This window comes from Panthera onca, chromosome F1, assembly GCF_046562875.1.
Source record: "Panthera onca isolate mPanOnc1 chromosome F1, mPanOnc1 haplotype 2, whole genome shotgun sequence".
Taxonomy (NCBI): domain Eukaryota; kingdom Metazoa; phylum Chordata; class Mammalia; order Carnivora; family Felidae; genus Panthera; species Panthera onca.
The window spans coordinates 16,826,026-17,979,458 of NC_138355.1; the positions used below are offsets into that span (position 1 = coordinate 16,826,026).

Consider the following 1,153,433-nt stretch of genomic DNA (forward strand, 5'->3'; position numbering starts at 1 on the left):
CTGGGCCCAGTGGAATTCTGAGCTTGTGTCCAAATCAGCACAGCTACAACAGCAGGGGTGTTGACAGCCCCAGAGGCCACTCTTTCCATTAGAACCAGACCTTGCTTCCAATGCAGAATGTGGGTAATGGCATTCAAGAGCCTTTCTCTCCTTCTCATACTTTTTTGATTGCCAAGTAATATTCCATCCTGTGTGTGTGTGTGTGTGTGTGTGTGTATACACACATAAACACACACTACATCTTTATCCATTCATCTATCGTTGGACATTTGGGCTCTTTCCATACTTTGGCTATTGTCGATAGTGCTGCCGTAAAGTTTGGGGTGCATGTGTCCCTTTGAAACAGCATACCTGTATCCTTTGGATAAATGCCTAGTAGTGCAATTGCTGGGTCCAGCAGTGCAGAGGTCATGGTGGCTCTGACAAGAGTAAGTTTGGTGGCGGGTGGAAGCAGACGCTCAGCTGTCCTGTTCAAGAGAATGAGTGAAGAACCACAGCAAATATGGGTGAATTCTCCCAAAGACTGTTGCCAGAAAGCGGAGCAAAGGGACGAGGTGGAAGCTGACAGGGGCAGTGGGGAGAAGGGCTGGTTGGGGTTTTTAAGAAGGAAGAAGCAACAGCCGATTTGTATGTTGCTGGGGAGGATCCAAGAGGACACCCTGTCCCTGTCCCTTGTTGCATTGTGCTCACAGACCCTGCGTGCATCTTGGAAGACTCCTCAGTTGACAGCTAGTCCCCTCACTCAGCACATGGGTAAGCGCACTGCCCGTGGCCCCGCTCAGTTGGCTACTAGTCGGAACCCTTCCCATACCAGCAGCTGAAGAGCAGGCTGACGTTCACCTGCTCCACAGTGCTTTCTAGCACTTAATAGGCATTTTCGAAGTGTGGCTGTTGGATTCAGGTCCTCCGATACGACCTTCCTGACTGGTTCTCTCACACATTGACTGAATTGTATTAAATACTACCGTTTTCAGAATGCACTTGCCAGGGTGCCCCCCGGCTCCCTAACTACAGCACTTTACTTGTGGACACTATAGATCTCCCGGCACAATGTGCCCCCCAAATATCACCCCCCTCCCACACAGTTTTGGAATATTAAAAAGAGTAAATTTAGCGTGTAGGTGGATGGAGGTTGAAGAGAATGAACACTACTCTGGTTGTTTCTACTTTTAGAGACCGGCCGGCTGAGGGATACCTCAGGGTTTCTGACCGGGACATTTACGTCTGAGAGAAATTTCTCCTCCGTCCTCTCTTTCAAGTAGACGTGACGGAGGTACATCGTGAGTATTCCACCACAGCTGAGACTCTGTGATTTTACATGGAGAAATTCCTCCTGAACTCCATCGGTAGGTTTTGCGTTGGGCATGGTTTTTAGAGAACACTTTGTCTCTCATTTTCCCCTCCAGGTACTCTGTTGGAAAGCTGGGATGGGTTAAATCAGGGTGATTAGCCAGATGTTATTTTATTTTTTAACGTTTATTTATTTTTGAGACAGAGAGAGACAGAGCATGAACGGGGGAGGGGCAGAGAGAGAGGGAGACACAGAATCGGAAGCAGGCTCCAGGCTCTGAGCCATCAGCCCAGAGCCCGACGCGGGGCTCGAACTCCTGGATTGTGAGATCGTGACCTGAGCCGAAGTTGGACGCTCAGCCGACTGAGCCACCCAGGCGCCCCAACCAGATGTTATTTTAAATGCTTTGAAGGTAAGGCAACAAGTAACACATACTGAATAAGCCAAAGTGCTTAATTTTGTTTTCTACGAAATACTTTATTGTTTACTATGGAGGGGCTACAAATACAGATCTGATATGAACACAATGTCCTAAACTGGGTAACATTGGTGAGAATGGTGAGGAAGAACTCAGAAGCTAGAGACCAGGGCACATGGCATTTACATTTGCTCACCTCCACCATACATCTTAAAACATCAAAGGCACTTATCAAAATGGGTAAATAAGAGTGTGGAATTTCAAACAATGATACATACCCAAAGCATAAAAATCAAGTGGTTGAATTTTCTTTTGGGTTGATTTTTAACATTTTACTAACATTTTTGATACACAATTTACTTTGTAGCCTTGAAATCTAATCATTAAGACTTCTTCAAATGAAAACCTGATGGAATACCATAAAACTGGAATTTTTCTATACCCAATTATCAAAGAGCACTAATATTTCCTGGTAAGTCCAAAGGCCACTATTATGCGAATCATGTCCTCTCTATAGTGAGGACTACAGGAACCGACTCTCACTAGCACACTGGTGGTGTCTTTGTGACTTCCTAGGCACACGATCTAGAAACTGCCATGTACACAGCATTGTGCTGGGTGCCATGGAGACACAGAAATATAGTTATCATCTGTGCTCTCACAAGCTTACATTTACCCACTTTAGTATATGTGCTGCCGAAGCGAGCACGACATTTACCCACTTCAAATGGGTCGGTCATGCTTTCAATTCCTACTGCCTTGTTCTAAGCAGTTTCTTCTAATAAAACAGGAACCAAAGAGTTTGTGTCCCCATCCCTTATTCTATCTGATTTTCAGAAAAAGAGTTAAGACCAAATCAAACTTAAAAAGACGGCCCAAGCCCTCCATCAGTCCAAAGCGTGGTTCCATTTGCCTACAACATGAAAACAGCAGTGGACAGATTGAGACAGTATCTCAGCTCCACGGGACTGTCTTTACATTGCTTTGTGACAATTTCCTGCACAAACAGAAGCATGCAATGCATTCTACAACAAATGTATACATGCTTTTGGACTGACTTTGCCCTTACTCCACACTCGCAGAAAAATGGACCTCAATCACATCTCCATGTCAAAACACAAAATTAGACTAGTAAAACAGCAGGTAGCTCTCCTTGACCTAGTGATACTCTGACTCCATACAATTAAGGACCTCTTCTAACGGCATCCCTTCTCAACATGAAAAACTATTTCTTGACTATCTTTCTTAAAAAAATAGTGGTTATTTTTGAGAGAGACAGAGCACGAGTGGGGGAGGGGCAGAGAGAGAGGAAGACACAGAATCCAAAGCAGGCTCCAGGCTCGAGCTGTCGGCACAGAGCCCGACGCGTGTCTCAAACTCATGAACTGTGAGATCAGGACCTGAGCCGAAGTCGGACGTTTAACAGACTAAGCCACCCAGGCACCCCTATTTCGTGCATATCTTCTAATCAGTGTATACACATACAGATGTAGAGTTAAGTGTGGGCAACAACACTGACAAAGCATCAACCGTGTTGAAGAGTGTACTAACAGTGAGAAATTTCTATTTCTTTTTATTCTGGCTTCCTTAATCTATACAAGTATAATTTTCAGGAAATCCCTATGCTATACAGAATTGAAAGATGTCAATTTTTGCTATAAAAATGATTTCCTAATGCAGAGTGATTGTACAGTAAGAATGTAATAAGTGGTCCACAGGAGAGCTAACACAATGTATTTCTATATCTGATGTATACTAATTATTCTTCCATTTTAGGTAATGTTCCATTTCCAATATTCAACTTTCTTCTCATCAAGGAACCCCCAAGTTCATGAACTCTAAGTGCAACTTCCAGTGAGCTTTATCAGTATAGAGAAGCCAAAGACCACAGGTAACACTGGGTTATAATCAGAGGGAGTTAATCAGTATTACAATCATGAAATTGCTTCTGGGCGATAGACTTTGGTAATTACACGTAAATCATAAGGGTATGATTCAGGCATTATAAAAATAATGACCTGATTTCACTAGGCATCAACTAGTATTTATTAAGCTACCTGAATTTTTCTGTTGATTTTTGTTGCTGTTAAATAATGGTATTTTTGATAGTGGTAAAACTGCATTTTTCAAGTGCAGGATGATCTGAGCTGAATGAGAAAAAGAATGATTAAGGGAAGAAAGGCAGGCAGGTCTGGCATCAATTTGAACAACATATTTCGCTTCTGTTTTTGATTTTAAAAAGGCTCACGTGTCTAAGATTACCACAATAAAGTCATAAACATGCCAGCTATTTTCAGAGTCTCAGGATTAATCAGGACCAAGGAAGACAAAATGGTAAACTGTGAGCCAGGCCACCACTAGTATGGAGAGCGACACACCTGCCACCAGTATTTTCGGCAGCAGCATATTTAAATACAGAGAGAATTAATATATACGCTATTACATAAATCCTCTAAGGTTAAAATTTTTTAAAATAGTTTTATAATTTTATTTTTTATATTTAAGAGTGGCATACTTTATTAAAAGAAAACACTGGAGATGTGGATTCTTTTTGAGAAATAATCACATAGAAACCAGATTTCTACACCTACCCATGGAAAATTAACCACTGATGAATCTAGTTCCAATCCCAAATAAAAGAGACACATACATATGTTAGGAATGATTCTGTCCACTCTGTTAAAACATTTCCATTCCTGAACTATATTAGCTACTAAAATTCTAAGATGCTCATTTTCCTGGATATCCCCTATTTTATTAAAGGATTTAGTATTTATGTTATTTACATTAATTGACATTTACAAAGAGAGACCAGTGACAGTACCCTATAGTATGTAAGACTTTTACCTTTTTTAAAATATTCTTACTGGACTATAAAATTTAGTGATTATATTTACATCTTTGTAACTTGTAGGTGTCTTGAGTATCTCTTTTTTGTTGTCGTTGTCTTAGTGTTTATTTTGTGAGAAAGAGAGAGTGTGTGCAAAAAAGGGAGAGAGAGAGGATCCCAAGCAGGCTCTGTGATGTGAGTGCAGAGCCCAATGCGGGGCTCCATCTCATGACTGTGAGATCAGGACCGAGCTGAAATCGAGTCGGGACGCTTAACCGACCGAGCCACTCGGGTGCCCCTTGAGTATCTCCTAATATGCCTCCTCCCTTCATATTTCTTTCCATTTAAACAGAACATTTTGCCTCCTGGTACTGAGCCTACAGAATTAAAACAAAAACAGATTCTGTGTTTCATACATCCTGAATTAAAATGACCAAAGAAATAAAACCTACACAGGACCATTTTTCTTTCCTAAATACTGCTTCTTCTATTAACCCTATCTCAGATTTAGTTACATACATACAGTCAACATATCCATGTGCACCAGTGTCTGCAGAACCTCTAATGTTATGATAAAGCTTCCTCCCTGATAGAGAACTATGCATTTTCACTTTGACTTGTGGGCACATTTTAAAGTTAACAATACAGTTTATTGCTGTAAAAACAGTCTTAGATTAATGATGACTCTAGCTATTAGGTTAGTGACTGATAGATAACTCTCCTGGCTTTTTATAATCATTACTGGTGGCTAATTTGACACTTGATTGTACAACATGCATCTCTCAGGGGATGATCAGGAATGCAAAAGTAGCAAGTTCTAAGACGATTTTGCTACTTTTAGCACTTCTGGCAGAAGGACTAAAGAGGGAAGCTATCAAAGAAAACAAAATTAAGGAATAAGTTACCTGTGGATTTCATTTACTCACATCAGGATTGTCCCTCCTTATTGCAGGCTAACTGGAATCAGACTGAACCATGCTATTCATGTTCAAACACTCCAATGATGTTCTCCAAGAATTTTATTATCTCCAGTTTTATGGTGCCATACTATGCTTTTCATATTGTTTAAATTTTCCAGTTCCATAATCCAAATGCCAAAAAATTACTACACATTCCCTTATACAGTCAAAAATAGGTTTACTGGAATGTTTTAGTTATAGCTGAAGGCAGCAACATTTACAACATTTAGCTTTTGTTACGCCCATAAACGTGGAAATTGCTCGCAAAGCAACTGTAATGTGTGAAGAATCTTGCAAATACCGATGGAACGACGGTGCATGTCTTAGCACAATGATCTGGTGCTCTCCATGGGCTTCTTTCTGGACTCCCGGTCTGACCCCAGGTCGATGCGATAATGCAGGTCCTTCTACTAACAGTCTGCAGTATCGCCATCACTGTTTAATTATGTATACAAACAATAAACTGGCAAGTATCCGGTTTCAAATTAGATCCTTGGAATATGGCAAAATAGAGGCTGGCTATCTTTGCCTTAAACATAATTTTTAAAGACACATTTTGTTAGAAGGGAAGAAGATAACTGGACATTCTCAATGCTCCAATTTGAAGTGATACTTGCCTCTTAGTTTCTTGAAAAAGAAGTTTTGAAAGTTATATACATGGGTTTCATTTAAATTATGCAGCAATCTTTTATTATTGTTGTCCCAGATCTTGCGTAATGAAGATCTCTGTCACCAAATCAAGTACGGTATTTCATGACTATAAGAACTGCAAAAGAAAGAAATGGGAAAGGAACATATCAAAATCAGATTCACATGCTATGTTAACAACAGTGCTCCTAAATGTAGCTGTGTCCACTTTTGGAAATAGGCAATGAAGAAGAAACTCGAGATGATCTGAGATGAAAGGTAACAAATGAGAATAAGCAAAAACATCATAAAACAAAGTAAATGTCTAACATTGGCCATTTAAAAAATTTATTTATCTATTCATTTTGAGAGGCTTGATCTCCCGACCCTGAGATCATGACCTCAGCCGAAATCAAAAGAGTCGGATGCTTAACCGACTGGTACCCCTGGCATTTTCTTAAAATGATTTTATTTTTAAGTAATCTCCACACCCAATGTGGGGCTCACACTTACAACCCCAAGACTAAGAGTCATATGCTCTACCAACCAAGCCAGCCAGGTACCCCTAATATTGGCATTTTGATCAAGCAGGTTATGGCAGTATTACCATAGCATACAGCTGCTAATTTAAATATTATAAATATTATCCACTTTATAAAAAAGTATATAGGATATTTTTGAAAAGCATGTTTAATATATTAACAGTAGCTATCTGTGTAGTAAGATTACAGTTGAGTTTTACTAATGTTTTATTCCATATTTTCCAAATTATCCACCATAAATATATGGTCCATTCTTGGTATCTACAGTAGTTACGTTCTATAAAGTCACCACAAACATCGAATCAGTGAATACTGACTGAATCGTTGTTGGTAGGGAACATGCAGGGTTAAATTCTTGCAAGCTCCTGGTTACATTTCTGTCAACCAATCAATATATAACCTTGTGTTTTCTGTACCTTTTAATATATATTGATGATTCATTAACATTAATCTCCTGGCCAACAGCACTATATGACTCATGCCCAAATGAAGCTTATCTAACACATGTATTTTCCATAGGGTACATCACAGCCTTCCTGAGGCTGGACAGCACTTCGGCACTACACTTGGGGGCCACTTTGAACAGTGAAATCAACAAGATGCACAAAAATGTGAGAAATGTGGCACTAAATACTTATTTTATGAGCTGAAACTAGAAAGGCAGACCATGGCCTCATTGGACATCAGCTGGGAACGTGCATGTCAGAAGCCTCAAATTTTTCTCTGCTCTCAACACGGCTGCCAATGACTGGGAAAGCACCTCGATACTGATTTCTGGTTTACCAATCAGTGTCACCCAGTGGGTGAATTCCCAAACACAGAATCCACGAATAACGAGGATCAGCAATATTTCTTTGGGACAAACTGTTCTGTTTAAAAGGGGTATCACCATGGAATTTTTCAAGTGGTTGAGACCCTTTCTAAATCTTCATAAAAATCCCTGTAAACATAGGTAAAGAGGCTTTGGAGAAAAAGAGATAATAAAAATGACCCGACTTTAATAAGAATACAAAGGAAAGGAGAAGACTAATGCTTAAATGCCTGAAATCAAGTTCAAATCCAAAACAAAAAGCAACAAAACAAAAAACTATCATATGGTGAAAATTTATCTGGATTTGTCTTCCAAACATAGTACAAAATACAAGCTTCCATACCTAAAGTTAGTAATAGAAAATGGGTGTAAGAGTAGCCATATCTGGCCTCAAACAAAGAGCTTAGCCCTGTATTTGTGGGTGGGGGTGGGGGGTAGAAAGTTCTCTTTGAGAATCTGATAAAAGATATAGATTCTCTCCCATAAAAATGTACATATGCCAAAATGTAAAACTTTACATACAATTTACAAACATTGTCAGAGCTACAGATCCTAGGTTAAGAGGTCCTGACTTGGGTCAGAAGTCATTACTCAATCCTGACATTAGTCATACTGGGTCAACTGAAAATAAGTTAAAAGGGAAATTAAAATGAACTCTAAAACAAATAATGCCCCACACAAAATTACTAGTCCAATAAATACTTACTGATAATCACTAGCAAAAGGGTAACAGCAACCAAAGCCATGATGGCTTTTATCTACAACACACAAAAAGGCATAAGATAGATATTAATGTTTGACTTGTTAATAAAGTCAAGATTATCTGCAGTGCTATTTATGATACTAACTCATCAATGAACAGGCTCAATCCTTGAAAGCTTTTCACATTTTTTCTCATGTGAACTTGCTGGCTATTTGCATCTTTTTGTAAATAATCAGAGTTCCCAAATTCAAGCATTTTGCTTGACTGGATTTTGTCCAAGGCTGTACTTACTGCACAGCAAACAGTTAACAATCAAAGCCCTCAAGAGCCTGAACATTTGTCTATGATTTCTCATGCTTCTTTCTAATATGAGACCAGGAAAAGTATGAAATTTTAGCAACTCTGTTCAAAAGTGTCAGGATATGGTGAATAACAAAGGCATTTAATACAACTGATTCACTATATACAAAGCAGCGTTTTTTATGACACTTATACTCAAAGTATATGAGAATTCTGTTGGTCTTTGTTCCCTTACTCTCTTCTTGGCATTTTTTGTCTCCATTCTGAGGAATATAATTTCAATTCTTCATGAATAACCTCATTTAATAAGTGGCTTGCCTAAGGGCACTCTGTGTGCCAGTTTCTCAGTTGAGAGCAGAAACTTTCTTTTTTTTTTAAATTTACATCCAAATTCATTAGCAAGAGCAGAAACCTCTTAAGATTAGTCCACAGTCAGCTGCTTAATATTTTCAGGTCACTTCTCTATAAAATGGTCACATTCCTCATTTAATCCTAACATGCATAAGCTATAAATTGGTTTGATTTTCCTGATGAATTCAAATGAAAGTCTTGTTTTCATCAAACTTTCTCAGTTGATTAAAGATGGTTCATTAATAAAAAAAAAAAAGATGCCCAGCTACTATAAACACATGAAACATTAGGAGTATCAGAAATAGCAACAAGAAGTAGCTATTGTTATGTTCCTGAAACATGTTTCTGGTAACATTTTAGTGGCATTACACTTATGAGAAAAGCAGAGTGACCAAGAGAAGCCATGGAAGCTCTGCAATTTGGACACCAGGTGCCTATCAACATTATGATAACCAAAAGATGTAGAAATTCTCCCTCCCCACCTGTTGGATTAATTTTGCTCACTTATTTTTAAAGTCAGATTTATTGAAATACACTTTCTCTAGAATAAAATTCACCCTTTAAAGTTCATTCTGATGGGTTTTGACAAAGATATAGTTGTCAGCCACCACCACCAGTCAAACATAAGGTATTTCCACCACTCCAAAATTCCCTCATACCCAGTTATAGTCAGTATCCACCTCCCTGCCCTGAGACATTGGCAACTTCCGATCTGTGCTCTGTCCCCATATCCCTTTTCTCAGCCTTTCCTAAAGTTAATCGAGAAAATGGCAGTGACATAGGGACCATTCAGAAATATAATTTAAAAATATAATTTCATTTTTCTCCTTAAAAGCATACTGTTCCTCTGATCTTCTGATCTGAAATCCAGTAAGTACAAAACCACAATTTAGATATTTAGATATGGCTAAAAAAAGCTAGTCACAATGCACATTATGATCATCTTTCTGTGGCTACACAAATGGGTCCTGTGTACGTATGGGGAAAGTGAGTGGCTCGTGGACCCTTTGCTCTTCCAAACCAGGTTATAGAACAGAGAATTTCTATGAAAATGGAAAACTTAAAAGAAAATGGAAAATTTATTCTTCAAAGGATACAAATTGACAACAAAATTAAAATTCCAGACAAGGGGAACAATGAAACATGTTCCCTTCCTCAGTTCTATTTGTGAAACTAAGATGACCTAACAGGTAGACAAAAATAAGTAACTCCACAACAACCCTGGGAAGAAATTCTTAGCATATGGCAAAGCCAAGTTTAGAAAGTTATCACTAAACTTGAAAGTGAGAGATTAAAAACAGTGAGTTTATGTCTAAGATTTTCAACAAAGCCAAAAATGACACGTGGAATTGGGAGGAAAAAGAAAACTGCTCGCATGACATGAAATTCACTATAAAATCTTAAGCATTTTCTGTTCAATGATTAGCAGCCATATTTAAGAGGTAAATTCATTCCTATAAAATTTTTGTTAAGAATATATTATTATGTACTGATTTTCATTTTTTTTCCCCTTGTTAAACATTTCTCTTTTATTTCTTATTTCTCTGGAATAATAAAGGATAGTGAGATTTTTTTTTAAGCCCCATTTGTCATAATGGATTCTGACATATAAACTACTTTTATTTTTCTCAACAGAAAATTCTTTTTCTCTAGCTTCCACTCCATCTTTTAAATATTTCTATATAATGCTAGAAGTGGCTCCAAAAAGGTACTAATAATAAATTAGATGAAAAATTTATATTTCTTATAAGGTAATAAGTCCACAAGAAGCTAAATCATTAATAAAATGTGGGTTACTTTCTGTGACGAAATCCATGGAAACATCCCTTTGGGAACTGCTTGATTCCTTTAGGTATTCCTGTCCCCAAAGCTATCAATTATTCAACAAATATTTACTGACTCCCAGCACATCCCAAGTTCAGGAGATAGAAGAAGCAAGGCAGCGGTGGTCCCTGCCCTCCCCCCAGAGCTTCAAATCTAGAGGCCCTATATTCTTCGAAGACCACCTGAGATGCTGGGCCACTTATCCAATAGCTTCTGACTTACTCTGCATCCACGCCACCACATTTGCCTTCGAAGTTGTTTCGATCTGTTGCTAAAAGCAGTTGCATTATCCGATAAGCTTTCTATATCACATAGAGGATGGAGAGAAGGATTAAACGACATAACAGGATTCTTTTATCTAGTCACACAAAGACAAGAAAATATTAATTTCTACTTCTGCAAATGCATTCCCTTTTAAGCACGAAAACAACATCCTCCCTCTCCTCCACCCACAAACTGGCAATCCGTGTTGGGAGAAAAGAAAGAGCACAAAAAGTGCACAAAAGTACAGGTCAGTTTGCTCAGCCCATTTTTACAGTAAGATTAAGAGAAGTCTTCCCAGGGCCCTCAATGTTTTCACATAAACATATGAGTTCTGGTAAGAAAATACTCTTTAAAAATTCAAGTACTTGATACACCTATAGAAAAAAAATCTACATGTGGAGAAGGTTAGATTCTTAGAAGATACAAAAAGAGACTGACTTTGAAGGAAAACAATGAATTTTAAAAGTGGTTAAGTTTTTTGGTTAGACAAGTCTGTCCAGGATTAATCAGGTATTTAGCTATTCATCATTGAAACAATATTTGAATACCTAACATGTGACAGCAACTGTTACAAGAGAGACTAACGTTTGTCAGTAAAGAAATGTTGCTGAGTCGCCAGAAAAAGCATAAGATAAAAACATCAGATTAAATTTGACATAAGTGTTGAAAATAAGTGATTAGACTTCCTCCCTGAGAGTATGAGAAACACAAAGCATATCAACATAATAAGGCAAAAAAATTTCTACTCTATTCAACAATAAATTTAAAAAATTTCCATCTTCAACCAAACAAATAATGCAGTAAGATGATTCAAATAAAGGGAGCTAAAATTAAAGTACTAAAATCACAAACTTAAGGACCAAATATCATTGTCCTAAATCAAGATTCCTAAACTTTGGCTAGAGGGATGTGAGGAGGAAAAAACTATCAAAACACAGATTAACAATATCAAGAAATATATGAGGTAGCTGTACCTGATTTGTCCTGTAGTTCATCTAGTCTCTCCCCTCTTTCAATTACCTTTGTAATATTTTCTTGCATGACATCAATAACTTCATCCACCTGATTCTGAACACTAGTTTAAAAGAAAGATTTAAAAATTATTTTTTTCTTTTAAGAATTTTATAATTGCTGAAACTTTCATTAGAAAACTTCCATGATAAAAAATAGCAAGTTCTCAGACAATTATTCAACTCAAAACATTTAAGGTTATGTAGCAATGTCCTTCCATTTGTGGGCTTGAATACCCAGGCAATTAAAGATAAGTAAAAGTAATATTTAACTTAAAGATGGTTTGTTTTTAGCCCTGTTCCTGCAAATTAAATGTACTGCCAGAATGTCCAGTGATTTTAGAATTTAGTCAAATAGCTTGACTCTAATCCAGTTTAATCTGCTTTTCAACAGGCTACTGGGGCATCACAGACACAGCTATAACGTACTTCTGCTGTGTTTATACACTAAGGCTAACAAAGGAGTTTGCCTAGGATGTTATCAGCTTATGAAAATATTCAGTTTCCAAAATGGAAATGTACACTGATAATCAGGGGCTATAACCATTCACTGCTCATCAGTTTTCTCATAAACAAACAGGGTTTAAGACACTGGCACACCTGGAAAGGTTTTGAAGCGGCCAAGAGAGAGCAGAAAGGAAAAATTGTTTTGCTGTTTTTCAAAATGAAAATATAATTTCCTCCTTTATGTCAGGTGATGAGGGCCTGTTCTAACCAAATTTCAGACTGTCTAATAAAGATTTAATCTTTGGGGTGCCTGGATGGCTCAGTCGGTTGAGCATCCATCTGACTCTTGATTTCTCGGCTCAGGTCATGGTCTCAGGGTCGGGAGATCGAGCCCCGTGTCAGGATTCATCTTCACTGGTTCTTAGCTGCCTGCTCTCACTCAAGAGTAGCTTCAAGTACATAAACACAGAAGCATTAAGTAACTTACAGTGTTTAGTTTTCCTCTGTTCTGTTACACAAAAATTACCTTAAATTACTTCTTAAAATTGTCATACCAGTGAAATATTTAAAAGGAGAAATAAAATGAACTCATGGTTCTTACAACTCAAAATACGTTTAAAATGCATTGGATTATATATCTCTTTATATATACTATGTACATACACTATATAGTGTGTATGTGTGTGTGTATATACATATATATTATATATATGGCATATATAAGGACATGTAATTGTTGTTTCTAGTTGGGGAAGAAAGAACTGTGTCAATTATCACAATGTCACAATTATAAGGTTTTTTAAAAAAAACTCACAATACACCTCTTGTCTCTGTCCTCTATTCCACACTACCCCTCAAACTAACCCATTGAGTCAGGAGTAAGGCATGGATGCGTAATTTTTAAAAAAGAGTTCTATCTCTTCCCTATCACAGAGCTGTATCTTCAAAAAATTTGCTTTAAAATCAAAATGGAGGCCCCATTAGACATAGGTGGGTTCAGAAGTAGTCTCAGATTCAAGTAGCAATTGCTATGTGTGATGACAGTCCTTCCTTCTTATGGTATACCCACTGACTATCCACACACAGACTCAGGGTTCACCACAGCTCCCCAGAGTTCTGTGCCTCAGATTCTACTGAATATTAGACTGAAGCAGATCTAAGCTGGGACAAGCAGATCTAAGCTCTCTTCTGCCCAAAAGATCTAACAAGTCCCTGAATCCCTAAGATGTCTTGTTGCAATTCCTAACCATCTAAACAAAGAGCTAAAGATGTTCACCCTATCTAAGAACAATAGCACAAATACTTAAGCAACTAATTAATATATCTAATAATTAATGAGAGCCCACTACGTATTGTTTCAGGCACTGGGAAGACAGTACTGAAGAAAGCAGACAATTCTGGCTCTCATGGAACTTAAGTTCAAATGTGCCAGGAGCGTACTGCATTAACTCTTAGAGCTGTGACACAGCCCGTCCCCATCCCACTTCTCCATTTAGAGCATTTAACACTAAGTGAAAGTACATACCGATTTTCTGCCTTTCCCCCACTAAGCTCGATGAATGCAGAAAACGTGCCTATCTTGTTCACTTTTGCAGCCCTAGTACCAGCCACGGTGCTCAGAGCAGAGTACCCATTCAATGAACATTTGTTGAATAAGCAAACAATTTGAGTATAAATCCTGCAAAAGCATACCCAGTTACCTGAGGAAGATATAATGAGGCAGTATACCTGGAGGTCTTCATTTTTTTTTAAATGTTTTTATATTTGACAGAGAGAGAGAGAGAGCGAGCGAGCGAGCGAGCGAGCAAGGGCGCGCATGAGTTGGGGAGGGGCAGAGAGAGAGGGAGATACAGAATCTGAAGCAAGCTCCAGGCTCTGAGCTGTCAGCACAGAGCCCAATGCGGGGCTCTAACTCACGAACTGTGAGGTCATGACCTTAGCCAAAGTTGGACGCTCAACCGACTGAGCCACCCAGGCGCCCCTGGAGGTCTCCATTTCACTGTGACAACTGTAACAGAAACACAGCTATTGTTCATCAACAACTAGTTTTGAAATACCCAGGTAGCTATCTTCAACATTTGCAGGAGATGACAACAGCCTAAAGTAAGGCGGTTCTGCAGGGTAGGAATGGACAACATGTGCTGCAGCCCTACACATGATCAGATGATGGCTCCTATAGACATTTAATACACTACACGATTCTAAAGCAAAATAAAGTTCACCATCCACTGGTATGACACTCAATCCAGCTACTATAAAACCCTTATTTAATAATGGACAATCTCATAATTGGGTTTCTGTATTTTAAGATGTTCTCATGCCCAGAACACAACTTCCATAGAAGAGAAAATTATCTATTTGTTTTAATATAAAGGGTAATTTTTTAAAAACAAGCAATAACATATTTTGCAATTACCTTTTACATTTTCACAGCAGTTAACAGTACTGGGTTCTATTTGTATTTTATGTTGATCCTATCCTCATCATTACACTTCAAATGCCTTCAAAGCAGAGACTGTCCCACTTGTCCTTTTATTTCCTAGGTCATGTGAAATGTGCCCAGTAGGCATTCAACAAATATTTTCGGATCTGAATGAAATATCTCATTCATTCAAAAAACATTTATTAAGGAATTATTATGATACTATTTATTGAGGACACCAATGTGAAGGTTTTAAGTCCAGTCTTTAGAAAGATTACAGTCTACTGGGGAAAACTGGTATCCATGATTATACTACATGTGTTAAGTGCCACAATGGAAGGAAGCCCATGGTACCAGTCATGCAGCCTAGATGAATTCAGCCTGGATCAGAGAGAGATGGCGTCGAGATCCTGGTACTGAGTTTTGAGGGGAGAAGTATGAACTGGGCAGAGTAATGAAAGTGGTTGATGGTAGGAAAGTTCTAGGTAAGAGGAGGGGATATTTCAAGTATCGAGTGATTCACTGGACATTGGTGAAGAAGCTGGGGCAAGAAAAGGGTGCAGGACTTCTAGATTTATAATTTGAGCAACTGAGCGTCCGTAGATGATGAGCATTGACTGAAAGAAAAAATTAAGAACTCAAAGGAAAAGCAAGTTTGTATAGGAGGGTGTGGAGATTTATATCATTTCCAGTTAAAGGAGAGTCGGATGGTAGAAGAAAGGACACAAGAGAGAACATACCCAGGAAAGGATAAAACATGCAGAAAGGAAAAGGTATTTCAACGTTGACTTAAGTCATCCTTAGAGTCTGACACAACTTGTATTCCTGAAACGTCCCTATTCTAATCAACAGGGAAGCTGCGGTGTTGTGGAGTCTGTCACAAACCTCTTGGAGCCTCATATTTTCCCACATGATCGTCTCTCACGTGTGAGAATTAGATGTAATAATGTTTAAACGCTTAGCACAATGCCTAACCCTTAGCCTGTGCTTACTGTCAGTGTTCTTCCATTAAGAAGAGAAAAGTGCTCAGCAACACTTTTCCCTTATTTTATAAAGAAAATATTTATTTTTACAGTTAACATCCCCATCTTGTGGCTTTTTAAGGTACTGTTAACAAAAGAAGGTTTAAAGTTATGCTGTATTTTTGCAACTATATTGCTGTTACATCATGGAACATTCCTTGGGGGCCTTTTTATAAAGTTAAACTGATTGGACCAAGACTATAGTTAGGAAATTCTCTACCCAGAACAGAGAATGACTGTAATCCATTAGGGTTGCATTTATAAAGCTATTATTTAACTTAAAAGCAAAGAAAACATTCCAAAGAGAATCATACATTTTATACAGGCAAGTGATTACTTTAAATCTAACCAGAAAAAAATCTTCCCTCAAACACTTGAATATTTTTTTGTGAAAATAATCTGGTGGCAACATGCCAATCGAATTCAAAGTAATAATGTTGCTGATCCATGAGGTCAAGAAACACCCTGTATTAAAATGTTATAAATTACATGGTGATAACAGCTTAAAGAACTCACCAGCGCTAACAGCGCTAACAATTTTGGTTACTCGACTAATGCCAGGTATCTGTCCATGGGCAAGCTGTCTGGTAGATTGTGCTCTGCCATCTTGGGGCATTCTGGGCACACACATGGAGTCATGCCCTGGTTAAATAAGCATCCATGAGTCTGTGCCCACAAGGTTTAGATGACTGACCACCTTTTAAGTCTGGCAAGATTTTAGCTCTAGAGTGAGAACCATTATACTTACTCAACAATTCCTTACTTTTCTAAAATTCTGTGATCACCAAAGATATTGTGCTAATTAATATGTACATATACATATTCATGTGTATGTGCCTGGCACTTGTTCACATAGACATATGCTTTGTTTGCAATGCCTATTTGGTACAACCAGCAGCGGTTTGGGGTTCGGCTGGAAAATCATATTCAGAAGACTCAATAGGCCATACTCAGTACTAGGCTCACTCTGCAGAAGGATATCAGAGACAAAAGCAAGCATATGGGCAGGACAAAAAACAAGTGTGTCATCAGGGGAGTCCTTTTCTCTAGAGCAGCTTAGGTATGAGAACTACGTGGGTGGAACAGAAGTCACTCTGGCTCAGTGTAGAGGAACAGCTCTGCCGTGGCATCCTGATGACCCTGAATGTTTTGTAACCCTCCCAGGACATGAGAAGATGGATGGCTTGTGAAGCCATCTCCCACTCATCTCCCTAGAAGATTGTCCACAGACAATTTCTTACCACCTCCCAGGTTCTGATGATGTATGAGGCTTTCTGCAGGGCGTATCTGGGTTCTGATGATGTATGAGGCTTTCTGCAGGGCGTATCTGCCGACTATAAAACCGCCGAGCTACAGTGCAGAACCGGCTCCTCTGTAACAGGGTACCTTGCAACTCCTATTACAGCCATGTGGCCCCTTTTGTTTTGGAATCGTCATTTTTGGTGTGTCCGAGAACCCAGAGGGTCTGGCAATTCTTCCTTTTACTGCCTACATGTTATGGACTGCCTGAATCTAAGCAGTCCTTTGTATCTTTACTGGCCAACAGAGACTTGGAGCAGCAGACTCTTCTGCTGGCCTTGAAGGAGCAAGTATCATGGGTTCTCCAACTGCAAGGAAAAGAATTCTGTCAATACTACTTGAGCTCAGTCAGTAAACGGATCACAGCCCTGGCAAAACCTTGATTTCAGGCTTGTGAGACCCTGTGCAGACAGCCCACCTAAGCAGTGACTGAACTCCTGACCCATGGAAAACGTGAGATGATAAATACGTATTGTTTTAGACTGTTAAGTTCAGGGCAATCTGTCAGACAGTAAGAGAAAATGAAAACGTCCTGTCCAGAACTCAGTTTGTTGGAACCTTGGTTCTGATTTCAGAATCCATTAGCTAGGATTAGGTGAAGTGTGGATATTTTTTTCTTCATACCAACGGCTACCTGACTAAAGCCCAAGTATCTTAACAGTAACTTGATTTCCTATCACAGCACCCTTCCCACTATGTGCCAACTATAGCCTGAACTAGAGCAGTGGCTATCCCTCCTGAGATCCCGAATCCATTTAGTTTACTGTCCATAGTTAGTATTCAAAGCTGTTTCACTGCTCTGCCCATTCTGTCTCCCTTCTTGTCAGGACTCAGATCCTTCTGACATTAGATACATTTACTACCGCATTACCCATCACCCACCACCACCAACATATACAGATAAAGGTTTAAACGGAAAATTAATTACCCATAAAACTTAGATCAATATATGTATTAGAATAAGTAACAGATATGACAACATTCTGGAGGGATACAAAAAACAACTGCACTTCCAAAAACCAAACCTATGATATTACATCTATTATTCTGAAAATGGGACTCAAGCACAGATTTAAACCAAAACTGACCTTGAGATTATGCTAAATAAATGCATCTGACATAAAGTAATCAAGTTAAGAAAACCAACAAACAGGCACCAGATTTCCTTAGCTATGATTCAGAGGTAGCCTTGTGAAAATAGAAAGTTACTGGATTTTTACAATCCTGTAGTTATAGTCAGTCTACATCTGGGCTCAGCAAAGTTTTTTCTGTAAAGGGCCAGACAGACAATAGGTATTTTAGATTCTGTGGGCCATAAGGTCTTTGTCACAGCTACTCAAATCTGCCATGGTAGTTTGAAAGCAGCCACTGGCAATAAGAAAATAGGCATGGCTGTGTTCTGATAAAACTTTATTTAGAAAAACAGGCAGTAACCAGATTTGGCTCCTAGGCTGTAGTTTGCCAACCCTGAGTCCACACAGAAATATGATAAAATCACTTAAACAAATGAGTATCTCAGGAACTTACTGCTTAATTTTATCATTTCTAGGTCCAAATCTTGGTCCAGATGGTCCCCTTCTGAAAACAAAATACCAAGTACATATTAATGAGAGCATTAAAATAAAAAATAGAAAGCACATACACACAATCAGGCTTAATTCTAAACATGGACCAGTAATTTACCCCAAGGAACCACACATAACTGGTATTGCTGGAACGTGATGTGTAATCACATCTGCACTTCACTGGCCACAACTAACCTCATTCTTCTGAATGTTAAAACTTTCAGAGAAAATAGAGTTTATATAACCTTAAGTTACACACAGGTTGTTGTAATCACTAAACTCTGAAACATCGTAACAAGAGTGCCAGTGACTATGAATAGCTTTCTGATCAGTTATAGACAGAAAAAGTAAATTCACCTTTGAATTAGGTTATAATAAATGCTGATTATCAAAAATGAATACAGAAAAAAATCCATTCAAAACACTCTTTTTTTGTTGCTCATCTTAAATTTATCAACAAAGCTAACGGGAAATTCAGGTCTATGAAAATACCAACATTTCTCAAACTGTTATTTGTTAGTCAAGTGTTGTATCATTTCCACCAATCCATTTTAATATTGGGGAAATAAAAACTTGTGGATAATCCATTTTGAGTAATTAGCATTCCTCTGATGATCGAGAATAAGGTATAAATTATAAAACTTAAAAAAAAAAATAGAATTGGGGAGACTGGCTCAGTTGGTGGAGCATACGACTCTTGATCTCAGGGTTGTGAGTTTGAGCCCCATGTTAGGCATAGCACTTACTTAGAAAAAAAAAAAATTACAAAAAAGAAAAAGATCTCTACCAATTAATCACTAACTCCCCATTCCTCCTCCTCCTAGCCCCTGGCAATCTCCATCCTGCTTTGTGTCTCCATGAATTTGTCTACTCTAGGTACTTCATATAAGTGGAATCATATAAAATTTATCCTTTTGTGAACAGCTTCTTTCACTTAGCATAGGTTCTTGGAGATTCATCCATGTTGTAAACATATGTCAGAATTTCCTCCCCCCCCTTTTTTTAATATTTGGAAAGAGAAAGAGAAAGAGAAAGAGAAAGAGAAAGAGAAAGAGAAAGAGAGAGAGAGAGAGTGAGAGTGAGAGAGAGAGAGAGAGAGAGAGAGAGAGTTAGAGTGTGTGTGTGTGTGTGTGTGTGTGTGAGCAGGGGAGGGGCAGAGAGAGGGGGAGAGAGAGAATCCCACGCAGGCTCTGCGCACTCTGCACAGAGCCTGATGTGGGACTCGATCTCAAGAAACGTGAGATCATGACCCGAACCAAAATCAAGTCAGACAATTAACTGACTGAGCCACCCAGGCGCCCCAGAACTTCCTTCCTTTTTAAGACTAATATTCTACTATATCCATACACCACACTTTGCTTATCCATTCACCTGCTGATGGACATTTAGGTTGCTCCATCTTTTGGCTCTTGAGAATATTGCTGGGTGTTGATAAACTGCTGGGTGATAAACCTGGATTTTGATTTCTTTTTTAAAAATTTATTTGGTTTGTCTCCTCTTCAACACCCAAACAGACCCACAGTGTGTGGAAGCTGTATTTTGAGCAAGTGTGCTAGCTGCTTGTCAGGCCCTCTGCAAAAGGTACATTATTGGGAGTGGACTTCCAGGGGTACGTTGCAGGTCTGAAGAATTAGTGTTTCTCACAAGGTATCTCGCTGACATTGAGAGAATCATTTATGTAACCTTTTCAATACGAGGCCTTTTCAATACGAGGTCCTTTCTGACGGGTAGCTAGTGCTCTAGGTCTAAGGCTTTTTACCATATTTGCCACTGTGGCAATTAGCTTTGTGACTCTTGGGAAATCTTGTCACATGTAGGAGGTATCTTTCCACATCATCTGACCTTGCCAAAATGATACTATTTCCTATTAATGGATTTGTTTCTTATGTTGTTCACTGCTTCATGGTTGTTAATGATTTTTATAAAATGTTTTTATGTAGGGGAAAAGCCTCTACAAAAATCTTACAAAATTATAACAAAGAGGGAGACAAATGTTTGGGGGAGGAGGGGGCACATCTGCCTACACCAATCTCTAGAGAAAACTCCTGCCACATACGTCCTCCTTCCTGCCTTTGCAAATACAACTTAGGTCTATGTGATGACAGCCCTTTCTAATTATAACTGTAGATGACTGATCAGATCAATTAACTGACAAAGTATCAAGGCAATTCAATGGGAAAAGGATAATCTTTTCATCAGCTGGATGGATAGCCATATGCCAAAAAAAATAAAAGAATAAAAAAATAATAATTATCCTTCACCCTTACCTCAACCATACATAAAAATTTACTTGAAACAGATTATAGAGCTAAATGTGAAAGCCAAAACTAGAAAATTCCTAGAAGAAAACATAGGAGGGGATGCCTGGGTGGCTCAGTCAGTTAAGCATCCGACTCTTGGTTTTGGCTCAGGTCTCAATCTCATGGCTGGTGGGATCAAGCCCCGCACTGGACTCTGTGCTGACAGCACGGACCCTGCTTCGGATTCTCTCTCTCCTTCTCTCTTTGTCCCTCCCATTTTCATGCATACTCTCTCTCTCAAAACAAACTTTTAAAAAATTAAAATAAAGAAGAAGAAAACATAGGAGAAAATCTTAGTAAACGTGGGTTTGGCAAAGATCTCTTAAATAAGCAAAAACAGTAAAAGAAAAATGTAATAAATTGATTTCATCAAAATCAACACTTTGATCTTCAAAAGATACTGTCATGAAAATGAAAAGATTAAGTCACCAGATGAAAAGTAAATGTCTGTAAAACACATCTGACAAAGAACTTGTATCCTGAATACATAAACAACTACATAAAAAGACAAATTTAGACCTGGACAAAAGATTTTAACATGTACTTAATCCAAGATATGGGGATGACAAATACACAAAAAAGAGGTCCAACATAACTTGTCATTAGGGAAATGCAAATTGAAACGATAGTGAGATACCACCACACATCTGCAAGAATGACTAAAATTTAAAAACTGACCATATATAGTACTGATGAGGATTTAGAGCAACTAGAACTCTTATACGATGCTGGTGGGAATATAAAATGGTGCATCACTTTGGAAAACAGCTGTAAATATATACCGGCCACTCGACTATCTCCTAAGTATTTTCCCAAGAGAACTGAAAGCATCAATCCACACAAAAACTTGCACATAGACATTTAGAGTAGCTTTATTCACAATAGCTAAAACTTATAAACACCACAAATATCCATCAATAAGTGAATGGATGAATGAACTACAGTATATTCACACAATAGAATACTTCTCAGAAATAAACTATCGATACATGGGGTAGTGTGGATAAATCTCAAAATAATTATGCAAAGGGAATGATACCAGGAAAAAAAAAGGCATACTGTGGGATACCATTTAAAAAATTCTAGAAAACACAAACTACGGTGATAGAAAGTAGACCAGTGGTTGCCTGGGGATTGGGAGAGTGACAGATTACAAAGGGTACGAGGAAATTTCAGAGGTGACGGTCATGTTCATTACTTGATTTTGGTGATAATTTCACAGGCGTATAGTACATGTACCAAAACTCATATTATATACTCTATATGCATTTTACTGGATGTTAATTATACTCCAATAAAGCTATTTAAAAAAAACTTACAGAAAAAAGTCTTCTTCTTCATCTGAATCATCTTCCAAAAGATTCCTCTGTCAAAAAAAGAGGGGGAAAAAAAAAAAAAAGATGTGAGTTTTCAGATTCAGACGTCTTGCAAACTGTCAGGGAGGAGTAATGAAAGGAGTTCTATTCTGGTGAAATTTCTTAACTCTAAGCTTCCAGACAGAGGGAAGAGTGGTTACATGTGCTTTATCGTAAGCTGAAAGAACCACATTTGCCAACTTTCCGAAGAAAATGCTTGCAATACCAGAATCCTATCACTGACAACACGGTAGAAAGGTCACTGAAACCAGCAGGGAACTGAGAACTGTAGTCAGTCAGGAAGACATTAAGTCCCGTCTCCTTCCCCTGCCTTCCAGTCTCTCTCCACTGGCAGAACCTAATAGGAAGCCACGCAGCAAAGGAGAAATGCAGTTGCTGAGTCCAACTCTAGCATCAGACAGAAGGGTATAGAGGACAGGTTGGGAGCTGAGACACAAGGGTTTAAGAATTGGCACAGTCCACCTACTGCCCTCACAGTTCACAAATAAGCTTCTACACATATGTGAACTTCCAAACAAAAACCACTTTACAGTTTTACTTTATAAGATGCAACTATTTTCCTTAAAATGAAGATGATCTCACCCTCTCCCCAAAAGGGGAAGATATAAAGTTCTAAAAGGAGCCTAATGAAGAGCAGCAACCAGACTTTCCCGCATGGAAGAACTTCAATAGTACACAGCTTGTACACAGAATAACAGCTCCCCAAGACAGAAACCAGAAACCGTGACTGTTTCCTCACATGCTAAGAGGGCCTCTGCAGGTGCGACTGAGTTACGGGTCTTGAGATGGGAAGATCAATAAGGATTATTCATGTGGGCCCAACATAATCCCAAGAGTTCTTAAAAGAGGGAGGCAGAAGTGCCAGAGAGAGAGGGAGGGAGAGAGAGGGAGAGAGAGGGAGAGGGAGAGAGAGGGAGAGGGAGAGGGAGAGAGAGGGAGAGAGAGGGAGAGGGAGGGAGAGGGAGGGAGAGGGAGGGAGAGGGAGGGAGAGGGAGGGAGAGGGAGGGAGAGGGAGGGAGAGGGAGGGAGAGGGAGGGAGAGGGAGGGAGAGGGAGGGAGAGGGAGGGAGAGGGAGGGAGAGGGAGGGAGAGGGAGGGAGAGGGAGGGAGAGGGAGGGAGGGAGAGGGAGGGAGGGAGAGGGAGGGAGAGAGAGGGAGGGAGAGAGAGGGAGGGAGAGAGAGGGAGGGAGAGAGAGGGAGGGAGAGAGAGGGAGGGAGAGAGAGGGAGGGAGAGAGAGGGAGGGAGAGAGAGGGAGGGAGAGAGAGGGAGGGAGAGAGAGGGAGGGAGAGAGAGGGAGGGAGAGAGAGGGAGGGAGAGAGAGGGAGGGAGAGAGAGGGAGGGAGAGAGAGGGAGGGAGAGAGAGGGAGGGAGAGAGAGGGAGGGAGAGAGAGGGAGGGAGAGAGAGGGAGGGAGAGAGAGGGAGGGAGAGAGAGGGAGGGAGAGAGAGGGAGGGAGAGAGAGGGAGGGAGAGAGAGGGAGGGAGGGAGAGAGAGGGAGGGAGGGAGAGAGAGGGAGGGAGGGAGGGAGAGGGAGGGAGGGAGAGAGAGGGAGGGAGGGAGGGAGAGGGAGGGAGAGGGAGGGAGAGGGAGGGAGAGAGAGGGAGGGAGAGGGAGGGAGGGAGAGGGAGGAAAGAGGGACAGACGAGTGGGGGAGAGAGAGGGAATAGAAGATGTTATACTGCTGGCTTTAAAGACAGTGGAAGGAGCATGAGCCAAAGATGATGGGAAGCTTCTAGAAGCTGGCAAAGACAAGGAAACAGACCCTCCCTTACAGCTTCCAGAAGGAACACAGCCTGGCCAGAGCCTTGATTTTAGCCCAGGAAAACCCACTTTGGACTTCTGGTCACCAGAACTAGAAGATAATAGATTTGTGTTGTTTTGAGTTTGTGGTAATTTGTTACAACAGCAATAGGAAACAAATACATCACCTATTGCCTTTTCTGAGAAAATTACTCAAGGAATTGCACCAGCCCAAACAACAACAAAACCCAATTAAATCAGAGCAAAGATTCTAAGACAGATCGATACAATCAATGAACCTAATAAAATGTGTGGTCAATTTTGAATAAATATGGTAATGTGATTGTGAACTACTTATAGCTACTGAAAAAGAAAAGGTATAATATAAGGAGAAGCTTTAAAAGAGCCCCAAACCATTCTAACAAAACCTAGAAGCTGGGAGCGGAAGAGTGAAGCAAGGAAGTAACATGACAGTTGCACCTGCTGGGGAGACAAGTGGAGGCAGGGAAAGTGGGCCAGAATGAGGAGGTAAAACAATGGAAGGGACGTGATGTTTGGTATGTTGACAGAGAAAACAGATTTAAACATCACTGTTAAAATATGAAGTTAATAACAAAAAAGAGATACAAAGGGAGAAAGGAAGGATACTTTTAAACTGCCTAGTGATACTGAGGCCGGGGAGATGAGGAAAAACAATCAATCTGCCAAAGAAGTCAGGGAAAAGAGGAAAAATATATGAAATATAATGATCTATGCATAATGATATATAACATATCACAGAGAGAAAAAATGAAAATAGGATGTATTCAATATTTTTTTAATAAATATGTCTGAGCATCTTCTATGTGTCAGGCACTGTTCTAGGTACCAAGACAGCTTTGAACAAGACAAAGTCTGAGCTCTCACAGAAAAATATTCGATGGTAACAAATGCTATGCAGAGGGGCGCCTGGGTGGCTCAATCAGTTAAGTGTCTGACTTCAGCTCAGGTCACGATCTCACGGTTCATGGGTTCGAGCCCCACATCAGGCTCTGTGCAGACAGCTCAGAGCCTGGAGCCTGCTTCAGATTCTGTGTCTCCCCCTCTCTGCCTCTACCCTGCTCACACTCTGTCTGTCTCTCTAAAAGTAAAATAAATGTTTAAAAAAACCCAAAAAACAAATGCTACGCAGAGAACTGAAACAGAGATAGGATAGAAAGTGACAGGGTGACTAAATGAGATTAGGTTGTCATGGAAAATCACTCTCAAGAAGTGAAACTTAAGCTGAGATCCAAATGGTAACAAAGGGCCAACCAAAGATCAGGGGGAAGGGCATTCACTGGCATCAGCGGGACTGGCTAGCATAGAAAAAGCCCAAATACGTTAGTTGTTGTAACAAATGTGAATGGTATGAATGCTCCTGTGGGGGATAAGCTTAGGAATTCCCTGGGCCTACACCAATGGGTTAACGAGGCACAAAGAAACACAAAGTCATAAAATGCTCACACCCGAGTTTGGATAACCAGATTGGCACCCCAAGAATAGGGAGGTGCAAAGGCACCCCAAAATAGGGAGGGGTGCTGAACCCCCAAAAATATATATAGAGAGACAAAGGCCTGAAATAGAATCAGCGCAAAGGTGCCCAATACATAGGAATAACAAGATTAGATATTCAGGGTGAAAGCACCCCAAGTTTAGTACTACAGCAGAAAGCTGCTTTCATAGAATAGGGCCAGGGCAGGTAAATTGGTGAACTGGACTTTGGACCACTGCACTGCAGGCAAAGCAGCCCAAGGTGGCTTATTAACCCTGAGGTTATTCCCCCTATCTGTCTCATCTCCTAGGCTGGCAAAGATAAACAGGCACAGCGCCTCCTGTCTGCTGTTAACAACCATCTACCCATCTGCCTGGCACCTGGAATTTATTTTATATTGAGCCAAACCCCAAACACTGTGTATCCTCAAAATCCCCCTTTCCCCCTCACATCCACAAGTTAATGTTCCTAGTTTCTTTGTCTCTTTATACACACCCATCACATTTGCAAGCCTTCTGATCTGAATAAATATGGGGCAAGGACCCTTATTCGGGGCTCTTGCCTTTTTCCCGGACATTAGCCATCTCTTGTTTTAATCCTGCTTTGCTCTTTTGCTAGACAAAAGAGAACTTTAGACTTAGAGTCTACGACATGCTCCTATTAAAAAAAAAGAACTACATGTGATTGGAGTTCAAAAATTCCAGCCAATATCTGTTTACAAAAAATTCACTTAAAACAAATTATCAAATAAAGGAAGAAAAGAAGAGGTGGGAAAAAATATATCAGCAAATTCTAACAAAAAGAATGTTAGAGTTAGCAATATTAATACAAAGACAAATTTAGGACAAAAGCATTAAACAATCAAATTTAAGATTTTATAATGATAAAATGCATAGTCCACCAAAAAGATTTAACAGCAATGAATGTTTATATATAACAACATAATTGCAAAAGATATAAAGCAAAAGCTGCTCAAATTATAAAGAAAGAAATGGATACATTCAAAATCATAGGGAAGATTTAACATACCCTTCAGAGATAGAGAAACTAAGAAGACAAACAATAATCTAGAACTTTATATTTAGCAAATTTTAATTTCAAATATCCAAGAAACAGATGTGCCACAAAAGAATTTTAATAAATTCCAAAAACTAGAAATTACATAGGTCACATTCTCCAGGCATAATGCAGTGGAAATTAAAACAGGTAACAGAAGGGGCACCTGGGTGGCTCAGTCGATCAAGTGTCTGACTCTTGATCTAGGCTCAGGTCATGATCTCACAGTTCATGTGTTTGAACACAGAGCCTGCTTGGAATTCTCTTTACCTCTCTGTCTACCTCACTCGTGTGTGCGCGCTCGCGCTCTCTCTCTCTCTCTCAGAAATAAGTAAAGAAACTTAAAAAAAAAAGTAACAGAATAAAACTTTAAAACACTCTTCTAATTAACACATTAAAATGTAATGGAAATTTAACAGACTATTTAGAAATAAGTGACACGGGGAACACTAGAGAACAAAATCTGTAGGTTATGGGTCATAGCAGCACTTAAAGGAACATGCATTTATTTACGAAATCACAAAAACCGAATATATATGAAATAAGTATTTAACTCTTAAGATGGTTGAATTATTCCTAAGCAACACACAACTCCAGAAGTTTAAGAGAAAAAGATTAATGGATAACATAAAAATGTTAAACATGAAAAACTATCATAAACAAAGTTAACTGGCAAGTAACAGATTGGGCAAAAAAATCTGCAACATACTTTCAGAAAAGGTCTGACATCTGTATTATATCAAGAGCTCTGAGGAACCAGTAAGAAAAAGACGGCAAGGGAGAAAAATAGTCAATGGAGAGAGATAGGCAATTCCAGACAGAAGAAGAAATGGCCAATGATCACATGATAAGATGTTGAAAGTCAGTAACAGTCAGGGAGATGCATTAATTAATTCCTTCAACAAATATTTCTTGAATGCTATTCTAGCTAGTAAGTTTAACAGTCACTATATTTATGAAACAGTTTATGTGCCTTAAAAGATAATAACACTAATGATAAAATATATTTATTATAGTTGTACTATAAGAAACACACATGAAAATCAATGTCTTTACACCCATTCATTGAACAAACACAAGGGCTAGTGAGACACTATCAAAAAAAGAGAACAGGACACAATGAGATAACGCTTTACACCCACTAGGCAGATAATAATAGCAAGTGTCAGGAGGAAAAATTGGTGGTGAGGAGAAACTGGTTGGTAGAAGAAATGCAGAGAAATTGGAATCCACATACAGTGCTGGTAGGAATGTAAAAATTGTGCAGCCACTCTGGAAAACAATTGGGCAATTCTTCAAAAAGTTGAATAGAGAGTTAGTATAATGCCCAACAATTCCACTCCTAGGTATTCACACAAGAGAACTGAAAACATGTTCAGACAAAAACCTGTACATGAATGTTCATAACACTGCTATTCTTAATAGTCAAATAGCCAAGAGTCAAAAGCAGCATGCAAGAAGTCCTTAATATTAAAAAAACAAAACAAAACCCAAATGTCCATCAAGTGATGAACAGATGTGATATATCCATATAACGGAATATTATTCAGCAATAAAAAGGAATGGCATACTGGTCTATGCTACAATATGGATGAACTTCAAAAACATTATGATTTAAGTCCAAAATGCCAATTACAAAAGACAACATATTGCATGATTCCATGTATATAAAATGTCCAGAGTAGACAAATCTATAGATTGGTGGTTGCAAGGTTGAAGGGATGAAGAGATGGGGGATGACTGCTAAAAGGTACAGGGTTTCTTTCCGGAATAATGAAAATGTCCTAAAATTGACTGCAGTGATAGTTGCATAATTCTGCAAATATACTAAAAACCATTGAGTTGTACACACTTTAAAAGAGTGAATTGTATGGCATATGAATTTTATCTCAATAAACCTGTTACTAAAAAAAGTGGAATGGGCAAGTGGAATAAAACTTTAAATAAAGTTTTAAAAAGTAATTTATAGATTATTAGAACCAGTTATCAAATTTCACCATTTGGTAACTATTCAAAAGGAGGTCTCTATTTAAACAGCCAATTTTGTTCAATTCTGATTCAATACCCTATTTTTACAATAAATCATAGTAGTAATCAACCAACAACAGTTACAGTTACAAGTCTCAGTGGTGGATTGAGACTCTGTATTTTATAATTTTAAGTCTATATATAAAGTTTATTTTACAAGCAATTAGTCTATTGGTGGATTATACCTCAAGTAAAAACTACAGAAAGTTAGGATAAAGGGAAGACACATTTCCTGTATTATACTAAAAGACACTTTTAAATTGTAAGATGTTGGGCAGAGTGAATAATAGGAGGTTCAGAGCTTGTACAAAAAAGGAACATGTAAAATGAAGTCAGGTAGACTATAAGCTCTATATGGGCCCTCCAGTTTTTAGCACAATAGCAGGTGGTCAATAAATGAATCAGTAAATGAAGGAACAGCAATGAGATAGGAAGTGAGCAAGGGCTTTAGGTTGCTGGATAAAAAAGAATACCACTAATTCCTTCCCTAATAAATATTTAGTGAGTGCTTATTCTAAAAGTAACCTATCTACAACATTCATATCAAATGCTGTCTTCCAAAATTCAGATTTATACACATCTGCATAGAATGTTCTGTGATAAATAGGAAATTGAACATTATATAAAAACTACTCTGGACTCCGAGGACAGTTACAGAACATGAATTCTTTATCTGCAATTTCAAAAATCTAAAAAGTTCTGAAAACCAAGAGGTTTTGTAAGTTTAGAGCCAAAACTCATTTGGAGGAAAACCTGGCCTGAACTGATGTTAGCTTTACTTACTGATCAGACATTTCTCTGAGAAATACTAACATACTTGGAGGTGCTGCTCCAGACACTAAAAAGGCTGTTATATAAAATGCACTTAACTACCTTACTAAAATCTTAAAAACTCTCAATTCCAACCAATTTTGGCCCAGAGTTCTGAATAAGATCCTGCGTATTTAACATTCTCTTTGAAAGACTAGAAAGAAGCAGTGAGCATAATCTGATCAATAATGGATGCAGGATTCAAATGAATCACCCATCTAAGAAACATATACTTTTAAATATTTACTATGAAGAAAAAAATATAAAGTAGAATACAGCCATAAGATTTAGATTTTTCTAAAACAATTTACAAAAGGAATGAAAGCATATTTTTAATCTGTTTAAAAACTGAAGATTCTGAACTTACCCTTTCACTTTTCACAGAACCAGTGACATCATCGTCATTTAGGTGGCGCTTGAACTTGGGAGGCATATTTTTTACTCAAGAGGTACTTCTCTGTTTCCCAGCAGAACAAGTATTCGCCACCTTAAGGGAAAATGCATGTCATCATATTTGAGACTTGAGGGTGAAAGCTAAAGTACTTAAATAGTGTTCAAAGCCTTGTATGGTGGAGCCTCCTTCACTTCTCTGACTTCAACCACTGCCTTCCCACTTGCTTCATTCTGGGTGATGCTGTCCTCCATGCCAGGCCTTGATACATAAAAAAGTTAAAAACTGAGAAAATGGATGTAACTTGTAACTTGTGAAAGAGAACATGTGGGGGAAATCAGTGATTTTTTTTTTTTTTTTTTAATATTTATTTTGAGAGAGATGGAGCACATGTGCGAGCAGGGAAGGGACAGAGAGAGGGGGAATCCCAAGCTCCTTGCTGTCAGTGCAGAGCCCAATTCGGGGCCCGATCTCAGGCACCGAGAGATCATGACCCGAGCCGAAATTAAGACTCGGAAGCTAAACCGACTTCTGAACTACCCAGGTGCCCCTAGTGAAAGTTTTTATAAAATTAAAGAGCAGATTGCCTAGGAGTGGGGGAAATTTGGAGAAAATGAGGCATTAAATGCTTTAAGAGTTTAACCTGGAATTAGAAGACAGAACACTCCTAGTTCTCTAATTTTTAGTTAGTTGATTAAACCATGATTCCGTTTCAAGTGTGAAATAGTGATTTCTAGGCTTCTGCATGGAGTTGGCACGGTCAATCAGATAATTCATGCAAAAACATTCTGTAAATTATAACACCCTATTCTAAAGCACAGAACTAGGCTCTAAGAAAAGGGATGTTTATTAAATACTGTGTTAAACAGAGCCAGGATGCTGTTTTGAAGGGTTTTTTTGGTTGTTGTTATTGGTTTTCTTTGGTTTTGGTTTTATTTCTTTTTTTCCTACAGAAAGTTTCACAGCTTTTCATATGCTAATATGCATTGTGGTTTTCCAAGAAAATGCTTGAGTATGCAGCTTATTCAAAATTTCTGGAGAAAAAGCTGACATGCAAACATGAGTTTTCAGTTTCTTGGATTAGAAGATGGATAAAAAATGAGAATAGCTACTAGCTAAAGTACTGAATCTTTTACTATGTGGTATGCACTGTGCTCAGTGATTTATACGTATTTTCTTTTAGTCTATGTGATACTCCTTTAATGTAGGCACTAAGAAGCTAAAAGAGAATTTAATTTAGGAAAAGTAAGTAATATTCCCTCTACCAATTGAAACAGCAGACACATAGACCCAAATTAACCGATGGCTATGCATGATCACTTTTAATATTTATTCAATTAGCTGCCTATCAAGTTACACAGTTCTGTTCTAGAAAGACCACTTCCCTATAAACAACCCAGCAGCCCTCTTTCCCCTTCCATAAGAAATCACCTCTAAGATCTTTAATTAGGCATCAGTTTGCTAGTTAACATATACAAGCCCAGAGTCCAGTTTCATAAACCAAGTAAAAGTAATATTTTAAGGTAGTGTCCTATCAAAACAAATTGATACACTTTTCTTTGATAAGAAATGCTTCTAAATCAGAAACCTAATCACTTGTAACAAAAATCAAATTCTTGCTACCTAAGTAACAGTTCTAGAGTTCATCCCACAATATTTCTGTCATGTACATCTGGCCCATTTTATTCCTCATACTTTGATTTCAGAATAATTCATTCACACAGAAATATTACAGACTCCAGGAAAAAAACAGGAAGCAAGTGAAAAATCTGAGCTTTTAATTATACCTGTATGTTATTTATATTTTAAACCCAACAAAGGTGCTTCTTTAATACCCCCCAAACAGGCAGACTTACATCTTTATGAAATTTACAGTAAAGCTACAAGTTTAATGATGAGCAAACACCATAATCAGGTCCTATAATCCAAGGACCACCTCACGGAGACAAGAAAAGTGTCTGACAACAGAAAAGCCATCAGCAAAGCATCAGGCAAGATTAACTATGCAACTGATGATTTGTGTCAAATAACTAGTAGAAATAAAGAATGCTCAGAAATCAGGCATATATTTCTACCTACACTTTCCCCTGCAAAAATTACACATGAATTCAGGGATTTGTGTCTGGGTAAATATGTAAATAAGAGAGCTTTCATCATGCATTTCACACTGAGAGTGGAAGAGCAATACACAATTCACTCTAAAAATGTCACATCACCATATGCTTATGTCATGACCATACGTTTACAATTTCGTGTATATATATTTTTTAAGAGGCAGCAGTTTTCTATTCAATGTCTTTACATGTAATACACCTCTAACTTGTTTAGCAAACGTTGGCCTCTTTTTTGCTTTAGGCACAGAACAAAAACCCCTATGTATTTCATTTCACACAAAGCTTGAATCTGGGCAGAGGGTTCCCTTTTCCCCGCCTCCATTCCCTTCTGACTCCTCTTCCTTATCTCCATCAACAGTCTTGACTGGTGCAGTTTCACGGAAATATGTGACTTGGACACAGCTTGGAGATGTTACAAAAACTATCAAACTGTAATGATTCACGTCACCTGGACGTTATAAAACACGCCAGCAGCGTTGGCGCTCTTTCTCCCTTGACTTTAAATAATGAAACAAATCCATCCCCTCCAGCAAGTAGCTCGGTTCCCCGCCCCCCCCCCCTCCACCCCAATTGTCGCACCAGGCCTCGTCCTCCGACATCTGCTCCTAACTCTGGTCCTTTCTACCCCAAGATACCCACTCACATTCCAGGGTGCCTCCCACTCTTCTCAAACCCTCCCCACGCCCTCCACTGTTCCATCTCCCAGAGCACCCTTCAATTGCCATTCTTCTCCCCCTCTCCCCCCCTCCCGCACACCCCCGTCCAGGTCGTCCTCCTCCACGACACCTGGCCCGAATCCAGCCTTTCCCCAGTCGGGGGTCCCTCCCCGACCCCCCACCCCCGCCCCAGGCGGGTCTCGCCGCCCAACGCGGACGTTGGGACGCGGCGGAACAGGGGCGTCGTCTCCGTTTCCTTCCTCCTCACATCAGCCCCTCCCGTCGAGAGGGCCGGCGCCAGTACCTGAGTCTCCCGGGGAGCTCCGGGCAGCTCTCCGGGGCCGACAGCGCTGGGAGGGCGGGGGAAGGAGTGGGAAGCGCAGAAAGAAAACGGGGAGGGGGAGACTGTGGACGCGGACTCGGCGTCGGCCGCTCCGCCGCAGCTGCGCCCCCGCTCATCGAGCCGATCGGCGCTCCGCGGCCTGGCGCCGGGCGAGGGGGCGGGCCCAGGCGGCAGAGATGGTCGAAGGAATCGAGTGAGTGGAGCGCCTCCAGGGGAGGCGGAGGAAGCTGGGAGAAGTCCCTCAGGGCGCGCGCTGTACAAGCCCGGGACTGGGGTGGAAGAGGCTTTTAGGAGAGGCTTTAGGCGCAGCCCATCACCCTTGGCTAAAGAAACCGAGTAGAAAACAAGGGGGATGGTTCGCAGCCCCGGAACTACTTCGGATTGTCCGGGCCTTTCCGGAAGCTCTAAGTGACGCCTTGTTTATCGTTGCAATTAGACTAGCAGGGAGATATTGAGGGTTGCGAATCCCACCTCATTTTAGACGTTAGGAATCTCTGGTCTAGATTTACTTGCGGCTGCAAGCTAGTTTGGGCAGATTTGGGACGAGGACTCAGTGCTCTTTCCCCTGTATTCTTTTTAACCTAAAATAACTAGGTCCAGACACCGGAGCCTTCAGGTTTCAGGTAGGAAATCACCCTTGTATGGCCTGTCCACTGTTCTTTTCACCCTTCCCCTTCACCCCCTCAGTATCATATTTAAACTTCCAAGCCTGAATTAGGTGGGCATAGTAATCCAAAACCATTCCAGACTATGCTTTTACGGTCCCTTGTTTCACTTAGCCATTCCTCCCACACACGCCGCTGCTGGACTGTTTTACTCATTCCCCCCACCCCGATCATTTGTGCATTACGCATCTTTTTCACTTAATACGTGTGGGTCCCTTATTGATACAGCGTTGCAGGCATTTTCCAGTTAAAACGTTCCTAACTGGAAGATGCCCTGGCTGGGATGACTCTGATTATCTAAAGTTCAATCACCTGGAAAGCTTTAAAAACTACAATGCCCAAACACTACTTTGAGATTCTGATTCAATCATCCTGGGATGCTGAGAAACAGCCGTGGGTTGTCAGTTGAAGTTTCTGAAAACCTGGCGTTAGACTCGCTGTGAGTTTACTACTCAGACCCAGGCTGACTTGGAAAGACACCACCCACCTAGAAGGAAAGCTTCTTACAGTTTCTCTGCTTAGGCATAATGGTGACACTACCCTAGACCCCACAGATGACCCAAAAGTTATTTCCTTCTTCCACAGGTGATTTTACGTCTGTAAATCTGCTTGTTATGGGGTGTCTCCTTCCTTTGGTGCCTTAGCCAGTTAGAGTCTGAGGCACTTACAGCATCAGCCTTTCTTACTTACACAACTTAAGAGTGTGATTGAGCTGTAGGAGCACCTCACTGTGTAACTTGTATAACTAATTCTTTTTGTTTTAACCATAATTCTTTAGTTCTGCCAACCATTTTGGTAAGATTGCTTAGGGGAGGGGTAATGCCAGTCCCACCCCTTAATCACCTGAACAAAGTCCCTTTGACTCTCCCCTATATTTTGGAAAGGGTAGAAAATGTCACTTTACAGTTACTATGCATCAGATATACCAGTAAGCCTGAAAGGATATAAACAGCACTGGATGTAAGGTCAGAACAGGGTTCCAGGCTCACCAACTTGAATTATTTGGTTATTTTTACCCTATTTTCTCTTTCTTGAACTTCAATTAATTATTCAGATGTTCATCTTCCAATTTTCTTATAATTTCTCTTTCATCTGATATATTTATTTTCTTGAAGTAGGCTTCCCACCCAGCGGAACACAAAGCGCCTGAACTCATGACCCTTAGATCAAGACCAGAGCCCAATTCAAGAGTGGAAGGCCTAACCGACTGAGCCACCCAGGTGCCCCTGAGCATCTGATTGATTCTTAAACTTTCTATTATTCCTCCTGTTTTTAGCTCACATCATGCTCAGAGTTACCTAGCACTTCTAATTCCCGAGCCTTATTTATGCAGGGTTTAGCCGTGTAAATCAGGTTGCTTCATGGCCTGCTTAGGATTCTTGTTTCTTAAGTCTGCTAAAGTAATTGTCACTGATTCATCTACTTTGCAGGTTTCAATATTTTGTTGTTGTTGTCTCTGTTCCCATAAGGCAGAAAAAAAAGTACAAAACAATTCTAAGCATGTGAACAACTGTTCAAAATCAGCCAAAATGTAAATCAAATACCATTTTTCATCTATCACTGACCGGGAAGGAAGGAATTTAGCAGCAGATCTGCAATACATCCTCTCCCCTTATAGAGGAATACCCCTAGAAAAGCAAGCAAGCATGTAATTCTTAGAAATATGGAATAACAGACCTCCTGACAAACAAATAGTATTTGCTAGTAAGGAGAGTTGATATGTATGGAATTCCTTCAGTAAGATATTCCTGGGCTGGGACTGTTTATGGTAAACACCCCCGAAATCTGTGGATTTGAGGTGCATGACTGGAAAATATCATGTAATTTATGTAACTCAGCATGTAATGGAGATGTTCCAAAACTGAGTTGGTTGCTTCTGCGTAACTGAGGTGACTACATACCTTATTTAGAAACCACATCTATGATCTTAGGCAGAGGTGCACCCAACGCAGGAAGAAAGGACCTGGGAAACAGCACTGAGTCCTGAACCTCTCCCTATTTTGTGCCTCTTGGTCAGTGGTATCTTTGAAATTAGTAGAGTTTGAAATGGTAAGATCTCTGATTTCTGAGTCTAATTTGAAAATTTGATCCTTTTGCTAGCTCAATGGCAAAGATTAAAAAGTTTGACAACACAGTGATGGAGATGTGTACATGCGGTATTGTGGTGTGGGAGGTGGGAAGAACAAGCTTTCTTCAACACTTGGTGGAAGTATAAATTGGTACAAATTTTTTTAAGTTCAGGGTGGTAAAACACGTCAAAAATTATATTAAGTTCCTTTTGACCTAACAATTCTATTTCTAAAATTTATCCCACTGATATACTTACCCAAGTTGTATAAAGGCATTTTCTAAGAATATTCTTCAAAGGATTTTTGCAACAAGCAAGGGAAAAAAAAAGAAGCTTTAACTGTCCAGCAATAGGAAATAAGTTTGGAATATCCATTTAAGGTAACAGTATATAGTGATTAAACTGAAGTAGATATACATGCACTCACTTAGAATATCTCTATGTGGTTTTAAAATATTTTATTTTATTTAATTAATTTATTTATTTATTTATTTATTTATTTAGAGAGACAGGGAGAGAGAACACGTGAGCATGAGTGGGGGAGGAGCAGAGAGAAAGGGAGAGAGAGGATCCAAAGCAGGCTCGGCATTATTGTGAGATCATGACCTGAGCCAAAATCAAGAGTTAGACGCTTAACCAACTGAGCCGTGCAGGTGCCTCTCTGTATGTTACCGTAAAGTGAGAAAAGGTGCAGAACAGTACATGGACTCTGCTTCCATTTGAGCATCACATACAAAAGAACCCAGAAGGGCTGAGAATCTGGCATGGAATTTGGCATGAATTGTGTCCTCCCGAACCCCTCCCAATTCATACGCTGAAGCCCTAACCCACAATGTGACTGTATGTAGAAACCGGGCCTTAGGTAGATAATAAGGTTTAAATGACGTTGGTCATAAGGGTGACGCCCTAATCTGATAGGGCTGGTGTCCATGTGTGTGTGGGCATGGAGATGAGGCCATGTGAGGCCACATTGAGAAAGTGGCTTGCAAGCCAGATGAAAAGGTCAGGAAGAGAGGTCTCACCAGAAACCAATCCTGATGGCACTGTGGTTTTGGACGTTTAGCCTCTAGAAAATTTCTGTTGTTTAAGCCATCTGGTCTGTGGTATTTTAACAACCTCAACGGACTAACACAGAAAGGAAACCTTTTCTCATTGTGTGGTATTTTGTACCATTTGTATACTACAGGAGAGATTCTCTTTCCCACTGAAATTGAGACCAGATGTTCATTGGTTAATTTAAAAAGTCAGGAGGCACCTGGGTGGCTCAGTCGGTTAAGTATCCAACTTCGGTTCAGGTCATGATCTCATGATTTGTGGGTTTGAGGCCCACAGTGCAGAGCCTGCTTGGGATCCTCTCTCTCTGCTGCTCCACCACTCACTTGCTCTCTCAAAAATAAACAAACATTTAAAAAAGTCAGTTAAAGTGGTAAGGATTTTAAAAAGCAGATATACTTTAATCTTTTTATTTTGACTCAAAGGTTATCATCATACATTTACTCACTAATCTTTGAACTAGGGCCAAGACCTTGTATCTGAAAATGAATCTGTTGGTTGGAGTGCCCCAGTGTCTTTATTATAAATTGCACTGCTTAAATTGTTTATAATTCCCAGAGCATGGGACTCCTCGGCTTCAACTATTATCTCTACGAAGAAGAATCCAAGGAAGAATGTATTTAAGGGAAAGGGCACTTAGGAGAAGGTAGACGTTAGAGATAGGGAGAGCAGTCCATGAGAAGCGGTTGGAGCAGCAGACGTGACAAGACAGGGCAGTGTCAAAGAAAGAGGAAGGGTTATTAGCATCAAACTTCATGGGTGCCTGGATGGCTGTTGGAAGAGCATGGACTCTAGATCTCAGGGTGGTGAGTTTGAGCCCCACATTAGGTGTAGAGATTAATAATAATAAAAAAAAACTTAAAAACCCCGTTAAAAAAATAATAAAAACTTCAGGGGTGCTTGGGTGGCTCAGTCAGTTGAGCATGCAACTCTTGATTTTGGCTCAGGTCATGATCCCAGGGTGGTGGGATTGAGCCCTGTGCTGGGGCTCAGTGCAGAGCCTGCTCAAGATTGTCTCTCTCCCCCGGCCCCTCTCCCCAGCTCACGCACGTTCTCTATCTCTCTCTCTAAAATAAAAAAAATAAAAAGACTTCAGAGAAATTGGTGGGGGGTGGAGGAAAGTGGGAATGAAGGCTAGAAAAAGCCATTAGATTTGCTGACTCACAGAACATTATTGATTTTCAAGAAGTATTTCAGTAACATTGTGGATGTGGAATGCATCTTGTAAGAGTTATTTTTTAGTGGAATTGCAGATTATAGATTCCACTTCCAAGAAATTTAATTGTAAAGGGAAATGGCACACTAAATTGCAGTTCGAGCAGCAGCACAATCAAGGTACTATCAGAAATGACCAAGTTATACATAGGAATGGGGAGTAAGGAGCCACAAAGAGAGTGAGACTGTAATGCAAAATCAAAACAGAAATAAGGATGGGTGATGTCCCTTGCAGAGGTGGGAGGATCAGGGTTAGAAGAGTACCAGAGGTATGTTCTGGGCAGGATGGAGAGAGAATCCTTTCTTGGAGGCAAGAAGAAAGGAAGTGACTGATAAAGATACAGAGAAATTTTGAAATGGAAAAGAGAAGAAATTAGGGAAACTCACAAGATCACCTAGAAACGTTCAGTAAAACTCAAGAGTCAATGTGAAGGGTCAAGGAAGCAGTGTTACAGTTGGGAGTGTAAAGAAAATGGAGAAGTTTTGGAACTTAACACAGTGAACAAAAGGATGGCTCAGCAGCTGAGAAGATCCAGGCAAGAATGGTCATTTTGACTGCTCCTTTAAATCAAGGATGTGGACTTAGATTCCTTTTTATCCTCCATCATATCTTGCACAGTACAAGCACACAATGAATTTATTGAGTGGGTTATGCTTTTTAAAGTTTGCTTTTGAAGGAGCAAAAAGACGCAAGAAAGAAGAAAATAAGAGAAGTGATAGTTAGAGAAAAGTTTTAGCATTCCCAGGGCATGGGGATCCTACAAGCACTTAACCTGCTGCATGACTTCACGGTCACTAACTTTCAATACCAGTTTCATTTCCCAGGCAGCAAACAAGGAGTAATCTCTGCCTCCTTATTATCTTCTAAGAATATCACAAGCTCTTAGTAAAACAATATTTATACATTCTTGTCACCTTATAAACAATATAGTTTTTCCATTTTTACAGATTTGCTTTTCTCTGAACTGTTTCATTGTTATTATAGCTTGACTAGCAAGAGTCTGGCCTATTGGCACTGATTTTCTTTTGGCATTTCAAGGTAACAGGAGGGGAAAAAAGAATATGAGCAATGTAAGTTTGTGACTCATAAAAATAAAATCAAGAAATGAAACAGAGGCAACGTGATTACTTTAAACCTTAGTCAATATCATTGCCTTTAAATATTTAAATAAATATTGATTTTGGGATTCCACAGTCATTTCAGCTCATTATTCAAGTCAAGTTACACTTGAACTTCATTGGCATTTCAAAATGCATTTCTTGGAGACACTTTATCTTTGTATCTTACTTATAAAGTGTAAACAAACAAAATACTTTAATTTTAATTAGCATTAACTAGAAAACAACTTTCTGAATCATCCATAGCTTGCCATATCCTATCCAATTTTCCCCTATGTTGTGGTAGATTGCATGTCTATTTTTCATCATTAATAATAAATCAGTTTTGGGGTGCCTGGGTGGCTCAGTCAGTTGGGCGTCTGACTTTGGCTCGGGTCATAATCTCAAGGTTTGTGAGTTCGAGCCCCGCATCCGGCTCTGTGCTGACAGCTCAGAGCCTGGACCTGATTCAGACTGTGTTTCCCCCTCTCTCTGCCCCTCCCCTGCTCATGCTCTGTCTCTGTCTCTCTCTCAAATAAACAAACATTAAAAAAAATAATAAAGCAGTTTTCCTTCTGGCTCTACTTATGCTTGTTGTTTGAGTTTATTGAGCATCCAACTCTCCCCACTTGAAAAGAAAAAAAAAAAAAGAATTAACAGAAAAATTCACAGTATCTTTTCTGTGACTCTGAATTCATCACATCCGCTTGGAATGTATACTTTAATGTTAAGCAGTCCCAGGACTGGAACATGGCATATGGGATTAACTATAGGATATCTGTCTGGGATCAAACTCAATGATAACCATCCTTATGGAATGTTTTAAGGAAATTCTTTGGCAGTCACTGAACCCCTGTCCCCATCCTTCATAGATAGAGCAATAAGTTTTCCAATTACTTTCTAAAATGTCATGATAGTATACTTGAAAACATACTTGTGCTTAGAATTATTTGGAGAATTCTTGAGATATTATTCTTGAAAAAAGAATGCATCTTTATGTTCTGGAACCTATTTACTGCAACACAGTATACTTTTTTTTTTTTTTAAGTTTTATTTATTTAAGTAATCTCTACACCCAAAGTGGGGCTTGAACTCAGGACCCCGAGAGCTCTTCCAACAGAGCCAGCCAGGTGCCTCAACAGTATATTCTTGAAGACAAGTGTATGAACTTCTATTTTAAAAGTTTGGTCTTTTGGGGTGCCTGGGTGGCTGAGTCAGTTAAGCATCTGACTTCGGCTCAGGTCTTGATCTCATGGTTCTTGAATTTGAGCTCTCCATCTCTGTGGTCAGCACAGAGCCAGTTTCAGATTCTCTGTCCCCCTCTCCCTCTGCGTCTCCCCAACTCGCATTCTCTCCCTCTCAAAAATAAACATTAAAAATTTTTTTTAATTAAAAAAAAAAAAATAGAAGTTTGGTTTTTTAAAATGTGTGTATAAATCCTCTGAGTCTGCACTAGTTCTTAGGGCTCTGGCACTGACAACAGGGCTCCAGAGCTGCAGCTGAGGCATATGCCCCAAAGCAATGGCAGCAGCCACGGGCACAGACAGATTTCCTGCTTCCTCATTTCCCAGGCCCCCTTCACTTCAGTTCCTGTATTTTTGGTTCCAGAATTTCCATTAAAAAGTAGATTCTAAGTCTCCAGTGAAATTGTCCGTGTTTCATCTATTTTTATGAACATTTTAATCAGAGTCCTTGTCTGTTAATCTAATCCTGGATTAGTTATGAGCTGGATTCTATTGTCTATTTTTCTCTTGGTTTTTGGTCGTAAGACTCTTATCTTGGCATACCTAATAGTTGTGTTTGTTTCTTTTTCTATTTTTTTTTTGAGAGAGAGCACATGCATTTGGGAGGAGGGAGGGAGGGAGAGAGAGAGGGAGGGAGGGAATCTCAAGCAGGCTCTTTGCCCAGCACATATCCCCATGCAGGGCTCAATCCCATGACCATGAGATCATGACTGGAGCCAAAATCAAGAGTCAGATGCTCAATCAACTGAGCCACCCAGGCACCCAACCTAATAGTTTTTGATATTCAGTACTGATTATTGAGTATAAAATAATTGAGTATTAAAAATGGAATATAAAATACTGAATGTAAGAAATATTGTGTATGTATGTGATATTATCCTCCAAAATCTTCTAAAGAAGATTCACTCTCATCTCTGCTGATAAAGATGCTAAGCAAAAAGCCTCTGAAAAACAGTGGTTTGATCATCTCAGCCTCCCACCCCGAAACAGCTTTAGAATTCAGCAAAATTTTGAGGAGAAAAATATCTGAGTCCCTCAATTCATTACTGTTTCCTTCTCCCTGAGATCCTGGCTCTCTAAGATTGCAGTTTTGTCTTTCTGGTCCTGGGAAACCCCAAAGTGTCACTGGTTTGCTTGTTTGTTTTGTCCCCACAACAGTCCTCGGCCCAGGCAAAGCCCAGATGCTTGCTCAGGAGCTTTCCCTGCACCCGAAATCTGTAAGCGTCTCCAGGGCAAACGCAGACCACCTTTTCGCAGTTCCTTCTCTGGAATCTTGGCCCTTTCTGTCTTCCTGCTTAAACAGTCTTCTGACTGCTTCATAGAGATGTTTTTGGTATTTATCTGGTTTTCTATTAATTGTTAGAGGGAGCAATGGTCTGTCTCAATTTACTGCATCATACCTGAAAGGGAACTTTATCTAAGCTGCGCTTAAAGTACTGTAAAGGGATAAGCTCATTTGCTAGCAACTATGCAAGAAAGTAGAGAGGGTTTTCTAAACGGGAGAGTTTCTTAGGTCCTCCCAGACACACCTCAGTAGTCAGAAGTCATCACTTTTCATGGCTTCTGACTGGGGGAGAGTGAGCGTGAGAAGAGGATTCTGGTTTCTTCTGGCAATGAAGGCACGTTTAATCAGAGATCCTTGAACCAGCTCCCCTTCTGCCACAGATCACAGATTTCTTAGACAAGAGGAATCTCCTTTTACTTCATATTTCTATCTGTACGTAGGGTATATCTAAACCTCTATATGTATGATATATATGCATTTATCATTCCTATTTTCCTTTATTAGAGTTGTGAATATTATTTTCATTTTTAATCTTTTTCTTTTAAGCAAAGAAAATTCTGCATCACTGCTCACACTCATTTCTAAGCTTAAGACATGATCCTTGAAAAGCTGGGTCTTAGAATCACAGTCACACTTCACTGAGTTAAAGTAATATCACAAATCACAGTTCCCCACTTTAGATGCTATGGTCATTGGGGCGCCTGGGTGGCTCAGTCGGTTAAACGTCCGACTTCGGCTCAGGTCATGATCTTGCGGTTTGTGAGTTCGAGCCCTGCGTCAGGCTCTGTGCTGACAGCTCGAGCCTGGAGCCTGCTTCGGATTCTGTGTCTCCCTCTCTCTCTGCCCCTCCCCGACTTGTGCTCTGTCTCTATCAAAAATAAATAAAATGTAAAAAAAAAAAAAAAAATTTTTAGATGCTATGGTCACAGGTATACATGAACAGTTCTGTAGAAGGAATGGAATTATATCATCCAAACACCTTTAATAGATGTATTTCAAACTTTCTTCAGAGAATGAAAAGTTAAAGTGAAATAATAAATCTCTAACAACGTTTTTCTAAAAGAATGTAATCAGGTTTTCGCTAAGGACCAAGCAAGCCTTTCCGGTTTATTCTTTGCATAATTATAGATTCAAAGCAGTAACAAAAGCATAGGAGAAATTCTCTTAACCACGAAGAAACATTCACAATGCTCCTGTTAAGTGACAGGCATTGTGCACCAAGAACCGTTGCCAATCTGGTCAAGTCTAGGGACCTCTTATCACAGTAACATTTCTAAATGCATCAAAATAAAATACACAGCGGCACCTGGGTGGCTCAGTTGGTTGAGCATCCGACTTCAGCTCAGGTCATGACCTCACAGTTCGTGAGTTAGATCCCCGCATCAGGCTCTGTGCTGACAGCTCAGAGCCTGGAGCCTGCTTCGGATTCTGTGTCTCCCTCTCTCTCTGCCCCTCCCCTGCTTGTGCTCTCTCTCCCCAAAATAAATAAACATTAAAAAAAATTTTTTTTAAATAATAAACTACACAGAATTGCAAAGCAAGGCAATTTATAATGCTATAAAATATTTTAAAAGTAAAATTTCTGATACACTAAGGTATGTGCTTTATTAACTCCTTAAACCACAAAATCTAGTGTCATACTCAACATCTACCATGATTTTGAATTAGTAACGAGCATAAACAATATTTAAAGATATCTATTTTTGTTTTTTAAATAATTTATTATTTTTTAATTTAAATCCAAGTTAGTTAACATATAGCGTAGTAATGATTTCAGGAATGAATTTAGTGATTCATCACTTACATATAACACCCAGTGCTCTCCCAACAAGTGCGCAACCCCCCACCCAACACCCTGACAACAACCTTCAGTTTGTTCTCTGTATTTAAGAGTCTTTTGTGGTTTGTCTCCTTCTCTGTTTTTATATCATTTTTGTTTGCCTTCTCTTGTTCATCTGTTTTGTACCTTAATTCCACATATGAGTATATTTCAAGATATCTATGATTGTAATGTGATACAAAAATCTTAGTGATTCCAATTGGTAATAAAATCACAGGTACAGCTAGTACTACTGACAGGGTTTACTTTTGTGGAGAGGGATCTCCGTCTATAGTTGAAGGAAATGCTAAATTTGTTAGAGGTTAGTGGAAATAAAGATATAATTTTTTCCCCATCGAAGTCCACAGACCCTCTGAATCTATTCATGGGTCCTCAAGGGTCCCCAGATTCAGAACTCCTGTTTTAAGTATTCCACCCTCTCCCATAAGGCATGGATGGCCCTAAGGATATCATGAGTTCTGAGCAAAAAACAAACAACTACTTCTGTACCTGTTTGTCCCAGGCATGAAAAATCCTACTTTTTGGTAAGGTTGCTCTTACTGACTAGAATACAGGGGTTCTGCTTACTAACATGCACATACTTGCCTTGCCCAGGGTCCTGTACCATCCCTGAGAAGCCTGGAGTTAGATCAGACTTGAAAGGTCATCTGGGACAATAAAAATGTCTGTCCCTAGAAACTAGAGGTATGTGCCAGGCCCTCTGCCAATATGTTACTGCATCTGATTCTCACGGCAATCCCATGTTATTATTCCCAGCTTATACAGACTCATTTGTTCACTCACAAAAAGTATACTGAACGTTTATTGTATATCTCTTACTAAATTAAATTGTGTGCCTTAAATATAAGCACAGCTGCTGTCTTCAGACTTTATAGTATAGCAGGAAAGAAAGGCAGAAATAAATTATATGTTGTGATAAATGTTTTGAAAAGAACAAACAAGTGGCTATTTCAAAAGATAGGGCTGTCGGGGGGGATTTTTCCAGGGTGGGGGGGGTGGTAACATTTAGGCTGAAACCAGAAATATGAGAAGGAATCAGTCATGCAAAAAGCAGCAAGAACAAAGGCTCTTAGGCAGGAAAGTTTAGTATGTGTGTGTATGCATGTGTGTATTTAATTTCCTGATTTTTAAAAAAAGTTTTTTTAAGTAAGCTCTACGCCCAACATGGGGCTCAAGCTCATAACCCTGAGATCAAGAGTCACATGCTCTACTGAATGAGCCAGCCAGGTGCTGTCCCTCTTAACCACTTTTTTATGTTTATTTATATTTGGGGCGAGGGGATGGGCAGAGAGAGAGGGAAAGAGTGAATCTTAAGCAGGCTCCGGGCAGTCAGTGTAGAGCCCAACATGGAGTTCTATCCCATGAACCCTGAAATCATGACCTGAGCTGAAATCAAGAGTTGGACACTTAACTGGCTGACTGAGCCACCCAGGGCCCCCCTCTTAACTATTTGAAAGTGTACAGTTCAGTAGTGTTAGCAATAGCCACATTACAACAGATCTCTAAAACTTTATGTAAAACTAAAACTCTATGGCCACTGAACAACTCCCCATTTCCCTCTCTCTCAAAACCTTGGCAATGACAGTTCTACTTTCTGTTTCTAAGAATTTGACTACTTCATATACCCCACTCAAGTGGAATCCTATAGTACCTGTCTTTTTGTGACTGGCTTATTTCACTTAGCACAACATCCTCAAACATTATCCATGTTGTAGCATATGTCAAGATTTCATTCACTTTAAAGGATGATTAGTATTCTACTGTATGTAAATAGCACATTTTCTTTATGCATTTGCACATCGGTGGATATTTGGGCTGCTTCACCTCTTAGCTATTGTGAATAGTGGGACACACGTAGCACCACTGGGTGGTGGAGAAGCCAGCAATGCCGTCAGGCAGCTAACCCCAAATTGGGCTGTCTGCCCTCCATTTCCAGCTGCTGTCTCAGGAGGCCTTTTTGGGCTGGGATCCCTGCGCTCACGAGGCTCAGCAGGTGGCTGTGCACGGGCAGCCAGAAGCCAGGAGGAGGGCAACTGTCTGGAGAGGCGACACGGGAGCAGGCTGTCCCGGCCACAGGTATGTGGATAAATCCCAGATGCAGCCTACTCCAGTGTGCACACTCGCCTAAAGGGAAAGCTAGAGGACTTCTAGACTTCAGGGCCACCGCCTGGGGCAGTGTTCAACAAGAGACCCCTGGAGACCTGATTACTGGTAAGCCCCAAGCGGCCCCCATTGGCGGCCAGTCCAATGGGAGACTGACTGCTGCCTGTTGAGAGCAGCTCCCTGAGAAAGATTTGTGGTGGCTGGTGGGCTCTCTCAGGGCTGCAGGCTTGGCAGGTGGTCTGAGACCACCCTAAACTCCCCAGGCCTGGAGGGCCCAAACTGCCTTCCGCAAGCAACCTGGGTGCACACTGCGCCCCAACCACCCACAGCCAAGGCAGAAGGGACGTGGACCTGGACCAGGCCCAGTGTCTGGAGAGGCCAGGTCGCCAGTGCAGGCTCTGAGGGGCGGGGAGGCACGTGCCTCATGCTCCTGGCAAACATAAACCTTCCCAAACGTGCAGGTTCCTCCTGGGGGCAGAGGTAGAGCAATCTGGGCTTCACACCAGGGCAGGGACGACTTATAAAAGCCCCCAAAAGGAAACAATCGAAATACCAACAGCAGAATGGAGAAGTGAATAATGAATGTGGTATGGCCACACAATGACACTGCACAGCAATATAAGGTACAACTTAAACACGACACTATGGGTGATTCTCACAAACATCATGTTAATGAAAGAAATCAAAGAATATATTCTGTAAGATTCCATTTATACAAAAACCAAAAATGGGCAAAACTAAGCCGTGCTGGCTTAAGTTAGGATAGTTGTTATCCCTGAGAGGAGGATGAGTTACTGGAAGGACGAAAGATGACTTTCTGGACTTCTGGAAATGTTTCCGTGTTTGGTGCCCAAGAGTGGGTGTATTCAATTTAGGAAAATTCATCAAGCTACACACTTCTGACATGAGCATTTTTCATTTGAAAAGAAAAACAAAGTTAAAGGACCCACCCCTCCTCCCTCCCCAACCTTTGTCTTCCTACCTTCAGGAGTCAAGATGCTTTTGACCTTCTGCAGGAAAGGCTGGTCCACAAAAGCCGGCGGCGGACAACTCATCCCCAGTGTCGGGTCCTTACTGTCTACGTCAAACATGACGACGCTGTAGTGGGGCCGCACTGGGAAAGAGAAGCAAACAAGTCTCTGCCTGATACCACTTACACGTCTACACCGCATCTCCCCTGTGACCTGTGGGGGCCGCAGCGGCTCAGTTAGGATGACGTGGAGGCTGTGGTTCGCCTGTAAGGGCACTGATGTCACTGTCAGGGGAGTCATTGTCAGTCAGGGTTTTACTGTGAGCACCCCACCTGAGAGGGCATTCATCTCATCTACTTCCACATTTGAAAGCACTTACCAAAGGCTTCCAAATAAATTAACGGGACCCATCCTAGCATGATTGCTACTTGGTTGAGAGTCTATCTATATAGCAATTTTCAATCCCAACAGAACATTAGATTCACCCTGGGAACGTCCTAAATACTTTGAGAACCTGGGCTCCATTCCTGACCAATTGAGTCAAAACCCTAGAGTGGGGTGGAACAGGTGTGAGGGGAGATGGGAAGCTTCTGGTGTTTTTCTTCAACCCCCAGGTAATTCTAAAAACATTCAAGAAAGAAAGATTTTGCTAAATGGGTGAGAAAGTACTGATGATGAATCGGATGTACTCCTTGCTATGAAGAAAATGGTTTTTACAAGGAATAAGCCTGCAATGCTACTGATTTTTAGCAAACTTTGAGACTATGATAATGATTATTCAATAAGTAATAAATCATGACGTAATCGGCACCTGGGTGGCTCAGTCGGTTAAGCGTCTGACTGCGGCTCAGGTCATGATCTTGTGGTTCATGAGTTCAAGCCCCGCGTTGGGCTCTGTGCTAACAACTCAGAGCCTGAAGCCTGCTTTGGATTCTGTGTCTCCCTCTCTCTCTGCCCCTATGTCTCTCTTTCCCTCTCTCTAAAATAAATAAAAATATTAAAAAAAATAAAATTAAATAAATAAAATAAATCTTGACTTAGGACTCCCACAAGCCTGTTAGTATCCACAACACAGATCTCATTTTGGTTTCTTAGACATGTTGGCTCATCAAAGTCCAAGGACGACCATTGCCCACATTTGTAGCACTGAGCCCTCCAACAATCTGGAAGGTGGCTGTTAGACATGATCGCCAGGCTGTTCAACACTGACCGACAGGCAGTCACAATGGCAACACATCACGCACGAAGTGCCTGCCAGGAGCCTAGCACGGTTTTAAGTGTTTCCCATGTATTGGCTAGGTTGGGCCTGGGCCCCCACACTGGCCCCAGACTCAGACAGGTAACCTGTGAAACTCTGATATAGTTCAGTTCAGTTTGCAATGACCGTGAACGCACCATCTGTCCACCCAGCACCAAAGGACTCACCCCCGGCATCCTGATTTGCCACACCCTCCTGGGAGCTACTTTAATCCAGCGAGAGCCAGAGTATCAGGTATGGAACGGGCAGGCCAGGAAGGGTGGGTGGCCTAAGCTCCCCAGGTTCCCTTAAGCCTGGACCAGCCTGACTGACTTCTCCCTGAGGGACACACACTCCGGAAAGCACCAGTCACGGGAGCCTACATGTAAAGTAGCAGAAGGACCAGAGGAGCGACTGCAGAACATTAACATGCCTTTTGTCCTCCGTCTGGGATACGAATCATTAGAGCAAAATGGAGCCTTCACTCCATCAGAATCTCCACAGCATCAATGCAGGACTTCGGGAAATGATCGTGGACAGAGGGAGGCTGCCCCCGCCCAGGCCTACCACCAACAATGCCAGTGGGGTCTCTGCAATAAAGGAAGAAAGCATCATTTTACTATCTTCTCATGAACAGTTTTGTACCAGCCTCGGGGAGAGTAAAGAGGGCAGGGGGAGTTGGATCACTGGCTCTGCCCAGAGGATACAAGATTTAAAGGCCTAGCTTCTCCGTCTCATCCCAAAAATGCAGGAGCCAATCTGACATCTACATCTGAAAACTCAACCTTGACCTCACAATCCTTCCTTTACTAGATCCAGAAGAGGAACCAGTACATGGTTCTTTGGGGACCCTTAAAGTCCCAAGGCACTCAGCTGACATCATACCAAGAGTCCCCACCATGAGCATTATTAGATTCCCCCCTAGGAATTGAGAGGGACAACAGCCAACATCTTGCTCATGATCACAAGACAGTGTAGATGCAATGCCCTCTGCCCAGCTTTCAACTCAAAGGCCACAACTGCCCTCTCAGACACATCAACCAAGTGAGGGCAATAAATCCAAGTTCCAGAAATCACAGGAAAACAAAGGCCCACATCCTAGTCCTAAGTACAGAGAAACCACAGAAAACACAGGGGGATAGAAGTAGGCAAGAAACAAGAAAGAATCACCAAAAGGAGACGTTAAACATAGATTAATGTCTGAGGATTAAACATAAGAACTTACACTCTAGGGACACACATCAACACCAAGACGGGCCAAAAGTACAGGGTGTTTCAATAAGATATACTCAGGACTCTGGGTGAAGACAGTGACAATCTAGACAGGAACATGAACATTTTTGCTACTGTGGTCAGATCCAAACCTGTTATTAGTAGTACAGCTATGATTATACTACCCACAATAAGGTTTTTTTTGTTTTTGTTTAAGTAAAAATTCAAGAAAGAATTGCATCGGGTGCTCAAATAATGCGTTACCGAAAGCCAGAAATTCTCCTAGTGCAAAGGTATTTCTGGAGTCATGATTCTTAAGTGTTCTACCTGGTTACAGGAGTAGATACATATGCAAACACTCACCAAACTGAAATACTTAAAATCCGGGTACTTCACCTATCTCATTGAATATATTTCATCGCCTTTTTAAATAAACGAACAAAAAAAATTTAGACATCAACACATGCAGCCTTTTCCAGATTACAATTTGAGGGGAAAGTAACTGGACACTTATGAACTTAGAAGATGGTTGGAAAGAAGAAAGATAAGAATGTATGTGCCTTTGCTGGTCTGTAATCACTGTTCTCAGACCACAAGACAGTTGACGCTGATGACTTCTGTAATCTTACACGCCCCTACTGTCGGAGGCAGTGGCATATGAGAAACTATAATCCTTTTCTAACTGAGGGTCCCGATACCAGGGTTCTGGCCAGCAAAAACGTCAAAGATTTGCCATTCTATTAAAGAACCTCCTGGGGCCGTTCCATAGATCACAAAACGTTTAATTCACTTTTTCTGAAAATGAGGTGAACATATAAAGATCCCCCAAACCATTAGTGAAATGCAACTGGTTCTCCCTAAGAAAAACATGAATTTCTCAATTCCTAAAAGGACTTTCCTTAAAAGCTAGAGGTAATACGCAGGAGGGGACTATAACTATGAAGAAGGAATCTAAACAGGGAAAAAAAATAACATATCCAGAGGGAAAGCAACCATTCCAAGTGTGGGCAGATTTCTCCCCCCAATTATTCTCATCTTTTTTCTCATTTTTCTAAACAGGAGAAAAAATTAGGAGAAAAATACATTTTCCCCATAGACTTTTCCATTTCCCTTCCCAATCTTCACATCTATTTCTTTTTTTTAAAGACTTTATTTTTAACTAATCCCTACACCCAAAGTAGGGCTTCAACCACAAACCTGGTATCACGAGCCGCACATTCCACTGAGCCAGCCAGGCATCCCTCACATCCATTTCTTTGTAAAGACTTTCAAGAGTATTTACCAATCACCAGGGACCCCTTATATCGCAGAGATGCAGGTCCTGGAGAGAAGGTCACAAATGAACTTCCCTACAGGATCTGCATCTCTGATGAACCAACAGCAAAGTCTCAGCAAAGTCTGCCAGGAAGAATCAAACACACATTCATCTGTAAACACAAGTCAGCCTAGTGAGCAGAAGCACAGGTGAGAACCAGGGGTCTAGGTTCATCTTTTCAGATCTGTCACTACTGCAAAGGGCCTCCAGGCACCTTGGCTTTCCTATCAGGAAGGATAAATTCCTTACTATAAAGTGCCTACAAAAAAGTCACCTGTCAACTACCCTTCTGAGCAGGATGGAACAAGACAGACAGTGTCAATGGACAACACATCACTCTTTTGGCAAAAACTTTCAGTTTCCTTACCAGTAAAATACCAGGCCAGCAATGGTAATGTCATAAAAAAGAACCTGAGCTGTTTTGGCTCTTTTCCATTCTACACTCGATGATTCTAAAAAGCAAAATGGTCAAGGAGTGGTCAAGGCCTACACAAAGAGGGAAAAGAGAAACACAGTCTGTACAATCCACAGTAGAAAGAGCTGGAGGCTGCAAGGTGGACAGCATTTCCTCCGTGCCATCTATGAGGAGTCTCGAGGCCCCCCACACACAGATGCTACCCTGGGTCTCAATGGTCTCAAGAAAAGCCACCGCTCACCTTCCTCTCACTGCCCGGGGCAAGAGAACATAAGCTCTGCCCACTTAGCTCGCAGCTGTTGACATGCCCTCCAGGAATAGACAGGGGCACAGACACTGGTCCTAGCTCCTTCCAAGACACCCTCCGCCTTCCTGGCTGCTAATACGACTTGTCTAGAGATCCGTGTATGCTGCTGCCGAAGCTCTGTTACCTGCTGCTGGGTGGGCATCCCGGCAGGGGCCAGCTCCAGGACTCTGGCTGACAGCTCGGCCCGGATGCTGTCCATGCCTTCGTACTGCTGACCTTGGTGAAGGGCCACGGTGATCAGTCTCTTGAAGCCCACTGATCCTTCAAAACTCTGTCACAATGTCACCATCTCTGGAAAAGTTTGGTGAGAAGTGCATACGCTGGGACTAGATGGGCCTGAGTTTAAACTCCCATGTGACCACATACTACATGTATGATCTTGGGCAAGAAACTGGATCTCAGAGCCTCAGTTTCCACGTCCTACAATGAATGAACCTGACAGAGTTTATTATGAGAATTCAACTCCTGAACAGACACACACACACACGCAGCACCCAGCATGTCTGGCACGTAAAGCATCCTCCACGAAGGTTAGTTTGCTCCCTTCCTTTTTTCCTACCTCCAGTACAATTCCATCTCTATCCACCCCGTCGTTGCATTGACCACTTGTCACTTCCGGAAGGTTTACGCCAAGGTTTACGCCTTGCTGCTCTTGTTGCTTATGGGCTGAGCACAGTGCCTGCAATTCAGTGTGCCCACAACAACGATTTGGCTAACAGATTCCTGTATCAGTAAAGCCACAGGTACTGTCTGCTCTACACGGATGGACGGTGACAGAAAAGCACAGGGTCTCTCTAGGAGGCCATACCTAGGTTGCCCAACTAACGAAGTCACTGTCCCAATGAGCCTATTAGTTCAGCGGTGAGCTGGGCGCCGCATGTCTGTTATCCGAAAGCCTTTACAAGAACATTTTTAAATTGCCTACTTTGGGCCGGAATGACGCGGAGAAGCCTGAAAACATGGGCCCAATTAGCGCCCTCACGCCTGTCTCTATCCACCAGGAGTAAAGTTATCATCTGCCACGTTCCCGAGCACACACTCAGGACCGCCAGGCCGCGCGTACCTTTTCCCTGGGTTTGATGTATTTGTGCAGCACGCCGCACAGTTCCAGGTAGGTTCCGTACCACTCGAAAGCTTTCTTTCCTCGCTGCTGGAAGAACTTCTCCCAATAGTCCACGGAGCCAAACTCCTTGGAGCTCTTAGGTAAGAGGTTCACATTCCCACTGTCCGACCAGGCTCGTCTCTCCTAGTCCCGGTGAGGTACCATCCGATGGGCTTCCACGCACGCTGGTCCCGGCACCCTGGGTGGAATTCTTTCCACGACTAATGACCACATTGATTTCTCCCCCGCTCAAACCCCAAGGAGACGACGCTTACACACCACCCCCAGGCACGACACACTGAACCAAACACACGCTCATCCCTCCTGCCGGCTGCCAGCCCCAACCCCACGTGCGGAACCCCTCACACTTGCCCACAGATGGGCTTCACAACTGGCAAGCACATCCGGGTGCGCAGCGTCGCGATTGGTCGGCCACCCGGGCCCTCCCAGCGTCTCATTGGTCATTGCTTTTGGTTCCTGGCACCTCATTGGCTGCGAGTTGCACGCCGCACGCCTGCGGCAGCGACGCAGTCGCCCAGCGTTTATCTACGCGCGGCAGCAGGGGGCGTGGCCGCGGGTGTGAGTCTGAGTGGTGGCGGAGTCCGGGCCTCGGCGGCGGGGCCTCGGTGGCGGGTTTGCGTCCGAGCGCCGCGCGGGGGCAGCCTTCCTGGGTCCCGGCTTCTCCGCCGACTCTGAGAGCGCGCGCGTCCCGGGCTGTGTGTTCGCCTTCTTTCCGAGCCGGCGCGGTGGCCACTTCTGATGTTGAAGGGCCGAGCCGTCTGACCGAGGGACCCAAGGAAGAGGAGGCCCCAGGAGCTTAGAGGGAATGAGGGAAGGAAAGAGTAGAGCCCGACCTTGGCAAAAGAAAGTAGTCCCAGCCAGGTTACCTGCTGCATCTCCCGCCCCGCCCTCCCTTAGTTTAACGACTTTATTTGTGTCATTGGGGTTTAATTTGGAGAAAATTGGCACTTGGCGGTACTTTTTCTGCACCAAAATGCAGGATCCCACTACTAATGTAATGACCTGAAAATTCAGAAGAGTAACAAGTATGTATTGAGAGGTGCCGGCTCACCCTGTACTCCCCCGAAAGCACGGTATGCAAAATGTAACCCTCCTTTTGAGAAACAGCCTTCTTAGGCTGTCGTTCTGATGTCATCTATCAGTAGGTGCTACCGCCTACTTGGTGTGTTTAATGAATAAACTTTACTTTCAGATGCTCATCTTATCCTAATGTCCTAAGGGTGTTCCTGTAAGGGCACTGGTGCCAAATATGTGCATCGCTGAGCTATTAACAACGCTGTAAATTGCCGGGAAAACAGACTGAGCAAGGGAGATAGGCTTGGAATGAGCATCTATAGCCCGGGCTATTCTAGACCTTACTAGCATAGGTGGCCAATGTAGAGGTCGCTTTTAGGCAAACAGACTTGAGCAATGGAATGCAGAAAAGGCCATGGTGACCACCTGGCTGAATACAAACCGACCATCAGGCAACCCACCCCGAAATATCCTTAGGCTTTAACTGACCAATGGGTTACTTACAACTAGGCACACTTACCAAAGAAGGGAAAATTCCATTTGTCATCATACCTCCTCACTTTCCCTCCTTAAAAGCAGCTTCCTACCAATGCCTCCTTGCAGATTGCTTCTCCGCTACTGTCCTGCGACGCCCCCCTGCGGTGTATTCCATAAACTCGTATCTCCTTAGTTTGGCTCAGGTGAATTCATTTACCTCCCAAGCCACTGGCTTCCACCTGAACATGGCCCCATATTTGGAGGCCAAGAGAGAGACACGGCACTTGACACCGCAGACAAGCAGACTGTTAATTTGTTAAAGTGGGCTTAAACTTTGGTAGGGGTAGTTCTCAAACTTTGGCATGCCTCAGAATCACCTGGAGGACATTAAATCAGATTGCTGAGCCTCAACCCCACAGTTTCTGATTCATCAGGTCTAATGAGGTCTAAGGATTTGCATTTTAATGATGTTGGTGCAGTTTGTAGTCTTATTTCACTTAAACATGAGGTTTTTTTGATACCATCTTCAATTGATTGTTGCTGGAAAAATTGGGAAATGAGGCATAGATAATTAAAAGCAGTTCAGATAATGTGGGGGGCAGAGGATCGGATAGAGCATGTGGGAGGCAGAATAACATTCCCCGGAAGACATCTATGTCCAATTCCCAGAACTTGTGAATAAGTTCGTCTACATGGAAAGGGGAATTAAGGTTACTTGTCATCTGACATTAAAATAGGGACACCCTGGGTGGCTCAGTCGGATAAGCTTCCTACTCTTTATTTCAGCTCAGGTCGTGATCTCGCAGTTTGTGGGTTTGAGCCTAGCATCAGGCTCCGTGCTGCTGGTGCTGATGGTGCAGAGCTTTCTTGAGATTCTCTCTGTCCCTGCCTCTCTCTGCCACATGTGCGCACGCTCTCTCTCTAAAAACAAATAAATAAACTTTAAAAAAAATAGTGAGACCAGTCTGAATTATCCAGGTGTGCCCAATGGAATCACAAGAGTCCCTGAACATGGAAAAGGGAGAGCAGGCATGAGAAGGATTGGTGCAGCATTGCTGGCTTTGAGATGGAGGAGGGGTTGTGAGCCAAAGAGAGGGCCGTCCAGCCTATGGGAGCTGGAAAAGTCAAGGCAATTCTCCCTTAGAGCCTCCGGAAGGAACTCAGCCCTGGAGACACCTTGATTTTAGTCCGGTAAGACCCCATCAGGCTTCTGACCTCTAGAACTGGGAGATAATCAATTTGTACCGTTTAGGTTCCTAAGTTTTGGTAACTTGTACAGTCATAACAGGAAAGTAGTACAGAGCACACCCATGGGAGGACATGTGTGGTTGCGCAGAAGGTTACAGTGTGTGGATGCAGCAGAAGACAAAACTGGGAACTGAGGTGAGCAGCAGGTTTTGAGAAGTCTTCCACTTGGAGCATTTAGATTAAAGCTGTCAGGCCAGAAGATGCCAGCAGAGAACTAGGGTCATGACAGTTAGAAAGAACTAATACAAAAGATGTTCTCGGGAATGACTGAAGCATTTGATGTCTGATCCTATATAGGGAGTATAAGACCTGAGGACTGAAAATGGCTTCCACATTGGCCTCTGGATGACTGGGGAAATTGCCTATACAAAGGAACAGGGAAGGAGCAAGGAGGTCATGTGGAGAACCGTTGCTTGAGAGGAATTCAGAGGTCATCGTGCTAGCCATGACTGGGTAGAAGCCAGTATCCCCACCCTGCACGCCTATCCCAGGGCTCATACCCTTCTCGAATTCTGGCAGAGGTATCCAGTTGGACTTAGTGGCCCAAGTAATGAAAATACTTCATGAGTAGGGCATAAAACTATTTAAAGGGAATCTCTCCTTGGTGTCTAGGGAGTGACACATATAATCCTGGAAACAATTTCACACTGGAAATCTTTGCAAATGAGTTTGTTTTTCACATTTGAGAAAATAAGAATTGAATGGCCTCCTATGTCTTAGAATAATGGAAGGCAAGCATGACTTTCTTAAAGGTATTATTGACCTGAGAAGTAATTCTCAAGCTGACATTGGATTTGTAAGATTGGGATAATCATAATAGAATTTGTTAGTTTGCATAGCACTTGGGACTTGCCAAGAATTTCCTCATACAGTACTTGAATTCATGAGATGGACACACACACACACACACACACACCCATAATTGAGACAAAATTCTAATTGATTAAAAAGAAATTTAAAAGTTAAGTATGATGGAGTGAATTCAGCCATGCCTGGCTCTGAGTATTATATTCGATTCCCAGGTTTCTCCTTGTTCAATAGTTTCTTCTGTCACTGTGGACACCTGTAGGGGCACTAGTTTCCTGACATGGGTGGACTGCGTATCGACTTTGGTGGGGGAAAGGAAGGGGCATAGCATATAATGCAAGTTGTTTGCCTTTGGGGCCAGTGGGCAATAACATTTTGAAAACTAGAAAAGGTGAGGACATGGTGTTAAGGATGATGGCCTGTGCCTGGTGAATGGGACCTCTACGTGAGGAGGCTGACCAGGCCTCTTTCTGGTCCTCATCTTTGTTTTTTTTGCAGCCTGGATACTGAGAAAGATTACAAGGGCACACTATTACAATGTTTTCTCCATTATTCTATTCTATTCTAAATTTGAGTTCCCTTGCAGGGGACAAAAAAAACCAACCTTGGAAACCAAGTTGTTTTTTCCACACTCTAGCACTCAGCACATCTACCATGAGATTCTCACGTATCCCATTTTTATTGGATATTCTCTGTCCTCCGCCCGTAACAAAATATTTTTCTCCCATCAAAGAAAAGGACATTAAAATAGCACTTTATGAATAAAAATCCCTTAAGTGTCCCACCCTAGATAATTTTTTTTTAACATTTAGGTTGAGATCCTTGAACAAATCCAGGAGAACAAAATTCCCAATATTCCAAGAAAGAAGTCCTCTGTAATCCTTCTGTAAAACTGAAACACTTTTCTTGCCATGAGGGTGCAAGAAAGTTCTTCTCCTAAGAAGAATCCCAACTTATGGTGCCAGAACTCTTTACTGCCCCTGATCTATCTCATCTCTGATCAGTAGATCTTCATGCTGATTGTTCTGATTTGAAGAAGGAAAGGAGATTTCCTCAGTCTGTCGCAATTGCATCCAAACAGCAGCTCTAGTGCTTGAAGGCTCAACAGAGAAATGGCCTCAGGAAACATGGTGTGAGTACTTCTGGAGATAGATGGCATGAAAGGGCACCTAAGTGGCTTAATTCAAGGCCCTTTCCTTATGTCAACCTATACAGCATAGAGGTAAGAACATGGGATTTGGAATCAAACATCTAACAGGTTCTCAGTGTGTGAATTTGGTCAGACTTCCTGCCTTCAGGTCCTTTGCCTAACGGCCTCCACTATTCCTGCCCAACACAATCCATTTGCTACTCAGCGCCCACTGTGAATTTTCAACTATACATCTAATGGCATCTTTTCCCATTGAAATATACCTCACATAACAAAATCCACCATTTAAAAATGTGCAGTTCAGTGGTTTCCAGCATATTCACAATGCTGTACAATCATCACCACTACCTAATTCCAGAACGTCTCCATCATCCTGAAAAAAAATCCCCTCCCTATTAGCAGTTAGTTGTATTTTCCTCTCCCTGCACCCTCTCTCAGCCACTGATCTACTTTCTGTCTCCATAGATTTGCCTACTCTGGAGATTTCATAAAAAGGAGTCATATAGTATGTGGTCTTTTGTGGCTGGCTTCTTTCAATTAACATCTGTTTTCAAGGTTCATATATGTTGGAGCATGGAACAGTAGCTCATTCCACTTCACTGAACAATACATATTTCATTTCTTGATGAACAATATGTGATGTATCTATTCATCAAAATATGGCCATTTGGGTCATTGACCCATTTTGCATTATAGTACTGCCATCAATACTTATGTACAAGTTTTTGTATGAATGTGCCTATTTTCAGTTATCCAGGATATCTGCCTAGCAGTGGAATTGCTCAGTCGTATGACCACTCTATGTTTAACTTTTTGAGGAAAACAGTGATCATTCAAACATGTGATTCTGTTTATATCACTCTCCAGTGGCTTCCTCCAAGTATGAAATGGAGATTCCCTGCAAGTGTTACGGAGATTTTTTATGATCCTGGCTTTGCCTGCATCTCCAATCTCCCCTTCCACCACTCACCCCTTGTGCCAAATCCCGGGCATACTGGCTTCCTCCCTCATCCTCAAAAATGCCAGACTCCTGGAGCTGGGAAAAATGGATATCTACAATGCAAGAGAATGAAACTGGATCCTTCACCATATACAAAAATTAACTGTAAATGCATTAAAGACCTAAGCGTAAGACCTATGTTATCAAACTGAACGAAAACACGGGGAAATCTTCATGACTTTGGATTTGTCACTGACTTCCTGCATATGACACCAAAACCACTGCAACTAAAGGAAATATACATAAATGGATTTATTCAAACTTTGGCACGTCAAAGGAAACCATAAGCAGGGTGAAAAGACACCCTTTGGGTGGGACAAATATTTGCAAATTATGTGTCTGATAAGGGGTTACTATCCAGAATATGCAAAGAACTACAACGTAATGACAACCACAAAAACCCAAATAAGCATGGACAAAGGACTAGAATAGACACATCTCCAAACAAGATACCCAAAAGGCCAACAAGCATATGAGAAGATGCTCATCATCACAGATCACTAGAGAAATGCAACTCAACATTACAATGAGATATTACCATAGCCCATTAGGATGGCTGCTAACAAAAACCAAAATAACAACAAGCACAAAACATTCAGCCAGGAGCAGAGACTTGAGAGGGGAGTGAGCCCACCTCCTCCCAGAAAAATCCCTCCCCGCCACAAACCTGTGTTTCAAATTGGCAGCAGTCAGTCCCCATTTGGACGTGCTGCCCTATCAGGTCTAGGGTTTCTATGGCAGTCTGGGGCTCCCAAGGAGTCTTTTATTGAAAATTTCAGCTGCCCTTGCTCTGCCCCAGAAAAGCAGGCTAGTATTTTCCAGCTCTGTGTGTGTGTGTGTGTGTGTGTGTGTGTGTGTGTGTGTGCGCGCACGCGCGCGCGCGTGTGTTTGCGATGTGGAGAATACAAATGTCTGCATAATTTGTGATTTAGGCATAGGTTTTGTCTACCAAAGCTGGATCCCATGCCGGGCCTCTCTACACCCTTGCTCTACTCCAGATCCTGGGCAATCCTGTCTACACTGCATACATATGCACAATAAACACCCCTTCAGCAAGTCTTGGTTCATCAGTGTCCTGAAGGTCTGGGGAGGTAGGGCCTGGCTGCAACCACCTGCCTAGCCTCCAGGTGGAGGGAGCCCAGCCCTGCTAAAAGTCACTCTTCAGGCAGCACCTAAAAATTGGCAACAGTCATTCACCAGTTAGACTTATTGGAGGGTTCCACAGCCAGCCAGTGGCTAGAAGTGAGGCATCCTCCAGCCCTGCCTTCAAGGGGAATATGCACATTTGTGTTCCCTACAGCTTGCAGTTAGGCATAGGCCTTGTCCCCCAAGAGCTTGCTTCTGTGACCTGACCTCTCCAGACCCTTGCCGTCTTCTAGATCCAAGGCAACCCTGAGCTGCTCCGCAGAGTGTGTGCACAGTAACATTCTTTTAGGAAGACTTGGGAAGCTGGGGCCCTCCAGCTGTGGAGCTAATGCCCATTCAGCACCACCTGCATAGACTTAAGGGTGGAGGGAACCCATTCCTGAAATCTCTCTTAGGCAGCCACTGTAATGGGTGAAAGTAGATTTGCTTAGTCCCATGTCATTGAGATGGAACAGTCCTAGCAAATCATGTCCCACATCAGAGGATATTTTAAGTCTCTGATATTTGCTTCAAGGGGTCACTGTCATTAGGGTTAGGCCACATTTGAGTAACAAAATAGCAGTCAGGAAATGGTTTAGGCAGTTTCCTCATCTGGGAACTTTATTAACCACCTGGAGGTCAGATGAATCAACCGACTGAGTGGCCATAATCTTGGTAGTTGTAGAAGTTCTGGATTCCAAAACCACCAGCCTATTAAAGTGGACCTTTCTTACCAAGGTGATGAGCATAAGAGAGCAATTACCAATTATAATGTCTGAAAATCTCATGGACATCGTGCATATTAATATAGATAACTAGTAAATTGTTAAGAATATTGAGTTAAGTATCTAAAGTGAAATAGAGTAGATCTAAGGAAATAAAAAGAAAACTCACATCAGTTTATCAATAAACATGATCAGGGGAGGGGCAGAGAGAGAGGAAGAGAGAGAATCCTAAGCAGGTTCTGCACTGTCAGCATGGAGCCTAATGTGGGGCTGGATCCCATGACCCTGGGATCATAACCTGAGCCCAAATCAAGAGCGGAGGCTCAACTGACTGAGCCACCCAGGCACCCCTAAAGCATGGTTATCTTGAATAGAAGCAATTAAGAAGCAATAGAAGCCTTCATAATGTCGAAATATCTCTCCTTTTATCAACTGTGGATCAAAGAAGCAGGGGTTGGGTGTATTGGGTATCCTGTTACAAGAAGTATAGATTCTTATTGAACTTAAGCTAATATATACATTCCATGAATAATAAGGTATTTAATAAGAGAGGTATTTAATTAATATTAATTAATTAATAAGAGAGGTACTTGATTAATATTAATTAATTAATTATTATTGAACTTAATTAATCAATGAATTTAATCAATTCTTATTGAACTTAAGCTAATATATACATTGTCATGAATAATAAGGTATTTAATAAGAGAGGTATTTAATTAATATTAATTAATTAATTAATAAGAGAGGTATTTAATTAATATTAATTAATATTTCAGAATTCTGGGACGTCTGGGTGGCTCAGTTGGTTAAGTATCTGACACTAGATTTCTGTTCAGGTCATGATTTCATGGTGTGTGGGATCAAGCCCCATGTCAGGCTCTGCGCTGACAGTGCGGAGCCTGCTTGAGATTCTCTGTCCTCCTCTCTCTCTGCCCCTCCCCTGCTTGTGCTCACGCTCTCTCTCTCTCAGAATAAATAAACATTAAGAAAAAGATTCAGAATTCTGGTGGAATCTGGTAGGGAGAAAAAGATAAATGTTTCAAACTTTGTCGTAAGATACAATTTACCAAACTGATGTAGGTTATAAATGGTTTAAGGGAGAAGAGAAACAGGGATCCTCTCAATCTGGAAAATAAAAGCATTAAATCAATTATTTATCCATTAGTGTTTTAGAAGTTCCTAGTTATATGTTCATAACTAAGTTCAGTGCTATGATCTTAAATTTATCAAAATCTGTGTTTTACCGTATTTATCAAAGTCTTTCCCATGAGATTCTTTGAAGATGAAGCACTTAAAAGGATAACTACCTTCAAAAGACTTAAAAATAGCAATGGTTAGAGATCTAATGAGAATTCATTATGATGTAATTGACAAGGAAATTTGGTTATTTCTGTGACACATAACATTTTAAGATAATAACTAAAATTGTGACTGAAAACATTATACCAGGACATATCCAAATTTTAGGACTTTTATATACATTTCTAGGACACTTACAAATACACTTATACAAATACATCATTAAGGCTTAGTATCACTTTTTTCTTTGGCATTTTTAGACAATGCTTCCCACGTAATTCTACATATCAAATAACGCTAATTAGTGTAAGATCTCCTTTTTTATAAAGAGAGGGAACAAATCTTTTGAGAAGTTCCAGGAACCCTCTGAGAATTCTTGTTTACTTTTAGGTCAAAAAGAATTTATTTAGAATTTGATTGTGGAAAGTTTGTCAAAAATCAAAAGGTTTTGGACACTTGATCAAATAGGATTATAGATCATTATGAAACAATATTTAATTATCTACTTGACCAAGAGACAAGAAAAGATTTTGGAGGCAAATACAAAGGGTCACATGGTTGTAAACAAAACTTAGCTCTCTAAGTACCCAGAAGACGCAGTATATGTGAATAATCAAAGACCTGATGAAGACAAAACATAGAATCTTTGTTTTACAGGTAGATCCCCTAAAGGTAAATAAAAATCATTTACAATTTCTTATTTAGAGCAGACCAATAACCCAAGAAAACTTGTCCTTTTAGCAGAAAGAAAACCAAATTTTGTTGAAGCACCAGTGTACTTCTGGTATTAAAACTCACTCTTTAGCTTAAATAAATCCATTCCAATCTTAACTTGCCTATATATAAAATTCCCTTCTCAATATTCTGTTAACCTCCCTCCTTGGAAGCTACAGTATGAGATTCGTTTGTCTCTGGATTCATCCTGCTCTGTTAGTCTGAGAATAGAAGAACAGGCAGGCAACATGTTCCTCACGGTATTGGTGAAGGGGGTTGGTTGATCTAAGTGGGGTAAGCAGAATAAAGATTTGAAAAATGGGACAACTTCTGAATTGATGGCAAAGCTATAAATCTTTGGGAAGCCACCATAGATCCCTAGTCTTGCAGACAGTTACAAAAAGTGGAGGAAGCACTGAATAAAGATTCCTGCTTGGCTGCAAACTTGAAAAGACAAGGCAACAAAGTATGAGTCTATCAGAGTGATTACAATTTGGCCTTGAGAAGCTATCACCCGGTATGCACAGAACAGAAAGGGTGGTTTTCATTGTATCGGCCTTTTCAGCTGATTGCACAGACTCTTTCGTGGATCAATTTACTGTGATTTAAGGGCAGTGGCTTTCGAGCATGTTGGATCATTCCACAGTAAGAAATACTGTATATTTTATGGCCCAGCACACATACCTGCGTGTGTGTGAGATGCATGTGTGTGTATATGACCATATAAGTAACTGAAAAAGGCAGCTCAAGTTCCTGGCTCTGTCAGCGGAACAGGATATTTAATTAAGGTCCTTTGCATCTGCCACATTCCAAGCCATATACCACATTCCCCGGAAGGAGGAGCTGGAGGAAACTGGTTGCCTTGCCAGCCTCAGGTGGGGTCCTGGCGACCCCTGCACGGCCCTGCTGGCTGAGGCATCCTCCACCAGGGGACACCTGGGAGCATGGATGCTGGAGAGGTCAGAAACGGGCCAGGCAGCCAGGCCAGCAGTGGAATGACTGCCCCCACTTTAAAGATGCCACCTCAGAAGATTTTCTGGTGTGGGACTCCTCCACCCGGCAGGCTGTGCAGGTGCTTTGGCACTAGGAGAATCTCTACAGGCCTAAAGGGTCCTGTTTGATGTACGAGGGGTGCGTGCTACGCATGTGCAAGCCCAGGCAGGGACACGGGGAACATGGGACAAGGCTCAGTAGGTGCTTGCACACCGCCAGGAGCTCACCAGGCCTGGAGGGCCCGGGCTGATGTCCCTGGGCCCGGGGGGTACATGGTGCGCATGTGTGAGCCGCTCACGTCAGAGGAGCCAGGGACCCAGACTGGGGCAAGGGTCTGCAGAGGCCGGGTTACTGGTTCCCGTGGTCAGTGGCCGGGAGGCATGTGCATCATTGCAGACACCTACATTCCCAAATGCACAGGTTCCTCCTGAGCCCTGACATGGAGGAATCTGGGGGGTTCCTGGGGGACTGGCGGGAGGTGAGTGAGATGTCCGCCATTCTCCGATAAGGGACACCTGGGGACACTGACCGATTTCTGGAGGAGTATGGAAACCATCCAGCAAGCTGGTCCCGTTGAGCACTGTAGGTCCCTTGTATCCAAAGGAGTCTCCGACAAGGTTTTGGCGGGTGGATTTGCCACACCATGAAGCCATTGTGTTGGCCCTGGGGGTGCCAGAGTTTTCTGTGCCCTGGGTGCTCCATGCAGGGTGAGGGCAGCTCAGAAGCTACAGACTGTGTCTGCAGGGGCAGACTCATGCTCTGGAGATGCAAACAACAGTCCTGGGACAGGGCTGTATGGGCTTGGGTCATTTCATAGATTGGGGGCCATGGTGGATGTCTGGCATGTGCCTCGCCCCAGGCTCCTGCCTACACGGGGTGCATATTCCTTCTGTTGGGAAGCCTGGACGGGGTCTGGACTGCTTTGTCAGGGCAGCACTGCTACGGATGATCTGGGTGTTCTTGGAGAAACACCCGAGGGCTTGTGTGGTGGCCATGCTTGTGACCCAATCAGGCAGCCAGCCCGATAAGAGACTCTGCACTGCAAATTTAAACCTGTCGCCTCAGAAGGAAAGTTTTGCTGTGGACTTTCCCTTCTCTGAGCCCATTCAGGTGGTTGGGGTTTCCCCTGAAGCCCACAAGCCCTGAGCACCTCTTGCAGGCAAAGCCAGCTGAGGTGCTGAGGCCTGCTAAAGCTCAGGCCCCTCGGTCTGGGGAGCCCCCGTACCTGGAAAAGGGCAGATGTAGGGAGAGGCTGGTCACCTGAGCCGGCTATTCGGTGTCCCTGGCATCTGCCTCATTCTAAGCCCTGTCCTACATTCCCTTTGAAGGCAGAGCTGCAGGAAATTGGGCGGCCTGGCCAAGCCGTGTTGTGCTGGTGATGTGCCGGGCTAATGCAACTGGCCTGGGCATCATTTCATGAGAGGCACATGGGGGCGCTGATGCTGGAGTAGTCCAGGGCCGGCTCAGGTAGCTTGTCCAAAGGTGGACTGACTGCCTAAAGTTCACGGCTGCCATCTCACAGGTTTTTGGGGATGGGATCCCGCCCACCAAGGAGACTATGACGATGTTTCAGCATCTGCAGGGGCTCCATTAGCCCGGGGCGCCCTGGCTCACCTCCATGGCTGAGGGAAACACACTGAGCATACGCGAGAGCCACGAGGCAGGGGAGTCAGGGCCACAAAAGGCAAGTGTCTGGAATAGGGGCTAGGGGGTACACACATGCACCTGATTCCAAGAACTAAGTGACACCCATGTACACATTCCCCCTGTAGGTAAGGCTGAGGAGTCTGGACTGCCTGGCCAGCATGGGGCCTACGATGCCACCTGTGTGTCCCTCACCAAGAGACACCTGGGAGACTTGATGCCCGGGAAGTCTGGGGCACCATGGGCAGCAGGTCCAAGTGAGGACTGACTGCTGTTCATTCAAAGCAGCAGCTTCAAAAAGGGTTCTTGGAGGTGGGTTCCCTCTGGCCTGGAGCTCTGCGGGAGTCATGGGACTGACCCAAATTCCATAGGCTTTGAAGCACCCTCAGTGGGTGAAAGGTTGCTCGCTTCACCCCCCAGAGCGGGGCAGTTCAGGGGAACCAGGGATCTGGAACACGCCAGTGTATGCTCTTCACCTGGGTGTCCTTTCGGGGTTTGATGCCTCTGCTCGGTTTTAAATGCTTACCTGCAGAAACGGGCACCTGCCTTTGCAGGCTGTTTTGTCTGGGGAAGCAAATTAATGCTTAGAGTGGTAGTTTCTCTTGGCTGGCAATTATTTTCACCCTCTTTCACAAGCCATATTTGCAGGCAGGATATTGTCTTTCGATGAGGCGATAAACAAATAACGCACTCCAAACCCGTGTTTGATTAACCACTATAGAGGTTAAGACAGTGGAGATGGAAGGAGTAAAATCCCTGTTAGGTTCCTGTATCATTCCGTGAGTTAATACTGGGGAGACGTAGCTTAGCCAAGTAGCACTCACGTCCAGCCGCCGGTACAAGAGGAAAAGTGGCGTGCTGGTGAGGCTCGCTGCTATGGGACGCGGGAGCTGGTGCTGGGGGACAAGTTGATCTTTTCAGGAGGCGGCTGCTAGACAGTCACCACTGCCAGTAAGAGGGTCCCCTTCACCAGGGTAAGAGCGAATAGCCCCAGGGTTTTCAGACAGCTATTTTAGAAACGCAAAATGTACCCTTGCCCAGACTGAACCTTCTTGGAGAGTCCTCAGATGCTCCTGGTATTTATGGTCTACGTACATTTGCTTCTACACGTTTCCATTGGTAAGCTTGCAGTGAGGCCTCTCGGCAGCTGCAATACTGAGTTCTCATGGGGTAGACCAGAGGGGATGATGGCGTCCTGACACACCTTGCTTCCTATATCCGAGCAAATTTACTTTTAATTTTTTTTTTTCAACGTTTATTTTATTTTTTGGGACAGAGAGAGACAGAGCATGAACGGGGGAGGGACAGAGAGAGAGGGAGACACAGAATCGGAAACAGGCTCCAGGCTCTGAGCCATCAGCCCAGAGCCTGACGCGGGGCTCGAACTCACGGACCGTGAGATCGTGACCTGGCTGAAGTCGGACGCTTAACCGACTGCGCCACCCAGGCGCCCCGCAAATTTACTTTTAAAGACCACCCTTTTCGGTCTTTGTCTGAAAGAAGTGGATTTGGAGTCACCAGTGTGATACACATCCACCTACCCTGGGACTTTACTTACACCCTAATGAATAGTAAGTTAACTCCCTACACAAATCTAAGTTCACGGAAGTACCACTCCTGTGATTCTACATCACGTGCGATCTTAATCATAATCATATTTTGCGAGAACTATTCCTTTGGTGCCGATTCTTTTATACCATGATTTAGATGCCAGCTTGTTTAAGCAACCCTATTCCTAATAATATCGGTATAATCATCACAAAGACTCTTAACGAGGTACCATATCCAGTCACCAAATGACCAAAATTTAACCTCCTTAAGTCACTCAGTTTAACTTCCTTGTCAATGACGTTTCCAAGGAAAGATCATTTTCACGAGGAACTAGGGGTACGAGCTTGCGCAGCCCTATCAAGCACCTGCTAAACTGCCTTAACTACAGAATTCAAGGCTGTCGCTATTTTAGGGAATGCATGTGGGGTTTTTTTTTTAAGGTTTTTTTTTTTTTCACTTTGAGAGGGAGAGCATGCGCGCATGGGTGTGCGATTCGGGGAGAGGCAGAGAGAGAGAATCCCAAGCTGACTCTGCACTGCCAGCACAGAGCCCAAAGCAGAGCTTAACTCAGGAACCATAAGATCATGACCTGAGCCGATACCCAGAGTCAGACCCTTAACCGACAGAGCCAGGCAGGCACCCAGCCTGTTTTAATTCTCTTTCCAATTCTTGCAAACTGATTTTGACTTTGTCTCATTTTCCAACTGTTTCTTGACTTAGGATTTCTAAGGTATGATTTCCATTTATTAGTTCTAAGAGGTTCACTGTGAAATGTTTCTCCCATTAGTTTAATACATCCTTTGTCTTCTCTTGACCTTGAATAGCATCTTTTCCTTCTAGTGACCCTTGCATTACCTGGTCTGCATTTACCCGTTCCCTCACGTTGTGTGCCTTATTTTTCCCTTCACTCCAATGGGTTAGGCTGAGGTTTGGCTTAGAGCACACTGTCTTGGTCCAGTTCCCCATATTATAGGTCACTGGCTGAGGAGGCAAAAGGCCACAGTCACAGGTACTTGTATCCTAGGTTTAGACAAGGTTCTACTAATAAAGACATTTTGGTTCCATTCCACCAAATATATCCTTGAGAACATGTTTTCCTGCTAGCATAGGGGGTTTTTTGTGACCTGTAGGCTCCACTCTCTCTTTTGATATTGGGGAACCGCAGAAGTGTGTGAACCCAATGTTATGTGCCTCCTTCAAGTGCCAATGTCCACTTCATAGCTGTCCAAGGAATCACAGCCACCAAGATGTTGGCATCTACTTCCGGTAAGGTTGTCTGTTATCTCGGGTGATCAGCATTGCCCTGACATTAGACCTGTTTCGACAGTATTCCATATGTCAACCAATTTTAACTGCAACAATTGTCAGTCTATAGAGAAGCATCTTTCATGTTTTTTGATGTTATTTTTAGCATTTTCTCAACTGCTTTAATGTCAAACTTCCCTTGCTCTGTTTACTTCTATGTGAAATTCATTTATGTTTTATAATATACTACTGATTTTATCCATTTATGTACCAAAGGGTGACAAAGCTGCCATTGCGTGTGTGATTCATTGAGCTTGTTTGGCTTCAAAGAGTTTAAGTTTAGTGTGATTTGATTGAATTGCAATGAGAAAGAGCAGCTTCCATTGTTCCTCCAATAATCCTACTTCCAGTCCAACTAGGAACTATAACAGTCTTTCCTTTTGACACAATTTTTTAGCATAGGTTGTAAATTGGGCATTGACGATGATGGGTAAAATTGAGCACAATTTGGGGACCTATATGTGTCTTGAAACACCTGCATAGTAAATTTCAAGGTATAGGCTACTATTGTAGGTTCCAATATGACCTCGAGAGTTTTTTATTTTGGAGGTAGAAATATGTGATCTGAGAGAGAAGCTGATGTATATACCATGAACGATAATGTTTTGTGTTCTATGCTAAGTTTCCTATATGGCTTCTGAACACCTTACAAAGTGTCCCTGTTATTTTAAAGTCTGGATATAGGGTCTATTGTTCATTTTCTAATAGGTGAATATGGATTAAATCATGTACTGAGAGTGTGGTAACTGATCAATTTGGGGCCTATTTATATTCAAAGATATAATTGCCCATTCTGCACATTAGACAGTTGGTCTTTCAAAATGGTAGAACACAAAGTAAATCAAGAATTATGTTGGGTTATTTTCACAGCCTCTGCCATATGTCCAATGCTGCACTCAATTCAGTAAGAGAAAAATACAAAGGTTAGTACCTGGGTGTCTTGGTATATATGCTGGGTTATAATACCAAGCGCCAATTAGTAATTGAGGCCAATCTTCATCCTCTAAGTCAGTGTCTAATAGGGACAGTTGTTGTTCGAGATCCTCATTGATTCTTGTGGAGATTGAAGTGAAGATTTCCACTGCTTCATCAGGTTCCCGAAGTATCTGATTTCTCCATTGACTGAAGGTCTCCCAGATTCGATGGTGCTGACATGGAAGGGTGGGGCCGTGCGGTTGGGCTTAGTGATGGCTGGTGAGTCCTGAGTCGTAAGAAGGTGATCAGGGTGATGATCCATAGAGGAAGAAGAGGATGTCACAGACAGTGGAGATGTATCTGAACCAGAAGGTGGCATTTTCATTCAGAACGCTGGCACAATTTCTACTGCGGCAGCTGTTTGAAGAATGTCCATGGCTGCAATGAGTATGGTATCCAATAGTGAGCAACAGGCAAAACGGTATGGCCAGCAGGCAGCGTGCTGTACTGACCCACTTAGGGATATGGACAGGGTGAAAGATGCAGCAGATTCATGCCTGTAAACTAAAGACAATGTCCTATAAATTCTAATTCTTTCTTGTTGTTCTTGCCACTTGGGGAAATCTGTAGTTATGATGGGCATTATTGTCAAAATTGCCCCAAGCATAATTTGCCTGCAACATGCTAGGCTATGTATTAGGCATCTAGTGTTGATAAAAATAAAAGATGCTGTTCTTCATGTCTGAAATTTTTATGGGAGCATCATATTATTTTCTTTAATTTAATGGGTCCTACAGTGTCTACTGTTGTTATAATTTTTTTTGATAACCTGTGGGTGATCAGTTATGAGCTCTATGCTTATAAACCCCAGATTTCCTGTCCATCCGCAATTAGATATAAAACTGCCCAGCTGATTTTCTAGACATGACATTAAAAATAGTCTAACCCGGGGTGCCTGGGTGGCTCAGTCAGTTAAGCGTCTGACTTCGGCTCAGGTCATGATCTCGCGGTCCGTGAGTTCGACCCCCGCGTCGGGCTCTGTGTTGACAGCTCAGAGCCTGGAGCCTGCTTCAGATTCTGTGTCTCCCTCTCTCTCTGGCCCTCCCCCGTTCATGCTCTGTCTCTCTCTGTCTCAAAAATAAATAAATGTTAAAAAAAAATTTAAAAAAAAAGTCTAACCCTTAGGGCACCTGGGTGGCTCAGTCGGTTGAGCGTCTGACTTCAGCTTAGGTCATGATCTCACGGATTGTGGGTTCAAGCCCTGTGTCGGGTTCTGAGCTGTCAGCACACAGCCTGGAGCCTGCTTTGGATTCTGTGTCTCTCTCTCTCTCTGCCCTTCCCCCTCCCCCCCCCCACTCATTCTGTGTGTGTGTGTGTGTGTGTGTGTGTGTGTGTGTGTGTATGTGTGTGTCTCAAAAATAAACATTAAAAAAAAACCAAAGTCTAACCCTAGAATCATGGTCGTCATCTTCCTTGCCTTGGCCATCCACCAGACTTCCTCTCTGAACAGATTGTACGTTGTTCACCTAGTGACCCTGTCCCAACCTCTGAAAGCATTTCTTCATTTTTTCTTCCCTTTTCAGCCTTCTGTCTCACCCCCCTGCTTGTTCCCCCAAGCCTCTGTCTGTCGTTTGTTGGTTGGTCCTCTGCAGAGGTGGCTTTGCAGAGCCTACATTTTTGTTGTTGTTGTTTGGTTGGGTTTTTTGTTTGTTTTTTAATTTGAGAGAGAGGGCACGATCAGGGAAGAGGGACAGAGGGAGAATCTTAAGAGGCTCCACGCTCAGTGCAGGGATCAACACCAGGTTCATCACGGGGTTTGTCACGGGGCTCCATCCCCCCACAACCCTGGGATCATGACCTGAGCTGAAATCAAGACATAGACGCTCAACCGACGTAGCCACCCAGTGGCCCCAACAGAGTCCAGGTTTTTAATGTTGATGCCTTCCAGCGTCTGCATTTCTTTTCATGGATCATATACGTCTGGCATCAAGTCTGGCATTTCTTTTCATGGATCATATACGTCTGGCATCTCTTTGCCTGGCTCTAGGTCCCCAGTTATTTCTCTTAGAATCCTCCCCCCACCCTGCTAAAGTGTGTTCTAGTTTTGTTTTCCACAGAAGCGTGTGATCCATTTCGAGTTCACGCTTGTATGGGGTGTGGGGGTTTCGGTAAAGGCTTTTTCGTTGCTTCGTCAATCGGTGTGTCTGCCTGTCTGCTTGTGTATTTTCCCTGTGGATGTCCGATTACCGTCCTCCAGTTTGATGGAGAGAAGAGGCAGGCCATCTTTCCTCCCAGGAATGGCTTTTGCACATTTGCCAAAATTTAGTTGAGCTCGGACAGTCTGGTTATCAGTTAGGTTCCACTGATGTCTTTCTGTCTGCCAACATCACACGCTCTCTATTACCTCTATAAACATTAAACCAGAAGTGACTGTATTACCATTTAAAAAAAAATTTTTTACGTTTATTTATTTTTGAGACAGAGAGAGACAGAGCATGAACGGGGGAGGGTCACAGAGAGAAGGAGACACAGAATCTGAAACAGGCTCCAGGCTCTGAGCTGTCAGCACAGAGCCCGATGCGGGGCTCGAACCCACGGACCGTGAGATCATGACCTGAGCCGAGGTCGGACTCTTAACCGACTGAGCCACCCAGGCGCCCTGACCATTTTTTAAACTGCTGTAGCAATTCTAGTTCCTTTGCCTGTCCATATACCTCTTTAAAGAGAAATACGTGTACTTTAAAATAACAATTTTTTTTTAACACCAAAGGAAGTGCTACATCTTGGTTTGTTCTTTGTCCTTAATTTCATGAAACAGTTCATCATCGACATTTACCTCTTCTCAAAATACACACAAAGTCATAGCACTGAACTGTACAGATGTCCTGGAACTGGATCTATTTAGTAAGTGGCTATTAACCTCCTCCTCCCTTCCTTTTTTTTTTTTTTTTTGGATAGTTTTATTAAGGTAAGTAATGCTAAAATCAATATTTCTATCACTACAGGTGCATTTGCACCAATGTTCCCCATACCTGTTTGTTGTCTTTAGACTTCACTGTGGTATATGCAGAGACGGATTTTGTTTAAACTTTTCTGTGGTCAGGTTTATCAGTCACCCCCCTTTCTGTCTCCTCAAATTTGTTTCTGTGCTTCAGAAAAACCTTCCCTTGAGATGGTAGGACAAACGCGGTTCCGTTGCTGTTCTGTGAGTACTTCCATGGTTTAAATTTTACAGTCCCTGCCTGCAAAAAAAGTTTTTTCTAACCCCTCCTCCCCCCCCCCCCCCCCCCCCCCCACCTCCGGAAGCTCAGGGCCGGCCGATGTCCCCGGGGAATCTTCTGCACACGTCCGCACTGGCCAGCCTGGGAGTCATGTAGAGTCCACTCTCAGCCCGGCTGATGCCCAAATTTTCCAAGTCTCCCTTGGGCTGCCCTTGTCACGCTGTGCCAGCTGAGAGCTCCCAATGCAGCCGCCCCACAGCTGCACTCGATGCCCTTCACCTGCCCCAGGCCGAGAGACGAGTTCTGAGATGGGCCAGGGCAAGGGCGGAGTCCGGACGCAGGCTGCGCGCCCTCCCTGGCCCGCGGTCTAGATCTGTCCCATGATGTTCCTGCCACTTGTCGGGCGCCACCTGGTGGCCACTTTTATATAGTTTCTCCCCTCTGGAGCGCCTGTGAAGTCGGCAAGGGATGAGGTTTGGCCGTAGTGCACCAGTTGAAATTACAGGAGACCGGAGACGCTAGGGTGATAATTCTGCTCGTGCCAGGGTGTCGGGTAGTCATATGCTTGCCAGAGACTGGATGTCCAGGGTTATGAGGGAGCGGTGTCGCAGCCACCCGCCACGCTCCCAAGGAGTGTTGTGGGGCCACCTGGAGGGGTGGGCCAGCACCTGCTGGTGCCCCTGCCACCCGCGGGGACCACTTGAGGCCCCTCGGAGGAATGGAAGAGGGTGTCCGGCGTCTAGGCGCCATCCTGCCTGTGGCCCTGGTTGTCGGACCTACCAGGCCACCTGTTCCTCCCCCTCCCCCACCGCGTTCCACTGCAGTGGTGGGGACCTGCCTGAGCTTTTAGGGGAGGCCCCTGGAGGACGCAATAGGCCAGACAGGCAGCGCGCACGCATGGGGTCTCGGACGTGAGACTTGGTTTTCTCATCAAGTTTTCCAAGTCCTGCTGCAGAGGTGGGGACCCGCCGGGCCCTGAAGGGAGGCCCATGTAGGGTGCCACACCGCCCACCCAGGATCTCCCATGAGGTCCAGTCCTCCGGAGCTGCCTCTGTGGAATTTTTTTTTTTTTCCCAAGTCCCAACCCTGAGTCTGGACTGGCATGGGCCATCCTGCGAGGGCCAGGGAGAAGAGTCCCCAGTTCCAGCCACAGTCCCCTGTGGGGCTTTGGAGGTGCCTCCGCGGAATTGTTCCCAATTCAGAGATGACCAGCAGGAAAGGCATCCTGGGTCCTATCTGCCACCACACTCCTAGGGCTGATCAGACGGCCCTGCGAGCTCCAAGGCTGGCGGTGATGGGGCAGGGCTGGGGGCTAGTAGCTGGGCCATGACCCCAGGAGATCCTGATGATCCACTGCAAGGCTCCCTGCCATGTGACAGGTGTCCCCCTCCCTGGGTCGTCCAGGTCCCTGAGGCTAAGTGGTGGCATCATTTCCTATTTCCACCTGGGCCACACTGTTGGTGGCATCTCCAAAGAGTAGATGGTGGAGTTGGTAAGGTATGCACTCCTGCCCCCTTTTGGGGGCGGATGCCTCATCCCACTGTGTACCAGGGGGACTGACTTGGCGGGGCCCATGCTGTGTGTTCCCTTAGCCAAGCCGCGCACGGGTGTGTGAGTTATCATGGGAGACCAAGCCAGTGATGTGGCGCATGTGTGAGCCTTTGTTCCCTTGTGCTTACTAGAAGCGCAAGCCCTCCCAGGCAACACAAGCGTTTTGCTCTCATGAAATTTTGATGTGCTCAGTGAAGCAAATGGGCCGGGCTGTGGCACCACAGGCCGTATGTCCCCAACTGTGAATGTTTGGGATGCCCTATGCTTGCACCTGCTGCAGATCCCCCAAGCCCTGGTGCCTTTGAAGGCATTTTTACAGGCCCAGTGGGGGTATGAATGGGTGGGGATGATGAGTCCTCGGTGAGAAAGCCTTGTCTAGCAATCCCAGAGGGTGCCTTGGGGTATTGGAACCCCCAGCTCCTGTCCCTCCTCCCTGGGTAGTGGCCACTGGTCCCTCCGGGCCTGGTGTCAGGTGTAGGGCCCCTGCATGGGAGCACATGCGAGGGTTGCCCACATCATGTGGCAAAGGGGGGCTGTCCCGGTGTGCCCTGTCCCACTCACACCTTGAGTAGCTCTCTCCACTCATTCCTGTCCCAGCTACAGCTGGCGGTGGCCCCAGGCACAGGTCAGGCCGCCTCAATGGTGAGCATTTCCCCTGGACATAACTGCAGAATGGACTGAACAGATAGAGGCTCAGACAGCCCCCACAGTGAGGGTCACTCAGGGTGGAGGGCAGCGATGGGGTCAGTTGGAGGGAGGCTCACCAAGGCTCCTGAGGCTGGCCAGCGAGCGTCCCAGGTATCAAGGGACTGCTCTTGTGCCTGTAGCAGGGGGATCTTGGGCACGTTTACCTGGTGGCCCAGCTGTGTCTCCACTGGAGCCTTTCCCTGAACCGTCCAGCACGCTAAAGGCCCGCACCTTGAGTGTGGCCCCCCATCACCACCGACCCTGCCTCTCCCTGCCTTGACTGGTGATGGACCATCAGGGTTTGAGTCCAGAGAGGGAGCCTGAGAAATGACTACCACATCCAGGGAGGGCAGCAGTGCACAAATTACCTGACCTGGGGAGGTAGTGATGAAAGGTAATACAGGATTCTTTCCAGGCCTTGTAATTGGAGTGAGTCCACTTTAAATCCTTTAATTAGGATCCAAATCTGCTGCCGGCAGCTGGGGTGATTCCAGCTCTAATAGTGTATGTTAAAGTTGCTACAGTTAAAAAGCTCATAGTTGGGTCTTGGGAGCGGGTGGGCGGTCTGCCACAAGGTGAGCCACCCCCTGTCCCTGCCACTTGCCTCTCAGTGCCCCGTCAGTGCTCTTAGCTGAGTGTCCCTGGGGCCTAAAGCATTTACTTGGAAAAAATTAGAGGGTTCAAAGCAGGCCTGAGCTGCCTGGGTACTGCAGCTAGGAATAATGGCATAGGACTGCCCCCCACCCCCAGCCCCGTGGCGACAACCCATTCTAACATCTGCCCTATCAACTTTTGATGGTAGTTCCCATGCCTACCATGGTCACCGCAGGCCTATTTTGTTGGTTGTCAGAACTGAGGCTATGATTCAGAGGGAGAGCACGGGGATTTGTATTGCACCGCTAGAGGTGAAATTCTTGAACCTGCACAAAACAGACCAGAGCAAAAGCATTTGCCCAGAATATTTTCATTAATCAAGAATGACAGTCCAGAGGTTCAGAGCTGGTCAGATACTGTCTTAGTTCTGACCACTACGGATGCCGACTGGCAAAACGGCAGAATTATTCCCCTGACGCGCCAGGCAGCTGCTGAGAAACCAAAGTATTTGGGCTCTGGGGGGAGTTTGGTTGCAGAGCTGAAACTTATAGGACTTGATGGAAGGGCACCACCAAGAAGTAGAGCCTGGGGCTCAATCTGACTAAACACGGAAAACATCACCTGGCTGGGAGCAGACAGGACTGATAAACTGACAGTCTTTCTTGATTCCAAGGGTGTTGGTGTGTGGCCATTCTTACGTGGTGGAGGGATTTGTCTGGTAAATTCCAGTATCGAATGAGACTCTGGCATGCTAACTAGTTACATGAGCCCCAACTCTGCATTTTCAAACTCCTGAGAGGGACAAGTGGTGTTCAGCTATCCGAGATTTAGCAACAGTAGGTTGGTGACGCCCTTAGATGTCTGGGACTGCACATGTGCTACAGTGACCGGTCCCACATGCGCCTCCCCTCGGCTGGCAGATGTGGTAACCTGTCGAACCCTGTTGGGGATGGGGATTGGGGATTGCAATTTTTCCCCGTGAGTGAGGAATTCCCAATAAACGTATGTCGTAAGCTAGCATTAAGTCCCTGCCATTTGTACATACACTGTACATTGATTTTTTTTTTTTTTTTTTTTTTTTGAGCAAGGGGCAGAGAGAGAAAGAGGGAGAGGGAGAATCCCACAAGGGGCAAAGAGAGAGCGAGAGAAGTGGGGCTCACCTGAAGTGGGGTTCCAACTCAGGAACGGTGAGATCATGACCTGAGCCGAAGTCAGACACTTAACTGACTGAGCCACCCAGGCGCCCCTACACTGTACATTGTTAATATTGATGGGATGGTTTAGTGAGGCCCTGAGATCAGCCCCACCTTAGCCCTGGAGAAGTGTGAGAAGACAGTGGCCCTTGAAGTAATAAAAGTCGTAAGGAGGTTTCCATAGGTGAGCCTGCAGGAGTTTTACTAAAGAGAGCCCCAGCTCTTTCTACCCACAGATCCTGTCCCCATGCTATAATAAAAGCACTTTTTGCACCAAAAAAAAATCTCAAGAATTCTCTCTTGACCATTTGCTCCCGACCCCACATCAACTGACACAAATGTTTTCAAGTTCGTGTGATCTGAGATATAGTCTGATTTCATTTAAAAAAAAAATGCTAGTTTAGGGGTGCCTGGGTGGCTCAGTCAGTTAAGCTCTGCCTTCTGCTCAGGTCATGATCTCACGATTCATGAGTTCGAGCCCCTGCATCGGGCTCTGTGCTGACAGCTCAGAGCCTGGAGCCTGCTTCAGATTCTGTGTCTTCCTCTCTCCCTGCCCCTCCCCTGCTCATGCTCTGTCTCTCTCTCAAAAATAAATAAACATTAATTTTTTTAAATGCTAGTTTAAATTTACTGGCTTAATAAAAACAGGCATGTCTTTAGAGTTATCAGCATTGAATATAATGCAGGTAAGCAAGTTTTTCTACCTGGGTTTACTAATCAAAGAAACTCATACTATCTTTATATTTAAAAATTGGCAACAAAGGAACTAAGATGACAGCTATTTAATGTCTAATCCAAGTATAACTGTTCATTGCAATAATTTACATAAATATAAATGAGATCCAAGTTAATATACTAAGTTAAACTAAATAATGGATATTTGTTGAATATCTAAATCATTACCAAATAAGGCAAACATTAAATGCTTAATATGTTTTATCTACTTTTGGCTTTGTAATTTTTTTACACAGACACATAATAAATATGTCTTATGCCACATTGAGAAAAATTTATTTTAAAAATATGTTTCTAAAAATTTTGACATAGGGGCACCTGGCTGGCTTAGTCAGAAGAGCATGCAACTCTTGATCTTGGGGTAGTGAGTTCACTGCCTTCACTGGGTATAGAGATTACTAAAATAAAAATAAATAAACTTTAAACAAATTTTTGAGGGGTGTCTGGGTGGCTCAGTCGGTTAAGCGCCCGACTCTCGATTTTAGCTCAGATCATGATCTCATAGTTCATGAGACTGAGCCCTGGGTCGGACTTTGCACTGATAGCACAGAGCCTGCTTGGGATTCTCTCTTTTCTCACTCTCTGCCCCTCCCCCTGCTCCCACGCTCGTGTTCTCTTTTTCAAAATAAATAAATGTTAAAAAATAAGTAAATAAGGAATATGAAACAACAGATTAAATTACTAACAAGTAAGGGGCGCCTGCATGGCTCAGTCGGTTAAGTGTCTGACTTCAGCTCAGGTCATGATCTCACGGTCTGTGAGTTCGAGCCCTGCATCGGGCTCTGTGCTGACAGCTCAGAGCCTGGAGCCTGCTTCAGATTCTGTGTCTCCCTCTCTCTCTGCCTCTCCCCAACTCATGCTCTCTCTCTCAAAACTAAATAAAACTTGAAAAAAAAATTACTAACAAGTAAAATCACCTTGACCGGGTGGACTACCGTGCTGTCCTGGGCTTTGATACACTTGAATGATCATCCAGTAGGGCCTGTTGCCAATATGCCAGACCTGGAACCTCCACTGAGGCACACAATACCAGAAATGTATGGACCTTGTGAGAAACAGCCATAACCCTGACTCTCACCGTGGATCAATGCACTATACTGCTGAGAGCGCCAAGCCCCCATCCCACCTGGGAGAGGAGTTATCCACTGGAATTTGCAATGGGATGTTCCACTGGGATCTGTGAGTTACTTTGCACCCCAGGGCGCACTTCCCTGGGGAAGTACACAATCACCACTGGGATCTGTTGTCCTGCTGCAAGCTGGACCTGTGAAAGCATACAATCTTTGGAATGAAATAAGCGGCATTCAAAGAGGGGAGAAGGTAGGGGTCCTTGTCTGGCATTATCGCATCCCCAGTCCATCTCCTCACCCATGACAGTGCTGCCTCTACTGGCCAACATGTATGGTATACACAACTGGGTCAAGTTTCTAAAACTGCCAACCTCTCATGCCTCAAGGCCAGGTGGGCACATTCTATTTCCTATTGAGATGATCATTTGGCCACTGTCTTTGTTTCTTTCATTTGCCTGGAGGATGTTATAGCACATATAGAAGAACACATAAATTCACTCAGCAAGCCTTGAATAATAGCAACAAACCCAGTCCTTATGGATCATTAAAATGTCTCTAACGAGAAAAAGTGTCCTCCAAAATAGGATGGCCTTGGACATTGTTATTGCCTCACAAGGAGATAACTGTGCCATTATCCAAACAGAATCATGTGTCTGTTCATACTTGATGGGTCTGTTCATGTGTTGTCTTTATTAAATTATATGAGGACACAAGTGATCCAACCCCCGGCCTAGTGGACTTAATTCGTGGTTTGGATCATGGTGCTCTTGATGAAAAATTTGTGGTTGGTTTTGTGAGTCATTGTCTTAAACTGTGATTTCTCTTGCATGTGCCTACATTGTTACTGTGCCATATGCCTCCGATGCAGCCAGAGAAGCCACCTCCTGGTAACGCACACAGCACTTTGCAGAAGTTCACGTGAAATTGGAAAAGTCAGTCATGAGGGGTGGAGTGTTGGGATAGTTCACCAAGAAGATGTGACTGTCAGGCAACCCGTGAGCTGGACCCGGGAGATCCGAGGTTCCTCCCCCTACCCCCCGCCCGCCTGCCTCATTTTTGGAATGTGGTTTTCACTTGCTTTCCCCACTTTCAGAAGCTCCAAGGACATGGCCTTGAGATAGGGATGTGGTGCTGGGACCACGTGGATGGTATATGTGACTGAAGCCAGGTAAGTCTTCAATATGAACTTTTATGATTTGAGGGGGGTGGGGTGGGTAGAGAGATCTACTGGTCCTGCTGCTGCCCAGGATAGCCTTGTGTGTAAGTTCCCTTTGCTTATTTTTTTTTAATGTTTATTTATTTTTGAGAGAGAGAGAGAGAGAGAGAGAGAGAGAGCAGGGAGGAGCAGAGAGAGAGGGAGACAGAGAATCCAAAGCAGGCTCCAGGCTCTGAGCTGTCAGCACAGAGCCTAACACGGGGCTCAAACCCACAAACCATGAGATCATGCATGACCTGAGTTGAAGTCAGATACTTAACTGACTGAGCCACCCAGGTGCCCCCAGTTCCCTTTGCTTATTAAACTGCCTCCTACCAACCTGCAGCGCCCTGCCTTTTTCTTTGGTCCCTCGCTGCCCTCAGTGTGGGGGCCAGCTTCAGATTACACGTGGGACGCTCCTGAGGAGCTTGTGAACTGACATCTGCACCCCCACTGGTGACTACAGCCTCACACTTGTCCCCCTCTTTAAGAGAAAACCCTGCTGTCTGCCTTTGTCAGCCTACTGCAAAACAGGGAAACCTCTCTGACCATTGGATCTGTCGCCAGAAATTCCAATCCGTTCACGGTGTCAGAGACCCCTGGGTCTTCCCTATAACTAATTTTTCAGTCCCAAATGCCACTGTTTATTATTCCCACAAGCCTATGGATATTACCTGTCAGGTTAAGTTGTTAACAACCAAGCTGTCCCATACCTCGTTTCAACCTTTCCTCAGTCACAACCCGTACTGCCTCAACCGAACACTTCCGCCCCTGTCAATCGGATAACCCGTGCCTCCCGGACATTCTTTTCCTAAATACAATCTGTTCCACTCAACCCAAGGTAAATACGACCAGGGTGACACCTTTTTGTGAGGATTTTAGAAAAGACTCCTTTAAGAAGTAATAGCCTTTTATGGAATGTCATCCCATTTGCTCTCACCCATGGCTAGAAGCGGTTCAAAAAAATTCTAGCTTGTGAGTCCAACAATAACTAGACCAAAGTTGGAGGCTCCTATGCTCCATCTAGTTCATTTTGGTTTGTGGTGGACAGCATTTCCCAGGGGTGTACAAATGTTTAGACAGCTGTCAAATCAGAGGTCAACGCATATTGGGATATTTAATCATCCCTGTTAAAATCCATAACAAATCAAAAATCTCCTACTGGTCCACCTCACCGAGCCTCTACAGCTGCCTTAAATGGGAACTTCCATGAGGCACACGACTCTGGGTTTGCCTCCATAGGGAGAGCCTTTCTCCCACAGATTGGAGTAAGGGCCAAGGAGTGCACGATAAATCATCTCTCCCTAACGTTAGGGGAGCTAGCCTCAACCCAACAGTAACAGCCTAACAGTGATCACTTGTTGGTTAAAGCAGTTTCAGACAATCACATGGCCCTTGATTACCCACTTACTGAACAGGAAGGTGCTGGTGTGACAGCAAATACCACTGTCGCACATGGATAAATTCCTGTGAGGAAGAAGAAACCCAATGCATAAAATCAAAAAACAAGCATATTGGCTACAACAAATTCCATCCCAATCCATGGTCTTTTTCTCGATTTAGCTGGTTACCTTCAGGTTTGGGCTCCTACTTTCAGAGCATTATTCTGCTCCTTGTCTCATTTTGTATAACCCATTTTAAACGTTGCTACATGCCAAATCTCTGCAGAAGTGATGCACCAAATAGGGCGATGCTGGCTCGGTGCTTTGAGATGATCTCCACTGCTCACCACCTTGATGAGAAATAGACATCAGGGGCACCTGAGTGGCCCAGTCGGCTAAGTATCCAACTTTGGCTCAGGTCATGATCTCACAGTCCGTGGGTTCGAGCCCTACATTGGACTGTATGCTGACAGCTCGGAGCCTGGAACCTGTCCCCCTTTGCCCTTCCCCCCGCTCACATGCACGCTCTCAAAAATAAACATTTCTTTTAAAAATAATAAAAAAAGGAAAAATGTCTTATAAAAAAAGAAAAAGAAATCAGGTAGTTTGTTTGAAGAGTCCTCCCTCCTTCCCTCCTTTGTTATTCAAATGTGGCTCCATAGTGTCCAGTCTATACACCTTCCCCGCCCTTGGCCAAAAGAGGGACAGGGGGGGACACCTGGGTGGCTCAGTGGGTTCAGCGTCTGACTTCGGCTCAGGTCACGATCTTGCAGTTCATGGGTTCGAGCCCCATGTCGGGCTCTGTGCTGACAGCTTGGAGCCTGGATCCTGCTTCGGATTCTGTGTGTGTGTGTCTCCCTCTCTCTGCCCCTTCCCCCCACCTCAAAAAATGAATAAACGTTAAAAAAAAAATTTTTAAGGGGAGAAATGGGAAAATGAAAGGAAACCTCATAAAATGGAGTTGGGAAGGCCTGACGGGGGTGCTCCCATGCTCTTACCACTCCTTGCAGCCTGCACAACCGGCAGGAAGAAGGGAGATAATTCTTATCTTGACAAGGGAGGACACATTTCACATAGGAACCTGTCTCCTCTTTTTATGAGAAAAGGAAAGTCTCTCCCAGCAACAATGTACTAACCACCAGTTAGAGCCATGAGAAACCACCACAACCTCAAACTCTTGTTCTCCAATGAATTATGTACAAAACAACCCTCTCCTATTTCCTCCTAAAACCTAATAAATTGTCTTTTCAGACATACCTGTGGTTTGCCATATTTTGCTGTCCTAAATTGTAATTCTTCTCCTGTTCCTGAATAAACTGATTTTACTAGTAGAATAAGTGGCTTTCTTTTTAAGGTTGACAGCCCTAACAGCCCCTTCCTGTGCCCACCCCCACCCCCCACCCCTCCCCGGCAGGAAACTGCCCTGTTCCAGACCACTGGCTATCATGTCCTGAGTGCCTTCAGCCACTCTTGGGCTGCAGGGGACACTCCAGACCCAACCACCTGAATTGCCTCAGGGTAGAGGGAGACTACACCCCATCAATCTTTCTGGTGGCAGTGTATAACTGGTGACAGTTTATCCCCATTTAGACTGGCTGCCTGGGGGGCCCTGGGCTTCTCCAGCTCTCAGGGGTCACAAGTGTCTATTATTGGAGTGTAACCTGGCCATCCCACCAGGGCCCACCGTGGAAAAGTCTAGACTCCTCCAGCTCTGCCTTCAAAGAGCATATGCCCATTTATGTAGAATAAACATTAGAATTCAGCAGATGTCAGGTCCCCCGCCCTGTCATGTGACCTAACATCACCCTGTTCCAGGTTCCTGGCTACCCCGTCTTGTGTGGCCCATGCACACACATCCACACTCTGTCAGTAACACTTGGCTGCCTGGGCCCTCCAGGCCTGTGGAGTTCAGGTAGGACCCCAACCCTCACTAGCCTCTAGGGTAAAGAGACTTGACCCACAGAAATTTCTGAGCTTCCAGGCTAAACTGGCAACTGTTGTGATTTACCACTCGGACTAGCTGCCTGATAGGGTCCTGGGCTTCTGGAGGAATCCCAGGAATCTCATATTGGAGGGTAACCTGGTAAATCCACTTGGCCCCACTCTGGCAAGGCAGTCCAGATTCCTCTAGCTCTGCCTATAAGGGAAACATGCACATTTGTGTAAGGTACTACCAATAGACCCCTCCTATGCCCAGGCCTGCCCAACATTGCCCCCTCAAATACCCTAGCTACCCTGCCCTGCATGGCTACCATAAGCATAGTCTGGACCCTGTCACCTGGCCCATGGCTACTGGATCCCCAGCAGCCTATGGTTCTCAGGTCAGTCCCCCAAAACCTGTTAGCCTCCTGGGGGGAGAAAGCCTACCACCAAAAATTTTTCTGAGGCTTCAGTTGTGCTGGTAAATGTCAGCCCCCATTCGGACTGGCTTCCTGTTGGGGTCTCAGGCTTCTACAGCAATAAAGATTCCCAAGTGTCTCTTACAAAAGGGAACTCTGGCTATTTGGCTAGCCCCGGCCCTGGAAGGGCAGTCCAGATTTTTTCAGCTCTGTCTCAAGGGGGAATATGTGCATTTATGTAGATAAAGGTTGGAATTAGGCAGCTGCCAGGAACATCCAATGGCCTGCTCTGCTGACTTGACCTCTCCTACACTTTGCCAGGTCCCAGGCTGCCTGGACTTGTGTGGCTCACACACGTGCAGCATGAACCCCATCAGACACCATTGGACAACACCAGCATTCCAAGACTGTGGAGCTAGGGACCATCCCCAACTACTTCCATAGGCTCCAGGGCAAAGCGAGTCCACCTCCCCCCAACCCCGCCCCTCCCCCCTCCAAGGTGGCAGCTTTAAAATGGAACAATCAGTCCCTATTTGGACTGACTGCTGAAGGGTCTGGGGCTTCCTCAGCACTCAAGTCTCCCAGGTTTACTTATTGTAAAATGCTCGGCCAGTCAGCCTGGTCCCAATCTTCTCTGCCTTCCAGGGGATTATAGACATTTGTTTAAATTAGTCTAGGAATTAAGCAGATGCCTTGTACCCACAGCAGCCCACTCTCATGATGAGGCTTCTCCTGACACTTTCTCTTAATGGGCCCCTGGCGATCCTGACCTGCTTGGTTCGCACATGTACAGCGTACACCCAGCGGCATCCTTGGGCAACTGGGGCCTTCTAGGCCTATTCAGCTCAGGCTGGTCCCCAACCACCTGCTTGGCCTCCTGGGCATAAGGAGCCCACCTGCCAAAATCTTTCTGATGAGGCAGTTTTAAACTGGAAGCAGGATACATGATGGCTTACAGGAGTCACTGAATGGGGGGCGGGGGGCGGGTGGAAATCTGACCACCCAGCCTGGCCCTGACCTGGAAGCCTTTCCAGAGTCCTCCAGCCATGCCTCTGGGGGCATATGCACATTTGTAGATGGTAGGGATTAGAAGAAAGCAGATGCTTTACATGCACAAATATTGCCCCTTCGACATGGCTTCCCCAGATCCCTGCCCGTTCCAGGTTCCTCTTTATTCTGAACTGTGTTGCTTGAGTGTGCACAGTTCAGCCTCCTTCAGATTGCCTGAGACAGCTAGTGAAGCCACCACCTGGTCCCAAACACCTGCATAGGCTCCAGTGTGGAGTGGGTCCCTCATTAAAATCACCCTGAAGCACCAGCTGCATGTTGGGTACAGTGAGGGAGTCCCCATTTGGACTCAATTTCTGAGGATTGTGGGGCTGCTCCAGCAACTTTTGCTCTTAGGAATCCCTCATTGATGATACCATGGCCAGCCTGGGGGCCCCACCCTGCCAATGCAGTCCATATATTTGAGCTCGGCATTCAGGTGGAACATAAGCCAGGGAGTAGGTTAGGGCTAATAAATCCACTTGTGTAGATACCAAATACATCCAATTTCAAATTTAAAAATGAGAATTGCTGAAAGTTTAAGTCTTGGGAGTCATTAATGAATAATCCAGATTATATCAAAGCTGACAGATCCTTCCAAATTATGCAAATGATTATATAGAACCTGTATCTAAGAATAAACTATGTATGCACCATTGTAGACACATGGTCAGGAATAGGATTATCCTATTCTTGGAGAAAAAAATGATCAAAATCTATAATCAGAGCATTAGAACTGTGGATGGCTTACAATGGTATCTGAACTATCATAAAAGCACAACATGGCACCCACTCCACAGGAAGGTTAATACAAGAATGGGCTGAAGAACAAGGTACAATGTGGAATTTCCATTCACCCTACAACCCAGCTGCCTCTGAATCAATTGAAAGGTGTAATGGCTTGTTTAAGCAAAAATTTATGTTGCTTTCAACACTCCTAAATTACACTGTTTAACCCATACTCCCTACTAGAAAATGAACATAGATCCATGGACCCCGTGTCCAGACTTTGAAAGAGCAAGGACACATATAAGGTATATAGAGGACATACAGGAAACTTAGTCTAGGACATATTATTATCTTTCATAGTACACAGTATATATCAGGCTTCTCTCTTGCACCAGAGATCTCTATCACACGAATATGGGAACCTATGTTAGTAAACCTCTCCTGGTCATACTGGAGCCTAAAATAGTAGCATATACCTTGAAATTTAATTGTTTCAAGCCAGATATCATGCCCAAACTATGCTTCATTTTATCCATCCTTACTGATGCTCAATTTACAACCTATGCCAAAAAGAGATTTGCCAAAAGGAAGGAAACATTTACAGTTCCTTGCTGGACTGGCAGATGATTTAACTGGAGAAACAATGGCAGCCATGTTTTCTCAATAACAAATGGATCAAATCATATTAAAATAAAATTTTTGAGACCAAGCAATCTCTATTTAACAGATATGAAATGGCACCTTTGTCATCACTGGGTACACAGATGCATAGATCAGCAATAAAATGCACAATGAATTTCACATGGAAATAAATAAAACAGGGAATTCGACATAAAGCCATTGGAGAAAATGCTAAAGATAATGAAACACCAAAAAACCAGCATTTCTCTGTCTGTAGATTGTGCAACGGTATACTTCAGATTGATTGATACGTGGAATACTGTTGAAATAGCTGTAACGTCAGGACAATACTGATCACCAGTGATAACAACCTTACCAGAAGTAGATGCCACACATCCTGATGACTGCGATTCCTTGGGAAACTATGAAATGGACATTGGCACTTAAAGGAAGGAACATGCCATCGGGTTCCCACACTTAAGTTTCCCCGGTATCTAGAGAGAGAGTAGAGGGGCGCCTGGGTGGCTCAGTTGGTTAAGCGTTGACTCTTGATTTCAGCTCGGGTCATGATCTCACAGTTTGAGAGACTGAGTCCCACGTCAGACTCCACTCTGAGCTTGGCACCTTGTTGGTGTTCTCTCTCTCTTTCTCTCTCTCTCTCTGTGCCTCTCTGTGTGTGTCTCTCTCTCTCCCTGCTCTTCCCCAGATCAGGCACTCTCTTTCTCTTTCTCTCTCTCAAAAACAAATACACATTTAAAAGAGACAGAGAGAATGGAGCCGACAGGTCACAGAAAGCCCCCTATGCTAGCAGGAAAACATGTTCCTGAGGATATATTTCATGGAATGGAACCAAAATGTCTTTATTAGTAGAAGCTTGTCTAAACCTAGGATACAAGTACCTGTGACTGTGGCCTTTTGCCTCCTCAGCCAGTGACCTATAATATGGGGAACTGGACCAAGACAGTGTGCTCTAAGCCAAACCTCAGCCTAACCCATTGGAGTGAAGGGAAAAATAAGGCACACAACGTGAGGGAACGGGTAAATGCAGACCAGGTAATGCAAGGGTCACTAGAAGGAAAAGATGCTATTCAAGGTCAAGAGAAGACAAAGGATGTATTAAACTAATGGGAGAAACATTTCACAGTGAACCTCTTAGAACTAATAAATGGAAATCATACCTTAGAAATCCTAAGTCAAGAAACAGTTGGAAAATGAGACAAAGTCAAAATCAGTTTGCAAGAATTGGAAAGAGAATTAAAACAGGCTGGGTGCCTGCCTGGCTCTGTCGGTTAAGGGTCTGACTCTGGGTATCGGCTCAGGTCATGATCTTATGGTTCCTGAGTTAAGCTCTGCTTTGGGCTCTGTGCTGGCAGTGCAGAGTCAGCTTGGGATTCTCTCTCTCTGCCTCTCCCCGAATCGCACACCCATGCGCGCATGCTCTCCCTCTCAAAGTGAAAAAAAAAAAAAACCTTAAAAAAAAAACCCCACATGCATTCCCTAAAATAGCGACAGCCTTGAATTCTGTAGTTAAGGCAGTTTAGCAGGTGCTTGATAGGGCTGCGCAAGCTCGTACCCCTAGTTCCTCGTGAAAATGATCTTTCCTTGGAAACGTCATTGACAAGGAAGTTAAACTGAGTGACTTAAGGAGGTTAAATTTTGGTCATTTGGTGACTGGATATGGTACCTCGTTAAGAGTCTTTGTGATGATTATACCGATATTATTAGGAATAGGGTTGCTTAAACAAGCTGGCATCTAAATCATGGTATAAAAGAATCGGCACCAAAGGAATAATTCTCGCAAAATACGATTGTGATTAAGATCGCACGTGATGTAGAATCACAGGAGTGGTACTTCCGTGAACTTAGATTTGTGTAGGGAGTTAACTTACTATTCATTAGGGTGTAAGTAAAGTCCCAGGGTAGGTGGATGTGTATCACACTGGTGACTCCAAATCCACTTCTTTCAAAGACCGAAAAGGGTGGTCTTTAAAAGTAAATTTGCTCGGATATAGGAAGCAAGGTGTGTCAGGACGCCATCATCCCCTCTGGTCTACCCCATGAGAACTCAGTATTGCAGCTGCCGAGAGGCCTCACTGCAAGCTTACCAATGGAAACGTGTAGAAGCAAATGTACGTAGACCATAAATACCGGGAGCATCTGAGGACTCTCCAAGAAGGTTCAGTCTGGGCAAGGGTACATTTTGCATTTCTAAAATAGCTGTCTGAAAACCCTGGGGCTATTCGCTCTTACCCTGGTGAAGGGGACCCTCTTACTGGCAGTGGTGACTGTCTAGCAGCCGCCTCCTGAAAAGATCAACTTGTCCCCCAGCACCAGCTCCCGCGTCCCATAGCAGCGAGCCTCACCAGCATGCCACTTTTCCTCTTGTACCGGCGGCTGGACGTGAGTGCTACTTGGCTAAGCTACGTCTCCCCAGTATTAACTCACGGAATGATACAGGAACCTAACAGGGATTTTACTCCTTCCATCTCCACTGTCTTAACCTCTATAGTGGTTAATCAAACACGGGTTTGGAGTGCGTTATTTGTTTATCGCCTCATCGAAAGACAATATCCTGCCTGCAAATATGGCTTGTGAAAGAGGGTAAAAATAATTGCCAGCCAAGAGAAACTACCACTCTAAGCATTAATTTGCTTCCCCAGACAAAACAGCCTGCAAAGGCAGGTGCCCGTTTCTGCAGGTAAGCATTTAAAACCGAGCAGAGGCATCAAACCCCGAAAGGACACCCAGGTGAAGAGCATACACTGGCGTGTTCCAGATCCCTGGTTCCCCTGAACTGCCCCGCTCTGGGGGGTGAAGCGAGCAACCTTTCACCCACTGAGGGTGCTTCAAAGCCTATGGAATTTGGGTCAGTCCCATGACTCCCGCAGAGCTCCAGGCCAGAGGGAACCCACCTCCAAGAACCCTTTTTGAAGCTGCTGCTTTGAATGAACAGCAGTCAGTCCTCACTTGGACCTGCTGCCCATGGTGCCCCAGACTTCCCGGGCATCAAGTCTCCCAGGTGTCTCTTGGTGAGGGACACACAGGTGGCATCGTAGGCCCCATGCTGGCCAGGCAGTCCAGACTCCTCAGCCTTACCTACAGGGGGAATGTGTACATGGGTGTCACTTAGTTCTTGGAATCAGGTGCATGTGTGTACCCCCTAGCCCCTATTCCAGACACTTGCCTTTTGTGGCCCTGACTCCCCTGCCTCGTGGCTCTCGCGTATGCTCAGTGTGTTTCCCTCAGCCGTGGAGGTGAGCCAGGGCGCCCCGGGCTAATGGAGCCCCTGCAGATGCTGAAACATCGTCATAGTCTCCTTGGTGGGCGGGATCCCATCCCCAAAAACCTGTGAGATGGCAGCCGTGAACTTTAGGCAGTCAGTCCACCTTTGGACAAGCTACCTGAGCCGGCCCTGGACTACTCCAGAATCAGTGCCCCCATGTGCGTCTCATGAAATGATGCCCAGGCCAGTTGCATTAGCCCGGCACATCACCAGCACAACATGGCTTGGCCAGGCCGCCCAATTTCCTGCAGCTCTGCCTTCAAAGGGAATGTAGGACAGGGCTTAGAATGAGGCAGATGCCAGGGACACCGAATAGCCGGCTCAGGTGACCAGCCTCTCCCTACATCTGCCCTTTTCCAGGTACGGGGGCTCCCCAGACCGAGGGGCCTGAGCTTTAGCAGGCCTCAGCACCTCAGCTGGCTTTGCCTGCAAGACGTGCTCAGGGCTTGTGGGCTTCAGGGGAAACCCCAACCACCTGAATGGGCTCAGAGAAGGGAAAGTCCACAGCAAAACTTTCCTTCTGAGGCGACAGGTTTAAATTTGCAGCGCAGAGTCCCTTATCGGGCTGGCTGCCTGATTGGGTCACAAGCATGGCCACCACACAAGCCCTCGGGTGTTTCTCCAAGAACACCCAGATCATCCATAGCAGCGCTGCCCTGACAAAGCAGTCCAGACCCCGTCCAGGCTTCCCAACAGCAGGAATATGCACCCCGTGTAGGCAGGAGCCTGGGGCGAGGCACATGCCAGACATCCACCATGGCCCCCAATCCATGAAATGACCCAAGCCCATACAGCTCTGTCCCAGGACTGTTGTTTGAATCCCCAGAGCTGAGTCTGCCCCTGCAGACACAGTCTGTAGCTTCTGAGCTGCCCTCACCCTGCATGGAGCACCCAGGGCACAGAAAACTCTGGCACCCCCAGGGCCAACACAATGGCTTCATGGTGTGGCAAATCCACCCGCCAAAACCTTGTCGGAGACTCCTTTGGATACAAGGGACCTACAGTGCTCAACGGGACCAGCTTGCTGGATGGTTTCCATACTCCTCCAGAAATCGGTCAGTGTCCCCAGGTGTCCCTTATCAGAGAGTGGCAGACATCTCACTCACCTCCCCCCAGTCCCCCAGGAACCCCCCAGATTCCTCCATGTCAGGGCTCAGGAGGAACCTGTGCATTTGGGAATGTAGGTATCTGCAATGACGCACATGCCTCCCGGCCACTGACCACAGGAACCAGTAACCCGGCCTCTGCAGACCCTTGCCCCAGTCTGGGTCCCTAGCTCCTCTGACGTGAGCGGCTCACACATGCGCACCATGTACCCCCCGGGCCCAGGGACATCAGCCCGGGCCCTCCAGGCCTGGTGAGCTCCTGGTGGTGTGCAAGCACCTACTGAGCCTTGTCCCATGTTCCCCGTGTCCCTGCCTGGGCTTGCACATGCGCAACACGCACCCCTCGTACATCAAACAGGGCCCTTTAGACCTGTAGAGTTTCTCCTGGTGTCAAAGCACCTGCACAGCCTGCCGGGTGGAGGAGTCCCACACCAGAAAATCTTCTGAGGTGGCATCTTTAAACTGGGGGCGGTCATTCCACTGCTGGCCTGGCCGCCTGGCCCGTTCCTGGCCTCTCCAGCATCCATGCTCCCAGGTGTCCCCTGGTGGAGGATGCCTCAGCCAGCAGGGCCCTGCAGGGGTTGCCAGGACCCCACCTGAGGCTGGCAAGGCAACCAGTTTCCTCCAGCTCCTCCTTCCGGGGAATGTGGTATATGGCTTGGAATGTGGCAGATGCAAGGGACCTTAATTAAATATCCTGTTCCGCTGACAGAGCCTCGAACTTGAGCTGCCTTTTTCCTGGTCCACGCTCAACATGCAGATGTATGCCACACTTAGCCAGCCTTGGCCTGCAGGAGGCAGGGCAGGCTTGTGAGGTTCCAGGAGGACCCTGTCCACCTGAGTGGCATCAGGTTGGAGGGAATCCTTGCTCTGCAATCTTTCTGAGGCTAAGGATTTAACATGGCGACAGCCGGTCTCTTTTTGGACTGGCTGCCTGGTGGGGTCACACTTGATATGGAATAAGGCAGATGCCAGGACCCAAATAACTAGCTCCAATGACCCAGCCTCTCCTCGTAGTACCCCTTCCATGCCCTGTGTCACCATACCTGGTCAGACAGCCTGGACACACTGCAGGGCCCCTGTGGTTCTGAGAAGAACACCTGAATGGCCTCAGGGTGGAGAGAGTCCACACTGGTAAAATATTTTTGAGGTGACAGGTTTAAATTGGCAGCTGTTAGTCTCCATTTGGACTGGATGCCTGATGGGTTTCTGGGCTTCTCCAGCCACCAAGTCTCCTGGGTATCTCTTAATGGAAGATACCTTGACCATCCTGTGCACCACTCCCCAATTCCCGTCCACCCACGCAACGTTTCCAGAGTCCTCAGTTCTCTCTTCAGTGATTATGTGCATTTTTTAAAGATTTTATTTTTTTAAGTGCATTTGTTAAAGATTTTTATTTTTTAAGTAATATATACACACCATGGGACTCAAATTCATGACCCTGAAATCAAGAGCCTCATACTCTACCTACTGAGCCAGCTAGGCATCCCAGAACTGTATGTATTTGTGTAGATTAGTACAGATCAGGACCTGCATCCCAAGCGGCTTGGTCTCAGGAAAGGGCCATCCTGATTCCAAGCTCTGAGCCACACAGTGTTTATACTCCCCCTGAAAGCAATCTGCACCGCCTTTCCAGAGCTGGATTAGGCAGGCTGGCTCGGGTATCCTCCAGTAAGAGACCCCTGTGAGCCTTGTTGCTGCTGTGAAAGGTAAAGCAAAATGGTGTACTTTGTATGTCAAGTGGTTTTAAAATGTAAACCTGAGGCCATGATGCAATGGGCCCTATGCTTGTCCTCATCAGACGAAATGAGCTTAGAACTGTGCCCATCCACAAACATTCCAAGGACTCAGCCCAAACACTTGGGACTTGGGACAGTAAGGTCTTTGTCTAGTGACAACCTTAGGAAGCAGTTGTACTCAGCCAAGATTAGTTTCCTGCTATCACCACACATCAGAATTCTTTGTAAAGAACACATACAAACTGTTGTTTGTCTTTGAAACTCCTTGACTTTTGCTCCCCAGGGGAGGCTACAATTTGGGTTACTGTCCAGATCTGTTCTCTCAGTTGCAACTCTAGACCCCAAGTAAACGCTTTTGTTTTACTTTAGCTCTGCCTCGGTTCTCGGTGGACTTTTCTCATGTCAGCAGGATTGGCATCCAAAGCTACACACCGTGTCAATTTGGTGCCACCGCCCGATGCAAGCATGGTACCTGCTCGAGCGCTTTATGCTCCGTGCTCCGTGGCCGTGGCTCCGGATCCTGTGGAGACTCCATTAGGCTCTGAGTCTTCCTCCTTGGTTGAGGTTCTCACCTTTCTTTGGGTGTCTTTCTGGCGCCCGAATTGATAGAGGAGTAACACTTCTGTGCCTGGATTCTGTTCCACACAGTTTCTCACAGGGGATTAACACTTCTCTGTCCAGACTCTAACCTGTAAGGGCTTCTCATAAAAGACTGACACTTCTCTGTCTTTACAGTTTCTATAGGGGATTAACACTCTCGTGTCTGGCATTATCTAGTGAGGATTCTCTGGAACTTTTAATCCCAAAAATCGCCACCTAAAGGGCAGCCCCCATCTGGGACTCCAGGTGGTTTTATGTGTAAATATTATAGTTCCTCCGGTGAGCTTTTGTCACGATGGACCTATATTACTAAGAGTGATTTAAAATGACAATGGCTGGGGTGTCTGGGTGGCTCAGTCTGTTAAGCATCCCCCTCTTGATATCAGGTCCTGATCTCAAGGTTCATGGGTTCAAGCCCCACATCAGGCTTTGCACTGACAGCACAGGGAGCCTGCTTGGAATTCACTCTCCCTCTTTCTCTGGCCCCCTTCCCTCTTGCGGTCCAGTGTGCTCACTCTCTCTCTCTCTCAAAATGAATAAATAAACTTTAAAAATATTTTGAATGACAGTGGCCACTTTGGGGATCCTTCGCAATTCTAAAATTTACTTATTTGCATGTGTAATAAAAACAGGGATACAAAACCAAGCAAAATGAATGGGAAGCATATTTTCATTGGTATTTTCAGGCCTCTAAACACTCTCATGATGTGAAACTCTCTGGAAACTCTCTGTCACCAGTTAGACTCTAAGACCTGAACTTCACTGCCCACCTGCTTGTACTCACTGCCCTTTGTCCTATGTTTTTCCTTAAGTTCTTCCTTCCAGCTTAGCTCTTAACTCAGGCAAATGGAAAGTGAAACCACCCCTTAAGGCATAGTGACTGCCCTGACAGGACCTCCAGCAGGCCCAGACCACCCAGACCAGTGTGAGCATAACCCCCGACTCACCCTGTGCAGATGGACCATGGAGTGACCTCTAGAATGACAGACGACTACCTATACCTCATTATAATACTAAAATCTTGGCCCAGGGAAGAGCACAAGCCTCATTCACATAACGTACAATGTGTACAGGCCTGTTTCCTTAAGGCGCCTGTGGGGCCCTATGCCCAGCTCTGCATCAGATGACAGGCCTTCCCTATCTGAATATTCATCCTGAAGCTAAATAAAAGGAACTCATCCACCCTTGCTCTGGGAGTCACGGCTGTGGAAGCCATTCCCCTTGATCTCTTTATTTGCTGCAAATGAAGTGTTCTTTGTGTGACATCTCAAACTTGGTGCAGTTTCTGTGACTCACCAAGGAGGCAACGCACATTGGTTCTGTTACAGCTTCCTTACAGGAAGTGAACTACAGGCTCTCTAAAGCCAACTCTGACCTTTCTCAGATACCAGCCACTGAGAGCTCACTACTCCTTCTCCACCTCTCCCTGTTGTCCATGTCTATACCCCAGCTTAGCTGCATCTGAAACTGTAACAAGGACCTTGAAGTTCCGCCAAGCCCCCCAGTCATTCAAGCACCCTTTAAGGTAAAACCTGAGGAAGGAGATTTAGGAACTCCCTGTCTCTTGCAACCCTTGTACTAAGGCTGACGTGCAAAGTATTATTAAGGAATTTCCTAATGCCCTGGAGGACTCTGTAGGCTTTGCTAAAGAAGTCAACTTGATCACTCAAACTTGTCAACCTGGTTATTCTGACCTCTACCAACTTATTCATATGCTTGTAGGTGAAGGCCACGCTGGGAAAGCTTTAACTTTGATGAGCCCACATGAAGGGGCACCTTTATTTTTATTTTATTTTATTATCTTTTTAAATTAATAATTCATTTATTTTTTAATTTACATCCAAGTTAGTTAGCATATGGTGGAACAGTGATTTCAGAAGTAGATTCCTTAATGCCTCTTACCCATTTAGCCCAACCCCCCTCCTTCAACCCCTCCAGCAACCCTCTGTTTGTTTTCTATATTTAAGAGTCTCTTATGTTTTGTCCCCCTCCCTGTATTTATATTATTTTTGTTCCATTATGTTCATTTGTTTTGTATCTTAAAGTCCTCACATGAGTGAAGTCATGTGATATTTGCCTTTCTCCAACTGACTAATTTCGCTTAGCATAATCCCTCTAGTTCCATCCACGTAGTTGCAAATGGCAAGATTTCATTCCTTTTGATTGCCGAGTAATACTCCATGGTACATATATACCACATCTTCTTTATCCATTCATCCGTCGATGGACATTTGGGCTCTTTCCATACTCTGCCTATTGTCAAGATAGTGCTGCTGTAAACATTGGAGTGCATTCGCCCTGAAGGGGTGCCTCGAAACAAGAGGATTTCAGATCTTTTGGATACAGTGGAATACATTCTTTGATTGATATGCAGAAGCTTGTAATCAACAAAATGACTTCAAGAACAGTTTTAAAGGATCTTTACAGCATACAATAAAGTCGTTAGTAAATGACTTGCCCATCTAGCAAGTAAGTTTAACTTAGTCCATCTGCCAGAAACACAATTCACACTTTTATTTCAGTTACTTACATGGTCATATGTGTGTGTATAGGTGTGTGCTAGGAATATACAGTATTTCTTACTGTGGAATGATCCAACATGCTTAAAAGCCGCTGCTCTTATATCATCATACACTGATGGACGAAAGAGTCTGTACAGCCAACTGAAAAGGCCAATATAAAAAAAAACCACTTTTTCTGTTCTGTATGCACAGTGATAGCTTCTGAAGGCTAAATTGTAATCACCCTATGATAGGCTCATACATACTTTGTTGCCTTGTCTTTTCAGGTTTGCAGCCAAGCAGCAATTTTTTTTTTTTTTTTTTTTTTTTTTTTTTTGAGAGAGAGAGCAGAGCAGGGGAGAGGGGCAGAGGGACAGAGAGGGAGAGGGAGAGAGATCGGAGGGAGAGAGAGAGAGAGAGAGGGAGAATGAATGCAGGCTCCATGCTCAGTGCAGAGCCCAATGTGGGGTTCCATCCCAATCCCACAACCCTGGGCTCATTGCCCGAGCCGAAATCAAGAGTTGGACACTCAACTGACTGAGCCACCCAGGTGCCCCATCCAAGCAGCAATCTTTATTTAAAAGAACTTCAACTTCTTGTAACTACCTGCAAAGCTGGGAATTCTAAGATAGCTTCCCATATTGCCATCAATTCAGAAGTTGTCCCATTTTTCAAATCTTTATTCTGCCTACCCCACTTAGACCAACCAACCCCCTTCACCAATACCGTGAGGAACGTTGACTGTCTGTTCTATTCTCAGACTAACAGAGCAGGATGAATCTAGAGACAAACGAAATCTCATACTGTAGCTTCCAAGGAGGGAGGTTAACAGAATATTGAGAAGGGAATTTTATATATAGGCAAGCTAAGATTGGAAGGATTTATTTAAGCTAAAGAGCGAGTTTTAATACCAGAAGTACACTGGTGCTTCAACAAAATTTGGTTTTCTTTCTGCTAAAAGGACAAGTTTTCTTGGGTTATTGGTCTGCTCTAAATAAGAAATTGTAAATGATTTTTATTTACCTTTAGGGGATCTACCTGTAAAACAAAGATTCTATGTTTTGTCTTCATCAGGTCTTTGATTATTCACATACTGCGTCTTCTGGGTACTTAGAGAGCTAAGTTTTGTTTACAACCATGTGACCCTTTGTATTTGCCTCCAGAATCTTTTCTTGTCTCTTGGCCAAATAGATAATTAAATATTGTTTCATAATGATCTATAATCCTATTTGATCAAGTGTCCAAAACCTTTTGATTTTTGACAAACTTTCCACAATCAAATTCTAAATGAATTCTTTTTGACCTAAAAGTAAACAAGAATTCTCAGAGGGTTCCTGGAACTTCTCAAAAGATTTGTTCTCTCATAAAAATGGAGATCTTACATGAATCGGGGTTATTTGATATGTGAAATTACATGGGAAACATTGTCAAGCAGTGATACTAAGCCCAAAAAAAGGTGATATTAAGCCTTAATGATGTATTTGTATAAGTATATAAGTGTCCTAGAAATGTATATAAAAGTCCTAAAATTTGGATATGTACTGGTATAATGTTTTCAGTCACAATTTTAGTTATTATCTTAAAATGTTATGTGTCACAGAAATAACCAAATTTCCTTGTCAATTACATCCTAGTGAATTCTCATTAGATCTCTAACCATTGCTATTTTTAAAAATGTTTTTTATATATTTTTGAGAGAAAGAGAAAGAGAGAGAGAGAGAGAGAGAGAGAGAGAGAGGGAGAGAGAGAGAGTGCACAAGCAGGGGAGGGGCAGAGAGAGACAGAAAGAGGGAGATGCAGAATCCAAAGCAGGCTCCAGGCTCTGAGCTGTCAGCACAGAGCTCGATGCAGGGCTCAAACCCATGAACCATGAAATCATGACCTGAGCCAAAGTCAGACACTTAACAGACTGAGCCACCAAGGTGCCCCTAACCATTGCTATTTTCAGTTTTTTATAGGTAGTTGTTGTAAGTGCTTCATCTTCAAAGAGATTCATGAGAAAGATTTTGAAAAATACACTAAAACACAGGTTTTGATAAATTTAGGATCATAACACTGAACTTAGTTATAAACACATAACTAAAAACTTCTAAGACATGAATGGAAAAATAATTGTTTTAGTGTTTTGTTTTCCAGATTGAGAGGATCCCTGTTTCTCTTCTCCCTTAGTTATTTATAACCTACATTACTTTGGTAAAGTGCATCTTCACAACCAAGTTTGAAACATTTATCTTTTTTTTCCTACTTGATCCCTCCAGAATTCTGAAACTCTTACTAAATATCCTTATTTTTCATGACAATGTATGTATTTGCATAATTCAGTAAGAATCTATTCCTCTTGTAACAGCATGTCCAATATACCTAACCCCTGCTTCTTTGATCCATAGTTGATAAAAGGAGACATATTTTGACCTTATGAAAGCTTCTATTGCTTCTAATTGCTTCTATTCAAAATAACCATGCTTTGGTAGAGCAGTCTTTCCAGTTTGCCTCCAGGAGAAAAAGACCTTAAACACCACACCTTATAACTTGGGGACTTCATCTACTGGAAAAGGCATCTTCAGAAAGACTCTCTTCAACCCCAATGGAAAGACCCTATTCAAGCTGTTAAACAATCCTCATGCTACCAAACTCCAAGGAACAGACTCTGGGATTCAGGTGTCACATTTAAGGAAAGTATTGACCCCTGACTGGACCTGCACACCAACTGACCTGAAAGCAGATTTTTGGGAATTGAAGCAGACAACAGCTGAAAGAGACAATGTTCCCATTGTCTCTGAGCCCATGTTGGCTCAGGTCATGAACTCACTGTTTGTGGGTTCGAGCCCCGTGTTGGGCTCTGTCCTGACAGCTCAGAGCCTGGAGGCTGCTTCTGATTCTGTCTGTCTGTCTGTCTGTCTGTCTCTGTGTGTGTGTGTGTGTGCTCCTCCCCCACTCATGCTCTGTCTCTCTCTAAGGTAAATAAGCATTAAAAAATTTAAAAACAAAAACAAAAAAAAAGACTCCTTGGGAGCCCCAGACTGCAGTAGAAACCCTAGACCTGGAAGGGGCAAGTCCAAATGGGGACTGACTGCTGCCAATTTGAAGCACAGCATCAGGGTGATTTTCAGGGAGGAGGTGGGCTCATTTCCCTCTCAAGTCTCTGCTCCTGGCTGAGTGTTTTGTTGCTTGTTGTTACTTTGTTTTTGTTAGCAGCCATCCTAATGGGTAAAAGGTGGTTTTGAGTTGCATTGCTCAGGGATCAGTGATGATGAGCATCTTCTCATATGCTTGTTGGCCATCTGTGCATCTTCCTTGGAGAAATGTCCTTTGCCCATGTATTTTTGGGGCTTGTGGTTGTTGTTACATTGTAGTTCTTCACATATTCTGGATAGTGACCCAGTTTCAGACACATAGTTTGCAAATCTTTGTCCCATCCCATAGGTTGCTTTTTCACTCTGTTGTTTCCTTTGATGTGCCAAAATCTGAATAAACCCACTTGTGTAAATATTTGCTTTTGTGGCTGTGGTTTTGGTGTCATATCCAAGAAGTCACTGACAAATCTAAGATTGACCCCTGTGTTTTCTTCCAGTTTGATTATTTAAGGTCTTACTCTTAGGATTTTAATTACTCTTAGGATTTTAATGCATTTAGAGTTAATTTTTGCAAATGGTGAAGACAAGGGTCCAGCTTTATTCTTTTGCATGTACATGAATGTTCATAGCAGCACTATAATCGCCAAAATGGGCCAAAACCCAAATGTGCATCTTTCGATGAATAGATACACTACATATTGTTTATATGTACACTGAAAATTTATTATTCAGTGAAGAAGTGGAATGAGCTACTATTATACATTCCAACACGTATGAACCTTGAAAACAGATGTTAATTGAAAGAAGCCAGCCACAAAAGACCATATACTATATGACTCCTTTTTATGAAATCTCCAGAATAGGCAAATCTATGGAGACAGAAAGTAGATCAGTGGCTGAGAGAGGGTGCAGGGAGAGGAAAATACAACTAACTGCTAATAGGGAGGGGATTTTTTTTCAGGATGATGGAGACGTTCTGGAATTAGGTAGTGGTGATGATTGTACAGCATTGTGAATATGCTGGAAACCACTGAACTGCACATTTTTAAATGGTGGATTTTGTTATGTGAGGTATATTTCAATGGGAAAAGATGCCATTAGATGTATAGTTGAAAATTCACAGTGGGCGCTGAGTAGCAAATGGATTGTGTTGGGCAGGAATAGTGGAGGCCGTTAGGCAAAGGACCTGAAGGCAGGAAGTCTGACCAAATTCACACACTGAGAACCTGTTAGATGTTTGATTCCAAATCCCATGTTCTTACCTCTATGCTGTATAGGTTGACATAAGGAAAGGGCCTTGAATTAAGCCACTTAGGTGCCCTTTCATGCCATCTATCTCCAGAAGTACTCACACCATGTTTCCTGAGGCCATTTCTCTGTTGAGCCTTCAAGCACTAGAGCTGCTGTTTGGATGCAATTGCGACAGACTGAGGAAATCTCCTTTCCTTCTTCAAATCAGAACAATCAGCATGAAGATCTACTGATCAGAGATGAGATAGATCAGGGGCAGTAAAGAGTTCTGACACCATAAGTTGGGATTCTTCTTAGGAGAAGAACTTTCTTGCACCCTCATGGCAAGAAAAGTGTTTCAGTTTTACAGAAGGATTACAGAGGACTTCTTTCTTGGAATATTGGGAATTTTGTTCTCCTGGATTTGTTCAAGGATCTCAACCTAAATGTTAAAAAAATTATCTAGAGTGGGACACTTAAGGGATTTTTATTCATAAAGTGCTATTTTAATGTCCTTTTCTTTGGTGGGAGAAAAATATTTTGTTACGGGCGGAGGACAGAGAATATCCAATAAAAATGGGATACGTGAGAATCTCATGGTAGATGTGCTGAGTGCTAGAATGTGGAAAAAACAACTTGGTTTCCAAGGTTGGTTTTTTTTTTTTTTCCCTGCAAGGGAACTCAAGTTTAGAATAGAATAGAATAATGGAGAAAACATTGTAATAGTGTGCCCTTGTAATCTTTCTCAGTATCCAGGCTGCAAAAAAACAAAGATGAGGACCAGAAAGAGGCCTGGTCAGCCTCCTCATGTAGAGGTCCCATGCACCAGGCACAGGCCATCATCCTTAACACCATGTCCTCACCTTTTCTAGTTTTCAAAATGTTATTGCCCACTGGCCCCAAAGGCAAACAACTTGCATTATATGCTGTGCCCCTTCCTTTCCCCCACCAAAGTCGATACGCAGTCCACCCATGCCAGGAAACTAGTGTCCCTACAGGTGTCCACAGTGACAGAAGAAACTATTGAACAAGGAGAAACCTGGGAATCAAATATAATACTCAGAGCCAGGCATGGCTGAATTCACTCCATCATACTTAACTTTTAAATTTCTTTTTAATCAATTAGAATTTTGTCTCAATTATGGGTGTGTGTGTGTGTGTGTGTGTGTGTGTGTCCATCTCATGAATTCAAGTACTGTATGAGGAAATTCTTGGCAAGTCCCAAGTGCTATGCAAACTAACAAATTCTATTATGATTATCCCAATCTTACAAATCCAATGTCAGCTTGAGAATTACTTCTTAGGTCAATAATACCTTTAAGAAAGTCATGCTTGCCTCCATTATTCTAAGACATAGGAGACCATTCAATTCTTATTTTCTCAAATGTGAAAAACAAATTCATTTGCAAAGACTTCCAGTGTGAAATTGTTTCCAGGATTATATGTGTCACTCCCTAGACACCAAGGAGAGATTCCCTTTAAATAGTTTTATGCCCTACTCATGAAGTATTTTCATTACTTGGGCCACTAAGTCCAACTGGATACCTCTGCCAGAATTCGAGAAGGGTATGAGCCCTGGGATAGGTGTGCAGGGTGGGGATACTGGCTTCTACCCAGTCATGGCTAGCACGATGACCTCTGAATTCCTCTCAAGCAACGGTTCTCCACATGACCTCCTTGCTCCTTCCCTGTTCCTTTGTATAGGCAATTTCCCCAGTCATCCAGAGGCCAATGTGGAAGCCATTTTCAGTCCTCAGGTCTTATACTCCCTATATAGGATCAGACATCAAATGCTTCAGTCATTCCCGAGAACATCTTTTGTATTAGTTCTTTCTAACTGTCATGACCCTAGTTCTCTGCTGGCATCTTCTGGCCTGACAGCTTTAATCTAAATGCTCCAAGTGGAAGACTTCTCAAAACCTGCTGCTCACCTCAGTTCCCAGTTTTGTCTTCTGCTGCATCCACACACTGTAACCTTCTGCGCAACCACACATGTCCTCCCATGGGTGTGCTCTGTACTACTTTCCTGTTATGACTGTACAAGTTACCAAAACTTAGGAACCTAAACGGTACAAATTGATTATCTCCCAGTTCTAGAGGTCAGAAGCCTGATGGGGTCTTACCGGACTAAAATCAAGGTGTCTCCAGGGCTGAGTTCCTTCCGGAGGCTCTAAGGGAGAATTGCCTTGACTTTTCCAGCTCCCATAGGCTGGAAGGCCCTCTCTTTGGCTCACAACCCCTCCTCCATCTCAAAGCCAGCAATGCTGCACCAATCCTTCTCATGCCTCCAATCTATGGTCTCCCTCTTCCAATTTTAGGGCCCTTCTGATCACACTGGGCATGCCTGGATAATCCTATTTTAATTTCAGATGGCAAGTAACCTTAATTCCCCTTTCCATGTAGACTAACTTATTCACAAGTTCAGGAAATTGGGACATAGACGTCTTCGGGGGAATTTTATTCTGCCTACCACATGCTCAGTCCCATCCTCTGGGCCCCATATTATGAGAACTGCTTTTAAATATCTATGCCTCATTTTCCAAATTTGTTAGCAACAATCAATTAGCTTAATGGTACCAAAAACCTCATGTTAAATGAAAAGTAAGACTACAAGCTGCAAATTATATATTCAGAGGTCTAGATTTATATTTTTAGGAAAAAACCCACAATATTGAGTGACTTTTCTACACTGTTTGCATTAAAAAAATTTTTTTTGTTTATTTAAAACAAATAAACACTCAACACCCCATGTGGGGCTTGAACTCATGACGCTAAAATCAAGAATTCATGCTCTTTCAACTTAGCCAGCGAGGCACCCCTACAATCAATTTGCATTTTAAAACATACTGGTAACCACTCTGGAGATCCTAATAAAACACAAACCATAATATCTACCTGGCTTAAATTAACTATGCTAATGATAACATAGCTATTAATTATACTTATAGTCAAACCTTGAGAGAAATAAGTTTCAAATGTAAGTATTTTAAAGGACAGACTCTACTGCTGTATCTGAAGTATTTCTGCATTAATCATTCATACACTCTCAGGAAACCTCTAGCAAGTGTTAGCTTAAATTCTTTGGGTGGTCACTGCTTTCTTAGGCTCTAAGAAGGGAGCTGGCACAGGGGTGGACAGGTAAGTCACTTATCCTCTTGGTCTGCAACATACTGCGAACAATAATTGTATTTTTAGGGCATTCAATAAATGGCTGGTGCCTGGGCTTCGACAGAAATCACTGCTTACCAACTTTTCCAATAGCAAGCCATGAACAGGAAGGACAACAGAACCAGAGGGAAGAGGCCATCAGAGGGTGAAGATGCTTGGTTCTGACCTCCGTCGTGCAGGTACTACTGGAACTAGTTGGGGTGTGCGGTGGTACCCAAACTGACAGATGATAGGAACTTTCTGTCCCTTCTTCAGGAAAGCCTTCTCTGGTCAGGCAACAGAGGTCTGGAAGGTGTCTGCTGTTACAGAATCTTATACGTCTCCTTCACAGCATCCATCACACCCTCACGACAGTTTGTCATTGTTCGATGCGTGTCTTCCACGTGACTGCTTTGCTTACCACTGCATCCTTAGCTTTATCACAAAGATTGGTTCATATGAGGCAATTTAAATGTTTGATGAATTGTGTAAATTCTCAGGGGAGAGGGCAGGGTTGTGTTTTTTGTTTGCTGTCTGTTTTTTCCTTTGGTGTTGTGTAGCACTTGAAGCAAATCAGCAGCCTCAACACTCAATTAAGTCCTTTCTGAAAGAGCCCATGCCTCACTCATTAGGAACCCTGCATGATGGAGTAGCTGAAGCCACCTGAGAGGCACCTTCCGTTTCTTTTCTTGCTAGGCTTAAATGTGAACTCAACAAGTGCTACGTAAAAATAGATTTTCTTTGATGTCACCCTGTAGAGGGCTTTTAGACTAACCATTTAAAGTTGTGGAGAGGGAACTAAATTCGTTTTGACTTTTCTCTTATTTATATTTAAAACAGTAGTTCTCAAAGTGTGGTCTTGGACCAACATCATTGAAATGCAAATCCTTAGACCTCAGTACACCTGATGAATCAGAAACCGTGGGGTTGGGGCTCAGCAACCTGTGAATTAATGTCTTCCAGGTGATTCTGATGCATGCCGAAGTTTTAGAACTACTCTCTCAAACCAAAGTTTAAGTCCACTTTAAGGATCAAGAGTCTACTTGGCTACCTGTGACAGTAAAGCCCAGACTATTAGATGCTCATTACATGGCCCTATGCCTTGCCTGGCCTGTATATCCCCCCCGCAATTTACAGTGTTGTGGAAAGCCCAGCAAGGCACATATTTGGCACCTGTGCCCTTATGGGAACATCCTTGGGGCATTACAATAAGATGAGCATCTGAAAGTATATTCATTAAACACACCAAGTAGGCAGTAGCACCTACTGATAGATGACATCAGAATGACAACCTAAGAAGGCTGTTTCTCAAAAGGAGGGTTACATTTTGCATACCGTGCTTTCGGGGGAGTACAGGGTGAGCCGGCACCTCTCAATACATACTTGTTACTCTTCTGAATTTTCAGGTCATTACATTAGTAGTGGGATCCTGCATTTTGGTGCAGAAAAAGTACCGCCAAGTGCCAATTTTCTCCAAATTAAACCTCAATGACACAAATAAAGTCGTTAAACTAAGGGAGGGCGGGGCGGCAGATGCAGCAGATAACCTGGCTGGGACTACTTTCTTTTGCCAAGGTCGGGCTCTACTCTTTCCTTCCCTCACTCCCTCTAAGCTCCTGGGGCCTCCTCTTCCTCGCGTCCCCTCGGTCAGGCGGCTCGGCCCTTCAACATCAGAAGTGGCCACCGCGCCGGCTCGGAAAGCAGGCGAACACACAGCCCGGGACGCGCGCTCTCTCAGAGTCAGCGGAGAAGCCGGGACCCAGGAAGGCTGCCCCCGCGCGGCACTCGGACGCAAACCAGCTACCGAGACCCCGACACCGCCTCCACCCGGCCTCACGCCCGCGGCCCCGCCCCCTGCTGCCGCGCGTAGATAAACGCTGGGCGACTGCGTCGCTGCCGCAGGCGTGCGGCGTGCAACTCGCAGCCAATGAGATGCCAGGAACCAAAAGCAGTGACCAATGAGACGCTGGGAGGGCCCGGGTGGCCGGCCAATCGCGGCGCTGCGCACCCGGATGTGCTTGCCAGTTGTGAAGCCCATCTGTGGGCAAGTGTGAGGGGCTCCGCACGTGGGGCTGGGGCTGGGGCTGGGGCTGGGGCTGGCAGCTGGCAGGAGGACTGAGTGTGTGTTTGGTTCAGTGTGTCGTGCGTGGGGGTGGTGTGTAAGCGTCGTCTCCTTGGGGTTTGAGCGGGGGAGAAATCAATGTGGTCATTAGTCGTGGAAAGAATTCCACCGAGGGTGCCGGGACCAGCGTGCGTGGAAGCCCATCCGATGGTACCTCACAGGGACTAGGAGAGACGAGCCTGGTCGGACAGTGAGAATATGAACCTCTTACCTAAGAGCTCCAAGGAGTTTGGCTCCGTGGACTATTGGGAGAAGTTCTTCCAGCAGCGAGGAAAGAAAGCTTTCGAGTGGTACGGAACCTACCTGGAACTGTGCGGCGTGCTGCACAAATACATCAAACCCAGGGAAAAGGTACGCGCGGCCTGGCGGTCCTGAGTGTGTGCTCGGGAACGTGGCAGATGATAACTTTACTCCTGGTGGATAGAGACAGGCGTGAGGGCGCTAATTGGGCCCATGTTTTCAGGCTTCTCCGCGTCATTCCGGCCCAAAGTAGGCAATTTAAAAATGTTCTTGTAAAGGCTTTCGGATAACAGACATGCGGCGCCCAGCTCACCGCTGAACTAATAGGCTCATTGGGACAGTGACTTCGTTAGTTGGGCAACCTAGGTATGGCCTCCTAGAGAGACCCTGTGCTTTTCTGTCACCGTCCATCCGTGTAGAGCAGACAGTACCTGTGGCTTTACTGACACAGGAATCTGTTAGCCAAATAGTTGTTGTGGGCACACTGAATTGCAGGCACTGTGCTCAGCCCATAAGCAACAAGAGCAGCAAGGCGTAAACCTTGGCGTAAACCTTCCGGAAGTGACAAGTGGTCAATGCAACGACGGGGTGGATAGAGATGGAATTGTACTGGAGGTGGGAAAAAAGGAAGGGAGAAAACTAACCTTCGTGGAGGATGTGCGAGACATGCTGGGTGCTGCGTGTGTGTGTGTGTGTGTCCAGGAGTTGAATTCTCATAATATACTCTGTCAGGTTCATTCATGTAGGACATGGAAACTGAGGCTCTGAGATCCAGTTTCTTGCCCAAGATCATACATGTAGTGTGTGGTCACATAGGAGTTTAAACTCAGGCCCATCTAGTCCCAGCGTATGCACTTCTCACCAAACTTTTCCAGAGATGGTGACATTGGGATAGAGCTTTGAAGGATGAGTGGGCGATTGCTCCATAGAGAGGGAGGCAACGACCCGTCTTTTAAGCTTGGCTTTGGAAAATAGCGGAATACCTTAGGTGGACCTGAAGGCATGAGTGGAATAGGATTTTGCCACAACTAGGTTTTCAGTAGTAAAACAGGAGATTTGAACTCTACTATATTTTGATTGTGTGACTTCCTATCAGTTCTTGAGTAATAAATGCTTTCTTCAGAGAAAAGAACAAACAGGATTTGTTTGTTTTTGCAGTATGGAAAGTCTATTTATACATAACTTGCATTGTTGTGGCTGAATGTGGTTTTCACTTGTGAGTTTCTCTAACCATTAGTGTTTCAACATAGAGCCTAGAATCACCTCTGTAACGGTGCTCCGTCCTGTGCATAGCATCCGCACCTTCTGAAAACTTGCACCAGCCAAGGCGAGACTTGATCCCGGGAAGTACGTGCAGGTCATTCCGTTGCCTTGATCACTTTCGTCTTGTTGGCTTTTTCCCTCAGGTGCTGGTGATTGGGTGCGGTAACTCAGAGCTAAGCGAACAGCTGTATGATGTGGGCTATCAGGATATAGTGAACATTGACATCAGTGAGGTGGTCATCAAGCAGATGAAGGAACGCAATGCCAGCCGCCGGCCCCAGATGAGCTTCTTGAAGATGGACATGACCCAGATGGAGTTTGCTGACGCTTCGTTCCAGGTGGTGTTGGACAAGGGCACCCTGGACGCTGTGCTGACAGATGAGGAGGAGAAGACCCTGCAACAAGTGGACAGGATGCTGGCTGAGGTTGGCCGTGTCCTGCAGGTGGGCGGTCGCTACCTCTGCATCTCCCTGGCTCAGGCTCACGTCCTGAAGAAAGCAGTGGGTCACTTCTCTCGGGAGGGGTGGATGGTGAGGGTGCACCAGGTGGCCAGCAGCCAGGACCAGGTGTTGGAAGCAGAGCCTCGGTTCTCCCTGCCTGTGTTTGCCTTCATCATGACCAAGTTCAGGCCGGGCCCTGGCTCTGCCCTTCAGATCTTTGAGCTCTGTGCTCAGGAGCAGGGCAAGCCTGTGCGGCTGGAGAGTGCCGAGCGGCTGGCCGAGGCGGTGCGGGAGCGGCAGCAGTATGCCTGGCTGTGCGGCCAGCTGTACCGCAAGGCCGGGCTGGGGAGTGTCTCTCTGGACTTGTGCGATGGGGACACAGGGGAGCCACGCTACACCCTCCACGTGGTGGACAGCCCCGCTGTGAAACCATCGCGGGACAATCATTTTGCCATTTTCATCAGTGAGTTGGGATTGCGCCCTCTCTTCCCTGGAGGGGCTGGCTCTGAGGGGCTGGGGCTTTGGTGGTGGGTGTGGCTTGGCTGGTTTTATCTTGCCGGGGGTGGCACTTTAAGAAGTGAGACCAGCCAGGGCGTGAGGGAGGGGGCACAGCAGCTATCCGGCTACCTGCTTAGATTTGGGGCTTATTTCTTCACATCTCCCTTTGGAAAGGCCTGATGACATGTGAGAATGGATTTGGTAGGGAGGACAGAGAGTGACACAGTTAAGTATAGGTACGTCTCATATTGTAGAGATAGGAGTTACTTTGTCACATGGAGTCATGGGAGTGACAGAGTCCCAGCTCTGGAGCCTGTGAGCTGTGTGACCTGGGGACGTTTCTGTGCTTCTCTGTTGAATATAGGGAGAGTCGTAGCTAAAGAAGTGACTGTTTGGGTTTCAGTTCTGGCTCGGGCACTTCCTGGTGGTGTGACTTTGGACATTCCTTTCCTTTCTATGCCTCAGTTTCCTCATCTCTAAAGTAAGGTCAACTGTTTTGTGTAGTTTTGAGAAGTGTAAACTCTCTCAGAATGGTGCCTCACACATGGTAAGTGCTTTATAAACATCAGTGTCATTATTGAAGGGTGTTAAGTGATACCAGATTGGCTCAGTAATGATCAGAAGAGAGAATGAGGAAATGCCTTCAGAAGTAGGAAATTGTGGACAAAATGCAAGATTTTGAAGTCATCATGCTGGTAATTTGCTGACAACTGAGCCATTTTCCCAAGTATTCCATAATTCTACCTGTCCACCAATGAAAACAAATATTAGTACAGCGGATACAGCCATGGAGGGTGGGGCTGGACTGCCTGGGTTTGAATCCCAGCTTCCCCATTTAGTAGCTGTGTGAACTTGTGCAAATAGCTTAACTTCTGTGTCTCAATTTCCTTGGAGTCGTAATATTACTAGGAGTAATAATACTACCTGTATCTTAAGACTGTTGTGAGTAATGAATTAGTTTCTGTTTATAAGTTTCTTGAAATAATGCCTGGCATGTAACAAGCGTTAGTATCATTGCTATTTTTTTTTTTTGCACTAGGTACCTGCCTCTCTCCCCTTATATACATGTAATATGGGACCTACCATGTGTCTGATGGCTTCTTTGCTCAGGGAATTGATAGCCCTCACTGGGTCACAGTTGGAAGGGTTGCTTGTCCTGTGCAGGGCCTGACTCTCTGCTCTGTAGTTCCTATTGGCTGGGGCTTGAACAACTCTTCCCGGGACTTCGTGTCACCAGGTGCCTCTTTCCAGTCCCCCAGGGTCGCGAGACCGAGTGGCTCTTTGGCATGGAGGAGGGTCGGAAGCAGCTGGCAGCCAGCGCAGGCTTCAGGAGGCTGATCACCGTGGCCCTTCACCGAGGTCAGCAGTACGAAGGCATGGACAGCATCCAGGCCGAGCTGTCAGCCAGAGTCCTGGAGCTGGCCCCTGCCGGGATGCCCACCCAGCAGCAGGTAACAGAGCTTCGGCAGCAGCATACACGGATCTCTAGACAAGTCGTATTAGCAGCCAGGAAGGCGGAGGGTGTCTTGGAAGGAGCTAGGACCAGTGTCTGTGCCCCTGTCTATTCCTGGAGGGCATGTCAACAGCTGCAAGCTAAGTGGGCAGAGCTTATGTTCTCTTGCCCCGGGCAGTGAGAGGAAGGTGAGCGGTGGCTTTTCTTGAGACCATTGAGACCCAGGGTAGCATCTGTGTGTGTGGGGCCTCGAGACTCCTCATAGATGGCACAGAGGAAATGCTGTCCACCTTGCAGGCTCCAGCTCTTTCTACTGTGGATTGTACAGACTGTGTTTCTCTTTTCCCTCTTTGTGTAGGCCTTCCTTGACCATTTTCCTTCTTAGAATCCTCATTATCTGATTGGAGAATGGAAAAGAGCCATACAGCTTAGGTTAGTTTTCAGGATATTAACATTGCTGGTAAGGAAACTGAAGGTTTTTGCCAAAAGAGTGATGTGGTATTGTCCATTGACACTGTCTTGTTCCATCCTGCTCAGGGTAGCGAAAAGGTGACTTTATTGCAGGTACTTTATAGTGAGGAATTTATCTTTGACAGGAAAGCCAAGGTGCCTGGAGGCTCTTTGCAGTAGTGACAGATCTGAAAAGATGAACCTAGACCCCTGGTTCTCACCTGTGCTTCTGCTCACTAGGCTGACTTGTGTTTACAGATGAATGTGTGTTTGATTCTTCCTGGCAGACTTTGCTATTGGTCCATCAGAGATCTAGATCCTGTAGGGAGGTTCATTTGTGACCTTCTCTCCAGGGCCTGCATCTCTGCAGAGTCAGCAGTCCCTGGGATTCTCTTGGAAATCTTTAAAAAGAAATAGTTGTAGGGGCACTTGGGTGGGTCAGTTGGTTAAGCATGACTCTGGATATTGACTCAGGTCATGATCTCATGGTTTGTGAGTTTGAGCCCTCATGGGTTCTGTGCTGATGGTGCGGAGCCTGCTTGGGATTCTCTCTCTCTCTTCTCTCTCTCTCTCTCTCTCTCTCTCTCTCTCTCTCTCTCTCTGCCTTTCCCCAACTTGTGCTGTGTCTTTCTCTCAAAATAAATAAAAACTTTTAAAAAATTAAAAAGAAATAGATGTAAAGATTGGGAAAGGTTATGGAAAAGTCTAGGGGGAAAATATAGTTTTCTCTTAATTTTTTTCTCCTGTTTAGAAAAATGGGGGAAAAGATGTGAATAATTGAGGGAAGGGAGAAATTAATTCAAACTTGGAATGGTTGCTTTCCCTGTGGATTTGTTATCTTTATCCCTGTTCTGATTCCTTCTTTCATAGTTAGCCCCCTGCTGTGCATTCCCTCTAGCATTTATGGAAAGCCCTTTTAAGGATTCCTATTGAAAAACTCATGTTTTTCTTTTTCTTTTTTAAAATTTTTAAAGTATATTTATTTATTTTTGAGAGAGAGAGAGAGAGAGTGAGCGAGCATGGGCAGGGGGTGGGCAGAGAGAGAGAGAGAGAGAGAGAGAGAGAGAGAGAGATTCCAAGCAGACTCTGTGCTGTTAGCATGGAGCTTGACACGGGGCTTGATCCCACGAACCGTGAGATCATGACTTAAGCCGAGATCAAGAACTGGATGCCTAACCGTCTGAGCCACCCAGGTGCCCTGAGAAACTCATTGTCTTCTTAGGGAGAACCAATTGGATTTCACTAATGGTTTCAGGGATCTTTATGTGTTCAACTGGTTTTCAAAAAAGTGAATTAAGCCTTTTGTGATCTATCGAAAAGCTGTAGAAAAGTTCTTTAATAGAAAGGCAAGTCTTTAGGTTCTTGCTGCCCAGAAGCTTGATAGGAGGATTCCATGACAGGATTAAAATTTCTCCTGTTTCTTGATTGAGCTGGTGTTTGACCGTATCTCTGTTATATCTTCAGGTGCCCTTTCTGTCTGTGGGTGGGGACATTGGGGTCCGGACCGTTCAGCACCAAGCCTGCAGTCCCTTGAGTGGCAACTATGTCGTCGAGGACGTGCAGGGGGATGACAAGCGCTACTTCCGGCGGCTGATCTTCCTCAGCAACAGGAATGTGGTGCAGTCAGAAGCTAGGTTGCTGAAGGATGTGTCCCACAGAGGTGAGGTGTCATCACACATGACCCAAGCGGTCATGGCATGGACTCTCCACTTGGGGTGGTCAGAAAGTGTTGGGAGCTTGGCCGAGTTGTAGGACAGACCTGGGTACGTGTGATCAGAGGCTCTTTGAGTTGTCCTGTTACCATCTGGACTCAGTCTAAGTGACAATAAACAGAACAGAGGTATGTTTTGTTCTTGAGCAAAGACTCTGAAATGATAAGGAGCTGGGGTGGTAGCTTACCAAATAAATGTGATCGTCACTTTAATGCCTTCAGCGTAGAGGCCATCTGTTTCGCACATTGCTCCTTATGCATCTGTATATTCATTCAGTAAGGCTCTGTGAGGGGAGCCACAAGCATGGAGGGTACAGGTGAACCCTGCCCTCCTTCACAGCACACCCCCTAGCATGTTTTAGAGAGGGCATTAGAGTTGGTGGGTACTTAGAGGTCATCTAGTCCAGTGCTATTCAGTAGAACTTTCTGAAATGGAGGGAGGGTTTAATATCCACTTAGCTGCCCAAATGGTAACCGTTAACCATATGTGGCTGCTGAGCATGTGGAATGTGGCTGGGGTAACTAAGGAACGAATCTTTAATTTATTTAATTGTAATTAAGTTACATTTACAATTCAATGGCCACAGGTGGCTAGTGGCTACAATATTGGACTGTGAAGATCCAGGCCAGGTCCTTTAGGATCCCTTTTAAGCAGTCTCCCAGATGCCACTCAGAAACTCCCACTGGTGGGGAAAACAAGAGTTTGTTTCACCTGCTATGTTCGCCAGTTGTGTATGTTTGTATTATAAAAGCAATACTGCTCAGTGTAATCCGTTCGAAAATCAATGTATACAGTGAAAAATGAGCATCTATTTACTATATACCAGAGGGAAGGAGTGGGGCCTTTATAGGATTTTTCCCTTTGGTGAGCACTTGTGATTTCCTCGTCTAGCAGGGCAGTGTGTATTACTGTCTGTATGGTACAGTGGAGGGATGATAGGCGTTGGAGACAGGCAGTCCCGGGTTCACATTCTGTCTGCACCTCCTACTGATACTGGGACTAATTTTTTTTTTTTTTTTTTTTTTTGATACTGGGACTAATTATTAACTCTTCAGATCCTCAGTTTTTCCATCTGCCTAATATGGGAATTATAAGGTCGTTATAAGAGTTAAATAATTAGAAGTTGTAGCAGAGTCATAGAGGAGGTAATTAGTAATTTTAAGTCCTTCTCTAAAAGGATTTGTGAATAGACTTACCCTGTTAGTGGCCTTATATTTCTCAGGGCAAAGGGGCTAGGACTCCTCAGTTTAGTTTTCCCAGGTTTTTGGGTGTGTTTTTGCCACTTTTCCTTTTTTGAGTCTCTGGTATCCAATGGTATGTGTTAAATGTTTAACAATTGTATTTTGGGGGCAAAAAGCCCTGATGTATACTGTTTGCCAATTTCTGTGGCATAATAAAGGCCACCACAGGCAGATTTCAAACTACCAACATGTCAACCGTGTCACAAAATTTGTGTATATTTATCAGTTCGGTTCTTGAGTTGGATCAAGCTAGCTACAGCACAATGCTGCTGGTAAGTCTTGCTTTCCCCGGACTGGGGTGCTAAGCATAGTACCTCATTATCTCTATCTCTCATTTAGCCCAGAAGAAACGGAAAAAGGACAGGAAGAAGCAGCGGCCCGCTGACACTCCGGAGGACCTCCCTGCAGCCCCGGGGCAGTCCATTGACAAGAGTTACTTGTGCTGTGAACACCACAAAGCAATGATTGCTGGCCTTGCCCTGCTGAGAAGCCCGGAGCTGCTCCTAGGTAAGTGGGGTGCACTGCCTCCCAGTCAGGGCAAGTAAGGTTACAGACCAGTCTGACAGCAGCCATTGCAGACCAACAAATGCACATGTATTTATATCTTTCTTCTTCCTGACCATCTTCTAAGTTTATCAGTCACTTTTCCCTCAAACTCAAATTGTAATCTTGAAATGGCTACATGTGTTGATGTCTAAATTCTATTAGAATTCTATTAGAATTCTATTTTGTTCATTTATTTAAAATATTCAGGTATAACATATATTTGGGGAGATACATAAAGTACACATTATAAGTATTTCAGTTTTGCTGAGTGCTTGCATATGTATCTACTCCTGTAACCAGTGGAGCATTTAAAAATCATGACTCCAGAAATGGCCTTTGTACTTTAGGAGAATTTCTGGGTTATCAGTAATGCATCATTTGAGCAGCAGATGCAGTTCTTTCTTAAATTTTTACTTAAACAAAAAGCCATGTTGTTGGTAGTACAGTAATAGCCGTATTACTAATAACAGGTTTGGATCTGACCACAGTAGCAAAAATGTTCATGTTCCTGTCTAGATTGTCACTGTCTTTACCAAGAGTCCTGACTATGTCTTGTTGAAACACCCTGTCTCGGTATTCTATGTCCCTAGAGTGTCAGTTCTTATGTTTAATCCTCAGACGTTGATCTATGTTTAACGTCTCCTTTTAGTGATTCTTTCTTCTTGTCTACTATCCCCCTGTGTTTTCTGTGGTTTCTCTGTACTTAGGACTAGGATGTGGGCCTTTGTTTTCCTGTGATTTCTGGAACTTGGATTTATTGCCCTCACTTGGTTGATGTGTCTGAGAGGGCAGTTGTGGCCTTTGAGTTGAAAGCTGGGCAGAGGGCATTGCATCTACACTGCCTTGTGATCATGAGCAAGATGTTGGCTGTTGTCCCTCTCAATTCCTAGGGGGAGTCTAATGCTCATGGTGGGGACTCTTGGTATGATGTCAGCTGAGTGCCTTGGGACTTTAAGGGTCCCCAAAGAACCATGTACTGGTCCCTCTTCTGGATCTAGTAAAGGAAGGATTGTGAGGCCAAGGTTGAATTTTCAGATGTAGATGTCAGATTAGCTCCTGCGTTTTTGGGATGAGACGGAGAAGCTAGGCCTTTAAATCTTGTATCCTCTGGGCAGAGCCAGTGATCCGACTCCCCCTGCCTTCTTTACTCTCCCCGAGGCTGGTACAAAACTGTTCATGAGAAGATAGTAAAATGATGCTTTCTTCCTTTATTGCAGAGACCCCACTGGCATTGTTGGTGGTAGGCCTGGGCGGGGGCAGCCTCCCTCTGTTTGTCCACGATCATTTCCCGAAGTCCTGCATTGATGCTGTGGAGATCGACCCCTCCATGTTGGAAGTGGCCACCCAATGGTTTGGTTTCTCCCAGAGCGACCGGATGAAGGTCCACATTGCAGATGGCCTGGACTATATTACCAGCCTGGCGGGAAGAGAAGGTACTGCAATTGGAGAACTCGGAGGGATGTTGAGGGAAGAGTAATCCAAGCTTGGCAGACCTGCAAGGGCTTCTAGAATTCCTCTGTAAGAGAGCAGCGTTAGGATCGTCCCAGTCTTTCACGTGTTCATTTCTTCATTCATTGGTGGACATATCGATTCAGTAAATATAGAGTGCTAGCCATATGCTCAATACTGTGCTAGGAGAACTCACTTCTGGGACGCCTGGGTGGCTCAGTTGGTTAAGCGTCTGACTCTTGATTTCGGCTCAGGTCATGATGTCATGGTTGTGAGATCGAGCCCGACATTGAGCTCTACGCCAGGCGTGGAACTTACTTAAGATTCTCTATCTCCCTCTCTCCCTCCCTACTCTCTCTCTCTCTCTCTCTCTCTCCCCCCCCAAATAAATAAATAAATAATAAAAACAACAACAATGAAAAACCCCACACCGTTTCTGCCCTTGTGGCACTAACAGATCAGTGGGCTTCTCTCCTGATTCTCTTCTGACCCTGTGTCGTTGCCACTTCCTCACTTTCCCATGGAACCTAACGTCTGTAGTCAGGTGAGTAGAAGGGGAAAAAGATTTGGGGTGTGTGTCAGGAGGTGTTTTGTAAATCTTTCAGCTGGAGGTGAAGCCAGAGATAGCGTGCGTGTAGCCCGGTGACTAAACCTGCGGGGCGCTGGGCAGTGGCTGCAGACGGGTGTTTGGTGGTTGTAACCACCAGGTAGGGCTGCTCTGGGCAGCGCGTGAGTAGAGCCTGAAGATGCTGCTAAACATCCTACAGTGCCCAGGACGGCCACCCACGACAAAGAATCGTCTGGCCCCAGATGGCAGTCGTGCTGAGGATGTGAAACCCTGATATAGATGCCACTCGGCGGGGATTGTGATGGAGTGAAGGCTCCGTTTTGCTCTAATGATTCGTATCCCAGACGGAGGACAAAAGGCATGTTAATGTTCTGCAGTCGCTCCTCTGGTCCTTCTGCTACTTTACATGTAGGCTCCCGTGACTGGTGCTTTCCGGAGTGTGTGTCCCTCAGGGAGAAGTCAGTCAGGCTGGTCCAGGCTTAAGGGAACCTGGGGAGCTTAGGCCACCCACCCTTCCTGGCCTGCCCGTTCCATACCTGATACTCTGGCTCTCGCTGGATTAGAGTAGCTCCCAGGAGGGTGTGGCAAATCAGGATGCCGGGGGTGAGTCCTTTGGTGCTGGGTGGACAGATGGTGCTTCACGGTCATTGCAAACTGAACTGAACTATATCAGAGTTTCACAGGTTACCTGTCTGAGTCTGGGGCCAGTGTGGGGGCCCAGGCCCAACCTAGCCAATACATGGGAAACACTTAAAACCGTGCTAGGCTCCTGGCAGGCACTTCGTGCGTGATGTGTTGCCATTGTGATTGCCTGTCGGTCAGTGTTGAACAGCCTGGCGATCATGTCTAACAGCCACCTTCCAGATTGTTGGAGGGCTCAGTGCTACAAATGTGGGCAATGGTTGTCCTTGGACTTTGATGAGCCAACATGTTCTGCTAAGAAACCAAAATGAGATCTGTGCTGTGGATACTAACAGGCTTGTAGGAGTCCTAAGTCAAGATTTATTAATTAATGAATAATCATTATCATAGTCTCAAAGTTTGCTAAAAGTCAGTAGCATTGCAGACTTACCCCTTGTAAAAGACATTCCCATCATACAAAGGAGTGCATCTGGTTCATAATCAGGTCTTTCTCACCCATTTAGCAAATCTATCTTTCCTGAGTCACCTGTTGTTCAATTAACTAGAAAAGATATACCAACTTTAATTTGAGAATGTTTTTGTCCTGCAAACATTTGCTGGGTCAGTCCCTAAAGGCTTAGGCAGCTGCTTTGCCTAGATCAATGGTTCTCAACTCTGCCTGTATTTAGAATTACCTGGCAGTTTAAGAAAAATACCAGAAGCTTCCCATCTCCCCTCCCCATCTGTTCCTTCCCTGTCCAGTGTTTTTGACTCAGTTTATTAGGAACGGAGCCCAGGTTTCTAAGTGTTTAGAACATTCTCAGTCTCTAATGTTCTGCTACGTCAAAATACTGGTACAAATGGACCCTTCATCAAGTAGTAATCAAGCTAGAGGACACCATTAATGTGTTTGGAAGCCTTTTGAAAGTGCCTCTTTTTTAATGTTTGTTTATTTTTGAGAGAGAGAGAGAGAGAGACAGGGTGCGAGCAGGGGAGAGACAGAGAGAGGGAGACACAGAATCTGAAGCAGGCTCCAAGACGCAGGGCTTGAACCCACAAACCATGAGATCATGACCTGAGCTGAAGTCAGATGCTTAACTGAGCCATCCAGGCGCCCCTGGAAAGTGCTTTCAAATGTGGAAGAAGGTGAGATGAATGCCCTGTCTCTCAGGTGGGGTGCTCACAGTAAAACCCTGACTGACAGTGACTCCCCTGACAGTGACATCAGTGCCCTTACAGGCGAACCACAGCCTCCACGTCATCCTAACTGAGCCACTTGCGGCCCCCACAGGTCACAGGGGAGATGCGGTGTAGACGTGTAAGTGGTGTCAGGCAGAGACTTGTTTGCTTCTCTTTCCCAGTACGGCCCCACTACAGCGTCATCATGTTTGACGTAGACAGTAAGGACCCAACACTGGGGATGAGTTGTCCGCCGCCGGCTTTTGTGGACCAGCCTTTCCTGCAGAAGGTCAAAAGCATCTTGACTCCTGAAGGTAGGAAGACAAAGGTTGGGGAGGGAGGAGGGGTGGGTCCTTTAAATTTGTTTTTCTTTTCAAATGAAAAATGCTCATGTCAGAAGTGTGTGGCTCAGTGAGTTGCCCCAAATTGAACACTCTTATTTATTCTCATCAAACACAGAACATTTCCAGCACCCCAGAAAGTCTACCTCTTACTTCCTTCCAGTAACTCATTCTCCTCTCAAGGATAGTGACTATCCTAACTTAAGTTAGCACAGCTTAGTTTTGCCCATTTTTGTTGTTTATATAAATGGAATCTTATGGAATGTGGTCTTTAAGTGTTTGTTTTCTTTCACTCAATATGATGTTTGTGAGATTCATCTATGGTGTTGTGTTTATATTGTTCCTTTATATTGCTGTGTAGTGTCATCGTGTGACACATTCGTGTCTCCATTCTCCTGGTTGTATTGGATTATTTGGGACTTTTATAAGTAGTACTGACCATAACGTTCCAGTAGATGCCTTTTGGTGAAATAGATTTGCAGGTCTGTTGGGCATATATGAAGGCTTGTGATTGCTAGAACATAGATCACGTGTATGCTCGAGTTTTCTAGGTGCTGCCACACAGTTTTACAAAGTGAATGTAGCAATTCACATTTCCACCAGCTTGGTCACGTTAGCTACCATTTGATTTCTTTCCACATGCCCTGGACTAGGCAGAATGGTATTTCCTCTTCATAGCAGCCCATTTTCAAATGAGGAAACTGAAGTAAAGAGACTTTGCCAAGGTGACACAAAGTGACAGCTGGAGCTTCAGCCCAAGTCCTTGCGACTTGGACACTGGAGCTCTCCATCCATATGTTGACAGCCTCCAAGATTTTTTTTTCTTTTTTTTTTTTGGTGTCAGGTACTTGGGTGAACAGAGATATTCAGAACCTTAATTGTCACAAGTCAGGTAATATTGGCCCTCTGATTGGCCCTCTCATTATGTACTCCATAAGGTACATGCCAAGAACGTAACATCCCTGTGTTTGTTTGTTTTTTTTCCCCTTGGGGATATTAATTCTTTCTCAAAGCAATTCTTTGGGAAACTGAGGTATAGAGAATGATAAAATAATTTGTTAGCAGCATGGAAGAGGAAAAAATTAACTTGAAGTTTTCTCATAGTTCACATATTCCCCACGCTCTTCTCTCTTTTTATGTGGTGTATTCTGTGCAAACTCAAAGCACTTGTGTTTTCTTAGCCCACCAGTGTCCCTGGGGCAGGAATTGGTATATTTCTAAGCGCGGAACGTTGTCTCCGACGTGTCCCCTGATCTGCAGGATGTGACTCTTTCCTTGCCACACCCTAGGTGTCTTTATCCTCAACCTTGTGTGCCGAGACTTGGGGCTGAAGGACTCAGTGCTGACCGGGCTCAAGGCCGTGTTCCCTCTCCTGTATGTCCGGCGAATTGAAGGTGAAGTAAACGAGATCCTGTTCTGTCAGCTGCACCCGGAGCAGAAACTTTCCACGCCAGAGCTCTTGGAAATGGCCCAGGCCTTGGAGCAGACCCTGCGGAAGCCTGGGAGGGGGTGGGATGACACCTACATACTGTCAGAGATGCTCAAGACCGTGAAGATCGTGTGATTGCTGAGGCCGGGAAGTCTGCTCAGCTTCGTGCCGGACTGGCCTTGGGCTCCTGGCCTGTGAGAGATTGAAGAAATATAATGCACCATATTTTTTAAGCCTCATATTTTTCTTGGTTTCATACTCAGCTGCATGCAACCTCCAGCTTAGCGAGGTTGCCTGAAGATCTGGGAAAATAAAAAATGTCCTTCCCGTCTTGTCCTCTTTAGTTCCACTTGGTTGACCCCCTCTGCTTCCCTGTACTGTGTCTTGGAGCAGGATTCCCAGCTGATGCCTTAACGACTATACAGCAAGCTCCTTAGGATGGAAGACAATCAACTTTGAGCGCTGGTTTGCTTTTGCTTTATCTTCCTCTTGCTTCTGTAGGAATGATCTCCAGGGAGATAGCACAGCATTCTGTGCCAAAAGACTGTAAAAAGAGCAGGATTCCCATAGATGTGAGACAGATTTGACAGAACATCCACTCTGCCTCCCTCCAGATAGAGCTGCCGCTGACATCCCGAGTTTTAAGAATCCAGCTAACCCGCTTTACTAAGCAGCTTTCCCCAGCTATCCAAACCTTGTAGCCTAAGCTGTTCTGTTCTCGGCAGAAGGGGTGGATATAAGTGGCCCCCATAACTGTGCATGTCAGAGACAGAGACTAAAGTCTGTCTAAACCGACTAAAGTCGGTTTACTCACCTTCGCTGAGTGACAGCTGCATGTGGGACCCAGCGTAGAGAGCTGTGGTGGAAGGAAAGGTGGTTAAGAATGGGCAGCAAACATGGATTAGCAATAAAAATTAACATGTTCCAATAACTCCTTAAGTGATTTACGTAAGCTGTCTTATTTAATGAGATAAAGGAAAGTTAAGCCAAAACTACATCTAATCCCAGATCTCACTGGAGCCAGAAGCATCAAGCTTGTACAACTGTGAAACCAGCAGTTCCGAGATTGGCTTGAAGTTCATCTCTTCTAATGATGCCAGGGCTGACTTAATGAGCAGTGCCATGGAAAGTACACCTTGTCGCCCTCCACCACCCCAGCTTGCTTCACGGGCCCTTTAAAATGGACTCTGAGCTCTTGAGGTGAAGCATATTTCAAAGACAGGGTGTCATCCATACAGAATGGTGTCAGCCCATTGAAGAAGGATGTGAGGACAGAGTAGAATTTTTGGATTTTACCCATTATAAAAATTTGGTGTTCCTTAGGGGATGATCTACCCTGGAGCCATCCCGTGTCATGCCCCTGCACCTCAAAGGGCCCTAGTTTGGGAATCCTCCACTGTTTTCTACTCTGTAAGTTCATGCAAGGTTAGGATAGGTGATAGGGGAACAGGGTCTGAGTCAAAGGGTCTAGTCTGACTGCCCTTCAGTCCTCTCTTTCTAGCTGTGCTGACTTTTGAATAGCTCATTTGGGTGGCACAGCCAAACTAGGGAATTACCAGAGTGAATGAAGATTAGATCTCAGCTATGTCTGAGGGGAGTTGTCCTGGGAGTTAGGCAGGCTTGTTGGAGAGAAGCCTCCTTGGAGGTGGGAAAAGGCCTGCAGGTGTGCCGATAGTTGTGTTAAAAATCGGGGAAGTCTGGCTGTGAAAGAGGAGTGAAGCGGCTGATGCGTGCCTCCAAAGGCTGAAGAAAGACCAGTGGGCAGAAATCACAGTTGTGCAGCTCTCAGCCTAATTTCCTACAAAAAGCCTTGTGCCAATGGAGACCACTTTGCTCACTGGATCACCTGGTGGCTCAGGCCATTTACTCAAACACTAGTCCTGACTCCCCTCACTGTGCTCCCTAAGTTGTGAGGAAAGGGGCATCTGTGTACAGGCACTGCCCTCGGCCTGTATCCCATCTTTCTCAATGGAGAGCTATCCCCTCTTTTAGGGGGGTGGGGATGAGTTTCCATTTTCTTTTTATTTTTTATCGAGATGTAATTGGCATACCACATTAATTAGTTTCAGGAGTACAACATGATTATTTGTATATATTGCAAAATGATCACCAAAATAAGTTTAGTTAACATCTAAGAGCTATTCACTTTTACATGGATGACAGGCAGATGAGTCTTTATGAGAATTTTGCCTAACTAGGCACATGAATTCTGGAGTGGGGGAAGCCCATGAACTCAGACACCTTCCAGACTAGGCAAGTAACATGAAGTGAAGTGAGACGTAAAACATAAAGGCTGGGAAGAAGCCCGCGGCAAACCAGAGAGGAAGTGCCCCATCAAAAGGCAGCAGCTGTTCTGAGTGAGCACTGTCCTGGAGCGCTGTGCCAGCACTGCTAGATCTTTTAAGACAAGCAGAAATCCTGAATGTATCTGTGTGTGTGAATTTTAAAATGTTGGCCAATCAGGAAGTATCTTCAAGACCTATTCAACCCATGGGCAGGTAATTTGCGTCTTCCACTCTAGGCGAGCGTCTACAGAGCGCTTGAGAATCTGGCATACACCCAGCTCTGAGAGCATAAAACAGGGAACAAGCTGGGCGCCTGGGTGGCTCAGTCGGTTAAGCGTCCCACTTGGCGCAGGTCATGATCTCAGAGCTTGTGAGTTTGAGCCCCACGTTGGGCTCTGTGCTGACAGCCAGGAGTTTGCTTCAGATTCTGTCTCTGTCCCTCTCCCTCTGCTCCTCCTCTGCTTATGCTCTGTCTCTCTGTCCCTCTCTCTCAAATATAAAATAAAACATGAAAAAAAAAAAAAACATGAAAAAGGAGGAAGATGATAGCTACCAGTCTCAAAAGTCTGGGTTATGACCTACATTTTCTGTAATGGCTACTCCTGAGTATAGATCAACTGCCATCCTTGAAGTAGTGCATAATTTTATTTTTATTTTTTGAGAGAGAGAGAGGGGGAGATCATGTGTGTGTTCTTGCTTGCAGGGGAGGGGCAGAAGGAGAGGGAGAGAATCTCAGGCAGGTTCCACTCCCAGTGCAAAGCCCTATGTGGGGCCTCACGACTGTTGAAGATCATGACCTGAGCTGAAATCAAGGGTCAATCAACAGTTGGACATCTAACCAACTGAACTACCAAGGTACCCCTGGATAGTGTACAATTTAACTTCCCAGATCTATTGGAGGCTGAATGATAATAAATCACCTTACAACCCTCTCCCCTTCCTGCAGGACCAGTTCTGCAACAATGTAAAATTGGTGACGCTGGCTATTGCCCCTTCTCCACCCTCCCCAACACAACAATTCTTCAGTGTGCCTCCAGTCTTCCATCATGGCTCAGCTTGCTAACTGGGCCACTTCTTGAGCCAATCTTGTGTGTAAACCAGTAGTTCTCGGCTTCACATCGGAGTCATCTGATCTGGTAATAATGGTTCCTACATATGCCCATGTTCTAATCTTCATAACCTATGAATATATTACATTACATGGCAAAGGGGAATTAATGTAGCAGATGCATTTGATTTTGATACTGTAAATCAACTAATAGGGAAGTATTCTTGATTATCTGGGTGGGCCCAACACAATCACAGGGGTCTTGAAGTGTAGGAGAGGGAGGCAGAGAAGTCAATGTCAGACTGATGCAATATGAGAAAGACTTAACTGATGGTTGTTGGCTTTGAAGATGGAAAGTCAGCCTCTAGAAGCTGGAAAAGGTGAGAGAACTGAGTGTCCCGTAGAGCCTCCAGGAGGGATTCAAATCTGCCAACACCTTGATTTTAGCTCACTGAGAACTCTTTTGGACTAATGCATTATAGATGTATAAGATAATAAATTTATTTTGTTTTAAGCCAGTAAGTTTGTGGTAAATCATTACAGCAGTAATAGAAAACTAATATACCTGGGAAGCTTTTTTGTGTGTCAACTCTTAGTAACTTTCAAATATGCAGTACAGCATTATTAACTATAGTCACCATGTTGTATATTACATCCCCATGACTTATTTTATAACTGGAATTCTGTACCTTTTGACCCCCTTCACTCATTGCACCTACCTTCCCAGCCCTTGCCTCTGGCAACCCCCAATCTGTTCTCTGTATCTGTGAGCTTGGTTTTAGTGTTTTGTTTCTTGTTTGTTTTTAAGATTCTAGGTGTAAGTGAGAGCATATGGTATTTGTCTTTCTCTGACTTATTTCACTTATTTCACTTATTTTCTGACTTAGCATAATGCTGTCAGGGTCCAGCCATGTTGTCTGAAATGGCAAGATTTCATTCCTTTTTATGGCAGAATAATATTCCAGTGTGTGTGTGTGTGTGTGTGTGTGTGTGTGTGTGTGTGTGTGTGTCTTCATTTTATTCATTCATCCAATGATAGACATTTAGGTTGTTTCTATACCTTTGGTATTATAAAGCCACAATAAATGGGGGGGGGGGTGCATATATCTTTTTGAGTTAGTATTTTAATTTTCTTCAGATAAATACCAAGAAGTGGAATTGCTGGATTGCAAGGTGCTTCAATTTTTAATTTTTTGAGGAACCGCCACACGGTTTTCCATAGTGGCTGCACCAATTTACATTCCCACCAACAGTGTACTATCTGGAAAACTTTAAAAAATACTTAGGTCTAGATCCCACCCCCAGAGATTCTGATTTAAATGGTCTGGGGTACAGCCTATGCATCAGACTTAGCAAAAGTTTTCCAGTGATAACATGCAGCCAAAGTTGAGGAGCACTGAGGTGATGGTTATGTGAGTGGCTATGTTAATCGGCTATGCTATTCCCATTTCTGGCTTAGCTCTGACATGCAACCAGTAACAGTCACTTGATGGGAAATGCTCTTCTCCCACCTTGTCTAAAGAAAAACACATTGTGTTTGCTTTTACTCATAACACTCTCCTACCAGATGTGTTGGGGTTCCCCCCCACATACACCAAGCAATGCTCCAAATCGCCAACACCAATGAGGTGTCATACAGTTCAATTCGGATTGGACACTATCTGCCTGGGGTTAGTGCAGACCTAGAGACTGCCCCGCTCCTTGTGTGCCAGTCTCAAGATTATAAGTCTAAGTTGTCAACTGTGCTTCTGACTGGCCATAAGTCAGAGGTTCCCATGCCCCCTTCAGGTTTGATAATTTGCTAAAGCAGCTCCCAAAACTCAGGAAGACAGTTAACTTAGATTACTCATTTATTTTAAAAGGGTATAATTCAGGAACGAGCAGACGGAAGAGACACACAAGGCAAAGTGTGAGGGAGGGGTATGGGGCCGCCATGCCCTTTCTGCATGTTCCCCCAACCCTTGCACCTCCAGGGGTTAACCCACCCAAAAGCTCTCAGAACCTGCACTCGGGATTTCTGTGGAGACTTCATCATACAGGTAATAGATATGATTGATGGTTAACTCAATTTCTAGCCCCTCTCCCTTCCCCAGAGATGAGAGGTGGGCTGAAAGTGCCAAGTTTCTAATCATGGCTTTGTCTTTCTGGTGAACAGTTCCCATCCAGGAGCCCACCTCATCAGAACAAAAGATGCTTCTGTCACCCAGGAAATTTCAGGAGATTTAGGAGCCATGTGTCAGGAACCGGAGTCCGAAACCAATTTGTATCTCGTATTATTTCACACACCTGGACACTTGTGCACACCTCAGCTCTTTGCCCTTTGAGTGGATGACAGTAGGGTGAGGAGGCCAGCTTGCTGCATAGGGTGGTTTTCTCCACAGAGCACAGCAGCCCAGTCCCCACTATAACTGGGCCCTGAGTGAACATCCTGAGGACCGCTAAGAAAACCCAAAGGCTTCAGTAAACCATAGGTAACCCAGCTTTTCTCTTTTCTCTTGTGGCTTGTCTTGCCATTTGGTTTCTACAAATCTATCGATAAGTAATGGTCGAGAAGTAGAATTTTTGAGTCTTTATATTCAATAGGATTTTTTTCTTTCTTCTTTTTTTCTTCCTTCCTTCCTTTTTCTTTCTTTTCTCTTTTCTCTTTTCCCTCCCCTCCCCTCCCCTCCCCTCCCCGAGGCTGTTTTGTGCCAGACACCTTGCTTAGGAAAGAGATACAGCTCCTGATGTTACAGAGTACACTGACTAGCTTGGGAGGTAAGTTGCAACAGTGATGAGTGTGGAACCACATGTTTTGGACCCACTGTTTTGTTTTCCCACTGAGCTGGTTCCTATGCTTTCCAGTAGATGGCACTAAAGATCACACAGAAGTTTGGGGTGTCTCTGAATTGGCCCCCGGAGAGCAGAACTCTTTTGAGAATCTCCTGTTTTTTTTCTCTTGTGCCTGAAGCCACATTCCTACCTTGCCTATTTTTCTCTCTCTTCACTCAATACCTTATCCACTCTGCTTTTCCACTATCACCCTTTCTGTCTTCCCATCCATATGGACAGATGATTCCTTCCAATCAAGGAGGGCACTGCATGGAGGCAGGGGTCATTTTGCCTCCCATCCCTGATTTTAGAAGCATTGGTGGAAATGGAGCAACGGGATGCTGCTAATAGAATGTAAAAGAGCTTAAATCTAGGAAGCATATAAGAAATAAAAATACCTGAGCTTGCATATCAAGTTTTCTGCCAAGAGGTAAGCCATTTTAGTAGTAAAATAGTACATGTGGGAAAGGTTGGAAAAAATATAATTTGATTGAAATAATTGATTTGGATTTTTTTAAGTGCCAACCTACCTGTAGTGGTTTGACTAGTAGCCTCAAAAAAGTAATGCCCAAATTTTAACCCCTGGGTCCTGTAAATGTGACTTTATTTGGAAAAAGAGTCTTTGCAAGTGTAACTAAGGATCTTAAAATGAAATCATCCTGGGTTAGGGCAATTTTCTTTTATTTCTTTTATTTGAGAGCGCACGTGGGAGGGACAGAGAGAGAATCTTAAGCAGACTCCAATCGCACAACCCTGAATCATGACCTGAGCTGAAATCAAGAGTCCAACACTTAACCAACTGAGCCACCCAAAAGCCCTGAGGATTAGGGCAATTTTAAATCCAAAGACAAGACCTTAGTAGGGGAAACAGAGAGGTAGGACACATAGGAAAAAAGACTATTGAAGACAGAGACAGATGGGAGACATGCATCCATGAGCTGAGAATAGCTAACAGCCACCAGCAGCAAGGAAAGAGACATGGAATGATTCTCCCTCAGAGCCTCTAGAAGGAACCAATCCTAACAGCACCTCGACTGAAGATTTCTGACCTCCATAATGGTAAGAGAGTACATTTCTGTTGTTTTAAGCCACCTAATGTGTGGTAATTTGTTTCCGTAGCCTTAGGAAATGAAAGCACTGCCTAAAAGGGTTTTATCTGTGCTGTTGCCCAGAACCAGAGATTATATGGCGTCTGGGCCACATGCTACCTGCAGAGGTCTTTAGCCTTCATAGGACATTTCATATAAAATCTGGGTTTCTAGTTTCTTTTGAAACCTTGGAACTCTGGCGGTGCTGAGCTCATGTTCACACTTGGTTAGAACTGGTAAATATCTGTCTCATATAGCCATGTTTGTTACGGTCCCCCGTGCTCCCTTTCTGTCTCCTTCCTGCCTGGCCCTGCAGGCATTAGAGTTTGTAGCTCCTGTATAGGCACCAGGATTTGTTTTAGAATAAGGGGAAAGGAGCCCCTGATTTTATAGTCAGCAGTTTGGGGAGATTTGTATATATGGCAGCACAGTGTACAAGGTGGTTTCTGGTCGCTCAAGAAAACCACCTGCGGACCATTATCCGTATATGGATTCTAAACCATATCCCAGACCTCCTATATCAGAATCTTGGGTATGTGTGAGGGGTGACGGAATGGACATGGTAGAGCTCTAGAATCTGCATTTTTAAGAGCTCTGGAGCAATTCTGGTAATAAACAGGCCTTAGAACAGCTGCCAGAGGGCATTATCTTCTAGGACTAAGAAAAAGAGCCAATGTGAGTTTGTTATCCCACTGGAACTCTTTGAAGCATATTTTTATTTTTTTTTATGAAAGCATTTATTATATTCAAAAAGGTAAATTTATATATTACGCATGAAAAACAAAGCTCAACTTTGTAGGACAGCTTCTTAGAATGTAAAGTTAAAATTACAATTGAATATACAACATTTCCTAGTGAAGTCTTTTCTCAAGAAAATTGGAATGATTTACCTTATTTTATGAAGGCAAGGTTTGAATTCATTAGGTTCTTCCTATTTAGATATCCATTAACCAAGAGCATCAAAACCAGGTAGTTCCTTTAATAAAATCGTAGAAATGAACACACAATTAGTATTATAGTGATATATCTTACTTATCTAGGCAATCTGCTCATAAAAACTTTTTTCTCTCTGTTTTAATGGTGGGCGGGGACAAGCTGCAGAGATGGTTGATGGGCCTTATTGACCTGCAGGCGGAGCCTGCCGGGCACCGTCTTGTGGGCAGAGTACTGGTTAGGTTGCTATTTAATCCACAGCTCTGAAATAACGGGTTTCCAGCTTTCATCTTTAAAATAAGGCTTGGGTCTCTACCAGTCTCCGGAGGATGCTAGCAGACCGTTTGAAGGAATAAATTAGGAAATGTGAAGGTATTCACAGAAAGTTGTTATAGCAAAATGAAGTTACCATTATTTTGATCAAGGAAGGTTACATACATCTGGTGATTCTCCAAAGCATTGCATATAGATTCAATTTCCAAGTATCTTATTAAGTGATTTCTTTCTCTGATAAACATTTTATGGATAAACACTCAGTGCCATGAGCCACGCACTCTTCTATTGCACTAGAAATACTGCAGTGAGCCCGGATGCGGGGCTCGAACTCAAAGACCGTGAGATCATGACCTGAGCTGAAGTGGAATGCTCAACTGACTGAGCCATCCAGGCACCCCTCTTTTTATTATTTTTAAATGTTTATTTATTTTGAGACAGAGACAGAGCACGAGCAGGGAAGGGGGACACAGAGGGAGAGAGAGAATCTCAAGCAGGCTCCGTGATGTCAGCACAGAACCCTATGCGGGGCCCCAACTCACTAAACATGAGATCATGACCTGAGCTGAAATCAAGAGTCGACGCTTAACCATTGGAGCCACCCAGGTGCCCCAAGACTATCTTTTTTCTGCTGAATTGCCTTTACACTTTTGTCAAAATCAGTTCTTCAAATATGTGTGGTCTATTTCTGGACTCTTTATTCTGTTCCATTGATTTACTTGTCTATCTTTATGCCAATGCCACTCAGTCTAAATGATTCTAACTTTGTAATAAGTCTTGCATTAAAATAGTGTTGTCTTCCAAACTTCATTTTCTTTTTTTGCTCTTCTGTCTTTTGCTTCCATATTAATTTTGAATTTGATTGTGAATATTCACATAAACAAAAGTCTGCTGGAATTTTGATTGGTATTGCATTGAATCTATAGATTAATTTGAGGAGAATTTACATAATTAAAATATTGAATCTTCTGATCCATGAGCACGATATATCTTTTCATTTATTTAGGTATTCTTTAACTTCTCTCAGTGACCTTTTATAATTTTTAATGTACAAGTAGGATGCATCTTTTGTAAGATTTGTTTCTAAGTACTTCATATTTTAATGCAATTGTAAATAGTATTTAAAATTTTCAATTTGCGGTTCTTGCTAGGATAGGGAAATACTTCTATTCATTCATCTTATACACTGAAAGTTTGCTAAACTCATTTATTCCAGACGCATTTGGTTTTTCAGATTCCATAGGATTTTCTTCATAAACAATCATGTCACCTGTGAATAAAGAATTTTACTTTTTCCTTTTTACTTTTATACCTTTTGTGTGTTTTTCTTGCTTTATTAGACTGACCAGAACCTCTAGTACAATGTCAAACAGAAATGGTGAGATCAGACATCCTTACTTGTTCCTGTCTAGGGGAAGAAAACATTCAGCCTTTCACTATTATTAATGATATTAGCTGTAAATTTTTCATAGACACCCTTTATCAGATTGAGGAATCTACCTTCTATTCCCAGTTTACTGAAGTTATATATATATATGTATTTTTTTTCTGATTATATATATATATATAAGTATATATATATATAAGTATATATATAAAATCAGAAATAGTTGTTGGATTTTGTCAAATATGCTTTCTATATTTATTGAGATTTCCCCCCCTTTTTCCCTTTTCTGTTAATATGGTGAATTACATTAGTTGTTTTTTAAAAAGCCAATCATGCATTTCTGAGAAAAGCTCACATAATCATGCATTATTCTTTAAAAATATTGTTTGATTAGATTTGCTAAAATTTTCTTAAGAATTTTTGCATTGATGTTCGTGAGGAATTTGAATCAGTAATTTTCGTTTTTGAAAAATGTTTGTTTATTTACTTTGAGAGAGCAAGAGTACCTGTGCAAGTGAGGGAGGGGCAGAGAGAGAGTGAGAGAGAGAGAATCTCAAGCAGACTCCATGCTTAGTGCAGAGCTGATCTATCCCACCAATATGGAGATCATGACCTGAGCCCAAATCAAGAGTTGGCGCTTAAACCAACTGAGCCATTCAGGCATCCCAGTAATTTTCTTTCCTTGAAATGTCTTTGCTGGTTTTGGTATCAGTGTAATGGTTGCTTTGTAGAATGAGTTGGGAATATTCTTGCGCCTTTAATTATCTGGAAGCATTTGTGTAGAATTGGAAATGTTCCGGGGTGCCTGGGTGGCTCAGTCAGTTGAGCGTCCGACTTCGGCTCAGGTCATGATCTCGCAGTCTGTGAGTTCGAGCCCCGCGTCGGGTTCTGTGCTGAGAGCTCGGAGCCTGGAGCCTGCTTCGGATTCTGTGTCTCCTTTTCTCTCTGCCCCTTCCCCGCTCATGCTCTGTCTCTCTCTCTCTCTGTCAAAAATAAATAAACATTAAAAAAAAATAAATAAAAGAATTGGAAATGTTCCTTCTTAAATCTTTGATAAAACTTACTGGTGAATTCATCTGAGTCTTGAGTTTCCACATGTTACAGTTTTAACTGTAATTTAATTTTAATTTCATTTCTCTAATAGATGTAGGGATATTCAGGCTTCAGAACAATTTTCCACCTGAGTGAGCTTTGATAATTTCTGTCTTTAAAGGAATTTCTGTCTTCTCCTTTGGTGACTTCAGTGATATATAACTTGGAATTCTTGAGGTTGTTCCTCAGTTCACTGATGCTCGATTCATTTTTTTCCTCAACCTCTTTTTCTCTGTGTTCTATTTTTAATAATTTCTTTTGTTGTATATTCAAATTTACTAATAGGGAGCCCTGGGTGGCTCAGTCCATTAAGCGTCAGATTTCAGCTCAGGTCATGATCTCGTGGTTTGTGGGTTCGAGCCCTGCGTTGGGCTCTGTGCTGACAGCTTTGAGCCTGGAGCCTGCCTTGAATTCTGTGTCTGCCCTCTTCCCACTTACACTCTGTCTCTCTGTGTCTCTCAAAAATGAATAAATGTTAAAAAGATTAAAAAAAAGTTTACTAATGTTTTCTTCCACGTTTAATCTGCCATTAATCCCATCCACTGTATTTTTCTTTCATCTCAGGAGTTTTATTTATTTATTGTTTTAATTTATTTTTAATTAATTAATTTTTTAAAGTAAGCTCTAAGCCCAACGTAGGGCTTGAACTCACAGCCCTGGCATCAAGAGTCACATGCTCTACTGACTGAGATAGCCAGGTTCCCCTCATCTTTAGTTTTCATTCCTAGGGGTTTGTTTTGGGTCTTTTTATATCATACAAATCTCATATATTTAATCTCTAGCTTAATGTGTGAAGTACAGTTATAATGACTTTTTAACGTCCTTATCTACTACTTGTACCATCTTTACTTTTTGTAGTTGGTTTTGATTGATTTTTTTCTCCTTGTTGTGGGTTGCTTTTTTCTGCTTCTCTGCCTGCTTGTTAGTATTTGATTGGATGCTGAGCATTGTAAATTTAAAATTTTAGGGTGCTGGATACATTTGCATACCTGTAAGTATTCTTGAACTTTATTTCAGGATGTAATTAAGTTACTTGGAAACAGTGTCTTCCTTTTGAGTCTTGCTTTGGAGTTTTGTTAGTCAGAAACACACAGGAGTGTTTAGCGTAAGGTTGATTTTATGCCCCACTATTGAGGCAAAATCCTTCTGAGTAGTCTAACTAATGTCCCATGAATTATGGTTTTCCACTTGGATGAATTACTCCTGATCCTATCCATGTGAGCTCTTGGGATTATTTTCTGATCTTTATAGTCCTCTACTGAATACATGAGGAGACCCTCTGCCTTGCACATTCTAGTCCCTTGATTTGTCTGGGCTCTCCTATGTGTATGTTTAACTCACAATATCTACCTATCAGTGTCATGGCCCAGAAACTCTCTCAAGACAGTAAACTGGCTCAATCATAGAGCCCACCTCATTTGGTTCCCATCTCCCAGGGCTCATTTTCCTTTATTACCTGATGTCCAGTGTCTTGAAAATTATTGCTTCTTGTATTTTGTCTTGCATTTTATTTGTTTCAAGTGGGAGAGAAAATCTGATCCCTATTACTCCGTTCTGTTGGAAGTGGAAATCATAGCATGTAATTTGATCCTAATAACCTTGTTTTTCAGTGATTTTTTTTTTAATTTTAATTTCTTAGTTGAGAGAGAGAATACTCATGAGTGGGGGAGAGGGGCAGAGGGAGGGAGGGAGAGAGAGAGAGAGAGAGAGAACACCCCACACAGGTTCCATGCTCAGCACAGAGGCCAGTGTGCGGCTCAATCCCACGACCCTGGGATCATGATCTGAGCAGAAACCAAGAGTTGGATGCTCAACTGAATAAGCAATCCAGGTGCCCCCAGTGAGTATTTTTTACATCTGTTTTTCACATGAGAAAATTTTGGTTTAGAGAGGTTTAGTTCTAAGCTAATTAAAGGTAAACCCGGGGTTTAAATCTAAGTATGTTTTCTTACAAAGCCTGTGTTCTTTTCACCATGTTGGGCTCATGGAGTTGTCTGAAAGGCATCCTGGGTTCCATGATGTTTAAGCTTAGTCCAGTCATGCAAGGTGACTCTGCCAGGGAACTCAAGGGAAACTTTCAACTATTACTCGTTAGGCCGTGACTGACTTTTCTTCCTAAAGGTCACACTTTCCAGCCTGATTTCCTGGCTGCAATTCCTTTAAAGCAACAACCTTGTCCTATAAAGTTATTTGTCTTTAAAACTCTGTTCTCCTCCAAGTGCTCAGTTCAGTACCTGGCCCACACAAAGTTCCTTGGTAAATGATCATTGAATGAATAAATAAATGAGTGCAGGTATGGTTGGCTGAAGAGAAGGGCGCAGTTCCCTTCCTTGCCTTTTCCCCAACAACCACAGCACAAGCGTGGCAGGCCTCTGGACACCAATGAAATCACATTAGCATCAGCGATCCGGGGTCTGGCTCTGCTGGCTCAAGCGGGACCTCTAGGCCTCTTGAAACTCTTTGCCCCACTCTGTAACAGCATTTCTAAAATTTTTTTTTTTTTTTTTTTTTTTTTTTTATTTTTTAATATATGAAATTTACTGTCAAATTGATTTCCATACAACACCCAGTGCTCATCCCAAAAGGTGCCCTCCTCAATACCCATCACCCACCCTGCCCTCCCTCCCACCCCCCATCAACCCTCAGTTTGTTCTCAGTTTTTAACAGTCTCTAATGCTTTGGCTCTCTCCCACTCTAACCTCTTTTTTTTTTTTTTTTTTCCTTCCCCTCCCCCATGGGTTTCTGTTATGTTTCTCAGGATCCACATAAGAGTGAAACCATATGGTATCTGTCTTTCTCTGTATGGCTTATTTCACTTAGCATCACACTCTCCAGTTCCATCCATGTTGCTACAAAAGGCCATATTTCATTTTTTCTCATTGCCACGTAGTATTCCATTGTGTATATAAACCACAATTTCTTTATCCATTCATCAGTTGATGGACATTTAGGCTCTTTCCATAATTTGGCTATTGTTGAGAGTGCCGCTATAAACATTGGGGTACAGGTGCCCCTATGCATCAGTACTCCTGTATCCCTTGGATAAATTCCTAGCAGTGCTATTGCTGGGTCATAGGGTAGGTCTATTTTTAATTTTCTGAGGAACCTCCACACTGCTTTCCAGAGCGGCTGCACCAATTTGCATTCCCACCAACAGTGCAAGAGGGTTCCTGTTTCTCCACATCCTCTCCAGCATCTATAGTCTCCTGATTTCTTCATTTTGGCCACTCTGACTGGCGTGAGGTGGTATCTGAGTGTGGTTTTGATTTGTATTTCCCTGATAAGGAGCGACGTTGAACATCTTTTCATGTGCCTGTTGGCCATCCGGATGTCTTCTTTAGAGAAGTGTCTATTCATGTTTTCTGCCCATTTCTTCACTGGGTTATTTGTTTTTCGGGTGTGGAGTTTGATGAGCTCTTTATAGATTTTGGATACTAGCCCTTTGTCCGATGTGTCATTTGCAAATATCTTTTCCCATTCCATTGGTTGCCTTTTAGTTTTGTTGGTTGTTTCCTTTGCTGTGCAGAAGCTTTTTATCTTCATAAGGTCCCAGTAATTCACTTTTGCTTTTAATTCCCTTGCCTTTGGGGATGTGCCGAGTAAGAGATTGCTACGGCTGAGGTCAGAGAGGTCTTTTCCTGCTTTCTCCTCTAAGGTTTTGATGGTTTCCTGTCTCACATTCAGGTCCTTTATCCATTTTGAGTTTATTTTTGTGAATGGTGTGAGAAAGTGGTCTAGTTTCAACCTTCTGCATGTTGCTGTCCAGTTCTCCCAGCACCATTTGTTAAAGAGACTGTCTTTTTTCCATTGGATGTTCTTTCCTGCTTTGTCAAAGATTAGTTGGCCATACGTTTGTGGGTCTAGTTCTGGGGTTTCTATTCTATTCCATTGGTCTATGTGTCTGTTTTTATGCCAATACCATGCTGTCTTGATGATGACAGCTTTGTAGTAGAGGCTAAAGTCTGGGATTGTGATGGCTCCTGCTTTGGTCTTCTTCTTCAAAATTACTTTGGCTATTCGGGGCCGTTTGTGGTTCCATATGAATTTTAGGATTGCTTGTTCTAGTTTCGAGAAGAATGCTGGTGCAATTTTGATTGGGATTGCATTGAATGTGTAGATAGCTTTGGGTAGTATTGACATTTTGACAATATTTATTCTTCCAATCCATGAGCAGGGAATGTCTTTCCATTTCTTTATATCTTCTTCAATTACCTGCATAAGCTTTCTATAGTTTTCAGCATACAGATCTTTTACATCTTTGGTTAGATTTATTCCTAGGTATTTTATGCTTCTTGGTGCAATTGTGAATGGGATCAGTTTCTTCATTTGTCTTTCTGTTGCTTCATTGTTAGTGTATAAGAATGCAACTGATTTCTGCACATTGATTTTGTATCCTGCAACTTTGCTGAATTCATGTATCAGTTCTAGCAGACTTTTGGTGGAGTCTATCGGATTTTCCATGTATAATATCATGTCATCTGCAAAAAGCGAAAGCTTGACTTCATCTTTGCCAATTTTGATGCCTTTGATTTCCTTTTGTTGTCTGATTGCTGATGCTAGAACTTCCAGCACTATATTAAACAGCAGCGGTGACAGTGGGCATCCCTGTCGTGTTCCTGATCTCAGGGAAAAAGCTCTCAGTTTTTCCCCGTTGAGGATGATGTTAGCTGTGGGCTTTTCATAAATGGCCTTTATGATCTTTAAGTATGTTCCTTCTATCCCGACTTTCTCAAGGGTTTTTATTAAGAAAGGGTGCTGGATTTTGTCAAAGGCCTTTTCTGCATCGATTGACAGGATCATATGGTTCTTCTCTTTTTTTTTGTTAATGTGATGTATCACGTTGATCGATTTGCGAATGTTGAACCAGCCCTGCATCCCAGGAATGAATCCCACTTGATCATGGTGAATAATTCTTTTTATATGCTGTTGAATTCGATTTGCTAGTATCTTATTAAGAATTTTTGCATCCATATTCATCAGGGATATTGGCCTGTAGTTCTCTTTTTTTACTGGGTCTCTGTCTGGTTTAGGAATCAAAGTAATACTGGCTTCATAGAATGAGTCTGGAAGTTTTCCTTCCCTTTCTATTTCTTGGAATAGCTTGAGAAGGATAGGTATTATCTCTGCTTTAAATGTCTGGTAGAACTCCCCTGGGAAGCCATCTGGTCCTGGACTCTTATTTGTTGGGAGATTTTTGATAACCGATTCAATTTCTTCGCTGGTTATGGGTCTGTTCAAGCTTTCTATTTCCTCCTGATTGAGTTTTGGAAGAGTGTGGGTGTTTAGAAATTTGTCCATTTCTTCCAGGTTGTCCAATTTGCTGGCATATAATTTTTCATAGTATTCCCTGATAATTGTTTGTATCTCTGAGGGATTGGTTGTAATCATTCCATTTTCATTCATGATTTTATCTATTTGGGTCATCTCCCTTTTCTTTTTGAGAAGCCTGGCTAGAGGTTTGTCAATTTTGTTTATTTTTTCAAAAAACCAACTCTTGGTTTCGTTGATCTGCTCTACAGTTTTTTTAGATTCTATATTGTTTATTTCTGCTCTGATCTTTATTATTTCTCTTCTTCTGCTGGGTTTAGGCTGCCTTTGCTGTTCTGCTTCTATTTCCTTTAGGTGTGCTGTTAGATTTTGTATTTGGGATTTTTCTTGTTTCTTGAGATAGGCCTGGATTGCAATGTATTTTCCTCTCAGGACTGCCTTCGCTGCATCCCAGAGCGTTTGGATTGTTGTATTTTCATTTTCGTTTGTTTCCATATATGTTTTAATTTCTTCTCTAATTGCCTGGTTGACCCACTCATTCGTTAGTAGGGTGTTCTTTAACCTCCATGCTTTTGGAGGTTTTCCAGACTTTTTCCTGTGGTTGATTTCAAGCTTCATAGCATTGTGGTCTGAAAGTATGCATGGTATAATTTCAATTCTTGTAAACTTATGAAGGGCTGTTTTGTGACCCAGTATATGATCTATCTTGGAGAATGTTCCATGTGCACTCGAGAAGAAAGTATATTCTGTTGCTTTGGGATGCAGAGTTCTAAATATATCTGTCAAGTCCATCTGATCCAATGTATCATTCAGGGCCCTTGTTTCTTTATTGACTGTGTGTCTAGATGATCTATCCATTTCTGTAAGTGGGGTGTTAAAGTCCCCTGCAATGACCACATTCTTATCAATGAGGTTGCTTATGTTTATGAGTAATTGTTTTATATATCTGGGGGCTCGGGTATTTGGCGCATAGACATTTATAATAGTTAGCTCTTCCTGGTGGATAGACCCTGTGATTATTATATAATGCCCTTCTTCATCTCTTGTTACAGCCTTTAATTTAAAGTCTAGTTTGTCTGATATAAGTATGGCTACTCCAGCTTTCTTTTGGCTTCCAGGAGCATGATAAATAGTTCTCCATCCCCTCACTCTCAATCTAAAGGTGTCCTCAAATCTAAAATGAGTCTCTTGTAGACAGCAAATAGATGGGTCTTGTTTTTTTATCCATTCTGATACCCTATGTCTTTTAGTTGGCGCATTTAATCCATTTACATTCAGTGTTATTATAGAAAGATATGGGTTTAGAGTCATTGTGATGTCTGTATGTTTTATGCTTGTAGTGATGTCTCTGGTACTTTGTCTCACAGGATCCCCCTTAGGATCTCTTGTAGGGCTGGTTTCGTGGTGACAAATTCCTTCAGTTTTTGTTTGTTTGGGAAGACCTTTATCTCTCCTTCTATTCTAAATGACAGACTTGCTGGATAAAGGATTCTCGGCTGCATATTTTTTCTGTTTAGCACACTGTAGATATCGTGCCAAGCCTTTCTGGCCTGCCAAGTTTCAAAGGAGAGATCAGTCACGAGTCTTATAGGTCTCCCTTTATATGTGAGGGCACGTTTATCCCTTGCTGCTTTCAGAATTTTCTCTTTATCCTTGTATTTTGCCAGTTTCACTATGATATGTCGTGCAGAAGATCGATTCAAGTTACGTCTGAAGGGAGTTCTCTGTGCCTCTTGGATTTCAATGCCTTTTTCCTTCCCCAGTTCAGGGAAGTTCTCAGCTATAATTTGTTCAAGTACCCCTTCAGCACCCTTCCCTCTCTCTTCCTCCTCTGGGATACCAATTATGCGTATATTATTTTTTTTTAGTGTATCACTTAGTTCTCTAATTTTCCCCTCATACTCCTGGATTTTTTTATCCCTCTTTCTTTCAGCTTCCTCTTTCTCCATAACTTTATCTTCTAGTTCACCTATTCTCTCCTCTGCCTCTTCAAGCCGAGCCATCGTGGATTCCATTTTGTTTTGCAATTCGTTTAAAGCGTTTTTCAACTCCTCGTGACTGTTCCTTAGTCCCTCGATCTTTGTGGCAAGAGATTCTCTGCTGTCCTGTATACTGTTTTCAAGCCCAGCGATTAATTTTATGACTATTATTCTAAATTCACTTTCTGTTATATTATTTAAATCCTTTTTGATCAGTTCATTAGCTGTTGTTATTTCCTGGAGATTCTTCTGAGGGGAATTCTTCCGTTTGGTCATTTTGGAGAGTCCCTGGCGTGGTGAGGACCTGCAGGGCACTTCCCCTGTGCTGTGGTGTATAACTGGAGTTAGTGGGCGGGGCCGCAGTCCGACCCGATGTCTGCCCCCAGCCCACTGCTGGGGCCACAGTCAGACTGGTGTGTGCCTTCTCTTCCCCTCTCCTAGGGGCGGGATTCACTGTGGGGTGGCGTGTCCCGTCTGGGCTACTTGCACACTGCCAGGCTTGTGTTGCTGGGGATCTGGCGTATTAGCTGGGGTGGGTAGGCAAGGTGCACGGGGGCTGGAGGGGCAGGCTTAGCTCGCTTCTCCTTAGGTGATCCACTTCAGGAGGAGCCCTGTGGCAGCGGGAGGGAGTCAGATCCGCTGCCGGAGGTTTGGCTCCGCAGAAGCACAGAGTTGGGTGTTTGCGCGGAGCGAGCAAGTTCCCTGGCAGGAACTGGTTCCCTTTGGGATTTTGGCTGGGGGATGGGCGGGGGAGATGGCGCTGGCTCCTTTGTTCCCCGCCAAGCTGAGCTCTGCTGTCCGGGGGCTCAGCAGCTCTCCCTCCCTTTGTCCTCCAGCCTTCCCGCTTTCCGAGCAGAGCTGTTAACTTATGACCTCCCAGACGCTAAGTCGCGCTTGCTGTCGGAACACGGTCTGTCCGGCCCCTCCGCTTTTGCCAGCCAGACTCGGGGGCTCTGCTTGGCCGGCGAGCCGCCCCTCCGCCCCGGCTCCCTCCCGCCAGTCCGTGGAGCGCGCACCGCCTCGCCGCCCTTCCTACCCTCTTCCGTGGGCCTCTAGTCTGCGCTTGACTCCGGAGACTCCCTTCTGCTAATCCTCTGGCGGTTTTCTGGGTTCTTTAGGCAGGTGTAGGTGGAATCTAAGTGATCGGCAGGACGCGCTGTGAGCCCCGCGTCCTCCTACGCCGCCATCTTCCGGAACCAGCGCATTTCTAAATTTTTAAGAATTCATGAGAGAATAACTAACAAATACTTTGAGCTGTTGGGGAAAAAAAAGCATGAGCTATAATTACATAAATAGAAAGTGGTAATTTTTTTGTTCCCTCAAGTCATAAACCAAAATTCTGTACTAGCTTTGGACTAGTAAATGTAACCTGTTAGTAAGAAAGCCATGTATCTCATAAAAGGACACTTTTCTTCCTAAGATACCTCCAGCTTAAACAGCTGTCGCTGGCCAGGTGATGAGAGGCCCCTTCTGGCACACTCAGCCATGACCAGGAAGCCCGAGCACTTTCCTCCTAGGAAATCCTTTGCAGTCCTTTGGCCATGGAACGCAGAGGAGGAGCCAGAATAGGAATTTCTGCCCTAGTCCCGCACATTATGAGCCTATGTCCTTCAGGCATGGTGACATCCCCATTTATTACTTGATTCTACAGAATGGTTAATCTTCGAGGCTGCTTTTAGAGCCCTTGGGAATCCAGTTAAATTTAACTGTTGTTTATGGAGCATATGCTGTGTTCCCAGCTTGGTGCTCTTACGGAGGTGGTCTTTGGCTTTCTGTTTGGGGGAGGTCTCACCCCTGAACTCCTAGGTCTGAGGAGAGAACACTGAGAGGTGACACTTTGGAGCCTGGGTGCATCAGCTTTAGAGAGAGACTGATAGCTCTGAAGGCTTATGGACCTCTGATAGGCATGCCAGAAGGTTCTTTGCCCTTTCTAAATCTTTCCCCACCCCCTGCAATACTTGGAGATGCTACAATGTTTGAAATGAGTTCAGGTAAATCCGATGAAATATGATATAGGTGCTGAGTCATGTGCATTTTAATTGCTTTTTAAAGTTCACTCTTAGAGTGGGTGTTTAATATGTGTTAGTCACATCCACATGTTTATTCATTTCATATTTATAATAGTTTGGAGATCGATGCTAGCATTTTCTCCATTTTCCCCAGATGTGGAAACTGGAAAGGATTTAGGCGTGTGCCAGACAAATCAGAAACTGAAATTTTAGGGGCGCCTGCGTGGCTCAGTCGGTTAAGCGTCCGACTTCAGCTCAGGTCACGATCTCGCGGCCCGTGAGTTTGAGCCCCGCGTCGGGCTCTGGGCTGATGGCTCAGAGCCTGGAGCTGGCTTCCGATTCTGTGTCTCCCTCTCTCTCTGCCCCTCCCCTGTTCATGCTCTGTCTCTCTCTGTCTCAAAAATAAATAAACGTTAAAAAAAATTAAAAAAAGAAACTGAATTTTTAGTAACATTTGGCGTGCTGATTCTAGTTCCACTGCTCTTTTCACCATTGCTTTCTCTCAACGGGACCTCTTTTTGAGCCAATAACATTGGGGTTTTTTGTTTGTTTGTTTGTTTAGCTTTTGGATTTACCTGTCAGTGGTAAACAGCATAGGTAGAAGAGAAAGCACTAACTTTGTGACATTAGATTAACCTTATTTTAAGTCCTGGATCCATCACTTAAAGCTTTGTGACATTAAGGGGCACCTTGGGTGGCTCAGTTGGTTGAGTGTCTGACTTCAGCTCTGGTCGTCTCATGGCTTGTGGGTTGCAGTCCCTCATTGGGCTCTGTGCTGAAAGCTCAGAGCCTGGAGTCTGCTTCAGATTCTGTGTCTCCCTCTCTCTGCTCCTCCCCCGCTCACACTCCGAGTGTGTGTGTGTCTCTCTCTCTCTCAAAAATAAACAAACATTAAAAAAAATAAAAAAAAGCTTTGTGACATTGGGCAAACTACTTAAATTCTCTGACTCTCAGTTCCTTTACCTATAAAGGAAGGATAAAAGCATCTGCCTTCCAGTGTTGTTGTTTTGAATATTCTGAGAGATTATGTATCTAAATGCCTGGCACGATAAATACTGAATTATCTATGACCATCCACACAGGTCTCATTGTTTTCATAATGCAGCCTCTCATTCCAGTTGAAGCTTCACCTCCATCAATCCTTCCCTTATTATTTTAGACTTTGTAAATCTATCTTTCCTCTGAGTTATAGCATTTACAACCTCAGTATCCTAGTTAACAATTAACTATGTATTGTTCTATGTTCTTAGTCCCTGACTAGATTGGAAGCTTTGGGGAGCCGTGGACTAGATCTGAGCTCTCTGTATATTCTCTATGGCATTGAATATATTCTGGGTATGCAATACATACTTTATGCATACTTTGGGGAGTAATTCTTGTAGTAGAAAAGAAGCTGGGCTATTCCATTGCCATCAGCTTATACTAACATGTCTAGCTCATATTGTTATAGAGACAGTGAAAAGATAGAAGGCAGACTTTATAGGTCTCAGCACACCTGTTTGTGGCAAGATAGGAGACTTTGGTAATGTATCTCTTCTCCAGGTTACCCAACCCATAGTGGCCTATGCACTGAGTCAAGATGGCACAGAGACCAAACCATGAGTTTCAAAGCATCAGAGTTTCAATCTCACAACTATTCTGACCGCCTTTGGGTCCTTGAGCAAGTCTGAATCTGTTTCTTTAATCTTTAAAATGGGGATAGGGTGCCTGCATGGCTCAGTTGGTTAAGCATCTGACTTTGGCTCAGGTCAAGATCTCACGATTTGTGAGTTTGAGCCCTGTGTCGGGCTCTGTGATGACAGCGCGAGCCTGCTTTAGATTCTTTGTCTCCCTCTCTCTCTGCCTCTCTCTCTCTCTCTCTCTCTCTCTCTCTCTCTCTCTCTCAAAAATAAATAAATAAACATTTTAAAATGGGGATAATAGTCCTTTGCAGCACTATTGCAAAGATAAAATGAGATTTATTAGGTGGAAGGATTTAGTAAGTGGTAACATGCTATAAAATGTTTTTTTTTTTAATCTTTTTTATTAAGAAGAATTGGATCCTTGTTTTCACCACATGAAAAAGTTGGAGAAGAGTAAAACAAAGGAAGCAAAAAGCCAATTTGGAGGTACCCAGACAGTGCTCATCCAGAGTCAGGGAAACAGTGAGATAATTTCTGAGAAGGGAACCTGGGGATACTAGTAAGTTTATGAGCCAAGTGCAGACAAGGCCCCCAGTCAAAAGAAAAAAAAGGGGGCCTTCCTTTTCCGAAGGCCTGGAACACTGAGTCAGCTAAGCATGGGTTGGAGGGATCTGAGGAGGAAGAGTGAGAGACAAGTATGATCTTGAGGGTCAGAACTAGAGAAAGTGCCTGTGGAAGGATCAGAACTGGTGTCAACCCCAGGGGCCCAGGGGGTGATGGTGACAAGATTAGCTGATATTTACCAGACATATTCTATTCCAGGCATGGTGGTAGGTGTTTGACAGGCTGTATCTCATGAGGTAGGTGATGCTGCTATCCCTGCTTTACTGGTGAAGAAACATAAGCTTAGGGAGGGTAAGTCATCACAAGACCAGCTCTTGTCCTGCCTGACTGCAGATCTTACCTCTCAGCCATTGCGTCCTACTTTCTTGAAACTTGTGAACTTACATCACCACTTAGTCTGTTTACCTCTAAACGTTTCACTTGGGAGTAAAAACTAGTTGTGTATGTGAACACACCAAGATATGCAGCAATTTCGGTCCAGGTTGAGAGGTTGTTGCCCTGGAGAAGAGAAAGCGTTGCCCTGGAGACAGATACACATAGACACATATGCGCAGACCTCATTTTCTTTGATTTCCTGGTCATTGTGGCAGCAAAAATTTACCAGAGGCAGTGACGGAAACTCAGGTTAATGGAGGAAAGGGGGAGGGTGGTGAATTTTCGGTTGGGGACTGTCCTGCAGGAGCCCCATTTCTTCTCAGCAGTGTGGCTCAAGATCACAAGCTGTTCCCTGAAGCACATTCACCTCTTCCTGGATCAGTGCTTATTTCCAGAGCTCTGCAGGGCTTCTGGTATATCCTGACCATCTCCTGGGATGTGACCCTAATATTTCACTCTTGATGCTGCTTATTAACCTAACATGACAGTGTAGTTGAATGGGATGGGCCTGTGAGTGAAAAGTTGTTTTGTTTTTTTTTTTTTTTAAATGGCTAGAAGGATCATTAATTTCAATATGAAGAAGAGATTTCTCAATTTATTCCTCAAATTTTTTTCTTGAGTCACCTCTTTGTGGTGATCAACTGTACTAGGTACAGAGATGAATAAGCCCCTAGTCCTAAGGAGCTAATGTAAAAATGTAAATGTGATACATTGTGATTATGACTAGAAATAGAAGTTCCAACAATTAAAGCCTCCCTCAATTAGAATAGATTACAAAGCAAAGTCACAAGTTTTCCCATCTCTGGAAGTTTCAAGCAGACTCTGAATAATAACCTGGTCATGACTGGATTACTGGATGTTGACATGGATGTTGACATGGACCATGTCTTGACTATATGATTTGAAAATATTCTCTTCCTGGAATGCTAAGGCTGTATTATTTTATGCAGCAGTTACAGTGCTGTGGCGGTTGTGGGGTTAAGGCAACAGAAGCAATGTGGCAGATGTTCCGGGTTTCCTCCCCCAAATCTGTCCTCTCTTTCTCAAGTAAGAGAAATCCAACTTTGTCCCAATTATGTACAGCTTAAAATACTCAGCTTGCAACTTGCACAAGGGTAGCCTTGTGACACCGTTCTGACCAGTGAGATGTAAGATCAAGTCACCAAGTGGAGCTTCTGGGAAGCTTCTTGTTAAAGCTGAGTCATCTGGTAAGTTTCTTTCAGCTTTCACATTTTGCCTTTTGTCCCCTCTGCAGTTTTTATTTTCTGCTAGGAACTTGGCTGTGATGCCTGGAGATGGGATAGCCATTTTGTGACTTTAGCAAAAACCATTTGCTAAAGATAGTAGGACAGAAAAAGAGAAGGAACCTGTATCTCTGGTACCATCCTAGATTCTCTTTACCAGCCCTGATTCCATACACGCAGACTTTTTGTTACAGGAAAAGATAAACCACTATTTAGTTAGATCACTGAAATTGAATTTCTGTTACTTGCAGCCAAATATACTCTTAACTTATATACACAATATAGTGAAAAACATGACTTGGATTCAAATTGCTTTTTCATCATTTATGATCAAGGAGAAATTAGGCAAATTACATGAATCTCATGGAATGTCAATCTCATATGTAATTGACATGAATAATGCATGAATCTTACAGGGGTTTGGAGGAGGATTAGAGATAATATGGGTGAAGTGGTCCAGCATAGTCCCCGGTACGCAGAAGGTACACCTTAATAGATGTTTCTTTGATTTTTGTAGTTGGATATCTTCCCAATGGAGGCCCTTGAAATGATTAAAAAAGATGCTCATGTTATTGATGGGCAGACTCTGTAGTAGGGATGCACAAATGACTCATAGATGTGTGGAAAGACAGGATTACAGATTCTATTTAGATTTATTTTCATCTTAACCTTTTTAACATTTCTACTTTGAGTACGTTTTATGTGTAAGTGTAGAAATACATGATATAATTTATAAATAAAATAAATGCTTGGGGTACATAATAAAAAAGGTTTGGAGACCACTGCCTAGTATAACCTACATCATCAGAAAAGATTTCTGGGCCCCATGAATCAGAAACTCTTTGGTGGGACTGAAAATTGCATTTAAAAAACTGCCTAGGTGAGTCTCACATTCACCTAAAATTTAAAACTATACCTAATTTGGAACCTAAGTTTAGAATAGGGGAATTTCTCCTTATATAACCCAAACCTGTGGTGCCAATATTTTCTAGAATTTAGGGCCCTTAATGTTTAGTTCCTTTTTTAACTGCTTATGGTAGCATAAGAGTAGTGAACTCATGATTAGTATTCAAGATTATTAAGCCTAAATTTCAGACGAGATTGGGCATATTCAGACTGTAGATAAGCCTAAATTTCAAATACATCTGCCTGAGCCTGGAACTGCAAAGGCAAGGTAAGGAAGTAGGTAAAATTTACCTTTTTTGATCTTGTTTCCTTTGTTGCAGGGTCACTAGAGTCTCCTATTCCAGAAGACTCACTATGCTCTCATAATAACTCAGAGTTTCACAGGACCCTCCTTTGCTCCCTCTACTGCCCTCTGCTGAGATTGTATCATGCTGCTATAATTCAAGTAATTCCCTGTGGTAGTGATGGGCTATTTAGGGAGACAGTATGGAATTATGAATGAAAAGATACGAGTTTTGGAATTTGTTATACAACAAATGCTCATAAATATATATTGAAGTCTTATATGATAGGCATTGTGCTAAGCACTATGGATCTAAAATTAGAAGGTAAGTGGTTCTTTAAAGAATGTGAAGATTAGTGTGGAAACCACATAAACCATTCATTACTGTGAAGTGACTGCTGTTGTACAGGTATAAACAAAAAACACTAGGAGTACAGGAGAAGAATGTGCAGGTCTGCTTGGGAGAGTCAAGAAAGTCTTCCAGAAAAAGTATCACATGAGCTGAAAGATGCAGAGTTTTACAAGAAAGAGTGTTCTGGACAAGAGGACTCAGCTGGGCAAAGCCCAGAGAAGGAGAGAGCTGGAAAGTTCTAGAAACTTGGAGTGGTTTGGTTTTTGTGTATCATAAGTTATGTAGTGGGACTGTCAGGAGAATATGGCAGGGGCCAGGCCCAACCATGCCATACACAGGAGTCAGGTTTCATACTTTTAGCAACTTTTAGCATACCTTTGTATTTTAGAATGATTGCTCTAGCAGCAGAATGGAGGATAAGTAGGAGGGGACATCAGCCTAGAAAGTAAAAGGTTAGTTAGAAAGTCAGTGTCATTGACAGGTGAGAGATGATGAGGACCATAAAGAAGCTGGTGTTGGGGATAGAGTTGAAAGATAATGAGGGGTCCACACCAATAAGACTTGGTGATTGACTGGATATGAGCAGTGAGGGATACTCAGGTTTCTATCTTAAGTAATTAGGTGAATGGTAGCACCATTTTCCCAAAATAGGATGCTAGAGGAGGGGACATCTTCCTGGTTCTGCCATTCTCTGGTAATCTGAACTTGACAAGTTACTTGACCTTTCCAAATCTCACTTTTCTTCATCTATAAAATGAAACTGTATGACCATTAGGTGTAAAGTATGTAGGAGGCACTTCATCCATGAAGGCTAATAATAATAATCCATGAAAACCAGTTCTTCAGATATTAAAATGTATAATATTTTACCTTTCCCAAGTAATACAATGCTTTAGTAAAAAGTGCATGTGTGTTTAGAAAGTCCTTATTTATTTGTGTATATTTGGTTGTATGGCTTTTTATCTCATAAAGAAGCAGTGGAAAAATATATACCAGATTATATGAGTACAAGATGGTCCCTGATTTATGATGGTTCGATTTAAGATTTTTTCACCTTATGCATTCAGGAGAAAAATTAAAACAAACTTTTTAATGTTTGTTTATTTTTGAAACAGAGAGAGACAGAGTGTGAGCGGGGAAGGTGCAGAGAGAGAGGGAGACACAGAATCTGAAGCAGGCTCCAGGCTCCAAACTGTCTTCACAGAGCCTGATGCGGGGCTCGAACTCACAAACCGTGAGATCATGACCTGAGCCAAAGTTGGACACCCAACCAACTGAGCCACCCAGGTGCCTCAGGAGAAAACTTTTTTAAAATTAAAGTTTATTTATTTTGAGGGGGGGGTGGCACAGGCAGAAAGAGAGAGGGAGAGAGAATCCCAAGCTGTCAGTCCCACATGGGGCTTGAACTCACAAACCATGAGATCATGACCTGAGCTGAAATCAAGAGTCAGATGTTTAACTGACTGAGCCACCCAAGTGCCCCGAGAAACTGTGCTTTGAATTTTGAGTATGTACTTGGCCATATTTTTGAATTTTGAGTTGTGAACCACAGCTCCCAGACAGCCACACAATCACGATCAAACAACCAATACACCACTTAACAGCCTTTCTGTACCTGTACAACCATTTTGTTTTTCACTTTCAGTATAGTATTCAATAAATTACATGAGATATTCAACACTTTATTATAAAAGGCTTTGTGTTAGATAATTTTGCCCAACTGTAGGCTAATGTAAATGTTCTGAGGGCATTTAGGTAGGCTAGGCTAAGCTATGGGGTTCAGTAGGGTAGGTGTATTAAATGCATTTTCAACTTACAATATTTTTGATTTACAATGGGTTATTGGGGTGTAACCCCGTTGGAAGTCAAGGAAGATCTTTAGTTACCTATGGGATGGAGATGGGAATATGGGAAGTGGAGGAGGATAGACATAGGAATGAGAACAAGATTTTTAAATAGGTATCATTTTGTTTTAATTTTGAACCATGTTTGTATTATCTTTTTAAGACATTAAATTAAAAAAAAGTAAGTCCTGGGGTGACTTTAATGATGTGAATATCAGACATATGTTCAGTGGTTTCCACCAAAAGTCCTGGGGCTTTTTTACCTCCCTGCCTTTGTAGACCTGACCTTTGTCCTGGAATTTTCTTCTAAATCTCCCCTTCTTTTCTTTTCTAACTCCCACTTCACCTCAGGTCTTAGCTCAAGCATCAGTTCATTCCTGTTACAGCTCTTTCTTTACTACCCCTTTTCATTAGATTCTCTTCTCCTGTTTTCCCATGGGATCTTGTGATAGCTGTAACCACGGCTTTTCTTCAAGTGAGCTGTAATTATTAATTTATTGTCTTTCTGACCATTATACCATGAGTCCTTGAGAGTGAGAAGAGTCTTATGTAACTGTATCACCAGCATCAGACACTACTCATAGCTTATCATAAGTGTTCAAGAGATGCTTATTGAATGATTTTGCAATGTATGTGTAATGATCTCATGCCATGGACTTTTGGAGATTGTTCCTATTTCAAACATTAGGCATTAGGCCAATGCACTGATTCTTTTTCCCTTCCTTCCTTCCTTCCCCTCTGCTTTCTCCTTTTTCCTTCCTTTCTTCCTTCTCCCACCTCCTCCCTTCCTTCCCATCCTCCTCTTCCACCTCCTTCTTTTCTTCGTCTTCATCTCCGTCTCCTTCTCTTCTTTCTCCTCTTCCTTCTCCTCCTCTCTTTCCTTCATTTCTTTCTTCCTTGAATAAATACACAGGTTGTCACCTATCCTGTTCTCTCAGTTGCAGTTGCTGTATATGAAGCAGAAATCCCTTACCTATGAGATTAACATAAACAAAGGCAAAAATCCACTCATATAGAATACCAAGGCCCAAGGGAAACCAAGAGCCTTAAAAGAAATTCAGAAGTTTCTCTGATTAGATTGTGATCTCTTGAAAAGCAGAGACTATATTTCCCACCTTTGTGCCTGCCCCTGGTACTTTGCATAGTGGCTGGTGCAGAGTAGGTACTCAATAAATGAGTGCTAAACTTAATTGAAAAAAAAAATAACAGGGCATGTCTTAGCTTCTCTTGAGAATTTTTATCTAGAGGGGAAGAGCTATGAATTTTGAAAATTAAATGGTTAAATATATACAGAAGCAGGAAAATGGTTGTGTATGGAACTGAAGGACAGGTAGATGTCGGCTCAGTGTTTCCTTTTTCACCAGTAACTGTGTGACCTTGGCTAAATCACTTAAATCTAAACCTGTCTTCACTTGCAAGACATGCACGCATGCACACACATGCAATCTCAGATGGTTACTAAGATAATTGAATGAATTAACCAAAGCAAAGGCCTTAGCACATGCTTGTCACCTTGTAATTTACTCAGTGTTGTTTCATTGAGCATGCTTTTGTTCAACACGATATCTAGCTATTATATCAAAAATTTTTTAAGGCCCCGTCAATAGTATAGGTCTTAAACTTACAAAACCTGAAGGAATCTCAACTAAGAAAGAAATTGGGGAAGAGTCTGGATTAGAAGGCAGTCAGCTGAGGGTACTTGCCTCTCAAATTGAGTTCTTGGCTAAAGCTAAAATTGGAAGACAAGAGAAATGAGACTTTGGAGTCATAGATACCGTGCAGCACAAAATGATTAAAGCAAAGTGCAGTGCTGGCTTGTGGTCGTGTACTTGTTATTTTGGAAGTACAGCCCATGTGCACCTCTCTCTGTGTCATTTCAGCAAATACGCTTTAGTTTTGGGTGAAGTGGAAAGAGGTGGGATGGCAGAGGGACACTGGAGGACTGTCGGAGACAATATTTGAGGATAGGACCAAATGGACTAATATTCCTAGTGCCTTGTAACTCATTGATTGCCAGGAACCTGGCTGAGGCAGAGCAATGGTTTATTCAGCTTTTATTCAGCTAAGCGCCCTGTTGACAACAAAATGTGTCTGAGTCACAGGGGGTCAAGTGACTGCAGCTTCTCTGATGAGTCATTGTCTTGCCTCCACTAATGTCCCAGCAGCTGGGTCTGACTTGTTTACTGAGAGAAAGCTACAGCTGTCTGCAGGTACAGACTGTTGTGCTCCACATCTCACCAGCAGAGTGAGCATGCTTGGTTTGGGAGTATTTGTATTCCTGGAAGGTCTTGAAGTGTAGCAGGCAGGGGCTGCCCAGTGTGATGTGACAATGTTCTTTCCTCAAAATTGGTAACCTCAAAATGAGCACCTGTTTAGATTGGGACTTCAAAGGGTTGAGCAAGAGTTAGAAGGTGTGAATAGGACTGATATATATTGCTTAGGATCTTAGCAAGGCTAGTGGCTAATCTACACTGGGCAATTGAAGAATGCTTAATAGACTATTTACAAAGGTGTGGGTAGGTTCAGGGAAACAAGTGATGGTGCAAGAGTCCCCAGGAAAACCAGAGTGGGGAGCCATTACTGACAAAGCAGGGGCAGGAGTGGTTACTGGGGTAGGAGGGAGTAGAAATATGTGGAGGTCACCTGGGAGGATCTGTGACCATCACTTAAAGAGTGCAAACAAATTATAGTTAACCAACAGGAAGGGAGCTAGAGGAATAAATCCCAACCTCACTCTCCTTCTACCTTCTCTCCTTATGTCCTTCCACTGGCCAAATCCAACTGGAAGGCAGAGAGCAAAGGAGCTTTTGATGCTGGCCATAGAGATTGCCTCCTAGGGGAAAGGGCAGAGTGGAAAAGGTAGAGATGGGATCAGGGGGCAAACAAAAAACTTGTGGCACAACTTGCTTACTAATCAGGTTAGTTTCTTCTCTGGTTCTTAGTTTCATTCATCATAAAATGGAGAAATCACTCTACCCACTGTTGGCTACCCATTGTTGTGAGAATGGAATGAGATAATATAGGTAGAAGGTTTTGAAAAGCCATGAAGGGCTTCGTGAATGTTGAGTATGAAGTTGTTGAATAGCTACTACTTTTCAAGGAGGAAGGAACTACAATGTCACGTGACCAGCATTAATCCCTTACTTCCCAGTTAGTTCACCAGCCCTTCTTTTTTTTAAATGTTTATTTATTTTGAAAGAGTGCAAGTATGAGTGGGAGAGGGGCAGAGAGAGAGAGAGAGAGAGAGAGAGAGAGAGAGAGAGAGAAAGAGAGAAGGTATCCCAAGCAGGCTCCTTGCTGACACTGACAGTGTAGAGCCCAATGTGGGGCTGGATCACACAAAATGTGACATCACGACCTGAACCAGAAGTCAAGAGTCAGACACTTTACTGCTTAACTGACTGAGCCATCCAGGCACCTCCACCAGCCCTTCCTGAGACCCTAGTAGGTATATAGTCCATACCTGATGCTGAGTGTGAGCATGGGAACAAAGGTGGGTAGGCTATATTAAAAAAAGGTGATACAGGGTGTAACCACTACTCCTTCAAAAGCTTGTTGGAAAGAAAGATAAGAAGGTATGTGTATATTCCCATACCTACATATGAAATGTATGGAAAGTTATGAAGGTATCTCTGTGAGTACATGCACACGCACACTCACAAAGTAATGAAGTCACAGATGCAAATGAAGCATCACCTTCATTGATTAGAGTTGAACAGGGACAATCAGAAGAGGTAACACTAGAAAAATGGACTCTGACTTGGAAACTGAGCCTTGAGATGGCAGCCTACTGACCTATTGAGAGTTTCTTCTGTTATTTTTCTTCCAGGTTTAGGAATGGACCTTTTCGAATAGAGGATGAAATATCTGAGTTCTTTGAACTTACGTCTTTGTTTCTTCTTCTTCCTAATGCCAGGCATAGTATTCTGAAGGTTGTCAGGAAATGTTTGTTAAATGAATCAGTAAAAAAAAAAAAAAAAAAAATATATATATATATATATATATATATATATATATAGTATTTAGTGCTACCAGGTTAAGTGAGAGAATGCCTATGATAACAGTGCCTCCCTTGAGCTGTGGTCCCTATGAGAATTCTTCCAAGGGTGTTTGAAGTAGCACTGCATGCAAAAGAGGAGTCCCTGTGAATGAGTTTAGCATACGCTTTTGATAAGTGATTTGCATAAGATTAGCCTGTGCATAGACTGCAATCTTAGAAATTTCCAGACAGAAAATGCTCTCTGGAAGATGTTCCATTTATTAAGAGCCTATGACATGCCAGACATGTTTCTTCAATCCTTTGCTTCTGGGCTCAGTATAAAGTGATGAATAAGGGTGGTTAATCTCCCCCAATAGTTGTCAGGTTATTGCAAAGTTTAAAAACAGTGTCTGGAATTCAAGTACTGTTGCATAAATGTTAATAATCAAGGACTCAAGAGTGTGACAATGAAAGGGAATGTTAAGGTAACATCGTCTAAACATTGGGCAAATATCAGTGGAAATGATATAGGCGTGGGACTGCTCAGAAACACTGCTGTGGATGCAGAAATCAAGACTTTACTCCCGTGGGGAATAGCCCAGAGGAGAGCCCTGGAACAATGCTGAGGCTTCTTGGGCTTTGAGAGGAATACGTAAATGGTAGGAGCTCTTGAAACAGGCTGATCGTTGTGTATAAAAAGCACAGCCTGCATCTAGTATCAGCTTCCTGCAGAAGAGAACATCACCTGCTCAGAACTCTGAGGGTCACAGAAGAAGGCTTGTTTCAACCCTGCTCTTTTCCAGGCTCAGGGCTGTGGGTGCACAAAGCTGACCAAGGCCCTGACAAGGCCAAAGAACAACTGTGCCCCATCTCAACCTGAAATTCAGACTGCCAAGCCCCTGACAAGGGCTGTTGGTGATGGGGTGTGTATATACCTAGGTGTGCCCTCCCTGTTGGATTTTTTTCCCCACTTTCTTTTATTGAGGTAAAATCCATATAACATAGAATTAACCATTTTTTTTTCAAAGACAATTGGAATGTTTTATTTCATAAACTGATAGGATATTTGCTTTATTGCTTTATTATTCCATTTATTTATTTATTGAAATTATAGTTGCTTAATATATAGTGCAATATTGGTTTCATAGAATTAACCATTTTAAAGTGTACAATTCAGTGGTATTTAGTCCATTCACAATGTTGGTAACCATCACCTCTATCTAGTTCCAAGATATTTCATCATCCCAAAGAGACACCCCATACCAATTAAGCAGTCATTCCCCATTTCCTCCCTCTGCCCAGTTCCTGGCAACTGGGTTTTGTCTCTATGGATATATCTATTCTGTGTATTTCATGTAAATGGAGTCATACAATCTGTGGCCTTTTATATCTAGGTTTTTTCACTTAGCGCAATGTTTTTGAGGCTCATTCATGTTGCCACATGTCAGTAGTACATTCCTTTTTACGGCTGAGTAATATTCAGTCTATGTATATGTCACCTTTTGTTTATCCATTCATCAGGTGGTGGAAATTTGGGTCATTTCCACTCTGGCCATTGTGAATATGCTGTTATGGAACTTGTGTGCCAGGTTTTTTGGCATACCTATTTTTAATTTGGGGGGCGGGAGTAATATACCTTGGAGAGGAATTGCTTGTTGGGTGATATGCTAATTCTATGTTTAACTTATTGAAGAACCACCAAATTGTTATCCACAGCAACAGCACAAGTTTAGATTCCCACCAGCAAATGTATGAGGGTTCTAATTTCTCCACATCTTTGCCAACGATAATTTCCCATTAAAAAAAAAGTTAGCCATCCTAGTTTGTGTGCAGTGTTATCTCACTGTGGTTTTGATTTGCATGTCCCTGGTACAAATGATGCGAGGCGTTTCTTTATTCCCTGTTGAATTTTAACTCAGTGGAAATATTCTAAAGCTACACCTTTCTGCCTATGAGTGGATCTGTAGTACGATTTAGATAGCAAATTCTTGCATGTAGATTTGCTTAACTCTCTATGAGTCAGATGGAATAGAAGTATTTGCAAGTAGAGCCTAATAAACACTCCTGGACAATGGTGTGGATATGGAAATAGATGAAGAACTTTCTCAAAAGCAGTATTTATTAAAACTATGCTACTAATAGGACATTGATTTTTTTCTTTTTCTTTTTGCTCTGAAGTTTTATTTTAAAATCTGCCCTAGAAAAAAAAAATCTGTCCCAGAAAAACAAATGAGACAAATAACAAATCTCCCACTTTATGGACTTGAGTATCTCTTAAAATGGAGCAGCCAAAACTCATGCGTTTCAATACTGCCTTTGTTGCTGAATGACCTCTGACGTTTTAGAAGACTCCTCACTTATATACTATATTAAGACATCCCTCTGTGTTTCATTTCCACTGGCTCTAGTTGGGGGGATGATGATGAACTCCTACCAGTGTTGGCAGGGCTCTTGGGAAATTCTAAGAAGAAACCCACGAGTGAACTCGGGGTGATGACGTTGTGAGGAGCTTCTAAGTAAGCCATCCATTTTGATATACCTGCCTTAGACTGGATTTCCTCCTTCATTAAGGCCATTAATGGCCCTTTTTATGCCAACTTCTTGAGGCAAATGGACAGGGTAATGTGTCTCCAATTAGAGAAAGAGAAAACTGAGTGTCCCCAGAATAGTCTCATATCACAGTTAGGCTTGTTAGCTGCAAAAATAGATCTACATCAAAATAGAGAAATGTGGAAAATGTTATGAAAATAGAAACCATATTGTGCACTACCTTTTTTGATAAGTAGGTTAGCTCTCTAGAATTCTTAAGTTTAGAAGAGATAAGAAACTAAATAATGTAGTCCAGCATTCTTTGACTGATCTGGTATTAGGTTGGGTATTGGGGTCATGTCTGTGATCAGGCCCTGATTAGGTTTTGCTTGCTGGTAATTTTTTTCTTACTGCTAAATCTCAACATCCCATCTCTAATATGTAACTTGAATGTTTTTAACTGAGAGCTGAGACTGAATCTATCAAAAAAAATTTAGTCCCACTCTTGTGAACAGTGATATTCTTCTCATTATGTCAACCATACTTAGCATTCCCTGAATTACCTAGTCAGTAGGATCCTAGCTGGAGGCCCCTTGCAGATAAACAGTGCCTGCCTGTATAAAAATTGTCAGGATAATTATTTTTCCTGGGGGTAAAGGTATGTCAAAATGATTATCTTAGTAGGGAGAGAAGATAGCTAAGGAGAGTTGATGGTATTCAGGTGGAAGGTCATGAAAAGGTTGCTAAAATCTATTGTCTCTTCTCTGCCATCTTCTATCTCCTGTTAGCAACATATAAGGTCATTTTGCCAGAGAAATAAATTAGGTCAGTAAATAGTCATTGGATGAATCTACTTTAGATGGATGAGTTACAAGGTCCTCAACTGTGATCTACAATCACACCGATCTTGAGTTGTTGGAAACTGGTCTTGAGTACTCTGAGATAGATGTTATCATACTACTGGGACATATTAAGAATATATAATGAACTCTCATTCTCCTTTCTTATTTGGATATTATCTTTTCAACAGAAATGTTCTCTTATTCCTGGTAGGATTGCAGGTAAATATAGGGTGACCTGTTTTGTTTTTGTTTTTGTTTTTGTTTTCCCTAAATCTGGCAACTCTACTTCCTGGGCACTTAGCTAGATTATACTTCCTAGTGTTCCTTGCAGTTGGATGTAGCTGTGTGACTGAGTTCTACCAGTGGAATATTTGTGGAAGTGATGTATCATTGTTAGGACTGGCCCATAAAAACCTCTCTTGTATGCTCCTGTATGTTCTTGTCCTTTTGTGGTTGGCTAGAATGGAGACAACTTCTAGGGTAACTGTGGAAGCTGCATGTTGAAGTTAGAAGTTCCGTTAGACTGACTGCCTGGTGAAAGACTACCCCTATTAATTTGTTTACTTTTCTGTACTCTACAAGCAAAAAAAAAAATTTACTGTGTTTGAGCTATTATGCATTTTGTGATCTATTATATTTGTTATGTAAGTAGTTTACTTAACCAATAACTATGTCGGTTGGTTAAGTCATTTTTATTGGTAACTAAATTACTAGATAGGGAGAAAACTTAGCATGAGACAGCTAACTTAATAAGGTGGGAATTATTTATAAATTTCAAGAGCAATACTCTACAAGTGCCCCAATAGGCTTTTGCTGTGTATAAGTGACTCTGAAACTTAGTAGTTTAATATAACACCAATCCTCCTATTATCTCTCTGAGGTTCCAAAAATCAGGAATTTGGGAAGGATGTAGCTGAATGGGGTAATATTACAGTGCAGTTCAATTCAGTAGCGATTTAATGTGGAAACCCATCTTGTGGAAGCCATGATTTGTGCTGTGGAGAGAAGTCAGGAAAGTAGATAGCATGATGCTGAGCATTAAGAAGCTTACAGTACTACTAGACTTGCTCACATGGATAGGCTCAAAATCATAAAACCCCTAATTATGTTGCTAAAATCATCTATTCAGCAAATATTTAAGCATGTACTAATGCACCAGGTACTCTACTGGGCACTGGGTTTGTAACTATGAACAAAACAGACAAATTCCTTTCTTCACGGAGCTCACTTTCAGGCGCGCATGTATGCGTGTATGGAACAGATAGCAAACAAATTAAAATTTTAATTATATAGGTTATTAGAAGATAAGTGCTATGGAGAAAACTAAGGGGAGGAAAACAGAAATTGTGTATGAGGGGGTGCAATTTTGTTTTTATGTAAGCTCTATGCCCAACGGGGGACTAGGACTCATGACCCCATGAGCAAGAGTCAAGTGCTCTACTGACTAAGCCAGCCAGGTGCCCTGTAGGAGTGCAGTTTTAAGTAGAATAGTCAGGCCAAGAGTCCCTGAGAAAGTTACATTTGAGCACAGACTTTTAAAGAAGGTGAGCATCTGAAGGATGCTCAGCCTCGTGACCATCTGAAGGATGAGTGTTTCAAGCAGAGGGAAGAACAAGTGAAAAGGCACCCATAAAGGAACCTGTTGATTATTTTCAAGAAGCAACAAAGAAGTCTGCAGCTGTAGCAAAGTGCATGAAGTAGAGAGCTGGAGAGAAAGGCAGAGTAAGAGCAGGATGGGGAGCTGGCAGAGAGGATCAGTAATCAGGGGCCTCCTAAGTCTTTTAGTCTGAGTAAGATTGGAAACTGGTGGGTGGATTTATTTATGTATTTATTTATTTGTTTATTTAGCAAAGGGGTGGCATGATGGGACTTATGTTTAAAAGGATTACTTTGGTTGCTGTATTGGGAATAGTTAACAGGAGTGTAAGGATGGAAGTAGGGAGGCCACATTGGAAGCCATTGTAATAATCTAGGTGCTGGGTGGTGGTGGCAGACGGGTATAATAGCAGAGGTAGTCAGAAGCAGTCTGATTCTAGAGACATTTTGAAGATAGTAGACCTAGTAGGATTTCCTGATGGACTGAATGTATGGTGTGAGAGAAAGAGAGAAGTTGAGAATGACCATGTGTTTTGGCTTGACCAATTGGAAGAATGGACTTTCCACTAACTGAGATAGGTAAGAAAAAAAATAATAGATCAAGTGCTAGAAGGAAGATAGCATGTTTATATGTTGATGGGATGGTTCAATTGAGAGGTAAAAATTAATGATACTGTTAAGAGAGAATTGCTGTAATCAAATAAAGAAGAGAGTAGAATCCAGTGCCTATGTGGAGATCCTGTCTTAGAAGTTTAGATGGTCCATTTACAGAAACACCAGGGAAGGCAGAGTATATGATCTAGAAGCTGTAGGCTGGTATTTGAGATGATAGGAGCTAAGGGAATTTCTTTTCTGATTATTTCTATTTTCTTAATGAAATAGGATACAATTCACCATTTGAGAATGAGGATGAGGGAAGAGACATGGAGGTCTGAAGTCGTCATCTAGAAGAATGCAAGATTGAATGGACTATAGAAAAGCAGTAGTATTACCGGGTCTATTTGAGGTCCAGTATCGTTAACTTGAAATGGTTTCTGTCAGTGGGTGCCTGGGTGGCTTAGTCAGTTAAGCATCTGACTCTTGATTTTGGATCAGGTCATGATCTTATGGTTCATGAGGTCAAACCCCAAGTTGGGCTCCATGCTGACTGTGCAGAACCTACTTGGGATTCTCTCTCTCCCTCCCTCTCTCTCTGCCCCTACCCCACTCTCTCTCTCTCTTGCTCTCTAAATAAACAAACAAACATTTAAAAAAAATTTTTTTTAACGTTTATTTATTTTTGAGACAGAGACAGAGCATGAACGGCGGGAGGGGCAGAGAGAGAGGGAGACACAGAATCGGAAGCAGGCTCCAGGCTCTCAGCCATCAGCCCAGAGCCCGACACGGGGCTCGAACTCACTGACCGCGAGATCGTGACCTGAGCTGAAGTCGGACGCTCAACCGACTGAGCCACCCAGGCACCCCTCAAAAAAACATTTTTAAAAATACATGGTTCCTGTCAGCCTAATAGTGGTTTTTGTTTTTTGTTTTCCTGGTTATGTTCAACTTCTTGGGTGCAGGCACAGAGTAGGAGGAGAATTGGATTTTTCCAAGGCTGGGTTTTGCTAAATATGATAAATTGAGAGAGAAGCGGGAGGTGGAGGGCATGTTTATAATGATAGATCATGGCATTTAAATAAGGTGAGGGAAGTGAGGACATGGAGGGAGAGAGACAGTAAACAGATGATGGAATTAATTGATTGTAGGTCCTAGTGGGATTGATGGATTATTGCAGGTGGCCTCTATAGAGAGTGATCTTGAAAGAGAGTAGATGGAGGACAGAGTGTGGGATGTTTGGATTTGAGATCATGGATGGTTGTATATTGTGATAATAATGACAGGGACTGAGGATTGACCCTGGGGAGACAGGCAGAGATAGGGCGGAGGACAAAATCACTGGAGAGGTTAGAAGGACAAAGAGGGCAGTGTTGAAAGTATCATCCACATGGAATTGAAATCACTAAGAATTAAGACAAGCGTGTTGTTAGAGTGAGTCACAAACTAGAATCTTTGAAACTTGAGGAAAATGAACAAGAGACTGGTAGATGTTTACAGCAAGGAGAGGCAGGGGTGATAAGAGACTAATGATACAGATTTAAAGCTGGAGAATTTTAGAGATAATGGCTTAGAAGCGGCAATGAGGAGCACTGAGGAAACCTAGTCTACTTTTATCCTGGATTCAGGAGGCATGAGAGAGATGACAGCTACTGTTTGAGACTACTCCAGTAGAAAAAGTCTCCTCAGGGAAGAACCAGGTTTCTATACAGTAACTTCGGAAAAAAAGTTGAGAATACAAGAGATTCTATTGGTAATAGACCATGGGGTGCAGAGAGCACAGTGGAGGTGTTTCAGGATTGGGGGGATGGAGACAGAAGAGATACATAGCCTATGAAAATAATGAAAGCCCCGTGTGTGAGGCACACACTATTAGCAATGGTATTAGTCCTTTCCCCTGCCTGCCTCGGCCTGACTTTTTCACATATTGGGGCTCTGCCTGCAGCAAGTAGTGTGTCCCAGTTCTCAGCTGTCTAAAATGGATCTAGCTCCTGGAACAGAGAGGAGAAGCAGGTAATAAAGGAGCCCTCAGCCAATATTGCAAGATTAGACATAACTGCCAGTCAACTCTAACTGATTGCCCTAACAGAGACTTCTCTGATTTTCTCATTCTGTTTGGATTGAGACATCTGGATAGGACAGAAAAATCACTGAAGAGTCCATCTCAATTGCATAATAGACCTGGCAATGGGAAACTTCTGTCTCACTGCAGTATCTAGCCCCTTTGGATGGTGAGGGATTTGTGTCAGTGAATGGAGAGTCAACACCATCATTTCAACCCGATCCTTCTCAAACCAGCCACTGCCAAAAATTGCTTTTGAAAAGAAGAAAGAAGAAAACAAGAAAATTCATTTTTGTTAGGATAGATGATAAATGGCTCATCTGACACATGTGCACATTCATTCCTACAAAACATACTTGTTTTTTTGCTGTTATCATGGCCTTCTTGGTGGAGATGTTGTTTTGCAGAAATCAGTGGCCTGAAGGGGAGTGTGTGTGTGTGTGTGTGTGTGTGTGTGTGTGTGTGTGTGAAAAATTCCTGTTCTGCAGCAGGATATAAGTAGAGCGTGCCCTAATGGATTCAGAGGCATTCTACACTGGAGTTACAGCTCAGTCTTCACAGCTGAACTTTTATTTTTCAGAACATAGTTCTTCAGCCATAAGGCATTTGGCAATTTTCACCAATAAAAAAATAAATTGCATAAAAGGGAGTTGGGGTTGAATCCGCCTATCACCTTTTATGTGAATTTTCTCTTTCTATTCTCTCAGCGCATGTCTGCCAGCATTTACATTCCTGAAATAATTTATGTGGGGATGGAAGAAAAACAGAAAAGAAAACAACTTCCTCAAACTACTCTACAAGGAGAACATTTGGAAGATCATGTAGGGAAGCACTGGAACCATTTTATCAGAGTGACAGGTCGATGGAATAGTGATGCAGTGGTAAAATTAAAGGTCTTCAGTTTTGGCCTTTTTTCTATGAGACCCTGGGGTATTGACTTTTCAGAATGAGTTGCTTTTTGGCAGTCTTGCTAGAGGACAAGCTCTTAGATCTACAAAAAGTTTTCGAGGCAAATGAGGATGATAGCCAGGAGGAGGGTCAGCAGGCTGAGGGGAAGAGGGTAGGAGTGAGTTTTGCCTGAACAGTCACTAAGGAAAGTCTAAAGAGGACTCTGCAGGGAGTGGACATTTTTGGAGATCCTTGGCTCCAGAGATACTGCATTCCTTTGCATAATTTTTCCGGAGAACCTGGAAATTATACTTGTGTCATTGGCTACCTTTATTCTATTTTAAGTTCTTTTCAAACTGTACATGGAGCACAACAAAACTTGTAAAGGGGCTAAGCTTAAGTGTAATTTCTCCATCAAATTCCATCTCAGCCCATTTTTGCCTCCTCTTAACTCATTGCTTTCTGGATTTTCTGACTTGTGCTTATTTGTGAAAACTTATTTTGCTCTCCATTACTTTGTCATGCTTGATTCCTAGTGAACCGTTACTTTTTTTTTAATTATTAAATATAATTTATTGTCAGATTGGTTTCCATACAACACTCAGTGCTCATCCCAACAGGTGCCCTCCTCAATGCCCATCACCCACTTTGCCCTCTCTCCCACCCCCATCAACCCTCAGTTTGTTCTCAGTATTTAAGTCTCTTATGGTTTACCTCCCTCCCTCTTTGTAACTTTTTCCCCCCTTCCCCTCCCCCATGGTTCTCTGTTAAGTTTCTCAGGATCCACATATGAGTGAAAACATATGGTAACTGTCTTTCTCTGCCTGACTTATTTCACTTAGCATAGTACCCTCCAGTTCCATCCACATTGCTACAAATGGCCAGGTTTCATTCTTTCTCATTGCCAAGTAGTATTCCATTGTATATATAAACCACAACTTCTTTATCCATTTGTCAGTTGATAGACATTTAGGCTCTTTCCATAATTTGGCTATTGTTGAGAGTGCTGCTATAAACATTGGGGTACAAATGCCCCTATGCATCAGCACTCCTTTATCCCTTGGGTAAATTCCTAGCAGTGCTATTGGTGGGTCATAGGGTAGATCTATTTTTAATTTTTTGAGGAACCTCCACACTATTTTCTAGAGTGGCTGCACCAGTTTGCATTCCTACCAACAGTGCAAGAGGGTTCCCATTTCTCCACATCCTCTCCAGCATCTATAGTCTCCTGATTTGTTCATTTTAGCCACTCTGGTATGAGGTGGTATCTCTGTGGTTTTGATTTGTATTTCCCTGATGAGGAGTGACACTGAGCATCTTTTTATGTGCCTGTTGGCCATCTGGATGTCTTCTTTAGAGAAGTGTCTATTCATGTCTTCTGCCCATTTCTTCACTGGATTATTTGTTTTTCGGGTGTGGAGTTTGGTGAGTTCTTTAGATTTTGGATACTAGCCCTTTATCTGATATGTCATTTGCAAATATCTTTTCCCATTCTGTCAGTTGCCTTTAGTTTTGTTGATTGTTTCCTTTGTAGTGCAGAAGCTTTTTATCTTCATGAGGTCCCAGTAGTTCATTTTTGCTTTTAATTTGAACTGTTACTTTCAATTACACTTTCTGTTTGGTTATTTCTGGGCTCTTCTTAACAGTGAACTCTTCCACAATCCTAATTTACCAGATGAAGGAATCCTAAAATTGATGAGATACATGAATAGTAAGATATGTGAAGATGTTTTTATCACATAGATATTTATCACATAAATCACGTAAAAATTATAGTTAATCAAGACACCCTTTTGGTAATTAACAAAATATATTTACAGTCCATGGGTAGATTTGGATAATTATAAGTAAAGCATTTAATAGCCATTTGATACCATGCAGTTTCTAGAATATTTTAGTGTTCATTATTTATTTGATTTCACAATAGTTCTATGAATTAGGAAGAACAGACATTAATATACCCATTTTACAGACGAAATTAAGGGCTAGGAGGGTGAATCACAGAGCCAATAGGATCTTTAATCTCAATCTTCTGACTCTAGGTGATGACAACTGAAATAATTTGTATGAAGATAAAACGTGGTTTTGTTCACAAACAGGAATTCGCCGTGAACTTTTCAGTCTCCACTTGATCTTAGCCAAAAGGCCAAGAAGTGAGAACACTTTTCAGTCTCAATATAGGTTTGGCAAATGTAAGTACTATATATCGCAAGGTTCAAGGTTTCTTTAAGGGGATGATCCAAGTATGGTATGCTGTAGCACAGCAGGCAGCATCTTTAGTAGTTCTAGCTGCGTGACATTGGCCGAGTCACCTAACCTCTTCGATTTCTCTCAATTTTCTTAACTATGAGGTGGGAATTGTATTGCCATCTGTTAGTTGTTACTCCAAAAGTAGCTGTGACATGAAAATGTTTTGTGGGTATAAAGCAGTATCAAAAGCTGTCAATGTTGTTTGTTACCACAGTCTTTGGCAAAAGATCCAGGAGGGAGGGAGTTGGGGTTCAATTGGACCTCACCGGTATGCTCAGGGCTTGGACTTTTCCAAGGTTTACATTTTTCCTGTAAAATTAAAGAGAGGAGACCATATGAAATGGGGAAAGTTGCTTAGGACACTCTCACTCTGGTGTCTTTATGATACCCTTTCCACTCTTGTCCTAGACCCCCCTTCCTGAGCTGACGCTGCTGGAATGTAATCTTCTCCAAGAGATAGTTTTTAATGGCTTATGTTGTTTCTTTCCCTTCTCTAAGTGATTTTCCCCCCCAGCAACATAATACTCAGAGATCCCGAAAGAATGGCTCTGTATTGGCAGAATTTTGGAGTCATTGCAAGCTTCTTGGGGGTATGTATATTTAATTTTGTCCTTTCAAAACCCAGCATGATTATGGCTGCACATTACTAAGGTTATCCCCAGACTGAGATGATCATACTCTGTGTTACCATTACATGTCATATAGGTGTGTGTCATAAATGCCATAGGTTGTTTTTATTACAGTGTAATTTATGCAAAAAAAAAACGCACCCTTTTAAGTTTATGGTTCAATGAGTTTTGGCAAACATATTCAACCACATAGCCACCAGCACAATCAAGATAGAGATTCCACATGCCCCTTGCAGTCAATCCCCTGTCCCCACCCTCAGCCCCAGACTGCTTTCTGTCATCATCCATTAGTTCTGGTTTCTCTAGATGTCATATAAATGTATTCATACAGGATGCAGTCTTTTATGTCTGGCTTATTGATGCCATAGATTATGGCATATGCTTTAAGCACACAAAATTCAGCTCATATACCTCCTTTCTATAGCTATGGATGGTGTGCAGTTTGGGGTGCTTGGCTAGTAATATTTCCTGTGACCGTAGTGGCCAGGGCTTGTAACACTTCTGCTCCCTGAGCCAGAAAGAAATGTTTCCCACTTTAAAATCTTAGTTATCACTTGCCACTTACCAGCTGCCAGTGAGTGGCAAAGGCTTGGGGGTCAAGGAGCTCGTGGCCTCTCCTGCTCCTATTTGCAGTGTTATTTTAACCTTATATTACACAACACTTTTGTGGCTGACAAGCTGGTGTGTGTGTAAACCAATTACGGGTCAGCCAAACAGCATTTTTATTCAATTTTTAAACTGTAAGAGTAATACACATTCATTGTAGAAACTTTGAGGGAAAAAATGGAAAAGTGCAATAAAGATTTTCGATACTTTCTCATTGAGAATATCATTAAATTTTGGGGCACGGTTCTTTCTAGTTTTTTTCCCCAGACAGGCTGTTATGCAGATATGATAATCCATATGTAAAATTTTATAACCTGCATTTTTCATTTAATATTTTAGTCATATAATTTCTCTGTCAGTGAAAAATCTTCATAAACATATTTAAATGGCCATTGTAGCTTACCTATATATAAAGATATTAGTATGTTATTAATGATACTGTAGAATTACATATAATATGCAATTAATATACAATTATCCCTATATATCTCTATATGTATAAGATTCATAATTCAATACATGAGAATTAAAAAGCACTAGGGGCCCTCCTTTTAAAAGGAATCTTATGTGCTTTCTGTTCCGCTTCAGTATGTATGGATTTTGCTTACAGCAGAAAAAAGGCTATACCTACTTGATAGAAGGAGGCACAAACTGCTAAGTCAAATAGAAGTGATACAGAGACTTCTTCCTAACCCTTCTGTTTTAACACCTTAATCTTGCCTGTTGGTATTTTCTGCCCTGCAGGTGTTGAGATTCAGCCACGCTTCCATGAGACTACTGGTGACACTCCATCTGTCAGATCTCAAATTGACAGAAGTGATAAGGGTAGGAGACTGGAGTAGTTCTTCCAGAGTTATTTTGCGTCTTGATGACAGCGAAGGAAAAATATGGGCAACAAAATTGAGAGTCTTTACTTTCTGACCCCTGCTCTCAGCTGAAGGAGAGAAGCTCTGGGAGACCTAAGTGTCAACCAGGATGGCTACAGTATTGAAAGTCTGTGTGTCTATGTTGGATGTTCACTGGGTTTAACAGAACTTAAAAGATGCCTGCAGACAAACTGATTTGCAGTAAGATCTAAAATCCATCCAAGGGATAACCTTTGGGGAATGAACTGTAAGGCTTGAATAGGTCCTAAATTGTACACAGAGTAACATTATCATTTACTATTGGTACTCACAAAGTACCAACAGGTACTTTGACATGACAAATGCTTACAGTTTTGGTTCAGATCTGCTTCATAAATATTTACTGATTACTGAGTGAGGCACTGTGGGAGATGTGGCTCTGCAGTAATGTGACTGATTTTTAAAAACTATGAATTCCTAAATCATATCTTCAAGTATGTGCTCTTCTTTCAGAGGTTAAGTGTTTTTCAAAGATGTTTTCTCTGCTCAAAAATTTCCTACCTCCTTAGAGCTTGTTTTCAGCCTGTAGGATATTTAAAAAATATATGCATACTTAAGATACATCTATTTAAGTATATATGTTTAATTCTTAGAATTAGCCAGAAGTTATTTGGTACCAAGTCCTATGAATGTGGTAGGAAGTCAACACGGATAATATTTTGTTTACCTGAAATGAGTGACTGTGGACCAGAGTCTGAGTTTTTGGAGAAGGTTTATTAATTTCAAAATTAATATCACACACTGACACTGTGTGAAATGCAGTAGAATTGCAATTGCAATTGCATTGGTGCTTCTCACAATGACTCTGAAGGAAAATCCTCTTTTCAATAAGAGTTCTGATGTGTTCATAAAAAGTTCTAACTTCCTAGCTAGAGAGCCACACCTGAAAATGACTGTTAACCTTTAGGAATCTTCTGCATTTTCAGAAGGTGATGTGGAAACAAGTGTGTTAGGGAGCAGGAATTGGCATTCATCACTTGGTGCTGAAGCAGGGCTGAGGTGATCATATGATGCAGTCAGGAAGCAGGGGCGGCTGACCGGGCTCCCCTTTTCAGCTTTACACCCACCCTCAAAGGTGTAGGTTGTCTTCTTGTCAAGAGTTCCTTTCAGATTTTCCCCTTGGAGTTTTCCTTGCTATTTGTTTTATCCAGATTAATTTATGCAAAAAGGGTGTTGAGTGTGAGTATTAAATTTCTCAGGTTGCATGTTATTGCAGAATTGATTCTGGAAATGGGAAGTAAGAAAGAAAGCAATTAGCAAAAGTAGTTCAGGTTGGTTTCTTGACGTAGGTGGGTGGGACTGATTTGACCTAAGTTCTGGAAAACACAGATGACATGCATTGCTTCAGTGCACTTGAAATTCAAATTTATATAATGATTACACATTCTCTAAGGCATGGTAGCATTGCCTTTTACATTAGAGTGCAAGATACTCAGGGCAAGGGCTAGTGCTTCTGAGTTTTTTATATTCCTCACAGCACATAGCAGAGTGCAGGATATACTCATCAAGGCCTCCCCAGACAGAATGGTTACTCCCAGATTCCCATCTTGTTTTCCTTTTTTTTTCCTTTAAACAAACGTGGTATTGTGAGTCTGCTCAGGTTGCCATAACAAAATATTATAGACTGGGTGGCTTAAATAACAGAAATTTATTTCCTTAAAATTCTGGAAGCTAGGAAGTCCTACATTCAGGTGCTGATTTGATTCCTGGTGAGGACTCTTGTTCTAGCTTGCAGATGGCTGGCTTCTCACTGTGTCCCCATATGGCAGAGATAGAGCAAGCTTTTGTAAGGATATTCTATTGGATCAGTGCTCCACCCTTATGACCTTATTTAACCTTATTCTAAATATAGCCTCACTGAGGATTAGGGCTTCAACATATGCATTTTGAAAAGACACAGTTCAGTCCATACTACCATCGGAACAATTATTACATTGTGTTGTGATAATTTGTTTATGCCTGTTCCCTGGAGACTATGGTGTCCTTAGGTACTAAGCACAGTGCTGGGCATTGAGAGTCACAGAGAAGGGTCTTGCCCTCAAGGAACTTATGGTTAGTTGTGTTCATTTTCCATGGCCACTCTAATGAATTACCACAAACTTAGTGGTTTAAAACAACAGAAATTTATTATCTTACAGTTCTGTAGGTCAGAGAAGTCTGACACAGGTCTCAGTGAGCTAAAATGAAGGTGTCAGCAAAGCTGTGTTCCTTTTGGAGGCTCCAGGGAGAGTCTGTTTCCTTGACTTTTCCAGCTTCTAGATGCAGACAACGTTGCTTGGCTTGTGGTCCCTCTTTCTCCGTCTCAAAGCCAGCAAAGTTGCAACTCTGTGATGACTCTTGTGTAGTCACATATCCCTCTGACATAGCTAGGTAAGGCTGTCTGTTCTTTAGGATCCCTGTGATCAGTGTGGGTCCATCCAGACAATCCAGCATAATCTCCCTATCACACAGATCTTAGCTTTTTTTTTTTTTTTAATTTGCTTTTACTGTTTATTTATTTTGGGGAGGGAGAGAGAGAGTATGTGCGCAGGGGAGGGGCAGAGAGAAAGGGGAACAGAGGGTCCCAAGTAGGCTCTGTGCTGACAGTAGAGAGCCCTATGCAGAGCTCAAAGTCATGAACTGAGAGATCATAACCTGAGCCGAGGTCAGATGGTTAAGTAACTGAGCCATTCAGGTGTCCCCTTAGTTTAATCACATCTGTAAATTTCTGTTTGTCATGTCAGGTAACATATTCACAGTTTCTGGGGATTTAAATGTGGACATAGTTGGTAGGGGGCATTATTCTGCTATCACTTTATAGTGGAAGAGAGAGACATATAAATCAGAGATTCAATGCAATGTGTCAAGTGCAGTAATGAAAATCTGTTCAGGTTACATATATATATGGGAAGCGTAGAAGAAAGTGGTTAACAAATGATAGTTATGAATGAGACACTGACAGCAAAGATGAAGAGGATGAGATGGGTTGTAGGGAGGTAGAATGGGCATAATTTGGGATTCAACCTGATGTAGGGGATGAAGGAGAGAGAGAATGAAAAGGAGTGAGGATGATTTCCAGATTCTGGATTGGGACTGGGCAGACCTCTTGCTGAGATAGGGAGCACACTGGAGGGCACAGTTAGTTGCTCTTCATGCCCTTGTATCTTCATAAGTATTCTGGCTACAGCCATGTGGTAGATGGAAAGGTGATTCCTGAAGAAGGCATGTTAGGCAGACATCCTACTAGGGATACGCTTTGGTGGAGGGGATGATACATTCATTTTTGTCTTTCTCTTTTGCTTTTCAGAAAATTTGAGGTATAATTTACAGTGAAATGCACAAATCTTTTTAAAAATATTGTTTAATGTTTATTTATTTATCAAAAAATTTTTTTTAATGTTTGTCTTTATTTTTGAGACAGAGAAAGACAGAGCATGAGCAGGGGAGAGGCAGACAAAGAATCGGAAGCAGGCTCAAGTCTCTGAGCTGTCAGCCCAGAGCCCGACGCGGGGCTCAAACTCGTCAACTGCGAGATCATGACCTGAGCCGAAGTCGGCCACTCAACTGACTGAGCCACCCAGGTGCCCCAGTGTTTATCTATTTTTGAAGGAGAGAGAGACAGAAACACAGAATCTGAAGCTGGCTCCAGGTTCTGCGCTGTCGGCACACAACCCAATGTGGGGCTCCAACTCACAAACCGGGAGGTCATGACCTGAGCTGAAGTTGGATGCCCAACAGACTGAGCCACCCAGGCAACGCTGAAATGTACAGATGTTAAATGTTTAGTTCAATGAGTCTACGAATACATACTTGCATCCAAATCAAGACATAGAACACTTCCATCACCTTACAAAGATCTCTGGTGCCTCTTGCAGTCAATCCTTACACCTCAGAGGCAACCACTGCTCTGATTTCTATCAACACAGATAATTTTGCCTATTCCAGAACTTCACATAAATGGAAGCATACAATATGTACTCTTTAGTGGCTTTCATTCAACATACTATATCTTGAGATTCAACTATGTTATTGCTGTATTGAATGTTCACTCCTTTTTGTTGCTTAGAAGTATGCCCAAATCATACTTGTTCATTGATGATTGGGCTGTTCTTAGTGTTTTGGTTATTTGGACATTTTTATACAAGTCTTTCTAGGCTTCAAGGGAACTTTATAGCATTAAATGCTGAAATTAGAAAAGATGAGGTCAGTTTTGAATTTAAGTCAGAGGTACTTGTGGACATTCAGGTAATGAGGTCCAGGACCAGTGGGAGTAGTCAACAGTAAAGGAGAGAGAGGTGGGTTAGCAATTTAGATTCTTGTAGTCACTAGTCATTTTGTGGAGTTAAAGCCATTGGAAAGTCCTCAGGTAGCCCTTAAAATGTGAGACAAGGCCCATGAATTAAATCCTGGAAAGCATCGATACCTATTTGTAAAGAGGAACCCTCTAAGGAGGCTGAGCAAAACACGACCATTTATCTTCATGTCTCCATCAGCCGGCACAGGACCCGTCTCAGTCTGCTAAATATAACAGAAAATGTGCAGAGTACATGCTTATATAGACCCTATGAGGAGACAGATGGGTAGGAGAAATGGCACGAGGAGTCGCAAAGGACAGAATGAGTGTGGTAGATTGAAAAGGGGGAGTGGTACGGGGTAAGCACGACCGGCTCCACCTTTGTTTAGACGGGGCTGGGAGACGGAATCATTAGAGTCGAATAATTAGGTAGGGTCAGACTACGCAGGTCCCGAAATGGATGTCAGATGGAAGAATTTAGACTCCACAGGCCGGCCCCCTTGAGAAGAGCTGGGTTCTGGAGCAGGGCGTGAGAATATGAGATCTGCTTTTGGGAAGTGACTGTGGCGGCGGCGCAGTGGTGGTGGTGGCGGAGATGCTGCTACTACTGCTGGTGACAGGGCTGAGTGGTAATCGGTAGGGCTTTCCACTAGACTTTGGCTTTGTAGCTGCTGCTGACTCCCTGGCCAAGTGCTGTAACTTTGCCTCTGAGCCTTGGTAGCAGAGGACGGAGGTCGTGGCATCTGGCCGCAGCTGGGAGGCAGTGCGTGCGCGCGCGGGGCCGGGATGTCCGGCCGGGAACCCTCAGGCGAAATTACAGCCAGGCGGGGCGCGGAGGGGGCGGCCGACGAGACAGGCCACGCCCCCTCTCGCCCGCGCAGGCGCGCTGCGGGCCGTTAGCTGTCAGGAGCCGAGCGGCTGGCGGGCGGCGGGATCCGACGTCTGCGCTGGAAGCGGCTGACAGAACCCAGCGCGGCAGGGGCGGCTAGGGCGGCGCGGCCCCCCGGCTCCCCCCGCCAGGTCGCAGAGGAGAGCAGGGACCAACGGGCGGCCGGCGGCGCTGGCAGGATGGGGAACCGGGAGATGGAGGAGCTGATCCCGCTAGTGAACCGTCTGCAGGACGCCTTCTCGGCGCTGGGACAGAGCTGCCTGCTGGAGCTGCCGCAGATCGCCGTGGTGGGCGGCCAGAGCGCCGGCAAGAGCTCGGTGCTCGAGAACTTCGTGGGCAGGTGAGCGCGCGGGGCGCGGGGGGCGGGGCTGGCGACCCCGCTCGCTCGCGGCCGTTGGAGCGTGCTCCGGCGGCGGGGAGCCCGAGGGCCGGCCCGGGGCTGAGGAGGAATGGAGGGCAGAGCCGCGGCGTCCGCGGGGCGGGCGGGCGGGGTCGTCCCGGCTGCGGGCATCCTCCGTCCCCCCCGCGCCCGGTGGCCCTCCTGTCTGCCTTTCATCCTGCGATACAAAGCCATTTCCTCTGCGTCCTCCGGCCGGGGAGTCAGGGGAGGGGGTCCGCCCGGGATCGGCTCCCCCCCTCCTCCCCGCCCCGCCCGGCGCGCCAAGCCTCGGGCAGCCTGGATGCGTAGCGCGCCCGGGAGCTTCCCAGTCCGCGTCTCCTCTGTTTTCCCGGCCCCTCATCCCCCTCTTTTTCCTGTCAGCCTCCGGGAGGCTCTCCGGGAGGCTTCGGGGTTTTATCCCCCCACCCCGGCCTCGCGCCCCCCCCCCCCCCGCCCCACTTCCCGGGAGATGCTGTCCTTCTCGCCCCGCTTCTCCGCTCAGCTGTCTACTGTTCGAGACAGTCGTCCCCTGCTCCTAGCAGGGGAGGCGGGGTGCGAGGAGAAAGAAACCGTTTGTTGTGGTGAAGCTTTACCCAGCCACGCTTCCCCACCATTCTCCTCCCTGGGAGTCGGAGAATAAAAGGTGGTGTGTTCGCGTGTGCACCTATTCACAGCGCCAGGCTTATGTCAGAGAAACCGAGGCACACTCTCGGAGGGGGGTGAGCGTGGACTCGTGTTGCCCAGATGCCATGTCATTCCTGCATCATCTCGGGATTGACCAGCGTCTTTCTCGCACTCTCCCCGCGTGCCCCCTCCCCCCAGCATCATCCTCCGTTCCCTGAGCTCTCATCTGTCCGGCGGGTCTTCAAGAGAATATGCTGAGCCTAAATGAGAGTTACGGGTTTCTTCGTGGCTCTTTTAACACAGAAAAAGCTAGAGAATTAATTTTTGGATTGGGAATCAGCATTTCCTCCAGCGAGCAGTGCGTGGGGGATTAAGTTACCGTAACGGCCTCGCCTGAGGAGTGCAGACATTTGCCAAGAAAAGCCCATTTTAAAGCGTTACGAAAGCTGAAATCTGTTTCCTGTAGTAAAGCAGGTAGAAATGGACAGCGGCGAGACGGTGGGCCGGAGTGGGGACAATCCCGAGCTGGTACTTTACTCTTTGTATGGGGCTGGCGAGTGTTTTGAGATTCTGAAGGCTCCTGTTCCTCCCCGCCCCACACCTTTCTTTTTCTTTTTCTTTTTTTTTTTTTTTTGGTTAGTGTTTGGTGATAGGTAAAATTTCGATATTCCTACATCTCCTTTGGGAATTGTTAGTATCTGTAAAGTGCATAGTCTTTTCTCTCAGACGATGCTCTGTCTGATGATACTCTTCGTCCTCGTCTTTTTTTCCTCCTGTGAATTAGAAAGCTTAGGACCCCAGCAAAAAAGTAAAATTACTGACAATTGAGTAAATCTCTTCATCATTTCACTTCGGTTTTATCACTTTGAGTGATGGGAAAAGTCATGGTGAAACATTTTGCATACGTCATCTCAGACTAATGGTGAAGTGAAGGATGAGTGTGATTTCAAACATACACATACAACAGCCATACACTTAAGGGTTTTACTTTGTTTTTGATTTATTGTCACTAAACTTATAGTGGTATCCATAGGGACAGTGAGGATTGAGGACAGTATACTTTGAATTTTCAGGCTCCAGGACATCTAACATGGTGCCTTGTCATTTAACTACTTTTATTTTTAAACAAATACTTAAAGATTAAAATTGTAAGTAATTCAAATGCAATGGCCATATTTTTATGCATCCTTCACGTATTTACTGGGATGGGCCTGTGTTATAAATGCACTGTTTGCGTCAAGAGCTTTTGAATATGTCAGTTTTATGCATGTATCTCAATTCCATTCTCCAGGTTTCAAATCCTGACACACTTCCCTTTACTAGCTGTATTCTTTTAAAATGAGAATTCCAAAAAAGAGACATGGGAGAGTAAAATATTTTAGCTTAAACATTTTTCATGATAGAGCAAAAATTAGGGACATTCCAAGTATACAAATCAGAGCATTTAGCAGAATACATTAGTATTGTTATACTTTTTAAAGTTGTGCCAGTAGTTAATTGCTGTTAGAATATCAAATCAAAGGAAAGGATGAACAGAGAGGGAGATCTCATTTAATAAATATATAAAGGCTTTATTATCTGTAGAGATGACACCTGCCTAGCAGAGCTTATATATTAGGAAAAAATTAATTAAAAAGGTCATTTGACTTTAATAAAGGTTTCAGTCATTGAATTATTGAGGAATCTAATTTCTAATTATAAACCAACCTTAGGGAAAAAGGAGTTCTCAATTTTGGAAGGAGATTGGTCCTAGACAGAAAAAAAACTACTCATACCCCACTATAACCTTTTATCTTTTTATTATCCAGACATTTTGCAATAAAGATAAGATCCTTTAAGGATGAAACGTTCCTCTTTTATATGTTATCTGTTTTCATTTTAAGACTCTGGTGTATGCGCAGTTATTGAATGTAATCATAAAACAAGGGGTCATTGCCTGTGTGAGTTCTGTTTACTCATCATTTAAGCTTGTTCTCTTCAAAATAATGATGCATTTTCCTCAGTATTTAACAATCTGTGTTTAGTGGACTATTTATTTACATTGATTTTTTTTTTTTTTTTTTTTTTTTTTTTTTTTTTACACCACTGAATGAATTTGGTTGTGAATGTGTTTACTTCATTTAACTGTAGCTGTAAAATCCAATTTTGGGGTGACAAGTTTGAGATTGTTATGAATAAAATGAGTCATGAATGAACTACTTGTTTGTGACTTTCTTCCTGAAGTGATGAGTTTACATATTAACGTAATATAGTGTGAGTAACCAGATTGTTCTTTTTGGTTGTTCAGATGAAATATAGGCTGGCGGTGAGAGACAATGTAAGGTCTAATGAGTAGAAGCTGAGACTCATGGTGTGAATAAAGGGGTGCATTAAATGGTGTGGGGTCTGCCCATTTGTCTGGTTTGTGTATGGAAGAATTGAATTTACTCAACTACTTTCATATCCATTTTTTTTTCTTTTTTACAGTGCGGTGAGACGATGATGACGATGATAGTGGTTAACATATCCTGAGAGCTTGCTATGCGTCTAGTGTTATTCTAAGGGCTTGTAATGGATAATCTCATTTAATACTTATAAAACCTCACAAAAGAAGGTACTCTTATGAGTTCCATTTTACAGAGGAGGAAATTGAGATTTAGAGAGTTTGAGTAACTTGCTGATGGCTAATTTAATTTAACATAAAAACAGTGGAGCTAGGATTCAACCTGAGGTATCTGGACTCTATACCTATACTCTAAAACCTCTGTGTCGTATTGCCCCCTCTGAATTTAGATTTACCAAACCTCTCATGAATACTTTTAACTTCTTTCTTCGATCACGCTTAAAAGCACCACCTAAATAAGTAAGAAGCTGCCATATTAATAGTATTAATCATATTTATTTATGTCTACCTTGCCTCATTTCACAGAAGATTCTTCCTTAGGAAGAAGCAACATTAGTTAAAGGGGAAGTATTTTTCTTTACTGTATTAGACATTCTTGCAGGGAGCTCTAGCATGTAATTGGGTTGTTTAAGTATGTGTTTAGAGTGCATATAAGTTGTTTATGGAGGTGTTAAATGAAAACTGTACTAGTTGCTAATGTGCAAATGTTTTTTAATGATATACTTGTTGGAAATTTTAGTTCTTCAATGCTAATTATATAGGCAGAGAATTCCACATTATTTTATTCTAGTCTGAGTGGTAAATAGACTTTTAATTTTGTACAAATAGAATAGGTTTTCTGATTAATGATTAAAAGAAGATTTTTTAAAAAGTGACTGTGTTGAGGGAGTGTGTTTCAATGTGGAAGTGTCAAATGTATATTTATTTAGTTGTGATGTTTTAAAGATGGATGTTGATTATTAAATTAAAGCTTTTTTAAAATATATTTTTTAAAATTAAGTAGGCTCCACTCCCAGCATGGGGCTTGAACTCACGATTCGGAGATCAAGAGTTGTGAGATCAACACTAATCTATTTTTAAATCTTTTGACTAATTTCAAGAGAGTAGTTAAAAATTGAGGGGGGTAAGACTTCTCTAATTGCAAATGGGATTAGGCACAGAAGCATTTATATTAGTAAAACTTAATTCAGAAATGGGTTTGTACTGACGGAAAGTATTTTTTTAAATATCAAAGCATCTGAATTAGTGAATATTTTTCAACAAATGGCTTCCAAGTGTTAAAGTTATTAGGTAAATGGGTGCTAACAATTAAAATGCGATAATGTTTGAAAATTGAGCTTCATGGTTCTCAAGAGTCTATTTAAATAAAGTTCCAGACACATGAACTTTTTTCATCCAACAATGAATTGCTAAAACCTGAAATTACGAAGGTATTTCTGCTGAATTAACATATATAATGTACTTTAGCTTATCACAAATTCACAGTTGGTAAGATTTAATTACCACAGTCAACTTAATTCTTTTTTATTAATAGTATCAGAGAAGCAGTAAAACTAGACAAACTTGACTGGATAGAAAATCTCTGTTTTGAAATTTGCTTATCATTAACAGTTACTTAAAAAATGCACTTGTGGGGGCACCTGGGTGGCTCAGTTGGTTAAGCGTCTGACTTCAGCTCAGGTCATGATCTCACAGTTCGTGAGTTTGAGCCCCACATCAAGCTCTGTGCTGATAGCTCAGAACCTGGACCCTGCTTCAGATTCTGTGTCTTCCTTTCTCTCTGCCCCTCCCCTGCTCACGCTCTGTCTCTCTCTCTTTCTCTCAAAAATAATAAACATTAAATTTTTTTTAAGTGCACTTGATTAACTTCTTTAGGAATGAAGTTGAGCAGAAAGCCTTCCAGAACTTTGGAGGAATGGAAAACTTAATAGCTAGAGATTAGGCTATTGGGTTATCTACCAATGGAACATACATTTAGTATATTAGGTGTTTTTCTTACTACCTTTTGTTAGGGCTAATAAGTGGAGTTAAATTATGATGTTTTACTTGTTACTATAATTTATTTAACATTGAGGGGACTACAACAGATGATTTTTTTTCTCTCCCACCAGAGCCAAGTCAAGAGAGCCCTGAACTACTATACTGTATAGAATAATCCATTTCTTTTTCTGTTTGGCCAAAGTTTTGCCTTCCTCTAAGTCTGCTTTGTAATTTCTCACATTGTCAGCATTAACTTAAAATCCCAATGGGCAATATAATACTGAACACATTTTTATAAAGTGGAAGGAAGAAGGAGGCCTTACTGTGTTGCAAGCATGGACACTGTTATGTACTTTGCATGTTTTCTTTATCTTACCTGACTTCACATCTCCATGTCAATAGGGGAGGAATCTCAGGATTAGAGAGACCAGTAATTTGCAGAGGGTCACATGGCTAGTAAGTGGCCAACCTGAGATTAAGCCTTGGATATGACTTCTATTGGTACTCTTGAGAAATATGATCAAACGAAGTCAATGAACATGTATTTATTGAGTTCTAACTATTGTGGGTAAATATAGAAGGGAGTATGAATACATAGAAGCTGATGTATGTATAAAAAGAGAACTGACAGCATAAGATATGAGATCTCAACTTTCAAGTGGCTTCGTAAAATGAATGCAGTTGTGTGTAATGCAAACTGGAACAAAATAATTTATACTATGTCAGTTTATTTTTACGAAAAAGAAAACAACTTGGAAAATCCATACTTCTGAAATTGAATTGGAATATAAGAGGAAAGTAAACAATATATGAGTTTCCAGTGTCATTTGGCAGCTGGTATCATTTTAACTCAAGGCTGCATGTACTGAAGTATCGATGTCAAAGTGGGGAGTGGCTATCTATGTCTCAGTGTCTGCTCGACAACAAAGCATTGAATTTAGACTATCACCTTATCCCAAAGAGATACTGTGTATTGGAGAGGGCCTGAGAGAAGAGTAGGAGGAAAGAGAAAAGGTTGGAGAGATTAAAAATATAACTGGATGCAGTGAAGGCTAAGTAAGAGTGGGATGGATCAGGCCAACCAACTGCTTTATAAGGACCTCCAAGGCACTAATGCTGAAAGGAGTGGAATTCTATTTTTCTTTCTTTCTTTTTTCTTTTCTTGTCTTTTTTTTTTTTTTTTTTTTTTTTTTTTTTTTGAGAGAGGGCACAAGTGAGTGAGGGGCAGAGAGAGAGAATCCCATGAGGGGCAGAGAGAGACAGAGACAGAGAGACAGAGAAAGAGAAGTGGAGCTCCCCTGATGCGGGGCTCAAACTCATCATGAACCTGATTATGACCTGAGCTGAAGTCAGATGCCTAACTGACTGAGCCACCCAGGTGCCTCTATTTTCTTTTTTAAGAATTTTAAGAATAAGGCATTTAGGGGCATCTAGGTAGCTCAGTCAGTTGAGCATTGGGCTCTTGATTTTGGCTCAGGTCATGATCCCAGGGTCATGGGATGGAACCCGACATTTGGCTCTGTGCTGAGCATGGATCCTGCTTGAGACAGACACACACACTCTCTCTGTCTCTTTCTCTCTCTGTCTCTTTCTTTCTCTTTCTCCTCTGCCCGCCCCCCCCCCCCCACCACCCTGCCCCTCTTGCTCTAGCTAGCTAGCTAAATAAATAAGTAAGTAAGTAAGTAAATAAATAAATAAATAAATAAATAAATAAATAAATGGTGTTTAGTTAAAGTAGTGAAGGAAATTGAAGACAGAATGTCAGGGAAATGTTCTAAAGGCAAACTTGAGAGTGGAATGTGTTGTTTATTGTTTAGAAGTGGGGGAGGATAAAGGAAGAGGGTTAGCACTAAATGATTTGCTTTTCTTGAGTTAAATACTGTTCCAACAAATTAGAGGGTTTATGAATACCAAATCGGTGTTTCATTATTTTTTGTCATGGGTAGCTTAGCTTTGCTTTTGTCAGTAGCAAGGGCAGGCATTCCACAAGGTTCTGTAAGAAACTTTCTTCTGTCTTAATTTCTTTGCTAACTTCCTGGAGCTACATCAGGATACAGAGAGACCAAGAGATTTGCCCAAGGTCGGAAACAGAATCAGAGTTGAGTTTGGAACTTGGTGTTCAGAACTGGGAGCCCTGTTCAGCTCATCATCTTCTTTTCCTCCTCTTACTGTTTGTTCTAAAGTGCCTCCCTCTTAACTCACTCTGCCTCCTCCTTTTGTATTTTGTATCCTTAGAGGAAGGCCCATCCATAGCGTAGAAATTACTTTAATAATTAATTTCAACAAGCGTCAATATAGTGTTAAATCCTTAACGTTAATTGATTAGAAAGGCAAGATAGTTGTTGAGGAAAAGGATGGTATATTTAATCCATGAATTATGTGAATGATACAGGACTGTTTTAGATCTTGTTTTTCTCTAGCATCTCTGCTGAAAGTCCTCTGTTTTTAGAAGTTTCAAGTGTGTGTCAGTGCTCCTTGGTGACAGCATCTCATTTTCATTTCCCACTGTTTCAAGATTATGATATACCCATGAATAACACATACATACCTATTAGAAGTGGGTAGGGCTTCTGAAGGACCTCTTTGTTTCAGTGTCTTGGAATTAAAAGGACAAATTCATTTAAAGAAGTAATTTGATGGGTGACTCATTTTATTTATGATACTTGTTTTCTTAGATTCTCAAAAAGCCAATATTTGAAAAGGACTTGTCATATCCTAATGATAGAGTGCAGGCTTTGTTCACTGGTGTTTCAGTCCCACCTCTGACTATTGTTAGTAGCATGACTCCTCAGCAAGGCGTTGAACCTCTCTGGGACTTAATTTCCTCATTTGCAGCATAGACATAATTATACAGGCTTTATTTATGTTAATTTATTTTTGAGACAGAGGCACATGTGAAAATGCACGAGTGAGAGAGGGGCAGAGAGAGAAAGGGAGAGAGAGAATCTCAAGCAGGCTCCACACTGTGAGTGAGAAGCCCGACTTGGGGCTCAAACTCACAAACCGTGAGATCGTGACCTGAGCTGAAACAAAGAGTCGGACGCTTAACTGACTGAGCCACCCAAGTGTCCCAGACTTTATTTTTTTTTTTTTAATGTGCATGTGGGTTCTAAGTAAGATAATGTATATAGTGTGTGGCTCATAATATGCATTCAATAAATGATGCCTGTGATATTATGATTCATAAGAAAAGCATATATTTGGTTGTTCATACGACCAAAATATATTTCTCATATTTATTTGGTCTTCATCCATGGTTCTTGGCTTACAGCTCACAAAACCCTTGGAATTTCCTAAGTGTTCAGAGTAATAAAGGCTTCTTGTTATGTTAATGAGGTGACTTTTGGAAAGCATTTAAGGATGGGGGCTGGTTGCTGGTGGAACTAACCCTTCAGTAAGAGGGTTGGAGTTTTTAGTCCTATCCCCCAACTTCTTGGGAGAAGAGAGGCCTTGAAGTTAAATCAGTTGCCAACAGCCAATGATTTAATCAATCATGACTATGTAATGAAGCCTGTATAAAAACCCAAAGTTCAGAGAACTTTTGGGTTGGTGAACACGCAGAGATTTAGGGAGTCTAGATTGCCTGGAGAGGGCATGGAAGCACGAGGTGCTTGCCCTATGCATCTCTTCCATCTGGTTGTTCCTTAGTTATATACTTTTTTTTTTTTTTTTTTTTAAATTTATTTTTGGGACAGAGAGAGACAGAGCATGAACGGGGGAGGGGCAGAGAGAGAGGGAGACACAGAATCGGAAACAGGCTCCAGGCTCCGAGCCATCAGCCCAGAGCCCGACGCGGGGCACGAACCCACGGACCGCGAGATCGTGACCTGGCTGAAGTCGGACGCTTAACCGACTGCGCCACCCAGGCGCCCCAGTTATATACTTTTATAACAAACTGGTAATCTCGTAAGTTAAATGTTTCTCTGAGTCCTGTGGGCCACTCTAGCAAATTAATTGAACCCAAGGAGGTTCAGATTGGCATCTGAAGTGTGGGGGTGCAGTCTTGTGGGAGTGAGCCTTCAACCTGTGGAATATGATGCTATCTCTGGATATGGTGTCAGAATTGAGTTGAATTGTAGGGCACCCAGCTGGTGTCCAGAGCAATGCTTGTTGGTTTGGGAACCCCCACTCCCCACATTGGAATTGGTACTAGAACTCATTTAATGGCTGTTAGTCTAACTCTTTAATTTGGACTAGAATTTTTCTGAATACAATACATAATTTTACAATTATACAGAAGTTGTATGGTATGTATAATTTTAACTAATACTGTATTGTACAATAAATAATAAATTTAGGAGAGATGATAGATAGTGATGCATATTTGCAAATTCTCCTTTTTGTGCATGTTGGAAAATTACAGCTGCATCAAAATACTAACTTTTAGATCATACTGACTTAGAGTATATATGGGCCTTCTTTAGAGAAAGCATTGCCCACATTTAGCATTACCATAGTATATCTTTTCTTTAAACAGCATAAAACAACATAAATCCAGTTTGTATGCTCTTTTTTTCCAAGATTTCCAAAGTAATTCTCCATTTATTCTTTTATTAATCCTTACAATATCCCTGAAAAGAGAGTAAAGTCTTGTTTTATTAACTTCAATTTAGAAATGAGGAAGATTGAGCTGGAAAAAAGTTAAGTGACATGCTAGAGTTTAAGTGGTAATACTAGAGATAATGAACATAATAGAATTAATAACACTGTGATAATAGAATTAAAAATGAATATTGCTGAAATTTTTCTTCCTTCTCCCAGAGAATAAATTTAAGGAAAATATTTGATTCTATGGTATGGAGTAAACCATTCTTAGTATATCTTTATCTTTTGGAAATATTAGGTGAAATTTAGGCAAAGATAGGGGTAGAGGTGAGAAAAACAGCAGAGTCCAACTGGAGAAACAGGACTACTTAGCAAGAGCATAAGCTAAGCCCAAGTAACAGAAAAGTTCTACAGCCAAGAGATCAGGAGCTAAGTCAGAAAAATAGTTGTGTCTGGTGTTATTAGACATTAGAGAAGTACTGTAATTCTTGTAGTCAATGTTGAAGTACTATCCAGTGACTATTTTCAGTGGAAAAACTCATACTCTGACCTGATTGGCATTCTTACAACTTACCACCAATTTCAGCTCTGAGCTAGTTACCTGGTTTTATTTGGAATTACAGTATCTTTGTGTTACCTTTAACTGTGCCTTAGAATATTTGTGTAAGAATAGCTTTGGGTGTCTTACCTAGAGGAAGCTTAGAACTCCGTGTGTCTGTTTTCTGGTTAATAAAACTGAGATTCATTCTTTTCATATATTTAAGAGAAGGGAAAAGGCCCACAGTCTTTTTTCACGGATCCTAGCATTCATGATTCTGAATCCTACTTCCTGGACAGTAACCATTGTGTGGTGAAATTTTTGCATTCTCATCTGGAAATATCAATATAACTTTTTGAATATTGACTGCAGTTCTTGGTAGATTCAATTTAAGAAATTTTACATGATCTGTTTACCTAATTCTAACAAATCATGTGAAATTGTGGGGGGGAGTGGGTACTTGATTTGATTTACCTACTATGAATATTATAATATCCCCAGGGATTTCTTTCCAAGTTGGTGAAGAAGGGACATGGTAGAAGGATCATGAGTCTCTTGCTTCAAGAACAAGAGCAGGAATGGGAAGGAGGAAGCCTTGCTTAGTTGAGTATCTACTATATTGTAGGGAGATATGAAGAAAAAACAGCTGAGGGAGTTAGGAGTATTCATGAGTTATGTAGTTTGAGATGGATGTTTGTTAAAGGATTGCCTCAGGTAAGCTGAGGTATCATGGGGGAAGGCAATGCAAACTGGCGTTAGTCCGATATAACCATCACCCTGCTGGTCTTCGTCAGCTCTTCCTGTCTGATTTAGAGGCCCCTCCTTGGTGGTCCTTGTTCATACTTCTTGCACAGGGGTCTTACTGTACAATTGGTTGCGTTATCTGTTTGCCCAACTGTTTGCAGCTTGCATGAAGTCAAGAGGTACATTTTATTTGTCATTTTCATTTAATGCTGTCCGAATTAGCTATGTGATTCTGTATACGTCACTTATCCAAGCTGAAGTGTACCTGATTTGTTAATAAATTGGTTGAGGGTGAATGTTGCACTAGATCCATGTTTTTCAAACTGTGGGTGTGACTTAGCAGGACAGGATATCAATATAATGGGTTGTGGCAGCTTTAAAAAAAATATCAGTACATTCTGAGTTGTAATGGTAAGTAGTGTACATTATTGGAAACTTTTGTATTAGTTATATATTTGTTATGTATATCACACTGCAATATGAAATGTATTTCTTACTATGGTTGTATTCAAAATTGTTGAATGCCTCTGGACTAGATTAAATCTAATGTTATTTCTAGTTTATTTATTTGATGATTCTATATATGTGATAGGACAGATCCTTTTATTATAGAAGGCATGTTTCACACTATACCATACTATTCCACTAAGTGACTTAAAATAGAGATAATTTTATTATTTTTATTTTGTTAACTGTCTTTCAATTGAAAAACAAAATAGGTACATATGTTAAAAACTCAGACATTTCTAAAGGACTTACAGTAAAAATTGTCTCCCTCATTAAGGTTTCTGCTTTGTCAAGATGTTTCATTTACCTGAATACCTGCCAGATTATTTCTGGGTTTACATTTTCCTTATATGGCATTTATTTGATTTTTGAGGGCAGAGAGAGTTTAATAAATTTGTTTGGTTGTAGGTAGATGATAAAACCCATTGAGAGAGAATATGTTTGAAAATTCTATTTGCAGATGGGTTTATTCATTCATTGAGTCATTTACAGTCCTATTTTGAGAGTCTCCTCTATGCCAGAAACTATGTGAGGCTGTACGTATTGAGAGCTCCTTCAAAAACTTGGTGACCCAGGAGACTACAAGGGTTGATATGCACTGTGCTGTTATTGTTAGGGTAACCAGGCTAATGATTCTTATGTGAGGCATTTGTTAAAAAGTAGTTGGTAGTGTCACGATGTTGTCTCCAAATATTTGAGGAGCTGTTAATTGGAGAGGGATTAGATTGACTCTGTATGTCCCTAGAAGCCACAAACAGATGAGTGACAGTTACAGGCAGACAGATTTAAACATAAGAGAGAGTGCTCAACAGAAGAGTGAAGAATGGAATGAGTTCCTTGTGAACTAGTAAGTATTCCATTACCAGAAGGATGGAGACTGGGAATTAAAGACTGACTAGCTTCTTGGCATGGTGTAGATGGGAGACAGGTTGAGAAAAAGGACTTTGAAGGTTCTTTATAACTTGAAGTCTATGATTTGGCTTGCTGGGTATCAGAGAGTAGCCTGGCTTTAAAAATGTATGTTTTTGATAGATTATCTCTAAGTAGATAAAAAGTGTCAGACATATAAAAGGGTTAAGACTTCCTCCCTGGGTCCAGTCTTTCTAGGACTTCAAAAATCAGTTGTAGATGTAAAGAAACTAGAATCTCTCACAGAAGCAGTTATGAATAAAAATGTTTTAGTAATAAATTGTATTATTCTTTGAAAAAAACGGAATAACAGCTTGATTTTAAAATCTGCTTTAAAAATCCATCTTTTTCCAGTGGTGTACTGGTCTAAAAACCCATTTTAAAAATTTACACTTAGTCTTTTTCATTTCTAAAATCGTCTTCCTAAATCTAATACATATTATAATTTCCTTATTCAGAACGTTTGTATTCTAGTCCAGGTCCTGCCCTCGTACCTGGAGAACTCAATTATCCTGCTCTCTCCTTTCCTCTGTTTCTCATTCATCCTTCCCATGCTAGCATTGCTGCTGTCAGATTAATTTTCCAACATGCAAATTTCACATCAGTGTCCTCAAGAACTTGCAGTTACCGTTCACCTTTTCAAACCTATGTGATTTTTAAAACATTCTACCTATCTGGCTTTTGTTTCCACTCCTCTGCAATGTGTTTTCCTCTCACTTTTCTCATCTTTTCTGTGTGTAAAGTGGTCATTTTTGACTACATAGGAACAAGCATGGCTGGGCAGAACATGATCTTTTGTGACCAAAAGGAATTCCAACAATCAACACATATTTGAGAGCTTACTTTGGATGAAAAGGCAATTAAAAAGTATTTGCCCTCAACAGAATCTGATGTAGACTAACATAGAGTGTCCTCCAGAACTTTTGAAGTGTTGTGGTAAAGAACATTCAGTTCCTGGAGCTGGGCCGCATGCATCCCCATCCTAGCTTTGCCATTTAAATAGCTCTTTCATCTTAGGAAATCACTTCACCTCTTGGTGCCTTGGCTTCCTCATCTGTATGATGGCGTAATAGTAGGGCCTACCTCATAGAGTAGTTGTGAAGATTAAATTAGTTAATACATGTAAAGCATTTGGGACAGTGCCTATCACATAGCAACAGTTTTTTACTGGGGATGGAAGTTTAGGCAGAATTTGGGTGCCTTTAGAATTAGAGTGTTCTAGATGATTCAAAGGAAATATCTCATCTCTTTGGAGAGTCCAGGAAAGATTTCATGAAAGAGGTAGAGTTTGAAATGCACATTAGAGAGGAAGAATTTGATAAGTTGAGATAGGGCCAGAGGGAGAGGTCACAGATTGCAGCCTTCTCTGACCTCTTGATGACTCTAGAGGTTCCATGCTGTTCGACACTTTAAGGTTTCTGATTGATTTACATTGGTTTTTGGTCTCTGAGGCTGACTGCAAACTCCTTATTGGTATTCCCTACAGTATTGTGAACAATTCTGTTTTAGGTACTAATTTCTATTGAGTTTTCACTGATTAAATTGTTGGCCCAACTTCAGATGGGTTGGGACTAGGAATGAAAATTACAGCTTTTAGTAAGATATATATATATGTATATGTATATGTGTGTGTGTGTGTGTGTGTGTACATATATATATATATATATATATATATATATAAACACATAGGATACATATATGCATACATATATACATATACACATACATACACATAGGATATATGTATATATGTATATATATGTATATATGTATATATATGTATATATATATTTAAGATTTTATTTTTAAGTGATCTCTACACCCAGTGTAGGGCTTGAATTCACAACCTGGAAATCAAGAGTCATACAGTCCATTGACTAAGCCAGCCAGGTACCCCAAGAGATTTATATTTTATATTTATGAGATAAAATTGTGTTTGATGAACTAATGCTCTTAGCTTGATAATGTTCTTATCTCATGTGCCTTAGATTTTTAGTTATCCCTTCTCTCATCTATACTTCTCTATCCATTTTTTTAATGATCTAAATCTATTTAGGATTCTCCCATTTTAACCTCTGCCCTCTTCAGCCATTGGCTTAGCTCCTTCCTTGTCTTTACAACCTTTACTATCTGAATTCTTGCTGTCTGAACCCAAGAATCAAATCTGAATTACAGGGTTTAAATATACTTGAGAGACTGGTCCATCCTAGCATTTCCCAATGCAAGTATGTGGATATCTCTGTAAGATTTACTTAAGGGACTTGTTAAAATAAGGGATGCTGGGCTCGACTCGTGGTGACTGACTCAGTGGGTCTGGATTAAGCCAGCATAATCAGTATTTTTTTAAAGTTGTCCTGTTACTCCTAATAAGCAACCAGATTTGGGAGCTCCTAATCACCATCTTCAAAATTCCTGTGATTTCTGCAGCTGTGGATAAGGAATGAAATGTGTCTTCCATTCCCATCAGTACACTGACATTGCCCTTGCCAAGGTTGCTGATGAGTTTTAAACAGCTTAATTTACTAAGTATTTCTGAAATTGATCACCTCTGCTTAATTCCTACAACCACTGTGTTCAAGTTGGCATCATTCATCTTCTGGACAACAGCAGTGGACTTAATGATTTTTCTATCCGTAACCCTCCAACCTAACTTTTGCACAGTCGTCACATGATTGATATGGAATTAAAATTAAATGATGTCACTATCTTGGTGAAAACTTTTCAACCTCTAATGCCAACAGCATAAAATCTAAGCTTCTTGGCATGACATAAAGGACCTGCATGACCCAGCCTCTCCAGGTTATCTGTTGTCATTCTTTGCCCTGCACACATTCACCAATGTTTCACATTTCTTTGCCTATTTCATGTAGATCTCTTTATAAGGAATAATGTGATCCTTCACCAGACTAACTCCTGTTATCTGTAACTCAAGTTATCTTTATCTTTTTTTCTTGGATGTCTCAGCTAGCTTCCACTTTCTTACCTTTCCCAAGTTACTTGTCCTTCTAGGCATCATAACTCTGAGTAGTTCTCTAATGTTATACTTCTTGCACTGTGTTAATTTATTTTATCTACTTCTCTCATTAAAATGTGAGTTTCTTGGGGGGTGCGTGGGTGGCTCAGTAGGTTAAGCATCCGATTTCAGCTCAGGTCATGAGCTCACGTTTCATGAGTTCGAGCCCTGTGTCAGGCTCTGTGCTGACAGCTCAGAGCCTGGATCCTGCTTTGGATTCTGTCTCCCTTTCTCTCTGCCCCTCCCCTGCTCACGCTCTGTCTCTGTCTCTCTCAAAAATAAACAAACATTAGGGGCGCCTGGGTGGCGCAGTCGGTTAAGTGTCCGACTTCAGCCAGGTCATGATCTCGCGGTCCGTGAGTTCGAGCCCCGCATCAGGCTCTGGGCTGATGGCTCGGAGCCTGGAGCCTGTTTCCGATTCTGTGTCTCCCTCTCTCTCTGCCCCTCCCCTGTTCATGCTCTGTCTCTCTCTCTGTCCCAAAAATAAATTTTAAAAGTTGAAAAAAAAAATTAAAAAAAAAAATAAAAAAAATAAACAAACATTAAACAAAATTTTTTTTAAAATGTGAATTTCTTGAGGGCAGAGCCCCTTTTATTTGTTTACTTTCATTTCTGGTGCATAGTAAGTTTTTGAATAAATAAATACTGAGTGAATGAGTCAACAAATACAATAGAGAGGTTTCAGCTTTTGTCATACTGATTTATCTGCAGCATATGATCTTGTTTATTGAACATTCACTGTGTGCCAGGCACTCTTAGGCAGCTGAAAGACATTAATAAGTGAACAGGCATACTCCTGGTCACTATAGAGCTTGTGGAACAGTGAAAAGATCAATAACAAACAAATAATTATAAATTATAAATTTATATAAATTATATGCTTATAATTAAGTATAATTATAAATCAGTATGGTGCCATGATAGAGATGATCTTAACACAATGCTGGAGCATGACAGAGAAGAATATTATTTATAGGTTTATCAGGGAAGCCTGTCGGATCAGGTGACACTTTAGCTGAAGGAAAAGGAGTCAGCCCTGGAAGAGTTAGGAAAAAGCATTCCATGTAAAAGGAAAAGTATGTGCTAAGTCTCTGTGGCATTGAAGAGCTCTGTGTGTTGGGGGAGCTTAAGGTAAGTTGGGTTAGGGGAAAGTATGGTAAGGAAAAGTGGCAGAAGGGAGTTTAGGGGGTTTTGTTGCTGTCAAAAATAGTTTACATTTTGTCTCGAGTGCAATGATAAGGAACGGAAGGAAGGATTTTAATTAGGATAGTGACTTATATCTGATTTATATCTAAAAAAGATCACTCTAGGAAAGTGCTGTTTAAGACTTTAGTCATAACCTCATGTGGCTAATGCTACTGAGAAACTGAATTTACAACTTTATGTAATTTTAAACCTAAATTTAAAAGCATAATTGATTCAGTTATTGGATAACTCATTCTGTGTTTTGAAACTTTTTCAACCATAAGTTTATAACATTAAATACAGATCAAGTATTTCTGATGAAAATTAAACTTCCAAGTAGAGATGTGCAATAAGATGTAAAATACATACCAAATTTCAAAGTCTTGTTATGAAAAGAAGATGTAATTGTCTCATTAATTGTTTATATTGATTACATATATTGAAATAATTATATTTGTGGAGTGACTGGGCTAAATTAAAATGAACCGTCAAATTTAACTTGACTTGTTTCTTTTCATTTTTTGGTACATGTGGCTACCAGAAAATTCAGAATTATTTATGTGACTCAAAGTATATTCCCATTATTGGTAGATGCTGTGAAGATAATAGACTGGAGGCAAGCAAAGTAGCATCAGGGAGATGGGTTACTAAACTTTTGCATTTGTCTAGGTGGGTGATAATGACAGCTTTGATTAGGTGGCAGCAGCGAACAGGGAGAGAAATGTCAAGGTTCTGTATGTATTTTGGAAGTGGAGTCATTATGAATTGTTGATGGATTAGATAAGGGAAGGGTGGGATAAAAAATTACTTAGAGGTTTTTAACTTGTGACTAGATGGGCAGTGTTGCCATTTCCTGAAATGGGGAAGACTGAAGAAAAAGTTGGGAGCTGCATATCAAGAGTATGGGTTAGGGCATGTTAAGAGCCCGTAAGATATCCACATGGTTGGATATGAGAGTCTGGAGCACAGAAGAGAGTTTAACTGAAGATATTAATTAGAAGTGGTCAGTATTTCATTGATATTTAAAACTTCAAGAGTGTGCAGTAAAAACTATAAAACATCATTGAAATAAATTTAAAAAGACCTAAATAAATGAAAAGTCTGTATTTATGAATTGGAAGACTTAAAAATTGTTAAAATAATAATATATTCCAAATCAACCTGCAGATTCAATACAATCTCTATAAAAATTCCCTAATTCCGTAACTTACTACAAAACTGCAGTCAGTACTCAAAAACAGTGTAGTATCTGGCATAAGGATAGACATAGAGATCAATAGAAATAAACTATTATATTTATGATCAGTTGATTTTTTTTTTTTTTTTTTTTTTTATTTATTTTTGGGACAGAGAGAGACAGAGCATGAACGGGGGAGGGGCAGAGAGAGAGGGAGACACAGAATCGGAAACAGGCTCCAGGCTCCGAGCCATCAGCCCAGAGCCCGACGCGGGGCTCGAACTCACGGACCGCGAGATCGTGACCTGGCTGAAGTCGGACGCTTAACCGACTGCGCCACCCAGGCGCCCCTATGATCAGTTGATTTTTGACAAGAGTGCCAAGACAATTCAATGGGGGAAAGAGCATCCTTTTCAACAAATGGTACTAAGACAATAGGATATCCACATGCAAAAGGATTTAGACCTCTGTCTCAAACCATATACACAACTAACTTAAAGGGATCAAAGACCTAAATGTAAGAGCTAAAAACTATAAAACTCTTCGAAGGAAAAGCAAATGTAAATCTTGGTGACTTCAGATTCAACAGTTGTTCCTTAGCTATGATATCAAAAGTACAAGCAACAACAACAAAAACATTAGATAAATTGGGATTCATCCAAATTGAAAACTTATGCGATCCCTGGGTGGCTCAGGTCATGATCTCACTGTTTACAGGTTCAAGCCCCATGTTGGGCTCTGTGCTGATGCACCTGGAGCCTGCTTCCGATTCTGTGTCTCCCTCTCTCTCTGCCCCTCCCCTGCTCACGCTCTCTCTCTCAAAAATAAATTAAAAAAAAATTTTTTTTTAATTGAAAACTTCTGTGCTTCAAAGGGCACTATTAAGAACATGAAAAGACGACCCAGAGAATGGGGGATATTTGTTTGCAAAGTATACATCTGAAAGAAATAGTGTCCAGAATACATAAGGTGCTCTTATACCTCAACAATAAAAACACAATAACCCAATTTAAAGATGGGCAAGGATTTGAATAGACATTTCTCCAACACTTCATGAATAGAAGGTGCCTTTCCATTTATTGAGGTCTTCTTTAAAGTCTTTCAGTGATGTTTTGTAGTTTTTGCTATTCGATCGTAAAGTTTTAAATATCAATGAAATACTGACAACTACTGTTTAATATCTTTAAACTCTCTGTACTCCAGATTCTCATACCCAACCACCTGAATGTCTTATAGGTTCCAACATGCTCAAATCTATACTCTTGATATTCAACTCCCTATTGGAATAACTCTCTGCCTAACTCTACTTACCTTTCTTTCTTTCTTTCTTTTATTTTATAAAGTATTTTTTTAGTGTTTATTTATTTTTGAGAGAGAGAGGGAGAAAGAGAGAGAGAATGAGAACAAGAACGAGTGGGGGAGGGGTAGATAGAGAAGGGGACAGAGGATCTATAGTGGGCTCTGCACTGATAGCAGAGAGCCTGATGTGGAGTTCAAACTCACAAACTGTGAGATCATAACCTGAGCCAAAGTCAGACGCTTAGCTGACTGAGCCACCCAGGTGTCCCCCCTACTTACCTTTCAAGATACAGCTATCACCTCTTTCTTGGGAGCCTTCACTAAGCTCACAGGTAGAAAGTGTTCACTAATATGTGTTGAAAGACTGGGGATATTCAGAGCCCTGTTGAACTGATGAGCTCTTTGAACACAGAAGAATTATCCAGAGAGGATAATTTTTGTATGTACAAAAAGCCAAAGGCCTTTGTATTTACGTGGCTCTCTGACTTTGTTTACTCATCTGCAGAACAGAAATAATATACATGATCTCAATTGTTTTAACAAAGTCTAAAAAGTGGTTTTTAAACATCTAGTACATAGACTTCTCAATAAATGATAGTTTAAAAAATATTAGCAAAACATGCCTAAAAGATGATCTCCATTTCAAGAATTGCAGACACCTGCTTTATTTAAAATGTTGCATTTTTTTGCATATTTAAGACAAATTATGAAGACTTATGACTGAACGCTGTTTTTCTAAAAGGTAGTATTTCTTCAGAATGATGTGTATGCTTCTTGGTTTAGACCCATGGGTGGGTGAATGGAGAGATATATTTGGTATAGAAGGGAAATATGCATATTTAGACCTATCTTGCACATCTTCCATTAAGGTCTCCAGCTGCCTGAACATTAAGGAGCTGTGCCAGTGAGGAGGACAAGAACCTGATAACTGGTCTTGTGATTAAAAGGAGCTAACAGAGGACCTGGGGGCTCAACTGATTGAGCGTCTGACTTCAGCTCAGGTCGTGAACTCACAGATTGTGGGTTCAAGCTCCACATTGGGTTCGCTGCTGTCTGCCTGTCTGTGCAGAGCACACTTTGGATCCTCAGTCCCCCTTTCTCTCTGTCCTTCCTCTGCTTACATTCTCTCTCTCAAAAATTAAAAAACCATTAAACATTTTATTTAAAAAAAGGAACTAATAGAGCTTATGATAAGACTTGCAAGGGTAGAGAACCAACTATCAGTTGTCTATAGAGCAGACAGGACTTGCGGAAGCATAGTGTATTAAGTGGAGTCCCCTGAGCTTGGAAAAGGGTCTTTCATATCAGGCTGGAACCAAGACAAGCACAAAGAGGTTATAATTTAGATACATGATATGCATACAACAAACACCTCTATTTGGAATGGGGTACAACATTTATTTCAATTGTCATCGTGTGGCTTGTTTTATTCAGTGGCCTCTCTTTCTCTCTCTTTTTTTAAGGTTTATTTATTTTGAGAGAGAGAGAGAGAGAGAGAGACAGAAAGGGAAAAGAGGCAGAGAGAGGGAGAGGAAGAGTAAGGGGGGAGGGGCAGAGAGAGAATCCCAAGCAGGCTCTGTGTTGTTCATGCAGAGCCCACGAATTGTGAGATCATGACCTGAGCTGAAATCAAGAGTCCAGTGCTCAGCCAACTGAGCCACCCAGGCACCCCTCAGTAGTTTTCCTTCCTTCCTTCCTTCCTTCCTTTCTTTCTTTCTTTCTTTCTTTTCTTTCTTTCTTTCTTTCTCTTTCTTTCTTTCTTAAAAAAATTTTTTTTAATGTTATTATTTTTGAGAGAAAGAGAGAGCAAGCAGGGGAGGGGCAGAGAGAGAGGGAGACACAGAATTGGAAGCAGGCTCTAGGCTCTGAGCTGTCAGCACAGATCCTGATGCGGGGCTCAAACCCACAAACCATGAGATCATGACCTGAGCTGGAGTCAGCCACTTAACTGATTGAGCCACCCAAGCACCCTGCTTCTCTCTTTAAAAAGTGGTATACAGGGGTGCCTGGGGGACTCAGTTGGTTAAATGTCTGACTCTGGGTTTTGGTTCAAGTCATACTCTCCTTTGTGAGATTGAGCCCCAAGTCAGGCTTTAAGATTCTCTCTCTCTCTCCCTCTGCCCCTCCCCTGTTCTCTCTCTCTTTCTCTTTCAAAAAAAAAAAAAAAAGGCATAAAAATTGAACATTTGTTAATCATGTTTTCTGGGGCACCTGGGTGGCTCAGTCGGTTGAGTGTCTGACTTCAACCCAGGTCATGATCTTGTGTTTTGTGAGTTCAAGCCCCACATCAGGCTTTTTGCTGTCAGCCTTTCAGTGCAAGACCACTTCAGATCCTCTGTCCCCCTCTCTATACCCCTCCCCTGCTTGCACTCTCCCAAAAATAAATAAATATTTTAAAAAGTGTTTTCTTAATGGTTTGTATTATTATATTAGAGATGCTTTAATTGTTAGATTTTGCTTGCCAAAAGTTTCTAATTCTTGCTTGAAAAAAATTTTTTTATTATGTTGCTTGAAGTTCTAATTTAGAGCAAGAATCTTTTTGTATGCCTAAATTGTTTTATAATTGAAAGGAATCATCCCTTTATTTGCCTTTTAAAACACAAGCCTTTAATATCTAGCAGGCTTTCTTAATTGAGGAGAAACATTTCTGTAATTCATAAGAAATTAGCTATCATCCCTGCAAATAAAACCATTTTTTAATTTAAATTTATTTATATCCTGCTTTTTCATAAAGGATTTGAGGTGGCATCCTACAAATCATATTCATTCATGTATTCATTTTCTTGCAACAAATATTTATGGAGGTACCGGACATATAAAATAAAACAATAAAGTAAAATAGAAGTGAAGAGGCAGGGCCAAGAAAAAGAAGTAACTAAGACCAAGAAATGAAGAATAGAAAATTTCCAAACATAAAGATTAGCATAATAGTAGAATTGGATACATGTAAGCACCCTGGTAGTTAGGTGAAAAAGAGAAATATGGATCAGTCAGATAGTTTTGTTATCAGAAAAAGAGGAAGAAGAATATTCATATAGTTTCCTCTAGAGCAGAACAAAAACAATTTCTCATATTTTATAACTACAAATAGTACTTTCTTTCCTCTATGATCTCACCCATTATCAGGGTTGAGCTGGGTAAGTGACTTTGGGACTTTGAGCCTGGATCCCATTCTCATATTTTCAGATACATGCTGCAATTTCTTTCAACTTAAATACTCATAGTTTTACTAATAGATTCATATATTTCCCAAATAGCTCATTTCCTATGTGTATTGATGGACTTGGCTGTTCTCACAATCAATAAACCTTGAAACTTTCATATTTTCTTCAATTCTCCTCTCCCTGTATCTACTAAATTTTGTGGGTTCTACTTGAGTGATGCCTTTGTTCCCTGATGGTGCTTTTCTATTTCTGTTGCTACTGTCCCATTTCAGGACTTACTTTCCTCTTCTCTGATCTATCACAACAGCTTCTTATTTTTTCAATGGTTATTTATTTGTTTTGAGAGAGAGACACAGAGCATGAGCAGGGGAGGGGCAGACAGAGAAAGAGAGAATCCCAAGCAGGCTCCACACTGTCAGCACAGAGCCCGACACGGGGCTCAAAACCAAGAACTGTGACATCATGACTTGAGCTGAAATCAAGAGTTGAATGCTTAACCAACTGAGCCACCCAAGTGCCCCCACAGTAGCTTATTTTAATAGTGTGTCTGGTCAACTCCCTTCTAAGTCATCTTAAATAGTCTTGCACAACCCTAATTACCACCGTTCCCTTTTTCTACATGATAAACTCTTAACTTCTTGGCATGGTGTTTAAAGCTTTCCATGACCCAGCCACCAACTACTTTTCAGCAGTGTCTTCTCTTCCTTTCATTCACACATCATAGGTACCATTTTCTGGAACATTTGTAGTTTCATCCCCTTGTGTCATTACTCATACTGCTTGTTCCATCTAGAATGCTTTTTGCTCTTCTTGTTCCCCCCATTTTATTTTATTATTAAAAAAATTTTTTTTGGTTTATTTGTTGAGAGAGAGAGAGAGAGAGAGAGAGAGAGAAAGAGATCACAAGCAGGAGAGGGGCAGAGAGGAGAGACAGAATCCCAAGGAGGCTCTGCACCGTCAGCAGAGAGTCCAGTGTGGGACTCAAACTCAGGAACTGTCAGATCATGACCTGAGCCGAGACCAAGAGTTGGACACTTAACTGACTGAGCCACCCAGGTGCCCCTTGTTCCCCCCATTTTAATTCAGTTTATTAAAACTTTATTGTTTGCTGTATACAAAGGTTTGTACTAGCTAATGTAGATTCAGAGATGCGAATGATGATCCTTTCTCTCAAAGATCTCACACAAGTATAGAGAGGAATTTGTTGGTAAGTTGAAGTTTACATATTGCTTCCCCTATGAAGCCTTCCTAAGGTCTTTTTAAAAAAAATTTAGGTGCATGTGAGTTTCCAATAAAGTCTTTTAAGCTTTGTGTATAGCTGCACATGGAGCACAGCCTTTGAAGTTAGCAGGAACTCCACACGGTGTATGAAGAATGGTCTTCATGGAATGGTCTGGGCAGGGATAGGAGTCAGACCTTCAGTGCAGGCCTCCCCAAAGGATAAGTGGGATGAAGAGCAGGCTTGGAACAGATTTGAAGCAAACATATCCATGTGAGAGGTGATGGCTTTTGAAATTAGATATAATTCTGTCTAGTCTTGTGGAAGTGGTTACTGCTTAAGTAATTAAATACTTCTCTCACTGTCCCTATCATGATGATTTCACTAGAAAACCTGTATTTCATGTGGCTGTTCATGCTCTGAACTTCAAATATAGAAGTCCTGTCTGTACTAAGCTCTGACAGGTCACATCATGTTCATCCAGTCCATGACTCTTCTGCTAATAGGCACCCAAGTAATGTGTTATGGAGAGATGCAGGGCAGATGGTTTTCCTTTCAGATGTTAATTCTAAACTAAGGTTAGATGCCCCCAAAGTATTTTTCATATATTTATGATATTGTCACATAAGTTTTTCTGCATTTCCTTTGAATCTACTTTTATTTAAACCTAACCTCTTCTTGGAATAGTATATACTTCATGTTTATAATCTACTTTAAAAATTATTAACAGACCCGCAGTTACATGCTTGAGTGTCAAAGGGAATCCCTGTTATTCTAGTATTTGGCATTTGTGGAGTTTACTTCAGTGGTATCTTTGGTCATGTATCATAAATACATGTTTATATAACTGTATTTTAACATATCCTACCATATTTTATCCATCAGTTTTATCCACAATTTTAAGATGCTCCATTATTTTATATATAGCTGAGAAAGAAAAAGAAAACCACTGTCAGTTAAACACAGTGCTTTCTTACCACTTAGAATTTTTGTTTTGTACTTCCTGGAAAAGCTCTCAGACTTTAGAAATAGATTTTTATCATATGTCACTCATATGCATACATAAGTTGTAAGATGTAAATGAAATAAATTGATAATTATTCCCCAAATTTGTCCACATTGGGTTCAACTCATGAATTACTCTTCAATGCATTGATTGACATCTGTGTTTTTCCACCCAGAATCATCCTCATGCCATTAAGAGTGTTGGTGGTGAAGCATTTCTTTCTTTTTTTCTTTTCACATGTTTATTTATTTGCAAAAGAGAGCGCATGAGCAGGGGAGAGGCAGAGAGAGGGGGACAGAGGATCCCAAGTGGGCTCTGCGCTGACAGTGGAGGGCCTGATGCAGGGCTCAAACTCACAAATCATAGGATCATGCAAAGTAGGACACTCAACTGACTGAGCCACCCAGGTGCCCCAAGTGGTGAGGCATTTCTTAAAAAGGTACTTCTTGCTTGAGCGATAGTAGTGTTATTTTTTAAGAAACAGGATCTCTTAGAGCTGACCACTTTCGCAATTCTTTGGTTCATGCCCTGGGACCTACCTTCCCTAGTGAAGGTGTCAAGTGGTGTCCTGAGCACAGCTCATGGCATTTCAGGCATCCGTCTTTCTCTGTGGTCTGCACAGGCCAAGGGGCAGAAACTGTAACGCCCTGAAGTACTTGGTGTTAAGCCAAGTGATTTTTCCTGTTTTCAACCTCAGCACTGCAATGTGTGTGTTGTGTGAATGAGTGGAAATTTTTGAGCAAGAAATAGCTTCACGCCAGATCTATTTGAAATGCTCAAATCCACCTATTTAATAGGATCTTTGCAGACATGCATAATTGAGTTAGTGATGTCACACTAGACAATTTTTCAGGCAGAAAGAAAGGAGAATTAGCTGTCTTCTAACTCTGGCTTGTTTTATTAAGCAAGAAGTAGCCTCTGTATATTGAGAAACTTAGGTTTTTATTTTCTTTCCTTCCCTGATAGAGCATTTGTAATGTGAAAAGGAACAAAAGAAACTTCTTGGTGTCCATTATACAGTTACTTATAGTTGCCAGGCTAATTGTTCTTGCATGTACTTTTTTTTCTTAAGGCTGTGTATCTGAGCATGATATGTTTGATCTTTGGAAAAGCCATTTTGTGAATGCTTTTGGGCACAAACTGTTACTTTCCCCTCTGAATTAAGGTATGCAAAGACAGCTGGCACATGGCCCAAGTGCAATTCCCGTTGCCCTCCCTGTGGGTGGTGCCTTCCACGTGCCTGAGGAGTTGTCACCTGCTTGCTCAGAGCTTGGTCCCAGAGGATTTTCGCAGAGTTCAACTTTCCTAAGATCTTTTGTGTGTGATTTTCATTCTTGATTCAGTTTGTCTATTCAGAGGCATTTCCTCATGAGGGAAGCTGGTAGTTGTAGCTGTCATTTGTAACTCACTGTTGAATTGTGTTGGTTTACTCTAGAATTCCTCTTCTCTAGTTTATACTAACCATGTTTTTCCTGTACCTATATCCATGTAAAAACGTAAGCTTTTGACCTGAAAATTTCTGGCCATTCACTTTTTTCTTTTTCCATTTACTTAATTGCAAATGGATTCATATCATGACTGATGATCGTTAGTTTTCACCGAAGTATGATGCTGGGTTATTACTACTAAAATATTTTATTGCTCTGCCTTATTTTTATTGCTCAAAAAATTAATGCTCATAGGCAATAATTATTTCATGCTACCTCAAGACAGAAATCAACTTATTGCCAATTACTTTCAGTTTACTTTTTTTAAATGTTTATTTCTTTAAAAAATTTTTTTTTTTAACATTTATTATTGAGAGACAGAGACGGAGCATAAGCATGGGAGGGGCAGAGAGAGGGGAAGACACAGAATCTGAAGCAGCTCCAGGCTCTGAGCTGCCAGCACAGAGCCCAATGCAGGGCTCGACCTCATAAACCACAGGATCATGACCTGAGTCGAAGTCGGAGGCTTAATCGACTGAGTCACCCAGGTGCCTGAATGTTTATTTCTTTATTTTGGCAGAGAGAGAGAGATAGGGAGTGAGCAGTGGAGGTGGCAGAGAGAGAGGGAGACAGAGAATCCCAAGCAGGCTCTGGGCTGTCAGTGAAGAGCCTGATGCTCATGAACCTGAGTCAAAATCAAAAGTCATACACTTAACTGACTGAACCACCCAGATGCCCCACTTTCAGTTTACTTTAACCTTCAACCAGTTAAAGGTGGGGACTGATAACTTTTACATGGACTCAAGTTAATTTTTAAATATGGAAAGTTCTGATATTTTTATATTTATTATTTATTTATTAAATTCTTTTTTTTTTAATGCTTATTTATTTTTGAGAGACTGAGAGAGCGCAAGCAGGGGAAACGACAGAGAGAGAGAGGGAGACACAGAATCCAAAGCAGGCTGCAGGCTCTGAGCTGTCAGCACAGATCCCAATGCGTGGCTTGAACCCACAAACTGCAAGATCATGACCTGAGCTGAAGTTGGACACTTAACCGACTGAGCCACCAGGCGCCCTGGGAAGTACTGATTTTTTTTAAAGTTTTTATTTATTTATTTATTTTGAGAGAGAGAGAGAGAGAGAGAGAGAGAGAGCGAGCACATGTGTGAGTGGGGGAGGGGCAGAGAGAGAGAGAGGGAGAGAGAATCCCAAGCAGGCTCCGTGCTGAGCTTGGCTTATTCCCATGACTGTGAGATTATGACCTGAGCTGAAATCAGGAGTCAGATGTTTAACTGACTGAGCCACCCAGGTGCCCCAGTTCTGCTGTTGTCTATAATTTTAACTATAACTCATATCTCACATTCAGTTTTCTTCACCACTAATTTGGGTTGTAAAGCCATAATTAGGCACCACTGGTGGGAGCTACTGAAAGTGCAGATGTAGTGCCTAGGAAGATATAAATGCCCATTGAAGAACTAGCCTTGCAGTCAGGGTTCAATTGGCTTGTCTCAGGGCCTGTTTAAATACTAGTATCCTGTTATTATGTTTTCCATTATTGTGAAAATATTGAGAAATAATGCTGGTTTGTATTCCCTGATAAAAGGAAAATTGGTAACATATAAAATTGGTAAGTGATATAAAGTAAAATTGGTAACATATACAATTTTTATGGATTCTCATTATATCCTCATTAAGAAGACAAACTTTAGGTGGAACTAATTTTAAAACTAATGTGTTTATTTTTTCATTGTGAACTAGTTGATGATCAGGGAGTCTTTTGCTCATCTGGGACTTGTAAGCCTTTGAAGTCTCTATGCATGTTCAGTGTTCAGTTCCCTGAGATAAAACGTGAAGTTGATCTTCAGTTAAATAGGTTTCTGTTGGACACTTACTATATGCCAGTCACTTTGCAAAATAGATTATGTATCAAAAAGCTGTACAGAAGAGTTCCTGCCCTCAAAATTATGTTCTGTTGGGGGAAAGATAAGACATGAAACAGTGAGAAAACAGCATAAGACTATAAAATAAAATGCTAAACTGAAATCAATCAGGTAGCAAAACAGCCTATCTTGTAATGGGCAATTTAAGGGGAAATAGACCACTTAGAAAGATAATATCTAGGGAGAGTTTATCAAAGAGGGATCACTTAGGTGGACCCTAGAGGATGATGGGATTTGGGAAGACAGAGAAAGGTGGAAGGTGTATCTGGAGGAGGAATGGCATGAACAGACACTTGAAAACATGAAAAAAGTCTGGCATGTATAAGGAATAGCTTAATCACAGTGTCAAGTACGTGCTAAGAAGGGAAGATTCTAAATGACCTCAAATGCTGTAAGTCAAAATTTTGCATTGGACATTGTCACAAGTGATGGGGCAGAGGGGGCCATTTAGGGTGGAGGGAGATCAGGGAGAAACCAGTATAGATTGTTGGGAAATGGAGCGACCTGATGCATAACAATGTATGTACTCATCACTCTATGCTCAGTGCCTAGAACTACAAGAGTGGATGGATACATTGCCATCGGGGACCTGATTTTTCAAAATGCTGAACAATTCTTCATAAAGTTACAAACAAAACAAAGTACAGTCTTCTCTCCACTCACATGGTAGTTTTCTTCGCTGAAAATTCCATGTATTGCCTAAATCCTTGTTTATATATAAAACAGAGTTAGGCTTCAGCTCAGATAATTTTACTTACATGAATATGTAGCAAAAGATTGGAAAATCATGCAGGATGCAGGATAATTGTTCAGTGTATAGGACTTTTCTAAGAATTCGGGATGTTTAACACTTCTGGTTCTGCAATCACTGTGAAACACCCCCACAGATTTCTCAGTAACCCGTTGATAACCACTGCTCTATTATTCTATCAGTGACTTGTGTAATTTAAATAGCCTAATTTCCTCTTTTTGTTTAGATGTTTGGTTGTTCTTTTGCTTGTTTCTTACCTGACAAAGAGAACATTTAAAATGTAATTCCCTAATAAGTGAGAGATTATGTATTAATTGTTTTCTCTAGGAAGATAGATCTTGTGGGTTTAAGAGTAGTTTTTTTTTTTTTTACTCCATTCAATATAGCCAACAGTTGCTAAGCCCCTACCAACTGCCAGGTACTACCATGCGGGTATGAGCTATGACCTCTGCTCTCACGTAGCTGGCTAATAGCTCATCAGGCAAGTCAGATGTATGATAGAGAGTGTGCGGAAAATTTAAGAGATGACGAAAACCTGGGAGCATTGAGGAAAGGTCAGGGAAGATGACAGAGCTTGTCAGATTTGAGTTAGGTCTTAAAGAACAAATATAATTTTAACAGGATTTTAAGAGTGCACTGCTTTGTAACAGAAAGTTGAATTTGAAATGAACTTCCAAGTTGTATTAATTATACAGACTTTGCGATGAATTACGAAATGCCAAGTATTTCCTGAGATGATAAAGCTTCTTTTTTGTCTCCTAGTCTCTAGATTTTTTTGTTTGTGTAGTTTACTTTTCTATTGTTTATCTTTACATCTTTCTTTCTGTTTTTTCCAGCTAGTTTTTGAGCATAGAAACTATGTCTTATACTTCATTGGATCTCCCATAGTGTTGAGCACAGAGTAGCCACTTGGTGAATATTAGGTCTTACATATTGTCAAAATAATTTATGAATGAATGATTCTTAGTTGGGAATTGTTTCTGTATATTCTCCATTAGCATTTCCTAGGAAAAGTGAAGTCAAGATATTAGTAATTGGGGCTAAGAGGACAGCTTCCTCCACTTTTGGCATGCTGGCCAGGCCCAATTGTGCTCTGAATTTTTAAAACCATGTTGCTTTTCTCCCAGTCCCTTTTATTAGGGAAGAGAACATTTGGAAAGCCAATATCTGCTCTGGAAGTTCTAGAAGTTGCCATCAGGAGGTCTTTTTCTAAATATCTGTGTCTCATTCAGGTCTAATTTGGACAAGATATTTTTTTGTCTTTGGAATTGGTTGAAGAACAGGATTTTTTTATAGTTTACGTCAAATTTGATAATGTTTATAAAAGCATGTTATGAAGTATAAAGTATTATAGAAATTATTATTCTTTTTCTGTTATTAAGATTAAGGTAGGAGTATAATCATAGCAAGGAGGACGAAAATCATTCCATAATTACTCTTAGGGTTTGAGTTTTGTGTTTCACATAATTTGTAAAGACACTTGATCAACTTTGTTAACTCACATTTTATTGTTGTAGTTATTGGATGGGATTGAATATTTGAAGATCTAATAGGGTCTTGACTTTAAAAAGTCAAGTCAAATCATACATTAAGATGAAAAAATCTTGAATCAGCTTCACTTGCTGTGAAGCTATGTAATTTCTGTGACGCATTTTTCATCAGTAAAATATTATGTATTTTGTAGGGCTGTTGTGACTTTTTAAAATCGATGTGAAGGACACAGCATTAATGTTTTGTGTGAAGTGCTACTAACATTTAAAAGGTTATTTAAGGGGTGCCTGGGTGGCTCAGTCAATTAAGCGTCTGACTTCAGCTTGGGTCACCATTCATGGGTTCCAGCCCCACGGCAGGCTCTGTGCTGACAGCTCAGAGCCTGGAGCCTGCTTCAGATTCTGTGTCTTCCCAACTCTCTGCCCCTCCCCTGCTCGCACTCTGTCTCTCTCTCTCAAAGATAAGTATTTTTACAAAATAAAAAAAATATTATTTAAAACTCCAAATTCAATATTTATTTATTTATTTATTTATTTATTTATTTATTGCCCATAAAACAATAAAAAAATTCCTGTCCTCCAGGAGCTCATATTCTAACTGGGGAGTTGAATAAACAGTGGACGTGATAAATAAGGAAATTATATGGTAAAGTGCAGGATGATTAGGGATTTGGACCAAAGAAAAGATAAAACAGGTCAAGGCAGATCAGGACTGTTCAGGGGGAAGAGGCACGGACTTGGAGATGACAACATTAATTGTGTCTCTCCTTCCTAGTTAGGAGTTGGCATTTCAGCTGACAAGATAAATTACTTAAAAAAAAAAAAAAAAAAAAAAAAAAAGATAAATTACTTAAATGGGGAGAAATTTGTCTCAAAGGACGAGGTAACTTTTGGGGTGAGAAATAGACATCCCTTAAGGAAGCATTCTAATTTTTTTTTTTTTTTAACGTTTATTTATTTTTGAGACAGAGAGAGACAGAGCATGAACGGGGGAGGGGCAGAGAGAGGGAGACACAGAATCGGAAACAGGCTCCAGGCTCTGAGCCATCTCCCCAGAGCCTGACGCGGGGCTCAAACTCACGGACCTCGAGATCGTGACCTGAGCCGAAGTCGGACGCCCAACCGACTGAGCCACCCAGGCACCCCAAGGAAGCATTCTAAAGAACAGCTGTTAGGCTCTAGAAGCTGTGAAAATGCCTGAGACTCTTAAGTGAGGTTTACATATGAAAAGGTATATGCTTTTTCTTTTCCTCTCCTCAGAAAGTAAGTAAATGATGTTCTTTTATCTTTTCTTTCAATGACAATAAAATAAGCATTCCTAATGGTATTATCAAATCTTTCCTTAGGAGCTATTTCCGTTACTTCCTAATGGGTATAGCTGTAATCCAAACCAGAGGCACATTTATGTTGAGCCTCTCATTATGTGACATTATTGTTGTGTTTTCAAAAGTAAGAATGTTTCTGTTTTTCTTTTGAGTGTCACTTGACCATACGATAGGAATGAATGTGAGAGGGCCTCTTGCCACAGTTAAAGTGTCTGTTAAAGTATATTACTTAATAAATGGTAGATAATTCTTTTCCTGGAACTCATTTGAAAACATACTGTAATGTAAGCTCAGCTTTTTCAGTTCCTAATCAGAGATGGTTGTTTTCCATAGTTAAATTTTTTTTTTTAATGTTTATTCATTTTTGAGAGACACAGAGAGACAGAGCATAAGTGGGGGAGGGGCAGAGGAAGAGGGAGACGCAGAATCGAAAGCAGGCTCTAGGCTCTGAGCTGTCAGCACAGAGCCCGATGTGGGGCTCAAACTCAGGAGCTGTGAGATCATGACCTGAGCTGAAGTCAGACACTTAACCGACGGAGCCACCTGGGCATCCCTGTTTTTCCATATTTTAAAATTGGATGTCAAATCCATATGCATATATACAAACACATGTATTTTTCAGATATCTAGGTTTTCAGATATTAAAATTGGATGCCATTAAAATATGTGTATATATTGGGGCGCCTGGGTGGCGCAGTCGGTTAAGCGTCCGACTTCAGCCAGGTCACGATCTCGCGGTCCGTGAGTTCGAGCCCCGCGTCAGGCTCTGGGCTGAGGGCTCGGAGCCTGGAGCCTGTTTCCGATTCTGTGTCTCCCTCTCTCTCTGCCCCTCCCCCGTTCATGCTCTGTCTCTCTCTGTCCCAAAAATAAATAAAAAACGTTGGGAAAAAATTAAAAAAAAAAAAAAAAAAAAAGTGTATATATCATGTATATTTATACATACATAAGCATATTTTAGTGATTAAGTTAATTTGGTTAATTTCTTAATTAATTGAAAGAATTGGGGAAACCAGCAGTTTTTATAATTAAATATTAATTTAAGTTAAATAATTTGTGGTGTTTGGGCAGGTCAAAATAATTCAGTGTTTCACTGGTGTCTATGATAGTTCTTATGTTCATATGTTGTAGTCAGAAGGTATACAGTGGTTGATGAAATTGAGTTCTTGAAAATAATTTGAGGACTCTGCTTTTATCATCAAAATATGACATTTGAGTAGTTTATTAGTTGTCAAATGCACATGTGTGATTTGTGAGCCCAGAGTACTTGCACTTATTCAGGAACTTCTAGAGTTCATGACTATTTTGCCTGAATTGGGTGTGCTAAGGTTGCTAAAAAAACTAGTGTTACTCCATTGGAATGTGTGCAATTGTACCTTTCTTTCTTGGTTGCAGGGCTAATAGTATCTCTTTTTAAAGTCAAGTTGAAACATAGCATGTAAAAATGACACTGTGTAAGTTATGTTTGGACTCTGAAGGAGTAAACCAAATGTTTACTGACAGCATAATGTAGTATAGTGTTTAAGACCATTGAGCTAAGTCTGAACCCTTGGGTTCAAATCCTGTTTTGCCACTTATTACTAGTGGGCCATCTTGGGCAAGTTACGTTTTTATCTTCTGGCCTTTAGTTTCCTCATCTGTGAAATGATAATAATATCATTCTTTTACTATTGTTGATTAGAGGGTAAATTAAGTTGGTATTTGTAAAGCAATTAGGACAGTGTGTGTTAGGCTCAGTCGGTTGAGCATCTGACTTTTGATTTCTGCGCAGGTCATGATCTCAAGGTTCATGGGATTGAGCCCCTCGTCAGATTCTGTCTGCACTGCTTGGGATTCTCTGTCTCTTTCTCTCTTTGTCCCTCCCCTGCTGGAGCTCTCTGTCTCTCTCTCAAAATAAATAAACATTAAAAAAAAAAATACCACAGCAAGTCTAAAAAAAGAGCCCTTACCTTTAAAGGAACATAGTTCAATTTTTACTGATAAAAATAGTACGCTATTTGGGATTGCTTCAAAATAATGTGGTAGGAGAGTGGGCGATGGAGTGGGTGAGAAGAGAGGTGAAATAAAATTGCTTGTGGGCTGATAATTGTTGGGGTGGAATACAGGTACATGTAGATTTATTACACCCTCCTCTCTACTTTTTTTTTTTTTTAATGTTTATTTATTTTTGAGAGAGTGAGAGAGCACAAGCAGGGGAGGGGCAGAGAGAGAGACACACACAGAATCCAAAGCAGGCTCCAGGCTCTGAGCTGTCAGCACAGAATTGGACATGGGGCTCGAACCCATGAACTGTGAGATCATGACTGGAGCCGAAGTTGGATGCTTAACCAACTGAGCCACCCAGACACTCCTTTTCTCTACTTTTATGTAAGCTTGACATTTTCCAAATAAAAAGTCAAAACAAAAAAAGGGACAGTTCTCCCCTTCTTATTCTTTCTTTTTTCCTCCCTCCTTCCCTCCCTTTCCTTCCTCCCTCCTTCCTTCCCTTTCCTTTCTCCCTTCCTTCCTTCCTTCCTTCCTTCCTTCCTTCCCTCCTTCCTTCCCTCCTTCCTTCCTCTTGTTCCTTATGACTCCTTATCTAAATCTGGCATAAGATTTCTGTCTTTTTTGCTATTCAAATGCCACCTTGTGTAAAGTCTTCCTTGATAACCCCAGCCACATCCCATCTTTTTTCTTGTGACTAATTTAGCCCCCTGGGTCCTTTTTGGGCTTGTCTGCATACTGTATGGCTTTGTGGTTATTCCCGTTTGTGTCTTTTACTTCTCCCAGGCATAAGCTCCTTGGGGGCTAGGCCATCTTTGTAAATCTCATAGCAAACACATTGCACATCAAATCTTTGTTGAATAAATGGCATTTGTTGACCATAATCTAGAAAGAGTCAAAATAAACAAAACAGCATTCCTTTTTTTGTGTCACAGTTGTTACTAATGTACCATGTTTCTGAATGAAAGAGCATTATTAAGATTTTGTAGTGGCAATTTTATGGCTTTATATTGAAGTATTTTTGCTGTTTAGGCATTTCCTTTTATCCTTTCAAAGTCTTCATTTGGAAAGTTAATGTTGTTGAGGTTATTAGCTAAGTTACTGAACTATCCATCTAATCCTGGCATATTTGGAGTCTGAACATGTGTAATACTTGTTTTCTATTTTATGGTTATGGAAAGTAAGATTTTCTTCCTATTCTGGGGACCCACATTATTTTTTTTCCATTTATAGACTCTAAAGAGTCTAGTATAAAATAAAAAAAGTCTATATTGAAAACCTAAATTACAGAACTTTGTTTCGCTTCTGCATAGGCTCTGAAGCCATAGACATAAATTTAAATAACCATAATTTTAGCCATCCAACCCTCCCCCATAGCACAGCTAAGCTTTCTTGGAACCATATGTAAATCACATTTTGGTAAGCTAAAGCATTATTTTATTTTATTTTTTAAAAATATTTATTTATTTTTGAGAGAGAATGAAAGAGAGAGAGAGAGAGAGAGCACACGCACATGAGTGAGGGAGGGGCAGAGAGAGAATCCCAAGCTGTTAGTGCAGAGTGTGACACGGGGCTTGAATTTATGAACCATGAGATCATGATCTGAGCTGAAATCAAGAGTTGGGCCATTTAACCAACTAAGCCACCCAGGCTCCCCTAAAAGCATTATTTAAAAAAAATTTTTTTAGGTTTATTTTTTGAGAAAGAGAGAGAAACAGAGTATGAGTGGGGGAGGGGCAGAGAGAGAGGGAGACAGAATCTGAAACAGGCTCCAGGATCTGAGCTGTCAGCACAGAGCCTGATGCAGGGCTTGAACCCACAGACCATGAGATCATAACCTGTGCCAAAGTCGGACACTTAACTGACTGAGTCACTCAGGAACCCCTAAAAGCATTTTAAACCCAAGAGTTTTATGTGTATTAAACATAATAGTAAGCGGAATATTTTTAAAGAAGAAAGACTGTTTTAGAGCAAAGAATTGTAATCAACCTCTTATTTAAGTATTTTGTAAATCTGCTTGTTATAAATTGAACTTATCCAAGGTGAAGACTCCACTCACCTTAGTCTTTTTTTCATGATAAATCTTTTTTCCTTAACTTGTTGCCTCGTAATGAAATTGGCCTACCTTGAGTTTTACTTCAATCTCCTTTGCATTTACATCCTCTATAGAGGTGTAATCACCAGTGAAATAGTTAAGAGATGATACTAAAACAAAAAGAAACACTAAAGGACACAGATAATCTATAAGCTAAACGATTCAAGTTCCTAAAAAAATCACAGCAGGGTTCTATTGCCATGACTTTCTCACTTGCAGTGGAGAATGAATGGTCTCTGCCTTTCTCTGCTCCCTTGTTCCATCACCACCCCAGCTTCATGCTCTCATTAACCCAATTTCTTGACCTTTAGCTACTACACTGAAGAATTCAAATTCACAGAAGTGAATTGCCTCATTCATATCTGCAAGGTTCGAATCATGGTTAAATTTTAGGCGGGGCCTTTGATTATGAACTGGCGTGAGAGTGGATGTTCTTTAGTGAGGATCAGCACTTGCTAAGCTGTATTGTTTCATTCACTCATTTCCTCAGTTAGCTTTTCCATAGCACCGAGGCAGTGATTCTCCATGTAGTCATTGTGACACATCGTGCCATCTTTGGCTGACTAATGAAGTTCTGAGAGAATTTTAAAAAAGTAAAATCTTCATTTAAAAATATGCTGCATGGAATTAGTGAGAAGAATGAGGGGGCGGGTACTAAAGAAAAGCTGTCTAACAACTCCCCCAAATAAGGATCACTAATAGTTTCCAGAGGCTTTAATGATTTCTTTTCTGTTTGTTTTTTACATAGATTGGAGAGGAAAAAAAAAAAAAAAAAAGATGTGAGCGCTTTCCTCCCTCAGACTCCTTGGGGATAAGGACCTTGTTTTCTATGCTGTTGTATCTTTCCTTGGCAACTAATAATGCATTTTTCACAAATTGAATAATCAGGAAACATTAATTTAAAATCCCTTTAATTTTTTTTTGGAAGTTGATAAAAACTTGAATCTGCACATTGATAGGACTGTGGGAATTTATTCGTGAAAAAGGCTTGCAGCTGAGTCTGACTTCTTTCCTATAGTAGTGATGCTCCTGGTAGAAGGATCTGCTGAAGCATTTCTGTTTTTCCCATGAACTGGAGAACAAACTTGTATTAAGTGACAGAGATAAAAGTAAACCTCAGTTTATCAAACTACTTTTCTGCATAGATGGGAACCGAGGCTGTACTATTCATTATTCAGGGGAAAGTCATCATATTTTTGCATGAAAAGTATGTCATTAGTACCCTTCGGGAAAAAGAGTATTGCTTTGAGTCCTAGAGGTACTTGGTTACTGCTGGGACCTATTATCAAGTAGATTCTATCTACCTGAATGAATAGATTTCTGACCTTGAAGGTCAGTTTTTTTAAAAATGGAAGAACCATAATTATACGAAAAAACAGAAATATGCTGAAGAAATTACTTACCTGATTAGATTCTCTGTCGCTCTAGGAAATTATTATACTATTCCATCCTTTATAGAAATTTCCTAAAGTTTTAACATGGAGCCTCCCCTATATTTTCTGTCAGAGTATGTGCAGTTGTACAATAAAGTTAGTGGATTTAATGATAATGTATTTAATTTGATCTGTGACATTTTCATAATTAAACCTGTTGCCCCAAATCAAAATGAATGTATTTTTGGCTTATCTGTTAGTTTGAATCATTTATATCATTCCACCCATACTCATTTGCTAACATATATTCAGGGTCTACCTTATGAAAGGTGCTGCTTTGTTGTTCGAAGAAGCAAGGGTTGCAATTAGGACGTTTTTTGTTTGGTGTAGTTTTCAAATATCAAATCATAATGAGTTGGATTAAAAAATGACTTAACATGTTGAGTAGCTTTGATTTTAAAATCTAGGCTTCTCTTTGTTACTGCTCAGAAAAAAAATGAAGAATTAATGATATATTTTAGTCACTGCTATCTTTTGAGAGTCTAGATCACTTTAGATTACTTTGACTATTTGGAAACATGAAAGTGTTGAGGCAGTTGTATGTTTTCACGTAATTGTCTTAATACCTATCACTCAAGGGTGTGGTTGCAGATAATGGAAACCACTCTAGCTATTTAAGCCAAAAAAACAATGACAAAAGGGATTTAACCTAAGGAATTAGGTGTTTGCTAATCATTGGAAGGGCTGGAGGATTAGACCCTATGCTGGGCCTCAAGAACTGGCTGTCAAGGGAACTACTACTGTAGTTATGTTTGGGAAGCTGGAGACTTGGGAAATCTTTATGCCAACTGCTGCTTTCACCACTTTCACCAGTTCCAGGAATCCTGAAGCAACTGTTGTGTTCTGGAATATTCTACTGTGGCTGTGATTTGTGACCAGACTGCTGTCAGCACTGTTAGCTTCAAAGCTTTGTTGCCTTCTAGATCTACACCAGCAAAACAACGCCTTGAGCACTGCTTCTCTCCTGCTTAATTTGACGCTGAATTCAGGTCTTACAGAAGTGCATCTTATGGTGAAAACTAAACTGCATGGAGAATGCTAGTTACAAGAGAGTCTGGGAAGTGAAGTTGTCTTTTTGGTGTTTTTTGCTTGTTTGTTTGTTTTTAACATTCTAGCTTCTGCAGTATAGGAAGGCAAATAAAGAGAACCAGAACAGAAGTTGAGCTAGCCACTTGCTGTATCTACCACAAATGCTCTTGTGTTATTCCCTGTGATTGCTAGAAAATAATCTTAAATTTAGAATTTGACTGATTAAATGAAAGAAACAGTTTTCGGATACAGACTGTGTATGTTGCATTTAGGTCTCCGTGTATATTTTTAAAATAGACTTTTTTGTTTTTGTTATCCAAGTGCAGAAGAACATCTAGTAATCATTAATTACATGGTCAGATGTGCCAGCTGGAATAATTCAGGTATCTATGTGTATTTATAGTTTAAATCCCATATGTCTTCTCTTCAGAACTTGGCTATCTTTTGAAATTATAACTTTTCCCACTGGTAATTATGCTAGTGCATTTAATTGAGATTATTTTTTTTGGCATACAGAGCATTAAGTAGAGCAAATGGAGCATAAGCAACATTGGTTGAGTAAACAATAAATTAAAGAGTCTGTAAAGGTTAAATAGCATACTCTTGAATATTCTATGAAGTGAATTTTCCTTTCCATGGTGCATACTGTCAGAATAACTGGCCTAACCCAAGGTCAGAAAGGCAGAACAAACTAGGATAAAAGAAACATTTGAAATGAACATGCCTTATTATTATTTTTTAAAATTTTTTAATCTTACTTATTTTTGAGTGAGAAAAGGAGAGAGAGAGAGAGAGCGGGCACATGAATGGAGGAGGGGCAGAGAGAGGGAGACACAGACTCTGAAGCAGGCTCCAGGCTCTGAGCTGTCAGCACAGAACCCCATGTGGGGCTTGAACTCGTTTACCACAAGATCATGACCTGAGCTGAAGTCAGAAGCTTAACTGACTGAGCCACCTAGGGACCCCAACATTATGCAATGTCCTGACTTCTGAGGCCATCTATTAAATATCTTATTTATAAATGAGGAAAAAGATTTGTAGATTCAATTGCTATAAATGTAGCTACTATATTACCTTCCTCTCTGGAATTAGAGAGGACTTCTCAGATTGCCTTTGCTAAAGGTGCTAGGGGGTACCTCTGTTTTATTATTTCTGTTTTGTTAATCATCCTTAAGTATTCTCCTAGCACTTAGCAGGATCTTATTTATTTTTGGCTATGCATCTGTCTCTGTACCTCATCAGAATGCAAGCTGCATGAGGATAAGTGCTTCGCTGTGTTCCCTGCCCCCAGAACCTACAGCAGAGACTGGCACATAGTGGGTGCTGAATGTTTGGTTAAATGAATGAATTGTCAAACTACATTGGAATAGCAATCAGAGATCCAGTGTGTCATTCAATAGGAAATTAACTGCCCACCAGCACGATGGCTGTATGCTCCATGCTGTTGGGAGATAATATCTGTCCTGCTGAGCCTTATATGTGCACAACTGAGCATGGGACCCAGCACCTAGTAAAATTTCAATAAATATTGGTTGAATAAATGTACTAACCATGACTTTGGCCATTAGACCTTTCTTATCATTAGTTTCCTTATTTTAAGAATGACGGGAGAGCTCTGATCAGATAATCTTTAAGTCTCCTTTTAGATTTAACATTCTGTGATCCTATATCTATATACTTTGGTTAGGTTAGTTGTCTTTTAGTTTTTTGTTTTTTGTTTTGACTCCCTGAGAAAATTTTCTGTGGTCTGTTCTGTTGAGCAAGTTAAGCATTCCATGATTTCTATTATATAAAATGAATTAATTAAGGACATAACATTTGCCTTCATTCAAGAATGTTGACATTAACAATATATGCTTAATGTATAGTGACTACGTGTCTTGAATGGGACAGTACTTTATTTTTCTCTATAAGCACAATTTATTAAATAGACATTTATATGGTGAGTTAATCTCATACTTTTACAAGATTTCTTATTTATAGAAATCACAAATCAGAGGAAAAAAATGCTTTGCCATGCCGTGTGCTGTAATTTTTATCCTGAAAACTAAGGTCCTCATTGTGGCCTGCTCCAGCTGTACTATAGTTGGTTGAAGATGGTTGCCCATGGACGGTAGGAAGAGATGCCTTCAGCGGGCATTTAGTTCAGATGCTCCTATTGTGGCAGCTCTGTGATTGTAGGAGATCATTCTTCCTTTAAGAAAGCTTGTCCATAGGGTACCTTGGGTGGCTCAGTCGGTTAAACATCTGACTCTTGATCAGCTCAGGTCATGATCTCGCCATTTATGAGTCTGAGCCCCGCATCAGGCTCGGCAGTGCAGAGCCTGCAAGGGATTCTCTCTCTCTGTCTCTCTCTGCCCCTCCCCTGCTTGTACTTTCTCTCTCAAAAATAAATAAACATTTTTTTTAAGAAAAAGAAAGCTTGCCCATGAAAATAATTAATGATGTTAGTTCTTATAAAATTGTGTATGTTAGAGGAAAATGGAAACAACTAGATGTCAAACATCTGGTATATCCCAATAGACTAATGTGGAGCCTGTAAACCTGATGGTAAGGAGGTATATTTAGTGCCAAAGAATCATATATACTGTTAAGTGGACAAAGAAGGTATAAAACAATACGTGGAGTGTGACAGTGTTGTTATGAAAATATATGTGTAAAAATGTCTGGAAAGGTCTAAGATAAAATATTAAGACATTGTTGGGTGGTGGAATTGGAATTGATTTTTTATTTATATTAAAATTTTTTTATTCAAATGAGCACATAGTACTTGTATTATAAGAAAATGATTACCAAAAATTAATTCCATGAGTTATCTACTGGGTGTTCTATTCAAAATCCACAGGCAGAATAAATTGTAAAGTACAAAGAAGTACAAAAAATATGCTAAATTTGACAAGGTATCTTGAATTATTTTGTGGATAATTTATTGGGAAGTATTGTTTTGGTTGTGAGCAAAATTAATTTTGTTGGAAACTGCCCAAATCTCCAAGTATAATAATGATTATTGAAATTCTTTTATTAAGAGCAGTTGTAATCATGTCCTGTGACTTTTCTTAGTATTTATGTAATAATAAAGCTACATTCACATTAACACTGGTTTATTTAATTTTTCAACAAGTTCTGTAAAAAATATTTGTTTATTCTACTGACTTATCACTTCTACGACAAAATATTATTCATATGTAAGATGGAATTAATTTTTAATGATGCGGATTTTCTGAGATGTAAACTTCTTTAATTTTGTGATCATGGTATTGAATATACATTAAGTATAATACAGAATATACTTAAGATATAGCCCTTTCAGGAATTTAAAATTTGAGGAAATGGATAATGTATGGATAATGCTATTTAATATGAAAATTCTTCTGTCTAGTTTTGTCTTTTCCTTAGAATGAGGCAGAGGGCTTAAGGGGTGCGTTTGACAGTTAAGCAGTTGGGAAAATTTATAGGACTGGGAAATTTCAGATGAGGTCATAGGAGACTCCAGGCAGAGGGCCTGGCCGAGCCACAAGTGGCATCATAGAGCCCAGCAGGGTCTGAGAGCTGGCGAGTCGGGATGAAGGCCGTAGGTGAAATATTATAATGTGTGTGCGACTGAAATGGTAGCCTTCTTTTCTGCAGTGTAGATATGCAAATGTAAGCATCCAGAGTGCCTGACTTTGATGTGTTGCCAGCACCTTTAGCCTTTAGTGGGTACTGAGTGGGAGAGATTCGAGCGTCAGCCAAGACATCTATTAATGAAGGGATTAATGAACTGGGTTAATGAAGGGATTTGTCCTTTTCCTACCTCAGTTTCTCCAAGGAGACAGTTTTGTTGTTTGTCATGAAAATGTTACATAACATTCTAGGAACCAAATCTTTTCAGAATTTTCTTTATGATAATAAATTTACAATTACCAAAGATTTTTTGTCTTTAAATTGATTTTTTTTAGATCTAGAGTTATATTTTTGGCTGTATTTTGAAATCATTTCAAATATAGAGGTGTTGCAAGAATGGTATAAAAACCTCCTGCATACCTTTCACCCAGATTCACCAATTTTTAATGCTTTGTACACATGGATGTGTGTTTTCCTGTACGATGAGAGTTGCTGGTAGATCATGCCCCTTTACTCTCAAACACTCCAGAGTGTGTTTCCTTAAAAACAAGGACATTCTCTTATTTTATTTTTTTAATTTTTTAAAATATATGTTTTTAAGTTTATTTAGTTTATTTTGAGAGAAAGAGAGGACGGGAGAGATCCGGAGCAGGGGAGGGTCAGAGAGAGAGGGAGAGAGAATCCCAAGCAGGCTCCATGCTGTCAGCATGGAGCTCAATGCGGGGCTCGATCCCACAAACTGTGAGATCATGACCTGAGCTGAAATCAAGAGTCAGACACTTAACTGAGCCACCCAGACACCCTTTATTTAATTTTTTAAAAGTAATCTCTACACTCAACATGGGCTGAAACTCACAGCCCTGAGATCAAGAGTTGAATGCTCTTCTGACTGAGCCAGCCAGGCATCCCCAAGGACATTCTATTATATAACCACCTAGACATTCAGTCCATATTCAAAATTTGCCAATTGTCCCAATAATATTCTTTAGAACATATTTCCCTTTGACTAGATATCCAAGTCAAAATCACATGTTGCATTTAGTTGCTGTGTCTTTCTAATTTTCTTTGCATTTAGTTGCTGTGTCTTTCTAATTTTCTTTAATCTAAAACACTTTCCTAGCCTTTCCTTTTCTTTCATGACATTGATATTTTTGAAGAGTACAGGCCAGTTGTTTTATAGACTCTTAATTTTGGTTTGTATGATTCAATTTTTTAAACAAATAACTTTATATTTTAGTTTGAAAAACATGGAAATATATAAGAGAAAAACATTCACCCATGATCCTGGTACCCAAGGATACTGTTGACATTTAGGCATACTTTCTTTTTTTCTCCTTTGAATTAATTTTTCTACATAACTTTTCTGCATTGTATATGCAATTTTTGTATCTGATTTTAGGAGAATTTGCCATCTCATTGAAGGCTCTTTGAAAGCATATTTTTAGTAGCTTCCTAATGTTCCTTATTATAGTTACACTAACATATTTAAATATATTTAAATATATGTTGGGCGTTTGCATGGTTTCAGAAGCTCGGGACATTCCAGTCTTGAGTTTTGGGGCCTCTTTCTAGGTAAGGGTTTGGTTTCTCTCAATGTGCCAATCTATTTGTCTGCTCAGAGTGCTTGTCTTACCATCTGCAGTGACAGTGCATTGTCATTTTCTCAGCCTGACTTTGGGGAGACCACAGGGAGCTGCATACAGCTGAGTTAAACAGATGTTCAACTTGGCTGCATCTTCAAGGTCTTATTTGGTTTCGGTGTTGATGAAGCTTCTTGGGCTCTGAGAGAGAGAGTTTTCTGGTTGAATGAACATTCTGTGGTTTCTCAGTGGAAACAGTTGCCCATGGATTCTGACTTGGTCCTGATGTACCCTCTAGGGGATTTGTGTTAATGATGGAAGAAGCAGAGCTTGGTTAAGTCTGTTACCTCCTGCAGTGGTTCTTTTCCTCAGAATAAAGGAGAAGAATATACATCATCTTCCTCTGTGATCCTTTTCCTGACAGTGCCTTGCAGCCTTCCACACAGGACCCAGCCTGGTTAATCACCCATTCCTCTGAATTATCCGGATATCTTGTACTTAGGTGCATTATTGCAGCCCTCATACTGGACTGTGTTCTCTTGTATACAAGTCTGGCTTCCCTATAAGCTTTTGAGTTTTATATCAGTTAGACTTTGCACTGCGACAAACCACATCAAAACTTTGTGGCTTAGAACAGCAGCCATTTATGTAGCTAATGATTTTGTGGAATCAGCAGTTTGGTCTGTGCTGAGTAGGGCTTAGCTGGTTTTTGCTGGGACTCACTTATATGGACAACTGCTGGGTCAGAAGAGGCTGGCTGATTGATGATTGGGACACCTTAGTTATACTCTTGTGGGCTCTCATTCTTCAATAGGCTGCTTGAACTTGTTGACATGGCAGCCACAGGGTTCCCAAGAGCATCAAGAGGGCAAACTTTAATGTGCAGGAACTTTTCAAGTTTCTGCTTCTGATACGGTTGCTACTGTCTCATTGTCTAAAACAAGTCATATGGCCAGCCCCAGGGTCAGTGTGGGAGAGAACTATCAAAGGGCATGGGTAGAGGATATGTGAGCAAATGGAGCCATTACTCTAGTCAATCCACCACAGTTTCCTTGATGTTAGGATTTCATCGTACCCATCTAGGGTAGAAACCCTAGCTCATACCATGTGTTTGGCATGAGGTAGGTGCTTGGGTAATGTTGAACTGATCTGTACAGTTATTTTGACTCCTTTAGTGTGCCCCCAAACTTGAGTAATCTTTAGGATCCAGGGAGAGTGTTAAGACAATGCTCTGGTATGCTGAGCTTAGGAGATGGCTGTTGGCTAGCTAGGAGTTGGGAGGGGTCAAGGATGTGCCAGTGGGCCAGAGATGTCCCACCTAGAGATTACGCTCTACCTTCCTCTAAATCCTGTTCCAAGTAAAACGGACTCCAAAATTCTCTACCTAGATGGCCTAGTGTTAACTTTCAGGACCTGTGTAGGTCTCTTTTCTTCTTCTTCTGAAGGGAGACTGCACCAATGTGTACCTCCTAGGCCCAAGAGGTGGCCAGGGGTTAGAGAGTAGATGGATCTTGGACTTGGGTTATGGTGCCTGTTACACTGCTTTGGAGGTTCCTGAGGGTGTGGAACAGAACGGGGGGTAGGATGAGACGTAGATAGGCCCCAGGCTAGGGGCCCCTTTGCCTTGGACTGCAGAGGTTGGGAGGTAGCCTAATCTGGGATATTAAAAGGCTATTGACAGTAGTGGGACTCTGCTAGGGGAGTACAGGCTGGACTGGTCTTAGCCTGAATTCTGGGAGGTTTGATTAAATCAAATGACTTCAGGAATATAATTAAATAAAAAACTGCTAAATAGCTATTTAACTTACTATGTTTTAGGGCAGCAAATGAAGTTGGTGCTTCTTTTGTGAGAGTATGAACTGAAATATTGGGTTCATGTTAATATGTGGCAAAATTTTGAGATTGTAATCTCTTTTAGGAAACATGTCAAGTTGTTAAGCTACTTTTTCTCTATAAGTGGTAGAGTATTTTATTTTTAATTTAAATGATTAGTCTATAGAGCCTCCCAGATAGTAATAAAATGAATACTGGGACAACTGGCTGGCTCAGTCGGTGGAACGTGTAACTCTTGATCTTGGGGTTGTGAGGTCAAACCGCATGTTGGGTGTAAAGATTACTAAAAAATAAAATCTTTAAAAGAAAAGAAAAGTGAGTACCAATTTATTTTTTTTTAATTTTTTTTTAACATTTATTTATTTTTGAGACAGAGAGAGACAGAGCATGAACAGGGGAGGGTCAGAGAGAGGGAGACACAGAATCTGAAACAGGCTCCAGGCTCTGAGCTGTCAGCACAGAGCCCTACACGGGGCTAGAACTCACAACCCTCACGGACCGCGAGATCATGACCTGAGCTGAAGTCGGCCGCTTAACCAACTGAGCCACCCAGGCGCCCCAAGTGAGTACCAATTTATATGGGACTTTAGCACTTATAAATTTAATGGATATAGACTAGAGGGAATGATAACAGAAGTTCAGCATCATTTAAAATAGTTTTAAGAGATGGAAAACTCGAGGGCAGAGCAGATACAGGCATACCTCTGAGTTATTGCAGTTTTGGTTCCAGACCATTGCAATAAAGTGAATATCACAATAATGTGAGCCAAATGAATTTTCTGGCTCTCTAGTGCATATAAAAGTTATGTTTACACTATGTTGTAGTCTATTAACTGTGAAATAGAATTATGTCTAAAAAATGTGCATACCTTAATTAAAAATATTTTATTGCTGAAAAATGCTCACCATTGTCTGAGCTTTCAACAAGTTATCTTCTTGTCGGTAGAGGGTTAGAGGGTCTTGTCTTGATGTTGATGGCTGCTGACTGATCAGGGTAGTGGTTGGTGAAGGTGGGAGTGGCAGTGGCAATTTCTTAAAATAAGGCAACAGTGAAGTTTGCTGCATGGACTGAATCTTACTTTCATGACAGTTTGTAACATGTAATGCTGTTCTATAGCGTTTCACCACAGAACTTCCTTCATAATTGGAGTCCATCCTCTCAACTAAGTTTAGGTAGTGTTCTAAATCCTTTGTTGTCATTTCAACAATCTTCATGGCTTCATCATCAGAAGTAGATTCCATCTCAAGAAACCACTTTCTTTGCTTATCCATGAGAAGCCACTCCTCATCTGTTAGAGGTTGATCCTGAGATTCTAGCAATTTAGTTCCATTCTCAGGCTCTACTTCTCACTCTAGTTGTCATGCTGTTTCCTCCACATCTGCAGTTACTTCCTCCACTGAAGTCTTCAAGACTTGAATCCCTCAAAGTCATCCTCGAGGGCTGAAATTGATTTCTTCCAAACTCCTATTCATGTTGATATTTTGACCTTTCCTATGAATCACGACTGTTCTTAATGGCATCTAGAATGATGAATCCTTTCCAGAAGGTTTTCAGTTGACTTTGCCTAGATCCATCAGAGGACTCACTATCTATGGCAGCTCTAGCCTCATAAAATGTACTTCTTAAATAGTAAGACTTGGAAGTTACAATGACTCCTTGATTTACGGGCTGTATAATAGCTGTTGTGATAGAAGGTGTGAAAACATTAATCTTGTATTACATTTCCATCAGAGCACTTGGGTGATTAGGTATGCTGTCAATGAGCAGTAATATTTTGAAAGGAATATTTTCTTTTGACCAGTAGGTCTCAACAGTGGGCTTAAAATATTCAGTAAACCATGTTATAAATGGATGTACTCTTATATAGGCATTGTTACTCCATTTCTAGAGCATAAGCAGGTAGATTTAGCATGATTCTTAAGGGCCCTAGAATTTTTGGAATGGTAAATGAGCACTGTCTTCAACTTAAAGTCATGAGCTGCATTAGCCCCTAAAAAGAGAGTCAACATGTCCTTTGAAGCTTTGAAGCCAAATATTGACTTCTCTAATTATGAAAGTCCTAGATGGCATCTTCCAAAATGAGGCTGTTTCATCTACACTGAAAATCTGTTTAGTGTAACCACCTTCACTGTCTTAGGTCGATCTGCTGGAGAACTTGCTGCAGCTTCTACATCAGCACTTGGTGCTTCACCTGCACTTGTATGTTATGGAGATGGCTTCTTTCCTTAACCCTCACGAACCAACCTCCTCTGGATTCAAGCTCTTCTTGTACAGCTTCCTCACCTCTCAGGGACTTCATAGAATTGAAGAGAGTTAGGGCCTTGCTTTGCATTAGGATTTGGCTTAAGAGAATGTTATGGCTGATTTGGTCTTCTTTCCAAACCACTAAAACTTTCTTCGTATCAGCAATAAAGCTGTTTCACTTTTTTTTTTATCATTTATGTGTTCACTGGAGTGGCACCATTTTTTTTTTTTTTTTTAAGATTTATTTATTTATTTTGAGAGAGAGTGAGAGAGACCGAGCTAACGAGCACTCGGGGGAGGAGCAGAGGAAGGGGGAGAGAATCCTAACCAGGCTCCAAGCTGCCAGCATGGAGCCTGACGCAGCACTTGATCTCACAAACCAAGAGATCATGACCTGATGAAATCAAGTCGGATGCCCAACCTCCCGAGCCACCCAGGTGCCCCTGGAGTAGCAATTTTATTATTATTTAAAAAAATTTTTTTTTCTAACGTTTATTTATTATAGAGACAGAGAGACACAGAGCATGAGCAGGGGAGGGGCCAAGAGATGGAGAGACACAGAATACAAAGCAGGCTCCAGGCTCCGAGCCCGACGCGGGGCTCGAAACCACAAACCCCAAGATCATGACCTGAGCCAAAGTCCGAGGCTCAACCGACTGAGCCACCCAGGCGCCCCGTGGAGTAGCAATTTTAATTTACTTCAAGAATTTTTCCTTTGCATTCACAACTTGGTTGCCTGGGGCAAGAGGCCTAGCTTTTGGCCTGTCTCTGCTTTGGGCAAGAGTTCCTCACTGAGCTTAATCATTTCTAGCTTTTGATTTAAAGTGAGCAATGTGCAACTCTTTCTTTGACTTTAACACTAAGAGACCATTGTTGGGTTATTAGTTGGCCTAATTTCAGTATTGTTTTGTTTTAGGGAGGCCAGAAGAGAGAGAGATTGACAGGGAACAGTCAGTCAATGGAGCAGTCAGAATGCATATGACATTTGTGGATTAAGTTTGCTATCTAATATGGGTGTGGTTCATGGTGTCCCCAAATAATTACAATAGTAACATCAAAGATCACTGATCACAGATCACTAAAAAATATAGTAACAGTGGAAGGTTTGAAATATTTTGAGAATTAGCAAAATGTGACAGAGACATGAAGTAAGCAAATGCTATTGGAAAAAATGGCTCTGATAGACTTCCTTGACAGGGTTGCCACAAACCTTCACTATGTAAAAGATACAATATCTGCAAAGATACAATATCCTTAACAAACTGAAGTACAATAAAAGGAGGTATGCTTGTATAAGAAACAACTGGGGTGGGGCTGGTGTTACTGTGGCTGAAATGAATTTTAATGATGCTTTCTTTTGTCTCCTCCCTTCCGCTACTCTCCTTCCCCCCTCCTTTTTTAAAGAATCTCCTTGGTCAGTACCTTCTTACCTGGAAAATTTTACCCTTGCCTTTGTTATTCACATTATACTTTTAGGAATTCTGGAATGTTATGGGAGGCCTTAAAGAAGAGTTAGAATCCGAGCTTATTGTGTTCTGGCTGTGGCTTGAATTTGAAATAAGAAAGGGCAAACAAAAATTTTAGTCTTCTAATCTGAGGATTAAGTTAAGAAGTCATTAGCATTGAACATGTGTCTAGTAATTTCATTTATAAGGCATTTGATTAATGACTACACTATAAACATTTCTTCAGATTCACATAGCTCTCTTAAAGCTGAATTGTTTTTGCAAGTCTGCACACAGAGTAATCTTTTCTGGTTTAATGTTTGAAAGACTCATTATGCATCTTCTTACTAGAAAGTTATTTCTCATTGGTTATAGTGGAATTATATTTTAATGTGATATGATTGGATAATAACATATTATCGTCAAGAGCAGGAGAAGGTAGATTTATCAGGTAATTGAATTACTGGAGATGTTATTGCTGTGAGGGAAAACCCAATTACCTGTGGGTTGTGGACAAGTGAACTTCATATTTCCTGCTGGAGATCTAAACTTATTACATTCAGGCTAGTAGACTTGTGCTGTTATTCCTGGAGTCACAGGATTCTAGAGATATTAGGACTTTAGAAATAATCCTACACCCTCATTTAAAAAATAAGGATATTCGGGTGAAAGTTTTCTTATCCAAGCACACACTGTAATTGGAACCAAGGACCATAATATCCCTGAACTAGTGACGATTACTTCTAAATACAGAGAGTGTTCCTTCTCTGTTTGTATGGGGTATATTTTCTGGAGGCTGAATCTCTTAAAATTTTGTTTACATGTAATATTTAAAAGTGATATGCCCCAATTCGAAAGACCCCCCGAAAACAAACCACCAGAGTCCAGAGTCAAAGCCAAGCGGCAAGGGTCGTTTATTGCAGGTTCGAACCCGGTCCTCCGAGCACTCGTTTCCGGTGACGCTAAGAGGCCCCGAGCAAGGATCTTACAGCTTCTTTTATAGACAGGCACAAACAAGTTAGGGATTTTTTTGAGGTTACAGAGCTGTTATAGGTTGACATTTAAATTTGAATCAAGCAGAACTTGATTGGTTCCCGCCTTTATTTCAAACCATTCAGCAGAACTTGATTGGTTCCCACCTTTATGTCAGACTACCACCAGGCGCGCCCTGGCTGGTTTCGCAACGGCGGGGGAGGGGAAAGATCTTTTCTTTGCAGTTGTGAGTACACCTGGTAATTTTTCTCTTAGCCTCTCAAAAGGTTTTCTATAGTTTTCATGGATGCATAAACTTAGAAGCCAATTCTTTGCCTTTTTAAAAGTTCTTTGATTATTGTCAGGGTATAACACCTTAGCAAAATCTTCTCTTCTTAACATAGTTGAAACACAATATTACATTAGTTTCAGGTAGAGAACATAGTGATTCAACAATTCTATATGTTATGCTATGCTCACCACAAGTGTAGCTACTGAGGTGATGTGGGACTGGGAGGGAACTGTCAAGAAAGAACTCTTGATTTCAGTGCAAAAAGGCATTTTTATTAAAGCACCAGGACAGGACAGTAGGCAGAAAGAGTTGGGGCGGGGGGGGGGGGGGGGGGTGTGGATTATGAGGAACAATTGATTATATACCTTTAAGTTGGAGGAGCAGAGATAAGTTTCCGAAAGGATTTTGATATGTTAAAGAAGATTTATTTACAGGATCCTGGAGGTCTGACTATTGTCTAGCTGAGGTTGCTTCTTGCCTCTAGCAAACCATTAACATTAGGGCAGTTGTGAGTTCCCTTGAGGAATGTCACTCAGTGTGTCTCAAGTACATTTCAGTTGGCTGCAAGTTGTAAGGAAATTTAATTTTATCTACATTTCTCTTGCCTTTGTTCTTATCAACTACCATCTGTCACCATGCAGTGCTATTACTGCAATGCTGTTACAGTTCCAGGGACTATATTCCCTATGCTGTAACAATCATTGCATTCTTTATGGATCTTTCCCCAGTGAATTGTGGGATCCATAAAAAAGGTAAATCTTGTATTTATTTTTGTGGTGCTTTATTTACTTGGTTAAATAGGTTAAATACATGATTCTTTCACAAGATTTCTACCGTATTTTGAGATTACTTTGATAATTTATAAAAACATTTATGTAACCCCCAGATATACAAATGTGTATGTGTCCTGTCAATATTAGAAAAGATTTAAGATTTATTTCATTCTCTGCTAATTTTTTATAACCAAATTGTGATTTTAAGGTGTCATCTGTTGTATAGTTTTTTCCCATTTTCTTTTTTTTCCCAAGGATACAAATGGAACCTTTAGGATATATATACAACCAATATTTACAATCTGATTAATTTTTAGAGGTCAAAAAGGGCTATGATTCCATTATGCTCTCTGTGACCTGTCTTCTATTTTAATACTCATATGGTCAAGAAATTCTTGGTTATCTTCTACTCTCTAGTATTCATTTTTTTTTATTATATTTTCCATAGTTAGAAGTTGGCTGGTTATTATCATTATATGTTAAGATGTAGAGGAATTTTTGTTTTTCTTTATGATTAAGAAAAAAATTTGCTTGTGAAATGTGAAAAAGTACAGTAATGTTACATTTGCAGTTGAGTTTGAAGCCAGTTCCCAGGGTTATACAGTGAAAAGATAGTAGAGCTGGGAATAAAACCAAGGTCATATGAAATGCATTTTTCTTGGTGGATGGGGAAATAACATCACTTCCCCAGAGAACAAATTCTGTAGCTATTAGAAACAATTAAGAGTTCTTAACATAGATTGTAAAACTGGCATAGATGCAAGAAATAATAGGTACCTGGAACTTCTACCATCCTGTTACTGACTGGAAGTCTGATTCTGCTAAAAGAAGAGGAAGGCATTATAATGGGAAGGACCCCCAAATATGTGTCAATTTCCATTTGGCCTGTGGCCTTAAGTAAATAATTTAGCTGTTTTCAGCCTTCAAGTGATAACACCCGTCTTTCCAAACTTCTAAGTTTATTGTGAGAAATCAAATGTGATAATGCACTTGAAAATATTTTGAAAGCAGTCCTGCACAGATATGAGTTAGCATGAAGCCAGAGCTTCTGATGCATTCTTCTTTTATCTTGCCAATGGTGTCATCTCTTTGAAGATGGAAGAAGCCAGTGGAGAGAATGACAGTGCTGTATCTTTTAATGACTAATAAAGAATGTATTGGTGATATGGCCTTAAAAGGAATTCTTGGAAAGGTAACCTTATTAGAATTTATAATGTCAAGGCAAGGTGGTACTGTTTATCATTTTTAAAAAGTAGATTTAAAAAAAATTTTTTTTTTCAACGTTTATTTATTTTTGAGACAGAGAGAGACAGAGCATGAACGGGGGAGGGGCAGAGACAGAGGGAGACACAGAATCTGAAACAGTCTGCAGGCTCTGAGCGGTCAGCACAGAACCCGACGCGGGGCTCGAACTCACGGGCCGTGAGATCATGACCTGAGCCAAAGTCGGACGCTTAACCGACCAAGCCACCCAGGTGCCCCAAAAAGTAGATTTTAAGAAGTTTAAAGAAAAAGGTGTTTAAAGGAACTGTGACCTATGAAGATGGTTGATAATAAAAAATGAAATTCTGATGGTTTTACTCATGAGATGATCTAAACAGGAGAGAAATGTTTATGAGCAAGGTGGTTTATATAACAAAGCTAGCTATTTAGACAACTTTCTGAGCACAAAGATTACAGAAAATATGGGGTGCCTGGGTGGCTTAATTGGTTAAGCGTCTGACTCTTGATCTCAGCTCAGGTCTTGATCTCAGGGTCCTGAGAACAAGCTTGGCTTTGGGCTCTAAGAAAAAAACAACAACAAAAAACAAAGGCCATAGAAAATATACAAAATATCAAGGAAGGAACATGTAACTAAGGAAGAATACAGGAGAAGCATTTATTGAAAATGTAGTTGGTGACTTTCTTATAGTAGAATTGGCTTTAAAATATGTATCTAACAATATATTCAAAAGTCAGAACAGTCACTACTAGTTACTTCCTGACTGGAGAAGAATTCATATCAAAGTTTAGATAGGATAGTTTTGGGGAGACTAAAACTGAGAATTAGCTGAAGTTTTTTTTTTATTAAAAATTTTTTTTTATGTTTTGATTTTATTTTTGAGAGAGAAAAACAGAGTGCAAGCAGGGGAGGGGCAGAGAGAGAGGGAGACAGAATCTGCAACAGGCTCCAGGCTCTGAGTTGTCAGCGCAGAGCCCTACGCGGAGCTTGAATCATGGACTGCAAGATCATGACCTGAGCTGAAGTTGGATGCCCAACTGACTGAGCCACCCAGGTGCCCCAAGAATTAGCTGAAGTTTGTGAAAATGATGAAGTTTTGGGGTGATGGTGGGGTGGTCCAGAGCCGACGGCCAAGACAGAATTCTTGAAGATGTCTTTGGTACAAAAAAGTGATTTTATTGAAGCATGGGACAGGACCCCTGGGCAGGAATTGCTGCGCTGGGGTTGTGGTGGGTAACTGATTGTGTATCCTTAGGTTGGGAGGGGGTTAGGGATAGAGTAAGTCTCTTAAGGTATTTTGGAAGCAAGGTTTCCAGGACCTTGAGGGGGTAGGTTAGGAAATGCTCTTTATTACCATTTAGTAAAACCTCAGTCATGAGACCCTTCAGATGTATATCAGGGGGCCATAAGCTTGGAGTATGATTGCCAGCATATATCTCTAGCATATATTCCTTGAGATAAAGGAAGTTTCCAAAGGAATTAAAAAATTTTTTTTAAATGTTTTATTCAGTTTTTGAGAGAGAGAGAGAGAGAGAGAGAGAGAGAGAGAGAGAGAGAGAGAAGGAGAGTGCACGGCATCCGGAAGGGGAGGGGCAGAGAGAGAGGGAGACACAGAATTCAAAGCAGCTTCAGGCTCTGAACTGTCAGCACAGAGCCCAATGTGGGGCTCAAATTCACAAACCGTGAGATCATGACCTTAGCCAAAGTTGGACGCTCAACCAACTGAGCTACCCAGGAGCCCCTCCAAAGAAAATTTTTTATTGATGTATTGTATCATGCTGATTTACAAATATTGAACTACCCTTGCATCCAAGGAATAAATCCCACTTGATTATGGTGAATGATTTCTTAACATATTGTTGGATTTGATTTGACAATATTTTGTTGAGGATTTTTGCAGTATTCATCAGAGATATTAGCCTGTAGTTCTGTCTCTCCTTTTTAAGATTTTGTTTTTAAGTAATCTCTACACTCGAGGTGGGGCTCGAACTTACAACCCTGAGATCAAGAGTTACATGCTCTACCGACTGAGCCAGCCAGGTGCCCCCAAAGAAAATTTTTTTATGTTAAAGTAGACTTACAGGTTCCTGGGGGGCCAGGATAATGATTCTCTTTTGCCCCTAGCAAAGTGTTACCATGGTGGCAGCTCAGCTCCTAGAGGGAGGTCAGTCTGCAGGTTTCAAGGACTTGTCAGTGAGCTGTAGGCAGTAAAGGAATTTAATTTTTTATTTGCCTTAGTTTCCCACATCACCATGGCAAGCACTTGAACCCCTTTCCTTTGTTCTTGGGTAGCCAGGAGTGTCCAAGGAATATCACACATATTCTATGGGGTGGTGGGAGGAGTGCTGTTAGCCTATACTTTGCCCTCACCTTGCATTAAGACAGGAGAAAGGACTCTTGTTTGTTTTTTTAAAATTAAAACTCCTTCGAGAAGAGAGTAGAGGATAAGGTTGCTGATTAGGGAAGATGAAAAGCCTCCTTAAAACTATTCTTTATTGGGGTTCCTGGGTGGCTCAGTCATTAAGCATCTGACTTTGGCACAGGTCATGATCTCACCCTGCATTGGGTGAGTGGAGCCCCCCCCCCCCAACTTCAGGTAAGAAACACGAGCCCTGCTCCTCTCTCCCTCTCTCTCTCTGCCCCTCTTGGGATTCTCTCCCTCTTTCCCCCTTGCTCACTTGTGCCCTTTCTCTCTCTCTCAAAAAAAAAAAAAAAAAAAAGAGAGAAGAAAAAACAGAAAAACTATTCTTTTATTTATTTATTTATTTATTTATCTATCTATTTATTTATTTATTTATTTACATCCAAGTTAGTTAGCATATAGTAAAATAATGATTTCAGGAGTGGAATCCAGTGATTCATCCCCTATGTGTAACACCCAGTGCTCATCCCAACAAGTGTCCTCCTTAATGCCCCTTACCCATTTAGCCCATCCCCCTCCCAAAACCCCTCCAGCAACCCTCAGTTTGTTCTCTGCATTTAACAGTCTCTTACATTTTGTCCCCCTTCTTGTTTTTATATTATTTTTGCTTCCCTCCTCTTATGTTCATCTGTTTTATATCTTAAATTCCACATATGAATGAAGTTATCTGATACTTGTCTTTCTTTGACTGGCTAATTTCACTTAGCATAATACCCTCTAGATCCATCCATGTAGTTGCAGACGGCAAGATTTCATTCTTTTTGATTGCCGAGTAATACTCCATTGTGTATATACACCACATCTTCTTTATCCATTCATCCATCAACGGACATTTGGGCTCTTTCCATACTTTGGCTATTGTTGATAGTGCTGCTATAAACATTGGGGTGCATGTGCCCTTTGAAACAGTACATCTGTATCCCTTAGATAAATACCTAGTAGCGCAATTGCTGGGTCGTAGGGGAGTTCTATTTTTAATTTTTTGAGGAACCTCCATACTATTTTCCAGAGTGGTTGCATCAGTTTGCATTCCCACCAGCAGTGCCAAAGAGATCCTCTTTCTCTGCATCCTCGCCAACATCTGTTGTTGCCTGAGTTGTTAATGTTAGCCATCCTGACAGGTGTGAGGTGGTATCTCATTGTGGTTTGATTTGTATTTCCCTGATGATGAGTGATGTTGAGCAGTTTTTCATGTGTCGGTTGGCCATTTGGATGTCTTCTCTAGAGAAGTATCTATTCATGTCTTTTGCCCATTTCTTCACTGGATTATTTGTTTTGTGGGTGTTGAGTTTAATAAGTTCTCTCTAGATTTTGGATACTAACCCTTTATCTGATATGTCATTTGCAAATATCTTCTCCCATTCTGTAGGTTGCCTTTTAGTTTTGCCAAAAAACCCCTATTCTTCACCAGAAATATGAAATACATTGTGGAGACTGACTGAACATTCATCACATGAAACATTTGAGTTTAAGTGTCTTTCTTAAGAGCATTACTATTTAATGTATCAAGTGTAGCTGCAGTGCTTGTGTAGGTGTCTACATGTGTTGTAGTCCATCCTAATCTGAGTTTAAGCCTTGTTTTGTGTTCCTCTGAGTAGGACTTACCAGTTGCAGTTTCTAGTGATAGTGAATGCTAAGAATGAAGAGATAAGAAAAAAAATTGGTGAGAAAAACTACATGTATACCAGCCTCTAGTCTACAAACCATCCCTAATTATTTGCAATAAGATCAATGAACCAAACGATGATCATGGATACAGTTCATGGATCTGTTCTCATTGTGGAGATCTATCAGTTACAGGACCAGAGGAAGAGAGAACATTGAACATTAAGAGCACCTTATAATGCCTGGGGATCCCTTATCAAACTTCTCTTCCAAAGCTGATATGATATGTAGTACCTTAAAATGAGCTATTTATTTGGCTATGCATTCTCATTTACATTTTATGTTCAAATTCTTTATAGCTCACCTCAAAAGAGAAGAATAGAGCCTGGCAGCCAAGCCTTTTGTGAGGCCATATTTGAAGCTTAGTTTGATATTATACTGTAAGAGGGATGCTAAAAATAATGTTCAGTGAATCTGTTTTTCAGTTTTATTTTAAGATTTGGCTTTTTAAAGCTATTTTCAGTCTTGTATGGAAGTACTTATTCTATGAATTTATATAGAAGTAGCATTTGTGGCCAAGTGGAAACAAATGACTAGTTGATTCATTTTCCTAGAAACCTAGCAGATGCTTTCCTAGAGATAAAACATAATCAAATTTATTTCAAATGGACTTGGTGACTATTCTGTAGTAAAACTGGCTTTAAAATATGCATTTAACATAACATATTTAAAGTTAGAACAGTGGCTGTCAGCTACTTCTTGACTCTCTGAATTAAAGAGTTCATATGAAGTTTTAGGTATCACTTGAATTAACTTATAAGCAACTTCCAGTGGAAAAAGAAATCATTAACTTGGTCCTTTTTTTTTTTTTTTTTGACACCATTTCTACAAAATAAGTTTGAGATTTATAGAGGTGACATAGTTCATGTTAGAATAGTGCTAACTCCCAATTTGGGAGAGGGTGTGTATAAATCTTTTTGGTCTTGATTGTTAGGCACTAATCACAACAGCAAAACGCGCGCGCGCGCGCGCACGCACACACACACACACACACACACACACACACAAAACAAAAAACAAAAAAAAATCAGTCATGCACTCTAAAATAACGATGGACACAGTTTCTGAAAGTCACTGCATGTGGTTGTTGAAAAATCTGGTTCTTAAAAATACATTGGTTTCTGAAAGTCTTTCTGTATAATTGACTTTCTCTGGTTTTGCATCCAAACTGCTGGGATGACCAACAGTCTACCCAAGAGAGGAAGAATATCAAAGTGAAAAGGCTGCAGTACCAAAACATAAGATGTAAGAGTTTCCCATTTCCCAAGCTGGAGGTGGTTGATGCCAAAATATGGTCTTAGGGATAGGGCTGGACGTATAAATTGGATAATCATCATATGCAGTAGATACCTCAACTCTTCCCAAACTACTTTTAAATATCTTTTAATTTTAGAACAATTTTAGATATATAGAAAAATGACATAGTACAGAGGGCTCCCATATATATACCCCATACCCAGTTTCCTCTATTATTAAAATCTTAACACGAGTATGGTACATTTGTTACAATTAACAAACCAGTATGCATATATATATATATATATATTTTTTTTTTTTTAAGTTCGTATTATATTTATACTTCCTTGGCTCTTACCCCATGGCCTTTTTCTCTTCCGGGATCTCGTCCAGGATAGCACGCTCCATTTAGTCATGTCTGTTTAGGCTCTTCAGACTGTGGCAACTTATCAGATGTCTCTTGTTTTTGATGATATTGTTAGAGTTGAGGAGTACTGATCAGGTATTTGGTGGAATCTCTCTTAATTGGAATTTGTCTGATGTTTATCATGGAGTTATATGTTTTCTGGGTTAAAGACCACAGAAGGAAATTGCCCATCATATTGGAGGTATGTACTATTGACATGACTTAGTATTGATGTTGACCATTAGCATCTGACCGAGGTATTGTTTGCCAGATTTGTCCCTATTCCTACTGTACTCTTTGGAAGGAAGTCACTATGCACAAGCTATACTTAAGGAGTGGGATTTCTGCTCCTCTTCCCTGAAGGTAGATTGTTGACCTAAATTACTTGAAATTCTGCAGAGCAGATTTGTTTCTTCTCCATTTATTTATTTATTAAAAAGTTTATTTATTTATTTTGAGAGTGTCTGCGCTGGGGAGGGAGGGAGTCAGGGAGGTGGTGTGGGGGAGGGGAGAGCAGGGGAATGGGGGAGGGGCAGAGAGTGAGGGAGAGGGAGAGAGAGAATCTCAAGCAGCCACTGTGTTGTCAGCACAGGACCAAAGTGAGCCTGAAATCCTTGAACTGTGAGATCATGACCTGAGCCAAAACTAAGAGTCAGACCCAACTGACTAAGCCACCCAGGTACCCCTTGTGGATATGTATTCTATATTCTGGATTGTAATCCAACACTACTTTATTTTATTGCTCATACTGTTCCCTTAGGAGTTGTTTCATTTGGCTCCTGTATCCCTTTGACAAACTTCCATCATTGTGTGTGTGTGTGTGTGTGTGTGTGTGTGTGTGTGTGTATGTTTTGAGCTCTTTCTTTCTGTCACTGTAAGATGCTCCAGGATCTTCTTTTATATTTCCTGCCCTAGTTCCAGAATCAGCAATTTCTCTAAGGAGCCCTGGTTCCTTTTATGGAGAATAGTATTAGAAACCAAAATCCAGGGGCACCTGCGTAACTCAGTTGGTTAAGCATCCAACTTCGGCTCAGGTAATGATCTTGCGGTTCATGAGTTGGGGCCCTGTGTCAGGCTCTGTACTGACAGCTCCGGGCTTGGAGGCTGCTTCAGATTCTGTCTCTCTCTGTCTGCCCCTCCCTGCTTGCACTCTGTCTGTCTGTCTCTCTCAAAAATAAATAAAAATATTTCAAAAAATTAAAAAAAAAAAAAAAGAAAGAAACCAAAATCCAGATGGTATAATCATTGCTAGTGGTATGTAGTTACTTCTAGGACCTCTCAGCTGACCGAGAAGGAATATATATGTGTGTATACTAATCTGAGTATATATACATATATATAAATATTTCTGTATATGACATCTATATGTTAAATTAAGCGTGAGTTCATATTGATAACTCCAACTCTAACCTATTATCACATGGGTAATTCTAGCCTACTGTTCTTGCTTATCTGTAACTTCTCATTCCAACATTAAGAAACTTGGCTCATGCCATCCATTTATTTACTTCACTGTTCATCCAGGACACTTGTATAGCAGTAACAGAATTGTTAACTTGTATCCCTGGGAGGTTACAGCTTTCTCAGCTACAGTACAGTGATTATATATAATTCCTTTTTGTCTTTGGTCTTTCAGATTTCACTCATTTCCCCTCTCCACCTTTCAGTGAGATTGTTTCACACATTTGTAATACAGATAGACTCTTTTGTCACATTCTGCCTTCCATTCTGGGACCATTAATGATTAAAAAAAATGTATGCATTCAGGTTCACTCTTTTTGCTGTAAAGTTTTATAGGTTTTGACAATGCACAGTGTCATGTATTTATTGCTATGGTGTCATATACCCCTAATTATTTTTAATTGTTTAATATTTGACCATTTTTGACAAAAAAATCCATCAGTTTTTGGTGATTCAATCTAATATAACTTGAAATGTAAGCCAGTATATTATTTATAGGCAAGTACATGAAGTGGCTAAAACTTAAGTAAGTTTTAAGTTGCCATAAAGATATCTGGTAATCTTAAATATATAATTATATTTTATATATTTAGTAAACACTATGATAAAATTCCTATAATTTTTCTGATACAATATTCATGTTAAAAGGTTATGTTCCTTAATCCTTTCTAGATTATTTATATTTTCAAAGAAGAATAGATATTCATCCAAATATATTCTACCCAATGTTAGGATTTTAGGCAGTGTTAATGATGAATTAAAAACTAGTAGGCAGTGTAGGGAAATCTTACTCTTTAGGGCCAACCTCTTTTAATTCTACCGTAATGTATTGCTTCATTTAATTCATTTTCAAATCTTCTTAGTTCTTTTGGGCCATCTTAGAGTCATCCCCAAGCCGCACCTTCTTTATGAAACAGGGCTACATCTTCATTGAACAAATATTTTTTGAGCATTTCAATGTGTGCAACATTGTGTTAGTGACAAAGTTCCAGGTTGTGGATTAGCCCGCTTGTCTGTGGCCGAAATGCTCTTGAAACCCGTGGCTCCCAGACTGCTGAATTTTATTAGTTTAAAAAACAAAACAAAACATAAACAAAAAAAACATGGCAGTGGATGTAAAGTTGCCACCTTTTTTATTTTGTCAAGTCTGTACATTAAAGATGAACAAAGATGGGGTGCCTGGGTGGCGCAGTCGGTTAAGCGTCCGACTTCAGCCAGGTCACGATCTCGCGGTCCGTGAGTTCGAGCCCCGCGTCAGGCTCTGGGCTGATGGCTCGGAGCCTGGAGCCTGTTTCCGATTCTGTGTCTCCCTCTCTCTCTGCCCCTCCCCCGTTCATGCTCTGTCTCTCTCTGTCCCAAAAATAAATAAAAAACGTTGAAAAAAAAAAAATTTTAAAGATGAACAAAGAAAGAACAAATAAGACTTTCATGAAGTAGGATTTGTTTTCCCCCCTCCAAATGTTTAATTCAAATTTCGTACTGTATTCCTTTCTCTAATTAATATAAGCTTCTCCCCCCAGTCCTTTATTTGAAGAGTTCTTTTTCTTAAACAATTTAAGCTATTATCCTATTCTACAGATGTCAAAGGTAGACCTTTATTATTACTTATTTTTTTACTTCTTATTTTTTTAAGGGTAGACCTTTAATGTGTAGAACAGATGTCAGAGATTTGACAGTAGTGAATAATCATGTCTATCTCTTGTCAGTCTTTTGATTCTAAGTAAGGGAAATGCTGTGGAGAATTGGTTCTTTGGTTGAAAACCTAAATTAGCACATGCTACTCCATAGTGAATGCTTAATAAATATCTGCTAAATGAATAAAAAATGAATCTTTTCAAATCATCTAATTCATTAATGTGAAGATATATAGAATCTAACATCTGGCAGGAACTTCCTTTAATGTTAACAATCTGGCATTTTCTACATTTTATAGATGATCTTTGTTCCAATTGGCCAGTGGTAAAGTTAAACCTTGGTTTTCTGACTTTGTTACAACCTTTTTTCTGAATAAGAAATTATTTTAAAATCAGTACATTTCTTATTATTGTTTTCATTTTGAACCATGTCTTACAAGTAAGCATTTTAGTGAATATACCATGACATTTTGTGGACCTAGTGATCTTACAAATCTGGCACCAACATGTGTAAGATCCAGTAAGACTGAGATTAAAAAAAAAAAAACTATTTTAAGTCTTTAGGATATAAATAAAACATGGAATATACTTATGAAGGTTTAGAGATTTATAGAAATTAATCAAGAGATGCCCATTTCATTTTCAGAAACCTGTTTTTCCCTATTAAAGAAATACATATTCATTAAAGTATATTTAGAAAACACAGATAAAATGATAAGAAGATAAAAATCACCCATAATCTAGTCACATAGAAGGCAACCACTTTTAATAGGCAGAGATTTATCTTATGTTACCTCGCATCATACTGTTGTGCTATATGATTTAAAAATGTAATGTATATATGTATTAGATATATTGTACATTTAGGTTTGTTGGTTTGATTTTTCACTTAGTAGAGTGATTTTTTTCATGTTATTAACTATTCTGTTACACCCTTCTTAATGATTACTAGTGTTCCCTTGTATGATGGGTCCCCTCTTTGTGGCTGTTTGTCCCTTATCCACGGCTTCGCTTCTGTGGTTTTCGTTACCTACAGTCACCTGTGGTCTTGAAGCAAATGATCCTCCTTCTGACAGATCAGAAGGTCAATAGTAGCCTAATGCTACGTCACAATACCTGCATCATTCACATTCTTCATCTCGTCATGTAGGCATTTTATCATCTCACATCATCACAGGAAGAAGGGTGAGTACAGTACAAAGAGCACATTCACATAACTTTTATTATAGTATGTTATAATTATTCTACTGTGTCACTGCTTATTGTTGTTAATCTCTTATTGTGCCTAATTTATAAGTTAAATTTTATCATAGGTATGTATGTATAGGAAAACAGTATATATAGGGTCTCATACTATCCATAGCTTCAGGCGTTCACTGGGAGTCTTGGAGTGTATTCCCTGCGGGTAAGGGAGGGACTAATGTATTATTTTCAATCACAATTTCATTTTAACTTTTGTTAGTTGAAGAGGAGTTCATGCTATTCACTTTTTAGGAGAAGGGGGTAATGAGAGGTGTATTTGAAGGTAAAGTGAAGTAGGGCAGCAGAGCCCTCAAAGGCTGGGAACCATTGCTCTGGGCTGCTTCTCTGCCCGCTTGCCTAGCTGGGCGGCGGGCTGGCCTGGGCCTGTGTGTCATTAGCCCAGCTGAGAGAGCAGTGGCCTCAGTAAGCGTCAGCAGGAACAGAGCGGGCTTCATCTCTGCTCTTTGTCTCGGGTTTGGTGCTGGTGTGCCGTCCCCGCTGCTGCCATGTGATGGCTCGTAAGCAGCACTACACACAGGATCTGTAACTCCTTTTGAAAGCTCTATTGTGAGATGCTGCTGAGTTTTAGTGCAGAGGAGGTTTTTGCTAGTGTGTTGCTTTTGGTTTCTTTCAAATGTGAATGTGCCTTCCTCTAAAGTAAGCAAAGCCCCGGTTTTAAGGCAACTAAAAGATAAAGTAATTATCCTTTACTTCGAGCCTTCTATAGCAGAACAGTAGCAGAATAGACAAGTGAGTGCTCATCTTTCTTTGTCTACTTTGCATTGCAGTTAATCACCATAAGAGATGTGAGAAGTAAGAGAGTGGGGTGGGAATCAGGGATGGCTTCATAAATGAAATATTTGGGACAATAAAGAATGGGTAGGATTTTGATAATCATAACAAATGACAGGAAGCACAGAAATGTGGACAATGGAAGATACCTAGGTTTGATTTTTTATTCATTAATTCATTGAACATCAATTGAAGGCCTGTGATGTACCAGGAATTATATTAAAATTTGGACATGTGAGAATGCATTAGACATGGTTCCTGCTTTCTGGGAGTTGACAGAATGGTTGGGAAGATGGAAAATGGACAAACATATCATAGCTGGCTCTATAATATAGGTTTCTACGAATATTATGGAGTTCGGAGTAGGGATATCATAGCTCAGGCTAGGCAGAGTAACAGAAGTCTTGTAGGAGCTGATAGCTGAGCTGAGTCTTGAAGGACATGTGAGCAAGGGGAAGGGTACTCCAGGTAGAGGAAACTGCAAGAAGGCAAGGGTGCAAGAAAGAAGATGGAATCTGCAGGGCACTACAAAGAGTTCAGTGTACAGAAAAAGCAGAGACTGCCAAATGCAGGAAGATTGGCAATAAATACTTTATGAGGGCTTGATATAGACAAAGAGGTTGAGGAGGAAATCGAGGAGAACTTCCAGATTTTTACTTGGTTGGTGGTGCCATTCACTATTATAGGAGAAAAAAAATCCACAACAAAAAACAAGGAGGAACAGATTGAGACAGGATGAGTTTGGGGTGCTCGTGATATATCGTTGTAACAAGTAGTAGTCTGGAGCTCAGAAGAGAGATTAGGACTGCAGATTCACGAGTGGCAGCCAGTAGCAGGGAGTGTATGAAACCACCAAGGGAGAACATGTAGAGTGAGAAGATGGCTGATAAAGACCTAAGGAGTAGACAAGGGAAGACACTGAGAAGGAAGAGAGGGAGGAAAAGTGGGAGGGGGTAGAGGGAGGGAGGTTAGCTGAAAAGGCATCAGGAGAGGAGAGGAGAGAGAGGTCAGCAATATCAGATTTGCTGAAAGAAGAAGGAAGATCAATTCTCAGAGTACCATTGCTTTTAGAAATAAGAAGGTCATCATTGATCTTGGTGAGGGCAACTTCAAGGGGAAAGTAGGAGATTGGCCTACATTTTAGTGGTGGAGGCATATGTTAGAAGTCAAGGATGCATGATTTTAGAATCCTCTTTTAGGAAACCTGGCTGTAGGGAGGCAGTGAGGGGTGAGAGTGAGTGGGAGGGGGTGAGAGTGAGTGGGAGGGGGTGAGAGAAACGAGGAATGGAGGAAGAGAGGGGTGGTCATTTCCTTGCTTATTTTCCCCCCCAAGGATGGAGAACTGGAATACTCTTCTAAGAGCCACATAAAGAGGGGAGGTTGAATATGTGGGAGAGAGTCTGAGAGGATGTAAATGGTGGCAAGGAGGTCTCAGAGCAGGCAGGAAGGCAGGGGGTCCTGAGCACAAATGCATAACTACAAAGATCTTACTTTCAAAGCTGTCAGAGTGATGTTACATGGATATATACCAGCACGCAGACTCTATTCTAAGTGGGCTTTTAACTCTGTGTGCATTTGTAAGGTTATCCTCCCTCCCCTCTCTCTTCCCTCCCTTCCTTCCTTTTCTTCCTTCCTTTTCTTTCTTTCATTCTTTCTTTCTTTTTAATTTTAACGTTTATTTATTTTTGAGAGAGAGACAGAGCGTGAGTGGGGGAGGGACAGAGAGAGAGGGAAAGAGAATCCAAAACAGGCTCCAGGCCATCAGCACAGAGCCCGATGTGGGGCTCGAACCCACAAACTGAGAGATCCTGACCTGAGTTGCAGTCGGATCCTCAATCGACTGAGCTACCCAGGTGTCCCCCGCCCTCTTTTTTTTTTTTTTTTTTTTTAAGTAGGCTTCATGTCCAGCACAGAGCCCAATGCAGGCCTTGAACTCATGGACCCTGAGATCCAAGACCCGAGGTGAGATCAGGAGTCAGATGCTTAACCGACTGAGCCACATAGGCACCCCTGTAGTGTTATCCTCTTTCTAAGTCTTTACTTTTTTCTCTTTTGCCCCCCAAAATATAAAATCTGAGCCTTTTAATTTTCCCTCTCACCCCAACTTCCTTCATCTCTCTAGTTTAACCTATGGTCTAAACAAATACTTCCTTTCCTTATGTAAACTGATTAACCTCTGTAAAAAGTAGAGAATAAAATTTCTTGATATATTCCTTTTAACCTATTAGGGATGTGGTCTTTGAAAGTAGTACAGATCCCCAGAGGGAGAACTTGATGTGTAAGGCAACTTCTTTGGGAGGCAGTTTTTTCTTTAGAAAAAGCTTAGGACTGGGTATCAGAATATCAAACTATAGCCCCAGCTCTGTCACTAGTGAACTCCTGTGACAGCACGAGTCCCTTAGCCTCTCCTTGTCTCTTTCTTCACTTGTAGCAGGTGAGCACTAAGAGCCATTACTTAGCTTCTTCACTGCGAGGAGAACTGAAGGCCATAGTATATGTATATTGTCAATGCTTTGAAACATATAGAGAGTTCAGTGCTGTATAAAAGATGACATTATTGTTGTTTCACCTCACCTGGCCGGAACTCAGAAATTCAAAAAATGCTTTTGTTTTCAATTTTATAATTTTGACAGTTTAACAATATGGTATATTATGTTGCAGAAAGCTTTTTACATCCTTGATTTTCCATATAACCCTGAAAAAAAGACAGCTGTGGGAGACAGGTGAATTAAATGGGCTGTGAGTAGCCAAGGTAATACAGCAAAGTCCCTCTGGGTTATCCTTAGGTGAACAATGCAGGCTGTTGCTTAGAACACATCAGTTCCAGACAACTTTCCTACATCTGACCTTGACGTCCACATTACCAAGTAGGAGTGGTTAAGAGCAGGTGCACTGGTGGCAGAGAATACTCTGATAGCACCTAATGCTCTGATAGCAAAGGAGAAGACAGGCACCTTGTAAATGCCTCCTAAGGGAATAGCAATAATAATAATAATAATAATAATAATAATAATAATAAAAGCTCACAGTTTGTGCAGGGTTTTCAGGTCTCTTTAATATCCACTGTGGGTATCACTATGTTTTAGCCTACTGTAATAATAATTGATGTTTTAAATGAAGCCTTTATTAAGAGATGTTTAATACTTGATATACTGTGTATTAAGAATGCCAACAAGAAAATATTAATTATATTTTATAGTTTTCCATTAAAATAAAATTTTGGCAGGGCATCTGGGTGGCTTAGTTGGTTAAGCGTCCAACTCTTGATTTCAGTTCAGGTAATGATCTCACAGTTCATGAGATCAAGCCCCGTGTCCGGTTCTGCACTGACAGTGAGGAGCCTGCTTGAGATTCTTTCTCTCAAAATAAAATAAAAAATAAAATAAAATAAAATAAAATAAAATAAAATAAAATAAAATAAAATTTGGCATTTAAAGGGTTAGCTGAGGCCTTTCTCACTCTGTTATTATTTGTGTATAGGATGCCCAAGAGTTAGTGTTTCTTAGAGAAATTGCTGAGAGAGAGCTGTGATGTGTGGCTGGTATAGAAAACCTGGTGCTAGATGAAGGGAATGTCAAGGAAGCTTCATATTGTCAGTTCAAGTTTATATTTCTAGCACATTTAAAAACATTCCAAGTCTTTATTGCTTTCTGGGATCATAGAAAGGTTAGTAAACAGTCAGGGTTTTTTAAGATTAAAAAAACTCTATCATGGGGTGCCTGGGTGGCTCAGTTGGTTAAGCATGTGACTCTTGATATTGGCTCAGGTCATGATCTCACGGTATGTGGGATCAAGCCTCACATAGGGCTCTGTGTTGACAGTGTGGAGCCTTCTTGGGGTTCTCTCTCTCCATCTCTCACTGCTCCTCTCTCACTTGTGCTCTGTCTTAAAATAAATAAACATTAAAAATTAAAAAAAAACCTATCCCAGACTGTCCTTTGATCCTCAAGATTACATTAATTTTATCAGCTTTGGAATAGCAAATATTCATCTCTTTTATTCTGAGATAAAGTGTTCTTTCCATTTAATATCTTTAATTGAAATGGTAATCTGAAATAGAAATGATTAAAAATCAAATATGCAAGTTCCATTATATTTCTTTTACCACTTAAAAGAAATGAGTATTTTAATTATACTTTGAGAATTGCCAGGGAACAAAATCAGACTATGGTACATTGGAAGTAAAAATGCTCATTACTGAATTGCAGTAGCCTTGTTGACATTCAGGAAGGACAAACCTTGAAACCTTCTAAGATCCAAAATTCCTGACTTGAGTAATGTTTTTGTCTTATAAGTAAAAGTCTGAAATCTGAACAATGGCTTAAAATCAAAGTAATGACCTGGAATGTTGTTGACTCTGTGGAAGTGTGTTCAGGAGTGATACTCTTTGTTAGGATGAGAAACCTTTTTTTTTTTTTTAATTGATCAAAGACTTAAATCTCTGATTATTTTATCAACAATTGGTTCAGTGACTGGGTTCACAGGGAACAATTGGTTCAGGGGTCTATCAGGGATTGGGGAATATAAAAGTATCTTATTGGTAAAAAGTGCTTGTGTTTTTTTGTGTTTTGACTGAAAATTTTCTACAACAGTTCTGTTAAGAAAACTTCTTTAAAGGGTTGAACTGGGGTAAAAATAGGGGAATACCATAAAGAGAAATTCTCACTGAGAGAAACAAGATGTATAATGTGACAATTTTTAAGAAAAGTCTTATATACATATAGTTTGATGTCCCAGAATGGAGAGTAGCAAATACTGTAACTTAAAAATCAACTTATTGTTGATTTTTCCTTTGTACTTGGTTCTGTCTTTCTGAATTTTCTTGTGTTTGGGGGTAACTTTTTTTGTTAAATTTATGCTCCAAGATGGATGTTGACAATAATACTGCCTTGCATTTTTTTCATGCTACAGTTTTTACAGAGCTTTCCCAAGTGCTGTCTTATTTAATAAAACATGACACAACTATACTGGAGGAAGGCCAGCATACTATTGCTATTTTTTGTTTTGTTTTGTTTGTTTACAAATGAGAGAACAGGTAAAAGGGGTTCAGTAACTTGTTCAAGGCCCTAGAACTAGTGTCAGGACCAAACTCTTTCTCTTTGTAATCCATTATCTTTTAATTGCAGCACTTTGTTGATGTGGGAATTGATTGAAGAAGACATTTTCATCGGAGGTTTTAAGTGAGCTTGGAACTTAAAAATTTTACTTGTAGACATGTTGCATACTGTTAGAAAAGGGAGCTTAAAAAGAGGTAATAGCTGGAAAATTTTAAATGTTGTACTGTTTTAAATGTTCTACTGTGAGCAAAATAATCTCAGAGTTAGAATTCTTTCTCCACTAGACTTGGGTTTGTGGGTCCTACATTTATTGTGACAGACTGGTACTTGGTAGAAGAGTAATTGTGGAAAATATTTTATTGACCAACTTTAGGATCTATCAGAAACACAGACTTAATTTTTAATTAGAGATAATGTGATGCCTTTTAATGCTGGACTAAAAAGATAATCCTTATATCTATTCGATAAATTTTGTTGTATCTGCTGTACCTAGCTATACTTAAGGACAGTTTGGTTTGTGATTGTCAAATATATATATAATATATATTTGGGCTTATATAATAATCAACTATGCATGCCTACAGTGACAATTATACCAGGTGCCTGTGATCTCTTTGGTGAAAAAGACTTAAAATTAGTTAGATGAAGGGGTGCCTGGGTGGCTCAGTTGGTTAAGTGTCTGACTTCAGTTCAGGTCATGATCTCACAGTTTGTGGGTTCAAGCCCTGCATGGGGCTCTGTGCTGTCAGCTCAGAGCCTGGAGCCTGCTTCGGATTCTGTGTCTCCCTCTCTCTCTGCCCCTCCCCCCACTCAAAAAAAAAAAACATCAAAAAAAGTCAAAAAATAAATAAAATTAGTTAGATATATATGTAACAGGGCAACTTATCAAGAATTTACTGTAGCAAGATAGGAAAATACAACACTAATGTTTGTGCTTCATCATTGAAAGAAGCATACATTCTGTTCTTGGGAATGGGAGACTCTCTACTCCATTGCTAAAGATGGAATCCTCCTTATTCCCAAGGAAGGTAAACATTCTTTGTGGTCTTAGATTCCATGGTACAAGCTTTTAGGACTATCCTATGTCTAAAGTCTTTGAGAGAAAAACTGAACCCCATTATTATTAAAAGGTTGGGAAAGAAATGCTGGTTGTCTTTAGAAGATTGCCTGATTTCTCCCAGAGAAAAAAAGAAATCTCCAGGGAGAGGAAATCAGAGACAGTTCATTTTTATGGATAGTTGAAGCTGGTACTCTAGTTGAAGCAGTGCCTTGGAGGTTCTGAAGTGAATGTGGTAATATGGGTACTAGGGAGGACTGAACATACATTGTGAAGGTCCCCATGGTTAACTTGGTATAGAGGCTGGGGAAGGTGGCATGGAGGGTAAGCACTGAATGCTACCAAAGGAGCTAAACCAGCAAGGCACAAGGGTATAAACAATGAGCATCTCCTGCAGGGGTCACCGTGGGCCACTGACTAAAGGCCTTGACTATGTTTTTCTTCATTGCATCACCTTTGGGGTCTGATACAAATCAAAGGGTGAAAGAAGAGTCCTTAAACGTGTGTGATACTAGATTTCTTACTGATATGAATGAATGTTGGCCTGGAAATCTAAACTGGTTTGAATTTGAGAAACAAAAAGATGTGACATTTCTTGATCTGAGTGTAGTGGAGCAATTCATAGCTTATGTGCATATATGAATGTGTACGTACACACATGTATACATTCATGTATATGTGCTTCTCTTTCATACCTCCCTGGCCTTTATGCATCCGTCTTGAAAATGTCCTCATCTTTGTCTAACCACGTGGAAAATGCTTACTCATTATTAAGAATTCATGTCAAATATCACCTCTCCTTTTTGAATAAGCAGAGAGTAGGGAGTCTAAAAATAATTCTTGGCTTCCTAATTTGCAATATAGAGATAATGCTTGCCTTGCTTAAATCACAGACTGTGAGAGTTGAATGAAATGACTTTTATTAAGGAGACAGAAGATATTTAAGGGAGGGAGAGCCACAGTTGCAAAAGCCTTGAGCAGGGGACTCTGGTATATACGGAAGCAGGATCCCTAAGGAGAACTGTCTTGATGGAGCTGAGATTTATTTTTAATTTTTTGGTGCATGTGATAGGGAGGAGAATAGCCATAAAACATTTACTCAGTGCGAGCTGGGTTTAGGGGAAGATCTTGAATCAGGAGGAGGACTTTTAAACATAATGAGGTGGTTATTGAGAAACAGTTTTTTAATAGGTGAGGGAGGTATTTCGAGTTGATTTTAACTTGGGAGTGGTACACAAAATTAATTTTATTGAAGAATGAAGAGGGTGCACAGACAGGAAAATCAACATGGATACAAGTAAATTGTAAGGGTCAAAACATGAGTCTTAAGACTGAAAATATAATGGGCTGTTTTGGAAATAGAGAGTTTTTAATTTTAGGAGGTGACCTACCTCTTCATTTTGCAGGTAGAGTGTGATTTCAGTATGTGATGGTTGAATGAAGGGTAGATGTACTAGACTGTGAACCCTCTGAGGGAAAGGATTATTCTAGATTGTTCAATATCTTTACAGTGCCTTCACCCTCATAGCTTTCAAAGATTTGCTGAAGAAATGAGTGAAGTAGCTTGTCAAACATTACAAAGATTTTATAACTGTAGTTCAATTGCACTGTAAAGAAAAACCGTAGTTCAATTGCACTGTAAAGTTGTCCTTCTTTAGGACAACTTCTTTTTAAGTAACATTTTTTTTTCATTTCAGAGACCAACAGGCTCTCTTGCCCCTGAGAGCTGTTCTTGATGTTCTACCATTAAGTGGTCTTCTAATGAAATGATGAACCAGATTGTCAAGAAACTTTTGTACAGAATCTCATTGCTGATGTCCTCCAACGTGAAGGATCCGGCATGAGCCTGAATCTTCTGTTTTTGTTTTTTAATAAGAATGTACAAATCTATTCTATTTTATAGATATATAATTTATATTGTAAAAGTTATCATTTTCATCAAAAATTCTTGATTTCCATGAAATGTTCAGTGGATGTAACTTCCTGGGCCTTCCGTATTTTAAGTATGTCTCTAACAAAATTATTATAATAGGAAGGAAGAAAAGCAGCTCACATTTATTGAAGTCCTACTATGTTCTCTATACATGTTATTTAATCCTTTCAGCAACTTTTTAGAGTATGTGATGCTATTTTTTAAAATCATTGAAAATTTTTTTTGTTTATTTATTTATTTTGAGGTGGTGGGAGAGTATGAGTGGGGGGAGGGGCAGAGAAAGAGAGGGAGAGAAAGAATCCCAAACAGGCTCCATGCTCAGCAAGGAGCCCAAGCTTGATCTCACGCACACGAGATCACGACCTGAGCCAGTATTAAGAGTTGGACACTTAACCGATCGAGCCACCCAGGAGCTCCATGTGACACTATTTTTATTTTACAGACCTAGACTCTGAGATTTAGAGAGGTGAAATAAAATAGCCAAGGTAATACAGACTCAGTGAGCGATAGAGCTGGAATTTGAGCCCAAGTCTTTCTGGACACAACAAAAAATATCCTACCACATTGTGCTGCAGGGCAGAACTATTTCCAGGTGAGCTCTATTTTTAACTATGCCCCAAATTTGACCACCTTTCACTACTTCTGTCACTATGACCCTGGTCCAAGTCTCCATGATATTTTGCGTCTATTAGTCTAACATCTCCTGTTTTTCCTCCTCCCATCTTTGACTCCTACAGTTTATTTTTAATAGTCAAAGTAATCCTTTTATTTTTATTTATTTTTTAATTGAAATATAATTGACATACAGTATTATTAGTTTCAAGTGCTCAACATAGTGATTTGACCTTTGTACACATACATTGAAATTATGATTGCCTCGTACACCTGTTAAGCATCCAACTCTTGATTTTAGCTCAGGTCATGATTTTGCAGTCCTGAGATTGAGCCCTTTGTTGGGCTCTGCACTGAGTGAGGAGCCTGCTTGAGATCTCTCTCTCTCTCTCTCTCTGCCCCTTTCCCCCACTCGCTTGTTGTCTCTCTAAAATAAAATAAAATAATTATACTTTAATATATTATACTATTATAAAAAGGAAAATGATGGGGCGCCTGGGTGGCGCAGTCGGTTAAGCGTCTGACTTCAGCCAGGTCACGATCTCGTGGTCCGTGAGTTCGAGCCCCGCGTCAGGCTCTGGGCTAATGGCTCGGAGCCTGGAGCCTGTTTCCGATTCTGTGTCTCCCTCTCTCTCTGCCCCTCCCCCGTTCATGCTCTGTCTCTCTCTGTCCCAAAAATAAATAAAAAACGTTGAAAAAAAATTTTTAAAAAGGAAAATGATTGCTTCAATAAGTCTAGTTACCATTCATCACCAAAGTTAATTCAATATTATTGACTGTATTCCCCATGCTGTACATTACATCTCCATGACTTGTTTATTTTCTAAGTGGAAGTTTGTATTCTTGGTCTCATACACTCATTTTAAACCCCCATATTCCTCCCCTCTGGCAACCACCAATATGTTCTTTGTATCTATTAAATCTGGGTTTTGTTTTGTTTATTTTATTTTTTGGATTCCACATAGAGTGTAAGTGAAATCATGTGGTATTTGCTTTTCTCTTTCTGACTTATTTCACTTAGCATAATAATCTCAAGGTCCATACTTACTGCTGCAAACAGCAAGATTTCATTCCTTTTTATAGCTGAGTACTGTTTTATCATACACACACACACACACACACACACACACACACACACACGCATCTTCTTTATCCATTCATCCATCAGTGGATTCCTTGGTTGCTTCCATGTCCTGGCTATTGTAAATAATGCTGCAATGATCACAGGGGTACATTTCTCTTTTTAAATTAGCATTTTTGTTTTCTTTGGGTAAATAGCCAGAAGTGGAATTGCTGGATCATGTGGTAGTTCTATTTTTAATTTTTTGAAGAACCTCCATATTGTTTTCTATAGTGACTGCACCAGTTTACATTCCCACCAACAGTGCTCAAGGGTTCCCTTTGCTCTATATCCTTGCTAATACTTGTTTTTACTTGTCTTTTTGATAATTGCCATTCTGACAAGTGTGAGGTGATATCTCATTGTGGTTTTGATTTGCATTTCTATGTTGAATAGTGATGTCGAACATCTTTTCATGTGTCTGTTTGCCATCTGTATGTCTTTTTTTGAAAAATGTCTATTGAGATCCTCTGCCCATTTTAAAAATCAGATTCACTGTTTTTTTTTTTATTACTGAGCTGTATGAATTCTGTATATTTGAATATTAATCCCTTACTGGATGTATGATTTGCAAATGTATTCTCCATACAGTAGTTTGCCTTTTCATTTTGTTGATTTGTTGGTTTTAGTTTGATGTTGGCCCATTTGTTTATTTTTGCTTTTGTTCCTCTTGTCTTTAGAGTCAGATCCAAGAAAAACATTGCTAAGTCCAGTGTTAAAGAGCGTATTGCCTATGTTTCCTTCTAGGATTTTTATGGTTTCAGGTCTTACATTCGAGTCTGATGTATTTTGAGTTAACTTTTGTGTATGGTGTAAGAGAGTGGTCTGGTTTCATTCTTTTGCAGGTAGCTGTCCAGCTTTCCCAACACCATTTATTGAAGAGACTGTCCTTACCCCACTGCATATTCTTGCCTCCTGTTTGTAAATTAGTTGACCATATATGTGTAGGTTTATTTATAATCTCTCTATTCTGTTCCATTGATATTTGTGTCTGTTTTTATGCCAATACCATACTGTTTTGATTACAGTAGTTTTGTAATATAGTTTGAAATCTGAGATTATGATGCCACCAGCTTTGCTTTTTTCTCAAGATTTCTTTGGCTATTCAGGGTCTTTTGTGGTTCCATACAAAGTTTAGAATTACTTGTTCTAGTTCTGTGAAAAATGCCACTGGAATTTTGATAGGTATTGCATTGTCTCTGTAGATTGCTTTGGGTAGTATGGACCCAAATTTTAATTCTTCCAATCCATAAGCACATAATACCTTTTCACTTATTTGCATCTTCTTCAATTTCTTTCATCAATGTTTTATTGTTTTCAATATAGTTTTTCACCTCCTAAATTTATTCCAAGGTATTTTATTCTTTTTGATGCAATTGTAAATGGGATTTTCTTGATTTCTTTCTGTGATATTTTGTTATTAGTATACAGAAACACAGTAGAATTTGTGTATTAATTTTGTATCCTGCAAGTTTACTGAATTTATTTTTTAGTTCTGAAAGTTTTTTGGTGAAGTCTGTAGGGCTTAAACATTTTTTTTACTTATTTTAATTTTTTATTATTTATTTATTTTTAATTTACATCCAAGTTAGTTAGCATATGATGCAATAATGATTTCAGGAGTAGAGCCCAGTGATTCATGCCCTACATATAACACCCAGTGCTCATCCCAACAAGTGTCCTCCTTAATGTCTCTTGCCCATTTAGCCCATCCCACCTCCCACAACCCCTCCAGCAACCCTCAGTTTGTTCTCTATATTTAAGGGTCTCTTATGTTTTGTTCCCCTCCCTGTTTTTATATTATTTTTGCTTCCCTTCCCTTATGTTCATCTCTTTTGTATCTTAAATTCCACATATGAGTGAAGTCATATGATATTTGTCTTTCTCTGACTAATTTTGCTTAGCATAAAAAACTTTAGTTGTTTTGAAGGGGCACATGCACCCCAATGTTTATAGGATTATATATATATATATATAGTATCATATCATCTGCTAATAGTGACAGTTTTATCTTTTCCTTTCCAATTTGGATGTCTTTTTTTCTTTTCTTGCCTAATTGCTGTGGCTAGGACTTCCAATACTGTGTTGAATAAAAGTGGGGAGAATAAGGATTCTTTTATTGTTCCTGATCTTAGAGGAAAAGCTTTCAGCTTTTTACTGTTGAGTATGGTATTAGCTGTGGGTTTGTCATATGTGGCCTATATTATGATGAGGTCTGTTCCCTCTTGAATGTAAGTCAAATCAGTAGCTCACCACTTCACATAGAGAAAAGCCAGAATCCTTACAGTGGCCCCTCTTTCTCCCTCTAACCTAATCTTTGATTTCTTCCCTTTGTTCCTTTCTTTCTAGCATGCCAGGCACATATCTCTCAGGGATCTGCTAATTCACTCACCCCTTCAAGTCATTGCTCAAATCTCATTTTTTTTCATTGAGCCCTATACTAATCCACTATTTAAAACTGCACCCCTGTGGGACTTAAAATACAATAATCTAGGATTTTCAAGCTCTTGATAAAACTCTTTAAGACTCTAAAATTCTCTGCTTCTATATTAAATGATAACAATTTTTTTTTATATTGAAGTACAAAATTATAATATATATAAAATACTACAAACAATCTTACATGGAATGGGGAAGACTCACCTAGTGTTTCTAGGTGAACATTGACTGTATCTCGTTGTAAGAAATATATTTTACATTTTGAACCACTGCATGTTTATAAAACAAGCAGAAGTTTTATGAAATAATTAACATTTCCACATGTGATATGCTCAGATATTTTCTATGGAATTCTATTCCTTTTTACTATAAAAACTATAATAGTCATGATCTACAAAATTGATTTCATGATGTATTTATTGGTCACATCCCATATTTTAAAAAAATATTGGTCTATTGTATCTCAGATCTCATTGACTCAGGAGATGGGATATGAATCTTGTATGTTAACTTCATGAAAATATAAACTGTGGGCAATGACAACTGAAATTACACTCTACTTTTGACTATTGACCTATGGCTATTAGTGAATATTTACAGTATTCATGTTCAGGTTAACAAAAGTAATATAGATTTAGTTTCATAAATATATAATTAATTTAAAGTGCTGCTATTTTGTTAATGTTGTTTGCTAATGTTTGAAATCTTGTGTTAGAAATGCTGCTTTTCAGAGTGCCTGGGTGGCTCATTTGGTTAAGCATCTGACTTTGGCTCAGGTCATGATCTTGCAGTTCGTGGGTTTGAGCCCCACATTGGGGTCCGTGCTGACAGCAGAGCCTGCTTTGGATCCTCTCTCTGCCTCTCTCTCTGACCCTCTCTGGCTTGCATACTCTCTCTCCCTTTCTCAAAGATAAACAAACATTTAAAAAAAATAAAAAAGAAAATTGGTTTTTATCCAGAGATTTCTATCTTTTCCTCTCTCACTTCCAAATCTCAGTATTTTCTTTTTTAATTGATTGGTGTTTATTTTTTTTACCTGTATTAATATTAAATACTAACAATGAGGAAAAATATTCAAGAATAGAAAATATAATTTATGCTTTCTCCGTTCTTAAAGTATGGCAATAATTAATATGTAAGCCTGCATAATATATCACACATTTGTTTTTTAGCATCTTAATTTCTGAGGACAGAAAACATTTAATAGATATTATAACTGTAATATTCTTTAACATAATATATTGTCTGAATTTGAAATTTCCTAACATGCTCTTTCTTAAAAGCAGGAAACCCATATTTCAAGCTGTCTTTCATCACTGTCCTCTTGAGGAGGGAACCCGGGGCAAGCTGAGGGCAAAGTACAGGCTAAAAGCATCACCCCCACCCCCCAAGGCAGGATATGTATGATGTTCCTCAGACACTCCTGGCTGCCCAAGAACAGGGGAAAGGAAAGAAAGCAAATGGTTGACTGACGGAGATCACAGTAAGGCACAACAAGAGTCTCCTTCAGTTCATGGATAACTTAGTAAATTGCAAGAAAAATGCAATCTTATCCATAGCCTAATCTCCAGAAACCTATAGACTCTGTTTCCTGGAGCCCTAATATCATCCTCATCAAGATGTAAGGGGGTTTAATTGCTTGCCGTGGTGATGTGGGATGCAAAGGCAAATGAAAAATTAAACTCCCTTACTGCCTACAGCCCAGTGACAAGTCTTTGAATCAGGCAGAGTGACCTTCCTCTAGGAGCTCAGCTGCCTTGATGATGACACTTTGCTGGGGGCAAAAGGGGATCTTGGCTTAACATTATCCTGACCCCCACCAGGATCCTGTGAGTCTCCTTAAACACATAAAAATTCCTTTTCAGACCTCTTTCATCTTTAACCCCCAAGTATATGTTGGCAATTATACTCCAAGCGTATGGCCCCTGATACACATCTGAAGGGTCTCATGACTGAGGTTTTACTAAGCAGTAATGAATGACGTTTTCCTAACAACAGTTAGCCCCTCAAGGTCCTGGAAACCTTGCTTCCAAAATTCTTTAAAGACTTATGCTGTTCCTAACCCCCTCCCAACCTGAAGGTATATAATCAGTCACTCTTAACAACACCAGTGCAACTCTTTCTGCCCACAGGTCCTGTTCCCGTGCTTTAATACAATCACCTTTTTGCACCAAAGATGTCTTCAAGGATTCTTTCTTGGGTGTCAGCTCTGAACCCCCACCATCACCCCCAAGCCCCATCACTCTTAGGTGCAGTGCTGTAGCCATATTAAATTAGTAAGCCAATTTCGTCTCGCCTTCCTGGCTTTGTGTCTTTGTGCCTTCTTGTTTCCTGCCTGCCTCCCTTTTTCTTCTTCTCTCTAATATGTTTAGTACCTGCTATGTGCCATGCATGGTAGTGGGGAGTATATAAGACAGAGTCCTTGCATTCACTGGACTTAAACTGGATACTAACATTCCTAGTTATGGAAGTAAAAACAAGAAGCCTTAGATTGCTTAGAAAGCCAGTGGTGAGATTAGATTCTGTGTATCTTGATTTAATTCTAGCATTCAGGGATTAGTAGAATTTTGGGAGTGGCAGAGGCATTGGAAGACATTAGTTTAGTCCTCACATTTTAATGATGTAGAAACTGAGTCTTATAGATTAAATGGCCTGTTGAGGTCACAGCTGGAACTTAAACTGGTTTCTTGACCAGTGCTCATTTTATACCACCTCCTTTCTCTATTTATTGTGACATTGCCTGCCCAGATTCGATGTTGTCATGTACTTTTATATCTGCTTTGTGCTGTTAAAGACCTTTTTTTTCACAATGCATACACTGAACTATAGGCTTTTACCATTATTGGTTTTGTTACTTGAAATTATAATTGGAACAATTAGAGATGCGTCAGTGGAAAGGCAATGAAAGAGGGCCATTAAGTGCTAATAAATGCCTCTCCTCATGGGATTGGAGATCTTTTCTTTTCTAAGTATTTGAGCTCTTTTCACTGGTGCTTTTAAGTGGCTAGAAATAACACTTGCCACACGCTTGTGTGAATACTCTAGATGCCAGGGGGTTCATTTCATTCTGTATTTGAATTGAGCACACTGTGGTTGGAATGTGTGTTGATTCTTTTGTTGGTTTAAGCTTTCATTCCTTGTTTTGTATTAACCTTTCTCATGAAAAGCAGTAGAACAGTGGTGAGGGTTCTTAGACAATGAAGCCTTTAGGTAGCTGATGACTTTCTAGGAAGTAGTTGAAAAAGTTAAAGTTACAGGTGTTTATTTTGATATAGTTTCCTTTTCATATCACTCAAAACTTTAGATATGCTATGAAAAACTAGATCTAGCTTGCCCTAAAGTCGCATGCTTATGGCTAGCCAAAGATAATCACTACTTGTTGCTCTGGAGATATATTCTGAAACAAATTTGTGTAATTAATTAATTAAATAAATATCAGCATAACTTACTACTATTTCTTCTAAAAATCCTAATGATGAGGTGATGATGATGATGGCAGCTGAAATTTTTGACCACATACTATGTGCCTAGTATGTACTTCAGTCTTCTACAATTTCAGAATGCAAAATTATCTGAAAATTAAGTATTATTTTTGTAACTCATTTGGCAAAACTTATATTGACATGAACCCATTTACTGGCAAACTTGACCTGATTGATGTGAGGCTATTCATAGCGTGCTTTTATTTCTATTACTGTGAATATTCATTTGTTTTGCTACAGAAATAGTATGTTTGATTCCAGGTGCCGAGTCAGATTCCATTACACAGCGTAAGTTTCAGACCTCATTTTACCTTTCTTAAATCTGAAGAAAATTTGAGTTGCATGTCACAGTGCACCCAAAGATAAAGGATTGTATTATTCCTATTATTCTATCCCCAACCTACCTGCAATTTACAGATGAGGAAACTCAGCCAAAGAGTAGTGGATCCTGAATTCAAACCCAGGAATTTCAGTGCTAGAATCTGTGCTCTTAACCACCATGCTTTACTGAAAAGAAATGTTTAAAAGCTCTTCACAGATAGAAATATTACATATTTATCTAATAAAATTCTAGTAAAGGTAGAGAAATTCAGATTTGAATAGAGTTAATATTTCTTTGTTCTGTTTCCCATGTTAAATACTATCTTAAACTCTCATGGCCATAATTTATTAGTAGATCCTGCCAGTCTTGATTATTTTCTTTTCAACCTAATGGTCTGTTTTCCTTTGGACTTCTTAAATTTTCAAAAGCTTCTGTGCTTGTTTATAAAGCATGCTAGTAGGTCTCAGGAGAATGAGAAAACATTGCTGCTGAGGCATATGTGCTTTGTGATGCTCTCCACTCTGAACAAACAGGGAGCCACCCCAATCATTTTAGCACAACAGGTAGTTTGGACTGTAAATAAAGTGTCTTTTCAGTCACACACTATCAGTTTACCGATTGTTGGTGGATATGTAGTTTACATATTATTCTTCATATATACAACTGGGTGATATAGTTTAATTGCTGTACTCAGAGAGGTGTAGATAGAGAAAGTAATTCTTTAAGTTTACTCATCAGTATGCCTTCTGTAGTCAGCTGGATGTATTAAGTAGTAAGCAAGAATTTATTGGACTCTGTTATGGTTTCCACTGGCTACCTTTAGTACATTTTAGGACTTGGAGCTATTAAACATATATTTCTGAACCTTTCATTGGGAATATCATTTCAAGGGTAACCTTTAAGATAAGAAATAGCTAAATATTTATAATATGTATGTTATAAATATATATGAATCTATTAGATATTATTATCTATCTATTAGATATTAAGTGCTTTTCCTTCTTCCTTTTTCCTTTGATCTTTAAAATTTCCAGTCAATGGTACAGGATCACAGAAAAAAGAATCAACTAAATAGACAAAAAAAAAAAAATCTTTTTCAGGTAAAAAAATAAAAGAATAGATCACATACATGATACCTATATCTTTAATTATAAATGTTTGCATATTTATTTTTTAATTCTTAAAATTTGTCTTCCCAAGAAATTCACAGTTTTAATTCCTATAATGATGACTTTATTTGTGTCAAGTGTTGTGCCAAACACTGGCCTTTTAGAAATGAGGTCCTTGTCCTAAGATAGCTTCTCTAGGGGAGGGGATGTGATGGGGGTTCATGGTACCTTGGAATAAAGAGGGTGAAACATTTAAATATATTAACATTTCAAGAAATGCTTTCTTGAAGACACTGTAGTGTACAAGTACAAAAGGTCTGAGGTTTCTGTCTTTAGAGTGAGATGGGTAAAGAAAGGTGATGTCTTGGGGAAGGGCTTCTGTGGTAGAAGACTCAAGATAAAGGCCTGAAATTAGTGTGAAGTCACTTGGGAACCTGATGTTCGGGGAATAAAAGGTATGCCTGGGTAAATAATAGATGAGGCTTCTAGAGTATTAAGGGAGATTTAGATCCAAGGATCTAGTTAAATCCCTCTTTGGTAATTAGAAAATCAGATTCCCATTCTTTTTATTTTTTATTAAAATTTTTTTTAATGTTTTTTATTTTTGAGAAAGAGAGAGCAAGCAGGGGAGGGGCAGAGAGAGAAGGAGACACAGGATCCGAAGCAGGCTCCAGGCTCTGAGCTGTCAGCCCAGAGCCCTATGGGGGCTTGAAGTCACCAACCATGACATTATGACCTAGGCTGAAGTTGGATGCTTAACTGAACTGAAGTTGGAGGCTATGGCTTTCCATTATTTTTTAGTGGAAAAACAGACTCTTGGCTTTAAGTTAAATACCTAATTTTTCCCCCAACATCTTAGGAAGAGCGAAAACAGATGAGCATAGTATTGACTATAGAAGTTTCCATCTACTCTCATCCATACTCTTTTCTTCCAGCCCCCTGCAAGGAACTGCTAATAAACAATCAGGACCAAGGACAGTAATTGGGTCATATTTCTCCAAGTCCAGTCTTGGGGCAGGGTCAATTGAAGTGGCTACCTACACTAGTCCTGCCCCTTGTCATTGGATAAGTGTTCTCTTGTCCTAGCTTCTTCTCATGAGGTGTGGTCATCTACACTTGGGCCTTTCCTACCCACTATAGTGTCAATGTACAAAGGTCTGAGATTCATATATGGGCTTCATGGAAAAGGGGCAAAGGAGGCCTTTTTGCCTTTTTTGGTACTAGGCCTTAAGCCTGCCTCATAACTAGGCCAGATGAGGGTTCCCTACAGTCCAACCCATGTTTCCAGGATTCAGAGGAGAATATGCAGGGGTTTGAGGCAAAAGCTCTCTGACCTTTTCTTTCTGCCACATATCTCTCTTAGAAACCCTGCAGGAAAGGATGACTGACAGGATGAATGTTTAGCATTCTGGGTTCTCTTATTCCTCTTTGATCCATAGCACATATTCTCAGTGGGGGTGAGATTGCTTCCAAGGGTCAAAAGTTGATTCTTGGGGGACAAAAGTAATCTTACTCTTCTCATGTATAAAGCACATATGTACATGCAGAACATTTACTGATATACAGTGTGTCTGTGGTATTAAATTTAATGGGGGAAAATTTAATGGAGAAAAATGTATAGTAAGACTCTTTAGGAGGGCAATAAAAGAAAGAAGGTTGAGAAACACTATTCTCTTTGTCTCTCTCTTTTTCTTACTCATTTTGTTAGGCAGTATGTACCAGTCTGGGTTAGTGACTCATAATGCCATCGCTGTATTAGACAGTCTTCTTTTGCTCTGCTATCCTTAGTCCATAGCTTTTATCTTCAAGGTTGCCCTGTGGCTTAAGATGGTTTCTGTAGCTCTGCTATTATGTATAATTGACAAGGAGAAGAAAGAAGAGGGAAGGACAAAAGGTATATATTAGCTAAATCAGACCTTTTTAAAGGAACTATTTGTTAACTTATGTTTTACTGATTAAACTTAGTTATGTGGATACCCCATTTGCAAGGGAGGCTGGGAAATACAGATTTATTTATTTACCTTAAAGTTGGTCCCATTGCCATTCTCAACAAAATTGGGATTCTGTTAATAAGAAATAAGGTATAAATAGATACTGGTCAGGCAACTAGCAGCCTCTTTGGTTGTCCCTTTTGTCATCCGTTTGTGTGGCAATAGATCCATCCATGTGATGTGGAGCAGAGCAAGAGCCGTTTGCCTCTCCTTCATGCTGGGACTCACTAATCTGATGCTTTAATTTTTGAGCAAGCTGGCTTTGTGAAAAAGCAAATAAAATGGGTTAAATATGAAGGCATTAAGTTCTTGAGAGTTTCCCGTTGGAGAGAACGCATGGTATTTGTGAACTAAAAACTGGCTTCTTCATTCAGTTTATAGATCTTGGACTCAGAAATTTTGCATTTTGGATATTGCAGTGGAAACTATTCATTACTGGTTAATTAGATTTAATGAAAAACTTGCTTAGAAATTTTGAGTTTGGTGAATGAAAGGTAAATTTGAATTAAAATTTCATAAATGCTAGTAAAAAAAAATAAAAACAGTGTTTCCTGCATATGGATTTGTAACTATGTTTTTCAAACAAAATGATGGTGGTATTTATTGAATACCTCAAATTATATAGTAACTAATAACAGAAAAATGTGATCTTTTACAGATCTGTAAATGCTAATATTCATACTGTGCTAAGAATTTAGGGAAAAAAAAGACAACTTCATTGGAAAATTTCCAATTAAATCTGTAGATTTTGGCATAATTATTTCCTTCAACAGTTAAAGTGGCATTGTAATGGTTGGCAAAGCTCTGGGATTAGGCATAGAAGCACACAGGGATTTTAACAGCACCATTGTGTTTAGCATGTGGAATACATGACCTCAGTGCTTCTTGGGGCAGGAGGTGGGCAGTATTTGGCAGGGACCTGTCTGTTTTTCTCTCACTGTGTCTTTCTCTATCTGTCCTTTCCCTCTTCACCTCTCTTTCCTTCTTTTCCCTCTAATTGACTTTAATTGAGTTTTATCATTTTAAAGGACTACAAGATAGTAATCCTTCAGGGATTATTTTGGAATGCATAAAATTATATTTTGAAGATAAGTTTTTTGGAAGAGGCATTCCTGTTTTTAAGAAATAATTAAAAAATTTTTTTTAATGTTTATTCACTTTTGAGAGACGGTGAGTGGGGGAGGGGCAGAGGGAGAAGGAAACAGGATCTGAAGCAGGCTTTGAGCTGTCAGCACAGAGCCTGACATGGGGCTCGACCTCATGAGCTATGAGATCATGACCTGAGCCAAAGTCGGACGCTTAACTGACTGAGCCACCCAGGCACCCCTTAAAGAATAATTTTTAAAAGTATATTGGCTCTGGGAGTTTTTTTAAAAAATTGTTTCCTTCAAATTCTATTCTGTATCTTTAGGTAGTCAGTAATATTGGCCCATCTGGTATTTTGTATTTTTTACTTGGGGAAATACTGTTGGATCTTTAAACAAAATTTTTTTAGAAAATGTTTATTTTTGAGAGAGACAGAGAGAGAGAGAGAGAGAGAGAGAGAGACACGAGTGAGGGAGGGGCAGAGGGAGAGGGAGACACAGAATCTAAAGCAGGCTCCAGGCTCCGAGCTGTCGGCACAAAGCCCGACTCAGGGCTCAAACTTATGAACCATGATATCATGACCTGAGCTGAAGTCAGACACTTAGCCAACCGAACCACCCAGATGCCCCAGTATTGTTGACCTTAATGTTCATAATAAAAATGTTAACTTAAATGACCTCAATAAATTATAAATTGAGAGTTTTCTTATCTGTTCTTTCTGTACATGTAAAATGCCACTTAGCAATCTGCTGGTTGTGGAATCAGATAGGACAGTGTTTTCCCTCCATGATATGAATATATGGGGCTATTGGAAATCTTCCTTAATGGGTAGGTAGAAAGTATGAGAAATATTTAATGCTTGGGCACTGAAGGAGGCATTGGGAAGAACACAGGCGTGAGGGAGCAGACATGTAAATAGACCAGTGTAACATGTGTATGCTCCCTCACGCCTGTGTTCTTCCCAATGCCCAATCATTGTTGATTGGTTTAGATTGGGTTAGAGTATGCTCAATTTGGGTGCAGGGAAATTAATTGGGAGATTATTGTAGTAGTGTATATGAGCATTGGTGGTACCTGAAGTGGTTATTGAAATAGAGAAGAGAGCTTTTTTGCATTTAAGAGATATCAGGATGGTAGAATCAGCAGGACTTGGTAACCAATTAAGAGCATGAAGACAGAGGAAAATGAAGGATGGATGCTTTCCATGTACTTCGCTTGCTAACATGTGGATACTGATGATGTGGAATATGATTGGGAATGAAGGAAGAAAAGCATGTTGGGTAGATGATAATGAGTTGTAGAGCTTGAGTATGAGACATCTAGGTGGAGGTAACTAAGAGGCTAGTGTGACTTTAGGGATACCTTTGATTTATAGTATTTGGCTTGCCTCTCTGTAGACCCCTTCTCAATCTGTCAGTGCTGTTTCTTTCAGTGTCCATTAAATGTTGGTATTTTCCTTAGTCCATATTCATCACTCTTCTCTATTCCATTCCTATTTGTGTTTTCTCTTGGATTTAACTACCTGCCCCATGGATTTCTGTCAGATTATTATCTCTAGACAGGATTTTTATTCTGAGCTCCAGTTGCTCAGTCTGAGTAGTTGTCTCCATTTTGATATTCTCCAGACATCTGTGGATCAGTATGTACAAATATATCCCCTTATCTTCTTCCCCATTCCTTTACAGTGTAGCGTAGTCTAATGGTCACATTAGCACAGAACTAGATTCTCTAGGTTCGAGTTCTAGATCTGTCACTTAGTAGCTTTGTGACCCTGAGAAAATTATGTGACCTTTCTGTGTCTCAGCTTCCTCATCTGTGAAGTGAGAATAACAATAGCGTCTACCTGAGGATCAAATGAGAATGGTGCTTGGCACATGATAAATACTATATAAATAACAGCTATAACTGGACCTTACTGTATTTCCTGTTCTGGTTAATGGCACCGCTATTCAGCCAGCTAACCGAACCAGAACTGTGAGATTTATTCTAACTCCTCCATCTCATGTCATTCCATATCAAAATGATCGTTACGTCCTGCCAATTGTCCGTTCTCTCTGTTGTCTTCTGTCTCTTGCCATTACTGTTCTGAGCTTAACCTTTATTATCTTCATCCTCAGTGACCTGGACAAGCTAGTGACTGGTCTCCCTGTCTTTTTCTTTTTTTCAACATTGTCTATATAGTCCCCCAGGGATTTTTCTGAAATGCCAATCTGATCAGTTAAAACTCTTTAGTGCCTTAGAGGAAGAAAAAAAAATATACAAGTGGAGGCCTCTGAGGTCTGGTCCTGCCTTCTTGTTCAGACTCTTTTCTACCTCATTGTGACCTCTCTTTAATATTTACAGTTCCTTGATATTCTGTGTTACTTCGCTCTTCCATGTCTCTGTACATCCCCTGTGAGTGCCTCCTACCTTGTGCCTCTCTGAAATCGTTTCCTCCAAGCAGAATAGATTATTGCCTGATCTATGTCAATATCTCACCTTGTGTGGAGCTTAATTAATCATATACCTGTCGTGTTTGTTGTATCATTTGCATGCTATTCTCTTCTAAGACTAAGCTTATCTATCTTTGAATGAATCAACTATATGAATTAACTTCTTGCACAGTGTAAGTTATGCCTCGTGTCTTCAGTCTGGGCAGATACTAAAACATGTATTTATTAAGCAAATCATCTGGTTAATGATCATTTCAACATCTATCTTAAAGAAAAACTTCTCTATATTTACTTTTTGTTGCTAATGGGAAAACTTCTTTTAGCTTGGTTGATACAGCAAGTCTGCTCTCCTTTTTTTAGGCTTCCAGAGGTCAGTCATTTTGTAGTGGTCCAGTACCAATATTTCTTGGTAAACTAAGTTTCTGGAAGAGCCAATAAGAAATATTATCAACATGGTTCTTAGGCCATAGAGTGGGAATTGTTCTCTACTTTTTGTGCAGAAGTCAGGAAACCATGAAAGAACATCGATTTATTGTCCGAAGAGCAGCTATTAAGACTGTGCAGATTAATGCTTTATTAAGGTGGGTTGAGAGAGAAGGAAGGCATTTGAGTTGTAGCTGGTATGTGGCATCGAGAGGGAAGTGCTCTTCCTGCCTTAAAATCTGTACAATCCAACCATAAGTACATAAATAAGACACTCAGTCAATAGAGTAGAGTTAGTTAAATGGTGCTTAGTCTTCAGATTACTCTTTTTTTTTTTTATGTTTATTTACTTTTTGAGAGAGAGAGCGGGGGAGGGGCAGAGAGAGAGGGAGACATAGGACCTGAAGCAGGCTCTGTGATGACAGCAGGTGGTCCTATGTGGGGCTTGGACTCACCAACCAGGAGACCATGACGGGAGCCCAAATTGCAGACTTAATGACTGAGCTACCCAGGCACCCCTTCAGATTACTCTTCTTATTTTTTACCTTGAAGGTTCACGTTGGAGAAAAATGGCATGCAAATTTTATATTTTTATATACATGACCATAAATAGAAATTATAGTTTAAATCCACAGTAACTAAAAGCAAGTCATTTTTTTCTGCATTAATGTAGCAAAGTAATTTTCCCATAAGGTATACATACAGGAGAACCAACCTATTGCATAGAAAATAGTAAAATTCAAGTGGATGGTTGCATGCAATGGCTAATGAATTATTCATAATTGTTTGTATCAGTGTCTTGACTCCCTGCTGGAGGCAGCTATAAGGAATTGAGCTTTCTGAACCAGTGCAGCTAGTCAACACCAAGGGTACAGTTCAAGTGGGGTCTGTGGCTCTTCATCTTTAACTTCCATTCATGAATGTTAAAATATTATGTGTGGAGGCTTTTTATGTATTTATTTATTTGAGATGAGAGAATACGGCAACATCAGGGAAAACATGCTGTGGCTATATTATAGCAACAATAATGGTAATAGTACTACTTTTTTCTATAGTGGTTTGGTTTTTAAAAAGTTGCTATATTAGGGGTGCGGGGTGGCTCAGTCGGTTAAGCATCCAACTTCGGCTCAGGTCACAATCTCACGGTTGGTGAGTTTGAGCCCCGCATCGGGCTCTGTGTTGACAGCTCACAGACTGGAGCCTGCTTCGGATTCTGTGTCTCCCTTGCTCTCTGCCCCTCCCCCACTCATGCTCTGTCTCTCTGTCTCAAAAATAAACATAAAAAAATTTTAAAAAAAGTTGTCATATGTTGCATTTCATTTGATCCATAGGGTTGTCTCAGTTTAGTAGCAAAAGAAGTTAAGGTTTAAAGAGAATTTTGTGCATTGATTGGCAGAACTGGGGCTCAAAGCCAGGCTCTCTGGGTTTCATTTGAGCGCTCACCCCTCAGCTTTTCACAGCAGCAGTGTGCTGGGCATATGGTCTTCATGCTGCTGGATCATCAGAATGACATGGATTTTCAGGATGCCAGATCAGTCACGTAGTCGTCAGAAGAGAGAAATTTCTCTCCAGTGCTTTGTTGCACTTAGATACTCTTGTGAGGTCCAGAGAGACTTCCAAATAGCAGGATTTGGTTACCAAATCTTTTGATTTTTGCTGAGAATATATGTATCGGAGGTAGGATGGCAGGGGGCCAGTAAGTATGAGTTAGTAAGAAGGGAGGTTGGATACCTGAATCCATTTATTACTTAAAAAAAAACATTTTTTTAAACGTTTATTTATTTTTGAGACAGGGAGAGACAGAGCATGAACAGTTGGAGGGTCAGAGACAGAGGGAGACACAGAATCTGAAGCAGGCTTCAGGCTCCGAGCTGTCAGCATAGAGCCCGGCACGGGGCCCGAACTCACAAACTGTGAGATCATGACCTGAGCCGAAGTCGGATGCTTAACCGACTGAGCCGCCCAGGCGCCTCTCCATTTATTACTTTTCATGCAAAGTTCTGTTTGTTTAATAAAAAAAGTAGAGAAAAATGTTAGATGTATCTGTGGGCTTACTTTTCAGTCAAACACATGGTAATTGTTATTTAAAATATTTGATACATTATATTTTGCTTTAATAATGTTTCAAAGGGATTGTTACTAAATCTACATTATAAATAGATGGCCATAAACATGAGTTGAAACAGATCTCAGCAGGAAGGTATTAAGTAACTAAACTTCTTTCTTCCATTTGCCTTTTCCCCCTTCTTCTTTACCTCTTTTTTTTTTTTAAGAAAATATTTTATTGATTCATTAAATGGCATTATTCAGGCATTTAAGATGTGAATATTTATTTGTCTTTGGCATCATCTGTCTATACATCCTAAAATCTCATTCAGAGTCCTAATAGCTCAAACAGATTCCCTCCCACTCTGTGCTATGGACTTTTGTTTTGTTTTCCCTTTATCCATATTGATTCTCAAGTTAACTTCTTTTTTCTAGGTTTTGGTTTTAGACACAGAGTAGATGCTGTCCTTGTTCTGATTAAATTTTAAGTGATTATTGAAACCATAAAAACTAGAAAATATTCTAATATAGTTCCTGGAGAATATTAAAAGGGTATTTCATTATATGTATTTAGAGAGTATTGGTCTCTCTTTTCTGAACTCCAGTGTAGTTAATCTGTTCCCTTCTTTAATGGTCTTCTACGTGCATGTCTTTATCTTCCCATTAGATTTCAAACTTCTGGTGTGAAACTAGTGTAGGGTGATGCCCACAGCATCTCCCCAGCACGTTTTAGTTTCTCAGTGAATTTTTTTAATGAATAAATAATATTATTTATTTCAGATTGCCATTTTCGGGATCAATGCAAGTTTGTAATTTCACTATTATTTATTTTAGTCACATATGGTATTCCAAATGAAACAGTCCTTTGGAATCAAGTAAAGCTTTAATTTAGTTAAGAGGCTGTTCAGTGTCGTTTCCTCTGTTAGACTTTACACGAGCATTTGCAAAATAAATTATGTGTAGTAGGGGAAATTTTAATTTTATCTCCAATTCTAAAAGATCAGTAGAGCTAAAGTCTTGGGTTCTGTAGCATTCTCACTGGACTTTGCCATTTTTATAAGCTGTTGTTCCTTGAAATCCCACTGTGTTGAAGCTCTGTTCTGCCAGATTTTTACAAAACTCATAGTATGACCTATGCTATTATCACCCACTGAATTGTTGAGTAATGTATCCTGACTTGAAGTCAGTGTTTCTCAAACCATGGTGGACATCAGAAACCCCTGGAGTTTGTTAAGAGTACAGATACTGCAGGGGCACCTGGGGGGCTCAGTTGGTTAGGCATTAGACTCTTGGTTTTGGCTCAGGTCGTGATCTCATGGTTCATGGGTTTGAGCCCTGTGTCTGGCTCTGTGCTGACAGCTGTAAAACCTGCTTGGGATCCTGTCTCTCCCTTTTTCTCTCTGCCCTTCCCCTGCTTGCTCTCTCTCTCTCAACAAAATTGATAAACATTAAAAAAAAACAAAGTGCAGATACTGCACATCTTCCCCTGGGCATTCTGAATCTGTAGATGTAGGATGAATCCTGGACATCTGTGGATATATAACGCTTTCTGGTGGTCCTGGAACCATTTTTGAGAAACACTGCCATTGAGTCAGAAGTTTATTTTGAATGGAATTTTGTGACTTTTAAAATGATGAATCTTCCAGAAGTTGTGAGGCATTCTAAATGCATTTAGGGGTGCCTGGGTGGCTCAGTCGGTGCGTTCGACTTTGGCTCAGGTCATGATCTCCCAGTCTGTGGGCTCGAGCCCTGCGTCCGGCTCTGTGCTGATGGCTCAGAGCCTGGAGCCTGTTTCAGATTCCGTGTGACCTGCTCTCTCTGCCCCTCCCCCGCTCCCACTTTGTCTTTCTCTCTCTCAAAAATAAATAAACATTAAAAAACCAAATGCATTTAAAAGCTGTGTTATAGGTATATTAATGAATTTGACATTGCACAATCAGTACTGGTTTATGTGGCATTGCAGATGTAATTATAAAATACTTTCTTAGCTGCATTTTTTTTTATTGGTCTAGTGTATATTAACATGCACTTAAAACACAATTATTATTTGTTAAAAAACTCCCATTTTAAATAAACTCTCACCTATCAGGAACGAGAACAAAAAACCTCAAGCTTCAGTGTTTTTTCTGCTGTTAATTTCTACATACACAATATGTATCTCTACTTAATCCTGCATTTTATGTGTGACCTTTTATTGGAAAAAATTTCAGGATATTTAGAAGGCATGGTCTAAAATGCCTTTCTTACCTCTAATAATGGTCAGTGTTTGATGGTGCTAATATTGATCTTTTTTAAAAATTTATTTGTTTTGAGAGAGAGACAAAGTGTGTACACGCCTGTGCAGGTGAGAGTGAGAGTGAATGAGGCACTGAGAGAAAGAGATAATCCCAAGCAGACTCCCAGCTGTTAGTGTAGAGCCCAAGGTGAGGGTCTATCTCATGAACTGTGAGGTCATTCATTACCTGAGCTGAGATCAAGAGTCAGACACTTCTGTGACTGAGCCACCCAGGTGCCTCACTGGATTTTTTAATTACCAAAAGGAGTTTTCTGTATCAGATGTTTTTATAAATACTGACTCTCTGAAAATGAATGTGAAATGAAAATACAAAGTAATTTAATGTAAACTTTTATTGATTACAGCTAAATGAATGAGTGACATATTCTAGTGAGGTCATTATGATAATACACCTGGATTAATATTCAATATAAGGGGCCTTCCCCCCTCCCTTTTTTTTTACATTGCACATGATTCTTTTATAAAGTGGGCCTAGCATTCTTTGGACATGTGATGCACTGACAGGTTGGGAATTAGGGGAGTTACTGTGGAACTTGACTTATAAATTTGTAGGTAATCAGAATTATGTAAAATGCCTTAATCTATTATTTCTTTTCTTTCTTTCTTTCTTTCTCTCTCTCTCTCTCTCTCTCTTTTTTTTTTTTTTTTTTTTTAGGGACTTTCTCCCTCGAGGGTCGGGCATTGTAACCAGACGGCCTCTTGTGCTGCAGCTTGTTACTTCCAAAGCAGGTAATAAATAAGGATGTTTGCCACATGAGTGAGCACATTGCTGTAGTACCTGTTGCCTCCATTCCTGGGTGTTGGGTTGTAGCAACAGAAATGTTTTTGTGAACCCTTTGCTCTGGGTAGTGGCCTGCATTTCTCTCCAAATGCTCTCTTCTTCATTGTTCCTTTAATTCCTTTGATTACATCACAAGGAAAATCTATTTGTGTGTAGGCTTTTAAAACACCTACTATTTGTGTGTAGGCTTTTAAAACACCTACTATTTTTTATGCCAAGAAAATAATGTATATGTAATTATGTATATATATAATTTTTATTTATATAATTTTATAATACAGTTTAACTACTAATACTTTACTGGTTTACTTTCTTCCACAAGTGTGTGTGTTTGGGAATTTTTTTAAGTAACAATTCAACATCCATCTAATATCTGTATTTGTATGTACAAGTGTATGTGTATCTATATCTACGTCTAATGTGCTATGCTTCCCCTACTCCTTAACACCATGATAATTTGATAGGTAAATGAGCTTTGTTTTCATTCTTATTTCTTAGCAACTGGTGATGTTAGATTTTTTTGTGTTATTTGGTGTTTATATTTCTTTTATGAATTGGCATTTGTATCTTTCCCTATTTCTTCTTGAGGATTTTTACTACTTTTCTTACCAATTTCTTTGAAAGTACTCATAAAAACCACACCTCATGAATTGCAAAAACGAAAGTTATGAAGTTTTACCCCTATGTTTTCTTCTAAGAATTTTATAGTTTTCCTCTAACATTTAGGTCTTTGATCCATTTTGACTTAATTTTTATATATGGTATGAGGAAAGGGTTCAACTTCATTTTTTGCATGTGAATAGCCAGTTTGTCCTAGCATCATTTGTATGGTTTTGACACTCTTATCAAAAATCAGTTGGCCATAAACATATGTTTATTTTGGGACTCTCAATTCAATTCATCGGATCTGTATTTCTATATTTGTGCCAGTATTGCACTGTCATAATTACCCTTGTTTTGTAGTAAGTTTTAAAATTGAGAAATGTGAGTCCTGTTTTGTTCTTTTTCAAGATTGTTTTGGCTACCCTGTGTCCCTTGAAATTCTGTGTGAATTGTAGAATCAGCTTGTTTTATCTCAGCAATGCAAGATTGGTTTAACATCTAAAAAGCAATTAATGTAATGTATCATATCAGTAGAATTAAAAACAGGAAATCACAGGATCATCTCAACAGATTCAGAAAAGGCATTTGAAAAAGTCCAACATCCCATCATTATAAAAACACTCAACAAAATAGTAATAGAAGAGAACTTCCTTAACCTGATAAAGGTCATAGACTATAAAGCCCACAGCTAACATCATATTTAATGGTGAAAGACTGCATGCTTTCCTTTTAAGATTAGGAACAAGGCAGAGATATCTACTCTTGCCACTTCAGTTCAGCATTGTGCTGGAGGTTCTAGCTAGGGCAGTTGGGCAAGAGAAAGAAAGAAAAAAACCCCATCCATATTGGAAAGGAAAGAGTAGAATGATCTCTATTCATAGAGGATATGATAAAATATGTAGAAATTCCTAAAGAATCCACCAAAAAACTATTAGAACTAGTAAATGAGTTCAGCATGGTTGCAGGATACCAGATCAATGTACAAAGATCAATTGTATTTCTATAAACTTGTCATGCACATTCAAAACATGAAATTAAGAGAATGATTTCATTTATAATGGCATCAAAAATAATACACTCTTAGGAATAAATTTAACAAAGGAAGTGTGAAATTTGTACTCTCAAAGCTATGGAACATTGTTGAAAAAGACTATAGAATATCTAAATAATTGGACAAGCATCCTGTGTTCATTCATTGGAAGATGAATGTTGAGATGGCCGTGCTTCCCAAGCTGACCTACTGACTTGATGCGATCCCTATAAAAATCCCAGATGACTTTTTTGGGGGTAGAAATTGTAGATATTTTTAACCATTTTTTAATATAAAAAAAGTCTGTACTAAGTTTGATCCAAAGGAATGGACTTACATGCTATCATTTGATAAAAGTAAGTTACTTACAAATCTACAATACATCAGCCACTATTCTAAGCTCTGAGATATGGCAGTAACTAGGACAAAGTCCCTGTTCTTCTGGTGATTTAAATTCTGTCATAAAATTTTTGACGTATTGAAGTTTTACTCTTTATGGTTGTAAAATCTATACATGTATCTTTCACAAAAAGTAAATACTTCGCACACTTTTCTTCCTTTTCATATGTAAAATTATCTTTAACATTTAGTTCTCTTTTTATCTGAAATTTATTTTCATGTATACTGAACTATTTTTTTCAGTCTCCTTTATCTTCTATCTCATTCCTACTGCAATCTATTTATGAAGATCTTTTCTGTTTTATTGTGCCAATAACACAGTGTTTTACTTTTGTGGATTTATAATTTGCTTTAATATCCATCTGTCATGTTTGTAGTCTTCTGCCATTACCTATTTTTATTTAGGAGCTCTTTTCTATTTGGCAAAATTTAGGATAATTTTATAAAGACAAAGCTATTGCCACTAAAATTATTTTAAACCTATAGATTCATAAAGAATAATTGATATCTTTAAAATATTCACTTTTTTTCTAGTCCAGAGATCATGCTATATCCTTTCATTTGCTCAAATATTCTTTTTCCTTAGTAAAATTCGTGATTATCTTTATATAGCATCCGTGCATTTCTAGTTAGGGTATTCATATTTAGTTCATTTTGTTCTTGTCATTTGAGTAGGGTTCCCCCCCCCCCCCATTTTCTTTTCTTTTCTTTTCTTTTTTTAAATATTTATTTATTTATTTTGAGAGAGAGAGAGAGAGAGAGAGAGTGCGTGCTGGGGAGGGGCAGAGAGAGAGAGGAGGGAGAGAATCCCAAGCAGGTTCCATATTGTCAGTGCGTGGAGCCTGATGTGGGGCTTGAACTCACAAACTGTGAGATCATGACCTGAGCTAAAGTCAAGACACTTAACTGACTGAGCCGCTCAAATGCCCCTACATTATATTTTCTAATCTCTCATTGCAGATTATGTTAACACTGCTATTTTTACTTTTAATTTTTAAATTAACCATTTTACTCTACATTTGACATTAAAGCATTTTTTTAATTTTATTTATTTATTTTGAAAGAGAGGAGAGAGAGAGTAGGGGAGGGGCAGAGAAAGAGAAGGAGAGAGAGAATTCCAAGCAGTCTCCATGCCATCAGAGCAGAGCCTGAGGTGGGGCTCAAACTCATGAACCATGAGATCGTGACCTGAGCCTAAACCAAGAATCAGTGGCTTAATGGACTGAGTCACCCAGGTGCCCTGACATTAAATATTTTTAATTGATTCTCTTGTGTATTTTAGTTATATATATGTATATATATATATATACATATATATATATATATATATATATGTATATATATATGTATATATATATATATGTATACATATATATATATATATACACATATATATATATGATATATAATTATATATAGCTATATAGATATGTAGATCTATAGTTATATATAGATCTATATAACTATATCTATATATCTATATCTATATCTATAGTTATATATATATATATATAGTTATTTAGTTATATATAGAATTTCTTAATTTTTTTCTATAAATGCTTACCATGCAAATACTGAGATAGCTGAGATAATAGATAATCTCCTTTGCACTGGGGATTTTTGGGTGAGTACTTACATGTTGAGCTTTTTTGAGAAGGTACCTCACATGCTTTTTCCTTATACCTTTTTGTTAACAGTCTCCCCATCTTGTTACTTCTAAGCCCCTGACCATTCTGTCATTAGTTAGTGAGGATCATACTTCACACACCACCTCTCTTTTCATGCAAAGTAGACTAGAAATTCTTCCCTTAGGGAAAACCTGCTGTTTTCACAATCATTCTTGAACCCCAAATTGGGGTTTTTATATTGCAACACTATATTCTAGCTGATGCCAGCTAAGAACTCTACTTATTTTTTTTTTCCACTCTAAGTGAATTGTTCATAGGGGAATCCCATGTATGACTATAGGTTTGGGTTGATGGGGGCTAACAATGGCTGAAAGAAGCAAGCTGGGATAGATGTCACTGCTGTAATTTACTTGTGCCTTTGGATCCTAATTGGGATCAGTTCTATAAATATTACTTACTGTTTTTTTAAGTTGATTTATTTTTGAGAGAGAGAAAGAGAATGTGTATGAGCAGGGAAGGGACAGAGAGAGGGAGAGAGGGAATCCCAAGCGGGCTCCATTCTGTCAGCACAGAGCCCAGTGCAGGGCTCGGTCTCACAAACCATGAGGTCATGGCCTGAGCCCAAATCAAGAGTCGGATGCTTAACTGACTGAGCCACCCAGGTGCCCCCATAAATACTACTTTATCTTGATAGTTTCATTCATTCATTCATTCATTCATTCAGTGCTTATTGAATGACTCCTGTCTATCAGGCAAATAACCCTGGCAACATGGAGCTTATGTTCTAGTTGGGGAGAAACCAACAACCACCCGAAAAACAAAATAAAACAAAATAAAAAAACTCAACACCATAGAATGTTAGATGATGAAGAAAGTGAGCATTCAATCCATGCCGACGTTTATGTAGGCAGAGGGAAGTTAGAAGATTCTAAGATAGGAGCTACTTGTGTGGTTGAAGTTTAAAAGAATACCAGTAGGGCTGGAGTGGAGAGAGGAGGTAATGGGGAGAAAATGGGGTAAAGAGAGACAGCATTGCTGAAACAGTTGCTTGGGTAGGGTCTTGTGAGCCTGGTGCCTTGAAGGAACATGATAGTAGGATTAGGGCCTTAGAGTAGGTGCCCCTGAATGTAAGACAATGAAATAATAGAGTGACTCAGGGATTGGTTACTGGGTTGAGATAATTCTTTTACTCATGAGGAGGATGAAGGGATACCTTTTCTATTACAACCACATGGAAAGAAGAAACTATGGGAGAAACTAGTAGTAAGTCTGTACTTGTAGTGGTAGAGTTGTGAGATTCCTCGTGTGATGACTTTATTTTTTCCAAAAGGAGATAAGATATTTGCTAATAATGATCATTTTTTGTTCTCATTTCCGTTAATATGTCTGCTATTTCTCTTTAATGTCTGACCACATTAACCAGGAACTCCAGAACCATGTTTTGCTCCCAGTGGTGTGTGTCTTGTGTTAAATTATGCATATACTATTTACTATTTGTTTTTCCTGGTAAAGAACTATTTTATTCCTAACATTTAAAAATGTTTATTTATTTATTTTGAGAAGGGCAGAGAGAGAGAGAGAGAGAGAGAGAGAGAGAATCCCAAGCAGGCTCAGCACTTTAGTGCAGAGCTGGCATGGGGCTCGATCTCACAAACTGTGAGAGATCATGACCTGAGCTGAAATCAAGAGTCAGATGCTCAACCAACTGGGCCATCCAGAGGCCCCTTATTCCTAGTTTTAAAAATATTTTAAAACCTAATAGGTAGATATATAATTTTAATGAGTGACATTTTGGCATTTATTGATATAATCATTTAAAAAACTCTTTGATATGTTCACCTTTACATTTATAGATTTCTTATTTAAGCATTCGTGCATTCCTAAGATACATTTGACTATAGTAACTTATTCTTTTATGGTACTATTAAAGTAATTTCACCAATTTATCTTAGGTTATTTACATTTATTTATATATACACATATCTATCATCAGGTTATCAAATGAAATCTGTACTGGTCAGCATAAAATCAATTGAGTAAATGGGGCACCTGGGTGGCTTAGTTGGTTAAGTGTCCGACTTTGGCTCAGATCATGATCTCGTGGTCTGTGAGTTCGAGCCCCACGTTGGGCTCTGTGCTGACAGCTCAGGGCCTGGAGCCTGTTTCAGATTCCATGTCTTTCTCTCTCTGACCCTCCCCTGTTCATGCTCTGTCTCTCTCTGTCTCAAAAATAAATAAACGTTAAAAAAAAAATCAAAATCAATTGAGTAACTCTTTTTCTGTCTCTTGATTTTTTTCTACTAGGCTTTGAAACTCTTAAAAACCCAGTGATGCATTTTCGTTTCTGTTTCCAATTAAGGAGGGCTGCTAGCCTGGCTTTTCTACAGAGGAATGTGTCTTAGACTCAGGGGTTCAGAGACAGCAGCTGTGGGCAGTATGAGCCTGGGAGAGGTAGACCTGAGGCTGTGGTTGCACTGGGTCCTGAGGCATGGGATATCAGAGCACACAGGGGGTATTCAACATCATGTGGATACTTCCTGTTCTAATGCAGAGATTTTCCTGCTGTAATTCTAAGAAACTATTATAAAAGTGTAGCTAAACCCTAGACAGTTACTATTTAGAAAGCTATAACACTTAGTGGTTGCCATTTTTTGAGCGTTAGTTATTATCATGTAAGAATCTTCTGAGATAGATGTTATGATTCCCATTTTATTTTATTATTATTATTATTATTATTATTTAATGTTTATTTGTTTTTTGAGACAGAGAAAGACAGAGCATTAGCAGGGGAGGGGTAGAGAGAGGAGACACAGAATCCAAAGCAGGCTCCAGGCTCTGAGCTGTCAGCACAGAGCCCGACATGGGGCTCGAACCCACGAACTGTGAGATCATGACCCGAGCTGAAGTCGGACGGACGCTCAACCAACTGAGCCACCCAGGCGCCCCTATGATTCCCATTTTAGAAAAAGAGTCCCAGCAAAGTTAAGCGATTTGTCAGAGGCCACGCTGTTGGTAGGAGTAGGGATTGTTACTAATGTCTTTCTGACACTAATAATATTGCATTTTAAAAATAGGAAACTTGAACTGTTTGCTTTATTTTTTATTAAGTAAACTGTATGCTCAACATGGGGCTAGAACTCATGACCCCCAGATCAAGAGTCACATGCTCTACCAACTGAGCCAGCTAGGTGCCCCTTGAGCCACTCCCTTTATAATTACAGGATACACTTTATATTTGTATTGGGCTATTTTTTATGTAAGGAAGCATAAATATGTGAATAGTAAATACATAAATTATTTGATTAACTCATAATTATCATTTACTTCGCAACATGATGCTCATTTACTAACATTTGACTGCTTGTCTCCACCTGCTACGTATTAGTTGCTAAACAAAGCCAAAAAGTTAATTACAGACCCTAAGCCTTATTCTGTGTAATTTGTTTTGGGAAATTTAGTACTTAGTACAGGAGAGCATTCTAAGAAATCACACAGTGTTGTGAGGAAGGTGAGAAAAAAATACCATCTCTGTTTTATTAACAAAGATAACATTTTTAAGTGATAAGGTCTTGATAGTTTGGATTTAGAGAGAGGGATTTCTGAAGGTTTGGCTTGGGAGGACAAGAGCTGGACAAAGCACTGATGAAGTGTTGGGTAAGGACTGGGGTGTCAAGGGCAAGCGAGTAGGTAGGGGGTCTTGCTAAGACAAGGGGACAGTTTTCAATGCCTGTGGACATTTCCAGTGCCATGCTGAAACTGACTTTTGCCAGCTCCTGAGATCTGATTATGCAACTCTCTTTTCATTTCTGTATTCGGTGAAATCATGATAGTAACCTGAAGTTGGTCATGGTAGGAGTACTTACACTACGGAAATTGGCAAATGCTATGAATCAAGACTTTTTCCTCCTTAGGGTGCCAGCTATTGTTAAACATTTACCAGCATGCCACTGGTTTCTTTCTTTTCAATAATGAGTCTTGCTGTTCACTGGTTTAATGACATGTCAAACTGAGAAAACAAATGTGTCTGAATATAATATTTTTGATGGTCTGCTGAGTGTGTTGAAAGTGTCACTCCTTTAAGAAATGATCCACTTGGGGGTGTCTGGGTGGCTCAGTTGGTTAAGCGTCTGACTCTTGATTTAGGCTCAGGTCATGATCTCAGGGTCGTGAAATCAAGCCCTGTATTGGGCTCTGTGCTGAGTGTGTAACCTGCTTGGGATTCTCTCTCCTTCTCTCTCTCTGCCCCTCCTCCACTCAGGCTCTCTCTCTCAAAAAATACATAAATAAACATTAAAAAATTATTTAAAAAAGAGAAATGATCCATTTGGAGTTTGATATACTTCCTTCAGGAGGGGTGGGTTTTTAAGACAGTAGAATCCATCACTCTTTGCATTAAAAGTTACTGTTAAGAATTTACAAAAGTAAAGCCTGTAGGTCATGGTTAAGGATAAGTGGTGTTGTCATCTGGAGAACTTTTTTATGTTAAAATGCTTCTCTAAATGCTATTATATTGCTTCATACTCCTTTATTTCAATGACATTGGTATAAGAAAGAAAGATACTACAAATTAGAACTTTCAAAATGGATAAATTAAAGTTAATTGTTCAAATTACAGAAATATTCTTTTGTGAAAGATTTCCTTGGTATTTCCTCCTTTCATGCATGTCAAATATATTACTAATTCATCAAAATTTGATTTGCCACCTTTGTATTACATTTACTGCACAATGTAACATGTCTGTGTTTCAAAAATTGCATATGACTTATAATTTATTAGAGAATTATTACTATTCAGTTTTTTGGGGGAACTTGGAATTGCTTTAAGTGTCCATTTTAATAAAGATGTTCAGTAACAGAAGCCAGAGAACTTGTTTCTGAGACACCAGATGACTAACAGGATGGGGTGGAGACACAAAGTTCAGGCAGCAGGCCTGAGAAGCAGCAGGCACAGATCCCCATGTTCTAAGTGAGGGCTCTACCCTGAGGCCCCTCTCCAGGGCCACTCGAACAGCACTGCGAGTCTAGGTGGAACTGAGCCAAAGGGTATTGCCTCCTACCACAAGAGTCAGGGAATAGTTCATTCTAGAGAGAAATGTCACCTTCTCACAGGTGAGCTTTTTGAAGGATTTTACAGATTACTTAGACTTTGAGTCCTGCTATACGTACAGTGCCTCAGGACCTGTTTTCTCACTTCATAAATTAGACTGATACACTCAAGTATTTTTTTGAATAACAACATTGAAAATATTTTAAAACTATGTCTCATTCATTTTATATTTAAATATCTGAATTTGATTTGAATTGATATTTTAGAATAAGATAGTCTGTTTTTGCAGAGGATTAAATGTTTATTTTTTTTTTCATTGTAACAAGTTAGCCTCATGTAAAAACAAATGTGATTCTGAAAACATTCTTTCTTAACTACAGCTTTGACCTTGTTCTGCTCCATTGCTGGTTCCCTACTGCCTTCCTTATAAAATGCAAGTTACCATATAAAGTGCAGATTCATAGTTGAAAGTCCCTTGAATATAGCTATTTTTAAATTTTAATGTGCATAAGATTCCTAAGGATCTGGAAACTTCCTTAGAAGTTTTGATTCAGTAGGTCTGGAGCAAAGCAGTGGGATGTATTTTATTTTATTTTATTTTATTTTATTTTTAATTTTTTTTAACGTTTATTTATTTTTGAGACAGAGAGAGACACAGCATGAACGGGGGAGGGGCAGAGAGAGAGGGAAACACAGAATCGGAGGCAGGCTCCAGGCTCTGAGCCATCAGCCCAGAGCCCGACGCGGGGCTCGAACTTGTAGACCGCGAGATCGTGACCTGAGCTGAAGTCGGACGCTTAACCGACTGAGCCACCCAGGCGCCCCAATGGGATGCATTTTAAAGAACTACTGTCAAGTTCTTCTGTAAGCTGTTGGTCTTTGATAAACACTTTGGGAAACATTCATAATAGTTTCATCTAATTCTTTCACTGGTCTTTTCTTTTCCTAACTACCTTTCCTTCTTCCCTTTAATAGGCTCTTTTTTTAGGTATTACCTATTATTATTTTTTAAATTGTCTAAATGTTTGGTCATAGAGTCTTTAGACAGGTCTAAGTGCAGTGCTTTGAACATAACAGGCACTCATTCACTGCTGACGGTATTTTCCTGCTGCCAGGGCATCTAGCTCAGACACCAGCATATTTGGCTCTGGTATTTGAAGAGCCCAAGGGTATTTTCTTTCCAGATTTATTTAGATATAATTGACATATAACATTGTGTAAGTTTAAGGTGTACGATATCATAATTTGATATATATGTATCTCAGGATTTTCATAGACTGTCAGAGGTTGAGATTCTAATAACATTTAATTTTGTTGTTGCATAACTCACTTACTTTCCAGTCATAAATATATAGAGAAAAAAACCATCCAAGTGAAATCTCTGTAACAGCAGAGCATATCCACTCACCCCTTGTAGCTGGGGTCTTCCTTGATTTCTTGATAAGCCCAGGAAGTCCCATTGACCCCTTGGACTGTCACAGTTATCAAGCATCCAATGTTAATTCTGGAAAATATAACTATCAAAAATACATTAGAATATATTAGGGTATTGGACAGTGGGGATGTTGGTTTTTCTAAGAAGTTTGAGGATCACTGGCATAGAAGGGATTAAAGGGTTTGTTTTTCTGGGGGGTGCTTTGAGTTATTATTCCATGAATGTTGGACACAATGTAATAAATAAATGAACTCCCAAAGGTTGTAGGTAGAGTAACATTCTTGTTAAATGGATAGACACGTAGAGACTCTATACATATATTATGACAAGACTTAGTACACATATTCTCACATTTGTAATCTATTTCATGGAGAGGTCAAATGGCTCTCTTTCAGGATTCTTATAAACCTTATTTATGAGGGAGGAAAATGGTCATTTGTGCACTTTCACTCAGACCTACTTTAAATCTGGTTTGGTTGTGTTTTCCAGATCACTGCTCTTTTAAATATTTGTATAACTCAAGAAATTTAACTGTCTTCATTTTATGCTTGGGTATTGGGATCCCACTGTGAATTACTGGGTTTTCATTTTTCTCCCCTCCCCTCCCCCTGCCCCCGCCTGTTTCTTCTTATTTTTGCTGACAACACTCTAAAACCATTTTTACCGTTTTTCTTTTGTTGTCCTTTTTTCTTAGCTTAAATATTGGTTACACATTGATTAATAGACTTAGAAGTTCTAGTTTTCAGTTATGTATCTTCCATTATGAAGTCCACAGCAATTTTAGTTCAACACTCAAAATTTTGAGAGAAGTCAAAAAGCTATTCTAAGCAAACCTGACTTAAATTTTATTTCTTCACAGGTAGATGGCTGCCCTTTAATGCTACATATGTTTCCATTTAGGAAGGAAATGACTAAATTAAAGGTATTATATTTCTCCTGAAAGGAAATGAAGAAATATATATTTCAATAAAATTCCATTCTTGATTGTGAGGTTAAGATGACTTTTGAGTTGTCAATAATTTGCCAATTATTTTCCAATTCTTTAGGTCTCTTTGTCTCTATTCCATTTTAAAAGAAGGCATTGAGGCTTTTCTCAGCCTCATTTCCTAGCCAGAAATTATAGTTATCTGACCTTAGACTATGATGTTTGCTTAAAGAGGATGGATGGATGGAAGGGAGACAACAAGTTCCTTCATTTTGGGACTTCTCTTTCTTTCTATGCCCCATCGTACTCCCAGTTTTTAAAAAATGAGTTGTCTTGAAATAATTGAGATTAAGAAGACTAAAAGATAAACTGTGTAGTTGTTAATATCTGTTTAAATCTGAGAGAAGGAGATGTGATTTTTATTGTAAGAAAATGAGTAGATGTATTTTATATCATACCCATGACTGTAGTCAACTAATAATTACTGTTTACCTACCTCTTCCCACTCTCATTGTTTCCCCTTGGGCTTCTAACAATAGAAACTGTAGATCACAGATGTCCCCTGCATTTGCATTTGTTGGGTGAGTTGTAATAGTCTGGAAATCATTTTCTTGGCCTTCTCCTCCTCCGTGTGTCATGCTCAGTCTTCCCTACTGCCACAGCCTGCACTCTTCTTTCTGTGAAACATTCACTTCAGCAGCCACTAGTCCAGCAGGGCACAATGAGTTATCTCACTGAATGACATGGTCCACAAATTTAAGAAATCGGTGGTTCTGTTGCATGAATGGCATACAGTAGACCATCACTGAGCTACTCTGCTGGTTTACAAGATGATTTTGTACTAACTGAAGGTGTTTATTTTGCAAAGTGAGCTAAATTCACATTAAGTACTTTTAAAGTGATCATGTTAGTTTAATATTAACAATACCCTGGAGTGCCTGAGTGGCTCATTCAGTTAAGCATCCGACTTAGGCTCAGGTCATGATCTCACGGTTCATGGGTTCGAGCCCCATGTTGGGCTCTGTGCTGACAGCTGAGAGCCTGGAGCCTGCTTCAGATTCTGTGTTTCTCTCTCTGCCCCTCTCCCACTCCCACTCTGTCTCTGTCTCTCTCAAAAGTAAATAAACATAAAAAAAAATAAACAAAAAACAAAAAACAATATCCTGAAAGTCTGGTAGAATTTCTTTTCATTATTTTCCCAAAGTGTATTTGTTTAGTAAATTTTTATCTTTTTGTTTTTGCATTCATCCATTCATTCATTCATGCATTCATTCACCTGTTCATTAAATAGATTTTAAATGCCTACAGTGTGCCACACAACAGAGAAGTTGCCAGTTTGTGTCCTGTACATCATGTCCCTTCAACTGTCTTCCTGTTACTATTACTTCAGCTAATATTTAAAGAGACCCTGCCCTTTTTTTTAAACCTCTGCATATGTACAGAGGATATATGGATGGAATTTTCTTTCGTTTAACTTCAGTTTTTATTGTTTCATTATATAGGAATTTGGGGTCATGCAATACTTTACAAGTATTCAGGCTTAGAAGCACATATCTCTCTAAGGCATGTCAAAAGCCATTTGAGCCTCTGTCCTTTGGAGGGTCTCAAATCTGAGGCATGTCAACTGTGATTTCCATTTTGTAATTTTATTTATTTATTTAGAGTGCATGAGCAGGGGAGGGGCAGAAGGAGAGGGAAAGGGAGAATCTTAAGCAGGTTCAATGCTGTCAGTAGACAGCCTGACATGGGGCTTGATCTCATTAAGGCACAATCATGACCTGAGCTGAAATCAAGAGTCAGATGCTTAATTAACAGAGCTACCCCACCCCCCTCCATTTTGAATATCTATTTACTCTTGTTCTTATTCCTTATCAAAACCCTTTTTCCTGGCATGTACATGATATATCTGACTCTTCATCATTGTATTATTTTAAGTTTTCATTTTTCTGTGTACATGTCTACCAGTGTTCATATTAGGCTCTATGTAGACTTTTCCTTGACCAAGTATTAGTGCAGGATTCAGAATAAACATCAATGACCTTAAATATAATTCAGGTCTATTTTGATTTACCAGGTAGGTATAATCTTGAGATGTCTAAATTGTTTTTTGTCTAAATTACTGCTAACCTTTTAAGTAAATCTTTCAGTTATTTTGTATCTATGCTATCAAGATTGTTAAAGTTGGGTGTTCAGAAATGTACATGGGCAAGGAATGCTTATTCAGCAGTTTATTGAGTGCCTTTTCACTACTCATAAAAGCTATTTCTTTAGGTTATTGAAGGGTGTACAAAGATGTATATGAGACAGAGTCCCTACACTAAAAGGGTGATGCTGTAGTGTCGGGTAGGTGAGAAGAGCCACACCCTTAAATAATTTTGGGACAGTATAATAGCAGAGTGTAAAACTATGGGAGTGATGTGAAGCGATTATAAGACTGAGGAAAGTATACGTACTGCAATTGCCAAATGATCTAGAATAATGAAAGTGAATGTTTAGAGGTTGGTCCTGGAGAATACTTTGCACAGGAAAAGTAACATTATGTGTCAACTATACCTCAATTTGAAAATTTCGGGAATAAGAAGATAAAATGGATCAAAATGATCACTAAATGATTATACTTTAATTAAATCATGAACTATGTTAAAACTTTCCCCGTGTTGAAAAAAAAATTCTTGTGTGCAAATTCCATCCCCTTTGTAGTTTTTGTGTCTGTTCCTGCTGAATGACTTTTATCATTCCTGATTATGGCTCATATTTTCCTGCTTCTTTGCATGCCTAGTAATTTTGACTGAACACTGGACAGTGTGAATTTTATGTTGTATTGGATTTTGTCTTAATAATTTTGGGCTTCATTCTGATATGCAATTAAGTTAATAGGCATCCAGTTTGATCTCTTTGAGGTTCGCTTTTAGAATTTATTGGCATGGCTCCAGAGCAGCCTTTAAATCAGGGCAAATTTGACCTCGTTATTGATTCTACTTGAAGCTCCAGGTATTACTAAGTATCCACTCTGGCTTCTTGGAAGCCAACTATTCCAAGCTTGTGAGCTCTGGAGTAGTCCTTTCTGGTGGTTCTTTCTCCCAGCCTTAATAGTTTCCTCACATGCATTCACTAGTCTCCGGAACTTTATCTCTGTGCAGCCCCTTTTTCTTCAATATTTGAAGAATATTGCTCCACTAAATTTTACCTGATGGGGCACCTGGGTGACTTGGTTAAGTGTCCCAACTCTTGATTTCAGCTCAGGTCATTATCTCTCATGGTCTTGAGATCAAGCCCCACGCTGAGCATGGAGCCTGTTTGGGATTTTCTCCCTCTTTCTCTCCCTACCTCTCTCTCTACCCCTTCCCCACTCAGGCTCTCTCTCTCTCTCTCTCTCTCTCTCTCTCTCTCTCTCTCTCTCAAAATAAATAAACATTAAAAAAAATAAATTCTACCTGCCTTTGTAGCAGGATGCTCGCAGAGAGTCATGACACGGAGGCTTTTCTTTCCAGGAAGCAACTTTATTCCTGCCAGCACCGCTCAGTTGGGTTTGTACCCAAAGAACTGAGTCCCGAACGCCATGTGGTGTAGTTTCGTATGTATTTTTCATTTCTTTGTCTCCCATATATGGTAACACACAAATATGCAGTCTGATTAAGTGGTCTCACGTTACAAGGTCATGAGGGATGTTGTCGCTTATGCATATATCCAGGTTGCCTTGAGGTTTTTTTCTTTCCAAAGGGAGGGGACCCTACCACATCTTGGCTTCCTTGAACCCTGAATTCTGTGCCTCCATTTCAGTGAGACTGTTGAGGTTTGTATGGATTCTCCCTTCCTGTGCTGCCACATTGACATTTTCTTGAGGCAATTGAAATACTCACCTTGTTGATTTCCCTTCTCTCAGGAATTACTGTCTTGCATTGCCTGTTGTTCAATGTAGAAACCCTGTTCTTTTATATATTGGGTCCTATCTTCTAATTTTTTAAGGTGGGAGGGTAAATCTGACTCCTGATACTTTATCATGGCTGGAAGTGGAGGTAAGACTTTGCTAACCTTTTACTCTGATAATGGTCAACACTGAGATCACAGTAGTTTTCACTGCTCATGAAAACATTTCCAGGGTCATTTTTGGGCATTGGCTTATGGCTCTGAGGTGATGAAAAAACCTTAACATTTATATCTCCCAGAGAAAGAGTTTGCCTTAAACTATTTCTTTCACATCTCTCTCTTTTTGTAATATGTCTCCCCATTATAGAAGCTCCCAAAGAAATATAGAATACCAGATGAGTGAGGCAGTTTTTTTCAAGTTAAAAACACCAATTTGCTAAAATCTTGATGGTGCCTTCAAGCTACTATAGGGATGTGAAATTCAGACATTTTTAGGTGACAGAGGAGGCTGCCTGGCTGCCAGGTGGATGAGTTAATAGGACTTGGGTTTGTAGTTGTCACGTTTAGAACTTAACCTTAAAATCTACCTCCATTAGACTCTGCAGATGGTTCCCACTGATATGGCAATGTCACCATATTAGTGGTTACCATTAATATGACCTCTTCGCAAGAAGAATCTTTTTTTTTTTTTTTTTTTTAGTGTTTATTTTCAAGAAAGAGACAGAGCATGACCAGGGGAGGGGCAGAGAGAGAGGGAGACACGGAATCTGAAGCAGGCTGTCAGCACAGAGCCTGACATGAGGCTTGAACTCACAAACCATGAGATCATGACCTGGGCTGAAGTCGGACCCTTAACTGACTGAGCCACGCAGGTGCCTCTCAACAAGAATCTTAAGAAGAATTTTGTCAGGACTATTTATTGTTGTTTGCTTTTGCTTGCTTCATCATCTCTTGGAAGTTGCAAAAAAAAAAAAAAAAAAAAAAAAACCATCCCAATGTTGGTCTTAGAAAGAATAATGGCAAGGATAATAAGGAAAGGGAAATTAGTTCATGAGGCCATCCTTACTGTAAGGATTATACATGTACCTAAAATAAGTGGCCTTGCCTCAGTTATTCCAACTGGTGGGAGTTAAATGTTAGATGATGTGCAGTCTGAGAACCTCACAAGGATAGTTGTTTAAAGGTGTAAACACATTACAGAAGTGTGGGTTCAGATATATAATTTTTAAGTTAAAATTCAATTACCTTAACTAAATGCCTGTAATTAAATAATAAACTGAGGAAGCAAATGGATAGCCCTTCAGACTTCATAAAAGCCAACTTGTATAGGCTGTTGATACCCGTATATTTCCATAGAATTGAGGGAGACTAGTGGAGCTGTGCTAAGCTAATGAAGATTGATAAGCATCCTTTCCCTGCTGACTTGCTTTTGGCTGGATGATAATGTATTTGTGAAGTTGTGGTAAGTGTGTATGTGAATATGCTAAATACTGTGCAGTTGGGTGAAGTATCCATTGCATTTCCACTTCATTTGGGGAGAGTGGTGGGATTACCATGCAGTGACACATATCAGAAGTCAGACAAGAAGAATAGGGAGCAGCTATCTGTTACTTTGCTGGTAGCATGGAGGTAGACCTAGTGAGGTTTGTGGTTCCTGTGGATCAGGTGGCTGCATTTGGACTGAGTCTTCATTTCTTCTCTTTAAGCCTCTAGCTTTATAATGAGCTTCATAAGAGTTATAATCTATAGGACGTGTGTGTGTGTGTGTGTGTGTGTGTACTATACTGTCCTTAGGTTAATTTCTCCCAGCAGGTTTTGTGTGTATGCATGTTGGGGAAATGGTTGTATATTATCCATCAAGGCTTCTAATTTGACTGGGCTTAGATATTTTTCAAAAGCAATGCTCAGAGTTTAAATGTTTTAAATTTCATCATAACAGGCTGAGAAAAATCAGTATTTCACAGCAAATAATGAAACACTTTTATTTGACTTCACTTTCAAAAGATTATCAATAATAATTTCAGGGGTGCCTGGGTGGCTCAGTTGGTTGAGTGTCTGACTCTTGATTTTGGCTAAGGTCATAATCCCAGGGTCATGGGATCGAGCCCTGCATTGGGCTCTGTGCTGAGTATGGAGACTGCTTAAGATTCTCTTCTCTCTCTCTGCTCCTCTCCCCCACTTGTATGTTCTGTCTCTGTAAAAAAAAAAAAATAATTTCAGGTATATTAATAGCAATAACTTTCCTTAGTATTTATATAGAATTTCAGAGTTTCTCTAAAATAGGATATATCAGAAGTAGTTAAGTAAATTAAATTTGTTTCCTTTGGCCCTGACCTGCCGTGTCTATATTCATTTTTTACTCTTTGTGCTATCTCATCTCTCCCAGGTCCCTGAATTTTCATATGCACTTAGTAGCTCGAAAGCCTTTCCAAGAATATCTAGTAAGCTCATTTATACTCAGATATAAGTAATTGATACAGTTTAAAGTGTTAATATCCCATAGGCCTTTGAATATTAACAAAAAAAAATTGAGAAACTTTACTTACAGAAATTAATCTCTATTACTTGAGTTTTCTATTGGAAAGAGGATGGTGTTTGTTTGATTATTTTTAATCTGTAGGGGATTTTCAAGCTCTTAAAACCATACCACTTAGGTGGCTATAGTTTGTTTCTACCCAAAGTTAGCACCTTAAGGTAATTCCATCTTCAGTAAGTTCCAAGTTCTTTATAAATTATTTGTAATCTTTAAAACCCTCTATTTGTAATGGACAGCGTTTCAATCTGTTGACAGCTGATGAAACAAATACAGTATTTTAGAGAAATAAAATAATGTACTTGAAAACACTTTGGAAAGTGTTAATACATTATACGAGCAAATTTTTATTGGTAAATCACTTAATACCTGCCAATTTAAACAGTCTCACTAATTTTTAATGAAGGTACTAATTTATAATGGATAAGGGAAGTAGAAGTTAATACTGAGATGTTTTAAGAATGAGCTGTGTTACCTAGGAATAAACCTAACCAAAGATGTGGAATATCTATACACTGCAAACTGTACAAAGCTTATGAAAGAAATTGAAGAAGACACACACAAAAAAAGGAAAAATATTTCATGTTTGTGGATTGGAAGAACAAATATTGTTAAAAGATTGATACTACCAAAGCAATCTACATATTCAATGCAATCGCTATCAAAATAACACCAGCATTCTTCACAGACCTAGAAAAAACAATCCTAAAATTTGTGTGGAACCAGAAAAGACTCTGCGTAGCCAAAACAATCCTGAAAAAGAAAACCGAAGTTGGAGGCATAACAATTCTGGACTTCAAGCTGTGTTACAAAGCTGTAATCATCAAGACAGTATGGTACTGGCACAAAAACACACTGAGATCAGTGGAACAGAATAGAGAACCCAGAAATGGACCAACAAGTGTATGGCCAACTAATCTTTGACAAAGCAGGAAAGAATATCCAAAGGAATAAAGACATTCTATTCAGCAAATGGTGTTGGGAAAACTGGACAGTGACATATAGAAGATTGAACCTAGACTACTTTCTAACACTGTACACAAAAATAAACTCAAAATGGATGAAAGACCTAAACATAAGACAGGAAGCCATCAAAATCCTCGAGGAGAAAGCAGGGAAAAACCTCTTTGACCTCAGCCACAGCAGCTTCTTACTCAGCACGTCTCTGGAGGCAAGGGAAACAAAAGCAAAAATGAACTACTGGGACCTCATCAAGATAAAACCTTCTGCATGGCAAAGGAAACAGTCACCAAAACTAAATGGCAAGCAACAGAATGGGAGAAGATATTTACAAATGACATACCAGATAAAGAGTTAGTATCCAAAATCTATAAAGAATTTATCAAACTCAACACCCAAAAACCAAGTAATCCAGTGAATGGGCAAAAGACACGAATCGACACTTTTCCAAGGAAGACATCCAGATGGCTAACAGACACATGAAAAAACATTCAACATCACTCATCATCAGGGAAATACAAGTTAAAACCACAATGAGATACCACCTCACACCAGTCAGAATGGCTAAATTTAACAATTCAAGCAACAAAAGATGTTGGCGAGGATGTGGAGAAAGAAGAACCCTTTTGCACTGCTGGTGGGAATGCAAACTGGTGCAGCCAGTCTGGAATACTGTATGGAGGTTCCTCAAAAAATTAAAAATAGAACTACCCTATGACCCAGGAATTACACTACTAGGTATTTATCCAAGGGATACAGGTATGCTGTTTCAAAGGGGCACATGCACCCCCATGTTTATAGCAGCACTATCAATAATACCCAAAGTATGGAAAGAGCCCAAATGTCCATCAATAGATGAATGGATAAAGAAGATGTGATACACACACACACACACACACACACACACACACACACACACACACAATGGAGTATTGCTCAGCAATCAAAAAGAGTGAAATCTTGTCATTTGCAACTATGTGGATGGAACTAGATGCTAAGCGAAATTAGTCAGAGAAAGACAAATATCATATGACGTCACTCCCATGTGGAATTTAAGATACAAAACAGATGAATATAAGGGAAGGGAAGCAAAAATAATATAAAAACAGGGAGGGGGACAAAACATAAGAGACTCTTAAATATAGAGAACAAACTGAGGGTTGCTGCAGGGGTTGTGGGAGGGGGGATGGGCTAAATAGGCAAGGGGCATTAAGGAAGACATTTGTTGGGATGAACACTGGGTGTTATATGTAGGGGATGAATCATCACTGGATTCTACTCTTAAAATCATTATTGCACTATATGCTAACTAATTTGGATGCAAATTAAAAAATAAACGAGGAAACTGGAAAACAAAAAAAAAAAAAAACCAGAATGAGCTGCATTAAGAACCCTGATATTTCTTAATTTGAATACCTAAGTTAAACTGTCATTTTTATTTTTTAGGGTTCTGGTGTTTGGCATGGAAGGGTAAATATTATACACTGCCAAATGGCTAATGCCAAGTTGAAAATGTCTAATATATGTATATACGTATACATAGGCTCACATCTGAAAGAGCTTCTCATTGATCTGATCACTTCTGGAGGGAAGAAGGAAGGCACTTGTTCGCTGATAACACGGGCAATTGAAAGAAGCGCTGCCAAGAGAAACAGCTACTACATGTTGCCGGTTCTGCTGGAACCCCTGTTAACATACTTCCTCAAACAGATGAGTTTCCTGAAGGAACCAAATTCCTAAATGATAATTTAACCAAAACACTAAGTGACTCTTGTTCTTAAAACAGAATCTAGATAAGAGGAAGCACTAAGGTCAAGATGTGTAAACTACAACTAAATTGTGAAGATGATTCCACTTCCTAGTATTCAGGCATTGAAGAGCTCTGTAAAAAATGCAGTATTATGTGACTTCCTCAATTATGTAATTTGTTTAGGCATATTGGTTAGGAACTGAAAATATAGCTCTCTCAGATTTTATCTGTTGTTCTACTAAGGAGAATATTCTTATCTGTTGTGATTTTTTTTCCATAAGGGAAAAGTATAAAAGTGACTAAAAGATGAATTATGTTATCTTTGTAATTATAGGGAAACCTCAAGAATTTACTGATTTTATGAAATAAATAGCTGTGCCATTTGTAAAATATTATTAATATGGGAGATTATAGAATTAATTAATTGTCTTTATTTAAATGAAAATATTTTAAATATTATAAGCAAAATATTTCTGTTGTACCCTAATGGAAGAACATTACCTCATAATAATTTGCCCTAGTTTTAGCTAATGACAAATGACAAATAAGTACATGAAAATATGCTCAACATCATTAGCATTAGAGAAATGTGGATTAAAACCTCAACAAGGTAATTACTATACACCTATTAGAATGTCTAAAATCAAAAAGAGTGACTCTACAAAGTGTTGAATAGGATGTAGAGGAACTAGAATGCTCATACGCTGTTGATATATAATGTAAAATGGTACACCACTGTAGAAAACAGTTTGGAACTTTCTTAGAAAGTTGAACATACACCTAACATATAACCAGCCAGTCTAATCTTAGGCATTACCTAAGAGAAATTGGGCATTTGTCTTCACAAAGACTTGTACACAAATAGCCAAAAACTGGAAACATTGCACATGGTCATCAGTAGGTGAATGGATAAACATTGTGGAATATTACATACAATGGAATATAGCTCAGCAATAAAAAGGCGTGAACAACTGATACACACTGAGCAATATGGATGAATCTCAAAATAATTATACAGAGTTAAAAAAGCCAGACAAAAGGAGTATATGTATATATGTATTGTATGATTCTATTTATATAAATTTCTAGAAAATGGAACTAGTCTGTAATGACAGAAAGCACATCAGTGACTTTGGAGGAAGGGTGGAGAATGGCAGGAGGAAGGGATTACAAAGCAGCATGAGGAAACTTCTGGATTGTGATGGCTATGTACTTGATCACAATGATGGTTTCACAGGGTTTACATGGATCAAAACTTACCACACTGAATGTTTTAAGTATGTGTGTGTTATTGTTGTGATTGTTAATTTTATGTGCTAAGGAAATGTCCAGAGAGCTGGTAGAGCATTATTTTAGGGTGTGTCTATGAGAGTGTCTTCAGAAGAGATCAGCATTTGAATTGATAGACTAAGAGAATCACCCTCACTAATGCATGTGAGCATCATCCAGTCTGTTGAGGGCCTGAATTTAAATGAATGAACAAACAAATGAATGGCAGAGGCAAGGTGGTTTTGCCTTCACTGCTTCAGCTGAAACATCCATCTTTTGCCCTTGGGCATTGGTGCTTCTGGTAGTAGAACCTTTGGATTCAGATGGGGACTTACTACCTTCTCCTCCATGGTGTTTCAGGCTTAAATGGAATTATACTACTGGTTTTCCTGGGTCTCGAGATTGCAAATGGCAGATTGAGGGACTTCTCAGCCTCCATAACCATGTGAACCAATCTCTCGTAAAAAATCTCTTTCTAGGGGCGCCTGGGTGGCGCAGTCGGTTAAGCGTCCGACTTCAGCCAGGTCACGATCTTGCGGTCCGTGAGTTCGAGCCCCACGTCAGGCTCTGGGCTGATGGCTCGGAGCCTGGAGCCTGTTTCCGATTCTGTGTCTCCCTCTCTCTCTGCCCCTCCCCCGTTCATGCTCTGTCTCTCTCTGTCCCAAAAGTAAATAAAAAACGTTGGGAAAAAAAAAATCTCTTTCTATATATGTGTATATACATGTATATCTTTATATCTTTCTATCTACCTACCTACCTCCTACCTGCCTATCCATCCATCCATCCATCCATCCATCCATCCATCCATCCATCCTACTGGTTCTTATAATCTAGAAAACCCTGAGTAATACAATTCTGTATCAATTACACCTCAATAAAGCTGTTAAAATACCATTTGTCCATCTACCTAATTGCTATGAATTGTGGCTTAGTTATATATAGAAACTATTGCTTATTTTTGGGGCAGGGGAATGAGGATGTGCTATACCATCTTGCTCATGCTTTGATTTTTGTGCTCTGTTTCCCAAAGGTGTTAGATAATAAACAGTGTGACTAATCACATACACATTTTCCTAAGGTTAAATTCTCTTTAAGATATTGTAAACTCTACTAGCCTCATATTTCCTGAGTTCTTAGTTCAGGTAATGAAACTTGGTGGTTGCTCTATCAATTGTAAGGATCCTGGTGACTGTTGTGCCCTCCTGTTTTTTTACTTAAAACATGATCATAACTTTGATAAAACTTACATTTTGATCTCAAGGCAGGTCATATCTCGACCTCTTTTGATAAATGTAGGACTTGGTGCCTACTTGGTTATCAAGTGGCAAAGTATTAAAATAGAAACCAGATTTTGAAATATTTTACATGCAATGCTTTGCATTATAAAAGCCTAATTTGTCATCCACATGGCTTTTCTGCCCCTGAAGTGTGCTTATGTTTGGGAAAAACATTCTTATGCTCTAAAGTTTTAATTTATTAGTCAAGGAATATATTTCTGAATAATCAACTTTCTAAAGAGGCAGATTTTCTGCTTAGGCAGCAAAACTGAGTGTCAGTAAATGATTTATTGTATGGCCTTGGCCAATGCATAGCCTATTTGGTCTTTAGTTTTCTCTTCTCTGACATATATATGGTGTCCTAAGCATAGCACTTATAAGCTGACATTGTGAATCCCTAGGCAGTAGTTTCCTAAAGTCTTTAATTCTTTCACTGCTGGATTGTGCATTCTTCACTTGGACAGGTCTCTCCTTCTCGTGTTGTGCCATACAAGGATGGCTTGGGTGATAATGACAGTAATGTTTAACTAGAAGTAAGACATTAAAATAAAAATTTGATGTGCTCTAAAATTTAGAAGAATCAAGATTTTCATGTTTTTTAAAAGATTAAAAACTGTTGTTCTCTGCTCCCAATGCCAACCAAAACTATTTATTTATTTGACACATTACCAACTCCATCTTGTACAGTTTGCATAATACTTGCAAGGCCTGATGGGCATATAGTTGAAGTAAAAGTCTTAGTTCCTGTATGGGGAGGCACAGGGTGGAATTGACAATTGAGTGATAAGCTGTGTAGTTGTGACTTTCAGTGTAGAAGGAGTTCAAGGAAAGGAGAGATCAAAGTGGGTTTGAGGAGGTGGAGAAGGCACAGTAGAGGCCCTGATGTGATGTAAACTTCAGAACAATAGAAGGCAAACTGGGTGATGATCTAGGTGGAGAGTCAGATTTGAAGTTAGGTCTTGAGAATGGGATACACAGGAGACAGTGAGCAGACCTCTCCTTCCGCTTTGGTGATGAGGCTGAGTTGGTACAGGGTGAGGCCTGATTAGAGAGAACATTGAAAAGTTGATAGAGGAATTTGGAATTTTGTGGTGAAAGACAGAGTGCCATTCTAGATTTCTGAGCAGGGAAGTATCTTGTGTTAAGAAAATGTTTTAAGAATTCTATCTGGAGGACTGAGGCCCCTGAGTGGCTCAGTCAATTAAGTGTCTGACTCTCATTTGCAGCTCCGGTCATGATCTCACAGTTCATGCAATCGAACCCCCACATCGGGCTTTGCACTTAGCATGGAGCCTGCTTGGGATGCGCTTAGCATGGAGCCTGCTTGGGATGCTCTCTCTCCCTCTCTCTCTGCCCCTCCCCTGGGCATGCAGGTGCTCTCTCCTCTCTCTCTCTCAAAATAAATAAATACTAAAAGAAAAAGAATTCTATCTAGAGGACTTACTGCAATGCAAGCTCAAGTAATAGAAGGGTTGACAAGGCAGTGGGAAGTTGTTTTACCTAAAATGTAAATATAATTTAGGATTTAGGATTGCTTAGGTTCCTGGATATTAGTATTTTCCCCCAAAGCCTTCCAAGTTTCGTTTCATCTTTCCAGTCTCATTTTCTCTGGTGTTTTTCACTCAGTCCTCTACAGCAACAGTAAATATGGCATTCTTCAGGCTGTTCTTTCTGTCTGGAATTCCTTCAGTCATTTTCTTTTTCTGATGTACTTCTGTTCTCTTGTGAAAAGAGCTTCAGCCAGATGCCACCTCTTCTATAAACCTTATCCAACACCCTCCTTACCTTAATTATTTGTGCTTTTCCTAATATTCCCCAGCACTTTGCATAGACTTCTCTAATAACACCCATCACTTTGTGCTGTAACTTGGTGTTTATCTGACTGCCTTGTCTAGTAATCAGTAAGCTTCTGGAAGGCAGAGATGATTAGATTTGTAGCCAAGCACCTAAGTATAACTCCTGTAAAATGGTAAACAATCATTTAAGTGCTCCTAGAATGACTTAATGGCTTCTTCTCCATCTCCACTGAATGCAGACTTTGAGATCTTGTGAGATCTTACCAGTATAAACTTTAATAGGTGAAAATACAGTAGAAGTTTGTATTCCACAAAAATTTAATGTCATGAAATTTAGCATGGGCAAGTTAAATGGATAGACCAGTAAATTTATTTGCTATTTTGAAGAGTTATTTTACAATGTGAATTATCAAAAAAAAATATTTGGTTGTTTCTTTGCTGCTGTTGTAGAAAGCAAAGGAGTTTCTACTATAATAGTAATACGTCTACATTTAAAAATTATGTTTCTTTTAGGGAGCTAGACTTTGTATTTATCATCATTAATAGCACTGATTTTATAGTCAAAATATTAATAAAACACTGTCCTGTTTATTTTATTTTCTTCATTCACAGAGGTAGTTATATCATGGTAATTATATAAATGGTTATTGATTCTAGGCATTTAATAATAGTCCTTTTGTGGAGAAAAATACTTCAAAGCTTTAAAACATTCAAGTTTTTATTAATAAAGATCACCAGATAAGAGATGATCTGCTTATTTAGTTTGTATTAGATGCATATATCTAGAGGACTAGCAAATTTATGACCTTACACTCATTTCTAGTTCTTGAAGATGTATTTCTTTCAAACTTCATATCCTAGCTGAATGCGATATTTACTATTATCTACAGATTACAAACCTGACTATTAATTTCCCTTGTAATTATATGCCATATTCACATCTTCAATTTTGACAATTATTTGTGGTTTTAGAAGTTTAGGCAAATTATCTTGCACTTTCAGTGAAGCAGTTATCTGAGCTTTAAGTAGATGGGAACTTAGGGAAGCATTCAGTGTACCCTGTGCTCTATTTTTTAATTTACAGTACCTTTCTGCATCTTCATTTTTCTTACCTCATTTAAAATTTTTTTAACTAGAGGAATGCTAATAGTTGGGAGTGGAGTGGTGTCGAGAAGGTTTAGTTTTGAAAGAAATGTGTTCAGAATAAAAGGCGTTGAATCCCTGTTAAGTTTTTGTTTTAATTTTCTTTAGGAAAGCTTTGGATGTGAGGTTGTGTTTCTTCACTATTGTGGTCATTATCCTTTTTCATACATTCCATGTTTTCAGTAAACACCCTGAAGGATCATATCCAAAACTGTATGTGATACCTGTGTGGTCTACCCAGCACATTATTCTGAAGGACAGCTGCTCCTGTGTTTAGGACACTGAACTACAATGAATGCAGTCTTAGATCACAGCACGTTCTGGGTAGGGGTGTTTTATTATTAGTTTATATTGAACTTGCCATCTGCTATGATTGCCAACTCTTCTTTTTTGTACTTTGCCTGGATTCTCTATTTGCAGTCCTGATTTAAGAGCAGGACTTTATATTTATTATGATAATAAATTTCTTTTGTTACATTTCACTGATGATTTCAGCCTGTTGAGAATTTTGGGTCCTGATTCTTTTTTCCAGCTTGTGTCATTCTTCCTCTGCGTAATAAGGTTACCATTTTACTTTGCTCAAATGGCAGGGGAAAACAATGCTTCTCAGAACTGGGTCTGGAACCTTCTGAGGTAGCAAAGAACCTTGTTTCTCCTCATACATTTCTTAACCTTCTTTGGTTTCTGGGTGCCTAGTATTATTCCTTGAAATCTTCTTAAGATAGCAAAGTGACTGTCAATGTTAATGCTCTTAAATCACTGTGCTGCTTAGTATTCTCACTGTTGAAATTCAGTTCCCTCTGGGGGCAGTGACATTTTATATCTGATTACCTTTTATTTCAATTAGTGTGCTTGCTCATTTCTACAAGGGGAGGTTTAGTCCTTGGTAATGAGCCCAGAAAATTCTGAGCCACACCAGTAGAAAACACCACCAGAAGAAGGATGATTTTTAATGAAAACATTCTCATATTGTGGCATTTCAAATAGGATAACTACAATTGAGGAAACTGGGGCAACACTTTATTATGCAATTTTTTTGAGATAGCTAAAAATATATTCTCAGCAGAGAATTAATGAATTAGAGTGATTTTATGCTAAGCAGATTGGTTTTAATTAGGGATATTTAGCTTACTAATAAAATGTCACCACAATTTGAAGGTAGAGAAGTTCTGTTAGAACAGCTTAAATTGATATGATCTTTTTAAAACACATGGTTCAGCATGTTAAAATAACAATTTAAAGTACATATATGAATATACTATTATGTGATAGCAACCTTCAATTTTTAAGTTCTAGCTGGATGGACTCTTGGGTTTTACTCTCTTGAATAGGTGAATTGCTGAATAAATGTTATCTCCTAATCAGGGAGACGTTAACATAAATGTATTATTTTCACGAATACGTTGGGTAATGAACTGCTTAAAAACATGGAGGCTATGTACCGCTGTGCTTTAGAAAAGTTTACAAATATTTGGGGTGCCTGGGTGGTTCAGTTGATTGAGCATCTGACTCTTGATTTCAGCTCAGGTCATGCATGATCCCAGGGTCGTGGGATCGAGCCCTGCGTTGGTCTCCATGCTGAGTGTAGAGCCTGCTTGGGATTTTCTCTCCCTCTCTCTCCCTGCTCCTCTCCAGCTCAAGTGTGCATGCATTCTTTCTCTCTCTCTCAAAAAACAAACAAAAAAGAAAATTTGACAAATATTCATTTATAAAACATGATAAATCCGATCATTTCCAAAAGAAGATAATGTTCTAAAATAAGATCCGGGGTGCCTGGGTGACTCAGTCAGTTCAGTGTCAGACTCTCAGGTCATGATCTCACGGTTCGTGAGTTTGAGCCCTGCGTTGGGCTCTGTGCTGACAGCTCAGAGCCTTGAGTGTGCTTCAGATTCTGTGTCTCCCTCTCTCTGTCCCTCCCCCACTCATGCTGTGTGTCTCAAAAATAAGTAAATGTTAAAAAAAAAATAAAAATAAAGTAAGACCCTAACTTTCATAGTTACAGAGAACAATTAAGAAAGGACCAATTTTTGGGATGCCTTGGTGGCTCAGTTAGTTGAGCACCCCACTCTTAACTTTGCCTCAGGTCATGATCTCACAGTTTGTGAGTTCAAGCCCAATATCAGGCTGTGCACTGACTTCTTGGGATTCTCTCCCTCTCCCTCCTCCCCTGCTGGCTTGTGCACTCTCTCAAAATAAATAAATACCTTTTTATAAAGGAAAAAAAAGAAAAATACTTTTTTCAGTATTTACTGAGTGTAATGTTTATTTTAGTCTCTATGGCAGATAGAGAGGAATCAGAGATGAAAGCAAGATAGTCTTGGACCTAGAGGAACCCATAGACCAGAAGGGGAGTCTGAAACTTAAATAGCAAATGTGGCCAATGAAATGAGAAAGCTACTATCATAAGCACAATCATTATGATAATCATAACTATACCTAACATGATATTTTAGAGGAGAGATACCTGATCTCACAGGCGAGGGGCATGGGTAGCATCACACGAAAACTTTGTTGAGTAGATGCTCATGCTGAATCTGAATGAATAGTAGCTAACCAGGTGAGTGAGTGTGTGTGTGTGTGTGTGTGTGTGTGTGTGTGTGTGTGTGTGTTTTGTGCAGTGATGTGTGTGAATGTGTGTGGAGATGCCTGTATATTTGGAAGAACGAAGAAAAGGGGTGGGAAGTAAGTTGGAATAAAAGTTTGGAGGTGAGAAACACACTGAAGTTGCTGGAGTGTATAGTGTTTGTGTGAGTGAGAGACTGGGGTGGGGTACATGAGGAGCTGTGGACAAAAGAGAATTTTCAAAGGCATTTGGGCAAGGGGATGGTATAGTCATCTTTCCATGTTAAATGGATTGCTGTGATGATGATGGGGAAGGTGGACTGAATGGAGCAATACTCAGGGTGCAACTGTGTGGTAAGCTGCCCAGGTAAGAGTTGATGAGGGCTTCCCTCACTTGGCATTGGTGGTAGGGATTTGAGGGTAGTCAAGAAATTTTAAGAAAGTAAAGTCAGATAGATATACCTATCTGACATATCTTTTGCTAGGTTTGTTTCTAAGCATCATATAGTTTCTGATGATATTGTAAATTATATATTTCTAAAATTATGTTTCCTAATTAATTCTCACGATGAAATAGTATGTAGAACTGGCGAATTGCATCACCATTAACATGGTTAATTGCATTAACATGAATGAATCTTATAAGTGTAATGTTGAATGAATAAGCAAGTCCCAGGGGAGTGACTTCATTTTTATAAAGCTTAAAAACAAGCAAAACCGAATAATGTTTAGAGATACATACATATGAAATAAACCAATATTGAAAAGGAAAAATTAAAAACAAAATTAAGGATGATGGTTATCTTCCATGGAGGAGGAGATGAAGGAAGGGATACGGAATGGGGAAGTACATAGGAGGATAGAATGGTATTGGGCGGTTTTGGTTCTTGTGTTGCAAGTGGGTGTATGGGTGCTAGAATTATTATTGTCAGTCATTATATGGATGCCATTCATATGTTTTCTTCTATATTATTAAACATTATAGTAAAAAGACAATAAAGGAAAAAGTAGATATCCAGGTAGAAATAAGAACAAGGTATTTCCAGATTTCTAGTTTGAATTACTGGGTCAGTGATGGTGATGTCAAGTAAACAGAGACAACTAAAAGTTTATTCAGATAAAATGATGAGCTTAGGTGCTTGAAGCATATTCAAGCAGATGGATATTCAAGTGTGCAGCCTGGGGGGGGGGGGAAATCTAGGCTAGCTCTGTGGATTTGGAAGTCATAAACATACAGTTGTGTTTCAAACCCAAAATTAGAAATTTTATCTAGAAAAAGGCAGTGAATAAGAAGGGCATCAAAACAAGCACCAGCATAATGTCAGGGGAAAAAGAAACCCATGCAGAAAATAAATGGATGGCAAGAATGTGGGGACTAGGGGTTTGGCCACTAATTTTTTCAAAGAGATTTTATAAATGGCATCAGTTATTCTTATCCTTTTATGGTTGTATTTTCAGAAGTGTTAAGGGGACCCAAGAGGTCAAAAATAACTTCTGAGATATTTTCTATGTCAGTTCTTCCCATGATGTCAATGTCTTCCTGAAGATTTCCACGAGACTGTGGCAGTGTGGTATGGTGAAATGCACTAGGGACCAGGAGTGAAATCATCTAAATTTTGTATTTCCACCATTTTTTAGTTCTGTGACTTTATAAAGAAATCACTTAGGTTTTTTGATGATCACTTTCCAGAAAATGGTTTTGAAGATCGAATCACGTAGTGCACATACAGGTGCTTTGAACACTATATGTGTGCTATACATATGCAAAATGATCTGTTGTTAATTCAAAGGACCTTCACTACTGTTGAGGCTTCTAATGATGCTGTCATTATGAAACTCAGAACTTACCATGTTTTTCCTCTAAAAATATCAGTCTCAAAGGATTGTTATGTTGGAATGAAAGTCCATTCTTATGTCACATTTGTTTACTAAGCTACACTGAGGAAAAATAAGTGTCAATTTAAATACTGTTTTTAATTTTCTATTGGGAAAATAAATGATTGCTATATCAAGGTAAGTTTCAAATACCAAATACAAACTGATGCTGTTGATGTGTTGCCCAAGCATGAACTTCGGTGGTTACAACTGGTGCCTGTAGGAACATTTCTCAGATTCTGCCTGCATTTGGGTCATTTAGCTTTGATAGAGAAAAGCTTTATTTCTAGTTATACAGAAATAATAACTTTTATTATAATTATTTTATCTTGTATATTTCTTAGGTGTTTATTTATTTTGAGAGAGAGTACATGCGTGCATGCAAGTTGGGGAGGGGCAGAGAGAGAGACAGAGAGAGAGAAAATCCTAAGCAGGTTCCAGGCTCAGCATGGAGCCTGACATGGGGCTTGATCTCAAAATCACAAGATCATGACCTGAGCTGAGATCAAAGGTTGACCACTTAACCCACTGAGTCACCCAGGTGCCCCTATCATTAGTTTAATGGCAGTATTTATATGGCACTTAGCATGTACATACTTACCAGCTGCTTGTCTAAGTACTTTGCATATGTTGACTTATCTAATCCTATGAGGTAGGTGATATTATTATTGTTTCCATTGTACATAGTGGAAACTGAGGCACAGAGAAGCTATAGTTCACCCAGGATAATAATACCTGCTTCCCAGGGTTGTTGTGGGTGTTAACCTGTGATATGTGTGTCTGCTTATTAATAAAAGCTTGGTGTATAACAAATTCTCAGGTCATTTAAAATTGAATGCAAGGGTTAAAAGCTACTGATTACACAGTCATCAGTATAATCTTTGGGGCTTGCACTGGGGCAAAACCATAGATTTATACTGAAACAAGTGAAAATAAGTACTTTTTAAAATTCGGCCTGTGTAGTTTCTTTCTGCATCCTCCTCCTGTTTTTGCTTTATAGTGGAAACAAATAAAAATCATTACATCTTTAATTATTTAAAGGAATCTAATAACAAACTCAGAATTATTAAAGATTAGTAAATATAAGCTAATATATATTAAAGATTTTAAGGGTAGCACTTTTAGTAAACCTTGATTTTGTGTAGCCTTTAAGGGATATCATCATTATCATCATTATCATCATCATCATCTTCATCATTTTAGTTAGGAAACTGAGGCCTAGAGAACTTGTAGTTTAGCTGGGATAGTAATACAGACTTCTTTTTAAAAATTTTTTTTTAAATGTTTATTTATTGTTGAGAGAGAGAGAGAGAGAGAGAACAAGCAGGAGAGGGGCAGAGAGTGAAGGTGACACAGAATCCGAAGCAGGCTCCAGGCTCCGAGCTGTCAGCCCAGAGTCTGACGTGGGACTCGAACTCACGAACCGTGAGATCATGACCTGAGCTGAAGTCGGATGCTTAACCCACTGAGCCACCCAGGCACCCTAGTAATACACACTTCTCAAGATTGTCATGGGTATTAATAGGAGTTCATGTGTGTTAATTCATATCTTAACTTGTACAACAGATATGTCCTAAGAATATGTATATAAGTTTTGGATTCAAATTCTGTTTTAAATGTGATAAATGAAAATATTTTTGTTGATGTATAAATTACACTTGGGGTGCCTGGGTGGTTCAGTCCCTTAAGTGTCCGACTTAGGCTCAGGTCATGATCTCACGGTCTGTGAGTTCGAGCCCCACATCGGGCTCTGTGCTGACAGCTCAGAGTCTGGAGCCTGCTTCAGATTCTGTGCCTCCCTCGCTCTCTGCCCCTCCCCTGCTCACACCTTCTCTCTCAAAAATAAATAAACATTAAAAAACTTGGAAAAAAAGATGTGTAATTATCCTCCAAATTTTCATTGGAGTGGGTGCCAATACACAGTTCCATCTTACACTGATACTGCATTCTAAAATCATTTTTTAAGGCCAAGACAGGTTTTAGTCAAAATCACTATTAGGACCATAAATTGCAATCCTATATATATAGTTCTGTGTACACAATTATCATTTCTTCTAACCTTCACTGCTCAGTTTTTACCAATGGCTTTCAATTAGTTCTTGAATTTCTATTTTGAGGACGTTAACAGAAAAGAATTTGGTAGCCATTATCAGAATTCAGTTTTGTTTTCTGTGTAAACTTCTTTCCCCAACAGGTTTTAAAAATAAAATGAAGTATGAGTCAAATTTCAGGCACTAGTTTTATATTGATTCTTAAAAAGAACTGTAAGAGTCATAACAATAGCCTACATTTTTTTGGATTGTATCTTTATTATTATTTAAAAAGTTTTTAAAGTTATTTATTTATTTATTTATTTATTTATTTTGAGAGAGAGAGAGAGAGAGAGAGAGAGAGAGAGATTGAGCAGGGTAGGGGCAGAGAGAGAGGGCGAGGGAGAGAATCCCAAGCAGACTCTGCACTGTCAGCACAGAGCCCGATGCAAGGCTCGAACCCACGAACCATGAGATCATGACCTGAGCTGAAACCAAGAGTCGGATACTCAACTGACCAAGCCACCTGGGTGCCCATGTCCCTTTATTATTGTATACTGTACTTTTTTGTCTCTTGTTACAGTTTTTGTTTTAAAATCTTTTTTTGTCCAATATAAGGTAAATATTCCTACGTTGGCTTTTTTTTTTTTTTTTTTTTTACTTCTATTTGCCTGATAAATGTTTCTGCATCCCCTCACTTTTAATCTGTAGGTGTCTTTAGGTCTGGAATGAGTCTTATAGGCAGCATATAGATGGTCTTGTTTATCCATTTGGTCATTCTGTGTCTTTTGATTGTAGTGTTTAGTCCCTTTACATTCAAAGTAATTATTGATAGATATATATTTATTTCCATTTTATTACTGGTTTTGTGGTTGTTTCTGAAGATACTGTTGATCCTTTCTTTTCTTTCTCTTTTTCATGGTTTGCTGTTTTTTTTTTAGTGATATATTTGGATTTCTTTGTCTTTATTCTTTGCATATTTATTAGTGGTTTTTGATTTGTGGTTACCATTAGATCTGTATATAATCTTTTCTGCATATAGAAGTCTATATTAAGTTGATGGTCATTTAAACTGGAACCCATTCTTTACTCCTCTCCTCCCCATATTTTAGGTATATAATGTCATATTTTACATACTTTTACTTTGTGAGTTCCTTGACCGATGTTTTACAGAACTATTCTTTTTCACTGCTTTCATGTTTCTTACCTTCAGACCGTCATTTTGGTCTTTCCTTTCCACTCAAAGAGTTCCGTTAATATTTCTTGCAGGGCTGGTTTAGTGGTCATGAACTCAGCTTTTGTTTGTCTTGGAAACTTTTTGTCTCTCCTTCTATTCTGAGTGATAACCTTGCTGGATAGAGTATTATTGGCTGCAAGTTTCTCCCATTCAGCACTTTGAATATATCATACCAATCCTTTTTGGGTTGGAAAGTTTCTGCTGAAAAATCGTTGATAGCTTTATAGGGTTTCCTTTGTATGTAACTGTCTTTCTTTGTCTTGCTGCTTTTAATATGTTTGAGAGCACTATATTTTGACATTTTAATTACAATATGTCTTGGTGTGGTCTGCTTTTGTTGGTTTTGTTTGGGGTTCTCTGTGCCTCCTGTATCTGGATATCTGTTTCCTTTCCCAGATTATGGAAATTTTCATCTATTATTTCTTCAAATAAGTTTTTGGCCTCCTTTCTCTCTTTTCTTCTTCTGAGACTCCTGTAATATGAATGTTATTACCTTTGATGAAATCACTGAGTTCCCTAAGTCTCCTTGTTTTGTGTAATTCTTTTTTCTCTCTTTTGTTCAGCTTGATTACTTTCCGTTACTCTATCTTCTTGGCCATTAATTCATTCCTCTGCTTTTTCCAGCCTGTTGTTCTTTTGATCAAGTGAGTTTCTCATTTTGTTTACTGAGCCCTTTATCTCTGCCTTATTTCTGTGTTAATGGTTTCACTGTCTTCCCATCTTCTCTCAAGGCCAGGGACCTATGACCGTTGCTTTAAATTCTCCATCAGGCATGTTATTTGTTTCTGTTTTGCTTAAGTGTCTGGCCGTGACCTTGTCCTGTTCTTTCATTTGGGACAGATTCCTCAATCTTCTCATTTTGTCTAAGTCTCTGTGTCTTTTTCTCTGTGTTGGGAAAGTCAGCTGTGTCTCCTGTTTTTGAGGGTAATGGCTTTATGAATAAGTGGTCCTAAGTGCCCTGCAATGTGGTATCTCCTGTTCCCCAGGGCCTAGTGCTTCCAGGAGTGTCTCTAATGTGTGCTGTTTGCACTTTGCTGTTGTGTCCTGGCCACTTTATCCTTCAGGCCAGTTGTCTTCAGAGGCTCTCTTTGCCTATTGTAGGCAGTGTTTGGTCTCTGGCCTGTATGTGATGAGTTTTAACTAGGTACATTCTGGTCTGCTTGTAAAATGAGAACTGTCATAATTGCTTCCAGAACTTAGGTCCTACAAAACTCCTGGGTTGAGACACAGTGTGGGAAGGGGTTTGGTTGGTCTCCTGGGGGACGGGCCTGCCTCACAGGGACTGAGGCAAGTGTGGCTGGGAGGGGCAGTTCTTCTGGAGTGAGGAGGCGGGGCTTGATGTAAGCAAGTTAAGTAGTGAATGTTGGTGCTGTGTTGGTTCACAGGTAGCTCTGTGTTTATGCTGAGGGAGGAGGAGGGAGAAGGCACCTGCCAGTTTCTTTGTTCCCAGGGGGTCTCTCTGTGAATGCTGCCTCTGAGACATGCTCTGAGAAGAGCAAATAACCTCCCCACCCTGTGCCCCAGGTGCTCTTCAGATTGCTGTTTACACCTTGTATGTCCACAGGCTGTTTGCTCTGCCTTTTCTCCAAGAGCAGCTCCAATGTCCTCAGTTCTCCCAGAGCAGTTTTAAAACTGCAGGCTTTAAGCTCCATTGGTTATAAGAACTCATGAAACCCAGGCCCTCTTGCTTTCCAAGAAATTGCTATGGGGGTTTGTTTTCCCCAAGCACTACCCTGTGTGCTAGTCTGTCTCTTGCTCTTCTACAGACTGAGGCTCCCTCCCAACTCCTACAGTCGCAATACATTTCTCTGGCAAACAGGGTTTCCACACTACCTACCTTCTTCAGTGTGGCTTCTTCACTACCTTTAGTTGTGGAGTTTATTCTGCCAGTATTCAGATCGATTTCTGGGGTATTTAGGATGATTTGATAGTTATCTGTGTTCGTGGAATGAGGAGAACCTAGGATGCTCCTACTCTGCCACCATCTTTCCTTCCTAATAGCCTCCATTGTTTACATGCTTAGTATGGAATGAACATTGTGCAAAATGCTTTATGTGGAACATTTCATTCAACATTTATCCACAAAGAGGTGTGCATTCTGTCTCTTATACTCCTCCATAAAGTGCTTTATGTTTTCATTCATTCCACAAATATTTTTTTAACTGGATATTTTGTTATTATTTGCGGAGCTGATTTGTCCCCAATTCCCATTTGCCTTTTCACTTTGGTAGTTTTGTTATCATTTGTTTGTCGTTTTAAATGTTCTCTTTTCTCTTATTGGTCAAAAACCCAACTCTGTCTATCTCCCTAAATCTACTCAGATTCAGTTCTTTCCATAAATCCTTTACAGACCACCCCAGCCCAAAGACCCTTCCTTTTGGTAAATTCTCATATCATCTAAGTACTCCATTGTTTACCAATTATGACAGTGTTTTCTATCTTAAATTTTAAGCTTTTTAGATAATTTCTGTATGAAATTTTATTTAAATCTTTTGCTTAATTTTCATAACTTTGTCTTCTTTTTCTAACTTGGGTCAGTTGTTCAAGATTGTGAATGACAGCTTTAACACTTTGTGTCCCCTACAGTTTCTTAATAAGTAATAGATTTTTGTCTGGCCAGAAAAATCAACTCTTATTTGAAAGGATATATTATATTACAGAATGGAAAACAGTCACAGTTCTGTAACCTAAGAAGCACAATGTGTAATTGAAGACTTGTTCACAAGGAAATGGGAAACCTTATCACAAAAGCCAGAACATGTTTTGGGAGACTGAAAATATAATATTTTCATGGTATTAAACTTCTTACTAAAATGAAGTCCAGGGAGCAATAACATACTCTCCAGAGTCTTATCCAAGGCTACTCTCTAACTTATTAGAGAATGGGAGGAGATGGCTCATAAAAAGGTCCTACAGAGAATGTGCAGAAAAAGATTTTGCTCCATAGTGCTGATTCATGCTGAATGCGGAAAATATACTAGAAATTCTAAAATGCTGAAATAGACATTCAAGTCCTCATGACTCTTTGAAAAATAGTGAATAGCAGTTTAAAGTCAAAAGTATCCATTCTTTCACTGATTTTTGAAAAATTATTTCTGTATCCTTAAGGGATGTTACACTGAAGATATAGAAGGTACAGTCCCAGAGCGCCTGGGTGGCTCAGTCGGTTAAGCGGCCGACTTCGGCTCAGGTCATGATCTCGCGGTCCGTGAGTTCGAGTCCCGCGTCGGGCTCTGTGCTGACAGCTCAGAGCCTGGAGCCTGTTTCAGATTCTGTGTCTCCCTCTCTCTGACCCTCCCCTGTTCATGCTCTGTCTCTCCCTGTCTCAAAAAGAAATAAAACGTTTAAAAAAAAAAAAAAAGAAGGTACAGTCCCTACTCTGTAAGTACTTTCATTGTTGCATTGGAGATAAGATATATAAACAGTGACTATGCTATGTCATACATGCTATGTGAATGTTCTTAAACATTGAATGGAAATTCTTTAAGGTTCTTTCTGCCTGTAAAATCACATGAGTAGTAGTACATTCAGAGAGCCCTAAAAATTTCAGAGGAGAAAAGCATTTCTCATAGTCAATGGAAGTAGTCAAAGGGAGTTTTTAGTAGAAGTGATTTTTAAGTAGGGACTTGTTAGGAAAGCACAGATTATAATCATGAGAATGATATAAAACATTTATTGTTTGTTATGTAGGAGCCAATACTAGGTGCTTTAAGTACACCTGTGAGGAAGAGGGTGGAGTTATCTGTGAATATTGTAAAATTATCCCCCAAATTTTGTGTGTATGTAAATTTGTACATTTTTATCGGCAAAGGTTCCAGGGTCCCGAGAAACATGAACCATGGTAGCACATGTAATTTCTGGACTTAGAGAAATGCCCACCTAGGGGGGTTGTAGGTGGAAAGAAGGAACTGTTGAGAATAAAGAAGCTGTGAAAATCTGACAATTGGAAGCTCCAAGGAGGAGAGAACTTAAAATAATGAGAAGCAATTGGGATAGGATGGTTAGCAGATTGTCCTTGGGAGTCAGAATGTTTAGATTTAAATCCTGGACTGCCACTCCTAGCTGTGAGACCCTGAATTTATTTAATCTCTAGACTAAGACCTCTGCCATCTAGATTAGCTGTTACATATTCACTTAAAATTTCTTTGAATATTTTTTTTAATTTTTTTTTAACGTTTATTTATTTTTGAGACAGAGAGAGACAGAGCATGAACGGGGGGGGGGGGGGGGGCAGAGAGAGGGAGACACAGAATCTGAAACAGGCTCCAGGCTCTGAGCTGTCAGCACAGAGCCCGATGCGGGGCTCGAACTCACGGACCGTGAAATCATGACCTGAGCCGAAGTCGGCCGCTTAACCGACTGAGCCACCCAGGCGCCCCTCTTTGAATATTTTTAAGAGAGGTTACTATGTGTTAAATCCTTTAATTCATTTATTCTTTGATGTAATATAAGTTTGTTGAGCTCATATAACCAGCCACTGGGAGAACTTTGATGAAAGAAGCAGAAATGGCCATGCTCTTTTCCTCACAGTAACCTGTGAAAGAGACTCCATTTATAAAGATGGGAACTGAGGTGTGAGCAAGTTCAAGTGACTTTCCAAGTCACGTGATAAAGAAATGGTAGAACCTTCAAACTCAGGTCTGACTCCAAAAAGTCTTAATCAGTCATGTTCTTGACTACAGAATACTGTATAGGCATAGCTAACTCTGCAAGAATGTTAACAAGGGGGAAACTTACTTTACTTTAGGGATGGTTTACATGTAGATTGCTTGGCTTAAAGAGGAAGGATACAGGTATTTTGGATGGGCTCTTCTACCATAATGGAATTACTAAGAGGGGTTGTCAAATAATATAGCATATTTCAAATCAGTTTTCAGTATGATGACACATTTGGATGGTCAAATAGTCAATACGTTGTTATTGATATTGTATTGTTCATTGTGATCCATGCAATGTATTCATATTCCAAGACCCTCTAAAATGAGTGCACTTGTTTTCCAAGCCAGATAATTTTTTTTCCTCACATATTTTTTTACTGATTGTCATTTTTTCAACTCCTTTAATTTTCTGTTTGGCAAAAGTAATTGATTATCCCCATGTTTGAACTCATTTTTAAAGGATGTGAGAAAGTTTTCTATTATTTAAGTTCCTATTGAGATAATTGGTGACTGTTGTAGCTAAATATTAGTTTATGTGCAATCTGAATTATAAAAACCACAGTACTGAGTTTTGGATCAGAACTTTATTTTGTTTTTCTCTGTAGGTACATTTCTGTTAGCATCATTTTAGCTGACCACATAATGCATTGAGTTTTGCTAAGTGCTGGGTGATCTTAGAAAATCCCTTAGGATTAAAAAAAATCACTTAAGGAAAGCCTTAAAATAGTTTAAATTTATTTATCTTCATTTAGATAATTTATACACTAATCAACCTGTTTTATTAAGTTTTCTTCATACTAGGAACAATTTTTCCTTTTTCCTTTTTCTTTTTTTAAGTTTTCAAGAACTTGTTGGATTGACTATTGTCTGAGTTGTAGAATAATTTCTGCAGTTTATGAAAGAAAGGCATCTTGTCAGTGGAAGTTACTTTTCAGTTTAGTTTTATGCCATCAATTGGAAGTACAAGCATACCTTAAGAGATATTGCAGGGTTTGGTTCCAGAGCACTATAATAAAGCAGATATCACAATAAAGTGAGTCAAATGAATGTTTTGGTTTCCCAGTGAATATAAAAGTTAGGTCTGCACTATACTATTATACTACACTATAGTCTGTTATGTGTGCAGCAGCATTATATATTAAAAAAACCCATATCTTAATCTGTGCATATCTTTTTTTTTTAAATGTTATTTACTGTATGTTTTATTTACTATTTAATTTAATTTTTTTTTAAATTCACATCCAAGTTAGTTAGCATATAGTGCAACAATGATTTCAGGAGCAGATTCCTTAAGCCCCTTACCCATTTAGCCCATGCCCCCTCCCATAACCCCTCCAATAACCCTGTTTGTCCTCCATGTTTAAGAGTCTCTTATGTTTTGTCCCCCTCCCTGTTTTTATATTATTTTTGTTTCTCTTCCCTTATGTTCACCTGTTTTGTATCTTAAAGTCCTCATATGAGTGAAGTCATATGATATTTGTCTTTCTCTGACTAATTTCGCTTAGCATAATACCCTCTAATTCCATGCATGTAGTTGCAAATGGCAAGATTTCATTCTTTTTGATTGCTGAGTAATACTTCATTGCGTGTGTATGCACACACACACACACACACACACACACACACACCATATCTTCTTTATCCATTCATCCATTGATGGACATTTGGGGTCTTTCCATACTCTGGCTATTGTTGATAGTGTTGCTATATACATTGGGGTGCATGTGCCCCCTTCATACCTATATCCCTTGGGTAAATACCTAGTAGTGCAATTGCTAGGTCGTAGGGTAGTTCTATTTTTAATTTTTTGAGGAAGCTCCATGCTGTTTTCCAGAGTGGCTGCCACCAGTTTGCATTCCCACCAGCAGTGCAAAAGAGATCCTCTTTCTTTGCATCCTCGCCAACATCTGTTGTTGCCTAATGCCTATTGTTGCCATTCTGACTGGTGTGAGGTGGTATGTTATTGTGGTTTTGATTTGTATTTCTCTGATGATGAGTGATGTTGAGTAGTTGTGAATTCCCTTGTTGTGATTTCAATAATAATTTTCTTTTTTAAAGATATTTATTTTATTATTATTATTTTTAAATATTTATTTTTGAGAGAGAGCATAAGTGGGGGAGGGGTAGAGAGTGAGAATCCCAAGCAGGCTCCATGTTGACAGCAGCAAGCCTGAAGTGGGGCTTGATCTCACGAACCTCGAGATCATGATCTGAGCTGACGTCAGACACTCAACTGACTGAGCCACCCAGCACTCCTCATTTCAGCAGTTTTCATGGCATCTTCACCAGGAGTGAAGAAACCACTTTCTATGCTCATCCATAAGAAGTGACTCCTTGTCCATTAAAGTTTTGTCATCAGACTGCTGCAATTCAGTCACATCTTCAAACTCTACTCTCATTCTAATTTTCTTGCTATTTCCATCACATCTGCAGTTCTTCTGTCACTGAAGTCTCTAATCCCTCAAAATTGTCCGTGAAGGTTGGAATCAGCTTCTTCCAAACTCTTGTTGATGTTAATACTTTGTTTTCTTCCCATGAATCATGAATGTTCTTCATGGCATCTAGAATGGTGAATCCTTTCCAGAAGGTTTTCAATTGACTTTGCCTAGATCCTTCAGAGGAGTCACTATCTATGGCAGCTCTCACAAGATGTATTTTTTTAATGTTTGTGTATTTATTTTGAGAGGCAGGGAGGGGCAGAAAGAGACAGAGGGTGAGAGAGAATCCAAAGCAGGCTCCACACTGTCAGCACAGAGACTGATAACAGGGCTCGATCTTAGGAACTGTGAGATCATGACCTGAGCTGAAATAAGGAGTCAGCTGCTTAATTGACTGAACCACCTAGGCACCCCACAAAATGTATTTCTTTTTTTTTTTTTTTTAATTTTTTTTAACGTTTATTTATTTTTGAGACAGAGAGAGACAGAGCATGAACAGGGGAGGGGCAGAGAGAGAGGGAGACACAGAATCTGAAACAGGCTCCAGGCTCTGAGCTGTCAGCACAGAGCCCGACACGGGGCTCGAACTCACGGACCGTGAGATCATGACCTGAGCCGAAGTCGGACGCTTAACCGACCAAGCCACCCAGGCGCTCCCACAAAATGTATTTCTTAAATAATAAGACTTGAAAGTCAAAATGACTGCTTGATCCATGGACTGCAGAATGGATTTTGTGTTGGCAGTCATAGAAAAAGCATGAATCTTGTCTAACATCTCCATCAGAGCTCTTGGGTGACCAGGTACATTGTCAATGAGTAGTAATATTTTGATAGGAATCTTTTCTTCTGAGCAGTGGGTCTCAACAGCGGGCTTAAAATATTCAGTAGCCCATGTTGTAAGCAGATGATATAGTGTTGTATAGGCTTTGTTGTTCCATTTTTCGAGTACAGGCAGAGTAGATTTAGCATAATTCTTAAGGGCCCTAGGATTTTCAGAATGGTGGATGAGCATTGTCTTCAACTTAAAGTCACCAGCTGCATCAGCCCCTAATAGAGTCAGTGTGTCCTTTGAAGCTTTGTAGCCAGACATTGACTTATCTCCAGTTATGAAAGTCTTACATCACATCTTCCAATAGAAGACTGTTTTGTGTACACTGAAAATCTGTTGTTTAATGAAGCCACCTTCATTAATTATCTTAGCTTGATCTAAATAATTTGATGCAGCTTCTACATTAGCACCTGCTGCTTCACTTTGCATTTGTATGTTATGGAGACGGCTTCTTTCCTTAAACCTCATGAACCAAGCTCTGCTGTCTTCAGACTCTTCTTTTGTAGCTTCCTTACCTCTCTGGGCCTTCACAGAATTGAAGAGAGCCTTGCTCTGGATTAGGCTTTGGCTTAAGGGAATGTTATGGCTGGTTTGATCTTCCATTCAGACCACTGAAACTTTCTTCATATGAGCAATGACACTGTTTTGCTTTCTTCCCATTCATGTGTTCACTGGAGTGGCACTTTTAATTTCCTTTAAGAATTTTTCCTTTGCATTCACAACTTGGCTGTCTGGGGCAAGAAGCCTAGCTTTTGGCCTGTCTCTGCTTTTGGCATGCCTTCCTCACTGAGCTTAATCATTTCTAGCTTTTGATTTAAAGTGAGAAATGTTTGACTCTTTCAATTGAACCCTTATAGAGGCCACTGTAGGGTTATTAATTGTCCTAATATCAATATTGTTGTGTCTCAGGATATAGGGAGGCTCATGGAGAGGGAGAGACATGGGGGCGGGGTGGGGGGAGGGGAAGGCTAGACGGTGAAGCAGTCAGAACATGCAGTGTTTATAGATTAAGTTGGCTATCTTTTATTTCTGTGGTTCATGGCATGCCAAACAATTACAATAGCAACATCAAAGATTACTGATCACAGATCATCATAACAAACATAACAATAAAGAAAAAGTTTGAAATATTGTGAGAATTACCAAAATGTGACACAAAGACACAAGTGAGAAAATGCTGTTGGAAAAGTGGTACCTATGAACATGCTTGACAGAGGGCAGCCACACACCTTCAGTTTGTAAATAGCAAATCATCTGCAATGTGAAGTAAAGCAAAGCATAGTAAAATGAGGAATTTTCATATATTCAAAATAAAATGTTTATTTTTATTTGTTCAGACTTTTGTTGTAAAAATATGTCTTATCATCCTCAAGCTATACCAGATTGACTAGTTAGATAGTGCTTGGGCCATAGCTGATAAATATTTTTGTATGGCCCCCCAGTAGCATTGAAGTGATTGCTGTAGTGAGACAGAATTTAGAGGAGATGCACCTCCCTGTTTTAAGAATCTGTTATTTTACTAAAGTTAAATGCAGTTAGCAGAGCAGGCGTTTAAAGGAAAATTCTTATACTTTTAGCTATACATGCTGTATGTATATACAAGGTTGGGACAGAGGAGGAAACCTTTTCTGAGTAATGTTGTAAAGAGTGCTAATTGGCAGAGATTCAAATATTACATTGTTTTGTAGAAATTGACAAGCTGGTTCTAAAGTTCATAGGAAATGCAAAGGAGCCAGAATAGCCAAAACAACTTAAAGAAAATGACAAAGTTGGAGAATGAACACTACCTGATTTTAATACTAATTATAAAGCTGCAATAATCAAGATAGTGTGACATTGGTATTAAAGAGAGACAATGAGGCCAATAGAACAAAGTCTAAAATGGGCCTACAGAGGGGCGCCTGGGTGGCTCAGTCGGTTGGGTGTCTGACTTCAGCTCAGGTCATGATCTCACAGTCCGTGGGTTCGTGCCCCGCATCAGACTCTGTGCTGACAGCTCAGAGCCTGGAGCCTACTTCGGATTCTGTCTCCCTCTCTCTATGCCCCTCCCCTGCTCATGCTATGTCTTTCTTTGTCTCAGAAAGAAATAAAAACATTTAAAAAAAAAAATAAAAATGGGCCTACAGATAAATAGACAAGTGATTTTTGTTAAAGATATAAAAGCAATTCAGTGGAAAGAATAGTATTTTTAACAAATGGCATTGGGTAACTATGGCATTTTAACAAATGGCATTGGGTAACTATGACCTCATGAAGACATTTAAAGTGCTTACTTAATACGCTAAGATATTTCAAAATATTTAGATGGAATACTGTTGCTTACAACTTATGCATAGAAGTGTATACTTATGGAAAAGGTTTTTTTGGTCAAGCAGTTAAGATATTATAATATGTATCCAGCAATGTATATTATAGCTCAAATGTTTTCTTGGAGAATATTTTTTTAGTTACATGTTTATATACTTGTAATTCTGGTGTGATTACTACTAAAATCTCATTTATAAGCTTCATTCCTTGTGTATAAGATTTTATGTGAAAATAATGTTTTCATTTTGTAAATTAGACTTTGGATTGTATTTTTTGCATTGAAATCCAGTTATTTGAATTTTCATGATAAAGTCTAGTCATTTCACTTTTTAATAACTCTACAGGTTTTTACTTGGCAGATCACTTTATTTTTTGTGTTATTAAAACAAGGAATGACATTGCATCATTTGCTGTTTCTGAATTTTTATATTCAATTATTCTTAAATATCATTGTAATAACATTTATTTGAAAACCTCTTTTTTGTATTTTCAATTTCTAAACTTTGCTGATTATTGGAAGGAGGCAAAAAGAGCCTTTGGTAGTCAAAAGTAGTACTACAAAGTTTGTGATCTAAAGCTCATGCATTGTAGGGTCATGGCCTTGTTGTGGGCTTTTCTGTTTTTTAGACTCAGACCATATATACTGAGTTACTGGACTTTTCAGTCTAGAGTAGAATACAAAGCTACAAGTTAGAATGGGAATATTCTTAAAAGCAGAGCATTGCTAACAGTAAGAAGTGACAATGACAGACCTGATAGCAAGAGAAGAGACACACACACAAGAATCATAAAAAAGATAAAAGAGTACACTGAAACCAATATAACACTGTATGTTAACTTCACTAGAATTAAAATTAGAAACTCAGTAAAATAAAAAGGTAAAACAGTTTTTAACTAAGCAATCTATAGCAAAAATCATTGAAATAATAAATATCCCAAATGACTTACAGAACACTGTTTAAGGATACAGGAAACTATATAACACATGCTCAATTTCTGTAAATTTCTGTAGCCATTTGTCAGTACTTACCTTGCCCTTTCAACAGCTTTTAGCATTATCAATTGCTCCTTTTCCTTGAACCATACTTTATTCTTTTGGCTTCCATGATGCCACATACTTCTGGTCTTCCGTCTATCTCTCTGGCCGCTCTGTCTCTTTCATTGGATGCATTAGCTTCTACCTGGCCTCTAAAGTTTGCACCTACCCAAGGATCCTTTCTGTGTCATTTCATATACTCCCTTAGACAATCTCTTATGTGTACAACTTATGTACCTGTGACTCTCACATTTATAGCTCCTGGGCTAAACTCCAAACCCATGTTTCCAGCTGACTTCTTGACACTCTACTTGAATATTTCAAAGATGTCAAACTCAATATGTCATAAGTTATTTACAATCATTTTCTTCTCCGCATCCTCAAACCTCATGTCCTCCAGTGTTTATATGTTGATTCATTCACTTATTCACTCATTCTCTTTATTTGTTCATTAATTCAACAAATACATATTGAGTGCCTAGTAGATGCAATTCACTGTTTTAGGCACTTGGGAGTTTAGCAGCTAATGTTCCTGTTTTCATGGAGCTTATATTCCAGTGGATAAAGAGAGGCAGCAAAAAAACAAGAAAAACTTCAGTTCATTATTACGTATACTAAGAAAACAAATTGGATGATGTGATAGAGTGTGACTGAGCTGCTGCTTTTCTTTGCCTGCCTGGTCAAGGAAGCCTCACTAAAGAGGTGATGTTCTGAATGAGAAGTAAATGACAGGGAGGACCCGACACATGCAGAGGTCTGGCAGAAGGGCACTCAAGAAGAGGAGCAGTTCGTAGAGAGGCCCTGAGCTGGGAATGGATTTGGTGTGCTTGAGCAGAAAGGAGGCTGTTGCCGCTGTAGTGATTTGAGCGTGGCAGGTGGGGATAGTGTTAGGTATGGAGGTCGACAGGGGCCAGACTGTCTAGGACTTGGGACCCCAGGGTAATTAATTTGACTATTTCTGACTGCACTAGAAAACCAACAAAAGGTTTTAAAAGGGCAGAAACACCGTCTGAAACAGGGTTTTAGAACGCTCTCTCTAATTGATTGGTGGAGAAGGGATTCACTGGAGCAAGACTGGTGTCAGAAAAACGTGTTGGATGCTTTTATGGTAGTCCAGGTGAGAGGTGGTGCCAGCTTAGTAGGAGGATGGCCACAGTGGAGGCAGTGAGAAGATGTTTGGGAGAGAGCCGAGGAAAAGAAGGATGCAAAAATAGTTCTGGTTTTTTACTTGAGCACCCGATTCAGTGGTAGTATCAATAATTGAAATGTGGGAGACTGTGAGGTGGAGCAGGTATGGATGACGGGAGGAGAACTCAGTGGGGAATTACAGTTTGGTTTTGGACATGCTAATTTTGAGATATCTATTAGACATCCAAGTGGAAATGCTAATTAAGAATTAGAATTAGATACAAGAAGTTCAGGGGGAAAATGAGTGCTTGAGATGAGTTTGAATTTATATGTAGAGTAGATGAGAGAAGATACAGATGACAACGAAGAATGGAAGGTCTAGAAGGAAGTCTGGCAGTCCCTGATATTTGGAAATGTAGAAGAGGAGGAACAATGAGCAAAGAACATGGAAAAGAGCATTTAGTGAAGAAAGAGAAAAGTCAGGAAAGTTGGAATAATGGGAGTCCATGAAAGAGGATGTTTTGAGGTAGAAGAGGAAAATCATGTCAAAGGCTGCTGACACTTAGAATAATTATTCACTTTGCAATTTTTTGGCCAAGGGCTTCACATGCTTCTTATTGGGTTTCTGTATTTGGAATACAGTTTATCTCTTGTGTGTTTTACATGGAAACTATGAGGATGAAATAGAGTTGATTTTTGGTATTACTCTTTGAGATCCTTTGAAAAAATATGGAACTAAATTGGGCTATTTAGCTATTACAGCTGCTGATTCTGAGTATTTGGGACACTTGTGGTGGAATATGTCGTATAGATTCCTATTGCTGGTGGGACTTCTGTCAAGTGCTGGCTGGCTTTGGTTTCATGTGCCAGCACTAATTCAGTTATCTGGAGCCACTTAACTTTCACTAGCAGGCTCAGCCTAACCCAGGCTTCAGAACCAGCTCTGCTCTTAGGCAAGAAAACTGTAAAAGCCATTATTGAGCTGTAAATATCAAGGCAGCATTGATATTAACTTGTCTTCACCCTGAGGTCTGTGTAAGTGGCTTTGGCTTTGTATCCTACGAAAAAGTCTCGAGTTTGCGTCTTGGTTTTCTACCTGGTATCCTCTGGCTCACTTGGGTCTGGAGTTCTCTTTTGATCTCCTCTGCCTCTGGAAGTACCAGAACCCTGATCCTAAAGGGTAGATTTGCATCTGATCTCTGATACCTGCTCGGCACCCACCTTTTTTTCTACTATGAAATCTTGGCCCTATTTATTCCCATCCCACCCCAGAGTTGTTGTTAACTCTTCTTCTTCTTATTATTATTTTAATGTTTAGTTTTGAGAGAGAGGGAGAGGGAGAGGAAGAGGAAGAGAGAGAGAGAGAGAGAGAGAGAGAGGGAACAAGCTGGGGAGGGGCAGAGACAGAAGGGGACAGAGGATCTGAAGTGAGCTCTGTGTTGACAGTAGAGAGCACGATGTGGTGCTTGAATTCACGGAACTGTGAGATCGTGACCTGAGCCAAAGTCAGACACTTAACCAACTGAGCCACCCAGGTGCCTGTTCTTAACCCTTCTCCTGAGACTTCCACCTTTCACCCACTGCTGGACTCTCTTAGGTTGTTTTATTTTAGATTTCCCTTTTTTTCCTGATTGCTAGACTTTCCATGTTTACCTTAGGGACACAATTGAATTTTGCTTCAAATCTGGGTCTATATAATTCATATCTAACTCACCCTGTTACTTATTTAACCACATTTCTTAGGATCTTGTCTTCAATTTGGAATGACTTGAAGCGTTAATGGAAGCATTTTTTTTTTCAAAACTGATACTGACCAATGGTATGCAAAGTGGACTGCTTTGAAGAAGAAGGAAGGAATCCACAGATGTTCTTTACTCTAAATAAAGTAGGCATTAGGGAAACACAGATGAGTAAAATGTAGCCTCTTTTCTTGAGGAAATATGTTTTTAAATATAGTCCTACATAGATACTTTACAGCCAGTGAATTCAGCTAGTCACATTGAAAACTATTCCCTGTTTATGCGACCCACGTACTCTATTTTCAGTGGAGCCCTGTGCTCACAAAACATTGCTATTAAAACACTTCAGAAGTAAGACACAGTTAAAGTATTGAGGACACCAGTTCTTAGAATAAAGATTGACAAGAGGTTATGTGCATGTGTTCCATAATTATTCTTTTTTACTTAACCTTGATTAATTGCAACATATGCATGTTTTTCCACATGGAAGGGGCATATTGGAAATATTTAAATTGTTATGGTCGTGCTGTGCTTTTCACAGATGATTGGAATGCTGCCCGGCATAAACCATCTCATCCTTCCCCCAAACAACTTGTCAGTTGTTTAACCTAGCATAATTTGTTTTTCATGACCATTAGAAATGACAGTGCTAAAATGTTTTACAGGGAAATAAAAATAAAAAAGAGTGATAGCTCTGATTTTTTTAATACTCTTCTTTTTTCCCCACATTCTTTGATATAAAAATGTATCTTAACCTTTGCTTCAAATGTTGGCTGTTTTCTTTTCTTTTTTAAAAAAATTTTATTTAATTTATTTTTTAAATTTACATCCAAGTTAGCATATAGTGCAACAATGATTTCAGGAGTAGATTCCTTAATGCCCCTAACCCATTTAGCCCATCCCCCCTCCCACAACCCCTCCAGCAACCCTCTGTTTGTTCTCCATATTTAAGAGTCTCTTATGTTTTGTCCCCGTCCCTGTTTTTATATTATTTTTGTTTCCCTTCCCTTACGTTCATCTGTTTTGTATCTTAAAGTCCTCATATGAGTGAAGTCATATATTTGTCTTTCTCTGACTGACTAATTTCGCTTAGCATAATACCCTCTAGTTCCATCCACATAGTTGCAAATGGCAAGATTTCATTCTTTTTGATTGCTGAGTAATACTCCGTTGTATGTGTATGTATGTGTGTATACACACACACACACATACACACACACACACCCCACATCTTCTTTATGCATTCATCCATCAGTGAACATTTGGATTCTTTCCATACTTTGGCTATTGTTGATAGTGCTACTATAAACATTGGGGTGCATGTGCCCCTTTGAAACAGCATATTTATCTCTTGGATAAATACCTAGTAGTGCAATTCCTGGGTTGTAAGGTAGTTCTATTTTTAATTTTTTGAGGAACCTCCATACAGTTTTCCAGAGTGGCTGCACCGGTTTGCATTCCCACCAGCAGTCAAAAGAGATCCCCTTTCTCCGCATCCTCACCAACATCTGTTGTTCCCTGACTTGTTAATATTAGCCATTCTGACTGGTGTGAGGTGGTATCTCCTTGTGGTTTTGATTTGTATTTCCCTGATGATGAGTGATGTTGAACATTTTTTCATGTGTCGGTTGGCCATCTGGATGTCTTCGGAGAAGTGTCTATTCATGTCTTTTGCCCATTTCTTCAGTGGATTATTTGTTTTTTGGGTGTTGAGTTGGATAAGTTCTTTATAGATTTTGGATACTAACCCTTTATGATATGTCATTTGCAAATATCTTCTCCCATTCTGTCAGTTGTCTTTTAGTTAAATGTTTGCTATTTTTAACACTGGGTAGACAGGAATGATTTTTAAAACTAGGAGTCTTATTCTGCAAAATGAAAACATACTATGAATTTCAGCAATACAGGTTATACTGAGACCATAGAATTTCATGGATGCATTATCAGGGTTTCAGTGATAACATGCACATAAACTTCATCCTTTATATGAGCCTGTGGCTAAGTTGGGCTGAAGTCTGGAATTGTTTGAGGACGAGACCATTTCATGTACCCAACTACCAAGCATTTAGAATAAAAGGAACACTGAAAACATGCCAAGAGAAGGTGTACCACTGGACACCGTATCTTTCTCTGAAAAAGAATATATCTCAACCATAAGATAAAATTGTTAGGACTTCCGACATATTAGTTTGCCATAGTGTAAAAGTCTCAGGAGACACACATTTACTAGTTCTTAAAAAGTCTAGCTGTTGATCAGCTAGTATAGCCTGTTCTGTAGATTTTGGTTTAGGTTTAGAATTTTCTTCATCCCCAAACTCATGTGAACATTCTCTTAGAGGTGAGTATAGTAAGTGATGCATTACTCATGTGATAATCCTTTTAAGATTTTCATCTACAATTGTATTTTTGGACAGCAGAGAAGTAAAGCTGTCATCTTTTAAATTCTACATTGCTAATAAAGATTTATTTAGGATTCTGTGATGATACAAACTGACTGATAATCCTCCTCAATAGCAACTATGGTCAGTTGTTCAAAAACATTCATGCCACCTCTGCTATCCACCTGTTTATGGTCCGCTTGGTAGGGAGCAGGGATCCCATGACAGGACTGGCTTATCTTGTTTCTAATAACACATACCTTATTGGCAATATAAACCTGTAGCCATGAATTGTAACATATTTTTCTAATGAGGAATTAGGATGTGTGATCTGACTATCACTATACTGTTAGATGCAAGGGGACATAGACCTGGGAGTCTCCAGAACTGGGTAGGGATGGATTGCAGGTATCTTCCTTCTGGCAGCTCAGAGTAGGTTTTGCCTGAATTCCATCCTGTAGGATGAATTGCCTTCTAAGAGGTTCCTGGGGACCCATAGAAAAGAGGATTTTGTGGGTATTGCCCACTGGTTCTTCTGATATGCTGGGCAGGTATGAATCCCAGTGATGGACATAGATTAGACCCAGTTGACATCCCTGTTATGGTTACTCTTAGGTCACTCATTTTGGATCACTGTGTGTGTGTGTGTGTGTGTGTGTGTGTGTGTGTGTGTTACATTTTGTGGTAGAAATAATAGTGTTTGTAGAGTTTAACCAGTAAGAATATATACAGAAATGTTTTTTTTAAGACATAAAAGGATTTTACACAAATATGGTAAGTCCCTACTCTCACCTAATGAATTTCACCACCATCACCTCTACTTGTTTGTCAACTCTCATTGTTCTGTTTCTTTTCTGTTCCCTTGGAGGAATTGGCATATTTGTTTCTAATTCCTTTTGTCCCTTCCTTAAGATATCACATCAGCACTTGTTTTTTCTCAGTTCTGGATTGCCAACTTTTCCATGGTATGGATTAATGCCATCAACCTATGAACATGTTAGTCTACCCATCTTTATAAAACCCTCCCTTGACCTCACATCCCTCTCTAGTTGCCCCCTCACTTCTTCCTTCTCCTTTACAACAAAAAACGAAAAGAATTGTCTACAATCAGTCTCTACTTCTTCTCCTCCCCTTCTCTCTTAAATCTGTTCCAGTCAGGCTATCAGCCACCCCACTCCACTGTAACAGCTCCTGTCAACCTCCTGAAGGACTCTCAAGTTGCTCAATTCTGTGATCCATTCTTAGTTCTCATCTTACCTGACATGTTGGCAGTATTTGATGGAGTGGAAGGTCTCTTACCTTCATGAAAAACCCTTTCTACTTAGCTTTGGGTCACCTCTTTTTCAATTTCCCTCCTATCTTGTTAACCACTCCTGCTCACTTTATCTCCTGACTTCTAAACATTGGAACACTCAGGGCCTAGTGCTCTGGCCCCTTCTCCATCTAACTCTCGCTTAGTGATCTCATCTCTTGTCTGACTTTAATGAATTCCAAATATATATTTCTAGCTTTGGACTCCTCCCTAGATGAAAGACTAATGTGTCTAGCCCCAAAGGCATTTTTGTGCTAATTAGAAAAAGCTGCTCTTTTCCTCAAGCACTTGACTGCCATCTTCTGGAAAATTTTCGGAATAAATAAACACTTAACACATGACTGCAAATGTGAGTGGTATCTCTTACAGCTGTGTAATCCTCAACCATTAGCAGCAGTTCTGTTTCTCCACTTGGGTGGTGTATAGTGGGCAATGCAAGCTTAATAGGTCCCCAGCCAAACTCCTGATTCCCAACCCCCATCTCCCTATCCTCTTCCTTTCAGTCTTTTCTATTTCAAAATTCTTCCCATTGCTGAGGTCAAACTCCTTGAAGTTGTTCTTGATTTCTCTCTTTTGCCTATACCCCACCTTTAATTCATCAGCAAATCCTATTGTTTTTCCTTCAAAGGACACTAGAATTTAGCCACTTCTCACTCCTCCCACTGCTGCTTCCCTAGTCCAAGCTCCATCATCTCTCACCTCCATTATCCCAGTAGTATCCCAGCTTCCTATCTGAGTCCTTATTGTCTATTCTCAACACTGTAGCCACAGACCTAAGACCTAGGCCATGGGGCACCTGGGTGGCTCAGTCAGTTGAGTGTCCAACTCTTGATTTCGGCTCAGGTCATAATCCCAGCGTTGTGGGGTTGAGCCCTGCATTAGGCTCCCTGATGAGTGCACAACCTGCTTGGGATTCCCTCTGCCCCCTTCCCCACTCACACGTGCATGCTTTCTCTCTCTAATATGACATAAAACCAGCCAACCAACCAACCAACCAACCAACCAACCAACCAAGGTCACATCAGGTCTCTCCTCTACCCCAAACCCTTCAAGTGGTCTACTATTCAATCAGAGTAAAATTTAAAGTCTCACGGGCTTCACACAAACCAGGTCTGTACCACAGCTCTGACCTCATCTCCTTTCTCTCTCTCCCATATGCTCTGTGATCCAGGCATGTTGAACTTGCTCTTGTTCCCAGATGCTTCCAACTTCACGTATTCTGCTGGGATGTTCCTATATAAAACATTGCTTGCTCCCTTCTTTTCTTCAGTTTTTGCTCAGATATCACTTTGTCATATCAGAGAAACTTTCCTCAACCAAAGCATATAACGAAGCAATCCTCCTGCCCTAGCATTTGATGTTTCCCTTACTCTTCACTTTTCTCCATAAGACTTATCATCTGGCACACCCACATTGTTTACTGTTTCATCTCATGCAGATTTAAACTTTGTGAGGTTAGACACTTATTTTTTTTCCTCCTGCAATTTCTAAAATAGTGCCTGGTGAGTAGTAAGAGCTCAAAATATTACTTGAATAAATAAATGAATACCAGCATCTCTAAATCTTTCTGTGGGACCCTATCCTTAAAAAGACACAAAGGTTTGAGAGTGTCCTGCACAATTCTAATCTCCAAATTTCAAAATAAAAGCATTTTTATAGGAGTCCAAGAATGAATTTAAATATAATTTGAAAATTGCATTGATTTTGCCTCTTTCTTTCTGGAAGGGCACTGGTTTCCTATGGAGAAAGCAGGTAGGTGCCCTCTAGTGGCACCGAGAGAAATCTACATTTGTGTCACTTGAATTCTTGATAGTAACATAATTGAAAATATAGTCCCTGATCCAGAAGCTTATTAATTTTATGAAAGTAATAATTATGATAGCTATAAGTCCTCAAGTGTGCATTTAACACAAAATATGTTGAACTGAAAAATTACAGTTCCATTTCTTATAAATTATTTATGACTCATTTTTACATATTAATTTTTGTTTTCTGAGATCTGACATCCTCTGTTCCTCTTTATTTTTCTTATTGTTTTATCCTCTACTTATCTCTAACCTCTTATGTTCACATGATACTGGCCAATCCCCTGAGTAGATAAATGAAATAAAGGCTCAATTTTCTGGGAATTTATATGCTAATAAAAATGGTACCTGTGAGGGCAAACATGTGAGAGAACATGCCCAGTGATGCAGTAATCTCCGCAGGCCAGAACTCTGAGGCCTCTTCAACCTTTACTGTGTATACTTCAACCATTGAGGAATGAACTCAAGCCTTAGCTGGCCATTTTTTCAAAAGTGACACATACTATATGGAGAAAGTAAGAAAGAAAAATATTCATGTCCACCTACATTGACAGTAAAGTCTGAAATGAAGTAAAGTCTCTGATTATCATTCTAACTTTTGAAACGTTAGGCCATTACAGTTCTTTGGGAAATTAAAACTTAAACTAGTTGGTCCAATTCAGGAGCCATGACCTTTCCAGTCCTGAGTAGCAGGGGTGGCTCTGGGAAACCCATGTCTGACATCAGGAGGCCTGAGCAATGATCAGACAAGCATTTTTGGAAGGTGGTAAGAAAAGCTCAGGAAGAAGATGAACTCCTGGTGCTAGAGCTCAGAATAATCCTGGCCATTTTACAGGGAGGAGACTTTGAATAGCTAGCTCCAGGGGGCAAAAGTTGGACAAAGGAAATACGATTAGAAAGCAGATTTCATACCATCATTAAGAAACGTTTTCCGGGGGCACTTGGGTGGCTCATTTGGTTAAATGATGGACTCTTGATTTCGGCTCAGGTCATGATCTCATGGTTTGTGAGTTTGCACCCTGCATTGGGCTCTGCACTGACAGTGTGGAGCCTGTGCTGACAGTGTGAGCGGGGGAGGGGTAGAGAGAGAGAGAGAGAGGGAGAGAGAGAGAGAATCCCAAGCAAGCTCCACGTTCAGTGCGGAGCACCAGGAGGGGCTTCATCTCATGACCGTGAGTCTAGAATCCCAAATCAAGAGTCGGGTGCTTAACCAGATGAGCCACCCAGGTGCCCCCAAATGGTAATTTTTTTTAAAAGTCTAATAGTGTCAGCTTCCTTTTTGAGTTGTGCTATCATATACCTGACACATCTGGAGGTACGAATAGAAATCAATAGCACAGCAGTTAGTAAGATGTTACTGAAACTTAACCCAATTTTCTGTTATTATGTATAGTTTAGAGTTTTTCCTACTTCCTACTAATTGTTTTTTAGATTGCAGGTAAATATTTTCTTTGATCTAAAACTATTTTTCTTGAGAAATTGTCTTTTCAATTACACAAGTTGGTGTGGTATCTTGAATAGTATATTTTAAAGCTAAGATATTCCATATATTATTTATCTTTAAAGAATTAAGTAAATTTTGTTTCTAAACCATCTTGCCTTCTAAAGGTATCTTTATATAACTTAGCATTCCCTCTTAATAAAGTGGTGATATGAAAAAGGACATGCTAATAAGATTAGTAATAAGATTAGGTAGGCTTTGTATGTACCCTAGACTTAATTTCTTTGACAATCAGATGCTGTTTGCTTTATCATTTGGAGGGCCAACATTCTCTTTAAGTCATGCTTAATTGCTTATCTGAAAATTAGCAAATTTAACATTCTTAGCATTTGTACTATGTTTGATATTTCTAAAGTGTTAGCTGTGTTTCTTAGTAACTGCTATATTCTCTCATTTTAATGGCTGCAGAGACAATATTGGATACTTTGCCTTGTAATTAAAGAAACATTGTTTCCTTATAATTATTGCAAGAATGCATAGATTTTAAGTTGTGCTAATTTGTCTTTTGTAGAGTATGCTGAATTTCTACATTGCAAAGGAAAAAAATTTACAGATTTTGATGAAGTTCGCCATGAGATTGAAGCAGAAACAGATCGAGTGACTGGAATGAATAAAGGCATTTCCTCCATACCCATTAATTTACGAGTCTATTCTCCACATGGTAAGTAAAATAACAAAATTCTAAATTTTTTTCCTCAAAAATCTTTGCATTAATTGACATACATTATTTGTGCAGAAGATGGTTTGTTCTGTCAAAAAGTACCGGGTTTCTAGGATAGTGTTTGGATACTGCCATAAATGGTATGATTCAAAGAGCTCACAGATTTATGGGAAAGCAGGAGATGACTTTTAAAAAGATCAGAATTGAGTAAGTCACTTAAAATTTTTTCTTTATTTTAAACTCTTAGACTTTCTAAGAGGTATGCGTGAAAACTTCTATTTTTTAATATCTTCAGTTTTAGCAAGAATCTTAGAGGTACATGGATGATACTGTAGTTGAGTCTTCTCCTATTGGATTTTCTTATAGTGCTATATATTTCTACTTATTCTCTTCCTGAGGCATCAACTCTGATTTTTTTCCAGACTATCAGAAGAAACTTATAAATTAGATAACCAGTGCATGGTGTATGATATGGAATAACCTCTATCCTGACTAAATTTTCAGTGGGGCAGATTTTCATGCTGGGGCCACCCCTGTCGTGTGCGGAGAACGATAGCCAGGCTGCTGCTGGAGTCACTGACTCAGGGGTAGTTTCCTGCCCTCCTGGTGGTACTCCATGAGTCTGGGCACATAGCCTGCACCGTAACCTCATGGGACCACAAATGACTAACAGCTGTCCGGTAGGCTGAGCGGCTAACCCTCTCTAGATAATATATAATGCTTTTGAAGGGAAGGACAAATCTTACCCTAAGAATTTTTACACTATTTGAAGGCAATTGTACAAGACCGGCAGCCAGCGTATGCACTTATTGTTCAGTGTTTGAATTATAACACACTAGTTACAGATATGACAGCTCTCTCTTAGATATGCAAATCAGTGCCTTTCAAATTATGTTAAGATAATTATTTGGCATAGCACAATCATGTCATAAAAATAAAGAAAACTAACAAAGCCATTTTGTATTCTGTGCTTTCTATTCTACACACATGAGTTGGAGTTAACTCAACACACAGTATATAAAGCTGAGCTTGTTTTACTTCTACTAAAGAGACTGGTGATTTTTCATTATTGATATTTTTTAGCATTGAGGGTATATGTAAGACTCCTTTTTTTTCCACACAGTGCTAAATCTCACACTTATCGACCTACCTGGAATTACTAAAGTGCCCGTGGGAGATCAGCCACCAGATATTGAGTATCAGATCAGAGAAATGATTATGCAGTTCATCACACGGGAGAACTGTCTCATTTTGGCTGTTACTCCAGCCAACACCGATCTTGCAAACTCAGATGCATTGAAGCTAGCTAAAGAAGTTGATCCTCAAGGTGAGTGTGTGGCTTTTAGGATGGAAGAGAATTAGTTTAACATGTCAAGAGTTTGGGTATATTTCAAGGTAACACAAATTCTCATAACTTAATTTCATTATTAATTTAATTAGCCATTATTAATATTGTTAGATTTTTTTAACTTAAGATCCTGAAAGAAAAATGACTAGGGGATATAGTCTAAACCTATATAAATAAATGTAAGATTAAGTGAGATCTAAGAAAACAGATATTTCTAATCCTTATGAACTACTTATTTTAAAAAGCAAATAAAATAAACTGCTGGTACAGAAATCAGATAGTCCCCTCAGTTATTGAAAGAGTTACCTGAATATACTCCCAGTGAAAACTCTTTCTGTTTCATGTATGTCTTGTTTCTTTAAAATAGGAAACCCTTTTAATGCATGTAAAATAGTTTTATTTTTGAGAGAGAGGGAGAGAGAGAGATAGGGAGGGAGGGGCATAGAGGGAGGGGACAGAGGATCTGAAGCAGACTCTGCACTGATGGCACAGAGCCCAACGTGGGGCTCGAACTCACAAACCGTGAGATCACAACCTGAGTCGAAGTCGGACACTTAATGGACTGAGCCACCCAGGTGTCCCTAATGCATGTAAAATATTATTTAGCTTATAATTATTCGAAATAAGCACATATTGTAAAAGCAGAGATTTATCTTATTTATGCTGATGTTTTGATTTTTTTCTTTTTGGGAGCTAACAATAGTTTATCTTCAGAGACCCCAAAATGGGGCTCTGTGTGTGTGTGGTGTGTGTGTGTGTGTGTGTGTGTGTGTGTGTGTGTGTGTGTTAAAGTCATTATGGAAGGGCACTCAATGATGTGTCTATTCAGTGTGGAGATACATGTTCCCCAATTCTAGGAATTATTTTTGATAACTAATTGCCCCTACTTTCTCTGTTCTCTTTATCTGGAATTCATATTATTAGTATGTTAGAACTCCTGGATTAACCTTATTTAAAAAAAAAAACCTCCTCTTTTATTCTTTGTCTCTATGTTCTACCATTTGCAAAATTTATTCAACTTTATCTTCAGCTCCTCTAATTAATTTTTCTTTTCTGATATCATTTAAAGAAGTCCCAACAGCATTTTCTCATTTTGTGAATGTTATTTTTATTTTTTAAAATAGCATCATCCTCTTGGTTTTGCAAGTACACTATCTTCTCTAAAGATTTTAATGAGAGATCTTTTGAAGCTTTCCTTTTGTAATTTACAATGTCTCTGAGTCCATTTTTTTCTGGTCATTTTTCTTGGTCACTGTCTTTGATGTCACACCCTTTTTTCAAATGATTGGCGATCTTTTGCTGCTTGCTCAGATACAAGTGTAGAGCACTAATAAGCTGACAGAAATTCTTTATGTGTCTGCATGAGATTCATTGACTAATGGGCATTATCATAGGGTGACTGGGCTGGCCATTTTGTTGGGAGCCTTCCTCAGCTGCTATTAGATGCTACAAGTATTTCCACTTGAGCTGGTCTGATGTAAACCTAATGTCCAGTGTTCTCAGATGGAAGAGGAAGAATTGTTGTCATGGTGACATGGGGTGGTTCTCGCTGTTTAGCATGTAGACTCCTAATGAATCCCTCCGGTTTCATAATGGCATTCCTAAAGGTCTTCCTCAGTCCACAGTCCCTCTATCCTCTTCTGAAAGTAAATCTTCAGTATTCTGCTGAGGTTAAGGAGGAGTAACTATGTGGTTATGCAAGATGGGGGAAAGGGTCTGGAGGTCTAACAACATCATATAGGCATTTTCAGCAAATTCTTCCATTTTTAGCTCCTCTCGCACCCTGGCCTTGGTGCATTTAGTTTTTAAACCTTTCCACAATCTTCATTAGTGATTGTTTTACTTCTTTGTGGCTTCCTTCAGCATCTCTGACATTGGTGCTTGCAACCAAGGAGGTGGAGGTTACAGGTGGCTAGATGGGGACCATCACCAGGGCTCTCCAAAATCAGTGGCGCGGGAAAGCCAGACTAAGGAGTGGGGCTGGGGTCTAGTTATAAAAATGATGCTGTAACAGCCCTGTCTCAGCAACCTTCTTGTCTCACAGGAGACAAAGCCATCAATATCTTATGGGAGCAGAGGTAGCAATTCTATCGGTGGATTCTAGCAAGTGCAGCACAATCGCATTCCTAAAAAGTCCCCTCGAAGTTGAGATGAAACTTCATGGAGAGTACAAATGATATCCCCCAATCTCTGATTCTAGTTTTGTCAGTCTTTGGTTTTGTCTCCTTGGAGGTGGTTCTTTTCTCAGATCTATTCTCCTCACAGGCGGCAAGATGCTTGCAGTTGCCTCTGCCTTACATCCTCACAACTTCAAATATAGTAGAACAGCCAATGGAGAATCTTTTGTTTTTACAAATTCTGAATTTTATGAGAAATATAAACTAAACGGGGCGCCTGGGTGGCGCAGTCGGTTAAGCGTCCGACTTCAGCCAGGTCACGATCTCGCGGTCCGTGAGTTCGAGCCCCGCGTCAGGCTCTGGGCTGATGGCTCGGAGCCTGGAGCCTGTTTCCGATTCTGTGTCTCCCTCTCTCTCTGCCCCTCCCCCGTTCATGCTCTGTCTCTCTCTGTCCCAAAAATAAATAAAAAACGTTGAAAAAAAAAAAATTAAAAAAAAAAAAAAAAAAAGAAATATAAACTAAAAGAAAATTGGCCAACTAATATGTCCTGTAAAGTGTCCTCAATTCTTGAGATTCATTTAACATATTCATGTTCTATTTAACTCCTTTTGTATTGAAGGGATTATTATTTTTTTTAACGTTTATTTATTTTGATAGAGCATGCATGCGATCGGGGGGAGGAGCAGAGAGAGAGAGAATCCCAAGTAGGCTCTGTGCTGACAGCTGCCCCCAACACTGGACTCAACCTCATGACCTGACCTGAAAGCAAGAGTCAGACGCTTAATGGACTGAGCCACCCAGGCCCCCCTGTGTAGAAGGGATTATTAATGGCAGTGACTATATCTCACTCCTCAGCCTCCTCAAAAGAAAATTCATTTATGACCCAAAGCAATAACTCTCATGTGATGGCATAACATTAGGTGGGAGCAATTAATATTGGTGGAGGGAATCATCAGTTTACCAGAAAGAAATCAGTCTTTACAATCTCACTGAGAGTATTAACAACGTGTTGTTACAGCATAAGTGAAATACAACATCGAGTTTTAGTCATGGATTTGTAATAGTATGCTACAAATCTGTATCCAGAAGGTTAAATTTGAACTTTTTTGCTAATTTAGGCCTGGCTTATTTTATAAGCCTATTGTTATTAGGTGCTACTTAGAAATTGCCATCTGAATGTTCATGGACTTACCAAAATGAGCGTCATTTCTTATGGATCAGTAGAAGTCCTGCTTTGTCAAAGACAGACCTTCCTTATACCAGTTTTTCATATTCTATATGTGGTAGTTCTGAGGACAGATTTTTGTAAGTTTTGCAGATAATTGGAAGATAATTTTGCAAGTAATTAATAATTTTTCAGAAAAGAGAAAACATTCAGTGCTACTGTGTGCCATTTACTTGTCTGACTGATTCCTTCATGGTGATTGCTAAGAAGGACAAATTAATCCATTGCCTGAAGACTCTTAATAAGTATGATTCTTGGGTTAATTACTAAAAGTTCCTTGCTAGCCTCAAGGCTTATAATTTGCTTTCACATCCCTCTTTAAATTCCGTAACACTGTTACGCTCAGGAACCCTGAGAACTATCCAAAGGGTTTGCATGATGATCATGTCTCCCTCAGAGATCCATTTTGGTGTGTTGCTAACCTGTGGCTTTGACTGGTCCTGGACATCATTGAAGCTCCAAAGGAAGAGGGTTAATTCTTTCCCAAACCAATAGAGTTCAAATTCTATGTTTTCATTAGTGGTAGAAGAATTAATAGAGAAGGGAAGAAGCTGGAAAGGCCTTAGAATGTGGTGAATAGGGCTATGTTGTATTGGGATCGACAAATAGAGACTTCCATTTACTTTCTGTGCCTTTCTAGTCATTCTGTGAGTATTTTTTAAATATCTGACTCAGAGGTCTAGTTTTCCTTATAATTACCATTTTGGTAAAAAAGCAGTGACATGTGTTGTTTAGATATGTGTTGCTTAATTTCCACATGTTGGTAAAATTCCAAAATTTCCTTCTGTCATTGATTTATAATTTCATTTCATTTTGCTTAGAGAACTTACTTTGTAACATTTCATTCATTTAAAATTTGAGACTTGTTTTATGGTTTAACATGTGACCTGTCCTGGAGACTGTTCTATGTGCATTTGAGAAGAATGTGTATTCTGCCTTTGTTGGGTATAGTGTTCTGTAGATACTTGTTAGGTCTATTTGGTTTATAGTACTACTCAAATACTGGCATTCTGTCTGGCTGTTCTAGTATTGAAATTGAGACATTAAAGTCTACCACTATTATTGATGAGTTATCTATTTCTCCCTTCAATTGTGTCAGCTTTTGCTTTATGTATTTTGGGACGCTGTCGTTAGGTGCATTTATACTTGTTATGTCTTCTTGATGGATTGGCCTTTTGATCATTACAAAATGTCTTTTTTTGTGTCCAGTAACAATTTTTGTCTCTAAATTTATGTTTGATGTTAGTATAACCATTCCAACTCTCCTTTGGTTACTGTTTTCCAGGTATATCTTTTTCCATCATTTACTTTCAACCTATATGTGTCTTTGAACATGAAATATGTCTCTTGTAGACAGCGTGTGGTTGGATCATTTTTTAAAACCCATTCTCCAATATTTGCCTTTTGACCAGAGTGTTAAATCCATTTCCATGTTATGTAATTACTGATAAGGCAGAATTTATATCTGTAGTTTGCTATTTGTTTCTGTATGTATTATGTCTTTTGTTTGTCTATTTCTTTATTAGGAGTAGAGAAATAATTTTTTGTTAAAAATATATTTCCTGCTATACCATTTTAATTCCCTTGTCATTTATTTTAATATTTTTAAAGTTATTTTTTACAGGTTGCCATGGAATTATAATTAACATCTTAACTTCTAACAATATAGTTTATATCTAGTACAACTTAATTTCAACCGTCCACAAAAATTTCCTCCCATGTAGCTCCATTTCCTCCCTTTGTTATGTGCTGTAATCACTACCTATCAACACAGGCATATAACTATTTCTTTATGCAGCTGTCTTTTAAATCAGAAAGGAGAAAAAAGAGTTACAAACCAATAATAACACATTTATATTTTCTTTTACCTACATAGCTACTTTCACCAGTGTTCTTTATTTATTTGTGTGAATTTGAGTTACTGTCTAGTGCCCTTTCTTTTAATCCTGAAAGACTCCAGTTAGTATTTCTTTTTTTTTTTTTAATGTTTATTTTATTTTTGAGACAGAGAGAGACAGAGCACAAGTGGGGGGGAGGCAGAGAGAGAGGGAGACACAGAATCTGAAACAGGCTCCAGGCTATGAGCTGTCATGAGCTGTCAGCACAGAGCCCGATGCAGGGCTCGAACCCACGAACCGTGAGATCATGACCTGAGCCGAAGTCGGACGCTTAACCGACTGAGCCACCCAGGCGCCCCGAGTTAGTATTTCTTATAGGGCAAGCCTCCTAGTGTGAGATTCTCAGTTTTTATTTATCTGGGAATGTCTTAATTTATCCTTAATTTTTGAAGGAAAATTTTTAGTTAATAGTCTTCCCCCTCCCCCACCACTTTTTGAGTATGTCATCATCTCATTACCTTCTGACCTCTGTGGTTTTCTGATGAGAAATCAGCTGTTAATCTCATTCAAGACCCCCTTGAATATGATGGATCTTTTCTCTCTTGCTGCTTTCAAGATTTTCTCTTGGTTTTTGAGAGTTTGATTATGATATATGTAGGTGTGGATCTCCTTGATTTTATCCTATTTGGAGTTTGTTGGGGTTTTGAGATGTGTAGATTAATGTTTTTCATCAAATTTGGGACATTCTCAGGCATTATTTTTTCAACTATTCTTTCTTTTCTTCTCCTCTCTGGCTCCCATGAAATGTATGTGAACATGCTTTATGTGTTTCACAGGTCTCTGAGGCTTTGTTCATTTCTTTTTAAAAAAATTTTTTTTAATGTTTTATTTTTATTATTGAGATACAGAGAGACACAGAACGTGAGCAGGGGAGGGGTAGAGAGAGGGGAGACACAGAATCTGAAGCAGGCTCCAGGCTCCGAGCTGTCAGCACAGAGCCCAATGCTGGCTCGAACTCACAAACTGTGAGATCATGACCTGAGCTGAAGTTGGTCACCCAACCAACTGAGCCACCCAGGCGCCCCTCACTTATTTTCTTTATTATTGGTTCTTTTGTTTTTCTTTTCTGTTTCTTGGGTGGGAGGAATAATCCCGATTGACCTATCATCAAGTTTGCTGATTCTTCTGCCTACTCAGATTTTCTGTTGAATCTGTCTAGGGAATTTTTTATTTTTATTATTTTAATTTTCACCTCCAGAATTTCTATTTAGTTCTTTTTAAAACTAATTCCATCTATTGATTGATATTCTGTATTTGGTATAACATTATGCTTGTACTTTTAAAAATTATGTAGATACGGCTTTTTTTAAGTTCTTTGAACATATTTAAAATAGCTGATTTAAAGTCCTTGGCTAGTAAGTTCAATGTCTGGGCTTCCTCAGAGATAGTTTCTATTGAATGCTTATTTTCCTGTGTATGGGCCATACTTTCTTTGCATATCTTGTAGTTTTTTCATTGAAAATAGGACATGTTAAGTAATATAATGTGGTAACACTCAAAAATCAGATTCCTCTCCTCTTCCAGTGATTGTTTTTGTTGCCATTTGTTGTTGTTGCTGTTGGTATTTGTTTGCTTAGTAATTTTCCTGAACTAAATCTATAGAGTCTGTATTCTTTGTTGTATGTGGGCATTAGAGCCTTTGCTCAATTTTCTTATTAGTCAGCTAATAACTTGACAGAGATTTTCTTAAGTGTACAGGGCAAATAAGTCTCCCAGCATTTGGTGAAGGTCTTGGTGTGAATTTTGGAATATGCCTTCAATAGCAGGCAGTTTACAATTCTGCCTTAACTTTCACTTCCTGCTTGTGTAGAGGCTTAAGTTTAGCCAGAGTTTGGGGTATTTTCAGATCTCTCCTGAGAATGTGCACAGCCCCAGGCATGCATGTAGCCTTCTAGATGCTAAATTGTACATACATACAAACCTCCATGATTCTTATCACCACCTCATTCCCAGCTTTTCGTTTAAATTTTTTGGTCAGATTCTTCTGCCCCAACTCTTATTGCTGCTTAAAGTAGCTGTGATGTTAAATATTACCACTGATTGTTTTTGACATGCTTCCTGGGTAAAAGGCTGTTGTGCTGAGTATACTCTGAGTCAGATCAAATAAAGAAAAGCTCTATAAATAGGTGTTTTTAGAGGATTGCTAGAGAGGTTAAATAATTACAGTTCACTGAAAATGTTATTTTTGGTGTATTCCAATCCTATTCTGTCCCCTCCAGTGGCTTCTGGCTGCTAGTTTTCACTGTGATTTGGGGGGATTTTCATTTTCAAGACTACTGTAGAGCTAAGGAGAGGGGAATGGGAATTGGAAAAGTTCAAACACCACAAATCTTGCTGATCTTACTGAGATTCAGTCATTTTTGTTGAACAAATGCTCCTCAGTTTGTTACAAGCATTTCGTTAATTTGAGAGTTCTGAAAAGTTGATTTTGACAGTTTTTTGCCAGTGTTTTTGTTGCTTTTATGGAGAAATAGGCTTCCCCCTTATTCCATTCCATTATTCTTCATTCTGATCTTATGTAACTTTAATAATTGGGAAATTGTCATATAAAAGACATTTGAATTGGGATGCTGAGGGCAATCTGTTTGTGACATCTGTTACCCTGTTGGTCATTAGGATTGATTTCACTGCCTATGCAAGTAGCCTATTTTCACCACTTCATCTTCAGCTTTCCTGAAGTTTTGCCCTTAGCTAATGAGGGTGACCTATTTAGATAATAGAGGGCAATTCTTTATTCAAGGTACCTGAAATATAATCTTATCCACCGATGTACATAATTATATAGTTTTCTGAGAGATGGTCTAATTTAGGCAGTCATGATTTTGTACTAAATTAAGCCTCTTTGACATAGATAGGCCATTTTCAACTGGGCAGGACTTGGGTATATTTGAATATATAGTTGGGAAGTTTATGTTTGCCTAATGATATTAAAAATAAAAGCTTTTATAAAATGAATATTACTATAATGCTGGGATGTATTTATATATGTCTTATATTAAAACAAATGTAATGGTGAATTATTCTCCCTGTATATGTAGAATGTAACACATTTGTGGCTAGAGAAAGCTCAAACTTATCTTTTGTATCATTTGTGAAAAATAATTTACTGACTAAATGAGGATTTTTAGTAAAACTTTAAGGGGATTGGCTATACTATTTACAAGGTCAAATTCCTAGTCAGTAGAATTAAATAATGTTTTACATATAATTTTCCCTGTATCATTGTCTTATTATTTTAAAGTGCTCTTACATACTCTTAGTTTCACCAGCATACTGGGAGGTTCGTTTGTTGAGAGGTCCCATTTTGGGGTGAAGAAGTTTATGCAGATGTTGGTGATTTACACTATTGAATAACATGGCTGTGACCACATAGTGCACTTGTGGTAGCCCCTCCCTCCTCATCTAGAGGTAGCCCCTCTACCTCATTAGACCACTTCTCAATTAGTTATTTTATTCAGTGGTGTACATAAAAGAACACAGAGCTTGGAAGGCCTGTCACTTCCCAGCTGTATGTTCTTGAGCAAGTCGTTCAACTTCTTCGAGCCTTATTATCTCATCCAGAAAATAAAACGAAGTTATCATAAACCTTGCCTCAAAAAGTTGCTGTAATAATTAAATAAGATAAATGTATCTGTAAAGATAACTCTAAGCTATTAACCAAATGCTAGAAATTATTTTCCTCTTGAAAAGATTCAAAGGACACGACTTTGTTATTTTATTGTACGTAATTTATAGGGATGAGAAACCTATAAAACAATCACTAGCCTTCTGTAACCCAAACTGCTGCCTGTACTAATATGAATTAATGAAGCTTGATAACACATAGAATTATAATAGAATCATTTTGAATATTTTAATATTGTAGCATAAAAATAAAAATAATTTCAGATTCATTTACAAATTGTTAGATTAACTGTAGGTGAAAGGAGATTTTAGCTGGGTCAGGTTGGAGCTGGGGTAGGGTGGAAGGAGGGGTCTTTACTTTGGCTTGATGGGTTTAAGGCACTGTGCCAGCTACCGCTCATAGATTTAGAGTAAGAGGGCAGACTAGGATTCTCAGCACAGTCTCACAATGATTCCTCTAATGAACACTTCCTCTAACTATTGGGAATTTCTACTCAGCTACATTAAAAATTCAGTCACTGCCTTTGTTAGTTCACTAATTTCTTGTTCAACAGACATTTATAATTCATCTTTTGAGCTAGGTAAAGTGCTCATGGTCAGTAGTATATATTCTATATGCAGGACCACCTGGTAGGAAACTGGACTATATAGATGCTCAGTATATATTTCTTTTTTTTTAATGTTTATGTATTTGTTTTGAGAGAGAGAGAGAGCATGTGAGTGTGTGCAAGCAGGTGAGGAGTAGAGAGAGGGAGAGAGAGAATCCCAAGCAGGATCCATACTGTCAGTGAAGATCCCAATGCGGGGCTTGAACTCATGAATCATAAGATCTTGACCTGAGCCAAAATCAAGAGCCAGACGCTTAACCAACTGAGCCACTCAGTCATATTTCTGATACATATATCAGCCCCTCAGTATGTATTTCTGATAATTTTTGTACTTTCCACTATTTAAAAAAAAGCTACTTGTTTGCATGGCATCTTTTCTTATGTGTGAGGTCATAAAAATCCCCAGGGAAAAGTATTCCAGAAGATCTGCTTTATGAACTGAACATTTTCATATTTTAGGGGATGTAATTTGGTTCACAGCATATGTCAGTTCAAGTGAAATGAGTTGTGTAGTAACACCATGTCATATGTTATAACCACAAGTATCCTGTCAAGCAGGTGGCATTACTCAGTTTATATAGGAGGAACTGAGCTTAGAGAACTTGCTCATAATCAAACAGCTGGTAAGTAGCCGAAGCATGATGTAAGCCCACATATCTCTGATAACAGCAGGTCTGGTTTGCCAATGTATCATCAATCTTTCGCACACCAACTGTGTTATAGACACTGTATTCAAGATAATCATGAATGCTTCTTAGAATTTTATAAAATTGAAGTGAAACCTGTTTAATGAAGTATTATTGTAGTAAACACAGTAAAACATTGCCAAAGTTACATTGAATTAGATTTTGCCTTACAGTTCTTTTGTAAGGCAGGTATCTATTGGAATATCTCTGCATCAATATGTGTAAGAAATAGACCACTTGGCAAACTTAAAAACTGAACTCTTAGAGCAAATATTATAAATGCTGGAGAAAGAATTGTTTTGGAAGAGTTCATGTTTACATTATCACGTGAATGCTTTTTCATTATTTCCCAAAAGCATTAATGAGCATTATTTTCAACTGGTTTCATGAGATTTTCATTTTTCATACCAGTTTTTAATATGGCTATATTGCTTTAATTTTAAGAGATCATTTTAGTTGCTTTTTCATTTATTCAACACATAGTTAATAAGCAACTACTATATGCCAGGCACCATTCTGAGCATCATGAGAAAATTGGTAAGCAAAACAAAAATTTTAGGCTTATGGGGCTTATATGCTAACAGAGGGAAGAGATGAAAGATAAACAATTATTTTAATATCAGGTTAATATAATGCCAGACACTGATGAGTACTATGAAGAAAACTAAATCAGAATAAGGGGAGAGAGAGAGATTTGGAATGCTATTTTAGGCTGTGGAAGAAGCATTTGAGCAGAGAACTGCTAAGTGAGGGAACAAGCCTTGTGAATATCTGGAGGTGGAGCATTCCAGGCAAAGAAAAGAGTAAGCACAAAGGACTGGGGTGGAACTGGTTTGATGTGTTAAGGAGCCACCAGGAGGCCATTGAGGATGGAGCTCAGTGAGAAGAGAGCAGCAGATTCTAGAAGAATCAGAGAGGTAAGGCAGGGCCCTTGTCATGTGGGTTCTTTTACATCACAAAGACTTCGCATTTGTTCAAAATATAGCTAATGGATGGTTTTGAGTGTAGAGGGACAAGATTTGATTTATGTTTTCATAGGTCAGTCTGGCTGCTATGAGAAGAAATGACTAAAAGAAGGGCATGAATAGAAACAAAGAGATCACTTAGATTATTCCTATAAAGAGATCCTGTGGGGAGACAGAGGATGTGGCTTGGAATAGAGAGGAATGGTACAGAGTGGAGAAGCTGTCAGAGTCAAGATATATTTTGAAAGTAGAGCTGAGAGAACTGATGGCTTGGAGCCTGAAACCTGCTTCAGATTCTGTGTCTCCCTCTCTCTCTCTCTGCCCCTCCCTTGCTTGTGCTCTCTGTCTCTCTCAAAAGTAAATAAACATTTAAAAGAAAGAAAGAAAGTAGAGCTGAGAGTGTCCTGATGGTTTGCTGTGGAAAAAAAAAAGAGTCAAGGATGACTTCAAAGGTTTTAACGAAAGGAACAAGTTAAATGGTAATTCCACTTGCTAAGATGGAGGTTGTTAAGAGAGAGGAAGATGTTTGGGGGAATCAAGAGTTCTATTATGAACATGTAAAATTTGAGATGTTTATTAGACAGGTAAGTAGTGATGATAGAGACTAGAATTCAAGGGAGAGTTTCATGCTGGATTTAAGAATCTGGGAAACATCAGCCTAGAGGTGGTGTAGTGAGTTGAACTATATCCCCCAAAAGATACGTCTAAGACCTCATCTCCCATAACTGTGAGTGTGTCCTTACTTGGGAATAGGATCTTTGCAGATGTAATTAAGAATCTTGGGATGAGATCATCCTAGATTGAGGGTGGACCCCTAAATCTAGTGATTAGTGTGTTTATAAGAGAAAAGAGAGGGAGATTTGGGAGAGACACACAAGGAAGGACATGTGAAGATGGAGGCAGAGATTGGAACTATGCTATCATAGCCCAGAAACTCCCGGAGTCACCAGAGGTTGGAAGAGGCAAGGAAGGATCTTTCTCTGGAGCCTCTAATGGGAGTGATTGTAGCACTGCTAGCACTTTAAATTTCAGACTTCTGGACTCCAGAACTATGAGAAAATAAATTCCTATTGTTTTAAGCCACTGGTCATTTGTTGCAAGAGTCATAGGGAACTAATTCAGATAGTAATTCCTTGAGACTAGTTAAGATCATGTAGGAGATGAATATAGATAGGGAAGAGAAGCATGGTCAAGGAAATAGCTCTGGGGCTCTCCAAGTCTATTTTAGTAGTGTTGGAAGGGAGGAGAAAAAGCAGATGCCACTGAGAAGTGATAGAGAGCCAAGTGAACATGGTACTCCAGAAGGTACAGGAAAAGAGCGTTTTGAGAAGGGCATTGTGATGGATGTGCTAAATGCTGCTGAGAGATCAAGGAGAATGATTTGGTAGGTCAAAGCTGAGCCTACTGTGAGGAAGCCCAATAACACAGTCAGAAATGGAACACAGGACTTGGTAACTACGGGGTAGTGAGATTTCCCTTATATTGTAATGAAGTGGTACACCCAACCTAATGGCATAAAAGGCAGGGCACCCATATGTCTTTGCCTCTCTGGCTTGGCAGTTTACCCAGTCCTTACAGGCTATATTCAACTTGAACCTTATCGTGCTCCTCTGTGAGGAACCAGGGAGGTGCTGGAAAGCTGCATCCATTCAGTCACTTGTATTCTTAGCCCTGAATTCTTCAAACTTGTTGCTGGAAGATTCAGTAGTAAACAGAAGGAAAGCAGCTTGAACTGGGTCTAAATCATCATTACCTCCAATCTTTGTATCTAAATCAGACTTTTATGTTTTCATCTAATAGAGACAAAGGTAGAGAACTGACCATTGGATTTGCCACATGAAAGTCATTGGTGGCTTTGATAACAAGGGCTTGGTAGAGCAGTCTCCTTAGAGAAGGTTCAGAAGGGACTTGAATGTGAGGAAGTAGAGATAGTATATAGGCAGCTCTTTCAAGTTTCACTGTAGAGGGAAGCAGGAAAGTAGGATACTAGTATAAATTCAAAAGAATGTTTTTGAAAGATGGGAGATATTAATAGCATGCTTGTGTGTTGATAAGAATGAGGCAGAAGACAGATAAAATTGGTGAAGGACAGAGATGAGATAAATGTGGAAGAAATAGGATAAAGATAGGATAAATAGATGAGAAAAATCCTTGATTTTCTCAGGGAATGGGAATATAATGTAGGGCACCTGTGGGTGCCATAGATAGGAGAGAATTAGATTGTCTCTCTATTTTAATCGTAGTGAAGGTAGAGGATATGGATGCAGATGAGGTTAGTTGGTTAGATTGATTGGTAGGGAGAACACTTTTTTCATGTTGAGTTTATTTATGATGGTATAATACCCATCTATCCTGGTTGGTTTTAATGGTCTTATAATAAAGACACCATGTTTAAACTGCTGTTCAACATCTGCATATTTTTATAGACACTGCTATACCCTAGCTGACAGTTCATCATAAAGAGACACTCACATTTCCTGTAAAGAAAGCAGAGGAGTCAGTCCCAACAGTGGTATTGATTTATTACTTGAGCATGAGTTCATTACCCATGAAGACTCTCATTGTGCCTTTTATTTTCTGGGCACAGCAGTATTTTAGCATTACCCATCAAGTTTGTCGTCTACAATAGAGCGCTGTTCAAAGGCCTCACTAGGGAGGCAAATGTGTCTAGAAATTCCCTTCATGGTGATTTATTTCACAGCAAATGAATTTCATTTCTAAATCTAGCATGACCAGAGGTCTTCCTAGAGTATAAAAACACTCCACGAGGACTGTAAGACCTCTGGTTGGGAAGAGAGTAACGTTTTCTCTTGAGATGAAATTTGTGAATTGGGTCAGAATTTACCATGAAGCTGGAGGTAGACTTCTTTATTTGTTTTCTGGAGGTGTGTTCAACCAACATCTTTAAGCTTGTGCCATTCAACAAGTCTCTGTCTTCAACCTAGAAAAAGTTAAAGTCCATGGGTGATGTAAGCTGATATTGATTGACCTTTAGCAATATTTAGCAGACATTTACTTTTCTGTCTGGTCATGGAGGTGCTGTTAACTTGAACAGAAGCTTCAAGCCTCCAGGCATTAAATCAGCATTCAGAGTATGGTGACTGTGTTTATAAAATACAAGTATAAGAGCAATCCATGGAGAAAAACCCATTTTTCAGGCAGTGTATCTTTCTCTGTAGGTATTCTTTTTCCCCAGTTGGATTCTCATTTTACCTTGAAATTCTTAGCATAAATATTTGACCATATTAAAAAAACTAATAGATCTTAAATAATTGCATTAAGAGTCCAAATACCACCTGATACTAATTGAATCAATTAATATGTGTGAAGATATCACTCTTTAAGAAGAAATAACTCAATGTGTATCTCATAGAAGCCATGTTTTAACTTCTTAAGGGATATAGTTTTGAGCTTATTTCTAACATGAATGCAGCTCCTAAAATCAATCAATGTTTTTTTTTTTTTTTTTAATGCACAAAGAGCTAAGAACAGAGGCTAAAAACAAAAGCATCTGTGGTCTTTGAAAAAGTTGATTTATATCAGTTCTCTTCAATAAATCTTTTAAATTGAGAAGCACTAGGTACTAGGCTTGAACAATGTCTAAGTTAGACAATTTACTCTTTTTTTTTTAACGTTTATTTATTTTTGAGACAGAGAGAGACAGAGCATGAACGGGGGAGGGGCAGAGAGAGAGGGAGACACAGAATCTGAAGCAGGCTCCAGGCTCTGAGCCATCAGCCCAGAGCCCGACGCGGGGCTCGAACTCACAGACCGTGAGATCGTGACCTGAGCTGAAGTCGGACGCTTAACCGACTGAGCCACCCAGGCGCCCCTGACAATTTACTCTTAAGAAAGCAGGGCCCTCAAGTACACATGATCTTGCAGTCCTGATCAAAACTTTGATAGGAGGCTTATGGAGTATATCATCATAATATTATACTCTGAAGTCTGAGAATTACAGATGCACATTTCAAATGCATGTTACTATTTTGCATTGTATGTACTTCAATGTTAAAAGTTACATGCATATGCAATTCAAGTAAGTTTGCCAATCTTATGTCAGAAATCAGCCCCTTTGCAGAGAGAATCGTGCATCTGTAGATTGGTTAAATGGGCTTGCCAAAGTGTCCAGAACTTCCATCTGAGCTTTAAAAAGTTTGTTGAGTCTTAGAACTATATCTAAGATTTATCTACATTTATATATATTACATATAATTCTTTATATCTATATTTATGTATAGAAATAAAAAGTATGTTGAATCTTAGAATTGGAAACATGACCACAAAAATACTTATCTTACAAGGCTTAAAAAATCTTTTTTATAAAAGTGTATATTTTTCATATAGTATTTTTATTAGGAAAAATAAAATGGCCTGGATTATAAAACTTACCATCCAAAAGAATAGGTTTAGAACTTGAATATGCATATGTATAGATGACATTTGAATTCTTTTTAAAAAATAGGAATAAAAGAGAAAAATGAGAGGGCATTTTGGCAAAAGTGAATACACTGTTAAAATGTTATTATTGTCATCAAGATATTATCAGTGTAACAAACCATGGAGATATGGATTCCTAAAACTGACACGTTCATCCCTTTTGCCACTGGGGGTCACTGTAAAGACATTGCTTGAACAAATCTCAAATTTCCCAGAGGTGCTCTTTGTGAAATTTGAATGAAATTTGAATGTGGAGAAAAACACTATTTATGAGAATGACTAAAAAATAAATAAGAAAGCAATAAAACAATTGAAATTAATACCTAAAGGAGCTAAGCAAATAAGAACAAAGCCCTAAGCCAGTAAAAGGAATGAAATAATAAAAATTAGAGCAGAAATAAATGAAAAAGAGACTAGAAAAACATAGAAAAGATCAATGAAATCGGGTACGTGGAAAAGATCAACAAAATTATAAACCTTTAGCCAGATTCATCAAGAAAAAAAGAGGTCTCAAAAATAAAATCAGAAATGAAGGAGGAGAAATAACAACCAATACCACAGAAATAAAAAGGATTATAAGAGAAGAGAATATGAAAAATTATATGCCAAAAAAATGGACAACCTACAAAAAATGGATAAATTCCTAGAAATATATAACCTTCCAAAACTGAATCAAGAAGAAATAGAAAATTTGAGTGAACCCACTGTTAGCAATGAAATAGAATCATTAACCAAACAAATAAAAGTTCAAGACCAGATGGCTTCACAGGTGAATTCTACCACACACTTAAAGAAGAGTTGATACCTGTCTTCTGAGTGCTCCAAAATATAGAAAAGGAAGAGAAGTTTCCAAATTAATTCTATGAGGCCAGCATTACCTTGATACCAAAGCAGATAAAGACACTACAAAAAAACAAAAAACAAAAAACAAAAAAACTACAGGCCAATATCTCTGATGAACATAGATGCAAAAATCCTCAACAAAATATTAGCAAACCAAAATCAACAATACATTAAAAAAATCATTCACCATGATCAAGTGGGATTTATTTCAGGGACATAAAGGTGGTTCAGTACTCACACATCAATCAATGTGATACATCACATTAACGAGAGAAAGGATAAAAACCATGTCATCACCTCACTAGATGCAGAAAAAGCATCTGATGAAGTACAACATTCGCTCATGATGAAAACTTCCAACAAAATGGGTTTTGAGGGAACATACCTCAACATAATAAAGGCCATTTATGAAAAGCACACAGCTAATATCATAGTCAGTGGTGAAAAAACCAAGAGCTTTTCCTCTAAAAGCAGAAACAAGACCAGGGTGTTCACTGTCACTACTTTTATTCAACATGGTATTGGAAGTCATAGCCACAGCAATCTGGCAAGAAAAAGACATAAAAGGCATCCAAATTGGTAAAGAAGAAGTAAAACTGTTACTATTTGCAGATGACATGACACTATATATAGAAAACCGTAAAGAATCCATGAAAAAAAACTATTAGAACTGATACATGAATTCAGTAAGGTTTGCAGGATACAGAATTAATATATAGAATTATGTTGCATTTCTATACACTAATAATGAAGTAGTAGAAATAGAAATTAAGAAAGTCCCATTTACAATTGCATCAAAAAGAATAAAATACCTAGGAATAAACTTAACCAAGAAGGTGACAGAAAATACTGACTAAAGAAATTGAGGATTACACAAACAAATTCATATTCTATGTGCATGGATTGGAAGAACCAATATTGTTAAAACGTGCATACTACCCAAAGCAATCTACAGATTTCATGCAATCCCTCTCAAAATACCGATAGCATTTTTCATAGAACTGGAACAAATATTGCTAACGTTTGTATAAAACCACAAAAGACCCTGAAGAGCCAAAGCAATTTGGAGAAAGAAAAACAAAGCTGGAGGTATCAGAACCCTAGAGTTCAAGATATACTAAAAACTGTAGTAATCAAAACAGTATGGTACAGGCACAAAAGCATAGATCAATGAAACAGAACAGAAAGTCCAGAAATAAACCCATGCTTTTATGGTCAATTAATTTACAACAAAGGAGGCAAGAATACACAGTGGGAAAAAGATAGTCTCTTCAACAAATACTGTAGGGAAAACTGGACAGCCACATACAAAAAATAAAACTGGACCACTTTCTCATATCATACAAAATAAACTCAATGGATTACCTCCTACAAAAATCAACTCAAAATGGACTACAGATCTAAATGTGAAACTTAAAACCTTAAAATTCTTAGAAGAAATTACTACAGGCAGTAATTTCTTTGACATTGGCCATAGAAACATTTTTCTAGATATGTCTCCTCTGGCAAGGAAAACAAAAGCAAAGATTAAACTAATGGAACTATACCAAAATAAAAATCTTCTGCACAGCAAAAGAAAACATCAATAAAATGAAAAGACAGTCTACTGAATGGAGAAGTTATTTGCATATATTACATTTGATAAGGTGTTAATATCCAAGATGTATAAAGATCTTACACAACTCAACACCAGAAAACCAAATAATCCAATTAAAAATGGGCAGAAGATAGGAATAGACACTTTTCCCAAGAAGACATACAGATGGCCAACAGACACATGCTCAAAATCACTAATTATCAGTGAAATGCAAATCAAAACCACAATGAGATATCACCTCACACCTGCAAGAATGACTAAAATCAAAAAGACAAGAAATAACAAATGTTGACAAGGATGTAGAGAAAAATGAACCATCATGCACTGCTGGTAGGAGTCAAATTGGTACAGGGACTGTGGAAAATGTTATTCAGTTTCCTCAAAAAATTAAAAATAAAATTACCATATGATCCAGTAATTCTACTACTGAGTATTTACCCAAATAAAACAAAACCACTAATTTGAAAAAAATATATGCACTTTTATGTTTATTGAAGCATTATTTACAATAGCCAAGATATGCAAGCAACCCAAGTGTCCACCAATGGATAAGGAAAATGTAGTATATATATATGCAATGAAATTGACTCAGCCATAAAAAAAGAATGAAATCTTGCCATGTGCAACAATATGAATGGACCCAGAGAGTAAAATGCTAAGTGAAATTAATCAGACAGAGAAAGACAAGTATATGATTTCACTCACTTGAGGAATTTAAGAATTAAATGAACAAGAAAAAAAAAAGAGACAGAATCTGAAGGGAAGATGGTGGTGTAGGAGGACGCTGGGCTCACCTCCTCCTGCTGATCACTTAGCTTCCACCCACACCTGCCTAAATAACCCAGAAAACCACCAGAAGACTAGCAGAACGGATTCTCCGGAGCCAAGCGTAGACGAGAGGCCCACGGAAGAGGGTAGGAAGGGCGGAGAGGCGGTGCGCCCTACACGGACTGGCGGGAGGGAGCCAGGGCGGAGTGGTGGCCCGCTGGCCAAACAGAGCCCCGAGTCTGGCTGGCAAAAGCAGAGGGGCCAAGACGGAGTGTGTTCTGACAGCAAGCGGAACTTAACATCTGAACGGTTATAAGTTGACAGCTCTGCTCAGAGAGCTGGACGACTGGAGGGCAATGGGAGGGAGAGTTGTTGAGCCCTGGACGACAGAGCTCAGCTTGGCGGGGAACAAAGGCGCTCGCCAGCGCCATCTCCCTTGCCCATCCCCCGGCCAAAATCCCAAAGGGAACCAGTTCCTGTCAGGGAACTTGCTTGCACCATGCAAATACCCAAGGCTGTGCTTCTGCAGATCCATCCCTCCCAGTGCTGCAGGGCTCCACCCGAAGCGGATCTCCAAAGGAAAAGTGAGCTGAGCCTGCCCCTCCCGCCCTGTGCACCTTGCCGATCCACCCCAGCTAATACGCCAGATCCCCAGCACCACAAGCCTGGCAGTCTGCAAATACCCCAGATGGCCACGCCACCCCACAGTGAATCCCGCCCCTAGGAGAGGGGAAGAGAAGGTACACACCAGTCTGACTGAGGCCCCGGCAGTGGGCTGGGGACAGACATCAGGTCTGACTGTGGCCCCGCCCACCAACGCAAGTTATTCAAGACAGCAGAGGGGAAGTGCCCCGCAGTTCTGCACCACTCCAGGGACTATCCAAAATGACGAAACGGAAGAATTCCCCTCAAAAAAACCTCCAGGAAATAACGACAGCTAACGAGCTGATGAAAAACAATTTAAGCAATATAACAGAAAGTGAATTTAGAATAATAGCAAATTAATCGCTGGGCTTGAAAACAGTATAAACGACAGCAGAGAATCTATTGCTACAGTGATCAAGGGACTAAGGAACAGCCAGGAGGAGCTAAAGAATGCTATTAATGAGCTGCAAAATAAAATGGAGATGACCATGGCTCGGATTGAAGAGGCAGAGGAGAGAATAGGTGAACTAGAAGGTAAAATTATGGAAAAAGAAGAAACTGAGAAAAAGAGAGATAAAAAAATCCAGGAGTATGAGGGGAAAATTGGAGAACTAAGTGATGCACTAAAGAGAAATAATCTACGCATAATTGGTATTCCAGGTGAGGAAGAGAGAGGGAAAGGTGCTGAAAGTGTACTTGAAGAAATAATAGCTGAGAACTTCCCTGATCTGGGGAAGGAAAGAGGCATTGAAATCCAAGAGGCACAGAGAACTCCCTTCAGACATGACTTGAATCGATCTTCTGCATGACATATCTTAGTGAAACTGGCAAAATACAAGGATAAAGAGAAAATTCTGAAAGCAGCTAGGGATAAACATGCTCTAACATATAAAGGGAGACCGATAAGACTAATGACGGATCTCTCCACTGCAACTTGGCAGGCCAGAAAGGAATGGCAGGAAATCTTCAATGTGATGAACAGAAAAAAAAAATATGCAGCCGAGAATCCTCTATCCAGCAAATCTGTCATTTAGAATACAAGGAGAGATAAAGGTCTTCCCAAACAAACAAAAAATGAAGGAATTCATCATAACTAAACCAGCCCTACAAGAGATCCGAAGGGTGATCCTGTGAGACAAGGTACCAGAGACATCACCACAAGCATGAAATCTACAGACATCACAATGACTCTAAACCCATATCTTTCTATAATAACACTGAATGTAAATGGACTAAATGCTCCAACCGAACGACATAGGGTATCATAATGGATAAAAAAACAAGACCCATCTGTTTGCTGTCTACAAGAGACTCATTTTAGACCTGAAGACACTTTCAGATTGAAAGTGAGGGGATGGAGAACTATTTATCATGCTACTGGAATTCAAAAGAAAGCTGGAGTAGCCATACTTATATCAGACAAACTAGACTTTAAATTAAAGGCTGTAACAAGAGATGAAGAAGGGCATTATATAATAATTACAGGGTCTATCCATCAAGAAGGACTAACAATTATAAATGTCTATTATCTGAATACGGGAGCCCCCAAATATATAAAACAATTACTCACAAACATAAGCAACCTTATGGATAAGAATGTGGTAATTGCAGGGGACTTTAATACCCCACTTACAACAATGGATAGATCATCTAGACACATGGTCAAAAAAGAAACAAGGGCCCTGAATGATACATTGGATCAGATGGACTTGACAGATATAGTTAGAACTCTGCATCCCAAAGCAACAGAATATACTTTCTTCTTGAGTGCACATGGAACGTTCTCCAAGATAGATCACATACTGGGTCACAAAACAGCCCTTCATAAGTATACAAGAATTGAGATCATACCATGCATACTTTCAGACCACAATGCTATAAAGCTTGAAATCAACCACAGGAAAAAGTTTGGAAAACCTCCAAATGCATGGAGGTTAAAGAACACCCTACTAAAGAATGAATGGGTCAACCAGGCAATTAGTGAAGAAATTAAAAAATATATGGAAACAAATGAAAATGAAAATACAACATTCCAAATGCTTTCATAGGAGTGAAGGCAGTCCTGAGAGGAAAATACATTGCAATCCAGGCCTATCTCAAAAACAAGAAAAATCCCAAATACAAAATCTAATAGCACACCTAAAGGAAATAGAAGCAGAGCAGCAAAGACACCCCAAGCCCAGCAAAGAAGAGAAAAATAAAGATCAGAGCAGAAATAAACAGTATAGAATCTGAAAAAACTGTAGAGCAGATCAATGAAACCAAGAGATGGTTTTTTGAAAAAATAAACAAAATTGATAAACCTCTAGCCAGGCTTCTCAAAAAGAAAAGGGAGATGACCCAAATAGATAAAATCATGAATGAAAATGGAATTATTACAACCAATCCCTCAGAAATACAAGCAATTATCAGGGAATACTATGAAAAATTATATGCCAACAAACTGGACAACCTGGAAGAAATGTACAAATTCCTAAAAACCCACACGCTTCCAAAACTCAAACAGGAGGAAATAGAAAGCTTAAACAGACCCATAACCAGCGAAGAAATTGAATCAGTTATCAAAAATCTCCCAACAAATAAGAGTCCAGGACCAGATGGCTTCACTGGGGAATTCTACCAGACATTTAAAGCAGAGATAATACCTATCCTTCTCAAGCTGTTCAAAAAAATAGAAAGGGAAGGAAAACTTCCAGACTCATTCTATAAAGCCAGTATTACTTTGATTCCTAAACCAGACAGAGACCCAGGAAAAAAAGAGAACTACAGGCCAATATCATGATGAATATGGATGCAAAAATTCTCAACAAGATACTAGCAAATCGAATTCAACAGCTTATAAAAAGAATTATTCACCATGATCAAGTGGGATTCATTCCTGGGATGCAGGGCTGGTTCAACATTCGCAAATCAATCAACATGATACATCACATTAATAAAAGAAAAGATAAGAACCATATGATCCTGTCAATCAATGCAGAAAAAGCATTTGACAAAATTCAGCATCCTTTCTTAATGAAAACGCTCGAGAAAGTCGGGGTAGAAGGAACACACTTAAACATCATAAAAACCATTTATGAAAAGCCCACAACTAATATCATCCTCAATGGGGATAAACTGAGAGCTTTCCCCCTCAGATCAGGAATGTGACAGGGATGTCCACTCTTACCGCTGTTGTTTAACATAGTGTTGGAAGTTCTAACATCAGCAATCATACAACAAAAAGAAATCAAAGGCATCAAAATTGGCAAAGATGAAGTCAAGCTTTCACATTTTGCAGATGACATGATATTATACATGGAAAACCCGATAGACTCCACCAAAAATCTACTAGAACTGATACATGAATTCAGCAAAGTTGCAGGATACAAAATCAATGTACAGAAATCAGTTGCATTCTTATACACTAATAATGAAGCAACGGAAAGACAAATCAAGAAACTTATCCCATTCACAATTGCACCAAGAAGCATAAAATACCTAGGAATAAATCTAACCAAAGATGTAAAAGATCTGTATGCTGAAAACTATAGAAAGCTTATGAAGGAAATTGAAGAAGATATAAAGAAATGGAGAAACATTCCGTGCTCACGGGTTGGAAGAATAAATATTGTTAAATGTCAATACTACCCAAAGCTATCTACACATTCAATGCAATCCCAATCAAAATTGCACCAGCATTCTTCTTGAAGCTAGAACAAGCAATCCTAAAATTCATATGGAACCACAAAAGGCCCCGAATAGCCAAAGTAATTTTGAAGAAGAAGACCAAAGCAGGAGGCATCACAATCCCAGACTTTAGCCTCTACTACAAAGCTGTAATCATCAAGACAGCATGGTATTGGCACAAAAAGAGACACATAGACCAATGGAATAGAATAGAAACCCCAGAACTAGACTCACAAAAGTATGGCCAACTCATCTTTGACAAAGCAGGAAAGAATATCCAATGGGGAAAAGACAGTCTCTTTAACAAATGGTGCTGGGAGAACTCGACAGTAACATGCAGAAGAATGAAACTAGACCACTTTGTTACACCATTCACAAAAATAAATCAAAGTGGATAAAGGACCTGAATGTGAGACAGGAAACCATCAAAACCCTAGAGGAGAAAGCGGGAAAAGACCTCTCTGACCTCAGCTGCAGCAATTTCTTACTTTACACATCTCCAAAGGCAAGGGAATTAAAAGCAAAAATGAACTGTTGGGATCTTGTCAAGATGAAAAGCTTCTGCACAGCAAAGGAAACAATCAACAAAACTAAAAGGCAACCAACGAAATGGGAAAAGATATTTGCAAATGACATATCGGACAAAGGGCTAGTATTCAAAATCTATAAAGAGCTCACCAAATTCCACACCCGAAAAACAATAATCCAATGAAGAAATGGGCAGAAAACATGAATAGACACTTCTCTAAAGAAGACATCCAGATGGCCAACAGGCACATGAAAAGATGCTCAACATCGCTCCTCATCAGTGAAATACAAATCAAAACCACGCTCAGATATACCTCATGCCAGTCAGAGTGGCCAAAATGAACAAATGAGGAGACTATAGATGCTGGAGAGGATGTGGAGAAACGGGAACCCTATTGCACTGTTGGCGGGAATGCAAACTGGTGCAGCCACTCTGGAAAACAGTGTGGAGGTTCCTCAGAAAATTAAAAATAGACCTACCCTATGACCCAGCAATAGCACTGCTAGGAATTTACCCAAGGGATACAGGAGTGCTGATGCCTAGGGGCACTTGTACCCCAATGTTTATAGCAGCACTCTCAACAACAGCCAAATTATGGAAAGAGCCTAAATGTCCATCAACTGATGAATGGATAAAGAAATTGTGGTTTATATACAAAATGGAGTACTACGTGGCAATGAGAAAGAATGAAATATGGCCCTTTGTAGCAACGTGGATGGAACTGGAGAGTGTGATGCTAAGTGAAAGAAGCCATACAGAGAAAGACAGATACCATATGTTTTCACTCTTATGTGGATCCTGAGAAACTTAACAGAAACCCATCGGGAGAGGAAGGAAAAAAAAAAAAGAGGTTAGAGTGGGAGAGAGCCAAAGCATAAGAGACTCTTAAAAACTGAGAACAAACTGAGGGTTGATGGGGGGTGGGAGGGAAGGGAGGGTAGGTGATAGGTATTGAAGAGGGCATTTTTTGGGATGAGCACTGGGTGTTGTATAGAAACCAATTTGACAATAAATTTCATATATTAAAAAAAAAGAAAAAAGAGACAAATAATAAAACAGACTTTTATTTGTGTATTTTAATGTTTCTTAACTTTTGAGAGAGAGGTAGAAGAGAGAAAATATGAGTGGGGAAGGGGGAGAGAGAGAGGGAGACAGAATCCAAATCTGGCTCCTGGCTCTGAGCTGTCAGCACAGAGCCCAATGTGGGGCTTGAACTCACAAACTGAGAGATCATGACCTGAGCTGAGGTTGAATGCTTTGCTGACTGAGCCACCCACGCCCCAGTAAAACAGACTTTTAAATACAGAGAGTAAACTGGTAGTTACCAGAGGGAGGGTAGTTGGGGAGAGAGGTGAATGAAATAGATAAAGGGGATTAAGAGATACAAACTTCCAGTTACAACATAAATAGGTCACAAGGGTGAAAAGTATAGCATAGATAATATAGTCAATAAGATGATAATAATGTTGTTTGGTGACAGATGGTGACTATACTTGACTCTGGTAAGTATTAGGTAATATATAGAATTGTTGAATCATATTATACACCTGAAACTAATATAACACTGCATGTTAGTTATACCTCAATAAAAAAAGAAAAAAGAAAGCAATAAAACATATTTTTCCCTTAATTATAATTGCATACTCATGATCTGAATCTTTTTTTTCTCACGAATTCTCTTCATATTAATATATGGATGAATGTTGCATTGCTAGTCATGTCTTCTTTGTTCCAAAACTCAAAGACATTTAAAACACAATTAATAGTAACCTGTACAATTAAATCTGAATCCCGAATTCTGGTAACATCATGAGCATCTAACATTCTAGTAGCATAGTAGTTTTTTTTTAAATTGCTATAGAAACATATTCTATAAGCCATTCTCAGAATGTTTATCTAAACCAGATCTATATAGTTATTTTGTGGGCAATATAAATAAAATATGACCATTAAATAAAAACAAAATTCTTCTAAATTTTTTTAAGAATTTCATTCTCCCTGTCTTTCCCTTTCCTTCCTCCCTCTAGCCTACCTCCCATCCTTTCTCTTCATTCCTTTTTTTCTCCTCCTCTGCAACCTGTCTCGAATGCTTCCTATGATCCATGAGTAGGAGAACTATTTCTTCCACAGAGACAAGAGTGAAATAAGAAAGTACACGCAGATAGAGGCTAATTTATATCTGGAGAGGCATTTGAAGAATTTATTGCCTGTTAACATAGATTTTTCTAAGTCAGAACAAGCCTGTTGGCTGAGAAAGAACTGGGAGTGGGGTGAGGAAGGAGGTTAGGAGAGACGGGGTTGTGTAAGATGTTTGAGAAGAGAGGTATTTTGAACAGCCACTGTGGAGAAAGGGAAAAGGAGAAAGTGGGCCAACAGTAAAGAACTCCACTGAGGCCAGAGTCAATCTGCACCAAGCTTCAGGCTTGTGTGATTCCCAGAAACACTCAGAGCAAGGGGGTCAAAAGAGGCAAATATTTTGATTACTTTTGAGTTAGAATTTTGAAGTGTTAGTTGGATGGAAGACAAAATGCGCAAAAGAGTTAAGGATATTGGAAAAATAATAATTGGGGAGCTAGACTGTAAAATCCTTGCAAGAAGGGAAGAAAACGAAGCCAAAAAGACCTGTAAATTTGGGGGGAATTGGGTGGTTCAGTGATGGAATTCTGGATGAGATTGGAGAATAGCAATGCATTATTCATAGTAGGTGAATAAAAGAATCGGAAGACTAGGAGTTTGTGGTCTTTAGAGTATTGGAGCTTATGATTTACAGCTGGAACAAGTCCAGGTTATAAATGTCCAGGATGTGGTCATGGGAGGAAATTGCTAAAATGGCATGCAGGTGAAAATCATTGAAAAGAAGAGCTCAAGAGACTCAATACAGCAAGAGAACTAGCTACATCATCCTCACATACATTGATGCTGCCCAGATAATGGTGGACATAAGGGTAGTAAGAAGTACCATGATTCTAAAACCTTCAATAAAGTGTGTGTGTGTGTGTGTGTGTGTGTGTGTGTAAGATGGATGTCTCGGCATTTGGTAGAAGACAGCAACAAAGTGTAGTAGAGGGTGCTGTAACCAGATGATGTAAGGCTCCAAAGCAATGTTTTTTATGTGAAGGTAGAAGATTTTGGTTTGGAGCAGCACTGAGGATTAAGAAAACTTTATTAACCTTCATTCTCTTCTCCAACCCTGGGCTCCGTGAAGCCTGGAAGAATATACCGTTTGCATTCTCCACCTGAGACACATGAAGGAGAGATCTGGGTTTAAATGAAGGCAAAGAGGTGAGAGCTGTTGTTTAGATCAGAGCATAAGTGTGTTGGAGTAATTTGATGACAAAGATGGTTCCAGATGGCACAGTGGAAAGGATTGGCAGAAAGGCAGCAAGGGGAAGAAGCGGGAAGCATGTTGGAATGAAGGTACATGCTGTTCTGCTGAAATAACCAAGAAATGTTCTTAAGAAACTTTGCCTTAAAAAGAAATTATTAATAAAAGCATAAGACATATGCAATTATATTTTAAAACAGTGCAACCTAGTGGATAATAGCAGAAACTCTGGAGCCAAGCTGCTTGGATTTGAATCCTGGCTCTACAAGTTAATAGCTGTGTCATCTTGGGCAAATTTCTTAATCTATCCACGTCTGAGTTTCCATATCTATGAAATGGGGATAATAATAATACCTTCCTTAGCAGATTGTTACGAATTTTAATAAATAAATGTCTGTAAAGTACTTAGAAAAGTACCTGTCACATATTAAGCTCTATAGAAGTATTACATAAAATTAATTTCTTTCATTGATTAAAAAGTGGGATTGTGGCTGTTGAGTTTCAGGCTTGCAAAGTCATTTTTTTACTGCAGGAATTTCTGTTATAAAAGACCTTTAAAAATCCATAGATAGTTGTAGTATTTTCAGGAAGTGTATAGATGCTAAATTTAAATTTCACTCAACAAAGTTAACCCTTGCTGTCCACTTCCTTCTTGCCTGTCTTTTCTTTTTTTTTTTTTTTTTTTAAATTTTTTTTTTCAACGTTTTTTATTTATTTTTGGGACAGAGAGAGACAGAGCATGAACGGGGGAGGGGCAGAGAGAGAGGGAGACACAGAATCGGAAACAGGCTCCAGGCTCCGAGCCATCAGCCCAGAGCCTGACGCGGGGCTCGAACTCACGGACCGTGAGATCGTGACCTGGCTGAAGTCGGACGCTTAACCGACTGCGCCACCCAGGCGCCCCTTGCCTGTCTTTTCTTATGGTTGTCAACATTATCACTTGTCAAAGGTTCCTTGCATTCACGTGTTGTTATCTTTATAACCCATTATGATGCACCACCCTTTCAAAAAACAGTTGTATTACCTATGTAACTGTGTGCATGTGTGTAAACCACAGTTTTTGGTAATGGTGCCTCTAGCTGTCTATATAATGCAAATCATGTTCCCTGTTTAGTAGATCCCAGCAGAGCAGAAGGACTTAATGGAAACTTTTGCTGTGGGAGAAATTCTTGTTCAGAGGAGCTCAGATTTGGTTTGAGTGTGAAGGGTGACATTAAAAAAGAGTGATCTGGTGCTTTCAACTAGTCCCAAGTTAACCAGCTAAGATTCCAGTTAAAAGAGTGTCCATGCTGTTGCCAACAGAGTCCCTGGATGGTGTTCTGGGCCAGATCATTTTGTGGTCAGCAGTCAGCAGTTTGAGTTATCTGTTCAGGATGCCAGATAGATTACTAAGGGCTGTGTGCAGAGCCTGATTAGTTGTTGTCTACAGTAAAAACCGTATGAGAAAGGCAAGAGTAGAAAATACATAATAGTCCCAGGACCATGTAATGACAAAATCCTGCTGGGCAGACACTGTGAAGACTTTCAGGTCCTACCCTGGCAGTGAAAGAAGTTTCTTGATTAAATCCTAAGTGTGCTTTCTTGGAGGAATGCCCTGGTACGTAGTCCATTGTTCTCCCAGGACTCCTCCTTCTGGGAGTTTGTTCTTTGTTTGTTAACCTCTATGACAAATCTGACAAATCTGAAGTGGAAATGAGGGATTTTGACCTACTCAGGAAGTGCACAGCTTTTACATCCTGCTGTCTACTTGTAAAAACTTGGGGCCATAAATATTGCTTTAAAGACGAATACTATCAAAATCTCTTTTAGGCCAAGCTTTTTGTTTCTTTGGGAACATAATTTCTTTAAACATTCAGTCAGCTTCACTGTCTGTTTCTAGTTAATTCCATGTACAAATAATTCTGTGTACAAAACTTCTTCCTAGACATAAATCCTGAATATATACTATTTCTTTGTTTCCTTGCCACCAGTACCCTTCCCCCAACCCCTTTCTTTCTCTTTCAACTTACTGGGGTTACCTTGAGGCTACCTGAGACTATAGGCTTGGAAGGGGAGGTGTGCATTTTAAGTGTAAAGTTTGATGAGTTTTGACAAATATATACACTCACATAACTACCACCACAACCAAGATAAAGAATATTTCCATCACCTATAAAGGTTTTCTTATATTCCTTTTCATCATCTCAGCCTGGTCCCCCACTCCTTGCTGCGGGAAACTACCGATCTGCTTTTTGTCACTATAAATTAGATTTGTCTTTTCCAGAGTTTCATATACAATGGAATCATATGGAAAATACTCTTGGTGCCTGACTTCTTTTGCTTAGCATGTTTCTCGATATTCATCCATGCTGCTGCATTTTTCAATAGTTCATTCTTCTAAATTGTTGAATACTGTTTCATTATATGGACATGTCACATTTAGTTGATCCATTCACCTGTGATGGAATTTTAGTTTATATCCTAATAGGTGATTACAAATAAAGCTGCTACAAATATTTATATATAAGTTTTCTCTATTCATATGTTTTCATTTCACTTGGGAAAATACAGAAGAGTGGAATTGCTGGGTAAGTGTATGTTTAGTATTTTCAAGAAACCCCTAACCTCTTCTCCAAAGTGATGTACAACTTTTCTTCGTAGCAGCAACATATGAAAGTTTCAGTTGCTCCACCTACTCACCAACACTTGGTATTTTTAGTTTTATTTTAATTGCAATCACTGTAATGTCTGTGTCATGGTATTGATTTGCATTTCTCTGATGACTCATGATGCTGAGCATCTTTACATGTCCTTATAGGCCATTCATAGATTTTCCTTTGTGAAGTGTCGTTCAAATCTTTTGCCTATTTTAAATGATCTGTGTTCTTAGTATTGTTATGAGATTTAAAAAAATATATTTTGACCCAGATCTTTTACCATGTACTATAACCATTTCTTTGTTTATAGCTTGCTTGTAAATTATTATTTCACCATATCTTTTTAAATATTTTTTTTTTTTAACGTTTATTTATTTTTGAGACAGAGAGAGACAGAGCATGAACAGGGGAGGGGCAGAGAGAGAGGGAGACACAGAATCAGAAACTGGCTCCAGGCTCTGAGCTGTCAGCACAGAGCCCGACGCGGGGCTCGAACTCACGGACCGTGAGATCATGACCTGAGCCGAAGTCGGACGCTCAACCGACCGAGCCACCCAGGCGCCCCTCACCATATCTTTTAAAGAATAAGTTTTATTTATTTGTTTCTTAGAGATTTTTTATTTTTATTTTTTTCAAAGAACAAGTTTTCAATGATGTACAATTTATTAATTTTTAAAACATGATCTACATGTTTTTATCTTGTGGATAAAACATCCTTTCTATGAAATCTTCATCTTACTGAGGTTGGCAGAGATTTTTATTCCTATGTTTTATTTTAGAAGTTTTATAGTTTTAGCTTTAAATATGGGTCTGAAAAAACAAATTTAGGTCTGTGAATCTTTTCTTGTGGATGGTGTGAAGTAAGGGTGGGTCAGAGTTCATTATTTTCCATATGGATATACAGTAGTTTCTGCACCATTTATTTTGAACAGGCTATACTTTCTCCATTGAGTTAAATTGGCATCTTTGTCCAAAACCAGTTGTGTGTGTGTGTGTGTGTGTGTGTGTGTGTGTAATCCATTAATTCTGGACTCTTTTCTGTTCCATTTATTTATATGTCTATTCCTATACCAATATCACATTATCTTAATTAGTGTAACTTTATAATAAGCCTTGAAATCAGATAGTGCAAAATTTTTCATCACTGCTTTGGTTATAATAGGTACCTTATCTTTTCGTTAAAATTTTTAAATCAGCTTGTCAATTTCTACAAAAAACTTAAGAAGATTTTATTTGGTGTTACATTAAATGTATAGCATTGCTGTCTAATATGCTAGCCATTAGCAACATGTGGCTATTAAAATTACAGTTAAAATTAATTAAAACAAAAGAAAATAAATTAGTTTCTCAGTCACACCTCATTTCCAGTGCTAAATTACCACATGTGACTAATGGCTTCTGTATTGGAAAGCCTACATAAAGAACATTTCCATTATGGCAGAAATGTGATTTAAGCTAATACACTTATTACTTCTGGTAGCCTTTTATAGTTTTTGAGAGAGATAGAGTGTGAGCTGGGAAGGGGCAGAGAAACAGGGAGAAAGAATCCCAGCCAGGCTCTGTGCTTGGTGCAGAGCCCTATGTGGGGCTTGATCTGACAACCATGAAATTGTGACCTGAACTGAAATCGGGAGTTGGATGCGCAACTGACTGAACCACCCATTCTCCCTGCCTTATAGATTTTCAAAAATATTCTACATTAACAGTCTTTCTGTATGTGAATAGTTTTACTGTTTTCTTTATAACCTTTGTGCAATTGAATCAATTTGTCTTTGTTTCACTGGCTAGGACTTCCAGTAGAAAGTTGAGTCAAAGAGTGAAAGTAGACAATTTTATTGACCTTTTCAAATAATCCAGCATTTAGCTTAATTGATTATATTTATTGTTTGTATTCTATCAAATTTACCTTTACTTTTTATTATTTTCTTATTTCTTCTTACTTTGGATTTAATTTGCTATTTTCTTTCTAGTTTCTTGAGGTTGAAACTTAGATTATTGGTTTTAAACCTTTTCTATTTGGTAATAGTAATATTTTAAAGTTACAGGTTTCCCTCTATTTAATTAGTTGCGTACTACAAATTTTGACACGTTGTGCTTTTATTTTATTCAGTTTAAAATATGTTTAAATTTCCCTGGGAGTTAATTTTTGACCCATGGTACTTTAGAAATATGTTGTTTAATTTCCTAATTTTTTGGAAATTAACTTTCTGATATGATTTTATTGCTTTTATTTTATCATTTTTTAAATGTTTATTATTTATTTTGAGAGACAGAAAGAGAACACATGAGCAAGGGAGGGGCAGAGAGAGAGAGAGAGAGAGAGAGAGAGGAGGGAGAGAATCCCCAGGAGGCTCCACACTTAGCGTGGAACCCAATGTGGGGCTCAATCTCACCACTTGAGCCAATATCAAGAGTTTGATGCTTAACTGCCTGAGCCACCCAGGCACCCCTGATTTTATTCCTTTTAAATTTGTGGAGATTTGCTTGTTTGTAGCACATACATTCCATTCGGATGAATGACCAATGTGTATTTAGAAAGGATGTGCATTCTACTGTTGTTGAATGGCTTGTTCTATAGAAGTCTTATAGACATCTTCACATAGATGTCTTCTTTTTATTTACTCATTATCTTCACATTTTATTTTATATCCTTCAGCATTTTGTGCATATTTATAACAGCTTTTTTTTTTAGCATAGCCTGTGAATTCCACTGTTTCAAAATGAGATACTGTTGGAGGATTTTTCTTCCCTCCTGATTGTGGTTACATTTTCCTTCTTCTTTGTGTTTCTAGTGATTTTTGTTTGAATTTGGATATTTTGAATTTTACTTCATTGAGTGCTGAGTTTTATTCTTTAAAATGTGTTGGACTTTGTTTAAGTGAATAGGTTACATTACTTGCAGACAGTTAGATTTTTTTGAAGCTCATTTTTAGGTTTTTTAAAAAAGTGAGTCTGGAGTAACCTGTGCAGAGGTTTGACCCTTTTGGTGCCTCAAATCCAGCAGATCTCTCCACTCTAGCTGGTGGGACTGTAATGACTCTCAGTCCTGTGTGAACTCTTGGAATTGTTTGGTTTAGAGCTCCCTGAAAGTTGTTTTTTGCTCAGCCAGGTGGAATTTTACCTTAGGCATGCATGCATTCAAAGACTCAAGGAGACCCCTAAGCCCATTTTTAGAGCTCTTTCTATTCATAGCCCCCTTTTATCTGGCACACTGTTATGTATATTCTAGCTGTCTTGGTCTTCTTGAAATCCAGTCTGTGTCTCCTCAACTATGCATGACTGCTGGGCTCTCTTTGGAGTTTTCCTCCTTGAACTACAGTCCAGAAATTTTCTCCAAGCAGAAGTTGATTAATTTTATGGTTATGTTATTTGTGTCTCTACTCTCAGGTATCACAGTTCTGTGCAACCCATTGTTTCCTGTCTGAAAACAATTGTTGCATATATTTTATCAGTTTTCTAGTAGTTTACTGGGATAAAGTCATGTCTGAACTTGTTACCTCTTTTATAGCAAGAAACAAAAATCATTGAGCTCCTTAGCTTAACTGAAAATTATTAGTGACGTTTTTTCCTGAGCCTTTTCAGTCTATTGTATTGTTCAAGTTACAAGAACAGTTGGCTTTTTCAAACATTAAAAGACCCAAAGCTCTACCTTCTCTCTAATCCATGCTGCTTCTGCTTGCAAAATGATAAATTTCTTACGTGAACTCATCTCTTTCTTAAATTCCTTGCTTTAAGCAACAAGGAACAATCAATATGAGTTAACACTTTGGCTCTTTCTAATAGCTTCTCCTCTCAGTAGGCACTTAGTCTGCCTCACAAGGTATCACATGAAGCAGCCTTACAAAACATACAGCTATTGCATGACATGAGTCTTCATCTTTTGGACTTGCTATATTTGTTTCCTTGCTACCTAATCTTGGTAAGTTAAGTTTTCATTACAGCAACTCTCTTCTGCAAAGTACCACTATTTTTTCTAATATACAGAAATAAGTACAATGAAACATGTAATGGTGCAAACAGTAGAAAGGTCCATCCTGGGCAGATTTTCAGGGTAGTGTGGTGTTTCTTGTTTATGAGATAATTCAGATACCCGGATACTTGCATTTGTTATCCTTCGGGACAAGGTTTTTGCTGGTTTGCATTTGTTACCTTTAGGTGCTTACTATGGTTAGATCTATCGAGTGGAAGGTGATAGAGCAGGCAGGCGTACATGTGAGGAATTATACAGACCAAGTCTAGAAGTGGCACATATCACTTCCGCTCATATTCCACTGCTTAGAACTCAGTCACAGGCAGATTGTAAGGGAGATTGTAGTAACTCAATTTAAAGGGGGATTTGGAAATACAGTTAAGCTGTATGCCAAGGAAGAAGGAAATGGATTTAAATAGACAAAAAATATATGGATTCTTTTTCTTTTGTTTCTTCGTGCCTTAGTCTATTTTGCAGTACTCTATTTCTAAATTTTCTTATCTTTGGAATAATTCCTTCCCCATTCCCTCCTTGTTTTCTTTCTCTCTTTGCCTTCTCTTTCTCTTTTCCCTTCCTTCCATAAATACTAAAACTTTCAAGTGTTTTTCTAAACTCTGGGCATACACATTGGTGAGCAAGACAGTCTATGCTATTATGGCAATAGTAATTTTTATGTTTTCTATTTTTAACTTAATATTTTACCTAGTATCACATGTAATAATATTACGTGATGGCTTTAAAAATGAAAACTGTTACTCAGAATTGTTGGAAGTAACAATCCAATAATGTTAATGGAAACTTATAGGAGAAAAAGATGAAACTATTCCTATTCATCACTGATTGCTTTCAGAAATAAAAGATTCCATAATCTTTGCCAAACAGAAACAACATTTACTTCAAACTCCCCCCAATCCCACCAAAACCCAAAACAACAACAACAAAAATGCATTAACTGAAGGACATGTAATTTCCTAAGTCTGTTTTTAATTTTACCATATATATGTTTACACTAAGCTTTTCATGGATTTTGTTTTTCATTGCTGTTGTTTCAGTGTACACTGTGTTCTAGATTACTTTTCTGGCAACTGCTAATGTGGTTTGTGGCTTGGTGTTTTCCCATTTCTCCATTAGATGAAACAACACACTACTTAAATTTAGTTGCATATATAAATGAAAGAAATGGCAGTGCTCTTATAGGGAAATTATCATGTTGACAACAAACCTAGATAACATGGTAGAATGTTATATTTCTTTTTTGAAATTTGTATTTTAATTCTTGTCTGAACCTAAGAGAAATAAATATGCTTATTTTTACTCTCATTTATTCATTTAATAAATAAACATTGGCTGAGTTTCCACTCTGTGTTTGGCACCTATATGAATTGCTTGGAAGGTGTAGAGTAGACGTCGTCCTTGTTCATAAAGAGATCATGACCTGCTGGGTGAGAGAGACAAAGAAGCAGATCCTTAGTTTCATATAAGAACTATAATTTCAGTGTATACAGAGAGCCTTGAAGGCACAGAGAAAGGGCTCCAAACTTACGCATGTGGGAGGCTGATTAAGGATCTGCAGGACAGGCCTGTAGGATATTTTGAAGGATAGGTAGTAGTCATGGGCTGGGGAGATGGAGTAGGAGGACCCTAAGCTTACCTCATCCCACAGATACAACTAGATAACACTTGCATCAACCTAAGCAACCCAGAAAACAATCTAAAGATTGACAAAACTAACTCCACAACTAAAAGTAGAGAAGAGGCCACATAGAAGAAGGTAAGAAGGATGATGACACAGTCTGGAAACAAACAGACTGTGGCCATCCACAGTGGGGAGCAAGCTGGTGGCATGGAGGAGGATGGAAAACAGACTTTCACACTGGGGAGCCCACAAATGGGGAGGATGAATCCCTATAATATTTGCCTTTGAAAGGAAGACAGGCCAAATTTCACGAGTTCTTGCAACCAGCAGGACTTAAACCCTGGAATTTAAAAAAATTGGCAGGCTCAGCTCTGGGAGAGCCTGGAGGGTATTAGGAAGCAGAGTCCTTGCCCTTAAAGAGAGAGCATGACAAACAACCTGTGAAGATACAGTGTAGAACCAGCAGTGTGAAAAATGCTGGGGGAAGATGGGAGGGAGACTGATTTGTTCATTTCAGAGCATGGCCCAGAGAGACATGGATCACAGGGAGACCCCTCCAGGAACAAAGGAGCTGGAAGGTGCCATTTCCCGTCCCTGTCCAGCATAAACAACGGCCACCTGTAGGAACAAGCACAGCCTCATCACTCCTTACCTAATTTGCTTGTACCAAGGCCTGCCCTACTGTACTTCACTGGATCCACCCTTACCAGTCATGCTGGCCTCAGTCCCAGCACTGCAGGCCCTCTCCCCCATAAACCCCACATCTTTCTACCCATGTGTTTTGCAGGACTTCAATTCTGACAGTGGGGGCAGGTCTTGTTTAGTAGGCATACCACAATACACCTTGTAAAAAAAATGTGCCCCACCCCTGCTGGGAACCAAACACTGCTCACAATAGGCAGAGAGAGCCTCTGAAGACAACTATGCTGAAAGAAAAAGGAACTAAGACTCAACAGCGGAGCATATGCAATACTCATAGGAGACACTTCTTGAAGTGCCAGGCTCTAGGGAACAAGAAACACTACACTTCAGGGCACTATAGGACCTCTTCTTCATAAGGCTATTATCCTTAAGAGCAAGAGAAGTAGCTGACTTTCCTAACACAGAGAAATAGACTCAGAAAGTCAGACAAAATGAAAAGACAGAGAAATATCTCCCAAATGAAAGAACAGAACGAAATTACAGCAAGAGACCAAAGTGAAATGGATATAAATAATATACCTAATAGAGAATTTTTTTTTGAGAGAGAGAGTGAGAGAGCAAGAGAGTAATCAAGCAGGGGAGGAACAGAAGGAGAGGGAGAGAGAGAATCCTAAGCAGGCTCCATGCTGTTAGCACAGAACCCAACATGGGGCTTGACCACAAGCACTTTGAGATCATGACCTGAACTGAAATCAAGAGTCAGATGCTTAACTGCTTAATTGATTGAGCCATCCAGGTGCCCCAAGCTGATAGAAAATTAAAGTAATGATCATAAAGATACTCACTGGACTTGAGAAAAAAGTCGAGGACATCAATGAGACCCTTAATACACAGATAAAAAAAGAACCAGTCAAAGATCAAGAACGTAATAAATGAAATTAAAAATACACCTGAAAGAATCAATAGGCTAGATGAAGCATAACAACTAATTATCGACCTGGAAGACAGATAATAGTAAGTAACCAAGCTGAACAAAGGAGAGGTAAAAAAAGTTATGCAAAGTGAGAATAAATAGTCTGAGGGAGCTCAGTGACTTCATCAAGCATAGTAACGTTTGCATATAGGGATCTCAGAAGGAGAGAGGAAAGGGAGCATAAAATTTATTTGAAGAAACAATAGCTGAAAATGTCCTTAATCAGGGGAAAGAAACAGATACTAGATATAGGAGGCACAAGGATCCTCCCAAAAATTCAACCCAAGGAGGTCCACACAAAGATACATAGTCATTACAATGGCAAAAAGCAGCGATAAAGAGCAAATTTTGAAAGCAGCAAGAGAAAAGGAAGACAGTTACATTTAAGGAAACCCCAGAAGGCTATCAGTGGATTTTTCAGCAGAAACTTTGTAGGACAGAAGGGAGTGGCATAATATATTCAAAGTGCTAAAAGGGAAAAATCTTCAGCCAAGAATATTCTATCCAGCAAGACTATCATTCAGAATAGAAGAAGTGATAAAAAGTTTCCAAGACAAAAACTAAAGGAGTTCATGGCCACTATACTAGCCCTACAAGAATATTAAAGGGGACTCTATGAGTGGAAAGGGAAGACCGTAAGTGAGAGTATGAAAAGTAAAAAACACAAAAGCAGTAAAAATAAATATTTATATAAAAATCAGTCAAGGGACTCATAACATAAAAGTAGGCAAAACATGACACCATATACCTAAAATGTGGTGGTGGGAGTTGGGGGAGAGGAGTAAAGAAATGAGTTTAACTTAAGCAACCATCAACTTAATGTAGACTGATATATGCAGAAGATGTTATATACAAGCCGAATGGTAATCACAAATCAAAAACTAGTAACAGATGTGCAAAAAAGAAAGGAATCCAAGTATATCACTAAAGAAAGCCAACAAACCCAGAGAAGAAAGGATCAGAGAAAATCTATAGAAACAAGCCCAAAATGACAAAGTGACAATAAATACATATCTATCAATAATTATTTTGAATGCAACTAGACTAAATGCTCTAATCAAAAGACATAGGGTGACAGAGTGAATGAAAAAATATGACCCATTTATATGCTGCCTACAAGAGACTCATTTCAGGCTGAAATATACCTGCAGATTGAAAGTGAGGGGACAGAGAAAAAATTACTATGCAAATGAATGTCAAAAGAAAGCGGGGGTAGCAATACTTGCATCATACAAAATAGACTTTAAAACAAAGACTGTAACAAGAGACAAAGAAGGACAATATACAGTAATAAAAGGGACAAACCAACAAGAGGATATAATAATTAAAAATATTTATGTATCCAAAATGAGAGAACCTAATTACATGAAACAGTGAATAACAAACATAAAGGAAATAATCAATACTAATACAGTAGTAGGAGGAGACTTTAACACCCCATGTACATTGATGGAGATGGAGAGATCAGCCCAACAGACAATCAATAAGGAAACAGTGGTTTTGAATGACACACTGGACCAGATTGATTTGAGAGACATATTCAGAACATTCCATCCTAGAACATCAGAATATGCATTTGTTTTGAGTGCACACAGAAAAATCTTCATAATCCTAATTTCACATATTAGGCCACAGAACAAATCTCGACAAATTCAAAAACATTGAAGTCATACCATGCACCTTTTCTGACCACAATGCTAAAAAACTGGAAATCAACCACAAGGAAAAGTCTCAAAAAAGCAGCAATATATGGAGATTAAATAACATGCTACTAAACAATGAATGGGTCAACAAAGAAATCAAAGAAGAAATAAAAAATTACATGGAAACAAATGAAAATGAAAACACAATAGTCCAAGATCTATGAGATGCAGCAAAAGTAGCTCTAAGTGGGAATTTTATAGCACTAAATGCATATAACAAGAAGCAAGAAAAATCTCAAATAAATGACCTAACTTTACACCACCTAAAAGAGCTAGAAAAAGAAGAACAAATAAAACCCAAACCCAGCAAAAGGAAGGAAATAATAAAGATTAGAGTAGAAATAAACAGAATTCTCAACTGGAAGATGGCAGTGTAGGAGGACGCTGGGCTCACCTCCTCCTGCTGATCGCTTAGATTCCACCCACATCTGCCTAAATAATCCAAAAAGCTGCCAGAAGACTAGCAGAACGGACTGTCTGGAGCCAAGTGTAGACGAGAGGCCCACAGAAGAGAGTAGGAAGGGCTGAGAGGCGGTGCACGCTCCACGGACTGGCGGGAGAGAGCTGGGGTGGTGGAGGGGCAGCCCCCCCTGCAAGGCAGATCCCCGAGTCTGGCTTGCAAAAGCAGAGGGGCCAGACTGCGTGAGTTCTGATAGCCAGTGGGAAACATCTGGAATGTTAAAAGTCAACAGCTGTTCTCTTGGAGAGCGGGGAGAGCGAGAGGGCACCAGGAGGGAGAGTTGCTGAGTCCTGGAAGACAGAGCTCGGCTTGGTGGGAAACAAAGGCGCTGGCTAGCACCATATCCCTCTCCCATGCCCCAGCCGAAATCCCAAAGGGAACCAATGCCTGTCACCAAACTTACTTGCACCGTGCAAACACCCAACGCTGTGCTTCTGTGGATCCATCCCTCCGATGGGTCTCCCTCCCTCCTGGTGGGGACCACCAGGGCCCCTCCCGCAGGGGACTGCCAACAGCAAAGTGAGCTAAGCTTGCTCCTCCAGCCCCTGTGCACCTTGTGGATCCACCCCATCTAATACGCCCTTGGCCAGATCCCATCAAAGCAGCACCACAAGCCTGGCAGTGTGCAAGTAGCCCAGACAGGGACCACACCACTCCACAGTGAGTCCTGCTGCTGGGAGAGGGGAAGATGAGGTACACACCAGTCTTGACTGTGGCCCCAGTTGTGGGCTGGGGGCAGACATTGGGTCTAACTGTGGCCCCACCCACCAACACAAGTTACTCCGGACAGCACAGGGGAAGTGCCCTGCAGTTGGGAGCCACTGCAGGGACTACCCAAAATGATGAAATAGAAGAACTCTCCTCAAAAGAACTCCAGGAAGTAGCAACAGATAACGAATTGATCAAAAATGATTTAAGTGATATAACGGAACAAGAATTTAGAATAGTAGTCATAAAATTAATCACTGGGCTTGAAAAAAGCATAGAGGACAACAGAGAATCTATTGTTACAGAGATCAAGGGACTAAGAAATAGTCATGAAGAGCTAAAAAATGCTATAAATGAGGTGCAAAATAAAATGGAGGCGACCATAGCACAGATTAAAGAGGCAGTGGAGAGAATAGGTGAATTAGAAGATAAAATTATGGAAAAAGAGGACGTTGAGAAAAAGATAAAAAAAAATCCAGGAGTATGAGGGGAGAATTAGAGAACTAAGTGATGCAATCAAACAGAACAATATCCGTATAATAGGAATTCCAGAAGAGTAAGAGCGAGAGAAAGGGGCTGAAGGTGTACTTGAACAAATCATAGCTGAGAACTTCCCTGATCTGGGGAAGGAAAAAGGCATTGAAATCCAGGAGACACAGAGAACTCCCTTCAGACATAACTTGAATCGATCTGCATGACATATAATACTTAAGCTGGCAAAATACAAAGATAAAGAGAATTCTGAAAGGAGCTAGGGACAAATGGGCCATAACCTACAAGGGCACACACTTATGGGTAGTAGAAGACCTATCCACTGAAACTTGGCAGGCCAGAAAGGAATGGCAGGAAATCTTCAATGTGATGAACAGAAAAAAATATGCAGCTAAGAATCCTTTATCCAGCAAGTCTGTCATTCAGAATAGAAGGAGAGATAAAGGTCTTCCCAAACAAACAAAAACTGAAGGAATTCATCATAACTAAACCAGCCCTACAAGAGATCCGAAGGGGGATTCTGTGAGTGAAATGTTGCAAGGACAACAAAGGACCAGAGACATCACTACAAGCATGAAACCTACAGACATCACAATGACTCTAAACCCATATCTTTCAATAATAACACTGAATGTAAATGGACTAAATGCTCCAACCAAAAGACATAAGGTATCAGAATGGATAAAAAAAACAAGACCCATCTATTTGCTGTCTACAAGAGACTCATTTTAGACCTGAGGACACCTTCAGATTGAAAGTGAGGGGATGGAGAACTATCTGTTATGCAACTGGAAGTCAAAAGGAGGCTGGAATAGCCATACTTATATTGGACAAACTAGGCTTTAGATTAAAGGCTGTAAAAAGAGATGAAGAAGGGCATTATATAATAATTACAGGGTCTATCCATCAAGAAGAACTAACAATTATAAATGTCTATGCGCCAAATACGGGAGCCCTCAAATATATAAAACAAATAATCACGAACATAAGCAACCTTATGGATAAGAATGTGGTAATTGCAGGGGACTGTAATATTCCACTTACAACAATTGATAGATCATCCAGACACAGGGATCAGTAAAGAAACAAGGGACCTGAATGATACATTGGATCAGATGGACTTGACAGATATATTTAGAACTCTGCATCCCAAAGCAACAGAATATACTTTCTCTCGAGTGCACATGGAACGTTCTCCAAGATAGATCACATACTGGGTCACAAAACAGCCCTTCATAAGTATACAAGAATTGAGATCATACCATGCATACTTTCAGACCACAATGCTATGAAACTTGAAATCAACCACAGGAAAAAGTTTGGAAAACCTCCAAATGCATGGAGGTTAAAGAATATCCTACTAAAGAATGAATGGGTCAACCAGGCAATTAGAGAAGAAATTTAAAAATATATGGAAACAAATGAAAATGAAAATACAACAATCCAAATGCTTTGGGATGCAGCAAAGGCAGTCCTAAGAAGAAAGTACATTGCAATCCAGGCCTATCTCAAAAACAAGAAAAATCCCAAATACAAAATCTAACAGCACACCTAAAGGAACTAGAAGCAGAACAGCAAAGACACCCCAAACCCAGCAGAAGGAGAGAAATAATAAAGATCAGAGCATAAATAAACAACATAGAATCTAAAAAAACTGTAGAGCAGATCAATGAAACCAAGAGATGGTTTTTTGAAAAAATAAACAAAATTGATGAACCTTTAGCCAGGCTTCTCAAAAAGAAAAGACAGAGGAACCAAATAAATAAAATAACGAATGAAATGGAATTATTACAACCAATCCCTCAGAAATACAAGCAATTACCAGGGAATACTGTGAAAAATTATATGCCAACAAACTGGACAACCTGTAAGAAGTGGACAAATTCCTAGATACCCACACACTACTGAAACTCAAATGGGAAGAAATAGAAAATTTGAACACACCCATAACCAGTGAAGAAATTGAATCAGTTATCAAAAATCTCCCAACAAATAAGAGTCCTGGGCCAGATGGCTTCCCAGGGGAATTCTACCAGACATTTAAAGCAGAGCAAACACGTATCCTTCTCAAGCTGTTCCAAAAAATAGAAAGGGAAGGAAAACTTCCAGACTCATTCTATGAAGCCAGCATTACCTAGATCCTCAAACCAGACAGAGACCCCCACAAAGAAGGAGAATTACAGGCCAATATCCCTGATGAACATGGATGCAAAAATTCTCAACAAGATACTAGCAAATCAAATTCAACAGCATATAAACAGAATTATTCACCATGATCAAGTGGGATTCATTCCTCGGCTGCAGGCCTGGTTCAATATTTGCAAATCAATCAATGTGATACATCACATTAATAAAATAAAGAATAAGAATCATATGATCCTGTGAATGGATGCAGAAAAAGCATTTGACAAAATTCAGCATCCTTTCTTAATAAAAACCCTCAAGAAAGTCGGGATAGAAGGAACATACTTAAACATCATAAAAGCCATACATGAAAAGCCCACAGCTAATATCAACTTCAATGGGGAAAAACTGAGAGCTTTCCCCCTCAGATCAGGAACGTGACAGGGATGTCCACTCTCACCGCTGTTGTTTAACGTAGTGTTGGAAGTTCTAGCATCAGCAATCAGACAACAGAAGGAAATCAAAGGCATCAAAATTGGCAAAGATGAAGTCAAGCTTTCACATTTTGCAGATGACATGATATTATACATGGAAAACCCGACAGACTCCACCAAAAGTCTACTAGAACCGATACATGAATTCAGCAAAGTTGCAGGATACAAAATCAATGTACAGAAATCAGTTGCATTTTTGTACACCAATCATGAAGCAACAGAAAGACAAATCAAGAAACTTATCCCATTCACAACTGCACCAAGAATCATAAAATACCTAGGAATAAATCTAACCAAAGATGTAAAAGATCTGTATGCTGAAAACTATAGAAAGCTTATGAAGGAAATTGAAGAAGATATAAAGAAATGGAAAAACATTCCGTGCTCATCGATTGGAAGAATAAATATTGTTAAAATGTCAATACTACCCAAAGCAATCTACACATTCAGTGCAATCCCAATCAAAATTGCACCGGCATTCTTCTCAAAGCTAGAACAAACAATCCTAAAATGTGTATGGAACCGCAAAAGACCCTGAATAGGCAAAGTAATATTGAAGAAGAAAACCAAAGTGGGAGGCATCACAATCCCAGACTTTAGCCTCTACTACAAAGCTGTAATCATCAAGACAGCATGGCATTGACACAAAAACAGACCCATAGACCAATGGAATAGAATAGAGACTCCAGAATTGGACCCACATATGTATGGCCTACTAATCTTTGACAAAGCAGGAAAGAGTGTCCAATGGAGAAAAGACAGTCTCTTTAGCAAGTGGTGCTGGGAGAACTGGACATCAACATGCAGAAGAATGAAACTAGACCACTTTCTTACACCAGTCACAAAAATAAACTCAAAATGGATGAAAGACCTAAATGTGAGACAGGAAACCCTCAAAACCCTACAGGAGAAAGCAGGAAAAAACCTCTCTGACCTCAGCCGCAGCCATTTCTTACTTGACACATCCCCAAAGGCAAGGGAATTAAAAGCAAAAATGAACTGTTGGGATCTCGTCAAGATGAAAAGCTTCTGCACTGCAAAGGAAACAATCAACAAAACTAAAAGGCAACTGATGGAATGAGAAAGATATTTGCAAATGACATATCGGATAAAGGGTTAGTGTCCAAAATCTATAAAGAACTCACCAAACTCCACACCCGAAAAGCAAACAATCCAGTGAAGAAATGGGCAGAAGACATGAATAGACATTTTCCAAAGAAGATATCCAGATGGCTAACAGACACATGAAAAGATGCTCAACGTCACTCCTCATCAGGGAAATACAAATCAAAACCACACTCAGATACCACTTCATGCCAGTCAGAGCGGCTAAAATGAACAACTCAGGAAATGACAGATGCTGGCGAGGATGTGGAGAAATGGGAACCCTCTTGCACCGTTGGTGGGAATGCAAACTGGTGCAGCCACTCTGGAAAACAGTGTTGAGGTTTCTCAAAAAATTAAAAATAGATCTACCCTATGACCCAGCAATAGCACTGCTAGGAATCTACCCAAGGGATACAGGAGTGCTGATGCATAGGGGCCCTTGTACCCCAATGTTTATAGCAGCACTCTCAACAATAGCCAAATTATGGAAAGAGCCTAAATGTCCATCAGCTGATGAATGGATGAAGAAGATGTGGTTTATATACACAATGGAGTACTACGTGGCAATGAGAAAGAATGAAATATGACCCTTTGTAGCAACGTGGATGGAACTGGAGAGTGTGATGCTAAGTGAAATAAGCCATACAGAGAATGACAGATACCATATGTTTTCACTCTTATGTGGATCCTGAGAAACATAACAGAAGATCATGGGGGGAGGGGAAGGAGAATAAAAGAAGTTAGAGAGGGAGGGAGCCAAAGCATAAGAGACTCTTAAAAACTGAGAAAAAACTGAGGGTTAATGGGGGGGTGGGATGGAGGGGAGGGTGGGTGATGGGTATTGAGGAGGGCACCTTTTGGGATGAGCACTGGGTGTTGTATGGAAACCAATTTGACAATAAATTTCATATTAAAAAAAAGAAATAAACAAAATAGAAACTAAAAAACAGTTGAAGTGATCAATGAAACCAGGAGATGTTTCTTTGAAAAGACCAACAATATTGATGAATCTTTAGGAAGACTCATCAAAAAAGAAAGGACCCATATAAACAAAATCACTAATGAAAGAGGAGAAATTACAAAGAACTGTAACAGAATATTAGGAAACTTATATGCCAACAAATTAGACAACTTAGAAGAAATGGATAAATTCCTAGAAACCTGTAGCCTACCAAACTAAATCAGAAAGAAATAGAAAATTTGAACAGACTGATTACTGCAATGAAATTGAATCAGTAATCAAAAAACTCCCCAAAACAAAAGTCCAGGACCAGACAGCTACCAATCCACCAAACACTCCTTCTCTTTTTCTTTTTCTTTCTTTGTTGCTTTCTTTCTTCCTTTCTTTCTTTCTTTCTTTCTTTCTTTCTTTCTTTCTTTCTTTCTTTCTTTCTTTCTTTCTTTTATTTTAGAGAGAGAGCACAAGCAGGGGCAGAGGGAGAGAGAAAGAGAATCTTAAGCACGCTCCATGCTTAGCTGAGAACCCAACATGGGGCTTAATCACACAACCCTGGGATCATGACCTGAGCCAAAAACAAGAGTTGGATGCCAACCAACTGAGCCACCCAGGCACCCCTCTACTAAACATTTAAGGAAGAGTTAATACCTGGGACCTGGGTGGCTCATTTGGTTTAGCGTTCAACACTTGGTTTCAGCTCAGGTTATGACCTCGTGGTTCATGAGTTCAAGCCCCACATCAGGTTCCATGCTTGATGGTGCAGTGCCTGCTTGGGATTCTCTCTCTCTCCCTCTATGTATGCCCCTCCCCTGCTTGCATGCTCTCTCTCTCAAAATAATAAACTTAAAAAAAAAAGAAAATTCAAAAAGATTAATACCTATTCCTTCTCAAACTATGAAAAAATACAAGAGGAAGGAAGCCTTCCAAATTCATTCTATGATGCCAGTACCACTCTGATACCAAAACCAGATAGACAGCACTTCACAAAAAAAGAGAACTACAGTGAAGTATCTCTCACGAATATAGATGAAAAAATACTCAACAAAATATTAGCAAAGTGAATTGAACAATGTATTTAAAAAATTATATATCACAATCAAGTGGGATTTATTCCCGGGATGCAAAGGTGGTTCAATATTTGTAAAACAATCAATGTGACTGACATGTCACATCAATAAGAGAAAGGATAAAGACCATATGATTATTTTAATAGATGCACAAAAACCATTTGACAAAGTACAACATCCACTCATTATAAAAACCCTCTGCAAAGGAGGTCTAGAGGGAACATACCTCAACATAATAAAAGCCTTATATTGAAAGACACACAGCCAATATCCTATCAATGGTAAAAAAGCTGAGAGACTTTCCCTTAAGGTCAGGAATAAGACAAGGATGCCCATTCTCACCACTTTTATTCAACATGGTACTGGAAGTCCTCAACAGAAATTAGACAACATAAGGAAATAAAAGGCATCCAAATTGGTAAGGAAGAAGTAAAACTGTCATTATTTTCAGATTACATGATACTATATGTAGAAAACCCTAAAGACTCTACCAAAAAACTACTAGAACTGATACATGAAATCAGTAAAGTTGCAGGATATGAAATCGATGTACACAAATCTGTTTTATTCTTATACACTAATAATGAAGGAGCAGAAAGTGAAATTAAGAAAACATGCCCATTCACAACTGCATCCAAAACAATAAAATATCCAGGAATAAACTTAACCAAGGAGATGAAAGACCTGTGCTCTGAAAACTGTAAAACACTGAATAAAGAAATTCAAGATGGTGCAAAGAAATGGAAAGATATACCATGCTCATGTGTTGGAAGAAACAATATTTATTAAAATGCCCATACTACATAAAGCAATCTACAGATTTCATGCAATCCTCATCAAAATGCCAACAGCATTTTTTCACAGAACTAGAACAAACAATCCTAAAATTTGTATAGACCCACAAAAAACCTGGAATAGCCAAAACAATCTTGAAAAAGAAAAACAAAATTGGAGGTACCACAATTCCAAATTTCAAGTTATATTACAAAGCAGTTATAATTAAAACAGTGTGGTACTGGCATAAAAACAGACACATAGATCAATGGAATGGAACAGAAAACCCAGAGATAAATCTACAATTATATGGTCAATTAATCTTTGATAAAGGAGGAATGGAATATACAATGGGAAAAAGACAGTCTCTTCAACAGATGGTGTTAGGAAAACTGGACAGCCACATGCAAAAGAATGAAGCTGGACCACATTCTTCACTATACACAAAAATAAACTCAAAATGGTTTAAAGACCTAAATGTGAGACCAGAAACCATAAAAATCCTTGAAGAAAGCATGGGTAGTAATCTCTGACATTGCTGTAGCAACATTTTTCTAGATATGTCTCCTGAAGCAAGGGAAATAAAAGCAAAAATAAACTATTGGGACTCCATCAAAATAAAAAGTTTCTGCAGTAAAGGAAACAATCAACAAAACTAACAGTCAGCCTATGGAATGGGAGAAGATACTTGCAGACAACATACCTGATAAAGGGTGAGTATCCAAAATATTTAAGAACTGATACAACTCAATACCCAAAAAAGAAATAATCTTATTAAAAATTGGCAGAAGACATGAACAGACATTTCTTCAAAGAAGATATCAGATGGCCAATAGACACATGAAAAGATGCTCAACATCACTCATCATCAGGGAAATAGAAATCAAAACTACAATGAAATATCACCTCATACCTATCAAATGGCTAAAAGCAAAAACACAAGAAACAAGTGTCAGCGAGAATGTGGAGAAAAAAGAACCCTTGTGCACTGTTGTTGGGAATGCAAACTGGTGCAGCCATTGTGGAAAACAGTATGGAGGTTCCTCAAAAAATTAAAAATAGAATCACTCTATGATACAGTAATTTCTTTACTACTCGAAGTTCATAGTTGACATTAGGGTTCACTTTTGGTGGTATGCATTCTATGGGTTTTGACAGATGTGTAATGATATGTATAAACCATTGTAATATCATATAGAATAGTTTTCACTGCCCTAAAAATACTCTGTGCTCCACCTTTTTATCCTTGCCTCCCATAACCCCTGGCAACCATTAAGCTTTTCCCATACTTTTGCCTTTTCCAGAATGTCATATAATTGAAAACACAGTTTGTAGCCTTTTCAAATTGGCTTCTTTTACTTATTGATATGAATTTAAAGTTCCTGCATGTCTTTTTATGGCTTCATAGCTCATTTCTTTTCAGCACTGAATAATACTCCATTGTCTGGTTGTGCCAGTTTCTTTATCTGTTCATGTACAGAAAGACATCTTGGTTGCTTCCCAGTTTTGGCAATTATAAATAAATCTGCTATAAACATCTATGTGCAAGTTTTCGTGTGGACATGTTTTCAGCTCCTTTGGATACACAACAAAGAGTGAAATTACTGAATTGCATAGTAAGAGTTTGTTTAGTTTTGCAAGAAACTATTTTTGAAAATGTGTGTACAATTTGCTTTCTCAGTAACAATGAATTAGTGTTCTTGATACTGCATATTATTGCCTACATTTGATGTTGTTAGTGTTTTGGGTCTTGGCAATTTTAACAAATGTTCAGTGATATCTCACTGTTGTTTTAATTTGCAATTCCCTAGTGACATGTGCTGTGGAACATCTTTTCATATATGTACTTGCCATCTTGTTTGGTGAGGTGCTGTTCAGGTGTTTCACCCATTTTAAAATCAGGTAGTTTGTTTTATCCCTCTGTCTGAAGCACAAGGGTATTTTTCTCAGATATTCACTGTGAGAACCTGGGGGAGCTTCTGGAGGCAAACCCCACAAAAAGTCCAGATGCTACTTATGACTAGGTCTCCCTGGACTTTTTAACTAATTGAGATTCCAGAAATTCATCAATTATAGTGTAGGTTTTCCTACTCAGGCACTGGTTCCCACAGAAATTTCTGCTTGTGGATTTCTGCTTCATTAAGTTATGATTCTCTGTATTTACCTATTTGCCTCTCCAAATTTTGGCAGCAGTGGTTTTCTCTGTGATCTCACTTCTCTGAAGAATCTAAGAATTGCTGATTTTTCAGTTGTCCACTTGTTAAGGCACAAAGGCAATTTCCAAGCAAATAGCAAGATTTCATTCTTTCTCATTGCCACGTAGTACTCCATTGTGTATATAAACCACATCTTCTTCATCCATTCATCAGCTGATGGACATTTAGGCTCTTTCCATAATTTGGCTATTGTTGAGAGTGCTGCTATAAACATTGGGGTACAAGGGCCCCTATGCATCAGCACTCCTGTATCCCTTGGGTAGATTCCTAGCAGTGCTATTGCTGGGTCATAGGGTAGATCTATTTTTAATTTTTTGAGAAACCTCAACACTGTTTTCCAGAGTGGCTGCACCAGTTTGCATTCCCACCAACGGTGCAAGAGGGTTCCCATTTCTCCACATCCTCGCCAGCATCTGTCATTTCCTGAGTTGTTCATTTTAGCCGCTCTGACTGGCATGAAGTGGTATCTGAGTGTGGTTTTGATTTGTATTTCCCTGATGAGGAGTGACGTTGAGCATCTTTTCATGTGTCTGTTAGCCATCTGGATATCTTCTTTGGAAAATGTCTATTCATGTCTTCTGCCCATTTCTTCACTGGATTGTTTGCTTTTCGGGTGTGGAGTTTGGTGAGTTCTTTATAGATTTTGGACACTAACCCTTTATCCGATATGTCATTTGCAAATATCTTTCTCATTCCATCAGTTGCCTTTTAGTTTTGTTGATTGTTTCCTTTGCAGTGCAGAAGCTTTTCATCTTGACGAGATCCCAACAGTTCATTTTTGCTTTTAATTCCCTTGCCTTTGGGGATGTGTCAAGTAAGAAATGGCTGCGGCTGAGGTCAGAGAGGTTTTTTCCTGCTTTCTCCTGTAGGGTTTTGAGGGTTTCCTGTCTCACATTTAGGTCTTTCATCCATTTTGAGTTTATTTTTGTGACTGGTGTAAGAAAGTGGTCTAGTTTCATTCTTCTGCATGTTGATGTCCAGTTCTCCCAGCACCACTTGCTAAAGAGACTGTCTTTTCTCCATTGGACACTCTTTCCTGCTTTGTCAAAGATTAGTAGGCCATACATATGTGGGTCCAATTCTGGAGTCTCTATTCTATTCCATTGGTCTATGGGTCTGTTTTTGTGTCAATGCCATGCTGTCTTGATGATTACAGCTTTGTAGTAGAGGCTAAAGTCTGGGATTGTGATGCCTCCCACTTTGGTTTTCTTCTTCAATATTACTTTGCCTATTCAGGGTCTTTTGCGGTTCCATACACATTTTAGGATTGTTTGTTCTAGCTTTGAGAAGAATGCCGGTGCAATTTTGATTGGGATTGCACTGAATGTGTAGATTGCTTTGGGTAGTATTGACATTTTAACAATATTTATTCTTCCAATCGATGAGCACGGAATGTTTTTCCATTTCTTTATATCTTCTTCAATTTCCTTCATAAGCTTTCTATAGTTTTCAGCATACAGATCTTTTACATCTTTGGTTAGATTTATTCCTAGGTATTTTATGATTCTTGGTGCAGTTGTGAATGGGATAAGTTTCTTGATTTGTCTTTCTGTTGCTTCATGATTGGTGTACAAAAATGCAACTGATTTCTGTACATTGATTTTGTATCCTGCAACTTTGCTGAATTCATGTATCGGTTCTAGTAGACTTTTGGTGGAGTCTGTCGGGTTTTCCATGTATAATATCATGTCATCTGCAAAATGTGAAAGCTTGACTTCATCTTTGCCAATTTTGATGCCTTTGATTTCCTTCTGTTGTCTGATTGCTGATGCTAGAACTTCCAACACTACGTTAAACAACAGCGGTGAGAGTGGACATCCCTGTCACGTTCCTGATCTGAGGGGGAAAGCTCTCAGTTTTTCCCCATTGAAGTTGATATTAGCTGTGGGCTTTTCATGTATGGCTTTTATGATGTTTAAGTATGTTCCTTCTATCCCGACTTTCTTGAGGGTTTTTATTAAGAAAGGATGCTGAATTTTGTCAAATGCTTTTTCTGCATCCATTCACAGGATCATATGATTCTTATTCTTTATTTTATTAATGTGATGTATCACATTGATTGATTTGCAAATATTGAACCAGGCCTGCAGCCGAGGAATGAATCCCACTTGATCATGGTGAATAATTCTGTTTATATGCTGTTGAATTTGATTTGCTAGTATCTTGTTGAGAATTTTTGCATCCATGTTCATCAGGGATATTGGCCTGTAATTCTCCTTCTTTGTGGGGGTCTCTGTCTGGTTTGAGGATCTAGGTAATGCTGGCTTCATAGAATGAGTCTGGAAGTTTTCCTTCCCTTTCTATTTTTTGGAACAGCTTGAGAAGGATACGTGTTTGCTCTGCTTTAAATGTCTGGTAGAATTCCCCTGGGAAGCCATCTGGCCCAGGACTCTTATTTGTTGGGAGATTTTTGATAACTGATTCAATTTCTTCACTGGTTATGGGTGTGTTCAAATTTTCTATTTCTTCCCATTTGAGTTTCAGTAGTGTGTGGGTATCTAGGAATTTGTCCACTTCTTACAGGTTGTCCAGTTTGTTGGCATATAATTTTTCACAGTATTCCCTGGTAATTGCTTGTATTTCTGAGGGATTGGTTGTAATAATTCCATTTCATTCGTTATTTTATTTATTTGGTTCCTCTGTCTTTTCTTTTTGAGAAGCCTGGCTAAAGGTTCATCAATTTTGTTTATTTTTTCAAAAAACCATCTCTTGGTTTCATTGATCTGCTCTACAGTTTTTTTAGATTCTATGTTGTTTATTTATGCTCTGATCTTTATTATTTCTCTCCTTCTGCTGGGTTTGGGGTGTCTTTGCTGTTCTGCTTCTAGTTCCTTTAGGTGTGCTGTTAGATTTTGTATTTGGGATTTTTCTTGTTTTTGAGATAGGCCTGGATTGCAATGTACTTTCTTCTTAGGACTGCCTTTGCTGCATCCCAAAGCATTTGGATTGTTGTATTTTCATTTTCATTTGTTTCCATATATTTTTAAATTTCTTCTCTAATTGCCTGGTTGACCCATTCATTCTTTAGTAGGATATTCTTTAACCTCCATGCATTTGGAGGTTTTCCAAACTTTTTCCTGTGGTTGATTTCAAGTTTCATAGCATTGTGGTCTGAAAGTATGCATGGTATGATCTCAATTCTTGTATACTTATGAAGGGCTGTTTTGTGACCCAGTATGTGATCTATCTTGGAGAACGTTCCATGTGCACTCGAGAGAAAGTATATTCTGTTGCTTTGGGATGCAGAGTTCTAAATATATCTGTCAAGTCCATCTGATCCAATGTATCATTCAGGTCCCTTGTTTCTTTACTGATCCCTGTGTCTGGATGATCTATCAATTGTTGTAAGTGGAATATTACAGTCCCCTGCAATTACCACATTCTTATCCATAAGGTTGCTTATGTTCGTGATTATTTGTTTTATATATTTGAGGGCTCCCGTATTTGGCGCATAGACATTTATAATTGTTAGTTCTTCTTGATGGATAGACCCTGTAATTATTATATAATGCCCTTCTTCATCTCTTTTTACAGCCTTTAATCTAAAGCCTAGTTTGTCCAATATAAGTATGGCTATTCCAGCCTCCTTTTGACTTCCAGTTGCATAACAGATAGTTCTCCATCCCCTCACTTTCAATCTGAAGGTGTCCTCAGGTCTAAAATGAGTCTCTTGTAGACAGCAAATAGATGGGTCTTGTTTTTTTTATCCATTCTGATACCTTATGTCTTTTGGTTGGAGCATTTAGTCCATTTACATTCAGTGTTATTATTGAAAGATATGGGTTTAGAGTCATTGTGATGTCTGTAGGTTTCATGCTTGTAGTGATGTCTCTGGTCCTTTGTTGTCCTTGCAACATTTCACTCACAGAATCCCCCTTCGGATCTCTTGTAGGGCTGGTTTAGTTATGATGAATTCCTTCAGTTTTTGTTTGTTTGGGAAGACCTTTATCTCTCCTTCTATTCTGAATGACAGACTTGCTGGATAAAGGATTCTTAGCTGCATATTTTTTTCTGTTCATCACATTGAAGATTTCCTGCCATTCCTTTCTGGCCTGCCAAGTTTCAGTGGATAGGTCTTCTACTACCCATAAGTGTGTGCCCTTGTAGGTTATGGCCCATTTGTCCCTAGCTCCTTTCAGAATTCTCTTTATCTTTGTATTTTGCCAGCTTAAGTATTATATGTCATGCAGATCGATTCAAGTTATGTCTGAAGGGAGTTCTCTGTGTCTCCTGGATTTCAATGCCTTTTTCCTTCCCCAGATCAGGGAAGTTCTCAGCTATGATTTGTTCAAGTACACCTTCCACCCCTTTCTCTCTTCTTCTGGAACTCCTATGATACGGATATTATTCTATTTCATTGAATCACTTAGTTCTCTAATTCTCCCCTTGTGGTCCAGAATTTTTTTAATCTTTTTCTCAGCATCATCTTTTTCCATAATTTTATTTTCTATTTCACCCATTCTCCCCTCTGCCTCTTAAATTCACACTGTCACTGCCTCTAGTTTATTTTGCACTCATTTACAACATTTTTAAATTCATCATTGCTTTTTTAGTTCCTTGATCTCTATAGCAGTAGATTCTCTGCTGTCTTCTATGCTTTTCTCAAGCCCAGTGATTAATCTAAATTATTCTAAATTCTAGACTGTTACTCTCAATTCTTGTTCAGTTTTATTGGTTGTATCTGTTTTGATCAATTCTTTGGCTGTCATTTGTTTCTGGAATTTCTTTTGAGGAGAATTCTTCCGTTTAGTCATTTTGGCTCGTTTTCTGTCCCTTATGTGTTTTACAAGCTTGTTATGTGCCCTGCACCCTCGAGCACTACTATTTTAAAGAGGAGTCATACACTGTTCAGGACCTGGCCCACCTTCAGGAGGTGTTTTTGGAGAGTGTTACTTACTCTCTGTTGTTGTGACTTTGGTTATTTTATCTCCTTACTCATAGTGATCTTTTGGACCCTCTACCAGGTGTGCTTTGATTTTTTCATTGAAGTAGCCCTGGAAAGGAAAACAGACAAACAAAAAACAAACAAATAGAAAACAAAAACAAACACACTAACAAAAAACCCAAAAACAAAAAACCAGAAACACGAGCTACAAGTAAACAACAGGGTGGAAGTAGTGCTGATGGAAGAGGCCTTATCCCGTACAAAGAGAGAAATGACAGGGGCGGGGGAAAAAGAAAAGAAAAGAAAAATTGACCATGCAGAGAAACTATATGGCTTAATCCAGAGAGAGAGTAAGGAAAATAAAGAAGGAGGTATAGAACGTGTAAAAAGAGAATAGATGAAATACATGTGCCTAAACAAACCAACAACCAGAGTAACCAGAGTAGAGGAGAGAAGAGATAAGGAGAAAAGGAAGGAAGAATATATCTATATAATAATTGAGAATTGAATCAGGCAACGCAACAGCGCTGCTCTGGAGGAGGGGCCGTCTGGTTCCACAGCGTCTGGTCGCCCCCCCCCCCATTACCAGGCGTGGAGGGGCATGGTTTGGTGCAGGCGGGTTCTGCTTCCGCTGTGGGCCCTGCTGTCCAATCCCTGAGGCCCCACCTTGGTGGTGGTGGGGAGGAAAATGGCGACATCCCAGTGTCTCCTTCATGGACCCATTGTCCCAAACCACTCTGTTCAGGCCTTCCTCACTGTGCTGCAGGCGTAAAGGATGCAGTTTGTCCTCCTCCACCAGCTCCTGCGCCTCCCCATTGCTTGGATGGGATTTAAACCCGGAGGTCTTAAAGATTCCTAGTTTGGGGCTCACAGTGCCTTTTTCCCCCTCAGCTGACTCCCGCGCCTCCCTGGCACTCAGTTGGGACTTAAACCCCGATGTCTTTAAGGTTCCTACTCCATCTGCCCCGGTTTCGAGGAAGTGCCACTCTGTGCCGCCCACTATATGGTCTATGGCTGGCTGGTGCAGACAGCCTTTGCCCTTTGAATGGATATAGATCTTCTTCCCACAGCACTCCAGGGAGGGGATTGCTTTCTCCTACTGTGGACTGCACCTCTGAACTAGTTACCCAGCCGGGGCTGGCTCCCCTCCTCCCCAGGTGCAAGATCAGGGCAGCCAGCCCCGGTCTGGAGAAAGCCCCACAGTTGGGAGATTGGATCTTTCTCCATCCCGGTCCGTAGTTTTTCTCTTGTCTAGATGCAGTCTTATGCTTCCTCAGCCTCTTTCTCTTCCCTTTGTCTCTCCACAGAGAGAGATCCCTCCCCTCCATTCCTCTGCCATTTTATCTCTCCCAGTTCTCAATCATACCCCTGTGGCCCATCAGGTTGTCCCAGTGAGTCCCTGGAGATATCTCTGTCACTTTGCTGCCTGGACTCTTGGAGTTCAAAGTCCTTTGGCCTCAACACTGCTGTATTTGAGAGATGAGGGAACTTCACATCCCCTACTTCTCCGCCATGTTGGCCCCTCCCGGCTGGTAATCTTTTAGTTCTACATCCAGATATGTAGGCATAGATGATATAACTAACTTGCCAAATAACAGAGCTCATCACATGTAGAAACTAGCTAAGAACCGGGAGGCAGAAAAATATGGTGATTAAAAATGGAATTAGGGGCCTCTGGGTGGCTCAGTTGGTTAAGTGTCTTACTTAGACTTAGGTCATGATCTCACGGTTCATGAGTTTGGGCCCTGCATCAGACACTGTGCTGACAGCTCGGAGCCTGGAGCCTGCTTTGGATTCTGTGTCTCTCTCTCTTTCTGCCCCTCCCCTGCTCATGCTCTCTTGCTCTCTCTCTCTCTCTCTCTCTCTCTCAAAATAAGTAAACATTTTAAAAAATTAAAAAAAAATGAAATTAGGTTGCCTGGATTCCACACCCTACAGTCTGTAAGCCTTTAGGTAAGTGTGCTTTTCCTCTCCCAATCTCACTTCCTCATCTGTGTAATTGAGATAATAGTACCTATCTCATAGAGTTGTTTCAAGTGTATGTCCACCACATAATCAAGACTCAATTCATGGTCTCTATTATTATTTTTATCTGAGTGTTTAGATTCCCAGTGAAGTGCTTTGGAAACATGCTGCCTTTGAATCTCTTCTGGCAATGGCTTTTTGAGTGTAGGTCTTGAGTCCACCAGCAGGAGTTCATTGATTATTTTTTAAGCTGCCTATTTGTATAACTAAATGTGAAAAGAAATAATCTCCTTTGGTATCTCCTTTGCAGTACACCGCTAAGCATAGACTTCTCTGCCTTTGCAGAAATAAAGGAATAGTAAAGAAAAAACTTTTAAACTTTCACTTTTATTTTTATTACATTATAAATATACATAATTAAAAAAATAAGTTCCAAAAATAAGTTCCACACTTAACCAAAACTGTTAGTCCCTTGCCCACTCCTCATGACTCTTGATTACTGATTTGTAGAGTCTATCACTTTCAATCCTTTTAGCTTTCTTTTGGTATTTACATCCATATTTCTGTGTAATCTGTTTGTACTACTGTTTCTTCATTTTTTATTTTTAGATATTCACTTTTGACTCTTTACTGTAGAGAAGGATTTAGCTGTCCTATATCTCTCTCCCGTACCCACTTATACTGACCATACACATATACACTTACCTTCCCATGTTCTACTAATATAATTATATTTAAATATTTATGATTCTGAAAATATCATTTGCAGCTGAGCCATGTGTCAATTATGATTACATTTCCTTTCTTACATGATATTGCTGTCTTCAAGGTTGATAGTTGTCTCTCTTTTTGTTTGTTTGCATAGTCTTCTATATATCCATCACCAGTGCTTTCTCAGCCTCTCCTTCAGGAGTCTATATCTTTTAATACCTTAAAACATTGTAGGCATTAGGTATTCTACCACCTTCATTGTTTTTTTTTTTTGGTGGGGAAACACATTTTTTCAGTAATCTGCACCCTCTCATTCTAAAAGATACTGATTGTTCTTCTAGCCTAGTACTGGGATCCACACCATCCTGAAAAGTCCCTTCTTTTCTTGGTTATATTATATTTCTTCCTTCCTAGATCTCTTTACTTCTCTGTCAGTTTGTTTCCCATGTTTGGTGGACCACACCTTTTAGTAGTTTCCAAAGAAAAAGAGAAAGGGAAGTAAAATATTTTGATATTCTGCAAGTCTGAAAATATCTTTTTCTACTGTCACATTTATTGATAGTTTAGAATTCCAGGCTAGAAATAATTTTACCCTCAGAATTTTGGAAACAACACTCTATTGAGTTTTAGTTTCCAATTTGTTGCTGGGAAGTCGGATGCTGTAATAATTCCCAAACTTTCTTTTGTCATGCTCTCACCTTAAGTTCATTATGAGCTTATTAGCATATTTCATTTGTTGCCAGCATTTGAAATCTTATACTGATATGCCGTATTGTGTGTGTTTTTCATATTGTGTTGGACACTTGATGGGTTCATTCAATGCATAATTTCATCTTTTACTTATAAGATATTTTCTTCAATAGTATGTCCCCACCCCACCAATTATTTCTGTTTCATCTTCTCTGTTTTTCTGGAATGCCAATTATTCAGATATTGGATCTTCTGGATTATTTCTCTAGTTTTAAAGAAGTTTTTCTTTTTCTATTATTTACTTCTATTTCTTTTGTTTTCTGGAAGAGTTTCTAACTAGGTACTCCAACCATGTGACTAACATTTTTTAAAATTTCTACTCATACTTTTAGTTACTGAGAATCTCTTTCGTTTGTTTGAATGTTTCCTTTTATGACATTCTGTTCTTATTCAATGAATACAATGACCTCTCCTTTCTTTCTGAGGATATTAATAAAAATAATAAAGTTTTCTTCCATGTTTTGCATTATCTTTGTTTTCTCCTGTTCTGTTTTACAACTTTTGTTTGTTTTGGTCTCAAAGACTCTCCTTGCTATCCACTCACGTTTAAAATTATTTTTTTTAGGGGCACCTGGGTGGCTTGGTCGGTTAAGCGTCCGACTTCGGCTCAGGTCATGATCTCACGGTCCGTGAGTTTGAGCCCCGCGTCAGGCTCTGTGCTGACAGCTCAGAGCCTGGAGCCTGTTTCAGATTCTGTGTCTCCCTCTCTCTCTGCCCCTCCCCTGTTCATGCTCTGTCTCTGTCTCAAAAATAAATAAACGTTAAAAAATTTTTTTTAAAAAAATAAATAAAATTATTTTTTTTAATATTTATTTTTTATCAAAGCATAGTTGACATACAATATTATATTAGTTTCAGGTGTACAACATAGCGATTCTACAATTATATATATCACAGAATGGTAAAATAAGTAAGTCACATGAATGAAAAGTACAGTGTAAGGAGAATAGTCAATAATATAATAAATTTGTATTATGACAGATGGTAGCCTACACTTACTGATTTATATTCAAAAGTGAAATAGTACTAGGTGATTGGGTGTGCTTGGCCACCCACTCTCTGTGGGTGTGCTTGGCCAAAGGAGTTAGAGGCTTTGCAGTAGGATGATTTATTGGGCTGTCTTGATCAGAGTTCCTCTGAATTTCAATATCTATGTTTTCCTCTTAGAATGGTAAATTTCCCCAGACCGAGTTGTTCCAGTTTCCTGCTTGGGGGGTTAAATTCTGCCATCCAGCTTTTTCCTAAACTGGACTGAGGAGAGAGGTCTCGCCATTCAGTATGTGGAATTTCACTTTAATCACCCTCTTTTAATACCTGACGCCCTCGAACTGGGCCAGGTGCCCATTAGTTCAGTTTTCCATAGTTCAGTGTTTCCAGAGAGTAAATCTGCACTCTCCTGCCAAGATGGACCAGGGTGGCTTTTAGCTGTGTTATCCATGGAAATCTTACTGCTTTCATCCAGAGCTCTTGTTTTCAGCCTCAGCTGCCACCACTGCTCTCCATTATTGTCAGAGCTATTCGTTTCCCTGAACCTTTCTGAGAGGCTGTGATGTAAATTATCCTGCTTCTGGGCTTCTCCTGTCATTGGCTTTCTTGGATGCAGTTTTCCTCTTAGGCTAGTCTGTTAAGTTAGTTAGCAGTCATCCTGCTGGGTTTCCATTTTCAAAATTTTTCTTCAGTTCTCTCCCATTTTTTTTTTTACTTTCTTGTTTTAAACCTTTTTTATTTTTAAAATTCTTTTTATTGTGAGAGGCAGTATATTGCATGGGTTCTGGATGCCTAGACCCATGTATGACCTTGAGAAAGTTACTTAATCTCTTCCTGCCTTAGTTTCCTCATCTTAAAAAAATAGTAGTTGGAGTCCTTTTTAAGATTAAATGATTTTTTTTAGAGTAAATGATTTAAGACATATAAAGCATGTAAAACCATAGCTGACCTAATAAATATTAGCCATTTTAGAGTGCTTTCAGGTAAAAAGATAAAGGTGTGTGTTCACTTTATCATGTTTAACTGGGAGTCCAAAGAATGCACTTAAAGATTTGAATCACTAGGCAAATATTGTTTATTTTATCTAGTGAAGGGAGCAATGGGCAAAGACAATGTATCTGGTGTGCTACGTAAAATGTTTAGGTTTTTACATTATTTTATTACATTTTTTTTTTTAAATTTTTTTTTTAACATTTATTTATTTTTGAGACAGAGAGAGACAGAGCATGAACAGGGGAGGGTCAGAGAGAGGGAGACACAGAATCTGAAACAGGCTCCAGGCTCTGAGCTGTCAGCACAGAGCCCGACGCGGGGCTCGAACTCACAGCCCTCACGGACCGCGAGATCATGACCTGAGCTGAAGTCGGCCACTTAACCGACTGAGCCACCCAGGCACCCCACATTATTTTATTCTATACCTTGGAAATTGTAGTTTCCAACTCTTTATATTATAGATGAAGAAAACTGAGACCCAGAGAAGAGAGTTAAATGACTTAAATGACTTTCCTTGAGACTAGAATCCAAGCCTCAGGATTCCTAGTTTGGTCTTCTTTCCGTTAAGTCATATTTTTTTTTTTTTCTGAGGAACAGGGAATGCTGTGAGACTTGAAACTTTATTTTTAGTGATGACACTATCCTATACCTAATTTTCTTATAATTTGTGTGTCAAGTGCTCAGAAATGGATCAATAATAAGCTTTGATTTATGATATACTCTCTTCATTGGTCCATGTGTACCCTACTTGTTTGTTTTCAGTAAAGTAATACATAAAAAAATTAAAGCACCCATATCATGTGCAGGACCTTGGAGGAAAATTTTAAATGTATAATTTCCATATATACATGGTACAAAAATAAACTCATATATTTAAAATTATTGTGGTGATATTATGAATGGGTGGTTTTATTTTATTTTATCTTAAATGTTTATTTATTTTTGAGATACAGGGAGGGGCAGAGAGAAGAAGACAGAGAGAGAGAGAGAGAGAGAGAGAGAGAGAGAAAGAATCCCAAGCAAGCTTTGTGCCACCAGCGCAGAGCCTGTTATTCAGGGCTCGAACTCACAAACTGTGAGATCATGCATGACCTGAGCCCAAACCAAGAGTTGGATGCTTAACCAACTGAGCCACCCAGGTGCCCCTTGGATGGGTAATTTTAAAACTCTCCTGCTCATCACATCAAAATTTACCAGACTGGGATAGCAGTGGATCAGAAAACAAAATAAGAGAGAGGAACAGGAAAAGGACCAGAAATATGAGTACCTTGCATTTAGTCTTGGGACATATATGTCTCTAAAATTTGTTAGTCTTCTGCATACTGTGTAATAAAGTGGGTTGGTTTGTGATACAGGTTTAAGAACCATTGGAGTCATCACCAAATTGGATCTTATGGATGAAGGAACAGATGCCAGGGATGTTCTGGAGAACAAGCTTCTGCCTCTTCGCAGGGGTAATGTACTGTGTCCTATACAGGATTTGCTTTGATGATGTAGCAGAGAAATGATTGGGAAACCAATGCAAAGCTTGGCTTTATGCCTTCACAGTTGTGAGGAATAATGTATTCATGATTAGTTATACTTTTTATGGAGTGGCATAATGTTCCCAAGTGATATATTAAAAATGATCCAATAGGAGAACTATTTCTTAAAATAATAGGAATAGGAAAACAGGAAAAGGAAGGGTTTGAAGGGGGGTATAAATATTCATCATAGACTGCATAAATATATACTGTTCTGTTTTAAGTGTGACTTATTTACTTGCCCGCCATATGACAAAACTGCTAAGAGACACACTGTATTAAAATGTACAGAGCTTTTAAGGGCAAAAGACATTATTGTGTTAATGCTAAGAAATTATCATTAGCCACACGAATCAGCCTTTGTTAAATACTGGTGTCTCAAACTGAGTTCGTAAAGGGTTCAATTCTTCAGTCCTTAAAAATAATTTTGCCTGGCTTATTCAGCCTCTTCAAGAGCCTTGAAATCCTCCCAGAATAAACAACAAAAAGTATTCCAAACCCCATTGTATGTGTTGTGTTTCAGGTTACGTGGGGGTGGTAAACAGAAGCCAGAAGGACATAGATGGGAAGAAGGACATTAAGGCTGCCATGTTGGCGGAAAGGAAATTTTTCCTCTCACACCCAGCTTACAGACATATTGCTGATAGGATGGGGACCCCACACCTGCAGAAGGTCCTTAATCAGGTAAAAATGTTTTCTCAAGCAACAAGAACAATTATGAAATATGTAAGTCACTATTAGAATTTGTATTTCATTTTAATATTCATTTTTTTTCCAAAATAAAACATTCAGCTTAAATGATATGAATTAAAAAACGAATGTGAATATTTAGTTCCACACTCCTACTGTTCTCAGTGAGTAGAATCTGCTTTAATGTTATTCAGATAATACTGCTCAAAGCAGAAGTATATACTTATTTAGGAACAGTAAACAAGGGTATACATCAGCGCCCATTTTACTCACAATATGTAGTTATCTTAAGAAATTAAACTTGTATATTTCTGAAAGGTTGATTTGTTGGGATCTGGTTTCAAAATGTCAACATGTAATAGTTAGCTTAGATTTCCCTAAGTTAGAAATCCTTGTAAGCTCATTGATCTCCATTCATCTAAGAAGTTTTTCCAGATTAACCCCTTTCTCTGCACAGATAGACTTGGGTCCCCATCTTCCAACATTCCATGCACTTACATACTTCTTCCATAAAACCTCAGTACATTTACTTTTTACTTTTTTTTTCCCATATATTCTCCATCTCCTGGGGAAGTTAAGCATCATCCTTAGTGAGTGCAGGTCTTCCTCCCTGAGTTTTGATTACATTGACCAAATGGTGAGTAGCTGTTCTCGCCAACAGAATTATAAGATATGCTTTAACTTTTATTTATGAGTTTTAACAGTCAATTAATCAAGTCATTATTGCATGTTCTGATTGTTTGCTCCTAGAAGGTGTCAGTAGAGACTAACACAATAGCAGGCTACTTGTGACATTGGACCTGAACCGTTTAGGCAAAACAATTGAACAAGTTTTGGGAAAAAAAAAAAAAAACAGGCAATGGTATACTTCTATTTTTTGTGACATAACATAGACTAATGTAAAATTTGTGCTTTTTACTTACGGGTAGATGAGTATTTAGAAGCCATGAGGTGGTGCTGTGCTTGTGTCATTTAACAAATATGAATGAATGTATTTTAGAGAAAGAACATTAGTTTGTCATGCAAAAACCCTAATAGTCCACAAATATATTTAGTATTGGTAAAACTCTCTTTAGATTATTACTGTCACGCCTGGATTTATCTATGAAAAACACAAATAAACTGAAAAAAATCTTAGAGAAAAATCATTAGGATGATTAGGAAGATAAGGTTGGAAATAAATTAGGTTGTGAATACTAGAAAAATAGAAAGAATATGATTGGCCATTTTGTTTTACAAATGACCCCTAAATTATGACATAATTGGATTCTGGATGACTGAAAACTGAATGAATTTTGTACTGAAGATCTCTCATTTCTTGGATAATCACCTTCTTTTTTACTGCTTCAGGGATCTTCAAACTGTTTGAAAATAGGATACTTTTATGGCTGATTCACTGTGTGTACCAGTACCTTGGGCCCTGGGGAACAGTTTCTATGGTGAAAAACTGGAACAGAACATGACACTTTTGAGGAATTGAATGTCATTATGGCTGGAGGGCAGAGAATGAGGGAGTGAGTTATAAGAGATGAATTTGGAGAAGTAGGCAGAGGCTGGATTCTGTAATGTTTGTAGGCAAGTTAAAGATTTTTGTTCTTATCCTAAGAGCAGTAGGGAGTCATTTAAGACATCTGAATAGGCAAATTACACAGTTGTATTTGTGGATTAACAATGATCATGGAAGCTGCAGGTAGGAAGATCAAGACTAGACATGAGAAGTTAGGAGTCAAAATGAGAAATGATAGTAGCTTGGTCTTGGTTAGGGCCAGTGAAGATGAAAAAAGCAGAATTGAGAAATGTTTAGGAAAATCAAGAACTTGGTGGTAGATTAGCTTTGGTGAGTGATAGAGAGATGAAGTCAAAGATAACTTCCAAGTTCCCAGGTTGTTATGATGTCTCCAAGATGGAGAGCTCTGAAAGGAAGATTAGGTGCTTGATTTCAGACATGCTGGGGTTGAGGTGTCATTGACACATCTAAGAGAAGTAAAGTCCATGGTCTAATACATATGCCTATAGCAAAAATAAAAAGTCTGGTCTGTAGATAACACCTTGGTAGTCACAGGTGTTTGGATATTTATTAAAGCTATGGGTGGAATAAGATTCCTTTAGGAAAGAAAAGAGTGTGAACAAAGAAGATTAGGAATCAGATTTGAGGAATGTTGGTATTTACAGGTCTGGTGGAGGGAGATGACTTGGCAACGGAGATGGAGAAGGTACATCCATAAATGTTAGGATCTAGGGCCACAAAAGCCAAGGAAAGAAGTTTTTTAGGAATCTAAGAGTGGTCCACAGTGTTGCTTTGCTGTTGAGATATCTAAGAAGCAAAAAGTGGAAACCATGTGTTTTTATCATTTACCACTCACATGGCAGACAGGTGGCTACTGGTTTCTCATGGTTACTGTTACTTTTAGACTTGGGGGTTTGTGATGTTGCTACTGGGAATGCAGTCCTCTACATTCTGCTTCAGAGCTATAACAATAGCATATGCTGGGTAATAACATACATCATACTGTGCCCAAAGGTATAATATAGTTACGAACTGTCAACAATTAAATAAGTATAGTAACCTCAGATAAACATAAAAAATGATTAAGATGGTTTCTTCAGTCAGTCTGGGAATATTTATTCCCCTTACTTTTTTTAATGTTTTTTTTTTTTGTTTTGTTTTGTTTTTTGTTTTTTTTTGAGAGAAAAAGAGAGAGAGGCAAGGCAGAAAGAGAGGGAGACAGAGGGGCCAAAGCAGACTCCTCGCAGAGAGCCCAAAGTGGGGCTCAAACTCACAAAATGTGAAATCATAACCTGAGCCAAAATTGGACACCCAACTGACTGAGCCACCCAGGCTCCCCAATTCCTCTTACTTTTAATTTATTAGTCTTTTTCCTGCATTTCTGTGAAGTTTACATTCTCTTTTTCTTTTAATTCCAAGTTTATTAACTGATTCAAGAAGATTATCTTCTTTTCTTTTAATTCAGATTTTTGCTTAACTGCATTGTAATAGAAAGAACATGAGGCAGAGAGCTAGCCAATCTGGGTTTATACCCCACATTTTTTTTTTTTTTTTTGAGAGAGAGAGAGTGAGCAAACGTGGGTGCACATGAGTGGGGGAAGGGGAGAGGAAAAGGAAGAGAGAATCTTAAGCAGACCCCACACCCAGCACAGAGCCCCATGTGGGGCTTAATCTCACGACCATGAGATAATGACCTGGGCCAAAATCTAAGAGTTAGATGCTTAACCGACTTAACCACCCAGGTGCCCTTTTTTCTTAATTAATTTTCTTTTTTCCTAATTAAGCTTTTTTCTTAGTTAATCATGTACTCATAGACAATCTCTCAGAGAATTTTTCACCCTGCTGAGCTGGAGGTGCCAGCAGATGACCTTCAGCGGCGAAACCAAGTGGATGGTTAGGTAGAGATAGCAGCAGCAGCAGCAGAGAGAGCTTTCCTTTGCTAGTCATGGAGCTTTAATGTGCAAACCGCTAAAGGCAGAAGCCCCTGAACACCCACCACTGCACTGGCGCTAGAGGCAGGGCAAGAGGAAACACTGTCTGAGCTGCAGAGTTTAGAAGTTAACAACTGACAGGTACCTATGAGTTCCACCAGTATGGTCCTGAAAACATCCAGCAGCACCTAGAAGTCTTCAATTCCTTCATTTCTAACTAAATTCTAACTTAAGGTTCCATCTGATATATTAATTCATGCAAAAATGTTATTAGGCAGCCTCATTATTAACATTGTGTGCATTTTAACAAGGGTGTTTCCAGGCATAAAGAGGTAGCCCAAGTGAGTGACTCCAACTGAAGGCATTTTGAGCATGTCCTTGAGGCCATGGAGGAGAGAACTGGAGCTTCTTCTCATTATTTACCTACAGAGTTAGTCTCAAGTGTATATACGTAATTGATTTCTAAGTTTTGAATGATTAGGGAAACAGTAAAGGTCAATTTTTATCTCATGAGCTAATCTTTAATATGTTATATCTGTACGATTTTGTTTTGTTTTATTTAGCAACTTACCAACCACATTCGAGATACCCTGCCGAACTTCAGGAACAAACTACAGGGACAGTTGCTCTCCATTGAACATGAAGTGGAAGCCCATAAAAACTTCAAGCCCGAAGACCCCACCAGGAAGACCAAAGCGTTGTTGCAGTGAGTCACCTTTCCCTTCCCTTGTTCAGCATTTGAAACTAATTTCTTCAGTTTGCTCTTGCCTCAGTCTGTTTGTCATGCTATTTTCTAGGTGTAACAGAAGAAGCAAGTATATGACACTTGGTGCATGTTAGACAATGGGCCTTAGGTCTTTATGTGGTCTTGAAGAATAATTGTGGATCTTCCTCTCTTACTATAAATTTACCAATTATTCATCCCCATGTCCAATTTCATTGTACTTTTATAACTGGATTCCAAAAATGAGTAAAACCAATAATGATAACTCAGCAGCGTTTTTCCTCTTAGTCTTTAGAAGTGGACAAAGGTCCTGTTGAAAATGTCATTTGTATTGTACAACTGTTTCTATTGATGTCACTCGTACTTATTATCTTTTTAGTATTTTAGTCATTTCACGTGATTTATCCGTGTGCATTTTTCAGTGGAATGAGAACTAAGGCTTTAATAATAAAGTATGGACAATAAGGGCACATTTAGATTTCTTTTTCCTTTTCGGTTATGATTTTAATGTAGCTGTTTAAAAATACAAATGTGAAAACTGCCAAGTATCTTTTTACTCCTTCATGATCTTTCCATCTTACCCTTGGATTACTAGGTTTATCCCTGAGAGGTCTCAGGTGGTGCAGCAGAGTTGTGAGAGAATTGCCAGCTCCTGTGCCTTTTATCTTTATTCTCTTTTTTGGCCCTTCCTAGCCTCACCTGCCTTTTTATTCCTGTGCTGCAACTTAGGTCAGGTTCCTCTCGACCAGAAGACTTCCTGCCCAGCTGACATTCTAGAACATCCTAAGTCCATTTACAAAGATAATGCTTGCCACCTCTTATGGCCCCCTTCTTCCTGTGCAGGCTTGATCAAGATACACCCCCCCCCCCCCTTCATTTGATGTTTAAAATTCATGACATAATTCCTGTCTTTGTAGAGATATTTCTAAATGCTCAAATTATTTAAGTAAAATTTTAATGCAACATTCTATGTTTCCCTATTTAAAAATATTATAGGATCATACAGAGGAAAGAGTGGATTCAACTCTTTCCTAGTTTTTTTTTTTTTTTTTTTATTCCTGGCTTTGGTTAAGCTCCTATAAAAACTCTTCAAGTTACAGAGAAAAGAAAGCTATTTCTGTGTAAGCCGTAGGTCATTATCTTAACATCCACCTGAAACTATTCTCCTTACAAATGCTGGTCTTGCCTCTGACTCCATTGGACTCAGATTACAGACTTTTCTACATCTAGATTCTTCCCTTGTAGGGAGCTAATCAGTTCCTTCCTCTCTCCCTTTCTCCTTTCATTCTCCCCTTTCTGCCTACCTCTCTTCTTGCTTTCCTCTCATCTCTTTGTGTTTCACTTGGTGTCTGATTCTCTGATACCTACTGGAAAGACTTTTGCCCTCAAGAAGAGGCCACAATAGAAAAAGGGAAACAGATCTATAAGCAACTAACTGTGTTAAAATCTGATAAATGCCATGTTTCTGGTAAGTATAAAATGTTAAGGGAGCCCAGATGAGGAAGCAGTTACAGGTGAGGAAGGTTGTGAGTTCACAGAGAACAAGATACTTTAATGAGACACTGATGTATGGGAAGAGTTTGTCAGGTGGAAGAGGAGGACCAGAGAACAGTGTGAACTCCGGTATGGTTTGTTTTAGTGGGCCAGGGGGCTGGAGTGTAGGGTATGAGGAAAGGAGTGGCCGGAGGTAAATTTTCTAAAATTTCCCAAGGTTTCAGTGCATGTGTCATGTGTATACCTTCTCAGGTGGTTAAAAATTAGCTTAACATTGGCAATGTTGGCATATGTGTAAACATAGCTACATCAAATTACATTCTGAATTTTTTGGCCTGAATAATTTGCAATTTTAATTTATCCAGGATTTCGTTAAAAGAGAATAAAAAGTACGAGTTTTAGATGGTTTGAATTTTTTCCTATGAAATTTTAAATTTGGAAGTAGTACTAGTATATCAAAATTGGTTTCGTAATCACAAATATAAGTGGTTATTTTCTCCCTATATTTCTTTGTTTTTTACCAACCACCTTAATTCATTCCTTCATTGAAGTTATTGAGTACCTCTCATATATTGAGAAGGGAGAGATAAATGAAATGCATGGTCCTTGCCCTTAGGAGAGAGACTGATAAGTGAACAGTGGTGATGTTCTCTGCTAAGCACTATGCTGAAAATAAGCTGAAGAAACAGAGGAGAGGCCCTTCGTCTGATGGCAGTGAGGAGGGGTGGTGGATAGGGTCATGGAAGTTTTCCTAAACAATGATGCTTGACCTGAGTCTTGAGGGACAGAAAAACAAGCCAGGCAAGGAAGCAAGCGGCAGAGAAAATGGTATTCTGAGCAGAAAGGAAAACAGGTGTAGAAGCACAGAGACGTGGTGCATGTAGGCAGCTGCCAATTGCTTCTTTATGATTGGCTTAGAGGTGAATGCGGATTAGTAGTGAGAGATGGAGCTCCAGGGTCAGACCACGGAGAATCTTGGGTGAGGACTTCAGGAGTTCTACTTTTATTATTAAAATGTGGGGAATCATTGAAAAACAAGGCTAGAGCTAGTTGTGGAGGGGATGGTGGTCACAAATTTGCATTGTTCTGGCTTCGAGAGGTCTGTGATCCTGGGGGCGGGGAAGAGAGTAGCTCACAGAGTAATGAGGGGGCTCAGCTGGAGCAGTTAGGACATTAGGTGAGTGTGATTCATTTTGATTCTTCTGTGCGAAGTTTTATTGTTTAACTTAAATTCTTATTTTAAGTATTTTTAAGTATTTTAAGTATACTTATTTTAAGTATTTTTAAATACCATTTTATGATTTCAGCTAATTGGACAGAATGCATCTAATGACATAGATATTTAAGATATATTTTAATTATACACCTAAAATAAATTTTGATAGCATGTATTTCATATAGTTACATTTTTGAGTGCAGGGATCATTCTGCCAGTAGGTGCCACTAAGAACACTAGGAAAAGGACTCTAAGGGATAACCACAGCAAATTGGAATGAGAAATGCAAAGCCTTATAACTTTAACTTGAATTTATTTCTCTTTTACAATTATAGGATGGTTCAGCAATTTGCTGTGGACTTCGAGAAGAGAATTGAAGGGTCAGGGGATCAAGTAGATACGCTGGAGCTCTCAGGAGGGGCTAAAATTAACCGTATTTTCCATGAACGCTTTCCTTTTGAGATAGTAAAGGTTTGTACCAAATATTATTTTTTTTCCCTTTCACTTCATTTCGTTTCCATGTTCTATTCTATATAACTATTCGTAAAATGTTATGTGAGTGATATGGGACTAAGAGAGCTTTTTTGAACAAAAATCTCCATACTCAGGTGATGAAATTTAGGACAGAAGTATTTTCTTACTGATGGTTCTGATTGTATTTAATGGAATCTAGCAACATTTCAACTTATTTCAACAAGTACTAATTGAGTTCCTATGATATTTTTTTGTTGTCTAATTTAAAAATATTTCTTGAGCACCTATTCTGTGCCAAAATTTTCGGTGCCAGTGATCAAGACAGAGGCACTGTCTAGTGGGGAGTGGCAGAAAATTTTTACAGATAGGCAAGGTAAGAAAACATCAAGTGTTATTATGTAACATAATGTTAGAGAGAGGGGTTGGGTGAGCCACTTTTGATGGGATGTTTCAGGCAAGGTCTCTCTGAGTAGGGGACACTGAAAGCATGATCAGAATGGCATGAAGAGGTCAGCTGTAAGGATCTCGGGGAAAAGGGTCATTCAAGGCAAGCAGCCGAGGATGAGGCCCTAAAGCAAGCGTCTGTACAGTGGGTAAGGAATAGATGAAGCTCGGGCAGAGCTGAGGAAGGGGAGCGGGTATGCCACGGATTCAGAGGAAGGAAGCTCCCAGTTTACGTAGGGCCTTCCAGGTTGCAGTGAGGCATTTACATTTAACAGTGAGAAATTAGGGGAGAGTTTTAAGAAAAGGTGTGACCCTATTTGGTTGATGATTTTGAAAGGAATGCTTTGCAGGCTGGATTGTAAAGGGGCAAGAGTTGATTCAGGGAGACAAGTAAGGTAAGTTCACCAGTACGGCCAGAGCGGGAGGAATCCACTTTCTGTGGGGCCTAACGTTTATACAGTTTTTTTGGGGGGGGATGTTGAAGAAGAAGAATACAAAATTATAAATACACAGGCACAGGGTCTTGGAAGGTGCTTATGCAAGAGACAAGCCCTGAAACTTAATCTTCTTAGCTTCATAGTCAAAATGCTCCAGAAGAGAGGATAGAGAGAAGTGGATGGATTTGTGATTTTGGTGGTAGGGTCAGTAGGGCTTGGATTGATATGGGGGATGCAAGAAAGAGAAGATTCAGGATGACCCCTAAGGTTTTGGCTTGCACAACAGCAAATGTTAGTGCCCATCTGATGAGGGAAACTGAATAAAAGCTGAGTTTGTGTAGAGGTATGAACCAAGAATTTTATTTTGGATATGTTTAGTTTGGATTGCCCAATAGGCAGCTGGATAGTTTTAGAGACTATGCTCCTTGCTTCACATACAGAGGAGGGTGCTTATATCTTGGTGTGGGAGGGAAATGGGTAAATAGTTTCGTTAAAATGTGCTAAGTAAAGTGATAAACTTCAGTACAAGGTGCTATGGAAACACAGCCTACGGACCTGAATCCCTGCGTGAGTGCATGACGGAGCCTGGCTTCTGAGCTGAGTTTAGAAGGATGAGCAACTAGTGAAGCAGGAGAAGGTTCGGGGCTGGAATTGTTCCAGACAGAAGGGAGGAACGGTAAAGGCTGAGCTGTGGGCCACAGGGTGTGGGTAGGGAACTAAAGCAATTGATCGTTCTGTGGTATAAAGTGTGAGGGGGGAAATGGATAGACAGGCTGGGGAAGCTAAATCTGAGAAGTAAAAGGCTGAACCAAATGTGCTCTGATATCCCTTTTAGGGCTAAGCTCCATGACACTTTGATCCTAATTCCAAGTAAATTTAAAGTACCTAAAGCTTCTGGGAAATTTTATGCAGCAATCTGTCCTGCATTGGATTGGTAAAATATTATTAATTTCCTCTTGTAAAGAGGCCTTGAATGCAGGTGGTTAAAATGGCCAGGGAGAAAAGACAGCCATTGTTAATCTCAGCACAGCTGGACTGCTGTTGCATGTCAGGTGACACTTATTTATGCATTTGTCTGTGAATACATTTACTACATTCAGCAAAAGAATGAAGTATTGTATATTTCAAATGAATGGCCAGATTTATGTGCAGAAGGCATCTTTTATGCATAGTACTCCTATCTATAAGAGAGTTAAAATCCACTGCACTAAAACTCTCAGAAATCTCCAATGTTCTACGTTGCCTTGAACTTTATATAAACAGATGTTTTGACCATCTGGGTTTAGGTTAGGAAAGACATAGTATCCATTTATTAATAACTAAGTCAAGTTATCCTCATATTTTAATATTCAACAATATTATTATTCAAAGGAATTAAGTGTTTTAACTGTGGCTCATTTTGCTTCTGCAGATGGAGTTCAATGAGAAAGAATTACGAAGAGAAATAAGCTATGCAATCAAAAACATACATGGTATCAGGCAAGTAATTCACATTTCCCTTGTCTTCAGTTCAAGCTACTAAGAGAAAATTAATGTTTATAAATGGCTAGTGAAGTAGGCTTTTCATCATCTGAGCAGAGTAGAATACAGAGGTGGGAGTAAGAAATAAGACACTCTAGTTTGAGTTTCGTGCTAATTTCCTGTATTGTCATACTCACAAAAGAAGACTTTTCAGTTAAAAAAGCAGAAACGCTTTCTGCACTCACAGCACTGTGCTCTGCACAGGGATTTTACCGAGCAAGATCTTGTTCTCCAGAGCCTGGCATGTTGGGGAAGGAGTCCTGACATGCTCAGAAGTAATCGTTAGGTACACAGAGACAGGACAGATACATTTTGGCTGGAGCTGTAGAGTAAGATTGGGAAAGATTAATGAAGAGTGGTGACTTTTGAGTGGAACCTTGCCTGTTTAGAGAACAAGAATGATTTCAACAGGCAACGGTGTGCTGTGTGTTTACACGTGAGTGTGTGTAAAAGCTGAGAGTATGGAGGTTGTCGAGGCAGGAGGATTAAAGAAAGTACTGAAAGTGGGAGGAGTATTGTGAACAGAGGCATAGAGGTGGTAAAGCGCAGTGTGGAGTTATGGAGCAGAGGGCCTGCGTTTTGACTGGAGTCAGGGATGTAGACAGGAGCATGGTGGGATCTGAGGCTGGGAGTAGAGCTTGTACCTTGTGTGGAAGTTTCCCTCGTATGCAACGGGATTATTCTCATTTAGTTTCTTTAAAGAAACTCAAAACACACCTTTCTTGAGTTTATGTACAGAAGGCTAAACAAAATTTAATGGCACATATAGTAAGTGTCCTGAATTTAAGGTATTGAACTTAGGACGCCTACTTCATAGATTATCTCCTGTGAAGCAGGTGTCCCCTGTCTATTGGCAGCTGTATCTCAGCTTCTGCCACAGGGCTGAGTTGAGACTATTTTGGGAACAGAGCCTGAGAGGGCAAAGCTTGACGCTGAGTGTACATGTAAAAGGAGTTATGACATTTGAATTATTTATCATTTTAAAATTCAGACATCTGCTCTAAAAGTTGCAAATAGGATAGGTAAATATGCATTCACAAAGTAAAAGGGAGAAAACATTCTATAACCAAATCCAGTATTTTTCTGTTACTATCAACAGGATTTCTAAGTTCCCTATTAACTCTATTCTGTCTCCCTCAAATCTAGAATGCATTTGGTATAGAAACTATGTCTTACTCTTGAGCTGGGCAGAGCTGGTATCCGAAAATGTCAATCTGCTAGGTGCAGTGAAACCAAATCACATGTTTTGGGTCATGAAGTATTTTTATACTTACTTTACTGTAAAAGTAAGACATAGTACTTTTACTTGGCTTTTAAAACTCCTTACCAGGGGCGCCTGGGTGGCTCGGTTGGTTAAGTGTCCAGCTCTTGATTTCGGCTCAGGTCATCCATGATCTCATGGTAGTGAGACTGAGCCCTATGTTGGGCTCTGCGCTTTCAGCGTGGAGCCCACTTGGGACAGTGTCTGTCTGTCTGTCTGTCTGTCTCTCTCTTCCCCTCCCCTGTGTGCACGCATGTGCTCTGTCTCTCTCAAAATAAATAAAACAAAACGAAAACCCCCAAACTCCTTACCACATACATTTCTGTTGAATGTAACTGCAAAAGCTCAGTAATTCCGTTTTGAAAATTTCTGATTTACTTACATACCAAAAGGAGAGATTGTTATTATTCTGGAGTTAATTTGCCTATAGGATGATAAGAAGTACACAGTGTCCTGAGAATAAGACACACTGATGGCATGATTATTTAGCCTCTTAAATACACTTCATTTGACAAGTTTTGTTTCCAGTTGATTCTGTTAGACATTTGAATAGAAGCCATCTTTGTCCACTGCAGACCTGTGGGTCCTTCTTTGTTCTGCAAGCGCCGTGTGCCGATGGCGAGCAAGGGAAGAAGACAGCCCTTGTGGGGCAAACAAAGATAAATGCATTAATGCCCTGCCTACCCGTGTGGTAATGGGACTGTGTGTGCTCAGACCACTGCAGTGCCAAATGGGATGCTGGGGTTCAGAGAAGGAAGGCCTTGTCAGTGGAAGGACTGGAGAAGGCGAGCTGTAGGAAGTGGTTGCTTTTGATCTGGGCTTTGAAGCACAGGTGGGATTCGGGACAGGCTGAAATTGTGGGGAGGGTGAAATGAACATCACGGACGAAGGCAAAGACAGGAAACGTTGGTATGAATATGTTTGTGGAAAGGCAAATGGTTGGGTTTGGCTGGAACCTAGGGTGCATGAAAGGGTGGAGGCAAATAACTGCAATGGAAAATCAGGGTCAGACGGGGGAAATGTTTAATATTAGACCAAACGGTGTGGATTTTATTCTATGTCCAACGTGGAGAGATTTCAAATTACTGTATAGTATGATCACTACAGTTAGAAATAGAGGCGAACATAGGGTGCTAAGTAAATGGTTAGGAGGGGCAGTATAAAGCTGCTGTAAGGGGAAGTGTTAAATTTCCCAAAAGAGGTACCACAGAACTGAGTGGTCAAGGAGGAGAAGTTAATCAAAGAAGAAGTGAGACGAGCATGAGAAAAGCATTGTTAGGACACCAATTTGAATTAATTCCAGCTAAGTGAAAAGATACTTGCTATTTTGGTTATCGTTTGTTATTTTTGTAAATTCATGATTTAGGCATTCTGTGTCCCAAAGTTAGTTCCACTTAACTGTCTTCCTTTTCCTCTAGCACCCCAGGACCTCAGACTGGGAACCACCGAGCTCACTATAATATAGCTCTCCTAGGAACAATAGATTGCATAGGCAGGAACGCTACCATTTCAGCATTCACAAAGTGAGGATTATTTTCTGCTCTCTGAAGGGCAAGAGAGGGTTGCTTTTGGAATACTTTAGGAATAGAAATGTAAATTTAGGACCATTTTTATTGTAGCAGTGCTTTTTATTTTTGTGAAACTGTGAGATGAGACAAATTACAGTCAAGTGTTAGAAGTCGTATTATTAGAGTCCATGAAAACATTTTGGAAACTGATTTTAGGTAATGCTAGTCATCTATAGATTGGGATTTATTAAGGAATTGTAGTATTGAACATGTTATTACAAATGATACTGTCTATAGAATAAATCACTATGTAACTTTCAAAGTTGGGCATTACATGCTTGCTTTAGGTGGCATGCCAATTGAAACCTTTTTAAAAAAAGTACTGGATATTACTCAATTTAAAAAATCTAATGTGCTGCTTTATTCCTTACATTCAGGACGGGGTTGTTTACTCCAGACATGGCATTTGAAGCAATAGTCAAAAAACAAATTGTAAAGCTTAAAGGACCATCCTTGAAGAGTGTAGATCTGGTAATACAAGAATTAATCAATACCGTCAAGAAGTGTACCAAAAAAGTAAGTTTGAATTACTTAACTTTCCAACAAGTAACTATTTGGTTTACCCATCTTTCCTATCCTGCTACGTGCCTCTCTTTTCCTGACTCTCACTTCGTTGTGTTTGTCCAAGAGGAAGGAATGTGAAAAGTACTGAGTGGGAATTGCTTTCATGATTGATTGGCAGAGATATTGTCTTCTATCACCCATGTCCGATAGGGTTGCCGAAGCCAGGAAGAGTATATTTAAGTCAGCTATTTTCTTCCTCGTTGTCTTAAACAGGTAAACATCACTTTAGAATAATTAGGTGAATGCTCTAATTTTTCTTACCGTGTGTAGATGGGGATAATGCCAGGGAAGGGAATTATTGACATTGTGTATATCAATGAAAAAATTCTTCTAAATTGTAAATGAATACCACTTGAACCTGGACATTCTGGGAAGCAGCAATGTGGCATAGTAGTTAAGACCTTAGGCTCTGAGGTCCAGATGCCTAGATTCAGATCCTGGCTCTGCTATTTACTTTCTATGTGACCTTGAGTATCATACTTAATCCCTTATAGTCTTGTTAATTTATTTGTGAAATGAGGGTGATGATAATAATACTACCACCTCCATGAGAATTAAACAAGATGATGCCTCAAACCCATGGGGCACTTTGCACATTGATTAACCATAGCAAGTGCTCAGTAAATGGTGGCTAATCTATAAATGGCCATTTTAGTAGCATCCAATATTCTCTACCTTGTGATATTTATTGAATCTATGATGTAGAATGGTGAGGGAGACACTCTTCGCCAGGGGACTCCTCACTGAGGAACGTGGAGGAATTGTGCTGGATTCCATCCATTCCATGAGAGCATGAAAGGGGTACCTTGTGTTAGAAAATGTAAGGGAGTTAGAGATGATGATTAGGGTAGGGCAGGCCTGGCCCCATGGCAGTTAACACTGGTACTTATGATAATTTCTTCAAAGTATAGAGAGTTCCCTTCCCTTTCTGTATGGTTACTGTGAGTACCCTCCCTGAACAACCAGTGGGAAGAGAGAGGGGATGAGAGGGACAGAGACCGTAGATGAATATGAATTTGGTTTCTAGTTACCTGACAAAAATTCGGATGAAGAAAGATGTAAGTAGGGAAAGAGGAGGGCCAGCTGAATCCCTGGATGCCAATGCTAGAAGAAAAGGAGAAAAGGGGGGAGTAGCTTGGGGCCCAGAAGTGGCTCTGAGATTCAGACTTTTTCTCTAGACCTCTTGCTATTCTTCCACATTGTTCCTTAATATCCTACTTCCTTTTCTCCAAAACGGGGAAAGCCTTAGGACTTAAGGGACTGAGGAAAGGACATACATGGAGAAGAAAAAAAGCCAAACTTTATACCAGCTCTCCATTTGAAAACTGGAAGCCCATTGGAAGCCCATTGATAATACTACACATTCCTCTTGTCCTTGCCTATACTTCAACATGCAGTCAGTCTTGCCACCTGTGTAGTTAAAGCTCTCCTGATTGGCCGCCTCATAAGTGACACTGAATTAACTGATGCTGCCTTCTCTATCAACCACATGATTGCCACTCTCAGCCCAAAACCCCTCTTTAGATTGCCCATGATCTCCTGTTCCCACCAGTAAAACTGTCTTCTTTCCAAGGATCCACTGTGTTGTGTCTGACCTCAAGCCTGTTTAGCCAGTTACACTTCTCATTTTAATCATGTAATTTAAATGAAGAGTAAATGAATTGATCAAATACAGAAAAGACTTTGAGTTTTGTTTCTATAAACACAACTTGGGAAAGGCTTGATAAACGCTAGCTATAAAAGCTTTGCTGTTGGCTAGGTGTAGGCAGGACAATGCTGAAAGAAGGTCGGGGAGTTATAAAAATCTAGACGGGCTCTGCGTCCAGATTATTTCACAAGTGTCTTCAGGTTCTCCTGCTACTTTAAAGAAAGCCAAACTGGAAATCATAGATGAGGGATGTGGTTTATGTAAGACAGAAGATGCATAACTCCAATCAGCAGATCCATATGCAGAGAATAGGCCTTGGCCTTACATCAGAAGATTGCCACATGTGTGTACATTTATGTTTTAAGTTATATAGAGTGTTTATGGGATGTATGAATCTTTTTTTTTTTTTTTTTTTATCGTTTTCCATTGTATCCAACTTGCAGGAAAGCCAACAGTCAGTCTCGATGGCATGGGAAGAGACAGCTTGTTCCTGGACACTTTTTGGCTTCTATTCTTTGCTCTCTATCCTTTGAACCTCCCTTTCCATTATGCTCTCTGGATCAGTGGTAGTTGTATATCTGTACTGTCTTCGTAAACCATTGTATGTTTTGTCTTAACTAAAACCTCGTTTTCTCCTGGAGATTATTGCTTACCCTGCAGCTCTTTTCAGTGAAGAATATTTATTGGCTCAAACCCAAAGAATCTAAGTACCTGGATCCGGGTTGACATCTGCCTACTTCTCCTTTTGTGGCTTCCAAACATCATGCCTTCAACTTCCTATAAAAGTCTTCAGTTAAGGCCCCAGTGGTACAAGCTCTGCATTTCCCTTCTATTCACCATCACCATCACATCCTGGTCACTCCTTTGCATTTGTCAAGATATTTAGAACATTCCTTACATTTTTCCTCTTCATCCTAAATTCACCTTCAACTTGGGTGATATCAGTAGAGATCCATGTAGAGATCATGTCCAACACCCAACAGCTACTTTGAGATCTTTGACTCCAGTGGCTCTCTATTCATTCCGTACTAGCATCATACTTTCATGACCTCTTCTGGTCCTTGTCATCATTGGCAAATGTTCTACCAGGCGATCCTTCAGAAATTTCAGACTCTAAATCTAGGGTTTTCCCTTCCCAACCTCTCTAGGTTTTAAGTCAGTTAGAAAATTAGTAGAAGAGCTTAGATGAGGATTGAAATTTAGTATCCACTTTGCTGCTGATAAATCTAGATCAGAAAATGTGTCTGGGACTTGCTGCTGAAATGGGAGCCTCTTGTTACTTCCTCTTCCAATAGTAAACCGTAAAGCCTGCAGTGTTGGAGAGAGTTAGATATGCACCCATGAGCAATACAGAGTATTTTGGCTTGCCTTACATCTGTAGGAATGTAAACCAGTAAAAGTCAGAGACCCACATGTGAGCAATGACATAGTGTACCCACCCTACCCAACAGAGAGCTGAGGACTGATGCATGACAGGTGCTCACCATCTTATCAATCAACACGTCTCCCCCCACCCCCACCCCCTTTTTTTTTTACTGTGAGCTGGAGAAAATAATAGAAGCTTCTTCCATAGGACTTCCCCAAGAGGGCAGAAGTTGGTGAAAGTTCCTACTTTATGAGTGAGGTATGAAGAGTACTATTGAGAAGGAAGTGAGGGGACAGTTCTTCTTTATACCTAATATTCTATCACAAGCTCCTACCTTTCCAGCTCGCTCTCTCTCTCCTTTGCTCTCCCTATAACCACTCTGCTCATCAACTTCATTCTTATTTTCAGTAATGATTTCACAGAGAAAATAGGGGCTATAAATGGGAACATTAATTTCCCAAACTCACTGGTATTCCCAACTCTGCCCTTCCTTGTCCCTGTCTCTCTTGAGGTGGATTCCCTGGCCAGGGCTGGGGTCCTGCCTGTACTCTCGCCCTCTTAAGGAACTTACTCTTGGTTCTTCTATTGCTTCCATTCTTAAATTCTTCCATTTCTTTTTTTTTTTTTTTTTTTTTTTTATAAAAATTTTTTTTTTCAACGTTTATTTATTTTTGGGACAGAGAGAGACAGAGCATGAACGGGGGAGGGACAGAGAGAGAGGGAGACACAGAATCGGAAACAGGCTCCAGGCTCTGAGCCATCAGCCCAGAGCCTGACGCGGGGCTCGAACTCACGGACCGTGAGATCGTGACCTGGCTGAAGTCGGACGCTTAACCGACTGCGCCACCCAGGCACCCCAAATTCTTCCATTTCTTAAAATTTCTTGATTTCTTCTATTTCATGACTTTCTGCATCACATTAAAAACAATCTTTCAATAATCTTTTACTGTTAAAAGTAGTAACAACAATAACAAAGCCTATTTACTACCTTATTCTCCTTTTATTCATGTCCAACCTTCTTGGGGAAAAAAGTAGTCTATGCTTGCTATCTTTATTTTCTTATCTCTGGTTAATCCATAACCCTCTAAAATGTGGCTTCCATGCCACCACTCTATTGAGTAATTATGGCAAAGATCAACCAGAAGCCTGATTGCCAGATGTAACACATACTCATTCCTGGTGCTGTATTGTACCCTCTTTTTGAAGCTGACACCCCATTCTCATGAGTTCTCTTCATCTTTCTCATGATCCCTCCTCCATCTCCTTCAGGAGTTTATCCACTTTTCCTGCCTCTGAACACTAGAGTCACACAGAGCTTGCTCCTGGCTTTCTTCTCTTTGCACTGTCCTTTCTCCCTGCCAGATCATATCTCCCATAGCTCACCTACCACTTAAAATGTTGATCCTCAAATCTATAGCTTCAGCTCAAGCCTCTTTACTGAAACCATCTACTCCACAGTCTGCTGCCATTACACTCTTCTTACTTATGTCCCCGCAGATATTTTTTAAACTAAATTACTCCAGAGGACTCCTAACTGGTTTTTCCACCTCCAGTCTGGGCGCCATCAAATTCATCCTCCCCACTGCTGTGAAAGTAGCCCTTCTAAAATACATCTATTTTGCCCATTCCCTCAAAATTATGCAATGGCTCCTTATATCTTGAGAATAAAGTTCAAATCATTTATGGTTGTTTTTAGTTTCACATCTGATCTCTGAATCCTTCTTTAGCTCTATCCGTTGTCACTTTGTGCTTGCTTCTGCCATTCTAAGTGATTTGCACCATTTTCACAGGTTTTTCATGCCTTTACCATTTGCACATGTGACTCCCTTTGTTTTGAATGTCTCCTTTTCCTCTTGTCTTCATCTTCCATCCCCTCTTATTTTTTATGATCCAGCTCAATCATCATCATTTTCCCAAAAAATCTTCTTGTACGGCCTCTGAATCCTCCCCTGATCTCCATCCTTGCTCCCTTTTCAGTGCTTCACTTGACACCCTATGTTTACTTTTATCAGAGCATTTATGATATGGGATTGTAGCTGTTTATAATTTATTTGTTTGGGTAAATAACCTAAATAACCTATAATCTCCTCCTGTTGATTCTAAACTCCTTTTAAAAAAGAGCTATGTCAGGGTGCCTGGGTGGCTCAGTTGGTTAGGTGTGCAACTCTTGGTTTCAGCTCAGGTCATGATCTCATGGTTCCTAAGTTGAAGCCCCATGTAGGACTCAACACCACTGATGTGGAGCCTGCTTGGGATAGTCATTCTCTCTCTCTCTCTCTCTCTCTCCCTCTCTCTCTCTCTCTCTCTCCCTCTCTCTCTCTCTCTCCCTCCCCCTCTCCCTCCCTCCTTCCCTCCCTCCTTCCCTCCCTCCCTTTCTCTCTGCGCCTCCCCTGCTTTCTCTCTCTCTCAAAATAAATAAATGTAAAAAAGTAATAATAAAAAAGAGCTATGTCTTATCTTCTTATTCTTGGTATCTAACATAATGACTAACCCTACAGAAGAGGCACTCTATAAATACTTTATAAATTAAGAATTGAGATATTCTAGGGGCACCTGGGTGGCTCAGTCAGTAAGCAAGTTGATTTTGGCTCAGGTCATGATCTCATGGTCGTGAGATCAAGCCCTTGCATCGGGCTCTGTGCTGACACTGTGGAGCCTGCTTGGGATTTTCTCTCTCTCTCTCTCTCTCTCTGCCCCTCTCCCAATTGCACATGTGCACTCTGTCTCTCAAAACAAATAAATAAACTTACAAAAAATTTTAGATATTCTAAAGTTATCCTGATGCTAAAGAACTCTGTACTTTAAAAGAATATTTTAGTCGTGACTTCTATTTTTATTTTTTTTAAGCTTTTTGTGTTTATTTATTTTTGAGAGAGAGAGAGAGAGAGAGAGCACGCACAAGCAGGGGAGGGACAAAGAGAGAGGGAGACACAGAATCCGAGGCAGCCTCCAGGCTCTGAGCTATCAGCACAGAACCTGACACGGGGTGCGAACCCACAAACCACGAGATCATGACCTGAGCTGAAGTCGGATGCCTAACCAACTGAGCCACCCAGGCCCCCCTAGTCATTCCTTTTAAAATGATAAAATTTGAGCAGGTTTTCTTTTCCTTATTTCTCATTTTGATGTTCTTGACTTTTGCCCTTGTTATGTCTACTTTCAAGTTCTTTTACAAGCAAAATAATCTTGATTAAAGTTGAGGATACCTGGGCTTTATTACTTGACCCCTTTGAATATGAGCCATAGATAATGTGATTATATTATTTGTCATCCAACATAGGACTCTTTTGAGATTGAAAGGGGGAGCTATTAATACTTTCACTGGAATAGTAGGAGTAAAGCAAGACTTCCCCAGGCCATCTGAAAGCCATAGTTACTCTAGCTGTATTGTGAATGTATATATTCACATGTATTCTTAAAACAGTATTTTCATTTACAACGTTTCTCATGTTGAATGTCTTATGTGTAAAATACTTAATTTTTTTCTTAAGCCACATAAATAAACATCAGTGGAAAACATGGGATTTATGTGTGTTCAAGTAACAAAACACAAAGCTAGACTTCTAACCTGGGGAAATGCAGTCTTCTCGTGTATTTTCTCACTGTTGTCTCTGGGGCACTGGAGGACAAGACAAGAACATTAGAGCTTTATGAGTGTTTGGCTTCACTCCAGAGACGTGTCAATTTCAGAATTTTTCTGGTGGGTATTAGCTCTCAGCTGCTTTTCTTTACCCCCAATTCTCCAGTGCACCATTGCAGGGTCCTGAGTTTCTTTCAGGAAGCACTGAGAGGAACATCTTGTTTTTTTAACCACAGTTTAACAACTGTGCCATTTATTGGCCTCTTGGGAAACCACATTCTTGGATTGCCATCATACCAATTAATTGATTTTTTTTTACCCTGTTCAGAAAAAGGAAAAAAAAAAAGAAAAAAAAAAGAAAAGCTTTGCAAGGAAATAGAAAAGATGCATTAGTTGGCTGTTAGAAATATAAGGAAAATTTTTTCATTAAAAAGTGCTATTAGAAGAAATGCTGAATTTTGTGGCATGTTAGGTGACTCAATATCTTGCTTTGAGTACACATAACTAATCAGGTGAATCTAAAGTCCTTAGCATGGCTTTCAAGGCCTACATGATCTTACTCCTTTTCACCTCTAAGCTCCTCCCACTTTCCCCTTCCTTGGTCCATTCCAGCTAGACTGGTCTCCTCGTTTCTTCAACATGTCAAGGGGATATGATGGCAGGGCCTTTGTACTTCTCATTCTCAGTGTTGGAAATGCTCTGCCTCAAGATACTTGTGCAGATCACCCCCTGGCTTCCTTTCAAGTCTCTCCTCAAATGCCATTTAATCTGTCTTTCTCAGATTTTCCTATCTACAGTTGTACATGCCTTCCTTCAAAACGGAGACATACACACACATACACGTAAGTCTTCATCTACTTACCAAACTTCATTTTTCTTTGTGGCACATATGACCACGTGAATTATACTATGTATATCTTTTGTTTTTCTTGTTGTTGGACAATAAAGGGACTTTGAGAATATAAGCTCCATGGGAGTAGGGATTTGGTTTATTCAGCACTCTATTCACAATCTTAAAACAGCCAGATTTTCAATAATAATTATTGAATGAATAATTGAAAGAATAAGTGAATCATGTCTTATTGATGTGGCAGATAATGATGAGTTTGACTGAAGTAGCCACTTGATTACCTTCCATGAAAGTCTATAGGTTGAAGGAGGATGGCTGCAAAACATCATGCTCAGATAGGGCTCTTTTAGGTCTGGATAGATCTGCTGTGGTTTTCTATGAACAAAAAGACTCACTTTTCACCTTCTCTGCCAGTTGGCTGTCAGTCTAACAAACTGCTATGTTCTGCATATAATAGATGCCTCACATAACTCATGTGTCAAATCAGGCTGATTATTAAAGTTTGAACCTCTCATTGGGTATTGTAGAGAATTCAGGCCTGGGACTTGGCTTTTAAAGAATAGGAATTTCACCTTTTTGTTATTGTTACTTGCTTTTAACCCCACCCCCACCTATTTTATTGAGGCATAATGGACATACTATGTTAGTTCCCGGTATATAACATAATGATTCAATATTGTATACACTGTGAAATGATCACCACATTGGGTCTAGTCAACAGCCATCACCACACATAGTATTAAAAAGTTTTTCTTGTGATGAGAACTTTAAAGATCTATTCTCTTAGCAATTTGTGAATATGCATACAGTATTATTAACTATAGTCACCATGCTGTACATTACATCCCCAGGATTTTATTTTTTAACTATAAGTTTGTACCTTTTGAACACTGTCACCCATTTTGCCTGCCCCTTGCCCCTGGCAACCATCAATCTGTTCTCAGTATCTATGAGCTTGGTTGTTGTTATTATTGCTTTTTAGATTCTACAAGATTCCATGAGTGTGATCATGCAGATTCTATATGACTTATTTTGCTTAGCCCCTGCCCTCAAGGTCCATCTAACTTGTCACAAATGATAGGATTTCCCTCTTTTTAATGGCTGAATAATATTCCAGGAATTTCACCTTTTCATCTCATAATTCACTAAAGAATTTATGATCTTTATAATTAATTCTTAATTTATAATTTGCCCTGACTTCTGCTTTTCCCCTTGATTTTTCTGTTTTTCTCTTTTCTTTTTACTTTAGAGAGAGAGAGAAAGAGCATGAGTGGGGGAGAAGGGCAGAGGGAGAGAGAGAGAATCTTAAGTGGGCTCCATGTTCAGCACAGAGCGTGACCTGGGGCTCGAGCCCATGACCCGGGATCATGACCTGAGCCGAAATCAAGAGTCAGATGCTCAAGTGAGTGAGGCACCCAGGCACCCTGATTTTTCTTTTTAAGCTGTTCATTAATACGTCTACCAGAGATAAACTTGGAAAGAAAGGAAATCTGATTATTATCTTCAGGTGTTGTTTGGGGACAGTGTCAGCCCCACCCTGGGCTCCTGTTTGGGTGTGCTCTGAATTACTTCGTGAGGCTCTCTCTTCTGATTATCTTTCAGCCTTATTTCACTCAAGGTTGGACTTTTGTTTTTATTCTTCAGCATTTGCTAACATTGAAGTTCTCATTTCTCTGCTTAGATGAAATGTTATGGTGAGAACGTACCAGTATAACTTACATATTCTTCTATCACATATGCACCAATTGTAGAAAGTATCTGAGGTGTAAAGATTTGGGATTTGCCCACTTGGAGAAGGAGGGCCAGCAGCATTTCTTTTTCTCTGACCACTTTACCCAAGGCCACCTCAATGGGACCTGGCTCCCTTCCCCTTCTAACAACTTTACTTAGGTCTTCTAAGACTTCCCATGTGCCACTTCTAAAATACAGAACACTTGAGGGGCACCTGGGTGGCTCAGTTGGTTAAGCGTCCAACTTCAGCTCAGGTCACGATCTCACGGTTCGTGAGTTCGAGCCCCGCGTCGGGCTCTGGGCTGATGGCTCAGAGCCTGAAGCCTGCTTCCGATTCTGTGTCTCCCTCTCTCTCTGCCCCTCCCCTGTTCATGCTCTGTCTCTCTCTGTCCCCCAAATAAATAAACATTAAAAAATAAAATAAAATACAGAACACTTGATAAAAAAATTTTCCCATTTACACTTGTGCAATCTCTTGACCTCTGTACTAGAATTGTTTCTCACCTTTGTAGATGTTACTGCTTCTGTTTTACCTTTTGTCATAATAAATGTCTTATTTCATAATAATAAATATTTTCTCCTTTCCTGAATGAATCCAGTGTTATGCTATAAACAAATAAAGGATTTCTAGGGACTTGGGGGCAGGTTTTAATTCACAGAAATGGAATAAAATTATTATATGCTTTCATGAGCAGTGTTACTCAGTGGCCAACATTGGAAGGTTTATAGCTTTTGTATCAAAACAGAGTCCATACCTTTAGTTTAGCCAAACCAATCAACTCAAGTCATGTGCATTAAAAAAAAATTGATCTGGTCTTTAGTTTATTTTCTCCGTTTGTGCTTGGTATGGAACTATGAACAGATGGTTACCTAATAACCTGAGTCTTTGCTTAAGGCAGCAAACTAGTTACTCTTGACGATGTAGAAATCTTGCCTCATCCTGTGTCTGTTCCAAGAGAAACCTAATAGCATGGCTCTCATGGTCTGATTAATCAATTGTTAGTAAATTTTATAAGTGTGTAACTTTTATTGCATAGAAAGGCCATTCAAGTAATATTTTTTCCTTTAGGGGAAAAATGTGGTCCATGCTTAAAAGCAAATTTTATATTGAAATGCCACCAAAGTAATTAAATGCTGCCATAAGTAACACTTAAAATACTGAATTTTATTAAAACATGTTTTGTATTAAAAAATATATGATGCTATTTTCTCTCAGACCATAACTAAAATTTTCTCTCAGAATTACTTCATATATACTGCATTGTTTCCACATTGGATATTCCTTATTACTTAAGATTATTCCATGTAATTTTAACAATAAGCTGTTTAGGGGCACCTGGGTGACTCAGTGGGTTGAGCGTCCAACTTCAACTCAGGTCATGATCTCGCAGTGTGTGGGTTTGAGCCCCACGTTGAGCTCTGTGCTGACAGCTCGGAGCCTGGAGCCTGTTTCAGATTCTATGTCTCCCTCTCTGTCTGCCCCTCCCCTGTTCAAACTCTGTCTCTTTCTCTCTCTCTCTCTCTCTCTCTCTCTCTCTCTCTCAAAAATAAATAAACATTTAAAAATAACAAAACAGTAAGCTGTTTAGAAATAATTTGTCATTTGATTAATGTCCTGCTCTGTCTGGAAGTTTCATTGTTTTGATTTTAAGCATCAGATCCTCTGAGGCCTTCTCTGAGCAGGTTTAGCCATTTATTTTTCATGTGTTTTCTCTTGATTTTTATAAAATATTTCTCTCTGGTGTGACAATATACCTTTATAGTCAACCTGCCACTCAAGACTGTTTTTAATATCAGGTAGTTTGACAAAAACTGAGTGTCAGGCTGGCTTATGGCAGTTTCCCAATGAATCTTTGTTAAATGAATGACTGATGTGAAATAAATTCAGGAATATAAAATTAATATAATCAGTAGCAAAGCCTTAATTCTGTATTATTGATTCTGTATTAATCAATTTCTAGAATATTTAAGTAGTTAATAGGGGAGTAAATGCATAAAAATGGCATCCTCTAAATCAATATTATTTTGGCATACATAATTACAACTTTGACGATTTGACAAAGTAAATATAGTCTTATAAATGCAAGCTTTCAATTTGGTATTCAGAGCAAAAGAGATAGGAAATTATAATGGTTAATATGGTTGAGGAAACATTGTGCCTTAAATAAGAGACCTAGAAGAGAGATGAGGAACTGAACTGGGCAATCAGAGTGAAGTATTTTTTAAAACAAAGAAAAGGGTTATGCAAACTGAGCAGGAACTGCCATTGAATGAGCTAATGAAATGAGTGGCAGAAAGCCTGATCAGAAATCAGAAATGATTCAGAATGTGAGTGGGACTTTTTTTTTTAACTTCTTCCTCTATATATTATGAGAAGAATTGGGACTGGAGTATTACATTTGAGAGCCAGCAATTCAAGCCAACATTTTGATTTTTATACTCCTACAGTCTTTCCAGATCAACCAGCTAGATAGAAACCATACCAGCTTCATTACTGCCTTTCAGCCATGGCTAGGTCCTGCACTGCTTAGTGTCTCCTTCAATATTTCTCCTCCTTTGCCTCCAGGGGGGCGGTTCTTACAGTGTGTTCTCTTTCCCTTTTGTTCCACTTAGAAATTAGGCTCATTTACTTCCAGTTGTCTCAGTTGTAGGTACCAAATTATGGCTCTGGTGGGCTCCTTTCCTGGTGAAGTTAAGCCCATGGGTAGTAAGTTTGGAAAGATCAGGAGATACACACACATAAAAAATCAATCCTCCCCACAAGGCCAGTAGTTGGGAGGGTTCTTAGATGTTTCTGCTTCTTGGAGTACTCTTGTCATTTTGGCCTTTCTCAAGACTTTAATGATGGCTGCATACTAGCTTGGGAACCTTCAGCTATCAAGTATTTTGTTTCTGAAAAAAAATATTTATAGTGCCATTCCTTGGTGTTTTAAAAATAACCTTCTGCTGTCATCCATTTTCTAAATGCTGTTAGAGGCTTGACTTTCCTTCTCAGTAGACCACTATTCCTTGTGTTGTCGCTTTTCTGCAGGAGGACAATTCTATATTTGTGCAGCTGTTGTCAAAAAGCAAAGGTGTGCCTTTAGCTTGGGATGCTCTGAGTGCAGAGGAAAAACAGTTGCTCTGGTAGCCTAGGACAGGCTAGTGGTGACTGTCACATATACCACCCGGGTTTGCACTAGTGAAGAAGAACAACTGGTGTTGATCAGCTATCTCTTCTCTGCTTAAAACTTTTTACAGGATTCACAAAAAATAACTTACAATATTCTCAGAGTATAAAAGGGCTGCTGGGATAATAGACTTTTCCTGGGGAATGTCTCCAAAACTTGAAGTGGAAGTTTCACTTGTGCCTTCAATTTTTCATGAAATAATCCCCCAAATGAGCCATACATCTCAGGATTCAGCTAAGGATTTCAAAAAGGGAGTAATGGTTTGGTGATCTCATGAAGAGACACTGGGCTGTGAATTTTGAAAGTAACGAGGCAGCCAGGTCTCTATGCTTTTATTATGATGCTATGCTCTATGGTCACTGTAGAAAAATTTGGAGAAGGTAGAGATGTAGATAGAAAAAAATGGAAATTATGCATAACCCATGATTCCAAGAGATTATTCCTATTAACATTTTGTAGTATTTCTATAGACCTTTTTCTGTGTGTGGACAGTAGACTTGCAGCCTTAGATGTTGAATATTTATGTATGATTTGTGATTATGATGGTTCCATGAAGAATTACAGTTTGTTGTCTAGCTAAGACACTAATGTGCATCATGCATACTATAAAGTTGCTGTGTACAGTGACCTTGTTTGACCATGGGGCAGCTATATTTCAGGGAGGTTTAGTTCCAACTGCTTAAAAATTAGGAGACATATTAGGTGCTACAATATTACCCAAGAATTTTGAGATTTGTAAGATCTTGGATTGTATCCTTGAAGGATATCAAGGGTATATGGTGGCCTATGACTACGTGTATATGTGTGTATGCTTATGTGTAATCACATTTATATACATGTGGCCTGATTTTCTTCACTTACTGTCATAAACACTTTACCATGTTTTTAGATATTATTTAGAAATTAGAATGAAAAAATTAGGTAATGGATATTATTTGAACAGGTAATTATATCCCATTAGTGGATCTACCTTAACTTATTTAATATCATTACATATTTAGGTGGTTTAAATAGTTTTATTTGTTTATCTTATTGTTGCTATCCCAAGCAATGCTGTGATGAATGTCCTTATTATTTTATCTCAGAATCCTGTGAAATAATTAGGTTGACAGATAAACAGAGGGTTTTAAGATTTTTTTTGATACATATTGCCAAATTGCTTTCCAGAAAGATTATTCTCATTGTCGCTTTTTCAGCAAGCTTAAACTGCTAGTTTCAGTATACCTTCATCTAGATTAAGTCTCATAAAAATAATTAGAACCATTTGACAACATGAGAGTTATTATCTTTCTTTGCATTACTTGGATCATTTATGCAGTTTAATATTTTTCTTTTGCTATTGATCATTAAATTTCTTTTTTAATTAAATCATGTCCTTTGCCTATTTTGTGGGATATTATTATTATTTTCAGGTGCTTTAAATGATCATTGAATTAGCATTTGCCTGTCATATGCCATGAATTTGCACACTTTTCTCCATTCTATTTCTGCTATCCCAGTCCACGTCACCAGCATTTCTCATCTGAATTGCTTCAGGAGCCAAAATTCATTGCAGGTCTGCAAGGATCCTTCTGATCTGACCTCTGTTTACCTTTCTACTTTCACCACAAGACCATCCTCCTCACTCTCTGCTCTGATCTTTCTTTACTTCCTTTACCATTCATTGTCCCTGTCCCGCATTGCCTTCACACTGTTCTGGGGCGTGGAAAGCTTCATTTCCCCCACAACTGTTCTACACAACTTTACCCAAGTCCTTCTGGATTAGGCCTCCTTGAATATTCTCGTAGAATCCCATTCTTCTTCTTTCTTACATTGAAAACAACTATGATTAATTCATTCCTTTTTGCAAATTAAATTTTTGACAATTACCTGCATAATTTAGATGGGATAAGTGATTGAAATGTATTATTTCTATAGTTTTGCCAAAAAGTATGTACATGCAAACATATCTGTTAGGGAAGAATTAAAAAAATTATGTCAGGGTGCCTGGTGACTCAATCAGTTGAGTGTCCAACTCTTGATTTCAGCTCAGGTCATGATCTCACAGTTGGTGAGATCAAGCCCCCTGTCATCGGACTCTGCTCTGAAAGCGTGCAGCCTGCTTGGGATTCTCTCTCTCCCTCTCTCTCTGCCCCTTCCCACTCAAGTGCACATGCACATGTGTACTCTCTCTCTCTCAGGATAAATAAATTAAAACTTAAAAAAATTGACCTCTGTGGTTCATGGAATAAATCATTCTCAAAGAGTAGTGGACAGGACAATGGGCTTTGGAGTCCCAAGGGCTTGGGTTGGAATTCTAGGCCCACCAATTCTGAGCTGTTTACTCTTGGGCAAGTTGCTTAACTTCTCTATGCTTCATTTTCATCCTCTATATAATGGAATTAATAATAAAACCTATCTTTTATGATTGTTGTGGATTTTGAATGAGATAACTCATGAGGTGTTAAGCACACAGCCTAGAACATGGTAAGTACTCTCTAAATGTGAGTCATTGTTCTCTTTTTCATCCTCATTTCTATCTTCTTTATCTTTGAACTTTATTAAGTGCCAACTCTGTAGAGCATAGTACTAGATGGTATTTGGATTTCTGTTTTTGTTTTTGCAGGGAATTTCTCTACTGGTTTTGAAGTGTTTCCTATCAGATAATGTAGTTATTTTGATGATTGTTTGTGGAGCCCTTTCTGTCACTCTGCCATTCTTCTTTAGGATATTTTACTTTTGCTTCTAGATTTGCAATATGTACCTTCTATAAGATAACATATCTTTGCTTCTTTTTTTGCAGTATAACTTTTTGTGTATTAACTCAGATGTTTCTCTTAACAGCTGGCAAACTTCCCCAGACTCTGCGAGGAAACAGAAAGGATTGTTGCCAACCATATTCGCGAGCGAGAAGGGAAGACAAAGGACCAGGTGAGGGGAGGCTTCCTTGTTGGGCAGGGTCTTTGTCAGAAGTGGAAGTTCTCCAAGGCTGTCTGGTGGTCTCCAACAGTTGGCCTTTCTCTGAATGGCAAGAAAGAACACAACCACATATGTTTATTTTTACTTATTTATGAATTTTATACATGTGTTGCTATACTAACATCTTGTGTATGTTGAGAATATAAACGAGTGTAAAAGCTTTGAAGGACGACGTTTAGAAAACAGTAATAGGAATTACTTTTACTCTTGGTGCCCCATGGATTGTCATGTGCACCCCTGGCATGTATACACTCCACTCTGAAAGCCAATAATCCAGAAACATTCCACATGTTTTCTTTAAGCAGAGGTTCTTAGCTTTTAATGGGCCGACAGATGGGTATCAGGATATTCATAAATTCCTAAAATGTTATGAAGAATGTCAGTTTTTTTCCCCCTAGGTGAATGGAGAAAGCTATTCATCAACTTATCCATGGAACCTGTGATTAGATACTTAAGTATCTAACTGTTTAAACAGTTTATTTGTTTGTCTTATTGCTGCTATCCCAAGCAATTCTGTGATGAATGTCTTTATTATTTAATCTCAGAATCCTGTGAAATAATTAGGTTGACAGATATACAGAGGGTTTTAAGATTTTTTTTTTTGATACATATTGCCAGATTGCTTTCCCGAAAGATTATTCTCATTGTCACTTCTTCAACAAGTTTAAACTGTGCTAGTGTTTCAGTATACCTTCATCTACATTCATTTTCATAAAAATAATTAGAGAAAAAAATGTTTAAGAACAGCTCTTTTAGGGCACCTGGCCGGCTCAGTCAGTTAAGCATCTGACTTCGGCTCAGGTCATGACATGGGTTCGAGCCCCACGTTGGGCTCTGTGCTGACAGCTCAGAGCCTGGAGCCTGCCTCCGATTCTGTCTCCCTCTGTCTGTCTCTCTCTCTCTGCCCCTCTCCCGCTCTCACTGTGTGTGTGTGTCTCTGTCTCTCAAAAATAAATAAACATTGAAAAAAAACAGCTCTTTTAAACATGTCTATTTAGTGAATATATATATATATATATATTCACTATATATATATATATATATATACACACACACACATATATATAATATATATATATATGGCTTGTAAGGAGTGACCTTAAAATTATCTTCTAATCCTATTTAGCTCTTTTAATTCAAAAGGTTATTTTATGCGAAGGTAATTCATTAGAAAAAGCTAAGGACTGTGTGTAAATAGTAAAAGCTTCTCAAATTTAGGTGGATTTTATTCTTAGTTATTTACAAAAATGTTATAACGGGAGGCATGAAGGTTTTCAAATGCTCTTCAGTTCCAGGACACAGCTGTGACAGCATGTAGAGGACACTGGACTCAGGCCATGTGTTCTCTACAAAATAACAGCATGTTCTTGTGGAAATCACTTCTCAGGACTGTTGTTTTCTCATGTACAGCTTTGGGATGTTGGTCTATGTCATCTCAGAAGTCTCTCTAAGTTAGAATTCCAAGATTTTGTGCCTCTTAGAATTCCAAGATTTTGGAAAGGTGGAGAGGGAAAACCAGGGAAAAAGGAGAAGGCAAAATAGAAGAGAGAGAAACCACAGGGAGAGAGACACAGGCAAACTGCCACAGAGGGTGCGTGTAGGGGTGGGGTGGGGTGAGGTGGGGCGGGGTGGGGAGGGTGGAAGGAGAAAGTGAAGAGACAGGATGGAGGCCCAGTAGGTTGGGATATTTGTGACTCAGTAAAACTTGACTATCAGCTTGAGCTGTGGGATTCATTGCTACTACTTTTTATCGTTGTGCTTTGGAAGTTAATTAACCATTATTCATAGTTTTCACTTGTTTTCCAGCTTCCACACCCTTGGATAGCTACAGTAGCCAAAAAGAGGAGAAAATAGGCTTTCTGACTTAGTGGAGATAAACAAATCAATGTTAACTCATGAGCCAGTGAAATCAAGCCTGGGGCCAGATATAAAATCCTGACACCAGAAGTTCCCCCACACATCTAATGTCATGGCTGCAGTTGGACCAAGAAAACTGAAGTTCTAGTATCAACTGTACTCCTGACCTTAAGTCAATAAGATAACAGTTTTAATTCAGTGTCCATATTTTATAAAATTCAAAGGATAATATTATCCTACTTAACTCTTAGGGATCCTATGTAAAAACAATATTGAAGTAGTACAATTATTATCTTAATTACTTTGTTTTCCTATCTAAGCAGTTGTTAGCTTCATGTTTCCTGTTTCAGTTTTGCTTTACTGAAACAATGTAATCAAACTCAGCACTGTTGTTAAGATTGTGGGCTTCAGGTTCAGACTGCCTGAGTCCGAATTCCACCTCTGCTATTATTTTCTGTGCAAATAATAAGGTGCTTGACATCGTATACTTCAGTTTCCTCATCTTAAAGTGAGATAATAATGGTAGTTAACGCATAGGAATTTTATGAGGATGAAATTAAGCATCCAAATGCAGTTCTGAGTTCTTCATTAATTTTAGTTGTTTTCATTGTTTTTCCTACAGAGCTGTGGTACCTAGTATCTGTGAGAAAGAATTGCCTTTTTCTGATTTTAAGAGAAATTGTCTTTCACCTGCAACTCTGATGTAGTGATCACTTCATTCCCCAAGTGGGAGATAAGGGATGGAGCAGGTGTCTCTACTAAGTGGCCATCTCAGGTGTCCTAGTCTGACAGTTCATCAGCCAACCACTTGAAGAAGCTGGTGCTTGGCACCTATAGTACGACCTGTGCGGTAAAAACATTCATGTTCTTGGACATGTGAAGGTAGCAGTTTGCATAGATCTCAGGTTTGAGTTCTGAACTCCATGCTGCTTTGGGTTGTATGATGCTTCCAAAGTAGCTGGCCAGAGAGTGACCCATTTTCCCAGGCCTTTGTACCAGAAATGCTTTGAGGTGTTCTTGTAGTTATTTTTTAGTTAAAAAAATTTTTTTAATTTTAATGGTTTTTTTTTTTTTTATTCTTAGGGAGAGAGAGAGAGAGAGAGAGAGGGAGGGAGGGAGGTGGAAGAGGGGCAGAGAGAGAGGGAGACACAGAATCCGAAAGAGGCTCCAGGCTCTGAGCTGTCAGCACAGAGCCCAGTGCAGGGCTCAAACCCACAAGCGGTTGAGATCATGACCTGAGTCAAAGTCAGTTGCTAAACTGACTGAGCCACCCAGGAGCCCCAGGTTTTAAAAGTTTTTAAGAAATTATTACTGACCTCTGCTCTGGAAGCCTTGTGGGGGGGGGGGTGGAATTCTTCAATATTAAACATATAGACAACCATAAATCTGTGAGCTTTTTTCTAAGACATAGGTTTTTTTAAAATGTGTGCCTGCTATCATTCCAGGTGCTTCCACACGTGTAATTGCATGTTAAAGGGACTGACTTTGTGGGTGATTATTGCTAGCAGGGGTAGCTTTACTTTTTCTTTAAATATTCAATAACTGTGGGTGGAAAGGCAGTGAGAAACTCTGAGAAAGTGAAAAAATGAGAAAAAAATGTACTATTTTCCTTTTCATCCCCCACATGCGACCTGGCTCTTTTCCTAGGATGAACACAGACTCCCAGTTTCCAGGAATATGAATGAGAGCAGCCATAGTTTTTATTTTTTTTCCCACTTTTTTCCTATACTGCAGTCCAAGTTAATGTGCATGAACGGCCAAGATATTCGTGACAACCTTTGGCAATGCTGAGAATTATGTAGATATTTTGCTCTTTATGGTGGCAACAATTTATTTGTGCTTAAACATTATGGTTTATTGATGCAAACTCCTGGCCAAATGGATTTGGGAGTATAACATTTAACAGAATCTGGCTTTATTGTCGGGAGAATAGAGGCAATACCACAGACAAAGTAATAATGATGACCCCTCCTAACTCTAGAGTTTTGTTCATTAGGACAAGAAATGAAACTGTATCTGAGGATACGAAACTTTTTCATAAAAGTATGACGTTACTGACCTAATAGTGCCTGTACTGTGACTTTATATTTGGTAGTAAGGATGGATTTGGGTGATGCATTAATTTTTTTTGGCCAGGTCCCCTTGGGATTCACAGCAAGACGACCAGCTGAGATTAGCCATAAAAGCAAACCCTCAGAGCCCATAGCATTGGGTAGTGACAGAGAGACAACAATAAGCGGCCATTTACCGATTATGTGGTAATAAATTGCTCCCTTTAAAGCAAAGTCTTATTCAAGGCTGGTAGACAGTTATCAATTTATAGCCACAAATATTTACTGGGCACCTACTACGTGTATCATGCTACGTTCTGGGGATAAGAGGTGAACAAGACAAATATAACTCCTGCTTCCATGGAGCTTACTTACAGTCTTTTTAAAAAATGTTTATTTATTTTGAGAAAGAGAGCAGGGGAGGGGCAGAGAGAGAGGCAGAGAGAGAATCCTAAGCAGGCCCCACTCCCAATGTGGAGCCTGACACAGGGCTCAGTTCCATGACTGCGAGATCATGAGCTCAGCCGATATCAAGAGTCAGACACTGAAACAGCTGAGCCACCCGGGCACCCTGAGCTTACTTACAGTCTTGCGAGGAAGCAAAACATCAAACAAAATATACACAAAGAATTAATTACATTTGTGGTATATACCACAAATAAAAAGTATAAGGTACAATATACATATAAAATATAATACAATATATAGTCTATATGACAGTGTTAGCATTATCTAACCTGGTTTGGGGTGAGCGTATAGGGTGAGGATCTGGTAAGCCTTTCCTGAGGAAGTACCCTCTGGGGAACATTACATAGACCTGGTCAGTGAACTGTTATCCTGAGGGCTCTGATGCATTCAAATGTCATCTTCATTGAAGGGAGGCAGCATGAATATGCTCATCATGTTTATCAAAAGTTCGTTCAACAAAGTCAAGGTGCAGAGCTCTGGAGGTATGTAGGCAGGGATTCTGGATTTTTTTTTTTTCTTCCTATTAACAAACATTCTAGAAAGAGAAGGGACACAGTTGGGAGAACAAAAGGAAACTTAGGAAGGGGAACTCAGTTTTGAGTATCTCTGGGATAAAACTCTCTTACAGTGTCTGGTTGGTTGCTCTACCCTCTCTTATCTCCTATTGAAGAATATTTTCTACAGAGGGACTTTCCAAACCTCTGACTTAAAGTTTCTAAGTATCTCATGATTAGAACATTTTCATGTTTCATGTTTATGGGAACATGCATTCAGTTCATTCCTTGACAAATCTTGATTGTCCATGAAGTTCAAGGCACTGGGGATAGAGCATGGATACGGCAGATGGGGTCTGTATACTGAATAAGTAAAAACTTACTATGTCAGCTAGCGGTAGTGCTACAAAGGAAAATAAGGCGGTATAATAAGGTACAAACAGAGTGCTGGTTTATTTATTTTTAATTTTTTTAAATATTTATTTTTGAGAGAGACAGAAGAAGCGTGAGCAGGGGAGCTGGAGAAATAGAGAGGGAGACACAGAATCTGGAGCAGGCTCCAGGCTCTGAGCTGCCAACACAGAGCCCGACATGGGGCTTGAACTCACCAACTGCAAAATCATCACCTGAGCCCAAGTCAGGCCGACTGAGCCACCCAGGCGCCCCGAGTGCTAGTTTAGATAGTAGGGAGGATCCCTCTAAAGAAGTGATCTTTTAGCAGAGACCTGACTGAAGTTTTGCTTTGATAACCAGGCCTGTTGATCTTGAGGAAGTTTTCTATTTATTTGTATATTGCCTTTTTGAATTGGTTGATGAGATGTTACTCCTGCTTGCCTAGAAGGAGCTTAAAGAGGTAGAAGAGAAGAGGAAAAACAAGAGATAATATTGTTATTTCATGGCTAATATATAGTGCCTACAGGAACAGGAAGCTCTGAGCAGCCCGTCATTGGTACACGTGTATCCTTCTTTTGAACATTATGCCTACATTTTAGAGGACTAGAATAATCCTACATTCTGTGTTAAATTAGCAGAGTCCATGCCTATAAACTATAAACATGTTGTCTTCATGTGGGACTCAGACTTTTCATGTAGATTTTTAATTTCTGAATTTAGAGTAAAAATTGTGAGTCTAATGAAAAAAAATTGATGCAACTTCTCATTTTAACTGAAGCATCCTTTTAAGAATTAAATAAAGATAAATAATTTGTAGGCAATTACTCAGTTTTGTGTTTGAGAATATTTACGATCAGTTTTCACTGAAGGGTTTCTCTTTAACTTATAGGTACTGCTACTGATTGACATCCAAGTCTCTTACATCAACACCAACCACGAAGATTTCATTGGATTTGCAAAGTACGTAAAACAGTTGATTGCCACATGCTTTCCTCCTGATGGTTTGTCTAGGTCACACATTGTGAGTTTCCTACTACAACCATATCTCTTTTTGAGAGCACATTCTGTATCAGGATTAACTCTGAGTCAACCACGTAGGAGGTCTGAGCCTCATGGCCATGAGGCCATGTTTTCTCGATAAAGTAGTTGGCTGCTTCATTGTGCAGCATGTGAAGTCATATGTGTCTTAGATATTCATTGTTTTTGGATGGTGATCTGCAGTTTGTACTTGAACTCTCATAGATAAGCAGTAACAGATGCACATTTAAAATATGTTTGAGAACACTTTCTCACATAAATTTGAAACATCAAATGCAAGTCACAGGATACAAGCTATTTTATCATCTCTAATTCAGAATATAGAGGCCTATTTTTTTTTAAACTCTCCTTTGTAAACTTAGATGGAATCTTTTTAGATGAACATTCTCTTTTCTACAAACTATGTACACTTTATATAAACTTGTTTATATATTGCTATTCTATCATACGTGTATTCTATTATATTCTAATATTCTATTGCTGTATTCACAGATACTGTCATGTAGATATGCTTTGTTATTCAGGGTTGGTTATTCATCATGTGACATTTTCAAGACCCTGAATTCACCATTTTTCCTGCCCTTTAGTGGAACAAGTTTTTCTTGGCTTTTAAGGAATTTTGATTCTAACTCTAAACTATATTTGTGGCATGTACATGGTTCCAACTTCAGGTACATAAAACGTCTATTTTATATAAAATATAAGGCAAAGGGGCCTATGTACTGTTACTTGAACCATATATTTAAGAATAAGGACAAATAAGACATACAACACAGCAGAATGTAAAACAAATTTATTTAATTACACTCTGACTTAGAAGCAACGCTATGTAGATTATGTGATGTAAACTAAACATTGGCCTGAGGAATAATTTATAGACATGTTTTAGGGAGCAAAGGCCTAATTATCCAACAGACAATTGTCTCATTCTAAACTTGGCTGTCCTTGTGATGGCTTAACCAAGGGTTTATGTATATTTTGCATCCATTGTGTGGTAGATTAGTTTTTCTCAACTATTTTCTGTCCGTGACCTGTGTGTAAAGTTGTTAGAACACAGTGATTAATATGTTCCTTTGGTCAGTTGTCTTTTTAGCCACACTACCAACTCCAGCTTCGAGATAGGTATTTTCTCCACAGGCGCTTCACACAGACCGGTTTCCCTCCCTTTTAACCCCTGTGGCTGTCACCATATGTACTGCTCAATTCCTTCTGTGAAATCACTGGTGGGAAGAAATCGAGACTCTGATACGCTTCTCTATCCCTGGGCTTGGAGGGGGAACCTGAGAATTTCTGCCCGGTTTCCAGCATAGTCTGTGAACTCCATGTGGCCTGTGCCAAGCTCTACACTAGTTGCTAGGGGCAAAATATATAAGAAAAAGAAAAATAATTTTTTTTTTGTTTTTAGGAGCTTGCCCAATAATTGAAAAGTAGAGAGAAACACATGTAAAAAGTTATGCTGACACATTCTCCACTTACTTCAGTTGCTTCTTTGAGGAATCAAAAAGAACAGCAAACCCTTGAGTCATTTGAAATAATGAGAATGCTGCCTTTAATACTGATTTTTATTGGTTACAAATGCCAGTTAGGTTCTTATGAAAATGTAGCAGATGTAGATGTAAACTTGACACCATAACTTAAAAGTGAAAAGGATGTTGCAATGCTGCCCTGTTGTGGTACCTGATTTAAGGAGGAAACGTAAAAAAAATCATAATGAGTTTGGAAGGATTCACGTTTTTTTGAACAAGTTTTGTAATCAGTACTATGATTTAAATTTCACCCCTATAGTCTTCTGGAACCATTTCCCCCTAGATTACTCTTTTATTTATTTTTAAAGATAAATGGTCCAGTGTTTATTTTCTCCAGTAAATTTCAGTATTTTCTACCTCAGAAGCTGTTCAAATACAGTATTATATGGACTGGATTTTCAAAGGCATGTAATTTTGCAAATGTAAATACTTTCAAATTCAGCCTTTTGATGCAGTCTCTCTGTAATCCAGGTGACTGCCCCACTTTTCCAGCAGTGACATAGACTATGAACATTTATGATGGAGAAAAAAGAAGCATTGTTCAAACTGCTTTAGAAACCTAGCAACTTTGCACATTTTTCATCTAATTTAAACTGCACATCTAAACTTTCTTTTAAGGGACTGATCTGGGAATCAACAGTCTGGATATTTTTCCCAGGGTTTGTCACTGGTGAGCTTTGGGTTTTGGCAAGTCGTTTAGCCTTTCTGTATCTCAGTTTACTGCCCTATCAAATGGAGTAATAAATAATCCCTGTCTTGTGTACCTTTGAGGGTTGTTGGAAGATCAGATTATTGAAGTTATATGAAAGTGCTTTTGAAAACTGTGGTGTAGCCTGTAAAAGTGAGAGTTACACACACACACACACACACACACACACACAGAGTGAGGGAGGAGAGCAAGAGAGAGAGATACACAGAGGAATTTGATTACTAGTTGTACCATTTTACTTTATTATGAAATTTATGATGCCTGGAGTATGATTGCTACTGGAATTTTTTTTAGTTGCTGATATTGTCTCCAAATGAGACTCAGAGGTAAATGTTCTTTCCATTTGTATGCTGAGCTGGAGTATATTTCAGTGTGACATGGGATAATTATGAATATGAAGAAATGTTCATTTCAAAATCACTTAAGAGGTTGTGGTATTTTTTTGTACTTTTAAAAATTAAAAAAATATGGTTGTAGCTATAAATTTTAAAGTTGGCAGGAATGCTGTTTCCATCAAAGAAGAAAAGTCAAGCCATATTTGAAGACAATTATGTAAGTATTTTTAAGTTCCAAAGATAGAAAATTAAGGTCTGGAGTTGAGGAAAAATAAGCATTTATTTCATGAGATTTTTAGAGAGTTGCCAAAAGAGGGGGGGCACCTCTCAGATTTATAGGATGGTGATAGACATAGCATTTTACACACACACACACACACACATATACTTTTTTTCAACTGGGATGACTGTTGTTCTAAAAATTAAAAAAAAACAAATTGTTAAAACTAGATTAACAGAATATTACTTCTCAGAGTAGCATTCAGAACATCTCAAACTTCTCCCTTCTGCTATAGACCTTATTCTGCTCTGCTGAATGTGTGGAACTTTTTTTTCATCTCCCAGCTATTTGTTAAACGTGGACCGTAAAATATGTACCATGTGTAATGTGTCCAAGTAAGCACTGCTGTAGGCTTGCTTTGGAATTTCCTGATTTCTGAAAGCTTGATCTTTCAACTGTAATATAGTTTCTGAACCTAAAAGTCCTATATTTCAGGAGAAAATGTCAACTTTCCTCATGACTTAAAGATTTTAACTTATCATTCTTATCTGTTGGAAAAAAAAACCAACCCTACATTCTGTTTTTTTTTTTTTGTTTTTTTTTTTTTTTTACACAGTACTAGTTCTTGTTATTTAAGAAAGCAAAAGCTAGTCCAGTTGTTCTTTTATTCACTTCTTCTCATTTTCTGTTATCCTGCTATATTTGAGTAGAAAAGCAAACGTGTTAGCAGAATGCCTTGGGAAGTGAACTTTCACATTCTTGTGTTCTTCTTCGTTTGTTCTATGGGCACAATTTGCCTTTCTGAGTTACTGAGACTTATGAAGTTCAGTGGTTTAAGAGAAAAATGGGCTCCAGATACAGACCGTTAGAGTAGTATCTCTATGCCACCAGCAGCAGCCCAAGGTTTGTTTTTCAATCTGCTGGGTGGGTAGATCTCAACACCTGTTTTTTCATGGTTGAAATTATATAGTGTGCAGATTTCAGTTCTTGTTACATGAGTACCATGAAAATTCTGTTGGTTGTAATATTCATTTTATCTCTTTCTTGATCCTCTGGAATGTCTCTGTTGCCATTTTCCTGAAGGTGGTATATGGGAACCTTGGCATCAAATTCCAGAGCAATCTGGGTTTTTCCTTTTTTGTTCTTTTTTTCCCCTCCAATACATAACTGCATTCTATCATAATAGGGTTTCTAGTTCCTATTCTTACATGAGAATGTTCTCTCGCTTGTGGAATCAAAATTTAGGTATTGTAGCAAGATTGTTCTTTTGATTCTTATGCAAATTCAGGAATTGCTTGCTTACTGGGACTAGTACCAGGTAGAAATACAGGGTTGAACAACTCACAAGGGCATCATTAGTATCACCAATTCAAATAAGTCATGAATTCTGTTTCAAGGACCATTTTAAAAATAAGCAGACTTCAACTTTGCTCTTTTATTCTCAAATCTGTTATGTTGAACTTTATCTTCATCCTTAAAATGGATCTTAAGAAGTGAGTCATCCTTCTTTGATAAGCCCCCAGGTTCTGGAGGGTGTTCTTGCATAATATTTAGCTTGTGATGACTTCACTAAATACCCTGCAGGGGGAATTGACATCATGTAGTTTTCTTCTCCTTTTGGCTTCAATCCGATTGGGTGGAGCCAGGCCGGCATGTGATAAGCTGCACTCTTGGGACTCTCAGCAAGTGTTCATAATCTTCTTGGGATAATGTAAAAGAACATTCTGAAAGAGCTTCTTAACTCCAGAGTGATGTTGTCCAATAGAACTTTCTGAATGGGTGGAAATACTTTATAATCTGTGCTGTCCAATACAGTAGCCACTAGGCACGTGTATCTACTGCATAGCTTAAATGTGGCTCACAAAACAGAAGAAATAAAACGAAATGAAAATTAAATTAAATTTTAATTACTTAAAGTTTTGATTTATATAGCCACATTTGGCTACCAGCAACTCTATTGGATAGTATAGTCCTAGAGTATGGTGAATCCAACTGATTGCTCTGAGTCCTTCATCAGTGAGCCATACTTTACTGGTGGGTTGGTGGTGGTACAGTGGTAGCTACTGGAAGAGAAGAAGGAGATAACTTTGTTAGCTGCTGCTAAGCAAATCCGAAGTTTTAGGAGTATGCAGTCAACTCTGAATGCTCTGTCACCAGAGTGTAAATGATGGGCCTTTCCCTTAAACTGCTTTAGTCCGTATGTTGCCATTTTACTAGTATTTTTTCTATCGTCATTACTACTAAAGTTTCATCTAATTCCAAGTCTCCTCTACAATCTAAGCATAGTGGTGCAGGGAGAGGCATACCCTAACATTTGCCATGGAATCTGTGTCTCTGAGGGACTCCATTTCCTTGATTCACTTGAACCCTGTATGGATTGACTTAGAGTCAATCTTTGACTGCGACTCCCCTTTTTTCTTTCTCACTTCTTTTTCACTTTTCAGCCTACTGCAGTCCTGTTTCTACCACACTACTCTACTGAGACTGCTTTTGGCTGAGACAAACAGTTAATCCAATAGACAATTCTGAGTCCTTTTACACCTTAACCATTTCTTGTTGAGGTCTGTCCCTTTGCTTCAGTACCCTTCCACTGGCTCCTGGTTTCCCTTTCTGTTCTAGCCACTCCTTCTCAGTTTTATTTATTTATTTATTTATTTATTTATTTATTTATTTAAAAAAAATTTTTTTTAACGTTTATTTATTTTTGAGACAGAGAGAGACAGAGCATGAACAGGGGAGGGTCAGAGAGAGGGAGGCACAGAATCTGAAACAGGCTCCAGGCTCTGAGCTGTCAGCACAGAGCCCGACGCGGGGCTCGAACTCATGGACCACGAGATCACTACCTGAGCCAAAGTCGGACGCTCAACCGACTGAGCCACCCAGGTGCCCCTCCTTCTCAGTTTTATTTTGGAGCTCTTTATCCTCTGATCATGGCTTAAAAACTGTTTTTTTTATCACTATTTTTTAATAGATCTTCTTCTTTTCTCATTGCACCATCCCTGACCGATACCTCCCACTACATTGGTTTCATTTACCACCTTTTTCTGATGATTCTAAATCTAGAACTGTATTCCAGAGCTTTTTCCTGGACTGTGTACCATATTCTACTACATACTAGGCATCTTTACTTGTATAGCCTATGGAAACCTCAACCAAATATTCCTAAATTAAACTCATCATGTGATCTTAGAATTTACTCCTCCTCCATTGTTCTTTCTCTCTGTGGATGGTACCTCCCAGTTGTTCAAACCAGAAACCTGAGCATCATCCTCTACTCCTTCTTCTCATCTTTGTTTCCCACCATCTTTACCAAGTCCATTTGATTCTGCCTCTGTAATAGCTTTTGAATTTGTCTATTTCTTCCTGTCATCATCACTAATGTACTAAAGTTAGCCTTCTCTTGCCTGGGTTACTACAACAGTCTCCCTGCCTCTCGTCTTGTTCATTATCATTCTTTCTGGGTCGCCCTGTTATTTTCAGAATAAAGTCTAAATTCATTGGTGTGGTTTCCAAGGTCCTGTGGAATCTATCTTCTGATTACCTCTTGAGCTTGTTCTATCGTCACTATTTATCTCTATCCTATTCCCTAGCTCTGTGCTCTAGCCAGACTGACCACTGTGTACTGTACTCTTGCTGCAGCACATGTCTGTGGCACACTTTGTCAAATTATTTAAATACCCTGTTGCAGAAAACCATTAATAATCTAGTTAAAAATAACCTTGGTATCAAACTATGATTTCGTAAATATTTCCTAAGAAACCACTATAAACACTGGGCTAGGTAATGTCAGTGGTGAGAGAGGTAAAGATACTAAGATCAATGCAACACACCATCAGCCATCAAGGAGCATAAGTTGTTGGAGGCGAGTTAGAGACCTGCCTATAATGAAGTCCTGTTTATGTAATTCAGGCACAGACCAAGAACTTTCGGAGTTCCTGGGAAAGAAAGATAACTGGAACCTTCTAAGAAGGCATAATCCAGAAATGGTACCTGATTGACTTTGAAGGTTGGGCAGGACTCCAACAGTCAGAGGGAGGGGGTTGAAGCTGGCTGTTTCCTGTCTTCCTTGCTTAAGAGTCAATACTACCCATTTCAGGGAGGTAATTTTTACTAAATAACTGCTTTGATCATGCCATTTGCTGGCTCTGAAACTTTGAATATTTTTGCTGCCTCTAAGGTAGTGGCCAAGTTCTTCATAATTGGCCTCAACATACAGTTATTGTACTAGATGGCTTTTAAGGTCATTTTACAAACCTGAGTCTATGATTATATAATTTTACCATAATAGTTTTACTTTCCACAACTTCCCTACATGCCTCATTTTTCTACCTCCTGGCTTTGCTAATACTACTCCATTCTCTTGGAATGCATTTGGTTGTCTTCCTTTATTACAGCTTAACCTCTTTTCAAGTTTTCTGTGAAAATCTTAAGTCACATTAGACCAAAATAATCTTTCTTTTCTTTGAACATTTGGAGCAATTACTATGCATAGGACTTATTTGGAAAATGGTCACACGCCCCCTTGGCACTCTCTTTTATTATTTGAATCTTTTATTGTATGTGTATGTGTATAGAAATGAATATGCAGAATAAATTTTGAGCTAAAAGGTAATATGGGTTTTTTTCTTTCAGTGAATTTCATTGTACTCTTATTTTTACAAAAATTTAAACCTCTTATTATACCATTTTAAAATCATTAGGTCTTAGAAAATTAAACTGAATAAACCTAATGTGTATGTTTGGCAAAACCTTCCACAATGACTTGTGTGTAATAGAAATTTATATAATTAACAACAAACACACACACAGAGTAAGAAGATATAAGGTAATTAATATCCTACATTTGGAACAGAAGCTCTTTTTTTTAGCTTTCTGTTATATCTTCATATATTTATTCTTTTTTTAAAATTAAATTCTAGTTAACACAGTGCAATATTGGTTTTAGGAGTAAAATTTGGTGATTCATCACTTACATACAGCACCCATTGCTCATCACAAGTGCCCTCTTAGTACCCATCACCCATCTAGCCCATCTCCTACTTGCCTCCCTCCATCAACCCTCAGTTTGTTCTGTATCATTAAGGATCTCTTGTGGTTTGTTTCCCTCTCTTCTCTCCCCCACCCTTTACCTATGTTCACCTGTTTTGTTTCTTAAACTCCACATGTAAGAAATCATATGGTATTTGTCTTTCTCTGGTTGACTTATTTCATTTAGCATTGTATATTCTAGCTCCATCCACGTCATTGCAAATGGAAAGATTTCATTCTTTTTGATGTCTCAGTAATATTCCCATATCATATATTATATACACACACACACACATACACACACACACGCATGCACACACGCATCTTCTTCATCCATTCATCAGTTGATGGACATTTGGGTTCTCTCCATAGTTTGGCTATTGTTGATAGTGCTGCTATAAACATTGGGGTGCATGTACCCCTTTGAATCTGTATTTTTGTATCCTTTGGATAAATACATAGTAGTGCAGTTGATGGATCATAAGGTAGTTCCATTTTTAGTTTCTTGAGGAACCTCCATACTGTTCTCCAGAGTGGCTGCACCAGTTTGCATTCTTACCAACCGTGCAAGGAGGGTTCCCATTTCTCCACATTCTTGTCAACAACTGTTGTTTCTTGTGTTGTTAATTTTAGCCATTTTGACAGGTGTGAGGTGGTATCTCATTGTGGTTTTGATTTATTTTGTCCAACCATCTGGATGTCTTCTTTGGGAAAATGTCTATTCATGTCTTTTGCCCATTTCTTAACTGGGTTATTTGGTTTTTGGACATTGAGTATGGTAAATTCTTTACAGATCTTGGATGTTAACTCTTTATCAGATACATCATTTGCAAATTATCTTCTCCCATTCTGTAGGCTGCCTTTCAGTTTTATTGATTGTTTCCTTTGTAGTGCAGAAGCTTTTTATCTTGATGCAGTACCAATACTTCATGTATTTATTCTTATAGAGCTTATTCTATGTTATTTGTGTTTTGTGTATGTATCTCACTACCTACGCTAGGAAAATTGGAGGCTTTTTCATGTTTATATCTTCTACAGAGTGCCTTGAAGATAACTTGGTGCCCTAAAACTTTTGACTTACGTCAAATTAAAGAATTATATATAGGTATGTTTTCAGTATTGCAGATATAACCAATTAAGTTACCTATCACCAAGAATATCTCCAAAGGCTTAAATTAACTTACAAGTCCTTACATGGTTTCTCATGAGTACATTTTAATTTTTATTTATTTATATTTTTAATTTAATTTAATTTATGTTTTTAGTTTATTTTTTAAAATTCAAGTATAATTAGCATACAGTATTATATTGGTTTCAGGTGTACAATTCCGTACATTTCTCAGGGCTTATCAAGACAAGTGTACTCTTAATCCCCTTTATCTGTTTCACTCATCCCCCACCAACCTCCTCTCTGGCAACCACCAGTTGGTTCTCTTTATTTAAGAATGTTTTTTATTGTTTGTCTCTTTTATCTTTGTGTGTTCATTTGCTTTGTTTCTTAAATTCCATATGTGAGTGAAATCATATGGTATTTGTCTTTCTCTGCCTGACTTACTTCAGTTAGCATAATACCTTCTAGGTCCATCCATGTTGTTGCAAATGGCAAGATTTCATTCTTTTTAATGACTGAGTAATGATCCACTGTGTGTGTGTGTGTGTGTGTGTGTGTGTGTGTGTGTGTGTGTAAAACATCTTTATTCATTTATCTATCAATGGAAATTTGGGTTGTTACCATATCTTGACTTGTGTAAATAATACTGCAATAAACATAAAAGTGCATATATCTTTTCGAATTGTGTTTTTGTTTCTGTTGGGCAAATACCATTTAGTGGAATTACTGGATCATATGGTAATTCTATTTTAAATTTTTTGAGGAATCTCCATAATGTTTTCCTCAGTGGCTATACCAGGCTGCTTTCCCACCAACACTGCATGAGGCTTCCTGTTTCTCTACATCTTCACTAGTACTTATTATTTCTTCTGTTTTTGCTTGGAGCCATTCTGACAGGTATAAACTGATATTTCATTGTGGTTTTGATTTGCATTTCCTTGATGATTAGTGATGTTGAGCATCTTTTCATGTGTCTGTTGGCTATCTGTATATCTTCCTTGGAAAAATGTCTAATCAGTTCCTCTGCCCATTTTTAAATTGGATTATTTGGTTTTGGGGTGTTAAGTTGTAGAAGTGCTTTATGTATGTTGTATATGTACCTTAATAAGATATATCATTTGCAACTATCTCTTCCCATTCAGTAGGTTTTCTTTTCATTTTGTTGATGGTTTACTTTCTGTGCAGAAGCTTTTTATTTTGGTGTAGTCCCAGCAGTTTAATTTTACCTTTGTGTCCCTTGCCAAGGGACACATATCTAGAAAATGTTTCTATAGCTGATGTCAAAGAAGTTACTGCCTATGTTATTTTCCTGGGAATTTTATGGTTTCAGGTCTCACATTTAGGTCTTTAAATCATTTTGAGTTTATTTTTGTGTATGTTATGAGAAAGTGGTCCAGTTTCATTCTTTCACATGTAGTTGTCCAGTTTTCCCAACACCATTTGTTGAAGAGACTATCTTTTTCCCTTTGTATTTTCTTGCCTCGTTTGTTGTAAACTAATTTAACATAAAAGCATGGGTTTATTTCTGGGCTTTCTTTTCTGTTCCATTGATCTATGTGTCTCTTTTTGCGCATATACCATACTGTTTTGATTATTACAGCTTTGTAGTGTAGATATCTTAAAGCCTAGGATTGTGATACTTCCTGCTTTGTTTTTCTTTGTCAAGATTACTTTGGCCACTCAGGGTCTCTTGTGGTTTCATACAAATGTTAATATTATTTGTTCTAGTTCTGTGAAAAGTGCTATTTGTATTGATAGATCTGGATTGCATGAAATCTGTAGATTGCTTTGGGTAGTATGGATATTTTAACAAAATTCCAATCCATGAGCATGGAATATCTTTCCAGTTGTTTGTGTTATCTTTAATTTCTTTCATCAGCGTTTTATAATAATCAGAGTATGGGTCTTTCACCTCCTTGGTTAAGTTTATTCTTTGGTATTTTATTCTTTTTGGTGAAATTATAAATGGGCTTGTTTTCTAAATTTCTCTATTTGCTATTTCATTATTAGTTGATAGAAATGCAACAGATTTCCATATATTAATTTTGTATCCTGAGTCTACTGAATTCATCTTTAGTTCTAGTAGTTTTTTGTGGATTCTTTAAGGCTTTTTCTGTATAGTATCATGTCATCTGCAAATAGTGACAGTTTTACTTCTTCCTTACAATCTGGATACTTTTTACTTCTTTTTGTTGGATTTTTTGTTTGGGTAGAACTTTCAGTACTATGTTTTTCTTTTTTTTTTTTTAAGTTTATTTATTTATTTTGAAAGAGAGAGAGAGAGAGAGCAGGGGAGGGGCAGAGAGAGAGAAGAGAGAGAATCCCAAGCAGGCTTCGTGCTGTCAGTGCAGAGCCCTTTGTGGGGCTATAATTTATGAACTATGAGATCATGACCTAAGCTGAAGTCCAGAGTCAGCTGCTTACCAACTGAACCACTCAGGCATCCTCCAGTACTATGTTGAACAAAAGTGGTGAGAGTGGACATCCTGGTCTTGCTCCTGCTCTTAGAGGAAAAGCTCTTGGTTTTTCACCATTGATTATGATATTAGCGGTGTGTTTTTCACATAAGGCCTTTATTATGTTGAGGTGTGTTCCCTCTAAACCTACTCTGTTGACAGTTTTTATCATGAATGGATGTTGTAGTTTCTCAAATGCTTTTTCTGCATGTATTGAAATGATTATATTGTTTGTCTCTCGTCAGTGTGATGTATCACATTGATTTATTTGCAAGTATGAACCACTGGAATAAATCCCACTTGATCATGGTGAATTTAATGTATTGTTGAATTTGGTTTGCTAATATTTTGTTGAGGATTTTTGCATCTATGTTCATCAGAGATATTGGCTTATAGTTTTCTCTTTTTGTAGTGCCCTTTTCTGGTTTTAGTATGAGGGTAATGCTGGCCTCAGAGTGAATTTGGAAGCTTTCTTTCCTCTTCTATTATTTGGAATAGTTTGAGAAGAATAGGTATTAACTCTACTTTAAATGTTTGGTAGAATTCACCTGTGAGGCCATCTGGTCTTGACTTTTTTTGTTCGTTTTGAGGTTTTTGATTCAATTTCACTGCTGGTAATGGGTATGTTCAAATTTTCTATTTCTTCCTGATTCACTTTTGGAAGGTTATATGTTTCTAGGAATTTATCCACGTCTTGTAGGTTGTCCAGTGTGTTGGCATATAATTTTGCATAATATTCTTTTATAATCCTTTGTATTTCTGTGGTATTGATTGTTATTTCTCCTTCATTTCTGATTTTATTTATTTATTTGAATCCTCTTCTTTTTTCGATGAGTCTGGGTAAAGTTTTATCAGTTTTGTCAGTGTTTTGTCAGTGTTTTCCAAGAACAAGTTCTGGTTTCATTAATCTATTCTATTGGGTTTTTTTTTATCTCTATTTCATTTGTTTTTGCTCTAATTTTTATTATTTTCTTCCTTGTACTAGCTTTGAGCTTTGTTTTTCTAGCTCCTGTAAGTGTAAGATTAGGTTGCTTATTTGAAATTTTCCTTGCTTCTTGAGGTAGGCCTGCACTGCTATAATCATCCCTTTTTGAGCCACTTTTGCTGCATCCCAAAAATTTCAGAACGTTGTGTTTTCATTTTCATTTCTCTCCATGTATTTTTGTTTTAATTTCCTTTTTGATTTCTTGGTTGATGCATTCATCATTATGTAGCCTCCATGTATTTAGGTGCTTTCCACATTTTTTCTTGTGATTGATTTCTATTTTCACACCATTGTGGTCAGAAAAGAACCATGATATGATTTCAGTCTTTTTGAATTTGTGGACCCTTGTTTTGTGGCCTAACATGTGATCTTCTCTGGAGAATATTTCATTTGCACTTGAAAAGAATATGTATTCCACTGTTTTTAGATGGAGTAATCTAAATATATCTTTTAGATCCATTTGGTTTAATGCGTCATTCAAAGACACTGTTGCCTTGTTAATATTCTGCCTAGGTGATCTGTTGATGTAAGTGGGTTGTTACAGCTCACTACTATTGTTGTATGACTGTCAGTTTTTTTCCTTTATGTATGTTAATGGTTGCTTTATGTATTTAGTTGTTCCTACGTTGAGTGCACAAATATTTACAATTGTTATATCCTCTTGCTGGATTGTTGCCCTTATCATTATGTAGTGTCCTTCTTTGTCTTTTTTATAGTCTTTGTTTTAAAGTCTGTTTTGTCTGAGAAAAATATTGCTGCCCCAGCTTTCTTTTTGCTTCCATTTGCATGGTAAATGCTTTTTCCACCCCTTTACTTTCAATCTGCATGAATCGTTAGGTCTGAAGCCAGTTTCTTGTAGTTAGCTCATAGATGGGTCTTACTTTTTTTTTTCTTAACATTTATTTATTTTTGAGAGACAGAGACAGGCAGAGCATGAGCAGGGAAGGGGAAAGAGAGAGAGATACAGAATCTGAAGCAAGCTCCAGGCTCTGAGCCGTTCGTTGGCACAGAGCCCGACACAGGGCTCGAACTCACGAACTGTGAGACCATGACCTGAGCTGAAGTCGGAAGCTCAACCGACTGAGCCACCCAGGCACCCTGATGGGTCTTGCTTTTTTATCTGTCACCCTGTGTCTTTTGATTAGAGTCCATTTACATTCAAAGTAATTATTGACAGGTATGTACCTATTGCCACTTAGTTACTTGTTTTATGATTGTTTTTGTAGTTCTTCTCTGTTCCTTACTTCTCTTGCTCTCTTCCCTTGTGATTCTATGGCTTTCTTTAATGATATGCTTGGATTGCTTTCTCTTTTTCTCATATCTGTTCCAGGATTTTAGTTTGTGGTTACTCTTCAGCACACATAGAACATTTTACACATATAGTAGTCTATTTTAAGTTGATGGTCACTTAATTTTGAACATATTCTAGAAGCACTAAATTTTTACTCTCCCCTCCCATGTTTTATGTATATGATGCCATATTTTACTTTCTTTTATTTTGTGAATCTCTTGAACTGATTTTTATAGATATAATTTATTTTACTGCTTTTGTGCTTTAACCCCCATACTAGTTTTATAAGTGATTAATTTTTATTATGTTTGTATTTTACTGTGAAATTTTTTCCTTTCACAATTTTCTTTCTCCTGAGTATGGGCTTTTCTTTCTACTCAAATAATTCTCTTTAATGTTTCTTGTAAGGTTGCTTTAGTTGTGATGAACTCCTTTAACTTTTGTTGTCTGGGAAATTCTTTATCTCTCCTTCTATTCTGTATGATAGCCTTGCTGAGTGTTTTTGGTTACGGGTTTTTTCCTTTCAGCTCTTTGAATAAATCATGCCACTCCCTTGTGGCCTGCAGAGTTTCTGCTGAAAAACCAGCTGATAGTCTTCTGGGTTTCCCTGTATGTAACTGATTTCTCTTGTTGCTTTTAAAATTCTCTCTTTATCGCTACTTTTTGTCATTTAATTATTATGTGCCTTGGTGTGTACCTTCTTGGGTTGATTTTGTTGGGGGCTCTCCATGCGTTCTGGAATCAGGTATCTGACGCCTTCTACAGATTAGGGAAGTTTTCAGCTATTATTTCTTCAAATAAATTTTCTGCCCCCTTTTCTCTCTCTTGTCCTCCTGGAATCCCTATAATGCAAATGTTATTATGCTTGATGATGTTGCTGAGCTCCCTTAACTTATTCTCAGTTTTATTATTCTTTTTTCTTTTTACTGTTCAGTTTGCTTTCCAGTACTCTGTCTTCCAGCTTTATGATCCATTCTTCTGCCTTCTCAAAGCTACTATTGATGCCTCTAGTGTATTTTTAATTTTATTTATTGAATTCTTCATCTCTGATTGGTTCTATTTGTTTTCTATCTTCTATCTTTTTCTTGAAGGTCTCACTGAGAGCCTCCATTCTTTTCTCAAGTCCAGTAAGTATCTTTATGACCATTACTTTGATTTTTTTTTAATCAGGCATATTGCTTGCCTTTGTTTCATGTAGCTCTTTTGCTGTGATTTCGTCTGTTCTTTCATTGTGACATATTCCTCTGTCTCCTCATTTTGTTTCACTATCTATGTTTGTTTCCATGTATTGGGAAAGGCAGTTATGTTTCCTGGATCTTGAAAGTAGTGACATTATGAGGAAGAGGTCCTATGGTGCTCTGTGGCACAATACCCTCTGTTCACCGGAACCAGGAGCTTCAGGGGTGTCTCCTGTGTGGGTTCCATACACCCTACTGTTGTGGTTAAACCTTGTTTGCCTTCAGTCCAGTCAGCTGCAGTGGCTCACTTTACCTGTTGTGGGCAAGATTTGGTCCCTGTGCTGTTAGGAGGCCAGTTGGAGGTCCCCGTGGACTTGTAGCTGGGTGACGTCAGCAGTCAGGCCAGAGGACTGTTTGTTAGGGCTGCAAAGTAACCTCAAACTGCAGGGCTCTCCCCTGGAGCTGCCTCTTTGGAGGTTTCTGTGGTGGGCGGGGCTGGCAGTGAGACTAAGACCCTCTGCTGGGGCTGCAGATGCACTGATCAGCAGGGCACTCTGTCCAGCCTGCCGGGGTAAGGCCAGCTGCTGGGGCTGCAGTGGGATTGGTGTGTGTAGTTTCTTCCCCTCTCACCAGGGCAGGCGTCACCTTGGAGTGTTGCCAGCCCCTTTTGCGGCCGCTTGCAGGATGAGATGCAGGAGGAGCCACTTTGGAGGGACTCTGGCAGAATGAGGCAGGTTGGATGGGCTGAATCCACAGGAGAATGCAGGGGTGGAGTGCACGGTGTCAACAAGATAGGTGGAGGGTGCTCAAGCTGGTTTTCACAGGTGTCTGGCTACCTAGGCTTGGGCCAGGGGTTGGCGGGGCAGTGGGAAGAAGTGGCACTTGCCGGCTCTTTTGTTCTTGGAGAAGTCTCCTAAAGCTCTCTGTCACTCCAGCATGCATTCTGAGATTACTAAATAACTCTCCTGCCCATAAACCCCATGCACTTTTCAAACTGCTGCTTCTGTGCTATATCTTGGTGGGATCGTTTGTTGTCCTGTCTCATTAGGGCAGAGACGCAGTTTCTTATTGCTTTCCACATCTCCCAGAACTAAGCCTGCCGACTTTTAAAGTACTGGAGTTAAGCCCCACTGGTTGTAAAAAACTCATGAAGTTAAGCCCCACTAGTTTTCAAAGCCAAATGTTACGGGCACTTGTATTTCTAGTGCAGGTCCCCTGTGCCTGGGGTGCCTGGGATGGAGTCTGTTTCTCTACCTTCTCCGTGCTTGTAGTGTCCCTCCCATCTGTGATTAGTCTCACTGGGAGTTTGGTTCCCCACCATGTCTTTGCCCCTCCTACCTTTTTTTGATGTGGCCTCCTCTCTACAATTAACTGTGGAAAGTCTGTTCTGCCATTCTTCAGGTCATTTTCTGCTTTGGTTGTGCTGACGTGGCTGTTACTAGGTGTGTTAGTTGGACCAGGTGAGGTTAGGATCCTCCTCCTCTGCCATTTTCCCAGAAGTCTTCCCATTTTTAAATAAATATTTTGAAATGCTTTCAGTTCAATCATCATTGCATATATAAGAGTTAAGATAAAGAATGTTTTCTAACTAGACAGTTTGGTTTTTATTATGTTGTTTATAGGGTAACTTCAAGTACCTAAATGCATCATTAATAAGTATTTTTATGGGGCCAGTTGCTGTGAAAAGATTATTCTTTAGGTCAAAAGTACAGTTAATTTAGTGTTTGTTTTAACACTAATATTTGAGATTGGCTTATAAGATAAATCTCTTTTTCTTTTTGCATATTCTTGGAATATGGTAGATCCTAACTAGGATTGCAGAGTAGATAAAGTTTCTGTCAGTGCAAAGTCTCTTCACCTAATGTCGGTCATAAGCTTCTGAAAATAACTTTGCGTCTCAAGGAATCTTGGATGTAAAAGGAACCTAAGAGGTGCACGTGGGTGGCTTCAGTCTGGTGAGTGTCAGGCTCTTGATTTTGACTCAGGTCATGATCCCAGGGTTGTGGGATTAAGCCCCACGTTAGGCTCTGGGCTAAGTGTGGAGCCTGCTCAAGATATTCTCTCTCTCTCTGTCTGTCTCCCCCTCTGACTCTCTCCCCTGCTCATGTACACGTACTCTCCCTCTCTCATTAAAAGAAATAATAATAAATAAAAGGAACCTAAGAAACAGCTACTCCAGTCCCCCCACCCTTTGTTTCTATCTATACACACAAATACACAGACACACACACACACACACACACACACACACACTATAAGAGCCATATTTTTTTTATTAAGGTAGCACAGGGAGTCATCAGCAATCTCTGGCTTTTGCTTTATGTTCTGTTTTGTTCTCTTATGTGATTTAAGGGGACCTACACATAATTCAAAGGTCCCCGATAGTTTGCCTACTTTAAACACCCATGGATCTATCATAGTTTGAAATGATCATAATAGTCAGTGATTTATTTTAAAACATTTCCCCTTAAGAAAACCCTAAAAGAGAATTATGGTGGTTGGAATGGATGACCATTGCCAGGAAGATGGCATGGTCATACTACAATAGTAGCTGTCCCAGTTCTTCCCAGAAGAGGAGAAACCTGCAGTCCCTAGAGAAAGAAAGCATGGCCAAAATCTGAAGCCCCAGAGGAATAATACGTTCAGACACACTCCATGCTTCAGGGCCTGGTGAGAAGCCAGGAGTCAGTGTGGAAGCATCGGACCCCTGGCCACAGCCTAACACAAACTTTGTCTCCTTTAAAATTTCACCACAAAAACCTGAATAATTTAAATTTGGATTATGTAGAGAAATGGTTGGAGAGAGATGAATTTCATAGTGATTAAGGGAAGCAAGCATTTAACTAAAAACTAGTAAAATAACAATAATGAGGAAAGAAGAAGCTGAAACCCTGAAATTAGCAAATTGAAAAACAACTAAAAATACACACATAATATCTTAAGGAATCATATGCTGTGTGACCTTTTATCACTGGTGCCTTCCCCAGCCTCATTTGAATGCAGTATATATTTCTTCACGAGTTTGAGTAAGGAGAAGCAGCTTAAGAAGAACTGGAGATTATAAAAGATTGCTATTTTGAACAACTTTTCTAAATGTGTGATTTGTGCTGTGCTCCTGAATCATAATATCCCATCACTTTAATTTTTTGTTTGGGGTGCCTGGGTGGCTCAGCTGGTTAAGGTCTGACTCTTGATTTTGGTTCAGGTCATGATCTCACAGTTTGTAGGTTCGAGCCCTGCATTGCACTGTCAGTGCAGAATCTGCTTGGGATATTTTCTCTCTCTCTCTCTCTCTCTCTCTCTCTCTCTCTCTCTCTCTCCCCCTCTCCCCCCTTATCCCCTCCCCCACCTTCACTTTCTCTATCAAAATAAAAATAAATAAACTTAAAACAATGTTGGGGCACCTGGGTGGCTCAGTCGGTTTGAGTGTTTGACTTGGGCTCAGGTCATGATCTCGCAGTTCATGAATTCGAGCCCTGAATCGGGCTCTGTGCTGACAGCTCGGAGCCTGCTTCAGATTTTGTGTCCCCCTCTCTCTCCACCCCACCCCTGCTTGTACTCTGTCTCTGTCTTTCAAAAATGAATAAACATAAATTTTTTTAAATAAATTGTTGATTAATGACTTTAATCTACTTTTTCTGTTTTAGACTATTTCATCAATCTCCAAAACAGCTTCTATAAACTATTAAACAACCAGTGAGAGGATTCAGTTATTACTAGTCTTCTCAGAATTACCACCAATGACTTGTGTTTTCTTGTATCAATAGGTGTTTACTTATGGATTAGCTGAAAAGAAAGCCTTCAATTCTTTTGACAGAAACAGTAACATCACATATAAATATCTGGGCTCTGGGGTTAAATTGTCGGGGTCATATCAGGCTCTTAACGCCTCTTTGCTCATGTTATAATGATATCAGTCTCATTGGACTTTTCATTCAGCAGATATTTGTTGAAGCCAAAGTAGTTTCTAGGCACTGGGGATATGGAACAGGCAAAACCCTCTGCTTACAAGGAGCTTACATTCTAATGGAAGAACACAGAAAATAGACACACAAATCAGTAAACTATATAGTATGTTTGAAGGTGAAAAGTGCCATAAAGAAAAATAGAACAGTATAAAGAGGATGAGAGTCCTGGAGGAGGGAGGCATGCAATTTTGAATAGGGTGATCATAGTAGGTCTCACTGAAAAGATAAATTTGAACAAAGACTTGAAGGAGGTGCCATCAAGAGCCATGCAGATGTATGGGGGAAGCATATCAAGGCTTCAGGTGGGAGTATGCTTGGTGGGCTCGAAAAAAAGAATGGAGTCGGTGTGGCTGGACCTCTCCAGTGAACAAGGTGGGGAGAGGTGATGATTCAAAGAGGCAGAGGGTGGGGGTCAGTTGAGTAGGGCCTGTACCATTGTAAGGACTTTTACCCTGAGTAGAATGGTATTGCATAGTAGTATAGAATGTTTCAAGCGGAAGAGTGGCAAGGATCCCCTTTTTAAAAGGATCACTCACTCTGGCCTCTGTGTTGAGAATCAGTGTTAGGGGGACAAGTGTGGAAACAGAGACCCGAGTAAGTGATCACAACCACACAAGTAAGAGATGACAGTGGCTTGGACCAATGTGCTAGCAATGAAGGTGGTAAAAAGATGTTGAATTTTATTTTATTTCTTTTTAAAAGACTTTTGTTTTTAAGTAATCTCTACATCCAACATGCGGTTTCAACCTATAACTCCAAGATCAAGAGTCTCATGCTCCACCACCTGAGCCAGCCAGGCACCCCAAGCTGTTGAATTTTAATACATTGTTGAATTTTAAATACATATTAAAACGTAGAGTCAATAGCATATGCTTGTGATTGGATATGGAGTGCGAGAGAGAGAAGAATCAAGGATTTTGGCTTAAGCACTTGGAAATATGGAATTGCCACTAATTGAGGAGGGGAAAACTGTGGTGGAGCAGGTTTTAGGGAAGAGATCATAAGTTCAGTCTTGGCACATTAAGTTTGAGATGTGCATTAGACATCAAGTGGAAAGCATGAGTTGTCAAAAACATTTATGTGTCTGGAGCTGGGGAGAAAGGTCCAAGCTAGAGATCACTGTAGGAGTTGTCGGAATGTAGAATTCAAAGCATTGAGTTTGGGTAATTTCACAGAGAGTTTGGGATCTGGAATCAGACTAATTGGTACTTATTAGCTGAGTGACTTTGGGAAAGCCACTTTGCTTCTCTGTGACTCATTTTCTCCATCTGTAAAATGAGAAAAATAATAGTAACTATCTCATGGGTTAAAATTAAAATTTAAATCAAAATCACTAATACCTACAAAGCACTTAGAACATGACATTTATTTGATATGTATATTCAATAAGTATTAACTGTTAATTTTCAGTACAACTATTCTGTCTGTATACATACTAGGACATCACAAATACTTGCACAAACTCCTGTCACTGATGTAGCAATACAGCTTTTTATCCTGTGGTGTTATGTTTTTGTTTTGGGCTTGTTAATTGGTACTAATTCCCCTTAGTTGGTTTTGCTTCCAGAATTAAACTGCTTCCAGAATTTCCTTCCCGGAGTTTTGGTGTTTGCTCTGCTTCAGTTGTTGATATATTTTGAAAGCCTGTATATATTTTAATATCTGTTACTTGTTCCCAAAGTTTCTTCAGTGCTCTTCTCCTTTGCTTTTCTTAGTGCTCAGCAGAGGAGCAGTCAGGTTCACAAGAAAAACACAATTGGAAATCAGGTAGGAATTTTTAAAATAATCAGTGCATGCACTCTCCCCAAAGTTTGAACTCAGTCGCTTGATTGACTGCTTTTTAATGCAAATTAATCATGTGCAAATCTTGCTGAAAATGCAGCTTTTTGTTTTGTTTTTGCTTTTAAGGTTTTTGGAGTGTGTTGCCCTTTTTTTTTTTTTTTTTTTTTTGCTACTTTATGCACTTAACTTTATTGATTTATTTTAAATAACTTTTCTGCTACTTGCTCTGCTTTTCAAAATTGACTCCTTGTGTCTTACTTTGCTTGCTTATGTTACCCCTAAATTTGATTTAACATCGAATCTGTGAGTCAGTTCAAGGTTAAAATATGGTGAGTAGTTGCATGAGCTTCTGATGCTGCTGACTAGTTCACACATTTGCACAGCTTGGTAACAGTGAAGGGACAGCTCATAAAAGAAGGCAGTTGTTGGATTTATCGCTGCCATACCAAATTTTTGTTGGTTAATGAAGATGTTAATTCCTAAGAAGATCTGATCTTTTGAGTTTTTGTGTTTTGGGCTGACCAGCTGTCTCTGACTAATAGCGCTCTGCAGAGATTGCATTAACTCTGACAGTTTGCTGTTTCTTTTATGTTTTATGTGATAATGAATATTTGCATTGTTATTTCTTTTCAAGTCAAAACAATGATGATTTTATAGGTTTTTTTAAATTCAGAGGTACAATTATTGAACAAATTGAAACCTCTGCTCTAGAAGTTTTTCCATTGTTTTGAAAGGAGAAGAGGTAATAACAGACTTTATTTTAAAAACTTTTTTCTGAACTAAAGCATATAATTCTTTGCTATTTCAGGGAACCAATCTTCCGCCTTCAAGGCAAATTGTACGAGCTAAGTTCTGTAAGCTTTACTGTTGCTTTTTCATTTAGCTTCCCAAGGGCAGAGTTTGTCTTTAACTGATTAACTCAACTAGCGCTTGCTACTAATTTTTTTTTAACTTAGGTTGTCTTGTCCGTAACACTCTATCATTGATATAAAAATCCTCTTAAGAGGGTTCATCCCTTCACTGCTAATAACTTGCTGTGATTGAAAGGTATGAACTAGTATACTCTAAAATGCTGTAATAATAAACCCTTAACATTGTGGGTGCTTTGATTATTTCTCTAATTTTAATGGGCCTTAAAATAATTAAAATCATTAATGATCTTCATCTCTGTCCCTTTATGCTCTGTTGTTACAAGGTGTAAGCCTTTCTCTACCACTTGTATGATAATGTTTCCAATAAATGTAGTTGGTACTTGTAAAAGGTGGGTATTAAACCCCTGGTTTTCGATGTATTTGTTATAAGTCAACTTAATTATAATTATTTGTATTTATTTAAAAAAATAAAACAAAACCAAAATTACATCAATTCCTATCTTACATGGCTTTAAAGTTGAATCTTTTAAAACCAGATATTGTATCTTCATTTTATGGAAGTGTAAAGATACTGTCAAATTTCTGGCATAGACATTTAAAAAAGACCAAAAAAATTACACTCTTATTTCTACCATGGATGAAGCAGCTTTAAAGTCTTTCTTCCAATTGTGCTCAAGTTGAGACTGAGATTGGAGCGTGGGCCAATTATTTGCCTCATGATGTTTTGGAAGAAACAAACTTTGGAACTAGACATTCCAGGGTTTAAATTCTGCTCTGTCACTTAGTAGCCATGTGGCCTGGGACAAACTGAACCCAAGTTTGCTCAGTTGTGTGATGGGAAAAATAGAAAACATTTCTGTAGGATGATTGATTCTGATGAGAATCAGAAATAATTTACCTAATGAGGTTTGCAGCTGGATACTGGGTGTATGCCTGCAAACAGTATAAACCTTGCTGTTAGCAGGTAGGTACTGTTCTTGAAACTTCAGGGAGAAAAAATATAAAATCTAAGAAAATTACAAAAGTTATAAAATGAGAACAATTAAACACTTGGGAAAATTAGAAGCTGTGGCAAATTGTTCTGAAGCTTGCAATGCCCAGATTAAGGCTAGATGTGTGGTATAAAGGATTTATCCATAAAACCTTCCTCATGGTCAGAAGCGCTAGCTCGTAGAAGTTTATACTTATTGGAAAAGTGAGAGTATAGTGGCATAAATGCATATTTTAAATCAGATCTGAAAGGAAACTCCAAAGAGTTTTCAATTATAGATTGCTTCCAAATGCTAAAATAATGCTAATTGTGTTTCTGTGACTTACTTTCCCTGAGTACTTAAAAGCCCATACATTATGGAAGTTTTAAAATTCAAGAAAATAGAATTGAGTGAGTGTAATAATAGAATACAGATCCCTACCCAAAATCCTTACGGTCAGATGCACCTTTAATGCCAGAACTTTTTGGAGTTTAGAAAAAAAGTATATTGCATATTTCCTATATTACCCAATATCTCTGTGGGGTCAGAGACAGCACCCTTTAATTAAACACATCACGGTTCTACAGTAAAACAAATGAATAGTCCCATTAAGTAGATTAAATGAAAGATAAACGTATTTTTCTGTCAGGTTAGGTTTCGCTGCTTCATTTTTGTTTTGTTTGTTTGTTTTAAAAGAAAAACCTTTTACTTTGCAAGTAAAGTGTTATGAACCTGTATATCTTATATATCAGGATCAAATTCAGTCATTGAATGCAATATAGTATATTTTAGAGAATCTTTTATTGTTTTTAGCTGCTGAGCAGAAATGAACCATGATTACTTGAAATCATTTCTTTATGAATCTGAATGTCTGAGGTTGATTTCAGTTTCTACAAAAAGTTTTGGCCTATCAAAAAGCTCAAAGTCAGGGGCCATTGGAGCCCAGACTGTTAACTGATCCTGGAGTTGATGGGGCTGAAATATCCTGTGCTATCCTAGCAAGTGTTTATCCATTCTGATATTCCCTTCAGGCTCCTGGTTGTAAAAGATTCTTCTGTGCAGAATCTGCTCTGAAATATTTTAGAAGGATTTAAGGAAAGTAAAACTCCTCTTTAAAGTCAATCCCATTAGTTTTTGGCTTCCTAGAAATTTGTCATCTTGGAAGTTCCACAAGTTGATGTCAACATATGTACAAAAAAATGTGAGCACACAATTAGCCTAAAGTTGCACTGCCCAGTAATTTAACTGTAACCTTCATTCATCCCTTCACTCATCAAATATGTATCCAACACTTAAGAGTACCCAAACCTGTGGTAGATGTTTAGAATAGAATGATGAATAAATCATGGGTCCTATCCTCAAGGAGCTCACAGCCCAGTGGGGATGATGGTAAGTAAGCAAATTGAAGTTGGCCTCCTCTTTCAAGCTTAGCTCCTTCTGATCCTTCAGGTCTCACTGAAATACCACTTCTGGAATGGGCTGGCCCTGAACACGAAGATCTAAAATCACCATCCCGCCCCTCCTTGTTGACATTATCTATTATCTTGTTATCTTATTTATTTTTTCATATTCCTTCACTAGGACCTAAGCTCCATTACAGCTATTTTGTGTGTGTGTGTGTGTGTGTGTGTTGCTGAAAGCCGTGGAGTATCATTGTAAGGTTTTAAGCACAATCATAACATCTTAGAATGATTATTCTGCCTACATGTGAAAGGTTTTGAAGGGAGGATGAGATTAGAAAAAGACTAGTTAGAAGGCTGTTGCAGACAAGAGATTATGGTGATCTGGGCTAAGCTATGTGTGATGGGTTTGAGGAGAAGCTGATGAATTCAGGACATAATAAACAGGAAGAGTCTAAAGGATTTACGATGAATTGGATGTTGAGGAGAGGGCTGGGGATGATCCCCAATGCTGTTTAGATATCTGATTTAGGCACAGATGAATGGAGATGCTGTTCATGGAGAAAGAAATATGGTAAGAAACTCAGATTTGGTTTCAGCGTTAGGAAGGGTAGATATATTGAATATGAGTCACTGTGGGAGACAGGAGTAAAAATGTCCAGAGGGACGTTTGATAAAAGTGTCTAGAGTTGAGAAGAGACGGAGAATTATTTATTCCAAAGGTAGTAGGGAGCCATTGAGATATCCAGTAGGAAAGGGATGTCATCTAACTTGTATGGTAGAACGATCTGTGTGTCAGGCATATGGGATGATTTGGAGGAGTAAAACTAGAGGTTTGGAAATTGGCGGAGGTGTTTTTGAAATAATTCAGGTAAGAAAATACAAATGTTGGTAGCAATAGGTATGTGGAAGTGACAGATTCAAATTATATTTAGAGGATGGGAAGAGTTATAAATAGTTGTGGAGCTGGAAGGAGGGAGTCATCTTTCCAGGCTATGGCTAAGGGGATCCATTGACCAAGGGAGTGCAGGCGAAGGAAAAGCAGATTTCAGAGGAGATGGGAGAAGGTGGTGACTTCAGCCAGATACATTTTTTGTGCCTATTGGAAATATCAGGAGGGTTGAGGTTCAAGACTTGTCTAGACTGGAGATATGTTTTACAGCTGTCAATGTATGTACATGGTAGTCATGGAAGTCATGGGAGTAAATGAGGTTGTCTCCAATGGATAAAAACAGAAGAACATAAGGGATTTAAAGGGTAATGGAGAAATAAGAGTTAGGGCAGAATGAGGAACTGAAAAGCAGTCTAAGAAGTGAAAGAGGTAGGAAAACTTGGAGAGCAGTACAATGAGAGCCAATGAAAGAGAAGGTTTCAAGGAGGGAATGCTGATTAGTATTAGATGTTTCCTAGAGCTCAAGAAACATAGGGGAGGTTGTCAAAATAGGTGGACTGGTAGTGTTGGGGATCACCTGAGGTAGTACCAGTTCTTTTGGTCTTATGAATTACTCTTCTACCTTATAGCTAGAAGGTAGCATAAAGCTTAGAAAGCAGACAATGGAATTGATATCCTGAGCTGAGTTTTTTTTTCCAGGAAGGCAGCAAATAAAGTCAAGAGAACAGAAGGGTTACAATTTTGAAAAGACAGGTTGAAATAAAAGATTGTATAATCTCATATGAATAGTTTTGATTGATGTATTAGGACAAGTCAACCAAGTAACAAACAACCCCAGAGTTTCAGTAGCTTAATACAGTAACAGTTTAATTGACCCTGCTGTAACAATCCACTGAAGGTCATTGAGATGCTGGTGGTGAGAGTAAGGGGCATCCATCCCTGGTTTACATGGTCAGTCATGGACTTTAGAATCTTCTTTATCCTTCTAACAGATGGGAAAGAGAAAGAAGCCTGAGTGAGGGAAGATTTAAGGACCAGCCTGAAAATGTCACACACTTGTTTGCATTTCCATTCCATTGATTGACCAGAACTGAGTCATTTGGCCTCACCTAACTGCAGGGGAAACAGAAAAATATAATCTGAACTTGCGCCCAGGATAAAGAAAAGAGGAGAGATGGTGTTGACTGAAAATTGAAAGGAAATGGGCAAGCCAGAGCACTTGGGGGGTGGGGGGGAGGAGGTTTACTGAAATTGGAGAAAATGTGTACAGTAGTCCCCTTTTATCTATGGGGGATACATTCTAAGACCCCCAGTGAATGCCTGAAATTGTGGATAGTACCAAGCCCTACATATGTGTATTTTTCTATACATACATGTGTACATACATACATACCTGTGATAAAATTTAATTTATAAATTAGTCATAGCAAGAGATTAACAATAATAGCTAATAATAAAATAGAACCATTATGGCAATAAAAGTTATGTGAGTGTGACCTCTCTCAAAATATCTTATTGTACTCATCCTTCTTGTGACGATGGGAGATGATAAAATGCCTACATGATAAGATGAAGTGTGGTGAACAACACGGGCATTGTGGCATAGCGTTTGGCTACTGACCTTGTGATGATAAGTCAGGAGGATCATCTGCTTCTGGGCTGCAGTGGACATCGGGTAACTGAAACCACAGAAAGTGAAACCTCAGATAAGGGAGGACTAACACACCAGGATTAAGGGGAAAAGGTGGTAGGTTGATGGTTGAAGTCTGTGAGTGGGATGCTGTATCTCAAGGTGGGCAAGAGAATGGCACCTGAAAGAAAGTCAGAGATGTTATTGGAATAAGAAAGAACAGACACTGGAAGAAGGGAAGGACAAATGATAAGTACAGATATTTGTAGAGCATTGTTTGTCTTCAGAGGGTGTGGGCAGCTGAAGAGAAATGGAGACGAAATTTCCTAGATTTAAGGTCTAGGATATATTGAAGCCAGGAGGATCACATGATTGTTAATCCATTCCTTTAGTTATAAGAATCTGGGACAGGAAGGCACAGCTGACATGCTCATTGGTCCAGACTGCACCCAACTGTGATTGTACAATTAGAAGGAATTTTTCCTTAGGCAGGAAGCAAGGCAGCTACTTACAGGGGCTTGCATGTCAGGGCACCTTCTGGTCCTGGGCTTATTGTTTTGTTTTCCACCAATGTGCCTTCTATTGCTTTAGATTGGAGTATGAAATTTAGCTTTCCCAAACCTACAAGGCTCTGGATAACTGGATTCGCAAACTTCTTGAATTGTTGGCCACAAGCAGAAAAGACCTTTCTCCTCAGAACAGATGATGATCTCATCCCTCCCTACTTTCTTGAAAGCTAGCTTCTTTTCTGTAGGTCTCAAAAAATTATCGACATACCCTCTACAGGTCTCAAAAAATTACCCACACACCCCAACATCCTGAAATTTGCCTACTAAGTCCCCTAGTTATTCAGCTGCTATAAGTACATGGTTTGAGACCAATGTTACAAGAGGTGAGCGTTTACTCAGCTATTTTATAATGGTTAAGAAAGATTGACAACTCCTAGGCTACAGTAGAGGGCGCTGCACAGCCCCTCCTCCTCATCCCTCCATTCAGCTTATTCTACCTTTCTGGGTCTGCTGCTCAACTCCCACCCTCACCTGACTTCCCAGGTACTGTTATCTATATCAGGATTCTTTCAGGTGTAAATTTCGGAAAAAATTAACTTACACGACCTTGGGAAAAAAGTGAATTAATTCGTTTACATGTTTGAATATTTCAGAAATAAAGTTAAGTACTCTTTAACCCATGGTTCAAACAGTGTCAGAATAAACTAGATGAACTCTTTCCATTTTTTGGTTCTGCTTCTTTGCTGTTGGCTCTACTCTTAGAGTCCAAAGGACTGCAACATAACAGCTGTCAGCCCCTGGGGGATTTCCTTCCTACTTTGAAGCCAGCAGAAATAAATTAATCTTCCTCCCGGAGGTTTCAAAAAAACTCCTGAGGTTCACTCTGATTGAATAGGCTTGGATCTGTGCTTATTCCTGAGCCAGTCACTATGGCCAGAGAATGAAGTGTACTGATTGCCTTAGGCCAGACCACCTGGGCTTCTTCACCTTCTTCTGGGTGTGGGCTCTTCACCTCAAAGAGCTATTGTTGGAAGAAGAGAAAATAGACCCTGGAGGTTGTGTATCAGAGATGATGGCTACAGGTGCTTGTTGAGCATTGTTTGTCTTCACAAAAGTTTAATTTGGATAATAGGATTCTTAATGTATGTTGTCTTCTTAAAGGAATATAAAATGGTTAATACCGCTTTATTAAAACCCTATGGTTCGTTTACTGATTAATGATTTTTTTTCCAGTTCATCCTTTGACTTTCTCCCCCCACTTCACCTTCCTCTTCCTTTCTTTTGAAAATACATTTCTGTGAACTATATTAAGATGAGAAGTGGTGCAGTGGTTTTTCAGAGCTGGAGCTCTGAGAAGCCACTGTGTGGCCAGGAGCAAATTATTTAATTTCCTGTTCCTTAGGTATCTAAAGAAGCTGATAAAAAATGGTAACTGCTTCATGAAATTTTTGTAAGTATTAAATGAGATAATACAAGTTAAGTACCTACAACAGGGCCTGGCTGATAATAAGTCCTATATAAAGTGCTTGCTATTATAATGGTTGTTGTTGTATATCTATATTATTTTGTTAGTCTTCAAGAAAGATAGTAAAATAATTGTTTTTATTTTCTAATTGATCCTTTTCCTCCCTTGGAAGTGGGAAGACTGCTACAAAACAACAATGAATTCTGTATATCCAGTAACGATTCATGGATTAATTTTTGAGGATAGATTTCTGAGTACAGAACAAAGAAAAAACTCCCTACCCCAATATTCTAATAAGCAGTTAAATGTATTTTTAAATAGATATTATAATTTTTTAAACCAGTCAACACTTCTTTATCAAATTGTCATTAAAAGTACTAAAAAAACATTTGTAGGAAGAATTGAATTTTTGTTCTACCTCTCTATTGATCTTCAAGGTGGCCAGTTTTAGTGAAAACTCTGTCAGGGCTATAACTAGTGCTTTGTTGTTGTTGTTTTTATAGAAATAACTGAATAATTAAAAATTATCAAATATTTGTAGGAAGGTAGAATATATACCTTTAAGAATGTATGATGCATACCTGTATTCATTATGCATTACATAGATGCCCCTGTCAGCAAAGAAATACTAATGTGATTTTTACTAAGTATACTGGATTGCATTTTAGGAAACATTTTTAAAATTGTGCAATTCAAGTCATTTGGGAATATAATTTGTTATGCCAATACACGCATATATCACAACTGCTTTCGCATGTATCATATGTGTAAAATGAGATCTGTTGTTCCTAGCTGTGTTTCTTTCCTGTTAGGAGAATACAGCATTGTTTGTTGCCACTTAGTGTGACATTTAAATCTTCAAGTTTATAAATGAATTCTGAGACTGCCATTTTCTGTGATGTGTTAGTTTCCTGGGGCTGTCATAACAAAGTACCACAAACAGAGTGGCTTAAAACAAGAGAAATACATTCTCTCACAGTTCTGGAGGGCTACAAGTCTGAAAAGTGTCTTTAGGTCATATTCCCTGTGAAAGTTCTAGGGAGGAACCTTTCTTGCCTCTTTCTGGCTGTTCATGGCTCTGCATTCCTTGGCTTGTGGCAGCTTGACTCTAATCTGCACCTCCGTCTTTTCATGGCTGCTTATGCTCTGTATGCGTCTGCTTCTGTGCAGACGCCAGTCATTGGATGTGGAGCCCACTCTAATTCAGTATGACCTCGTCTTAACTAATTACATCTACAAAGATCCTATTTCCAAGTAGAGTCACATTCTGTGGTTCCAGATGGAAGTGAATTTTGGGAGACTGGATTCAAGTCACTACACCTTGGCCACTTGTAGATTTTTTCTTTTTCTTTCCTTTTTTAAAAAATGGCTTACTATAGTAAGACTTTATCTGGAGTTTAGCTATACAGTATGCTGATGTACTTTAATGGTTTATTAAACTAAGAATTTATAAATTGGACCATTGGAGCTTTAAAAGATATTTTCTTTATTCTGTTTGGAGAAAAGACTAATACCTTCTGTTATTGACATAAAGTGGTGCTATTCTTCTGCATGGTACCATTAAAATCTTTTGATTAGTTGCTGTTTTTTTTTTTTTTTTAGGATTGCTTCTTGAGAATTTATCTGTTTCTCTAAAGTTTGTAGCACACAGATAATACATCATGAGGAAAAAAAAGGAAACACTGAACACTTTTAAGTGATAATACACAAACTCCCTTTTTCCTCATTCATGTTCTGCCTCATCTAGTCTTCTCTCCAGTCTTACCCCCTCAAGAGAGGGAAGAAGTTGGGGGAGGAGAGGTAGAGAGAGAGAACCAAGAGTCAGACAGACAAATATGGTGTGGAGCCATAAATCCATCTTTAGATTTGGGAATTTGCATTTTCAAAACCTACCAAGAAGAAAGTTTTTATCAAGTATTTACTTAAAAAAATAAATAAATGGATAAAGGGATGAATGGCTGTCCACTCCCATCGGTTCTATAGAAATCCTAACAGTTAACATTGATTACTTACAGTGTTTCAGGTACTTCATACATTAACTCATTAACTCCTCCCAAGAACCCTGTGAGATAGGTGCCCTTAGTATTTCAGTTTTACAGATAAGGAAACTGAGGCATGGATAGGCCTAGTAATGTGTCCAGTCTTACAGTTTATACATGACAGCATCAGGATTCAAATCCAGGCAATTTGATTCTAATATTTGTTCTTTTAATTACACTGTTAAACCACTGCTTCTAATAGTTTGTAAATTGCGTCAAGAATCTCAGTCTCAGTTGTGGCAAATCACATTACTTAAATCCATTCACTGTCATTTTTATTTATTACTTAAATTGTTTCTTAATCTAAATCTGATTGATCCTGAATAGAATGAACTTAGGTTTGTATAAATTAATCTGATTGTGGCAGTCAGTTTGGGCCGCTGTAACAAAATACTGTAGATTGGGTGACTTAAACAACAGACATTTATTTCTCACGATTCTGGAAGCTAGAAGTCTGAGACCAGGGTGCCATTGTGGTCGAGTTCTTGGTGAGGGCCCTCTTCCTGGTTATATTCTTACATGCCCTTCCTTGGTGCAGGAAAAGAGAGAGGGAGAGATCCTGTGTCATCTCTTAGTTATGTATGTATGTATTTTCAAAGGAGACCCCAGGCCCAATGTGGGGCTTGAACTCATGACCCTGAGATCAAGAGTCACATGTTCTACTAACTGAGTCAGTCAGGTGCCCCTCTTCTCTCTCTTTTTTTTTTTTTTAGTTTATTTTTAAGAGAGTGTGGCCCCAGGTGTGCACGGGTGAGGGACAGGGGGAGAGAGAGAGAGAGAGAGAGAGAGAGAGAGAGAGAGAGAGAGAGAGAGAGAGAGAGAGAGAATCCCAAGTAGGCTGGAATCTCACAAACCAGAACCAAACTGTGAGATCATGACCTGAGCTGAAATCAAGAATTGGGTACTTAACTGACTGAGCCACTCAGGTGCCCTTCTCCTCCTCTCTTTCTACGGGTATTAATACCATCGTGGGGATTCCACCTGCATGACCTCATGTAACCCTGATTGTCTCTCAAAGGCCCCACCTCTTAATACCATCCCATCAGAGATTAGAGTTTCAATGTATATATATTTGGGGGGAATAATAATGTTCACTTCATGGCACTGATTAACAATGAAAAACTGTAATAGCTGTTAGAACGTGTTTCCTTTTTTCCCTCAATTCCATGGAAATATCTCCAGAGAGGCCAATCAACAGCTTATAAAATACAACAATCTTTATTTTAATAAAATAGAGGATGGAATCTGTGAAAGCCACACTTAGCAAAATGTATGGCCTTCTAAATTGTTCTGTATCTTTTAAAATCTCGACTTCTATTTGGAATAGCACTTAATGTATGCCTCATCATTTTTTCCAGAACATACACAGAGGTGCTTACTATATTTTTATGGCCAAGTTGCATTTTAATTGAAGGTATAGGGCTTAATATCAGTGAGGAACAAATCCTATCTACTCAAAATTACCTTGAAAAATGCCTTCAGTGGACAGAATCTAGCCCTGCATTTCAGCTGTGGTCTTTTAAGAATTTTATTTATTTATTTATTTTTTAACATTTATTCATTTTTGAGAGACAGAGTGAACAGGAAAGGGGCAGAGAGAGAGGGAGACACAGAATCCGAAGCAGGTTACAGGCTTTGAGCTGTCAGCACAGAGCCCTACATGGGGCTCAAACCCAATCATGACCTGAGCCGATGTTGGACGTTTAACCGACTGAGCCACCCAGGCAGCCCATCAACTATGGTTTTTTTCTTGGGGCAGAAGAGGCCTGGTTTTGTTTTTCCAGGGAAAAGGGTACCTGGGAGAACTAAGGGCTTCTCCTTCCTCTCTCCTACTAGCTAGCTCACAGCTACCCCTTTCCTCCCTGCTTCCTTCTTTTCCTCCCTCTGCCTCTTTTTTTCCTCTTTCTCCTGTTTTATTGCAAAGCATGATGTGTTTGATTCCAGGTAAGTTCAGTGCCTGGGTGAGTTGAATTCTCTGGAATTTTTGTAACATTTAAACATTTTGTTTTCTCTCACTATTATTTTATCAACCACCATAATTTCAGATCTGAATGTTCCCCTGAACTAACAGATAAATGACATCTTAGAGTCTTTCCATCTATGACTAATTTCAGTATTTATGGACATTGGGGTTGTATCATTTCCCGGGTTCTCAACAAGTAGCTCTCACTGTTTTAATTTCTACTTCTTTAATCTCCATTCCACATCTCAGAGAAGTTTCCACTTTATTCCTACATACAGGCTTGTGATGGACGCACACTGGTTGCCCTGCCCTCCTACACACATCCCTTCCTGCTCTTGGTGTCTCACCCACTGCACCCCTTCCTGCTCCTGGTGTCTCGCCCACTGCACCCCTTCCTGCTCCTGGTGTCTTGCCCACATCTGCTGCAGCTTCAGGTTGCTCTCGTTTCCATTCCTCACCAGTTAGATCATCATCTAGTCCCTTGGCCACAGACACTTTTTAAGTAGTTTGTCAGGATAGAGTTGTAACCCTAAAAAGGCAGAGGGGTGCCTGGGTGGCTTAGTCTGTTGAGCGTCTGACTCCTGATTTCGGTTTGGGTCATGATCTAATGAGTCATGAGTTCGAGTCCTGCATCGGGCTCTGCAGTGTCAGTGTGGAGCCTGCTTGGGATTTTCTCTCTCTCCCTCTCTTTGCCCCTCCCCTGCTCATGCTCTCTCTCTCTCAAAGTAAATAAACAAAAAAAAAAACTTTTAAAAAAAGTAAAAAATAAATAAAAAGGCAGAAATGGCTCCTGAAGTGTTTTTTTTTTTTTATTTTTTGCTTCAAGCCTTCCCTTGTGTGCACTACATAGCTAATTTGTAAAAGTTTCAATGTAGTGTTTGATTTTGAAGTTATAATGTTCATTTGTTACATAAGAAATATAGGAACACATTTTCATTGTGAAGAAATTACATAGTGCTGAACAAGTAGATATATGCTTGACTCTCACCCGATCCCACTCACTTCCATAGATGTAACCTCTCTCGTCATTTTAGAGTACATATACATGCATACACACACACCCAAACACATGCGCGCGCACACACACACACACACACACACACATACATGGTTTGGGATTTTAAAAAATAAAAGTGGTCGCAAATATTGTACGTTTTTTACACTGTAGTTACAAGCTCCACAAAGGCAAGGACTTTTTGTCTGTTTTGTTCATTGATAGATCCGTAGCACTTAGAACCTGGTGTATGGTAGACGCTTAGTCGATTTTTTTTTGAAGTAACTTTAGCCACTTAATGATGTCTTAGAGATTTTTCCATGTAAACACACAGAAGACAACTAAACTTCTTTAACTGGTATATAGTATTACTGTATATTGCACAGTGTAGATGTGCCATTGTTAATTTAATGATTCCCCTGAGGATAGGATTGTTTTATTTCCAGTGTTTCCTAAAAAAATACAACAGCTGAACCAGTTTATAGACCCCTACAACTATATATGCAAGTACCTGAATTCCCAACACTGGATAATTATATTTTATATAATTTTGGATAATTTGATGGGAACAATAATGTATTATTTTGATTTTCATTTCACTTATTGAAGCTTGTAAGGCATCCTTTAAGATATTTAAGAGATATTTATATCCCATCTCCAATGAAATGTCTGATTGTGTCTCTGCCCATTTTGAAGGGACTGTTATGTTATTTTCTTATTGTGCAAGTATTTTCTGAGTGTTATTTGATTTTATTATACATTATGAAACAAAAATTGTAATTTTGATCTGGACAAATTTTTCAATTTTTTGCAGCATTTATATTTAACTTGCTTATATTTTCTTCTGATGGTTATATGAAAATGAAATTATTTTCTTACTGCTCACATACTTCTATCCTTTAAACCTTAATCATTTATGTCTATAATTTACTAGTGAGAGAAATATTTTTCATGTGTTAACCACTAGTATTCTTTTTTGTAATTAGCTGTTCATGCCTTTGCTAATATTCTCTTTTAAAGTTTTTATACTTTTTGATTCATAAAATTTTATACAAAATGACATTGATAATTTGTTGTATTGATTAGCAAGTATTTTTTTCATTAACTCTTGTATGTTTTAATTTTACTTACAAAGTTTTTGAGGTAAAGTTTAAAAACATGTTTTGTAGTAATACCTATTGCTCTTTTTTTTTCTCTTTTTTCTACTGCATTTATGTTTAGGAAGGTAGTGTCCACCTCAAGAGAAGCTAAATATTTACCCATGTATTTGTAGCATTTTTATGAAGTCTTTATTGTAATTTGTCCCTGTAATTCACTTGGGATTTATCATAGTAGGAAGTAAGGCAGGGGATGCCTGGGTGGCTCATTCGGTTAGTGTCTGACTTCGGCTCAGGTCATGACCTCGCGGTTTGTGAGTTCAAGCCCTACATCGGGCTCTGTGCTGACAGCTCAGAGCCTGGAGCCTGTTTCAGGTTCTGTGTCTCCCTCTCTCTCTGCCCCTCCCCCCCCCCCCCCCCCCCACACACACACTCTGTCTATCTCTCTAAAAAATAAGCATTAAGAACAGGGTGCCTGGGTGGCTCAGTTGGTTAAGTGTGTGACTTCGGCCCAGGTCATGATCTCACGGTCCGTGAGTTCGAGCCCCGCATCGGGCTCTGTGCTGACAGCCCAGAGCCTGGAGCCTGCTTTGGATTCTGTGTCTCCCTCTCTCTCTGTCCCTCCCCTGCTCATGCTCTGTCCCTCTCTGTCTCAAAAATAAATAAGACATTAAAAAATATTTTTTAAATAAACATTAAAAAAATTTATTTTTTTAATTAAAAAATGTTTTTTTAACGTTTATTTATTATCGAAAGACGAGAGAGTAACAGCTCTGTGCCTTAGTTTCCCCATTTGCAAAAGGGATGTGATTATTGTATCTACCTCTTAGAATTAGTGTGATTAAACGGATTTGTGTATGTAAAGCACTGAGTACTGTGCTTTATACATTATTATTATTGACAGTGACAATAATAATATAATAATTATTGTTAAAATTTTATTCCAGAGGAGCAGATGTCCAAATATAATTGAATGATCTATCTCATCACTGTTGATTTGCAACACTTCCTTAATCATATAATAATGTTAATAATAATAGGGATAATCATAGCAGCTCATAGTTCTTGAGAGCTTCCTCTATGGCTACGTATTGCACTAAGTGCAATCCTTACATTTCTACAGCACCTTATAAAGTAGGTTGCATTGTTTCTTCTGTTTATAAATGATGTAACTCAAGCTTAGAAAAGTTAACTAGTCCACTCTAGGTCATACAGTGGATAAATGGCAGAATTCTGGCCCCAGTCCAGGTCATAGATGAGCTCTTATCCTAGGATCTGTATCTGGGTTTTGTATCCTGTCCCGCCATTTGTTGATTTTCGTACAGTGACCCACTTTTAAATTATTGCAGCTGTCTAATACATTTTAATATCTGCTAGGTCATTTCCTTTCATTACTCCTCTTTTTAAAAACTGTATTTTCCTTTTGTACATTACTCATTCTTTCAGTTGAAGATTAAAATCTTGTCATGTTCCAACTACAATTCTATTTGAATTTTGATAAGATATTTGTAAAGCCTATAAATTACTATGAGAAGTCCTGTTGTTTCACATTCTTTTATCCCATCCAATCAGATGGTGATTTCTTCAGTTAATTATTATAATTTCCTGTTTTGTCCTTAATGTAGGTAAATTCACATTTATTGTTAAAATATAAAATAATGTAGAAATACCCTTATGCTGTGATTATGAAGGAAATGTTTTTTAAGTATACTAATTATTTATTGCTATGTGATACTATTGATTTTTAAGCACTTATTGTGTATCAGTGGGAATTGACTGGATTCTCTAATAATTTTTCATTTAATTATAATTTTTATCTTACCTGTTTGTAATGGGAATGTTTTATTTAATAGGAATGAATGTTTGTTATCATTTGATGTTAGCTTATAGTTTAAAATAGATTTATTGTGATAAAGAAATGAATTCATCTTTTTCTCTGTATCTGACATTCTCTTTCAGAAATGAGCATTTAATTGAGATTATTATGCTCTTACATATTGAACAAGTTATGTAATTTATTATATTGATAGATTTACTAACCATCCTTGCTTTTCTAGCATAAACATGATTTCATCATTAGGAGGTGATTCTTTTGCCACTGAATTAGTTTTCCTGCTATTTAATTAAAGATTAGTATATTTTGCCTATGACATAAAGTTATCCTTTATAAAAAATAAATGAATATGTTTAGAAATTAATGAAAAAGATGAATGAATATGCAATACTATTGAAATTCCTACTAAAAGAGAGATGTCACAGAAATTCCTACTGAAACAGAAATGTCACAGAAATTGAGGAGAAAGGTTGTTATGCCTTATTCTTGATCATCTCAATTTGCTTGATAAAACAGGAAGCTGGGGTGGTTGTTAACTGCCTGGGGAGTGGGAGTTACTTGGGAGCTTTAAGAAGATGGTGAAATTCAGTACAGTTACCAAGTGAATTGTTAAGAGGAGCAAAAGGGCTTATATCCTTTGGCCAGCGCACATGCTGAAACTCTAGTGTAGAGACGCTAATTTCTGTATTTGTTATAGTGAGAGAGCCCCATTTCCTTCATTTTAGCCAATTAAGGTTAGCAAAGGACAAATTAGAAAACTTCACTGATTACAAAGTTGTCATGGGATATTCTGTTAGTGATGATGGCCATGTTCTATACCTGAAGGTCTTTTTTGTTTTTTGTTTTTTGTTGTTGTTGTTTTTTTTTTTTTTTGTGATGCAACATGCCCAAGTTCTTATAGATCTTTTTTTTTTTTTTCAATATATGAAATTTATTGTCAAATTGGTTTCCATACAATACCCAGTGCTCATCCCAAAAGGTGCCCTCCTCAATACCCATCACCCCCCCCCCCCCACCCCCCATCAACCCTCAGTTTGTTCTCAGTTTTTAAGACAGAGCTTTGGCTCTCTCCCACTCTAACCTCTTTTTTTTTCCTTTCCCTCCCCCATGGGTTTCTGTTAAGTTTCTCAGGATCCACATAAGAGTGAAAACATATGGTATCTGTCTTTCTCTGTATGGCTTATTTCACTTAGCATAACAGTCTCCAGTTCCATCCACGTTGCTACAAAGGGCCATATTTCATTCTTTCTCATTGCCACGTAGTACTCCATTGTATATATAAACCACAATTTCTTTATCCATTCATCAGTTGATGGACATTTAGGCTCTTTCCACAATTTGGCTATTGTTGAGAGTGCTGCTATAAACATTGGGGTACAAGTGCCCCTATGCATCAGCACTCCTGTATCCCTTGGGTAAATTCCTAGCAGTGCTATTGCTGGGTCATAGGGTAGGTCTATTTTTAATTTTCTGAGGAACCTCCACACTGTTTTCCAGAGTGGCTGCACCAGTTTGCATTCCTGCCAACAGTGCAAGAGGGTTCCCATTTCTCCACATCCTCTCCAGCATCTATAGTCTTCTGATTTGTTCATTTTGGCCACTCTGACTGGCGTGAGGTGATATCTGAGTGTGGTTTTGATTTGTATTTCCCTGATGAGGAGTGACGTTGAGCATCTTTTCATGTGCCTGTTGGCCATCTGGATGTCTTCTTTAGAGAAGTGTCTATTCATGTTTTCTGCCCATTTCCCGGAAGGTCTTTTTGAAAGGATGTCACTGGTTCGCTATCACAGTGAAAATAGAAAAAGAAGTTGAGAAATTTTTGTATATATTTCCAATAGAGCTCTTTTGTTGTTTTCGTTCATTGCCTCCCATATTGAAATCAAATCCGCTCAACATAAGTATGCTCCCAATTCACCATGACCAAGACAAATTGTAGTTTCTGTCCCTGAAGCACGAATCTTTTCATACTCAGTGCAATAACATTATAGAACTTTTCCTTAGTTAGTGTTTAGCCCAAGATCCTCAAAATACAGAGACATCCTTACATTCTCAAGATATTTCACCAAGAGAATGCTGAGGAATGCTGAGAATGCTCCTAGGAAAGAAAGCTGATGTTGACCATGTCAGTTTAGATACGGGAGGATCTGTGATCAGCCTGTGGGCTCCTTTCTAGGCATCAGTACAGACTTGCTCTATCTTGAACCTCTGTCAAGCTACCTAAATGTCAGAGCATTAATCCCAGCATTAGTGTAAATTGCTGGGACATTTTATTGTAATTTTTTAAAAAATGTTGTTTTGTCATGGGATAATCCCATGTGAGAACAATTTTACTTTTTTCTCAAAAAAGTAGATGAATGGATAAAGAAGATGTGGTTCTTTGGAATATTACTTGGCAATGAGAAAGAATGAAATCATGCCATTTGTGGCAACATGGATGGAACTGGAAGGTATGCTGAGTGAAATTAGTCAGTCAGAGAAAGACAGATATCATATGTTTTCACTCATATGTGGATCTTGAGAAACTTAACAGAAGACCATGGAGAAAGGGAAGGGGAAAAAGTAGTTACAGAGAGAGAGGGAGGCAAACCACAAGAGACCCTTAAATACAGAGAACAAACTGAGGGTGGATGGGGGGTGTTGGGGGAGAAGGAAAATGGGTGATGAGTATTGAGGAGGGCACTTCCTGGGATGAGCACTGGGTATTTTATGTAAGTCAATTTGACAATAAATTATATTTTTTAAAAAGTATGTATCTTCTGATCTTAGGGTCTCAGATTTCCCAGATTATAGCTATACATGTCAGTTCAAAATTCTACTTGCCGTAAATCCCTTATCCCTTTATGGATTCCCTCCTTTTCTTCTCTCTCCAGACATTTCAATGAGCAGGTCTCTTAAAGCTTCTGTGGAATCATATTAACTTTCCCTTGGGAGTAGTTTGCATGGTGATTGTAATTTTTTTTAATATTGAAATTTCATCTTTATATAAAGTCAGTGGACATAGGTTTAATAGCATACATTGGTCTCTCATGTTAGTTTGTATTATGTGAAAGGCCAGAGCAATTCTAACACTAATGTGGCATAACTTTGTTTGTTTGTTTGTTTGTTTGTTTGTCTGTTTAAAGACCAGGAGGTGTTTCAGTTCAGTGTCTTCTAATGATGCTAATGTTTAGCATCTATTGAGTGCTTTTAGGGGCCAAGCATTAAAACCAAGGCTTCTATGTTGAAATACCAAAGTATTCTTGTTGAATACTTTCAAGAGCTTTATGAAAGTTTGGTTATCATTGTCCCCATTGATTGATGAAGAACGTAGAGTCGCAGTCTTAAAGTGACTTTCTTAAGGTTACTTCATTGCAAATGATAGGGCTGGGTCTTTACTCTGACATGACATTATGAAAATTGCCAAATATACAGAAGAGCTAGAAGGATAGTTCTGTGAATGTCCATATATACTTACTATCTAGATTTAGCAGAGGTTAACTCTTGGTCATGTTTGCTGTATCTGTGTGTGTGTGTGTGTGTGTGTGTGTGTGTGTGTGTGTGTGTGTACTATTTGTAAGTAAGTGGCAGGCATCATGACAATTCATCTCCAAATACTCCAGCCCCCACATTTCTTAAGAAAAAAAGTCATTCTGCTTTATGTCCAAACCACTATTTTCTCACCTAAGAAAATTAATAGTAATTCCTAATACACTCTTTCATCCTTGTGATTTAATTGCAGTGGTCCTAACAGCTTGAAAGACTTAATGCTGGGCTCAGATTTATCTGAAAAATCCTGGAAATATCAATGTGGTTTATTTGTTTAGCAGTATATATTTCCTAATTATATAAGGATATAATTATGTAAGACTTTTCAGAGGTGGTCTCTTAACCAAATTGTAAACATATAGAATCTTAGCAAAACTAAGAAATAAAATGTCTTACCCCTAAAGTTCCTATGAAATCTTTCTGACTCAACAACCAACCCATTCCTCTCCTTAGTAGGGAGTTCTGTTAGGCTGAATTCTACAGGGTGAATGTTCCCTCTTCACGAAATGAGTGTCCTAGTTTCATAAATGAATCTGAATTCCTTGAAGCTTTGCACTGTGCGTTTGCCTCACCAAATAATTGGCCGAAGTTTTCGTCCTGACTCTGGTGAGGTTATTTACACTGTTAGTGCGTGATGGATTATTCCTGTGGGTAGATTTTTTGATGCACTGCCTTTTCTATTGCTTGAAGGGAGCACTGCTTGGGAAGAGTGTACATAAATAAAAATGAGCTTGGGAAATGCAAATATGAATCTGAAGTGATGTCGTCATCATAATTTAAGTCATTTCTAATACCTATGGTTATTCTTGGTCTACAATGCAATATGAAATCTTTATATATGGACTTCTACCACCTCCAGCTCCTTTTCTAAGTTTTAATTCAAGTCCTTATTGACTTTTCATAAATGTCTTTTATGAGTAAGCACTAACATAAATAAAACCTTAGTATAATAGTAACTCACTTTCTTGTTTCCTGCCCCAGTCTACTAAAAATGATCTTCTTAATTAAGGTAAGAAAGTGTTAGCAAAATTTGTATTCTGAGTTTTTTTCTCTTCAAAAGTTTTTAACTTCTCCAGCAACTCTGGTCTTCCTGTTGACCTGCTGTAAAGAGGAGGAGGGGAAAGGAAAAGGAGGATTTGTTTTTGAGAACTCAACTATCTATAAATGACTTCCTCTTGTTTGGTACATCCACTTGCAGGGTTTCATTTTCAAATGCCTGGTTGCAGGATCCACGTCCTAGAGGAAGGAACCGTGTCATCCTTCAGTTATCCTGTGCACATAGCTCGACCACTGCTCCGAATATTATCTCCTATCACTTCTGGTATTTCTTGTACTTCTCCTCTTCCTGAAGTTCATAATTCATGTCACCGACTTCCGGTGCATACAGAGTCAGGTTTAGAAATATGAGACAATTTTTAAATTACACATGCAAAGCCTAGCTGTTTGAGCCAACATCTGCAACTAGTTTATGGGATTAAGCAAAATAGCTGCTCTGGATGACTGATATTTACCAGGGCCTCTCCATTTCCCATCAGAAATCAAAATGCCTGTTACTTATATGTTCTTTGGTTTTCAGTAGAAATCAGCATTTCATCTGTTAGATGAAGCTCACTTTATTAAGTTCTCTCACAGAGTATCTTCAGTTACAGCCAATTTTCAATTTGCCATGTTTAAGGAGATCAGGAATAATATGAGTTAATTAAAATCCACAAATAATTATAATTAAAACACTTTAACCAGAATCCAACACTCTCCTAAAACTTTTTGCTGAAATGACAAACGAGTAAAACATCAGATGTTGTTTTGCTTTGTTTTGTTTTGTTTTGGTGCAAACAAAAAAAACATCTGAAAATGTCACACCCTTGCTTACAACCACTCAAAAGTACTTTTTCTTTACTTTTAGGATAAAGTCCAAACTTTAGCATCCATTTTTCTATCCCTTGACTACTTCTAGCTCCTTCTCTTGCCACTAGCATTCCCGAATTCTGTGCTGCAGCAACAGTGACCTTCAGTCAGTGCCCTCAGTGGTTCTGACTGTATCCCAGGTGGGGCTTTAGATGTGCTTTTTTTCTGTACTTGGAACATCCTTTCCATTTTTTGCCTGAATAATATCTTCTTATTTTCCTTAGTTTAAACATCGCTCCCTTAGGAGTAACTTGCCTGACTTCGGCACTATTTTCAGTTCTCTCCTATATGTTTCCATAAGAACATGTATTTTTCTCACCCAGTGTCTGTACTTTTCTTTGTTTAATCTTCTCCCTCACTTGCCCTTAAAACCTGAGATCAGGGGCTGTAGTTGCCATTTTCTTTGCTAAATTCTCTGTGTCTCACTTAGAGACTGCTCATTATAGGTATCCAAAAAATGTTGAATGAAAGAAAAAGTTACATGTTTTAAAATCTAGAAGTAAATGGTCAGGGATGTAAATTACCTATAAAATAATGACATAAACGGTGAGGTTGACATGCAGAAGAGAACATGTAGAATATATTAAAGCTCATTAATTTTAATTTTTTGCTAACATTTATTTATTTTTGAGAGACAGAGCGAGACAGACCATGAGCAGGAGAGGGGCAAAGAGGGGGGCCACAGAATCCAAAGCAGGCTCCAGGCTCTGAGCTGTCAACACAGAGCCCGATGCGGGGCTTGAACCCACAGACAATGAGATCATGACTTGAGCCAAAGTCAGACACTTAACCAACTAAGCCACCTAGGCGCCCCCAAACTGCTCATTAATTTTAAACATCACTTTTTGTCATCCCGACGGGGAAAATGGATCTTAAGAATGTAGTTGTTACTCACAGTTGTCACTTCAGGCTTGCCTACAATGACCATTCAAGTTTCCCACCTAAATATGCCACCAGAAAAATAATGCATGATTTAAATTTGATTAACATTTAGAGCTAATCACCCAATTATGGATTGTGTTTAGACTCCAGCAGGTGCTATTGTCATTTTAGATGGAAGAGCTCTTCATTTATCATTCTTGACCTTTATTTAGTAGATGTCTCCCAGACTGCACTGTCTACCTGTTATGTGTTTACAAAAAGCCCTTGGTGTTGGGTTTGCCCCTGGTTTAGAGCTATTGTACCAATGATTTATTAACTAACCTATGATCTGAGGAAAGTATAAGTATTCCAAAGGAGCATAAAGCAAAATTATGTTACTGGGTCAGCCAAAGTGGGTGTTCTCCTTGGTGAACTATAGATATAGACATAGACTATATGAGGTGAATTTACCTCCCAAGAGTACTTTAATTCTACAAACAAGGTAATCATGGGGAATCATGGCCAAAGCCATAACTCCCCCAACAGGGGAAAGCAGGGTCTTTTTATTAGGGTTTGGGCTCAACATCCAGAGGGGGATTTTATTATAATAAGTCTGAAATAACTGTTGGGCACTTCTGGCACCTCCTGATTCATCTGCACAGGTGTCATCCTCAAATATTTCTTTTTCTATTATAGCAGTTAATTCGTTTCTAAAAGGTGAGGTTGAAGCTTCTACTTAGAAGTTTCCTGAATTCTGGGGGTCAGGCCAGTGACAATCTCTACTTCACAATGATATCTACCATTTATTGAACATTTATCAGATCCCAGACATTTTACTGATTGCTTTATGTATATTCATCTAGTACTCACAGTACCTACTTGAGTTAGGACTCTTAGCTCCAACTTTCAGATGAAAAAAAATGATTTGTTAGAGTAAGTATGTGGCCCAGGTCCATGCAGCTAGTAGACAGCAGAATTGACACACAAACCCAGAACATCCATGCTTTCAGCCAAGCTGTAATCTAACTGGGAAAATGGAAGCAAGGTAAACACGATCGCAAGTAATTCAAGACAAGATGCTATAAGTGCTAAATTCAGATAATGAACAAAATAAATGTCCAGGGAAGAAGAGATTCTAATAGAACTTCTTTATTATTCACTAAAATAGTATCATAGATTGACTGCTTTTTATTTTTCTCTTAAAGTTTATTTATTTTGAGGGAGAGAGAGAGCATGAAATCAGGGGAGGGGCAGAGAGAGAGGAGAGAGAGAATCCCAAGCAGGATTCCATACTGTCAGCATGGAGCCCAATGAGGGGCTCGATCCCACAGACCATGAGATCATGACCTGAGCCAAAATCAAGAGTCAGATGCTTAACCAACTGAGCCACCCAGGCACCCCCTGATTTCTTTTTCTTAGAGTGTTATATTACCCAGGAATTGTTATACTTCTACCTATCACTCTCTGGCATATTTTTTTATAATCTTATTATAATAATAGCTAACACTTTTTGAATGGCTGTTTTGTATAAGGCAGTGTGTCAGGGGCTTTGTTCTTCAAAACACTTTGGCCTGACTGGTTGAATAAAATCCATCTTGTTGCTTCTCTTTATGAGAAAATTTCCAGGAGGTTTTTTTGTAATTTTAAAAAATGTTTTATTATTTATTTTTGAGAGAAAGAAAGAGAGACAGAGGAGGGCAGGGGAGGGGCAGAGAGAGAGGGAGACACAGAATCCAAAGCAGGCTCCAAGCTCTGAGCTGTCAGCACAGAGCCCGACGTGGAGCCTGAACTCATGAACTGTGAGATCATGACCTGAGCTGAAGTCAGACGCTTAACCGACTGAGCCACCTAGGCACCCCACCAGGAGCTTTTTAATATATCTCTTTGATAATATATTTTCTTCGTTGGACAATTCTTTTTTTTTTTTTTTTAATTTTGGAACAATGTTTTTCTGCATTTAGAAGATGTTGTAAAGGTATGATTTATCAATATGAAATCAGGGTTGCCTGGGAGACTTTCTACTCCATCACTCATGCATTTCAGTCTGGCAGCTTCCCCTCTCCCCCAAGCCACACAAACAATGCTGGGTAAGGTTGTGCAGCCAGCATGTGTTTATTAGTGGAACCACAGTGGTTGTTCAAATATTGAAAGCTTTTATACCAGTTATTTCACTGCTTGCTCCCCCAAGTGCCTGTCTATTATCAGAGACACTGAGGCTTCTTTCTCAGAATCCCCCAACTTTCCTCTTTATTTAGAAATTAGAGGCAAAGATCAGGTACAGAAGGTCTCCAGTGTTGTGCTCCAGCACTGTGACCCCCACACCTTTTCACATTGGTCAGGATGATCCCATACTGGTTGTTAAATATTTTGAGTATTATCTCTTCAGTAACCTCCACGTTACCCAAATCAATTTTGGGGGGTATTTTCTGAGTATTTTAAAAATTTTGAATCTCACTTTCTCTCACAGTGGCATTTGACCTTTTCCATCCATTTGTCATATTAAATCATTCATTTGATTTCTGTGGGTGCAGTATCCCCTATTTTGTTCTCCCAGCTTCTAGCCACTCATGTCTCCTTGGTGGGTTCATCTTCCCCTCCCAGACTTTACATGTTGGTTTTCCTCAAGCCTCAGTCCAGGGTCCTCTTCTTTTCTTACTCAAACTTACACTTTATGTCATTTTTTCATACCTATAGCTTCAATCACACCCACAGTCAACAATTACAACTCTGTGTATCTGATCAAGACTTCTCTATAGCAAATGGTTTATTTTACATGTTCACATTTTGACATGCCCACACTGAACCCATGACTTATTTCCTCCATAAAGATGGCTCTTTTACTCTCTCTCAGTGAACCTGCCTCCACAGGCTGTCCAGTTTCAGAAACTTAAACCTTGGGTGTCGCCCTCGACACCTTATTCTCTCCCTTGACACCTTATTCTCTTTCATCTTCCATCTCCAGTTTATCATTGTCACATTGCCTTTTCCTCCTATATATTCCTCAAATCTGCCCACTTGTCTTTATGCCCATTTCTGCCACTGTCATCAAAGTTACCATTGTCTAGAACTTAGGATTCTATCCACTTTCCTTGCCTCCTTTCTCCTCGCTCTAATCTCTTCGCCAAACCAGAGCTAGAAGGGAAATTTTCATGATGCAAATCTTATGTTGCTGCCCTACTTGAAACACTTCAAAGGCTTCCCGTTCCTCTCAGAATAAAGACCAAATCTCTTCACATAAATCACACAACCATGCATGGTCTGCCTCCTTTCCAGGCTTGTTTTGCAAGGGCCCGCTCTTGCTTTCTGTGCTGTGACCACCTGATCCCATGCTCCCACCCCAAACTCTTCAGATTTTAGTGTAAGTTTTAAAATTTTCAAGTTCATCTCCTCGCATACCCCGTGAAGGTCAGGGCTCTTAAAGTACTGAACCAATTCCTGGCAGCACCAACCACAGCTGTGATTGTACATGTGCCCGTACGAGTCTTCGCTTAGTGTCTATTCTCCCATTTGTGTATAAGCTCCATGAAGTTCAGGGACTGTGCCTATTTTTATTTTTATATTGGGGGTGGGCTTATCCTTATATTTTCAGTGTGCTGACACATATAAATTACTCAGTAACTTTCTATTAAATGACCCAATATTTACTAAGGTGATTTCTTCTTTTCTCTCTTAAAGAAGCTCTCTGAATTATTTTTAGTAAAATATCCCTAATTCTACTCAGACCTTGCTAATTATGAGGTATCTTTTCCTTTATGTGTGTATATTTTTGTCCTTGAATGGGAGAAATAGATGACGAGCTTTGTTCCCATTCTGTTTTGTATCATTTGGAATCTTTTCCACATGGAGGGCTCCTATTAACTTCAAAGGAGGCTCTGCACATGGAAAAAATACGCAGGAAAAAAGTGAAAAAAGTAGTGCCCTGATTTTCATCATGGTTAATGGCTTAGATCTTGTAGAGCTCTGTTTAGGTGAGTAAACTCTGAGAATAAACAGCTGATTCTTAGTGAACTCTTCAGAAATAGTAGTGCATGTTGCAGAAACAATGCATAAACAGGAAACTGAGAAAATTCAGGGATATGATGAGAAGAGAAGAAATTCTTCATGAGTAATTTTGAGAATCAAGAAGGTACAGTAGCATGCTGAGCCACAAAAGCATGAAAAATGCAGTCGTTATGTGAGCAAAGGCTAATGTTCTGGAAGTGAGACTCAGAAGAAGTTTAAGGTGCTTTAATGGGGTGAGATGAATGGAAGATTCATGGAGGCCATCCAATGGAGGCACCGTAGAAGTAGTCCTTGTAGGTTTGGGGGGTCCAGAAACAAAATGGAAAGGGGGATCGTCAAGGTTATCTTTGTGAGCTTATTTCATAAAACAATAACTTGGAGTTCAGCTTAACTTAAAAAAAGATTTTTTTTTTTTTACGTGGTTAAAATTCAAACTCATGCCAGTTTTGTTAGGTAAAGGTTGGATTTTACAGAGAAACCAGAACGTCATTATCTTTTTGACACCTTTATCTTCATATAAAAGAGGGATTTGATACAGATATTAAATGACATTTCCTTATTTTCAATCAGTTTTATTGTACACTACTAATATGTTCTTAATCAAATCAGTTCCTTATTTAAAATAGTCAAGCTTCCTTCATCATGGTGATTTCCCATATAATATTCCAGAATTACTTCTCTTTAAGTTGTGCTATAGTTATTTCACTACGCACTTGTTTATCATCTGCCTCAGTTTTCCAACATTAAAGGGAATCTCAAGAAATTGCCTCTTTTAAGCAAGCAACATGTGATGGCAACTTGCATCTTTACTATATTTGTCTAAGTGTATTTATTTTGAGAGAGACAGAGACAGTGGAAGCGGGGAGGGGCAGAGAGAAAGAGGAAGAAAGAGAATCCCAAGCACACTTCGTGCTGCCAGTGCAGAGCCCAATGTGGGACTCGAACCCACGAAAGTGTGAGATCATGACTTGAGCCAAAATGGGGAACTGGACACTTAACTGATTGAGCCACCCAGGCACCCCTGCAACTTGCATTTTTAATAGCATGAATACTGTAGGAACAAATGGAGAATATAGGAAGACTGAAGGAGGAAATAAATATAACTTTATATCTTACCACTAATTTTCAATCACAGTTAACATATGGTATATATAAGTCTTTTTTCTGTCCTTACATTAACAAATATAAATGAAATAATACACATATAATAATATTAGTAGGTACTGATCTAAGTCCTTTACATTTGTTAACTCATAATTCTCACAAAAACTGTGTTACGGTTGTTATTATAATCCCATGTTACATGTGAGGAAGTTGAGGCAGAGATTCGCACAATGTTACCTGGCCAGCAGGTGTTGGAGCCTGAAGACAATCCTGAACAGTATGACTATACAGAGTCCTGTCTCATATGAGCACTCTTTGACGAAACTATTTTCTCATGTCTTGCATTCAGTGTTTTTGCTCAGCTTATTTTTTTTTTAACCATAAGAAATCTTGAGAATTTATTAAATTCCTAAAACAATGGAGGATAGAAAAACTTCAAATATCATCTTATCTGGTTTTAATTAACACCTAGAGTAAGTGCAAAAATTATTGCTATTACTATAATTACTATATATTACTATATAGTATATATAGTATAATACTATATACTATATATACAGTACATATATATGTGTGTACTACATATACATATACTATATGTATATATATGTATATATATATTACTATTATTATTATTATTTTGTAATGTGACTAACCAGGGTTGGGTACATTCTGCAACCACAGAACAGAATGATGAAGCCATTGGTTGAAATAGGGACTGAACCTTTGACCTTGACCCTATTCCTATTTTTTTTTTTTAGTATAGTCATCACACAATATTACATTGCTTTTAGGTGTACAACTTAGTGATTTGACAAGTTTATACATTATGCTACCCTCTGTCCTATTACATTGTTATTACAGTATCATTGACTATACTCCCAATGCTGCAACTTTTATCCCCAGGACTTATCCATTCCATAACTGGAAGCATATATCTCCCATTCCCCTCCACCCATTTTGCCCAGTTCCCTCAGTTTAACATCAGATGTTTAGATCATACTCTAGTAGCCAGTTTCAATTTAGGCAAATAGGTTGTTTCCGTTTGCCTGCTGTTAGAAACAACTGCCAGTCAACATCCCTGTATACGTTGTGGGTTAAAGGCTGGGGCTCTGAGATCAGACCACCAGAGAGACTTTCTTTTATGCAAACATTAAGAGGCTGAATCAAGTGGAGCAAAATAGACAATAGTGCCTAAGCTCCTATGAGGAAGGCCTGTTGGCTACAAGGAGGGGCTTGGCAGTAAAACAGGAGCCTGAGTGCAGTTTCCTCATCGGTCATATAAGGAAAATACTACCTTCCTCAAAGGATTATTCTGTGGATTAAAAGAAATAATAAGCGTGATACTTTTAGCACAGTGCCTGGCTGTGTTTAGTAAATGTTATTATTGTTATTATCCTGGAGTTCCAAGAAATGGAGTCAAATTGTATTCCTAATTTTGCCTATTTTAGATACTTGTGAAATGCTGTTCTGATTTCCTAGAAAGTTAAAACCATGAAAGGAACATCCAAACATACAAATGTCACTAAACAATTTATCGTAAAATATTTGATAATTTCATGTCTCAGTTTGATTATTCTTTCAGTATGCTCCACCTTATTTGCTTGTTTCACAGCTTCTTTATCCCAGTCATGAGATTAGTTCACCGGATGTGAAAATCAGTTTGTTACATTGTCAGCCCATGGTAAGACACATCTGGCATAGTCACCGTGGTCCTCATTTGTGATCATGGGGGCAGGGCACCTAGCACAGTGCCTGGGCCATCAAAGGTATTCAGTAAATACCACTTGACTGACTTATGGAGTGTCTTAGGTGAGAAAGACCTTTGAACATGGTTCCTGACTTAAACTTCCTCTTAAAACTACAAGCATAAGCCCCTTCTTTTTCTCTCTTAGGTGTGTGTTGTCTGTGGGCAGGTTAGCTCCCAAGATGAATAGGGGAGAGAATGGGAGAGAGAACAGTCCTGACTACACTTCCCTATTTGTCCTTCTAGATTAAGCAATCTGAGAAGTCACTTTACTTCTGTGTGTGTGTGGGGGGGGGGGGGATGGAGATGAGTGAGTAGACAACAGGAGGGCCACCCTACCCCCTTTAGCTTTCTTCATCTTCTGTTCCATTGGGTTAAAGGGGTAGGTCAGTGGTTAACCAGGAGTGTGGCTAGCCCCCTTTGTGGGAAGAGATCAACAGTCTACTAGTCCTGCTCCTGCTTCTTAAAGCCAGTCCTCCCACACTAACCATGACTCCTTTGGCGTCCTCCAAGCACCTCTAGTGGATAGAAGGCTCTGAAATGGGTCAAAACAGTACATCAGTAAAATTCAATCCTGGACCAGTGTGTACGTAAATGTTTCTTCCTCATCTTGTTTTCTGTTTCAAATTACATCCAGTCATATTGTAGCCTATAGAGATTCTGCAGTGATCATATAGCATCTTAATGTATTATAATGTATTAACACTCAGTAATAAAACATCAACAAAATAGACATGTCCTTAATGCAAATATGAACTCGCTCCTGCTATGAAGTTTTCAGAAATTAAAGTCCACAGATTACATCACTGCAAGAGTTTGTAAAGTCTAAGGGACTTGTGGAACATCAAGTTCAAGTACATCCCCAGTGCATACTCTCTGGGCTTCACACTAGGAGGGTCTTGCCCCAGTGGAGTTGGGGTTCCTCCAGAAGCTACACTCTGAGCCAGCCTCCACAAAAATGGGTTGTTCTTACTGGGCTTCTGAAGCTGAAATCATCTCTTGTGGCCCTTACTTCAGAGATAGAGCAAAGGTGGGCCATGAAAGATAATCACAGCACTAGCTCCAAATCAACCAGATTTATTAAGACAAATAGATTCCTTGGTCTAAAGCAGTTATCCCAGGCTATATTTATGTTCCTCTACCCTTTCTTTTCTTTTTGGTTTGAAGCTGCTAAGTACTTCATATTTTTTATTTCAGTATCATTAACATATAGTGTTATATCAGTTTGAGATGTACAATATAGTGATTCAACAACTCTACATATTATTCAGTGATAGTGATTCATGATAATTATACTCTCAATCCCCATCACCTATTCCACCCATCCTCCCTGTCCGCTCTGGTAACCACCAGTTTGTTCTCTATAGTTGAGTCTGTTGTTGTTTTCTCCTCTCTCTATTTTTTTTATTTGTTCTTTTTCTCAAATACCACAGATGAGTGAAATCATGTGATATTTGTCTTTCTCTGACTGACTTATTTCACTTAGCATTTATCCTTCTAGATTCATCCATGTTGTTGCAAATAACAAGATTTCATTCTTTTTTATGACTGGGCAATATTTCTTTGTGTGTGTGTGTGTGTGTGTGTGTGTGTGTGTGTATAGATGAATGGATAAAGAAGATGTGGTGTATATATATACATATATATACACGTATATTTATATACATATATATACATATATATATATGTATATGTATACATGTATATACACGTGTATTTATATACATATATATACATATGTGTGTATACATATATATATATATATATATATACACACATATATATATATGTATGTACATATATATATATGTATATATATATACACCACATCTTCTTTATCCATTCATCTATGAGTGGACACTTGAATTGCTTCCATATTTTGGCTATTATAAATAATGATGCTATAAACATACAGAGTGTATATCTTTTTGAATTAGTGTTTTTGTTTTAATTTGTGTTTTTGTTAGTTTTGCACCCAGTAGTACAATTATTTGACCATACAGTAATTCTACTTTAAATTTTTTGCGGAACCTCCATACTGTCACAGTGGTTGCATGAGTTTGCATTCCTACCAACAGTGCATGAGATTTCCTTTTTCTCCACATTATCACCAACACTTGTTTCTTTAATATTTGATTTGAGCCATTCTGACAGGTGTGAAGTGTTAGCTCATTTTGGTTCTGATTTGCATTTCCCTGGTGATGAGTGATATTGAGCATCTTTGCATGTGTCTGTTGGCCATTTGAAGTTTCATGTCTTCTGCCCATTTTTAATGGGATTATTTGTGGTTTTTGCTTGTGGTGTAAGTTCAAAATGTATAATTTTGAATACTAACCTCTTATCAGATATACCATTTGCAAATATCTTCTCCCATTCAGTAGGTTGTCTTGTTTTGTTGATTGTTTCTTTTGCTGTGCAGAAGCTTTTTGATTATGGCGTAGTCCCAATAGTTTATTTTTGCTTTTGTTTCCCTTGGCTTAGGAGACATACCTAGAAAAATGTTGCTATGGCTAATGTTAGAGAAATTACTACCTGTGCTATCTTCTGGGATTTTTATGGTTTCAGGTCTTACATTTTGGTCTTTAATTCATTTTTTAAATATTTATTTATTTTTGAGAGAGAGAGAGAGAGAGAGAGAGAGAGAGAGAGAGAGTGTGTAAACAGGGGAAAGGCAGAGAGAAAGGGAGACACAGAATCTGAAGCAGGCTCCAGGCCCTGAGCTGTCAGTGCAGAGCCTGATGCGGGGCTTGAATTTATGAACCCTGAGGTCATGACCTGGGCCTAAGTTGGAGGCTTAACTGACTGAGCCACCCAGGCACCCCGGTCTTTGAGTTTATTTTTGCATATGGTTTAAGAAAGTGGTCCAGTTTCATTCTTTTGTATGTTGCTGTCTAGTTTTCCCAACACCGTTTTTTGAAGAGACTGTCTTTTTCCAATTGGTATTCTTCCTTCTTTGTCGTAGATTAATTGACCATAAAAGTATTGGTTTATTTCTGGGCTCTCTTCTATTCCACTGATCTGTGTGTCTATTTTTGTTTCAGTACCATACTGTTTTGATTACTACTTCCTGTACCCTTTTGTAGCTGTGGCCATTGACTACAACAGACATTTAGGGGTATCGGGAAGAGAGAGGGTAGACAGAGGAAACCTTTCTGGTTTCAGCCCTACCAGGCTGTCAAACAGGTTTTTTTCTAGTTGTTTGTGAACCTATAAATTTACTGGGGGTAGATTCTCTCCCTAAGAAGTTATTCTTGCCACTGTGCACTTAGCCACCAAGGGCAAAGCCATCTGTGCATGTAGTCTGAGAAAAGGGCACTGAAACATTGCTGTCTGTTGCAGTGTTCAGGACTCCGCAGTGGTGGCAACCCTAGTCCCCAGGTCTTAGTTGAGTTCCCTCCCTCTACTGTGCAGTGTATTCAAAACCTCAGAATTTTTCCTATGCCTTTGTGTTTCCCTTCCTGCCTCTTGTTACATCATTTCTTGATCTCAAAGCCCCGGCCTTGTAAGGAGACTTTCTCCTCCCTGTATAATTAATCCAGAGCAGGCTTGTGAACTTGTGCTGCCATGAAGGGTGACCCTTGAGTCTGTAAATAAGCCACACGAGTCAAGGTTAGTTCTCTACAGTTTGCCCTGACCTCAGATAAAGAATGGCATTGAGGGAAGCTCATTGAACACTTCCTATCTCCCACCTGGGGCCTGAACCTGGTAAATTAAAGCTAGAACCTCAAGAGGGCTCTGTGATACACATGGGCCTCAGCTGCCTTACAGTTTAGAAGTAGTAAATTGAAATTCTCCCTTTTCAGGCCTATCAGGGCCTATATGCAGAAAGACTCTTTTCCCTAATATTGAATCCTTGCCTCAGGCACACCTGCTTAGAAAAATCTCTGCCAGCCAAATTCAAGAAGACTATATCCTGAAGATGCCTGTGCTTGCAAAGGCATGTCTCTTCCAGCCAGCTGAGCAACTGGCCTGGCCTGTGCCTTTGCTGGGCCCATGCGTTTGTGCAGCATTTACCCAGATAGGCCCTGCGGTGTATATACACTACCCTTACAGAAGCAGCTACTCCTCTGTGGGTAAAGCCTATATATAAGCTTTTATAATCTGCCAACATCAAAATATGGAGCAGTTGATGATATGCAAACTTTTCTTAGGCTGCAACAGTTAAAAGCCAGCTGCAGAGCTGAGAAAAACTTGTATGGTTTACCATAAGCCAAGGCCAAGGTTAAAATGCCCTGCTCACAAAAGTTCAAGGCCCAAAGCCTTGGCCACATTAGAAGTTTTCCACATGTACTTTTTTTTCTCCCCATAATTTTATTCCTTGTCTGTGTATTAATTTTATGATCCAGGGTGCTGGTCAGATGCTGAGGTCCGAACTCATTCCTGACATACAAGTTTTGGCATCCCTGACAAAGCCTGAGTTCTTATAGCATGGAGGGGACTGGCTAGAGTAGGAACTCTCTAGAGTAGGCTTGCCGCTAAGAGAGGGCCTGGGCTGTTCTTCTCTCCCCATTGCTGGTCTTGCAGTTGCTTTCACAGTTTCTGTGTTTGGCAAAAGGAGCTTGGGTGATATTTTACGGCAACAATTTTTTTAAATGGTTGAATTCAAGCCTTACAAATATGAACACGCCCTTTCAGCTCTGAAGGTCCCTTCTAGTCATGTAATTATGAGCCTTCTTGCTCTTGTTTACTTGGACGCTCAAAACAGAATTTGATGTTCAAACACCAAGAGGCTGAAAATGGTTACTCTACTGAATGTTGGTAGATTTTTTTTTGTAATTTTAAATTTGAATGCAAAATTAACGTTATCTTTCTCTATGAAAATAATCTACAATCAACCCCATTTGTCTTGTCATTCGGTTCAAATGTTATTATTTTATTTAGTCTTTGTCTTCTTTTTCTCCCATATTTTCCTTTGTCTTGTTCTTTTAATTTCCCCTCACATTCTTACCTCTTATATTCTGACCATTTTTCCTGAATGCTTGCCTTTTCCTATCTTTTTCTGCTGCTTTACCTTGATTTCGTGATTTCTCTCACCCCTCAATTCTTTTGTGAAAGAGTACTTTAGGAATTGCCTTTCCTTGATTCTTATTTTGAACTGTCATTGGGAAGACAAAAAGCCCATTTGTGGAAAATATGCTTCCTTTTCCAGAAAGGGCTGGAATTGGGCCAGAGCTTCTTAAATATTTTATGACAGCAACTTAACTTGCTGACAGCATTCGGTACTGACACACTTCCATGGGTGCCTGTGAAAGGATGTGGGCCATGTGCATTCACAACATGCTAGCTGTCATTCTCTCTTTTTTTTTCTCCAAATGAGAAAGCCTATTGCAATGCAATGACTGTCATTTCATAGAATGTAATATCTAATTATTTTTGTCAATTCTTTGCAAATTTCATTTTAACTGTGATTAGTAACTCATAATATCCATATAGCACAATTGAATATATCCACTGGACCAAATCATGTTTTCTAAGTATCCTATTTAGCTATAACATTCAGCACTTCTAGAAATAGTGGTGCATCCTTGAGAGATTAGTCCAATGGTGCCAGTAGGATCAGGCCAGTTATTACTTCACATCATCTTAAATCCCCAAAACTCCATTCTTGTCTTCACTTACGTGGTGTGCACATTTTTTTAAACCTCCTTAGCACCTCCAGTCTCTTCATCTTTCCATTTTCTACCTTTCTATTAGGCCCCTCCTGGTCTCATTTCTCTGCCTGGCCTGGATTGAATGGATGATCACCTGAAGTAGTCCTTTGCCCCAAATCTTCAACATCTTTACACCCATGTACTTAGATCACGTGGACCTAGAAATTCAGAACGCTAGATCAATTTCCATTTATCTTCTCTTTTTCTACTTCTAGTGTGTAGAGCACTGCTGGCGACGATAATACAACTATGCACATTGTATCCCTGCAATCTATGGCCTTCATTCTCAGCTTTCCACCATTTGTTTTAAAGAATTTATTTTTTTATTTTTATTTTTAAAATTTTTAATGTTTATTTATTTATTTTTTATTTGTTTTAATTTTTTTTAAGTTTATTTATTCTGAGAGTGAGAGTGAGTGGGATACGGGTGCAGAGAGAGAGAGAGATTGGGGAGAGAGCGAGGATCCCAAGTAGGCTCTGCACTGTCAGTGCAGAGCCTGATGTGGGGCCCAAACTCACAAACCATGAGACCACAGCTTGAGCCAAAATCAAGAGTCGGATGCCTAATTGGCTGAGCCACCCAGGCGCCCCAAGAATTTGTGTTTTTAGAGAACTTTTAGGTTTACAACAAAATGGAGTCAAGGTACAGAGATTCTTCATACACCCTCTGCCTCCACGTATCTGTAGCCTCCCCTATTACCATATAACTCATCAGATTTTTTTTTTTTTAACCAGGGATGAATGTACATCCTCACGCAACATACATAGTTACCTTAGGGTTCACTCTCAGAGTTGTACATTGTATGGGTTTGGAAAAAGGTATAATGATATATATATCCTTCATTATAATAGCACACAAATTCGTTTTAACCCTAAAAATCCTCTGTGCTCTGCCTATTCATCACTTCCCCCACCCTTACCCTCATCCCTGACAATAGCTGATTTTTTTTATTGTCTCCATAGTTTTGCCTTTTCTAGAATATTCCATTGTTGAAATCATATACTCTGTAGCCTTTTAATTTATTTTATTATTTTATTTTTTAACATTTTTTTTTAAATATGAAATTTGTTGTCAAATTGGTTTCCACTCAACACCCAGTGCTCATCCCAACAGGTGCCCTCCTCAGTGCCCATCACCCACTTTCCCCTCCCTCCCACCCCCCATCAACCCTCAGTTTATTCTCAGTCTTTAAGAGTCTCTTATGGTTTGGCTCCCCCCTCTCTAACTTTTTTTTTCCTTCCCCCTCACCCTGCCATGGTCTTCTGTTAAGTTTCTCAGGATCCACATAAGAGTAAAAACATATGGTATCTGTCTTTCTCTGGATGACTTATTTCACTTAGCATAACACTCTCCACTTCCATTCACGTTGCTACAAAAGGCCAGATTTCATTCTTTCTCATTGCCACATAGTATTCCATTGTGTATATAATCCACAATTTCTTTATCCATTCATCAGTTGATGGACATTTAGGCTCTTTCCATAATTTGGCTGTTGTTGAAAGTGCTGCTATAAACATTGGGATACAAGTGCCCCCATGCATCAGCACTCCTGTATCCCTTGGGAAAATTCCTGCCAGTGTCTATAGCTTTTTTAGATTGGCTTATTTTACCTAGTAAAACGCATCTCGATTTCCTTTATGTCTTTTCATGGCATGATAGCTCATTCTTTTTAGTGCTGAATAAAATTCCACGATCTAGATGTACCATGGTGTGTTTATCCACTCATCTACTGAAGGACATCTCAATTACTTCCAAATTTTGGCAATTATGAACAAAGCTGCTATAAACATGCATGTGTGTCCATAAGTTTTTAACTCCTTTTGGTGAATACTAAGGATCACGATTTCTGGATCACATGGTAAGAATATATTTAGTTTCATAAGAGACTGCCAAACTGTCTTCCAAAGTGGCTGTACCATTTTGCATTCCTGCCAGCAAAGGTATGGGAATTCCTGGTGTTCCACATCCTGCATTTGTGGTTGTTAGTTTTCTGGATTTGGGGCATTTTTATTAGGTGTGTAGTGGTATCTCATTGTTTGAATTTGCATTTCCCTGATGGCATACGATATGGAGGATCTTTCTGTATGCTTATTTGCCATTTGTATGAGGCATCTGTTAAAGTCTTTGGCCCATTTTTAAATCAGGTTGTGTGTTTTCTTATTATTGAGTTTTAATATTTGAGTTTTGTATATTTTAGATAACTGTCCTTTATCACACAGGTTTTTTGCAAATATTTTCTCCCAATCCGTGACTTGCCTTCTAATTCTCTTGAAATTGTCTTTTGCAGAGCAGATGTTTTTTAATTTTAATGATTCCAGCTTATCAGTTATTTACTTCATGGGTTATGTCTTTGGTGCTGTATCTAGAAAGGCATCACTATACCCAAAATCATCTAGATTTTTTCTCCTATGTTATCTTTTATGAGTTCTGTAGTGCTGTGTTTTGTCAGCCATATTTTACTAACTCTTGTTATGTTCACTCTCTTTCAATTACTGAGGAATTGTTTCATGCTCTCATTAAGCCTTCTTTCCAACTTCTCACCCTCACTCTCCTGCAGATAATTTAGTCTCTGCTCTTATCAAGAGAAATGGGAAGATCAAATATAACCTTCCCAAAGTTTCTACTCTTTTCCTTACAAAGGACACACATCTGCCCTTACTCTCCCAACCTCTCCAGGTTCACAAGATGAGGTAGTCCCATTTCTGTTCAAGGACAGTCCCTTTCTGTACTCTTTATGCTTCATTCCTTTTCTTTATCTTTATATTATTTTTTTTATATCACCAACCTCTTATTCTGTACTGTTATTTCTCTTCAACCAATAAATATGCTCAGTACTTGACTATCCTTAAAAAAAAAAAAAAAGAATCCAAAACAACAATAAAATAGCAGCAGCAACAATGCCACCACCTCCTTTGCTCCTGTGTCTGATTTTAACTGTCTTTCATCCTCCTCTGGACAGAGCTCTTTTCAATTATTGTCTCCATTTTTTACTTCCCATTCACCTTTCAATCCAATGAACTCTGATTTATCCTGTCACAGCACTGCAACCGGCATGGCTGAAGACACTATGATGTCTGCATTGCACTTTACACATCCCTGTCTGTGTTGAATTTGACACTTCCAACTACACTGTCCTTGAAGTTCTCCTTGCCTTTGGCCTCCATGACCTTATTGCTATTATTTCTCTGACATTCCTTTTCAGGCTCTTTTCTGACCTCTTCTTAATTGTTGGTATTTCTCCAGGATTCCACTGTGAGCCACTGCTATTTCACTCAAAGTTTTAACTGACGTATCTATATCTATCTATATCTGCCTATATCTATATCTATATCATCTATCTATGTCTATATCTATATATCTGTATTTATATCCACATGTAGGACTTGCAAGTCTTCATTTCTAGTCCTAACATTGCCATTTTGCTTCAGAGGTCGGGTCCCTTCTATGTGTGTTTTCTATAGGTACGTCAAATTCAACATGACCTTGGCAGAATTTATCCTCAACTCCTCTACTTTCCAACACTTGGTTCTTCTCCTCTGTTCCTTATAGGTTGGTAGCCCCAAGAGTTTCAAAATCATTTTAGAACAGCACAACATCCAATAAAAATATAATGTAAACCACATATGTAATTTAAACTTTTCTGACAGCCACATTAAAAAATAAAATGAGGCGTGCCTGGGTGGCTAAGTCAGTTAAGTGTCTAACTTCAGCTCAGGTCATGATCTCATGGTTCATGAGTTGGAAGCCCGTGCCAGTCTCTGTGCTGACAGCTCAGAGCCTGGAGCCTGCCTCAGATTCTGTGTCTCCTTCTCTCTCTGCCCCTCCCCAACTCACGCCGTGTGTCTATCTCTCAAAAAATAATAAACATTGAAAAAACTTTTTTTTTTTTTTAAATTTTTTTTTCAACGTTTTTTATTTATTTTTGGGACAGAGAGAGACAGGGCATGAATGGGGGAGGGGCAGAGAGAGAGGGAGACACACAGAATTGGAAACAGGCTCCAGGCTCCGAGCCATCAGCCCAGAGCCTGACGCGGGGCTCGAACTCACAGACCGCAAGATCGTGACGTGGCTGAAGTCGGACGCTTAACCGACTGCGCCACCCAGGCGCCCCTGAAAAAACTTTTTAAAATAAACTGAAACAGTGGAATGAATACTAAAAACCAATTTTATTTAACCTAATGTATTCAACATAATATTATTTCAATATATGATAAATCTTAAAACAGTTACGAGGTTTTTGTTTTTGTTTTTGTTTTTGATACTAAGTTCTCAAAATCTAGGTTGCATTTTACACTTCTTGAACACCTGAACTGAAACTAGTCACTAGGGCCCAATGACCATGTGTGGCTACTGTAAAGTACAGTTCTAGAATCTTTACATTCACTAATCTCTCTCTCATCTAGTTATAATTCCTGTTGATTTTATTTCACGGGTATTTCGCCAGTAAGTTTATTTATTTTCAACCTTACTACATCATGGCTTTAGTCACACCTTGGTCATTTCTCATTTGAGTTATTGCAATAGCTTACATAATCTAGTTTCTCTGTCTTGGAGAGAGTGCACATCCACTAGAATGAAGGAGGATATAGTAGAATAATTCCTTATATGTACTTTTATCTATAAAATTAGAAAGCAATTCGGACCTATTAATATTTAATATACATATTGATGCCAGCACCCTTGCTCTGTATTTTTGAGAAGTAATAATAAAATGGAAATGTAAGACATAAAGTACATTTTCCCCACAAAATAAAAAACTTTTAGTATGGTTGATTTTATCTTCATGCAGACTTTCAAATTTCTCTGTATATTTCTATATGATGTACATAATTTATTAATACAATGGTTACATATAATTTAAAAATAAATTTATATATGTACTTGAAATTTATTTTAGTACTGCCAGGAGGAGTGAGATCAGTAAAATTTAGAGTCTCATGGAACTGGATCCACTCTGACTTTACCCTACCTGCCTCCCCGACCTCAACTTCTTCATCCCCACCACACATTTTCTGTATTAAGTGGCTCTTTCATATTTTGTTCCTGTTTGTTCTTCATACAGATAAACAAATCCAGTAAAACCTTGGTTTGTGAGTATAATTCATTCTGGAAACATGCTTGTAATCCAAAGCGCTTCTGTATCAAAGCGAATTTCCCCATAAGAAATAATGGAAATCCAGGTAATTCATTTCACAACCCAAAAGTATTTACATAAAAATTATTACAATACCATAATATAATACAAAATAATAGAGAAAATACAAAATGTAAAGAAAAATAAACAAGTTAACCTGTGCTTACCTTTGAAAACCTTCATGGCTGGTGTGAGGGAGACAAGAGAGAGGAGGGTTATTGTGTAGGACAACTTTCACTATCACTAACAGATCAGTGCTATCTGTTGGTTCAACGGAGTCTTTTTCTTTTCGTGCAGCTTTAACAAGGAGCCTATCCAATGACACTTGCTCTTGCCTCCTTTAGAGGATTTCACGGAAATGTGACATTGCATTGTCATTAAACGGGTTCATCGCTCGCACTGCTCCAACTTTATTTGGGTGGTGCTTTTCTACAAAATTTTGCACTGTTCCCCACATTTTACACATCTCCCTAATCTCATTTGAAGTGAGGGATTCCTCCATCTTTTTCTCCTCTTCCTCTACAGACGAGATGCAGATGTAGACTTCTTATAAAATTTTGCAATTTTAGCCACTCACACCCCTCATTTGTACTGCTCAATGATTTCCTTAACTTCCACTGTAATCATCTTCTTACTGCCTTTCTTTTCCACCTTTTCCTGCATGGAGGCCATTGCATACGTTTGCATGGATGTTGACTACAGTACAGTATTAATAAACTCTTGTCATATATTGTATTTAATGTAACTGGCAATAAGGCAGCAGAGGAAAGGGTCTATGTCTGCAGGCAACCTGACCTAGAATGAAGCAAAGTACCCCTAAGCTTACTCTTGTATGGAAAAGCAAAGGACCTTCTATAGGTCCTTTGAAGTGACAAAAAATACACTAGTGCCAATTGTGGGCACCTTCTAATGTTCTGAAAAATCACTGATTTCTGCCAAACACCATGGCCTGAGACCGAGCATCTGAGCATGGGAGACGATCACCCACAATTCCACAACAAGAGAGAGAGAGAAGCAGCGTTGGCTCAGTTATGATCATGTGACATTCAGCATCACGTACTACTTGTATTGCAAGACACTGCTTTTTATCAAGTTAAAATTTATTAGAAATGTTTGCTAATCTTGCAGAATACTTGCTGGACAAGTTACTTGCAATCCAAGGTTTTACTGTACTCCCTGACCTGGCATTCTGTTTCTCTTCCAGGCTCTTCTGAGATACCATTTCTTCAAAGAAAGCCTATGACAACTTCCTAAATTGTGTCAAGTGCCCCTTCCCTTGCTTGACATACATTTCTTATTATACTATTAGATTGAAATTAAATCTTTATGGATCTGCCTTCTCTACTAAGCTGTAAGATTCGTGAGGCAAGGATTGTAGCGTCATTATATTTTTTCATCTTGACATATGATAGGTTCTTTAGAAATGTTCACTGAACTACTTTCATGCCTTTCCTTGTTGGTTCCAGCCTGTCCTACCAGGAGTGAAATAGCGATTTGCTCATTGCAATTTATGGAGTAACTGAAAGATTTCCATTCTATCCAAAGATGCACGAAAACATACTTTCATTTTAGTCCTGCGATTAGTATGCTATTTGTAAGAACCTCATAGGGTCGATAACACTGTTAGTGTGAAATAATTTGACCACTTGCTTCTTACTAGAAATTAGATGAGATTACTTGCTGTAGGAGAGTGAAGTTTTGACTGTATGTGTACAAGCAGTGGCCATCAAACTTCACTATGAATAATAATCACCCTGGACACATGTTTAAGTGTAGACTTCTGGGGTTTCATATGTACATATTCTGATTCATTTGGACTGGGGATGGCCCAAGAATCTGTGTTTTAGAAAAGCATCCCGATGGTTATAATATAGTCGGTAGAAACCATACTTTGAGAAGTATTGTTTCCTTCTTTCTGAAGTAGAGAGTAAGAGGCAGGAGTAATTTCGAACAATTGAGAGAACTGCCTTAGTCAGAGATGGAGTGAGGTTCTGTGTAGAGGTTTACAGAAGTTACAGAGCATTAGAAAGGAGAATGGACACCTGGGAAAGCTGAACCAGGGAATCAAGGGTGGCAAGGACTGAGGGTGTGGAGAGAGTCTTGAAGATCAAGAATAACAACTTTGGCTTATTTCACAATTTTCCCTAGGATTGGCTTTTCTTCTTTAGCAAGAAAACTTATTATCAATAATTTAAAAAAATCTATTCAGGTAATTCATCTTCATTTAGGAACTGGCACTCAGTAGTCATTAAATAAGTACAGGGTCTCTAGGATATTGATTAATTTAGGTATAGGATGATTATTGATATTTAGAACAGTGTCATGTAACTCCATACAGTATTTCATTTTTGGTTCTATGACAACAAAAACTATCTGGCAGAGGGGAGATGGTTATCTGTGCCCTGTGAAAAAGCAGAATTTAACTTTGCAACTCTGAGAAAAAGTTAGATTTTCACTTAAAAGCCATTTATAAATAATTTCTATCAGAGCTATAATCTAAGTTATTCATATGTTTTAAAATTTAAAAGCTGTTTATAGATTTTTATGAGGATGCTACATGCTTTTTAGCATGACAAATAACAACCAGAAGTAGATGGATAAATCTAGACCATTAAGAAGCTCCAAACTTTTAGTTTTTGCTTATTGTTTCAGCTTTCTTGAACCTCATTCAGTTTTATTTAGAGTGGTGAACTGTTAACAAGGAACTAATTGGTTGACTTGAGTTTCTTCTTTTTACCATTTGGTGACCAGTCTCTGGTGAAAATCCTAATGAGATGCAAACCAGACAAACAAATGGACCAGTGGACTGGGAGGGGGGAGAGAGGCAGTGGGCCTGGAGAGTTTATTATTGTTCACCCAATCAACTAAATATGTTTTAATTATAGCAGCAATGCCATAAATAGGCTGAGCACAAGCCTATTAGTCTGCCTCATTCAATTCTTTTCTGTTTCAGTTGCTTTGCTTCCACCATCCATATAAGTCTGCAATTTCAGTCTTGTCCATTTGATGGGAGAGATTTCCCTCTGGTTATCTGTAGTTTGGGAAGATAAATTGTCTTAAATAGCTCAGTAGAGGGTGAGCTTTGGGGAAACAATGTTGTTCTTAGTGCAATTTATATCTTGTTTTTAACTCCACTTAGTACAAGACCTATGCTCTCCATTGGTTCACATTAAATTCAACATCTCTGCCAATCTGTGCTGTCTTGTAGGTGATTCGTAAGGGATGGTTAACCATCAGCAACATTGGCATCATGAAAGGAGGCTCTAAGGGATACTGGTTTGTCCTTACTGCTGAAAGCTTGTCCTGGTACAAAGATGACGAGGTAAGTCACAGAGAATCACAATTATTTTATTAAAGTGTTTCCAATTTCCAATTAATTGATATTATTGTGATGTACAGTTCCAAGACATGAGTGATACTCTTTCAGTAAGACATAGCTTGGGGTGTTTGAAGAAGCATTGTTTTTTCTTCATAGATTCTTAATTTATAATATTCCCCTCAATTTCTTTTATTGCTCTGGTATAGTCACATGTTTGCTAACCCGAAGAAATGGAGTTAGGGGTCAGTAGTTGGAAATTTCCTTCTTTGTAATAATGATGAGATACTGATATAGGGACAATTTTCATTAAATAATGTATTGAAAAAACCCAGGGATATAGAGCATCTTAAGAATGAAATTAATAGCACTGATGCAGAGTTAATAAAGAATTTTGGAATTGTTGGCTGTGACATCTGTTTCAAATGGCAGGCTTTTGAAAATGTCCAAATCAATAGTCTTCAAGCAAGCCCCAGGTAATTGTTTATATGAATTTTGTTGTTTGAAAATTTGATCTATGTAAAAGCCTGAATTATGATGATTATGTTCTCCGGCTCATGTTAGATGTTAATCATTTTGGCCCTGTGACTTACTACTCATTTTAATCTGGTAGCTTTAAAAGTGCAAAAAGTCCTATCAATCTTGTGGACCCATTAGAGTGCTATCAAGTGATACTGCTAAATTTGGGAGGTCATGGATGAAATTAAACTATGTTTTGGAAATTTTAAGAGCTCTGGACTGACCTGAGCTATTTTTGGTGCTTATAATGCAGTCCACAAACATTAGATAAGAATACTTTGTGATTTAGAAAGCTATTTACAGGTAAGATTGCCTCAATTTTGTTTAGCTGTAAAGGGCATGTATTTCAGAGTTAAAAGTCCTTCCAATCCTGGCTTGATATTCTTTTTGAAAGTCCTACAAGGTGCCTTTGTCAGTTGTTAGAGTTCAAGTTTCATGTCTTACATAGTTCTTTCTGCTTCCTAAGTACTTTGTGAACAATAGTATATTAATCAGATGATCAGTTGATGGCCACTAAGTTTTCTTCAGTAAGGGAAATAGAATATTATAGAAATGTACAGAAACAATTTTACACAAAAGCTTTACAATATTTTTTTTATGTCCTATATTTCACTGACTTCAGTCAAACATGGAGTGGTTGTTGTAAGAGTCTGAGAATTAGCAATGGTTTCTTTCCTTTGCTGGCTGCTCAGATAGCCCTGTCATTCCGTGGGAAGCTCCAGTCTTCAAAGACCACAGCTTTGGGAGCTCTGAGATGCCTGTCTAGATAGAAAAATCAGTAAATAGAGTGTCTTCTTCTTTTGTGTTCATTTGTCTTAAGAGATCTTCTCTTAGATACATTTTGTTTCCAAGGACTTAGAGGATTATTTATGTACATTTAAATTCATAAGCAAAATTTAAAAGCAAAAGATTTTGCTGAGGATTCATAATAATAATAGCTGGTGTTTTTTTATAGGTTAAAACACCTATATATGGTCCTATATGGACTCATTCAGTCCACATTGTAACCCTAAGGATAAGTGCTGTTGTTATCCCCATTTTTCAGAGAAAAGTAAACAAACAAAAAAAACCCCCAACTATTCAAAAAGTCCTTTCTGTAGGACTCAGTTTCCCTTATTGCAGAATACTTGGTGTTTGTGAGCATAACTAATTTCCCAAGGTCGCATAGCTAGTTGGTGGCAAAGCAGAAATTCAAACTCAGGCTATCTGGCTTCTGAGCTCATGTCTTCAATCACAAGTATATGCAAGAATCCCAGAGATGCTGCAGTTGTCCAAGTCAACCTTATCCCACAGAGGTTTTATTTAGACAAGTTCCAGGCATATTGGCATTGACCTTTTTGTGGGTGTTAGTATGAGGGGCTCTGAAGATAATAGGAGTAGCTACTGTTATTGGAATATGGCTTTGGGGTTCTCTTGTCTGGCTGTGTGGGCACTGAAACAAGGCCATTGGAAGGCACGTAATGCCCCCTGTAGGGAAGAAGAATCTTTGAGAGCTTTGTAAGTTAATGATCAGTAGTCATCCCTTCCATTCCTCTAGAAACTCAAGATAACTTTTTACAAAATCTCTGCTGCTGAAGCTCCCTCATGAGCATTTGCTTACAACAAATAGAAAATACATGTGTGCAATTATAGTACTAACTGAGTGCTGGAGACATTTTATTAAAGGTATATGTTGGAGGGTATTTGGGCATGGGGCGGTGGGATGGGAATGACTCTTGAAATATGATGGAGTGATCTGGATGAAGAAAGTTTAGGAAAGGGTTGTTTTATTAGTTTAGTCGATTGCAAAAAAGAGAAAATGACAAAGTTGCTGCTTTGTGGAATGAACAAATAGACTAATAATGCAATGGTAAGTGCTCTGAAGAAAATAAAATGGGGTAGTGAGCTAGAAAGTGATGGGGGAGGAAGTAACATCGAATTAGAGGCTGGGATGATGAGCTGTGTAGAAGATTTTATCGAAGAAAATTCCAGCAAGAGGGCATCATAAGTAAACCCCCACCCCACCCCAGGGTGGCAGCCAGCAGGAATACTGTGGCTGGAATGTGATAGCATGGGAGAGAGAGGTAGGAAATAAAATGAGAGGTACCAGTGGGTGGGGTCTTATCAGACCCCATGCACTAATTTGGATTAAAAAAATTTTTTAATGTTTATTTATTTTTGAGAGAGAGAGAGGGAGGGAGGGAGACAGGGCATGAGCAGAGGAGGGGCAGAGAGAGAGGGAGACACAGAATCCGAAGCAGGCTCCAGGCTCTGAGCTGTTAGCACAGAACCTGACGTGGGGTTCGAATCCATGAACCACGAGATCATGACCTGAGCCTAAGTCGGATACTTAACTGAATGAGCCACCCAGGAACCCCCTAATTTGGATTTTATTTCAAGGATAATTGAAAACTATTGGCTTGTTCCAACAGGATGTAACATAATTGGATTTATGTTTTAGAAAGACCACTCTGGCTGCTGGGTTGGGCATAATGCGTGGGATGGAATGTGTATGTGGAAGGAGGGGAGTGGTAAGAATGGAAGACGGGAGACGAGCTAGCTAGGAGACTGTAGCAATGGTCCAGGTAAGAGAAGATGGTGGCTTATACTGGGTGGCTTGAGAAGAGCTCTTGAATTCAGGGTGGCAAATTGATGGGCCACATACTGCAGCCATTAGCTACTGTTACTCATTAGAACTCTGCTCCAGAAACAACATAAAATGTTTTCAAAATATTAATGCCTGACTCACAAATGGCCTCTATCTTTAAATTGTTTGTGTCAGTGGGGCAGAGCGTTTTTCCACTGGAACCATCCTCATTCATCCCCACCTCACCGTTCCTTGACCATCACCACTGTCATCCTCTACTCTGCTTTATTTCTCTTGCGAGAGTTTCCTACCATTGCAGACCACCTTTGAGCTTGCTGTCAGGGTTAAAGGGAGAGTACAGCACTGTTCCTTGATTTCTGCTTGTATTCAACAAATAGTTATTAGTGTCAGCTGGAAGCAGAAGCTGGAAGGGAGGGTGTGGGGAAAGGAGGCCAAGAAGAAACATCAGGAGGGTTGGGCTTAGAAGTAGTGACGAGTTGGGGCGCCTGGGTGGCGCAGTCGGTTAAGCCTCCGACTTCAGCCAGGTCACGATCTCGCGGTCCGTGAGTTCGAGCCCCGCGTCGGGCTCTGGGCTGATGGCTCAGAGCCTGGAGCCTGTTTCCGATTCTGTGTCTCCCTCTCTCTCTGCCCCTCCCCCGTTCATGCTCTGTCTCTCTCTGTCCCAAAAATAAATAAAAAACATTAAAAAAAAAAAAAAAAAAAAAAAGAAGTAGTGACGAGTCTCTGGCCTCTTGACTTTGTACCGTCTTTTAGCAGCAGTGTTTTAAATGATACTTAGATTCCAAAGAAGTCTTACTGCCATCCTTCAAATTTAACATGATTCTTTGGGCAACCTCGAAAACCCCAATTTAGAATATTGCTTTGTGAAAATAAGCCTAAATTCTAACTCAACTTTTGGAGTCAATTTGTTGGTAAATTAAATGCTCGTTCTTTATTCCCATGGTATCCCTCTATACCCACATCAGCCTCTGCATAGTTGTAAATCCTGTTATATGACAATTTATCTTTCTTAGTCAAGCAAATGTGACACAGTAAATATCATTAAGTTAGTTATAGATTCATTCATTTATTCAATGACAAATTTACATTCAAATTTTCATAGAGGATTATCATTGTTTTTTCCGTGTTCTGCCATCTTCCTACTTTCTTGTGTAATTAGACTAGTATGTTTTCATTATATCTAATTGGCTGTTGAATAAATAGCATATTATGCCATATGCTATAGGTATGATTTTATTTAAGCCATGACAAGTTTGTAATAATATAAATGACTTATGAAATACATTTGAGATGAAGAAAAATGACTCAAACTTTTTCCAGGATCACGTTAATTGAACAAAAGACCCTATAGACTGTATGCTTGGTACAACAAAAGCAGTGAGGTTTGAAGGACATGGATTTGCAATGCCAGTGTTGGAACAAGTCCGTCTTCTCTGGGCCTCTGCTTTTCTTTTCACTTGTTGCATGGGGACCTTTGCCGAGCAAACCACCTGAAAGAGATTTTCTAGGGTTCTAAGAAATCATTTATTAATACATACTTTTATAAACTTTTAGCTATCACATTTATATATTTATGCTTGCCATTGCAAGTAACAACGGTGCCCTCCCCTGTAAAGCCATTCTTTGACTCACGTGTCTTCTAATTTCCAATTTTTTTGTCATTTCATATTGTGAGATAGGATGTATAATATTGGGTTTTGTTGTTGTTGTGTGTATGTATGTATGCATGCATGTATTTATTTATTTTAGCAGAGAATGGTAAGGTTTGGATTCTTAGAGGGAACTCATATCCCATTTCTTCAGTGAGACTTGGTATACTGCCTGCCCCCTAGCCTATGGGTTCTCTTACACCTCAGCCAAGAATTGGAGCTGATGATACAAAACCATGTGATTTCCTATCCAAGCTGGCAGAGGCAATAGCATAATGACCCTGTGTAATAATTTTAAGCTAGAGTTGGCATGACTGTAATGGTAAGTCCCCAGTATTTTTCTTACTTTCTTCCTATGCTGAACAGATTTATTCACCCTACCCTTGAATTTTAGATGGATCACGAACACTCTCAAGCATCTGTGGACTGCACTTTTTGAACCATTACTCTATATTATAATAATGTTATTTGCAATGTTACTGATAGATGAGCTTAACAGAGAGGTTTCCACCTGTGTCCCAGGCAGTGTTTTTTCCCACATGTTACCTTCAAAGAGTCTTTACAATACAATGTGGTTATAGTAGGCATGATTAATCTATGTATATGACTGTATGTTATCCTCTAACATTACTCTAAGATTGGGGCTTTCTGTAACACAAAAAGAAATAAACCATCTTCATACAGGGTTAGACAGTTTATAACTAATCACCAAGGGGATTTGCTCAAACCTGGCTGTCCTTCTAGATCATGTTCTAAAAGGACAGTACCCTAGACTTGGAAGTTTCTGATACAGGTGGTCCTGAGCTCTTTTCTAGGGGGCTCATAGGCCTTTTCCTGGTTTCATCCTCCCCAGGGCATTCTGCCAATGTGTGTAACACATCAAGAAAGATCTGTTTATGGGGGTAAGGATAGTTTGGGCATGCAGGCTTGTATGTCCACATATATTCCCTTGTATTTGGGATGGATGATACTTAGATCCTTTGATTTCTATCAAAATAACAACATAAGGATATATTTAGTACTTTACTAAGGATTTAGGGAAGCAATACAACAATTCAGACAGCCTCAAATGCCTCTGTACAACAGTTTTTATCCAGTGGACACACACACGGGTATGTTACTGGCTGCTCTAACCCTGTGCTGGCCTAGCCCAATGACAATACATTGGCTTCTCTCTTTCAGTCTCGCCTCCTATTTCTTCCCTCAATGCTGTTAATATGGATTGCCCCAAAATCAAGGCACTTCTCCCTCTGTTATATACATCCATTCAGCTCTTCTTAGAATCTAGTTCAGCCTTTGCTCCAGCCTCATTTTTGTATATCCAAACTAGTCAAAATGCTGAACCAAACCAAATGGACTTCCAATTAGCAAGATGCTCCCTAGTTTGACAGTAATTGTGGTTGTAAATTGTATTCCACTATTTATTCTCCCTGTTTAAAGTCATGAAGGCCAGCTTTCGATCTGAATGATAATCTTGATGATGATCATTGTCATCATAATGGTTAACATTTATTGAGTATATATAGTTTCCCAAGCACTGAGCTAAGTCAGTATTTTATTTACATTCCCCATTTTATTTTTATTTTATTTTTAATTTTTTTTTACATTCCCCATTTTAGAGATGAAGACTGAGACACAAAGAGAATGAGTGATTTAGCAAGCTACTCAATATTGGTGCTATGCTCTTAATTGCCTGAACACTTCCTAACAAACATTTTCTGGACACCTGTTATGCACTAGACTCTATCCTTTAGTCACTAAGGATAAAATGGTTAGCAAGGAATTCATGGTACCTGCCCTCATGAAGGATATTTACCAATAAAGAAGACATATAAACAAAACAAAACAGGGAACCCTATCAGATGTAGATTACAAGCTATGAAAAAAATAAATCCAGTGATATGTTTGACTTAAAAGGTGTCTGGGATGGGGATTACATCACTGGGGGGACATTGAATTGGGTGGTCAGAGGTTTATGTTAATGCTTTGAGGCAAGATTGAGCCTGCTGAATTTAAGAAACTGAATTAAGGCCAGTGTAACTGGAGCAAAGAGAGAAAAGAACTCTATAAAAGATTAAGGATTTTGACCCTAAGAATGATGAGAAGCCTTGGAAGTTTGTAAGCTGGAGAGTCACATAATAAGATCTGACTTTTTTACAGATCCTTTTGGTTGCTTTGTAGAAAAATGGATTGGAGGAGTACAAAACTGGTTTGGGGGTTTGTTAGGAAGGTATGGCTATGGACTATCTAAGAGATAATAGCTTGGGTTGGGGTGGGTTGATGGAAATTGATAGAAGTAGATAGATTTAAGAGATTATTTCAGGTGGTGAAAATTGACAACTCCTCACCCATGATATGTAGTGGTTCAGTGTTTAAGTTCCTGCTAAATTGTAAGCCTCTTGAGACCAGGAGCCATTGTCTTATTTACTGTTCTACCACCATGAACATGGCAATGGCAGGTGACAGTAAATATCGGTTGAGTGAAGATGTGATTAAGCAAATAAATAATATTTATTTAGTACAGCCTAATAATTCATCTTGTCCTCTTATCTCAGGTACCTAAACTAAATTATTTAATTACAGAGTAAACTTAGAATTTGAGGTTGTCTTAAAATTTTCTTAATTTTCATCATTGAAGGTTAATGGACTTTTTTTCCTCCTCTGACTATATAGCTTCCTGAACTGAAATCATTTAAGCAGAAAGTAAATTTCCTAATGATATTTTAAAACATTATAAATATATTTTGTACAATTCTTAGAAATGATTTAGAAAAGGGCTAGGTGTAGAATTAAAATAGAAAGTGGGACGCTGGGGTGGCTCAGTCAGATAAGTGTCCAGCTCTTGGTTTCTGTTCAGGTGATGATCTCACATTTAGTGGGTTCGAGCCCTGTGTGGAGCTCTGCGCTGGCAGTATGGAGCCTGCTTGGGATTCTCTCTCTTCCTCTTTCTCTGCCCCTCTCCTGCTCATGCTCTCTCTCAAAATAAATAAATAAATCAACATTAAAAAATTTTTACATGGAAACTTTCATTTCAAAAAGGATTTTGGGTTTAGATAGTTTTATATTAATACTTTAAAACCAGGGGCACCTGGGTAGCGCGGTTGGTTAAGCATCCAACTTCAACTCAGGACATGAACTAATAGTCCGTGGGTTCGAGCCCTGTGTCAGGCTCTGTAATGACAGCTCAGAACCTGGAGGCTGCTTCAGAATCTGTCTCCCTCTCTCTCTGCCCCTCCCCCACTCACACACACTCTCTCTCTCTCTCTCTCTCTCTCTCTCTCTCAAAAATAAATAAACGTTAAAAAATTTTTTTAAATAATTAAAAGAATACTTTAAAATCAGATCTGGAAAAAGAGGGTGGCTTTTATTTAAAATATGTATAAAATATGAATTTTAGAAGAATAGAGTCTGATAAAGGGAGAAAAAAGCCATTTTTCTCTTAATGTCAATGAGAAATATATGAATGATAGTTAAAATCTCTGAAGGGGATTGCTAGTTTATGTATAATGGTAGTGTGTAGCCAATATTTATTCCATTTTTATCATCCAACATGAAGATTAAAATCATAACGGAATACTCAGAGGAAGCTAGGGTAATTGAACAGAAGTGTTCCCAATGAAAATGTGCTAACCTTATACTATTGAAGAAAATCCAAACTCTGCATTGAAATAAGAACATTCTTTGGACTCTTAAAAAATTACAGGCCTCACTTTTGTGGGTTGAAGTATTTGGATTGCTTGATAAAGAGATTACATAATTCCTTTATAGGGATAATTACTTAGTATTGTTTTTATTATGTAGCTGTAACAGATGACAAGTGTAACTTAGGTAATAGAAAACAAAATGACAGCTATATCCCTGGATGGCCAAAGTTGTGAGACCAAGAAGTCACAGAAATCTTCAGCTATTTCCATTTTCACTTAGACTTTCAAGATTCCGCCTGTTTCCTCTACGTCTGCATGATCCTCGCGATGAGGAGGTCAGGATTAACCCTGTGAACGCTATTTACACTCCTTGCTGAGTTGTTTTAGTTAGCTAAAACTTAGATATTTTTTACCAAAAAAAGAAGTCGAATAAATATTGAACTTTAAAACATTTATGTTACTTAAAATTCTTCATGATTTTAGTTGTGTTTTTTCACATATGTAGATTTTTAACGTAGGATTATTTCATACAAACATTTCCACATTTTGGCATTATCCAAAGATTTATAATTTTGAAAAATATATACAACAACCCATAATGGCAAATGCTATTTCAAATTTATTAAGTATATTTAATAGACCCAAACCCACTCCCCTAAATGTATTTTTTATCTGACTTAAAAGTTTATTCTAGAAGAACAATATTACTCTTTACCAGAAGAGTGCAATTTTTAAATGTGCTTCGTTTAATGAATTTAAATAAATATAACCTTCTTTCATTATTTCAGGCATTTTTTGAAAGCCTGAAATGTAAAACTAAAATGTTAACCTCAAAGTTTAAGGGAATATTATTTGAAATGTTTTCCTGGAGTGGCTCACTTAAGGATGACTCCACTGGCCTCCTAGCTTTCCCTTTGGAGTTTGCTGGAATGGAACAGTCTTCTTTATGTTCTGACCTAATATCATTTCATCTGGAGAGGTCCCAAGCCCTGTCCTGGGATTGCCTTGCAAGGGTCCAGTAGAGTGATCCAGATGTGGAGTCCTCTCGCCATTTGCTGCTTGTCATATCAAACATTTAAAATTGGGCGGTAATATGTAAATATCTTGTGAGACATTTTTCTGTCGTCTTCCTGTTTATATTTTACATTTTGTGAACTATTGGTTAGTACTTTATTTGCTAGTAATAGGACTTTCATTTAAGGTAAAAACCTTCATTGCTCAGTGTGTTTAGCATAAGTATATTTTGCAGATGACCTATTTCCTAAGGCCCGTTGCATTTAGCCTTAATTATATTTTTACTTCATAGTTTTGCCCACTTTTTTCTTTTCTTTTTAAAGAAACTATAGTGTCATGTTTAGTAAAATAGCACAAAATCCTGTAAATTTTTAACCTCATGAGATTTTTAGCCTTAAGACTAAGTCTTTTATTTTAAAAATGAAATAGCTGAATAAAAATAGTTTTTTAAACTGAGAACAAACTGAGGGTTGATGGGGGGTGGGAGGGAGGGGAGGGTGGGGGATGGGTATTGAGGAGGGCACCTTTTGGGATGAGCACTGGGTGTTGTATGGAAACCAATTTGACAATAAACTTCATATATTGAAAAAAAAAATAGTTTTTTAGTCCAAAATATATCCCTGAAATATTTAGTTAAATTTTTTAAAAATTTTATGTAGCCTGGTGCCACATTTTAAAAAGTTTGACCAGAATCTAAGGAAAATAAAATTAATTTTAAATACTGAAGTTAAAAACATTTAAGTGAACCAAATCAAAGTTAACAATTTTCTAATTTTATCTATCTCCCACCATTTTGCCCAGCAGTGTTTGAAACATTCATATACATAAGACAACCCTGATCATTTCACTGCAGTTCACAGTATGTAAACTGAAGTTTTGGCATTTCCTCAAAAGACATGGTAAAATATTGATATCACCATTAATCCCTTTGCTTGCTCTTTTTGAAAATAATTGAATTGCCTGAACATCTCAAGAGTTTCAGAGTTTACAGTGAATGGGAGCATGTATTCCAAGTGAATGTGTTGGTCTGGTAAATTCCACCTTTCGAACTGTAGTGTAATCTCCTTCTTAATTAAACAATAACACAGTAATAAATCTTGATGTGCCATGACACCTGGGAATATCAGAGCTTCAATTTCAATTTTCAATATATCGGCAGAGGAGAAGCAACTCTTATGTTGGAAATACTCTTTTCACTATGTTTTGCCCAGACCCAAACTGGTAGTTTATTAACTCAAAATACATGATTCCCTAGAACATTCTGTCTTCCCTCTTCTTCTTTTTCTTTTCTCCTTCTCTCTCTTAAAAAGTCATGATATAGAAAACTAAACTTAGTTCTTGGAGTAGGATTATTAGAATCATTTGCTCTCTGTCAAGCATCAGACTGAAGTTATATTGTTTTGTCATATTGATTATGGGGTGCTGCAAAGCTGTGTACAATAAATGTCAAGGGTAGTAAGTGACTGACAACAGTTAGGAAAAGAGAACTATAGAAAGCAAAGGAACATTTTCAAAAATGGGTTTTATTATATTTCATAGGCACCACTCACTTTACTTTTGGTGGGTTTCAATATTTGAATCAAAATATAATAATAATAATAATACATACGAATTAAGTATTAAACCAACAGATTAAAACCCCAGGCCCCCGCGCCTCTCATTTTGGTTGTAGTTCTTGGTGTAGATGCTATGGTGTGAGGGCTGCTTTCTTTCAATGGCTGGTTGTCATTCAGGCTGGGTTGTCGTGTGACTGCCTGTCTGTGCCTGCTGTACAGGTGAGCGGATGTTCTGCACAGCAAGTGTAGACAGGCAGTCACATGACAACTCCGTCCAGCCAGGCCCTTGGTTCCTTCGGGCTTCCTTTGCTCATGGGCAGATACAATCAGTCTGTTTTCCAGATTTGGTGATTTTGGAGGGTCAGGGGAAAGGGAGAGAAACACACAATAGAATTAAACATTAAAGCATTATGGAACTAAAACAAGTTAGACTTTTGACTTTATTCAGAATGTACATTTTTACATTTGTTCCAAATGTGCTAACATGGATAATTGACGTGACAGAAAACTCACATCGAAATTTTAAGGAAAAACAAAACAAAAGATTAAATATAAGGTTTATTCTTAAATCCAATTCATATTATTATTACTGGCCCACATGCAGTCAGAGTTCAGAGTAATTGAACCAGATGTTTTTCCTCTTCACAAAAACTCTGCATATTTTAATACTGAAGTTAAAGATAAAGACTATGTTTATACATGTTTCTTGTAGTAGATAAGTACCATAGCCCATGAAAAAGAAACTTGTCATTTACATGGAAACGGCAGCCATTTTCAAAATAATTTATGAGCCTAATGTATCTGGCAGTTCAACCAGCCAACTTTGGTATCTGATGCTTTGAGAGTGGGATTTTACATGGGAATGTATTTTTGCCAATACTCCATAAAGCAACAGGAACTTATTTAAATTTCTCATATTCTTTTTAATGTAAAGTTTTTAAGTATGGATGTGAAAACCAGATAAAAAGCCATTGTGAGCTTACGTGCTTCTCCTAATTAACTACAGCGCCATGCCATGAATCAAAAGGGTATAAACTAAAAGTTGTTACACACAGTGATGCTCAGAATGTGTTGTGGACATTGATGGTACCATACAGTTACAAAATAATACCTTAAACACAGAAAAGGAAACTTCATTTCATATCCAAAAAGTAGAACCAAACCCTTTGGAAAATTTTCTTATAATTTGTGTAAGAAAGAGTTAATGGTGTTAAACAGAGAAATGTAATTCTGATGACTCAAGAATAATTCTGGCTATTTTAATATAAATGATCAATTCACATTCATAGAGGTATTTAACAAGTTCCCCTGCCCTTTAAAAACCAAAATATTTAGATAGTCAAAATTCCAGTAAGTGGGATTTCTTCAAAAACAAAACAAAACCTTATTGTCAAGGAGTATGTGCCTTGGAGTTTTTTTCAAAGAATTTTAAAGAAAACACATAGTTTGTTATTTCCCTTTAATGATAAAATTATGAGAAAATAGCAAGTAGAAGCTTTATGGAGAGGAAGATGTTTGTAGAGACTTAAAAAAAATCACAGTTTCTACACATCTGAACTTTTATGCATTAATTAGATATGGTACAATTAGTTGATAAGTGAAATTTTCCATTTATTTGATTTAAAGAAAATAAATGTCTGATTCTGTTTCTGGTCATCATTCTGAGTAGAGAATTTTTTTTTTCTGATAGAATCAAAAATGTCAGTAAACTTGGCTGCTATTTAGATAATTACAAGGTCAGAGTATGCAAAAACAAATACCTTAAGAAACTATTTTGTTATTGTTGCTTCATTCAGTGTAACAGAAAATATTTAGAGTGATTCACTTACAAAGAATATATTGGTGGAAATTAAAAATTACTGTAATTCTGTATAGCTTTCCCTCTCTCTCCCATAAATAATTTGATCCAGTTAACTCTGCTCAATTAAAGGAATGATGCATGCAACCTGAAAAAATAGAAAGAAATATTTGTGAGTTTATATGCTATATTTTAATATGAAACAGTTCTATTAAACCAAGATATCCAAAATATTTGAGCCTGAAAAACCGTAACTATTTTTCAAGGAGAAAAAAAATCTTGCTGAAAAATATGTACTCTATTCATAAGACTTTTAGATAATTCATGTTTCTAATAGATTTTTAAACTATAATTGTAGTAAGTATGTTGCATATGCACACTTTATAGTGCTATTGGACCTGTCTTTAACCTTGTTAAAAACATGAAAGGCTGAAAAAAACATTTAAGACTTTTTTCCAATCTTCCAAATAGAGTGAATATCAATCCACTATCACGTAAAATACTAGCTAAAATATAAAAGCGCTATTTACATTATTATCATAACATGTAATTTTTAATATGGTTATTACACCTCATTTTCTTTTGTCTTCTATTTATTATCTTAAGGGAAAAAAATGCATTGAAAGAATTATCTTCTAAGTCCTTTACAGCAAAATTCAGCCAAAGCAGCTTCAGGAAACTGGCTGTCACGATAGGTCAGGAAATTCAAAATGAATATTTAATTATTTTCTTTAATTTACCTCATCATCTCTATTTATTAAAACTAATAACGCTTGTTAATAAGAAACTTTCAAAAATGGGTAAATATTTCTATCTACATAGTTTGTAGCACATTAAGGTAAAAAGATAGAAGAAACCAAGTAAGAAAGTTTCTGTCTTCACTGAAGACAATTTCCTGTCTCCTCTCAGGTTAAAGCCTGACCTTCTAATTATTTTAAGTTGAGATTTCTGAGTGATGGTCGCTTAGTTATTATTTGGACATTATTGTGATGGGTGGGATATTCTCTTTAGAAAAGAGGAAAAGGGTTGTTTTTATAGAGAAAAATCTCTTGTAGAGTAATTGAAAGCTTTGGCTTCTCTTTACTAAGGATAGACACTGGTGGATGAGTGAACTTCTTCTCATTATCAAGTTGTAGTTTTTTTAAATTTCCTTAAGAACAAAAAAGGAAAAATTCTTTCATTAGAAGTTTTATGCCTAAACTTTTTCCCACGGCGTGAAAAACTTGGGTGGTCTGTAAGGCGAGAGGTGGGGGTAGACAGTATATTTTGGTCTTTTAAAAACATAAACACATTATCTGGGCCGAAAGACAGAAATGCCAAGCAGGAAGGATGTTAAACCTATTGACTAATTGCAAGAAAGTGATCAGTGTGAAATTTGGTCCCATTGTAAACAAACTTTCTTTGATTTTGAGATCTTTGGCTTAAAAAAGGGAATGAGGTTTTGAAAATATAAACTTTTATATTGATCCTCTTTCACTTAGGAATTGATGGTATTGAGTCTAAAGCCCTTAATTTCCTTTCTCTTAGATACTAGAAAAAGTTTTCCTTTTAACCCAGTACCTAGCCTAACTTACCAGTCATCCACGCACTAAAACGAAAAACAACTACTCAGCTTCAATGAACTGCAGTTTGGACAGACCCCTGAAAACATTTTTCTCTTTCTGACAATGTACAGTGTTTAATTTTAATACTCACCATCATATCCAGGGGTAGTTTTACTTGAAGATGTCACTGTTGGTTAGTTTCCTCTGGAATAGATCCCATGACCTCTAAAATATTTGTATATCTCCTTATAAAGTAATATCAAAATAAAGTTAAATATTGTTCTAATTACCCTGGAAATAGACACGGTTATTTTATGATATGTGTGTATACGTGCTGGTATATATACCACTGCTTAAACTACCATCCTTGCCTTCAGTCAGCAGGAGTTTATAAAGTGAGTTTTACTTTGGATCTTTAATTTAGCTCATGCAATTTAAAAGTAAGTGTGATTCCTTTTCATTTGTTTAAAGCTTGCATCAAAAATGGGTCCTCAGGACTCCACCAAGCACTTGCAGGCACTCCTCGGCTACCCCCTTACAAATTAATTCTTATGTTCCTATTCCTGTATTTATGCCAAGGACACAATCGAGTCCCCTCTGTCTCCAGACTAAAAGTCATCCTAGGGAGAAATTTGGTGGGCGACCAATTGTGGTTGGTTTCTTAGAAACAAAAAGGCGATTTAAGATGAAGACAGACATTTAAATTGAATATACGTGAATGAAGGCAAGTTATGAAATTCTGTCATTTCTACAGAGTAAAAAAACGAAAACCAAAAACCAAAAAAAGCCCGTTATAGCTATCTTTCTTCTTTAGTAACTGCTTCAGTTAGTAAAAATATATATCGGAGAAAATAAGCTTCTGTATTTACCTAATAGGATTTTTTTTTTGTTTTCTTATGTAAAAGAAACTATATAGATTTTAAATATCTCTTGTTCTATTAAAAATAATTAATATGGAAGCCTCTAAGTCACAATAGAAAAAACAAAGGAAGACTTTACTATATCATCTAAGTGGAGAAGATAACTAAATTTATCCATGCTTTTTATATTTTAACTAAAAACCATGAATAAAAGGTTATATGTACTTTACACCAGTTTGAGGATGATCAAAAGGGTCATTTAAAAAAGTAGATTGTTTTCACGAAAGATAACTTGGGGAACCTTGTTTAATAAAATGGGTCGCAAAAGAGAACTTGTGATAATTTTGAATTGTTGCAAAATGTGTAATTTAGAAAAGGATTTGTTCAGAAATCACTGTAATTTTAAAAAATTTAAAGGAGGACAAAAAGGGATCACATCCACTTTTTCATAAAAAACTATAGAACAGATGTTTTCATTATATAGAATTGTTTGGGAGTAGATATAAATGGGGGTTGAGGGAATTAGGGGTGAGGCAGTAACATTTTTCCAGAACTTTCTTTAAGAGACCCACCTTTAAAGTTCAGCAAGGATCATATTGCAACCCAGACTTTCTCTATTATTCTCTCTATTGGGATTTCATTCAGCTTAAGGGTTTTCCTCCCTCCCACCTTCCCCACCCATCCCCCTTCACCTCCAGGACAGCTGGAAACTGACCAAAGAAAACTTTGCCTTCGTTTACAAATTCCTTTTTTATCAGTGGGTTTCTAGACAAAGTACCTTATCATTTTAAATGCTCAGAGAAATAGAAGCATTGTAAAATATAGGCATGAGGTCTCAGCTGACCAGCAATTATCAACCATTTTTTGATTTAAAAAAAAATGTGACACAGATGTATATTGGGATATCCGAAGACAGAGGTTTCTTCTATTCTGTGACTTAATCAGTTGCTGACTCACTAGGTTCTGGGTTGGCGCTCTTTTCTGGGTCAGTCCCATTTGTATTGTCTGGTGGGCAAGAACTTGGCAGCCTCTTCTTTTATTGTTAGATATTATCATGTACGTAAATTTTCAAAAAAAAGCACTCTTCAGATAGCATTGTAAAAATAGCCAATATTCTTTACTTTGAAGCAAAATGGATTCAGTCCCGGGGAGGTTAAAAGTTCTACTACAGCCCTTATTCAAGTAAGTTTTTAGGTCTTTGTATTATTAATTTCAACAATTAACAACTAGCCTCATTAAGTTATTCTTAAGTGTCTGGAGTCTTTTCATATTTCATTTTAAAGGAAGAAAAACTTTAAACTTAAAAATATACTTGACTTCTAGATCTTCAGAAATCAACTAACATACAGTAAATGGCTATATACCACATATTGTTACTCTTTCAAAACTAAATGCATTGCTTCGCATGACACATATACCTCTGTTTCTCTCGCATGTGAACGCAAATCATTGGCTCCCCACCTCGGCTCTCCTGGGCACAGACCAGGTGAGCAGTCAAGGAGGCCTTACCCACAGGTCTTCTTTCCAACAGTCCTTTCTCAGCGGTGTCCCCGAGGGCTTCTTGGTCCCTAGTGTGCAAAACCTGTGAAGAAAAACACTGGGTATGAGATTTGAAAAAGCAAACAGAAGTCTTCTCCTTGGAAACAGCAACTTCTGTCCCCAGCCGTCCGTGGCGTTGTGCTCCCCTGCCCAGTCTAACCAATGTGCAGACTACTGTACAACGGCATTGTCCTGAACAGGTAGTCTGAACACTGGGGCGACGGAGCAGGATCTCCAGAAGCTTCCATCTGTGTACTTAAAATCCTGTCCCGGTCTTTGGGAAAAGCCTCCCTTCCTGCACCAGGGGTTGCATTCGGCTATCCCCCCTGAATTCTGCTGCACTGACTGAGACACACTCAAGGGCTGTGATTTCCAGTCTTGACGTGGCACATTTGCTGCAGACTGGGGAACTGGCAATGAATTTAGGACCAGGAAAAGGGGGAGGGCTGGGCTGGAGAGTCCATATATGGGATGATGTCACCCTGGGGAGGTTTGGGTATGCGCGGTGCCGCTGGAGAGACCGCTAGAATCGCCTGCTCTCAGACATGGGTCTGTGCATAAAATGGTACCAGATGTTTTAGTGTAATGTTAAGCAGTCATTTCATCTTCAGGCCAGATTTTTTTCCTCAACTGGGCAGGAAGTGGGCCTCAGTATGGAAAAGCTGTAAAAAAAGAGTCGAGATGTACAGTTCTGCTGTGGCCAACTGAAAGTGAGCTAGTGGAGAAGTACAAATCTGCTGTCCGATCCAGACTAGAAAAGTAATTTGAAGATAGAGGGTAGATAAAAAAAAAAAAAAGTAAACAGAAAGTTGAGCACTGGAAGGGAGGGCTCATTTGCAAACTTTTTTGAGCTGCCCTGTGGCACTTTATTTTCTGGTATTTCACTCGTCAAAAAGGGCAGATAAGTTCATTTTTTTTCTCTCTCTCTCTCTTTCCCTCCTCCTCCTCGTCTGTTGGATCTGTCAGCGGCTTGCAGGCTGCTCTAGACTTGAACAGTAATTATAGCAACTTCCTGAAAGTGAAGCCCCCATGAAAAGTCTGGAGAAATGTTCTTTGTCATGGCCTCTACATGAGTAATTAGTTCCACATGTGGCCTTCCTCGTTTCCCTCAGCGATTTTGGCTGGCTCTCGGAATGCCGTGCTATATAGTCCGACCTAAAGAAACTTTAAAGTTTTGATTTCAAACCTCCGCTATGAAATAACAGCTTCAGTCTCCTAACAAATTGCCTCTGGTAGATCCATCCTCTGAGGTCCAGCATTCTTTTTCACTGGGAATTCTTGATTCTGTGTTAATACTTTTGTTTTAATGGTATGCTATTGCTCAGTTTTATCTCTGGTTAACTAAGTCTGTTGAAATTTGCCAAGTACCGCTTGACCAAAGGTTATAACGTATCAGCCCACTGGCATCTACTTCTCTTTTCTTGTTGTTGCTGTTTTCAATTATATATACTGTTGAATATTCCGGGTATATAGCCCTGTGACTTTCCCTCCATAGAATTCTGATTAAAGTTTGAGTTACTTCAAACAAGAGCTTGATTAATTGCCCTTCCAGAGATCAAAATGTGAGAAAATTCCTAGGTAGCTTCCAAATATAATTTGAGTAGCCAAACTATGAAACTTAGTAATCTTTAAAGAATTACTACTAAAGCAATTCATTTCTACTGGACTTATGCAATACTTTTTAGAGGCAGAAAAATCTACCTCTTTTTTAAATAGATTGCGTTAAATATTTTAAGAAGCTTCAAGTGAGAGAGAACTGCCTTAAAGCCTTCACTTATCGTGAAATGTCTTCTCGTGAATTAACATACCATTAATGGGATCTACAGTTATGACAAGCCCTGGTCACCTGGGGAGGAAGATTAAATAAGATAAAAAGGAATTATCCAGCAGGTTAGGATGGAACAGAGAGATTAGCATTGGGTACATCATTCATAGAGGGATTGAAACTATCAGTGGACATCAGAGGGATTGCTTCCTATCCCTGTACTTGTACTTCCAAACTGGTGTCTCCAGGGCCTCTCCTGTAGTGTTTGAGCAAGTCCAGGATGCCTCAACTCCTTTTCCCCCCGTCACTGCTTGTAGAATACTGGAAATAGGCAAGCGTGACTTCATGCAACCTAATAGTCTCATTACATGTGGATGCCAACTCTGCCATTGTTCAGTGTCCATATGTTTGTTCACAAGTCATCATAGAGGAGTCACGAGCCAATGGGACAATAGTCAGCCAGGAATCCAGCATTCCAGGTGTGGGTTTGTTTCCGCCACAAATAGTGAAAGCCTTTCCTCTGCCTTCTTCTATTTATATTGATGACACACGCCTTGGAAATTTTAGGTAAGGTGGAGGAAAGGTGGTTCTGATCGTACTGCTCCATGATTTCATCTTAGTTCGCACATCTATAGTTTCTCAAATATAAGAGAGATCCTCTCTTGAATAGGGGATTTTATGAAGTTTTACTCAAGGAACTCAAATTTATAACTGTCTTTACAGCTTCTGAAGCATTTTAAATGATCTCTTGTGGAATACAACTATACAGGTCTTGCCCTTCTTCGCACATGTACCTGTCTCATTGGGCTTCCAGTTGACTAACACGCTTTAGAGTCCTCTTTCCTTCAAATAGCTCAACAAATATATATTATTGCCGACTCATATGCTGGTCACAATGCCAGGGACTGGGCATATAAGGGTTAAGAAGATATGATTCCTGCCCTCAAAGAGCTCACACTTACTTACAATATTAAGAATGCTAATCTGTTCCTTTCCAGAAAAAAAAAAAAAAAAAAAAAAAAAGAATGCTAATCTATTATCAAACTCAATCTAAAAAAAAATCTTTCATGCCTTTGTGGAGAGTCTGTTGGTATTCATTTGGAAATGGCCTGAGGACTTTTTCTATGTCTGTGAAGTTATCAGTTAAATACCTGAAATATGATGGGCTCTAGAAAGCACAGTTACGCACAACAAAGACTCGCCTTTGAGAATTGATGTTATTTAACTTGCTATTTCAAAGCACATGGACCAAAGTGATTGTTTGAATCAGTGGATAGTTTGGGGTGACTATAAAATTTGTTCTATCTTAAAATGTCATGAAAGGAAACACTATTTCAGTTGGTTATCATTCCCAAGCTTGGCAAATTTTTATGACTTTAGAAATTCTCAAATTGAAACCAGGACTTGTTTTGTTTCTTTGTACTTACAGACGAACGGGGTTACTAGTGTTTACAATAGAGTGTTTTGTGACATCCAGATATGGTGTCACAGATAGTATTTATACTCTCTACTTCAGATAGTATTTATATAGCTTTAATTTTTGTGTTACAAAATTAGTGCCACGGGCACTATAAAAGTTCAATCAATAGAAAGTATGTGAAGAAAAAGTTAATCATGTTCCCTTCCAACCTCCTAACGTTTCTGCTCTCCCAAATTAATGGTAACAGTTTTGGGTGATTCTTTTTACCACCTTCCTCAATGGCCATTTATGGCTTCTTTAAAGATTACAAAATCTTTTCACATACAATGTGTCAGTTACTTATAATAATCCTATGGGGCAGATACTATCATCATTCCCATTTTATTGATGATGAAATTGAGGCTCGAAGTTAAGCATGTTACTTTGTGGAATTACAGTAAGTGACAGAACGCATCTTTTTTCTAATTCAAACACCTGTGCCCCGAAGCATATTGTCAGCCCTCAGAGACCATTTTTTCCCCTACAGAATTCTTATAGCACTTATATTGCCTGTGATTCATTTGTTAATTATCTGCTGCCTTCTCTTCGTTTTGTACTGAAATGTTACCAAATATTTCACATATATGGATTTTTCCCCAAATAGAATATAAGCTGATTGAAGGCAGGGACGGTATCTTTATACTTCAATTTGCCTGTGGTAGGCCATTCAAGAAACTGGTGAGTGAATAAAAGCTACATAGTATTCAGGTGGTTTCTGATCAAACATTTATCCGGACAATAATTCAAGAATTACAGCATCTTATTTTCTAAATTTAAATGGAAAATATGGATGCAATTGTAACATTTCTATTGGTGTACTGCAGCTGTGTATCCGATAGCGCTATTCTTTTATAAATAAATGTGAACATTGGGCCAGCCATATTTCCTTGCTTATTTTTGGCCTTGTAATCTTCTGGAAGCATCCTGTGTAGCTATCAGTCATATAATCTTGTGTGAAAAGCAGGATCTAACCAAGTTGTGGCGTTTCCTTTCTTGTTGTTTTCTCCTTCCCAGTTTGTATTTGAGATAAAAATCTAGTTGACCCCAGTTCGTTGCAAATTAGACAAGATAGCCCCACTTAGTTTGGCTTTATGTGATGTGGATTAGCACTTGTTTTTTGTTTTGTTTTGTTTTGTTTTGTTTTGTTTTGTTTTGTTTTGTTGGAGGCAATGCAATCCCCTAATCGCCAGTATTTCCTATTTTGTTAGGGCCCAAAAGGACTGGGAGATTTGTTGTAGCAAAGCTTTCCCCTTTCTGTCCTTCCCTGACTTTCAAATGGCTGCCTTCAGATCACTGCAGTGAAGTGCCCTTTTAGGCAGAGAGATGCAAATCAGAGGCTGTGAAATAGAGGAGAAATAGTTCAGAAGAGTTAACAGATTTTCCTTCAACAACCGAAAAAGAAGTGAAATTAGAACAGCTATAAATCATAAATTTAATGCAACTGACTTTGCAATCTTCAAAAAGCTTACGAAAGGCGAAGATTGTGAGAGAGTTGATTTTAAAGCGTACATTTACTAATGCATGTTTTGTTTTGCCTGTCTCTAGAATTTCCATTGCTGAGTCTGTTTATTTAGAAATCAGCGTCTAACCAAAAGCAGTATATATTTTATGAACATTCTTTCCTCAAATCAATTGAGAAAGATAATGTTACGCCTTTGAGTTTTACTAACCACTGGCGTGCACAGCAGCCATTTCTATATTTCAGTAACATAATACATCCGGCAGACAAACCTTAAAAACTCTGGCTCTCTTGAAAACCAGTCGCAGGAAGGTAAATATATGATTTATGACTCTAGTAAAATTTGAAGCACTGTCTTGAAATCTTCAGGGGAAGGCAAGATAAAGGGATTGGAAAATTGGTGCTGGCCTTTCTAGGCAGATTTTAAGTGAGAGCGTCCTAGGAATGCAGTCTGCTGCCTGCTTCAACCCCCAAAAGCTGATGAGCATCATCTGAATGCTATGTGCTATCTATTGAAGCGTTCTATTGAATTCCACGTTACAATCAGACTTTAAAATGAGAGCTAGCTCACTTGGACCAGAGAAATATGGTGTCCTAGGGTCACTGACAATTTTAGAATATTGCCTCCTGATGTCTTTTGGCATCACCAATATTTTATTTCCTTAGTATGACTCAGAAACGAGCATGTATGATATCAAAAAGGAAAAAAATGTCTGTATACATCACATAAAGACTTAGAAACCACTTTTTTGCAGGTGTAGAGAAAGTGTCCTTTCTGTGGCCAGAGCGTCTAGTGAAGCATATTGGCTACAAGGAAGCATGTGTGTGAAAGGAAACTTTCTCCTTTACCCCAAATACCTGCAATTATGTAGTAGGTCGTTTTAGAAGCTCCACGTTTTTAAGTGATGATAGGCATACTTGGGTAATGTAGGACACTGTGTCTTTATTTTAGGATTTATAATCCTCTGGTATATTCAAAAGGGGAAATACAAATTATATGAATTGCTAAAAGGGTTTGATCCAACATAAATCTGTTTAGTTGAGTATATTGTAAAATCGCTAGCTTCTTGATTCTGTTCAGACTCCAGAGAATTTATTCAAGCGACATATGAGCCCATATTAAAATACTTCTATTCATGCCACCATGGGAATGTGCTTTACTTTTACAGGCCCTCTCCCCACCCCACCCCCCCTACCAAAGCACTTAGTGTATAAATTAGTTCATGTTGAAAGGTTATTTACATGTTGCCAATGAGTATTAATCGCGTATGTTTATAAACACTTACATTATTTGCATAGTAAACAACCAAAAATGGCTTCAGTTTGCCTTACAGAATCAGATTGTGTAACTTCACTGACATCCAGGCCCATAGTGGAAAAGCTGTAGAGAAAGGGAAGTATACCATTTTCCGTTTTTAAAGGTTTGTTTTGTTTCTTTAATACCTATTTTGAGCACTTATTTTATCCCAGGCACCCTGTGCTGGGGTTTTTCACATGTAATATAATATAATCCAACAACCCTGATGGTAGGATTTCTCCATGGTCACAGATGAGGAAGTGGGAGCTCCAGGAGGCAATGCAGCGTGAGGGTTCCAGAGCTACACCATGTGTGTTTGAATCCTGGCTTCACAACTTGTTATGTGAGCTCAGCAATTATTTAACTGTTCTGGGCTCTGGTCTCCTTATCTGTAAGATAGGGTTTCTTTGAGGACTAAAAAGGCTAACGTGTGATAAAAGCTTGGAACAGGGCCTGGCCCAGAGGTGGGCCTCATTCAGGTTGGGTGCTGCTGTGAGGGCAAGCCAGGCCCCCACGTGGCTTCAGTTACTGACCCCTGATTCCAAGTCAGGTACCATGACTCCAAAGCCCAAGCAACAGCAAGTACTGTTCAGAAACAAAGTGTATTATTTTCCTCAAGGTGTTTATAATCTCGCTAGGTTATTAAACCATGTACATGTAGAACTAGTAAAAAACAGAACTAAATACTTGATTCTAATAGAAAGATGATAGGATTGTTTTGAAAACACTGCAGTGGTAGCTGGCTCCTTAAGATAGCCTGTTGGAGAATCTTTTTGAAAAACCCATAAGTTTATCCACTTTTATTATAGTTCTGTATGTGTATGTTAAAACACACATATGTATCTAAATGTGCATGGATGTGTGGGTACAGATGTGTGTGTGTGTGTGTGTGTGTGTGTGTGTTTAAACTAAACCGGATTTTATGAGAATTACCAACATCAGAATCACTTCTTTCCCTTTTTAAAGAAACCTATTCTTTTCAAGGCTAGAGCATGTTCAATATTTTTTTGTAATCCTAGACATTAGTTTTAGTGTGTGCACGTTTCAGTCATTTTTTTTAAAATTGTGCCCATCAGAGCTTTACAGGAATAATTGAAGGTTAACAAGTGTAAATTAGATGGGAAATGCATTCATAATTTTGCAAATGCAGTGTTTTAAGGGGACTGATTTCTGCAGAGGCGCAGCTATTGCTGCTTGTATTTGAAAACTGCACACACATTTTGTGTACTCCTGGTTCAGTTTTGTTAGGGAGAAGTCTACCCCCAACCTCTGCTTTGTAACAGAATGTATTCCTCTGGTCCAGTTTATTTCCTTTCCGTTTCACCTTGGTTTTTTCAAGAAAGAACTAGTCTTGGATTTCATTGGCCAGAGTGGATGATGATTGCTTTTGAAATGCTGGCTTGTTTTGCTGGAGAACTAGTAGAATTTTAAATAGTGTTCTGTTTTTTTTTCTTTTTTCTCTAAGAGATCTGGACCCCACTGAAAATGTTCGGGGGTGGCCTTAGGTGCTACCTGGCCCAGTGTTTGTGTCACCTACTGGAACCAATGCCTAGAATTCAACTTGCATTTTCAGGGCCTACTGAAATTCTATTATTGAGAAGTTTACTAAAGAAGTTCAAGTCTTCTGAACAGAGAAAACAACAGGAGCTATAATAAGTGGCCTGAGAAGAACCTTTTGACTTTTGTAGAATTGCCTTTGTCAGTAGTGAAGCCAGATTGAGGATAGTGGACTTCCCTCCCTTTTTTCGTGATTCCAGACCATGAAATTTTCAGTACCACATTTCAATTGGTTAATTTTTGGAAAGTTTAGTCCCTCATTTTTTTTTTTAACCTTTAACAGTACAAGAAAGCTAGTGGGAGGTGATTTTCCACTAAATTTTGTCCTATCTGTTTTCTAAATCAGCCTTAATTTTAGTTCCATCTTTGCCTTCACATCATAAAATAATCAGTGTTGGTCACGCAGTAATGCTAATACTGGTTAGGTTGAATCTAATTTGTTGATGTTGATTCTAACTGTATTTTATTATTGTTTAATTTGATTTTGTTTAGATTGTATGTTGTACATTCAGACTTATTTAGATGAAGAGCCATTTCTGCAGCATCCCTCTACTGGATCATTTTCAGTGTGTTTCTCTGTGTCTTATACATAGGCAGGATTTCCTGAGTGTATAAAAGTTCTCCACTTAAAACTACCATTCCCACGGTACATGATACATACCTCCTTCACATTCAATGTAGGAGAGTTTCGGTGAATTTTTGTGTATATGCGTGCTGATGGAAACTGGAAAGGCCATGCTGAAGACTGTTTTAACAGTGTACGATAATTTTCACAGTACGGTTCCCTTGTTTACCGCTGTATACCGTGACCATGAAATAGAGGTTTTGAATTAACATTCACAGTGAAAACACTAAAGCCAAGTCACTCAGTGCCTAGGGCAGAAGATGTTTGGTGATATAACCTTTGTACAGATTTAATTAATTGCATTTGATTTCAAAATTTCATCTTTTTGGAAGAGATTTCACTTCTTTGAAGTTAAACCTTTTTTAAAAGAGGTTTTGTTTTAATTCCAGTTACTTAACATACAGTGTTATATTAGTTTCAGGTGTACAATATAGTTAGATCTTTGTATTGTTGGATACAACTGAGGTATAAGAGAAGGAGCACCAGAATTGATTGGGTCTAGCTCAGTTCTGCTATTTTCTTATTTGTCAAATGAGGCATGGTTGGGAGGAGGTTATTGGGAGAAGGCCTGAATTAAATGATATGGATAAAACAAACTGAGATACTTTTGAAAACATTCTGCAATAATTCATATGGCAATGGTTTGGAGAGTTGTCATGGTGGTACCTTGGGGCAGGTGGTTACAGTGCTCTAGCAGAACTGTTTCTACCTGATGACTTATGTGGTGGCCCTGCATGTTTAAAAGGAGGAAATTCAACTAGTCATTGTGTCAAAAGGCAGTGATAGGTGTCAATGTCCCTCCATGATTACGTGCCAGTGTATCTCCACCAAGTGATCAAAAGGCATTCAGTAAAATAGGCTTACTGCTCATTTTTATTCATTTCTTCTCCTCCTCGTTTCTACTTTTCCATCTTCCCTCTCCACCCCACTTTTGCTCAGTGTGAGACTTTCTCTTGCTCTCCCCTCTTCTCTCCAGCCTCGACTCTTCCTGCTTTTTCTTCAGAACAAGGGATTGGAATTGAGCAACCAGTGAAAATATGTATTCAACTATTTTAAAAGATTTTGTTTTTTCTCTTTAATTTTTCAATCAGATGAATTTAACCCTCTGTATGCATTGCTTAAAACAAGTAATTCCTAAACTAAATTACATTGCCTTTGTACTTCCTTGTGGCCTTTAAAATAATTGTCTTATGAGCCAGTGACTTTTCATTTAAAACAAAATAAAACAAAACATTAAATGCCTTTGGAATGGAAGAGAGAGAATGTTAGAGCTTTAGATAGATCATACTGTTATACTTTAAATCAGCTTTCTCATGGCTCCAAAGAATATTGCATGCCAAATATTTTCAGATAACCATACAGACTTTATTGTGCAGTCAATTCATTCTTTCATCCATTTGCTGATTCTTCTCAGACTGTTGTTTCGCTTGTTCTGATATTTATATTTCTCCTTTCACACTTGATTCTAAGCTCCTTGAAGGCAGGGGCTACAACTGTAGATTCTGTCGGCTGCACAATGGCTTCTCATATTGAATCAGGTCAATAAATACATAATGATCAATCTGAGTTTATCCTGAATGTGAAGAGTCAAAAAAGGGGATTCCTTCTTAAGTAAGAATCAAGACCACTAAATATCTTCTTCCTAATTTACATACATAGCATTTCTATTTACCTTTATGCCTTTAGACTTTAACCCACAATTAAAATGCTATAATACATAGGCCATTCGTAGTACATTTGAGAGTGTGCTTAGAATGTGCTACAAATGCTACAGATGCCATCTTACTTAAAAATCACAAGGAGGAATTTTTTAGTTGAATGTCTGCTGGGAAACTACTGCCAGGAGAAATGTGGAAACCACATGAAATTCACTACATAAAGAAATCTGGTTTCCATTTCTGCACTGCATTTTGTGCTAGCAGGAAGAAGATAAACAAGCTGTTTGAAACTAAAGTGAATGGCAAAGGGATTAAAATTTTAAAATCCCGTATCGTAAATGTATTCTGGAATTTGTGAAATTTAATCCCATCACATAGGATCCTTTAAGAAGGGAGAAAATGTGTTGAGTCTTTTACTTTTAGATATCTCAGTGGAATGGATGAGTAATTTTGCTTCCTGTTGATGAGTAGTAATACAGCCATAACATTTGCTTCAGTTGAGATTAAAACGAAAGTCTCATGCTAGTCTTTAGTAGGCAGACATTATTTTCAGAGTGAGAAAAGGGAAGGAAGCAGGAAAACTCCCTTTTTCGGGGTTGGTTTTAAATCATCCCTTCTAGAGATGGCAGAATTTTACTCTAACGTTTTAAGTTAGCTATTTTTAAAACTCTATATGAAAAGGTATATGTGTGGGGCAGATCAAAGGGGAAGGATTGAACTGTTTATTTTCAGAAAAATAGTCTGGAGATTCTTTTTTTATTTTTCTTATTAGTGGCCCTTATACAATTTAAATATGTTTTGAAGTTGGTATTTAAAAAGGAATAAACTCGATTAAGATAAAATGGATTGTGAATAATAAAAATGTTGGCATTTAAAACATAAAGACCAATCATTCCAATTGTGATTTCCCTTTAATAAACGTAACCAGATTGTGCTTTCCCATGTTTGGGAGTAACAGACATGCATTTCTAAATTCAGGGGGGCCTTGTGCTTTGAAAAAACCCGTGAGATCAAGATTATAACATTAAGTTCATCATATATTTGAGTGGATTAAAACTTTTCCTCACACAGCTCAATTCCTACTTTATGGTAGAAAAGGAAGGCAGAATTATTTAAGGTTTATTTTGATTACTTTTGTTTAACATGGTGGTTTTGTTTGTTTGTTTGTGGCTGCTGTTTTAGCATTTTAACTTCCAATCTGCAAACTTTTAGCTGGCTTCTCTTAATAACTAATACATAATTTGTCTAAGCCTGCATTCATAACCAAGGTGTCCTGTGTGTTTGGAAAGTGCCATTTTTCAGATCACACATAAAAAATAAACTTCTGGCCACTCCATTCATTTGTTCACCCATTCACTCATTCATTCCTAAACGTTTGTCAGACTCCTACCATGTCACAGACACTGTGCTAGAGGCGGAAATAATGCAAAACGCATGCCTTCAAGAAGTTTGTTTGGGATGACTTAAGGGGCAAAAACTATTGTTGAGAAGAATGAGTTGGATAAATGTATACTTGTATAGATGCTCAGGTTCATCTAACAGTAATAGACTAGGGAGCTAGAAGGCCTGGGTGTGTGTCTGGTTCTACCATTTTGCTGTGTGGCCTTGGGAGCATTACTTGCCACCCTTGTGATTTGGGTGTGGTTATGAGGATTGCATGAATTAACTTGTGGAAGCTCTCAGCATGGTGCCTGGCATTTATTAAGTGCTTTATAAATGTTAGCTTCAGGGATGATTTTCAAGATACTTCACAATAAGTACAGTAGGGGCACCAACCAATTAGAACTGCTATTGGCTGTAAAAATCTGATCAGTGTATGGTCTGAATGTCAGTTCAGTTAGCCTCATTGGTATTATTGTTTCTACTTAAAATTTCTGAACCAAGCTTTATGCCTCACTCCTACCTCATCCTGTGAGCCGGGCTCTGTGGCACTCATAGACCTGGGTGCCTGCAATTTGTATTTTTGAAATCTTTTTAAGTAGCTAGACTTAGTATGGACCTTTTTGTGTGTTCCAGATCATTCAGGATGTTTTTCTTAACTAATACCTTCTAGAAGACACTAGAGCCAAACCCTGGGTTCTCAATTTCTTTCCCCTAATGTTGGTTGGTAATTGTGATAGTAAAGATAGTAAACAATTTCTTCATTTGTTTTCTTCTTTCTCTCCTCTTCTCCCTCCCATCCCTCCTTGTCCTCTTCCTGCTTATAAGAAAATAATATCTAAAGCTAATTGCCTCACATTCTTTTTTAGAAAGAGATATATACCATACATAAATTCACTCTTTACAGTAAGCGGTCAGCAGTTTGTGGTAAGGATAGAACCTATATAAGAGCATTTGGAGGAAGTTAAAAGACATGTGAGGTGTGAAAGAGTTTTGTTCTTTTGTAGTCAGAACACCTGAGTCCCAGTGCGACTACTTACTAATCACTTACCTACATAGCTAATTTACTTGACTGTGTGTTCCATTTTTCCATCTGTAAACTTGGGATGATAACAGAACCTTTCGCATAGGGTATTGGGAGGATTAAATAACATATTACTTATTAAGCACTAAGAACATAAATTTCAATGAATTTATTTAATTTGTATACTTAAGCTCTTAGGATGTAATTGGCATGAATTTATTCAGCAGATATTTAAAGCACTTATATGTGCCAGACACTATTATAGGCACTGGGGATACAACAGTGAATAACAAGACAAAAACTCTTGTCTTCGTGACTGTCCAGTTCAATGAAAAAAAATTAAAGCAAGAAAAGAGAGTAGGGAATCTGAAGTTGCAATGTTAAATAGGGTGGTTAGGAAACAAGAGGTTTGAGCAAGTATTTGCAAGTGGTAAGGATATGAACATGTAGACTGCTGGCTAAAGAACCTTTCCAGAAAGGGAGAATAGCATATGCAAAGGCCCTGAGGCTAGCGTATGCCGGGAGGCCAGTGGGGCTGGGATAGGGTGATAGGAAGAATAGGAGAAGGTAAGATTGGTGCCAGAGACCTGCTTAAGATCCAAGTGATACAATGACAGACACAGAGAGGGATATCAGGGACCAACCGATGAAGGCTTATTAGAGGAGAAGGTGGACCTTGAAAGTGCACAGGCTATGAAGAAACACATAGAAAAAGGAGAACATTCCTGTTAAGAAGAACAACAACATGCACAAAAGGAACAGACAGTGGAAGAGGTGGGCTTGGAACATATCCAAGATAGCTTGTCCAGAACAGAGAGAGAGCAGTGGGGGAGGGAGGGACACAAGATTGGATAGAGTGGGGTTGGGTGACATCCTTCCTCGAGAGCCAGGGAGAGGACTTTTCGTTTCTGCTGATTTAAAAAAAAAAAAATTCCAGTCAGTGGAAGCAAATCAATGGTAAGATATTACAGTCCGAATTTAAAATCCAGGGATACACTATGTACATAAAATTCTGTGAGGTTTGTTTTCAGAGATAGATAAAAAAATATAAAATGTAAATGAGAGTTTTGATGTATAATAAAGAAAAAAATATTTTTCTTTTAAAAAGTGCCGACTAGAAAATAAAAGATTTCCTAGCATTCAACCATGTGAGGTACAGTTATAAGTATCATGATTTGATAAACTAAATATTGTTTTAAATACTAAAATCATAATCCTTTGAATGAATAATCTTGGTGTTGATAGAAACCAGGGATCTCGTCCTAAAGGTTCTCTTCTTTATGCCCCTGATCAAGTTTTAAACAGAAGGGTTGTTTTGCGGGCTGCTATGTGTACACAATGACATGCTCACAAACACGGTACAGAAATAAAGGAGACAAGTGACTCAAGTCATTTCAGCAGTCGCACACTGCCTGTGGAAAATTATCTTGCAGTTTGAGATGTACCGGCACTAGTTTTTCATTCATTTCTGCCCTTTTTAGCATTCTGTTCCCTGTCAAGCTGCACACAGAGGTAGTAGGATGGGGCAAAAGGAAAGAACAAGCACCCTGCTAGAGTCATCAGACTCTCACGTGTCCGCGTTGGCGCATGCTGTGTTCAACGTAATCTCTTCAAAAGACGAGCTCTTACTTGAAAATAAGTTTCCATCATCAAATGACTTCTGTTGCTGTGTTTCTGCCAGACAGCTCCTCTCACAGCGAGGTACAGCCCAAGACTGCCGTGCTGACTATAGCCTGTCTCACATGGAACTAAACTTATTTTTCACGTGAATTCATCCTCTTCAGAAATTGAGCAATATGTACAAATAAACATGTTTCTTTACCTTCAGACATGAACAAGATTCAGTTTTAAGTTGATGTTCATGAGATCTATTTTAAGAAATAGATGATGTACTCATCAGTTGAGTGATACAGCCCAGAATACTATTAGGAAACTTGAGACTCTATTTCTGACTTCACCATTCTCCTGCAGCAGGAATTTGGCTCCCTGTTGATGAGTTTCCTGAGTGTCTCTGTGAAACAGATGCAAAATATCAGCTAATGCGCCCAGTAGAATTTCGCTGAGGGATGATACAAAGTAATTGGTCTGGTATTTGCTATAAAATGTGAATTACTTTTAAAAATCTTAGCAATTCTTCTATTAATAGGTTGAAACACTCTGTTTAAAACAGTATGAATGTATTAAGTTTGGTTTGGGGACTGGATTGTTTACTCTTTTCATCAGTGATTTTGATGACAGACTCCAGAATAAGTTCATTAGTTTTGGATGACACTAAATTAGGCGGTGATGTTAACCTCCCTGTATGATCCAAATACAAAGTGGCACTTGCTGTGCAGTCAAACAATGAATAAAAAGTAGAATACAGCTCAGGAAGAACAAATGAATGGTATGGGGCTAAAGAGAACAAACCAAGACCTGAATGTTAACCATGACCCATTTCTCAACTTAACTTCAGTATTGTAGGACTCTTAAGAATTAAAAAAAAATTTTTTTTTCACATTCGAATAAAAAAATAGAGATGTGAAGTAAGTCAAGAGTGTTGCTGGAATGTGAGGGGAAGACACAATAAGTATCACCTGAGAATAATGTTTCCCCCGTGCTTGGCGTTAGTCATATCTATTTAAGGAGACATGTTCAGATTCTATGAAAGATATGAAAAAGTAAAGGAGGGCACGATAGATGAGCAACTAAAATGATTCGGGGTTGGAATGTGGCAGTATGGTGGGCAGGAAGAGGGGGATTGAGTTTGAGAAAGAAGGTGGTATTTTGACAGAGGAAGAAGCTTAAAATCAACTTAACTGTCTTTAAGTAAATTAGATTTCAGTGGAAGAAGGATGTTCAGCCACACTTCATCTTCCAAGGGAAAGTAAACAAGATAAATTAGTGTAAATTGCTACCAGAGACGTAGATCGAGCAAAAGAGAGCACTGTGTGGAATTGATTGCTGTTAAACTCCAGGGGGTACTACCATGATAGCTTGTGGATTTTCTCTCAGTGATTATTTTATAAAAATGGGATTTATCCACTTTGTTTGGATGATTGGTTATCTTATTTCCTAAAAGCATGATTCTCTAAGGCAGTCTTTTGGTTTAAGTATATTTGCAAAGGAATTGAAAAATTAGTTTTGTCTGTCTCCATCATTTTGTGAAATTTCTTGCTATTCATGTACTTCAAAGAATTTACTCAACAAATATATATAGGGCATGGGCTTATGTTAGTAAATGTTTTTATAATGGTAGGAAACAGCAACATATGCTATCATTGTCACTGAAAACAATGCATAATTTCTTGCCTAACCTCTGCTTTTGATTATTTACATGGAGTTTTATATAAAGAACATACTTCAAAACTGGTATAATACAATGGCATATCTGTTGTTGCTTGATTATCAGCTTTGAGATTTCCCTTAGAGAATTCATGATTTTTAAGCTCAAAAAGTATCATTCCAAACATTTAGCAATAAATTCTGATCTGATTAATGTTAAGTAGCTTAATATAAGATGTTGTCATGGTGACAACTACTCAGAAACATAAATGAACATGCAGGACAAGAAAACAAAAGAGAAAGAGAGAGATGACTTTCTAATGTATTTCTCTTGCTTTAAAAATATTCCAGCCAACGGTGAGAAAGAGACTTTTTCCTCAAACACCTTTTTATATTTTTTGAATTTTGAACTATGTGAGAATGTATTGAAACCATTATAAATGTTACCTTAGAATACTAAACCTTTTTTTTTTTTTTTTTTGGAACAGAAAAAAAAGAAAGTCAGGTTTCCCAGAATAATTTACTTCAGTCTTTTAAAGCTAGTCTGAGATCATTAGATGAGAATGTTTAGTTACTCTTTTCATTGTTTTCAGGGCTTCAAGTAAGGAGACCTTGAGTAATGGATGCAGAGGGTGTTTTGAGAATGAATCCCTGTCTAATCTTTTAAATATTCCTTTGATACAGAAGCATGAATCTTTTTTAAAGCACTTAACATAAGCAAGTATTTGGTAAGATTCTGCCTTTTCACACAAACAGGTATCCTTGAGACTTCATATTGAATTAACTACTTTTTCAAGTAAGAAAAGAAAATACAATTAGAAACAACTGAATAGTAGCTCCCTACTTTCTGTTATCTTGATGCAGGGATCAAAGGAGAGAATTAGCTTTTTTGTTTTGTTTTGTTTTGTTTTGTTTTGTTTTGGTGCTACTATGTACCAATATAATAAAATGCAAGTTAAAGCAATAGCCAGTGTTAAGGGTTGTGATTAGCTTAGGGTGCTGTTAAGTATTATGGCCAGAGGACCAGAAATACCCATATCCTCTGGAGACTAGAGCAACCACTCTCCTCGTGTTTTCTGAAGAAGGAATAATGGCAAGGAAAAGGAAAATAGCACCTCATTATTTGCTGGGGATTTGGCCCCACACCCCAGTGCAAAGAACTCTAGCTGCCTGGGCCGGACCACCTATATGCAGCAGTCACTTCTCCTGAGGTGATGAGGCCCAGATAGTTTCAAACCAAAGGGGCCTCTTCTATACTCACATCCATACCTACGATTTTTCCTTCTTATCTCACTCCTACCACATGTAACAAAGACTCAAGTTAGAGTGACGTGTTTGGGGATGGGAGAAATGAGCCTTGGCTCTGGAAATGCCAAGCATAGGGAAGACATAAACCAGAGGAGGAGCCACACCTGTGCATGCTGCTGGATCCCTATCCATCACTTAGCAAGGGTGGCCCAATCTACCGAACCACAGCAATTCTTCCTCCCGGGGTGAGGATGGTGTGTGAGGAAGATTGTGGGTAGATGGTCTTTGAAGGGCACTTTCTCCCGAGGACCACCGACAGGTCAGCGCCGACCCACGGTGGAAAGTGGATGAGCCACACTGAAGCTCTGCTCTGCTTTGGTTTCAAAGCCCAGGGCATGCGTCCCTTGTGGGTATGATGAGGGCACATGCAACTCTTTGTCCGGAGGCTGAGGACTTGGCACAGAGGCAAGCGAGTCATTTCAACCAAGTTTATAATGTAGGTTCATGATCTAGTTTCGGCAGTTGGCCATTTTTAGTCTATCCAAAGAAGCAATCTTAGTAAATCGGGTTATATGTATCTATGTGTTAAAGACCTAACTGGTCCTTAACCCAATTAATCTTTCAAAAATACAGCTTTATTGGGTGAAGGGTAGATGGGAAGGAACTCTGTACTGTCTTCCCAACTCTTTGGTAACTCAAACGTTATGTCAAAGTAAAAAGTTTTTTAAAAAGTAGAAAACGAAAGGGGTGCCTGGGTGGCTCAGTTGGTTAAGCATCCGACTTTGGCTCAGGCCATGATCTCGCAGTTTGTGAGTTCGAAGCCCTCATTGGGCTCTGTGCTGACAGCTCAGAGCCTGGAGCCTGCTTCCGATTCTGTGTGTCCCTCTCTCTCTGCCTCTTCCCTGCTCACGCTCTGTCTCTCTCTCTTTCAAAAATAAACATTACAAAAAAAAACTTCAAAAAAAGTAGAAAACAAAAGACCTAAGACTATAATGCATTTCAGAAAAGAAATAAGTTAAAGTGTATGTTTGTAAGGGAATAAAGATATTTCAATATGTTTAATATATAAAAATATGTATAGCTTTTATGTTACCATGCTACTCAAAGGCTTTTGGTGGTTTCCTATAATTTATAGGATACAGTTCAAATACTTGAGCCTTAGTATGTAAAATCTCTTAAATCCAGTCCTGGTCTATAAGTTATGTTATCTGCCCCATTCCAAATGTCTAGCTAAACTGGTATCCTCACGGACCTTCAAAAGTGATTTCCCTACAGGATGCCCACCATTCTTCTATCTCATGAAATTTAGAGCAATCCTGCAAGGCTCCTTGTTTCTTCCACGAAGCCTTTCCTAACCACTGCCAGGCCAGGGTAGTGTGCCTTAAAGCAAATATTGCATGTAAACCTTCAGTGCTTTTATTTAGTAAAACCCCTATTTTTAATATTAATTTTATATGTCTTTGTAGCATTTCTCAACTAAAATTTTTTTCTCTACTAAAATTTTTAATCTGCTCCAAGCCAGCATTTATATATTTGTGATTTCTTCCCATTGCTAAGAATATTTATTTATTCCACAAACTTTTATCAGTTACATTGTATGTGCTAGGCACATTTTATGTGCTGCGTACTTGGAATATGGAACAAAATCAAATGATTTTTTTTTAAGTTTATGTATTTATTTTGAGAGAGAGAGAGAGAGAGAGTGCACAGGAGGGACAGAGAGAAAGGGAGAGAATCCCAAGTAGGCTCCTTGCTGTCAGCACAGAGCCTGATACAGGGCTCGATCTCATAAACCCCTAGATCACGGCCTGAGCCATATTCTGCTGTATTGTTTGTTGGATTGTGTGTCAGATTCCTCCTTAAGGATGGGCATTCAGTCTTTTTTCATCAGATCTCCAGTAATCAGAATAGTGTTCGATATATGTGCGCCGAATGAGACAAATGCTAAAATACTGCAGCTGAAGATTATGGTTGATTGGTGGGACAATTATGACTGAGGCCGTCACTTAGAGAGGTCTTTAGCTGCCTGAGAATCACATTCTTGTGATTTTGTTGTTGTTGTTCTTTTTCTTCTCCACTTGATACTTTTAATCATGCTGTATGTATGAATCATCACACATGTTATAACAAAGGATTTGTGTGTACTGTCTGCTATCATAGTAATTATTTCACATACAGAATCTACAGATACACATATAGAAAGTTTTTTGAGTTCCAGGAATACGTGCTGCCAACTCTGTAATCTCTAGCAACAGGTATCAAGTCAGCATTAGACCTGAATACCTTCAAAGGTTTTGACCCATCTTTGTATTTCAAGTGTCTGGCACAAGCAAGGTACCTAGGACAGAGTATATGCTTAAAATATGTTTGTGCAATTAATAATAGGAATAATCACGCTTCTTCTCCCCACCCAGCATCTTTTTTTGCGAGCCATTTTTAATCTCTTACAGTTTTATCAGAGCTGCTTAAAAAATAGAACTCACTGATTTGAATTTCTTTTTAACTTTCCCCTACCTTCATGCTCTACAATCCTGACATGGCTAACAGTGGGAGCTCTGAGACCAAAAAGGAACAAGAAAGATTTATGTCATCTAGAAGTTCATTTTCAGGTCCATGAATGGCAGAGAATTGATTTCATACAGAATTTTAAACTGAAAACTGCTCATTACTTACTAAGAAAGAAAACCTCATGATTCTTTTACATAACTGAGATCCTCAATTATATTACACAGAACAAACAGGCACAGAGTTTACCTTCAAAGAATTTATCAAAATCAGCATACTGAAACTTTGAAGCCAGTTAGTTATTCAGCTCACATTTTTCCAAAATATCTCATAAGAAGTTCAAGTAGAGAGACTCTAAAGTTTTGAAACTTGTCTTGATAACTTATATTACCACAATAAGACTTTTTTTTTTAAGTGCAATTTCCTGCAAAGTGGAGATTAATTCCTGATGCTCTGAGAGTTTGGGTTCTTTAGATAAAAGACTACAAAGGGAAAACATGAACATACCATCTCCGGGAGTAATTATACTTGTTAGATTTCATGGGTGTTACGTAGTTTTCCTGAACATTAGCACAGCTTTGCTCTATTTCAGAATAAAAAAAAAATCCTTATGGTTTTAACTACCTATATTATAATTTACTTTACAATAGTTTGGAGTGGGTGGAGGTGAATCCTTGTTAAATGAATGAATGTCTTTTCCATTAGTTGTTCCATGCAGTCTCCCTCTCATTGTATCAGCGTTTTTTTGAAAGGTTAACTGCACAATAATGGGAAAATATGGAAGCACATCTATTTCTTCATTATGGTCCATTACTTCTTCCTGTACGAGTTAACACAGAGGGTAGAAGGAACCTTGCATATTTTAACAAAAGGTTCAATGGTGATGGCAGGATAGACGCTTTAAACAGGACTGAGTATACAGTTGTTCTGTTATCAAGACATTGCCTGATTGAGAACAGCTCTCTGGAAATATTCCAAGTATGTGTCTGGAGTACCACAGGGTGCTGGAGTGATTAGAGTTGCTCATGAGCAACCAAATGCCCTGGCTTGTCTCCACAAAGCAATTGAAGTATATGGGATCCCTGAGAGACATGGCTTAGTTGAAAGTATTCTCTTCCTGTTCTAGCCTTCTTTCCCTCATTGGAAGTATTAAATGCACAGCAGATCTCTGCACAGGAAGCCCTAATGCAGACATTAAATTTGCAAGGTGTCCCTGGCCGACTCCACATGACATAGGCCCCTCCCACAGTCTTATTGCTTGTCAAAACCTGTATTGATGACATTTTATCTTTTAAATGTTTATGCATTTATTTTTGAGAGAGAGAGCACAAGCAGGGGAGGGGCAGAAAGAGGGGGGAAGAGAGAGACTCCCAAGCAGCCCCATGCCATCAGCGGATCACAGAGCCCAATGCAGGGCTTGATCTTCTGAATTGTGAGATCATGACCTGAGCTGAAATAAAGAGTCAGATGCTCAACCTATTGAGCCACCCATGTGCCCCACTTCTTAGACATTTTAAAATTAGGTATAGATTATCAAGTCCTGCAGGCCAAATTGCAATAATGATAGGTGGATGGATCCACAAAGAAGGGGTTTACACTATTGCTTCAAGAGATGAAAATTGGCATACATTTTTGGGATGAATATGGTTCTTTTGCATTTAAATTTTCATAGGTCTAGTGGTGTAAATGTTTATTAGTGATTGATAAAGTCAGGGATTGTGAAAATTGTACTAGTCTTTGGATATATTCATTAGCTTTTTCTTTTAAACAATTATTCACATAGTTCAGGTTTCACCATAGTTTGTTTTAGTTACTGTCACCATCCAACTCCTGTTACAAGGCAGATTCCTTCTCTGTTTCTGCACGTTGTCTGGGTAGTATTCTGTATTGAGTGGCATTTTCCTTCACTCCAGAAACTTCTTAGTAGAAAAGTGTCTTCCAGTTTTCCAGCAACCAGAGTGGGCTAAGATTAGGCACTCCCAGAGCTTGAATGGGTTCAAATACTCCTTCCTCTATGTGTCATCTGGATTCTGGGGCTACGCAAAGTCCAGTCTTCCTAGCTACATTTCTGTGACTGCTGCTTCTCAGAAGAAAAATAGTAATTGTGTTATTTTCATTAAGCCCTGAAGAATCATATAATCCTTTCATCCTCTCTTCTGGGCTTTACGTTTCAGGAAAAACAACTTTTTGCCTAAGGGTATTTAGTTTTCAAATGGTTGAGCCATCCACTGACTTTCTGGCTTGTTAAGCTCTCTAAATGTGACCACTAATGGCCAATGGGTCTTGACCAAGTAGTCTTTTTAAACTATTCTGGTAAAAAATATTTTGGTAGCTTGAGTCTTAGGAACAGGAAATTAACTTGGAGATAGTTAACTTGAACTTAGGGATAGGAAGAAACCTTAGAAAGATCTTAGGTGATTTAAAAGAAAACTTCCCAAGCAAACTTGACTTGTTAGAAAGTGTCTTTGCAGCTATGGACGTGGACTCATATTCCATTTTCTGGCCGGATGACATTGGATTAGTTATTTGATATGAACATCAGTTTCTGTAACCGGGAAACAGTTTGTTGTGATATTTAAATGAAATACCCATTATCTTGTTTCTTTTTTTTTTCTTTTGCAGAAATTTGACTTCCAGTTTTAGTAGCATCATCAAAGAACTGAGAGCAAAACTCATAGCAAAATGTTGGGTTTTGCAGTATGTGAAAAAAAAAATCCCTTGCAGCTCTGTTTATAAACTTAGCTGCATTTTTTCTGAGTATGTTTAAGAAGCAAGTTTGGAAGGAGCTAGAAATCTATGCACTATAAAAGCAAATTAGCTTTTACATAAATGTTTTTGAGGGAAAGGATCACACAATAGAAGAATATCACATGAAGAGAAATCAGAGTTTTTGGTTTTGTTCTCGTTAAGCTTTAAATTCACATACTTTAAGTATGAGATCTATGTTAAATGCACTGTTTTTTACATCTTCACAACAACCTTTTCAAGTAGGAGTACCATTAATATTCTTCTTTGATAGATGAGGAAGCAGGCTTGGGAGGTCAGGTACCTTGCTTCACATCTCACAGCTAATAAATGCCAAAGCTGCTATCTGAACACAGGTGTGTTGGACTCAAGCTTTTAACAACCAACTGGGAGGGCTGTAGTGAATGGGGGAGACTCTAGAGCTAGGCTGCCACTTATTAGCTGTGAGACCTGGGGCCTTAATCTCTCTCTGCCTCCTCAGTGAATGAAAATAGGATTAAATGAATTCATATCTATAAAGCTCATAACATAGCACCTGGAATATGGTAAGGACTTCAGTGTTAATTGGTGTTGTCATTGTCAGTATATTATTATAATTCTTTTCTAAAGATGGTCGCTTGGGCTAATTTTCTTAGAGTTTATGGATGGTACATCAGAGTATGTTTAGTTTTAGTTTTGTTTTTTTGTTTGTTTGTTTGTTTTCTGGCTGCAAGAGCCAGGGAACATTTGGGTCTGTCTTCTCTATGTCTGACCTCCTCTAGTCTGGCTAACTACCCTGACATGAATTCTTAGAGTCCATGTTTGAAGAAAGCTGGTGCATTGTACCTTTTGGTAACCAAATCATAAGGAAGGAAAATTGAGGGGCACCTGGGTGGCTCCGTCCGTTAAGCATCCGACTGCAGCTCAGGCCATGATCTCGTGGTCTGTGGGTTCGAGCCCCATGGGTTCTGTGCTGACAGCTCGGAGCTTGGAGCCTGCTTTGGGTTCTGTGTCTCCTCTCTCTCTCCCTCTACCCTGCTCATACTCTGTATCTTTCTCTCTCAAAAATAAACTTAAAACAAAATTTTTTTCTCAAAAGAAGGAAAATTGAATTTGTGAGTTTGTAGGGATCATGTCAGCCCTGTCTTCATTTATGTTAAACTAAAAATAGAAAAAAAAAAATCTAACCAAGGTGATGTTTCCACATTGTTTGGATAGTGATACTATTTTTCTTCAGCCTGAATTTTAACTTCTGTCCATCATTGAATTCACAATCTCTTTCTATATCCTGGTTCCTTTTCAACATAACTTCTATCAAATAGGGATTAGTTTTGTACTTCAAAGGTCATACCTCCAATTGTTCTAATAACTCCAAAACAAACTGTGAGGAATAGCACATAATTTCAAGCAGAGGAGAGTTTGTAACTGGTATGAATTAACTAGTGATATTGACTATTTCCCCCACCATACTTATTCTATATTGTCTTCCTTATTCATCTTCAGCTCTTTTGATTTGGGATTTTGTTTGGGAACAAATAAGTATAGAATGGTTTCTCTTTAGTCACCATGAGCATGTTAGTGAGTAATTTATTACATTTAAAAAAAAATAGAATTTGGGGCGCCTGGGTGGCTCAGTTGTTTAGGTGACTGACTTCAGCTCAGGTCATGATCTCACAGTTCGTGAGTTCGAGCCCCACGTTGGGCTCTGTGCTGACAGCTCAGAGCCTGGAGCCTGCTTCAGATTCTGTGTCTTCCCCTGTCTCTGCCCCTCCGCTACTCACACTCTGTGTCTGTCTGTCTCTCAATAATGAATAAATGTTAAAAAAAATTAAAAATAAATAAATAAATAAATAGAATTTAATGTCATATGATAAAAGTATAAGAGGAGAATATAAGAATGAGATTACTTGAGTCATAATTTACCTCCTGGGGAGGTATGAATTCACAGAAGGAAGGGAAGTAGATCAGATGTGTATTTTGTCTGAAATTCTTATTTACTTCTTATTTTCCATTTAAAATAATCAAGTAGTAGAGCTGTATACTGTCTACCCTGCTCTGCAAGACCTCAGGGCCAGCTTCTCCTTGGTGGTGAGTGAGGGGATACAAACATTCTTTGCAAAATGTGCTGATTTCAACCTTAGACAGAAGAGTTAGGCTGATGACAATATTGAACTGTGTTTGTCAAATTGACTTAACTAATATTTATTGTATAGTCATCTTGGGTTGTGCTGATTTCTGTATCCAGATGATAGATATAAATAAATAGAACAGTGCCAAAAAAAAAAAAAAAGAAAAAAGAAAAAGAAAAAAAAGAAAAAAACCCAACTCTGTAAATAACAGTCCTTGAATTTTTATTCACTCTGTTGTTGAGGGAGATCTAGAAGAGGGGATGTGGAATTGTATTCCAGACACAAGAAATGTCAAGTATAGAGGCTTGAAAGCATGAAAGAGTGATGTATTTAGGGAACTTTTACATGTGACCAGAGAACAGCACCTGGTGAATAAGAGGTACTTACTATCTATGAATGAATAAATATTTGTTGAAGGAATAAACAGGGTCCTTGAGAAGAATGATGGGAAACGTGTGTGGAATGTAAAAGGGCGCAGATCAGGGAGACTGCTAAGGAGCTGAAACTTGGTCCTTCTGGTAAGTGGTTCATAATTGGGATATTGCTGCTGCCTTGTAAGGAAGACCAAGCCCTTCACAGGCAGGCTTCCAAGATTTCACTGTTTCATTTTTGTTACATCTGTCCATGCATGCTGTCTGCTGATACCTGTCACCGTTAGGCTGAGTTTTAGGTTTATATGATGCAGTATAGAGAAGAATACAGCTATGTACAGAGAAAGATGGTGAGCTATGGTTATAGGTGGTGGAGAGTTCTTGAAGGCAATGGGCTTGTGTGTTAGAGACATTATTCTAGTAGAGGTGTGAAGGGTGGCTTGAAATGAGGAAAACTGTGAAGGATGATGGATGCCAGAACTAAGGCACTGGCAGTGAAGACGGAGAGAAAGTGAAAGAAGGAAGACGGTAAAGTGGTAATCTTGACAAACTTTTGATTGAGCAGTTTGATGAGAGAATTGAGAGAGGGGGATGATCCCAAGGTTTTTGTTTAAGCAAGTGGGCAGAATGACAGTATCAATAACCAGACAAGGGATCCAGGAGAAGGTGCAGGTAATAGGAATGTTAGGGATAATAATCATTTCAGTTTGGGATACAGTGAAATTCACAAGTATGTGAGCCATGCAGACAAAGATGTCTAATTGAAAATATAGGACTTGATCTCAAAAGAGACCTTTTTAATCCTGAAGTTAACCAGGGAGAAGTCTATACCAAGAATGATTTCAGGATAAATTAAAATGGAATAAAACTATGGCTAGATTTACTTGTATTTAAAAGTAGTAAAGTTTAGGGTTAACAGTTAAGATGATTATAGCATTTATGTTTATCTGTCACAGGTTTAGTATGCATTAATTTTGCTGCTAGGTTTCCAGTTTTATGTACAAAATGAGTATCAAGGTGGATTCATGCTTAAGTGAAGGTACCTGCAGACTAAGTTTTCTGGATCTTATGGCCAGGACCAAGCTAGCACAACAGTATTTAGAGTCCACATACCTAAGAGGAAATGAGCATCTTAAATGCTGAATTTGAAATCATGATGAGGCAATAGTGGCGCCCGTAAGCTATGTTCTGAGAAAAACCTAATCTGTTGATTTAACCGACTAAAAATATTGAAAGTGATACAATTCCTTATAGCATATGCTTCATGGGAAGTGAAGGGAGACTATTATAATTTCAAATATTAGAGAATATTTGTCACAAGTACTATAGTTGAAACTTAAATATATTTAATGATTGAATATAGGATGAGTTTTTTTTCTTTTTTCCTGGGCTTGAGTCCATCAACTCAGGAAGGAAATATAAATTAATGGAGCGTAAGTTTAAGTTTTAAATACAAGGTTTTAAGACCTTTCCTGCTTAACTGTGGGTCCATTGTCAAGTGACTATGCTCTGTTTTGAAATAAATGTGTCCATAAGTGAATAGAGAAGATTTGAGACCAAAAACACTTTTTTCCTTGGCAGCATCTGAGACTTGGACACCAACTCTTGATTTTTACTGTTTGGTTTAGAAGGGTCTGACAAGTTACACCTTGGTAATTTATCTTCCTTGGCTGACATTTTTGAACAAATACCTTAGTGTTTTACTTAGAGCTGGTGTCGTACTTAGTATTTCCTTTTTTTACTGTTTAATATAACTTGTTAATGTACCTTATATCAGAGAAAGGCCGCTAAAGTTTCTGGTAAGAGCAGTGTCTAATGATGAAAGGTTGGTAGACTATCCTATGGATGGCACGTAGACTGCAAATAGATAATTTATTTTATTGTTTTGTGTTTTCATAAATGGCGAAGGATATAGCTGTGCTTCAGGTTTATTTTCTAATATTAAAGGTACCTAAAATAAGCATTCATTATCAATATTAAGAAGCATTTTCTGAATGAGATATCACAAGAAGTCTCAGGAAGGTGCCATTTGTCTAAATTGCTTTATATCTTTTAAGAAGAGACATTCAGAGTGCCTGGGTGGCTCAGTCAATTAAGCATCCAACTTTGGCTCAGGTCGTGATCTCACGGTTTGTGAGTTTGAGCTCCACGTCGGGCTCTGTGCTAACAGCCCAGAGCCTGGAGCCTGCTTCAGATTCCGTGTCTCCCTCTCTCTCTGCCCCTCCCCTGCTCATACTCTGTCTCCCTCTCTCTCTCAAAAATAAATAAACATTAAAAATTTTTTTGTATAAAAAAAGACACTTACATAGTAAGATCATCATTAATTTGTGGAAGTACTAGTTCTTAAAAAATTATCTTCTCCTATATGGAGTAAATTTAGTTAATTAAAGCATGCTGTGTTCTGATAAGACAAGTACTGGGGAATTATATTTACTTATAATAACAGTTGATCTGTTTCATTGCTACACACTCTCTCCTGTCTTTGCTCAGGTATCTTCCAAATTGTTGTCATTGTTTGCACAGGAGACAGGGTAAAGAGCATGACTGGATCGGCACAAATATATTTCCACTTTTGGAATAATAATAGACTGGCTGTAAATCAGTACTATCTTTATTTGCAAACAACAACTCTCTTACCCATGTGGGTGCACCTTGATTTTTGTCTTTAATTTTTAAAAGTGATTACAAGTAAACTGATGTAGGAGGGAAATCTTATATTTCACTGACTCAAAACTCATTGATAATGATTTATTCATTAATAGTTATTGAGTACTTATTGGTTGTGTCTTGAGAAAAATTGAGTAAAGATGTAAGGTATAGTCCTCATTTCCTGAAGATCTAACAGTATCATATGGAAGTCTCCATTCATATATTTAATTTCAGTGACATTAGAAAAGTCATATTATTTGAAACCAAATGAGTAATGTACATAATAAGTATGAATAAGAGACTGAAGGAAAGAGAATCCTCTGACAACTAATAGAACTATTTCATGAAGCTAAGGCTTCATTTTCTCCCATTTTATTTTGAAAAGCATTTGAAAAGGTGAAAGAAATTTACAGTGAATAGTAGGATAAATGTTATCCTTTGTAACAACAATTGACCTTTTACTATACTTGCTTTATCATGTATAAGTAAAACTTGGACAGGTCCAGCTAAAAGGATCAAAGCGTGCTCAAGATTGGGACAATGTGAAAGATAGGTTTTGTGGTAGCCAGCCCCCAAAAATATCTCTCCACGGATCCTTGTATAATCCCTCCCTAACATTGTACCAGGGTTGGTTTGTGTGACTTTGGTAAATTCAATAAGTGCCCCACTCCCTTAACACAAAGATGTGCATGTCCTGATCCCCAGAACCTGTAAATATGTTATATGTCAGAAGGGACTTTGAGTGTGTGATCTGTGAATAAATTCGAGATTTTGAGATAGGAAGATTATCTTGGATTCTCTGGGCGAACCCAACGTAATCACATGTCCCTATAAGAGGGACATAGTAGATTTAACATTAGAAAAAATCTATAAGATTGGAAGCAAACATCAGAGAGGAGAGAAGATGTTACCCTACTAGCTTTGGAGGAAAATAGAGGAAGGGACCACAGGCTAAGGAATGCAGGTGGCCTCTAGAAGCTGGGAAAGAAAGGAAATGGATTCTCCCTAGAGCCTCCAAAAGGAATGCAGCACCTCCAACCCATTTTAGACATCTAATCTCTAGAGCTATAAGATAATAAATTGGTGTTGCTTTAAGCCACCAAGTTTGTGGTAACTTGTTATAGCAGCAGTAGGAAACCAGCACAGTGACCAGCAGACTATGGCAGAAATGAAGGTTTGCCACTTCTGAGGCAATTACATTATAAAAGACTGTAGCTTCTCTGTTCGACTCTTTCCTTCTTAGGTCATTCACTGTGGCAGAGGCCAGCTGCCATGTCATAAGGATACACAGGCAACCTAGGGAAAGGCCCGTGTGGCAAGGTACTGTGGTTTCCAGCTGATGGCCAGCAAAGAAATGAGACATGTCAGTCACCGTGTAAGCAAACTTAAAAGCAGATCTCCCCCTTGGATGAGGCTTCAGATGACTGCAGATCCACCTGGGAGCTTGATTGCAACTCATGGGGGACCCTGAGCCAGAATCACCTGGCTAAGCCAATCACAGATTCCTGGCCCACAGAAACTGTGAGATAATAAGTGTGTACTGTTTTGGGGCAGGGGGGCATTTGTTATACAGCAAAAGATGACTAAAACAGAGTTGAAATGGTAGTTTTAGAGGAGATTGTAGAAGGTTTGAAAGCTAAACTAATTCACCTCTCAGTAGGGAACGCTTGACAGTTTTGATCTGGAATTAACCAACTCAAAATAATAACAAGTTTTATTTGTTTTGATATGTTAGAGAACAGGGAGATTGGAGGGAAGGAAAGCAAATGTAATATTAGGGATAGTAAAATTAGATATAGCACTGAAAACCTCCTCTAGGTCTGTGAGTATAGAGAGGGACAGCAGAGGATATAGGTAAAACTACAAAAGAAACTCAACAGGACCAGGTGACCAAATGGACTCAAGGGAAAGGGTAATTGAAAAGTGGAAGCTGGTGTTTTGAGTTTGAAAGAAAAATGGTATAGTTCTGAAAATGGGACATTTACAATAAGAACAAGTTTTCAAAAATTTCTTATACTCTCTGAAATTTAGTTGCATAAGTGAAAATGTTCAAAACAAATTTAGGATAAAAGACTTCATTATCTTCCTTGTGGACACTTAGAAATATAAGTGAGGGATGAAATTGGGACGTGGGGCAATAAGAGTATGAGATGTGATGTTACAGGATACATAATTGTGTGTATAGAGCCCTGTACACTTTGGCTCTAAGTGTCCTCACAGAGGAAATGCTGACAATAACATGGCTTCAGTACCAGTAAGACTAAAACATGTCTTCCTAGTGTCTTAAGTACACACATTCTCAGCATTACCCTATGGTGAGTACTATAATTTTAATGAGAAGAGGTAAAAATAGGCCACTGGGTTTTATTATTAACTGATCATCAGTGATATTTAGGATTTCACTGTCGATATGATGGTAAGGATATAAGCAAGATTGCAGGAGGTTGATTTCTCTGGAGATAAAGTGGAACCAGCAGAATCTAAGTTATTCTTCAAGCTCACTGGGGCAATATCACTCTATATCTCAGTCCATAAAGTAGAGCAAAAATAGTGATCTTTTTTTAGCCTAAAATATAAAGAGTGCTTTAAGCTGCTGGTTAAGAATTCAGTGTAAACCCAGGATGTTAACAGCAGTTATCAGTATGTAATATGAATGAAATTGAATTTGAGGGTTGATGGCCAACATGGTTAGTTTATGGAGCCTACTTTCAGATTGTCACCTCTAATTTTGTATTTATAGAAAGCATCCCCTATCTGGACTGGAATTCAAAATTTTCGTTTATTGCTAGTGGTGCCTGATTGTCATTTGTGACCTTTGGTTTGTATGTGAGGAGGTAGAATTTGGTAAATGGTGGTCTCCCAAAACTTTTCTGACCAGCCCTGCTGGGTCTCAGTTTTGACAAGTTGTTTCTCCCAGTAGGTTTTAATCAGATGTAGAATGTAAGGTGATGTTAGTACTCTTAACAGTGTCATTCAGAAAACCAAAATAAAATGATAGATATGAAGATGCCTTGAAAAGTTAAAGGAACATGTAAGTAGTAAGTATATTTATCATCATTATTAAGATGATTGGAACTGTTATTATATTAAAATAATACTACAACTTCTGAATTCAACATTAAAAAGAGAGGGAGAAATATTTTGCTATGGTTTATTTCAGCTTCTGTATAACTTCCTGTGAGCTTTCTGAGAAAAATATGTGCACAGGCAATATATATAAATATACATGTGTTTTAATGATGCTATACTTAAATCACTTGGATTGTTTATAGCCTTATTTAATTCTGGGCTTATTTTACCAGCATAGTTTTGGAAATATGAATTCAATAATTCTTAAGATATATCCAGTAAAAACAGGATCACCAGTATGTGAGAAATACTTCTTCATATCTCTTAATCTTCACAAAAACCATGTCAGGAGGTATTATTATCTTTTTATGTAAAAGGAAACTATGGCTCTGAGATATTATTAGCTTTTTGCCCATAGTGTGCGTAGCAAGGATTTGAGTAAATAGCTAGAGCACCACAGTTAGTTAGATATAAGCTCAGCAATGAAAATAAATTTGCTTAGATAAAATATAATTGCATTTATAAGTACTGTGTCAATATTCATATTATGTCTCTGAGTCAAATTTACATTGTTTTCAAAGCAGCCATTGCCTTCTGTTAACAGGCCTCTCTCATGTTATGTTAGCATGAACCCACGAGTTTGCCAGGTAGAAATCTATGCAAATGTGTTACCAGTTTGTCTTGAGTTTGGTAACCTAATTTATATAAAGAATAAGCTGTGATGTATTTTGGGTTTTCAGTGTTGAGCTGTCAATAGAATAGAAGATGGTGAATAATGTTTCATGGAGTCCAACATTTGTTTGAACTTCATGGTTTGCTGATTGCTTAGTCATTCTTTATCTTACCCATTTGATCCTCACCATCACCTTGCACAGTAGATAGGGCTCATGTTATTCACCTCATTTTTCAGGAGAAGAAATCAAGGTCAAAGGCGAGTGTGTAATTTTTTTCAGCAAACTTCAAATATTATCGATGTAAAAAAGATTCTGATAAATAGTCTAAGGGCAAGCGGGTCCAACGCAATAACCGCCGCAGTACATCTTGCTGCTTATGTAATGAGGAGTTTACTGCTAGGTTATAGTTTGATTTAGGTAAAACTTCCCATCGTATGGCATATTTGGAGATAAATAGGTGGATACAAATTTTCCTTCTGTCTTCTTCTGCGGGGATATCACACCACTTATTTTAGCCCCCGTTGTTACGCGGAGGAGTGCTGTACGCTTCTCCACTGGCTGTGTGTTTTTGTGGAGAGTTAAAGAAGCTCCCCATATCCTTCCCACAGCGATATTGCCCATCCTAGAATCTTGACCCGGAACAATCTGCTGGGTTATGTATATGGAAATTTGCCTTGTGGTGGCTTGTGGTGTTTACTTGTGAAAAAGCCACAACATCTGATAGGTTTGTTTCCTAGTCACGTATGTAATGCAAGATTGTGTCAAACAAGAATAAGTTGTCTCATTACCAACATTTAACAATAGTTCTTTCATCGCTACCCAGCGTTTATCAAGCCCTTACCTAGCGCAGCTGCAGTGCCAAGCTCTGAAGAACACAGCTCTTCACTCGGCTCATAATCTAGATTGTCAGGTCCAAACATCAAGGCAAGGAGTTTCCAGTTTCATTTTTCATATATAGCAGTTGTCTTAGTGTGTTTGGTCTGCTAGAACAAAAACAATAGACTGGATGGCTTATAAACATCAGAAATTTATTTCTCACAGTTCTGGAGGTTGAAGTCCAAGATCGGGGCCTAGCAGATTCACTGTCTGGTGAAGGTCTGTTTCCTGGTTCATAGATTACCATCCCTCTGTATCATTACATGGCAGAAGGGCTATGGAAGTTCTCTGGGGTCTCTTTGATAAGGGCACTGGTCCCATTCTGGAGGACTTCACCCTCATGACCTAATCAGTTCCCAAAGGCCCCGCCTTTTAATACTATAACATGGGGATTAGGTTTTAATATATAAATTTTAGAGGACACAAACATTTTATTTAAAACAGTAGTTTGGAAAGCATGTGAGTCTTCTCAAAGTATAAATAATTTAAAAAAATGCTTTTATACCATGTCTGAGATAAATTTGTTCTTTGGCAAAGGTGATTTTAATTGTTGGCACTTTCTAGGACAAGGAAAACAATCTATTGACGCGCCTCTCAGAGTGATCAGATGAAAACAAGAAACACATATGCCCAGCCACACGAACTCTCCATTGTACTCTTGATGAATCCTTTCTTATGTTTAAAGCTGTTGAGTTTATACATATATATATATATATATCTTGAGAGCAGGGCAATTCTCTAAAAGAGTACACTACTTTCTTTATGTACAATGTCAGTGCCACAATATTAAACAGAAATGAAATATGTGGCTGTGCTTTTCAAAAAATGTGAATATATTTCTCTATAGAGTTGTTTTGTAGCTATATTGCTATTAAAGTAGTGCCCAACTCCAGGCCTGGAGACTGCTGACACACAATTAATCTCACAAATTTATGAATGCCAAAGCATGGAGCAAAATGAAAACAACTGGGGGAATGTTTAAGGGAAATAATTGGACTGTAGCCAGATGTGCATGTGTAAAACATCACCCCTTAACTCCTCCCCCATATCCTGTCTGAAGACAGGATTTTTTTTTCCTCAAAAATAAATGGGTTATTTGAAAGAAGCAGTGGACTCTGACTGAAACTGAATAGGCAAAGCCAGACTGAACATAATTGTATATGTTCTTGGTGTCTTTGTTTTTTAATTAACTCATTGGGTGCTGCTGAATCAATCTGCCTTATGGCTGTTCTTGATGGCTCTCGCCACAACGTTACACACTCCACTTGAAGATAATATAGAAGGGTTTTCAAGAATGTCAATTTTCTTGAGTTTTGGGCTGTCATGAACTGTAAAGTTTTACTATTAGAAATGGACATTAAACTGTCCGGTGTGGAGGAAGTTAAAATGAGAAGTGAGGTCCGGTTAAGAGGGAGAAGAAAAGTGTGAGAGCATTTGTTTGTTTGTTTAATTAGTCTAAGATAGCTACAGGTGCTAAAAAGAAAAAAAAAAAAAGAATTTCTCCTAGAATGCTTAGCTCACTAGGTAAAACCTAAAAATCAAGGTAATATTGACCTTGCATGTATAAAGTTAATTTGGACCTGGCATCATTGGGATATGAGAAACTAGAGGTCTGGGTGCTGAATAAGAACCTTCCATGTTGGTGTCCAACCATCACAAATATTTAAATTTTTTTTTTACATTTATTTATTTTTGAGACAGAGAGAGATAGAGCATGAATGGGGGAGGGTCAGAGAGAGGGAGACACAGAATCTGAAACAGGCTTCAGGCTCTGAGCTGTCAGCACAGAGCCCGACGTGGGGCTCGAACTCATGGACTGCGAGATCATGACCTGAGCTGAAGTCGGCCGCTTAACCGACTGAGCCACCCAGGTGCCCCCAACCATCACAAATATTTTAAATGTACCAGAGAAGAAACAGTAAGTCACATTATTTACTTAAATGTCAAGAAGTACTTCCTTGAAAACAAGGTAGCCAAGTCCAGCGATAACATCCAAATAATTTCAACAAAGGAGTTTTCTCCATAGACTTGCTTTTCTCTTGCTCTGCATAAAACAAAAAATAAAGATGAAATTAAATTTTAATGAACCAGCTTAGAAATACTCAAGACCTCTTGCCCCACACGCCCCTCCCTTTATGCTGCTTGTGCAGTTACAGAGACTTTCCCTGGGATTAGAATTCTGAGCCTTATTAGGCAAAGTCTCAAGATTGGATTTCTGTTTTTATGCTGGGGGAGAAACAAAAGTAGAAACATTTTAAATGCCCAATCTTTTATCCCACTTAAGGAAGGATTAAAGACACCAATTCTTTTTTTTTTTTTTTTTTTTTGATTTAAAAAAAATTTTTTTTACACTTTTTTTTTTTTAGAGAGAGAGATAGAGCACAAGTTGGGGGGGCAGAGAGAGAGAGATAGACACACACACACACACACACACACACACACACACACACACACAGAATCCAAAGCAGGCTTCAGGCTCTGAGCTGTCAGTACCGAGCCCAATGCAGGGCTCAGACTCACAAACCGTGAAATCATGACTTGAACCAAAGTCGGATGCTTAACCCACTGAGCCACCCAGGTGCCCCAAGGACACCAATTCTTGATGTTCCTACAGTTGGTGGCAAATTGCACTCTTCTAACTGTGAAGATAATTACTCAATTTAAAGCCTAATTTTAGTATCATAATTGTTGGACATAATTCCCACAAAAAAAAGGAATTAGTCTATTTTCCCAATTCCTTTTCCAAAGGGAACTGGGTGGAGAGAGGCATTTTCCTGTGCCAGATGCCAGGGTATTAATGAGAAGTGATGAATGCAGAGAAGGATAGCCAATGAGAAGATCACTTGTTTTATAAATATATATACACAGATAGCAGTGTCTCTGTGCGATGGCTGGTATTCCCTTCCTTATTTGTCTCCATATAATGCCCAATAGAATTGTATTTCAATTAGCCAGTTCTAATTTCAAGTGCAAATCATTTCTGAGAAAGTTGTATATTGGTTTTTACCCACTTATGAATATATAATTTCATGATGTTGGAAATAATCTATATTATCCAAAGTTTAAAAAAGTTAAATTAACATAAATTAAACCTTGATGTCTTAAGCAAAAACTTGGTAAACAAATACTCTAGAATTATTTGTGTGGTCATTTAAGGAAGATACAGTGATTCTGGATTTCAAGGCATAAATACAGTAAACATTATCGACTTTTTTAGTAAAGGGTGTGCTTGGTCCAACAGATGATAAAATCCTTAATTACTAGAATGTCAAAATTCATCAGTTGCTTAAAATTATTTGGTAATAGATTTGTTTTCTTGCTAGAAAATGAAAGCCATGTAGTAGGAATTTCTAGACTAGCACTTAAAACAATAGTGACCACAACAAGGTCATTGTGAAGGTCATTACATCCCTGCAGTGCTCCCTCCTCCTCCCCACTACTCTCTTGCAAACCAGCTCTTTTTCTAATCTTATCCATCTGGAAAAGACCACCTTTATCTACCTTTTTATTCAAGTCAGAAAGCTAGGAATAGTCTTCCATCCTCCCCTCATCATAGCCTTTCCAATCCATCTCCAATTCTTGCTAATTCCATCTCAAAATAGATCTCTAGGGGCACCTGGGTGGCTCAGCCAGTTAGGCGTCCGACTTTAGCTCAGGTCATGATCTCACAGTCTGTGAGTTCAAGCCCTGCATCCGGCTATGTGCTGACAGCACAGAGCCTGGAGCCTACTTTGGCTTCTGTGTCTCCCTCTCTCTCTGCTCCTCCCCTGCTCATGCTCTGTCTCTCTCTGTCTCAAAAATAATAAAATAAAAACATTAAAAAAAATTCAAAATAGATCTCTAATCTGACTCCTTCTCTTTAGTCCCATGGCCACTTGCCGGTCTAAGCCAGCATCATAGCCAATCCAGATGGCCATAATGCACTGCTACCTGGCGCCTTCCTATCTCTTTGCCTTCATTCCCTTCTTTGCTCCTCCCCCTCCCCACGCTGAGGACTCCCCTCTTGCCACACTGTTCCTTTTTCTACTATTCCTTTGAGGAGGGCTCCTTCCAGTCAGGGCCTGTATCCTTTCAGCCTTAGGATTCAACATAAATGTGACCTTTTTCAGAGACACTTTCTCTGACTTCCCTTTCTAGTCTAAATTACCTTCCCTTGTCATACTTGGTAATGGCATCTTCTTCTTTTTCCTTGGAGCATTTATTCTAATATATAGTTACATATTTATTTCTATATCTGTTCCCTAATATAAGACTCAGGAGGCCAGGAGCCGTATTGCTATTGTTCACTGCTGAATCTAGAAGATAAACATATTTCCTTGGCATATAGAAAGCTCTTGAATGGCACTTTACCAAATTTTGATAATGTGAAGTTAATTTTGCCACAGTCCCTAGCCTCAAGTTGCTTACAGTCACTTTATTAGAAAGATGAACAAAAATTCTATAGCGCTCTCTCTCTCTCTATATATATATATGATTTTTTTAAGTTTATTTATTTTGAGAGAGAGAAAGAGCATGTGTGGGGGAGTGGCAGAGAGAAAGAACCCCAAGCAGGCTCCATACCACCAGCACAGAGCCTGATGTGGGGCTTGAACTCAGGAATGGTGAGATCATGACCTGAGCCAAAACTAGGCGTCAAACACCTAACTGATTGAGCCACTTAGACGCTTCCAGAGAGATTTTTTTTAAATGACTTTTAAGATCAGGGAAAAGAATTTGTAGTTGAAGTGATCATACAGAAGCATTCTCCTAACTTAGAATTCTTTAGGTTGGCAGGGGCGTTAACACTTCAGGTTATTAATGGGTTGCTACTGCTATAGACAGGAGCTTCATTATATATTTAGAGTGGAATCTACAATTAAACCAGAAATTTTGGTAGTTCGTATTAAGAATTTCTGGATATTTATTCATTTTTTACATGTACATTTATATATGTATCCACTGTGTATAAAATTTCTATCTAGAATGGTCCGTCCTGTGAGAGGGAAAACATCCTTTTTGGTGAATGTTTCTCTGGCTTCCAGAATCTCTGCAGAGTACCAAAGGGGAATGCAGAGATAAGGGGAGATATTGCAATCTCATATGGATATAGAAATAGATAGAAGGAATAGATTAAAGGGTCATCTCTTCCAGTATAGAGTATGTATAGAGGGAAGTGGGCAAAGCTATGCAGATCTTTGAAACCGTTTACATTATCTTCCCATTAAAGGATGTTAAGAATGTCTAAGCACCCAAATGCTTCTAACCACACGGATGAGGGAGTTAGATATGCAGTCCAAATTTAGCATGAAATAACATGAATTATTTAAAAAAATTTTTTTTAATTTAATGTTTATTTACTTTTGAAGGAGAGAGAGACAGAGTGTGAGTGGGGGAGGGGCAGAGAGAGAGGGAGACACAGAATCCAAAGCAGGTTTCAGGCTCTGAGCTGCCAGCACAGAGCCTCACGCGGGCCTCGAACCCACAAACCGCGAGATCATGACCTGAGCCGAAGTCGGACGCTCAACTGACTGAGCCATCAAGGCGCCCCAACCTGAATTATTAGTAAAGAAAATGGTCCCAAAACAAGTATGACAAATACCATTACATTTGTAACAGTTTAAATTGCAAAGCTTTTCTAAAACATACCTACCACATAAAATAAAACCCAATGGCAGGAGTGCAGCAGTTTTTGCCACAATTTGGAAGCTGGTCAATGAAAAATAGGAATTTATAATTAATTTTGTTTAGAAGTGGAGAAATTTTGAAATGTTTATTCTCCCTTCTAAAGATTACCCTCAACACAGTATTGAGCAGCATGTTCGGGAGAACATGGCAATACCCCAGGACACCCCCCCAGGCGAGGTGCTGAGGGCTTAAACTCCCTCTTTTAGAAATTCATTGTTCTCTTGGTTAAACCTTGCTCTCTTCATATGGTCCACTTTAAAAGACAAACCCTTCAGGGAGGTGTTAAGTCTGGACATAGGAAAGGAGGAGAAAGCATATTAGAATTCACTGAATCTGGGTCAGGGACTTGGTATGTGCATTCTCCTTACAGTCCTGTGTTTTCCCTGTTTCACAGATGCAGAAAGCAAGTCTCAGAGAAGTTTAGTAACTCTCCTTTATGTGAATGAATTGTAGAGCTGAGATCTGACCTCCCAGTTGGTCTACCCGTAAACCCACGTTCTTTCCTTAACGTGATCTGCATCTTACAGTCATTAATTAACGTGATGCTTTTCTCGTAAAGGCTGCGGATCAGAAGCATAAAAGTGTGCTAAGAATCTGGAGGAGAAGTGGTGATAAAAGAGAGGACAAGAGAGCAGGAAAAGGAGGCTGGAGAGCCCCTCAGTCAGTACTTAGGGAGTAGCTTCTCTGGGCCTCGCTTATCCATAGATTTTGCTTCCTGCCTCAAGAGGTTTGGAGGGACTGGGAACCAAAGCCAAAGTGATATTGAAGGAAGCTCCTAATGCATCCTTCTTTATTTGCATCAGCAACGAAGTCCACAGGCCCCTTCGGTATGTGAACACCTGAAATTAAAAGACTACAAATATGCATTTAGACTGTTTACTTTAGGTTTCCTGTTTACATTTGTTCCAATTTTATTCTCTCACTGGGAAGTAAAATTGGCATAAAGGGGGAAAAGGCGAGCAGATGCAAGAGGGAAGCGAAACCCAGTTTTGAGAGTAGAACCATTTTTACATTAAGTTAAACTGTGGGTTTAAAACACTCAGCTCTCTATTGGAAACCATTGTGGGTGGAGAGCATTTGCAACAGAGCTTCACCTAATTCATTCTATATGCTTGGCAAAGGAAAGGCTGAAATAAGAGCCAAATTCCAAAGGTCTCTGAGGGAAGCAAGGTCACACTGCATTCAGAATTATATAGCAACCTGGCCTGAACAGAGGATTTTTAATGTGTTTGTACACTTAGGAATCATTCTTCTAGAATATTGTAATTGTTTAGCCATTTTGTGAGGTTCTGTTAGAAATGTATTACCAACACTGCTTCACAGCTAGATAAAAAAGACTGTCAAATAATTTAATCAAGTTAAGTCAGTTGATTTTCTAGCTACTTTTGAAACTGAAAATAAAATAATGTGGAAGGACTTAACTGATTAGTCCACTATCATAATCAATTTGTAGAAATGTCTAAGAAACCATATTTTGCTTTTTTTCTTTTTTTGGTCTGAGGAATTTGGCCCATCCTCATATAAAAATTATGCTTTAATTCCAAGGCATCTTATTATGAACAGTTGTTGAATTTTACATTGTTTTATAATTAGTTCTGCTCTTTAATAAAGCTCATTTGCGAGGTAAAAGGGCAAAATGTGAGAAGCAAGGAAACCAAAAGTTGTTCATCAGCAATTACAATAAAAATAGGAATAAGCAGAAATGTCATTTTAACTCACTTTCTGGGAAGACATTCCAGAGTTTGGGGGTTGACAGAACATCTTTTGGGTGCTTAGGGTCCAAAAGGGAGTAAGGACTTCAGACTTTTGAAGTTGTTTTTGCTTACAACCAAATTTACCTCAAAGTGCAGAGTGCATAAGAGTTCATTTAAATGTCGGTTACAAATTCCAAGAAATGTGGAGATATAAACCAGAAAGACAACATGACCTGAACAGGGGTTTGGGAATGTGGACTCTGATGTTGACCTTGTGTCATTTTTTTTGTTTGTTTTTGTTTTTAACTTTGTAGTGATGAAATACAGCTTCTATTCTGTTGACCCCCTTAAGGTAGTACCAAACACAGATAAAAATGGAGCATACTTACTTCTCTTTTCCTGGGGAATCATATGGAAGGACAATTCCTCCCTCTTCTGAAGATGATATGGGCTTAGAGCAAAGTTTCAGCCATTTCTGAGAGCCCAGGTCCAGGCATCTGGGTCTTTTGATACAAATGTTGCTACTTCCCACCTCTCCAAGGGACTTCTTGCCCTCTAGTCATGGTCAAGCCAGCTGAAGGAATCAGAATCAGTTGTTGATAAAAGTTTTCAGGGCAGCTTTTGCCAACCTTGAAATGTACTCTGTCTATACCAGTGGTTCTTAAACTTTTGGAGTCATAAACCCATGTAAGAACATGGTAGAGTTATTGACCTCTTCTAGAAGTATTGCACACATTCACAAAATGGCTTACAAAAGTTCTCCAGTCCAGAGGCCCAGTCATGGACCATGGGTTACAAACCCTAGCTCTGCAGGGTTAGTTTCCCTAAGTTCTGAAAACATTACGGTCCAAGTTGTCCTCTCTAAGCAAGGAGCTACTCCTTTTGGCCATTAAGTCACTGTATGGAGAGAGCAAACATCAGTCCAGTGTAATCTATTCTCTTCATATCCTACCCATCTTAGAGAAGAGCTCTGAGGTGACAGAAGACCTGTACCTAGGGACCTAACTATTTTATGTCACTGTCTTTTCCAGTGTCCAGTTTTAAGTTTGAGCAGATCTTTTCTTTTTCCTTTCTTTACATCAGAATCCTACCCATCCTCATAACCTGCTCTACTCTCCTCTCCCACCTGCCTTCCCTCACCAGCAGCCCGGAGTGACCACCCTCCTAGTGATTTCTAATACCACTTACACTTGGTACCAGCCATATAATGTTCATTATTCTCTTTCTGCTTATTTTTAAATCCTTTTTTACTATGAAATATTTCTAATGTACACCTGTGAATGGAGAATAGAAATACTACCTGTTTTAACAAAATCTTAGCCTCATGACAAACTTGCATCAGATCCTTAAAAATAATAATTGTAGTTGTAATGAAAATCTTCCACACTGCCTTGGAACCCCTTTCTCTTCTTCTCTCCCAGCAGGAACCACTGTCACTTTCAGGCATGGTACTTTACTATTAAAAAAATTTTCCCCCTCAGTGTAGATCTGATTCCTCCAATGAGACCATAATTCCTTGAGAACAGATAATAAATAGCCGTATTCTTCTTTTGGTTTGTCCCACAGTGTTTGACTCAGTGCTCCAGGAATCCTTAAAAACTGACTCTAGAGGGGCACCTGGGTGGTTCAGTCGGTTAAGCATCCAACTTTGGCTCAGGTCATGATCTTGCGGTTTGTGAGTTTGAGCCCTGCGTTGGGCTCTATGCTGATAGCTCAGAGCCTGGAGCCTGCTTCGGATTCTGTGTGTCCCTGTCACTCTGCCCCTTGTACTCACTCTCTCTCTCTCTCTCTCAAAAATAAATAAACATTAAAAAAATTTTTTTAAAAAGGGACTAGGGGCGCCTGGATGGCTCAGTCGGTTGAGCGTCCAACTTCAGCTCAGGTCACGATCTCACGGTTCGTGAGTTTGAGCCCTGCGTCAGGCCCTGGGCTGATGGCTCAGAGCCTGGAGCCTGCTTCCAATTCTGTGTCTCCCTCTCTCTCTGCCCCTCCCCCATTCATGCTCTGTCTCTCTCTGTCTCAAAAATAAATAAACATTAAAAAAATTTAAAAAAAAATAAAATAAAATAAAAAAGGGACTCTAGATGCATGCATGTGGGGTTACTTGCATTTTGGTACTTTTTGACTTTAAAGTTCTCCTCCATCTTCTTGTCCCTCAAAGATCCTTTGTATCTTTTCTCCAAAATGCAGAAGACCATTTACTCTCATTTTCGATTTTTTCTCTTCTTTCCATGGAAGAAAACTCAGAATTATATTAAATTTTATGTTCCTTTAAATATTCTGTTGCTCTTCATTTCTCCCATTTCCTTATAACAGAAACAATTCTTAGTCCTTGTGTCTCAGTTCATTTATTTGTAGGTTTGGGGAAATACTCTTGCTTTAGATAACCTTGAACTTTATTCAGGTAGTATAAAATATATGTGTAATATGTGAGTAAAAGGCAAATTCGTTTTCCCCCCAAATGTTGTCATTTGATGTTTTTATACACTTGAAAGATTCATCACTTTGTCCATCTTAGCAGTCCTGATATCACCCTCTGTTTCACAGGTAAGGAAACCAGGGCTAGGAAGACCAAACAGCATTTCAGGTCGCAGAGCTAGGGCAAAGGGCTCTAGATTTCCATTCTTTTCACCTCACCATTATGCATTATTATAGTATGATTTTAAGAATAGCAGCTATGGGGCACCTGGGTGGCGCAGTCGGTTAAGCGTCCGACTTCAGCTCAGGTCACGATCTCGTGGTCCGTGAGTTCGAGCCCCGCGTCGGGCTCTGGGCTGATGGCTCAGAGCCTGGAGCCTGTTTCCGATTCTGTGTCTCCCTCTCTGTCTGCCCCTCCCCCGTTCATGCTCTATCTCTCTCTGTCTCAAAAATAAATAAACGTTAAAAAAAAAGAATAGCAGCTATTCATCTTATTGGATGATTGGACATTTTTTGGGTCACTTTACACTTCCACTAATTCTTATAATCAACTTAAGTTAGGTGGTTTATTGTCCTGTATTACAGTTACCCAAACTGAGGCTCAGAAAGGTAAAAGGAATTCTTTTAAAGTCAAGCTAGTAATTACTCCTGGTAATAATGACAATAATAGCTCACACTTTTTTAGCACTTATCAGGTACCAAGCTCTGGTCTAAGCACTTTATGTAAATTAACTCATGATTACATTTTGGGGCACAAACTCTATATCTTCACTCCATAGATAAAGAAAGTGAGACTGAAAGAGGTTAAGTAACTTGGTTAAAATCACTCAGCTAGGAAATATCGGAGGGAACTTAAAAGCCCAGTAGCCCGGTGCCAGAATCCATGTGTTTCCTCCCACCAGCAGAGACAGGATTCACATCTCCTAAGTGGGTGTGCTTTTCATTATGCTTCCAAACTCTTCTGCAGTATAATTCTTCTAATTTGTTATAAATGTAGAAATATTTACTCCAATTTAGAGTCCAGTTTCTTATTCTTTTGACCTGGAATGTCCTTTACCAAATGAATAGCAAAATCCAGTTCGCCCTTCAAAATCCTGCTCAGCAGTCTGTTCTCTTTCTTCCCTCTCCCAAAGAGTTAAACACTCTGGTAGAGATTCTGCCTCTGAACCATGTTTTGACATTAAAAAAAAAATAGACTTTTAAAAATAGTTTTATATCTATAGAAAAAGTGGAGCAGATTATACAGAGTTCCCATATACCCACTTTCCCTGCTCATAGTTTCCCATATTTTTAACATCTTGCATTAGTGTGGTACATTTGTTACAGCTGATGAACCAATATTGATTTATTATTATCAGCTATATATTTTTTAAATTTTTTTTAATGTTTACTTATTTTGGGGACAATGAGAGAGACAGAGTGCAAGCGGCAGAGGGGCAGACAGAGGGAGACACAGAATCCAAAGCAGGCTCCAGGTTCCGAGCTGTCAGCACAGAGCCCGACGCGGGGCTCAAACTCACGAACCGTGAAATCAAGACCTGAGCCGAAGTCGGATGCTCAACCAACTGAGCCACTTAGGCGCCCCATTATCAGCTATATTATTAACAACTATTATTATTAACTACAGTCCATAGTTTACATTATGGTTCATTCTTGGTGTTATGCCATTCTGTGGTTTTGACAAATGCATAATGCTTTGTATTCACCATTAAAATATCATATAAAATAGTTTCATGGCCCTAAAAATCCCTGTGCTTCACCAGTTTACCCTTCCTCCACCTCCTTCCTCTAAACCCTCAACAACCACTAATCTTTTTGCTACTTTTACAGTTTTGTATTTCCAGAATGTCATATGTTTGGAATCATACAGTATGTAGCCTTTTCAGACAGGCTTCTTTCACTTAATAATATGCATTTAAATTTTCACATGTCTTTTTGCGGCTTAATTAAAAGTTTCTTTTTATCGTTTAATAGTATTTTGTTGTATGGATGCACCACAGTAGGTTTTCCAGTTCACTTATAGGAGAACATCTCGGATGTTTCCTGTTTTGGCAATTATGAAAAAAGCTTCTATGAACACTGTGTGCAGGTTTTAGTGTGAACATAAGTTTTCAACTCATTAGGGTAAATGCAAAGAAGCATGATTGCTGGATCATATGGTAAGAGTATGTTTAGTTTTGTAAGAAATCACCAAGGTAGCTGTTCCATTTTACATTCCCACCAGCAATGAGAGTTCCTGTTGTTCCTCATCCTCACAACTATTTGTTATTGTCGGTTTTTGTTTTGTTTTGCTTTGTTTGGATGTTTGCTATTCTATTAGTGTGTAGTGGTATTTCACTGTTATTTTAGTTTGCGATTCTCTAACGACATATGATGTGGAGCTCTTTTCAGATTCTGATTTGCCAAGTGTATTATCTTCTTCGGTGAGGTGTCTGTTCATGTCTTTTACCCATTTTTAAATTGGGTTGTTTTCTTCTTGGTAAGTTTTAAGGGGTATTTGTATATTTTGGATACTAATCCTTTATCAGATTTGTGGCTTGCAAATATTGTCTTCCGGCCTGTGCCTCATCAATTCTCTTAACAGTGTCTTTTCACATAGCAGACGTCTTTAACTTAATTTAAAAAACTCATCAGCCAACCCAAGGTCACTAGATTTTCTCCTATCTTATTTTCTAAATGTTTTACAGTTTTATGTTTTTCTTTCAAATTTATGACCCATTTGGAGTCAAGTTTTGTGAAATGTGTAAGATCAGTGTATAGATGCATTTTTTCTCATCATGTGCATGTCCACTCATTTCGGCATTTCAGCACCATTTGTTGAAAAGATTATTCTTTCTCCATTGGATTGCCCTTGCTCCCAGTTAGCTATATTCTGGGTTTTCTATATGTTCCTCTGATCTGTTTATCTGCCTATTCTTTCACAAATACCACACTTACTTGATTACAGTAGCTTTATAGTATCTTGAAGTTGAATAGTGTCAGACCTATAACTTTGCTCTCCTTCAGTATTGTGTTGGCTATTCTGGGTCTTTTGCTTTTCCATATAAATTTAAGAATCAGTTTTTCAGTGTCCATAAAATAACCTAATGGTATTTTGATTGAGATTGCATTGAATATATAAATCAAATTGAGAATGGACATCTTAATGAGTCTGATTTTTTCTGTGTGTGAATATGGAATATCTTCCCATTTATTTAGATGATCTTTGATTTATTTTATCAGTTTTCTAGTTTCTCTCATAAAGATCTTGCACCTATCTTGTTAGATATATAACTCAGTATTTCTCTCTCTTTTTGGTGTTAATGTAAATGGTTTTGTCTTTTTAATTTCAAACTCCAATTATTCATTGCTGGTGTATAAGAACACAACTAACTGTTGTATACTAACCTCCTATCTTGCAACTTTGCTCTAGTCACTTATTAGTTCCAGAAGTTTTTTTGGGTAAGTTCTTTGGCATTCTCTACACAATCATGTTATCTGCAAAGATAGTTTTATTTCTTCTTCTACAATCTGTATGCCTTTTCTTTCTTTTCGTCTCTTATTGCATTATCTAGGACTTCTAGCATTATAATGAATAAGGAGTAATAAGAGGGGACGTTTTGCCTGGTTCTGATCTTAGGAGAAGGCATCTAGTTTCTCATTTCTAAATATGATGTTAGCTCTAGGTTTTTTTAAAGTTTTTTGTAGGTGCATGTTACCAAGTTGAAGAAATTTTCCCTCTATGCCTAGTTGGCTGAGAGTTTTTATCATGAATGGGTGTTAGATTTTTGTCAAATATTTTTCTGCATCTATTTATATAATAACATGATTTTTGTTGTTGTTGTTCTTTAACCTGTTGATGTGAAGGATCATATTACTTGATTTTGAGAAGTAAACCAACCTTGTATACCTAGAATAAATCCCACTTGGTCATGGTGCACATTTTTTGAAATCCATTCTTAGATTTGATTTGCTAACATTTTGTTGTGGATTTTGTATCTATGTTAGTGAGTGATATTGATGTTTTGTTTTCCTTTCTTGTAATGGCTTTATCTGGTTTTTATTTTAGAATAATGCTGTCCTGATAGAATGAGTTAGGAAGTGTTCCCTCTGCCTCTATTTTCTGCAAGAGATTATAGAACTAATATCATTATTAACTTAAACCTTTGGTGGAATTCACCAATAAAACCATCAAGGTCTAGTATTTTAATTTTTTTGGAAGGTTATTCATTATTGACTCATTTGATTTAACAGAAATAGGCCTATCAGATTATCTATTTCTCTTTGTGTGAGTTTTTCTAGATTGTGTCTTTCAAAACATTGGTTCATCATTCTTTTACATGTTCTGTTTCCAAACCATACATCTACTTTTATGTGGCATATTTCATAATTTATTTGTGTGTGTTTTCTTCTACTAAATGGTGGAGTTTTTGAGAGGATAGACCATGTTTTAAAATTTCGCATTATTAAGACTTTGCACAGTGACTGGGATATTTCATGGAAGTTGAATGATAGGACCTGAAGTTGTTCAGAATATCAGATGGATATATTTATGGCAACATCAAAGCTATAGGAAGAACATGAGATTTTTTATAAATGTTATATAAACTTTTTTACTTTACAAAGGACTAATCCACCTAGTCCTTTTAACTGGTTTGGTTCTTTGGTGAATTTTAATGTTGAACTATAAGCACTTTACTGTTTGAGAGAAGGCTGACCAATCGTGAGTCAGAGAAATCTGAAGTTAAAGGATTTTAACCTAAAATGATGACATTTGTCATTGGAAAAAGTATTAATAGAATTATAAGAATGTGATTTATCCCTTTTCCTATTTCTAGAAATTATCTGGTGCATAAGACAGAACACACCTGACTAAAGACAATAACCATATAACCTGAGCCCCACTCGGGAGAACTGATCATTAAAAATTACAAAACAGGAAGTTAGACTTGTAATTTAAACTTCTGCTTAGTCTTCGGCTATGATTAAATATTATGTTCAGGACAAAGAATGAGCTGGAGGGTCTCTTTAATCTCTGCTCTGATCTGCTAACTGCTATTGTGTAACTGAGGTACCTCGTGTTCCCCAAAGGGTGAGCCACAGGCCACTTTCTTCAGACCCCATGTTTAGATTGCTTGCAAGCCCTCAAGTGCTACATCCGCTGAGATTCCGTGTTGCATTTCATTGATGTGTTCAGGCTCTTTTGGTCAGTGAAACCGAAGCATAAACATTGTGCTGACAAGTCCGGGTCATGGAGCGGTTTTGGTCGCTGAACTGCCCAAGCAGGTTATTAGGGAACAACAGTGTAGCAGCAGCAGCAAGTTGTTTATATGATATCTGATCTCAGACGTTTTGCACGTATTTAACACTATATGAATCTGTTTTTGAGATTTTTGATGATTATGGTAAACAATCAGATTTCCTGGTGAAGTTGACTCTTGTGTTATTTCTAATAGAATTTACCACATTATTTATCTGTATTTCTTCTCTATAGTCTGAGAAGTTTGCTTTTGTATAACAGCGGGTTATTTTTAATAATCCGTGCATGTTAAAAAATGTTTACTTCCAGTGATTTATTAAATAATAGGGATCTCTATGGGTTTGGTATCAGGATAAAATGTGTTCAGTTCCTCAGTTGCAAGACTGTGTGATTTAATGGATAAATTATGATATAAGTTTGATTACTAACTTGGTTATTTATGTGGTGCGTGATATTTGCAAGGCTGCTTGACCAATTTGATTCTTGATTTCCATCACTATAAACTGGATAAAATATTCTGCCACATTTTTAATGGTCACAGAGACCTTTGATATTTTTCAACAAAATGCCTGTGCCAAGGGTTTTGTTGCCATCAAACATGCATTTAGTAATAATAAATAAGTTTGACATGAGGCTTTTAAAAATAAATTAATTGAATTGGGGCTTGTGTGCCAAATTTTGAATGCTTATAAATTTAACATCTCTCCACTCAGATGTTATGGGCATTTGTGTCCTTTCTCCTTAGATCTCTACAAAAAATGAGCATAGCACTTTCCTACAGTTGTATCATAAAGTATTTATATCCTTTTGCATGCTGAGGTTTTATTGTCATGAAAAAGATTTTCTTAGCAGTATGTAACATCTCCCAGTGCTATGGCACATGTTGACAGGGACCATACGCGCTGCCTTTTTTTTTTTTTTTTTTTGGTATAATGAGCTATGTTGAGGAAACTTCACAACATAATGGCCTTTGCAAATTTATTTTGAAACTTAAAACTGGCATATGTTTTTAAATTTTTGTTTTTAGTGACAGTGTGTCTTCTAGGATCATAGTTACTTTTCATAAATTTATACAGTGTATTATTTGTACTCATAAAGAATACACCTGATGGTGTTAATGCAGGACTGAAAGGACTAACACAGTGCCCCTGAAATGGCAGTATGGAAACCTAAGGTCAATTATTTTTATATTTTCAGACTTGAATCCTTTCCATTTCAATGGCATCAAATTTCTGTTCCCTTCTTGGACATCACTACTTGAATGAACTTGAAATCCAGCCCATCTTAAATTCGATTTATTTATTTCTGCCTTCACCTCTATGCCCTGAAAACCTGTTATTCTCCTGCATGTTGGATCTTACTTACTAGCCTCAGCAGCTGCCCAATTCTCCCAAATTACAAACTTCCTCAGAGTCATCATGGATATATCTTCTTATATAAGCCCTATATCATCTTGTCTTCAAATCCTAATAGTCATTTTTCTCCCAAATATTGTCCCTCCTCTCAATCCTCTGGCTAAGGTCATATCCTTACCATAACTCTCCTGGACAATTACAACAGCCTCCTGAATGTTTCACCCTCCACGCCACATTGTGATTCTAAAAGCACAAATGTGATCATGTCACTTCCCTTGGCAAAACATCTGTTGCCCCTTGATTCTCCATTACACAGAACAGTACTTTAAACATTACAGGTTGCAAGCTATTAACAAGTAGTATATTCAAATTAGTGACTTGCACTGAACTTTTAAAAGTTTAATAGAAAATAAAATAGAGTACATCACAGTTTGTAAAGGTATTGTTTTGTGAAGGTCTGCTCTGGTTATATTTATCTATAAAACATAGATGTGTTTGGGTACCGTTTTATGTAAAATGTATGTCTGCCCATGGGTTATGGTCATGAAAGTTTGAAAACCATTGGTATAAAGGATAAAGTTCAAACTTTTTCAGGGCATGGAGTTTCATTTATAATCTGCCTGGTTAAACTTCTTACCATCCTCTCTCACCAACTCTTCAGAGAAGCCTATGCTGATTTCCACTTCAGGAACTCACCATATTTCTCTTGCATGATCTTTGCTCTTATACTAACTAGTTCTTTTAAACAAAGTAGTAGTTCTCAGACTTCTGGTCTCAGGATCCTTTTAAATTCTGAAGGAAGTATTGAATACTTCCAAAAAGCCTTTATTTATATGGACTATAGACTATACATATTGATATATAATACACTAGTAATATATGTATATATAAAATACTATAATATACAATTAAAAATGGAGAATTTAAAAATATATGTATTAATTTATTTAAAATTATAACGAACCCATTATATGTTGTCCTAAGTAATATATTTTTGTGAGAAATAACTGTATTTTCCCAAACAAATAAAATTAGAAGAGTGACATTGTTTTGCAATTTTTCAGATCTCTTTAATGTTTGGCTTGATTGAAAAAAGATTCTTGTATCTGCTTCTATGATCTGTTGTGATGTGCTATTTAGTTGAAGGATTTGAAGAAAATCCAGACTCTAACAGAGATGTAGTTGGAAAGGATTGAGTATTTTTTTTTTAATTTTTTTTTTAATATTTTTGAGACAGAGACAGAACATGAATGGGGGAGGGTCAGAGAGAGGGAGACACAGAATCTGAAACAGGCTCCAGGCTCTGAGCTGTCAGCACAGAGCCTGACATGGGGCTTGAACTCACTGACCATGAGATCATGACCTGAGCCGAAGTCGGCCGCTTAACTGACTGAGCCACCCAGGCGCCCCAGGATTGAGTATTTTAATAAACTTTTCAGATAATTGTGTATATATTCTCCTTTAATACTACACCAAAAGTCAACAAGTAGAAATTTCTTAAAGATTGGTTACAATGTAGATCTGAAATCATACCAATTAAGTTTTAATAATCTATAACATTAAAATTCATGTTCTGTCTTATTTGCACTTTGGATAGATCTTTTACCCATGCATGATTTTGCAATATCATGCACTGGCCATTTGGGAAATATTGGTTCTTTGAATGTAGTGTAGATCTTCCAAATGTTTATCAATGTCATCAAATAATATTTAAAACTACATTGCTTAATATTGGCATGGATTGCATCAAATAAATCTATAAGCATTGGGAAGCTGGCAAGTTTTCCAAAATTTTAATTTTCACATAAAAGCTCTAATTTTATGATTGGCAGCTAATCTGGTGGTTGGTTGTTTTCCTGAATCAGAGTTCTGTGGAACTGTAGCCTCACAGCATTCGATACATTAGAATTTCTATAGTTTGTGATTCTTTCAAGTAAAAATGGGGTTCCATGAAATAAGCACAGCTCCAACATTACATCAGTGCTTTTCCTTGAAACAGCCATTGAATTATAGGATATAGAAAAAGTGTTTTATGTGTACTTCTCCATTTCATCATACACAGTATTTAAAAAACAATGTTTTTAAGGGCACCTGGGTGACTCAGTCAGTTGAGCATCCAACTTCAGCTCAGGTCATGATCCTATGGTTCACGGGTTCAAATCCTACATCAGCCTCTGTGCTGATAGCTCAGAGCCTGGAACCTGCTTCAGATTGTGTCTCCCTCCCTCTCTCTGCCCCTCTCCTGCTTTCTCTCTGTCTCTCTCTCTCTCAAAAATAAGTAAACATTAAAAGAAAATTTTTAAGGCAATTTTTTAAAAAATTAATAATTTTTATTCCTTTATCAAGGATATTCTTAAGCAAATCTGACTTTTTTTTTTCTTTAACTGCAACAGCTTGGCATCGAAGAATATAACTACTACTGCAGTTTAGTGCCCTTGCCTTGATTTGTGCTAAGGCACCAGCAGATTTACTACCATTACTTCTGAATCATCAGTGCAAATGTCAACATAGTGAAAAAGACAAATATTGCATTACTGTTATTATAAAAATAATTTTGACCACATGTATCTATCATGTGGGCCCTCTGCAAAGGTACTGCTGACTCCCAGGGGAACATGGTCCACATTTTGGGAACTGCTGACTTGAAATCTTCCCTAAGCTCATTTTCTGCTTGGAAAATTTATATTCAAATCTTAAGATCAAGCTCAAAAGTCATGTATGGTTTTTTTAGATTAAATTAAATTAAATTTAATTTAATTTAATTAATTTATTTACTTATTTTTTTGTGACGCCTTCCAAAGTACCCCAGGCTAACTTGTCACTTTTCTGGGTTCCTGTGATAGCCTGTGTCATATTTACCTTTGTCCATGAAGTCTTACTGGTAGGTGTGGAGTCTTATGTCTTCACCATCCTACAATCACTGGTAGACCTCAGGATTTATTAATGAGCAGCAAGCATGTTCACCCAGTTACATATATTGGTTTTTGTCACACATGCACACACTACACACACACACACACACACACACACACACACACACATATACTTTATTGGTTTTGTTTTCATAGGGAACCCTGACTGATGTAACTGACTCGATCACATTTTTGCCAAGCTTATGCTCATAGAAGTCATAATAATGTAACATTTTCATATCACCATATAGGTTTCAAAGCACCTGCACATTTGTGCCTAATTAACTGTTTCTCTAGAAGTACTCAGAAGCAATGAGCACTATGGATCCATGGGGAAAAGAAAATATGTTGAACTACATAGATCCTGGTAGAAAGGAAGTAACTGGTGGGAGAAATAATCAGGAGAGAAGGCCCTATTATGAGATGAGTTGTGTCCCTCCCAACCCCACCAAAATCTTGAAGCCCTAGCCCTCAGTAACTCCAAGTATGACTATATATGAATATAGGGTCTTTAAAGAGGTGATTAATTTAAAATGAGGCCATTAGGGCAGACCCTAATCCAATACAAGTGTTGTCTTTATAAGAAGAGGAAATTTGAACATACAAAGGTACACTAGGGATACATGCAGAGGAAAGACCATGTGAGGACACAGAGAGAAGGTGGCCATCTGCAAGTCAAGGAGAGAGCCTCAGGAGAAATCAAACCTGATGATACCTTGATCTTGAACTTGGACTTGGACTTGGACTCCAGAACTGTGAGAAAATGAATTTCTATTATTTGAAGCACCCCGTCTGTGGTATTTTGTTATGGCAGCTCTGGCAAACTAATACAGGTACCAAGGGTGAGCAGTGATGACTTTTCAACTCTGCCTGGGGCTGGACATGATTGTGGTACATTAGACATTTCTGTTCATCCAGAAGCCAAGGCAGTGGATCTGTAGAACTGCCTTGGATATGCTGGACTCATTCATCTTTTACTGGCTTAAGAGAGGCCAGTGTATTGTTGCTATTTGCATTAAAGCAAGGAGGAGACCCTGACACCCCTTTCAAGAGCCCCACAGTAGCCTAATGCTATATTTGCAGTGCTCTTGCCTGAGTCCTTGCCTGAAATTCCAGAAAAGTCTTGCCATCTTAGGCAACAGCATCTCATACAGCCTAGTGATTTTTTTCATCCTAATGTTTCTAAGGCTGTTTTTCATCACCTGGAAAATGCATTTACTGAAGTCTGTTTTAAATAGCTAAATAGATTTATGAAATAACGTTTTTTAAAATGTTACTAATCATGAGATGGTATATGACACAACCATCAAAAATGCACTAGTAAGACTACTTATTTGTCTGATGCTTTGCAGTTTTAATAATAATTATATAATAATAATATTGTAGCTAACACTTATATAGTATTTACCATGCACCAAACACCATTCTGAGCTCTTTACAGATGTTACCTTAGAAGTATTTTGACATAGACTATCTCATTTGGCTCTTGTAATAAAGCTCTGAGTTAGGCAACAAGGTATATTATTCCCATTTTGTAAATGAAAAAATTGAAACTTAGGGAAGTTCAGTGATTTTCTCAAGGTCACCCTGCTGATAAATGGCAAAGTTTGAAGCATAACCCAATTCTTCAATTCCTAAATTAGTGCTTTTTTCAAAACCACCTCTCTTGTAAATGGCATAAAATATTTTACATTGTATTATATATATATATATATATATATAAAATGTAATATTTATGTAATTTTATGTAATATTTATGTAAAATATATGTAAATATTTTACACTGTATTTTATATTACAATGTAAAATATTTATATCATGGGCAAGCAAGCATGCTTTTCTTTGCCTGTTTAGGTTCCAAACAAATAAATGTAAGAATCAGTAAGATAGGGAAAATGACAGTTGCCTCCCTAAAGGACCACTGACTTTTAGCCCCTTGCAGGAATGATTGGAATTGAAGAATGGAGTCCAAGAAGCACCTGTTTCTCACACCAGGAGCTGTATGGATTGGAGAACAGAGTAAAATTGAGCTGGAACTTAAGCAAAAAGGGAATATTAAGCCACTATAAAAATAACAAAGTTTTAAAGTTGCATCTGAGCAAATCAGGAAGCTATAAAGGGAACCATGATATAACATGAAACAAAAAGACAAGGAAAACTTTTTCTTTCATGTATTTATTTCATTGGTAAGATGAATTCAATTTATAGGAGGCACAAAATGTGCCCCTCCCCCCCGCTCCCCGCAAAGTTATATTTTTGAGACAGAGAAGAAAGAGGGTAATATATGTCTATGGAAAATGTTTGGCTGTAGCATATATCAATATGTCCTTTCATATATAAACTATGTCAGTTTCTATACTCGGATTTCATTTCTAGACACAGGAAAAACCCCTCATGAGGGAAGAGTTTAAATCTAAACACGACAGAGAAATAAGTGGTTAAAGAGGGCTTGTTAAATCCAGTGATTTCCTCCCTTAAGGCATAACTCCCGAGCAAATTTAAGATTGCTCATATAGCAAAAGGGCAGTAAAGAGGGATACATCTCATTGTTTATTTCTAAAAATTAGAAAATATTATCATAATATCCTTTGGTGATTTCAGTATCTGGGATGGGATAGACTCTACCCTGCGCGTAAAGACACTTAGGAAGCAAATTTGTATTATTGCTTAACCAAAACCATGATTAACTAATTAAAGCTGCAGACAAAAAAAGACGGGGGGCACTTTTCTGATTATCGTCACTCTATAATTACTAGTATTTTCCATAACCTAGGCAACTCGGCTGTCTAAGAAACAAAATCCAGCTGAAACTGAACCTTCAAAAGTTTTCCTTCTACAGTTTTTTTCAAGGCCCAGAGCAGGATCTCTGTCATACTAAAGTTCCTCCTGGATGTCTGGAAAAAGTCTTAGAGTCTGGGAGACATTCCAAAATATGTGCAGTGACCATTGCCACAGGCGCGAACTGCTTAATGCATTTTGCAGAAATCTCCACCACAATGCAACTGATTACTGTCTGAAGGGATTTTTTTTTTCCTTTTTCAAAATAGCAAGCTGCTAAAATGTGCTTTTTTATATTTTATTACATCCTTAAGTATCTCATGTGGACTGAATATGACTGGAGGAGAAAGTTGCTGCTCTGAGTTTGACACACAATGTCCAGTTTAAACAATTTTTTTTTTTTTAATGGATGGGTTAGGTGACTGAAAAAAGGAAAAACTCTGGACCTATGGAGACTACACATACAAAGTTGTATACTCATTACTAAAACTTGAGTTTCTGTCCAATTCTGTCTATTTCAGTAGATACTGAAATAAGGTCAGAGGATTAACGTGAAAAAAGGGCTTTTTAACGAACAGGTGGAAATTGAAAAGAAAATGGAATCTGGAGTTTTATGAGTGTCTCTGCCTTATGGGGATGGTATTTTTGAGGCTAGGGATGGGGGTTGGAGGACTTGTAGTAATATTTCTACATAATTGAGATCAAATTGTTCACATTCTTTAATTCTGTTTATTCGTTGTAGTGAAGCAAAGGAGTGAACTTGTAGTTAACAAGCAGCAGTTTGGTTTTGGTTCATCTCATGCAAACTATTGCAGCAGGGTTCTTGCCAGGCTGTTTCTAATGTCACATAGAAAAAGTCTGATGAATCAGAGAAGGGAAAGTGCAGGGAAGATATTGGAATCATAATAAAGAAAGGACAGAAGGGACATCACTTACGAGATTTCTACTTCTTGTTCTCATGGCAGTTTCTATATTCTTGCTTGAAGGTGAAAGGTTGCTCTGATCCTGATATCAATCCTATCTCATCCAGACAGCAAACTGAGGCTAGTCACTACTGCTGGAAGATTTCTTGCTGACAGTGATTCATGTGAGCCAATTTTCAGAGGTTTTGATGTTCTTAAAGAGAAGCCAGTGTGTGTCTTTTTCTGTTGCATAGTCACTGAAGATATTTCGTAGCTTTCCGAAAAAATTTATTTGCGCCATATATTTGAACAAGGCCCACCTCAGAAGTTATCTAGTCATTCACAGGCATCACATTTTGAGCATTTCATGTTTCATGTATATGTGTGGTGAAATTCCTATTCTTGTGGTACACAGGTTACCACAGGAAGAGGTGTGAGATGCTATTTAAGAAGCCCAAACCTTTTACTTTGTATTGTCATGGGAGACTGAAAAAGAAACAGTAGACTTGTGGATTTAACTTATGTATGGTCTTAGGAATTATTTATTAACATCATAAATTACATAAGAGGGGATAATAAAATGATTCTAGGAACAGGAAAGTAAAGGACAGACAGATCGGTCCTGATGGAGAGAGAGCATACTCACTTCTTTACCTTCTGATGGGTTTATACCTCATCTGTGCATCCAAGCCTCCTTCCATATGAAATCATAACATTTTTTGCTTTGGAACAAAACCTAGAGACCACATAGTCAAACATCTTTTCTGGTAGATAAAGGAAACAAAAGTCTAGAAAAGTTAGCTAGGTTGCTCTAGGTCAAATAACTGTTTGGAGGAAGAAAGTCTGAATCTCAAGAAGTTGGTTTTGCCGCCTACCAAGGCCAATGTTCTTTTCTCTTTTCCCACACAGTGTCCCTTCACCTAGCTCTTCTTCCCCTGAACGACAAGAGAGCAAAAGCTGATGACTCAACGGTCAACCAGGCAGGACAGTGTTCACTTGTAGAGGCAGCCCGTTGCGTACAAAATAGCTATGCTTCAGGCCAACAGAACTAGAAATGGCAGGCTAGTCCTGGTTCAGTCTATACCTGCTCCAGTATTGCTTTTTGTAGAAACCACTTTGACTTGGTGAATTAAAAGGCATCATTAGATGAGGGCACAAGGAGGGGGGGCTTTTGGGGTGCTTGATGATGACGTTTCTCCATCTGGTGCTGGTTACCTGGGAATGTCGAGTTTGTGAAGATTCTGTGAGCTGTGCATTTTGGGATACTTCAGAAAAGTTTTAAAATTTTTACAGAACAATTAAAAATTCATTGTTAAGGAAAGCATGTTGGCATCAAAGAAATTAAGTACCTCTAGGAATTATTTTGCAAGTTTATTTTTAAAATTTAAAACAAACTATTAAACAAAAACAGTCATTGTTTGGCATGACCAGTTTTTATTGTAAAGCAAATTTAATCTCCTCCTTTAGGTAGAAAGTTTTTCTGGATCCTGGGTCTTTTCCTTCACATTGCGTAACTACTTAAAAGAATCCTTTAAAAAAAAAAAAAAAGACTATGAGATGGAGCACCTGTGTGGCTCAGTCAGCTAAGCGTCTGACTTTGGCTCAGGTCATGATCTCACAGTTTGTGAGTTCGAGTCCTGCGTGGGGCTCTGTGCTGACAGCTCAGAACCTGGAGCTTGCTTCTGATTCTGTGTCTCCCTCTCTCTCTCTGTCCCTCCCCTGCTTGTGCTCTCTCTCTTTCTCTCAAAAATAAGTAAACATTAAACAAAAATTTTAAAAAACAAAGGCTATTGGATGCTTACCATGTCTTCACGCTATGGGAATTATTCTAAATTAGAGTTAAAGCTTTTCTTCATTCAAATTTGTAATGGTCTTCATTTGAAGTTGTAAAAGAGCATATTCAGTAACTGCTTTATATGGTTGGTACATGTGAGTGTGTGTGTGTGTGTGTGTGTGTGTGTGTGTGTGTGTGTGTGTATACGTTTGCCCAAGGGGTTAAGTTCCATTTATAAAAAAGAAACATTTATTGACAGGAATTAATCATCTTTCTCTAATTTGACCTTGAGCACCTCTGAGTAACTTTAACCTCTGAATTTAGAGACCAAGAAGATAAACTTTCAGCTTCAGATATAGTCTGATGAGATGAAGCCTTTGTCTGTCACCATGGTTATACTCAGATTTCAAGTCCAGGCTAAGCCAACTTTCCCATCTAAATATTTTCCGTCTGTAATTAGATATGTAATTAGATATAGCAGTGGATTCTAAAGATGACATTAAAATGTCATTTCGCTATTAAAAAGCCATAATTTTTTTTTTTTTTTCATCAGCTCATTTCCAAGATTCACAAGAATCTCACTTTATTAACCGAGGTGACACATCTATGATTATTTGTTCCAGCAGAAATGGACTCCTTCTAAGAAAAACAATGTTTGGATTAGGATTGCAGTCCGTAAGCACTCTCGCCCGTATGGTGATACTTCTAGATGTTCTGATGCCAGCATCCTTACACCCATTCTTGAAACATCACCACTGAAATATGGAGAGGGAGAGATTTATTTCTAAGCTTGAGAGCTTCCACTGACCCTTCCTTTGCTGCTGCTACTCTGTCTTACAGGAGCAGCGTTGCTGAATATCCGCAGCCAGTGTGATTGGTGGGAAACCACGTGTTTGGTGCGGTTGGGGCCTGCCAACCAATGGTGCACAGTCCTTTACTCTCTGAGATATTTGAAAGCTCTGGTGGCTCCTGGGTGTAGAAGCCAGTGCAGGTTCAATAGGACAGAGCTTTAAATATGCTGGAGACCTCATTCTATGACAGAGGGGTTGCATGATTGAATCTGGGCTTCACACTTTATTTTCCTCTGCTTCCTGCCTATTACACATCACTTGTTGGTTTTGTTTTCATTCTTTCTTTTCCTTCTCCTGACTAATTTTGTTTCGGAAAATTCAATTCAATTATTTTAGAATATACTGTATACCCAGCAGTATTCTATTCTTCCCTTGCTTTTTTTCCCCCATAGCCTATCAATCAAACTTTATTCTGTTGCTGACTCTTCCTTGAGAAAAATTCTGAGGGAAAGAAACAACTGTTTTTAAAAGAAATTGTGAGGTGGTGGCGGTGCGGGGATGGGGGATGAGCTCACAGTACTGCATTGGAAAAATACACAAACTACCTGTCTTCAGATGAGTTTTTTTGTCATATTTTAAATTAGAATAGTCAACAGCTATATATTGCTTGAACTATAATAAGGTAGTTATTTAGTGAATAGTGTTTTATATTTGTTCAGCATCTTTTAGGTATTGGGCTGGGGAAAATCTCTAGAGTATTTTTATTATGCCTGAGACACATTGTGAACTATAATTATAACATCTGGTTGTCTGCTTGATTGAAATTGAAATGATTCCTTTATGTTTGAGGGCATCATAGGTATCCTTTAACCTCTGAAAGTTTCTTTGTATTCTGTAGACACAATCACAGTGGCATACCATTACAGAGGTCCTTAGTGAACAATCAAGTAGGAGGAGGGTAAAAAAAAAAAAAAAAAAAAAAAAAGGACAATAGCATATGGGGCCAGCTCTTACTTAAGAGAGCAATTAAAAAGAGAACAGTGGTATAGCCCAATCAGAATTAAATAGCAAGATTGATAGAAGATAAATAATTGGATATTTTGGCTTTGGATTAAGTACATGAAAAAGTTTAAAAAGTGAGAGAACTGAATTTTGTTACTCTTGTAATATTTATTAATCTGAATAAGGGTAAGGAGGACTGAGCAATTGATGTAAACTTTGCATTCATTATAACAAGCTGAAGAACACAAATTTCAGCAAATTTTTTGTTGGCAAAACCTGATTTGCACTAATACGAAGTTATTTCTAATCTTTATATATTCCACGTAATGTGACTGTTTTCATAATTAACTGTGGAAACACTCATGTGTGGGTTTGCAGCCTATAATATATACGCAATTTTACTTTTGTAAATTCTGAAAAAAAATCAATTCTGAGACATATGTGCTTCCAAGGACTTCCAGAATTGTGAGCTTGCACAACCCTCAAGCACTGGGAGAACTATAAGGGAGATTATGAGTGAGCTAAAGCCTCCTTTAATAAGAAGAGTTGGTACCTACTTTGTAAAGTTTGTAAAGTGGTTAAATCAAGAGGTAAAACTCTAAGCATATTATATAGGGTTATGCACCAGAAGATCTATATTAGAAATTCAAAGAAATTTTTTCTTCAAGTGGAGAGGGATGTGGTTTTCATCACATGCTCTTCAAAACTCTTTGAACTGTTATCACATGCATATATTACTCTGGTTTAAATAAACTAAATTAATTATTTCAACAAACTTCCTTTGAGTTTACAGTGTGCTAGGTACTGTATATGGAAATATAAAAATTAAAACGTTTATGAATTGTAATATAGAAAATAGACTGTGAACAACAAAGCATAATGCAAGAAAAAAAGTGATAATTCATCTATTCAAGCAGAGAATAGAGTGTCTACTCTTTTCTAGAACTAAGAGAGAGCATAAGTAGATGTAAATGACTGTGTGTGTCTATGTGTATATGGAGGTGATGGGCCTCAAATGAGAAAAATCCTCTCACAGTGGTGCTGTCTCTGGTCAAAACCCAATGGCCTCAATCCAAGAGAAATAAGAGGGAGATAGGAATGGAGGCGAAGATACAGAAGAGTTCATAACAAAACACTTTTCTGTGCCCTCCCTGTTGTCAGGGAAAACCAACCTGCAGCTCCTTAATTTTGGCCTATTTTCCCTGGCAAAGAGGAAGCTGTTCAGATAGTTTTGTTTTGGTTTTTGTTCTTTTTTTTTTTTTTTTCCTAGGGGGTAAGGGTGGAGGGGGAAGAAGGTACATTTTATGTGAAAAACCTATGTCTTAATCTTACTCTCGAAATAGAAGACCCTGAGAAAATACACATGAGCCAGAAATTTTTTCTAGAAATTCAGCATAAAGTTAACTTTTTCGAGATTACAAATTAGATGTATGGAGTAAGTAGAACATGGCTCATCTGACCAGGATCCTAAAGTAGATGGGCTAACTAAATCTCGCAGGTGGTCTTTAAGGATATCCCTAAACCCAGAATTCATTGCACTAATCCAGCCTAATTATTTTAAGGGCGTGAACAAATATGATGAGGTCATTGAAGAGAAAGGATTGTTTGCTTCCATACTCATCTTGGCAGCTGTAGCAGCTGTGGTAACTCTTCAAATACCCAGATTATAGGTTAAACCCTAAAGTTGAGCCTTTGAGTTTTAGGACTAGATAGAAGTTTCTTGAAATACCCAGTTGGCAGCAGAAATGATGTCATAGGAGCTGTGTGCAAAATGATGACAATGGGGAGTAATCAGATACATTGTGAATAAATGCAATATACAAAGACTTACGAGGAAAAAAAAATAGAGAATGAAGAGAACTCTCCAAAGAGAGCTCAACAAGAGAAGTTGGTATAGAGTTAAGAGTGCACATGGGAAAGGCAGTGAGGCCTCTGACAGGTGGCAGGGGAAGTACGTTGACAGATGAGCTTTACATTTCTTGAAAACTTTGTCTTTATCTCAGAGTTCACAGAGATGGATGGGAAAGGAACAGATGTCAGAAACAGCAGTGCTTCTCAGGGAAGATTAAATGGTAGAGGAAATGGAGATCGCATTACCAAATAAGACGAGAAAGGAAAGTAGTATGTCTAAGTGGGACTGGATGGAATGGCCAGGTGGAATTTGGATCTGAAGTTTGAGGAGATATCATATTAAAACAGCAAGCTATCACAGTATAGCTGGTTGAGATTCCATTAATTGATGACAATGATGGATGTTTCCTTTATTTGTTATTAAACTAGTGCCATAGAGAAGACAAAAATGAACATTTTAATTTTGGGATATGTGATCGGTCCATTTCAGAATTTTGGTGAGAAATTGAAAGTATTGTTACAATGTGTTGGAAAGAACTAGGATTTAGAAAGATTTGGGTATATGTGAAAGATGGTTGGATTACATGATGTTACTTTTCATCCATTTTTTCTCTCCCTCCCTCCACTTCTCTTTTCTCCCTTTATTTCATCATCTTTTCTCTTTGTTGGCACATGTGGAAGTGTGGGAACTCACAAGCAGTATTTACTGTTAAGGATATTGCCCCCATTAGTCTGAGTACTTATTCACTAATAAAACATTTATATGAAAAATGTAATTTGAAAAAAAATGTAATTGTTTAGATTTCTGGTTCACATATTAAAGATCTTTTCAGCTGAAAGAACTTAAGGCTGGAGTTTAGAAGGCCTGAGTTTTAGCTCCAGCCTACTCGTAATTAGCACTCTGACATGAGGCAAGTCATATGCTCTCCTCTACCTCAGTTTCTTCAGCTGTAGAGAGGACATTAGATCATATCAAGAATGAATGTTCTTGGTGGTTGTCTTAAGTGGTGATTCTAATTAAAGCACACGACATTTACTATAGTAACAGGAAGAGAAGGGATGGTTCCAAGACAGAAAATCACTTTGGTAGAGCACTTCCTACATGTTCATTCGTTCATTCTACTAATGCTGATTACACATCTACTGTGATTTCCTGTGTCTGGAAATGCTTTTCTTTCAGGTATCGACATTGCTCATTTCCTTGTGCCCTTTAGGTCTTCACTCGATCATCTTTTTATCAGGTTTTTTGTCTCCCCCCCCCCTTTTTTTTAATGTTTTATTTATTCTTGAGAGAAAGAGAGACAGAGCATGAATGAGGGAGGGGCACAGCGAGAGAGGGACACAGAATCCGAAGCAGGCTCCAGGCTCTGCGCTGTCAGCACAGAGCCCGATGTGGGCCTCGAACTCAACAAACCGTTAGATCATGACCTGAGCTGAAGTCAGACGCTCAACCGACTGAGCCACCCAGGCGCCCCTGTCTTCCCTTTTTAAAATTGTGCTCGCTCGCTCTCTCTCTCTCTCTCTCTCTCTCTCTTCTCTGGAATTCTCTATTCTCCATTTCCTGCTTTATTTCTCTCCATAACAGTCATTATTTTCTAATACTCTAAAAATTTTACTTATTTATTTACCTTGAAGAGTGCTTGGTAAATAGATCTAGGCTAACAAAGTATGTCCTACTAGAAGTCCTCAACGTGCATGCTAGGAAGAATATCAGTTGTTTAGAATGGCACTTTCAACATACTGGAAGATTATCTGAAGACATTTAATCTCTTTCCTATATCTTATATATCTCTTCACTTTGCCTAGAAAATACTTTCTTTAGAGAATAAATCAAAAGTAAACTTTTCCCTGGCCCTTTATTAATGTTGTTCCATTATACTATGTGTTATTTTCCACTAATTTAACAAACTCCATTTTCTTTGGAACTTCTAAGAGAAAAACAGATTTAAATACAACTTATTTATTTTGTTATTTATATTCTCCACTTAGAAAGTAAGGCGAGGCAAGAATTTTGTTTTGTTCAGTGTTGTATACTTAACACATAAAATAGGCCTATCACATATTTGGCCCTCAATCAAGCTCAGTTATTTATTTACTTATTTATTTATTCATATTTTTTAGAGAGAGTATGTGAGCAGGGGGGAGGGGCAGAGGGAGAGAGAAAGAGAGAGAGAGAGAGAGAAATCTCAAGCAGGCTCCATGCTCAGCATGGAACCCAACGCAGGACTCAGTCCCACTACCCTGGGATCATGACCCGAGCCAAAATCAAGAATCGAATGCTCAACCAACTAAGCCACCCAGGTGCCCCAAAACTCAATTCTTAATCATCAAGTAGCTGAGGGATTCTAGTCTGGTTGTGAGTGTATTGTCGATGTGGGAATGGATAAGGAGACTGGGAAAGTCGGAAGTGGTAATGGATCCATGACCACAATTTTCAAGTGTTTTGAGCAATGTGTTGCTTCAGATGAAAATACATAGAAGCCTCATATGAAAAGAATAAAGCTCAGACCTAATGCGCATATAGCAGTTGAAAAGAACATGGCTCAGCCTGCTTTTTTCCTGCATCTTTAAGATAGTCCCTGAAGAGGCTCTACACAGATTTTCTCAAATTTACCTACTTTCACAAATTACTTGGGACACTTATTAAAAATACAGATTCCCTGGCTTCTTACTTGGGAAGGAATGAGAATCTAGTAGACAGTTAGTGAAGGGACAGAGGTTTGTAAAAAAGGAAATTGACAATAGATATTAAGGAAGGGCAAGGATTTGGAAGGCACAGTGGAGAGATAGGTTAGCAAAAGGTCAGCAGGGTCTAGTGAGTAAAGTAATTTTAATGGTAGTCAGTCACTTACACTTGTCTCCCACATGAGAAGAAAAACTTGGAATTTGGTTTGGGCTGAGAATCAGATATGTTTAAAAAGAGAAAAACAAAGCCATATTTAGGGTTTTGTTTTGTTGAATTTTATTATTGACAATGGCGCCAAAGAACCAACATATAACCACTTGAACTAAATAGAACATTAACAGAGTTCTAAACATTCAAACATGTGATGGGGAGAAAATTCCACTCGTCAAAGATCTCAGAAGAGACATAACTCACTCATTCATTAAGCACTAGTAAACAAACAAGATCTAGAAAAAGACCTATTCATATTCTGTGGAGGGTTTTTTTTCATATTAAGTATCAATTTCTTTTTCTAACAGCCAGAGTAAAATCAAATTATCTAATTTAAATTGTGTCTCTCCGGACACCTCTGCAGGCCACACTGTATACCTATTCTTTTGTGAAAAATTACCATATATTCTATAATTTTAACCCATTAATTCTTACAGTTCTTTGTATTCATTGAAATCTAACTTTCTGGGGCACCTAGGTGGCTCAGTTGGTTGAGAATCCAACTCTTGATTTCAGCTCAGGTCATGATCTCACCATTTGTGAGTTCGAGTTCCACATGCCCTCTCTCTCTCTTTCTCAAAAATAAATAAACATTTTTTAAAAAATCTAACTTTCCTCTGAGAAAACCATATCTCAAATAGAGAACACTCTTTTCCCCATTACCCTAGCTCCTTTTGGATGTCTCAGATTCCTCAGTATCAGAATACCCAAAATGGAATTCACAGTTTCTCTGAACCTATGAATCATCTCCGTCTATCGTTCCCTATCTCAGTGAATATCATCTCCATGTCCAATCCATCACTAAATCCCCATTAGTTTTACCTGTAGATAGTTTTCAGAAATGCATGCTCTTCTCCTTCTACTTTCTAACTACCTTAGTCCAAGCTCCCAGTTGTCTTCTTCCTTGACTCTAAAAATTGCTTCCTACCTGTTCTACCATGTACATCTGGCCATTCTCCAAGTTCTTGGAAGTCTGCTCTAGGTGTCGCTCCCTTAATCACTTTCTTGATATTTCCACTGCCATCATCCTATTTCATCGCCTTTTTATCAAGATAGTGAAGCACCCAGCATCCTAGTTCCCTTCTCAGTTTTTAGTGTCTGCCTCCTTCTGTTTACACTCTGTTCTAATACCAGCTTAATCTTAATAAAACATACATGTTCACCAACTGTCACATTGCTTATTGAGTTAATTCCAAACTTCTTCATCTAGCGTTCTCTTAACTAGAAATTACCGTGTCCTCATACTTATGCCTATCAAAATCCTGCCCACCTTTTAAGACTCTGAAAACATTTCCTGACATCCCTTCCACCGATGAGGCACTTCTTTCCTTTGAAGTCACATAGCTCTGATGCTCTTCCCAGAGAGTCTAGATTTGAGAGCAGGGTCGGTCTTTCTATCACCAGATACACCTTGCACTGTCCATTGCATATAGTAAAAACTCAATATGTTTAATGAATTTTAGTTTATTTTAATTGAGTGGTTTTTTAGACTCTGAGTCTCTGAAAAGAGCTAGATTACTTTATTCATTTTAGTATTCTGGAGTTCCATAATAATCAGATGGAAAACACCCTGCATTTGAAAGCATAGCTGCACTCTATTTGTTTTATTTCAAAGTGAACCAGGTCCTTTTACCACCAGAGAGGAAGAAAGGGGATTAAGCTGAAATTAATGTTTTGATGAAGATGAGGCAGATGGTAAATTGACCCGAGGGAAGCAAAAAAAAAAAATCAACTTGCCACATGTTAGCAACAGAGGCTCTTCATGATTGATGTTCAGTGACTTGGAAATTCTCTTCAGGGCAAACTGCATTTTCACTGCTTACTTACATACATTGTGAAGGATAGATTAATTTCAAAACAAGAACTTAAAGCTATAAGGAACCTCAGACATCAGCTTTAGTTTGTGGTTTTCAAACTTTTCTCTCTTCTTTTTTGTTTCTAAGCATTATAACTCTTTATTCAATCAAAAGCTTCCTTGAAATCCCGTTAGATAAAATGAAGAAAAATGGAGTTGTTTTAGTGAAAGCAGGGTGGGAGCCCAGGATCCAGCCCTCTTGCCTTGGGGCCCTCCAGCTTCTGTGGACCCCTGAAACACATCCGGAAAAGCCCTAGAATGCTGGTGACCTAAGTTTGAAAACCAAGGATCACATCTTACCTTTAGTTTCTTACATGAATAAACATAACATGCCCAGAATTATAGTACTGGCCAGTGACGGAGCCAGAACTAGAACCTGGGTTTCTTGCCGTCTAGTCTAGTGTTCTCCTGCCATTATATATATCATGCCATTTTCTTTGGTTTCACATACCTCCTTCTAGTCACCTCAGCTTAGTGTTTCTTTTTCTCTAGTGCATCACGTTATGAACAAAAAGGCTTTCTGAACTTCTTTGAGTGTTTTGATAGCTTCTACTCTCAACTCTAACTAGCAACTATTACTAAATGGCCATATCACTGTATTTTCACATAAAAATGCATTAACAAGTTGGTAGCATGTTGACTGGCAATTCTAAGATTTCTGCTTCATCCCACATTTAGGGAACCTTGGGATAATAAAGGTAAATAAGTGTAAAGGGCTAAGAAATCTATTTTGAAGCCTAAATATAGAGGTTTAAAAAGAGGGGAGATATATAGGACTTGTATAGGAGAATCAAATGGAACTTAGAAAAAGCCTTATTAGCTTTTCATTTCTCAAAATGAAAAATACTTCATTTTTTAGGTTTGCTTTTATTGCAGTAAGAACACCTAACATTAGATCTAGCCTTTTTACACATTTTATGAGTACAATATTGTTAACTCTAGGCACAACGTTGTATAGCAGATCTCTAGAATTTATTCATCTTGTATAATGTCTATTGATTAGCAATTTCCATATCCTTCGCTGCCCAACCTCTGGCACTGATCATTTTACTCTAATTCTATGACTTGGACTATTTTACATTCCTTATATAGGTGGATCCAGTAATCCTATTTCTGGGTGTGTACCCAAAAGAATTGAAGTCAAGATGTCAAAGAGATATTAGCACCCCAATATTTAGTGAGTTACTATTCACAATAGCCAAGATGTGGAAATAACCCAAACGTCCATTGACATATAAATGGAAAAGAAAATGTGGTATACATACAGTGCAATGTTATTCAGCCTTAAAAAAGAAGGAAATCCACGGGGCGCCTGGGTGGCGCAGTCGGTTAAGCGTCCGACTTCAGCCAGGTCACGATCTTGCGGTCCGTGAGTTCGAGCCCCGCGTCAGGCTCCGGGCTGATGGCTCGGAGCCTGGAGCCTGTTTCCGATTCTGTGTCTCCCTCTCTCTCTGCCCCTCCCCCGTTCATGCTCTGTCTCTCTCTGTCCCAAAAATAAATAAAAAACGTTGAAAAAAAAAAAAAATTTAAAAAAAAAAAGAAGGAAATCCAGTATCCAATATCATGGATGAGCTTGAATATATTATGCTAAGTGAAATAGAGGGACAGATAGTGGATGACTACACCTATATGAGGCACCTAATTTCTTCATTTGAAGAACAATTTTTTGTAAAAAGTTAAAGAATAGGAAGTTTTTTAAAAATCCAATATCTCACTTTTAAGAAAAAACCACTGTTAACCCTTCCTTTAGATATCTCTCTTTTGAATGTAAAATATATGAATTTTATATCATTTAATATGAATATAATTATACCATGCATGCTATTCTACAACTTGATTCTTTCAATCAAGAAAAACCTTAGTCCCTTTTTCACTGAATTTAGATGTGTCCCTTTATTTATAGTCACACTGTTCTTTTGTATGGATTTATCATACACACTCATTTTTAAACTGTGATGAGTAAGTTCATAATATTGGGAGGATTAAATGACTAAATATATGATAAAATGCTTAGAAAAATAAGCACCTGATAAATATTAGCTATTACTAATAGGTACCATAACTTTTTAGTTAGTCTTCAGTTGATGGGCAGTTCAGTTTTTCAACAATAATGAAGCAAGTAACATTTCATACATGTACACTTGTGCAAGTATTTTTTTAGGCTATATTCCTAAAAAAGGAAATGGAATTACTTTAGTCAAAGGTTGGACATATTTAAAATTTTGATATTTTAAAATTTGATATTTTCACATTCCCCAACTCTGTGCTGATTAACATTCCAGTCAAGAATGTGTAAAGTATCTATTCTCCATATATGATCAATATGGGATACTTATGTGCAAATATTCACACACATGCAATTTGAGTGTGCATTCCTTTTGATTATTAGTGAAGTTTGCTGTCTTATGTTTTATTGTCTCTTATTATCTGAGAACTGCTAAAACTGCACTTCTCTATTAGTGTTGATTTGTATTTTTAAGCAGAGTTTCAAAAAGCTCTCTAGATATTATGGTTATTAATGTTTAGCCATGTATTCTGCCAGCAGTTTTTCTCCACTTGCCATCTGTTTCCCAGTTTTGTCCATTATTTTGTGGTGAAGCATCTCATATCCATGAGATTTTTATAGCTGTAAGTTTTTATGTGAAATGTCAAAAGTTTTTTTTAACCCCAATATTACCAAAACTATCACCTAAATTATACTTTGGGATTTTGAGTTTTGACCCACCTAAAATCGATTTTGGGGGGGGAGGAGGGATGGAAGACAATTCTCCTAAAATTATTTATTCAAAAGTCTGATTTGTAATGCTACCTTTATCACAAACTAAATTCTCATTTTTTGTTTCATTATTTCTATGCTGTTTTCTATTCAACAGATCTGTCAGTGGACTTTTACAACAGGCTTCTGATGTGTCATTTTTATATTACATTTAAATTTTTTAATCTTTCTGATTACATAGGTCATTGTGGTTTATTTTCTTGGCTACTCTCACCTGCTTGTTCTGTTAAATAAAATTTAGGATTATTTTGTCAAGTTACCTCTCATAAAATTTTATTGAAAAATTTCCCTGAGATTATATTATAGTCATTTAATCTTAGGAGAATTTACAGCTTTAAAGAGTGGGTTTCTTATTCAAGATCTGTTTCTCAGTTTAGCTTTGTCCTTAGCCTAATTTTATAAATTTATTCATATAGGCACTGCACATTTCCTGTTAGTTTATTCCCAAGTATTTTCTATTGAATCCCCTAAATTCATTTAATGATTGATTTGGAGTACAATCCCATAACTTGAGCGTGCAATGTGAATATAAATTTTGAATATTTCCCATCAACAGCTGTCACTGAAGATCTCTCCCTTTGCCAATAGCTGATATGGAGCACAGTTTTTTTTTTTTTTTTTTTTTTTTTCCAATATATGAAATTTATTGTCAAATTGGTTTCCATACAACACCCAGTGCTCATCCCAAAAGGTGCCCTCCTCAATACCCATCCCCCACCCTCCCCTCCCTCCCACCCCCATCAACCCTCAGTTTGTTCTCAGTTTTTAACAGTCTCTTATGCTTTGGCTTTCTCCCACTCTAACCTCTTTTTTTTTCCCTTCCCCTCCCCCATGGGTTTCTGTTAAGTTTCTCAGGATCCACATAAGAGTGAAACCATATGGTATCTGTCTTTCTCTGTATGGCTTATTTCACTTAGCATCACACTCTCCAGTTCCATCCACGTTGCTACAAAAGGCCATATTTCATTCTTTCTCATTGCCACGTAGTATTCCATTGTGTATATAAACCACAATTTCTTTATCCATTCATCAGTTGATGGACATTTAGCCTCTTTCCATAATTTGGCTATTGTTGAGAGTGGAGCACAGTTTTTAAACACAGCTCAAACTGTACCTCAGAATCCTTTAAAATACAGACCATCTCTGAATAACATCTCTCACCTTTATGCAGTTTCCATAAAAAGTTTGTTTGGCCAAGATTTTACTATAAATTACTCAAAGAGCAAGTTTTTTTTTATTATTTTTCTTGTCTTAACCTAAAGAAGGGAATCACTTAATTTGAAGTCTAGGAGTATACAAACTCACCAGGGTTAATAAATACTCCAAATTCAAACAACCATTATGCTTAATTCTCATTCATTCAGCAAACAATTATTGAGCCCTATTATGTTCAAAGTTCTAGAAGTAGACACATTTCCCTATTCACCAGTGACTTATTATCTATAGGAAAGATATGTTTGAATAAAATAATTGAAATACATGTTCTAAAACAATTAAATCTGACAAAAGCAGTAAAAGCTCACAATCAAATGGCAATTAAACACCTAATGAGTGTGTGTGTATCTGTCTGTCCGTCTGTCTGTGTCAACCTGCATCAGTAACACTCTTTTGTAATGAATAGCACAGTTACACAGAAATATGTCTGGCTAAGGCAGGTTTCTATAAGGTGTGATTGTTAACTCTTCTGTCTATGTACAAAAATGTTGTCAGTAATAATCAGGTTACGCCTATGATATTTATTAAGTTCTAACTCTAGCACTAACTTTTGGAGTTTTAAAACTTAAGTGATTAATGAAAATATTATAGGAGAATGATTGAGTCCATGGTATGGAATAAGAAATATATCCTTTTTTATTACATTCACATATATGTATATTACAGCAGGGTATAATAAACACACTCCAGCATGCATGTTTGAGTTCTTAGGTAAACTTCCAGCTTCTCCTCACTAAGAAACTAGTAAGGAGAATGCTTCTTTCACTGTCCAAGTTGTGTGGATTCTTTTTTGTGTGTGCCTCAGTGTTCTTTTAAAATTTTTTTTCAATGTTTTTTATTTATTTTTGGGACAGAGAGAGACAGAGCATGAACGGGGGAGGGGCAGAGAGAGAGGGAGACACAGAATCGGAAACAGGCTCCAGGCTCCGAGCCATCAGCCCAGAGCCTGACGCGGGGCTCGAACCCACGGACCACGAGATCGTGACCTGGCTGAAGTCGGACGCTTAACCGACTGCGCCACCCAGGTGCCCCTGTGCCTCAGTGTTCTTATCCTATACTTGTCTGTGCTAGGACATCATATTCTTGTACAGAAAATTCTTATACTTGTTTTTGCACTGTTCAAAGCTCCCTCTCTGGGTTATTAGAGGTTTGTTTTGCCCTTTAATTCCTTCACTGGGGGAGTAAAAACTGTTATCCTGCTTAACCTGTAACCCTAGTGATGGCTCTACCATGTTGTGATGTTTCTTGGTTGGTCTCTGTTCTGAGAATATTGTGTTTCCTGAGCTCTGCCCCCATGTGACAATGAGCCAGATTTTTTGTTGGGACCAAAGCTCTTGATTGGGATACAAGCTAAAAATACACCTTTCCTTCATTGGACAAAATTGTGCATGTGATAACATGCCTGTAAAATTCCATTAAATTATAGTCTCCACTATAGAAAATATAGTCAGTGGTATTGTAATAACATTGTATAGTGACAGATGGTAACTACACTTGTGGTAAGCATAGTGTAATGTAAAGTTGTTGAATCACTATGTTGTGCAACTGAAATTAATGTAACATAGTGTGTCAGCTATGACACAATTCAATTAAAAAAAGAAGAAGAAGAATTATAGTCCCCTCTTCTTCACCATAGCAGGAGCTCACGGCATATTGTTTCAGGAAACTGATTGCTTTTCATGGAGCCCCTGGTGCTGTGTTGACTCCAGGAAAGGACCCTTCGTTTAACCGCTTCACCCCCACTATCCTCTAGAACACGTGCTATTTGAAAAGTGGGAAAAATACACGTGCTAACAGAGTGTTTTAACAGTTTGAATGTTTTTTTCAGTGAATATTATTTGCTTAGTACAGTTTCTTTTTTATTACAACTCGAGGGTTTAATGTTCTGTGGGAATATCTCTTCTTGGCATGTCTATAGTAATTCCTCATTCTCTCTTTAACCCACTTCAACATACTTCAAGAGGCTCTGTTCTCTCCCTCCACCAAAACAGTGCTTATGATGGTTATCTATTTCCTATACCTTGACACATGTGATGGTTACTCCTATATCCACATCATCCTGTATTTCTTAGAAGTAGTAGATATAATTGACCTCTCCCTCCATCCTGGAATACATTTTTACCCTCCTTAGTCTCCTCTGGTTCTTTCTCTTCTCTTTTACCTCTAAACATTAGAGTGGCCTGGGCCTTCTCCTCTTCTGTCTACACACATATTCTGTAGCTGAACTCATCTATAGTTCTTTGACTTTAAATACCATCTGTATGCCCTATGTCTATGACAACCACAATTATATCTCCAACTCTGAACTGCAGACTTAGATATCCAGTGACCTGAACCTATATATTTAAATGTCTAATTGGCATCTCAAATTTAACTTTCCAAGACAGAACTCAACCTATATGTCCATAATTTTCTTTATCTTAGTAACAGGCACTACCATTACATTCAAAATATGAAAGCCCACCTTTGATTCCTTTTTTTTTTCTCACCAGCCCCCTCACACCCAGTTCAGTTGCCCCAACTGTCATTGTAATACCCAGATTTCTTTCTCTATTGTTGGCTTTTCATAATGCTCCATTGCAAAGTTTTTCTTTTCATTCGGTCCTTTTTCTAATCATTCCCCCAAAGAGATGGATTTCAAAATGCTTATAGTTCCTAACATTTTAAATATAAGTAAATCAAGATAAAATGTAAGTTTTTGTAAGAGGAACTTATAATTGAAGTTTACTGTAATATCAATATACGGGGTTGTAGGGAGGAACAGGTGGGTTGCAAAAATGGTTTATAAACTCTTATACACTAAAAAACAGTGATTATAATTTTGTATTTATTAAGAAGTTGATGTTACTAGCACCACTGAAAATGAATTTAACGTATCATCTATTCAATCATATCCAATAGTTATGGAGCATGTGTCTTGTACAAAGCTGGGTGCCATAAATACTGAGAAAAATTAGAGCTACTCAAGGAATTCACTGCCAAGGAGGGGAGGCAGGCATATAGAGGTAAATAAGTGTGATAGTGAAAGAAGTACAACAACAAAGCATGAATAAGATAAAGTGGAGGTACCCAAGAAGGTATGATTGGCTGAAAAGAGAGGCCATGTCTATCACACAGCTGCTTGAGCTAAAAACACAGGTACTTTCCCTCATTCTTGTCTTCCCCTCATCCCTCCCTCCAGCCAGTTTGATTTCACCATCTGCTGACTCTACTCCAAGGAGTTGTCAAACTTTTTCTGTAAGGATCAGATAGTGAATAGTTTAGGCTTTGAGGGGCCATGTACAATTTCTTTCACTTACTCTTCTTTTCTCTTTCTTTTTTTCATCATCCTTTAAAAGAGTAAAAACTATTCTTAGCAATATGAGCCATGAACACATAAACGAAGGCCAGAGTTCGCCCCCAGAACGATAGTTTGCTAACCACTGCTCTCCTCCAAAGCCTGTTCCTGAGCCAATCACTTCTCTCCCCAACTACCATCCTAGGTGGAATGACCACTGTCTCTTTCCTGCATTACTGCATTCGACTCCTGTTGGGTTCCTGCTCCTACTCCTGGCCTTCCCTGATTCACACTCCACACTGTGGCCAGGTGATCTTTTAAATCATATATATCACTCCTTATATCAAGGAAGGTTCCCCTGATGAACCCACAAAACATAGTATCTTGCAACACATCTGTTATACTTAAAAAACTGAGGTTGGGAGCCGGGAGGGCTGATGCTCTTGGAAGGCCAGTATGGTTCTCACCATTCTGGTTTTATTTTAAATACACGCTATTACTTGCTAATGCGGGCAGTTAACATAAAAATGGAATCTGAGAATTATCATTTTATATAATTGTGACGGCTTTCATATTGAAATCTAATTATTCTGAATAATGAAACAGGAATTGATTAAATTTAATTGTAAGTTGTTTAAGCTTGTGGAGTGTAAGAAAAGGAGGAAGGGGAGAGGAAAGAGGACAGTATAAACTCTGTCATCTGAAATGGGATAAAGCTCAATATTTACATTTATATTGTTTATCTCTTTGAGCTGCTCTGGCTCTTAACTGGCGAAGCACTGGGGACCTCACTGGATCCTATGTTCAACTTTTTCTGTGTCATTAGCCAGATCTGGGTGTGAAAATCTCCCACTATCCCTACTTCCTTGCTATTCTTTTCCATCAGCTTCATGATATTTTTTCTTCCCATTGGCACAGCCTTTTTCTGCAGCTCTCCCTTTTCTGTTTCATCTTTTGTTCAGGGCCCAACCTTACTGTGTTTTATCCCATGTATCCGTCATTCTTCCACAGCTCCATTTTTGAACCACACAACTCAGCATTTTACCACCCTGGCTTCTTAAAGGAAGTAGATAATTTGCAGCAAAAATTAAACATAGGTTCAATTACACATGTCAGTATGAATTAGACACATATTGTTGAGATATTTTCAAGAGTTCCCCCTTTAAATAGTACCTTCTTTTCCTCAAAAGATGAAAATGCTTTTCCATCTATTGCTTCTTTATTCCCGTAAAGTTAAGTTTATTTTTTTTTCATTTTTCAATTTAAGGATTGAGTTTGGGTATTATTATCCCTGCTTTACATATGGTGAAACTGAAGCACTGAGCAGGAAAACAGTCCCCCCCAAGGACACTCAATGTATGCTCCAGCCATGACTGGGCCTCCCAGGTGCTGAGGGCCAGGCCTGTGTTTTTTCTCCTGGTCTCGCTGAGGGCAAGTAGAAGTTGAAGCAATTTCTAAGCTCTCCTCCAAATTATTTATAAGTCAAGGTCATTTGTTTTTACCTACTTTGACTATGTCAACCCTTTCAAATTCCAGATACACTTTTTCTATACCAATGTTTCTCAAACCCAGATAATATGCAAACAACCTTTAAAGGAAAAGGATCCTTATCAATTATGAGCACATGCAAACTATTTTAATTCATAATATTACTTAAATATGTAGAAACAGAAAATTGTTATATTTAACATAACTACAAATATGTAAACACGTCATACTGTTGTCATTCTACATAAAAAAAAAGTCAAAGTCAAACAAATTTGTACTACCAAAAACTTCAACTGATCAACATTAATGTGAAAGATGATGTCCTTTTAGGAAACATAATTGACTAGTCAACAGGAAAATATATTCTGGCTCCCAAGCATAGGATCTTTTGAGATTGGCATGGCTGGGCTAACTGTGCTGTAAGACCTCACCATCCTCCTTCCACTTTTATCCTATTGGGATGAAACACCCATCCACCCAGGGCACTGTGATGTCATTAGAGGAGAGTACATAACTGATGCGTTGATGTCTCTTTCTCTGCTCAGTCTGCCATGAACAGAGTACTACTACTCAGTGCAAACACAAACATGGGCACTAAAAGTTTTGACTGCCAGTGCTTACTTATAAAGTGGTTCCCCAGACAACTCAGAAAATCCCTTATACTAATTTTATTAAATACTACACAAAATTTCTTTTTCTCGTATTTATTTGTCTGTTTATTTATTTTGAGAGACAGAGACAGTACGAGCAGGAGAAGGGCAGAGAGAGAGGGAGGGAAAGAGAGAGAATCCCCAGCAGGCTTCACACTGTCAGTACAGAGCCTGACACAGGGCTTGAACCCAACGAAATCACAAGGTCATGACCTGAGGTGAAACCAAGAGTTGGATGCTCAATCGACTGAGCCACCCAGGCGCCCCCCAAATTTTTTTTGAATTCTCACAAGACCTTGCAAACTCTGGGAATAAGGGGACTCCAAACTTACTTCTTTAAGACTTGGAGAAGCAGTCAGAGTTTTCAAGTCCAGCTTTGGACTAGATACCTGTTGGAATGATTTAAGGGCAACCTGAGGATCTCACACCTACCAGTTTGCTAAAGCAGGAGGGTGACTCGGTCAATTCAGGCAGAAGGATTGAAGGACCTGATTTAAATGCAAATATATTACCTGAGGACAATAATTAACAACAATTGATTCTCTTGCTGACATTAATTTATTATAAACATAATCATGCATGAAGACAAAGCCTAGCAGAATGGGACATAGCATAGGTAAGTTTGATATCATCATAAGTCATCATGTATTAAATGCCTACTAGTCGGGGCGCCTGGGTCGCTCAGGCAGTTAGCATCCAACTTCGGCTCAGGTCATGATCTCAGGGCTCGTGGGTTCAAGCCCCTCATTGGGCTCTGTGCTGGCAGCTCGGAGCCTGGGGCCTGCTTTTGTGTCTCCCTCTCTTTCTTTGCCCCTCCCCCTCTCACATTCTGTCTCTCTCCGTCTCTCAAAAGTAAACATTACAAAAAAAATTTTTAAATGCCTACTAGTATCAGACATCTGTACAGGTAAACAGAGTCCCCATTCTTGGTTTTTAAAACACAGCTGGTAATACAGAATGAACGGAGCGAGAAGGGGAGCTTTCCTTGGATACAGTAGAGGGAGAAACTTACAAACCAGGCAGTGGCAAAAGCCGCCAACTCAAGGCCATCTTGGTTTGGAGCCAGCAGAAAAGCGGAACTGCCCGAATGGAAGAGGTTTGGAGAAGGAAAACAAACTTTCTCTGCCTTTTAGTTTTTTAGCCAGTCTTGAGACTCTGGCTTATTTTTTAAAAGTATAAAAACATATCTATAATAAAAAGTAGATGATTCTTTAATTATGGAGTTTTCATTTGTATATTTCTTTCAAAACTTTATCTCTCCTTAAATACTTTCCTTGAGGTTATTCTGTGCAATCCACTGTGGGAGTGAGGCAGAGGAATTAATACCACCTCTTAGCCCGTCACATTTCCTCTCTCTCTTTCCATGGCTATGGACACAGTTCCACAATTCTGGAGTTCTTACAAATCTCCCTTGAATAGGAAGCCATAGTTTAAAGTTGTTTATATTGTTTCATTGCTTGCCACCCTCCCGGCTTGATATTGTTCATGTTTAATGTGTGTTTATCTGGTGGGCATGTAATTAACTTCCTATTTTCCCCTCATAGCTCTATAGCTTACAAGTATAAAAGCTTACTGTTATAATTATGTTGAAGAGAGAACACCTTACTGTGTTTATGGGTGGGAAGTAGATGGTTAAAAAAGGTTTTCCCCAAGGAAAAGCAAAGGAACACTTATCAGAAGTCTCTGAATGCACAGCCCTCTCATTTAAGAAGAATGCACATAATCTCATTTAATCCGATACCCCCTAAGAGTCATGAATTATTACTTTATACCAAGATAAGGTAAGACTCAGAGAAATCAGGTAACTCACCTGGGTTCACAAAGCTGGTGTCAGAGCTCATATATGAACCCATGTCTTAACCCCAAACTACATGTCCTTTCCCCTTACCACACTACCTGTCCTGGGAGTCTCCTCACAGTGATCTCTGTCTCCAGGAGACTGGGATAGGGCCACCTGAACTTGCAATGAAAGCAGAGGGTACTTTTAGTGTGGTAGCTGTAGTTCTTTCCCCCTTATAGATAGGTCATTTCACTCCTTTCTGTCTTTCTCTATCCCCTCCTTTATCCTTCCCTGTGCTATTTTTTTTTCTTCTTCACCCTTTCCACAGAAAGCAGTCAGCAGACATGATTAGGATTGATGGAGAACTATTCCAGGTCTTTTTCCCTTATCCAAAGCCCTGTTTCTGTGTGAACCTGCATTTGAGCCAATAACGGTACACAGACCACCAGCTGTGCTTAGAGCAATTCAGCCAAATGTCATCTCAAGTCCAGGGCTGCGTCCCAGAAGGTGCATGGAAGGGGCCCCTTTTTCCCTATTCCATCTTGAGTCCGTGTTCTTTGGAACACAAGGAGAAGGGCGCTGACTCAAGTACAAAGGGCATGGTACTCAGCTCTCCTTTGCAAATACTACAGCGGTCTCAGAAAGACCCTCACTGAATTATGTTACTATCGTGGTGGGGGGCGGGGGAGGTGGCTAGCTTACTAGTCAATGCAAACTAATTTGTTTGAATGCTCAGTCTTGTTGCTTTTCTTCATAGTGCTGCCTCTTTTTGAGTGTTCCTTCACTGAAATGATAGGAGAGAGAGGGGAAAATTCAGCTTTGATTTTTATTCCTAGCTTTGTGACAAATGATGGGAGTAAAATTTAAAACTGTTCATCTGCTGAATTCTGGGAATTGCCAGAGGATTTTGTTTGTACATGCCTTCCTGACCCCCATTTTCTCAGATAAGTAAAAATTATGTTGCATTTGTAAACAAGGTACTTTTATTGAGTTGAACTTTTACAAATGCATGGTATACTTAGCCAAAATAACACTTTTATTTTACACAAGTACACTCAAAGGGCTATGCGTGTAGAATTTTGTGTGATTAATATGCACTTGAAAGCTGTTACAAAGTAAGCATAATTTCAGAGTTTGTGGAGTCTCTTAAATTCACTTTGTAATTTAATGTGCAGCCACCGAAGCCAGAGTTGAGGGATATTACTACCAGAAATCTGTATCCTATCACACACCTTTTCAAGTAAACCAGTCACTCTTCCAAACTTGAAAGGTTCTCTTTTTAAAAAAAAATATAAGTTGTGTTGCCTTGGAACACAGAAAGAAATGAGGAAATGAGACCATTAAACATTTGAAATATGCTCATTTTAAAGTGCTTGCCGTATGTTTTGCCGTGCTGAGTAAATTTTTTCCTGCTTTAGTAACTAAGAAAGTATAAAACACAAAGTCCCTGTGCTTTGCTTACTAGTAGAGAAAATTTAACCCATGAAATACACTGCTATTACCGTGGTAGCTTATAATAGTCTCTGAACATATATGCCACTGGAATTCATTCTGTTTTATTCACATGTTGCCTTATTTTGTTTCTTGCAAAGCCACTCAAATTCTATCCTTCTTACCTACCCTTTTAAAATTTCTTAGGTATAAAATTTTTTGTTCTGGTTAAAGACTGTTTCCTTAAGTGCAAAGTCCAGGAAATTCATAACTGCACAAACCATCTCCCCCCAACCCGCTCACTCGCTTGCTCTCTCTCTCTCTCTCTCTCTTACACACACACACACACACACACACATGCTAATAAGCAGTTCATTTTTTAAAATGATGAATTACTGAGAAATGCTATTGTTCTGCTTTACTGACTATTCATTTTTTCTGAGACACAATAATATATAATGACCAGATACAGCTACTGTATTTTCTGAGTTCTTAGTTGTCAACAACAGAATCTACCGTAGCTGCTTTAAGTAGAAAACATTTACTGAGGGGTATAAATTGCTCGAAGAACCATTGGGAGGGCAAAATTACAGAATTAGGCTGGCTTCCCTGGACTGGTTCTCCAAATGAAGTTTAGAATTGGGGTTGCCAGGGAGCTGCTGACTCCACCAGACTGGAGGCTGCAGTCAGGAAGCCACCCCACATTCTAGCCTCTGGATCCAGGGCCAAGAAAACAGGTGCCACATCCTCTGCAGCTCAGCGATGGGACTCACTTCCGAACCAAAGTCTGGTATGGATATGAATACATCGGATTGGCTGAAACTATATCTCATCTGGAGCCCTAGCTACAAAAGCAAGATTGGGCAGGGAAAGAGAGTTTTGAATTGAACTCAAACATTATAAGGAGTTGGGACTGGTCATAGAGATAGCCCATCCTCAGAATCCACTTAATAGCTGTGATATTTCTAATCTATTAAGAGCCTGTACCATTCAGCTACTTGGAAACTCTATGTATGTGTGAAGCTTGCTGAATATAGGACCTCTCTGTAAGGTGAACAGGTAGCAAGCTTCTCTTTTCATTGAAAGGTTAGAATATAGGGCATTTTCTCTGAAACTATTTAGCTCCCCAGAGAAGAGCAGTCCAATATCCTGCTTGGTGGGGGCCGAGAAATACATCTGGTTGTTAGCCCTCTGGAGTAAGGCTGCGAAAGTGGCCGAGGGACATTTCCATATGAAGACTTTTACTAAGTTTTCTTCTTTTTGTCCCACTTTTGCTGTTCAACCTGCTCGTATCTCTGGGCCCCCAAACTTCTCGTGTATAATTTCTTTCTAGGGAAAAAGCCTCTGATCTCCTGCTGGGGGTAGGAATGGGCTGCTCTGCGTCAAGGAGGTGACCCTGTGTCATTATTTGTTCTTTGTACTTGTGTATACACACTATCTGATCCTGCTGTCTTAGCCCCCAAATTACCCCCTTCAGGTGCCTCCAAAGAACAGGACAGGATGCAGTTGGGTGGCTTCTCCTCCATTCTCTCCCACTGTAGGAATTTGGGGAAATAACTCCTTTCTGTATGCTAAGTCAATGAATGCTTTTCTGTCTGCCTTCTCTCTTTGAAAGCTTTCAGGAAATTCTTGTCTACTGTTTTCTCCCTTCTCATTTTCTTTGTCCTTGTGGATCAATATCATTTTATTCTTTTACTATTATCAAATGGCTTTGGGGGAGGGAAAAGAGAAAAGTATTTACATAGAGATTAAATATTTAAAAATTGAGATATAGTGTTTAGTTTTCTCACTTTACAATTACAAAAGTCCTTTTTTGGGGAGGAGAGGGAGTCCACATTTGAGGATATTAGAGGTACCTGGAGCTGTAGGACAATATATACTTTTTTGCCTCCTCTTTAATCAAGGCTTTTTAACATGGAACATATTTCTTGAATGAAGTGGAAAGTTTCCAGTCCACTGAAATGTAAACTACCATACATACAATACCTGGCAGGAAAAAACAAAACAGCAAGTTAACCCAATCCCTGTAATGGCCATGCCCTTATTCGTAGATGTTTCCTCCATCTACCAAATGTGTTCTGCTGGATACGGAGCTCAGCGTGGCTTCTGGGGTCACACTTAGCTGAGGCTGCAGTCCAAAGAGCACTCATCTGGCTGGGCCATGGTACTGTTGGCTCTGCTCAAGCAAAGCAGTCACCAGCACATTCAAACAGTGAATCTCAAAGTGAGAAACAAGAAGGCAACATAATAACGATATCAGAAAGATGTTAGCAAGTGCAAAAGAAAAAAAGAAGTGGTATTGCCCAGGAATGACAAGAGAATGGAGGAGGGAGCCCTCCAGTGGGCTCTTATGGCCAGGCAGGCTTCCTGGAGGAGGTGGAAATTGAATTGGACTCTGAAGAGACAGAAGGGGCCAGGAAGAGTAGGGTCTCCAGTTGGGTAATGGCGAGCATTACTATTTTTCTCTTACCTAGTGGGGATATGCCAATATATAGCTCCCTTTACGGATCTGAGTGAGTGCAGAGGGGGCAGCCATGAAGCCAGTGGCATAGCCATCGGGTTTTCTTGGGCCTACTCTGACAGCCCATCAAAGTCTACATACACATAGGCAGTTTCCTCAGTGTCCAAGGGAAAAATATAAAGAAGTACTTTTTACTAGCAGCCTCCTGGCTCACAGATGCTGTTTACTACTCAAAATGTAATTCTGATTAAAGCTGGGAATTAGAGCTCAAATGAAAAGATGGGTAGTTTGTATTATGAGTTTCATACGTGTACATCTCTCTAGTTATAACATCTTAATAGCAATAAACACCAGACTCTTCAAAAGCATGTGGAACTAGTATTCTGGTATTTTCAATATTTTTATAGCTTTTTCTTTTTTTCTTTGATATTTTGATTATTTTATAAGTCAATCATCATCTCTGAATCCCCAATCTAAGTAAAGCACTCTGCCAGGCCATAAGGGGACTCAATCATATGTTCATTAAATACTGTGTGTGATGAATGTCAACTATGCAACTAAAGCTAAGAAGGAAACAATTGCTTCCCTCAAAGAGCTGATGCATTGACAGGGAAGTCAGGAAATAGTTACAGAGTAGCAGAGGAGCAAGACACACACAATGATGAACAACCACAGAAATGATGGCAATAGTAGCAGGTTTGTTCTTTCCCTGGGCACTTACCTTGTAGTTGGAAAGGCAGGGTCTAGGCACACTTAGGTGAAACAGTCAGGAAACTTATTTTTTCCTCTTGGAAAATAAGAGGGAAAGTAAACCAAGCACACAAGTGCTGTCAAGCGATCAGACCGGGGGCAGAGAAATTCTGGTAATGGTTGAAGACACCTGAGTGCTATGCCTGGCCACAGCAGGGATTTCTGATGGCTGGAGAGCACTGTATCCTTGAGTGAATTTCTGGGCACATCACAGTGCCCAGTTAGTCAGACAAGGGTATGACAGTGGTTTGAACTGGAAGGATTTGCTAAATCATATCCATGGTTCTGAGAGATCTGTTTACTGAGTTAGAAGTCACAGGGAGCTTGGGGCGCCAAGTGGCTCAGTCGGTTAAGCGTCTGACTTCGGCTCAGGTCATGATCTCATGGTTCATGAGTTCGAGCCCCGGGTCGGGCTCTGGGTGGACAACTCAGAGCCTGGAGCCCGCTTTGGATTCTGTGTCTCCCTCTGTCTCCCCCTCCGCTGCTTGTACTGTCTCTCGCATTGTCTCAAAAGTAAATAAACATTAAAAAAAAAAAAAAAACTTTTTAAAAAGTCACAGGGAGCTAGATAGAGCTACTTGGTGTAGGAGACTTAGACAGATGAGGCCCATCGAGTTCCAGACAAACTGGGGTGAGAGCAGAGCTATGGGAACACCAGGAGAGCAAGGAGATCCAGGCCTGTGTACCAGAGCCCTTAGGTGTTCAACTGCAATTCATAGAGGTGACATCAGAGCTAGAAGATGAGTCTAATGGGCAGGTTTTCTCATAGCCCCATTCTGACCTTAATCAGAGGAACTTCACTTTTTAATCTACCCAATAGAATTAGCTTTGGTGTCAGATTTTTTTTTAAGGATCCCACTGATTTAAAAATGATAAGTCTGCAAGTGGGATGGAGAAGGAAAAGAAGACAGAAAAAATGAGACCTGTAATACTTTAAGAAAAAAAAAATGTGCACTAGGTCTGAACTAGGTGGAATAATCTTTTGCAGGAATTTTGCGAGGAAGAGAAGCAGAATGGCAAGTAGGCAAAGGTATTTCTAGTGGAAGAAATAGTACAGAAAAAAAAACCCAAGGAGATATGATTAGATGTGTTCTGTATGGAAAATAAAAATGCATTGATTTTCCTGGAAAGCAGGAGTCCTGAGGTTGGCGCAGTGGGCATGTTGAGAAATTTGAATTTACTCTGAATGGCAGTACCGTTCATCTTGGAGAATGAGGTGGGGGTGAGAAGCATGATGAATATGTATGCTTACATAACTCTTGTGTAAGTTACTCAAAGGATGAAAGGTTAGCATTAATTTACGGGAGCATCATATTTTTCTTGGCCCAGGTACCCACCCCCAAACCCAGGATAATGTCCTTAGTTTCCCTGTTTATAAACATTCTGGCCTGGTCTAGGTTAGTAAAGCTTCACCTTATATGATATAGCAAATTCATTCAAAATCAATCTTTCAGCCATTAAAAATAAGTGTTTAATATCACATCTGTTTAATTTTTAACATAATAGTATCGACATTAGTAGACATAATAGGTAGACACGGTAGCAAAACAGTATACATACAACATAGTTGTAGAATTTCATCATGTTGGCATTTTGTTTCTGCTGCATCCTTAAGTCAAAAGTGTATTAAACAGCACGTGTATATGCAGCAGTGTGTTACTATTAAGTGTAAACACAAAAGGATTTTAACATAAACCTTGCCCTAAAGGAGTGTCCAACTTATTTGAAGAGGCATCTGAGCATAAATAAGAAACGGCATCCTATGTAGCCTAGGACAAAAATCATGGAAAATGTGGGCACTCTCAGAAAAAGACATGTATGACATACCATAATCAGGGTAGGCTTCGTGGAAGAGATGGCACTTGACATAAATTTCAAGGCCACGAATATGTGCCTTCTTGCAGAGAAGAAGACATTCCTAACAGGTAGCAGCCATACAAGCAGAGGCAGAGAGAGTAAAAAACGTGGCAATCAATCTAAACTTTGTAAACATTTAATGATTGAAAGCAGTGCTGGGGTACCTGGGTGGCTCAGTCAGGTAAGCGTCTGACTCAGGTCATGATCTTATGCTTCATGAGTTCAAGCTCCATGTCGGGCTCTGCACTGAGAGCACGGAACCTGCTTAGGATTCTCTCTCTCCCTCTCTCTCTGCCCCTCCCCTGCTTTCACCCATGTATGTTCTCTCTCTCAAAATAAATAAACATTAAAAAAAGGAAAGAAAAGCAGTGCCAATCAGTCAAGCATCTTTTACAGGTTTTTTTCTTTCCCACAGAATTTTTATTTGATTCTCAAATATATGTGACTATCACATATTTTACTCAACATTTGGCTTTGGTTATCAGACATTTTCGAGTTAATTCAACAAGTATTTATAATATGTGTATAAATTTCAATGGCCAACACTCTACTAGGCACTGTAATGCATACAAATGAAGAAGTCGTTGTCTTATCCTTGAATATTTTGTTGCCTTGCTAGTGAGAAAATGTATGTACAAATAAGATTCAAGGTAGTTCGTCAACCCAAGGCTACACAAAGATTCCCCAAGTTATGAAACTCCCTACATATAAACCACCAGTGTATAAAGACTTTGTAATGCTGTGCATCCTCAGGAGATATTCCTCCCCATGCCCAACCTTCTCCTCATACCCACTGTAGCTCCTTCTAGCAACCGAGTTATATTGGCGGTGCTCTGCCAGCTAGATCCCCATCAATGGCCCCATCTGTCCCTCATCGATCCTTTCATTTCCTTTCAAGGCCAGTGAACATATCATGTAGCCATCATATAATTACCACCTCCTTCTACCTTAATTCATCTGCCTTTTACCACTCACAGCTCACAGTTCAGTTATTTCCACCTCATACAACACTTTTTCACATATTTAATGCATCCTTTTGGGGGTCTGTCTTATTTCTCCTTCTTCTAATACTTGTCAAGTTACTGCAAGGAAAAAACACATCGTCTCTCATGTCCCCTCTTTGAACAAAGAATTCCCGGATGCCTCCCATACAAGTAGTGCTGGTAACCATTTTGTATGGAGGAGAGCAAAGTTACCATGTTTAAAAAGGAAAAAAATGTATGTTGAATTAGTGACATCAGCTTCTAAAGCTTTTTTTGCAGAAGTTTCTTTCTGACTCTCCATGAGAAAAACCTTTCTCTAAAATTTTACAGGTGCTTCCTCCAAAAATGTCTATTAAGATAAAATGTTTAAAGTATCAAATTACATCTTATTTACAAATGTTGCAAAACATTTTCTGCTTTTTATTTTTCTTTGTAAACGTAACCTACTTGAACAATAGAATTGATTGAACGTTCCAAATTCCAAATGAATAACCTTCACACAGATTTCTTATGTAATATGCATTTATAAGATGAGCATACCTTATATAACATATAACTCAAAATGAGTAGAGGGCACCTGGGTGGCTCAGTCAGTTGAGTGTCCGACTTTGACTCAGTTCATGATCTCATGGTTCATGAGTTCAAGCCCCACAGCGCGCTCACTGCTGTCAATTCAGAGCCTGCTTTGGATCCTCTGTCCCTCTCTCTTTGCCGCTCCTCTGCTCATGCTCTCTCTGAAAAATGAGTACACATTTAAGAGTCTCATGCTCTACCGACTGAGCTAGCTGGGCGACTGAGTACACATTTAAAAAAAGAAACAAAAAACCCAAGATGAATAGAATAAACAATACCTATTATATGAATTGAAAGGAGAGAGGTTGGGGAGTGAGAAAGAGATAGTCATAAACTTTGGAAAACTTTTTGCGCAGAACGTTGAACTTGAACTTGACTCTAAATAATAAACTGATGTGTTTGGGAGAAGTTGAAAGTGTATCTCAAGTTGGGAAAAGACTGTTGACAAAGGTGTGTTTGGTTGAAATGGAGACTTTTATGGAAGCATAAAAGAAATATTCACAAATCAGGATTGGACCAATTTGTAGGTGTTTCATGTGACAAAAATGACCAATGTCACGTTAAGGAGTTTCATGGATTTTCTCCTATAAATGATAGAGAGATGTGAGCATTTGGAAGGACTTTAATGAATTAGACAGAGTAGTTTTATAAAATTGGTGATATTTGAGGAATTAGAAAGCAAGGGGACTGGATAGGAGACCATGTAAAACCACATGCTTGTGAAATGTCGGAGACCTGGACTAATGTGATGGGAATGTCATATAAGTGGAGCTCTGACAAATGCTTCAAACAGAATGCAACATAGTCTTGATGTAATAAAGGGGGTGAAGGAAAACAATATGTCAGAAATGATAGTGAGGTTTCAGATTGGGTGATGGGGAGAATGAAAAATATACCTAATGGCAGAACCAGGGAGGTTAGAGGAGAAAAATTGGGTGGATGAGAGGAAGGAAAGTGATGGTAAGTATATGGGGCTCAATGCCATCAATAGAAAGTTAATATTAGCCACATATATCATTTTAAATAGTCTAGCAGCCATATGCAAAACACTAAAAATAAACAGATAAAATTGCATTTAATAATATTTTATTTGCCCTAATATATTCAAAGTATTATCATTTCAACATATAATCAATATATTTTTAAGCAGTCTCTACACCCCAAGTGGAGCTTAAACTTACAGCCCTGAGACCAAGATTCGCATGCTCTATCGACTGAGCCAGCCATGTTCTATCAACTAAGCCAGCCGCCCCAACATATACCAGTATGAACATTGCTGAGGGGGCATCTGGGGTGGCTTAGTCAGCTGAACATCTGACTCTTGATTTTGGCTCAGATCATGATCTCATGGTTCGTGGGATCGAATGCTTGGAATTCTCTCTCTCTGCCCCTCCTCTGGATGCATGTGCGCGCTCTCTCTTTCTCTCTCTCTCTTTCAAAATAAGTAAATAAACATTAAAAAAATATTGATGAGATCATTTACATTCTTTTTCTCACACTAAGTCTTTGAAATCTGGCATGTGTTTAATGCTTAGAGCATATCCCAATTTAACTAGCTACATTTAAAGTGTTCGACAGTGACCTGTAACTGGTGGCTACCATATTGCAGTGTATTATTAGACAGTTTAATAGAACTAACAAAGATTACGTAGCAAATGTCTCAATTAGGCTAAGTGCTAAGACTCACTGTATTTTGGCACTCACAGTGCTAAGACTCACTGTATTTTGGAAATTATAATTCTGTTTATTCTTTCTCCCCCTCAATTCCTTTTGTTTGTTTTAGCTGCTTCGTATTAAAGATGTTCTTTTAACAGAACATCATTCTTTCCCCAGAGCACCAAGAATTTTAGAAATATCCATGAGAGAGAGTTTTTCATGGCTGTAGTTCTTCACTTGACTTACAACTTTAATTGAACAAATCAGTCTGAATCTTCTTTTTCATCTCCCTTTGTCCGTCTTAAAACTCTTGATTATGAAATAATTTAGCAATATGTCCTCAAAAACCATGGATAAATGACACTTAGTATTTTGGAAATGAAGCTACATTTTTCATGTTCCCCTGTCTGCATATGTGTGTATTTCTCCAGCATTTAATGTCTGACGTAAACTTGCTGGATTTTTGGTCTTCACTATAGGCTAAAGAACGCAATATGAAAGGGAGCCTACTTCTATAGAAAACACGCCAAGGACATTGTGTTCCTTCTTTACAATGAAATGCAGATTTCCCATTAAAAGGCGAATCCATCATTTCAAAAGGTTGAATAGGATGGTGCGTTAAAAAAGTCCAGCTGCTTAAATTTAGGGCATTGAAAAACATCCAATAAAAAAATGTTCCCTGGGTTTCAAGCATTTTCATTTGATTATGCATTGGATAGCTTTTCATTCAATCTGTGATCTTGCCTGTTAGAATTCTATCCTAAAATAGTCTGACAAGTGTTTCAAAGAAGTTAGACTCAACTATGATACTTCAGTAACTTAAATTATGTATTTTGCTATTTAGAATATACTTGTGTTTGCTGAAATATTATTAATTTTTATACAAGATATGTTGGAATTTTCTTTCAGCGCTTTGCTTTTTCATGTTTATTCTTAGGCTTCTCTCACTTCCATTTAGTTTCTTTTATGTTTTTTTGATCTTCTTTGAAGACATGACATTGTCTGCCAGGACAGCCATTTTGTTCTCCAACGAGCTTCCTTCAACTGATTTAGTCATCTATTTCTCTCTGCCTCACTAATCTGATGTGTTCTGCCCAGATTTTCTCTAATTAATTTGAGAGTAATGAGTGGCAAAGCTGATTCTCCTGGCAATAACTCTCTGTGGGGTCTGCAGACAACATGGCTACCACAAGCTGGCTAGAGAGCATGTGCAAGCACACACACACACACACACACACACACACACACACAGACACACACACACACAGAGTTCTTCTCCACACTACAGAACCTAGTGCTGTAGGAACCAAAAGACTTATGTCAAACATGTTTGTACAGCACATATACTTTTCGACAGGAAATACAGTTAATAGTTGTTTATTAAAAGTTGTGAGTAAGTCTCTATGCTTCCCTCCTTTGGAGTCTAGTCCTGCTTTTTCTTAGGACCAGCACAAGAGATATAGGCTGGGGCCATACATAGGGCTACTGTTGAACAAGGACTGTGCTAGAATACCCCTGGTAATAGGTATTGACTAGGTTTCTTCAGCTGAGTGTTTGGCTCTCTCCTCCTAGACTGATCATTAGGCATTTATACATATGATAATATTGCCCCTGGGCCAATCCCTAAATGTAAATGTTTCTCATAATTCTTTAGCATCCAGTATGTTTCACTAAGACCAGTTTGGCCCCATTTGCAGACCTTCCTCCCCACCCAATGTCCATTTTCTTCCTAAAGAATTGTTAATTTTAAAAGAGAATTTATTCTAGTTAATATCAGTTTACTTCTAATGGGTTCTTTCGTTTCTCAAAGAGGTCAACAATTTAATGGAATCACTTTTTTCTGGACCCACATTTTATTGTAGACCCAAATGAAGGAAATATTTTGCTGTGCTTTATCTAGTTTATAGGGGGTATTTCATACTGGGGTCCTGTGCTTCCCGTCCCTGCCAGCACTGGCTATCAAAACTGCTTAGGCTGCAAATAAAATATGAAATGAAATCCATCTGGCATTTCTCATTGAATTAGGACCAGAACATTTTTGCTAAATATTAACAGATGGCTAAATTCTTAATATCAAACTAACATTTTAAAACATCTAAGGGGACCCACATGAGGAAGAAAGGGTGGAGGACCATGTGTTCTCTCTATCACTGAGGCCTTCCTTCCTCCACACTTTTCCTCCCCTCATCCTTGCAACCCGTGTGTTGAGAATCATTGGAGTCTCTTTTCTCAGATAGCTTTTATTCCTTGGTAGCTGGTATCAAAATATTGTAATCAAATGTTGGACAACTCAGGTGATGAGTTGCCCTTGGCAGCCTTCAGGATCTTTTATTAAAGCCAATTCTCTCTCCTTCTCTTTCTCTCTCAATAGGAAAAAGAAAAGAAGTATATGCTTCCCTTGGACAACCTGAAAGTTCGGGATGTGGAAAAAAGCTTTATGTCTAGCAAGCACATCTTTGCACTTTTTAATACAGAACAAAGGTAAGAAAATGAAGCAGCTTCTGTCTTCAGATTTTTTTTTACTTGAATTTCTGTGTCACCTAGAGACCATGTTTACAAGAGTTCCTTTGGACCCACCTGGGAACTTGTTAACTCTTTAGTTTTCCTTTTATTTTGTATGTTTAGCTTTCACCATAGGTTATGGGTTCACAGGATTAAAACTTAGAATAAGAAGGATCTTCAAGTATTCCCTGTTCTTCCAGCAGGCACCCAAATCATGCTGCTTTCATTCTTAAAGTACATTTTATTATTTTAAAGTCTTTCTTGTCCTCAATTTATTGCATACATACTTGCAAATTACTCAGTTAAAACTTTTGATAGTGTCTGTCCAGCATGGATGGATATTACTCAAGACCTTATATATTTTGGGAGGGCATTTTTGCATTGGTGAATAGAATGATTCACTTAATGTAAATACAGATATGTAGTACTTCCCAGTTTTTCAAAGCACTGTGCATGTTCATTGTTTGATTTTTTTAAAAACAGTTTCTTATAAGGTAGAAAGATAGAGTAGTGTGGTTACCATTTCATAAAGTAGAACTGTAGTTCAGAGAGGTTAACTGACTTTCTTGAGATCATAAAATTAGTATATGAGAAAGCTTAAAACTGAAGTAGGACTACTGTGTCTAAATCCACTTTTCCTTCCACTTGTGTCTTATTATTGTTGTTTTTTACTGCCACTCACCTACAACATCGAAACTTAATTTGGGGCTGATTATCATGGAGTGCCACGGTTACTCACTGAAGTTAAGCAGTAAAATTAAATATAAACAAATGGAGAGGTAACAGAGGATGGAATAGAGAGATGTAAAAGGGCTACAATGAGACAAGGATAACAAGATCTTTTCCAAATGGCAATGTTATAGGAAAAAGCTAATTAATTTCTATGAGTCAGTTATTAAGAGACTGAGTCATTAGGTGGCAGGGTCTAATTTTAACCTATCTCTTCAGGCCTTTTATCTTTATTTAGCAATGAATGAAGTTCCTTGATTGGGTTCAATGACCGTCCCAGGGTCAATCACACAGTACATTAAAATAGCAAAAGAAGTCTTCTTCCTACATTCCCAGTCAGTTGCTCAGAGTGACTCATTATACAAAAATACCTAGAAAAACCACAAGAGCTAGTCATTTAAAGGATCAAGGGGAAAGAAAATTAAATATAACTCCCCTACCAAATACTGAGATGGGAGTTTTTAAAGACCTAGTATTATTTGAGAGTAGCTTATGAAAAAAAACACTGTGATGATAAAGAATAAAAAGATTTCCTGGAGAGAGCAGTAGGGTGTCCTCATACTAGGGCCAAACAGTACTGTTTACATACTTTGCTCACAGTGGGTAGCTGGGAGGTCCTGAAGGAATCTTTACAGAAGTGCTCAGCCTTCCTGCCTGGATGCAGAGTCGAAGTGTGACTACTATATAGGAGGTCAATTTGAGGTCTTCATCAACCTGGAAAGTGCAGGTTATAAAAGGGCTTGGTACAAAATTAAAAAAAAAATCAGACAACGGTAGAGTAGCTTTTTTAGATGAAATGCAACTTATATTTTAAAGAGAGCAAAAGACACCAAAATAAGATAACTCTGGACCTCTAAAATTCTGGGTATTCTGGAATCCTAGGGTTCTTGGAAGGTATTAAATTCTTCAGCCACTTCTCAGAGACCTCTGTGAGTACGAGGATGTCCCATCTACAGGCATATTTGCTGTTGTCTTATGGCCTGAAATCTTGATTATTTTCAATTAGTTTTGTACTGGCCAGGACCTCCAGTACAATGTTGAATACAATTGGGCATCCTTGGTTTGTTTCGTATTTTAGGGAAAGTTATTTCATAATTTTATAATTAAGTACTTTCTGATAGGTAACTGATATCAGGTAAAGAAGACCCCTTGGGTTCCTAGTCGCTAAGGTTTTGGTTTCTGTTTCTGTTTTTATCATGAATGGATGTTGAATTTTATCAAGCACTTTTTCTGTCTCTACAGAGATTGTATGATTTTCTTCTTTATCTGTTCATGTAATGAAATATACTAATAGGCCTTCTAATATACTTAAACCATTCTAGGGGCGCCTGGGTGGCTCAGTCGGTTAAGCGGCCGACTTTGGCTCAGGTCATGATCTCGCGGTCCGTGAGTTCGAGCCCCGCGTCGGGCTCTGTGCTGACAGCTCGGAGCCTGGAGCCTACTTCGGATTCTGTGTCTCCCTCTCTCTGACCCTCCCCTGTTCATGCTCTGTCTCTCCCTGTCTCAAAAATAAATAAAACGTTAAAAAAAAATTTTTTTTTTAAAAAAACCATCCTGATCTCCTGAGATTAAACTAGCTAAATCACGAAGTAGTGTTCTTTATGATATGTTCCTGGCTTGTTTGCTAGCATTTGCAACTATGGTTATAAGTGATATTGGCCTGTAAATGTCCTTTTTTGTGCTGTCCCTGCCTGGTTTCATATCAAGTTTGTGTTAGCTTTGTAATTGAAGTGGGATGAAGTTCTCATTGTTCTTAGGAACATTCTGTATAAGATAGGGATTAACTGTTAATGGATTATGTGGTAGAACTCGCCCATAAAATCATCAGGGCCTAGTGGACAGTTTTGGTAAGTAAGCTTTAAACTAGTGATTTAACGTATTTAATACTTATGGGTTTGTTAGGTTTTCTATTTTTATCATGGGTCAGTTTGGACAAACTGTATTTTTCCTAGCAAATCATCCATTCTGTTCATTTTTCAGTCCATTAGCCTCAAGTATTTCTTAAGGTTCTATTTTTTCAAATTTCTGCTGTATCTGAAATTTGACCCCTTTTTACTTCTAATATTAAGTCTTTTTTAACATGATCATTCTCGCCAGACTTTTACTTTTTCAAAGAAGCAGCTTTTGACTCTTTTGATCCTTTATTGTGTATATTTTTTCTATACACATAGATTTTTTTCTATACACAGAGATTTCTATAATCTCTGCTCCTTTCTTCAATATTTTCTTCCTTGTATTTATGTTTAGTTTGTAGTATTTTTTCCTAACTTCTTAATTTAGATGTGTAGCTCATCAATTTTTGTCCTTTCTTTTTCTTATATATGTATGTAAATCTATAGATCTTCCTCTAGGTAGTCTTTAGCTGCTTACCACAAATTTTGTGGTATAATATTTTTTATTATCATTAAGTTCTGTTTTCTTCAATCTTCTGTTTCTTCTTTATGATTTCTTCTCTGAATCATTTAGAAATATGTTTACATTTTATAGTGCATGGACTTTTATTGGTTTGCCGTTGTTGATTTCTAACTTAATTGTATTGTGGTCAGAGAATACAGTTAGCACATGGTGAATTTTCATAAATATTCCATGTGTGCTTGAGAAGAATGTATTGATTTGGGAGTGTGGGGTTCCATGAGAGTCTACTGGATTATGCTTGTTAATTACATTATTCAATCTCTATAGTTACTATCTTTTTTTCATATTAATTAAAACACTCAGCAAGTTTATATTTGGCAGCCATTATGTGCCAGGTACTTTTCTATGTACTTAAAATACATTGCAAATAAAATAGACAAAAAAGATGGTACACTGTAGATTATGTTCCAGAGAAGGGTGTTGGCAGGGAGACAGATAAAAGAAAGCCATAAAGAATCTCACTTTATCAGAGGGGTATTAAAAATCTCACTTTGTGATTATGAGCTTGATTATTTTCGTAGTCTGTCAATTTTTGTTTTATGTATTTTGAGGCCAATCTATGTTAGTGGTTCTTGCAAGTTTAGAATTGTGTTATCTTCCTGATGTCTCTCTCTCTCTCTTTATATATACATATATATGTATGTATGTGTATATAATATATATATATTGTGTATATATACTGTATATATATACTATGTATATAATTTTGTGACAACCCTCTTTATTCCTAATAGTGCTATTTGCCTTAACATTTATTTTGTCTACTCTTAATATAACTATACTACCTTTATTTTAGTTAATATTTTCTTGGTTTATCCTTTTTTTGAAAAAAATGTTTATCAATTTTTGAGAGAGAGGGAGAGCATGTGAGAGAGCATGTGGGGACAGAGGATCCCAGGCAGGCTCTGCATTGCATGTCTTGAACTTACGAACCATGGGATCATGACATGAGCAAAGTCAGATGTTTAACTGACTGAGCCACCCAAGCACCCCAGCTTGGTTTATCTTTTTTACCTTTTTGCCATCAACCATTTTGTATTTTTATTAAGTCTTCTCTTATACTAGCATGTATCTGTATTTGTTTGTTTTTAATCTCATGTAAGATCTTTTTCTTTTAACTAGTGAATTTAGTCCATTTATATCTTTATAACTGACTCATTGAATTTATTTGAACATCTTATTTTAGTCTTTCTCTTATCCTGCCTTTTCTATACTTGTTTTCCACCCTCCCCACTTTTTTTTCCTGACTTCTTCTTTATTTTTTTTAAGTTTATTTGTTGAGAGAGAGAGAGAGAGAGAGAGAAAGAACATGTGTGTGTGGGTGAGCAGAGGAGGAGCAAAGAGAAAGGGAGAGAGAGAGAATCCCAAGCAGACTTCAGTGCTGTCAGTGCAGAGCATGACTCAGGGCTTGAACTCACAAATCATGAGATCATGACCTGAGCCAAAATCAAGAGTGGGTCACTTAACTGACCGAGCCACCCAAGTGCGCCCTGACTTCTTTTTCTCTAAATTCAGGTTAATTTATTTTTCTCCTTGCCTACCTTAGTAGTTATATTCTTTATTTTAATTCTTTGTTTATGCCTCATTTTTATTTGAGTTTGAAGTTAGTCTTTTCTACTCTTTTTCCAAAATGACCTTGAAACTCTTTAAGTCCACTAACTCTCCTGATTTCCACATTATTGTTACCCAGTATTTGAGTTCCATCTTACTTTCTTACCACCTTTTTAAAATTGGTTCATATAGGAAATGTTTGTTTAGATATATTAACACAATTGTCAATTCCTTTGTTCACTTTTCTTCTTGCATCCTAGCATTTGATTTTGGTTCATTCTCCTTCACACCAAAGTACATCCTTTAGAAATCCCTTCAGTGTGTGCCACTTGCTTATAACTCTCAGGTGTTTATTTTCCTGAAAATGTTTTTATTTTGCTCTCATTTTTGAATAATACTTCTGTTGGATATTAAATTGTATATTCATGGTTCTTATCTCATAACTTTGAAGTCACTAACTGTTGCTCCTTTTTATAGTTAATCTGTATTTTCTCACTGAATGATTTCAATATCCCTTTTGCCTTTGGTATACTGAAGTTTCAGTATGATGTGTTTATATGTGTTTTGCTTTATATCTTCTGCTTGAGATTTGTTGTGTTTCCCAATGAGGATTCATAATTTTCATAAAGTTTGAAAAACTGTATATCATTCTCTTTTGTCTCTTCTCTGCTCCTTTTTGTTATTCCAAAAATACCTATTAGACATATACTAAGCCACTTTATCCTATTCTTTCATACATATATGTCTCTTTGTACCTCATTTTGGGTCATTTCTTTAGTGCCATCTTCCAGTTCACTCTTCATCTGTGACCAGGCCAAAACAACTTGTCTGTCATCTTTGCTAATGGACAGATTTTTTTTTTCTCAGTCCATTCTTTTTCTGAGAATGTGGCCTTTGGAGAGTGCTGGCTGTCACATAAATCCCAAGATCTTGTTTCCCATTCTTTTGGGCTACCATAGTCCAAGCCTTTTGGTTACTGAAAATGAGACCACCTAGCGTCAAAAGTGACAGTCTTTGTTTCCTCTTAAGGACTTCTTTCATTTCAGAAATAGGTTAGGCACTTAAAATAATGTTTTTCAGCAATATTTGATTTCTTGTAGGAAAGAGTTTTAAAATTTTGTATTCTGCCATTTTGGTTAAAATGACATGGCCTTTCATTACCATTACATTGAAACACAAAACTATGTTTCTGAATCCCTCAAGAAGTAAAGATTATGATAAAAGTGAACCTGGAAGAATTCCCTGTGTTTACAAACGTGAATGTTTTTACAAACCAATTAGAGAAAAGCAGCTGTTATTCTCCTGTTCTCCTGTTTATCTCTCAATAAAAAAATACCTGTTCTTTTATTCACTCCAAAGTGTTTATTAGGCATTTCCACATTATCAGCTATACATGTCAGTATTGGTATTTTAAATGAAGTACAAGATGGATCTTGTTTTGCATGACATTTGTAATCACCAATGAGTGTCATACAACATTCATTGTTCACTAATCTTTTTTTTAATTTTTTTAATTTTTATTTATTTTTGAGAAACAGAAACAGAGCATGAGTGGGGGAGGGGCAGAGAAAGAGGGAGATACAGAATCTGAAGCAGGTTTCAGGCTCTGAGCTGTCAGCACAAAGCCTGACAGAGGGCTCAGACCCACGAACCATAAGATCATGACCTGAGCCAAGGTTGGACACTTAACCGACTGAGCCACCCAGGCACCCCTCACTTTTCACTAATCTTAAGACAGAAAATTTAAGAATCAGTGAAGAAGTAAAAAAAAAAGAGGGGGGGGGGGAGGAAGAAAAGGTAGTCTAGTTGAAAGAATATTATACATGAAACAAATGGGTTATAGTGTGTAAGGAAACATTTAACCAGATCTATGAAAGCATATTTCATTCTAGTACTGAAGTCCCACAAACAGTAGTTAGCAGCATGGCAGGTGACTCCTATTGGGTCTTGGCATGAATTGATGGAGAGGAAATTGAACAGAGTATCCCAAAGAGGAAATAGTATTAGTCAAAGCAAATGGTTGGGAAATGTTGCTTAATCTGTTGCCAGACTGTTCTGGAGGAGAAGAAGCTAATTTCAAAGGCAAGATGAGCCCTAGTTTAAAAAATAAAAACATTCTTTTTTTTCCCTCCACGGAGTTTATTGAACTGGACTTTCCCATGTAAGTTTATGTATTTTAATATTTTATGTAGATGGAAAACTCTGCATCTCTCAAAAGCCCATATGCTTAGCATAATTCTATCAGCTATACTTAAACGATATTCTTTTCACCACTGAGGGTGATTCTGAGGTTATGTTCCTATTTTTTTCTTTCTTCTGAGACATGATCTTGTAAGGAAAGTTCTATTCTTGCTTTTGGTAATTTATCCATTTCAGAAGAGATGTACAAGAGATTTTAGAAGAGATTTTGTAAATGCTTCTGTTGATTTGTATGCTTCATCTCTGTCTTCCACTGCAGTGTTTTGGATCAATTTATTCAGCCATTCAGCAGACCCATGGGAGATGTATTGGCTTGGAGCTAAGAGCTCCTGTGTGAACACTGGGGTTATCACCAATGTAATTATAAAATGTCGTGGATTTCTAGGGTTCTCTGAGACCTTAGAGATAATCTTGTCTGTCCTCATCTCACAGGTTAAAGAGTTGACACCCTTGGGGCGCCTGGGTGGCGCAGTCGGTTAAGCGTCCGACTTCAGCCAGGTCACGATCTCGCGGTCTGTGAGTTCGAGCCCCGCGTCAGGCTCTGGGCTGATGGCTCGGAGCCTGGAGCCTGTTTCCGATTCTGTGTCTCCCTCTCTCTCTGCCCCTCCCCCGTTCATGCTCTGTCTCTCTCTGTCCCAAAAATAAAAAATAAAAAACGTTGGAAAAAAAAAAATTTATAAAAAAAGAGTTGACACCCTTAACAGTTAAATGCCTTCCCCGTGTCACAGAAGCCGTTAATGACAGAGACAGAACCGGAACCCAGGCCAGGTGTCTCCTGACCCAGGGCTCTTTCTGATACCACAGTTTGATATTAACTATGGAACAGGAATTCTACCTAATATTTTAATTGGAATTGTTCCCAAAAGAGCAGGGATGAAGAGATTTTTAACTTCTCGTGGAGGTATTTCAATTTGTTCTTAGGTCTTACAAATTTCCATGGAATGCTTTTTAGTCTCATTTGCAAAGCCCAACATAGACCTGACCAGTACCCTTGCTATAGTTCTTAAAAAACTATATTAGTCATTGCTACTTGTACCACAGCATTATTCCTAAGAGCTCATTCAGTTGCTATTTCAATTTTCCACTATAAAGTTTTAAAACAGTTATTCTGTAATTCCCAGTCATCAGGTGTGTAAGAATTGATACATTTAACATCCTTCTTTAAAAAGCCTTCAGTGTCCTGGTGAATTAATATGATCTTTATGAGTCTGGTGACCAGATTTTTGAGCCATTCTAAACAGTGTTTTAGTGCTTAGATTTTTATAAATGGAAGGAATTGTTACTAGTTGCAGTGACTTCAGCGCTTGAGGAGAGTGAATTTCACACCTAGACTGATTTAGCCTCCAAAAACTCCAGGTAAGAGTGTGCAGCCCCCAGCCCTCCTCTGGGGCTTTCAAAGAGCATATCCCAGATACCTGGGAAGACTGATAAATTATAATACTTTGTTCTCACATTCATCACATCGCCAAATCATTTTGAAATCTAAGTCATAAGATTCCTAAACTTCTTTGTGGCAGGATCTAAACTAAGATTGGAATGTTCCCCCCAGGTTTTTGTTCCATTTGATTCTGTTAGAAATGTCATGTTTTCTCTGGTAGAAGCATGTCTAGATAATGACTTCACTGTGCTGGTCTTTGCTCTCCCCAGGCAGACCTTCACTTTTAAGGTCATGCTAAGGCCCATTTGGTCCAAGGTATGTCAGCTCTGGTAACCAGCAGAGATCTGTGTCTGTCCAGGGGGCTTGTAGGGCAGCCACATGGTATTTTCTGAGTACCCCTTGGGGTTGTCCAGCTCTGTTTTCTTTTAACATAAGGCATTTTTTTACTTGACGCTGCTTTGTAGCTTCATTTCAGGATATGGTTTATCAACATTGCCAAGTGTTTCAATTCACCTCCTCCCCCGTTTTCCTACAGAAAGTGATTTTAGGATGTCTCACTACTCCACTTAGTCTCCAGCACGTTGCTGACACTCAATAAATGTCACCATAGCTAGTGTATGCACTTTAGGCATTCTGTAAAGAATGGCTCTTTATTCTCATTGTTGAGTGGTATATTTTTCCACTTGTTAGCTGGAAAGGAATTGGAGTCAGGTTTTCCATTTATATACCTTTATAGCTATGTTTCTATATTAAGATGTGCTTGGAGTTTAAGTTGTTTCAAAAAGTACTTAATTAGACAAATATGCTGGGCACAATGTGGTACACAATGCCTTGTCTAAGAGGTCATGTCTCACTTGGATGTGGTGGAGTGTCAAATCTATGTTAAAAGGGAAACAATTACTCTTCTGTAAATAGGGATGGCAGAGACTCAAATTTACTGGAAATTCAGTAGAGTAAAAATATGCAGTGTTTCATAATAGGAAATAAAGTATTGTATAAGGAATACAGTGCAATGAAGCTTGTCTTTGGGACATAAGCCTGACACCCGAAGAAGTTACTTTATTTCATTTTACCCCACAGTTGTCAAAAGAATGTTCCAGGCATTTCTTCTTGCCTCATAGAATACTAAGTGAGAATTGTTTATCTTCTGAATATTCTGATTCAAGAAAATTTTTGTTTGTCAGATGAAGATTCAGTCAGTTAGTAACCAGTCTTCCAGTCCAAGCTGGGTAATGAAATGTGTGTTATCCTACCTTTCCCCATGCAGTGTTGGTGGGTCATCTTTGTGTGTAGGTGTGTTTGTAATACCCTCTATGAGTACCTGATAGATTAAAAAAAAATCAATTTGATAGTTAAAAACTCTTTATCACTTTCACTTATCTTAGCCAGTTGATTGCATTCTCTCTGTAACTTCAGGTAGGATATAAATGTGTGATTTTCCCCATACTGTATTCTTAGTATCAAAACAATGCCACTCGATATGAGACTAACTGAAGTCTGATGCATTGTCTTGAGAAGCACATAGAGCAAACTGGTATGAATCAGATGTCAGTGATATTGCTGTGAGAACACTTAAATAATGTGTTTAAGTAATGGAATGTGCTAAGTCAACATTTTAACACTTTATACTACTTTCTCATTTTAACACAATGACAAATAAATTTATTAATTTAAATGTAATCATGTGACTGATACTTGTCTCCACTGCTGGACTGCTTTCTCCTTTTTTTTAAATAATTTATTTATTTTTTAATTTACATCCAAGTTAGCATATGGCGCAACAATGATTTCAGGAGTAGATTCCTTAATGCCCCTTACCCACTTAGCCCATCCCCCCTCCCACAACCCCTCCAGCAACCCTCTGTTTGTTCTCCATATTTAAAAGTCTCTTATGTTTTGTCCCCCTCCCAGTTTTTAATATTATTTTTGCTTCCCTTCCCTTATGTTCATCTGTTTTGTATCTTAAAGTCCTCATGATTGTGAAGTCATATAATATTTGCCTTTCTTTAATTAATTTTGTTTAGCATAATACCCTCTAGTTCCATCCATGTAGCTGCAAATGGCAAGATTTCATTCTTTTTGATTGCCACATTATACTCCATTGTGTGTGTGTGCGCGTGTGCGTGTGTGTGTGTGTGTGTGTGTGTGTGTGTATACATCTTCTTTATCCATTCACCCATTGATGGACATTTGGGCTCTTTCCATACTTTGGCTATTGTCGATAGTGCTGCTATAAACATTGGGGTGCATGTGCCCCTTCGAAACAGCATACTTGTATCCTTTGGGTAAATACCTAGTAGTGCAATTGCTGGGTCGTAGGGTAGTTCTATTTTTAATTTTTTGAGGAACCTCCGTACTGTTTTCCAGAGTGGCTGCAGCAGTTTGCATTCCGACCAACAGTGCAAAAGGTTTCCCCTTCCTCAGCATCCTTGCCAACATCTATTGTTGCCCAAGTTGTTAATGGTAGCCATTCTGTCAGGTGTGAGGTGGTATCTCATTGTGGTTTTGATTTGTATTTCCCTGATGATGAGTGATGTGGAATATTTTTTCATGTGTCGGTTGGACATCTGGATGTCTTCTTGGGAGAAGTGTCTATTTGTGTCTTTTGCCCATTTATTCACTGGATTATTTGTTTTTTGGGTGTTGAGTTTGATAAGTTCTCTGTAGATTTTGGATACTAACCCTTTATCTGATATGTGCTAGACTGCTTTCTATGAGGGAGAGATGCTGTTTGCCTTGTTCATTGTTTTATCCCCAGGGCCTATTAGGGTACCTGGTAATTATGGGAGCTGAATAACATGAGTGAATGAATAAATGTGTGGATATTAAACTTTTCTTCTCTGTTATATGGAGAAGATATAAATAACACCAATTGCCAATAAAAAATATTCTGTAGTTAAGCCCTAGAAGCCTAGCACCTTAGATCTGGGTGGGCTGAAAATGGAAATATGAAGGAAAACTCCTAGAGAAAATGAACACAAATCTTTCATTTAAAAAGTAAGAACCAGGGGCGCCTGGGTGGCTCAGTTGGTTAAGTATCAGACTCTTGATTTCTGCTCAGGTTGTGATCTCACCCTTGTAGAGTGCCGAGTCGGGCTCCACACTGTCAGCATGGAGCCTGCTGCTTGGGATTCTCTCTCTCTTCCATTCTCTCAAAAAAAAAAAAAACAACAAAAACAAAAACAAAAAAAAACCAAAATAAAACAAAAAAAAAAACCAACAAAATAAAACAAACAAAAAAAAAAAACCCTGAGAATTTGCAGTTTTATACAAACTATATAAATAAGTTTTGTTTGAATTTAGTAGAACAATATTCCATGTCATTGTACTGTAAGAAAAAAATAGAATACATGTCTTATTGTAAATTCTTTGTTCCCGTGTTACCTTTATTATTCAGGGATGTTTTGTAGATATCTACATTTGACCTTATAAATTTTCACTTCTTTAGCTGGAGCAAGGTCTTAACAAATTCCAGGTCTTCTATTATGTATAGAACTTTGGAAAGTAAAGGAGGTAGAGAGCCAGAAGATAGGATTTTAGTTTTCTATTGATAGGTTTTTGGTCCTTCTTGGTTCTGCTAGATCTATTAAGTTCACATGGGTCACACAGAGATTTGAGGCCTTTTGCAGAGTTACTGATTGCGAGTTCATAAATGACAGTAATGTTTATTTCCCACTACAAATCTAAAAAGGTAAACCCTATGCTTTCCTTGTCAAGGAGTTGAATAGAAATACATGTTTAGCAAGTCAATAAAAGGAAACTTTATATCTTGAAAGCTGTTAAATGCAAATCTTTGAATCAGAGAACTCTGTTTTTGTGTCTGCTCTCTTCCTTTGTTCCAGTCTCTCACTGCAAAGATATTTGTTGTCATATGGTTCTGATCCTGCATATTACAATAGTTTCCCAGTTCTTGCTACTGCATCTTTTCCCTTTTTGAGTGTCTCTCTGGTTGTGAAATAGCATTGTTAGGAAATCCTAGGTACACCAGAGGGGAGTGGTGAAAATGTTTTCAAAGGGGGAGTCTGGGGAGAGTTGGATTAGAGAACTAACATTGTCTGCCCATTTGATTTGATTCACCGACTACACCAAGACAGAAATCAAATATGATTTAGTAATATTTTTGTGAACTAAGTCTGTGACAATTGATTTCACAGCTAAGATAAATTCTCATGAAAGCCAACATAATTGCTTGGGTATGAAATGTCTGTGGCTTGAAGCAATCAATTTAAATTCTTCTCTTATTGGTTTTCAAATTAAACTCTCAAGTGAAATAGAAGTATGATGCCCTACTTGGATGACTGTTTTTGCCTTTTCTGAGGGAGAAAAATAACAAGTTGGTGCTTTTTAACTTTTTCAAATGTCATTAAAAGGCTTTGGAGACATTCTTCATGCTTAAAACACCTGTGTGTAATCCATATCCATTTTTCTAGGGGAATTAGACTTTGTGCTCCCTTTGAGTATTTCAAACAAAGGGACTGATAGGATAGAATCAGCAACTTCCATTCAGTTCCTTTCTTCCCAAGGATTTAAACTGGGGTTGTATTTTAAGCCATTAGTAGCGCCAGCAGGGATCTTGCTCAGTGTTTGAGGCATTCATGTTCAGGAGGTTTGTGTCCAAGGGCACTCGTGATGAATGAGCCCACTACGGCTGTGTAAAGTTCAAGAACAAAAAGAAATTATGTCCTTCACAGCAAGTTTACTTTTCTTCTAGGATTTCAGAACAAATACATTGCCTGCTCCCCACCTACTTCCTGGAATAACTATTTGCTGATGGGCAATCCCCTCCCCCCTCCCACCCCTTCACACAAACACTGTGGCTTGGGACAGCCTCCATTTGGGGACCATAAAATGGCCCCAGCTGTGTTCATTAATGATAGGGAACAATCACTGGTTACAAACATGCAACAGAAAAATATGTGCTCTGTTCTATGCTACAGTCTTTAAATGAGACGCTGTAGTGTTTAGGTTGCAAGAGAAAGTCTGACAGATCATCGTTAAAAGAGATTGGTACTAATGATCCAATATCTTTAAACATGTGATTGTTTATAAATAAGATTGTATTGCTAGTCTTGGCTGAAAAATTAGCTTTTCTTTTTGAAAACTAATTAGTCATTCTAAATCACCGTATTCAAGATATTGACTGGTTTGTCTCAAGCTTTTATTTTAAAGAGTGAGTTTACAGTTTCATTTTTTGTGTTAAGAATAAAATTAAAGTGAGTTGTGTGCTATGGGTTAAACTGCAAAGTGGTGATTCTGTGACAGCATACCGCCCCCCCCCCCCCAAAAGTGGAAGCCAGCAGGGAGAGAGCCAAGAGTGCCGGTCTTTCAGTCAGCAACCTGCCGGGAAGAGCTCTTAGGAAATGAATAAGCAGGGGTGTGAAAATTTCCCTCCCTGGGTCGAGCCTGAGGGAAATTTCTAAACACCTAAATTTCACTTGGCAGTCTTAGAGGCCTCCGAAGAACAAAAATAAGGAAAATTAAGGGTATGTTTTACTAACTATTGGAATAATCAGGTTTTTAGAGATGACTTATAGAATATTGTAAAACAATCTGCATGTTGACACAAAAAAACCCTATGTGAAATAGGAGAATAAATAGAAATAAGTCCAAAGAGGGTTATTAGTCAAATGTGTTGCTGTTTAAATCCAGTTATACTGAAGAATCTATCCATGGCACTCTCTGGCAGGCACAGTGTTTTCCATTATTACCAATGTCACCATGTACTATCCTGATTTATTACTAAAGCAGTAACACCTTGTCTCAGAGTTCTTGAGTCTGAAAAAAAAAAGCCTTTAAATCAAACTAACACAGAGATATATAAAGCTTTATGAAGATCACTGAACTCCCTCAAATCATGCACTCAAGAATATTAATTACAAGCCTGGCTTTTTACAATATCAATTTACAAATCAGGAGTCTTTGGGGGACCCAATGTTGCATGTGTGACATATTTTTATTTTTCCTCAGTTGATTTACTGTGCAACCAACTTACCCATAAAGAATGTCCTTAGTGACTGTACCTGCTGAGAGAAAATATTATGAAGGTTTTAATTATATACCTTGCATATAAGTTATGAATTATATTATTCTGCTTCTATTTGCTGCATTCAGAGGGAAACTATTTACTGGCATGTGTAATTAATTTTAATTAACACATGCAGCATCAGTAAAGAGAACTGACACGGCACAAGTTTGGTAGAAAATGTTAGTCACACTCTGCAACTAACTCTGAGCAGATGCATGGTTTCATAAAGAAAATATTTGCAGAGACTAACTGGAGCGAGTTTTTCCTTTTCTTTTCTTTTTCTAATTTTGAAACTGCCTATGTTTATTTCTTAGAATCTGAGGAAAATACTGTTCATAAAAAGGTACAGTCCCAAAAAAATGCGATTGCAGAGAGTAGTTTGGACTACTCAAACACAGTATCTGCCTTTGCTGCCAGTGTGTTTGTTACACCCATACCTCACTCCATACCTATAAATCTCTTATAGGCCAAAGTATGAGTTCTAGAGATACTAGCGTGTACTTGTTTTAATATCATAGGATGATTTTGCTTTGGAAATTGGTAAATGCTTTGCAACTGTTGGTTGCACAGTAAATCAATTGATAAATGCTTTGGAAATTGGTAAATGCTGTTCTATCAGCACAATAAGGTAGTTAAAATATTTCTGTGATTTGATGGTTATATTGTGAATTTCAAAATAAATTGGCCACATAAGATCCATACCCAGTGGCTCTCAACTTTTTTGGTTTGAGGACCTCTTTCTACTCTTAAAAGTTGTTGAAACCTTTAAAGAGCTTTTGTTTATGTGGATTGTGTGCATTATATCAGAAATTCTGTGAGCTAGTTGGCTTCACATTCTTGCTTAAAATTGGCTAGTGAGAGATAGTTATTCCATGGAAATTGACAAATTCTACAAACCATGTTTTTTTTTTCCTGGATAGCTAGTTGTTAAATATTTATTAGCATACTGCCAATTATATCCATTGTCAGAAATTTAAAATGAGAAATTTTAAAAAATACTTATTTATTAAATCATTTAAAATAATAGTAAATCTATTTCATGTTAACATAAATAGTATGTTTTTAAGGGGAAAATATACATTTTAAAATATCAGTGAGAAGTGTGGCTCTTTTTTTATATATATATAACTTTGCAGAACTCTTTAATGTGTGGTTTAATGGAAGACAGCTGGATTCTCATATCTGTTTCTGCTTTTAATCTGTTGCAATATGTTGTTTTGGTTGAAGTATATGAAGAAAATCTGGTCTCACACAGACATGTAATTAGAAAGGAAAGAGTATTTTAATAGTATTTTCAGATAATTATAGATTTTCTTCTTTGATACCTCACCAAAACTTGACAAGTGATAGTTTCCAAAAAGTTAGTTGCAGTATGGAATTTGAAATCATAGGAATTAACTTTTCATATTCTGCTGCATTAATCCATTGGTCTTCCAAGCACTTTTTGTAGTTTTTTTTTTTTAAGTGTATTTATTTTGACAGAGGAGGGGGGAGGAAGGACAGAGAGAGGGAGAGAGAGAATCCTAAGCAGGCCCCATGCTGTCAGTGTGGAGTCCAATGTGGGCTCGATCTCACAAACCATGAGATCGTGACCTGAGCTGAAATCAAAAGTTGGATGCTTGACAGACTGAGCCACCCAGGTGCCCTTTTCATGCAATTCAAGGGGATCTTTTACTTATGAGTGATTTCGCAGCATCATGCATTTGTCATTTGAAAATATTGGTTCACTGATCTTCTCAATGTGTACACATTTTATTATATACTATTTAAAAATTGCATTCCTAATATTACCACCAATATCGTCAGAAAGGGGGAAGCTTTCAAACCCATGGTGGAAATACACAGTTTCCAGAATTCTAAGTCCGAATTTCATCATGGGTCATAAACACTGTCAGTTGTCTTCCTTTAAGTGACAGGCTCATTTTGTCCATTTTTGAGAAGATTTCTGCCAAAAACTCAGGCTTCCATAAGCATAGATGGACTATCAGTCAGACTTTCAAGTAGAATAGCATCCCATGTAAAAAAATTGACTCTAACTTGCAGTTGAATTCCCCAAGTGCCTTCACTCAGGACAGTCACCTCAGTAGGCAGCACAAGTGCGAATGTGTACTTACCGCTTTGTGACATAGAACATTCAAAAGATGCATGTACTCAGCCTCTAGGTTTAATAACATTGATATTTATACTGCTTCATCAAGATACCCTTAAGTGAAGGTGGCTTTTCGAAAAACTGTGAGTACATAGCAATGAAGAATACAATGACTATCAACCCAGCTTTATGACTTTGTCTTGATTGATGCTAAGACACTTTTACTTCTGCACCATCAGTGCAAATGTTAACACATTTGCTGCAAGAGAAACTGTGAAACTAAAAAAAAGTTATTCTGCACTTTGACTATTTTAGCAACACTTGTTTGTTGGTAAGCATTCGTTTAAGTGAAGGTCTTTGAGGATTACTTAGTACTGATACTGGACAAATATAATCAAGACAAGTATGGTAATTCTTTAGATTTGTCCCATCTTAAGGCAAGAGTGTAATTCTGCAGACGAGATTTTTAACTCATGCTTCATGTCGACAGCTAAATCTTTAATTAGACAAGTTACTCTATCATGGGAAAATGACAGTGTAATTTCTTTTTACTGACTTTTTATCCAACAGGTATTCATTACTGTGAAGTGTAAAATGTCTTTATTTATTAATCTCTTAGCTACAGTGCACTTCTCCAGCCATTGGCATACAAAGACTTATCCCATAAAATGCTTCAAGGGTTTTTTCATTTCTGTTTTGGAAAGCTCTAACAAAGAGTACTTGGCTTCCAAAGAATGCATTATAATTACGTTTAAGACATATGATTCCTTTTTCTTTAAGTGTTCAGTGAACATTCTCAAAGGGTGGTGTGATTAGCTGGCATTATAATGCTACTCAAAAGTATTCAGTTGCACTAGAAAAGAAGGTAAATTATAAACATAAGTAAAGCCAAGAGAAAGGAAGACCTTTCATCCTAGTTTTGTTTCATATTTGTAGCTCTGTCCTGTTTCTTTGCATCAGGCTCCTTCCTTCCAGGAGTCAGAGTGCTCTGTGAAGTGTGAGTCTTCATCTTTTTTAGCATCTTTAGATGTAGCTGTTGCAGATAAAGGTTGAGAAACTTAATCTTCAAATGTCTCCCTTTTTTAAGCCAATGAGCCATCCTTAAACATAAGAAAAGTATGTTACAAATACATTTTCTATTTTAGAAAAAAATCATTAAACTCTAAAATAGTATTTTAGATAAAAAATCTTAAATTTAGAAAAAGTCTTTTTTTTTTGAGTGAGGTATTGCAAAACAAGACAAAAATGTATGCCTATACATTTGTTTGTCTCCACATGAGCAGAGGTAAACTTCAGGATTTCAAGTAGCGATTTATTAGATGATGATGAGGTTACAGAAATGATAGCAGCAGGTACAAATGAAAATAGTTATTGGGAGCACAGTAGAAATACTAAGAATGAATGAGTTAATCTCTGAAAATGTACAAGCCGCCTTTGAAAACTCCAGGAAACATGACAGTGCACAAGCTCACTTTCCATTAACTGCCTAAGTGATGATAGCTACATGTAATGTAACTTCTAGAAAGCTCCTCTGTAGACTCATAACAGAATGAAAGCTAAATGAGCAAACTAATATTATTACCAAAATAGTTTGACTTTGAGAACCGCCTGAAAGGGTTTCGAGGATTCCAGGAGTCCCTAGACAATGATTTGAGAACTGTAGCAGTTAGGCAACACATGATGTGATGATTTATTGGTGTGGCATCAGTTTAAGGTTTATTTTCATGCAATGATGGAGATACTTGTTGCACCAGTAAGTCTATTGGATGCATCTCTTGGTTTTGAAGAACCAAGAATCTACTGATTACCATATTAGATTTTTATATGTTCTACACACTGTCTTAAAGTAGAAGGTGCAAACAGAACACATCTGGAAAGACAGACTCATTTGGGGGCACGATAGATTTATTCTAGCAATAAAAGCCGTGCCATTCTGTCCTGTACTAATTACACCTAGAATAAAATCTAAAACAGTTATGGAATTTCCCAACCATTTGTTTACCCACCTTATCTTTTATTATTCTTTTATCATTGATAATGCTATTGTAGATGGGTGTCAGCAAGAGAAATCATCAAATAGCTTAGAGTTGGAAAAGAGATGAAAACTTTGGAAATGTGTTGATTTCCAAAAAGCAAGTATGGAAATGCAGATGTGACTAAAGAGAGTAACCCTATTTTACCAACAAAGGGGAAAGGATACAGAGTCTCAATCTCAAATGGGAGACCTTCCCTTTAATAGTTTGGGGAAAAGATATATGCATTTCTTCTACCTTCCCCTCCACTGTGATAGGCTTGGGAAGTGATGAAAGACAGGAACTCCTGAACTATGTTAGATGGGTTTTTACTAAATGGAAAGGGTTATTTGGTCAATAGCCTTCATCTTGAATCAAAACAGAAGTTTAAAGTGGAGAATTTTCTCCTCAAGCACTGCTTTTCAAACTGTTATGGTAAAGATTTTTTTTTTTTTTAATTTTTCAAATTGTTCAATGTTTCAAATTTTTCAAATTTTTCAATTGTTTCAATCCCTTGTGCAACCAGTATATGACCTGAGCCACACGTGACTCACCTTACGAGTTCAACACCACCTAAACTGGTCCAAACCCTATTCATTAGACTGGTATCTCATGGCTTCGATGTCATACAGTGTCAGACTGCTATAAAAGCTTCCAGCGGCTTCTGTCAGTTTCTATACCTACATACTTGTAGACTGGTAACGAGCAGTTCTCAGACCTCAAGTACTGCTCTGATGTTGGCCATTACAAACATAGGGTTGAATTTGTCAAACACACTTCCCAGCAGTGGGTAATTGTTCCTAGACAACTATGGCCTGTCATTTGTGTAGCTGTTGCCAGATGCCACAGTGGAGCTGGTTACAGTTGTGTGGGCTCAACAGGTCAAATCATTTACATCTCAGATTAGTACCCAGGGTCCAGATACTGATTTTGGCCTTTCCTATAAAATACAGAAGGATATTAAATTCTTAGCTAGATCACATGCATGGCAATTAACTCCATCTCCATTTTAACAAAGAAACTATCATCTGAATGAGTATTTATTAAACAAGAGTATACAGACCCTATAACATGTAATCACTACCATTAATTCTTTTCAAAGTAATTAATTAATTTTAATTAATTTCTTCTGCTACCCGGAAAATATCTGAATTTTACTGCAGTGCGGAATCTCTACCCTTTTTGTATGGCTTCTTCTTATACCTGAATTGCTGAGGAGAAAACCTGAGAAAGAAGCAGTGACTGATATTTCAACTATCTAGTTCTTTTTTTTTTTTTTTTTACTTAATGTTTTTAATTTATTTTTGAGAGAGAGAGAGACAGAGTGTGAGCAGGGGAAGGGCAGAGAGAGAGGGAGACACAGGATCTGAAGCAGGCTCCAGGCTCCGAGCTGACAGCACAGAGCCCGACATGGGGCTCGAACTCACAAACCGTGAGATCATGACCTTAGCCAAAGTCGATGCTTAACCGACTGAGCCACCCAGGCATCCCTCTAGTTCTTTTCAAACCACTTTACCCTGCTGATTTCTTTTGCCTCTCTCTACAGAGCAGTTTTTTTTTTCTTCCATGTGACTTGGCTGGTATAAAATTATGAAAATATATATTGGTTTCCAACCCATGGAAACCCAGATAGTGCACTTGAGTGAGAGACCTGAGAAAGGCAATGATCAGCTGCTGTTATTTCTTTAGAGCTCTCATGAAAACACCTGTAACATAGTTCCCTAAAAATCATCTATTATTGTATCATAATATTTATTCTCCTACACACTTCTTCTCAAAGAGTGTTTCCTTACTGAGCCATTTTATGTTGAACTATTTATGTTTAAGGAAGGCATGGCAGTTGTCTTATGGAGTTGAAGGACTCACATTCTGTAGTGTCTTTACAGAGGATCAAATTAGTAATGGGTACAAGGGACTCAAAAAGATGGAAGCTCATCATCAGAATGAGTTTTTAAGATTTTATATTTTAATGATTCTGTATTTCCACTCTGTCTTTTCAAAACTAGAATGGGCAACTTGTGGGTTATGGAGCCACTCCATCAGCCAGAGCACTTTGAGCAGAAGCTAGATATCATTGTATTGACAGGGTAATCATGACTTGTCATTTACTCTTGAGGATAAAAGGGGGCCACTGTTAATGATTATGCTGATACACTTGACAATAAACAGAGATGATCCAGGCAAAAAAGGATGAATTTTACCTGCTAATGATGATAGAGGAGAGTCCTGCTGAGGGGAATTTGGCTTGGGTGACCTCTATGGTACCTCCCAACTTAACCAAATAAAACCTGTTTTATGCACAACTATTTCTTTATATTTTTTTATGATTACTTATTTTGTTAATATTCCCCAAATAGGGTGAAGTCTGAAGTGCATTATTAAGCATTAGAGTTTAAATTTTGTTTGGCAAGATTCACAATATGTAAATTGTGTTATAATTTTTTTAATGTTGTAAACACAAATTACACATACACTCAAACACACACATTCTAATTTATACATAAACTAAATTGCTTAACATAACATCCCATTCCCCAACTGTCCTTGAGTGAGAGTTTGTGTTATTTACAAAGACAGTCTCAAATGTGATACTACTATTTATTATTGACACTTTCAACTTGTCTCTGGGATTCTTCTTATGAATTGGAGGATCAGCATATTTCCAGAAATATTTCCAGAAACCTTTGGGAGGTTGAATATATGGCAATAGAGAATAATCAATGGATATCTACATATTTAAGTTTTCAAATTTCCATTAGCAGAATTTTACCATGAAGTTAATAGAATTGAGTTTCTTTTTTAATGTGGTTAGGATGCTCTCTTCAAGAAAGCAGGTAGAGGGTAGAAATTATCCAACTTGTAAGTATTTTATTGAAAACTTATTATGTGCTTGTGTCTGCGATAGAGCTAGTCTGCATTACGATTTTCATAGTATAGAGATAGAAAGAGATGGGCATTTCTGTCAATGGTATAGTATAATAAATGAGATTTCCTAGCATCTTAATTTCCTAAATACCCAATGCACAAAGTAGTCTTAACATCTGTGTAAATAATCCGAAATACATTACAAAAACTCATACTTTGAAGGTCTGTCTCCTTTGGGCAGGGAAAAGACAATCTTCAGAACACTTCACAGGTCTTTTAGTAGCAAGTAATTGCAATGTGGAAAAACATAAGGTGTCATATATTTAGAGGAAAATGGTCCAAACTCTATTGAAAACTGAGAATCTGGGGGCACCTGGGCGGCCCAGTTGGTTGAGCTTCCGACTTCAGCTCAGGTCATGATCTCACGGTTCATGAGTTCGGGCCCCACATCAGGCTTGCTGCTGTCCGTGAGGAGCCTGCTTTGGATCCTCTGTCCCCTTCTCTCTCTGCCCCTTCCTCACTCACTCTCTCTCTAAAAAATAAATAAATGTTAAATAAAAAGACTCAGAATCTGCTTAAGTGCACTGAGTGAAAAGGATCTCAGGGTCTCTGTATACTAGAGTTGAAGTATACAGTTGAAAGTATCTACCCAGTGTGTTGATGTGGTCAAGTGGACATATCAAGAATAGAAAACATCGTGCTTTTATACAAAATCCTGCCTGGTGTTTTATCACCTAGAACATTACATTAAAAACCCCTCAGTCAATTGCAAGAAGAGGTATAATATGACCAGAGCAGATTCTGAAGGTGAAAATTAAAACAACTGATATGGTAAGAGAATTACCTTGCATGATCATAGAAAAAGGATTAGGATATTTCATTATGAAAAAAAATGAGAGATGCTTTTGAAGTGTTAATGTCATTTGATTATGTAACTATGATTTTGCCCCATGAACTTTTAAACTGCTAGAATGAGGAGGGACCCTTGGATAAAAATAGAGGATGCACTGCAGTTTTGTCAACTACAGACTTTAATAGCCTACATTAACCTTGAGAGGTGGTGCAGATCTTCCTCAAGCTATCTATATGAAATTAGCATATACCTGAAGGAAAGCATCTCTGAGCTCAGAGACTGATTGCAAGGAAGACCTCTTTTCCTTTGTTCATGTGTTTCCTGCTTTCTCTCTCACATACGGAATACTGTTGTGATGGATCCTAAGATTTGACCCAACATTATACTTTTTTTTTTTTACCCTGTTGAAAGTAAAATAGAATTAAAACAGCAAAGTGCTCTCAAAAAAGTGCTCTGTAGTCTGTTTTCCTTAGATATATAAATGGCTCTGTTCTTTGCTAAGGGTGAATATTTCCTAAATTTTTATCACAGTTCATGATTTATAGCCATTTTGCATGGGTGCCTGTTGACATTAGTGTTTTATAAGAGGTAGCAAATACAGCTGCCTTCAGGGAGATGTTCACTACTCATTCTTTGACATGCCATGGAAGAGAAGCCATGTTTCTGTGATTCATTATCCTTTTCCTCATAAACACCCCTGCTTTGTCCTGCCTTCTGTTAAAAATCAGGAGTATCAGCATGTGACTTATTGCATAAGTATACAAACAGCCTGTGTCACATTGCACCATTGACTTCATTGCCTTTAACGCTCTCCCGTGTTTCCGTAGTAAACCCCAGCACATGCTGACTGGCTTAGAACCCCAGCAGACTGTAGTGACTGATTTAATTTGGAGGTTAAAATGTTCTTTCTCTGGTAGTTTCTGCTATCACTGTGACTTTTCCTAAGCTATGAGATCAGTCTCCCCGTGCTTAACCCAGGGAGGTGGTGCAGTTTTCTTATGGCTGAAATTTGCTTTGCTTATTTTCACTAGCAATCTGGTTTTATAAACATAATCCTGCCAGACTGTATGTCATTTTTCTCCCTTTGGGGTAGGAAATGAATGAATACACGTGTGTGTGTGCAGGAAAGGACTGATGCTTTGTCACCTTTGAAGGATGCAATTCAGTTATGAGAAAGCTTGAACATAATCATTTTATATTGGCTTGAACAAAATTAGGAGCATCTTTAATTCCTTTTACTACACTGATGTGTATACTAAGATACACACACTTTAAATACACACGCTTATAAAATATTTGAGTAACTTTGGATAGTAGACTAGTGTAATAAATACTCAGTGCAGGGCCTTTTCTGTCACCACATATGCACAGTTTAGCGTGTGGGTATTTGTACTCGAATAATTCCCAAATCAGCACAAAACCGTTAGCAAACTTATTACCTTGGCCCATTCCTATTGCTGTTGTCAGATCAGGCTCCATCTTCAGTGAGACCCTGAATACCTTGATCACCACTATCACCACGTGAAAATACTAAGAGAGTGCCCTTGCTCCATCTATATGCTGGGAATCCCAAGTGTACACATCCAACTCTACTCTTTGTCCTGGGCTTCAGATTTGTATCCAGTCTACCTACCTACCCCAAGTTAGAACTGAATTCCAGATCTCCCCTCCTCCAATCTCCCAGCTGCTCGTGCCAGATACTTCAGAATCACCCTTGGTTCCTTTCTTACTGTCACTTTCTGTGACCAGTTCCTCAGAAAAATATGATTGCCCGTGCTCGGAAGAGAGCTATATGTTTAGAATTCAACCTCTTCCCGCTGCCTCCACCTCCCCGGGCTGAGGGCCCTTTCTGTTCCTGCTACACTACATGCTACTGTGAGTGTGCTCTCCACACAGGAACCAGACAACTATTTCAAAAGAAGTAAATCGGATCCTATTACACACCTCTGCTTAACCTGCTTCGGTGTCTTTCCAGCACACTCAGGACAAAGTCCAAACTTATTCTGTCATATAGGCCCTCCATTACCTGGTTTCCAGCTACTCATTTCTGACAACTCTTCATTGTTCACCCTGCTCCAGTGATATTGGCTTCCTTACTGTTTCTTAAATATGTTGACCTTATTCCTATCCGAGGGCCTTTTTATTTGCCAGAAATGTCCTTCCTCCAGAAATTTTCATGAATCATCTCTGTCTTCGTTTCATGTCTCTTTTCAAATGTCACCACTTCATCTTCTGACTGTTCCCTCTAAAGAGGCACTTCTGCCATTCTGTCCCCTACTCCTGTTCAGTTTTGTTCGTAACACTTATTACTTCCTGATATGTTTGTTTATTTTTTGTTTGTTTTCTCTCTTGCCTGTTTAAGTATAAGTTCTGTGAAGGCAACTTAATCTCATTTGTTCAGCGCTTGGCATATAGGAGCTATTCAGGAATGAGTGAGTGAAAAAGTGAGTGAATGAGTGAATGAATTTTGGCATGGCTTATTAATATCCTTGAGCTTGCTGCTTGATGGATTTTCTTCCTCAGGCTCAAGCTTACTCAACATTTACTTAATGGTAACTGCATGTTCTGTAAGGATATAAAAAATGGTACTGAACAATCATATAGAACTTCATACAGTAGTCCCCCCTTATCCATGGTTTTACTTTCCATGGTTTCAGTTACCCATGGTCAACTGCGATCTGGAAACAGATGACGCTCCTTCTGATGTATCATTAGAAGGTTAATAGTAACCTAAGGCTAGGTCACAATGCCTGCATCCTTCACCTCATTTCATCTCATCACGAAGGGATTTTATCATCTCACATCATCACAAGAAGAGTGAGTATAGTACTGTATTTTGAAAGAGAGACTGAGAGACTGACTATATTCACATAACTTTTATCATCGTATATTGTTATAATTGTTCTATTTCATTATGTTATTGTGGTTGTATCTTACCGTGTTTAATTTATCAAACTTTATCATAGGCATGCATGTATAGGAGAAAACATAGTACATCTGGGGTTCCGTGCTCTCTGTGGTTTTACACATCCGCTGGGGGTCTTGAAACATATGCCTTCCACAGGGCATATGAAGTGGAGAGACTACTGTACTTTACAGTTCATTTTTACATATATTATCTTCCTGTGTTAAACATTTAGGAAGCCATCCAAAAGAAATTCCAGGTTAATATTAGGAGGGAACAAGAAAAACATTCATGAAAGCTTATAAGGACAGCCACTAAACTCAAAATTATGGAAATTAATAGTATCCAAGTTTTAAACACACACACACACACACACACACACACACACACACACACACACACACAGAATGAGACAAGAGGAGTAGTTCAATCCAAGCTGCATTAATTAAGCTCTCCTGAAATACTGTTGTGAATGGGCTGAAAGGACGTGGAAGTGTTATTCCACATACGAAGACTGGAATACTGGACGTCATAGTCAAAGACAGAAAATTGTGTTCAAAAATTGCAAGTTTTTTTTCCTCTGGACAGAGGTGATTGATACGTAGAAGTTCTGAAAACTTAGTATTTTCTCTGTGTGTGGTGATGGAAAGGGAGAATGTTTTAGCAGAAGTGAGTAATGGGAATTTTTGAAGCTGATCTGAAGAGTTTTGGAGCTAGGGAGCAAGGAACTCTTCCAGATTTTTAGAAGGGAGCTGGCAATCGTATGGAGAGGAATTTATCTATAATGAACCACGATGGGACCAAAAGGAGGTGAGGTGAGATACACAGAAAGGAGCCGGGGAGGTTATAGAAATGTTCAGAGAAGATAAAATGACAGGGTCCCAGATGAACCATCCACTTGAAGTTGGGTTTCTTTTCTCTGTGGTCCACAAATAGCAAATCTCAAGAGGAGAGTCACCAGGAAAATGGTACCCAATTTGAGATTCGGTAAGCCCCCTAATGTTAGTCAACATCCCCATTTTCCTTAATGTAAGCATGCTTAAAACATGCCAAGCTAGAAGGTGACACATTCCCTGGGTCAGCTCTTTGCTCCCACAAAGTGGTTTGGAGCCCAAAATGTTGGTGCATATTGTTTAGCACTGTAAATTAATTTGTAGACAGCTATTGTCTTTAATATAAGCAATTATTATTGATTTTTTAAATGTTTATTTATTTTGAGAGAGGGAGCACAAGCAGGGAAGGGACAGAGAAAGAAGGAGAGAGAATCCCAAGCAAGTTCCACACAGCGCAAAGCCCAATATGGGGCTTGATCTCTCGACCATGGATCATGACCTGAGTCAAAAGTCATCAAGGGCATCAAGAGTCAGATGCTCAACCCACTGAGCTACACAGTGCCCCACAATTACTATTCATCTTAAACATACATTAACAAGTTTCATCATAGTATCTTATGAGTCAAGCTGGTTTGCAGACCCAACTCCATAATTTACAGTTCTGTTCTTAAATGTTAGCTTTTTTTTGTTTGGCAGCATTGTGCTTGTTTCTTCCTCACCGATACTTTGAAAATCTAATGTGCTTTTTGATCATCCCATTTCCTTGCTCTGAAATTTTAGAATTACATAATGTTGGAATTGAAAGGGACCAAGAGATATCATATTTCACCTCTAGGCAAAACTATATCTAAAATATATCAGCAAGATGAGAATCTGTTTTACTTGCCTCCATGACTATTTATTCCAGGGTTTTTACCAAGCTCAGGGCACAGAGCTGGAGAAGCAGGAGTTTGTGATTGATCCTGTCCATTGTTCATCCTCATTGCTTAAATTCTGTTCACCTCCTTCTTACTTACTTTCTCAGTTACATCATGGGGAAATTGCTTTGTGAGCTAGTAACTTTCTCCAGGAACATTTGCATTTGAATAGTAATTCCTACCCAGCAGGATGCTAAATGCTCTGCATATATCAAATCCCTAAATACCCTCTCAGATAGTACTCCCCTTATTTATCAACAAGTAAATTGAGGCTCTGAGAACTTGAGTAATTTGGCCAAGTCACAAAACTAGAACATAATTAACAAATTCCAGAGTTTGAATTTCTCTGATTCCAAAATCTATGCTCTTTCTGTCACAAGGTGCAGATTCTTGTAGAAACCTAAAGCTCTCAAGACTCCAAAGAATGAAACTGCCAGAAACATTGACTGGTAAAAGTTTTGAGAAGGGATAAGGATATTATGGGTAGGACATAGCTGCTAACTTACTCCACATATTAAAAGTCTCTCTGAATTTATTGGGAAGCATCTTTTGTTAGACCGCTGGGGTGCTAGGCTTAACTCTACTTGGAGATAGTCTCAGATGCCTTATTTATAAATACAGTTCATCCTTCTTATCTGGTAACTTCACCCCCAGTGGAAACCGATATGTGTCCCTCAAATGGAGGGAGAAGAAAAGTATAGTCCTCCAGCCCCTGTACCCCAAGAGCTTCTGCGGCTGTCTCAGGCTTTAGCCTTCACCTTTGGGTCAGACCTGTTTTTATGCCTACTCAGCTCCAGCAGCATGGCATCATCCTGCATTGGTTTACTCCAGACTTCCTTCTTTCCCAGGTACTAGCCACCTTAGATCCTTGGTAGCCACCTAGGGAGATCTGATTATCAGAGGTTTGTTTGAATTACCGGAAAATTCTTCCTCATGTCTCTGGGCCTTGTTGTTAGTTTCCTTTCATTTTTTTCCCTCAGTGGCAATGGCTAAAAGGAAGGGGCTTTTGGCCAACAGTGCTTTGCCTATTAGGTTCATCTTCCCTGGCCTTTTAACTTCATCTGCCTCTCTTTTAGTTACTTCGGAGGCTCCCCCCAGCTCCTTCATGAATGGGCCACATCTCTTTAGTTGGATTCCAGAATTGGGCACAGTGGTTGGCAAGACTTGACCAGTAAAGAGTACAAGGCAGCACCTACTTATATTCTTCATAACCAATTCCCTCTTGCTACTTCCTGAAGCCATTTTAGTTTATACTTTCTATTCTTCTAGGAAACCAGGTTCACCTTGTTTTTATTGAGACGGAGGGGGTCATTTTCTGAGTTTAGCAAAGAAAGAGGTAAATTTCACTGAGAAAGAGCTAAGCTGTCTTCTTTCCCAGCTAAAAAGAGATCTGGGGTTGCCTTTGTGTTCCTGTAGTTAAAAAAAAAGCACAGTTGCTTGTTTTGCAATAGGTTTTGTTCTGTGTTGCATGCAATTTTCTCTTTTTTATCTTTTTTTCCCCCTTAAAATTAAATCCAGTAAAATGTGAAAGAAAGAGAAGTGCAGTAATCTCCACAGCTGCTGAGTTTTCCTGGAAGGCAAAGACATCTCAATTTTAAAGTTAGTCTTAGAACATGAAATCATGGTTCTTTGAAACAGCTGTCTGGTCAAAAACTTCTTTGTAGTGTACATTTTTAAAGAGCAATTTTTTAAAAACCACTAGGAGCTTTGTAAAGATTTCCTTTATCTGGGTTATGAATTATTTTTGGTCTTTTGAGTAATTGTTAAAGTGATGACACTCACTAGAATAAAACAGATGTCTGTTTTTTGTTTTGTTGTTCAGGGGGAAGAGGGAAATGCCGTCGGGACATTAGGATTTACTTGATACCTTGACAGTGGAGTCTAAATAATTGATTGCTAGTGTCTTTGCATTCTGTTCACTATCAAGTTTTATACATAGTGCCAGAATACAAGCAAGGGAACTTGTCCATCTTAATCATCATGTGTCCTTCAGGGCCTAGCACGATTCCTGGCACATAGCTTCTCAACAAAGGTTCATTAAATCAATCAATAAATGAATACTATAAGTACCATTATATAGAATGACATGTCGTGCAACCAGATACATAATTCACCCATTCTTCTGTTATCTTTTATGGAGATACCTGGAAAGGAAGTTTTCCTTAATACAGACTTTGAGGTTGAAAGGTGTATTTCAAAGTCTCTCTGGGGTGCTTGGGTGGCTCAGTTGGTGAAGGGTCCGACTCTTGATTTCGACTCAGATGATGATCTCATGATTTGTGAGTTCAAGCCCCAAACTGGGCTCTGCGCTGAGGATGTGGAGCCTGCTTAGGGTCCCCTCTCTGTCTCTCTCTCTCCCTCTCTCTCTGTTTCTCTCAAAATAAATACATAAACTTAAAAACTTTTTAAAAAATCTCTCCTGTTATTATCAGTCCGTTATGGATCTTTCACCCATGTTGTGATATAAATCACCTCTGACATTGTTTATATTTTTGCCAACTCTTGGGAGTAATAACTTTCATAAATAGAAGGCAGTTATAGTTGAAATCAAAGGATGGATAAGTAGGGCATTATGGGAGCACAAAGGAGAGAGTAATGTCAGCAATTAATGCTACCTGGGAGAAGACTCAGAAGAGGGAACGTATGAGTCAAGGCTGCAAAGATGGGGGAAGTTCTCCAAATGGCGATGAAGCCAAGGGGGCAGTGGTAACGTGTGGGAAGGCCCGAAAGGTGAAATGGCATGCGATGGACCCCTGGCCATAGAACCATTACCATCACCTTCATCACTGTTGGCATCATTATCATCACCACTACTTTCTGCTTAAACGTTACTCCTTCACTCAAGATACAGGTTGCCATTGAAGTGCTAGATTTTTTCCAGTCTGATTTATTTTCTTTGAAGAGTCACTTCTATCCATTATGCTGAGTGTACCTAAAATGGCATCCACAAACAAGTCACTGAATAGCCAAGCTTCCTGCAGACCAGATCTTTACAAACTGTTTGCAGTAAGAAGACTGACGTGTGTGAATGGATTTGGGGACTTAAACAATTGTATTTGATTTTCACTGTACACTGCTCACCCCAATCCTGGTCTCACTGAGGGGGAACCAGTGAGGTGCTGCTGAGCCAGAATGTGGGCAGTGCTGATAGCCTGGGGAGGGCTGGGGTGTCAGAGCCCATCTCCCGTGGCCCTGTTCACAGAGCAGCCCAAACTTCCCCAGTGCACCAGGACATCTTTTTTTAGACTCAGACAGAACAGAGGCCTGAAAACCTTTTTTTTTTTTTTTTTTACATGATAAAGATACATATAAAACTTTCCAAAATAACTTCAAGGAACTGACTTTGATAGAACTTGACATCATCATCACCATCATCATCATCATCATATCAACAAATAGTCATTTAAAAATAATTTGAAAGGCTAACTTTGTGGAGAGCCATTGTGTAAAACGTTATTCATACCACAACCATGCCAGCCCCTTTCATTTTTTTAAAAATTCCTTCTACCCTGTTCACTTTCGCAGTATCCCCATATTGATAAATTTACACCAATATCTTCAGCCTAATCCTAGGTTTTAAGAATTCTCATCAAACTCTCTCTAGGTGTTATGGGGCTAGCATGAATTCAGAACTCCATATTATCTCCTAGTTGTTGGGGTTGTTTGGTTTTTGGTTTTTGGTTTTTGGGGGTTTTTTTGGTTTTTTTGTTTTTGTTTTTTTGGCTTATTGATCAACACTCTGCCTTCTGGAATCGGGTGTCACTTCTCCTGTGTTGTTGGTTCCTCATAAATCTTACTCTTTAGGTCTTTCAAAATGAGTTCTTAAAAAATTCATATAATAATAATTATTATTAGTTATTCAGTAACTCAAATGAAAGGTCCCACAGGGGGTGACTCTCAAATAACAAATGCTGAAGGGAATGAGTCCAGGCTAATGTAGACTGGGCAGCAATCTTTCCTAGCGCATGATAAGGCATGGCGTGGAGGGGTCAATAGCCACTCTATACTTATTCCTCAGATTTTAGAAATGCTGAGCTTAAGCAGATCATTACCACAACCTCTTCTGACCTAATAAATGAGACAGACTGAGAATAATTGTGGTTCTCTCTCTGCTTTCTTCACCAGTTGCCTTTTATTCCCTTCTAAAGTCTTTCGTTGCTCTGGGCTAAATGAAGTTTGGATTGCAACAACAATTTTTTTTTCAATGATATTGTAATACTGGCTCATTTGCCTGCTATTGGTTATGCCCAAGTGGACACAGGACCTGTGGCTGTTTGGTTGTTCTCCTATGGGAAAAGGCTTAACGAAGCTAATAAGCTGTATTAAAATAAAATAAACAAACTCACATGGCACCCAGCATCACAGCCACATGTAGTATGCTTAGTATTCATTATCCCGAGACACCAGTTCCACATCCCCAACTGCCTACTGGGCATTTTCACTCCTAAGGCCTTCTGTCACTTCCTGTTTAACCCATCCGAAACCAAATCCAGTACCCTTTCTTCAAAGCCACTCCTCACTGTTGGAATTTTAAGGGGTCAATAAACCGCACACTTTTCTTGCCCTCTCTAGTTAAAATGTGCTGTTGTTGCTGTTCTCAGAGGCCCAGGAAACAAACAGATAAGGCATGAACAAACGGCTGGAGATCTGTGGCCACATGTCTTGCTCATAGTTCAGCCCCCAGCGATCACAGCCCCAGCGGAGCAACCACAGGCCTCCACCACAGGGCAGCACTCAGCACAGCTTCTTGGAACGGGAGAGAAATGCATGTGTCCTGCGGGCGCAAGCTTGCTCAATTTCTCTTTTATAACTCACTAATCAAATCAGTCAGTTCTCCTCCTCTTTTGGGGAGGAAACAATGAAGTCTGGAGAAAAGAGGCCAGGAGCCAAAAGCCCTACAAGAAGCCAGGAGATCAAGTTCCCACTAATGAGTCACTGCAAACCTTCCTATTTTTACTTTGAATACCTTCTTAATTTATGTTACATCAGCATTACATTAGCATCTGGGTGTGAGGAAGAATATTTAGGTATTAAATATTCTGCATCGTAAGAATTTCCACCGCTTAAATTGTAATCTGCCTTCTTTATGATCTTTTTCATCATAAATAAGACCCCACACTTACAACCAAAACTCACACATTTAGCTCTTCGCTCATGACTGTGATTAACGCTGACACAGACCTGGCGCTGTGGCCATTGGCAGCCAGAGAAAGTCAGGACTGGTGGTGACTCAGCTGATTCTGCAGCTGCACTTACAGTAAATGTGTTTTGCAACGCTCTTATGTGTTAAAATATTTTTTTCCTTAAAAACTAAAACAAAATTTTTTTTCAAATTTTAATTAATTAGCTCTTTACTATGTCAAGAAAAGGAAGTATCGAAAGACTATCAAGTCAAGTCAGGCTAAAGGAACTTGTCCCCTTGGCAATGAATCATAACACTTTGAGTCAATAGACAACAGCCAAACTCCAATTTAAAATTGTTGCATTGAGGGGCGTCTGGGTGGCTCAGTCCGTTAAGCCTCCGACTCTTGGTATTGGCTTAGGTCATGATCTCAACCTTGTGAGCTCAAGCTCTGCATTAACAGTGGGGAGTCTGCTTGAGATTCTCTGCCTCCCTGTTTCTGATCTTCGAGGTTGATCTTGAAAGCCAAAGACAAATATGTTTTATTTTATTTTTTTGGAATTCTCTCAAGTAATTTATTTTTATTTTTATTTTTCAATATATGAAATTTATAAGACAAATATATTTTAAGGAAATGAAGGGCTCTAAGCTGTTCAGTCATTGATGGTTGCTTCAGTAAGCTATTCAGTCATTGGTGGTTGCTTCAGTCATTCATTCCTTCATGCATTCACAATTATTTACTGAGCATATTCTATGTACTGGGTGCTATACTTAAGTTCTGTGAACAAGAGAAATATGTTCTCTGCTCTCATGGAATTTACAGTACAAGGAAGGAGACTGATAGCAAATAATTACTTACTTACAACTGTTAATGACAACTGCTGTGAGAATTTATAATAGAGTGACCCCAGCGTTTGGGGAATTTAGGAGTGGTTAAAGCTAACACTAGAAGACTAAAAATAGAGACTAGGTGAAGGGAGAAGGGACGATTGTTCCAGGCAGAGTAAACAGTATATACCAAGACCCCGAAGTAGGAAGAAGCTTTGTGTGCTCATGTAACTGACAGCTAGAGTCTAACATGCAAGAGGTCCAGGTCATTTACCACCCTATAGGCCATTTTGAGGTTGGTGGTCTTTATCCTAATGCAGTGAGGAGCCACTGATGAGGTCATGTTTGACTGTAGAATGGAGACGAGGAATGGAGCAAATACATAAGTTAGGAGGTTTTGCAGCCATCCAGGTGAAAGGTGATGGTCACCTGGACGTATACAGAGGTAGTGGAGATGGAGTAAAGGAGGTTTATTAGGGGGTGCACTGACAGAAATGATTGCTTGGAAATGAGGTGGGAAAGAAAGAGGTGTCAGAAACGACACCTAGGTATCCAGCACATGCACCTAGGTGGGAAGAGATACCATTTACTAATACCAGGAAACTTTAGAGGAAAAGATCTAAGAGAAAACCAAGATCTGAAAATAGAAATATCCAGAATGCAACTATAGCTTAGAAGGGAACTCTGGGATTTGTGAGTGGTCGGCTTATACATGGTGCTGAATGCAAGTGGTCTCTTGATAGAACTCCTTATAGAACATTTTTTTAGGAAAAACCCTACATAGTCGTGGTAGCTGGATTTTTGTTCTTTTGAGGTATAATTGACATATAACGTTACATTAGTTTCAAGTGTATAACATAATTATTTGATATTATGTAACAAAGCAATCATAAGTTTAGTTAACATCTGTCACCATATATAGTTACAAAATATTTTTTCTTGTGTTGACAACTTTTAAGATTTACTTTCTTAGCAACTTGCCAATATGCAATATAATATTATAACTATAGTCACCATGATGTGCATTACATCCCCATGACTTATTTATTTTATAACTGAAAGTTTGTATCTTTTGTCCCCCCTACACCCATTCCCTGTGCAGAGGAATATATGCTTCCATATCTTGGCTATTCTAAATAATGCTACATTGAACACGGAAGTGCATATATCTTTTTTGAGTTAGTGTCTTCATTTTCTTTGCATCAATTCCAGAAGTGAAATTTCTGGATCATATGATAGTTCTATTTTTAATTTTTTGAGCAATTTCCATACTGTCTTCCATAGTGGCTGCAACAATTTGCATTCCCACCAGCAATACGCAGAGGTTGTCTCTTCTCCAAACCCTTGCCAACACTTATTTCTTGCCTTTTTGATAATAGCCATTCTAACAGATGTGAATCGTTACCTCCTTGTGGTTTTTATTTGCATTTCCCTGATAATTAATGATGTTGAGCACTTTTTCATGTGCCTACTGGCCATCTGTATGTCTACTTTGGAAAATAATTCAGATCTTCTGATCATTTTTTTTAATGTTTATTTTTGAGAGAGAGAGAGAGACAGAGTGCAAGCAGGGGAGGGGCAGAGAGCAGGGGAGACACAAAATCCAAAGCAGGCTCCAGGCTCTGAGCTGTCAGCACAGAGCCCTGTGTGGGGCTCTAACCTATGAACCACGAGATCATGACCTGACCTGAAGTTGGATGCTTAACCAACTGAGCCACCCAGGTACTCCTCTTCTGGTCATTTTTTAATCAGATTATCATTTTGTTTTATTGCCATTGAGTTTTATCAGTTCTTTGTATATTTTGGACATTAATCCCATACCAGATATATGATTTGTGAATACTTTCTTCCATTCAGTAGGTTGCTTTTTCATTTTGTTAATGGTTACCTTTGTGCAGAAGTTTTTTAGTTTGATACAGTTTTGTTGTCAAATCCAAAAAATCCTTGCCAAAACCAGTGTCAAATAGCTACCTACAACCTATATTTTCTTCTAGAGTTTTAGGTCTTACATTCAAGTGTTAATCCATTCAGAGTAATTTTTGTGTGTAATGCAAGATAGTGGTCCAGTTTCATTCTTTTGTATGCAGCTGTCCAGTTTTACCCACACCATTTAGTTAAGTCCTTTCTCCTCATTGTATATTCTTAGCTCCTTTGCCATAAACTAATTGACCATATATATGTGGGCTTATTTCTGGGATCTCAGTTCCTCTGTTCCATTGATTTCTGTTATCTTTAGGCCAATGCCATAGTGTTCTGATTGCTGCAGCTTTTTAATATAGCTTTGATCAGGGAGCGTGATGCCTCTAGCTTTGTTCTTCTTTCTCAAGATTGTTTTGGCTATTCAAGTTCATATTTTTAAAAATTTTGTGACATTCGATTTCCAAATATATTTTTTAAAAGATTTATATTTTCATTTATAAGTGAGATTGGCTTATAGGAACATATCCCAAAATTTGGTCTTACATATGATAAATTCAAAGAAAAAAGGATCCTAGGGTCAAGTGAGTTTGGTGAGTCATGCATAACAGGTTTATTTCTTGGAGATTTATAATGTGTACTGGTCTGTTAATATTTCTGACATGACCTGCATAAAAGTATCTTTCTCTTAAAATTTGGAAAGAAAGACCAATAAAACTCTCTGAGATCAGAACTATTTTGAATAAAAGTTTTAATTTTGTTTCCAATTTATCCTGTGGATATTGGTCAGGTAAGCTTTTATAATTATGATTTCATATTGTTTTAGAAATTATATCCAACATTGATACTTTATAAATCCACTATCATAAAAGTATACTCAACATCTCTAAAAAGTTTAATCTTCTCTTTGTTAAATCATATGTATCATCTCTAATTTTGATTATTTTTATCTTATATTTACTATATATGACAGAGCTGTTTCATTGATTAATCAAAGAATAGACTCTTAAATTTATCAATGATAGTTTAATTTTCCATAATTAGGTCCTAACTTAACTATATCCTGTATTCTGCTTTGATTAGTTTTCCAATTTTCTAACTCCTTAAAGTCAATGCTATGTATTTTTGCCTTTTTTTAAAAACAATAAAACATACATGACTGTGATTTTGCCTCTGAATAAAAGTTTGGCTGCATGTTCTGAGTTTCAATCCAGTGAGTAATGTTATTTTGTGTGTTTAGTAAATAATGTCTATTATAATTTTGAGTTCCAATTTGACACAAGTTTTGGGTGAAGCTTTACTTTATTTTAAGTGGTTTTGTGGTTTAACTTTTATCATAATTTCTACTTTAACTGGAAATTTTATCATAATTTAACTTTTATCATAATTTCTAGTTTTAGTGCAGCGCTTTTTTATCTTCAGTACAAGAAATCAGGAATATTTTCTGTAAGATATAAAAATAATTCTGAGCCCTAGTTTATTAAACTAGTATTATTGAATTTACAGCTTTGATTATTAATTTATGATAATATACCATCTTGGTATCATTAATTCATTGTCAACAGTCTTTGAAGTATTTTGGATGTTGACAAAAGGCCTAAATAGTAGCCAGTCAGCCAACAAATGTTATTAAGTACCTACTGTATGATGTAAGTGCCAGAAATACACTGATGAACGTTTAAAGTCCCATTATTGAACTTATATTGTAGTTGGAGGAACATAAACAAGGGAAGATGAGGGTTGGAAAGATAAATCAGTGGTTAAAAGTTTGAATTTTTTCCTACTTACAGTGCACAGTCATTGGAGGATTTTAAACAGGGTGGGGATATAATATATGATCATGGTGGCTTCTGTGTGGAGAGTGGAGCAAGAAAGATATCAAAGAGATGTAAAGATCTGGAGTTATCTTCATGTCAATAGTATTTAAGGTTCCCAGATAGGGAAGATCACCTTGGCAAAAGCACAGATTGAGGGAAGTAGACCACTGAAGGAGATTGGGGCACTCCAGAATTTAAAAGTGTAACAAAAGAAGAGGAGACATCAGAAGAGATTAAGAAGCTATAGTCAGTGATGTAGAAGTATGGAAGTCAGGAAAGTGTGGTATTACAGAAGTCTTGAGAAGAAAATGACTGAAGACAGAGGGAGTGGTCAATATATCAGCTGCTGCAAAGTAACATGAAGATAGGGAATTGAACATTTGCTGTGGGAAGATGTAGATCACATGACCTTGAAAAGACCTGTATCTATAAAGTAGTAGGATCACAAATCTCACTGGGGGGAATTGAGGGGGAAATGAGAAAGGAGAGAATAGAGAAAATGATTCAAGATAACTCAAGGAGTTTTGCTGTAAAAGCAAATAGAAATGGGGGCAATTCTTAGGGTGTGGAAAGGGTCAAGAGAAAGTGTGTGTGTGTTTTAAGATGCTTGCTATGCCATATGAATGATCCAATAGTAGAAAAGAGGCAATTGTGGAAGTAAAAGAAAAAGGGAATGATTGTAGGATGTTCATAAAGACATTAGAAGAGAGGGAACTCAGTATATAAGTTGAGGTTTTGGCCTTTCCTTGTACAAGAGAAAGACAGAGTCTGTGGTTGCAAATGCAGGTAGTCTGATATATTTGGTGGAAAGAATATAGATCATTCTCATCAGATTGTATATGTTTTTCCTATGAAGTATGAAGCAAGATTATCAGCCAAGTGTTAGTGGCAAAGTGCATATTATAGATTTAATGGAAGAAAAGTTACGTAGTAATTATCTAGTATAGTGATAAACCATTTTGACTACAGAATTATAGTAGGGAGGTCTGGGAAAGTTAGGTGCCCATTTGATATTTGTAGTTATAAATTTGGAGTGCAATAAGCACAACTGTATAGTTTTTCTCTTGCATTATTTAGAAACCTGGATGTAGGAACTCAGTAAGGAAATAATTCAGTCAGAGTTTTATTAGGTAAGTAAAATGGTGAAGGGAAAAACAGGAAAGGGAGTTACAGGTTTGCAAGATAGTTATAGTACTGAACTGCGTCTGCACAGAAGTAAAGACATAAGGAACATGATGATGAGTGGGAACATGATAGATCAGTGGGTCAGTAAAAGCCCACAATGGAGGTGGTTTTTCAGATTTTCAAAAAGGATGACCAAACGGAAATTTTGATCGATGAGTTTGTCATCAGTGCCCTGCTCTGTAAGTTGATAATTAATTGTAAAATTGATAGTTAAATATTTAGAAAGGAAATCAGTGATCAGTAGGAACTTGCTTCGAATCTTAAAAAACAAGTTGAGCCAAACTGACTTCAATTTTTTAATAGAATTTAGCAGATATGTAATTAGATCTTGGTATACTCTTTTGGAATATACATGAGAGAAAATAGAGGGACATGACTTGGTAGTGTAGTACAAATATGATGGATTTGTGATTAAGTGTCATTTTACTGTTGATACCAATGGGTACCAGTTAGCAGAACATTAACTCTGGCATGGGATCTTTTGAGGTCTGTTTAGTTCTATAGTATATCTTTGATAATGACATGGGAATATTATGTTATTATAAATATACAGATAATACAAAACCGGAAGAATTGTGAGTCTGATAGTTGCCAGAATTGTAATTCAGAACATCTGAGCAAATTGGGAAATGTGCCAGACTAACCAAATGAAATGTAATAATGGCAAATATAAATTATACTTTATGTTTTTTTTTTTTTTTTAAAGTCTGTACGTATTCAGTACAGGAGAAGTCTGGTTTTATAGGAGGTCAAGCCCAAAGGACCTAAAGGCCGTGAGAATAATGAATAATAGTAGTTTTTGTATTGTGTATATTTTGCTTGCATATTTACCTGATTCTGGGCACTGTGTAAATAAGCATGTCACACTTGTAACCTTATTTTATTATCATTATAAGCCTGATATAGATGCTATCTTCCCCATTTTATAGATGAGTACATTAAAACTTAGAGAGGTTACCTTACCCAGTGTCGTATAGGATAATTAATGGCACAGTCTGGATTTCAACAGGTGTTTTCATGGTCTTTACTATATTCTACTACATGCTATTTGCTTACATTAGTAAAAGTTTACTGTCCAGAAAGTAGGGGAAAATTCCACCAAATTTCTTCCTTCCATCTGGATAATATTGTATCAGGAGATTTGTGATCAGTTGTGGGCACATCATTTTCAGAAAATCCTTTTTAAATAGAGCAAATCCACAGAAGGGTAATAAGAGTGTTGTGTTATCTAGAAATGTCTTCATATGAGAAACATTTGAAAAAATTGGCAGAAAGGCCAGCTTGGAGACTTAGAAGACTTGAGGGACAGATAATATCTGGTCCCAGATGTTTAAAGAGCTGCCATAGGTAAACAAATTAAACTTTATATTTTTAATACCTAAAGACATTCTTAGGACATGTAAATGAAAGTTATACATCTAATCAAAACACGGACCCATCATGTGGTCATGTTCTCTTCAGTGTAGCACTTAAAAACCTTTTACCTATGGGATAAAATTTCTCATGCTCATTTTTAATGTTGAGGTAACTTTTATTTTTCAAACTATAAAACACATAGTTAAGCTTGATTTCATAGTGAAATCATTCAGAAGCTCATATCTGCATGATGGTAGTTGAAATAGACTAAACAAAAAAATTCAGTCAGTACAAATTGCTGTGGGTTATCTATACAGCTACAGCATGTGGTGAGAACCTGGAAGCTACATCCACAGAATTTATGAGACTTCCAGTAAATCAGCTCCGTTCAGTGTTTTAGACCTGTATCCAACTCTTCTTGGATGTCTAGACACAGCCTAACATGAGGCTTCAAAAATGGGTAAAAATGAAGCAGCCAAAGCCACCAGAAGCCTTTGACCCTCTTCTAATGTTTCAACCAGATAATTATTTTCCCTCTCAAGAATTTGGCTATCCTTTGAGGGAAAAAAAAAAAAATCAAGATTTTTCCATGTGAAGAGCCCCTGAAAGAAAATACTCTGGAGAAAGGTCAATGACAATGGGCCAAAGCTGAATTCTTCAGATCTGCTTAGAGAATGTGGAAAGTCTGCACCCTCGCTACTTTCTGTGCTTTCCAGCTGGCCAGGAACCCCCATGGCATTTGTCCAGATTTGCCTTCCCCATACCTTTTACATCTAAAAGGGAGTCATACTGTACAGTGGAAATGCCTCAAATGGAAACTTAAGTAGTAGCTTAAAAGCTATGGTAGAGGTAATTAGAAAATTAAAAACTGGTGAATTTTGATTTCTATCAAGATAATCTATTACCCTTTCTGCCCTGTAGCAAAGATATGACCTTTCAAATTTTTCAACAATAAACCTTCGTACTTGGAGACTATATTTCCTTTAAATATGTCCCACTTTTAATTAAAAGTACTCATTCTGCTGGTTGTGCTTTGTCCCTTCAAAGTTTTTTATCTTAGGTTTTCTGTGGAAAGGTAAGGATTCTATCAAACATAAAAAAGTTGGTTTTAAAGATAAGCACAGTCCAAGTTCATTCCATCGTTCATTTGTTCATTCATTCATTCATTTATTCATTCATTCCATTCATTTGACAAATATTTGTTTTGCGGAGGCCATATGCCAAGGACTGTGGTTGGCCCACATTGTGCCTTTTGTATGCTATGTGATCTTGACTTAATCTCTTTGAATCTCAGTTTCCTAACTGTAAAACAGCTCTGTTACCAACTTTGCAGGGGCTAATGGAGTTTAAATGAGATGACTTCTCTTTTTAAGACAGTGAAAAATTAGAAGCTTCTCTTTTACCCTTCTCCATCCATTGCTATATCCAAAAGATCATATACAACGGAGATGGAAAGTAGCAATGTTAATCAACTATTTGCAAAACTCATGGGAGCAAACTGGATTGAAATGTTATGAGTAACCACTGCATGCTTTACCTTGATTAAGAAAAATGGAGCTAAACAGGAAGATAACGAAAAGAAACTTCTATTCTCCTTACTGAATCAATGAAAGAAATGTGGATACTGTGCCAACACAAAATCCAAATAGCCAACTCTACTTTGAAGCCAATTCAAAAGTGAATCCAAGTAAGAATTTACAAATGGGGAAGTCCAGGTGGAAAATGCCTGACGATAAATATTTATTCAAGTTAAACATATAGAGCTCCATTTAAATAATTGCTTAAGTGTAACAAAATAAAATACTAAAACAAAAACAAAAAGATTCTTAAAGAGATGTGAAAACAATAATTCAGAAATAATATTCTAGGTCAGGATTTCTAGGTAGATTAGCAAATGCAGGAGATAAAGTGGCAGGAAGTAAATACTTCTAAATTCCTCAAAAAGGAATTTATATATATTATATATATTTATTTATATTTATATTTATTTATATATTAATATTAATATTTATGTATATTTATATATTATATATAATTTATATATATTTATATATTATATATAATTGAACTCAGGAATGATTTGGAAGACCTAAAGATAATTATTTTCCAAAGAAAGAAAGAAAGAAAGAAGGAAAGAAAGAAAATAATCATTTACTTGTAGAAATGAAAGCCACTAAAAAAATATAGAAGCCAAAAAGACAGTTCATTAATCAACATATGCAACGGAAATAGTAAGGACCATTTATCAAAATGACAAAACTAAAACCAAGCATACAGCAATGGCAAGAAATAAACATGATTAAAACTTTCCTAATCGTAGGCAGTGCTTTTCAGATTGGGATGAAAAATAAAACCCAACTATACTGTTGGCATTTATAACCCATATATCTTTTTTAACAGTAAAGCAAATAGATAAAAGTAAAAGAAGGGGCAAAGATATGTCAGGTAAATGGAAATTAAAAGTGAGAAATCATTCCAATAATATACAAAAAAATGTCTTAATGAAATCAGAACAAAGAATATCACTGGCATAAATGTGTAAAAATGCCCACCCCCTTGCAAAAATATTAAACCTTGATGGAAAATCACTTTTATATTATAAAATTTGTAAAGGTATTTTAAGGATGATGGTCAGTATTTTTATAGGTGTGATGATACTCATTATTCAATAAATATTAATTGAATACCTACTAGCACTGGTCACTTTGTAAGACCTAACAACATAGAGTAATCAAAACAATACAGTCAAATATGACTTTCCATTTATGAAGATCTTATTTTATGTTATTCATTAAGATTTTTCCATTTTCTTAATTTAAAAAATGTATTCCTATGTTTTCTATAGGCTTTCTCCTAACATGAATGGAATATTCTCCCATATCTAAGTTATTGGAAGTATAGCCTAGTAGTGTTTTGTAAAAGCCACTTGGGTTTTGAGTTAATTTTGGTAATTTATATTTTTTAGAGTATTATTAGTTTCCTTTAGGCTCTTACTTTTGCCATAGGTTTTTTGCATATAATATTTGATTTTTTCCATCTCCTCAATTATTTGTGATTATGTATCCTATCCTTTCTTATTTGTGATCTTGTATACTTTTGTTTTCTCCCTTAATTAGTGTTATATTATCTATTTCTAAGGGGAAAATTCTTGTGGATGTCTTTATCCTTTATGTTATTTTTATATTTTCTATTAATTTTGGTTTTAATCTATGTTAATTCCTCTTCTTGGCTTATTTTTTTATCATAACTTTATAATCCCCGTAGATGAATATCAACTCTTTTTTGAATATTGACTTTTTTTCCTCCTCTCTCTAAATGATGAAAATATTTAAGGCCTTAAGTTTTCCTGTAGCCTTCACTGTGTTCCATTGGTTGCATACAATGCGTTTATATTTTTTATTGCTTTCTAAATAATTTGTAATTTTAATTTTGGTTTCTTCTGTAATACAAGGATTATCTAAGAATATGTTTTAAGGGGTTTTTTTGGTCTCTTTTTTTAGAAATTCTTTTTTTTCTTTTTCTTTTTTTTTATTTTTTGATTAAAGAATGTGATCTATATAATCTCTCTTTTTAAAAGTTTCTTAAGGTTGGTATTGTGTATGTGTGTAGGTACAAGTGTAAGAGTGATTTTTGTAAATGTTTTATGGCTAATGAAAAATCTTTATCTTCTATCTGCTTACTTACTTTGGTCCATTACATTTGCACAACTTGAAAAGAGTCATATTAGTTTTTTTTTTCTATATTTATATTTTAACTAATTGTATACATATAATAACTACAAGTTCATCTTGCAATTTTAATAGCATTTGCTTCCTTTCCTTACCTACTATGTAACTTGGTGCAAAAAAGGTTTATGAGTATTTTCCAGTCTTCACAAATTGTATTTTATACTATTGTATAATAATATTTCTATTAATTCTGTTTAGTGCTTTTAAACTACTTATCCTGTTCAGTACTTTTAAATTCCATCTTGTCTGTTATTAATATTGCCATTCTTGAATTTGTATTTCTTTGTTTTGTGCCTGGTTTCTTTTTGCCTGTTTCTTTATTTTTCCAAATAATATGTAACTTTTATAAACCTAATTTAACTGACTAGCTGAAAGAATTCAGTCTGTCATTAATTTCGTAATTAATATACTTAAATTTATTCCTGCCATCTTATTAAAATTTCTTATTTTGTTACTTCTTTTTTTTTAATTTTTTTTACTTGATCAAAAGGCTATTAATTTCTCCTTTTTTTCTGTACTTTTTATTTCATTAACATTTACATTCATCACCAGTGCATAGTCCTATTATTCCATGAGGTAAATTACCAAATATTTCTCCTCCAAACCCTTCCTTCTCCTACTTCCCCCCCACACCCACTTTTAACAATGAGACCCCTGGGACCCCTTTGCTGCCCTACTCTCTGAGCCTGCACCCATCAGAGAAGACCTGGGGAGCATTTTTGATTTCCTCCTACCCTCCCCCAACCTTTAGACTATTTGAATTCCTGTTGCAGTGTGTCTCTTTTACTTTAAGAGTCTTTCGTTAGCCCTTACACTGCATATTCTCAGATGGGCTATCATTATTTATTTTTATTTGACTCTGTGGATGTCGCCAGTGCTGTTGCTCACCACTGTTTTTCTCCTCTTTGTCTTCCCTCATCTTGAACATGCTCTGCGAGTTCATTTGGTGCTGTTGTAACTTCATCCCTGCTTAGGCAACTCCCACAGGTGAGGTGTGTGGTGATAGCCCAGCCGGTTGTAGGTCTCTGCAGCCTCTTAAGAGTCCATGAGTGTTACTTCATTGCCCTCTACCTTTTGAGCGTTCAGTCAGTGCCAGTCTAATTCTTTCTTCTTTCTAAGCAACTTGCTGTCTCTTTACAGAAGACTTGAACATGTTTTCTTTATCTCAGAGCTCAAGAATTGTATTAACATATGTCCATGTGGTATCTTTGCTCATCAAGTATACATGAAACAGCCCTTAAAATGTGTATATTCAGATCTTTCTAAAAACCAGGATAAGATTCTTTTATAAACAGTAGTTTCTTTTTCTAATTATTTTTCTCCCCTCACCTTCCTTTTCTTTTTCTGAATCTCCTTTTATTTACAGGTTAGATGTTCTGGGTCTTTCCTCCACACTTTCACAACTTCTCTCTCTTTTCAGTTTTTAAAATTCTCCTACTAGATCGTGAACTCTACCAGTTCTGGTTTCAACATTCATTATCCTCTCCTCCATCTACTAAATATTTTAACTTAAAATCTTTTGTCTAGTTCCAGGAAGTTTTTTCTTAATGTTGTACTTCTACCTCTTCAAATACTATTCTTCTGCTTCCCCTGACAGTTCTGTATTGATATACTGTTCTGATTTCTCTCTTCATTCATGATTTCTCTGGCTATTATACCTCCTTATTAGATGTCCTTTTATTTTCCTTTGTTCATTGTGGCACAGGTCCAACTGCTGGATACTTCAAGTGGACTGGTCCTATGAAGGTGGGAGGGCACAGACATCTCAGTCATCATGGCCCAAAATATGCAAGTTGCCAGTTACCCATTGAGACACCAGGAGGTAGCCTTTCTTCTACATTAGGGTAGAGAAAACTCAGGCACACCCAGGATCCTGTGATCATTGAAGGACAGCCCTACCAAAGAGCTCCTACGTGCTGGTCCTTGCCTTAGACTTTTCTTGCTGTGGCCCCACAGCTTTGTTCAGCACAGAGCAAGAAAGTACAACTATCTAGTTCACACCCTCTACCTGAGTACCAGTCCTGATATCTGCTTGACTTAAGAAAAAAGGATGTGTTTGACCTAAGTTAGAAGTGGAGAGGAAGCAGAGCACAATTAAGTCATCATCTTTCCAGAATCCCCTGGGAATAAAATAATAAACATGAAAATGATACATTCCCTGTCCTAATGTTGCTTGTGGGCTAGTTGGAAAGATAGACAATAAATAAATAAATAAATAAATAAATAAATAAATAAATAACTCCTATAATTCTGAATTCACAACTGTAATTAATGCTATGAAGGAAAGGTGAATAGAAATATGATCTGAGATTCCAAGAAAGAATAAGCTTTAACGTGCAAGGAGGGAAGAAAAAAAGAACTACAGGCAGAGAGCAGTGTATTCAAAGACCTTGGGAGTAGGCATGGCACATTTGAGGAAGCCAAAGACAGTCAGCATGGCTGGAGCAGAAAAAGCAAAGGAGAGCAGAGTGTGAAAAGAAGCTGGAAAGGAAGGTAATAGTAAGGGGCCAGACTGCAGGGTTTTATAGGCCATGATAGAGTATAGTCCTTCCCTAAAAGCAGGTGACTAATGGAGCGTTTTACTCCATGGGTAAAAATATCTGATTCACATTTTCAGGAGATCACGAGGATTCAGTGTGGGGAGCACTCCACACTGTTTTGTTTTTGAGAGAGAAAAGGAGAGACAGAGCACAAGTGGGGGAGGGACAGCGAGGGGGGAGACACAGAATCCGAAGCAGGCTCCAGGCTCTGAGCTGTCAGCACAGAGCCCAACTCAGGGCTTGAACCCGCGAACTGTGAGATCATGACCTGAGCTAAAGTCTGACACTTAAACTTAACTGACTGAGTCCCCCCAGGCACCCCAAGTGTGGAGAGCAAATTTAAAGGAGCCATGTGAGGAGGCTACTGTAATGTTTGAGGGAGGGTGGCAGTGAGATGGTGGTCAGCGTACAGGAAGTACACTTTTAGGTGGTTTATGAAAGAGGATATAAGAGTGTGGAAGGTAGGGAAGTCAAGTTAAAATCACCAATTCAGTCATTCATGTCAATGTGCCCTTGAGATACTCAAGTGGAGGAGTCAGTAAACACTGTGAATCTAGGGCAGTCCTGGGCAAAAGAGATAAATTTGTTAGCTATCTGAGTTTCAGTATAAACTAACGCTCTTAGGCATAAGTGAGAATACCTTGGGATAGAATAAGAAGAAGAGAAAAAGACTTTAAATTTTTGTATACCACTAATATCCATGTAAATTGGATGATCTCTGCTGGAAAGGTGATTGATAATGCATATGAGTATCTTAAAAAATGACTGTAATTTTGATCCTGTAACTTTTTTATAGGAATCCATCCTCAGAAAATAATATTAGTAGATGTGAAAGGCTTATGGATAAAAATACTCACTTAAGCATTATTTATGATTATAAAAAAAGAAATTACTTAATTATCTAATATTTAAAGAGGTTAAGTAGATTATCATACATTTATATTAATGAATATTATACCATTCTAATTTGATGTTTATGAAGATGTAATGGCATAAGTAAATGGCCATAATGTAATAATAGTAATAAGGACACAAAATTGAGAGAGAGAGAGAAAGGGAGACAGAAGTGGGTAGGGGAGACCTCAACTGTGTGAAACATTGATAGAACAAGAGTATAAAGAAATGTTTATCTATCAACAGTGGAAAATGGATGATTGTCACCATTTTTAGACTTTTATCTAGTTTCCAAATCTTTCTAAATGGGCATGTATTTCATCTTATGTACCCTTTTATTGTTAGGAAAAGAAAGAAAATTACAGGATTGTCCCAGTTGTAAATATGCACTTTATAGGCATTTCACTCTGTTAAATACTGATTGATGTTTTGTTTTTTCTTTTCACAGTATCGATGAGCCTTTCTGTTTTGAATCAAATTTAGTGTTTTAAGTTTGTAAGATTATTGCCATACCTTTTACAGTGTTATGAGCCATTTAGACTTATAAAATAGTTTCAGAAAATTGATTAATCACTAGGCAACAGCAAATCCATTCCCCTGGAACACCTCTCACTTGGCATCCAGTGTGTCATATTGAGAGCATTTGCGCTTCCTTCACTGCTTATTGCTTAGCAGTACAAGGGGCTCTGAATTCCTTAAAGTTTAAAAAGGATTATATAATAATATAGGAATGTGCTAATTATTTTAAACACAGTGAATTGCTTTTGTTTTCCTCCAGTGACTGTCAGAGAAGTATCCACGTGGACTGTCATTTGTATCATCGTTGTCTGTAGCGGTATAAAATCATTTTGAATTTGGTTCAGAACTGAAAGTATGATTTTTTTTTAATTCCAGGAATGTATACAAAGACTATCGCTTCCTTGAGCTGGCATGTGACTCACAGGAGGATGTGGACAGCTGGAAGGCATCTCTACTAAGAGCTGGGGTTTATCCTGATAAATCTTTAGTAAGTTGCATATAACTATTATTTTACAATTATTAACCATGTTTAAGAAGACATAATTCTACATACTATATACTGGAGAAACTAGTTCTCTTTTGACTTAATTCGCTTCATATTTCTTTTTCTCCCTTAGGTTCTATTTTAAGAAGTTTATCAATATACTTGTTAGAGAAAATGTCCTACTCTGCCATAAAACATAATATATCCAATCTCAGACAAAGAGAGTTTCTCTGTTTTAATTTAAAATTTTATTTTCCTTATATGGCTTTTTTATGGTTTTCCACAGTTGTCCCAGTAGTCATACAGTGGATTATAACATTCTTCATATAGCCATGGCATATATATCATGCCATAACACTATTTCATAGCCTTAAAAATATACTTATTTTTATAAAATTCCTTTCAATATGTCTATAGTACCTGAATCCAAAATTACATCTGCATTCAAATTCTGATTAATGGCATTTGGAGTGTGAAAGAAGAAAAACATTATATTGCAATTCCTACTTATCTTTATAAATACACTTCAAGTATTTGAAGTCACTTCTCTCGTTCAAGTTAATAAACAGAATTTGTTTGGAAAACGTCTGGATTTAAATTTCAAAAGTCCCACCCAACATATGTACACACACCATTAAGCAGACTCTGAGAATGAGTGCCTCTCACTGCTTACTCACTGTTCCCCTTGAGATGCTGCACTATCCAGGTGTCTGCTCAGAACAAAAGTTCAGAGACTCAGCCTTGGGGATTTAGTCCAGCTTGACCTTTTGGTGCTTACTTGGCTCTAGATCAGTTTATAGGACAAGTCAGGTCATTTCTAGGCCCCAAATACGAAGAGTCTTCTCAGGAGAGCCTGAAATATGGGCACTGGTGGCGGGGGGGGGGGGGGGGGGGGGCGGAAATGAGGCGTCTCTGGGGGAACTTTAGACTTGACCACATCCCTGAGGTTGCATTGGAATTTAACCAAGTTCCAGAGGTAAGTGATTGAGGATTTATGCCAAAATGTTCTTCTCATTGATGTTATTTAGCTCACACATAGACCTCTTAACCCTATCCCAACCTACCTTTGTCTGATTAGCACCTAAAACAATGACCCCTCCCCCACACTAACCCTATGCTCTCCCATGTGAAGTGCAACAAGCCCCTTTCCTAGTGATATCCAAGTACAGAGGTATCTATATGATTTCCATAATTGTCCAAATTTTATCAGTTGTGTACGTACATATTTACATAGCTATATGCTACTCTAAAAACTGCACATGAGAAATCATTTGTAAAATCAGAGTACCACTTCTACTTTTGTTGTTAATTCTGATCATTTCCTATTACTCTTCCCTATCCATTGATGGTAGTGTGTTCAATTTCACAAACATTCTGTATTAAAAATGGACATATACTTAATTTTTAATTCATTCATTCCACAAAAGTGTATTGAGCACACGCTTTTTGCCAGGCACCACTCTAGGCAGTAGGGCAACAGAGGTGAACAGTAAGGTCGTACCCCCAAGGAGCAGACATTAAACAAGTGAATGGATAACTGTATAACTATATAGTGGGATTTTAAGAGCACGATACAGTCTGTAAAAAAAATAAAGAATATTAAAGGGACAGACAGTGAGAAAAGGGCAGGCAAGCTTTATTTTAGTAAAGATGATTAGAGAAGGCCCCATGTGAAGAGTTGAGTAAATGAAATGGAAGTCTGAAGAAGAATATTTGTGGAGAGGACTAACAAGTGCAAAGCCAGCTCAGTGTCTTAGAGGAGCAGCAAAAAATCAGTGAGTCCGGAACACAATGAGGGAGGACAGAAGTGGTTGATAGTTTCCAAGAGGGTGGTCAAGGGCAGATTGTATTGATTGTATCAAGCCAGTTACTGACATAAGATTTACATTTTTAAAAGTCTTATAAGGCTGGGTATTATGAGAAGGTGTAGAGCATGTGTGTTCAAGCACAGGCTTTAGGGTCAAACTACCTAGACTGAAATTCCAGAAATTCACATAGAAACTGTGAGATCTTAGGAAGGTTACCTAGCTTTTTTAGGTTTCAAAACTCCCATTTCTAAAATGGAAATAGCAAGAGTCCCCTATAGTTTGTTGACAGGATAAAGTGAGAGAATGCAGGGAAAGCACTGAATATGGTGGACACAAGCAAGCACTCTTTTTTTATTTATAATAATAATGATGGTGGGGCACGTGGGTGGCTCAGTTGGTTAAGTGTTAGACTCTTGAGATTGGGCTCTGTGCTAACAGCATGGAGCCTGCTTGAGATTCTCTCTCTCCCTCTCTCTCTCTCTCTGCCCCTCCCCCTTCTTAAAATAAATAAGTATATATTTATAATGATGATGATAATTATCATTTTCATCACAGCCTACTAAGATGAGAGCTAAAACACTGTAAATATTATAATGTATCCCAGTGAGATCATAAATAGTTTATGCTATTTTCTATCTACCAAATAATAGAAAATTGGTTATATAAAATATTATATTGGTTATATAATATATTAGTGGTGTGTGTGTGTGTGTGTGTGTGTGTGTGTGTGTGTGTGTCTTCCTACCATGCAATTGTAATGTTTGTGAAAATGTTTTCTTCAGTCATGATTTTGCCAAACTTATCTTAAATATACTAGACAATTTTGGTATTTAAAGAAATTATGCAATACATCTCTTATGAGGGAAAACTGTCTTGGCAAAGCAAAATTACCTATCCCTGGTGAATTGTTTTTATAAATTGGGATTTTCATGTATCCATAGCTCTACAGAAAGAAGACGCTCAATGAAACATTTGCTATTTTTTATCAGAATGCTCAATTTTAAGCAAAGCTGGGGTTGTCCCACATGATCTGTTTGATTGTTTTAATATCATTTCTGTTTATAAGTATACTTTTGGTACAGTTGCTTGGACGATCAAGACAAAGGGGTTTTTTACTGTATGCCAAAGACATGACAGGAAATTAAACTTGGCAGCATGCCATGAACATTGCTTTTCTCAGTTTTCATCATAAACAACATTTGCATTTCTTACGCACCATGTAGTTGTAGAGGTTATATTACACGATTGCTTGACTTTCAGATGTTTAAATGGCAGCTAACTACTGAAAGCAATCTAAGTAGAATGCTTATGTAAACATTCATTTTGTGAACATGCTTAGATTTGGAGGGACGGATACTTTTAGCTACAGTTATTCCTAACTTAGAAAGATTTGATGAAAAAGTCAGATTAACCTAGTAACAGATGTCTCTCTGTAAGTAAATTTTTAGGACTTCTGGAGGGTCATTTGGGTTTTGTATCAATAAACCATTGAGTTGACAGCAAATCAATCTCTATTCTAATAATGAAACATTTGTCATACATGGACATAAGTCAAGACTCAAAACTTTCTGCTTTTTATACAAGATTTTTATTGGAAAAAATCTACAAAGATTATTTTTAAAAATTGTGTAATTTCAGCCTCATTTAGATAAACAGCCATCCTCCACATTTTGTTTTTGGACACATTTTTTTTTCCAACTAAGATTGCACACTTTTTTATTACACGCTTTTCCCCATCATATCTTTTCTATCATGTCCACATGAAGAATATTTTTATGTCATTCATATCATAATGTTCTATTACCTGTTTTTTTCTTTTGGAGTTTTCTACAGACTTTTTTTCTTTCTTTCTTCCTCTTCCACTCTCTTCTCTCCCTTCTTCCTTCCCTTCATCCATCACCATTATGGTGGTCTCTAGAAATTCGAATATAAAAAACATGCAGTTCTTACTTTATAAGAGTTTCAAGTCTAGTGGAAATGGGGGATGCAACTAAATAATTACAATGTGGTAGAAACTATAGCGAATGTATAAAATGCAACAGCCCATCTATATTCCCATGTGGATTTTCTAATTACCTTTTGCCCCTTAATCGTTCTGGATCCAAAGCAAAATGTAGACTTCTTATTTGAACAGTATAATATGTGACCCTCAATGAGGCATCCTGGATTCAGTTTCCCAATATGACACTGAACTTACACATAACCTCTCTGAGCCACAAATTTAGCATTCTACCAGTCACCTGATCTTTTTGAGAAGCCACAATACTTTAAAGATATATGTAAATCTGAATTTGGATTTAGTGGAATTTTATTTTTTTAACTTCTATTTCCTTTGGCCATTAAATTGAAATTATAACCACTATAAAATTTTATATTGTTAAATAATTAAATTGTTCTACAATTTCAAATTAAAGATGTTTCTAATGGAATTAGTTAATAGTATTTTGGTTTGGTTTCTTTTTTTTAAACTGGTGAAACAGATAAAAAGTGTGTGTATATCAGTATTGTAGGCTACAATTAAAGAACTTTTAAAAGTTATTTTATAGTAAAAATGTATGTGCATGCATCAGTAAGTGTGAATACAAATAAATGGAAATTTGATTAAAATCTAAAGAACAAGGTATAAGAAATGACTGATCTTTTGGCACAGTTTTGTCAGCTAATAGTAGGACTTAAAGTATATATAAGCATTAAAGGATTCCAAATTCTTTGGAACATTTTGTGTGCAGTGAAATGAAGTAGATTTTAAGTCAGATCTATCTCATATTTGAATCCCAGTCCTTCTATTTATTAGCCCTGTGGTTCAGGCAAATTACTTAACTCGTCAGTTGTGTATTCTTTTTTAAACTCAAAATAACGATACCTTCCTCTGCGTGATTTTATAGGATTGAATGAGAACTATTGCATATCACATCTAGCTTGGTGCCTGCAACTGAGTGAATGTGTTCAATGCCACGTAGCCTTTATTATTATTGCTGAAAATCATTAATGGTCCATGAAGCTGCACTCCCCAGTTTAGTAGTTACTTTTTCTTTGCAAAGGATTAGTGGGACTTAGGCAAATGAGGGAGAATTTCCTTACCTGTTGGTTAAGGAAGCAGAGTTGTTGTCCACAGGGGTCATGTTGCCCTGTGGACAGGCTGGCTTAGAAATCTGTCAGTCAGGAGTGAGCCCGAGGGGCTGTCAGGGAAAGTGAGAATTCACAAGCCTGCCCTCAGATAGTGGCCAGCTGGCTATCTGAAAGCAGCCAACTGTAGAGTAGTGGATGCCCTGGAAATAAATTTGGTGCAAATTCAGTATTGCCTATTTGTTAAATTAAATACTGCAGAGCTTCTTAAGAGACTTCCATTGACTGTATAGATAGATGGTCCTCCCCTAGAGGATATGATTTCTGTTCATTTTTTTTAATGTTTTCTAACATTTATTCATTTTTTGAAAGACAGAGAGAGAGAGAGAGAGAGAGAGAGAGAGAGAGTGGGGGAGGGGCAGAGAGACAGGGAGACCCAGAATCCAAAGCAGGCTCCAGGCTCTGAGCTGTCAGCCCAGAGCCCAATGCGGGGCTCAAACCCACGGACCACGAGATCATGACCTGAGCCACCCAGGTGCCCCTCTGTTCTTTCTTTAAAGTTTATTCATTTATTCTGAAAGAGAGAAAGCACAAGTGGGGCAGGGGCAGAGAGAAAGGAGAGAGCAAGTATCCCAAGCAGGCTCTGCACCATCAGCACGGAGCCTATGCCGGACGCAGGGCTCAAACTCACAAACCGTGAGATCATGACCTGAGCCCAAGTCAGAAGCTTAACCAACTAAGCCACCCAGGCTCCTGTAGGGTATGATTTCTTAAGTGATGAAAAATGGCAGTAGAAAGTGAAACACCTGAAACTTCATATACCCCTGAATTCAAGACTTTCCCAGTTATAATTAATAGGACTGCTCTGGAAGTTGAAAGCATTCAATAAATGAAGTCTTTGGGGACTTCAGAAATTCCTTTTGGATAGACTCTAAAACTAACTTTTCTCTGTGGCAAATAACAACTGGGGGGAGGGTCTCTGTGTCATTCTAGGGAGAGAAGAGGAATGCCTCCAGACCTCCGTAAATATTTATTAGTACGGGATGACCACTCCTATGCATTTATTTATTCAGCCATCTAATAACACAAGACTGACGATGCCCATGCTGAGTCCGACTACACATCACTTTATTCTTAGCTTATTCAGCAGTGCTTCCCACAGAACATCGAGCGGCCACATGACCAATTCTGAAGAGTTTAGTTTTTCTTCAGTGGAGGTACTTGCCGTGATCTAAACATAAACTGCTGCCACACAGTGTAGTGGAAGGAATTATAAAACATTTATGGTTCACCATTCATGACTGTTATGCCTCTCTCAGAATAGACAATTGGGAAATGATTGAAGGAAACAAGAAATGGCAAAGCCACACCATGTCCTCCACTTGGATGTTTCTCATATTTAAGGATCAAGGCCCCCTACTCTGTGACATCACTGTTGCCACCACAAACAGAACCATCTGCCATCGAGCAGAGAAGCCAGTCATTCCCTAATGTGCAAAAATACTTGGTTGAACTCCTGAAACTTATTTGGTAGATCAAAAGCTGCACTGCTGTGGAATTCAATAAACTCCATCTGTTTGAGGTATTTTCAGCAATATTGCACTTCTTTGGAGAGCCGGGGTCTTGTTATTCTCTAAAATAGTATTTTATTCCTGATAAAACTCCCTGTGGGGATCTTTACTGCATTATTGAACGGTTGGCAGATTCCTTACAGAGACTCTTTTCTCCCCCCTTCATTCATTCTTATACCGTTATTTATATCTCGTAGAAGCCAGTGATGTTAACAGTTATATCATGGCAACTCACAATGCCAAGAAGCTTCTCTACACTATTGTATCGGTGTCTTTAAACTGATATCATTGTTAAATATGATGGCCGTGATGGTCCTTGGATTAGACATTTCCCCAGGGTCACCAGTTGGCATTGCCCCTCTCCTGAAAATTTCTGTGTGGAGTATTTCTCCCTCCACATCCTCTTTTAAAAGTAAATGCCAGATCTCCAGCCCAACCTGTTACTGCACCCTGTGTTCAGCCTCCTCCACAGATGCACACACTTTACTACCAGCTCTCTTCAACTCCGCATCTCAGCGAGAAATTCCTTTTGGGCCCCTTGTGAGACGAATTCAGATCTGTTCCCTGCCCATATCCCATCATGTCTTCCCCACAGGATCTGACCCTGCAAGGACTCGGCTGCCCTGGGAGTAATGAATCACCATTTTATTTTTTTAAGCCATATGTGCGTTAAATTGTTTGATATAAATCATACTCTTGCAGCTCCGGTTTGAAACAGGAGACCCATTTGCCCGCCGCCTGTCGCTGGCTGCTCTCTGTGTCTCTATCCAGAGTGTCTCTTTTAGAAACGACTACATTTTTTGTAACTAACCTTTCCAGACCCATTTTCTTGAATGTGGACCAGTGTTTATTTTGGCCACATCCCCACTATACAGCTTTCACTTCCCATGCCAACCCAAGACAAAACGCATAATTTATGAAGTAGAGGAATGGTACAGATGGAGGTCGTAACTTGGTCTGCTTACCCTGTCTCCCCAGAACCACCCACTCCTTTCCTCTGCTCTCTTTTCCTTTCTTTTTCCACCTTCTTTGAAACCAAGGATGCAGTGTTTGTTTAAAAATGCATTGGCTGATGAAATTTTCCACTGCTTGGCATGTTGGAGGAGGGGCTGTCAGGAAAGGGCAAGCTGACATACTATTTTGCCGTTCATGCTAACAGTTCACTTATTACCAATTCAAACCAGTGCTTTTTGGCCAGGTCCCCATACTCCAAGGATTCCGAGCAGAAAGAAGGGGGGAAATCTCTGTCATAATTTTCTGCTGTTATAAATACATGATTTCATTTAATATAAGTGGATTCTTTGACTTGTCCATGAGCTCGGGGTGCTGTGTGTGTGTCTGGGATGTCAGTGAATAGTTAAATTATTTGTTTTGATTTTGCTCTAGCATGAAAAACCTTACAATTTTTAAATAAGTTTATGTTTAACGTATTTCTTTTTTGTTTTTTTCCTTGCGGCTACGTGCACAGGGGAACAACAAAGTAAGTTCTTTGTCCTATCGCAGCTTCTCTTTCTCTCCAACCCCGCCTCCCCCGCTGCATGTATCTTGGCCAGAGCGTTTCTGTGCACATTGAAATGACTGCTGTCTGCGACAGTGCACAAATGATACAGGGTGTGCAAAGGAGAAAACATGCATAATGGCGGTTCTGTTTTGACCTTTTGGAAGGGAAACGTTACGCTCTTTAGGGTTGGTTATTGAATGGTAGTTCAGAAAGGTTGATGGTATGAGGAAAGAGGTCGACACCGAGAGCAAAGATTATGAAGATTTAATAATAAGGACTCTTCTGCAGAAAGGGTACAACAGTCTGATGAAACCCAGTGCAGCTGAAGTTGCTGACCAAAAATCAAAGCTCTCATGTTAATGTGCAGTTATAAAAACCCCAAACTGGAGTCTTAAATAGCAGGATGGCTGGCTTTGCTGGTGAAACTGAACTAGATCAGTACTCTGGCTTTGAAGGTGCCTTAAAATGGATGGAGGAGGGTGGGGTTCACATTTGACTTGGCTTCTGCACCCTGATGTATTCCAGCTGGACGGAAGTGGGAGGGTGTGGGGGATGGAGGAGGAGACTGAGTGTGCATGATAGATTTGTGAGACCAGGCAACACACACCAATGGTGAAAATTATCTTAATGTTGTTATTGTAATTAGATAAACGAGCAATTGAGTCATTCATAAGGTTGCTGGCTTGTTTAAATTTAAATTCAGTTCTTCCAAAGGATTAGAACTCCTTCTCACTTATATTAGTTATATGATAGTAACATAGTTAGGGAAGATGGTCTTAAGTTTAGCCGGGTGATTTGTTTTTCATTTTTTCTGTGGAGAATTATTAGTGTTTTATCCTACCAGGTGGCCCACTTAATAAAATGGGCCTCATTGAATACAATAAGAATTGAAAAGATCTGTTCTATAAGGGGCTGCCTGCATATCTAAAGCAGCTGGAATTCATCAAAATTGCTATTCATAAGCCATACATATAGAATGTAAAACAAATGTGGGAAATCTTGCAGCTTAATTTGATGGAATGTGCTGTTATGGAATACGTTGAAGTAAATGGTTGGTACTGAAAATGTGTCACTTTATAAATTTATATCTGGATATAACTACTTATGGCCCAAGTAATAATATTTAATAAAGTTAAAAATCATACAAGAAAAGTACAAGATAGACATTTGTGAAGAAGCAAGGTGGTGAACTCAGCTCACTAATAGGTCACTTTTTAAATATAGCAGGTAGCTTACGAAATTAATTAGAGATTTCTTACACAAAGTTAAGGATAATATTCTACCTAATACTACCACTACTAGAAAAAAACCTTTGGACAAAATATAAAACCCCCCAGTTTAGTGTTTATACCATATAATGTATTTCAGCTCTTGAATAATAACCATGTCTGGTCTGGTCTGTTCACTTACATTGAGTCTCTATCTAGAATTTCATATGCTGCATTTCTTGTTTGTTTGTTAAGTACCACGAGCTAATTGTGAGTGCACGAATACCCAGCCTGTGCATGCTGAAGATCAGGGAACCAGCTGCTGACATTTGGGGGGAGGTGCTAACCCTTAGACCACTGGAAAAGCATTTATGATTTGCCTCTTTCACTAGTGACTCACTGATGACTTAAAGGCATTTGTAAAATTCCCCAAAGAAAACACTTCTCCATAGCAGGAGTTCTCCGTTTATTGTGTCTTGCTTGGTCAAGTTCTTCTGGGCAGTGTTCAGTTTAATTGAGTTTACTGATTTTCAAATAATTATAATGCAGTGAGCACTAAAACCCCCAAATTGTAAGGCTGCTGCTCATAAGGGAGCTTCTAGGAGGAAACCGCCTTCATCCTAGAGGGTCTTCAGGCACCTGGAGCCACCACCCGCATCATGAAAACCTGGTCTAATGCTGAGGGAGTATCTTCAGGTGCCAGAGTGTCAGTTGAAGAGCATTAAAGATGCAAGCCCTGACTGTTTTGATTTTTAATTGAAGAGTGGCTACATTGGAGGTGCTGGTATTTATTGCCCTTAGGCCTTAATTTTTCATTGTTTATGTTAGGAATAAGTGATAGTTTGTGAAAAAATGTAATGCTAATACTTTTAAAATATGATCATTATACTGACCATGTACTCTGGCACGAAAGAGCCTCCTCGAATCACAAACAGCACATCTGCATGCTATTTTCCTTTAGCTTAGAGTTTCAGTATAAATGGAAAACACTGGAATACAAGCTGTGCTGTCTCCAGAGTATAGGTCTGGAGTCTTCAAAAGGAGAATATGAGATTCTTTTTTCCCTCTAATTCTGGAATGCTTATTCTGAATTGTCCCCAAGGCAACATACCTAACTTGTTGCCTGCCATATACGTGAGCCAGCTGCAAAAGGTGACTCATTTTAGACTCACAATGGCTAATTGTTTATTTATGGAATGGCATTTTATTATTTATCATATTAACCAGACTCTAAAGAGAATGAAGTCTGCTAAATTAATGTTTCTTTAGATGAACAGGATGAATGGATTCATCCTCCCACGTACATTAGATGTAATGCACACACATCCACACATGTATATTCTGAGGTGTATGGAACAACTTTACTATTCATTTTCTCAATAACAACTAGACTGATCTGCTTTAGCCACGTTTAGATTATGCTTAGAATTTGGGAGCTAAACCTGTAAACTCCAGGGAAACAAACTTTTATAATAGATGCACATTTAGATTTATATCATGATGGAATGAAACACCAAGGTTCACATTTCTCTTTGAACAGTTATATGTATTTTGTTATTTTTCCTTAAAAAGCAAAGCAAATTTTCCTTTCGTGAGGAGATCACAGTTGCTAAAAAAAATTTCCTTCCAGGCCCATTACTTATTTTTCCTTTCGAAAATGTTTTCCTGTTGGCATAGTGATACTCTACATTGGTTAGGGTAGAGTCTGTCTCCTCCTTAGAGGGGTTTCCCTGAACCATGGATTCCAAGCCCATGTCTTCATGAGGGAGACAAGAGTCTAGGATTTCCTGAGTCAGTTTTGGGAATGTGAAGAAATACATACATTAACGGGGGTCGTTTTTTGTTCTTTTTCTTAATTTGTTGTACACAAATGTAAGTCAGAATGTCATTTGCAGAACAGAGGCCTTCAGGTAAAAAGTAATCTCCATGGTTTGTCCTAGAGAGTAGACATTTAATTTCCTTCTTTAATTTGATGTGCTGTCTTGGCAGGCATTTCAAGGAATTTAAGAGACTTAAATTTTATTTCTGTATTAAAAACTTTGTTAAATATCTATGATATTAGGCAAATTGAAGGTAGAGAAATAATAAAGAATAAAATTGTATAACAAAAGCTTTCAAGTTTTTTAATGATGTTGGTACAGAAGCATAAATGAAAACTAATCAAAAGAATCCTAAGTTCAGCAATGAATGCTTCAAAAAATTTTAAGTTATGTGGAGAAACTGTATTTAATCTCTTCTCTTATGAATATTTTATTACCTTTGAAAGAGAAATTTACTCCCATTTTACTTCAGTCTTCTTAAAGTAAAGGATTCTTAAATTTCTCCGAGCATAAGTATTAAGTTGACTGCCTTGACTAGAGAGAAGGAGTATTTGAAAAGGAGAAATAGAACCAAACATGCTAAAACAATTTTTTAAAAACTAAGTCTTTATTAACTCCTGGTTAGGTTAAATGCAATAATGTTGTACACATTGGAGGGCTTTGCTATATAAGAAGAGAAGAAAGAAAAATCAGATTTAAACTCTTGTTTTACATTTAAGTACTTTGTCTAGTGATTTCCTAAACATTCAGAAGACAAGTAGACAATGTCTAGACATTGTTGGTCTCCATTAATGGGAAAAGTAGTTACTACCTAGAGTATTTCTTTTGGTGATCCACTGGATTTTAGCAGTCATTTACAAAGATAGAGTGTGCCAGATCAAATGTCACCAAAATATATCACACTGAAGAACATAGATATTAAATCCATGATAATTTGTCTCGTCTCCTGTGCCAACCTTCAACTCCTAAATTTTTGCCATAGGTCATATGTGAGAGACCGTAGATAGGCACTGAAAACCCATTACCAAACCTGTAAAGAAGCAAACAGTACAGTATCATAATGTACATTTCCTTTCTAATATTTAAAATGCATAAGTGCTTGGGGCGCCTGGGTGGCGCAGTCGGTTAAGCGTCCGACTTCAGCCAGGTCACAATCTCGCGGTCCGTGAGTTCGAGCCCCGCGTTGGGCTCTGGGCTGATGGCCCGGAGCCTGGAGCCTGTTTCCAATTCTGTGTCTCCCTCTCTCTCTGCCCCTCCCCCGTTCATGCTGTGTCTCTCTCTGTCCCAAAAATAAATAAAAAAACGTTGAAAAAAAAAATTTTTAAATGCATAAGTGCAAATCAGAACACTCTAAGTGTAGATATAGTCAGCTCAATTAGGGCTATTTATTTTCTTTGAAAAATGTATATGCTTTCCTTGATTTTCTTAGAGAAGCTGATTAGCGAATGTATTTCCCTAGGATTTAAGGAGAGCCCATCAAATTTGCTTACTTTATGCATAACCCAATTAAGAATATTATTAAGGGGCGCCTGGGTGGCACAGTCGGTTAAGCGTCCGACTTCAGCCAGGTCACGATCTCGCGGTCTGTGAGTTCGAGCCCCGCGTCAGGCTCTGGGCTGATGGCTCGGAGCCTGGAGCCTGTTTCCGATTCTGTGTCTCCCTCTCTCTCTGCCCCTCCCCCGTTCATGCTCTGTCTCTCTCTGTCCCAAAAATAAATTAAAAACGTTGAAAAAAAAAATTTAAAAAAAAAAAAAAGAATATTATTAAAATGAAAAGAACAAATGAAAACTCACTAGCCTCAAAGTGTTAATTTCAGTTCCATATGCATCTAAAAATGAATTGTCTGTTTCAACCTTCGCAACACAAATAAACTTTTGGTTCTTTTTTGACAAACCTGTCTTAAAAGAGCATTGCTTAATGCTTAGTTTTTGAACTCTATGACTTTAATCTTAATCCATTGGATAAAAGGGCAGTTCAGTTGGAGGCAGAAGACTTTGAAAGTGAGTTGGAATCTATGTTATGTTCCCAAATTTATTAATTTTGCCAAATAGACTCACAGAAAAGCAAGAATTGTTCCATTGCTCAGAAAGCTCACAGATAGAACAGGGACTTCTGAAGTGTTCTTGGGGCTTATTTATATATTTTATTTCCTCTGTTGTGTCCAAAATAAGTGATTTCACTCTAGTTAATGAGGAATGAGAATAATTTTGTCTTCACAGCTTTGACATATTTTCTCTCACAGTATTTTATTTTTTTTTAATTTAATTCCAGTGTAGTTAATATACAGTGTTACATTCATTTCAGGTGTACAATATAGAGATCCAATATAGTGATTCAGCAGTTCCATATATTACTCAGTGCTCATCAATTTAAGTGTATACTTAATCCCCTTTACCTATTTCACCCATCCCTCTACCTGCCTCCCCTCTACTATTTGTTCTCTTATAGTTAGGAGTTTGTTTCTTGGTTTCATTTTGTTTGCTGTTTTGTTTCTCATTCTTTTTATGGCTGAATTCCGATGTGTGATATTTATATATATATCTCACATCTATATCCATTTATCTATCAGTGGGTACTTGGGCTGCCTCCATAGTTTGGCTATTGTAAATAATGCTGCAATAAACATAGGGGTGCATATATCCCTTCAAATTAGTGTTTTCATGTTCTTTGAGTAAATACCCAATAATGCTATTACTGGATTGTAGGCTAATTCTGTCTTTAATTTTTCGAGAAACCTTCATACTGTCTGGCACAGTGACTACACCAGTTTGCATTCCCACCAACAGTGCACAAGAATTCCTTGTTCTCCACATCCTCATAAACACTTGTTGTTTCTTGAGTTTTTGAGTTTAGCCATTCTGACAGGCATGAGATGATATCTCATCATGGTTTTGATTTACATTTCCCTGATGATGAATGATGTTGAGCATCATTTCATGTGTCTGTTGGCCATCTGTATGTCTTCTTCCATTCAGTAGGTTGTTTTTTACTTTGGTTGGTTTTTCTTTGATGCACAGAAACTTTTTATTTTGATGTAGTCTTAAGAGTTTATTTTTGCTTTTGTTTCCCTTGTTCTGGAGACGTATCTAGAAAGATATTGCTAGGGCCAAGGTCAGAGAAACTACTGCCTGTCCTCTCTTCTAGGATTTTTATGGTTTCAGGTCTTACATTTAGGTCCTTTATCCATTCTGAATTTATTTTTATGTACAGTGTAAGAAAGTGGTCCAGTTTCATTATTTTGCATGTAGCTATCCAGGTTTCTCAACACCATTTGTTGAAGAGACAGTCTTTTTCCCCCATTGCATATTCTCGCACATTATTTTTTTTTATTTTTTTAATATATGAAATTTACTGTCAAATTGGTTTCCATACAACACCCAGTGCTCATCCCAAAAGGTGCCCTCCTCAATACCCATCACCCACCCTCCCCTCCCTCCCACCCCCATCAACCCTCAGTTTGTTCTCAGTTTTTAACTGTCTCTTATGCTTTGGCTCTCTCCCACTCTAACCTCTTTTTTTTTTTTTCCTTCCCCTCCCCCATGGGTTTCTGTTACGTTTCTCAGGATCCACATAAGAGTGAAACCATATGGTATCTGTCTTTCTCTGTATGGCTTATTTCACTTAGCATCACACTCTCCAGTTCCATCCACGTTGCTACAGAAGGCCATATTTCATTTTTTCTCATTGCCACGTAGTATTCCATTGTGTATATAAACCACAATTTCTTTATCCATTCATCAGTTGATGGACATTTAGGCTCTTTCCATAATTTGGCTATTGTTGAGAGTGCTGCTAGAAACATGGGGGTACAAGTGCCCCTATGCATCAGTACTCCTGTATCCCTTGGATAAATTCCTAGCAGTGCTATTGCTGGGTCATAGGGTAGGTCTATTTTTAATTTTCTGAGGAACCTCCACACTGCTTTCCAGAGCGGCTGCACCAATTTGCATTCCCACCAACAGTGCAAGAGGGTTCCCGTTTCTCCACATCCTCTCCAGCATCTATAGTCTCCTGATTTGTTCATTTTGGCCACTCTGACTGGCATGAGGTGATATCTGAGTGTGGTTTTGATTTGTATTTCCCTGATGAGGAGTGAGGTTAAGCATCTTTTCATGTGCCTGTTGGCCATCCGGATGTCTTCTTTAGAGAAGTGTCTATTCATGTTTTCTGCCCATTTCTTCACTGGGTTATTTGTTTTTCGGGTGTGGAGTTTGGTGAGCTCTTTATAGATTTTGGATACTAGCCCTTTGTCCGATATGTCATTTGCAAATATCTTTTCCCATTCTGTTGGTTGCCTTTTAGTTTTGTTGGTTGTTTCCTTTGCTGTGCAGAAGCTTTTTATCTTCATAAGGTCCCAGTAATTCACTTTTGCTTTTAATTCCCTTGCCTTTGGGGATGTGCCGAGTAAGAGATTGCTACGGCTGAGGTCAGAGAGGTCTTTTCCTGCTTTCTCCTCTACGGTTTTGATGGTTTCCTGTCTCACATTCAGGTCCTTTATCCATTTTGAGTTTATTTTTGTGAATGCTGTGAGAAAGTGGTCTAGTTTCAACCTTCTGCATGTTGCTGTCCAGTTCTCCCAGCACCATTTGTTAAAGAGACTGTCTTTTTTCCATTGGATGTTCTTTCCTGCTTTGTCAAAGATGAGTTGGCCATACGTTTGTGGGTCTAGTTCTGGGGTTTCTATTCTATTCCATTGGTCTATGTGTCTGTTTTTATGCCAATGCCATGCTGTCTTGATGATTACAGCTTTGTAGTAGAGGCTAAAGTCTGGGATTGTGATGCTTCCTGCTTTGGTCTTCTTCTTCAAAATTACTTTGGCTATTCGGGGCCTTTTGTGGTTCCATATGAACTTTAGGATTGCTTGTTCTAGTTTCGAGAAGAATGCTGGTGCAATTTTGATTGGGATTGTGTTGTATGTGTAGATAGCTTTGGGTAGTATTGACATTTTGACAATATTTATTCTTCCAATCCATGAGCAGGGAATGTCTTTCCATTTCTTTATATCTTCTTCAATTACCTTCATAAGCTTTCTATAGTTTTCAGCACACAGATCTTTTACATCTTTGGTTAGATTTATTCCTAGGTATTTTATGCTTCTTGGTGCAATTGTGAATGGGATCAGTTTCTTAATTTGTCTTTCTGTTGCTTCATTGTTAGTGTATAAGAATGCAACTGATTTCTGTACATTGATTTTGTATCCTGCAACTTTGCTGAATTCATGTATCAGTTCTAGCAGACTTTTGGTGGAGTCTATCGGATTTTCCATGTATAATATCATGTCATCTGCAAAAAGTGAAAGCTTGACTTCATCTTTGACAATTTTGATGCCTTTGATTTCCTTTTGTTGTCTGATTGCTGATGCTAGAACTTCCAGCACTATGTTAAACAACAGCGGTGAGAGTGGGCATCCCTGTCGTGTTCCTGATCTCAGGGAAAAAGCTCTCAGTTTTTCCCCGTTGAGGATGATGTTAGCTGTGGGCTTTTCATAAATGGCTTTTATGATGTGTAAATATGTTCCTTCTATCCCGACTTTCTCAAGGGTTTTTATTAAGAAAGGGTGCTGGATTTTGTCAAAGGCCTTTTCTGCATCGATTGACAGGATCATATGGTTCTTCTCTTTTTTTTTATTAATGTGATGTATCATGTTGATTGATTTGCGAATGTTGAACCAGCCCTGCATCCCAGGAATGAATCCCACTTGATCATGGTGAATAACTCTTTTTATATGCTGTTGAATTCGATTTGCTAGTATCTTGTTGAGAATTTTTGCATCCATATTCATCAGGGATATTGGCCTGTAGTTCTCTTTTTTTACTGGGTCTCTGTCTGGTTTAGGAATCAAAGTAATACTGGCTTCATAGAATGAGTCTGGAAGTTTTCCTTCCCTTTCTATTTCTTGGAATAGCTTGAGAAGGATAGGTATTATCTCTGCTTTAAATGTCTGGTAGAATTCCCCTGGGAAGCCATCTGGTCCTGAACTCTTAATTTGTTGGGAGATTTTTGATAACCGATTCAATTTCTTCGCTGGTTATGGGTCTGTTCAAGCTTTCTATTTCCTCCTGATTGAGTTTTGGAAGAGTGTGGGTGTTTAGGAATTTGTCCATTTCTTCCAGGTTGTCCAATTTGTTGGCATATAATTTTTCATAGTATTCCCTGATAATTGCTTGTATCTCTGAGGGATTGGTTGTAATCATTCCATTTTCATTCATGATTTTATGTATTTGGGTCATCTCCCTTTTCTTTTTGAGAAGCCTGGCTAGAGGTTTGTCAATTTTGTTTATTTTTTCAAAAAACCAACTCTTGGTTTCGTTGATCTGCTCTACCGTTTTTTTAGATTCTATATTGTTTATTTCTGCTCTGATCTTTATTATTTCTCTTCTTCTGCTGGGTTTAGGCTGCCTTTGCTGTTCTGCTTCTATTTCCTTTAGGTGTGCTGTTAGATTTTGTATTTGGGATTTTTCTTGTTTCTTGAGATAGGCCTGGATTGCGATGTATTTTCCTCTCAGGACTGCCTTTGCTGCATCCCAAAGCATCTGGATTTTTGTATTTTCATTTTCGTTTGTTTCCATATATTTTTTAATTTCTTCTCTAATTGCCTGGTTGACCCACTCATTCTTTAGTAGGGTGTTCTTTAACCTCCATGCTTTTGGAAGTTTTCCAGACTTTTTCCTGTGGTTGATTTCAAGCTTCATAGCATTGTGGTCTGAAAGTATGCATGGTATAATTTCAATTCTTGTAAACTTATGAAGGGCCGTTTTGTGACCCAGTATATGATCTATCTTGGAGAATGTTCCATGTACACTCGAGAAGAAAGTATATTCTGTTGCTTTGGGATGCAGAGTTCTAAATATATCTGTCAAGTCCATCTGATCCAATGTATCATTCAGGGCCCTTGTTTCTTTATTGACCATGTGTCTAGATGATCTATCCATTTCTGTAAGTGGGGTGTTAAAGTCCCCTGCAATGACCACATTCTTATCAATAAGGTGGCTTATGTTTATGAGTAATTGTTTGATATATTTGGGGGTTCCGGTATTCGGCGCATAGACATTTATAATTGTTAGCTCTTCCTGATGGATAGACCCTGTAATTATTATATAATGCCCTTCTTCATCTCGTGTTACAACCTTTAATTTAAAGTCTAGTTTGTCTGATAGAAGTATGGCTACTCCAGCTTTCTTTTGGCTTCCAGTAGCATGATAAATAGTTCTCCATCCCCTCACTCTCAATCTAAAGGTGTCCTCAGATCTAAAATGAGTCTCTTGTAGACAGCAAATAGATGGGTCTTGTTTTTTTATCCATTCTGATACCCTATGTCTTTTGGTTGGCGCATTTAATCCATTTACATTCAGTGTTATTATAGAAAGATACGGGTTTAGAGTCATTGTGATGTCTGTATGTTTTATGCTTGTAGTGATGTCTCTGGTACTTTGTCTCACAGGATCCCCCTTAGGATCTCTTGTAGGGCTGGTTTCGTGGTGACAAATTCCTTCAGTTTTTGTTTGTTTGGGAAGACCTTTATCTCTCCTTCTATTCTAAATGACAGACTTGCTGGATAAAGGATTCTCGGCTGCATATTTTTTCTGTTTAGCACACTGAAGATCTCGTACCAATCCTTTCTGGCCTGCCAAGTTTCAAAAGAGAGATCAGTCACGAGTCTTATAGGTCTCCCTTTATATGTGAGGGCACGTTTATCCCTTGCTGCTTTCATAATTTTCTCTTTATCCTTGTATTTTGCCAGTTTCACTATGATATGTCGTGCAGAAGATCGATTCAAGTTACGTCTGAAGGGAGTTCTCTGTGCCTCTTGGATTTCAATGCCTTTTTCCTTCCCCAGTTCAGGGAAGTTCTCAGCTATTATTTCTTCAAGTACCCCTTCAGCACTTTTCCCTCTCTCTTCCTCCTCTGGGATACCAATTATGCGTATATTATTTCTTTTTATGTATCACTTAGTTCTCTAATTTTCCCCTCATACTCCTGGATTTTTTTTATCTCTCTTTTTCTCAGCTTCCTCTTTTTCCATAACTTCATCTTCTAGTTCACCTATTCTCTCCTCTGCCTCTTCAATCCGAGCCGTCGTCGTTTCCATTTTGTTTTGCATTTTGTTTAAAGCGCTTTTCAGGTCCTCGTGACTGTTCCTTAGTCCCTTGATCTCTGTAGCAAGAGATTCTCTGCTGTCCTCTATACTGTTTTCAAGCCCAGCGATTAATTTTATGACTATTATTCTAAATTCACTTTCTGTTATATTATTTAAATCCTTTTTGATCAGTTCATTAGCTGTTGTTATTTCCTGGAGATTCTTCTGAGGGGAATTCTTCCGTTTGGTCATTTTGGATAGTCCCTGGAGTGGTGAGGACCTGCAGGGCACTTCCCCTGTGCTGTGGTGTATAACTGGAGTTGGTGGGCGGGGCCGGAGTCAGACCTGATGTCTGCCCCCAGCCCACCACTGGGGCCACAGTCAGACTGGTGTGTGCCTTCTCTTCCCCTCTCCTAGGGGCGGGATTCACTGTGGGGTGGTGTGGCCCGTCTGGGCTACTTGCACACTGCCAGGCTTGTGGTGCTGGGGATCTGGCGTATTAGCTGGGGTGGGTAGGCAAGGTGCATGGGGGCAGGAGGGGCAGGCTTAGCTCGCTTCTCCTTAGGTGATCCACTTCAGGAGGGGCCCTGTGGCAGCGGGAGGGAGTCAGATCCACTGCCGGAGGTTTGGCTCCGCAGAAGCACAGAGTTGGGTGTTTGCGCGGAGCGAGCAAGTTCCCTGGCAGGAACTGGTTCCCTTTGGGATTTTGGCTGGGGGATGGGCGGGGGAGATGGCGCTGGCGAGCGCCTTTGTTCCCCGCCAAGCTGAGCTCTGCCGTCCGGGGGCTCAGCAGCTCTCCCTCCCCTTGTCCTCCAGCCTTCCGCTTTCTGAGCAGAGCTGTTAACTTATGACCTCCCAGACGCTAAGTCGCGCTTGCTGTCGGAACACACTCCGTCCGGCCCCTCCGCTTTTGCCAGCCAGACTCGGGGCCTCCGCTTGGCCGGCGAGCCGCCCCTCTGCCCGGGCTCCCTCCTGCCAGTCCGTGGAGCGCGCACCGCCTCACCGCCCTTCCTACCCTCTTCCGTGGGCCTCTCGTCTGCGCTTGGCTCCAGAGACTCCGTTCTGCTAATCCTCTGATGGTTTTCTGGGTTATTTAGGCAGGTGTAGGTGGAATCTAAGTGATCAGCAGGACGCGCGGTGAGCCCAGCATCCTCCTACGCCGCCATCTTCCCTCCTGTCTCTCTCGCACATTATTGAAGGTTAATTGAAGAGTATTGAAGAGTAGTGAAGATTAATTGACCATATAGTTGTGGGTTTATTTCTGGGCTTTCTGTTCTGCTCTATTGATCTATGTGTCTATTTTTGTGCCAGTACCATACTGTTTGGATTACTGCAGCTATAATTTTGTAATATAACTTGAAGTCTCGTGTTGTGATACATCCAGTTTTGTTTTTCTTTTTCAGTATTGCTTTGACTATTCCATGTCTTTTGTGGTTCCATACGAATTTTAGGATTGTTTGGTCTAGTTCTGTAAAAAATGCTGTTGGTGTTTTGATAAGGGTTGCATTAGATGTGTAGATTGCTTTGGGCAGTATAGACATTGTAACCATATTTGTTCATCCAATCTATGATCATGGAATACCTTTTAATTTTTTTGTGTCATCTTCCATTTCTTTTATCAGTGTTTTGTAGTTTTCAGAGTACAGGTCTTTCACCCTTTACTTAAGTTTATTCCTAGGTATTTTATTATTTTTGGTGCAACTATATGTGGGATTTTTTTCTTAATTTCTCTTTCTGAAGCTTCATTATTAGTGTATAGAAATGGAGAAGATATTTATACATTGACTTTGTATCCTGCAACTTTACTGAATTCATTTGTCCATTCTACTAGTTTTTTGGCGGAGCCTTTAAGTTTTCTCTCTATAGTGTCATGTCATCTGCAAATAGTGGAAGTTTTATTTCTTCCTTACCAATTTGGATGTTTTTTATTTCTTTTTGTTGTCTGGTTGCTGTAGGTAGGAGGTATAGTACTATGTTGGATGAAAGTGGAAAGAGTGGGCATCCTTGTCTTTTTCCTGACATTAGGGGAAAAGTTCTCATTTTTTCATCATTGAGTATGATGTTAGCTGTGGCTTTTCATATATGGCCTTTAGTATGTTGAGATACGTTCCTTCTAAACCTACTTTCTTGAGAGTTTTTATCAAGTATGGATATTGTACTTTGTCAAATGCTTTATCTGCATCTATTGAAATGATCATATGATCAAATGATCATTTATCCTTTCTCTTAGTGATGTAATGTATCGCATAGATTGATTTATGAATATTGAATTACCCTTGCATCCCAGGAATAAATCCCACTTGATCCTGATGAATGCTTGTTTTAATGTATTGTTGGATTTGGTTTGCCAATATTTTCTTGAGGATTTTTGCATCTATATTCATTAGGGATATTGGCCTGTAGTTTACTTTTTTGTGTGGTACCTTTATCTGGTTTTGTTATCAGGGTAAGTCTGGCCTCATAGAATAAATTTGGAAGTTTTTCTTCCTCTTCTATTTTTGGAAAAGTTTGAGAAGAATAAGTATTAACTCCTCTTTATGTGTTTGGTATAATTCACCTGTGAAGCCATCTGGTCCTGGACTTTCATGTGTTGGCAGTTTTTTCATTACTGATTCAATTTCACTGCTGGTAATCGGTCTGTTCAAATTTTCTACTTCTTCCTGCTTCAGTTTTGGTAGGTTATGTTTCAAGAAATTTATCCATTTCTTCTAGTTGGCCAATTTGTTGGCATATAATTTTTCATAATATTATCTTACAATCCTTTCTGTGGTGTTGGTTGTTATTTCTCTTCTTTCATTTGTAATTTTATTTATTTAAGTCCTTTCTCTCCTTCTCCCTCCTCCCCCCCCCCCTTTTATTTTGATGAGACTGGCTAGTAGTTTGTCAGTTTTGTTAGTCTTTGCAAAGATCCAGCTCCTGGTTTCATCAGTGTGTTCTATTGTTTCTTTTACTTTCTGTATCATTTATTTCTACTCTAATCTTTATTATTTCCTTCATTCTGCTGATGTGGGGTTTTGTTTGTTCTTCTTTTTCTAGCTCCTTTACATGTAAGATTAGGTTGTATATTTCAGATTATTCTATTTCTTGAGGTAGACCTGTATTGCTATAAACTTCCCTCTTAAAACTACTGTTGGTGCATCCCAGAAATTTTGTACCATTGTGTTTTCATTTTCATTTTTCTCCATGTAATTAAAAAAAAATTTTAAGTGATCTCTACACCCAATGTGGGTGGGGCTCAAACTTATGACCCCAAGATGAAGGGTCAGATGTTCTACTGACTGAGCCAACTAGGCACCCCTCCATGTAATTTTTTATTTCTTCTCTGATTTCTTGGTTGACCCATTCATTGTTCACTAACATGTTTAACCTCCATGTATTTGGGCTCTTTCCAGACTTTCTTGATTTCTAGTTTCATAGCGTGGTCAGAAAAGATGAATGGTATGACGTCATTCTTTTTAAATTTGTTGAGACTTGTTTTGTGGCCCAATATGTGATCTCTTCTGGAGAATGTTACTTGAAATGAAAGTGTATTCTGCTCTTTTAGAATGAAATGTTGTGGATTTGTCTGGGTTGTTTTTTTTTATGTTTATTTATTTTTGAGAGAGAGAGAGAGAGAGAGAGAGAGACAGAGCAGGAGTGGGGGAGGGGCAGAGAGAGAAAGAGACACAGAATCTGAAGCAGGCTTCAGACTCTGAGCTGTCAGCACAGCTCAAACCCACGAACTGTGAGATCATGACCTGAGCCAAAGTCAGACGCTTAACCAGCTGAGCCACCCAGGCGGCAGTGAATGTATCTGTTAAATCCATTCCGTCTAATGTGTCATCCAAAGTTACTATTTCCTTGTTGATACTCTGTTTGGATGATCTGTCCATTGATGTAAGTGGGGTGTTAAAGTCCCCTACTGTTATTGTATTACTATCAGTTAGTATCTTTATGCCTGTTAACTGTTTTTTGTATTTGGGCACACCCATTTTGGGGCATATTTACAATTGTTACATCTTCTTATTGGATTCTCCCTTTTATTATTACATAGTGTCCTTTGTCTCTTGTTACAGTCTTTGTTTTAAAATCTATTTTGTCCGATGTAAGTATTGCTACCTCACTTTCTTTTGATATCTATTTGCATAATAAGTGTTTCTTTATCCCCTCACTTTCAGTCTGCATGTGTCCTTAAGTCTGAAATGAGTCTCTTGTAGGCAGCATGTAGATGGGTGTTGTTTTTTTAATCCATTTTGTCACCCCATGTCTTTTGATTGGAGTATTCAGTCCATTTACATTCAAAGTAGTTAAGTATATGTTTATTGCCATTTTGTTACTTGTTTGTGAATGTTTTTGTAGTTCTCTGATCCTTCTCTTGCTCTCTTTCATGGTTTGTTGGCTTTCTTTAATGATATACTTGGATTCTTTTCTCTCTTTACTTTGCATATCTATTACTGGTTTTTGATTTGTAGTTACAATTAGGTTTGTATATAACATCTTCTGCATATACCTGTCTATTAAGTTGATGGTCACTTAAGTTTGTGCCCATTCTTTACTCCTCTCCCCACCACATTTTTGGTATATGGTGTCATAATTTACATCCTTTTATTTTATAATTCCCTTGACTTATTTTTACAGATGTACTTATTTTTACTACTTTGGTACTTCCTACTTTTATTTACTTTTACTTGTGGTCTTTCCTTTCCACTCAGAGTCCCCTTTAATAGTGCTTGTAGAGCTAGTTTAATGGTCATTAATGCCTTTTGCTTTTGTTTGTCGGGGAAACTGTCTCTCCTTCTATTCTGACTAATAGTTTTGCTAGTTAGAGTATTCTTGGTTGCAGATTTTTCCTTTTAGCACTTTGAAAAGTCTGCTGATAGCCTTATGGAGTTTCCCTTATATGTAACTGTCTTCTTTTCACCTACTTCTTTTAAAATTCTCTCTTTATTGCTACTTTTGGCCATTTTAATTACTATGTGCCTTGGTTGATTTGGGGTTGATTTTGTTGGTGGATCTCTGTGCCTCCTGTGTCTGGATATCGGTTTCCTTCCCCAGATTAGGGAGGTTTTCAGCTATTATTTCTTCTATTATTTCAGTTTCTATTATTTATATTATTATTTATTTCTTCAAATAAATTTTCTGTCCCTTTTTCTCTTCCTTCTTCTTCGGGGATCCCTATAATGGAAATGTTATAATGCTTGATGGAGTTGCTGAGTTCCCTAAGTCTCTTCTCATTGTGCATAATTTTTCCTCTCTCACCTGCTCAGTGTGATTACTTCCCATTACTCTGTCCTCCAGGTCACTAATTCATTCCTCTGCTTCTTCTCATCTGCTATTTATTACATCTAGTGTATTTTTAGTTTCATTTCTTTTGTTCTTCATCTGTTTCTTTTTTACATTTTCTGTCTCTTTGTTAAAGGTCTCACTGATGCCCTCCACTCTTTTCTTAAATCCAGTAAATATCTGTATGATCATTACTTTAAATTCTCTATCAGGCATATTATTTTTGCTTTGGTCTCTTACTGTGGTTTTGTTCTTTCAGTTGGGTCATACTCTTCTGTCTCATTTTGTCTAACTCCTGTGTCAGTTACTGTGTGTTAGGAGAGTCAGATACATTTTCTGCTCTTGAAAGTAATGGTCTTATGAAGGAGTCCTGTAGTGCCCCTCAGTGCAATGTCCCCCTATTCACCAGAACCTCATGCTTCAGAGGTGTCTCCTATGTGTGTTGCCTGTTCCCTACTGTTGTGTCCTAGCCACTTTTTCCTTCAGTCCAGTCATCTGCAGAGGCTTTCTTTGCCTGTGTGGTCAGTGTTTGGTCCCCAGGCCATGTGGGGCATGTAGTTTTAACAAGGTACAACCTGGCCTGTTTTCAAAATGAGACCTGTAGTTGCTGCTGCAGGGACTGGGGCTATGTGGGAAAGGCAAGCAATTTTAACAAGTTACACCCTTCTGTAGGGCCTACAGCCACCACAGCTGCTTCCAGGACCAAGGGCCCTGTAAAATACACTGGTCAGGTCTTGGTTTGACAAGATTTGCACCAGTCTTTAGGGGGAGGGGACCGTGCAGTCCAAATTGAGACAAAGGTGACTGAGAAGAGCCGATCTGCCCAAAGTGCAGTGGGGCAGGGCTTGGTGTAAGCAAGTTAGATAGTGAGGTGGCTGAGTGTTTATGCTCGGGTGTTTGTGCTGGGGTTATGCTGGGTGGGGGAAGAAAATGGCACCTTCCAGTTCCCTTGTTCCTAGAGGGTTCTCCCTGCAATTCCTGCCTCTCTGGGACAAGCTCTGAGGTGAGTAAATAATTCTCTCTCCCATATGCACCAAGCATTTTTCAAACTGCTGCTTCCATGCTGTATCCCTACAAGCTATTTGTTGTCCTGTCTCTTTAAGGGTGGGGACTCAGACAGCTTCCTATCACCAGTCTGGGCTCTCCCAAAGCCAAGCACTCTGATTTTTAAAATTCCAGGATTTATGGCTCACTGGTTTTAAGAACTCATGAAATTCAGCCGCTCTAGTTTTCAAAGCCAAATTTCTTGGTGATTCATCTTCTCTGTGTGGGCTCTCTGGTGTGATAATCCATTTCTCTCCCTTTTCCACTATTGATTGAGGCTCCCTCCTGCCCACAGAAGGTCCCACTGCAGTCCATCTAGCTCCCTACCACATGTCCATCCTTACTACTCTCTTTGATAGGGCTTCAACTCTACCTTTAGTTGTTGAGTTTGTTCTGCCAGTCTTCAGGTCATTTTCTGGGTTATTTGCACCAATGTGAGTGTTACCTAGTTGTATATATGGGGTGAGGTGATCCTAGGGCCCTGTTACTGTGCCACCGTGCCCCCCCCCAATAGTGTCTCTCACAGTGTTTTAAATATCTTCTCATATGAATGGAATTGATTTAACACTGCCCCAAAATAAAAGAAAGTTTTTATGCCTCTCTTTTGAAAACATGTTATGATCAAGTATGATTTTAGAAGTTCCAATGTGGTTAGTTTTATTTTGAAATTTAAGACCTTACAGAAGCATTTTTATCAAAAAGTACAAATTAATTTTTTGTTTATCTTTATGTGATTATCATATTGGACAGTGAAATCATACCAGAATCATTGTAGTTCTAAGAGTTTAAAATTTTTCTCCCTATCCTTGGCAGATCAACTGGACAAAAACTAAAATTACAAAGAATATGATTACTGTAAGAAATAAGATTGATTCAAAAGATATGTGTGTGTGTGTATTTTTTAAATATATAAATATTTGCTATCTAATAAGTTACAGAAAACTATGTATACATAGCAAATTGTAAATAATTTTTTTAATGCTTATTTATTTTTGAGAGAGTAACACAGAGTGTGAGCAGGGGAGGGCACCTGAGCCAAAGTTGGATGCTTAACTGACTGAGCCACCCAGGCACCCCCGTAGCAAACTTTAAATGTAAAAGCTGATCTTTTTAGGAATAAGAAAATACACTCCAAAATGGATCCAAATGGAAATAAATACTTAATTAACAGACTATTTGGAATATAATAACAATGAAAACACTAAACAGGAAACATTATAAGGTATACCCAATGCTATACACAGAGAAAAATTAGTAACTTTAAATGGATTTATTATTTTTAATGGAAGTGAATTAATTTAAAAGTTTGGAAAGAGATTGGGCATCTAGATGGTACAGTTGGTTGAGTGTCAGACTCTTGATTTTTGCTCAGGTCATGATCCCAGGGTTGTGGGAACAAGCCGGCATAAAAAAAATACTCTTTCTCCCTCTTCCTCTACCCCTCCCCCACTCTCTCTCCATTAAAAAAAAAAATTAGAAAGTGAGCAACACAAAATCTAAAGAAAGAAAGAATTCATGATTAAAGTAAAAATTAATGAACTTGAAAATAATGAAAGAATAATATGAAAGCTTAAGCTACCTACAAATTTAAACTTTGTGTGGAATAGAAGACAGTAAACAATTAAAAGTTAGTAAAATATTTCAGCATGTATGACATTGAAGGGATTAAATATCTTCAAAATAGAACTGTTTCTATTTGATTCACTTAAAGCACAACAAAAACCTAAGAAGAAAGAAAGCTGGCCAAATCAATAGACATTGATTTAATACCCAAAAAGAAAAAAAAAAAAAAAAAAAGGACTGCTATAAAGTCCAGTTTCACTAGCAACCAAGAATTGTAAATTCACATAGCCAGCCATACATCGTTTTTGACCCTTTAGATTATGAGAAATGTGAAAGAATGGTCATGATATGTAGTGTTGAGGAAGCTGTCCTTGTGTACTTCACGTGGCGGAGTGTATACACGGCCCTCCTGGAAGGTGGCCAGTTTGGTGTTATGTATCAAATGCTTTGGTTATGCGCCAACCTTCTGGCCAAGCAAGTTTGCTCTTAAAAATGCATTTTTGTCAAATAACTCAATAATTGTACAAAGGTATCTGTTCATAATTCATTTCAAAACACTTTTCATAATTACGTATTTAAAAACAGCATCAATATCTGTCATAAATAATTGGTTTAGTAGAGTATGGTACATCAGTGAAATGCTTTGAAGCACATTTTTAAAAAGTATATATCAACTGCATTGGAAATTTTCATGATAAATTAGTGGGAAAAAAACCCACCATGGATAACATAATCCCATTTTTGCTTTAAAAAACTTATACAGGATGGGGGCGCCTGGGTGGCGCAGTCGGTTAAGCGTCCGACTTCAGCCAGGTCACGATCTCGCGGTCCGTGAGTTCGAGCCCCGCGTCAGGCTCTGGGCTGATGGCTCGGAGCCTGGAGCCTGTTTCCGATTCTGTGTCTCCCTCTCTCTCTGCCCCTCCCCCGTTCATGCTCTGTGTCTCTCTGTCCCAAAAATAAATAAAAAACGTTGAAAAAAAAAATTAAAAAAAAAAATTAAAAAAAAAAAAAAAAAAAACTTATACAGGATGATATTTATATTTATATATTTGCACATAGAAATCCTGATAAGATACACACCCAAATGTTAATAGTATGGGCAATTTTAAATTTTGTTCCTGTATCATTTTCTCATTTTCCTTGATAACTGTCTTCTGTGCAATTTTCAAAAAAAGGTTTTAAACACACCTTAATCTACTATAACACTGTATGTCTACTATATTTCAATAAAATATTTTTAATGAGAAAGAGATTTTAAATGGAGGATGGTGAGAAAGAAACAAATATAAAATATTGAAAATAATATTCGGAAGGAAAAATACTGAATATAAATGGATTAAACTTTATAGGAAAGTCAAAGATAATATAAATGATGGAAATTAAGCATCTGAAACTCTACAAATGTGGTATAATTATGTAATCCTGTCTGTTATTATATTTGCAATGTTATTTTTTTCACTAAATTACATATTGCTGAAGGACCATGCTGTGAGTCTCTGATACATTCCCTCATTGCCTGCGACCCTCAATCATGTCTTTCTTTCAGATGTTCAAATTCCATGGTACCCACCCTCCCCCATCTTTCTGGACCAATCTTTTTTCCTTCAATTCCATGTTTATACCTGTCAGCACCATTGCCCACTATGACTATGCTGTGTGTAATGTACAAAAATATATAATATCCGAGGATTGTCAGGGAGTCATTTCATGGCCTAATTTCTGACCCTTTATCTTCTACTATTTTAGGAATCTAATTGAGGTTTAAAAATGATAATATATAATATTAAGCTAATGAAAAGAATTCTGTAAGACTTAAATTTAAAAGTTGATTCATTTGCCTTGAATTTATTCATTTATGCAACAAAATGTATAATCTGAAAATTGAAAAGCAGGATGACAGTTGAAGTACTGAGATCAGAATTAGAGTCTCAAGAAATACTCCTCTTGGGGAGAAAAAAAAACCCCTCCTTTTGGTTTCAGAGAGTCATGTTGACTATCGAACAGTATGTGTTTACTAGTTACTCTACTGGGCACTCTAATCTGATTAAGGCTAATGGCAATTAAAACCAGTGACTTAATCTGACTCTGAAGACTGAGCCAGATTTATATTTAAAAAGTTAAAATTGAAAATGACATTTATATAATACCCATCACAGACAGAGTTAATATCTTATTTGCCGTAGTTTAAAGCGTTTTTACAAATTAATAGTAAAAGACAATAATAAAAACAAAAAATGGGAGTGAGGTTTATAAGGAAGGTCAGGAGGCTGCTGTGTTGGTTCAGAGAGAGATGATGGCTTGGGTTAGGGTCACAGCAATGGAGATACTGACAATCAGTTGAATTTGGGATGTACTTTGGTGGTAAAGCCAATCCTTTAAGATTTACTGATGGATTAGACATGGAAAGTGACAGAAAGAGTAAAATAAAAAAGGTGATTGAGTCTTACAAAACAGATACATGTTAGTGCCATTTAAAAAGATGAGCAAGGGGCGCCTGGGTGGCTCAGTCGGTTAAGCGGCCGACTTCGGCTCGGGTCATGATCTCGCGGTCCGTGAGTTCAAGCCCCGCGTCGGGCTCTGTGCTGACAGCTCAGAGCCTGGAGCCTGTTTCGGATTCTGTGTCTCCCTCTCTCTGACCCTCCCCCGTTCATGCTGTTTCTCTGTCTCACAAATAAATAAACGTTAAAAAAAAAATTTAAAAAAATAAAATAAATAAAATAAAAAGATGAGCAATATGGGAAAAGGAGAAAATGGGATGGGTCATTTGTTTTGACCATGTTTAATTTAGGATGCCTCAGACATATCAGTGTTTAGTCAGGATAGATTAAGTTATACTGCTGCAAAAAACAATCCTCAAAGTCTGGTGGCTTCAGACTACAAGATTTATTTCTTCATCATGCTATATACCCATCTCAAGTTGTCTGGGCCTCCACTCCTCGTTATTCTCACTTTAGCACTCAGGTTGGTCATATTATTGCTGATCACAGGAAAAGAATGAGTGGAGATTCACACACTAGCTGTTAATGCTTCTGTCTAAATGTGATATGTCATTTCCATACCCTTTTTATTATCCAAAGTGAACCACATGGCCACATCTAAGCTCAAATGGGCAGGAAAGTACCATGTTACCAAGTCCTTGGAGGAGAACTGGATATTTGAATGACTATCTCAGCATCCAATTAGAGATATCTTCTAGGCAGTTAAATATGTAAATCTAAGTTGAGAGGAGAGAGCTTCAGACAGAGATTTGAAAGTTGTTAGATATTTAAAATTTGGCAGGTAGGGATTAAATGGAGAAACCAAAAAGAAGATTGCTGAGGACAGAATTATCTGTCCTTTTAAAAGAATAGTAGAGGAAGAGAAACCGTTTGCGGAGACTGAGAAAGATGAGCCTTGTGTATGTGCACGTGTTTCTGCATGCGTTTATCTGAGCACAATGAAAGGTGTAGGAAATGGACTTGAAGAAAAGTTATAGGTTATTTGTAACCTTTTTAGACACCCATGTATTAATTGATTTGTTAATGTACTCATATTATTTTTATAAACTTGGAAATCCAATAAGGTAAGGAAGATACTTATACAAAAACTGTGTGTTGAAGTTGGGGGAGGTGCAATAACATTTAAGTAGGCTGAACAAGCAGGTATACGGCCCTTTATGGGAAGCTAGAAGGCCATGTGAGTGGATGCCTGAACCCAGTTGGTAATGATAATTGTTACATAGAAGCCATACACTTGTATTTAAAAATTAAATAATCTGAATAGATAGAGCCAGTAGATAAGTATCCCAGAACAAAACCTAAAATAAGTTACTTATTTAGGACTCTTTTTTTTTTAAAGAAACTGCACAGAGGGACTAGAATATTTTAATTTATAATTGTTCTTTTCTAAAGCATATTCATTGTGTTTGTCCCAATTTGATGCATATTATTTTAGTCCAGAGTGAGGAATGGATTTCTCTTAATTATTAGGATAAGCAAAATCTAATATACAAAGTTCTAAAAAGAAAACAGAATAGTATTTAAATAAGGCTTTAGGAAATGTTTTTAGTTGTATACTAACTGAATTAGTTGCATACAAACTGAATCAGCCCTAAATTCAAAGACTAATATTACTTAGGAATATCTAATTGTATAACAAAATAGGATATTAAATACCAACTTTACATAAAAACAACACATATTCTGCAGCACAATTATTGTTATTGACCAAGTTTTAAGTGAAGAAAAGTTCTGATTGGGACATTTTCATTTTCCTCTTTGAAGTAATTAGCCATTAGTCTCACAATTTTTTTTTAATTTTGTGTCACATGGCTTCAAAGAATTGGTGACACTTCAAGGAATTACGCAAAACAAACAAAAAAAGACAATCTTATGCAAAGAACATAATATACCTTTAAAAAAAGGCTTAACCTGTTGAAGTCCTTCTATCACTGTAATTATTCCCTCAAATAAAAAACCGGAAAAAAAGTATTATTTCCACTTAGATCATTGGTTCTCAAATAGGGATGATTTTGCTCCCCAGGAAACATTTGGCAATATTTAGAGACCTTGATTGTCAGATTGGAGAGGTAGTACTGGCATCTAGTGGGTAGAAACCAACAGCCTATTATTTATAGGACAGCCTCCATAATAAAGAATTTTCCAGTCAAATGTGTCAATAATGTCAAGGTTGATAAACCCTGACCTATCTTGAAATAAGTATGCAAGATCCCCCTATAATAAAATCTAACCTGTGAAGATTTGAACTTATGATCTTCAACTGAGCCCAGTTTACTTAGGATTGGTTGAAGAACTGGAGTCTGTTCAGACTGCAAACTCTGAACGTACACAGTCCACACTTGCCATTATGCCTCTGCAGTATCTGCTTCATGTGAAGAATATTCCCTGTCCTTTGATTTGCTGGTTTGCCTTAGAAAGTATGACAAAAACTGAAGAGATTTTCATACTGAGACTTGCATACTTGGTCAAGAGGTTCAGGGTCAAGGATTGTGAGTGTTACAAAGAATTGCCTTTCCTAACTTTTTTTTTTTTTTTTTTTGGTGAATGTATGTCTTTCATTAAATAAGTAAAACCCAATTTTTATAAAGTTGGGTAACTATGTGTTTCCACTAAAATCCAATTTCAAAATTAGAATTCCATAAAAACAGAAAAGTTCAAGTATTTCTATATTTAAGCATTATAAGATATAAAAATAAGATATAAAAATGAGCCTTTATTAAAAAAAAAAAACCCTTTCTAATGTTCCAACCTAAACATCATCATTCGTCCCTTTCCACGTGGTCCAACGTTTCAACTCACACATTGTCAAAGAGAAAACTTTCTTGACCAAAGTATGGAATGTATTGTGTATTGTCTTCCAATCAAGATTTTTTTAAAAGTCACTTTAAGGTGGCCAGTATACCTAAACCCGAAGATAAAGCCACCCACATCTATTTGCTCAGCCCATTTAGAAGTAGAGTTTTTCAGTCATTGATAAATAAACTTGGATACTTTGATTTTCTTCAAATGTGACAAAATTACTGAAGTCAGTTGTTGAAGCCAAGTCTTTTGAAGGCTAGTGACAATTTTATACTTCTAGTTCATGGGAAGTGCTGAGAGGGTTATAATTATATATTATATAAAATTATATAAGTAAAATTATGAAAGTATTAAAGTATACAATTTATAGTATTATATAGATTTATAGAATACAAGTATCACATCAGGGAGTGGTGGATGTCTAAATTTCAGCTTGGATTCTATAAAATGGCATAGTGGTTGTGGTCCCAGAAAAGATCTTTAACAAACACATTGTATTACAACTGCTTAACAAATAGGAAGGCCTCCCAAATGGTGAAAAAGCAGTATTTAAGTTTTTAGTACTAGATAGGAAACATTAATCCACCAACACTTGTTATTTCATATCTTTTTTTATGCTAGCCATTCTAATGGGTGTGAGGTGATGCCTCATTGTTGTTTTGATTTGCTCTTGGATTTCATTCTGTCTCCTACTGGCTTTATCTCCTTTGCTTACACACACACACACACACACACACACACACACACACACACACACTTAATGGCTTTCTCATTCAATACTGTTTATTTCTCTCTTTCACCATCAAGTATCTTTAAATTAGCTCATTGAATCCTCACAACAATTCTGGAAGATAGTGATTCTCAACTAGGGACATTTTGCAATATCTGGAGACATTTTTGACTGTCACAACTGGGTTGAGGGGTGCTACTGGGATCTAGTGGGTAGAGGTCAGGGATGCTACTAAAAATCCTATTAAGGCTCAGAATTAAATGTCTCAATGTCAAGATTCCTGCTGTTGAGAATCCCTGCTGTAAAGTAAACATTATCTTCTCCATTCTGGAGATGGAGAATATGAGGCTTAGTAAAGTTAGCAAGGTAGCCAAAGATCACATATTTAATACGTGAAGGCATCAGGATTTAATTCAAACCTAGTGGTGAATCTAGAGTTGGTGAACTTTCTAATATATGCTCAATTCCAACGAATTTTTTGTTATATGCAGATTTATAGTAAACATCTTTGTGCGTGATTATTCCTATGCACTTCTGATTATTTCCTTAAAGTAGGTTTATAGAAGTAGAATTGGTATCAAATAGAATGAATAGAGTTTTTGATTTATGCCACCAGAGTACATTCCTTAAAGCCAGAGCAATTCACATCTCCCCTAACCATGAGGAACAATGAGCGTTACAGTTTTCAATTAGCTTCTCTAATCCTTGCCAGTTTGCCTTTCCTAAGGGGGGGAAAATATATCTAGATAGATAGATAGATAGATAGATTTTATAGAGATATATAGATATATATTTTATATAGATATAGATATATCGATATATCTATATCTATGTATATAGATATATTGATATATATATCTGCTGCTCAGGTTGTCTCCTTTAGCTGCAAACCTATTAACCGTTCTGATTAGAGGGAGTTGCAGAGTTTTAAAACTCCAGTCTGAATTCAAATCCCAGTTCTGCCACTTAATTAGCTGGGTGACTTTGTGCAAGTTACTCTGAGTCTCTCTCTTCATTTGTGAAATAATAATCTCTACCTCACAAAGACTAAATGAGGCAATCCTTGTGATGTATGTAGAATAGTGCCAGGAACAAAGTCGATTCTCAAAAGGTGTTGGCTGTCTTCACTATCATTACTTTCTGTATTGGCATGGTCTTTTAAGCTTTGTTAAAGTGCCATGTTTCTGGACCCCAGAGTTGCTCTGATTCCCAGTTATCATCCTCATTCCCCAAATATCATCTCTTTTCCAAGCTCAGTGTTTACCAAGGGCCTTACCACTTGCCAACAGTCTGAAAGGCATCAATTAAGCTACCTATTGCTGAGCCACTGCTTGGCTTTTACATTCAGGATTTGTGTATAGCCTGGCATCTTTGCTCCAGAGCATTCTTAGGTACCCATGTCAATCTAGGTATTATTATCCTCCTCAGTAGTTCTCTGCTTTTATATTTTGTGGCATAAAAGTTCTAGATAGAAGTATTTCCAAAGTATGCTCAGCCTATTTAAATAAGAAGATTCAATTATCAGAAATGTTTGGGTTCCATTGTACTCTGTATCTCCCTTCTGGTTAGACACAGCACATTAGCCTTTTTTAAAATTTGAGAGTACTGGAATGTGAATGTGTTTGACACTGCAATTCTTGAATTTATTTTCTCAAATAATAACACCTCCCCCTGCCTTATTTTTTAAACAATCTCTGTCACCATCTAGTAGTATCAGTGTTCAGTGGGAAACATTCTTGCAGGATGGGCAAAAGAAGGGGAGCAGCCTCTAGCTCTGGGTTTCTCAGTATGGTCCATTTGACCTGCACGAGACACACCCAGGTTGCTTGTTAAAAATGCAAACTCCTGGTCCATCCCCAAGTCTTCTAAATTAGAATATCCTGGGAATATTCATTTCAAGTAAGCTGCCAGGGTAATTTTGATAACCTGAAGGATTTGTAACTACTACTCTCGGTACTAACAGTAGCCATAGAATAAGGTACAAAAACTATTAATGTATCCATTCTGTCACCATTGAGGGAGAGTTTACACCTGTAGCCATGGACTGTACTGTGAGATAGACTGAGGGAATGCTAAGAATCTTGCCTTAGGTCTGGGTTTACTAGAATTCAGCTTTCTAACCATCCCCCCTTCTCAAGTCCCTGTCAACCATGATCAATAGCAAATCATTTTGCTGGTAGTGAGGGAGACTGTGAATGGACTCAGCTTGCAACTCTGACACTAGTGGTGGGGAATCATTCTCCTTCCTCATTGAAAACAACTGTCGGCGGTCCCCAGGCTGGAAGGATGATCTAGAGAGGCCTAATACATTTCTTCATGGCACAGGATGAGAGCAGCCACAGGCCACCGGGTGTGCCCTGAGAGCTCAAACCAACTCACTTTTTTCTGTATATTTGTTTGTTCTGGGAAGTCATTACCATATCTCTTTGTACTTTTGTGCTAAGAAGCTCTGAAAACTTCCATGGAGTGTTTCAGATGAGCCTCAGTGTATAGCCAGTACTTTATTTTGGTTTTAAATCCAGAGTGAAAGTAGATCTGAACTTGACACATATAAATGGTAGAAGGTTTATTTGTACAGGTTTATAGTTTTAGGGGTTTTTTTTCATCTTTTTTGCTTTTTAGAACTATTCTGCTTTATAATATTAACTTGTTAAAAGGTATATTCACATTTTCCTTGTTTGGTGATTTTCTTACGTTGTACTCTGCCAAGTTTGACCATGGTGTTCATTGACATTTGTCTTTCTAAATAGAAAATAAAGTTTGGTTGCTTTTAAAGGAGAGTTGAGGGTAATCTCTGGCTGTGAAATATTTTGGTGTTAAGTTGTTCCCTTTCACTGTGTAAGAGACTACTTCATTCTTGGGACTATTTTAGAGTCTACCTTTAACTAAATTTCCTTCCTGACTTGTGACAGTATTGAAAATTTGCATTTGCGACCCTTGGGCAATAGGGAAAGGGTAAAGATGCTGTTCTTGAACATTTTTACCCAAACCATATTATCTATTTCCATCTGTTTTGCCACCATTCTGTTTCTAGAACATTTGCATTGGTTCATACTGCCTTGGAAACCTCATCTCCGTCAATCACTCTTGCCCGTTCCCTATTTGCAGCATTAGTCATCTGCTCAGAAACCAATGACGACCTGGCCTGGCAGCTTACCTGCTCAATCAAAATACTGTGGTTTGATTATGCCATGCCGTGCTTATAGGCCAAAGCACCCAGAGGTACAACAAACACTTGATGTTCAGCAACATTTTAGGGCAACAGCTTCCTGAATCTTCCCCCACTTTAGGGAGCCATTCTACTTTCCTGGATTTTCCCAGGCAACCTCCCAGTCTCTGATAGGTGAATGCAATCTGTGAGACCGACTTCTTTCATACATTATTCCTGCTTGTCCTGTCTGTTGGAGTTTGATGTTCTTTATTGTTTCTCTCATTTCACTTCAGTGCAGTTCAACAAGCCTTTATTAAGCACTTGCTAGGTACCAAAAATGCAAAAATTACTAAGTGATCCATGATTTCTGTTTTTAAAGAGCTCACTATCTAACAGAAGCTTATAATAGAGGGTGATAAGAGGTATGTTCAGGGTTCAGTGGCTCAAAAGGAGCACCTGACTGCCTGTGGCATGGGTGAGGAAGGCATCCTAATGGGTAACACCTGATTTGTTTAGATCAGACATGGTGGGACTTCTACCTAATCAGGCAAGGGATAGGTCACTGAGGATGATATACTTCATTCTATGCCATCAAAACACTATGAAAGATCAGAGCAGTGTTTTAGACTGTTTAGTCTAGCAGCATGTGAAGGATGAATTTAACGGGAGGCCAGAAGACCTGTCAAGAGATTCTCATGGTAGTTAAGGAGAAAGGTGGCAAGGGCCTGAACAAAGGAGAGTTTTAAGGAATAGATGATGATGTAAATGAAAAATGTGCCCCTTTCAAATCTTTTGGGTTAGATTCGTCCTGGGGATTTAGTGTGTGATCAGAACGAGATGTAGGTTGACACATTCACTTGCATTATAAGTCATGGGTTGCCAGCTTCTCCTCCACAGGAGAAGCACCTCTCTGTCCCCATTTCTGGTCCCAACTTCTGTTTGTTCCTGGCTCCCAGATGGTGTCCTGCCTAGCATCACCAGGCTGCCCTATAGCTATGACCATCAGGGATTATGTTGTCCATTTTAATGCACTTTCCCTAATTACAGTCACTGACAGACATTGAACACTTAATGGGCTTTACCATCCATATGACAGAAAGTGACAAATAAATTAGAGGAAATTGTTTTAACCAATTTTTGATGAATTTTTGGTGGGATTTTTCCTCAATAAATCAATGAATTGGAGCATTTCTGTAGTTTAAAAAACAACAACAACAAAAAGCAAGCATGGAGAAGTTGCGATCTATCAGTCGTGTTCTGTGTCTTATCTATTGTCTCAGTAAGCTGCCCCCCCCCCCACCAGCCCATGTAAGCCAGTTCCTTTGTTCCCTTCCTTTTACATTTCTTCTCTTTTTTCTTACCTTTTTGGGGTATCAGGAGAGAGTGTTTTAAAACGGGAAATTCTTTAAGAAACCTGCAAAATGTAATTTCTCCATTGAGTTAAAAAAAACTCCATAGCAATAAACTTAGTTTAATGTGGTCAGTTTTATCACAGATCAGGCCTGCCCAAGGCAAGGGAGCTCAGCCAGTAATTTGGGAAGGCTTTGAAGCCACATGAACATGTATACATTAACCTCTGAAACTAACCATAATTTTAATTAACATAAAATAATCTAAAGACATGCTGATTAGGCACCGTGTGGCTTGAACAAAGCATTCTGGGCAGGGGACTGGAGAATAGAGAACTCTGACCATTCCTATTCCCAACAAACAGGGCTTTCTTTAATCATTTAGAAGCACATTTCATTTTGCTCAACTTTTTTTTCTTCCATGATGTTCTTGGAGACCAAAACAACAAAATTCCAAAAGCTTTTGCTAATTAAAATGAGAGGAACTGAAACTGTTGTAGATTATGTCAGTTAAACCCCAAATTAGAAAAAAAAAAGTTCAGACTCCAGATCTCTTTGAAAGTATATGATTTACACCATATCCCAGTAAATTGATGCAGGCCGAAAACTTTTCATTCATTTCTCTTGTGTGTCATGTGGGGCACACTTAGAGCGGTTGGTTCTCCTAGGGATAAAGCAGGAAGAATTAACCGAGCCAGTGTTGCTTTTTATGATATGTGGTTTTGAGTTTCAGAAGAGTGGAGTGCAGTGTGAATCATGGAAGCACCCGGCTGAAAAATCCTCAACTCTGTAACAAAAAGCAGATTTTTTTCCACATTTCTTCCAAGTTTTTATTTCACATGCGAGTCTGAGATACAAAATATTCTGTAAAACTGTAAGGAAGCCACAGTAGTTCTTGCTGTTTGGGGGTTTCCCAGAGAGAATCGTGTTCAGAATGTTCCTTTTTTTGCCAAATGGTTTATTATGTGGACTGAACGGCCCAACAAAACAGACAACACCATCTCCATTTTATTATACATGTTATTTACTGGGGTTTCCCTGAAGAAAGCTTAAGAATTCTTTCCCCATGAGTCACTGACCAAGTGATTGTTTTTTTAAAATATAAACTTTCCTTCAGCTGGTCAATTTGGAACACAGTCTTCTCATCTTCTGTTCATTTCGGGGCTGCTTCGCCTTCATCTGTAAATGATCATGTCTATAGCCAAATCGAGTTTGGCTTAAATGTAGCCAATTTCTTTCCATTTAACACTGAAGTTTAAGAAATCAACAGCCTGGTCAGGCAAGATTCAGAGGACACTATCTTCTGAATGTGACCTACATAATTATATTTTCATTGCTTTGGCAAAATGCCTCTCCTCGGTTTAATTTGTGCTGAAATTAATGGGATGGGAAAGGTCACCCTTTCTTACCAAGAATTGGTGGTGGGTTATCCTTTTACCTTTGTGAGTGAGTTAGAAGGTGTTGTCCTCTACTTGTTTTCTTATTAAATAAAAATCTGTAATAATCGTCTTTGCTGGTAGTCGAACTTTCCAATTAAATATTGACACCTTAACAAATGTGTCGATATGAATGTTAATCAAAATCAACTTTTCTTTCATGAAAATAGCTCTATAATTGCAATCGTCCATTCTAAAGGAACAATGTTATTTTAGAGAATATTTCTGAACCCCTTCCCACCCACTTTCCCAGTGGCTATAAGAAGCCTGCTGTTGCCAACTGAGTGGTCTAGAGTCCCTGCTAATTACCTCCTTCCACAGCTTTTGATTTTGAGCCCAACTGATGGCGCCAGAGGCTGAACCACAGTCAGATCTACAGGCCTCTGATTTGCCAGATGGAATCTATGCAGTTTGTTTCCTTTCTCACAGTGTTGTTATGATGGACTCAGCTCAAACTGGAAATAGAATAGGAATTACTTCAAAATATTAATGGCTGATGGTTTAAATTTTGAAACAAAATAGCCATGGAATTCTAATTTTGTTGCCCGTGTGTGTGAGCCCACAAAAGGATACATGTAAACATACCACAAAATGTGTTTTTCCAAAGATGTTAGCATTCTTTTCATTATATTCCACCAAAAGCCTTCAGATTACTTCACATTTTATATCCTTATAAAGGCTTTATTCCATTGTCTATTGATGACTAATGTGTAGGGTCTCATGTCCAAATCAGATGTGTCTAGAATGTTTGCTAAACTGGCATCCTTTAAAAACCTGAACACAAAGGTTTAGTTTCATCAAGTTTAAAAATGTTTGTTTCTCAAAAAGTAATTTCTCAGCTAAATCTTGCTTTCTTATTTGAGGTTCCTTCAGAAAGAGAAATTGATTATGCTAGAGAAAATAATGTTTGTGGACAAAACCATCTCAGACAACTGTGAGTTGAAGGCTTTCTAAGTGAATTACTTTTCTCCCTATTAATCTGGTTCCAAAAGCATTTGGGGGTGGGCGGGGGGAATGGTAGTAAGTTAAGCATTTCAAAATCTATAGGGCACAGTGAATGGAAATTTAGCCCTCAGTTTTCTTTATCAATGGGAAGTCAGAAAATCGTGTATAATTTTAGAGAGCAGATCATCTAAACCACGCATCACACATAACGTGTGTGTGCATGCACACACACACACACACACACACACACACACACACACACAGGCTGTTAATCATTAGAATAAGTCTTCCTTGTCAAAGTTGCCAAACTTTTAAGTGTAGTTGTGCCCACTTAATTCACTTATTATTCTGCAGACATTTAATTAGCACCTTCTTTGTGCTAATTAAGCACTATGCTTAATGCTAGGTATATAGCAGGAAAGAGTCCCTGTCCTCAAAGAGGTCCCAATCTAGTAGGGGAGACTGATAAGAAAGTCATTTATCATCACCATGTATGATAATTACTATAATAATTATGTTAGGAAGTAAAGATGAGAGGTATCTAATTATTTTTTTGACAAGCAAGAATGGAGATCAGAAAATGCTTTGGAAAGGAAGTGACTTTTGAGGTAAATGTTAAGGGTAGAAGTAAAAATCTGGGAGAAGGCTGGGGAAAGGGAAGCGGATCCCAGGCAAAGGAACGATATATGTAAAAATTCAGAGGAATGACGGTGTATTGAAGTAACTGAAGGTGAATGAGGGTGACTACGTAAAGTTTGTTTGAAGACGTGTAGGGGAGGCTGAGGGAAACAGGGTGTTAGACAGGTGGTATATCTTGCTGAGCTCTACACCACAGGCGATTAACTAATTAGCAATATAAGTGAGAGAGATTGTATATTGCTTACTCTTTTTTATGAAATTAAAAATAAAAGATAAAATAACTCTTTAAAACTACATATAGATGCAATAAAACAATAATAGAAGGAAAGTAAGGTAATGATGTTTATTCTCACTGATCCTTACCTCAGGTGGTGGCAAAGGCAGGGAGATGACGAGTTGATTGGTGTAAGGTACCGTATGAATAGACGCAGCGTATTTTAAAAGTCCTAGCTTTGGGGTTTGATAATGCATTCACTGGTGCTTATCTCATTCTAAAAATAACTAGTGTTAAAAATCTAAATAATAAATAAGTAAATAAAATTGGTCTGTACATTGACCAATGTTGAAAGTGTGACATGAACCAAGGGTTATGGTTCATCCAATTCTGTATCCTAGAAGTACCCTGGGGGGAGACAAGGCAGGCTGAGAATTTTTTTAAATTGTTCAAGTCCACTGATTCTTGAATTCAGGAAACATAACAAGTCCTAAATAAGATTAAATAATAAACAAATACATACCTAGGCATATCATAGTGAAATCATGGTACACCAAGGAGAAAGAGATCTTAAAAGAAACCAGGATGGATCCCCTACAAAGGAAGTAAAATTAGTCTATTGATCAGTTAACCTGTAAGTATCATTGTATAAATAAATGGTAAAGCCAGGACTCAGGTTCATATCTTCTGATTATTATTCTCATGTTTTATCATATTTTATCAAATTTATCACACATCCTTGTATAGAATATTTTGTTCACTGTAATTAATGCAAACCAGAAAAATAACAAAATCAAGGAACTCAAAAATTTTAAAAGCTGGGAAAAAAATTAGTCATCTGTTTAACATATGAAAATTTCAGTAAAACTTAACTAAGTACAGAAGAGGGAAGCAACATTTGCTTAATGCCTCAATATGTGCCAAGCATTGTGCTAGTGTTTTTAAAATGTCGCCAGTCCTCACAATGTATTTATGATATCACAACAGATATGTGGTGTCAGAGATCAAGTTGTTTCAAGGTGAAACAACTTACCCGAATTCACAGCACTCGTAAATGGTAAATTCAAACTCTGGAGAGGTACCATCAGCCCTGCCCAACCCTCCCATCTTCTCAGTAGCATTTTTAATAAATGAATAATGCCATTTATGTTAACTGTTTGGTGTCTCCAAACAGAACACTTTCTGGCTAGCCCTCCAATACTACCACTCCCAATATTGGGGGTCCTCACCCTGCACACACACCAAGGGATATCATTTCTTCCTTTGCCCTTCTCTACACCTTTCCCCTTGGACACTTCACCAGTTCCTCCACCACGTGTTTGGTTATCCATCTAAAGTAGACTGGCTATTTTCTAGTGGTGCAAAGGTTTTGACTGCTGGCTCTTAACACTTTCTGGACAAATTACCAAAATCATTTGAACCTCAGTTTCCTCATATGCAAATGGGGAAATGACACACACCCCTCGAGGATTACTGTGATGATTGAATGAGAAAATAAAATCAATAAGGCCCTTAGTTCCATCTCTGGCACTTAGAAGTTCTCTGTAAATGATTGCTGCTGCCAACCTTAGATCTGTTACAGGTACAGTGAGAGCTTGTACAAGCTCAGTCATTTCATTTTCCCTTCCTCATTTGCCTGAGAGTAAGTGACCCGTCTTTATTCAGTCTGCTGATTGTGTTCTGATTTCGTCTCGAACCTAGTTGTTATTAATTGTAGATCATTTTAACAAGAAAATAATCATAAAATATTCTGTTTTGAATTTCATATAAAGGTAATATAGATAGATATAGTAGTAATACATTACTAAATACCCATTTTCTAAATTGAGATGAAAAAAAAAATTCCCAAACATTCATCTTCTGAGTCAAATCCAGTAGAATGGAATAAATGAAGACAGTGTTCATTAAACTTCTAAAGAATACACATGTGGGGCGCCTGGGTGGCTCAGTTGCTTAAGCGTCTGACTTCAGCTCAGGTCATGATCTCAGGGCTCTTGAGTTCGAGCCCCATGTCAGGCTCTGTGCTGACAGCTTGGAGCCTGGGGCCTGCTTCAGATTCTGTGTCTCCCTCTCTCTCTGCCCCTACCGCACTCATGCGTGTGCGTGCTCTCTCTCTCTCTCTCTCTCTTTCAAGAATAGAATAAACATTAGAAAATAAATTTAAAAAAAAAGAATACACATGTGATTTAGGGCATTTTGGCCAAAGAGTATTTCTGCATTCAAGATTTATTATACTGAATTAAGTGATTGTGCACAATCATTTTAATGGTAGAGTGATACGTTAAGAGGAGTACTATAGTGTCAGCAGTTAGAAACGCAAAGCACCAAATCCACATGTATGTAGACAACTTGTCCTGAGGCCAGAAGAGAGAGGAGAAGAGGCAGAAAAAACACTGTACTAAATCAGTAAACATGTACATCGGGTGATGCATGTACATGATACATACAAAATGCTAAATTGGTATAGATTTCTGAAAATAAAAAGGCCTCTTGTTTTCTCAGATGGTCCAAATGATAACCCTAGTGGATATTTTTATATTTTACATTACAAATAATCACTCTATCATTTTTTTTCAAACAAAGAAGATAAATAAAAGCTGTTATAGAATATCTTTTTTCTTCTGCATGTTGAGTGGCCATTGACTTGGCCTTTCCATTCTTATGGCTTTCTGGTATGGTGGTAACATTGTAAAATTGCTCACATTTTTCACACCCTTCCATTTTTTCTCAGTGTATTTCTTGTAGGTGGAATATTCCTCTTGCTAATGACTTAATATGCTCATGAATCTAGGTGGGTGGATTTTTTTTTTTTTACTTTGCAAAACAACACATTCTGTGCCACTTAATTATTTATGCAGCATTCAGACATTTAGAAGATTGCTAACTACCATGGCGTAACTAGAAAGGAAGAAAGGAAGTGCTTAGCTTTGGAGAAAAAAAATGTAAAAACAGTTTTCCAAGGAGCACAGCAATGCGGTAAAGTGTCTAGATTGTGTATTAGACTGTCAGAGATGAGAGTTTGCTAGAGACCAACAGGGGAAGAAAAAAATTGCAGTTCTTACTCATGTTATACTTACTTTGTAAAAAGGATTTTGCTCTCTTTTACACAAGACACAATTCATAAGATCTTTTTATATCAGCAGGGAACTCTTCCATCTGCATATCCATGGAACTTGCCAGCTGTTAACAGCATAGCATAACACTGCTGAACAGTTCAGGATGCAGGGATAAGGAATATCATTCTCCCATTCCCAACTGAAACAACATCAGCAAATGCAGGCAAGCTAAATAGAATTCTCCAAAATGGAGCCTGTCTGAAATTCCAAGTCTCCCAGAGACAAAAGTACTATTCACCTCTTCTTCCTTCTTATGGCTGAAATTCATTTGCATCCACTGATGTCCTTTAAAATATTACCCTCCTGGGACAGTCCGAACCCCCTGTAGAATACTTATAAACATTCAGTTGCTTCTGATCAGACGTATGTAGTTTGTAGTTTGAGTCCTCTGACTCATATTTGAAAATACCAGGAAAGAAAAATCACTGCCACAAATTTAGCAGATGTTTACCATCTAGATTCTCTTGGTTTCGGGGACTTCTTGCAGCAGTTTTAAAATTTTCTGTATCTACTTTATGCTTTAAAGGTCATAATTTCTGAAGCCTGGCTCTTATCTGGCCCTTTAGAATGATGAATATAGAATTTCTTGTGCCCAAAGAAAATGCAAAATAAGAACTAACAAGTTCCAAAATTTAGCGACAGAGTAATTAATTGATGGCTTTCTCCAAATGTCTGTTAAAATATTAATATAATAAATCATAGGATTTTTTTTAAAATAAAATTATTTAGCAACAAGAATTTAGCACTTTCAAAGCAGCCACATGGGCTGTTGCCCAGAACTCCCTTAAAGATTGCTTTGCTGAGGCTGTTCGACATCTGTCAGCGTTTTCAGCATAAACCATCGGCTCAAAAAAATTCTTCAGGCTGAAACTTGATATATCAGGTCTCAGCTCAGGAGTTTTTATGTGTATTCAGGAAAATAACTTCAGCTGTTTTTAGGTTAGAGCTATAGAAAAAAATGTAACATCAAGACACACAATTAGTTTAGACATAAGTAAAAAGAAAATGGACGTCTACCAACTAAAAATGAATGGAAAACATCCAAACCATTTGATAGCTGTGAAGTTTTCTTTACACCGTATTGCTGAAACAGGATGTCTTTATTGGAGCTATAGTGACCACATTCTTAGTAGGATAGTGTATGGAACTCTGCCCAACTTTAATTCCAGAGGTCAGAATGTGCCCACCTCTTGGCAGCTGAGGATGAATGGCTTAAGTGACAAATTCCAGTCGTTCAGCTTTCCAGATCATTGTACAGCCAGAGACTAACACAATAAACAGCATTTGCCAAAAGGCATCGTGATCCACTGGTGGGTTGTGGTTTTGCACAGCTTCGACATACATTATCTTGACGTCTAAAATTACTTCTCAGAGTACAGCTGTGTATGTGATACTGGACTTCATTCCACTGGATGATCCCATGTAGTCTAGTTACAAGAATGCACTTTTGAACCGAAAACTGTCACTACAAATCTCACTGAGAGTGCAAGAATTCATGAAGAGTCCCAGTTTACTGGTTTGTAAGGATTTGCCTATGAAGGTACAGAGACAGTGTCTGAAAATTGTTATTGCATTCAAAATGAAAAAGTCATTTTAATGAGTGAACTACTGATTTTTTTATGTGAATGTTAATTGGAAATCGAAAGGCAGGGAATGAGCAGGCCGTTAGCATACCAGTCCTCTGTACCAGTATCTCTGTTGTAGAACTTCTTTGAACTAAACATTTCCTAAATCACTATAGCATTCCTGAGGGTTACCTCAGGGGAGAAAAAAAAACACCTCAAAAACATATAAACGATTAAAACTGAACTAAAATGGAACCATGTTTTACAAATGTATATCCATGTGGCCCCCCGACCTAGTCCCAGAGTCCTCTGTTCCAATAGGATTTTCTTCCCCATAGAGATGGGGAAATGCCCCAGTTTTTCTGATTGATCTGTGCCGATCACACTGAACTTAGAGCTTTGAAAACTGACTTTCTATTCTACCTCTTCAACTTATATTGTATGGCCTTGGAAAAAATCATGCATCTGTTTTGACTCTTGGTTTCTGAAAAAGGAAATAAGTCTAAGTAAGTCTGTCTATGTGAAAACTCAAAACCTTGGGGTGCCTGGGCGGCTTACTCGGTTAAGTGTCCAACTCTTGCTTTCAGCTCAGGTCATGATCTCAGGGTTGCAAGATTAAGCCTCACGTCAGGCTTTGTGCTGAGTGTGGAGCCTGCTTAGGATTCTCTATCTCTCTTCTCTCTCTCAAAAAAAAAAAAAAAAAAAAAACAACTCAAAACCAATTATATAAGTAAAACAATTTGAAAATTGTATACCTCTACTCTATACAAAGTATATATTCATATTAATAGGAATAGTACACAGGATTGTTGCTAGCATCAAATGAATCTAGGGGTCTAAAGTACTTGGAACCCAAGTAAAATTTGGCAAAAAAAAAATTGGTGGTTAGGATGTAAATTGCTCTGAGTATCAACCTCTGATTCCACTTATTCATGGTTTACAAAGTGTTTTGCAAGTCTCAGTAGCTATTCTGAATAGCTAATAATAGTGTCAGCACATCGTAGTACTTAATGTATAGTGTGTCGATGGGTGTGTGTGTGTCTGTCTGTGGGATATAAATGTTTTGCTATAGAATATTTTGAAGTAAAAGAAAAGACTTAGCACCAATCAGAGTTCTCAAATCTTTATAATTCTAAATTGTTCTAAGCTTAGGAAAGGATCTTTTTTTACAGGCATGTGGACTTTGATTTCAGCAGTTTTTAGACTAGCTGTCTTGACTTCAAAACATCTAGAAATTTTGAGGACAGTGTGAGAAGTGCTCTTTTAAATTTCTAATTGAGCGCACTAGAAAGATGAGAAAACACTGTGGTGGCCAAAATAAAGAGGGAACAGGAAAGTAGAGGGTTAAGACTATGGTGAGGCCACAGCTGCCCTTGGGGTGTTTGCCATCACTGTACTCAAGAGCTTTTGGGTTTACACAGTCGTATGGGGATAGGGGAAAAGATGTCAGCCAGAACAAGTTGGAAAATTGAAACCAAGCCTTCTGCAGTAAGCAGGACCCTCCAAGATATACCCCTGCTAGAAGAATCTACCTGCCAGGAATGGAAGAAAACAAAGTTATTTATCTCACCCTAAATTCTGGGTAAACAAACATCTTTGAGAATCCATTGTTAGAGAATCCATATGATTTGGGGGTCAAGTTTGTACCACTTAAGTGGTCAAGCAGAATGAAAACTGAGATATTAACGTAAAGTGGCCCTGAGTGGAAGCCATTCTGGGAGCCCACAGAAACATAAATACTCTCTGAAGGTACACAGCCTCACACCAGTCCTAATAGGATTCACACAAATAAAGCCCAGTTGAACCTAAATACACAATCCAGCATTTAAAAGTACTCGGAAGGAAGGAAGGAAGGAAGGAAGGAAGGAAGGAAGGAAGGAAGAAAAAGAAGGGAAGAAAAGAAAAGAAAAAAAACAAGACAAGACAAAAGAGAAAAAGAAACCATCATGAGTGAGTCAAGAGAATAACAAACTGGAGTGCCTGGGTGGCCTAGTCGGTTAAGTGTTTGACTTCAGCTCAGGTAATAATCTCACGTTTCATGAGTTCAAGCCCCACATTAGGCTCTGTGCTGAAGCACGGAGCCTGAGATTCTCTCTCTCCCTCCCTCTCTCCCTCCCTCTCTCCCTCCCTCTCCCTCCCTCTCCTCTCCCTCTCTGCACCTCCTATGCTCTTTCTCAAAATAAATAAACTTTAAAAAATCTATTAAAATAAGAGAGAATAACAAACAATAGAAAAGAGTTTGGATTATGTTTAAATGTTTAAATAGAGCAAATCACAAACTTGAGGAAAGAACAACTTTTAAAAAAAGACAGTGTAGGGGCGCTTGGGTGGCTCAGTTGGTTAAGCATCCGATCTCGGCTCAGGTCATGATCTCGTGGTCTGGGAGTTCGAGCCCCGCGTCGGGCTCTGTGCTAACAGCTCAGAGCCTGGAGCCTGTTTCAAATTCTGTGTCTCCCTCTCTCTATGACCCTCCCTGTTCATGCTCTCTCTCTGTCTCAAAAATAAATAAAATGTTAAAAAATTAAAAAAAAAAAAAAGACAATGTATATTTTTTGAAGAACCAAATAGAACTTTTAGAAATGAAAAATGGTGATTGAAGTTAAAACTTCACAAGTAGATTAAACAGCTCAAGAGAGACTAAGTGAAATAGATTGTATACAGTAGCATGCTGATAAATGTTTAATAATTATTTCTCCAGGGAAGTAGAAAAAAGTCCCTGTAATTTAACATTGCCAGTTTCTATTCTGTGTCTACTCCTACAATGGCCAATTTAAATCACCAGTGTGATGACAGTGAATGCAGAATTGGGAATAGATGCTGTCAATTGGTTCCCATATGCTGGCACATGCTAGTTCCTACACACGACTGGCTGCATAACTGAATAAATCACCCAGAATGCAGCATAGAGAGACAGAGAGATAGGAAAGATATGAGACATGAAAGATAGCATGAGAAAGTCTAACACATGTTTAATCGTCATGCTACAAGAGAATGGGAGAGTAACTAAAATTTTTCCAAAATTGATATAAGTCGTGAATTCTAAGATCTAGGAAAACCACAGATAACATACAGCTATATGTTGTAATGAAACTGCCAAACACCAAAGACAAAGAGACGATCTTAAAAGCATCCAGAGAAAAAGGAGAGATAAACTTCCAGGGAACAAAAATGAAGGCTTCTTAAGAGCAACAATGGAAACCAGAAATATTGGAATAATTTTCAAAGTATAGAGAGAAGAATATTGTTAACCTAGAATTGAATAACCTAATTAAAGCATTATTTTAAAGTGAGGGTATAATAAAGACATTTTAAACAACAAAACAGCATTTACCACCGACATATGCACATGAAAAGAACTTCTTAAAGAAGTATTTTAGGAAGAAGGATAATGATCCATAAGAAATATGGACAAAATGGGGTGCCTGGGTGACTCAGTCAGTTAAGTGTCCAACTCTTGATTTCAGCTCAGATCATGATCTCATGATTCATGGATTCCAGCCCTGTGTTGGGTTCTGTACTGATGGTGTGGAACCTGTTTGGTATTCTCTCTCCCTCCCTTTCTCTACTTGGGATTCTCTCCTCTGTCTCTGCCCTTCCCCTACTCACTCGCTCACATATACTTTCTCTCTGTCAAAAATAACTAATTGTTAAAAAAAAGAAAATATGGACAAAGAAATGGATAAACATTTAGGTAAATCTAAGCCAACATGAAAACAATAATAATAATAATGTCTGGTAATTAAAAGCCATGTGAATAGTGAGTTTTATTTCCCCACAAAACTAAACAGTTTATTATGTACTTAATTATATTACCACTTAGTTTTAATTGTCTTTTGTTCACCTGTGCCTTGTAAAACAATCAGAAAAACAATGTTAAAGCACTTTAGTAACAGATTTACTTGTTTTAGTCCAAATTATACCGTGGTAAGCATAACAAAAGTTGGGGTGGGTTTTTAGTTTACAATGAAATATCCATAAGTATCTCTAAGAAGAAAACACACTCCTCTGTGCACGTCCTCTACTCTCACACAACTCTGCTGCACATCACTGCATCTGAAACTAGATGTGTGCAATTTCCACCCATTAAGCAATTCTGTGACACCAGATTGGTCCTACAATTTAACTCAATTCTGACACTATCTACCAGAAGATGGCATGTCAGACCTCACAGATTAAGGGTTCGGTTCCCTAAGAGTGCTCCACTCTCTCACCCAACTTCAGACACCAATCAAAAGTTCAGGTTGTCACCTGTGCTTCTGACCAACCTGCCAAATAATTCAGAAGTCCCTACAACCCCCTGTTATGGTTTGATAATTTGCTAGAGCAGCTCAGATAACTCAGAAAACAGTTTACTTACCAGATTAGTGGTTTACTATAAAAGGACTTAACTCAGGAGTAGCCAGATGGAAGACATGCACAGGGCAAGGTATGTGGGAGGACACCAAGTGTCCTTGCCCTCTCTGGGCATGCCCCTTTCCCAGTACCTGCACGTATTCACCAACCTGGAAAGTCTCCAAACCCCACCCCCTTTTTTTATGGAGGTTTCATTACAGAGGCACAATTGATTAAATCATTGGCCGTTGGCTATTGGCGATGAACGCAATCTCCAGCACCCCCCGCTTCCCCAGAGGTGAGGGGGATGAAGCTGAAAGTTCCAACCCTGTAATCAATCACGGTTGGTTCCACTGGTAACCAGCCCCCATCCTTAGGTGCTTTCCAAAAGCCTCCTCATTAATATAAACACAGGTGTGGTTGAAAGGGGCTTGTTGTCAATAACAAAGGACACTTTTGTGTCTAACTCTTATCCCTTAGAAAATTCTAAGGGTTTTGGGAGCTCTATGCCAAGAACAAGACCAAGACCAAACGTATATTTTTTATTAGAAATCACAATTTCACAATACTTCCGATTTCAAAAAATATATATCTTGTTGATCCTGAGCATTCAGTTATGTGAGTTCTATTATTTACCAGGGATTTCCAATTTAGGGTGAAGTGGGAAAGACATATTTTATTGCAGTTTATAGTTGTGAAAATTTTATCCCCCAAAACACTGGAAGTTCAGAGCCTTTGTTTCTCCCAACCCACATGGTGGTGACTTTTTACCACTAGGAGACTTATGGACTCACTCTGACTGACAAGCAAAGGTAGAATTATTTTATACTATTAAAAAAATTTTTTTTCAATGTTTGTTTATTTTTGAGAGAGAGGAGACAGAGCATGAGCGGAGAGGGGCAGAGAGAGAGAGGGAGACACAGAATCTGAAGCAGGCTCCAGACTCCAAGCTGTAAGAATAGAGCCCAAAGTGGGGCTTGAACTCATGGACTGCGAGATCATGACCTGAACTGAAATCGGACGCTTAACCAACTAAGCCACCCAGGCACCCCTATCCTATTTTCCCATTAAAGGAACTGACAGCTTCTTGGAGAAATTCAGGACTGGAGAAAGTACAAAAAGACCGCAGGATACCTTATGTTGTCAGAAAGTAAAGAAGTACTCAAAAAATGATGGGAACATATTTAAGGATACAGGAGACAACTTGAGGGAGGCTTCTAGTGACTAAATCTGGGACAATGTCGGCAACAAAAATTATGACCGTAATGGATTATAACCCATAGAATCAAATAAGAAACTATACTTCTGTAAATCAATAACTGAATAACTAAATGAAGAAGGGAAAGCTCTTCCTTACGTATAATTCCAAGTGATACTATTAGAAGAGAAGCTAGAAAATCCCCATTTGCAAAACACCGTAGTAGTAATTGTTTCTCTCAAGACTCATCAATGGATGCTAACATTAGTAGGTGAAAGTATGATGAGAAACAGGATAGTTACATACTCTCGAAGTAGCATGCAAATAATACTTCTTAATTCTAGAAAGGAAAAGAATGGAAATGTTACAATGGAGAAACCTGGTATACACCATCTTAACCATCACTAGCAACAGGACAGACTGATATCACATGTCTCCAGATGTAATGCATTGAGAAGGATACATCATTTATGTGGCTTTAGTAGGGAAAAAAATGCATAACCTAAGTTTAATTATGAGGAAACATCAGATAAACTCGAACTGAGAGACCCCATAAAATAACTGGCCAATACTTCTCAAAATTTCCTGACTGACCATGATTGTGTGGTTTCAGACGATGTTAACGTTTAAGGAATCTGGGTCAAGAGTATACAGGAATTCTTTGTATTAGTTTTGCAACCTTTTTGTAAAACAAATTCTTTCAAGATGAAATTTATTTTAAAAAATCAAAGATAGGGTTGTGATAGTTTTCCTAGGCCTCTCCATCCTCCCTCATTCTCAGAAAGGCCATTTATTAGTTACCTCCTCTGTCCAGAGATATCAGTGTATGGCTTCAGTAGAAGAGGGCCAAGTGCAAGGCTTAAAAGGAAGGAAACAGTTGGAGTCTGAAGCACAAGGTCCCTACTGTGTTGAATCCGTGTAGTAGAGGCTATTAAAGTGCCTCCCTCCCACCCCCTCTCCCTCTACCTCCATACTCCACTCCCCAGACTGCTTTTAATCCTATTGGGAGGATATACAGGGAGAAAGGAAGAAAAAATAATGAATGGCTGTATTCCTTGGCACATGAAGAACAGTTTCCCTTTCGGGGTTTCAAGAATAAAAAATGAGAGGCTTTAAATCTTGCTAACTTGTGCAAGAATGCGTGTGTGTGTGTGTGTGTGTGTGTGTGTGTGTGTGTGTGTGTGTAGGTAAAATGTAAACTACCACTGTGGAAAGGATAATGCTGATTTTCAAAATCTACCCAAGCAAAGGAAAGCGTCATTCCAGAATAAGGTATGTTAGAGGCCAGTGGGAAAAAAGACAGCAGATGATTTTGTTTAGCATGGGGTGAATTAGGAAATACCCTTTTCATAGCTAACTCTGAAGAGATGAGCTGTTGTTGCCAAGATGTGTTTATCAAATGTCTAGGCTATCTCACAGGATGTGAGAGTTGGTTTAGCTGCGTAAAATAGTTCTGTATTTTTATTTTAGCCAAGGCTCTCAGTCAGCTCCCTCCCCACCAAAGTGAAAAGGCGCAGCGGCAGCAGCGAGGAGGACAACAACAAAACCTGATTGAATGTTGGCAGGAAGCCTGTTGCAATCCAGCCTTGCTTTTTAAAAGGAATCTCTCTCAGTTTGATGCGTCTTGTCTCACCAGTGAGCTGCAGACTTCTTTTCTTAAGATAGATTGGAGTGAAAAAAAGAGTATTGCCATTGGTAATTCCTTCTACTTCAAAAAAACAAAAACAAAAAACAAAAACAGAAAATGAGTGGGCAGAACATCCATGCTGTTGTTGACTCCCTCCCGGGAGCAACAGGCTATGGAAATGGTGCAAGGAAAAGCCACAGATAGAGCAGTAGGGTGTGAATTCAGACCACATGCCTCACTACTGATGCTGCTTTCTGGAGCGCTTTTGTTTTCGGTAAGCTGGCCTCCTTCCGGTTGATCCCTTGACATGCTGGGATTGCACCAGGTCGCCCCTCTGTGACTCAGACAGGGAAGAGGGCATCGCCGAATTTACATTAAAAATAAGATACGTGTCTGGACACCCCACCCCCCACCCCGACACACACTTCATCAGCATCAAGTTGTGCCGTTCCCTCTGTAAGTGATGGGCACTGCTGGCAGTCGGTGTTGTTTTTGGCTTGAGGCCTTACAGACCGGCCAGCCGTTGTGTAAGCACGGTCTGTCTGAATTGCTCTGGGGCTAACTGCCTTCTTAGAAGTTCTCTTGCTGCTCATTATTCTGCCGGCAAGACATTACCATTATTAATTTAAATTCCTCCATCTACGTTTTCTGTACTAGAAGATAATGAACTATAGAGAATTCTAGCTCTGTAAATCTTCAAGATTCTTTTGGTCTTCATTTCTATAATTTGGGATTGGGGTTTTAAACCAGTGTAGAACTTGTAAATTTGCTAAATTTAAACCAGAATTTGGGGGTGGGGTTAATAACTAAACTATTCTGCTAATGCTGTTTTTAAAACTTCTGGTGTGTGTGCCTTTTTATTTTTTGCTCATCATATGGTCTATTCAGAAAATTAAAAAAAAAAACAAACACTAAGTAGCTCTTGGCAGAAGGTCAAAACCAGCATTGCAGGGAAGGTATTTAAAAGTCTTTTAAGTGTGGCTATTTGTATAAGCAATAACTGAACATTTCTTATGACTAGGGAGGACTATTTTCACAGTCTTTCATGGAAATATTTCTAGATGATTTCTGTGGCTCTTTTCCTTGAGCTCATTTATTTGCTTTTGCTTCAGAACAGAGCATTTTAATGAGCAGTTTTATGAGCCTAACCTGCGTTCTGCAAGCTTTACATGACTGGATTCCTGTTACACATAACCTTTGCCCTATTTTCCATTAAAACACAAAACTTTCCTTTAATCAACTTCGTACTAAGACCTTGGAGGAAAAAATGCAACAGATAGTTTGGTTTACTATTCGGCCCACTAAAATTAATATGTTTTTTAAATACTTGTTGTTTCCTTATAGTTCCAAAAATTACACATATTAATATTTTAACCACAAATTCCTTTATTTTCTAAGGTGCTTATTTCCTAAGCATCTTAGGTAAATAACTCAGTTAGCTGTCTTTAAAATCCGTTGAGGCAAGTGCAAAGACAAGATGAGCCCCAAATCACTCTGGAAATAGGAATTTTTAAGAAATGCATAGTTTTCTCAGTCCTACATATAACTGCCAGTGTCGGGAGCTTCCTTCTCATGGCAAAGCTGAGCGACCATCTGATGCGTGCCGGTTCCTTCTCTTTGTGTTTTAACTCAAAGGTAGAACAACTATTTTCCATTTTATACATCATATCCTAGATCCGTTTGTATGGAACAGTTTTCTTTTCTCTAACCGGAAAAATCCACATTTGTTGAATTTTTCTTTCTTTTCCAGTGATTTAATAAGTATTATTGATATCTGCTAAACATTCAAGTTCTCCCTTTCATTTGAGCAGTGGTGCCCCAAACAGGATGCAGAGCCCCTGGAAGGGTCTAGGGGGTTCTGAGAACAATGGAGCCATTGTTGTGTGGCACACTCAGCTCCCCTCTTGGTCACGCATTCCAGCCATGTTTGTCTTTTAAAACTATACTTCGGATTTAAGGTAGTCTGTGGTTCCTTATAACACCTAGCTCTTTTTCTGCCCTGCTTACTTCAGCCAATCTGTCCTCATCTTATAATCCTGTTTACTTTTTCTTTTTAGGACAAGGAGGGCACTCTTTAAAACACAGTGAAGTAAGTTTAGGGAAAATGAAAGGAAATCTACTTCACACAGCAGGTTATAAACTTATGGAGCTCTTTGGTCCCAAAAGGTGGTGCTGGCAGGAAATGTAAATGAATTCAAAAACCTCTTAACCAAATTTATGAATGAGAGCCATAAATGGCTACTAAGAAAACCAGGGCTAAGCCTGATTTCTACAGTTGGAGTCAGAGAGGTGCTCCAAGGCCTCCCACAGGAGGTCTCTTGTGATCAGCTGAAATGACTGACCTTGGGTCTGGCCAAGATGAGATTTCCTGAGCATCCTGTGTCCTCTCGGCACTTGTCTCTCCTCTGTCGCACTTGGCCTCAGAAAGACCCTGCAAGTCTGTTGTGGGGTAGGCAACTTTCTTTTTGAAATAACTTTTTTTCTTGTAAAGTTTCTTTTACCGTTCAACCATCTGCCTACCACAGTGCCAATTATGACTGTCAGGGAATAATGACGTCTGTCCAGTGGAAACTAGCTGAGATCACATTTGGATCCTAAAACATAGATACTTTCTTTTATGTAAAGTCAGATCCTTCTTTTTCCTGGGAATTTTCAGACCTGAGACCATAAATAGCATTTTTACTTCATCCTGTACTCTATCCTCAGTAGAACCTTCAGTCCCCTAACCCCTTCTGCTTTTCCCCGTCTGTATCTCCTTACTGCAGGGTTGCTCACCTGGGGACACTTTTAAAAACACAGATGCTCCAGGCCTCAGCCCAGATCAATTAAATCACAGTCTCTGTGGGCCGGGCCCAGGCATCAGTATCCTTCAAAATCATACCAGGCTATTCTTGGCAACCGAACTGAGAACCTGGCTTGACAGCTTGTGTTAGTTTCTTTCCTCAACCTGAACGCCGGCTCATCATCTCAGTGTCCTCTGAGGCATCATTGTGCCACACCCCCACCCTCCCATGTTAAATGTTTGTTACTGAATATGGTAACGCTCATAGGCATTGTGGACTGGTCTTTATGCTGTCTTCTTTCTCTGTCCTTCCAACTATGAACTCCTACTAAAAGAAAATTTGCTGCAAAAACCTGGTCCTTACAAATTTATGGTACCCAACATTTAAAGGAACTTTTCCTCCTCTTACCTCTTTTTGACTCACCTGGCACCTGCTCCAAATCCGATCTTCCCTTCACATCCATCCTTCACTTTCCTTCTAGGCAGGCATGTCGCCTCTTTCTCTGGGAGAGCACTGAGGTGAACCGGATGAAGCTGCCAATACCCTTATCTTCATTCTTCTCCATTCTCTTCTTGACCTTCCCTTAAGCCTTCAAGAAGAAAGATGCCGCTTTCATTTATCGAGCACTGTAGAATAGTAACTGCAGTGCATTAAAATACAGTGGAAAAAGCCTAGTAGAAAGCAATCAATAATATTCATGGGGAAAAATGTGAATTTTTAAGAAGAAGAAACATTTAAGCTATGAATATGTAGGAAGGAGAGATCAATTTTAATTTCTCTAGGGAAGGTTATATCACACAGGCGGTGACATATAGACCAGACCTTGAATAATAGAAAGATTTTAGCAGTCAGATTTTGGGCAAAAGGGCATTCACATTCAAGGGGCAGCATGGCCAAAGGCACCAGGTTGTGGCGTGCGTGGTTTGATCTGGAAATAGTGAATGGCTAGGTATAGCTGGAATATGATATAGAAGGAAGATCTTTCTAAATATTCCTCCTTTACCAATACACTAAATCTCATTTGCTTTTGACACCATCTAAAATCTCATGTACACAACTGCCTTCTCTGGTATCTTTCACCTTTTGTCTACTGGCTCCCTTTTTTAACTTCATGTTAAACACATGTCTTTCCTCCCCTATAAGAAACATTTTGTGACCAGGTACCTGGATATATACCATGCCATTTCTACCGTAGACCCTAATTGGCCTCCCTGCTTCCAGTCCTTCCCTCCTTACATAAATGTAGCCTGAAAACGGCCGCCATAGTGATCTTCCTAAAACACCATTTGATCATATCCTTTCTGGTGACATTGCATGCCCACCATGTCGCATCTCCTCTCTTCGGCCTAACTTGAACTCTCCACAACAGGCCACTCATTTCACAATTCAAATATGTCTCCTTCCACGCAACATGCTTTTACCATGCACTCCCAAATATTTCCCCAAATATATCAAGCTAATGTCTACCTCCATTCCTTTTGTTCCCCTTGCCTGCATGTCTTCTGGATGTCTGCATGTCCCAATACAACCAGGCCAAGTCTCACATGCTTTCTCTCTGTCTGGCTCCTGAAAATTCTAGAATAATCACTCTTTTCTTGGAAAACTGATTACACTAAGAGGCTTTATCCTAGCACTTAGCATTTATTGCACGCTGTGATTACGACACCTTGTGTCTTGCCTATTAATCTGTTCCTCCCCAAATAGATGGTAAACTTCTTAAGAGAACAAATTGTGTTGTGTTCCTCCCTTTAACTTCTCAGGGCACCTAGTACATTTCTCATCCTATGTTATATGCTTAATATATAGCATAGATTAAGTGTAACAGTTATCTATTTAATAAACCAGTTTAGACCAAGATAAATACTCTACAAAGAGGACAACAGGAAATAGTGTTTATGCTGTGTATAAGGGGCTCATTTTCTACTCTACAATATTAGTATCTAGTCTGCATATCAATTTTGATGTAGTTGCCTCTCCCTAACTCAAAAAGAGTCACTTAAAAAGTAATAATTGAGTAGGGGTGCCTGAGTGGCTCAGTCAATTAAGCGTCCGACTTAAGCTCAGGTCATCATCTCATGACTCATGAGTTCAAGCCCTGCATCAGACTCTATGCTGACAGCTCAGAGCCTGGAGCCTGTTTCTGATTCTGTGTCTCCCTCTCTCTCTCTCTCCCCTCCCCCCACTCACACTCTGTCTCTCTCAAAAATAAATAAACATTAAAAAAGTAATAATTGAGTCTAGAGATCAAAGTACCACATTATAGGAAATACAGGGGGTAGAAGAACCCATGAAATGATATCCAGGTGGATTAAATATGTCAAATCCAAACCGGGAAGTTGAGTGGAATCTACAGGACAAATGACCTACTCCCGCTCCTCCCACCTTTTTGAACAAAAACAATAGATTTCAAGGCAAAAAGAAAGAGAATGAGTTAGAGGAGAAGCCTATAGATTAAAATAAACCTAAGAGATATATCTACCCCTCATAGTATATGGACTTATTTGGATTCCAGTTCCAACACATAAACTTTAAATCAGTTTTTTCAAAGACAGTTGGGGAAGTATACTGTGAACACCAAATACAGTTGGCCCTTGAACAAAGTGGGGCTTAGGGGAACCATGCACCCTGTGCAGTATAACTCTCGACTCCTTAGAAACTTAACTACTAATAACCTGTTGAGTAGAAGCCTTATCAATAGTATAAACCATCAATTAACACATATTTTGTATGTTCTGTGTATTATATACTTTATTCTTACAACAAAGTAAGGTAGAGAAAAGAAAATATTATTTATAAGGAAGAGAAAATACATTTACAGTATTCTATACTGTGTTTATAAAAAAAATGTGTATAAATGGACCCACATGGTTCAAACCAGTGTTGTTCAAGGGTCAACTATGTTCGTAAAGTTAAGAAATGATTAATATTTTTCAGTGTGATAATAGTATTGTGGTTATGTTTTCTAAGGGTCCGTTTCTTTTAGGAATGCATACTGAAATATTTACAGATAAAATGACACGATGTTGGAGTTTACCTCAGAGTAGTTGGGGAATATAGAGGGAGCAAGGACAGCCATGTGGCTCATTGTTGAAGCTGAGTAATGAGCACCTAGAGGTTAATTTCTGTTATTCTCTTTACTTTCTCTACTTTTACATAAATTTAAATTTTCCCAAATCAAAGGTTTAAAAAGTAGTCACTGATGTTAAATGATTCTTGTTAAATATTTTTTGTGTGGCAATGGTATTAAGGTTGTTTTTTGAAAAGGAGTCCTTATCTTTTAGAAATACCAACAGAAGGCCTGCCTGGGGGGTTCAGTCAGTTAAGCGTCCAACTTTGGCTCAGGTCATGATCTCAGGGTTCATGAGTTCAAGCCCGTGTTGGGCTCTATGCTGACAGCTCAGAACCTGGAGCCTGCTTCGGATTCTGTGTCTCCTTCTCTCTCTGCTCCTCCCCCACTCATGCTCTGTCTCTCTCTCTCTGCCTCTCAATAATAAATAAACATTTAAAAATTTTTTTTGTTTTAATAAAAATAAATTTAAAAAATACTAACTGAAATATCAATGTGTGAAATGATAGAAATATATTCATAAGTTACTGTGGTTTTTAAAAAATATAGTAAACAAAAACACAAAATGTTTACATTGTCATTGAAAAAAATTTCTTTTTTATTTATTTTTTTAAATTTTTTAATGTTTATTTATTTTTGAGAGAGAGAGACAGAGCATGAGTGGAGGAGGAGCAGAGAGGGAGACACAGAATCCGAAGCAGGCTCCAGGCTCTGAACTGTCAGTACAGAGCCTGACGAGGGGCTTGAACCCGTGAACCGTGAGATCATGACCTGAGTCAAAGTCAGATGCTTAACCGACTGAGCCACCCAGGTGCCCCTTGAAAAAATTTCTTATCCCCAGGAACACATCCCTAAACCCCCAAAGTCAAGAAACAATAATCCTTTAGGTTATATAAGGCCTGTCCTGTTTTTACCTAAAGATTACCTATTTCCAAATAAAACTATGAGTTATGCATCCTGTAGATGAGTACATACAGAAGAGTAAAAACAACCAAACACTGGGTTGCGAGTACTCATAGTCCTTAAAGGTACAGGATTTGTCACAAGAGTAGTGGCTTTCAAAACCATTTGGTTTTTTTCCAGTTAACAGCAGCCCTCAATGGCTGTGCATTGAGACATGCATAAACAGTCCTATGGTTTTTAAAACCTTCAAGCTTTCCCCAATACCAGTTCATCCTTAGCCCTCTGACAAAATTTTCAATGAACCATGCATTATTAGCAAACTTATCTGATTTGGGGAAGAAGGAGATCTTGTCTCTGTGATTAAGATACTCATGAGCAACAAAATGATCATTAAGCTAATATCAGATCCCAGCTGAAGGTCTGGAAAATCTATAAGTTAGAAGAATCCTTTGTGCAGGGAGAAGAATGACGTGTGCTACCAACACCATCGTCATTTCAGGTGGATTCCTGTAGAGCATATAACTCTATCTTCTTGTCATCCTAAAGTCATAAATGTTCACTGAAGTTTGTCCTTATACTGACAATATCTCAGTCAAAATTAAAATTCTCTGTACAACCTATTAATGAGATCATTTTATGGTCTCTCAATATCTCATTTGATGCCAAGACCAAAGGAAAATACAAATCTGAACACTTACCTAGGAAACATAGGATTTATCAGGTAGCCATTCTGAGAATATGAATCTAATGTAAACATTTTTATCAGAATGAATCAGCAATATTGTTTTAGCAGTGGAATTGGAACTTAAGAATAAGATTGTTAAGTAATCATTCATAAAGTTTTTAAAAATAAACATGTATTTTTTTAGAACTTAAAAAACCATTTTATATAAAAGATATAATATTATGTTGCTACTCCGTACTTACACTGTCCAGGGCAATAGCCACTAGCTACAGATGGTTACTAAACCCTTGAAGCATGGATGGTCCATGTTGAGATGTGCTTTAAGTACCTATTTGATTTCAATACTCTGTACCAAAAAAAAAAAAAAAAAAAAGAATGTATCACATCAGTGACTTTTATATTAATTATATGTTGCATTTGTGTGCTAGAGCTGCTGTAACAAAATACCACAAAGTGGCTTCAACAACAGAAATTTATTTTCTCACAATTCTGGAAGCTAGAAACCTGAGATCAAAGCAAAATGTCAGCAGGGATGGTTTCATCTGAGGCCTCCATCCTTGGTTTGTAGATGGCTAACTTCTTTCTGTGTCATCACATGGCCTTCCCTCTGTGTACGCCTGTGTCCAAATAAGGACACCAGTCATAGTGGATTATGGCCTACCCTACTGGTCTCATTTTAATTTAATTACCTCTTAAAAGATCATATTTCGTAATATAGTCCCATTCTGAGGGACTTGGAGTTAGGATTCCAACAAATTTGGGGCGGATACAACTCAGCCCTTAAATATGTCAAAAAGGGGCACCTGGGTGTCTCCGTTGGTTAAGTGTCAGCTCAGATCATGATCTCGCGGTTTTTGAGTTCGAGCCCCACGTCAAGCTCTGTGCTGACAGCTTGGAACCTGGAACCTGCTTCAGATTCTGTGTCTCCCTCTCTCTCTGCCCCTTCCCCTGCTCGTGCTTTGTCTCTCTGTCTCTCTCTCTCTCAAAAGTAAATGAATATTTAAAAAAATAAACATTATAAAAATGCATTTCACTTGCTTGTTTTACTTTTTTTTATCACGGCTACAGAAATGTGACTTGCGCGTTATTTCTACTGGACAGTGCTGTATTTTATCTCTTTGGGATGTTAAAACACTATCATTACCTGTTGGAGGAGTAAGAAAAAGTTCTAATTTTTAAAAATTTCTCACTTTCTCTTTAATTTCACTTTTAGTACTCAGTTTCACTGAGAAATTGTTAATGAACAAAAGCAGTGAGGTGGTGTATAAACAGCAGAAAATGTACACAGGGGAAGTTAGGGCAGAGTTCTGTTTCAGTCTTACTGTCTTTATTATCTTTAGGCACATCCTTTCCCCTCTCTGTATTTTCATTCCTTCTTCCTAAAGAAAAATAATAGTAATGGCTGACATTTATTGAGTGTTTATTATGTGCCAGGCACTCTTCTGAATTTCTACACTGGCAATTTATTTAATCCACTCAATACTCCTTGAGAGGAAATAATTATAATAGGTACAATTATTACTCTATCTGACAGAAAACTGAAGTACACAGAGATTAATCAACCTATCCAAGTTCCCAGGGTTAACAAGTGATGGAACCGAGTGGTCTCTGTCACATCCTTTATTCCCTCATATGCTTCTATTTCTGTAAGATTCTTTTGAGGACCAGTTGAGATGGTGTGTGCGAGCACATTTAAAAATTATTGGCCATTAATTGTTTTGCCTTTTCATGGAAATATTACAGAAAAAGCTATTGTTTTTCTCTTTTGACTAGCAGATCTACTTATCTTCTTTGACTGCCTGATAATTTTAGAGCTAAAAGAAGTGACTGTGTCTGTGTTTTTGACACATTATTGAATCACAGAATCTTTGGAAGGATTCTCAGAAGTCATCCATTCTAGTTCACCTTGCTCATCGTAGCTCTGATTTTTTCCAGCATGCCCAGAAGAGTTTGCTCAATTTTTGTAGTTAATAGGTGCTCCCCAGTCACATGACATTTCTGAATGGCTCTGACTGCTTATATTAAGCTTACGTGCACCTTTCTTTCCTTATGGTCACAGAATGTTAGAGCTGAAAGGGCTTCCAGAGAGGAAGTCAGTGATTCTCATACTCAGGTAGGCAGTGAAGGACCTGGCGCATTTAGTCTAATAAGCCGACAAATATTTATTGGTAAGATTGTAGCCCAGTTTCTCTCTCTGTTTTAGAAAACACTCTCAAAGAAAGAGTTTTCAGGGCAATTTTTGAATTTTTAAAAAAAATTTTATGTTTATTGATTGAGAGAGAGAGAGAGAGAGAGAGAGAGAGAGCACGAGCAGGGGTGGGGCAGAGAGAAAGGGAGAGAGAGAAAGAATCCCAAGCAGGCCTCACACTGCCAGCACAGAGTCCAATGTGGGGCTCGATCTCATGAACCGTGAGATCATGACCTGAGCCAAAATCGAGAGTCAGACATTCAACCAACTGAGCCACCCAGGCACCCCTGCATTTTTTTAACCAAGCTCATATTTATGAATTTTGTAACCTCATGTAAGTAATTTATGTCATTTACATCAATTATCTCAAGTTACACACTTAATTTCTGTTGAGCACTTAACTGTATGTGAGGCACCATGCTTAAGTACCTTTTCTATGTTACGTTATTTGGTCTCTACACCTGCTCTGCCCTATAAAATGTGTTTGATGCTAATATTACCCCCTCTCATGGAACAGAAATTAAGACCTAGAGAGGATGACTAACTTCTTAACTTTAATTTTACCGAAGTCACAAAGCTAATTAGTGACAAAATCAAGATATGAATATAGGGCATCTGATTCCATAGTTTATAGTCTTAATTGCGATTCTAAATCATTGCCCAAACGGAAGTGGTTTGGAAACGGGGTAATCTACGAGAGTCAGGTAGATTTTTTTAAACTTGTATTTGAGGAATGCTACAAACGTGTGTTTGATCCAGATATTTTTCTTGTGGTTCCTTTGATTTGGGAGTTCTATAGACTTGGTAGAATGTGTTACTTACAGTCACATGGAAACTATGGTTAAATCAGAAAAAAGTTTTGTTGAAATGGCAGGAATTATTATTCAGAATTATTTCATTTATTTTAATGCCCTTTAAATCTTAATCACACATATCATCTTGATGTTGTGTAAAGCTATCTTTAGATGCTACCTTAAGCCATGTGCATTCAGTTTTTCGCCTTCCAAAAATTGGTATCATGCCTTTTCCATTTTATACATATTCCCAGATATTTTATAAGCAATTGTGGAATATTGCTAGGAATTGTATTGAATCAGATGGATAATGTTGCCACATCTCTTTTTGATGCCTTTGGCCACCAGTGTAGTATGAAATTTCATGATGATAATTTCAAAGAGGTTTTACTCTTTAATTCAGAAATCATTATACCTATTTTAATTTGAAAGAATTTCTGTGGATTGAGTAGACATAAACAATTGCCAGGGACAATATTATAGTCCTCACTAATAATAACATTTCTAGGAATTTTGAAGCCATGGTTAGGAAAAAAGAAATTTGGGGGAAATTGTGAATACATGCAGTAATATGTTTTCTTAACAATATTTACATATTCAATCTAAAGTTACCTTGTTATTCTATACAGGAACATCTTGATCTCGTCATAAAAAGCATTATTTGAAATTATAATCTCATCAGTGTTTAGTAGTGGTTATAGTCTGATTTCTGCATCTAAACTACTTTAAAAACAGTCTAGAGGAAGAAAGTTTTTAAGAAACCACGTCAACTTTTTCTCTTATACCTCGAGTCATATTTACAAATTTTATTAACACAGCCCTCAGTACAGTCTTATGTATATAAATTTTAAAATACTACAGATTTTCTTCTAATAATAATTGCACCTACCAAGGTTACCTTAGAGTACTTTTGATTTTTATTATAAATGCTGCCATAAGTTGCTGGTCTTTAAGCAATCTTGCCTTTGTTAATTTTTACCACATTGTGAGAAGTGGGCATAATTTGAAGCAATATATATTTGTTTTCTATATATTACATCCTCCATATTGTTAAACAGGCAATACACACACACACACACACACATACACACCCCACATACATACACACACAATTTCAAGAAAAGGATAGAAAGAAGTAAAAAAATAAACTCCAGACCCAATGGTTATTACTTCCAGCATGTAGATCTCTGTCCTATCAATCTTATTTTCAAAACTCATCTTCAGTATATTTTGATCTTACCATCTTCATGAATTTCTATTTTCTGCAAACTAGAAGTTTGCCTATAGTGAAACAAATTCCTTTACATTTTAGTTTCTCTCTTAATTGGGAATGAGTATTATGAAGACAGAAATTCTATTTCTGGCAGCTTTGGAAGTACATTTCCAGTTCTGGGGCATATCCATGCTGGCTGTTTGGTGACCCAGAACAGATGTGGTCCAGTGCTATCACCAGAAATATTCTCTCTTTGAATATTAGAAATAAGAGGTTGAATATTCTAAACAAGAGGTTTAGAAACAACAGCTCAACCTGGCAAATTTGTTCCGATTTTACATTAATCTTTCTTATTAACAGAAATGAACCTAAATTTTCCAAAACAGTTTTTATATTTTTTATCTGGATCATCTGGTAAGGCCATTGGGCCCTGGAAAGCCTGACAAAGGTGTACTCACGAATTCATGTATAGGGATGGCTGAAAAAGTTATTTTGAGAATTACTTGGGGAATTCTGCAGTTGAATCCAGATGACAGCTTTGGCAACTACAGTGCTCAGAGGACCTTGGAAAAATTAAAACCCTTGAATATAGCTGCTTATTTAAAAGCTTCATTTTGTTTCTCTACTCATGAAACAAGTAATGATTCTACCCACAGAGTTTTACCCTTGTGTGTTTTTAAGCCATTGCATTCTTTTGTTTTTTACTAAGAAGTTTTGGCATGCAAAGCAAGTGATACTGTATTTGCACCGAACTTTGAAGGATTATCTACCTCAAGAGCCTTTCGTTTTTGTTAGGGAAATGGACATGTGTACACCTAATTACGATGCAAGACAAAGGAAACGTTCAGATGCAGGAAGAACAGGGGCTGTGTTTTAGCTGCGGCATCCAAAGTTGTGCTCCATGCACTAAACCAGGAAGGACGAACAGATGGAGTTGGAAAAAACAGTTTTCGGTTGCAAGAACGTCCTGAATAAATGATTTATTCATTTGAGCTCTTTAGGATAGCGGCAACAGAAATTAAATTCAAGCCAACCCAACTTTTAGAAACAACGGAAAACAGTTTACTGGCTGGTGTAACTGCACAAGCCAGAGGCAGAGACGTCTGCACAGCCAGATGCACGCGCTCGAATGACGTCTTCAGATATCTGCCTCTCTCCATCTCTCAACTGTGCTGTTCTCTTTGGTGACTTCATTTGCACACAGGTTTGACTCCTCTTCATTTTGAGGCAAGCCTGCACTCAGGCCTACTTAGAAAGTTTTCATTCCTAAATGAAGCTTCTCCTTCCTAAGAATTCTGACAAATGTGCTGTGATTGGCTTTGCTTGGTCACGTGCCATCTGTGTCATCACAGAGATTAGCCTGGGTGGGTGGATAGATCAGCCTGATCTCTGAAGCTCCATCTAACCAACAGGGCTGAGAGTGGGGGAGAGGAGGCTGTCTAAATGTATCTTCCCCCTACCCACAGGGGAAGCATAGCAAGACCTTGTGATAGAATAAGGAGAGTAAAGATGGATTCTCTTTTGACTCACCTCTCTCTCCTTTAGAGAATGCTGTGAAGTAAAGGTAAATAATTAGAGTAGGACCAGTGTTACTCTCCATCACAGCCCTTCCTGATCCTCTGCTTCTCTGAACTCTTACAGCACCTGTGAACTCCACTAAGCAATGTAACATTGAATCACATACTGCTTTATGATCTATAGAGGGGCTGTGTATTTATTAGTCGGGCTTCTCCAGAAAAGCAGAATCAATAGGGTGTGTGTGTGTGTGTGTGTGTGTGTGTGTGTGTGTGTGTGTGTCTGTGTGTGTGTGTGTCTGTGTGTATAGACAGATACATAGATAACATAGGTAATGATTTTTTATATGTAATTGCCTCACATAATAATGGAGGTTGGCAAGTCCAAAATCTGCAGGTGGGCTGACAGGCTGCAGACCCAGGAGAGCTGAACATTCCAGTTTAAGTCCAAAGGCAGTCTTCTGTAGAATAAGAAAGAGCCACATTGCAGATGAAGTCCAAAAGCAGTCTGAAAGAGAATTCTCTCTTGCTGGGGAGAGCCAGTCTTCTTGTTCGTCAAGCCTTCACCTGATTGGATAAGGCCCACCCACACTATGGACAGCAATCTGCTTTACTCAAAGCCCACCAATTTAAGTATTAATCTCATCCAAATATACTCTCACAGAAATACCTAGAACAATGTTTGCACCAAATATCTCGGTACTCTATGGCCCAGTCAAGTTGACACATAAAATTAACCATCACAAGTTGTTTTTATATTTATCCTTATTTTATTTGATCCTATTTTCTGGAAATTTTTTCTCTGGAAATATTCTATTGCTTGTTTTGCTACTCCAAAGAAATGTTGTGATTTTTTCCCACTAAAAAGGACATTTGTATCAGTTGATTCTAATTATAGTTCTTTTTAGAAAAGGGGTTTTCTTTTTATTTTAATTAACAAAGTTAAATTTTAAACAAATATTTTTGCCAGTAGTCAATACTTGCAAAATAATTTTGGCCCTTTCAAAATTACTAATATTATCTGAAACCAAAAACTGTGGTGAGGCAAGTGGTTATTTTTAAAGAAACCCATTTAATTGTTCTGCTTAGCCCATCTATTGTTTAGACAAAAGGTTGTTATGCAAAACTCAGTATACAAAGATGGAAATTTGTCTTTTTTAAATTTTTTTCTTAACGTTTATTTATTTTTGAGACAGAGAGAGACAGAGCATGAACGGGGGAGGGTCAGAGAGAGGGAGACACAGAATCTGAAACAGGCTCCAGGCTCTGAGCTGTCAGCACAGAGCCCGACGCGGGGCTCGAACTCACGGACCGCGAGATCATGACCTGAGCCGAAGTCGGCCGCTTAACCGACTGAGCCACGCAGGCGCCCCAAGATGGAAATTTTTCAAAAATAAATATTCATAAATCTAGAAAAAATTCTCAGTTAAGATTGTTTAAATAGCAATATTCAATAATGTATTTAAAATATATGAATATTTAATATTCATGAACTTATCTGCTAGCAGGCAGTACAGGCCTTTAGATAGATTACAAACTAGATTGGAGTTACTATAACTTCTAGGAGGACATCAGGACAGAGTACATAAGTTTTCAGATTTCTCTAAGAATCTTCATATCCTCATTTGTTTTTACAGTTGCAGATAAAAGCTATTGTTTCAGTGCATCTTAAATGCAAATTCAGTGCCTGTCAGTTATAGGAGAGGCACTTCCTCTTATTCCTCCAGGTCCCAGTTATTCTTTGCTGTTATCATCCAAGTTGTTTATTGGAGATGTGGACATACACTGGTACCACACAGAAATATACTATTCGCAGCTATTGGGCTAAATGAGAGTTAGAAACATCAGAATTAAGATAGGGTTGTTATTGTTGTTGGTTATCAAGTAAGTATCTTTCAAATCCTGTGTGTGTGTTTTTTTTTTTCTTAATGGCTGTTTAATTTTGCAATATTACATAGTTTTGTAATTTATTATGATGTCATGTAGAGATGAAAGGAGAGTAAAAGCTGTAGGGAGAATAAAAAGTTAGTAACAGGTAAAGGAGAAGAGGGAAGGAAGAAAAAAAATGAAAATAACCTAAGCACACAAAGTTGGGTCCTGCCTGCTTTGGCTAGTGGATCACCACTAACTGGATCAGATGAGGTTCACTGTTGTTTTGTTTGGTGGGTTGGTTTTTTGTTTGTTTTAAAACGTTTATTTAGTGTTGAGAGAGAGAGAGAGAGCGAGCGAGCATGAGTAGGGAGAGGCAGAAAAAGAGGGAGACAGGATCCGAAGCAAGCTCTGCACTATCAGCATACAGAGCCCATGTGGGGATCAAACACACGAACCGTGAGATTATGACCTGAGCCGAAGTCTGTCCCTTAACCGACTGAGCCACCCAGGCGCCCCAAGCTTCAGTGTTTCGTCCTGTATTATGGATATTTCTTACAGAGTGCAGATGTAAATAGATGCCAGCATTTGATTACAATCACAGCTCCGATCTGTAGACATCCTTCGACAGAGTCATCAACATCTTTATAGCAACTAAAATCATTCTGGATACAGATAGTCATTTATCCTGCCCAGACCAAGAAGCTCTACATGGAGAACTCAGTTCTAGGAATCCAAGCAATTATTCACATTCACCATACAGCAACACCTCAGTGACCTGGAGCTCAGTCTCTTAGGTTCTTTCAAAACAGAAACCTAATCCCTCAGGAGGTGGCCTGGGTTAGTTTTTTCTTCATTAATTCCACAATATTTACAAAGCTCCTGCTATAAGTAGGGCACTGTGCTAAGTACTAAGGATAGAACAATGAGCATATCCCCTCAGTCTCAGTCAGAAATCTCACCCAACATTTACGGTTCGTCTCTACTGTGACCATCCCTGAGGACTCCCCATGAAGCCCACCGCCCTTGAACTCATCCTTTGACTTACCAACGCATCTTACACTGGATCCTCCCCATCAGAGGATAAGCTCACAGGCAAGCCCTGTGTTTTTAGACTTCCTTTGTACCTCGCACAGTTCGCCTGAGACACTAAACAAGTATTTGTTGAACTAATTAATGAAATACCTGTCACCAGGCACCAAACTGCAATCTGTACTACTCTCAAAGGCTTTCCAGAGCATGCTTCTCCCATAGATACTTTTTTTTTTTTTTTACAAGTTTGGTTGCCTGGCTCTGCAAATTAGCCTCTAATTAGCCTCTGCAAATGAGAAGAAGTGCATGACTGGAAGTGGGGAAAGGTTTTCAGTGAGACATTCTTCATAATGTGAGGCTGGAAAATTCAAAGCTGCATTACCATGGTAACCCTATTTTCATAATGATGACCTGATTCACTATGAAAAAGTTAAACGATATTTTCTACTGTTTGTTTAAGGTAGTAGAGAATTGTACAACAAAAGTAAGATGCTTAGAAAGGGGCAAGCATTGCTTACCTGTAAAAATCGCTTGTGTAGATCTGTAGCATTGTACAATGCTCTCCGTTGGCGAGAAGAGATTGAGCAATTAGCCAGTATGTTTATGTGCATATTTTTGCCAGGATAATGTGCGTTTCTGTCATTCCACTTTAAAGAGTTGCAGTCACCTTAAGAAAATAATCTTATATGGATGGTTTCAGTGATCTTCCAAGGAACCTATCACATAATTCAGTAAGAAATTTAAGGAAAGGAAAGAGACAAAAACAAAACACATGAAAAATAAATATCCCCTTAAAGCCATAAAGCCCAGATCTTCTATAATGGCTGCTTTAAGGTATGGTGGGAATTATTTCCAATTCAACTATTTCTAGTCCTCTCACCTGTTAAAGTAGGAAGTCTTTAGGAAAAAGCTTTTAAATTAAAATTTTGTAAAACAGACTTTTTTTGAATACTGTGCAAGTAGTTTCATAAGAAAGAAAATTACAGTATTGTTTATAAACAATTTACAGTGCTGAGTTGCTATTTTTTTATTGTTTAAGTTGCATTAGATTTCACAAAAGCTATTTGGAAAAAAAATTGTGATAGGAAGGCCTGTCCATTGTATTTTTCAGAAGAAAGCTGGTTTTCACAATATTATTCACATTTTGTAAACAGCATCAATGAACCTGCACATAAAAGGTTAAATGTTTGCAGACCATTCTTTTTTGCCTCAAAGATCAGAGACAAATTACTATTTTTATTTTACATTCCCTTGATGAGGATAATGATAAACAGCTGTCACTTCAGTGCTTGGACTGCAAAGAATCCTATTGCAATCCTATAATTTAAACAAAGAGAAAAGCCATAGTCATACTCAGTATACATACAGAAAAGAGCACAACAGAGAATTTGATTAGAACTGGGTCAGGGAAGAGGGAGTATTTGCTGTCTGAAATTACTCAGTTAGAAGAGAAAGGCCATGTATGCACATTTTCCCCATTTATCTTAGACATATTAGAGAGGGTAAGTGTTTCTTCTTTCTTTCTAAACTCAGGAAAGAAATTCAGTTTGCCTTGTGAATTTCGTGACTCCCATCATGTCCGTGGTATTATCAGAGAAGTTCAGGTTTGCATGTGACCGCATGTTTTTCCAAAAGCAAAAGAGAATTTCAAATTGTTTTATGGGTTTTCTGGAATACTTCTCTCTCTTTTTTTTTTTTTTCCCCGTGTTGAGAATTAAACCATTCAGTGTTCTCCATTCACTCCGACACTTTCCCTTATTAAGTGCATCTGGTTTGAAAAAGTGAAAGTGAACGTCTTGTGCATATTTTGATGTGTAGAGAGTAAAGTAAAGCTAAATGTTAAAAAAAAGTGTGAAATGGGAAAATTCAGTGTTTCTATATAAAAGTATGGATGATGATGTAACTTTCTTAGTGTTTCATATTTCTGCAGGTTCTTCTAAAAATACTACTTATTCTACTTTCCTCTTTTGTTTCAATAATTTGGTTTTTAATAAATATCACTACTTCACTGACACCTTTTTTCCTAGAAACTCTTTTTTACATTTATTATTTTATCTATGAAACTAAGTTGATGTACTATGGATGTTTCACTGTTTCATAATACTTCTTGATTTTTTTATACTTAAGGAAAAAAAAAGAAATTTGTTAAAATTGAATGCCTCTGACATTTATTGAACAAATTTCAGCTCTCAGAGACTCACCATGCTCTTCTATAGGTTGACAATAACAATGGCCCCTCCCTCCTAAGGTAGCAGTGTGGGTCTTCTATATAAAGTGCTTAGCATAGTACCTAGAACACAGCAAGTGCTCAATAAATGTTCTTGGGAGAGGTGGAATATTGAGGCTAGAATGTCATCACCTCTGACTGTTAAATACCATAACAAAATCCCAGTATACTTCAGATCAGAGAGACAAACTGAATTGTATTTTATCCATTATGGAGGTTTGTATTGTTTTGTATAAAAGGTATTTTCCTCACAAGGCTGTTGGTCATCTGTTCTCATAAATATATATATATATATATTTATATATATATATATATATATTTATATACAATTATATATATTTATATAATATATAACTGGTCATCTGTTGGTCATCTGTTCTCATAAATATATATATATATATATATTTATATACAATTATATATATTTATATAATATATATAGTATATATTATATATAACATATATTATATACTATATTATAATTATATTTTTTCATAATCATTTTATCATTCTCACTGTTATCAAGTCATAATGGATCCCAGCTCATCACCCTGGGGTTTCTCTGGTCTCCAATTCCTCTGACACATGGGCAGGCACACTTGGATACCCTGAAATGCACCAGAGCAGCCTCCTTGGTTTCGGTGAACCCTTTTGCAGTTGTTAACTCCTCCTCCCATGCATCAGGCTCTGTGCCGGGTGCTGAGAAGAGAAAGATGAATAAGACCCCAGAGCCCAGTAGGGGGAGGAGCATAAAACTAGGCTGGATATTAAATAGTAAAAGTGAATACAAGACACAGAGGAAGCACAGAGCAGGGGAGTGTTGGGGGTCTGGGGGCCATCAGGAGCTTGTCCGGAAGGGGTGATGATGGAGCAAGGCTCTGAAAGATGAAAGTTCTTCACAGGTGGCAGGGAGGGTTCCAGGCAAAGGGCACTAGCTTGCAGAACACATGGAGGTGTAAAAAAAAATACATTTTCCATTTTTATATTGCTTGAATTGAAAATGTTTTATGCTCAAATTTTCCACCTTGAATTTTCATAACGTATGTTGAGAGTCCAGCAGCTCTCTAACTCTATTCCATGAATATTGAGAAAAGAAAGAAAGAAGCTGACATTCGTTGAGGCCCTTGGCTAGGTCATCTCATATGTGTTATCTCTTTTAGCTTCCACAAGTTTTCCAGGGATGTGGGTCCCCATTTTAAAGACAGGGAGGAAGCCAGGTTTTAATTACATCAAGTAACTGAAGTGTGACCACACAACCTGTACACAACAGAGCCTGAATTTGAACCTACAGTTTTCACTTTCACATACAATATCCTTAACATGACATTGCAGTTACCAGTGACTCTGACAGTTTGAGCTCCGCATGGAGCACATTTGCAGTGGTTTTTATACCCTAGAAAGAAGTTTGGGAACATGACTGTTTCTTCACTGCCATGGCTAACCTTCCCTCTATCGGCCCTCTATCACTTTATGGCCTTTTTTTGCCTATTTATCCCAGATCCTATTGTGCTTGTATATCGCAAATTAATAATAAAAATAACTACATGAGACTTGATTTAGTTCTTTCTTTCATTGATCAAAGACCATTTAAAACAACTGTCCATTTTGAAACTTCCTCTACCTTGTTGTAGTAGAGTCGGATGCCTCAGAAATGTCCTCAAACTATCACCCGGAAGCATGGGGTCATACTCTCAGGACTGGAAAAATGACTGTTGTGTTTTAGACTGAGTGCATTATTTTAATAATTTTTAAAAGTACTGGATATTTCTGAGCCAGAGAAGCCTATATAAATGATTAGAACCAATTTCTATCTTTGTTATTGTTGACTTTGTAGTGTACAAATATGCCTTTCACACATGCTTATTGATTCAAAAATAAAGTTTGTCATTTATACATCCATTTAAGCCATTTAGCACAGTGCTTTGCCTAGAACTGATTGGATGATTGAAAACCTGGCAGATCAAAGTATGTACATTTCCAAAGAAAAGTACTTCGTGTCTACAATGGAAGCAATAAATTATCCCCCCCCCCTTTTTTTTGCATTTGTAATTAAATCTTTCCAAATGTTAGAAAGTACCCAGACCACTAACAATATTTGTATCATGTTCTGGGGCTTAGATGCTCCAACCTGACTTGAAATGGAGACCATTTGTTCTAAATTGATTTCAATGCCAAGCCAATAGGTCAGCCCTTAATGATGAAGATGCCATTTCAGCCCAGCCTCTGGTGGATAAGCCAAAATTAATTAACTCAAGTCCCATAGTATAGAAAACAGATGCTTCTCTCATGTTGCACAAGTAAATTCTTTGTGTATAGATGTGTTCTGTTTTATTCAAAGAATAACAAGTTGGAAGTTAAAATTGTAAGTTTTCCACAATGGAGCCAGCCTTTAGTAGTGATGACAGAAGCATGAATTTACAGAACAAATTCCAGCAAGTGCATGGAAAAATGAATTATTCTCTATATCTCTTACTTTGGCCCCGGGCCAGGCTTAGGAGATTTAGTTTTAAAACCTGGGCCGATCCAAATGCTGATCCATCCCAGAACAGACCTAGGAGTTCCAGAACAACACCAAGGTTATTTCTAATCTATTGAATCCCTAAGAGACCGCTCCCAGAGGTTTACATCCGCATCATTCACTTGGATTCAGTTCTTTGGCCAGCTTGCAAATGGCTGAAGATTAGATTGTTCTCTAGAGGTATGTTGTTAGGTGCACTGTTTATCTGGTTATTCATCTCAGTATTCACTCAGAACTAGAATAGTTGCTTTTCCTAGGCTGTGGCTCGCCGAAAGTAGAATAATAACTTCCTGGTTCTGATCTTTTTTCGGAATTAATGGGTATGTTTAAGATAAAGATGTTACCATCTAGTAATATAACTCCAAATATAGTCATCTGAAGTTGATCATCTGATAATGTATGGTATTTTTTTCTTCTGAACGAATGTGAAACAATCCATGTTTTCTTTCCTTTCTGTTAGACTGAAAATGATGAGAATGGCCAGGCAGAAAACTTTTCCATGGACCCACAGTTGGAGAGGCAAGTGGAGACCATTCGCAACCTCGTAGACTCCTACATGTCTATCATCAACAAATGTATCCGAGATCTAATTCCAAAAACAATAATGCACCTTATGATCAACAATGTAAGTGACTATAAACTGTCTCATTTTAACTTCTAACCTATCTTAGTATGGAAACTGCTCATAGTCTCATCAGTTTCTTTATGCTATTTTCTGGATGGTTGAAATACCTATTACCCAGGTTCATCATTTTCTATTACAATTGGTTAAGTGACTAACCAGAGAAAGAGGATTCAGGAAAGCAAACATGAAACTTCTAGCCACAGTGCTGTGGTATTTCCTACTGTCTATCTCTTGAAAAGTATGCATTTGCTCACAATAAAGCAGAGCAAGAATACTGTAGCTATAGTCGGGGCGTAAGATAATTGCAAAGGCAACAATAAAACCAGATGCCCCGGCTCCTAGATTTTGAGATTAAAGGCAAAAGATATTTATTTTTTTCTACACACATAGACATAAAATATATTAACATGGTTATTTTACACCTTCTAAAAGCTATGGAATGCTATTTTGACCTGGGAAAATGGCTTTTTGCCCTATCCCCTTGGATTAAAAGTCAGTCAACTTTTCTAAAGTAATGATGATATTGCCACAGATCTTAAAGTGCCTGCTACACTAGCCCTCAATCGATCTGTATCATGTAGAATCTCTCCTTTTTCATGGTTATTTTTATAGTAGTCAGGATATGATACTTAAATTATGGTCTAGTTTGGTTCTCTGGGTAGCTAGTTTATTAAAGTACAAGTTATATCCCAAGTTATTTGAGAAATTATCTTTTAGATAAGATAGGCTGTAATGGGGTGCCTTATAACAGGCTTTTCTGACTCTTGAAAAGGAGATACCAGCATTTTTAGTTCTAGCAATCTTCTAGGGGCACCTTTTTATTTAAATCAATGATATATTATGAGCATTTGCTTGTAACAAATAAAAATTAGCTGGCAAAGGTACTAAAAAGAACCCCGTGCTAGAACTTAGGAGAAACCTGTATTCTAAGCCTGGCTCTGCTACAAACTCTATTGACCTAAAGACAAATCAGTTAACTTCTTTGCATCTAGGTCCTCCATATGTAAAACACTAATCATAGAAAAAGTACCCGGCTTAGGGATTTATTCCAGAAGATAATATATATGGAAATACAATGAAAAATATACTTGTAAGAAAGCAGTGTGGCTGGCTGCCTATATAAGAACTATAAAAAGCCTTTATCCATATTTCAGGATTTATTTCAAAATTGTGTTTGTAAATATGACCTTCTGTTGTTGTTCATGGTCTATTCATTCCTTGAATAAAGGTTTCCTTGAAGAAACCCCTTGAAGGAAACCCTTCTTGAAGAAACCCTAAGCACCCATGGTTTTTACCTAACTCCATTCCCAGACACATTTTTGCATATTCAACCAAGGTTAGTAGGATACTTGGAAGTATCAGCAGTTGGTAAGCAATATATTGGAAATTTGCAAACTATGAATTGTATTCTTCAGCTTAGTCAGCAGCCTACTGTGTGACCTGAAGCAAATTATTTGGGCCCTCTGAACTGAAGTCAGTCACTTCTAAAATTACGGTAAGAACAAGGAGCTGCCTCACTGTATTGTCAGAGAACATAATAAATGCAACTATATGCCATTTTGAAAAATATAAAGTAGTAAACAAATAGTCTGTGTATTTTTAAAATTACCCTCTTAACTTTGCTTAAATGAGTTCAGGTTGTTTTGCCGTGGTATATCCAGGCACTTGCTTATTTAAACATTTTCCTGATTAAGTATCATTTATCTTTTCACGATTTTATCGTAAGTCATTAGTGCTGCCATCAGTTCAAACACTAGGTTGCTCTGCGCTATATTAAATCATCAGCACAGGAAATAGCACTTCCTGTCTAGAGCTGTAAGGAGTAGCCTGACACTAATTAGTTAAAAGGAGGAAAAAAAATGACTCTCTCACAAATCCATCCTACTTTCACCTTCTCAAGAAACACACACACACATACACAAAGAAATGTGGGAGTAATTGCCCTCACCCCTCACCGGTGTGCTTGTTGGCTTTAATGAAATGGCTAAACCCCCACCTCCAGGGCATAATCCATGGAGGCAGAGCTCTTGGAACTGTCTTGAGAGAGACCTTCAGAATGATGAGAACGAAGACTTCAATTCTGACCTGATCGGCACGGTCAGACCTTGACATGGAGATTAACAGGAATGTGGAGAAAACGGAAACATCATGTAATGCCAGATTCTTACGAAATTATGGTTATCTTTCTTTGAAATTTAACTTTTTGTATCTGTCAGAAAATAGTTTTACGTATCTCAGATGACCACTTTTCCTTGAGTATTATTTTATCTATGTTTTTACTGTGTATATAAGAATATATAGTTTTTTATATATTTGATCATTATATATGTAAAAATGTAAAAAAATGGCTATTTTTAAGTGCCATATTCTCATAGCATCTTTTTGTGCAGAATGTCTGAGCCCTTTTTGTTCATTCTGGAAGTGTTCTATTGAGTACAGGGAAGAGAAACATGGTGGACGCCCAGCACCGTGTCGTGCACATGTGTTGATTTTTTATTCACTTTAAGGTGCAGAGGTCTTCAAGGTAGAGAATTAATCATAGAATCACAGCTAGAAAACAAATACCTTGACTGCTCATTCTAAATTCCATTCACTTAACCCTGCTGTTTCTGGAAATGGCTTTGGGTAGACGCTCCAGAACCGATAAATGCCTGAAACGGGGTCCTCTGCCTGTGGACAGTCACCATGGAAGGTGGTGCTGTGGCCTTTCCTCTTTGAAATGCGAATGGCTGCTCTGCCTTCTGAAAAAGAATATGTTTCAGCCAACTTTTATAAAGTTCAGAATTTGGTGGGCAGTTTCCTTTGAAAGTTTACATTAAGTGTTCTGCCACTCAAGTCTCCATATGGAATTATTTAAGAAGTTTAAAGCCAGCAATAAATGCCTTGCCTCAGACATACTGTAAGCCTTTGTCTATTGAAGGGCAGCAGCTGTTTCATTGCTTAAGCATGCTAGGTAACAGCGGCACAAAGAAATAGCACGTTTATGACAGCCGGTCCTTCTGGTCAGGCTACAGTCGAAGCAGCAGACTTTTGTTCAGGACACACATTAACACCCCATGGCAAGCACAGTTTGACGGCCTCTCCTCCGCAGCTCACTCCACCGGAAGATTCGTCATCAGAAAATCAAGAAAGGGGATCCAGCCTGATTGTAAAAGTGTGACTGGCAAAGTGGTCCACAATTCTGTGTTGGGACCCATAGGACAGCCACCCACTGGGTACCCATTATTTTGCCCAGATTATAAATGAAGAAACTGAGCCTCCGAGAGGTTAAGTGACTTTCCCAGGGTCACACAGCTGGGGCTGGCAGGGTCAAGATGAAAATCCAGATCCTCCCATTTGCAGTCTGAGGGTCTGTCCATTTTAACGTCCGTTAATGCGTATGGCGAGGTTAGGAAAACTAAATACAGCTCAACCTTCTCAAACTGGGGGACTCCTATCCCCACAGCACATACCTGGTGTATCTTCCCAGAAGGTTCATTTACTCAAAGATTTCATTAGGTTGTTTGCATATGAGAAGCAATGTTTTACATATTAACTAGAAATTCAAGCAAACCCAGATAATACAAAATAGAACATAAAGTTTTTATGAAACTTTTTAAGAACCAAATATGAAGCCTAGAGGCGTTTCACACTTGGAGTGTGTGCTGCTCCTGGACCCCCGGAGATCCACATCCACTCTCCTTGGCCATTGGCACTTTGCTGGAAAATTAGTAACATGTGCCCTAGTTTCAGAACTCACTGTAACTTTCGTGTGTATGAAGTAGAGTGTTATTTCAAATGTTCATTATTTGAGGTGAAAGTACACCTTAAATACCAGGACACTGAGTTTGTTTCTGTGGGTCAAGAACTCAGCATCCTGCTCAAGAAACAGATCGGGACCAGGGTCCAGAAGTCCCCCTCGTGTTTCCCCTCCCCCCCACCCCCATCACATCCCCCCCCCCCCCAAGGGTAACTCTCCTGATTTTTTACAGCATAGCAGGGTGCTGCCTGTTCTCGAACTATGGAACCATAGTTCCATAGAACTATGGAATCATATATAGTGCGTGCTTGTTGGTGTCTAACTTCTTCTGCTTGACGTTATGTTTGTGAGTCAAAGGATGTTGCTTTTTAAAGAAGGGAAACGTCATTGGTCTCTAGCAGAACTAAATCCCTGAGAAATGGAAAGGGAGCTAAAGCAGACGTGAAAGAACTGTGAGAGCTTAAAAAATCACAAGCTTGTCACCAAGCCCTTTTCCCAAAGTAAGCACGTTTACACTTCTCAGTTACGTTTTTTACATACTTACCCGTGTGACCGCGAGCAGTCACAGACTGCAGCCCTCCCGTCTAGAGACGGAGAGACCTTAAGGAAACGGTCTTCTTAGTAACAGAATTGTGTGACAATTCTGGGAATGTCCCTTCCATTTGTGAAGGCCTTAAAATGGTCTTAGTTATGAAGACAAAAAAAGGTCTAAGTTGCAAACCTATCACAGGTTGATAGAGAAGGGTTAAAGTAAGAAAGAGGGGAAAACATGTGGAAGGTTTTTAATGATCTCACATTCCTCTACACTGAGCAGAACGACATGGCACAGTCATGCCTGTTTATCTAGCATGTGGAGTCTGAGCTGCAGTGAGGTTTTGCGTATGAGGATTTTTTTTGTGGACCATGCCAAGATGTATAGGTTATAAGGTGTTATAATTAATTAAAAAGATAAATATTATTTCAAGTCTTACATCCAAGTATAATTCGTCTATGTCACCTTCCGTGAGGTACATTCCAAATGCCATCATCTCAAAGAGATCTACTTGGCCTCAATTGTCGTGCAGAATCCTTGATTTACATATTTGTACCAGGGACACACGGACTGCTCAGAAAGTCCCTGAAGTGTCTGGAAATTCCCTGAAGTCCCCCCTACCTTTGTTCCAGTTGTAGCATCACCGCGGTAAGCTAGCACATGAGTAGAGGCTAAAGTTTTGTTCCAGTGCAAAATAAAATGTTCACCTGCATACGCTCTGTATTGAACTCCGTATGTCACTTGATGCCTGCACTATTGCGATAGCTTGCTCTTTTGTTCTTGCGCGTCTGCTCACCTAACGCCAGTCTGGCCTATGTGCTTTAGCAAGAATAGCTTTTGTGTGCTGAGCACTAACGAAATGCGAGGCATTGTGCGAGGCAGTTTATGATCCTCAGGACAGCCCTTGACGCAGCTACAACCGCTGCCCTCATTCTGCAGATCAGGAACCTGAGACTGACAGAGGTTGCTATTTGCCCAAGAACGGGAAGCGTGGGAGCTGGGACTCGGATTCAGAGCTGTTTGCTCCCAGAGCCTGAGCTCTTGACCACTGTGCTGCACCGCCGTTTTCTCCCATGCTAATCATACTCCTATGAATTCAGAGCTTTTGCCAAATCTTTGGGACAGTAGGCAAGTTTTGGTGTGTAACATTTGATGTGGAAGAGTTGATTCAAGGCAGATCTTTTATCAGAATGCTGAAACAAGCCCTTATTATTTTATTTCGTGGTTTGACAGCCGCTTCTTACTTCAGACCTGCTTTAAATCTATTCTTGGAAGGACCTTCTTTTAAATTACGTTTAATAGATTCTAAGTGATGCTCCAGTTAGAGGTAAAGCTTCAGACTAGCTGAACTCGACTGCTGTTCAATGCCAGGAAAATTGTCTGGTTTTGAGTTCTGAGCTGCGCCATGTATCTGAGTGCACACACACACCCAGCCGTGGAAGATTTGTGTGAATGTCCCTGACTCCTTGGGTACTCCTTGGGACCTGCAAGTGTGCTGAAAAGTGAATAATTCTCCAAAAAAGGGGGAATGAAATATTCCCGAAGCTAACTTTACTGTCTTTCCTCGAAGTCTAACTTTCCTTCCTGACTTTAGATTTTCTGCTCTTCGACTCACCCAAACCTCAGTGGTTGTGGTGTCCTTGTTCCTTTCGTTCTTGCCCTGTCACATCAAAACAGCACCAAGTCGAGTTGGCTTTTCCTTTATAATGTAATTTAGCTGTGCCCATCTTTTCTATTCCACTGCAATCTTGCTAGATTAAACCCTCACCATCTCATAAATGATCTATTAGTCTTATAACAGATTTCTTTATCGCTGTTACCACCCTTACAAATTCTTTTCCAATCACAGACTAATTTCCCTAATCTCTCTTTTATCATTTCACTTACTTGTTTACAAGTTTTCTGTGGCTTCCCATTACCAAGTGGATAAGGTTCAAATAGTTTTCTTTGGCATTCAAGGCTTTCACATCTGGCCCTAGGTGACCTGGCCACATTTACCTTCCACAACTATCACACATAAACCTACCCTACTAGACAGTTGTCCAAATACATCCTGTCTACTAGATTACTTCCATATTTGAGTCACTCTTGGTTTACAAAATATGTGCAAAGAATACTTTTTATTTCACCACAGTGAAGCTGTGATTTACCTGAATTTTCTAAACTATTTACATAGTTCGATACCTTTAAAAAAAAATAAAGCTATGTGTTTTAGACTCTTATCTCTTGGTTATGTATTTAACCACAACCCAGGAATTTTGAGCATCTGACAGCTATTCCGTTGTCTGCCTGAATTTGTAACAATTAAATATACTGGCCTTTGCTCTTTCTTAGAAAGACCCAGTGACTCTAGATAAGGGTTAGTTTCATTTAACAGAGAAACTGAAAAATCCAGGTTGGTTTATTTTTCTAGGCTTAAGTCAATTAGCATACTTCCTTGCCACTGTAAAATAATGATGCTTAAACATAAATTGTCTTTTTTTTTTAATTTTTTTTAATCTTTATTTTTGAGAGAGAGAGACAGAGTGTGAGTGGGGGCGGGACACAGAGAGAGGGGGACACAGAATCCGAAGCAGGCTCCAGGCTCTGAGCTGTCAGCACAGAGCCCGACTCGGGGCCCAAACTCATGAACCGTGAAATCACAACCTGAGCTGAAGTCAGACGCCCAACCGACTGTGCCACCCAGGCACCCCCCAAATTGTCTTTTCTAAGCACTCAAAGTGGGGAAGACGGTAATGGAAAGAGCACCAGACCTTTAGTCAAAAGATTTGGGATTCAACCTAATGTTATGTGATTTTGGGCAACGTACTTAAACTCTGAACTTCAATTGCTTTATCTGTAAAATTGGGATCATAGGGGCCCCTGGGTGGCTCGGTCAGTTGAGCATCCAGCTCTTGATTTCAGCTCAGGTCATGATCTCACAGTTGGTGAGTTCGAGCCCCATATCGGGCACTGTGCTGACAGGCATGAACCTGCTTGGGATTCTCTCTCTCCCTCTCTCTGCCCTCCCTGCTCGTGCGCTCGCTCTCTCTCTGTCTCTCTCTGTCTCAAAAATAAATAAACATTAAAAAAATTGGGATCATAATACATTTCCTAAGTGTGTGGTGAGAATTAAATCAGAAGACTTCTGAAGGCACTTGGGACACACCATATTCCACCGATCCTCATTCACTTCACATTTAATATTTCTGACGCCGAAGATGCATGTCACACTCAATGGCATCTTGGCATTCTGTCATAGTTTACTTGATGGTGTGTTCTCTTTGTGGCCCAGAAAATCATGGTGTCTTCAAATTACTGGTATCTTAGACTTGGAGAAATATGGTGGCCAGTGCTCTCTCCCGCAGGGTGGTGCAGTATATGCATCCTCTCCATTCTCGTTCTGCTACAAAATGCCACTCCCCTAAGACTCATACGTATTGTTGGGACTTAAGTCTTTTTTCATGTATCTGCTAACCATGGAGACTCATGCCAGTTCTCATTACTGTTAAGTAGCTTCTATTGGAAACTTCTAGAAAGCGGAGACTCTCACTTTTTTTTGGTAAATCAACTTGCATAATTATAGAAGGTTCTGTGTTTAATAAAAATTCACTTATTGGTACTAATTCCACTTTTGAGATGACACTGCATCCTGGGATCTTGCTAGTGTTTCAGTGATTTTGGTAAGAGCTAGGAATACCAAGGAGTGGATGGCTTGTGGTATTATATAGGTTTCTTACATCAGTGTTTTCTGTTGAAAACACTGCTTCTTCCCTCCTGGTACCTGCCTCGTCTCTAAGCCAAGCAGCCTCAGACAACATGGTGGAAATGCTTACGTAGCCAACAGGCCCTGCTCTGGCGATGGCAGGGTTTAGCCCTCTTTTCAACTAATGTAGGTTTTCCTTTAGTCCACAGCCATGAGACAGAGGGAAAAACTGTTCCTGCACTGGTGCTGAGAACTGGGAGGGCAGGAGGAGACTAGGAGTAAATAGATGCATACACACTGTACATCTTGCATACCTCACGCATCATGCACCTTTTCCCAGAGTGGGCTGTTGTAGACTTTGTCCACAGCCTCTGAGCCAGTTTATGCCATCTGACCACACGTGTGTTCCCATTTTTATTTTTCTGTGGTGACCTGACAGGTTAAAGATTTCATCAATTCGGAGCTCCTAGCACAGTTATATTCTTCGGAGGACCAGAACACTCTGATGGAGGAATCTGCTGAACAGGCGCAGCGCCGGGATGAGATGCTCCGAATGTACCAAGCCCTTAAAGAGGCCCTCGTGATCATTGGTGACATCAACACCGCCACCACTTTCACCCCTGCACCGCCTCCTGTGGATGACTCCTGGATACAGCACTCCCGCAGGTAGGAAAATGGCCCCATGTCACCGGAGGCCTGCCAAGCTCACCCGGTATCATTTTCTGAGTTTGCTTCCCTAAACCAATATGAACCTGAAGAAAAAGGATAATGTAAGTCCAGGAGTGAAAGAGGAGGTCAGATTTTCCCAACCCCCTTCAAAAACAAGCACAAAACATCCCTACAGTGGAATGTTATGTGGTCATTAAAAAGAGTAAGTTCTATACTGAAATGAAAAGATAGTCAAATTAATGTGAAGCTTTAAAAAAAAAAAAAGTAAGTTGTAGAATGTTGTGTTCTAATATGTACAAAAAAGGAATTTAGAGAGAGAGAGAGAGAACATTGCATTATATGGCACTGTATTTTATTGTGTTGTATTATAGAAGGTATTTGAAAAGGATACACAAGAAACAGCTACTGGTTGTCTCCACAGAGTGCACGGTTAGAAGGAGGGAACCTCCTCTCCACCATTGACTCCTTGTATACCTTTTCTTTTTTTAAGTTTTTTTTAAAGTAATCTCGACACCCAGCATGGGGATCCGACCCAGGACCCTAAGCTCAAGAGCGGCATAGTCTTCCCACCAAGCCAGCAAGCAGTCAGAGTGTAATTTTTACAAAGCAACCAGGAAGCTATAAAATACTCTCTTAAAGATGAATTCAGACAGAAACTGCTCTGTCTCTCCCCAGGTCACCCCCTCCGAGCCCCACCACCCAGAGGCGGCTGACCCTGAGCGGTCCCCTCACGCGGCCCGCTTCCGGCAGAGGGCCCGCACCGGCCATTCCCTCTCCCGGACCCCACTCGGGGGCGCCCCCCGTGCCCTTCCGGCCCGGCCCGCTGCCCCCCTTCCCCAGCAGCAGCAGCGACTGGTCCGGAGCGCCCCCGCAAGTGCCCTCCCGGCCTACCAGGGCCCCGCCCAGTGTCCCCAGGTGAGTGCTCTGCGCGCAGCACAAGCCGGTGTGTGCTCTTCGGTTCTCTTCTCATAGCATGACAGACAGAGTTTATTTGGAAAAGAAAATCGCAAAGATATTATCCTACACATTTGCGATTTTCACCCGGTAAGGGTATTGTGGGCAAATGGTGGAGCCTGTGACACCATTTAAAAACCAATATGTGGTCCAAACCTCTCCTTTACCAACTGGCACACACTTAATGAGACCACAGAAAACTGGGTCCAAATGAATGACATTTGGGCAGCTGTTCGTAGAATCTGAGAGAGCACTTTGAAAGGCAAGAAAGAGCTGTGGCGGGGTTATTGCAAGCTGTGTGCGCCATAGGTCCCGAGAGTATCAGGAGCTAAGGCCTTGCCTTCTCTATTACCAAAGGAGTTCTAGAAAACCACTAACTTCAAGGAATATTATCCATCTGCCCTCTGAACTATAACCCTTAAGCCCAATATTATTAACTTTAATGTAGCCTGAGTAAAAACCGGACTGATTAGTTTGCAACCTTTCTTTTTTTTTAACTACGCATAGAAATTTTAACACGCACATGATGATTGCTGTGTGCAGTCACTAACCATACATGAGATGGAACTTTGTACATTTGAATAATACACCTTGGCATGTGTAAGCAGATTTTTCAGGCTTGTGAAACAAAATACTGAATAAGTAAACGAAACTTGAAACGTATACAGTTGAAGCTATATTCTCACTTTTGTGCATTTACAGTCAAATATGTACAATATGTATAATTAGAGATTTTATTTTTTTTAAATTTTTTTTAATGTTTATTTTTTTTTTTGAGACAGAGAGAGACAGAGCATGAATGGGGGAGGGTCAGAGAGAGGGAGACACAGAATCTGAAACAGGCTCCAGGCTCTGAGCTGTCAGCACAGAGCCCGACGCGGGGCTTGAACTCACAGACCGCAAGATCATGACCTGAGCCGAAGTCGGCCGCTCAACCGACTGAGCCACCCAGGCGCCCCATAGAGATTTTAAAAATAGAAGGAATTAGGAGGTTTTGTCCTCAACATCAGAAATTTTCAAAGGAAAGAACATTAGCCCATACAGAAATTTAATTTTTTTTTAATTCAATTCAGAGGATTAAAATATTTGTATGCTTAATGAAGGAAAACCTTACTATGCACGTACCATAAAACAGAAGTGACTTCCTCCGGCCCACGAAGCCTGAGTCACCTCACCCTCTGATTGCGGGCCTTACATTTATTCTGATCTTCATACTTTTGGGTGAAATGAAGAGAAGGGGCAACTTAAACATGTAAACAAAGGGTGGTGTAGCAGGAATGGCAGAGGATGTGAAATCAGAAAACCTTGTTTGTCACAGACCTCGCACAACTCATTAAACTCTGAGCTAGGGGTTCCCCATCAATGAAAGAGGAACGATTTCACCAAGGTCGTTGCCCATGTCATATGAAATGAGGTGTTTGAAAGAGCCTGATAAACTGCAAGGCACTGTGGTTGTTAGGGTTATCATCACTTTGGTCCCAATCAGAAAGGATATATGTACTCTCAAACCTATTTTTTTTTTCTTAAAAATAGGTTCAGTTTATAACTCATTTGGAACACAGCTAAATTTCTAGTAATAATAGTAAAAGTGATAGCTAATATTTATTGTGCTCTCACTGTATGCTAGGCACTGTCCTAAGTGCTTTGCAGGTACATTTTTGTTTACTGCGCACAGCAACCCAAAAGGATAGGTTATTATCCACTTTACAGATGAGGCACAGAGTTCTAAACAACTTGCCCAAGGCTGCTCGACCAGACCCGAATGGAGCTGGGCTTTAATCCCAAGCAGTCTGACTCCAGAGCCCAGTCTCCTGACCACAATACCAGGGTTTCTCAACCTCGGCACTGCTGGCATTTTCCTTGTGGGGGGCTGTCCCACGCACTTCAGTATGTTTTGCAGTATCGGAGCCTTTACCCAGTGGATGCCAAGTCGTACTCCTCCCCTCCCCCCCCAGTTGCAACTATAAAAATGGCAACATTGCCAGCGTGTTTGGGGAGGTGGGGAGTGGGGTGTAAAATCCCCCTCTCCTTGAGAACCACTGCACTACAGTATTTCAGAGATTTTTCCCTTCCGTGTAAAAAATAAATTAAAAAGATCATTGTTGAGTCTCACTGCAAGTCAGATTAAATTACTGTTTTAGGAAACTTCAGATTGACTGGGAAAGTGTCTGCCATTGTGCCAGGAAGGTATGGAGGCCACTGGGCAAGGGCGTTGAGAGTGGGAAGACAGGAGTCCCATAAAGAGTCGGCTGTTTTGTCTGTTTTGCTATAAGAAGGAACCAGAGCAACCTGGCGGTGCCTTTCCTCAGGAATGAACATGCATGTCTTTGTTTGCTTGCTTGGCTTTTTTACCTCTTTGTTTCAGATAAGCTGGCTTGCCAATACCCTTCAGAGATTCTGTTGAATGCTGAATCGGTTTGTTAAGTGGGATGGAGTCGCCCTTGGTATTCCCAAGCTCCTGCGCACAAGGTAGCAGGCAGGAATTGGTAGCTTGCGCTAGAGAAGGGGAATCACCAGCTTTAATGCATCTGTGTTGGGGAATTTATAGGACAGCAGTTATGTTATTCAAAATTTCTAGAATATTCTCAGCTTGGAGCCAGATCTAACTTGCCCTGGCCTTGAAAAGAGTCTCAAATGTAAAACAGAAATGAGAGTTCAGAGTAAAAGAGGAAAGTTGGTTTTTGTGCTGAGCCTTCAAGTTTCAGCGCCAGTTCAGCACAACGGGAGGGAAACCCCTCTGGGGGGGTGGGGGGGGGGTCACCTGAGAGGGAGCAAGAAAGACTCTGTCAGGATCCTTATGCCTATTAAAGTTTAGCTTTAGATGAAGAATTCTGACCACATAAAGTCTGTTTTTAATAAAAGCCAGAGCAGGAATCCTACCAAATGCAAGCCAGAAATGGGGTTTAAGATTTCAAAAAAAAAAAAAAAAAGGAAAGAAAGAGAAAAAGAGACGACAAAGATGGAAAAAGAAAGAAAAAAGTTGAGGAAGCTTTTGTTGAAACTTCACCTTGTTCTGTTTATTTATATATTCTGATTTCCCTCTATGAGTTGCCTCCATTTTCTCTATTAAAAACTTAAAAAAAAAAAAAATGAAATGCCATTATCCATCATCTCCAGGAAAACAACCCTTAGCTTTCCGAGAAGGAAGTTTGATTTTTTTTTTTTTCCCTAGCTCTTTACTTTCTTAAGGGCCCTTTCTCGTCCTTTATCTGAAACCAGAAACTCATAACGTGACAAGACAGTACAAACCATGTCCCGCCGGCTCCCTGTTGGGCATTAATATTACAGAGGCAGTAACTGAACTTTTAGAGGCAAAATATTCCGCCATTCGGCATGTGCCTGCACGTAGCTTTCTTCTGGATAATTTGCAACTTCATTAGCAAGTTATGATTTTGACTTTTAAGAGCATATATACTTTTAACCCTATTCAAAGGTAATGAAAGCACTTGCAGTTGGACAGAAACCATGAGCGTTCTGCTTTTTTTTTTTTTAATTATTATATATTTCCATTCCAATGTAAAGGAAGAGGAAGGAGAGAGGCGGGTGGAGTCATTTTTGGCCCCACTTTTCTCAGCTGCTCAAGCTGTTCTGGTTTATGTGCGTGGAGGCTTTCGGTGAAGAAGCTGGAAATACTGCGAGCTACATGCCTGTTTTAATTACTTCCACCTGAGCTGGGGGGGCATCTCTGTCCCAAAGAGACTCACCAGTAGGGATGCTTCTGTCATTAGTAAGTTCAGTGTACACAAATCTGATTTGTGGAACATTTTCTACCGCCAGAATATCTGACGTGCCCCTCCCCTCTCGCCCCACTCAACTCCTCTGAAGGGGCTAAAGCCCAGTTTGAAAATCCCAGCCAGTTTTGTTCTTGTTTAGGAAGATGATCTTAAGCAGACATCACCACCTCTTTAGGGGCCCTATTCTCTTACTTGAAGATCCCAATCTTCATCAAATACTAACGTGGGGGCTGATGTAGCTATTTTCAGTCACAGCTTCTTAAAATTAGTTAATTGGGAATCACAGCCTTTGACATTAACAGAACAAATTAACTGAAGCAGAGCGTGTTTTTCCTGGCAACAGCTGATTCTGGCATTATTTTACTCATTTGTCTTCTCCCCTCTCCTTGGACTAAGCTATTTTGCAACAGTCAAAAGGGGATAAGGGTGGGAGGAAGGGTCTCTATCCAAGGAAAAGCAAACTTCATTTGCCTCGTCACTCAATCCTCTCTTTAAAAAAAATATATATTGAAAAACTGAAGTATGTTCTTTTAACTACCCTTGTCACCAAGTCTGATGGTGTCTTTTAAAAATGGCAAAACTGAATCATAGGAAAGGATTTGGCTTTTACCCCAACTCCTCCACATGACAGAAACGCAAGATGGAAACCAAGAAACGCTCCATCGGAGGACTCTCTGATGAGTGCCATCGCAAAGCTGGCACCCTGCTCTGCGTGCGCAGCCCCGGAGGGGCATCAGCACTGCCACAGGGTTTCCCACTCGGACCCATTCCGTGACTTATTCATTTCCCCCGACTTGACATGGCACCCTTGTGCCATGGCACCTTCCGGTCCCCCATTCTCCATAATTTACTGCTAAACCAACCATGGCAAAAGATACATAAATCCCTCTACACAAGGAGATAATTGTTGCACTCGTGGTCTTTTCTTTAAGGAAGTAAAAGCCATTTGGTTCTCTTTACAATTTAATCTTGTTTCAGACATTTGACGTTGATACCCTGCTGTGCTATATCTCTTTTACATATTTTATATGTTGATTTAATTGACAGTTGACACGGAACCCCTTTCACTTAGGGAGAAGGTCTCCTTGTTTTGTTTTGTTTTGTTTTTCAGCCAGTCCCCCAAATTTTGAGTAAGGACAAACCCACGATTCTTATAAGTGTGTCTTTGCATCCCTAACATGAAGGTTTGGTGCCATGAAGGATGAAGCTGCTGAGAATTGAAGTCATGGGCTCAGGGTACATGGACAATTAAGCGACTTTGGGGACTAGCCTGTGTCCGACTCTCCCGCAATCATGTCCTGGAAACATCCTGATTTGCTCCCTCTTCAAGAGCCCTCTAAAAGTATGACTTCTCTTAGCAGCTGAGTGTCATTTGGACAAATGATGAATTCGCCTTGTGATTTCTGATTTCAGCCATGAGGTTTCTTTTTTTTCCTTACTGTCCTTCCCCTTTAAAGAACAAATAAATAAATTTATGATTAGGTAGTCTGATTTTTCAGGGAACAGTTTTTATTTTTAGCGACTGGATTTAAAAGTTAAGCAAAAAAATTTTTTTAAGTATAAATGCCAAGAATAGAAACAACTTTGAGGTATTCTTTCTGATTCTTAATACTTAATGCATTTCATGAGGCTGCTGTGTCACAAAATTTGTTACTGAAATCCCAAATGTAATTAATAATTTGTTGCAGGTTTAACATGAGTTGTCATGATGCTTCATATATTTTAATGAAAACAGAAATGCGGCCATAAACTGTTCACTAAATAAAATATTCAATTTAATTTAAGCCCCTCAATTAACTATCCCATCAAAATCATTCAAATTCCACAACGATTCTGGTCGTAACATAATATTGCACTGAGGTGAATCGATGGTTAATGGCAAAGTTTTTCATTCTTCAGTCTCGGTTTCAATCTGGTTTAAGTGAAGGTAAAATTAGTCTGGTGGTTTCCTTCTTGGGTCTAGCAAACTTGAGTCTCCTTTACACAAACATCTCCATCCTGCCACAGTGCGAATGACGGGCAGCATGTGTAGGTGAGGCCCGGGAACAGAACTGCAAGGGTTCTGAAGGTCAGAATCTGGGAGTTTTGCAGAGGTGTCGAGGCGGACTTCAGATTGCCTTTCTGTTTTCGATGTGTCCCCTATCTTACTTTTCCAAACATCCGATGTGGCAGGAGGATAGAAGAAAAAAGAAAAGAAGGAACGATCTACATCAAACTAAGTACAAGCAACATAAATGCAGACAGGCTGCAGGCAGTGGTAAATATAACAATATGCCGCTGTTAGCCCAGTGGTAACTGGCATTAAGTTAACGGAATACAACTGTTTCCACATCCCATGACAAATAATAGCAAATAGCTCTGTCATTGTTCTCTCTGGGGTTCTAAGTTGCTAAGCTTCAGCCATTGCAGGGAAAGCCCTTCTGAGTTTCAAGATACCCAGCCCTGCCCTGGGCTTCACCTGATTGATAGAGGAAGACAGCCAAGACGGGAGTCTGGCACAAGAGCCACTGACCAGTGAAAACTGCACAGTAAATGATGATTATTCTTCCTGTGGCCAGTCGGCAGCAAACTGTCACCGGTTGGAATCTGCTGAATGTTCCTCTATACAAGTTGATGTCAGCTCAAAAAAGAAAAGAACAGAGCAGAAGAGAAAAGGAAAAGAAAAGCGAACTGCACCCGGTGTAAGCAGACAGGCGCACACAAGCTAGTACTGCTCTTTCATCGTGCCCTCTTTTGTCTCCTTCGCTGTGAGAGAAGAGTGATTTTCCAGGGAAATCCTTCACATGCAGACAGTTCTGGTTAGATGGCATGTTTTTCAGTGACTTCAGAGATCCATAGCATGAACAGCTCATTCTCGGAGTGTGCTGCTTGGATAAAATTTAGAGGTGAGAGAGCCACAATTCATGGCCCTGAGCTGCCGGGTGCTTCTTCCTCCCCTCTGACTTATCAGCTACTGTGAAAGACTAGAAGCGAAATTTAGCTTACAAGAGTTGCTTTAGCTGATAAACAGCCAGGAAATTAAACATGAAATTGTAAACACTGCATCTTTCACTCAGAATGTGCCTTAAATGCTTACCTCCAGCAGTATGAGAAAGGGAGTTGAGGACTTAGCTGAGGGTTTGATGGCTTTTGTCTGCCTGACATAACTTTATTGCTGCTTAAACACAGAATTTTTAAATGCCCAACACTGAAATCCTTTAGCTCACTAGAGCCAACATACTGTAACCATTGTCTGGGGGAACCTCTGAAGCTAAACACGTATTTCCACCCTTTAGTTGCCAAATGAAATCCATCTGGCTTACTAAATGCTGTTGCCAGAAGAATATTACACTTTTGGTCTGGCCGGTATTTTTAAGTGTGGGGGGAGGGGGACAGTGTTGGGAGGGCATTGGCTTGAGAGAATCTGTATGTGTATTGATGCCCTATTACCTGTACGTGGATGAAGCTGAGATCACTTGGCAACTCTGATCAAAAATAGAAGAATTCCTACCTAGGGCAAAGTCTAAAGCCACAAGGTATTTAGGCAGCCTCATCATGGCATGGTACTTTCTTTTCCTTCTGGCTGCTTTTTAGGCATCAGAGCCACGTGATAAGCAAACCCACAAATAGCGGGTACCCTAATTTCTGGAATTATTTTTTTAATGATTCCCATAAACACTAGGAAATGTGTTCCTAGTGTTCCAGGCAAAATGATCAGCTCACATGAACTGTAGAGAGAACACATTCCATCCAAGGATCAGAAAAAAAAAAATGGTTAATCAAAATGGCAAATGGCAAAATTCTCAATCACTCATGGTCAATGTCAAGGCTGGGCCTTCTTGACTTACTTCAATTGCTCAGACATAAGGAGAGTTCCAAACCTTCATCACGTCAATATTTTCCCCCATTGGAATTAGTTTCACATCAAAAATTAGGAAACAGTGTAAATACTGGGAACCCAGTAAATGTGCAAGTTAATATAAAATTTAGAAATAAGCTCCATTCCCGGTGCGCCTGGGTGGCTCGTTTGGCTAAGCATCCGACTCTTGATTTCAGCTGAGGTCGTGATCTCACAGTTCGTGAGTTGGAGCCCCGCACTGAGCTCTGCACTAACAGTGCGGAGCCTGCTTGGGATTCCCTCCCTCTCTCTCTCTTTCTCTCTCTCTCCTTCCCCCTCGCCCCCCCCCCCCCCCCCGCGTGCACTCTCTCTCTCTCAAAGTAAACAAATAAACTTTAAATAAAAATAAACAGAAATAAGCTCCATTCCTCCCCTGCTTCCTTTGCGGAAGGGCTGACAACCCAGCGGAGAGGGAGACTAACGAGACCTGGGACGACAAAGTAGCCGCACCGCCACACAAGAGTCCCCAGGCTTCTGTGGCAGGTCTGAGAACCAAGAGGAAGTGAGACTGTGTGAGAAGAAGGCTTCAGGTGGTTTTGAATATGATCTGGGAAGTGATTTTATTTTATGGTCAAATATAGCAGTTGTCTCCACCATGTAAATATTACCTATATTTGGTTTCAGATTTCCATGAGGCAGCATTATCTAAATTTATTTTGGTCAGTATATATGACATTGATCTAGAATGAGACCTCTTGTGAGAGTAGATGAGAAAGACTTTCAAAGGTATTTTGCAGCCCAGAAAGTCTAAAATGAAATTATTTCACTTGGGCATGGATGCTTATATAAGATATATTCTGGACCATGTGTATTTTTTTAAGGTTATATTAGGATTGTTCTCAAAGCCAATTTTAAGAGTGAATGAAATTTTTCCCTCAAATAAATCTACCCTTAGCATCATGCTCAAGGGACTTTGCCAGAAAGTCTATACACTGCTCCACCTTTAGACCACCATTCACGGAGGAAAAGCTATAAAACCTGAGGAAAATGTCTACTTATTTTTAAAACAACTAGAATTTCTTTTTTGCTTCTTGGTAGTGTTGGAAAATATTTTAGTAACTAAAATAATAAAACTTCATGTGAGGCAAATTCTACCTTAATTATTGCCTCTTGGGGTGGAAAATTAAGGAAACATTAGTAAATGTGTTAACTAGAGAAACCACCACAGTAATTTCCCTCCACATATCTGAGTCTAAGGTCAAAATAAAACCCATGCTACACATATTATTTGAAAGAAAGCAAACGTCTAGTTTTAGCTCGACAAAAGCAGTGTCAGAGTACTCAGGATTGAAACTAATGGACCACAAAAATCCCTGTGACTCATCATTAGACACTGATTAACTTACTTAAATGCCCTATTGTTCAGTGTAGGAATCTGTAACAAGGCATGTTGATATGATTACTTGATTTTTTTTAATATTCCAGACACTCTAAATTATCCCATTACCATCTTAATACTTGAAAACTCATTTTAAAGCACAGTATCTTTGAATAGACATGTTGAAATAGTGCCTCTCCTTTTTGCTTAAAACTTTGGTGTATAATTGACTGCATCTTATAAATTTCCTTCTTTTCTTTTTTTTTTTTTTTTTTTTTTTTTTTTTTTTTTTTTACCATACTTGCCTCCTCCAACCCAGGACCTTTTCTCCATATGTAGCTATTTGATGTATGTTGTTCATTCACCGTCCTCTACATGACTGAACGACACATGGGGCACTCGTGCCAATAGCCACTGTTACTGTACTGTTCCAAAGTCCCCTTCCCTGTTGAGCAAGAAGAAAATATTTGTGAGCGTCACAAGGAGTCCTTGCAACTTGTAAATACTTTCATAATCTCCATAGACTGTTCAGCTTTCAGTTAAAGTGTTGTTCTTTTTATGAGTAAAGCTTGCTTTTCTATACTTTTTCCTACGGAGTTCATGCTGCTTATTAAGTGTGCATTTTGAGAGGTAAAAATACGAAGCCAGAACAATGAAGGTAGCACTGACCACTGTCTCCAGTTGAGAAAGCAATATTAAATCAGAAAAGCGAGGTCTTAGAACCTTTCTCTTTGCTGCATTCTCATTGCACTCTTGCTTTGTACCCCAATCCTGAGTTCCCTTGTCCCTCAGGTGAGCCCTACAGCCAACAGGACAGTCTTCCTTTAGTTACTTATGTCGGACACCTGCCTTCTAGCTTCTAGTGTTTGGCAGGCCAGCAGGATGAGGTAATAATCAGAAGAAAATGTTCTGGTTCTTTGGCCTCATCTACGTACAACATTATCCAAAACAGTTTTCTGTGAGTGAGAACAGAGTGGCTTTGAGATCCCTTGGCCTAACGTTCTGTAGGAGTGTGGAGGAACAAACTAACTCTTTTGATCCCTTCTAAGATAATGGAAATATAAATTATATCTTCCTTTGCCTGTCCTTTCCATGATGTTTACAGACAGATGTATGTAGAAATGAGAGCCTTTCACTTGTAAACATGTTGGCTTCACTTTCTCCAAGTCAAGCCGTCTTCTTAAGCACAGCTCCGTGGTCATTACAGCAGTGTTTTCCTAAAAGCATATTTTGTGAACTATTCCTCCAGGATGATGGCAGTTTTCGTAAGACAGATGCCTAAAAGACATATGGTTTTCATAGATTTTTCCGTCTAGACTAGCTTTATTTAGTGACTTTTGGTCTGAATTGGTCTAGTTAAAGTTTCTGTAGAAGCTTGTATAAAAATTTTAAATGTGGGCATACCATTAAGGTGTAAAACAAAAAGTTTGACTTCTTATTGGCAATAGATTAAAAGGGATTGGTTGAAAGTTTCCTTCAGGTTAAGTAATTCTGACCATCCTCTATGCCCACTCGTCCACTCCACTCCCACAACACTGTCCAGAATGGAAAGGCTTACCCCTCAAATCCTATAACTGTTAAATTCATATACTTTTCAGTTTTCTTGAGTAAATTCTTTGTGTTCCAGTTGATGTGTGTGCGTGTGTTAGAAAGCTATAATTCTTTCTGCAGACTCTTTACATGGCCCAGGGGACATATGATTCCTTGCCCTTTTAGCACCAATTTTTACAAACACAGCATTTCCCTCATTTAAAAAAAAATAAAAGTAAAAAAAAAATAAAAGCACCCATCAAGCCGTCGAGTAAAGGAGATGGAACATTTGGGAGTTTTTGTAGTACCTTCAGCCACTGATAAAAATTCTGTTTTTAAATGCAGTTTTTGAGCCAGCATCAAAGACTCGTTTAGAAACAGTATGACACTTTAAGAGGAAAATAATTACTTGTAGACTTGCCTAGAAATCGGCCTTTTGCTCCCTCTTTTGTGAGAGCTAACGCCATGGCTCAATCCCAGTCTAGCTGTATCAGAACAAGGAGACTCGTGGAAGGGGGAATGTTGGCCACTCTGTCTCCACCAGGATCATCACCTGGCTATGCACTAAGCATTTAATTGGACTTAGTCACATATTTGTTCACTCACATGGCAGCTTGTGAGGCACACTGCCTCTCTGTTTTCCTGTTTGCTTTAAACTTTTTTGTTTTTAAAACTTGAGCTCTAAGGCATGTTAGAGCTCCTCCTGCTGGATTTTTTTTTTTTTTTTTTTTAAATCATCACTGGGATTGTAATTAGTAAACCGGTAACTCTTTGTCTCCATTTCTGCCACTTGGACTTATAGGTGTAAGTGGCCAGAAAAAATATCACGTGGTGCTTTTAAAACTGGCCTTTTAATTCACCAGGTATCACGGTCAGGCAGAAGTGAAACACTGGTGCAACATAAATCTTCCCTAAGTCTTCAAATTCCTTGATCTCTGTTTTTTTGTTACTAAAATAAAAGGAATTAGAAAGTTAACTTTTCCATCAATATTTCTAGTCACATATTTGCCCTGTCTGAGGTAAGGCCCCAAGTCAGATACTCATGGCTGCAAGGCTCTTGCCCTCTATCAGAGAGGGACAAAAAGCCTTTTCTGTCTTTCCAAACCAGGAACGAATATTCCAGTTCTATGTAGAGATTCAAAGGGGCGCCTTTTTCCTCCCCATCCCTGCTTCTTTTTCCTCTTCTCACTAACTTGAGATGACAAAGGAATGTGCATCTCCTCTCCCAGTAGCTGGTTCTTAGCACCTCCTTCCCAACCTCTCCTCCTTCCCCCAAATGGCGGAGTTGGCCAACCCCTTCCCCTGGTGCCTGGGGTGGGAGTGAGGGGGAGGGCAGGGAGAAGAGGACAGAAGAAGATGAAGAGGGTTAGACATAGTTGTGCCCCAGCAACATCAATGGGACTAGGTTTCTACATCATGTAAGTTCTTGGAGATCTCTTTGGGGATTTCTCAAAAGAGAGAGAGAGGAGGAGGGAGGGATGGAGGGAGGGAGGGAGAAAAGAGGAGAGAGAAAGGGAGAGAAATGGAAGAAAATCATCGGAAGGGACACTGCCTAACTTCATTCAATAGCCATGTGCGTGTAAAACTCTTTTCAAACCACATCCTTTCTTTTACCACTGTATCCCTCTCACCTTCTGCTTCTTTGCGGATCTTTGAGTCTTTCCCTCCACCCAGCTTTTCTGTTGTCAGTGATAACAGTCCAGAGGCTAAACCATGGGTTTTTTTTAATCTCAAAAATAATGCTGTTAAGGAATCATATTGTAATACAACCCCAAACCCTCTAAGTTCTCCGTTTTATGAATTAGGACTCAGAGCAAAACAAGGAATTTTGACACTTGTGATAAAGAACAAGACAACATTTTGTTTCTCAAACTGACAGTGCTTTTTTTTTTTTTCTAGCTTTCTTTCCTTCACACATACTATTTCCTATTTCTTGGGCTGCCAGTCCCCTCAACTTCCCTTGCTTTCTGGAAGTCCTTCTAACCCCCTAACCTTCCAATCCCAGGCTAAGACTCCAGGTGTCCCTGAAACTCCTGAGGCACAGCCCTGTCAGAGCACTTACACTGTTGCCCCATCTCGAATAGAAACTCCTAGGCAGTGATTATGTTTCCGTACCTCTGACTTAACACAGCACGTAGCACATAAACAGGGCTTACTGGGAAATGAAAGAATACAAAATGAGTTGATGTGCAGCACTTAATCGAAATTTATTTTGGAATTAACCCAATATTTAGTGTACTGTAGGAAACAATTTAGGGGCTCCTGGGTGGCTCAGTAGGTTAAGCATCCGACTTTGTCTCAGGTCATGATCTCGTGGGTTCGAGCCCCACATCGGGCTCCGTGCTAAAGCCCAGAACCTGGAGCCTGCTTCAGATTCTGTGTCTCCTTCTCTGTCTGCCCCTCCCTCGCTGGCATTCTGTCTGTCTGTCTGTCTGTCTCTCTCTCTCTCTCTCTCTCTCAAAAGTAAATAAATATTTTTTAAAAAATTTTTTTAAGAATTGAAACACAAATACTTTCTCTCTTGTTCTGTTCTATTCAAACGCTTGCCTGCCTGAATGCTATTTTAAAATTATTTTGTACAAATCACAAAGTGAGCAGAGTTAATGTGGGCAAATCATCCTTTAAGCTACTTTTTTGCTGGAGTCACGGAAGTGGGTATATCTGTACTGTCCCTATGAATGAAATCCATGTGGGGAGGGAAATTAAAATTACCATTTATCTCAGGGACTAATTTATACAGGATATTAGATGTTTATATCATCAAATAACAGTTGTGGACTATTTTTCCCCTTATGTTCTTACTTCAGATTCCATCAACTGATTCATACTTTCCCAATGACATATGTTATAAAATCATGGGTTCATTTTCACAGGGGAAAGAAACTGGCTCTAATATGTAGCACGAATCATATTAGAGAATTCTTAAACCCTTTAAGTGGACTCCAAGTTCTCTGTTCTTTCCAACATCTACTGTAAACTATTCTTGGACAGTATTGGCTCATTGTGTTACTAACGCTGAAAAGGCCAAAAATATGCTGGATAGCAGCCTATATTATTTTTTATAATAAATTACAAACTACTATCTTCCATGTGGTCAATATCCTGACCGTCGTAGCATTTTTTAAAACAGCCTCATAGCTTATAGATATGCAAAGATCTGTTTTGTTAATAAATGCTCAAAATAAGAAGCAAAGCACAAATGCAACTGTGTTTAAAATACTGTCTCATAAGCTGGTAGAGCAGACATTTGCAAGAGGAAGGTCTTAGTTAGTTGCTGTTCCATTTCACCCAGAGGTGCTCTCCTGATTTGTCCTTGGCATATTCATTCATTCCCATCCACTGAACTACTGGTTGGGACACTGCCCTCTGCAGGTGCTGTGGAGGACTGTCAGCAGGATAAAGAATAATCTTGGAAAAAAAAAAAAAAAAAGAATAATCTTGGTTCACTGGAAGTTTATTAATGTCATTCAGATGATGAACTATGTATAAACTATATATACATGCCTTAAACTGTGAAAAACAATGCAAGGATGACATAATTCAGGAGGACCATGGAGAGACAAGGCATTACAGTTCCCAAGGGAGAGAGACTATGGGCACCCCCGACTCAGCTGATCCACCAGGGCCATGTTTGCCTGGGGCTGCTTTCGAGACAAGCCCAGCAGAGCCCACTGTGGGAGGTGCTCTTTATGATTTTAGAAAACTCAGAAGCAGTTTTTGTTTTAGTTCTATTTTGTTCTGTTTTCTAAGAAATTCCCCAGATGTAGCCTTACTTCTTATGGTTCAGTACACAAAACCCTTCATTTAAAAAAGGGTGTTTTTGTTTTTGTTTTGTTTTTTACCTGTTTCATCAATAAGATAAACAAGTTGGGCAAGTTGGTATCAGATCCTGAGACTCCTAGAAACTGGGATGTGTAACTCTACCATCATCCTGATGTAATTCTATGTAAATTGAATTTTTGAGACAGAAGTATTTTAAAGCCTCAATTATCTTTAATAAGGAGAACTTGTGGTATAAAGAAGCCTGTTGCATATCCTTTTCTAGGCAAATACTACCCTGGTAGGTATATCTCATTCCTCTAGATGTGTTAATGTTTGTATATCTTTTTTGAGTGTTTCCTTTTCTTTTTTTTTTTGGGGGGGGGGGGGAGGGTGGTTCACCTAGCTAATTCAGGTTGGATTTCAGTCTTAACCCTCTCCAAAGATGACAATTTGGAATGCATGTTCATAGATACTTACTTTCTGTACTTACTGACATTATCGTAAGCAAATACAAGCTTCCCTAAGCAAGTATATTCTTCTGGTGATGACTAACAAGAAAACTACCAGAGATATATAGTATCTTGGTCTTTACAAAATAAACCTAACACCTCTCTGACCCATCTTACATCTAATTCTCAAACGTGTCAAAGTATTTCTATAATCATTTCTTCATCCTTCTTAAGAGTTTTTTTTCGGTACTTTCTCTTTTTGCTCATACTTTATCTGCAAGTGAATTGAATTGCTAATAAAGTAAGACCAAAATCACTTATTATACCTTAGAACAATGGTTTTCAGAGCCTGGTCCCAGGACCAGCAGCATCGGCAGCATCTAGGAACTTGCTAGAAATATCTCACCACATTAGAAACACTGTGTGGTGCCCAGCAATCTCAGTTTTCACAAGCCCACCTGGGAATTCTGACTTATGGTCCAATTTGAGAACCATTGCCTTAGCACATGCTAATGTAACTGTCCAGTAGAAAGAATCCTGGCCTGGGAGTCAGGAAATCTTAGTTTAAACATAGAGGAGGAAGGAAACTGAGCTGCGTAGACTCAGTCTGGCTCATACATTTACCAGTCTCATAATTCCCACTTCCCACCCCAACAAGGAATAAAGGCAGGGGCAGAAAGACCAAGCCATTTCAACAATCAGTGTTATGGTACCTGGCGGCAAGAAACTAGAGGAACAGTCATTTATTTCCACCACCACCCCACACTAAAGCAATTTGCCCTATAGAATTCTCCCCCAACCCCTGTTAAGATAGGCCTCACATCGTGAATACTCAAAACCAGCTAACTCAAAGCAGAGCAGATGAAATTTTAGTTCTTCCATTCTTAGAAGAGAACTGAAAGAGACAGTAAGACAAATAATGCATTTTTCTCTTATCAGTAAAGCCAGTCCCCACCCCACCCCCGCCCTCAATGCCACCCACCCTGCATGAGCATTGGACTTTCTTACAAAAATTGTCATTGTCCAAAAGACTGTAAAAGGTTCATCCCTGCAGCTACAAATGCAACTGCAAGTATTACATCTTCCCCTTTGATTTGGAAGCAGAAACATGGCTCTTCTATCATAACCATAAACCGCCCACACACAACACAGTGTTTCAATAAACACTAAGTGATGCAAGATGCTCCAGTTCCATGTAATGGGTTACTTAATGAAGCCCATCACTAAACAAAGCAACTGAGCAAAATTTGGTACAAAACAATTTTGCTTTGCCCAAAACAAACTGTCTTATGAGGTGAATGTCTTTGGAAACTCTTTGAATGGTTAGGAAGTAGACCAATGAAATGGTCTTAACAGTAAACCTTAAATGCATTTCTGGTCTTCAAGTTGGCAAACAGCATCGCTTATTAAGAAAATCACACTGAACAACTTAATGCTCCTCCTGAATTGCTTCCTAGTAGAGTTTTCTTGTTTTAGAAACAAAATGATGCCTATTCCTTCTAGGAGGGTGGGGAGGGGGATCTTTCAGGATTTTTAATTACTAAGCATATATATATATGGGTTACTTTAACCTGAAATGGCGCATATTTTAAAGATGTCACAATTATTTTGAAAGTACATGATGGAAATTTTGTCCTTTATCCTTTTAGTCATTGATTCACCACGCAGGTATGCAGTGCCTATTTAATGCAAGGCCCTAAGGGACGCTTTTAAAGAGCTCATAATGGAGAGATTCTCCTGATTTCTTTATTAAAAACCATGCCACGAGCCAAAGATCTTGCAAGTTTGACAAGAAAAGACAAAAGTGCCAGCACAGAGCAGACAGTTACGTTCCCCTACTGTCCTGCCTTGCTTCCTTTCTGCATTTGCCCATTACCGTTGTCTTTTTCTTGGTCCATCAGCATGATCCAAAACTGGGGACGAGATTAATGAGCAGCAGTTGGGCCATCAGAACATTTAAATCTCTCCCTTCTCTATCCCCATGATTGAACTCCTCCCTCCCATCCTCATCACATAATTTCTAATTTCTTATAACCTCATTATAGACCTACATTCTCTTACATCTTCCAAGTTTTATATATTGCAGTTGAAATCATATTTGCCCCTGCTTTTTCCACTTGAAATGAGGTGCGATAGTAAAAACCACTTGCATACTTGTCTATCCTGCTCATCTTCCACTCTGAATAGATTCTGAGTTTTTAAAAATCATGCATCATAATGCAGTTCACATAGTAGACGCTCAATAAATTTTGCATGCAACGTATAACTAGAAAGCATGTTATAGATCATCTAGTCTGAGTCTCCTATGCCTGTGATGGGGAAACTCAGGAAGTTCTCTAAAGAACTTCCGGTGGTTAGTGAAGGTACAAATTGGCAGTTGGAGCTAGAATTCATGTCTCCTGACTCCAGATCTAGTACTCTATCAGCGGAAACTCGCAGATAAACACCTCAAAACTGTTCTTGGCCCCATTGGATCTGTCCCCTCTGATCTGGCCTGTACTCTAACCTAGCCAAACATCTTTGTTTAGACACTTTTCAGTCATTCATTTGTACATTATTTAATAAATTTTTATTCACTGCCTTCTTTTATTCACTGCATAATCACATTATGCTAAATGCTGAATATACATAATAAATACACAATATGTATGTGGTCTCTGCTCTTAAGGAATTTATCAGAAACTATAGGCAATAATCTAGTGAATAAATAATAATTACAAACAGGATTAAGTGCTATGAAATACACAAATACCATGAAGTGACTGGGGGCAGGGTGGTTGGAAACTATAGGATGGTCAGGAAGCACTGGGGAATGACATTTCAGCCAAGAACAAAAGGATCAGAAGAGAACTTAGTTTGTATTCGTTTCTCCCTTTGCTACAATCCTTGGTGCAAGCTATCATGCATGCAGGAAACAGTTACCAACCCACCATGCCATGTTGTATCCTGCCTCTCACTGAATTTGTAATTTAATATCCACTTAAAAAAAATCCCCTAATTAAGTCCAACCCATTATTGAATCTTCTGGTAGAGTTTCCTTCCTTCAAGTTCAAATTCTGGCCAACTCCCTCCTCACCTCCCAGAACTGCTTAATTGCTAAGAATACATTTCTATGGGTTATGTGACTATTTATCAAACTCGCTGAGGACAGAAGGCCTATTATTTAATACTTACTCCAAACATCTATTAAAAAATTGAGTATATACGTTATAGGTAACATTTCCAAAGGTCAAAATCCTACATGTCACTGTAGCTTTTTTTTTCTTTCTGCAGCAGCAATGATTGACTAACAAATATCTTTATGTAATGTAAAGATCAGTGAATACTCACCAATTGCTTCTCTTTTTACTTTTTTTATTATTTAGTTTATTTTAAGAGAGAAAGAGACACAGAGTGCAAGCAGGAGGAGGGGCAGAGAGAGAGGGAGACCCAGAATTCAAAGCAGGCTCTAGACTCTGAGCTGTCAGCACAGATCCCCACGTGGGGCTTGAACCCACACGCTGTGAGATCATGACCTGAGCTGAAGTTGGATGCTTAACCAACTGAGCCACCTGGGCACCCTGTATTCATCAATTGCTTCTTACTTCTGGGGATAACTTTAATTTATTCAATTGTCAGTGGTCAGTTGTTCAGTGGCTGAATGATAAGCACACCCTGTAAGAATAGGAAGATGAGTAAGATACAGCCCGTTTCTCATCAGTGGAGGTAAACATACAAACCTAATTAGGATTCAGTGTGATGGTTGTAATAGAAATATGCTGAGATGCTTTCGAAGCAACTGTATCAAGATGGGGGAAGTAGGTCAGAGAAGACATCACAGAGGTGAGTCTTGAAGGATGGAGAGCAGGCCTAGCAGATGAACAAAACAGCACTGAGGACGTAATTGCATGTAATATCACGCTCAACACTGTATGAGGCCAGTTAAGTGGATGTGACCTCTGGCCTCTAGAAACTTCACATCAAAGGAGAAAATGATTCAGGTTCAAGATTCAGGACATAAGCTAAATAAATATGGTCCTTTTAAATGAAAACGAGCAGTATGGTGGTGGAAAGGCAGGTGCTTTCGCATGGTTTGGGAGGACTTTTCCTAGCAGGGAATACTCAAAACATTTCAGGTGGTCATGGTAGCCAGTAGCCTTTCTGGAAAAAAGAGGACTTATTTGTTTACTCAAATTAAACAACTAGTATTGAACGGTTTAATTTGGTTACTGTGCCTGTAAGGAATCTCCAGTTACACTTTAAAAAACTGAGTCCCTGGGGACGCCGGGGTGGCTCAGTCAGTTAAGTGTCCAACTTCCGCTCAGGTCATGATCTCACAGTTCATGGGTTTGAGCCCCGCATCTGCACTGGTGGCGCGGAGCCTGTTCGGGATTCTCTGTCTGCCCCTCCCCACCTCTCTCTCTCTCTCTCTCTCTCTCTCTCTCAAAATAAACAATAAAATAAAATAAATAAATAAAATAGAGTGCCTGCCTAATGATAAGACCAGCATAAGAGGTTAAATTGGAGTGCACCTTCCCAAGGAAATCTTTCCTCTAAAGCCTCTTGGACATTTTTCAGGTGCAGGGACCATAGATATCTGCCAATATCTATGGGTTTGTGCCTAAATGGTATTTATACCACTGGTCAACAATATCTCTTCTGCTTTTATTTTTTCCTTGACCGTCTAGTTTTGTTTTATAGCTTTGTGATTTTTAAACATTTTATGATTGTTTTCTTTAATTTTTTTATCTTCACTTCTTCATACCTGAGAAGGGATGTTTGATTTAATCATGCTAGTGTTTCCAATGCAGAAACAACTGCAAGACATGACTATACTTCAGAAGGAATCTTTCTGAAAAAACAATGGGAGAGTTTTATCAAGAAGAAAGGTTTAGCTTTGGAGAATTTGTTGAATTTTGCTGGTTACAAAAACTACTCCCCAAGATACTACATACAAAATCAAGTCCACACAAAGTTTACTAATACACTTAGGAAGTAAATGTAGGGGTTCAGAAAATAAAGAATATTACATGGTAAATTTGAGATTCTCACGTACAGTAATAGTTCATTCTCTGGAGTTCATTCAGCAACCTCAGCTGACCTCAGAAACACCGTTATTGACCAGAAACTGAGTGATACTCATCCTGAGCCTGTTTACACTTATTGTAGAGAACTCGAAAACCTTGATTCTCTGGTTTTCTAGGTCCCTGCAAATTAGAAGTAAAAGAATAAATTGGAGAATTCTACTGCTAAAGGCAATGAGAAGTGATAACTAACATTCTGACAGTGAGAAAAAGGAGGAAGAATATTGTTTAAAGGGAAATAAAAATTCAAAACCCAGCCTGAAGCCTAGTATATCGTATACGTTCCCGGAGTCGGCATAACCTAACAGAGTTCACCCTATGTAATCATTCTCTATTGGCGAAGACATGTGCAGTATATTTCAGATAGCTTTTAAATGATTTAATTATTATTTGAGTATTGGGAGGGACAGCCTCAGTTTTGAGAAAGATTTGCATATGAAAAAATTAGCTTATTTTTGCTTAAAAATGCTCGATGACTGAGGTGACACTGTTAAAATCATTACAGATGGCAACCACTCCTGCTGGCCTGTCTGTGCATGAGCATGTGTGCCATGACTCTCTCAGTGTCTTTGGGACAGCCTTCTGCTAGATATTCTACTTGTTTCTTTACCTTTCTCTTTCTCTCTTTCTAGCCGGAGACCACCCCCATCACCAACTCGTCCCACTATAATCCGTCCACTAGAATCCTCCCTGTTAGACTAAATGAAGTGTCTGGCATGGCAATTAATTACTAATGAATTATGCGAAAGCAACATATTTGATCAGTAAATCATGAGTAGTCGCATGTGTGGACATCAGTAGGCAAGTAACCAGTTTTACTAATGCATTATTGCTCATCTTCTTTGCTCATGGTGTATCGGACCTTTGGAGTTTGACTCTTGAAAACTGCTAACCCTTCGAGGCTTTATATGTCGTATATTGACCAAGGGTAGGTTTGTATAGCAGCCCAGTAGTGGGAGACCATTTGCCTACCCTGGCATATATCGAAATTGCTTTGGACAAGTTCCCAGGTTATCCACCAGGTAGCCCATTAAGTATAATTCTTAAGAGCTATGAGATGGTGGGCTTAGACCTAAGCCATACATACTTATTTTCCCACATTCTGTTTGGCTGACAAAAATTATGTTGTCTATTATTAATGTTTCCTCCTACTCTATAATTACCCATTATAGATCTATCCTCTTTCCTTTTGCTTTATTTCATAGGACTGCTAGGAAGTGTTGTTTGTTTTTTTTTTTTTTTAATTAGGACTCCTTAAGAATAAAACTTTTCCAGAAGCACAAGGTAGTTTGCAAAGGAAAAGTTAATGCATTGCTTGCTCTAGAGAGCTTTTCCTCATACCACTGTGTTTTGCTTCATGCTAGAAGCATATTCAACAGTGAATCGAAGCTTAATTTTTTGGTAGTCAGTGAGTAGATTTGGCTAGTTTCAGAGTTCAAGGAAGAAGCAAAATTTCACATCTCTAGAAGTGTCTGGAAATATGTAATTTCTTCATTCACTAATATATTCACCTCTTTATAGATTACAGTGAAGGTTGACATGGAAAATATTTAATTTTTGTACTGATCTCATTTTAGGCATGGCTAACTACACTTTGACACTAACTCCAGTTTGTTTATTTATTTACTTGGTTGGAGCAAAAATTTCTCTTTCCATACTAATTTGTAATTCCCCCGTGTAAGAATTTATCCTACTTTTAAAACCTGTTTAATGTAACTTCCTATCCATTCTAGGCTTTCTCAATAGATCTTGAGATATGGTTATCTGGGATAACCATTTTTAAAGGGAGCCCTAGAATGAAAATAGAAGTCATTTAGTAAGAGATGCCATGGTTTAAGAGCAGAGCTCACACTTTTACAGTTGTACAACTTCAGAGTCTCTATACCAGTCATTCTAAAAAAAAAATTTTTTTAAATGGTATTAAGACATTGAAATCTAAAGCAACTTGGCAAATGCTAATAACATTTCTAAAATTTACAAAATCAGTTTAGCTTGGGGGTTAATAGTTCAGTCTTGAGGCTGAGTTTTGGACCATGTAGGACCAGATGATTAGCATGTAGGAAACAGCCAGAAGCCAAGTGGAATTCTGTCTGCTAACTGTTCCCAGACAGCAGAGCAAGTACTCACTGAATAGTGGCGTCCCATGACACTATTTCATATTCTACAGAAGTAAATCAGATTTCACCAACTGAAATGTCTCCCTTTGAAAGCAGCAAACATGATTTGTATGTTAACTTAACTTTAATTTCCTGTGTAGTTTATACCCAAAGCAGACACCCATAAACTATGAAGTAAAAACTTTCAACCATTATTAAAAAGAGAACTTGCCAAGTTGAATGGCATTGTTCTGAGGTTATTCTAAAGGGTTACAGCTAGCCCACTTACAATAGGGAAAAATCAGAGAATACAAGATTTACAAAAAGAACATTTCAACTTTTAAGTTACAAGTGATTGTATAAAGAACACCACCCTAAATCTTCTGACATCTTTTTTTTTTCTCTTTTGAAAAAAATCTTAACTCTTTAACTCTTTTGTGAATGGAACAGATGTGCAAGATACATAATGTATTTTTAAAATAGCTGCAGCTAAATGGAAATGTGTTAAGTAAATGTCCACAGCAAAACAAATTATCTACAGTGAGGTCTTTTCATAAAATTCCCTCTTTTTAGGATTTCCTTTGCTTCTTCCTTTGAATTCTCTAAAATAGGCAGCTAACGGATTATATACTTCAGGGTTTGGCTTTGTGCTAAATGTGGTTTTGCATTTTGCTGTATTTCAAAAATTTCCTTCTGTTAAAGGAAAATATTGTGGATAACCACTGGTGTGTTCTTAGATCAGCACAAACCATGTCAAAGAAAATTGGAGATGTTTTTCCAAGTTTCTTTCCACTGATCTTATATAGTCATAAACAATGGCATTTGTCGCCTTTGGCTTTTGCTCCCAGATTATAATCCTACAGTTTCACTGTCCCAATTGTCTCTCTTTGTAGGCACATTTTTGTTCTTTTACTTGTGAGTTATTTCTAACAGAACCCAGCTTCCCTTGGAATTTCAGAAGTCATGTTGGAGAATACTTTCAGTTTGCTGCAGTACTGTGTCATACAATTAGTATGAATACCATGTCCCCAAGGTTTGCATCCTGCTAAAAGGAGATGTCAGTGTGAATGAAGTCGGCAGCTCTAAGAGGTGGGGAAAGTGCACTGATACCAGGCCTTAAGGTGGGAATGTAGCCTAATGAGCTTTCTGAGAGTTTTCCGTAGCACCCCTCATCTTTTGTGTAGCTTCCTCCTAACTGATTGCTCTGATGTTGTCTACACAGTAGATGCCTAGCATAATCAGATAAAACATAACAGTATTTTTAGGATTTGGAAAAGTAAACTGTGTATGTTTGTTTGATAGGTCTATCACTTCTTGTCACACGCTAAACATTGCATGCTTATTGACTCATTGGAATAACCGTTTACTCAATTGTGGACAGATTATTGAAATAGTATTGATTTAGGACAGATATATTGCATTTCCAGAAGTCGTCTACCAAGATTACTCTTCTGAATATTAATCTTAGCTGTCATTTATAACACAGAAGAGCAAGTAGGGTCTGTTATTAGCAAATTGCCTACCTGTTCAGATACAAACTTGTTCTATTCCAAAACATTCTAAGGAAACCAGTTCCTGTGATATAACTGTACGCCTTCTAAACTTAGAATTGAAAAGTAGTCATGTAGATTAATTTTATGACTTTTTAGTATAGACTGTAGCCATAATTCTCAAATATGAAATGGGACCTAATACCAGTATGTGATAAATGTTGATGTTTTCTGTGTACAAACGTATTTTCTATGCATGTGTCTCTGTGTGTACAGTATATACATGGTAGATTCACTTCTGTAAGTACATGTGTCTTGTGCCCCTTTGGGTGGGTAGGTTTAAGAGCACTTGTTAAAATGCCACAAGCATGTGTGTGGTTGTTTGTGCATTGTGTATATATGCTATGTATGGGTGTAAATATGTGTACACGTGCTTTGTGTGTGTGGGTACGAATATATTTTTTAAACTGTGTTAATACAAGAGCTCGCTTTGGAGGGTCTGCCGTAGTATGTGATGACAGCGGTTCATATAACTGTGATAACATACATGAGGTCTACAAAATTTTGTCCAGGAGAGGCACAAAGCTCAGAATTACTGTGATAACACGGTAGAGTAATATCCACAGACATTTGGACCTAAGTCCACAGCACTGCTATCTAAGAAGGAATTACTTTTGCCAAATGCAGTGTAAGATCTGGAAACCCACTTTTAAAGTCTGATTGAAATTATAAATTTATTCTTGGATTGCTGAGCTGAACCTTAAAAAAAGCTAAATTGGTCTACACAGTCATTTTTTCTCTATAGTAAATGTCAAAAAATAAAGTGGAGGGACAGCAATATAATAAAAATAATGGACTTTTCTGAGTAAATTTTCTAGAAATGCAGGGAAGAAGTTAATACTTCAGAGATAGGTCATCCACCCCCTCTTTCAGGTAAACATTTCTCATTTGGTAAACGAGATAAGTATTTGAAATTGACAGTAATGTCCTTACCACTGAAAATAAAGCCTAAATAGTAGGTCTCTGAACTGAGGAACCCAGTGAAAGGAGATAATATATGAGACTCAAGCCTAGTGTTTTAAATCATTCCACCAAGAGGACTGCTACCTGTGAGCTCAGAGTTTAATGTGAATAAAACTAGATGATTGTAGAGAAACGATAATTAGTTTGCTACATCACTCATTCCTTTCTTAAAAGCTCAAATATGTCTTCTAGATAATCTTAAGTCATCCTGTCTAGTTGGTATGCTTAAAATTGCGTGGTGCTCTGTATCGTGAAACTTGAAGAATATTTTGAAACATACGTAGTATATGCTTTGCTATCTGTATATATGTGTAAGAATGTGCATATGTATGAGAGCAAGAGAGAGGGAACTCAAACAAGAGTCTCCTGTTTGTCGTAAGACCTGTTCATACTGGTATACTGGTGAGACTTCTCACCTCTCTGGTCTGGAGTTTCACACATGGCTCAGCTCAAGGCATTCATTTTTTTTTTTTTTTTTTAATTTTTACCCTTGGAATTCCTTAAACTTTGCTCATTGTGTAATGTTTTAAAAATTATGGTAAAAATTACTTGTCAACCTCTTGCATTGTCTGCTGCCTGTTTGATAAAAAAAAAATTATTATTCTTGTCCAGAAATTTCACCATTACTTGATGTATGTTTAATTTCCTATGTATAGCCTTTGTTTTGCTTGTCTGTTTCTTTTCTCTCCCTCTTCTGAATCAAATTCCTCTTTTGCTTTTTTATGAAGAAGCAGTGTATAGAAGCAAAATCTTAACCTTCTCTACTGATTCTTTAATTAATTTGAGCCAGAATACTTTCCACTGTCTTCTTGGCACTTTCAGGATTTCTTAATGCTGATATATGGATGGACTCTGTGAATGGAATTTTTGAAGCAAGTTTCTCAAGCCTGTATCATTCTTGAAGGTCATATGTACCTGTTGTGAAAATGTGAAGCTGTTATTTCTGAACCTGAAATAAATGATAACATTTGAAGGACTCCCCCCTTCCTCATTCTTGTATAATATATTTGAGTCATATCCATGCAAATCAGTAAAATGTGAGGCTTCTAAATACTTATAACCCTTTTGGTCAAATTGGCCCAAAATTAACAAAATGGAGAATAGCATTTGGCATTACTGTTAGTAATTTGGGGAAGGACAAGATTTTTAAAGAGAGCAAATTGGACAAATCAAAGGCAGGAGAGTAGGAGACATTTTATTTCTGATTCAAAGTCAGTGTTGAACTAGGTTAAAAAAGGACACAAGGCTTAGACAGTTGGAGGATGCAATGTGACCGTTGACAAGAGGCACCATCTTATTTTGCTAATCAAAAGGAAATGTTCATGAAAAACCCTGGGATGCAGAAGGAAAGAAAATATTCTGCCCAAATGTTAGATCCACAGAAGGCATTTCTTACCAGAAAAAAAAATGAGCTCTTGACTCAACAGTTGGCCTCCATTGTTTATTCATTGGGCATTGAGAGGAGAAGTTACCCCTTAAGTTTCCTTAATATTAAGAAAATGGAATCGGAGAGTACTAAACAGTAGTTACTAAACTCATCCTCGTCTTCAGTTTCCAGAGCATAGAGACTCTTTGTTACAGAGTTTTGATGATATGTCCTGTATCAACGTACATAGTCCCAGATTGAACCATCCGCCCAAAAACAGAAGACAAGAAGGGAATGGGAGAAGAGGAATGTTGGTTTATTTCCTCTCTGTGTTCAGGATACATTCATTGTGAAAAGATGAATTGCAAAAGCTGTTGTATTAATTCATGCTTTCCTGTTGTAATTTCTTTTTCATATCTGTACATCTTGCATGAATGGAGACATTAGTGCCTTCAAAGGAAACTCTTTACTGGAAAAGAGAGGATGAGAATCATGCTGTACACTTGTGGTGTGTGTGTGTGTGTGTGTGTGTGTGTGTGTGTGTGTTACTGCATGATTCTTTATTCCGAATCATTTCTAACTGGAAATTATCAAAACCAAAGGACCTGATTTAGCGAACTACTTATTTGGTAACTATTTGGCAAATTACCATTTGTAGTCTTAAAATAGCTCTGGCACAGGGGCGCCTGGGTGGCTCAGTCAGTTAAGTGTCCGACTTTGGTTCAGATCGTGGTCTCACAATTCATGGGATCAAGCCCCATGTCGGGCTCTGTGCTGACAGCTCAGGGCCTGGAGTCTGCTTCTGATTCTGTGTCTCCCTCTCTCTCTGTCCCTCCCCTGCTCCTGCTCTGTCTCTCTCTGTCCCTCAAAGGTGAATAAATGTTAAAAAAAAATTTTTTTTTAAATAGCTCTGGCATCAGTGTAAATAACTCCTCAGTTTTCAAGATTGTTTTTCTGCTTATTAGCAGAATCTTTAAATTTCATACTGAGAAACCTATCTGGTATTTGGGTTGGACGGATCTCATACCCTACTTCCTAGTACTTCAACACATACCTGGCATTGCCACTTTTAAGACCGTTTGTTGATGTTCTTTGACACTGTGGCAGCCTAATAATTAGAGTACATACAAGAGCTGTTGACTAAAACTACAGTCTTCATGCAGAGCTTCCCAAAGTTCATTCCGTGGGATTTTAGTAGGCATTACACAAACACAAGGGTTTCTTGGTTAAATATACTTGGGAAATGATGATTAAAAATTAAATGTTTCTTTACTAAGATTTTACAGAAGCTTTAGTATCAGATTGCATTGTGAATGTCTAACAGTGTCAGTTTCTACAGGTTTCTCAGGCTTATCTGACCATCAATGCTTTGTTCATAAAGCACCTCACAGGACTAGTGTTGTGAGGACTGTTTCAGGGGCTTTAGGTGAGAGAGAAAAGGCACTGAGTGAGATTAGTCCAGTACAGACCGTCACTAACACAAAGTCAGGTGGTAAAATCAAATGTAAGAGCAACCAGAGTTCCCAACCCATGACCACCTTTCTGGACTTGGTCAGAGCAGTACACTGGACCCAAAGAGGAAGGTCCCATCAGATCAGGAGGCGTGAAGGCAGATTGGAGACATACATGGAACAAGTCTTGGTAAGCCTGTGGAGGACGCAGCTAACTTTCCATATCAGCTTTTTTTTCTTTCACTCTCCAAAAAAGAGCTCCTTTAAATTAATTACATTACCCCATTATATTCTTATAAAGGAATGGATCCAGGTTGATTTAAAATTAAAGATTAAAGAAAAATAGGAATGGCTGTCCTTCTTGACTTTCCTGTCTTACTTTCCCAAGGCTTCAGACTCACCCACTGATCTCAGATACGAGGTTTATCTAAATGACAGGCAAAGAAAGCAAGCAGAGAATGTTTGGTGAGATTGTAACAGAAATGAAAAAAGTCATTAAGACCTTCCCAGGAACCCCGCCAGAGGAATGTCACCCTAGGAAAGGATTGTAGGGTTGAGGTAGGTGGATCCAAGAGGATGTGGGTAATTCATCACTCTTATTGATAATTGAGTCTTTCATATATGAATTATGCCCATGTTTCATACATACTTTCCTGCCTCCTTACCCTCCTGTTCCTTCAATTCTTTGAAGTTATTTTTCAGAAAACATAAAGTATAACCTGAGACTACAATCTCAGGCAGATTTGCTTGTATGGTGACTAGTAGCATGTTGACCTTTAAAATTTGTTAGCTACGCAGTATTTCAGCTCCGTGTTCCAATTCAATATTCCAACTTCCATGTCAGAAGCAGCAGCAGTATGAGGTACTATGTTTAAAGCTCTTCATATAAAAAGCCCAAATACGTTCAGCGCTTGCCTTCAGGCACTTCAGCATTGTGTAAGTAATATAGACAATTCTGGAAAGGTAGTGAAAACCCAAACCGCCACGATCCGTGATAGAACTCACTGAGCCACCGCATCTGTCATCATTGACAGTGCATTTTTGGCAATGAGAGGGAAGTTGGTCCTGGAAAGTAAAGAGGAAAAGAAAGGAGCTGCCTGAGGGAATAAATGCCACTCTGATGTTGGAAGCCAACATCCTAGCTGTCAGGTGAAATATATTCCAAGACATAGAGTTTCTGATCCTGTTTCTGGATTAGAACACCAAACGAGCTCAAACAGGAAAGTGCTTTGGCATATGTTAACAGAATGGCTCTTGAGCACTATGGACTTGCTGTTCAGGTTAATGGCTCACCTCCCCACCCTGCTGAGGTAATTAAAGTGTTCTAAAGCCCCTTCGGAACTCAAAAATAGTTTCTGTTTGCTGGGCGGGTGATAAATCTCATTGAGCCTGACAGGAATTTAATTACACTTTCTTCATGAAAACACCAGGGATACCCATTACCTGGATCTCTAAAGCTAAAGGCTTGCAGACCCCCCGCAGTTGAAAGGTTACCAAAAACAAGTTCTTCATCATTTAAATGGATGAGAGGCCTCCTTAGCGTAGCCCACTTAAATTGGACCAAAGAAAAATTGGTCTCAGACTTCAGGGAAGGTAAGATTTTTTACCACTGCTCAGAAATAGAACAGTTTTGCTCCATTAACATCTCGTAGGAGATGAAAAAGAAGTTTTTGTTTTTGTTTTTGTTTTTTGTAGAATTCATTGCTCCACTCACTGAAGTCTTATGAGAGTAAGAGGGAAGTGTGCGTGTTGTCCGACACCTGGATGAATAGCCAGAGAGAAGTCCCACAGCGGGTAGGGTACGGAGCTCACCTCACAGGTCCATGACTTGCCGGAATGTTGAGTTCATTACCAATTTGGTTAGAAAGAGGAAATTAAAGTACAGATTTCTGCTGGAAACCAGTGGGAAAGTTTCATTTGGCCTGCTGTTTTCCTACTTACAGGGCTGTTCAGTGCAACGTAGAGTTTACTTTCTAGCAGCAAATCATCCAGAGAGGCTGATGTCAAAATGAAGCACAACTCTGGATCCTTATTTCACGACCGCAGGCCTGACAAGATGCAAGTCAGGCTAGGGATATGGAGAAAGATCTGGCAAACTCCATCTCATTTACCCTGGACCCAGTTCAGGATAAATCAGAACTTCAGTTGTATACAACTCTGAGACGGAATCCCAGGGTCCCATGGACCAGGCCTAGCCTTGTAGTTTCCCTTCGCCTGGAAAGGCTATCATACCAGGATATTCACCGGGAGCAGATTCTTATTTACAAGTTCAACCCCTGACATTTTCTGCATTATGATTACATGGCTCATTTGATCTTGTGACTCCTTCTAATTTCCCTCATCTTAAAATTTTTTTTTTTTTTTTTTTTTTTTTACCTATCATATTTCTATACCAACTCTGCTCTCCCTATGGAGATTTTATAACATTTACCGAAATCTTTAGAAGGAACCAAATGTCACAAAATCAGGGCTCAGAAACAAAATACTCAAGGTTATAAAGGTATTTGGCTCTGGTACTATTTCCAGTTCTCCTGAATATGATTGCATGGGTTTATCATCCCATGGTACAAAATCATCAGATTTGGGGGTGGGCTCAAATGTTTCGTACCTAGCACAATGTCAAGAGCCAGGAAAAGTCCTGGGAACCGCGAATTTTGCCGTGTGGTGTTTTCTCATTTCCCCTGCACGTCTGCATGTTTTTTGTCTGACTTGAATTTGACTTTTGTGGGATAATTTTGCATGCTCTTATTTGGATTTCTTTTTAATTTAAACATTGTTTTCTTCCTCTGCATCTGTTTGTTGTTGTTGTTATTTTGTTTTGTTTTATTTTGTTTTCACTAGGCGACCCCCTCCTGCCGTTCCAGGACCACCATCCTAACCCCCATGATTCATCTCCTTTTGTTTCCAACAATATATCTATCTGTGGTATTTAAAAGCCTTTCATTTGCACTACATGTCATATGTACATAAAAACTTTTATTTTTGATCCATGTCTATAATAAAAACAAAGTGTATTCTATATAAAAATGAAATGTGTTCTGTTTCATTTTCTAAAGAAGACCCAGATGAAAATAATTTTCAACTAAAACCAGGTAAGGTGAAAATATGTAGTTTGATCTTGTAAGGAACTTAAACTGAAAAATACTTATGTTTAAGTTCTTAAAGCATGGTTATTTAAGATGCTATTTGGTGGAGAATAATTATCTTCAATTGAAATGTCTGTCCAATGAAAGCATGAAAAGGTAGACACAAGTGTTGGCGAGGATGTGGAGAAGAAGGAACCCATGTGCACTGTTGGTGGGAATGCAAACTGGTGCAGCCACTGTGGAAAAAGTATGGAGGTTCCTTAAAAGGCTAAACATAGAACTGCCCTATGACCCAGTGATTGCACTACTGAATATCTACCTAAAGAATATGAAGACACTAATTTGAAAAGATATATGCACCCCTGTTTATTGTAGCAGTATTTACAATAGCCAAACTATGGAAGCAGCCCAAGTGTCCGTTAACAGATAAAGAAATATGGTATATACATACATACTATGGAATATTACTCAGCCATAGCAAAGAAGGACATCTTGCCATTTGCGACAACATGGATGGACCTAGAGGGTATGATGCTAAGTGAAATAAGTCAGAGGAAGACAAATACTATATGATTTCACTCATGTGGAATTTAAGAAACACAACAAATGGACTAAGAAAAAAGACAAACCAAGAAACCAACTCTTAACTCTAAAGAGCAAACTGGTGGTTACAAGAGGGGAGGTGGGCAGGCGGTGGGTGAAATATGGGATGGGGATTGAGGAACGCACTTGTGATGAGCAACTGAGTAAGGTAGAGAATTGTTGAATCACTATATTGTACATCTGAAATTAATACAACACTGTATGCTAACTATACTGTTTTTTTTTAAGTGCGAAAAAATGAAGTAAAACTTCTAGAAATCTAGAAAAGACACAGAAGACATAATTGCAACCTGCCTCCAGGTATCTCATTAATAATCGTTATTCACCAAAACATTTTTTCCTGTTTTTATTATTTTTCTAAACACTCTTGGTAGGAGATAAATTATGTAAGATCATGGAAAATTTTATAGGTCTGAAGCACAAAAATCTCAAACATTCTAGTCAGCAAATTCAGGGAAAAAATATATTCTTCAGAATAAAAGTGCAAGGAAATGTTGCCACCTTGAGAAGAAAGATTTCTTAATGTGTCAGTAAAGTACTGGAAGAATGGAATCTGTATGAGTTTGGAGGAACAGAACTTTTTTTATATATTAATCCTCAAATAGTGATTCCAACACTGAAATTTTAAGCTACATTAAAAAAAAATTATCCAAATAAAGTGTTTGTTATTAAGGTAATAAATACATCTGCCAAATTTGTGATCTCAGATTTTAAAAAAAGATTTAAGATTTAATTCAGAATTTTCTCTTCGAAGATTTATATGATCTAAATTACAATTTACAACTATCTCCTACTAGGTGAGATCACTTCTGTAGATGTCTCACTTTACCATATTAAGACAGAAAAATGCAGGATAGGAAAGTAAAAAATTGTTCGTCAGGAATGGGGGTTTCCGTGTACTTTGTGTCTGACCTAGACAGGCCCCAGCGAGGACAGGCAAAGTAGATGTGGACAGGACCCTCCAGTTAGAAAATGGAGACCCCTCACTCACAGTGCTCTCCCTCTGGACCGTGAAAATCTTTTATAAGCACGATGCGCTCTACTCAAAAATGCGAAACTAGTTTCTCTGATTAAAATTGCACAAAGCACATTCCATCAATTTTTACTGATACGCCAGGTCCAGTGACTGTAAGTTAGAAGCACTGGCAACTAAGAAACTTCCAAGGCCCCCACGTAGGGAATCAACTGAGGCTCAAGTATTCCTGGGGGTGACTGGGTTGCTGCAGAATGAAGCACAGTGTGCAGCCCTTGGCCTTGCCTCCACTCCAGCCTCCACCTCCAGCCCAGCCATTTGAGTTTTTAAATAATATTGGCCAGCATCCCCATCCCAACAGAGACAATGTTCCCTGATTATTTCATATCACCTCCTCAAACAAACAAAAAAGAGGTTGGCAACGGGAAGGTTTTTCACCAATTCATCTTTTTTAGGTTATTTGGTACTTTTCCACTTTGTCCTAAACATGATCTTACTTTTATGTACAGTGTTACACAGTTTAGATGTTTAAAGCTTAAGTTGACCTGATGAACAATGAGAAAGGAAAACCCAAATTACAGAATAAAATGATTCCCTAGGAATCTTGCACAGTCTCAACAAAAGTGCAGTCCCTTCCTCACATTGAATAGGCAAGAAAAAAGGGGGTGAGTGGAGGGTAGGACTGGGGGTAGAAGCAGCCTGCAGTAACATTAAACTGTGGTAAGGTTTGTTCATATTTATTTACTATCCTTAGTGTTTCTGTGTTTCATGATGTACCCTTCCCCAACTCTCCCGGCCCCCACCACCACCCTCAATATTTGATAGGGTTTAAAAAGTACTGCGTTCTTCAGAGTTGAACATAACTCGGGATCATCATGAGAAAACGTTTTACCTTTTACAAACATACCATCTCTTAAATGTTCTCGTCCCAATATTTATGTGTCAAACATTCCTTGGATTCATAATAGTGTCCTATTAAGTGGTCTGGGAGCACCCAGCGAAGTAACAGGATAAAAGCAGCTTACAAAATAGCAGTAAGCTATTATTGCATGATGCTATGACAGGAGAAAATGTGAGTCATTTTCCCAGGGAGAACTGTTACTGACTTCAGTGCTGAAGAAGCCACTTAGGTTCTAGAACCGAAATTATCCAGTGCAAGCTAACATTCCAGAACATGGTGACTCTGACCTCTGACAAAGAAAGGAACAACAGAACTCATTTCGGCCAATCAGAAACCAAAGTTTTCATTTCTAAGTGTTGGCTGAGGAGAGGCCAGTGGAATTGAAACTGAAGTAGTCCGTGCCCTTTGCCTTGGCTTCTGACAGAAAGGCTTTAGAATCAGAAGGCAGCACCCTTACTGGAAGCAGTGAGGGAGGTCCCCCCAGTCTCCAGCTAGAAGAATCCAGGACATCTGAGAGATGGAGAAAAGAGAACTGAAGGTAGGGAAAAATAAAACTTCCAATCCTTCCCTTGGGGAGTTTCACTGGTAAATAAATGCAGACCACATATACACGGAGGGGTATTTCACCAAATGGCCTTGACACTAGAAGCCAAAAGGAGATGACGAAATAACGTCTACTCTTCCTTTACAGACACAGATACTTTCGGTGGGCTTGGAGCAGGATACATTTTGATCCTCTTTTAACACAGAGTTTGAAAACTGTTTTAACATCTGTTTCATAACTCGGCATGAAGTAGGATTAAAAAAAAATAAAACCCTCAACTGATACTGGGGTCTCTCATCCAGCTCCATGAGATTCTGAAGTAAACCTTTACAACTGTGAGTCCGTTTTAAAAACATGAACCTCACCCACCGGAAGATAAAGATTGCTAAAAAAAAAAAAATAGTAACTTCTGTATCCCTTTATAATACTACAGCGTCTCAATCTGCATAAATCAAATGGAGCTGGTGACACTTCACTACCAGACGCCCCCGTTTACAGGACATGTTAGCATACTAGACCCACAGTTTTGGTTTATTATACTATAAGATACTATTGAAGCGGATTAGATGGCTGGCTGTGGGATGAGCCGAGACTAATCTGCTACTCCCGTACTGTTTCAAATCAAATCGAATTTCACAGTACTTTATACCAGATCCCGATTTCTAGCCCCAGTCTACATCGTCAGTGAACCTCAGGAACAAGAGCCCTGGGCAGGCAGAGAGCAAACAAAGCCTTAGCAAACTCCCCGGGGCGTCAATGAGACTTAAGGATCCTCAAGACAGTAATGGGGAAGACACTGATGTGGGTTTTCTCTCTCAAAACAGTTGCTAACAAAGTATATTTTTGAAGCTTCATATGACACTTGAAAAACCAGGCGTTCTGGCTCTTCGGGTCTGTATCTTCTCCCAGCTCCTATCTCTGCTGCGGGTGCGTTTCAGAAGGCATCGAGAGCAAGTCAGAGCCAAGGAGACAGCTCCTTCTGCCTGCCGCCCTTTTTCTCTTTTAAAGACAAAAATACTCTCAGCTTGCATACACAAAAGCCGCCCGGGGCCTGAAGATCTGTTTATTTTGCAATTTACAAAGAGTGGGAGGCCCACAGTGTTCTCAGTGAGCAGAGTCCAAATGTTACTTGGGCTCCGCACAAGGCCACAGGGCCAGCCCGGAGTGGGGACCGGGGAGCCCGCAGAGCTTGGGAAAGCAGAGGCAGCCACCGAGCCAGCTTTTTACGGGGACCCGAGGGACCACAGTTTCCGTCGACCTCGGCATTGGCAAAATCAATCCGTTCCATTGTCCCGGCAACATATGGTCAAGGGATTGTAGAGCGAGTCTGTGTAGGGCACAGGACCTCAGGCTGATCCTGGGTGTCATTTGAACCCAGGTGCCAATTGGTGCCACATGGTGGCAGGAAAAACCACTTGCCCGTGTGAGCCCCTTCCCCGGGCACTTTTGCCCCTGTGTCACCTAATGGGAGTGAGGGGCACCACGGTGGTCCCAGGCCCCTGGTGCTGAGCAGATGCCGGGCATTTGGGAAACAGATGCTTCCTAACTACCTCATCTCTGGGGGATCCCTCGTCAATCACAGTGATGTATCTGGGAAGGAAATGGTATTTTGGTTTGGTTGGTGATTGCTGTGGTCTCCCAAGGTAAACAAACCACCATTAATCACACCTGTGAGCTGGCAAAGAAAAAAAAACACCGGCCAGAAGCATGAGCCTGGTGGAAGCTAGCTGCTCCTACAGGTGTTCAGTGGTTTCTGCTCCGCCTCTGCCCCGCTACTCAGCTGTCCAGAGCCCTCCCCGTGGTCACAACAGGGTGCCTCCTCAGGCCCGACTGTCCACAGGACCTTGATCAAACTCTGGCTCTCATCTACGCTCTGCTCACTTTACCCAAAATCAAACTTACTTTTTTTTTTTTAATTTTTTTTTTAACGTTTTATTTATTTTTGAGACAGAGAGAGACAGAGCATGAACAGGGGAGGGTCAAAGAGAGGGAGACACAGAATAGGAAGCAGGCTCCAGGCTCTGAGCCATCAGCCCAGAGCCCGACGCGGGGCTCGAACCCACGGACCGCGAGATCGTGACCTGAGCCGAAGTCGGCCGCTTAACCGACTGAGCCACCCAGGCGCCCCAAAATCAAACTTTCTAGAACACTACAAATGGCACTGCCCCACCGTCGGAAGTTGACCCAGTTCTCAGGAGGTTCGTGTCATTACAGCCAAAAGGCTCTTGCTAAAATGTGCCATTACCTGGAGAATTTGCACATTAATTCCATTAGCAAGCAATACTAACATATTCACGATGACATGAGGAAGCCTGTGCGCTAAGACCGCACCCCATTCAAGGTAAACAGGAGCCCCCACCCCCAACACATGCATTCTCCACACCATCTGTCTTGAACCCACGAGGACTCTCATTATGGGTCCTTTACCCAGCCTACGTCAGTCTTCCAAGGCGGCCAGGTCACCCCCCTCCCCAGCACTCTCAACACGGTTCCGTACACACCCATCCTGTGCTGGCCTCCCGCCCTCCTCAACTTCGGAAACCCTTACACCGTGCCCTGTGTAATCTGCTTGCCATGGTCAGCAAAATCCCCTGTATCTTCAACCTGTTGTGTGGATGTGCCTTCCATCTCCTTGCTCTAACACAACCAGAATCTCTTCTCAGGGCACGGCTCCCCCTGCAGCCCTCTCGTCTCCCACAGCCCCTCACACTGCTGAACCCGAGTGGGGTAGGCACTCCTGTTGTCCACTTTTTCTTTCACCATCTTCCTCCCTCCTCCCTAAAACCCTCAGCTTTGAACCTCATGGCATCAGACTATCGCACATACTACCCTTCACTGTTCCTCTGACCCACCAGCCCCTAGTTCGCTTTCCCCGATTCCCTGACGATTTTAACTCCTGTTGCCCTGCCACTGTCTCCAGTACTCTTCCTGTCTTCATTCTTGGGGATTTCACATGTGTGTAAATTATCCTTGCAACATCCCACCCCATCCATCCCGCCTTTTCTCTTGGTCTTAATTTCTCCACTGATATTGTCCTTCACTCTACCTCAGCTACTCACTCCCAAAGTTAAAACCTTGTCTTTATTCTCTGATCTTCACTTCCTATCCTTCTAGCTGCTTGAACCTCCAATTCATCGACCTTCCCCGTCCCTCCTCTCCCTGTCCTTCGCCCCTGTTAAGGTTCACTCTCCTTCTTACCCAACTAAAATGCCACGGTCAATCGTTATAATCATGCCCATGCACATATACTTTTCTCCCTTGTCCTTCTCTCAATTTGATAAAACCACCACCCCAGAGACATTCAACTCTCCATCCACTCTGGTTTGCACATGGTCTGGAAAACACACACAACACCCTAACTGGTTTCACTTTAAAGTCATGATCTCCATGCTCAAGTGAGCCTTTAATCCTGCTGAGCAATGACACTAGCCATCCCTAGTTCATTCACTGCCCCGAAGTACTAAACTATTTCCTACCTTCTCTCTCCTCACTCCCCCATCATTTCATCCCTCGTTCTCACTCTCAGCTGATTCTGTCTCCTACTTCTTAGGAAAATTGAAGCACTCAGAAAAGAACTGGAAATCCCCATCACCTCCTCTACCCACTTAGCAGCCACCCTTCCACAAGCGTCTGTATCTTATGTACTCTGCCGCCCACCTGTTACCATAGTAACTATCTTGTCCTCTGTCTGAAGCCAGCCCCCCAACTGGTGCACTAGACCCCTTCTCCTCTCAAATGCTCACTCGTAATCCTACCTTTCCCACATCAACTACTACTTCCTGTTGTTTCACTTCCATCAGCCTACAAACATGGTATCATTTCCCCGGTCTTTCCCCCGGAAACAAAGTTTCTTGTCCTCACCTCTTGCTTTCAATTTCTGTCTGGTTTCCTGGCTCCCCTTTGAAGCAAAACTTCCAGAAAGTTGCCTATACTTGCCTCTGCAACTCTCCTTCTCCTTTCTCACTTAACCCCACCCGAAATAGGTTCTTATGCCCCCCACTCCACCAAAAACTGTTCAAGGATACCAATGGCTGCTTCCTCGCTGAATCCAACTGTAAATTCTCAGCCCTTATCTTACTTGATTTACCAGATTTTCTTTCTTTTTTTATTTATTTATTTTGAGAGAAAGAACACAAGAGGAAGAGGAGCTGAGAGGGAGAGAGAGAACCCACAAATGCGAACGCAGGGCTCAGTCTCACGAACTGTGGTATCGTGACCTGAGTCGAAATCAAGAGTCAGACGCTTAACCAACTGAAGCACCCAGGCTCCCCTGATTTACCAGATTTTCATCTGATCACAGTTGACCACCTCCCCCCCATCCCGAGTCCTCTGCACTTGGTTCCCAGAACTCCCAACTCTTGATTTTCCTCCTGCCTCAATGGCTGTGCCTTCCAAATCTTTTTGCTTCTTCTTCTCTCCAACCTTTTAATTTGGAGTTCTCCGTCCTCTTGGTTTATATCAACTTCTTGGATGATCTCATCCAGTCTCATACCATTTAAATACCAGTGATTACCAAATTTACATTCCCATCCCATACATTGCTCCTAAAATCCTAACTCCCCTCTCTGACCCCCTGCTCAACATTTCAGCCCGGATATCCACAAAGCGTTTCATAGCCTATATGCCTCAAACTGATTTTCTTCCCCCAAATCTCCACCTATATCCCCTTTGCACCCAACTCAATTGATGGCATCTCTATCTTTCAATTTGCTCAGGCCAAAACCCTGAAGAGTCATTTGTGATTCTTCTCTTGTTTTCATATCTCACGTCTGATATGTCAAGAAGCCCTTGACTAAACTTTCAAATTATATCCAGAATGTGACTATTTTCCACCACTTCTGCTATCACTCTGTTCTGAACACCATCATTCCCTGCTTGGATTATCACAAGAGCTTCTGAATGCTTTTTTTTTTTCTTTCTTTCTTTCTTTCTTTCTTTCTTTCTTTCTTTCTTTCTTTCTTTTTCTGAATGCTTTTTTCTGCTCTGGTCTTGCCCCACAGCAACTACAATGAGCCTTTCAAAGGGTATGTCAAATCATGCCCCTCTTTTTCTCCAAGCCCCTCTAATGGCTCCCATCTCAGAGTAAAAGCCAGAGTCCTTCTAATAGCCTGCAATGTCACACATGATCCAGCTCCCACATGACCTCTTTGGCCTCATCTTCTGTTCTCCTTGGTCACTTCAGCCACTTCTTGCGACACCCCAAACATGCCAGGCAGTTTGGGGTCTTCTGCTTGGACTTTTACAGCAGCTCTTGCCTCTGCCTAGAATGGTTTCCCCCTGGGAAATCTGGATTATTCATTTACCTCCTTCAAGTCTTTGGTCAAATGCTCCTTTTTCCATGAGACCTACCCTGACCCCCTTATTTAATATCATTGCTACTTTTTTTCTTTTTTCCCATAGCGTTTACTTCCACTTATGTTGTCTGTCTCCTCCTGCTAGAAGGTAAGCTCTACTAGGTCAAAGAACTTTGTCCACTTTGTTCATAGACATATTTCAAATATATGGAACACTATGTCCTATAGTTAGTGCTCAATGAATATTTGCCGAATGAATTCCTGAGGCCAAACATCATAAAATGTGAATGGTAGAGACTAGAGATCAGCCTGGGTGGACAATAAATATTTTGCTAGATGTTGGGGGTAGGAATAAGGGATAAAAGAGATAATGAGGGATATGAGAAAGCATTAAAAGCAACTGCTTACCAGTTAGCCTTTGGCCCTGGATCCAGTTCGGCTGTCAGAAAAGCAAACCATCAGCCCAAACTGGCAATACAGCATGAGGCAAGTTCCTGACTCACTATGAGTCTCAGTCACCTCAACTGTAAAATGAAAATAATACCTGAATTACAGGATTGTTATAAGAAGTAAATAAGATAGTGTATATAAAGTGCCTAACACAGTGCCTGGTACACACTGGGTGCTTGAAGATGTAGCAATTATAATTTATCAAATCCCAATGTGCTATTTGTGTCCTGAATTTATGGGGACTTCAAACGGTGTGGTTATTTCTCAAACCACAACTCATCAAGAATTCCAAGACTTTGCTGAATTTCATCACAAAAAGGAGTATCGATAACTTCCACAGGACGGCACTGTGTTCCAGCCCTGTTTCCCTGCGTTCGATGGGTTTGAAATATTGTAAAATTGTGTGACTGATGCCCTCTGCTGGCTTTTGTTTTTCTTGACCTTGGGCCTTTGGCTTAGAAGATGTTTAATGGCTCCATGCTTCCTTGAAAATGCTCAGCATGGATTCTCATATCCACAATTTAAGCCAGCTGCCCAAAGCCTCACTCAAAAGTTTATAGTACCGACACAGCATGCAGGCATCCCACTGACACCAATCTGGCCACCACACAGAACCAATGTGCTGCTGTCCTCAGATCCCTGCACAGCCTTCTAGCTGCCTGCCAATCACCCAGAAGCCACATCAGGCCACAAAACAAAGCACACCTGCTGCTCTACAGCTCTACCTCTCCCTGATCCCTTCCATTCCCAACTACAATCCCTGGCACCATTTTGGAAGGACAGGCAAAGCTGCCTCCCCATTCCTCCTTCTTTGCCCTCACTTACCACCACCACCCACTGTCCAGCATATCTACTGAAAGGAAGATTGACAGGAAGCAGAGCCGGGAGGAAGGGGTGCAGAGTGAGGAGGGCTGACAGTTTCCTACACAAACGAGATTTTGTTTGGGATTTTTTTTTTTTTTTCAACGTTTTTTATTTATTTTTTTGGGGACAGAGAGAGACAGACAGAGCATGAACGGGGGAGGGGCAGAGAGAGGGAGACACAGAATCGGAAACAGGCTCCAGGCTCTGAGCCATCAGCCCAGAGCCTGACGCGGGGCTCGAACTCACGGACCGCAAGATCGTGACCTGGCTGAAGTCGGACGCTTAACCGACTGCGCCACCCAGGCGCCCCTTGTTTGGGATTTTAATTCCAATGCTACTGTAATGCCTTTTCCTTCCATTTCCCCCTTCCCTTCCCACACACACATCATAGTATTCTCTAAAAGTCTAAATCATTAACATTCTGCTTGCACACTTTGTGTTGTTTAAATTTCAGATACTGACCGCATTACGTTACTTAAGTGATGAGTAACTTTCCCAACAACTGTCACACAGGTCATACCAATCATTATCTAGGCCTGCCTCCCTATGCCGCCAGCAGTAACTCAAAGCAGCGTGCCATAAGTAAGCCTCATCATCCCGCAGTGAGCTCTTAGTACCACTTAAAAGCTTGGAGTTTCTTAACATTTTCTTACAAAATATTTATGGCTTTTTTATTTGCATTTTACCCCAAAACTTTTTGGAATCCACTTACATTCTCGGTCTGTGAAACTTCTTGGAGTTACTGCAGAAAGTGTATAAAATTGTATTTTCATTTGTCTTAAACTTGCCTTGCTCAAATTTCAAAGGGTGTCTTTTGTAACTCATGACTTGGTAAACAAATCAAGATTCACTTCGACCCTTTATAGTTTTATAGGTGATGATGTTGTATCTCTGTTGAGCCTTCTTCCGGGCTGTGGTGTTCTATTCTCTAATCTGTTTTCATAGGGCCAGTCTTTCACTTTGGTTCTTACCATTTTGATTTTTTAATTATCTTTCTGTGATCCATTTCTAATTCCACTATATTCCTGGTTATGAGGCAACCAATTCTGTACAAAGAATTCCAAGTGCAAAAGCACTAGATTCTGTTTAGATCTCAATACCCTTCCAGATTACGCCCGGAATTTAGAACCAACGTCCTCCAGATACTACAATTGGAACACTTAGCCTGAGTGTACCATCTCAGGCACCTCAAACTTTATGTGTCCCATTCTTATTTTCTTTTCTACTTCACCTCCAAACCTGTTCTCACTTCTGTCTTTTCACGGTACACAAATCCACTCAAGGCAGCAGCCGGTCATCCTCCAGTCCCTTCCATTTCCCAACATGAGTCTACCAAGTTCTCTGACAGCCTCTCTAATCAGGCCTCTCATCTCCACACCCATCGGCCTCACACCCTTAGTCCAGACGTTCACTCTTCACTATTGCCACAGAGCTCCCCAGGCTCAGCCCGAAAACTGGTGCCAGAATTGTATTTATATATATACATATATATGCACATACATAGAGAGATACACACTCATGAAAGTGTGTGTGGTGGAAATCTTGTCTCCCTTTTCAAAACCTCAATTTACATTGACACTGACTACAGGATACGAGAATTCAAAGTACTCAGCACTCTCAGACCCCATACCCTCTCCCTGCAGCCCATCTATCCTGTGCTTCTGTCCACTGCCAGGATAAATCAGGTCCCCGTGCACTTTGAACATACTGTTCACTCTGGTTGGAATATCCTTCTCACCATCTTTCCACCTGAATTGAGTTGGCAGCCCCACTCTACATCATCCAACCCTCAACTCTCTGTCCCCCTCCCATTTCCACACCAAGCTTCTACAACCACCAAACCAAATATGGTCAGGTCTTGGGGGGGCTCCAAATACTATACACAGTGTGACAGAGAAGAGCTGAAAAATGACAGCACAGGCACATTAATTCGTCCCACTGAAACTGTTTTTGCAAGTGGCTCAAATTTGGGGAACTTTCTGCTCATTGACACAGATGTTGCTGCTTACGTGAGTTCCCTAAAGCTGAAAATCACATACCTATTCAAATAGGGCAAATGTATTAAAACACTAAAAAAAAAAAAGCACAATCATATACAATTCTTTACTACCTCCAACCACTGTTGCTCTGTTCCTGATGTGAACTATACAGTAACTATGAGCCAGTTCTGCCCACTCACGAGGGGTGAAATGGCCACACCCAATGCAGGATCGATGCTTTGAGCTCCACAAGTCAGTTTCCAAGATCCTTCTCTCCCCTCTGGCCAGTGTCCTTGGGACTAGGAAAGCAATCTAATTGGCCCTAAGGAAAACTACCCATCCTAATGAAACACTGTTCTTATCAGTCCAAAGAGCTGAAGACACTAGTTCACAGTCCTGTTCAAGACATTTTTTGAGAAATCTATGTTCAGAGAAATACAAGCATTACTTAGTTTCTGACTTGAAATTAATTTCTAGTGAGAAGGGATGGTGCAGGGACTTGCCCCAAATGAGTTATGTCATGAGTTACCAGATATTCTGGGAGGCACCCGGTGCATCTTATACTTCATCTCTGTCCTTCTTCAAGTCGTCCTAGAGATCAACCTGATACAGCAGTAACGGCGAACATTACCGTTCCTCTGCTACGCGCCCAGAGTTCCTCAAAGCACTCATACATCTCCTCTAATTATCACAATTCTAGAGGTAAATACTTCCATTCCCACTTTACAGATGGAAAAACTGAAACACAGAGCAGTTGGATAACCCAAGATCCAAGCATTTGCTCCCTCCTTAGATAAACTGGATTGCTCCCAATGACCTGTGGTTAAAGCCCAAATTCCTGAACATTCACACCCCTACTTGTTACTCAAACCTTCCTTTCCAACTTTCCCTCAAACCCCCAGAACGCTGATCTCCCATGAAACACCTTCCCACTTTTGTGCTTGTCCTAAAAAACAGACGTGGCCCAAAGGCAGCCACATGTTGCATGCAAGTGTGGCTTTTGTCCAGATTTAAATTTGGCAGAATTTACAAGTCAGATTTCACATTAAAAATCACAATTACAGCTACTGAGACTTCATTTAGAAATCATTAGATGTCATCAGAAATCTGCAGCTCTGCAGCCAGGCCTACATTCTGATTAGAAACACTCAGCTGGAGCAGAGTAGTGATGGCCCTCCCTGGTCGGGGCCAAGCTCCATCCAGTTTTCAGCTGCCATTAGCCACACACAGTATGACTCGTGTGACTTGTATGCCTTGCTTATTACTGACCTGATGCCTAAAGGCCTTTGCCACCTTGCCCTAAAACCATCTTTTACTTACTGAAATCTCACCTAACCACCAAGACCAAGCTCAAATGCCATCTCCTCTAATAAATATTTCCTAGTTTCTCCAATTCAGTTTGGCCTCCAGCCTCTGAATTCCCTCAGCATTCTGATTATGTATTGCGACACATCACATCCGGGTCCCAGGCAGTGTGCACGTGCCTCACTAAGAACTATGTAGAAACTCTGAGGTAAGGTTAAATAACCAATTCTGTGATCTTAGGCAACAAAATGTCACAGCATCTAGGATTCGAGCTCCAGATAACCAAAGGAGAGAAGTGACTTGAACACATACACATACTTTCATTCTCTTCATGCCCCTTCTGTCAGCCTTCTGCTTACAGAAAAATCATGGGACAACTTAATGGATGTGTTGTTATTTTTTTAATAGAAACCACATCACTTCCTTTGTTACAGCAATAATGAGGCAGTAATTCAAGAAGGTCCCAGAAAGCTTTTTCATCCACAGAGTAACAGAAAGAAAAACACCTTCACCACTCACGCCCTTGGTTAGCTTTTTCTTTTGATCTCTGTTCCCCTACCCAAAATAGTATGTTGCTTCCAGAATGGGATTCTGCCTTCAAATCTTGTATGAGCCGGGAGATTAGTCTATCAGCTTCCCTTAAGAACCGAATGGAAGTCCCTAACTCAGCTGAGAAACCTGGACAAGTCTTCTTTGATTTCAGCCTCATCCCAAGGCCCATGAATGTTTTCTTTAAAAAGCTGCAGGCGAATGAGGTAGAAAGGGCAGAGACAAGAGATGGAAAACAGCAGAAGGGCAAAGAGGATGGCTCCCACAGCACTAATGGACAGCAGGCCTCCCAAGGCTGAAAATGCAAAAAGCAGCGTGACACCCACATAGCTACGGGGAGTACATGCCTTCAGTTTCTTCTGCAACATGGGCCACAGGGCAAAAATCTGGATGGCAAAAGTCACCATGATGAAGGCATGCAGGGAACGGGGCAGGCGCGAGGCAAGGCAGACAGAAGCAAAGATGGCCATGTTCAAGGACAGCGTGCTGGATACAATGGCAGCATTGGCGCCATAGTCGAAGAAAATGAGGTGGCCCAAAAGCATGAAGACTGACATGGCATAGATGGTGTCAGTGCTGACAGACTCCGTCAGGGTCTTCAGCACTGGGGAAAAACCGTAGGTGAAAGTAACGAAAACCAGGGCGCTCTTCAAGTCAGCCCACCGGGTCCGCCCACTCTTCTTCCGTCCTTCACCTCCGTCAATGAGATCGAACAAAACATAGCCAATCAGTGAAGAGGCCAGGCCGGTCCCAAAGAGCCACTGGGGGGCCAGAAGGCCCTCATCCATATACCACCAGATGACCACAAACACACAGACGCTGCACAGCTGCTGTATCACCACGCTCGACTCGAACACCACGGCCCAGTACTGGTACTTCCGGGCGTGGATGTTTTTCCGGAGCTCTTCCAGGAAACGCCGGTCCACGTAGTTATCGGGAAACGGCTGTCGCTCGTACAGGACCTTCTGCCACTTGGCCTCCTCAGTGTCAGCTACAGGCTGGGTCCCCATGATCCTCTCCCTCAAGCTCAGGCCAGCTCGGTCTCCCTCGCAGAAGTCCACGTGGTTCTCGTTCCTTACAAAGTTCTGAAATAAGACCTCTCTGGAAATCCCATGCCGGGTGGTGGCTGACACTGCACCGACCTGCCTCGCTTGCAAAAGCGGCAACCCAGGCTAGGCCAAGTTCCTGGAAAAAGACACACCATGAACCTCGGAAAGCTGTGAACCGTCCGGGAAGAATAGGGTTAAAGTCAAAGCAACCCAGTTTATTAGAAGTCTGAGCAACATGTGTGCGGTGGCCATTTAATAACCGTGGACATTCAACCTCTGTTTCAGATTTTAAGTTATAATCCCACGGATGATAACAGACATCTGGTAGCTAGTACGTACTGAGTGCCTACTCCGCGTCAAGTGCCTTCTGGAGCTTCTTTCATTTAATCCCCGCATGCTTTCAAGTTAGCATTAGCTCCACTTTAGTTAGTAAACAAGAAAAAACCCGAGATTCGAAGTGCTTAAAGTAACTTTAGCCCAAGTTAACAGTGATAAACACTGGAGCCAGATTCAAACCAATGTCTGACCCCAAAGCCTGGGCCTCACATCACGTCTCCCTCTAAACCAGTTAGCTCAGGGGTTCACATATCCCTGAGGCTTCACCCAAAGCCCTCCCTGTCGCTGTATGCTTGTAGCTGCACTTAGTGCAAATTTCTAGGGATAGGATCCAGAGCTTTTATTTACGGAGTTCTCAAAGGCATGTGTAGAACGAAAGAGCGAAAGAAAGAACGAACGAAAGAAAGAAAGAAAGAAAGAAAGAAAGAAAGAAAGAAAGAAAAAGAAAGAAGGAAGGAAGGAAGAAGGAAGGAAAGAGAGAGGAAGAAAGAAAGAAAGAAAGAAAGAAAGAAAGGAAAAGAAAAGAAAAGAAAAAAGAAAAGAAATAAGGTACCAGTCTAACGACAACTGCACAAAACAAAACGGTATGGGCTCCAAGGTTCATTCAACCAAAACCAAGGACTCAAAGATTCTTAATCCATTAACTGAGCGTAACATCCTTTAAAAAGTTATCACTCCACTTATAACGGAAAAACTCTTGGGAGGTTCGAACACAGCGACCCCTTTTTCACAATGAAAATTTAAGAGTCAGAAATACCAGGGTCATGCTGCAAGTCTGCGAAGAAAATTCTTATTGCCGACCTTATTTCTTCCATAGAGCCCGCGCTAGGTTTTGCTTCACAAGCGAGACGAGACACCCTGGGAGCCCCTCTCACTGCAGCAAGGACCCCGGCCCAAGGAGCTCACGGCTTCGCCCCGGCTGGAGGATCCGCGGCGCCGGAAAGGGCAACGCCCCTCCGTGGGGCCGGGGGTCGGGCAGGTGTCCCCGGGGGCGCCCCACTCCCCCTCCGGGGCCTCCCGCGCCCGCCGCCGGTGAGGATGGCGGAGGAGAAAGAGGCCCGCAAACACGGACTCCCGCTCGGAACCCACCTGCCCGCAATTCCCAGGGCTGCGCGGCCGGGAAAGGCGGCCGCCCGCCTCCTTCCCCATCCGGGGCGCCGGGGGTCGCGACGGCGGCCGAGCGCTTCCGGGTCCGCCACAGCCTCCGCGGCAAGAGCGCCCTTCCCCGGCTAGAGAGACTGCGAGGTCGCTGCTGCCCCCTCCTGGCTGCTCAGAGGACCTCCCGGCTCCCCTCTGAGGACGCACCGCTCAGAGTCCAGGAAAAAGCCAGTCCCCAACAGAAAGACAGGATTTGGCGTCCGAACAACACCAGGGGGAGAGGCTGGGCTGGTAACGAGAGATTATAAAGCCTACTTTTACTGAGCTCCGGTTACTAAGGCCCTCAACTAGGGACTTCCCATGCATCCGTGAATTCACTGGACACATACAGGTACTGTATTAGGTGCTCCTGATACAACAGTGAATGAAGACGACAAAAATCCCTGCTCTCCTGGAGCTTTGTGTCTTGTGCATTGACCTGTAAAGTGATGATAGATCTCCTCACAGAGGACAAAATTGAGGCTCAGAGAGGTTGTGATGCGTCCAAAGCCACACAGCTGAAAAACGGGTTCGTCAAGATTAACATCCAGTTGTCTGTAGCTTCCAAGTGTGGTTCTCTCCTCTTTGCTGCCTAGAAGGAATTGGGGTGGAGGACACTGTGGCTGAAAACAGCCGGAGACTGAACAGGAGGTTGCTGATGTTCAGCTGACTTCGTAGAACTCTCAGAGGATGCATAAACAGATGGAAGTAATAAAACAGCAAAGGGATAGAGATAGTAGAATACAAGATATAGGGGGCACCAAAGTCAGAAAACCCGAATCCACTTACTAGCTGTGTGACTTGGCAAATCATAATGCCTGAGCTCTGATTTTCTTCGTCTGTAAAGTGGAGATAACACTATTTACTCTTGGAGACTTTACGGGAGACTCAAAAGACTCAAATATAAATCATAAAAAATGTTTTGGAAGTGCTGGCATTTGTAGAGCTGCCATTAGCCGACTTTGGTCCTGGTTTTGATGGCAATGCTCGAACGCAATAAATTCTGCAAACCGATCTCTTTCCATTTCCCTCCAGGTTTCTGTGCCAAAATTTGACAAGATCCCTTGGCTTAGTGAGGCCAGCCGCAGCAACAAGCCACTGGTGCTCAGCCTTCCCAAAAGGTAACAGCCCAGCCCCTGAGGGCGAAGGTTTCAACAAAGTCCTCACGGAAGGTGATTGCTGGGGCAGTTCTCAGAGGGGCAGATCTGAGAAACCCAAGATGAGAGCTCTAAAACCAGAAATGGCCTGGGTTTCTCGGACAAAAGTGGGCACTGAGGATAGTCTTGGCAGGGGGACTAGCTCTTGATTAACCTCCCTCTCTGCAACCATCACGCAGCAACACGGAAGAATTTTGCCCGTGGATAGCGTTCTCCACACTCTTCCCTCCCCCTCGGCATCTTACTTTTTCTCCTCAGCTTTCGTTTGGAATTTTCTAATTTTAACCACCAAAAGTCTAGAACCATACATTTCTGTCTTTGTAGAGTAGCAGCTGCCTGTGTAGAACTTTGAGACACTCTCCAATCTCACCAAGCCTGACACGTCCCAACAAACTGCTATGGAACATGTTTCTCTTTTTCGAAATAGGAGGTGCCTGTGTGTTAGCAGCATCTCAGTGCCGACACGCGGAATGAGCGGGCTTCCTCACTCCTCCTGCATTTTTGGTCCCTGGGTGTGGTGATATACCCAGCTCTGGGGAGGGGAAGGGGGAGCGTGAGGTAATGTGGGGCTGAATAGTGAACGGGAGCGATCAGAGGGAGAGTAAGGAGAGAGCAGGTCAGGAGGCAACTTCGAAAGCACTTCGTAGGTGAAGAGGGCCGGCTCTCTGGCACGTGCGACAGTTGGCTAGGAAGGTTGGAGTCTCGAAAGGAGTTTTTCCTCCTGTTGGTAAGGGTCACATACCTTCCAGCCCAGAGATAAGCGACCGCCATGAGGGACATTCTCCCCACATCCCCTGTTCAATAACATGTACCTTTGCTTTATCTGCTGCCCTTTTTCAAAGCCACAGTCTCCGCAAAGAGACAGATGTGTGTGTTTTCAGAGCACCTATGAAGTGCTTGTTCGGATCTGCTATTTTTACTTTGTATCTAAACTCTAGCTCCTGTCTTGCTCATGTGAAATGGCCCGTGTTTGACATCTGATTAGGGTAGCAGTCCACCATTTCCATCCCACCCTCCTCCTTGTTCTCATTAGACCTGCCCCTGCAGCCAGAAGTAAAGCCTCCCTGGCGGGGCTCTCTCACCCCAGCTGTCTTAGTCCCTGACTGTACAGTTTGGGGTACCTACAGGGGTAGGGGACAGGAAGGGGGCTTGAAAAAGGCAGACCCAGAATACAGCTGTGTACCCCCCAGGGCCTGTTCCCTTTCACAGCCGGGTCCTGGAGTGTCAGAAGGGCCAGACTATTGGCAGCCAGCTGGGAAGGGAAGGGTCAGTTTTCCCTCTGGCCAGCTAACCTCAAGCTAGTCACAGGGAAAAATGACCTAAGCGGTCAGCGAAGCTCTACTCATTTCTAAACTGGGAGTATTTGGGCAGCAATCTCAGCCCTTTGGAAGAGAAATGATGCTTCCCCACCTCCAAAGACGCTGACTGGACAACAGCGGTGTGGTGCCCTGAGCCTTCAGGAAGACAACAGGAATACAAAGTCTTTGAAAGAATGGTTAGTTTGAGTAGCACCAAACAATTCTTCAAGATCAGCAACTCTTTCTCTGGCTAAAGCCCTGGGTTCCAAGCTGTTTATTTCCAGCAAAACCCTCTTCTAAGATCTCGGTAAGAAAGTTACACATGTGCTTTAAGTATTAACCTACTTTGGGACGAGCAGTTCTAACATGGAACAGCCTAAAAAAGAGGCAGAAACAGCTAGCAAAATGTACTCAGCGCACCCCCATCCGCAAACTCCTGAAACGCACCTGCAGGGCTGCAGAGGGTGAGGCCCGGCTCCCGGCACCAGTGCCTGACCTGAAGCCAAACTCATCGTCAGTCTCGAGAGCCCTCAGGTCACACTGAGCCCCTACTTCTTTGAGATTGAGTGCTAAAGCAGTTCTAAGGTGTCTCTTGGTCAGCATTTGCGTGTCAAGCTCAAGCCAGGCTGTTCACAAATCAAACAAAAGGCAGCAAAGGAGCTGGGTCAGACCCACCTCCCCTGCTCTCCCAGGGCCCAGGGAAATGGTGAGGAGAAATGAAACCATAAATGCCTCGGGGACCCCAAACTCCTTTCACGTGCCCATGTTGTAAATGAACAATGAACAATGAAATCTTTCCTCATTAGAGAGGAGAGGTGTTCCTGGCATTCCGAGTTTCCATTTCTGGAATGCCAGGGGCATGCACAGCGCTGCATACACAGGCAGTTTATGATGTGCAGGCCCCCTGCTGGCCTTGGCCTCTTACACTGTAATAAAATGAACCACAACAGCCGCGAGGCAGGTCACACCTGTGAAGAGAACAGATACTATCCATGCAGCTTCACGGCTTCACCCCCTGACTAGAAAGAAAGAATGTTCCAGAGCGGTTGATGGAAGAATATGTTCCACGGGAAGAAATGAGTGGATTCAGCATCCAGGGACACAGACTCCAAGGAAGCAGTCCAGGCATGAAAAAACCCTGCACTTACTTCTCATAAATAACTTCTCCATAGGTCTTTTCAGGAAGGAGATCTGGGGGCATTTCACCCATTACACATCTGCTTTGATGAACAATTTTTTAAAGCATTTTGTTTCATTTCATAGAGCAAGTGTGAGTGAGGGAAAGGGGTAGAGGGAGAGAGAGAGAAAATCTTAAGCAGTCTTCATGCCCAGAGCAGAGCCGATGCAGGGCAGGATCCCAGAACCCATGACCTGAGCCTAAATCCACAATTGGACACTTGGGACGCCTGGGTGGCTCAGTCGGTTAAGCGTCCAACTTCGGCTTAGGTAATGATGGGTCTGTGGGTTGAAGCCTCACGTCAGGCTCTGTGCTGACAGCTCGGAGCCTGGAGCCTGCTTCAGATTCTGTGTCTCCCTCTCCCTCTGCCCCTCTACCATTTGCGCTCTGTCTCTCTCTCAAATATAAATAAACATTAAAAAAATTTTTTTAAAGAATTGGACACCCAACTGACTGAGCTACCCAGATGCCCTGAACAATTTTTTTTCTGCCTTAATTTGTACACTGTCTCTGACAGTCCACAAGTGGCATTGGTTAGTTCAATACAAACGGGACAGAGAAGCCAGAGTGACTTAAAAGGGCAAAGCCATCTTTTAAAAGCTGCCAACTGGCCTGCACCCTTTAGGACTGGGATGGAAAACAACTTCTCAGGGAGTCCCTTGGTTTATCTCAGTTGGAAAGGAAAAAAGTGTCCTTTATTCTTCAAGTTTCTTCTGGCTGGTCTGAGACTCCAATTGACATAAGACATATTAACAAGAGAAAATCAAACTTAATTTTTTACATTCAGGAACCCACATGAGGTTCCAAAGACAGTCACGCCAAATGAGGTATATATGTCATCCTGAACCAAGGAGAAGGAGGCAGGGGTTGGGGATTTCAAAGGGAAGGAAGACAATTCATAGGAAGAATGGAAAGAGTAAATGTTTAGTAAACAAATGTTTGAGGGGCCGTCCAGAAACCATGAGACACGGAGACGAATTTTAACAGACTTTGCCAAGTTCCTGCCTGTCTGCCTCCCTTAGTTCATATTATACTGTAGGTATCTATGGTGACTGTGCTCTTCCTGGAGCAGGGTCTCTATCTAAACTCTTTTAGGCGCTTAGGGGGAAAGTCAAAGTTTCTTCCTGAGTCTTTTGGGCCTTGACTGTTATCAGCTCAAAATAATCTACGGGCCAAAGTGGCACATTTTGGGCTGCTCATTTGGACCCCGGCATCTCTGAAACAACCAACAGCTTGACTCTTCAAACCAGAGACTATGATCTAACTAGCTCTTGTTTTGATTACTTCAGGTCTCCTCACGCCTCTGCATTTCTGGTTTCATCTAAGAAGGATATGCATTTGCCTATTTTGTTTCAAGTTCCAGATGTCTTATCTAAGGTACTCAATTTTTTTTTAATTGAAAAGAAACCGTTAGTGGCTCTAGGATGACATAGAATGTAAATGTAAAGGCATTTCCTGTGTCCTTAGCAGATCGTAAGCCTGGAATGTCATCACTGTCCCATAGATATTCGCCGAATGAAACAAATAAGCACCACCCACTCGCCCCACCTTAAGTGAACCAGCACTGAGAATAAAGGTTACAATCATCAAAAAGCGGCGGGGGGGGGGGGGGGGACGGGGGGGCGGGGCAAATCCTATTGGGAAATATGCCCCAACGCCTTCAGGACTTCTCAGCTGGTGTCCAGAGCCAGTCCCAGTGTCTGGAGCCTCTGACACTGTCCCATCACCGCCCTGGATCCCTCATGTGTCCCACCTACAACAACCTACACCCGTGAACTTTCATATTGTCCTCATGTCCCCTCCACCTCACAGAAATCAACTATGACCGGCTGCCAGGCGACACTCCTATATGCCACCGCCCAGAGGGTTCCTATCTTAAAGATGCGGGTGAAGTCCGCGGCGCCCTGAGACCCAGGGAGAGAGCTCCCCTGGCGTCCCAACAGTTTCTCAGCTGAAAAGTACACGTACCCACGGGGCGGCTGCTAGCGTGCCAGGGCGGGATTCCTGAGCACTTGGCACAGTGCCCCACTCGTGGTGACGCCCACCGTGGTGACAGCTCCGCTCTGCGAGCCACCATTGGGTCGGCCCTCGTGTCAAGAGGTAGACAGCCGCTTACGGAGCCCTTCTTCTATGGTTGAGCGCAGATAGGGAGAGGAGTGAGTCAGATACGGCCTCCGCGAACGGTGCGTGGACGGCACAGGTGCACGGCCGCCAGCAGAGGCGGGCGAAGTCCCCGAGAGGCGAGGCTGTGGGAGGGAAAGGAGGGGTGAGCCGACAGCGCCAGGGAGTGGTTCCAGAGGAAGTGGCGTCCGCATGCGATCTGGAGGGTACTTCCACAGTGGAGGGAAGCGCCCGGGGAGCAAAGACGCGGGGCCTGAGCGTGCAGGAAGGGCTTGTAAACGTCAAGGAATCAGGCCGCAGCGGCGGGCTTGCAGGGAAGGGAACCAAGCAGACGGGTGGGTCCAGCGAGAGGGCAGCGGGGCCCAGGGCGAGGAGCAGCGAGGAGACGTTGCAGGTTTTCGGCGCGGGACCGACAGGGACAGGGCTGTGCTTGAGAGTCACGGCACTAATCCCCCAATACGCTGGACAGGCATGTAGGTACGAGTGACCCCATGACATGCGCCGGGGGTTCTGAGCGGGGACAGGATCCACCTGACAATTGCTGCAGAACCGGCAAAAAGCCTTCCAGTCACTGTCTCTTTGAACCTCTCATGTAGACAGCCTTTCTCCGGCCACCGAGCGCCTCCTCATCCCTCGTTTGCTCTGAGCCTCTTCCGAGGCTTTAAGACTCTAAGCCCCAGACCCGCTGGCCGGGAAAGGCGGGAGAGGAAGGCGTTGATAACGACCGGGGCAGGTGGGAGGCCAATCTTCTGCAGGGCTTAGAATTCGTGCCTGCAGTACTCAGAAGTGGCCACTAGGAGGCAGGCAAGAGCAGGCTGAGCCAAGAAGGCCGGTCTCAGGCAGCCCTGGGGGATCACAAATCCATCACTCCTGCGGTGAAAGCAAAACGCCCCCGCTGCTCCCGCTCTCCTCCTGTGTCTGCGTGTGAAACACAGTTGCCAGTTGCCCCTACGGATTACAAAGGCAAGTAGGTGTAGGGAAGACAAATTGGACCTTTTGCCGTCTTAGGGGTTTTGGCTGCGCCTGAGAGTTAAGTTGATAGGAGAAAAACATATAAATCTATTTAATATACGTTTTACGTGAAAACAGGAGACCTCGCAAGGAAATGAAGACCCAAAGAAGTGGCAAAACCTGAATGTCTTGTGCTGTGTTGAACAGAGAGAGCCAAACGCGGGAAAGTACCTAAAATAGACGGGGAGGCTAAAGGAAGATAAAAATTATTTCAACGAGGTCTGTGTGCGCAGGATTGTACAGAGTTGGCCACCACCCCGGGGGGGGGGGGGGGGGAGGGGGAGGGGCCAGCACGTGTTCCCTGTGAGGTGAACCCGGGCTCAGCCCGCAGCTGCTCCTTTCTGGAAAGAACGTATCTGGTGGGAGTGGAATGCCCTGTGGACACTCTACGGCTTCTTTTATCCTCTAAATCAGGGACCCGCCAGGAGGCTGCGTTGGCCTTACAGCCAGCTAGGGGCCCTGGCCTCTGGGCACAGGTGCAAAGGTCCTGCCAACTGGCTCCCTTCCTCTTCCAGTCACAGGTCAAAGGGCAGAACCCTGAACATCCACACTCCAAGTGGCCCTCCTGCCCTGCCCAGGGGCAGTCCTGGAGCAGATGCCGTGGTCTGTGTGTCTGGAGCAGTTCTCACTAAAGAGAGACAGAAAGGAAACAGAGGCTCAGAGACTGAAAGACCCGGGAAGAGGAAGACAAACAGCAAAACAGAAACAGAGGTAGGGAGGGGGACAAAATACCAGAAAAAGGAACCACAAGAGGAGAGGCAGAGCTAATAAAGAAGAAAAGTAGAAAATGAACACAAAGAAAGCAGCCTCCACACGGCCCCATGTAAACATCCTCCTTGGAGCGGGGTCTTTACAAGGCACGACTTTCACCTGCCATTTGCAGGCATCCACTCGTGACTTCTCCAGGTGCCGTGGGCAGCCAAGGGTATTCCAGTAGCTGGACAACCGAGGCCGAGAGGTCCTTGCTCAGAGCTCCCTGCAAGGCAGAGCAGACGGATCGGGCCATCTGGGGACTCCAGCTGGGGTCCCCCTGGGACCCCTTGGCCTACTTGCTGGGCTGGGTGTCACCGAGCTCAAGTTCTTGGTTACCAATGGAGCAGAAAATGCCACCCCAGTCTCTCCGCGCCTGCCCCCCACTCCCTGTCTCCTCTCTTTGATCTGGGTTTGCTGTTCTAGCCTAATGAGTCTGAGTCCAGACAAGAGCAGTACCTCTTTTGCTTTTAGCGGACCTGTGACAAAAAGCCCCCGTTAAAGACACTGTAGCAGCAGAGACTCAGCTGGGAGAATGTATAGGAGGGCAACTTACGGTTTTCCTACCACCAAGGACTCGTTTGAGTGTTTCTTTCTCACTGAATCTTAAATTTTGAAAGCTTGTGATCACCACGGAAACTACTTTGCATACTCCTAGGTCCTTTTCCTCTTTATATTGATCAAGCACATGTAACAACAAAAAATGATTTTAAAAATGACACCACTGACCTGAAATAAAACCCAAAATTAGTAAGTCTGGACAGTAGGTGCACAGTTGTTGACAATATTTCATGTATGTTTGAAATGTTTCCTAGTCAACCATATGAGTGTTTTAAAAACCATATTCAGCTTTATTTTGGGGGCGCCTGGGTGGCTCAGTCAGTTGAGCGTCCGACTTCGGCTCAGGTCATGATCTCGCAGTCCGTGAGTTCGAGCCCCGTGTCGGGCTCTGTGCTGACAGCTCAGAGCCTGGAGCCTGCTTCGGATTCTTTGTCTCCCTCTCTCTCTGACCCTCTCCCGCTCATGCTCTGTCTCTCTCTCTGTCAAAAATAAATAAACATTTAAAAAAAATTTTTAAAACCATATTCAGCTTTATTCTCTAATTGAGATGGCTGTTATCAGATAGCAGGAAAATGTGTAATTATCATAGGGTTTTTTTTAATATTGAAAATACCTCTCTGATCACCACCTTTTTCAAAGAGATGTAGGAATCATTACGCCTTCATATGGGTCCTAAGAGTCCACTTTGTCCCTGAGGAAAGATGGTCTTCATTTGACCCTTTATCTAAGGAAATTCTGACTTACTGAAACTAAATACATGGGCTGACAAGTCTCTTAACCCTTCTGGACCACAATTTCCTCACTGCATCCATTGAAAGAGTTGAACTAGAGGTGACCAATGAGGTGTCTCTCATTTAAGGCAAGAGCAGAAAGGAGAAAAGGAACAGAGGTGTCAAAAGGCAGGAAGGTTGGAGGCAAATTTGTCAGTGCTCCTCAGACATGCTTCTGATAGCTGTTTCTAAAATGACCATCGGGTGCTTACATTTTTGGTTTTTGTTATGTGGAGAGGTACGTGTGTGTGTGTGTGTGTGTGTGTGTGTGTGTGTGTGTGTGAGACACACACAGAGAGAGGGAGAGAGAGAGAGAGGTGGAGAGAGGGAGAGGAAGGGAAACATACTTTTCTGTTTCTTTATCAAAGATTCAAGGAGGCCAAGGACTTGGGGGATGAGCCAGAGCTTAGGAAACTCACCAGATATTAACCTCCAATATCAGGATGTGTCCGGTTGTGAAATGGGAAGCGGGGCTTCTGGGCCCCAGCCCAAGGGTGCTTCATTCCTCAGCCGGGCTACAGAAGGTTTCTCTCACTTTCTCATCACAGCTTCCATCTGCTATCCTGGGGCAGCTGCCTGGAAAATGAGAACCCCATTAACATTTCAGAGCTGCTTTTCTTGGTAGCTCTGACTCCACAGATGACATAACCAGGGGCTTGTGCTCCGAACCACCAGACAATTCACTCTCCAGTCCTGCTACTGCTGCTGAGCTGGCCTTAAGGAGACCAAGAGTGAGAAGCAGATGCTACAGAAGTTTCCAGGGCTAGGAAGGAAAGCACGGCAGGAAGGAGGAAGCTGGGGCCTACAGGGCATGGAATCCCAAATTGTTTGCATCGACTTCCTTGTACACACATGTGTGTATGTATAGGTGATACTTTAAAACGCTTACAGTGATTCATCCATTCAGCCATCCTGTGTTGAATGCCTACTGTGTGCCAGATTCTGTGATGGGCTCTAGGGATGCAAAGATCTTTGACACATGTTTTTGCTTTTCAAGAACTCTCAGTCTGGTGGAGGAAATAAGCCTATTTAAAAAAAGAAGAAGAAGCAGAAGAAAGAAAGAAAGAAAGAAAGAAAGAAAGACTAACAGTACAAAATGCAACAAAAAGCAAATATGCACCCAACTCGGAGTGCATGGGTGGCTCAGTCAGTTGAGTGTCCAACTCTTAATTTCGGCTCAGGTCATGATCTTACGGTTTGTGAGATCAAATCCCACGTCAGGCTCTGCACTGACAGTATGGAGCCTTCTTGGGATTCTCTCTCTCAAAATAAATTTAAAAACATTAAAAAAAAAAAAAGCTATATCAAGTCTGTGATGGAATCAGAAAGGCAGGCACCCAACTCAGATTAGGGTATGCAAAATGGTAAGAGGGTCAGGAGAAAGACTTTCTGAGAAAGTAACACCGAAGCTATGTCTTAATGGATGAGGAGCTAACAAGGCTGGGCAGGACAATATATAAACCATTTTGTCTTCAGATTCTAGGGGATGACAGTCATCATGGTTATGGAACTCTGCAGTCACATCTGCAGTCGTCATTAACCTGGCAAGACCCTGCTATGCACCTTTGAGATCTCTCAAATATGTTTGTTGCTTGATTTGCGATGAACTCTAATGTAGAAGCCAGAAGTCTGGAAAAGGGGAAGGAATGTCCTGTGGGAAAGACAAGAGTCTGCTTATAACGCCACCAAAAACAAACCTGCCCAAGGATTCTCCCTTTCCCATGCCCACCTGTGCATACTTCCCTAACCCTTTAAGTGCAAATGCCACTTCTTGAAGCCTTTCCCCATTCCTGCTGTGGGACATGGTCTCTTTTCTGAAGGCCCAGGAGTATCATCACTGCTTCTGTGATATCTAGTGCGTCCAACCTTGGATCACAGCTTCAGAGATGCGTCTTAGTCTCAGAACTCACAGATGGGAGGGAGGGAAGGAGGAGCCCCCAGAGGTACCACCCCCAGGGTCTCAGGGAAGATCTGGCAGAAGGTGGAATCTGCCAGAAGCCCAGAAGTCTCTGTGTCTCTGGCCTCTCTCACTCCCCACTCCCCATACCAGACAACAGTCCACTCTCAGCTAGCCTCAGTTCCCCGAACCAATCTGATGGGTCCTTCTTCCCTGCTGTTGTGGCGTTTCCTGGGTTGGAATGCCCTCCCCACACCTTGTTCACCCACCAACACCTACCCCAGAATTGCCTGCTCCTTTAGCCCGTCTCAGCCATTCCCTCTATGCCCCACCCCACCCCCATCCAGGTGAGCTCTATGGCTTTTTTCAGTTTCACTGTGGCCTCAACATATTTGTCACCACACCCTCCACACCGTGTGCTTCCTCGAACACAGTCTGCCGAGTGGTAAGCCCCTTGAGGTCAGAAGCTGCGTGTTATTTGCTTCAGGGACCCCGGTACCTAATGAATGGACAAATGAATGAATTTGTATTTTTCCCTGGCCTTCCTTAGGGCCAGAAAATGTCTTATTCATCTTTGTGGCCCCAGCCCAGCACCCTCCACAGGGTGGCCTCACAATAAATGTCTGTTGTTGAATGAATGAGTCGAGTTGTTCACACTCATGCTTTAACATACCAACCCACAACATTGTAATACTCAGTTGATTCTTTTTAAATGGCCTATAAAAATGAAATGTATTTTAAATATTTGTCAAAAGAATCCAACTTTGTCCCTAGTTTTCAGTCCTCAAACCTTCAGTAATAATGCCTTGTCCAAACGCTTTATGTCTCTCAGAGGACGAAGCCACTTGTGGACCAGTCCACTGAGGGTCTTAGGAGCGCACCCCAGGTACCCCCCTATGCTGCATAGTTGTATTCCTCCTCTTCCCATTTCCTATCCCTCCCGGCAGCAGGAAGGGGTCAGGGCACGGTGTACACACACGTACTAACAGGTCAACAGACAATCAAATGACAGGAAAGGGTGTTAATTCATAGTCATTTTCTGTTTGTCCCTGTGACCCCTCTCCCCCATATTATACACGTTCTATGAACCTGCCTCGTGACTCTGAGGTCAGTGTGAGTGAAAAAGGGAAAGCTGTGCCTGTACTACTGTATGCAGGGGTCCTGAGGTCACTGACTAGTCTGTGGCTCATCCCCCTGCCTCAACTCTTTCTGAACCTACCAGCTGCAGCCAAGCCTGGACTCCGTGTCCACCTGGGATGGGGCTGAGACCAGAGACTCCCTCTCTGTTTTATGGAAGGAATAACTGTTACCTCTCTTACTCCTCCACCCCTTTCCCCTTCTTTGCTGCCCCAGATACCCCCACCATTTCCTTACCTCTCTCTGTTTCTCTCTCTCCTCAGGCCGGGAGGGACAAGAGTAACCCCATGCTGATCAGAAGCAAGCAGCTATGCTCCACATGTCAAGAAATAAAAATGGTAGGTCAGTGGGATGACAGAAGGAGCTGGGGCATCCCAGGGCACAGCAATACCCCTTCCCCACCAGAGCCCAGTGATGCGAGACCATGCTTTCTGCAGGGAAGACCTTGATAAGGGCTGCAAGTAAGTACCTGTTGGCCCTGGGGGCACTATTACCTGACACGATATGATAAACCCTCCCCATTTTCAACAAACCAAAAGATAAATTAAGGCAGATGAGTCAGAGGGAAAGAGATGAGATGAGTCACTTTACTTTGAGATCCTAAGGTAACCTCACACCTATAGTGGTTCAGGAGATTATGGAACTTCTCCCCCCTCAAATTTCCCCAACACAACACAACATAACACAACACAACACACACACATACACAATCTGCCTCTACCATTACAGTCATGAAACAAGCAGTTTAATCTTTGGGTCTATCAGTTCAACCAGCACCTCAGCATAAAGGCTAAGGAGAGATTCTATAGTACTTTCTAGCTAGTGGGAGGTGTCTGTAACTGGGGATGCAGAATGGTGGGGAATGAAGGAGTATTAAGAAAAGAAAGAGGAGGGGCGCCTGGGTGGCTCAGTCCATTAAGCATCTGACTCTTGATTTCGGCTCAGGTCATGATCTCATGGTGCGTGAGTTCCAGGCCTGAGTCAGGCTACGCGCTGACAGTGCGGATCCTGCTTGGGATTCTCCCTCTCCCTCTCTCTCTGCCCCTCCCCCCCCAACAAAAATAAACTTAAAAAATCTTTTTAATTAAAAAGAAAAGAAAGAGGACAGCAAGGGGAAAGGGAGGACACAAGGACAAAGCCCTACCATCTGTCAGAGTTGCCGCAGAAAGAGGCCTGTGTCCGCACCGTGTCCGCACGGATGCCATACAGGTCAGAGTTAGGACTTGGGTCGGTTTAAGAGTTAGGGTTAGGGCCATTCCGGCTTGGGTCAAAGGTTAATTTCACTAAATGATTAGGTTTAGGGTAGGAGTTGAGCAGGGTCTCTACAATTCTGATATCCGATGATTCTCCTTTGACTCTGGGCTGATGTGCAACAAGAGGAAGGGCCAGGAGTGGAAGACAAACAGGTGACAGGTGACAGGCTCCTTCGACATGTTAATGGCGAAAGTGCTTTGACTACTGGGATATGAAAGAGACGGCAGTTTCCTGAAATTTTTGTGTGGGATTCGGAAATGTAACTGAGCTACCAACAGAAGTGTATCTGAATGTTACAATCTGTGTTCATGTTCTACTTCATGAGGATCACAGTGTTCAATGTTAGCACCACCAGAATCTGGGAGACTGGGATTGGGACTTCTCCTGGTCTTATTCCTGGAATCACTGTGTCCACATTTAGAATGCATTGACCCTGGGGCCCCAGCCGGCTTGGCCAGCTGGCTCACTTGGGACTTCGGCACAGTTCTCTTTCTCAAGACCTCTTTGACCTTTGCCCTTGCCCGGACCTGACTGGAGTAGAACCACACGCTGTGGTTTTACCATTTGCTGCAGATCCCCAAAAGAAGGACCTCAAACACGAAAGTCAGAACCAGTGCACACACATCTGGTAGGAAACTATAGAAAGTTAGAAATGAGCATGAAATATCCCTGCTTCACTATGTGCAATAGAGCCTCAAGCTCCTCCTGGGGTTGGGAGTACTGCATAGCTGCTGGAGTCACTGAGACCCCCACCCTCCTTTCTCAGGAGGGGGTTGGACATAGATGCTGGGGTAGATAGAGAAAGAGTCCTAGAAATAGAAGCAACTTCCTTGACCTGATAAAGTGCATCTCTGGAACACCCACAGCTAACGTCATACTCCATGAAGAAAGACTGGGTAGTTTCCCCTTAGATCAGGAACAAGACCAGGATGTCCGCTCTTGCTACTTCTGTTTAACGTGTATTGCATGTTCCAGTTAAGGCAGTTAAGACAAGAAAAAAAAAAATAAAAGGCAACCAGACTAGAAAGGAAGACATAAAACTATATTTGCAAATGACATAATTTTATATACATAAAGTCCTAAGGGACCCACAAAAAACAATTAAAACTAATACATGAGTATAGCAGAGTTACAGGATACAAGATAGTATACAAAAATCAATTCTATTTCTATATATTAGCAATGAACAATTCAAAAATGAAATTAAGAAAACAATTCCATTTACAATAGCATCACAAAATTAAAATACTTAGGAATAGATTTAACAAAATAAATGCAAGACTTGTACATCAGAAGCTATAAAATATCATATAAAGAAATTTTAAAAGACCTAAACAAATGGAAAAAAAACCATAATTACAGATTGGAATGCTTGGCATTGTTAAGCTGGCAATACTCCCAAATTGGTCTACACGTTCAGTACAACCGTTCTCAAAATCTCATGAGTTTTTTGAAGAAACCGACAAGCAGATATTAAAATTCATATGGAAATGCAATAGATGCAGTATACTTAAGACAATCTTGAAAAAGAAGAACAAAGTTACGGGACTCACACTTCCTGATTTCAAAACTTACTATAAAGCTACAGTAATCAGGACTTTGTGGTACTGGCCTAAGGATAAACATATAGATCATGGGGACAGAATTGAGAGTCCAGAAATAGACCCTTACATTTTTGAACAGTTAAAAAAATTAACAGGAGAAAATCAAATTTAATTACATACATCCAGGGTCTCCAGAAGAATTAGAATAAGAGGTCCCAAACAGCTAATTTTTAACAAAGGTGTCAAGACAATTTAATATAAATGTAATTTACATTTACATAAATTAATGTAAATGGTACCTAGACAACTCTATATTCACATGCACAACAGTGAAGCTGTGCCCTTCCTCACATCATATACAAAAAATAACTACAAATGGATCAAAGACCTAATTGTAAGTGCTGGATCATAAACCTTCTAGAGGAAAACAGGTAAATCTTCATGACCTTGAATAAGGCAATGGTTTCTTAGATACGTTACCAAAAGCACAAATAACAACAAAAATACATAAATTCAACTTCATCAAGCTTAAAAACTTTTTTGCTGCAAAGAACACCATGAAGGACATGAAAACACAACGCACAGAATGGGGGAAAAAAAATGAATCCAAAATATACCCAAAAAAACCCTATTTACAACTCAACAATAAAAAACAAACATCCCGATTTCAAATTGGACAAGAAATTTCAAAAAACATTTCTCCAAAGAAGATATATAAATGGCCAATGAACACATGAAAAGATCCATAACATCATTAGCCTTTAGGAAAATGCAATCAAAACCATAATGAGATATTATTTTATATCCACAAGAACAGCTGTAATAAAAAAGTGGACAACAACAAGTGTTGACAAGGGTATGGAGAAACTGGGACCCCCACACATGGCGGGAATGTAAAACAATGCAGCTGCTTTAGGAAACAGTTTGGCAATTCCTCAAACTGTAGAGTCACCATATGACCCACCAATTCCATCCTAGATATATACACAAGAGAACTGACAACATATGTCCATACACAAACTTGTACAAGGATGTTCATAGCAGCGTTATTCATAATAGCCAAAAAACGAAAATACCTCAATGGTCTATCAACTGATAAATGCATAAACAAAATGTGATTCAAACCATACAATGGAATATTATTCAGCCATGAAAAGAAAGTACTTCTATATGCTACAACCTGGATAAAGCTTGAAAACATTTTGTTATGTACAAGAAACCAGGCAGTAAAGGCCACGTGTTATATTAATTTCATTATATGAAATGTCCAGCATTGGCAAATCTATAGAAATAGAAAACGGGTAATGGTTGCCAAGGACTTGAAGAATGAGTGCTAATGAGGACAGAGTTTCTGGGCTGATGAAAATCTTCTGGAAGTAGATAGTGGCAATGGTTGTCCGACTTTGTGACACTACTAAAAACTACTGAGTTGTACGCTGAGATGGTGAATTTTATGGTGTCTGGATTTACAAAAAGATTAGCACTAGAAAAATATTAAAAAAAATAAAAGCATAAAGTGGATGAATACCGAAAACAGAAAAATCCTAAACAGGACCTGGCATGTATAAACTACTAATATACCTGCATGAGTACCCCACACCAGGAGCTCAACTATTTAGTGTGGAAGTAATGCCTACTGAAAGTTATGGTTGTGAGTCACCAGGGGTATCCGCCTAACTTTTATGTAAACTGTCTCTTGCCACTTCTCTGCTCCAAACAGCTGAGCTTCCCCTTAAAACATCTATTTTGTAGTCCTTCTGTTATCTGCGTTGTTCTCTAATACACACTTTCAAGAGTAGGATGTCAAGGTGAACATACTGTAGGAAGTTAGAGGCATTCTCTAACATATGTAAATTAACTGGTTTCAAAAGTCTATGTAATTCAGTTCATTGAAACAAATACATATTGATTGCTTACCATGGGCCAGGTGCTTAGGCTATGAAGGCAAAATAAGTAAATAAAAGAATAAGACATAAGCCTTGCCTTTAAGGAACCAACAGACAAACAAATAATGACAATAAAATGATGAATAGAAACAGAAATGGACCCGGTGGGCCGAGCATGGAAAGTGGATATCCAGGAAGTCTTCCAAGAAGACCATGCAGGGTTTTCAAGACTGAATAGGAGTTGACCACATGACGCACTTCTTCTCAGGGACAAAATGGGGGAGCCCCTGTAGCCCACTCATGCATACAGTAGTACTAGCTGGATTTAGGGGCTTTCGAAAAGGGGTCATGCTAATCAGGAGAAGGTAGAGAGTTTCCTCCATATTTCTTTGGAACGGAGCCAACTTCAGAAGAAACTTGGAAAACAGCAGTGTGTCTCCTTCATTCTCATCCCTTCTATGTATCTAGAAACCTCTTCTCAGGTTCTCACCGAAGTCTTTGCTGCCCTCACCACTCCCAGATGCTCCTGTTACCAGATCATTCCTTCTTCCCCCTCCCCTCACTTTCCCTCAACTAAAGAGTTACAACAATCTGCTTAAATACAGTAGGTGCTTGGCATTTCTATAGATTTAATATTCAGATTTTTCTCCATTTGCAAGCACTTCTGAAGGTCCTTAATTTGCAGTTTTGTTGTGTCATAAGTTTATTTATTTTTTTAGTTTTGAGAGAGAGAACGAACACAAGCAGGGGAGGTGCAGAGAGAGAGGGAGACACAAAACTGAAGCAGGCTCCAGGCTCTGGGCTGTCAGCACAGAGCCGGACATGGGGCTTGAACTCACAGACCTTGAGATCATGACCTGAGCCGAAGTTGGATGCTTAACCGCTTTACCACTTAACCGCTTAACTGACTGAGCCACCAGGCACCCTTGCTCTGTCATGAATTTAAATCGCAAGTCACTCAATGAGTAGCCCAGCTGAACATCTGCACTCACATTTTGTTACTGTCTTTTCATTGTCATGGCTACAATACCTTTTGAGAAATAATGGGGGGAATATGATTCTCAGTGAAAGCCTGAGCCCCAAAAGAAAACCAATGTCTAGTGCTAGTAACAAACCTGGAAAAGTTCAAGAAAATAATGTCTTAATCGGGAATACTGTAACCGTATAATTTATTTTAGTCCTATGTGAAGGACACACTTAAAACTTTCCAGTGTGCTTCAAAGGGGGTTCATTCATTCACAAATTTGATCAATAAATACTTCTTAAACAGTCACTGTGTTAGAACCTGGAAGTACAAAAACAGAGACATGGTCTCTGCCCTGGTGAGGCTGAAAGTCTATGAGGGAAACCAGACATCAAGCAAGTAAATACAATAAAAACCTTAGGAATATTCTGATAGAGGAAGCCTAGGGAACAGTGAGAATGGAAGGCAGAGGACTACCTAACAGTGGTCCGGGAGTCAGTGGTGTCTGTGAGGGGCTGTGAGGGGCTGACAGGTGCTCTGAGACCTGAGGGATATTGGAGGTGAGCTCCACGAAGAGAATGGGAGGGTTTACCAATCTTGAGGTTTCTAACCTTAAAATCTGATAACCTGGGAAGAGCATAGACCTTATGAGTTGTGGGTAGGTGATCCCCTCTGGTTCATTCATGTCACAAAAGAATATGTGAATGATTCTAATACTAGATACAACTTGAGTTTGCTAAGGTGGTGCATTATTTATTTAAATTGGAATACAGGTTGGGGCACTGCTCTAAATGAGACTTTCTTCCTCAGGTACAACCAAGAACTTTGATAATCCCTCATAATCTGAAGCTATCCTTTGAGAATTTAATGAGTCATAGGTAAGTCTAAGATTTCAATCTGGACATCATTTTAATTCTTATTACATCAGTTTGGGGACACAGGACAGTGGATTGAGAAACAGGAAGTAGAATGTTCAGGGAATGCTTAGAGAATAGGCTTCTTGACCGGTTTCATTTCCTGTTTAAACAAGATAGTTAGACCAAAATCGTTGTTTTCATCCTTTTGCTTGAACAACTATTGAAATTATGGTGGAAAGTATAATCTGCCTTTCCACCTCCCCAAGAACAGTACGAGGGGGAGGAAAGAAGATTCCTTTGGTAACTCAGGCAGAACTGAGTACACATTCTCCATGCAGATGACTTCTGTGTTGAGAAGGTATGGGAGACCCCACATAATCTGTTCTCAGTCCAGGACATCCTCTGCTACTTTTTACTAAAAAAAAAAAAAAAAAAAAAAAAAAGAAAAATTGCTGTCATCAGTTTGTGTGGTGGTCATTTGCTGCTTTCTTAACAAGGTCAAGTACATAAAAAATAAAATCCAGTCAGACTTTTGATGAGTTGGATTTCAGGGTGTTTTTTTTTCTTCTGTATTCAGCTGTCAGAAAGGGAAGAAAGACTCCATTTTTACTTCATTAAAAAACTCAAACTGCAAACTCATCCTGGATAAGGCACCAATATAGGTAGACTTCCTTTACAGTCATAGTCAGATTTAATGTGACTAATCAAAAAAGTTATATGTGATCTAATGACAATCTTCAACTTTTTTTCCCCATATAGAGGGAAATAATATGGGAAAACAAATAGTTGTGGGGTTTTTTGGTTTTTTTGTTTGTTTGTTTTTGGTAACCCTATGTTGGACAGCAGTAGATGCTATGATTCCTTTTATGAAATTCACTCCAAGCTGAGATGTGGACTCAGAGGCACGAAGCCCATGTCCTGGGTGCCTGGCCCCAAGAGATATGGTCAGGGAGGAAATGGGTAGTGTATTTGAACTCGACAGGCTCCAGCACTGATAACACTGACCTACACTGACTCTATACTTTTAAAAGGCTCCTATGAGACCATAATAAAAGGAATTCGACTAAATATTATTTATCAACTTTAAATGGAAAACTGAAATATCTAAAGTCTGAGATTTCTGAGCAAAAGTTTCACGCTCCAATGAAAGAATTTTTGAAATTTGTTGCCCCAGTTTATTTATCTTGCAAGTTTGGTATTTTAAATAAAGTCCCAAATTCCAGAATCATTAGTTGATTTTAAACAATTAGCTGATTTATTCTTTTTGAGCTAGACTAAGGGTTGAGCCAACCCTAAAATCATGTCAACACTAACCTGAAGTATCATTAGGTTGGTCATTTTTTTTTTCAATGTATTGAAGGAAAACAGACCACTTCTGTTTGAGATTTAGCTAGTGTGACTATAAAGTAAGATCCTGGTTCTGTCTGTAGCTTATTAAATTGGTCCTCACAGTTTATGAGTCTCAGGTAGAATTGTACTTACTGAAAAAATAGTTTTTAAAAAGTGACTTTAGGGTGCCTGGGTGGCTCAGTTGTTAAGCATCTGACTTTGGCTCAGGCCATGATCTCACAGTTCATGAGTTCAAGTCCCACATGGGATGAGCTTGAGTCCTGCTTTGAGTGAGCCCCGCTTCTCTCTCTCTCTCTCTCTCTCTCTCTCTCTCTCTCATTCTCAAAAAAAAAGTGACTTAAATTGTAACCATTGTAAAAATTAAAGGATGTGTGTAAAATGGAAGGAACGAAGGAAAGCAATGAAAGAAAGAAGGAAGAGAGGGAAAAAGAAAGAGAGGAAATATTAGTGGAGGGATATATATTTGTTGAATTATAGTGCAAACAAACCTTAAATTATTCAGTCTGACAAATACCACCTTCTGGTTTGCTCAACATGGGTGATAGAAGGGATTTTTTTTCTTAGTCCCACTGAATCCTCTAATGACAGTTGAGTAAAATAAACTGGCCAGATGGGCCATATTTTTGGTAACAAAGTAAAAATAATCTTGGAAAATCTTTGTAGAAATAGAAACCATGAAATGAGTGTAGAGACTTAGATATCCCATCAAAGTTTACAGATTTGTCAGCCTTTAGAAATTAAGCAATTTAATATAGAAATGGTTTGGGCTCATATGCGTTTTGGTCGAGGGTCACTTCCACAGCCTTAGCTGCCGGGAGAAATAGGATGTGGTGAAGACATTTTCTGTAAAATTGGAGGGTGAAATAGGGGATGAGGATTAAAGAATGCATTTGTTGTGATGAGCACCAGGTGATTAAAATAAGAACTTTAAAAAAAACCTAAAAAAAACTGTAAAAATCTGTATAAAATTTTACTTAATCGAAGTTGGATTAACAACAAAGTGTTTCCAAATGGTTTCTGTTTTGCTTTAGTAACACTCAAAAGTAGAGAAATTATCAAACAGAATTATATTGATGGGAATAAAAAGGGATTTTTAAAGCAAAAATACATGAAATGAAATGAGATGAGATGAGATGAGATGAGATGAGATGAGATGAGATGAGATGAAATACGAAGGTTCTAACCAAAATATTCTGCTTTGCACTTGGAGGGTAGATTACTGATCTGGAAGAGTTGTTATGTTTTTCTGGACACTGGAGGATTCTTGGTTCCTTCTGTTTTTAGACCATACATGTTCTGACAGTGAATAAGATATTTTCTTCAATGAAGTTTTTATCAAAATCCATAAAGCAAGAAGAACCTGAGATGCAGCAGCCTCTGGTCCAGTCATCTCGCACTGCGGCCAAGCGGTCTAAGCGCCAGGTTAACAGGTGCCAGACTCAAGACAGCATCTGTGTTTTAAAATGTGTAAAGGTACATTCCTTTCCACTGAGCTTTGGTCACATAACTAATGTGTTTTCTTGCTTCTTCCGAACAGAATGATGAGTCTTCCTCCACCAAAAGCCAAGACTGAATCCAAACATTCCTGTAATGACATCTCAACAGGTTTGCATTTTTAGAGTACTTGTATTGGGGGACATACAACCCCCACAGTAGTAGGATGAAAAGTTTAATCCCTAAAATAGGTTCTAAATTATCTGAACACGTTCCCACTGTCTGCCCCTTTCTCTTTTCACATGCTGCTTATGGCCTTGACATGCTCCCTTCACACCAGCCCACCTGTCCCCTCCCCAGGCTTCACTGGCCTTTATCTATGCCATTTTCCTTCCTGGGTCCTCTCCTTGCCATACGGCCCTGCCTCATTCTTTCTAAAGAGCCCCGTAATCTACTTGCTGAAGAATCTTCATGGAAATGGGGCACAAAGTAGATCATCCCATCTCAGGCAGTCCTAACAGTACCAGTTAATGTGGGGAAGGAGTTGCATGCCCACAACCCTGGAATGGCCTCGCCGAAGGCCTGAACCTTCCACCCCACAGGCTTCCTAAACCACCTGCCTTCTCCTGGCAGCAGCCCTGCGTTATTCTTATGTCCACTTGCTATTAATAGAAAAAAAAGGATACCATCTAACTCCAGCTTCAGTGTTGACCTGTGTCTCATCTTCTAGAGAAGCCAACACTGGGTTGGTGAAGGTGGGGGTGGGTCATTCCTTGGGGTGGTACAACTCAGGGGTTTAGTGCAGCATAGGCTATCATTTTAGCGACTTTATCCATCGTCTCACATGCTCCCGTATTAACTGAAGCCACCTCCAATTTTTCTTTCATTTGATACACACAGTAAGGCAAATCAGGATCACTTTCTTTGCTTATTCAAATGGAAAAGTCTGAGCTCCATCTTGGGAGGCTTCAGGGGCACTAGAGCCAGAACTGCCTGAGAAGGCATCCAGAGCCGAAATGTGAAGATAGAAGGGGTATCCTGCTGGGATGGTAAAAGGTAAACAGCTGAGGCTTGGAGACATTCATGTGAGTGCAGCCAAAGGCTGCCAAGTCCCAGTGAACCCCTTCTTAGGTAGCCACAAATACCGGCCTTGGTCATGGCTCTCATTTAGCCTCAGGGTCTGAAGAGCCTCGAGCTAAGAGCATCCACCCAAGGAAAGAGCACACTCTGCTGTTCACCGGTTCGCAACCACGTCATTTTCTTGAAGCCAGAAGAACACTGGGTGACCGACATGTGCGTCAGGTCACAGTGTTCTCTGTTCCAGTCACACACTCGTTCTGAGTTTACCCTGAACCTGGACTTTTTCAGGCCTGCCTCACAAAGGAGTAATACACACACACACACACTTACATGCCCTTCCCTCAGCAAGAATGTTTATTTTGTAATTCTATAGGGCAGTGCGATAAGATGCCTTTCATCAATTTATTAATGCTGGGAGTGTATTTCAATTACCGATGTAAGAGCCAGACTTTGTGTACATAACATGAGCACATTATGTTCTTGGACGTATTATGGCTCTTGCCCCTAGAGTCCATCCAAGGGCAGCAGTCTTGGAGGAGGATTTCAGGGAGAGTGCTTGCGGAGCTGGCTATGAGCTAAAGCCTGGTGGACCTACTGTGACATCTCTAAGCTTCACTTCGGTTATTCTAACCTTCCCCGAGGTGTTTGTAAAAGCACCAGCCTAGAAGCAACGAGGCCTGGCTTCAGAGCCTCGGCTTGCTGTACAGGACTGGCCAAATTGTTTAAACGGTCTGGGCCTCCGTGTTCCCACCTGTAAAACCAGAGAAGCGTTCTGCCTGCCCACCACCTCGCCCCCGCGCCTGAGAGTCAGACACTCAGTACAAGCAGCCTTCACCTTTGATCAGCCCAGAACAACTGCTGACAGGGCTCTGGCCCCAGCGGTTTGTAAAGCTGAGATGCGTCCCTGCCAAAGCGCTTGCTGCTTGCTGCCGAAGCTGCCGCCCGCCTGTGTGACACCGCCTGTGGAAACGCTCCAAGTGCCAGACGGCTGACTCATCCCCGTGAACGTTCCTGCCGGTCACTGCCTGACTCTTCTCATCGATGACAACCGCGACTTCTAGTATTTTTCTGGAGTCAGCTAACCTTTATGTGTTATCAGTAATTATTGGTAAGAACCAAGTAAACGGAAAGAGCCTATCTCTGTAAGTGATAGGGATTTCTTCTAGATTCACTTACATTGACTCTGGCGTTTCATGACACAGGCTCTTGTTGTCGGTAAACATCGGTAGAGATGCAAACCCCCTGAGTTGGCCGACCACCTGGCCAGTGAGGGGACACTGAGCTAGGATTAAAGAGAGCTGGATTCTGGTCCTCAGTCCATCAGTGCCTGTGACCCTGGACCTCTGTTTCCTCATTCCAGTGACGAGACTGAACCGGATCCTAGGTCTGTGGTCTTGTGACATCTCTTAGCTCTCACTCAGCTGGAGCGAGGAGCTTTCCAGAGAATTCAGGACTCCCAAGTCCCTTACATTCAGTGACTTCCAATAGAAAGATGTTATTTCATGCACTAATTTACTCTCCTTCAAGCAATGTGTCTTTTGGAAAAGTTGAAGATTAACCAACTTTTTTGTAACTAGAATCACGTTTGAAGAAGAGGCCAGGATGATGAGGAATTTAAGGAACGCTAAATTAAATCATTTCATAAAATGAAGGTTCCTTTTGACATGCAAGTACTATTGCAACTTTTTGTAAGATCATGTGAGTCTGTTTGTTTGAAGACAGAACCATATAAGTGTCCCTGAAAAGTCTTCTAAGCATCGAATCCTCTTTTCCCTTTGACTCACATTACCACTGCAGACACATTTTATATTCACTTTGTATTTAATTGGCCACGACTTTTAATACTTGAGTTTTGCTTCTAGGTACTCTTTTCTGACCTCCTTGACAAGATTTGTAGAAGCCTAAAGATGCTTCTCCTAAAAGGAATTCTTATGTGAACTTTGAATCTGTTTTATAAGGTTGAACAAAAGCCTTTGGTGACCTTTAGATACTTTGAATTTCTTTAAAAATAGATTCTAAGAAGCCCTTGCTTTTCCTTCTTCTTGCACCATCCCCCAGAGAGCATTCACTACAGACTGCCCATTCTGGGCCCCAGGACAGCTGTCTTCCACGGACTGTTGGCAGATACCTACAAATCTCTGCGGGAGACACAGCTCTCTTCCTTGCCCGGAAAGGAGCCGGTAGGCAAGACAATGAGGCAATGAGTGGCTGGAGCTCATCCTCTTCCAGACTCACCAAGAGAAAACAAGTTAACCAGGCCTGTTTCTGACGCTAGCGCATTCTCATAAATACCCACCTGTCGCCAAAAAGGTGACTCACTTTTGCCTTCCTGGGAGTTGCTAGAATTCTAGCTCTTGACAATCTTCTTCTCACTTTTCCTAAAGACAAGTGGTCTAATTTACAAGATGATAAAGACTTGCTGATTCAAGTGGAACATTTCAAGAGTCATTAATTTTATTTTTTTAGGATTCATAATTGTGGTGTAATAGACAACACCCTTCTGTTTCTAAGACGTGAATTTCCTGTGAAAATTATTTCAGCTCTTCTTCAGAGCAGAGGGCTGGAGATGGCTCTGGGAAGTCCCTCAGGGGGTTAACCTATTATGAATACATAATGAAAGGGAAATGGAGGTCACCTTTCTGTCCTTATCTCTGTCAGTTAACTGGCAGATGACAAGAGGATACTGTGATGCAATGGGGAAAATGGCAAGTGGTTAGTGGTTGCAACCGTCAAGGACAGGAACCGTGCCTTGCCCCGCTCACGTGATGTCATTTAGCGCCCTGTGTGTAATCAGATATTCATCTAATCTTTGCTCCATCGTATCTAAACCATGTGCTTGTATTTTGTCATTTTGTTACTTTGGTTTGAGAATGTACACCTTCAGCTCTGTCTTGGTCCATGTGTCAGCAGTGTGAGGGAGACAGAAGAAAACTCTAGGCTTACAAATATTGTATTTATAGGCACAAGTGGTCCATACCCACCTTCAGGCTCATATATAAAAGGTCCCTTCCCTTCTTTAGGGTGCAATAGCCTTGTAGAATCCCCAAATCCTGGCTAAATGGACGCTGGGCCAACATGCGAGAACCAACCTCTGTGCTGACTGTATTTGAAGAACAGGCTTCAGGAATCTTTAACAAATGGCCTGGTACCTAAATTGACCTCATTTCTTATACACACACACAAACCCCCCCAAAACCAGTAAAACTTGATCGATTGCCCTATGTTTCTGGTAGGCTATGATTCTTGGTTTCAGTTCAGTTAGGGTTCAGTAATTCCGGAAGTAATACGCACTTCCTCTCAGAGCACACATGAATCATGATTCCACTTCAGATCATTGCCAAAGGACAGACAAACCATGGATAAAAATGTTTCTTTCTTCTTTTCTGCTTTGCAAATGAACATATCCAGTAAAAGGATTTGGGGTATCTGTACCCCTGAATTAGGGAGAAATGCATGTCCCAAGCACAATTATTTGGAGTTTTTGAGGTAATTTGAATATTATATGCTTAGTCAGATAGACTGCTTCCTAAGTCTCAAGAAGTCCCCATCTGGAGTACAAGGGTGTTTCCAAAATCTCATCAAGAAGAATAACGTTCTGGTGTTTGCCAGTGTTCTAGTGTGGTGACTGAGAACAATAGTCTATATCAGTGGTTCTCAAACTTTTTCATCGTAGGAAACTTTTACACTCTTAAAGACTGAGAGCCCTAAGTACAATCCCTGTTTCATACATGTAATTCTTGTCTCTCTAGAAAAATGTATCACTTAATGAGGATGAGAATGATATCTCATACTAACAGCATATCCCCACAGGAGCCTCCCAGATGCATAGTTGAAAGGTATTTACAAGAAAAGTCCATTCCCAGTTGCCAAGCAATATGAGAAAATAGGAGCTTGAGTTCCCTGAATTGGGGGCAGTGGTATTAGGTATTAGGAACTTGTTTCCATTGGAGAAATAACACAGAGAGACATAAATGAAGAGCATGTGGATGGGCCAATATGTAAATAAGCATGAGTTACTGTCCACTATAAATCCCCAGTGATACCAACAATAGTATATGACACATAATATGGTGCTCCATAGCACCAGCCGCCCAGCTCTCTGGACAAGAACAAAGATGCAATTGTATAACTTTGCTGGAAAAGTTGGTCAGAGAAGAAATAGCCATATTTACCCCCACAGATGTTATCTTTCCCTTGCAAAGTCTTTGGCGAGGCGTTTCACTTCCTGGCCAGTAAACTGCAGAATAGTGGAGTTAGGCATTTGCTGGTGTTTGCTGTTTCAGGGAATGCTTGTTCCTAAATCCCTTGGGATTGGCTTCTACTTGGTCCTGTGTAACAGAAAGCATCTTATGGGTCACATAGCCAAAGAGTCAGGAAACCCTTGCTTCCTAGACTCTCACATTGAGAAAATTAGGTAAAGAGCAAGGCATGCATACAACAACAAGATTTTGGCTAACATTAGTTGGCTCTGAGGAGTGGGACTGTATGGCTGGAGCACAGAAATTGGCAGAGGGAGGAGATATTTCATAGTATTCCTTTATTCTTTGAATAAATAATTTTATTTTTATTTTGTAAATTTCATTTCTCAGGTTATTTATTTTGAGAGAGAGAAAGCATGAGCAGGGAAGGGTCAGAGAGAGAGAGAGAGTAAGAGAGAAAATCCCAAGCAGGCTCCACACTGTCTAGCCCAACACAGGGCTAGAATTCAAGAACCGTGAGATCACGACCTGAGCTAAAATCAAGAGTCAGACACTTAACTGACTGAGCCACCCAGGCGCCCCTATTCTTTGAATTTTAAACCACATGAATGTTTCACTGACTCAAAAACAAAACAAGATGGAACAAGCAAACAAATAAAAACTTTGAAAAGTGACCAGGGCTATCTAGCTTTGGATAAACTATCAATGTAATTATTTGTCTTCGTGAACATGGACAACACCGTGCTTGCAAACGGCAAACGTTAGGCAAGCATCCAGCGCAAAGATAAATTTTATCTCCAGCCCTTGGAAATTTTGCTATCAAAATGCTAGTACCGGCAAATAGAAACCTTGCTTCAGCTTATGTAGCGTTTCAAACTTCTGAAGAACTTTGTCTTGTTTTTCCTCTCTCTTTGTCTCAAATTTACCATTGTTCTCTTAGTGTGAAAGGAGAGCGATGAACGATGAACGGTGCACACAATGCTCTCCATTTAGCAAAGGCAGTCCTTCCCTGGCATCTTTACAAAAAGTCTTCATTTTATTGTAACAAGTGTACCTGGTTCTTTTTTATGAAGCTGCCTACACAGGGCTAGTCCGTCTTGCACAAAACCCATGAAATATTTGATGGCACCACCCATGTTCCTCTTAGTCTTTTTTAAACTTCTGATCCTGAGGTTCTTTGGCCAATATGACACGACCCGGTCAACCTCTCTGGACCCACACAGGGCCACTCAAAACAAGGCACTCAGAGTGGAATCTCAAACTCCAGATGCACCTGGCCCGATGTGCCTGAGGGACTCTCAACCCCCCTCGTTCTGGATTATCTGCTTCCAGAAATGCAGACTGACCTGAAATTCATTTTCCTGGCAGCTGTGTGACTTCATTCTCACAATGACTTGCCACCAACTAACGCTTTTTTGCCCTTTTGGTGAAAATTGCTGTTCTAACAGCTTTTCTCAGGCTGTTCATTTTTTCAAGCCCGTACACACGACCCTACCTTCTTCTTCTTAAGGTTCCTTTAGCCAGATTCCAGCCAGTGACCATCTTGCCAAACCTAGGTTTCAGTGAGTGTTAGTCCTCCCAGTCTTTGTAAGGAACAGGGCCAGGAACCAAGCCCCGTGGAACAATTCTAGAGCCCTCCCTTTGGATCAGAGCTTCCCAAGGGCCTCTTCTTTCATATGTAATTTATTCTGAGGATATTCAAGCAGACAGAGAAATAGAATAATACCACAAAGAACACCTATATATCCTCCACCTAGAGTCTGCAGTGGTCAATATTTTTCCACATTCCCTCTATCTACAAATCGCTTTACTGAACCATTTTAAAATAAAGACATCATGACATTTTACCACTGAATAGTTCAGCATGTAGCTCCAAAGTAAAAGAATTTTTTAAAAAAATTATTTTTTTAATTAAAGAAAATTCTCCTTTAAAGGACAGTTTCTGTTATCACACACAACGAAAAGTGAATAATAATTCCTTATTTTTATCTCCACTCAGTCCGTATTCAAGTTCCCCAGTTTGTTCCCAACATGTCTATTATGGCTGGTCTTCTCAAAGCCAAAAAAAATCAGGGAGGACACTTTGCAGTTTTGCTTGTTTTAATCTAAGCGAACTGTACCCCAACTTTCTTTTTCATGACATTGACCTGCTGCAAAGGCCAAGATAATTGTTTTATAAAAAAACCAAAACCTCTTTAAATACCACCCCTCTTCACGTTGTTCGTTTCAACTGCTGCTATCAAGTAAAGGCCATTTACTGAGTAATTATTATTTTTTCTTTTTTGTTCATCAAATTTGTATGTAACTACCTATTAGACCTTCTGATAAGTATGAGATAACATCCTTACCATATTGGGTTGATGCAATTGCAGAGATAAACCCAGAATTGTGATATTTTATAACTGTATAATTTTGGTCAAGTTACTTAACTTCTTTGAGTCCTGGTTTCCTGTGCCACATAATGAGGATAAACGTATCCCCGTCTTAGTAAAAGCAGCACATGTGCTAAAATTAGAAGGACAGAGAGAAGATTAGCGTGGTTCCTGCATGAGAATGACATGCAAATTTGTGAAGTGTCCCATATTTTTTAAGCTAAGCTCATATGTACATTTATTGGAAATTGAAAAATGTCCCTGCATAAGAGTTTTCTAATTTCTATTACCACTACAAATGCATGCATGTGCCTATTACTCTCAGCCTCAACAACGACTGTAATAATTTTTATTTTAAAACTAATTTTAGAGATGAAAAATATCTCTGTGTCATTGAAATTTTTAGTTCTCTAATTATGAGACTGAACTTGTTTTCATATGCTTAACAGTCCTCATATATATTTTTTTGTGATTGTTTAGCTTTTAAACCCATTTTCTATCATGACCCATTAGTTTTTAAAGAATAAGATGTTTAATTATTCAGATGGCAAAAAAAAAAAATCTTATAAGAAATGATACAATTGTGCTCAAGGTTTCCACTTAGAGTCTCTGACCACAGGAGCAAACACGTGTTTTCATTTAACATTTGGAAATCTGATAAACTAACATTTACCAACCTCATACTGGATGCTGATAAAGAGGGTAATCAGATAAGTTTTTACTGTGTTCTCTACTACATGGTCAACACTGTTAGTGAGTTCACATTTTATCTTTACAATAACCCTTCAGAATGGTTAGGGTTATTATCTCCAAATATGAGTGAAGAAATTGGGTCTCACAAAGGCTAAATAACTCACACTTTGGAACTTGAACTTGGTCTTTCTGAGTATGTAGTTGGAAATTGAACTTGGGTCTTTCTGAGCACATATCGGAAGCTCCTTCCTCTATCCTACTCTGCCTCTGATTGTGAACAGTGTCCATCTCTTGGTCAACACAATATCTAAGATTTCCTATCAACCGATCACCTCAACCTTGTTAGAATTATGTTCAAAATAGCAGTTCTCTCCATGGAATCCTCTACCATCTGAGGGATAAAACTGGCTTCAAACCAAACAAAACCCAGCCTCATCGTGTTGGGTTTTCCCAGAGTGGGAAATGACACGTGCTGGCATCAGAGGCCTTTCTTCTTTTAGCCTGTTAGACATTCGAGGTTACTGGATTGTGTCATGTCTGTGGACTGATAGCGCAGAGAGGAGCCAGAGGAGGTAGGTCCTGGTGTGAAGCTTGCCCACCGGGATAGACAAGGCTTCCAAGGTGGGTGGTAGAGGGTAGGAAGGCAGACTAGACCCAAGAGAGTGGCAAAGGCAGTGAACAAGTCTTATACCTGTCAGCCCTAGAGTTTTGGTCAGCAATTGGAGTCCTAACAAAGTGGAGTGCAGCAGTAGAGAGGGAGGTAGAGATGTGTGTGGACATGGGGAAAGAGATACTTGGAAATGTCAAGAGCAGGAGTTCAGTATCTTGGAAGTCTGGTCATCTGTGGTAAAGCCCAGTCACGAGACGAGATCCAAGGGGCTGCCTGAGGAAGGGGCTGACCAGAGCAAAACTGGGAAACCCAGGAATTCTCAGTGGAGCCATATCATGATCTCTGGGGGTAGGGAGGTGCATTTAGAAGTTGCATTCAGGGCACCTGGATGGCTTAGTCGGTTAAATGTTTGACTTCAGCTCAGTTCATGATCTCACAGTTGGTGAGGTTGAGCCCTACATCAGGCTCTCCACTCTCAGTGCAGAGTCTGCTTTGAATCCTCTGTCTCCCTCTCTCTCTGCCCCTCCCCCCTCTCAAAAATAAACATTGATTTATTTATTTTAATATGAAATTTATTGTCAAATTGGTTTCCATACAACACCCAGTGCTCATCCCAACAGGTGCCCTCCTCAATACCCATCACCCACCCTCCCCTCCCTCCCACCCCCATCAACCCTCAGTTTGTTCTCAGTTTTTAAGAGTCTCTCATGGTTTGGCTCCCTCCCTCTCTAACCTTTTTTTTTTTTCTTCCCCTCCCCATGGACTTCTGTTAAGTTTCTCAGGATCCACATAGGAGTGAAAACATATGGTATCTGTATTTCTCTGTATGGCTTATTTCACTTAGCATAACACTCTCCAGTTCCATCCATGTTGCTACAAAAGGTCATATTTCATTCTTTCTCATTGCCACGTAGTATTCCGCTGTGTATATAAACCACAATTTCTTTATCCATTCATCAGTTGATGGACATTTATTTAGGCCCTTTCCATAATATGGCTACTGTTGAAAGTAGGCATAAGTGCCCCTATGCATCAACACTCTTGTATCCCTTGGGTAAATTCCTAGCAGTGCTATTGCTGGGTCATAGGGTAGATCTATTTTTAATTTTCAAAAATACACATTTAAAAAATTTTTTTTGAAGAAGTTGCATTCAATATTGAAATATTTTGCATATATACACATGCGTTTAAAACAAACATAACTACGTTAATAGTAGAAAATAATGAAAGTCAATCTGAATAAAGTCTTTTTAGCTGGTGAGGATGTGCAGAAACTGGACTGTAGCTAAAAACTATTATCTTTTGCATATTAGTGATTATCAGAAGGGCTGTAAAATTTTTATGTTAAAGAGGGCATCAGTTTCAGTATTGAGAAACAGAAGAGAAATAGAAGGTGTCCAGTTCTGGGAGCAGGCCTCTGTGCCCCCTAGGGCCATCAGTTAGCTTAGGGCTTTTCTCCATTTGATTTACTTTAATTCAATAAATATTTGCTGAAAACATACCAAGCAACAGGCATCACGTTGGGTGCTGTAGATACAACAATTAATATAATCATTTTTTGTCCTTGACAAGTTTGTGATCTAACTGGACAGTAGAGGTAGGCTGACAGATAATCACAATGACATGTTAGAAGTGCTGTGATGGAGGTATGCACAGGAGAGAGGAAGGAGTCTCTAGCCTGAGCTACAGGGTTTCCTAGAACAATTGTCCATAAGCTAATTTTAAAGAGCTGTTGCTACTGTCTTTAGTGCAAAGGGGCAGCCTCTACGGGGGGATGAACCATAGCGGATACAAGCATGGGCACTGCGCTCATGTTGACGGAGTTCCCTTGGGATGGTACTTCCATCTTGGTACATGATGGTACCAGGGCACAAGAATGGATAAGACGGTACGTCCATCAAGATGGTGCTAGTATACCTACCACATAGGGTTGCCGTGAGGATTAAGTGGAGTGATTATGTACAGCACCTGAGCACATAGCTCTCAGTAAATATTAGTTATTAACTAGCTGTAAACGTAGTATGACCTGACGGATCTGAAACTGTGCTTGGAATGCTTTTAGTTAGGGTTCTTTCTATGCTTAGAGATTCCCTTCCAAAGCTGGTCTAAGGTTTTCTGTGTCTCCACTTGTAGAATATCACACAAGAGTCAACAGGGATAATGTATTAAGGAGCTGACAAAGAAGTAAGAAATGTGGCAGTGTTGGTTTTAAAAGGAGTTAATGTTTAACAAGAAGGGATCTCAGCCCAACCCAACATTTGCTTTCATTCATTAACTATTTCATTCATTCTCTGAGTTCCTAAAACATACCAGACTCTATGCTTCATGGAAGCCTTACAAAGATGATTTATAGATAATAGTTTTTAGTTAGAACTCACAGTCTAATGAGAGAGACAGATATGCAAACAAAGCATTACAACACCATATGATAGGTGTAATCATAAAGGCACGTACAGAATACCAGCTATGATATTATGTGGATGTGCAATACTTACTCAGCAGGCTGAAGAAAAACATGACCAGAACTGGGTTTGAGAAACAAACAGCTGAGTGGAAGGAGGAAAGACCAGTTGGAGGGAGACCAGGTAGAGGCTTTTGCAAAAATCCAGGCAAGGTTGGTAAATCTTTTTAACTTCTAGCTGAATATACAGTTGGACCCTATGAAGAGAGACTAGACTGGAGGTTCATTTCTAGGAGTCAACAGTCTGACGGTGGTATTTGAAGCTAATGATATCGATGAGATAATTCAAGGAGACGGTGTTGTGCTGCAGTGTGTAAAGAGAGGGACCCAAGTGGGTAGGCTTGGAGAATGTCAACAAAGGATTAGAAAGAGAAGGTTGACAATTAAACTGAGAAGAAACCAGGAGAAAGTGTCCCAGAGACCAAGGGCAGAGTTTTAGGAAATAGGAGGTTCCCAGGGGGTGCCAGATAACACAGGGAAGTCCAACAGGAAAGGAGGGAAAAAGAGTTACCAGATATAATTAAGATGCTAGTAAGCCAGTCACAGCACTGGGGGCTCCAGAAGAATTGGGATTGCAATGAGTTGCAGAAAGAAGGAAGTTTGGTGATGAGGAGCAGAGGCGAGGATGAGGAATAGATACCTCTGATGTGGGAGAGAAAGGAGTGTAGGTGGAGCCAAGCCCATGGGCACCTGAGCATTCTACTGCTTTGTCTCTGAGTTGCTTTTACTATAAGACATTTTGTAAAAAAAAAAAAAAAAAAAAAAAAAAATTATGGTTTAGGAATTTCATGGGCAGCATCTTAAAAATGTATCTTCTTGTGTTGCCTGCAACCTGGCTACTCGCCCCGTGCTCGCTTTTCTCCCTGGCCTCAGCACACCCACACCAGAGGCTCAGGGCCCACAAGGAAGACTGAAGAGAAGCCTGCTCTCTAGCTCAGGGCGCTCCTCCAGTATCCTTTCCTCTGCCTGCTCTACTCCTCCTCACACATCAGCTCCTCTCCTTTCTGACCCACTTGGCTTCACATCTTGGCTCCTACTTCTAGTGTCTCTGTACCTCTGCCTGTTTGCTTTGGGTCTGTCACTGTGAACGCAGGCCTGAGCCCCTGCATCACCTCTAGCAGGTGCCAACAGTGACCTATATTTGTTAAGCCCCGGGTATAAGTCAGAGACGTGTCTAGGCATTGGAAGACACTGATGTAGAAGAAAGCCAAAGTGCCTGCCCTTGCTGGAATTTACAGATAGTAGGGAGATAAAGAATAAATAAATGATGGGCAAGGGCTCCCAGTCACCTTTCTTTCAGAAAAAGAACTTGCCGCCCCCCCCCCCCCCCCCAATGAACCATAAGAGTGTAAACTCTTGGATCCCCTCTCCTAGCTGTGCTTGGGACTCTGGTGTGCTACCCTAAGGTCCAAGGTCTCACTGGTGTCATAGCACATCCTCAGGCACTCAGGCCCCAAATGGTAGCCAATAATCACAGTGCTTTATTAGTGAAGTCAGATTCTGATTCTTCTCTGAGCATAGATGATGAATTAGTCTCTTTGTTTGTTCCCATGTCCCTTTTCAGTGGCTTTCTCCCTCTGTGCCACCCTCATTCCACATACCCATCTTGCATTTTATTCCCAAAGTTCTAGGCTTTCTAATTAATTACTAGATGCTACTCAATCTAGAATGCCATCAATTAAAAATGTGCCATTATTTTATGCACTAATTAAGAAAAAAATGTCCAGGATGAGGAATCAAATGGGGGGACCCCTACATAAAGCTGAGACATCTAAGGGCTATGCCTTCAGGGGTGCCTGGGTGGCTCAGTTGGTTAAGTGCCCAACTCTTGATGTCGGCTCAGGTCATGATCTCACAGTTCATGAGTTCAATCCCCACATCGGGCTGCATGCTGACGGTGCAGAGCCTGCTTGGGATTCTTTCTCTCTCCCTCTTTCTCTGCCCCTCCTGTGCTCTCTCTCTCTCTCTCTCTCTCTCTCTGTCAAAATAAATAAATATACTCTTTTTTAAAAGGGGGGCTATACCTTCACTATAGAGGTAAATGAGAAATAAACTCGCCAAACAGGGAGAGACAGCAAAAACAATCTGGCATGTTTCTGTCGTGGCACTGGTGGAGAAAGGGTGAGAAACATCTCATCTGAGAAGTTAAACTACAAGCTGGCACTCACACAAGTGGTCGAAGTTCACACGACTAGTGTGGCTCAAATGTTCTCAATCTGAGAATTTAATCTGAAGTGGTATCAGGGTTACTGGCGGAAGCAAAAGTAAATCTTCAGAACCAAGGTTCACAATGCCCGTGTGACGGCCCACCTATTCTAGCATTAGTCAAAGTCAGTACATTTCTAATGTGACCAAAGGACACCAGGCATCTGGTAGACTTCATTGCATAGGAATTTGGCCTCTGATCTCTTTCTTATGAATTTAAATTATAAAGACAATATTGTGTATACTGTGACCATTTCAAAAGTACAGATGGAGAGGGGCGCCTGGGTGGCTCAGTCGGTTAAGCATCCTACTTCGGCTCAGGTCATGATCTCACAGTCCGTGATTTTAAGTCCCACGTCGGGCTCTGTGCTGACCGCTCAGAGCCTGGAGCCTGCTTCGGATTCTGTGTCTCCCTTTCTCTAACCCTCCCCCGTTCATGCTCTATCTCTCTCTGTCTCAAAAATAAATAAACATTAAAAAAAATTTTTTTTAAATTACAGATGGAGAAATTAAGGTTTACATAGCATATTAACCATGGCACCAGGATGCTATCTAGTGCTCCCCAAAACCATTTCTTTTTCCCTGAAAGATCAGAACTTGTCTCTGTCTGGCATCTTGGGCTCTTTCTGAAATGAGGGAGGGCTAGATGGTATCATAAGCCGCTGGGGCCAGGAGTCCTAATTATTGACAGAACCTCCCTAGGGACTAACCCTGGGCTCTACAACCAGAAGTTATGCATGTTGGCAAAGGTTTTGAGAGGAAACATAAAAACTGTTGTAAAAGAGAAACTAGGCGGAGAGGGTAGAATTCTAAGTGTTTCTGCTGAAAGGAACCCCAGAGACCATCCAGTCCAATTCCTTGGGCCATCTGGCAGGGCTGCTATCACATTAGATCTTTGCATGGCTCAACCTTTTGTGTAACTCAGGTCTCTGTTTAAATGCCACCTCCTCAGAGAAGACCCCTTGCTTATCTCATCGTCTATAATAGCCTACCTACAACCCAGGATGCTTAATCCTTTATTCTGCTCCTTTTAGTCATAACAATTATCACTATCCATCATCATCTGAAATAATTAGTTAATTGTGCATTTGCTTGCTTTCTGTCCTCCCACCAGAATATAGAAACATTGTTCGACTTCATAAACCCAGAGCCAGGACAGTACCCAGCCCCGAATAGAAACTCAAACCTGTGTGCTGAATGACTGAACAGTGAATCAATGAAGAAGATAAGGACAATAGCTGTAATAATTTCAATCTCAGACAAATGAAATTGTATTATCAGGTTTTGACTAGACTTTAAGTAATTTCTTTCCACGAGGGATCTAGTTGTGATATTTCTATATCCCAGCCTTTGGCATAGTGCCTGCTTTATACAAGGTTCTCAGTAAATGTCTGCTGGATGGAACAGTGTACATCATACGTCTCTTAATGATGAGCTGCTTGAATTCTCTGGAAAAGGGAGAAGGCTAGTCATCAGGGGACAATGATAAATGTGATATTATTAACCAAAAAAAAAAAGTTTGGGAAATCAAATAGATTTTAGATGGTATGAAAAATTGAAAGAGATGAAAGAATTAAAGATTTAAAATAATAGCTTAAAAATGAGAAGTGGAAAATCGTCGAGACTAGGAATGGAATACAGGAATTTAAGGGAAAAGGAGATGTTCAAGGTGTCACAATTATCCACGTTCTTCTCATCTGCTTTATTAAATCATCAAGGGAGGTTATAAAATCTTCTTCCAGGGGGCTTTAAAACCAAGAGCACTTTCTCCCTGGCTGGGGTGCCTGTGAATTGGCACCCAGAATGAGGGATAAACCAAAGGGCCTTTCTAACATCTTCAAGTCTTATGGCGTTCTGAATTTGGAGTCTGAAAATCTGCACATTCATCACTCAGCAAACATTTACAGAGTGCTGCTAAATTCCAGGGAATAGTCAAGATCCTTTTTTTTTTTTTTTTTTTTTTTTTTTTTTTTCAACGTTTTTTATTTATTTTTGGGACAGAGAGAGACAGAGCATGAACGGGGGAGGGGCAGAGAGAGAGGGAGACACAGAATCGGAAACAGGCTCCAGGCTCCGAGCCATCAGCCCAGAGCCTGACGCGGGGCTCGAACTCACAGACCGCGAGATCGTGACCTGGTTGAAGTCGGACGCTTAACCGACTGCGCCACCCAGGCGCCCCGAGATCCTTTTGATTGCACGTGACAAAAACTCAATGTATACCTTAAGAAAAAATGGAAGCACACTCGAAGGATCCTGGGTTTTCTCCCAGAGCAACCAAACCACAAAAAGGCCAGAGATGCAGCAGACCTCAGGAACCATTGAAGGGAGGGACCTAATACGGTGTGGATTCTTTCTCCATCTCTTTCTTCCTGGGTCTCTCGCCCTCTGCTGTTGCAGACCATCTATTTCCATGTGGTGGAAATCTTTTACCACTACATGCGTAATGGTATAATAATAACTACACGCATCTTCTAATATTTACCTTCACAGTTGTTAGCCACTGTAATTCCAAGCCCCAAAATCCAGGACAAGGCACCTAACCAAACTTGGAAAGGAATCTTATCATCAAGCAATCAGTTATGACCACTGGGGTAAGATTAAATAAGAACTCCATAAAGATAAAGCGGTGGGAGGAGAGAGACACAGTTTTCAAAGGCTGGGTGGGGCTCAGTAGGCAATACCATACTCGCTCATCAGGTCCTGTCACTGTATTAGGCCCTGGTTAGCCGCTTGTGAAACAAAGGTGGCTAAACTCTGATACCTGTAAAAGCTGGTGTCCTCAACTGCTGCACTGCACAAAGATGCCGTCAATGATCTCCTCAGAGAGTCTGAATGAAATGCTGTGTCTAGGAGCAGCGGAAACTGGCATCTCTTTGACAAGGCTGCCCTCGTTTTCTTTGCACAAGGCACATGCTGTCTGTACAGTTCAGAAGGCTCACCTGTCACTTACAGTTAGTGATGACTGTGGAAGTGAAGGCGATACTTGGGGAACTGGTTTGTCAACCCTTGGGCGTCTGGAAAAGAGGTCAATATGACACTGCCTGGGGATGGCCAGGATGAAGTAGGAAATAAGCAGAGTAGATGGACAGAAGGAAAGAAAGAAAAGAAAGAGAAAACAGGAGAAGAGTGCTGTTAATGGAGTTAACGAAAAATTAATGTAAAATGAATTTGAAAGTTCACTTCCTCTCAGCTCTCCATGTCTTCCGCCATTCACAAATGAGAACGATAGGCTCTCCCCAAAAATACTGAGAGATAAAGATTTCTGATCCGGGACTCTCCGATCAAACACTGTCCCTTTTGCTCTGCGGCTGTCTGCCCAGCATATCCCCCAGAGCAGTGCCTGGTGTGAAAGGGGGTACGAGACTGAATGAGTTATTCATGCCCTAGCTTTGTTTCCATGACGACTGATCCTCAGGCATTGCATTTAGGCCCTTAAAACTTAAAATTTCCCAAGGAGAAATTTGTATGTTTCGGAAAGGGATGGAATGGATTTATGATCACATAGCTGGGCTTTTCAGAGATTTTCCAAAGGGCTGACATTTCTTCTAGAGATATTTCCATGTTCGGTGCTTAAAGTAATAGTGATTCTTCCCTGATGACTTGAAATCAAAACTCTTCACCTTTCCCTTTAGAAAATAGCCACAGCCCAAGGCATCTGGCTGGCTCAGCTGGAAGAGCATGTGACTTTTGATCGTTGGATGGGGAGTTTGAGCCCCATGTTAGGTGTAGAGATTACTAAAAAAAATAAATTAAATAAACTTAAAAAAAGAAAGAAAGAAAGAAAATGACCATAGCCCAACAACTCCCAAATAGGCCTTAACATCACAGGCTAGAGTGTGCCTAGTCATTTGTTAGTCAAATGGGAAAGTTAAGTAATGCATTGGTGAGAACTGGTTTAGTCAGATGACCCACATCAGGAGCCATCTCTCATCTCCCTGGACCAGAGTAGCTGTGTAGAATTGGACCATCTCAGGGGAAGATGTGTTTTAGGATGTCCTACAAGTCAAAAGATGCATGTGGCAAGAATCACGGAGGAGATGGAGGTATTCAGGGAAATGAAGACGATAAACACCCACATTGTACGAGTATCAGTGACTGACTTTGGGCAACTCTATTAGGCACGAAGGAGGAAACCACGACTTAACCATCTCTGTATAGCTAGCCAGCATGGTGTCTGGCACATAGCAGGTACTTGGTAATTTGGGTTGATGACGGAATAAAAGTAACGTTTGATTATTTGCAAGCATATCTCAGGTGCTGTGCATAATCTGGGCCTTCCTAAAGATACGAGGTTGGCCCTCTAGGAATGAAAGAAATCCTTTTTGCTTTTTTTTAACTATCCCTCATTTAACTCTGATTTGATTTTTCTTAATTGTGCTCCTCGTTAACAAGGAATTTGGTTCTAAAAAAACTGGCCCCAAGTGAAATAGAGAAAAGGAGGAGTAACTTATTCTGGGATCTAGAAACTGAGCGTAGGCTAGGGATTCCTGGGGATTCCCAGCAAAACTTGCGATTGAAACAATGGAAAAATGTCTTGCAGAGTTATCTTCACTGAGGAACTATGTGATCACCATAGAAGGGCAAAAAGTCTAGTCAATGTGGACTTCTCTGTGCATTCCTTCCAATTTGTAAACTCCCTAGGCCTTATGTAATAGAAATCTGGGGTTTCTCAAAAGGAGAGACCCCTTGCATATGCATGGGGATTGCTGGGGTAAACTGGCTTCAAGTTGAAAAACAAGAAGAAGATAAACAATGAGAATTACATTGCATTTGTGACTGAAAAAAAGCAATATAAGATATGTTTGTGGCTTGGCAGCTGAAAACAGAGTCTCTGGTGGTGTCCTGGCTGGATTTGTATCTTGACACTGCACCTGACTGCTGCCATGTGGCTTTGAGCCAAGACTGTTGTGGCACTGACATGCGTCACATCAAGAAAAATACCCCAAATTTGCCTGGCACATCATAAGTGCTCAGCAACTATCAATGAATCTTATTATTCTTATTTTAAAATGCTTTCTAAGTCACAGCTGTAATAAGGCTAAATACTGCTAAAATACTTCACTGGTTTCTCGTTATTCCCCTAGCTAAATTGCAAGTCCTTTAGCATGTCCTACAGAACATTCCAGGGCTGGCCTCTACTTACTCATCTCCTACCACTCCTCCCTGATCAAACCCTAAGCTCCAGTTTTACTTAGAGCTCCTCGAAGTATTTTGTTCCTTTACATCTCTACACATTTTCTCTCTCTTCTGCTCGAAATATTGTTTCTCCATTCACTTGTCTGGATCGTGTCTATTTGTCCCTAAATTAGCCCCGATCCCACCTCTTCCAGGGAGCTCCCCCACTACCATGACTAGCGTGGCTTAGGGACCCCTCCCACAATCCCCGAGTTCTAGTACATCACGTTTCCATCTTGGCTTTTCTTCCCCACCTCCCCTGCTCCCCCCCCCCCCCCAACCAAGGATTGTGTGCTCCTTGTCGGGGAAAAAACGACATCTTGTTCTTCAGAGTATCTCCAGCATGTATCCCAGAGAAGGTATTCCAAAAAATGCTCAGTATCTTTATAATAGAGGAAGCTTACAAATGAAATATCCTAGAAAGATCAGCAGAGATAAAGAACTGAAGCCACGAGAGATGGAAATCGAGAAAACAAAATTATGTAATGCCCTTACCTCTCACCCCACTTCTGTACCCTCACACGTGAGGGCCCAGGATTCTCCTTTATTGTTTTCCATTCTCAAGTTCCCCTTAAGGGAATGTTGTCAGGAGTCACATTCTCCGTGACCCAGGTCTTTGAGGCTGTTACCTGACCCTGCTTCATTTCCTGGGAGCAACCACAGCGTCAGCACCGATCCTCAACAGGAAATTCTGAGCACTCACAGTTTCAAGCCTTTTTAAGCTGATTATGGTTCTTAGAAGTAAGGGATCCAAGGCTTTCCATAATCTAGACAATGCAGAATCTGTCTTTTAAACTATCCAGTACTGGATAAGTAAGAATTAATTGCCTTTACCTTTTCTAAAAAGCCTCGGGGGCCACAGCTAATCCTTTAAATGTTCCTGTGGTTAGAAATGCCATCCTGTTGCACACTTATTGGGAAAGTGATAGCTCAAGGTCATTCAGCAGAACCAAGGGGTCAGACCAGCTCCAGCCACAGGTGAACTAGGCTGTCGTAACTCAAGTCAGTCTATTTTTTCCTGGCATTTTTCATTCTGGACACAACCATGGAATTCAACTGAAACAGGAGGCAAGATAATGATGAGAAAATCATATATTTGAACAAGATTTAAAAAATAAACAAAAGATTAGTAACATTTATGAAATCTCTATGAACCTGTTCCCAGAAATCCAGAAGGTTCTAGCAAAAGCAAAATGCCTTGCACTACCCAAGGGAATTTCTGTACTATGTTCCTTTCTTTGGCGTGAAACCCCCCAAGGATGCAGGGTAAAAGTTAGGAAAAGAGATAGAGGAAGAAAAGTATTTCTAAAGAGATAAGGACTTGATTTTTTTTGTCATTTAGTAAAGATTTCATTTTCAGATGAATTGCTTACAAGCTTCTGAAATACCTTTGTTAGGATGTTTGATCATGGCAAATGGGAGAGATTTCAGAATACTTCAATCTTGGATCTCCTGGGTGGCTCAGTCAGTTGAGTGTCCAACTGATTTTGGCTCAGGTCATGATCTCATGGTTTGTGAGTTCAAGCCCTGCCTCGGGCTCTCCTCTCCTTCTCCTTCTCTCCTTCTCCTCTCTCTCTCCTTCTCTCTCTGCCCCTCCCCTGCTTGTTCTCTCTCCCTCTCTCTCTCCCTCTCTCTCTCTCAAAATAAATAAATAAGGTTAAAAAAAAATTATTTCAATCTCAAGTGCAGATAGACCCAAAGCTTCTCATCTGTCTTAGCAGTAAGTAGGATGGTCAGGGAGTGGTTCAATGAGGTCTCTCTGATCCAGAGATCATGTATCACCTATCATTAGGGCTCTTATAACTACTACAAGATCTGTTGTTTAGTAGGTGTTCACCAACTTTAGCTGAAAAAAAATTGTGAATGCATGGCATGTCCAGAGAAGGAATCATGGTCTCTTATTTTCAGTTCTCAAAGGGAAAAAAATTATTGTAGAATTTGCCAATGGTGTAAATACTCCGCACATGGCCATTTTATTCTTAAAACTTTTTAAAGTTTATTTATTTTGTGTGAGAGAGAAAAAGCATGAGGCGGGAGAGGCAGAGAGAGAGGGAAAGAGAGAGAATCCCAAGCAGGCCCCCCACTGTCAGTGCAGAGCCCAATGTGGGGCTGGAACCCACAAATTGCGAGATCATGACCTGAGCCAAAGTCAGACGCTAAACTGACTGAGCCACCCAGGCACCTCACACATGGCCATTTAAAAATCATTTTTTTTAACGTATATTTATTTTTGAGGGTGGGGATCGGGGGAGGGGCAGAAAGAGAGGGAGACACAGAAAGCAAAACAGGCTCCAGGCTCTGAGCTGTCAGCCCAGAGCCCGATGCGGGGCTCAAACCCACGCACTGAGATTATGACCTGATCTGAAGTTGGATACACAACCAATTGAGCCACCCAGGTGCCTCACGCATGGCCATTTTAAAGCTTAACAACAAGCTTATCAATTTTCTAAAAATTTAACCATCAGCTTTCATGACCAATAGGAGTTGTTTCCGGCACACTTGGGGCAGTACGCTCTTGGCTCTCTTTGTACACACAGGCAGGGCAGTACTGAGTGTTTTCAATGTATTTGGCTCTCAGAGGGGAAAAAGAGGGTCCTGGATTAAGTTGGGGGTGGCTTGCAAACAGAAATTCTGCAATATGATGATGCATCTTGCATAGAAAAGCACATCGGTGGTGTCCTGTGGAAATTGCCAGGGGTCAGAATAGTTTTCTGTCTCGACCTACTAGGAAAAATTGAAGAAGTGCTTATCGACCCCTACTCTGCACGCTGCCTGCCTCCTCCTCTAAGCAAAGAAGAAAGGAACCTGAGAATTCACAAACCCTCTTCAACAGGGCTAAGGTTCATGCGAACAAGTAAGAAACCCTCATCCAGGTATGAGTGTGCTCAAATCACAGTCACCAACTTAAAATGTCTTTGTAATGTGGAGGATAGACCAAAGAGGGTTGTTTCTTATTACCTAAACAGTGTATCAATACCAAGAATACTTTCCTTTCCTCTTTGGTAATAAACATTCTTCGTTAAGACAAATAGATCATTATTTCCATTCTCCCACAATTTACATCACTCATAGAGTTTTTGTTAAAAGTTTCTCCATTTCCCATGTTGCTAAATTAATAGGTCTCCTTGCTTGTGAGTGCTTAGGATGGGTGTTCTGTGGGATGTGTTTGTTAGAGACACACATAGTCAGCCACCGTGAGTCCTTTCAGCCAATACATCTTCTCCACTGCCCACTGGATGGATCTGGAGCCTGATGCAGGGGTTTTGGTTATGGAGTGCACAAATGCCCCTGGGCCCACGTTCCACCTGCAGCACGTGTACTTCCTCCCCAGTTCTGTCCTGTCTGGGAGGTGGGAGCCCTGGATGGGGTGGGAAAGGTGAGAGCCAAGCCAGCAAGGCTCTCTAAGGCACATACCTTCCCTACCACACAAATAAGCATCATGTAAAAGACAGGTCTCATGTCAACTATGCTTCAGTTGAAACAAAAGAAAATAAAACTGGACAGGTCTCAGACTACTTTTCTCTTTACAGATTCTCTTCTACATCACTCATCTCAATCAACTTTTTGCATGTCACTTGATCCCTGGAGATCTACCCTTGGTTTTCCTAGACTTCACTTTACTAATTGTTCGCTTTCATTTTTACCGAAGATCATTCTTTGGAATCCCCCTGCCACGTTTGGGTTGGCTCTTCTCAGTTTGGCAAAAGAGATAACAGAAGGATCTGAGAAGTCAAGGGGTATGGGTTTGGCCCTTGACCCTTTCACTTGCCGGCTGTGTGACTTTGGGCAAGCGACTTGACCTCTCTAAGCCTCAGCTTCCTCATCTGCAAAACAAGGTCGCTATGAGCCCTTTTCTTACAAGTGGTGCTAAGCAAAAGTGAGAACACATGTGCCAAACTCCTAGCAACTATCTCTGTGGCAGACACTTAAATATGTCAGCCCTTCATGATGTTACTTCTGTCCTTGACACTATTGTTCTCATTGGTAGAAGTGGAGTTTTCATGGCACAACGTTGCCTCGAGTGACTTGGGTGAGACCCACACCCCAGCCCTAGCCTGGCTCTACCTCCAGAGATTCCCATGGCTCACATCCCCGAGCTTGTAGAATGGAGGCCAAGTGTACCTCCAAGCACAGAGCTGTGTGATAATCTGTCCCTTGAGATGTTCTGCGAGTTTATTTTGGATACGAAAATCCTTAATGATCCTTTTATTTTGTTTGCCTTGTGCTCTGTTATTGCTGATATGAAAGTATGTCTAGAAAATAGAAGCCTTTTCTTCAATTTATACTTGAGAAACACTGACTTCTTTTTCTATTGTTATTATTTCTAATGTTTATTTATTTTTGAGAGAGAGAGAGAGAGAGAGTGTGTGGGCAAGGGGTAGAGAGAGAAGGAGACACAGAATCCGAAGCAGGATCCACGCTCCGAGCTGTCAGCACAGAGCCCCATGTGGGGCTCAAACTCGTGAACCGTGAGATCATGACCTGAGCCAAAGTCTGACGCTTAACTGACTGAGCCACCCAGGCACCCCTCTATTTTTTTTTAATGTTTTATTTATTGTTGAGAGAGAGAGAGACAGAGACAGAGCATGAGCTGGGGAAGGGCAGAGAGACAGGGAGACACAGAATCTGAAGCAGGCTCCAGGCTCTGAGCTGTCGGCACAGAGCCTGACTCAGGGCTCGAACTCACAAGCTATGAGATCATGACCTGAGCTGAAGTCAGACGCTTCACTGACTGAGCCACCCAGGCAGCCCCCCTTTTTTTAGTTTATTTATGTATTTTGAGAGAGAGAGAGAGAGAAAGAGAGAGTAAGAGAGAGTGTGTGTACAGTGGGGAAGGGGCAGAGAGAGGGGGGGGGAGAGAGAGAGAGAGAGAGAGAGAGAGAGAGAGAGAGAGAGAGAATCCCAAGCAGGCTCCTCACTGCCAGTGCAGAGCCTGATGTGGGGCTCGATCCCACAAACCATGACATCATGACCTGAGTCGAAATCAAGAGTTGGACACGTAACCAAGCCACCCAGGCACCCCAATAAACACTGACTACTTGGACTTTAAAATGAATGATGGCCATTATAACAATGACAATAATGAATGGTTTTATTATTTGTTTCCCCTGTAAGAAGCTGAATTAGGGATAGGCGAGATGGCCTCTTATACTTCTTGTAATTAAAGGAATCTAGAGCCCTGCTGGAAAGCCCTACCTGTTTTACTTTTCTCCATTTGTTCTGGGGAAATAGCCAAGCTCCTAAAATAGGACAGATGCTGCCTGGATTTGTCAGGTCTGGATGCCCTTGAACACTGCAGCCGGACTCATCTGTCAGGAGCAGAGTTTTGAGCTTACCTTCAAGATCGAAAATGCCCTTGGATTTTCCAAGTACATGAAAAGAGATTCCATGTATGCAGTCGTGTATAGCCCTGTATGTCAGGAATGAAACCATACATTCTAGGTACTCTGACAACAGACTCGAGAGGCATTTGAGAGACTGGAGAAGGCAGGGGACAGCCAGGAAGAAAGGCCAAGAGGAACACCTGAGGTTTTCCAATGGCAGGAAAGGTCACTGCCCAGGTCACCAGTGTGAGGGCTCCCAGCAGTCCCTGCAGCACTGTGAACTTTTCATTGCTCTCAGCCCGCAGCCTATCTCCTCCCTGTCCCACACCCAGCCCTTCCTCTAAGTCATGACCCTTCCTCAATCTCCTGACACTCTGTTCTCTTCAGTACTAAATGGGGGAAGGAGTACACTTGGCAAAGGGTTCCCACAGGCTTGACACAGGGTCTGTGGTCCATTTCTCTCTGATATTTCTTTGGTCACATGTTGGGATCTGCCTGTTGCTATAAGGGCTGCTCAGAGCTGGTCCAATATTCCCATGGCCAAGTCTTAAGTCCTCCACCTGACCCTCCAGCAGCGAATGTGTATTTCACTGTTTCAAATTCAGCTTTATGGTACCGCCTTAAGGAGTATGAGCTGGAAACACAAACGGTAAGATCTGAGAGATGGAAGATTCTCCGAAGTCATTTTGCCCAGTGCCAGAAACTATGGCCCATTTACAGTATTCCCTATGGAGAGTTGTTTGGCCTTTGGTCAAATACCAGGTAAGAGAGGTTGCCTCTTCAGAAGAAAAAAGAAACGGGGTGCCTGGGTGGCTCAGTCGGTTAAGCGACCGACTTCTGCTCAGGTCATGATCTCACAGTTTGTGCACAGTTTGTGAGTTCCAGGCCCGCATCAGGCTCTGAGCTGACAGCTCGGAGCCTGGAACCTGCTTCAGATTCTGTGTCTCCCTCTCTCTCTGCCCCTCCCCTGCTCGAGCTCTGTCTCTCTCTCTCTCTCAAAAATAAGCCAAAAAAGAAGAAGAAGAAGGAGAAGAAGAAGAAGAAAGGAATATCTGGGAAACGGGGAAGAAGGAGACTAACACTCATATAGTTTTACTCATTTTGAATTCCATCCTGTGGCATTTATTACCTGTTCAAAAAAGTATATTAAATATTTCAAAAATGCCTCATTACCCCACAAAGCAGCCCATTCCATTTTAGATGGCTGGGATTTGTAGAAATTGGCCTTCCCGCTGAGCTGAAATCACTCTCCATGAGGCTTCTGCCTCTTAACCCTCCTGCACAGTAAGTAGGGCAGGACAAGTCCACCCCTCTCCAGTATCTTTTTTTTTTTTCAGATGTTTCAAGACAACCGACTTCTTTTCCTTCAGTCATTTCTTCTTGAATGCCAGATAGGTCATTTGCTATGTCAGGTGTCTCAGCTTGAAGAGCTGGAGGAAAAGCAAAGTAATTTTAGTGTTTGTGGAAAAAAGGAAGTGTTCCCGGGGATGAGTTTGCCTTGTGCTAGCTTGCTGAATCTGGCTGGCTTCCACTGCTCAGGGAAGGGTGCTGATTGGTAGAGCCAAATTTCACTCCAAAATGAAGAAGTAGATCCGGCCTTGGTTAAGTTTGTCACCTGAGGGGAGGGAAAAGGGGGCTCCCCTCAGCGGATGCCTGAGCTCCCTAGCAGCCTCTGAGAAGCTTCACCAGTTTCCTTAATAGACTGCAACACATTTTTTGCTAGGGCTTGTTTCCATATTATAGAAGTTTGACACAGGCTTGTGTCTCGAAGTTTATAAAATCAGGGGACTAAATTTAGGAGCATTGGTTCTGGATTGGAAATATGATGGATAGACCAGGGGTTTTGTGTCCAATGCCTTTCTTGATTTTTATTGTATTTCAGTAAGTACTGTCTCTCCTCCTCCCTCTCTCCCAAGTCCCCAGAACTGTGCTAAAGCACCAGAACCTGTACCTGCCCTCAATGAACATGTATTCATCCTAATGAAGTAAGAATGCAAAACTGATTGGACAGAGAGTCAAAACCGATTGGACAGTCACGAGGGGCAGTGCTAAAGACTACAGAGTCCTTCTGTAGCAAGTGCACACATTGGACCCCTCCGCAGACTATCTGCCTTCCCAACAAGAGGGCCCTACTGACTTATTAGGAGATGACCTTAGAGGTATCTGTCCAGTTGCAAAGACGTGTACCCCACCCACCCAAATACCTTTTTAATCTTGATTCCCCTGATGACCAAGGGTTAATATTTGGGACCAAACAACTGGAAGAGGAAATAAAGTCTGCAATTATGGGGTTTGAGAAGTGGGTCCAGAGATCTCTGTCTGCCAGGGATATCTTTAGACCAGAATAATGCTTGCCCCTACAAGATGGCAAGTCCTATAGTGCCTTGCTTAGCCAGCCTGTGGCATTCCTAACCACTTCATCATGGTGAAGGCTCTCTGGAAGGCTGGTCTTATTAGATTTGGGAACACAAGAGAAACTAGGTATCTAGAAGGCCATCAAACTGGACAGTGAGGCCTGCTGTGTGACCTTGCATTCTCTTGTCTCAGCTCAGACACGTTCTCGGTCATCTGTCCACTTAGGAAAGGTTCACACACTGGGCAGGTGCCTCTTGTTTGCTCAACTCAACCAATTCTCCCTCGGCCCAGGCTGGTGCACGTCAAACATGTTTCCACCTCAGTGTTTACCGCTAACCAAACTGGATTAGTCAGAGATCGTTTCCTGCCTTTCATTGTTCTCTCAGAGTGAAGAAATCAAGCCTTCCCCTTGCACTTAGCACGGCAAGGAGAGGGTGGGTGTGCACAAAATATTTAAATATTTAAATGAGTAAATATTTAATGGTTATCTATTACAGCTTGGTGCTGTGCACGGAACTGGGAAATCGGAGCGAGTGAGATGCACGTGTCTTTGTGTTGAGGGAAGGAGGCAGACAAGTCAGGGAACTGTAGGGCAATAATGGGATAAGAGGTGCGTCTGTGACAAGGCTGAGAGTGGGCACTGCATCCAGCTTGGGCCAGGGTGGTGCCTGGGAAAGGGAATCAGGAACCATCCAGGAGAGGCGACATGGCAAGAGTTGAGCGGGCCTGAGCTGCTCCAGAGACAGGCCAGAGCGTGAGGTCAGAGGGGAGGCTCAGTAACCCGTGTAACTACTGGGAGGCATAGATCACGGGTTAGAACTAAATGATGAGAACTTGTATCTCAGAATATTTTCTCGTTGCTGGAAAGTTCCAAAGGTTTAATCATCACCTGTCCCTTCATTTCACGATGATGATTAATACCAATTCGTATTCATATTCGGCCTAGGTTTAATGAAAACCCTCTGTCCTGACCTGTGAAAAGAAAGCTTAAAATGTGTTGAGGTCAGGAAAAGCAACGGCCCAGTCTCTGTCCCCTCCCCTCCAGCTCTGGTGCGAAAACAAAGGCCACTAGCAAGTGTCAATCATGCTGGAATGTGCTGGTGCAGCTCAGGAGCTTGGGGCGTTCTCTCTCTTCTCTCTTGCTCTCCTCTTTTGGTCTGGTGAGCTTGCAAACTGTCTGCATTCCCCGAGAGCCATCCCTGTCAGATCTCATACGGGACTCCCTGCTTACCCAGGCGCGCACACACACCATTGCTTTCACGTAGACTTCCTCCTCACTGCCCCCCTCATTCCCACTTCTCCACCCACGCATGCCCTGGGGCCCTTAGGACTGGGGCAGCTCTCAGGAGACAGACAGTCTGCAAGCGTGGAGCACGATCTCCTGTGGGAAAACCTCAAGGTGGGATAGGTTGACGGATATGACTGTCTTGGGCAAATCCTTAAAACTCTCAAAAGGAGAGGACCTTCAGATCCTTGCTTCCATAATAAAAGTAACTAACATTCTTCAATGTTCAAATGACAGTTTGACATGAATTATCTCACTGAATGCAAATAATAATCTCATGAGGCACTTACTATTATTATCCCTCTTTGTGCCTTAACTTACTCATCTGTAAATTGGGGATAATAGTAACACCCCATAGTCTTATAAGGATTTAAATAAATAGTGAATACATTAGAACCGTGCCTGGCACGTAGTAAGCTCTCAGGAAATATTAGTAGTTGACCTTGAACAACACAGATTTGAGCTGCACGGGCCGGTCTATATGTGGATTTTTGACAATACCATACAATGAATGTATTTTCTCTCCCTTATGCTTTTCTTTTTAAAAATCTTTTTTATGTTTATTTATTTGTTTTGAGAGAGAGAGAGAGAGAGAACACAAGCAGGGTAGGGGCAGAGAGAGAGGGAGAGAGAATCCCAAGCAGGCTCTGCACCATCAGCACAGACTCACGAACCATCAGATCATCACCTGAGCCAAAATCAAGAGTCAGACGCTTAGCAGACTGAGCCACCCAGGCGCCCCACCTTATGATTTCCTTAATAACGTTTTTCTTTTCTCTAGCTTACTTTATTGTAAGGATACAGTACATAATATATGTAACACACAAAATATGTGTTGTTTATGTTACCAATAAGACTTCTGGTCAACAGTAGGATATTAGTATTAAGTTTGGGGATTTATACCTGGATTTTCAACTGTGTGGGGGGTCAGCAACCCTAGCCCCTGCATTGTTCGAGCATCGGCCGTATTTACTACTGGGAGGAATCTAGGGTCCAGAGGTTAAGTGATTTGACCAGGATTACACAACCTATAAACGGCGGCCGAGAATCAAACCCAGGCAGCCTGACCTCCTCCTAATGGCGGCACTATTCACCCAGCCTCTCAGCTCTGCAGAGGAATGAAGTAGTGGCAAGGAACCAGTGACTCTGGGTTGCTAGAGAGAAGCTGGAGAATCCCTTTGGTTTGGAGAAACCAGTGGGTCTCAGAGCAGCATCCTCAGCATTTCCCAGGAATGGAAAGGAATATTCTCAGGGCCACTCCAGTCCTCCCGAAGCTGCAACTCTGTGATGAGACCCAGCATACTGTTTGCAGGAGCCGTCTAAGTGATTCCGAGGTACCCTAAGATCCCAGGAGCACCAGCATTGGCTCTCAGCTCTCATTATTTCTTGGCTACCATGTGCTCAGGCTCCACAGATAAATATGATTTGCAGGTTGTTTTCACCACATTATGATCTTCTACAACCCCTCCCTCACACAACTTGAGGAGGGAGGTTTAGAAAAGAATTAGGAGAGGGCCTCCTGGCTGCCCTCAATGTTTTTTCTGGGAGCAGATGGGACTTTCTGGGGTCTCACCTTCTCTAATATTCCCTCCACTGGTTAAAGAAACAATCCTCTGAAGAAACAGACATGTAAAAATGGAAGTGATTCAGCCTCATGGCTACATTATTTGGAGACCTCAGTTTTTGAAAACACTAGGTCATGCATGGATAGAAAAAATAGATTTGGTACCTGGGTTTTGGTGGTGGTTAATGGTCCCCACCTACCCACCCAAAATCCACCGAAAATAGAGTTTAAGGGCCAGAAAAGCTAAAAAGCAATCAAATGAATTTTGCCCTTTAGAGTGTGTACCTGTGAGGTGTGGGGGTCGTCAAGGTACATATCAGGTCACCATAGCCTTAAGTGCTGGGTCAAGTAGGAGATCTGCAAGGTCAGAGAACAATTCTGAGGGTTCATAAAGGTAGTTACAAAAGTAACACAATTTCCCCCAAGGATCACCAAGCGGAAAGAATGGCACGTGGGTGGGGACGGGGAACGGGGCTGAATAACATATTTTAGCAATTTAATGTTTGTTAATGCCTTCTCCCTGGCTCAGTCTGTGGCAGCAACTTTCCAGAGGCCTTACAGGAACCTTCCTGTGGCCACTAAGTACCGTCGTACTGTCATTTATGGAGCACTATGCCAGACCCTATTCCTTTTGCGTGTGTTAACTCTTAATTCTCATAGGTTTTGGAGTTCATATCGTTTCGCCATCCTTCTATTATAGACGGATTTAAGGATATTGAAGCACAAAGAATTAAGCAATTTGCCTAGGGACAAAGAGCTACCCAGTGGTGGACCCGGGGTTAGAACCCTGGCTTTGTTGGAACAGAGCAAGTCTCGTGATGCATTCTGCCTCTTTGTCAGGGGTTAAGTCCATGGCACAAGAGAAAGAAAAAAGGAAGAGTAGGGAGGACGTTGTCAGAAACACAAGGCTCTCGGCTCATTCTGGAGCCAGATCCTCTCAGCCCAACTCTGCTCTATCAGTCTTCTGGCCCGGAGGGTGACACCCACAGCCTGTTTATCAGAGCCAAGCAGCGATGACACATCCAGGCCTTTGCCAGGCAGCATCCTGATGTAGGTATCAAAGTCCAGCCCTCCAGCGCTGTGTTGCATAGACCCAGCTGAGACCAGAGCTCCAGAAGACACCAGCAGGGTTTCCCTGGCCACGGAGAGTTTGGCTCAGGACCTGCCTGCCTCTCTGCTCAGTAGGCAATGGGCTCTGAGCAGGCATCCCGGCCCGAGGGATGGGCTGGTTGTTCCTTGACGCCTATTTCAGCTAAGGAGGCTGGGTCGACAGGTGTAACCGGGTTTTCCCCCAGTGCCCACCCTTTCCTAGCAGACAATCAGAGGGAGAGAAGACCACATTTTGGATTTCTCTGGGGGAAGGAAATTACAAGCCAACAGGTCTCTCTCCCTGGGAGAGTGGAGGCACCCGCCAGGGTTCCCAGGAAACTGCCAGCTCAGCCTACCTGACAAATAACCTCTCCTGACAAGTGGTCAATTAACTCAAAACAGCAGCGCCGCTGACGAAAAGTAAGTTGCCTCTTTTTGAAAAGCACAAGGTATTTCATATGTGGGATCCGATCTCCTTCCCTCTGCAGATGCAGGAATATGATGAGTTGGGTCACCCCTTCACAGTGGAGCTGACTCACTTTTACCCCCATGCGAATGCCCGAGGGAATTGGCAGCTTGAGGTGGGCACAGGACCTGTGGTGACTGTTGATGCTTCTGCACGTGGGAATACCTATGATGGATCAGCTCCACAGTTGGGCAGGGCCCAGGCTTGTAACTCCTGGCCTCTGAACAGAGTGTGTTTTGTTGCCTTGTTTGAGGCCAGCTTTAAACTTAAACGTATGTAGGAGAAAAAAAAAGATCATGCTTTTCCCTATTAGACAATCTAAAAAAACCTGGCAAGGATACAAAGAACCCTTGTTCCCTAGACCAGGATCTGAGGAAAGATTCCATACCCACAAGAGGACTCTGGAATACAACTGTCCCTTTGACCAGGGCTGACGTGGTCCCCACTGAGAGCTTCAGGAACAGATTACTAGGAGCTGAGGGCTCCACACAACCAGTGAGGCCTTCCAAAGTTGTCAAGTCCAACTAGGGGCTTTGTCCTCCCACCAAAACCATTCTGGGTCAATTGGCCTAAAATCTGTTATAATTCCCCTCTCCTGCCTCCTTGTGAGAGGATATCTTCCTCAGTCAGTCCTCAGTCTCTGCCTTTAATTCTTGTGAGCTTGCTTTTCACCTGGGTGTTAAAGAACACCCATTTGCCCATTGGAGAAGGAGGTGGTCAGGCTTTTCTTCACAGGCTGCGAGGCCTGATTCCCAGCCTACACCTGGAAGGACCCTCGGTTAACCCGGAAGCTGCAGGTGCACTCATTCATTGAGCAAATCTTGAGGGAGTGCCTTCTATCGACCAGGCCTGATTTAGGTCCTGGAGATAAACTAGTGAGCCAGACAATAATCCCTGCTCTCAGGAAACCTGCCTGTATCCTAACACGTATAAATAAATAAAATACAAATTTTAAATATGACATTTTGGGAAGTGATAATTGCTATGGGGAAAAAAAAAGCGAAACAAAGGGAGGAGACAACCAAGAAGGCTGATAGAGATGTGAGGACCCAAAGGGACCCAAATCAGGAGAAGGTCACTGGGTAGGGTTGCCTTCTCCTTCTTTTTTTAATTTAATGTTTATTTCTTTATTTTGAGGGGGGTGGGCAGAGCAAGAGAGAGAATCCCAAACAGGCCCCGTGCTGTCATCCCGGAGCCTGACCCCACTAAACGTGAGGTCTTGACCTGAGCTGAAGTCAGGAGTTGGATGCTTAACCAACTGTGCCACCCAGGTGCCCTGGGTAGGGTTGTCTTCTGATGGGAACACCACTGCTCCCCTCATGCCCAGCCTCTACACTTTGACCAAGAGCTCCTTCTAATGCCCACTTCTCTTCTTTTGATCCTTCTGTTCCTCTCACTCCTTCTAACACCAAAAACTGTGTCTCTTCCTCTATCCTTCACATTCTCCTGATTTTTGAGGTCCAGCTCAAGTCAGCCTTTTCCCGGGTCCTCTGAGGTATACAGAGCTCTTTCTTCTCTGAGCGCCATAGAAACATTAGACCATACAAGTGCTCACTGATCTTATCTCCCGTAGCATTCTGAACAGACCTAGACCTCAACAGAGGAGGCTTGAGGTCTCAGCATGCGGCTCTGAATCTAGGATGCCAGTATTCATACCAGGCAATCACACCGGCAACCTTCAGTGCTGTTTGGTAAGAGCTGATTCCTTGGTTCCAGGAAGTTCCAGGAAGCTGCAGCTTTTTCTTCTTGAGCCATGAACCACCTCCCCTCCCCATTCTCTCAGTAGAAACCTTGTTAGGATCCATCTGAAATGAATTTTCTCATTTTTATCTCTTATCACTTCAAAATGTAATGAATATTTTCCCCATCTCCCTCCTACTTTAGAAGAATTCATGCTAACTCTTGTCCAAAACACACTTGCTCATCATGGCCACTCACAGGCTCTCAGATCCTGGGGTGGTTTTTTTTTTTTTTTTTTTTTTTTTTTTTTGGAAATTTTCAGAAATTCTTGTTTATTCTCTGAAGGTCTTGGCTTCCTCTTCTTAGCACCCAATCAAGTTGAAGTCTTCTCCATTAAAAATAAGAAAAAGTCCTGATGCTTCTTCCTCAAGCTACTACCAAACCATTCCAAAAAAGAAATAAGTGAGTTAGAATAAGGACTTTTGAACCAGATTGCCTACAGCTTTTTTGTTTTGTTTTGTTTTGTTTTTATTTTTTTTTTTAATTTTTTTTCAACGTTTTTTATTTATTTTTGGGACAGAGAGAGACAGAGCATGAACGGGGGAGGGGCAGAGAGAGAGGGAGACACAGAATCCGAAACAGGCTCCAGGCTCCGAGCCATCAGCCCAGAGCCCGACGCGGGGCTCGAACTCACGGACCGCGAGATCGTGACCTGGCTGAAGTCGGACGCTTAACCGACTGCGCCACCCAGGCGCCCCTGTTTTGTTTTGTTTTTAATGTCAAGGATTCCTTCAGGAAATATTTACTTTTAATTTTTTTTAAGATTTTTATTTTTATGTAAACTCTACACCCAACATGAGTCTTGAACTCAAGAGTCACATACTCTACTGACTGAGCCAGCCAGGTGCCATAGATTGCCTGTAGTTTGAATGCCAGTTCTGCTGTTGTTAACAGTGGCTGTGGACAACTTACTGAACCACTCTATGCTTCAGTTTCCTCATGTGTAAAAGTGGAGATAATAATAATAACTATCTCATCACGTAGAGTTGAAAAATTAAATAAGTGCATTTTTGTAAGCCACTTAGGACAGTGCCTGACACATAAATGCTATGGAAGTGTTTGTTAATTAAAATGAATAATGTTAAGAATTATCTATTATTATTTCTTTCATTCCCTTGGTCCTGTTCCTTCTTAGAGCTACTGATCTGTCTGTTGTCCTTCGTCACCAAACTTGTCACATGGATGGTTTCCAATGCACATTCTCCATTACTTGCCTCTATTTCCTCATGTCTCTTTCGTCCTTCAACCTGCTACTGAAACCACCCCCTTCAAAGCTGTCAGTGGCCTATTAAGCTGCCGACACAAAGTTTCTTCTCATTTCATTTGGCTCCTGGTATCTGCCTTGGAATTTCTTCCTCCCTTTGGCTTTCCTGCCAGTCCAGCTTCTCCTCAGCTGTCTTCTCTCCATGGACTCCACATGGACCTTCATGTAGACCTTCCATAGAAGGTCTTCCATAGAAGACCTTCCATAGGTTTTTCTTGGCCTCTTCTCATGCTATACCCACTCCCTGGCAGTGTCATCCATGGTCCTTCCTTCAACTATTGCCTCCATACCATTGACTCTCACACTCATTAAGCCTGGCATTTTCCTCTAAGCACCAGCCCAAAAGTCCAACTGACCAGACAACTATCTTATCAAATATTCAGTTACAACACATAAATCTTCCCTCTCTCATGCATTGTTTCAAGTCTCTGTTTTGGCACTCAGTCACAAAAGCTAGAAGCTATAGTCTCTGCTGTTCTATACCTGTATGTGTCTTTGCATTTTACAAATCAGTCGTCACATCCCTTAGTTTAATCTGCTCCTCACAATGACCTGGAGAGCATTATTTGATTAAGTGATTTATAAGTCTTCATTTGGATGAGTCTTCTTTTCCTAGACTGACAAAATATGCCAATCCTTTTAAGAAAGGGTGATACAACTCTTTTTATAAAGGAAGAAAACGCGGCTTATGGAGATTAAGTAATTTATCTAAGGTGTTGGAAGGGTCAAATGAGATAGCATGTGACTCAAAATGAGATAGCATTGACTCAAAACAGCAGCGCTAACTCATTGTTAATGAGTTAATGAGCTTCAGAGACCATAAAAGATTATGTAAATGCAAGGTTTTCATACTTACTAATAAATTATGAAATTTTTGGTGACACAACAAATTTGGTAAATGTCATAAGAGTAGTACTAAGTGTATAGAAATACAAAGGAGAGGAAAATCCGTTTAGTTAAGAATAATAAAGATCTTGGGAGAAGCATAGGATTTTAAAAGATGGACCACCCTCTCAATGTCTCATTCTTGTCCCCCATCTTTGCATTTGTCCTGTGGGCTTGAATGATCCTTTCTTAGCACCTCCATGTAACGGCTGGAGATTTCCTCCAAAAGTGACAGATAGATGGGAAGCACCTTTCTTTTTTTTTTTTTTTTTTTTTTTCAACGTTTTTTATTTATTTTTGGGACAGAGAGAGACAGAGCATGAACAGGGGAGGGGCAGAGAGAGAGGGAGACACAGAATCGGAAACAGGCTCCAGGCTCCGAGCCATCAGCCCAGAGCCTGACGCGGGGCTCGAACTCACGGACCGCGAGATCGTGACCTGGCTGAAGTCGGACGCTTAACCGACTGCGCCACCCAGGCGCCCCAGGGAAGCACCTTTCAAAATGACATTTGGGTACAAAGTCAAAAGGTCACCTTCTTCAGGGGCAATAAAAAAGTCATCTAAGACTGACAAAAGCTCACACCACACTGCCTGCCACGTGGACAGCAAAAAACACGAAAGAGCATAGGACAGTGAATTGTAGAAGCTTCAGTGGCATTTGGGCAAAGCCCAAGTGTTTCTGAGTTGTGAAACCAGAACCAACAATAAATTCCTCAATGGGTGGTATGATGACAGTTAGCTCAGGCTCATGTTTCTGGAGCATGCTGTTTGGGAATCACCTTGCATGCTGCAGTCGATGTGGTGTTGAATGGGTCTTAAGGAAATATGAGGATGTTTTCTTTTTTTTTTTTTTTTTTTCAATGTTTTTTATTTATTTTTGGGACAGAGAGAGACAGAGCATGAACGGGGGAGGGGCAGAGAGAGAGGGAGACACAGAATCGGAAACAGGCTCCAGGCTCCGAGCCATCAGCCCAGAGCCTGACGCGGGGCTCGAACTCACGGACCGCGAGATCGTGACCTGGCTGAAGTCGGACGCTTAACCGACTGCGCCACCCAGGCGCCCCGATGTTTTCTTTTTTTTAGGAAGCCCATGGCTATTAAACTGGAAAGCCATCTTTGAGAAAAGAAGGAATAGAATAGAGGCTTTTAGCCCACTGATGTCAAATCACTCTATTTCCCATAAGTCTAAGTTGAGATTTAGTTGGATTGGGCTAAATCAGGCCCTTGCAGACTTCTTGGGTACAATAAATCAGGGTATTGTCCAACGTCAGGAAGAAGGTAGCTCAGATGGTTTCTCTACTCTGTAGCAGCCATTACCTGTACCTAAAAGATCAGCCATTCTTCTGAAGCTTGGCTTCCCCAAAGCCACCCCACTACTATCACAATGGTACACACAGTATATGTAGTTTCTATTCTGACCCTTCCATGGAGATAGAAAGACAGAGGTTGTAATTCTCCATCAAAATTAAGTGAATAATGTATAAGTTAGATTTCAGTTGGATGGTCTTCTAAATGACCAGAGGCCATGTCTAGAGGTTGCCAACTTGATTGGGCCTAGAGAGGATGTACTCACAGACTCGGTCTCTGTCTCCTTGGTTTCCCAAGTGCCACACTGTCACTAATGGTGCCTTACTATTATTTGACTGATTGAGTCAGTCTTAATTTACAAGTCTCCTATTCCCAGACTGGCAAAATGGGCTTATCGCCAATTCTTTCCCAGAACTGTTGTGAGGATTAATGAGATTTTGCTTGTACAGGGCTTGAGTTTCTGCTAAGTGGAACACTGGACAAACAGAGTATAGTAATTATTTAACTCAACTGAAATTTCTTTTCACTGTTACTCATGAGCAGTGATATCATGAGAACCAGTCCCGAAACTGGAACCACTATGAGCTATCGAGCCATGAAAGTCAGTGGGTGCTCCTTTACCTAAAAATGTGATCACAGACGTAGATCTTGCCAATCTGCTCTGACAGTTATGAATAAGCTATGTCACGTCTAAGTTCAGATCACTAAGAGGTCCTGTTTCCAGTGGATAGGGAGAGGCCATCAGAGGGTGTCCAGGCAGTGACCCAGCCTGGGAAGTTCTGTCCCAAGATGATGGAAAAGACTAGAAGCAATAGAACTGATCCCAGCTCCCAGGAACTTCACAACCTGTTGAAGATGTAAGAAAGCTTTATTGCACAAAGTGCAGTGTTTCAATTAAAATGTGATGAGAGGCCTCTTCAAGGTCCCTAAATTGGCCATGTAGGCTGCCGTGGAAATAAGGGACTGGGGATGGAGGGAGGAAACTGAGTCACTAATAGGGAATAATTCATTTGAGTCTCTGGGTTTGAGGCTATAAAGATCCAGCATCTTTGTGTAGGACCTGCTGGTGTCAGCAGTTTTTCTCAGGTGTCTTCTGTTCCATGCTTCTTTGAGCACTAACTCCCTTTCCCCACCTCACATCTAAGGAACACTAACCTGGAACAACAGGGTCAGAAGAAACCCCTAATGCTTCTCCCAGGGTGGGGTGGCTAGAGAGTGAAGGGCCAGCTGGAGAGGGCCTCATCTCTACAGCCAAAGTGGGGTATGAGGGAGGAATCTGCAACAAAGTATAGCTGGAAAATGACAGATACTTGCCTTAAATTTGTTTACCACTTGCTTCCAGTTGAAAAGGGAAACCTAGCCTATGATATCAAAACTAACATCACTCATAACTGTGTAGGGAGCATCATTGACCGACAACCCCAGCTGCTGCCCATCTGGATCCCCCACCATGTTCATACTGAGGCTGCACTCCCTACAGACTGTTGCTAGCCACTGAGGAAGCACAGACCTATTCCTGCAAGATTTGGGACTCGCCCAATAGGTGGCTCTGGCTCAAGGACACCCTATCAGCTTGGCCAAACTTCCCTGGAATTGTGTTGCAGTCAGATCTGCATCATGGCCTGAAAGCTCTCCCCACCTTCTGCTGCACCTCCCCCTTTATCCTTCATAGGCATTGACCCCGACACAGTTCTTGCACATATAATTCATCCTTGGATCTGCTTCTAAGAGGACCTGCACTAGCATAATCATTAGCAAAAGCAATATGTTCTTCTCAGTAACAAGAATAGATCTATTGCATTCTCTGTGGAGGGTACTATACAAAGGTTGAGGGACAGAGGAAGCATACAAAGAGATATAGGCCACAGTCCCTACTGGAATAGGTAATGTGAGTCTCATAGATACAATGGCAAACAATAAAAAGTATATGCTTCTAACACAATACTGTAATTATTTATTTATATGACTATTTCCTCTTCTATATCTCAGTGGGACTAGTGTTACTTAAACTGTGAGTCAAGACTCATTAGGAATGTTAAAATCATAGCAGTGGGTCACAACCAGCATCATTTAAGACAAAATAGAAGATATTAGAAGGCAGCATACATAGACATTGTATTGTGAAACGTGTGTGTGTGTGTGTGTGTGTGTGTGTGTGTGTGCGCGCGTGTGTGTGTATAAAGACACAAATATACAATTGTGTGATGGATTATGTTGTAAAATATATTTCTTACCTCAAGAAATTTTGAAACTGAGGGAGACCAGGAGCTTCCCGAGGACAGTGGCAGTGTCCTTTCTTAGGGCTACATCCTCAGTGCCTAGAGAGTTACCTACTTACATGTAGGGACTCAATAAGTGTTTATTGACGATGTGCGCTTTAGACGGTTATTATTACATGTCAGCTTGACTGGACTAAGAATGCTAGATGGTTTGTAAAATATTTCTGGGTATTTCTGTGAGGGTGTTTCCAAAAGTCATTAGCATTTGAATCGGTTGACTAAGTAAAGATCTCCATCACTAGTGTGGATGAGCATCATCCAATCCATTCAGAGCCTTAATAGAACTAAAGGAGTGGAGGAGTTATAAATTTGGTCTCTGCTTGAACTGGGATATCCATTTTCTCCTGTCCTCAGACACTGGCATCTCTGGTTCTCGGGCCTTCATACTCAGACCTGGACCTACACCATTGGCTCCCTTGGTTTACTGTCACAGACTATGAGTCTGGAGTTCTCTCTTGTCCAGCAAGAGAGTGGACACAGAATTGAATACGAGAGAGGCTAATGTCTGGGAGGAGACAAAATCCCTGAACAGGGGTTTCTTCTCCATATTTATTGAGCTCTCAAGATATTACCCACATGGTGAATGTAAAGAAAACAAGATCTTACACATGTGAACATGGCAAAAACAATCAGACAGTAATCATTAACTTGTGTGTATAAGAAGCAAAGGGTCTGGGGGGCAAGTGGAGTTTGTGATCAAGGTACATTGGCACAAGATGGAAAGTAATTTCCTGCAGGTGATATAACAAGTAACTCATGATCCCATTACAATATCTCACTAGCTAACCTCAGACGCTTTCACCTTGTGGTGGCAGCTTTCTGCCCTAAGCTTTTTTCCAACCCATTTATGTAACTAGAACCTATTTCCCCACAGTTTGCAGGCCTTTGGGTTTGGACTAGAACTCCACCACTGGATTTCCAGCTTTGTAACAGTAGGCTGTGGGCTTTCTCAGTCTCTGTAATCACATGAGCGAGTCCCTTGTAATAGATCTCTTTCTATATACTTTGTATATCCTATTGGTGCTCTTCTCTAGAGAAGCCTAACTAACATGGTGCTGAATAAGAAAAAGAGACAGTCATGAAACAGAAGAGAGGAAACCTGAGTTAGACTTTGAAAGAAGTGTTTCAGAAAAATGGAGAGGAACAGAAAGAAAATTCAGAAGGCACAACGTGAGCAGAGAATCAAAGGTTAGGATCCTCGTGATATATTAGAGAGGTTGAGTAGACCAGTTAGATTGGCTTAATGTCCATCAGCATGGAAAGAAATCAGGGAGGAAGATGAACTCAGCCATAAATTGATGTCAAATGGCCAACACAATTCTCTAAGCATGACTTTCTGCAGTGATAAGGTAATAATGATAATGACAAAATCATGTCCAGTACGTACAAAAGGCATCTTTCAAAGACCTCAAAGTATGTTAATATGCTGCATTGTTCATATTTTTGATAACTCTATGAGGCAGCTTCAGGGAAGCTATCATCATCTCCATTATATAGGTAGGAAAACCAAAATAGAGGGAGTGAGAGTGTCTTAATTCCACATCCCACTAGTGAACTAGCTGGAATTCTCTACCTCAGCTATCTCTTCTAGAGCCAATCCTTGTTGTTAACATCTGCCCCAATTCCCATTCTGTGTAAGTCTGTACATGTTTATCACTTTCAGGGAACTAACTGGATTTCAAACTACTTCACCTTTTTCCTTGGTAAGATGGACCAGTTATATCTGCCCTTTTAGTGTTACACAAATATTTCTCACTGATGCCTGAAATGAAATCTTTGTGTCTAAAGGTAGCAGAGCCAAATGACAAGTGGCTCTTAAAGTGAATTTCTAGTCTAATATAAGTTCATTCCATTTGTCTATTGGATTCTTCTGCCTTCAGATTCCATCAATTTCTCTCTTTATTCTGTTCCTCTCCCCACCACATGCACCAATAAGACACGATGTATAGTCCCAGATAATGATTACTGAAGGCAACTGAATAGTTCACAAACCTCCTCAACTACTACTATTTCCTTTTGTTCTTCATGGCCCACTGTAACAGACTGATCTCCTGCCCCAGAGCTCCTTAGGGACCATTTTACTTACCCTGAAGGCAGATGCAAGGGTCAGTTATGGTTTCAACTGATTTTCCCAGAGCTCAGTTGACTAGCAGCTTATGCTTTGACTTCTTCAAGGTCGCCTGGGCTTGTTAAGCGTTTCCAGGTCACATTGTACTTCTTCCTCCTTTCCAAGGCCAATCAATATTTCTTCCAATGATTGGATGTAGACGTCTATTGTGTCAGGCTCATTCAGGTTCAGATCTGCAAAATCATGATTGTCCATGGCTTGTACTTTACTTCCTAGCTCTCTCTGAGCTAAATTGGCTGTGTTTAGTGCCAAAAGGGCAGCATAATGTATAAGAAACAGCATAGACTCTGGAGTTCTACAGACCTGGGTTTCCAGTTCTGCTGTGCCTGCTTGCTTATAACCATGGACTTGGCCTTTAGGTAATCCTTTTGAGTCTCAGTACACTGCTTTAGTCTTTCCAGTGCCTAGTAGAGTCCTAGACAAAAAGTAAATGCTAAGTTAGTGCCCGTTGACTTCATTTGACTGAACTTGCCCATAGGACATTTTATTAAGATTAAAACCCATCCCTCTAAGCTATATCTAGGTCAAAGCCATCACTGATGGAAAGATACTGGCCATAGGAATGGCTTCTGCAGTAGCCAAATACTGTTGATACTTCTTTCTTCTTACTGTTCTCCCAGACGTAAAGACTTCCTCCTAAATCTGGAGTTGAATGAACTTATAGGCTGCTCTGGTATTGGAAGGTGGGTCACACCTCTTAGGGAAACCCCTGAAGATTATATCAGAGCTCTGATCCTCCCTTATGACACCTACATTGACCTAGGAAGCATAGGAAGAAATGGAAAGCTGAAAAAACAAACAAACAAAAAAACAAACCAAACCAAAACAAAACAAACCAAAACAACAAGAACAACAACAACAACAACAAAACACCCATACCTCTAAAGCCTAAAGCCAAATGAAATGGTCTTTTGGGACCACCTGGTATGTAGGTGGGGAGCAAGGGCCTGTGGCAACTGCAAGGGTGACAGCAAGGTCCCTCTCTTCTCACCACTCTCCCACCACTTCCCTACATATATTCCAAAGTCCACACATAACAGAACTATTTGCAGTTTCCTGAAGTGCCTGCCTTTTTTTTTTTTTTTCTGCCTCTAGGCTTGTATAGATGCTAATACTCTGTCTTCCTAGAATGTCTTCCCCTGCCTGATCTCCTGCTACTTATCCTGGGGGCTCAGCTTGGTATCAGTTCCTCTCTTTTCATGAGTCTTCTTCCTCATCACTGGCCCAGATATTGCTTTATAGTACCTTCTCCCTATCCTCATATGTCACATGTGATACTGTAATTGCTAATTTACTTGACAGTCCCCAGGATGGTGATGACAATGACAATACAGATGCCATCTATTGAATGCTTCCTATGTTCCAGCTTTATGTCATTAATTATTACACCAACCATGTGAAGTAGTATGATTCCCATTTTATAGATGTGAAAAATGAAGCTCAGAAAGACTTTATCCACATTTATGCAATTAATAAGAGGCAGAGTCAGGATCAGAACACAGGTCTATTGACTTGAAATCTGATTTTTCACCCCTACACCAAAATTTTCACCATGACCCAGTGTGAAGGCACGGGTCACACTTTCCATCTCTGTATCCTGTGTCTAGCACAATGCCTGGAATGATGTAGTTCCGTGTAGTTGCCGTTAAATAACAAAAATTCAACTGAGTAATTTTAAAGATCAAGTTGGCTTTTTTCCAACACTTCATGAATCAGGAAGCCTCCCTAGCAAAAGGAAGAAGTTTTACAAAGCTGTAGAGAAGGAAAGGTTTTTAAAGGCAGAAAGGAGGTGGGAAAAGGAAATTATTAGCACACAGTGCATTGTTTCAGGTAAAGTTGCCTTCCTACAGGAACAGAAGGGGTCTATCGGGTGGATTATCTCACTAGAGTTGACCAAGTCTTTCCATGTGGACTGATTATAGGTTACATTTGGGCATGGGGATTAAAACTGCACTTAGGTTAGGTACTGAGTCTTGATTTGCAAACATGCGATTTAGCACAAGTGACTCCATTACAGGCCTATTGTCTCCTTTGTAACAGTGCTCAATAACATGTTTGCTAAATCAATGAATGGAGGCAGTCAGCCTTAACTTGGTCCTGATAATCTCAATATTTACTTCCTGGCCCTGGATATTCATTTGAGAGAGTCAGTTAAGTTTGAAGTAAAAAGATATTTCAAGGACAGCAGCAAGAGAATATTTTGTAACTTGGCTATGAATATATTAGACATGATTGGACTGCATGAGTTACTGGGATAGATAGTTATATAAAGCAGGTCAAGCATGCAGTGATGAAATGGCTACAAATAAATTGTATTTATCCCCAAAACTCCCACAAAGGGCTTAACAGAGTTTAGCGTTCTGCTGAGGCAAGACCTTGGGCAAATACCTTGGCCTTATTTGCACAATAAACAAGTGGTCCCCAGTACAAGGTAACCTCAGCCAGGCAGGCTGCTTGGAAAGCGGTTTGGGGCTCAGAACAAGTTTGAAGCAGTTTCTCTGTTGGAGTAGGAAGAAAGAATAGGTCACTTTCTTCAAAAAACCTGCAAACAGGCCTAGAAAGGCTTTGTCCACATTTATACAGTTATTACGACTCAGGGTCAGGATTAGAACACAGGTCTGATTTTCTCCACTACATCATGCAGCCGTCCCAGGTTAAACCATCCCTGGCCACCAAAAGATTAATGGCAGAGTCTGTACTAGAACCTTCCACATTCTCCTTGCTTCACACAATGGTTCTCCTCTGTAGAGAGCAGACCTCAAGGAACAAGATCTTTGAACTTCCTTGTTGAGCAAATAAGAGATTGTTTCTTCTTGTTCCTTGGGGAAATTCTTCCTATACAAGAGAAATATACCATTATTGACTTTTCATTGAATTTGAATTTCCATCCTGGCTGGGTCCTGAGCCTCCTTTTACCACTGACTTCCATCAAAATTAAGCACAAGGAGGTCTTTAAAAAAATTTTTTTTAATGTTTTATTTAGTTTCGAGACAGAGAGAGACAGAGCATGAGCAGGGGAGGGGCAGAGAGAGAGGGAGACACAGAATCTGAAGCAGCCTCCAGGCTCTGAGCTGTCAGCACAGAGCCTGATGCGGGGCTTGAACTCACAAACCGCGAGATCATGACCTGAGCCAAAGTCGGACGCTTGACCGACTGAGCCACCCAGGCACCCCTAAGCACAAGTAGGTCTTTACAAAACTCACAAAAGTGCAATCTTCCCCACTTGGGCAAAATAAGAGGTGATGTACTAAAACTACCTAATTCTTCTCGAGCAGAAAATACACACCAATCTCAGAGCATACCAATTGCTATGGTGCTTGTCTTCTCTTTCCAATTTTCTCTATAGGCAGAATTCTTCCCTTGGTGCTCTTTGGTTTTAGATACATTACATGTTTTCTAGTCATAGCTGAGCCTACGTGTATTTGCGACTATGGTCTTTGTTAGAGATTAAATCTATCTTGATGTTCTAATCTATTACCCCCCTACGTTTGCCATTGTATTGCTCTTAGATTTTCCTTACTGAATTATAATTATTTACATAGGGGTTCCAAAATTACAGGCAATTATAAAACCCCAAGCTTGGAAGTTAGGAGGTAGTTAACTGGTGGATCTGGAAGTGAACTTCTATAGATGATAACTAAAATTATGAATTCATTCATTCATTTCAATATTTATTGAGTATATAGTATATGCCAGGCAGAGTGCTACAGGGCTGAGTATATAGGTAAATAAAACATTTCTCTGCCCTTAAGGGGTTGTAGCTGATGAGGAAACATAAGGCAAGCTGATAGGCCACAAACATCCCTGCTCCCACTCCCAGGTGGGATATGTGTGATATTCCTAGGGCACTCCCAAGAACAAAAGAAAGGGGAAAACAAAGGGTTAACTGATCATAGTCCTGCAGGACCTGAGTCTCCATCTATTTGAAAATATCTTAGTAAATCACAAGAAAAAGGCAATCCTGGAGCTGCGACATCCCCCCATCCACAGTAATGTGGGAAACAAAGGCAGAAAGAAATGGCAAAAAGAACTAAGTTTCTTTATAAACCTGCAGCCCAGTGACAAATACTTGAGGCTGGCAGAGTAAAACGTTTCTCCGGGAACTCCCTACTGTCTTAATGTTAATGCTTTGCTAGAGGGAAAAACAACCTTAGCTTGACAATAGCTAGGCCTCCACTATCCTGGGAGTCCCTTTTAGCATATGAAAATCTCACTGGAAACTTCCCCTGGACCTTACCTGCCCCAACTGCATAGTACATAACCAGTCTCTCCTCATGATCCCGAGGCAGCTCTTTCTGCCCACAGTTCCTGTCCCCATGCTTTAATAAAATCACCTTTTTGCACCAAAGACGTCTTCAAGAATTCTTTCTTGGTCGTCAGCTCTGGACCCCACAAACCCCACTGTCACCCCAGAAACCTCATCAGTAGCCTACTGGAAACTTTAGTGGAGTTTCTTCAAATGTCATTTGGTGCTTACCAGGGGCTGGGGAGTGGGGAAATTGGGGAGATGTTGTTTAAGGCTACAAACCTACAACCAATAGATGAGTCTTGGAGATCTATTGCACAGCATAGAGATTGTAGACTGCAGTGCAATTTTTTTTAATGTTTATCTATTTTTGAAAGAGAGAGAGCACAAGCGTGCATGAGCCGGGAGAGGGGCAGAAAGAAAGGGAAATACAGAATTTGAAGCAGGCTCCAGACTCTGAGCTGTCAGCACAGAGTCCGACGCCGGCCTTGAACTCACAGACTGCGAGATCATAACCTGAGCCAAAGTCAGACGCTTAACTGACTGAGCCACCCAGGAGCCCCTACAGTGCAATTTTTTAAACTTCAAAGTTGCTAAAAATCTGTATCTTAATTGTTCCCACCACAAAAAAGAAAAGAAATAATTATGTGACATAATAGAGGTGTTAGGTAACCTAAGGTGGTAATCATATTGCAATATATAAATGCATCAGATCAAGACATTGTATATTTTAAACTTACACAGTGTAATATCAATCATATTTCAATTTAATAATTCACTTGAGGGGCATCTGAGTGGCTCAGTCAGTTAAGCTCCAACTTTGGCTCAGGTAATGATCTCATGGTTTGTGAGTTTGAGTTCTGCTGACAGCTCAGAGCCTGGAGCCTGCTTTGGATTCTTTGGGTTCTGTGTCTCCCTCTTGCTCTCTGCCCCTACCCCACTCATGCGTGCATGCTCTCTCAAAAATTAACATTTAAAAAATTTTTTTAAAAAAGTAATTTGATTTCGTTTTAAATCAAAATACATCCAAGGACTGAGGTTGCCTACTTGGACGATCAAATTCCTGCTGTGAGGTTTGGATACAAATACATTTATTTTCATAAAAGAAGTTCCCTTAAAATCTTAGGGAAAGTATAAAGCAATTACTGAGATACAGAATGAATACATCAGGTAAGCTTTAGTTACATCTTTCTACTTACTAGAAAGAACTGGTGGAGTTGGTGCATGGAATCTTGGTGGTTCATTTCCGTATTGACAGCAGATAATATTTACGAAAGTGCCTTTACATTTGTAAAGGGAAAGCATAGCTGTTGTTACACGCTGACCTCTAAAGATCTATGGCCATGAGAATTTCATGTGATTGGATAGGAGTCTGGAGGCCGACTATACAGCCACTAGAAATAATCTTGTGGAATTTTCTTGACTGTCTTAAGCTTTAGACTTTTGCTTGTGAAATGGGGTTAGATCTAATCTCTCTACCTCACTGAGTGGTAGAGATGACCAAATGAGATAATGAGAATTGACAATGTAGATGCTATCTTTCCCCCCTTACCCCATAATCAGTGTCCCCATCTCCCAGTTCACAGAAAGTATGTTTAGAGGGAGGGAAGCGAGGTGAGGGAGACTGCTTTCCTCTGGTGAGTCCTGTGAAGAAAGAGGAAGAAGTGGTAGGTAATGTGGTGTCACTGGCTCAGCATCCCACTAAATACGAGCTCGGTGGTTACAAAGGCGGGTTTTTAAAGAAGCCCCATAGCATATTCCCCTGCCTCTGTCCAGAACATCAGACATGTATTAGGTAATTATCTCATGAAAGACATTGGGCTTCAGCCTGGGTGGCTCAGTTGGTTAAGCGTCTGACTTCAGCTCAGGTCATGACCTCATGGTTTGTGGATTTGAGGTCCCCATTGGGATCTCTGCTCTGAGCATGGAATCCACTTCAGATCCTCTGTCTTCCTCTCTCTCTGCTCCTCCCCTGCTCACTCTCTTTCTCTCTCAAAAATGAATAAACATTAAAAAAAAATTTTTTTAAGATGAAAAAAGCATAGTCCTGGGGCACCTTGTTGGCTCAGTCGGTTGAGCATGTAGCTCTCGATCTCGGGGTTGTGAGTTTGAACCCCAGGTTGGGTGTAGAGATTATTTAAATAAATAAATAAATAAATAAATAAATAAATAAACATTTATAAAAAAAGTACAGTCCCTACTCTCAAGGAAAACTGCAGAGAAGTGACCCCTTTCAGAGGTTTCAAGGAGAAAACAGTTCACAAGACGGACAATGAAGGAAGAGAGATCTTTATTAGTTAATTGTATCAGGATGAAGAAACTTTAGATGACAAGTTTAAACAAAGGCTGAATAATTATTCCCATCACTTAACGACGTGTGTGAGGCCTCATTTCTTGTAGAGTGAAACAATAGATCGCCCAGAATAAAGGAGCTCCTTGCTCACGTTGGAGATGTCTTGAATTTCATTCCCAAACTTTCTTAGATGTGAGGTTCCAAGAATAATTGAGTTTGCAGTAAGACATAGAAAAAAAAAAAGAAAATTTTAGGGGTGCCTGGGTGGCTCAGTTGGTTAAGCGTCCAACTTCAGCTCAGGTCATGATCTCAAGGTTCATGAGTTTGAGCCCCATGTCAGGCTCTATGCTGACAGCTCAGACAGCCTGGAACCTGCTTTCGATTCTGTGTCTCCCTCTTTCTCTCCCCCTACCCTGCTCAGACTCTGTCTCTCTCTCTCAAAAATTAACAAATATTTAAAAAAAGAAAAAAGAAAATAGAAAATTTTAGAGAGACACTGGAAAATAACAGAAATGGATGTACAACTTCGGGAGGATTTGTAATGGAAGACATATGGCAGATCAACAAATGAGGACTCGACTAAATAAATAACCTAGGTATTCATTCTACAGCAATTATGTTACTAATCAGGGTAAAGGTAATCTAAACAAAAAAATCTAAAAAGCTAACATCTAGATGGATCTCAAGTTTTTGACCATTGTGTTATTAAGTTTATTTAAATCTTCTTTTATAATATCTAGTTATAATTTGGCCAAGATTAAGTCTGGTGATATTAAACATTGAATGGATGAAGCCTTGTCTGTTACATTCTTCTATAACCCGTTTTAGCCCTTTGCTCCACTATATCTTTGAGCACCAAACAAAATCTGCCTATCTTGGTGAGAGAAATCTGTGGTCTGAAAACCTGCCCAACACATGCCTTTAGCACTTGGGTTCTGGCTCCAGTTTCAACATGGCCCTGCTTTCCACTGATGAAGAGGACCAATGAATCAACAGCAGTAAAGCCTCCATTAGAGAAGAAGATGAAGCTTGTCAAGAAACAGAGAAGAATTTAAGAGCTAAGAAGAGAGCCAGAGAGGCTAAAGGAGGAGTGAGATGCCAACAGGAGATGGTGAACCAGGAGGCCAAATGCTGAAGAGAGGTCTGTGACAGCTGAGAAGAACTGGGTTCAGGGATTAGAACCGGTGGGCAGAGCAGACTGGGAGGAGAAAAGACACAGGGCAGCATGTTAAGGGGAAAAAGAAGCCTGGGCAGAAATGGAGACCAGGTTATGATAATACTGATGACAACCAATGTTTATTGGGGAGTGTAGCTGTGCATTTAGAATTCTGTGAAACACTTGGCCTGTCTTACCTCCTTGCACAGACCCTATTAAGTAGGTAGTATTATTATCCCCATTTTACAGATGAGCAAATTGCAACAGAGACTGGACAGTTGTAATTTGTACACATTAATTTGCTATATCACATTACTGATAATCTGAAACTGATAAAACTCCAATCAAACTTAGATCTGTTCAGGTTATTGTGCCTCTTACTCTAGGTTTGTTTGATTCAGTGGAAAGAAATAGTTTTTATCTGTATCTCAGGAAGAGAATGTGGGTAGGGGGAGCTTTTATTAAGGCAGGGAAGGCATAAGGACACTGGGAGCAGAGGGCAAGGGAGCAGTGGAAATGGAGGCAGAAGATAGAAACAATGAATCTAACGGATGGAAACTTGCAAGTAATGGGGTAAAATTTCCCAAGGAACAGAAAGGGCTCTATAGACACAGCTGGACAAGTTAACTTGAGACATAAGAGAAGGAAGAAAACAGTCACTGGGTTCAATGGTTGGGAAATAATTTTGTTTGAAGTAATTTAAAATTTTTGGATTTTGCAGAGGAAGTCGGTTGTTAACAAATATTCGGTTCTTTCTCTTATGAGTTGTGCACCCTGTCAAATAGAGTCAGCAACAGCATTGCTTGTCATTTCTAATTACTTTCAAGAAATGGATTATAATGCTGAAAAAAATTATCTATCAGTGCTCCATCATGTAAAATATATACATTGCTCCTTTCGCCTGAGGAATTCTTCAGGTTGTCTCTGGATACATAAAGCAGGTAAATTGGAATTCTTTTGATTTCAAGAGTCAGAAACCCAACTTGAACTACTTAGGTAAGAGAAGATTGCCTTGTCTCACACAGACAGACCTCAGGAAGGAGAGAGATGTAACCACCTTGGGAAAACTGGAACCCCCAGTCTTGACTTGATAGGATTTTCTATCTCTTACCTCTGCTTCTGTCTGCTGCTGACTTCATTTGCTCCTACTCCAGGCTACAAGCAGCCCTATGTCAGTCTCCATCCCTTTTTTACCACACACACACACGCACACACACACACAGAACTTCTCCCAAACTCCAGTTTGAAAATCCCAGGGAAAGACTCAGAAAGCACCAACTGGGTCCTGTGCCCACACATGGGATCAATCACTCCCAAGGAGGATGTGGTCAGCTTGCACTTGGGGCAAGGTGGGGGGTTTCAGTTTCCTGACAAGGGAATGCTATTTCGAAGGAAGAGGGACTGATGGTCAGAAACAAATAAGAATCTACGTAAGTGCAGTCAGTTCTTTTACAGATGGGGAAAGTGAGACACAGAGACATTAGATGAACTCAGTCTGTGTGAGTCAGAACTAATAGAGTCGGTTCTATTACCAATCTTGGTACTAAATTATTCTAGTTACCGTGTTAAGAATTGGATTTGGTTTCTGGTGTAATTATTGCTGTTCTTCAATTTTATTCTTTGTAGACAAACCAATAGCAGTTTGAGACGAGGGGTGTTCCAGGTACACGCGCAAGACGCAGCTTCTCCTCCCCACACAAAGTGGTAGGGAAATACTCAGAACAAATTTACCTTGGAGCAGCAAGACTGTGCTTGCTTCAGCCCTGTCTTCACCTGGATTACTCACGGTGATCTCGGGAGGCCCTGCCTGCAGAGTCATGGTGAGTGAGCTGAGGAACGGGAAGCTTGAGCTCCAACTGGTTGGCTGACACAGCCTTTGAGCTATCATTTCATCTTCCACCGCTCGTTGAAAGTGAGGACCTGCTTCCTCCCCAGCCCTGAGAATGGGGACATCTAGACATCCTAAAACATAGACATCATATGTCTAACTGGTATCTCTCAACTTTAAATATTTTAAAGGAATTAGCACATTTCCCCCAGGTTAAGGATATTTTTCTCATTAATGAAAGGAATTTGCAAAAGTAGTTGTTGAATGTTTAGAAGTAAAGCAGAACATAAGGATGATCACACAGGCAGTGTTCTTGGAAGTACATGTACATGGAAGGAAGGCAACACGAACTTAAAGAATAATGCTTATGTCTGATTTATTGTGTGCAAATCTTAGCTGGAATGCCAAAAAGATTCAATGGAAAAAGCTCAGCAATTCATTGTTTTATTGTTGAGAAAATGAAGGGACTTTACTAGTAACCTCCAGGTTAGTAAGTACAACACACAAAACATGTTCCTCGGCTAACAGAAATGCTTTTAGAATTAAAAATAGTCCTGATGGGTGTTTTGTGTTCTTTCCCACTCACTGGTTCAGAATCAGATTCAACTAATGTTCACGAGTGCCTGCCCTGTGCTGGACACTTTGCTGACTGTTCCTATTACTTCATTTGATTCCTACTTCTCCTTCAGAAGAGTCTAACTGGTCTCATTTTACAGACACCTGGAGAAACGAAGAGCCTTACCTACGACCTCCTAAGTGTTGAGTGAGGAGCTGGGTTTCTGGCGTGGTCGTCTGGGTTTCTTTTCTGATATCACGGCCTGTGTTGCTTCTACTGACCCTTGTCTCCATGTTATCAGAGTCAGTGAAACCCACCAACACTTAGATGTTAAGTAGCAATGAGGGTAAGAAAAAAAATACTCTTCTTTGCTAACTTCAATTTGATAAACAAAAAGCAGGCAGTTGCATACAGATAATAGAGAACAGAGCAACCCATAATTTGAGTAGTCATGAATCATGATCTTGTTTAAACCCATGTCTTTATGTGTGTGTGTGTGTGTGTGTGTGTGTGTGTGTGTGTTCAATTTTTTACAGTGTAAACAAGATCTCCATGTTATAGAAAGGTGTGAAAGGTGAACACAGCAGATTTGAATTACAGAGTATATAGGTGTGGGCTGTCCCCCAGCTCATGGGATTTCATCGAAAGTCCTATGTAGCATGTGTCCAAAGACAACAGTGTCTCGGCAGAAGCCATGTCACATTGGTGATATCAGGGAGTCACGCACCCATGTGGGACCTAAAGATAAGAAATATTCCCGCATAGTCTGTCCCAGTCAATACAATATGTGCCAGCTTCACATGAAATGTCCTTTTGGCAAATACAAAGGTTCTCTTAGGGAAACATAGGATAGACCCATGCTGTTATTTTTATCTAACATTAAAATAGTCAAGTGCATTATTAAAGAACAAAAATCAATTATCCCTAATACATCACCCTACTAATAAGGCTAATTTCACTTTTGTGTAGACCTTCCTGAGGACATCACTCTTTAGAATGCATCATTTTGGCTCCTGTGGTCTCTTGGCAAGTGACAATTTGCAAGAGTTGGAATAACCTAGTTTTGCATTTTATTTTGCAAGACTATGGCCCTCAGGAGCATGATTGCATGGTGTTTGTCTGTCCTTTTATGTACTCCCTGATGGTGTTTGGGTGTTCAAACAAACATACTAAGAACAAAGTAAGTGTGCTAAGGAAGACCATCTCTCCGCCGCCTGGCTCACCCCAGTCATTTCTGGTACAAAAGGAAGAACCCAGGGAATGCTTCCTGATTATACATTTTCAGTTTCTTAAGCAACTGCAAGAGGAAGGCTGGGACTAGGCCTTATTTCCTCTGATGCAGTGTGTTTATCAGCCCACTGCCCCTATCACAACTCAGCTTCTAGTTTTTCCATTTTTAATAAATTCCTCTTTTCTTAAAAAAAAAAAAAAAAAGTCACACCAAAAACTGCACATTCAATGCTGCCAGTAAAATCAGTGAGAAAGAAGAAAGATAGAGGATCTCTTCCACCATTCTTGGGGCTTCCTTTACTATAGGTCAACCCTTCAAATATGGCTTTTCTTGGCCCATGAGGGAGGACAGAGACGTGGCTTCAAGGGGTCAGCACGATGACCGTAAAGCAGCAGGACTTGTCATGTTCCTCTATCACTCCCTCCTCTTCTCCAGCAATTCCTTCTCTCCTCTTTCTCTCTCCTTGCTCCTTGCTCTTACTCTCCCTCCACCCCTTTTATCTGGACAGGTTTTTAAGGTGGTGAGAATATTATGTTTAAGGAAATCATTCTGAGTGTTCTGATGACCTCAGAGGAAGGTTCGTTGGCTTTCCTAGTTCTCTGATGACTAATTTCTTCTCTGGGAGGAAACCATTCGTCAGTCAGGCAAATTAGCTCTCCTCCAGTGCAGTGACCATCTGCTGGTCTTCGAGACGTAAGAGACTCATGAGGTGCTTTTTTCAAGATGAAGGCTGAGAATCTGTGTCAGCTCCTCTCTGGAAGGAAATAGAAGCATCTCTGCCCAGGGCGCTGCTCCTGGACAAGGAGAGAGCGGGATGAGTGTGGGGAGCTGACAGGGCAGTCAAGGCCTTCTTTACGCTGCCCCAAATTGCCTTTTCAGCCTTGTCTTCTAAAACTCCCTGACCTGTATGTAGCCTTCTCTCAAGGTAAATTGATCTTTCTTCTCTGTTCGTAAAAGGGCATGCCTCAGACCTTAGCTTGTTTGCCCTTCCCATGGCCTACAGCACCATCCCACACCTGAACCACGATTGGCACACAAAGGAGGGTCAGCTGCCCCCTGCTGCTGCCTCCTGTGTCAGAAAAATGCATCTGTCCTTTAGTGGTCCAGGCCCAGGCCCATCCTTCCTCTGCTTCCCTTGAGGAGTTCAGGTTGTTCCATCCCTCCCTTTCTCCTCCCGACACCAATAGGAGTCAGGCAAGAATTAATCTCCATCACAAAAACACGCTGGAGGGGCGTCTGGGTGGCACAGTTGGTGGAGCATCAGACTCTTGGTTTGGGCTCAGGTCCTGATCTCGTGGGTGGTGGGTTTGAGCCCCGTGCCCAGCTCCATGCTGGCAGCACAGAGCCTGCTTGGGATTCTTTCTCTCATCCCCTCATCCCTCCTCTCTCTCTCTCTCTCTCTCTGCCCCCTCGTGTGCATTTGTGCACACTCTTTCTCTCTCTCTCAAAATAAATAAACTTAAAAAAAAGAAAACAAAAAAGAGAAAACACACTGGAGCTGAAACTGGATATGATGCTTTTGATAAAATTTACCAGGCTTTGAAAAAGCGTGTGTGTGTGTGTGTGTGTATGTGTGTATGTGTTTGTGTCTTAGAGAGCTAAAGGCAGATAACATGGCTGAGAGGGTGGTGAACAGAGGTGATAAACACAGAGAGGGGCACCTGGGTGGCTCAGTTGGTTAAGTGTCTGACTTCGGTTCAGGTCATGATCCCACGGTTCGTGGGTTCGAGCCCCTCCCCTGCTTTCACTCCCCATAAATAAACATTAAAAAATTTTTTTAAAAACCACGGAGAGAATAATTAAGTGAGGTGATGAACATAAAATATCACCTTCTGGTCCTAATCACATATCCTACAGAACCCATTTCCACGAGCTTTCTCACACAGCTGTGTTAATTTTCCACTCTCTCCACTTTGGCCTTCATCCTGTAACTGTCAGTCTTATAAAGGCTAGATACACACCAAGACTTCCCAAACTCCAGTTCAATATTTAAAAAACATCTCTTCAATTTGGAGAGATCACCACCTCTCTCTCTCTCTCTTTCTCCCCAAAATGACAAAATGTCCCCTAAATTGCATTTAACCTCCTAAGTGTTGCTTTGGGCTCCTCCTGTATGCTCTTGACCAAAACAAAAAACTGAATAGTTTATAATCTCCCTTCCCTTCTCCAGCCCTTTCCTGAAAGTTCTAACTTGGTATGAAAACAATTTCAGACAGTCTCCATCTCATCCTGCAGTTTGCATGTACACCAAAACCTTTTTTTTTTTTTTTTTTTTTTTTATTTATTTATTTTATTTTTTTTTTTCAATTTTTTTTTTTTTATTTTTTTATTTTTTAATATATGAAATTTACTGTCAAATTGGTTTCCATACAACACCCAGTGCTTATCCCAAAAGGTGCCCTCCTCAATACCCATCACCCACCCTGCCCTCCCTCCCACCCCCCATTAACCCTCAGTTTGTTCTCAGTTTTTAACAGTCTCTTATGCTTTGGCTCTCTCCCACTCTAGCCTCTTTTTTTTTTTTTTTTTTTTTTCCTTCCCCTCCCCCATGGGTTTCTGTTATGTTTCTCAGGATCCACCTAAGAGTGAAACCATATGGTATCTGTCTTTCTCTGTATGGCTTATTTCACTTAGCATCACACTCTCCAGTTCCATCCATGTTGCTACAAAAGGCCATATTTCATTTTTTCTCATTGCCACGTAGTATTCCATTGTGTATATAAACCACAATTTCTTTATCCATTCATCAGTTGATGGACATTTAGGCTCTTTCCATAATTTGGCTATTGTTGAGAGTGCCGCTATAAACATTGGGGTACAGGTGCCCCTATGCATCAGTACTCCTGTATCCCTTGGATAAATTCCTAGCAGTGCTATTGCTGGGTCATAGGGTAGGTCTATTTTTAATTTTCTGAGGAACCTCCACACTGCTTTCCAGAGCGGCTGCACCAATTTGCATTCCCACCAACAGTGCAAGAGGGTTCCTGTTTCTCCACATCCTCTCCAGCATCTGTAGTCTCCTGATTTCTTCATTTTGGCCACTCTGACTGGCGTGAGGTGATATCTGAGTGTGGTTTTGATTTGTATTTCCCTGATAAGGAGTGACGTTGAACATCTTTTCATGTGCCTGTTGGCCATCCGGATGTCTTCTTTAGAGAAGTGTCTATTCATGTTTTCTGCCCATTTCTTCACTGGGTTATTTGTTTTTCGGGTGTGGAGTTTGATGAGCTCTTTATAGATTTTGGATACTAGCCCTTTGTCCGATGTGTCCTTTGCAAATATCTTTTCCCATTCCGTTGGTTGCCTTTTAGTTTTGTTGGTTGTTTCCTTTGCTGTGCAGAAGCTTTTTATCTTCATAAGGTCCCAGTAATTCACTTTTGCTTTTAATTCCCTTGCCTTTGGGGATGTGCCGAGTAAGAGATTGCTACGGCTGAGGTCAGAGAGGTCTTTTCCTGCTTTCTCCTCTAAGGTTTTCATGGTTTCCTGTCTCACATTCAGGTCCTTTATCCATTTTGAGTTTATTTTTGTGAATGGTGTGAGAAAGTGGTCTAGTTTCAACCTTCTGCATGTTGCTGTCCAGTTCTCCCAGCACCATTTGTTAAAGAGACTGTCTTTTTTCCATTGGATGTTCTTTCCTGCTTTGTCAAAGATGAGTTGGCCATACGTTTGTGGGTCTAGTTCTGGGGTTTCTATTCTATTCCATTGGTCTATGTGTCTGTTTTTATGCCAATACCATGCTGTCTTGATGATGACAGCTTTGTAGTAGAGGCTAAAGTCTGGGATTGTGATGCCTCCTGCTTTGGTCTTCTTCTTCAAAATTACTTTGGCTATTCGGGGCCTTTTGTGGTTCCATATGAATTTTAGGATTGCTTGTTCTAGTTTCGAGAAGAATGCTGGTGCAATTTTGATTGGGATTGCATTGAATGTGTAGATAGCTTTGGGTAGTATTGACATTTTGACAATATTTATTCTTCCAATCCATGAGCAGGGAATGTCTTTCCATTTCTTTATATCTTCTTCAATTACCTGCATAAGCTTTCTATAGTTTTCAGCATACAGATCTTTTACATCTTTGGTTAGATTTATTCCTAGGTATTTTATGCTTCTTGGTGCAATTGTGAATGGGATCAGTTTCTTCATTTGTCTTTCTGTTGCTTCATTGTTAATGTATAAGAATGCAACTGATTTCTGCACATTGATTTTGTATCCTGCAACTTTGCTGAATTCATGTATCAGTTCTAGCAGACTTTTGGTGGAGTCTATCGGATTTTCCATGTATAATATCATGTCATCTGCAAAAAGCGAAAGCTTGACTTCATCTTTGCCAATTTTGATGCCTTTGATTTCCTTTTGTTGTCTGATTGCTGATGCTAGAACTTCCAGCACTATATTAAACAGCAGCGGTGACAGTGGGCATCCCTGTCGTGTTCCTGATCTCAGGGGAAAAGCTCTCAGTTTTTCCCCGTTGAGGATGATGTTAGCTGTGGGCTTTTCATAAATGGCCTTTATGATCTTTAAGTATGTTCCTTCTATCCCGACTTTCTCAAGGGTTTTTATTAAGAAAGGGTGCTGGATTTTGTCAAAGGCCTTTTCTGCATCGATTGACAGGATCATATGGTTCTTCTCTTTTTTTTTGTTAATGTGATGTATCACGTTGATCGATTTGCGAATGTTGAACCAGCCCTGCATCCCAGGAATGAATCCCACTTGATCATGGTGAATAATTCTTTTGATATGCTGTTGAATTCGATTTGCTAGTATCTTATTAAGAATTTTTGCATCCATATTCATCAGGGATATTGGCCTGTAGTTCTCTTTTTTTACTGGGTCTCTGTCTGGTTTAGGAATCAAAGTAATACTGGCTTCATAGAATGAGTCTGGAAGTTTTCCTTCCCTTTCTATGTCTTGGAATAGCTTGAGAAGGATAGGTATTATCTCTGCTTTAAATGTCTGGTAGAACTCCCCTGGGAAGCCATCTGGTCCTGGACTCTTATTTGTTGGGAGATTTTTGATAACCGATTCAATTTCTTCGCTTACACCAAAACCTTTGACACAGCAAACAAAGCCTCCAAGAACCTTCACTTTCTAATCATGTATGTGCATACTCTTAGAATGTTGTAATAAAATACTCTGTAAATAAAATGTGGGCATTAAAAAAGCAATTGTGAATACCTGAGTTGGCATCTATAATAAAGGCATATTTGTGAAAGATAATGGAAAAATTGTGGACCTTGTAATACATTTTCCAGATAAAATCTGAGAGATATGAATATATATATATATATATATATATATATATACACACACACACAGGCATACACATGTCAAATATATGACAATAACTAGTGTTATTTTGAGATGAAAGAATTTTGAAATAAATTGAAAGTATTAGAAATAAAACCTTCCTCCTCTTTTCTCTCAATAAATATTTAGTGTCTGGTAAGTATATATTTAATGGTGTAGGGACTAGAAAGATTAAAAAAGGGGCCTCTGCCCTGAAGTCACTTTCAATTTAATTAGGGAGATAAGGTATAATGGAAAAGATTATACGAATGATAACAGACATCTAAAGATACATACATACAATTTAATGAGGCAATATGTGATTATACAGCAATAAGTGCTGGCAATTAGTGCTACAATTTTGAGGTAGACATCTCTGTGGGTTGGGTGGTCCTGGAAGGCTTCCCAGGGGAGGAAGATCTCCAGCTGTGCAGGAAAGAGAAGCACAGGGCCCTTCTGACGGAAGGAACTAAGCTAAGAAGAGGAAGAAAAGACTGTATATGTTATTAAAATTTTGCATCAGTAATGGAATCTTGATCATGTTTAAAACCAGATGCTTAGAGAAAGAAAAGAAATACAGAAAAAAATTCGCTGTGGATGGTTTTGAGCAGTGGAATTATTGTTTTCTTGGTGTTTGTATTTTCCAAATTAAGTATCGCTAATTTTAAAAAATAGTGTTTAATAAAACTTAAAATAATGTATCAATTTCCTATCAGCATTTGGCTCATAAACCTTCTGACGGGAAGACAGGATTATCTCTCCTAGCTTATGCTTACAACACAGCACTGGATTATTATTTTTGTTTTTCTCACAGAAATGTGGGGGCATATTTCCGTGATTAATACTTTGTTCGGCAAAGGTTAGGTAACCTTTGTATTCTGTTCCTTTTATCAAATTAGCCACTGTTCCCATTACCTTCTATATGATAAAATTATCCCAAAACTTTGTTGTGTAAAACAATTATGCTTAAGGGTTTTGTGGGTCAGGTGTACAGAGGGCACAGGGGGATGGTTTGTCTTTGCTCCATAATGTCTGAGCCCTCAGCTGGAAGATTAAAAGGTTTGGGGTAACTTGACAGCTGGAGGCTGGAATTATCTGAAGGCTCATTCCCTCACCTCTGGCAGGAGATGATGGCTGTTGACTGGAACAGAAACTGAGGCTGTCAGTCAGAATATGTACATGTGCCCTTTCCATATCACCTGGGCTCACTTATAATATGGAGGCCATTTTTGAAGGGTGAGTGTCCAAGAAAGAGACATATCCAGGCAGAGCCGTATCTCCTTTTATGATCTTTTATGACTGAGCTTTGGAAATCACACAGCCTTTCAACACATTCTATTTGTCAAAGGAGTCACAAAGCCCATGCTGCCCCTCCTCTAGTTTCAAGGGGAGGAGAGACAGACTGTCTCTTGATGGGGAAGTGACAAGGTTCCAGAAGAGCATATGGGACTGGAAAAATTTTGGTGAGAATTTTCGGACAACACAATCTACCACAGCCATTGTCACACTTTCTCTTGCAACTAGGCCAGTTGCACCCAGTGATTGCCGGAAAGGCCAGATGAGCCACAAATCTTCAGTCCCAGAGCTGTTTCAGATGGCAAGAGACCTCTTGGTTCAGTGACACCCAGTATCTGCTGCAAGTTGCTTTCCCACTAGAGAATGACATGTCCCACCTTCATCATTGAAATGGTTTGGTTTATAGATTGAGAAATACCGTTTATTTTATTAATATGCTGACCAAGACAAGAAAGTTTTGCTGAGAGAGTGACTGTCTCATTGAAGTTGACATTCTATATTGGTAAATAAAGCCATTACTTGGGTGTGAGAGGACAAACCAGACTCAACAGAAGGAGATTGGGGGGAAAAAAGCAGGAGAGAAGGAATGCATGAGGGAGAGAGGACTGATGGCAAGAGCTTTTCCAGTATTTTCCATTCACCTTTACCAAGTGGGAAATCTTGGATGATAGTAGTTGGGTCTTGGTGGGCAGAAGATAGCAGAGTGACCTCCACGCAACAACAAAATGAATTCAGCCAACATAATTATCATTAGCTTCCTGCTTTGTCAATAATATACAATTTGATTTATTTTTGACTCAAGAAATACGTATTTCACACTTACTACGTGCCTATGTTAGGTCTGTGAGGAGCACGGGTGAAATAAAAAAATGATACTCTGCTCTCACAAAGTTTCCTTGTTGTGTTGAGGGAGTCAGAAGAGATCCATATATATAATACATTTCATTTTTTCACCCTAAAACGTGAATGTGAGTTGTCAATCAGAGCAGTGGTGCAGAATAGTGTTTACTGAGCTTTCCTGTAGCCACACTTGTAGTACAGAACAATGGAGATGTTTTATTTAGTCTTGTGAAAATATTGTCTCAAGGAGACCAGAGGAATGTTTCAGAACAGTATTTCCTAACTCATCTGACCATAAAAGTCATCTGTTAAGTAAAGATTTCCCAGTCTCCTGAAGATTCTGATTCTGTGGATCTAGGGTGGAGTTAGGAAACTATACTTTTACAGAGGATTCTACTATAAGGAAAATATGGGAAATTGAGATTTAGGAGAAATTGCAATTGACCACAGTGGAGCAAAAGCCCAAAGAACTACTCGTGCAGGTAAAAGAAAAGAAATAGGTAATTAGCTATTAGCTAATAGTTAATTAGGTATTTTGTGCACCTTTCACAGATTAAATCTACACTGGCCACATTGCAATGTAAAAAAAGAAATTAAAAAAATAAAATTAATAAAAAAGAAACTACTTTAAAATATTCTGTCCATCTATTAAGGGTTTTTTTCCCAGCAAACATGAGTTTTTGACTGAAGAGTAGATATAGTTTATTGTGATTGTGCAGATAAATGCATCACATTAAATTTTTAGCTTATTAGTAGGTTCTGAAAAAAGGTGAAATTAGAAATATGTGATGTTTAGGGGTGCTTGACTGGCTCAGTTGGTAGAGGATCTGACTGTTGATCTCAGGGTTGTGAGTTCAAGCCGCATGTTGGGTGCAGAGATCACTTAAAAAAAAATAAAAGCGTGCAATGTTTAAGATTAAACAAAATTATCTTAAAGAATGTAAAATTTAAATTCTACTTATAGTGATCACAAATAACTTCTTCCCCATACTTATTCTTCAAAATAAGCATTTGTTTTTCCTTTCAAACTCCTTAGGCTGTAATTTTTCTTTCCCATTGCATCTTGGGAGACTGGACTATAACTACTGACAATCCTGATAAAGTCCAATTAGGGCTGAATGTTTCTAAGCATTCAAATACGTCAGACTTCAATATCCCATCTCACAAGTTATATAACAAGGATTGCAGGGCTCAATTCTAGACTTGGGGTTTTTTGGTTTTAGTTTTGAATGAAAGAATGCACATAAAAGCTTTAATTCTGTGTAGAAGATGCTCAAAACACTTAAATATCCCGTCTCTTGAATCATCGCCATCACGATCATGATCATCCTCGCAGTTACATTTGATTGAATGGCTCCTTTGTGCCAAGAATAATGCCAAATGCTGTGGAGGATACAGAGATGAAAGAAGATACATTTCCTGTCCCTCCAGGGGAGGACACACTAACCGTAGTGCAAGCGAGAAGATAATAATCCATGCTCCGGAAGTTCACAAAAAGGAGGGGTTGCAAAGGAGGGTTCTGCAACAGGATCAGACTTCATAGGGAAGTCTGACTTTCGAGACTGACTTTCGAGTTAGCTTACACAAAGTTTCTGTATTCTATATTCTCAACAGGTTCTTAACCTTCCCTAGAAACGTCACTGTTACCCTTCATTAATTATTTGGTGATGTGAAATGATTAATGTTTAATGCTTTCCTATGGGATGGACTTTCCCAAAGAGTTCAATTGTTTGCGTGATTTCAGTGTAAGGAACTGAAAGTTGCACAATGGAAGGAAACAGCAAAGGCTCTTTGATAGCAGTTTACCTAAAATCTCAGTCATGCAGGTCCTTTGACGGTTTCCAGACTGATACACTTTAATATCACATTCTCTCCCTGTGCAAAATGAAGGGTAAAAATGACTTGATCCATATAATGATTTTCACAGTTCAGGCCCCAAAACAGGATATTGACTGAACAATTGGAGGCAAAGTAAGTGTTCCTCAATTATCCAGATAATTGCTTCACTTTATAGAATGATTAGAAAGATGATTTTAAAATAGATGTAAATAACAGAGGGAAGAAGAAAATATCGGGCAACGAAAAGATTACATATTAAACATTAAATAGGTGGTTCTGAAGGCAGGGGCAGCAAAGAAAGTTCTAGAAACTCTCTTATTCTGAAAGAGACAAGTAATCCTTAGAGAAGTGTCCATTTGCCCCACATCTCCACATTTTATTCACTTCTCACATTCTCTTCCAATTTTCAAGTCTAGTGACTGAATGGAACAACTGGAAAATGGAAACATCATAGCAGACTTGTGTCCTCTGTTCCATATATTCAGTATAGATGGACAGAATGGAAAAATATTAAAACATTTTAAAAAGGAACTTATTTCTCTATTTCTTAATTTGCAACCCCTTCCCCACTACCACCATCAACAAACACATACACCTTTAACCTCACTTCCAGTGGTACTTGGTGCTATCATTTCCCAAATTAGCTTTTTGGAGATTCTATATCACAAGTTGGGTCAGTTTTTGCCATTTCCTATGGCTAAATTAGGACTCAGTTTTCTCATGTCTTCTGTGTTGAGAATGATTATATTATTTATTGTTCAAACCAGAACACATTTGAAAGTAAAAGCTGATACTATTATTAATTATTCCAGGACTATTAATACGGGTAAACCAGGATTGTTCTTGGAAGATGAACATATGACTACTTTAGGAAGTAATTTCCTATCTGCTTTCCAGCTTCAAAGCCTTGTTCTTCTAGTCCCTTCATCTGCTTGGCCCTGTTCTTATGGCTTTATCTGCAAACAAACAAACCTTTTCCTGTTGTTTTATGAGCGTTTTGAAAGTAAAAATAATGGCTCACTTGCATTATCTCTACCCAAGTTAATTATCTTAAACTCACTTGCACTCTGTACTTGCACCATACTTTGTTATTTTAATGTTCTTCGATGCCTTGACTTCTCTTTAAAATCATCACATGACCTAAAGTGAGGCATTTTATATGAGTTTAACAAATATCTATTTATTTGATTTGATTAGAGCTCACCATCACTGTTTATATCATACAAAATACCAAGTAAGTGTCAAGCAAAGCAAAAATAGAGGGTATATGGAGCGCCTGGGTGGCTCAGTTGGTTGAGCATCTGACATTGGCACAGGTCATGATCTCGCAGTTTGTGAGTTCAAGTCCTGCATCGGGTTTGTTGCTGTCAGTGCAGAGCCTGCTTTGGATCTTCTGCTCCCCTCTCTATTTCTGTCCCTCCCCACCCATACCCTCACACCCAAAAATAAATAAAACATTAGAAAAATTTAAAAAAAAGAAGACATATGATGATTGTTAAGATAGTTTTTAATTAGATTCTAGGATGTATTGTTCTCCATACTTGAGATAGCTTCTCATATATCTGTGAAAATTCTAGTCATCTGTCATGGTCCACCTCAAATCTTCCTTCTCCTTCAAGTCCTTCTTATAATTTCCTCAAAAGAAAAAAAAAAAAAAGGAGTTTTCTTTTCCCCTAAAATCTTGTGACACCCACAATTTATATTATAAACAATTTATATTATACACACATATATATATCATTGAAGCAAGAGTACCTGAAAAAATACTTCCTCTTACTGAGACACACTCTGATATTTTTTAAATTATTGTCTTTTACTTTTTAAAAAGTACTGATGGGCTTCCTAAAAATTGATTGCTTTACTCTCTAATGAATTGTGAACTACAATTTAAAATACATTGCCCTAAGGGCCCCTGGGTGGCTTAATGGATTAAGTGTCTAACTTCAGTTCAGGTCATGATCTCGCGGTCTGTGAGTTCAAGCCCCACATCCAGCTCTGTGCTGACAGCTCTCTCTGCCCCTCCCCTGCTTGCACTCTGTCTCTCTGTCTCTGTCCTCTCAAAAATAAACAGTAAAAATTTTTTTTAATTAAAACAAAAACAAAAACTTTGCCCTAGTGGAGTGCTTCCCAACCTGGGATCCATGTATACAATTCACTGGTCCATGAACTTGGGTGGAAAAATAATTACATCTTTATTTTCAGTGACTTCTTGCTGAAATTTAGAATTTCCTCTTACAAATATATAAGATAAGTAATCTTAACAGTATTAACAATATCTATAGCTTTGTCACTAATGAAAACTCAGATATTTTCATATCACATTATACATACTATAGGACGCTTGAAATATCTTTTATACTCATCAGTGTTTTGGAATTATTGAAGTTACTAGACCTGCCGCCAGGTCTTGTTATTTAGCATTTTTAAAAAGCATATGTGTTGCCATGTCACAAATTTGTTTTGTAATATTTTGATAATTATATTTCACGATAATTGGTTTCATTTGTAATCAATTATTTTATTTTACACCTTTATAAGCATTCTGAGAAGGAATCCATGGGCATCACCAGAAGGTTAAGAAACTTGCTAAGGTACTGTGAATTTCCTGGAGGCAAAAACTGTTGCAGTACCTTTCACAGGAGAAAGGCTCAGTAAATATTTGTTGAACACATTATTTCTCCAGGTTATTCAGGGGTAATTTAAACCTGAAAAATTCTAGCCCCATACAAGTCAAACAGTGTTATGCTAAACAAAAATAACTTGGCTATTTGTAGTGGAAGAGATAGTTGGCTAGGGACTAGTTTGTTACATAGTTGCCTCAACCTTCCTATCCTAGGGGCTTGCTATTCACAGGAATTCCAACTACAGGGCAAATTGTAACTCAGTATCAGTAGACACACGAAGTAATAGAAGTTAAAACGTATTTCTTGGGCTCCTGTAATAAAACAAAACTCGTTGTGTTTTATGTATATATAACACATGACCTCTTGCATAAGGAATTTATACACTGTTCAGAGAGACAGAACGTCATGAGAACAGAGAACACAGGTGTTTCAGGAGATGGCAAGCAGTAGAGTTTGGTGAGAAGGTTGAGACACGAAAGGAAATAGTGGAGGATAAGTCTTGAACCCTCAGCTGAGTTGGATTATGGAAAGCTTCAAATGCCAGGCCAAGAAGGCAAGACTTTATTCAACAGATATGTAAGATCTCAGGGAGATTTTTGTTATCAAAACAAGGACGTGATGTAGGTAATGTTTTAGGAAGCTTCATCTGAGACGTATTTAGCAGGTACTGAAGGACACAGCAGCGAGAGCCCCCAATATGTTGTCTTCAGTTGCTGCTTTTCTCTCCCTCTTTGGAATCTTGTATTTGTAAACTCTTTTTTTTTTTAATGTTTACTTATTATTGAGAGACAGAGACAGAGCGCAAGTGTGGGAGGGGCGGAGAGAGAAGGAGACACAGAATCTGAAGCAGGCTCCAGGCTCTGAGCTGTCAGCACAGAGCCAGACGCAGGGCTCGAACCCACAGACGGCGAGATCATGACCGAAGTCGGACACTTAACCGACTGAGCCACCCAGGCGCCCCTTGTATTTGTAAACTCTTGCTAAATACTGTACCAGAACTCCAAATGTTCAATACTAAACTACCAAACTAAACTTCCCTGCAAACCTGCAACTCCCCACTTTCCTATTTATGTGAAGACCGCACTCTGTCCTAGAAACCATCTTTGATTTCTTCCTTTCTATCACCGACTTCCTGAGTTATCCTTCCTCTGGCTGATTCCATTATTAGCCTACTGAAACTCATGTACCCTCAAAATAGACACATATTAGCCAGTGATAGAAGATTAAATTTGGGATCATAAAGTAGAATATTTTTTAAAGGGAAATGTTATATTCTGTTGCTTGCAGTATAAACAGAAGTGAACAAGCCAACATTGCAGTTTTTGATTCCTCTGTCTGTTAAGGGACTGAGTTCTCAGGCTGTCCTAGAGAAGGAGTTTATTTAGTTTATCTTCCTCCTAGTTCTACCTTTACCTCCTGAAGCGGCCACATTGTCAGTGCTTTGTTAAGATAGATTTGACAAAATAGTTTAGGCTCTCTTTAAATAAGGAGTAACTAAATAAAACAGGTATAAGGTATTTTGTGCACATGGCTACACACACTCAAAGAAAGCAGCAACAAATGGAGTGGGGACAAACAGGGAGAAAATTCTGTACTGTATCTACATGTAGTTAACATCTTAAGTGCTGATTGCCACATTCATACTTCTTTTCAACTGGTTTAGTCCCCCTTATTGCCTATTGGTCTTTTCTCAAATCCCTGACCTTTCTTTCACTGATTTCAAGGGGACTTTTGTCCTAACTGGCTTTCACTCTGGAAGCAGCTGATATCATTGAGCCTCACCTGTTCCTCTTAGAGATACATAGTATCTCAGCATTGAAAGAGGCAGACAGCATTTCAATTCAAAATATGCCATGGCTCCCCTATCGAATGTCACCAACTTAAACTGGACAAATATCTTTTCTCAGGGGCTTCTTAAATATGATTTACATGTGAATAACGGTAAAGGGAGATGGCCAGAGGTGTTGGCTCTTTTTCTGAGATCTGCTTGTTCTTTCTCACTATCAGCAGAGTATCTGATCTTTTATCCGGGCAGAGACTTGAGCTGTCCAGAGTTTTTCCGACCATGTTTAGGAATGAAGAACTCATGTTCATCAGGCAGTTTAGTCCTTGGTGACTTCTGGAATAATCCTAGGATCTGCCGTGCACATGCGTGGTCAGTTAGTTACAGGCTTTATTGACTTGGGAGATTCTGTTATGGCAGAGTTTCCTCAAGCTTTGCACTTTTGACTTTCTGGGCCAAATAATTTTTTGTCTTGTGCATTGTAGGATGTAGCATCTCTGATTTCTATCCGCTAGATGTGGCACTTCCTCCCTTGTAACAACCAAAAATGTCTCTAAATGTTGCCATTCCCCCACACCCACCCCAAGGGGAAAAATTGCCCCTGGTTGAGTACCCTTGTGGTATAGTTAAGAGGTGGTAGATGGTGGTTACTTAGCCCACGTCTTAAAGATTACATACATGTTTTCTATATTCTTTGCCATTCTTTGGCATATGTTGTGCTTTAAATATGGTAGCATTTTTCTATACTAAATTTATTTTGTAATTCAAGTTAATTTTCTTGTTATATTTATCTATTGAGTCATAACATATTTTTTTCCTTTATTTAACAACCATGTAGAAAACATCCAGGTTTTCAAAGTTCACCTCCATGGAACTTCACTTATTCTCACTATCTGAAGTCTTAAAACAAGGACAAACTATCATAAATAGAAAGTCAGGTGAAGAACCTAATTTATGGGGAAGATGAGTTCTATTTTACTGAGGGAAATTTGCAGTTATGGTAGAATATCTAAATGTCATGTCAAGCAACTACTTGAAGAGCGGTTGGCTATAGACCTGGGAATCAATAGTATAGCTAATAACTGGAATTATGAAGTATCCAAAAAAAGAAAAAGCTCAGAGAACTGAAGACTACGCCTTACCACAGAGCTATGGAAATGAAACTGGCAGAAAGAAAAAATAATATTTATTGATTGAAATAAAGCTAATGATTGAATAGGTGAAAGGCAACCCTACCACAGGGGTATCAATAAAGCCCAACAGTAGGAATAGGAAGAAAGAAGGAAGGAAGGAACAAAGGAAGGAAGGAAGGAAAGAAGGGGAGGAGAATTCTGTCTACCAGCTGTATATTTTAGAAGATCATTCTAGGGGGGGTGCCTGGGTGGCTCAGTCAGTTAAGCATCTGACTTCGGCTCAGGTCACGATCTCACAGTCGTGAGAGTTGGAGCCCCATTTTGGGCTCTGTGCTGACAGCTCAGATCCTGGAGCCTGCTTCAGATTCTGTGCCTCCCTCTCTCTCTCTACCCCTCCTTTACTCACACTTTGTGTGTGTGTGTGTTTGTGTGTGTGTGTGTCTCAAAAAAAATTAATGAATAAAAACATTTAAAAAAAAGAGGAAAAAAAAAAAAAAAGAAAAGATCATTGTAGGGACCTGTGGAAAAGTAGTGGGTGGGCTTGTGGTTTGGAGAAAGGGGATTGAAAAGGTGCCTGATAACTTGCCAGCCTTGAGATAAGCATCTATTCTTTTTTTTTTTTTTTAATGTTTATTTATTTTTGAGAGAGAGAGAGAGACAGAGCATGAACAGGGGAGCGGCAGGGAGAGAGGGAGACACAGAATCTGAGGCAGGCTCCAGGCTCTGAGCTGTCAGAACAGAGCCTTATGCAGGGCTCGAACTCACAAACCGCGAGACCATGACCTGAGCGGAAGTCGGATGCTCAACCGACTAAGCCACCCAGGCGCCCCAAGATAAGCATGTATTCTCATAGGACTTCCTTGGCTGTACTCTACTGAGGATCACCTGAAGAGCAACTGTTCCTTATCCTGAATAAAGTAATTCCTGGAACGAAAGGAAAAGGGTGCCTAACATGGTAAAGAATGTCAAATAATCCCCATCTTTCTGTTGTCCCTATCTTCTTTTTAACTTTCATATCATCATTTGCTACTGCTCTTGAGCAAATAAATGCACACCTATTGTAAGGAGAAATAGAGACGAAAGGATCTTATTGTTATATACTAAGAGTGGTATCAATAGATCATTGGAACTGCCACCTAATTATTGCCAGGAAAATTAGTTTAGGGTAAACTCCTCTGGAAGCAAATCACCATTTATAGAATTTTTTAAATACATCCAGTTGACTTATTTCAAGTCTCTTAGAATGGGTTAAATCATTCAGGTCCCTGGAATACAATTAACAACAATTCAACTTAAAAGGTTTATAAGGAAATTTCGTGGCTCAAATTTAAGCATCAGAAGGGCATTTTACTAAGGTGTTTCATGTTTTCCCCTACGACACATGGCAATATGTGTGGCCCATGTTTTAATAATATCTGCTTTAAGGGGCACCTCTGTGGTTCAGTCAGTTAAGCATCCGACTCTATTTCGACTCCTCTCTGTTTCTGCTCGGGTCATGATCTCACCGTTTGTGGGTTGGAGGCCTGCCTCAAGCTCGGCAGTGTCAGTGTGCAGAGCCCACTCAGAATTCTCTGTCTCCCTCTCTCTGCCCCTCCCCCTCCTCAAAATAAATAAGTAAACAAACATTAAAAAGTAATATCTGCTTCAAACATTTTTTTTTTACACTAAACCTTATGCCATGATCCACAGCACAGACAGAGCATTTGTCTGGGTGCTTTCTGGGGAAAACAGTTTTGAGTCTTCTGACAGCCAAAACAATAAAAAGGAAAACACTACTGAGTTATACTTTTATGTCTTTATCTAATAAAAGAAGTATCCCTCAGTAGAGACTAACTTCCTGTCAGTGTCAGTCTGAAAGGAATATATCACCTGAGAGATGAAGGAACACATTAGGCCAGCGGCCAAACATCGTCTTCTCCCCTTTGCAGAAGCTAATACCTCTTCCTCTATACTCTCTGCCATGTAAGAGAAGAGAGCTACAAGAGGGTCTTGAGACGAAAGGCGGTCAAGCATTTTGGAGTTTCAGGCAGAAACCAGCTACCGAGAGATCTTTAGGGACCCCAGTGGCATAAAAATCCAGGGTGGGCACACTGCTCCTTACTAAAGATTGAGAACCAGACACTTTTTTGCTCCGCACAGTAGCAATACGCGTGTGTACGTGACCGCCTTCCTCGCTTTCGGTGAATTCCAACTCCCTCAACAGGAGCCCAAGTTTTCCTTTCAGGCTCCTTCGTTGTGCACCCGAAGCACGAATCCAACAGAATGCATACCAACCCCACCGGCCCCAAAAGAGGAATCCAGGACGGTGAAATTTCCCTGAGGCATAGAAGAAGCGAGAGACTTTCCGCCCAACCAATCAGGTGAGAGGGGATCTGGGCACACCCCTTTCTTCCTACCAATCAGCACCTAACTCGATGGGCTGGGCCCATCGACACCGGGAAAACACCTTTTAAATTTTATTAGTATAGCTTTTTTTCCCCTCCGTCATTCTAGGCCATCCCACGAACTGTGCTCAAAAGAGGAAAACTGAGTGTAACAATTCCAAAGCTGGTCATTCTGGCGGTGAGAAGTGAAACTATAGACCTCTCCATCAAAACTGTGATTCTATGAGGACTAGAGAATGGGAAAGGAGCGTTCCAGAGGACAAACTACAACTCCCAAGGCGCCTTGCGCGGACTCGGCACGCCCTGGGCGAAGGGGCGGACCAAGGCGAAAAAGACAGCTGAGGGTCACGAGGGTCCTCTCCGACTTCCTGAATGTGAGCCACTGACCGCGCGGACTTTGAGGTGGGCGGGGCGGCGGCAACACCGGCTCTCGCGCTGTGTGCCCTCCCCGCTCCGGCTGCTCCGCCTGAGACGTCGGAGGGGGCGTGGCCCGCGCGGGGGCTGGTGGGGGCGCGAGCGCCGCGGGACGTGGGTGACGCGTCTTCTTCCAGCTCAGCGGTGTGTGAGGTGGCGCGGCCCCGCCGGCGATTGGCTGTTGGGAGACGAGTACGCTGCGGCCGTTGGTCGCCGGCAGCACGGAGGGAGAGCCGGGGCGGGCGGGGGGGATATGGGGCGGCAGTGGCGGCGGCGGCGGCTGCAGGAGGCGGGCGCGGACGAGCCGGCGGCTGCGGCAGCAGCGGCGGTCCCAGGAGTCCTCCTGTGAAGCGCCCCTGTCGGCGCCGCCGTGGGCCCCTCGGAGAGGGCGGCCAGTACGCGAGCCGCTGAGGAGCCGCTCCCCGAGCGCCGCAGCCCTAAGGACTCTCGGTCCCATCCTCGCGCTCCTGCTCCGGCTCCTCCATCTTGGCCTCGGCAGTGGCGGCTGCCGGGAGGATGTGCCGCCTTCTGGCAGGGGGAAGAAGGAGGAGAAGATGAAGAAGTACCGGCGGGCCTTGGCCCTGGTCTCCTGCCTGTCTCTGTGCTCCCTGATCTGGTGAGTTGCCGCGACGATATGGGAGTTTCCCGTGAGGGGCGAGGGGAGCAGCCCGGGTCACACCCCCCCCTCCCCCCCAATCGTCTTGGCTGTTAGGGTGCGGGTCTCCAAGGCCCTTACGGAGCGACACACGGATTACTTCGCGACTCTCCCGCTGGCCGGCCTGGCTGTGCTCTGGGAGATGTTCACGGTGTGTTTTAGAATGTGCAAAGTGGGGGAGAAAGGTGCCTGAGCAGAATGGACCACCTGAGTGCCTTTGTACTCAGTGACGGTGCCGCTGGGAGACGGTGGGGCGTTTGGGCAGTTCTCAGACAGACGCCAGGTAAGTTGCTCGGCTTTCCTGCCAGCCACTCGCCTTCGTAGTGTGAGAAGGGCAGAAAGCGTGTCGGATGTGGTGTGTTCCCGACGAGCGATTTTAAAACAACGTGATTGTCACGAGGGTGAGAGTAATGTACAAGCAGTAGTTTGGGCCGTTTCTTGCTGTCTTTGGCCTCGGGTGCACTTCGGGCTGCTGTTCTGGAAACTTTGGGGGACATTATGAAGCACTTTGTCAAGAGGTAGATGATGGAAAGCCGTTGGTTCAGTAGAGTGTCTTAGGTGTCGTGTGTACAGCAGTTTCTGCTGATGTCCCCTCGTAATGGGACGATAAGCCCTGTGTTTTGAAGGCGGGAAGGGTGCTTTGTTCCTGAAGTTTGTGGAGTTTCTGTTGATCCTTGGCGTATTGGGGCGTCTTTGAGGCGCGAAGAGCGTGTCAGTAAAAGGGTTGCTGTCATCGTACTGGGAAAAGACATTTCCCCCCTCCGACGGAATTTCTTCAGAGATGTGTGACGTTAGCTGACTGGAAAGATGCTTCTTCAGTCAGTGGTTTGCTGTTTATTATATTAAAGTCGAGATAAACTAAGTTCCTTGTGTCGTTTATTTCTGGAAAACACCAATAATGTCTTCATTTTTACCGGTGCCCAATGGATTCCAAAGATTCTGAAGTTGGAGAGTTGTTGCTCACATCAAAAAACAAATAAGAGGAAAAGGAAAGCCCTTGCCTGGCTGAGGAATTTTGATTGGAAGATTGATAGAAGTTTTACAGAATAAAACATTTGGCCTTTTGACTTTAATTCCAAACCCTTTTAACAGGAGCACTGTCCTTCCCTCTTTCTGCTTGTTAGTATCATGTTGGGTATGAAGAAGTGCACGCAGGAGATGAGTCCACTCACCGCATTTTAAGTTTAAATTTGCGGGTGAGATACCAAGCCCTTTTGCTCCTATCCACCTTTTCCTGGGGGCTGCTTGGTAGTGTATGGGTTATACCTCATTTCTTTCCTCTTTGTCCTTGATTTTGCCCATCTTTATACCATGTTATTCTTCGCCAGCACTTTTTGAAAAGGCTCCTAGGACAAAGGGTATGCTTTTCATTCAAGTTTAAAAATGTATCAGTATCTCTGATTTTTTTAAATTGAAACATATTTGACATGTAGCATTGTGTAAAGGTGTACGTTTGTATATTGTCATTTGATTGCCATTGTAGTGATAGTTACTACATTTATCCTGTCCTGTAAAATGATCATTTCTTTTTTGTGGTCAGAGTAGTTAAGACCTAGTCTCAGAGTAAGTTTAATGATTGTCATACAATATCATTGTCTACATGCACTATATCCCACACCAAATCTTCAGGACTTAGTTATCTGTTAGTTGCAAGTTTGTATCCTTAAACATGATTTTTTTTTCTTCAATTTTAATGGATGGTAGAGATGAGATCAAACATTACAATGTATTTTCTAAAGTCGCTTGTGTATTTAAATTAACCATGCTTCTGTTACTTGGTGTAACTTCTGGCTATCTTTTGTTTAGGCTTACTTAAGTATGGTTTCTCAGCTTTATTCATTAGCAGTAGTGAGAATATCATGACCTGTCAGGGGGGAAAAAAATCAGTCAGCTTAGTATTGAAAGTAGTAGTCATAAAGTTCTGTAAAGTGTGTTGACTCTCACAGTGAAGAATAGATGTTGAGGGTTTCAATAAAGAGTGAAAAGTTTAAGAAACTTTAGGTTAAGAAACAATTGAGGTAGTATATTTTGAGATTAGTTTGGACTGCCAACTTTAGGGATATTTTAATTATTCTTTACTGAAGCCATTAAAAGGGCATTGAAAAGAGGACATTTAGACTTGAGATTTTCTTGGTAGGGTGATGATGCGATTGGAGAAGAGCAGTGGTACATGGTAGCGATGGGCAGAGGGTATGTTGTCTTTGAGACATAATGAAATATTGAAATTATTGCACTGATTCAACTGAAGGTCTAATTCTTGCTACCATGTGGTCTGTATGTCATTTCCCAACATCTCTATTCCCCCTTTACCAGTAATAGATATGGTAAGCCATTGTGGTGTTCAACAGATGTTTACAGAAGAGTTAAGCTCCTCTTAGTAGCCATTTTTGTCTTCTTTGTCATTCATAAATTGTCTCAAATTCTGTGATTCGTTTCGTTTTTACATTGTATCGTTTTGTAATTTATGAATGCTGTGTGCTCATACTATAGTACTCTAGTTTCTAAGGTTCTCCTCCCTTCTCCAATATAACTGAATTTTGTTATCTCCTTGTTTATACTCTCACATTTTTATAGGTCTCGATTATGTCGCCCTTCTCCTTTTGTCTTTTCAGCCTGGAGTCCTAACCTTAGAGTACTTTCACAGGAAAGCCATCCTTCCATCTTACCATTCATTCTGGTTGCTCTTTTTTTACTTTTGCATATATTATGTGGTTCTTTATCAAGTACTACAGAGTATTTTAGGTATAAATGCACTGTACCTGCAGTACAGAGTTATAATGATAGCTGATATTTATTGTCCTCTATCTCTGTGTCTAGTTTATGATGTGTACTTTACACATTTTAGCACATTCACTCTTCACAGCAACCCTATGAGGTAAGTATTATTGTAAACCTCATTTTTCATTTTATAGTTAAGGAAGTAGGAAAGTTAAGTAATTTGGCAAAGTTTAGGAGCTTAGATTGGAATCCAGGCAGCCTGACTCGCGGTAGAGGATCCTGACTGTTGTCAAAGGTCAGAAGGCCTGTATTCCAGGTATGGCTCCATTGCTTACTAGATATGTGTCCTTACACATTGTATGTAATTTATTTGAACCTTAATTCGTATATCCTAAAAGTAGGAAAATAATTCATTCACGCCTCATGGGATTGTTAGAAGGATGAAATGAGATCATATGTATGACAGATCTTTATAAAATAGTAAGGGTATATTATCTATATATTTCATCATAAAATATTCAACAAAGATTTTTCTCATGCTCATTATGTATCATACATTGTTATGGGCATTGAAAACCTCAAAATAGGGTAACCAACTTAATCCTGGTTTTCTCAAAGTCCTATGTCCCAGGAATTCCCTGTATGATTTCCTACTGCTGCTGTGACAAGTTGTCAAAAATTTAGTGCCTTAAAACAGCATACATTTATTATCTTACAGTTCTGGGGTTAGAAGTCCAAATTAAGTCTTTTTTTTAATATTAAAATTTTTTTTTAATGTTTATTCATTTTTGACAGAGAGAGAGAGAGAGAGAGAGAATATGAGTGGGGTAGGGGCAGAGAGAGAGGGAGACACAGAATCCAAAGCAGGCTCCAGGCTCCGAACTGTCAGCACAGAACCCGACGCGGGGCTCGAAATTATGGACTGCTAGATCATGACCTGAGCTGAGGTCAGATGCTCAACCGACTGAGCCACCCAGGCACCCCAGAAGTCCAAAATAAGGCTTAACTGGGCTTAAGTCAAGGTGTCAACAGAGTTGGTTCCTTCTTAAGTCTTTGAGATAAAGAATCTGTTTCTTGGGGCGCCTGGGTGGCTCAGTGGGTTAAGCGTCCGACTTTGGTTCAGGTCATGATCTCACTATTTGTGAGTTTGAGGCCTGTGTTGGGCTCTGTGCTGACAGCTCAGAGCCTGGAGCCTGCTTCAGATTCTGTGTCTCCCTCTCTTCTCTGTTCTTCCTCTGCTCGTACTGTCTCTCTGTCTCTCAAAAATAAAGAATAAAAAAAATTAAAAAGAAAAGAAAAGAATCTGTTTCTCGAACCTTTTCAGCTTCCAGGGCTACCTGTGTTCTATGACTCCTTCCTCATATCATCCTAACCTCTAGCTTCAGTCCTCACATCTGTTGTGGACTGATCCTCCTGCCTCCTTTTTCAAGCATTTTTGTGATTACATTGGGCCCACCCAGACAATCCAGGATTATATCCCCATCTCAAAATCCTTAATTTAATCACATCTGCAAAGACTATTTTAGCACGTACAGTAACATATTCAGGGATTAGGACTGGAATATCTCTGGGAGGCATCTTGCAGCCTAATATACTGGGCCTGGCAAACTGAAGATTGATCATTGTCCTATAGGGGAAAAAGATTTAATCTGTGCTTTAAGCAGTGGATATTCAAAATTTTTTTAGTGTGCCCCTCTCCCAGTGAAACCATGTGCATGCACCTTTAATATGTGCTTGAATGTTTATAAGTTACATGCGTGTGCCAGTATGATATTAGTATAATAGAATACTAATAAGTTACATAAATTAGATGTTTAAAAAAGATGAGAAAAATGAACAATCTTAATATTTTCTGTTAATAGTACTTTTTTATTCTCAAGTAATAATTTCTGGTCAGAGCGTTGTGATTGACTGACTAGATTATTTTACATTGTGATGTGGTTGAAGAATAGCTTGTACTAGTTAAGAGTCTTAGCCCTGCAATTTGTTGGCTTGTACTTGTGTAGTTATTATCGTTGCAGTCTTTGCAGGAATTTTTTTAAAGCTACTTCTCCATGTTGTGAGAGTCAGTTTAGTTAAAACTAAATAATATAATCCCTAACTGTACTTAATTGGGCATATGTAAACACCAGTGCATCACAGTGTGTTGGAAGTAAACCCCACTGTTTGTGGAACTTCTGTTTTTTCCTTAGGTTTCTGACTACATAATCCTTGCTGCTATTGATGTGTGACCAGCTGACCTTCAGAACAAGTGTGAATCCTTATATTAAACTTAGTAAATCTTGATTAATTAAAAAAAACACTATTTTATAGAACCATTTTATGTTCACAGCAAAATTGAAATCGAGTAGAAGTTACAGAGATTTCCTATATACTCTGTCCCCACCCATGCATAGCCTCTTCCATTAATCAACATCCCTTACCAGAATGGTTTATTTTATTTTATTTTATTTTATTTTATTTTATTTTATTTTATTTTACTTATTATTTTAGAGAGAGTGTGTGTGTGTGAGCAAGGGAGAGGGGCACAGGGGGAGAGAGAGAGAGAGAGAGAGAGAGAGAAAGAGAGAGAAAGAGAGAGAGAAAGAATCTTAAGCAGGCTCCATGCTCAGCACAGAGCAGAACACAGGGCTCGATCCCACAACCCTGGGGGGTCATGACCTGAACCAAATTCAAGAGTCAGACACTTAACCAACTGAGCCACCTAGGCACCCCTGATTTATTTTTAAGACTAAAAAAAAAAAAAAAAAAAAAAAAATCTATTCTTGCACCCAATAGGATCTTCTTGGAGAAGTTCATATTTAGTGCTAATGAGAAAAATCTGACATTTTAACATGCATCTAACATATATAATAGTTACAAAAAATAGTTACAAAGGTCTTTAGGAACACCAAGGGTAGAATTTGTATTCTAGATATGGTTCTATCACTAGCTGTATGTCATTGGACAAGTTATTTCTGTGAGTCTCAGTTCACCTGTAAAAATGGTTTGCGAGATGGATAGTTCAAGATGGGAGTATTTTGTTTCAGGCAGAGGGAAGATTCCTACAGTATATGTGGGGCCAGATGGGAAGGGAAGCTAGGCCAGGTTTTGGTGGGATTTGATTATTGTGTAGATGAACTTACTGTTAAACTGGCTAAGAGGATGAGCCAGTGTAGTAATTTAAACAAGAGCAGGAGGTCAGATTGATCTTTTAATTAGATCGCTGTGGAGATAGAGTAGATTGGACGTGACAGACTGTGGAGACTGGGAGCCCTAATGTGGCAGTCACACTGGAGAGACTTGATAAATATTTAAATCAAGGTTGTCTGTTTCGGTGGCTTTTTTGGACTTAGTAGAAATATTTCTGAGTGTGTCATCCAGTTTTCATAGACTTTAGAGGTGATATTTCTTGGTTTGTGATTTTCTGTACCTCTTATCTTGCTTTTTCTCTGATAATTTTGCTGGTTTCTTGCTCATTTGTTAATATGCATAAGTGAGCAGAAATACAAGAAACAAGAAAAATATATAATCAGTTTTATCCTTTTTAGGATAATGATTACAAATACCCTTGAAAATCACAACTCTGTCTTTCATCTAGAGAAATTATTTTCTTGTTTTGTTTCTGTAACTTTTTTTTAAGACCATAAGTCTTTTCTGAATAAAATAATAAATATTCAAAATAAATAATAAAAACTCCCTGTTTAAATCATTTGATGACATTTTTTTTAATAGTCTTTCTTGCTTGTGACTCTAAGTAATGATACTCTATATCCTAAAGCTGCTAAGAGAATAGGTCTTAAAAATTATCACACACACACACACAAAATTGTAACTGTGTTTTGTGGGTGTACTTTGTGATGATCATATCACAGTCTATACAAATATTGAATCACTTACTATATTGTATACCTGAAGCAAACATAATATGATATGCCAGCTGTATCTCAATTTTTAAATAAGTCTCTCTTGTGGTAAACTTTGGGAAGTAAAGTTTATCTTTGCTCTGGGATATACATTCCAAAGAAAGTGTCTGGCACTTAAAAGAGGTATTGGGTTATTAAAAGCAGTGTCAGATCTTTTCAGACAAGTTTTTAGATGAATCCAGATTGCCTAAGGGAAAAAATCTGTGAAAGAAGATGTGACAGGGAGGCACAACACCTTTGTGTAAAACTCCAACACTTGTGTCCAATAAAAAATGGCAAATACTTTATTTATAATATCCTTTGAATTAGTTTTAAAAGAGATGGATGCATTTTATAACAACTTCTTTAGATTGTTAAATATTTGAGGATATATTGGAATGGATGCAGGTAGTTGAGTTGGCTGGCAGTGAAAACAAGCAAAAGATACACCTAACTTATCTTTGGACATTGGTTATTTCATTTTTCCATTGTTCATGAACTCCTAAATTATTCTTTCCCCTTTTTAACTGTCTGAATAGAGAAATAGGTCAATACATAGAGCTAACATTCTAGTGCACGTAATGAAAGGGGAGAGAACATTTTATAAAAAATTTTAGTGCTTTATTCTTTCAAGCCTTCTTCAAGTAGAAACATGTATGGGATACTTCAGTAGTTTATACATAACTGGAACTCTTTATTTGAAACATAATACGTTGCAGATTACACTTTAGTGCCAATTGTATGTTATTTGTTTTGTTTTTCAAGGCCATATTTTAAAGTAGTTTCAAAAAATAAAATTGTTCATGTTACAGAGAAATGAGAAATTACTTTTGAGTGTTTGCAGTATCAGAATGTTAATCCCTTGGGATAAACTTACTTCATAAATGCAAATTCTTTTGAAAGAAAGTTTGATTTTATTTTAGGACTTTATTTTGTAATGAATCATGGTTAAAATGGTTTTATACTTTACATAGAAGTAACTTTATACTTTACATAGAAATGTTTTATGGCTCATAGGTAATAAGCTAGTTTTGTATTTCTTGTTATAGGATATTTGTAATCTAACAGGAGAAAATATGTAAAGTGCTTAAAACAGTGGCTTGCTCATAGTAAGCACTGTTATAGGAGTTCTTATTATTCATTCTGTCTGGGTGCTTTGGTACAGTTAGAAGGGCAGAGGTGTCAGGGTTCAGAAATAGGAATCCATAAATTCATTCAAAGTGTTATTTGGTTACCAACAGTGTATATGGTGTGGTGGGGAATACTGAAGAGGCAGGAGACCTGAGCTCTGCCCTCGGGAGTTTACAAGCTGGTTGTCAAAATACACATACATACATACATACTAGTGTAGTGGAGAGGGAATAAAACTAACTTAGACCTCAGTTGTAATACTTTTTTGCATTATTAATAGTGAGTCTTTTTTGGGTGTTTATTTCTGTTCTAAGTGTTTAATATCCACTAACTTATTTTATCCTTATTACAACTCTTTTAAGATAGACACGCCATTTTAAACATGAAGAAAGAGAGGCACAAAAAAGTTAACCAACTTGCCCAAGTTCTCACAGCTCTTAAGCAATGAGCCAAAGCCTGAGTAGGCGGAGTCTGAGCCTGTGTTTTTACCACTACACCGTGCTGCAGGTAGTCTGGTAGATGGACTTAAGTAAGTTTCTCTACCTTTTCTTTGTGTGTTAGTTTTCTTATCTGAAAATGGGCTGACTGGATTGCCTCAACTAGGAATGGACATTAGAATTATTCATGAAGCTTGAAAAAAATACACATGCCTAGGATTCTTACCTTGGGGATTCTGTCTCAGTAGGTTTGGGATATTTTTGTTCATTCCAGTCATTATTGCTAGATTAGATGAATTCCGAGATTGTTTTGTACTTTTAACATTCTGAGATATCTGATTTGAACATTTGCGAACAATACATAAAGCTGAATTGTTCGGTTGGTGCTTAAAGAAGGGAAAAATTAGGCCTGGAGTTGTCAGGAAAGACTTGAGTTGGGTTTAAGAGAATATGATGTGTGGCTTATAAACTTTGCTTCTGTCAAATGTAGGTGGTTCATGAACTGAAATAAGAAGTACTCGTGCTGCTAATATGAATTATGGTCTTTTCCGTGTGTGTGTGTGTGTGTGTGTGTGTGTGTGTGTGTGTGTGTTGTGGGTAGATACTACTTAATTGTCAAGGAGAAAGAGAATAAATGAGATAATGTACTTGATATAGGTGGGCATGATAGTAAGCAGACAAACCTGAGTAGAAACTAAAAGCTATATTTCGGAGATTGTGATAGGTTTTACAAGCCAACCCAAGGAGTTTGACACTAAAGATTCAGCAAGAGAAATGGAGTTCCAAGAATGGTATTTCGACATCATTGTGCTAGATATATTTCAGAGAAGAGTGAGTTGGAGGGATGAATACTGAAAACAAGCAGTTAGAGTAATTGAAGTTTGTCACAACAAGGACTTGGTAGTAAAAATGAAGAGGGTGCATTGAGCAGAATTTTTGAGAAAGTAAATCATCTGGTTTGGTGGTAGATTGGCCATTGGCAGTGCAGTTTAGTAGAAATAGCATTGGTCTAGGATTCAGAAGAGAACTGGGTTTTAGTTTGCCTCTAACAAGCTCTTGTTCTTCAGTACCCCCTTTCTGTCATCCTTAGTGTCAAGAGATAAGTTTACTGAGGCTTCTATGTGGTGAGTTCTGTGCAGGATTCTGGTGGATAATACAAAGTAGCTGCTTTCTTAGAGCATACTGTAGTTGAGAGAATAAATGCTAGGATCTCAAATTACAAATCTGTGCAATAAAATTCAAAGAGAGAAGAAAAGTTATTTATTTATTTTTTTAAACTGGGGCAACGAGAATAATTGGACATGGTCAAAAAGAAATGGAAGAGTTGCAAAAGATTTGATAGGAGAAGGAACTGTTGAGACAGAGTGGAATAATCCAAGTGGAGACATTGTATAGGCACTTAAAAATGTAGACTTGAGTGCAGATAAGGTTTGGGCTGGAGCTGTCCTCATAGAGGGGATCATTTTTGAAACAGCACAGTTGACTAAACATGGAGTTCTGCAGATACTTAGAATAAAGAAAACTGCCAAGCAAAGTAAAGCTCCTCCTTTCTCTTTAGAGCTTTACTTTGAAATGAAAGATGGAAAGAGGTTTAAGGAGGTCATTCGAGTGGTCAGCAATATAAAATGTCTCAGATAAGGCTGAAAAGCTTGAAAACTAAGAAAAGGGTCTTGTTTTCAAAAGAGGGAAGTAATTGGTAAAAGTTTATGGGAGTGAAAATAAAAGACATTTGGAGAGGTGGTAGGCGTGAGTTCTCAACGCGTTTGTTTGGCAGCCAGGGAGAGATAGGCTAGAGTAGTCTCATGCTTGTATGCTTCACCCCATTCTACACAGAGCCACTAGATTCATCTTACTAACACACAACTTTGATTATGTTAGTCTCTTGCTAAAACATCTTTCAAAGGCTCCCGCTTTCCTGAAGAGTAAAACATTGAAATGTTAACCCTTACATGAAAGGCCTGAAGTCTGACCCAAATCTACTTTTGTAGTTTTATTTTTCACTGTTCTTAGATAGGCTTTCTGTTATAGCGTGGCTGACCTGTTAGCTTTGTAGTAATTTCTGTGGCAACTGTCTTTGTAGTTTTGAGTTGAAAATTAAGGTAGCAAAGGTATTGTGACTTGGTTTTATAGGCTAAATACATACCCGATGAAAGTTTCTTAAAATATATCATTATCAAGTACGTTTAGTATATGATTATTTTCAGCAGCTTTGAGGACAGTTGCATTGGCTGAATTTCTAATGGTATGTTAAGGTGTAAAAAGAGGACATACTATATTGTTTAATAAGTGCTATCCCATGCTGGATCCATGAAAGTACAGGCAATTTTAGTGAAACAGTCCTCTAATAGATTTTGATACATGGGATAATTAAGCTAAGAGAATACAAGACCAATCCTACATCAGAATGAAGATTAAAGATCAGAACTTTTGAAATTCAAAGGTTTGATGAGAAGCAAACATAGAGTTTTCTTCAGCTAAGCTCTATAGTTCCATGTGATATGATTGGAGATTGCTGCGGTAGCCAAATAGAATAAAAATTGGGAGGAGAAAGGGGCACACACAGTTTGACTTCTTCCTATCAGCAGGTAGACCTAGCAGAAGAGAAGCAACCTTAAAAGAACTCCCAAGCTGATAACAGATTAAGAAGAATATCTGTCTTTTAATACGTTGTAATTGAAAGAAAGTAGGAGGCTTATTAAGCAAAAGCACTGGAGGCCCAGTGATCTTTTGGTCTTTTTGGATTCTGATCAAAATGGCTTCTATAATATTTACCCATTGCCCACAAGTCTCCCTGTATTTAGAATTTCAAATTTCCGGGCAGTAATGTCCAAAAACCACAATTTTCACTGTTGCCTGAAAGTTAAGTTCTACTTTCCCACCTATTTGTTTCATAGGTATCTTTCCTGGAATGCCTTTTTGGTTTGTTTGTGAAGGAGGATGTGGGCAGGGCATTACTTTAACCACACTGCCATAATTGAATGGCTGGCACTATGTTTTCATACTAGGGATTAAATGCATACTTCTGTATTTAAGAAGCAATTCTTCATTGCCCAGTTCTGTTCTTTCTTTCACCATAAATTCTGTGATTACTGGGCTCTCTCCCTTTTCTAAGCTCTTATCAAAAGCTGTTCCAATCCACGGTCAAAGGAAGAGCTCAGTAGATTGCTGTGCTGAGAACAAGGCAGTAAGTTCTCTGTCCTGAGGTGCTCGGTGTCATGTGAGGAATAGAAATGTAAACAGTTAATTTCAGTTCAGGGCTGTAGAAAGTGCTCAGACAGAGATACGCCAAAGGGTTGTGGCCAAACCCTAGATTGACGAAGGCACGAACGTGTCCTAATCCAATCCCTAACTTGTTCCTGCCCCCAGAAAAGAGAATAAGAATTTAGTCAGGTTTTGGATGGTGAGGAGTGGGCGAAGGGGCTGAACAGTATTAGAAGAGGGAGCAGCATGAGCCAGAGACTTGGAAGCATGAGGCAGCATGGCATGTGTTCAAGGAACAACTACTAGTAGTTCTGTATCACTGAAGCATGATGTGGGAGGCAAGGAGTGGCAGAAAGTATGAAGCTGAAGACTTAGGCAATAGAAGAATTTTAGATATTTAAAAATAAGCAGGGAAGCTTGAATTTTGTCATGGAGAGTCAATAAAAGATCTTAAGCAGGAGAACAGTAGTCTGACAACTTAGTGTTAGGTTCTTGGCATTCTGAAGGGTTGATTTGCAGAGGTGGTTAAGATCGGAGTTAGGGAACTCTGTTAGGAGGTTGCTCTAAGTAAGACATGAGGGCTTGAGCTAAAGGCAGTCATAACGGATGGAGGAATGGATTATAGAAATTTGAGGTAAAATTAACTGGAGATAGTGGAGTCAGGGTGAAGGAAAAGGAGTAGTATAGATGTTTTTCAGGTTTTTTTTTTTTAATGTTTATTTATTTTGAGAGAGAGAGAGAGAGTGCACATGAGTAGGAGAGGGGCAGAGAGAGTGAGAGAATCCCAAACAAGCTCCACATTCAGCACAGAGCCTGGTGTGGGTCTCATTGCCACGACTGCAAGATCATAACCTGAGCTGAAATCAAAGGTCAGATGCTCAAGTCGACTGAGCCACCCAGGCACCCCTGTTTTTCAGGTTCCTAACTTGAGAACTGGGTGGATAGCAGTATCACATGATGAAATTAAGGATATATGAAGGGGAGATTTGGAAGAGGAAGATTTTTGTGTTCAAGTTTGGATTTAGTTGTTTTGGAGATGTCTTGGAACATGAAGGGGGAGAGATTCAATTTTTAAATGAAGTTAATTTTTTTGCAACATTAATATAGGCATCATTGAAGGGTTTTTAAGAAAAGGACCAGTTTGAAGAAGATAATAAGGGCTCAAGATAAAAGTAGCCATTAGCCAAAAACTATGAGAGTAAATGCAATATCCCTAGAAATGAAGTAGAGTATAAAGGGAAGAGTGAGAACGGAACCCTGGAAGCACCAGACTTTAATCTGTAGTCAGCAGAAGCAGCATATCAGCAGTCTTCAGAGAGGGATGAGAAGCAGACATGTGTAATTTGACAAACCAGAGGAGAAGAGGGTTTCAATGGAAGCAGCAGAGAAATCAAAAAAGGTAAATTCTGCTGCTACCATACTCATTTCAGTAGTTTAATGAAGGCAGAAACTAGAATTCACCTGGCCGAGGGCTAAGTAGAAGGTAAAGAAATTGAGACTACAAGTATAAACGACTCTGGAATTTGATAAGTAAAAGAAGATAGATAGGACAGGAGCACAATAGCTGATAACAGTAGCTAACATTTGAGTGCATATTTTATGCCAGGCTAAGCATAGCACATGCATCATTTAATTTTCCTCGTAATAACTCCATTTTAGAGTATCAGTATTGAGGCACGCAGGTTGTATAATTTGCCAAAGAACATACAACTAATAAATGGAGGACCTGGGAATAACACTTGGGGATCTTGACTCTTAAGTCCATGTCCTAGTCACTGTGCTGCAAAACTTCATATTTATCTCCTGTTGGCAAGAGAAGTAAACATTATTCCTCTTTTGGGATAGTTCTTATATTTTTGTTATGCTATAACTGACCTTGACTAATACCATCAATTGTTGAGTGAATAGATTGTTATCTCACTTTTCTTTTATCTGTTGACCAGAGAATATGAAATATGAAATACAGCAGTAAAGAAAGATGATAGGCTTTGGAGAGGGAGAAATCGAGATTTGCAGTGACAAATTGAATAACTTTGGGCAGCTTAACTGCTGAGCTTTAGCTTCTTTATTTGTAAAAATTAGACTACTACTTTCACCTAAAAGTCTGAACAAACAACAAAACAAAACAAAACCCAGGGATGCTTGCGTGGCTCAGTCACTTGAGTATCTGACTCTTGATTTTTGCTCAGGTCATGATTCCAGGATCGTGAGATTGAGCCTCACATCAGTCTCCGCACTGAGTGTGGAGCCTGCTTAAGATTCTCTCTCTCTCTCTCTCTCTCTCTCTCTCTCTCTCCCTCCCTCCCTCCCTCTCCTGCCCCTCGCCTGCCCCATTCACGCATACACGCTCTCATAAATAAATAAACAAATGCATGAGTTTTTTCTCGAGACATCAGGTGCTTAGGATTGGATTGCTTATACTCTGTTTATACAGAGTTCTGCATGGATCCCTTTTTTACTCTATTTTACATGATTACTCCTTCAGTTTCATTCCTCTTTCCCCCCATTTTAGCCATTTACCTTAGAGTATATATGATGTCTTTCCAGTCAGCCTTCATGTATTTGATATGTTTTCTTCCAAAATAGTCTTGTTTTGCTTGTATATTATAAAATTCACACAGATTTTGGTATGGTATGATACCAAATGGTATGGTATGATGCTGTTAATCTCATTCTTTTTTCTACTTGTCCTTTAACACTTTTATTTTTACTTGCTTTAGTTCTTAGAGTCATCATTAAAATGAATTCTAAGTAGTTAATGTTGTGGCAGATGTCCTCAGGAAAGCCTGTTACCATTCATTCATTGTGCATTTTGTGTGTAGACTTCTAAAGAGAGACTATATATCAACAAATGCATTTAGGAGTATTCTGTTCCAGTTGCCTGTCTTTTGTTATCCTAGTACTGTAGTCTAATTAAAGTGGTTTTGTAATAAATTTAATTATCTGGCAGGGTGAACCACATGTCTTTGCTTTTTTTGTTAATTTAGCTATTCTTGGGCCAGTTGTTTTCCATATCATATTTAGAGCAATAGGATCCTCACGTATTTTGATAGGAGTCATATTTGAGTGATGAATTACTATCTTTACATTGCTGTCCCCAGCATTCCATTTATGGACATATTGGATCCTCATGTATTTATGATCATTACTAGAGTTAAACATTTTTATCTGTAAATGATTGTGTATTTTCTTCAGTTAATTTCTAAATTGTTTTATAATATTTGTTCTTGCTAATAGCTTATTTTCTGTTTGGTTTTTGCTGGGAGGAAAATACAGACTTTTTTGTTTCTTAAATTTTTAAAAAAAGGGTATTGAGAGAGAGAGAGAGAGCACACTTGTGTGTGAGCTAAGGAGGGGCAGAGAGAGAGGGAGAGAATCCCAAGCAGGCTCCACACTGTGAGCATGGAGCCTAATGCAGGGCTCAAACTCATGAAGTGTGGGCTCATGACTTGAGCTGAAATCAAGAGTCAGACACTTAACCAACTGAGCCACCCAAGTGCCCCTGTTTCTTAAATTTTTAAGTTAAGATAATTTACATTGAAATGCACATATATTATGTGAAATTCACATAATTTATAGTGAAATGCACATATATTAACTCTGTATATAGTTGGATCAGTTTTGACAAATCCAGATATTAGTGTAACTCGCACCCCATCAAAATGTAGAACATTTGTGTCACCTCAGAATGTTCTCCATGTCCTTTTCTAGCGAATCAGCTGAAGCAACCAGTGATTTGATTTCTGTCACTGTGGATTAGTTTTGCTAATTCTGGAACTTCATCTACATGGAGTTACACAGTATGTTCTTGTGTCTGGCTTCTTTCACTCAGCAAGCATAATGTTTCCAAGATTTATCCATGTTGTTTCATTAATCAGTAACTCTTAGATTTTTATTAGGAGTGCATTGTATTAATATACTACAGTTTGTTTATTTCACTGCTTTTGGACATCTGGGCTGATTCCAGTTTTTGGCTATTAGAAATAAAAGCTACTGGGGACATTTTTGTATAATGCTTTTTGTGGATGTAGTTTTCATTTCTCTTGAAGTACCTAAAAGTGGAATTGCAAGTGCTGAAACAGATGGGTATCGTATGCTTCTGGAAAGACACAACATCACTTATTATGGAGGATTCTGGCCTGGAATACATAACCTGAATCTGGTCATGAAGAAACATCAGACAAACCTCAAATAAGGACCCTATTATTTAAAAATAAAAGGATTGTGTTCATCAAAAATGTCAGTGCCACATAAGGTAAAGGCCAAGAACTATTCCAGGGTAAAGGAGACTCTGAAGACACATGATAAGTGCAGGACATGATCCTAGACTCAATTCTGTACTTCGGTGTAATACAGGGGAAATGCTATAAGGACATTATTAGATTAATTGACACAATTGCAAATATGGATGATAGGTTAAAGTATTATGTCAATGTAACATTTGTTGAAATTAACAACTGCACTGTGTTTATGTAAGAGAATATCCTTATTCTGTGGAAATACATACTAAGGTATTTAGAGATAAATTACATGGAGAGAAAGAAAGGAGAGTGTGGGAAGGAGGTTGTGAGAGTATGCCATGAGCAAGTGACAAATGATGGAAGAAATGGGGCAAAATGTTACCAATAGTTTGATATGGGTAATGAGTTTGTGGATGTTCTTTGTACTGTGCTGACAATTCTTTGGAAGCCTTGAAATTATTTCCAAGTAAAAAGTGAAAAAAAAAAAAAAGAAGAAGAAAACAACCCTGGGTTGGGATTTTTCCCTTTCCTATGTGCAGTATTGGTTTATCCACTCAAATTTCCTTAATTATCATTAGTTTATTACAATTATTACTTTGTGCCAATTTTGCTGTTTTTCTAGAAATATCTATTTCTTGTAAATTTTAAAATATATAGGTATTTATATAGTTTGTAATATTTTACAGTTTAAAAAATCTGTTTTGTCTGTGGTATTTCATGTTTTTGTGCCATGTTAATTCACATCACCAACTCTCCTTGATTGGTTTTGCCAGAAATTCATCTTTCTAACATTTTCTTCAAAGAACTAAGTTTTGTTTTTCTTAATCTTTGCCTTTGGTCTTTATTTCATTGATTTCTGTCCTTATAGCCTTCTTTCTTTCTTTTTTTTTTTTTTTGTAATTTTTTTTTTTCCGATTTACATTATTATCTCTTTGAGTTGAAAGATTAGCTCTTGTTTTGAAACTAGCTCTTCTTTGGAAATAAAGTTTTCCTGCCGTTGTCTTATCTGCATCCCACCAATTTGTCTTATCTGCATCTCATCCTACCAATAGTAGTCCTCCACTATAATATTTCCTAAAGTTTCTCATTGTTTCCTCTTTAATGGAAGGATGATTCTGCTGCATAATTTTTGTTTCCAGGCTTAGGATGTTGTTGGGAATCTTTTTGTTACTTCAAAAATTGTTGCAGGGTAGTTGGAGAGTATAGTTTATTAGATCTTCAGCCTTTGGAATTTGAGTCTTCTTTTGAAGTTTTAGTGTATGGTTAGTATTTGGGAGATATCCCATGTGTGCTTGAAAAAGAATGTTTATTTTGTATTTGTTATAAAGTTATATATATTTGGTCAAGCTTGTTTCTTATATATAATGTAAATCTCATGTTTTCTTAGATTTTGTCCGTGTATTATTTTGTAAGAGATAATTTAAAATAGGCTACCATAATTTTTGATTATTCTGTTTCCACATGCAGGTTTGGGGGTTTTATATATTTCAAAATGATATTTTTGGGTGCATATATGTTTATAATCATTGTATCTTTTTACTAAAATAAATAATAAATCTGTTAGTGACATGTTTATCAATTTAATTCAGTTTTGTCTGCTTTGTTTTTTTTTTTAATGTTTTCTCAATGTATCTTTACTGAAATTTTTAATGAGTTGAAAATTATACCTAACATTTTCTAATAAGCTTCTGTATCTAACATAATATCTGGTATGTATTGGTAGTCTTAAGTGCTTATATAGTTTCTTCAGTATAACTCAGAGGGAAACGACATGAACTCATTTGAAAGTTTAATAGACTTCAGTTTAGTTTTGTCCTTACCTCTGCAATTATTAGGCTTGGCTCATTTGCATATTAGCATATTCTTTATTGCACATTAATGTGTCCTGGAATTCATTATTACATTATTTTGCTAGATTTCTTTGATAAGATTATAAAAAGTAATTGTAAAGGTAGCTAGTTCAGTATTTCTAAACTAGGCAGTTGTAAAACAAGCTTCAAGGCTTAATTTAGTTGCTGTATCCTACAGAAAAAAATTCCTGAGTCCTCCACCTGTTCCCTTTGTTAAGAGTTAATTGATGTTCCTTTACCCTAACATTTAAATCTTAACAATTGGTTTTTGAAATGTATAGTTGTAACATACCCTTGAAAATAGTACAGTGCCTGGCAGCATTAAACTGTAGGTTCCCACTGCAAGAAAAACTTCACCCACTGCATATTCAGGTTGAATCTGTCCATTAAGAAAAGACTATGTACTGTCATCTGGATGCAGACATTCATTCCTTCTGTATTGTGGTACTTTTTTTTTTTTAATCTATAACCATTAAGACCATATCTAAAAGAGCTTTTGTGGAAATTATAGGCAAATAACAAATATTTGTCATTAAAATAGATGGATATATGTTTAATCTATTAATATATGGTCAGCCTATTTTTGAGAGTGAACAAAAAAAGATACACATATTAATGATGTAAATAAGAAACTAAAATGGAGTGCTCAACAATTTGTAATGTTTCTGTTGCTTTTGAGCTCTATACAGCTTATAATTTATGCATATGATTTTTGTCCACTTTGAAGAATTTTATTCTGGCAACTATACCCAGGCAGGTATTACAATAATATATGTTGCAAATAGATACAACATTGAATTATTTTTTTCTTCCTGTTTAAAAGTGGGCAGAATTCCGAAACTTGTTCTCATGGGAATTTAAAGACATCAAATCGTAGAAAGGAGTGCAATAGGCAGGCACCTGTTGCCTAGCTTCAATAATGATCAATCTCTTGTCATTCTTGTTTTATTTCTCTCTGCTCCACTTCTTAAAATAGCTTTTTCAGGGGCATAATTGGTATACAATATACTACATAAATTGGACAATTTGATACCTTTTGGTATATGTATACATCCATGAAACTCTCACCAAAAGCAACTTAGCAAACATATCCTTTACCCTCAGGAATTTTCTCATGTCCCTTTGTAATCCCTGCCTTCTGGCCTCCTTCCTGCAGGCAGCCACTGATTTGCATTCTGTAGCTGTAGTTTAGTTTGCATTTTTTGTATTATATAAATGCATTATATTTTGTATTATATAAATTCCATTGTATAAATGGAATCATGCATTATATACTTTTTTTTTTGGTTTGACTTCTTTCACAGAAAATAATTATTTGGAGAGTTGTCCAGGATGTTGTGTTTCAGATTAATATCTTTTTATTGCTGAATAGTATTACATTACATGTCTGTAGTATAAATTGTTTATCTTTGTACCTGTTCATGGATATTTGAGGTTGTTTTTTTTCCCCCAGTTCTTGACTATTACAAATAGAGCTGCTGTGACCTTTTGTGTCTTTCTCTTGAGTGAATACTTAAGGGTGGAATGGCTGGATTATTTGGGTCTGTTTCACTTTTAAGGCAGTGCCAAATTGTTTTCCAAAGTGGTTGTACCGTTTTAGATTCCCACCATATAAGAGTGCTTCTATATTGTTTGCAACACTTAGTATGTTCAGTCTCTTAAATGTTAAGCCATTTTATTAGGTATGTAGTGGTATCTCATTGTGGTTTTGATTTGCATTTCTCTAAGAATAACGATGATGTTAAGCATCTTTCACGTGTTTATTTGCCATTCCTAGGTTTCCTTTGGTGATATGACTATCAAAATCTTTTGCCTGTTTTTTAAAAATTTGGTTGTTTCTTAATTGAGTTTTGAGAGTTCTTTACACTGGATACAAATTCTTTATCAAGTATATGCTTTGTAAATATTGTTTCCTAGTCTGTAACTTGCCTTCTCATTTCATAAGTGTGTTTTACAGAAGTTTTTAATTTTGATGGTCAGTTTATCAATTACTTCTTTCATGGATTGTGCTTATTTTTTTTTTTTTTTAATTTTTTTTTAACGTTTATTTTATTTTTGAGACAGAGAGAGCAAAGCATGAATGGGGGAGGGTCAGAGAGAGGGAGACACAGAATCGGAAACAGGCTCCAGGCTCTGAGCTGTCAGCACAGAGCCCGACGCGGGGCTCGAACTCACGGACCGAGAGATCATGACCTGGGCCGAAGTCGGCCGCTTAACCGACTGAGCCACCCAGGCGCCCCAAGATTGTGCTTATTTTTAAGAGAAACTTATATTTTGGAATTATTCTAAATTTATAGACAATATGCAAAGGTAGTACAGAGAGTTAACCACATACACTTCACCTAGCTTCCCTGAATATTAACATCACATGTAATCATGTTACATTTGTCAAAAGAAATTAGTACAGCACATGGACCATGCTTTTTACATCACACATAAAAGTTCTTTGCCTAGCAATTTTTTGTGGGGAGGATCAAGTAGTGGAATAGTATTAAACTAAAATGTTCTACAATTGTACTTATAAATACTTCAATAAAAGCGAACACATTTTTTTGAAGGCAGTTGTGTGGAGGTATTTCCATATGCAGGATGCCAGCCTAATTGCACACTGATTTAAATTCCTCAGTGTAATTCTGTTCATGTTGGTTAGAACCCAGCATTTAGGGGCGCCTGGGTGACTCAGTCCATTAAACATCTACTTCGGCTCAGGTCATAATCTCACAGTCGGTGAATTTGAGCCCATGTCGGGCTCCACACGGGCAGTGCAGAGCCTGCTTGGGATGTTCTCTCCCCCTCTCTCTAGCCCATTGTGAGCACGCTCTCTCTCTCTCCCTCTCTCTCTCCCTCTCTCTCTCCCTCTCTCTCTTTCAGAATAAATAAACCTAACAAAAAAAGAACCCACCATTTAACAACATAATCAAGTGAACTGACCAAGAAATCATGTGCAGATAGATAAAAAATCTCCAAAGTGTTTTTTTGACAATTTTTTAAAGTTTATTTGAGAGAGAGAGAGGGGGAGAGAGAGAGAGAGAGAGAGAGAGAGAGAGAGAGAGAGAGAGAGAAGCAAGCATGGGAGGGGCAGAGAGAGGGAGAGAGAGAGAATCCCAAGCACTGTCAGCATAGAGCCAGCCCAACACAGGGCTTGAACTTACAAACTGTAAGATCATGACCTGAACCGAAATCAAGAGTTGGATGCTTAACAGGCTGAACCATTCAGGTACCCCAAAGGGTTTTTTTTTTAATTAACTATTTATTCAAGGTTATAGAACTTAGAGGATAGGATAAATTTTGAGTGTCAAAGACATTTTGTAATAATTTTATATCTGATCAGCTGTGGGCAAGAGATGAAAGAACATGTTAGGGATAGTTCAAAAGTAAAAATTAACATTCTACATCAGTTTGTTATTGTCACTGAACCATGTTCCAACCCCAAAATACCTGTTTTTATTCTCTTAGAATTAAAATATTTTTTGTTTTAGTAAGCATAATGCCTAATATTGTGTTTACTATGTGCTGTCACAGTTCTAAGGGCTTTAAGCTAACTCATCAAATCCTTATAACAGTCCCCTCAAATAGGTAATACTATTTTGAGGAAATAGGCACAGAGAAATAAATGTTTATTTAATGAGCTTGTCCAAGATCATACAGGCTGTGTGACTCTGGACCTCATTCTTTTAACCATTATGCTAGGCCAACTAGCGAATTGTCACAGTCCAATGTATCTTGTAATATTATGCACCTCTGCACATCTTTGCTGTATACCTCCATTATCATGACCTCCTGAAGGAATGGAAAGATTTCCATTACTACATCCCTTCTATGAAATTTTATTTTTTTTTCTCCACTAATAGTTATAATGAGTATTAAATTCAACATTGGTGGTCATGACTTGAAACCTTGCCTGTAACTTATAGTAGTAATTGTAATTTTACACCATAACATAACTGATGTAGTGGAGATCTTTCAATCTATTGCTCTATCTATCTATCTATCTATCAAGGCTATGACTTTTTTAGGCCCTTTACCAGGAAGTTATTTTTTAAGTTCATTTTATTTATTTTGAGAAAGAGTGCAAACATGAGCAGGGTAGGAGCAGAGGGGGTGGGGAGAGAATCCCAAGCTGGCTCCACAGTGTCAACACAGAGCCCGAAGCGAGGCTTGATCTCACGAACCTTGAGATCATGACCTGAGCCAAAATCAAGAGTTGGATGCTTAACTGACTGAGCTGCCCCCGGAAGTACTTTAATAAAAGAAGGTCCATGAAAGATAGCCACACACACACTAGGCATGTTCTTAACAGGAATGCTATCCCAACTTAAATTTTATTTCTATTATTTTTCACCTCCCATCAGACCCTAATAATTATTCGCTGAAGTCCAGAGCTTTTGAATTCTTTGATGTTTAAAGGTCTTGAGGAAATTATGTGGCAATTTCAGCTCTTAAATAAAATTTTAAAAATTAGGTCATTCTAACTATCAGCTGAAATTTGATCTCATTTTGGTTTTGACTAAATTTTTATGAAATTTGTTGATTGATTTAATGGTTCCTGTAAGTTTTTCTTCATGTTTTAAGTTTTGGAGAATAGTACTAATCTTTGGTAATTTGGTCCCCTGTTTGCAAAACTTTTTTTTTTTTTAATGTACAGTTACTTGTATAGATAAAACTGATTTGTTATATTTCTTAGTTCTTGAGAAGCTGTTTGGGTTTGTGTGTGTGTGTGTGTGTGTGTGTGTGTGTGTGTAGTTCTCTGTTAAAGATAACCTAAAGCTAGAGAACACAAAGCTAGATTTGGGGTATTTTTACCCCTCCCACCCTCACCCTCAAAATTCCTACCCAGAAAATGATTTGTTTTCCATAAGAATATTCTACATATTCAGTGTATATGTGTGTGTGTGTGTATATATATGTATGTATATATGTATACATACATACACACACACACACACATACATATGTGTATGTATATATACACACACACACGTATACGTGTGTGTGTGTATATATATATATATATATGTGAACATATTCATACACATATTTTTAGTTGAAAATGGTTTTTAAAAAGTTTGGAAGAAGAAATCACTTGAGTATTTATTGACTATTTGCCATATGCCTTTGCTAGGTTTTCTAAGTATATTGATTGGTTGTATCATTTAGATTAGAACATCAACTACATGTAAAAGGAAATGACAGTTTGATTGGCAGAACATTTGTGATACTACCATAATGATAAGATAATAAGTACATAAAGTTACCAAAAAAATTCCTTTTCCAAGTTTGCGTAAAGAAAAATTTTAAATTTAAAATCTGCTTAACGTAAGTTTTCTTTTAAAGATGATTTTTCGGTGGGGCGCCTGGGTGGCGCAGTCGGTTAAGCGTCCGACTTCAGCCAGGTCACGATCTCGCGGTCCGTGAGTTCGAGCCCCGCCGTCAGGCTCTGGGCTGATGGCTCGGAGCCTGGAGCCTGTTTCCGATTCTGTGTCTCCCTCTCTCTCTGCCCCTCCCCCGTTCATGCTCTGTCTCTCTCTGTCCAAAAAATAAATAAAAAACGTTGAAAAAAAAATTAAAAAAAAAAATAAAGATGATTTTTCGGGGCGCCTGGGTGGCTCAGTCGGTTAAGCGTCCGACTTCGGCTCAGGTCATGATCTCGTGGTTCGTGAGTTCAAGCCCCGCGTCAGGCTCTGCTGATGGCTCAGAGCCTGGAGCCTGTTTCAGATTCTGTGTCTCCCTCTCTCTCTGCCCCTCCCCCATTCATGCTCTGTCTCTCTCTGTCTCAAAAATAAATAAAGGTTAAAAAAAAAATTAAAAAAAAACAGATGATTTTTCAGCCATGTAGATTCTACTTTGGTTGATTTTGTTATAGATTTACTGTTTTTAATCCTTTAAACATTTTTCTTGCTCAAGATGTCAGATGGTCATTTTTCTTTGAAAAGCATGCACACACACATACTTTATAACTACTGGTACTTGTGACTAGTAAGGCTTTCAGACTGGATGTTAGTATTTTCTGTAAGCATAATAACTAGCATGTATGATACTCTTGTTTCACTAAAGTGTGTAAAGCTTGGTATCCTAAATGGCACTCAAATGTGATTTTTGTTTAATCATACAGTTAATACCTTTCTTTATGAATGGCAAATCCATGCCACATTGGTAGGGAGAAGCTGACAAAAAAGGATAAATATCCTCTTAGTCTCCAGACTCTCTTTTTTTGAGTTTATGTGTGTGATGAAGTGGTGGGTGGATGAGTTTGGGGAGTGGTAGTGGTGAGGTGACATGGTGATGGGAGAGGAATAAAAAATGACTGAATTTCCCTCTGGTGTGTGCTACAAAACAGTTCTCCACAGACCTTTCATTCATTTAACAAATATTTATTAAGCACCTTATATTTGCAAGTTTTGGCTTTGTGGGGTGAGGTTAAAGTGGTTAGGAATTGGTTCTCAAGGAATTTATGTTTTAAATGTTTATTTTTGAGAGAGAAAGAGTGCTCATGTGTTTGCGCTCAAGTGGGGGAGGGGCATAGAGAAGGAGAGAGAATCTCAAGCAGGCTTAGAGCTGTCAGCGCAGAGCCCTACTCAGGGCTCAGTCTTACCAACTGTAAGATCACATGACCTGAGCAAAAATCAATGCTTAACTGACTGAGCCATCCAGGCACCCTTTATGTTTCTATTTAATTACAAACTGTCTGCCAGTTACATAAATCTGTAGTTAAGATTTTCAAAGACCTGTCAGGTATGCTGTCAGTTTCATCCTCTGAAAGAAGGTTCTTCTAAGAGTTTCTCATTACCTCCAATTTAGACAGATTGCCCTCTGTTCTCTGTGTATAGCTGTCATCCTATGATTTCTATTTCCAGTCACCCTGGGGATTCCCTTTCCCCCTCTAATCTCAGTACCATATTGTTGTAACCATTGTGGTTTCACAGACATCTAGTTTCCTCAAATTAAAATCTTCTTGACTATTCTTAACTGTTTATATAAACTTTAGAGTCAGCCTGTCTCCTTAAAAACATCTTTAGCTCTTAAATATCTTTCAAATCTTCTGTATATACTAACTTGAATCATATAATTTGACTTTTCCATGTCAGAGAATTGTCAAATATTGGCAATTTGAAGCAGTTCTACTTAATAGAACATTTCTTGCTAAGTTTATATTTTATTTTATTTATTTTTAAATTTACTAAATCCAAGTTAGTTAACATACAGTGTAATGTTTCAAGAGTAGAATTTAGTGATTCATCACTTACAGATATCACCCAGTGCTCATCCCAAGTGCCCTCCTTAGTGCCCATCACCCATTTAGCCCATCCCCCCACCCAGTACCCCTCCAAAAACCCTTAGTTTGTTCTCTGTACTTAACAGTCTCTTATGGTTTGCCTCCCTCTCTGTTTTTATCTTATTTTTCTTTCCCTTCCCCTATGTTCATCTCTTTTGTTTCTTAAATGCCACATATGAGTGAAATCATATATTTATCTTTCTCTATTTTGCTTAACATAATACATTCTAGTTCCATCCACATTGTTGCAAATGGCAAGATTTCATTCTTTTTGATTGCCAAGTAATATTCCAGTGTGTGTGTGTGTGTGTGTGTGTGTGTGTGTGTGTGTGTGTGTGTGTATACACCTCTTTTTAATCCATTCATCAGTCAATGGACATTTGGGCTCTTTCCATAATTTGGCTATTGTTGATAGTGTGGCTGTAAACATTGGGGTGCATGTACCCCTTCATATCAGCATTTTTGTATCCTTTGGATAAATACCTAGTAGTGCAATTGCTGGGTCATAGGGTAGCTCTATTTTTAATTTTTTGAGGAACCTCCATACTGTTTTCCAGGGTGGCTGCACCAGTTTGCATTCCCACCAGCAGTGTAAAAGTGTTCCCCTTTCTCTGCATCTGCTTATCACCAACATCTGTTGTTTCCTGAGTTGTTAATTTTAGCCATTCTGACAGGTGTGTGGTGGTATCTCATTGTGGTTTTGATTTGTAGCTAAGTGTATATTTTAGTATTGTTTCTTTACAAATGGGTATTTTTCTTCTATTTCATCTTGTAACTGGTTGTGATGGTTTTAGTAGAGTTGAGTTGATTCTGTTTGTTTGTTTGTTTATTTTATTTATTTGAGAGAGTAAGCACGTGAGCAGGGGAGAGGGACTGAGGGAGAATCTTAAGCAGGCTCCATGCTCAGTGCAGAGCCTGATGCAGGGCTAGATCCCACGACACTGGGATCTTTACCTGAGCTGAAATCAAGACTTGGATGCTCAACTTACTGAGCCACTCAGGCACCCCCGATTCTTAATTTTATACCTAAGAATATAATTTTTATACCCAAGATATCTTTTAATAGGTGGTTCTTTTTAATTTTCCACCTGTATAAACTCATTATCTGCAATTAATGATGATTTTATTGTCTCTTTTACCATTTTTATATCCTTTATCATATTATGTAATACTAGCAATAATGGACATTCTTGTCTTGTTTCAGATCTCAATAGGGTTATTTTTTATTTTTTATTTTTTTAACATTTATTTATCTTTGAGACAGAGAGAGACAGAGCATGAACAGGGGAGGGGCAGAGAGAGAGGGAAACACAGAATCTGAAACAGGCTCCAGGCTCTGAGCTGTCAGCACAGAGCCCGACGCGGGGCTCGAACTCACGGACCGTGAGATCATGACCTGAGCCGAAGTCGGACGCTTAACCGACCAAGCCACGCAGGCGCCCCATAAATAGGGTTATTTTTAAGTTGCTTCACTAAGTTTGGTACTGACTTTCAGGCTTGTATATTATGAATATATGTTTCCATGGTAAACATCTGCTTTTTCCTATTTAAAAAAATCTTGATGGATGTGTAAGTTTATCAGATGTCTTTCAGTGACTATGAAGATAATCATATTTTTCCTTGATATTTTTTTGCATGGTAAACTAAATAAACAGATTCTATTATTTTGACCACTTTTGACTATCAGAGCTAAACTCTACTTGATCATAACAATGGTATTTCTTTGGTATGTCCTTAAAGACTATTTTTTTTTATTGTTTCATTTAGACTTTTCGTGTCCTATTTCCTAAGTTGTATTAACCTGTAGTATTCACTTGTGTGTGCTCTTTCTCTTAAGTTTGGATATCACTACCATGTTCCTGTATAAAAATATTTTGGAAGCTGTACTTCTGTGCTTTGAAATAGTTTAGGTAGCTTAGAGTTATCTCTTCTTAAGTATTTAGTAAAATTTCAAATATTATTGGCATCTGGTACTTTCTGAGGGTGTTAGCCCTTTGACAACTTTTTCTGTTCCTTTTGTGATAATTTTCAGACACTCCTTTTATGAAGGCTTTACTGTTTCACCTTTATGAAATTCATAATGCCTTAATTTGGGATGCTGATAGCACACTGTTTATGGTTTTTGTTTTCAGGGCATTAAATAAAAACCCTCGTCTTATGTATATTTGTCTTCATTAAATTGTTAAGTTCTTTAGGGCATTAGTGTAAGAGCCATCTATTTGTTTATTGCCTCAAATTCTAGCCCATGGTAGGGAATGTGTTGGCTTAACAACTTTTCCTTCTTTCTTTCTTTTGGTGGTGGTGGATGTTTTACAGGCTTCCCAGTTGGCGTGTATGTTGTAAAGAGAGTTCTTCAGCTTCATCATATTACTCTCAAGATGACAATTGTGCACTAGAAAATGAAGATGTACAATTCCAGAAAAAGGTACCTTAAATAAAGTTGACAATGTAATTTGTGTGTCAGCTTTCTAAGACTTCCTCAAAATATTCGGAATAAAAGTAATTTCAGAAATACTATGTCATAATTTTTGGTGATTTGTAATTCTCACTGTAATCTGAAGAGTTACTCAGGTAATTATGAAAGTAAGCTATCTCTGAAATATTTATATATTTATTCTTTTTGCTTATGTTTAGAATGTTCTAACATCCTTAGTCCTAGAGTAAGGAGGAAAATAATACCTATTCAGAAAACTGAAAACCAGTGGCTCACTTTTTAATGCTCTAATTAGTTAAAGGTTTCAAAAGAAACACCAGTTTTATTATAAGAACTTAGAAATCAGGATTATAGGGAGAGTCTGCAGTCAGTGGTTATGTAGTTTTTTATATAATTTGATGGAGTGAATAGAGAGTCCAAAAAACCAGACCAGATCTTTAAATCATTTATTATTATATCATTTTAAATGATAAAAGGTGAGTATTGACTAGATTTGGCTTCCCCCTATCAATATATATATATTTTAAAACACAGTTGACCCTTGAATGACATGGGCTTGAGTTGTGTGTGTCCATACTAATATGCAGATTTTTTATGGTACAGTACTGTAAATGTATTTTCTCTTATGATTTTCTTAACATTTTCTTTTCTCTAGCTTCTTTAAGTTTTTCTTTCTTTCTTTCTTTCTTTCTTTCTTTCTTTCTTTCTTTCTTTCTTTCTTTCTTTCAGCATGCTTGTGTGTGAGTGGGGAAGGGGCAGAGGGAGAGAGAGAATCCCAAGCAGGCTCCGAGATGACAGTGTGGAACCCCACATGGGGCTCAAACTCACAAACTGTGAGATCATGACCTCTGAGCCAAAATCAAGAGTCGGATGCTTAACCGAATGAGCCACCCAGGCACCCCTTCTCTAGCTTTTACTTCATTGTAAAAATGTATACTGTGTATAATATGCGAAATATGTGCTAATTTACTGCTTATATTATTGGTACAGCTTTGGTAAACAACAAGCTATGAGAAGTTAAGTTTTGGGGGAGTCAAAAGTTATAGAGAGATTTTTGACTGTGCTAGGGCTTGGTATCCCTAACCCCTGCATTGTTTAAGGATCAACTGTATAGAAGTCATTTATACCAACTATAAAATATTTATGTTTATATTCTATTTTCCTCTCCAAAGGAGCCATAATTTACTGTTTCTTGTGAAAAGATTGAGACAGTTTTTTTTGTAGTTATCTATATGCCATTATATGGCACACAGATTAATATTTTTATTTTCCATGAAATGTCACATTATAAATATTCTACAAATTGACTTTTCCCTCTGCCCCAGTAATATCTCATGGACTCCTTTTTATGTTATATTCTTATGATGGCTACATTTTTATTCATTCATATAGATATTTCATAATTTATTAAATATTTCTTTATTGACAAACTTTTGCATTGTTTCTCAGCTGTGTATATGCACATGTGCTTGTGTATGCGTGTGTGTGTGGAAATACAGATTTATAATTACATGCCTGGATGGTTGGCATGACATTTAGAGTGGATTATGCAAATTTTGGAGTTAACGAGGATATATTTCTGTGGTGGAGCGTTTAAAATTCTGAAGACTGCTGCTGAATCTCTCTCTATTTTTTTTTTAAATTGTAAATGTTTTTATTTTGAATGCTGTTAGTCCCTCCAGTTAACTAGAGGGGTAAGAGGAGAGCTCTGGAGGAGATAGATGTATTTACAAGAGTGTCTGGCCACACAGTCACTGTTCCCTGTGAATTGGATATTAAAGACATGCTTGTTTTATTTCATATTCTCATGTTTAGTCCTTTTTCTAATGATTCTTAAAGATAACTTTAATCTGAGCCCACGAATGAGAGTCCATTCTCCCCGTCCAAGTTGGCATTTCACACTTGTTGCTCCATAGTCCCACGGTATTTTCCTGTATTGGAGCCTATATTCACCCAAGAATGATCAGTCTCCTCTCTGAAGACTACCTTTTATAGGGCCAAGCAACCTTTTAAGATACTAAAAACAAAAATTCTTATTACATACTCATCCAGAGTAATGAATGCCCTTTTTCATACATTGGTATAACCAAAAAGACCTCTCAACAGAGCCACTGGAGGACAAAGGGAGTCATTTTTCCTTAAAAAAAATTTTTTTTTAACATTTTATTTATTTTTGAGACAGGGAGAGACAGAGCATGAACAGGGGAGGGTCAGAGAGAGGGAGACACAGAATCTGAAACAGGCTCCAGGCTCTGAGCTGTCAGCACAGAGCCCGACACGGGGCTCGAACTCCCGGACCGTGAGATCATGACCTGAGCCGAAGTCGGACGCTTAACCGACCAAGCCACCCAGGCGCCCCAAATTAAAATAATAATGCTAATATTCCCTTATTTCTCTCTGTAATAAATAAAAATAAAATTGAGGCAAAATTATTTTTTATGTGTGTTTTCTGAGTCTAGTAGCAATTATTAGGAAAAAATGGAACTAAAATTTTGTAGAAGAAAAAGGAGATGATTTTTCATAGAGGAATAAGAGGTAAAGTAGCTGAAGTTAACTAAAAACATACCTTGGACTTCTGTGTCCAAATATCCTGTTCTGTGTGAGAGAGTGTGTGTCTATGTGTGTGTGATGGAGTGATGTTTGAGAACGCTATATCAGAATGTTATTATACGCCTTTTAATAGATGAAGTTATAATTGTCAAAGATTTATGAAAAACAACTATTTACCAGTCCTCATTTTCAATTCTTCTGTATTAAGCTGAATATGTCAAATGATGAGTATCTCTTTAAGAAGAGTATAATTTCATACTTTCACCCACAGTCTATGAGACTTCGATCTAATCTCTGACAAGAAATTTGAAGACTTAAATGTTGTGAGAGTAAATATAAGCAAAACATTTAGGGGGGAAACATAACTCAGCAAACGTTTAGGTACCTGGTATATATTGTTTAGATAAACAAAGAATATGAACTTTGCTTTTATGAAATGTATAGCTAGAAAATATATTTAAACCTGAAATCCTAACTTGAAAGTAAGTGTCAAAAGAGATGGCACAAAGAGCTGTATGTACTTTCACTTATTAGAGATCCTGCCACATACATAGTGCTGGGTGGTAGGACTAAAGTGCTTATTAAGAAATCAAATGAGGGTCTTGAATTCATTTAGTGTACGTTTTCACTGTGGTGGCAAGGAAGGGGATGCAGGAAGATGGACAATAATTGTGTAAACAAATAAAAGTAATTACAGTCAAGTGCATACAAGACAGTGTTGTGGTTGTAAAGTATATAATATTGCTTAGGACTGTTTTGTGAAACAATTTTATCAGTTAGCCTTTTTTCTTTGTTGCGATATAGGATGAAAGAGAGGGACCTATCAATGCCGAATTATCGGAAAAAGTGGGTTCAAACTTACCTATTCCTCCAGAAGAACATAAATTGAAAGATGACTCTGCTGTGGATGTACAAGTAAGCTATGTTGCTTTGATTTTTGATGATGTGTCTTTTAAAACTACTTTGCAAGGTAGAAAACTTCTGTTTGGTCATCATATTGTGAATTTTTATTTTTTCTTTTTGAACTGTTGTGCTGTTGGCCTTAATACTGTTCACCTGCTAAGAGTACTGCTTTTGAGAAAATGCAAAATTGCAGATTTAATAATAAATGTGACCATTTTCTTTGTAGTAAAAGTTTGGGAATAAGTTCTCATTTCTTTTTAGGTTCCATTTTGGCTCACTGTAATGTATCTTTGTCTCTTTAGATTTTTAGATGTCAGGAAATTGTTTTCTAACTTAAAAGGAAGTATTTGTATATAAAACAAAGAATGTTTTTATACCAAACTTTTGTCACTCAGTGTGGAATATGAATTAATTATAGGTTAAAATATGTTTTCCCTTTTCCTTTTATATTACATCATGAATATTATTTTCTATTTTATATGCCAGATTTTATGAAAGATATGAAAAACTAGACAAGAATATAAGCTGACTGGAATGCTGAAGCATCTGGAACCCATTTAATATCAGGAATAGCTGAAGGAACTAGGGATATTTGATCTGGAGGAAGAAAGACTAAGGAAAAACTAAGTATCTCAAGTAGTAACAAAAGCAAACTTCAGCTCAAAATGAGGGAGAATTCTTTTTTTTAAAAATACAGTTAGAGTTATTTTATGACTTAATTGGACTAAGTACAAATAGTGTTTCATTTTATTGGATTCTGGAAGATGTTTGTACAATAGAGTAAGAAAGTGTTCTCTGTTACCCTTCTGGTTATATGACTATTCCTGAACAGTCCTGCCATTGTTCATTCTCTAGAATTTTTATCATGGTGTAATCATGTTCAAATACTTTGAAGTGCTTACTGCGTCTTATAGACCTGTGTTGTTCAGTATAGTAGCCACTAGCTACACGTGGCTCTTGAGCACTGGAAATGCAACCAGTCCAAATAGAGACTTGTTATAAATACATATTGGATTTTGGAGACTTAATTAAAAAAAAAAAAGTATAAACTATCTCATTGATTTTTTTTTTTACATTGAATACATATTAAAATGATAATGTTAATATTCCTTTTCTCAAGGCCTCCACCATAAAATACAAACTATTTGTATTCCTTTGTGAATTTTTCATTTCAGTGTAAATAATTCCCCAAATGATCATATTTTGTATTCTTTGGACTCTATACCGTTTGTTTCCTTTCTGCTCCCATATTGGTCCTCTTTTTCTTTACAGTCCTCTTTCTTCTAGTCTGTAATAGTCCATAGTTTCTGTTTTCTTTGAACTGAGCTTGAGTACCTCTCACTTGATACTTAATAAGCATTAAATGTCTACTGTGTGCTATGGAACATGAAGATCAAGAGAACACAGTTCTTACTCAAGATGTTTATAGTATACTTGAAGAAGAAGAGACATAAATAAGGCAATTGAGGTGTTTGAGGTGCTGTATAGAAGAGAATAGTGGAGGCATAGAGGAAAGGGAAAGGCTAATTCTATTTAGTATTGGTTGTGGGAGAGAATGTGCTGATAGAGGTTTCAAATATGAGTGGTATTAGGTAGATTTCAGATTGTGTTTTGGAGGGGTGAATGGCCCAGAGCATCATTGCTCACTGAAGGAGCAGTGAGAGTCATGTATTGCATTGTAATTGTACTTGTGTACTTGTGTGTACATGCTCTGTGTTGTTCTTTGTTTATGCACGTTATCTTTTTTTTTTAATATGAAATTTATTGTCAAATTGGTTTCCATACAACACCCAGTGCTCATTCCAAAAGGTGCCCTCCTCAGTACCCATCACCCACCCTCCCTTCCCTTCCATCCCCCATCAACCTTCAGTTTGTTCTCAGTTTTTAAGAGTCTCTTATGCTTTGGCTCTCTCCCTCTCTAACCTCTTTTTTTTTTTTCTTCCCCTCCCCCATGGACTTCTGTTAAGTTTCTCAGGATCCACATAAGAGTGAAAACATATGGTATCTGTCTTTCTCTGTATGACTTATTTCACTTATATGCACGTTATCTTCTAAACTGCTGTAGGGCAAGAAGTATGTATTGTACTATTTTTCATATTTACATATGATTTCTGTGTTGCTGCTAGCATTAATTACAGTAAGAGGGAAATATATGTGGGTCCTGATAGAAAATAGGAAAGAAGGAAGACAGGTTTCTTTGTCCTAGTTTGTGAAATGCCAGGAAAAATGGCTAGAGCTTGTATTTTAATATGAAATGTATTCCTTGGGGGGTAATGTTAGAAGAAAGGATTTTTATAAAAGTACATTCTTGGTACTGTCACTTTTGAGACATAATTTTATAAAATCCTGTATAGCTAAAGAGATAATTTATTAACCTCCACATTTAATGTAACTTTTTTTTTTTTTTAAACAGAATGCAGAGTCAGAAAAGTTAAGTCCATCTGTGATTGAGACACTCCCTCCAGTTGATCTACATGAAGATTCTTCCAGTGTAACTGTGGGCAGTGAAAACATTGAAAATATTTCCAGCTCATCTACCTCAGAGATCACTCCAATCTCAAAGCTTGAGTAAGTCATTACAAAGAAAAAAAGAGACTCTCATTAGATTAATGATGGAAAAATGTCTTTATCATATAAGGCAGCTTGAAATTCAGATTTGAAGTTTAGGCTATGTAGCAGACCTAAGTTATGATGCCTTGTTTTGCATAATAATTTTATTTTAATGTAATGGTCTTATGATATAACCAGTGTTTATTCTGCTTCCAAACTCAGTGAAGTAGATCCTAGCTATGAAATCTATATCCCATAAAGTGAGGTTCTACTTGTTTAAGTAACTGCTTATTTGAGTAATCTTCCTTATAATTATCAAAGATTCAAATGTCAGATTACTCACTTCCATCAAGTATTACTGCAGCATTCCATTGGTAGGTCTGTCTTTTTGCGAATAGCTCCCTTGTTCAAACTTGATAGTAAATACTCAGAATTTGTAGATCTAAGGTTTCTTTAATTTAGAAAATCGATTATGTACTCTTCTAGCTCCTTACAGCAACACTACAAAGCACAAATTCCCTTCATACTGCATTAATCATTTCCTATATCAAATGAATTAATATATATTTAAAAATTGGATAGGGTAGTATCTGGTACATAGTAAAAATATGTGTGTCAGTTAATATTATTATCATTACTTTTTTTTTAACTACAAGTAATTTTATTTTTATTTTTTTATTAAAAATATTAAAATTTTTAAAAATGTTTATTTATATAAATAAGGCTCTAGGCTGCGAGCTATCAGCACAGAGCCCATCATGGGGCTCGAATCCACGAGCAGTGAAATTATAACCTGAGCCAAAGTAGGACGCTCAACTGACTGAGCCACCCAGGTTCCCCCCCCCCCCCCCACCAAATTTTTATTACTGTTTATTTACTCTTGAGAGAGAGAGAGAGAGGGAGGGAGTGGGGGAGGGGCAGAGAGAGAGAGGGAGATAAAGAATATGAAGCAGGCTCCAGGTTCTGAGCTGTCAGCACAGAGCCTGACATGGGGCTTGAACTCACAAACTGCGAGATCATGACCTGAGCCAAAGTCGGACTCTTAACAGACTGAGCCACCCAAGTGCCCTATCATAAGTACTTTTAAAAACACTTATTCTTCTCAAGAACTTAGGGGGCTGGGGTGAAGGAGTTTTACTTAAAGATGTTAGAGTTTTCATTTAGGTGTTTATCCTAGGTAAGGAAGAAATAAACAGAAGACAGGCTTAGAAATAATGGACAGTATTTAATAATACTTATTCCAGAAAGAATTTAAGGCTAAATATTATATATATAGACAGTACATCTTGTTTTCCCTTTATCCTGAACATGACTGCTTCGTGAATTGGAAGTGAGTAGCAGAACATATTAGGGTATGTGTTTTTTAAGTGAAATTCTAAAAGTGTCTTAAGAACTTCAGTTGAAATGTTAATAGAGATAATAGATTATTTTTTGATACTATAGGCAACAACTAATAGTGGTAGAATATACTAACCTGGAAAGGACCCATTAGGAAGATGCAGTTAAAATAAATAATTTTAAAATCTTATTTTTTATGAGACCAAACACTAATGTATGATATTTTGTTTTAAAACTTAGCAGTTAGCTATTTAAAGGCCAAGGGCATTAACAGATCAAGAGTCAGCAGTTGACTTTATGTGATTTGAAATAAGTGAACTCTTGAAAACAGCCTGCCAAACTGTAAAGAATTCTCCTGTCTTAGATTATGTTTTGAAAATCACTAATACCATTTTTAACTTATGCCACATTATGTTCATTGAATTGCCAGATTGTATTTTTTGTTTCTATTTTTAGTGAAATAGAAAAGTCTGGTACTATTCCTATAACCAAGCCGAGTGAAACTGAGCAGTCTGAAACTGATTGCGATGTTGGTGAGGTTCTTGATGCAAATACTCCAGTTGACCAGCCTTCCTTTGTTAGTCCACCTGAAAGGTGGGTGTGAGCCATTGTTTTCCCTTTTATAATTCTGTAATAATAGCAGTGTCATGTTTGAATGGACTTTGGTGCGTACTTAATTCCACTTTATGATTGAGAGAAAGCTAATCCCTTTGTGCTCCTTTCTTGGTTTACTTTGTACATGATAGTTGTAACAGATTAGATTGCATAAACTTGTTATTCAGCTGAAATTTTTTAATATGTCTTTTTGGTTTCAAATAGCCTTGTTGGCCAGCATATAGAAAATGTGTCATCTTCACATGGCAAAGGAAAAATAACAAAATCAGAATTTGAATCAAAGGTTTCAGCAAGTGAGCAGGGTAGTGGTGATCCAAAATCTGCATTGAATGCTTCAGATAATTTAAAAAATGAGGTAGGTATATAACTTGCACTATTTCCTACTTTATTATATGTATTTTTATTTTGTGTTAATCTTGCAATTTGCTAACCATATTTGCCATAAAAACAGGGATTATGTAGTTAATGAGGAATATGGAACTGAGGAGTGAGCTGTGCTTTCTGAGAGCAAGTGGTCTTCAGTATATTGTTCATACATGAAGTTGTTCCAAATGTGAAATGTCTTTGGTATTTTATAATTAAGTGGTTTTCTGCTACCATCAGCTGTTTGATACCAGCTATATAAAGCCCTCATTTAAGCATTTTCTTGGAGAGCTATATAGAAGAAGGTATGATTGTTAAATTCGAGTATCTTCAGTATATAAGCTTAACTCCATATACAGTGTTAAATTTAGGCTCTTCAATGAGAATTATTTTTAATATTTTAAAATTATTTTAAATATTATTTAAATTATTTTAAATAATTAATTTAAATAATTCTTCAATGAGAATTATTTTAAATATTTTTAATATTTATTTACTTTTTAAGAGAGAGAGCGAGTGCACGTGCATGTGCATGAGTGGGGGAGGGGTAGAAACAGAGTGCAAGTGGGGAAGAGACAGAGAGGGAGACACAGAATCCGAAGCAGGCTCCAGGCTCTGAGCTGTTAGCACAGAACCTGAGGTGGGGCTTGAACTCACAAACCGTGAGATCATGACCTGAGCCGAAGTTGGACGCTTAACCGATAAAAGGCTGTAATTTTTAACTGTATTAATTACCTCCTAAATAAATTAATATCCTGGAAAAAAGTGTCTCAGCTAGGTACATTTTTATAAATTGTCTTCAAAGTAGGATTTTATTTAATTTTTAAATTAAATTAGTGGTAATACTTTTCTGCTATATATATTTTTAATAGCCACATACTTTATTAGTCAGTTAGTTTGTTCTGCAAAACACTCCAACACAGAGGTTGTATGGGAACCAATTTGCTAACTCTTCCTTAGTATTTGCAATATATGCAACCGATAAGGATTACTGTCAACTACAAAGACTACCTACAAATCAGTAATGGAGGAGAGGAACAATATATTCAGCAAAGAAAATATCTAAAATAATCAAGAGATTATGGGTATTTGTATTTGTGTAATTCTAATACTCTAGTGTATTAGTGTAATTCTAATATACTAGTGTCAGTCCTTAAAAGTTGGCTTTAATATAGTGAGTATTCGTATTAGGGAAAATGTGCCCTATACCATATAGCACATGTGTACTATATGAGACTTGTGCTATTTGGCAGAGTAAGCTGTCTAAATAAATATTGTGCACTTCTCTAGGAACTGTTTGTAAATATGTTATGCATTGTTTTAGGAATACAGAAATAAATAATGGAATGAACATTCTTGCATACATTATTCAGCTTACAGAAAAAAATTACAAATTGAATTTTTGCCTTTCCCCAGTTATATTTCTTCCCTTCAGATAGAACACGTATCTAAAATTCAGTGTGTGTGTGTGTGTGTTTAAGAATGTGTTTTTAAACTTTTTCCAAAACTGTATTATTATAAACAATACATACTATTAGTTGGCATATTTTGAAGCAGTATAAAATGGTCTCATTCTTAACTATTATATGACTCAACATTGTTTTTGAGATTTGTCTGTTAATTGTTTTCACTGTTGTATTTCACTACCACAATTTATCTGTTCTTCAGGTTTTTTCTAATTTAGGTTGTTTCTAATTTCTGGATATTATAAACAGTGCTGCCATAAGCATTCCTGCATACTTTCTTAGTCACATGCGCATGTTTTCACTGATATTAATATATAGGAGTGGAATTACTGGCTCATAGAGTAGGCACATCTTCAGTTAATATTGCTAAATTTTTTTTTAAGTTTACTTATTTATTTAAGTAATCTCTACATCCAACGTGGGGCTCTTAACTCATGACTCAAGAGATCAGGGTCACATGCTCTTCCAACTGAGTCAGCCACGTGCCCTCAGTACTGCTAAATTTAGAACTCCCTTCAGCAGTCTAATAGGTGTCTTATGGTTCAACAGACATGCCACACTTGAACCTCCATCAGATTGGTATAATTTATTGTCTCTGGTTTTCATTTGCATTCCTTGATTATCGATTATTTTATATTTTTTCTTTGCTGTATTTATTGTTCCTCTCCTCCATTATTGATTTGTAGGTAGTTTTTATAGTTGGTAGTAATCCTTTATTGGTTGCATATATTGCAAATACTTCTTCCAGCTTATTGTACCATGTAGTTTATGGTTTTGTGATACGTTTAATTTAAAAATTTTAATCCAGCCAAATGTATCAGCCTTTTTTTAATGATTTATTCTTTCTTCATCTTGTTAAATCCTTTTTTATATGAAGATTTTTCTATAGTTTCTTTAAAAAGCTTTGTTTTTCTTTAGATTTTTGTGTGTTTCTTTGTTTTTAAATCCACCTTAAAATTTTTATAAAAGTGGTAATTCCTGTTAAGGAATTTTTAGAAACAATATGCTATATCTAAAATTAGTTAGCTTTCTTTAATGCATATATTATTTTAACTTAGATTTTAAGGTGGATGCATTACAACTATAGTACTTACTAATTTGTATGGTTTATGTAGAAGTAATTGTTTGCTTAGGGTATATTATAAAGTTTTTTACAGCCTAGCTTATATTGCAAACGTGAAGAATATATTTTGTGATGCTTTGGTAAAAGATTTCAATTTTTTCAAGAGAAACTCAACTTTTAAGTAAACCAAACCTTTTCTTTTTACATTTTTGATTTTTTTGAAATACTGTCTATCAAATATAAAATTGGACTTTAATTTCACAAAAACATTTGTATATTCTTTTATGACTTACTGTTTTTTGTGTATTCTTTTGCATTTTTTTTCAGAGTTCTGATTATACAAAACCAGGGGAAATTGACCATACATCTGTAACAAGTCCCAAAGACCCAGAAGATATACCAACATTTGATGAATGGAAGAAGAAAGTTATGGAAGTAGAAAAAGAAAAAAGTATGGAAGCGTTGTGATTCCCTTTTTTTTTTTTTTTTTTTTTTTTTGAAGGGGGAGGACTGATTTAAATGTGCATTTCTGTCTACAGTTGGTAAAATAAAGCTTTTGAAAGCCTTTTAAAGGTGAAACTTACCAAGATACTGTTGGTTTCACATATATAATTTACCTGTGTATAATTATATAATTTTAATCTTAATTAAAACCCATTCTTGTAAATTACTAAATGAGGATAAAATAAGATAAAGTAGGCAGAGCAGTGGTGTTTATTTCAATTTATAAGGAAATTTGAGGCATGGAAACTTTTGAGTTATAAAGCTTTAAACTGTAAATGGAGTTGGACTAAGATATTACACTTTCTTTTGGCTATTTCAGAGTTAAAAATTCTTAATGTTAGAGATAGAAGGACAACATTCATCCTTAATAAAATATGTATGCACAATATTTTGATTCTCATGGATAAGTTTCATTTTGAGAGTAGACATAAATCAAGTAATGTGGATTTTTGTAATTTGTTTTTTAGAAATATTTTAAAGTATTAAAGCAGTTTGAATTGCTTAGTGGGTTTTGAAAATATTCTCTTAAGCATTAAAACCTGGTCTTCACTAGACAGCAACTTACTGCTTTTGTGATCATTGTTTCCTGGGAGTATTTTTAATCATAATCATCATATATATATGTTTATAATAAGGTTTGTCTGCAGGTCAGTCAATGCATCCATCTTCTAATGGAGGTCTACATGCGACAAAAAAAGTCCAGAAAAATCGAAATAATTATGCCTCAGTAGAATGTGGTGCCAAAATTTTGGCAGCTAATCCAGAAGCCAAGGTACTTAACTATAAATTTCTTATATATGTATATATAAGAAACTACTAACTTGATTAAATAAAGGCAACTGTTTGCTCAGAAATATCTATCTATATCTATATTATTTTGCTGAGAACTATATTTTAACATGAGCTATTTTTCTGATTCACTAATAAATGCAGGATTATGCTTTTAGAGACATTTTCTTGTATGAATTCTTCTGTTGGTTAATACATTGTACTTTTTTTTTCTTTCAAAGACTTTATTTTCTTAGAGCAGTTATAGATTCACAGCAAAATGGAAAGAACGGTAGAGATTTCTCATATACCCCTTACACCCACACATGTTTAGTCTCCTCCATTATCAACATACTTCCCACCAGAGTGAAACATTTGCTACAGTTGATTAACTTACACTGACACATTATTATCAGCTGAAGTCCATAGTTTACCTTAGAGTTCATCTTACCATATGGTTTTTGGGTTTGGGCAAATGTGTAATGACATGTACCCACCATTATAGTATCATGTAGGGTACTTTTACTGCCCTAAAAATCCTCTGTGCTCCACCTATCATTCCTCCTCCCCTTGACTCCTGGCAACCACCAGTCTGTTTAGTATCTTCATAGTTTTGTCTTTTCCAGAATGTCACATAGTTGGAATCATACCATATGTAACCTTTTCAGATTGACTTCACATTTTTAGCACTGAATAATATTCTGTTGTCTGGATGTGCCACAGTTTCTGTTCATCTACTGAAGGGCATTCATCTTATTTTTAACTTTTAAACCTGTTTGAGATTTTAAAAAGGAAATAGCTAATAGAAAATCATTTTTCCTTTATGGTAACAGACATTTAATTTTAAACATTTTGTCATAAGGCTAACTTAACACTTACAGACATAACTGGTAAACTTCAGCCATTTTTATGCCTTCTTCTCAAATGAATGTTTTAGAGTCTTAGTATTTGAAGATCTAAAAATGAAGAAATCCTAGAAGTCTTTAGAGTTGAAATAAATATTTTTCCATAAGTAATTTATTCCCTTCCCCCCTTTTAAAACAGAGCACATCTGCTATTCTTATAGAAAATATGGATCTTTATATGTTGAATCCTTGCAGCACTAAAATTTGGTAAGTAATATAAAATTTAATAAATTATGTACTTTAATCTATGTATGTACATATATTATGGTAAGCTTTTATTTAGGATTAATTTGTTCATGTAGTCACTTAAAAAGCATTTATGATTGACAGGTGCTGGTAGTATAATTACATTAGGTCCTGGGATACAGAATTGAAGATAAAATGCCTTTCCTTTTAAGGTCACACCCACACACAAAAATAAGTCTAGTTAAACAATTATGAAATAGTGTAAGAAGTATTGCTGAAAGATTATTGTAGGAACAGAGATGATATATACCTGTGAGAGAGGATGAGAGGGTTTCCTAGAAGAGGTAATTCCTGAGCTGAATCTTGAAGGATTCATAAGAAGTCACAAATGAGGAAGGCAAAGGCATTCAGGAACTGTAAGAATAAGGAGACATGCTAAAAGGAGCATATTTCTTTTTTCTTCTTCTTCTTCTTCTTTTTTTTTTTTTTTTTTTTGAGAGAGAGAGAGCACAAGTGTGTGTGAGGGGCAGAGGGAGAGAGAGAGAATCTTAAGCAGGCTTCACGCTGACTGTAGAGCCCAACACGGGTCTTGATCCCATGACCCTGGCCAGGATCATGACCTGAGATAACATCAACAGTCGGACGCTCAACCGAGACACCCAGGAGCCCCTTAGCTTAAAATTTTTTGAAGTTTATTAAAGACCACAGAGGTCAGTGTTTGTTTTAAGTAAGGAAGTAACGTGAGATCAGTGGTGTCTTAAGAAGGCTTGTCCTCAAAGGATGGCCTACAGCAGAATGCAGTTGGGAGCATGGAAACCAGTTAGGAACCTGCTTTAATTAAGGCATTGGCAGTTTAGATACAGAAGAGAGGGGGATATGAAAAATATAGCAGATAAAATTGGCAGCTCCTGGTTAGTAACTGGATGTGGAGAGAGTTATCTCGGAAATCTCCCAGGATTTTGACTACTACTTAGTTCTATAATTCTGCTGTTAACTAAGAACATAGGCAAAGGAACAGATTTATGGGGGGAAATAAGGTGTGCTCTACCAATAGTTTCATTAGATTTTTTTATTTAATTGCTCAAAAGCAGCTGTTCAAAAAAGAATTGAGTAAATCACCATCATACTGATTTACTAAAAATATATTCTTTTTTTTCTTATTTTAAGGAAAAACTCTTTAAACTTTAAAGAGAGTGCTTATTTTCTACTGTCGGCCTTTGCTCCTTTTGGTACATTTAGGTTCATTTTGAAAATGAACACCAGATTATTAAAGTGTTTTAAGGGATAATTTTAAAAGCTCATTTTTCCTTATGTCATATATTAAATTTGAGGAAATGATTGTCTGCAATTGTAATTAAAATGTTATTTGGGGGTTTTGTTTTTATTTGTAAGAGCCTCTGTAGTCAGTAACAGACAGCTTAAGTGTTTATACTCCAAAATTTTGAATTTCAAGCAAAGACATGTTGGGATGAAGTTGTATGAAGTAGTCATAGCTACCCATTTGTATTTTAATGTTTCTGCCAAACAGCATGTATTGAGGTATATGTGTTTATTGCATATTTTGTGTTTGCTCATTCACGTATGTGTCTTTTCATGTAACTTTAGAACACCTTTAACTGATTTCACCTGATTGTAAGTAGGTTACTCCTCCTAAGGTATATTAAGACCACACAGTCTCACTGTAGTTTTAGAAGTCTTAATATCTGGTAGAATAAGCTTATACCTCCATTTATAGAGGTTATACCTTACTATTCTTGTCTCTTTTTTTTTTTTATTTTAAAATTTAGAGTCATCTTCTTGAGTTCTGTGAAAAATGCTGGCATTTTTATTGGTTGTATCAAATCTATAGATGAATTAAAGGATAATTGACATTCTAGGATTTTGAGTCTTTATTCATTTGTTCATTCGATTACTGAGCATGTTAGGTTGAACATGTTAAGTGATGCTGCTGGTGCTGGAATAACATTGTTTCACAAAATAGACTGAGATCTCTGCCGTTGTGGAGTTTTTATCCAGAAAGATGTCAGTCCCTGATCACCAGTGAGATTGAGCATATTTTCATGTACCCGTTTTTCCTCTCCTCTGAAATGCTTATTTTATCCTATGTTTTCTATTGATAAGCTTTGTTTTTTTAACTGGTTAGTAGAAGTCTAATTTAGCAGTTGTTTATCTTAGAAAATGGATACAATGTAACATTTTATCTTAGCTCTGGATGGAACATATAAATTATATATGTTGCACATATTTTCTCTAGTTTGTGAATTATCCTTTCAGTTTCTTATCAGTGTCTTTTGATGAATAGAAACTATTAATTTTAATGTAGTTGTACTTACCTGTCATACAATTTTGGATTTGTTATATGTCAGATTTCTTTGGCATAAAAAAAAAAGATAACTCAAATTTTAAAATTCTGCAAAATATTTGCCTTTCACATTTAGGTTTTTAATCCCAGTTGGATTTTTTTTAATATAGTATGGAGAAGGGACTCATTCTTCCCTCACCATTTTGCTCTTTAGATAATTGTTTATTCTGTAGTTCACACTTTCCCCTCTGATTTACAATGTACCTTTATCACAAAGTTTCCTTCTAAGCATGGGTTTGTTTTTCTATTCCCTGTTCTGTTCTTTTGGCCAGTTGATCGATGCCTGTAGCAACACCACACTTCCTTTTGCTTTATGGATCTCAGTACCTGGTAGAGTAAGTTTTTGCCTCATATTCTTCAGGACTGACTTGGCTATTCTTCTGCTCTGCTTTTGCCTATAAATCTTGGACTTATCCTGTTGAGTTCCCCAAATGTCATGTCAAATTTTGTTTGGAATTTTATTGAATCTTTAGATGACTCAGATTTTGAGTTTTCTTATCCATAAATAGGACGTATTTTTCATTGTCTCTTAATGTCTTTCAGTAAGATTATTTTTAAAAATTTTCATGGTTGTATATCTTTTATTAAGTTCATTTCTGGGAAGCTATTTTTTGTTGCTATTGTAAATATATCTTAAAAATTATATTTTGTTGTGTATAGATGTCCAGTTTTTTATATGTGGATCTTACATCCAGCTACCTTTTTATATTCTGTTTTTTTAATAATAGGTGGATTATTCTTTAGGATTTCTGTATAGAAAATTGTAGCTTCTCTGCAAATTTTTCTTCTTTAAAATTTTTTTAATCCTTTTCATTGTATTTTACTTTCTTTTTGTCATCTCATGCTGGCAAGTTCCTTGAGAAAATTGTGAATAGAAAGATAGTAGGCAGTATCCTCTTACTCCTTATTTTGAAGGCATTGCATCTAACCTTGTACCATTGGATATATTATACGTTTGGAACTCAACTATAAACATCTGGGCCTATGGGAAGATGCTAATTTTCTTTCAAGCATGTGATTTGAAAACTAAGTAATACATTCACATGGTTCAAACCCAAAAAGGATAAAGGAGTTACAATGAGAAATATCCTTCCAACCTCTGTCATCCATCTTCTTATTCAATGTTAAATTTTTAGATATCTTTTCAGTTTCTTTATGCAAATATAGACAAATATGTACAAATATAGATTTTTATACATCTTTTCACAGAACATAGTATATTATGCACACTGTTTTTCACCTTGAGTTAAGTTTTAACTTAGTATCTGGTCATCTTTCAATTTTGTTCATAGAAAACGTTTTCATTCTTTTTGATAGCTGTATAAAATTTCATTATATGGTTGTACCATGACTTAACTAGTCTTCTGATGTTGGATATATGGGTTGTTTATAATCTTTTGCCATTGCAGTGTTACTGTAAATAAACTTGTGCATGTACAATTTTGTACTGGTGTGAGTAGATGGCATGTAGTTTAAATGTTTAAACTACATTTAAAACAAATAGTTATATGACTAGGTTTTCTATTCTTAAATTAGTTTTGGTAAATTATACTTTTCTAGGAATTGGTTTAATACATTTTTAAAGTTTTTATAATAAAGTTATTTGTAGTATACTGCTTTAAATTTTTTTTTTAAATCCTAATATTTTAATTTATGCCTCCTATTTAATCCCCACAGTCTACTTTTACTTCTATCTTACCTTTTTGTTTTTTCCTATTTTATGGATTTCTGTTTGAAACTTTATTATTTTATATTTTCTTTAAGTTTAATCTATTGAACTAAATTCTTTTGAGATATGCACATTTAAGTTTATAAACTTCCTTCTTAATTATATCAACTAAATCTTGATACATGGTGTTTTATCACACTGCTTTTGTGTTTAGATGTCTGATCTTTTTTTAATTTTTCTTTTTTAGATCTCAGATCTTTTAAAATTCCTGACCTATAAATAATTACAAGAAGCATGTTGAAATTAGATTTGTCAACTTTTATATGTAGTTCTGTTAATTTGTGCAGAATATTCTCTGCTTCTAAGAAAACATAAAAGATGAGGCAGAAAAATGAAAAAGCATTTTAAAATCAACTGAGGAATACTTACAACCTATTTACATTTTATGTATCATGTGGCTATTTATTAGGTGCATACACATGTTAGAATTGTTAAATCTTCTTGGTGAATTTACTTTTTTTTTTTTTTTAACATTTATTTATTTTTGAAGGAGAGAAAGAGCGTGAGTGGGGGAGGAGACGAGAGAGAGGGAGACACAGAATCTGTAGCAGGCTCCAGTCCCTGAGCCGTCAGCACGGAGCCTGATGAGGGGCTCGAACTCACAAACTCACTAACTCACAAACATGTGAGATCATGACCTGAGCTGAAGTCGGATGCTTACCTGGCTGAGCCACTTAGGCACCCCTTTTAAAACTTTTTTTTTTATTGTTTATTTATTTTTGAAGAAGAGAAAAGACAGAGCGTGAGTGGGGGAGGAGCAGAGAGAGAGAGGGGAGACACAGAATCCAAAGCAGTGAATTTACTTTTTATACCTGGTAATATATTTGTTTGAAAGCTTATTTTTTCTGATATTAATATATAGCTCATGTCTTCTTAGAAGTGGAGAACATTGTATATAAAAGAAAGAAGTGGGGAGAATTAACTTTTTATTTTCTTCTTAATACTCTTTCAGAGTATTGTCATTGTAAATAACAAGTAAAGTCTCAGTTTGATTTTCTTTAGTTCCCTCTCCCAAGGTTGTTTTGGTGGTATGGGAAATGTTTAGGCTTTGGAAGCAGGTGGATTTGGATTTTGACTTTTAGCTTCACTGCTTGTTGGCTGCATGACTGTTAGGGCTTTTGATTCTGCTGCTTTAACAGAGACCGTGGAACTGTGGTTTAAATAAGAGATTTAATTTTCTTTGATGTAAAAGCTCAAGCTGGTAGGTAGTACAGGAGTGTAAAAGAACAATGGAAGGACCCACACACCTTCTGTCATGTTCCTTTTCCTCCCCTGCAGGTGTTGACCCTGCCTGGGTTGCTGAAATGATTTATTCCTCCCACATTCTCATTACAGCCTGTAAGGCAGTAGAAAGCAATCGGAGAAGTAGCAGCTCCCGTTTAAAGGCTTGACCTGAAAATTGCCCTTGACACTTCTGCTCACAGCCCATCCTCCACAACTAAGCAGTATGGCCAAGACTGAGAAATACAGTGGCCATAAGAGCTCAGCTACATCTTGGAGGAGAGGTTTCTTATTAAAAGATAGAAGAGAAGAATGTGAAGTAACCAATTAGTGTTTATTGAATTGTTTTATAAAATGGAGATGATATTCTTTGCAGTGTGGTTGTAAGAATTAAAGGATGGTTGTAAATCCTCTAACATAGTATCTGACCCAGAGTAAGCATTTAGCAAGTTAGTTTGCTTCTCTTCATGAGCTTTTTTCTAAAACCTGATTGCTTTTGCCATCTCTTAGAACTTGGCTCTGTTGCTCTGTCATAAATTAAACACAATATGTTAATTTTAATGTTTTTGATTTATTTCACTGTCAATATATATAATAACATTTGGTATAGTTACTACATTATAGTAATATAGTAATTATAGTATAGTAATTAGTATTGATTAGAGTGTAGATGTCATGAGTATTTCTCTTCCCCAAATGCCATACTGTATGCAGTTTTATTTTACACACATGACACCATACTTTTAATTTTTCCTAAGAAGCAGTATTTTATGGGATTCTTCCATGTTTATAAGTACAGGTCACTAGCATCATTTTTAAAGAATAGTTTTATTGAGACGTAATTGACATAAAAATATATATACACATGTAAAATAAACTGCAACATGTCAAAATATGCAATATGATAATTTTTGACATTTATACATCTGTGAAATTATCACCACAATAAAGATAATGCACATATCCACCTTCCTAAAAAGGTTTCTCATGCTCCTTTGTAACTTTTCCTTCCTAAACCCTGCCCCCACAATAATTAAAGATCAGTTTTCTATCACTATAGTTTACATTTCCTAGATTTTTATATAAATGGTATGTATAGTTTCTAGTATCATTTTTTTTTTAACGTTTATTTATTTTTGAGACAGAGAGAGAGAGAGCATGAACAGGGGAGGGTCAGAGAAAGAGGGAGACACAGAATCCGAAACAGGCTCCAGGCTCTGAGCTATCAGCACAGAGCCTGACGCGGGGCTCGAACCCACAGACCACGAGATCATGACCTGAGCCGAAGTCGGATGCTCAACTGACTGAGCCACCCAGGCGCCCCTCTAGTATCATTTTTAATGCCTGTTGGTATCTGATTGTTTGGGTGGACCATACTTGAATCCTCTATGCTAAACATCTAGGTTGACTTTTTCCCCTTGTTCTTATAAACTGTGCCTTTATGTTACACTGTATATACGTACAGGGGTGAATGTTTGGATCTATGTGTCCTTAGGATAGGTTTCTAAAAGTGTATTGCTAGATCAAAGGCTGTGTTACCCTTTGAAGCCACGTATATGCCAAACTGCCATCTAGACTAGTCAGTTGACACTATTACTAACTGTCCTTTGTGAAGTCATTCCTTCTCCAAGAATGTGCTTTGTCATTGAAATATTGTTATCAATATCTTGTGTTATTTATAGTCAATATAAATATCTTGTGTTATTTATAGTTACCCCACCCCCCCAACTAATGATATGCTAGAGAAATAATGAGTAACTTAGTGAAAGTCTATTTTATGCAAACTCTTTATGTTTCATATGAACTGTTATTTTGGTTGGTTTATCTCAATAATTGTCTTGTGTTCTTTTTAAAGGTTTGTTATTGAACTTTGTGAACCAATTCAAGTAAAACAGCTTGATATTGCAAATTATGAATTGTTTTCTTCTACTCCGAAAGACTTTCTGGTTTCTATCAGTGACAGGTAAATTCTAAAGCTGCCTTCTACAGAGTTTATGTTAGATCTCCAGAATAAAAATTTTTAAATGAGTCACTTTTTAAAAAACTTTAATTTTCTTTCTTTTATTTTAATGTATCAGTTTGTAAGAACAATAATACTACTACCGTAGTATTAGGCACTTGTGAATCAGGTTACTTTCATTAACTCATATAGTTTTTATAATCATCCTATGATCTTATTTATAATCATCCTATGATCTTATTCCTTTATAAGATGAGGTTAAGTAGTTTGCCTAGGTCAGGTGACTTATTCCAACCTAGATGTGTATGACTTCAAGGTCCTTTTTTTTTTTTTTTTTTAATTTATTTATTTTGAGTGAGAGAGAAAGAGAGAGAGAGTGAGCATGAGAGGCGGAGGGGCAGAGAGAGAGAGTGAGTGAGTGAGTCCCTAGCAGGCTCCACTGTCACAGTGCAGAGCCAAACAAGGGGCTCGAACCCAGGAACCTTGAAATTATGACCTGAGCTGAAATCAAGAGTCAGATGCTTAACCAACTGAGCCACCATGTGCCCCCAGAGCCCTTATTTTTAATTTTAACCTGTTGCTGCCAAACATTTCTTTAAAAAGTTATTAAAAACATTCATGAGTGCTTCATTTTTTATCATGAAATGTATTTTTGTTAAAGTATATTTTAAAAACTTTGTGTTGTGTGTGTGATTATAAAAGAATAAACATGTATTATAAGGAATTTGGTAAAGAACCACAATCCAATCAACCAGAGATAACTTATTAGCATTTTAATTTATTCTTTCCAGTCTTTTCTATATATTTATATATTTACTAATTGTATTAAAAAATGAGTTTTTACTGCTTACATCCTGATAAATATCCTTGTCTTTTAAAGACACCATTTAAAGTTCTTGATTGAGGGGCGCCTGGGTGGCGCAGTCGGTTAAGCGTCCGACTTCAGCCAGGTCACGATCTCGCGGTCCGTGAGTTCGAGCCCCGCGTCGGGCTCTGGGCTGATGGCTCGGAGCCTGGAGCCTGTTTCCGAGTCTGTGTCTCCCTCTCTCTCTGCCCCTCCCCCGTTCATGCTCTGTCTCTCTCTGTCCCAAAAATAAATAAAAAAACATTGAAAAAAAAAAATTTTAAAGTTCTTGATTGATTGATTGATTGATTAAGGTATAATTAACATACAATGTTGTATTAGTTTCAGGTGTGCAACATATTGATTCAATAATTCTATACATTAAATATACCATTTTTAATGAATAGTTTAAATTTTCCCCCCACTAGGGGTATTTATTAATTCCATAAATACTTTGAGTGTCCCCAATGTGACATGTAGAATGCTATTCATTTAAACATTCTTCTGTAGTTGATCATTAGTGGTTTTATTTTCCATGCTGTTTCTTCTCCCATCTCACACTCAGCACTGCATATATACAGTTATTGAAGTTAATTCTCAAGACCTTTTGAATTCCAACCATTTTTCATATAATAACCTTGCTCTGATCCCTTCTTTTTCTCTAAGCTGTAATTTTAAGAGCATTCATTACTTGGAGGGATTTTTAAAATGCTGTAATAATAAAAAATAATACCTGTAGGCTTTTATGTTAGATTTCCTTTTAAAGAGGGGGAACAGCTATGTAAGATCTGTGAAATTCCAATCTAATGGTAAAGGATTTTTTCTGATTCCCTTTCCACCAGTACTTTTACTTAGACTTTATATCATCACATATGTTTCAGTACATGAAGAGTAGAACCTCCTTCTTCCAAAATAATCTCTTGGTTACTCTTTATTTTAAAACCTCCATTGTACTTGGATAGAAGCCCAACAAACAGTTTTGGTTCTACCTTGTCTTCTCCTTTTCTTGCTTTCTGTTTGATAATGGTGTGATTTTCAAGATACTCTTCCCTTGTAAAGAGGAATCTGTCAGAGTTTAGTTGGAAAAGGAAATGTATTTATTCAACCCAATATTTCACTCATATTTAAACTATGTTAAGTGAGATGTTCACCCAGAGAGGGGACAAAAAGCCAAACAGGATGTATTTTGAAGATGTGATGGAACTCTCAATATGTGGTTTATGATTTTTTTTTTTTAAATGTTTCTATTTCCTAGATATCCCACAAATAAGTGGATTAAGCTGGGTACTTTCCATGGAAGAGATGAGAGGAATGTCCAGAGTTTCCCTTTGGATGAACAGATGTATGCAAAATATGTGAAGGTAAAGTTTATACATACAGGACTATGTTTTTTAATGAAAACATACCTATTATTTATACTTCTTTGTTCCTCACCCCACCTTTTTAGAAATCATAAAACTTAAGAGGAAATTTAATGCAATATTCTTTTTGATAAAATTCTTACATGGATGTTATTTTATGAGACAAATATTAATACATTCCCTTTTGTATACCTGGAAACTTAGGCCAATTTTTTGATATTTGCAGCTTTGATGAAATTTAAAATTGTATCAATACTTTTTTTGAGTCTTTATGTAAAATGTCATCTTCATAGTATCATATCTTTATTTTTGAGAGTGTGTGTGTGTGAGAGAGAGGGAGATACAGAATCCAAAGTAGGCTCCAGGCTCTGAGCTGTCCACACAGAGCCTGATGTGGGGCTTGAACTCACGAACTGTGAGATCATGACCTGAGCCGAAGTTGGATGCTTAACCAGGCACCCTATAGTATCATATCTTTATTTCAAAGCCCAGATTATTGTTAGTCACTGAAGTCTTTAAGCAGGTCTGATTTTCTTTTTTAGAATCTGATTCTTAGACTATTTTAATTTTAATATTATAACTTTTGCCTTTTCTATTGTATATTCAAGTGAACTATTTTGTGTCCAAATGTCAATTTTAAATAAACTTTTAAAAACACTTATATTCAGTATTCCTGCTGCTTCTTCCACAATGTAGAGGTGGAAATCTCTACCAAATAGAATTCTCACTCTTGAATTGGATTTTAGGCAAACCTATGGGAATTTCTTATACCTCTCTTCCTCTCTTTTTTTTCCTTAAAATAATAGCACACCTTAAAGTACCATTGTGTTTGTAATATGACCTTTTGGAATGACAGCAGCTCTAATTTCTGTCTTTTCTTCTTTAAATGTGTATCTTTTTTAAGCATGTATTAAATTGGCTTCTATGAATGGGTAAACTTGTAGTATTCCTAGTCTCAATCTAAAAATGCTAAATTCTATTTTTAAAATATAGTTAATAAATAGTTAAACAGTGTTCAGAAAAATGAAGGTATATTTTCAGTTTCTTTTAAAGTGAATTCTGAAATAATTGTTTAATGGCCTTTTCCTATAGCAGTTTTTATACTAGGAAAAGGAAAAATTGTAAGAATTATTTGGCAGGTGATACAATTGCATTTAATTTTATAATTAAGACAATGCACATGTTATGAAATAGTTCCAAGAATCATTCTTCATACCAACTACTTTATTAATAATGGCAGAACATTTTATTGGTGGCAAAAAAATGCCAGCCCCTACTTTGTGTTTTTTATGGTGGGACACTATGGAGCATTTTGATGATTAGCTGTCTAAAATGCTCTTTTTGGTAGTATTCTAAAAGCAAAAAACATTTAATTCTAAGTCCAATGTTAACAAATGTTCTGTAAGTTTACCTGGGTTTTCCTTATCCCCAAATAAACCCAGATGTACAAACTGCTTTTTAATAGTTTGTATTTTAACAGTGGGTTATACATATCTTTTAGTTCTGTAAGTTATACTTGCAATAACATAGCATGTGAAAAATTCATGCTTTCCCTAAAAAAATTTGTATACGGTATTATATAAGAATAAATATTATTTTGTATTTACTAATATTTTTATCATTATGTATGTATATGTGTATATCCACATATGTATCAGTATATAAATAATATATAGATACATATATGATACGTATCTATAATTTTGAATTAATATAAGACACAGGCTGTTTCTAGATCCTCTTTATTACTTTTATGTATTTTTTAAAATTTATTTATTTTTGAGAGAGAGATAGAGGGAAGGAGAGAAGGAGGGAGGGAGGGGGAGAGAGAGAGAGAGAGAGAGAGAGAGAGAGAGAGAGAGAGAGAATCCCAAACAGGCTCCATGCTATCAGCGCAGAGTGCCATGTGGGGCTGGATCCCACAAACTATGAAATCATGACCTGAGCCTTATTCAAGAGTTGGATACTTAACCAGTTTGAGCCACCCAGACTCCTCTCTTTATTACTTTTAGAATGCTTTTATTTCTGACAGATAAATAAAACAACAGCAATGAATTTTAGCTTAAGCAACATAACCTTAAAGTTAATTTAGTTCATTACAGTTCAATTATACTTTCTAGTCGTGATGGTAAGAATTTAAATCATTGATTTGATTTCTGCAGAGAAATAAGAGTACTACAATATTATCCATCACAGTACGTTGCTTTCTATACTTTAATTATACAGTATAATTTACAAATATTAAATGTTGCTTATGGCATGTTATCCAGACTTTGGAACTGATTTCTTTTTCTTTTCCTTTCTCTTGCTTCAGATGTTCATCAAGTACATAAAGGTTAGCAACCTTCTCTTTTGCAATATTGAATAACAAGGCATGGCATATTACTGCATGGCAAAAAAGCAAAATTTTACCATTATTGATTTTTGGGGAAATGAGGACTTTATTTTTAGAAATGTTATAATGAAAGAAACTGAATACATTGCTAGATAATCTCACATGCACTGTGCTTTTATTCTTTAGGTGGAGTTGGTATCACATTTTGGATCAGAGCACTTTTGTCCATTAAGCCTTATAAGGTATTAAAGAACAACATACATTTACTAAGTGATTAAAAAAAGAAAGTGATACACAAAAATCCCAGTATATTTAGAGTGAAGAAATAATTTCCTATCTTATGAAGTTAATACTATAGAAATATAAGCTGTTAAACCTTTCTTGTTCCTAAATCCATTTTAGAAAAATGTAAAAATTTGCTCTGAGAAAAAATAACTATTATATGCGTCTGGCTTAGCTTGCTTGCTATTTTGCTATGATGATAATATATGGAAAATCTTAGACTGATATCAAAACTGGTCATTACATTTTTAAATGTCTTAAAAGCATTTTAATGGACACAGTGGATGGATGACTACAGTGTAAGAAACAGCCATTATTTTGAAGTCTAAAAGCTAATGACCCTCAAAAAATGACCAAAGTTAATGTATTTTGTCATTTGTAATGAAGAGATGAGTCTTAACTCTGTTTTGTTTTGAAAGTCTTTAATGAAATTGTTGTTAATAGGGTATTTGGCACCAGCATGGTGGAAGAATATGAAGAGATTGCCGATTCCCAGTATCAGTCAGAACGTCAAGAACTGTTTGATGAAGACTATGGTAAGTGGCTTTAAGACATGTGACTATTATATATGGTTTTTTTGTTTGTTTGTTTTTTAAAATCTAATAACCTGAAGGGGTAGGACAAGGTTTTATGACACCCTCCATTTCTACATTATCAAGTCCTTGTGTTTTGGTTTTTTCTTTTTTTTATGTTTCTTTTAGAGAGAGAGAGTGCAAGCAAGGGAAAGGCAGAGAGAGAGGGAGACACAGAATCCAAAGCGGGCTCCAGGCTCTGAGCTGTGAGCCGACGCAAGGCTCAAACTCATGAACTGCAAGGTCATGACCTGAGCTGAAGTCGATGCTTAACCAACTGAGCCACCCAGGAGCCCCAAGTCCTTGTTTTAAGATGTCTTAAACCATAGTCTGAAAAACTGAATTTTTCCCTTCCCTAATTTTCCTATAAGCAAAATGAAAACATTTACTAAGGGTTGGTAAAGTACATGGAAAGCTTGAATAAAAAGTCTTATAAATGTGATTAAAATTTTGGTAAGCAGTGGAATTATTTTCCTTAGTTTACATCTGTTTGATAAACAGCTTCTGAATCTCATAAACTTTTTGTGAATATATTTTAGATTATAGTGAATATTTATAATAAAATATGCTTTAAATGTCAGCTGACTTTGATAGGGATAGTTTTAGTTAATTACCTTCATTTTCTCTTTGAACAGATTATCCACTGGATTATAATACTGGGGAGGATAAATCCACAAAAAATCTTTTTGGTTCTGCTACAAGTGAGTATTTGGGGATTTTCCTAGACACTACTAAAGTATTTCCCAACTTTTTTTTCCCCTGAAATATGTGGATATTTTGTTGTGGTATAGTTTAGGAAGCTCCTAGTCCCAATATTGAACTTGAGTTGAAATCAAAGATACTGCCTTTGAAATATATTTCCATAGAAATAAAATAAGCGTGGACGAAAAGAAAGAGAAGAGAAAAAAAATGCAAGCACAAGTTGTTTCTTCTACCCTAAGTGCTTATGTTGATAAGCGGATTCCTTGGAAGAATGGGCTGTGAATTTATGGGGGGAAAGAATTATTAAAGAGATCCTAGACCATATGCGTAGAAGCATCTGGATAGTCATGCTAGATGGGAAGGGAATTCGAATGGTAGTTGCAGAGGTAGTATGTATGAGTGAAATCCTAGCAAACAAGGGTTTATCTATCTATGGATATAGTTTCTGATGTAATTACAAAATATAAAAGCTGTTCTTATTCATAATAATAAAGATTCTCAAGCAGTAACAATAATAGTAATAATAATATACTCTTTGTAAACTGAAGAAATAATGACTAATACTAGTGCTTCAGTTTTTGTCATGCCTGCCTAGTGGTAGGCTGGCTAAGGAGACTCTTGGAAAGACCATTACCAACTGACACTTTATTTTTACTGTTATAATGCAGGTAGGTATACTTTAATGCTTGTTATTTTTGGTTATTCCTAAAGAATATAAAATACTGGAAGGAGTTTTCTTTTTATTTGGAGATTAATATGGTAAAAGTAAATCTTAGCAGAATAGATGACTAGTTTCTTGTGCATTTCCCTTGTTGCTCTTAGTAAGTAGAGTTCCTTGCATCCCAATCTTTTTTTTTTTTTTTAAATTTTTTTTTTTAATGTTTATTTATTTTTGAGACAGAGAGAGACAGAGCATGAACGGGGGAGGGTCAGAGAGACAGGGAGACACAGAATCTGAAACAGGCTCCAGGCTCTGAGCTGTCAGCACAGAGCCCGACGCGGGGCTCGAACTCACGGAGTGCAAGATCATGACCTGAGCCGAAGTCAGCTGCTTAACCGACTGAGCCACCCAGGCGCCCCCTTTGCATCCCAATCTTATGGTGTATGTTGTCTTTATACCTTTTGGGATACTCAACCAGTAATTTATATACTTAAGTAGATATTTTGTATAGCTCCAGTATAGGAAGCTAGGAGTCACGTCAGTTTTTTTGTTTTGTTTTTATCTTTTTTCTTCTCCCTTCTTCCCCTTATGCTCTCCATAGAAAACTGTAGTCTTCAGTAGACTTTTTAAGGCATAGGAAGAAGAATGTTAAAAATACTTGCATAAGAGGAATCCTTTTATGTAGTATTTAACTTTGTTACATATTAACTCAATATACTTTTTTCACTCTACTGCTAGTCAATTGACTTTCTAGATATTAGAAACTACTTTTAAGTAGAAAACTTAGCTATCTAGTTGATGATGGAATTAAAAATAGGTGCTTCATTCACTGCTGTGGGACATAGTTTTTTAGGAGTGAAAAACATGATGCTGTTTTATCTATGTGGATATTCATATTCATGTCCTTAAATTCATGTGAAAAATTCTGATATGTAGTAATCATCATAGCTCAGTGATGCTATATTAGCTATGAGGCAGCGTTATTATTTTATAGAGTCAGAAAATAGCCCCAGACTGAAAGATCTCTCACTTCTGATGGTTATTGGAAAGGAAAGGGGCACCTTAGGGTACCTTACCATAGTGTTAGATAAAGGAAATCTTGTTGATATTCTTGGTTTCTTTTTCTGTATTCTTAGGGGATTAACTGCTAGACACCATTAAAGCCCAGTTATATCTCAATGGAGGACATTTCCCTATTTGTAATCACTTCTCTGACCAAGGTATTATTTGAATTAATTAGATACAGAATCTTCTTTATTTATATCCTACTTTGGGATCTTCTTCCTTGAAGATGTGTTTCTTGGTAACATATTTAGTTTTCTTTTTATGGATCTCTGGAAAGGTAGTCTATTTACCTTCCCGTGTTCTAGTGTTGAAAGAATTTGTTTAGTGAGACAAGATGGGTGGGAGGATGTCAGCTAAGCCTAAACACAGAAAATGGAGTTTAAAAAGATGTCCATCTCTTGATGTTTCAAAAAAAAAGGAGGCAGTAGTATCTGACTGATAAGACTTTGGTGTCATAAAGCTTACAGACATGACCTAACACTGCTGTCGTCTATACCTGTTCTTCCTAGTTTTCTGTGAAGAGTCTGGGACTATTTCTGAGCCTGACTTTGCTACTACCTCCAAGGTGGTATAACATTTAAGGAGTAAATAACAGAATGGAATCAGGCCAAAGAGCTAGTCTCTGGCACTAGAATATCTGAATTTAACTGTTCTCTTCACACGTTGTGAATTAGCTTGAAGTTGGCCTGACTTACTTTTTATATTTACATAGCGTCTCCAAAACAGAATTCTGTGGCTTTAATCTTAATAGAAACTCCTTTTTCCTTTTGGTATTGAACAGTTAGTTAGTAGTTACAGGAAATACATGTCACCAGAGTACATTGCTTCTATTAGGACTTGGTTATCAAAGAACATACATACCATATATTTGGACATTCTTGATATAATTTTCTTAATTGCCAAAAAGGGAGAAACTACTATGTTACAGCAACATTCTTGATTTTGTGTATATGCCGGCTAGGCAGCTCTTCTGCCTGATTCTTTTATTTACATTTTTGAACCAGAGCATTTAAATATTTTACATCAACAAAAATTCTTCACATTACTCTGCTTTTTTTGTATTTTGTCACATGGATTTTCCAGACCACTCTCTACTTTAATATTCTTGCAAGTCTGCCTTTACTCCTAAATACGGTCTGCATTTTGTTAGAATCACTTAAAGGCCAGGTTTCTGTGTGTATGTTTAAGATAGTATACAGTTTTTGGTTTCTTTTACATCAAAGTATTTTTATGAATGTATATATTTTAAGGACCTAGCAAGAGAAGAGAGAACGAAGGTAGACATGCAGCAGAGGTATCTGAATTCACATGGGAGGAAATAGTTATTTTGTTGGTTTGTCTTGTTATGTGGTATCATAGGTAGTTTGTTTCCTGCATCCAAAAGAGCCAGAGTGTGCTGGAGACTAAGGATAACATGTTGATGATCCCTGGGAGAATTTCATTCCTGAGGGAATGAGATTGGATGAATAGTGCCCAGCTCAAAGATAAAGGAGTTGGCTAATCTGGGAGAAATTAAGGACAGGTATCTAGTTTGGTACTGTATTCCAAATTATTACTTTAGCCTATTCTGAAGGATTTTTAGTGGTCAGATTATCATTGTGACAAGTTGTCACGTGTTTGGATACAAATTGGGAGTGGTCAGAATTGAATATTCACAAAGCTGCTTTCTCTCAAAAGACAAAGTAAGACTACATTTGGCAGTGTTCTGTGAATGTAGCAAAATTATTTCTTATGGATTGGATGGGCTGAGAATGTAGAAATTTGCCAAATTTTGCTTTTGTTAATGAATTCTGTAACAATAAATGCCCCCAAATTTCAGTGCCCCCAAAATTTTGTATCTGAGTTAAGATTGATTTTAGAGTATAGATTTGACTCCAAAATTTGGAATGTGTGAAGCAGTCAGTTTTAACTGAACTTTGGCTGGCAGACCAAGTAGAAGATCAGATACTATTGCAATATTGGTTGATGTTAAAAGTGGGTTTATGAGGAAATAACAAGAGTTTCCATTGCTCCTTTATCTTGGTTTGTGAGGAAATGTGGTGTTTCCATTCCTGGGTGTTTTTTTTTTTTTAAGTTTTTATTTAAATTCCAGTTACTATACAGTGTAATTAGTTTCAGGTGTACAATATAGTGATTCAGTACTCCCATACAACACCTGGTGCTCATTACAACAAGTGTACCTAATCCCTGTCACCTATTTTACCCATCCCCCCCATGCACCTCCCCTCTGGTTACCATCAGTTTGTTCTCTATAGTTGAGAGTCTCTTTCTTGGTTTGCTTCCCTCTCTCTTTTTTCCTCCCTTTGCTCATTTGTTTCTTAAATTCCACATATGAGTGAAATCATATGGTATTTGTCTTTGTCTGACTTTTTTTCGCTTAGCATAATACTTTGTAGCTCCATCCATGTTGTTGCAAATGGCAAGATGTCATTCTTTTTTATGGGTCAGTAGTGTTCCATTGTGTGTGTGTGTGTGTGTGTGTGTGTGTGTACTTCATCTTTATCCATTCATCAGTCGATCGACACTTGGGCTGTTTCCATAATTTGGCTATTATAGATAATGCTGTTACAAACATTGGGGTGCATGTATCTCCTTGATGTAGTATTTTTGTATTTTGAGAGTAAATACCCAATAGTGTGATTACTGGATCATAGGGTATTTCTATTTTTAGCTTTTTGAGGAACCTCCATATTGTTTTCCTGAGTAGCCGCACCAATTTGTTTTCTCACCAGTTTGCAAGAGGGTTCCCCTTTCTCCACATCCTCACCAATACGTATTGTTTCTTGTGTTGATTTTAGCCATTCTGACAGGTGTGAGGGGATATCTCATTGCAGTTTTGATTTGTATTTCCCTGAGGATCAGTGATGTTGCACATCTTCATGTGGTCTGTTGGCCATCTGTAGGTCTTCTTTGGAAAAAGGCCTATTTCAAATCCTCTGCCAGCGTTTTAATTGGATTTTTAATTTTTGCTGTTGAGCGATAGTTCTTTACGTATTTTGGATATTAACCCCTAATCAGATATATGATTTGCAAATCTTTTCTACTGTTGGAATATTGGTTGATGTTAAAAGTGGGTTTATGGGAAATAACAGAATTTCCATTGCTACTTTACCTTCGTTTGTGAGGAAATATGGTTTTTTCATTCCTGTTTTTTCCCATGCGTTAGCCTAAGAATCAACCCTGCTTCTTTGTTTACCAATTTGTCAGGTCGGAGGGCAAGGGCAACCTATAATCCTAGACTTTTATGAAGCAAGTACAAAGCTTTTGTGTGTTATACTAATGATTGGAAACAAAGTACCACTCCTTTATTGTCTTTCATATATAGAACCATAATTATGTAAAGTTCAAAATTTATGACTGTCTACTAGTCATCACTTTTCAAACTGTCTGAAATTTCCTACTACTTTCTCCTGCCTTAAAACGTGTATCTACATAGGATCAGCTCCAGATGACAGTGCTTGGCTTCTTCTCAACTTTCTAGATCGTGTGCCAGCTTTCTTCCCTTACAGCCTTTCCTGCTTACATCTGTGGTTTTCGCTGAAAGTGTGATGAAAACCCTTTGCATCTCTTAGGAAAGGAAACCAAGGCAGAAATAACTGATGAGTCTTAATATGTAGCCCTTGCAGATCTTAATATTTTAATAGGAGAAATACCTGATACTGGTGAATTAACTTCTAGTGGAATATCCAAGATTAGATTGGTAATGGAAGTTAATGTTCCTTAAAATTACATCATAGAAGGAAGCCACCTGTTCTCAGCACCAGCTTTTTATGGAGTTAGGTATTTTGTGGTACACCTGTACCTTTGGCTGCTTATTCAGGTACTAAGGTTTGTACCACTTTACTCATCATCCAAATATCCTCTTTAGAAAGAGAGGCAGAATTGGCAGGTATGCAGATTGCTTTATGTATAATGCTGAAGGTGTTGTGACTTTGACTTCACCTGCCAATTCCCATACCCACCCAATTCACAAAAGAATTGGTACCATTTATTATCTATTATTAAAAGTTATCAAAGACACTTGTTTCAATGCAGTCATGTTGGGATTTAACCATATTATCAATAGATATGTTCATAGTTGAAAATAAAATTTTTCTGCTGTCCTTCAGATAATAATCTTCCCATTTTGTTTATTTATACCTGTAAAAATCACCTGTTGAGGGAAACTGCTTCTTCACGCTTTTTTTTTGTTTTTGTTCTAAACTGTAAAGCCTTTAAAAAAGTAAGTTTTTCTGTACAATATTAATTTTGGTTGTCACATTTTTTTCCCTGTCCAAATCCAGGCTGTATGTTGAATTTTACTTGAATTTTGTAATATGCTGAAGATAGTGTTTTGGCAGAAGTTTCGGGGAAGCTTTACCAAAAAAGTATAATTAAGTTTCTGAACATAAAAATTCAGATTTATACTTTCTGGCTGAAATTTGTGTCCTATATTGGACTTATATAGTAAGCTGGACAAAAAGGTAATTAGTCCAGAAAATGCAAAAAGACCATTAAAAATGGTTTTTTGACTATCTGATATTAAGCTTTATAAGAATATTTAGGTGTATTGGTATTTTTTCTGATTGAATTTTGTTTTAGATGCCATTCTAAATATGGTGAATATTGCTGCTAATATTCTGGGAGCAAAAACTGAAGACCTGACAGAAGGTACCTCATCATTTTATGGGTCTTTTAAATCTCTGATACTCAAGGGGTCATTCTCGTTACGAAAATTAATTAATAAGCCAAGCAGTGTGATTTTTCATTTAGAAATAAAGAGATGATGCAAAGGAACTTACCAGTCTTCTGTTATTCATTGTTTATATGAGTTTCACAAATTCTTACAATAAGGATCCTCCTGTCTATATGAAATTCATGAATTTGTTTTTTGACTCTTCCCTGCTGTAGAAGTAATAATTTTACCACTTATTTCTTTCCTGAGGTTTTGATGGCCCAGTGGTACTTCATGCATGCTTTTCTTTTATTTATCAAACAACTACCCAATTTAGAAGGTGATTTTTTTTCCCCTACAGAATGCCAAGTAAGAATGTCAGTAACAAGGAGAAACCATCTTGCTTTTTTTTTGCTCTTAGAAAGTACTTAGTTCCAAGTGCAAACTTAAAATGACCCATACGTTTCTTTTCATTCTCTTTTGTAACTCCTTTAGGTGTCTAGAAGTCATGTTAATCATATAAGATTACATGAAATTAATAGTCATTTGACTTGCATTAATTATCTGAGAAGTTGAGAAAGAATATGCATTATTTGTAGCTCTGACTTTGTATGATCATTTCTTTCTAAAAGAACTTTGATGGAAGAAAATAAAGTCTGCAGTAGCAAACCTGTTTGACTTTTTTTTTTTTCTTCCCCGGAAACTAAAGTTCTTTACTTGTTATAGTGAAATATCTTCATGGTATAGCTTTTTTAAACTCAACGTGGGTATCTTTCTTAAAATAGGAAATAAAAGTATATCTGAGAATGCCACTGCCACAGCTGCACCTAAAATGCCTGACTTAGCTCCTGTTTCAACTCCTGTTCCATCACCTGAGTAAGTTCTATTGTGATATTAGAGTTCTGTTAAAATGGAGAGCTAAGTATACATAGAAAGATACTTTGGATTTGTGTGTGAAATGATAATCTATAGAAAGCTCTGAATCAGAGGGCAGGCATTCCACAACCACTTAAAATATCTGTGAGTTGCCTTTTGGGTACTAGGAATGCACTTTACCCCAGACCACATGTTTGTTGTTTTGAAATTATGTATTACTTTTATTATTCACAACACTAAATCTTTTCCTTATTACAAATAATTGGCCTAATTCCACAGGTATAGGTTTGAGGACAAATTTTAAAAGCTTGCTTTTATTAAGTTCAAATTTAAAAACATTGATTAAGTATATGTGTTGTGCCTAGAAAGCTATAAAGGGTACCCTGAAATACCTAGAGCGTGATTCTTAAATTACGTGTTTGTCACACAGCAAACTCTTAAGAGTATTTAGTTTCTTAAATTGAATTTGATAGAGGTCTTTCCCCAGGTTGCAGTGGGGCACCTTGGGCAGGAATATCTGTCATGTAGTTAACATAAATATCCTCATTTTTTTAGTCTTTTCTACCAAAGATGATTAAGGGTTTTTGCCACCTCTGCTTCTTATCTGTAACAGATAGGCTCATAATGACTGGATAATTGGGCATTGTTTCTGTAAATTTTGTATATTTCAGTAGATGTACTCTCTCAGAACTCTGCTTAACGGGATAAGATTTTTGAACAGGAATTATGTAATGAAACCTGCAGTGCGTATGGTTTGAGCTGTAATTCCTAAACACCATACTGATACAGAAATGAGATTTTTTGTGCTTTGAAGGGCACAGTGACAAATTTGTATCCTGTGTTCATTCTGAAAGAGACTAAAGATATTTATTTATTGGATGACTAGAGAGAAAATATAGCCTTACTTGTCATTGATTCCTAGAAGATACTAAGAAATCTACTGTGATTGCTAGTTCTAATTTTGTAACTAGGCTTCTTCAGTTAATAACATATAGTATGTCTTTATTTTTCAAAACTAAATGAAACCGATTTCATTTTATATATGTACACACACAGACACACACACACATGAATGTTGAAAGATACCACATCACACTAATGTAGTAGTTTTTACTTTTCTATATTAGAGTTTGATTTTAATAGATTTTTTTGTATAAAATCTATTTGCTTTTAAATGTTTTTTTTTATTTGTTTTAAATTCTTTTTGATGATTATATGGCAATTTCTTTGAAGAAAATAAATGAAAATGAAAGAATCCATGATAGGGTGTCATTGTTGAGTTACTATGAAAAGATGACTGATTTTCTTTTTCCAGGTTTGAGTTTTTTAAAGTATAGCTCCGATTAGAGCATGTACAGATGGTATATAATTTAATTTGTACCAAATTAATTCACTTTAGTTTTTCTTCCTCCCCTTCTTCAGATTCTGCTCATTTTCACTGTCATAATTTATATGGTACATAGTAAGCAGTAGAAGATGTTTAGAGATTATATATCTATGTATCGTCTATTTAAAGGAACATAATCTAATTTACTGTTTCACTGTCAACAAGATGAAAATCTAGCTTTTTAGGTACTGTTTCATTCCTACCTTTGCTATTGTGATATTAGTCTTTATTCAAAAACATTTCCTGTCATTCTTAGTAATTTTTCAAAGTAGGAAGATTGTATATGAAAATGTTTCTTTGGTATTCAAATTGCGTTATTTGAAAAAAGATTGTACCTTTTGTGCTATAAGGGCTACACCTGGAAATTCATTATTTTTTTCCTGGAATGAACCACAGAGATTATAATTTACAACACTGTTCCCACCCGTTCCACCCCACACACTCCCCTGCCTTACATACATACTCTAGGGCTTAGAGATGGGATTGAGTTACAGATGGGGCACTATTATTATTAGCCAGGATTTTCATTAGAGTGATTAAGTATTTGCCTTTAAGTAATAGATAATTAGCCCAGATGATATTAAGATCATTTTGGGGAGTTGGGGAGGGAAGGATGCAGATAATTGTGTGCGTGTGTGTGTGTGTATGTGTGTGTGTGTAATGCTACCTTAGAAATCCCCTAATCATCCACAGAAAAATTTTCTTTGAGAAATCTAGCTACCTTTCAAAAGTATGATACCTAAACACAAAGTGCGTTCATAAGTATTTAGAACCTTGGATTCTAGTTCTAGAATCCACGTACAAGCAATTCTTAAATAGATATTTTTAAAAAGTAAGTTTCATTTAGTAAATATGGTCATTTCAGTCATCTGGCTGATCTCTGATAAATGAATGGCCTTTCTGTCACCATTTGTGAGTAATACTTCTTTTTATAATGAAAATGATTTGTAGGGAAAAATTCATCCAAAAAAGTTTTTGGTTTCTTCTGTATTTTCAGCCTTCCTTTTATTTTATGTATGAAACATTGATTTTTTAACGCAGTTTTAACTTTAGATTTCTAATTAAAGTGATGTGTAATTATGATACATATTTCTAGGTTTGTAACCACTGAAGGACACATACACGATACAGAGCTATCATCACCAGAGACTCCAAAAGAGAGTCCCATTGTACAGCTAGTTCAAGAGGAAGAAGAAGAGGCAAGTCCATCTACAGTGACCCTTCTGGGTAGTGGTGAACAGGAGGATGAATCATCACCCTGGTTTGAGTCAGAGACACAAATATTTTGCAGTGAACTATCTACAATTTGTTGTATTTCTAGTTTTTCTGAATATATATATAAATGGTGTTCAGTTAGAGTTGCTCTTTATCGGCAACGTAGCAGAACTGCTGTAAAGAAAGAAAAAGATCATCTTGTGTCAGCTCAGCCATTACTGCTACCTACAGAATCAGTGGATGTTTTAGTCTTGCCACCTCCAAGTGGAGAAATGGACAGCAAGAATAATGAAAAGGAAGCTGAAACTGTTGTTCCAGGTGACTTAAGTAGTATGCACAAAGGTGATTTGATTAATCACAGTGCAGATGCAATTGAACTTGAACCAAGCCATCCTCAAACTCTTTCTCAATCTCTTCTCTTAGATGTTACTCCAGAAATCAATTCATTATCTAAAATAGAAGTATCTGAGCCTATTAAATTTGAGACAGGACCTACACCATCTCAAGTGATCCCCCTGGAGAGTTCTGTTGAGCTTGTTAATAAAACAGAAAAAAAGTCTGAGAGTTTTAGTTCTATAGAGAAGCCAACTGTGATCTATGAAACAAATAAACTTAATGAAGTAATGGATAATATTGTAAAAGAAGATATAACCTCCATGCACATTATCACAAAGCTATCTGAAACAATAGTGCCACCTGTAAACACTGCTACTATGCCAGACGGTGAAGATGGGGAAGCCAAAATGAACATAGCTGACACACCAAAGCAAATTTTGACTCCCGTTACGGATTCTTCTTCATTACCTGAAGTGAAAGAGGAAGAACAATCTCCGGAAGATGCCCTTTTAAGAGGGTTACAGAGGACGGCTACAGACTTTTATGCTGAACTGCAAAATTCCACAGATCTAGGATACACTAATGGAAATCTTGTACATGGATCAAACCAAAAGGAGTCAGTATTTATGAGACTTAATAATCGTATAAAAGCCTTAGAAGTTAACATGTCTCTCAGTGGTCGCTATCTGGAGGAGCTTAGCCAAAGGTAAGCTTTATCATAATTAGCACAGTCCACTTTGCACTGTGAGGTAAGAGGCATAGTATGATCTGTGACTAGAGGAGGAGAGGATTAATTAGCTCATGATATAATAGTAGTGCCATTTTAGCTGGAGAAAGAAAGTTATTTGGATATTGATCAAGAACTTAAAGAATTGATTTTTAGAAGTACTAAGTGATATAATATCTATATCTATATCATCTATATCTATCTATCTATCTATCTATCTATCTATATATATATATATTAGGGTGACAACAAGTTTGAATTTAATCAGTTTCTCCTTTCTTCTGTTGTTTAACTTCAGCCACTTTTACTGTTTGGTTCCCACAGTACTCATGGGGACATTATAGTATTCTATAACATGTGTATCTATACTGTATATGTAATACCTATATAAACTATGGATGTTGCAGTTCTTAGTGAAACTAGATAAGATGTCATTTAAGAGTTTAAATAAGTGAAGACTAAAGTGGACTGAACTGGATGATTAGGCAACATTTGCAGTCTTTCATATGTCTTAGAATCTTAGTTCTAGTTGTGATAATTTATGCTCTTGTGCTCATAAGTGCCAGTGTGCTTATGCAGTGATTAGAACCCCAGTCATAGTTCTCCCTTTTCCCTGTACTTGTTTGCTCTTTTTTATCCCTTAAGTTGTCTGGTTTTCTCAGGACTTCTTTTCCAACATTTTATAAACACCTAGGCAATAAATGTCCAGAGTATCTGAAACACCACCTTTCCCTACTCCTTTTAAATCAAGATGCCTCTAATGAGATGTCACTGAGGTCATCATTCTGTCCCAATGGGTTTCCTCCTAATCCATATATACAATTTATTGGCAAATTGTTTGTGCATGTGCATGCATGCCCACATAGGTAGGTACCTCACACCTGCTTCTCCCTGACCCATCAGCTGCCTTAAGGGAACCACAGAAATTACTAATAATTTTTTTGTTTTTAATTGAGATATAATTAACATTAATTTCAGGTATACAATGTAATGTTTTAATGTTGTATATATTGTGAAATGACCACACATTAAGTCTAGTTACCGTTCACTTACTACATAGTTAACAAGATTTTCTTTCTTTGTGATAAGGGCTTTTAAGATCTGTTCTTAGCAACTTTCAGATATACGGTAGAGTATTATTAGCTGTAGTCATCATGCTCTTCATTACATCCCTATTACTTACTCATTTTATAACTGGAAATTTGTACCTTTTGACCCACTTTATCCATTTCTCCCATCCCCCATCTCCTACCTCTGGCAACCACCAGTTTGTTCTCTTGTATCTATGTGTTTGAGGGTACTGTTATTATTAGATTACACATATAAGTGAGATCATACAATATTCTTCTTCTGATTCATTTCACTTAGCACAATGCCGTCAAGTTCCATCCTTTCATTTGTGCAAGTGGAATTCAAACTTGTTGTCACCCTAATATATATATATATATATAGATAGATAGATAGATAGATAGATATAGATGATATAGATATAGATATTATATCACTTAGTACTTTTTTTATGGCTGAAAAATACATTGTATACAGATACCACATTTACTTTATCCATTTATCCTTTGGTGAACACTTAAGTTGCTTCCATGTCTTGGCTATTGTCCATAATGCTGCAGTGAACATGGGAGTGCAGATATCTTTTCAGGTTAGTGTTTTTCATTTTCTTCAGATAAATACTCAGAAGTGGAGTTACTGGATCATATAGTAGTTCTGTTTTTAATTTCTGAGGAACCTCCCTACTATTTTCTGGAGTGGCTGTACCAATTTACATTTCCACCAACTGTGCACAGGGGTTCCCTTTTCTCTACATCCTCACTAGCACATGTTATTTCTTATATTTTTGGTAATAGCCATACTGATAGATATGAGGTGATCTCTCATTGTGATTTTGATTTGCATTTCCATGATGATTAGTGATTTTGAGCATCTTTTCATGTACTTGTTGTCCACCTGTATTTCTTCTTTGGAAAAAGGCCTATTCAGATCCTCTGCCAGTGTTTTAATTGGGTTGTTTAATTTTTTGCTATTTAAGTGGTAGAAGTTCTTTATGTATTTGATATTAACCCCTAATCAGATACATTATTTCCAAATTTTTTATCCCACTTGGCAGGTTGCCTTTTCATTTTGTTGATGGGGTTTTTTGCTGTGCAGAAGCTTTTTAGTTTGATGTGGACTCCACGTGTTTATTTTTGCTTTTGTTGTCTTTGTTTTTGTTGTCAAAGCCGAAAAACCATCACCAAGATCAGTGTCAAGGAGCTTACCACCGTGTTTTCTTCTGAGTTTTATGATCTCAGGTCTTACATTCAAGTCTTTAATCCATTTGAGTTACTTTTTGTAGATGGTGTAAGAGTGTGGTCCACTTTCATTCCTTTGCCTGTGGGTGTCTGGTTTTCCCAACACCATTTATTGAAGAGACTGTTCTTTCCCCATGGTATATTCTTGGTTCCTTTGTCATAAATTAATTGAACAAAAACGTGACTAATCTTGGATAGCAGTGAGATGCATAGAATTGATGTTAAGGTAGCAAATAGCTCAAGGAGCTTCTTTATTTTACTTTTATAAGTGTTTCAGGCCTCAACAAAGTCATTTTCAAAAAAGTAGATTTATCTCAAATATTGAAATCAGAAGTGTGTTTGCAGTAATAAATTAATAAATAAGAAATTAAAGCTAATTTAAATCATTTCTTACTCCACAGGTACCGAAAACAAATGGAAGAAATGCAGAAGGCTTTCAATAAAACAATAGTAAAACTTCAGAATACTTCGAGAATAGCAGAGGAGCAGGTTGGTCATCTTCAAGCCTTATTTACTTTTTATATAAATTTCTTCCGAATTCTGTAGGCCCTTGCTGGTAAGAAGAATAAGTAGTATTTGTTCATTTCTTCCCCTGATAGGTGATGATTAAGCCTGTTAGAGGATGTCATGTTTGGGAAATTACCTAGCTATTAGCATCTGCATCTCTCTCCTATAGAGAGAATTTTCTTGAGCATTGTTCCTATTACATTTCAAAATTTGTGTGTGTGTATGTGGTAGAAGTGCAGTGGACTTTGTTAAACTCAAATCTTCTGTGGTTTTCTACACAGTCTGACTGATTGCAGATGAGAACAGCTGTGTTGCTTCTTTTTAATCCTCATATCTTTTCATTTCTTTTTTTCTCTATCTCTTGCCTGGAGCTATGCATTGATGCCATAGAATAGTGGCCATTGCCTTGTCATGTTGATTTTAAGGAAACAGTTTCAGTATTGCAGTATTCAAATGTTTATTAAATGTTTTTACAGTGTGTTACTACAATGAAGAAACACTATACTTTTCTAAAGTTTATCCCGGACTAGGGGGATGATGAGATGAGGTGAGGAGGCCTGAGGTTTCAGAATTGAGTAGCATCTTACTCTCAGTTCCTGACACATTACAGTTGTGGTTCCATACAAATTTCCTCCTTTAGTGGTTTTTTTTCATTGAAGTTTGAGTTATTTACGTATTTTGAATACAAGTCCTTTATTAGAGATAGGCTTTGCAAATATTTTCTCTCAGTTCATTATTTGTTTTGTCATTTCTTTTTTTTTTTTTTTTTTTTTTTTTTTTTCAACGTTTTTTTTTAATTTATTTTTGGGACAGAGAGAGACAGAGCATGAACGGGGGAGGGGCAGAGAGAGAGGGAGACACAGAATCGGAAACAGGCTCCAGGCTCCGAGCCATCAGCCCAGAGCCTGACGCGGGGCTCGAACTCACGGACCGCGAGATCGTGACCTGGCTGAAGTCGGACGCTTAACCGACTGCGCCACCCAGGCGCCCCGTTGTCATTTCTCTTAAAAGTATCTTTTGAAGAGCAGAAGTTTTTAATTTGTTGAAGCCTATTTACCCATTTTGTCTTTGCTCTATAAAATCTTACCTTAACCCAGAGTCATAAAGATTTTTTTCCTCTCTTTTCTTCTAAAAGTTTTATAGCTTTTGTTTTACATTAGGTTTATGATTGATTTTAACTTTTACGTGTTGCAAAGTAAGGATCAAAGTTATTTTTTGGTGGGGATGGGGATGGAAAAACATGAATATTCCTTTATTCCTTTATTTTGTTCTGTTCATCCGTCCTTATGCTGATACCAGACTGTTAACTATTCCTGTATCTTTATAGGAACTTTTGAAGTCACATAGCGTGAATCTTCCAACTTTGTTCATCTCTTCCAAAATTGTTTTGGCTAATACAGATTTTAGAATCAGCTTGTCAATTTCTACAAAAACAACATGTTTACATTTTAACTGGGATTTTGTTGGAATTTATAGATCAGTTTGGAGAATCGACATCTTAACATACTGTCTTCTGACCCATGAACACAGTATTTATTTAGTTGTTCATTGATTTTAATGGTTGAAATGATTTCCCATCTGTATTTTCTCTTTACAATATATATAATATCTGTGCCTTATGTCTCAAAGACTTATTTAAATACTTGTAAATAATTTGTGTATTATTAACAGTATTAAAGATCAGTCTTGATGAGAAGTGTTAATCAACTTACTAAATTTCAAAGTTTTTTTTTCTTTAAATGTTTGTAACTGTCAGGAATTTATCAGTATTTGTCAAATGTGAGTCAGAAGATACAGTTTAATGAATTACCTTTAGCATCTTAAGAAGATGGAAGTAGGATAGAAAGTATCAGTGTATCACAGTAAGAGAAGTGAAACTTTTTGTTGCAGTTTTATACATCCATCTCCCCCAAGAAACCCCCACCGCCCCCCAACGCAGTTGAGATTTAAAATTTATTTAAATCTAATTTTTTATTGTTTTATTTTTTTGAGAGAGAGACAGAGACAGAGCACAAGCAGGGGAGGGGCAGAGAGAGAGGGAGACACAGAATCCGAAGCAGGTTCCGGGCTCTGAGGTGTCAGCACAGAGCCCAACGGAGGGCGCGAACCCACGAGCTGTGAGATCATGACCTGAACCGAAGTCAGATGCTTAACTGACTGAGCCACCCAGGTGCCTCGAAAAATTTATTTAAATCTAAATTCGAGAAACTTACTCTGGAATGATAAATGGTTATATGGCTATTTCATACAGCATCCTACAGAGTGTTAGATTTCTTTTACTTTCTGTCCTGTTTTCCTCTTCCCCAAATTCATTAGTAACTTGAAATTTTCAGTACAGTGTCCCTAATATAGGTTCCTGACCATGAGTATGATGCATATTTCCCTAAAATATACATGCAAATGATATTTTAAATAAAGACATGTTTGTTGATTATCTAAGCTGGAAAGATAGGTGTTTTGATTGATTTATTTTCATTGGGGATTAGTTTAGCATTGACTAGCTCATCAGTTGTGGCTTTTTGATTATGTGACATCCTAAGTTCCATCCTAATGTGCAATAAAATAGAACTTTTAAAAGCTTGCTGTGAGCCTGCTTTATATACAAAAACATTTTTCAAAAAATTTTCAACATGTTTTTGTGCTTTGGTTGAAAAACACGTATTTGACAAAATGTTTTGCATATAGCTGAGTATATGCTGGTTTATACATATGGAGCCCAAATTAACTTGAAAAGTATTTTATTAACTTCTATTAGACAGTATTCTACATGGTAGCGGTAAATGGCAACATGATTTCTTGGAGGGAGAGGGGAAGGAGGGTTCGACAGTCTCAGATTCTTTTTTTGTTTTGTTTTTTTTTTTTAAATTTCTGGTTACACTTTACCATATTCATTCATTAAGAGCTTGCTATTAATATGTTTTTTTTTTAATTCTTGAGGAACTTAGTAATTTTTCCAGGTGTTTTTACTTGAATTTACAGCATATTTAAAGTACAGATGAGACTTGCACACACTCAAAAATAATACTTATTTCTTTCTTTATCATAGGATCAGCGGCAAACTGAAGCCATCCAGTTACTACAGGCACAATTGACCAACATGACACAGCTTGTTTCAAACCTATCGACAACAGTAGCAGAATTACAACGTGAGGTAATTGTTATTGCTGGTGTTGTAAGACAAACTGCATATGTAGAGGTTGTCATAAAGACAAGATTCTTAAGAATGTAGTGTCTAAGATCTTTAACCAAACAAAATTGTCATTTATAGAGAACTTGTTCACAACACCAGAATGTGGCATTTTATAAAAATTTTTTTTTAATATTTATTTTGAGAGAGAGAGTACAAGCACAGGTGGGGCAGAGAGAGAAGGAGACCCAGAATCCGAAGCAGGCTCCAGGCTCTGAGCTGTCAGCACAGAGCCCGACATGGGGCTCAAACCCACGAACCTCAAGATCATGACCTGAGCTAAAGTTGGATGCTTAACCGACTGAGCCACCCAGGGGCCCCCAGGATGTGGCATTTTAAAGTTTATATATTAATAATGATAATCTTTTGGAAAACAAGGCATTCATAGTTTAGGTCTTACCTAAAATACGGTTATAAGTCAATTCTGTTAGGCCTTTTTCAGACCACCGATACTTCATTTTCAGCTCAAAAAGTCTTCTTCAGTTGCTTAACAAAGCAAAAATTTTGTTGAATTATTAAGTATTTATTGAACATCCAGTGTATATGAAGTGTGAGCTATGTAGTCCTCGGGGCATACAGCAGTGAGTAGTCCCTGGCCACATAAGTGCCTCTCTCCTGGGGGAGAGAGAGAATATATATATAGTAAATACATGTTAGGGACAGTAGGATAGAAATGAAATGTGTGTGTGTGGAGTGGCATGGTAAGGGTTGCTCCTTTAGCTAGAGTGATTTTGGAAGGCTTATTTATCTGAGGCGGTGGTGTTAGAACTTGAGTACTCAAGAAGACTTAGCAGCCACATGGGCCTAGGGTCCGAACAAACCTGTTACTAGCAGAACTAGGGCAAAGGACCCACGATTAGAAATAGTGTAATGTGACGCCGTTGATCAAGTGTCTGACTCTTGATTTCGACTCAGGTCATGATCTCATGGTTCGTGGGTTCAAGCCCTGCTTTGGGCTCTGTATTGACAGTGCAAAGCCTGTGTGAGATCCTCTCTGCCTCTCTCTCTGTTCCTCCCCTAATCAGTCTCTCTCTCTCAAAAAAATAAACTAAAATTAAAAAAAGAAAGAAATAGTGTAATGTGTCTGAGGGTAGAAAGAAAGTTGGCATGGTTGGAGCGGAGTGAATGAGGGGAAGGAGGGTCAGGGATCCAGTCATGTAGGCCTTAGTAGGCAATGTAGAGTTTAAATTTTATTCTGATCATTGCAAGTCATTGGAAAGAATTAAGAAGTGACATGGGTCGTCTCACTGACAACACTTTGAGAAGCTCCCCATTTGTTGTCCTGTGGAGAATTGCCTCTTGGGGAACAGCAAGAGCAGAAGTGAGGAGGAAACCAGTTAGGATGCAGTTTCAGTAACCTGAGTGAGGTGATGTTGGTTTGGACTGAGCTGTTAGAAGTGGATAACAGTGTGAAGTTGTGTTCAGGAAATATTTAAGAGAATGACAAGCCTTACTGAAAGATTGGATGTGTGGGATGAGCAACTAAGGATGATCCCCACGTTTTTGGCTTAAATAACTGGGTGATTGCTGGTTCAGTATTGTAAGACGGCAAAGACTGGGCAGGAGCAAGATTTTTTTTTCCCTCCCTGAGGAAATAGTACAGATGGAAAGACACAGCAGATGTGGCAAAATGTTAACTTTGGTGAACATAAAGTGAAAGGCATGAATATGTTCATTGTGCTAATTTTTAAAGTTTTCCTTAGGTTTGAAAACGTTCAAAGAATTGGGGGGGGAAAAAGAAGAAAAAGACATTGCCTCACAGTAGTACGTTTTCTAAGAACATGCCCTACGTTTTATCATTTGGAAATACATTTTAAAAATGTTAAAAATGATTTGTCTTTTGATTTTTATATCCCACTATATTTTTTCCTAGTATAATTTTTATACTATAATAATAATATAACAAAATTTAATGCTAATATAATATTTAATATATAAACTATGTAATAATTATTAAATCCTTTTCCATCAGGTTTCAGATCGACAGAGCTATCTTGTCATATCTTTGGTTCTCTGTGTTGTCTTGGGACTGATGCTTTGTATGCAGCGCTGTCGAAACCCCTCTCAATTTGATGGAGATTATATTTCAAAACTTCCTAAAAGTAATCAATATCCAAGCCCTAAAAGGTAATATCAGCATCTTATTTCACATTTTTTACTGTGTTTTTTACATTTTTGAGAAATTTGACAGAATAAAGGAATACTGAGATAATTTTTCCCCCATATGATTGTCTTACAACTGCAGTGTTAAAACATCATTGGAACTAGAGAGATGGTCCTGTACCTGGAAGGTTCTGTAGCCCGGATTAAAGAGAAAACACTAATAGGAAGTGCATACCCTTGAAATGTTTTGGTTGTAAAGGATGCTCGAATGTGGAATTCAAAGGGAGAGGATAATAGATATTTTAATATAGCACCTTTTAGAGAATGACCTTTAAAGTTTGTTGTTTTTTTTTTTTTTACACATAATAAACAATAACTGGAGTGTTACACTAGAGATCAGCATTCTGGGGCGTGTTTAATTCTCAATAGCTTCCATCAAGCCCCAACCGCAAAGTAAATTATATGTAGTTTACCCTGTTCTCAGTGTTGGTTTTTCTTCATGTTTTAGGTGTTTCTCTTCCTATGATGATATGAATTTGAAAAGGAGAACCTCATTCCCACTCATCAGATCCAAGTCTCTACAGTTAACTGGCAAAGAAGGTAGATTTTTGTGTAATACGTATACATACACATGAATGTGGTTTACTTCTGGCATAAGTATAATGTCAGTGTTGTGTTCGAAACCATCTGCAACAGAATAGTGGGTACAAGTAACCTTTGTGTTTGTGCTGTGTCAAAGCTGCCTTATCATTTTCACACTTTATATATATATATATATCTTTATTCCTAAAAGCCTAGAGGGTGGGGAAGGGGGGCTTAGGTTAATTAGCCATTGGTAGCTTTATTTGCACCTGCTCCTGTTTAGAAGTATTTCTTTTTAGAAAGAGATGTTTGAGAAAGTTCAACAGATTTGGAAAACCTGAATGTGCTCCCATAGCATCCTGTGCTTATCTGCCTCCTCTTCTTGTACAGGTAGGACCCCTTTTGTCTCTAGTTTAGGACCATGAGGCACTTTCTGAAAAAAAATCTAGTCTACCTCTTATTTATAGGCCAGGGTCTATAATAGCGTTCCATTGTCTGACACTCAATACTTAAATTCAAATGAATGAATATGTACTGAGTGGCTGTTTTTCTGTATCCGTTCTTTTGTAATTTGTACTTATTTTTTGTAATTAGTAGTTATTAAGAGACATATTTATAGCAGTATTAAAATAGCCAAATTAATTATATATTTCAGTTAGGAATGCTTTCTTAATTATTGGCTCCCCTTTCTTTAGGACTTAGTATGCAGCAGCATGTTTCAGCTGACTAACTCATTTGAGTGATCATTGCTGAGCATCACTGGTTTTACTGTTATCACAAAGCTTTACTGATTTAACCCATTACATATGTGCTTACTTACGATTAGTAAACCTCTTCTTTCTTCCTGCCTTTTTCTCTTTTTCTTCTGTTGGCTGATTTTTTACTATAACTGAAAAAAAATTTTTAATTTATTTTTAAGTTTATTTACTTATTCTGAGAGACAGAGAGAGAGAGAGTGTGTGTGTGTGTGTGCAAGCAGGGGAGGGACACAGGGAGAGGGAGAGAATCCTAAGCAGGCTCTGCACTGACCGTGTGCAGCCCAATGTTGGCCTTGAACTCACAAACCCATGAGATCATGACCTGAGCCGAGATCAAGAGTCAGACACTTAACTGACTGAACCACCCAGGCACCCCTATAACTGAAATTTTTTATTGAAGTGTTACATGTAAGAAAATGTAATTACATGTAAAGCTTGGTGAATTTTCTTTTTTTTAAATTATTTTACTTTATTTTTTTAAAATTTACATCCAAGTTAGTTAGCATATAGCGCAATAATGATTTCCGGAGTATAATCCAGTGATTCATCTCCTATATATAATACCCAGTGCTCATCCCAAATGCCTTCCTTAATGCCTCTTGCCCATTTAGCCCATCCCCCACCAAAAACCCCTTCAGCAACCCTCAGTTTATTCTCTGTATTTAAGAGTCTCTTATGTTTTGTCCCCCTCCCAGTTTTTATATTATTTTTGCTTCCTTTCCCTTACGTTCATCTGTTTTGTATCTTAAATTCCGTATGAGTGAAGTCATGTGATACTTGTCTTTCTCTGATTAATTTTGTTTAGCATAATACAGTCTAGTTCCATCCACGTAGTTCCAAATGGCAAGATTTCATTCTTTTTGATTGCCGAGTAATACTCCATTGTGTATATATACCACATCTTCTTTATCCATTCATCAGTCAATGGACATTTGGGCTCTTTCCATATGGCTATTGTCCATAGCACTGCTATAAACATTAGGGTGCATGTGCCCCTTTGAAACAGCACACCTGTATCCTTTGGATAAATACCTAGTAGTGTAATTGCTGGATTGTAGGGTAGTTCTATTTTTAATTTTTTGAGGAACCTCCACACTTTTCCAGAGTAGCTGCACCAGCTTGCGTTCCCACCAGCGGTGCAAAAGCGTTCCTCTTTCTCCGCATGCTCACCAACATCTGTTGTTGCCTGAATTGTTAATTTTAGCCATTCTGACAGGGGGGAGGTGGTATTTCATTGTGGTGTTGATTTGTATTTCCCTGATGATGAGTGCTGTTGAACATGTTTTCATGTGTCTGTTAGCCAAAGCTTGATGAATTTTCATAAACCAAATGAACACACCTGTATGACAATACCCAGATTAAGATGGAGAACTTAGGGTGCCGGATGAATTTTATTACTTTATGTACCTCATGGAAATATATTAATCATGAAGTATTTGTTTTTCTGTGACTGGTTTTTTTCACTGAACATCATGTCCTCTGGGTTCATCCACGTACATGCGACCAAATTTCCTTCCTTCCTAAAACTCAGTAATATTCTGTTTTCAGATACACCACAATTTGTTTATTTCATCTGTTGATAGGCATTTAGATTGTTTCCAGCTCTTGGCTATTGTGAATATTGCTGATACGAACATGAGTGTGCAAATATCTCTTTAAGACCTTGCTTTCAGTTCTTCTGTATGTATACTCAGACATTGGATTGCTATATCATCTGGTAGTTTTATTTTTTTTATTTTTTATTAAAAATATTTATTTCAATGCTTATTTTTAAGAGAGGAAAACAGAGAGCACAAGTAGGGGAGGGGCAGAGAGAGATGGAGACACAGAATCGGAAACAGGCTCCAGGCTCGGAGCCGTCAGCACAGAGCCTGACTCGGGGCTCGAACTCACAACCGTGAGATCGTGACTTGAGCTGAAGTCAGACACTTAATTGACTGAGCCATCCAGGTGCCCTGGTAGTTTTATTTTTTGAGGGAACTTTCCACTGTTTTCTATAGTGGCTGCCTATTATACAATCCCTCTAGCAGTATACGAGGGTTACAATTTTCTCCACATCCTCACCAACACTTGTTTTTGTTTGTTTGTTTGTTTTTGTTTTTTGGATAGTAGTCATCCTAATGGGTGTGGTGAATTCTCATTGTGGTTTTCATTTGCATTTCTCAGATAGAAATGTTGAGCGTCTTTTCATGTGCTTGGTGGACATTTGTAAATCATCTTTGGAGAACTATCCTTTGCCCAGTTAAAAAACTTTTTTATTTGATATTTTTCTTTTTTAACTTTATTTAAATCCAAGTTAGTTAACATATAGTGTAATCATGGTTTCAGAAACAGAATTTAGTGATTCATCACTTATGTGTAACACCCAGTGCTTATCCCAGCAAGTGCCCTCCTTAATGCCCATCGCCCATTTAGCCCATCCCACCTCCCCTCCAGCAAGCCTCAGTTTGTTCTCTGTATTTAAGAGTCTAGGGGCACCTGTGTGGCTCAGTCGGTTAAGTGGCCGATTTCGTCTCAGGTCATGATCTCACAGTTCATGGGTTCGATCCCTGTGTTGGGCTCTGGGCTGACAGCTCAGAGTCTGGAGCCTGCTTCAGATTCTGTGTCTCCCTCTCTCTGCCCCACCCCAGCTTGCTCTCTCTCTCTCTCTCTCTCTCTCTCTCAAAAATAAATAAACTTTAAGAAAAAAAAAAGAGTCTCTTAGGTTTGCCTCCCTCTCTGTTTTTATTTTATTTTTCCTTCTATTTGGATTTTTTGTTAATTTCTTTATATATTCTGGATATTAATCCCTTATGAGATACATGATTTGCAAATGTATTTTCCCATTCCTTGGATCATTTTTTCTCTCTCGATTTTGTTCTTTGATGGACAAATGTTTTTAAGTTTGACGAGGTCTCATTTGTCTATTTCTGCTTTTGTTGCCTATACTTTAGATGTCATATCCAAGAAATCATTGCCAAGTCTTGTGTCATGAAGTTTCCCCTGTGTTTTCTTATAGGAAGTTTATAATTTTACACCTTAGATCTTTAATCCATTTTCAGTTAACTTTTATATATTGTGTAAGGTAAGGTCCAACTTCATTCTTTTGCATGTCAGTATCCAGTTTTCCCAGTACCATTTGTTGAAGAAACTGTTTTTTCCCCCATTGACTGGTCTTGTTACTTTTGTTGAAGATTATTTGACCATATGTGTAAGAGTTTATTTCTGCGTTCTTTATTCCATTGGTCTACTTATCTCTCTTAGTGCCACACCGTTTTGACTGTAGCTTTGTAACACATTTTGAAATCAGGGGCGTGAGCCCTCAAACTCCATTCATCTTTTTCAAAATGGCTTTTTCTATCTGAGGTTCCTTGAGATTCAATATAAATTTTAGGATGTATTTTTCTATTTCAACAACAAAAAAATATTGTTGGGATTTTGGTGGGGATTAGGCTGAATCTGTAGATTATTTTGGTAGTTTGTTTAGTATGGACAGTATTAAGTGTTCCAGTCATGAACGTGAGATGTCTTCTCATTTGTTTGTATCTTCCTTAATTTCTTCCATCAATATTTTGTACTTTTCTTACACATTCTTAGGCTTATTCCTAAGTAGTTTATTCTTTTTGATACTTTTATCAATGGAATTGTTTTCTTAATTTCCTTTTTGGATTGTTCATCATTAAAGTATAGAAATACAGCTGATTTTTGTGTTGATTTTGTATCCTGCAACTTTGCTAAATCCATTTATTAATTCTAATGTTTTTTTTTTTATTCTTTATTTTGAGGGAGGGAGGGAGAGAGAAAACACAAGTGGGGGAGGGGCAGAGAGAAGGAGATTCATATACATGATTGCATCCCATTTCAATATTGTATAGTATTTCAGTAACTGACCAGTTCACAGTGTATTTATCCATTCTACTGCTACTTACAGTTGGGGCTATTATAGGTAATGCTGCTGTAAACATTCCTTTGTATACTGGAACATAGTTGTATGAGTTTCTCTAGGAATATTACTTATATTTAACACTGCTGGGTTGTAGGTCATGTTTATCTGCAAGTGAACAGATAATGGTAGACTTTTCCAAAGTGGTCATAACAGAGTATGCTTCTACTAGTGCCTTGAGAATTTCCATTATTCTACATTCTTGCCAACAAACACCGGATTCCCAGGTTGTAAAGTGTTCGTTAATCTTATCACAGTTATAATTTGCATTTGCCTGATTACTAATGAAGTTGAACAACTTTACTTATGCCTTTTAGTCATTTGGCTTTCCTGGACAACTGTAAGTTTTTTGCCTGTTCTTCTGTTAGATTGTTTATCTCTTTTGTACTGGTTTATAATTTTTAAGGTTGTAATCATACTCATTGGTTGGTTAAATATGTTGCAGATATTTTATTTCACTGTGAGATTTGTCTTGTAATTGGAGTCTTTTAAATAAGAGAAGCTCCTCTTGATTTCAATGTAATCAAATATATGGGTTTTGCCCCCCATTCCTCAAAAAATGGTGGTTAGTGCTTTTTATCTCCTATTAAACAGAATTTTTTTCTCCAGGTTTATGGATGATACTGTTATAATTTTCTTTTAAATGTTTACTTCAGTTTTTATTTTTAGTTCTTTAATCTACTTAGAATTGATTTTTTTGTATGTGACCTTCGGTAGGAATTCCAATGTAAAATTTTATATAAATATATTCATTTATTTTGGGTTTCTTGGCCATTATTGACTGTTTATGTTTTCATATAAATTCAGAATTATCTATTAAATGTTTCATCACAAACAAAATTTAATTGAGATTACAGTAACTGAATATCAGTTTGGGAAGGATATAAGCATTATCTCTGTTTACTCTAAAAAGGTCAAACTTTTGGGAGCTTTATTCCTAGAGTATTTTTTGATGCTGGTAAATGCTATCGTGTGTGTGTGTGTGTGTGTGTGTGTGTGTGTGTGTGTGTGTTTATTGCTGGTATGTAGAAATACAATAGATTTTGGTATTATTGAGATTAGCTGTGTGCTTACTTATTTTCCCTGGATCTGTCCATTTCTGATAGATAGGTATTAAAGCCTCTACCTATATCCTCTTGCAATATTAATCTCTTTATCATTATGAAATGCTGGTCTTTATCCCTGATAATTACCTTTTTCTGAAATCTGCTCGGTCTGAAATTAATATACCTAAGTCTGCTTTTTTTTTATTTGTGTTAGCATGGTATATCTTTCTTTATCCCTATACTTTTAATCTATACCTTTATATTTAAAATGGGTTTCTTGTGAAAATAATCCCATTTACAATTGCACCAAAAATAATAAAATACATAAGAATAAACTGAACCAAGGAGCTAAAAGACCTGTACTCTGAAAACTATAAAACACTGATGAAAGAAATTGAAGATGGCACAAACAAATGGAAAGATATTCCATGCTCATGGGTTGGAAGAACCAATATTGTAAAAATGTCCATACTACCCAAATCAATCTATAGATTTAATGCAATCCCTATCAAAATACCAACAACAATTTTCACAGAACTGGAACAAATAATACTAACATTTGTATGGAACCACAAGGATCCGAAATAGCTAAAGCAATCTTGAAAAAGAGGAACAAAGCTGGAAGTATCACAATCCCAGATTTCAAGATATACCACAAAGCCATAGTAATCAAAACAGTATAGTTATGGCACAAAAATAGACACATGTCAATGGAACAGAGTAGAGAGCCCAGAAATAAATCCATACCTATATGGTCAGTTAATATATGACAAAGGAGGCAAGAATATACCGTGGGGAAAAGACAGTCTTTTCAACAAATGGTGCTAGGAAAACCAGACAACTACATGCAGAAGAATGGAGGTGGACTACTTTCTTACACCATCCACAAAAATAAACTGAAAATAAAGTTCTAGAATGTGAGATCTGAAACCATAAAACTCCTAAAAAATATATTTTAAAAGAACATAGGCAGTAATTTCTTTGACATTGGCCATAGAAACATTTTTCTAGATAGATAGTCTAGATAGGCAAGGGAAACAAAAGCAAAATTAAAGTATTGGGACTACACCAAAATAAAAAGCTATTGTACAGCAAAGAAAACCATGAACAAAATGATAAGGCAACCTACTGAATGTGAGAAGATATTTCCAAGTGATCATTAATTTGCAAAATATATAAAGATTTTATACAACTCAACACCATGAAACCCAAATAATGCAATTAAAATTGGGCAGCGAACTTGAATAGACATTTTCCCATAGAAGACCTACAGATAGCCAACAAACACATGAAAAAATGTTCAACATCACTAATCATCAGAGAAACACAAATCAAAACCATAATGAGATAACTGCCTCATACCTGTCAGAATGACTAAAATCAAAAGCACAAGAAACAACAAGTGCTGGCAAGGATATGGAGAAAAAGGAACCCTCATGCACTGTTGGTGGGAATGCAAACTGGTGTAACCACTGTGGAAACAGTATGAAGGTTCCTCAAAAAATTAAAAACAATTACCATATGATCCAGTAATTCCACTACTGGATATTTACTCAAAGAAAATGAAAACACTAATTTGAAAAGATATATGCATCCTTATGTTTATTGCAGCATTATTTACAGTTGCCAAGATATGGGAAAAAACCTGTGTCTATCCATAGATGAATGAATAAAGATGTGGAGTATATATATACATATATATATATATATATATATATGTATATATATACATGGAATGTTACTCAGCTGTAAGAAAGCATGAGATCTTGCCATTTGCAACAACCTGAATGGACCTGAAGAATATGATGCTAAGTGAAATAAATCAGACAGAGAAAGACAAATGCCTATGATTTTACTCATGTGGAATTTAAGAAACAGAAAAAAGAGACTCTTAAATATACAGAACAAACTGGTGGTTGTCAGAGGGAAGATGGGTATGGGGGATGAGTATAATAGGTAAAGAGGATAAAGAGTATACCTGATGAACACGGAGTAATGTATTCAATTGTTGAATCATTATACTGTACACCTGAAACTTATATAACACTGTATATAAATGTTTTAAAAAACTAAACCAGGTTCTTGAAAACAACATATAGTTGCATCTTGTGTTTTGATCAGCTCTTACAATCTTTGTCTTTAAATTGGTGTATTTAGACTGTTGATGTTTAAAGTGATTGTTGATATAGTTGGATTAATATTTACCATGTTTATTATTTGTTGTCCTTATTCTTTGTTCCAATTTTGTCTTTCTGAATTTTTAAAAAAATGTTTATTTTTGAGAGAGAGAGATAGCATGAGCAGGGAGGAGCAAAGAGAGAGAGATACACAGAATCCGAAGCAGGCTCCGGGCTTTGAGCTGTCAGCACAGAGCCCAGTGTGGGGCTCGAACTCACAAACCGTGAGACCATGACCTGAGCCAAAGTCGGATGCTTAAACTGAGCCACCCAGGCGCCCCCCCACCAATTTTGTCTTTCGTACTTTCTCTGCCTTTTATGCTTTTAATTCAGCATTGTACATAATCCCATATTTTCTCGGTTCTATTACTTTTCCTAGTGGTTGCCTTAGAGTTTGCAATATACATTTACAACTCATTCAAGTCTACTTTCAAATAACACTATACCACTTCATGGGTAGTACAACTATTTTATAATAACAAAATATTTTTTTTCTCTTTTTCTTTTTTTGTCAAAATATTTGTAATTTCTCCCATCCATCCCTTGCTGTCATTCATTTCACTTCCATGGAAGCATATATATACATAAGCATATTCAAGTACATTTTTGCTATTACTGTTTTGAACAAACTGTTATCTGTTAGATCAATTAAGATTAAGAAAAAGGTTGATTTTTACCTTTAAGTATTCCATCTTTGAAGCTCTTCCTTTCTTTATGTAGATAGCAGTTTCTGACCTATATTGTTCTCTAACTTTCTGAAGAACTAATTTTAACATTTTTTTGCAAGGCAGGTTTATTGCAACAAATTCCCTCAATTTTTTGCTTGTCTGAGAAGGCATTCCTCCCTCACTTGTGAAGGATAATTTCATAGGATATAGAATTCTAGATTGGTTTGTTTTTTCTCTCAATACTTTAAATATTTCGTTCCACTCTCTTGCATGATTTCTGAGGAAAAATCAGATGTAACTTGTCTTTGCTCTTCTAGTGAGGTGTGTTTTTCTTCTGACTTTTCAGGAGTTTTTCTGTATCTTTGATTTTTTTGAAGTTTGTATGTGATATGCCTAGGTGTAGTGTTTTGGCATTTTTTCTGCCTTGTATTGTCTGAGCTTCCTAGATCTGTGTTTTGGTGTCTGGCATTAATTTGGGGGAAATTCTCATTCTTTATTACTTCAGATCTTTCTTTTCCTTTCTCTTATTCTTGTCCTTCTGGTATTCTCATTACACACATGTTACACATTTTGTAGTTGTCCTGCACTTTTTGGATATTCAATTCTAGGGTTTTTTTTCTGTCTTTTTTTTCTTTGCTTTTTGTGTTTGTGTGTGTGGTTTCTTTTTCCAGGATTTTATTTAAATTCAAGTTAGTTAATATACAGTGTAGTGTTGGTTTCAGGAGTAGAATTCAGTGATTCGTCACTTACATGTGACATCCAGTGCTCATCCCAGCAAGTGGCCTCCTTAATGCCCATCGTCCATTTAGCCCATCCCCCCACCCAACACCCCTCCAGTAACCCTTAGTTTGTTCTGTGTATTTAAGAGTCTCTTATGGTTTGCCTCCCTCTCTGTTTTTATCTTATTTTTCCTTCTCTTCTCCTGTGTTCATCTGTTGTGTATCTTAAATTCCACATAGGAGCAAAGTCATATGGTATTTGCCTTTCTCCAACTAATTTTGCTTAGCATAATACACTCTAGTTCCATCCATATTGTTGCAAATGGCAAGATTTCATTCTTTTTTGATTGCCAAGTATTATTCTATTGTATGTATACACCACATGTTCTTTATCCATTCATCAGTTGATGGACATTTGGGCTCTTAACACACTTTGGTTATTGTCAGTAGTGCTGCTATAAACGTTTGGGTGCATGTGTTCCTTTGAAATAGCACACTTGTATCCTTTGGATAAGTACCTAGTAGTGCAATTGCTGGGTCGTAGGGTGGTTTTATTTTTAATTTTTTGAGGACCCTCCATGCTGTTTTCCAGAGCCGCCGCACCAGTTTGCATTCCCACCAGCAGTGCAAAAATTCCCACCAGCAGCGCAAAAGAAATCCTCTTTCTCCGCATCCTCGCCAACATCTGTTGTTGCCTGAGTTATTAATTTTGTTTATTTATTTTTAAAATGCCGTGTAATTATTTGTTGAAAGGTGGGATATAACATAGTGGTGAGGTGTGGTGGTAAAGGAAGCATTCTGTAGTCCTATGATTAGGCCTCAGGCTTTTGGTGAGCTTTTGTTCCTGACTGTAAACTTCACCAGTGCTTCTCAGCCTTCCCCTTTCCCTTAGGCAGGTTAGGCTCCAATAAAACACCAGTAGGTGCGACTCTACTGAAATAGATCTCCTAAAGTCAGACCTTGTTAAGAAAAACAGATGGGGTGCCTGGGTGGCTCAGTCGGTTAAGTGTCCGACTTTGGCTCAGGTCATGATCTCACAGTTCATGAGTTCTGGCCCTATGTTGGGCTGTGTGCTGACAGCTCGGAGCCTGGAGCCTACTTCAGGTTCTGTGTCTCCTTTTCTGCCCCACTCGTGTTCTGTTTGGCTCGCTTTCAAAAATAAATAAACATTAAAAAATTAAAAACCTCACAAAACTGTTAGGGCTCCCCTCTTGGAGTCCCCCTTGGACTTTCTTTTTTTTTAATTTTTTTTTTTAATCTTTATTTTTGAGAGAGAGAGAGAGAGAGAGAGAGTACAAGCAGGGGAGGAACAGAGAGAGAGGGAGACACAGAATACGAAGCAGGCGCCAGGCTCCAAGCTGACATCAGAGAGCCTGATGTGGGCTCGAACTCACAGACTGAGAAATCATGACCTGAGCCAAAGTCAGAAGCTTGGCCAATTGAGTCACCCAGGTGCCATCCCCCCTGGGACTTCTTAACTTACAGATATATCCACACTGAACATCCAGCAATTTATCAATTGTAGTTCAGGTTTTCCTACCTGGGCACTGTTCCCACAGAGGTTTCTGCCCAGGCAATTTGTGATTGTCTGTATCTGCCTATCTCCAGGTTTTGTGACAGTAGTTTTCCTTGTGACCTCATTTCTCTGAAGTATCTAAGAAGAGTTATTTTTCAGTTTGTTCAGTCTTATACTTGTTGTTATGACAGAGTGGCAACTTCTGTGAATACAGGCACACCTTTTGAGACTAAAGAGAATTTTGTTTCTTCCTTTCCAATCCGTATAGTTTTTATTTCCTTTGTTTCCCTAACTGCAGTGGCTGGCATTTTTAAAATGTTGAATAGAAGTGGTTGGTAGGCACCTTTGTCTTGTTCCCATTCTTAAAGGGAAAACTCTTAGTGTTAAGGATTATGTGTGTCATAGGTGTTTTGTAGATACCTATCATCTAAGGAAGTTCCTCTCTCCTGTTTTTTTTAAAGTTTATTTTAGAGAGAGAGAGAGAGCGCGAGCACAAGTTGGGGAGGGGCAGAGAGAGAGGCAGAGAGAGAATCCCAAGCAGGCTCTGCTGTCAGCGTAGAGTCTGACGTGGGGCTCGATCCCACGAAACTCTGAGACCATGACCTGAGCTGATATCAAGCGGCAGAGGCTTAATGAACTGAGGCACCCAGGCACCTCCCTCTCTCTTTTCTTAGTTTGCTGATAGTTCCTCTCCCCCATGAATCTCTGTTTAATTTTACCAAATACTTTTTCAGCTTCTTTTAAGATGATCGTTTCTAATCTCTTATTAAAATTAATTATACTAATTGATTTTCTGGAGTCATACTCTTATTACATTCTTAATAAATACAAGTTGGCATGATATGTTATTTACATGTGTGTTTTTTGTGTCTGTATTGTTAATTTCATGTAATTCTGTTTGATACTACTTAGGAATTTTGCTGTCTATTGTTCATGAATAAGATTAGTATATAATTTTTTATTTCTCAGACTGTTGGGTTTTGTTGTGTATAAAGCTTATATTATAAAACCAGATGGCCAGTGCTCTCTTATTTTCTCAGGAAGAGTTTAAAATTATAATTATTTCTTTTTTGAATTATTAGTCACATAGGTCCAGTCCAGAATCTTCTTTGTAAAAGGCTTTTAATTCAGGTTATAGGAACCTGACTTTTTTTGTCAATTTAAATTAAAAATTTCCATGAACTTTTCCATTTCGTCTAAATGTTAAAATTTATTAGCATAAAGGTATTCATGTATCTTTTCTCTAGTGACTTTTTATTATTCCTCCCTCTCCTTGAAACTTTTTGTTGGAGAAGAAGGACGTTCTTTTTTGCTATCAGTAGAATAGAGGTTGTGCATTATTTTTAACATTTTCTGGTACCTTAGAATTTACAAGTACTCATCGAAGTCTGCAGTTAACCCGTTCTTTTACCTTTTCTTGGATAATACAAAGATCTTTTATCCCCAGCTTGATATATATGTTACTGTTTTGTGTATTTAAATTCTATTTGTTTTGCTTGGTATACAATTATTATTTTTTACACTAGCGTTCATTTACATTTATCCACAGATACACTGATTTCTTAGTTCTTCAGTTCTTTGAATCTCTCATTTAGTATCTTTTATCAATAGTGGGAAAATTGTTGTTATTGTTGTTTTTTGAGAGAGAGTATGCTCCTGTGCTTGTGTGCGAGTTGGCGGCGGGGGCGGGGGGCAGTGGGGAGAGAGAATCTTAAGCAGGCTCCATGCCCAGCACATTGAGCCCAACAAAGGGCTCAATCTCACCACTGTGAGGTCATGACCTGAGCTGAAATTGAGTTAGAAGCTTAACCAGCTGAGCCACCCAGACACCCCAATACTGGAAAATTCTTAACCACTTCCCCCCAAAATATTACCTCTACCTCATTCTCTTTTAGAGTCTCCATTTAATTAAATCCTTCTCAGTTTATCCCCCTTGTCTCCTAAACTCTGTTCTTTTTGCCATTCTGTGCTATATTTGGATGATTTCTTCTGATCTCTTTTCCAGGCTACACATTCTTCAGCTATCTGTAGTCTGCTGTTAAATTCTTCCATTGAGGTTTTAATTTCAGTTATTACATTTTCCATTTCTAGGAATTCTTTTAGTATTTTTTTAAACATCTAGGTCCCTTTTGTGTTTCCTGCAGATATTTTCAAGCTTGTTTTTTATTTAAACATAGTAAGTATAACTGCCTTTGTGGTCTGTGTTTGATAATTCTAATATCTTAAATCTTTGTGAGTCTGTTCATTAATTGTCTCTGCAGCCTCTTGCTCAGGTGCTTAGTGTCTTTCTGTGCTTTGTGTTGGTCCTTCTCTTTGAAAAATTATTTGTAGGGATAATTTGAGAGCTAAAAGGTAGGTCTTTATTCCAGAGAGAATTTATGTTTGCTTTACATTCACAATACTTTATGTTTATGCCATGAGGTTACTTGGACCACCAGGTGGTCCCTGCATCGCATGGGTTAATTCTTTCTCTGAGGGTATATAGTTCTTTAGAGGCCCAGCTTACTGTGAGGAGAGTCAGGGTATCTTACTAGACTGTTACTTTGGGTGGGCCCTAAGGTTTGATTTCTGATTCATTACCTTGATACCATTAGACCTGAAGTTCACATACTCTTGCATTGGCAAATGCCGTCAGGACAGAAGTGACTTTTGTGTTCCACTTGACTATCGGGATTCCTATTTTTCATTCACATTTGGGATGGAGATTACCTACTTGATCTTGGCCGCTCTTCAGAGCTTTTAGTGATTTTTGTTTTTTAAAATCCATATTTTAGCTGCATTGAGCAGAGAAGGTGATCTGAGTAACAGTTAACAACCATTTCTAGAAGTAGGTGTCATTTTTTTAAAAAAATTGACTTGAGTAAGATTAGTAATCTGATAGAAATGACTAAAGAGGAATGTCTTTATACTTTTGGTATATTTTTATGCATTTGATATAGTTTATATGTTTTGATACTTTTATGTATTTGATGACTTTGTCAACAGATTTCTAAGACATAATGTAAAAAAACGAATTGGTTGAATCGTGTCATTAGTTAATTTGCAGTATATGAAGTTTTATAGGGAATTTTGCAACTTACAAACTTCTGGCTCTGTCAGACCATACATTGTTTACTTTTAATGGGATGAATGAGTCTGAAATCTCATTTATCTTGTCAGTCACATGTCTTGTCAAGATGTGTATCTTGTCAGTGTCAGAATGGTATACAGCTGTCTTGAATGTGCTTAAAGTAATGAAATCTTAGAAACCTAAAATGAATATTTCTAATTTACTCACCTTGCCAGAAGTATTTATTCATTATTGTTTATGATTATATTCATTATTATAATTATAATTATGTATTCATTATTGCTTATAATTTATATTGCATGCTTAAGCTATTTTTAGATTTTGGAGTTCATAGTTTCAGTCACAGTAAAATATAAGTGGAAAAAGCGTCTTAAATCTGTTTTTTGTGTGTATGCTCTTTTAACTGGCTTTCATACCTGGTCACAACTGCTTGTTGTACATGATTAACCCACATTTGTGACACAGTGTAGTTTAGTCTTTTAGGGAAATACTCAAATGATCTGTAGGTTTGTTATTAGCTTACCTGGTGATGTTATACTTCTCATCAGGTAAGAGGTTAGGGCTGGGCCCAGGGAAGGATCCTTATTGTGTTGGCTGATAGCTAGCTGTCTGTCAGTTAGAAACTTAGGGAAGTTATTTGAAGGTGACCAGTCAAGCCCAAAATAAGAATGGTACCATCTCCCACCTTGTTACTTTTCACTAATTTAAAATGCATAAATATATGCTTAATCTGGTATAATTATAAATTCATTGGATCTGTTAGGAAAGTAATCACTAAAGGATAATATATAATATTTTATAGTGTTTATCATGCATAATCTACATTTTAAATCTTTTTTTAAAATTTTTTCTTATAGTAGACCCAAATGATTTGTACATCGTAGAACCCCTCAAGTTCTCTCCAGAAAAAAAGGTAATATTTTGATCCTTTTTAAGTATATTGTATTACTTGGTACTAGACGAGGAAATAGCTTGAAAGGTTTGATATAACTGGTCCTTAAATTCTACTGTTTATTTTCAGTTATAGTAATAACACAAATAAATGTCACAAAGGTCAGCAAACTATGACTCACAAGCTGTATCTGGCCTGTGGCCTGTTTTGTATGGGCCTGGAGCCATCTTTAAAGGGTTGTAAAATAAAAAAAGAATATGCAAGAGAGACAGTATGTGAAATACAAAGCCTAAAATACTTACTGCCTGGCCCTTTACAGAAAAGGTTTGCTTTTCTGTGAAGCAAGTTTATGTGAGAAAGCAAGTTATGTGAGAAAACTGAAACTCGGAGATTTTGTCGTCTTGGAATGATCCATTAAATGAGTAGCAAAACTCAAAATAATACTATGATTTTTTCTGTTTTGCCTCTCAAAGTAAGTTGTACTCTTTTTGATTAGAGGTGATGGTCTCTAGGTGAAAGAACTTGGACTTGAGAGACAAATAAACCCAGGATTCAATCCCAACCTGGCCACTTGCTGTGTTGTAACTTGAGCAGAGAACCAAACCTGTGGACCTTGGTTTTCTCATTTAGTAACCAGGGATAAAGTGCCCCCTTCTCAGGGTTGGTAAGGAAGATACACCTGAAAGCAACTTGTGTGGTACCTGGTGCTTAGTAGGTACACAGCTGTTAGTTATCACCCCCTAAATCTATTGTCAGAGGTGGCAGCTAAGAGGGTTTTTTTTTTTTTTAATGTTGTGTTTAGTTTTTGAGAGCCTGCGCGAGTGTGTGCTAGTGGGGGAGGAGCAGAGAAAGAGGGGGACAGAAAATCTGAAGCATGACAGGGTGACAGCAGCGAGCCCAGTGCAGAGCTCGAGCTCACAGACCGTGAGCTCATGACCTGAACCGAAGTCGGACGCTCAACTGACTAAGCCACTCCGGCACCCCAAAAGAGTTTTGACTGAGTATATTTACAAAATGAGAAGGTGATGGTGGTATCTATGCAGAACATAACAGGGCGTCACGCTGTTCATAATGCTGTTTCACTTTTCACTGGGAGCTGGCACTTTCCTCCATTAGTTCAGCTCTCTAGGTGTTTTGAGAGGTTAACTATTGGAAGTCTAATAACTACCCTTTTTAAAAATTTGTGTTCTAGAAAAAACGCTGCAAGTACAAAACTGAAAAAATTGAAACCATAAAGCCGGCAGACCCACTGCACCCGGTAGCCAATGGAGACCTAAGAGGAAGGAAGCCCTTTATGAACCAGAGAGACTTTTCTAATATGGGCGAAGTTTATCACTCTTCTTATAAGGGCCCTCCATCTGAAGGAAGCTCAGAAACATCATCACAGTCTGAAGAGTCTTATTTTTGTGGCATTTCAGCTTGCACAAGTCTGTGCAATGGACAGTCCCAAAAGACAAAAACTGAGAAGAGGGCTTTAAAACGAAGGCGATCTAAAGTCCAAGACCAAGGAAAACTGATAAAAACTCTAATACAGACTAAGTCAGGATCATTGCCGAGCCTGCATGACATAATCAAAGGAAACAAAGAGATCACCGTGGGAACATTTGGTGTCACAGCAGTCTCGGGACATATCTAAAATGAAGAGAACTTTTCATACTGGAGACTTTTTTTTGTTGTTCTTTGAAGAACAGTCTGTGGTATTTGAAGGGTTTGCGGGAGGGAGAAAATATTAATGGGAAAAGTATTCCGAAATTATGGTTTCTGCCTTTTTAAAACAGTAGGTGGGATTGTGTCAATCTTGGTTAATGAGCTGCAGTTTTACAAGGCTGATCACTTCCTACAGGGACAATGGTAGACATTTTATAAAGATGTTTTTTCACAGATTAATTACTGGGACAAACATAATTTGGAAGCCCAGTTCCTTTGGGTGGGATAGGAATGAAAGCCTAAACCTCTTCCTTTAGCTTTGTTCCTATTTCTTGCACCTTCCCATATTTATGTGCCTTTCGTCTATTTATAACGCCACTGGAAGAGGAGGGAGAACTTTTTCTGTCGTTTGATTTCTTTTATAACTTTGTTAGTTTTTTGAAGCTGCAAACACTACAAGGCTTTAAGGTGATCTGTGCCTGAAGTTCAGTAATGTGGGTCAGACAGTGTAAAGTCCTACAGACTTGCCGACTAGACTTCTGTTTAGCAAACTCACTGGAAACAAAAAAATTGCTGGAATTTTTAAGTCTTACTCTTTTCGGTAAATGGCGATACTGGTATTTTCATTTAACTTATTCACACTAGTTTTTCTCTAGTTACTAAATGAGAAAAAAGCCTACAAGATCTTTTCTTGCAAGTGACTGGTATTTGCAAATAAATTTTTTATAAATTCACCTTTTAGACACATTTAACCATTTGTAAAGGATTTCTTTAGCTACATTACATTTTAAACATTCACAATAAGCACTAATCCTCCAGACTTTCTGGTCAGTGTTTCCTGTTACTGCAGATGGAACATTTGAAGGTTTGTCAAATGAGCCCAGGTCTCATGTGATATAATCACTGCCTATGTCCATATACCCGGAACCAGTTAGTGAGTTTGTCAGACCTTGTCTAATTGGTCAAGTCTAAAGGGATTATTATTCCTTGATGTTTGCTTTGTATTGGCTACAGATGTGCAGAGGTATACATGTGCGATGTCAATGTGTCTGTCTTCATTTTGTCTTTTTTTTCTTTAAAAATAATTGGCAGCGACTGTATTTGAAGAAAATGATTTCTTAGTGTGTGTTTGTACAGTAATGAGTGAAAGTGGAAAGTTTCTTTTTGAAAGGGAGCGAATTGACCATTTTGTGTTGTAAGATTTAAGTTATAACTTATTGAGCACTTTTAGTAATAACTGTTTTTAAATCTGTCTAATACCTTTCTGGGGGTATTGTTTGTAATGTGACCTATTTAAAGCCTTTTTTGTTTGTTTAAGTTGCTGCTTTTAGGTTAACAGTATGTTTTAGATGATTTAAATTTTTTTCCAGTCTGTACAATTAGCCATTCAGAGCAAGAGGGCCTGATTGTATAGAAACTCACTGAAAAGAGGTCCAGAGGGGAGCGGAGCGAGGGCGGGAAGTTCCACATCCGTGTCAGCACCCAGTGTTGTGGAAAGATGACTTTCAATATGTAACTACAGAGCTGTAGTGCCATTAGAAACTGTGAATTTCCAAATAAATCCGAACACTTGTCTTTATTAATTACTGGCTCTTCTGTTCTTTGAAGGAGAACTTACAAATGTATTCACTCTGAACACAGATTGAAGTTTTGCCGCTTTGAAAACTAAATACGCCAACATCCCATTACATAATTGATCACATTTAAGGCAACTCTAAACTGACTGAACTTACACATAAACATTTTGTTCCCTGTACAATCAAAATTTCACCATTTGAAACACAAAAAGGACAGTTTTGATCTTTATTCAGGGGAATACATGTCTGTGTTTTCCTCTTACCAGGTGCCATCTTGAGGACGATTAATTTTTCGTTGTTCCCACATTTTACAATTTGGGGTTTATTTTTCCTCTCTGAGGTTAGGCCCACATGAGGAGAAAAAAAAGTTCTTGCCATTTGTAGATTTGCACCTGGTAAGAAGCAGTGTATACATAATATGCTCTCAGAGGTCGTTGAGAGTCAACCTCATTCTATTTTATTTCTTGTAACATTAGGCATTAAAACAGCATACAATGAAAGGAAACTGGGGGATTTTAAGAGCAAAGATGCCAAGTAAAGCGGTTCCTTTAACTGGATTTTTAAAAACACTGTGTTACACATACATACAATTTGAGGAATTAGTTTTTTGTAAGTCTTGTATGGGAAAACAGCGGTTCTCTACTCTCTGCCACTACACCCACCCCCACCCCCGCCCCACCACTGCCTTTCCCCACCAAGGATTGTTTGCTTTGCAACAGCATCCTTTTCAGCTCTTGTCTTATTTTCCCACTTAATGGTTTTCCAGTTTAAGAGGTGTTCTCAGTTTGAATATATAAGCTTACATACATGAATATGAAGTAGATCTATTTGTTAACCTACTTGGACAAACCTACGTAAGATTGCAGTATATGAAGTAACATGTCAATTTAGAAATACTGCTTTTCTAAAATCTGTATTTTCATAGGGGGTGCCTGAGTGGCTCAGTCAAGTGTCCAATTCTGGATCTCAGGGTCTTGAGTTCAAGCCTTCCATTGGGCTCCACGCTGGGTATGGAGCCTACTTAAAAAGGAATGAATGAATGAATCTGCATTTCATAGAACAAATTTATTAAAAACCTCATGCTTTTCCCCAGCTTTTTAATTTGAAAATTTTAAAATCCATAGAAAAGTTGAATATCCAGCAGTTAACATTTACCCAGATCTAGCAGTTAACATTTTTAGTTTGTTTTTTCTGTGCGTGTGTCTGTGTGTGTGTCTATTTGCATACACAGCCATGCACAAAACATTATTTTGGGTGAACCATTTGAAAGTCGGGACACTACGACCCTTCACCCCTAAATGCTTAAGCATGTGTTTCCTAACAATAAGGACATTCAGCTAGGTAGCCACAATACTAGTATCATGCCTAAGAAAGTTAATAATTCCAGAATCTAATACACAGTCTGTAGTCAGATTTTTCCAGTTGTCTTCTGTGGACACTTTTGTTTTTTTGGTCCAAGGTCCAGTCAAGGTTCATTTGGTTGTATTGTCTGTTTAGGTTTTTTTTTTTTTTTTTTTAATTAAAGTTTATTTTATTTTTGAGAGACAAAGAGCATAAGCAGGGGAAGGGCAGAGACAGAGGGTGTGAGAGAGAGAATCCCAAGCAGGCTGTGCACTGCCAGGGCAGAGCCCAACACGGGGCTCAAACCCACAAACCGCAAGATCATGACCTGAGCCTTAAAGTCAAGAGTTGGACACTTAACTGACTGAGCCACCCAAGTGCCCCTATTTAGGTTCTTTTAAGTAAATACAGATGGCTTTATGACTTTGCATGTCTTCCTTGTGCTTATTTTCTCTGAATCATTCCAGTTTTAGTGTATGGGCTACCAAAGTGGGCACTAAGAGCTTTTCAAGTGATGTGTTCATACTGTTGCTAAATTTTATCCCAACCCACAAGTATCCGTTTGTATAACATTAAGACATTAAAAAATATCTTACGGGAACATGTATTCATGACCACTGCATCATACCCCACTTAATAGGTTACTTTCAAAATTAATCTTTAGATTGTTTCCAACAGAGTTCATCACTTGTGTGATGTACTCTAAAGTACAATCACTTGTGTGATGACTGTAAAGTCATACACCCTAGACTACCGAGTGTTACATTTTTTTTTTTTTTTTAATTTATTTTTGGGACAGAGAGAGACAGAGCATGAACGGGGGAGGGGCAGAGAGAGAGGGAGACACAGAATCGGAAACAGGCTCCAGGCTCCGAGCCATCAGCCCAGAGCCTGACGCGGGGCTCGAACTCACGGGCCGCGAGATCGTGACCTGGCTGAAGTCGGACGCTTAACCGACTGCGCCACCCAGGCGCCCCAGAGTGTTACATTTTTTAATAAAGCATGTATTAAAACCCACCAAATGCCAATTGTTAACATATATAAAGTAGATAAATCTGAGCAAACATAAGCATTTGTGATTTTTATTATTCTCCCCTTTTTAAAATGTTTTTTATAATTTTATTTTTTTAATTTACATCCACATTAGTTAGCATATGATTTCAATAGTAGATTCCTTAATGCCCCTTACCCATTTAGCCCATCCTCCCTCCCACAACCCCTCCAGCAACCCTCTGTTCTCCATATTTAAGAGTCTCTTACGTTTCATCCCCCTCCATTTTTATATTATTTTTGTTTCCCTTCCCTTATGTTCATCTGTTTTGTCTCTTAAAGTCCTCATATGAGTGAAGTCATATGATTTTTGTCTTTCTCTAATTTCACTTACCATAATACCCTCCAGTTCCATCCACGTAGTTGTAAATGGCAAGATTTCATTATTTTTGATTGCCGAGTAATACTCCATTGTATATATATATACACCACATCTTCTTTATCCATTCATCCATCGATGGACATTTGGGCTCTTTCCATACTTTAGCTATTGTTGATAGTGCTGCTATAAACATGGGGGTGCACGTGTCCCTTCGAAATAGCACACCTGTATCCCTTGGATAAATACCTAGTAGTGCAATTGCTGGGTTGTAGTTCTATTTTTAATGTTTTGAGGAACCTCCATACTGTTTTCCAGAGTGGCTGCATCAGTGTGCATTCCCACCAGCAATGCAAAGGAGATCCTCTTTCTCCGCATCCTCGCCGACATCTGTTTGTTGGCTGAGTTGTTAATGTTAGACATTCTGACAGGGGTGAGGTGGTATCTCATTGTGGTTTTGATTTGTATTTCCCTGATGATGAGTGATGTTGAGCATTTTTTCATGTGTCGGCCATCTGGATGTCTTCTTTGGAGAAGTGTCTATTCGTGTCTTTTGCCCATTTCTTCCCTGTATTATTTGTTTTTTTGGGTGTTGAGTTTGATAAGTTCTTTATAGATTTTGGATACTAACCCTCTATCTGATATGTCGTTTGCAAATATCTTCTCCCATTCTGTCAGTTGCCTTTTAGTTTTGCTGATTGTTTCCTTCACTGTGCAGAAGCTTTTTATTTTGATGAGGTCCCAATAGTTCATTTTTGCTTTTGTTTCCCTTGCCTCTGGAGACATGTTGAGTAAGAAGTCGCCGCGGCCAAGATCAAGGAGGTTTTTGCCTGCTTTCTCCTCGAGAATTTTGATGGCTTTCTGTCTTACATTTAGGTCTTTCATCCATTTTTAGTTTATTTTTGTGTAGGGTGTAAGAAAGTGGTCCAGGTTCATTTTTCTGCATGTCACTGTCCAGTTTTCCCAGCACAACTTGCCGAAGAGACTGTCTTTATTCCATTGGATAGTCTTTCCTGCTTTGTCAAAGATTAGTTGGCCATACTTTTGTGGGTCCATTTCTGGGTTCTCTATTGTATTCCATTGATCTGAGTGTCTGTTCTTGTGCCAGTACCATACTGTCTTGATGATTACAGCTTTGTAATACAGCTTGAAGTCTGGGATTGTGATGCCTCCTGCTTTGGTTTTCTTTTTCAAGATCGCTTTGGCTATTCGGGGTCTTTTCTGGTTCCATACAATTTTTAGGATTGTTTATTCTAGCTCTGTGAAGAATGCTGGTGTTACTTTGATAGGGATTGCATTGAATATGTGGATTTCTTTGGGTAGTATTGATTTTTTAACAATATTTGTTCTTCCTATCCAGCAGCATGAAATCTTTTTCCATTTTTTTTTTTTTTTGTCTTCTTCAATTTCTTTCATAAGATTTCTACAATTTTCAGTGCATAGATTTTTCACCTCTTTGGTTAGATTTATTCCTAGGCATTTTATGGTTTTTGGTGCAATTGTAAATGGGATCGATTCCTTGATTTCTCTTCCTCTTGCTTCATTGTTGGTGTATAGGAATGCAACCAATTTCTGTGCATTGGTTTTATATCCTGCAACTTTGCTGAATTCATGAATCAGTTCTAGGAGTTTTTTGGTAGAATCTTTTGGGTTTTCCATACAGAGTATCATGTCATCTGCAAAGAGTGAAAGTTTGACCTCTTCCTGGACAATTTGGATGTCTTTTATTTGTGTTATCTGATTGCAGAGACTAAGACTTCCAATACTGTGTTGAATAACAGTGGTGATAGTGGGCATCACTGTCTTGTTCCTGACCTTAGGGGGAAAGCTCTCAATTTTTCCCCATTGAGGATGATATTAGCATTGGGTCACTCATATATGGCTTTTATGATCTTGAGGTATGATCCTTCTATCCCTACTTTCTTGAGGGTTTTTATCAAGAAAGGATGCTGTATTTTGTCAAATTCTTTCTCTGCATCTATTGAGAGATCATATGGTTCTTGTCCTTTTTTTTTTATTGATGTGATGAATCACATTGATTGTTTTGCGGATATCGAACCAGCCCTGCATCCCAGGTATAAATCCCACTTGGCCGTGGTGAATATTTTTTTTTAATGTATTGTTGGATCTGGTTGGCTAATATCTTGTTGAGGATTTTTGCATCCATGTTCATCAAGGAAATTGGTCTATAATTCTCCTTTTTAGTGGGGTCTCTGGTTTTGGAATCAAGGTAATGCTGGCTTCATAAAAAGAGTGTGGAAGTTTTCCTTCCACTTCTATTTTTTGGAACAGCTTCAAAAGAATAGGTGTTAACTCTTCCTTAAATGTTTGGTAGAATTCCCCTGGAAAGCCATCTGGCCCTGGACTCTTGTGTTTTGGAAGATTTTTGATTACTAATTCGGTTTCTTTCATTTATATATATATAATTTATTGTCAAACTGGTTTCCATACAACACCCATTGCTCATTCCAACAGGTGCCCTCCTCAATGCCCATCACCCACTTTCCCCTCTCCCCCAGCCCCCATTAACCCTCAGTTTGTTCTCAGTATTTAAGAGTCTCTTATGATTTGCCTTCCTCCCTCTCTGTAACTTTTTCCCCCCTTCTCCTTCCCCCTGGTCTTGTGTTAAGTTTCTCAAGATCCACATATGCGTGAAAACATATGGTATCTGTCTTTCTCTGCCTGACTTATTTCACTTAGCATAATACTCTCCACTTCCACCTACGTTTCTACAAATGGCCAGATTTCATTCTTTCTCATTGCCAAGTAGTATTCCATTGTATATACAAACCACATCTTCTTTATCCATTCGTCAGTTGATGGACATTTAGGCTCTTTCCATAATTTTGCTATTGTTGAAAGTGCTGCTATAAACATTGGGGTACAATGCCCCTATGCATCAGCCCTCCTGTATCCCTTGGGTAAATTCTTAGCAGTGCTATTGGTGGGTCATAGGGTAGATCTATTTTTAATTTTCTGAGGAACCTCCACACTGTTTTCCAGAGTGGCTGCACCAGTTTTCATTCCCACCAACAGTGCAAGAGGGTCCCCGTTTCTCCACATCCACTCCAGCATCTATAGTCTCCTGATTCAATTTCTTTACTGGTTATGGGTCTGTTCAAATTTTCTTTCTTCCTGGTTAAGTTTTGATAGTTTTTATGGTTCTAGGAATTTGTCCATTTCTTCCAGATTGCCCATTTTATTGGCATATACTTGCTCATAATATTCTCTTATTATTGTTTTTATTTCTGCTGTGTTGGTTGTGATCTCTCCTCTTTCATTCTTGATTTTATTCATTTGGGTCCTTTCTTTTGTCTTTTTGATCAAACTGGCTAGTGGTTTATCAATTTTGTTAATTCTTTCAAAGAACCAGCTTCTGGTTTCATTGATTCGTTCTACTGTTTTTTTGGTTTCAATAGCATTAATTTCTGCTCTAATCTTTATTATTTCCTGTCTCCTGCTGGCTTTGGATTTTATTTGCTGTTCTTTTTCCAGCTCTTTAAGGCATAAGATTAGCTTCTGTATAGGAAATCTTTCTTCCTTCTTTAGGAAGGCCTGAATTGCTATATACTTTCCTCTTATGACCACCTTCCTGCGTCCCAGAGGTTTGGGGTTGTGGTGTTATCATTTTCATTGGCTTCCATGAACTTTTTAATTTCCTCTTTAACTTCTTGGTTAGCCCATTCATTCTTTAGTAGGATGCTCTTTAGTCTCCCAAGTATTTGTTACCTTTCCAAATTTTTTCTTGTGGTTGATTTTGAGTTTCATAGCATTGTGGTCTGAAAATATGCACGGTATGATCTCGATCTTTTTGTTCTTGTTGAGGGCTGATTTGTGTCCCAGTATGTGGTCTATTCTGGAGAACGTTCCATGTGCACTGGAGAAGAATGTATATTCCACTGCTTTAGGATGAAATGTTCTGAATATATCTGTTAAGTCCCTTTGGTCCAGTGTGTCATTCAAAGCCATTGTTTCCTTGTTGATTTTTTTGATTAGATGATCTGTCCGTTGCTGTGAGTGGGGTGTTGAAGTCCCCTACTATTATGGTATTACTGTCAATGAGTTTCTTTATGTTTGTGATTGATTTATATTTTTGGGTGTTCCACATTTGGCGCATAGATGTTTATATTTGTTAGGTCTTCTTGGTGGGTAGACGCCTTACTTATGATATAAAGCCCTTCTTCATCTCTTGATACAGTCTTTATTTTAAAGTCCAGATTGTCTGATATAAGTATGGCTATTTCAGCTTTCTTTTGTTGACCGTTAGCATGATAGATGGTTCTCCATCCCCTTACTTTCAATCTGAAGGTGTCTTTAGGTCTAAAGTGGGTCTCTTGTAAACAGCATGTAGATGGGTCTTGTTTCTTATCCATTCTGTTACTCTATGTCTTTTGATTGGAGCATTGAGTCCATTGACGTTTAGAGTGAGTACTGAAAGATATGAATTTATTGCCATTATGTTGCTTGTAGAGTTGGAATTTCTGGTGGTGTTCTCCAGTCCTTTCTAGTCTTTGTTGCTTTTGGTCTTTATTTATTTGTTTGTTTTTTCTCATCTTTTCTCCCCTCAGAGAGTCCCCCTTAAAATTTTTTGCAGGGCTGGTTTAGTGGTCACAAACTCCTTTAATTTTTGTCTGGGAAAGTTTTTATCTCTCCTTCTATTTTGAATGACACCCTTGCTGGATAAAGAATTCTTGGCTGCATATTTTTCTGATTCAGCACATTGAATACATCCTGCCACTCCTCTCTGGCCTGCCAAGTTTCTGTGGATAGGTCTGCTGCAAACCTGATCTGTCTCCCCTTGTAGGTTAGGGACTTTTTTTCCCTTTCTGCTTTCATGGTTCTCTCCTTGCCTGAGTATTTTGTGAATTTGACTATGATATGCCTTGTTGATGGTCGGTTTTTGTTGAATCTAATGGGAGTCCTCTGTGCTTCCTGGATTTTGATGTCTGTGTCTTTCCCCAGGTTAGGAAAGTTTTCTGCTATGATTTGCTCACATAACCCTTCTACCCCTATGTCTCTATCTTCCTCTTCTGGGACCCCTATGATTCTAATGTTGTTCCTTTTTAATGAGTCATTGATTTCTCTAATTCTTAAATTGTGCTCTTTCACCTTAACTTCCCTCTTTTTTTCTGCTTCGTTATTCTCCATAAGTTTGTTCTCTATATCTCTGATTCTCTGTTCTGCCTCATCCATCCTTGCCACTGTGACATCCATTCAAGATTGCAGCTCAGTTATAGCATTTTTTATTTCATCCTGACTAGCTTTTACTTCTTTTATCTCTGCAGAAAGGGATTCTATTTTCAACTCCAGCTAGTATTCTTATTATTGTGATTCTAAATTCTGCCTCTTGCTTGGTTAATTCCCTGGCTGTCGTTTCTTCCTGCTCTTTCTTTTGGGATGAATTCCTTCATTTGGTCATTTTGAAGGGAGAAAAGGAATTAATGAGGTAAAAAAATTAAAATTGAAAAAATATTAAAATTAAAAAATTAAAAACAAGCGCACACACACACACACACACACACACATACAAAGTCTAATAAATGTTGTTAGATCCTAGGTGTGTTTTGGTCTGGGTGTTGAAAGGGGCTTGATTAGAGAAAAACGGGGAAAGAAAAAAAAAGGAAAGAAATCATTTGAAAATTTGACACTAAAGTAGACTAAAATGAAATGATGGAAGTAAAATAGAATTTGAAAAAAATTTACACAAAAGTAGAAAATATAGTAGAAAAAAATTAAAGAAAAATAGTTTTAATAAAAATTGAAAATAAAAATGAATTTTTTCTCTTTCCGTATTCAAGAAAATGAAAAGAAATGAAAAAGAGAAAAAAGAAAAAGAAAGAAAGAAAATTGAATAGATGGTCCAGTGAACAGATTGAAATATAACTGAAATTACTTGGTTTTCCCCTAGAAGTCAAACTATGAAGCCTTTTATAGTCCATAAACTAAGCAGGTGGAGACTTGTGTTCCTGAAGAGCGAGGTTGGCCCAGTTGGGTGGGGCTTAGTGTAATGGCTCTGTACTCCACTAGATGGTGCTGCTACCCTCCTGGGGCGGATTGTTGTGGCGCTCGTAGGTGCGTGTGCGCGCGCGTGGGAGTGGTGAAAATGGTGTCACCCAGCTACCCAGTCTCTAGTATCTGAACTCTGTTCTCCCTCATTAGCAATCGTGCACCCATCCTTTGTCTTCAGCTTCCTTCCACTCCTCGCTTTTACACAGTCCATGACCAAGCCCTAGGTAGAACCTTCCTCCTGAGTTTTGTCTCAGATGAGGCTGTGCTTCTCGACCCCTTACTTCTGAGGGATTGTGGCTTTGACCCTTTCTGCCCCTCTGTGGAAGGTCTCACTGAGCAATGGCCGGGTGCTGGCTGCACCCAGGAACGTTCGTGGGACTGTGCTGCTGCTGACACCCAGAGACTGCGGCTGGGTGCCAGCCCATCCCAGAAAAAGTTTGCACAATTGTGTAGCAGCAGCATTTCAGGGAATATGGAAAATCACATCACACATCTGGCACCAGGCTTCACCCTCAGTGACCTCGTTCCAGCACCAGCAAATGTGGTTTTCTCCTGGGTCCACTGGGGTCTTTGCCTGTGCAGGGGCCACACAGCCTCTACCACGTGTCCTCCCAGCAAGGGAACCGCCTCTCCCTGTGTGGCCTGAAGACCCCTGGACTCCACTCTACTCCTGGGGATTCACCCTTCCCACCAGAGCGCCACCGGCTATTGAGCTGCAGAGTTTCAGCCTCTGTGCTCCCCTGTTTATAGTCTTAATGGAATTTAAACCCTCTCCTTTCTCCTTTCTCCCTCTTTAGTTCAGTCCCTGTGGCTGTTTCCACTTTCTCTCCAGCTGCTTTGGTGGGGGGGATACTTTTCCTGTATTCTTCCCCCCCATCTCAGCCCTCTCTCCTCATGCAAAAGTGGCTCCCTGCCCTCCACGGCTTGTCTCTCCCCCAGTTCACCTTTCCACACCACGTACCTGCTGAGTTCTGTGGTTCAGGTTGTGAAGATTATTGTGTTAATCCTCAGATACGTTTTCTAGGTGTGCAGGATGGTTTAGTGTTGGTCTGGCTGTATTTCATGGACATGAGACACACAAAAAACTTCCATGTTGTTCTGCCATCTTGGCTCCTCCCTATTTCCCCCTTTTTTATTGAAGTATACTTGACACACAATGTTATGTCAGTTTCAGGTATGCAACATGGTGATTGGATAACTCCATGTACTGTGCTCCCCACAAGTGTAGCTGCCATCTGTCACCACACAGCACTATTACAGCACCATTGACTACATCCCCTGTGTGGTACTTTTCATCCCTGTGACTACTCATTTCATAACTGGAAGCCTGTGTCTCCCACTCCCTTCATCCATTTCGCCAATCCCTAACCCCCAGCTCCTCTGGCAGCCATCAGTTTGTTGTCTTTATTTATCAGTCTTAATTTATAGGTTTCTGCCTATTTGTTTTGGTTTTTAGATTTCATATATAAGTGAAATCATAGTATTTGTTTTTACCTGACTTATTTTACTTAGTGCCATACCCTTTAGGTACCCAACCATGTTGTTGCAAATGGCAAGATCTCACTCTTTTTTTTATAACTAATATTCCATTGTATGTATATGTATCTATCTGTCTACCCGTCTGCCTGCCTATCTATCTATCTCTCATCTATCATCTGTCCCACATCTTCTTTATCCATTCATCTCTATTGATGGACATGTAGGTTGCTTGCATATCTTTGTGTTAATAACATAATAGTTATAGGGGTGCATGGTATCTTTTTGAATGAGCATTTTTTTGTTTTTTGTTTTGGTAAATACTGCATTTGTGATTTTTAAATGAATAAGGGATAAAAAATAAGTTTTAAACCCAGGATGGCTTAAAAAGTTCCCCAGGTAAGTGAAGCAGTTTAAGAGCAGACTGTCTGGTTTCATATTTGCTCTCCATCTTTCACGATGGCACTGGACAGATCACAATAAGTTGCAATCTCATTAAGCATCAGAATTCTCACCTGTTAATAGGTATATAGCACTTCCCTGAGAGGATCATTCTGAGGATCAAGTGTGCTAATACATGTAAAACTATCATGTACCCAGTATATACTACATACTCAATGTTAGCTATTAACGTCTGGATGTTCAAAGTTCTATCTCTTCCCTGGTGTCTGAGTATCTACCAGCAGGTCAAGAGAGGAGCTTATGCTTGGTTAAAATTACCATCTCCAGCCTCAGTCTACACCACCTAATGGTGTAATGCAGGATCAGCAGGGAACTTTGAGCCCAATGTGCTTGGAGTAACGCCCTCAATGCTTTCATCACAGGGGTCAGTAAGCCACTCCAGACTCTGCAGGACTCTTGGAAAGGCCTTGTCACCTGTTTCTACCTCTTGGTATAAAGCCTTGCCACAACTTTCTTCCTCAAAACCATTAAGGCAAATTTCACATGCCCTTGACTCCTGTTAATTTTATCACTGCAAGAAGCCCTATAAAGGTGTCTGGGTGGCTCAGTCGGTTAACTGTGTGACTCTTGATTTTGGCTCAGGTCATGATCTCACGGTTTGTGGGTTCAAGCCTCCTCACTGACAGTGCAGAGCCTGCTTGGGATTCTCTCTCTCCCTCTCTCTCTCTCTCTCTCTGTGCCCCTCCTCTGCTCATGCTCACACATACTCTCTCTCTCTCTCTCTCTTTCTCAAAATAAATAATAAATAAATCACCTTTGGAAAAAAAATCTCCATATCGCTTTTCACATTCTTCCTTCTGGAATATTCTTCCATATTCCCTCACCCACTCCCAATCATTTCCACTATGCCCTCTGGACTCAAAATCAATCAACAATAAAATTTCCTAAATCTTTAACTTGTTTCCACCTTTCTTTCACCTCCTTGTTCTAGCCAAAACTACTTCCCTCGAATCCTTTCCAGGTCAGTTTTCTCTTGCACCCCTCACACCGCTCAGCCTGGAGAGAGACTAGACAGTCCCCTTAATCTTCCATGCCCTAAAAGTCACTCTCTGAATCTTACATCAACAAACCATATCATCCACTATTTCTCCTGGTTGCAAATGAACCCGTTTTCACTTGCCCTCTCTCATCTTTACTCTTGGGGTTCCTGTCATTCCAGGACTGCTTCTGTCACAGTTTGTGAGGATTTCAATGTCCACTTTACATTATTTTTCTCTAGTTTCTCAGGTCCTTGCCTTCTTTCTCCAATGATCTTGTTCTCCAGCCTATATCGGCCACTTATTTCCACTTAAACCCTAAGAGTTGTTTGTTTTAAAGATTTTTTTTAAATGTATTTATTTATTTTGAGAGAGAAAACATGAGTTGGGTAGGGGCAGAGAGATTGGGGGAGGGAGAGAATCCTAACACTGGGCTAAAACTACAAACTGTGAGATCATGACTTGAGCCAAAGTTGGAAGCTTAACAAACTGAACCATCCAGATGCCCCTCAATCCTAGTTTTTGACATTACCAATATCCATAATCCTGGGTACCAATTTTAAGCATCCAGCTCTGACCCGCATTGCCTACTCTCCCAGCTCATTCCTCTCACACCCTCTATTCTTTGCAGGCCTTTTGGAGAGCGTCCAACCCAACCCCACCAGATGGCGGTCATGTGTGGTTCATATTTTGTCCCCAGAAAACATGCCTCAGCCACAAACCCTGGGAATGCTGTTGTATCCTAACAGGTCACGGACACTTTGCACACACCGTCAGAGCCCTTAGCAAGCCAGTCTCTCAACTTTTTAATTTTCTAGGTGGGATCCAGTCACAAGTCTTTTGTGCTCCTTCCCCCAACTTCAGGGGCACATACTCCTGGGGGAAGTGATCTTATTCCCAGATTAGAGGTAAATCTTGGTTAGTGTGAATCAATCATGGCAAACCCATTCTCCTCACTAGCAACTGGTGTAGGTAAATGAAGTCTGCCAAGAGAGGGGCTTCTTTGCTGTTAAAAATCAAGTTGTAGTAAAAGCAGGACATTTTCTCTCTGGGCAATCTCTTGTCTGGATGATATACGTAAATTTCTCATACACGATGGCAGCCTAACTGAGGAAAATCTGACATGCTGAAGAGTAGAAAAAAGAAGTTGCTCCTGATATCACTCTAAGTCACTGAATCAACCAGTCCTGGAGCCATCCTATCTGGGGATTCCTTGTTAATTGAAAGAATAAATCCTCATGTTTAAGCCATTCTCAACTGGTTTTTGTGTTACATCTTGCCAAAAGTCTCCCATGTGATAAGAGTTGTTCTTACTGGGTGCCAACACCAGATCCTGTATACATATCCTCTTCTTTAACAATCTGTAAGTACTGTTATTGTGCCAGTTTTAAAATGAGTAAACTGAGGCACAGGTCACAAAGTCAGTAAGTGGGAGAGCAGAGTTCAAGCCCATCAGTCTGTAGGACTTCAAGGCCTAGGCTCTTAACCACCACACTGCAGCGCCTCCTGGTGGAGACAGGGGGACACTACCTGAGGAACCCTCTGAGGAACCCAGAAGGTGGGGACCACTCACTGAAGCACCCCATTCTGGCACCAGGCTGGTTGGACTTGTCCTGTAAAGTTTTTATTTTGTACTCACAGCCTGGTGAGACCTAAGACTCAGAAACGCATTAACTTTATACTCTCTACACCTATTTGGGACAGAATGTCACATTTAGTATCTGTCTCAGTATTACTTTAAATAAAAAAAAGTTAGTTATCATAAAAGTTCCAAAGTTATGTTTTCCAGTAGTTCTTGGGGGGAATCAAACCCATAATACTCTTTGAAAAAATAATGGGTACCAAATTTCTTATGGAAAAGTGGTAAAAATTTTGATTTCTTATAACTATGAAAGGTGACAGACTATTAATTAGACATATTGTGGTGTTCATTTGCAAGCATAAAAATATCAAATCATCATGCTGTACATCTGAAAGTAATATGGTGTTGTGTGTAAATTATACCTCGGTTTAAAAAAAGTTTTGGTTTAGTCTGGGGAATGGGGAGCCTGAAGTATGTTCTTTAAAAGAAAAGGTCCAGTGTAGAAAAAAATGTGCCAGAAATATGTGTAACAGGTAGTTATCAGATAAAAATATGTTAATCCTTCTTTCAAAGATGTGTTTTGGGGGCACCAGGGTGGCTCAGTCAGTTAAGCATCCGACTCTCGGTTTCAGCTCAGGTCATGATCTGTGGCTTTGTGAGTTTGAGCCCTGCATCAGGCTCTGTGCTGATGGTGTGGAGCCTGCTTAGGATTCTCTCTCTCTCTCTCTCTCTCTCTCTCTCTCTCTCCCTCTCTCTCTCTTTGCCTCTCCCCTGCTCACACTGTCTCTGTCTCTCTCAAAAATAAACTTAAAAAAAAAAAAACCAAAGAGGTGCTTTGTTCAGTGAGGTAAAATAAATATTTTATGAACACTATTGATTAGGTGGGAATGGCCACAGCCCTTAACCTCAAGGGGTCAGGAAGTCTACACAATCCAGTTCCAAGAACCAGGGGGCAATGAGGAGAAACAAGGAGTATTTGTATCATTGGTATAGAAATTTTGTGTTCTCCAAGAGCAGGCAATCAGTATTTTTATTTATTGGGGTTTAAGGAACTTTAAAAGAGGAAGTATAAAAATGACTCAAAATCCCCACATGAAAAAGAATATTGATTTGAGGGAGCATGACATGCTAATGTACAGCACATCAAAGAGGCTCTGTTTTAAGAATAACAACTACTAGCACAGCAGAGAACGGAAGCTGTGGCTCTCCTCTTCCCCCAAGTCTCTAAGATCTCCCCCCACTGCCCCCAGAACACCCTTCACATGAGCCCCACCCCGGCCTCATGAGCTCTGATCGGTTTGTCTCTGTATCCCAGAGCCACTCGGCTCATTGAGTTGCTCAGAAATACCTGAAATATTTACCAAGGGCCATATTGCCTATCCAAGGCTCACTCTGGCACATTGCTGTTTGCCTAATTATAGTTACATCAAATAAATAATGCTGGGCATTTTAGAATGTTTATTATGGTCTACACCATAGTGTAGATCAGTTTAGAGCTGTCTCCACTGGCTACTTGATTGAAAAGATGAGTGAGCCTCTTTGGATGTTATCAGGAGTGACAGTCCAAGTCTTTAGTCAGTCCTATGGTGACTATATTGATTCATAAACTTTTATTTATGACAAATTAATCGTCAGCCCATCTTTGAAAACCGATTGTGGTTTGTATTTCCATTCTGCAATATTTGTGAAAGGGAAGTCACGTAACTAAAAGACAATTCAATGAAATTTAAGGAAATAATTCCTCATTCTCAAGATTTCCACTGAGGGACATTATTGCTAATCTATTTTGGACCTCCTATAAGAGGAATTACAGGGGCATCTTGGTGGTTTGGTCAGTTAAACATCTGACTTTGGCTCAGGTCATGATCTCATGGTTTGTGGGTTGGAGACCCATGTTGGGCTCTGTGCTGACAGCTCAGAGCCTGGAGCCTGCTTCGGATTCTGTGTCTCCCTATCTTGGCCCCTTCTGCATTCATGTTATGTCTCTTTCTTTCTCAAGAATAAGTAAACATGAAAAAAAATGAAATCTAAATGAATCCGGGTTATAATCTTGACTTGGCTATTTACAAACTGTTTGGAAGTACCTGCTGTTTGTACCTACTGCTTGATAGTAGGCAAATTATTTTTCATTTCTAAGCCTGTTTCCTTTTATTTACTTTATCTATCTCTATTATTTATCATTACTGTCACCTATCATTTCTATCTATCCATGTATCCATCTATGGTAGACATTAAAGTATTCATTAATATCTATTTCCTTTTACTTCTAGGCATTTAGGATGATCATGCGTGTGTGTGCGTGCTCACACACACACACACACACACACACAGAGCTACACATGACCTGCTATGGTCAATGAAATAGGAGAGAAGTAGTGACTTGTATCTTCCAGCATTTAAGACAGGGTGTCAATTTTCCATCTTTCCTCCTCCCTGCTGCTGTGATTGGCAATGTGAATGGTGTGCCTCAGCTGGAAGAATCTCTGAATGAAGGCTCTATGGAGTCCAGCCACTAAGGGCTGTTGTGAATAAGAAATACACTATTATTGTGATAAGTGAATGTGATTTGGGGATTGTTACTTAACCTAACTTAACCTGACCAATACATCATCTTCCCTTTTCCCAAAAAGAAGTTAAAGTAGCTGAAAGAGATGTATTGTACAGTAGGATAAACAAGTGTCTGAGTAAGTTAAAGATAACATATAATAACATTTGCCTTACAGAATCATTGGGAGAAAACATATATATCCACCAGTGTGATTGATAATCAGTAGATAGAACAATATGAGCTTCCAGCTGTTTTTTATGTTTGGATCCTTCTATATGATGGTCCTTCCCCACCCCAGAGTTCTTTGCTCACTTTCCACCATGCTCAGGGAGGCCTTCTTTTGACCTACTTACTTACAATTACAATCTAGTTTCTCCCATGCCACACTCATTACCTTTCTTAACTTTTTTTCCATTGTACGTATCACCATCTGCCATACTATATATTTTACTTACTTATTTGTTTGGTATGTGTCCCTCGACACTAGAATGGAAGTTCCATGAGGAAAGGGGTCTTTATCTGTTTTGTTCACTGCTGTATTCCCAGATCACCTAGAACTGCCTGACACAGTCAGTGCTCAATAAATATTTTTGAATGAGTTTGGATTAATGAATTGTGATTTGATAGGACTCACCAGAATCCTTAGTACAGACACCAAAATGAAATAAATAGCCAACTGCCTGGTGTTTCAGAGTTTGGGATATCAAAATATACACACCACCCTGTCTTCTACATGTATACCCTCCTTGACTGTCATCTGTCCATCAGTACCTTCCCTGCCTCCGCTCCCTTTTTGGCATGCTGGTTTTGAGAGATAACTACCCACCATAGAGTCTTCAACAACAATACTGATGAGAACTGAAACAAAATAATGATTAACATTTATTAAGCACCATGACATGCTAGCTTCAAGGCTAAGTACATTCCATTCATGATCGAATTTGAATTTCAAACAACTCTGAAGCAGTACTATTATCACCATTATTTTAAAGATGAAAAAAATTGAGGCTTAATGATGCTAAATAATTTGCCCCAAGCCACATCCCTAGTAAGTGGTAATGTAGATATTTAGTTCTCTATTGCTGTGTAACAAGCCACCCCAAACATGGTGGCTAAAAATAATTTGTTATTGTTTGTCATGATTCTGTGGGTCAAATGGGCTCAGCTAGATGGCTCTCTTGGAGTCTCTCATATGACTGTATATTGTTGCAGGTAGGTGACAGCTGACCTGGGTGTCCCAGATGGCTTTCACATGTCTGGCATCTCAGAAGGGATGCCTGAAACACTTGGGGACTGCCCAGTCTTCTCTCTGTCTATACAGCCTCTCCACACTGTTAGTTTAGGGTTGCTTCCAGCATGGTGGCCTTGGCATACTCAGACTCCTGACTGTGGTGACTGGCGTCTTATGAACTGGCCTTGGAAGTCACACAGTGTCACTTCCCTCACATTCTATTAGCTATACAGGACCAGCTCAGATTCACTGTGGAGGACATAAATAATGGAAGGCGTGTCTCATTGGGGGATTATTTTGGAGACTCACTATCATGGTGGGATTTTTAAAAATATTTATTTTTGAGAGAGACAGAGAGCGCAGGGGAAGGGCAGAGAGAGAGGGACACAGAATCTCAAGCAGGGTCCGCACTGTCAGCACAGAGCCCTATGTGAGGCTCAAACTCATGGAACTGTGAGATCATTACCTGAGCCGAAATCAAAAGTCAGACACTTAACTGACTGAACCATCCAGGTGTCCCTATCATGATATGATTTTTATCCAGATATTCTGAACCTAAGCTAGTGGTTGTGATGTGGAAGTGTTGGGATTCAGAGCCAACGGCCAAGAAAGAATTCTTGAGACATCCTTGGTGCGAAAAAAGTAGTTTTATTAAAGCACAGGGACAGGATCCAGCGGTAGAAAGAGCTGCACTGGGACTGTGAGGGGTAACTGATTACATAAAACTTTGGTTTGCGAGCATAATTAATTCCAGATATGGAATGAAATGGAATGAAATTCATTCCATTCAAAGCACTCATATATCAAAGCGAATTTCAAGAACCATTGGCTTGGTTGTGATCATGTGACATTCGGTGTCACATACTACTCACATTGCAAGACATCACTCATTTATCAAGTTAAAATGTATTAGAAATGTTTGCTTGTCTTGCAGAACAAATTCCTTGTAATCCAAGGTTTTACAGTATATACTTTCAGGTTGGGAGGGGGTCAGAGACTGCACAAGCCTCCAAGGTATTTGGAAACAAGGTTTCTAGGACCCTGAGGGGGCTAGCTATTGTTAGGAAAATGCCATTTATTACTGTTCAATAAACCCTCAGTCATAAGATCCTTCAGATGTGTATCGGTGGGCCATATGCTTAGAGGATGATTGCTAACATATATCTTGGGATGAAGAGATAAAGGAAATTTCCAAAGGAATTTCTATATTTTAGAGTAGACTCACAGGATCCTGGGATGTCAGGATAATGTTAAGCTAAAATGGCCTTTTGCCTTGCAAAGTGTCAACCTCAAGGAAGCTGAGCTCTCAGAGGAAGGTCACTCTGCCTGCTTCAAGGACTTGTTAATGGGCTGTATGTTATAGGGACATTTAATTTTTTTTTTTGCCTTTGTTTCCCACATCAGTTTGCAAACCCATTTATCTAAATGGAGGAGGCAGGTGACATATGAGGAAGGAAGCCCTGATGCAAGACAGGTGCTGGAGGAGAAGATGAGGTGAACAAGACAGCACAGGTCTTATTAAAGGACCATGTGCTGTCGGCACTAGCAACTTTGTCTTTCAAGACTTCAGGTCCCAAATTTCTGCATTTTAAGGGAAGCCAGATATATTTATAAAATATCCTTTTTTTTTTTTATTTTTGAGAGAGAAAGAAAGAGCATGCTTGTGCAAGTAGGGGAGGGGGAGAGAGAGAGAGAGAGAGAGAGAGAGAGAGAGAGAGAGAGAGATGGAGGCAGAAGATCCAAAGAGGGCTCTGCACTGCCAGCAGAGAACATGATGTGGGGCTTGAACTTATGAACAGTGAGATCGTGACCTGAGCTGAAGCCAGATGCTTAACAGAATGAGCCACCCAGGCACCCCAAAATATCCCAATTTTCAAACCACAGTACACAGTCAAGCAAAACACGCATGTGTTTTGTCTGTGTGCTGCCAGGTTGTAAACCCTGTCTGTGCTGGATCTCCAAGGTAATGGTCACACTCGCAAGCGTAACACACAAGGCCCCAGTGTTCGTGGGGGCCACTTTACCTGAACTTCCCAGCTTCGTTTCTCACTCCTCTCCAGCATGCATGCACTCAGCAACATCTATTGATTCGTACTACATGTTAAGCAAGTTCTAGATGCTGGGGATGTATAGCAGAGAACAAAACAAAGTCCTGCCCTCAGGGGACTATTCTATATTCTAGTTGGCAGAGACAGCCAATACACATATAAAAGTATAAAATGTCAGATGGCACTGAGTGTCATAGAGAAAAATAAAGCAGGGTGAGCTCCAGCATGGTTGGTTACAGGACATGCCTTTGCTTTCCTGTCATGCTCTTCTGTCTGCCTTGAATGACTCTCCCTCCCTTGTAGCCTAGTTGCTTCCTACCTCTCACTGGAGACTTAGCTTGAGCATTACAACCTTGCAATATTTTCTCTGTGCCATAAGACTGGTGACCCTCCTCCTAGCTCCCAGGGCACTTGTGCCTGCTCTTACTGTGAGGTTATAACTGTTTCTTAAGTTGGTATTTACTTTTCAGTATCTCCCACCAGACAGTGAGTAAATTGGGGGGGTTCTGTATTTCTTTCCATTTTCTATAAATCTTTGTTGATCAATGGAACATCCTCTTTGTGAAGATCTTTCCTGAGGAAGCTGCTGGGGGGGGGGGGGGGGAGGCAAATGCTCCTGACTTGTTTTCTTCTTTCCCTTTCCAGTAAGAAAAGTGCTTCCCTCTGCTGTTGAAGCACAGAACTGTGCTTTGGTGACTTGGAAAATGAAGAAGGTAAAGGATGTTGTTTATGTCCTTTGGTTTAGGGACAGGTTATTAATGAGTGTGAAATACTGTCTTAGATTATCAGTGAGTCAAGGAGCCAAAGCTAACTTCAAAGCTTACTTTACTTGGTCGTGAGAAGATGCTGATATACTTTCTATTTGCATATTCATATATGCACATTTGCGTATTCATGCACACATTCATGCACGCAAGATGAAGAATATATCCCCTGTGTGTACAGACTTAACCACGTGCACTTGCTCTAGGCAACTTAGGCAAACAGGATGCACACTCACAATTGACAAGCATCAAACACCAGAAGGCTCCTGGCACAGCCTGATCACAGACCAGCATCTCTGACTTTTCTGTTTGCAGGGCTTCCGTCTGGCTCCTGATGCCTGCGTTTTCAGGGGTGTTTCGCTTCCATTAAGATTCTGAGGACACCAGCGGCCTGGAGGCTGGCTCGGTTTTCTAGAAGACCCATGGCTGGGGCTCCCTCTACGCCCCTGCGGCCGCCCTGTGGAACAAGGTGAGGGCTGTCACTGGCGGGGGGGCGGTGGTTGGGGAGCGCACATGTTCCACTGCGCTCGGAACGCGCAAGATCTCAGCCCAGCCCGCACAGGGCCGTGTGGGCACAGCAGCCTCTGATGTGTCTCAACTCTGGAAACCCTGACTTTTCAGGCTGTGTCAGAGCCTCCCCTAAACAAAGTGACCAGGCTTGCAGCCGCGCCAGGAGACAAAAGCCCCAGGCAGCAGGCAGCTGCTGGGGAGTGTGTTCCCGGATGGAGCAGCCCTGGGGGTCGCTTGGAGGAGGAGGACAGTGGGGCTTGGGCTCAGGGACAATTCTGGGGGTGGGGTGGGGTGGAGGGGGTACTCTGAGCACACTGAGCAGCGGAGATTCAGTCACACACCTGATGACAACTTCTTGCTAATTGCTTGCTAGCTTCATTCAAATGATCTTTCCATGGAATGGGCCCAAAGGTTTTGCTTGCTTGTTTTTTTTTTTTTAATATGAAACTTATTGTCAGATTGGTTTCCATACAATACCCAGTGCTCATCCCCAAAGGTGCCCTCCTCAATACCCATCACCCACCTTCCCACCCCCCATCAACCCTCCGTTTGTTCTCAGTTTTTAAGAGTCTCTTATGCTTTGGCTCTCTCCCTCTCTAACCTCTTTTTTTTTTTTTTTCTTCTCCTCCCCCATAGACTTCTGTTAAGTTTCTCAGGATCCACATAAGAGTGAAAACATATGGTATCTGTATTTCTCTGTATGACTTATTTCACTTAGCATAACACTCTCCAGTTCCATCCACGTTGCTACAAAAGGCCATTCTTTCTCATTGCCACGTAGTATTCCATTGTGTATATAAACCACAATTTCTTTATCCATTCATCCGTTGATGGACATTTAGGCTCTTTCCATAATTTGGCTATTGTTGAAAGTGCTGCTATAAACATTGGGGTCCAAGTGCCCCTATGCATCAGCACTCCTGTATCCCTTGGGTAAATTCCTAACAGTGCTATTGCTGGGTCATAGGGTAGGTCTATTTTTAATTTTTTGAGGAAACTCCACACTGTTTTCCAGAGTGGCTGCACCAGTTTGCATTCCTGCCAAAAGTGCAAGAGGGTTCCCGTTTCTCCTCATCCTCGCCAGCATCTATAGTCTCCTGATTTGTTCACTTTAGCCACTCTGGCGTGAGGTGATATCTGAGTGTGGTTTTGATTTGTATTTCCCTGATGAGGAGTGAGGTTAAGCATCTTTTCATGTGCCTGTTGGCCATCTGGATGTCTTCTTTAGAGAAGTATCTATTCATGTTTTCTTCCCATTTCTTCACTGGATTATTTGTTTTTTGGGTGTGGAGTTTGGTGAGCTCTTTATAGATTTCGGATACTAGCCCTTTGTCCGATATGTCATTTGCAAATATCTTTTCCCATTCTGTTGTTTTTAGTTTTGTTGATTGTTTCCTTTGCTGTGCAGAAGATTTTTATCTTCGTGAGGTCCCAATAGTTCATTTTTGCTTTTAATTCCCTTGACTTCGGGGAATAAACCTAACCAAAGATGTAAAAGATCTGTATGCTGAAAACTATAGAAAGCTTATGAAGGAAATTGAAGAAGATATAAAGAAATGGAAAAATATTCCGTGCTCATGGATTGGAAGAATAAATATTGTTAAAATGTCAATACTACCCAAAGCTATCTACACATTCAATGCAATCCCAATCAAAATTGCACCAGCATTCTTCTCGAAGCTAGAACAAGCAATCCTAAAATTTGTATGGAACCACAAAAGGCCCTGAATAGCCAAAGTAATTTTGAAGAAGACCAAAGCGGGAGGCATCACAATCCTAGACATTAGCCTCTACTACAAAGCTGTAATCATCAAGACCGCATGGTCTTGGCACAAAAACAGACACATAGACCAATGGAATAGAATAGAAACCCCACAACTAGACCCACAAAAGTATGGCCAACTCATCTTTGACAAAGCAGGAAAGAACATCCAATGGAAAAAAAGACAGTCTCTTTAACAAATGGTGCTGGGAGAACTGGACAGCAACATGCAGAAGGATGAAACTAGACCTCTTTCTCACACCATTCACAAAAACAAACTCAAAATGGATAAAGGACCTGAATGTGAGACAGGAAACCATCAAAACCCTAGAGAGAAAACAGGAAAAAACCTCTCTGACCTCAGCCGCAGCAATTTCTTACTTGTTTGTTTTTAAACATACAGTTGAAATAAACAAGAAGAGCTAAATTTTTCAAGCCCCCTCTCTGTCCATTCCCCCAACCTCACTCAAATAGGACTTCTCTCCCTTTCACCCCAGGGCTAATTTGGAGGCATCTAGAGTGCTGGCCATCCTTGGTCTTGCAAATCAGTTACAGTCACGTGATCACTCCGTTGCTTCAGTGCCCTGTTCTGATTGGGCCACCTGCTCTGAGGTTTGGAGGCAGCACAGAGCTTGGCCCCAAGGGTCTCAAAGATCAAATGTAGAACCAAGGACGCCTACACTCGCACCTTCCCCTTGCCCACTCCCAGTGACTGGCAACCTGCATTGGTCACACTCTGGGAAGGGAATTTTGCCAGATCTTGTAAACGTGTTTTGAATAGATGAGGCCAGATAGGTAGAGCACACAGCATGGCATGGGCTTCAAAGAGGTGTTGTGTCTCTAGCCTGCCCATTTTGCAATGTGAGAGCTAGAAATAAGTTCCCCTCTGATGGTTTGCTGGGTAAAATCCTTGAGGACAGGGGATATGGTGTGTTCCACTGTATCTCGCAGTGGTGTGTGGTGCCTGATGGTCAGCAGAGGTTGGTAGAATGACTGATTAGCTCGTGGCTGTGTGGTGGCACATTAGTCTGTAACGTACCTACTCTTTCCAACTCTAGATGGGAAGGAAGGATCAGCAGGAAATGTACCAGGAAAGGCAACAAGAAATCAAAGCATCTACTCAAACGGTAGGATTTGCAGTAAGTCATGAAGGTCTAATACTGCACTTTTGTTAAAGGGCCGATGTCCACCCTATTTGTGCCGGGCGAACACGGGGAGGGACAGCAGTCACAGAGAAAGAAGGACTTTGGGATAGATGTCTATTATAAATGGAGGAAGCTTGGGTTTCAGCAATAGAAAAAAAGTGTGGCTGATGATGAACTCTAGTTTGGGCATCTTTGGGTGCCTCTAAATGAAAAATTATATTCTGGGGACCCGGAAAGCACTGTAGGAGTCAGAGTGGGTGAAACCTCATCAAAAGCAGTTTCATATTCTCACCCTGAATCTCACTGGAAGGTTAGGTGGGTGGAGGACTAGATGTCAGCTCAGGATGAGCTCTGCTATCTTGGTGAGCTGTGCTGTGGCACCAGGGCACCTCCTTAGGGCCTGCACCACACCCCCATTTGGGTGGTGCTGAATTTTCCTTCTTTCAGGAGCTAGCAGGATTCAGGCCAGGTGCCCAAAATATTGTCACTACCCTTTCACTGAAGCTCTCATTCTCTTTGAGCACCCACTCAGTGTCCTTGCTGTGGGTTCATTAGGTAGGTCTCTTTTGGTTCCAAGTGACAGAAATCCAGCTCAAATGGGCTTATACTGAGAGAGAGAGAGAGAGAGAGAGAGAGAGAGAGAGAGAGAAGAGAAGAGAAGGGAAGGGAAGGGAAGGGAAGGGAAGGGAAGGGAAGGGAAGGGAAGGGAATGTTATGGCTTCCATAACTTGTAAAACATAGGAGTAGGACTCCAAGATTAAGCCCCTGCTGGATTCAGATACTCAGATGATGATATCACCAAGAATCTGTCTTGGCCCATCTCTCAGCTCCAATCACTGGGGCCAGTGGGATTCATGGTTTTAATGACTGGTCAGGAGGGCATCTAGGTGGGATCAGCTGCAACTGGACCACTTGGACAGAGAGGGAGGGCAGGTGGTCCCTTGAAGAAAATTGGATTGTTGTTACCAACTATGGGGCAGTGGGGGGGGGGGGCAAGTTTAGATTTCAGTGGGCAAGTACAGTCACTCTATAAGGATTTTTGCATCCTTCCTACATGTAAGTGTTCCTATAGAAACCCTTCTTTCTGCCTAAGCCTTAAGGGCTGGGCTCCTAAATTGGGTCTCTTCATTTCCACTCCCTTCACGGTTCCATTATAAGAGCTGGGTGTTGGTGGTTTTTGTTTTGTTTTGTCTTTTGTTAGAAATTTGGATATTTTCTCGTGGAGGGAAATCATCCAGAGGGCAAATACCATTTCACTTTTTCCAGTCCAGCAAAATAATCAAGAAATCCAATCTCTACTCCTAGATGGGGACACATGTAAAGTTGCTAAAACCAATTACCTTGGGGACAAAAAAACATGATAGATTTGTCTGAATTGAACTAAAATGTCACACGGTTTGAGCCACATCGCCAGAGAGGTCAGGGTGTTCTCAGCCTGCTGTGGGACACAGCTGACCTTGACTGATATAGGGAGAATAGAGGTTTTGGCCCTGGTTCTGCCGCTAGCAACCTGAAGGAGGCTAACTAACTCACTTTTTTCCCTGGTTCTCAGTGTTCTCCTTAGGTTTGGGGCAAGGTGTTTTCTCTCTGGTATAGTCCATTCCCTTCGTAGCAGCTGATTTTTAGCTGATAGTTCAAATCCTTAATAATATGGGTTGTACCTTCCCCAAGTTTTAGGTGGCAGAATTTAGGATTAAAATAAAACTAAGAAGCTTTCTGCCTGATTCAAGAGGAGTGTCAGAGTGACAATAACATTTAACCTTCCTTTCAGGATGAGAGGTGCCGCATGGCACATGGATATCTTTAGCGTGGACTGGACTTAGTTTCTTGGGACACAATCAACTATCAGGTGTCCACTGACTTTGTGCACGAAGCTGCCTACCAATGCAAGAAGATGCCCCCTGCGTGCCTGAAGCGTCGAGAACATGAGGCAGGGAAGGAGACATCCATGCACGAGAAACCTGTGACTATAACATTTTTAATATGTAATTGCTCTGTGAGATTTTATTTTTGGAAATGCTATGCCGCCAGCCAAGAGATGCTCAGTGTGGCTCGGGAAGGTCTTTCTCCTCAGATTTCCAGCTGGACAGACAGTGAGGAGGTCATGCTGCATGGTCACACTGTGTGAAGCCCAAGGGCAGGGTCTGTGCCAAGGGCACATGGTGGATGCCGAGTGAACACATGAACACGTGGGCGAGCAGAGAGCTGAGTGCTAAGAGGTATTCCAGCTCCCATGACTGTAAACACAGGGATCTCCCACCTGGAAGGAAAACTCTACACAGGTATAGGAGGATCTGAAAAAATGGACAACACAAAAAATGTGCGTCTGTAAACCAGAGAGAGGGGCTGTGGGGCAGGAGAGATTTTGGATGGAGATGTCACGAGGCTTCGCTTCTGCCCTGGAGGCCTTGTGTGAAAGGAAGCGCTCTCTGCTGCCCTCTGACCACTTCCTCAGGACCTGCTTCACCCTGTGGAGCTGCAGCTGGAAGTGAATCAACCCAGGGAGTGCTGGGAAAACGAAGCTGCTTTAGTGACCACAGGTACCGGCTCATCGGCGTCTTTCTTCTCTGCGCCTGTCCCCACAGGTTCCCCCCTGCCCTGCGTGGTGCAGCGGTTAACCGGAGCGCATCCGGGCAAGAGGTTACACACACACACACACACACACACACACACACAATGCGCACATGGCAGGCTGCAGGTGTGGGAGGAGCACTCACCTCACAGCCATGAGGAAGGTGCAGAGCTGTGAGGTAAGGGAATTCAGAGCTGCACAGTGAAAGGCCTTTAATCCCGCAGCTGAAATCCATCCCCCGCCCCCACTTAGAGGATCAGAGTCCGAGGAGGGCCAGACCCAGGGCTGAGATCTCCCTTTCTTTACAGTCAAGTAACCGTGGTAAGGGAGCCATGCAAGTGTAAGCTCAGTGTAGGGCGGAGGGCGCTCCTGGGTTCGATTACAGCGAAGAAGCTGATTCAGCCATCTGTCAGTCGCTGCCTGGGGATGCATTCAGGTCTCAGTGTGTGTTCAAACCAGCTCTGTGGGGGGAAGGACCGAAGAGATGTGGACAGCAAGATGCAAAGGTTAACCTCTGTAGTGGTGATGGGGGCGGGTTTCTGAAGCTGGCAATCAAAGGGCAGGCAGGCCCGCCCCCACAGCAGTGAGACGTGGGGCAGGAGACAGCTGGGAGGTGCCTGGGTAGGCTCGCCGGCACCTGTCCTCCGGCTGCCTCAGGGGCTCAGGCACAGGTGCCAGGGCATGACACAGGGAGGAGAGCCTGGGGCAGGTGAGCGAGACTTAGAAGACAGGAGTGTGCAAACCAGGGCCTGAGCGGAAGAGGAGGGGACATGTGGGCAGGGATTCTGGGATAGGGGATAGGGGAACAAGTCTCCATTCCTGGATGGCACTGGGTCATGGGCGCTGGAACTGGTTTAAATCTGGAACTGGGGTGGGGAGGGGGGGGCACCTGGGTGGCTCAGTTGGTTAAACATCTGACTTTGACTTTGGCTCAGGTCATGATCTCACTGTTTCTGAGTTTGAGCCCCATATTGGGCTCTGCACTGACAGTGCGGAGCCTGCTTGGGATTCTGTCTTTCCCTCTGTCTCTCTACCCCTTCTCCCCAGCCTCTCAAAAAATAAGTAAGTAAATAAATAAACTTTAGATCCAGGCTCTGCCACTTAATAGTTGTGTGTGTAATTTTGGAAAAATTATTTAACCTTTCTGAGCTTTAGTTTCCTTATCTACCAGTGATGATATTTATTGGCTTATTTTGAGGAGTCAGCATGAGAATCCACATAAGGGTCTGCTTCAGTGTCTGGACATAATGGGTACTCTATAAACATGACTACTCAGATACTTTGTAAACGGTCCTGGGGCACCAGGTAGCTGTGTGTTGGTAAGAACAGGGAATGAAGGTAGAGCAGGATCTGCAGCGGAAGTCACATGAGTACAGGTCTCCTGTTATTTCATGTCTGGCAGGTGGACTGGTCCCAGAGCTCAGCCTACGGTTCACCGCCTGTAATGTGCAATATGTTTTGGGAAAGGGATGGGTTCTGAAGCCAGTGGTCACCAGAGCTGGGGGTGCGTTGCCCTCTGCAAATTCTGTTGTACCGGGCCTGGTGCTCCTGGCGTGTCGACTCAGGGTTGGCCAGGCTGCAGCACGTCAAGAGGAGCCGGATGGCACTGGGCAGCAAGGGCTTTCCCTGTGTTCCTGTATGGCTTGGTTTTTGTCAATTGCAACTGATTTTCTAGGATTCAGGTTCCTGTTTCGGTGGAATGGGCATGAAATCCATTTCTGGCTGATTTCTTGTCTCAGTGGCTTTCAGCATGTCAGCTTTAACATTCTCTACGACTCCTGCCTCTGGAATAGCAGGGGTCTCATGCAGCTGGTCATGATGGTGTGCAAGCACTTCCCTGTGGCTAATGAGCCCCCACTCTCTCACGTTGTTCTTCCATCCAATCTTTCCAATCTCCTCCCTTTCACCAGTGTTCAGCCTCCCTTTCCTCACGGACCCTTTATTTTCCACCTTTGTGCCTCTTTCTCTTCCATTCCTCTGCGTCTACTTTTCCTGTCTGTCTTTTGATCTATAAACCAACCTCTTGCTCACCATGGAACCATCATCTTTGGGGCTAAAAGGGAGCTCAGAAATACCTTGTGCAGCTGCCTGCCCCAAATCTCTGTCAAGGCATCAGTGACTCTGTCAAGGCATCCAGTGCTTAGACATCCCCTGGAATGGGGAACTGACCATAGCCTGGGGTGGCTCATTCTGCATTTGTAGCACTTGGACTGTTGGCACAGTGGCAATCCACTGATGGAAGAAGTTGTCTCCCTGCCCTTGAGGAACTTGGAGTCTAGTGGAGCAGAACCTTCCACTGTTTGGTTCTAGTTCTACCCCATCAGGTATATATAGACAAGCAATACTCAGGAAATATTTACTGAACATTTCCTGTGCATCAGTCTCTAGGCTAGAGATTGCAGATTGCAAAACTGACAAAGAAAAAAGTGTCCCATTAGTGAAGATGCTTGAGTCTAGGAAATAGGAGAGATTCCCAGTCACTTTCTGTGTTGTGTTACAATAGACAGGCTGTGGGTACCTTGAGGATGGAGGGATTCATTGTACCCAGGGAAGGCTTTCACAAACTGGCTATTGTCTGAACTGACTTTGGAAGGAAGAGTTCACCAGGAAGACAAAAGGACATTGTGGGCAGAGGATATTCCCAGGTGTAATTTGGAAATATTGGGCTAAGCTAAGTAGCTAGAATAAGATAAAATAGGATTAGCTGTGAATGAAAGGGAACAACCCAAGCAACATGATATGGGAACCACACCCATATCACTGCAGTGTGGTGCAGTGAGGCCTGGCAGCAGGAACCCTGAAGAGTGGAGGTGTGGGCTGGGCAGGGAAATCCTCCTGGAAGGACAGCCTTGTTGGGCTCTCATGTCCTCTTCTGTCAATAGAGGAGTTGACAATACCTGGGCTGCCTGTCTGGAGGTGAGGTTGAGGAGAAGGGGAAGGTGGGGTCTGGGAAGCCTCAGTGCCTGGAATACAGTGCCTTGCGGGGGCAGGGGGTATAGCTAATGGTTGAGAGTGTGGCTTCACAGGAAAGTAGATGTTATAAAAACAGGAGGGGCATGGAAGGGTGGGGTGGGTGGTAGTGTGGAGATTGAGAAGTGAGAAGGAAGACCTTCAGCTTAGAATCCAGGTTCCCTAGAATGACAAGGCAGGATTTTGGTGTTATGTTCTGGGGGAGGGGAACTTTCTTGTCAAAGGTTCTTAAGGCATGTGAGCATCTGAGGGGACCGGAGGATGGCTCAGGGAAGAAGAGAAGGCTAAAGAGTGACAGTGTGGTCTGGTGGAAGGACCTGAATTCAAATCTAAGCTCAGCCACTTCCTGAGTCCATCAACTTTTCTTAATCATTTGGAAATGGAAGTAACGGTACTTATCTTAGAAGGTGGCTTGAGAGGCAAATACGAGAATGTATAGAGTGCCTGGAATATAGTAGTCTCGAGATAAATGTTTCTTTCCTTCTCCTCTTCCCCACCAGCCATCCCAACACAACAGTGGGTCAGCATTTTGACTACCAGGGCCAGGAAAGGCTGGTGGGGATTTGAGGGAATATGAAGACAGCAGGGACATCCCACCCACCGAGGCGCTCCTTAAGGAACTGTGCCATGGTCACAGGTATGTCTATGCACCCTCCATGGTGCTTTGCATGAACTGGTGCTCAGGAATGTAGAGATAGAATTGGACAGAAATAAATGCTGTTTTTTCCTGTCCAGGTATTTACAACATGGTGGGGCAGTGGTCAGGAGACAAGACAGGTTTGCACCCTCATTCTTCCATGCACTGGCTATAGTCTCGGGAGAATCCTCTCACCTCTGGAGCTCAGGCCCACATCAGTGAAATAAAGGGCATAGCAGGATGACCGCCACATTATTCAAGCCATGCGATTTGAGAGTCGTGTAAAGGCTTGGGGTTGGTACGACAGTATTGCAGCTGGTTTGCAAACAAGGCTCAGAGGTGAGAGCCTCATTTGTAGATTGACACACTGGTCCTGAACTCAGGGCTCTTCACTCACTGGACTGAGGTTGACCTCTTCCTGTTGTCCGAAGGCCCAGGCAGCAAACATATTACAGACTCAGAGGCTGTGTGCCAAAGGTTGCCCCTCATGAGACCCTGAGGATGGAAGGCTCTCGAGGCATCCAGCTGCACAGCCCTCCCCAACATCTGCTAGACACTCAAAGGAAGCAGTGGGTGACAAAAACAACGACTTTGACATTTGAGTCAGTCTTTGGTGCATCTGCCTTTCCCACAAACCCACCATGACATGTGTTTTTGTGATGAAGCTTTTCAAACATCAATAAGGGGTTCATAAAAGAACCCACAAGACCCAGGCATTTCCAATCTTTTTTTAAAAATATTTTTAAAAATATTTATTTATTTTTTTAATTTTTTTTTTAATTTTTTTTTTTTTTAACGTTTATTTATTTTTGAGACAGAGAGAGACAGAGCATGAACAGGGGAGGGTCAGAGAGAGAGGGAGACACAGAATCCGAAACAGGCTCCAGGCTCTGAGCTGTCAGCACAGAGCCCGACGCGGGGCTCGAACCCACGGACCGTGAGATCATGACCTGAGCTGAAGTCGGACGCCTAACCGACAAGCCACCCAGGCGCCCCAAAAATATTTATTTTTGACACACACACACACACACACACACACACACACACAGAGTGTGAGTGGGGGAGGGGCAGAGAGAGAGGGAGACACAGAATCCGAAGCAGGCTCCAGGCTCTGAACTGTCCTCACAGAGGCTGATTCGGGGCTCAAACTCATGAACCGTGAGATCATGACCTGAGCCCAAGTCAGTCCCTTAACAAACTGAGCCACCCAGGCATCAGACGGTGTTTTTAATCTTAATAGATGTTGTTTAGGGTGTGTCCCACACCCTGTCCCACCTCCTCACTGCCCTAGAGGCAGCTGGCTCCCACCCCTATGCACCTGGGGGCGCTACTCATGGAGTAGTCTCAAGCATTCTTGTTTCCTAATCACTTTCACATTTTGCCCTTTTGGGGTTAGAATTTTGGCTCAAATACCAATAGCTGTGTGACCTTAGGCAAGTCACTTAATTTATTTGTGTTAGTTTTTAATCTCATCAACAGATATTTATTGAGTGCCTTTAATACCAGGTTCTATTCTAGATTCTACATTAGCCATTTCCTTTTCCAATGGTCAGAAATCCAGGCAATTTAGTCACTCATATGATTTAGTAACCAATATTTCCAGTGGTTCCAATGTATTATTGCGCTTGCATACAAGGACTCAGAAGAAAAGATGGTCAGTCTGCTTATACTACAAAGCTGTAGTAATCAAAACAGTATGGTACTGGCACAAAAATAAACACATAGATCAATAGAACAAAATATAGAGTCCATAAATAAACCCACACTTTTATGGTCAATCTACAACAAAGGAGGGAAGAATATACAGTAGGGAAAAGGCAGTCTCTTCAATAAATGGTAAAATTGGACAGCTACCTACAAAAGAATGAAAATGGACAACCACTTTCTCACACCATACCCAAATATAAACTCAAAATGGATTAAAGACCTAAATGTGAGACCAAGAAAATAAATAATCCAATTAAAAATGGGCAGAGGACCTGAATAGACATTTTCCAAAGAAGACATACCAATGGCCAACAGACACATGAAAAGGTACTTAATATCATCAGGGAAATGCAAATTAAAATTATAACGAGATATCACCCCACACCAGTCACAATGGCTAGAATAAAAAAGACAAGAAATAATAAGTGTTGGTGAGGATGTAGAGAAAAAGGAACCCTCATGCACTGTTAGTAGGAATGCAAATTTATGCAGCCACTGTGGAAAACAGGAAGGAGGTCCTCAAAAAGTTAAAAATAGAAATACCACATGGTCCAGTAATTCCACTACTGGTTACCCAAATAAAATGAAAACACTAATTTGAAAAGATACATGCTCCCATGTGTGTGTGTGTTTGTGTGTGTGTGTGTGTGTGTGTGTGTGTGTGGGTGGTGGAATATTACTCAGCCATGAAAAGGATGAGATCTTGCCATTTGTGACAATATGGATGAACCTAGAGGATATTACACTAAGCAAAATAAATTTGACAGAGAAAGATAAATACTGTATGATTTCACTTACACAGGAAATCTAAAAGACAAAACAAATGAACAACAAAGAGCAATAAAAGACCCGTAAATAAAGAGAACAAACCGATGGTTTCCAGAGGAGAGGGGATGGGGGGATGGGCAAAATGGGTGAAGGGGAGAGGGAGGCATAGGCTTCCAGTTGTGGAATGAATAAGTCACCAGAATAAAAGGTACAGCATAGAGAATATAGTCAATAGTATTGTAACAACATTATATGGTCACAGAGGGTAGCCACACTTGTAGGGAGCACAGCATAACATATAAAGAAGTTGAATCACTATGCTCTACACCTGAAACTAATGTAACACTGTGTGTCAACTACCCTTTAATAAAACTATAAAAAATAAAAAGATGGTCAATCTGCTGAGCCGCCACCTAAACTTTATCATGTCAGGGTTAACAGGGTTCTAACTGCAAGCAACTTGGTAAGTCTCTTGAAAGAAACAGTGACTGCACTGGATGGTATTAAAACTTTTGAGTCAGGAGGGAAGACAGACTTTCCCTGCCTTCTTGGGACATGCCTTGGGTGGCAAGGAAGTCATCTGGAGGCAGAAAAGACCAACGGCTGCTCTGAGATCCAGTTGGATTATTAACAGGATGGATGGCTTCGGTGTAAGCCTGTGTGGTTTTTTTCTAATGCCTTCTGACTTGTCTCAGGGTTTAAGAGCCAAAATTTGATGAGAAATTGAGAAAGTGAATGAGTTGTAATTTGAGAGTGCTATCAACTATCGTAGGGGGTGTCTGGTAAGAATTGTTTCAACGTTTATTTATGGCATGCACATTAGTTATCAGGCACCATGCTGGGCTAGATATACAATAGAGTGCAGAAGATAGACATGACTCTGTACCTGTATCTATTTATGAAAATGGGATAAGTACCAAAAAAGTTTAAAAAGCCCAGAGTATTATAAGAGAGAATACTACTGGGATTCTCTCATTTAAATGGAATGACCAGTGAAAACCTTTCTGAAGAAGTGATATTCAGTTTAGAACTGAAGGATCCTGGGAGCTGGTCATATAAAAGTAGGGCAGAAGTGGGCTGCCTGCGCGGCTGATTCCGGCTCATGTCACGATCTCACAGTTTGTGAGTTCAAGCCCCAAGTTGGGCTATGTGCTGACAGCACGGAACCTGCTTGGGATTCTCTCCCTCTTTCCCTCTCTCTCTCTGCCCCTTCCCTGTGCTCTCTAAATGAATGAATGAATGAATGAATAAATAAATAAATAAATAAATAAATAAAGTAGGGCAGAAGTGGGGTCAAGAACATTCCAGCCAATGGCAGCATCTCAGGCAAAGGCCCTGAGGTGGGCAAGAACTTTTAATGAACTGAAAGGCCTGTGTGGCCACAGTGTGTCATGAGAGGAAGAGAGTAGAGAGTTGCAGAGGAAGGAAGAGCCCAGATAATGAGGGGATTGGAAGTCAATCTAAAGATACTGGACTTTATTCTAACGACAATGGGAAGCCACTGAAGTGTTATTTTACTATTATTTTTTATTTTTTTTAATGTTTATTTATCTTGCAAAAGAGTAAGAGAGCACAGGGGAGGGGCAGAGAGAATCCCAAGTAGGCCCCACACTCAGCAGGGAGTCCCACTCGGGGCTCAATTCCACGACCTTGAGATCATGACCTGAACTGAAGCCAAGAGTCGACTGCCCAACAGACTGAGCTATCCAGGCTCAGTCTTATTTTATTTATTTATTTATTTATTTATTTATAAATATTTATTTATTTTTGAGACAGAGAGAAAGCACAAGTGGGGAAGGACAGAGAGAGAGAACAGAGTATCCAAAGCGAGCCCTGTGCTGACAGCAGAGAGCCTGTTGTGGTGCTCGAACCTGCGAACCATGAGATCAAGACTGGAACTGAAGTCCCATGTTTGATGACTGAGCCACCCAGGCACCCCCTGAAGTGTTATTTTAAAAACAGACGGACACAATCTGAATTACATTTCCATCAATGGCAACTGAAGGAGTGACATGGCTGGCCTCAGAGAAAGGAGGGGAAAGGACAATGTTGCTATGCTCCCCCATGTCAACAGCAGGCCAACCACACCTGAAGAGTTATCATCAGGAGAAGGAACACACAGCATCACTGAGTGAGGTTCCAGAAGAATCTTAATTCCCACAGGAGTCCTGTTTCTGACTTCAGACTCTTCTGTATTTATTAGCTCAGCGAACATATGTTTCTTGAGTTTTCACCCAGTGATAGTGAACAGTATAGACCGTGTACCACATGTAATTTGTTAGTACTCAGTTATCCCTGTCTTTTTAGTCTTTTCCCTGTCCCCAGGGAAGAGTTAGCTGCTGTCCACCATGGAGCTCTCTGGGCTACTGCTGAGTCACGTCTAGAGCTTCAGGCCACAGTCCACTGAGTCAGCTCTCTGGCTTAAACACTGGAAGGCCAGAAAGAAGGGTCCCTTCTGCTTCCTGTTCTGTCCTCTTAACCTCCATGTAGCTAACATGCCACACTGGGGAAAGATCATTGGAATTCTTTTACTAAAGAGTCAGGACAATTTCTGAAGAGAATTACAACGCTAGAGGGACCATCATTAAAAATAATTTGAATTTCATCTAATGAGGTAAGATGCCTATAAAATTCTAACAACTTGTACAAGGAGCGTTCTCTGATTTGATTCTGCACTTAAACTTGCTCTCAAGTTTCACCCACGTCCCATTAAATCTCTACGACTGGCAATTTTACCTTTTTCTGAAAGAAATCCCAGTTCTGAATCTTCCTGCCCCGTCCATCCTCAAGGAACCCTGGTTCCAGAATCAGAGATGCTGCCAGAGGAAGTAGGAGGGATAAGGTGAGGATGAGAAAGTTCCTCAATTAGTTTCCCACACATGGGAGCTGCCAGCATGCTGGCCCCTTGATTTATTTATTCAGTGCACCTTTTGTTTTTTAAGTTTATTTATTTAGTAATCTCTACACCCGACATGGGGCTCAAACTCACAAACCTTGAGATCAAGAGCTGCATGCTGTAACGACTCAGCCAGCCAGGCATCCCTCCAGTGCTTTTCTTCCTTCCTTCCTTCCTTCCTTCCTTTTTATTTATTTATTTAATTTAATTTTAGTGTTTATTTTTGAGAGACAGAGAGAGAGCGCGCGTGAGAGAGCACGCACACGCACAAGCGGGGGAGGGGAAGAGAGAGGAGACGCAAGCAGGCTCCAGGCTCCTAGCTGTCAGCACAGAAACCGACTCGGGGCTCAAACTCATGAACCGTGAGATCATGGCTTGAGCTGAAGTCGGATGCTTAACACACTGAGCCACCCAGGCGCCCTCAGTGCATCTTTCAAACGCAAATATATATGTCCCCCCCCCCCCACCCCAGCAATCTGGTTTGAAAAGATTGTTTCTGCTAATTAGCAAGGTTCTAGTAGTATTCCCTGTGATGAGTCCCTATTCTTGTTTTTTATGGTTTTTATTTCTCCATGATTTTGCGGACATACGATGTTTGGTGGCATTATCAAAGAGCAATAGTGGTGTTTAAAGACTGCTCTCGGCCTCTATTTCTGTTCAGGTTCTCCCAGGATTAGGGGTCATTGGGTGGGTCGGGGGCAGATATTATGATTTTTATTCCTCCTCCTATTACAGAATGAATCAAGAAGCAGGGCAGAGGGAGATGTGAAAGTATAGCATAATTCTGATAGAAGAATGATAGAAGTTTCTGTGGGAGTTTGAGAGAGAAGAGCAAGGGGGATCTTAGTCTGAAACAGAGGGTTCCATCAGTCCATCAGTCAGTCCACTGGTAGAATATCCAGATACTGATTGTTGGGCATCGACTTGTGCTTGTCCCTGCAACCTGTCTCCACCTTCTTTTATCTTTAGTGGAAGACCATCAGTTTCTTAAGTCTACAGATGAATTACATGTGGGAAGATTTCCTACATTTACAATAATATTTGATAAGAGCTTACTTTGCTGCTAGGGACTATTTTAAGCATATCAAATGCTTTGGCTCATTTAGTGCCCACAATGCCCTATGAAATAAGTACTGTTGTGATCATGCCCAATTTTTTCAGTGTTTATTTGAGAAAGACAGACAGCGTGAGTGGGGGAGGGGCAGAAAGAGAGAGAGGGAAAGAGAGAATCCCAAATAGGCTGTCAGCATGGTGTCCAACTCAGTGCTCAATCTCCTGAACCGTGAGATCATGACCTGAGCCAAAACCAAGAGTTGGATGCTTAACTGACCGAGCCACCTGGGCACACCTGATCATGCCCCTTTTTTTTTAATTCTACTTTTTTTAAATTTACATCCAAATTAGGTAGCATATAGTGCAACAATGATTTCAGGAGTAGATTCCTTAATGTCCCTTACCCATTTAGCCCATCTCCCCCCCACACCCCCTCTAGTAACCCTCTGTTTGTTCTCCATATTTATGAGTCTCTTATGTTTTGTCCTCCTCCCTGTTTTTATGTTATTTTTGATTCCCTTCCCTTATGTTCATCTGTTTTGTCTCTTAAAGTCCTCATATGAGTGAAGTCATATGATATTTGTCTTTCTCTGACTAATTTCACTTAGCATAATACCCTCCAATTCCATCCACGTAGTTGCAGGTGGCAAGATTTCATTCTTTTTGATTGCTGAGTAATACTCCTTTGTGTGTATATATATATATATATATATACCACATCTTCTTTATCCATTCATCCATTGATGGACATTTGGGCTCTTTCCATACTTTGGCTATTGTTGATAGTGCTGCTATAAACATGGGGGTGCATGTGTCTCTTCAAAACAGCACACCTGTATCCCTTGGATAAATGCCTAGTAGTGCCATTGCTGGGTTGTAGGGTAGTTCTATTTTTAATGTTTTGAGGAACCTCCATACTGTTTTCCAGAGTGGCTGCACCAGCTTGCTGACCATGCCTATTTTTATGATGAGAAAATTGTGGCACAGAGGAGGGACAGTGACCTGTCCAGTTCACACAGCTAATAAGTGGAAGAGCTGGAATTTGAACCCAGGTAGAACTACAAAGCTCTAAGCATCATGCAACACTTTCTGTCCTCCCCAGAGGACAGAAAAATAAGTGTGTTTTTTCACTTATTTGAATCTTTGCCATTTTCAGTAAAATTTTTACAGTTTAAAAATATGACTCTACAGGGGCGCCTGGGTGGCGCAGTCGGTTAAGCGTCCGACTTCAGCCAGGTCACGATCTCGCGGTCTGTGAGTTCGAGCCCCGCGTCAGGCTCTGGGCTGATGGCTCGGAGCCTGGAGCCTGTTTCCGATTCTGTGTCTCCCTCTCTCTCTGCCCCTCCCCCGTTCATGCTCTGTCTCTCTCTGTCCCAAAAATAAATAAAAAACGTTGAAAAAAAAAATTAAAAAAATAAATAAATAAATTAAAAAAAAATATGACTCTACAATTTTTTTGTTTGAGTTATTTCAGGATACTTTCAACATTTTTGTTTGTTGGGTTTTTTGTTGTATATGGTGGAGTTCTTAAAATGATATATTTTGATGATTATGAACTTTAAACTTGCCATTTTTAATGACTATGAATAATATGAATAAAGCCATATGTGAGTTTGAAAGCACATTAACCCTACCCACCTCTGAAAGATAGTGAGAACCTTGTGCGGTCAATTCTGCTCTTACCTGTCACACTGTCTCATGGGCAGAGAGTAGGATGTGGGCAGAAGTGTCTGGGGAAGAGGCAGTGCCAGCTGTTGGAGTCTAACTGGAAAGAGTCCATGCATGTGTCACGCTAGGGAATCTGGACGACTTCTGGTATCAAACCTTCCAACAGAAGGTTTTAAGCAAGAAAGTGAGATAATTGAGTTTGTTTTCACAAGCATGATTCTTGCCTCAGTTTTCAGGGTGATATGTGCTTGGGACAGCTGGTGGGAGGGAGAGCAGTCAGGGTGCCCTTGCACTATTGCAGGTGAGAGATAATAAGAGTGTGACCTAAGGCAATGACAGGAAGAATACAGGACAGGGTGTGCCGATGTGAGAAGGAGGTTGGGGGGAAAATCAATAGTCCTGGCTTAAACGTTGCAGAAGAGAAAGAGCAAGTTGAAACAAGTTTCAAGTGAAACAGGTAGTATGGGAACCCAGGTGGGTGGGCAGAATGTGGCCGGGAAATAAGTTTGGTATTGGTTTGGCACAGGTGGAGAGTCAGAATAGCCACAGCAATGTCAAAGCGTGATATAAATGCTAATGAGATCTGAAACGTGGAGCCTTCTGGTAAAATGGAAAATGGGTTTTGTGAGAGGTTTTTATGGGTTATATGGGAACATGATTGTGACTGGAGCCAAGCACTTGGGAGTTACTGGCATTTCAAGAGTCTTTGAAGGGGTGCCTGGGTGGCTCAATCAGTTGAGCATCTGACTCTTGATTTTGGCTCAGGTCATGATCTCACGGTTTATGAGTTCAAGCCCTGCATTGGGCTCTGTGCTGACAGTGCAAAGCCTGCTTGGGATTCTCTCTCTTCCTCTCTCTCTGCCCCTCCCCTGCTCTCTCTCTCTCTCTCTCTCTCCCTCTCAAAACTAAATGAATAAACTTTAAAATATATATTAAAAAATAATAAATAAATAGTATTTGAAGCCAGAGAAAAGGGTGATGTCAGTCCAGGTAGAGTTCCCATCTTTAGTAAAAAAACATACAGGACAATTGGTTAAATTTGAATGTCAGATAAACAGAAAATAATTTTTTGTGTGTGTTGCCCACATTGTGTATGGACATACTGATCCTAAAAATTATTTATGTGAAATTCAAATTTATCTGGGCACCAAGTACTACATCTGACAACCATAACACAGGCTGCAAACACATGCCTGCAGGGGCCAGGAAGGCCATTTCACAGGGCGAGGGGGGTGTGAAGCATGGTGGGGAGGGGAGCAGGTGGCCGGCCTAGAGCAGCTCTGTCTGTTCTGAGAGGACCGCAGCAGTGCAGGTCTGGACGCCAGTATTGTAATGTTTCAAAACATAATAATAAAAAAATGTAGATTTTAATGTGGAATATCCAATTTTATTTCATATTTTTTGATGTTTTTATTTTTGAGACAGAGAGAAAGCACAAGCTGGGGAGGGGCAGAGAGAGAGGGAGATAGGAACCGAAGCGGGCTTTTCAGTGACCGCACAAAGCCTGACGCAGGGCTCCAATCCATGGGCCTGGAGATCATGACCTGAGCCGAGGTGGGTCGCTCAGTCAAATGAGCCACACAGGTGTCCCTGGAATATCCCAGGTTTTAAAAGGGGACAACAGTGAAAAGAAACAAAAAACATTTTGAGGCATGAACAAAGCAGGTCAATGGGGTCCAAAAGGCATATCAGCCACTGGGTTGCCACCTGGGGTCTAATCTCTAGGGAGGGGGTGGGGCAGACTTTTACCCCATGAGTCACAGTGCTTTGCAGTGTGAGTACTTGGGTGTGGGGAAAGGACAGCAGCAAGGGAGTGAGTCCCTCATGCGAAAGGTAAGATGTGCAAGCAATTCCTCTGGCTGAGGCTCCACAGTCTTGCCCTTGGGGGCCTGGACAGACCCCACTGGCTACTCTCCCTGGTGCTGGGCAGTGGACAAAGCCCATGGGGCTACACCCAGTACCACCTGCTCTCGCAGGGCCCAAGGAAGACAAGGCTCTTCTACAGGCATCTCAGGGAACACAGCAGCAGCTGCTGGGGCCTTGCAGGCTTTCACCAGAAAATTGTGGGCGGAAACTTCCCGGGGTTTGCTCTGAGCCGGTTTGAGGCTTCTCAGCTTCAGACGCAAAGTGAGTGGGTGTCTCTTTGAGAAGCAGAAAGACAGAAGGAAAGAGAGAACGAGAGAGGTGTTTCCCTTGCCTATGGAAACTCTATAAAGACAGAGCCGGCTTTTCTTCCCTGGAGCATTCAGAAACAGCGGTCCTGGCCTTGACATCTTCACTGGGGGCCAGCCCGAGGAACAGGCTGCCATGCAGCAGCCCCTGAATTACCCATACCCCCAAATCTACTGGGTGGACAGCAGGGCCAGCTCTCCCTGGGGCCCTCCTGGGTCGGTCCTCCCGTGTCCATCCTCTGTGCCAGGAAGGCCTGGACAAAGGAGGCCGCCACCGCCACCACCACCAACACTACCACCACCGCCACCACCACCGCCACCACCGCTGCCCCCACTGCCATTGCCACCTCTGAAGACGAGGAGGGACCACAACACAGGGCTGTGTCTTCTTGTGATGTTTTTCATGGTTCTGGTGGCCCTGGTTGGACTGGGGCTGGGGATGTTTCAGCTCTTCCACCTCCAGAAGGAGCTGGCTGAACTCAGAGAGGTAAGCTGCTGTGTGGATGGCTGTGCCCTGAAGCCACAGGGCAGGGGTGGGGAGGACTACAGGGGCCCACAGGGATCATGGTCTCACTTGCAAAGTATTTAAAAAAAATTTTTTTAAGTTTATTTATTTTGAGGGAGACAGAGAGAAAGTATGAGCAGGGGAGGGGCAGAGAGAGAATCCCAAGCAGACCCTGTGCTGTCAGCACAGAGCCCAATGCAGGGCTTGAACTCATGAACCCTGAGATCACGACCTGAGCCAAAAACCAAGAGGAGGGCGCTTGACCTAGTGAGACACCTAGGTGCCCCGCGAAGTAGTTTTTAATCCTTTTTTCTTGTCTTAGAAACGGATCATTCTAGGGGTGCCTCAGTGGCTCAGTTAACTGTCCAACTTGATTTCGGCTCAGGTCAGGATGTCACAGTTCGTGAGTTCAAGCCCCATGTCAGGTTCTGTGTTGAAAGTGCAGAGCGTGCTTGGGATTATGTCTCTCCTCTCTGCCCCTCCCCTGCTTGTGCATGCTCTCTCTCTCTCTCTTTCTCTCAAAATAAATAAATAAACTTAAAAAAAAAAAAAAAGAAATGGATCATTCCAGTGATTCTATTCTGTAGGCAGAGAAATGGAAGCTCCAACGAGTGAAAGGAATACTTTCTATATTGGAAAGGATCGGGGCCAAAATAGGACTGGCAGTTCTGGTTCTTTCTTTCTCAGTGGGCAAGTCAGTCTGCTGAACCCCTCCCTCCCTAGAGCTTAGTGATTTAAAAAAGAAAAGGAACTTTGAGGTCTTGCTTAGAAGTGAATTCGTTTAAATGACCAAACTAAATTTCCTTGAAAATACCTAAAAATATTAGAACTATTCCAAATCACACACATACACACACACAAATGGAGGCATGGTAAGAACAATTGCATGGCCAAAGTCTGAGTTAGGAAAGGTTCTGAGGTGTTTAGATTCCCTTCTCAGGTTTATTTGGTTTATTTGACAATTTTGCCTCCTTAAGCATAAAGAACTTCATATTTATTATATATCTTTTCTCTCTCTCTCTCTTTTGCCAGTCCACCAGCCAAAAGCACGTAGCATCATCTTTGGAGAAACAAATAGGTGAGTTCTTTCATGCATGTATGTTGAGTTTCTAAAGACTGCCCTCACTGCTGAACCACGTTGGTGGAATGCCTTGAATTCCATCTCATTCTTGGATAATTGTATACTACAAAAGGAATCCTGGCTAATTCTGAATCTCTAGTCATTTTGGTTCCTTGAGCTGCCCTAAACATGAAGTGAATTTAATCATTCAAAACCAATATAACTGAATATTGCACACAATTCAAAATAATTTCCATTTGGCTTTGGAAAGAGACACACATATACAACTTTTGTCCCCTAAGCAGCTGGCTCCAGGCCTGTCCCCTTCCTCAGGGCTCCTGCTTTCCATGAACAGGGCAGTGGCTATAACTCGTAGAGAGAGGGGGGCAGGGTGGGGGAACAGACAGATGTTTCTGGGAAAAGTCTTCTCCTCTTTAAATTCTCTAAGAGTTTACTCAAGAGTCAAGCTTTATTTTAAAAAATTTTGGGGATATATTTTATAGGATATATATAGGATATACATTTTATAGGATATATTATATAATTAAGCTTTTATTTTTATTTCTATTTTTATTTTAGCTTTTAGAGAGAGAGTGTGAGCAGGGGAAAGGGGCAGAGGGAGAGAGAGAGAATCCTAAGCAGGTTCCACACTCAGCATGGAGCCCGACTTAGGGCTTGGTCTCATGACCCTGGGATCATGACCTGAGCCAACATGAAGAGCCGGATGCTCAACCAACTGAGCCACCCAGGCGCCCTTAAGTTTTTTAAAAAGTAGGCAATTAATTATCCACATTGGGGTTGATCTTTTGCATTCACTGGCAAACTTGGGGAAAGACTTTAGGCATTTTTCTAAGGCTAGTCCAACTTCCCCCACAAAGGCAATCATGAGCTACCTTCAATAATAAAGGAAAGTCCTTTATGTGAGATTCAGAGCAAGGGAGAAGATGAAAATGTTGAACACTGACCTTGTGAAGTTTTGGGATATAGTTTGGAAACTATGGACAGGTAGATTTAGGATGCTCTGGTTTATTAAACCAAGTTCACTCAACTTTGGATTTGGTAAGAGTTGGAAGGGAGCTTGGAGCAAATCTAGTCCAGTCATCTCACTTCTCAGAAAAGAAACAACATACCAGACAGATTAGGGGATATGCCCAAAACCACAGGTGTAGAACTGGGGTTGAAGGAAAGGAACACAGGCTCCTGATGCTTTGTCAACTACAGGGCTTTCCAGTATATAGACTGGCGCCTTAGGAAATAGGGAAACTTCCATCTGTCTATGATGGCCATGGAATGAGAAATAAAGATGAGAAGCAAGATGTGTCTGCAAAGACAATAGGTAAATCTCATCCTTAGAAATTGGGAAGCAAACAGAAGACAGCACTGGCCATCCAATGAGGGGAGGCTGTTTCCAAATTTTCTTATGTGCCTATCGTAGGTGACCCAAGTCATCCTACTGCTCCAGAATGTAGGCTCTTTAGGAGCCATCCTTTGGATGCTCTGGTCTCTAGTTCTAGGTCCAAGTCCCTAAGTGTTAGAAAGTCCAGGTGTATTCAAGCAGAGTAGAAATATTTGTTAGAAAAATGAAACCTTGGGAGGATTTCTAAAATAAAATAGCTTTGAAAATCAGTGGAATGTGGCTGGTGAAACAGGTCCCTAATTACTCATCTTTCACCCACTCTCTGGGATCATTTTAGTAACTAAAAGTTAAGTGAACAGATGAGTCAGGTCTACCTTTTCCAGTAAACAAGTATCTTCTTTACATCAACCCAGATGGGCCAGAGATTGGTGAATTATCCCATGGAAATCAAATTAGCAACTTTATTAATAAGATAAGAGATGCAAATTAAAACAAGAGGATACCCATTTTCATCCATCCAATTAGTAAAGATAAAAAAAAAAAAAAACCAGATTGGCAAAATGTGAGAGAAAGTTTGCTTAAACATTAGTTGACAGCCAGGGAACAGGTAAATTGCTATACCTTATCTGAAGAGCAGTTGGAAAAATGTACCAACAATTTAAAAGTGTTCATTTGCCATGCAACCTCATCACTAAGAATTTATCTTGAGGGGCGCCTGGGTGGCTCAGTCGGCTAAGCGTCCGACTTTGGCTCAGGTCATGATCTTGCAGTCCGTGAGTTCGAGCCCCGCTTCGGGCTCTGTGCTGACAGCTCAGAGCCTGGAGCCTGTTTCGGATTCTGTGTGTCACTCTCTCTCTGATCCTCCCCCGTTCATGCTCTGTCTCTCTCTGTCTCAAAAGTAAATAAATGTTAAAAAAAAAAAATTAAAAAAAAAAAGAATTTATCTTGATAAAATAATCAGAGATATTACCTAAAATCTCATAGATAAGGATGTTCATCACTTCCTTATTAGGCTATTTATAATAAACAAGTCAGAAGAAACTTAAATGCCTCTTAACAGGAGATTAAATACATTATGGTGTATTCAGAGGTCCTAATATGCAGCAACTAAAATCCATATATTAGAAGGACATTTAATGTCATGGAGATTGTGCATTCTATGTTAGAAAAACAAGTTATAAAACAGCATGCTTAGGTTAATATTGGCTATATAAGTGCATATGCATATTTTTTATTCTTAGTAAAGAACTAGAAGGACTAGTTATTTAAACATTCTTATTTGCTCCTTTTTCACTTTCCATTTTCCCACAGTTAACTCATTAAGTCTTTTATTCATTCACAAATGTTCCTGGAGTGCTTCTTATGTGCCAGGTTGGGTGCTGGGTGTTGGGTGATGATTGAGAACAAGAGAGACAAGGGTCCTGCCTGCACAGAGCTTTCAGCAAGCTGGAAAGGATAAACAAAAGCAAGCAAGCCACGGCAAAATTTCAAATTGTACTAAGTGCAACATAAGATAGAGTGGTCTGGAAAGTCCCCTCTAAGGAGGCGTTGTGTCTGTGTGTGTGCATGTGTATGTATGAGTGTGCATGTGTGTCGGGTGCAGTGGGAGGATAGAGGAAAACATTCCAGCAGTGAGAATGGCATGTGCAAAGACCCTGGGGGCAGGAAACATTCATCACTGAAGCGTAGGACATATTTCCAGTTTATTTCAATATTTATCCAGAAGATACTTTTATTGAGTACCCTTTATGAGAATAACACTGTACAAGGCTCTGTGAGGGATATAAAGATACGCAACATGTGGTTCTCTGTTCCATTTCCTGTCAGCACTTGGCTGAATGTCAGACGAGTTGCACAGATGGTTTGTGGTATAGGAATGTAGAGGAGACTCAGTTTTGCCTTTCCTGTTCACTAACACCTCATTCATTGTGGGTGGTCTTGGGTGGCTAGAGAGGTAATGATTAGTCAAGTAACATTCTGAGTTGACTGGGGCATTCTCATGTCATATGTGAGTCTTACAGGCTAATCACAAGGAACTTGATGTGGATGAGTGCCTTTCTATGAATCTTTCTTGAATGCCTTAGCTGAATTCATTAGCTAAGTGGTAGCTCAGTTTGATGAAAATACCTGAAGTCAGAGACACAATGTCTACCTTGGGAACTATTGTCTATTTTAACTCCTCCAATTAAATTTAACAAATATTTACTGGCTATATGCCCTGTGTCAGAAAATGAGCTAAGTACTCTGGTAGATTAAATATATAGTAAGAAATTTGCCCTTAATCTGAGGGGAATAAGTCAAGTTACACAGGCACCTCAGAAACGGGGAGTCACAACTGACAAGAGAGGTAAAGACAGAGTGATTCTAGGTTTCAAAGGAGGGAGAAATATTTGATTAAAAAGGCCTAGGATGGTTTCCCAAAGAAAGAGGTGTTGTAGGTGGTATTTAGAGGATTGATAGGAATTTTGCAGAAGGATCTGTTTGGAGGGCGTTTTGAGCAGACGGAACAGCATGAGCAAAGGCACAGGGGCTGGAAGCTGGGTGTGTTCAGGTTATATCAGAACTCGTGTTGTGCAGCCTTGGCCAATGTGAGCAAGTAGAGGAGATGAGGCTGGTCAGACAGGCAGAGATCGTGTGGCTGGGGAAACTTTTACACAATTATATATTCAATGAGGAGCTATTCAAGGCATTTGAGATCTGAAGATGATTAATTTGGGCAGACTGTCAAATGCCACCTGGGGGGAGACCTAATGGCCAGGAGGTGAAATCACAGTCTTCGTTGGCCTCTGTCCTGAGGAGTGCTACAGACAGCAGAACCAGAGTAGAAAAATCCTAATTTGGAGTCAGGAGACCTGAGTGTCTATCCTTCTCTGATATTGAGTAGCTGGGTCAGTGCCACCCAAGTTCTAAGCTCATTTAGCCATCTATAAGGTGGAACAATAACGTCTGCTTCAAAGGGTTGTGGCAAGTTCAAATGCAGTAACTGATCTGATAGCTCTTTATAAATCAACCTTTTTATTGTTTTATTGTGACATTATAACTATGCACATGTCTATTTCAATTTGGTTTATTTTTGACCTCTTTGTTTCTGAAATACAGGTTCCTGTGAGTTCTATGGTTTCCATTTGCATGATTAGTATATGTCAGACTGTTGTCACTTATGTTTTTAAAAAATCACTTTTATTTAAATGATCTGTTCAGAGTCCCAACAAAAGAATGGTTGGTGTCTCATTTTTACATGTATTTTTCATCTGTCTATGATACAGGTCAACTCAATCCACCCTCTGAAAAAAAGGAGCTGAGAAAAGTGGCCCATTTAACAGGTCTGTATCTGGAAGGTACATGAGGTTTGGGAAAGCCTTTGACAGAAAGCTGCATAGCTGGTTGGGTACTGTGCTCTGAGGGAGTTGTTACTTTCTGGTGACAGTATTTGACACCCAAGAATGGTCCTATGTTTCTAGTCAAGTCAACCTCACATGCAGACTGAACCCCTACCGCGGTCTAGGCCATATTCTGAACTAGAGAAATGGAGCTCCACCAGGAGCCCACTCTTCAATAATTCCAAAGAACTGTATGAGATTTGGGGCATGGGCTTAAGAGGTGAGATCTGGGAAGGTGGGGAGTAAGTGCTTTTCTGGTTTTCTGGAAGAGCCTCACCCTGCTTTCTGCAAGAGTAGAACTGGGAATGAAGAGAAAGGCCCAGTCCTGGCACTGCGGGACTTCCTGCATGTGGTCACGTAGTGGAGTGAAATGATTTGATAACAGTGTGGTATGGGCATTTCCAGGGTATAGTCCATTAACATCTGAAAGTGGAAAAGTATCACAGAAACTGATGTGCCACTGCCCCTGGAATTATTTAGGCAGAGGCTGTAGAATGATCCAGTTTGGACCAACAGATATTCATTGAACACATGTTGTGTGCCAAGTCTTGGGGACATGTAGATGAATAACACATGGTTCCTGCCTTCAAGGAACTTAAGGTCTAATAGAGAAAGACAGGTACATAAGCAGTAATTTAAGTACTGGGGAGTGTTCTCTGGTGAAGGTATGTATATACAGCTGTGGGGACATAAAAGAAAGGGAATTTTAGCCCAAAGTAGGGGACTGAAGACTCCTTAGTGTAGGCAAGGAGTTGGACCTGGTGATCCCTAAAGATTCTTCCCAACTTTAGGATTTCAGAGTTCCTTGGGTTTGGCTTTCCTCCTCACTGGGGGGACCTCGAAGCCTAGAAGTTTTGGTGTTAGTTCTGACGACTATAGAATCTTTGTTCCAGAGAGCTAAAATAATCTCAATAATGTCCCATTGTAATTGACTAGCATATATATTATTGTCCCAGTTGTATAGATGATAAGCTGAGGCAAGCAATTTAATGGAGGTGTTGAAGGAATTCAGTAATGGATCAAGTCTGACCCATTGGCCTGTTCTATATGGGCTATGTCACTTTGGTCATATGCTCAAGGAAAGGCCCACAGTTTTTGCCTTGGAAGCTTCTTTTGTTGGATACATGAGCATTCCTGGCTGAACACTCCTCTCTGATTTGATTTCAGGCAAGCCCAACTCAAGATCCATCCCTCTGGAATGGGAAGACACATATGGAATTGCCCTTGTCTCTGGGGTGAAGTATAAGAAGGGTGGCCTTGTGATCAATGACACTGGGATGTACTTTGTATATTCCAAAGTGAACTTCAGGGGTCAGTCCTGCAACAACCAACCCCTGAACCACAAGGTCTATATGAGGAACTCTAAGTATCCCCAGGACCTGGTGCTGATGGAAGGGAAGATCATGAACTACTGCACTACTGGCCAGATGTGGGCCCGCAGCAGCTACCTGGGGGCAGTATTCAATCTCACCAGTGCTGACCATTTATATGTCAATGTATCTGAATTATCTCTGGTCAGTTTTGAGGAATCTAAGACATTTTTTGGCTTATATAAGCTCTAAGAAAAGCACTTTGGGATTCTCTCCATATGGTTCCTTGTTACAGGCACTGAGAATATGATCTTGAATGAGAGTCTTCTTAAGCCCACTTGAGGTCAAGTGAGAAGACATGAGCCAAGTAGACCTTGAGACTACAGGGTCCAGCAGGTCTAAAGTTCCTCATCTCACTGTAGATGTCCATCTGTCTGGTCCATGTGCCAGACAGGAGGGGGAATATGACTGAAGAACGTGAGACTCTCGCTGCCATGTGAAGATGCAGAGGCAGGGAGAAGCAGCTACCAAGGTGTTCTACACTCATCTTAAGTGGCCAAAAGCATTTTGGCCCATTGGAAAGGACAATTAATTCACCTCTTGGCGTGAGTTTACTGTCTACCTCAGGGGAGGCCGCCTTTCAGATATATGGATGTGACATGAGTGTATAAGGGATGGAAAAAGAAGACTAGGCTTGCATGATAAGCTAAAGAGACAAAAAGGCCAATGTCCCATTGGCAGCATCTTTATTTCTTTTTTTTTTTTTTTTTTCAAATTTTTTGGTAACGTTTATTTATTTTTGAGACAGAGAGAGACAGAGCATGAACGGGGGAGGGGCAGAGAGAGAGGGAGACACAGAATCGAAAGCAGGCTCCAGGCCCTGAGCCATCAGCCCAGAGCCCAACGCGGGGCTTGAACTCATGGACCGCGAGATTGTGACCTGAGCTGAAGCCGGACGCTTAACCGACTGAGCCACCCAGGCACCCCAGCGGCATCTTTATTTCTAAATGCATAGCCTGAGCTACCAGGTGATGCTAACAGAGTAGAAAGGGGGATCTTTTGGGAAGTTGGTCCTTTCCCTACACAGCATGTACATTTTCAGTGCAATTGTAGAGGTGTGTATGTGTGCACACGTGTGTGCGTGCGTGTGTGCGTGCATGCATGTGCACATGTTCACATGCATGTGACTAGAAGAGTTACCTAAGTAGGGACAATGTGGAGATTGGGAAGGATATGTTAGGAAAACATGGGTCGCATTCAGTGGTAGATTTTGAGTACTTCTCGGCAACGAACTCAGCTGTCCTCAAAATAGTCCTCAAGACTCTTTGATTGTCAGCTGTTGATGCTGTTTTCCTATAATATAATCAGTATTTATATACATTTTGTGTATTTTAATGAAAAGAATACATGTAATAAAAATTACATTTTAGAATACAGATAAACATTATGAATGTGCTTTTTGCAAATCACTAAGATTTGGATTTTTTCCTTATTATTTCTCTCCTCCATGGCTTCCTCACTTATTTTGACTTAAGGCCAAGTTAAGAAGAACTCACTGGGGTGAGAAGAACTGTGGAGCAAATCTGTCATCGCCAGACATCCCTCTCCCTCAGCCTCTTTCCCATTATCCAAAGTTTTCATTACCTATGCTATTGCCAGTATTAAGCTCATCCAACTTGCAATAGATTTGATGACAATTTCCCCCCACCCCCCAAGGGGCAGAGCCATACCAGAGTGGAAGGGGCAAGACTTTGGACTGAAAAACCTGAACTTCAATCTTTGTTCCTCTACTTACTGTGTAATCACTAGGCGAGTCACTTGACCTCTCTTGGACAAAAATGGCTGATATGTACATAAAGTATTGATACATGGCATCTGTCTAAACAATGGCATCTATCTTTATTAATAAGCCACTCTGTGAGAGGCACTACATGCTCCAGAAGAAGCCATTGACCTGAGGGATCCATCCAAACCCCTGGTCTCTTACACTGTTCTGTTCTTCACTCACAATGACTTTTTCCTTTTTTTTTTTTCAACTATTCACTACCATGGCTTCTCCTTAGACTTTGTTATTGTTAAAAATTATGGTATTTCTTGGAGTGCCTGGGTGGCTCAGTCAGTTAGGCGTGCGACTTTGGCTCAGGTCATGATCTTGTGGTCGCAAGTTCGAGCCCTGTGTCAGGCTCTGTGCTGACCGCTCAGAGCCTGGAGCCTGTTTCAGATTCTGTGTCTCCCTCTCTCTGACCCTCCCCCCGTTCGTGCTCTGTTTCTCTCTGTCTGAAAAATAAATAAACATTAAAAAAAAAACCACTTTTAAAAATAAAAAAAATTATGGTTTTCCTTTACAATTTGATTTCTTATTTTCACAATATCACCTCTTACTATTACAGCTCAACTGCTTCAACGTTTTCTCTCCTAAAATATGTATATTTTTACCATATTGAGACCTCCAATAAACTATCATTCCTTACATATCCATCAGCTCCTTCTTTATCTTTACTCCTCTCTCTGATAAGCTTAGATTCTACCCTTATCAGGACAATCATTATCTTGGAAAAATTTTCAACTCCAGAATATTCTGCTTCCTTCACTGTATTCTCCTTGCAAAAATCCCATTTTCTTTAAGCTGGCATCCTAAAAGCTGAACATTGCTGGAGAAAAATTACCCAAACAGACAGATTGGTTTATTTTTTATCTATTGTCTACTTAAATAGATTACTCTTTATCACTGATTTATTTCTATCTTTTGATTGATTTGAATAAGCAATACATGGATATAATACAAATGTTAAAAGGCACACAAGGGTATAAGAATGGAAGTAAACCCTCTTTTCATTGTGCCCCATGGTCCCATTTCTGCCCACAGAGTGTATCACTGTCTCCTTCTGTAGCTTTCTGGAGATGGTCTATATGTAAGTATGACATCACTTTATATCTGGGTTTCCCAACCTTGGTTCTATTGACATTCTGAGCTGGATAATTCTTTGTTGTGGGGGTTTTCCTGTGCACTGTAGTATGTTCAGCAGTATCCATGCCCTCTATCCACTAGATGCTAGTAGCATTGCTCCCTCCTCCATGTGTGATAACAAGAATATGTCCAGACAATGCCAAATGTTCCCAAGCTGGGGGTGGGAAGACATAATCAGCTCTACTTGATTGAGAACACTGCTTTGTATTAGTGGTCACATATCATTTAATCCTACCTAGAACTTTTTCTTCTGTTCCCTGCCAAGCACATTTTTCCACTGTTTGAAACAATTATGTCTTATCTTTTCCTCTTGCAAACCTGCCATATCACCTTCTCCCACTATGGAACCTCACTTATACCACCAGAACACAAATCACCCACATTTGCATGATCTCTTTCTTTTATCCTTATAGTGGAGGAAGAGGGCCATCTTTTCATTTGTGCACTAGACCCTTTTCCTCTCCCCTACTTTGCCTCTTTAAAATTGTTCTTTCTTCTGGATTCTCAAACCATCACTGTCTATGAAATGGTTTCCATCAGCATGTACATATGTTCAAGTATCCTTTTTCAATAAAAGACAGCCCAACCCAAACTAAAAAGATCCCAAACCTTTCTTTACCTTTCCTCTTCTCCAGTGATGGCTGCATTTCTCATTTTCCTGGTAGAGACAAACATCTGAGAAGGTTGTCTCCACATACATGGGCTCCATTTCCTTAGCCAGGAATGGCCTTCTTCAGGCTCTTCATGTAACTGACTTCTTATCGTTCAGGCCTTAGTTTAAATGTCACCTCCTCAGACCATTTCTAGAGCCTCCTCTTTTTCTCATTATTTTATTGCTCTCTAGTTCCTTCTTAGTAACTAGCATAACTTGTGGTTATGTTCTTTATTTGACAACTTTCAAAATATCTGTTTTTTCCAGTAGAATAAAAGTTCCAAAAGCAAAACCTTTTCTGCTTTGTTTACCACTGTAACCTCATCACCAAACCCAGTGCCTGGCATATATTAAGAGCTCAATAGATAGCTGTTGACTCAATAACCTTAATTATAAAGCAAATATTTCTCAGTTTGGGTCATATGTGTATGTTTCTCAGCCTAATGAATATATTCACTACTAGTCGTAGTATTGTCTCATGAATGTATGTGAGTGTTTATCCAGCTTTGAGTAGGTTATCTAATGGGAATTTGAGGCTACAGATGGAAGAAATCGTGCATCCTAATTCTTAGCACTGGAAAATGAGAAAAACTTATTTGGTGTGTGGCATTACCAGGAGTTATTCAGGAGACTGTTGAGGGAAAACTGCTGGGTAACTAGGCTGAACTTGTCCCTTAGAAGATATTCAATAAATATTTGTTGAATAAATTAATGAACAAAATCAAAGATGCATGCTGAAGTGTGTCACCTGCTCTCCTTAAAACTCTTCTGTTGATTCATCTGCTTCCTGACCAGTACGTCATGGAGAAAGTCAGGGAGGTATATATTCACCCTTCTTTTGGCTGCTTGTCTGTATTCCTAGCCCTCATGATGAAACCCTCCTTATCCCTTTTCTCCTCTTTTGGCTCCAAACATCAAGTACACCAGTTCTAAGCATAATGGGAAGTTTACTGGACCTTTTTTTTTTTTTTTTTTGAAATCAATGGACCCTTCTAGATAATGGTACCAGAGCAAAAAGGAAGTAGGAATGGCACTGGGGCATCCTGAGAAAACATAAGGCCATCAGCTAGTAGTGGTATTACTGGCACTTTTATCCCTCCAAGTCTAAGCTCTATTAGGATGCCTTTGGGATTTTCTGAAGATAAAGCCATAACTTACCATGGTTTAAGTACTTGTTCCAGGAAAGAGATGCTAACAGTTCCTTCAGGAATCTTGAGTTATTTTTCTTTACCTCTGTAGGAACATAAGAATGCCAATATATATATATATGTGTGTGTGTGTATATATATATACACACCACACATATATATATATATTTTTTTTTTGATTAGCTCACTAAAATGGGATCTGCCATTGTTACTTTGTGAAATGATAGACTCAAAGTAGAACACTTAAAAAAAAAAGGAGAAGATGAAGATTACTTCTGGTTCAGTAGTTTGAGGTTTTCTTTCTTTTCAAACAACCAAAACCACACAAAACCTGTGTTTTTCCTTAGCCCCCCAGAGTGGTGACCTTGTATTCTCTGAAGTAGGTTTTGACTTACCACAGCTTAGTAGGAAAATAGCTCTACCAGGGACCATCATTTTTAGTGTGGCTCATTTGAACTGATAGATCATTGGAAGAAGAGCACTAGAGAGAGAATCCTGACTCCTTCGAGCCAGACTGTAAGATTTCCGTAGGGTTAAGCCACAGATATTTGCAGGTCCTTATCTGAAAGTGTGCCAGTTGTATGTTAAATTACATTTTACTAAGGGGTCTGTTTTAGTTCTGGTATTAGTAGAGATAAATTTTTTACTTTCTGGTTTTCTGTTTTGTTTTGTATTGTTTTCCCCTTTGCCAGGGTTTTGAGTCATCCAGACAGAATGAGGTGATCCTAGGAAAGTAGAATTAGAACCCCATTCCTTAGGGTCTTCAGACTGAGAAATGAACCTTACACAGAAATATATTTTTTAATTTTTTTATTTTAATTATTTATTTTTATTTATTTTTATTTTTATTTTTATTTAATTATTTTTATTTAATTAATTATTTAATTATTTATTTATTTATTTTATTTTTTTTTATTTTTTAATTTTTAAAAAGTTTTATTTATTTACTTATTTATTTTGAGAGAGAGAGAGAGAGAGTGCACAAGCAGGGGAGGGGGAGAGAGAGAGAGAGAGAGAGAGAGAGAGAGAGAGAATCCCAAGCAGGCTCCATGCTGTCAGCACAGAGCCCAACGCAAGGCTGGATTCCAGGACCCTGGGATCATGACCTGAGCTGAAATCAGGAGTCAGACTCTTGGGGCGCCTGGGTGGCTCAGTTGGTTAAGCATCTGACTCTTGATTCTGGCTCAGGTCATGATCTTGTGGTTTGTGAGTTCAAGCCCCATATTGGGCTTGGAACCTGTTTGGGATTCTCTCTTTCCCTCTCTCTTTGCCCCTCCCCTGCTCACAAGTGCTCGCTCTCTCTCTCTCTCAAAATAAATAAATAAACATTAAAATAATAATAAAAAAAGAGTTGGCCACTTAACTGACTGAGCCACCTAAGCACCCCCAGAAATATTTACACTATTGATGGTAGCCAGGAGCCTTTGGGATTCACCTAAGGGCCAACCAGTTTTGGAAATACAGATGTCTAAGTGGGTATTCTGCTCCTTACAGCTCACCCAGAAGATAGGAAAGCATCGCCTCAGTGATGACTTTCTCACTGTTGCCAAAACTTCCTCCTTCCAACTGTCTGTCTTCCAATCTTCAGAGAGAAACACGAGGCAGATATCTCTTCTATCCCATTTGGAAGCTCCTTCAGCTCTATGGGATCATCTTTTCTTCTACATCTCAGTTGAATAACATGAAGTCAATATCACATTCTGTGGGAAGTCAAATCTTCTCTCCAAGTTTTCCGAGAATTTCAGGGAGGCATTGTCTTGGGCAGCCCACATTATAAAAAGTCTTTTACGAATAATATAAAGCAACTGCTCTTTCAAGGCAGAAGCTTTCATAGCCACATTTCCAACAGATGGAACACATTTCTAACACATCCTTAATTTGAAAACTTCCTGGTAAGGGGCTTGCTGAAATGTAAGGGAGCCTATAACTGCACTGGACTATACTACATTTTAGAAAGTTCTTTTTCAGATTTAGTTGAAATCCTCTGCATTGTAAGTTCCCCACATTGGTCACAGTTCTTTCCTGCTTAATATTCCTATAGTATTTTATAACATAAAGTTTCTCATGTACCTTATCTTGTTTCGTTTTCATTACAACTTCAGAAGGTAGATAGTTGTCTTCATTTTATACACAAGAACAACTGAGACACTGAAAAGTTATGAGCCTTGCTTAATGTGACATGACCAATTAGTGGTGGAGCTGAGACTAAATCCCAGTCATCTAAAACCTTACATCTTACGTTCTTTCCACATGCAGAGAGATTTCTTAGCACTGATCATGGCACCCAAGATGAGTCTTATTAATTTTCAGTGACTCCTTATCACTTTGCATTTTAGTTTAAATCTCACTTTGGTTAATGCCCACATTCTGCATAATATAATAAATATAATATAAAACATCTTTGATACCACAACCCTAAAGAGGTCATAGTTGAAATTGTTCTTAGATTCTTTTTCTTTCATTTCTTCTCTCTACTGTCTTTTATCTGAATCACCCTTATTGCTCATCTGCCATCAGTGGCCTCAGTTTTAACAAAGTGAGAAGGAAAGAGATTGAACTTGGAGTCAGAAGGCATGGGTTTGAGTCCAGCCTCTGCTACTCAACTAGCTATGTGTGTGACCTTGAGTAAGTGACAGGGAATATCTTGAGATTCAGTTGTGTCCTCTTAAAATGAGGACACCAATTCCTATTCTTATGATTTTATAGGAATATTGTTAATGCTAAATGGAATGAAGCCACTTTGTGAGGAATGGTACTTCTGAAAATAGGCCAGTGGAGTTGTTATATTCCTCAGCAACTCTCCTGATAAACTCTTTACCTTTTGTTTTGTTTTGTTTTTAAAGTAGGCTCCATGCCCAATGTAGGGCTTGAATTCATGACCCTGAGATCAGAGTCGCATACTGTGCTGAGTGAGCCAGTCAGCCATCCCCTGATAAAGTCACTGTTAAAAAAAAAATTCTTACTTGCTGTTTTAGTTTGTACAAAATCAATCACCCATAATCCTATAATATTATGTATGAATGCCATCAAACATAAAAACGCCAGTTAGAAACAACAAAGATTCTGAGGTATAAAAATAAAAGTATATCTTACATTTTCATAGCCTTTAAAACTTTTCTCACATGACTTTTGCTTTTATTTTTTTTAAACATATAATGTAATACACATGAAAGCAGTTGGCATGTGTCAGCTTCTCTAGAAATGTTAACTAAATATATTGAATACCTTCTGTGCTCATTATATTTACAGCCTTGTGTGATGCCATTTTGGTGCCTATGTTTTAAATCATGACATATAATTAAATAGGGTACTGTTTAAACATTTGCCTGGGGAGAGAGAATACTTTATGTTCTTTGTTGTCCTTATATATAGTTAAAACCCCCAGCTTAACCTGGGCTTGTCTTGGGAGATATGAGCTGCTTAGGGAATCCCCCCTCCTCCAGCTGCTCATTACAGAAGGGATAGAACTTCTTGGTTCTCATGTCATAGCCTTGGCTTTCTGTGGGTAAACCACTTCAAAGAGTGTGAGTTAGTAAGAGGCACCCTTGATGTTATCAAACTCTGAAAGTGTCCACACATGTAAGGCACCATATACTAGATAAGCACCTTTGCAAAGGAGACTGGAGAGTCAGATGGGCATCTATTGTTATCTCGAATACTTCTCTGGTTAAGGATCTTTTAGTTTCACTTGGTTTAGGTCTTAGTTTTCTCACACACACAACCCTAACACCACACCCGCACCACTTCCAGTCTGTGGAAGGGAACTTGGTGCACATTTTCTGGAAGGGAAGGTTCTAGAACTTGTTCCTGATTGGAAGAGAAGGCAGGTGGAAGATTCAGGAAGTTACAAAGGTCTCTGGCTTTAAATAAATGAACTACGATTCTAGAGCTTCATAACAGAGATTAAAGATTGCAGACTGAAGAAATTGGAGGTTCCAGTAACATGAAATGTGTTCTATTCTCCTCACTGTGTCTTCATTGAGAAGAAAAAACAGCTTTGACTCAGTAATGAGCAAGAGACACAGAAGTGTTAAACAGAACTCTAAGGTGTGAGCTGCAAGGGAAGATATTTCAAACCTCAGCATCCTCTTTGCATCGTTTGGGTGGGTTGTGTTCTGGTCTCTAAGAAAGTCTGGAGGCTGCTGCAGAGTTCTGGGAAGGTGGCAAAGAAAAGACTGCAATGCAGGGAACTTTAGCACTCTGTTCTTGGGTTACTTGATCGTGTTGACTGGTATAGCAAATTGGCTCTTTCTAACTTTCCAGAAGAATGTGAAAAGACTTCTCTGCTCTGGGAAGTGAGTGGAGGTGCAGTCAGTAGAGGAGGTGGCTGGATCCACATTTGAAAGGAAGGTGAACTTGGGGTATGTTTTTTTCTGCCCTACCTCCAAGCCTACGTTGCCATACTTTATGGCTTACAAAATGGGTAAGAATATCAACTTATTTAAAAAAAACGGGACATTTATTACAGGACTTATTCCTGCCCTAAGCCAATCCATGAAGTCAATAAATAACAATAATAGTTGCAATTTATTGACTCCCTTTTTGTAAGGATTATGCAAAGCATCTTAGATTTATTTTTACTAATCTTCAGAACTCTGTAAGTCAAGTGTTACTAACTCCATTTGGTAAGTGAAAAAACTGATTTAGGTTCAGAGAAGTTAAGTAACTTTCCCCAGGTCACAGGGTAGCAGAAACAGAATTCAATACCAGGCTTTTTCTGAACCAAGGAAACTTACCTAAATCAGGTTCATACTCCCCCATTATAATGTCAATATTCTTTTTTTTTTTTAAGACTCTGTAATTGAATCAATGCATTTTTTATTTCATAGGAAAAAGTGACTATCTTTCATGAATAGGTACCAAGATCATGAATTCAGTACTGTTATTCTTTTTTTAAAAGTTTATTTATTTATATTTGGAGAGAGAGAGAGAGAGAGGCCAGGGATGGGGCAAAGACAAAGAGAGAGAATCAAAAGCAGACTCCCCACTGTCAGCATGAAGCCTGATGCAGGGCTAGAACTCATGAACCCTGAGATCATGACTTTGAGTTGAAACCAAGAGTTGGGTGCTTAACCAACTGAGCCACCCAGTTGCCCAGTACTGTTATCCTTTTTTTTCCTGATAAAAGCTTGAGATGGATATTAGACACTTCACAATTTATGATGATTAATTCTATAACAATAACTTGTCTTACTCCCATTTGTGTTTTTAATTTTCTATAAATATATATGCTTATATAGCAATGTTTAAAAAAATAATAGGCAACTATCACAAACTGTATGCCTTTTTTTCAGCAGGTGGAGAATTCTGTTCTGACAGAACTGATAATGTCAATATTCTTCATTCATTCTACAAATTTTTATTATCTTATCGAGAAAGAGAGAGAGCACATGAGCAGGCGAGAGGGGCAGAGGCAGAGAGAGAAAGAGAATCTCATGCAGGCTCCACACTCAGTGTGGAGCCCTACTGGGGGCTGGATCTCAGGACCCTGGGATCATGATCTGTGCCAAAATCAGGAGTCTACTGCTCAACCAACTGAGCCACCCAGGCGCCCCTCTACAAACATTTACTAAGCACCCACTAGGTGCCATGCTTTGTTTAGGGGATACAGTGGTGTACAAGACAGGTAAGTTCCCTGTTCCTTTAAACTTATGTCCTAGTTAGGGGCAGGGATGGTGGTGGTAGTGGAGAAAATTAAAAAAAAAAAAAAAAAAAAAACAAGCAAAAAAATACACAAATTATCATTTGATAAACACAGTGTAGGGTATTAAAATAAGTTATTGAGATAGAGACTAGATAACTACATTAGAGGGAAGGCCTCTCTGAGAGGGTGCCATTTAATATGACAAGAGACACAAGAGGTGCCATTTAAAGTGACTCTCGATCTCTGTGGTGAGTTTGAGCTTCACCTTGGGCATACAGATTACCTAAAAAAAAAAAAAAATTAAAAAAAAATATATATATGAAATGACAAGAGCCAGGAATACAAAGATTAGGCTAAGAAGGTCTCGGGCAGCGATGACAGCCTGTTCATGTTATTTTGGACAAAACAATGCACAATGCATTATTGTGCAGGACTGTAATGCACATAGCAATATGCATAGCAGTTTTAAGTGCTTAAGGGCCGTTAAGTTCCCTCATTACTGAGACAACTGTCAACCCAACTGAACAGGTAAACTCACACAAATTCAAGTCTGCAGAAATACAGTTGATTGCAGAGCTGCAGAGCAATGGCTATTGTCAAAGGCGTGCCGCACCAAGCTCCAAGCGGTCCTTTCAGAGTTTGAGTCAGGCTGCATTTATGGGGCAGAGTGCAAAGAGCGGGAAGTCCAGTCAGAGTCCAAGCAGTACGTTCATTGGCTTAAGGATGGGGAGAGATTCTGGGCGGATGCTCATTGGTCAAGAAGTAAGCGTCAGTCTGCTATAAATCACGCATCTACGAACCTCAGTCTCGCGTGGTCTTAGCCGCCTCCTGAGGGCTCATGCTTGAGATTCCGTGTTTTTCTATTCTTCGGTTCAATTTGACTTCGAACCCCTCTCGGGCTGAAATCCTTTGAGGCAGCCGGATGTGTCCCACATACATTTCCAAACTTGCCACTGAGGGTGGCTCTTTCATCCCTCCGTGTTGAAAGCCCCCAGGCAGGCGCCGACCTCCAAGCAGGAGCCCGTTCGTGTAGCACAGAAGGAGCGACGGCCTGTGAGGCGGAGCGTGGCGGGAGAGCTGCTGGAGATGTAGACTGAGCCCGAATCAGGTAGGGCTCTCTGAACTGGGCTGGGGGCTGTGGAGTTTCTGGTCAGTACTATGGGAAGCCACTGAAAAGCATCATACAGGGGAATTGGAGGGAAGTGGAAACATTTGATCTACACGTTGGTAGTAAGAATTTTCAGGCCTGTTGATTGGGTGTTGGGTGCATGGAAAAGAGATGAATCAAGGATTACACCCACTGTTTTCTACTGTTTCCTTTACAGCATCTATTGTAATTATTTCCTAGTCTTTTTTTTTCTTCCTTTGTGTATTTTTCCAGTTAGATCCATGTCTACTTTTCTTCTGGTGCTTAATAAACATGTGTTGAGTAAATGATTGAACAGAGCGCAATGAACACTCCCTTCACCCCGTAACACAGTCCTACCTCTTGCTCTCTAGTGGCTGTGTACATAGACCCATCACCACATTGCTGAAGTCATTTTTCTACTAAGGGACATGTAGTTCCTTCCCAGAGTTTTGCTATTTCAAAAAAATGCTGGAAGGTCATGTTTATATATGTGTCTGTGCATTTCTGCTAGTATTTTTCTCCAGGATCGAAAAGTAGAATTGGAAAAAGTGTTGGAATTGATTGAAATTACATACAATTTATTATAGTTTAATTGGGGGGAAATTTGACCACTTTACACTACGTAGTCTACCCTTATAAGAAAATATGGTATGGCTCAGCACTTACTGATTCTTTTATATTCCTTCAGGAAAGTTACAGTTTTCTTTTTTTTTTTTTCTCACGTATTTGACATGTAATATTGTGTAAATTTCAGGTGTAGAACAGGTTAATTTGAGATATTTACTTATTTTATTGAAGTGTAGCTGACATACAGTATTATATTATTTTAATGTGTACAATGTAGTGATTCAGTGTTTAGTATATATATTATGAAGTGATCACCACTACCATGTTACTATATAAAGTTGTTACAATATCATAAACTATATTCCTTATGCTGTACATTGCATCCGTATGTCTTACTTATTTTATAACTGGAAGTTTGTACCTTTAAAGCCCCTTCCCACATTTTGCCCATCTCCCCACCCACCTCTGGCAACACCAGATTCTCTCTGTCTATGAGTCTGTTTCTGTTTTGTTTGGTTTTTTATATTCCATATATAAGTGAAATCATGCAGTATTTGTCTTTCTTTGACTTATGTCCCTTAGCATAATAACCTCTAGGTCCATCCTTGTTGCCACAAATGGCAAGATTTCATTCTTTTTTATAGCTGAATAATATTCCATTGTATATTGGAATTGTACATGTATATGTATACCATACGTGTATACCACATATGTATATGTATATCACAACTTCTTTATGCATTACTCTAACAGTGGACACTTCGGTTGCTTCCATATCTTGGCTATTGTAAATAATGGTGCAGTGAATATAGGGGTGCATATATCTTTCGAGTTGGTGTTTTTGTTTTGTTTGGGTAATTACCCAGTCATGGAATTACTGGATTGGTTGGTAGTTCTATTCTTAATTTTTTTGAGGAAGCTCCATACTGTTTTCCATAGTGGTTGCATTGTTGTGCTTTCTTTCCTACCAGCAGGGCACGAGGGTTCCCTTTTCTCTTCATCCTCACCAACACTTGTTATTTCTTGTCTTTTTAATAAGAGCCATTATGACAGGTGTGAGGTGATATCTCATTGTGGTTTTGATTTGCATTTCCCTGATGATGAGCGATGTTGAGTGCCTCTTCATGTGTCTGTTGTCTATCTGTGTGTCTTTGGAGAAATGTCTGTTGAGGTCCTCTGTCCGTTTTTTAATTGGATTGTTTGTTATTGTTTTTATATTGAGTTGTATACAGATATGTTTATGTCTTATAATTACTGCAGGTTTTTTATATAGGCTTGTGCATTTCTCAACTTTCTTCTATATGTTTTATAGTTTTATATCCAGCTACGTTATTGAAACCTTAGTTCCCAATGGGCTAGACTTAAAACAATTAGTTTTTTTTTCTCTTACTCTTTGATGCTTTTATCTCCTTTAGCCACAACCATCCAATACTGCTTTGTCAAAGCTACAACCATCCAATACTGCTTTCTGAAAGGTTCTGCTCTCAGGCTTTTATCCAGAAACACATAATAAAATATTAGCCGTTAACTAAGGTGTTGGCTGATAATTGGGAAGTTAGATAATGGCATTCATTTCTTACCCTATTTGCCCTCGTGCTGAGTGCTCATTTCCTCTGCTTTGCCTTGACCCTTTCAGGCTGCATTGCCCAGGCTTCTGGGACACTGGTGAGAGACTGGAGGGAGGGCTGAGGAAGGAAGAAGTCATTATGGGTTACTTGTTTTTACCTGTGATGCTACTGCAGTCCTCGTGAAGGAGTCCATCTCCCGATTTTGTCATAGTTTTGCTTTAACAGACACCTTCCCTTTCCTATCTCTATTTGTCCATTTCCTAAACCATTGCAATGATTTTCTTTTTAATTTCAACCTACATTAAATTTTTACATGGAAAATATGTTAATTTTAAAAGCTACATATCATTCAACAGATCTGCTTTGAGCATCTACAGTGTGTTAGGCATGAAGATACAGAAATAAAAGAAACTGCCCTTGTTCTCAAGGGGTTCACAGGTTAATGATGAGGTGCTAAAATTAAAATCCAGCACCTAGCTAATTCCTTGGGACAAATGCTGGGAAAGGAGTAAACACAAATACTGTAGCAGCACCAGTAAAGGGCCCCTAACTTAGTCGTAGTGGGCAGGGAAGGCTTAATAGGGAGGTCCAGTTGAAGCTACTTAAAAAGTTGCTTGGGAAAGAAAGGGTAAAAACATGAAGAGGTAAGAGAGCATGACCCATTGTGGTTATTGTCAGCACTGTGTAAGGCTGGAGTATAGAATATTTGTGGGGGTAAACAGAAGGTAGTCTAGAAGTAGGGTATCTCATGAAGGGCTTTACATAGTATAGTGAGATAGCATTTAGTTACACATTAACTGATGTGCTACCTTCCCCCCTTTCTAGAGCCTAGGAACCATCCTTCCATGCTACAATCATCTAGGATTGTCTATGTTTACTGCCCTAGGACAGGCTGTTCTAGAAACAGGAAAATAAGTTTCCACCAGACTCTAATCTCTTTAAGGAAAGGACTTATCTCCAGGTGTCCCCAAAGCCTGCAATAGTTCCTATTTGTACTTAATCAGTGATTGTTGAATTGATGAAGAAAAGAATCAGATTCTTGGTGGTTGTGTTTCAAGAGCTTATTTTGAGTTCTAAGGACCCATGTTCTGAAGTTTCAATAGCTCATGTCCCAAAGGCACAGGTCATCAAGTTAAAGACAAATATTCTAGATTTGGAAAAGCAGAAGTCAGTTAGAGATAGTTTTTTGTATACCAGACTAGATGATTGTTTTACCTTTGAGGAAATGATGTGCCCTGATGGAAAGCAGTGATGTTCACTGGAACACTAAATGCTGATATGTGTTTGTGAAAAGGGACCTTTTCCATACCCCTCTTCAGGCACAGTCTGGAGATGGGAGGAACATATGATAAGAATCTTATATGAAGTCAGGGGGGTCAGAGAGCAGATGATAACTGTGCTTATAATCTCGATGGAGCCAGGAGTAGTGACAGTTTTATAGAAGTTTCCCTCCACTCTGCATAGTATGGGTGTAGTGGAGTAGACAGGACCATGTGCAATAGTTAAGCAGAAAGACCGTGTAGAATTTCCTTTTGCCCCATAAAGCATGTGAAACAACTACATATGTTCTGGATGTAGCAGAGAGAGAGAGAGAGAGAGAGAGAGAGAGAGAGAGAGAGATACTGACAGACAGATGGACACCAACCTGAGGAGACATAATAGGTAGGGCAAGGAGAATGTAGCTGTGTCCTATTATAGCCCAGCAACTATAAATTAGATGGAATTGATGGTGTCTGAGCTGATGCTAAAGGACCCAAGTGAACACCAAGGGCCAGGTTTTTCTCCTTCGCTTACCCTTGCCTTGGTACACTTTACAACCTGAGATACTTAGATGTATCCAGGTGGAAGGGTGGGAAAAGAAATCTGGAATTAACTAAGAAAACCCTGAGTTACATTAAAACTAAATTTCCTGCAGCACTGGAATGAGGACACAAAATAAACATTGAAATGAATGATAAAATAAAGGTGTATTTGCACACTCCTGCATTTTTAGGCTATTTTTATCATTATTATGTTATTAAATATGGACTTACTTATGCACAAGATGGTGGCTATCATTCCTTCATTCAGCTTTTACTAGGTACCACATGTAGAGAGTGAGGTGAGGTACAAATATGAATAAGACAGACTCCCTGACCTCAAGGGTTGCACAGTAAAGTTGGGGAGAATAGCATGAATAGAGTTACAGGGGGATATAATGGGATCTTGCAAGAGTGGAGCAGAGTATAAACTTCATGGGAGCTTTAGATAGTGTTTAAATCTATTCGAGGGATTCAGTGGTGGCTCTTTGGAGGAAAGAGCTTTTAGCCAAAACATAAGAGATGAGTAGGAGCTGGGCAGGTGAACATTTAGGTGGAGTGACTAGCATGTGCAAAGGCACTGAGGCGCGAGAGAGTATTGGTTGTTGAGAGATGTACAAATGTTTTAGTGTTGTCTGAATGAAGATGTTGTGGTGGTAGCACAGGGTGGGGAATATGTAAAGACAATACAGGGCAGGTCATAAATGAACTTGTTAATCACGCAAAGGAATTTCATTTCGTTAGATAGAAATCAATGAAAAAATTTCAGCAAGGGGGCAACACAGCACCGTAACCAGATCTACCTGTTGAAATAATCACTTTGGTAAGGTAAACCAGACTTGAAATTAAAGGCAGTGAGATCAGCAGGGAAGGCTTTTGGACCCCTAGTACTTACAGCCATGTTGCAGATGGCTGTCATTTATGAACTTCTACCTTTTTGTCAGGCACCTTACACATTTGTTCCATTTTTTTCCTCATACCAGCCTTATGGGGTGGCTAGACCTACGAGTCAGATGACCAACAAGTTTCCAAAATTGTTATCCTTTCCACTCAAATATTCGTCTCCACTGTCAGCCCAGGAAAAGGATGCTGAAGGCCTGGATGAGAGTAGTAGTGGAGAAGGACATGAGAAGCCTGACGTGGGAGATATTTAGGATTCAGTGATTAATTGGATGTGGGGATAAAGGGAGAGTTAAAGCCTGGGCATATAGCCACATTTCCTGTTAGGGCAGTGGGTGGGTGGTAGAGACATTTGACAGGAGATAAAAACCAGGAGAGGAGCAAGGTCTCTGGGGAGGGTGTTGAGTTTTAGATATGTGCTTTTTGGTGTCATTCATGACATAAAGAATGGGGTGATTAGAAGTCTGCGTAAATTTGGTGGAAGGATAACTGCAAGGGGAGATGGAGATGCTGGGAAATTATGCCCCAGGCCACTAGACCCCTACAGTCTTTACTGATGAGATCTGTCTTCATGAGATACCTCTCCCACCCTCTGGAGTGCATGTATCTTACCAAGGCTTCCAAAATACTTGCCGTTTCTTGGCTGATTAACTTGGTGCCATCTGTAGAATAGACTAAAGTGATATTCTGTGGTGTGCTCAGATGTGCCAGCCCATTCAGAGTATATTATGACAGAGGGAGAGTTATAGCTTTGGGGCAAGGCCATACACAAAGACTGTTGTCCCTTCCATATGTGAATGTGAACTGTGTCTGATCTGTTGTCTTGATTAGACAGAAAAGAACTCATTGCCCAGATCAATAGCTTGTACTTTGTAGCTGAGACAGCACTAACCTGCTCTAACAAAGTTGTGGTGACCTCACATTTGTCACCACAGCTGCACTTAGAGGTAGTATTGATGGAGTTTATAGCAGTCCATTGTCATCCTCCAGGATCCACATGGTTACTTCAAGAGTCAGACTGGTGAATTAAATGGAGATATGATGAGGACTGCCACTCCTGCCATTGTTCCCAGCATGCAGTAATGTTTCTGATTTACTATCTTGGCTGAAGGGTGATTGGTGGTGGAGTTTGGCCTTCCCCACTATAATGTGTTAGGTTGCGAATGACCCTAGTTATCTGTCAGGTGGCTAGGAGGGAGGTGGAAGTAAATTTTGATATTTGCAAGTGTTTTCTTGCAAAGCAGAGGCCTCTGTGTCATCTTCAAGCAAGGGGAATGTTAACTTTTAATAAGGAGGAGTAGGCCTCTTTTAGGCCCAGAACGGGCCTGGGAATCTGGTGTTTTGAGGTTTTTGAATGCCTTAACCCAAGTGTCCCATTTCCCAGTCTCAGGGTGCCATTTTTTTCCAACCTGGGTCCTTGCTCTGGCATAGTGGATTTGCCAGAGTTGAGATTAAATTTCTCTGGAGCCTGTTAACTTAGACCTGATGTTCAGATGGCTCTGTCCTCCAACTTTAGGGGTTAGAGTCTCTTTGATGCTGCCAAGAGGCCTCCTGACTTTCTCACTCTTCAGCACTATTAATATTTTGGACACGATCCGTCTTTGTTGGGGGTGGTGTTGTCTTGTGCACTGTTGGATGATTAGTAGCATCACTAGCATGTACATACCAGAGCCAGTAGCACCCCATCTTCTCCCCAGTTGTGGCAACCAAAAGTATCTCCAGAGATTACCAAATGATTGCTCATGAGGGCAAAGTTGACCCTGTGGAGAACCACTGCATGAGATAAAAGGTTGTTAGGGTGGAGCAAGGTGTTATGTGCTTCAACTGTCCTGATGTCATATGCCCTCCGCCCTCTCCCCTAATACAAAAAAAAAAAAAAGTGAACCTGATTCTGTTCAAACCTTAGAACACATTTAACAGGTGTAGTGGGTAATGTAGTGCACTGCCCACATTTCCCTTCAGGACTGAGGTAATCATTTCCCAGCATCTGAAAATGTTGGCCACGGAGGGTTCACAGCTGAAGAAGATTGCCCTCAGCTGAAGGAAGCTGCCTTGTGCAGGGTTTCACACCCTCTTTGTAGGCACCTGCATCTAGTGACCGCTTAATAGGATAGTATGCTGTCTCTTTGCCACAACAACTTTAAAGGGCCATCCTACCTCCAGAGCTCCCGCGGGATAGGCAGTGGCCTTTGCTGCAACTTCACTGCAGTTCACTTTCTCTCTGTGTAGAGTCTAGCTTCTTTCACTCAAGTGTTCTTCCTGAGAGCAAACCCCAATAAATAGATCTTCCACACGTCTCTCTCTTAATGTCTATTCCCAGTGAACTCAACATAAGAGAGTCGGTCTGAGGAAGCAGACTATAAAGTAGAATTTTAGAGTGGAATAGCTCACCAGCCAGCTGGCACTAAGGATCCCATGACCAGTGGGAGGGGAGTTCTAAGACCTGGCATGTCATAGTAGTGCAGTTGTTAAATCTTTTGCTGGTGGGGAACTGGGATGGAAAGCAGTTGAAGGGAATGTGTTGGCAGGTGCAGTATCTCAAGCATTTGAAATGTTCAAGGGATGTGAAATCATTAGGATGATGGACTTAGATGGCCGAGTGCTGAAGAAAGACAGTTAAGTCTGATGATGCAAAATGTTAGTAATGCTGAGGTTTAGAAGCCCTGATCTGATGAGTTCAAATATTTATGAATTAACTGTTTCATTAGGGTGTACACATTCTATAATTGTGTCCACATTTATTAGCTGGAGTTCTGTTTTTAATAAAGGAACTTTTTTTAAATTTGTCATTATCTAGGTTTCCTTGATTATTCTAACATTTTCATTTTAGGGTAATAGAATAACTAGCTATGGAAAGGGTCAGTAGGAAGTCAGGGAATCATTACAATTTTTTCTGCAGGCCTAAATTAAGTATAGATAATTGCATAATTTAGGAATGAGAACCAATAAGATTTGGCAATAAAGAGTTACTGAGGGCACGCAGAAGTTAGAATGACTCTTGGTTTTCTCACTGGGTAGATGACAATGCCAGTCATTTAAAAGAGAAAAACAAGGCAGATGAGAGATTTGGAGACATTGAGTTTGAGAAGTGTAGTAGATGAAGTGATCATTCAGCAGGTCTGCACTTCCTCTTTCTTAGCTTCTATGAGAAAACTACTTCTCTGAGCCTTTGGTGTTGTGCTTGGCTGCATGATGTGCTTTCACTAACAGAATACGGATAAAAATGATAGTGTGCCCTTTCAAAGGCTAAGCCATAAGAGGAACTCTGTGTTTCTACTCAGGGAAGGAGCATCCAATCCCTACCATGAAAATAAAAGGTCCCTTCAGTCTGGGACTCAGAACAAACACATACGGAGTGGATCTGAGCCAAAACCACAGCTTAGAGCAGAGCTGCCTAGTCGAGCCCAGTCTAGGTTGGCTGAATTGCAGTCAATCTGCAAATTCATGAGCATGAGAATCAGTGTTTTTTGCCATTGAATGTGTTATGTGTTATTGAATGGTAGTGTGTTATTTGGGAGTAGGATGGAAACAAAAACCCTGAGGGTCACACAAATGAAAATATGTAGTAGGGAGTTGTTATGTGCAATTCTCAAAATTAAGTGAAGATCACAAAGGGAAAATGAATAAGGGCCAAAGACAGAACCTTAGGTAAATATTCACATACTGACCATTTGTCATTTGGACATGCTCAGTTCTGAGTATTGAAGGTATTTCTTTATTCTGTGATATTATGTACTTTAGGATATAAATGAGGGTATGTATTACTATAATAATTCCCTGTATATGCCACCCAATCACTTAGAGCTATAATATGCACATGGATTCTCTGGATTACCTAGAGAAGATAAAATAGCAATCTGTACATTTCTTCCTGAATAAAACACTTTCCCTCCCAGGGTAGGTCTTTCATTTGATTTTGTAGGGAAATGGATCCTAATTCTCTTGGTTTTCCATTCTAGCTTGTTTTCTTGGCGGGGTTCTGCTTCCACAGCAAAACATCTCTTCAGACTTGTAGGTCTATTTCCTTCAGAAACCATTCTGTATGTCAGTCTTAGAGACTGATTAGTCAGTTTCTATCCATCTTTCCTCAATAGCCAGTTGAGAAAATTTTATTTTTTTCCTTTATGGCATTGAAAAGTCAGTTGTATTCTTCAAGGTTAGTTTCCATTTTTATGTTAGTGCTCTCTTTTCCCCTCTCCCGCTTCCCCACTCCCTCTTCTCTCCTTTTCTTCTCCTTAAGCCCTTACCCTCTCACCCCCCAACTCTGCCATTCGCTGCCATTGGTAATGACATTTTCTGATTCCTTCAGGTACTATGAAGAGGATTAACTGTTGTTTTTACTCTTGTGTACCAACTCTACAGGTACATAGATTTTGTTTGTTTGTTGTTATTGTTTGCCAGTAATATAATGTTCCCCTTCCTTTTAAATACCACAGTTCCTGTTAACTGCTACAACCACAGTAGCATCATTGACCACAAAAATGCTTTTATTCTGGTGGGGCCTGGAGCCTCTGCTCCAAGTCTTGATGGAGACAGACACAGAATTATATTTAAACCAACCTCATGAAGTGGGTTGCAGATGCTCTTTCTCCCAGACAACCCTTCAGAGCAACTTCCTGTTCTCATGAGGAACAAACCCGAATGAATTACTTTATGCAGAAAAGACAGAAAAAAGAGAGTGTCATTTCCTCTGCTGAGATTATGACTTGACACTCATTCATTTAAGTCAGACGTTTAATAGAAAGGGGGAAGTTCGGACAGACAGCTAATTATGGAGAAGATGATGCGTTTAATTTTAGAAACACTGAATTTCAGTATCTATGGAGGTCAACTAGTATTGGGATGCATGGTATTAGTTTGTCTTTTAGCATGCTGAATTTGAGGTCTGGGGGGACTTTTATGTAGAGGTGTCCAGTTGACAGGACTGACACACAGGGGAGACGTCAGGGTCACCGTTACAGATTTGGGTGTTATTCTTGTTTTTAAAGCTCTGAGAGGTGGTAGAGAAACCCATGGACTGATAAAAGCAAAGGCTGAGGATTGAGCCTTGGGTTGTACCCAATTTAGCAGAAGGAAGGAGGAAGTAAAACCAATGAAAGAGTAAGATGAGCATGTGTAGTAGGGAAATTGTGGCAATACAGTCTCCTGCCTGCTAAGGCGGATAGAATTCTGCGAGTGTAGGCGTAGTTGTGAGTGTCTCTGGCTAATGAGAGACTGGGAGCATGAAAGCTGAGCAAAAGCCATCTGACTTGGTGACCAGGAACCACTGGGGACAATTGAGAAGCTAGTTTCAGTGGACTGGCATGAACTGGAACTGAGTGCCTGTGATTAGGGAGAGATTTAGTAGTGAGTAAATGGGGGAGAGGGAGACAGACAACCTTTCAAAAAATGCAGGGAGGAAATGAAGAAAGAAAAAGAACTCCAGGATTAAAGTCATTGTTACCAAACTCCGGTGAAACGACTTCAGGGCTCTTCACTGCTCTGGCCCTGGGATGCCTTGGATTTTGTGATATTTATTGGCTAAGTAGGCTCCACACCCAGTGTGGAGCCCAGTGCGGGGCTTGAACTCAAAACCCTGACTGAGATCAAGACCTGAACTGAGATCAAGAGTCGGAGGCTTAACCAACTGAGCCACCCAGGCACCTCTGATATTTATCAGCTTTTAAAAAATGTGCTGTTTGTTATGATTTCTCATTCTAAAGAAGTGTTCACTTTAGTACCGTATTTCATGTTTGTCAGTTTATATTCTTTTTCCTAAAAGATGCTACTCATATCGCCTAAGCTTCTGGTCCTCTGGAAGCTTTGGGTCCTTCCCACCTTTGAATCCTTCCCGGCAAGAATCTATGTTCATGTAACAGATTCTTCAGTAAGGGGATTTCTTTTCTCTTTTCTTCTTGGGTCCAAGAACAGTTTTGGTAGAGATGACTTCTAACTTATGTTAGAACATGTTAATATGGTGGTCGTGAGCAAGCACAGCAGTTAAGTTGTCCTGAATGTTGAAAGCATACTTTAGTTTGGCTCCTCTCCATGTTGGCCTTTCTTCTTTTCCTTTAACCTCCTATTAGCACAGACTGGTTGAGCAGGTTAGTTACTAATACTTTGGAAGATATCTTAATGGGTGTGATTGAATGAACCTTTGTCATCTTGAAGTTCTGTATTTGTTGCAAAGAATAGGACTTCAAGGATAAGGGAGGCAGGGCTGGAAGAATCAATTAGTATCTGGGACAAGGCAGGGGAAGTGGCGGCAGAGAGAGAATGGCCATGGGGAGGAGGTGAGTAGCTCTAAGGAAGAATAAGTGAGCCAGCCATCATAGAGGTTTTGTCCAGGTAAGGGGTCTGGAGTGGGGGTGGCTGGATTTTCTGGGATTGGCCAAGGACACAGGCCCAGACTCACAGGACAAGGGAAGAGTTGAAGTTATACGGAAGAATACACAAGAGAGAGACAGAAGTGCAGAAAGTGAGGTGATGTCAGAGGTGAGTGTGGCTGCCTCAGAGACACCTCCAGAGCACCCCGCTCACAGGAAGAGCTTGTTTGATCACTGACTCATTGTGGGCCTGCTCTTCCTGTGCTTTAGTTTCCCCTTCTGTAAGATGAGAAGCACCACAAAGGGCTGTGCGGAGGAAAAGCTAAGAAAAATAGACCCAAAACACTAGTGGTAGATACATTCTCCTATGGTTTCTATGGCAATAATCTTGGGCTGAAGTTTAAAAAAACCATATAAAGTGAGTAAAATACTTGTCTACTTGTTAGTAAAGTGCATTTCAGATTGAGATTTTTCTCTTACGAGGGGTTGTCGCTAAAAGAGATAGTTTTCCTCAAGAAAACCCCCAGTCTCAGGGTCTCTACTTTGTCATTGAAATGCAGAAGCTGAATTTGGCACATATATTTTGCTGTAATGAAATAGATGGTAAACAAATATTAGTTCTCTCATGTCAAATAATATCTATTGAGTACCTACCATGTGCCACCATGCCAGCATTGTAATTCTATCTCTGGTGAGACTGCAGATAGAAAGGGTAGATTCAGCCTTAAATAAGTGTAGCAAGGGGTACCGCTAATTACAGTCACATGAGACTAAGGCTCTGTGTATTCCACAGGTATGCTCTGACAGATCAGACAAGGAATGGGAACGCAGGGTACAGATGTCAGACAAGTTCCACAAAGGAGCTGACACATGAACTGGGCCATGGAAATGTTCAGTGAGGAGGGGCTCAGGGAGTGAAATGAAGGGCAGGAAGACTTGGGAGGAGGATTTTCCACTTTGGCATTACATGTCAAGTCAGATTATTAGAATGATAATTTCTTAGAAGCTGACACCATATCTGATTCATCTTTGCATGTCCCAGTGACTTTTCCTAGACCTTTGCCCCCAGTGGAGCCACAACAATTCACTCTCTGGTCTAAAAATGATTCAGTAGCCTTCCATTGATTATGAATAAAATCCAGCGCTTTCTTCTGGACTTTGAAGCCCTGCATGAAATGTGTCAATTTTGAACTGCTCTTTCCTTCTTGCCATGTGACTCTAACACTTGTTTTGTGATTGGCTGTTCTCCCTCTCCAGGTTTCCATGTTTCCTCAGAGGGGTCTTGTTTGACCAGCTTATTTAGGTAGGCTCCTCATCCTCTATCATGATTTTCTTTATTGTTGTATCCTATTACTAAAATATTTATTGAATAAGTTAAATGTTGATTCAAATAACAATAATGATATTAGCAAAAGGTAATATTTGTTGAGTGCTTATTAGATACTGGACATTATGCTTTTTTTTAATTTTTAATTTTTTTGTAACTTTTTTTGCGGCAAGGATACTTTAGATCTATTTTTAGCAAATTCCAAGTATATATTATTAAGTATAGTACCATGTGGTACATTAGATCTCTAGAATTTTCTCATATTGCAACAGAAAGTTTGTATGTATGCTGTATGCTTATTTTATTATAGATATTACCCCATTTAGTCCCCAGAGTAAACTCATGAGGTAAGTAGTATTATTATTTCTATTTTACACAAGAGGAAACTAAAACTTGAGAGGCCAGGAAACACAACTAATGATATAGTGACAGTTTAGAAATCAGGAAGTCTGACCTCAGAGCCTGTGCTCTTAAACATATTTACTTAATACTTTTAAATACTACTTCTTGAAAGTGTATAACTGCACAAAGCATTAGCAAATGATTACCATATATTTATTTCAGAGCAGCCTTGTATTCTGTGAATTTTTGTTATTCAAAAATTGTTTTAAATGTTTATTTATTTATTTTGTTTATTTTTGCGCGCGCACACACACACGCGCGCGCGCGCAAGAGTGGGGGAGGGGCAGAGAGGGGACAAGATGATCTGAGGCAGGCTGTGTGCTGGCAGGAGGGAGGCTGATGCAGGGCTCAAACCCATGAACCATGAGATCATGAGCTGAGTCAGACGCTTAACTGACTGAGCCACCCAAGTACCCTTGTATTCTGTGAATTTTTAAATGATCAAGGATATTAGTTTAGAATATTTTGCTACAATTTCTATTATCATCCATGGCATCAAATAATATTCTTTGTTCATTAGCAAAAAGAAAAATGAACTGAATTCTCTCCTCTTTACTTCTCACATTTTCCTTGCCCACAATTTATGTGATGCTAATGGGCTTGTATTCAGTGGAGAGTTCCCAAGCAAATGCATCTCAAACATTTCTGTGCATAAGAATTACCTGGGGATCTTATTAAAATGCAGTTTTTGATTCATTAGGCCCTGATAGGGTCTGAGAGTCTGCATTTCTAATAAGCTCCCAGGTGAGCTGATGCTGTTAGTTGGGGGTCCATACTTGAGCAGCAGGGTTCTAAGGAATGAGTATAACATCAAATACTTGGGTTTTTTTTTTCTCTCCTCATCAGGGGAAATAAGTTCTGATAATTGGGCATCTGGGTACAGATGTTGGTAAGGACTGAGGATTAGGATACATAATTATACTAGAATTTAATCTCCAGGAGATCAGGGTTCTTTTCTGTCTTCTTCACCAATATGTTCTGAGTTCCTGGCACAGAGAGCTCCATAATTGTTGAAAGAAGAGAATTTGTCCTTGCTTGGGGAGAGTAGATAAGAATTTATAGCCTCATTCTCCCATTCCTTCCCAGTTTTGTGGTTGAATGGAATCTACATACCTTTTCATTTTTTTTAGGAAAGTGAAAATCCCTTCCTATATAGCTACTCACCTGAAGAGAGGCATAGGAGACCTATGTGGGAGAAGGAGAGAGAAAATGGGATCCTAAGACTTGAACTTCTACTTTGATTAGTAGTCAAGTCCCTTTTGGATTTGTCTTTTTTCATTTAAAGCCATGTGCAGAGATGGTTCCCTAATTCTCTGGAATTGAGAGGGTTCCTGAACACATTCATTCATTATGTATGTGAAAGCACCATTCTAGGGACTTGAGATGCGTTGGTGAACACACAAAGAAAACTTCTATCCTCATGGAACTTTTATTGTAGCTAGTGGAGACAAATAATAAATGAATAAGTATATGTGATAAGGAGATAAATGAATAGGTGATAAGGGGAGATATCGATCAGGGTAGACAAAAAGACAAAAGGACAAAGGAAGTGTAGATCAAGGTAGGAGAGTTAGTTATAAGAGTATGAGGTGGAGGGAGGTCATAGTATTAAATAGGGTGGTCAGAGTAAGTCTCATTGAAAAAAATGACATTTGGGTAGAGACTTGGGGAGAGCAAGGGAGATTTTAGGGCTTTGTCTGTTACCAAGCTGAGGTGACAACTGGTGCAAAGGGACCTGAGGTAGCAGAGTTGCTGGCATATTCTCAGGATAGCAAGGAATTCAGTGTCGAAAGTGAACTGAAGAATGAGGAGAATTATAGGAAGTAAGTCCCTCATCTACTCCCCTTTCTTTAAACTGTCCTGGTGATTCAGGATGATGGTGCCTGTTCTTTCGCAGATTTATTTGGAACTGATGGCCAAATAGTTTCCCCTTACAAATATGGGATTCTGATTGGTTGTTCTTGGTAAGGGAGTACAAGGGTAGAGAAGGAATCAATTCATTTAACAGCTTGTAATTTTTTTTTTTAGTTTATTTATTTTGGGAGAGAGAGAGAGCGAGTGAGCAAGTGGGACAGGGGCAGAGAGAAAGAGAGAGAGAGAGAGAGAGAATATCCCAAGCAGGCTCTGCACTGTTAATGCAGTGCCTGATACGGGGCTTGAATTCATGAACCAGGAAATCATGACCTGAGCAGAAGTTGGATGCTTAACTGACTGAACCAGCCAGGTGCCTCAATCATTGAACAGTTTAGAGTAAAGACATGGATTGGTAGTGGGGGGGATGAGGCTTAAGATTAAGTTCTGGTTGACACTGTAACCTTGGCAAAACACCTCACTTTTACCTTTTATTTGTAAAAGGAGATGACTGGATTTGATAATCTCTAAAGATCTTTTCTCATAGTGACATTTACTTCTAAGGGTTACCAAAAGCCCTCTATTAGCACAGTCAGCACTGTGCTAGGTGCTTCAAGCACCTTCAGGAAGTTTGTAGCCAACTTGGTAAGACAGGATCTATATATAAAAGTGAAAGTTTCCATGGGCACCTGGGTGGCTCAGTCGGTTAAGTGTCTGACTTCAGCTCAGGGCATGATCTCACAGCTTGTGAATTCGAGCCCCGCGTTGGACTCGGTGCTGATGCCTCAGAGCCTGTATCCTGCTTCAGCTTCTGTGCCTCCTTCTGTCTCTTCCCCTCCCCAACTTGCTCTCTCTCTCTCTCAAAAATAAATAAACATTAAAAAAATTAAAAAAAGTGGAAGTTCCAGATCAGCCCTGTGAGATGAGGTGGTAAAAACCATTTCTAGAAAAATATCTGGGTCCAGAGCTGGATTCACATCCCTTTAGAGATGGACAAGTGGAGCTGGCAGAGAGACATAGACAAAGGCGAGGAATGGTAATGTTATTGGTGTTCTCACTATAGCTGAGCAGATGTTTCATAGGGGAAAGTTAGGAAACAAGTTAATGGATGGGGCCTGTACATCTTTTTAGTATCTTATTTTAGTCCATAGCTGTGATACCCCCCTCTCAACAAACTATAATTTTGAGTCATTGAGAAGAAACAAAACTAAAAAATTATTCATCCTTTTGGAGGTAGCCACCCTACCTCTTCCCTGCTCTGGGTGGTACTTACAAAGAGGGTACACCCAGAGATGGGCAGAGAGAAAGAGAGTATGAAGCACTGTTTAGATAGACAGGGTCAGACTTCAAGGAGAGTGCTCCTTGGCCCTGTGCCGTGGCTTACGTGTCTTCCCTGTGCAGGGGGAAGGCATTTTTTGTAGTATTCACTTGGATATGTCCCCTTATTAATTAAGATATCCATAGCATATGCAATATGTACATCTTCTCTCCACTTCTATAACTTTATACCTTGCATCCTAAGGAGAAGGAATACAAGAGGAGCTTGCTGGCTTACCCAGCTCAGAGCCACCCAGACAACTCACAGGTGAAACGCTTGTTTCCTGGGAGAATCTATAGGAACAAGCACGTGTGCATGTGGAGGGCTGCTGAACAAAGGGGCCATGGCACAATGTACTGAATGAAAAATGCAAAGAGAGCGCCTTGGCTGTGCCCTCTTCCTCAGCCGCTTTCCCAATCTACATGACATTCTTTCAGTGATGTGCTTATGCCCTGCATCCTGGCTCCTTCCAAGTACACTTTGTTACCTTCCACGACTTCACTTCAGGAGACTGGCCTGGGCTTGTCTAATGTTAGGGTGAGCCAGTTGTTAAAACCAGTCCTTCAGCTCCTGACCTTTCATTCTCCTAGCTTTACCTGTCTGAGCTCTCATTCCAAGACACCAAAAACCCCTTTCCTTCCAGAAGAAAAGAAAATTGCTTTTGTGTGAGTCCCGTTGTGTGAAAGAAAACGCACTTCCTGGCAGGGTGCTGTGGTCTGATCTGAAGATGGCTTTGGTTGAGGTTTCAAGAATTTTCATAACGAACAAGGGCTATAAGTAGATGAGCCTTAGACCAGAGTTGCTTTTGGTAACTTCTGTTAACTCCTAAACAGACATTTAGGGGGATGGATGATTCATCTCAACATGTCCTGGTGACGTTTTACCATAATTGCAAGAGGCTATACAAAAAGAGGAAAGCAGTGATGATTATTGGAGAAATAAATCATAGTCAGACAGTCTTTCCTGTCTTAAAATGCTGTGGTTATAGCCACTGGACAGAAACAGTTTGTTTTGTTTGTTTTTCATTTGATAGACTTCTTCCATGAGGCCAGCTCCTCCTTATCTAGTCCAAAGGGTGGGGGGAAAGGAAAAAAGAAGAACACAAAACCCAAAACTGCCCTCCCTCCCCACCATGACTACCACGTTAAACATCCAATTATATTCTAAATTTTATATGCCATAAATAAAGGACACTCCCTTTAGATGACTTGGTTAGAGGAGTCTGTAATAATTTAACATGATTATTGGTTGTTTTCAATCTTTTTCTTCTCAAGGAAAACATAACTCAGGTCATTTGCTTGTACCTGTACCTTGTATATAGTGATTAATAGTTATATTAAGTATAGATATAGCAGCAAATATAAATGAAATAGGTTCTCCCTGATTGAGAGTATAGACATGTTATTTAATTGTGCCAGTGAATAAAGTCCTCTATCTGGACCATATTAGGGCCAATGAGGATCACATGTTGAAATGGCCTACAGTGCCCCGTTGGGAGCAGAATAAACAATGATTGCCAAGATGGCGTGACCTTAATGGAGGATTACCTGCATTGACGTGAGGAGCACAGGCAGTGGGATAGAAGCCTTTTTTCAGTTCAGTTTTATTTTTGTGACCTCATCGAAGATCACCTCTAGTAATCTCAACAGTACATTGTGGTCATTTTATGGGCTTCAGGAAAGAGGAGAAAAGTGCAACATTATATGGGTCCCCACACCCAAGTAGGAGTTTAGGGTAGTTCACCCAGCTGGAAAACCACAAGGGTCAGGTGTGTGTGTTGGTCTTAAGCCCTCAGTTGTGTGTATAACTATCTCAAGTATCTAAACTCAGTGTTGTAAATTAGGTCCCAAGATTTCTGAGCCCACTTAAATCTGATCAACGTATTTTTTCTACAGGGAGAGTAAACTTTGCTCTCTCTCATGTACCTCAAAATGAACGTTCCTCAAACTAAACTCATGGTCCTCCTCTCCCTCCCTACCACCAATTCTACTTTCCTTGTCCTGAATTTCAGTAAATGGCATTGTCCTCCACCCCTCTGTGTAGGTCAGAGATCTTTGGGTCCTTTCTGATTTCACTTCTCCTTCACCCCTATATCCAACCCATAGTTAGGTCTACCACTAAAATTCTCTCCATCCTCTCAGATGTCTTCCCATCCTCATCCTTTTTCACCTGTTATTCTGGCCACACTCTTGAACTCCAATAACTCATTTGTCACCCTAATATTGGAATGTTCTTTTAAAATCACATGATTGTGCCACTCATTCCTTTGCTATGGGTTTTCATTGACTTAGTTTAGCCTCAGATTCTTAACACAGCTTACCCCTACTGAACCTCAGTTGAACCTCAGTTACCCCTCCTGAGTTGAACCTCAGTTGAACCTCCTGAACCTCCTGCTTGCTCTGCTCCAGCTTTACCTCATGTTTTTCAGTTCCTCAGATATAGCACATGACACATAGTCTCCTGCTACCTCCAGGCTGTCCCTTTACCTGGAAACTACCAACCATTCCTCCCTCCTTTTTCCCTCCTCCTCAGCCACACATTTATACACACACATGTTTGGCTTAAATAACCTTCATTCACTACTCAGCTTAAATATCACTTTATTCAGGAAGGTCGTCTCGGGTCCCCCAGACTTTATTAGGTCTCCTAGTTATAAGCTCTCATAGTCTCCAATGTTCTCACACTAGAAATTTCTTAATTATTTGTGTTCATGTATTTCATGTGTGTCTTCCCCACTGGGGTTTGCACTCCATAAGGGAGACTTCTTTTTCTTTTCACCACAGTGGACTCAAGTGCCTTGTGTTGTGCTTGGCACATAGGAGACACCCAAAAGACATTTTCTGCTTAATGCTGATTCCCTGTGTCAGGATGGTTTTGCCAGCAAGTAGCAAAATTCCCAGACTCAAATATGCCTTGAAGATAAGGTTTGGAATTCTTTCACTTCTCTGAAAGCTCAGAGGCAGGACAATACTTCTTGGTTAGTATGGATTTAGCAGCCCAGTGGAGTCCTGCAGCCCTGCAGTCCTGCAGGGTCCTCTGCTTTCTACTGTGCTGGCTTCTTGACTCACTTTCCCTGTGTGGTCATCAGATAGCTCCCAGGATCTGCTGCACTGCCCAGCCAGGCTGAGAAGGAAGTGACTACATTCATGGACATGTTACAGGGAATCTAGGTTTAGGGTCTCCAGAACTAAAACAGCCCCAAGCGTGGGCTGTGGCATTCCCCGCCTCCTGGTACCACTAATTCAGCACTTTTAAAGACCCCCAAGATTCCATGAAAACCAGCACTTAGGTGATTTATTCACTTAAGATATTTTAAATAAAATGTTGGCTGTTGATTAATTAACTGGCCTCTGTATACAGAGAGTAAGGAGAGACCAAAGAAAGAGGCAGGCCACTTTTTATTGGGGAGTGGTGAGGAGCCTACAGTGACCTGGGTCCCTCCAGAGGGTCAGCCAGTGGTCATGTCCTCTTAACGACCTCCTCCAACATTGGCCTGCTTCACCTTTTCTGAAATAGCTATGAAGGCATCTTGAATGTTTGGCTATTCTAGTACCTTTTGAAATACTACCTTATTTTCATTTTGGAATAACATGGAGATGCTTAGGTTCTGAAGCTAAACAAGCAGTCCTCATGTATGTATTCTCCTTTAGGTAATAGGCTTGAAGTATACTGAGTTTTAACTTCATGGTTAATTAAAAAGAGTCTAAATACCCTTCCAGGAGTCTGTTGGAACCAATTGTTAACCTTCAGATCCTTTACTTTAACACAGCATTTAAACTCATATATATGGAGAGAAAGAGAGTAGGGGGGGGAGAGAGTATAGATTTTGAGAGTAAAGAAATCAGGAGTTGACTTTTGGGAGTAAAAGAGTGGCAAGTACTGTGGCCAGGGCTTAATTCATGTTGAGTGAAGAACTCTTGGACAGTTGAAATAAATCAAGGTCCTTGGTTGGCTTCTTTATTATTATTATTATTATTATTATTATTATTATTTATTTTGAGATAGAGCATGCACACACGTGAGATAGAGAGCGAGCGAATGAGCATGTATGGGCATGTGCACTGGAGTGGGGGAGGGGGCGTGTGGAGGATCCCAAGCAGGCTCGAGGCTACCAGCTCGGAGCCCAACATGGGGCTCAATCTCACGAACTGTGAGATCCTGACCTGAGCCCAAATCAAGAGTCACACACCCAACTGACTGAGTCACCCAGGTACCCCTGGTTGGCAGCTCCTGGCCAGAGGCATGACAATGAGGTTCCAGTGTATCTATATTAGAGCTCATTCTCTGTGATATGTCTATTATTTTTCTGCTTATGACTTGATTAGACCCCATCGTGGTTCTTTTTTACCTGTATTTATTTTGTTGCTCTTAAAGCTACTTAGCACTTTAAAGATATTGGGGAAATTTGTGTTTTTTTCAAGTAAAAGTTTGCTCTCCGAGTGGGAGGAGGGGGCGGGGGTCACTGTGGGTATTCCCTCTCCTACTGATTTCTGAGTGAGAAGACACCTACTTTAGCTGACAGGCTGAAAACAAACTAAACAGCTGGAGCTTGTTCTTTTGATCTCTGCGATGTAGTATTTCCCTATCGCGTGTTTGCTGAGCATTGATTTCCACGGCAGATATAAGATGTCTGAGCATGTCAGTCACTCTTTCCCTTTGTTTGTCAACTTTTACTTTTTGTTTAATCAGGCAACCCCATGTGGGTGGAATCTTATTCATTGTTCCAAGTTGTGCATAATCAGACCACTTCAGGGTGTTTGCAGAGTTTTTGGTGCATAAAGAAATCCTGTCTCTGGGGGCTCCTCAGCTGCTGATCTGATGGGTATTTTCCACGTTAGCTTTGCAGGCTGAGCTATCTCCTTTGTGAGGTTGGGAGACAAGGTCTGGGGGAAGACATGAGAAAACTGCTTTTCTTTCTGCTAACCTAAGCATTTGTCTGTAAGATGGCTGCAGAAAGCCTGAGGGCTAATGTGGGCATTAATTTGGAGTTGACCCAGCAGACTGGCTGATTGCGATAACTTCTTCCTTTATCTTTGCTTTGTGTATGTCCTTTCTGAAGTTTCAGTATCAACAGAAGAGGTTTCATTTCTTAAATTTTATTTATTTATGAGAGAGAGAGAGAGAGACCAAGAGGGAGCTAGTGAGTGAGCGGGGAGGGGCAGAGAGAGAGAGGGAGAGAGAATCCTAAGAAGGCTCCACCCTGTCAGTGCAGGGACTGACTCGGGGCTCCATCCACAAACTGTGAGATCATGACCTGAGCCGAAATGAAGAGTCAGGTGCTTAATTAACTGACTAAGCTCCCCAGGTGCCCAAAGGCTGAATTTCTTAATGAATGAGCTCCATTCAGTAGTCAAGAGTATTTGAGTACTTTCAGGTTGAAGAATGAAAGATTCAGAAAAAGGCAAACTCATTTCATTGAGTAGAGAATGACTCTTCTTTTACACTTGCCACTTATGCCCAAAAGATTGATATGATAGAGTAAAATTATACACTTGAAAAACTAAATTCAATCTGAAAGGGTTTAATAATGGCTTTTTTTTTTTTTTAACGTTTATTTATTTTTGGGACAGAGAGAGACAGAGCATGAACAGGGGAGGGACAGAGAGAGAGGGAGACACAGAATCGGAAACAGGCTCCAGGCTCTGAGCCATCAGCCCAGAGCCTGACGCGGGGCTCGAACTCACGGACCGTGAGATCGTGACCTGGCTGAAGTCGGACGCTTAACCGACTGCGCCACCCAGGCGCCCCTAATAATGGCTTTTAAGAGAGAATCTGGTTTACTTAGCTCATGTGTTCCTCCAGTTCTATCCCAGAAGCCAAATTGATCTTTAAAACACATAAATTAGATGACACGATTTCCTCGTATTAAACCCTTCAATACCTTTCTATTGCTCTGAAGATAAAATCTTAACATGGCCTTTCTGACCTATATTGTCTGACCTCTGCCTTCCCCTTCCAGCCTCATCTCATGCTAGCTTCCCCATCACCTACTATGTTTTTTTTTTTTTTTAATTTCAACCTTTTTATTTTTATTTTTTTTCAATATATGAAGTTTATTGTCAAATTGGTTTCCATACAACACCCAGTGCTCATCCCAAAAGGTGCCCTCCTCAATACCCATCACCCACCCTCCCCTCCCTCCCACCCCCCATCAACCCTCAGTTTGTTCTCAGTGTTTAACAGTCTCTTATGCTTTGGCTCTCTCCCACTCTAACCTCTTTTTTTTTTTTCCTTCCCCTCCCCCATGGGTTTCTGTTACATTTCTCAGGATCCACATAAGAGTGAAACCATATGGTATCTGTCTTTCTCTGTATGGCTTATTTCACTTAGCATCACACTCTCCAGTTCCATCCACGTTGCTACAAAGGGCCATATTTCATTCTTTCTCATTGCCATGTAGTATTCCATTGTGCATATAAACCACAATTTCTTTATCCATTCATCAGTTGATGGACATTTAGGCTCTTTCCATAATTTGGCTATTGTTGAGAGTGCTGCTAGAAACATTGGGGTACAAGTGCCCCTATGCATCAGTACTCCTGTATCCCTTGGGTAAATTCCTAGCAGTGCTATTGCTGGGTCATAGGGTAGGTCTATTTTTAATTTTCTGAGGAACCTCCACATTGCTTTCCAGAGCGGCTGCACCAATTTGCATTCCCACCAACAGTGCAAGAGGGTTCCCGTTTCTCCACATCCTCTCCAGCATCTATAGTCTCCTGATTTGTTCATTTTGGCCTCTCTGACTGGTGTGAGGTGATATCTGAGTGTGGTTTTGATTTGTATTTCCCTGATAAGGAGCGACGTTGAACATCTTTTCATGTGCCTGTTGGCCATCCGGATGTCTTCTTTAGAGAAGTGTCTATTCATGTTTTCTGCCCATTTCTTCACTGGGTTATTTGTTTTTCGGAGTGGAGTTTGGTGAGCTCTTTATAGATTTTGGATACTAGCCCTTTGTCTGATATGTCATTTGCAAATATCTTTTCCCATTCCGTTGGTTGCCTTTTAGTTTTGTTGGTTGTTTCCTTTGCTGTGCAGAAGCTTTTTATCTTCATAAGGTCCCAGTAATTCATTTTTGCTTTTAATTCCCTTGCCTTTGGGGATGTGTCGAGTAAGAGATTGCTACGGCTGAGGTCAGAGAGGTCTTTTCCTGCTTTCTCCTCTACGGTTTTGATGGTTTCCTGTCTCACATTCAGGTCCTTTATCCATTTTGAATTTATTTTTGTGAATGGTGTGAGAAAGTGGTCTAGTTTCAACCTTCTGCATGTTGCTGTCCAGTTCTCCCAGCACCATTTGTTAAAGAGACTGTCTTTTTTCCATTGGATGTTCTTTCCTGCTTTGTCAAAGATGAGTTGGCCATACGTTTGTGGGTCTAGTTGTGGGGTTTCTATTCTATTCCATTGGTCTATGTGTCTGTTTTTGTGCCAATACCATGCTGTCTTGATGATTACAGCTTTGTAGTAGAGGCTAAAGTCTGGGATTGTGATGCCTCCTGCTTTGGTCTTCTTCAAAATTACTTTGGCTATTCGGGGCCTTTTGTGGTTCCATATGAATTTTAGGATTGCTTGTTCTAGCTTTGAGAAGAATGCTGGTGCAATTTTGATTGGGATTGCATTGAATGTGTAGATAGCTTTGGGTAGTATTGACATTTTGACAATATTTATTCTTCCAATCCATGAGCAGGGAATGTCTTTCCATTTCTTTATATCTTCTTCAATTACCTTCATAAGCTTTCTATAGTTTTCAGCACACAGATCTTTTACATCTTTGGTTAGATTTATTCCTAGGTATTTTATGCTTCTTGGTGCAATTGTGAATGGGATCAGTTTCTTTATTTGTCTTTCTGTTGCTTTATTGTTAGTGTATAAGAATGCAACTGATTTCTGTACATTGATTTTGTATCCTGCAACTTTGCTGAATTCATGTGTCAGTTCTAGCAGACTTTTTGTGGAGTCTATCGGATTTTCCATGTATAATATCATGTCATCTGCAAAAAGCGAAAGCTTGACTTCATCTTTGCCAATTTTGATGCCTTTGATTTCCTTTTGTTGTCTGATTGCTGATGCTAGAACTTCCAGCACTATGTTAAACAACAGCGGTGAGAGTGGGCATCCCTGTCGTGTTCCTGATCTCAGGGAAAAAGCTCTCAGTTTTTCCCCGTTGAGGATGATGTTAGCTGTGGGCTTTTCATAAATGGCTTTTATGATGTGTAAATATGTTCCTTCTATCCCGACTTTCTCAAGGGTTTTTATTAAGAAAGGGTGCTGGATTTTGTCAAAGGCCTTTTCTGCATCGATTGACAGGATCATATGGTTCTTCTCTTTTTTTTTTATTAATGTGATGTATCATGTTGATTGATTTGCGAATGTTGAACCAGCCCTGCATCCCAGGAATGAATCCCACTTGATCATGGTGAATAATTCTTTTTATATGCTGTTGAATTCGATTTGCTAGTATCTTGTTGAGAATTTTTGCATCCATATTCATCAGGGATATTGGACTGTAGTTCTCTTTTTTTACTGGGTCTCTGTCTGGTTTAGGAATCAAAGTAATACTGGCTTCATAGAATGAGTCTGGAAGTTTTCCTTCCCTTTCTATTTCTTGGAATAGGTTGAGAAGGATAGGTATTATCTCTGCTTTAAACATCTGGTAGAACTCCCCTGGGAAGCCATCTGGTCCTGGACTCTTATTTGTTGGGAGATTTTTGATAACCGATTCAATTTCTTCGCTGGTTATGGGTCTGTTCAAGCTTTCTATTTCCTCCTGATTGAGTTTTGGAAGAGTGTGGGTGTTTAGGAATTTGTCCATTTCTTCCAGGTTGTCCAATTTGTTGGCATATAATTTTTCATAGTATTCCCTGATAATTGCTTGTATCTCTGAGGGATTGGTTGTAATAATTCCATTTTCATTCATGATTTTATGTATTTGGGTCATCTCCCTTTTCTTTTTGAGAAGCCTGGCTAGAGGTTTGTCAATTTTATTTTTTCAAAAAACCAACTCTTGGTTTCATTGATCTGCTCTACAGTTTTTTTAGATTCTATATTGTTTATTTCTGCTCTGATCTTTATTATTTCTCTTCTTCTGCTGGGTTTAGGCTGCCTTTGCTGTTCTGCTTCTATTTCCTTTAGGTGTGCTGTTAGATTTTGTATTTGGGATTTTTCTTGTTTCTTGAGATAGGCCTGGATTGCGATGTATTTTCCTCTCAGGACTGCCTTTGCTGCATCCCAAAGCATCTGGATTGTTGTATTTTCATTTTCGTTTGTTTCCATATATTTTTTAATTTCTTCTCTAATTGCCTGGTTGACCCACTCATTCTTTAGTAGGGTGTTCTTTAACCTCCATGCTTTTGGAAGTTTTCCAGACTTTTTCCTGTGGTTGATTTCAAGCTTCATAGCATTGTGGTCTGAAAGTATGCATGGTATAATTTCAATTCTTGTAAACTTATGAAGGGCTGTTTTGTGACCCAGTATATGATCTATTTTGGAGAATGTTCCATGTACACTCGAGAAGAAAGTGTATTCTCTTGCTCTGGGATGCAGAGTTCTAAATATATTTGTCAAGTCCATCTGATCCAATGTATCATTCAGGGCCCTTGTTTCTTTATTGACCATGTGTCTAGATGATCTATCCATTTCTGTAAGTGGGGTGTTAAAGTCCCCTGCAATGACCACATTCTTATCAATAAGGTGGCTTATGTTTATGAGTAATTGTTTTATATATTTGGGGGTTCCGGTATTCGGCACATAGACATTTATAATTGTTAGCTCTTCCTGATGGATAGACCCTGTAATTATTATACAATGCCCTTCTTCATCTCTTGTTACAGCCTTTAATTTAAAGTCTAGTTTGTCTGATAGAAGTATGGCTACTCCAGCTTTCTTTTGGCTTCCAGTAGCATGATAAATAGTTCTCCATTCCCTCACTCTCAATCTAAAGGTGTCCTCAGATCTAAAATGAGTCTCTTGTAGACAGCAAATAGATGGGTCTTGTTTTTTTATCCATTCTGATACCCTATGTCTTTTGGTTGGTGCATTTAATCCATTTACATTTAGTGTTATTATAGAAGGATATGGGTTTAGAGTCATTGTGATGTCTGTATGTTTTATGCTTGTAGTGATGTCTCTGGTACTTTGTCTCACAGGATCCCCCTTAGGATCTCTTGTAGGGCTGGTTTCGTGGTGACAAATTCCTTCAGTTTTTGTTTGTTTGGGAAGACCTTTATCTCTCCTTCTATTCTAAATGACAGACTTGCTGGATAAAGGATTCTCGGCTGCATATTTTTTCTGTTTAGCACACTGAAGATATCGTGCCAATCCTTTCTGGCCTGCCAAGTTTCAAAAGAGAGATCAGTCACGAGTCTTATAGGTCTCCCTTTATATGTGAGGGCACGTTTATCCCTTGCTGCTTTCAGAATTTTCTCTTTATCCCTGTATTTTGCCAGTTTCACTATGATATGTCGTGCAGAAGATCGATTCAAGTTACGTCTGAAGGGAGTTCTCTGTGCCTCTTGGATTTCAATGCCTTTTTCCTTCCCCAGTTCAGGGAAGTTCTCAGCTATTATTTCTTCAAGTACCCCTTCAGCACCTTTCCCTCTCTCTTCCTCCTCTGGGATACCAATTATGCGTATATTATTTCTTTTTATGTATGACTTTGTTCTCTAATTTTCCCCTCATACTCCTGGATTTTTTTTATCTCTCTTTTTCTCAGCTTCCTCTTTTTCCATAACTTCATCTTCTAGTTCACCTATTCTCTCCTCTGCCTCTTCAATCCGAGCCGTCGTCGTTTCCATTTTGTTTTGCATTTTGTTTAAAGCGTTTTTCAGGTCCTCGTGACTGTTCCTTAGTCCCTTGATCTCTGTAGCAAGAGATTCTCTGCTGTCCTCTATACTGTTTTCAAGCCCAGCGATTAATTTTATGACTATTATTCTAAATTCACTTTCTGTTATATTATTTAAATCCTTTTTGATCAGTTCATTAGCTGTTGTTATTTCCTGGAGATTCTTCTGAGGGGAATTCTTCCGTTTGGTCATTTTGGATAGTCCCTGGAGTGGTGAGGACCTGCAGGGCACTTCCCCTGTGCTGTGGTGTATAACTGGAGTTGGTGGGCGGGGCCGCAGTCCGACCTGATGTCTGCCCCCAGCCCACCGCTGGGGCCACAGTCAGACTGGTGTGTGCCTTCTCTTCCCCTCTCCTAGGGGCGGGATTCACTGTGGGGTGGCGTGGCCCGTCTGGGCTACTTGCACACTGCCAGGCTTGTGGTGCTGGGGATCTGGCGTATTAGCTGGGGTGGGTAGGCAAGGTGCACGGGGGCAGGAGGGGCAGGCTTAGCTCGCTTCTCCTTAGGTGATCCACTTCAGGAAGGGCCCTGTGGCAGCCGGAGGGAGTCAGATCTGCTGCCAGAGGTTTGGCTCCACAGAAGCACAGAGTTGGGTGTTTGCGCGGAGCGAGCAAGTTCCCTGGCAGGAACTGGTTCCCTTTGGGATTTTGGCTGGGGGATGGGCGGGGGAGATGGCGCTGGCGAGCGCCTTTGTTCCCCACCAAACTGAGCTCTGTCGTCCGGGGCTCAGAAGCTCTCCCTCCCTTTGTCCTCCAGCCTTCCTGCTTTCTGAGCAGAGCTGTTAACTTATGACCTCCCAGACGCTAAGTCGCGCTTGCTGTCGGAATACAGTCCATCTGGCCCCTCCACTTTTGCCAGCCAGACTCGGGGGCTCTGCTTGGCCGGCAGGCTGCCCCTCTGCCCCGGCTCCCTCCCGCCAGTCCGTGGAGTGCGCACCGCCTCGCCGCCCTTCCTACCCTCTTCCGTGGGCCTCTCGTCTGCGCTTGGCTCCGGAGACTCCGTTCTGCTAATCCTCTGGCGGTTTTCTGGGTTATTTAGGCAGGTGTAGGTGGAATCTAAGTGATCAGCAGGACGCGGTGAGCCCAGCATCCTCCTATGCCGCCATCTTCCCCAAAGCCCTCACCTACTGTGTTCAAGTCACACTGCCCCTTCAGTTCCTGGAACCACCACACTCTCTTACCTCAGGGTCTTTGCACACACCGTTTGTTCTTCTCAAAATGCTTCTCTTTACTTGTGGGTTCTTTACATGGCTGTTTCTTTTCACCATTTGACTCTTAGGCCATCTTCTCAGAAAGGCCTTCTACAACCACACAATAGGACACCTCCATTATTTTCTATTACTGCACCACAAGAACTGTGATTCACAAGGACTGTGCTTGTTATTTTTTTCTTTTCTCTCTCTCTTTTGAGAATAAGCAGATGATCTAGAAGAAATAATTATAGATTATTTAAAAATTATGGTAGAATTTACATAAAATAAGGAGGAAATACTTGAAATGTTCAGTTTGATGAGTTTTGACAATATGTATGCCCACGTCATCACCACTTATAATGACATATGGAATATTTTCATCATCTGTGAAAGTTCCTTCATGCTCCTCTCTGATTGATTCCTCACCAGAGGTAACCACTTGCTGACATATGTTATCATACATTTAGTTAGCCTGTCCAAGAACAGGCAACATAATGCCTGAGATTCATTCATGTTTTTGTAGATATCAAAAACTTATTCCCTTTTATTGCTGAGTAACAATCCATTGCATGAATACACTAAAAAATTGGTCCTCCATTTTCTTATTACTGATATTTTCAGTTATTTCCAGTTTTTGGCATTATGGGTAAGGCCATTATGAACATTCTTTTTTCAAACACTTTTTATTATTGAAGTATAGCTGACATACATATAATGAACATTCTTGTACAAGTACAGTAAAACCTTGGTTTGCGAGCATAATTCATCCCAGAAACATGCTTGTAATTCAAAGCACTTTTATATCAAAGCGAATTTCAAGAACCATTGGCAGTCACTTGTGATTATGTGATGTTCAGTGTCACGTACTACTCCTATTGCAAGACATTGCCTGTTTGTCAAGTTGAAATGTATTAGAAATGTTAGCTTGTCTTGCAGAACACTCGTAGAACAAGTTACTGGCAATCCAAGATTTTACTGTATTTTTATGTACATATGTGTTCATTTCCTATGGACAAGTACCTAGAGATAGGGTTGCTGAGTCAAAGGTTGGATGTATGTTTAACTTTCTGAAAAAAGACCAAAAAGCTGTCCATGTTTGTTTTATTCACTAAAGTATGCCCGATTTCTATTTCAAGGCCTGACCCATAGTAGTTATTTACTATCTCTTTATTGAATGATTTAATGCTGTTTTTAGTGTTCTGATTTCCTGAGAAGTATCTGTCCATTTCTCAAGGATGGCATTTTTATCGTGAAATTATGATTCTAGTGTAAACTCAAATCATCATTGTGATTAAACAGACTTTGGCAAAGGACAGTGTGTAAGATCAGTTTTGAAATTTCAGCCTCAGCCTCAGCATTTTGGTTTGTTTTGTTTTGCCTTCTCTTCCTTCCCCTCTTCCTTCTCCTCCTTCTTTTCAGTTGACCACTACTCCCTAAGCAGAAAACCATTCTTTGCTAGCAGAAGTCAAGCCCTTGTGTAGGTTGTGGTTATAGTTTTTCCTCTCAAGAGATCAGAGTACTTTCTAAGGAGTAATTCAATCATTAGCGCCTGTTGAGAAACCAGTGGGTAAAATATGCCTAGGGTCTCCAGAAGGTCAAAGGCAGAACTGAAGTTAGACCACTTAGCTCTCCTTATTCTTTATCAGAAACTCAGTAAGAAAACTCATTACTTCCTCTCAATAGCAGTGAGTCAGGCCAAAATCAACATTTAGTGGGTGGAGACAATGGGTGCTTCATTCAGAGTAAAGTTTCAAGGAGTCTCATTCCGGATTTAAAGTGACCTATGTGGGTTCACTCTTCTCTCTCAGAACATTTATTCCTTTGATTTTCCTGGAAGACTTTGGGAAGCCTTGGGAAGCTTCTGGGAGTTTCCGTGACGTGAGTGTACCTGGATTGTGGGGGGACGGGCATAAGGATGAAAGAGGGAGGAATAGTGTGGTGGGTGGGTGGGTGGCAATTGCATTGATTAAAAAAATCAGATGCTGGTTTAGTGAGTAGCTTCTTAAAAGGCAAAGTCCCTCTGCAGTTCATGAATATTTGCATAACCGCTCGTTAATGCTTGGGAGAACTGAATCACTGGGATGTCATGGGACAGCTTATTTCTATTAAGGCTGGCGGAATCTTTCTGTGGTGGGCATGACCTGCCTGGGCCCCCATAACAGCTTATAACATCCGGTGCAGAAACTCCTTCATTTCTAGTAGTTGATTAGGGTTGTAGGGCTCATGAACACTAATGACTCAGAAAGCTTCTAGAAGTTAGATGGGGGAAATAAAGATCCTATCTCCCAAGATAGGAGAGATAAAGGAGATAAAGGAGATAAAGATCTCCCAAGATAGGAGAGAACAATATCTAGACAATATTTAGACTAAAGGACTTTAGTATTCTTCAAAGCCATTAAGAATAACCTCTTCATAATTCCCACTCTTCCTACTTCAAAAAATGTTTTATATCAACTTGTAATTAAAAAAAACCCTATAACACAGGGTAGCTAAAACATATATCAGAAACTATTTTAAGGGAAGGGAAGGTAAACAGTTTTTTTTTTATGTTTATTTATTTTTGACAGAGAGAGAGAGGGAGAGAGAGAGAGAGAGAGAAAGAGGCAGAGCACGAGTGGTAGAGGGGCAAAGAGAGAGGGAGACAGAGAATCCGAAGCAGGCTCCAGGCTCTGAGCTGTCAGCACGGAGCCTGACGCAGGGCTTGAACTCATGGACCCTGAGATCATGACCTGAGCTGAAGTCAGATGCTTAACCGACTGAGCCACCCAGGCGCCCCAGGAAGGGAAACAGTTTTACACCAAAACTGGGATGATATTGTCAGTAATATCAGATACTACGTTTAGCTCTGATCTTCCTGGCAGCCTTAGCAAACCAACAACTAAGAACACACACAAACAGAGACATAGTTCTTAGTATTTAATAAAGAAAATCATAAAAATCTATTTGTAGTATATTTTTGTGACATTGAATTCTGAAGAGAATTTAGTGGGTTTCCTTATAAAGGATGATGAGTAAAGAAACGGGCATACCTGCAGAGACATCCTATGGGTAATTGTCTTTTACTTTCATGATCATTCAGAATTCAAGGGCTTATTAAGCTGTGGTCACTGAACATATTCATATGGAGACCTAAGCTAGTTATGTTGTGTTTAAAGATTATTTAATTTGACACAGAATTAGGGTATTGAGAATTTATTGGAGTTCTTACCTTTCTTATGCTGTGGACCTCTTTTTTAAAATATTTGACAGGGGCGCCTGGGTGGCTCAGTTTGTTGAGCGTTTGACTTAGACTCAGGTCATGATCTTACGGTTGGTGAGTTTAGGCCTCGCATTGGGCTCTGTGCTGACAGCTCAGAGCCTGGAGCCTGCTTCAGATTCTGTGTCTCCCTTTCTCTCTGCCCCTCCCCTGCTCTCTCTCTTTCTCTCTCTCAAAAAAATAAACATTAAAAAAAAATATTTGACATACAGGAAACAAAGTACATAAGGTTATAAATAAGGAAATCGATTAATTTTTTTTTTCAACGTTTTTTATTTATTTTTGGGACAGAGAGAGACAGAGCATGAATGGGGGAGGGGCAGAGAGAGAGGGAGACACAGAATCGGAAACAGGCTCCAGGCTCCGAGCCATCAGCCCAGAGCCTGACGCGGGGCTCGAACTCACGGACCGCGAGATCGTGACCTGGCTGAAGTCGGACGCTTAACCGACTGCGCCACCCAGGCGCCCCAGGAAATCGATTATATTGAAGTACAGATACCAATATATTTGAACAATTATAATAGATTAATATATATTAACACATTAAATAAGATATATCAGCTGGTCTACAAGCTATCATAGTTTAATATAGCAATGAATGTAAATGCTATTTTAACATATTTTTACAACTGTAATGTAATAAGAAAAATATCTGTGATTGTTATCAGCAGTCACAAATACTGCTAGTATTACTGTAGTTTATTTATGACATTCATAAAAGAAAAATATGTTACATACCAGATTGAAGTTAGTGAAAATCAATATGCATTTTTTCCCCCCATCCAAGTTCTTGGAGCCTCTTGGGATCTCGGGACACTAAGTTAATAACCAAGGATTTACAGAAAGGAAAATAGGTAAACTAACATATCTTCATTTGTTTTTATTGAAAACTTGAAGATTGAGTGACCTAAGTAAAGATATCCTTTGTGAATGAAGGGAGATCCATTAGCTTTAGAAACAAAGCTTTAGAAACAAAGTTGATGTCATATTATGAAAATATATTTCAGTCTTCTATTTGATTTTCTTTGATTTCTTGATTTTTAATTGTTTTTGGAACAAGTGTTCAACAATGAAAGCTATGTTTTATTTAATTTTTATCTCATGCTCTGGAAAAAAGATAAAATAGTTGTTGATGTTAGAATAAATGGAAAAATGAGTGAGCAAATTTGTTCTTGATATTCTTGTTCTCTAGCCTTTGTTCTTCTGGTGAGTCTCTGAGCTGCTAACAAGTAATAAATAAAATAGGTTAGACTCAATTTCCTTTCCTTTTACCTCTCCAGTTGTTCCCTTGTGTGGATTCCAAAGCATTCAGTAATAGAAAAAGAAAAGAGAAGTTGTGGATCTGTAAAATAAGGAAGTTGTATCATCAATACCTGACTCATGGAAAATTCTTGAATTTAAGAAGGCCACTAACATGTGATAGTCAGTGCTCAGAAAATCAAGACAAGTAAACCCTTTTCTTCTGCTACCTTTTCTTCTTTACCCTTTCTTCTGCCTGTCCATGATTCATAGCTGAAAATGCAAAGACAGAGGGGAAGGAAACGGTAAAAAAGGGGAAAGCAGAAAGTGTGGTGAGGAGGAGAAGTAATACCCAGAGGAGGGGTGGGGGAAGAAGAAAAGGGAAAATAATACTTATTTGTGCTGGAATTTTATTTCATCACACACATGGGTTATTTGGAGCTATTCTATGTGTATCAGTGGGAGGTGGGTGGGGTTTCTAGAATGGGCTGTCTCAAAGTGTGGACCCAGGACCACCTATGGTGTTTGTTTCATATGCAGTTTTCAGGGCCTCTCTCAATCCATTCAGTCAAAATCCTGTGGGACCCAGGATTGTGCATTTTAGCTAGCTTTCCAAGTGGTTCCAATGCCCCTTAAAGTTGGAGAACCAGTGATTTTTATGAGAGGGAAAAACCTGGTTGACTCTTGCTAATCAAATTAAATCTAATTCTGTTTACCCCAACTTCCCCCTCAGGCAGGAAAGAAAATCTGTTCCTTAACTCACAAATATTCACACTGCACTGGTATTTGGGGGTTTTGCCATTTGGCCAAGCAACAGGTTAAGTGTTCTCTTCATTTTATTATTAGGTGATTGTTAGCAAGGAAACATGGTAGACAGCACACTTGAGTTAATTTGTAGAGGCCTCATGCCATCCTCTTCAGCTTGTAAGAAAGAGAAGCAATAGAAGCAAGTTCGCCTACTGATCCTGAGTGTATGTGTTGGGGGGGAGATTTTTACCCATGGGTATCTATTGATCATTCTTGAGTGATAGGGAGTAGAGGCAGAAGTCTATATTTTAGAATACACTTATATTACCCAGAGAGAAAGAGCTACAAAACCAACTCCCGAATAATTTATATTGGTTTTCAAAAGTCTCTAGCATATTACTGTTTTTTTTTTTCCCAGCAAGATTTACTTTCACCAATATAAAAATCTATTTTTCCATTTCATGAAGACATTCTGTGAGACATGAACTAAGTATTATGGAACAGCCTCGCTCACCACAGAAATTTTCTAGAGCACTTTTCCATGGTATTTTTAGTCAACATATTTCTGTTAATTCCTACGTCATCCCAAACTACACAAAAAGGATCTCTCCCTATCCAGCCATCTCTCTGGTCACATTCCAAATACCATGATCAGAAACAATGCATACCTTAAATGTAAATTTAGGTCGATATGACACTCTTTGAACACACAATGAAATTCACAAGACAGAAATAAACTATCTGAACTTCCCACTAGTAACAAATAAGATTTAAAAACATAACACTAGACTTTGAAAAAAATTTTTTTCCTTGAAAACAAAATACTTGACAGTTTTAGAGTTCCTCTTTGATCTCTTTCACCTACAAAGTGAGCATTTAAAACCACACGGAGCTGGAGCTGGACTTTCCCACCACCATTAAGCTTATCTTACTATTAGACACAATGCTATGGACTTGTCACATGAAAAGCATTTTTGTTGACATTTCAGTAATTTAAAAACTGGCTAAGGCCTAAATCCTGGAGAAGCTATCTATTTCAGGACAATGATAGTTCCATTCTGTCATCTGAATGGTCTACTTTCATATTTTTTCAGGGTAGATGCTTGATTCTAAGAATTAGTTGATCCACATTACCTTGTAAATTTTTGTTATTTTGTTGGTTTAATGTTACAGCATCACTTCAAAGTCTTGAAGTGTGACTTACAAATTTAGTATCTGTAAACTGGCTGGAAGGGACATTGAGAAGTCTACCAACATCCATCCTTTTATACACACTGCCTGGATCATGCTTAGAGACGGATATCTGTTTTTATTTTAATAAATCCCCAGAAGCTGATAGCCTCACTCTTACTTACTTCTTGTATTTCATGATGTTCACAGTTTATTTGAGAAACGACTTCATTAATCAACTGCCTAATAGGAGCAACTTTTAAACCACACAAAAGTGATGAGCATCTATCTTAAGGACTATTGACTGCCTTCTACTTTTTTCTTATGATCTCCATAGACTGCCAGTTCTGCTTGCTTATCTGGATTTAGTTGGTCTAGAATTGGAATATTTCCAAAGACAATTGAATATTAGTCCAGTGGATTATAAATTTAAGTATTTTTACCCTTTTGGGGGTAAACACTGGAGAGAAGGTAGAAAGAGCAGTTGTATATTGCTGACCTAAATGTGGTTCAAGGGGCTGCTCTGTTGACTAGAATAAGGGAGATGATCTCCTTTCTGTAGTCGTTAGACTATACTTGGAGCTCCCAAGTTAGTTCATTAAGTCCCATATGGGAGTGTGTCCTGGACAAACTGGCATGTCCAGTGCAGAATGATCAGAATGCATGATGAGATTTGAAACCCTCAGGTATGTAGAGTGTTTGAAAGAACTAGAGTATACATACAATCTGGAGAAGAGTAGAGTAATGGGAGACATAAATATCTTCAAGTAACTACAGGGACCATGGCATAAGAAGGTTTCTCTTTGCCCCATGTGACCCCAGTATAAAACTAGGGCCCATGAAAGTTTCAAGGAGCCAGATTTCTCTTTGGTGTAAGGAAGAATTTTTTTTTTTTTTTTTTTTTTTTTTTTTTTATCCAATTCAAACTCTCTGTATACAGAATATTTTGCTTTGTGGGCATAATAAGTTTGCCATCACTGAGATTATTCAAGCACAAATAGGACAGCAATTAAAAGTTATGTTATAGAAGAGATTCCAATAAGGGAGGTTTGATTAATTGACCCCAAGTTCTTTTATGAACCTTGAGATTATGTTTTAGGAAATTTAGTCTTGTAATCTGATTTGTAAAGATTTGTGAAAACTGATGAAAAGAAGCAAAGCATGGTGGGAAAAAAGTGGTTCTGTTCCTTGGTCTTTAATATACTGGGGTTGTGACCTTACTCATGTAACTTTACCCTTTGGGTCAACTGGAAAGTAAGCCTTTTGAACTAAATGACTTCCAAGCCTGCTCAGCATTAACATTGTGATTGTAAGAAGGTGTCCACCCCTGTCTTTCTCTCTGTGTGAAGTCTGTCTCCCTAGGACCACCTCTTCATTGGTCATCTAGGGGCTTAGAGGCTAAGCAACAGTGACTTCTCCTGATGGTTTCCTTTGTATACCTCCAGGGAGACACCTCAGCAGCAGGTCTAAAACATTAGTTGGTTGCTGCTTCAGCAGAGTAGGGCTCTACAGAGAGCTAGGAGGGTCAGAATAGTCCTGAAGGTCATTCAGGAGACACAACCTACTTCCAGTGTTTGTTACTAAAAGTTTTTTTTTTTTTTTTTAAGTTTATTTTGAGAGAGAGAGCGTGAGCAAGAGAGAGCATGTAAGTGGGGGGAGGGGCAGAGAGAGAGGAGAAAGCGAATCCAAAGCAGGCACCATGCTGTCAGCACAGACCCTGAGGTGGGGCTTGATCCCACGAACTGTGAGATCGTGACCTGAGCCAAAATCAAGAATCTGATGCTTAACTGACTAAACCACCCAGGTGCCCCTACAGAAGTTTTTCTTCAAGTCAACTGATGCCCATTATTCAGCAGTTGTACTTAATATGCTATAGTAACTATTCTTCATAGGGTATCAGTCTATGTGAGAATTAAGTCACTGATTTGTAGACTTTTGGACTTAACACCTAGAGACTTTCCCCTCCCTGCCGAAAGGCATGATTTCTTTCCCTTTTGGTATTAACTGTGTTGGGGCCACTTAGAGCTTTATTTTTCAGTCTTCATCTGCTTGTGCCTCTGCAGGGTTTCCTGCCCTTGCTCCTCCTCTCCTTCCCTGTGACTTAATTTGCTGTAATGTGGTAGAAAAATGCAGAGAGACTCATCGTGTTTTGCCGTGGTCTGAGGAGACCTATTCTCAAGTACAAACAGAATTCCAAATGTAATGATTGAAAAAATAGTTGAAATTATTTTGAATAGTCAATGAAAAAAGCCCAGCAGTTGGGGTATACCTTTCAAATTCCATTAATTGCAGAGGCCATGTATAGCAAGCGGGGTCATGAGGTGGAGACATGTTTAAAGGAAGATAGAAAAGGTCAGAGTAATAGTGAAGAACAACAACAACAGAAAAAAGTAATGTGAATAACAAGTTTGAAATAGTGAGACTATTTCCATCACAGAGACTAAAGAGCTTAGCTTCCAAGAGGCATGCATGAAATCTTATAGTCATGTTACTTTGTGAGAAGATATTTTTGGAAAGTCTTTCTGGTGGCTCTCACTGGAAAGTCACTGCGAAGTATTTGGATGATTTTCCCTTCCTCCATCTCTCCCTCCCGTGGTGTTTTTTTGTTTGTTTGTTTTTTAGAATTATTAAATTAAATCCTGCAGTTCCACCTGGGTGATTTCATAGGTTTGATTAAGTGGGCAAAGAGCTATCTGAGCACAGTTGGGACTGGGAACATTTGGGAATCTTCTCCAGGTGGAATCTGAGTGGAGGCAGAAATTCAAAAATAGCATTACATAGGTGGTCCAATGATACTATGGGTTTATTTGTGATCAACCTGTCACCCTCTTGGCAAGTGTACTATGAACAGTATGTTTACAAGGCCACATTGTCACATATTTTGCTTGGACTCTGCTCTGCCTGGCAATGTCAATGACTAGACAGATATTTCTGTGATGTCACCAGAGATCTGGAAATGATTGCATCTAGGTAAAGGGAACAGTTGAAAATCCTCATTGAAGATATGTGATCAGTTTCTAGGCTGGGAGTCATTATAGTATCTCACCTCTGAAATCAGATAGAACCATCCTGTTTGCTTCTGTAAGCTCATATGGCCAATCTAGTCATATCTTAGTTCTTCAAGTGTGCATTTAGATGAGGAGATATAGAAAGTGTGATGATTAAGGGACAGAATTTAGCAAGCTCCAAGCTAAAGCCAGAGGGCAAGAGGCATTTTCCTCCCTTTGGAATGTTGGTGTGTGAAGGCTAGGATTTGTGATTAATAGCTAAGGTTTTGCAGCCGGGGAGTTCTGGGTCAAATTTTCTTACAAATGGGCAACTTTCTAAGTCCCCATTTTCTTACATTTAAGACAGAGATAATACTAGTACTTCTACATATCAGTTTAGATGCCTTTGGTTGTAAAGAACAGAAAACTCAAGCTAGCTTAAGGGAAATGTATTGACATGTGTATCTGGAGTCTTCAAGTAGGTTTGACTTCAAATGTTTGATGTAGACACTTAGAATGTCATCAGGCCTCTAGTTTCATTTCTTTAGGGTTCTCTTGCCTGGTCTTCCTTCTTTTATGAGCTATGCCCTCAGGCTGTCTTGCCTCAGGGAAGCAACAATGGTTGCAGTAGTTCTAGATTTAACACCTTTATATTCCATTATCCCAAAGTGGGAAGCTTTTCTTCTGGTAGTTTCCATGGAAGAAAGAAGAACCTTTCCAAAAAGTCCTTAGCAAATGTCTTCTTATGCCCTCAAAAGCCTGAATTAGCTTGTGTTTATACTCTGAATAATCCCTGGGCCAGAGGGGTGGCATGATAAACATAAGGATCACTTCTAAGAGGTGAGGGTGGGTCAAACCCATATCAACCACCATGCAAAGAGTATAGGAGAGGCAATTCCCCAAAGGAAAAAAAATGCATGTTGTTCCAGAAAGAAGAGGAAAAATGATGCTAGGTGACCAACAACAGTACCCCGTAGAGTGGTTCTAAGTGTCTTAGCAGAGTGCCCAACCGTTGGAAGGAGCAGATAAACAGAAGTGATGATTATTATGTTAGTCACTGTTATTATAGAGTCACTGTTTCTGCCTCGAAGTGCTACTTCACTTTTTCTTCTTTCATCTGAAATGCTGGCCTCTCCTCTGTAGCAAGTCTGGAGAACTGGATTTCCACCTTAGCTCTGTGTCTGACTTGCTGGGTGGACCCTGCCAGACTTGCTTCCTGTCAGGCGGATGTGAAGTTTGGATGAAAAATTGGCTGAGGCACCTTCCTAGAAATAAAGAGTTTTTTTTCTTTCTTTGGCCCCCCAAAAAACCTCCCATAAAGTTCTAGTCATGATTCAGGGACCCTGTCTGCCAGTTTCATGTTTTAATTTAAAGACAAAAGGCTTTGACAGCAGATCTGGATTTGATTCTTAGCTCAACTAGTGCTATGCTTTTGGGGAACTTCATTCTTTGAGCTTCAACCCTCTTTGCTATACAAGGGAAGGGGTGCTAAATAATACCTGATTTTCAAGCTTGACTTACATGAATGTGAGAGTTGGAAGGAAGCACGGGTTGAAATTTATACAGTGGTAGAGCAGTAGAGCAGGGACTTGCATTCAGAAATGTATGTTGATAATTTCATCTGCCCTCATTTTTAATGTCTCATCACTTGTCTGATGACTACATATATTTCCTTCTCAGGGATATAGAGACATTAAGTTGAGGGCTCAGAAAGTTAAATTATGAGGATATGTGTGGGTGTATCAGAATATGAAATTAGAGGGCGCATTTCTCTCTCCCCTGTCAGGCTGATACTCATCTCATATAGAGCTGCTATGAAGAATAAGTAAATATTCAGGTAATGTTGGTTCTATCCATTCCTCCTGTTTCTTTTCATTTTTTTCCGCTCCTGTGTACACTCTTGGCTCACTGGTGCTACCTAGTGGCAACTGTAGGTAGTGTAGTCTCCCCTTATCCGTGGTTTTGCTTCTGTGATTTCAGTTAGACCAGGTCAACCATGGTCCAGAAGCACATAATCCTCCTCCTGACAGATGGTCAGAAGGTCACTAGTAGACTAATGCTACATTATAATGCCTGTCTTCATCTCATCTTGTAGGCATTTTATCATCTCACATCGTCATTACAAGAAGGGTGAGTACAGTACAATAAGATATTTTGAGAACACATTCACATAACTTTTATTATAATGTATTGTTATCACTGTTCTATTTTAGCATTGATTATTGTTGTTAATCTCTTATTGTACCTCATTTATAAGTTAAACTTATAGATATTTACAGGAAAAACACGATATATAGGGTTCAGTACTATTCTTGGTTTCAGGCATCCACTGGGGGTTTTGGAATGTATCCCTGCAAGATAAGGAGGGACTACTGTATTCTTTAAGCTTTATAGTGACATTAGTCTTTTTTTTTTAATACTTTATTGAGTTATGATAAAAAGCTGTACATTTTTAATATACATAGTCTGATGAATTTGGAGATAAGATTATACCCATGAGATCATCACCAAAATCAATGCCATAAACATGTCCATCACTTCTAAAAGTTTCCTCCTATTCTCCTTATTTATTTTTTATTTTTTGTGATGATACTTAACATAAGATCTACCCTCTTAGCAAATTGTTAAGTATACAATATGGTATTGTTAACTGTAGGCACTATGCTACTCAGAAGATCTCTAGGACTTACTCATCTTGTATAACTGAAACTTTATACTCTAATACTTCTCAGTTTCCCTGTCCTTCCAGCCCCTGGCAACCACCATTTATTCTCTGCTTCTTACATAAAGTTTGACTAACTTACATAAAGTTTGACTATTTTAGATTTCGCATGTAAGTAGGATCATGTAGTATTTGTCCTTCTGTGTCTGTCTCATTTCACTTAGAGTAATATTCTCTGTTTCACCTGTGTTTTCCCAAATGGCAGTATTTCCTTTTTAATTTTTATTTATTTTTATTTTATGTTTATATTATTTTATTTTATTTTATGTATTTATTTTTTTTTAATTTTTTTAATGTTTATTTATTTCTGAGAGAGAGACAGAGCATGAGCGGGGAAGGAGCAGAGAATCCAAAGCAGGTTCCAGGCTCTGAGCTGTCAGCACAGAGCCCAATGTGGGGCTCGAACTCACAGACCGCGAGATCGTGACCTGAGCCGGAGTCGGACGCTCAGCCGACTGAGCCACCCAGGCGCCTCTGTTTAAATTATTTTAAATGTTTTATTTATTTTTGAGACAGAGACAGAATACGAGCGGGGGAGGGGCAGAGAGAGAGGGAGACACAGAATCTGAAGCAGGCTCCAGGCTCCAAGCTTGACGTGGGGCTCAAATTCACGAGCCGCAAGATCATGACCTGAACCGAAGTCAGAAGCTTAACTGACTGAGCCCCCCAGGAACCCCTATGTTTATTTTGTTTAGAGAGAGAGAGAGAGAGAGAGAGAGAGACAGAGAGAGAAAGTGCATGTGGGGGAGGAGGCAGAGGGAGAGAGAGAATCCCAGGCAGGCTCCCCACTCAGCACAGAGTCTGACGGGGGGCTCGATCCCACGACCCCATGACCCCAAGATCATGACCTGAGCTGAAATCAAGAGTCAGATGCTCAACCAAGTGAGCCACCCAGGAGCTCCAGGATTTCCTTTTTTTAATACTGAATAATATTCCATTGTATGTAAATGTCATCTTTATCCATTCATCTGTCAATGGACAGGTTGCTTTCCTGGTTGGCTATTGTAAATAATGCTGCGGTGAACATGGGAATGCAGATATCTCTTTGAGATGATTTTGTTTCCTTTGGATATATACTTACTAGTTGGATAATTAGGAATAAAGTTGATCAAGGAGGTGAAAAAGACTGTACACTGAAAACTATAAAACATTGAAGGAAATTTAAAAAGATACAAATAAATGGAAACTCATCCCGTGTTTATGGCTTGGAAGAATCATTTTTCACATACCCAAAATGACCTATAGGTTCACTGCAATCCCTATCAAAATCTGAATAGTATTTTTTTTTACAGAAATTAAAAAATTTAAATTCATATAGAATCTCAAAGGATCTCAGACAGACCAAGCAGTTTTGAGCAAGAACAAAGATGGAGGCATCACACTTCCTGATTCCAAAATATATTCCAAAGCTACAGTAATCAAAATGGTGTGGCAGCAGTCTTTAAAAGAAGTGTCTGATCCCTGAAGCCAGAGTTCTGAAAGTTGAGATTTTACCTTCTTACAGCTCCAGAGCATCAGAAATGAGACTCAATGCTGAGGGAGGCAGAAGAACCCTAAATTCCTAGCCTCTTGGAAGCTTCGTGGGCAAAACCAGATTCTGGGGACTGGAATTTTGTAACAAATTAGTAATTTTTACCTTACACTAAGATGATCTGTTGAAGAGGAGTCTGAGAAAGTGAGGGGAGCATGAGATAGAAAGCAGGGGTTACTGAGCTGGTAGATGAGATTGACAGGATAGCTCCCTAGCTCCTGCAGAACAGGGACATTATCAGGTTCTCAGATGCAACCATGTGTCTGAAAGAAATACCTCAATACTTTGCATGAATGTAAACATTCAGTAACAGAAGGAACCTCTGAAGACTGAAATAGTACCTGTTTATGGCATTCCTATCACTTTTAGGAACAGGAATAAATCCTTCCCAAGTCCAGGAACTTCAAGCACTCCTCTGAGGGTGCAGGATTGCTCTTGTTTTCAAAGACAGCACTTGTTTTTGCACCCTAGAGGGCAAATACAACAGAGGGAAGCGTGCAGTGAGGGTTAATTCCTTCTGAGCTGGAATCAGCCTGAGCTGTCATGCTGCAGTTCCTGCATGGCATGAAGCATATTGATTACTGGTGTTGCTCTGAGGAGTTTTGGGGCAGGTTGTACTGGCCTGTTAGCATTTGATAAGAGTGGGACTGATGATTTGCACCTGGTTTTAGTGAGATTTTTGGATGGCTGTGCTGTTGTGGTTACATAGCAGGAATATATGCCCAGGCGATCAGCAAAATATAAAAAAACCTCAGTTGAGATTCCATTTTGGGCTTTCTAGTTCCAAGTTCTGTGCATTTGCCATCAGAGGGAGGACAGTAGGAGGCTGTACCTGACCTCTCCAGACTACTTCCTGTGAGAATCTATAGCAGTGATGTAGATCCCTTCAGTAAAACTGTCACAACAGTGTATCCTTTGTGCAAGCACTGTCATTTTGGGTCCTATAAATTTTCTTTAGCAATCCAGTCTAACTGCCACTATTGGTGAAGAAGCAATATTTTTCTATTGTTGTACAAAAAGGCTGGGATTTGAGGTAGTGCTACTAGTTATTAGCTTTGTAACCTTGGGTAAGTTATCCAATTTCTGTAGCTTAGGGTTTTAAGGCTGTGAAACCAAGAATGTAATATTATCTGTTATATTTATTTAACATAGTTATTCTAAGAATCAGATGAGATATGTGTTAACTTTAAAGCTTAATGTAATTATTTTCACAACTATTCTTAAAAGTATTAGTAGTAGTAGTCTCAGTAGTAATACTTGGAAGTGATTGCAGAATGATTAGCTGGGGTGCAGAGTATAAAAAATACCTCGAATTGAGGTGCATGGTCAAGAAAAGTCACCTGTTGAAAAAGAAAATAACAAAAAAATAACTATACCAAAAGGATGTGATGAGAGTGATAATAAACTTATCAGCAACACATATGCTTTGGGAAAACATTTGAAGAGAGTGTTTATTCTTCCTGAAGGGGGTTAAGGAAGACTTTATAGAAAGTCTTCTCATGTATACAATGATGATCATTTTCAGAACTCCAGTATATTACAGGGAAAGCTCCCAGGAGTCTTACTAGTATGGTGACCCATGGTGGATGACAAATGTAAAGAGACCTTGGTTCTGAGCGCCTGGGTGTCTCAGTTGGTTAAGCATCCAACTCTTGATTTCAGCTCAGGTCATGATTTCACAGTTGGTGAGTTTGAGCCCCAGGTCAGGCTTTGCACCAACAGCATGGAGCCTGCTTGGGATTCTCTTTCTCTCTCTCTCTCTCTCTGCCCCTGCCCCCATTCCTGCTTTCCCATGTACTCTCACTGTCTCTCTCTCTCTCTCTCTCTCTCTCAAAATAAATAAATTAAATAAATAAATAAATAAATAAATAAATAAATAAATAATTTTTTAAAAAGAGACCTTGGTTCTTGGGATATTGCAATGGAAATCCTCAAAAACAGAATTGAGACAAAGGCTATCTCTGTAGGGTAGTAGCAAATTCCTCAGGATGGTAAGTAAATTACCCTAAGGATGTATAGAGAGAAGACATGGGTTTTGTCTTGGGATACCTGTTCTCTGTTAGTAAGCAGTGCCTTTCAGGATGGTTCTAGGGGGTCACTTGAATCTCTTTCAGCCTCAAACCCAGGAATTTAAAATTCTTCCACATACTAGGCTCTATCAGGTAGGAACTGAAAAGAAGAAATGCCGTAGGAAGGAAAGTAACATTTATTGTGGCCATGTATTGTGCCAGATTCTTTATATATGCTATCTTACTTATTTGTCACAAAGCTTGAGGTAAAGTTAAGTCTGGTTTTACTGGAATTCCAGCCTTCCTTAAATTCCTTTTCACCATTTATTCATTTTATGAATGCTTTTGTGTGTGCTTCTCTAATTCCTCTTCCTGAACTAGAACTTTGTTAAGAACCTTTAGGAAACTCTTCCTCAGCCAGAATCTTAACTTAAGAAGTTAGAAATGACCTATATGTCTATCAATAGAGAAATGACTGGGTAAATTATGAAATACTGAGGGCTATCAAAAATAAATACTGACCTGAAAACCTAACTATGATATATTTTTAGCAATTTCAGTCCAATATGCATAACATAATCTCATTAAAAAACTTTATGTGCATCTTTCTCTAAAGTTATACAACTGTTAACCATGGTTTCTTTAGGGGATTAACTTGGATCAAATAGGGTTGGGGCAGTCTAAAAGGGTGTCAGGAATGGGAGAGCCTTCATTTAATTATATAATTTTCTTGTGATGAAATTATTAGTGGCTTTTACTTTCCTGTTGTGTACTTTTCAATTAAAGTTATAGAAGTCCCCTTCATCCTCATTTTGTTCCTTGGGTTTCAAATCAGAATCCTTTGTACTACTCTCTGTGTAATAGAGATTTGGGGGAAATGATTTATCTATCTGTCTATCTGTCTATTTATTTATTTATATTTTTAGCCCTCTCTTTAATGTTTATTTTTGAGAGAGAGAGACAGAGTGTGAGCGGGGTAGGGCCAGAGAGAGAGGGAGACACAAAATCGGAAGCAGGCTCCAGGCTCTGAGATGTCAGCACAGAGCTGGATGCGGGGCTCAAACCATGAACTGTGAGAACATGACCTGAGCCAAAGTTGGATACTTAATCGAATGAGCCACCCAGGCGCCCCAATTTAGCCCTCTCTTTATTAGAGCCCTCCTCTCACTGACTGTGGCATGACTGGTCACCTGATAAACAGACACACATTTCTGTCTCTCCAATCTTCCTGCCTCTGGACTAGGCTCAGGCAGATGGACCCATTTTGTCTTTGGATAACTTCCTTGCCTTGTATTTGAGGTTACTCAGTGGATTCTATGGATGTACTCAGACAAAACTGATTTTCAGGATGAATGCAACAAAGGCTATTAATGTGTGACCTCAGTATGGGTAAATGGATAAAACAAGAGTTAAAGTGGAATAAGATGGGTCATACAAAACCTTATTTTTGATCATTTTAGTGTTTATTTAAGTTCTAGGTGATTTTGTCTGAGTTATATTTATGACAATGAATAGGGGCAATTGTTAAATATTGTTGCTGATTTGACTTTAAAATAAAAGATTAAGACTAATAAGATTTTAAGTGCCTTGATCAATTTAATTGAAGTGATTCTGAGATTTTAATGTGAGTTGTTAAAATGTGCAGCTGCTCCTCTGTCTGATTTGGTTTCTAAAGTTCTGGCTTCATCAATGTGTGAGTTGTGTAAGTTTGACAAGGCAGTTATTTGTCTTCTCTGGGCTTCATTTTCTGATCTGTAAATTGAAACCTTTGAACCAGATAATCATCAATTTCTTTTTTTCCCTCAGTAGGCTGTCTTTTTATTTGCTCAACAGTGTCTTTTGCATAGCAAATGTTTTTAGTTTTGATGCAATCAAATTTATCCATTTTTTATCTTTTTTGGTCATGCTTCTGGTGCTACATCTATGAACTCTTTGCCTAACGTCAGGTCACAAAAATTTTCTCCTAAATTTCTTCTAGGAGTTTTATGGTTTTATATTATACTTTTAGGTCTTTGATCTATTTTGAGTTAACTTTTTTTTTTTTTAAGATCTAGACAAGGTTTATTTATAAGAAATGGCCAGTTGTTTTCCAAAGTGGCTATACCATTTTGCTTTCTGACCAGAAATATATGAAGAGTTTCAGCACATGGTATCGTCAATTATTATTTTTTAAACTTAGGATTCTAATAGGTTGATAGCGGTATTTTGTTTGCCTAATGACTTACAATACAGAGCATCTTTTCATGTACTTATTTGCTATCCTTAGAAATTCTTTGGTGGAGTGTCATCAAATATTTACAAAAATTGATGGTGGTTGAATTTTACCTGCAGGTGATAGTTTGCTGACCCTTGATCTACTTTGATGAATGCTCCATGTGCACTTGAAAAAAATGTGTATTCTCCTGTTGTTGCATAGAAATATCTTTGCTTTCCTGTAATAAGGCTTTCTTGTTTATGGTATATTATCCTTTTTATATGTTTCTGGATTTGATTTGATTATATTTTGTTGAGAGTTTTTGTGTCCATGTTCATGAAAGATACTGATACTGGGCTGTAGTTTTTCTCTCTTATAATATCCTTTTCTGGTTTTGGTATCAGGGTAATGCTGGCATCATAAAATAAGTTAGAAAGTTTTCCTCCCTCTTCTATTTTATGGACAAGATTATATAGATTTGGTTTTATTTCTTCCTGAAATGTTTGGTTGAGTTTAGCAGTGAAGTCCTCTGGGCCTGTGCTTTTCTTTGTTAGAAAGTTTTAAACTACAAATTCAATTTCTTGAATAGAATAGAATAGAAATTAATAGAATAGAATAGAATATTCAGGTTAATTCTTCTTAATTCTTCTTGAGTGATTTTCAACATTAAAAAACACTAAAAAACATTTTAGTTTTCAACACTAAAAAACATTTTGTGTTTTGTTCACTAATAATGAAAACACAAAGTGAATAGGAGATTAGTAGCTTTTACTTCTTTATTGTATACTTTTCAATTAAAGTTATAAAGCCCCCTTCATCCTCATTTTGGTCCATGGGTTTCGAATCAGAATCCTTTGTACTGTCTCTATAATTGCAGAGATTTGGGGAAAATGATTGATTTTTTTTTAAGCCTTTCTTTATTTGACCCCTCCTCTCATAGACTGTGGCCTGACTGGTCACCTGACAGACAGGCACACCGTTCTGTCTAATCTTCTGCCCTTGTTTAATTTGCTTTTATTTTTTTAGTTTCATAATATGCAAGCTTAGAATATAATTTGAGATCGTTTTCCTTTTCTAATATAAGCACTATTGCTATAAATTTTCCTGTAAGTACTTCTCTAGTTATATCCTCCCAGAAAATTTTAATATATTTGCATATTTATATAGATTACAATATTTTCTAATTGTCTCAAGAGCTCCACTTTGGCCAGTGGGTTATTTAGAAGGATGCTGTTTAATTTCCAAAAATTTGGGAAATTTTAAAATATCTTTATTATCAGTTCCTAATTTAATTCCATTATGGTCAGAGAATTGCTTTGTGTGTTTTCCATTCTTTTAAATTTGTCCTAGACTCTGGGTCTAAAGTTCTTTCTTGTCTAAGTGGGACGCAGGAGTAAAATTCGAGAGATGGCTAATGTCCAGGAAAAGACAAGAGCCCCGATTAAGGGTCCTTGCTCCATTTTTATTAGGATCAGAAGGCTTACAAACATGGTGATGGACATGCACAAAGAGACAATAAATCTGTGAGCATTAACTCATGGGCGTGAGGGAAAGGGGGTTCTGTGGATATCGTTGTTAGGGGTTTAGGTCAATATAAAACAAAATCCTGGCATCGGGCAGATGGATGTTAAGAGCAGACATGAGGCAGACAGAGGCACCAGTGTCTTTTTATCTTAGCCAGTCTAGGGGATAAGACAGATAAAGCATGCTGCCTCAGGGTCAACAAGGCACCTTTCTTTTGCTAATTAGTTCCACTTTGGGCAGCTTCACCCCACAGGGGTCTGTAGCCCCATTTATCTGTTTACCTAATTTGGTCCTTCCTTCCTGTGAAAGCAGCTTTCTGCTATAGTACTAAATAGGGGGGTGTTTTCGCCCTGGATACCTGATTTTGTTTACCTCCTACACCATTGTATTGGGGCCTTGGCCCTACCCTCTCTATCCTGGGGCCTTTGCCCCACCCTCCCTATCCTTATTTACCTAACCTTGTTTACCCAAACTTGGGTGTGAGCATCCTATGGCTTTGTAATTCTTTATGCCTTGTTAACCCATTGGGTACAAGCCCAGGGAATTCCTAAGTTTATTCCCCACATAAATTCACTGTGTTTCCTTATTATTCAGAACCAGAGGTAGGTAGCTTTTTTGTAAAGTGTCAAATAGTAAATACTTTTTTTTTTAATTTTTTTTTTTTTTCAACATTTATTTATTTTTGGGACAGAGAGAGACAGAGCATGAACGGGGGAGGGGCAGAGAGAGAGGGAGACACAGAATCGGAAACAGGCTCCAGGCTCTGAGCCATCAGCCCAGAGCCTGACGCGGGGCTCGAACTCACGGACTGCGAGATCGTGACCTGGCTGAAGTCGGACGCTTAACCGACTGCGCCACCCAGGCGCCCCAAATAGTAAATACTTTTTGCATTTAGGGCCATATAGCCTCTCTTGCAACTACTGATCTCTGTCTTTGTTGCACAAAAATAGCCACAGACAATATGCAAAAAAATGGGCATAGGTGTGTTCCAATAAGAGTTAATGATGGTGGGCTGAACTTGGCCTCCAGGTGATAGTTTGCTGACCCCTGATCTACTCTATGTGTATTTGAATGCTCCATGTGTACTTGAAAAGAGTGTGTTTTCTCCTGTTGTTGGGTGGAATACTTTATTAGTTAGGTCAACTTTATTGATGATGTTGTTCAAGTCTTCTCAGTCCTTGTTGATTTTCTGCTGTTCTATTGACTAATGAGAGGTGTTTTGATGTCTCTAAGTATAATTGTGGATTTGTGTTTTTTTCCTTTTAGTTCTGTCAGTTTTTTGTTCATGTATTTTGAAGCTGTGTTGTTTTTTACATACGTATCTGGAATGTTATGTGTTCTTAATGTTGATCCCTCTTTCTCCCTGGTAATAGTCCTTGTTCTGACATCTACTTTGATATTAACATAGTCATTCTCGGTTTCTTTTGGTTAGTGTGACTTCATGGTTTATCATTTTCCATTCTTTTACATTAATCTAATATCATTATATTTAAATTTTTTTTTTTCAACGTTTATTTTTTTATTTTTGGGACAGAGAGAGACAGAGCATGAACGGGGGAGGGACAGAGAGAGAGGGAGACACAGAATCGGAAACAGGCTCCAGGCTCCGAGCCATCAGCCCAGAGCCCGACGCGGGGCTCGAACTCACGGACCGTGAGATCGTGACCTGGCTGAAGTCGGACGCTTAACCGACTGCGCCACCCAGGCGCCCCTATCATTATATTTAAAGTGAATTCTTGTAGACAGCATATAGTTGAGCCTTTTTGTTTTTTCAGTCTGACCATTTCTGGCTTTTGGTTGGTGTTATTGAGGCCATTTACTTAAAAAAAATATTTTTAATGTTTATTTCTTTTTCAGAGAGACAGAGAGACAGAGCATGAGCAGGGAAGGGGGAGTGGTAGAGACAGAGGGAGACACAGAATCTGAAGCAGGCTCCAGGCTCTGAGTTGTCAGCACAGAGTTCGACGCAGGGCTTGACCTCACAAATTGTGAGATCATGACCTGAGCCAAAGTTGGACGCTTAACCAACTGAGCTGCCCAGGCACCCCTAGAGATCACTTACTTTTAAATGGAATTATATATATGGTTGGATTTAGGTCTACTCTTTAATTATGCATTTTAGATTTTCCTCTCTCTGGTTTTGATTCCTTTACTTACCATTTTCTGCCATGTGTTAGATTATTCTAGTATTTTTATATTTATGTTTTATCTCTTGGCTTTATATCTTTTTTTTTTCTTTTTTAGTGGCTGTTCTAGGAATTATAATATACATACCTAGCCTTTCATAGTTTACTTAGAGTTAATATTTTACTACCTAAAGTAAGGGTATAGGTTTTAACCATGTAGTTTCCTTTATCTTCCCCTCCCCTTATGTTAAAATTGTCATATGTATAACATTTACGTGCATTAAAAAAATCCCATCAGTGTTATAATTTTATTTTCAATAGTCATACCTACATTAATGAACCCAAGAGGAAAAAAATAACCTATTATATGTATCCATTATCATTTATTATGTCATTGTTTTCCCTTAAATCCTGAAGTTCCAGATCTCCCTTTTGTATCATTTTCAGCTAGCCTGAAAAGCTTACTTTAGCATTTTTCTTAGAGCAGTTTTGCTGATGAGTTACCTTAGCTTTTCTTTATCTTAAAATGTTCTCTTTTCACCATAATTCTTGATAGATATTTTGGTAGGCATAGGATTCTGGGTTGACAGTCATTTTATTACAGCACTTTAAAGATGTTCCATTGTCTTCTGGCCTCCGTGGTTTTGATAAGAAATTCATAGTCATTTGAATCATTCTGTATGTAATGTATCACTTTTCTCTGACTACCTTCAAGACTTTATCTCTGATATTCTGAAAATTCATTATGATGTATCTGGGTATGGTTTTCTTTGAATTTATCTTGTTTGGTGTTTTCTGAGCTTCTTGAATTTATAAATATATTTCTTTCACCAAATTGGGAAGTTTTTAGCCATCATTTCTTGAGATAGTTTTTCTGTGCCAATATCTTTTTCATATTTTTCTGGGATTCCAATTACACGAACATTAGACCTTTGATATTTTCCTATAGGTTCCTGGGGTTCTGTTTTTTATTTTTTTTATTTAAAAAAAATTTTTTTTTTTTTTCTTAATGTTTTTTATTTATTTTTGAGACAGAGAGAGAGCATGAGTGGGGAAGGGACAGAGAGAGAGGGAGACACAGAATCCGAAACAGGCTCCAGGGTCTGAGCCGTCAGCACAGAGCCCGATGCGGGGCTTGAACTCACAGAGTGTGAGATCATGACCTGAGCCGAAGTTGGACGCTCAACCGACTGAGCCACCCAGGCGCCCTGGGTTCTGTTTTTTAAATTTTTTTTCCAACATTTTTCCTCTGTGTCTTTCAGATTGAATAGTTTTATTGATCTGTACTTGTTTGCTAACTCTTCCTTCTATCATATCCCTTGAGTAATTTAGTTGAATTTTGTATTTTAGATATTTTTCTGTTCTAAAATTTACTCTTTTATTCATTTATTTATTTTTTTTTGTAGTTTCCATTTTTCTGCTGAGAGCTTCTATCTTTCATTCATTTCAAGAGTGTTTGCTTCTAGAAATCTGGTATAATAGCTGTTGTAAAGCTTTTGTGTGATTCTTATATCTGGCTCATCTCAAGTTTGACATCTGTTAATTGTCTTTTCCCTTAAGAAGTGATCTGATTTTCCTGGTTCTTATTGGTCACATAATTTTGGACTTTATCCAGACATTTTGGATATTATATTCAAAGACTCTAGGCCCTACTAAAATTCTGTGGAGAATGCTGATTTTTGTTGTTATTTTTTAAGTTTTGGCGGTAATCGTTCATATTAAGTTCAGACTGCAACTTTTGTTTTACTTTCTCTGGATGGTGGTTCCAACTTAATTAAGTTTTCAAGGTCTTTGCTAAGCTGCATTGGGTCTGTCCTGTGCATTTGCACTCAGAGGTGAATTCACATCTTTTATCTGCAGAATTAGGACATCTCTTTCAGGTCTTTCCTCCCCACATTTCTACCAAACCCTTTGGCTTTCAGGCACTCCTTTTCCTGGTCATGTGACTAGAAGGATAAAGTTTAACTTGAAGTTCTAGTGAACACATTACATGTAATTCTGTATGACTGGGGCAACCCTCAAAACAAAATGGTAAGAGAAAAGAGAGAGAGGGAAAAATAAAAGTGATTCCTCCATTCTTTCTGAATCACAAGATTCCCCTCTTCTGGTTCCTCTGGCCAGATATAGGTTTTTTTACCCTCAAAGTTGTAGGTGTTGGAACTGTTCTTGCAATATGGTGACCACATGGCAGGTTCATGATTTGGGGCACCTTTAGTGCAGAACTGGAAATAAAAATAGAAAAAAAACAACACAATTTCTTGGGTCAAAGTGGGAAAACAAAAGAATAAGAATACCAAAGAAATTCATGCTTTTATAGGTTTTTCAAGTTTAGTTTTTCCTCCTTAATCTGCTTGTTATTCTTAACTTTTCAGAGTTCTCAGATAGTTGCTTTTGTTGTTCATAGTTTTTAGATAATCAGGAAGTATAGGCTGTAGTGGGCTTGTTCCATCATGGCTGACAATGGGAGTCCTCTATGTCTAATCACATTTGTATTGATTCTTTTATTAAGTTTTTCTCTTAATTCCTGTGTAGTTAACATACAGTGTTATATTAGTTCAGGTGTACAATATAGTGATCCAACACTTCTTTCTGTTACTCAGTGCTCATCTTCACAAGTGTATTCCTTAATCCCCATCACCTACTTCACTCATCCCCCCAACCACCTTCTCTCTGCCAACCATCAGTTCTCTGTAGTTAAGAGTCTGTTTCTTGGTTTGTTTCTCTCTCCTTTTTTCCCTTCTTTGCCTGTTTGTTTTGTTTCTTAATTCTACATATGAGTGAAATCATATGTATTTGTCTTTATCTGACTGGCTTAGTTTGCTCAGCATTATACTCTTCTAGCTCCATCCAAGTTGATGCAGATGGCAAGATTTCATTCTTTTCTATGGCTGAGTAATAGTCCATTGTGTGTGTGTGTGTGTGTGTGTGTGTGTGTGTATACGCATACACACACACACACACACACACACCCCACTGCTTCTTTATCCATTCATCTATCGATGGACACTTGGGCTGCTTTCATAATTTGACTATTGTAAATAATTCTGTTATAAGCATAAGGATGCATGTATTCCTTTGAATTAGTGTTTTGGTATTTTTTGGGTCAATATCCAGTAGTGCAATTACTAGATCATAGGGTAGTCCCATTTTTAACTTTATGAGGAACCTCCATACTGTTTTCCAGAGTGATTGCATCAGTTTGCATTCCCACCAAGAGGGCGTGAGGGTTCCTGTTTCTCCACATCCTCTCCAATACTTGTTTCTTGTGTTGTTGATTTTAGTCATTCTGACAGGTGTGAGGTGATATCTCATTGTAGTTTTGATTTGCATCTCCCTGATGATGAGTGATGTTGAGCATCTATTCATGTGTTGACCATCTGGATGGCTTCTTTGGTGAAATGTCTGTTCATATGTTCTTCCCATTTTTAATTGGATTATCTGGTTTTTTGAGTGTTGAGTTGTTTAAGTTCTTTATATATTTTGGATACTAACCCTTCTTCAGTGATGTCATTTGCAAATATCTTCTCCTATTTAGTAGGTTGGTTGTCTTTTAGTTTTGTTGATTGTTTGCTTTGCTGTGCAAAAGCTTTTTATTTTGATGTAGTCCCAGTAGTTTATTTTTGCTTTTATTTCCCTTGCTTCAGGAGACATATCTAGAAAAAAGTTGCCCTGTTCGATGTTGGAGAAATTACTGTCTGTGCTCTCTTCTATAATTTTTATAGTTTTAGGTCTCTCATTTCAGTCCTTAATCCATTTTGAATTCATCTTTGTGTATGGTATAAGCCAGTGGTCCAGTTTCATTGTTTCGCATGTATCTGTCCAGGTTTCCCAATACTAATTGTTAAAGGGGAATTCTTTTTTCTATTGCATATTCTTTTCTCCTTTGTCAAAGATTTTATCTTCAGTGCACCTTCATCAATAGATGAATGGATAATTGACCATATAAATGGGGTTTATTTCTGGGCTTTCTATTCTGTTGATTTACATGCTTATTTTTGTGCCAGTACTATACTGTTTTGATTACTACAACTTTGTGGTATTGAAATCTGGGATTGTGATACCTCCAGCTTTGTTTTTTTTTTTTGTTTTTTGTCTTTTTCAAGACTGTTTTGGCTATTCAGAGTCTTCTGTGGTTCCATAACAATTTTAATTGTTAATTAATTAGGTCTGTGAAAACTGTTGTTGGTATTTTAATAGGGATTGCATTAAATCTGTAGATTGCTTTGGGTACTATGGACATTTTAACAATATTTGTATTCTAATCCACAATCACGGAATATCTTTCCACTTGTTTTTGTCATCTTCAGTATCATTCATTCATTCATTTATTTTTGAGAGACAGAGAACAAGTGGGGGAGGGGCAAAGAGAGAAGGAGACACAGAATCCAAAGCAGGCTCCAGGCTCTGAGCTGTCAGTACAGAGCCCGACGCGGGGCTCGAACCCACAAACTGCGAGATCATGACCTGAGCCGAAGTCTGACGCTCAACCTACTGAGCCACCCAGGCGCCCCCATCTTCAATGTCTTTTATCAGCGTTTTATAGTTTTCAGAGTATAGATCTTTCACTTCCTTGTAGGTTCATTCCTAGGTATTTTATTATCTTTGGTGCAGTTGTAGATAGGATTGCTTTCTTTTTCTTTTCTTTTCTTTTCTTTTTTTTTTTTTTAGAGAGAGAAAGGGAGAGAGAGAGAGAGAGAGAGAGCACAAGCAGGGGAGAGGGGCAGAGGGAGAGAGAGAGAATCCCAAGCCGGCTCCATCCACACTCAGCACAGAACCCAATGCAACTTGAGGCTCGATCCCATGACCCTGGGATCATGACCTGAGCCAAAACCAAAAGTTGGATGCTCAGCAACTGAGCCACCCAGGTGCCCCATGGTTTTTTTAAATTTTGTTTTATTTTTCCAATGAACTTGCTTCATTAATTTCTTTTTCTGTTGTTTCATTATTAGTATATAAAAATGCCTTGGTATTCTATATGGTGATTTTGTATCCTGCTACTTTACTGAATTCATTGATCAGTTCTAGTAGTTTTTTGGTGTAGTTTTTAGGGTTTTCTCTATATACTATCATGTCATCTGAAAATAGTGAAAGTTTTACTTCTTTCTTACCAATTTTGCTTAACCGACTGAGCCACCCAGGCAGTCCTGTCTTTCTTACCAATTTTGATGCCTTTAATCCTTCCTCTTATCTGATTGCTGTGACTAGGACTTCCAGTACTATGTTAAATAATAGTGGTGAGAGTGGACATCCCTGTCTTGTTCCTGACCTTGGGGGAAATGCTCTCAGTTTTCCCCCATTGAGTATGATGTTAGCTGTGGGTTTTTCATATAGGTTTTCTAGCCTTTATTATGTTGAAATATGTTCCCTCTAATCCTACTTTGTTGAGGGTTTTCATCATGAATGGATGTTGTCTTTTGTCAAATACTTTTTCTGCACCTATTGAAATAATCATGTGTTTTTTTATCCCTTCTTTTATTGATGTGATGTATCACATTGATTGACTTACAAATGTTGAGCCACCTTTTCATCCCAGAGGTAAATCCCACTTGATCATGATGAATGATTTTTTTAATGTATTGTTGAATTTGGTTTGCTTGTATTTTGTTAAGGATTTTTACATCCATGTTCATCAGAGATATTGGTCTGTAGTTCTCTGTTTTCATAGTGTCTTTCTGTTTTTGATATGAGGGGGTAATGCTGGCTTCGTAGAATGAATTATGAACTTTTACTTCCTCTTCTATTTTTGGGAATAGTTTGAGAATAGGTATTAATTCTTCTTTAAATGTTTGGTAGAATTCACCTGTGAAGCCTTCTAGCCCTGGACTTTTGTTTGTTGACAGTTTTTTAATCACTGATCCAATTTTACTACTGGTAATCATTCTGTTCAAATTTTCTGTTTCTTCCTGCTTCAGTTTTGGTAGGTTATATGTTTCTAGGAATTTATCCATTTCTTCTAGGTTGTCCAATTTTTTGGCATATAATTTTTCATAATGTTCTTACAATATTTTGTATTTCTGTGGTGTCATTTGTTATTTCTTCCCTTTCATTTCTTTCTTTTAAATTAAAATTTTTTTTAATGTTTATTTATTCTTGAGAGAGAGAGAGGGAGGGAGAGAGGGGCAGAGCACGAGCTGGAGAGGGCAGAGAGAGAGAGAGAGAGAGGGAGACACAGAATCCTAAACAGGCTCTAGGCTCTGAGCTGTCTGCACAGAGCCCAACGTGAAGCTCAAACACACAGATTGTGAGATCATGACCTGAGCCAAAATTGGACACTTAACCGACTGAACCACCCAGGTACCCTTTTTGTTTTGTTTTGTTTTTTTAAATTTTAAATGTTTATTTATTTATTGAGAGAGAGAGTGGTTGGGGGAGGGACAGAGAGAGGAGAGAGAGAATCCCAAGCAAGCTCTATGTTGTGCAGAGCCTGATGGGCTCAGTCCCACAAGCCATGAAATCATGACCTGAGCCAAAAGCAAGAATCAGACACTTAACTGACTGAGCCATCCAGGCCCCCTTCTTCCCTTTCAATTCTGATATTTTCCCTCTCTCTCTCTCTCTCTCTCTCTCTCTGTGTGTGTGTGTGTCAGAGTCTGGCTAAAGGTTTATCAATTTTCTTGATGTTTTTAAAAGAACCAGCTCCTGGTTTCATTGATCCTTTTCTATTGTTGTTTTCTTTTTTAGTTTCTATTTTGTTGATTTCTGCTATAATATTTATTATTTCCTTCCTTCTGCAGGTTTTATGTTTAGTTTATTGTTCTTTTTCTAGTTCCTTTAGATGTAAGGTTAAGTTGCTTATTTAGGATTTTTCTTGCTTCTTGTTGTAGGCCTATATTGCTATAAACTTCCCTCTTAGCTTTTCCTGTATCCCAAAGATTTTAGACCAGTGTATTTTTTTTTCACTTGTTTCCATGTATTTTTCAATTTTGTCTTTGATTTCTTGGTTGATACATTCATTGTTTAGTAGCATGTTATTTAACGCCCATGTATTTGTGTGCTTCCCAGATTGTGTGTGTGTGTGTGTGTGTGTGTGTGTGTGTGTGTGTGTGTGGTTAATTTCTAGTTTCATAGCATTTTGGTTAGAAAAGATGCATGGTATGTCTTCAGTATTTTTTAATTTGTTGATACTTGTTTTGTTGCCCAATATGTAATCTGTTCTGGAGAAAGTCCCATGTGCACTTGAAAAGAATGTGTATTCTGCTGTTTTAGGATGGAATGTTCTGAATACATCGGTTATATCCATCTGAACCAATGTAGTCAGTCTTGGGATCATTCTCCAGTTTACACAGATGTGAGTGATATCTGGTTGTATAAATGTGGGCAGGGTGAACTGAGGGTCCTCTTACTCTGCCATCTTCCCAAGCTCCTATCCACACTTGTACTGATTCTTAACTGCTCATAGTGTCTGTCACCTAGATGATGATCAAAAATTATTTGTTGAATGAAAGATAAATAAACAAAGGAAGGGAATGAGAAAAGGAAAGGAGAAAAAGGAAGGATGGAAGGAGAAATAAAGGAAAGAAAGAAAATGGGTAGATGGATTTGGAATGTTTGTGGTTCTTACATGATGGCAGTGTCTTTAGGCATATGCTACATTATGGTCACTAGATGGCAGTAGGAGTCAGTGCCCACTCAGTGATTTTTATTTTATTTTATTTTATTTAAAATTTTTTAATGTTTGTTTATTTTTGAGAGAGACAGAGCTTGGGTGGAGGAGGGGCAGTGAGAGAGAGGGAGACACAGAATCTGAAGCAGGCTTCAGGCTCTGAGCTCAGAGCTGTCTGCATACCAACTGAGCCACCCAGGCATCCTGATTTTATTTTATATTTAAATTGAGGTGTAGGTGATGGCCATGTTATATTAGTTTCATGGTGTACAAATAGTGATTCAACAACTTAGGACATTTATGCCTTTCTCACAAGTGTAGCTATCATGTCATCATATAATGCTGTTACAATACCATAGACTATATTCCCTATACTGTACCGTTTATTCTCGTGACTTATTCCTGGAATAAGTGTAGGAAACCTGTACTTCCCACTACCCTTCACCCATTTTGATTGTATTCCTGCCCCCCTCCCCTCTGGCAACCACCAGTTCTCTGTGTTTATGGGTCTGTTTCTGCTTTTATTTTGTTTTTGTTTTGTTTCTTTTTTAGATTCCATATATAAGTGAAATCATATGGTATTTGTCTTTCTCTGGCTGACTTATTTCACTTAGCATAATTCTCTCTAGGTCCATGTATGTTGTTGCAAATGGCAAGATCTCATCCTTTTCTATGGCTGAATACTGTTTCACTATGTGTGTATATATGTATATATTATATATATACATACACCATATCTTTGATTTTTAAAAAATATATTCAACAATTATTGACAATCTGCTCTTGGTAGGGTACTTTGTTAGGAACTAAGGAGTGTGAGTGGAGAGGGAGTGGGGTCCAAAGATAGTAAGAGGCAATTTCTGTCTTTCAGGAGCTCACAAGTGGACATAAATGGCAGACTAATGGTATATAAGTCAGACTGTGGCAATCCCACAGTAGGCATATAAAGTAATACTACAGTGAGACCTGAGGGAGGGATTAGTTCTGACTATAGAAATTGAAGGCTTCACAGAGGCAGAGTTTGAGCTAGACCTCAAAGCATGGGTATAGGTTGGACACATGGAGTAGCTGAGGGTACAGAGGAGGCATTCCAAATAGAGGGTGCAAATCTGGGAATAATATTCAGAAAATAGTAAATATTGAGATGTGGCTACAGTGTAGGCTATATAAGGGAAGTAATGGGAAATTATTTGGGAAGCTAAGTTGACATCAAATTGTAGGAGTTCTTAAATGGGGAGAAGGGCCATAGCCCTGGTGTTATTTCTGATTCCTGTGGTTATGCCCTTGTTTCTGGGCTGGGTTGCTAGATAGGCTGGCAGTTTTTAGTATGTACTATTCTGTCTGGTGGAGCGGCTGTCCCAGGGCCCTAGGCAGCAAGTACTGGATCAGCAGCCAAAGACTCAGTTGCTTCTAGGGTCCCAGAGAGAAGCTATGTGAGTGCCTTGGTGGGGTGGGCACATTGCCAGATATGGTACTCTGAAGGGCCTGGATGAACTCATATGGGAAAGTAGGCTCAGTATTACTAGATCTTTCAATTCTTAAAGATCAGTTGGAAATACAAATTTATGTGTGATTTCCTGATTTTCAGATGCTAGCACTGATTCATAATTTAGAAAGCACTGAGTAAGCCAGTCAAAACACATTTGTGGGCTGGAATGGGCCCTGAGAAGCCAGTTTGATCTCTATTCCAGAGTCATCAATGGGTTTCTTTCCTGGTCTCTGCCATGGCTAAGACCTAGACCGTGACCTTCTAGGGAATTCCTCCTTTCTGAATTCCCCCTTCTATGTTTACAAAGGTTCGCCTGGGAGTATCTCTCAGAGAAACACTTCCCAGCCCTTCTTTCCAGTAAGCTGTCCCATCCACCTCTTCTCTGGATAGGAACCAGCAAGCTGACCACTCAGAGGAGGTGGCTAGGATGCTAGCACTCCATTCCTGGGGTCCTTCATATGTCTCAGATGTATCCATGTGAAGTTTTTGATGACCCTGATTTATCTGTGCACAGAAAGCATTGTTCAGAAGTTACTTTGGTTTTTGAAATTAATTTTCTTTTTAAATATGTTATTTTTTTATACTTTCAGGTTACATTATATTCTGCTGACACATCTAAATCTATATTTTAATAATAATCATTGTTATTTCTTCTTAGTTAGAACTGAGGGAGAATTTGGATTTTGTGTTTTTCTTGCTGATTCCTTATTACAGCTATCTGGATCACCCACCCCCCTCCTCCCCAAACACACACACACACACACACACACACACTGGTATTCTAGAGGCCATGGAAGCTGGGAATCTGGTCCAAGGGCTCTAGGGTTTCTGAGAAAAGGATGATGGAGAGGCACAGGAGGAAGGCTCAGGGAGAAGACAGGAAGTTTCTTTCCTTCCCTTTTTCTCTTCTTCAGGGACCAGTGTTCCAGGTGGCATAGAAAGAGTCAGAAAAACATAGCAGTTAAAGGGCATATTCTGAAGCCATACTGTCTGAAGTTTAGTCTCAAGTCTTCCTCTAACTAGCGAGGTGACTTTGGGCACATTGCTTAGCCTCTCTCTCTGCCTTAATTGCCTCATCTGTGAAGTGGGGATGTTAATATGTTATCTTGAAGAGCTATTTTGAAGATTAAATAAAATGTCTAGCCCAGTATAAACAGAGGAAAATAAATGGTTATTTGTTTCTTTTTTTCTTTTCTTTTTAAAAAACATATGAATGTTACCATAGCATTTCTTACTTTTTTAAAAAGTTTATTTATTTATTTATTTGTTTGTTTTGAGAGACAGAGAGAGAGAGAGAGAGAATGAACTAGGAGAGGGGCAGAGAGAGAGAGAGGGAGACAGAGGATCTAAAGCAGACCCTGTGCTGACAGCAGAGAGCCTGATGTGAGGTTTGACCTCACAAACCATGAGATCATGATCTGAGCCAAAGTCAGACCCTTAACTGAATGAGCCACCCAAGTGCCCAATAGCATTTATTTCTTAAGACCAAAGACAAAACTGTGAAGAATCAACAAGATATCCTTAGGAATTCCAGCTGTGCTTACCCCAGAGGGCTGACTGTGGACTCTTTATAGGCCCAGACTCTTTCTGTTCTGACTTCCTTTCTAGTCTCAGTGTGGACTCTTAGCAGAGAACTAGATTCTTCTTAGTTGGCAGTTTTCCTCTTACAGTACTGGGGCTCAAGAGAGAGGAGGGGTAAGGGTTTGTCTTGGAAATCCTAGTGGACAGGTCTTTTCTGGGAGCATTGGATGCCCAAGGGGGTTTAGGGCTGACAAAAGTGTCTGCTTCCTTGGGTTATATGAGGGTGAGCAGAGGTAGTCAGTGGCAATTCTAGGGGCTTGTTTGATTATAAATTTTTCACTAGGTGGCAGCAGAGTATTATGAAGAGAATTCATGAGACCAGTGTCCTGCTCCGCCTGCAGAGTAGCTGAAAGGCAAGCAAAGAGGGTGGCTTGTTCAGGACAGTCGTTTTCATTCTGAAATCAACTTATTAGGGTTGGCAGGTCAAGTTCCAATATGAATTCAAAAATAGCATCTCCAAATAAAAACTTAGCACGGACAGGCCAGCCAGATGAGAAGAGATTTTGTGTGAGAGGAGAGACTGCCAGAGCTGTGGATGGCCTTGGGAAATCAACAGTGGGACTACATGAATGAACCTCATTGAATTAGTTAACCTCAAAGTTCAGTTGTAGGGATGAAATGCAGGTCCAGCTCTGTATGTTGGCAGAGGAGCCAGCTGCCTATTTGATTTAACTGGAGAAGTCCTAAATGTACTCTGTTCCACAGTTTAGTAGTCTCACCATTATGGTTTATCAGGGGTCTGCTTTATCTCTAACAGATCACTACTATGATACAAGTACAAGACACCCCTCCAACCGCTCTGGGACAAAATTTTAACTCTTGTTAATGGAGATTAATTCTGTTTATGACACTTTGAAAGAGTGAATTGTCTGAAGGAGGAAATGGGAAACAGAACAGTTTTAAGCGAAAGGTGGGGGAAGGATATAAGTCTATATTGCAGAATTGGGATTGATTGATTGATTAGTGCTTATTTTTGAGAGAGAGAGACACACACAGAATGTGAGTGGGGGAGGGGCAGAGAGGGAGGGAGACACAGAATCTGAAGCAGGCTTCAGGCTCTGAGCTGTCAGCACAGCTGAGATCATGACCTGAGCTGAAGTCAGACGCTTACGACTAAGTCACCCCGGGGGGCCCCTGGATTGGGATTTAAAGCAGAGCAGCTCCTGATAGCCAGAAGCAGGCTTGGCTCTATCAGCTGGGCCATGGTGTTGTGGGGGCTGGCCTTGCACTCTAGTCATGACTAGGCCTTGCTGTTTGTTGAACAGAAACAATTTCACAGAACTCTAACATCTGACAGAACAACTCTGGGATCACAATGGGGCAAGGCAAAAACAATACCACTTCATAATCATGTCTGAACATAGACAAAAGCAAGAGTATTATCCAAAGCCACCACAAAAATGACCAAACATGCCTCTGTTCTGATTAATGTGAGTGATTGCTGATCCCCAATTAAAGCCTTGGCCATGTTCCATTTCTCATACCTTTTAGGTAAGAATTATTAGAGTACTCAGTCATAGAGTCCTGCCAGAATACCACCCAGGGTGAGGGCCTTTAAGCACTCCCCCAAATCACCTAACACAAGGTTTGTCAAGAGAGCACTGGATGCTTAGGAAGAGGAGTGAAAACTCAGAGAAGAATATGCCAAAGGAAAGGGAAAGAAGAACAAAGCCAACCTCACAGCTTCACAACAAGGCCTTGGAAGTCATTGTGTTTAGTAATAGAGCCAGTGACCGTGACAGCACTTGCTGCTGGCATCTGTCATCTGCCCCAGGTATCTGTTTAGCTAGGAGCCTGCAGGTCCTCTGGAAGGCTGGCCATCTGGAATGGGGGGTGAGTTTATTTAGCCCATTGCCTCTTCTCCTTCCTAAGCAGCTGACTTCTTCTGATGTGGTTTTGTGGTTATACAGTAGGCAGCACTGCTCATGTGGACATGATGTACTTTCAGTTTCTGAAAGTGAGTCATGTTGACTTTCCTCTTGGGAGTAAGAGTGACCCTTGCACAAAAGGACTGTATGACTAGAAAGAAGAAATAGCAGAGGCCACCAATGCCAGAGTGTTTACCAACGTAGGTAGTTACTAGTTTCTGGGAGTAGTATGTGTCATCTGTTTGAGCAAGGTAAACTAGGAAGAGGCATTTGGTTTTGGATCTTTGAATATTTGCCAGTGTTTGAAGTCTTCCTTATTATCAGGAGCAATGATGCTGGCTAAAGAACTCAGGATCTACAGAAGGACTCAAATAAATTTACATTTAGTCAGCTGGTACATCATGGGAGAGTTTCCAAGAGGATTATTGGCTATTATCACATCTTTAATTCTTATGTCTACTAATGAGCTCATGAAATTGGACCACTCATCCAGGCTGAGAAATCTCAGCAGGCCTGTTGAGAATCAAAATTGGGTTCATAAAGACTCAGCCAATAGAAGAGTCTTTCTTCTCATCTACCTTGCTTTGTGGTCCCATTTGGGTAATTTTCCATGAAAATATATAGAACTAGGATGGAAGATAGCTAGCACTCATGTCACCATTTTTGTGCCCTTGACAAGTGTTGTTAATTAACTGTGGCATTGTTTCATGCTGAGCTAAGAGGGAGCTTCAAGACACTTTCATCACTGCTCCAGGCATCCACTACCACTAGATCCCAGTGGGCATGTGAGATGAAACCTATTTGGCCTGTTTGTTGTAGAATCTCAATTTAACCTTGCCCTTGAACATACAAGTCATGGGAGTGCTGCATTAAGGTGATTGCTTTTCTTTCTTCAATAAGTAAATCCTCTTGGGTTGAAGGATGAGGAAACAATTATTCTTGAATTCTGCATCACTGATCCATCAGTCACTATCTATTGTGTTACCAAGTCATTTGGGCACTGGTAAGAGAATAATAAGAAAATACTGGTAGTGGAAAAAGATACATTAAATCATTAGTCAAGTATTCAAAACAGTTTATAAAAGTATATAAAAATTGCTATCACTCATGGGGCTGACTTTTCAAGACAATTCCATTTTCAATTCTTTTTGGGTACTAGGCCTGTCTGTCATTTGCTGGTTGCTATAAGGTAGATGGCAGCATCTATTAGGGCAGATTCAGTAAGGAGACTTACTAAACTGGTAATATTTTAGAGTTAGCCCATTATGGCTATTTATACTTTTTGTATAAAATATACTTATTAAAATCACAATATACAAATACCAATTAAATACTGTACTAGCTGAGAATCTTGATTGCACTTAACAGGTATGAACTCTAGGTTACATAAGCAGGAAAGGGACTTACTAGAAGGATCTGGGATAGCTCAGAGAAGTAACTAGAAGGTTGGAAACCAAATTTCTATCAAAAGACAGTCTCCACACTTAATGCCAGGTTGGTATAGAAGCTGTGTGCTTGTCTGACTTCTCTTAGATGTGAAGTTCTTAATCTTCTGAAAACTTTTGGCCACTGGGTGAAGCCTATGAACCTCTTTTTAGAATGATTTAAAATTTATAAAACAGTGTACATAGGATTACAAAACAAACCAATGATACTGAAATATGGTTATCAAAATATAAAAGAAAACTTCCAAATATATGTTGTAGTGATATATGTGCTTCTTTATTGATACAGTAAATACAATTAACTGGTGGGTTTGTTTACTCATGTACTTTCAAATGTTTATTTATTTCTGAGACAGAGAGAGACAGAGCATGAGTGAGGGAGGGGCAGAGAGAGAGGGAGACATAGAATCCGAAGCAGGCTTCAGGCTCTGAGCTGTCAGCACAGAGCCCGACGCGGGGCCCAAACTCACAAACTGCGGAATCGTGACCTGAGCCGAAGTTGGTTGCTCAACTGACTGAGCCACCCAGGCGCCCCACTAATGTACTTTCAGTAGTGGCAAGCATAAATGGCTCTTGGGTATGTACTAGGTCAGTAGCTTACAACATCTGCAATGACTGTAAAGAAGGTGGAAATAATGGTGATTTCAGTTGTTGACAAGGTCACAATTACTGTTAATGCTATTGAGGTTTAGTTTATTGCCTACACTCATAATTGAAGAAAATGCTAAATTTTAGTTAGAAGCTAGTGAAAATAATAATATTTTTTTGATTAGATTTAATGGATTTCCTTTAATTTTATTTATGAACTCTGGGTTAAGAACTCTTGTTTTAGACTGAACTCTTTGAAGGAAGGATTTGCACCTTATTCAGCTTTAAGTGTGTGTTTTCTCCATTTGTGTAAGTTCTGCATGTGTTCCTCTAAGTGGTTAGGTTCTTTGACCATAATAATATTTGTTTTTCCAAGCACTTATGGAAATAGCTGAAAAATGGAGCAACAGATCTCAAAATTGTATACATCATCATTCAGTATTGATTCTTAGGTTCCTTTTGTATGGGAAAACCAAGTCTGCTACTTCTGCAATCATTATTCCTTTTCCCAGTCACATCAGTTAGGCTCTTCCACGGGGTAGTCTCTCCTGTGGGCCCACCTCAGGACCTGGCTGCCCGCCTGGACTGTATGGGTAATAATACTCTAATATTGTCCTCTGGAAGGGGATGGTCTGCCCAACCCCACCTGAAGAAAGGAAATTAACTCCTTTCCAGGCAGTTGCCATTATTGTCTCTCTCATTGTATTTCTGTGATTTTCCTTGATTTATCAGAAGGTTTCTTTCTATTCCCTGTTGGTCCATCTTCAACGATTCAGCCTACCTGCTGCCTATTATTTCTTGTTTTATAATCCTCTTAAATTTTAATTGAGCAACTTGTACTTGGTAAGAGTTGTGCAACAGTCTATTGCGATGTTATTAAAGGTGTTTTTTTTTTGATGAATTAAAGTATTGCTTGTGCCTTTAATAACCCAAACATTTGTTACTTACGTGGACCCTTATATCTTGGTCTGTGATGCTTTTGCTCTAATGTCCTTTCTTACAATTTAGTGACCTCATATAATAGGAGGAAATGAGAACTAGAAATGCCTTTCAGACTGACCATCTCTTTTCTGTTTACCTCCTTCCTACCATCGTCCTGTCAGTCATGAAATATGGAAAGAAAAGTGTCAAATATAAAACATGTCATAGGGGAAGAGTCCTTAAAATATGATGTTCATGAAAACAATAGCAACAACAAAAAGGTCTCACAATGACTTGAGCTTTGAAAAGCTATTGGGAATTGCTGAATACTCTTCATCTCATTGAGCAAAACGCCTTCCTAGAAGAATAGGTTGCTTCAGACTCAGAAAGTTAATGCAGGGGCGCCTGGGTGGCTCAGTCGGTTAAGCGTCCCACTTCAGCTCAGGTCACGATCTCACGGTCTGTGAGTTCGAGCCCCGCGTCAGGCTCTGGGCTGATGGCTCAGAGCCTGGAGCATGCTTCCGATTCTGTGTCTCCCTCTCTCTCTGCCCCTCCCCCGTTCATGCTCTGTCTCTCTCTGTCTCAAAAATAAATAAACGTTAAAAAAAAAATTAAAAAAAAAAAAAAGAAAGTTAATGCATAAAATTCATTCAATCCCACCCATTCCTTTATTCCACATTTTTAAATTGTCTATATTCTGAGAACTGTTGTTAGAGAACACTTAAGAGGTTAAATTTGAGAAGTGGGTCACAAATTGTAACCTGGAATTACAACAACCCAGAGATATTTCAGAGATTATTCTCCCACTTGGAGAGATAAGGAAACTGAAGCACAGAAAACTGATTTAGTTAAAGTCACCCATCTGGTCTTTGTCAACAACAGAACTAGAATTCTACATTTCTGAACTTCTGTTCATTTTTCTTTCAGAAGAGCAGGCATGAGCCCATATTCATTGTAACTTTTGAAGATCACTCTTCTGTGGTCCCCTTTTAAAAACTTTTTTTTTTTTTCAATTCTGCTAAAAACCAGCTGTCTGTTTACTGTGAGTTCATTTTTTTGGAAAGACCACTAGCCTGCAGTTCTAACATGGAGAGCTGATCTCAGCCTTGCCCTCAGTCATTCTGGAGCAGTTGGTATGTATATATGTATGTGTGTGTGTGTGTGTGTGTGTATGTGTGTATACACATATATGTACACACATATATGTGTATTTTCCTCAAGTGAAAATATGATTCACTTCAGCATAATTGTCTGTTTCTTCAAGGCATTCTTGTGTAACTTTGGTAAGTATATATTGAGCAAGTACTGTATGTAGAGTCTTATACTTCTTTTCACTTGGAGGACTGGGAGGCATATCTTAGGCCATTCCTAAGAGCTTTTCAGGAAAAGTCTTTTCTTGCCTTCAGGAAAGGCAGCCTCATCTTGTATCTGGGGAGGGAACTACAGAACTCCTAGATACAGTGATCAGAGGTGTTTCTAGGACATAAATTCTTTCAGAGTATGGCCTCATAGGAACAAAAGGTGACTACCTTTTCCTCCCTGTTGTGTGAAAGTCTATTTTGGTTCATTCCAGTAACTATTTACATGAGCCCAAGATAAACTGAATTCTTATAACCTAGAAATAATTGTTTGAATATAAGATTAAAGAAGTATTTTCCCTTTTCTTCCTTTTTCCCTTTCTCCCTTCCCATTCTTTTCTCTCATTATTTTATTTTTTCCAAGAAATATATTGAGTTTAGAACCAGTTAAGAATGGAGATATCATGTGAATAAAACATGCCTTTTTCCTCAAGAAGAGAGGCATGTTATGAATTTCACTGTAATGTGTTTTTCTGTAATGAAGATATCTATAAAATTCAACTGCTACACAATGTATGAGCATCTAGCCACTGGAGGTAGTTAGAGGAGGCTTTATAGTGTGGGTGAAACCTAAACAGCGTCCTGAAGAATGAGTAGAAGTCTGACATGTGGATTATTTTTACTTATAAATTAAAACCAGTGTACTCCAAGAAATGAATGGTGGAAGTCACATAGACTAAACTATTTGTCTGATTACCATAATGAGACTTAGAGGAAAAGAAAACTTAGGCTGAGAACCAGAAAACAATAGAGAACTCAGACTCCAACTCTTAAGACGTGGCCTTTAAGAAAGTGGCCAGAGACTCTGAGGCGCCAACAGTTCTACCAGAGCATTTCCTGCTTCTTGGTGATCTGAGGGTTCTGGTGGGAGGTCTTCAGAGCTGGTGCCTGGAAGATTCTGTCTACCAAATATCACTTTTCTAGCTCTCAGTTCTTGGGGGCCCCAGCAACTCAAAACTGAAATTGTTAGTTAAACCACAGCTGTGACTACTCAGCCCCCCAAGTCTCCAGTCATACTTGTCAATTACCCCTACTCCCACACAGACCTGCCTTTTTTTGCTGGGTGATGCCAGTAAACTTACCTCTGACTAGGATCGGACTGTATAGGAGGCTTAAAGCCCTATGGGATTTTCAAAACGTTTAATAGGGTGTCAAAACATCTATCGGGGACAGCCCATGGAGGTTTGTGCCAGTTGGTCTCTACTCATCCCCACTCATGTATTCATGTACACACACACGTACACATACACACATGGCGGCTTTCTTCTAAAGTTCATTTGCAATAAATGCTTATGAATAAGTTTACAACTTAAAAGAATTATCTACTAACTCATTTTTGGAGACATTTAGCTTTTAAGAGAAAAAGCCAAATGACAAAATTAAACTTCCAGAGGAATAATCCAGATTCAGTTCAGTTTCCTAAACCTTCTATTCCTATACATATATACGTTCAGTGTATATGATTATAAATGTTCAGACTGCTAACCTGAAAAAAATTGATTATTGATTGTTTTAAATTAAACAATTATTGATTGTTTTAAAAAGAGTTTATTTATTTTGAGAAAGAGAGAGACAGCACGAACAGGGGAGGGGCAGAGAGGGAGAGAGAGAATCTTAAGCAGGCTCTCTGCTGTCAGTGCAGAGCCTGATGCAGGGCTCAATCCCATGAACCACGAATGAGATCATGAACTGAGCTGAAATCAAAAGTCAGTCGCTTAACCAACTGAGCCACCCAGGCACCCCAGTATTTAACCAGTGGCTTTAAACAGGGTTGAAAATCTGAATCACTGTGGAACTTTAAACAAATTACACTCCTCTCTTTACCCCCTGCCATTTAAAAAACTTAAATAAAAAATTTTTTAAAAACTTTTAGTTGACATTAACCCCTACCTTTTTTATTCACTGGATCTGAGGTGATGTCTGTACCTATTCATTTTAAAGATGCTTTCAAAGTGGTTTTTATGCTTTTCCAGTTTGAGAACTACTAGTTTAGTTTATTATCTTTTGAGTCCTTGCATTCTCTATTTTAACTCATCCCAATTTGCTGCTTCATATTTATTGAATAACTTTTCTTTCCTTGTAAACCTGATTGCTTCATATCTTATTTCAAAATGAACACAAAGAATTCAGAGATGATGCCTGGCAGTACCTAGTCATCTAGTAGATCCCAGTCAGCTGGCTAGAATACAGTTAGGAGGAGAAAATGGAGAAAGCTTAGGTACCCAGAGACCCAAGAATGAGGTGGGTAAGCTGACTACCTTATGGGGCTGCAAGAGCTGAGTCAAGGGCATTACTGAGAGGCTGAGAAGGAAGGCCAGTTGTTACCTAGCACCTCCTGTTCACAGGGACCATGTAGAGGATTAGGATTCTTAGGGTGGAGCTCTTGATATTTCTTTTTTTTTTTTATATTAAAACAACTTTTATTATTTTTTTTATTTTTGAGAGAGAGAGAGAGACAGAGCGTGAGCAGGGGAGGGGCAGAGAGAGAGTGGGAGACACAGAATCCAAAGCAGGCTCCAGGCTCTGAGCTGTCAGCACAGAGCCCAATGTGGGTCTTGAACCCACAAACCATAAGATCGTGATCTGAGCTGAAGTCGGATGCTCAATCAACTGAGCCACTCAGGTGCCCTGGAACTCTCGATATTTCTTTGATGGTTTCACAGGGGCCTGGTAGAATGAATCAGAACTCTGAAAGGGTTTGCCAGTCCCCGTTCAAATGGTCTCACAAAGCCTTAACTGTGATTGGAATATTGAATTGTAATCTCTCCATCTTCATCACTTGCTCCATACAACTGAGAGCAACACAATGAAATAGGAACTAAACATCTATCATTAGTGGAAAACTGGCCAAAGAAGTGAATTGATGAAAGAGAGGACTTTTGAACACAAGTATTTTACTCTCATACCAGCACTCTTTTTAGCTTCTACCTTCAACTTCTAACCTGGATGTACCGTAAACCATGGCTTTGAAATCTGATGTTTGTCTCAGTTTTCTGCTTTCCAGCCTAAGAGGAATTTCCCCAGCGTCCCGGTGCCCCTTGAGTTTCTCTCCTCACTTGGGCTGAGCTTTCCAGGAGTTATTTGCTTCCTCTTCTTTCTTCCCCGTTTTTACAAACACGGTGACACAATGACTGTCCCTCGCCTTTTATGAAACCACATAAAGTCATAACAAGCAAATGATCACTCTCCAGCATGAACATCAGAGTTGTTTTCTTTTTTGTGTGTCTTGGGAGAGGGTATAGTGGAATTTGTCTTGAATTTACTATATTTCTAGTTGGAGCTATGTAATCACTAGTCATTTTCTCATTTTTCTTTTGGTCTTGGTGTTACAAAGGTAATTCGTCCCTGGAGCTTAAGAAGAAAGGTGGTGGATAAGGATGAAATGAGAGTAGTATTCCTAAAAGAGGTATTTCTGTTTTAAACAAAAACAAAACAAATCCATTCTTTAGAGGGGAACTCCCCTTTATTCTCATGATTATGAAACATAGTGTGACGTGTTTCTTAAAACAACTTGAAACATTGGCATTAAATTTCCACCAATTTAGAGTAAGAGAAAAGTTGTTTTGGTAGATTCATTATATGTAAAAAAAAGAACAATATTCATTAAAAACAGAATTTTCAAATGACAAGGAGCTTTAAGACTTGTGTCAAATGTAAAACAGCCTCAGAGGACAAAGTAAAATTAAAATTTGGCCAAACTTACCAAAATCCTCATCAAGTACATATGTCTATAGGTTTAATTTTCACACCATTAGCTATTGAGTCTAATAGACACACATGTTTTGGTACCATCTTTTTTTTTTCTTTCCTTGTTTTTAATTAGCAAAGTTTATTTTCAGTACAATTATAAGTTTACAGAAAAATTGAGCAGGAAGTACAGAAAGTTCCTGTATTAACTCCCAACTACATACATATACATACCCAGTTTTCCCTATCATTAATATCTTGCATTGGTGTGATAATATTCATTACAAGTGATGAACCTTTGCCTTTTTCCAGAATGTCCTGTAGTTGGAATGATAAGTATGTAGCCTTTTCAGACTGGCTTCTTTCACTTAGAAATGTGCATTGAAGTTTCATTTCTTTTTATTGCTGAATAATATTCCATTTTATGAATTTACCAAAGTTTGTTTATCCATTCACCTAATGATGGACATCTTGGTTGTTTCCAATTCTTATCAATTACAAATAAAACTGCTATAAATATTTATGTGCAGGGTTTTGTGTGGACATGATTTCAATTCATTTGGGTAAATACCAAGGAGCACAGTTGCTGGATCATATTGTAAAACTATGTTTAACGGTCAAGAAACTGCCAAGCTGTCTTCCAAAGTGGCTATATGAGTTTGCATTCCTACCAGCAATGAGTGAGAGTTCCTGTTGCTCCGCATCCTAATTAGCATTTGATGTTGTCAGTGTTTTGGGTTTTTGCCATTCTAATTATTGTGTAGTGGTATCTCATTCTTTTAATTTGTAATTCTCTAATGACATATGATGTCGAGCATCTTTTCATATACTTATTTGCCATCTGTGTATCTTCTTTAGTAGAGTGTCTGGTCACAGCTTTTGCCCATTTTTAAATTTTTTTTTTTCTTATTGTTGAAATTTGAAGTCTTTATACATTTTGGGTATAATTCCTTTGGCAAATATTTTCTTCCCATCTGTGCCTTGATTTTTCAGTCTCTTAGGAGATTATCTTTTTAAAAATAGATGTGTTAAACAAATAACCAGTTTTCTTGGTTTCTTGGGAGTGTCCAGTTACAATGTTATGAAAGAGGAAGACAGGGAAATTTCATTTTAGTGAGAAAAGTTAAGTTCTCTTAACTGTGAGAACTTAAAGAGAATTATCACAGGGACCAGGAGGAACATAAAATTTGAACTATCAAATTTTGTGGATTAAAGTGGACATGAGGTGATTGGTGCCTTTAAAGAAGTAACCCCATCCTGATCAGACATGTATGTTTTTGTATAGGCCTGGTGTTCATGATTTTTCATCCTGAAACTTCTACCTTGAACATCTTGTACTTCACCCCATTTTTTTAATATCCTTCTCTTTTAGCTTATTGATCTCCCACTATTTGCATTTCTGTCTGAACCCCTCACACATACTGCCCAGTGTGCAGTATTGAATCATGGGCTTGGGCTTTCCTATCACACGGGTTGGGCCTCAGCTCTCAGCTTCATTATTTACAAATTGTGTGAGTTTAGGAAGTTGTTGAGTTGTTGCAGCATGTTTCCCTGTGTGCCTACCTCACAGGTTTGTTGAGAAGATTAAATAATATGTGTCTGGCAGTGGCACTCAGCAAATGTGTGTTTTCTTCTCATTCTTTTTATTTTTTCCTGTGTGTTCTTCCTACTTAATATAGCCTATGACTGTTTTTGACTGCCAGTTTTTCTTGTTTGAGTCTCAGTATTTCTCCAAATAGCATTGTGAGCAATAATCTCCTTCCTTCCTCCTGCTGAATTCCTCTCTTTTAAGTGTCCTGTGGTCAGCGCCCATGTGGTTTATTTCTGGTCTCACGGTAAAGCTCCCACACAGACAAAATTAACTGAGGTTATTTCTTGGACCTGTGGCTTCCCTTTATCCTTAGGCTGTTGCTATTTCTAATTTTTCTGCCCTTTTTAGAGGCACTGAATTCAGTTATATCAGTAAGTATTTATGATGAACTGCTATATCCCTAGCATTGTGACCTATTTGAGAGGCTCACCAAAGTAAAAGATATGAATCTTCCCTTCAAATTGATGGTTCACCTGGAGAGACAAGATGTATACATAAGACAGATCCTGATGTTAGGATGTGACAGAAGGTTAGGTACAGTCAGAAAGTGAGCTGGTGGTTGCATAGGATTCACTGGAATGTCATGCATGTGACCACTTCCTGGGTTTAAACTCCTGGCTCTGACCAAGAGGGATACCTCCTGGCTAACCGATTTCAGAGAAATGAGCACAGGGTTAATAATGAGGGGCAGTGAAGACAGGGAGCAATTCAGTGTGTAAATGGAGCCACTAGTTGGGCATCGTTGGAGGATTACAGAAATCAGCTGCTTTGAGGAGTCAGGGAGAACCTGACCATGAGACATAGGCTCCTACAACAGGAGAACCTTCTCTTCTTCCTCCCTCGGTTTATTCCTGTCAGTTTACCATTAGTTTTATGGCCATAGACATGTCTAGTAAGAACTGTGATTTGTAGGACTTTTATTATGAAACAAAATTATTAAATTCAGTGTCAGGTTTTGCGACTGTTCTTAATTCAACATTTATTTTTTAAAATACTCTACCTTGGTACAAAGAGGATTTAAGAAAGCTTACAGAGCTTACAAAGTGAAAACAAAAAAAGTAAACAAATAAGACAAATGAGGCATTGGAAAACTCAGGGTGGGGACCTTAAGTGGCGCCAGGAGTGAAGTTAGAACATAAATTTCATTCACTACATTTGTTGGAGATGGGCCAGGCCAGGAATCAATAAGAAAAGTAAACATAATTCTTTACAAAATTTCTAGGATTCCTTAGGTAACAATCAGTCTGTGGGTGGGTGGTGGAAGTACAAAGGCCACAGAAAGCTTTTACCTCAGGGTCTTCATAGATCAAACATTCAGAATTTTAAAACTCGATTTTGACTTTGTAAGAACTTTATTGTGAAAAGTAAGGCAGACAATGCTTATTAACTAGACACCATTGTGCTCCGTTTCCTTACATCAAATTATAGTTTCTTTTCTTCTTGAATGTATTCAAGACCCTTCCAAAATTTCTTTGGGATCCACAGGGGAGGAAGGGACCTTGTGACACTCAGAAAGGGAAGATGAAACATGCTGACACTTAGTCACAAAAATGATTCCCTCTCCTCCCTCACTTTCTGTTATGGGCTGAATTGTCTCTCCCTCCCCTCCTCCACCCCCCATCCTAGCCTATATGTTGAAGTCCTAGCGCCTGGCACCTCAGAATGTGACTGTATTTGGAGAAGAGCCTTTAAAAAATTAGTAAGTTAAAATGAGGTAATTAGGGTGAGCCCTAATCCAGTAGGGCTGGTTTCCTAGTGAGAGGAGATTAAGAGACAGACACTCATTACATGCACCCACAGAGACGACCATGTAAGGACACAGTGCCAAGGTGGCCATCTGCAAGCTGAAGAGAGAGGCCTGAAAACAAACCAAATCTGCCCAAACTTTGAGCTTGATCTTCTAGACTCCAGAACTCCGAAAAAATAAATTTCTGTTGTGTAAGCCACAAATTTGTTTGTACTTTGTTATGGCAGCCCTGGCAGAAGAATTCACCTTCCAATTGACCTTATATGCCACTGTAAGAATTACTTTAAGTTCATTTTAATCATATCAATATTCTTTTAGGAAACTACAGGCTTAAACCTCTTATTCTGGTATTCATGATCTTCAAAATTCTGACCCCAATTTGTATTTTCCCACATCACCCACATAACACCTTTAAGCAAAATGCTCAATATGTTACCCCCTCCCCCCAAGGGTGCTTTGTACATATGTCTTTGTTTATTCTGTCTGGAATATTGTAATTTCCATCCTTTGTGATCTTACCCATTTCTCAGTGTTCATCTCAAATAATCACTAATCTACAAAGTCTTTGGTTATCTTAACTAGTGTTTTTCTTCTTCTGAATTACTGTGACATTTTGTCATTATTTGTTTACAAGTCTTATTCCTCCTGTTTGAAGGTAAGATCCTGGAAGCACAAGCATATTTTTAAACCTACATATAAAATTCCTTGCACAACACCTTTTAAGGAGAAGGTGCTTCATTCATTCATCCACTCATCCATATGTTGCTATAAGCCACATATTATATTAATTTGTAGGGTTTATAACAGAGAACAAAAAAATTGTGGTCTCTGTCCCATGGGGCTTATATTCTATTGGAGGCACAGATAAATGAGTACTCAATAGAGAATAACATCATGACCTATATCAGAAAGTGTGCTTAGAGAGGGTCTCCTAGGGAAGTGCCATTGAAGCCAAGATATTTAAAGAAGAAATTAGCCCAGTGAAGAGGGATAAGCAAGTGGCAAGCTCCTGTGGCAAGGATGAGTTTGATGTGCTCCAGCTAGTGTACTAAGAACACAGGGAACAAGAGGGGGAGCCACAGGAGGTGAGGTCAGAAAGGAGGATGAGGACTAGGTCCTGCAGGGCCTTGGGAAAGGGTTTACATTTTATTGGGACACCTCCAAAGGAATTTTAAGCAGGGAGGTCATGACGTGTCTTTAACATCTCGCCTGGGGTGCCTGGGTGACTCAGTCGGTTAAGCATCCAACTCTAGGTTTTGGCTCAGGTCATGATCTCACAGTTCAGCACTGGGCTCTGCACTGACAGTGCGACAGTGCGGAGCTGGCTTGGGATTCTGTCTCCCTCTCTATCTGCCTTTCCCCTGCTTGCTCTTTCTCTCTCATAATAAATAAAAATAAACTTTAAAAAACAAAAGAAATCTCTCTTCTATGAAGAGAGTGAATTGTAGAAGTGAAAGCATGGAGACCCATTACAAGGCTGTTATATCTGAGTTAGAAGTGGTGGGTCATAAGCCAGAGGGTAGCAGCAGAGGAAAAGGGAAGCGCAAGGGGATGTGATGTTTTGGAGACGGAGCTTATCAGTAGATAGGATGTGGGGAAACAGAGAAGGATTAGCTCCGGATTTCTGTTTTCATTAATAATGTTTTTTATCTTTTTAAATTGCAAAGTAATTTATTATTAAATTATTATTGATAGTCTTTTACAACACACACACATACACACACACACACACACAGTCCACATACATGTACACACACACACTCTGTAGAAAAAGAAAGGCTCCCAGCTTTGCTAAATTCCATTTTTCAGGGATGATCTCTTTAATAGTTGAATGAATATATATACATATATATGTCTATATATATGTATATATATATTTTTTTAAGGAGAATGAGGTATGTACATATACACACACATACATATACTTCAGTGCTTGTCTATGTGTGGTGAAAAAGAAAAAGAATGTCATTTGAAACAAAACCAACTATAGCTGTTTTTGCTTTCCCTGGTCATAGCATAAACCCATCTTAGGTAAACAGTGTTTTGCTTAGAAAAATCACTTTGCTGGGTCTTTTTGGTAAGTGTCCTATGGAGAGAGGGGAAAACAAAGGAAGAGGTGAATTACCCTGCATAAGAAGGTGAGAGGACTACCCAGGTAGCCTGGGAGAGAGGTTCAGAATATGAAAGATAGGAGGATATCCATGGAGGAGGCACCCAATAGGGCACCTAAGGAAGTCCTTGACAAGTAGGATGTTACTTGTGGTGGGGGTGGTCAAGGAATTTTAGGTCAGCAAAGACCAATATTTCTATATGTTTCTCAGCTATGCTTACTTCTTTCTATATTTTCATGAAACTTTTTTTTTTAATTTTAAGTAGGCTCTATGCCCAACACGGGCCTTGAATTCACAACCCTGAGATCAACAGTCACATGCTCTACTGACTGAGCCAGCCCAGCGCCCCTAAATTTTCATTAAACTTCTGTTACACACACACTTTCAAGTTAGTGGGGCTTTAGAGAATAAAAAGAAGATTGGTAATCACTGTGGGCAAGGCAGTGCTAGGAGACCAGGCCCAAGAATTGAGAGTCAGGCAGTTATGGAGAATCAGGCTGCTGAGTGGGCTAATAGACAGAGTAGACATCATCCATTTCCCAGTCCTGTGGGCAAGGAATTTCCTCCATGTGGAACTTGGGTACTTGCACCACTTTATTTGAGTAGTTAAGAAACTTTTACTCCAAAAAGGTGGAATGCTTAGGGATATCCAAGCACCAGAATCTGAATATGTGTGTGTGTGTGTGTGTGTGTGTGTGTGTGTGTGTGTGTACGTGCGCGCATGTGGATACATATGCCATTTGTGAAATATGTTCAGCTGTGGATACAGCTATCTACAGGTAAGGTATCTGGAGATATAGGAGAAGGCTAGATGTATATCTGTATCTGTCTGTCTGATCTAATGTATCCTCTGTCATCTGACACTTATTTAATCTGTCATCTCTCTATCATCTATCATCTATCAGTCTATCTCTGTAGCTGAACATGCTTCTGGAACATTCCTTGCTGAATTTCTAAAGACAGAATAAAATTCTTATGAGAAATTTTGGGGCTGTGAGTCAGTTCTTACATTATTTAAAGTGCATCAGCATCCCTGACAAGGTATAGCAATGCTGGGAGGAGGGCAGGAACCACTAAAATTTCAGGGTCTTGTATGCCCCCAGAATAAGAGTTGGCAAAATTGTTGAATGACTTTTGAATTTAGGTTTTTTGATTATAACAAATTCAGCATTTAATTATTCTGTATTTGAAAGGTCACTAGAAACCAAGAGTTTAAAAAAAATAGTGTTGAAACTGGAAAAAAAAGTTTAATCAATTTCCATTCAAACCAAGATCCCTTCTTGCATTTTTTCCCTTTGGGGAGGTTATGGGGTAGAGAGAGGTTGTGGGGAACAAGACGGTTATTGTTTTTGTGAAACTCTTTGGTTTTGACTCTGACCTTTATCTTATAATAGAAAGGAGAGTGTTCTGTATTAAATGGAAGAAACCTGTGGTAAGGGGGTACAGAAACTGTAATTGGGGAAGCTAAGATATAGCCTCACAGAGACCCCATATTGTCTAGGGAGAATCACTTATTAGCAATGTATAAACTGTCAACTCTCAATAGGATAATAATAGTGACGGGCAGTTGAATCCCAGAGATCAGTAATTCAGGGATATTCATAAGTCTGAGAAGTCTATTTATTTTGCGAGCCTTGATCAATACCACTCTCTCTCCTCCCCGCTGTATCTATAACTTCTCTTGCTTCCCATTTGGTTTAGGAAAACACTGGCATATTCAGACGCCTTCAGGAAAAACCAAAAACCAGAAACCAAACCAAACCAAACCAAAACAAAAGCCCTTAGGGGTACTCAGGTTCATCCATAGCCACATAATTCCAAACATGCCTATTTCCAGAAGACCCACATCTTATGAAAAGGGGAGGAATAAAGGAAGACATGGGAAAAGTTTTAGGTCAAGTTCACCCGTTAGTATTCCCCGGGTTTATAATATGCATAAATTATAAAAGTGAGGTTCTCTTCTTGGTTCTGCAGTTGACCTTGGGAAATTTCTGAAGAACCTAGGTGTTTTTTGCAATAAAGTACCTAGGGGCTTTGTGAGGACTAAATTACTTTAAAGCTTTTCTGGTCTATTAATATATATTTATTGCTTTCACCCTTTATAGTTTATTTTTCTAGGTTAAGTACTAGCATGCTGATACAATGTGATTACTTCAGCTTGGTTTTCCTGAGGATGCTTGTTTTGTTTGCACAAACAAAATTTGTCACCCTCCAGGGAGCAACACAGAAAACATAGTTGCTTTGGGATAACAGATTCTTCATAAAAGCAATGATCTGGCAACTTGTCAGAAGGGAAAACCAAAAACCAGATGAACAATCTGTTTTTCCCTTTCCTTCAAGCTCAATGAAAAGAATCCAGAATTAGGTGCTACCCCTAATACCAGCTGGGGAATTCCTTGGTTCTTTCCAATAATTATGGTTTACCAAGAACTGTTCATGCTATAATTTAGAGCATCTGTAACACTGCACTTGCTCAAGAAGTTGCCAGCTTACTGGCTTGTGTGCCTACCAAATTTAGGCAAGAGTAATACAGAACTAGAGAGCTCTTTTAGGACAGGGATTGTCCCTTATTCATCTGTTCATCCCGAGGGCTTAGTACTATGCCTGGTACAATGTAAAGGAATACTATTTACTGTGGTGCCAGGAGGATCACTTTTGTTAATCTCAGGAGAATGTTACTCGAGTGCATTCTGGCCTAGTCTTAGAGAACATTTCCCTGGTTCTGTGGTAAAGAATGCTGTGAATTAAAATACCGGGCCTTCTTTGGAGATTGATTCAGAGCTGGGGCAGAAAATCTGCAGTGGCAGGGGAAAGGAAGTAGGAGTCAACGGCAAAGCTTGCTGCTGGTCTGTTAGGTCTGGTGGGAGCAAGGGCCCACTGCCAAGTGGTCTCACGTGTTGAACAGAGTTAACAACTGAGAATAGAGCCCACAGTGAGAGAGGTTGGAATCCATTCAGTGGAGCAGGAGACCCTGGGATACCAGAAAAAGGATAAGATTTGGGGGCTTGGAGCCCATGTTAGTAAAGTTCAGGGACTGAGGAGATCAAGGACATTGTAACCGCTACCCAGCATGGGCAGAGGGGAGCCTGGGTTAAACCAGATGAGCACGATAATCACAGACCCCTTGGGTCAAACAGTTGATCTGATGAACAGACTGTGAGATAGTGGTCAGCTTTTGTTTTTTAACAAGTTCATGATTCCACCCTTTTAGTGAGAGCAAATAATTTGATAGTTCCCGAGGGAAAATTAGGCTTTTTGAGCAGAGATGCCATTTTCCCATGAGGGAGGTTTGTTTGAGCGAGTGTGTTCTCTATATGAAAGGCCTCTGTAGATTAGATCAGATGTGCAGTTGGGGTTTGCGTAGGGGCAACCCACAGGTGAGAGGTACCTCTCTTAGGTTTGTGTGTGAGTGGGCTGAGCCAATGGGGGAGGTCGCAAGGAGCACAGTGGGCTTCAGAATGTCAGTTCTGGTCCTGTTGTTTGAGTGGTTGGTTGGCTGGCGGCCCACCTGCTGCTCCTCTGTCTCTAGGGGAGCTCCACATTCAGCCTTTGAAAATGTTCTCACATGTAGATCCTGTTTATGTAAGAAGTTGATCAAACACCCCCACAGTTGCACAGTACTTTAATTACGTACTGGAAGGGTATCCTTCCACCTCCACCCATGACTCAATACACAGAGCAGAAATTATGCTCTGTTCTCTGGGCCCTGAATTTCCTGAGTGGAATCACCTCACACAGAGCTGTCCATTTCTCAGAGGGTGGTGCTCTGGCCAGGTGATCTGTCTGTCTTACCCTGCTATGGGGCCAGGGATTATTGATTAAAATAAAAGTAATTTAAATGCATTGCTTACTTTTTTTCATGTTAGATTTCTTCCATTCTGAAGCTCTCCTTCCTGTCCTCTATTCATACTCTCTTTCTCTTCAGTTAATGAGAATGAATTGCTCAACAAACATTATTTAAACATGAGACATCTTTGCTTTTTTAATTATTTGCTTGAACTGCTACCTATTTTATTGGCAAGGAGACCAGGATTTCTCTTTTAAGCTTTCCTTCTTAAGTTGACTAGGAGCTTCAGGCTTTACTTGGTGCAAAGGACTCAGCCTGTTTCCAGTGCTAGCTATGGAGAGGACTGGGGTCTGGTCAGTCTCTTGCCCACCACCGCTCAGGATTGCTGCTGAAACCCAGCCCTGCACATGGCTTCAGCAGTGCTTGTCCACTGTAGCAGTGATGCTCTTGGTGTTCCAGACTCCCATTTTTCAGCAACACTTCTTCATCTACACTTGGTCCCTACGGATATGGCTTCAGCACAGAGCTCTTCTGGCTCACATACACAAACGTCCCAGGGCATAAGCTGACCCACATTGACAGGTTTGGTTGGGTTCCAATAACTGTTACCTACCTCAAAGACCAGAGGCAACATTCTCCATCTTTCCTGATGATCTTACCACCCAAATGTCACATAATTTTTCAAAGTCACTCAAAATCCAATGTATTTTGGACCCTTTTCCTATAAAAATACTCCTTTATTATGGCAGAAGAAGTTGTAACTGTTCATAAAATCATTCTGTTTTTCTCCTTGTCACATAGGAGGGCTTCATCTTCCAGCTTCCTTGTGTGTGGGTGGGACCTGTGATGAGATCTAATAGAGAACTTGGGCCTATGTGCCACACCTTCGTTCCTAGGCCATAAAACTTTTCTTGTGAGATCTTCTGTGTGTTCTTTCCCTGTATCTGTGTGACTGGAAGTAAAGGATTCCAAGACTGTAGAGCCACAAGTTAGAGACAGCCTGAGCCCTGAGCTACCACTTAGAGGAGAGCCAACTGGGAGAGCAGCCAGCCTGCACTGGAGCATGAGAAATAACGGTTTAGGGGCAGCTGGGTGGCTCAGTCGGTTAAGTTTCCCACTCGTGATTTTGGCTCAGGTCGTGAGTCCTGCGTTGGGGTTCTGTGTTGACAGCATGGCAGCCCAACAGCACGGAACCTGCTTGGGATTCTCTCCCTCTCTCTCCGCTCCTCCCCCAATCACACCTTTTCTCTCTCTCTCAAAATAAATAAATAATCTTAAAAAAAAGGAAGAAAGAAGTTTTTATTTTGTGAGTTCTTGAGATTTGGTTGGGAGGGCGTCTATCTGTTATTGTAGAAGAGCCTATCCTCCCTTAACTAATAACATTTATACACACACACACACACACACACACACACACACACACACACACACAATGGAATATTACTCGGCAATCAAAAAGAACGAAATCTTGCCATTTGCAAGTACGTGGATGGAACTAAAGGGTATTACGCTAAGCGAAGTTAGTCAAAGAAAGACAAATATCATATGACTTCAATCATGTGAGGATTTTAAGACACAAAACAGATGAACACAAGGGGAGGGAAGCAAAGTTAATATAAAAACAGGGAGGGGGACAAAACAGACTCTTAAATATGGAGAACAAACAGAGGGTTGCTGGAGGGGTTGTGGGAGGGGGGATGGGCTAAATGGGTCAGGGACATTAAGGAATCTACTCCTGAAATCATTGTTGCACTATATGCCAACTAACTTGGATGTAAATTAAAAAAATAAATTAAAAAAGTTGTGTAAAAGGATATTCAGCCACCCTCTGCTCCTTCCCTAGTCAGCTTCTCTGTTTGTTAGCCCCATCATGTAATAACTTTCTTGGGCTGTGTTAGTTTTCTGTTGTTGCTGTGACAAATTGCTACAAATTCAGCAGCTTAAAACCATACTCATTTATTATCTCATGCTTGAGTAGCTCAGAGGTCCAGTCACGGCATCCCAGACTGCTTGGAGTCTTAACCAGGGCTGATGAAACCAGGGCCTTGGCCTGTATCTGAAGACTCTGTACCCAAGCCTGTTTGCAGGCTCATTCAGGATTTTGGCCTAATTTACTTGCATGGGGTTTTTGGACTGAGGTATCTGTTTCCTTGTTGGCACTTGGTCAGAGGTGGTTTTAGTTTCTGGAGGCCACCTGAACTTCCTGATTCACGGTCCCCTTTCTCCATCTTCAGAGTTTTTCTCACACTTCACATCTCTCTGACTTTCCCCTTCTGCCTCATCTCCCTCTGCTTACCTCTTCTGCCACATCTCTGTGACTCTTCTGCCTTCACTCCTGCTTTTAAGGGCTTCTTGATTACATTGGGCCTACCCAGCTAATCCAGGAAATTCTTCCTATGTTAAGGTCAGCTGATTAGTAACCTTAGTTTCATCTGCAAAATCTCTTCACAGCAATACATAGATTAGTTAGTGTTGAATAGCCAAGGGATGGGAACCTTGTGGGGGTTCTTTAAAATTCTCTAGAATTCTGCCTACCATGTGGGTTTTATCTGTGCACCAGATAATTATTTGGAAAATTACCCTAAACCTTTTCATCTCTTAAAGGCTAGTAGGTATGCCGTTATAAACATCTACTGTCCAGATGAGAAAACTGTATAAACAAGACAAGTCCTGGGAACAGCAGTTTCCCCAACTGGACCTTAAAGCTGGGGACAGCACTTTATACTCTGTTCCTCCAGGCACCCCACAACTTGTGCCCAGTAGATGGTCCATAGATGGTTACTGCTCTTGCTGCTGCTATTCCTATTGTGGCTATGGCTGCTGAGGAAAAAAATAGGCCTGAGTCTGTGTAAGTTCTGAGAAAATTCAAACGGCCTGTGATATACTATGTGTAACAGAGTCTTTTATTAGTTAGGTCCATATCACCTAACTAATAGAAATGGTTTTCCAGGATGGATTCCCAATGTTTTCAGCCATCAGCCTCAGCCTATCATGCAACCTCAGCTTTGCTGAGAAATAGGGTGAATCTGTTTGCATGTTATTTACTAGTAAGAAACCTGAAAGTGTGATGATTTCTGAAATTAATAACAGAAAATTTAGGTGGATTCTAGAGGAAGACTCTTTTCTTCCCCACTCCATATTCCTCTGTGGCCCATATGGAAAGGAAGTCCCACCAACCTTTCTATCCTTTCTGGGAAGTACCTGAGGGGTGGTTTCTGTGTGTCTATTTCTTACATGTTCTCTCCAAAGAAACAGGAGTAACTAATCTCATGGGTAAGAGTCTGCTGCCCTCTGGGGTGAGTCCAGTGTCTTAGAAGTTAGGATTTGCTTTATAAGCAGGAAATAGACTTCACACTTTCTCTCCTGCACGGACTACGACATGGGAAGGTAAGGCAGTATGCTCCTTCCTCTTCTTACTTTTGTGCAAGAGTTGCAGCTGGGTCAGGGCTGGAGCTTTCTTTCTGGATCTGGCCCCGCCTATTTCTCTGACCTCATATCCTGTCACTTTTTCCTTCTGTCCTTCTTTTTTCCTTTCTTCCCTAGAATGTGCTAGGCAGGTCCCTGTCCCTGGGCATTTGTCCTTGCTAACACATTTCTCTGTCTTATTTCCTTCAAAGCACTTTTCACCATCTAAAATTTTCTTAAAAAAATTGGTTTACGTGACATACTGGCTTGCTAGGGCTGCCAAAACACAGTGCCAGAGATTGGGTGACTTAAACAACAGAAATTTATTTTCTCACAATTCTGGAGGCTAGAAGCCCAAGGTCAAAGTGTCTCAGTAGTGTTGGTTTCTTCTGAGGCCTCTCTCCTTGACTTGTAGATAGCCATCTTTTCCATGTGTCTTCACATGTTCTCCTCTCTGTACATGTGTGTCCTGATCTCTTTTCTTTTCTTTTTTAATGTTTATTTGAGAGAGAGAGAGCAAGTGGGGGTGAGGCAGAGAGAGAGGGGGCAGAGGATCTAAAGCAGGCTCTGTGTTGACAGCAGAGAGTCTAGTGCAGGGCTCGAACCCACAAACCATGAGATCATTACCTGAGCTGAAGTCAGATGCTCAACCAACTGAGCCACCCAGGTGCCCCTAATCTCTTTTCTTATAAGGATACCAGTCAGATTAGGGCCCATGCTATTGACTTCATTTTCACTGAATTACCTCCTTAAAGGGTCTATCTCCAAATACAGTCATGTTCTGAGATATTGTGGATTAAGACTTCCACATACGAATTTTGTGGGGAGACACATTCAGGCTATAACACGTGTATATGGTTTATCTTCTCCCTACAAATGTAAGTCTCATGGTAGAAGGGATCTTATCTGTTTGATGCTATATCCAAAGCACTTAGACTGGTACATGGTGTATAGTTAGTACTCAATAAATACGTGATCGGTAAATGAAGAAACTTGGGTAGTTTAGGTATATAGGTTAGATAGATAGTTTAGTTAGGTACTTATGGTATTTATATAGTTTGGATAACTGTAGGATTTGTGACTGATAATATGTGGAGGGAAGGCGGGAAAAAGTCTTGGGTGATTTCTAGCTTAAATGATTGAATGGATAGTGGTCTTCCTCAGCATGATAGGAAACACAAAAAAAGGATCAGGGTTTCAAGAAAAAGCTTTGGACATGTTGAGTTAGAGATATTTGGAATATATTTAAGTGGGAAAGTTAACAAGATCTTAGATATATGGTCTGAAATGTGGTGGAGCGATCTTGGCCAAACACATGGATTTAGGAATCAGTAGTTCATAGCAAGTAGTAAAATAAGGATGGCAAATGAGGTTATTAAAAAAACGCTCAGGGGCGACTGGTTGGCGCAGTCGGTTAAGCGTCCTACTTCAGCCAGGTCACGATCTCGCGGTCCGTGAGTTCGAGCCCCGCGTCAGGCTCTGGGCTGATGGCTCAGAGCCTGGAGCCTGTTTCCGATTCTGTGTCTCCCTCTCTCTCTGCCCCTCCCCCGTTCATGCTCTGTCTCTCTCTGTCCCAAAAATAAATAAAAAACGTTGAAAAAAAAATTTAAAAAAACGCTCAGAGGAAGAGATCTAATATAGAAGCAAGCAAAATACTAATGTTTAAAGGTCGGATAGAAAAAGCAAAGTTTGAGAAGTGGAAGGATATAGTAGGAGAGCAAAAAATGAGGTATCAGAATTAAAGGAGGAAAAATGTCAAAACAAATGATCAGTTATGTCAAAGGATAAGGAGGAGTGTTTCTCCGGGACTATTCCAAGGAATAATCCTCCCATGAAATACTATTTGCAAAATTATTTTGTGGTCAGCCAAGCTGAGAAATGCTGAAATCTACATACTTCTCTTGCAGAATCACAAAAAAAAATGTACATATTAGTGTTTCTCAGAAGTCTTGCTGCAAAGAAACCCATACATTTTAATTTCCAAAGTAAACTTCCATCAGCTAATTTGACCATGAATCTCCCCTTTCCTCTTACATAACTACTATTAATAATAGCACACAGAACTGGGGTCTTTGGGAAACACTCTTTGGGAAACAGTGCAATAGTGTAATCAATTAGGTAAACATTGAAATATTCCTTTGTATGTGATAATTAAGGGGTTTTGTGGACCTTGCTGGAGTTGTTTCTGTAGAGTGGTAGGGCCTGAAGGGTTGGAATTGGAGCAGTATCTTGGATGGATGGATGGTGTTTTAAGGTCAGATATGTATGCTTTGAAAGGGAAAGATGTGACCAAGTTTTAATAGACAATAGAGAGATTGAGGAATAGTAGCAAGAGGAGTTGAATAATCAACAGAACAAGATCTACAAGGAAATGGGAGAAACTGAGAAACAGGAGAAGGTTCTCCCCTTTCCCAGAGACTGGAGGAAAGGAAAGGAGAGGATGCAGTTTAGACGTAGGATAAGGAGATTGAGAAAGCCAATGATAACCTCAGTTCCTCAGATAAGGACATGTGCTCAGTTGTCTTTGGTGCTGAAACAAAAGATGCTTTACTCCAAATCCCCCTCCCTGAAAACGCTCATGTCTGATCTTGCTCACATAAAAGCCCTTTCCATATGTTACCATTATCACCACTGTGGTCAGGGAGTCCCTTCTACTTGGGACTCCTATGTAGACATCATTGTCTTATACCTTTAATCATCTGGTTTCCTTCAGGTCTCTGCCTCTGGGACTGAGACTTATCTTATGAATTTCTGTCTCCCCATTACCTTTCACAAAGTGGGGTGCTGTAAACATTGTGGGATAGTTAGTGGGTCACGGGTAGCATCGCAGTTTGCCCACAATTGTGAATTCAGTGAATTGCATTATTATAGCTTGAAGAATCTTAGTACTTGGGCATAGTTACACAATTGAGGTTTCTTTTTTTCCACAATTGAGGTTTTTTACTTTTAGTGGTAAGTATTATATTTAAAATTCTCCAGATGTGACTTCTCTCCATCCAGTTCTCATTTTCCATGCCCAGTTCACTTGATTTCATCTCTGCTTTCTTTGCCTGATTGTCCCGAAGTGTGTCATCTTTGTAGTTCTACATTTAAAGCATTTATTAGAGTGAAATCCATATAACTAAAGTTTAGTAAATGAATAATTATGATAGATTCAACCCCCAACCAAGGAGAGCTTCATTATCAAGGATGCAAAGTTCTATATTTATTAATTACCTAGGTACTGTTCTAATTCTTGACCTTCTCATTTTCTTTCACATATCTTTTTTCTTATTAACTATTTAGTGTTCCCTACCTTACTTAATTTTTTTCACCACCAAATAAATCTCTCTCTCACCCTCTCTCTTTTAGAGAGAGGGGGAGGGAGGAGAGGGGAAGAGAGAGAGAGAGAGAGGGAGGGAGAGGGGGAGAGAGAGAGAGAGAGAGAGAGAGAGAGAATCTCAAGCAGGCTCAGTGGAGCCTGATGTGGGGCTCAATCTCACGACCCTGGGATCATGACTTGAGCCAAAATCAAGAACCAGATGTTCAACCAACTGAACCACCCAGGCGCCCCTCACCACGAAATCTCTTATTTATACCCATGTATTTAGTATCTGCTGAATATATATATTTATACTTTGACTTTTTTCCTCCCTAGTATTATTCTTATCTCTCATCTTTTTTTTTAATTTTAAGCTGTTAAAAGTCCAAAATAATATCCTTATATTCATTTCTCCTCCAGCCATCAATCATCAACTAGAAGCCCGAGAGCCATCTTTATTTTTTTTTCCATATATTTAACAAATATATATTTGTTGGGCACTTACTATGCACCAGCTAGTTCTGTTCCAGGCACTGAAGATACAAACGTGGTAAATAAAAATATCACTGTCTTTATGAAGCTCATAGTGAAGGACTCAGGCAATGAATAAGTAAAGATCAGGTGATTAATAAACTTACAAACCTTGGTTTCTTAAATGGGTCATCAGACAGTAAAAAAGAAACTTATAGGAAATGTGTGGCTTAGGCTGAATGAGCAGAAACTATTCCATGAGCAATTTTGGGCAAGCTGTATCTAAAATGCCAGACTAAAGAGATTAAGGAAGTTTAGCAGGTCATATAATAGATCAAGTCTGTCAGGATTCATAATGGGAAGACCCAAAATGTAGTTAACCAGACCATGTGTAGATGACAGTGGATAGCTTTCAGAGTTGCAACTGCTTTTGGTTAATTCTATCATTACTGTCTGAAAGCAGCCCTACTAAAAAGTTATTGTTGATAACTGTCTAAGGGATCTGAGTCTATGCTTTCTCAAGGTAGCAGTAGCAGGGGAAGGCATGTATGAGGCATACTTTATGATTTGGATTTTCTGTTTAGATTATTAAACAGGTAGGTAGTTGTCATGGCATAGATGAAAGAAGTTCTCTCTCTAATGGATGCCAGAACCTTACTCCATTTTAGGAGAACAAATCTACTGGGAAAATAATTGGTTTAGTTATGGAGAGGTTGATTTTTTGGTGTCTGTGAAATCTTCAGTGAGGAAGGGTCTGTTAGTTTAATGTATCAACCTTTAAGGAAAGTATCTGGGCTAGAGACAAGATTTGATACTATATGACCCAGTAGGAATGGGTGAGGTTCCTTAGGAATGGTGTGCTGCATTTTTTAATATTTAGAGCAGAGTGCCAACTAGGGAAGGAAGTGGGACCAAAAGGGCTAATTGGGAGAAGGTGGAGAGGGTCATTGGATTGATGGATCTGGTTCAGATAAAAAGCAGGTGTAGGGAAGGTAACTGAGTGAGAGAAATGCAAGAGTAAAAGGCATTCAGAGAGTGGGAGCGTTCAGAGAGTGGCTGCATTCAGTCTTTTAAATCTGGAGTGATTCTGAGTGACACATTTGTGGATGTGCTAGGGGGTGACTGAAAGTATGGGAAAGATTGTTAGGGAAGATGCAAGGGAGAAGAAGCACAGAACAGTGATAATGATGAAGATATAGAAATTAAATCATGGAGGCAAGAGAGGATGCCATAAATGTAAGTATGGGGAAGACCAATTGGCCCCAGCTGCCCTCTGGAGATATAACTGTGGGGTAAAGGAGCTTGGGTTCCTCTAGAGTCAATCACAGCTTGGGACAGGTTGCATTTTTGATGGAATATGAGTTGTTCAGGATGTAGCAACTCAGATTTCTGTGGGCCTCTCCATTGCATTGGTTCTTGGGTCAGAGTTACTGGGTGTGTGAACTTACACTAAAGCTATTAGGTGGAGATCCTTGTTAGACATAAGGTGTCTGTACTACAGGAGTAGTACCCAGTGACATTTCAAGGAATCCATTCTGGTTATTAGCCATGAATCCCTTCAAGTGTAGCATCCATCCTATGGGGTTTTCTGCAAGCGCAGACTAGAGGAGGGAAACAAGGCTACATCTAACTCATTTCTGAGTGCCCTAAGGAGTGAATGGAGACAAGGAGTTGGAGATGGAGAATGGGAACTATTTGGGGCATCATGTGTTAAGCTGAAGAATTAAGCAGAGAGTGAATGAGTACCAGAAACAAAGTCAGACCTGGGTGAGGGGCAGAAGTCACTTCCAAAATCACTAACCCAACATGGTAAAATGAGAGGATTAGCAAGTCATATGTATTCCAGACATAAGAGAGAATGGGTTGGATATGGAGTGGGTGAAAAATGAAGTCTAGTTATTAGGGTGAAAGAAAAAGGAGTCTGGTTATATGCTATACAGTAGATGGTTGGTGTGCTTTAACATCCAGCCTCCTTATTTTGCAGAAGCAATACAATTAAAAAATAAACCAGAAAATTGCTGCATTGGAGAATTAACTCTTAGCAGCCCATAACCAGCAAGGTGATCTTGAATAATCTCTTAAAGTATATGGCACTCTATCTTCTCATCTGTAAAAATTAAGCAATTGGATCAGATGATCTCTGAAGTTTCTGGTAGCTCTGTGATTCTACAGCCTTTATTCTTCCCTCATTCACATCCCTCCTATCCTCACCCAATCTCCAGCATCCCCTTTTGGGTCCCAAATTATACTGAAGGGATCCACTGCTTTCCTGCAGGGCCAAGCCCACACTTTTGTCTCTCTCTAACATTTAAGACTGAAGTAATAGCATACATTTGGAGATAACTCACATCCTGATGGAATTCAGCGAATGATCCAACTTCTCTAAAAAGGAGCATGACTGTATTGTTTGTATTTTGTTTTTGTTTTGTTACCAGGCAGTCCATGTGAACTCCATTGAAATATGGTGTGTAAAATGAGTATTGTGCCTCAGCACATCAGCAGAGTGAGCAGTGTGATGGCTGCTTTGGTCAGTGGAGGAAGTTGAAACGAAGACAGAGTGAAGATGGAGAAACAAGATGGAAGTGGTAGAGGGAACCAAGAGAGAAGGCTAAGGTGGCTCTGAGAAGGAATAGAGAACTTTTCTTCCCGTTAAGGGCAGCAGAGGGAAGAATCCAGCTGACAACTCACTATCCACAGCCATCTGGCTCCAGGAACAACAGATTGATGGTGTATGTGCCCAACTCTTTCAAAATGGTGAGCTTTGTGAACATTCTTGTTTATCTGGTGTGGACACTGAGTATCCAGCAGATGTACTCTGTGAGCATTTCTTGGTGGAAGCAGGTCCATTCAAGTGAGGTATTCCAGCATAGTCTTTGAGAAGAGGGGGGGTACATGAGGACTCTATGCTTTTATTCGAGAAGCTGACAGGAGGATTTGGATGAGGTATCGAAAGTTGCTTTCTTTGTTTTACTTTTGAAATATGAGGGCTGACTGGGACTAGGCAAACTGCTTTCTTCTCATTTCTTTTTTTTTTTTTTAACCACACTTTCAGCATTTGTTAGCAGGCTGCTTTTCTTTCATTGACTGGCTTTGATGTAGGAATAGTGTCCCATAGGAAGAGGAAGCAAGCAGATCAATAAGCAATCTTAAAACATTACTTAAGGCCTGATGTCTCTTTTTAATTAAAAAAATACTTTTTTGAGAGAGAGAGAGAGCACAAGCAGGGGAGAGGGGCAGGGAGAGAGAGGGAATCTTATTGAAGCCCCACACTTAGCATGGAGTGAGACACAGGGCTCAATCCCACAACCTTGGGATCATGATCTGAGCTGAAATCAAGAGTTGAGTGCTTAACTGACTGAGCCACCCAGACGCTGCAGACCTGATATCTCTTGGTAGTCATCTTTTTTTTTTATTTAAAAAAAATTTTTTTTAACGTTTATTTATTTTTGAGACAGAGACAGAGCATGAACGGGGGAGGGTCAGAGAGAGGGAGACACAGAATCTGAAACAGGCTCCAGGCTCTGAGCTGTCAGCACAGAGCCCGACGCGGGGCTCGAACTCACAGATCGTGAGATCATGACCTGAGCCGAAGTCGGCCGCTTAACCGACTGAGCCACCCAGGCGCCCCTTAGTAGTCATCTTATACTAGATATTTCTCTATGGGGCACACACACATCCAACCCTTCCTCCATTCAGTACCTGGTGGTAAGTCACTCCATGTAAGAAGATTATGGATTTGCTCCCTCTCTTCCCTTTACCCCATTCCCTTCCTTCTAATAAGCTGAATTTGGGTGTGAGGGTAGTCAGAGGGAGTCTAGCTTCACCCTAATTTGCCACCTCTAAATCACACCTTACAAATGAAAAAAATTCACATCCTGAATTTATACTTGTAGCAACAAATAGCTTTCACTGCTACCTTTTTTTTTAATTAAAAATTTTTTTTTAATGTTTATTCACTTTTGAGAGACAGAGAGAGAGCAAGCACATGTGAGGGAGGGGCCAAGAGAGAGGGAAACACAGAATCCGAAGCATGCTCCAAGCCTGATGTGGGGCTCCAACCCACAAACCGTGAGATCATGACCTGAGCCGAAGTTGGACGCCCAACCAACTGAGCCACCCGGGCTCCCCTCACTGCTACCTTTATATGCACCATGGAAGCAGACACAATGTCAGAGGTCCCTTCTGACTCTAAAATTCTTAGAGTCTGTGACTCTTGGGATTTTTAACAGGAAGTGGCTATGGAAGTGAAGTGACTCAGAAGTGGCCATAATATGCAGACAAATCTGAGAAATGATGCCATGTTGACATAACAGTCCTCGAAGGTGTGATAATGCGGTAAAGAGACAGTTTTGGAGTGTAGCTTGAGTTGGATCTTTCAGAATCTTGTATCTCCTCTCCAATTTTATTTTTTTATGTCTATTTGGCACTGTGTCTAAGAAATCATTAATATTCAGTAATGCTTTCTATCATTAAAAATAATCAGAAAAGGGGCACCTGGGTGGCTCAGTCAGTTAAGTATCTGACTTTGGCTCAGGTCATGATCTCATGGTTCATGAGTTCAAACCCCGCATCGGGCTCTGTGCGGACAGTTCAGAGCCTGGAGACTGCTTTCGATTCTGTGTCTCCTTCTCTCTCTGCCCCTCCCCTCCTCTCTCTCTCTCTCTCTCTCTCTCTCTCTCTCTCTCAAAAATAAACATTAAAAAATGTAAAAAAAAAAAGCCAGAATAAAACCATTTTTTTTAATATGGAAATACTTAAAGAAATGGAAGGACTTAGGGACAATTATACCATAAATGATTCTCAGTCAAGTTTGGCTACTTGACAGCATATCAAAGAAGGCTTCAGAGAGCTTCATTTAACTTCCATGTGTACCCATCAGAGGGTGGGAAGAATTTCTTAATTATAGGTAAATTCGTTACAGGTCTACAAGTATATGATGATCTAAATTGCATGTTGTGTAAATACTTTTCCATTTAAGAATTGATACCATTCATGATGGGTACACCAGGTTAGAAGTGAAGAGATCTGGAATTTGAGGCAGTCAGAGAGATAGAAACTACTCAGGTGTCTAGAACTATCATGAAGAAAGTTTTTAAGAAAATTGCGTGTTATCTTTAATTTTTTTTTTTTCCAATGTTTTTTATTTATTTTTGGGACAGAGAGAGACAGAGCATGAATGGGGGAGGGGCAGAGAGAGAGGGAGACACAGAATCGGAAACAGGCTCCAGGCTCCGAGCCATCAGCCCAGAGCCTGATGCGGGGCTCGAACTCACGGACCGCGAGATCGTGACCTGGCTGAAGTCGTACACTTAACCGACTGCGCCACCCAGGCGCCCCGCGTGTTATCTTTAATTCAACTGCTTAGAAACCATTACTGTTCTCAAACTTCAAAGAAATCCCTGCTTCTGTTTTTCTTCCCATCCCACTCTTTTTCTTCCTTTTCCTTGTGTCTGTACCTAAAATTGTTCAGTGACGACTTGGGCAATAGTCTGTTTGCATCTTCCTGGGCACAAAAGAATCATGTCCTCATGTGTGGAAGCCAGTCCTGGTGCAGTGGGAAGGGATTTCATATTGGGTCTCAGATCCTGAGAAAGTCCCAGATTTGCCTCTTACTGGCTGTGTGACTTTAAGTGAATAATTTAAATTTTCTGAGCTTCGTTTTACCATCTGTAAAATCAAGGGATTACTACTTACCCCATGAAGTTCTTATGCGGGTTATAGAAGTTGTTTGTGAAAAATACGCTACCCTGTAGATTGCTACTGTGTTCTTAATTAATTAGACTTAGAAAATGGAACAGATGTGTGGTCAGTTATGTAAGGTCACACTTACATATTTTCCTGAAATGTCTTGGATTATATTACATAGCAAAGTTCTTTTATGTCTAGTGCTACCTCTGGGTGTAATCGCTTATTAGCATCTGGTTACTTTCTTTGTTTCTATTTCCTGATTAATTTTGGGAGAGAAAAGTTATCTGCCTTCTGGCAGCACTTTTCTCTTATTTTGATACTTTTTGTTAGATACCTTTCTCCCTAAGCGCTAACATTTATGTTAGTGTGGCATAAAGAGATTGCAGTAAAATTAGATCTTCACGAGGAATAAATAAGCATGTCTTCAAAAGGACATCTGCATAGGTTCTAGAAAAGAAAAATTAAAAGATTTTCAGCCGGTTATGTTATTATTAGAAGTATTATGTTATTATTATATACTGTTATTCCAAAAGTATTCCTAATAGCAAAGAGGCTTTACCTGAGGATCTATAGGTGATGTAGGATTAAACTTAACTAATGAAAAACATAACAAGACAATATTTCCCAAGAGTATAAATTATCTGTGACTGGTACTAGGAACAACTAAATTTATTGCTCCATGTTATCCTTTAGGATCTCAGATGTCAAAAAAAGATTAAGGTCAGAAACACAGATGGTGCTCATACTAGTCAGCTCTAGCACTAGAATCAGCTAATAGGTATAAAGAAAGCTTTGCCCAGGTTGGAGCAGGTCAAGCTATTTTACTTAGAGTCAAACATTTTAAGGATGATTTTGCTAAGCTCATTGTTGAGTTTATTCTATTGTGAGTTTGTCTTCAAACAGTATTGCACTTGGGTTTGCTGTAAGTAGCTACTAGTAATTCTTTGACCTTGACCTTAGCTTCTCTCACCATTTGAAGATGAAGTCTGAGAATGGGCAAATTTCTGCTCATGGGTCATAAAACAGCATTGACTGTCATCATGTAAGGCATTTAGAATTTGTTCTAGTTCTGGAAAAATTTTCTTTTTTGTTTGTTCTTTAAAAAATTTTTTGTTTAATGTTTAATTATTTTTGAGAGAGACAGAGACAGAGTGTGAACAGGGGAGGGGCAGAGAGAGGGAGACACAGAATCTGAAACAGGCTCCAGGCTCTGAGCTGTCAGCCTAGAGCCCGACACGGGGCTTGAACTCACAAGCCATGAGATCGTGACCTGAGCCGAGGTCGGACGCCCAACCGACTGAGCCACCCAGGCGCCCCTGGAAAGTTTTCTTTATACCTATTAGTGTTACCAGACAAAAATCTATTACCTGATGTGCAGCAAGCCAAGCACTGACACTGGTTTTTGTGGCTAGGAACAGTGTTTTATTGCAGGGTGCCAAGCAAGGATAGGGGAGAAAATTTCTCAAATCTGTCTCCTTGAAGGGCTGGGTTGAATATATTTAAGAATAAGAGGTCAGGATGTCACAGGGTAGTTAGGTTGAATGGAATATGCTAATTGTATATACAGAAAAAGGGAGGTACTCTCCCTTCTGAGCACAAACATTCAGGAATCCCATCTCTTTATGGGACCACATGTTCATTAAATGGCAGTGTAAACATGAGTGGAGGAGTAAGATCTAGGGTGTGTTGTCACAGAGGTTACTTTTGTTCATGCTTGGCCCCTCCTGTGCAACTGGAAGAATTTTTCTCCGTTTGTTCCCATCTCAGCTAGTCTTATCAGTGGTTGGTCAACTTCAGCAAAACAAACTCATAAACCAGTCAGGTTGACTAGAGTGTCCTTAGAGTAGAATGGTCAAGCATCTGTTAACTCAGTGTGTTGGTTTCATTAGCTCATGCCATAACTTCCTTCTCTGACAAGTATGAGACCATCTGGATTCCTAATATTGGACTTTTTTGTCACTAAGATCAACCTTCAGAGCAAGAAATGCTACCTGGAAACGTGTGCATGTATGTGTGTGTATGTGTGTATGTATCAAGGGAAAGTGGTATGATTCTGAGATGCATTCCATATTTTTTCTCAGAAAGTCCTCATCAGGGATCTCTCCCTGTTGCCCACACTGATAACTCACCTGTTAACATCTCCTTTATTGGCTCTTCTCTCCTTGTCTTATTTTCCTTGCTTTCTCTGGGATTACTTCCCAAATAAATTGCCTGTACACAGTACTTCTGTTTTTGTGTAACCCAAAGTAAGACAACCATTAAAAAAAGAAATCCTTGGGAGATGAAAATCCAATATAAAAATTTATTCATCCCATTTGAAAACAAAAAACATTCACATTTTTGTAAGAAGAAAAATTGTAAATAAGCCAAATACCAAATAAACAGACCTTAGTTGTCAAATCACACACACATGAACACACCCATACACATACCTCCCACACTCAGATTGGTCTAAGCAAGTGGACAATAACTTGAATGGGCAATAACTTCAGCAAGGAACTTGCTGAAATATAAAGCCAGAAAATAGAAATTGTGACTAAGGTGTAGATGACAAATTAGAAGTTGTGAACTATAGTCAAGAATAAAACTGAAGAAAAGAAATAAGATGCATTGGAATTTGGGTAGATTAATATGAACAGAATGAACTAACACAATTAGACTTTGGTATGTACGATGATATAATTTCTGTATGTGATTTGTAAACTTCATTGAAATTCATATTCAAGGCATTCTTGTCAACAACTGGAATAAAAGGATGGTTGCCAAGAAAGTAGATGACCAAGGAAGAATAATACTGCACTAGAAGCCCTTTGTGGTTTTTTTTTGTTTTTGTTTTTGTTTTTGTCTTAGTTTCCCTGAACTTTCTGACATTTGGCAAGTCAATTTCTCTGAGTGTGTATTTCCCTGCCCTGGGGGTCAATATGAGCTCAGATTTTATAATGAATATGTAAAGACTTTGAAAATTTAAGAGTTTATTATTTTAAAAAAAGATGTAGGGTGTGAGAGCTAATGTTTGCTACTCTTAAATTTGTTTGGGCCTCAAGGATGTACAGTACACATAGCTTACTTTATTGATATAATTTTTGCATAGTTAAATGTCTGAATTGAAGAACCTAATGTAGATTTTCTTTTCTTATAGTAAGCCCCAAACACAAGAATTGTTCTCATCTCAGGATAGCTTAACAAACTAATAGCTTGTACCCTGGAAATCTGAAATATTTCTGATTTATCCGGAGTGCTCCAAGGAAGCACTCTTGGAAGTATCTTGGAAGTATCTTGGAAGTATCGAGGAAGTATCTCTTGGATACTCAACTACTCTATTATATCCTTGATTGTGAATTCCTATAGTATGCTCAGAACCATGAAATGTGAAATGGACCATGCAACAGAATTGTCAGAGAGTTCCTTCCTTCATGGAGCTTATAGTCTAGCTGGGGCAAAAGTGCATCCAGGAAATTAGTACAAACAAATACAAGTCAGTACTAATTCAGATATCTATTGAGAACCTTCTGTAGGCATTCTCCAGACATTTTGGAGGAAAATCCAACTTGTCTTTGAATTCTGTGTCATGGCAATTCAGTCCATTCTGGGGGTCAGAACTGTTAATATTATTGATCAGTGTCCTTTGAAATTATCATAACAAGTCATCTAGTAGAGTGGGAAGGCGAATGTCACAAGTAATTCCCCTTCTTCATTCTTCTTTTTCCTCTACACCCCATCAGGGAAAAACCCCTTCTATCTCTAGAACTTGCATGAAAAACCAGTGAAATAATCCAGTGATACTGCTAAGATTAGTGACCCAACTCCTCCTCAATGGGTGCATTTCTAAACCACATATGTCAAAGTCGTCACTACATATAGGTCAGTGTGTGGTTTCCTACACTGTGGCCACTCTGGGGAGAGAAAGCAGGACTGTTTTCTTATGAAATAAAAGGGTCCTCACCTGCCCAGAAAAAGACTGGGCAGATAATGGTGGGCTAAGAAAACACAGGAAGACCTGAAAGTCATCAAATTTATTCATCTGGAAATTCTCCCATTGGCCACTGTTCATCCCTCTTAGGTCACAGCTAGTGTTCAGAGTGAGCTGGTTCTATTCTAGCTGGGAGGCCCCAGGCCAGAGGAAGGACAGTGTGGCTTGATGGGGGTTGGTGAGGAGATAGCCATCAATATATGTGGGCTAGATGCCTGTTTCCTCATGTCTCTTAGATTAGGAGATTCAAGAATTGCTGCTAAGAGACCCTTGAAAACTGAGGGAGAAGGAAAGAAGGCATGTCTTCATGGAATGGTACAGGGATTGTGGAGAAGGCAGGCGATAAGGACATGGTGACTGCTATGGGGATGTATAATAATTGTCAGTCCTTGAGTACGGAGTCCTGGGAAACGTATCAGGGCATTCTCATGTCAGAATATTGTATTCCTTAGTCAGTTTAGGAGAATGGCTAATTTTCAAGAAATAACCTGGTAGTTTTTCCACACTGGTTTATGCTTAGAAGAAATCTTGGATTATGCTCTATTCGGTAATTTTTCCTACACTGAAACAGAATGAAGTCATGGGTAAAAGGTCAGACTCTAGAGCCAGATAGTATGATATAAAAATCCATTCCCAACCCTTTCTAGTAGAGTGACCTTGGGCGATTTGCTTAACTTTTTTGCCCCTTAGTTTCCTTGTTTCTATAATGGAGATAATAAAAGTACCCATGTCAGAAGAGTATTGCAAGGATTAAGTGAATTCATAGATAAGAAATGCTTGGCACGTAGTCAGCATTCAGTAGTTGTTTCCAATGGAGGTTATATGCAAACCACCCTCAACCCAGGCTGCAAAGGCCAGAGTTGGAACACATGGGTTTTGCAGTTAGATTGGATCTAGAGTCAATACAGTTGTGCCCTTGCTTGCTATGTGATCTAGGGCAAGTTATTTAATCTTTCTAAGCGTCATTTTCTCCATCCATAAGTGTGGATAATAGTAGCATTTACCTCAGTTTGTTCTGAGGAACGAATGAGATGGTTTATATAAAGTTCTTGATGCAAGATCTGGAGCACAGTGAATGCTACTTGGTTAACACACACACACACACACACACACACACACACACACTATATTTTGCATCTTACACAATTGACTCTTTTTTCCTTGAAAAGAAAACCTGAAAAACCTTCATCTTCCCTAGTGAAGTAAGAATAATGACCCTAAACTGATTACTTATATACTTGGGAAAAATATATCCTTCTCAACTCTCCCTTATTTTTTCCTTGCCGTCTCCTATATGAGGAGCAGACCAGGGAAATCTGTTGCAAAACAGGAGGGGAGGAAGAAGAGGACCAAAGCTGACCTAACACATGTCCCTCTTCTCACAGGTATCAGCCAGCAAGGACTGGCTTTATAATTTTGGGGGCTCAGTGCAGAATGGTAGTGTAAGGCTCTAGTTAAGAAGTCATTAAGAATTTCAAGACAGTGACATGAGAGCATTAAACCAAGTAAATGGCTTTCTGCAACTGTGCAGTCCACCTATCCGTAAAGCCGGTCCTGCAGCCAGCCCTAGGGCAGCAAGAGGAATGAGCAGTTGAAACTCCTAATGTTGTTGGTTTGAAGTTCACTTTTCCATTCTTTGCATCCCTGAGCCTGATTTAGCCATGTGAGTTCATTCCCAGGGCTCACTGGGAGCCTGGAGACTGGGAATATGAGGTGTCAGAGATACCTCACTCCTACTTCTGAAGGGAGTTGGAGAGATACTGGGTTAGAACTGTCTTACCCAATCGGTGTGATTAGTTCTTAGGAAATCCTCATAAGTGTAGGAGGAAAGGTCATCTACTGCAAACAACTCGTCTAGTCATTGGAGAATATTTGAGCTTGTGTGTGTGTGTCCTGTAATAATGCAAAGTGTTCACTTTCATGGTCTAAGTATCAGTTCATTTCTTATGCTTAACCAAGTTTTAACCTCTTGGAAGGACTTACCACTCCTCAAAGAGGTGAAAGCTTGACTTTTCTTCTCCTTTGTTAGATATCACTCACACTAGCTTGAGGGTGTTAAGAAGAAGATGAGACATGTGCAGGGAATAAAGATGCTTCATTCTTCAGAAGCCAACAATGCATATTAAAGAGCTACTTGTTAGTTTTATCTGTTAAATACTCTGTAGGGAAATTTGGTGATGGACTTTAATTCTTTGGGAGACCATCACATGGCTCAAATCACCTATCCTTGTTTTATGGCCAGGTTTGGGAGGTAGGGCCCTGGGGATGCAGCAGCAGAGATACTGGAGGGGATGTGGGGATAAATACGGGAGAGAAGGGGGTTTTGAGGAAAGCTGCTTGAGTTAGAGGAAGGAGAAAGGTGTTTAGGGTGAGGAGTAGGACAGAAGAGGAGAATGTAACAGGGGGTTGGAGAGAGAAGAAGAGGACAACCAGGAAAAAGGAAGTCTAGTTTGAAAGGTTCTAAAGTTAACCTGTGGGTTAGGAAGTCCCTGGGAAGGAAGAGAACCCCTGGAGTTTAGTTCCTATAGCATGTCCTTTCCCTTCATGGGTGAATAGAAAGCCCCAAAGGGCCTTAGAGAGAACACTGCTCATTGTAGATCCCCTGGCACTATCACACACCTTAACTCAGTGAGTTGGTTACTTCTCCTGGTGGTGATTTAGAGTCGTCATATGCAAAGCAGGGGGGTGTGGCAGAGGGCCTTACAGATTTCAGTCTGAGCCAGACCACGAATTCCAAGCAAGTGAATGAATGTGAGAAGAAGAGAAAAGGTCAGAGAGAGGAAGGAAACACATCCTGTTGCCTGTTAAACATTTCCTAATGGTTTTCAATAACAGTTTTAATGAGATTATTTACATATCATAAAATTCTCCCTTTTAAACTGTGCAACTCAGTGCTTTTTGGTATATTTACAGAATTGTGCAACAACCATCACTATCTAATTCCAGAACATTTTCATCACCCCAAAAGAAACTACCCATTAGCAGTCACTCTCCATTCTCCTCTTGCACCCTGTCTCCTGAAAGCATACACCTGCTTTCTGTCCCTATGGATTTGCCTATTGTAGACATTTCATATAAGTGGATTCATACATATGTAATCTTTTGTGACTGGCTTCTTTCACTTACCATTATGTTCTTAAGGTTTATCCATGTTATAGCATGCATCAATACTTCATTTCTCTTTAATTGCTGAATTATATTCCATTGTATAAATATATCACATTTTGTTTATTCATCAAGTAAGAAACATTTGGGTTGTTTCTACTTTGGGGCTATGATAAATAATGTTGGAGAACATTCTCTTACAAGTTTATTTGTTTGTTTATTTATTTATTTATTTATTTATTTATTTATTAATGTTTATTTCTGAGAGAGAGAGAGACAGAGAGCAAGCAGGGGAGCGGCAGAGAGAGAGAGGGAGACAAAGAATCAGAAGCAGACTCCAGGCTCTGAGCTGTCATCCCAGAGCCCGACACAGGGCTCGAACCCACAGAACACGAGATCATGACCTGAGCCAAAGTCAGACGCTTAACAGACAGAGCCACCCAGGTGCCCCTCTCTTACAAGTTTTTGTATGAACATGTTTTCATTTTTCTTGGATGTATACTTAGGAGTAGAATTGCTGGGCCACATGGTACTCTATATTTAATATTTTGAGGAACCACCAGACAGTTTTCCAGAATAACTGAACCATTTTACATTCTTATTAGTGTTGAGTGAAAGTCCAGTTTCTCCACATCCTTGCCAACACTTGTTATTTTCTATATTTTTGCTTTTAGTCATCCTAGTGGGAATGAAATGGTATCTCATTATGGTATTAATTTGCATTTCCGTAACAACTAATGTTGAGAATCATCTAATATGCTTATTGGCCATTTGTATATTTTCTTTGGAGAAATATCTACTTGTATGGTTTTGACTGTGGTGTCTTTTTATTGTTGAGTTGTAGAAGCTCTGTATACATTCATTCTAGATATAGGTTCCTTATCAAATAATGACTCAAAAGTATTTTTCCACGTTTTATGTTGTCTTTTCACTCTCTTGATGGTGTCTTTTGATGCATGAATGTTTTAAATTTTGATGAAGTCCACTTAATCTATTTTTTTCTTTTGTTCATGTTTTTAGAGTCATATCTAAGAATCCATTGCCCAATCCAGTGTCATAAGGGTTTACCATTTTATTTTCTTCTCAGAGTTTTATGATTAAAACTATTACTTTTAGGTCTGTGATCCACTTTGAATTAATTTTTTGTGTAAAGATCCACTGTAATTCTTTTGCATGTGGATATCCATTTATCCCAAAATCATTTGTTGAGAAAACTATTCTTTCCCTACCTTTATCAAAAATCAGTTGACCATAAATGTAAAAATTTATTTCTATACTCTCAAGTCTGTCCTATTAATCCATATGTCTATCTGAATGTCAGTACATTATCTTGGTTTCTGTAGCTTTATAGTAAGTTTTGAAATGTAAATTGTGAGTCCTACAACTTGGTTCTTTTTATTGTCTTATGTTTGATGATTGTTTAGGTATTTTATTTCATTTTGATTTACACATTAATTTCTTGAATCAGTTTGCAAATGTCTGCATAAAAACACTGTTTTTGATAGGCATTGTGTTGGATGTATAGGACAATTTGGGAACTATTGTCATTTTAAAACAACATTAAGTCTTAAAACATTAAAACGTTAAGTCTTCTGATCCATGAACATGGGCTGTTTTTCCCCTTTTGTCTTTTTAAATGTCTTTGAACAATGTTTTATAGTTTCAAGGTATAAGACTTAACATTTTTTGTTAAACATATTCCTAATATTTTATTACTTTTTGATACTGTTATAAATTGTATTATTTCTTAATTTCTTTTCCAGGTTGTTCGTTGTTAGTGTATAGAAATGCAGTTGATATTTGTATATTTATCTGTATCCTGCAGATTTTCTAAAGTTGTTTATCAGTTTTAATAGCTTTTTTCTGGGTGTCTTTAGCCAGATTATGTCATCTGCAAATAGAGATAGCTTTCTTTCTTTCTTTCTAATCTGATTTCCTATTATTTCTTATTCTTTCCCGATTGCCTTGATAGAACCTCTAGTGTACTGTAGGATAGAAGTGGTGAGAGGAGATATCTTTGTTTTGTTCCTGATCTAAGGGGTAAAACATTAATTATGATGTTACTTGTGGATTTTTCATAGGTGGCCTTTACCAGACCGAGGAAAATATGTTCTGTTCATAGTGTATTGAATGTTTTGAGTATGAATGGGTTTGGATTTTGTCAAATGCTTTTTATGCATCAGATGAGATCAACCTCTAGTTTTTGACTTACACTTTATCAATGTGATGTATTACATTGATTGGTTTTATAGGCTAAACCAGCCTTAGATTCCTGGGATAAATTCCACTTTGTTATGGTATGTAATTCTTTTTATTTGTTGCTAGATTTGGTTTGCTAGTATTATGTTGAGTATTTTTGATTTTATATTGCTGAGGGATATTGGCCTGTATTCTTTTCTTATAATGTCTTTGTGTGATTTTGGTTTCTGGATAACGTAGAATGAATTGGAAAGTGTTCTTTCCTTTTCTTTTTTCTTTTTTTTTTAATGTTTACTCATTTATTTTGAGGGAGAGGGGGAATGAGAGGGGGAGGGGCAGAGAGAGAGGAGAAAGAGAATCCCAAGCAGGCTCTGACTGTCAGCACAGAGCCCAACGTGGGGCTCAAACTCACAAACCATGAGATCATGACCTGAGCCCAAATCAAGAATTGGACGCTTAATCAACTGAGCCACCCAGGAGCCCCTCATTTTCTATATTTTGGAAGAGTTTGTGAGTGATTGGTATTAATTATTCCTTAAACCTTTCATAGATTTCACCAGTAAAGCCAGTTGGGCTTGGGTTTTTTTGGAGGGAAGTTTTTAAATGACTAATTTAATACCTTTGCTTGTTATAATCATTCAGATTTTCAATTTCTTCTTGAGTCAGTTTCTTTCAATGTGCTTTTTTTTTTAATTTTTTTTTTTTTTAATTTTTGAGAGATAGAGAGTGTGAGCTGGGGAGGGGTAGAGAGAGAGGGAGACACAGAATCTGAAGCAGCCTCCAGGCTCTGAGCTGTCAGCATAGAGCCAGATACAGGGCTTGAACTCACAAACTGTGAGATCATGACCTGAGCTGAAGTTGGATGCTTAACCAACTGAGCCACCCAGGTGCCCCTTGAGTCAGTTTCGATAGTTTATATCATCCTAAGAATTTGTTTACTTCATTTAAGTTATCTAATGTGTGGACATGCAGTTGTTCCCAGTATTCCGTGATTATCCTTTTATTTCTGTAAAGTTGTAGTGGTGTTTTAGCTTTATTTTTATTAATGTTTCCTTGCTTGCTTGTTTGTTTGTTTGTTTGTTTGTTTAGAAAGGGGAAGGGACAGAGGGAGGGAGAGAGACCAAGCAAGCTTCATGCTTACAACAGAGCCCAATGTGGGGCTCAATCCCATGAATGTGAGATCATGATCATGACCTGGGCCAAACTCAAGAGTTGGCGCTTAACCAACTGAGCCACCTGGGTGCCCCTAATTCCTAATTTCAGTAATTTGAGTCTTATGTCATTTTCTTTGTTAGTCTAGATAAATGTTTGTTAATTTTGTTGATCTTTTCAAAGAGACAGTTACTGGTTTCATTGAGCTTTCTAAGTTTTTCATTTTTTATTTCATTTGTTTCCTTACTAATCTTCACTGTTTTCTTTTGTGTCCTTTGCATTTAATTTGCTCTTCGTTTACTAGTTTCTTAAGGTGGAAGGTTAGATTATTGATGCCTTCTTCCTTGATACAGGCATTTTTAGCTATAAATTCCTCCCAGGCACTGCTTCAGCTGCATCACATAAATGCTCATATGTTGTGGGGTTTTTTTTATTCCATCTCAAAATATTCTCTAATTACCTTTGTGATTTCTTTTTTGACCCATTAGTTATTTAGGAAAGCATTAATTTCTGTGTGTTGTCATTTTCTCAAATTTCCTTTTGTTTATTGATCTCTAATTCCACTATAGTCTGAAAATGTACTTTGTTACAATTTCAGTCTGTTAAATTTAGTGAGACTTGTTTGTGACCTATTTTATGGTGTACCCTGTGGACTCTTCCATGTGAACTTAGAAAAATATGTGTTCTGCTGTTGATGGTGGAGCGGATGGGAGTATATAGATGTTTTGATAGGCATACTTGGTTTATAGTTTTATTCATCCTCTAATTTCTTGTTGTTCTTCTGTCTTGTTGCTATATCCATTACTGAAAGGGATTATTGAAGCCTTCAACTACTGTTGTTGAATTTTCTATTTCTCTCTTCAGTTCTGTCAGTTTTTGTGCATTATATTTTATACATTGTATTCTGTCATTAGATGCATCAGTGTTTATAATTGTCATACCTTCTTGATGGATTGACCCTTATCATCATAAAAGGTCCTTGTTTGTCTCTAGTAAATTTCTTACAGAGTATATTTTGTCTGATAGTAGTATAGCACATTAGCTCTCTTTTGGTTACTGCTTGCATAATATATCTTTTTCCATTCCTCTATTTTTAACACACTTGTGTGTTTTAATTTAAAATGTATCTTTTGTCCACCACAGATAATTGGGTCATATTTTTGTTTGTTTCTTTGTTTTTAACCAATTCTTCCAGTATCTACCTTTCAATTGGAATATTTAATCCATTTACATTTAATGTAACTATTAATAAGGTAGTATTATGTCTTCCTTTTTGCTATCTTTTAAAACATTTTAATATTATTTATTCACCCATAATATTTTTTTAAAAAATTGTGGTAAAATTTACCTTTTTAAAATTTTTATTTTTTAAATTTACATCCAAGTTAGTTAGCATATAGTGCAACAATGATTTCAGGAGTAGATTCCTTAATACCCCTTATCCATTTAGCCCATCCCCCCTCCAACAACCCTTCTAGTAACCCTCTTGTTTGTTCTCCATATTTAAGAGTCTCTTATGTTTTGTCCCCCTCCCTGTTTTTATATTATTTTTGCTTCCCTTCCCTTATGTTCATGTTTTGTATTTTAAAGTCTTCATATGAGTGAAGTCATGATATTTGTCTTTCTCTGACTGACTAATTTTGCTTAGCATAGTACCTTCTAGTTCCATCCATGTAGTTGCAAATGGCAAGATTTCATTCTTTTTGATTGTTGAGTAATACTCAAGTGTGTGTGTGTGTGTGTGTGTGTGTGTGTGTGTGTGTGTACACATATACCATATCTTCTTTATCCATTCATCCATTGATGGACATTTAGGGTCTTTCCATACTTTGGCTACTGTTGATAGCGCTGCTATAAACATGGGGGTGCATGTGTCCCTTCGAAACAGCATACCAGTATCTGTTGGATAAATACCTAGTAGTGCAATTGCTGGGTTGTAGGGTAGTTTTATTTTTAATTTTTTGAGGAACCTCCATACTGTTTTCCAGAGTGGCTGCAGCAGTTTGCATTCCCACCAGCAGTGCTAAAGAGATCCTCTTTCTCCGCATCCTCGCCAACGTCTATTGTTGCCTGAGTTGTTAATGTTGGCCATTCTGACAGGGGTGAGGTGGTATCTCATTGTGGTTTTGATGTGTATTTCCCTGATGATGAGTGATGTTGAGCATTTTTTCATGTGTCGGTTGGCCATCTGGATGTCTTCTTTGGAGAAGTGTTTAATCGTGTCTTTTGCCCATTTCTTCACTGGATTATTAGTTTTCTTCGGTGTTGAGTTTGATAAGTTCTTTATAGATTTTGGATACTAACCCTTATCTGTTATATCGTTTGCAAATATCTTCTCCCATTCTGTCAGTTGCTTTATAGTTTTGCTGATTCTTTCCTTTGCTGTGCAGACACTTTTTATTTTGATGAGGTCCCAATAGTTCATTTTTGCTTTTGTTTCCCTTGCCTCTGGAGATGTGTTGAGTAAGAAGTTGTTGTGGCCAAGGCCAAAGGGGTTTTTGCCTGCTTTCTCCTCAAGGATTTTGATGGCTTTCTGTCTTACGTTTAGTCCTTTCATCTATTTTGAGTTTATTTTTGTGTAGGGTGTAAGAAAGTGGTCCAGTTTCATTTTTCTGCATGTCGCTGTCCAGTTTTCCCAGCACCACTTGCTGAAGAGACTGTCTTTATTCCATTGGCTATTCTTTCCTGCTTTGTCAAAGATTAGTTGGCCATACTTTTGTGGGTCCATTTCTGGGTTCTCTATTCTGTTCCATTGATCTGAGTGTCTGTTCTTGTGCCAGTACCATACTGTCTTGATGATTACAGCTTTGTAATACAGCTTGAAGTCTGGGATTGTGATGCCTCCTGCTTTGGTTTTCTTTTTCAAGATCACTTTGGCTATTCGGGGTCTTTTCTAGTTCCATACGAAATTTAGGAATGTTTGTTCTAGCTCTGTGAAGAATGCTGGTGTTATTTTGATAGGGATTGCATTGAATATGTGGATTTCTTTGGGTAGTATTGATTTTTTAACAATATTTGTTCTTCCTATCCAGCAGCATGAAATCTTTTTCCATTTTTTTGTGATTTCTTCAATTTCTTTCATAAACTTTCTATAGTTTTCAGTGTATAGATTTTTCACCTCTTTGGTTAGATTTATTCCTAGGTATTTTATGGGTTTTGGTATGATTGTAAATGGGATTGATTCCTTGATTTTTCTTTCTCTTGCTTCATTGTTGGTGTATTGGAATGCAACCGATTTCCGTGCATTGGTTTTATGTCCTGCAACTTTGCTGAATTCATGGATCAGTTCTAGGAGTTGTTTGGTGGAATCTTTTGGGTTTTCCATACAGAGTATCATGTTATCTGCAAAGAGTGACAGTTTGACCTCCTCCTGGCCGATTTGGATGTCTTTTATTTCTTTGTGTTGTCTGATTGCTGAGGCTAAGACTTCCAACTGTTGTGTGTGTGTGTGTGTGTGTGTGTGTGTGTGTGTGTGTGTGTATTATTTTCTAGTGTACCATTTTAATTCCTTTCTTTTTTATTCAATCATATATTTTCAAGTTGTTTTCTTAGAGGTTTCCCTGGGGCTTACAGTTAATATCTTAACTTAATTTTGTTAAAACTTGCTCCACTATCACTCCAGTCTTTTCACTCTCCTTTGTGCTATTATTGTCATACAAATTATGTCATTATATATCATAAGCCCATCAGCATAGTTTTATAATTATCACTTTACACAATTGTCTTTTAAAGCAGGTAAGAGAAAAAATTACAAACAAAAATACATTTATACTGTCATTTATATTTTACTGATGCACTTAACTTTACTTATGCTCTTTACTTCTTTTTGTGGATCCAAGTTACTATCCAGTATCCTTTAACTGAGTCTGAGGGACTCCTTTGACTATTATTTGTAGTGTAGGTCTGATAGCAATTAATTCTCTCAGTTTTTGCTTTCCGAAATTATCTTATGTTCTTTATTTTTGAGGGAAAGTTTCCTGGATACGGATTTCTTGCTTGAGAGTCCTTCCAGCACTTTGAGTATGTTTTCTTTTTGACTTTTTGACTTCCATAGTTTCTGATGAAAAGTGAGCTGTTAATCTCATTGCAGTTTCTTTTATGTGATGAGTTTTTTTTTTCTTGTGGCTTTTGAGATTCTGTCTTTGTCTTTTTACAGTATGACTATGGTGTGATTAGGTGTGTTTCTCTAACAGTTTTTCCTGGTTGGATTTTATTAAAGATTTTTTGGTGCATTGATTAATGTTTTTCATCAAATTCAGGAAAATTTCAGCCATAAGTTCATTTTCTCTCTATCCCATCTTTATGGGTCCCCCATTATGTATATGTTTATATACTTTATACTGTCCCACAGAACTCTTAGACTGTGTCCATTTTATCTTTATGCTTTTTTTCTGTCTGTTCTTTAGACTGGGTATCTCAATCTTGATCTCAATTTACCTTCATTTTGTAGATTCTTTCTGCTGTCAGTTAAAATTTGTCAACTCCCTCTACTAAATATTTTATTTTTGTTATTGTACTTTTTTGTTATTATACTTTTAATCTCTTGAATTCCTATTTGATTCTCTTCCCTTTCCCATAATTTCTGTATCTTTATTGATATTTTTAATTTCCTTAATTAATTACTTTAATTTCTTATACTTTTTTAATTCTTCATATATGATTTCCATTATTTTTGAATGGACTTATAATAGCTTATTTAAAGTCTTCGTCTACTAAGTCCCAACATCTCGGCTTTATTAAGGAGATTTTCTAATGGCTGCTGTATTTGAGCCATCCTTTCTGGGTTTTTTTTTGCATGTATTTTAATATTTTGGTTAATATTGGACACTTACAGTAATGTAATGTGGCAGTTTTGAAAATCAGACTTCCCTCTCCCATAGTTTTGTTGTTGTTGTTCTTGCTTGTTTTCATTGCTGCTGTTTGCTTATTAGCTTTGTGGACATAATTCTATGAAGCCTGTATTCTTTGTTGTGTAAAGTTATTGATGTCTCTGTTTACTTAGCTTGATGATCAACTAAGATTTGGGTGGAAATTTCCTTAAATTCCTTGAATCAGTAAGTCTCCTTTTTACTGCGAGTGTTGGGACAGGCCTTCAACACTCTGGAAGTTCACAACTTTGCCTTACCTCTTGCTTTCTGCTTGTGGAAAGCTTCTAGCTCAGATAGAGTTGAGGGATTAGAGCCTTTTCATATCTTGTTTTTAGTCATGCACAGATGCTCAAATGTGAGGATCAGTTGGAGGAACATGTTGGAGCTTTTTAAAACCCGCTATAGAGATCTTATTCTCCATATTGTCTAACTAGCTTCTTGTTTGGCCCTGTGATATCACTGCCATGGGTGAATGCAGGTATTAAACAATTATCAGATGGTTTTCAGCAAGTGTCCTGAAGGTAGGTCTTTTGTTTTAGAGTGAGCTCTGCATCAGATCAGATAACAACAAACCTTTTGAATAGGCTTTTTTCAGGAAACTGCCATACAGACCAAACAGTGATGATTCTTTGAGCCTGGGGCTTCCGGGGGAGCTTCAAAACCATTCTGCTTCTGCCAGTGGTTGCTAGGATGCTGGTTTTCACAGCTACCATAGTTCTAAGGTTGTTGGATTTCAAGGCTAGCTTAGAGTTGAGGAGAGGTTAATGGGAGTGGGATAAATTAAAATGCCACAGAGTTTACTGCTCATACTGAGATTCAGCTGTTTTTCTTGAATAAATGCAAGACTTTGATTAATTTCCAAAATTCTAAAAAAATGGATTTTAACAGTCCCCCCCCCCCCCCCCAATTTGTCATTGCTTTTATGGAGACAGTACTTTTTGGGTGCCCTTACATGGTCAATCTGGAGAGATTTTCCTAATCTTTTAAAAATTTTTTTTCCTGATTATAGAAGGAAATTTAGAAAATGTGTAAGAATAGAGCTACCCCATGATCCAGCAGTAGCACTGCTAGGAATTTACCCAAGGAATACAGGCGTACTGATGCATAGGGGCACTTATACCCCAATGTTTATAGCAGCACTTTCAACAATAACCAAATTATGGAAAGAGCCTAAATGTCCATCAACTGATGAATGGATAAAGAAACTGTGGTTTATATACACAATGGAATACTACGTGGCAATGAGAAAGAATGAAATATGGCCTTTTGTAGCAACATGGATGGAACTGGAGAGTGTTATGCTAAGTGAAATAAGTCATACAAACAAGGACAGATTCCATATGTTTTCACTTCTGTGTGGATCCTGAGAAACTTAACAGAAGACCATGGGGGAAGGGAAGAAAAAAAATGGTTAGAGAGGGAGGGAGCCAAAACATAAGAGACTCCTAAAAACTGAGAACAAACTGAGGATTTATGGGGGGTGGGAGGGAGGGGAGGGTGGGTGATGGCTTTTGAGGAGGGCACCTGTTGGGATGAGCACTGGATGTTGTATGGAAACCAATTTGACAATAAATTTCATTAAAAAAAAAAGAAAGAAAATGTGTAAGAGTATGCAGAAATAAAAAAGAGAAATCTATAAATATTAAGTTCATCCCCTTTTTAAGCGTCTTTACTCCTGGATTTTATTTTATACCTTTCACATTTATTGGTTTTTTCTGACAGTAGTAATCATGCAGGGTGAGGAGTAGAACAAGAGATTTGGAGAGGAGGATATTTTACTTGGGAGCTGGAGAGTAGATGGACTTGAGAAAGAAATTAAGTCCAAGTTAAAAAATGTAGAATAAGGTAAGGAAAATAATTTAAAAACTACTAATAATTTTACTCTCCAAAAATAAATATTAGTGATACATTAGGGTGTTTTCTTTTTTGTTTTTCCTGTGACTATATCTGCATAATATATATTCTTGTAGTTAGCTACTCAAACAATACACACATATATGTGGACACAAACTTATGTCTGTGTGTGAGCGTATTTTTAAACAAATTGCTATCATATGGTGGGTTTATGCTTTTTCCTTATATAATGGTTGTGGCTGCCCTTGATATTCATTCAAATGAGATCAAGTATTTTTTTTTTTTAATCCTTGGCACATAGGGATGCTTGGTAATGTTGCCTGTGTGTAAAAGTACAAAAGAGCTTCATGGTGTGACTTTTTACCACCTCTGTGGTCTCAGCTGGCCGCCTCCCTCTGCAGCCTTGACTGAAAGAGACCCAACTGTAAGAGATTTGTTTTCTCTGACATTTGCTATTTGTTGCTGGCTCACCGTTTCGATGGGGGAGGTGTTATGCTAAAGTTTGTAGGGGCAGTAGACCATGCACATTTGACACTATTACTCATCTCTCTCATGGAGAATGTCACCCCATGTCACTTCCCCCAATTTTTTTTCTTTTGTATATTGGAGCTGCCCAAGTCCATGGTGTCACTCATGTGGCAAGTGGCAGACTTGACAGCCTCAGGGAAAGTGGGGGAGGAGGTGTCTCACCTTCTCTCCTCCCTTCCCCTTTCCTCTCAGTGTTTCTGTGTTGACGTGAGCCCTTTAACTTGCTGTGTCCATTGTGGGATATGGTAGGCTGGTTTCATCCTCCAGTTTTGTGGTGGGAAACCTCTTGTTCATTTTAGATCATTTGAGAACATTGCTGGATCATAGGGTTCCAGAACGTGAACTTGTTAACAGAAATGTTTGTTGGTTTCAGTTTCTGCCCATTACTCCGTGAAACCAAGGCATAGGGTGAAATTTCTCAGTTTTGTTTTCTTGTGTTCTAAGGCCTATCTGTACAACCGCCCTAACATTTCAGTGCATGAGAGGGCTTTCTTTCTAAACACAGATTTGAGCTTAAGTTGAAGCTATGTTTTCTCATTAGATTGAAAGAAATCTTGAAGACACTGTCCATTTCCTCCCTGTGTGCAGCGGCATGCCTCAGCACCACAGACCCACTTTTCCTACATGGTAGGTGGCTTCTGTGGTCAACTGCACATATGGAGCACTGAACTGAACCAGGCTGCACAGTTTTCTGTACAAGTCAGTCAGCACTTATGCATTATTGAGTCTTCCTGGATACTGCACACTGGATCGACTCTGCAGACATGGGGCCTCTCATGCCTGTAAGGGACACCAATTTTTCTTTTACTGTATAGCCTCTTTTGGGCCTAGGCTGCTAGAAGCACACTTTGGGAAAGACTGTCTGGCTCAAAGAAGTTCTAATATATTATTTTAAAACTTAATAGGGTGATTCTGCAGTGTCTTATATTCTGTTTATGGTGGGTTGTTGTCTAAGAATTTACGTCTAATTTATGTAGTATTCAGGTTAGATTTGCTTGGTGAGGCAGCATGATCAAATGCAGATGAAGGGAGCTACCTAGTCCTGGACCTGCCACTCTGTACATGTCTGTTTCCTCCTTATGACCCATGTTTCCACTAGTCTCTCTGGTATCTGGGAACAAATCTGAGAGGTAGAGAGCAGTGTGGAGACTAAGAGTGCCAGTGACAGAAACAAACACCTGGCCACAATTCTGGCTACCCCTAATCTACTGACAGCTCTGTGTCACTGAGCAAATAACTTACCTCTGTCAGCCTCAGTTTGGCCTTATAAGGATTATTTACAAGGATTATATGTGCTAAAGTATTTTAAAAATTAGCCCTCTGCTTAGCATATAGACAATGCTCTATAAATAATAGTTACTGTTATTGAAGAGTGTCACATTCCTAAGAATAGCCCAAATGTTGCAGCCCATTACTCCACTCATCTGCTTATCTGGGACCTTGATCTCTTTGTACATTCCCTTTGTCCTTTCCTCCTCCTCTTCAACATTACAATCATAGTTTAACAAGCATTTAGTATATCATGAGTGATATGTAGTTAGACCATTTTTTTACATTGTGTCATGTAATCCTTACCTCACTCTTGTAAGTCTTTGCTCAATTGTTTTCTTTTCATTGAATCCTGTTTTAGCCTGTTATGTAAAATTGCTAACTGCAACACCACCCCCCCACCCCCCACCCCGCCCCGTCGCCCAAACTTTTAATCCTCTGTTCTCCCTCATAGGACTTATCTTTTTTTTTTTTTTTAATGTTTATTTATTTATTTAGAGAGAGAGAGTAAGGGAGGGGCAGACAGAGAGGGTGAGAAAGAATTCTAAGCAGGCTCTACACTGTCAGGACTTGGAGCCTGATTCAGGGCTTAATCTCATGAACTGTAAGAGTGTAACCTGTGTGGAAATCAAGAACTGGTTGCTCAACCCACTGAGCCACCCAGGTACCCCAGAAACTCATGTTCTAATATAATGCATATTTACCATGTTTATTTGTTATTTATATCCTCCTTTAGAATACAGGTTCCATAAGGACAGGGAATTTTTATAAATCTCTCTTTCTTTTCTTAACTGATGCATTTTATATGCCAATACAGCACCTGGCATATAATAAATATAACAAATAAATAAATTTGTTCAACAAATGTGTGAATGGTATTGATGGAACAAAAAATTGTGTGACCATAACAACTCTTATTTTATAGATAAAGGTAATGAATTCTGATAAATTACATAAACTGACTGATAGCCAACAGGGTTTGGAGTCTGGGTTTGAATTCATCTGAAAGCCTGATCTCTTGACCATTTTTCTCTACTACTTCTGTCACCTAAGTACACTTGGGGGGTTTATAAGGGATGTTTCCTATATGCTCCCACAAAAAAGTCATTTTCTTTTCAGATAACACAGCTAGTATCCTGAAGTTAGGTGGCAGAGCTGGGTGGTCTGTATTGATGTGGAGAATGCCTCTTTTTGTGTTCCTCTCCTTTAGAAGCACTCTGGAGAGGTGTTGTTTGTAAACCCGTATTTCCCAGGTCAGCTAGTCTTTGGTGTGACTTAGAGCCATGAGTGCATGGACTGGACCAGGCGGGCTCCAAGCAGGAGCCACCATCCTGCATTCATGCATGTCTTCATCTGCCCGTGACAGCTAAGGTTTACAGTTCACCACAGGTATGTGAATCCTATATTTTGGATAGCTTTTGGAAAGCTGAGTGATAAGCATAAATCTGTTTGTGTATAGAAAGTGCAGTCATGCCAATATCATGTTGCTCCCAGGAAATGATAAGCTGAAAAGAACTGCTGGATCATAGTTTGCTATTAATTTTCTGAGAGTTTATAAAATCCCCTTGGGGAAGTTAATGGGAAAGACTGTGAGTGGGAAACATAGGAGTCAGTCACCACAGTTGGGATATTTGGCAGGGCTGTAGTGTGGACCAGGCTTTGGGCATGTGATAGAAATGTGGTCAAATGGAGGGGCTGTTTTCTATTTTCTGCTGCTTTATTTTTCTTAATGTTTGTTTATTTATTTATTTATTTATTTATTTTATTTTTTTTTTTTTTAAATTTTTTTTTTAACATTTATTTATTTTTGAGACAGAGAGAGACAGAGCATGAACGGGGGAGGGTCAGAGAGAGAGGGAGACACAGAATCTGAAACGGGCTCCAGGCTCTGAGCAGTCAGCACAGAGCCCGATGCGGGGCTCGAACTCACATACCGCGAGATCGTGACCTGAGCCGAAGTCGGACGCTTAACCAACTGAGCCACCCAGGCGCCCCTGTTTATTTATTTTTGAGAGAGACAAAGACAGAGAGGGGGGAGCAGAGAAGGGGCAGAGAGAGAGGGAGGAAGGATCACAAGCAGGCTCCACATTGACAGTGCAGATGCAGGGCTTGAACTCATGACCATAAGATCATGACATGAGCGGAAATCAAGAGTTAGATGCTTAACCGACTGAGCCACACAGGCGCCTTTCTATTTTCTGCTTCTTATGTCACCACCTACATGCAGCCTTCAAGAGTAGGGAAAGCTGTGTGAAAGAAGTGTCCTCAGCTAGCCTGAGTTGAAGGGTATACAGGAGAGCACATAGACTTTAATCAGCACAACAGGGTTTGGGCAGGAGGCTTACCACCTAAACATTAGTTGGGTGAAATAGGGCCATTTCTTAGCAACACTTCGTTTGTAAAATCTGGTTGCCAAGATGATGAAGTGAGAGATTTTATAAAGCACTTCTAGGAGTTTCATAAATTGTTACCATCACTGTTACTAATACTACTCCTATTAATGTTGCATTCAGAAGGAGACCATTGCTTTGATTTGAAACATTTCAAAGCTTAGTATTCTAGTTTTGTTGATTTGGGGTGTTCCCTTTCCAAATATTCTAGAATTCAGCAGAAACATCTTTGGAATGGCAGATAAAAAGATGCAGGTAGAAGCCAACACACTAAGGATTGTTAGAAATAATTAAGGACAGTGGTAACAAGCAAGTGAGTGGCCTGGCTAAAGATGCTACCTTTGCACAAAGGTTGCCCAAACCTTGTCAGCTTTTAACTGTTTGACATTTGTTTAAAGTCTCTGAGTTGGTGACTTCTATAAATATGAGAAATCTTTTTTTTTTAATTCTCAGCTAAATTCATGGGGTGAATAAAATGTCTAATTTGATATCTTTAACTTAAAGCATTTAGAAGGGGTTGAAAATGCCAGAATCTTAAGGAAGATTATTTTGGGGTTGTGGGATTTTGAGTGATTTTTTTAAAAAATATTTTTTTAATTTATTTTTGAGAAAGAGAGAGAGAGAGAGAGAACGAGCAAGCAGGGGAGGGGCAGAGAGAGAGGGAGACACAGAATCTGAAGCAGGCCCCAGGCTCTGAGCTGTCAGCATAGAGCCCGACGCAGGGCCCGAACTCATGAACCGTGAGATCATGACCTGAGCTGAAGTTGGACACTCAACCGACTAAGCCACCCAGGTGCCCCTTGAGTGATTTTAATGCTCCCTCCGCCCCAGAAATCTCCAGGTTTTCTTTATGACATCTGTTACTTTTCTTACCAGACAAAAAATTATAAAGAGAAATGCAAAATGATAATATGGAACTGATTTTTTATCTTAAGATTCACATTCTAATAACCATTCCAGATTTGATCCTCAGTAGGCATGTTTCACATTTTACCATTCATTTTGAGCTCATGTACATTTTTAAAATATAACTTGAAATGGCTCACTTTATATAAAATAGCATGCTAACCTTGTGGCAGTATGGCTGTTACTAAACATTCATTGGGTAACAAGGATCTGTGTGGGTTTTTGCATTTCACCAACTTGTTGGACTTAAAGCAGAGAGTCTAATAGGGATGCTACCCTGAGCTTTGAATGAAGACTTACAGATTGTGTATATGTTTTTTGCTGTCTGCGTTTATCTACAGATAATCATTTATATAGGCATAGGACATCAATGTGTGAGTTAAAATAAAAAGACATTTTGAAAAATTAAGCAAGTCTTCATGTGTACAATAAGGAGAGGGTCTCTGAGGTTTCTTCCAGCTGCAGAATTCTTTTGTTTGTTTGTATTTCAACCCAGAATCTACCTGTGGAGAGTTGAGAAAAATGCTATTCTTAAGGCTGGCCATATGGGGGTGCAGTGACTCCTCATAGAAAAGATTCTCGATTAGCCTGAAAGCAAAATGATTCCACTCCAGAATTGAGTTATTCCAGGAGACGCCTAAGCAGTTTATTATGCTTCTGGTTCCTGGCAAGAGCAGAAACTTCGTAATATTCCATAATTTAGACATAGATGTGTTTTGAACTGTGACAAAGGCAGTGTCAGTGCATGCGACTTTATTTCTTTTCTGTTCTTATGACTGAAAGAGGTACTTGCGTGCTGAACTGTGTATGGCTTTCTTTTGTTCTCTTTAAAGCCATGAGTCAAAGAGCAACACTAGTTCACTGTGTGCCTCTGTAATCACTTTTCCTTGAGCCTTAGTTAGCTTTCTCTTGGTCCTTCATCCTCTCTACGTGTGCCCTAATTCTCCTCCTTTTCCTTTCAGCTAAGTTATGTCTCATGATTCCATTTCATCCACTCTTCAACCCCTCACAATTTAGAGCCCACGCTCATTTCTAGGTCACTGGCAAATTTGATATTGCCAAACCCAAGGATGTCAGTCCTTATCTTAAACACCATCTTAAAACTCTCTGGATTTTATTTTCTTGACTCCAAACTGTCCTGGCAGGCTTGCTTCTTAAGTATTAACTATTCTTCTCTTGTCTTTATGGACTCTTCCTTTTCTGTGTATCCATTTACCACTTACTGGTAAGTCCCAGGGTTCTAAAGTCTTCATTTCTGTCTTTACATGCTTTGCTTGGGGGATCTCATACCTATCATCATTTTATCTTGCAGTGGAATGATGATCAATGCCAAATTTTTATTTTTATCTTTGACTTCATATGTGATCTTTAGTATGTATCCTCTAGGAATCACAGACTCAGCATATCCAAAATTGTCCTCATTGTCACTCTCTACTCACCACCTCTAGTCCTCACCATCAATCCCTCCGACAGTGTACTGTGGTTCCTTGATTTCTAGCTGAATTACTGGCACCACCATCCAGTTGCACAAACAAGACTCAACAGAGGCTTAGGAACCATGTAAAACTTCTCATTTCCCTGAACCTTCTATGTCTAGCCAATCAACAGAACCTAATAGTTTTAGCTCTTAAATATTTTTTTCAAATCTGTATCTTTAACCCCATCCCTGATACCAACATCCCTTATCCTGTCTTGCCTGGAGCATTGCAATATGTAGTCTCCTGTCTTTTGGCTTTCTTTCCTTAAATCTGGTCTCTAGAGAGTAAAGAGACATTGGCAAAACCCAATCATTTAACCCCACTTGTTTAAACATTTTTTTAGTGGCTCCTCACCATTTATAGATCAGAGTGCAAAGTTCTTAATATAGTTTACAAACCCCTACATGCCTGGCTCACTTTCTCTGGTTGCTTCTTGTCTTTATCCCTCACCAGTTCTCGGTCACAACATTACAATCTAATGATACTGCTTCTAGCTCCTCACTCGCCTCCTACTGATTATGTCTCTGGCTATATTTATTTTGTTCCCTTTGTCTCAAAAGCCTTCTCACCTTTCTTTGTCTTAATAGCTCTTACTTTTTGTATTCTTTGTACATGGATCTCTTCTTGGAAGCTTTCCTGAACCTGTAGTTGGATTAAAGACTTCTTTTTTTCATTCACACAGCACTGTGTTTACCTCCAACCTAGGACTCCACTTATTTGAATGAAATGACATGTGTACCCGTCCCTTCCAATGGGCACTACTCCCTGAAAGGAGAGATCACATCTATTCATTTTTCTTATGCCCAGTTCCCGTCCCAGAGTTTTGTGCATAGTGAGTGTTCAATAGATTGTTGTTGAACAGAATTTGAGATTTCTGAAGCTCAGAGTTCTTGAGGGTATTCTGTGAGATCTGCTCCAGTTATAAGAAAACTAAGTGATGGTTTTAGTTGGAGCCAGCTTCCTGGAAGAGAGAAGACTTGAGCTGAGCTGTGAAGAGATGGCTGTATGGAGTTTGGACAGTTAGAAGTGAGGGATATAGTCAGAATTGGTGAGCAAAGGTGAGAAGTCTTATGTGGAGGACAGTGCAGAAATGACGCTAAGCAAACATTGTGTTTCTGATGTGGAGTAGAGGGAGATGAGTTAGGATAGGTAGAATCAGCTTATCACAAACTTCTAATGAGGGACTGGTGGATTTCAGGATTATTTTCATAGGCAGAAGGAAGCACTTGAGATTCTTGAACAGCGAAATGACATATTGAGAGCCATACCGCAATAAGAATAATCCAGCATAAGTTACAAAACAAATTGAAGTGGGAAACAGATGGGACTCAGTGAGGCTACTAGGAAATTAGGGCAGTTCAGCAGCTGCCAGATGATGAGTTCTTGGACCAAAATGGCAGCAGTGTGAAAAAAAGAAAAAAGTTAATTTTTGAGCCATTAGAGGAAAAATTAGAAGAGATTCATTGCATGTGGTAACAACAGAGAGCAAAGAATTATGACATTCTTGGTGTCTGTTTAAAATAGCAGAAAGTTGGGGATACAATTAACAAAAAGAGAAAAATTGGGAGAGAAGGATAGTTTGTGGGGCAGCAGGTGACTTTGCTTTGAAATCTTTGAATTTGAGGTATTAAAGCTTCACAAGACTTCTGTTTACTAGGTATACTTAAGAGAGGTACTGTATGAATTTGAGTGAGTGAATGAACAAAGGAAATCTTAATGAAAGGGTTCATCAGGTGTATGAAACCATACTACTGGCTTACAATGCAGACTGAATCAAGGGCAGTTGTATAGATTAAGGAATTATGAGCTTAGAGTTGTTAAAACCACCAGAGTGAATGGGCTTATGAAGGAAGAGGCATGGGGAGAGAAAGGCAGAGGGCCCAGGTATAAGCCTTGGGAGACTTTTGTTTTTGGAGAGCCAGTGAAAGCCAGTGAGTGTGGAAGGTCAGCTAGGTACAGAGTTGCTCTGGGCCTAAACAGATTATAACTCAGTTGCATGCCTCTCAAACAGACCAGAGTTGTCTGAACCAACCAGAAGGCAAATTTCCAATCATGAAGAATATTTTTTAACATATATGGCATATAAGTGGCAAGAATATATGAAAGTTTTTATTGGTCAATTAGAGAAAAATGAATATTCCAGTAGAAAAATGGACAAGAGGCATCAGGAAATTTTAAAAACAAATAGAAAAATTTAAGAAACATGCAAAAGACTGTTCAACTGCACTGGAAATAATAGATAAATCACAATAATATTATAGGATTTTATTACTTAGCACACTGGAAAATTTTTAATTAAAAACCAAACTCCAGAGTTGGCAGTGATATGGGAAATAGGCACTTGGTAGAAAAATAAACTTATGCAGACCTTCTGGATGATGATTTGGTGATCATATTTGACCCAGTGATTTGGTTCAGTGAGCCCTTGAAACTTAAAAAATAATTGTTTGGCACCAAAATATAAGTGTAAAAGTGTTAATCTCAAGTTTTCTTATTAGTTATACAAAGTATACCATAAATTCTTTCTAGCTGATCTCAATAGTTATTAAAATTATTATATGCACTGAATTATTTTTAACTTTTTTTAATTTTTTTTAATTTTTTTTATTTTTTTTTTCAACGTTTTTTATTTATTTTTGGGACAGAGAGAGACAGAGCATGAATGGGGGAGGAGCAGAGAGAGAGGGAGACACAGAATCGGAAACAGGCTCCAGGCTCCGAGCCATCAGCCCAGAACCTGACGCGGGGCTCGAACTCACGGACCGCGAGATCGTGACCTGGCTGAAGTCGGACGCTTAACCGACTGCGCCACCCAGGCGCCCCATATTTTTAACTTTTACCCTGAGTATCTTATATTGCTGTTCTCATCATTCTAACTTATTTCATATGTTATGCTCTCACCTACTGATTCTTTCCATCTGCTATTTCTCTTGATTAATTTATGGTATTTAGCTCTCTTCATTTACAGTTGCCCTTCCCTGCCTTCAAAATTGTCCGCCAGTGGGGCGCCTGGGTGGCTCAGTCGGTTAAGCGGCCGACTTCGGCTCAGGTCATGATCTCGCGGTCTGTGAGTTCGAGCCCCACGTCAGGCTCTGTGCTGACAGCTCAGAACCCGGAGCCTGCTTCAGATTCTGTGTCTCCCTCTCTCTGATCCTCCCCCATTCATGCTTTGTCTCTCTCTGTCTCAAAAATAAATAAATGTTAAAAAAAAAAATTGTCCACCAGCTTCAGTTTTGCTGAGTCTCATCTTGATGTGGTAGACTCTTTGGTCTCCCCTTGATATGTCATGAACCTGTCTTTCACATTTCATCAGAGTGTCTTGCACTCCAATTGGTTGCACATACGTCAATCATTTTTAAGTCTTTAAACTCTTAAATCTTTGAAAAGGTAAACAGTGGTTCAGAAGTGCATAAAACACTTCAAACTGTCAGAAATACACTCAAATTCAACAAACCTTATACTCTGGATTAAGTAAAAATGGGTGACCTGTTTTATTTCCCATTTTGTGGAAATTCTGCATCTAGCTTCTAAAAAAAAAATATTAACAAAATAACTCCTTAGAGGCTTATACAGTTCTTCATGAACAGCGAATAAGCTCATCAACTGCATCATCAATGTTTGTAAAGAAATTAGTTATCACTGAATGGTAACATTTTCATTTGCTGGGGTGGTCATGTACAAACCACTCCCTCATGACCCTCAGGAAGTTATTGTAAGTGTTTCCTACATAATAATAAACTTAGAGACATAGATGGCAAATATTTGGGAACTTTGGGAGATTGGTTAAATAAATTATGAATACACAATAAAATATTTTGCTTTTTTAGCAAACATAGAATGCAGTTATTAGTTATTGCCTGTTTGAACATTCTTTATTTGTTGTTGCCAAGACCCAGGAGGGAAAAAGAAGCTCAGTTATGAGTCACTAGACATGTGTGAACTGGCTGAGTATATAGGTTCAGTTTAAGGTTTACCCTGAAGTCTCACTACTGCTCATTTTTTACTAAACTGGTTTTCTCTCCCTAGGGCAATGACATTTATTTAGCATATTGCTACATGCTTCTTAATCATGAGCAGCACAACTTCATTTTTTAGTACTGGAGGGAAAGGAAACGTAATTTTTCACAAATCTCATTTGACGTGTGACTCTAACTTAATGGAAATGTATTGTTTCTCAGAGGTGTGCTGGGCAGAGAAAAGATTGTAAAGAACTGATCTAATGTCACAAGAACAGATCACTCGACAATTCTAGTCATTTACAGCAGAAGACTACAAAGGTTATAGGAGACACCTTAGTGAACTTGTTACAGGCCCATTTTGTCCCTCTCATGGTGATTAGGGTAAAGATTTCCATTCCACAGTTTACCACTTTTCTTGTCTGTGAAATGATAGGCGATTTCTGCTGTGTTTGGCATGTGTATAATGCTAGTATTTGGCCAGAGATCCAGGGTTGCAAATCTGAGTTTTGCATGGCCACGGCCATTTCCTAGGATCGTCCCAAGAGAAATATACCCACAGAGGTCCAGGTAAGGGAAAGCACATTCTGTATCTCTGTAGAATTCTCAGCCCAAACCCCAGTGGAGTTACTTTTTGAGTTAATCAGATACCTCTTTGCCTAAGCCCCCACCAAAGTGAGCTCTGTCCTCTGCTCCTTCCCTAGTCCTCTCCAGCCTTGGCTTCTGTACCATTCTAATCTCAAGACTGGGAGAAACAAATTCAAGGAGCTGTAAGGTAGAGAATGTCTTCTTAAGATCTAGCATATCTGTATTTAACCTACAAGCCCCAGGGGAGCATCCTCACCCACATAGGGGAAAGAGTCACCCACTGAGTCTTGGTGCTTTAATCTCCTGGTTATATCAAGAGCTCTAGTTCCTGGTACTTTTGGTCTACCAATGTTTTTGAAGTTAATCCAAGAAGGATGGGTAGGGGAAGTAGAGAGGAAGAGGCCACTATGTGACAACTGTTGAGAGACAGAAGGGAGGCAGTATAACACAATGGTCAAGAGAGCAGGTTCTGGTGCCAGACTGCCTGGGTTAAAATCATTTTTTGTCACTTTATAACTTAGTAAAGTTACTTAATGATTTTGTGCCTCTGTTTTCTCACCCATACAATGGGGATAACAGTACATGACTTATGAGAATTAAATTCCTTAATAGAGGAAAAGTACTTTTGGAATATACCATTTAATAAATGTTTGTTATTATCCCAACATATCATGTGGCCATTCCACCATAACCCCACATGGCTGTGTTTTTAGGAAGTGGTCATCAATGTTCAGAAAAACAAAATTTATTTGTGTATTCATAGTGGACTTAGGGAGACTTGTTTGTCCTGACCACATTCATAATCAACTGATTTTGATGTTAGGCAGCCAACATATTAAGTAATAATAGAAGGTACAATTGCCAGTGATCTAGAGTGTTTTGGTCTGATTGGTCAAGTTCTTCTCCATGTACAAAAACTACATGAAATGGGAAGCCAAATTATAATCAGTGGGTTGAATGGAAAACATAAAATTAGATTATGAGAATAATATATGGAGCACTCAACCTCGATGATCAAATGTACCCTACATCTCTCAGAGCAGATATATGGATTGGTAGGTCACAGTGCCATCTTTTTCAAATAGTGCAGAAGACATAGGGAAAACATTTTATTGGGATTTGCTTTTCTAGATTCCAAGCAATCTGTCTCCCTTTCCATTGATGGGTTCCACTTTCGGAACACACTGTGAATAATACACTAAAAGGGTTATGTTTTCAGATTTATTAGTTGAAGTCATATCCTAGACTTGTTTTCCCTTATTTACATGCTGTTTTGTCTGGTTCAATTTAGAGTTTCCCAAATCTCAGGCATGCAATTGTAAATACTCTCAGAGAGCAAAGCTTCTTTTCTTAAAAAATTTTTAAATGTTTATTTATTTTTGAGAGAGAGAGAGAGAGAGAGAGAGCTAGGGAAGGGCAGAGAGAGAGAGGCGGAGGGAGACACAGAATTTGAAGCAGGCCCCAGGCTCCGAGCTGTCAGCACAGAACCCAATGGCGGGGCTCGAAATCATGAACTGCGAGATCATGACCTGAGCCAAAGTCGGATGCTTAACCAGCTGAGCCACCCAGGTGCCCCAAGAGCAAAGCTTCTTAAATGTTATGTGCATAGGAAGCACGTGGGTATGTTATTGAAATACAAAATCTGACTCAGTAGGTCTAAGGTGGGTTCTGGGCGTCTGCATTTCTTTTAAAAAAATATTTTTTTAATGTTTATTTATTTTTGAAGGAGAGAGAGACAAAGTGTGAGTGGGGGTGTGGGGCAGAGAGAGAAGGAGACACAGAATCTGAAGCAGGCTCCAGGCTCCCAGCTGTCAGCACAGAGCCGGATGCAGGGCTTGAACCCACAAACTGCAAGATCATGACCTGAGCCGAAGTCGGACGCTTAACCGACTGAGCCACCCAGGTGCCCCTGGGCATCTGAATTTCTAACAAGCATCAGGTAATGTCAGTGCCTTTGGCCTCTAATTTTTTATGGTTTTGAACCTGTTAGGAAAAATATAATCTCTAAGTTCTGGAAGTAGTATGTGAAGTGGGTAGGGGAAGTCATTTGCTGTTGTACACAGGGAACTTTCTTCTTTTCTGTTACTGACAGCATTCAGTTTCCCTAATCACTTCATATGACTTTTGTTAGAATATTAGAGTGCTTTGTAAACTGTAAAGAGCTATACAAACTAAGTCATTACCTTTTAATAAATAAATCCTCCTGGCTACGTACATTGTCCATGTACGAAGAAACTGCATAGTAAAGCAGTGCCTCTAATTTATATCCTCTGCCCTTGTATTTCAGTATGGGCTCTCATTAGAATTCATTGTTTTTTGTCTGTGACGTCTAAGCACACAGAGTGCCACTCCCAGTGAGCACATATTTTTGTTCTTGTTTCCAGTTTATGCGGGGATGACTCCTTATCCCTTTGAACAAACTGCCAGAGTGTACTTTTTTTTAAAATGCAATTTCTGGTTTTAAGTCAGGTTTCAAATGATCTGCTCCATATGTGGTGAAAATCTGTTTTCACTTGATGGAGTAATAAATAGATCATACTTGCTTTGTTTATAGACATTACTTTTAGACATTGTTGTTGAATTATCATCCTAATAACTACTAATTTTTGAGTTCCGAACATATGTCTTTGTACCATAAATTGTTATATACTTTGCGTACAAGTATTTTTTCTCAGTCATTGAAATAAAGCTGGGAAGTGAGGATTTTGTATTGAGGTCATGTTCAACTAAGCTGTAGTGACACATTACCCTCCAAATGATGTAACAAAACAAACATTAATTACCCAGTCATGGAAACACCAGTGCTGGTCAGGAAGGATGCTTCATCTTATGAGGCCATCATCTTGATTTGTGCTTAGGTCTTAATCTATAAAGGTTAAGACCTTTATAGATCTCTCCATATCATGGAGATATGGAGAGATCAATGTTATTGAAAGAAAAGTTTATTGCTATTCATAGTTCCCCTGGAAACAAGAGGTATGGCTACCATGTAAGGCTCCATGGAGAAGTGTCATAGTTGGTTAGAGGGCAGAAGCAAGAGCAAGGGGAGAGCCCAGGGCTATTAATTGTGTTTTCTGTGGGGAAGACAGGAATAGGGAAACAGCTTAGGATTGGCCAGTTTGAATAATGTTTGTGGGTTCCGGACTATAAAGGTGATGTCTCTAGTTTTTGTCTGGTATCTGGCCCTGGATGATTTAGGGCAGGAGAAATACTGGCTTGGTATGTGAGGATTAGAAAAAGAAGGTAGTTGGGGATATGAACTTGGGATTGGTTGGGGGGTTTGTAATGATTTTCATGTACTTCTCATTCTCAGGAAAGCTGAATGGCAGAGGAGATGTAAATAACTTTGGCCATTAGTTTGTTCTGGATTAGTTTGGTTAATGGATGCAACATAGACAGATATGGAATCTAAGAAAACAATGCATCTCAACACATGGCCTCTGAGTTTACCATATTAGAGAGAAAGAGAGAGAGAGAGAGAGAGAGAAAGAGGGAGAGGTCCTAAGGGGATTTATTTAAAGGTCAGATCTCCCTGTCCACAGTCCAATTCTAATGGCCCCAAGCTCCCTGTTGGGAAAGCTGAGAATGTAATCTTTCTGTTGATTAAGAGGAGGATAAGATAGGATTTGGCAAATACATATATATTGACTCTGCCATACTATAATTACCTCCAGTTTACAAAAGAGTAAACTGAGGTTCTGGTGGATTGTGATTTATCCAAAATAACCATCTTACAAATAGGAAAAACAGGGCTTGAATTCAGGCATTCTAAAGTCATATTGCCCTTTATCACATAATCTCTGAATTGAATATAATAATCCTGACCTTGATAGAATAGGCTGATGGACCACATTTTACATGATTATAATTGAGAGGGTGCTGGAGTTATAATTATTGTGAAAGCTGTAATAGTTGAACTCAGAATTTAGGAACCAGCTGAATCTTAGGTGCCATTCAGAGCATTTACTATAGCAGTATAGCACAAGGAAGGTGCCTGACTTTTCCGTTGTATTATCATATTTTGAAGATCAACAGCCAGGGGGATTAAATCAGCCTGGTGAATAACAGCAAAGGCCTTTAATTTTTCTCTGAAGAGAGAGGTATTAAGAGCAAAATCTTATCACTAGCTAGCAGGTACTTTCTGGTGAAGTAGATTGCTGAGAGTCTGACCCACCAGACCCAAGGTCCCCACACCACATTCTTGCCAGTGCTACCTTGATAACACAACTGGAGAGTCATCTTCAACATTGTTGATGGTGAGGTCAGGGAGGGTACAGTCCAACATACTGGTGCAGAAAGTCCCAGTTTTCACCACAATGAGTTCCTGGAAACTATGTCATAAGACAGACATAAAGCATATGAAGTGGATTACATTTTGTCAAATAAACAATGCTCCATGTCAGGTGATGGTTGTCCTACTGATCAAGAACTAACTATCAGTTAAGTTCAAACATGTGACCAGACCATTTTTGAGAACAGGGGTATATGAAGTTCTATTATAATTTAAAAATAGTAATGTCACATTCTTATAAAATGAACCCAAATTAGAGGTCACATTGAATCTGAAGAGGATTATAATAGAGTATACATTGTGTCTATAACACATAAATTATATTTTTACTGTTCTGTCAAATTTGATCCAAAACAGTCTGCTAGCTATAATGATTAATAATTTTATTTCAATTTTATAATGTAAAGTTTTATTGAGATTTTCCAGGGGACTCAAGTCTCTTTAAGAACCCATCTAAGGAAATGTGAAGTGAAATTTTATAGAAACATATTTTTCCCTCTATAAATATTAAGTATACATTTTCAGAATCCTTCCATGGACTTATTGGATAGAAGGAGAGGTGTACTAGGGAAACATGGAGCAGTCTACAGTAGGGAAATGATAAGGATTGGCTGGCCATGTACTCAAAGTCAGTCCAACAAATATTGATAAACTTCTCTCTTAGGCTTGGCAAAATTTATTTCAGACAGATATTACTTCAATTAGTGTGTCCCATTTTCCAAATAAATCATAACAGATACCCTGCTAACTAAAATATTTCCATATTAAAATCTCGTCTGCCAATTATCCAGCCATTCCACTCTTAGATATTTATACAAGAGAAGTCAAAACTTACGTCTTCACAAAAATGTGTTCATGAATGTTCATGTTAGCATTATTAATAATAGTCAACAGGTGGAAATAACTCAACTGTCATCTGCTATTGGATGGATAACGAAATGTGCTGTACCCACACATTGGAATATCATTCATTTGACCATAAAAAGGAATGAAGTACTGATACATGCTACCACATGAACAAACCTTGAAGACATTATGCTAAGTGAAAGAAACCAAACACAGAAGACTGCATATTCGAGTGGGCAAATCTTTGGAGACAGAAAGTAGACTAGTAGTTGCCAGGGGCTTATGATTGGTGTGGAAATGGAGGTGATGGCTAAGGGATGTGGAGTTACTTTTTGGGGTGATGAGAATGTTCTCAAATTTATTGGGGTTGATGGTTGCACAGGTGGTGAGCTACTGAATTGTACACTTCTAATGAGTGAGTCACATGGTATGTGAATTATAGCTCAGTAAAAGTAATAACATGACACTGCATCTGCCGGACAGTTCGCCACCCCAAGAAGTGGTACAAAAATCCTTTTAAATGTTACATGTTCTGATTTCGGGATCAAAAATAGGGCTTTTGTAACAACATTCCTGGCACTCTGGTGTCGGGGAGGCAAAATGAATGATACAGTCCCAGCTCCTAAAGAGTTTAAAATAATGTTGGGAGGTAAATCTTACATCAAGGCACACTTAGAGAAATCCTTTGTTATCATCTTTATGACTTTTCTTTTGGGAGGGGAGATGTTTTTGTTAGGTCAGAATTTTTTCTGTTCAGTGTGATGTACTTTTTGATATATTCATTCCACAGATATTTATAAGTGCCTGCTACATTCTAGATACTGTGCTTATAAAGGAGGACCACTGGGCTGCCTGGGTGGCTCAGTTGGTTAAGCGCCCGACTCTTGGTTTTGGCTTAGGTCATAATCTCACAGTTTGTGAATTTGAGCGCCACATTGGCTCTGTGCTAATAGCGCAGAGCCTGCTTGGGATTTTGTCTCCCTCTCTCTCTGCCCCTCCCCTGCTCGCTCACCGTCTCTCTCTCTCTCAAAAATAAATAAACATTAAAAACATTTTTTAAATTAAAAAAAAAAAAGAACCACTGTTTCATTTTCTAGCTCTTCTCAGAATGCTGTGATCCAGGGGAATAAAGATTATGAATGCTAGGACTGCCACTTTCAGAGGTGTTGTGGATGCTTGGAAGGGATCTCTCGTGACGCTCTGGGGACCCTGACACAGATGAGCATGACTGTTCATTGGCTTTTTTGTCCTGAGCCAGCCATTTATCTTTAAACTATAGTTTTCTTCTTCTGTAGAAAGAGGAGGCTGGATTCTCTCAGGTTCCTTCCAACTCTGTATCTTGGATATGTTTTGGGGGATGTTGATCTAGGTCATTTTAGAAAAAGTTTTCCCCTTTGTGCTGCTTTTAAGGAAAGAAAATGTTCAAAAACACTTTGAAAGAGAAACTAATTTTATAGTTTGTTTCATAAATAATGTACATTTTCCAGGGTGACCTAAAACACTGAGGTTTTATGTTGAAGAGTTATTACCTCACCTCTTACATATAGTGTGAGTACATCACACATGTAGCTAAAAAGGACAGCTTCTCTCTACTCCCAGAAGGTATTGGGATTGTATCCTTTACCTATTGTACTGCATTTATTTACAATTTTAGGAAGAAGAAAATTAATAATGAAACTTAAATAATCACCCATAATGTTACTGGTTTCCATTTACCCCATTATTGAAGACTCATTTATTTATCTCTTGCCATCTGTTGGCATTTGATCAAAAACCAAAAGATGCAAAAATGAGTCATGGCTTCGTGTGTCTTACTCTCTCTCTGTACCCTTTACTTTATGGCTGTGAGTGAGAGAGAAGGTGTGTCATACCCAAACCACTGATAGCCAGTAATGGAGGAAATGAAGGGAACTCTACAAAGCTCAGGGCGAGAATGTGTGTTTGTTGTGGTGACTAGCTTGGAAAATGAAAGTTTGCTGTTGTTTTTCTGTGATAATTATTTTGACCTTCCAATGTTATAGTCCTAAGAGAGGAAGAAAAGCATGAAACAAAGAGAAGTTTGTATAGTACACATTCCCTGAGATAATGAATATTCCATGTGTTTTTGTGAATGTTGAGTTCTGGAGCCATTGGGCAAAAACATTATTATGGGCTAAATGTTTGAGTCCCTCAAAATTCGTATGGTGGAGTTATAAACCCCAATGCGATGGCATCTGGAGGTGAGCTTTTGGGAAATAATTAGGTGTAGATTAGGTCACGAGGGTAGGACCCTCATGCCCTTATAAGAAGAGAAAGAGAGATGATGTTCTCCATGTGCATGCACGGAAGTAAGGCCATGGGAGCATAGAGTGAAAAGCCTACGATGGAGGAAGAGGGCCTTCACCAAGAACTGAATCTGCTGGTATCTTGATCTAGACTTCCCAACCTCCAGAACTGTGAGAAAGTACTGTCTGTAACTTAAGCCACCAAGTCTATGGTATTTTGTTGTAGCAGCTGCTGAAGATTGTGTTTGCTGTTTGTGAATGAGCTGATTTGGTGTCTTAAATTTCCCAGGATACATAGATTCATAGTGAACAATATTACTTTCTGCCTCTGGGACTGGTATAACCATATTATCTCTCTTCTTATCATACACTTGCTGTGCTAGCAAGAATCTGCTAGCAGTAGAGCTAAGATAGACACTTTGTATTGAATGGAGCATGCTGGTCACAAAGACAAAATCATGGATCTTTTCCTTCTGTAAGGGGCTCTGACCTAGAACAACCAATAGGACTTCTCTTGTGGAACCAGGACCTAGGTGCTGTTTTAGGAGATGGAGCTGTCTGTCCCACAGCACATGTGAATAGTGTCACAAAAGCATTTTTAAAATCTTGTATCCTAGCTACCCAAGTGTGGAGGAGACCTAGTGGTCATATAGTGCAGTCCTTTGTTATATAGATGAATAGGCCCAAAAAAGGTTAAGTGACTTCTCCAGGGTCCCACAAGCCATGAACAGAGTTAGGTTCAGCACCTGGATCTTGTGAAGCTCATTCTGTTGTTTTTTTCAGAGTCTTATTTGGAATAGGTCATACAGTTCCTCATACAAACATATGGTGTATGTTTGTTTTTATTTAAGAATTTGAAATACCAATTTGTTATATTCTTCACATGAATATGTAATATCTTAAAGAAAATAGGTATTATACAGCACATATTATCTGTATAGTTCTTTCTTTTAAAATTTTTTTTTCATGTTTATTTTTGAGAGAAAGGGAGACAGAGCATGAGTGGGGGAGGGGCAGTGAGAGAGGGAGGCAAAGAATCTGAAGCAGGCTCCAGGCTCTGAGCTGTCAGCACAGAGCCCGACGTGGGGCTCAACTCGTGAACCATGAGATCATGACCTAAGCCGAAGTCGGGCGCTTAACCAACTGAGCCACCCAGGTGCCCCTATAGTTCATTCTTTTTAATGAAATGTCTTTTTTTCTATTGTGGTAAGAACACTTCATGTGAGGTCTACCCTCTTAAATTCTTAAGCGCAGAGTACAGTATGGTTAACTGTAGTCACAGTATTGCACAGCAGAGCTCTAGAACACATTAATCCTGTAGAACCGAGACTTTATACCTGTTGAACAGCAATTCTCCACCTCCCTGTCCTCCCCAGCACCTGGCAACCACCATTCTACTCTCTTTCTGTGAGATTGACGGTTCTAGATACTGTGTGTACATGGATGCAGACAGTATTTGCTTTTTTGTGGCTGACCTCTTTCCCATAGCACAGTGTCCTCCAGATTCATCCATATTGTTGCATATGGCAACATTTCCTTCTTTTTTAAAGACTAACATTGAATAGTATGTATTATACCACATTTTCTTTCGTCATTCATTTGCTAATGTACTTTATGGTTTCTTTTTTTTTTTCTTTCTATTTTTCAAGTAATTTTCCCACATAGAACAAGAAACTGGGGGTTTTTGTTCCTCATTTTCCCTCTTGCAGTGGTGAACACAGTATGCTACACATGATTGTTACTCGATAATCTATTCACTGTTTCACTCTGTAAAACATAGTTAGGAAAGATATTAACTATCCCAACTTAACCAGTTTTGAAATTAAGGCAGAGACCTGTCTGGGTTTACCAACAATCTGCCTCAGTAGGCTTAGCCGATGTCTGGAGATGATAGTAACCCTGCCTCAGAGGATTATTATGTCAGATTAAACCACAAACTCTTTGTCACTTCTCCCATTAAGAACTGGCATTTATTTCTCCTCCCCTTAAATCTGGGCCGGGCTGTGATTGCTATCATCAGTAGAGTAAACTGGAAGTCAGCTCTGAGCCTAGCCATTAAGACATCTGGCACCTTCCTCCTTGGTCTCTTAGAGCCCTGAGCTTTGGTGTGGAAAGTTCTGCTACTCTCTGGAGACACTACATGGGGAGAGAGAAGGGAAAGGCGCAGCAGAGCCCAGGCTTCCAACCATCACTGCCAAGGCCTCAGGCATGTGAGCAAGGCTGTCTCAGCTTTTCCAACAACCAGTTCACCAGTTGAATACTCTCAAGCCTCTGCTGTGCAGGAGGTCCTGCTGAGCCCTACCCAATCTCTTGACCTACATTATTGTGAGATATAACTAAATGCTTTTTGTTTTAAGCCACTAAGTTTAGAGGTAGTTAATTATGCTGCAGTGGATAGCAGAGTAGTTGTTATAGGAAGTCATTGAGTTTATACATAAAAAGCATATAGAGCAAGGCCTGATTAATAAGTGTTAAGCATTTTTTCCCCCTCATCCCTCTCTCCTTCTGCTTCTTCCTCTACTTCTTCTTCTTCTTCTTATTTCCTATGGTTTCTAAGATAAATCAGTGACTGAGCTAAGTCCTGAAGCTCTAGATCTTCAAAATCATTTTACCTCGTGTCCCATGACACTGTACCACACGTTCTGGAAGGGATCTGTGACACTGCTGTATTTCCTACGTTTTCACTTTTTTTGTTATGCTATATTATAACCTGAGGCAGCCACAAGCCACTTGGGCACATGCGATTTCAATTTGGCATATTATTTATAAATTTCTACTCCTCATTCATTCATTCAACACATATTTATTAAGCATCAACTCTGTACCAGGATCTGTGTTAATTGCTGGAAAAGCAGGAATGAATAAGGGAGATCAGCATCCTGTCTGCTTATAGCTTAGTGAGGAAATTTGTTAATAAGTGAACAGATAAAAATATTTTCAAGGAGAGTGCTGTGGAGGAAATACATGTGGTGTTCTGAGAGGGAAAAGCAGAGGGAAGCTTTTTGGATATGCCAGTCAGGGAGGACCTATCTGAGATAATAGCAGTTAGTTGAGGCCTAGAGGGGTGAGAGGAGCCTGTCGTGTGAAGAGTGTAGGGAATATCATTCCAGGCAGAGAGGAGCAAGCACAAAGTCCCTAAGGAGGGAAAGATCTGGAATGGAAGGGAAGCCGGGGGCCTGGTGTGGATGAGGTGGGAGAGCTGAGTGGAGGCCAGATCATTCAGGGCTCTGTGTGCTCAATCTTGGTAGGAAGTTTACTGTAGGTGAAGTGGGAAACACTAGAAAGGTTTCAACAAAGAGTGGCATAAGCTGATTAATATTTTAGAGAGATCACCCAGGATGATGTAGGGAGAATGGATTCACAAGGGGGAAAAGTGGAAGCAAGAAGAGCTTTTGAGGCCATTGGAAGTCCAAGCAGAAGATGAGGGTGGCTTCTTCCAGAGTAAAGGAGATGATTTAAAGAGAGGTCAGGGCTCTGAGTGGTGGGGACAGAATGGCATTGAGATTGAGGTGCAGGTTCTGGAATCAAACTCCCTGGGCTCCGCATCCCAATTTTAGCACAGATGATGGGACCTTTGAAGGTCCTCCCTCAGCAACATGGTTCATTGTCCTCAGTTTCTCTCTTTGTAAAATCAGACTGATGATATTTACTTGTAGAAATACTGTAATATACTTATAAAGCACTTTAAAAAGTTGCTGGTGCATAGTAAACCCTCAGTAAGTGTTCTCTATTGTTAAAGTTTAGAGGTGGTACCTGTAGGACTTGCTGATGAACTGGATTTGTGGGGTGAAGAAAAAGGATGAAGCAAAGACTTATGTCTGCCTGCAGGTGGACTCTATAATTCCCAAGCTGAAATAATAATTTTCCATCTCTGTGCAGTATCTTGGTACTGGTGTTTTTTTTTTTTTTTTTTTTGGCATGACATGATCTTATCTTACACCCAGTATTATATTATATTTTATATGTGTATGTAAGTCTGTGTGTGTGTGTGTGTGTGTGTGTGTGTGTGTGTGTGTGTGTGTAACTGATGATTTTTTCGTAAGCTTCTTGAGGATTGGAGCTGTGTCTAATTTACAGAGTCTAAGACAGCAATTCCCAGCTAGGACAGTAGAGGGGAAGGCCAGTGAAGATTGTGGGTCTTCTCCCAGTTACAATCTTACCCTGCCCCTTCCCCCATATGCCCAGAAGATTCTGAAACAGTCAGCAAAATGAGCCATTATTGCTGATGGGGCTGCATTTTTTTCCCTATGGTGTTTTGGGGCAGGAAAAGTACTGGGAACCCCATATGCTAAACAGTAACATTGCACATATGTTGAATTGAGAATGGCTGTCTTCTCTATGGTATTTCAAAATTGCAGATAAAGAATTACCCATGTGAAATGATGATAATGTTAACTGTGTCAATACTTGGAAATAATGAAGAATAATGTCAAGGAAGAAACCTAGTTTAAAATAGTATATGCAATGAATTATAATTATGTAAAATAGTAAGGATCAGAGGACAGAACTAAATAATAGCTTTTGATTAAAGTTTTATTGGCTGTTTTTCATACAAAGTTAATTAAAAATGAACCTAAATATTCCCGAGTGTCTTTTGTACAGCATTAACTTTTCAGATGCCTCTAGCAAACAGGATTCCTTTATCAGATAAGCTTATGAGTAGCTTTAGTAGAGATTTCCCTCCCAGAAATACACAGAACATAATATCCTATGGGCAATAAAGTTTTTCACTTTGTATTTTTAAGTTTTCTTCTAATTTAACCTCCAAACGCCTTTCTCTGAGGGACACCAATTAACATTTCCTGGAACTTAATGCCTGCAGAACGGTCTTAGGAAAACCTAAGGAAAACGGTCTTAGGTCCTGGCACACCTTACTTCCCAAAGTGCAGAAGCCTCTGTGATTCTACCAGGAGCTACTCCCACTTGATCACAGGACAGGGAGCCTTTTATTGTGTATGATACTAAAATCTTATTTCTTTACCTTTAAAATTACTTAAGAGGAATTTGATTTTCATATCTGATGACATTTCAATAGGTAGTTCTGTTTCAAGCTACCAGCCAAATAATTAATATAAAAATCAGACTAAATGCTAGTGGAAATTTGTCATTTAAATAAACCAACTTGTGGGGTGCCTGGGTGGCTAAGTCTGTTAAGCATCTGACTCTTGATTTCAGCTCAGATCATGATCTCACGGTTTGTGAGTTCGAGCCCCACATCGGGCTCTGCACTGACAGCACAAAACCTGCTTAGGATTCTGTCTCTCTCCCTCTCTCTTCCCCTCCCCTGTGTGCTCTATCTCTCTCAAAATAAATAAAAATAAAATTAAAAAAATTTAAATAAACCAACTTGTAATGGAGTCATTTATTTTATTAAAAAAAATTTTTTTAACGTTTATTTTTGAGACAGAGAGAGACAGTATGAACAGGGGAGGATCAGAGAGAGAGGGAGACACAGAATCTGAAACAGGCTCCAGGCTCTGAGCTGTCAGCACAGAGCCCGATGCAGGACTTTAACTCACAGACCACGAGATCATGACCTGAGCTGAAGTCAGACGCTTAACCAACTGAGCCACCCAGGCGCCCCTGTAATGGATTCATTTTTAATGGGGGAATATTTCTGGCGTGAAGATAGCCTTCTCTGATTTATTGATTTAAAAAAAATAATAATTTGGGGCACCTGAGTGGCTCAGTTGGTTAAGCGTCCCACTCTAGATCTTGGCTCAGGTCATGATCTCACAGGTATGTGAGATCCAGCCCTTCCTCAGGCTCTGTGCCAACAGTGCAGAGCCTACTTGGGATTCTTCCTGTGCCCCTTCCTTGTTCATGCTCTCTCTCTCAAAATAAATAAAAAAAATAATTTTAAAACTCAGTAGATTGAATTTTCTTGGACAGTTTAATGGGAAATTTTATCCTATGTCTGGAACCTTCCATTAGGGAGAGCACAAGTGAAGACAGGATATTGGCAAGAAGTCCTGGGGCATGCTGAGGAAGCTTTGGAAATTGCTGGTCCTCTCAGCTTTTTCAAATTTTGAAACTGTCATAAACAATGATATTTCTATTTTTTTCTATTTATTTTTTCTTGAAATGTTTTTGTTAAAATGGGATGGCTAAATCATAAGCTATGACAAATCCTCTAGCCCTTGTTATATACTGTCTGATTGAACCAATTCATTACTTTGTCATATAATGCATTTAAAGAATTAATTCAGTAAATATGCAATAGGGCCTCATACTTGTTTTAAATTGTATTTCTTTATTACAAAGCCTGCACCTTTCCCACATGTTTTGTCACTGTGTTTCCTAATCTGTAAACTACTTATATCTTTTAATTCTTGTTAAGCTTAGCCATTTTTATGGCAAGTTAGGAATATACTTCGGATATAGAAATAAAAACTGAGTATGAACCACTCAGTTTCTTCTTCTTTGGGACAAGAGAGTCAAGTGCAGTTTATTGAACCAGATAGCCTCCCCCTCCTCCACTGCCCCATTTCCTTCACTGTAGAATTGGAGCTCCATGAAGCAAGGACCATCTGTCATGTTCATGTACTATGTACTTTGGAACACAATTGGTATTTAGTAATGGGAAGATAGAGGAAGGAAAGAAGGCAGGAAGGCAGGCAGACAGACAGGAAGGAAGGGAAGGAGGGAGGGAGGCTGGCTTTTTACTTCTCAGAAATGTCCTAATAATAAACAGCATGATCCTTTAACTTATTTATCATTTAACAATAGAAAATATGCTTTGGTTCTCATTGTCATACTTCCTCAATCAAGTCCTGTGAATTCACTGGTCCTATTTTATGAGAGGCCTGTAAGGAGGTTCTCTAGGGTTTCATCTAGTCTTAAATGATGCTGTGATCCAGTATATTCCATGCAGAACTTCAGTTCACACTCAGCTAGAGATTATATGTATATATAGAAAATTCTGTCTCCTCTTTTTAAATATATTTTTTTAATGTTGATTTATTTCTGAGAGAGAGAAAGCGTGAGCAGGGGAGGGGCAGAGAGATAGAGGGGGACACAGATTCCGAAGCAGGATCCAGTCTCTGAGCTGTCAGCACAGAGCCCTATGTGGGGCTTGAACTCACTCATGGAACCCGGAGATCATGACCTGAACTGAAGACAGATGCTTAACTGACTCAGTCACCCAGGCACCCCCAATTCTGTCTCCTTTCATTTCCTGGTACAAACATGAGTGCCCCTTATTGGTCCCCCTGCCCTTGCATGAATGAGTGTATGCTGACACTCACATGCTCATTCCTGCCTTGGAGTCTTAGGATATTTCCCCTCCTAAAATACCCTCTCTTTTCCTCTCCACTTGTCTACATCCTTCCCACCCTTCGAAGTTCTACTTAAGTCATATTTGAAGCCATAAAATCATAGAGCTGCTTCAGTGCTTCATCTTTGCTTTCTGTATTTCCCCGTATAAGCTCCTTCACCATTCCAGGGAGCCCCTGCAGACCCCTTGAGTGCAGAGAGTATCCTCTTGCCATCTGCCCTGTGGGGCTGTGTTGCTGCCTACTTCTGGTGACATTCTCAAACCTTGGACAGGTCCCTGGCTGTCCCCTGGGGCAATCCCCCCTGCCTGAGGCTGACGTGGTTTGAACTCCTACGCACAGCTCCTCTTCTGCCCTACTTCTGGATTTTACTGTAATTCGCTTAGCAGCCTGAGCTGCTGAAGGTGCAGAAAGGCCCTGTGGGTTTGCTTTTGATAATGTTCAAATTGTTTCCAAAAATGTTCAGCATTTCCTGCCCTTGTTAATAGGCTCCTTGCGCTCTTTTCTTTCTTTCTTTTTTTTCTTTCTTTCCCTTTCTTTCTTTCTTTCTTCCTTCCTTTCTTCCTCTTTCTCTTTCTTTTCTTTCTCTTTCTTTCTTTTCTTTCTTTCTTTCTTTCTTTCTTTCTTTCTTTCTTGGCCCTCTTCCCTTATTTTTTATTATCCATTTTGATTATGCACAGTCCTCTCTTCGCAGTGTTTCTCATCAGCAAGCTGCCATTTTCCCCATTGTTCATCTTTGTTTCCCTTACCCCATACTGCCCCTCCCTGAGACACCCAGCTCTCCCCAGTCAGTCCTTCTTCTTATGTCATAGCTGCCACATTTTCACTCTGGCATCCAGTTATTGGCATTGCCCCTTCTATCACTTAAGTAACAAGCTTCTTAGGGACAAAGTTTCCAAGCCATTTAGTGGAAGTTTTCATATCAGACTGATCTCAGTTCAAATGTGACTTATGACCCTAGTTATTTGACGTTTGGCGAATTACCTCAACTGTTTTGAGACTCAGGTTTTTGGTTTTTTTTTTAAGTTTATTTATTTTGAAAGAGAAAGCGGGGGAGGAGCAGAGAGAGAGGGAAAGAGAATCCCAAGCAGGCTCCACGCTGTCAGCCCAGAGCCCGATGCAGGGCTAGAACCCTGAACTGTGAGATCATGACCTGAGCTGAACTCAAGAGTCTGATGTTTAACCAACTGAGCCACCCAGGTCCCCAGAGTCTCAGTTTTATCCTCTCTTAAAGAGGGATGATGAATTCCAACTTCCACATATTGTGAGGGTTCAGTGAGGTGATTTATAGACAGTGCTTGATGTCACAATGAGTAATACTCCTCTTCCATTTCTTTGTCTTACCTTTTCATGAGGAAGCTATTCCAATTCTAATAGGATTTGTTAGCTTTCTACTTGTTCATTTATCTAGTAAATATTTGAGCACTGAGCACATGGCAGGCACTGAGGTTGCATTGGAAATACAGGGATAAGACATGCTAGACAATGTCACTGCCATCACAGGGCTTATAGTCTAGTGGGAGATTCAGACAGGTAAGCTGGCATCTCATGCTACATTTTTCTCCCCCTCACATAGGAAAAGCACAGTGAGCATGTGCTTCCAATGTGCTTCCACTGTGCTTCATGTTAGTGTCCCCAGCAAGTTCCCCTTACCCTCAAGGAGCTGCAGCTGTAAAATTGGCTTATATGTCAGGGAGAATGATAATTCAGAGAAAGAACTGACCATTTACAGAGGGGATGGGGGAAAGAAGCAGTCACTGAGGAGTTGGGTTGGGAAGGGGCTGCTGGTTGTTTTCAGGGAGGTGAGGAGAGTTCCAGAACGAGCCAAGCCACATAGCTGCAAAATGACAATATGAAATTATATCCCTCCTCTGAGCAGTTAGAGAGCTGCAAGGGATTTAGTTCTGGTTGTGTATAAGCAGCCAGGGGGAAAATGGTAAGAAATGTGCTGGTGGATGGTCATGAAGGGCCTTGAACGCCATGGCTGAGGCTTTGTTTTTTTGAAAGTGCACGAGAGCCGTTGAAGTACATACAGAAATACATTTGAGAAATCTAACTGCTGGTTCTGTGAAGGAGTGGGAAGGAACAGTTGGGATGCAGAGGGCCTAGCAACTAGGATGCCATCTGCCTTTAACAAATGAGGAAACTAAGGCAGAGAAAGGTTGTAAAGGAGTAGAGCTGGCATATAGACCTAGGTAGTCTGACTCCAGAGCCTACATTCTAGCAATATTTGGTTGTCTGATTTAGTAGGTCTGATTTACATCTCTGTTGAGTTCCCAGGTAATATAGAAACTTTAGGAGTTGAGAAGACAGTAAAACCATGGAGCATGGGAAGGCTCAAGAAGGGAGAGCAATATGGTAGTAAAAACAGGCCCTGATGCAAAAGTTGTCCATGACTAGGGGGTAGGTACCTTAGAATCAGGGCGACTCAACTTCTGTAGCCTTGTAAACTGCCATAAGACACATGGGTACTGAAGGCAGCTGAGGAACAAGTTCATCAGGAAATTCCTAAGACTAGTGAGGGATGTATTCCAGGCAGGGGAGGGGTTGTGAGCAGGGCTTGGCTGTGAGAATGTGCCAGGAAATTAAGGACTTAGAGGAGGTTTCATGTTGGGAATACATGGAAGATAAGTGACCACATAGATTCAAGAACAATTCTAGAGGGTCTTATATGTCCAGCTCTTGAGCTTTAGATCTTACTGTAATTGAAAAATTTAGTGGAATTGGTTTATTCAGAGCATTCATTTGAGGGTAGTATGAATTATCAGTTGGAGAAAGGAGATCCCACAGTCCTCCACTCCCTGTCCCCCATTGCCTGAGCAGAAGTCAGGCTCAAAGGACTTCCTCAGACCCTCACATATGACAATTGCAGCTGGCTCCCTCTTTCTCCTTCATCTGTATTTCTGAACTTAACACTGTGTATTCTCATTTACTTCTCAATTTTTTCTCTGACTTTTTTTTTTTTAATGTAATTGCTTTGTTAATCTTCCATTTTGGTTAATTTTCAGGTCTATTTTTTTCTCACCTTTTAAATAAATATCTTACATCATAGATGGAAAGTAGAATTTAAAACATGTTTATTTTTGAGAGAGAGCGAGCGAGCGAGCATATAGACACACAAGTGGGAAAGGGCAGAGAAAGAGGGAGACAGAATCCCAAGCAGGCTCTGCACTGTCAGCACAAAGCCTGAACTCACTCGTCTACATCCTTCCTATCCTTCAAAGCTCTACTTAAGTCATATTTGAAGGCATAAAATCCTAGAGCTGCTTCTGTACTTCATCTTTGCTTTCTGTATTTCCCCGGACAAGCTCCTTCACCATTCCAGGGAGCCCCTCCAGACCCCTCAGGTGCCATCTGCCCTGTGGGGACTATTGCCCTGCCTACTTTTGGTGACATTAAAAATAGGGAGGGTACCTGGGTGGCTCAGTCAGGTAAGCATCCAACTTTGGCTCAGGTCATGATCTCACAGTCCGTGAGTTCGAGCCCTGCATTGGGCTCCATGCTGACAGCCCAGAGCCTGGAGCCTCCTGTGGATTCTGTGTGTACCTCTCTCTCTGCCCCTCCTCTGCTTGCATTCTCTCTCTCTCTCTCTCAAAAATAAAACATTAAAAAAAATAGTGGTCATGTCCTCTAAATTGACTTCTCAATTCACTAATTTTTAATTTTAAAACTCTACCTTTTTAAAAGCCCTGATCAAGGAAATGAATGTAAGTGGAGAAGAAAAGAGGTTTGAGGACCGAGTCACGGTGCCCAACTAGTGTTTAGAGTTTCGGAAGTAGAAAGGAGGCAGCACAGGCGCATGAGAAGGGGTAGCCAGGGAATTAGGAGAAGGAGCACTCCTGGCTACCCTGTGGTGTATTCCCACTCCCAAACCCTGGCTCTGGCCCTCTGTCACCTTCTCTGGCTCTCTCCCACTTCATACCATGTATGTGACGTGATCTGAAGTGGAGTTTATGAGACGTTTGCAGTGCAAAAAGGTGTTTTTATTATAGCACAGGGACAGGACCCATGGGCAGCAAGAGCCACACTGGGATTGTGAAGAGCAATTGATTATAGACTTTGGAGTTGGGGAGGTAAAGACAAAGGAAGTTTCCAAAAGGATTTTCATTTTCATATGTTAAAGAAGACTTACAGGACCCTGGAGGCCTGGCGATTGTCCAGCTATGGTTCCTTTTGCTTCCAACAAGACATTAACATTAAGATTGGGAGTTCCTGGAGGAATGTCCTATTCTGCCAGGCTCAAGTATTTGTCAAAGGGCTGCAAGTTATAAGGAAATTTGATTTCTTTTAATGTTTATTTATTTTTGAGAGGGAGGGGAGGGGCAGACAGAGAGGGAGACACAGAATCTGAAGCAGGCTCCAGGTTCTGAGCTGTCAGCACAGACCCCAATGCGGGGCTCAAACTGTGAAATCGTGACCTGAGCTGAGTCAGACGCTTAACCTACCAAGCCACCCAGGCGCCCCAGGCAATTTAATTTTATCGACATTTCTTTGCCTTTGTTCTACACATTTGATGGATGTGGATGCATCCCCTTCACTGCCCAAAGGTCAGTGTGTTTCATGGACCTAAATTGTATGTTTGGGAATATCCCAGTGGGGTCATGACACAATGTAAAGTGATGAAATTTGAAGAGGGCTTTGCGAGCAAACGGCTAAGAAAGAATTCTTGAGACATCTTTGATGTAAAAAGGTGATTTTATTAAAGCACTGGGACAGGACCTGTGGGCAGAAACAGCTACCCTGGGGCTGTGAAGAGTGGCTGCTTGTATACTTTTTGGTTGGGGGTGGGTAGAGATAGAGTTAGTTTTTAAGGAATTTCAGTATGCGGAAAGCAGGGTCTCACAGGACCCTGAAGATTTAGTTATTGTCAAGATAACATTGCATTTAGTTTTTAAGGAAGTGTAAACATTAAGGCACTAAGGCAGCCATAAACATCCTGGGGAGTGTTACACAGTGGAGGTCTCTGACATCTATCAATGGGCTGCAGGCTGTAAGGGAATTTAATTTAAACTGCATTTTTCTTGCCTTTATTTCCCTCATCAGAAGCAAGATACAGTTCAGTATTGTGCATTTTCTTTTCTTAATGTTCCTTAACAATCCACAGCACAGCTTATTTCTCACTTCATCATTTTTTTTAAGTTTATTTATTTATTTTGAGAGAGAGAGAAGAGACAGAATGCACAATTGGGGAGGCAGAGAGAGAAGGAATGGGAGAGAATCCCAAGCAGACTCCACACTGTTAGCGCAGAGCCTGATGCAGAGCTTAAACCCATGAACCATGAGATCATGACCTGAGGTAAAGTCAAAAGCCACACGCTTAGCCCAGTGAGCTACTCAGATGCCCCAACTCACTTTATTTTTAGGCTTAGGCCTCAGGTGATTTCACAACACAATTTTTCTCTGGTCTGCCCACCCACTTTTCCCTTAGGCCTTGTTTTAGTCCCCTTTTCCAAGAGCCTCACTGGGAGAGAATGCCGAAATTCTGTTTCTCTATTAAACAGAGAAATTTAGCCTCCCTTTGAGCTGTCTTTCTCTTTTAGATTAAACATGGGGTCCATATTTACATAAGTAATGGCTTATTAAAATATTTCTTCAAACGAAAATGTTTTATTCCCCCAAATAGCTTTGTACTCCTCTTAAAGAAACCACCTTATTACTTATAGCTTTACAAAACTCCATATGCCCCACTCCTGGCTTCATGTCTATTCTATGTGCAACACAGTGCTTTTCCAGTCAGTGTACCTGTTAAAGAACAAAAATTCAACTGAGTAAATTTGAAGATCTAATTGGCTTTATTAAGCAATTCATTAATGGGGCAGCATCCCAGCTAGCAAGTAGAAGGAACTCTGAGTAGGGGTATAAAATGGAAGGGTTTCAATTTTTAGGGTTTTTTTTTTTTATTAAATTTTTTTAAATCTTTGTTTTTGAGAAAGAGAGAGACAGAGTGCGAGCAGGGAAGGGGCTTAGAGAGATGGAGACACAGAATCTGAAGCAGGCTCCAGGCTCCGAGCTTGTCAGCACAGAGCCCGACATGGGGCTCAAACTCATGAAACGTGAGTTTGTGACCTGAGCCAAAGTCGGACGCTCAACCGACTGAGCCACCCAGGTGCCCCTAATTTTTAGGTTTTTGAATTTATTTTGAGAGAGAGAGAGAGAGAGAGCGTGCGTGCACACACGAGCAAGCTGGTAAAGGGCACAGAGAGTGGGGAGAGAATCCCAAGCAGGCTCTGGTCTGTCATCATAAAGCCTGACATGGGGCTCCATCTCAGAAACCATGAGATGATGATGACCTGAGCCAAGATCAAGAGTCCAACGCTTAACTGACTGAGCCACCCAGTTGCCCCCAAAATGGAAGGTTTTTATAGGAAAGATGGGAGTCAAGAAGTTAATTAGCAAAAGAAAGGATTGTTTTAGGCCAAGTCACTTTGCTTTAGGGGGAAAGAGCAGAGGGTCTTATCCTGCAGATTACCTCCTCTTTTTTCCCAGGATGGAGAGGACTCCTGAGACAGATTACTTCATTGGTGTTCGCTGTTAAAATTACATTTTAAAGGAAGTTGAAACTGCAGTTATGTTAAATATTAAGCCCCTGTTTAGTGTCTTGGCCTAAATGGCTCCATTTTGGAGTCCATTTGTGACTTTCTTTTTAAATACCCAAGAATGTAGTAAAAAGAAAAAGAGTCCTAGAAATTGCATCAGTTTGATGGATTGCCACAGTTGATAATAATAATTCTGTTTCTATGGTACTTGGTAATTTTCATTTTGAAATTACTAATTATGCAATTTTATTTTAGTACCAAAGTAAGTAATAAACAAAGTGTACTTATAACCAAATATTAAAAAATACACTTTAAAAAGATGCAAACCCACTTAAACTTTAAAAATCCAATGTAATAAATTATATTTAAAGCAGGAAATCTGACATCATGTCAATATTAAATTAAAGAAACACAAGTTCGATTTCAAAGATACAGTTCCCAGTATTAAAATAAAAAAACTTGGTCTAAAAGTTTCTTTTATAAATGATTATAAGGTGATTGTTATAGAGCTTGTGCCAAAAGAATCAGTGATTGCACAGTACATTAAGAAATAAAGGCAAAGTTTAGGTCTTCAGTTTGTACATCTAAGCCAGTTTCCAAAAAGTGAAGTGATTGTGGAAACTGTTCTTGTTTAGAAGAGGGGTTTGTCTGGCCTGCTGCCTGTTTTATAAATATTTATTGGAACACAGCCATACCCACTTATCTAGTATTATTTATGACTTTATAATAGCAGATTTGAGTAGTTGTCACAGAAACCATATGGCTCGCCCACTGCTTCTCAGGACTAAAATACTTATTATTTGCCCCTTTATAGACAGAGCTCACTGACTTTGCTTTAGAAGGTCAAAACTGTTGCTACAAAGTTTCGGTTTCACCATTATGGTATTTTAACCCAGCTACAAATATAAAAAGTTAATTCTAGCCTTAATAAGATATTTTGATGGAATAGTTGCAATTATTGTGAAAGTCTTGAAGTTGATGTTGTTTCAGGTGTGATTTGAGCAAGGTATATGATCTTTTTCTTTTTCTACAAAGTAGCATACTTGCTAAGTTATTTTGGCAAACCATGGAGACACAAAATGTATGATTTAAAAAAACCCTTTTTGTAAATTACTGGGAAACTAAGAGTAACTACTAGGTACGGTTAAATGAGATACATTTGTAATAATTTAGTTTACATATTTTGATAGTTCACTTGTGATGTAAATTAAAATAAAATAATTAGTTTTTACATAGTATGAGAATACATAAAAATAATTATATAATAATTTACCAAAAATAGATAAATAAATTTGTTCTTGTTTCCAATACAAGATTTCTGAGATCAATGCCAACTTTCTAAAGAATATTAATAAACTTGGGGCACCTGGGTGGCTCAGTCAATTAAGTGTTCAACTCTTGATCTCAGCTCAGGTTTTGATCTCAGGGTCAAGTTCAAGCCCTACATTGGGCTTTGTTTAGCGTGTGAAGCCTACTTTAAAAAAAAAGAATATTAATAAACTTAACATACCTCTATTTTATTTTTTTTCTTTTCCTTTATTTAATTATTTATTTTTAAATATAATTTATTGTCAAACTGGTTTCCATACAACACCCAGTGCTCATTCCAACAAGTGCCCTCCTCCATGCCCATCACCCACTTCCCCCTCTCCCCCACCCCCCATCAGCCCTCAGTTTGTTCTCAGTCCTTAAGCATCTCTTATGGTTTGCCTCCCTCCCTCTCTGTAACTTTTTTTCCCTCTCTTCCCCTCCCCATGGTCTTCTGTTAAGTTTCTCAAGATCCACATATGAGTGAAAACTTATGGTATCTGTCTTTCTCTGCCTGACTTATTTCACTTAGCATAATGTCCTCCAGTTCCTACCATTATTTTAAAGAGATATTTTAGAAACTCTTAGCTCAGAAATTCAATATGGTGTTTTTAGCATCTACTATGAGTCAGTATTGGAGGAAAATGTCAGGAATCCTTCAACTTTTTTCCCATACTTTATAGAGTTCTCCTCTCCTGTCTCAGGAAATGGTTAATCGTCTCCAAGGCTAAACTCCTACCTGTGACTCTCCTTCATCCCTTCTGTTTCTGCTGAGGTCTTGCACATTCATCAAGCCCCCAGTAGTTTCCAGTAGTTGTTTCTGTTTACTGAACCTTATTAATCTGATTTCTAATCACTATTCTGCTGAAATTGCTGTTGATAACTAATATTCTACTGATCGCCAAATCCAGGGTTCTGTTTTCAGTTTCATACTGTTGACGATTATCTTCTTGAAAGTCCTTTGGCTTCTATGACTCCCATTTCTCCCCAATTCTCTGATGTTTTGTTTTGTTTTGTTTTGTTTTGTTTTGTTTTGTTTTGTTTTGTTGTTTCTCAGTCTCTCTCTCTCTCTCTCTTTTTTCCTGAACCTGCCTCTGGCTGCTTCTTGAATTTCGATGCTCTTCAGGATTTTCTATTTGTTCTTCACCACTTTCCCTTTCCCTTAATGTCCTTCAACTTTTTATGGGTCCCTTTCACTTTGTGTTTCTAAACTTTAGTGAGATTCCAACATCCAGACCCTTAAGAATTCCTGTTCTCTAATTCTATCTCCTTTTCTATTTGGCCTAGACCCCAGGATGCATCTCTCTCTTTTTTTAAATGTTTATTTAATTTTGAGAGAGAGAAAGAGAGAGAGAAAAAACACAAGCGGGGGAGGGGCAGAGAGAGCTGGAGACACAAAATCCAAAGCACAGAACTGCGAGATCATAACCTGAGCCCAAGTCAGACGCTTACCCGTCTGAGCCACCGAGGCACCCCCAGGATGCATCTCTCATTGCCTGAGCTTCTCTTACCTTTCTTAAAATACCTTGACACTGGATCTATCCAACAGACTACCTTTTTCACATTTTCCTATGGGCTCTTGTGTTCATCTGCAGAAAATCACAACTGGGTGATCTTCAAACTGAGCTGAATGTTGCTTAAAATCCTTTTCTGTGGACTTGCTCTCCTTCTTCTTGGATTGCTTCAAAGGAGTTTATTTTCCATCTTTTCCGGTTAAAACCTCCTTAGCCCTCATCATCATTCTTATAGCAGATAGGCTTGCCTATAAGAAAGTGAAAACTTGATGTTAATCCATTTTGTTGTCCCTTTACCTTGAGACTTCATTATGTGTACATATATCTTTGATTCCATTCCTGCTACTCTGAGTAGGAGGTATCTGTCTAAAAAATTGCCCATTGATACATTTGCTACTTACACTCCAGATTTCCTCTTTTGTCTCTTGTAGGACTGGGATATTTTTCTTCATCAGGCACTTCCTCCCCATCTTGTATTTTTTTTTGAGAGAGAGAGAGTGTGTGCCTGAGCGGGGGAGGGGCACAGGGAGAGAGAATCTTAAGCAGGCCCCATGCCCAGTGCAGAGCCCAACTTGGGGCTCGATATCATGATGGTAACATCATGACCTGAGCTGAAATCCAGAGTTGGATGCTTAACTGACAGCGCTATCCAGGCCTGTATTTTCCTCCCATCTTGTATTTTTAACCACTCCTTCTCCGAGTCAAGTCTTTAAAGCCTACAAACATATTCAAATTTCTCCCATATTTAGGGAGCTACTATAACTACAAACACAATCAACCCTCACTACATTAAAACGGGTCCTCTTATAAGTGGTTGTACCACCTTTCTAGAGAGAAACTTAAAATACTCACGTTTTTTAGCCCCCAATTTTCTCTACTTATAAATATAACTTTGGTGGGGGGAAATTTGAAGATTTACAGTTAAATAAAATTGCATCTCTTTTCAAAGCTTAAATGTCAATGTGTGATTTTTTTTTAAAAGAATGATAGTAAGCTGTATTTAAGGAGAGATTTTCAGTCAGCTAGAGAAAGTAAAGTCAGATGGAAATGGCTTATCCAAATTCTCCCTAAGTCATTAATCTCAGGTATTGTTGTATCGTTTGGGACAGAAAACCCAACTCAAATTTGCTTAAAAATTTGAAGGGATTTATTTGTTTGTGTAACTGGAAGCATCAAAACTGTGTTTGGTTTCAGCTGATGTCCAATATAGTGGCTCACATTATATCTCAGTAGACTTTGTTTCTTTCTGTTGTTGTTGTTGTTGTTGTTGTTGTTGTTGTTCTGCCTTTTATGGCAATTGGCTGTGGTGGTATTGTTTTCAGGCCTCTGAGCAGTTCCCCACCCAGCATAACCATAGTGGTGTAAATCTCCCATCTGTGTACTGCGCAGCCAGAGGACAGGAAGAAGTTGTTTCAGTAGCTACTTTAAAAATTCTGAATTAATTCCTTGGCTTAAGGAGATAATATGCTGATTGGCTTAGCTCCCACTTCTGGAACTGGATTGGGATCAATCCTAGCCAAACAACATGCCTAAGAATGAGGAGGGCTGAATTCTCCAAAGAGAATGAGGATATTTTTTGAGAAAAGTGAGAGGACAGATGAACAGATGTCCATTCTTGCCATCTGCCTGAGCCAATATCAAATTGAACATAGGCTTTTTTTAAAAAGCAAGAGTTCTGGGGTGCCTGGGTGGCTCAGTTGGTTAAGCATCTGACTTTGGCTCAACTCATGATCTCATGGTTTGTGAGTTCAAGCCTCACATCAGACTCTGTGCTGACCACTCAAAGTCTGGAGCCTGCTTCAGATTCTGTGTCTCCCTCTCTCTCTGCCCCTCCCCACTTGTGGGCTGTCTCTCAAAAATAGAATAAACATTAAAAACATTTTTTAAAAAGGGTAAGAGTTCTATGTGTTGAGTGTGATGAAACAAAGAAAGAAGCAATGGTACTGAAAGCCTATCATCTACAATACCCTTTTTTTGGTTCCAGAGTAGGAAGGTCTTCTGGTTTGGATCATTATCTTTTGGGATAATGGCTAATTATTATTGGATGTGACTAATGCCACATATGATGTTAGTGACCTTTCTTGCACTATAGTCTCCCTAAAAATTCATGTTCCTGACAATATCAGAGTTCATGTGTATCTCAGCTCAGTGTCAGAACAGGAAGGACATATACTTCAGCAGTCCAACCTTACTTATGACCAGAGCTTGATTTTCTCATAGTATCTCCCCTCCCCACCCCCTTCCCACCATTAAAGACCAGAGCCCATCTCCCCCAACATTATTACATTAAAATAAGAGGTGATTTTTTTAAATTTTGTTTTCATCTTGGTTAACTTACTCATTGAGATCAAAGGTCTAATGATTATTCATTCAATTACTTTATCTCATTTAATAGCACAGGCAATAAATCTCCAGTCTAATAGGCAAAATTACGATTATTGTTGTCTTATAATTGTTCCTGTAGTTCATCAATGATCTTCATACATACTCACCTTGCCTTATCTCCTTAGATGAAGAAATTCATAAAATGAACCTAAAATAAAATTAGATACATAATACTACATAATGAAATCTGTGACATTAAAAAATAATATTCCAGAATAATATTTAAAAGTTAGAATGCATTTTTATGATGCCTAAAAATTTTTCAAAAGTGGTAGACACAGCTATATAGGAAATTTGATCCCAAATTGCAAATACATTCATACACAGATTTATAAAGGAATATAAAGAAATACACCAGAATGCTAAGAGTGCTGGTAATATGGGGGAGTGGTTATATTTTTATCTTCATATTTTTGTATGTGAAATGGGCACAAATCTCAGTCTGTAACTAAGGTAAGATAAAAGCCACAACTTTTCCTCAGCTTTTCTACAGCTAAACCTAAGTTCTGTTTTCAGCCTTCAGTTCTGCTGGGAGGTAGAAATTTACTGTTAGTGTCCTGGAGCTATGACTAAATTCCAGGAGTATGCAGCAAGTCAAGACTGTGGGGTCTGGGGACCAAGCTCTCCGCCATCAGAGACAGCTGTCTGTATTGGAAGAAGGTCAGATGTCATTTCCTCTCTGGGCTCTAATCTCAGACCATTCATCTCATGACTCTGCTTTCTTGTCTTGCTGTAAGGCCTCTCTGAGTCTGGTTTTCTCTCAGTTAATTCTGTGTCCTTACTGGGTACTTCTGCGTCACCCAGAGTATGAGAAATTTGATAAGGTTGTATAAATCTCAAGTGTCCATGGTACAGTCATGTTCTTGTATCATGCTAGGTATGGAGAATTCCACAAAACTTGATATGTTGCCCCAGGTTACTCAGAGAAAATCAGATAAGGTTTTCTCTTCTCTGGGATCTCTCAAATTCACCTGTATTTTCTGTCATGTCCTCTGCTCCCTATTTTGACCTGGACGGAGCTCCTGGGGAAAGCCCTGTCTCAGGGATATATCAATATGACAAGTTCCTTAATTTTTCCTTTCCTTTCTCCAAGTCTGGAGGCTTATCTGTCTGAGATGGGAAAACTAATTCTTCTATATTTTTCCAAATTTTTTAGTTATGGCGCAAGGTAGATTCATTGAGTTTTATAGGGTAAAATGTTCATGAATCTTAAAATATGAGGCTCTTATGAATAAAAAATCTTTGGTTTTGAAACCCAAAATAATTATTTTCCCATTTCTAAACTATTCTTCTTCCTTGAAAAAATGTGCATATTTCCTTTTAGTTTAAATGAGGAAGAAGACATGGTTAAAAAGGAATGGAAATGAAAAATATATTGATAATATATCAAAATATGATTTCTGCATTTATTTGCAGCATTTCTTTATAAAGTATATTTTACTTTTGTAATCAGAAAAAAACACACATTAAGTGAACACACAAACAGCCCACGTTTGACTCTTTTCCCATGTGGCTTCTGCCCTATCTCCTGCCTTTTGTCACAGTCATTCTCTTTAACAGAATGTTCTACACTTAACTTCCCGTTATTTTTAATCCACTCCTGCCAAATATAGTGGACTCTTTAGTGTTTGTTTTACTTACTTCCTCGCAACTCACATTGACGTTGATTCCTTTCATGTTGACACTGTTCTTTCTCCTGGTCTCAGAGACACACTGTCTTTTGCTATCTGCATCTCTCTTTGTCTCTTTACACTGTCCTATGCAGCGCCTCTTTCTCCTTCTCCTCGTGAATGCTGGCATTCTCCGGGGTTGAGTTGTTGACTTTCTTACCCTGACCAGTTTTTTTTGTCAGCCTTGGCTTCACTTACCTCCCATTGATACTTTGCTCCTTGGCAAATGTAGATCCATGGCTGTAATCTTTTTTCTGGGCTTTAGCACTTAGCCTTTCATGGCTGTTATATCCAAGACTGATCTCCATATCAGTGAGGACTTCAATCTCTTCTACCTCCTCCTGGCTGTCTCCAGAGTGATCTTTTGTATTTAAGTTTTCAAAAATAAATTTATTTTTATGTTACTCAAAGTTACACATTCACATGGAAGATGTCTCATAAGATAAAGTAGGCTCCGCTACCCCTTCTCTATCTAACACCATCCCTACATCCAATAGGCTGTTCCTTTTGCATTTACCTTCATGTTTCTAAATAGCCTTAATATATGGCTATGTCTTGATTTGTTTCAGTTTCAGGCATTATCTGTTGACTTTCCACTGAGATGAGGATTTAATACTTTTTTACTGCCCTCCCACCCCAAAACACATGAACTCTCTCTGCCCCCCCCACACTTTCTCTTTCAATTTATGTTATAATTCTATTGTAATTTCAGTAAGATGGATATTTAATTTACATCACTACAATTATATAAAAATTCTTCAAAGCCAAGCCATGTCTGTGGTGGTTTCTCCTCCCTAACACCAGCCAAATCTGACACCAATTCCTGGAATTCAGTTGGACTCCACAGGTTTAAGGGCTCAGTACCACAGCACTGTCCTCAGTTCAGACAGTCATAAGTATCAGGTCCTCAGGTTATCTCTTCTTCTGTCCAGCTCAGCTATAAATCCAGGGGTTCCTACAACGCCCTTTTCAGTTTTGATAACTGGCTAGAATAACTCACTGAATCAGGAAAGTGCTTTACTTACCCTTGCTGGTTTATTATATAGGATACAACACAACACAGCCAAGTGGAAGAGATATATAGGGCAAGGTAGGTAGGGGGGAGGCGAGGCACAGAGCTTGTATGCCCTCTCTTCCGTGTTCTCCCAGCACCTGACTATTTCAGCAACCCAGAAGCTCTCGGAACCCTGTTCAGGGGATTTTTATGGAAATTTCATTACCTAGGCACAAATGATTAAATCATTGGCCGTTGTTGATTGATCTCAACCTCCAGCCCCTTCTTCTCCTTGGAGGTTGGGAGGTGGAGTTAAAAATTCCAACCTTGTAATCACAAGGTTGGATCCTCTGGCTACCAGTCCCCATCCTGAAACTATTTGGGAGCCCACTAATAGTCACCTCATTAGCATAAACACAGGTATGTTTAAAAGGGGATTGTAGTGTAATAGAAGACACTCCTATCACTAAGGAAATTCCAAGGGTACTCTGTGCCAGGAACAAGGGACAAAGATCAAATATATTTCTTATTATACCATGCCATGTAGGAAACTACAATTACATACAAGTCTTTTTTTGTACAACTGTTTGTTTTCTCTTTTCCCTAGAATTAATAATTGTCTTTCTTTGGTATGTTTGTTTAGTTTTCTAAGATTCTCCACCATAAATGTAAATGTTTCCAGTAATTTTCAACTATCACATGCTCTGTTAGTTTTAGCTTCTTGGAAATCTTTCTTGGAGTACTCTGAATGCCTGCTCAAATCTGGACTGGCTGTTCTTTAGGTCTCCTGTACACCTGCAACCCTGGGATCTCCCTTCTCCATTACAGTGGGGATTTCCTTCACCTCTCTTCTGCATTGACTCCTGATTACCATTAATGTCTTCATTTCCTTATTCTGTTGGAGTATCTCTGCCCTGTATATCCCAGACTTGGAACCGAAGAAGGCAACAACCTGGAAATGCTAAGGAGCACAAACAAAAAAGCCTGTTAAATGATAAAAATTAAACTTAGTAAATTTTAAGGATCTAAGTGGCTTTACTCAATGATTCATGAGTTGGGGGCATAGCATCTAACAAGTAGAGGGGGGCTCTGAGGAGTTGTACAAAAGGGAAGATGTGTATAGAAGGAGGGTAGGGCAAGAAACGTATCAGCAGAAGAAAAGAATTGTTTCAGGTAAGACTGCTTTTCCTTTGGAGGAAAAGCAAAGGGTCTTATCATTACCTCAGATACCTCATCTCATCCATTACCACAGATTACCTCATGTCTCTTTGGGGCTGGAGGACCCAAATGGCAGACTTACTGAGCAGCTTGAGTGTCAACAGAGGCCATGTGACCAACCAGGACTTACATCCCTCCCTGGCAGTGAAGATATGGTATATTCCTCTTCCGCTGTCAGACTAGTGTCAGTGGAAAGCCAACTATGCCAGATTTAAATAAGATTCAGAATCTTACAATACTCAACTGTCCATGTTTATAAAAAATCAGTCATCATACCAAGAATCAGGAAAATCTCAAACTAAATAAAAAAAATCAATAGATGCAAACACAGAGATTACAGAGCTATTAGAATTATCTGACAAAGTTTTAAAACATCCATCATAAAAATGCTTCAGCAAGCAATTATAAACATGCTTGAAACATGTGAAAAAATAGAACATTTCAGCAAAATATAGAAAGTCTCAACAAATATTTATAAGATATAAAGAAGAGCCAAATGGAAATTTTAGAACCTAAAAATATAATCAAAATAAAAAAGTCAGTGGATGAGCTAAATAGCATAAAGTAAGGAACAGAGGAAAGAGTCAGTGAATTTGCAAAAGATTTTACATAGAAATTACCCAAATCTGAAAACAGGGAGGAAGAAAAAACTGAAAAAATAAACCAAACCTTGGATAACTGTAAGATTGTAACAAAATATCTAATATCCATGTCATCAGAGTCCCAGGAGAAGAAAAGAAAGAGTACTCAAAGATTAGATTCAAGAAATTAAGAAAATCCCCAGTAGATCAACCCCCAAAAATCCACATCAAGACTCCTCATAGTCAAATTTCTGAACACTGAAGATAGAAAAAAATCTTAAAAGCAAGAAGAAACACCTTACCTTTGGGGGAAAAACAGTTTGAATGACAGTGGATTTCTCATTAGAAATCACATAGGTCCAGAAATAAGTGGTACAATGTTTTTCAGGTGGTAATAGAAAAGAAATATCAACCCAGAATCCTACATCCACTAAAAATATTCTTCAGGAGTGAAGAGGTAATCAAGACATTCACAGATGAAGAAAAATTAAGAGAATTTGTTTTCAATAGATCTACCATATAAGAAAGGTTAGGAAATCATTTCACAAAATGTATGTGTATCAAATCATCATGTTGTACATTTAAAATATATTGTAGTATATTATTATCATATATATCAGTATGCAATATTTAAATATACTGTATTTTTCAATTATACCTCAGTAAGGCTGAAAAAATTATAAACCTCAGGAAAAAAAAGAGGCTAAGTGGAGTTCTTTATTTTTTATTAAAAAAATTTTTTTAATATATGAAATTTATTGTCAGATTGGTTTCCATACAACACCCAGTGCTCATCCCAAAAGATGCCCTCTTCAATACCCATCACCTACCTACCCTCCCTCCCACCCCCCATCAACCCTCAGTTTGTTCTCAGTTTTTAAGCGTCTCTTATGCTTTGGCTCCCTCCCACTCTAACCTCTTTTTTCTTTTTTCCTTCCCCTCCCCCATGGGTTTCTGTTAAGTTTCTCAAGATCCACATAACAGTGAAAACATATGCTATCTGTCTTTCTCTGTATGGCTTATTTCACGTAGCATCACACTCTCCAGTTCCATCCACGTTGCTACAAAGGGCCATATTTCATTCTTTCTCATTGCCACGTAGTACTCCATTGTGTATATAAACCACAATTTCTTTATCCATTCATCAGTTGATGGACATTTAGGCTCTTTCCACAATTTGGCTATTGTTGAGAGTGCTGCTATAAACATTGGGGTACAAGTGCCCCTATGCATCAGTACTCCTGTATCCCTTGGGTAAATTCCTAGCAGTGCTGCTGCTGAGTCATAGGGTAATTCTATTTTTATTAAAAAATTTTTTAATGTTTATTTATTTTTGAGAGAGAGAGAGACAGATAGACAGCCCAAGGAGGGGAGGGGCAGAGAGAGAGGAAGGCACAGAATCTGCAGTAGGCTCCAGGCTCTCAGAAGCTGACATGGGGCTCAAACTCACGAACCATGAGATTATGACCTGAGCCCAAGTCAAGATGCTTAACTGACTGAGCCACCCAGGCACCACCATGGGAGTTCTTTAAACATACAAGAGTATAAAGAGAAATCTTGAAATATCAAGAAGGAAGCAATAACACTGTGAACAAAAATATGAGTAAATACATTAGACATCCGTTCTCCTTTTGAGTTTTGTAAATTTTATTTGATTATTGAAGCTAAAAATGTAACCATTTCTAATTGGTTCTGAGTGTATTTTGAGGAAATATTTAAGATAATTATACTATAAAGGGTAAAAGAACATAATGGGAAATAAGGATTGTGATGGTTAATTCCATGTGTCAATTTGAAGGGCTATGGTATGGTAAAGCATTATTATCTAGTAAAACATTATTTCTGGGTGTGCATATGAGGCTATTTCTCAAAGAAATTAGTTTCTCTTCTATTAGACTAAGTAAAGAGATACACTAATGTGGGCAGACATCATCCAATCTGTTGAGGGCTCAAATAGAACAAAAAGGTAAAGGAAGGGCAATTCTTCTCTCTTCCTTAAGCTGGGACATTCATCTTTTCCCGCCCTTGGGCGTCTAAACTCCTGGTTCTTGGGCCTTTGGATTCTGGGACTTACACCAGTGGCCCCCTCTTGGCCTTCAGACTCAGACTGAATTATACTACCAGCTTTCGTGGTTCTTCAGTTTACAGGTGATAGAACTTCTTGGACTCCATAACTGCATAAGCCAATTGCTATAATAAATCTTCTGATATATCTATATATCCTATTTCTCTGGAAAACTAATATAAGGATTCATTTGAACTGGTAAAATGACTACACTAGCAAACTTTGATAAATTATGTATATATAAAATAATATCTAGAACAACTACTAAAAAAGCTATACAAAATCCACAATGAAAAACTATAGATGATCAAAATTGAAATGTAAAAAATTCTGAAGCAATCCTAAATAAGATGGGAAAAAGAAATCAGATTAAGTAAAACACATAGAGAAAAGCAGAAAACAAAAATTAAAATGTTAGATTTAAGCCCTAACATGTAAATAATTATTTTAAATATAAATGGTCTAAATATACTAATTAAACATCACAGATTGCCAGAGTGTATTAAAAATTATAGCCCAACTATTTTCTGTCTAGAAGAAACTCAAATACAAGAAATTTAAATATATTGATATAGGCAAGTTGAAAATAAAAGGATGAAAATAATAACTTGTATGTATTAATCAAAAGAAAGCAAGAGTGGCTATATTAATATCAGATAAATTAGACTTGCAAGCAAAGAAAATTACCAGAGAGGGAGGGGATATAATGACAGAGTCAATCCACCAATAAGTAACAATATGTATACACCAAACAACAGAGCTACAAAATATGTATAGCAAAATAAAAATAGCGACAACTGATAGAACTGAAAGGAAAAATAGACAAATCCATACCTGAAAGTTAGAAACTTCAAAAACTCTCTCTCAAGAAATTTACGCAACAGAGGCACCTAGGTGGCTCAATCGATTAAGCGTCTATCTTCAGCTGGGGTCATAATCTCAGGCTCCTGAGTTTGAGCCCCTCATCAGGCTGTCTGCTGTCAGCACAGAGCCCACTTCGGATCCTCTGTTCCCCTCTTTCTGCCCCTCCTCCATTCATGAGCATATGATCTCTCTCTGTCTCTCAGAAATAAAGAAACATTAAAAAAATTTTATTGTAACACCTAAGCAGAAAATCAGCAAAGGTAGAGTTGAACTCCATTAGCCAATAGGTTATAATGGATATTTATAGAATAATTTACTCAACATAGCAGAATTTATTACAGGTGCCCAAGAAAAATATCCTGGACCAGAAAACCAATCTCAACACATTTGAAAGAACTGAAATGATATGAAATGTGTTCTCTGATCACCATGCAAGCAAACTAGAAATTAATAACAGAAAGGTAATGAGAAAGTCACTTACTTAGCAAGTAAACATCACATTTCCAAATAATCCCTGGATCAAAAAGGAAATCTCAAATAAAAGAAATAAAAAAATACCCTAAAGTGAGTGAAAACAAAAATACAACCTACCAAATTTGTAGGGCATGACCAAAGCAGTGCAGAGAGAAACATTTGTAACACTAAATAAATACATTAGGAAAGAGGAAAAGACTCAAATAAATAAGCTCCCACTTTGTGGGAGGCAAAATAATGGCCCCAGAACCTGTGAATATATTACCTTAGGAGGCACAAGTAACTTTGCAGATGTGATTAAAAATATTGAGATTGGGAGGGGCTCCTGGGTCCTCGGTCAGTTAAACATCTGACTCTTGATTTTGGCTCAGGTCATGATCTCCTGTTTCATGAGTTCGAGCCCTGAGTCGGGCTCTGCTCTGACAGTGCAGAGCCTGCTTGGGATTCTGTCTCTCTCCCTCTCTTTCTCCGCCCCTCCCCTCCTTGTGTGCTATCTCCACCCCCCCCCCCCCCCCCCCCGGCCCAAGAAAAGAATACTGAGATGGGGAGATTATCCTGATAGTTCCAGTGTAATCATAAGGGGCCTTAGAGAGTCAGAAATTAAGAGTGAGAAAGATTAGAAAATACCAGCTGTTGGCTTTGAAGATGGAAGAAGGTGTCATGAGCCAAGGAGTGTAAGCAACCTCTGGACACTGGAAGAGGCAAGGAAATATGTTTTCTCCTAGAGCCTCCAAAAGAAAGCAGCCTTATTGACTCTTGGATTTTAGCCCACAAAACTTCTGATCTACAGAACAGTAAGATAAAAGTTGTGTTGTTTTGGGGTGCCCGAGTGGCTCGGTCAGTTGAGCGTCTGACTTCGGCTCAGGTTACGGTTATGATCTCACGGTTCGTGAGTTCGAGCCCCACATCGGGCTCTGTGCTGACAGCTCAGAGTCTGGAGCCTGCTTCGGATTCTGTGTGTGTCTCTCTCTCTGCCCCATCCCCAGTCATGCTCTGTCTCTCTCTGTCTTAAAAATAAATTAAAAAAAACATTAAAAAATTTTAAACAACAACAAAAAAGTTACGTTGTTTTAAGTCATTAAGTCTGTGGTAATTTGTTACAGCAGTAATAGAAAACTAAGACAGATTTTGATACCAAGACTGGGGTCCTGCTGTAACAAATACCTAAAAATGCAGAAGTATTTGGTGTTGGGCAGTTATCAGAGGATGGAAGAACTTTGAGAGGCATAATAGAGAAAGCCTATAATGCTTTGAACAGACTCGTTAGTAGAAACATGGATGTGAATGATTCTGCTAGTGAGGACTCAGGAAGAAGTAAGGAGCATAGTAGAGAAAACATATATTGTCTTAGAGAATACATAAATCATCATGAACAGACTTTTAGTAGAAGCACCAGGAGTGCTGCTGGTAAGGGCTACGTGAAAATGAGGACCATGTTATTGAAGACTGGAGGGAAGGCTGATCCTTGTTAAATAATGACAGAAAGCTTAGTTGAATTGTGTCCTGCAGTTTTGTGGAAAGCAGCATTTGTAGGTGATGAACTTGGAGATTTAGTTGAGATTTTCTAGCACTGTTGAAAATATAGCCTGTTTTCTACTGGCTTCTTATAACTAAAATGTGTGAAGACAGATAAACTTTGGGAAGATGGTTAGTTGAAAAGGAAACAAGATTTCATGAATTGGGAAATTCTCAGTCTATCCAGACTGCAAAATATGCTAAAATTAGATTCAGTGTTAAGAAAACGAACTCTGGTGATAAAGGCCAGGGTGTGGCTAGACAGCTTTTTGCTGGTGACTTGAAAGGAACCAAATATCATAGTATTCAGTCATACAGGGGACTCTTTGAAGAGATTAGATGTGTGATTAGATTAGAGACTCATGGAGCCCCACCACCTACCTCAGCAGAAGCCAAAATTAAAAATAG

General features: G+C 39.4%; 7 protein-coding genes, 4 long non-coding RNA genes and 1 other non-coding gene across 40 annotated transcripts; 8 read left to right on the plus strand and 4 right to left on the minus strand.

The window, feature by feature from the left end:
• Positions 1 to 5,036: 5,036 nt before the first annotated feature.
• Positions 5,037 to 46,696, minus strand: VAMP4 (vesicle associated membrane protein 4). Of its 2 annotated transcripts, none has more exons than XM_078440935.1 (8): positions 46,565 to 46,696; positions 29,875 to 29,994; positions 22,305 to 22,351; positions 18,648 to 18,698; positions 11,895 to 11,995; positions 10,879 to 10,958; positions 8,185 to 8,236; positions 5,037 to 6,264 (listed from the first exon to the last, which is right to left on the minus strand). In XM_078440935.1, the coding sequence occupies exons 2-8, from the start codon at positions 29,938 to 29,940 to the stop codon at positions 6,236 to 6,238; spliced, it is 426 nt and encodes a 141-aa protein (XP_078297061.1). In that variant the 5' UTR covers positions 29,941 to 29,994; positions 46,565 to 46,696; the 3' UTR covers positions 5,037 to 6,235. The 2 variants fall into 2 exon arrangements, with proteins under 2 accessions (XP_078297061.1, XP_078297060.1); XM_078440934.2 differs by lacking the exon at positions 46,565 to 46,696 and adding an exon at positions 32,973 to 33,161.
• A 56,506-nt stretch (positions 46,697 to 103,202) lies between these two features.
• METTL13 (methyltransferase 13, eEF1A N-terminus and K55) lies at positions 103,203 to 117,061 on the plus strand. The gene is made up of 8 exons (XM_078441330.1): positions 103,203 to 103,649; positions 104,945 to 105,704; positions 106,991 to 107,190; positions 109,107 to 109,302; positions 110,935 to 111,102; positions 112,359 to 112,574; positions 115,141 to 115,272; positions 116,589 to 117,061. The coding sequence occupies exons 1-8, from the start codon at positions 103,497 to 103,499 to the stop codon at positions 116,861 to 116,863; spliced, it is 2,100 nt and encodes a 699-aa protein (XP_078297456.1). The 5' UTR covers positions 103,203 to 103,496; the 3' UTR covers positions 116,864 to 117,061.
• Positions 117,062 to 122,847: 5,786 nt separating this feature from the next.
• Positions 122,848 to 165,015, plus strand: LOC144614956 (uncharacterized). 4 transcript variants are annotated; one of them, XR_013553310.1, is made up of 6 exons: positions 122,848 to 125,772; positions 156,461 to 156,574; positions 156,612 to 156,646; positions 158,684 to 159,481; positions 160,871 to 160,951; positions 164,432 to 165,015. It is a non-coding gene; the product is annotated as an uncharacterized LOC144614956 (long non-coding RNA). The 4 variants fall into 4 exon arrangements; XR_013553311.1 differs by having other exon boundaries at positions 158,741 to 159,481; XR_013553308.1 differs by having other exon boundaries at positions 156,461 to 156,646.
• Positions 165,016 to 165,665: 650 nt separating this feature from the next.
• Positions 165,666 to 739,338, plus strand: DNM3 (dynamin 3). 10 transcript variants are annotated; one of them, XM_060643524.3, is made up of 22 exons: positions 165,667 to 166,533; positions 257,219 to 257,292; positions 312,353 to 312,502; positions 313,626 to 313,829; positions 374,397 to 374,495; positions 375,088 to 375,248; positions 379,256 to 379,398; positions 382,462 to 382,597; positions 384,893 to 384,960; positions 388,209 to 388,347; positions 403,564 to 403,650; positions 409,851 to 409,921; positions 430,522 to 430,573; positions 431,397 to 431,426; positions 473,393 to 473,506; positions 578,343 to 578,452; positions 625,526 to 625,637; positions 633,548 to 633,559; positions 699,407 to 699,571; positions 707,967 to 708,193; positions 708,872 to 709,111; positions 711,292 to 711,904. In XM_060643524.3, exons 1-22 carry the CDS (start codon positions 166,373 to 166,375, stop codon positions 711,389 to 711,391), a joined length of 2,655 nt encoding a protein of 884 aa, XP_060499507.1. In that variant the 5' UTR covers positions 165,667 to 166,372; the 3' UTR covers positions 711,392 to 711,904. The 10 variants fall into 10 exon arrangements, with proteins under 10 accessions (XP_060499506.1, XP_060499507.1, XP_060499497.1 ...); XM_060643514.3 differs by lacking the exons at positions 633,548 to 633,559; positions 711,292 to 711,904 and adding an exon at positions 717,153 to 718,305 and having other exon boundaries at positions 165,670 to 166,533; XM_060643516.3 differs by lacking the exons at positions 633,548 to 633,559; positions 711,292 to 711,904 and adding an exon at positions 729,516 to 739,338 and having other exon boundaries at positions 165,673 to 166,533.
• LOC132686039 (uncharacterized) lies at positions 484,416 to 491,771 on the minus strand. 2 transcript variants are annotated; one of them, XR_009613405.3, is made up of 3 exons: positions 490,181 to 491,004; positions 487,963 to 488,056; positions 484,416 to 486,415 (listed from the first exon to the last, which is right to left on the minus strand). It is a non-coding gene; the product is annotated as an uncharacterized LOC132686039 (long non-coding RNA). The 2 variants fall into 2 exon arrangements; XR_009613403.3 differs by having other exon boundaries at positions 487,963 to 491,771.
• An 86-nt stretch (positions 739,339 to 739,424) lies between the features above and the next one.
• Positions 739,425 to 798,442, plus strand: CF1H1orf105 (chromosome F1 C1orf105 homolog). 7 transcript variants are annotated; one of them, XM_060643528.3, is made up of 7 exons: positions 739,425 to 742,410; positions 760,301 to 760,388; positions 762,659 to 762,854; positions 767,522 to 767,596; positions 773,717 to 773,784; positions 776,651 to 776,718; positions 798,071 to 798,442. In XM_060643528.3, the coding sequence occupies exons 2-7, from the start codon at positions 760,375 to 760,377 to the stop codon at positions 798,346 to 798,348; spliced, it is 699 nt and encodes a 232-aa protein (XP_060499511.3). In that variant the 5' UTR covers positions 739,425 to 742,410; positions 760,301 to 760,374; the 3' UTR covers positions 798,349 to 798,442. The 7 variants fall into 7 exon arrangements, with proteins under 7 accessions (XP_060499511.3, XP_078297519.2, XP_060499512.2 ...); XM_078441393.2 differs by lacking the exon at positions 798,071 to 798,442 and adding an exon at positions 779,686 to 780,061 and having other exon boundaries at positions 739,434 to 742,410; XM_060643529.3 differs by lacking the exon at positions 762,659 to 762,854 and adding an exon at positions 756,415 to 756,500 and having other exon boundaries at positions 739,459 to 742,410; positions 798,071 to 798,413.
• Positions 752,691 to 755,442, minus strand: PIGC (phosphatidylinositol glycan anchor biosynthesis class C). 3 transcript variants are annotated; one of them, XM_060643525.3, is made up of 2 exons: positions 755,332 to 755,442; positions 752,691 to 754,042 (listed from the first exon to the last, which is right to left on the minus strand). In XM_060643525.3, exon 2 carries the CDS (start codon positions 753,865 to 753,867, stop codon positions 752,974 to 752,976), a length of 894 nt encoding a protein of 297 aa, XP_060499508.1. In that variant the 5' UTR covers positions 753,868 to 754,042; positions 755,332 to 755,442; the 3' UTR covers positions 752,691 to 752,973. The 3 variants fall into 3 exon arrangements, with proteins under 3 accessions (XP_060499508.1, XP_060499510.1, XP_060499509.1); XM_060643527.3 differs by lacking the exon at positions 755,332 to 755,442 and adding an exon at positions 755,044 to 755,296; XM_060643526.3 differs by lacking the exon at positions 755,332 to 755,442 and adding an exon at positions 755,000 to 755,296.
• Positions 784,308 to 784,414, plus strand: LOC132687018 (U6 spliceosomal RNA). The gene has a single exon (XR_009613959.2). It is a non-coding gene; the product is annotated as a U6 spliceosomal RNA (small nuclear RNA).
• A 47,920-nt stretch (positions 798,443 to 846,362) lies between the features above and the next one.
• Positions 846,363 to 937,942, plus strand: SUCO (SUN domain containing ossification factor). Of its 5 annotated transcripts, XR_009613408.3 has the most exons (25): positions 846,363 to 846,551; positions 873,642 to 873,750; positions 877,114 to 877,224; positions 879,626 to 879,780; positions 881,557 to 881,694; positions 881,920 to 882,070; positions 884,935 to 885,058; positions 885,747 to 885,883; positions 886,924 to 886,991; positions 894,138 to 894,245; positions 896,342 to 896,447; positions 898,762 to 898,782; positions 898,969 to 899,024; positions 899,509 to 899,600; positions 900,272 to 900,337; positions 906,646 to 906,714; positions 907,504 to 907,594; positions 910,078 to 911,238; positions 913,967 to 914,054; positions 917,119 to 917,223; positions 919,232 to 919,386; positions 919,871 to 919,962; positions 920,244 to 920,334; positions 934,678 to 934,733; positions 935,905 to 935,948. XR_009613408.3 is itself a non-coding variant. In XM_078440897.2 (24 exons), exons 1-24 carry the CDS (start codon positions 846,490 to 846,492, stop codon positions 936,346 to 936,348), a joined length of 3,765 nt encoding a protein of 1,254 aa, XP_078297023.1. In that variant the 5' UTR covers positions 846,363 to 846,489; the 3' UTR covers positions 936,349 to 937,942. The 5 variants fall into 5 exon arrangements, 4 of the variants coding, with proteins under 4 accessions (XP_078297023.1, XP_060499520.2, XP_060499521.2 ...); XM_078440897.2 differs by lacking the exon at positions 920,244 to 920,334 and having other exon boundaries at positions 935,905 to 937,942; XM_060643537.3 differs by lacking the exon at positions 920,244 to 920,334 and having other exon boundaries at positions 885,759 to 885,883; positions 935,905 to 937,942.
• Positions 887,156 to 930,839, minus strand: LOC132686043 (uncharacterized). 3 transcript variants are annotated; one of them, XR_009613411.3, is made up of 3 exons: positions 930,775 to 930,839; positions 920,765 to 920,833; positions 887,156 to 887,384 (listed from the first exon to the last, which is right to left on the minus strand). It is a non-coding gene; the product is annotated as an uncharacterized LOC132686043 (long non-coding RNA). The 3 variants fall into 3 exon arrangements; XR_009613410.1 differs by lacking the exon at positions 887,156 to 887,384 and adding an exon at positions 917,697 to 917,874; XR_009613409.1 differs by lacking the exon at positions 887,156 to 887,384 and adding an exon at positions 919,991 to 920,049.
• A 20,090-nt stretch (positions 937,943 to 958,032) lies between the features above and the next one.
• LOC132686045 (uncharacterized) lies at positions 958,033 to 964,574 on the plus strand. The gene is made up of 3 exons (XR_009613412.3): positions 958,033 to 958,212; positions 961,074 to 961,142; positions 962,932 to 964,574. It is a non-coding gene; the product is annotated as an uncharacterized LOC132686045 (long non-coding RNA).
• An 11,802-nt stretch (positions 964,575 to 976,376) lies between these two features.
• On the plus strand, positions 976,377 to 987,537 carry FASLG (Fas ligand). The gene is made up of 4 exons (XM_060643539.3): positions 976,377 to 978,089; positions 979,140 to 979,185; positions 983,791 to 983,847; positions 985,072 to 987,537. Exons 1-4 carry the CDS (start codon positions 977,739 to 977,741, stop codon positions 985,464 to 985,466), a joined length of 849 nt encoding a protein of 282 aa, XP_060499522.1. The 5' UTR covers positions 976,377 to 977,738; the 3' UTR covers positions 985,467 to 987,537.
• The last annotated feature ends 165,896 nt before the right edge of the window (positions 987,538 to 1,153,433 follow it).

What these genes read in the sequence shown, in the direction of transcription:
- VAMP4 (XM_078440935.1), bottom strand. Translation starts at nt 29,940, where the DNA reads ATGCCTCCCAAGTTCAAGCGCCACCTAAATGACGATGATGTCACTGGT. An exon ending in GAAGAAGAAGACTTTTTTCT is followed by an intron (nt 18,699 to 22,304) that starts GTAAGTTTTTTT and finishes TTTTGTTTTCAG; the next exon opens with AAGGGGACCATCTGGACCAA. An exon ending in AGAAATGATAAAATTAAGCA is followed by an intron (nt 11,996 to 18,647) that starts GTAAGTTCCTGA and finishes CTTTTAAACTAG; the next exon opens with TGTTCAGAATCAGGTGGATG.
- METTL13 (XM_078441330.1), top strand. Translation starts at nt 103,497, where the DNA reads ATGAACCTCTTACCTAAGAGCTCCAAGGAGTTTGGCTCCGTGGACTAT. An exon ending in ACATCAAACCCAGGGAAAAG is followed by an intron (nt 103,650 to 104,944) that starts GTACGCGCGGCC and finishes TTTTTCCCTCAG; the next exon opens with GTGCTGGTGATTGGGTGCGG. An exon ending in AAGCATCTTGACTCCTGAAG is followed by an intron (nt 115,273 to 116,588) that starts GTAGGAAGACAA and finishes GCCACACCCTAG; the next exon opens with GTGTCTTTATCCTCAACCTT.
- DNM3 (XM_060643514.3), top strand. Translation starts at nt 166,373, where the DNA reads ATGGGGAACCGGGAGATGGAGGAGCTGATCCCGCTAGTGAACCGTCTG. An exon ending in GCTTGTTACTTCCAAAGCAG is followed by an intron (nt 257,293 to 312,352) that starts GTAATAAATAAG and finishes TGTCTTTTGTAG; the next exon opens with AGTATGCTGAATTTCTACAT. An exon ending in GATTTCATTGGATTTGCAAA is followed by an intron (nt 409,922 to 430,521) that starts GTACGTAAAACA and finishes TGCTTTTCTTAG; the next exon opens with TGCTCAGCAGAGGAGCAGTC.
- PIGC (XM_060643525.3), bottom strand. Translation starts at nt 753,867, where the DNA reads ATGGGGACCCAGCCTGTAGCTGACACTGAGGAGGCCAAGTGGCAGAAG.
- CF1H1orf105 (XM_060643528.3), top strand. An exon ending in GAGAATTTAATGAGTCATAG is followed by an intron (nt 773,785 to 776,650) that starts GTAAGTCTAAGA and finishes TCTTCCGAACAG; the next exon opens with AATGATGAGTCTTCCTCCAC. An exon ending in CTGTAATGACATCTCAACAG is followed by an intron (nt 776,719 to 798,070) that starts GTTTGCATTTTT and finishes TCGACCTACTAG; the next exon opens with GAAAAATTGAAGAAGTGCTT.
- SUCO (XM_078440897.2), top strand. Translation starts at nt 846,490, where the DNA reads ATGAAGAAGTACCGGCGGGCCTTGGCCCTGGTCTCCTGCCTGTCTCTG. An exon ending in ACTCCAATCTCAAAGCTTGA is followed by an intron (nt 879,781 to 881,556) that starts GTAAGTCATTAC and finishes TTCTATTTTTAG; the next exon opens with TGAAATAGAAAAGTCTGGTA. An exon ending in TTTGTTAGTCCACCTGAAAG is followed by an intron (nt 881,695 to 881,919) that starts GTGGGTGTGAGC and finishes GGTTTCAAATAG; the next exon opens with CCTTGTTGGCCAGCATATAG.
- FASLG (XM_060643539.3), top strand. Translation starts at nt 977,739, where the DNA reads ATGCAGCAGCCCCTGAATTACCCATACCCCCAAATCTACTGGGTGGAC. An exon ending in ATCTTTGGAGAAACAAATAG is followed by an intron (nt 979,186 to 983,790) that starts GTGAGTTCTTTC and finishes TCTATGATACAG; the next exon opens with GTCAACTCAATCCACCCTCT. An exon ending in AAAAGTGGCCCATTTAACAG is followed by an intron (nt 983,848 to 985,071) that starts GTCTGTATCTGG and finishes ATTTGATTTCAG; the next exon opens with GCAAGCCCAACTCAAGATCC.